Here is a 1,153,433-nt window from a genome sequence, read left to right as displayed (position 1 = left end):
GCAAAAGGGCTATTTGCACCCCTTTCCCCTTCAGGGATGTGGGCACTCTGTTTCTTTTCACAGAATTGTTCAGTCTCCTAAAATTCCAGGTGACGACCGTGACAGTACTCATTCCTGGCAGCAGCACCCCCTTTCCTCAGGTGTCCCACTCGCCTTGCCCCTCCTGCTGCATCTCCCATCTCTATTCAAGCTTCAACACCCTTTCTCCCCTATGTTCTTCCCTCTCCCTTGTGCGTCCTATGTGGCAGCATGGCCATGCGAGCCCTGCGCCGAGTTAGCATGCGTCATAATTCAATGTGTAACTGAACTTTGAACACCCCCAACCCTCAAATATCATAACAATTGCCCAACGGCACAAGGCTCATTCTGGCTTGACCCTGTCTCAATCCCCACCGGTTTCACTGCCCCCTCACCGATCTCACGTGCAGCGGCTGGACGCCTCCAACTGACACTCAAAAGTACTCAAAGTTAAAGTGTGGAAATGTGATGATTACTGCATGGGCACTCTTGCCCCCCCCCGCGCTTCCCCTTCCGCAGTGTCAGTCTATCACTGTTGTGACCTCCCCACTTAACATCTGCTCTCCCCCTCCCGCCATTCATGGAACTCATACTTACCTATGTAAGGATCTCAAGGTGGTCTTGTAAAATAAAAGGGCCTATATTAAAAAAACTATTGCCAATCCTTACAACTAAATACAAAAAGAGTGAGGGATAGTGTTCATAAGAAAGAAAGAAGTGTTCACAAATGATGAGTCAGGATGTGTTAGCCAGGGGTCTCCCTTCTCCATGTATTGAGCATGGGACAAGACAGGACTCCTAAGCACATCACACTCTCAAGCTTTCCCTAGCACGAGACTACAGTTCCGTTGTTAGGTATCAGGACCTTTGGTGGTTAAGTCTCTTTTCTACAAAAAGTCTCATGCTTTCAAGGATGTGTTAAAAAATAACAAACAAAAAGTTCCTTTCCAATGTACGTTGGTTGATGACTTCACCCCTGGGTCCCCCTCTTCCGGGCTCAGAACCTTCTCATATGTTTTCCTTCCTCTGTCTAGTCCACTACGGCATTCATGTGTCATTGGGGGATGGCTTTTCACCCCTGCATCCCCCTCTCCTGGGCTTAGACCCCTCTCGAAAGTTAGCCTCCCTTCATCGGGTTCACAGTGGCTTTTTCCAAATGATTTCAACTGTGGCATTCACAAGTTTTTATGTCTTTTTAAACAATGCAATGTGGACCTCCCTCTGTCGGGTTAACTCGTGTCAACACATAGTTCCTTTTGCTTTCTCACTTTTGGGATTCATCTCCCTTAGCTTTCCAATTGTTTGTCAGTCGAAGATTTTCGACTGTACAGAGGATTTTGCTAGACCTTTGTATGACCACTTTGGGCTTTTCCTTGCGGCTCTCCTAAGGCCTTCTGGTATCGGTAGTTTCAATAAAAGGGAGATCAACCAGAGTCTTTTGTGTAAGCACCCACATGGTGCTGGACCCCTCTGAAACTGCTTTTCCCTTAATGTTAAAAGTTCTTTGAGCTTCCCTTATTTTGCAATTTGCGACCTTTGTTCAACACAGTGCTGTTTCTTATTGGCTCTCCCCTCCACTCACCGGCTGTGATGAACCGCTTGGCTTTTCTTCTCTCTGGAGTCAAGGCCGGTAACATGGTAACAAGCATCTCTCCCTGTTCTGATTTTCAGTGTAAGCGTGCTCCGTGTACTGTTGACTTCTGTTGCAACACACAATGGCTATTGTTCGCGGTTTTACGATTCCTTCCATGGAGGCTTCACAGGTCTGGGTCAGAAAGGGCAAGGTCACTTCTCTCCTTGTCATCTTTTCGGTTCTAGCCACCTTTCTCCTCCTCTTGAACTGCCGTACTTGGATAGCTGTCTCGTCGTGCAGTTTGCCTTGCTCGCCGTGTGCTCTTGTGCTCCACCTTTTATCCCTGTGGGGAAGGGAAAGGGCCATCAGGTGTGTGTGTCTGGTCAATTGCCTGACTTTTCCTGATCCTTCTTTTGGCACAGGTCAGCTAAACGGCTCTGGTGTTAGTCCGTTGTCTTGCTTTTTATAAGAACGTGTTTGTGTTGGAAAGGGGGGGGCGGTAGAGTGTTTGAGTATCCTACATGGTACGATGGGGAAAAGGTATTTTAAGAAGGGGATACCGTGTCTCACCCGTCAGTGTCCCACTTCTACTTCCCGAGGACCTCCCATCCAGGTGATCCTCCCTCACTGGTCCCCCCCAGGAACTGGATCCAATAGCGATAGCAATATCATGGCCACCTGTATGACAGATCCCCGGGGACTGGTCAGGGAGAAACATTCAGGTTTCTCACACCTACCACAAGTCTCTTCGAGGCCAGAATCTTTGTTTTTTCAATCGTCTCTCAAGTCTCTGAGCTGCGTCTTCCCGGGAGAGGTGCCACCCCCAGAGTGTCTATCCAAGCGTGCACTCTTCCTGTGTTGTTGAAAAAATGAGAAGCACTGTTGTGTATGATCTTGAGCTTTTCAGGGTAAATCAACATAGATTTGAGGCTGGCTTTCTGCAGCCTGTTCTTGGTGGGGCCAAACTCTGCTCTTTGCCTCTGCACTTTCAGTGTGTAGTCCCGGTATACTGCTATCTTGGCTGACCCCCTTTCGATGACTCCTCCTCATCTGGAAAATGCAAGGATTGTCTCTTTATCTTGGTAATTCAGGATTTTCGCTATCACCAGTCTTGTTGGTGCCCCTGGCAGTGGTTTCCTGGTGAGGGACCGGTGGGCCCTTTCCACAGTGAATCCCTACGATAGTTTGCCCAGTCCCACCTCCTGCAGCAGCATATTTGACACGAATGTCGTGGGGTCTCTGCCCTCTTTGCCCACAATCCTTATATTGTTTTTGCACACCCCCCCATGGCATCTTCCACCCTGCTTTTCAGCACTGCCACTTTCAGTTTAAGGTGTTTCCCCTCTGTCATGGTTTCCGCTATGTGCTTCTTGTTCTTCTCTTCTTGGTTCTCCACTGTTCACCCTTTCTCAGCCAGCGTTCTTACGTCCTGCCTCAGCAGGCCCACATCTCTTATAACCTCATCTATCTTATTCTCCATAGAGGTTTGGAGCGCTGCTATGGCCTTCAAGATCTGATGTTCTTCTGTTCTAGTCTCTGTCTACTCATTTCCGCCCTCTTGCAATGTTCCGAGGCTGCTCTCTCCCTACCGTACAGGATGGTGTCGTAGGAAATGATATGATGTGACATTTATGACTTGCCTATGCACAAGTGTTTCTAGGCATGAAGCACTTGCTTCTCCGTTCCTCCTCTTGCCCACATTCGCTCTGTGGTGCTCCAGGGATCCTATGGGCTTCCCAGTGGGGCTCTGCTATCTTTTGCTGCACCGCGCTCACCACCACTGCCATCTTCGCCCACAATCCTTATATTGTTTTGGCACACCCCCCCATGGCATCTTCCACCCTGCTTTTCAGCACTGCCACTTTCAGTTTAAGGTGTTTCCCCTCTGTCATGGTTTCCGCTATGTGCTTCTTGTTCTTCTCTGCTTCGTTCTCCACTGTTCACCCTTTCTCAGCCAGCGTTCTTACGTCCTGCCTCAGCAGGCCCACATCTCTTATAACCTCATCTATCTTATTCTCCATAGAGGTTTGGAGCGCTGCTATGGCCTTCAAGATCTGATGTTCTTCTGTTCTAGTCTCTGTCTACTCATTTCCGCCCTCTTGCAATGTTCCGAGGCTGCTCTCTCCCTACCGTACAGGATGGTGTCGTAGGAAATGATATGATGTGACATTTATGACTTGCCTATGCACAAGTGTTTCTAGGCATGAAGCACTTGCTTCTCCGTTCCTCCTCTTGCCCACATTCGCTCTGTGGTGCTCCAGGGATCCTATGGGCTTCCCAGTGGGGCTCTGCTATCTTTTGCTGCACCGCGCTCACCACCACTGCCCAGGGGCTTTCTATCCTCCTCCTTGCCACGCAGCTATCATCCGCTGCTCTATCACTCACTGCTGCTGCCAGAGGCTATATGTACTCCTTCTCGCTGTACGCCACTAGGGCCGGCTCTTCCCTTGCTCCTTCTCTCTGCAACAGTCCTGGCAGCTGGGCTGCTCTCTGCCTGGATATGCTCTGTAGGCCACATTCTCGCCCACTTCTCCTAGCAGGCAGCTTCCTGCTGGGCGGTCCCTTGCTCTGCTCCACTGCCCCTCACCAGAGGCTGTCATACTCCGGCGATGTTAGTCCCCGGCACTCTCACCTGGCTCCTGCTTCACCTCCACACGCTCCCGGCCTCTGCTGCTAGTAGCATGCCGCCTCCCTCTTTTCACCAATGGGTGCCCAGTCACTCAGGCAGCTCCCTCAGCGCTCAATTTACCACCAAGCGGCAGGCGCCATTTTCTCGCCGCCAGCTCTGCGCTCTTCTTGCCTTGCTTTCTCAGCGCCCCTACTGCCTTGTGATTTCCCTCTTCCCCTTTGCACCCTTCAGCAGTTGGGGAAGGTAATTCAGTGTTTTCTGCTGCAAACAGTTGTTTCTTCCACTGCAGGGCTTATGTGTATTAACGGATCCAGCGGGAGCTCTCTGGGCTCAAGTCTTTACAGCATGGCTGCTGGACACACCCCCTGTGGTGCCTTCTCAATCTCAACTCTTTTTCTGTTTCCCCACCATTCATCTGTAGTAGGTTGGGTGTTGGGTTTCTCAACTCTGTTTGGCAAGAAACATCCCAGTCCATTCTATTCCTGTTCTAGACTTCATTCCCTTGGTTCTGGTGCAGGTTTTCTTGGTTGCACCCATGTCCATTCTGGGACTTGCTGCCCTGAAAAAGACAAAAGAGAACTCTGCCTGAAAATATGCTCACAGGCATTATGGCAGGGACAGCGGTACCAGCAGAGATACACAATGCATACTCTGGGTGGAGGGGGCAGGGACTGAGGCCCCCACAACTCCCTCCACCCCACCTCCAGTATAGGATTGGCTCTGGCACACACTCTGGTAGGCCGCCCACCCCAGGTACGGAGGGATCCCGGTTCCTCCCTGACAAGGTCATGACCCTGTCCCTGTCACAGCTGTCACAATGGCTTCTTCAAGCATAGAGTTTCTGGCAATGATAATTTTTTCTTGAGGTTTCTGGTCTCTGCAGTTAGTCACCAGCATGTCTTTAATCCTATCTTCATCAATGCTTCCAAAATTACGCAAAATTGCAAATCCACTAATAACAAACGCAAAGTCATTGATGATCTCTCAGACACTCTGCCTCTTGCTATAGAATCATGTGTTATGCAGCATAATGTTCTGGGCATCTACAAACCTGTTTTGCATGTGCAGCCTGACCTTTGTGAACATGTTGAGTACAGCATCAGCTGCCATAGGCGGGTGTGCTGGTAAACAATCAAATATGGGGTGGCCTTCTACCCCCAAGTTGTTTAGTAGCATGCCTCAGCATACTCTGACCCACACCATCACCTCTATGTATGTATCGAACAGCTTGATCCACCTCTTCCTGAGTATTGGAGGTGCCCCTGGACATCTCAGGAACACTGGAGGGAGTTGGGTTCCTTGCACTGTGGTACCTTATATGTATGCTGGTAGGATCTTGCGTTCTGAGCTCTGATTGGTTGCTGTAATCCCTTCCTTCATCGCCAGTGTTGTATTCTTGACCCCAGTGCCAGTACCTCAATCATTTTATTATTTACATAGCTTATTGAGATGGCAGAAGTGCTGCAGGGATGAGACCAGATGTCTTTTGCTAGAGTGGTGTTGCGGGGTGTCCTGTCTCGCCTTTTTCTGTGCCTTATGTAAGTATGCAGAAGAAGGGAAATGACAAACAGGTGGAATTTGTGTGGTTTACAAGCTTTTTATTCAAAATAAAAGGGGGTTGTGGAAAGTCCTAACTATCCCAAACTACTTAGAGGGGTTGCCCAGCCTCAAAAAAAGAATACTATGAACTCTGTCAGGATGTCTGTCAAAATAGAAAATGTCCACCATCCTGTGTCTAATCCTATTTCCGTCCCTTACACTTTCTTTCTAAATAAGAGAAAAATTGGTGTCTTCTTGTTTCCCGAAGGAGGCCTCTCCCACCCTGTTCCTTTGGCTTGGCAGGATCCCTGTCCCTTCATTACCTAGTGTCATCTTGGACAGACCTGGTGTACTCTCCTGCCAGGTACTCTTCCACCTAGGTGTACTTCCATTATTCTTATCTGACTATATGCCTTGGTTTCTATTCTCTTGTGTCATGCTTGTCCCCTTCACACAGTTCATAATGTATTGCAAGTTCTCTTACTCACCCCATTGTGCTCTTTGGGATGTTCCCACTGGGCTTATAACATTTGCAACTATTTGCATTTTTCCATTTTAATCCCCTTGTAAACTTCAGAGTATTTTCATAAAGTTTGCCAAGTTCATATTATATTGCACAAGGTCCCTTTCCCCCCCTTGCGCTCTTTGGGATATTGTCATTAGCTTCCTTAGCTCCCTTAATGCCGCCCTGACCAGCCCGGCCCTTTCCCTACCTTGGGGAACTCTCTGGGCCATCTCCGGTCTCCTTGGGAGTTGGAGCGAAGCTTCTTCACTCCTGCTGTGCGCAGCATTCTTCTCTCCACAGCTGCAACGTCTCTCTCTTGTCTTCAGCTGTCCGTGTCACTGTTCCTGGTCGTGCTTTATTGGTCTCGCTTTCCACGTCTCTGTACCGATTAGGTCCGCCTCATGAAGACCTGGTCTCCAGTTCTTTGGTATGGATCAGCGTCTCCTTCCCAGCTCCTCCAGGGCTGCCTGTTCAATGACGCCGATGACGTGAGCCATTCTTCCCTTTTAACCATAAATCCTGCGTTTTGGCAGCTGCAACGCATGTGTTGGTTCTGCATTAGGCCTTTGCTTCCTTGCTTCCTCTTCCTTATTGCAGTGATCTTTTGAATCACGTTTGTATGAGTCTCCCTCTTCCTCATCTCAGTCCTTTTAAGGATGTCCTCTGCTAAACCGTAACAAATAGTGGTGTGGGGGACCAGAGGGACTTGAGTGGGGGTTAAGGGAGGTGTGGACACCAAAGTGTGAAGCAATACTGTGCTCTCCCAGGGCCATTGTCACCAATCCCATGAAGGATATCCCCTACCACGAGATCCTCCCACTGAGTACCACCCCCTGGGGGGTTATCGGATAGCAGCCTCGCCACGCTGGCCTCATGGAAAAGGGCTTCACCCGTGGAAGCAGTGACGATACTACAGATTTGTCACATAACCTTCCCCCCGGAGAAAGGCTTCTCCATCTAGTATTGAGGGTGTATTTTTCTGGGATTTCTCACTGGATGTTATACTTAGCATCATCCCTTAACTACCTAGCATTTCCGTTCTCATTTCGAGTTTATTTATTAGAGCCATTCAGCGATTGAATTGGGGTACTGTGCTACCTATGATCAATTGGGTCAGTAAATTGGGAATTACTGTTACCTTGATCCATAGTTTCTTCCCCAAGATGTTGATGGGGATTCGGGCCTGCGGATATCTCACCACATCACCATAGATATATCCGACTGTCTCTTTGCTTGTCTTTCTCCATCCTTGGGGAAGTAATTCTGATTTTGTGGCACACACCCTACTCCCACTATTTAGTTGGGCCCAGATATTCTTTGCTTGAAAGGTGTTGGGTACCCTGTACTTAATTTTGCTTCCAGTAAACAAAAAGATGTTGGGTTCTTTCCTACTTTTATTTTTCCTCCTCTTAGATTTAGGCCCTCACCAGGGGTCTGGTGGTATCCTGGGGATACTGCCAGCGCAAATAGTGTTACTGCTACTCGATCTGGTGCTAGTAGTGCCAGATCACAAGTGGCAGTACAGTGGTAAGTTCCCATTACCCATTGCCAGTGGGGTTGGGGGCGCTATTACTGGCGGCGGCAATAGCACCGAAAAAATCTGGATGTAAAACTCCCACTTACCGCCCAACTCATGATTACCGCATTACTGCTGCATTTAAGGGCTAAGGCCCAACTCATGATGTGGCCCTTAGAGTTCTCTGGATTTCTTTCACAGGGTGCTATTATCTCATGGGGTTGGGCATAGATGATATTAGCGAAGGGTAGTTTCGTAACCAACTTTTTAACTTCCTCGCCCTTACTGTGCTCTATAAAGGGGCAGGCCACAACACCAATGAAGAAGGGCAGGGGCATCGAAGGAGGCAACAGGCCCACCACATCAAGGGGCTCTGGCAAACCAGGACTGCTGATGAAGCCCAAAGCCACTCAGGATGCTATGTCACCAAGGTGTGAAAGGGGCACTGAAACCACAATGGAACCCACACCAGCCACTACCACCACACAGGAGCCAGTGGCAGAAGGCTCACTATCCGCTGCCAACAGTTCGGTTGAGGAAGCAGCTGCCACGGCACCCCTGTCGGATGAAGAAGGCCAATGCCAAACACCCGTAGGACAGGGCACACCCAGCCCGCAGCTGTCAACCCACCTCACCCCATGCCCCACAACCAATGCCAGCAGCCATGAGATGTCTGGTGCTGAGTCATTGCCAGGGAGATGGAGCCCCAGGGAGAATTCACCTGATGGCGGACCCATGCCGCACGCTGCGTCAACATCCACCGGTGTCAGGGAAAGAGACCAGGGAATCAGCCTCATCCAACAGCGCCAGGAGGAGCTCACTGCGCTGGTTGGCCAGCACGTGAACGAAGGTGTGCTGGCGAGGGAGGAGTGCCGTGAATACGCTACGGCCATTAAACTCGCAATAGAAGCGAGTACCACAAGCATCTGTGATGAGTTGGCAGGTGTGAGGCAGGTCCTCAGCCGCATCGCGGATGCCATTTTGAGCCAGCGTCCCGCACAGGCACTGGAGCAACCAGGCACCTCTTCCTCTGCCAGCTCCAGGCAGACCAGCCCCCTGCGCAGGTCCGCGCGGACCTTGCATTGGCCAGACATGCAGCCACCCAATGCTGGTAGAGGACATGGGAAGTAGGGGCAGCCTGTTATTGGTGACTCCTACGGACTAATGCTGCACTGAAGTGAACACCTTGTGTGGGGGAGTTGTGGGGGGAGGGGGAGGGGAGAGAGGGTGTTGGGGGAGTTGTGGGGGGAGAGGGAGGGGGAGAGGGTGTTTGGGGGAGTTGTGGGGGGGAAGGGGAGGGGGGAGAGGGTATTTGGGGGAGTTGTAGGGGGAAGGGGAGGGGGAGAGGGTGTTTGGGGTGGAGGGTTTAATCACTTTCTATTCACTTTATGGTTAATACACCCGTTGTGTCAAGAACAAACACATGACTGGACATTGGTAAAACTCCCACTTACCGCTCAACTCATGTTTGGGCCAACACTTAAATGTGGCGATAATAGCATTACCGCTGCATTTAAGGGCTAAGGCCCAACTCATGATGTGGCCCTTAGAGTTCTAGAGGATGGTATTGCTCCATCTTGTCCTCCTAGTATGAGGGTATGTGTATACTTTTCATCATCGCTAGGTTCCTCTGGGTTCTTTCTAATGGTCCCTACTGATCTTAGAATATTTATTTATTTATTTCTAAATTTGTAACGCACACTAACTCCAGGGGTATCAAGGCGCAGGTTGCGAAAAGTATTACATGGAAGTCATCAACGTATGAGTTCAGTAGCATTTCTAAGTTGTTCTGAACCTCATGGCTATTGTTATTGAGTGGAGAGATGGGAACAAAAACATACGTTAGGGAGTGGTTTTCTCCAACCCGTTTAGGTTCTCCACATGTGGTGTCCATAGCTCTCTCCAGAGATATTACCATTGGAGAGAGAGAGAGAGAGAGAGAGAGACCTGACCCCCGTATATCTCTTCAAACTGTGTCACCAAAATTGTACCGCTGCCGATAAGTTTGGGTTTGCTAGGGTTTTCAGGATGGGAGATATAGTTCCTGACCTGTTCATGTTCCTATTCAGGGAGGATGAACTTTTCCAAGAGATTAGGGAATTACGACTGTTGATATTTTCCCACAAGGTCTTACCTTTGGCATGGAATTTTTTAGACTCTAACTTAGTACCCCCTTTCGAGTGATGGAAAAGTGTCTCTTGGGTCCTATTCTCCCTAGTGCGATAGCATCATAGAGTAAGACACAGGGGGTCATTACAAGGTTGGAGGTAATGGAAAAACGATGCCGGTAAACGTTTACCGGCATCGCATACCGCTCTGGGCTATTCCGACCTAAGACCCTGGTATTAGAGGCACCGCTAATAACGGTGCCTTTAGTAGCGGCAAGGGCGCAGTCACGCGGCCTTTCAGGCCGGCAATACCCGTATGCCGCTAATGGGAGGACATCACAAGTCAGGTGGACATGCACATACCGGCATCATGAAGGCGCTAATAGCAGATACGGGCATACCGGTAATACTGACATCTGGAACCAACCGTAAAATGCTATGTGCAGTGTTCCCAACTGCCACAGGTGCACACAATCAGCACAGGTGGAGGCAATGGAGTCTGGGCCAGCACAAAAGGAGCACACCCACACACCACACCCCTTCCCACACCAAAATGATTCCACTACTAATAGCTAAATATGCTTGCCGACACACTTGCTGAAAATGCGGACGTCGTGTTTGTGCAAGACATGCGGCCTGCCGCCCAGATAAGAAAGAAGGAGATCTGGGAGGAGGTGGCACACAAAGTCAGTGTGGTTGGCACCACCCCGTGCACTTTAAAGGACATTAGCAAGCACTGGGATGACCTGCGCCTCCATGTCAGGAGCATTCTTGCAGCCAATCGGAGCCAGGGCATGGGAACAGGTGGCGGAGGAGGCTCCCCGATCAAGATGATACACTGGGAGGAGACATATGCAAGCACAATTGGCATAGAGACAATTGAGGGAGTGGGGGAAATGGAGCGTGGAGCGCCGTCATCGGCTGATGGAGGTGAGTGTCCACACAAACCACTGTAATGCAAAGCATGATGATGTCCCCCAAATGTGACAGAGCAATGAGGCAATGCATGGGCCATCACACACACATGTACACAACCCTGCCTATAGGCTGTCCACAGCACCATCACATCCCCATGCATGCAGCACCTCATACATGTGTCACCCAGACTTATGCCTGCATGACACACCTATATGGCAACCAACCTGTATGTCACAACTCAAAGTCCAAATAGCTTCAAATGTAGAGAACTGCAACAATACCAATATATGCATGATGCACGTAGAACCATCACCGATGCTGTCCCTCTCTTGGTCGCCCACAGGCTCACAATCTGACAGTGAGGATCAGGACTCCGCGGCACAGGCCACAACACCAATGAAGAAGGGCAGGGGCATCGAAGGAGGCAGCAGGCCCACCACATCAAGGGGCTCTGGCAAACCAGGACTGCTGATGAAGCCCAAAGCCACTCAGGATGCTATGTCACCAAGGCGTGAAAGGGGCACTGAAACCACAATAGCACCCACACCAGCCAATACCACCACACAGGAGCCAGTGGCAGAAGGCTCACTGTACGCTGCCAACTGTTCGGTTGGAGAAGCAGCTGCCACGGCACCCCTGTCAGATGAAGAGGGCCAATGCCAAACACCCGTAGGACAGGGCACACCCAGCCCGCAGCTGTCAACCCAGCTCACCCCACGCCCCACATCCAATGCCAGCAGCCATGAGATGTCTGGTGTTGAGTCATTGCCAGGGAGATGGAGCCCAGGGAGAGTTCACCTGATGGCGGACCCATGCCGCACGCTACGTTAACATCCACCGGTGTCAGGGAAAGAGACCAGGGAATCAGCCTCATCCAAAAACACCAGGAGGATCTCACTGCGCTGGTTGGCCAGCACGTGAACGAATGTGCGCTGGCGAGGGAATAGTGCCGTGAATACGCTATGTACATTAAACTCGCAATAGAAGCGAGTACTACACGCATCTGTGATGAGTTAGCAGGTGTGAGGCAGGTCCTCAGCCACATCGCGGATGCCATTGAGAGCCAGCGTCCCGCACAGGCACTGGAGCAACCAGGCACCTCTTCCTCTGCCAGCTCCAGGCAGACAAGCCCCCTGCGCAGGTCCGCTTGGACCTTGCATCGGCCAGATATGCAGCCACCCAATGCTGGTAGAGGACATGGGAAGTAGGGGCAGCCTGTTATTGGTGACTCCTGCGGACTAATGCTGCACTGAAGTGTACACTTTGTGTGGGGGAGTTGTGGGGGAGGGGGAGGGAAGAGAGGATGTTGGGGGGAGTTGTGGGGGGAGGCAGAGGGGGGAGAGGGTGTTTGGGGGAGTTGTAGGGGGAAGGGGAGGGAGGGAGAGGGTGTTTGGGGTGGGGGGTTTATGCACTTTCTATTCACTTTATGGTTAATACGTCTTTTGTGTCAAGAACAAACACATGACTGGACATTGGTTATTGTGTATGTGTCCTTTATTGGTGAACAGTGCACAGTGTCCATTTCCCCTAAACACCGAGTGCCCTGAGTCCCACATCCATTGCACCCTCTGCATCCATGTGTATTAGAAATATTGGTCTATCAGATTCTGGCGCACAGCACGTCCCTCCTGTGCATCGCCACCTGCCTGACGTGCAACCCCATCTTCTTCCTCCTCCTCAGCATCACCAGGCAGTTGCAGTTCAATGTCAGGGGGCAGAGGCACACTCCGTCTGATGCACATGTTGTGCAGCATGACACATGCCATGATGATCTTGGCCACCTTCTCATGCCCGTACAGGAGTGCCCCACCCGACCTGCTGAGGCAGCAAAACCGTGCCTTCAAAAGGCCAAAGGTCTGCTCGATCACCACACGGGTACGGGTATGTGCACGATTGTAGTCCTCTTCGTGCCTGTTCTGTGGGTTCCGGACATGGGTAAGGAGCCACCTCTTCAAGGGATAGCCAGCATCACCTGCATGGGTGCAACATTAGTTATGTGTAAGTGATTTCATCAAATTGAACCTGTACCTATCACACACAAGCCTGCAGTGAATCTTTGCTCACATCCACATACCCCTGCATGAATGGAGATGTTCAAAGTAACCACAATGTGTGAAGTCACATGATCCACAAGTGTGCGTAGCATTGTCTAGTTGATGCAGGGGTGTCATATTGCTTGCTGGTGTTCATGCACTGTGGTTGCCTACAGCTTTTGTTGCCATGATCTAGGTGATGTTTAGTTAATCGTATGCTTTGATCAGCCATTCCATGCTTGATGTCCTCATGCTGGCATGCTGCACTTTTGTGTTGGTGTGCCAGTGACATTCTGTATGTTGGCTTTGTGTCATTCCTTAGTACGCACTCATGGACGCATGTCCGGTGTGATGCTGTTCAGCGGTCATTTGCATTGGGCATACTTACAGCATGTTGCTGCATTGTGTTGCAGAGGGTACGGTCTGATGATGTGCAGTGTACATGTTGATGGATATGGTATGGTTGCAGTACTGGCTTGTTGTCATTGTTGTGCTGCTTACGTGTTGCATATCGGTTTCAGGTGTCGGGTTCAGTCTGGCCTGCTTTGGGGCACAGTGTATTACAGGCATTGTTCATTCTCTCAACTACTACCACCCAGGTGAAGTATGCATCTCTCCCCTCCCCAATCTCATCCAGGTGAAGTATGCATCTCCCCCCATCTCACCCAGGTGAACTATGCATCTCCCCCCCCCAATCTCACCCAGGTGAAGTATACATCTCTCCCCCCCAATCTCACCCAGGTGAAATATGCATCTTCCCCCCATCACACTGCCATGTGCTTGCCATGCAACTCACCAAGTAGCCAGGAACGTTGTCCGGCATGTCGCTCCATGTAGCGTGGTATTGTGGAGTTCCGCAGGACCACTGAATCATGTGTTGATCCGGGAAACTGGGCACAACAATGTGTGATGATCTTGTTTGAGTCACATACCATTTGCATGTTGATGGAGTGGTATAGCTTACGGTTGCGGTACACTACCTCCATGGCATGTGGGACCACCAATTCCACATGGGTGCAGTCGAGGGCACCGATGCAATTTGGGATGCCTGCCAGTGCATGGAGGCCAATTTTGGTGTTGGAGATCTCCTGGGCAGTCCGTGGTAGGGATATGTGGTCGCTTGTGTGCTCCTGGTGGGCTTTGAGCACTTGGTTCAGCGTGCATGAGAATAATGGTTGTGTTATGCCATGCATCTGCCCTACCGTGTGCTGGTAGGTGCCTGTGGCCAGGAAGTGGAGCACAGACATCACCTTCAGTAGAGGGGGGATGGTGGTTTGGATGTCTATGAGGCTGGTGATGTCGTTGTGTATCATGTCCACAATGGTGGTGATGGTGTCCCGGTCCAGACGGTACAGGGTGTGGATCTGTTCTGGGGTTAGGTTGAATGGACTGGCTCTGATGCGAGGGATTGGGGGCTGCCTGTGTGGTACAACTGCCTGCACTGGTGGGGCATGATGTGCCTGTCTCACCCTCCTTCTCCTGCTGCGTCTCCTCTGTGCAGCCTGTTGTTGTTGTTGTTGTTGCTGGTGTAGCAATGCAAGCATGTCCTCCAGCCCCAGTATTGCTACTAGTATTGGAATCATTTTGGTGTGGGAAGGGGTGTGGGAAGGGGTGTGGTGTGCTCCTTTTGTGCTGGCTCAGTCTACATTGCCTCCACCTGTGCTGATAGTGTGCACCTGTGGCAGTTGAGAACACTGCACATGGCATTGTACGGGTGGTTCGCGATGCTGGTATTGCTGGCATGCCGATATCCACTTTTAACGCCTTCATGCCTGTATTTGCATGTCCGCCTGACTTGTGTTCTCCTCCTGTTTACGGGAATGCGGTATTGCCGTCATGAAGGGTCGCATGCCCACGCCCATGCCCCTATTAGAGGCACCGTTATTTACGGTGCTGCTAATAGCGGGTTGGCAGGTCGGAATAGCCCAGAGCGGTAAGCGATACCGGTAATCCTTTACCGGCATTGTTTTTCCCTTACCTCCAACCTCGTAATGAGGCCCAATGTGTAGGGATGTCAGCAACCAAAGAAACTGTGTTCAAAGCAAAGTTCAGAGCTTTTCCCAGCTTCTGGTATGTTTTCAGATTCTTCTTCCTTAGACTCAAAACAGTTCCACAAAAAGGTCTTGGAGCTCCCTTCCACAGGTTCTCTCGGGAGGATAACTCAGGGGCAATGTGCCTGCCTTGGAAGCAAGATGACACGGAGCAACACAGGTTCGACCCCCGCGTCCGCGCTTAGAAACCTCTGCATATTAAGTGCGTTATAAATAACCCATCATATATCAAATCAAAGTTCCAAACAACCTTGGGGTTCCCTTCCCCAAGTTCAACACAGTTCCAAACAATCTTGGGGTTCCCTTCCACAAGTTCAACACAGTTCATAGTTATTTCATCTTTATCCGTTTTTAGTATGAATGCTATCCTTTTAGGCTTCCTCACCATTCACTTGGCTCTTCTTTCTCTTTTAGTCACTTCCAGACTGATGAAACAAAACAAAACAATTCAATCTCCTTGCTTTCCTTGGCTCACTCCAAGTATGGGCTACTCGGTTTAGGTGCAGTTGTCGGACCACACGGTCCACCCATCACAAGTCACGCAATCGATAACCCTTGGCCCTTTATAATGTTCACTGATTTTCATTAGACTACTTTGCCACCAAAATGTTTCCTTTCTGTACTTGTGACATTAGTCCGTATGCCTTCTGGTTTCTTTTTGGCAGTCTCTTGACTCTGGCAACACAGGCCTTTCATACACTTCACTTTTGTTGTGTTTAACCCTTGTTATGGCCTTGCTTTCACACTAACCAATAGTACTTCATGGTTGCCTTTCACGTCCTTCAACAATTCTCATTACTGGTTTTCACTTGGCTTTTCGCTTTCCCATTAGGCATGGATGCCTTTTTCTTACTTTCACTCTGTTTGTAAATATACATCACTTTATCTCCATTCGTGCAATATTTTCATTTCACCTATGCATAACTTTTCTTTAGTTTGATATTCAATACTTTGTAATTCTCATGACACTTAGCAATGCCCGTCAGGTCTCCAGACTCCTTCATCATATGCATTCATTTGTTCAGCCCCTTCTGTGTCCCAGCTTAAGCCCCTGGAGCCCCCCGGTATGAGTGCTCTCTCCCAGTCACTCACTGGTATGTGGCAGCTCCTCTGAGTGCTTGCGTGATCCTCTTCTGCTTTCGCTCGCTCCCTTCTTTCCCAGAGGGATCACTGGCGAGCCATGCTCACCTCTTCCTGACATTCATGCTGCCTCCTACAGTGAAGTAGAAGCTTCTGTATCCCCCAGCTCCATTGGGGACACACAGCTCAGAGATCTGTAGGGCTCTAGACTCTCTCAAGACTCTCTCCATTCTCAGCATCCTTCCCGCTCTCCTGCAGCCGCCGGCGTCCTTTTCACTGGCTTCTCCTCTCCAGTCTGCTCCACACTTTTATATGCACTTGTAGCCTCTTAAGTTGTTGCAGGTACAGGTCCTTTGCCTGGTTTCAGTTAACTCTATCACTGGGACATGCCTGACTTTCAGAATGGTGTTCTACAGTCCTCTTCCTCGTCCTAGTACCAAAGCGCTGTGTATAGGTGGAAATGTGCATTAGTCCTAGTCACCTTTTCCTCCTCCCAGTCTTAGAGGGACCTTAATTGGTTATAGTTGGAATGTGTGACAGAGGGGAGGAGTGGTAATAACCTATGAACGTTGGGGGAGGGCAGGATGTATTTTGATAAGGGAAAGGGTGATACCATTCCTCACATAAAGGCACCTTCTCATCACTATACAAGGTCCCTCTACCCAGGTGATCCTCCCTTGCATATCCACTTCCAAGGTCAGGATCCAAAAAAATCAATGGCCCATCCCTGGAAGACCCATGGGGAGTAGATGGCAGGATGCTCTCCGGTTCCTCACACTAGGTATATTGCTGAGTTTCTCCGTTCTTTCATGTTTCACCAGGTCCTTACCGTGCAGTAATGATGGAGAGACATTAGTTTCGGGAGCATCACAATCTTCTATTCCTAATGGGGAAGGAACCTCCTGTGACATTGGGGTATTTGGAGGTTTCAAGCCTCCCCATGAACCTCTTGACTTTAACTGATCGTAACTAGAGTCAGCGTTTAACACTGCCTCCAGCTTGTAGTTACACAAAAAAATGTTGTGGTCCCAACTCCCACTGGGTTGTTTCTCTTCATCTCCCTTCCTGAAGTTTGGTTGGGACAGAGGCTCCCACAGGGTTTCATTCACCAAAAGGCCTGTCAACTCACCCCTTTTAATCTGTATCAGACTGTAGGATAAATTTAAGAGCAACATTTTGATCTTCTCTATGCTGGATAGGAGAGCCAGAACTCTAAATCCCTTATTCCGCCTATGTTCACCGAGCGGCATGAGATAGATGACTGAGTTGGTTGGATTCTCTACCCTAAGTTCTAGGGAGATGATGATTTTATCCCTAATGGGAATTTGGTGCTCGTGGGGAAAGAAAAGATTATAAGTATTAGACTCCACCTTTTCCCTAGTGGGTAAGATGGTTTGGGACATCAAGGGGGAAAAGCTGACTCCTACTCTTTGACCCAGATTGTAAGTGGGCACTTTAACTCTCTCTATAAGACCCAGCCCACTGGTAGAATATATGATCCAGACATATCTCCCCCAGAAGTTGTGGGACTAGAATTATTTTTAGTGAATTTGTAAAAATCTTGCGGTCCCAAGTTTGTGTCAACTAGGACACATTCCACCGCTGACACCATATATAAGGTTTCCTAACAAGGGGAACAACACACAGGTGTTACTCTTGTGGTTTACAAGCTTTTTTTTTCAAAGTAAAAGGGGCTTGGGGAAGGGCCTAACTATCCTTAACCACTAATACAGGTTGCCGTGCCCCAACAAAGGAATACTATGGACTCTGTAAGGATGTCCATCAAAATAAAAATGTCCATCGCCCTGTGCCTAATCCGATTTCCATCCCTTACACTTTCTTTCTAAATAAAGGAAACATGGATGTCTTATTGTTTCCAAAAGGAGGTCTCTGCCATTTGGAATGTTGACACCCATGTGCAGTACTTCTGCCGGCAGTATATAGAGTTCAAATGTTCACAGTTCTCAAGTTCAGTTAGCTTAATGTAACCCAGTTAGCCGCTCTCCTGGGGGAACCTCTTCCTGGGTTCCTGGTTCCTTCAATTTAAAAAACAACTTTGCTTAAAGATCCTCTGGGGAATGGTTCTTCCCCCAGTGTGTAGCACAAAGATAATCCTTCCCAGTGTCTTGTCAGGTCCGGTTCATTAACCTGCCAGACCTCACCATAGACTTTTCCAATGAGGTATCAAGCCCGGTTTACTTGCCTGCCAGACTTGACTTTCAAAGTTTCACTTTCCTTGATAATCGTGTTTAGGGCTTCAGGCTCTGGTTATAATTCTTCTGCTATTGATGTGGGTCCTCTACCCATGTGTACTCCACAGTTGGGCTTTGCCCACTTTCGCCTAAGTCCCAGATCCTGTTCCTTTGGCTGGGCGGATCCCTGTCCCTTCAATACCTAGGCCCTCATTCCGAGTATGGAGGTAGTCATGGCGCTATTTGCACCATGATTGCCTCCCATACCGGTACCTACTCCGGTTTGGTGAAAGGGGGACTTACCGGTCCAGTCCGACCTTGGCGGGACCGGTAAGTCCCCATTCACCAAACCATTCCCCATTCCCATTGAGCCCCCATAGGGCTCAATGGGAATGGGGAAGTAGCTAATAATGGTACCGCAAATTGCGGTACCGTTATTAGCTCTAAAGTCCCTTAACGGGTCCCGTCCTTAACACCTGGTCAGACCAGGCGTTAAGGAAGGGACCTGCTAAGGGAACTCGGAATAGGGCGCAAAGGGATTACCGGCACCGGTGTCCATAACGGTGCCGGTAATCCCTTTGCGCCCAACTCGGAATGAGGCCCCTAGTGTCTTCTTGGACAGACCTGGTGTACTCTTCTGCCAGGTACTGTCCCACCTAGGTGTACTTCCAATGTTTTTATCTGACTGTATGCCTTGGTGTCTATTCTCTTGTGTCCCTTGGGACGTGTTTGTCTGCTTCACACAGTTTGTAATGTATTTCAAGTTCTCTTTCTCACGTACTTTTGCTCTTAGGGATGTTCTCATTGGGCTTATAACATTTGAACCATTTGTATATTTCCTTTTTCATCCCATTGTAATCTTTCGGGCGGTTTTCATAAAGTCTGCCAAGTACATATTATATTGCAAGAGGTCCCTTTCACCCCCTTGTGCTCTTCAGGATATTATTATTAGCTTCCTTAGCACCATTAATGCCCCGCTGACCTGCCCAGGCCCTTTCCCTACCCTTGAAAACTCTCAGTGCGGGCTCCAGTCTCCTCAGGAATTTGGAGCAAAGCTTCTCCACTGCTGCCGTGCCTGCTGTTCTTCTCTCCGTGGCTCCACAGCTGCAGCGTCTCTCTCTCTCTCGCCTTCAGCTGTACCTACCACTGTTCCAGGTTGCACTCTGCTGGTCTGGATTACCATGTCTATGCCACCGATCAGGTCGCGAAGACCTCCAAGGCATCTGTGGCAGTCTGCGTCCCGTTCTCCAGTTCTCAGGCTCTTTGGTACAAGATCAGCGTCTCCTTCCCAGCTCCTCCAGTGCTGGCTGATCGACCACAATAACAATGTGGGTCCTTCTTCCCTTTTACCATCAATCCTGCCTTTGGGCTGCTGTACTGCTTGTGTTGGTTCCACTGTGGGCCTTTGCCTTCTTGCTTCCTCTTCCTAGTCGCAGTGACCTTTTGAATTAGGTTTGGATGAGTCTCCCTCTTCCTCATCTCAGTCTTTTTAAGGATGTCCTCTGCTAAACCATAACAAATAGTGGTGTAGGGTACCAGAGGGACTTGAGTCGGGGTTAAGGGAGGTGGGGACACCAAAGGAGTGAGGGAAAACTGCATTCTCACAGTTCCATTGTCACCAATCCCATGAAGGATTTCCCCTCCCATGAGATCCTCCTGCTGACTTCCACCCCCAGGGGGACTATCGGGTAGAGTCCCTACCACTCTGGCCTCATGGAAAGGGTCTTTCCCCATGCAAGCAGTGATGATACCCCAGGATTCGTCACACTTATCTCACCACACTGTGTGTGCTTTCGCACTGGGCCCGCAATCACACCCCATGTGAAGGATGCAGCCAACTGAGGCCCCAGCGAGAGAGGACTGTGCACCACAATGTCAACAAAAGAACCAAACATTGACCAAGAGAATAGCAATAGCTTTTTATATTATACAGGTTATATGCACACCCAGGTATATATATGCACACACAGGCATAGAAATAGGCAGATGAAGGAGAAATGGAGGAGGGGCTAAACAGAGGAAGGGGAGAGTACAGACCAGTATGGTTGAAAGATTGGGCAGCAGTTGTATGTCTGGTAGGACTGTCTCAGCCAGTTTGTTATGGAAATAGTAAAATGAGAAAGATTGATGTGGGTATTGGGTAATATTGTATGGGATTACTTATAATACAAGCTGCTATCTTAAAGACTCTGGTAGAGCGCTGGGTGAGAAGGAGTCACATTTGATATATGCATTTCTCAACCTTTTATACCTATGTGAGAGGGGGTGATCAAATTAGTATTTTTGACTGGATATTGTTAAAACGGGTATGTTCATGCCATATGTCATCCTTTTCAGAATGATAAAGGGTACCACAAAACTGGGTAATATTCAACAGCGTGGTATTATGACATGCTCTAAAGACGTCTAAAGACCATTCAGGATAGGGAAGAGTCGGTGACATAGCAGATGTTCCTGGCTCTGCCATGCATTGCTTTTAATGTGATGCATTTAAGGATTGATAACATTGAGAGACAGGATATTCTTGGACAGACTAGTAAGTCATGTTATACAGCTCAGACAACCACTTTTTGATATCTAACAAAAACAAAGAATGCTTTATTGTCTTGTAAGACAATCAACAGAGCCACATGTTTACTCTACCAGAACAATCCTGCAACAACTCGACCCTCCCACCAGACCTCCTCCTTTATAGGTCGTGCCCTCGTGACATAAGCAACACTGCCGAGGATTCTTCTAGAAACAAAAGAAACCATTAGAATTAGGGTGGAAGCCTCACTTCTCTCTTAGGGATATATAAGAATGGAGACCAGTTATTCATCGACAGAAATGTCTCTTACTCATTTATCAGCATTACATAAAAGACCTTCCTACCACCAGGGCAACGGATCACTCCACCTTCCTTATTCTAAAACTCCAAAATGCCCCATAATCACACATTAAAAGAAAATTACATTTTTTTTTAAACGGGATCCTTTGGAAAGCTCCCACCGAATAATGACTAGGATTACCATCTTCCTCATAAAATGTACCAGTAACATTGCATGATGTCATACGACAATCTTAGCCGGTTCACATCACATGACCCCCGAGCAGTCCTTTGCAGAAATCTTTGATCAGCGGCTCTTAAGTTCCGGTTACACAATACGAACAGATAAGGAAACACATTGACCGGTCACAGATAAACACAATGGGCCTCATTACAGGTCGGGCGGTCCGGAAATAACAGTGGCGGTAAACCCGCCGCCACTGTTAATTCCAGACCGCCTGATCTCGAATCCTGCAGGCGGGAGGTGGCGTTCCCGCCAGGTCTCACCTGGCGGGTTTACCATCACCTGCCTGCAGGCAGACGTGGAAACACAGGCACCATCACGAGATGGTGCCGGTGTTTCCATGGTTCCCATTGAGTCCTATGGGACTCAATGGGAATGGGGATTTACACCATTCCGCCTCCGGAATTCCCGGGTCACCGGCATTGTAATGCCCCGGTAATTCCGGGAATCACAGAGGCGGAATGGTAATACGAGTCCGGCGGTAACCAGGCGGTTTTACCGCCTCGGTTACCGCCGGACTCGTAATGAGGCCCAATATATGTCAGTCACATAATATGATTCAGTTCATGTATATTAACTGAAAGGGAAAGGCTATCAAATCAGTTTATGAAGAAAATGTTATACTTACTTTGATACTAAAAATAATCACGTGATAAGGGTTTGATCTCCATAAAAAATATATCTGCTCCCAGAGTCATGAGTAGAATCAGTGGCAAGTCACACATGACTCAGCATTTCCTCCTTCTGAGGGTTAGAAAACAAATATCACTGAAGGCAGATTATAAAATGGGAAGACATCTTTAAAGGTTGACTGGGCTTTAGTACAGTAAGTCCAATGCCGGGCGGGCGCCACTCCAACGTTCATCATTTTGAGAGTGATACAATAAGTGCAAGCACATTGAGTGGGGCAATATCAAGTCAGACACATACTCCTAAGCAGTGGCGGCTGGTGACTTTGAAAAGTGGTGGGGTGTACATTTTGGAGGCCAAATCTGTGAGCAGCCAGGAAGTGCAGTGAGCGAGCTTGACCCCTGGAAAGACTGTTCTGTGGATTTCCTCACCAAGAAAGCATACTTTCCACCCCTTCTCAGGCGGGAGACTACTGCTTTCTAAGCAGTCCTATGGCCTACAGATTTAGGTGTCAAAACCTACTGATTTATGGCTCCATGCCTGGTTGCCTGAGGCCCAGCCAGCCCAGTGAGCAATGAGAAGCGTCGGCCATGTGCAGGGGTGGACTGGCCTATAGGGAACTCTGGAGATTTCCCGGTGGGCCTCTGCATCCTGGGCCTCTTTTCTGTGGTATTTCCACATTTTCTCATAGGAAAAGCATTGGGCTTGCTGAAAATGTGTCATATGGGGCCACTTTGAACTTTATTTCCAGGGCCTCTTTTGCTCCCCAGTAATTATTTCCAGGGCCTCTTTTAGTTCCCAGTCCAGCCCTGTCCATGTGTATTGGAAGGTGGACGTGTTAATGGCTCATTCATTTGATTGATGGTGGCAGATTTAACACTCGCCAGGCAGAAAAACGGCAAAATCAGGCCAAATCCGACCCCCCGCCACCGTAACCCCCATTCCCAGTCTCTCCATGCACTCTGAAAGAAAACAAATGAAGTGTGGAACTCTGTCTGAGCGAGACAGCTGCCACGTGGAAACCACATCTTTACCTGGTGCCCCAGCAGAGCAGACGACCCCTGCTACCGTGTGAGGGATCCAGTGTGCACAGCAGGAGCTGAGACCCCAGCTCCCCCACGGGGTGCAGCATAATGCCGCCTCTGTGGAGGGCGCAGCATCCCTGTTGCACGGCAGCTTCCACCTTGAATGGCGCGCTGTGTCACAAGGAGACGAGGCTCAGGGCTGAGTGTGTGCAGCAGCATCAAAAATGCACACAGCACATTCTCCACTGCTTCAACACCATATCAAAAACGGGGGAAACCTGCATCAGCAAACAAGCGGCACCACAATCACAAAGTCACACAAAGCCCACCAAAAGTATAAACAGCTGCCGAAAGCACCGAGGATGAGGGCGGCTTTCTCACACACAGATAGGTCTCAGGTGGTCTTATAATCAGCAATCAAGGAGCGATATAACCAACTGAAAAGTGTATATGTAGTGCCTTCCGTTAGCATTAACATGTCAGCTGTATATGAAATGGTGGTGCACGCGGGCGACAGCAATATTCCAAAGTCAGTCCTGCGGTTAGCAGAGCGCCTGCATGTTACTCCTAGAGAATGTACGCCTTAGAGTCCTGCATATGCGCCTTAAAGCCCTGCTTTTGCTGTCATTCACTCACCTGTTCAAGCGTTCAGCCGCACGCAGCAGCAGAACACACCCGGGAATATCAGCAAGAACAGATTTCAGGTCCAACACATTCAGCAAAAGAGCTCCAGAGTCTACACTAGAGCGTAAGAGTCTGCAGCCTGCCAGTCTTAACAAGCATTGGCAAAGCAGTTTTTTCTGGCTTTTTTGCACTCATGGAAAAGGCATTTGCCAGGCACTGCTGTAGTGGTATTGACACATTTCACCAAAATGCCAGGGGTACTGGACGTGACATGACACGACCCTTGACCCCCTGATAACATCACAGGAAGTGATGTCATTTGACCCCACCCCGAAGTAATATCGCATGAAGCACTGGAACACGACCTTTCACCCTTTGACAAAACAGGAAGTGGCATCACATAGCATAGTACATTACGACAAATATGGTTACCACATCACTATAATGTGATGTACATTTCATACAAGAATGGATCGCCAAATGTATCGTTAACATCAGTGTGTATAGGCCCATATTACCAAATTACTGTGAATGCAAGCAGACGTCCATGGCCAAATGATAATGATGTGTTATTATATGGCACGTACGCTTAAGCGCTTTACATAGAAGAAATATACATCCAATATCACCCAAACTGTGTTGGTAACCATTTATCGACTTCAGAAGGATGAAAGGCTGAGTTGAGGCATTTAAGAACAAACTAAGTGGTCGATTCATGGAATTAATGTGCACCGAAAATTCCCGCGCAGAGGTGCCAAAATGTGCGATTCGCAGTAAAAGTGCGAAAATCGCAGTGCAAGTGCGAAAATCGCAGGGAAACCAGCGCACATCGATTCATGGAAGTCCGTGCGCGATAAAAAAATTGGATGTGCGCTGAAAATGTCCGCCGTGCACGCCGGCGCACACGTCATCCAACAGCGTGCGCCACAGCCACTGCGAAATCGCACATAGCGTGGCGCACATCACAAAAGTAGGCGGAACACGGTGCGTAACCCTCGGAATGGGGAACAACGCGTGAAAATATGGGCGTCACGGGAGAAGTACAGGAGGCAAGTGCGCGGAACGCCCACACGCTCGCCTACAACACGTATTCATGGAATCGAATAGGCCAAACCAGCGCATGGTCAAAGACGCGCACAGGGCCAAACAAGTACGCCACAAGAAAGCAAGCGGTAGCGTCCCTGCGCCTGAAGAAAATGTGTGTCAAAATGTGCGATAACAAAAAGCACCCATACACAGCCATGATGAATGGTCCATACAATGGCCCTCTAGGACAAATGAGGTGCAAAGGGGTACCGACAAACACGGACACCCGCTGTGTGAAAAATAGCGTGTGCGTGTGCTCCTGGGCGCGCGGGAAGTTCCACACGCGACTGGTCTGGGTACATGTACTACGGGGTGCGCGGGAAGTTCCACACGCGATTGGCCTGGGTACGTGTATTCCGAGGTGCGCGGGAAGATTCACACGCAATTTCAGCAGGGTACGTGTATTTCGGTGGTGCCGGGGAATGCTACACGTAATTTGGCCGTGTGGGTCCTCCCAGGTGTTCCCACTACACCCTCCACGGCCCCTGCAGGCAGCCCACACCACAGGGGACTACACTGCACCCCTGCTCATGTCCCACAGGCAACCCATCCACCATGGCCATGCCCCCCAGCCAACCCACATGTCACCTTGCACTACTGATCACAAACACATGTCTCCCAGTACCCCCACCCCCCAGCCACCAGGGACATCCTCCACCAGGCCCCCACTCATGTCTCCCACCACCCCCATCCCCCAGCAGTGCAGGGGCAGCCTCCACCAGGCTCACACTCATGTCTCCCACCACCCCCACCCCCCAGCAGTGCAGGGGCACCCTCCACCAGGCCCCCACTCATGTCTCCCACCACCCACACCCCCCAGCCACCAGGGGCAGCCTCCACCAGGCCCCCACTCATGTCTCCCACCACCCTCACCCCCCAGCCACCAGGGGCAGCCTCCACCAGGCCCCCACTCATGTCTCCCTGCACCCCCACACCCCAGCAGTGCAGGGGCAGCCTCCACCAGGCCCCCACTCATGTCTACTACCACCCCCACCCCCAGCAGTGCAGGGGCAGCCTCCACCAGGCCCCCACTCATGTCCCCTATCACCCCCCAGCCACCAGGGGCAGCCTCCACCAGACACCCACTCATGTCTCCCACCACCCCACCCCCCAGCCACCAGGGGCAGCCTCCACCAGGCCCCCACCCATGTCTAACCCAACCCCCACCCCCCAGCAGTGCAGGGGCAGCCTCCACCAGGCCCCCACTCATGTCTCCCACCACCCCCACCGCCCAGCCACCAGGGGCAGACTCCACCAGGCACCCACTCATGTCTCCCACCACCCCCACCCCCCAGCCACCAGGGGCACCCTCCACCAGGCCCCCACTCATGTCTCCCACCACCCCCACCCCCCAGCAGTGCAGGGGCAGCCTCCACCAGGCCCCCACCCATGTCTACTACCACCCCACCCCCCAGCAGTGCAGGGGCACCCTCCACCAGGCCCCCACTCATGTCTCCCACCACCCCACCCCCCAGCCACAAGGGGCAGCCTCCACCAGGCACCCACTCATGTCTCCCACCACCCCCACCCCCCAGCAGTGCAGGGGCACCCTCCACCAGGCCCACACTCATGTCTCCCACCACCCCCACCCCCCAGCAGTGCAGGGGCACCCTCCACCAGGCCCCCACTCATGTCTCCCTGCACCCCCACCCCCCAGCCACCAGGGGCAGCCTCCACCAGGCCCCCACCCATGTCTACTACCACCCCCACCCCCCAGCAGTGCAGGGGCAGCCTCCACCAGGCCCCCACTCATGTCTCCCACCACCCCCACCCCCCAGCATCCAGGGGCACCCTCCACCGGGCCCCCACCCATGTCACCCATCACCCCCACCCCCCAGCAGTGCAGGGGCAGCCTCCACCAGGCCCCCACTCATGTCTCCCACCTCCCCCACCCCCCAGCCACCAGGGGCAGCCTCCACCAGGCACCCACTCATGTCTCCCATCACCCCCACACCCCAGCCACCAGAGGCAGCCTCCACCAGGCACCCACTCATGTCTCCCACCACCCCCACCCCCAGCCACCAGGCGCAGCCTCCACCAGGCCCCCACTCATGTCTCCCACCACCCCCACCCCCCAGCAGTGCAGGGGCAGCCTCCACCAGGCCCCCACCCATGTCTCCCACCACCCCCACCCCCCAGCAGTGCAGGGGCAGCCTCCACCAGGCCCCCACCCATGTCTACTACCACCCCCACCCCCTCCAGCAGTTCAGGGGCACCCTCCACCAGGCCCCCACTCATGTCTCCCACCACCCCCACCCCCCAGCAGTGCAGGGGCAGCCTCCACCAGGCCCACACTCATGTCTCCCACCACCCCCACCCCCCAGCAGTGCAGGGGCAGCCTCCACCAGGCCCCCACTCATGTCTACTACCACCCCCAGCAGTGCAGGGGCAGCCTCCACCAGGCCCCCACTCATGTCCCCTATCACCCCCACCCCCCAGCCACCAGGGGCAGCCTCCACCAGGCACCCACTCATGTCTCCCACCACCCCCACCCCCCCAGCCACCAGGGGCACCCTCCACCAGGCCCCCACTCATGTCTCCCACCACCCCCACCCCCCAGCAGTGCAGGGGCAGCCTCCACCAGGCCCCCACTCATGTCTACTACCATCCCCACCCCCCAGCCACCAGGGGCAGCCTCCACCAGGCCCCCACTCATGTCTACTACCACCCCCACCCCCAGCAGTGCAGGGGCAGCCTCCACCAGGCCCCCACTCATGTCTCCCACCACCCCCACCCCCCAGCAGTGCAGGGGCAGCCTCCACTAGGCCCACACTCATGTCTCCCACCACCCCCACCCCCCAGCAGTGCAGGGGCAGCCTCCGCCAGGCCCCCACTCATGTCCCCTATCACCCCACCCCCCAGCCACCAGGGGCAGCCTCCACCAGGCACCCACTCATGTCTCCCACCACCCCCACCCCCCAGCCACCAGGGGCACTCTCCACCAGGCCCCCACTCATGTCTCCCTGCACCCCTACCCCCCAGCAGTGCAGGGGCATCCTCCACCAGGCCCCCACTCATGTCCCCTATCACCCACACCCCCCAGCAGTGCAGGGGCAGCCTCCACCAGGCCCCCACTCATGTCTCCCACCACCCCCACCCCCCAGCCACCAGGGGCAGCCTCCACCAGGCCCCCACTCATGTCTCCCATCACCCTCACCCCCCAGCAGTGCAGGGGCATCCTCCACCAGGCCTCCACTCATGTCCCCTATCACCCCCACCCCCCAGCAGTGCAGGGGCAGCCTCCACCAGGCCCCACTCAAGTCCCCTATCACCCCCACCCCCCAGCAGTGCAGGGGTAGCCTCCACCAGGCCCCCACTCATGTCTCCCACCACCCCCACCCCCCTAGCCACTAGGGGCAGTCTCCATCAGGCCCCCACTCATGTCTCCCACCACCCCCACCCCCCAGCCACCAGGGGCAGCCTCCACCAGGCCCCCATTCATGTCTCCCATCACCCCCACCCCCCAGCCACCAGGGGCATCCTCCACCAGGCCCCCACTCATGTCTCCCTGCACCCTCACCCTCCAGCAGTGTAGGGGCAGCCTCCACCAGGCCCCCACTCATGTCTCCCACCACCCCCACCCCCCAGCCACCAGGGGCATCCTCCACCAGGCCCCCACTCATGTCCCCTATCACCCCCACCCCCCAGCAGTGCAGAGGCAGCCTCCACCAGGCCCCCACTCATGTCTCCCACCACCCCCACCCCCAGCCACCAGGGGCAGCCTCCACCAGGCCCCCACTCAAGTCCCCTATCACCCCCACCTCCCAGCAGTGCAGGGGCAGCCTCCACCAGGCCCCCACTCATGTCCCCTACCACCCCCATGCCCCAGCAGTGCAGGGGCAGCCTACACCAGGCCCCCACTCATGTCTCCCACCACCCCCACCCCTCAGCCACCAGGGGCAGCTTCCACCAGGCCCCCACTCATGTCTCCCACCACCCCCACCCCCCGGCAGTGTAGGGGCAGCCTCCACCAGGCCCCCACTCATGTCTCCCACTGCCCCCACCCCCCAGCCACCAGGGGCACTCTCCACCAGGCCCCCACTCATGTCTCCCTGCACCCCTACCCCCCAGCAGTGCAGGGGCATCCTCCACCAGGCCCCCACTCATGTCCCCTATCACCCACACCCCCCAGCAGTGCAGGGGCAGCCTCCACCAGGCCCCCACTCATGTCTCCCACCACCCCCACCCCCCAGCCACCAGGGGCAGCCTCCACCAGGCCCCCATTCATGTCTCCCATCACCCTCACCCCCCAGCAGTGCAGGGGCATCCTCCACCAGGCCTCCACTCATGTCCCCTATCACCCCCACCCCCCAGCAGTGCAGGGGCAGCCTCCACCAGGCCCCACTCAAGTCCCCTATCACCCCCACCCCCCAGCAGTGCAGGGGTAGCCTCCACCAGGCCCCCACTCATGTCTCCCACCACCCCCACCCCCCAGCCACCAGGGGCAGCCTCCACCAGGCCCCCACTCATGTCTCCCACCACCCCCACCCCCCAGCCACCAGGGGCAGCCTCCACCAGGCCCCCACTCATGTCTCCCACCACCCCCACCCCCCAGCCACCAGGGGCATCCTCCACCAGGCCCCCACTCATGTCTCCCACTGCCCCCACCCCCCAGCCACCAGGGGCACCCTCCACCAGGCCCCCACTCATGTCTCCCACCACCCCCACCCCCCAGCAGTGCAGGGGCAGCCTCCACCAGGCCCCCACTCATGTCTACTACCACCCCCACCCCCCAGCCACCAGGGGCAGCCTCCACCAGGCCCCCACTCATGTCTACTACCACCCCCACCCCCCAGCAGTGCAGGGGCAGCCTCCACCAGGCCCCCACTCATGTCTCCCACCACCCCCACCCCCCAGCAGTGCAGGGGCAGCCTCCACCAGGCCCACACTCATGTCTCCCACCACCCCCACCCCCCAGCAGTGCAGGGGCAGCCTCCGCCAGGCCCCCACTCATGTCCCCTATCACCCCACCCCCCAGCCACCAGGGGCAGCGTCCACCAGGCACCCACTCATGTCTCCCACCACCCCCACCCCCAGCCACCAGGGGCACTCTCCACCAGGCCCCCACTCATGTCTCCCTGCACCCCTACCCCCCAGCAGTGCAGGGGCATCCTCCACCAGGCCCCCACTCATGTCCCCTATCACCCACACCCCCCAGCAGTTCAGGGGCAGCCTCCACCAGGCCCCCACTCATGTCTCCCACCACCCCCACCCCCCAGCCACCAGGGGCAGCCTCCACCAGGCCCCCACTCATGTCTCCCATCACCCTCACCCCCCAGCAGTGCAGGGGCATCCTCCACCAGGCCTCCACTCATGTCCCCTATCACCCCCACCCCCCCAGCAGTGCAGGGGCAGCCTCCACCAGGCCCCACTCAAGTCCCCTATCACCCCCACCCCCCAGCAGTGCAGGGGTAGCCTCCACCAGGCCCCCACTCATGTCTCCCACCACCCCCACCCCTCAGCCACCAGGGGCAGCCTCCACCAGGCCCCCACTCATGTCTCCCACCACCCCCACCCCCCAGCCACCAGGGGCAGCCTCCACCAGGCCCCCACTCATGTCTCCCACCACCCCCACCCCCCAGCCACCAGGGGCATCCTCCACCAGGCCCCCACTCATGTCTCCCTGCACCCCCATCCTCCAGCAGTGTAGGGGCAGCCTCCACCAGGCCCCCACTCATGTCTCCCACCACCCCCACCCCCCAGCCACCAGGGGCATCCTCCACCAGGCCCCCACTCATGTCCCCTATCACCCCCACCCCCCAGCAGTGCAGAGGCAGCCTCCACCAGGCCCCCACTCATGTCTCCCACCACCCCCACCCCCCAGCCACCAGGGGCAGCCTCCACCAGGCCCCCACTCAAGTCCCCTATCACCCCCACCTCCCAGCAGTGCAGGGGCAGCCTCCACCAGGCCCCCACTCATGTCCCCTACCACCCCCATGCCCCAGCAGTGCAGGGGCAGCCTACACCAGGCCCCCACTCATGTCTCCCACCACCCCCACCCCTCAGCCATCAGGGGCAGCTTCCACCAGGCCCCCACTCATGTCTCCCACCACCCCCACCCCCCGGCAGTGTAGGGGCAGCCTCCACCAGGCCCCCACTCATGTCTCCCACTGCCCCCACCCCCCAGCCACCAGGGGCCGCCTCCACCAGGCCCCCACTCATGTCTCCCACCACCCCCACCCCCCAGCCACCAGGGGCATCCTCCACCAGGCCCCCACTCATGTCCCCTATCACCCCCCACCCCCCAGCAGTGCAGGTGCAGCCTCCACCAGGCCCCCACTCATGTCTCCCATCACCCCCACCCCCACCCCCAGCAGTGCAGGGGCAGCCTCCACCAGGCCCCCACTCATGTCTCCCACCACCCCCACCCCCCAGCCACCAGGGGCAGCCTCCACCAGGCCCCCACTCAAGTCCCCTATCACCCCCACCCCCCAGCAGTGCAGGGGCAGCCTCCACCAGGCCCCCACTCATGTCCCCTATCACCCCCACCCCCCAGCAGTGCAGGGGCAGCCTCCACCAGGCCCCCACTCATGTCTCCCACCACCCCTACCCCCCAGCCACCAGGGGCAGCCTCCACCAGGCCCCCACTCATGTCTCCCACCACCCCCACCCCTCAGCCACCAGGGGCAGCCTCCACCAGGCCCCCACTCATGTCTCCCACCACCCCCACCCCCCAGCCACCAGGGGCAGCCTCCACCAGGCCCCCACTCATGTCTCCCACCACCCCCACCCCCCAGCCACCAGGGGCATCCTCCACCAGGCCCCCACTCATGTCTCCCTGCACCCCCATCCTCCAGCAGTGTAGGGGCAGCCTCCACCAGGCCCCCACTCATGTCTCCCACCACCCCCACCCCCCAGCCACCAGGGGCATCCTCCACCAGGCCCCCACTCATGTCCCCTATCACCCCCACCCCCCAGCAGTGCAGAGGCAGCCTCCACCAGGCCCCCACTCATGTCTCCCACCACCCCCACCCCCCAGCCACCAGGGGCAGCCTCCACCAGGCCCCCACTCAAGTCCCCTATCACCCCCACCTCCCAGCAGTGCAGGGGCAGCCTCCACCAGGCCCCCACTCATGTCCCCTACCACCCCCATGCCCCAGCAGTGCAGGGGCAGCCTACACCAGGCCCCCACTCATGTCTCCCACCACCCCCACCCCTCAGCCATCAGGGGCAGCTTCCACCAGGCCCCCACTCATGTCTCCCACCACCCCCACCCCCCGGCAGTGTAGGGGCAGCCTCCACCAGGCCCCCACTCATGTCTCCCACTGCCCCCACCCCCCAGCCACCAGGGGCCGCCTCCACCAGGCCCCCACTCATGTCTCCCACCACCCCCACCCCCCAGCCACCAGGGGCATCCTCCACCAGGCCCCCACTCATGTCCCCTATCACCCCCCACCCCCCAGCAGTGCAGGTGCAGCCTCCACCAGGCCCCCACTCATGTCTCCCATCACCCCCACCCCCACCCCCAGCAGTGCAGGGGCAGCCTCCACCAGGCCCCCACTCATGTCTCCCACCACCCCCACCCCCCAGCCACCAGGGGCAGCCTCCACCAGGCCCCCACTCAAGTCCCCTATCACCCCCACCCCCCAGCAGTGCAGGGGCAGCCTCCACCAGGCCCCCACTCATGTCCCCTATCACCCCCACCCCCCAGCAGTGCAGGGGCAGCCTCCACCAGGCCCCCACTCATGTCTCCCACCACCCCTACCCCCCAGCCACCAGGGGCAGCCTCCACCAGGCCCCCACTCTTGTCTCCCACCACCCCCACCCCCCAGCCACCAGGGGCAGACTCCACCAGGCACCCACTCATGTCCCCTATCACCCCCACCCCCCAGCAGTGCGATTTGCCTGGGTACATGTGTTTCGGGGTGCGCGGGAAGTTCCACACGCGATTGGCCTGGGTACGTGTATTTCGAGGTGCGCGTGAACTTCCACACGCGACTGGCCTGTGAGAGTGGGGTATGTGTATTACAGGGGTGGGCGGGAATATTTACTCGCGAATGGGCCTGGGAGAGCGTGTTACGTGTATTCCTGGGGTGGGCGGGAAGATTCACACGTTCGCCTACGACGCGCCGAAAAAGAAATGGTCCAATCCTGAAACACGTATGCCTGCTGGCGTACTTCGACCCGCGAAGCATAAAAGTGCGCGCAAACAACAAACAAGCTCAGACGCCAGGATGAATATACCGTTCCTAGCAGCAGTGGCCGTGGGTTACCAAAGGAGGAGGAGGAGGATAGTGAGGGCCCGAATTTTCACTCCCAGAACCAGCCTTTTTGGGATGCCTAATGACCATGTGTATGGGAGGTACAGGTTTCCACCACACATAATACTGGACCTGGTCAGTGAGTGGGAGGATGACCTCACATCACCCACCCTGTGCTCCCAAGCACTCAGCCCCCTGGAGAAGGTCCTCAATGTACTGCACTTCCTGGCCACAGGATCATTTCAGCGGACAAGTGCCATAGTGGGTGGGGTGTCACAGGCCACGCAGTCACGCTTCCTACACCAGGTCTTGAACATCATCACTGCACGCCCATCAGTCCGTAGGCACATATACCTGCCCAGGACACCTGCAGAAAGGCAGGCTGCCGCCCTCGATTTCTACGGTGTGGCACAATTCCCCAAAGTGCTAGGTGCCATTGACTGCACCCATGTGGCACTACGTCCCCCCAGAGCATCTGAGCACATCTATAGGAACCGCAAGCACTGGCATTCCATCAATGTGCAGGTAGTATGTAATGCCAAGGGAATCATCACCTCAGTATATGCCAACTATCCAGGGTCCACCCACGACAGCTTCATTTACCGAATGTCTACCCTAAGCCGGGACATAGAAGCTGGGCGTCATGACGATACATGGCTGCTTGGTGAGTATGAATGCCACTGCACATGCATGCATGTCAGATGCAGAGTTATGTCACTACCCCACTAATGATACCCATCACCTCCTCACCAGGGGACAGTGCCTACCCTCTGAGCACCCACATGTTGACGCCAATTCGGAACCCCATCACGCCTCCAGAGGTAAGATACAACACAGCCCATATTGCAACCCGGGGCATAGTGAAGCGCACATTCGGAGTGCTCAAGTCACGCTTTCGCTCCCTTGACCGTTCTGGCGGGCAGCTGTTATATGCGCCCCCAGTAGTGTGCAGGATCATAGTGGCAGCATGTGTCCTGCACAATGTTGCAACACGCCGGGGCCTGGCTGTGGACATGGTGGTGCCCCCACACCCCCAACCACATGCACGCCCGCTGCGCATGGGAGGGGAGAGGGCACGGGGTGAGGCAGCCCGTACGCAGCTGGTGGCTAATTACTTCACATAGAAATCACACCCCTGTGGAGTGCACACAGCCCTGGCACATACCATCACATAAGGAATGATGACTCGACCTGACAATTATGTCCAACAAAGGGACAGTCAACTGTCAGAACCATAGCAGCCTGAGATTGTTCATGTGGAAGTGTCACAATGTGTGCATCCCTACCTACACAAACAGCACCAATGCAGTGCCATCAAAAGACACACTTCCATGCTGCAGAAATGAATACCCACTTCCAAAATACTACATGAAAACAGTGCCATGTCACCCAACCCCTCCCCGGCACGGCCACATAACACACCATGGCATGTCATGCAATGTGAGAGCAAACAAATTAACCCCCACAACATGCCCTAAGTGTCACCAGCTACAGTCTGCCTAATGGAAACATGGCCACACATGAAATGCTCACAGTAATGCCGGACCTACAACACACATTACCAAATACTTACCAAGAATACCAATCACCTACACAACCTCCAACCTACCTTAAACATGACATTACAGACTTAAAAATTTGCTAGCCTCACTACCTGATAATGCCAGCACTTCAAACACTTCCAAGTATACAGTATTAGCGCCACGCAAGAGTGTAGGTGCACTGCTTACAACAGGGACTCCAGTTCCAAGGTGGACCGCCTTGTGAAGACATGAAAAATGGACCTGCAAATTAGGAGGATGAGATGGATGCAGAGGCACATATCAATACACCATGCAGTGTACAATACAACAACAATATGCACTATGAATGTATACACAGTATTGACTACAGACTGCCCACACATCGAATGGGAGTCCAATGTCACCATGTACATCAATTTCATTTGGGCACACCCTTTGCAAGCCCATGGAAACGGGAAGCAGGAGGGGTGTGTGTCACAAAAGCCCAGCCCAAGCATCTGAACCAAATGCATGACAAGCCTGCATGTGCCCAGCCACAATGCAGCGTATACCCACGGGAGCCACACAAGGCAACACACTGTCCCAAAAAAAAAATTTAAAAAATGTTTTTAAAAAAAGGCCATTAATAGGCCCGGGGGGTGGGGGCGTCCACCCAGGAGATCCGAGGACAGGGTGCACACCAAAACCCACCTGTGTGGATCTTGCAAAAAAAAAAACACCTCCATGGGCTCATGGCCTACACGGCTACCCTATTGTGGGAGTATCACTGCTGTCGCTCTCCTCACCCTCTGCAGCTGCATCAGGAGGTGGTGGCACTATGGGAGGCAGCCCACGCAAAGCCCTAGTCTGTTCCTCCATGGCTGCAAGCATGCGGGTGTGGTAGGTCTCGTTCTGGAGGATACGTGTGCGGAGGTCCCCATTCAACAACTCACGGGATGCCCGGACCTCCGCCCTAGTTGCCTGCATCTCAGCTGAGAGCGTACGTGTGAGACGCTCCAGCTGCTGTTCTGTCCTTCTGTTTGTTGAAGCCTCAAGCTCAACAAGAGTCGTCCTGAGGTGAAGGAGTTCCACCCTCAGGGCTTCCCTGTGGCCCTGGGACTCTATGGAAATGGCTTCCTGCAGAGTCGCCAATGCCGCCCGCCTGTCCCTGTCGGACGCCAACATGTCCTCCCTGTGTGACTGGCAGATGGAGTCTGTTGCCTGCTGTAGTTGCTCCATCAGCCTTTCGGGGGGGACAATGGAAGTGGCCACCCTATCCATGGCCTGAGCCATCATCTCTGATGATGCTGCCTGTTGGGTTGCCATACCGTATATGGATTGCTCCCATGCGGTATTGCCAGGTGGCTGATGGCCACCACGTCGGCGGGCACGACACCTGTCTGGGGCAAGGCGAACTGCGCCTTGCTGTGCCGGCACTGCCTGAGGCTGCAGGACTGCATTCCCCATCTGATCTGCTGGCCCAGGAACAGGATCAGATGTTGCGGAGTGTGACCCTGCATCCGTAACCACCAAAGGCATAGCTGCCAACACTGACATCCCCATTGAGGGTTCTAACCCTGGTGCAGGTGGGTCGGACAGAACAGAATCCCTCCCAGGAACACTCACCTGCGACGGCATATAGGTCTCATCATCCGAATCGACACCTGAATACAGCTCGGGGGAGGTGCAGCCAGAGACACCCCTTGAGAGCATGACCTGCAGCAGTTGTGGGTTCTCAACCACCACCACACCACGTCCTTCACTGGTGGTCGGTCGGCCCTCAGACCCCTCCTAGGTCTGCACCATCTCCACAACCCCAGCAGTATCAAGTGCGTCATCCCCTGCAAAGACATAAAAGAAAACAAATGGAAACAGGCATTAGCACTATGGCACACAATTAGGGCTGAGAGGCTACAGAAACAGTACTTGATTGACACATGTCCCACATGACTAAAACCCTCCCATGCATGCACCGTCACTGCGTGTGAAGGGTAGACAGATGGCACACATTGATGACACCAAGATGGAAGATGAACACATTTGATGCATGCTGCCTAGCAGTGGCATCACACATTGGCCAGTGATTGGCAGGTCAAATACACATACCATCACACAGATGGCATGTACCCTAGCCATGAAGTGAAGAGGGAGAGGAGGTCACCAATTGTTCATTCAGTCCAGTTTGCTAATGAAATTGATTTTTTCATTGAAATGGTGCAAATGTTTAACCTGGAGCTGCCAGGCCAAAATGGTCCTATAGCACAGGGACATTTCTAAACAAATCATGTCCAGGAAACAAAGCCAGTCCACTGTACCATAGCCATGTCAGACATGTGACAACAGGACTGAGAAATCCCGAGTAAAAGTGGTGGCATGCAAACAATCTGCCTGAATAAACAGAGGTAAATAAGCAACAATGTTGTGGCAAGATGACACTCCAAGGGCAAATGGCGTGGTGTTGGCCTGTATGTCTAATGTTGGCAGAAGGGATGCTGCTATACCCAAATGCTGGTGCGCAGAATGTATAGGAAGAGGCACATGGGTGACCCAAACCACTCAGGTACACACACCCTCCCCTGGCACCCAAACAGAAGCCCTCCCACACACACCATGCACATGGTTGACACACATATGCATGTGCACTCACCGGACAATGCCTCGTAATCTGCCAGTTCTCCCACGCCTTGGATCTGTTCCTCCGTGGCGTAGGTCCCAGCAACCTGCTCATGTGGAGTGAGTTCTATGTCGTCTGCTGGAGACCCACCTCCAGTCACTAGAGTTGCGGCATGACTTGAGGCCAGCTTATTCTTTGCCCTGCGCTTCAGGTTATTCCAGCACTTGTAGCATTCAGTAGCTGTGCGCCTCACGATTCCAAGGGCACTTATGATGTCCGCAATGGTCTGCTAGTGTGCCTGACGTTGTGCAGGTGTGGTCTTGGATCCTGCAACAATCACCATTTCGCGGTCATGTGCGGACACATACTCTACAAGTGCATTCAGTTCGGCCTCATTGAAGCTGGGCTTCGTTGACGGGCCGGACTGTGTAGCCGTGTCTGGGGCATCAGCCTCTACTGGACGAGCACTCTTCCTCTTCCGCTTGGAAGGTGGTGGGGATCCTGAGTGTCCTGCGCCGCTCTGGACACTAGGGGCAGGAGCCCCGGTGGACTCAGTACTAGGAGTGTGGGATTGCACACTCAGCATGGGAGTTGGTTCAGGCATTAGCTCAAGTGTGATGGTGTCAGGGGGAATGTCAGCATGATGGACTTGGACCGACACTGTCCTGGCTGGGTGTGTGAGAGGTGGGGTGGATGGAGCCGCAGCTGCCCCTGCAGCCTCCCCAGCCTGCCTACGCGGGGCAGCAGATGACCTAGCTTGCCCTGATCCACGTGGCCTGATGACACCAACGTTCACCGGCGCACGTGGCCTAGACCTGCTGACCTGGAAGTCAGCCATGGAGTCACCCTGTGACAGGTCTGGTTCCACAGTGGGCTGGTCCAACAAGGGCTGAGCATGGATGGTGTCAGCCACGTTAACCTCAATGAGGGGGGCATGGGTGTCCCTGACTGCTCCTCCACACATGGGGGGCTAGGGGCACCCTGCAAGTCACGGCCACATTCCCTACCGGATCCACCACGGCCACCACTTGGGGCTCGGCCACCTTTGCCACCCTTACGGCTTGTTTGCCTCCCAGCCATGGCACTGATGTTATTGTGCGTATGGGAGTCGGTGTGAACTATTGTCCTGGGCGATTGGGGGTCAAAGGGGTTGGGTACCAGATGGTAATCGTACCCTAGTGCTCTATCAAGGCTGTATGTCACCCCTGGGGAAAGATGACGGGTCACGCTACGCACAAGCACCCCAAAAAAGGGAAGTAAGGTGCACGCAACCCCTCTTAGACCACGTGCGTGGAAAAATAAACCTGCACTACGCTGTGGCACCCAGAAACACAAGAATGAACGTATGCGTGTCACACGCAGCCTAGAATGACCTCTGAAGGGGTACGCTACACACGGGGCAAGCACAGATGTTAAATACGTGCGCGACTCACCGTCTGCCAGGAACAAAAGCGTGAAAAAATGCGTGTGTGCGCGTTGGCAACACCCCCGCCAAAAGAAGAATTGTACGCCGTCTGAGGAGACAGGACAACAGTAGAAGGGAACGCTGTTTCAGGAAACAGGCCCAGGAAAAAAGAGGAAAAGAGAAAAAGCTGTCAGAGGTAACAGGGAGTACGAACTGGAAACGCTGTGAAGTAAATCGTGTGTGAACCGACAAGAAGTACAGTTTTCACCCACTCGCTCTCCACGAAAAGCACGTACAAGGAAATGGCGTTCTACACGTACCTTTTATACACACGTCACAGACGCGCATACGCAATGAGGCCATTTCCACCAATTACACGCTTTGACACTCGGACGTGTATCTCTTTTTTTACACGCGCATTCTCAACGGCCATGCGCGTGATGTCACAGCTGCGCGCATGGGGCCCTTTGGGCCAATGAAATCGCGTATGCGTGCAGACGTGCTTACGCGCTAAGGGCCTTTCCTCGAATTACACGCAGACGTGCAGGATTTTCACGTGCCAAATCACTCCCTATCAAGCTGGCCACGTGTAAGCACACGGAAGACCACGCTCCTGCCCAGAAAGCCGATTTACTGCCCCCCAGAGCTCCGAGCACGCTCCCACCTGCCATCTGCTGCTGCCTGACTGCCTGCTGCCCACGTGCCCTGCCATTTGCTGCCTGCACATCAGCCAGGGGTGCTGTTGCTGTGACCACCCCTGCTGGAACTGAAGACTCCCGACTGGGATTCCATCGCTCCACAGCCAGCCCCAGGACCCAGTTGCCCACCCACTCCTGCCTCTGGGGTTGTCATGTCGGGCACTGCAACATCTGGCACCACTGACAACCCCTGGCCAGAGAGGCAGAGGGGCACCAGCTTCAGTGCCAGGGAAGTTGGTGTCCTGATGAAGCAAGTCCTGGGGCAGTATGATGCCCTCTTCGGAAGTTCCCGCGCCAACAAAGAAGGACGGACTCGGATCTGGACGGACATCGTGACTGCCATCAGCACGGAGGGGTGGCAGTCCGCGACTTCCAAAATGTCAAGAAGCGCTGGGAGGACTTCAGGTCCAGGACCCTGAACAAGGCCCGGCGCCTCTTGAAGGCAGCGGATGCTAAGGGGCACCGGGGCCACTTGTCGGAAGATCAGATGAGGGTCCTGGAACGCATATCCCCAGCGCTCCACGTCCAGGTCCTTGAGAGGCAGACCCCTCTGGAGTTGAGCGGTAAGTGTACATGCTTCCTGATTGTAAGCTGTGCGTGTGGTGATGTTTCAGTAGTGTGCAGGTTGCACATCTGTTTGTATGGGGTCGAGTATGGGTGGGGGTGTACAGGGCCGTGAGGCTAACACATGCGAGGGCTGTCATGTGTGAGACATGGATGGTGCTTGTGTGTGTAGGCTTGCATGACAAATGCTGTTGTGTGGGCACACATGTTTGGATGAATGTGTATGTAAGTAGGCATGTTTGTGATGTCACGCATGTATGTTGTTTTCAGCTGCATGTATCAGCACTGTGTACATGTGCATGTGTGTGTATTTGACAAGGGTGTAACAGTGATGTAACATGGATGCATGTGACAGCGGGATGTGGAAGCCTGATTGGCAGATGTGACATGGATGCCCATCTGAACACTGCGACACTTGGCAGAGGTGTACACATGCATGCAAGTGTGGTGGTGTGTGTGCATGTGTAGTGCACTCCCTGTGTTGCATGTGATGTCTGGCTCACCATTGCCTGCTCATGCTGTTGTATGTGTATGGATGGTGCTGGCAGTTGCGATATGGCTGTGGTATGGCTCATGTGTGCAAGTTGAAATGACATGTGTGTTGGGGATTGTGATGGCATGTCTGAGGTTTGCCAATGCCACTCATGTACAACTGTCATGTGTGTATGTGTCCATTGTACAGTGCCCTGATGCCTGTCTTTTATTTCTCCCTGTCTGCAGCGTCAACTGATGAAGAGGGCGGAGAAGGTGCTGTGGAGCACAGCGGCAGGGATCCCACCGCCAGCCGGAGACGCAAGGCCCGGCTCCCCTCCCAGGTTGTGATCTCGTCGGGGAGTGAGGAGTCCGGTGTCGCGTCCCAGGCCGCAGCTGCCGGGGGGAGGTCCAAGAGGCGGAGGTCGGAGTTGGACTCCTCGGCAGCAGAAGGGGCAGCTGGGACCCCACAGGGCCCAACGGGGGAAGATGGCATGGAGTCATCCAGGTTGGTGGGGGGTTTGGTGGAGGAGGAGGCCATGCAAGCAACAGAGACGGGGTCTGGAGGTGGGGATTCCACTGGTGCTATTGGTGCAGTGCAGGACCAGGGACAGGAGGCAGCACAGGCCGCCGCAGAGGTGCCTGTGTGCAATCCTGTCCCTGATCCTGTCCCTGCATCATCTTGCACCAGCAGGGATGCCTACGTCCAGACCCGTTTTCAGGCTGGGGATGAGCTCACGTGAACTGGCCTTCCTCTGCCTGTGGACGTGGCTATCCGGGTCCGGGTTGAGCCTGTCCTGACTGGTGTGGCGTTGTGTCAACGGGCCATGCGAGGTGACCTGCAGTCTTTTCATGAGGAGACTGCACGTCATCTCGAATGGCTCGTTGACCGCGTCGGCCTACTGGGACAGGTCACCCAGGCCGGATTCCTCCGTTTGATGGGGCTTGCTCAGACCCCCTCCTCAACTGAACCCCCTATGCGCCAGTCGTCCTCCGTGCCATCTTCCCACCCATCAGTCACCTGGGTGCCCTGTGGAGCTGCCTCTGACAGTGCGGCCAGGCTGGTGGAGGAGGCATCCCTGCCACATTCGGGAGTCGGAAGTCCAGCAGGGGTGGCCACATCAACGACTGCACCCCAGCCAGCGGAGGACGTGCAGGCAGCAGGAGGCAGTGCACGGGCAGAGGCACAGCAGCAGCAGCAACGTGGTGGGAGCCATGATGGCTTGGGGCCTTCGACATCAGAGGGGCAGGCATCGGCCGGAGGGCAGGAGGACCCAGGACCGGAAGTGTCTTCCGTGTGGCAGCGGTTGGGCCACGCCATAGATGTGGAGCGGCAGCGGGCGGAAGAGGCACGGCTCTCGATGGTCAGGGCGGAGAACTCCATTCAGAGGGCCCTGAGGCGGGCCGAGTGCCTCGAGGCAATCCGCAGGGGGTTGGAGGTGGACACGTCGACGGCCCTGCGGACCCTCGGGGCCATTGAGGTGGACCGCCTCCGGGACATTGAGCAGGAGTTCGATGATGCCCTGGCCCGGGACATCCAAAAGTGAGCCGTCGGACTAGCCCGCTGCCCTTGTAAATAGTTCTGTAGTTAGTGTTAGGTTTCCTTTGGTTTTGCATTTTTTTTGGACCTTTTGGACAATGGGCCACATTTTTGTATATAGTTTTTTTTTATTAGGTAGTGTTATTAGATAGGTTTAATTTCTTCTGTTGGGATCATGGACCCTGGCTTGTTTATCTGTATATAGTTGACTGTTGGATTTTCATTTTTTTTTACTATTTACCCATGGAGCAATGGCTTTCAATTATGATTTTCCATTGGATTTACTTTTGTGGACTGTGACTTTGGACACCTTTCCTTTGGATTATGATTTGTGTTTTTGCATAATTTCACGGACATGCTGCTTTTTATTTTTTTTAATTCCTATTTCTGTTTGTTTATTTTTGATTCAATTTATGTTTCTTTTAATACATATTTTTGGTTCAAACTTCAATGTGTAGTATCATCTCATTGGTTTCATGCATATCATGATATGGGTTTTGAGATTCACTGACACCCATTGGGTGTATGTGAGGGACATGTGTTCATTTCCAAACTTGCAATTGGGGTTCTATCATGTTATTGCCATTTCGAAGTGGGTGGATGCAGTACTCGGGTGGGTGTTTGGCATTTGGAGTCTGACCATAGGGGCCAGGGATCTAGATTGTGATGACATGTTGGCTGGGGGACATGAGTGGGGGAATGCTGGCAGGTGCCCCTGCACTGCTGGGGGGTGGGGGTGGTGGGAGACATGAGTGGGGGCCTGGTGGAGGCTGCCCATGGTGGCTGGGGGCTGGGGGTGGTGGGAGACATGAGTGGGGGCCTGGTGGAGGCTGCCCCTGGTGGCTGGGGAGTGGGGGTGATGGGAGACATGAGTGGGGGCCTGGTGGAGGCTGCCCCTGGTGGCTGGGGGTGGGGGTGGTCGGAGACATGAGTGGGGGCCTGGTGGAGGCTGCCCCTGGTGGCTGGGGGGTGGGGGTGGTGGGAGACATGAGTGGGGGCCTGGTGGAGGCTGCCCCTGGTGGCTGGGGGGGTGGGGGTGGTGGGAGACATGAGTGGGGGCCTGGTGGAGGCTGCCCCTGCACTGCTGGGGGGTGGGGTGATGGGAGACATGAGTGGGGGCCTGGTGGAGGCTGCCCCTGCACTGCTGGGGGGTGGGGGTGATAGGGGACATGAGTGGGTGCCTGGTGGAGTCTGCCCCTGGTGGTTGAGGGGTGGGGGTGGTGGGAGACATGAGTGGGGGCCTGGTGGAGGCTGCCCCTGCACTGCTGGGGGGTGGGGTGATGGGAGACATGAGTGGGGGCCTGGTGGAGGCTGCCCCTGCACTGCTGGGGGGTGGGGGTGATAGGGGACATGAGTGGGTGCCTGGTGGAGTCTGCCCCTGGTGGCTGGGGGGTGGGGGTGGTGGGAGACATGAGTGGGGGCCTGGTGGAGGCTGCCCCTGCACTGCTGGGGGGTGGGGGTGATGGGAGACATGAGTGGGGGCCTGGCGGAGGCTGCCCCTGCACTGCTGGGGGGTGGAGTGATTGGAGACATGAGTGGGGGCCTGGTGGAGGCTGCCCCTGCACTGCTGGGGGGTGGGGGTGATAGGAGACATGAGTGGGGGCCTGGTGGAGGATGCCCCTGCACTGCTGGGGGGTGGGGGTGATGGGAGACATGAGTGGGGGCCTGGTGGAGGCTGCACCTGCACTGTTGGGGGGTGGGGGTGATAGGGGACATGAGTGGGGGCCTGGTGGAGGGTGCCCCTGGTGGCTGGGGGGTGGGGGTGGTGGGAGACATGAGTGGGGGCCTGGTGGAGGCTGCCCCTGCACTGCTGGGGGTGGGGGTGATAGGGGACTTGAGTGGGGGCCTGGTGGAGGCTGCCCCTGGTGGCTGGGGGGTGGGGGTGATGGGAGACATGAGTGGGGGCCTGGTGGAGGCTGCCCCTGGTGGCTGGGGGGTGGGGGTGGTGGGAGACATGAGTGGGGGCCTGGTGGAGGCTGCCCCTGCACTGCTGGGGGGTGGGGGTGATGGGAGACATGTGTGGGGGCCTGGTGGAGGCTGCCCCTGCACTGCTGGGGGGTGGGGGTGATAGGGGACATGAGTGGGGGCCTGGTGGAGGCTGCCCCTGCACTGCTGGGGGGTGGGGGTGATAGGGGACATGAGTGGGGGCCTGGTGGAGGCTGCCCCTGCACTGCTGGGGGGTGGGGGTGATAGGGGACTTGAGTGGGGGCCTGGTGGAGGATGCCCCTGGTGGTTGAGGGGTGGGGGTGGTGGGAGACATGAGTGGGGGCCTGGTGGAGGCTGCCCCTGCACTGCTGGGGGGTGGGGTGATGGGAGACATGAGTGGGGGCCTGGTGGAGGCTGCCCCTGCACTGCTGGGGGGTGGGGGTGATAGGGGACATGAGTGGGTGCCTGGTGGAGTCTGCCCCTGGTGGCTGGGGGGTGGGGGTGGTGGGAGACATGAGTGGGGGCCTGGTGGAGGGTGCCCCTGGTGGCTGGGGGGTGGGGGTGATAGGGGACATGAGTGGGTGCCTGGTGGAGTCTGCCCCTGGTGGTTGAGGGGTGGGGGTGGTGGGAGACATGAGTGGGGGCCTGGTGGAGGCTGCCCCTGCACTGCTGGGGGGTGGGGTGATGGGAGACATGAGTGGGGGCCTGGTGGAGGCTGCCCCTGCACTGCTGGGGGGTGGGGGTGATAGGGGACATGAGTGGGTGCCTGGTGGAGTCTGCCCCTGGTGGCTGGGGGGTGGGGGTGGTGGGAGACATGAGTGGGGGCCTGGTGGAGGCTGCCCCTGCACTGCTGGGGGGTGGGGGTGATGGGAGACATGAGTGGGGGCCTGGCGGAGGCTGCCCCTGCACTGCTGGGGGGTGGAGTGATTGGAGACATGAGTGGGGGCCTGGTGGAGGCTGCCCCTGCACTGCTGGGGGGTGGGGGTGATAGGAGACATGAGTGGGGGCCTGGTGGAGGATGCCCCTGCACTGCTGGGGGGTGGGGGTGATGGGAGACATGAGTGGGGGCCTGGTGGAGGCTGCACCTGCACTGTTGGGGGGTGGGGGTGATAGGGGACATGAGTGGGGGCCTGGTGGAGGGTGCCCCTGGTGGCTGGGGGGTGGGGGTGGTGGGAGACATGAGTGGGGGCCTGGTGGAGGCTGCCCCTGCACTGCTGGGGGTGGGGGTGATAGGGGACTTGAGTGGGGGCCTGGTGGAGGCTGCCCCTGGTGGCTGGGGGGTGGGGGTGATGGGAGACATGAGTGGGGGCCTGGTGGAGGCTGCCCCTGGTGGCTGGGGGGTGGGGGTGGTGGGAGACATGAGTGGGGGCCTGGTGGAGGCTGCCCCTGCACTGCTGGGGGGTGGGGGTGATGGGAGACATGTGTGGGGGCCTGGTGGAGGCTGCCCCTGCACTGCTGGGGGGTGGGGGTGATAGGGGACATGAGTGGGGGCCTGGTGGAGGCTGCCCCTGCACTGCTGGGGGGTGGGGGTGATAGGGGACATGAGTGGGGGCCTGGTGGAGGCTGCCCCTGCACTGCTGGGGGGTGGGGGTGATAGGGGACTTGAGTGGGGGCCTGGTGGAGGATGCCCCTGGTGGCTGGGGGGTGGGGGTGGTGGGAGACATGAGTGGGGGCCTGGTGGAGGCTGCCCCTGCACTGCTGGGGGGTGGGGGTGATGGGAGACATGCGTGGGGGCCTGGTGGAGGCTGCCCCTGCACTGCTGGGGGGTGGGGGTGATAGGGAACATGAGTGGGGGCCTGGTGGAGGCTGCCCCTGCACTGCTGGGGGGTGGGGGTGATAGGGGACTTGAGTGGGGGCCTGGTGGAGGATGCCCCTGGTGGCTGGGGGGTGGGGGTGGTGGGAGACATGAGTGGGGGCCTGGTGGAGGCTACCCTTGCACTGCTGGGGGGTGGGGGTGATAGGGGACATGAGTGGGGGCCTGGTGGAGGCTGCCCCTGCACTGCTGGGGGGTGGGGGTGATAGGGGACTTGAGTGGGGGCCTGGTGGAGGAAGCCCCTGCACTGCTGGGGGGTGGGGGTGATGGGAGACATGAGTGGGGGCCTGGTGGAGGCTGCCCCTGCACTGCTGGGGGGTGGGGGTGATAGGGGACATGAGTGGGGGCCTGGTGAAGGCTGCCCCTGCACTGTTGGGGGGTGGGGTGATAGGGAACTTGAGTGGGGGCCTGGTGGAGGATGCCCCTGGTGGCTGGGGGGGGTGGGGGTGGTGGGAGACATGAGTGGGGGCCTGGTGGAGGCTACCCCTGCACTGCTGGGGGGTGGGGGTGATGGGAGACATGAGTGGGGGCCTGGTGGAGGCTGCCCCTGCACTGCTGGGGGGTCGGGGTGATGGGAGACATGAGTGGGGGCCTGGTGGAGGCTGCCCCTGCACTGCTGGGGGGTGGGGGTTATAGGGGACATGAGTGGGGGGCCTGGTGGAGGCTGCCCCTGCACTGCTGGGGGATGGGGGTGATAGGGGACTTGAGTGGGGGCCTGGTGGAGGATGCCCCTGGTGGCTGGGGGGTGGGGGTGGTGGGAGACATGAGTGGGGACCTGGTGGAGGCTGCCCCTGCACTGCACTGCTGGGGGGTGGGGGTGATGGGAGACATGAGTGGGGGCCTGGTGGAGGCTGCCCCTGCACTGCTGGGGGGTGGGGGTGATAGGGGACATGAGTGGGGGCCTGGTGGAGGCTGCCCCTGCACTGCTGGGGGGTGGGGGTTATAGGGGACTTGAGTGGGGGCCTGGTGGAGGATGCCCCTGGTGGCTGCGGGGTGGGGGTGGTGGGAGACATGAGTGGGGGCCTGGTGGAGGCTGCCCCTACACTGCTGGGGGGTGGGGGTGGTGGGAGACATGAGTGGGGGCCTGGTGGAGGCTGCCCCTGGTGGCTGGGGGGTGGGGGTGGTGGGAGACATGAGTGGGGGCCTGGTGGAGGCTGCCCCTGCACTGCTGGGGGGTGGGGGTGCAGGGAGACATGAGTGGGGGCCTGGTGGAGGCTGCCCCTGCACTGCTGGGGGGTGGGGGTGCAGGGAGACATGAGTGGGGGCCTGGTGGAGGCTGCCCCTGCACTGCTGGGGGGTGGGGGTGCAGGGAGACATGAGTGGGGGCCTGGTGGAGGCTGCCCCTGCACTGCTGGGGGGTGGGGGTGCAGGGAGACATGAGTGGGGGCCTTGTGGAGGCTGCCCCTGGTGGCTGGGGGTGCATGGGGACATGCATTGGTGGGCAGTAGTGCAAGGTGACATGTCGGTTGGCTGGGGGGCATGGCCATGGTGGATGGGGTGCCTGCGGGACATGTGCAGGGTAGGCCCCTGTGGTGTGGGCCACCTGCATGGGCCGTTGAGGGTGTAGAGGGAACACCTGGGAGGACCCACACATGCAATTCACGTGTGGTGCTCCCTGCGCACCCCTGAAATACACGTACCATGCTGCTTTTGCGTGTGATACTTCCCACGCACCCCTGGAATACACATACCCTGATGGAATCGCATGTGATACTTCCCGCGCACCCCTGAAATACACGTACCCTGCTGCTTTTGCATGTGATACTTCCCGCGCACCCCTGAGATACACGTACCCTGCTGCTTTTGCGTGTGATACTTCCCGCACACCCCTGAGATACACGTACCCAGCTGCTTTTGCGTGTGATACTTCACGCGCACCCCTGGAATACACGTGCCCTGATGGAATAGCGTGTGTTACTTCCCACGCACCCCTGATGTACACGTACCCAGGACAATCGCGTGTGGGACTTCCCGCGAACCACTGAAATACACGTTCCCTCCTTGGCGTTTGCTGTTTGCCAGCCCTGTGAACTGGTCCAGGGTTAGCGCAGCCCTTTGCGTTGATTTGGGGATTTTGAAGGCTTTTCCTTGCGCGAGGGCGTTCTTGGGGGCGTAACTGGCGCTGCTGCAGGGTCGCTGCGCCACTCTGCACCACGGCTGGCTTCGGAGGCTAAAATCCATGAATACGCTGTGCGATGAAAAGGATTTTTTCGCACGCGGCTGGCGCAGTGTATCGCACGGGGACACTGTGCGCCAGCCGCGTGCGCCATTTTTGTGCGAATTTCTATGAATTACCCTTCAAATCATTGACTCACCCCCTGAAGTGTGCCTCAAATAAACCTTTAATAAGTCTAGCAATTATTGTATAGAATTCCAGAAAGACACATTTTTTGGTATCCCTATTCTTTCCTATTTAGGGTCCGTGCTGAAAGTGTTAGACTTGTGGCACTCCTGTTCTTATTTTTCTTTTTTTAAGGGGCCTGAACAAGAAAGCTAGCCACTCCAGAATTAAAGAGCCACATGGTGCTGGCCACAGCACAGGAGCTTGCATTTAGAGGTTGCAAGGGATACCACAGAAGTCACACTTGCGGCCTCTGGTGACCCCCAAATGACATCCCTGGGGATCTTAGACAAATATGACAATTTATTCGGCTCACGGCTACTAAAAATCCAGAATAAACAAGCATTGGCAATGCCAACAGCTTGGGCTTTTGTGTGGCATGGGAAAGACACTTGCCAGGCACTGCTGTAGGGGTATTAAATGGCCATTGATGGTAGGAAATGTTAAATGGTGCGAGTACCTGGGCATCTAATAGCAGTGCCTGGCAAATGCCTAATACTTACACACAAGCCAAAACTGTTGGCTTTGCCAGTGCTTGTTTATACTTGCCCTGCACCCCAGTGTGCTGCATCTTGCTATCTTTGCTCATTCTGTCTTCTTTTCTCAAGGGTGGGTGTTGTGTAGTTTTTTTCTAGTTATTCTTGCATATGGTGTGTTTAATTAATGTTTTTATACTTTTTACAGAACCTTAATTTGACATTCCTTTATTTTGGACTGTTATACTTTACTGTTTTGACTGCTATTGAATCACATTCACGCCCCTCGTCCCTCTGCCCCATGTTACCACAAACGTTGGCAAAGGTATATCTTTTAACTGTGCCTGCTTTACCTTTATGATTGTGTTGGCTTTTGGTTTCGAGAAGTGCCAGGACTGGGTAGGCACTTTAACCTCTGCTCATCCTTGTGTTCCTGCAGGCCTGAAGTGAATTTTTCCCAGTTCCCACCTGAGATCTCCTAGGAACTGAAGTCCTGTGACTGAATGACAGACTGACCCTACGAATAAAGTCACTGGGCCTCATTACAACCCTGGCAGTGACGGTATGAACGGTGCCGGCACGGTTCATACTATCCCACTGCATTACAAGTTCTGCTTGCGGGTTTCTGACAGCCCGCCAGGTTTTACCTGGTGGGCTGTGCGGCACCTGCGAGCATAACTCGTAATTGCGCCAGCATCGTTATCAACTGTGCCGGCAAATCCATGCTCCCCACCCCCATTCTGCCCAATAGGGCAGAATGGGGATCGGGAGCCCGTTAATACCGCCACCCGCAAATGGGCAATTATCAGACCATTCATCTCGTAATGGGCCGGTTATTGCCCAATCGCGGGAGGTGGTGCGAGTGGTGGTAACGGTAATTGCATCAGGCAGTATTCCGGCCGATTTACCGGCAGAATACCGTCCAACTCGTAATGAGGCCAATTGCGGCAACCCCAAGACAGTACTTTTCATGTTAATCAGTAATACAACAGGGCACTGTGTGGGTCCCACCTGTTTCCTTTATTCTGTTCCAAGCAAGTGAGGTCGGAACTACTGGCGCTTCCCCTTAACTTGAACATTCAAGCCCGGGTCTAAGGTATCCCAATGGGCTCAATATATGTGCATAATCCGATGCTCTTGCTCTGCAAGTGCTCTGCAAGTGCGCAAGTGCAGACGTGAGAGGGGCCTGTGAAGGGATTGTATTCAGAAACATGACAGGCATTACAAGGCCTGGAAAGGCTAAGCCTTCCCCCAGTGGAAGTTTCAAAGTTCTGCGCAGAAGGGTCATGTCTGACCTTCCACTCCGTGCATTCCTTTTGCATGTGGGACAGCATGAGTGCGTGTTTATCCCTTTCATGGGTATCGCCACGGAGCTGAGCGGGGTCAACATACAAAGACCCAGATGGGATTCACTTCAATGTTTATTAAAGGACGGACAGCTTAGTGAAGATGCACCTGACCCGTGCCGAAGCTTCACGTTCTCTCTTGTCCTTCAGCCCAATGACCAAGTGGAGGGCAGCAACCAGACCCAAGCGGCTGGATTTCCCCTGCGTAAGCGGTAAAACCAAAGCAAAATCCCGCTCCTCTGATCTCAACAAAAAGAAAAGAAAACACAAATGTTCCCTCAACTGACTCCCAAATCATGGCTCCCTCTCCCAATCCATGTGGGGGTTGCAGTCACTCACAGTTTTAAAGGGCTGTTTTAGAGTTGTCCTCACTTTTTTTCCCCAATTGTCTAAAGATTCCGGGTTTCCTCTTTATTACTTTCTTATCGGGATTCCGCTCATCTCATGGAGGAAGAGGTTCAGGCAACATCCAGGAGGAGGAGGCTGGGGATTGCCGAAGCCAGGACGGAAGTCCACCCTGGTTCATGGACGGTTTTCTGGCTTCCAGAGAGTTTTCTGTAGCTTTTGTCTAAGGGGGGTTTGTCTCGCTCCCAGCTCCCCCTGCCTTCTCCTCTTTTCGTGCCTCTGTAGCGCTCTTGTTCCTCTGCGTCCCTCCTCTGCTGCCCTTTCTATTGTGCTCCTAGGCAGCTCCTCATTCTGGACTCATGTGACCTCCTTGCCACCTCACCACCTGGAGATGCCTCATCCCATCCAACACACTGGTCAGTGCTTGAAATGAAAGTGCAGAAGTGCAGGTACCCACTATCCCAGAGTAACTGCTTACTGTTGAGAAGTACAGGTACTCCCTCATTAAAAGTGTTTTGGCGGAGAAGTGTTGGTACTATGTCTTTCAAATAAAAGAAGGGCAGGTACTTAGGCACGGCAAGTACCTGCCCATTTAAAGTAATGACACTGGTCCACCAGATAGGTAGCTCACCTGTTTACTCTCATAACTCATGGGCCTGCAGCATGAGGCACAGGGTGGAGGGGGGTGGGAGGGAGAGGGTCTCCCATTGAGGATAGGGGACTGGACTACAAGTCCCAGACCTCCTAGCATCCACATTCTTGTGGCACATCTGCCACATGCCCTGCACACCCTTTTGGGTTCTGCTATGGACAGGGCACCAGAGAGTGTGTAAAGGACACAGCAATCCCCGCAGACGCATCTCAGCAACGTTGAGTTTTTCTGTTTGGTACCAACCTTTTTGCTACTGCTGACTCGGGTTGCTCATGGTTCTACACCTGGTGTTGTGTAGACCTGAGTTTCTTCTTCTGTCATCATTTTACCCATCCACAGTTTCTGTCCTCTGACTGCGTCTGCCTGTCCCTAGTCGCAGACCTTTACAGTCACTTTGAGCCTGGCTCCTATACCAGTCTAGTGCTGTAGGGCTTCCTTCCGTTCCCAGGTTGAATTCTTTCCTGGCATTTCTGTTTTCTCCCTGAACTGCTTTCTGCATTGTGACCCCTTTACTCCTGTTTTTGGACTTTGCCTCCTTTATCTGGATTTCAGGCCTGCACATTTTCCCGGTATTCTTTGCCATTGGAATTGCTCACCCTGTGAACCCCTGAACTGGCCACCCTCGTGTTGCTGGAGTAGCTGGTTCCGCCTTCTATTTTATTTTGTTTTGCCCTTTTTCTGTCGTGGACAATCGCCTGTTCTCTGAACCTTTCTGGACTTTTCTGTTAGCTTTCAGTCATTCAGGCAGACCGGCTTTTATATCCCTCCCCTATTCCCCAATAAGCCCATGGGTTCTCTCCCAATTGTCTCCTCTCTTCCCTTTGTTTTCACTGTAAACCCAGGCAGAACTCCCGACTCAGTGCTCCCCCTGACACTCCCCCTCAACAGCCAACTACTGTGTAGAGCTAGGCTCTGCCCCCATCTCCTCCGTGGCGTGCTCCGCCCACCGTTCGGTGCCGGCCTCCCCCTACGCTTCCTCTAACCCAAGCAGAGCCCTGGGCTCGACAACTTGAATGTCACTGTCCACCTCCATGCTCCATTCTAATGGCAGACTGTTCTCCCCTTCATCCCCTCCTCCCTCCTTGCTTTCTCTCTACCTCCTCGGTTTTATATGTCACTCCTCAACTCTCCTTGATTCACTTTCTTCTCGTCCTCCACTCTTTTCCTCTCCTCTTACATTACCATCTTCTCTGCCTTCAGTTCCGCCCATTCCTGCTCCCCTTCCCTGTATCTTCAACTCCCAGACCTGGAAAGGAGGAATGAGATAAGAGATGTAGGTGTGTACCCTGAACAGTGTGAAGGTGATACTTTATAGCTGTAGCTGGGGGGTTAGATGTCCATTCAGGTTGCATCACACACCCTTTGTGTGACTGCTATGGTGCTCTGTGGAGTGTTCGCTCATTGCATTGCAAGTGTTCTTGGGGGTGGCCTGCCTGGTGACCTGTGTGGTGCTTTACCCCACAGTGCATGATTATTTGTAGCTGTAGCTGGGGGGTTAGATGTCCATTCAGGTTGCATCACTCACCCTTTGTGGGACTGCTATGGTGCTCTGTGGAGTGTTCGCTCATTGCATTGCAAGTGTTCTGGGGGAGTGGCCTGCCTGGTGCCCTGTGTGGTGCTTTACCCCACAGTGCATGATTATTTGTAGCTGTAGCTGGGGGGTTAGATGTTCATTCAGGTTGCATCACACACCCTTTGTGTGACTGCTAGTGCTCTGTGGAGTGTTCGCTCATTGCATGGCAAGTGTTCTGAGGGGTGGCCTGCCTGGTGCCCTGTGTGGTGCTTTACCCCACAGTGCATGATTATTTGTAGCTGCAGCTGGGGGCGGGGGGGTTAGATGTCCATTCAGGTTGCATCACACACCCTTTGTGTGACTGCTAGTGCTCTGTGGAGTGTTCGCTCATTGCATTGCAAGTGTTCTGGGGGAGTGGCCTGCCTGGTGCCCTGTGTGGTGCTTTACCCCACAGTGCATGATTATTTGTAGCTGGGGGGTTAGGTGTCCATTCAGGTTGCATCACACACCCTTTGTGTGACTGCTATGGTGCTCTGTGGAGTGTTCGCTCATTGCATTGCAAGTGTTCTGGGGGAGTGGCCTGCCTCGTGCCCTGTGTGGTGCTTTACCCCACAGTGCATGATTATTTGTAGCTGTAGCTGGGGGGTTAGATGTTCATTCAGGTTGCATCACACACCCTTTGTGTGACTGCTAGTGCTCTGTGGAGTGTTCGCTCATTGCATGGCAAGTGTTCTGAGGGGTGGCCTGCCTGGTGCCCTGTGTGGTGCTTTACCCCACAGTGCATGATTATTTGTAGCTGGGGGGTGGGGGGGTTAGATGTCCATTCAGGTTGCATCACACACCCTTTGTGTGACTGCTAGTGCTCTGTGGAGTGTTCGCTCATTGCATGGCAAGTGTTCTGAGGGGTGGCCTGCCTGGTGCCCTGTGTGGTGCTTTACCCACAGTGCATGATTATTTGTAGCTGTAGCTGGGGGGGGGGGGGGGGTTAGATGTCCATTCAGGTTGCATCACACACGCTTTGTGTGACTGCTATGGTGCTCTGGGGAGTGTTCGCTCATAGCATGGCAAGTGTTCGGGGGAGTGGCCTTCCTGGTGTCCTGTGTGGTGCTTTACCCCACTGTGCATGATTATTTGTAGCTGGGGGGGGGGGGGTTAGATGTCCATTCAGGTTGCATCACACACCCTTTGTGCGACTGCTATGGTGCTCTGTGGAGTGTTCGCTCATTGCATTGCAAGTGTTCTGGGGGAGTGGCCTTCCTGATGCCCTGTATGGTGCTTTACCCCACTGTGCATGATTATTTGTAGCTGGGGGGTTAGATGCCCATTCAGGTTGCATCACACAACCTTTGTGGGACTGCTATGGTGCTCTGGGGAGTGTTCACTCATAGCATGGCACGTGTTCTGGGGGGGTGGCCTGCCTGGTGCCCTGTGTGGTGCTTTACCCAACTGTGCATGATTATTTGTAGCTGGGGGGTTTAGTTGTCCATTCAGGTTGCATCAGACACCCTTTGTGTGACTGCTATGGTGCTCTGTGGAGTGTTCGCTCATTGCATTGCAAGTGTTCTGGAGGGTGGCCTGCCTGGTGCCCTGTGTGGTGCTTTACCCCACAGTGCATGATTATTTGTAGCTGTAGCTGGGGAGTTAGATGTCCATTCAGGTTGCATCACACACCCTTTGTGGGACTGCTATGGTGCTCTGGGGAGTGTTCACTCATAGCATGGCAAGTGTTCTGGGGGTGGCCTGCCTGGTGCCCTGTGGGGTGCTTTACCCCACAGTGCATGATTATTTGTAGCTGTAGCTGGGGGGTTAGATGTCCATTCAGGTTGCATCACACACCCTTTGTGTGACTGCTAGTGCTCTGTGGAGTGTTTGCTCATTGCATGGCAAGTGTTCTGGGGGGTGGCCTGCCTGGTGCCCTGTGTGGTGCTTTACCCCACAGTGCATGATTATTTGTAGCTGTAGCCGGGGGGGTTAGATGTCCATTCAGGTTGCATCACACACCCTTTGTGGGACTGCTATGGTGCTCTGTGGAGTGTTCGCTCATTGCATTGCAAGTGTTCTGGGGGGTGGCCTGCCTGGTGCCCTGTGGGGTGCTTTACCCCACAGTGCATGATTATTTGTAGCTGTAGCTGGGGGGTTAGATGTCCATTCAGGTTGCATCACAAACCCTTTGTGTGACTGCTAGTGCTCTGTGGAGTGTTTGCTCATTGCATGGCAAGTGTTCTGGGGGGTGGCCTGCATGGTGCCCTGTGTGGTGCTTTACCCCACAGTGCATGATTATTTTTAGCTGTAGCTGGGGGGGTTAGATGTCCATTCAGGTTGCATCACACACACCCTTTGTGTGACTGCTATGGTGCTCTGTGGAGTGTTCGCTCATTGCATTGCAAGTGTTCTGGGGGAGTGGCCTTCCTGGTGCCCTGTATGGTGCTTTACCCCACTCTGCATGATTATTTGTAGCTTGGGGGTTAGGTGTCCATTCAAGTTGCATCACACACCCTTTGTGTGACTGCTATAGTGCTCTGTGGAGTGTTCGCTCATTGCATTGCAAGTGTTCTGGGGGAGTGGCCTTCCTGGTGTCCTGTGTGGTGCTTTACCCCACTGTGCATGATTATTTGTAGCTGGGGGGGGGGGGTTAGATGTCCATTCAGGTTGCATCACACACCCTTTGTGCGACTGCTATGGTGCTCTGTGGAGTGTTCGCTCATTGCATTGCAAGTGTTCTGGGGGAGTGGCCTTCCTGATGCCCTGTATGGTGCTTTACCCCACTGTGCATGATTATTTGTAGCTGGGGGGTTAGATGCCCATTCAGGTTGCATCACACAACCTTTGTGGGACTGCTATGGTGCTCTGGGGAGTGTTCACTCATAGCATGGCACGTGTTCTGGGGGGGTGGCCTGCCTGGTGCCCTGTGTGGTGCTTTACCCAACTGTGCATGATTATTTGTAGCTGGGGGGTTTAGTTGTCCATTCAGGTTGCATCAGACACCCTTTGTGTGACTGCTATGGTGCTCTGTGGAGTGTTCGCTCATTGCATTGCAAGTGTTCTGGAGGGTGGCCTGCCTGGTGCCCTGTGTGGTGCTTTACCCCACAGTGCATGATTATTTGTAGCTGTAGCTGGGGAGTTAGATGTCCATTCAGGTTGCATCACACACCCTTTGTGGGACTGCTATGGTGCTCTGGGGAGTGTTCACTCATAGCAAGGCAAGTGTTCTGGGGGGTGGCCTGCCTGGTGCCCTGTGGGGTGCTTTACCCCACAGTGCATGATTATTTGTAGCTGTAGCTGGGGGGTTAGATGTCCATTCAGGTTGCATCACACACCCTTTGTGTGACTGCTAGTGCTCTGTGGAGTGTTTGCTCATTGCATGGCAAGTGTTCTGGGGGGTGGCCTGCCTGGTGCCCTGTGTGGTGCTTTACCCCACAGTGCATGATTATTTGTAGCTGTAGCCGGGGGGGTTAGATGTCCATTCAGGTTGCATCACACACCCTTTGTGGGACTGCTATGGTGCTCTGTGGAGTGTTCGCTCATTGCATTGCAAGTGTTCTGGGGGGTGGCCTGCCTGGTGCCCTGTGGGGTGCTTTACCCCACAGTGCATGATTATTTGTAGCTGTAGCTGGGGGGTTAGATGTCCATTCAGGTTGCATCACAAACCCTTTGTGTGACTGCTAGTGCTCTGTGGAGTGTTTGCTCATTGCATGGCAAGTGTTCTGGGGGGTGGCCTGCATGGTGCCCTGTGTGGTGCTTTACCCCACAGTGCATGATTATTTTTAGCTGTAGCTGGGGGGGTTAGATGTCCATTCAGGTTGCATCACACACACCCTTTGTGTGACTGCTATGGTGCTCTGTGGAGTGTTCGCTCATTGCATTGCAAGTGTTCTGGGGGAGTGGCCTTCCTGGTGCCCTGTATGGTGCTTTACCCCACTCTGCATGATTATTTGTAGCTTGGGGGTTAGGTGTCCATTCAGGTTGCATCACACACCCTTTGTGTGACTGCTATAGTGCTCTGTGGAGTGTTCGCTCATTGCATTGCAAGTGTTCTGGGGGAGTGGCCTTCCTGGTGCCCTGTGTGGTGCTTTACCCCACTCTGCATGATTATTTGTAGCTGGGGGGTTAGATGTCCATTCAGGTTGCATCACACACCCTTTGTGGGACTGCTATGGTGCTCTGGGGAGTGTTCGCTCATAGCATGGCAAGTGTTCTGGGGGGTGGCCTGCCTGGTGCCCTGTGTGGTGCTTTACCCCACAGTGCATGATTATTTGTAGCTGTAGCTGGGGGGTTAGATGTCCATTCAGGTTGCATCACACACCCTTTGTGGGACTGCTATGGTGCTCTGGGGAGTGTTCGCTCATAGCATGGCAAGTGTTCTGAGGGGTGGCCTGCCTGGAGCCCTGTGTGGTGCTTTATCCCACAGTGCATGATTATTTGTAGCTGCAGCTGGGGTGCGGGGGGTTAGATGTCCATTCAGGTTGCATCACACACCCTTTGTGTGACTGCTAGTGCTCTGTGGAGTGTTCGCTCATTGCATTGCAAGTGTTCTGGGGGGGTGGCCTGCCTGGTGCCCTGTGTGGTGCTTTACCCCACAGTGCATGATTATTTGTAGCTGTAGCTGGGGGGGGGGGGGTAGATGTCCATTCAGGTTGCATCACACACCCTTTGTGTGACTGCTATGGTGCTCTGGGGAGTGTTCGCACATAGCATGGCAAGTGTTCGGGGGAGTGGCCTTCCTGGTGTCCTGTGTGGTGCTTTACCCCACTGTGCATGATTATTTGTAGCTGGGGGGGGGTTAGATGTCCATTCAGGTTGCATCACACACCCTTTGTGTGACTGCTATGGTGCTCTGTGGAGTGTTCGCTCATTGCATTGCAAGTGTTCTGGGGGAGTGGCCTTCCTGATGCCCTGTATGGTGCTTTACCCCACTGTGCATGATTATTTGTAGCTGGGGGGTTAGATGCCCATTCAGGTTGCATCACACAACCTTTGTGGGACTGCTATGGTGCTCTGGGGAGTGTTCACTCATAGCATGGCACGTGTTCTGGGGGGGTGGCCTGCCTGGTGCCCTGTGTGGTGCTTTACCCAACTGTGCATGATTATTTGTAGCTGGGGGGTTTAGTTGTCCATTCAGGTTGCATCACACACCCTTTGTGTGACTGCTATGGTGCTCTGTGGAGTGTTCGCTCATTCCATTGCAAGTGTTCTGGGGGGGTGGCCTGCCTGGTGCCCTGTGTGGTGCTTTACCCCACAGTGCATGATTATTTGTAGCTCTAGCTGGGGAATTAGATGTCCATTCAGGTTGCATCACACACCCTTTGTGGGACTGCTATGGTGCTCTGGGGAGTGTTCACTCATAGCATGGCAAGTGTTCTGGGGGGTGGCCTGCCTGGTGCCCTGTGGGGTGCTTTACCCCACAGTGCATGATTATTTGTAGCTGTAGCTGGGGGTTAGATGTCCATTCAGGTTGCATCACACACCCTTTGTGTGACTGCTGGTGCTCTGTGGAGTGTTTGCTCATTGCATGGCAAGTGTTCTGGGGGGTGGCCTGCCTGGTGCCCTGTGTGGTGCTTTACCCCACAGTGCATGATTATTTGTAGCTGTAGCTAGGGGGGTAGATGTCCATTCAGGTTGCATCACACACCCTTTGTGGGACTGCTATGGTGCTCTGTGGAGTGTTCGCTCATTGCATTGCAAGTGTTCTGGGGGGTGGCCTGCCTGGTGCCCTGTGGGGTGCTTTACCCCACAGTGCATGATTATTTGTAGCTGTAGCTGGGGGGATAGATGTCCATTCAGGTTGCATCACACACCCTTTGTGTGACTGCTAGTGCTCTGTGGAGTGTTTGCTCATTGTATGGCAAGTGTTCTGGGGGGTGGCCTGCCTGGTGCCCTGTGTGGTGCTTTACCCCACAGTGCATGATTATTTGTAGCTGTAGCTAGGGGGTTAGATGTCCATTCAGGTTGCATCACACACCCTTTGTGTGACTGCTATGGTGCTCTGTGGAGTGTTCGCTCATTGCATTGCAAGTGTTCTTGGGGGTGGCCTGCCTGGTGACCTCTGTGGTGCTTTACCCCACAGTGCATGATTATTTGTAGCTGTAGCTGGGGGGTTAGATGTCCATTCAGGTTGCATCACTCACCCTTTGTGGGACTGCTATGGTGCTCTGTGGAGTGTTTGCTCATTGCATTGCAAGTGTTCTGGGGGGTGGCCTGCCTGGTGTCCTGAGTGGTGCTTTACCCCACTGTGCATGATTATTTGTAGCTGGGGGGTTAGGTGTCCATTCAGGTTGCATCACACACCCTTTGTGTGACTGCTATGGTGCTCTGTGGAGTGTTCGCTCATTGCATTGCAAGTGTTCTGGGGGAGTGGCCTGCCTGGTGCCCTGTGTGGTGCTTTACCCCACAGTGCATGATTATTTGTAGCTGTAGCTGGGGGGTTAGATGTTCATTCAGGTTGCATCACACGCCCTTTGTGTGACTGCTAGTGCTCTGTGGAGTGTTCGCTCATTGCATGGCAAGTGTTCTGAGGGGTGGCCTGTCTGGTGCCCTGTGTGGTGCTTTACCCCACAGTGCATGATTATTTGTAGCTGCAGCTGGGGGGCGGGGGGGTTAGATGTCCATTCAGGTTGCATCACACACCCTTTGTGTGACTGCTAGTGCTCTGTGGAGTGTTCGCTCATTGCATTGCAAGTGTTCTGGGGGGGTGGCCTGCCTGGTGCCCTGTGTGGTGCTTTACCCCACAGTGCATGATTATTTGTAGCTGTAGCTGGGGGGGGGGGGTTAGATGTCCATTCAGGTTGCATCACACACGCTTTGTGCGACTGCTATGGTGCTCTGTGGAGTGGTCGCTCATTACATTGCAAGTGTTCTGGGGGAGTGGCCTTCCTGATGCCCTGTATGGTGCTTTACCCCACTGTGCATGATTATTTGTAGCTGGGGGGTTAGATGCCCATTCAGGTTGCATCACACAACCTTTGTGGGACTGCTATGGTGCTCTGGGGAGTTTTCACTCATAGCATGGCACGTGTTCTGGGGGGGTGGCCTGCCTGGTGCCCTGTGTGGTGCTTTACCCAACTGTGCATGATTATTTGTAGCTGGGGGGTTTAGTTGTCCATTCAGGTTGCATCACACACCCTTTGTGTGACTGCTATGGTGCTCTGTGGAGTGTTCGCCCATTGCATTGCAAGTGTTCTGGGGGGTGGCCTGCCTGGTGCCCTGTGTGGTGCTTTACCCCACAGTGCATGATTATTTGTAGCTGTAGCTGGGGAGTTAGATGTCCATTCAGGTTGCATCACACACCCTTTGTGGGACTGCTATGGTGCTCTGGGGAGTGTTCACTCATAGCATGGCAAGTGTTCTGGGGGGTGGCCTGCCTGGTGCCCTGTGGGGTGCTTTACCCCACAGTGCATGATTATTTGTAGCTGTAGCTGGGGGGTTAGATGTCCATTCAGGTTGCATCACACACCCTTTGTGTGACTGCTAGTGCTCTGTGGAGTGTTTGCTCATTGCATGGCAAGTGTTCTGGGGGGTGGTCTGCCTGGTGCCCTGTGTGGTGCTTTACCCCACAGTGCATGATTATTTGTAGCTGTAGCCGGGGGGGTTAGATGTCCATTCAGGTTGCATCACACACCCTTTGTGGGACTGCTATGGTGCTCTGTGGAGTGTTCGCTCATTGCATTGCAAGTGTTCTGGGGGGTGGCCTGCCTGGTGCCCTGTGGGGTGCTTTACCCCACAGTGCATGATTATTTGTAGCTGTAGCTGGGGGGTTAGATGTCCATTCAGGTTGCATCACACACCCTTTGTGTGACTGCTAGTGCTCTGTGGAGTGTTTGCTCTGTGCATGGCAAGTGTTCTGGGGGGTGGCCTGCCTGGTGCCCTGTGTGGTGCTTTACCCCACAGTGCATGATTATTTGTAGCTGTAGCTGGGGGGGGGTTAGATGTCCATTCAGGTTGCATCACACACCCTTTGTGTGACTGCTATGGTGCTCTCTGGAGTGTTCGCTCATTGCATTGCAAGTGTTCTGGGGTAGTGGCCTTCCTGGTGCCCTGTATGGTGCTTTACCCCACTCTGCATGATTATTTGTAGCTGGGGGGTTAGGTGTCCATTCAGGTTGCATCACACACCCTTTGTGTGACTGCTATAGTGCTCTGTGGAGTGCTCGCTCATTGCATTGCAAGTGTTCTGGGGGAGTGGCCTTCCTGGTGCCCTGTGTGGTGCTTTACCCCACAGTGCATGATTATTTGTAGCTGTAGCTGGGGGGGTTAGATGTCCATTCAGGTTGCATTACACACCCTTTGTGTGACTGCTATGGTGCTCTGTGGAGTGTTCGCTCATTGCATTGCAAGTGTTCTGGGGTAGTGGCCTTCCTGGTGCCCTGTATGGTGCTTTACCCCACTCTGCATGATTATTTGTAGCTGGGGGGTTAGGTGTCCATTCAGGTTGCATCACACACCCTTTGTGTGACTGCTATAGTGCTCTGTGGAGTGTTCGCTCATTGCATTGCAAGTGTTCTGGGGGAGTGGCCTTCCTGGTGCCCTGTGTGGTGCTTTACCCCACTCTGCATGATTATTTGTAGCTGGGGGGTTAGATGTCCATTCAGGTTGCATCACACACCCTTTGTGGGACTGCTATGGTGCTCTGGGGAGTGTTCGCTCATAGCATGGCAAGTGTTCTGGGGGGTGGCCTGCCTGGTGCCCTGTGTGGTGCTTTACCCCACAGTGCATGATTATTTGTAGCTGTAGCTGGGGGGTTAGAGGTCCATTCAGGTTGCATCACACACCCTTTGTGGGACTGCTATGGTGCTCTGGGGAGTGTTCGCTCATAGCATGGCAAGTGTTCTGGTGGGTGGCCTGCCTGGTGCCCTGTGTGGTGCTTTATCCCACAGTGCATGATTATTTGTAGCTGCAGCTGGGGGGCGGGGGGTTAGATGTCCATTCAGGTTGCATCACACACCCTTTGTGTGACTGCTAGTGCTCTATGGAGTGTTCGCTCATTGCATTGCAAGTGTTCTGGGGGGGGGGGTGGCCTGCTTGGTGCCCTGTGTGGTGCTTTACCCCACAGTGCATGATTATTTGTAGCTGTAGCTGGGGGTGGGGGGTTAGATGTCCATTCAGGTTGCATCACACACCCTTTGTGTGACTGCTATGGTGCTCTGGGGAGTGTTCGCTCATAGCATGGCAAGTGTTCGGGGGAGTGGCCTTCCTGGTGTCCTGTGTGGTGCTTTACCCCACTGTGCACGATTATTTGTAGCTTGGGCGGGTTAGATGTCCATTCAGGTTGCATCACACACCCTTTGTGTGACTGCTATGGTGCTCTGTGGAGTGTTCGCTCATTGCATGGCAAGTGTTCTGAGGGGTGGCCTGCCTGGTGCCCTGTGTGGTGCTTTATCCCACAGTGCATGATTATTTGTAGCTGCAGCTGGGGGGCGGGGGGTTAGATGTCCATTCAGGTTGCATCACACACCCTTTGTGTGACTGCTAGTGCTCTATGGAGTGTTCGCTCATTGCATTGCAAGTGTTCTGGGGGGGTGGCCTGCCTGGTGCCCTGTGTGGTGCTTTACCCCACAGTGCATGATTATTTGTAGCTGTAGCTGGGGGGGGGTTAGATGTCCATTCAGGTTGCATCACACACCCTTTGTGTGACTGCTATGGTGCTCTGGGGAGTGTTCGCTCATAGCATGGCAAGTGTTCGGGGGAGTGGCCTTCCTGGTGTCCTGTGTGGTGCTTTACCCCACTGTGCATGATTATTTGTAGCTGGGGGGGGGTTAGATGTCCATTCAGTTTGCATCACACACCCTTTGTGTGACTGCTATGGTGCTCTGTGGAGTGTTCGCTCATTGCATTGCAAGTGTTCTGGGGGAGTGGCCTTCCTGATGCCCTGTATGGTGCTTTACCCCACTGTGCATGATTATTTGTAGCTGGGGGGTTAGATGCCCATTCAGGTTTCATCACACAACCTTTGTGGGACTGCTATGGTGCTCTGGGGAGTGTTCACTCATAGCATGGCACGTGTTCTGGGGGGGTGGCCTGCCTGGTGCCCTGTGTGGTGCTTTACCCAACTGTGCATGATTATTTGTAGCTGGGGGGTTTAGTTGTCCATTCAGGTTGCATCACACACCCTTTGTGTGACTGCTATGGTGCTCTGTGGAGTGTTCGCTCATTGCATTGCAAGTGTTCTGGGGGGGTGGCCTGCCTGGTGCCCTGTGTGGTGCTTTACCCCACAGGGCATGATTATTTGTAGCTGTAGCTGGGGAGTTAGATGTCCATTCAGGTTGCATCACACACCCTTTGTGGGACTGCTATGGTGCTCTGGGGAGTGTTCACTCATAGCATGGCAAGTGTTCTGGGGGGTGGCCTGCCTGGTGCCCTGTGGGGTGCTTTACCCCACAGTGCATGATTATTTGTAGCTGTAGCTGGGGGTTAGATGTCCATTCAGGTTGCATCACACACCCTTTGTGTGACTGCTAGTGCTCTGTGGAGTGTTTGCTCATTGCATGGCAAGTGTTCTGGGGGGTGGCCTGCCTGGTGCCCTGTGTGGTGCTTTACCCCACAGTGCATGATTATTTGTAGCTGTAGCTGGGGGGGGGGGGGGTTAGATGTCCATTCAGGTTGCATCACACACCCTTTGTGTGACTGCTATGGTGCTCTGGGGAGTGTTCGCTCATAGCATGGCAAGTGTTCGGGGGAGTGGCCTTCCTGGTGTCCTGTGTGGTGCTTTACCCCACTGTGCACGATTATTTGTAGCTTGGGCGGGTTAGATGTCCATTCAGGTTGCATCACACACCCTTTGTGGGACTGCTATGGTGCTCTGTGGAGTGTTCGCTCATTGCATTGCAAGTGTTCTGGGGGGTGGCCTGCCTGGTGCCCTGTGGGTGCTTTACCCCACAGTGCATGATAATTTGTAGCTGTAGCTGGGGGGTTAGATGTCCATTCAGGTTGCATCACACACCCTTTGTGTGACTGCTAGTGCTCTGTGGAGTGTTTGCTCATTGCATGGCAAGTGTTCTGGGGGGTGGCCTGCCTGGTGCCCTGTGTGGTGCTTTACCCCACAGTGCATGATTATTTGTAGCTGTAGCTAGGGGGTTAGATGTCCATTCAGGTTGCATCACACACCCTTTGTGGGACTGCTATGGTGCTCTGTGGAGTGTTCGCTCATTGCATTGCAAGTGTTCTGGGGGGTGGCCTGCCTGGTGCCCTGTGGGGTGCTTTACCCCACAGTGCATGATTATTTGTAGCTGTAGCTGGGGGGTTAGATGTCCATTCAGGTTGCATCACACACCCTTTGTGTGACTGCTAGTGCTCTGTGGAGTGTTTGCTCATTGTATGGCAAGTGTTCTGGGGGGTGGCCTGCCTGGTGCCCTGTGTGGTGCTTTACCCCACAGTGCATGATTATTTGTAGCTGTAGCTAGGGGGTTAGATGTCCATTCAGGTTGCATCACACACCCTTTGTGTGACTGCTATGGTGCTCTGTGGAGTGTTCGCTCATTGCATTGCAAGTGTTCTTGGGGGTGGCCTGCCTGGTGACCTCTGTGGTGCTTTACCCCACAGTGCATGATTATTTGTAGCTGTAGCTGGGGGGTTAGATGTCCATTCAGGTTGCATCACTCACCCTTTGTGGGACTGCTATGGTGCTCTGTGGAGTGTTTGCTCATTGCATTGCAAGTGTTCTGGGGGGTGGCCTGCCTGGTGTCCTGAGTGGTGCTTTACCCCACTGTGCATGATTATTTGTAGCTGGGGTGTTAGGTGTCCATTCAGGTTGCATCACACACCCTTTGTGTGACTGCTATGGTGCTCTGTGGAGTGTTCGCTCATTGCATTGCAAGTGTTCTGGGGGAGTGGCCTGCCTGGTGCCCTGTGTGGTGCTTTACCCCACAGTGCATGATTATTTGTAGCTGTAGCTGGGGGGTTAGATGTTCATTCAGGTTGCATCACACACCCTTTGTGTGACTGCTAGTGCTCTGTGGAGTGTTCGCTCATTGCATGGCAAGTGTTCTGAGGGGTGTCCTGTCTGGTGCCCTGTGTGGTGCTTTACCCCACAGTGCATGATTATTTGTAGCTGTAGCTGGGGGGGGGGGGGTTTAGATGTCCATTCAGGTTGCATCACACACGCTTTGTGTGACTGCTATGGTGCTCTGGGGAGTGTTCGCTCATAGCATGGCAAGTGTTCGGGGGAGTGGCCTTCCTGGTGTCCTGTGTGGTGCTTTACCCCACTGTGCATGATTATTTGTAGCTGGGGGGGGGGGGGTTAGATGTCCATTCAGGTTGCATCACACACCCTTTGTGCGACTGCTATGGTGCTCTGTGGAGTGTTCGCTCATTGCATTGCAAGTGTTCTGGGGGAGTGGCCTTCCTGATGCCCTGTATGGTGCTTTACCCCACTGTGCATGATTATTTGTAGCTGGGGGGTTAGATGCCCATTCAGGTTGCATCACACAACCTTTGTGGGACTGCTATGGTGCTCTGGGGAGTGTTCACTCATAGCATGGCACGTGTTCTGGGGGGGTGGCCTGCCTGGTGCCCTGTGTGGTGCTTTACCCAACTGTGCATGATTATTTGTAGCTGGGGGGTTTAGTTGTCCATTCAGGTTGCATCACACACCCTTTGTGTGACTGCTATGGTGCTCTGTGGAGTGTTCGCTCATTGCATTGCAAGTGTTCTGGGGGGTGGCCTGCCTGGTGCCCTGTGTGGTGCTTTACCCCACAGTGCATGATTATTTGTAGCTGTAGCTGGGGAGTTAGATGTCCATTCAGGTTGCATCACACACCCTTTGTGGGACTGCTATGGTGCTCTGGGGAGTGTTCACTCATAGCATGGCAAGTGTTCTGGGGGGTGGCCTGCCTGGTGCCCTATGGGGTACTTTACCCCACAGTGCATGATTATTTGTAGCTGTAGCTGGGGGGTTAGATGTCCATTCAGGTTGCATCACACACCCTTTGTGTGACTGCTAGTGCTCTGTGGAGTGTTTGCTCATTGCATGGCAAGTGTTCTGGGGGGTGGCCTGCCTGGTGCCCTGTGTGGTGCTTTACCCCACAGTGCATGATTATTTGTAGCTGTAGCCGGGGGGGTTAGATGTCCATTCAGGTTGCATCACACACCCTTTGTGGGACTGCTATGGTGCTCTGTGGAGTGTTCGCTCATTGCATTGCAAGTGTTCTGGGGGGTGGCCTGCCTGGTGCCCTGTGGGGTGCTTTACCCCACAGTGCATGATTATTTGTAGCTGTAGCTGGGGGGTTAGATGTCCATTCAGGTTGCATCACACACCCTTTGTGTGACTGCTAGTGCTCTGTGGAGTGTTTGCTCTGTGCATGGCAAGTGTTCTGGGGGGTGGCCTGCCTGGTGCCCTGTGTGGTGCTTTACCCCACAGTGCATGATTATTTGTAGCTGTAGCTGTGGGGGTTAGATGTCCATTCAGGTTGCATCACACACCCTGTGTGTGACTGCTATGGTGCTCTGTGGAGTGTTCGCTCATTGCATTGCAAGTGTTCTGGGGTAGTGGCCTTCCTGGTGCCCTGTATGGTGCTTTACCCCAGTCTGCATGATTATTTGTAGCTGGGGGGTTAGGTGTCCATTCAGGTTGCATCACACACCCTTTGTGTGACTGCTATAGTGCTCTGTGGAGTGTTCGCTCATTGCATTGCAAGTGTTCTGGGGGAGTGGCCTTCCTGGTGCCCTGTGTGGTGCTTTACCCCACAGTGCATGATTATTTGTAGCTGTAGCTGGGGGGGTTAGATGTCCATTCAGGTTGCATTACACACCCTTTGTGTGACTGCTATGGTGCTCTGTGGAGTGTTCGCTCATTGCATTGCAAGTGTTCTGGGGTAGTGGCCTTCCTGGTGCCCTGTATGGTGCTTTACCCCACTCTGCATGATTATTTGTAGCTGGGGGGTTAGGTGTCCATTCAGGTTGCATCACACACCCTTTGTGTGACTGCTATAGTGCTCTGTGGAGTGTTCGCTCATTGCATTGCAAGTGTTCTGGGGGAGTGGCCTTCCTGGTGCCCTGTGTGGTGCTTTACCCCACTCTGCATGATTATTTGTAGCTGGGGGGTTAGATGTCCATTCAGGTTGCATCACACACCCTTTGTGGGACTGCTATGGTGCTCTGGGGAGTGTTCGCTCATAGCATGGCAAGTGTTCTGGGGGGTGGCCTGCCTGATGCCCTGTGTGGTGCTTTACCCCACAGTGCATGATTATTTGTAGCTGTAGCTGGGGGGTTAGAGGTCCATTCAGGTTGCATCACACACCCTTTGTGGGACTGCTATGGTGCTCTGGGAAGTGTTCGCTCATAGCATGGCAAGTGTTCTGGGGGGTGGCCTGCCTGGTGCCCTGTGTGGTGCTTTATCCCACAGTGCATGATTATTTGTAGCTGCAGCTGGGGGGGGGGGGGTTAGATGTCCATTCAGGTTGCATCACACACCCTTTGTGTGACTGCTAGTGCTCTATGGAGTGTTCGCTCATTGCATTGCAAGTGTTCTGGGGGGGGTGGCCTGCCTGGTGCCCTGTGTGGTGCTTTACCCCACAGTGCATGATTATTTGTAGCTGTAGCTGGGGGGGGGGGTTAGATGTCCATTCAGGTTGCATCACACACCCTTTGTGTGACTGCTATGGTGCTCTGGGGAGTGTTCGCTCATAGCATGGCAAGTGTTCGGGGGAGTGGCCTTCCTGGTGTCCTGTGTGGTGCTTTACCCCACTGTGCACGATTATTTGTAGCTTGGGACGGTTAGATGTCCATTCAGGTTGCATCACACACCCTTTGTGTGACTGCTATGGTGCTCTGTGGAGTGTTCGCTCATTGCATGGCAAGTGTTCTGAGGGGTGGCCTGCCTGGTGCCCTGTGTGGTGCTTTATCCCACAGTGCATGATTATTTGTAGCTGCAGCTGGGGGGCGGGGGGTAAGATGTCCATTCAGGTTGCATCACACACCCTTTGTGTGACTGCTAGTGCTCTATGGAGTGTTCGCTCATTGCATTGCAAGTGTTCTGGGGGGGTGGCCTGCCTGGTGCCCTGTGTGGTGCTTTACCCCACAGTGCATGATTATTTGTAGCTGTAGCTGTGGGGGGGGTTAGATGTCCATTCAGGTTGCATCACACACCCTTTGTGTGACTGCTATGGTGCTCTGGGGAGTGTTCGCTCATAGCATGGCAAGTGTTCGGGGGAGTGGCCTTCCTGGTGTCCTGTGTGGTGCTTTACCCCACTGTGCATGATTATTTGTAGCTGGGGGGGGGGGTTAGATGTCCATTCAGGTTGCATCACACACCCTTTGTGTGACTGCTATGGTGCTCTGTGGAGTGTTCGCTCATTGCATTGCAAGTGTTCTGGGGGAGTGGCCTTCCTGATGCCCTGTATGGTGCTTTACCCCACTGTGCATGATTATTTGTAGCTGGGGGGTTAGATGCCCATTCAGGTTGCATCACACAACCTTTGTGGGACTGCTATGGTGCTCTGGGGAGTGTTCACTCATAGCATGGCACGTGTTCTGGGGGGGTGGCCTGCCTGGTGCCCTGTGTGGTGCTTTACCCAACTGTGCATGATTATTTGTAGCTGGGGGGTTTAGTTGTCCATTCAGGTTGCATCACACACCCTTTGTGGGACTGCTATGGTGCTCTGGGGAGTGTTCACTCATAGCATGGCAAGTGTTCTGGGGGGTGGCCTGCCTGGTGCCCTGTGGGGTGCTTTACCCCACAGTGCATGATTATTTGTAGCTGTAGCTGGGGGTTAGATGTCCATTCAGGTTGCATCACACACCCTTTGTGTGACTGCTAGTGCTCTGTGGAGTGTTTGCTCATTGCATGGCAAGTGTTCTGGGGGGTGGCCTGCCTGGTGCCCTGTGTGGTGCTTTACCCCACAGTGCATGATTATTTGTAGCTGTAGCTGGGGGGGTTAGATGTCCATTCAGGTTGCATCACACACCTTTTGTGGGACTGCTATGGTGCTCTGTGGAGTGTTCGCTCATTGCATTGCAAGTGTTCTGGGGGGTGGCCTGCCTGGTGCCCTGTGGGTGCTTTACCCCACAGTGCATGATAATTTGTAGCTGTAGCTGGGGGGTTAGATGTCCATTCAGGTTGCATCACACACCCTTTGTGTGACTGCTAGTGCTCTGTGGAGTGTTTGCTCATTGCATGGCAAGTGTTCTGGGGGGTGGCCTGCCTGGTGCCCTGTGTGGTGCTTTACCCCACAGTGCATGATTATTTGTAGCTGTAGCTAGGGGGTTAGATGTCCATTCAGGTTGCATCACACACCCTTTGTGGGACTGCTATGGTGCTCTGTGGAGTGTTCGCTCATTGCATTGCAAGTGTTCTGGGGGGTGACCTGCCTGGTGCCCTGTGGGGTGCTTTACCCCACAGTGCATGATTATTTGTAGCTGTAGCTGGGGGGTTAGATGTCCATTCAGGTTGCATCACACACCCTTTGTGTGACTGCTAGTGCTCTGTGGAGTGTTTGCTCATTGCATGGCAAGTGTTCTGGGGGGTGGCCTGCCTGGTGCCCTGTGTGGTGCTTTACCCCACAGTGCATGATTATTTGTAGCTGTAGCTAGGGGGTTAGATGTCCATTCAGGTTGCATCACACACCCTTTGTGGGACTGCTATGGTGCTCTGTGGAGTGTTCGCTCATTGCATTGCAAGTGTTCTGGGGGAGTGGCCTTCCTGGTGCCCTTTATGGTGCTTTACCCCACTGTGCATGATTATTTGTAGCTGTAGCTGGGGGGTTAGATGTCCATTCAGGTTGCATCACACACCCTTTGTGTGACTGCTATGGTGCTCTGGGAGTGTTCACTCATAGCATGGCAAGTGTGCTGGGGAGTGGCCTTCCTGGTGCCCTATGTGGTGCTTTACCCCACTGTGCATGATTATTTGTAGCTGGGGGGTTAGATGTCCATTCAGGTTGCATCACACACCCTTTGTGTGGCTGCTATGGTGCTCTGGGGACCGTTCGCTCATAGCATGGCAAGTGTTCTGGGGGGTGGCCTGCCTGCTGCCCTGTGTGGTGCTTTACCCCACAGTGCATGAATATTTGTAGCTGTAGCTGGGGGGGTTAGATATCCATTCAGGTTGCATCACACACCCTTTGTGGGACTGCTATGGTGCTCTCTGGAGTGTTCGCTCATTGCATTGCAAGTGTTCTGGGGTAGTGGCCTTCCTGGTGCCCTGTATGGTGCTTTACCCCACTCTGCATGATTATTTGTAGCTGGGGGGTTAGGTGTCCATTCAGGTTGCATCACACACCCTTTGTGTGACTGCTATGGTGCTCTGGGGACCGTTCGCTCATAGCATGGCAAGTGTTCTGGGGGGGTGGCCTGGCTGGTGCCCTGTGTGGTGCTTTACCCCACTGTGCATGATTATTTGTAGCTCGGGGGTTAGATGTCCATTCAGGTTGCATCACACACCCTTTGTGTGACTGCTATGGTGCTCTGGGGAGTGTTCGCTCATAGCATGGCAAGTGTGGTGGGGAGTGGCCTTCCCGAATGCTGTGTGGTGCTTTACCCCACAGTGCATGTGCTTTGGCAGCTCATAGTTAAAAGGTTGAGAATCAGTGTAAGCCTTTTGAATCAGTACTGGCTGTCATATACGGAAATGGAATGTCATGTCCTTACCTGGCTCAGCTCGGCTGCCAGCTCCACACTCAGTGGATCCAACACCCTCCAGCCCTGCCATGTGGTGGATGCTGCTGACCGTCTCCTCCCAGGAGGTCAGATTAGATGGCTCCCTCGTGCCTCCTCCTGTGGCTGCGGTCCCCTTGCGATGGTGTGCCAGGTGATTGTGCACCCTGGCCTTCAGGTCACTTCACCACTTTTTGACCTCTTCTTTGCCCAACTGCCACCACTTCGTCACGCACCTCTGCCCAGATAGCGGTCTTATGCTGGTGTGCAATCTTGCAACTCCTGCCCCCCAAAAGCTGGTCAGCATAGGACACAGTAATTTGTGTACGTTTTGGAGTAATTACTGGCCATAAGGGCCCAAGTTAGCGATTATGGTGACTTTATAGTAAGTTTTGAGATGTTCCTGTTACCATCTGAAAATGCTCTATATCTCCCCCAAAACATGTTCAGTCCTCAGACCATCAGCAGTTAGTAGTAGAGCAGAGGAATCCCAAACAGGTCTCTGAGATGTTTCCTTAATGTTAATTTTTACGATGATTGTTGTATCTGGGTGCTGAAGAGGACACCAGCACCCTTTCTCACTAGGAGGGGGAATATCCCCTAGTGGACAGGTAGGAATTTCAACTCTAGCAAACCTTTGGTAGACACAATGGGCCTCATTACCAGTCCAGCAGTAGCCGTGCCGGTAAATCCGGCAGGCTGCTGCTGGTCCTATAAATGTTTCCAGAGCCTAGCTTCTCAGAAACACCGGGGGATTAAGACCTTGGTGTTCCTGGAAGTCAGGTATCAGAAAATCACTAAAACCCATTCCCATTGAGTCCCGTAGAACTCAAGGGAATGGAGATGACGGTATCACCAACACCGTTAATAACAGTGCCGGTGCTTCCCGGAAGGTCTGCGAACGGGTGCCATTCACAGTGTGCCGGTCCGGTAACAACAGTGCCAGTAGGCTTACCAGCACCGTTGTTACCGGACCAGCACACTCAGAATGAGGCCCAATGCCTTGTAAAAGGAATGAATACAGCCGCCTAAAATCTCAACTGTAATTCTCCACAGGTACAGACAGGAAGGCATTTGTCGTAGAGCTTAAGAAGAGGCAGGTAGGCTAGGTCTACAGTAAGATTCACACCAGTGTAACAGTGTAACTTTATCGTAATTGCAAACACCTTGATTTATTGTCACTAACACACATTGTACATGTCATTGTAGGGAAGTGCCCTAATGATGAACCGCATGGATCCGAAATACATTGGCAACTGCTACCGCTCCTCAGTTCAAGAAGAAGATGAATAAAGCATGCCAAATATATGATATAGCATTTCTCTTTATGTGTGTGTGTGATAAATGTGGCTGAAATATAATTATCCGTAGAATTGACTACATAGGAAGCGTCTAACATTTTTTTAATATACATTATTTAGACAGTCTTGCCGGGTCCTTTGCAGACATATGAAAAACAGGTCTTGATATGTGGACAATCTGATGACCCAAAGTCAGCAGTGTGTTATATCAACAAACTAGGTGGGACAAACTCAAAGTGTCCCTCAGACCTGACAGTAGCCTTATTGGAACCTTTGAGAAATGTTACCGGGGTACACAAACTAGTGGCAGATTGGTGTTTCAGGTGGTGGACAGATGCCAGGTATTGGTGGCTCTTTAGAGAGGTCTTTCTGAGAGGCCCTTCGGGTAAACCTGTTTGCAAACCATCTCAAATGTTAACTTCATCAACTTTGCAACTGGAGGCCGGACTCATTTGCAGAGCTGACAGGTGCTTTCTGCCGGTTCTGGGAAAGAGGGATCCAATGCGCATTTCCCTCCTTTTGATGATAGCTCAAATAATACTGTAGTGACACTGGTTCTCATCACCCCATTCCGAGTCTCAGGAATAGCTCGCTTTCACTCTAACAATATAGCCAGATTTTACTATCCTGCTGCTGGTTCACAGAGAACCGCTCGACCCATCTCTGTAACCCTCATCCAATGGTTATAACATGTTCCCTTACACTAGTGGCATGACTTAGCTCAGGCATATGTGGTTCACAGACTGTCTTTCAAAAGCAGTTTCAGGATTTACATGGTTCTCGTGGGTTCCCAGCAACCTTAGATCATTAGACAATTGTGTTCTAGACACTCACATTAGAACTGAAACTAAATCTTTGATCACCACTAATTTAATGGATGTCACTAATCCTCACAGTGAGGCCACTCTAGATGTGATGATTGAGCCCTGCACTTTACCGCTTCCTTTGTACCTAATCATTTGACTTCTATCGTTCTAGATGATGTTATTAAGCCTACAATTTTCGAGACTTCTATTGTTCACACAAATCAGGTTCCTCTAAGTAATGTTGTTGAATGTTGTTCCTCTTCAATCTTCTATACAAATTATCAAAACATGTGCAAAAGCCCTTATCTAAATTGTGGACCCCACAATACATCATCGCTAGTGAAACATTCAACTGAAGTAGCTGACTTCATCAATGAATTTGGAATTGACATTATGTTTCTGATTGAGACTTGGCTTCACCCGGCCGTTGGTCCATCTCTATCGTCAGCTGTACCTGATTCCCATCTTATCTTACACCAAGATCGACCAGACAGGGTCGGTAGGGGAGGTTCTGTGATTTTCGCTAGAGAGCTTAAAATACATTCGCTAGATGTTCATCATATATCGGGATGTGATATTCTGCATACTAAACTCCTGGTAAATTCCAACATGACATAAAATCTCTCATGTGTATATTTGTTAAGATGGATTTCTGAACTGACCTGGTGGGCAGAGGTAACCTTCTGGACAAGGCAGACCAATCAAGGTAGCTATGGCGGAGGTCAAGACTAGGTCTCAGGAGGGGTGAGGGTGACTGAAAGACCTCAATGAGCACACAGAGCAAAGGACACTTACAAATGACTCCCAGTCAGGTGTATATGTATTAAAAATACAAATACATTTATTTCAAGGCCTTTGAGTTTCAACACACACATCAAATCACAGTAATACTTTTAAGCCAACACAATCCTATCTAGATACATATATACAAGACCAATTGGGCAATTGGGTCTAAAGGGTTAATGCACGGAATGAGTCCACCACCTAAAAGGGGGAAGGAAACAGGCAGTGCAAATAGTCTTTAGTCCCTTCTGCATTCAGCACACTCCTAACTAAGAGGCAGTCCAATCTTTAAGAAGAGTGGAGCCTATTTCTCAAATGTACTTGCAATGCTGGCGCATGTGGTAATGCAGATGGGCAAAACTAGGTCTCTTCAAGGGTCTGTAGCAGCTCAGGAAGGTGGGTGAGGTGATGAAGAATAGGTTCGCACTATTCAAGGAGGGCCTCCACTTGAGGACAGAGTCAATTCCAAGAGTTGGGAATAGTTTGCTAGTTTGCACTAGCAGTAGAAAGCAGAGGGGCCCTCAGGGGCCACTCATGTGTAAACATGGATGGATGCGCTAGGGGCCACCGGTTAGGGTTGCAATTACTCACCAACCCCCGGCGCACTCCAGACCAAACTTCGGCATTCGAGTCCACTTGAGTTGCAGGTTCAAATGCGGCAATCTCGGGCTCTGATCGACGAAGTTACAGGGTTGATTCCCCTATGGGACAGTGGCGATTTCCCCACTCCTGGTGGATGGATCATGTCAGTTCTGCTGTATCAGGCTTCAGGGCACAGAGGACCACAGCTGCAATGAAATTGCATAGTTTGTCACCACGGCTGGGCGACACGGCAACCGTGCAAACTCTGGTTCGGGCGCACTCACTTTAATCCAGACCTGGGAACACCAAGTGTATGAAACTTGGTATGAGAGTGCCGTGAACAAAGAGTTTACAATGTGCCAAGTTTCAAGGGCTTCCTCAAAACGGCAGTGGTATCAGAGCCCATCGTCTGCGCATGCTGGTCAGTCCACTGGATGGCCCAGGGAAACTTCCGAAAAGGCTTACTTGCAGGTTCAGATGAAGGTGCCGAGTATAGTTAGTCCCACTATTCCAATGGGTCGAAGCGCCTTTGCAGACCTTCTAGGACGATCTGATGCAGAGGGGTCTAGCGTGATGACAGCGGGTTCAGGGTGCCAAACCTTCCAGCGGGTCATCAGTGGTTCATCAACTCGGCTTCTTAGTTTCAGGATAGTTGGGTCCTATCCTTTGATCAGTGAGAACTCCAGAGATTGACATGGTATGGGTGTTTGGGGCCTTCGCTTATCCAGAATCTCCTTTGCGCCAAAACGAAGAGGACCCAACGGGAGATCTGCTCACATACAGGCATAGTATACGTGGACCAATCATGGACGACGGTGGTCCCAGGCATTCACAGCACACCAGACTCTCTGGCACCCAGCATGTGTATTGGAACCAGACAGTCCAGCCCACATCCTGGGGGCGTACACACAAGGCATGCACAAGCCAGCGAAAGCTTGGCGCTTCGCGGGAAAGTGCATGCCCAAATAAGGACAGACCCGGGTTGGCTCGACCTGGGGAAGGTGAAGGGGCAAGATGGCCAAAGGACAGGACAAATAACCTCGTGGCCTGGCCATTTTGGAGCCAGGCCACCTAACCGTGAAAATCGTGGTAATAGCGGTTTTCCTGGCATGAAAGGGTTAAAAATATGCAAAATGGTAAGTTGCCACCAGCCCTGTCTAAGGCACATCTGCACTTCTCCTAAAAAATCCTTTGAGTGTGTCTAGGGCCTTTGGAAATTACTAGACCCAAGTGCACTGTACTGTAAGGTACATTTTACACTTGTTACATGTTGCAGAAAAGTTGCAACATGGAAAAGGACTAAGGGAAACAAAGTCTCCCAGTACTGACTGTTTTAAGGGCATGTTAGTTTCCCCATAAAAAGTGAGCGGAAAGCCTAGTGGAGTGCAGCAGAAGGCTGTGCTCCTCTGGTAAAGTCAGACTATGGTGTTCAGACATCAGCAAAAGGTTGGGGGGTTTACAACTGAAGGTAAAATTACACATGAAATGGAAATCTTTCTTAACAATATCGTCCTCCTTATTGCATGTCCGAGTTTAAAAATGCTTTGCTTGAAGCAATTCAACCTTGTATGATCAATACCTCATCTAATCTTAGATTGGGTGACTTCAATGTAGGATACTTGGACCCCAATGACAAGGAGACACTGGATTGCCTAACAACCCTTGCAGGGCTTAATCTGTCTCAATTAGTTAAAGGCCACCTGCATAAAAAGGGTTGTACCATCGACTGGATAGTCGCTAATAATAATGTAATTGCGAACATTTGTTCCATAATGCGTCCATGGTCAGACCATTATAGCAAATGCTTTGACCTATCACGCTTAGTAAAAAGAAGGTCTCGCCCACATTGGTCTAAATTGCTATGCCACAAGACCAGTAAAATTACTCTACATGCTATGGCCCCTATGCTCAAACCCTTGCTTGAGGAATCCTTTCCCGCAAAATTGCTGGATCAGAAGGTTCATTCTCATCATGCCTTGTTACAAGCAGCTTTGTATAGTGTGTCATCACTTAGGCCAAAAACGGTAAGAATTCAGCATAATTCTGCCACTGATAATGCTACAATCAGATGTAAAGCTAAGATGCAATGGCAAAATCTGGCCTCGATGAGGATAAAACAGAATGGGCCACTGTGTAGGCAAGCTATAGGTCAGCCCTAGTTGCTTCTAAGAGGGAGACATATAATAACAAGATTTCTTCAGCCAAGAACTCTACCAAAGAGCATTTTAGTTTATTACGAATCCTGGAGAAAGGGCATATCGCCACTGATGGTCTTCTGCATCGTCCGATTGTTGTTATAAGTTTATGGATTATTTCGATCAAAGAATCTCCAAGAATAGGGATAATACAAGGGATAAAATATCCACGTAATGCTTCCCTAAGGATTCTCCCAGTTCCTTGGTACCCTCAAGAACATTGGGTAATTCTACTCCACAGTTTTCTTTCTCGCCTGTGTCTGCTGATGAAGTATCAAAACTAATCAAGGAACGCATTGCAACTAATTGTGCCAGTGGTGTACGTCGTGGCAAAGCCATTAAAGAATGTGCTCCACTTCTGGCACAAGCAATCGCCATAATTGTCAACGAGACCTTATCTACCGCCCTTATACCCAACTCTTTGAAAGAGACCTGCATCACTCCCATCTTAAAGAAGGTCTCCCTGGATCCATCTGACCCTGGCAATTATCGGCCCATCACTAATGTCAGCTTCCACCTTAAGATCGTGGATCGAAATGCTTATTTACAGCTGCAGCGATTTGTTGTCAACCATAAGTTTCTGGGAACTCACCATTCAGGCTTTCACCCAGCACACAGCGCTGACACCTTCATGCTAGACCGTCAGTCAGGCATCTATGTCATTTTGGAGGATGGCAAAGCTGGGCTGTTATTGCTACTGGACCTTTCAGCAGCATTTGATGTGCTTGATCATGACATCTTAAGGGCACGACTAGCACAAGACCGTAACCTTGATCATCTGGCCGTGAGCTGGATTAGTTCTTTTTTACAGGCTAGGTCCGCCACTCTGGTGTTAGAACAGCACTCATCTGATGCCCACTTGATCAGGCAGGGACTACCACAGGGAGCATGCATGTCTCCCCTTCTCTCCAATTTATATATTAATCCACTTCATGATCTCCAGCGTAGCAGCGAGTTCCAATTCAAAAAATGATGCTGATGACCCCCAGCTGCTGTTCACGTTGTCTGGAGATATAGCTAGAGATACCAACCATATTATTAACATCTTTAATAGCATCATTCTATGGATTAGGGCCAATTGGGTTTGCCTAAATTGCCAAAAGACAGAACAATAGTTGGCAGCCAGAACTAAGAAACGTGGGCATTCCTATGATTCCATGCCACTAAAAACCTATACCATCCCAACACTGAGAAGAGCCAAATCCCTAGGCATTTATCTCAAAAGTGAGATGATTTCAATGCCCAGATTTCAGCCAACGTTGGTTCTTGCCATTGCTACTTCTGCCTGCTTCGCCAGCTAAAACTATTCATATCTGACTCTGATGCTGCTGCTATAGCCAGAGCCATTATTGGGAGCAAATTGGACTACAGCAATGCAATGCTGATGTGTGCCCCAGCATATGAGGTTGCAAGGCTGCAGGTGGTTCGGAACACGGCTGCTCGGGTTGTGGCCAAGATGGCCAGAAGAGCTCACATCTCTCCAACATTAAAAAGCCAACACTGGTTGCCAGTGGGTCAACGTATCAAGTTCAAAGCCATGACGATGGTACACAAATGTATGTACGGTGACGCCCCTTCCTACCTCAAAGCTCGACAACAGTTCCACTCTCTTCGGTCTTGCTCAAAACAATACCTAATCAACAAACGCTACAAGTGTACGCGTGCTGACGGTAGATCCTTCCAGACGTCTGCATCAGCTACGTGCAATACGCTACGGTTGTGTTTGCGGCTTGATCTTATTCTTATGTCCTTCAGAAAAGATCTGAAAACATTTCTCTTTAGAGAATGTTTTACATCATTTCTCAGCTTGCCTCTTGGAACGGATTCTCTGACCTCTGGCTGGGTCTCTTCTTTATGTGGTTATTGGTCATGGTCGTGTCATTTATGTTTGTCTTTTATGTTATAGCACTTCGATGCCTCAGGGCTTAAATGCTCAATAAATGCCTGTTTGCATGGAAGCTGTGGGTTTGTTGGTGCAGTGAGCAGAGTGTGGATCTATGTCAGGCTGTCTTTAGCTAGGTGATAAACCTTTTAGCTGAACTCCCTACTCCTTCTGCTTGGTGTACAGGGAATCTGTACAGGGCTGACATCTCCTTATAACACTGCTTCGAGGAAGGTTGCCTGGTGGGTTCACACGTTCTGGTATGCAGACTTTTTGAGGGTATTCGTAGCATTCCCTCTACCAGCACAAAATACGGCTCCCGGGATCTCATTGAGTCTAGCTCTGTGTTTTCTGAGCAGCATTCTGAAAGGTTATGGAATCATTGCAGCTACAAACCAGCTAGCTAAACACGCAGCTACGGTAATAAAACTGGCTTACCCAAGTGTGGCTTTTGCCTCTTGATTTATAAGCAGTGTGTGTCACCTTGCACTTAGTTTCTGTTAAAAAGAAGCACTGGCAAAGGCAACCGTTGTGGTGCTTTTATAGTCCTTTTATATGCATTTGACAGACACTGTCATAATATGCCCAGGTGCCATTTGCCATCTTATGCCTGGGTAGTATTTTTATGGCAGTGCCTGGTAAATGTGGATCCCATTCCTCCACAAAAGCCAAAACTGTTGACTTTGCCAATAGAAGTCCAGGCTTTACCACTCTCTCTTGTGTTCTTTGCCTCTCACTCTCTTCTCATCCTCCCCTTTTCACATACCCTTCTCTCTTCCTACCCTCATCTTGCCTTACACTCCTCTCTCCCCTAATGCTCCTTTCTTTCCCCATCCGCTTCCCTGCCTTCTTTGATCTCCCATGCTCTCACTTCCTTCTCTCTCTCCTTGACTTGTCAAACAGACACACATTCATGTTGCCACCACTGCCACACAGTCCTCTATTTTGCTGTTGTTTTAGCAAAGTAAATTATTTTACTTCACTGTAATTACCTAGAATTAGTTCGTGGTGAAGAAATTATGTAGATGTATTTAAGGGTTAGAGGGAATAAGGGGGAGGGGAGGGGTTGGGAGCAGGAGTGGTAGTGAGAGGGAAGGGGTTGTGGGGAGAACGGCCCAAACAATTTGAAAAAAGAATTGAAGTAATTACAATGAAGTAAATTACTAATAAGTAATTTAATTTGTTATAATAACATAGAACCACTCATCTGACCTGCTTGATTACTTAAATCTCTTTAATCACCACTACCTCTGCTCCTTCTCTTACCCAAACCCTGTTCTATCCTTCTTCTTCCTAACCGTTCTGTGACTCTCAAATCTAGATCAGATGCAAATGCTCCTATTAACATTTCGTCCCGGCAAACATTGCACCCAATAACCCAACTGCCCTGGAAGACTCACCTCTCACTGGGCTGTGACCATATGATGTGGTAAATTATGGAGGACTAAAGCAGCCCAAGACCCTGATCAACCTATAAACCTGTGGCCAGGGCCATTCCTAAGGGGAAGGCAAAGTGTGTGGCTGCCCAGAGCACAGGTGGTTTGAGGTCGCCGGATCACCTGCTCAGAGACTAATGTCGGAGCACTGACGAAAGAGCTCCTCAACCGGTATTCTTTGTTTTCCACTTTGCATTTCAAGCAGAGAGAAAACAGCAGAACAGTCTTTGAAACACCCTTCAAAGTGATCCCTTTGTTGCCAGCAATGCATTTCAGACCGCATGTGATTAGTAGTAAATGGCTGTAAACACTAGCGTGAGTGTGTCGCTGGGAGTGGCATCTCCCTTAAGTGCTAATGGTGGGTGATTAGAAAGAAGTGGGGGTGCACAGCGAGTAGTATGCTGTGTCAAACAATGAACACACTCACTTTTAACAAATATTGGTACCAACTAGAGCTTGGAAGAATTGTAGTCTAGTGCATACATTTAACACTGGGCTAAAATCCTGGATCCACCACTTAGCCAATGTGTATGATCCTGGACAAGTCCAGTAATTTGACTGCCATATGTGCAAACACCTGGGGGTTCTTAGGTGCAATTAAGTTAACCGAACAGATATCGAGAGATAGCACCAGGGCAAGCCGCTGGTCTTAGAAACAAGACCACCAAAGCAACAGAGGTTCGAACCCTAGAAACTGAACTAAGGTATTAGGCGCTTTATAAAAAAAAATATAAATAAATATTGTGTTCTAAAAAAAAACCACTTAAGACATGAATGGCTTTTTATGACGAATCTGCTCCCAACTGACAGCAAAATAAGATTATGCAGACTTCGGTAAACTTATTCGTGGCAACGAATTCTGGCATTTTATTTAGACAATGACCAAATATATGAGATAATGGAAATTAATTGTGTTTGTGCAATATTGTTTCCTACTTTGCTGTGACTTCTGATATTTTAATCATAAATTAATAAAGAAACATTTTTTGGCTACATTGCTTGGATTTTATAATGTCCGTGGCTTCAGGGGAGTTGGACATTTGAAAACACACAAGCAGGCCTTCTCCACCTCTGTGTACTAAGGTGCTGTGCTGTTGCTGCCACCAGTGCTGGTCATTGGGCCGGCTCTCGGCGGATCCGAGATCCGGCACCAGATATGGAGCCGGATCTCGGGATCCGGCCAGAGTCAGTCGCCCAAGACCATGAACCGCACTGGAATACTTAAAAAAAAATGTTTAAAAAAAGATAAGCGCCCGCGACGGCAGCATTACCTTGTACGCGGCTTGGCACTGGTGTGTAATGCACAATGCACGCTACATGTACAACCCATTCCTTTCAGTTGTACATGTAGCGAGCATTGTGCAGTACACTCCACACCAATGCCAAAGCCAGCGGTAAAAGGCAATGCTGCCATCGCGGGCGTTTTTTTTTTACGTATTGCAGCATTGCTGGATGTCCACTACGAGCCCCGCCCCCTCTAAACCACGCCTCATCGGGCACTGCCGCCCCCCGAACTCCTCCCCCTCCCCGGCCCTTGTGTTGTGGAATCCCCCACCACATTTTTTCCATTTCCACCACTGGCTGCCACAAGTACGCCCCGGTGCTCTCACCCTATAGCTGCAACGCTCTTTCTATGTTGACGTACAGGACCTGACTAACAAAACGTTTTCCAATGGGACTGCGTCATTGAAAAACGCGTTTGTTATATCCGGCCCATAGTGTCCTCACCAGCTCCTCCCGGCGAAGACGAGAAACGACACGTACGGTAGAGAGTCTGAATGAGTTGATGCAAAACCGTCTCTGCAGTGGAAAAAAACATTCCCATGATCAAAATTGGTTGAATGAATACAGGATTGTGCCGTTGCAACAATGTCCTAAGAAACAACGCCCGATGACAAACCTCATCTGCTCATTCATATACTTAATGTGACCATAGGACATTTCGGATTATATGCCATTGGTCCACTAGGTGGCAGGCTTCCATTCTTTTTGCATTTCATCCACTTGCGAATGAATGAAACACTGCCAATGCTGAAAGTAAGGCGTAATGTCCATATGTTTTAAATTGAAATTGCCAACTTTGTAATTGTTTGAGTACAGGTTTGTTGATTTGATGTATTAAATGTGTAAAGGGTACAATGACTAGTAAACCACCATTACAGCAAAGACGCGCTAGACTTGAATAGCGCATCACTGCAAACGAAATAGCATCTAGGCCCTTCCTGGCAGAGAGAAAGGTGGCCTAATGCTCGGAAGGAGAGAGGGTTTTGGATTCTTTCTGACGGAAGGTGTTGTAGCGCTACATTCCACCTTTCGATCGCTTTGGTGAGCTAGAGAGAGAAACCACCCTCAGAGAAAATGCAGGAATATTGCCCCGGAGCGTGTAATTCTGAAATGATTCACAAGACAATCACTGTTGGTTGCTCCTTCAGGAGTGAACTGGCCCACTGGTGCCAGATCACAGAAGCTTTGCACCTGTGCAAGTGCACAGGTGCACCGTATTAGCAGTAGGGTAAAGTTTGCAATAGTGCAAAAAACGTTCGGAGCATATTCGAAAACATTTGCAGCATGAAAAGTGCAATTTTTCATAGTATTTGTACTAGAGCAAAAATTGCCCTATTGCAAAAAATATGCACTTTCAATTTGGGATGAACCGAATAGTAGACTTAAGTATTTGGCCGAATGCCGAATAGTTGGACAGGTATTCAGAGCAAGAATAGTTGCCTTTTAAATAAAGTTATGTAGACAAGAAAAACACTTTGTAAATTAAAAACATACTTTAAAATATGTATATCGATTCTTTATTGCATTTCATTTCCTTGTTGTATACTGAAGATATTTGTGTAAACCATGAAAGGAATACATTGGGCCTCATTGCGAGGACGGCGGGCTGCCGCCCGTCCTTTTAACACCGAATCCGCTGCCTTATATCCCTGGTGCCACTGGGACATTACAAGTCCCGGTGCTATGGGAAATTAGGCGGTGGATTCGGGTCGTCTGCATTCCTGTGGAGTCCCGTAGGACTCCGTTGGAATGGGTTCACAGAAGCATCAGCACCATTGTTAACAGTGCTTCTGTGAAAATTCTGCCGTCCGGGGCCGTTGCACCCATCAGGTCAGACCTGCCGGGCATAACAACCCCCGCCGAGTCGGAGTGTGGCGGTTTGGAAAGGCTGCCGGTACGTTGCTACCAGCACCCTTATTTCTGGACCACCACACGCATAACGAGGCAGTTTGTATGTTTGTGCATTCATACGTGTCGCTTGTTGGGCCGTGCCCAAGTAACTAAGACTAGCCCAAAAGTATAGTATGCATCTATGCAATCACTGTGAGTGGAGAATAGGATGTGTCAACTTGTACTTTCAAATGTTCCTTTTGGGCCTGCCCATCTTCAGCATTGAAACATAAAAGGAGTGATTAACTCAATTAGCATCCTGCTGATCGCTAAAGTGCTCCTGAATACAAACCTTTGGTGTGCTTGAGCCATGCTTCTGAGTGGGGATGAGGCATTTGAAACATGTCTTTGTATTAATAGACAGTATTTTATTCCGGATGAGGTATGTTTGTGGTGTTTTGGGACATGGTAAAAGGAACCTACATAAATATATCGGAAATGCTGAGTTTCATGGTTCTCGGCTGACCTTATATGGAAGGGACAGTGCCGGTTTTCAGATCTTTAACTAGCATGAGTATGTTTATTTGACTCATTTGTTTCACTTGTACATCCATTAGGTGCAATAGTTCTAAATTGTAAACTTGTATCTCCTTGTCTTTATTACACAAATATAACTCTACGTTAACTCTCTAATGTTGGGAAGAATATTTCTGCTAACACAGACTGGGGCAGCCCCGTTCTTCAGTAACATCTCTCTCTCTCAGTTCAAAGGGACTCATTTTGACAACATGAGAAAGTTGGAGGGCAGGAATTGTAACCTATGTTTGATATTACAAGCACATCTCTGCCACAGACACACTTCCCACTGAGCCATCTTACTTGCTTTTTAACCTTGGCCTGCAGGCTGTACAGTTCTTTGCTGCATGCACACTACTTCCTGAGCTATTTTACTCAGGGGTTGGAACTCACTGGGATCTTTGCAACATATATATTAATTCACTTAATTATATCATTTGGATTGGGAACTGGAACCTCTAATGTTCAGATTTCTCACACAGGTCATCAGCAAATCAATAAGCGCCTAAAGAAAATACAATTTTCCAATAGTGACTTCATAAACAACTCATCCAGCTCAATGGTTTTCAACTGCAAAATACAGGGGAGACCAGAGACACATTCATAATACTGAGCCTTTTACTTCAGAACACGCCTCCCATGCAAACCACCAGATGAAAGTCTGTCTGTCCAGCACATAAAGAACAGGGACGTTGCAACTTCACACCTCTGTTCTTCCTGTACTCAATCAAAAAAGTGACAGCAGCACTTGTTTAATGATCCTTTAAAGGATAAACATATCATGCCTGAATGACTCCAGGCAGGGAGACCAAGTAGTACTTAATGTATTTTGTGTGGGAAACTATTCGGCTTTGATTGATAATTAATTAAGTATTCGGCCGAAGCCGAATATCTCATTTTCAGCCAAAATTTGTCCAAATACCTACTCAAAGCCGAATTTTGGTACACCCCAACTTTCAATGCATTTTTTGCACCAAGGCAAAGTTAGCCCTAGTGCTAATACGGAATGGCACTAGGGCAAATGTTGGCTTAGTGCTAATACAGTGCAACTCTGCATTTACACCAGTGCAAAGCTTCTGTAATCTGACACCAGGATTCATGGAATGGTATTAGCATGGGTCAAACGTTTCTCTGATGCAAAAATGCAACAAAAGAGCATAGTTTGTGCACTAGGGAAGTTTTTGCACCAGGGCAAAGTGTGTCCTAGTGCTAATATGGCATGGTATTAGTACTAGGGCTAACTTTGCCCTAGTGCAAAAATGCATATTTTTGCACCAGGGCAATTTTTGCTCTTGTGCTAATACCATGAAAAATTACACTTGTCATGGTGCAAATGTTTTTTCATATGCATTAATGTTTTTTGCAGTAGGGCGAACTTTGAACTAGTGCGAATATGGTGCAACAGTGCAAATGTTCTGTAGTGTGGCCCCTGATGTGCATAAGAGTAGCACTGAGGCCTTAAGGCTGGAGGAACCCACTTGTTAATTGGTAAAACGGGGACCCTACAGAATGAGGAGCAGAGCCACTGAGCTGTCACAAGGTATGGTGAAGCCAGCCCAAAAATGTAGTGAGGGCTCCGGTGTTTGCACTGGTCCAGCGGCGGCATGGCGCCACCAACAAGAGATGCGAGAATTCTCCTTTTGAGTATCGGTGGAGCATCCTGAATTTGGTTTGCTATTATTACAACAAATGAAAGAAAATAAAGCCATGTTCAAGCCAGTAATTGGGATACACAAAGTGAAGAAGGATGTCTTGGAAATGGACACTTATGTGGCTTAGGAGGATCTGTCCTCTCTAAAGGGGATGCTTTAATGGCTTGGCCAGGGGTGCATGATAGCACTGCCTATAGACAGTGGGGGAGACAGCGATATGCTTGGTAGTTGGCACCGGACAGTGACATGTTCCTGGCTCCCGAGAAAACCTAAATATGACAGACTGGCCCTCATTTTACCTTTGTGAAAATTCCAGCCAACCAGTCATAAATGTTTATTACTGTACCCATTTGTTGGATGTGGGTGTTTTTCATCTTCTAGACTACCAAGGAGACACAGAGTTGACTCCAATTGCACTTACGAACTGGTTACGGGTTTGTAATGGTGTTCGTTGATTGACAATTCTATGCAACTAGTAGCCTGTATACTCTGCACCCCTTAATGCTTGCCTAAGAGGAGGTAAAACATTCATAAAGACCCAAATATCACCAACGCTAACTCCATAAATCCCTAGTTTGAACTGTTAAGTGGCGTAACGCTGCTGTCTTTCGGCAAATTGTTTTGGCACTATACAATACTGTGACGATTTAATATGATTATTGGACGATTATGGACAGTAAGCCTATTTAGCAAATGTAAGGATAAATCGCCCAATGTCATTGGCAGATTACTGTCGGTGGCGTCCTTATTCCTGCTCGAGTCGATGACATGGTTGGTATCCCCAGATACGACGTGGAGGGTCTAATTTCTAAGGGAAAATGATCTCATGGAAAACAAGCCTTTGCTTATTGTCGATCAAATTCGTTTATTACCGATGAATCCATAAAACGTATGTGACGAACAACAATAAAAATATCCCTGATGGGCTCAGGACAGTGTTCTTGCCACCATCTTGATAGTTCATTGCCCGCTGGTAGACAATTAGCTTTGAAGTCCAAACTTGCAGTCTATACTTTGAGACGCCAAAGAGACTGCTAAGGCCTCTTGCAGGAATAATTGGAGGAAGGGAATACTGTAACAAATTCAACAAACACCATGAGATTATATATCCAAACATTAAGAACATATGAAATAGAAGCACAAAATATAAGAGGTCTTAAAAAAGATTACCAAATACATACAATTTACGTACAGGCTAATTCATAGAATTTCGCACAAAAGTGGCGCACTCGGCTGGCGCACAGTGTCCCCGTGCGATACACTGCGCCAGCCACGTGCGATAAAATCCATTTCACAGCGTATTCATGGATTTTAGCCTCCAAAACCAGCCGTGGCGCAGAGTGGCGCAGCGACCCTGCAGCAGCACCAGTTACGCCCCCAAGAACGCCCTCGCGCAAGGAAAAGCCATCAAAATCCCCAATTCATCGCAAATGTCTGCGCTAACCCTAGACCAAACAGCAAACGTCAAGCAGGGAACGTGTATTTCAGGGGTTCGCGGGAAGTTTCACACGCGATTGACCTGGGTACGTGTATTTCAGGGGTGCGCGTGAAGTTTCACACGCGATTCCATTAGGGCACGTGTATTTCAGGGGTGCGCGGGAAGTTTCACACGCAAATACAGCAGGGTACGTGTATTTCAGGGGTGCGCGGGAAGTTCCACACGCGATTGTCCTGGGTATGTGTATTCCAGGGGTGCGTGGGAAGTTTCACACGCGAATTCAGCAGGGTACGTGTATTTCAGGGGTGCGCGGGAAGTTCCACATGCGATTGTCCTGGGTACGTGTCTTCCAGGGGTGTGCGTGAAGTTTCACATGCAAATTCAGCAGGGTATGTGTATTTCAGGGGTGCGCGTGAAGTTTCACACGCAATTCCATCAGGGCACGTGTATTTCAGGGGTGCACGGGAAGTTTCACACGCAAATTCAGCAGGGTAAGTGTATTTCAGGGGTGCGCGGGAAGTTCCACACGCGATTGTCCTGGGTACGTGTATTCCAGGGGTGTGCAGGAAGTATCACACGCAAATTCAGTAGGGTACGTGTATTTCAGGGGTGCGCGGGAAGTTTCACACGTGATTCCATCGGGCACGTGTATTTCAGGGGTGCGCGTGAAGTTTCACACGCGAATTCAGCAGGGTACGTGTCTTTCAGGGGTGTGCGGGAAGTTCCAAACGCTATTGTCCTGGGTATGTGTGTTCCAGGGGTGCGCGGGAAGTCTAACACGCGAATTCAGCAGGGTATGTGTATTTCAGGGGTGCGCGGGGAGTACTACACGTGAATTGGCCGTGTGGGTCCTCCCAGGTGATACCCTCTACACCCTCCACGGCCCCTGCAGGCAGCCCACACCACAGGGGACTACCCTGCACCCCTGCTCATGCCCCGCAGGCAGCCCATCCACCATGGGCATTCCCCCCAGCCAAGCCACATGTCACCTTGCACTACTGATCAACAACGCATGTCTCCCAGCACCCCCACCCCCCAGCACTGTGGGGCACCTGCCAGCAGGTCCCCACTTATGTCCAACTCATGTCCCCCTGCACCCCCACCCCCCAGCATTCAGGGGCACCCTCAGCCAGGCCCCCACACATGTCTCCCTGCACCCCCACCCCCCAGCATCCAGGGGCACCCTCCACCAGGCCCCCACTCATGTCCAACTCATGTCCCCCTGCACCCCCACTCCCCAGCACTGTGGGACACCCTCCACCAGGCCCCCACTCATGTCCCCCAACACCCCCACCCCCCAGCAGTGCAGGGCACCCTCCACCATGCCCCCACACATGTCTCCCAGCACCCCCACCCCCCAGCATCAAGGGGAACACCCCACCAGGCCCCCACACATGTCTCCCAGCACCCCCACCCCCCAGCAGTGCAGGGCACCCTCCACCAGGCCCCCACACATGTCTCCCAGCACCTCCACTCCCCAGTATCCAGGGGCACCCTCCACCAGGCCCCCACTCATGTCCAACTCATGTCCCCCTCCACCCCCACACCCCAGCAGTCAGGGGCACCCTCCACCAGGCCCCCACTCATGTCTCCCAGCACCCCCACCCCCCAGCAGTTCAGGGCACCCTCCACCAGGCCCCCACTCATGTCCAACTCATGTCCCCCTGCACCCCCACCCCCCAGCAGTCAGGGGCACCTTCCACCAGGCCCCCACTCATGTCTCCCAGCACCCCCACCCCCCAGCAGTGCAGGACACCCTCCACCATGCCCCCACACGTCTCCCAGCAACCCCCCAGCATCCAGGGGCACCCTTCACCAGGCCCCCACTCATGTCCAACTCATGTCCCCCTGTACCCCCACCCCCCAGCAGTCAGGGGCACCCTCCACCAGGCCCCCACACATGTCTCCCAGCACCCCCACCCCCCAGCATCCAGGGGCACCCTCCACTAGGCCCCCACTCATGTCCAACTCATGTCTCCCAGCACCCCCACCCCCCAGCAGTGCAGAGCACCCTCCACCATGCCCCCATACATGTCTCCCAGCACCCCCCTAGCATCCAGGGGCACACTCCACCAGGCCCCCACACATGTCTCCCAGCACCCCCACCCCCGAGCAGTGCAGGGCACCCTCCACCAGGCCCCGACTCATGTCCCCCAGCCAACACGTCATCACAATCTAGATCCCTGGCCCTTATGGGCTGCTTCCACATGCCAAACACCCACCCAAGTATTGCATCCACCCACTTAGAAATGGCAATTACATGATACAACCCCAATGGCAAGTATGTAAATGAACACATGTCCCTCACATACACACAATGGGTGTCAGTGAATGTCAAAACCCATGTCATGATATGCATGAAACCAATGAGATGATACTACACATTGAAGTTTGATGAAGAAAATGTATTAAAAGCAACATAAATGGAATCAAAAATAAACAAACGACAATGGGAATTAAAAACCAAAAGCAGCATGTCCGTAAAATAATGTAAAACCACAAATCATAATCCAAAGGAAAGGTGTCCAAAGTCACAGTTCAAAAAAGTAAATCCAATGGAAAATCAAAACCGAAAACCATTGCTCCTTGGGTAAATTCCGAATAAAAAAATAAAATCCAATAGTCAACTATATACAGATAAACAATCCAGGGTCCATGATCCCAACAGAAGAAATGAAACCTATCTAATAATACTACCTAATAAAAAAAACTATATACAAAAATGTGGTCCATTGTCCAAAAGGTCCAAAAAAAATAAAAAAGCAAAGGCAACCTAACACTAACTACATAACTATTTTAAAGGGCAGCGGGCTAGTCCGACGGCTCACTGGTTGTTGTCATGGGCCAGGGCATCATCGAACTCCTGTTCAATAGCTTGGAGGCGGGCATGTTCCCTGGCCCTGAGGTCTCGCAGGGATAATGCAGTGTCCAGCTCCAACTCCCTGCGAATACCCTTGAGGCACTCAGCCCGCCTCAGCGCCCTCCGCATGGAGTTCTCCGCCCTGACCATTGTGAGCCGTTCCTCCTCTGCCCACTGCCGCTCCGCACCTATCTGCTGGCCCAACTGCTCCCACACGAAATACACTCCCATTCCAGGGTTCTCCTGCCCACTGGCCGAACCCTGCACCCTGATGTTGATGGCCCCGAGCCATGATGCCTCCCACATCGAGCCTGCCGTTGCCTCCGACGCAACTGCCTGTGCCAGCACGACGGCATCCAGGCTGATGGAATCCACCGACGCCATTGTGCACGTGCCCTGCCCGATGATGCCGTCACATCCTCCATCTGCTGGGGTCCAGTTGCTGGTGTGTCCACCCCTGCTGGACCTCCGACTTCAGAATGTGGCAGGGATGGGATCCCCACCGAGTTGACTGCATTGGTCGGGGCAGGTCCACTGGTGGCATCTGGGCCGGAAGACGGCATGGAGAACGACTGGCGCATAGCCTCCACAGAGGAGGAGAGGGTTGCCAGAATGCCCGACACATGTACGAAACCCCCGACCATGGCCGCTCCCAACTGGGCCACGTTGGCACGGTGCTCTTCGTGATGACGTGCGTGCTCCCCCCGGGAAGCACGCACCTCATCAAGAATGACACCCGTGCGCAACGCAACACCAATCAGGAGCTTCTCCATATGGACAGGGGTCCCCTCGTCCGCAGGTGGAGGGGAGTCAGATGACATGGACATCCCCCCTTCCTGCGGACGGGCCTAGGATGGGGCATCCCTGCTGGTGCATGGTGGTGCAGTCACAGTGTCAGGGACAGTGACATGCACGGGCACCTCCACGGCGACCTGTGCTGCCTCCTGCTCCTGCCCCTGGACTGCACCACTTGCACCAGCAGGGATGCCCCCACCAGGCCCCATGTGCGGCTCAGTAGCGGCCTCCTCCTCCTCTGTGGAAACCACCAACCTGGATGGCTCCACCCCGTCTTCCGCCGTTGCAAGCCCCTGTGGGGGCTCGCCCACCCCTTCCGCTGCAGCCATGGGGGCATCCCCGCCGCTTTGCTCCACAGCGCCGTCTCCGCCCTCTTCTTCACTTTGCGCTGTGTAGAGGGAGACATAGAACACAAGCATCAGGGTACTGTACAATGGTCCCCTAGACAGGAAGCAATAGCAGATGAGTGGCACTGTCAAAGATCTCTTCCATCATGTCCCTCCACAACACATGGGTCAGTGCAGGCAAAACACATGCAGTAACAGGCATGGCGCATGCTATGGACATTAGCAAACATGTCCAAGGGACTCTTGAAACATACAATGTTGTTTTTGAACTCACATGCATCACAGGTCATGCCTATCACATGCACACACTTCACCGTACTTTCATCCATCTGGACTCGTACACCCCAGACACAGTGGATGCAAGGATAACTAGGCTGCATCAGTGATTCTGAACATTGTCACAGACATGTGTCATGCATCGATGGCATTCACAAGTCACAGACACGCAGGTCAGACACACAGACATGGACACCATACATGTACATGGCATCAGCACCCAACCCTCACCCCACCCATGTCCAGGAACAGACACTGGCATGCTCTCATGTGTCCATTCCGCATAGGGCTCCCCATGTTGCATTTAAACACATACACCAACCGTGTACTTCACACATTACTGGTCTCACATGCATGACCATGATGTCCCTGCACACACACACGCGTACATGGCCTATGTCACACATACACGCAAGTATCAGACAACCAGCACACTGCAACATGCCCTGTCTCACACAGCAATGCTTGGCCACTTACCGCTCGACTCCAGAAGGGTCTGCCTCTCAAGGACCTGGACGTGGAGCGCTGGGGATATGCGTTCCAGGACCCTCATCTGATCTTCGACAAGTGGCCCCGGCGCCCCTTAGCATCCGCTGCTTTCAAGAGGTGCCGGGCCTTGTTGAGGGTCCTGGACCTGAAGTCCTCCCAGCGCTTCTTGACATGATGGAATAGTCGGACTGCCACCCCCTCCGCGTTGATGGCAGTCACGATGTCTGTCCAGATCCTGTCCCGTCCTTCCTTGTCGGCACGTGATGATCCGAAGAGGGCATCATAATGCCCCAGGACAAGCTCCACCAGGACATCAACTTCCTTCTGACTGATGCTGGTGGCCCTCTGCCCCTCTGGCTGGGGGTCGCCAGTGGTCTCGGATGGTGTTTGCTCCGACATGGCGACCCCTGAGGCAGGCGTGGGTGGGCAACTGGGTCCTGGGGCTGGGCTGTGGAGCGATGGTATCCCAGTCGGGAGTCTTCTTTTCCAGCAGGGGTGGACACAGCAACTGGACCCCTGCAGATGGCTGATGTGCAGGCACCAAATGGCAGGGCACGGTGGCAGCAGGCAGGCAGGCAGGCAGGCGGGCAGACGGCAGATGGCTCGTGGGAGTCTGCTCGGGGCTGTGGGGGGCAGTAATTCGGCCTTTTGGGCAGGAGCGTGGCCTTCCGTGTGCTTACGCGTGGCCAGCTTGATACGGAGTGATTTGGCACGTGAAAATTCTGCATGTCAGCGTGTAATTCGAGGAAAGGCCCTTAGCGCATAAGCACGTCAGCACGCATACGCGATTCCATTGGATGAAAGGCTCTTAGCGTGTAAGCGCGTCTGTGACGTATCGCGCTCGGGCGTTGCCCTGGCAGGGCTTGAAGATCCCACGTGGATTTCCATTGCTCAGTACGTGCTTTTCGTGGGGTGCGGTGTGTGTGTTCTACAGGCGCTGGGGTTCATACGCTATTACTTCACAGCGGGTGGGTGTTGGCTACGCGTTATTCTACACGCAGGGCAGATGGTGAGTGGTACCCTGCTCCCCCAGGCCCGATCGCGTGTTAAACAACCCGTGAGCCCCTGAAATACATGTACCACGCTCCCCCATGCCCGATCGCGTGTTAAACTTCCCGCGCACCCACAAAATACACGCACACGCTATTATTCACACAGCGGGTGTCCGTGCTTGTAGCGTACCCCTTTGCACGTCATTTAGGGGTGCGTGGGAAGTTTGACACGCAAATTCAGCAGGGTACGTGTATTTCAGGGGTTCCGGGGAGTACTAAACGTGAATTGGCTGTGTGGGTCCTCCCAGGTGTTCCCTCTACACCCTCCACGGCCCCTGCAGGCAGCCCACACAACAGGGGACTACCCTGCACCCCTGCTCATGTCCCGCAGGCAGACCATCCACCATGGGCATGCACCCAGCCAAGCCACATGTCACCCTGCACTACTGATCAACAACGCATGTCTCCCAGCACCCCCACACCCCAGCACTGTGGGACACCTGCCAGCAGGCCCCCACTCATGTCCCCCTGCACCACCACCACCCAGCATCCAGGGGCACCCTCCACCAGGCCCCCACTCATGTCTCCCAGCACCCCCAACTCCCAGCCCTGTGGGACACCTGCCAGCAGGCCCCCACACATGTCCCCCTGCACCACCACCCCCCAGCATCCAGGGGCACCCTCCACCAGGCCCCCACTCATGTCCAACTCATGTACCCCTGCACCCCCACCTCCCAGCACTGTGGGGCACCCTCCACCAGGCCCCCACTCATGTACCCCTGCACCACCACCCCCCACTATCCAGGGGCACCCTCCACCAGGCCCCCACTCATGTCCCCCTGCACACCCACCCCCCAGCATCCAGGGGCACCCTCCACCAGGCCCCCACTCATGTCCAACTCATGTCCCCCTGCACCCCCATCCCCCAGCACTGTGGGATACCTGCCAGCAGGCCCCCACTCATGTCCCCCTGCACCACCACCCCCCAGCATCCAGGGGCACCCTCCACCAGGCCCCCACTTATGTCTCCCTGCACACCCAGCGTCCAGGGGCACCCTCCACCAGGCCCCTACTCATGTCCAACTCATGTCCCCCTGGACCCCCCCCAACACTGTGGAGACCGTCCACCAGGCCCCCACTCATGTCCCCCTGCTCCCCCACCCCCAGCACTGTGGGGCACCCTCCACCAGGCCCCCACTCATGTCTCCCAGCACCCCCACCCCCAGCACTGTGGGACACCTGCCAGCAGGCCCCCACTCATGTCCCCCTGCACCACCACCCCCAAGCATCCAGGGGCACCCTCCACCAGGCCCCCACTCATGTCTCCCTGCACACCCACCCCCCAGCATCCAGGGGCACCCTCCTCCAGGCCCCCAATCATGTCCAACTCATGTCCCCCTAGACCCCCACCCCCCAGCACTGTGGGGCCCCCTCCACCAGGCCCCCACTCAGGTCCCCCTGCACCACCACCCCCAGCATCCAGGGGCAACCTCCAGCAGGCCCCCACTCATGTCCAACTCATGTCCCCCTGCACCCCCATCCCCCAGCACTGTGGGGCACCCTCCACCAGGCCCCCACTCATGTCCCCCTGCACTCCCACCCCCCAGCACTGTGGGACACTTGTCAGCAGGCCCCCACTTATGTCTCCCAGCACCCCCACCCCCCAGCACTGTGGGACACTTGCCAGCAGGCCCCCACTCATGTCCCCCTGCACCACCACCCCCAAGCATCCAGGGGCACCCTCCACCAGGCCCACACTCATGTCTCCATGCACACCCACCCCCCAGCATCCAGGGGCACCCTCCACCAGGCCCCCAGTCATGTCTCCCAGCACCCCCACCCCCCAGCAGTGCAGGACACCTGCCAGCAGGCCCCCATACATGTCCCCCCAACACCTCATGACGATCCATAATCATGGCCCCCATGCCCCCTCAGTACACTGCCTACGCCAACCCAGTCCGAACACACCACCAGGTATGACATCCACCCCACAAAGAAATCACCAGCACATGATGCATCCCAAATGGCTAGTCTGTACATCAACACATATCCTTCAAACCCACACAATGACAGCATGTGAATGATAGAACACACATTGTAACATGCATGAAACCAAAGAGAGAATACCACACATTGAAGTACCAAATTATAATGTATTAAACAGAAAAGCAAGGCAATGAAATGGAACAGAAGAAAATGGAAATAATAAATGAAATCCAGCATGTCCAATAAATGAAAAAGATGCATGAAATCCAAATGAAAAGCAATCCAAAAGCAAGTCTCCAAAGTGTCAGTCTGAGAAAATAAATCCAAGGTTCCAAAATAAGAAAAAACCATTGATCCATGGAAAAAAAAAATCAACAATCCAAATCCATTGTCAAACTATGTACAAGGTGAACATCCAGGGACCATGTGCCTAATCCTTTAAATGAAACCTATAAAATAAAATACTACCTAATAAAGAACTATATACAAGAAGGTGGGGCATTGTCCAAGTGCCCCAAAACAAAACAAAACCGAAAGGAAACTTAACCCTAAGGAACTATTTACAAGGGCAGCGGGCTAGTCCGACGGCTCACTTCTGGATGTTCCGGGCCAGGGCATCATCGAACTCCTCCTCAATGTCCCGGAGGCAGTCCTCCTCCATGGCCCCGAGGGTCTGCAGGGCCGACGACATGTTCTCCTCCAACTCCCTGCGGATTGCCTCGAGGCACTCGGCCTGCCTCAGGGCCCTCCGCATGGAGTTCTCCGCCCTGACCATCGTGAGCCGTGCCTCTTCAGCCCGCTGCCGCTCCGCATTTATGGCGTGGCCCAACCCCTGCCACACGGAAGACACTTCCCGTCCTGGGTCCTCCTGCCCTATGGCCGATGCCTGCCCCTCCGATGTCGAAGGCCCCGAGCCATCATGGCTCCCACCTCGTTGCTGCTGCTGCTGTGCCTGTGCCCGTGCCCTGGCTCCTGCTGCCTGCACATCCTCCACCGGCCGGGGTGCAGTCGTTGATGTGGCCACCCCTGCTGGACGTCCGACTCCCGACTGTGGCAGGGCTGTGTCCTCCACCAGCCTGGCCGCACCGTCAGAGGCAGCTCCACAGGGCTCCCAGGTGACAAATGGGTGGAAAGATGGCACGGAGGACGACTGGCGCATAGGGTGTTCAGTTGAGGACGGGGTCGGAACAAGCTCCAGCAAACGGAGGAATCCGGCCTGGGTGACCTGTCCCAGTAGGCCGACGCGGTCAACGAGCCATTTGAGATGACGTGCAGTCTCCTCATGAAAAGACTGCAGGTCACCTCGCATGGCCCGTTGACGCAACGCCACACCAGTCAGGACAGGCTCAACCCGTACCTGGATAGCCACGTCCGCAGGCAGAGGAAGGCCAGTTGTTGTAAGCTCATCCCCAGCCTGAAAACTGGTCTGGACGTAGGCATCCCTGCTGGTGCAAGATGATGCAGTGACAGGATCAGGGACAGGATTGCACAAAGGCTCCTCCGCGGCAGCCTGTGCTGCCTCCTGTCCCTGGTCCTGCAATGCACCACTAGTACCAGTGGAATCCCCACCTCCAGACCCCGTCTCTGTTGCTTGCACGGCCTCCTCCTCCACCAAACCCTCCACCAACCTGGATGACTCCATGCCATCTTCCCCGGTTAGGCCCTGTGGGGTCCCAGCTGTCCCTTCTACTGCCGAGGAGTCCAACTCCAACCTCTGCCTCTTGGACCTCCCCCCGGCAGCTGCGGCCTGGGACGCGGCACCAGACTCCTCACTCCCCGACGAGATGACAACCTGGGAGGGGAGCCGGGCCTTGCGTCTCCGGCTGGCGGTGCAATCGCTGCCGCTGTGCTCCACAGCAGCTTCTCCGCCCTCTTCATCAGTTGACGCTGCAGACAGGGAGAAATAAAACACAGGCATCAGGGCACTGTACAATGGACACATACACACATGACAGTTGTACATGAGTGGCATTGGGAAACCTCAGACATGGCATCACATTCGCCAACACACATGTCATTTCAACTCGCACACATGAGCCATACACAGCCATATTGCAACAGCCAGCACCATCCATACACATACAACAGCATGAGCAGGCAAAGGTGAGCCAGACATCACATGCAACACAGGGAGTGCACTAACCATGCGCACACACCACCGCACTTGCATGCATGTGTACACCTCTGCCAACTGTCGCAGTGTTCAGAATGGCATCCATGTCACATCTGCCAATCAGACTTCCACATCCCGCTGTCACATGCATCCATGTTGCATCACTGTTGCACCCTTGTCAAATACACACACATGCACATGTACACAGTGCTGATACATGCATCTGAAACCAACATCCATGTGTGACATCACGAACATGCCTGCTTACATACACATTCATCCAAACATGTGTGCCCACACATCTGCATTTGGCATACAAGCCTACACACACAAGCACCATCCATGTCTCACACATGAGAGCCCTCGCATGTGTTAGCCTCATGGCCCTGTACACCCCCCATACTTGGCCCCATAAAAACACATGTGCAACCTGCACACTACTGGCACACCACCACACGCACAGCTTACAATCATGATGCATGTACACTTACCGCTCGACTCCAGACGGGTCTGCCTCTCAAGGACCTGGACGTGGAGCGCTGGGGATATGTGTTCCAGGACCCTCATCTGATCGTCCGACAAGTGGCCCCCGGCGCCCCTTAGCATCCGCTGCCTTCAAGAGGTGCCGGGCCTTGTTGAGTGTCTTGGACCTGAAGTCCTCCCAGCGCTTCTTGACATGATGGAATAGTCAGACTGCCACCCCCTCCGCGTTGATGGCAGTCACGATGTCCGTCCAGATCCAAGTCCGTCCTTCCTTGTCGGCACGCAAACTTCCGAAGAGGGCATCATACTGCCTCAAGACTTGCTCCACCAGGACACCAACTTCGGTGGCAGTGAAGCCTCTCTGGCCGGGGGTTGTCAGTGGTGCCAGATGTTGCAGTGCCCGACATGACAACCCCAGAGGCAGGAGTGGGTGGGCAACTGGGTCCTGGGGCTGGTCTGTGGAGTGATGGAATCCCAGTCGGGAGTCTTCGGTTCCAGCAGGGGTGGTCACAGCAACAGCACCCCTGGCTGATGTGCAGGCAGCAAATGGCAGGGCACATGGGCAGTAGGCAATCAGGCAGCAGCAGATGGCAGGTGGGAGCGTGCTTGGGGCTCTGGGGGGCAGTAATTCGGCCTTCTGGGCAGGAGCGTGGTCTTCCGTGTGCTTACGCGTGGCCAGCTTGATACAGAGTGATTTGGCACATGAAAATCCAGCACGTCTGCGTGTAATTCGAGGAAAGGGCCTTAGCGCGTAAGCGCGTCAGCACATGTACGTGAATTAATTGGCCCAAGGGCCCCCAGCGTGTTGGCGCATCTATGATGTTACGCGCACATGCGTTTTCCATGGTGCGTAGAAAAAATAAGCACGTCAGAGTGTCATAGCGTGTAATTGGTGGAAAGGGCCTCAGTGCGTATGCGTGCCTGTGACGTGCGTGCGCGGGCATTTCCCTGTACACGGGTGCATGTTACACGTCCAATGACTGCACGTCAGAGTGTCAGCTCGTGTAATTGGAGGATAGGGCCTTAGCGCGTACACGCGGAAGTGACGCTGGACGTGTGGGCATGTTTAAAAGGTACGTGTAAAACGCCATTCCCTTGTACGTGCTTTTTGTGGAGAGCGAGTGGGTGAAATCTGTACTTCTTGACGGTTCACACGCGATTTACTTCACGGCATTCCAAGTTCGTACTCCCTGTTACCTCTGACAGCTTTTTGTCTTTTTGTCTTTTTCCTGGGCCTGTTTCCTCAAACAGCCTTCACTTCTTCTGTTGTCCTGTCTCCTCAGACAGCGTACAATTCTTCTTTTGGCGGGGGTGTTGCCAACGCGCACATGCGCGTATTTTTCACGCGATTTTTCCAGGAAGACGGTGAGTCGCGCACGTATTTAACATCTGTGCTTGCCCCGTGTGTTGCGTACCCCTTCAGAGGTCATTCTAGGCTGCGTGTGACACGCATACGTTCATTTTTGTGTTTCTGGGTGCCACAGCGTAGTGCAGGTTTATTTTTCCACGCAAGTGGTCTAGGAGGGGTTGCATGCACATTAACTCCCTTTTTTGGGGTGCCTGTGCGTTGCGTGACCTGTCATCTTCCCCCAGGGGTCACATACAGCCTTGCTAGAGCACTAGGGTACGAATTCCATCTAGTACCCTACCCCTTTGACCCCCAATTGCCCAGGACAATAGTTTACTGCAACTCCCATACGCACAACAACATTAGTGCCATGGTTGGGAGGCGAGCACGCGGTAAGGGTGGCAAAGGTGGCCGAGCCTCAAGAGGTGGCCGTGGTGGATACGGTAGGGGACATGGCCGGGACTTGCAGGGTGCCCCTAGCACCCCATGTGTGGGTGACCAGTCAGGGACACCCATGCCCCCCCCGGTTGAGGGTAACATGGCTGACACCATCCCTGCTCAGCCCTTGTCATGGCTGACTTCCAGGTCAGCAGGTCTAGGCCACGTGTGACGGTGCACGTTGGTGTCACCAGGCCACGTGGATCAGGGGCAGATATGTCATCTGCTGCCCCGAGTAGACAGGCTGGGGAGGCTGCAGGGGCAGCTGCGGCTCCATCCACCCCAGCTCTGAGTCTCCCAGCCAGGACAGTGTCGGTCCCAGTCCATCCTGCAGACGTTCCCCCTGACTACATCACACTTCAGCTAATGCCTGCACCAAGTCCCATGGTGAGTGTTCATTCCCACACTCCTAGTCCACAGTCCACCGGGGCTCCTGCCCCTAGTGTCCAGAGCGGCGTAGGACACTCAGGATCCCCACCACCTTCCAAGCGGAAGAGGAAGAGTGACCGCCCAGTACAGGCTGATGCCCCAGACACGGCTACACAGTCCGGCCCAACAAGGAAGCCCAGCTTCAATCAGGCCGAACTTGATGCACTTGTGGAGTATGTGTCCGCACATGACAGCGAAATGGTGATTACTGCAGGATGCAAGACCACACCTGCACAATGTCTGGCACACTGGCAGACCATCGCGGACATCATAAGTGCCCTTGGATTCGTGAGGCGCACAGCTAATGATTGCTACAAGCGCTGGAATGACCTGAAGCGCATGGCAAAGAAAAAGCTGGCCTCAAGTCATGCCGCTACTCTAGTGACTGGAGGTGGGTCTCCAGCAGAGGACATTGAACTCACTCCACATGAGTATGTTGCTGGGACCTATGTCACGGAGGGACAGATTCAAGGCGTGGGAGACCTGCCAGATTAGGAGGCATTGTCCGGTGAGTGCACATGCATGTGTGTGTCATCCATGTGCATGGTGTGTGTGTGAGGGCTTCTGATTGAGTGCCAGGTGAGGGCATGTGTGCCTAAGTGGTTTGGGTCACCCATGTGCTTCATCCAATACATTCTGCGCACCAGGATTTGGGTATTGTAGTATCCCTTCTGGCAACAGTAGACATTCAGCCCAACCTCACGCCAGTTGCCCTTGAAGTGTCATCTTGCCACAACATAGTTGCGTATTATTCTGTGTTCATTCAGGCTGATTGTTTGCATTCCACCACTTTCACTAGGCATTTCTCAGTCCTATTGTCACATGTGTGACATGGCTATGGTACATGACATCTGTGTGATGGCATGTGTCATGTATGTGTATTGGACATGCCAATCACAGGCCAATGTGTGATGGCACTGCTAGCCAGCATGCAGCAAATGTGTTGCTCTTCCATCTTGGTGTCATCAATGTGTGCCATTTGCCTCCCCTTCATACGCAGCGACGGTGCATGCATGGGAGGGTTATAGTCATGTGGGACATGTGTCAATGAAGTACTGTTTCTGTTGCTTCTCAGCCCTAATTCTGTGCCATGTTGCTGATGCCTGTTCCCATTTATTTTCTTTCATGTCTTTGCAGAGGATGACGCACTTGATACTGCTGGGGTTGTGGAGATGGTGCAGATCCAGGAGGGGTCTCAGGCCCGACCAGGCACCAGTGAGGGATGTGGTGTGGTGGTGGGTGAGAACCCACACTTGCTGTAGACCATTATCTCAAGGTGTGTCTCTGGGTGCACCTCCCCGGAGCTCTATTCAGGTGTCGGTTCGGATGATGAGACCTATGTGCGGTCGCAGGTAAGTGTTTCTGGGAGGGATTTTGTACTGTCCAACCCACCTGCACCAACGGTAGAACCCTCAGTGGGGATGTCAGTGTTGGTAGGTCCGCCTTTGGGGGTTATGGATGCAGGGTCACACTCTGCAACATCTGATCCTGTTCCTGGGCCAGCAGATCAGAGGGGGAATGCAGTCCTGCAGCCTCAGGCAGTGCCGGCACAGCAAGGCGCAGTTCGCCTTGCCCCAGACATGTGTGGTGCCCGCCGACGCGGTGGCCGTACACCACCTGGCAATACCGCATGGGAGCAATCCATATACGGTATGGCAAACCAACAGGCAGCATCAGCTGAGATGATGGCTCAGGCCATGGATAGGGTGGCCACTTCCATTGTCCCCCAAGAAAGGCTGATGGAACAACTACAGCAGGCAACAGACTCCATTTGCCAGTCACAAGGGAGGACATGTTGGCGTCCAACAGGGACAGACGGGCGGCACTGGAGACTCTGCGGGAAGCCATTTCTATTGAATCCCAGGGCCACAGGGAAGCCCTGAAGGTGGAACTCCGTCTGCTTAGGGTGACTCTTGTTGAGCTTGAGGCTTCAACTGACACGAGGACAGAACAGCAGCTGGAGCGGCTCACACATACGCTCTCACCTGAGATGCAGGCAACTAGGGAGGAGGTCCGGGCATCCCGTGAGCTGTTGCATGGGGACCTCCGCACGATTATCCTCCAGAACCAGACCTTCCATACCCGCATGCTTGCTGCCATGGAGGACCAGACTAGGGCTTTGCGTGGGCTGCCTCCCATAGTTCCACCACCTCCTGATGCAGCTGCAGAGGGTGAGGAGAGCGACGGCAGCGAATCTCTCACAATAGGGTAGCCGTGCAGGCCATGAGCCCATGGAGGTGTTTCTTTTCCGCAAGATCCACACAGGTGGCTTTTGGTGTGCACCCTGTCCTTGGACCTCCTGGGTGGCCTCCCCCACCCCCCTGGCCCATTCATGGCTATTTTTGATTTTTGATTTTTGATTTTTTTGACAGTGTGTTGCCTTGTGTGGCTCCCGTGGGCATACGCTGTATTGTGGCTGGGCACATGCAGGCTTGTCCTGAATTTGGGTTAGATGCTTCGGTTTGTGTGACACACACCCCTCCTGCTTCCCATTTCCATGGGCTTGCAAAGGGTGTGCCCAAGTGACATTGACTTACACAGTGACGGTGGACTCCCATTTGATGTGTGGGCAGTCTGTAGTCAATACTGTGTATACATTCCTAGTGCATATTGTTGTTGTATTGTACACTGCATGGTGTATTGACATGTGCCTCTGCATCCATCTCATCCTCCTAATTTGCAGGTCCATTTCTAATGTCTTAACAAGGCGGTCTACTTTGGAAATGGAGTCCATGTTGTAAGCAGTGCACCTACACTTTTGCGTGGCGCTAACACTGTACAGTTGGAAGTGTTCGAAGTGCTGGCATTATCAGGTAGTGAGGCTACCAATTTTTTAAATCCATACTGTCATGTTTATAGTAGGTTGGAGGTTGTGTAGGTGATTAGTATTATTGGTAAATATTTGGTAATGTGTGTTGTTAGTCCGGCATTACTGTGAGCATTTCATGTGGGGCCAGTTTCCGTTAGGGACACTGTACTTTGTGACACTTGTGTCATGTTGTGGGGATTAATTTGTTTGCTCTCACATAGCATGACATGCCATGGTGCGTTGTGTGGCGGTGCCGGGGAGGGGTTGGGTGACATGGCACTGTTCTCATGTTGTATTTTGCAAGTGGGTATTCATTTTTGCTGCATAGAAGTGTGTCTTTTGATGATACTGCATTGGTGGTGTTTGTGTAGGTAGGGATGCACATATTGTGACACTTCCAGGTGAACAATCTCAGGCTGCTATGGTTCTGACAGTTGACTGTCCCTTAATTCATCAGAATTGTCAGATTGAGTCATCATTGATTGTCAGATGGTATGTGCCAGGGCTGTGTGCACTCCACAGGGGTGTGATTTCAATGTGAAGTAATTAGCCACCAGCTGCGTACGGGCTGCCTCACCCCGTGCCCTTTCCCCTCCCATGCGCAGCGGGCGTGCATGTGGTTGGGGATGTGGGGGCACCACCATGTCCACAGCCAGGCCCCGGCGTGTTGCAACATTGTGCAGGACACATGCTGCCACTATGATCCTGCACACTACTGGGGGAGCGTATAACAGCTGCCCGCCAGAACGGTCAAGGGAGCGAAAGCGTGACTTGAGCACTCCGAATGTGCGCTCCACTATGCCCCGTGTTGCAATATGGGCTGTGTTGTATCTTACCTCGGGAGGCGTTATGGGGTTCCGAATTGGCGTCATCATGTGGGTGCTCAGAGGGTAGGCACTGTCCCCTGGGGAGGTGGTGATGGGGATCATTAGTGGGGTAGTGACATTACTCTGTATCTGTCATGCATGCGTGTGCTGTGGCATTTATACTCACCAAGCAGCCATGCATCGCCATGCCGCCCAGCTTCCATGTCACGGTTTAGGGTTGGCATTCTGTAAATGAAGCTGTCGTGGGTGGACCCTGGATAGTTGGCATATACTGAGGTGATGATTCCCTTGGCATCACATACTACCTGGACGCTGATGGAATGCCAGTGCTTGCGGTTTCTATAGATGTGCTCAGATGCCCTGGGGGGACGTAGAGCCACATGGGTGCAATCAACGGCACCTAGCACTTTGGGGAATTGTGCCTTTCTGCAGGTGTTCTGGGCAGGTATATGTGCCTGCGGACTGATGGGCGTGCAGTGATGATGGCCAACACCTGGTGTAGGCACCGTGACTGCGCGGCCTGTGGCACCCCCCCCCCACTATGGCACTTGTCCGCTGAAATGATCCGGTAGCCAAGAAGTGCAGTGCATTGAGGACCTTCTCCAGGGGGCTGAGTGCTTGGGAGCACAGGGTGGGTGATGTGAGGTCATCCTCCCACTCACTGACCAGGTCGAGTATTATGTGAGGTGGAAACCTGTACCTCCCGTACACCTGGTCATCAGGCATACCAAAAAGGCTGGTTCTGGGTGTGAAGATTCTGGCCCTGACTATCCTCCTCCTCCTCCTGCGGTATCCCATGGCCACTGCTGCTAGGAACGGTATATTCATCCTGGCGTCTGAGCTTGTTTGTTGTTTGCGCACACTTTTATGCTGCGCGGGACGTGCGCCTGCTTCATGTTGGCGTACGTGTTTCCGGATTGGACCTTTTTTTTTGGCGTGTTGTAGGCGACCGTGTAAATCTTCCCGCCCACCCCAGGAATACACTTAACACGCTCTCCCAGGCCCAGTCGCGAGTGAATATTCCCGCCCACCCCAGGAATACACGTAACACGCTCTCCCAGGCCAAGTCGCAAGTGAATATTCCCGCCCACCCCACGAATACACGTACCCCACTCTCCCAAGCCCAGTCGCGTGTGGAAGTTCACGCGAACCCGTAATACACGTACCCTGGTGATATCGCGTGTGGAAGTTCACGCGGACCCGTAATACACGTACCCTGCTGATATCACGTGTGGAAGTTCACACGGACCCGTAATACATGTACCCTGCTGATATCGCGTGTGGAAGTTCACGCGAACCCCGTAATACAGGTACCCTGCTGATATCACGTGTGGAAGTTCACGCGGACCCATAATACACATACCCTGATGAAATCGCGTGTAAGACTACCCACGCACCCCTGAAATACACGTACCCAGGCAAATCGCACTGCTGGGGGGTGGGGGTGCAGGGAGACATGAGTGGGGGCCTGGTGGAGGGTGCCCCTGGATGCTGGGGGGTGGGGGTGCAGGGAGACATGAGTGGGGGCCTGGTGGAGGGTGCCCCTGACTGCTGGGGGGCGGGGGTGCTGGGAGACATGAGTGGGGGCCTGGTGGAGGGTGCCCCTGACTGCTGGGGGGTGGTGGGGGAGAGACATGAGTGGGGGCCTGGTGGAGGGTGCCCCTGGTTGCTGGGGGGTGGGGGTGCAGGGAGACAAGAGTGGGGGCCTGGTGGAGGGTGCCCCTGGATGCTGGGGGTGCTGGGAGACATGAGTGGGGGCCTGGTGGAGGGTGCCCCTGGATGCTGGGGGGTGGGGGTGCAGGGAGACATGAGTGTGGGTCTGGTGGAGGGTGCCCCTGGATGCTGGGGGGTGGGGGTGCTGGGAGACATGAGTGTGGGCCTGGCGGAGGGTGCCCCTGGATGCTGGGGAGTGGGGGTGCTGGGAGACATGAGTGGGGGCCTGGTGGAGGATGCCCCTGACTGCTGGGGGGGTGGGTGGGAGACATGAGTGGGGGCCTGGTGGAGGGTGCCCCTGGATGCTGGGGGGTGGGGGTGCAGGGAGACAGGAGTGGGGGCCTGGTGGAGGGTGCCCCTGGATGCTGGGGGGTGGGGGTGCAGGGAGACATGAGTGTGGGCCTGGTGGAGGGTGCCCCTGGATGCTGGGGGGTGCGGGTGCTGGGAGACATGAGTTTGGGCCTGGTGGAGGGTGCCCCTGGATGCTGGGGGGTGGGGGTGCAGGGAGACATGAGTGGGGGCCTGGTGGAGGGTGCCCCTGGATGCTGGGGGGTGGGGGTGCTGGGAGACATGAGTGGGGGCCTGGTGGAGGGTGCCCCACAGTGCTGGGGGGTGGGGGTGCAAGGGGACATGAGTTGGACATGAGTGGGGGCCTGGTGGAGGGTGCCCCTGACTGCTGGGGGGTGGGGGGGTGGGAGACATGAGTGGGGTCCTGGTGGAGGGTGCCCCTGACTGCTGGGGGGTGGAGGGGTGGGAGACATGAGTGGGGGCCTGGTGGAGGGTGCCCCTGACTGCTGGGGGGTGGGGGTGCAGGGGACATGAGTTGGACATGAGTGGGGCCTGGTGGAGGGTGCCCCTGACTGCTGGGGGGTGGGGGTGCAGGGGGACATGAGTTGGACATGAGTGGGGCCTGGTAGAGGGTGCCCCTGGATGCTGGGGGGTGGGGTTGCAGGGAGACATGAGTGGGGGCCTGGTGGAGGGTGCCCCTTGATGCTGGGGGCTGGGGGTGCAGGGAGACATGAGTGGGGGCCTGGTGGAGGGTGCCCCTGACTGCTGGGAGGTGGGGAGGGGGTGGGAGACATGAGTGGGGGCCTGGTGGAGGGTGCCCCTGACTGCTGGGGGTGGGGGTGGGAGACATGAGTAGGGGCCTGGTGGAGGGTGCCCCTGACTGCTGGGGGGTGGAGGTTCAGGGGGACATGAGTTGGACATGGTGGGGCCTGGTGGAGGGTGCCCTGGATGCTGGGGGGTGGCCGTGCAGGGAGACATGAGTGGGGGCCTGGTGGAGGGTGTCCCTGGATGCTGGGGGGTGGGGGTGCAGGGAGACATGAGTGGGGGCCTGGTGGAGGGTGCCCCACAGTGCTGGGGGTAGGGGTGCAGGGAGACATAAGTGGGGGCCTGGTGGAGGGTGCCCCTGACTGCTGGGAGATGGGGGGAGACCTGAGTGGGGGCCTGGTGGAGGGTGCCCCTGGATGCTGGGGGTGCAGGGATACAGGAGTGGGGGCCTGGTGGAGGGTGCCCCTGGATGCTGGGTGGTGGTGGTGCAGGGAGACATGAGTGGGGGCCTGGTGGAGGGTGCCCCTGGATGCTGGGTGGTGGGGGTGCAGGGAGACATGAGTGGGGGCCTGGTGGAGGGTGCCCCTGGTTGCTGGGGGGTGGGGGTGCAGGGAGACATGAGTGGGGGCCTGGTGGAGGGTGCCCCTGGCTGCTGGGGGGGGGAGACATGAATGGGGGCCTGGTGGAGGGTGCCCCTGACTGCCGGGGGGCGGGGAGGTGGGAGACATGAGTGGGGGCCTGGTGGAGGATGCCCCTGACTGCTGGGGGGTTGGGGGGGTGGGAGACATGAGTGGGGGCCTGGTGGAGGGTGCCCCTGACTGCTGGGGGTGGGGGTGCAGGGGGACATGTGTTGGACATGGGTGGGGCCTGGTGGAGGGTGCCCCTGGATTCTGGGGGGTGGGGGTGCAGGGAGACATGAGTGGGGGCCTGGTGGAGGGTACCCCTGGATGCTGGGGGGTGGGGTGCAGGGAGACATGAGTGGGGGCCTGGTGGAGGGTGCCCCACAGTGCTGGGGGGTGGGGGTGCAGGGAGACATGAGTGGGGGCCTGGTAGAGGGTGCCCCTGACTGCTGGGGGGTGGGGGGTGGGGGAGACATGAGTGGGGGCCTGGTGGAGGGTGCCCCTGGATGCCGGGGGGTTGGGGTGCAGGGAGACAGGAGTGGGGGCCTGGTGGAGGGTGCCCCTGGATGCTGGGGGGTGGGGGTGCTGGGAGACATGAGTGGGGGCCTGGTGGAGGGTGCCCCTGGATGCTGGGGGGTGGGGGTGCAGGGAGATATGAGTGTGGGCCTGGTGGAGGGTGCCCCTGGATGCTGGGGGGTGGTGGTGCTGGGAGACATGAGTGGGGGCCTGGTGGAGGGTGCCCCTGGATGCTGGGGGGTGGGGGTGCAGGGAGACATGAGTGGGGTCCTGGTGGAGGGTGCCCCTGGATGCTGGGGGGTGGGGGTGCTGGGAGACATGAGTGGGGGCCTGTTGGAGGGTGCCCCTGGATGCTGGGGGGTGGGGGTGCAGGGAGACATGAGTGGGGGCCTGGTGGAGGGTGCCCCTGGATGCTGTGGGGTGGGGGGGTGGGAGACATGAGTGGGGGCCTGGTGGAGGGTGCCCCTGGATGCTGGGGGGTGGGGTGCTGGGAGACATGCGTTGGTGGGCAGTAGTGCAAGGTGACATGTGGGTTGGCTGGGGGGCATGGCCATGGTGGATGGGCTGCCTGCGGGACATGTGCAGGGGTGCAGGGTAGTCCCCTGTGGTGTGGGCCGCCTGCAGGGGCCGTGGAGGGTGTAGAGGGAACAGCTGGGCTAATTCACGTGTAGGACTCCCCGGCACCCCCGAAATACACGTAGGCTGCTGGATTTGCGTGTGGAATTTCCCGCACACCCGGAGTACACGTACCCTGCTGAAATCGCGTGTGGAACTTCACACGCACACCGAAATACACGTACCTTACAAATTCGCGTGTGAAACTTCCCGCGCACCTTGGAATACACGTACCCTGCTGAAATCGCGTGTGAAACTACACGCGCACCCCGAAATACACGTACCATGGACAATCGCGTGTGGAACTTCCCGCGCACCCCGAAATACACGTACCCAGGGTAATCGCGTGTGGAACTTCCCGCGCACCCTCGAAATACACGCACACGCTATTTTTCACACAGCGGGTGTCCGTGTTTGTCGGTACCCCTTTGCACCTCATGTATCATTCATCATGGCTGTATATAGGTGTTTTTTGTTAGCGCACATTTTGGCGCACATTTATTTCAGGCGCAGGGATGCTACCGCCTGCTTTCTTGTGGCTGACTTGTTTGGCCCTGTGCGCGTCTTTGACCGTGCGCTGGTTTGCCCTATTCGATTCCATGAATACGAGTTGTAGGCGAGCGTGTGGGCGTACCGCGCACTTGCCTCCTGTACTTCCCCCGTGACGTCCATATTTTCAGGCGTTGTTCCCCATTCCGAGTGTTACGCCCCGTGTTCCGCCTACTTTTGTTATGTGCGCCGCACTATGTGCGATTTCGCTGTGGCCGTGGCGCATGCCGTTGGATGACCTGTGCGCCGGCATGCACCGCGCACTTTTTCAGCGCACATCCAATATTTTTCTCGCGCACGGACTTCCATGAATCGATGTGCGCTGGTTTCCCTGCGAATTTCGCACTTGCACTGCGATTCGCACGTTTTGGCACCTCTGCGCCGGAATTTTCGCCGCACATTAATTCCATGAATTGGCCTGAAAGTCTCATTAATATGTTGCATACAGCATGTGATTAAAAAAAAATCCCACTAGAATAACTATATATCAGGATTAAGCTTCAACCTTGAAGCTTCAACCTTGAATCTTACATCATACAATCCAAACATGTTTCGCTCCACAGTCTATTCTGAGGACTTTTGTCTTAGTCACCACGCTTTTAATAGATCATTTGAAATTCCGTCGCGTGCATCATCTGTGTCAACCATCACACACAAAAAGAGTGCATTATTGCATATCTGTACGTTCAGATCCCTTGAAGAAGAGTATCTATGCCACGTGATTAGTGGGACAGGATATAGGCCTAAGCAAGGAAGCACCCAATGCCACTTCTAAAGAGGAAATAAGGGCCTTCCTGGGTTTAGCTCAGTATTACAGCAAGTTAATTGATCTGCCGGCTATATCCCAGAGGGCAGCGGCACTATTAGCGCACATGAAACGAAGGAGTGAGCGCAGCGGGGCTCTGCCGACATAGGGAAGATCCTCCTTGGTGCCCCTGAGCACTGCGGGGCCCTGCCCACAAGATCCTCCTTGGTGCCCCTGAGCTCCGCCCACATGGGGAAGATCCTCCTTGGTGCTCCTGCTAACACCGGGGCTCTGCTTGGTGCATCCATCATCTCGGAGATGAGCCTGGGACGGGCGCCAGCCACACAGTACATGCTGAGTGAGTATAGCGGTGATCTGTTGGGGACACAGACTGACACGCTGCCTGCCACACACCAGAAGTGGAGCTCTCTGGTCACCATCTGACCATGTTCTACATGGCACCATGACGGGACAACGCAATGCCGGCATGGGAAAGGATATAGACCTAAGCAAGGAAGCACCCAGTCCCACTTATAAAGAGGAAATAAGGGCCTTCCTGGGCTGAGCTCAATATTACAGCAAGTTCATAAACAATGTTTTCCGAAATGGGGGCATGGCTGACCACCAAATCATGCCCCCTCTGAGCTCTGGTCATTGAGAGATCTTGGTGGCTGGGAGGATACCAGAGACACCAAGCAGTAAGAGAATTTGTTTTGGGTAAGAGAGGTGTAATATTACCACTAGTCAAGCACTTTGTCTCTGAGAGCGATCCAAGATGGCAGCGGCATTATCAGCGCACATGAAACAAAGGAAGGAGTGAGCGCCGCAGGGCCCTGCCTGAGTGGGAAATTTCCTGCAAGGTGTTCTTGCTGACGTCGTGGCTCTGCTTGGTGCACCCATCATCTCGGTGATGTGCCTGCGGCCGGCGCCGTGCCACACCGTGAATGCAGAGTGTGTAGCTGTGATCTGTTGGGGACACACACTGATATGCTGCCTGCCACGCACCAGCGGAGCAGCTCTCTGGCTGCAATCTGGCCTTTTCATAATGCTATGTAACAATTTGTGATGACTCACTAAGTTGGCCCTCTCATGTCTTGGTGGTAATCATCTGTGGCCTATATAAAGCCTTATTCTCCTGGACCTTCCTGTGAACAGCATATGTTCACCAAACTGGACTACCGTTCTGTATTAAAGTTGTTCTCCCCTGGATAAAAGCACCTGCACACAAGTATCCTCGTCGCAAAAGCCGAGCACAGACAGAAGGCTACATCACAGTCAGACATAAGTCTCTTTTGCAAGTGCAGGTCGCTCCAGGAAAGCAGATGCAACACGGAATTGTGCAGGTTCTTGAAGTTCAGGGTTCTGGTTCAGATATGGAGGCACTTGCTATCAAATGTGACCTGCAGCAGATGCTCCAAGAATGAATAAAACAAGGTGATCATGGAGAGAAATGAGCATCTTCAATTGCTGGGAGGAATAAACACATCTTGTCTGTTGAAGGGGGAGTAGACGAACTGGAAAGCGCTTTGTGATCAATCCCATAAGCAACCAGCACCTGAAAGAGTGGGTACCACGGAAGTACAACTGCAATTCATGCTGGCGAAACTGGAGGACTGCCAGAATCGCTCTTGCTGCAGCACCATCAGCATGAGGGCAAGAGAAAAATAGGTGAAGGATCATGAGCAGGAGGAATGTGTTAAAAGCTTATTTTCTGCTTCACTTCCAGATGGCTCCCAGATTCTCTTGGATCGCACACACAGATTATACATCACTTTTCAGAAGCAGAAGAACGTGTTCGTTCTCAGATGTCCTGACCAGAGCCCTCTATTTACAGCAAAAGGAAAGAATAATGGTGGCTGCAGGGACTGCTTCTCTCAATCAAATTCAGAAATGACTCCCTCTTTCTCTAACAAGAATTGGGCCAATCAACCATTGGCCAGCGCCGTTCCCTTGGGATTATAACAGCTTGGCTCTAGAACAATAACATCAAATACACATGAGGCTTCCCTCACAAACCTCTGTTTGACTACAGGGGTCAGTCGTACGTAATCTAGGAGGAGGAGGAAGAAACTGAACTCATGAACGAAGCAGGACCTGGATCGAATACATATGACTCCTCCTTGCCTGCTATTAACATACCTGTTAGGAATGGTCATACTATGGACTCACACCTGGATTTTCCACTTCAAATCGGATACATGGAGTTAATGTAAAGAAACTGTAGTCAGGAGCTGGGGAATAACCTTGCAGAGGAAGTAAAGTTACCGAAAAAATGAGAAAGCGGAATTTTGATTTGAGCTAGCCTTACTGGATTGTAGTTACAACCAGAGGAAAACTCCTATTATTGACTAGAGTTTACAATGTAGGAAGGCATGGTTAAGAGTTGGTTAAATCAAATGGTTATCTGCAAGATTGGTGTGGTGCGGGAAAATAATGATCAGTAATGGTTAGATAATATTCCCCACATATTTTACCTGTAGTACTGTGTGATACTTCTTGTATTTGTTTGTTTTGCTCTTTTATTGCCCTTCGCATCCAAAGGCAACCTGTATGTATACCTTTCTGGGCACATATGGACACTGATGACGCATGGATGAACTGACACTGATCACCCTGAATGTACAATGTCTCAAGAACCCATCGAAGCTTACATTTGTTCAGGGACGTCATTTCAGCAAAATGCCAGGGGTAGCAGAAGTGACATCACACGACCCTTGACCCCTGATGACATCACAGGAAGTGTTGTCATTTGACCCCACCCCGAAGTGATATCGCGGGAAAGGATGGAATACGACCTTTCACCCATTGACAAAACACGAAGTGGCATCACATAGCATTGTACACTATGAAAAATATGGTTACGATATCACTATAATGTGATGTACATTTCATACAAGAATGGATCGCCATATGTATCGTTAAGATCAGTGTGTATAAGCCCATGTTACCAAATGACTGTGAATACAAGCAGACGTCCATGACCAAATGATTATGATGTGTTATTATATAGCGCTTACGCTTAAGCGTTATCATTTGGCGATGGAGGTCTGCTTGCATTCACAATAATTTGGTAATATGCGCCTATACACACTAATCTTAACGATACATATGGTGATCCATTCATGTATGAAATCAACATCACATTATAGTGATATAACCATATTTTTCATAATGTACAATGCTATGTGATGCCACTTCCTGTTTTGTCAATGGGTGAAAGGTCATGTGCCATTGCTTCCCGTGTTATCACTTGGGGTGGGCTCAAATGACATCACTTCCTGTGATGTCATCAGGGGTCAAGGGTCATGTGATGTCACTTCCGCTACCCCTGGCATTTTGGTGGAATGACGTCCCTGCCCCAGACACCGTCAAGATGATGGAATCACAATATCCATTATGATGGGCAAGAGAATCTTTGGGATACCCAGGGGTCAATGCTACCTCTTCATATGATAGTCTGTAGAAGGCTAACATTCAGGAGACCCAGAAACGATGTGGTCTGTCCTGATAGCAACTTCAGGAGATCTCCTGGATCGGATGCATTGCTGCAGTCAAAATGTCCCTACTGCCCAAACTATATATATATATGTTTAAAGCCCTCTCGGTCCTCATCCCATCCAAACATCTGAATCAATTACAGAATAAAATGTCCACCTTTAATTTCAGAGGTGGCAGAACTAGGGTGGCTCCATCTATGTGCATGCGTTCCCCATACTTAGGTGGTCTAGGAGTTCCCTCAATTAAGAGATACTTGCTGCATAGATCAGTGCCATTTTGGATTGTCATCATACACCCATGCCTAAATACCGGAGAGACACTGAGCAGTGTGCCACGCGCATCCTATTGGTTGGTCTCCCATTCTTCACTAAGGAAACTATAGGGTGTGGGGGTGCACTGCTATCATTTGCATCTTGCTCTCTTCAGTTCTGGAGTAGTGGAAGAAATCGAATATAGGTTAGCACTGGTTTAGGCCAGACCCGTTGAGTGATCCCTTGAGGATACCACGGGCGGAGAGCAGCAAGCCGGTCAGTGCACTGCAACACCAGTTGTGGCAACCCAGAGAGAAGGCGGGAGCTGCAGAGCATTGAAGACTTGTAGCCTAAGGCTCCCAGGCTGCAGAGGATGCTTAGAACCGGCAAGCCAAAATGCGTGAAGTGGAAGGGGGCCACAGGGGCCATGCAGAGGATCCGGGAGTGCGGGCACTGCAGTGCGATCATCAATGACGCATGGAGGGAGGCACACCAGGGTGAAATGCAGTGGCAGAAGTCCCTTCTGGGTACAACAGAAAACCGGTCACATGTCTTTATAACAACATATATTTTTTTTAACGAACACACATATACCGAGCCTTTGCAACGAAAAACATACGTTTTGTTTTGGGGGGGGAGGGCGGGGTGCCCCCCTTGGGAGGAGGGCAGGGTGCCCCCCCAAGCCCCTGTTTGCCACCCCTTAAAAACCCATCATAACCGTTTCCCCACCATATTTAATCCTTCACCCCACCATCACAGTCATTTTCGTTATGGTTTGTCGTTGTAAAATGTTCAGTATATGTGAATGTCTACATAACATTTCCGTTATAAAGACTGGATACCTGGAAAACCTGACCTGGAGAGAGAGATGAAGGTGTGGATACCTGGAAAACCTGACCTGGAGAGAGAGATGAAGGTGAGGCCTGCCTGGTGGCCTATCCTGTGAGCTGGTGAAGCAGAGGCAGGAACACAAGATAGGGCTCGTCTCCAGTCCTGGGCGGTTACTGCATGCAGATTGACAAGTGAGGTCAGAGGGTGAGACGAGAACAATCTTTTGTAATTGCAAGAAACACAGGAGAGATAGCAATGTCACTGATGAGATGCCAGTTCCAATTCACAACTTGGAAACGCAGTGAGGAAGGAATTTATGGCACACACACAAGGGTAACAGGCCAGAGGCATTCGCGCCCGACAGAGCGCAGGATGCAATAGATGCCCACAAGGTGGCAGAAGACATGGGGTCAATACGCCCTGATGGATATGGCCTGAACTGCACCAGGCACACTGAGTGCTCCTATTTCCTTAGGAGGGTGCAATTCGTTCCTAAGGGGTCGTACACAAACCATCCCATCACGCCAGTCTCTTTTTCAACAACATATAAGCGCCGAGATGCCTCCGGGCTAGGTGCGCTTCAGAAGTGCAAAATAAATAAATAAATAAATAAATCTTGCAGACTGCAGACCTCTCTTTGAATTCCAGGAAGGCCCACATGTATCCTATATTCCTGAGGGGATTGTTCTGGAAAGCATTGGGGTAAAGGTCTGGCCCCTTGGGCACTGCCTCGTTGCTGGGCAATAGATGCTCACACACATTCCTCAATCCTCATGTAACACCATAGGCCACCAGCATCCATATGCCCTGCGGCCAACACCATATCCGAGTCCTCCCTCGCTTGCATGTCCCTGACTTTGCCTCTATTCCATTGCCTTCGGCACTTTCTGAAAAGCAAGTGTGCTGGTCTTTTTTGCATAGACTTGCCTAATAGTCTGGCACTTAAGGGGTTAAGTGCACACCATAAGCTTGCCTTTTCATTGCAGGAAACCATGTATGGTTGCATCCATGGCTGCTTCAACCACAACTCTGATTTCTGCCCCAGGAAACCCATTGGTTATGTGTGGGGCGCATGATAATTGCTTTTCTCCACCTCCTTCTTTCAACCCTTGTGGCCTCCTGGCACCCCACTGACTTTGGCCTGCTCCTCTTCCCGCGCTTGGGACTCACACCTCTTAGCACCCTTGAGGATGCGTCGCCTTCCTTGGTACCCACAGCCTTTACGCACTAATGGGTCAGCTCTGTGCTGCGAGCAATTTTTAATGCCTGCTGGAGCAAAGGGTCTTGTGCCTGTCATAGTTTCCTTTGTACACTGGCATTTGATATGCGTGGCATCAGCTGGTCACTCACATTTTCTTTCTGAGACCCTGTAAAATTGCACATGACAATTAGACTCTTGACTGCAACTAAACAATTGTTAATTCCCTCCCCCTCGAGCTGCTTAATTTCTCCAGCTCAACAGTGGTCTTGTCAACGTGGCACTTTACTGTGGGAAAATCCTTTTCATATTTACAGGAACTCACCACCTCCTCACCATGTTCTCTCTATTAATAGGTGGGATCCGGATGCTTGCAACAAATCCTGCACCCTCATTACCCACCCCATGTAATTAAGTTTCCCTCCTTCTTGTCGCCCCCATGCTTGTGGCTTCCTGCTTCCTTCAAATGTACCTCTGACCACATCTCCCAGGTCAGACTCAACACCCCAGGGGTGTGAAAGAACTGCTGTGGTGGCATTATATTTTGCCTAATATAAGCTTTTGGTGGTGGGTACTGTGGACCTATACGGCGTCTCAAGATGATGGGTGCAAGATTTGAGCAAGTTTCGTAAATCCTTTTAACCTTTGGGTTCCAGCCATGGTATCTTTTATGAATATACGGCTAGACGGGGACCTGCAACGCCCCTTTCCAGGATCTTACGTATGTGGCACCGCTCTAGCTAACCAAGCACAGGTCTGTGATATGGACGGACTGGTCAAGGACTCTGGAGAAACCCATCCAGTTGCCTTTCCCAATAAGGGTGGTTCGGGGATCACTCAAGCGCAACAAACATTGCTGGCACATTGAATGTTTGAATCACCAGGGCTCTGCAATCCATATGCCGGCCTTCCAGTCACTCGGGCAGACTGGGCACCTTCCACTTCCCACGAATGGACAGTGGACTCCAAAGGCAGTCTAGATAGGTGCAACCAGGACTGGATCTACAAATGCAAGCGGGATGGGCAGTCCACACACTCTGAGGCAGCCTAAACATGTGTGTAGCCTTAGTGCTGGGACACTCCTGAAAAAAATAGGATTTCCTTTGTATCCTTTGTGTGTGTGTGTAAATGATGGTAGGCCTGAGGAATGTTCTCCAGGAAATATAAGGTAGGTGTCACATGACTGTGGAGGGACGTTCAGGCCATAGTCACACACAAAACTAAATGACACAACGAAGGCCAAAAAAACTATTGTCACGTTGAAACGTTTGCCTCCAAAAACAGAGTTTGGCAAATCTTCACACAAAGGGCCCTCCACCCAGGGCCAATCAATCCCTGTGGGAGTATCAAGCATGCCGATCTCCCTCTCTGTGCGCTGATCCACGCTATACTGATCCCTCTTCTGTCACCCTTTCCCCAGGCCATGATAAACCACATCCCTTAAGGAGTCTCACAGCAGCCTGCATTACAACATACCACATGCAGCACTCTGCCCCTGATGTCACACTGGGCCGCTGAAGGCAATGCTGGGACCGCCCAGTAATTGTGGCTTTTGCCAGTGCAGGGTACACCTATCTGAACTGCTTTGGGGTATGCACTCCAATAGGAAAGACAGTGGGCGCCCACTCTGCCCCAGTGGTTCATCACGCTAGGACACCGATCTCGCAACCTAGGTAATTTACGCATATCCTCTCTTTTTGTGTTACGCATTCAGTGTGCCAGGCTGCCAGCAGAGTTTGATGTTCTTGAGTGCTACCCGTACCACCGATATTGGGAAAGGCACCCAAACAGGTTTGTCAGGAATGGCTGACCAATCTGTCCATCTCACAGACCTGCAATTGGTTAGCTAAAGCGGTGCCACGCATGGTTGCCAAATTTTTATTTTTGCTACGGAGGCAGAACCAAATTCTAATTTTCACTACAGTGGCAGAAATTACCACACAGAGCGAGACAAGGGAGCTGTACCCATCCCCGGGTCGAAACAACACATTTAGCAGTAGGAATTTTCAAAAAGACACAAATCTAAAAGCAAGTCTAAACACACAACATCACAGCAATGGTTGCCTAACCTGCTGAACATTTTCCTTCGGTGGAGGATTTGCTGAGTGTTTGGACCTTACTGGACCTACCCACTGCCTGTCTGTTTGGTGCCTCCTAGAAACGTTGTTGGTCCTTCTTCACTTGTAGCTATTTGCTGCAGTCCTCAGCTTTAAAACCACACTTCCAGACGTGGAGTGTCGCAGAGTGTTTGCTGAGTGTTTGGACCTTATTGGACCTACCCACTGCCTCTCTGTTTGCTGCCTCCTGGAAACTTTGTTGGTCCTTCTTCACTTGCTGCTATTTGCTGCAGTCCTCAGCTTTAAAACCACACTTCCGCATGCGGAGCGTCGCAGGGTGTTTGCTGAGTGTTTAGACCTTACTGGACCTACTGACTGCCTCTTTGTTTGCTGCCTCCTGGAACATTTGTTGGTCCTTCTTCACTTGTTGCTGTTTGCTGCAGTTCTCAGCTTTAAAAGCACACTTCCGGATGCAGAGAGTCACAGAGTGTTTGCTGAGTGTTCGCATGATGGGTGTGACATCAGCTGAGGGCAACTTAACTTTGCATGACTAGAAAACGTCCTGTCATGAGCTTGAACTCGGACATAAATGACCATCAGCTGCAGCGTACGAGGAGTCAGGTACGTTTGACTGATGCTATTGTCAAATCACATGCAATAACCATGTGGTTAGCACTAAGTATCTGTTGGGATAGAATATTGTCACCATAAACACATATCGCATGTTTGGATCGAACATTAAATAGATGCAGAGTGCATATCTCTGATATGACTCCCGTAAGATGCAAGTCCCCCCCTGCGTTTCCCGCACCAATCGCCTTATGTTATCTGACTGCACTTTCCGCTCCTCTAGTTGTGGCCGCTGCTGTGGAGCACGCTGCTCTTACCTGCAATCCAACGCCAATGACGAGATTGGATACAGAGACGGAGACGGCGGAAATGGCAGTTGCCAGGGCAGCTGAGGCGGCCGACTCCACGAAGGACAGGGGGGGGGTATTTCCGCTAATAGGAACGTGGAGGCCACAACCAAGCCTGCGGAGAATAAAGAAAAAGAAATGGGACAAACCTTTGATCCCACTGCAGTCAGTGCGGCCCGTGGTTCTCACATTGGAATCCACGGACAGGAAAACTGCAAAAAAGTGCACCACCAAGAGAAGCCTTTCGAGCTCAGACATCAGGTCACTCAAATGGCATTTTAAAACGAAAGTGCCTCATAATGCCATTGATCCACTTCAAAAAAATTCTTTAAACAGTTAAAAGAGCCTGAGTGAAAAAAACATAATTTTGCCTGCAGTAACAGACGAAGATCTACTGGCCAGTCTTTCGGCTGTCGCAAAATAGAAGTATTAAAAAATGTGAACCAATGCTCGACTGAGAATGAACCACTAACGACACAAGCAAATGCTTGCCTAGAAAGACTGTCTTCTTCATATGACGTTGAAAGTTGGACCCAAAGCGACCAAGAATGCAGAGTATCTGCAGTAATGAAATGGGAGCCGATTGCCACACAAGTAAAGCCGATGCAGAGGGGAGTAATGTAAATCACAGTGAAAACAAGAATCTCACTCAGGAAGATAACATCGGTCAGCCTGTACCTGAGTTGCCACAGGCCCTGGAACAAAACAAAATGGAAAAAGGCTAACGCAAGAACACATGAAAGAAAAAATCATCAAAATTAAATAAATGCAAATGACAACCCATCGTCTGAAGTCTCGGGCATAGTCTTGAATAAGATTGATCCTGATGATATAAGCAACCTCAATGACGTTCCCGTTTTCCAAATAGTGGGAAAATCGGTGAACCTGGAGGAATCATCAGAAACAGATGAAGTGAGAGTTCACGGTGGGAAAAAGCCTCAAGATGAAATTGGAGACAACCACCGATCTATAGAAGCTCAAACAGGGCAAGAAATCCAGGCCCATACCCAACTGAGCAAATGAGGGCAAAAGAGATGCAAGAATCTATCACTTCTGCAGTGACAATAATTCTGGTGCCATTTCTCAAATTATATGTACATTTGAGTGATAACTATAAAGATCAATCTACATTAATAGATTTGATGAACACCAAGATGACAAATCTTGAATCTGTAATGAAGGTGATAAGAGAAAAAAGAGAAATAGAAAAATAAATGGATTGGGTAATTCTTAAATACCTCATTGACTTAATGCAAGATGCTAAATCTGACAAGCGGATCTTCTTAGAGGGAGTAAGAGAAATGGTATCATGCAGCAAAATGGACACAAATGAAGTAAACATAATTCCGCCAAAACCATGTGCAAAGAAGGTGGACACAATGGAAAGTACTTTTCAGACTGACCAAATGGAGTCTACAAAAAAGTAAATCCTAATAGATAGTAAAAACGACATAATGAGGAAGTTGACGAACTGAGAAATATTCCCTTCACCAGCTACACTGGATAGTTTCCACCAAGTGACATTGTGGTTGATCATGAAGACATAAGACAAGCCTCATCAAAAGAAATCACTGGATTGACCCAACAGAAGGAAAAACTGACTAATGAACCTAGCTTGAATTACCCATTTTCCATTTTCGACTCTAAGAGACCCCATGCAAAAATTGACAAAACATGTGGAGGTAAATACCTGTGTAAGTGAAAAAATGTGAGAAAGCAGGATTCAAAGAGATTTTGCGGATCTAGACGCTTTGTGTGAACTACTGGATTTGTCAGTTTATGAAGAAACAGTACCATTTGAAAATTCCGAGCCCAAGAGGATAATGCACAGTTTTAATAAAGAGGAACAAAGAAAAGATCCTGTGCCTCAAAAATCAGACCAAGAGGAATATACGAACTTTATGGCTTTGAGTGAAAAGAGAGCCAAGTTCACCTCTAAAGCCCCCACTGAGACATTATCTCATGATTTCATAATGAAATCTCTTCTTATGAAACCAAAATCGGATGCCAGACATAAAAAATCAAACTATCAGGCCTCTGCAAAATCAAATGAAGAGAGAAATGCAAGATGGAATGCCAAAAACGATGAAAAGGAAAATAGAAGGATCAATACAGCCCGGGATAACATACGATCCCTAGAAAGAACCTTCAAAGCAAAGGACGGTCTCATTTTAAATAGATCTACAAATATGAAATTATTGCAACATATTCCTCAATTGAAAGTTATACGGTCTGACGACCTAAAGACCGTGAGTTTCCCAGATGAAAACAGAAATTATGCAGTCGAATTGACTGTTAATTCCTTTGCCTTCGCTGGAATAATGATCAAAGCAGAAGAAGACATTTGATCGCTGGGAATTGACATTAAGAAAATTAACATGGAAAGCCAAAACCAGCCACAGAAGCTGAGTACTGAAAACAGAACAACTTCTGAATGGAGACACGGCAAAGTTGAGACAATCCAAATGCAGTTGATGAACAGAGCTATGGCTATCTCTTCAGAAAAGAGCCCCAGCTTCATCAATGGGAACAACCACTTCAAAAGGCTGCTTAAAGAGAAAGATCTTTTAAATAAAATCCACTTTACCATTAAAGGTAGACAACATGGTGAAGTTCAAAATGGAGTGAAAGCAGAAATCATGGAAGAGACAGCCCCATGGAATTGGGTGGCTAGATAGCTAGCTACAAAAACTTAAAAATAGGATGCAAACCCACCAATTACAACAAGTTGGAAAATAGGGAGCTGGAACACAAGGGGTTTCGCCATCTCTTTAATGAAAAACAAAAATTGATAAGTCATCTGGAAATTATATGTATCCAAGAATATTGGCTGAAAGAACCTTCAATTTTAGACGAATACATAGTGTTATTAAATCCGGCCTAGGGAGGACAGTGTGGTCGTCCTTCATCAGGATTGCTAACAATGGTAAACAATGGGACGGATATAATGGTAATTGATACCATAAATCCAAACCCATATATTCAAATAACTTTAATAAAACTGACAAGACTTAAACTCAAAAATTATTACCTTCTTCTTCTAATGAATCTATGTTGGAATCCCACAAGTGCAGAAGGAGTTCGCTTCCTGGATCTGGTAACTGACTGGATAGACAAGATAGCAGAGAAGCATTCTAATATCAAAATATTAATTTGCGGTGACCTTAATGCGACATGTTTTGAAGGAGATTGGGGAAACAAAGACTAAGCAATTCCATAACGTAAGAAAAACTCTTTGAGGAAAGCTATGGATGGAAGAAATGGAGCATTGAGCTATCCATTGACTAAACAGTAATGTCTCTGGTAATATGCCCCGAACTACTACGTGGTCGAATGGGAAAATCAAAGCGACACTTGACAATATGTTTGCGTCAGAAAATATTGTCAAGTGTCGCTTTGACAGATGCTCACAGTGATCATGACCCGGTTATAGCCACGATATTGGAAAGACAAAAAAGCAAAAAAACCTGTTACCTCATGGAGTTAGAAGTAGAAAATGGCCGAAACCATCCAAGGATAAAACAAAAGATATTCCAAAACTTGTGAAAGCCTTAAGAAAGTGGCAATCTGATGATCCAAACTCAGTAGAGTATAATCAGATGCTAATGGGCTACAAAGAAATCTATATACATTCATCAAAGCCAGAATTCAAACAAATTCACGCATTTGATCCTGATGTAGCTGAACAAAAGAAGCAATGAAGTAAAGATCTCTGCGCTCTAAAAACATTAAAACAACAGAATATCGAAGAACTAATACGTAAAACGAAACAGCAATATAAGAAATGGCAAAAGTCACATAAAACATTATTATTCCAAAGAGATGCTGAACACATGATGAGAGCTGTGGACACTACAAACAGTAGAAATGTATGGCAAATAATAAATGAAAGGCAGTGCAATGAAAACGTGTGCTTGATAAACTCTATTGCAGAAAGTACGCAGATAGATCATTTCAAGAACCTATTCTACAATGGGACAGTTACTCATGAACAAAACAACGAAGATCAAAATTGTCAAAACTATTAAAGAATTTGATTAAAAAAACTAGATTGTATGACCTCCGACAGACAGGATTTGTCAAACAAGTCGGCTGTAGTCTAAATCTATTCTTGCAAGGCCTGTTGAAAAAAGAGCTCTAAGTAACAAGCACAGAATCTATATGGCCAGTATCGACCTACAGCAGACATTTGATAGTATCGACCGGAGCCTGTTATGGAAAAGAATTGAGTCTAAAGCATGTCGACCTGATTTATTCAAAGCTATAAAAGAGATTTATTCTTGCACATCAATACAAGTGAAACTTGATCATCTTATGAATCTTTTAAGTAAAATTGCAACAAAAAAAGGCTTAAAGCAGGGATGCCCTTAGCCGCCACTTTATTTTGCTTTTACATAGAAGATATGAAGAAGATACCTGAAAATAAGCTATCCTTCCCTCCTAAAATTAATGGTATGAGGTCAGCAGACTACTCTGTGCCGATGATTTGATTCTGTTAGATCAGACAAAGATAGGCATACAGAGGTCTTTAAACAAGCTGGAAAAATACATGTCCAGCAAACATCTGAAAATAAATGCCACAAAATCTGTCATCGTGGTGCTCGGTGACAATAGATGGAAGAAAACCAAACAAGAAACCCTGCACCTGCACCTGAATGGAAACAAATTAGAACCAGTTGAAGAAAGAAAATACCTAGGCGTTCAACTAAATACATCGAAAAATGAAAGAGCCTGGATGGGTACCCTGAGAATGAAAGTAAAAAGATTCATTACACAAGGGAAAGCCACAGACAGAAGATATGACAAATTCTCACTGCAACCAGTTATTGTTTTATAAAAACAGAAAGGGGGTAATTCATAGAATAAATGTGCTCCGAAATTACTGGCGCAAGCGTGAAAAATCACGTGCGATTCATGGAAGGCCCTGCGCGTGTATTTTCCAGGATGTGCGCCAAATCCGCGCATGGTGCACACCGGCACACACATCACTTCCACATCCCGAACGCCGTGCGTGACGCGCACAGCGAAAGTGCACAACGTCAGCGCACACATCAAAAAGGGTGCGGAACAAGGAGTGGAACACGCGGAATGGGGAACAACATGTAAAAAATAAGGGTGTAACTGGGGAAGTTCCGCTGGGAAGTACACGGAACGCCCACACGCACGCGAACTACACATATTCATGGAATTGAATAGGTAAAACCTGCGCATGTCAAAACACAGGGACACGCACAATTACGTCTGCCACACGAAAGCAGGCGGAAGCGCCCCCGCTCAGCATAAAAGTGCACGCAAACGACAAACAAGCATATACAGCTATGATGAATGTCCGGTTCCTCGCAGCAGTGATCGTGGGACACCGCAGGAGGAGGAGAATAGCCAGGCCCCGCATTTTCATGCCCAGGACCAGCCTTTTTGGGATGCCTGATGACCAGGTCTATGGCAGGTATAGGTTTCCACCTCATGGTCCTCATTACAACACCAGCGCTAAACCATGGCGCTATTAGCACCAAGGTTGCTGCCGGTATTGTAACAAGTCCGCCATGGTGAAATGGGGAAGTACCACCCCATTCCAAGGTTGGCGGGGCGGTATTTGCCCATTTCACCATGGCCCTTCCCCATTCCCATTTTTGCCCCATAGGGCATAATGGGAATGGGGAAGGCAGTAATTACGGTACCGCAAATTGCGGTAAAACTAGCCGTTAAAGTGGCAACCCGCAAAGGGACCTCGTAATCAGGCGCTAAGGGATTACCGGTACCGGTACCCTTACCGGTACCGGTAATCCCTTAGGGCCAGGGTCGTAATGAGGCCCCATATCATCCTAGAGCTGGTCAGGGAGTGGGAGGATGAACTCACATCACCCACCCTGCGCTCCCAAGCATTGAGCCCCTTGGAGAAGGTTCTCAATGTACTGCATTTTTTGGCCACTGGGTCATTTCAGCAGACAACTGCCATAGTGGGGGGTGTCTCACAGCCCACGCAGTCACGTTGCCTACACTAGGTGTTGGCAATCATCACTGCGCGCCCCTCAGTCCGCAGGCACATATACATGCCCAGAATACCCGCAGAAAAGCAGGCCGTGGTCCTGGACTTCTACAGGGTGGCACACTTCCCCAAAGTGCTCGGTGCCATAGATTGCACACATGTGGTCCTATGTCCACCTAGGGCCACTGAGCACATCTATCGAAACCACAAGCACTGGCATTCCATCAACGTGCAGGTGGTATGCGATGCCAAGGGAATCATCACCTCTGTCTATGCAAACTATTCTGGGTCCATGATAGTTTCATATTCACAATGCCTGCCCTGAGCCGGGCCCTGGAAGCTGGGAAGCATCACGACACATGGCTCCTAGGTGAGTATGAATGCCTGTGCACATGCATGCATGTCACACACAGACAAATACACAAGCCCAACTAATGACAACCATTATCACCTTAACAGGGGACAGTGCCTACCCTCTGAGCACCTATATGATGATGCCCATACGGAACCCCACCACACCACCCGAGGTAAGATACAACGCAGCCCATATTGCAACCAGGGGCATAGTAGAGCGCTCATTCGGAGTGCTCAAGTTACGCTTCCGCTCCCTTGACCACTCTGGTGGACAGCTACTACATGCACCCCCAGTAGTGTGCAGGATCATTGTGGCAGCATGTGTCCTGGACAATGTTGCAACATGGCATGACATACCGGTGTACATGGTGGTGCCCCCACATCCCCAAACACACGCACGGCCGCTGCGCATGGGAGGGGAAAGGGCATGTGGCGAGGCAGCCCGTACCCAGCTTGTGGCCACATTTTCCACCTAAACTCAAACCCCTGCGGAGTGCACACAGGCCTGGCACATACCAGGTCACAATCGATGATGAGAAAGGGACAATTAACTGTCACAACCTTACCACCCTGAGAATGTGTCTATGGAAGTGCGACATTGTGTGCATCCCTAGCTAATTAAACACAACCAATCCCTTGTGACCAAAAGAAACACATGAATGCTATTCCCTTCCCCTGCTAAACAGGGCATGAAAGGACTGGTATGCCACCCAAACCCTCACAACACTCCTGAACCCTGTCTGCCACACCATACCATGGTATGCAGTGGCAAAACATCCAACCATATGCACAACACATGACACTATAGTCATGAAGTGCCACGTGAGAAATGTAAATAGGCAACAGACAAATATACCTGACATGGAATCGGAAGAAATGACTGACCAAAACCTTACACCATGAAAACGGTGGCACAAATCCATGCCACCAGTAGTGCAACCAACAAAAGTCAGAATACCTGTTGCCATGCACACTGGACTATTGCAAATTAACATATCTAACACCGCACACTAGACAGCACAGTGAGTGTGCATTGCATTGGTGAAAAGCCTTCTGCATCATTTTAAAAAATGCCCTTCAACCAAATAGTACCCTGTCATGCATGCACAGGATCATTAACTCAGAAGTGAACATGGATTGTTGTGACACAGCATGCTTGAGAAGGCAATCTGGGTGCACACGTTTGCATGGTGGCAATGCAGTTGGGGGGTGTTGCCTAAGTGTATTTGTCTGTAGGGACATGCCTAGAATACATGCATGTGAAATGAAGTGAGTGCCAGTGTCCCGTACACAGCACATGTGAACATAGCACCAAGGACCCCCCTGTATGACAAACCACACCCATCCCCTGACATCTCAAAATAAAGTACAACATTGCATCAGCCATTGACCAGCACAACATATCATGTACAGACTAGTACCCCACATTGGCAATGGCAGGAAGTGACCCATTACTGAATCATAGAAATCCACAATATGACCTACACACAAAGTTCATCAAAGCGCATCAATGAGGGAGGCAACAAGGAAGAAGAACAGTACATTCCTACATGTCCTTCAAACAGTCCACAGTGTAATAATGAACTGGAAAAGCAAAGTACATATTACAAGTGCCTGGAACAATAAAGGAGAGTCTAAGGAGGGAATGTTGGATGACATAACTAGCATCAACATTCCTATGCCTGACGGCAATAGTCGCAGCGCAGGAGTCACATAAGGAGGTGAGTGAGGGAAGAGGAGGGAAGAGGTGAGGAGAGTAACAAGTGACACACTTTGGTAGGTCCACAAACAATCTAGATAGTGCTGGGGAGGGTGAGAAGAAACACAGAAGGGAATGGGGGAACAGCCGACCTGTAATCATTGGTGGAGGTACTAATGATAAAAGTAACTGACAAAATCATACTGAAAATGTTCAAGGTGGGGTGTGGAAGGACGGAGGCTGAAGGGCAAATGTCTGCAAAGAACAAGTGGCTACGTATCACCATGGCTGATGGCAATTGGGGTAGTGGTTGAAAATGGCAGCCAGAGTACAAGGAGGTGGGTAAAAAGTGGTGGAGAGGGAGAGGGAGGAGAGAAGGGAGGAGGGGCAAAGCTCAAAATGCCTAATGGGGAAGATGGTGAACGAAAGCACAAACAGGGGGCAGAGGGAAACCTGATGGTGCAGGAGAGTAGGGGGTGTGATGATGAAGGGGGGAGACAGAGGGACACTGACAGGGGCAAGGGAGACAGGGGGGGCATTGAAGTGACTGAGAAGGCATGTGGACATGGCCATCTTTGTGGGCTTTTGGTAGTGGTGGCAGGCTCAAGCATCTTGGTTGGCCGGATTGTCACAAGGGCCAAGTGTGAACAGTGGGAGGGGGGAGCAGGTCCAGGACACAAACAGGACATTCAAATCATGAACTATGCAGTCATAACTCAAATGGCACATCCAAACACTAGCCAGGGTTGGAAAATGGCCAAAGTGGTGCTAGCAAGGAATGGGTGTTTGTTGAAATGCGTGGTGACCGGGGTAACTCAGCGTGCAGCCTTCATGTGGAATATCAAAATCACTGGTGGGAAAGTGTCCCAATTCAACATTCTTAGCACATGGACCCCTCCCACCATCAGTGTGTAGTACACACCCAAAGGGTGCATGGTACCAGCTACAGCCGGAAGTGCATTTACATAGACAGTCAATACATAACAAACATCTCAAGAAACATGATGAAATGCACAGTCAGTATAATACTCACCAAAGTGAAGTGCAGACATGCATTTGAGAAACCACCTGGAATACCCACTAGGGGTGTACACACAAGTAGAACTGCAGGCTGGCCATAGATATGATGGAAGCCCAATGCCCATGCGTGATATGCTGTTACAACGAGCCAACCTTGCGAGCCCATGGAAAAGGGAAGCAGTAGTAGCATATGTGTCAGGACCCCAAGCAAAACATATACACAAGACAAGCCTGAATGGGCCAAGCTGGAACACACAGTGGATGCCTTCCGATGCCACAAACCACCACACTGTCACATGTATGCACAATAGAAAAAATAAAATTTGAAGACATTTTTTTCAAAAAATACCAATAAAATTAAAAAATCTAATCAAATCAAAATGAAAAGAGTAATGAAAGAAAGATTTTAAAAAATTAAGAAAACCCAAGAAAAAAATAAAAATTTCAAAGCAAACAAAGTCAAATCATTATAAAAGAACAACAAAATAAAGGAAGAAAAAAGAAATAAAATAAAAATAAAAAGAGAACATACTTAGCAACATACTTACCAAAAACCATACAATTTGAATGAAAAATCCAAAAGATTTCGTAGAAAAAAAAACTGCTGGGAAAAAAAAATTGCAGGAGAAAAAAATCCAAAATGGCCATATATGACCCAGGGGTTGGGGGAGGCACCCAGAAGGGGGGAGATACAGGGTGCACCTCAACACCCACATGTGTAGATGTCGAGGTAAAAAAAAAAACTCACTGGGCTCATTGCCTGCAAGGCCCGACCTATGTGGGAGATAGGTTGTCATCGTCACACTCTGGATCGAAATCAGAAGGTGGGCGTGGTGCAGTTGACTCACCACGCCTACCCGCGCCTTTGCCCCTCAATGGCAGCAGGCATGCCGGTCTGGTAAACCAGGTCCTGGCTGGCAATGAGACTGAGGTCAGCATGCAATACCTCACGTGTCACACGTACTTCCTCCTGCAGCAACTGACGTGTGAGACAGAGTAATGACATTTATTTGTAACGACATATTGTATCTTGTCTTTGGGAAACAGAGTTCTGCCTTGAGAAAGACCCATGGGGTCGAAACACGTGTTGGCACGCAACTCTGCTATTGGAAACGAATATAATTAAATCGCGCAAAAATTCATCCATGTTTGATCAGAAATTGATTTTGTATTTGGACTGTAATTGACTCTGATGATTATTGTAATTTTGGATGTATAACTTTTATGAGCTGGCAGCGCATTCAATGGTGGAACAAATTCACTGTTTTCCTTATTATTTTAGTGGGTTTGAGGTACCCACTGGTCCGCCTCGGGTGCTGCAGCCAGCGCAAAGTCATTGAGGAAGGTCAATAATCACCTAAAATATAATAGCTCAAGCGCTTCCATTTTCTGGCATACCTCAACCATATATAAGAACAAGAAATTGAAAAAAAAAAAAATTGTGCACGCGACCCTGGTAGCCCACGTGCATGAATTTTACCTCCAGCAGTATGGTGTGGCACCCAGGAACACAAAAAACACGTACGCGTGGAACACGTGGGCTACTATGACCTCGAAAACGGTACGCATGCACAGGGGGAACCACAGTGGGAAAAAAGCGTACGCGACTCACAGCCTGGCTTGCATGGAAAAAAAACACACGCGCTTGTGCGTGTAGGCAACACCCCACCAAAAGAAGAGGTACGGACTTCAGACGCTGTGAAGTAATCGTGTGTGACTCCAGCAGAGTAAACACACGCGTCGGTCTCCATGAACAGCACGTACAGTGGTCTGCTCTCCCGCGCTCACCTTTAACCAGTGCTGAAGGCAACGCCCACGCATGTAACGTCACTTGTCTGTCTGTCTTTTGGCGCATATGCATGTGTTCGGCACTCCTCATGTTGCTTGTGATGTCATGCCAACCTTTGGATGTTCAAGCTGTTGTGTGCATATGGATGCTGCTGCCTGCTGCACGATTCCTGTCAAATTCTGCATGTGTGTGGGTTCAAATGATATGAGTGTGGGGAGTATGATGCATCTGTGAAGTTTGACACTGCCATTCATGTGCAATTGTGACATGTGTATCCGACCATTGGAGATGGTGCTGTGGAACACAGAGGCAGGGATCCCACCGCCAGCCCGAGACGCAAGGCCCAGCTCTCCTCCCACGTTGTCATCTCTTCCGGGACTGAGGAGTCTGGTGCCGCGTCCATGGCCGCCGCTGCCGAGGTCCAAGAGGCGGAGGTTGGAGGTGGACTCCTCGGCAGCAGTAGGGGCGGCTGAGCCCCCGTAGGGGCCTATGGAGGAAGATGTCACAGAGTCATCCAGGTTGGTGGGGAGTTTGCTTGAGGAGGAGGCCATGGAAGGACCACGCACGGGGCCTGGAGGGGGACATTCCACTGGTGCTAGTGGTGCAGTCCAGGGGCAGGGACAGGAGGCAGCACAGGCCGCCGGGGAGGTGCCTGTGTGTAATCCTGTCCCCGATCCTGTGACTGCATCATCCCACACCAGCAGGGATGCCTTCGTTCAGACCCGTTTTCAGGGAGGGGATGCGCGAACAACGACTGGCCTTCCTCTCCCTGCGGACGTGGCAATCCGGGACCGGGTTGAGCCTGTCCTAGCTGGGGTGGTGTTGCGTCAACCTGGTATTTGGGATGACGTACAGGGTTCTCGTGAGGACAAAGCACATCATTTCGAATACCTCATTGACCGCGTCGGCCTACTAGGACAGGTCACCCAGGCTGGGTTCCTCCGTGTGAACCCCCTATGTGCCAGTCGTCCTCCATGCCATCTTCCTGTCCAAGTATCACCTGGGCACCCTGTGGAGCTGCCTCTGACCCAGCGGCCAGGCTGGTGGAGGACACATCCCTGCCACAGTCGGGAGTCGGAGGTCCAGCAGGGGTGGCCACCCCAACAACTGGACCCCAGCAAGACGAGGATGTGTAGGCATCGACTAGCAGGGCACATGCACGGCAGCAGCAGGCTCAGGGTGGGAGCCATGATGGCTCGAGCCTTCATCATCACAGGGGCAGGAATTGGCCAGAGGGCAGGAGGACCCTGGATTTGGAGTGTCTTCCGTGTGGCAGCGGTTGGGCCAGGGGATAGATGCCGAGTGGTGGCGGGCGGAGGAGGCATGGCTCACTATGGTCAGCGCGGAGAACTCCATGCGCAGGGCATTGAGGCGGGCTGAGCGCCTCGAGGCAACTCGCAGGAAGTTGGAGGAGGCCAGGACTGCATCCCTGCGAGACCTCGAGGCCAGGGAAGAGGCCCGCCTCCGGGACATCGACATGGAGTTCGATGATGCCCTGGCCCAGAACATCAACAAGTGAGCTATTGGACTTGCCCGCCGCCATTGTACATAGTTCATTAGTGTTAGGTTTCCTTTGATTTTTATTTTATTTTGGAGTTAATGGACTTTGCTCCACTTCATGTATACAGTTTATTATTGATAGGACTTTTTTGCAGGTTTCATTTGTTTTGGGGATCATGGACCCTTTGGACTTGGATTGTAGATAGTTGAAGACTTGTACATACTTTCTTTTTCAATTTTCCCACGGATCAATGGTTTTCTTTTATTTGGATTCTTTATTTCTTATTGACATTGGCAATGGACCACTTATTTTTTTCAACATGACGTTGCTTTTTTTTTCATTGGATTACCATTTATTTTGGTTATATCTGTCATTGTATATATATTTTTCAGTTTGATTTCCTCTATGTTACTTCATAATGTTTTTAATACATGTGTTCTAACTTCATGATTGGTGTTGTGTTCTATCATTGGTTTTGTGCATGTCTCAATGAACATTGCCTCAGTCATGTGTTGCCACTGTGTGGCTCTATTGTGCATTTATGCATGGGCATGGTGGTTCTTTTAAGACTGTCATGGCATGGCTAATTTGGGAGTGGGTGCCGTGGATGGTTACATGCTTGTACTGGGGGCAAGGGGGATTTGGGTTGGCATTAGGGCCATGGGTCGTTTTGTTAGGACATGTTGTTTGGTGGGCCATGAGTCGGGGCCTGCTGGCAGGTGCCCGACAATGGGGGTGGGTGGGAGTGCGGTGGGACATGAGTCGGGGCCTGCTGGCAGGTGCCCGTCAATGGTGGGTAGGGGGATGGGGGGACATGAGTCGGGGCCTGCTGGCAGGTGCCTGTGTCACGACCTGGGGGGATGGCGTGTGTGGAACCGATGGAAGCGGTGTCCGCCATTGAAGGCTCCATCACGTATTTCGCAGCGTCATGTGCAGGTCTAGTTTACCTGGTGCTTCGCGTCCGATGCCGGTTGTTATTACCCTCCACTCCGGCTTTCGGACGCGTTGCACCATCTCTAGGTTTTCTGCCGCTTGCTTTTGCTTTCGCTCCCTCATTCTACCTTCCAGCTTTGTTGTTTTTGCCAGCCGCCCTTCTCCTGCTTTTGCCTACTTTCTTACTTGTTCCTCCCTCCTGCCTTCCTGCTTGCTCTTTCCGTACCCGTCTCCCGTGCCCTTCCCATTCCCGTTCTTTCTCCGGATCCTTGCTGGATCATTTCCTCCTTCCTTTTCCTTTTTTCCCGTTTATGTGTATCTGCTTTACCAGTGTAGCGAATTTGACCTGCCCTTGGATTGCCTCAGCTAAACCTTTGGTATTGTTCTACTTACCCGTGTACCGGACCCTTGCCTGCCCTTGGATTACTTCCTCGTGATCCATTTGTGCTGTTTTTTCCCCACATCTGGTTACCACGGAGGATTGCCCACAGCCCACCTATAAGGTGACACTGTGGCGTCCTTCCGTGGGCGCCCATATCTACATAAAAAAGGAGAGACCTGGGCCCAAAGGGAGAAAGAAACCGGCACTCAGGTGGAAAAGTAGAGGTGAGGAGGAAGGGGAGGCGGGAGAGATGGAGTCCTCTTTTGAAGAAGAGGATATAACCGACCAGTGTGACAGTTTGCAAAGCCCACAATCCAACATGGCTACTCCACAGCAAGTACAGGAACTAGTGGCAGCTGTCCAGAATCTTAACCTGGAAGTCAAGAATCTCAAGAGTGCCAATGCTACCCTACAACAACGGATGACCGAAAGGGAGCAGCCGTCAACAGACCTACCCCCGCTTCCGTTGGTATCAGGAAAATTTGATGGCACACCAAAGAAGGTGACAGAGTTCTTGGACGCCTGCAACTCGCATTTTTCATTTCGAGCTCATGCATATTCATCCGATCATGCCAAAGTAGGGTTTATGATCACACACATGACCGGAAACGCCCTGGCATGGGCCACCCCCTTTGTCAACCAAACCGATCAAGTACTGCAGGATTATAATGCCTTCAAAACTCTGATCCAGCAGACATTCTTATGTACTGAAAGCACATACTTGAGGATCTCCTGGACATCAAACAAGGAAATACCGATTTACTGTCCTACATTACTTCTTTCACGCAAATAGCGGCTGAAGCCGGATGGCAGGAACAAGCGCAATATGCCATTTTTTGGAGAGGTCTAAGAGAAGATTTAAAAGACGAGCTGGCCCGTATTACTCAACCTCCCACATTTGCTTAGCTAGTTACCGCCACTCTCCGCATTGACTTGCGTTTAGCAGAACATCGAGTGGAAAGAAAGAAAGCCAAGAATTATGGCTCTTCCCCCTTGGAGACCCTTCCTCCTCTACAACCTTCCACCCCACGCACATCGCGAGATGAGCCTATGCAAATCGGAACCACCCGTGCTCCTCTTACTCCTGAAGAACGTAAGAGGCGCAGAGATGGAAGTCTATGTATGTACTGTGGCGCATCAACACATTTGCTCCGAGATTGTCCAGAGGTTCCACCCAGACGCTCGGGGAAACGAGCGCCCTCGGTGAGTGTTGGGACCCACTACCGAGGGGCATTTACCAGTCCTTATGCCACTCTTTCTGTCACTTCTTCGGACACGACAGAGGATTCTCGTCTCATGGTTGTTGCTGTGATTCTACATGTTGGAGTCTCCAAATCCAGTCCCAAGCCCTGCTTGACTGTGGGGCGGCTGGGAACTTTATTGAGACCCAGTGGGCAGAGCAGAGAGGATTAAACCGCATCGCTAAGACCGAAGACCAGAAGGTAGAGGGGGTAGATGGTGAACCCCTGAGCTTGGGCTTGATTACCCATACCACTGAGGAGCTCACCATGTCTATTCAACAACATTCTGAATGCATCATCTTTGACATTATTCAAGCTGCTCACTTACCTATTATCCTTCGAATCGGTTGGCTACACAAGCACAATCCCACCATCAATTGGTCCAAGAATCTACTAAGTTTTCATTCATCTCTCTGCAAGGCTGATTGCCTACCCGAACCAGAGTTTGAAACCGTGAAGACTGTATGCAGCACTGAGTCCAAAATTGTGCATTGCCTGCCTAACCATCTCAAGGACTATGCTGAGGTGGTTGCTGAAAAAAAGATTCCAATAGAACTGCCACTGCACAGACCTGAAGATTGTTGTATCGATTTCAACCCAGGAGCCCGCCCTGGTACCGTTCTGCCGCATGTTTCCTTTATCAGTAGAAGAGAAGCATTATCTCTGGGAATAGTTGGATAACAATCTTGCCAATGAATTGATCCGGCCGTCGAAATCTCCGGCTGAAGCCTCATTATTCTTCATCCCTAAAAAGGAGATTCAAGAGTTGCGTCCATGCATCGACTACAGGGGCTTAGAAAAGGTGACCATAAAGGATCGATATCCAATGCCACTGATAACAGAGATTATCCAAGCGGTCCAAGGAGCTACCATTTTCACGAAACTCGACTTGCGCAATGCTTACCATCTGCTCCGGATTCAATCGGGTGATTAATGGAAAACCGCCTTTTGCACCCCTTTCGGCCTTTATGGATACCAAGTGATGCCCTTTGGGTTAGTCAATGCTCCTTCAATATTCCAACGCTTTATGGACCGTCTTTTTTCTGATCTGCTGAGTCACACTACGATTATCTACCTCTATGACATCTTGGTATTCTCTCGCACCCAAGAAGAACATAACCGACATGTCAAAGAAGTCTTTCAGAGGCTGCGGGATAACCATCTTTCCGTGAAACTCAACAAATGTGTCTTTTCTGCTTCCTCCATTTCTTATTTGGGATTCATCATTTCCCTTGAGGGCATTTCTATGGATCCTCAGAAGGTCAGTTCCATCCTAGGTTGGCCATCACCTAAGACAGTTAAGGATGTCCAGAGATTTCTTGGATTGGCAAACTTTTATCGGAAGTTCATACCTAATTTTTCACAACAGGTATTACCCATCACTACCCTCCTCAGAAATCTTCCACCCCATTTTTGTGGTCCCAGAATGCTGAAGAAAGCTTCATTCATCTCAAACAATCCTTTTGCTCTGCGCCCATTCTGCGACAGCCGGATCAACATCTCCCTTTCATCTTAGAAACGGATGCTTCTGCTGCAGCCGTAGGGGCAGTTTTGCTACAAAGACACCAGGATAAGGAACATCCGGTATCCTACTTTTCGAAGACAATTAACAGCAGTCAAAAGAACTATTCTGTCATTGAACGCGAACTGAATGGCGCCATCTGCTGCAAGGTGGTGAACACCCCTTTACTATCCGAACCGACCATAAAAATCGTCAGGTCTTACGACAGTTGGAATGCTACAATACCCGTCAGGCGAGATGGGCTCACTTCTTTACCCAGTTCAACTTTGACATCACATACATACCAGGCGAACAGAATTTGGTTGCTGATGCCCTTTCCATACACAGTGATTACTCCTCCGAAACCGAACATGCTAAAGAGATCATGCACCAAGAGGATTGGGGTACTATCCACCTTCCTTCAACAAGAAAGAGACAGTCTGGAGGACACTTTGAGGTTGAAAGACATCACAAGAATATCGACTATAACATTCAGGACAGATTATACTTTGTTAAGGGGAAACTGTATCTACCTTCACAAACTCTAAGAAAGACTGCATTGACTTGGTGCCATGACTCCAAAATCGCAGGACACAGAGGCAGTAAAGGCACCTTCGACTATCTTCAAAGACACTTCTACTGGCCTGGGATGAGAGAAGATACTACCCAATATGTGCAGTCTTGCCCTACTTGCCTCCGCAACAAAGCACCAACTCAAAAGCCTTTGGGATTATTAGAGCCATGTGCCATACCTACTAGTACCTGGAACACCATATCGACAGATTTCATTGTCGAATTACCCAGATCCCAAGGGTGTACCTGCATAATGGTTGTGGTGGATTCTTTTACAAAATTGGCTCATTTTTCACCCCTGCCAGGGATTCCCTCTGCCACTGAAATGGCAGAAGTCTTCCTAAAAGATGTATTCAGACTACATGGGATCCCAACCATACTATCTCGGATCATGGTAGCCAATGCACCTCCCGTTTCTGGAAAGCCTTCTGTGAAGGGTTGGGGATAGAAAGAGCACTGACTTCAGGTTTCCACCCCCAATCCAATGGGCAAATCGAACGTCTTAACGGCACCCTTGAACAGTATCTTCGGTGTTTTGTTAATCAGCAACAGGACAACTGGTCAGACTCCTTCCTACAGCAGAGTTCTCTTACAACAACTCCATTCATTCCACTCTTGGGATGAGTCCTTTTTTCTGCACTTACGGGTATCACCCACGTTCTGTGCTACCCCTAGCGGGCCTTATCTCAAACGTTCCCTCCATTGATTCTTCCCTAATGCTCCCACGATAAGGCCAGATAGAGTCTCCAGGAGGCTCGAGATCGCAACAAGACCCAGGCCGATAAACACCGTAGACCAGTCCCAGGTTGGGAAGTCGGTTCTCAAGTACTGCTTTCTACCAAATTTTTACCACAATGGGTATGCCCTTCCAAGCTGTCCCCTAAATTCATTGGGCTTTATAAGATCACCCATAAAATAAACCCTGTGGCCTTTCATCTTCAACTCCCTGCAGGTCTACGTAGAGCCCACCCGGTTTTTCACACCTCCCAGTTGAAACCATTCCAGGTTGATAAGTGGGCTTGTGTCTCCCAAAACACCCCCGTTCCCCCTGATTCTTCCAGGGAAGAATACGAGGTGGCGCAGATATGTGACTCTAGATATCGTCGGGAACGATTGGAATATCTAGTGCATTGGAAGGGTTACCCTTGGTCAGAAAATTTGTGGGAACCCAAATCCCATATAAATGCCCCACTTTTGTTGCATGAGTTCCACCCGAGTCATCCGGGTAAACCAGGGGGAATGAGTCTCGGGAGGGGGCATACTGTCACGACCTGGGGGAGATGGCGTGTGTGGAACCGATGGAAACGGTGTCCGCCATTGAAGATTCCATCACGTATTTTGCAGCGTCGTGTGCAGGTCTAGTTTACCTGGTGCTTCGCGTTCAATGCCGGTTGTTATTACTTCCGGCTTTCGGACGCGTTGTAACGTCGCTAGGTTTTCTGCCGATTGAGATACCATGAGCTTCTGGGGGAAGGAGAGGAAAGGCAGAGTACCTCTGAGGAGGTGCAGTCGGATATTTGACTTTTTAGAGACCTCAGAGAAGGAAAGGGTGGAGTCAAAGATGACCCCGAGGTTCTTAGCCTCGAAGGTGGGGGTAAGAGGAGGGCCAAGGGAGGCCGGCTAGAGAGTGAGGGGAAAGGATGGTGAAGGTGTGCCGATGAGGAGGATCTCCGTCTTGCAAGCATTCAGACAAAGATCATTGGCGGCACACCAATCTTGAATGGCAGTTGGGCATTCAGAGATGAGAGAGGGAGAGGAGGTGGCAGAGGGCAGCCTGAAAATGAGCTGAGTGTCATCAGCATAGCACTGGAAATTTGAGCAGTAAATGGCAATGCAGTGGGCGAGAGTTGCCAGGTATTGGTTGAAAAGCCAGGGCGAGAGGTTAAACCCCTGGGGTACACCACAGGTAGAGAGGAAGATAGTTGGACCTGGGAGGGTCGATCTGAGAGGAAAGAGGTCAGCCAGACCAGAGCCTGATCAGTGATACCAGGTTTTCACGAAAAAAGAAGGGAGATCGAGGAGGATGAGGACAGAGGGAATGTTAGAGTCAAGATTGGTGAGCAGATCTTCACGGATGTTTAGGAGAGCAGTTTCCGTGCTTCTGGCAGCTCTGAAGCCAGACTGGTGGTCATGGAGACAGCCAACAGAATTGGAATGAAGGTTAAACTGAGAGATGGCCAACTTTTCCAGGAGTTTGCCAAGAAAGGGAGTAATGCAAATTGAGCGATAGGTAGCTGGACAAGAAGGATCAGTTGTGGGTTTCTTAAGAAGAGGGTGCACAAAGGAGTGCTTCAGAGGGGAGGCGAAGGATCCAGAGGCAAAGGAGTGGTTGCAAAAATCAGCAAGGGCCGGAGCGAGGGTGTCAATGTGGTCCTTGATGGTTTTAGAGGAACAGGGATGAACCTGTTTTGAAGAGGCTTTCATAGATCGGACTTGTCTAGCAACCTTGTCAGGGGTGAAAAGAGGAAAGGACGAGAAGGATGGTGGGAGGGTGGCTAAAGGATGTCCTGGGTTTTTGAAATGAAGTGAGAGGCAAGGGCATTGCAAAGAGCCTGGGAGGCAACAGGAGGGATAGAGACTGCAGCAGGGTTGGCCAGCGCCTTGCAGATATTTAAAGAGTTCGGCCGAGTTGTTAGATGCCGCAGAGACACAAGCTTGAATGTGGACTCTCTTCTTGGTGAGGATAGAGAGTCGGTATTGCCTTTGTAGCAGGTGAAAGGCCAGTTTGTCAGAGGATGAACAGGAAGTCCTCCATTTCCTCTCAGCTGCCCTACACTTATGTTTAAGTGTAGCTAGGTCAGAGTCATACCAGGAATTGCACTTGGCCTTTGACTTCAAATGGATCCTCATGACAGGGGCAAGAGCATCAAGCGTATCAGAAATTGAAGAGTAGAGCAGAGACAGGGCTGTATCTGGATGTGAGGCAGCCAAAGGTGGAGGGGGGAGAGAAAGTGGCAGCAAAAGCCTCAACTGACACACGCTTCATGGGCTGGATGTCGAGAAGGTAGGTGGCAGTGTTGGGGTAGGCTTGGCTTGGGGGGAAGAGAGGGAGAGATGAGATGAGAGGAGGGAGTGATCGCTCCAGGAGAGAGGAGTGGTCAGAGGGATGGAGAGGGGGAGGTCAGAGGAGATCAAGACATTGAGTGTGTGCCCTGCAGAGTGAGTCGAGACAGAGGGGAGGATGGACAGGGAGAGGGAGTTGCAGAGGTCACGGAAGAGTACAGAGGAGGAGCAAGGAGAGTCTAAATGTATATTTAGGTCACCGAGGAGGAGGAGGAGGAGTTGAGTGGTAGAGGCCAGGAGGGAGGAGGAGAGGTCTGCCCACTCAGAGAGAAATTAGGTGATTTGACCAGGAGGCCGGTAGATGGTAGCCACAGTAAGAGAATGGGTAGGCAAGAGAGAAAGCCTACAGACAAGGCATTCAAAAGAGGAGTAGGTCTGAGTGGGAATGATAGAGGCAGGAATCCACTCAGAAAAGATCAGGGCTACCCCCCACCGGACCGGGAGGACCTGGGTGCTGAGAGGATCTTGTAGCCATCAGGGAGGAGAGTGTCAAAGCACGTGACAGAGCTGGCCATGAACCATGTTTCAGTAAGACCAAGGACATCAAGATCTAGTTCTTCAAGGAGGTGGCAGATGTCAGAGGAGTATTTGACGGCAGAGTGAGAGTTGAGAGTTGCAATATGAAGAAGGTTTCCAGCCTTAAAGACCTTCCTGGGAGGGGTACAGATCAGAGGTACGCCCTGCGGAGGAGAAAGAGCCCTAGGCGGGGCAGAGGAGGAGGAGGAGAGAGAGGGCAAGGTAGCCAAGGGGGAGAGGAGGGGACAGCATGAGATGAGAGGAAATTGATGAGGCAAGGGGAGCGCCTATCAAAGAGGAGGAGATTGGCCTGAGGGCCTTGGACCATGACAGTGCCATTTAGGTAGACATTAATGATGACTTTAGAGGAGTCGAGGAAGCCATGAGAACTTCCCAGTGAGTGCCACCATTAATGGTAGAGGAGGAGATAGGACAGAGCACAGAGACCATATGAGGAGTCCATAGATCTGGCAAACGAACGACAAAGAGGATGTCGGTAAGGGTCTGTCTGGCGGAAGCATTGGAGTAGGTGTCGGCGATAGGAAGACCAGGATTAGAGGCCAAGATATCCTTTTTGAACTTCTTCCTACCAGACTTAGTGAGAAGGGAAGGATAGTCAATGGAGAAGCAGTTGGAGAAGATAGGAGAAACAGAAAGTGCCATGGGAGTGGAAGCGAGGAGAGGATGGAGAAGCTGGGGGGCTAAGGCAGGTAGGTGTGAGACAAAATAGAGTGGTGAGGTCACTGGATTGGCAAGTTACAGAGAAGAAACAGTATACAAGCAAAATACAGAGAATTTCGCTATGGGCAGCAAGATTTCACTTTTTAGCACAAAGCAAAAACAGCAAGATTTGACTTTTAAGAGCAAAGCAAAAACAGCAAGATTTGACTTTGAGAGCAAAGCAAAAACAGCAAGATTTGACTTTTAAGAGCAAAGCAAAAACAGCAAGATTTGACTTTGAGAGCGAAGCAAAAACAGCAAGATTTGACTTTTAAGAGCAAAGCAAAAACAGCAAGATTTCACTTTTTCAATCTTGAAATCGGATGTTAGCAAAGGGTTTTAGGAAGCACTGCGCAGTAGGATGACAACATGGGAGCAACAAGCAGAAAGAGCAGTGATAGTCAAAGGCAGTAGAAGTGAGTCCATGAGGAGGGAACTAACCCATAGGTCTGGAGGTGGCAAAGTCAAGGCAGTCCGGATTTCTTAGAAGAGTGAGGTGGCAGCATCATTGTGGTTAAGGTGCAGAGAGGACCCCAATTAGCGTTCCGGAAGCAGACAGGGAGCAGACAGGGCCTTGGAAGGGGGCCTTTGCTGAGAAGGCCGGCTGAAGCCTGCCGGTCCCTGATTGGATGGAAGAAAACACTCAGCAATCAATGGAAGTGCAGCACAGGGAGGGGTGATTCAGCACAGCCTGCCTACACAACAAAGAAAACCACGGCGGCCATCTTGGAAGGGACAAAAACAGTCAAATAAGCAGCAATAGTAGGATAAAATGAGTGCTTTCAAAATAGCAACGCAGCTCCAGATATTAAAAAGCTCAAAAAATGGCTCCACGATGAAAATGCCAAATAAAACAGTCCTTTCCAACAATGTTATGCAAATTTCCTCTATTTCTCTTTTTCTTCTTTTTTTTCCAAATTTTGATTTTTCAGGTTCAATAATTCCCCAGGAGGTGCACTAATGCACAGAAAGTGCATCTACCTAATGGAATGGTCAGCAGCCAGGCACAAACTCCACATGTGCAGGAGAACAACAGATGGCCAGGAGGGCGGAAACAGGACCTCACTCCCAGTGAGAAGCAGATGAAAGAAAAGACTTCTTCCTAGGACTTATTCCTAGGTCTCCTTGGTTTCTTAATTTTCCTTGGAGCATTCAATTCTGATTTGCTGAGTACAAAACCAAGCTGATAACCTTGAGAGATGGCGCTGGGAGTTGTTGTGTGATCATCCTCATCCACCAGACCGGTTGCAGTAGAAGAGTAGTACTTTGTAGAAGTTGCAGCCTCCCCCTATATCAAAGTAATCAGGTGGATGTTGGACATGTCTGTGGTTTCCTCCATGGTGATGGTCTGTACTTCCATCAGTGCTGTCTGTGTTTTCACGGTCAGAATGGCGGTTTTCATGTGATTTCAATGATCGTGGAAACCAGCGTTAGCCTCGCCCTTGTGTGTTTCACTTCAAACAGACTCAGGCCTTGGATTGCCTCAGCTAAACCTTTGGTATTGTTTTACTTACCCGTGTACCGGACCCTTGCCTGCCCTTGGATTGCTTCCTCTTGATCCATTTGTGCTTTTTACTTTCGGGGTACCGCACTCCGTAGCTGTCTTTGGATTTCTGCTGACATCTCACTCTGTGCCACTGTTCTCCAGTTACATCGTATCTTTGCCTGTCCTCGTCCTCCAGACTCCTCACGTGAATTGTGCTCCAAGGTGACGCCGGAACCCAATATAACCATTGACTTTCCAAGGAGACTCCGTTGGGGTTTTTTGTGCCTCTGGCTTTTTCCCCACATCTGGCTACCACAGAGGATTGCCCACAACCCACCTATAAGGTGACACTGTGGCGTCTTTCCGTGGGTGCCCATATCTACATAAAAAAAGGAGAGAAAGAGGAGAAAAAGGGAGAAAGAAACCGGCACTCAGGTAGAAAAGTAGAGGTGAGGAGGAAGGGGAGGCGGGAGAGAGGGAGTCCTCTTTTGAAGAAGAGGATATAACGGACCAGTGTGACAGTCTGTCACTGGGGGTGGGTGGAGGTCTGTGGGGACATGACTCGGGGCCTGCTGGCAGGTGCCTGTCACTGGTGGATGGGTGACTGGTTAGGGGGACATGAGTCGGGGCTTGCTGGCAGGTGCCCGTCAATGGGGGTGGGTGGGGGTGTGAGGGGACATGAGTCGGGGCCTGCTGGCAGGTGCCCATCACTGGTGGGTGGGTGTGACATGATTCGGGGCCTGCTTGCAGGTGCCCGTCAATGGGGGTGGGTGGGGGTGTTGGGGGACATGAGTCAGGGCCTGCTGGCAGGTGCCCTTCACTGGTGGGTGGTTGGGCGGGGGACATGAGTCGGGGCCTGCTGGCAGGCTCCCATCAACTGGGGTGTGGGTGGACATGAGTTGGGGGCTGCTGGCAGGTGCTCGTCAATGGGCGGGGTGGGGTTGTGGGGGGACATGAGTCGGGGCCTGCTGGCAGGTACCCATCACTGGTGGGTGGGTAGGTGGGGGACATGAGTCTGGGCCTGCTGGGAGGTGCCTGTCACTGGTGGGTGGGAGGGGGTATGGGAGGACATGAGTTGGGGCCTGCTGGCAGGTGCCCATCACTGGGGTGGGTGGGAGTGTGGGGGAACATGAGTTAGGGCCTGCTGGCAGGTGCCCGTCACTGGTGGGTGGGTGGATGGTGGACATGAGTCGGGGCCTGCTGGCAGGTGCCCATCACTGGTGGGTGGGTAGAAGGGGGACATGAGTCAGGGCCTGCTGGCAGTTTGCCGTCACTGGTGGGTGGGGGGACATGAATCGGGCCTGCTGGCAGGTGCCCGTCAATGGTGGGGAGACATGTGTTGGGGCTCACAAGTGCATAGTGCCATGGGGCTGCCTGCAGGGCATGGTCAGGGGTGTAGGGTAGTCTAGGGTAGTCCCCTGTGGTGTGGACTGCGTGCGGGGCATGGTCAGGGGTGTAGGGTAGTCCCCTGTGGTGTGGGCTGCCTGCAGGGCATGGGGGGCACACCTAGGAGGGCACACACTGCCAAATCACGTGTGAAAGTCCACGCGCACCCCCGGAATACACGTACCCCGCTCACGTGAACGAAAACGCATGTATAAGTCCACGCATACCCCCGAATACATGTACCACACCCGCGCTAGCGAAAATGCGTGTAAAAGTCCACACGCACACCCCCAGAATACACGTAGCCCGCTCGTGCTAGCGAAAAACGTATGTAAAAGTCCATGCGCACCCCCGGAATACACGTACCCCACCCGCATTAGCGAAAATGCGTGTAAAAGTCCACACGCACCCCCGGAATACACGTAGGCAGCCCATTCACCCTCCCCATACTCCACAGGCAGCCCACACCACAAGGGGGACTTTTTCCATGCATTTTACCTGATGCGAGCAAGGTACGTGTATTCCGGGGGTGCACACGGACTTTCACATGCGTTTTTGCTAGCACGGGCGGGGTACGTGTATTCCGGGGCTGTGCGTGAACTTTTACATGAGTTTTTACTAGCACGTGCGGGGTACGTGTATTCCGGGGGTGTACCTGGACTTTCACATGCGATTTGGCAGTGTGTGCCCTCCTGGGTGTGCCCCCCTCCCCATGCCCCGCTGGCAGCCCATCACCCCAGACCATGTCCCACAGGCAGCCCACATGGCACCATGCACTCGGGAGCACTGACTTATGTCCCCCCATACCCCCACCCACCCCCATTGATGGGCACCTGCCAGCAAGCCCCGACTCATGTCCCCCCACACCACCACCCACCCCCATTGACAGGCACCTGCCAGCAGGCCCCAACTCATGTCCCCCCACACCCCTACCAACCCCTATTGACGGGCACCTGCCAGCAGGCCCAGACTCATAGCCCCCCACACCCCCACCCACCCTCATTGACGGGCACCTGCCATCAGGCCCCAACTTATCCCCCCCACATCCCCACCCACCCCCATTGACGGGCACCTGACAGCAGGCCCCGACTCATGTCCCCCACCCACCATTGACGGGCACCTGCCAGCAGGCCCCGACATATGTCACCCTCCAACCCACCCCCAATTGACGGGCACCTGTCAGCAGGCCCCGACACATGGCCCACCAAACAACATGTCATAAAAAAACAGACCCATGGCCCTAATGCCAACCCAAATTCCCTCCGCCCCCCAGTACAAGCATGCAACCATCCATTGTACCCACTCCCAAATTAGCCATGCCATGAGAGTCTCAAAAGAACCAGCATGACCATGCCTGAGTGTACAACAGAGCCACACAGTGACAACACATGATTGAGGCAATGCTCATAGAGACATGCACAAAACCAATGAGAGTACACCACACCAATAATGAAGGAATATGAAATGTATTGAAAAGCGTAATGAAATAACAAAATGAAAAATAAAATGTGCAAATTAAGAAATAATGAAAGAAAAAAAATGAAATGAAAGAATTCCAATGTAAAACAAAAATCCACAACAGGAAACTAGAAAAGTGGTCCATTGCCATTGTCCATATAAAGTACATTAAAAAAAAATTGCTCCATGGAATGTCCAAAGAAAGAAAGCATGTACAAGTCTGCAACTATATACAATGGAAGTCCAAAGGGTCCATGATCCCCAAAACAAAAAAAGTCATATCAATAAAAAACTATATACATGAAGTGGAGCAAAGTCGAATAACTCCAAAATAAAATAAAAACTAAAGGAAACCTAACCCTAAAGAACTATGTACAAAGGCGGCGGGCAAGTCCTACGGCTCACTCTTTGTTGTTCCGGGCAAGGGCATCATTGAACTCCTCTTCAACGTCCCAGAGGTGGGCCTCTTCCCTGGCCTCGAGGTCTCGCAGGGATGCAGCAATGCCCTCCTCCAACTCCCTGCGAGTTGCCTCGAGGCACTCAGTCCACCTCAATGCCCTGCGCATGGAGTTCCTCGCTCTGACCATAGTGAGCCGTGCCTCCTCTGCCCGCCGCCCCTCCGCATCTGCTGGCCCAACCGCTGCCACACGGAAGACACTCTCAATCCAGGGTCCTCCTGCCCTCCGGCCGATGCCTGCCCCTGTGATGTTGATGGCCCCCAGCCATGATGCCTCCCACGCTGAGCCTGCTGCTGCCTCTGACGGAACTGCCTCTGCCACCACCACGGCAACCAGGATGATGGAATCCACGGCGCAGTCATGCACGTGCCCTGCCCGATGATGCTGGCACATCTTCCATCTGCTGGGGTCCAGTTGGTGGGGTGGCCACCCCTGCTGGATCCCCGACTCCTGACTGTGGCATGGATGGGATCTCCACCAGGCTGGCTGCGTTGGTTGGTGTAGATCCACAGGGGGCCCTGGTGGCATCTGGGCCAGAAGACGGCACGGAGAACAACTGACGTATAGTGTGCACAGAGGAGGAGAGGGCCGCAATACTGGCCGACACAGGGAGGAAACCCCCGACCATGGTCCCTCCCAACTGGGCCACGTTGGCACACAGCTCTTCGTGATGACATGCATGGTCCCCCCAGGAAGCACGCACGTCATCAAGAATGTCACGTGTGCACAACGTGACACCAATCAGGACGGACTCAATCCGGTCACGGGTCCCCTCGTCTGCAGATGGAGGAGTGCCAGATGATGTGGACCTCTCCCCTACCTGCAGACGGGCCTGGGACGGGGCATTCCCGCTGGTGCATGGTAATGCAGTCACAGTGTCAGGGACAGAAACATGCACAGGCACCTCCACGGCGACCTGTGCTGTCTCTTGCCCCTGCTCCTGGACTGCACCACTTGCACCAGTGGTATCACACCCACCAGGCCCCATGTGCGGCTCTGTAGCGGCCTCCTCCTCCTCTATACACACCACCAACCTGGATGGCTCCACACCATCTTCCGCCATTGTAAGCCCCTGTGGGGGCTCACCCGCCCCTTCCGCTGCAGCCGTAGTGGCAGACGCGGCACCAGTCCCCTCGCTCCCGGATGATGGAATCTCCTGGGAGGGTGACTGGGCCTTGCATCGCCGGCTGGTGGAGGCATCCCTGCCGCTTTCTTCCACAGCGCTGTCTCCGCCCTCTTCTTCACTCGTCACTGTGTAAAGGGAGACCTTGAACACAAGCATCAGGGTACTGAACTATAGTCCCCAAACACAAGGAAATAGCACATGAGGGGCACTGTCAAACGTCACTTACATCATGTCCCTCCACAACACATGGGTCAGTGCAGGCAACACACATGCAGGAACAGGCATGGCTCATGCAACATACATTGGCATCCATGTCCATGGCACTGTAGTTGCATCCAATGATGGGCTGATAAATGCATCATGGGACATGCTGGTCACATGCACACACATCACTGGAGGGTCATGCATCTGGCCCGGCTTACCCCCAGACACAGTGGATACAGGGATGACTAGGCTGTATCAGTGAATCAACACATCGTCACGGACATGTGTCATGCATCCATGGCGCACACACTACTCAGACACAAGGACATGTACATCATGCATGTCCATGACAGCAGCACACATCTCTCACACCCCAAAAATGTCAAAGTACAGACACAGACATGCATACATGTGTGCGTTCCGCATGCTACTCCGCATGATGCATTGTAACACATACACCATCCATGTGGGTCATGCCTGACTGGACTCATATGCAGCACCATCATGTCCCGCACACACACATCCAAACATGACCCATGTCACACATGCAGCCAAGTAGCTAACTACCAGCACACTGCAACATGCCCTTTTTTAAACATGAATGCATGGCAATTTACCGCTCGACCGCTCGACTCCAGACGAGCCTGCATCCTGAGGATCTGGTGGTGAAGCACTGGGCGAATGCGCTCTAGGACCCTCATCTTCTGGGTGGTGAGCTGGACCCTTCTTGAGGGTCCTGGACTTGTAGTCCTCCCAGCGCTTCTGGACATGTTTGATGTCACGGGGTGCCACCCCCTCCGCGTTGATGGCACCCACTATGTCCTTCCAGATCCTCTTCCGTCCTTCCCTGTCAGCGCACAATGGTGTGAAGAGGGCATCATAATGCTCCATAACTTGCTCCACCAGGATACCAACTTCATTTTCACTGAAGCTGGTAGCCCTCTGCCTCTCTGCTGGGGGGTTGCCACTGGTGCCGGAAGGTGTTGTGTCGGACATGGCAACCCCCAAGGCAGCTGTGGGTGGACTACTAGGTCCTGGGGCTGGGCTGTGGAGTGATGGAACTGCAGTCGGGAGTCTTCTGTTCCAGCAGGGATGGTCACAGCAACTGGACTCCTGCAGATGGCAGATGTGCAGGCACCAAATGGCAGGGCACCCTCCTGCAGGCAGGCCGGCAGCAGCAGATGGCTTGTGGGAGGCTGCTCGGGGCTCTGCGGGGCAGTAATTCGGCATCCTGGGCAGGAGCGTGGTCTTCGTGTGTTGTCGTGTGGCCAGCTTGATACGGAGTGATTTGGCATGTGAAAAACAGCATGTTTGCGTACATTTCGAGGAAAGGCCCTTAGTGCATAAGCGCGTAGGTGATGTAACGTGCGTCATTTCCCTCGCCACGCGTTGAAGGTCCCACGTGGGTTTCCATCGCTCTGTACGTGCTCTTCGTGGGAAGCGGTATGTGTATTCCAGGGGTGCGCGTGGACTTTCACACACGTTTTCGCTAGCGCGAGCGGGGTACGTCTATTCCAGGGGTGCACGGGAGCTTTCACACGCGTTTTCACTAGCGCAAGCGGGGTACATGTATTCTGAGGGGTGCACGGGAGCTTTCACACGCGTTTTCACTAGCGCAAGCGGGGTGCATGTATTCTGAGGGGTGCGCTGGGAGTTTTCTACGTGTTGTCGTGGTTGGGGAGCTGTATGCTGGTCCACTGGCCTTTGTGCCGTTTAGGGGATTTGTGCGATATTTTTGGCGCACGGGGCGGGGTTGGGGGCGTAACTGGCGCTGCTGCAGGGTCGCTGCACCGCTCTGCACCACGGCTGGTTATGGATGTTGAAATCCATTAATATGATGTTTGCTGAAATGGGTTTTGGCGCACGCGGCTTGGGCAGACTGCCGCACGTGCACTCTGTGCACCTGCCGCGTGCACCACTTGAGCGCCGAATTGTATGAATTACCCACAAAGTGTCTGCAGCGCTTATGTATGGAGGAGAGACATGTTTTGAAATAAAACCCCGAGTTCTGGAACATTCTAGAAGGTAACTTTTGGAAAACAATTTTACATTTACCAATACCTATTCCAATGGCGGTACTCCAACAAGAATTGGGGTTGATCTCCCTCAATGCACACATTTCATGGAATGAGCTAACGCTGTATTGAAAGGCATTGCTTGGTAGATGCCCGCCCCTATTTGAGGTTCTTGGTATGAATAAACCTGGAAATAAAGAAACGGTACTAAATGAATGGAAAAGTGCCTGCAAAAAAGTTCTGACCAATCTACCCTAGATACTTTAACTGGAAATCCTAATCTGGTAAAGAAGATCCTCTAGGCCGACGATTGCAGGAAATCTGAAGAAGTAAGATTGAAATCCCAGACACATACTCTTCTGAAATCCAACTGGGGAAATGATGAGCATAAAACCAGGTTACTTAAAAGATTCCCTCATCATAAAGAACAAGATCTGTTACTAAGATTCCAGATTAAATGTTTTGCACAATAAAACCATGCTGCAAAGATATGGAAGATCTCAAGAAGGTGCAGAGTGTGGTCTCTGCAATCTCGAGAGTGAAACTCTAAAACATGTGATCTTATGTTGCCTGAAATTGAAAGACCTTAGGACCACATTCTTGTACGCTCAAATAATAGGCCTACGTGGTCTAGATATACAAAAAAGAAAGGCCACTATCTAGCGGCAGTGGTCTGCCCCAGGGATGATATACCAGGGGGGCCAAGGAAACCTGTATTCACAACAAAACAAAGGTCCTGGTACATTATAGGTTGGCCATGTGAAGTGTAAATGAATTAGAGTCATACACAAGGACCAATCCTGTATAACTATTTAAGTTATAAATGTTGCATGCGTTAATGTGTGTTCAGACACTCCTTCAAATGAAACATGAAAAATTATTAGAATTGAAATGAAACTTTTATATCAAAAAGGTAGTACACATGGTGAAATCTGACATGTGAAGACATTTATAATCAATAATATAATTGGCACATAAACATATTGAGTGTGGAGTCCTTTAGACAATAAAAACAGAGAATGGTGCATGAAAGAAAAATGTGAAATAAAACTGAGCATTAACATAAATTAGTTCATGAATCACTTTAAAGTTCAGTTTCAATCAAACCATGTGGTCTAGAAGCAAAGAAATGGCGGAAACTCATTTATGAATGTAGAAACAAAAGCTTGAACTTTGCAACAGTAAAATCCTTGGAAGCAGCACTAAAGAAATTAATGGACAAAGGTGACGGTGAAGCAGTTGGATAATGACAATGATAAAGAAAATGAAGAGCAAAGGAATAAGAATAAGTTTTACTAAAGTTTTACCTTTAAATGACAAATGTAATTAGTGAAAAGTTTGTAAAAAAACTATTTACAATGTAAAAAATAATAATAATAATTATTCCTTCAGGGCTCCCTACTTCTCACGTGCCCTGCAAACAGCTTTTGCCTATCCCACATCGAGGCTGAGGTGATGATGACGCAGCCTTTCCACATTGTAGTGAGCAGCACTGCATCATTCTGAATGATGCATGCTATCACTTGACCAAGCATGATCAAAGCGGGAGAGAAGCCAGAAGCATTGCCCCGGTCAGTGATTTAGGAGAGCACAGCACTCAATCCACATTTCTTTTTCTTCTTGTTGTTGTTGCAGAATCTCCACGGGATCAAAATAACATTCCTGTGAAAGGAGAATGGGGGCAATGGCACCCTCTGCCCTTTGTATGCAACATCTATCCACGTATCTAAGATCCCGAGAAAGGCACGTCGAAGGTCCCCTGCTACCCACATATTTATATAAGAAGTCATGGCTTGATCTGGAATGTAAAAAGAAGAAACAAGACTTGCTTAAAGCACTAAAGGAAACACCTAGTGACTGCAGTAACGTCCAGTCATGCAGGAGATTGCATAAGAAAGTTCTTTTCAGATGAAAACAAATTTGCCGAAAGAGTTTTGGTCTCGGGAGGATAGCTCAGGGGCAACGTGCTTGCCTTGGAAGCAAGACATGGAGCACCACAGGTTCAATCCCCGGGTCTGCGCTTAAAAACCTCTGGGTATTATGTGTGTTATAAATAACCTATCATATGCTACCACCAATAAAGATCCCAAAAGTGTGTCAACTAGGACTGCCAATTGCTGAGCTGTGTTCTCTCTGAACATTAGATTGCACACCTTGCAAGATGGTGTGGCCCTATCAGGACATTAGAGTCAGGCATCAGAGTGTGTATCAGGGAGACTTTTAATAGTATGGCAAAAAACATACATGGGTCATGTGAGTGTGGTTGATTATAAAGCAGGCCCCATTCGGTTAAATGAGGTCGAACTTGCATTATCGAGACAGACTAGTGCCAAGGCACCAGGTTCGGGGTTCCTGCGGATGTGTCTACATATAATCAAAGGGTATGGTGTCCTTTGCTTACAGTTTATTTTAACAACAAACTAGATTTTAGCAAGTCCCCTTGTGAGTAGAGTACTAGTCCAATAGTGCCTTCTTGCAAGAAAAGCAAAACAATCAGGCACATAGCTGTAAAAAACCCACTCTTCTAAGCTCTTTGGAAAAGTATTATATAGTAGACTGATGAAATGGGTACCAACGAATAGGGTTCTATGCGAAACTCACAATGTGGGTTCCGCGAGGAACTGAAAACAGAACTTCAAGACCTACATTTGTGTCAAATTTGTTCCAAGCATGTACTTGGAATTGGGGTGCCAGTTCACTGGGCATTTGTCGATGGAAGCCCTACCTTTGAGAACATCTCTAGAGAGTGGTTGTTGTTGATCTTAAGTGATTTGGAAAATCCAGCAACTAACGGTGTTCGACGGGGGTGCTTATTAGACCCCTACATTTCAATCGTGGTTGCTAATTCACTGGAAAAGGAGCTGGAAAAACGGACACCCGATGTACCTACGATTGCTCAAAGTACCTGATTAGCTTAAGCAGATGGTGCAGCCCATACGCAGACAACTCTGCGAATTTGGGCCACTGCTTATACAAAGAATATAGTAAAAAGAGGATTAACAGTCAATAGAGAAATATAAAAAATGATGGTGATTTCAAGAAATAAGAAAGTGTGCAGACCAATATACTCTGACAAGACGCTGGATTCCTGTCCACACTAGGAACACGTGGGCTTAAAATGCACTTCTATGGTATGTTGGAACAAAATTTTGTGCATTACCAGAGATACGGCAAGAAGAGGTGGCACTGGTCTCGCAAGAGGTAAGCAGTGTGATGGGGGTGGGTGGAGGTGAGGTTTTTTATGGGGAGGGCGCTGTGGCAGGAGTGAAGGGGCAGGTTTCCTTGGGATGGAGCTGGGACAAGTGTCAGAGGGTTGGGTGTGAGGGGCCAACAGGTGGGAGATGCGGGGGGTGTCTTCACCGCAGAGGAAGGTCGAGATAGCGGGGAGATTAAACTTTATTCCAGGAGTTACCAATACTAAACCCAGGAAACTGAGTCTCAGCCACAGTGGCCTGCTGGCCATTTATATAGAAACTGATATTGTGGATATCACTGTAGAGCAATCTTCAGGGCGGCTTGACAGAGGCAACTCAATTATCCGGAATATGTTTATTAGTGGCATGGCACCTAAAATCACATGGTTATCTCACATCAACAAAACGCCGAGATTAACTGATTGTTCATCTTGGTATCTGAACCCAGAAACTAAAACTAAAGAGAGCAGATTAGTTGTAAAGAATGTATTAAAGAAGCACTTAAAAGATACATGTGAACAAATAGCCACTCACACAATGAACACAGTTACATAATTGCTGATTTCTCCATCAACATGGGGGTCTGAGTATTTATCATTTGTAACTAATGGGGTAGATAGAAGTATAATAATCAGTTTCAATCTGGCTAATTGGCCATTGAAAGAAATAACCAATAGGTGGGCCGCAGAGAACCACTCTGAATGGTGTTGACCTTGTGGGGATAGGTACCCCGAAACATTGCATCATTCCACTCTATTCTGCTCACTGTATATTGAGATAAAGTATCTTTTTTTGGCTGGACTTGATATAGGGTTCAGATCATGCAGACCTGCATCATTGTGTTCATTGTTGCTGAAAGACCATAGAACATGTTACTGTGTTACGATTACTTGTTGAAGGCACTATGAAATCGATCCTTATATATCATCAAGACATTGCATGAAACAAAATGAATTGCATTGATCAAATTCATATGTATTGCAACACATTTGATTTCATGCCAGCTGCATTGTATGGTGGGTGTGAAATGTTGTGTATCACTCCCTACCAGAGTATATTATTACTGCTGCTCTAGATTGTATCTACATGTAGTATTTTCTTTGGTGTGCTTCCACTACCAAACTGAGGTTTGAGCTTTGACAGTCTTCATTGCATTGTAAATAACAGATGTTATTGTTACCCCACTAAATGGTACTAATTTTATCGACTGTGTAATGATCAAAGGCAGACATGGCTGTTGGATTTTAAACATATGCATGCAGGTTTGACAAAAACCTCTGGAGATTGTGGTTTGAACCTGGCTTCTTGGCATGAGCCTTCCTAGTAGACCAACCCTACCCTGGCGTTTCCTCTCTGTATTGTCCCTCTATTTTATCTACATCACTCTGTTTCTTGCTATATAAATCCCATACATACAGAGATGTATGTTTCGCCTGCCCAACAATAATCTGCATGCAAAATACCATAACTGCTAAGTGTAACACTTCTAGGGATGGTAGCGCAGTGAAACAAGTGCCCACTGTTCACACCCAACTACTTCATTCACATTCTTGTCTTTTAAAAAAAGAAATATACTGTAACAGTGTTTTCAAAAAAACATTGTTAGCTCATGCCATTTTGCATTCCTGTACTGTTTATAAACGTAGAACTACAAGTACCAGAATGCAATATGATGTGTGAGTAAAAAGTAAAAACAAGATTGGTTGGTTATTTGGCAACTGTGTGTTACTACTTGAGATCCTGCTCAATGAGTTGTGCTTTCGTGGAAGACTTAAACACCCCCACAACCTGTGTGATGAAGTCACATGCTTGAAACCATTTTTGACAGATTTGTGCTATTTCTAACGTGTAACACATTTGGAGTTCCACAAAAATGTTCAACACGTTTTTGTGCATCATAAAAGCAACTATTAATCCATATCAACTTTCGAGAACTGTTCTATTTACATCTTAGACGTAGCCAGAATAGTAGGTTAGGCCTTGGGGAAACAAGGGTGGACCTTAGCACTCAAGCCGTACTGTGTCTATGCCACTGGTTCACTCTGATATCTTTTTCTGGCCCCGCCAGTTAGAACGTCGATGTGGGTGGTAATGCAGTGGAGCAAATCATCGTGAAGGGATATGTAGTGAAAAGAGACAATTCCCACTCTTTGCATTCACACCTGAATCGTTAACGACCCCCAGCAATAAGCAATCCAAAATGTCCCTTTGCTTGATGAAGTCTGGCTGGGTACGGAAATCTACTGGGATACATTTACATGGTAAGGGTTTCAAATGGGAATTTATTCAGAAGAAACAATTCCAGTTGACTCTACGAATGCCTGCATTATTACAATCATCCCTATTACACCCGGGGCAGGTGTGCAAGTCAGTGAAAATATAGTGAGTGTTCACTGTATTCAGATGCTGCCACTGCCATTAGAGAAATATCTGAATAGCCTACCGACCCTTTCAACCACACTGAGCGCTACCAGAGAGGCTAGTCCCACTCCATGCAGTCTTTATGCATGCGGCCATCTCGCTAGTATGCCTCAACACAACATCCCACTGTCCCTCATCACCCTCCTCTTGGGGCATAGCTTGCTACTTCCTTTTGCCTTTATTCATTTTTAGTTTTGGCTATTAGGTGGTGCTGAAAGTGCTACCTTTCAGCCGAAACTATTGTCATGAAAAAGAAGAGCTTTAACATCAGAGCTTCAAATAGGGGCTTCAAATGAGCATCTCCAATGCTTTTGAAAGCAGATGACACATGAGGAGGGTGGATTTGTGTTGTTTGGCTATGTGTCCACCCATTTAATGCCTATCTATAAGTCAAATCTATATGATTTTTCACCCATTCCCACCCATAACCAAACTCCTTTTGCACTCTTTGTGTGCATTTGCATTGTGTGCTGAATTTGTCAGACATTTTTACTTCCAAAATGGCGTCCACCCAATGTTAAAGTTAATAAAAATATATTTTACTTATTTGGTGCTTTCAAAAATATTTACTACAGCTTTTAAGTTATGTAATATATGTTAATGTATTTTGTATTATTAAAAAACAAGCTACTGTTATTCCTATGCTTTGTTGTAAAATGTCTGTGAAAATGTCCATGTACTGATTTGCGGGTGTTCACTCTAGTATTTTCTGATGGAAGAAGTACCTGATTGGCTTTGTAGATAGTTAGTGGTGTCAGTGGGATGTGATTGGGTCTGGAGAATGTGTTTGTTTCCACACGGAAGCCATTTTCTTTCAGCGTTGGAAGAGAGATAAGGCTGTTTATTTAGTCTGTTGTTATTACTTAGTTAATTGTGTTGTGACACTTTTGCAAACTGTAGGTATTTATTTATAAAATGTGCACTACTAATGTGCTCCGTGGTGCCTTAGCAGTTATTAAGTATGAACATTTCCCTGCTTTCCAGTCGCTGTCGTTAGTGCGCTCCTGCTGCTCCCATTCTTGTATCGAGTATGCAGTGCCTGGTCACAGTGAGTGTGTGAGATCTGAAAAAGTAGTGGAAAATCTCCCTGATAGGAAGTAGATCTGGTGACTTAAATAAAGTCTGCAGCTTTCATTCTGTTGTTCGAATCGCCAGTTCGCCAGCGTTTGGTGGCTACTGTTGTGTCTTGACTGTTGTGTGGCCGAAGAGTCCTCTTTCCACAAGTGCCGCACAGAGAGATTCAAAGTCACTCTCTGTGCCGCCTTTGAGGCCACAGGTGGGAGATGGTCTTTCCGGAACTGCGGTACTCGTGGAACCCCGAACCACTGTAAAGGAAACACCGGTTAAGTGTCAAGCCAAAACAGAATCAACAACCAATCAACAAGTAAGTGGAACGGTCTTACCAAAAGGTGTCTGTGGAGTGGTGGTTGTACCTATGGGGAAGGTTCCGAGATCCAGCAAGGCAGTTCTTTCAGTATGTAAGTATCTCAGCAAGGTTGCAAGTGCCAGGCCCACCTGATGCCAGAATCCGCACAAGAAGGGCGGAACGTAGTAGGAGTCCGTGAAGCAGTCCGTGGTCGTAACAATGATCCAAAAGCAAGTACCAAAGGGGTTATCCGTTGCCAGTCCGTGAAACAAATCCGAGGTCAAGATCCAAAAAGGGGTGAAACAAAAGGTGTGTAGCGCCGTACAGGAATCCGAAGAAACAGCTGCGAAGCACCGAAGCACCGCAACAGAGCCGTTTAAATACTGGTGCTACTATTTCCTCTCAGTCACATGACCCGCGAGCGCATCACGTGAGTGTAGTCCAGAAACACGTGAGCGAAAGGTGGCGGTCATGTGACGCGGAAGAAGTCGGTCTAGCAGCCGCCACGGAAGACGCCAAGGGGGCAGACGTCTCCGCGGGCAAAGAGCATGCCGACCCAAGCTTTGTGGCAGTCGGCACCGTGGCAACTGGGGCGAAGAGAGAACCTGTGAGTCCCGGAACCGGGCAAGAGGGCGAGGGGTGTTCGGGGCACAGGGATGAGGAATGGGATCCCCAGAGGGAGTGGAATGCGTGACAGAGCCCCCCCCAAAGGCCTACGACCCCGTGGGCACGAGGGATGGTCCCTATGGAACCGTGCCACCAAACGGGGAGCCTGGACGTCAGTAGCCGGTACCCAGGACCACTCCTCGGGGCCATACCCGGACCGATCTACAAGGTACTGGAGACACCCCCTAGAGATACGGGAACCCAGAATGGCAGAGACCTCAAACACATCTGGAGTGGATAGAGACACCTGGGCCCCAGGAGAGCGAAGCTGTGTGGGAGCGGGACATGGCTTGAGCAGAGAAACGTGGAAAACAGGGTGAAGCCGCCAGGAACTCGGGAGAGCAAGTCGATAAGACACAGGGTTGATAACACGAGTAATCGTATAGGGGCCCACAAAGCGAGGTAGAAGCTTGCGACAACTCACCAAGTGCAGATGTCGGGTGGATAACCAAACGCGGGATCCCACAGTATACAACGGGGCCATCACCCGTTTCCTGTCCGCCTGCGCCTTCATGGAAGCCTGGGCCTCGACAAGATGAGTCGACACCCGAGCATGGACGGAGGCCAGGTCCCTAACACATGCAAGGGCAGCTGGATTGGCAAAAGTAGGCAAATCCGTGAAGGGCAGAACACGAGGGTGCTGACCATAAAGTACGTAGAACAGGGAGAAACCAGTGGAAGAATGGACAGCGTTGTTGTACGCGAATTCCGCAAGATGCAGTACGCTCAACCAGGAAGACTGCATCTGTAGGGTCAGACAAAGTAAGTACTGCTCCAGCGTTTGGTTCAGTCGCTCGGTCTGACCGTCCGTCTCAGGATGATATGCTGAGGAGAAACGGACGTCCATTCCGAGCAACCTATTCAGGGCCCGCCAGAAACGCGAGGTGAACTGCGAACCCCTGTCCGAGACGAGAACCGAGGGAAGCCCGAAAAGACAAAAGACATTCTCGAAGAACAACCGGGCCAGTGTAGGCGCCGAGGGGATGTCCTTACAAGGGATAAAACGAGCCATCTTAGAAAAGGAATCGATGACTACCCACAAGGTATCGAAGCCCCGGATCCGGGGTAGGTCAGTGACAAAATCCATGGTCAAGGTGTGCCACGGTTTGGGAGGGACAGGTAAAGGAAGCAAGAGACCCACAGGGCGACCCCTACGGTGCTTACACTGTGCGCAAACCGCACATGCGTTAACGTAAGATTCAACATCCTTTCTCATAGATGGCTACCAGCACCACCTTCTCAGTAGCGCCAAAGTGCGTTTCTGACCAGGATGACCATGAACCGGGGCGTCGTGAGACCATTCCAAGGCCATGTTGCGGGTGTCTACCGTGGGCATGAATAGACGATCAGAAACAAAGGGGAGACCATCGTGAACCACCAAATCCCAATCGGACAAGTGGCCTGGGTGTGAAGAAACCCAATCCCGTATCGCGTCAAGTAAGGGCAGGGTTGTAGTACACAAACAAACCACCTTGCCGACGTACAGAAGGGTGTCTGGAAATGTCGGCAAAGCCACTCCCTCAGGGGAACGCGATAAGGCATCGGCTTTGCCATGGGTATTACCTGGACGATGTTTGATCACAAAGTCGAAGGTCGCAAAGAAGAGATGCCATCTGACCTGCCTGCTGTTGATACACTTCAGAGATGCCAGGTCTTGTAAATTCTGGTGATCAGAATAAACCGTGACACAGTGCTTAGCACCCAAGATGTGATGCCTCCAAACGCGGAAGGCGTCCATGACCGCCAGTAGTTCCTTTTCAGTCACGGTATAGTGGGATTCGGCATCTGTGAATTTACGGGAATGGAAGGCCACAGGGTGAATGCGACCAGAGGTAGGGCACGTCTGTGACAATACAGCACCTAGGGCAAAGGATGAAGCATCAGCTTCCACTATGAATGGCAGTTCTGAGTCTGAGTGCTGCAAGATGGGGGCAGTAGTGAATGCTGTCTTTAAACCCTCAAAGGCCTGTTGATGTGTGTCCGTCCATGGAAAAGGTGTGCGAGGGCTAGTCAGGGAAGTAAGGGGAGCCACCAAAGAAGAAAACCCAGAGATAAATCGCCTGTAAAAGTTAGCGAAACCAAGGAAAGACTGGAGCGCCTTCAATGAATCGGGGACCGGCCAATCCAGCACTGCGCGAACTTTGGAATTAAACATGGCTAGCCCTCCAGACGAGATGTGAAAACCAAGGAACTCTACGGAGTCGGCATGGAACTGGCACTTCTCGATTTTGGCGAACAAGGAGTGTGTCCGTGGACGAGACAACACTTCTCTGACGTGCTGTACGTGGTCCTTCATGGTCTGGGAGAATATTAGGATGTCATCCAAGTAGACCACCACAAAAACCTCCAGGACGTCAGAGAAGATATCGTTCATGAACCTCTGGAACGTGGCCGGAGCGTTGCATAAACCGAACGGCATGACCGTGTACTCATACAAGCCATAGCGAGTACAAAAAGCGGTCTTCCATTCGTCCCCGGAACGCACACAAACCAGATTGTAGGCACCTCGGAGGTCTAATTTGGTAAAGTCCGTGGCATGTGTGAGACGGTCCAAGAGGGGCGTGATTAGTGGAATGGGGTAGATGTCTTTCTTGGTGATGGCATTGAGTCTGCGGTAGTCCACACAAGGCTGTAAATCACCCTCCTTCTTGGGGACAAAGAAAATGGGACTCGCCGCCGGGGATGTAGAAGGACGTATCTGGCCCAGACGGAGGGACTTTTGAATGTACTCCTTGAGGGCTAGATCTTCAGTAGGAGACAAGGAGTAGATACGACCTGTGGGGATAGTGCTGTCCGGAACCAGATCTATCGGGCAGTCTTACGGGCGATGTGGTGGTAAAACTTCTGATGAACCATGGTCAAACACTTCTAGATAGTCTTGGTATTGGGCCGAAATGAGTGTGGAGACCAGTCCAACCGTGTGGTGTTCTGTGGAGGGGACAACGGGATCCTCTAGAGATAATTGAGCCATGACCCCCAATGCTTGAGCGGGTGTCTCAATAGTGGTGGCTGCGGTTACACAGAAATGTTGACAGAGATCGGATTCGAAATGCAGCGAACCCTCTTTCCAGTCAATTAAGGGTTTGTGCTCCCGTAGCCAAGGTATTCCCAATATTACACCGAACTTGGGCATTGAGATGAGATCGAAACTCAGGGTCTCCCTGTGTATAGCCTGTATGGTCAAGAGCATCGGGGCGGTCTGCTGTTTGATTGGTCCGGAAACCAGAGCAGTCCCATCCACTGCCTGTACTGGTTCCGGCCGGGTTTTGGCTAGAAGAGGTAGGTTCAGGGTTTGGGCCAGTGTGATGTCCATATATTTACCTGTAGCCCCGGAATCTATGATAATCGTAACTGGGTGTGAGATGTCAGGTGTGGGTTGTAGAACGGCCTGCACATATATAGGTCTGATGCGGCCGAAAGCAAACACAGGGTTCGGGGTAGGACAAGGAGCGCTCGACCCGGTCCCCGAGTTTAGGGTCGAGCACTCCGAAAACCCGATGGTTTTAGCTTGGGGCGACAGGGACACTCCTTCACGTAATGGCCAGGTAGACCACAATAATAGCAAGCATTGTCCACCCTCCTACGTTCCCTTTCTATGGGTGTGATCGGGCTCCTGATGCTCCCGATTTGCATGGGCTCGGAACTGGTGTTTGAGGGGGCCGAGGTGGAAGGAGATGGGGCGGTGGTGTGCAGGAAACTGGCCTCAGCCCTACGTTCAGAACGTCTGGCGTCCAATTGCAGAGTTAAATCGACTAGATCATGGCAAGAGGTCGGTAAGGAGGGAACAACCGCAAGGGCATCCTTCATGGCGTTATTTAAGCTGCGATAATACACAACAGCTTTTTTGGATTCAGTCCAGGAAGTCTCGGCTGCAAGCTGATTGAACTTAGTAATGTATTCGATCAAAGACCCCCTACCCTGCCCCAGGTCCAGGAGTTCCAGGTCTCGGGACTGGACTTTATGGCGTGTATCGAACACTCGGGACATCTCAGTGACCAACAAATCAAAGTCGTAAAGGGCTGGGTGGTCGTTTTCCAGGAGTGGATTGGCCCAGGCAACAGCAGTGCCTGCTAAATGATAAAGAGTAAAGGCTGCCTTAGAGGTGGAGTCTGGAAAAGCCATGGGTCTACACAAAAAATGCAATTTGCATTGATTCAAGAAGGTTCTGAACTTGCCGGGATCCCCATGATACCTCTGAGGGGCAGCCAAAGGAAAAGGAGAGGGCAGTACTACAGGGATGGGATTAGGAATGGGTGGAACGGGAGGTTGGACGGGCGGGGGGCCTGGTGGGGTATCCCCAAATTCAGTATCTGAGGGTAGAGGATGTCTAGCACTCTGGATGGTTTCCAAGCGTTGGTGAATGGCTGTATTTGCTGCGGCCATGTCCGCACGTAACACGGTTATGGCCTGAACCATAGTGGTCAAGGGGTCATCTGCAGCTCCCTCCATAGCTACACGACAGGATGGCTTCACAGTCTGTTGTGTCTTGACTGTCGTGTAGCCGAAGAGTCCTCTGTCCACAAGTGCCGCACAGAGAGAATCAAAGTCACTCTCTGTGCCGCCTTTGAGGCCACAGGTGGGAGATGTTCTTTCCGGAACTGCGGTACTCGTGGAACCCCGAACCACTGTAAAGGAAACACCGGTTAAGTGTCAAGCCAAAACAGAATCAACAACCAATCAACAAGTAAGTGGAACGGTCTTACCAAAAGGTGTCTGTGGAGTGGTGGTTGTACCTATGGGGAAGGTTCCGAGATCCAGCAAGGCAGTTCTTTCAGTATGTAAGTATCTCAGCAAGGTTGCAAGTTCCAGGCCCACCTGATGCCAGAATCCGCACAAGAAGGGCGGAACGTAGTAGGAGTCCGTGAAGCAGTCCGTGGTCGTAACAATGATCCAAAAGCAAGTACCAAAGGGGTTATCCGTTGCCAGTCGTGAAACAAATCCGAGGTCAAGATCCAAAAAGGGGTGAAACAAAAGGTGTGTAGCGCCGTACAGGAATCCGAAGAAACAGCTGTGAAGCACCGAAGCACCGCAACAGAGCCGTTTAAATACTGGCGCTCCTATTTCCTCCCGGTCACATGACCCGCGAGCGCATCACGTGAGTGTAGTCCAGAAACACGTGAGCGAAAGGCGGCGGTCATGTGACGCGGAAGAAGTCGGTCTAGCAGCCGCCACGGAAGACGCCAAGGGGGCAGACGTCTCCGCGGGCAAAGAGCATGCCGACCCAAGCTTTGTGGCAGTCGGCGCCGTGGCAACTGGGGCGAAGAGAGAACCTGTGAGTCCCGGAACCGGGCAAGAGGGCGAGGGGTGTTCGGGGCACGGGGATGAGGAATGGGATCCCCAGAGGGAGTGGAATGCGTGACAGCTACATTGAAAGGTTGGTGTGTAAATATATGGACAGAGCTGTTTCTTGCCAGTTGGTAAAACTGCTGTCCCCGTAAAGATGGGGGAGCTCTGAATTTCTTGGTTGTCTGATTCATGGTTGCAGTGCCATGATTACAATGGTGGTGGCATGTCCGCACGTTCAGTTTTCGCTCAGACGAAAAGCATGTGAGTGCGCTTGCATGCGCCTGTTAAAATGATAACGTATTTCGGGATGGTGGTCTCTTTTTAATATAAAAGGAGGAGGCCCAGATTTTAACAAATCGATGGGTTAGCGAAGTGAATTCTGAGAGGTGCAGCGGAATCGCTGCAGCTTAAACCAGAGAGCTTGGTCACCTATGTGTTCTTCCACGTGACCTATTGTTGCATTTTTCATTAAAGACCAGTTTTCTTGTCCCATCTTACAATTTAACCCCACAATCCATTCTTTCTTCTCATGTCGCATCTGCACTAAGTCAACACCGGTGAAAGGCGCTGATTTCGAACATGAAATGGTTGCTGTTGTCTGTATGTTTACTTCTTTTGGCAGTGAAAGGGTGGGTTCTGCTTTAGTGCCCCAAAATTCACCCCACTGACGCCTTGCCCAGTACCCCACATTTTACATAATGGGAGGCCAGAAGTTGAAATGCAAGTCTCGCCACCCGTGAAGAGATGACTACCAAAAATGTTGTGTCACTGCTACTTTTGTTATGTCTTTAGTCCCCCGAAGTAACCACAAAACAAGTGACTCTGCTAGCACAGGCTTTGGCAGACTCCGCTTCGTTTAGAACCGTCAAATTCTAAAATGGAATGTCTTAAATCATTCATTCTTGACCATACCGGGAAAAGATATGGGCAACCTGACACAATACTCATACATTAACCCTTAATGGCGCCCTCCCCACGCGCTTGAATGTGTCTGTTAATGTTGGCAGATGCTGTGCACATTCTCTCCCGGCAGGTACAGTCTTGCACTTCAGAGGAATGTACCATTCAGTTGTGTAAGAATGCTGATCACCCTCTAGACAACGTGCATTTGTTTAACTGCACTGAAGTGGAATACTTTTGTTTGCTTGCGATTATATTCTGAACTCGGACCTAGAACTGCAATCAGGAGTTACTTTCAAAGTCTGTGGCCAGTGGGGCTTTTCTGACCGTTTCCGCCATGTCTGCCTAAAGTGCTTCCTGCTTCCTATGAAGTAGGAAGCTGGTGACACGAGGGTCAATGAATGGAAACCTTTGAATGTATCTGAGTGCGTAGTTCAATGCACCCCACTATTCATCCAGACCCGTGTTCCAGGTCCAGTTCTACTTCCAGGTCTAGTTTATTTGGGTGAGGATTTGTTTGTGATGCGTGCAGACTTGTCCCTGTTTGCCTAACTCCTGCCTCAATAATTAACAGCAATACTGTAAGGAGATGACTAATCAAGCCCTTACCAGGCAAAGACGACGCTGTGACCGAGGATAACAGCACAAAGCCCCTCCAAATACAGGGCTCAAGTCGAGGGTACACGCGGGTGGACGTAGTCCACCCACTTTTTTCAGAGGGTGGACTCCGTCCCCACCCCCAGCTCAAATGAGAAACATTGAGGGGGTAATTCATAGATTTCAGCGCAGAGGCAGTGCACGCAAGCAGTGCAGAGAGGGAGCATGCACCAGCGTGCGCCAGCTGTGTGCGCTAAACAGCATTCTGGCGCACTGCGTATTCATGGAATTTCCAAGCAATTTTGAGCGCTGGCGCAGAGAACATCCTGCAGCGCCAGTTACGCCCCCAAGAACTCCCTTGCGCAAGGAAAAGGCATTAAAATCCCCAATGCAGCGCAAAGGGCTGTGCTAACCCTGCACCATTTTACAGGCCCAGTACACTGTAATCGGGTGAAAATACTATGTGTACCCCGCTCACGGCAGCCAAAAACATGAAAATGGACTGGCGCACCCCTGGGAATACACATACCCCGCTCGCGCCAGGTAAATTGCGTAGAAAAAGCACCCCCCTGTAGCGTGGGCTGCCTGTGGGGCATGCGCAGGTTGGATGGACTGCCTGTGGGGCATGTGGAAGGTGAGTGGGCTGCCTGTGGGGCATGCCCAGGGTGGATGGGGTGGCTGCGTGTATTTCGGGGGTGCGCGGTAAGTTTCACATGCAATACTCCAGGCGAAAGCGGGGTATGTGTATTTGGGAGGTACGCGGGAAGTCTCACACGTGATAGGCCTTGTGTGAGCAGGCTATGTGTATTTGGGGTATACGCGGGAAGTTTCACATGCGATAGGCCTTGTGTGAGCGGGCTATGTGTATTTGGGGGGTATGCGGGAAATTGCACACGCGATAGGCCTTGTGTGAGCGGGGTACGTGTATTCTGAGGGGTGCGCTGGGAGTTTTACATGCGATTTGTCAGTGTGGGTCCTCCCGGGTGTGCCCCCTCACCCCTCCCCAGGCCCTGCAGGCAGCCCACACCACACGGGACTAGCCTACACCCCTGGCCATGCCCCGCAGGCAGCCCACATGGCACCATGAACTTGTGAGCCCCAACACATGTCCCACCCACCCACCATTGACGGGCACCAGCCAGCAGGCTCCGCCTCATGTCCCAACAAACAACATGCCCTAACAAAACAGACCCATGTCCCTAAAGCCAACCCTAATGCCCCTTGCCCCCCAATCCAAGCATGCAACCATCCACAGAACCAATTCCCAAATTACCCATGCCATCATAGTCTAAATGAACCACCAAGCCCATGCAGGAATGCACAACGGAGCCACACAGTGGCAACACATGACTGAGGAAATGTTCAATGAGACATGCACAAAACCAATGACAGAACACAACACCAATTTAGAAGTTAGAAAATGTTATTAAAACATACTGACTTGGAGGAATAGTAAAATGAAAATCAATATGCAATGACAGATTTAGAAAAAAAAAATTGTAAATCCAATGAAGTAAAAAAAAAGAAAAATCATGTACTATAAAAAAGTGATCCATTGTCAACGTCCATAATAAAAACATAATTCAAATTAAAAAAAATACATTGATCCAGGAGAATATAGAAAAAGAAAGTATGTAAAAGTCTGCAACTATATACAAAGGAAGTCCAAATGGTCCATGATCCAGAAACAAAAGGAAACCTACCAAAAAGTCCTATTAAGAAAAAACTATACACACGAAGTGGAGCAATGTCCATTAACTCCAAAATAAAAGAAAAAGAAAGGAAACCTAAGACTAATGAACTATATACAATAGCAGCGGGCAAGTCCTACGGCTCACTCTGTAATGTTCCGGGCCAGGGAATTATCGAACTCCACGTCGATGTCCCGGAGGCGGGCCTCTTCCCTGTCCTCGAGGTCTTGCAGGGATGCAGTCATGGCCTGTTCCAACCCTCCTGCGAGTTGCCTCGAGGCACTCAGCCCGCCTCAATGCCCTGTACATGGAGTTCTCCGCCCTGACCATAGCGAGCCGTGCCTCCTCTGCCCGCCGCCGCTCTGCATCTATCTGCTGGCCCAACCGCTGCCACACGGAAGACACTCCCATTCCAGGGTACTCCTGCCCACCGGCCGATGCCTGCCCCTCTGATGTTGATGGCCCCGAGCCATGATGCCTCCCACGTTGAGCCTGCTGCTGCCTCCGACGCAACTGCCTCTGCCAGCACGACAGCATCCGGGCTGATGGAATCCACCGGCGCCGTCGTGCATGTGCCCTGCCCGATGTTGCTGGCACATCCTCCATCTGCTGGGGTCCAGTTGCTGGGGTGTCCACCCCTGCTGGACCTCCGACTCCCGACTGTGGCAGGGATGGTATCTCCACCGAGCTGGCTGCGTTGGTCGGGGCAGGTCCACAGGGGGCCCTGGTGGCATCTGGGTCAGAAGACGACATGGAGAATGACTGGTACATAGTCTGCACAGAGGAGGAGAGGGCCGCTAGAGTGCCCGACACATGTAGGAAACCCCCGACCTTGGCCCCTCCCAACTGGGCCACGTTGGCACGCAGCTCTTCGTGATGACATGCGTAGTCCCCCCAGGTAGCACGCACGTCATCACGAATGTCAAGCGTACGCAACGCGACTCCAATTAGGACGGATTCCATACGGTCACGGGTCCCCTCATCCGCAGGTAGAGGAGTGCCAGATGACGTGGACCTCCCCCCTACCTGCGGACGGGCCTGGGATGGGGCATCCCTGCTGGTGCATGGTGGTGCAGTCACAGTGTCAGGGACAGTGACATGCACAGGCCCCTCCACAGCGACCTGTGCTGCCTTCTGCTGCTGGACTGCACCACTTGCACCAGTGGTACCACCCCCACCAGGCCCCATGTGCGGCTCAGTTGCGGCCTCCTCCTCCTCCTCTGTGCACACCACCAACCTGGATGGCTCCACACCGTCTTCCGCTGTCACAAGCCCCTGTGGGGGCTCATCCGCCCTTCCGCTGCAGCCGTAGTGGCAGACGTGGCACCAGTCCCCTCGCTCCTGGATGATGGTAATTCCTGGGAGGGTGACTTGGCCTTGTGTCGCCAGCCGGTGGCGGCATCCCTGCCGCTTTGCTCCACAGTGCCTTCTCCACCCTCTTCTTCACTCGCCGCTGTGTAGAGAGAGACATAGAACACAAGCATCGGGGTACTGTACAATAGTCCCTTAGACAGGAAGCAATAGCACATGAGTGGCACTGTCAAACGTCACTTCCATCATGTCCCTCCACAACACATGGGTCAATTCAGGCAACAAACATGCAGAAACAGACATGGCGCATGCAATTAACATTTGCATCCATGTCCAAGGAACTGTTGAAACATACAATGGTGGTTGAAAACTCACATGCATCATGGGTCATACTGATCACATGCACACACATCACCATAATTTCATGCATCGGCCCTCGTGCACCCCAGACACAGTGGATACAAAGATGACTAGGCTGCATCAGTGAATCAACACATTGTCACGCACATGTGTCATCCATCCATGCCATTTACAAGTCACACACACGCTACTCAGACACACAGACATGTACACCATACATGTCCATGACAGCAGCACCCATCTCTCACACCCCAACCATGTCCATGAACAGAGACAGGCATGCATTCATGTGTGCATTCCGCATGCTGCTCCGCATGTTGCATTGTAACACATACACCATCCATGTGGTTCACGCATGATTGGTCTCACGTGCAGCACCATCATGTCTCTGCACACACACCTCCATACATGGCCCATGTCACACATACAGGCAAGTAGCTAACTGCCAGCACACTGCAACATGCCCTGTTTCACACAGCAATGCATGGGCACTTACCGCTCGACTCCAGATGGGCCTGCATCCTGAGGATCTGGTGGTAAAGCACTGGGCGAATGCGCTCCAGGACCCTCATCTGCTGGTTGGTAAGCTGGCCCCGGCGCCCCACTGCATCCGCTGTGTCTAAGAGGCGCCAGGCCTTCTTGAGCGTCCTGGACTTGTACTCCTCCCAGCTCTTCTGGACGTGTTTGATGTCACAGGGTGCCATCCCCTCCACGTTGATGGCAGCCACTATGTCCGTCCAGATCCTCCTCCGTCCTTCCTTCTCGGCGTGCAATGGTGTGAAGAGGGCATCATAATGCCCCGGGACTTGCTCCACCAGGATGCCAACTTCATTGGAACTGAAGCTGGCAGCCCTCTGCCTCTCTGCTGGGGGGTTGCCATTGGTGCCAGATGGTGTTGTGTCGGACATGGCAACCCCCGAGGCAGGTGTGTGTGGGAAACTGGGTCCTGGGGCTGGGCTGTGGAGCGATGGAATACCAGTCGGGAGTCTTCTGTTCCAGCAGGGGTGGTCACAGCAACTGGACCCCTGCAGATGGCTGATGTGCAGGCACCAAATAGCAGGGCACGTGGCCAGCAGGCAGGCAGACAGCAGCAGTTGGCATGTCGGAGCTTGCTTGGGGGTCTGGGGGGTAGGAAAATGGCCTTCTGGACAGGAGCGTGGTCTTCCATGTGTTGTTGCATGGCCAGCTTGACACAGAATGATTTGGCACGTGAAAAAACTGCACGTCAGAGTGTAATTGGAGGAAAGGCGCTTAGCACGTAAGCGCGTCTGTGACGTAACGCGCAAGGGCGTTTCCCTCAACACGGATGCATGCTCATTGTACACGTGCAAAAACTGCACATCCGGTTGTCACTGCGGGTGATTGGAGGAAAGGCCCTTAGCATGTACGCGTGTAAGTGACGTTGCACGTGTGGGCTGGGTTAAAAGGTATGCGTAGGACGCCATTTTCTTGTACGTGCTTTTTGTGGAGAGCAAGCACGTGATTCTTGTACTTCTTGTCGTTTCACACGCGATTACTTCACAACGGTTCCAGTTTGTACTCCTTGTATACTCAGACGGCGTTCAATTCTTCTTTTGGCGGGCGTGTTGTCAATGCGCACAAGCGCATCTTTTTCACGTTCTTTTTCCAGGCAGACGGTGAGTCTCGCATGCATTATTCTACTGTGGTTGCCCCCGTGTGTCGCGTACCCATTCAGAGGTCATTGTAGCCTGCGTGTACCACGCGTATGCTTATTTTTGTGTTTCTGGGTGCCACAGCGTAGTGCAGGTTCTCTATTCCACGCACGTCGGCTACCAGGGGTCGCGTGCATGTTACACTTTGTTTTCGGGGTGCCGGAGCATTGCGTGACCCATCATCTTCCCCCAGGGGTCACAGACAGCCTTGCTAGAGCACTAGCGTATGTATTCCATCTAGTACCCTACCCCGTTCACCCCAATTGCCCAGGACAATTCTTTACTGCACCTCCCATTTGCACAACAAGATCAGTGCCATGGTTGGGAGGTGACCAAGCAGTAAGGGAGGCAAAGGTGGCCGACCTCCAAGAGGTGGGCGCGGTAGGGGACGTAGCCAGGATGTGCAGGGTGGCCCAAGAGGCCAGTGTGTGGAGGACAAATCAGGGACACCTTTGCCCCCGCCCCCCAATGGGTCAGGGAAATGCAGCTGACACCATCCCAGCTCAGGCCTTGTTAACCTGGCCCATATTGTCAACCAAACCGGCACAGGATGACTCCCAGGCTGACTTCCGTGTCACCAAGTCAAAGCCACGTGTGGCGGTGAAAGTTGCTGTCACCAGGCAATGTGGATCTGGGGCAGCAATGTCATCTGCTGCCCCAAGTAGCCAGGGTGAGGAGGCTGCAGGGGCAGCTCAATCCACCCCAGCTCCGAGTCTCCCAGCCGGGACAGTGTTGGTCCAAGTCCATCATACCGAGGTTGGTCCTGCCAACATCACCCAGCAGCCAATGCCTGCAGTGAGACCTTTGGTCATCGTGCCTTTGGCTACTTCCAGTGCCCAGTCCACCTGCGCTTCAGCCCCTACCAACCAGAGTGGTGTAAGCCATTTAGTGTCCGCACCACCTTCCAAGAGGAAGAAGGGTGCTCTTGCGGTACAGGCTGGGACCCCAGACATGGCTACCCACTCCGGCACGTCAAGGAAGCGTAGTTTCAATGATGCAGAACTAGACGCACTTGTGGGCTACGTGTCAGCCCATGGCCACGAAATGCTGGTGACTGCAGGGTGCAAGACTACCACTGCTCAACGTAGGGCCCACTGGCAGTGCATCGCGGACCAGATTAGTTCCCTTGGATTTGTGAAGCGTACAGCTGATGATTGCTCTAAGCGATGGAATGACCTCAAACGCAGAACAAAGAACAAGCTGGCTTCCAATCATGCCTCTACTCTGGTGACTGGCAGTGGGTCTCCACCAGAGGAGGAAGTACTCACAGAACATGAGTCTATCGCTGGAGGCTTCATCACAGAGGATCAGATCCAAGGCGTGAGCGACCTACCAGATCTTGAGGCAATGTCCGGTGAGTGGCCATGCATGTGTGTGCAAACCATGTGTATGTTGCTTGGGTGATGTATTCTGATTGAGTGCCAGGTGAGGCTGTGCAGTCATGACTGCTATGGGTCACCCATGTTGTGCCTCCAAACCATACCGCGGCCTTGGTTTTGGGTTTTCAAGTATCCCTTCTGACCGCAGTAGACAATTTGCACCAGATTAATGCACTTGCCCTTCAACTGCCATCTTGCCACAACATTGTTCATATTGTTTTCCTGTCCATTCTGCTAGGTTGATGAAATCCTTAGCATTATTATCACACATTTTTGTGCCGTTCTTCCCCAAATGTAAGATACTTCAAACATAGATTACACCCCACAATGGCCCACATTTCTTACCTTATTATGGGAATGATTTCACCAATCAGGCTGATTGAGTAATGTGCACCTACACATGGCCTGCAAACAATCCCTTCGGGCCCTGTTTGAATCTTCAACATGACAATTGTCTTCTGTCATGTCGAAGTTACCAATCATTGATGTATCCATGTGCCTGCCATCACTGCATCAGTGAACACTGGATGTGTTGCAGCGTGTGGCACATGCGTGTTTTGTCACACTATTTTGCATGTTCAATTTCATGATGTCCATCTCACATGGATGGGTGACAGTACTGATTTGCTACCATCTGGGTGTCCTTGTGAAATCTGCCATGGCTATGCTACATGACATCTGTGTGCAGGCATGTGTCATGTATGTGGATTGTCCATGCCACTCACAGGCTAATGTGTGATGCCAGTGCTTACCAGCATGCAGCACATGTGTTGCTTTTCAATCTTGGAGTCCTCAGTGTCTGCTTTTTGCCTCCCCTTCCAACTCATTGTCAGTGCATGCATGCCAGAGTTATTGTCATGTGTGACATGTTTCATTTATGTACTGGATGTGTGCCTCGTCATGCCTATGTGTGTGGGCTATGGTGCTCATGCCTGTTTTAATTACTTTTATTTTATGTTTTTGCAGGTGATGAGGCACTTGATGCTGTTCAGGAGGAGGAGATGGCGCGGAGGCAGTAGTACTCCCAGCCACAACCGGGCACCAGTGGAGGACGTGGGGTGGTGGTGGGTGAAAACCCATTCCCCCTACAGACCATACTGTCCACGGGTGTCTCTGGGTACAACTCCGGAGACCTCTATGAATCAGGTGCTGAATCGGACATTGAGACATATGTCACATCGATGTTGAGTGTTTCTGGCAGGAATGCTGTTCTGTCCAACCCACCTGCACTGGGGGTAGACCCCTCTATGGGGCATTCAGTGTTGGAAAGTCTGCCTGTGGCGGTTACGGATGCAGGGTCACACTCCACAATATTTGCTCCTGTTCCTGGGCCAGCAGATCAAAGGAGGAATGCGGTCCTGCACCCTCACACAATGCCAGCACAGCAAGGTGCACATCACCTTGTCCCAAACAGGTGTGGTGCCCGCCAACGCGGTGGCCGTGCACCACCTGGCAATATTATGTGGGAGAACTCCATGTACACTATAGCAGCACTAGTAAATCAAAACAGGGCAAACAGGATTTACCCCTAATATTCACTATCTCTACCTTTAGGGGGTATCACAATATACTTCAACCAAGAGATAGGATGCAAAACTAATAAAGTACAGGTGTAATACTGAGACCCTTAACGTATTACTGAATAGAACACACATACTTATATCTTGAAAGAATAGATAAAGTACAACAAAATATAAAACATATATAAATGTATTATACATCACAATTGAAAAATTTGAAAAATTTTGAAAAATAGACCCATATTTAAGCACAACTGATCATAAAAATACAGTTCAATTACTCCATTCAAACCATTCTTCATAAAACATTTATACCACATACACAAACACAACCTTAGCAGCAAATCACAATATCATAAAACAAATGTGTTCTCAACAATGTACATAATCCCGACATGTAACATGTTTCAGTTCTTGTTGCCATACAATGGCAGAACTCTCTTCAGGGGAAAACACACACTTCTTTCCTGTAGTATTAAAATTCTTTCAATGTTGTGCAGTAGGGTTCCTAAGCACATCCAACAACAGATGTAGTACACACCAGCTGCAAGATATAAGGGACACAAAGAACCTAAGTACTCAGTATTCACAAATCGTTAACTCAACACCATTCACCATCTCTATCAAAGACGAGGTACATGGCCTCGAATGTGAAAAAAGAGGGTAAGGAAAACAGTCACCATGACCACATTAACCAAAAGTCTAAACAATCACCCTCGGCGTGAAACCAAATTCACAGTATTCAAAAGGAGGACTACCAATAGTCACTTTCCAGGCGGCGAAGTATTATATTAGTTCGCCTGACCACTTTGAATGTGGTTAACTTGATATAGGAGGTGAAAGAATCACCTAGGGTAAGTAGAGCACACCATCACCCGAAGTGTACGGGAAAGAGAGCAATGATGTGAAAGGACTCCTTTGGCAAAACACCAAACATGCCAGGATGGCAAGACACAACTAAACAACTAAACATTACCTGGCAGTATAAAATCCCTGCTCAATGTGCGTGATCCAAAACTGAGATCACCCAAATGACAGGTAGTCATTCACTGTCCCAAATTACGTCAGGATACAGTCGGTTCACTTGAGAAAATGAATTCAGAGGAGTTCATAAATCTGAAAACAATGGAAACCAAAACCTGTTAATCTACTGCCCCCCACAATGGGGACCTAAAACGAAGCATCGACTCTACATTGCATGCTGGCACAGTTAGAAAACCCAATGGCGTGTTTAGGCAAAAGAGAGGACAATGTATCTCAGACTTTAGCAAATGTCAAATATCAAACACCAATATCGCAAAGCATGTCACCCGGGCGTAATGGATATCACAATCGGGTGTGTAAAGCATTGCGGCAAAAACTCGTGAAAAGCCGTGAAACATACCGGCGAACAGATTCAAACTTACTACAGATTCAAACTTACTTGAAAAACACCTATGTCCGACCGCGATACGGTAGCTTCATCGTCCCAGCAGTGCCGATGGAGCTCAAGCTACTACTTCCGTGTTTTACGAGAGAACCAGGGAAAGTAAAGAAGGACTTCAAAAAGGAGCCCTATATATATGCGCCTGCCTGTGTAGCGCCATATTGGAGGAATAAAAAGGCCACATGGGAACAGACTCCCTATGGTGCACAAGATTGAATGAATGAATGAACAAACCAAAGTTTGGTTGGTTGCAAATAACAAGTTTATCACGTGTAGAACATAATACTGAACATTTAGAATACCTAATGGCTGAAACTCAGAATTTTTGCAACGGCATAAATGTTGTGATCCACAGCAATTATTTGAATACAGTAAATTTATACATATTTCTTTGGAGCTTGCCGTACCCCAAATCTGATTCACAGACAATATAGTCAGCACATATGTTTTTCATAGTTGATCAACAGATAGCTCATAGGTGAACTTGGTGCCAATCCACATTATAATTTAGACCCACCACACGGCTTTGCAATTAAAATATTACTTTTTGTTCAAAATTCAGTAATTTTTGGTCAGTTACCTCTTTGTTAATGCCTTCGACTTTCTTCAGGATCACCCATTCAAAATTAGTATAGTCATGTTTCATGTCTACAAAGTGCTTAACCATAGGTGCTGTAAGCACCTTGTTTTTAATTCAACTACGATGTTCAATCAGTCTTGTGCAGCATTTTCTATTTGTTTTGCCGATATAATGATGGCCACATGGACATGTAACCATATAGATCACATTCTGTGTGTTGCAATTGGTCATGCTACTCATTGTCCAAAGCAAGTCTGGATTAATCTGGACAGATTTGGTAGTTTTGGTGAACTTGCACATAACACAATGACCACAGGGAAAATGGCCCAAAATAAGGGGAAGACTCCACATGGTACTTTTTTTCACAGGAAGGAAGGTTTGATAGTAACATCATTCCTGATTAGTATATTTCTTACATTCTGACTCTTTTTGAAAGCTACTAAAGGAGGGGGTGATTCTGTCATGACCTACAGGACGCACCCCTTTTAGACTTCCTGGTCTTTGTCTCAACAGGGCTTGCACTCCCTGGTACTCCCAACATGGCCGTCCAGCGTGAAACACCATCCTCGCTCTACACGTTGGACGTAGCGTGTTCTATTAATAGACCACACCCCCCGCAGCTCCACGCGTCTCAATGCTATTGCGAAGTAGCGACCAGACATGTGTTCCGTAGCTCGCGGTATTGCTTCCCTGATTCTGTCCCTACTTACTCCATTCCTAGTCCCTCTCCTTTCTTTCTTACTTCCTGGACTCGTGTGCTGAGTAGTGCACTTTCTTAATTTCCCAGATTCCTGAATCGTTGCATCCTGGAACTTTGAACGCACGCTGGAGTCGGAAGAGACTCGTGCAGCCTTATTCAAGACCCGATCCGTCTGCAAGAAGGCATCGACCAAGAAATCCAGCAAAGATCGGACTCAGGTGAGAAGGGGGGAACTCCTTGTCAGTTTGAGAAGCCACCCGACCAAACTCAATATGGATATGGAAGCGGCCATTCAGGACCTGATGCGTGGCATGCAAGAACTATCAACCGAGGTACAGAATCTAAAGGCAGAAAACGCCGCTCTCAAACAATTAGTTCTATCCCGTGATTCTGCCACAAAAGAAAGTGTGTTGCTGGGCGGCATAGTTAACAAATACGATGGGTCGGCAAAAACCCTTCATGGATTCCTGGATTCATGTTTGGTCCACTTTACATTTAAGCCCTACTCCTTTTCGACTCCCAGGGCTAAGGTGGGTTTCATAATTTCTCACCTTTCAGGAAATGCCTTAACCTGGGCTACGCCCCTCGTTAATTCCGGCGATGCTCTCCTAGATGACTATGATGGGTTCATACAGGCCCTTAAAACCATGTTTGACCACCCAGAGCAGCTCTATACTGCCCAGGAACGCCTGTTAGACTTTCAGCAGGGATCCCAGGATATGCTCACCTTTGTAACCCGATTCAAGCAATTAGCCAAAAGGAAGCTTTTTGGTCCCCTGAGGCGAGTTTTACCCTTTTCAGGAGAGGACTGAATGAGGAAATTAAGGATGAGTTGGCCAGAGTGGCTCGCCCAAACTCATTCCAGGCACTAATGGACCTTGCCATGCAAATAGACTTTCATATCCAGGAAGGGAAGGCAGAGAAGAAGAAATCCAGAGGAAATCCTCCGAAAGTGTCCTTTGAGAGCACCACCAAGACGGACACAAACCCAGGTTCAGTCACTGAACCAAAACCCATGCAGATAGGAGCCTTCCGTGCACCTATATGCCCTCAAGAAAGGATGAGAAGGATTCATATGGGGTTGTGCATTTATTATGCCTCAGATAAACACTTGGTTAGGGAATGTCCTCTAGCCCCTCCTCGGCGTTCGGGAAACGCCAGCTCTCGATCCTGGATGGAGCAGAGCTTTGGGAGAGAGATGTTTCCTCCACATCAATTCCATCCTTGAACTCTCCTGGACAAAACAATTTGGGGATACTGCAGGCCTTCCTATCGCCCTCCAAGAATAAGACCTATTCCATTTTGGCCTTGGTAGACTGCGGAGCTATGGGAATATTCATTGATCAAGATTGGGTTGTTAGTCATCACATTCCATACGAGACACGAAGCACCATGCAGCCAGTGGAAGCAATTGACGGAAGACCCCTCACTTCAGGGCCCATAAGCCTGCAGACTAAAGAGATCCAGCTTTCTATAAACCATCACCAAGAGCAGATTCGATTCGATATCATTAAGTCAGCTCATTACCCCATGTATTGGGTATGCCTTGGTTACAGAAGCACAATCCGTATATCAATTGGACAGCAGGATCACTATTCCTAGGCTCAGAGTTTTGTATGTCTCACTGTCTATTCCTGGATCCCTCCTTGACACCCCCTAAAGAACCACCAAGAGACCAGCAAACACCACTCATGGTTTCCAATATCATACAAGTCCCTGAGGCCTATCAGGGATATGTTGATGTATTTTTAACTGCCATAGTCCAGGCCTTACCCCCTCACAGACCTGAAGACTGCGCCATAGATACAGATCCCTCAGAAGTGATTCCCTTTGGCAGAATGTTCATCCTTTCCGAACCTGAGAAAAAGGCCCTCCGAGAATACCTGGATACCAACCTTGAAAATGGCACCATAAGACCTTCAAAATCTCCAGCGGGTGCTTCGTTGTTCTTTGTTCCCAAGAAGGACACCAAGGAACTCAGACCTTGCCTCGACTATCATGGCTTAAATCAATGCACCCTCAAAGACCAGTACCCATTGCCCTTTATCGCGGATATCCTGGAAGCTGTGGGAGGAGCCGTAATATTCACAAAGTTGGATCTCCGGGGTGCCTACCATTTGATCCGTGTCCGGGAAGGAGAAGAATGGAAAACCGCCTTTAGAACACCCTTTGGTCACTATGAATATCTAGTCATGCCCTTTGGACTAGCTAATGCTCCCGCAGTTTTTCAACGTTTCATGGATAGGGTGTTCTCTGACATGTTATTCCTCTTCGTCATTGTCTATCTGGATGACATATTGATCTTTTCCAAGGACCTTCTAAAGCATGAAGAACATGTAAAGGCAGTATTACAACGACTCTGTGAACACAAACCTTTAGCCAAACCCGAAAAATGTTTGTTTCACGTTACTTCTGTTCACTACCTAGGATTCATCCTTAGCCCAGAAGGAATTGGTATGGACCCTTCAAAGGTAAAGGCCATACTGGCATGGCCCGCTCCCACGTCCGTGAAACAAGTTCAATCCTTCCTGGGGCTTGCCAACTTCTACCGGGAAATTCATATCCACCTTTTCCAAGATCGTTCAGCCAATCGTTGCTCTCTTGAAGAAAGACATCCCCTTTATCTGGTCTACACCGCAAGATAAGGCATTCCAACGTTTAAAGGCAGAGGTCACGCAAGCCCCCATCTTAGCCCAACCCGACATAAATCGACCATTCCTAGTGAAAACGGATGCCTCTAACTACGCCAAAGGAGCGGTGTTGAAGCAGGAATTTGAGGATAAACTGGAACACCCCATTGCTTACCTTTCACGAACCCTGACTCCCAGTGAGACACACTACTCCGTCCTGGAAAAGTAACTGTTAGCCATCCGCCAAGCCTTCACTGAATGGCAACATCTACTTCTGGGTGCTAGACATCCAGTTCAGGTCCGCACGGACAATCGGAATCTTCAAATTCTACAGTCATTGGAGTGTAGGAACAGTCGTCAGGCGCGTTGGGCCTACTTCTTTGCCCAGTACCAGTACCACATCACTCATGTTCCCGGATCACAAAACCTGATTGCTGACGCCTTATCTCGACGTCCTGACTGTGTAATTACTGAAGATAGGGCCTATCCTAAGATGTTTCCCCACACGATTTTTGTAGTTCAAGCAGTCAATCTCCTGGAAGAAATTCGAGTGCACACCCAATCCTCTGTTCTGTGGAAGGATATTTCAAGGAAGAATCAATGGAATCTAAGAGTCAAGGAAGGATATTTATTCAAGGACAATGTACTGGTCATTCCCACACAGAAATTACAACAAAGAATAATAAAACTCTGTCATGATACCCTTCACTCTGGACATCGTAGCATAACCAACACCCTCCACCTCATACAAAGACAGTTTTGGTGGCCTGGAATGAAGACCGATGTACAGCAGTATATCCAAGCTTGTGCTATCTGTAGTCAAAATAAACATGATAACAAGAGACCGGCGGGTCTTCTACTGCAACCTACACTGCCAACAAGGCCATGGGAATTCATTGCTACAGACTTCATTGTGGAATTACCACCTTCCCCAGGATACACGACCATCATGGTTACCATTGGCGTGTTCACTCATATGGCTCATTTTACACCCCTGTGTAAGCTATCATCCTTGTCCGAACTTGCTGGAATCTTTCTGGAACACATATTCCGTCTGCATGGACTTCCTTCCAAGATCATATCTGATCGAGGACCTCAGTACGTCTCACAATTCTTGAAACATCTCTGTCGCATTTTGGGAATCCAATGCGCCCTCTCATCAGGTTATCATCCCCAAACCAACGGGGCCACAGAACGTGCTAATCAGACCCTGGAACAGTATCTTCGATGTTTCGCCACCAAGGTTCAGGAAGGATGACTGGTCGCTCCTGATACCCGTGGCTGAATTCTCTTACAACAATTCTGATTATTCAGCACTTAAGACCAGTCCTTTTATTGTAGCCAAGGTTTCCATCTATCGGTTCTATCCTCTGTTCTCCCTCATCCCACACCGGTATCTACTGTCGACTCCTGGATCGAAACCCTCATCAACGTACACCAGGAGGCCAAAGAAAACTTAGAGAAGGCCAGAACACAAACTAAGAGGTATGCGGATTCCAAAAGAAGACCAGGGCCTTCTTATGCAATTGGTGATCAAGTCTGGTTGTCCTCGAAATTACTACCCCGACATCTAGGGCCAAACAAATGAGCCCCTCGGTACTATGGTCCATTTCCCATCAAGGAAATTATAAATCCAGTCTCATACCGGATCAAACTACCAGACTCCTGGAAGAAAATTCACCCAATTTTTCACACATCCTTATTAAAACCCTACATCCAATCCTCCCGGAAATCCTGCAGACTGTTACTCACCGCTCCGTAAATAGGTCAGGAAGATAGAGGACCTTGGAGACGATATGTACACAAGAATCGATATCCAGCCTCCAACCCCAGCTCCCCTGAGTTCAAGACTCAGGCTTCCTCAAGAGAAGGGCTCTTCTTTACAACGTACCTCTCTGCTGTTTCAATTGGAACAGGCAGAGGTGTCAGTTGAATAAAAGAGCGGGGAGAACACACACCGCCAATACCCAAGCTACAAATGAATACAAAGAGATTAGACAATGCTGAGGAACCAAGTAAGCAATCAAGCACAGTATGGGTCAGGAAATAGCTAGGCAGTGATTGGAGTGGAACTTTCCCTGGGAATGGACCTACAAGTAAAGAAGTAAACCCAAATGAGTGAATTAATCTAATGGATTCTTCCTGTAGAGAGTTTTAGTCAAAACTACAGACCTGAATTGTGGGACGCTCAAGGGTTAATGAATCCTAGGATTGGACAAAACGACAGGAAAAAATAATAAACAGGGAAGTTAGTACAGGGAAGTTAACCCGGGTGGCACGAGGGTCGCGCTAGAGCCGGGTTGGTGCAGGAGCAGGAGAGCGTCAATATGCACTTTGATAATAAGTTTGTTGAGAGTTGTAGTTCAATAAATGTCCAAAATCCAGTAGTGAGGAATACCTGCAGAGCAGTAGTAGTCAAAGATGGCGCTGGCAGAAATAGAAGAAAATCAACATAGTTGGTTACCTGAAACACAGACTTCCCAAATGAGAGTTGGAGCAACTGAAGTGTTCCGAATAACTGCTGACGAAGGTGTTGCGAAGACAGCAGGAGCAGGAGCAGGGAAGAATAATCCAAGTAACGTTCCGTGTCAAATATCAGAAGATCATAACAATGGCAAGGGCGTAGAGAAGGCAGTCCAGGGGCAGTCCGGGTTGATACCGTAGTGGTCTTTGAAGTGTAAATGGAATAGGAGACGTAACAATCCAAAAGTTCAGGCGTGGGTCAAAACCAGGAGATCAAGTTTGGATTTCGTGACAAGATTGCACAAAGGAAAACGGACGTAACCGCAAATAGTAAGAAACACTAATTAGCAGCAACAAGCCAGCTAGAAGACGCTGGTTTTAAACCCATAAGGGGGGTGTGCCTTGTTGTACGTCCTTCACGTATGAGCCGTGTCAGCTGACACAGGTTCCGCCGTAGTTTCTACAGACGCCATGGCAACCTGTATTTGCTCCACAAAGGATCCTGTGAATGGGACGTACGCCGCAGGGAAGTTTTTGTCTGCCGAAGTGTAACACAGACCCCCTCCTCTGCTGGTCGACAACCAACTGGAATATGAATATGCCACTCCAGGTATAAACGGGGTCAGCTTCAATACCTGGTTGAATGGAAGGGATATCCTCCTAGTGAAAGAACCTGGGAACCATTTTGTAATCTCAACGCCCCTCGACTGCTCAGAAAATTTGACCTCATACACCCGGGCAAACCTGGAGGAACGGGTCTTCGGAGGAGGCATGCTGTCAGGACCTACAGGACGCGGCCCTTTTGGACTTCCTGGTCCTTGTCTCAACGGGGCTTGCACTCCCTGGTACTCCCAACATGGCCGTCCAGCATGAAACACCATCCTCGCTCTACACGTTGGACGTAGCGTGTTCTATTAATAGACCACGCCCCCCACGGCTCTGCACGTCTCAATGCTATTGCGAAGTAGCGACCAGACGTGTGCTCCGTAGCTCGCGGTATTGCTTCCCTGATTCTGTCCCTACTAACTCCATTCCTAGTCCCTCTCCTTTCTTTCTTACTTCCTGGACTTGTGTGCAGAGTAGTGCACTTTCTTAATTTCCCGGATTCCTGGATCGTTGCATCCCGAAACTTTGAATGCACGCTGGAGTCGGAAGAGATTCGTGCAGCCTTATTCAAGGCCCGATCCCTCCGTAAGAAGGCATCGACCAGGAAACCCAGCAAAGATCGGACTCAGGTGAGAAGGGGGGAACTCCTTGACAGATTCCTTATTATTGTAGACTTTTTTCCATGTTTTGCCAATGCCATTCTTTATCTTGTACGACAAATTAGAGAAGGTGTTGACAAATACAGGACCCACTTCTCTCCGTTCTTTATTGTTTTTTTCCAAAATTGCCTCTCTGTTGTCATTGTAAGCCCTTTTAGTGGAGGTCTTGACCAGTTTGGCCGGGCAACCCTTATCCAACAACTTACGAGACAAAGTATTAGCACTTGCAACAAAGTCTTCCTTAAGGCTACTGTTACGTTTGAGCCTAAGGAATTGTCCGTAAGGCAAATTAGATTTCAAATGATTTACATGATGGCTATTGTAATGCAACAGTGCATTTTTGTCAGTCTCTTTGCTGTAGGGTTTAACTTTGAGGACCCCCAAGTGGTGAAAAATGGTAATGTCCAAAAAGTAAATTTGAAGTTCCTGTATGGTACCAGTAAATTTCAAAAACCTGTTTTGTAGGTTGAGCCAGATGATAAATTAATTAGCTTGGCACATAGATCCATCCCAAACAATGCAAATGTCATCTATAGACCTCAGCCACCTTCTCACAAACCGTAGGTACGGGTTATCGGTGGGATAGATCACACGCTTTTTGAAAAACTCAACATACAAAGTGGCTAGATTAGGGGCCATTGCTGCACCCATTGCAGTGCCCTCTGTTTGTTGATAAAAGGAACCTTGAAACTGGAAAAAATTCTTTGTTAAGTCAAATTCTGTGCACCACATGATAAAACCGTTACTGACTGGGTGTCCGTCCTCTCTATTCAAAAGGATTTCCTCTATCACTTCCAAAGTAGCTCGCTGCGGAATCATGGTGTACAGTGACTGGATGTCTAAGCAAATAAGAAGTGTCTTTCCAGATTCAAATGGCAGATTTCTATCTTGTTTATGGCATCTGTGGTGTCTCTTAAATAACTCGCCATTTTAATTACAAATGGTCTAAGGTAGAAGTCTGCAAATTTAGACAATGGTTCAAGAATCGAATTCACCCCCGAAACAATAGGCCTACCAGGAGGACTGGTCGGGTGTTTATGAACTTTAGGGAGTATATAAAACACTGGTACTCTACCAGTATCACAAATCAAAAAATCACATTCTTGTTTAGAAATCATTTCTGTTTCAAAGGCTCTTGTGACCTTTTCTCTGATGATCGAAGACAACTCAGGGGTAGGATCACACACTAGGCGAGTATAACTTTGGCCATCAGATAGTAGTCTCTCACATTCGTTCACATAATCAATACGGTTTAACAAGACAATAGCTCCGCCCTTATCAGCTTGTCTGATGATCACATCTTTGTCTTGAGCCAATTTGGAAATTAAAATACGTTGGGATCTGCTAAAGTTGGAATTGTAGGACTTCTCTTTACTTTCTAGGTTCAATACCTCCTTCAACACCTGTCTTTCAAAAACTAAAGATTCAAGGCTGAAAGAATGAGTAGGGGCACAAAACGTGGAAGCATTACGTAAACCACTCAGATTGTTGTTCACATATTCGTTACCATCTTTGAAAAAATCATTTAAACAGACTTTACGCATAAAAGCATAAAACTCAGTCCTGAATTCAAAAGGATCATGTCTTTTGGTAATCACATAGTTCAGCCCTTTGTTCAGAATAATTTCTTCTGCAGTAGTTAAAATATAGGTGGATAAATTCATTACCATTGATTTCTTGACATGCCCCGTGTCCGAACCTGGTTGTCCCAATTCACTTGGTTCGGGCCTTGCCCTAAAAAGGCGTTTGTTGTATCTGAAGGTTGCCGCCTCTTTGGCCTCTACCTCTACCCCTTTGTCGTAGTAGGGTGATTTTCTCCACTGTCACCTGTGGTGCTTTCATTACTCGAGCTATAAAATGTGTCCTGAAATCTGACTCTTCTGGTGTTGCTTGGGGTCTGGTTATATGTGCCAAATTTATGTCCCTCCACTACATACGGAAAGGCCTTTTCATGTCTAAAGTTAGATATATTCTTCTTCATTCTCTTTACTCTATCCAGAGTAGTGTCATTCTTAAAGTCTATCAAACCCTTTAAAAGTTGTTCTAGTTTGGTTTTAAATGCTTCCAAATCCATATCTTTTTAATTTCTTCCTGAATTTTATTGATGTCTATTTCTATTTTTTTGGAGATTTCATCGGCCGTATCTATAATTAATATGAGCCAGTCTCGTCCGCATTTGTTAGAAATGTAACTCCACTTGATTTGGAACTCTTTGTTGTCAAGGAACAAACGTGGTTCGATCCTTACAATCAAACCTTGGGGGAGTGTTTGAGTCTTGGGATATTCTAACATTATGGCACCATGTAGCTCAGTGCGTATTAAACGCTTCCTAAACTGAACAGATTCATCCCATTGGTCGCTACTGGTAATGCTACCTTCTATGGTAGACAAAACTGAAAGGGAATCTAAAAGTTTCTTTACGTAATCTTCACTATAAGCCAAACACTTCTCTGATGGAGTGGTCATCTTATCTTCACTTCTAGGACAGGTACTCTACAATTACCATATATACTTAAACAAACCTTTGAGACCACACTGAGCCTCATAAACTAGTAAATCAAAACAGGGCAAACAGGATTTACCCCTAATATTCTATAGCATCACAACAGGGTGTATCGTGTGAGATGATGGCTTAGGCCGTGGGTAGGGTGGTCAGTTCCATTCTCCCCCCTGAAAGGCAAGTGGAGCTCCAGCAGCAGGCAACAGAGTCCATTTGCCACTCACACATGGAGGACATGTTGGCGTCCGACAGGGACCGACGGGCTGGGCTGGAGACTCTGCGCACAGCTATATCTGTAGAGTCACAGGCCCACATGGATGCCCTGAGGTTAGAACACAGGTCCCTCAGAGATACTCTCTGTGAACATGAGGTGTCCCGGAGTACAAGGTCAGAACAGCAGCTGGAGCAGCTGACACGCACACTACCAGCTGAGCTCCAGGCAACCCGTGAGGAGATCCGGGCATCACGCAAGGCCATGCAGGCAGAAATGCGTGCTACCCGTGAGGTGCTTCATGGGGATCTCCATACCATCATCCTGCAGAACCAAACCTTTCAGACCCGCATGCCTGCTGCCATGGAGGAGCATGCCAGGGCTTTGCGTGGTCTGCCTCCCATATCACGCCCACCTTCAGATGTAGAACCAGAGGGAGATGACAGCGACGGCAGTTCTCCCACTGTATGGTAGCCATGCAGGCCATGAGCCCATGGAGTTTTTTTTTTCTCAACATCCACACATGTGGGTGTTGGGGTGCACCCTGTACCTCGTCCCTCCTGGGTGGCCTCCCCCCATCCCCCTGGTCCACACATGGCCATTTTTGATTTTCTGGGTTTTTTTTAGGTTTTTTAACATTTCATTCCGATTTGCTAAATGAAAATAGTATTCCATTCATTTGTTATCTTTATTTCTTATTATTATTTTTTCTATCTTGATTTCTTATTTTCATTTTCATGCATTCATTTTTGTTTTGTCATGCTTCTGATTTTTACTTTCTTATTTTAATTTGTTTGTTTTACTTTACATTTACTTTTGCTTTTTCTATGTTGCATTTCCATTAACATTTTTGTTCATAACCATTTTCTTCAAGATTGTTAATTAATGTTACAGTGTGTTGCTTTGTGTGGCTCCCCTAGGCATCCACTGTGTATTCCAGCTGGGTACATGCAGGCTTGTCCTGTCTTTAGGTTAGAAACTTGGGTTCCTGACACACACACCCCTCCTCCTTCCCCTTTCCATGGACTCGCAATGGGTGTGACCAAGTGACAGTAACGTACACAGAGACAATGGGCTCCCATAAATTGTGTGGGCAGTCTGTAGTCCAAACTGTTTATACATCCCTAGTGCGGATTGTTGTTCATTTCTCCACTGCATGGCGGATTTATATATGGTTTTACATCCAGGACTTTTTCCTTATATACATGTAGCTTGTTCATGTCTTAACAAGCCCGTCTCCTTTGCAGATGCAGTTCATGTGGTATGCAGTACACTGCCACATTTTCCTACCAGCAACACTCTGCAGTTGGAAGGGGACGATGTGCTGCCTTAGTCAGGTTGTGACACTTGCACTACTTTCATTTTTTACTGTCATATGTTGCCACTGTTGGATCCTGTACTGATGTTTTGTCTTGCTGGTAAGTATTTGTTAATGTGTGTTTTTTTTAATTCATTACTGAGAGGAAATTGTCTGTGGCCTGTTTCCATTTGGGACAGTGCACTTTGTAACACTTGTGTCATGTGTTGTGCGTTCATTTGGTTGCTTTCACATTGCATGCCATGCCATGGTATAGCTGAGATGGGGAGGGGTTGGGTGACATGCCACTATTTGGATGTAGTATTTTGCAAGGGGGTAGTCCTTCATGCTGCATTAATGTGTGCCTTTTACTGACACAGCATTGGGCGTGTTTAAGTAGCTAGGGATACACACAATGTAGCACTTCCAGGTGAACAATCACAGGGTGATATGGTTGTGACAGTTGACTGTCCCTTTTTGTCATCATCATTGATTGTCAGCTGGTATGTGCCAGGCCTGTGTGCACTCCGCAGGGGTGGGATTTTAGGTGAAGTAATTTGCCACAAGCTGGGTATGGGCTGCCTCACCACGTGCCCTTTCACCTCCCATGTGCAGCGGCTGTGCATGTGGTTGGGGATGTGGGGGCACCACCATGTCCACCGGCACGCCCCGCCGGGTTGCAACGTTGTGCAGGACACATGCTGCCACTATGATCCTGCACACTACTGGGGGCGCCTATAGCAGCTGCCCACCAAAGCGGTCAAGGGAGCGAAAGCATGACTTCAGCACTCCGAATGTGCGCTCCACTATGCCCCGGGTTGCAATACGGGCTGTGTTGTATCTTACCTCAGGTGGTGTGGTGGGGTTGCAAATTGGCGTCATCATGTAGGTGCTCAGAGAGTAGGCGCTGTCCCCTGGGGAGGTGATAATGGTTGTCATTAATAGGGTTTTCACATTTCTCAGTGTCTGACATGCATGCATGTGCAGAGGCATTTATGCTCACCAGTTAGCCATGTATCGCCAATGCCGCCCAGCTTCCAGGTCCCGGTTTAGGGGTGACATTCTGAATATGAAACTATCATGGCTGGACCCTGGATAGTTGGGATATACTGAGGTGATGATTCCCTTGGCATCACATACAACCTGCACGTTGATAGAATGCCAGTGCTTGCGGTTTCGATAGATGTGCTCAATGGCACCTAGCACTTTGGGGAAGTGTGCCACCCCGTAAAAGTCCTGGATGACAGCCTGCCTTTCTGCAGGTGTTCTGGGCATGTATATGTGCCTGCTGACTGAGGGGCGTGCAGTCATGATGGCCAACACCTGGTGTAGGCAGTGTGACTGCGTGGCCTGTGAGACACCCCCAACTATGGCACTTGTCTGCTGAAATGAACTGGTAGCCAAGAATTGCAGTACATTGAGCACCTTTTCTAAGGGGCTCAGTGCTTAGGAGCACAGGGTGGGTGATGTGAGGTCATCCTCCTACTCCCTGACCAGTTCTAGGATTATTAGGGGTGGAAACCTGTACCTCCCATACACCTGGTCATCAGGCATCCCAAAAAGGCTGCTCCTGGGTAGAAAAATGCCGGGCCTGGCTATCCTCCTCCTCCTGCGGTGTCCCACGACCACTGCTGCGAGGAACGGTATATTCATCTTAGCGTGTTAGCTTGTTTGTTGTTTGTGCACACTTTTATGCTGCGTGGGGCCGCTTACGCCTGCTGGCATACGTGTTTCCGGATTAGCGCGTCTTTTTTGGCACACAGGTTTCCCCTATTCGATTTCATGAATATGTGTTGTTAGCGCGCGTGAGGGCATTATGAGCACTTACCTCCCGTACTTCCCCCATAACGCCCACATTTTCACGTGTTGTTCCCCATTCCGCGTGTAACGCCCCATGTTCCACCCACTTTTCTTGTGGCGCTACACGATATGCGCTTTCCCTGTGCGCATTGCACACGCCATTCAGTGACGTGTGCGCCACCCACGGATTTGGCGCACATCCCAGGTTTTACAAGCACAGCGCATTCCATGAATCGATGAACGGCTGCGTGCGCGGCTTTAGAACGCGTGCGCTGCGATTTTGACGCTTGCGCTCCCCTTTTCAGCGCACATTTATTCCATGAATTACCCTGTGAATGTCCTCTGTGAATTTATTAATTAAAGTCGACGTCGAAGATCAAACAGCAGTCATCATATTTGCAGGCCGGACACTTCACCACTGCACTATTTAACATGATGAATAATAAACAACTAAAGGTGACATGTCCCATTTCGGTACTGCAAGTTCCAGGCAAAACATCTGTATTGGTTCTTGGAGTTTAAAACATGCACACCATTTAACATTTTGAAATACACTATTAGAAGAAAATATCCCCTCTTAGTTTTGTGTGTGTGTTAGTTTTATGAAAGGCAAATGCCATTCGCCCTGTGCAGTTGGGTGGTTATGCAAAGCCAATTTAATGAAATGTGAATATTTTACCTTGATATGCTAATTTCTGATGACATCACATCCCATTGTGTTTGTTGATGAGTGCCCCCACTTTAATTTTTGGGACTTGACCCCTGCAAATATATGTTAAGTGCAGAAGCTAATGCAAAATAAAATAGGGCCTTTCAAGGCTCTTTATTCACAGAAAGATCAACCAAGGGATGTTGTATTACTTTAAGCCCATGTGTTTAACCATTCACCGATATTTATGATGCAAATCAACTGCATCCCAACAAAGTGTTTCTCCTTTTTGTCATTTTCACCATTCCTCGTGCGTATGTGATCCTTTTTCTATAGAACACATTGAACACAATCACACCTCAGTGATCCTAATTTTGATAGTTATTTGCAAATAAGGCACAGTGAGTTAAAGTGATTTGCCCAGCATCACACAACGTGCAAAGTGGGAAGACAGGTATCCAGTGATATCATCGCAGGAAATTAACATTGTGGGGAGAATGGTGTTTTCTTTCTTCCACTCCCCAGCACGTTCCCCACATATTGTAGGACTTGAGTTTCTTTATATACTTTTGCCAATCCAAGAATATGTTGGGCAGGCTGTTTAATGTTATACATTAAAACAATGTCAACCAACAACATCTTTTCATCCGAGAATGTCACATAGAACTGGCACCCAGGATGGGAGCCCTGGTTTCCTGCTTCCACTGATTACAGTTTAAACAGTGAAACAGACTTTACATTTTCCTGCTCCATCTTCATTTTTAACCCAAATATAAAATGCTTTCTGGGCAGCACTCTTTCAAGGGTGAAACTAGAGTACTCTTCAAAAACTCCGACTTGCTGTTCTGCTTAATTTATGCTTGGTTTAAAATGGCGTGGGCGCACAATCCATTCTGGGAGTGCTTGGAGCCATGTTGGATATTTACTTCACTCCGCAGTGAAAGGCTTCACACATTTTGCTGAAGTGTTAGATTCACAGTGCTGAGACAAACATGCTTTTTCAAACTTGGTATGCAGTCAAGGCCATTTCTGCTGGGAAAAGCTAACGTTGTTATGACTTGCTACTCTTCTCCGTGGAGCATGTTTTTAGAGCAGGGAGGCCCTGCGTTCCTTGGGGGGAGCTCTCAATTGACCCAGCTGGCAACCGAAGGCTGTTCCTCAACTGCGCAGGTGCAATTCCAGAAGGTTTGAGAATTAACTCCTTTTTTTGGAGTGCCTATATAGGCGGAAACCTGGAGGGGTCAGGTGAGACTTCAGCCAGAGAAGGACGCTCTGTCTGGCCTTCCTGTGAGCTGTAGCACTCTCTTCCTGGCTGCCCCCCCGGAGTCTTCCAGCCGCTTCTGGACGAGATGAGGACAAGAATTACGCTCACGGTGATGTATTTCTTTTGACTTCTTTACTTCTTCTGCGATTTATGATGAGTTATTTCTATGTACTTGTAATCTTTGAATAAATAGCCGTAAAGAGCTGATTATCTTCTAAAGAGTGCGTGGCTGTGAGTTATTGTGTCTGTCTGTTTTTGTGTTGAAGTATTTGCTCTATAATTGCATCGGTGATTTATGGTAGTTCCAAGCACTTTTCAGAGCAGAGCAATACATTATGGCGCTGTGAGCAGGGTTATTTGTGATGAAGTGTTCCAAATATTCCAGCATCTGTTTGAACGTAGATAGGCTTTGGTTATCTTGCAAGCGAAAGTAAGTTGTCAGTGAGTGTTGAACTGTGTTAAGCTGTTTTTTTTTCCTTGATGGTGTGTGCGTGCTTGTGGGAGTGATTGCAGAGAGAAAAAAATATATATATAAAGAGGTTTTGTACCATTTTACAGTAATGAATAGTTTGTTCAGGAAAAAGAGTGTTACCGTGGGCGGTGAATGCTCTGATGTTGTCATTCCAGGCAGAGTCCATATGATAAGTTCGCTCAGGTATGGGCTTGTGGTGCCGGGCTAAGTGAGACTTGGGATCAAGGATTGGGGGATGCCAATCCGGCTGATGTAATTGCATGCTTGCAACAAGTTTCAGTAGAACGTGCTAAAGAATGTGTGGCAGTAGGTAGGCGAGGTTGGGTTCTTTTGCATGCTTGTAGGAAAATACATCAGAGGCAAATGGATATGAAAAACGAGGTTTTGAGATTAGAGAGAGAGCTAGCTGCAGAAAGGCAGACGGCGTTAATGCAGCAGATTCAAATGAAACTGTTTAAAGATAAGGCCGACACATATCAGCCGGTGGCCGAGAGGGCAGCAGTCAGAGTAGCTCGTTATAAATATAGGAAAAGACGGGGAGGGGTCAACAAAAGAAAGGTGGCAACTGTAATCGCTACCGCTGGCGCCGACTGGGATCCAGACAAATAGGATGGGGATATTTTTGATTCCACCAGTCTAGAAAGTAGTTCTGCAGAAGAGTCTGACCCCAAACCAGAGGTAAAACAGAAAACAGTGGCGGCGAAGCCTGTTAGAAGGCGGCGAGCCGGACCACACCCGCAGAATCCTGGTGGTGGTATGGTGGATTTAACCACGCTGGAGGATTACACACAACAGGAGTTTGGGGAAATTATTACCCGTTTGAGGCAAAAATCAGGGGAAGCTTTATTAACATGGATGGTGAGATTGCTAGATGGGGGTGCTGCAGGGTTGTTGGTAGATTCTACTGACTCACCGCGTTTTTTACCCCTGTCAATTGACACCAATGTACAGGTCTTAAGAGCAGGACCGCCCCCTGATGCAAATGGTCAAGATACGGAGGTGTCTTTGTTGCACCTGATAGCCCAAGCCTGTAACCGTAAATACCCCATTACCACAGACTGGCCTAGTGAAGAAACAAAGTGGTATACATTGAGAGAATCAATTAAAAAAGTCAGAGAGCATGCTATGAAAGAGGCGATTCACATAGATGCTCCTGATCACATGGGAGCCGTGCTGCTCTCAGTTTCAACTCGTAACAATGTGATTAGAACTGCACCACCCGCATACAAAAGTATCATTATTACTTTGCTCGTAGGCATGACGGGCAAGGCGACTGAAGAGGTAGAAGATGCCATTAGGCAACTTGCAGATTTGGGAGAGTGGGACAAGAGTGATAACAATGCACGGGACAGAGAGGGGCGTAGTGAGAGAAGAACTGAAGGCAGGCGGCAAGATAGCAGAGACTCCCGAGTGTCCCGAAAGGACATGTTTTTGGCTTTGTTAAAAGATGGTGTGCCACACGAAGAAATTGATGGCATTGAAACCAGAGTAATGTATGAATTATACAAAAAACGAGGAATTGCAGCAAAAGGGCGCTATAAACAGATTAAGAAACAAGTAGTCACCATGCCAAAGGGGGATGCTTCACCTTCCGCTTCCCCTGCAGAAGAACAAGATGAAGTGTCTATGGGGACACCTTCCCCGTACCAACCGACATACGCTGATTTGAGAAAGGTGGTGAGTGCAATGCTAGAGGCGGAGTCAAGTCACACTCATTTGAAGTTTGACTAGGGCTTCGGCCAAGCTCCGGCAGCGTCTGCCCGCATAAAAGTGGATAGGCGGCCTCATGTTGATGTTCAGATTTTTTGGGGCCAGGAAATACACAAGGAGTGCGAGCATTGATAGACACCGGAGCGGAGGCCTCTTTGATTCATGTTAATCCGACACGATTTAAAGGCAAACAGTTCACGATAACAGGTTTAGGGGTAAAGGAGACCCCTGCAGTTCAAACGCGAGTGGAGATGAAAATAGGCAATTTAAAGAGGCAGAAATACCAAGTGTTGATTGTCCCGATACCTGAGTATATAATTGGTTTTGACATTTTGGAAGGGCTAACCTTGGGACTTGGCGGTAAAACGTACCAGTTTGGGGTGAGTGCATTGATTTGTACACCCATTACTGTAGGCAAATTGAAGATGCCCCCAGTGCAAGTGCCAATAGCAACCAAGCGGGTAGCAATGAAACAATATCGCATTCCTGGGGGGCACAAGGAAATTTCAGACACCATCAAAGAGTACGTGGAGGCGGGTGTATTACACCCTATTACCACCTCATGGAACAATCCGTCTGGCCCATTAAAAAAGGGGATGGGTCGTGGAGGATGACGGTGGATTACAGGGAGTTGAATAAACACACTCCTCCCTTGGTGCCCGCAGTCCCAGATGCTATTACTTTGATTGAAAATGTCCAAAAGTTCGAGGGGACTTGGTATGCAGTGATTGACTTAGCCAACGTATTTCTCTCCGTGAAAATTGCTGAAGAGTGTCAAAAACAGTTTGCATTTACGTGGGGTGGACGTCAGTACACTTTCACGAGACTACCCATGGGGTACATGCACAGTCCGACTATCTGTCACCGGATGGTGGCAGAGCACTTAGACAAGATACTGTGTAAACCTGACATACAAATCTCTCATTACATTGATGACATTTTGATTCAGGGCAAGGATGAGCGCAGCGTGCAAAGTCAGTTAGATGTCCTTATGGAAGGATTGACAAAGGAAGGGTGGGACATTAATCCGAGTAAAATTCGAGGTCCAGCTGAAACAGTGATATTTCTAGGGATTCACTGGCATCATGGGCATCGAGAAATGGTGCCAAAAGCTCGACAGAAAATACTTGAATTCACCACTCCAATGAACAAAAAGCAAGCTCAGCAGTTTATAGGACTGTTTGGGTTTTGGAGACAGCACATTCCCCATTTAGGGCAGATATTCGCCCCCCTCTACAAGGTGACATGAAAGAAATATGAGTTTCAGTGGGGGGAAGAGCAGCAGAGAGCCTTTGAGATGGCGAAAGACACCGTGCAGCAGGTGCTTGATTTATTACCCTTGAAGGAAGGTGAAGTGGAATTAAATGTGTCTGTGCAGGACAATTATGCTAACTGGAGTGTGTGGCAGAAACAAGACCGGAAACGTGTGCCATTAGGGTTTTGGAGTCGTAAGTTGCGCGATGCTGGTAACTCATATACTCCGTTTGAGAAGCAATTGTTGGCATGTGATTGGGCTCTTGTTGATACTGAGCAAATGACGGTGGGCCATGATGTATTGATGAGGCCAGAAATACCAATCATGCAATGGGTACTGAGCTCTCCTAAAACACATAGAATAGGACATGCTCAAGAAGCCAGCATAATTAAATGGAAATGGTACATTCAATACATAGCCAAATCAGGAAAGGGTGGAGTGGCAAAATTACATGAGCAAGTAGCCAACATACCGCCCTCAGATTACATACCACCGGAAGTGCCTGAAAAATGTGAGTCTCCTGTGAAATGGGGAGTACCTTACAGCGATTTAACCGTGGAACAAACAGAGCATGCTTGGTTCACGGATGGTTCAGCCCGATACGTGGTAACTGAGCGGTACTGGAAAGCAGTGTCGTACAATCCCAAAACCAAAAAGTTGTTGACAACGACAGGAAAAGGAAAGAGCAGTCAGTTCGCAGAACTTTATGCAGTTTACCAAGCATTGAAACAAGAGACCCCTGATCAATGTTATGTGTACACAGATTCATGGTCAGTGGCGAATGGATTGGCAGTGTGGTTGCCAACTTGGCAAAAGAATGGGTGGGAGATTCATTCAAAAGAGTTGTGGGGAAAAGAACTGTGGCAAGATATTGCAGAAATGTTGTTACAAAGTGAAGTCACTGTATATCATGTGGATGCGCATTGTGCCACAGATTCATTAGAATGTTGGTTTAATTCTGTTGCAGATGAACACACCAAGATTGACTCAGTGGATGCAGAGGCTCGGGAAGACGATATGGAGGGTTTGGCCAAATGGGCCCATCAGAAATGTGGGCACCTTGGAGAAAAGGCTACTATCAGGTGGGCACAAGCTCGAGGCATCAGTCTTCCTTTAGAACTAGTGAAAACCATTATTTTGCAGTGTCCCGTGTGCCAACACCAATTGCATAGACCTATACCTCAAATTGTTTGAGGCACATTGAGAAGAGGAAAATTACCAGGTCAAATTTTTCGGTCCTATGCCAATCAGCAGAGGTTGTCAGTATGCATGCACTATTGTAGATACATACTCGGGATATTTGATGGTTTTGCCATGCAAACGTGCAACCCAATTGAACACCATCAGATTGTTAGATGAGATCATATTACATTATGGAGTGCCTTTGCAGATTCAAAGTGACAATGGGTCACATTTCAAAGGCAAATTAGTCCAGGAGTTTTGTCAGGAAAAGAGCATTGAGTGGGTATATCATATTCCCTACCACTCAGCTGCAGCAGGGCTAGTTGAACGAATGAATGGGTTACTGAAAGAACAGTTGCGCAAATCTGGAGACGGTAGTTTAGCAGGCTGGCGTGATTGTGTGTTTGATGCGGTGCAAGTGTTGAACAATAGGCCGGTGTATGAACATGAAACTTCTTTGATGCGATTAATGACTCCTACTTTGCAGGTTCAACCCAATTCAGTCAGAGAAACACTATTATACTGGGAAATTACACCAGGTTCTTTAGCTCCTTATCGAGCAACTCCAGAGTCAGCAGGGGTAGACTTGCATTCTAATGAAGAAATCAGATTAGACCCAAGAGGAATAGTTGTAATTGAAACAGGAATTGGAGTACAGATTCCCCCAGAGCATATGGGATGGATTGACCCTAGATCTGGCCTAGCATTGAAGGGAGTTCAAGTGTTGGGAGGGGTAATTGATGCTGATTACCAAGGCGAGATTAAAGTCATCCTAATGAATAGTGGGGATCAATTGTTATCAATCCACAAGGGTGATCGAGTGGCCCAATTGATAGTCATTCCTATTAAGTTGTCCATGATTAAAAAAGGGGAGCCTCCTACAGTGTTAACTACCCGTGGGGATCACGGTTTTGGCTCTTCAGACAGCATGGTACCGGGTGCAAAGGTGTGGGTGGAACAGACAAGTGGTCCACCAGTGCCAGCAGATGTCATTGCATCAGGCAAAGATCAAGTGGTTTTGGTAATGGAGCCTGGTAGAAGGAAATGGCAATATGTACCCGCAGACAAATGTTACCTAAGAGAGTGATGTGCAACACTGATATCTCTTTTCTGGGTTTGCTTTGTAGATCCTGGGTCTGGTTGGTGTGACTGTGGCACTAAATGGACTCCATTTGGACGGGTTAAAAAGTCTTCTGTCACCAGTAAACAATGTTACATCTGTGCCAGTGATCAAGGGGATACTGACAGTGATGAATAATGTTGTCCCCAAGCAACCCTATGCCAGTGCCAACAAGCCCGCCAGACCGAATACATGGATCCGTGAATTGCGCCAAACACATCAGGAGCAAGTGGAAACAACCTTGATGCCAGTTGCGCAGGAGCCGTTTGTAGGACGGAGGAAACACTCTCCTATGATCACTCAAGAAGAAAATATGTGGGTCTACTTAGCACAGCGAGTGCTGAATATATCACATTTCTGTTTATCTGATGTGCCCAATGCTGAAGCTTTATTGACTACATCTTTAGTAGCGGTACCAACGCCTGTTCCGGTTTTAAAGCATATTTTCGGCATCACACATAATGATTCTTTAGTTCAAGACAATCTTTTTCAGACTACAAATATTGCCGCTTCTGCCAAGAAACTGACAAGAAGTGGAGAAATTTGACATGTGTGATCACGTACAATGTAACCCAAGGTGATGTATGTTATATTATGACGTGCAAAGCACAAGAAATTGGTAAATGCAGACAAATAGAGTTGACTGATCAATACAATCACACCACATTCGAGAGGGGACTGTGTTCACGAATGTCACGCAAATGCACCAGTGTAAATAACACTATGTCTTGCAATCATACAGTGATATCTGCTAGTCATTTGAATCATGTGAAACGCCCAACAGGATGGCTCTTTTCATGTGGTAACATTACATATACATATTCCAGCTAACATTTCTGGAGGTCCATGTGCTTTGACTCGATTAGGATTAATGATGTTTCCTTTACACTCAGTGATAACTCGTGGTAAAAGGTCAACCTTTGAATCTATGGGATTATCTCCTGACTGTGATTCACATGTACATTTACTATCGGAAGCTGAGGTTATAGCATTAACCCTTTCATTAGTCGGTGTTTGGGGTTTAGCTGCTGGAGGTTACAAATCTTTGATGAAATTAGCATGTTTAGTAGTTAAAAGTTTTAATCATACTTCGCAAGCTCTAGAAGAATTACTCCTTGACAGTCAAGTAATTAGAAAAGCTACTTCGCAGAACAGAGCTGCTGTTGATTACTTATTTCTGAAGCATAATTTAGGGTGTAAGGCCTTTGAAGGTATGTGTTGCTTAAATTTGAGTGACCACTCACGATCCATTGAAAGTCATATTAGAGGTTTGAGGGATCTCATTTCTCAGTGTCTCAAGATCAAAAAAGAAACTGGTGGGATTGGTTATTTTCATGGATACCTTATATTGGGGGTACACTAAGTTATATTTTTGCTTGCATTTTTATTATATTGTCTATTATAATTGCCTGTTGTTGTTGCCTTCAATGTGTTCCCAATTTAGTTTTAACATTTTGTATGTTTCAAAGACCAGTTACAGTGCCACCTGGCTACAGAAGATAAATATCCAAAGGGTGGAATGTTCTTCTTAATTTATGCTTGGTTTAAAATGGCGTGGGCGCACAATGCATTCTGGGAGTGCTCGGAACCATGTTGGATATTTACTTCACTCCGCAGTGAAAGGCTGCACACATTTTGCTGAAGTGATAGATTCACAGTGCTGAGACAACATGCTTTTTCAAACTTGGTATGCAGTCAAGGCCATTTCTGCTGGGAAAAGCTAACATTGTTATGACTTGCTACTGTTTTCCGTGGAGCATGTTTTTAGAGCAGGGAGGCCCTACGTTCCTTGGGGGGAGCTCTCGATTGACCCAGCTGGCAACCGACGGCTGTTCCTCAACTGAGCAGGTGCAATTCCAGAAGGTTCGAGAATGAACTCCTTTTTTTGGAGTGCCTATATAGGCGGAAACCTGGAGGGGTCAGGTGAGACTTCAGCCAGAGTAGGACGCTCCGTCTGGCCTTCCTGTGAGCTGTAGCACTCTCTTCCTGGCTGTACCCCCCCCCCGGATTCTTCCAGCCACTTCTGGGCGAGATGAGGACAAGAATTACGCTCACAGTGATGTATTTCTTTTGACTTCTTTACTTCTTCTGCGATTTATGATGAGTTATTTCTATGTACTTGTAATCTTTGAATAAATAGCCGTAAAGAGCTGATTATCTTCTAAAGAGTGCGTGGCTGTGAGTTATTGTGTCTGTCTGTTTTTGGGTTGAAGTATTTGCTCTATAATTGCATTGGTGATTTATGGTAGTTCCGTGCACTTTTCAGAGAAGAGCAATACACTTGCAAAGTGGCAATTCGTGTATACTATTAAGTTGACTTATCATGTGATTTGCTAATATGCACGGTTTTTCAAAACGTATGAACCACTTTTTTTAAAAATATGGGTTGAGTCGGGCCCCACACAGATTCAAACAGGTGCAATGACATGCCTACTGAGCTACATTCCAAGCTGTGTGCCTCTTGACTTAGACCCTGAACTTAAAAAAAAAAAATGAAACTCAATGAAATTGGCCAAAATGACTTGAAAGAGCAAAATTTTGTTTATCTCCAGCAACATCAACACTAGCTTTAAGCTCCATTAGGAGGTCATTTTGGAGACTGTGCACACATCTACGAAGGTAAATTAAGGTTCCTGTACTGTCTCTTAAGAGCAGAGGAGGGAGTTGACCCCCTTGCTACATGTAGTCAGTGCACACACCTCCAACGATATTTTTTAAATCCTAGCACAATTTAAATACATTGGAAATCATCATTTGAATGTACTTTTGAAAAGCTGTAGTTGAAAATAGGGGAATGGAGCTGAGCTTACACAGGTATGTATATGGGAAATCTTTATGTCATGGAATGATGTTGTCTCCTTCCTCTTTGGCTGGAACCCTATAACCTTGGACAGTTTGAAACCACAAACCAGATCCACTCCCCTTGTAGACACTGAATCTAGGCACCAGACTCTTTCTGCACTGTTGCAAATTGGCTTATGTGTCTTCACAAAAGAATTCTGTTTCTCTAGATCTTTTCCTGTCTGTCAGATCCTTGTCTGATAGTCTGAATTGCCTGAATCGCTGATTCCCATTGGGCTAGCTCCTATGAAGCCAACACAGGGCTCCCACCTCTGATGTAGTTTGATATTATTGGCCAGGCGCTATCATTGGTTCCTGTATCCAGGAAATGGCAACAAAATAAACCCACTGCAACTCTATCAGCGGTGAGCATGGCATATTGTCTCGAGAGGATAGCTCAGGGGCAGCGTGCTTCCCTTGAAAGCAAGACGACATGGATCAACGCAGGTTCGATCCCTGGGTCCGCGCTTTGAAACCTTTGGGTATTAAGCGCATTATAAATAACCTATCATATTTAATAACAGGTGTGTCTAGGGTCATATTTCAGACCTCCTTTTGGAAACATTACCGCCAAACTTGTAATGAGGCCCATTGTTTATCAACTAAAACCAACAGCAGTTAGAAAGGCTATTTTTAACTTATGATTGAAGAACAGCACAGGAAGCATCTGCAGGCTGAACTTAATTTTAGATGTTGCTATAAGTGTACAGGAAACTAGCTAGTCACAGTTTACTGTGCCACTCTCTAATTCTTGCGGATTATGCAGGAAATAGAATGCTTTGCTTCTGTTTATAAGAAAAATGGCACTGGACAAAGGGAAGAGATGCAGGTGGAACTTAATTTTAGATGTTGCTATAAGGATACAGGAAGCTATCTATTCACCATCTACGGTACCACTCTCTAATTATTGTAAAGTAAGCAGAAATACATAAATGTGTGCATTGTTGATAATGAAACAAAAATTAGCTTTAACCATTTAAAAGGGGATCTCAGACTCTAGCAGGGGTATTGTCAACCTCCTCGGCAGAGCACCAGCTGGGTGATCCCCTGCAGTGGCAACTAATTGACTTGAAAGAGCTGACTGCAACTTGCTGGGAAAACCTTGATTTTTGGCTGGATTTGAGATCGTGGGCCCAAGGACACACCTGCTGTTTATTCAGAGTTTATTATTTCAACAACATCAAAAAAAAGGTGACTATGGGGGTGGTATTTCAAGATAGCTTTAATGAATTGTTCTGTGTATTTTTCTAATAAGGTACAATGTATGTGCTTTTATTCAAGCATTGATATGGCTTTTTAAACTATTTTATTTTATTAATCAAGCAATATGCCCCGAGTGGCAGGGGCATTACCGAGTCAGGTAATGCCCCGGGGTCCATAGTTTGCTCGGGCCTTAACGAAGGCCCCAGGGCATTACCTGACTCGGTAATGCCCCTGCCGCAAGGGGCATATTGCTATTAGTAGTCCGGCCTGTAAGATCTGCGTGACCGGGATACTAAAAGCAGTTTTTTTCAGTCCCGAAACACTGCAGCATTTTGGGACAGAAAAATAAAGGACCAAGAAAATGGCCGGCGGGAAAGGGAAAACAGAGTCCGTTTTCTCTTTCCATGGCAGCCATCGGGAGCGGGTGCGCTGGGAACAGAAGTGTTCCCAGTGAGTTCGCTCCTGAAAGATGACAGAGAAGAAGGTAAGTGGGGTTGGGCGGGGGAGGGTAAAAAGAAAAAACAAAGGTACCTGAATCCCTGGTGGGGGACGAAGGCAGCCTCCAGCTGTGTAGAGGCTCGGAACGGGATGGCCCCGCTCCGAGCCCCTACACGCCTGGAGGCTGCCACGTCGCCCACCGTGGACAAAGGAGGCAGAAGGTAAGTGGGGTTGGGTGGAAAGGTGGGAGGAAATGGGAAATAAATAACACATACCTGAGTCCCCGCCGCGGGGGGGCGAAGGCAGCTTCTCAGCCGTGTGAAGGCTTGGAGCGGGGATAGCTTTGACCTTCTCATTGGCTGAGGGGCTGCCACACCCCCCGCCGAGAACAATGGCCGTGGAATCCCGGCCAAGGGATTCCCGGCCGGGTAATGCCCCGATGAAGGCCAATCAGAATGCTTGTTTCATTCTTATTGAGCCCTCACCGGGTACTAATGTGTGTTATAGTTTAAAATCAATTTTTTCACACAAAGCACAAACAGAAAACCATCACAAATAGTGCAATTAGCTACAAAGATAAAAAACATTATTATCACAAACCAAGCTTAAAATGTAAGAATTTAACAATTTAACAAACACATTAGAATTCATCAACAATTGGGGTAGCCACAATATTTCCTCAACACATGCCATCAAGAATAACTAAAATTCAAGACCTACTCATACATTCTCAGATAGGTCTAACATAGTAGCCCAATTGGTCCAGGAAGATCACATCTAAAAATCTCATAGCTGCAATCGTCATAGAGGTTGGCGGGTCTCCAAGCAGTGTGCCAAATTCTGTCAATCACTTCAAGCATTTCAGGGGATAGGTATTTAGCCAATGTTTTAACCCGTACACTAGACAATTGAGGGCATACTGTTACCAGATGGTGTAAGGTTTCTACTTCACTAGAGCAGAGCCGACATAATCTCTCAGACAGAGGAATGTTTTCACGTGCCCCTCTCACTTCAAATGTTGCAAACAAATTCAACTTTAAGTACATCCAAGCTTGCCTACGTTTCATAGAGGAATTTTTTATGTAATATTTCATTCATAGAGCCCACTGATCTTGTATCATAGATAAAATGTTCAAAGACTCTATAAGAGGTTAACTGAAACGTATTATCTGACCAATCCACTTCAAAAGGTGCTTCTCAGCTGTTTTTGGTCTGCATGAGAACATTTCGTCTGTTATACCACCACGTGCCATAATCTTAATGAAATTTTCTGCCCATCGCTGTAGAGGTTTACAACTACCTAAATATAACACACCTTCTAGCTCTACAAACAGAGATGTGGCTGGAGGCACCAAAAAGCTTTTATACAATTGTAAACTTCTCCAGTCGATCATCCTCCTGGTCGAGCTAAGACCTAATATGTGTCTCTTAACCGACACCGGAGTACCTTGAGCCAAAGAAACCACCTTACTCGAAATCTTGCCCTCACATAGGGACCACTGTCCTGCATTAATAGCCACCTCTCCACCATGGATGACCCAAGGGATGATCTCTTGCTGATAACGTTTTAATAATGGGAGGAGGGAGAACTGTCCAAATTTCCTGTTAAGTTGTTCTAACTGTGATATTGAAGGTATTATTGCAGTCTTAGTAACTGAGCATTGTTTATAACATTTCTTATTACTGCAGATGAAAGTTCCAAGGTGTTTAAAGGATTGAATTTGCTCTAATTTATGCTCATTAATCCGCCATTGGAATGTTTAATATCCTTCTTTCTTGTTTTGTTTAGGACACAAATTTTGGTCTTTGCCTCATTAATCTCCAAACCCATCACCCTAAAGTATTGATCAACCGCTAACAAGGCTCTCTGGCAGCCAACTTGCATATATTCAAATAAAACAAAGTCATCCACATACAGAAGTTAGGGGATGGACACATTTCCTAGTTTAGGAGGATGGGAATTCACACCTTTCAGGGAGCAGCCCAAATCCGCTATGTAAGTATTAAAGAGGAAGGGGGCCAAAATGCATCCTTGGCGCAGGCCCCTCACACTCTTTATCCAGGCGGTGGAGTTTGAGGTGCCATCCAACCTCACGTTCAGTCTTACTTCATCGTGTAGCGCCATCAACATGTTCTGTAAGGCTGGCGGGCAACACGGGTTCTTTAATTTAGACCACAAAAGTCAGCGATTTACACAATTAAAAGCTTTTTTATGTCCAGGAAGGGCACAAATATCTGTCTCACTTCCTCCTGGACCTGCTTCATCAAAAGAGAGATAATAAGACAATTCAGGGTAACACTCACACCCCCTTTAAAACCTGACTGGCAAATATCACTGCACATAGGTTGAGAAAACGTTTAAAAACCTATGAGGAGAACATCTTATATGAACCATCCAATAAAGAAATCGGGTGACCATTGATTGGATCCAGTTTGTCGCCTCATTATAAATGAGTATTAGTGTGGCATCTCTCCTCATAGCTGGAATTATCTTGAATGTTTTAACATTGGCAAATAACTCAAGAAGTAGACGAGACCACAGATCCGGGGTAGAATTTAAAGTTGAATTTTTAGATCTAATAATAATTGAATGACTTCCTCCAGAGTGGTGTTTAAAAATTCCCAATTGGATAAAACTAATCTCAAAACCTTGTTTGACCATAGGACAGTAAGGAGGACCTCCCCATAGAGTTGTGAAAAAAGTAAACCCAACTATTGGCTGCAATTGGGATTGCCTGCAGAAACCTTTGTAAGTTCTTCTCTTTTATAAGTGACCAAAAAGAGACCCAATTTTTAGCGTTCAGAGAAGCTAACAATCTCTCTGCATCTTATTAATACTTCAAGTGTCGCTTTGCTTTCACCCGGTTCGAGTGTTCGTGTTTTAATCTTTTTAGGAGGGGGAAACCTAAACTCCTCATTTTCCTAATTGCCCTTAGATGTCGCCAAAAAGTGTTATTTTCCATATTGGTGTTATCATCGAAAACATGTTTATCTAGATTCTTTCTACCACATCCATCAAGCATAATATGGGACATCAAGCCCACCAGGGTATCCTGCATAAATGGGGGAAATCTGAAAAGGGTTAATATTTCTCTGTCAGCTAAATATAAACACTCTGCCATTTTGGTTTTGAATCTAGATGCAACTTCCGGCCTCCAGAGAAGTCTATAATTCCCTCCATTTATTTTGACACACATATTGTTGTGAATTGTGGATTTGTAGTCAGGTGAAGCGAAAGGGTCAAACAACATTTATCACTCCACCCTAGATAGACCACCATTAAATATTCAGTTTGATTAAGAAGATTCTTAGACAGAGGTCATTCAAAATTGGGATTGGTATATTTTATTAGGTCCTCTTTGGCTTCTAAAGTTGTCTTCGATCAAGCCTCAACTTCTAATATACACATTTTTCAAATTAACTCGTATCTGGGAGTTAGTGGTTTTATTTAAAAATGTTATTATAGCTGGGTGGGTGATCGTGCTGTAATAAGTGCTAAGGGGATTTCAGTGGTGGACCTACTAATCTCCCCATTTGATATTTGTGTTATTGTAGGTATAATGTCTTAGACTTGAATTAATTGGGGGTTTGGGGTTTACCCATTTATTTGAGTAATTACAGCTATGTTAATTGACAGGGGAAACACCTTATTAAATTCTATCAAATTTTAATGTATTAATGGTAGATCTTTTTCAGATAGGCCAGTTAAAGGTACATTCACTAGATTACTAGCAGCATCAATTGATTATTCTTAACCAGATTTTGCGATTGGTGGTAAATTATTAATATGAAGATTCTTGTGTGACTTGAAAGTGAAAATGTTTCCCAAGCTTTGGAATTGGCGTTCATGAACCCACCAAGTAAAGAAGTAGAATATATGGCTATTATGGGTGCTAGTTCAAATAAGCATTGTAAACTACAATGGTCGATGAGAAGCAAATGCCTTTTGTCAAAAGAAAATTATCCAGGAAGGTTTCAAATAGATTATGTATCAAGATCAATTATGAATTCTTTTATTGGTTCATATGGAATTGTTAAGGATGTTCTAAATCTAAGTCAAAGGGCTATGGGTAAGATACTAAATTAAGATGGTTCACCAAGGAATGCTGCCTGGCATAAACAGATCTGTTGTTGGCTCTCAAGGTTAAACATATAAATAATGTGACCCTGGTAGAGGCATGCACTAAATACGAAAGAGTCTTGCAAAGTGCAAAACGATATTATGAACTTGATAGGTAGAGGAAATGTTTGCATTTTATAAGACAATAGATTTGAAGCGCTTTGGTGCTTTGTCGCAAACGGTTGTACATCTAACCATGTAGATGATGCCATGAAGGTGGACATACCAGCAGATGCCTGGATCAGTACTATAGCTCTGCTTATGGGATTGTTGCTAGCAGTCACAACACAGGCACCTGAATGTTCCTTCCAGAGCCTTGGGAAATAGGTCAAGTTACTTTCTCCCCAAATGATAACCAAGAGTATTAATCAGCTAAGATCACAGAAAGATCCTGGACCTCTACGAACCACATGTAGAAGTATGTACTGTGTTACTTTTGAATGCTTTCAAAACTATCTTCATATGAATATATTTACCTCTCACTTGGTATTTGAGGGCAATTGTTCCTATTTAAAAATGTAATCGCCGTTCACCTAGCGGTTATCAACCAATTGCTTTAACAGATGTTTTCTTAAAGATCTTATGGTAAATGATATATAGAAAGTTATATCACTGGATGTGCACATCTAAAATTCTAACAAAGACCTAACTTGGTTTTCCATCAGATTAGGAACAATTGAACAGTGCTTACATTTGTCCCTGCTTACTAATAAATACTTTTTGGTTAAGAAGGGAAAGCTCTATCTTGCATTTATGGGCATTCCATAGCGTTCGAGAGAGTGGATAGAGCAATATTATGGCACCATCTGTTCTCACTAGGTATTGATCAGCATTTATTAAGCATGCTAAGTTAACTGTATTCTCACATTGAAGCTTTTGGGATTTACCGAACAGCAGGGTAATATTGTCAGGCTCTGGAAGTCTTTCTAGGAATTGTATGGGGTCTTTTGGAGGCAATACACTGAACGCCCAGGAGGAACCCAGCTACAGGTAAACCAGAGTGATACACTGTGGGGAGGGTCCTGCCAGGTGAGAGTGCTACTTAACACCCCCCCCCCCCAACACCCTGGCCCCTAGTTCCCCCTTTCTGGAAAGGAACTGTAGCAAGCTTACAAAGGCACTGAATTAATGACATGCCATTATTCAATAAATCATACAATAATGAGTCCTGGAAATAACAACCTCTACCAGTACCTGTGGATAGTCTGCTGTCCTCCTTGTACCCAATATCCAGTATAGAAACAAAGTGGCAGGTTACCTAATTCCCTAACACTAAACGGCTGCCTGGCTCCGTGATCACGACCATTACGAGAACATTGGATTCCCAACATTCTTAGCCTACAATAGGCTCATTCTGGTGACAGCAGGCAGGAATGCGACCTCGTGGTTAAAGTAAAGCACCTTACCGCGTGGTCATGCTCTAAGCCATGCCACCAATGAGCCATGACATGTCCTCTCTGATGCACATTGCCATGGAGCCCATTGACGCCTTTATGCAGCAGGGAGCACGGGAAGCCCATGGGCTTGCTGCATGAAGAAGTGGGCACTGCTGCGACCGAACCCCTGCTGTGTGAAGACTTGTGCGTAGCAGCACCCGAACCCTAACAAACATACTAGCACTTTTCCCATTACACAAGGGGTAGACCAAGATTGTGTGATTTCAGCCCGTTTATTTAATTTGTATTGAAAATTGAAAGGATCTGGACACCATCCTTCTAAATGCCACAGTAGATGTACCCAAACCTGACTACCGCTTTATATCATGTCTGACTCATGCTAATGATGTAGTGTTCTTAGGAAGAACTGATGCTCCTTTACAAAAACTATTGGATACATATTCAGCCTTTATGAGTAACAAAATGGTGATTGTTAATCAATCTAAATGGCAGGTATTGATCTACCAAAGAAAGAAAGAAAATACCTTTATTTTATGTGAACAAGGTTGAGTTGTCCAGAGTGAATAACTTTGACTACCTAAGAATCAGATTTTCAGACTCCAATTCTTTGTGTGCCCAGGTTCATTATGTAACATCTTGGGTCAAGCAAGCATGTAAGGCTATCCTATGCTTTTCCTGTATGTATAGAGGTCAGGCAGTGTTGTCTGCGATTAAGGTTTATGATGCAAAGTCGGTGGGTATTGCACATTATGGTGCAGGTGTTCGGGTAATAAAGAATTTATATCAACTTTATTATCAATTTTATATCAACAAGTGCAGGATCTTTTATATTATGAGACCAGTGTGGTCCTTTAGTTCTAAAAACTCCAGTAGGGTGTTGGATGACTATGGACTTCAGTTTTGCCCAATGACATAACCATCCTCTATGAAGCTATTTTAAAGGATTTTTTGTGAATGAGCCTTTAGGCGACCTAGGATGTATTCACCTATGGAAGCAAACAGAGCTAAAAATACGAAAAGTAAACATCCACTCAATAATGTGATTAGGAGTAAATCCAACTCTATTTTTACTTAAAAAGGTGATTGTAAGGCTTCTGTGCAAGCCGATTTGCTCTTCCCGTATTTTCCTTCTACAATAAAAGTAAATATTTGTAAATATTTATCTCTGGTAATGGATAATGGTGCTAGGAAATTGATAACGCGTTTGCGATTCCATTACTTACCGTTATTTGCAAACACTCAAGTTTGGAATAAGAATGCAGCAATGTTTTGTTTAAGTGAAAATGTATCAATCGAAACTAATATGCATATGCCATTTTTTTGTAACTGGCATTCTATTCCACGTAAATGTTTTTTATTACCATTCCTACAAGTTTAACATTTTAAGCAATGCAGAGTTGCTCACTTTTAAATGATGCAAGCCCAGGATCCTCATGTCTGTTGGGCACTGGTTTCCATTTTGATTAGTGATATGAGAATCAGGAAAAATAAGACTGGTATTCTCTAATTGTATGATATATTGTTTTGTAAAATTGATGTAATGTGTTCTCTTGTATTTTACTATATGTATTGTATGAATTTATGTACTGAAAATAAACTCAATTATTGGATTGAGAGCGAGTACACTGCAGGGTAGCATTGGAGGCGCAACACGAGGGGCATATTCTGGTGTTTCAGCCTCGGGCACACAATTGTCTAGAAATTGCCATTGCCATACCCTTTATTTCCCACACACTTCAACCTCTGCCTGGGTTGGATGTAAGGCCAGCCGCTGTAATGTATTGATAACAGACCACCTACCCCCACAACCAAACATATTCAGTGCTGCACAAGAAGTAGCATAGGTTTCAAGAACAAATAGCAACTCTAACTGAAACAAAGTATCTGGTGTTCATGTCTTTTCTGAGAGAGAGAGAGAGAGAGAGAGAGAGAGACAGAGAGACCAGAGAGAGACTGAGAGAGAGAGAGAGTGAGTTATGCCAGAGCCCCGCTAAACAGTGCAAGAAGAGTGGAGAGTGAAACACATGCACTCTTGAAGAAAGGAGAAAAGGGCTGGGCAGGACTAAACACCATTGCCGGAGGAACCCACAACACCACACAGCAACAGCCAAGAGCTACGTGGCAGTGTGGAAAGCAGAGAGAAAATGGCATGCTGAAAGACTTGTGCCAATAACGCTGTAGATATTACACAAAACAATTGTGCAGTGCGATCCAGTAAGCAAAATGTAGCACTTAACTGTGCCGGCAGACGCAAAGAAGAGGAAGGACTTGCGGTGGCACTTCTATTTATAGACTTTTGATTGGGCATTACGTCCACCTGAATACCACATATTGCTAATGTTATGCTATGAAAATGACTGTTCTTCTAGGTAACTTTATTGGCCTTTGCTGCAGGCAGTTCAGTAAAGAAGTTCAATGAAAAATAGTAGCGAAGTGACGCGGTAAGTGGCAGTCTGCGGCAGTCATCCAGCATCATTACAAGCAGCCCCAGGTAAGAACCAGGTGTTAGAAGTTTGGACATTGATTTTAAATTCAAATTGATAAACTAGTGCAACATTTGAAATCTGACAACTTGGGCATTGGGCATTATGTCACATGTATACGCCCTACGCAGTATTGTCGGCGTCTCCAGAAAAATTCCCAAACTCATCATCAACTTTGAAGGACACGTCTTCCAGTTTCTCAAGCCATATCACGCGACTAACTCCAGAAAACCCAGTAGTAGACATTTATAATTCCCAAACATCGATTCTGACACAAAATGTTGCCTTAATTACACTGGTAAAATTATATGAATCAATAAATGTAAAGGTCAACAAACACACCGTAACACTATCTCACCTTAGTTCCAGGTTTTCTTTCCTTGAAGGCTATATCACGGCAAACTGGATATATAATACACACTTGGGTGACAACAATAGTGACAACAATAGTACACTGTGTGAAGGCATCGTGAAGCAATCCACAGACAACAGATTCAAAGTTCAAAGTTCAAAATAAACTGTTTTATTAAAAGAAATGGCAGGATGGTAAAAAGCCTTATTTACCCTATGTTAAGGTGGCATCTCCCTACCTGATCAAAACTAAGCTTAAGCTGATTCCAAAAGTTCAAGTTAACAATCTGTCTGTGTCCAAAACCTATACTTGCCCTCACAACTAAACCAAACAATGTATTGGGATGTCAGCAACCAAAGAAACAGTGTTAGAAAATAACTTTCTGAGCCTCTTCCAGCTGGCAGCTTCCTTTCAGCTCCCTTCCCCAAGGATAAACTAGTTCCAGAAAAAGTCACAAGGTTACCTTTCTTAAGTTCAAAGTTAAATAGTTCTAAACAATAATCAGGTTTCCTTCCCTACGTTTTAGGCAACACAATTAAAACACAAAAGGGTCTTGAGGCTCTGTGCTCAATACAACAAATGTAGCTCCTTAAGTCTCAGGGTTCCCTTGACCAAGTCTTTCATCTTGTTTCACAAACAGGTGGGTCTCTTAGTTACTTCCTCTCTTTCCTTGGCCCATATACTTTTTAGTTGTGTTCTTCGAGTAATAAGATTGACTTCAATATGTTTTCAGGCTTTTGAAGCTTTCAGTTAACTGTTTATTTCACTATGTCACTCTCTTGCTCCTTTATGACGTTCTGTTAATTCAATCTTCTTTAAATTTGAAGTTGCATTACATTCAGAATTCAACATGTAATGATATTTGCTTAGATTGTAAAGTTCCATTATCTTTGACACTCAGCATGCAGTAATTTGCTTAATTTCAAAGTTCCATTCACTTTGACACTCAGCATGCAGTAATGTGCTTAATTTTAAAGTTCCATTCACTTTGACACTCAGCATGCAGTAATGTGCTTAATTTCAAAGTTCCATTCACTTTGACACTCAGCATGCAGTAATGTGCTTAATTTCAAAGTTCCATTCACTTTGACACTCAGCATGCAGTAATGTGCTTAATTTCAAAGTTCCATTCACTTTGACACTCAGCATGCAGTAATGTGCTTAATTTCAAAGTTCCATTCACTTTGACACTCAGCATGCAGTAATGTGCTTAATTTTAAAGTTCCATTCACTTTGACACTCAGCATGCAGTAATGTGCTTAATTTCAAAGTTCCATTCACTTTGACACTCAGCATGCAGTAATGTGCTTAATTTTAAAGTTCCATTCACTTTGACACTCAGCATGCAGTAATGTGCTTAATTTCAAAGTTCCATTCACTTTGACACTCAGCATGCAGTAATGTGCTTAATTTTAAAGTTCCATTATCTTTGACATTCAGCGTGCAGTCATTTTGCTTAATTATTAAGCTTCTGTTCAGTTCGGTATTCAATAGATATTGCTTTAGCTTTATATTTCAGTTTCATTCAGCCCGTTGTTTATTATTGGTTGGTTGTACTTTAATTGAAATGCCCACCACTCAGCAGACCTAACTGATCCCTAAAACAACTGCGAACTTGGACATCGACATTGACTCAAATAATGAACCAGACTTGGTAGAGTTAATGGACCTCTCATTCTACCCGCAGAACATGGGGGAAGTATCTGTCCCCCAGGGGCAATTTGAAGATTGCAACTAATGTGGAAGTCACCAATGCAGTACAAGCAGCAGTGGAGGGCGATGAAAGATTTTTTTAAAGGAAATGTGGCCATACACAATGAAAGTCCTCCATTTTTTACTTTAGGAAAGAAAAGATTACGCCTTGAGTGCAGGCAAAGAACTCAGATAAATGAAAAGAGGCAATCCTTTTCCCTGTGTCAATCAAGCAAAGAAGGGTATAGTTGTTTGCTTATAGAAAGTATATTCACCTCAAAAGATCAACCTACTTTAAATTGTTCCAATGTCCTCAGACTGATTAATACCATTCCACCTTAAGATATATTCAGTATGGGGACATTGACCAGGTGGAATTTTGCTCAGACCATCTGCTTGAAGAGGTTTCCCACGCATAGGTTCTAAGATGGTAACATCCTTTCTTTTGGAGGCAGCACCTCTATTTTACCCAATGGGCTACGACCTGACACAACTAAATAGGACTAACTTCATGGCATCTATGTCCAAAAAGCCAGTTAACAGGTGAAGGCCACTGATTTTATAGATTTGGCTCCCCTAAGAGTCACATGCTCCTCAAGAGAGGGGGCAGGTATGAAGGTAATCGACTACTCAAAATCCCAAAAAGTATCAGTAAAACAGGATACTTGGTCTTGGTTACCAAGGATTCTTAGCAATTGTAAGATCCAGAAATAACTTAGGCTTTGGAAAGATCAGATGACTTGATAATAGACTCTTGGAATACCACTTTTTCCAGCCATTAAACTCCCTGCTAACCTCTGTGCATCTGATAATAATGCAAGAAACCTGGTTTATGTCTGCACCATCGATAGATGGTTTTACCACCTTGCTCATTACAGCCATTAAAGGGGCAAGGGGCTGACCTATGTCGGGACTATTAACGTCTACAAGAACAATCGATGGGCTATTCCTACTAGAATGATTTTCTTCCCATTCATTTATACAGATCTCAAAATTGAAATAACCAGAGTCAAGAGGCAAGCATTTGAGGATTTCAGTCTTGTTTAATGTTTACTGGAATCTGGTGGCAATTACCTCAGAGGCATTTATATTTTCTGTAGCACAGGCTCTTGATCTTGTCTTGAAAATGCAGAAATCTTCTCAATCATCATAGGAGGATATTTAAACATCACCTGCACATAACGGGATTCTGATTTGCCAGCTCAACAAATAGGAAGAAACCAAGCTGGAAAGAGCAATTGCAAGTGGTCCTCCCTGATCAAATCTAGAGACCTACATATGGTTAATGAGGCGTTAAAAGGGCATATTCCGGCCTTATTATTTATTTATTTATTTATTTATTTTAGATTATTTCTTTGTACAGGAAATATCTTCTCATATATTTCGACCATGACAGTTGTCGCGTTCCCAAATAGTGACCACACAATCCTTCTGACTAGCTGGTGGCTTCCGTCTATAAGGTGGAAGAAAGATTGTTATCTCCCATGCCTAGAAGTAAATCAGGAAAGAACAATGCGATGCGACCTGTGTAGATGAATTTCATAAATCTTTGGTGAAGATGTATGATAGGGAGAACCAAAGGGAAATCAGAACACTAGTGATGTACACAGACGTCTTGCAAATATTTGCTATAAGGTGTCCTTACCCAGGTTGTATCAAATTTAGACATAATCATGTAAAGGATCTTATATTTAATAATGCACCAAAAAAGGCATTTCAGAGTGCCAATTAAAAACCTTGTAGGGAAAGATCTAACAGTTAGGATTTAAGAATACGGATGGCTTAAACTGCAATACAAAAACCGGTTGGGAGGCCATAGGGCCTTGATGACTCAGAAGACGCAGAAGCAATGTTGGCGGTTCTGGCCACCAAAATATCAGGAGATATCTGGAGATTACGTAAGCAAGGGGAGAACCCGCAGACTGCCTTGCAGACAAATCCAATATCATAACAGGTGTGGATGGTTATTTTGCCAATTTTTATAAGGCTCATAATCAGGAAAGCACATTTTAGAACTCCCATAGTTGAGGAATGGCCACTTGATATTGATAGAGAGGACATTTTGATGTTGATTTTTATACAGATATTAAGGTCACGACAAATCCCATTATCCTAGAAAAAGGCAGTGATTATACCTATTTTTAAATAGGGAGATAGGACAGCCCTGAGAAATCACTGACAGATAGCGCTATTATATCCACCATGTAAAATATTTGTGGCATTGATATTAACACAAACGAATGAATGGATATACAAAACGTTAACTTACAATATTAATCAATCAGGATTTGTAAAAGTAGTCGGCACTGCTTTAAATGGTTTGACACTGAATTGTTACACAAAAAAAGTTTTTGTAAAAGAGGTGCACCTTTACTTTAATTTTATTGACTTAGCATTTGACAGTTTGAATAGGATTTTGTTATGGGACAAGCTTTCAAATTGAGGTTGTTCTAGTCATCTATTGGAGATAATCCAAGATTCATACAGCCAAATGTCTTTGCAGGTTCGGTTCAATCATCAGATGGATCTTTCAAAACGGATACCACTCATTGAGGTTTAAAACAGAGATGTCCATTAGCTCCCATGTTATTTAATTTGTTTGTATCAGAGTTAGATTCCCCCTTAGACAAAGTGCGAGTATTTCCCCTGTGTTTGGGTTTAACTCCCATTCAACGGCTGTTATATGCAGATGATCTGGTTCTTTTGGACCAGAGAGCCTTAGGTTTACAAAGACCGCTTGGGTCGTATGTAAGCAATATAACATTTTTTATAATTTTTCAAACGAGTTTAAATCTTTCAATATTCTGCCAAAGTATCTGGGCAAAGACAGCTCGACGCTTTGTACCAGTAAGCCACACTTAATGGGCTAACGATTAATGTAGCTAAGTCAAATATCCTTAGTGTCAAATTAATGAAGTTGTTATCGCAATCTAAGTTTAAATGGCACCTAAATAAAACGCCCGTAGAGGTAGTCAATGAATACCGTTATTTGTTTTTTTCTCTAAATGATCGAAGGACCAATTTTCTACCTAATATTATCAAACTCAGACAAAAGGTCAAGGTGTTAGCATCCCAAGGGATGATACTTCATAAGAGATTTGGACAGTATTCAATATTTACCGGTTTACATTTTTTATAAGCAAAAAGTAGTACCAACATTAGTGTATGGAGCAGAAACGCTTTTTGAACTCTCTGGGGTCAATTGGCAAATATTAGAAGGCGCCTTCTGGAAAATGATGCTGGCAGTTCCTAAAAGCATTTCTGTACTGCTATGCCAGTTCTCTGATTCCAGTTGAGGCTCCTATCGCTGTATATGATGGTACTCTGGAAAAAGCTTTCCCTTTTTCAAAATTGTTTGTTGGCAGCTGTCAGATCCCGTTTTTTTAGGAGTAAGCAGACGATGCAGTTGGGGCTGGAAAGCTCCTTATTAGTTTGTAAACAGGAATGTCGGAATGAGTTTGATAAGGCGGACATAGAAGTAAAGTTGTTTTTAGAAAACCCCCTTAACGCCAAAGAAACGTTATGGATTCATGATTGGTTAGAAACTCAGGTCGTATGTAAGCAATTAAGTGCCAGATTAAGTTTGTTGCCCACAAAGGTGCTGGGTAATCACAACAAATTGGAAGTAAGGGCTAAGATATGCAAATATAGTAGTGTTTCGACTAAAGTAGAAACTCTGAAGCATTTGTTGTTACGGTGTGAATGTTTGAATGAGCAGAGGTGTTGCGTCTTTGGTAAATGCTTAATGAGATGGAGGGCCTCATTACGAGTTTGGAGGCAGCCCTGCCCTTAATAAGGGCAGGGCTGCCTCCAAACTCGGGGCTGGGTGTGGTCCCTGAATGGGAAAATACCGGGCCATTCTGACTTTGGAGGGTCCAGTATTTCCCCATTCAGGGAACCCGGACCAACCCCATTCCCATTTGAGCCCCCATAGGGCTCAATGGGAATGGGGAGCATGGTAACAACGGGCCCATTAATGACGAGCCTGGTGTTAGCATGCTGGTCCCCTCACGGGACCCGCAAAGGACGTCTGGTCTGGCCAGACGTCCAGAGCGGGTCCCGCGAGGGGGCCTCGTAATGAGGAGGTACAGGGTTAACGGCCCCGGCACCTTTACCGGCGCCGTTAACCCCTTACCGCCTCACTTGTAATGGGGCCTGTAGACTTTTAACACAAGACCAATGTTGGGATGTTGTATTTAGTGGCTGTTATGTAAATATCACAATTGCGATAACCCCCTTAAAGCAGTTTAAAACTGTACGATTGTCTTGATTTGGAGAGATATTTCGGTAATTTTTTGGCATTTTCTTGATTAGTGTAAGCCATGAATTTGATGTATTAGATGAACTGAATGTATTTGATGTATTTAAGGTATTTGAAATAATGTGAAATTGTTGAATGGCTTTTATGAAGTTTATTTTGGCAAAGGTTCGATTGTTTGAGCTACATGCCAATAAAACAAATAAAAAAATTGTAGTCTCTTTTCCTTGACTTAAAATATTCCGCAGTGCTCTTTTGTTTGATGATGTCTCGGTGGGATTTAAGGCCCAATAAGACTTCTTTTACAGGATACCCGTTTAAAGGGGCTGTCCAGTAAAAATAATGGAACAGGACAAAATTACCGAATCTAAATTACCGACCTTACAAAAAGGCCTATAACACATACCAGGAAAAGTTCGAACTACCAAATGTTTGAACATTTCGTGGTATGTGTTTAGGTCTTTTGAGGGGTCGATAAAAAAACAAAAATTGGAAAAGGCTGCACGGGTGTCCCCCGCAACACCCCGTATACACTATAGTTGCGGGGGACACCCCCGAAGCTCACCTGAATGAAGAAAAACAAAGCCTGGGGCTGCAGGGGTGTCCCCCACAACATCCCGCTCACTAAACTATACAGTATAGTGAGCAGGGTTTGCAGGGGAAACCCCTGCAGCTGCCTGAAAAAAAAAAAGAAAAGGACCCTGTGGCGCCGGATCCCGATCACGGAAGTGAAAGGGAACCGGCGCTGCAGGGACACAGCGTGTCGGAAAGAAAGTTAAGTAGGGTGTTGCGGGTGTGGGCGGGGGTGTGTTGTGGGTGCGGGTGGGGGTGTTTGTTTGTATGGTATTGGGGTTGTTTTGTGATGGATGTCTGCATGGGAAATGTAAAAAAATGTTTAGTGCGTACATTTCCCATGCAAACATTTCCATCGTGAGTTAATCAGCCTTGGGAAAATCACATAGATCCAAAATAATCCAGTTCAGCTCTCTTTTCCCCTTTGTGTATCGCCATCCATCGAAAGTCCAGATTCTTAGGAGCAGCGGCATGTGGTTTGGTTGTTGCTGCGCAATGCCCATTCTCCATGTGCTTGAACAATGTCGAACAAAAGAGAATGTTGCGTCTTTTCCACCAAAACTGTGGCTTGTACGTATGCATTAATTTTGGCAGCATTCCCAGCCTGATTTACACTATGCAATGCATTTGACGAAGAACTGCTACCCAAAGCGTAATGGAGAAAAACTATTATTTTTTTCTGTAAGAGATATGCCAACTTTTGGAATAATGTCCAAAATCTTCTCAATAAAGAATCAGAAACCTGTTTGAAAGGTGTTACATTCACATCAGTAAATAATGCGGGTATTCGCTGTTACGCGGGATACCAACAACAATCAGTATTATTTAGTGTTGGATCCAAAAGGTGCAGGCACTGGTGGTTCTTTATTGTCCACCGCGACCCAGGGGAACAGCATAGAGTGAAGGGAAGGCCACTAACGTTGGTTAGGAGCAATTAAGTGTGATTCATGGACGCACCTCCAGGCTCTAGAGCTGTTAGCACCAGGAAACATAAATCCCTAAGTTTTTGTTTGTTTTATTCACTTATAATGCACACCAAACCCGAAGGTAGGATTGAGACAACGAAGAACAAGCATTGGCAATGAAAGCAGTTTGGGCTTTTGTGTAGGCATGGCGAAGGCATTTGCCAGGCACAGCCGTAATGGTATTAACTGGCCATTGATGGTAGCAGATGCAAAATGGTGCGAGTACTTGGACATGTAATGGCAGTGCCTAGCAAATGTCTAATACTTACATACAAATCAATACTATAAGCTTCGCCAATGCTTGTTTTTAACAGGACTTCTGTGAAAGGACACACAGACTGCTTATACATAGAGTAGCTGAAGGCAGATCTGGTAAGACATTGTTATTACCCCAGTAGCAGGTTTACAACTCCAACTGAGTCATTAACTCTCAGAAGACTGTTTTGAAAAAACACTGGCAGGCACTTCGATTACAAAGTTTGATGATAAGGTTTGATTAAAGCGAGATCAACGAGTTCCCACGAGGAGGTGTTTTGGGCAGGGAGGAGCAGGAAGTAGGTGGGAATGGCCATAGGGATTAGCAATGGCCACGGGCAGTCAGTGGGTGGGCAAACAACAAAACAACACCTATAGGATGTGTGTCCCTCCTCATATTTATTCCTATCTCTACTCTACTGCAATAGTTTCGGTGCTAAAAACCCTTTAAGGAGGGCAGCCATCCAAACAATGGTGGCCGCTTTAGGGTGGTGTCCTCTTACAGATTCTAAAAATGGAAATAGGACACCACAGGACAGATGAGCTGGGTGGGCACAGCCTGGAGCCCCAAAAAGCAAGCCAAGCCATTGGATCAGATGGTGCTGAGACTCGCAGGATGGAGACGGGTAATTGGGGTTCTCTGGGAGTGGGAGGAACAGGAAACGAGAGCAAGAATCAATTGCAGTCTAAGTGGAGAGACTTGCAAGCATGACTGGGGAAGCAGAGCTCTTGCCGTGCACCTGGAGCTACTCTGGTTGCTGACAGTACCCTTTGAAATGCGCTGAACCTATCAGCAATTATTGCCCAGTTTCAAGGATCCTGATTGGCTGCTGAGCCCCCGACTTTACACTGAGGCACTAATAGGGATTTCAGAATGTTAAATTCTTTGATGTTGTCTAGTCGGGTAGTGAGGCCTACTGAGTCTTCATTTACATGGATATCCGTTCAAATGGGCTACGTAATGAAAAGAAGCAAATAAAATGTACGTTGCGCATACAACTTTAGCAATGCTCCAAGGATCAACAGTCCCAAATATTGTTTTGTTTGATGACTTCTGGATTTTCAGAAGTAATGTGCCATACTTTTCGTATAACTCCCCCGTATTGGCTACCTAGTCAAAAGATGGACTTTCGGCAGAGCTCTCAAGTTTGCCAGTCAGAGAGCCACCAAGCCCCGTCTTTTTTTTTTCTTGGAATTTTGGAATTTCTAGTCTGACTTTAAAATGGAAAAGACAAAACTACAATCCCCAGAATTGCAAGACATAAAAGACTGGCCTAAAAGGCTGTCACACGCGTGGAACTGGGAAACCTGGGCGCAGTTTCAGTTGGATTTACCAATTCCCATATTTGTAATCCTCTCTGATAAGGTGCCCAAAGTGTCTCCTTGTGTTGTGACGTGGTTCGGTTTTGCGACGTGGTTTGACCTGATTCACTGGCTGCCCCATGTAAATCCCAGTTAGCCTTACCCACTGCCACGTTATGAACACTCACCAGTAATAGCAATTCCAGAAGGGCCGATTTTTCATGACAGTTTTTGGGCTTTTGAACCCTATTGTGGCATGATTTACTGGATATCCATTTTACTGAGGCCATCTACTGAAAAGGAACCATTCCGATTGTCTTTACCAATTCTTGTCTGATTAACAGCACCAACATTCGGAATTCGAGAATGTCGTCCGGTTTAGGATGTCTGTTTGGATTGTGAGACCTATTGTGAAATCATTTCACCTCTTGCCCCTTTAAAGAACTTATTTAGTCAAAATATGTACGTCCATGTCCATTCAACAATCCCTGGATCAGCAACCATAATAAGCACCACAGAATGCCCAATGGTTTGATGAAGTTTGTTTTGGTATTGAGATGTATTGAAGCATTACTTGCTGCGGCTGGATGCTTTTGTTGTGGGTTCATGTTTTACTAGCCCGAGGAGAAGCTAAGCGACATTACAAACTACGAGACTCCCTGCCTGCCTGTGGTATTAAGGCCATTAGCATCCATTGTGCACGGGGAGTGGTGGCATGCCAATGCAGAGCGTGCATGGGGACGGGCATAATGTCTGTTTTGAGGGAACTGAAAGTCAGACGTGTCCCTTTAAGGACACGTCCTGTGAGGAGGAAGGGGAGGAGCCTGCATGGAGAAGGAGCAGACAGTTCGAATAAAGTAGTTAAGCTGTGAACACGTCTCTGTGTCCTTTTTCCTGTGTGGCGTATGTGTGCCCTTCAAACAACTGGCTATGAGGGGAAATAAACCAGTTTCCATGCGCAGCATTGCCTACTGCGACGTCCGAAAAGCTGTGTAGGGTGCTATCTGCCTTTGAGTCCCTCTGGTGTCCCGCATCCATTGAAGCAGCCTTTGGATTACTGCTGCAGCAAGAACGCCACGTCCTGCTCCTGCTGTGGCTAGAGTGCGGCATCCTGGTCGGTGCAGCGGCTGACGTCCCCATGAGGATCCAGCCGGGATCGCCGGCAGAGTAACCCACCATCCGCCAGTCCGCCTCAGAGGCTGTGCTGCTGGTATGTTATGCGCAAGCATCATTGTGCGCAAGTCGTGAGGCCTGGAAGCCTCCCTCTGATCTTGGAGCTCACAATAAGGCCTGGAGGCCTTTCCCAGTCATGGCAGCCTGTGAATCGGTGCAACGCTGCTTTTGCTCAGGCTGCAGGGCCTGTAGGCCACGTGAGCACGTAGATGTGAACATTTAGTGAATTACTCTAAAAGGAAAGCAAATAAAACAACGTGCCATCCCATCACAGCACTCAGTCCCCAGCCTATGGCCACCAGGGGATTGAAGGAAGGATAATTGACAACCTCCACATTTGCATATTGCTGGTCCATGACGCATTACATTGGGACCATAACAGAGGCATACCACTGGTGACCCAGACGCTCAGCAGAGTGCCAGCTCATGCCAGCACATGCACAAAGATGTGGTGCAGTAAGTGGGCTGAGGACCACACCAGTTTGAGGGGGAGAGTGGAAAATAGACACCAGGTGCGCATAGTGATCTTCAAGGTGCTGTCATGGTTGACCAGGCTGAGGACCCAGGGCTGGAGCAGCGTGGCCCAGCAAAAGTGGCTTTTCTGTGAAAACCATGCCCATTCAACCTCCTACAGCAACAGGACAAGGGGCCATGGTGGACTGAATGTGTTGAGGACTTTGACAACTGCATCAGAGCCGCAGGGGATTGCCAGCCCTAAAGGACACCTTCATTAACCTTTCTGGGAAAGTGATAAGGAGTATCCTCAAGACGATTCCGGCTGGGACCACCTGTGATGAACTTGTGGCATCATTGAACAAGAAGCTTGTGATACAACCCAATAGACACTACAAGAGATATTTATTCAATCAATGTCACCAGTCCTCTCATGAGAATGTGGAGTTCATCACCCGTCTTCGACAGAAATGAGTCCATTGCCAATTTTCAGATTTTTCCGATGATAAGGCGATCCGACTTCGCGTTATGATGGGGTGTTTATCATCTACACTATGGAAGCAACTCCTGAAGAAGCCCCTAGCCACTGACAACGTCATAGAGATGGTGAGGGTCCACGAAAGAGTTGAAATTCAGGCGACTACCATGGGGACACCAAAGAAGAGAAAGGATAAAAGGAGGAGACAGTGGCAGCGTTCTCTGCATCTAGGGACATGGAAAGAGGACCTGGTCACAGCCCAACCACATCGAGAGGCCTGCAGAAGGAAGGATACATGCAAGTGCGGATAGGTTCTTTCCCTCAGAGACTTTGCTACCAATGTGGCCCGTCATGCCCACACTTAGGGATGTGACCGGCTGTCAGCCAATGATGCTTGAAGTGTAGCTGAGAAGGTCATTTCCACAATGTTTGGAAGAGAGACCATTTCCACCTGGACGACAACCGCAAGTGAGGCTCTCAGGGTGGTGCCTGCAGGCCAGACCAAACCCACAAATACAGTGGAGATCCTTTTCTCCCTCGACTCTGCAGCATTGGCGGACTATGAGGGGCAGTATTCGGGTGGCCAACATTCATCCTCCATCCACTCTTTTTCTTGGTTGGACAGTGTGGTCTGTCAGTCTCGGGCTCCGTTTGTGCACTAGACTTGCCTTGCGTGATGCCCCATGTATTTGACAAATGCACTGACGTGCACATGACAAGGTCTCTTAGCCCCTATACTGCTGATCTTTAATCAAGTCTATGCAAAAAGGACAAGCATACTCATCCTTAGCACGAGACCACACAAGACTCCTCCTTTTTCATAACGTTAAACAAAACACACACCAAACACTATACAGTCAATTAACATGCCTATCGTGCAAGTACCATTTATCACCACGGCATTTAGCCATCAACAACATAATCTTTCTTCCTGACGTTTCTGAAACTGTTCGACCTGATTCTCTTTTGCTCTTCGGACCCCTGGGAATCACTCCTCATTGGCAGGTGGGACCCCATCATTCCCTTTATCTTCTTCTGTCCCAATTGCAGGGGGTTATTGGCCTCTCTCACTGTCAGTTGATCGCCTATGTCATTACATGATGATGCCACAAACTTCCTAAAGAAACAGGGTCATGTCCGTTGGACGCCGTTACCATTAACCCATTCACGTCCACAACTTGAAGAGGCTAGGGTTCATACGTCAGGGACAGTTTTCCTACTGGACATCTGGACTTCACCAGCACTGCATCTCCTAATGCCAACGGGTATTCACACAACTTCCTTCTGGCAGTCTCTCCATCATTAGCCCTTCTCCGCTCCTCAAATACTGCTTGATCATGTATCTCACCAGGGATCTGGTGCTCAAAATCCGGTATAAGGCCTCAAGGGCATCTTTTGAAAAGTGCCTCTGCCGGGGCATTGAGGTGAAACAATGAGGCGTGGTGGCCCATTACTCAAGCACAAACTGGTGCACATCTCTCTTGAGGCACTTCCCTTGTCCATGTGCAATTCTAAAGACCTTGTTTAGTGTCCTCATAAATCTTACAACCTCACTGTTGTCCCTTGGCCACACTGGGGCTATCTTCCTGTGATGAATCCTGAATTTTTGCATAAATGATGAAAAACCTTCACCTTGAAAAGGAGGTGCATTGTCTGAACATACTTCTTCGGGCAGGCCATGGGACGCAAACATCTTTTCAATCACTGGTATGCCATCCGAAAGGGCTCTGGAGGCAACAAACTCCACCTCAAGATATCTAGACCACTGGTCAAGCATCACCAGAAAATGGGTGTTCCTGCTGGGGGAACGAAAGACAATATGTATTACTACCAACGGTTTACAGCTTCTTGTCTTCGATTCAATCCAAGGCTTCTTCTGCACTGAAGCTGCTGCCTGACACCAGACCCAGGCTTTGCCAAAATTGTCCACTGGCTCTTCCAAACCTATAAACCATACCTTCCTCCTCAGGCATGACTTGGTTTCGGTCGTCCCTTGATGGGCATGGTGGGACAATTCAATCACTTTTGGAATGAGCTTGGAGGGTACCACCATCCACGATCCTCTAAGCAATAATCCATCCCCAGTGAACGTTTGTTCACTCTTGATGCATCATAATTGCTCCAGCACCACTCGGGCACTGTTTGTGCTCCTATCCAAACCCACCAGCACATATTTTGATTCAACTCCATTGATAGCATTTCATATTATCTGAAAACATTCATCATTTTCAGATGCCACTTTCAATTTTTAAGGCGACATTGAGTGTGGGGTGGTGGCCTCTGTCAGTGGCCGAACAAATTCTTCTGTTCCACACTCCTCATTGGTGGATTTGGAGTTGCCAGGTGCAGGGTGTCTGGGCAGGCAGTCTGCTGCATTGTCACTTCCAGGGCGATATGCTAGACTAGGTTCATATCCTTGGAGGGCCAGAATCCATGTCTTGATTCTTGCGGGTGGCTTTGACGATGACCCTGTCAATATTGGAATGAGAGGCTTGTGATTTGTGATCACCATCACAGGTTTCCCACATATGTATAAATGGAAGTGCCTGCCCCCTCACAATACAGTAAGAGCTTTACGTTCAATTTGCGAGTAGCGTTGCTTAGTTACCGACAACGCTCTGTTCGTATAGGCGACGGGCTTCACTTCTCCTCTATTGTTGTATTATGTCAATACTGCTCAAGTCCGAACGGGCTTGCATCAATAACCATTTCTAACATTTGTCCTGGGTCAAAGAACGCCATTGTGCTTTCTGCCATGAGTGCACCTTTGATGTCATCAAATGCTGCCTGTTCCAGCGGTGTCCACTGCCACGTACTCCCTTCCTTCGTCAGATTGCAAAGAGGCACTGACATAGTAATAAGATTCTTAATGAAATGCCCACAATAAGTCATCATGCCTAGAAAATTACACACCTCAGGCACTTTTTCATGGGGCTTGGTGTTTTTTATATTTCGTACTTTTGTTGGATCTGCTGATATGCCGCCCTCCTGAAATACAAACCTGAAGAATTCCAGTCGTTGTTATAAAAACACACACTTTTTCTTGTTAAGTGTTAGTTCCAGAGATCAAACTCGCTCCAGCACCTTCGCCAACTGCTCCAAATGTTCCACTTCGATCGGGCAAATACCAAAATGTCATTGCTTATGTTGATGGCTCCTAGAATGCCAGCAAGAACACCCCTCACTGAGTTCTGGAACACTTCACCGGCCGAGGAGGCACCAAAACTCAATGGGCCTTATTACGAGTCAGCCGGTTTGGAAAGAACGGTGGTGGTAAATCCGCCACCACCGTTCTTTCCAGACCGGCTGATTAAGAGTCCTGCAGGTGGGAGGTGTCACTCCCGCCAGGTCTGACCTGGCGGGTTTAACACCACCCGCCTGCAGGCGGACATGGAAACACCGGCACCATTACAACATGGTGCCAGTGTTTCCACTTCCCCACTCCCATGGAGTCCTATGGGACTATGGGACTCCAAGGGAATGGGGATTTACATAATTCCACCTCCAGAATTCCCAGGTCACCGGGGTCGTAATGCCCCAGTAATTCCGGGAATCACGGAGGCGGAATGGTAATACGAGTCCGGCGGTAACCTGCCGGTTTTTACGGCTCGGTTACTGCCGGTCTCGTAATGAGGCCCAATCTCTTATGAATAAAGGCCTTTAAGCATGGTAAAAGTTGTGATGTAATGGGAAGCAGGGTGCAGGACCAACTGATGATATCCGTCCCTTAGATCTAGCTTTGAAGAAAATACTGCACTCTGCAGATCCGCCACCACATTGTCAATGGTCAGTGTGATGTGCCCCTCCCTCTTAATTACCTTATGGGGAAGAAGATTGTCCACACAAATCTGGCAGAATTAGGCTGCTTTGGCTTTTATACGACCACAAATAGGGAGACCCATGGTGTGGGACCATCTACAGGTTCGATGATATCCATTTGCACCAGTTTTTCAAATTCTTGCTCAACCTGTTCCCTCAAGTGGAATTGAATGCGCCTGTGTTTCAGGGCAACCAGTTGTACAGTTTCATCAATATGTAGGTGACGTGGTTCACCTTTCATCTTCCCAATCCCTGAGAATATGTCCCTGAATCGCACGATGAGCAACTGTACGTCCTCGATGTACACTCCAAAAGCAACATTTACAATTTTGAGGGCTTTGGCCACAGAACAGCCAAGCAGTGTGTCCTCACTTACTTTGGTCATGAAGAACGTGGCCTTAATACTTTCTCCTTTGTGTTGTACCTCAGTGATGAATATGCCCTCTAGCAGCAATGGTGTCTTTCCACAAAACATGAATATTCGCCCCATGTTGCTGCTTGGTGACAGAGGTTCAGTGAGAGTGAGGTTGCGAGGGTGTGCCATCACATCTATCGATGCCTCTCTATCTATGAGGACAGGGATGTCAGTAGCATTAATGTGTACCACTCATTTTGATTTATGCTTCTTTTTCTTCCCAATCTCCAGCCCACTGGAAGTAAAGAAGGCATCCTCGACATCATCTTCCCTGAGTGTCAGCTCCTCCATCCACCTTCTCGACCGGCTCTACTTGCTCAACCTTCTGCGTTTGCCCCTGACCAGTCTGTGTTTGTTTTGCTTTACCTCTTGATGGTGTGGCAAATGCCGGGGCCCGGCACAATCTAGCAAGATGATTCATAATTTCTCATCTCCCAAAATGGTGTCCCTTGGCAGGGCAGTCACCAGATTGCGGTAAGTCATACCCAAATTGTGGGAAAAATGATGTCGGCTCTGCACGGTTATCCCTTCCTGGCCACGTGCCTCTCGTTGGAAACCTGGATGTCTGCTGTCTGTCCACTGCACACACTTCTAGCTTGATTGTCTTCATTGTGGCATCCATTTTTAATGCTCAGCTCATGTGACCAGCCGAGCTAAAGTATTCTGGCCAACATGATTCCAGTTTCCCTCAAAATCTGCCTCCTCATTTAAAAAAAAAAAAAAAAAACATCCCTAGATAAACTGCTGCTGGACTTCCTCCCCCTCTTTGGCTAGGGCACACGAAAAGGCCAACTGCCTGAGCCTAACATGGAATGCATCAAGCGTTTCCTCTTGCTTCTGTTTGACAGCCTCGTGGCAAACCCCTCATAATCGACTTTGACCATTGGAGTGAAATACTCCCTCAATATTGCCATGGTAGCATCATACGAATTGCCAGCTAGATGAGGCATCTTGAACGCTTTGTGCACCTCCAGACCGGCCGGGTAAAGCAGCATAGATTTAATTGTGTAGTCATAATTCTCCAGTAGTGTCGAAATACATTTCCAGTCTCTCAATCCACAAATTCCAACGTGGCTGGATGGGGAGCCTGATACATCAAACTCAACCAACGGGTCCAGAAACCCTTGCTGTCTGGGTAATCTACGATCAGTAGGTGCTTCATCTTCCTCATCAACCAGGGTGTGTTCTAAAGCCCAACTGGCCTAATCAGCCCAACTGTTCCCAGGCTGGTGCAGGTGCACACAGACTGGTGGGCTTCTGCTACGCAGTCACAACAGTGACTGGCCTTCTTAGCAGGGCAAATGGGCTTAGGCCATGTGACAAGGCCAGAATACACAGAGAGAGATAAGATAATTGTATTTTTGTATTTATTTCCAAGGCGCACAAGCACTCCTGGAGGAGCCGCAACCTTGGTCGGTACTTCCAGGTGTGCCTGCACATTGTTGAGCCGCAGAATAGGGTGTGCTCCAAACTCCTTCTGCTCTGCTGGTTAAATTCATCACCGGGAGCTAAACTGTGAGCGCCGCCACCAGGCCGCTTTCCTGCATTCAGGACATGTGCATGCGCCGTCACCAGGTCAGGCGAGCGCAGCAGCGATTCTGGAGCTACTTGCAGGATCCAGTCGTGCTGTGAACGCAATCACAGATTGAGCAACCACCTCGTTGCCCTTGTTGCGGGTGTGGGACCCTCATTATGTGCCCCAGAATACGACATGAGAGAGGACACAGCGACAGGTCTGTCTGTCTCTGGCTCTGCTTGTGCACTAGATGTGCCTTGCATGACGCCCCATTTATTTGACCAGTGCACTGATGTGCACATGACGAGGTCTCTTAAAGAGACCACACAACAGGGAAGGCAATATCAAGAGGTTTCTGTGGGGTGCAGAGAAAGTGGTGTCAATAGCGAGGCCAAAAGAGAGGAGCGGGATGAGCAAACAGAAGCAAAGGAAACTGGTCTTACCGGGCCAGTAATGGAGAGCTGTAGGCATGCACCAAGACGGGAGCATGGGCATACTGGAAAGAAGTGATCGGGGGGGATAGACGGGTGACAGGACAGCGACTGTGCATTTGTGCTGGGGAGAAAACACGGGCGCCGGATTTGAGGGAACCTGAGTGTCCACTGTTAGATTCGGCCCCCGTTTCCTGTTCTGTGGATCATAGGAGGTTCTAGGGTGCTAACTGCTAACGTGACGTAATTTCCTTTGTTTGTAATCTACTCTACTTTTTAACTGAGCTATATATATAAAGGTCCAAAACGCAGACTGGAACATCTTGCACTAATGGTAGACCTCTACATTCACTTTCATCTCACACAGATACTTATTCATCTCGTAAAGTGCCAAGGACGAGTGCACATAATAGCCTGGCACTTAAGGGCTTAATATGGCTTACTATGCACACGCATTCTTACAACAACATGACATATTATAAACATTTCAATTCGTTTTCTAGTTTTATTATAATATGCTGTGTTGATCTCCTTGTAGGATAACATACATTTCATTGTTTCCCACAGTTGTATTTTTTTAACCAAAATTAAATCACATATATAGTCTATGACATTTTGATATAGTTCTTCTTAATTGAAAACATACCCTAAAGTCCTAATTGTCACCCTATCTTTACTTGATGGTCAGGTTGAGTTAGCTGTGTAGTGAAAATAAACCATTGAAATTCTGTTTACCTGGGCATGCCTCATTAATAACCCCGGAAAATCGGATTTATAAAACTCACATTTGAATGATGATGCCTTATTGAATTATAAGACATATTATGACATAATTTACTGATATGCCCTTCAAAAAGACTTTCTAGGGGAAATGAGAAATTGCAATTCCCTTTACCCATCCCAGAATCATCAATAATTGCAAACAATACGGATTCCGGAATGTTCCTTTCTTTAAAGGTGTCTGTTTGGTTTCTGAGACCTACTGTGACATGGTATAATGGATGTATCCTTCAAACGGAATATTCAGTGAAAATAAACAATTCCACTTGCATCTACTCGGCCATGAAACATCGAAAAACAAACAACAATTTTCAAAATGTCTGGTTGGGTTTGGAGACCTCTGGTACATAATTTGCGTGATAGCCGCCTTGAAAGAGCTATGTAATGAAAAGTCACAATTCCAAATATTTGCACCAAGTGCATTAACAATCCTCAACAGAGCCAGAACACTGAAATTAAATTGGGACACAGGCGGGTATCGCCTGCATTGCGGTAACGTTGGTTTGTTCTTAATGTAGGTGGCTGCATTGCCTACTTTTATTTATATTTTAAATCTAGTACTTGCACTTTAAATTAGAGTCTTTTCTGTTATTTCTGATTGGAGAACATCTAAACTGCTGCTGTCCGTTTGCTCGCTTTGACTGCGCCAGAAGACTGAACTGGCAGGTATAACACATGCAGGACTCTCCTGTCTGGGGGAAACGTTGGTTTGTTCATAATGTAGGAATTGATGCATAGATATACTTCTGCATTTTGCTTATTTAAAATAGCACTTGCACTTTAAATTAGACACATAGCAATCAGGAGCCTTTTCAACCATTTCCGGCTTATGGACAGTTTTACTGCCTATGCCGTGTCCACCGAGCAAGCACACACCTCTGACCGATGAAGGTACGCATAAGCTGGCCTGTATGCTCCCAGCTAGCACATTTCATCACTTGTACCAAAAAGGTTTTGAAAATCTGCCCCTATGACTTTAAATTTGATTTTTGTTACTGAAACCTAGCTAGAAGAGAAATAGTCCCATTGCCGCTGAGCTAGTTCCAGGCAATTATAAAATCAAGAAAAAATTGCCATCATGTATGATACAAATCTTATGATGTCAGAAATATAATTTGATCCCATTGCTATTCTGCAACCATTATTTGTGAAATGAATTACTACTCTTCAAAGATCAGATAACTTTTTGCAATGTGGACCTCCTCGCAGAAATATACCAGGTAATCAGAATTGTGGCACCTAGTACACTCCATGTTTTGAAACTGTTGTTAAACTAAAGATAAGGTAACTAATCTTGGATAATTTGTGGTGATTAAAGGTGCAGGGGAGAATGGATTGTCCTGGCACATGGACAGATGTACATACATGAAAACAAGTGAATTCCCAAAATGGGGAACTCCCGTCCCCTGCACACTATTTTAGGCTAATCACCAAATGGTTATGATATATGTTTGAACAGAAATTCAAGTAAACACCTTCAAAAAAGTACTTATATACATGTAAGGGGTTATTCTTTGTTAATCATATATCACAATGTTCATACTCCAATTTCAAAATGGTGTCGTAACTTTAATTAGAACATAAAACAGGGGAAATGTCTGAAGGCGTTTCGTGAATATCTCTCGTCATCAGGAGAATTTTCTTTCATATCCTCTACAAATAATTCAAAAAAACATTATCAGTCTGAGTAGTAATAAAACAATTATTTGCAACCACCATTATGGTAGTCCTTCATCTGTACATCTTCTTGTAGTGACCAATTGTTCTCGATATTCATACGTAGACTTTAAAGCACACTGTCAGAAGCTCCCTTCTTTCTCATCTTTTTATCCTTGTTAGCGTTCTTCCGAGATGTGGCTTCTTTCTTTTTCCACCAACCGTGATTTGTATAAACTGGAACGCGAGTCCTCGGGTTCCAGCGTGGAAGCGGCTGTCAAGCCGGTAGCGTACGAATATCTAGGAACAATGTCAATTAATCCAGGAAGGCAGATAACGAAAGGTAAGGAATAGAAGGGGGGGGGGTTCCAGGAGTGAAGGAAGGTAGAATGCACGATAAACAGAGAGTGAACTCAAACACATCTAGTAACTCCTAGGGGTAGAGTTGAAACGCGCAGAGCCGTGGGGGTGTGCTGGTTTTCTAGGAAGCTGGCGAGTGCACGCAAAGGTTAGACCGCTGCAGTTCTGTGTCGGTGGCCATTTTGGATGGGTTGCAGAGTTAATGCTGCAGTGCATCAAGGACCATGAAGTCCAGAAGGGAGTTCTAAAGGCCGTCTTCCATTCATCACCCTCCTTAATTCTAATGAGATGGTAAGCACCCCTAAGGTCGAGTTTGGTGAATATAACAGCTCCTCGAATGGCCTTCAGAATATCTGAAATGAGTGGTAATGGATAACGGTCCTAGAGGGTACATTGATTAAGACCACGGTAATCCAAACAAGTGCGTAACTCCCTTGTGTTTTTCTTTGGAACAAAAAACAAGGACGCGCCTGCGAGAGACTTTGAAGCCTGGATGGTTCCATTTGCTAAGTTGGTATCCAGGTACTCACGTAGGGCCTTCTTTTCAGGATCGGGTAATATAAACCTTCTCCCAAATGGAATCACAGCGGAAGAGTCTGTTTCAATGGTGCAATCCTCAGGTCTGTGGGGTGGAAGAGCTTGAACAATGTCTGTTGAAAACACATCAGAAAATGCCTGGTAAGTTTCCGGTACTTGGGTAATGTTGGACACGCTCAAGGAGGATGGTTCATGGTTCTGAGAGTTTACTAGAGGGATCCGGGATGTGTCCTGACATAAACAGTGTGACATACAAAACTCAGAGGCAAGGAACGAGGAACCTGATGTCCAATTGATGTGAGGGTTGTGCTTTTGTAACCAGGGCATGCCTAGTACCATGGGATAGTGGGCAGCCTTTATGATGTCAAACCGTATTCTTTCCTGGTGGTTGTTTATTGACAATTGTAGTTCCCTTGTTTGGTGAGTAATAGGGCCTGAAGACAAAGGTCTTCCGTCGATTCCCTCCATGGGTTGTATCACTTCTTTGAGCTCTCTCTGAATCCCATGAGCAGTGGCCCATTCATGATCAATGAAGATCCCCATGGCACCGCAGTCCACGAGAGCCAGGATGGGAAAGGATTGATTCTCTGTAGTTGTCAGTACAGTTTGTAGGAGTACTAAGGTGTTCAGGTGTTCTGTCCAGGAGTATTCAAGGAAGGAATGGATGCGGAGCAGGCATTTCTCTCCCAAAGCTGTGCTCCGTTTAGGATCGGGAGCTGGCGTTTCCCGAACGCCGGGGTGGTGCTATAGGACATTCTCTAAGCAAATGTTTGTCAGAGGCACAGTACATGCAGAGACCAGTATCGATTCTGCGGAGCCTTTCTTGTGGAGAAATTGGCCCCCTAAAGGCACCTTGGTGCATGGGTTCCGGATCAGGGGTTCGTGGAGCAACGGTCTCTTTGGTAGTTAAGTATTCAGTAGCTGTCTTTGGGGAGGTTTTCGCCTTTCTTTTTCAGCCTTTCTCTCCTGGATCCTGAAATCTATCAAGGAAAGATCCATAAGGGCCTGAAAGGTTCCTGGACGAGCCACTCTGGCTAGCTCATCCTTAACTTCATCGTTTAAACCTCTTCTGAAGAGAATGAAACTGGATTCTTGCGACCAATCTGCTTCTTTGGCTAGCTGCTTGAAGCGAGTGACGTAAGAGAGCATGTCCTGACTCCCTTATTTACATTGCGCTGTAGACAAGCTCATGTCAATCGAACATGGCTTTTAGGGCATCCACAAATCCTTTGTAGTTATCCAAAGCTGATCTCCAGAATTAACCAAGGGAGTAGCCCAGGTTAGTGCATTACCCGTTAAGTGGGATATCATGAATCCAACCTTTGCTAGTGGTGTAGAAAAATAGTAGGGTTTGAAAGTGAAGTGCTCTAAGCATGAATCAAGGAAGGAACGTAGGGACCTAGAAGATCCATCATACTTATCCACAACTCCGCCAAGCAGAACGCTTTCCTTGACTGTGGAATCCCGGATTAGGACCAGCTGTTTTAAGGCTGCATTTTCGGCTTTAAGATTTTGAACCTCGGTAGTTAATTCTTGCATAACTCTCATGAGGTCTTGGACTGCCTCTTCCGTATCAGTTTCCGTATCAGGTTCCGGGCATCTCAATCTGTCAGAAGCTCCCTTCTTTCTCACCTTTTTATCCTTGTTGGCGTTCTTCCGGGATGTGGCTTCTTTCTTTTTCACCGACCGTGACTTGTATAAGCTGGAACGCAAGTCCTCGGGTTCCAGTGTGGAAGCCGGCTGCCAAGCCGGTAGCGTTCCAATATCCAGGAACAATGTCAATTCATCCAGGAAGGCAGATAACGAAAGGTAAGGAATGGAAGGGGGGGGTTCCAGGAGTGAAGGAAGGTAGAATGCACGATTAACAGAGAGCGAACTCGAACACGTCTAGTAACTCGTAGGGGCAGAGTTGAGACGCACAGAGCCGCGGGGGCGTGCCGGTTTTCTAGGAAGCTGGCGAGTGCGCGCAAAGGCTAGACCGCCACAGTTCTGTGTCGGCGGCCATTTTGGATGGGTTGCAGAGTTAATGCCACGGTGCATCAAGGACCATGAAGTCCAGAAGGGTCGAACCTGGCCATTCATGACACACACCCATGCCTATAGACATAGGCCGGAGTCAAAGACAGGCGTGGGTCTGCTTGCAATTCTACATATGAATATCGAGAACAATTGGTCACTACAAGAAGCACCTCAACATAGAACGTATTTACTGTGTATGATGTACAGATGAAGGACTACCATAATGGTGGTTGCAATTAATTGTTTGATTACTACTCAGACTGATAATGTTTTTTTTAATTATTTGTAGAGGATTTGAAAGAAAATTCCCCTGATGAAGAGAGATATTCTCGAAACGCATTGGAACATTTCCCCCCTGTTTTATGTTCTGATGAAAGTGACTACGACATTTTGAAATTGGAGTATGAACATTGTGATATATGATTAACAAAGAATTGCCACTTACATGTATATAAGTACTTTCTTGAAGGTGTTTACATGTACATATATGATAACCATTTGGGGATTAGCGTAAAAAAGTGTGCAGGGGACAGGAGTTCGCCATTTTGGGAATTCACTTGTTTTCACAAATATACCGGGTATCAGTAGTCTGATGGATCAAATTGCAGTCTAGTTTCCAAGTGTACCTTTGTTTTCTGTGATTTTAACCTTGGAGCAGATGTGCTTGATGTACTAATTTAGGCCATCTAATAAATTGAATGGATAGTTTACAACTCATACAAGGAGTACATTGCGCCTCACATGTGAAAGGCCATACACTTGAGCTAATTTTCATTCTCAATATATTCGATCTTAGGGTAGGAGACTCTATACAATTATGAAGCTCGTATCAACATAGCATTCTGTCTTATAGTGACGTTAAGAAGTGATCTACTTGGATGCCATCAAAATCCTCCTTTTCATAAGAATATGGACATCTCTAACTTGATGAACTTATAAACCCCTTCGACCTTAACTCTATAGAGCAAAGATTGTCGTCATTAGACACATAGATTATAGCATTTAATAAAGCAACAGGCCAATATACCCTTATTCCTCAAAAGGTCAATTGTGATTGGAAAGGAAAGAACAATACATGGTTTAATAGAGAAAATGCAATTACAAAAGCCCTATAAAGGAAAGCTAAACGGAAATAGAAGAAACAATATGTTCCTTTATTTTTAAATGTACTTGAGCAGCTAAACAATTCGATTACTTCTAGTAGATTACGACGGACGGTCATGATTCTATTAATGGCACGAAGGCGAGTATTATGCACCCAACTATTTCCTCTATTCTGAAGTAGCAAGAAAATATACTTTTTACAAAGCAAATTCAGAACTACGGCTTCCACAAACCCGTCTTCGCTCGGTTACCTCCCCCTCAGGTCCAATGAATGCTCCATTTAGGGATAGCCTGTTCCTCTATTCCGAACTCTTCCTTTTTTCCTTATACCTGCAAACCAGTATGTGGTTTACAGACATTTCGAAATGTACCGGTTCATCCAGCACAGATTGAAGCCCTAGGCCATTTTCCTGATCAGGAAAATGTTGTTGTATATATTGCCCTTCTTGGTATGTGCAACTTCATCACACACGTTTGCCAAGGTTGTTGAATCTCTTTGTGCACCACCCTCTCCTGGCTCTTTTACAAAGGGTCTGAGCTTGTATTTCTTCAGTGACAATCTTACAAACTCAATGTGGTACCCCTTCACTATGCCCAATACCCAGGGATTTTGAAAAGTATAACTCCATTTTTTTTAGTAAATATTGAATCTGGCCCCTCAATGGGCCTAACCAGCTGGGGAATACTGGGACACTCACCTCCAAACCCAATGGAGGGGTTACCTATACAGAATTCATAGCCACAACACCATGGCCTCATTTGAGCAAAAAATACTTGACGGCCTCTGAGCCCCCCAAAGGATAGACCTGACCTGTTGCCAAACGGGCCATTGGCTGCCACCTTCCTGGTGAATGTGAACCCGGCCGGGCAATCACCCTCTGTAAAATCTTGCCCCATTGGAAATCCCAGCCTGAAGCAGTTTCTTAAAGAAAGATGTTGCCTTATCTAAGGCAGGAAAATTGTATCCAAATGTTCCTTTGTCCTAATGGTCTCATCAACAAGGTGCTCTTCCTCTTTACTCTCCTGCTGACTATCCGCTAGTCTCACCAATTCATGGCTTACCTATATTAGGACACCTTTCCTCTTTTGTGGAAGGATATATGCCTTTTGATTCTTTAGAAAACATATTTCCCCCCAGGCCCAGCCAATAATCAAGTCAGTCTCTAAAGCTCCCCCCGTGACTATTGCTCCCTCTGCCATATCAGATATTTTTAAAAGGGGGCCTGCTGTATTAAAAACTCTAGGCTGACTTCTAGCCAATGCCTTATATGCACACTTAGGAATAGCCTTCCTGCGCCGGGAAAGGAAAATGGACATTGTGGGGTCATCATAGGCCTGGAATGTTGCTTCCCTCCGTGGTTAGTTCAGGGCATTTGCCTTCATTTTCCTTCAGAATTATTAGCCAGTTTGTGCCTCAAAAAGCATTGTGCGAATCTTTCTACGCGTGACAAAGTAAACCAGTCACAGAAACGTGGATGTGTTAAGTCAAAGGGAATAAACCGTGGCTCCCTACTGTGATCTACCCACCCAGAGGTACATCCATATCCACATAACCATCGGCATCTACGTGATCACCGCGTAGCCTGTAATTTTGCATCCAAAAATGTTGGTGCCACGCAGTGATCACTTAGATCACCATTTCCTGCAACCCCCCCTACCAGCTACCCGGTTACCCTTAAACACGTGTTGGCCATGCACTCGCCCTTTTTCCTTTTCCTGTCTCGGCCCTCTCCTTGCAACGTCAATTCCCTTCCCCAATAGTGGGTGGGAACAGCCGCTGCAGGGTCCCTTTTAAATAAAGAAATGCTTTAACTTTATTGTCCTCTGCTTTCGATGTAATGGAAGTGGGGGATACCCCCCCAACCCTCGATACCAGTATACCATTCAAGGGGACCGGGGGACACCCCTGCAACCCTCGCTCCCCTTGTTTTGTATAATGGGTTTTCAGCATTTTGTTGACTGTCGAATGCGCAATAAATGAGCATTCAGAATTTTTTTTGGGGATATTTATGGCCAATACCTAATCATCCATCTCCACCCCACCATGGATGCTAACTAGAGGCAGAGCTGATTCAGCCGAATGCGTGGTCGGCGGCCTCCCCCTCTCGCCCCTGCTGATGAATCTAGGGCCAGATCCAACCGTGCTCTGTTCTACAGAAATTGGTCATCTCTTCCACTCGGGGGCCCACATGAGGAACCCCAGTCCCCTGCCTCAGGTGTCTGCACACCGTATCAATCTTGCGGTAGCTGTATTGTCCATTACCAAGGGAGCCAGCACTCTGCTGCACCTCCACCTATTCTACATCTACATTTTATGCTGTACTTCCCAAGTCACCACTAGTTGGAATACTGTCACTTTGAAAATCTGGTGCCAAGGCATCCATGATTGCAGAAAACTCTGCCCTTTGGATAAATCTGCCATGTCACTCTTGATAGCTTTGCCATCTGAGTCCTTCCATTATCCTTCACCACCGCAGCCACTGTTTGTTGTATAAAGTCGCCAAACTGGCTCACCACAATTCCGCCTGCCTGGAAATTTCAACTGGCATTTTCCCCCGCCCCACTCCTTTCTTGACATGTTGTATGTACTTCAAACAAACGCACAACAGAACATGCTGGAACTCGGAGGAAATTGACACATGCAGAGTACATATTTTTCTAACCCACACGCATTGATCTCCCTGCGCTGTCTTGGGTTGCTTGCACAATTCCACCAACTCAGGGAAAACAGTTCAGGGGTTTTCATTATTGAATTTTTAGACTCCAGGGCGAACCGCTTAAAGAAGATCACTGCTCTCTCTGTTATTGTCCTCCCTGCGTCTCTCCTCTGTTCTCCTCCAACTCTCTCCTCTTTCCCCACCTCTAGTCTTCAATGTCCTTCCCTCTATCTCTGTCACCTCCTCTTCTCCGACTTTCCCCTCTTTCCCTCCCTCTCTCTCTCTCTCTCTCTCTCTCTCTCTATGTACTCCCCCTGCTGCCACTACTGTCTCTAATCTCCTTCCTCTACTGTCCCTCTAGTCTTCCCACATGCCCCTCTCTCGCTACACTTCTCCTCCTGCTATTGCTCTCCCCTATCTTCTACTTCCTCTTCTCCTCTGTTCCTCTGGTCTGGTCTTTTACACTCCTCCTCTCTCTTGGTACTCCCTCCCTCCTCTTACTCTCTCCTATCTCCAACCACCCCATCTACACCTTTTTACTCTCCCTTTCACTCCCTCTCTTTCGCCCTCTCCACCATTCTCACCTTCCACTAACTACTTTCACTCTTCCCTATCTCGCACCTCTCTCTACTTCCACACTCCAACATAAACTCTCACAACAAAGTTCATCTTTTAAACTTGACACCACTCTCTCTCACAACCTGTACTCATTTCCAACAGCTCCACAGACTTCTTAGTGCTCCTCTCCATCTTACGTCTTCCTCCTGGTCTCGAGTCTCGATCCACCACCACACCTTCTGACCTCATAGGAACACCATTCCTTTTGTTGAATGTATGAGAGCTTATCATAACTGTTTCTGTTTTTCTGGTTCCTCCCCTTTCTCATTGTGTCCCTGCTTCACCTGATGTCTTGGGACAATCTAGTTCTAGGTTTTCCCAGGGGCGGCTCACCACGGTACACAGATTCTGCCCATCCCCTATTTGTTCGCTGGTGTTCTTGATGTTGCATCAGACTGTTCAGTTTGCTATTTGCCAGATGTCTCGCCATCAAGATGCATTAGGATGATCCATTAAATGCCGGTAAGTTGGTAGTTGCTGTAAATGGGAGCTTCTTGTTCGGCTTCTATCTTTCTCTACTCTTTTTGTTTGGTTGCCGCACTGTTGGATTCTGGATCTTGCGGTTTTCAAAATGATGAAAGAAGACTTTGGTCCGAAATGAATCTGGTAATCTGGTATCATGTGATTGATAGTGGTGCCCACATGAGAAAAAAGGGCAAATTCAGTGGATTGAGGGACCGGGGCATTCCAACTGCCTCGCTCCACCTCTAGTGTAGGATCACCACTGGCATATGCTCTGGTATACCACTTACCCCTAGGTCTGGAGGGGTCTTTGTTCCCCTCTGACAGGGTCATGACCCTGCCACATACTTCACCCCTTCTTCCAAGACCCCCTCACCCCTCTCCCTCCATCTATCTTTATTTGCCAGGCGCGTTAATATTCCAAATATTGGATGAACTCTGAGAAATTGGTACCTATCGTTACTTCTTCAAATAATCCAGGCTTTACGATGGCATGTATTTTAATTGAGATCATCAATATTTCAATTACTAGTTCCATCCGAGGGCAAAGGTCCATGTCCCCATAAACACAGATGATCTGTGTGAGGGATTCTTTAGTTCTTCCTGGGGTACCAAGTAGGCTAGCAGTTTTGCGCTGGCTCCCAGAATCCAAAAAGGCTACCACTGGTCTTACCTGTATCCTTACTGGAGTATGAAGACGTTGGTCAGCCTCCCAAGTAAACTGCCCATGACAGTGGCTCTTGTGGCTGCTCTCTATCCCGGAACAGGTCTGGGGAATATTCAGAGAGTCTGACGGTATCGGTGGACTCTTGTTGATCTTCATGAGGACCTTCTTCTTAGGGTTCACGAATGAGCAGACTAATCCCAATGGGTCTTTTTTCATACACTCAGGATACAATATGTCCTGATTTCCTATAGCAAAGCTGTCCATGTCAGGTCAAAGAGTGGGACTGAGCCTGCTCCAGTCTTCTGGACCCATGGGTTTGTTTGTTTTTTCTGGGTGGTGTTACTGTACCAAAACTTCTCGCTCTCGTCCAATGTATGTGCTTAGTTTCTCCAGCCCTCTTTGACCTGATGAGTGGTCATCTGGAGTGCATCGCCCTCTGGTATGCATTTGCAGTTTGTATAGTGTTCCCGAGTGAGGGATCATAGAGTTAATGGGCTGCCTTTTAAAGGTATGGGGAAAAGAGTTGGTAAACTGTTTGAGGATTAACATTTTCTTGGCTTCTTCATAGTTATTCTGCCCCAACCACTTATTTAAACATGTCCCCCATTCAGTATGCTAGTTGCCATGGTGTTGTAGCCTTATATGTCTGAACCTCAATCTGTAGTTGTCTTGGTCATGCCCCATCCTCTTTAAGATTCCTTATTTTAAGTCTTCGTACAAGGTTGTTCTCTTTGGGTTTAAGGGTAATGCCATCCTGTGGTCGCTGCCACTTGTTCAAAATTCACCAAAAACACTGCAGGATCTTTCCCATCCTTCGCCTTTTTGAAAGATAGTGGACAGAATACCTGGTGGACTTGGTCTGTCCACCAAGGCTTCTTGTAAGGCGTATAAGGTCTCCTGGGGTTGTTAGCGTATAGTAAGCTGAACTTCGACCAAGGCCATCAGAAAATCCTCCATGGTGGTAGTGGCAAGTTTTGAGTTGTTTGGTTCAGGGTTTTCTTTTTGCTCTCCATCGGGGTTGGTCTACACCCACTTCACTCAGGTAGTTGCCCTCCACTCCAGAACATCTGGCATATTCGGAAAACTGCTAACCCAATCCCCTGTCGTTCATCAATCCAGTTGTTTTGTATTCTCCCAGAAATCACAGGTCTGTTCACCTAGGGTACTTCTTAATTCCTGTGCCAGAGCTTCTGGCTATCCTGGATCCTCTACATCGGTGAGTGGCAGTGGTACTCACATGAGCAACCAATGGCCTCTTACGGGGTTCAGAGACTACCACCCAACTCGTTCATTGCGACTTTGGGTAGGATCGACTTTGGCATATATCCGGGAAGGCCACCTACACGAGTTCGGAATGGGTCCCTGATTCCACCTGACCCGGTCAAGCCCCTAACCCCGTCAAAGTTGCATGTCCTCCAAAGTGCAAGCTGAGCCACGCTCCTCGGTAACAAAGGTTGTAGGAACAACAGAAGAAAGGATTGTGGGAGCAGCAGTTCTGAAGTTTCCTTGTGAAAATAATATTTTCTTGCTGCTTCAGAATAAAGTAATAGGATGAAATTTATAATATATTATCTACGTTTTTTGAACAAAAGATAGAGATGTATGCTCTTATTGGCACAAAAGACATTCAAAGATCAGCATGTTTGAAGGAAGCATCCATCCACAGATCTTTTTCAAACCATTTCCTTTCATGAACTGCAAATCTTTCTTCAAGGCAGCAAGAGTCCGGCTCCATTCGTGACCCAGTCCCTAAACGAATTACTAAAAATATTCCTCTGTATCCAGAAATCACTAAAGCAGTTGTTGAATTTGTAAATAAATCACTTCCTACTTCAAAGTTGCCCAACGCTCTCAACCAAACGTTAGTTGTACCACTTCTGAAAAAACAAAACGCAGATTTTTCTCTAGTTAATTGTAGACCAGTTTTAAATATTCAATATATTGCAAAGAATATTGAAGATACAGTGCTGACTGAAGTTAATTCCTCTGTTCTGCTGCACAATATGCTCAGTCCATATCAATCTGGTTTTCATCCAGTGCACGGTACTGAGTAGCTGGTATTTCCTGGGATAGATCAGCCGAGAAGCTCGGTAGACTCTGGAGGGATTGGGGCAGCTATCTGTTTTGATTTGTGAGCAGCCTTTGACATGGTCGACCAATGGATCCTGTTGGAAAGTCTTGCCCAAATTGCAATCATCAACTTAGCAATGGACTGTTATTTACTTTTGTAACAGACGAAGACCAAGCAGTCAGCCTTCCTCTTTTCTGCTCAGAGTTTATAGTGGCAAGGCACAGCCCTGTGTCCCCTCTTATTTAATGTACATATTCTAGCATTAATTAAGCTCTTACTTTCTGATGGTGTGAAATATTTGAACTACTCTGATGCCATTAATGCACCTTTGGGGACCTCGGACCTTAGCAAAATGTATGCTGGACATAGACACCTGATTGTCAGCAAATAGGTTGAAGCTTAATGATTCTAAGTTCCTGATTCACAGAGCGTTTTCCCATGGGGTTTTGCCATTATAAAACGCTTCTGTGAATACGGCCCTAATACTGACATTCTAATAATGGGAAGGAAAAATAAAGGGGTAAACCTGCGTTATAGTCCCTGATCCTTCAGGTATTATGCAGCACAAAACTATATATTGGATCAGTAGAACGGGTTGACTCTGGCACAGTAAGAATATATCACATTTTATTTCAAATACTTCATTACAAAAAACATATATATTTATAAATTCTTAAGTACTTTTAAAAAATTTAACAATTCATATCCTCATACATATCCCACACACACTCACCAATCTATCTAAAAAGACATGTTATACCCCACATTCAATATTTTGCAGAGCATCCACTCTATTACTGTATTTCATTAATATGTTCAACAATGACCCAGTCCATAATATCAGGTGTCATTATATGGCTGATATGATGTTTAACCAGATGTCTTGCTCGTAGACAAACGTCGACACGTGTTTCGGTCAGAGACCTTCTTCAGGACGTTGGGCAAGAAAATGGTGCTCCGCCCTATTTTAAACTTGTATGGGCCAGAATTCGATCTAAAAACAATGCAAAGCCAGAATGTCAACCCTATTTCTTTTAGAAGGTGACACATTAATGTCACATATAAGTCAAAATTAAATAGAGACAACCGTCTTACTCACCCCCAAGATGCAATTCTTAGGATCGTGACAAGAACAAAAAGGATTAATCCTCCACTGGCCTCGGTATCAATGTCGAGCCTGTGGAACCAACACACCACATAACAAAACATTTAGTACTCAATACATTGGCCAAACCAAGGTTTTTAACTGTATATATATCTCAACAATACGAATGATACAAAAACTTACATGTATCCAATGGTAAAGAACACTTTACACGGGACCTGCACGTTTGTGAAAGCAGGACGTACACTAATGTACTGGAGTCATTAAATCCTCGATGGACCCCAAGCAACTGTGAACAAAATCACATAAATCCAAATTATCACCCATAAATCACAAGTATTTACTCCGTTCTCTAATAAAAATCACCAAAGTGCTAACCCCATCTCTTCCCAACACTATACTACAGGTGCCGTCACCTTAAACATCATAGCCTGCTCGTGATATTCTCACTCGAGCAGACACGACATGAGTTCCGCATTTTTAACAATGCGTATACCGTGCCACAGTCACCGCAATCGTACCTATTAAAGTTTCACATATACATTCATCTCTTAACTTGGTCCAATCGATCAAAAACCACGACCAAACAATCCACTCCTCCGGACGGCGTTCGACTCACATTTAACCACCGACTATAACGAAAGCGATGGACATAAACAGGGGACAATCCAAAACCCTCAATAGTAAACACTAAAAAGGGACTGGATCCACCAAAACGCTGTCTTAGCCATTTAGAGTGGAAAAACGGACACGATCAAACGTGTGTCTATGCAAGCAAACACGTCTCCCCTCAATAGGTTACTGGAATACGCGCATCCGCCAAATGCAAGCGGGGAACCACACCCTGGTTCTCCATAACAAATACTGTTCACGGTTCCACCACAATGTTTAGACAAAACTAAACCGAAAAAATTAATGTACAAAAACATTTTTCGAACGATACATCAAAAAATCCTAGTAGAAAATCCTAAAGTGATACATAAGGGGTCTGGCGTACCATGCCTAATTCCCTGGTGCATCTTAGCCTGATTTTAGGAACTGGGTGCTTTGTTAGAGTCTTCTACCAACTCACACCTATTACATGAATATATCTATATCCAGGTCCTACAGTGGACCTCTCCACCATTCGAAATATACCCATACCATTGGCACAGATGTACAAATTTCTTCAGAGCCCATCTTTTTATATCTATAAAAGTGTATATCACGTTCTGTGGGCTTTATATTTTAAGCTTCATACAAACAGTTTTGAAAAATAAGTTAGAACGACAAGTTGGAGAAAACAAATTTCAAAAGACCACGATGGAAAAACTAACATCCAGTACCATTATTGTGCAGCAGCTGTAACGAAATGTAATTTGTGCGGCATGGATTAGACTCAGTATTATTCATATGGTACCTGGACATATATTGGCTGTCTTAAACATACACTATTCATTGTAAATAATATATATATAAGTTGAAAACAGCATATTAGTTTCTAGTGACAAGAGTGTTCCACTCAACTGAGACATTCAATCCTTCCTGAACCGTATTCAGAGTGTGGATCCATTTTTGTTCTGTACGGTGTAAAATTGTACTGATGTCCCCCCCTCTCATATTACTCTTAATATGTTGGAGTACGAACCATCTTATGTCTGTGTCTTTATGTTTCATTTTCAAAAAGTGATCAACAAGCGGTTTATCTGCCACTCCATTTCTAATACAGCTCCTATGTTCAGATATCCGCTGTCGTACTTCGCGTGTGGTCTTACCAACATAAAGGAGTTGACAGGGACAGCTAATAATATAGATCACATTTTTGGTCAAGCAATTAGTGTGGCAATTCATCTTCCACACTCTTTGGCCAAATTGGAATTCCTTTTTGGTTACTGTTAAAGGGCATGCTACACATTTGCCACACTTATAGTGGCCAATTATGGGAGGCAAACCCCATTGTCTATTGATGGTAGTGACCCTCTTTGGTTCCCTGTATGTGTGCACTAGTCTCTGTCTTAGGTTCTGGTTACGTTTAAATGCGTACATCGGTTTCTGTGATAATGACCCTGGGTGCTTTACAAGGTTCCAGTGTTTATTAATAATTCTCTTTACATCAGCACTCACTGGGTTAAAGGTGGTAACACACACTAAACGTTCATTGTTCTTTCTTTCTCTCTGGGTCAGACAAATTTCTCGATTTGTATTTTCCGCTCTTTTTAGTTGGTCTTTTACCAACCTTCTAGGGTAGCCCCTCTTCTGTAGCCTTTAATATGAGAGGGGGGGACATCAGTACAATTTTACACCGTACAGAACAAAAATGGATCCACACTCTGAATACGGTTCAGGAAGGATTGAATGTCTCAGTTGAGTGGAACACTCTTGTCACTAGAAACTAATATGCTATTTTCAACTTATATATATATTATTTACAATGAATAGTGTATGCTTAAGACAGCCAATATATGTCCAGGTACCATATAAATAATACTGAGTCTAATCCATGCCGCACAAATTACATTTCGTTACAGCTGCTGCACAATAATGGTACTGGATGTTAGTTTTTCCATCGTGGTCTTTTGAAATTTGTTTTCTCCAACTTGTCGTTCTAACTTATTTTTCAAAACTGTTTGTATGAAGCTTAAAATATAAAGCCCACAGAACGTGATATACACTTTTATAGATATAAAAAGATGGGCTCTGAAGAAATTTGTACATCTGTGCCAATGGTATGGGTATATTTCGAATGGTGGAGAGGTCCACTGTAGGACCTGGATATAGATATATTCATGTAATAGGTGTGAGTTGGTAGAAGACTCTAACAAAGCACCCAGTTCCTAAAATCAGGCTAAGATGCACCAGGGAATTAGGCATGGTACGCCAGACCCCTTATGTATCACTTTAGGATTTTCTACTAGGATTTTTTGATGTATCGTTCGAAAAATGTTTTTGTACATTAATTTTTTCGGTTTAGTTTTGTCTAAACATTGTGGTGGAACCGTGAACAGTATTTGTTATGGAGAACCAGGGTGTGGTTCCCCGCTTGCATTTGGCGGATGCGCGTATTCCAGTAACCTATTGAGGGGAGACGTGTTTGCTTGCATAGACACACGTTTGATCGTGTCCGTTTTTCCACTCTAAATGGCTAAAACAGCGTTTTGGTGGATCCAGTCCCTTTTTAGTGTTTACTATTGAGGGTTTTGGATTGTCCCCTGTTTATGTCCATCGCTTTCGTTATAGTCGGTGGTTAAATGTGAGTCGAACGCCGTCCGGAGGAGTGGATTGTTTGGTCGTGGTTTTTGATCGATTGGACCAAGGTAAGAGATGAATGTATATGTGAAACTTTAATAGGTACGATTGCGGTGACTGTGGCACGGTATACGCATTGTTAAAAATGCGGAACTCATGTCGTGTCTGCTCGAGTGAGAATATCACGAGCAGGCTATGATGTTTAAGGTGACGGCACCTGTAGTATAGTGTTGGGAAGAGATGGGGTTAGCACTTTGGTGATTTTTATTAGAGAACGGAGTAAATACTTGTGATTTATGGGTGATAATTTGGATTTATGTGATTTTGTTCACAGTTGCTTGGGGTCCATCGAGGATTTAATGACTCCAGTACATTAGTGTACGTCCTGCTTTCACAAACGTGCAGGTCCCGTGTAAAGTGTTCTTTACCATTGGATACATGTAAGTTTTTGTATCATTTGTATTGTTGAGATATATATACAGTTAAAAACCTTGGTTTGGTCAATGTATTGAGTACTAAATGTTTTGTTATGTGGTGTGTTGGTTCCACAGGCTCGACATTGATACCGAGGCCAGTGGAGGATTAATCCTTTTTGTTCTTGTCACGATCCTAAGAATTGCATCTTGGGGGTGAGTAAGACGGTTGTCTCTATTTAATTTGGACTTATATGTGACATTAATGTGTCACCTTCTAAAAGAAATAGGGTTGACATTCTGGCTTTGCATTGTTTTTAGATCGAATTCTGGCCCATACAAGTTTAAAATAGGGCGGAGCACCGTTTTCTTGCCCGACGTCCTGAAGAAGGTCTCTGACCGAAACACGTGTCGACGTTTGTCTACGAGCAAGACATCTGGTTAAACATCATATCAGCCATATAATGACACCTGATATTATGGACTGGGTCATTGTTGAACATATTAATGAAATACAGTAATAGAGTGGATGCTCTGCAAAATATTGAATGTGGGGTATAACATGTCTTTTTAGATAGATTGGTGAGTGTGTGTGGGATATGTATGAGGATATGAATTGTTCAATTTTTTAAAAGTACTTAAGAATGTATAAATATATATGTTTTTTGTAATGAAGTATTTGAAATAAAATGTGATATATTCTTACTGTGCCAGAGTCAACCCGTTCTACTGATCCAAAATATAGTTTTGTGCATTCTAATAATGGGGGCATAAAGATGTGTTGCCATCCAAGGTTTCGCCTGTTGAACTTGGCCCCTGTCCCCTTCCACTCAACTAGGTACATTATTTCGTGGTATTGATTAATGATAAGCTTGCAATGGAGTCCCAAATATCATCTGACCAGTAGCAGGACTGTCATGGCCATCTAAAATCCTAAAAATTGTGACAGCCCAGCTGCAGGAACATGTGGATCAGGAGAATCTGTTGGACCTGCTGCAATCCGGTTTCTGACCAGGTTTTGGGACGGAGACAGCGTTGTTGACGGTCTGGGATGACCTACTGGAGACGGCGGATCAGGGGGGCATGTTGCTGCTGGTCATGCTGGACATGTCCGCTGCTTTCGATATGGTAGACCAGGGGATCCTATTGAAACATCTGAGAGAAGTGGGAGGGGTGGGGGAGCAAGCACTTCGATGTTTTAAATCTTTTCTCACCCGAAGAGAACAAAGAGTTCGACTTGGAGACTTCCTGTCAGATTCGGTGCTACAAAACTGTGGAGTCCCGCAGGGATCCTCTCTCTCCCCACTACTTTTTCATTTATATGTCAAATTACTCAAGCACTGAATACACTTCCATTCATATGCAGATGACACTCAGGTGTTCATAAGGATGGATAATTTAGAGGAGACGTATGAGAAAGTGGAGCAGTGCCTACAAGACATATAGGCCTGGATGTGTGCCAATCAGCTATTGCTGAACGCCAGCAAAGCAGAAGTGGCTCTATTCGCCTCAAAACACCGTCTGCAATGTAGGGAGCAACTACACTCCCCATGCTTCTTGGGGACACAGCTACATTTTGCTAAGAAAATTTAAAATTTAGGCTGTGTCTGGGAGGATAATATGGGAGGTGGAGCTCAGGTTAGCGTGAAGGTGCAAGCAGCATTCCATTCGTTACGCTTACTAAGACATATCCTACCATTCATTGCAAATGAAGATAGAGCAGTGGTTATTGGCACTCTGGTCAACTCAAGACTAGATTATGGGAATGCACTGCTGTCGGGTATACCAGCCTATCAGCTGCGAAGATTGCAAGTGGCTCAAAATGCAGCAGTTAGGCTAGCGTATAGGGTAAAAATATCAGCCCTAACCTCTAATCTAAGAAGAGCTTTACATTGGTTGGCAGTAAAGGAGAGAATTGAGTTTAAAATTCTCTGTCTGGTATTTTAAGTGTGTTAATAAGCCAGGGCCAAGATATCTATCAGACAGCTGCGCTCAGCAGATCAGAATCTGCTTCAGATACCACGCACTAGGTATGTGAGCAAAGGGGACCGCAGATTTGGAGTCTATGGCCCAAGAGCATGGAATATACTACCCAGAGAAATTCACAAGATTAAAACCCTCCCGGCATTCCGGAGGGCCGTGAAGACCCATTTGTTTTGCTAGAGATCTTGTATCTCAGTTAGTGCAAATCAACCTCAAATGATTAAGCGGATCAAGGCACAGATGAAGGATAATTGATACATCAGCACCAATTACGATTGAATTCGTCCGGTGCACGATACAAATTCACAAAATCAAAAATCTATCAAATCTGTGCTCAAATCTGTTTTTCTAATCGAAGGTTACTTAATCACATTTTTCGTTTTTTAGACCAGAATCATGAAAAACAGGCAATTCTAGTATTAGTGGTATTACACCTCGACTATGACTTTGCAGTTTTTCTGGGTCTGCCGTCCTGCTTGATAAAAAGTCTTCAAAGACTAATGAAGTGCATAGGGCACATACAGTCGATACAAGCAGCTATTGCCTCTCTATATTACCTCCCAATTGGTAAAAGGTTAATCTTTAAATCTATGTGTACAACACATAAAGCATCGTACAACAATGGACCAGCGGTAATTAACAGCAAGTTTAAACAATACTCAGAGTGTTAAGCTCTCGGTCAGCCTGTCTGCTGCTACCCATGAAAATGACCAAGTGAGGGGGAGCCGGTAGGAGATTTGTTGCACAAGCATCTATGGTGCAGGAGAGTCTTCCATTATGTTTAAACTCAACAATCAAACACTTAGTTGCCAAAATTGTTGAACATTTTTGGTTATCTAAACAAAACTGCTCCTACAGTTTGTTGTGTTAGAGTGACAAAAATCAGGCTCTACAAAAATCCTTTTAACAAAACATACTGGCAATAATTCTAGACTTTCCCTTTGTTTTATGAAGTCTGGGTGGATTTGAGACCTCTTGTGACATTGTCTACTGGATCCAGTGAAAGGTACGATATCCAATTTTATTTGCCCATCCCCGCTCCTTCCACGCTCACCAAGCATGGTTCAAGAAAGTCCCTATAATTTAAGATGTCTGGTTCGGTACTCAGCCCAAAAGTGACATCATTCACAAGATCACCATGGTAAATGTGATGCTTAATTCCCTTTACCGTAACATGCATTATCATCAACACATGCCAGTGGTAATCCCAGAATGCTCCTTTGATGATGATGGTTAGGTTTGGAGATCCATTCAAACATAATTTTCTGGATAAACCCTTTCAATGGGCGCTCTAGTGAAAGGAAGCAGTTCATACATTTATGAAGTGTAACGAATCCCGAGGTGTCGTCACTGCTTTACATGGGGGAGCCCCTTGGCATGAGGCCAGGGAGGTGAGGCCGCTAGACGATAGTCCCCCAGGGGTGGTACTCAGTGGGAGGATATCATGGGGAGGGAGGACCCTATTGTGAGTAGTGACCATCTTGGGAGAACACAGTATCCCTTTAACCCTCCCACCTTCCCTACACAACCTTTTCCTATTCTCCCATCAGCTGCCCCAATATACCTTTGTTGCACATCTCAGATCGAGACCACTGAGAAGAAAATCCTCCATGAGGTATTCAATGAAAGTACTGACACAAAGAAGAGGTCAAGAGCAATGAGGATCAATGCTGAGAACCATGGCATGCAGTCTAGTTGTTCGGATCAATCGATTGGCCTGTTGTCCTTCAAAACGAGAGGGAACCAAACGATGGTGTCTTCTACCTCTCTGCACGGACCAGGAGTTCGGCAAGCTACACGAAGGTCAGAGCAGAGAAGCAGATGGAGTCTGGAAGAGGAGCATGCCTGCAAACGTCCCACGAAGCAGGAAACTTCCAACTGAAGAGGAAGTACTCTTGCCAGGAACATAGGCTAATGGAGATCAGAACCCCCATTGTCAAGCTGCTGTAGAGGCTTGTAAAAGACTGGAGAAGACTCTGGGTAGCGGAGGAAGCCACAGAAGATCCTGGGAGACCCAAAGAAAACCAAAGGGCCACCGCCAAGACCCTGCAGGTATCACGGTGGCCAAGCCCTGGGTTGGGGAAACCCAGAGTCCTTAAGTAAAAGAAGAACTAACACATACAAACATTTACTGATGCACTGCAGCAAGGAGAAGGGAGTCTAGGACCCTTACTGGAGAAAATACTTCTCAAATAACAATAATAAGGGATATGAACTTTACACTTGCAAATAGTGCTTGCAGACCTTGGCAGGAGAGTAAACCAAGGCTGGGGCATAAAGAGAATTGTGAAGTAAACCAAGTGAAGGGGGTCTGGGATCCACGCTGGGGAGGTGCACCTCTAATAGTAATAATAATTTGGCATTTATATAGCGCTACGAACCCTCAGGTATCTGAGCGCTGCTTATTATTACCCACGCTGTGTGCTGCTCATTTATCGACCTCGGAAGGATGAAAGGCTGAGTTTGGCCCTGCCGAGGTTCGAACCTCTGTTAGCAGGCTCTGCACGGGTGTCAAAGCGAGCGCTCTACTCGCTGTGCCACTTGACCGTCATAGTACTAAGGAGAAACAGCACGTCTATACGCAAGATTGACACTTAGGTGAAGTCACAGAGAAAGGGTGGTGAAAACAAGATCGTGGAGTACCCGACTTGGCAGGAGAGTGGATCAAGAAGGGGGTACTGACAAGGGACTGGCACCCACAATACAGCTTGGAAAAGGCATCCAGGTTCTTCGTCGTCGGAGTACCTGGAAGATGGGTCTACTTACAATGGTCTGGGACCCCCAACAGAGCTTGGAAAAGGTGTCCAGGCCACTCCACCTTCTCACAGAGCCTGGGAGGCAGGCCTATCAAGTACGCTGGAAAGACCCCAGGGAAAGGGAATCAAACCCTTGAGTCTTGTGGAACTTTTGCTTGCTTTCTACACCTTTTGGAACTTTTTGTTGTTAACTGCAAAGCTGGGCTGCAGGCGGATAGCCAAGAGACATTTCCCATAGCACATTATACTAGGTTTAGCTTGTGAGCGATAGGTTAGGATTTGGACATAGGATGTCAAACTTTACTTTGCGACATTCTGACACTGACAGTTCATTAGCTAGTTATGTTGAGGCAGCAACACCCCTCTTAGACATAGGGTCAGTTAGAGTTCCCGCCAACGTCCCCCCATTTTTGATATTAATAAAAGTCTTTGCCAATCAACATGCCACCCTTGTGTCCATGCCACCCTCTTAGAACCCATCCCTGCATCCTCAACAACCACCAATGGCATGGATTCCAAAATGCGCCTCTGTTTGATGATGTCTGGTTGTGTATTGAGAAATACTGCACCTATGTTCACTACGTAGCGCCTTTGAGATCTAGCAGCATAAAGTGGCTGCCTAGGCTGCCTAGGAAGCGCAGCTGGTTGAGAGCTGCAGCGAGGACTGCGCGTTTGAATCAGGGGCACCATGCCACATGACAACCACAGGAGATCAGGAGTAATGAGCAATATCGAGACAGCCACTTGATAGCAGCAATCTATGTGACATGACAGCATCTTACCACCCGGTTAACCCTCTCTCAGTGTGCATGAGGGAGGGTGAAGGGGCTTCATTTGGGCCTTCTGATGGGGACTTGGAGTCATGTTATCAATGTTGTATGTATATGATATTTTGAGAATTTTTACTAGGTTTATTGTATTTTATTTGCTTTAAATAAATATATATATATATATATTCATACAATCTTTGCCTTATCTATGTCCTCATTTGTATGATGAAATACTCTGTTTCAGGGTTACTTTCTGATGTGTTGCATTAACCTAGTGAACTCTGCTGTTGTTGTTTGTTTACTCAGCCCGGTTCCTGCTGGGGTAAACGAATACAATTTCTTGGGGCTATTGCTCTGTCCCTGTGTGGGTCTGTGTGGAGCAGGCATGGTCAATTTTTGGGTATTATTCCTATGGAAATTCGGAATAAAAAACAAGCAAATAAAACGATAGACCTAATTGCTCATTGCGTTCACGATGGAGGTCCAATGGCATTGGAAAGTGTGCCTGGTCTTGTATGTGCAGGGGTGTACTTTGCACCCTCCAGGGGAATCCAGGGGTATCCAGTCTGTCAGAGGCAGTAAAATGAGCGTGGGGAAGATAAGAGGATGGGAAAGCGGAAAATAGATGCTAAAAACACAGGGAGGGAGGAATGCAGCGAGGGTCCAATTTTTGGGCATAGCATGGGTGCATGCCCGTCCTGTTGGGTGACAATAGTTCTGCAAAAAGGGAGGAGGCGGATATTTCCGAAAGTGACATTGGGACGTAGTTCAGAAACCGGAAGTCTCTGTAATCGGCCTGCAGGCAGGCAGATTTCAAAAGGTTGAACGTAGTAATTCAAGGATGTGGCCTTACATTGTTGGCAGAATGCATGCATGCCATGCTTGATCTCGGCCAGAGAAGAGAGGGCGTGGCCATGTGGCTGGTAAAGCCATGTGATCCCCTTGTGATCCGTGTCTGAAAGGCATGGTTTGTTGGAAGGCCTTGGTGGAGCCTTTGCCTGTGGAAGACAATGATGCATTCTTGCTTTTAGCATTATTTACCAGGGGCCAGATTACAGAAACTTTGCACCAGTGCAAGTGCAAAGTTGCACCGTAGTTCAAAAAAACATTTGAGCTATATTCAAAAACATAGGGAAAACGTCATCCTGTTTCAAAATTTCATTGAAAGTACGTGTTCTTTTCACTAGGGTAATTTTTTCCCTAGTGATTATACCGTGAAAAATGGCACTTGTAACGGTGTAAATGTTTTCGAGTATGGCCCCCATGTTTTTTGCACTCGTGCTGATACGGTGCAGTTTTGCACTTGCACTGGTGCACAGTTTCTGTGATCTGGCCCGGGTGCTCAATTGTCCGGTTTTGCCAATTCAGGTCTTATTTAAAGGTTAAGGGCCCGATTCATGGAATATTTGCCCGGTTCAAAGTGACTTTGCACTGCCGACAAAAACCCCAAAGTGTAATTTTGCAGTGCAAAGTCCGGGCGAAGTCAAAGCATAGTCATTTTTGCAGTACAAAACGACTTTGCACAGACTTTGCATGGAAGAAATACACTTTGCACGGTTCCATGAATCAGGGTTTGTGTTGGCAGTGCAAAGTCACTTTGAACCGTGCAAAATTCCATGAATCGGGCCCCTAAGTGCCTAATTCATGGAACGTTCCTGCCAACAAACACATTGAACCGGGCCTAACTCACAGGGCGGTGCAACAAAGAGTATTTCTGCTGAGCAATGTCTCTTTGCACTGCAAAAGTACTCTGTTTAGGCCCGGTTCAACGTGTTTGTTGGGAGTGCAAAGTCACTTTGCACCGCACTAAACGTTCCAAGAATTAGGCCCTAAGTTTGCAGTTAGAAGGCGGAGGAGCGGCGCGTGAGACCGAGGCAGCTGGATGCACAGCTTCGGGCATTATGAAAAGAGAAAGACAGATTTAGTTACAGTCTCCGCTCCCAGGCCTTTGTACCTGTTTTCTGAAAGTAGGTGATCTTTCATGTGGTTAGGGTGGGGGAGGTGCAGGCGGGAGAGCCATTCATATCCTGTCAGGATCTTTTGGTGCAGCCTGAAGTCTTAGATTTTAAAGGGGGCACTTGAGAGACATCACAAGATCTCAGGGGGCTGAAGTGGGGACCCTATTAGGGAAGACCACAGAGATGTCACCTCAAAATGTTCCAGGCCTACACCCAAGGTCTACTGGCACCAAGTGACAGGCTTTTACAGTGGGTTTTGTAGGCGCTTGGTGTTTTATTCACTGCTTTTCTATGGCTCATTCTGCTCTCAATGGTGTGCTTTGACGGGGTCCTTTTACGTTGTAGTGCAGAATTCAAGGCCTGTCGTAGCAAGAACAGTCCTGCTGTCTGGCATTAGCACAGAGGAGGTGCGCCCATATCTGTGAGGGGCAGTGTTCAAGGCATAAAATAAATAAAGTAGGGAGACTCATTAACATACCAATTGAATGTGGCATCACCAGAAATTAGCATATCAAGGTGTCCTCTGAAAAAAGTGGGGGGACTCCATCCACCCACGTGTACCCTGGACTTGAGCCCTGACTATGGGGGGCAAGCCTGAGTGGCCAGTCCTAGCTACAGCAGGGATTTGTGGTTGAACTATTACAGTCAAGCCATTTGATTCTGAGAACAGAGGGGCTGAGGTCTCAAATAAATACGAGGGGTGGGGGGCAAACAAGTGGGGATTTGGTAAGCAAAGCAGATCTTACAAGCAGGAGCGATGCTAGAAATGTGGGGATATTTTCCCAAACATTCCCTGAACTGGAGCTGGTGGAAGTAGGTCACATTTAACCCAATTCCCAAAGAATCCGGCATCCCGGAATACTGCGGAGGATGAGTATTGTCGATATGTGATAGTAGAAACATTGCAGATCACTGTGCATGCAGCGGTGACCTGCGCATAAATCTGCAGGTTTCTTCCGGCGCAATGATGCACTGGCCAGCCCTTCTGGCATACATTAGTGCAGGGGTCTGCAACCTCTGGATCTCCAGGTGTTTTGCACTACAAGTCCCATGATCACTTGTGATTGGCTATGATGGCCAGGGCTGGTGGGAGCTGGAGAGAGCTAATGGTTGCAGGCCCCTGTGTTAGTGGATAGCAGGAACGTAGCTCACTGTGATGAGCGATTAACCTTCTTCGTCCCCTTAGGACAGTGGTCTTCAAACTTTTTTGGCCAGGGCCCCCCTGAGCAAAATTTGGGCAGGTCGGGACCCCCCAGAAATGCCAAATGGACAGTATATATTGCGCGCCGTCACCTGCTCCCATCAAAGTCGCTGGGCTCCCTCATCCCACTCCTACCCAGTCGCTGGTCTCTCCCCACCCCATCACACACCCAGGGCTCTCCCCACTCTGCTCCCATCACTATCCCATGGTTCCCGCCCATTGTGCTCCCACCATAGTCCCTCGGTTCCCCCATCCCGTTCCCAACACAGTCTGAGGGCCAGTGGCGGCTGGTGAATCTTTTTTAAGTGGAGGGGCATTAAGGGGAGGTTCGGGGGGGTTTCCCCCTGTGAATTTTTTTTTAAATAATAGGTTAAAATGTTGCATTGTAGAGCATAGTTTTAACAAAAAATGGGTAAATAGCCAAACAGTTTGCAATTGTTGCTGGGAGTCCAGGGGGCAGGCATTGATATTTTATTTCTATCGCGCTCGTACACAAGTGTTTCAGAGCGTGACAAGGCAAGGGAGGGGAACAGAGGAGAATAAAACAGCGATCTTACTAGGCCCAGTGACATTGAGAACGCGCAAGTGTGAGGGGAAAAGTGCATGGAAGGGGGGAGAAGTGGAAAGTGCGAAGCAGAGGAGAAACAGATAAATAACAATAAATAAATAATAAAGGCAACAAACAGTGGTAGTGCAGCCAGCAATTTGCAAGTGCTACGTTTAAGGCAGCAGACAGGGTAGGTCTGATAAGTGCAGGAAGAAAGATGGTTCTCCTCAAGTTTTAGAGTGGCAGGGCGCTGTTCCAGAGGGAGGCCCCAGCCGAAGACGGAGATCTACCCCCAGCTCGTTTCTTTGATAAACGACTGACCCTGAGGGAGTTGGAGGTAGAGGAGTGAAGAGCTCGAGAGGGGAGGTATTTGCGGAGGAATAGCAGAAGGTATTTTGGACCGAGGCCCCAGAAAGCCTTGTGGACAAGGCAGAGGGTTTTGAATGATAGATGTCCGGTAAAAAGATACCATCCCTGTCCCCTGGGCCCCACTGGTCCTAACACAATGAACATGATTATGTGTATATGCAAGGCGCTGCACATTCATACAGCAATCACTCTATCATTCACATGAGCATCCATCACCATACACTCACTCATAACGCATCCATACACATGTTTAAATAAAAACAATTAACATAAACGTACCTTCTGCATTGGCCTGTGTGTGGGTGCTGCTCCAGCTGCTCTGTCCGTATGTGCGAGGAGGCGCAGGAGCTCCCCCTCGGACATACAGACATGCAGTGCCCCAGCCAGCATTTCCAATGAGCTATGCAATGCTGGCGAAGCAAAACGCCCCAGCACTTGCATGGCTCAGTGAGCATGTGCGGCTGGGGAACTAAACTGAACTGTCAAAGGGAAACAGTGTTTCCCTTTGACAGTTCAGCCAGCCCAGGAGCACTCCATTAGCTGGATAAAGCAGCTGAGGGAGTGCTCACTGTTTCACTGGGCTGGCTCCTTAGCTCCTCCATAATGGGTGAGGGGCCACTATGCAGTTAGTAATGTTGACCATTGTTGCTGAATATATCACAATTTACTTACATTTTAACACAAAGCACCCCTTTGGGTACTATTGAAACAGTGGGCTTCATAACTACTCTGGCGGTAGCTGTGCCGGTAAAACCGGCACGGCTGCCACTGGAGTTGCATCCGGGTCTGGCACCCGCGAATGGGCAATTACTATTTCATGCCGAGTTAGGCGGACATGATAATTGCCCTTTCGAAGGTGCCGGTAGATCCCCATTCCCATTTGAGCCCCATATGGCTCAAATGGGAAGGGGGAGCTCGGATGCACCGGCACCGTTAATAACGGTGCCGGTGCATCCGACGAGCTGAGGTCAGACCTGGCGGGGGCTGTCAAGCACCCACGAGCACAACTCTTACTATGGCGGAACGGTAGCAACGGTGCCGGTAGCTTACCAGCACCGTTGTTACTGGTCCGCCATAGTAGTAATGAGGCCCAGTCTGTGACTAAAGGAATGAATATCCATTTACAACTGTGGGCCACTTTTTCATTGTTGCCTGAGACAGTTTCATGCTTCAGCCCGCCCATGTGGGCCACCCCTGCCCATTTCTTCCAATCTAAAAAAAAAAAAAAAAAAAATCTTTTTTCATGCTGAGCTCTCAGGGCCCCCCTGGGATGCACCCGCGGACCCCTAGGGGGTCGCGACCCACAGTTTGAATACCACTGCCTTAGGATATATGTGTAAACTAAGACACGTTTTAATTTGCCACAAGTCAAACATATACATTCTAATTTGCAGGAGCAAGAAGCTCAAATCCCATGGACCCAAATTACATTGTTCTTTTGTCCTCCATTTTAGGGCCTGGGGGTGGGGGGCACGCAAAGGTTTAAAGTACCTCTCAGTGTGAAGTGGCAAGAAATGGAGAAAAAAAACCAACTGGAGCCTGTCTGTCAGCGGGACATGAGCAGTGCAAAGCGTTGATGTACCAGTTAAAGATACGCCGCCACATACACATCGCTTCCCCGCGCCTGTTCCAACAGCAGCGGGAGGATGCTTTTCATTTTTCGGCCTGTGCTATTGACATGCGAGATATGTCCTCTATAACTTTGCAAACAGGGAGGGAAAAGAGCATTTCGATTTGCACATATATTGAAGCTCGCATTCCGAGTCCCTTTGTGCATCACGCCCACCTTTTCAGGTTCACATGAAGAGGATGCATGGGTGCATGTGCAGAGGATGCATGGGTGCATGAGAAGAGGATGTATGGGTGCATATGAGGAAGATGCATAGGTGCATATAAAGAGGAGGCATGGGTGCATATGAAAAGGATGCATGGGTGCATATGAAGAACATGCATAGGTGAGTATGAAGAGGATGCATAGGTGTGCATCAAAAGGATTCATGGGCTTATATGAAGAGGATGCATAGGTGCATATGAAGAGGATGCATGGGTGCATATCAAGAGGGTTATAGGTGCATATGAAAAGGATGCATAGGTGTGTATCAAAAGCATGCATAGGTGCATATGAAGAGGATAGATACATAGGTGTGTATGAAGAGGATGCATGGGTGTATATGAAGAAGATGCATAGGTGCATATAAAGAGGAGGCATGGGTGCACATGAAAAGGATGCATGGGTGCATATGAAGAACATGCATAGGTGAGTATGAAGAGGATGCATAGGTGTGTTTGAAAAGAATGCATGGGCTAATATGAAGAGCATGCATAGGTGTGTATGAAGAGGATGCTTAGGTGTGTATGAAGAGGATGGATGGGTGCTTTCCAAGAGTGTTATAGGTGCATAGGAAGAGGAAGCATAGATGTGTATTAAAAGCATGCATGGGTGCATATGAAGAGAATAGATAGATGTGTATTAAAAGCATGCATGGGTGCATATGAAGATAATAGATAGATGTGTATTAAAAGCATGCATGGGTGCATATGAAGATGGTGCATTGGTTTGTGTCAGAAATCATTTGTGACCAGTTCAGCAATCCTGATTAACAATTTCTTATCTTCAAGGTGTGTCTGGATCTTTCCCAGGCTTCCTTTTCTGAGATTTTAGCCAAAAAAGGGCCTTATTTTGAAAGCGTTTTTCAATGGGATGTCCCCATTGAAAAACACGTTTGTAAATCAGGCCCAAAGAGTCTGGAAGTTTCGCTTTATCTCGGGAGCCCTGAAGAATCACCATTAGGCGGGTAACTAGCCTGTGGTATAATGGGGCGCATTTCTCATTTCTTCGCAGTTCGAAACACTGTAGATAGATGTTGGCAGTCTCACAAGTGCCCTGTGGATGAGGCACTTTAGTAAGCCTTACTTAAGACCCTTTCAAGAAGGAATGTAATTCCATATTTCTTGAATCGGTTGCCAAGTGTATTTCTTATGAGGCAATGTTCTAGAGATAAAATACTGCAGAGTATTTGTTATAAAGTATTAAAACCCTATATGATATGCAGTGCAGGCCCCATCTGCATTATTCAACCGAACAAATGACTGGAACCCAGAGAATCAATAATATTATATCGGATTGTTACTTAATCATTGGCTCCTGAGCTGCTTGGCAATGCTGGCTATTAGGTGCCCACAAAACCTGATTTAACGGCCTCTGGGCACGTTAAGCGCCCTAAACCCCAAAATTGACCAGCGCCGAGAAGGGTACATTTTTCCGCACCCATAGTATAGCTGCAAGGGTCACCTCAATCCCCCAAAAGGGGAGGCATCATGAAAATGACAATCTGAGGGCCGGTGTTAGATGCGTTGCCCTAGCAACACATCTTATGTGTCGCTCAATGTGGGCCGGCGCAGGTGAGGTGGCATGTGACACTGGTAGGATGAAAGGAGGTGACAGGTGAGGTGATGCATTGGGCAAGTGAGGCATGCGCTACCTCATAATGAGAAGGGAGCCAGAGTAGCTGTTGACCGTGCATGGATGGCTGGCGGTTCCGGCAGGTAAAGCGGGAGAGTTGCATGGCTGTATAGGGAGAGTTGCATGGCTGACTGGGAGGAAAATTAGCAAATGTTCAGTGCAGCTAGCCAGAGGGATGCAGACATTCTAAGAAATTGCCTCCTAATATGCCCAGATTTCCTGGATCCTGATTGGATGCTTGGATGCTTTGACCATCCAAGACCGACTTGGTCCTCATCGTACCCGCCCTAAACAATAAAGTGCCCAACAATATCTCAATGACATGTGCCTAATAGGATTTGAACCACAACTATTGCATTCAGCAAAATCCTTACTCTTCACCATAGCAGTCTACCCTTCCAGAAAAACATAGCCAAGAAGGACCAAAAGGCCTGGTCCCAAATCTCCACCCTTTGCAATATCAAACCCTTCAACCCACTGCAGGAATTCCCAAGCTTAGAGCAGGCACTTTCAATCTCACACTTGATGGGGAACATACCCTCCTGATGGGGCTTCCAGCCGCTTACTTGTCTCCCCTATAAGCAGTCCACTACACTGCACCACGTCTTATTATAGGTGTGCAGAAATGTGCCTAAATTACCCCATCCTATGAGAACTACGTTGCCTTCCTCTCCACTCCAAGATACTGTTCAATACTGCATGTAACTTCTACAAAGCAGTCACAAGTAGCCAAACAGTGTACCCTTGGCGACTTAGATCTACATATGTGGTGGCACACGCTCCTTGCACAGCAAGTAAACCAACCGACTTAAATCACAACTTGACTTCAAAGAGAGGACCTCAAACAATCCTTCTCTTGTCATGCACCCACTCTCTGGAACTTCATCCTTGTATCAGCTGAGGTTTATAGTGATTCCATCGAGAAAATAAAGCAACGACAAACCAAAGCATCTAATAAAAAGCATCGAATGCCAAAGCATCTACAGGCTAACTTTTACAGGTAAAAGTGGCTTTCCATCTAAACCAGTCCATCGAAAATATAAATGTACTGGTTTCAATGGAAATGCACTTTTACATTTGTAACTTTAAAACGTTACATGGAGCTGTCCACTGCTGAAATTACGGCACTGGGCAGCTCCTTGTAACGTTTACATTTTTTTTGGTATATTAGGGGAGGTCCCCCCAATCACTCTAACCCCCACACCCACCCCCTAATCCTAACGTAACCCTTAATCTAACTCTAGCCCCAACCCTAACCCTAATGTAACGCTTAGTCTAACCCTAGCCCCAACCGTAACCCTAATGTTACCCTTAATCTAACCCTAGCCCCAACCCTCACCCTAACCCTAACCCTAATGTAACCCTTAATCTAACAGTAGCCCCAACCCTAACCCTAATGTAACCCTTAATCTAGCCCTAGCCCCAACCCTAACCCCAACCCTAACCCCAACCCCAGCCCTTAACCCTAACCCTAATGTAACCCTTAATCTAACCCACCCTAGCCCCAATCCTGACCCTAACCTGACCCTAACCCAACCCTAGCCCCAACGCTAACCCCACTAATTTCGATGGATCCATCGAATTATATACAATGAAATGGCTATTCGATGAGATGGAATTTCGTTGCATATAATTCAATGGTTTGGTATTAGATGCTTTGGTGTTCAATGGATTGACCAGATGCCATCAGCTGAGAATGCCCCCACAATTCTACAGTTTCACAGGTCTCTCAAAAGATGGCTTTTACAACACCTGACCAAGGACTAACCCCAATGGACCCAAACTCACAGTACTACGGTAATGTTAAAAGATGCATGCCAAAATGCTGGCTACCCACAGCCTGTACAGCGCTTTGCTGCACTCAAGCTAAGCCCAGGGTTTAAACAATACTGTTAAAAAAATAAAATATAAAGGGTGCAAATAGAAATTAAGTCTCTATCTAGGTGGACATGGTGATTGCAGGAAAAGGGTCAGGTATACACTGTACACTCAGATTGAATAGGTTTTTTATAGGTATGCAGCATTTCATTGCATGGAGAGCACCCATCAAATGATCAGTTCTCTTAAAATGCAACCATTGCAGCAGACAAATGCCACAAGTATTCGAAAGTTGATATTTTATGTGCGTTGGGAATGATTACTGTAACCTGTGCCAGATTATCCAGAAAGCTATCTACCGGAAAAGGAAAGTCTTCCCAAAGACATTCCATACAACCACTTCCAAGGAGAGGCCTGACTTCAGTTGTGTAAATATTAAGAGTAATGAATTTATAGTCAGTTGTTATAATAGCTTTAAGAACCTTAATTCCTGTTGGGACTGAATTTTTAGAAAAAGGGCTTCTTTTTCTTCCCCTCTGAGAATCCGTGGGGAATACCACAAGGGCATCGACATCTGTGGGTCAGTATATTCCACAGGGATACCCCTGCTGATCCTCGCCTCATAAAAGAAGCCCTTTGTAATCCTCGATTTCTCTCCCCCATGGAGCTCTGCTGCATAGGAAAACATTGTCTTCCCAAATCTCCTACTTCTAGGCAGACGCAGAGATTTGAGCGTAGGGTCCTTTGGGTATCATGCATGCAATGGACGGAGATGCAGAACAACTCTGACACCAAATATCCGAACCAACTCAGGAAGATGGCAAAGTTTGCTGTTTTATTATCAATTGTCTGAAACCGGGAGTTACAACGGACATCAATGGACGTTCGCTCAAGCTCTCTGTGAAATTCATATGAAAACACATTTATATACTAAAAATATGTCATGCGTGATGTCATACTATGTGGCAAATGAGACAAACCTACGACGAGTTGTGATAGGCTCAAGGGGAACATGTAAGTATACTTTCTACTAGGGATGGGATTGTGATTGGATGTTTACTGTCAGGTGGACAACTCATGCCTACCTCTAAAACATGTCATCTTCAACACTATTAAGTACACAATATATAATTGGCTTTCAAACTATAAGGCCCTCTACAATTGGTTGGCACGATTGTGCCATGTCTGGAACTTCGGTTCACTTAGCAGCACATAATCTCATACCCAGATGCCTGGAGGTGGACTTGATTTTACCTCCCCACCCAATTAGCTCAACGTCTCTCATCACCCATGCCTTCTGCCATGAAGATTGTCTTTGAACTTGGCCTTGTAGAGCATTCTTGTCTCTGAGAATATGAGGGATTGCGAGCACACACTATCGCGTTTCTAGAACTGCAAGCTCAATTCTATTTCCATCCTTGGTTCACCTGGCAGTAGATCACAATTTGGTCAATTTTGCAGCATTTAAATGTCTTAAATGAATACAACTTGGCGCGCTTGGTGTTCTTTCTTTGCACCTTAAAAAGGGATGATTCAGCTTCTCACATTCACTGCCTTTGGGAATAGATAACCGGCCTTGGCTGCTTTCACTTTGACAGCAGGCCAAACAGCCTCACCACTCGTATCCACGATCTCAGCTAATTCTTGCTGCGACACAGTTCTCATCCTTTCCTCTCCATGGGTCCAGGCTTACTAAATTCATGACACTGATGTCCAGCTTCTATACAATGGCAGCTTCACCTGCAGTCTATTCACAATGTATAGATTACTTAATCTACTTGCATTGCTGCATCTGTACAGTTATTGAAGGGCTTGCATTTTCTGCAGTGCATCACACACATGCAATCTTCTCTTCGTATATGAACGTTAACTCGATTCTTAACTTCGTCATCAGTTTCTCTAAGATCCATACATTTTCTTCAGCCAGTATTCTCCGGGCGTCACGCTTGTCTCTCATGATGTCACCAGCTCCTCTTTCACTCATTTTCATATTCCTTCAGGGAGTTCCTCCCTCAGATTGTCGTCTCTTCTGGAATACATTTGATAGGGTTTTCTCAGTGGGTATCTTCTTTCGAATATTCGCCAGAGTATCCAGCATGGGAAACGAACGAAAAGATCAAATCTGAATTGCCGAATGCACGCTCTACCAGCTCGGTATTATGGGCTGCAGGGGTTGCGGGGTTGTCCCCTGCATACATTAAAGGCAGTGTGGGGGGACAAACAGTTAAAATCCCAAAAGATCAAATTAGAAAATGCAGGCAAGTGGGCTCTGTAATTTTGTAGTTCAATCTTTTGGGATATGTTCTTTTAATGTACATCCTCCAGCCTCACAGGAGAGGTGGACCAAACTATAAAACATTTTCTGTTTTCTTCTTTTAGGAAGCAATAAAGTTGTCTATTGTCCCAAATCACCCGCGGGTGGGGGGGTTCTTGCTCTTCGGACTCAAGGGGATTGGTGCCTGAGTAGTTGCACAATGAGCCCTGGAATCACCAGGCCTAGTAGAGGACATACATTCAGATTGAAAAAGATCAAAGGATCTTATTCTAATTTTGGCTCTGTCTCTTGGATAACATCTATAGTCAATACACAGGAAACCTTTCGCAAGGGCCTCCGTTGAAAATACAATCTGGATATAGCCAAAACCTGAATTGGGAATCGCATCCCGCAAGCATCTGACAATATCAGCTCTTATGATGAATGACAACCTTTTGTAGGCTGAAGCCAGTGGGAACATTTATTTTTCAAAGATTCAGGGGACTCATAAACTCCACTCAAGCCCAATTTAAGAGCCCACGCATCCCCTGCAGACCGTAATGCCAGATAACTGACTAAATGAAATTATATAAATGTTGTGCTATAAAATACATATAGTATACTTCATATAGACAGACATAAATCTTTATTGTTCTTCTTCATGATTCAAGCAGCAGTCTGCAATTAATGCAGTAATGTAAGTGATGCTCAACGCGTTTCGGGGAACTATTCCCTTTCTTCAGAAGCTAAATTTAATATGAAGAGAGAGATTTTACTTTACTATTCCATTCAACACAAAAACCTCAATGAAGCACCACCCCAATTTGGGACTGAATAAAGCTACATGCCAAGGGTTCACAATGTCATCTGCCTTCACCAGAATCACTACTGAGTTTTCAAACTATGGTACACCTATCAGATGCTATTCTTACGGTGCTCCCCACTAAAATGAGGGCATTCTCAATAGGTGATATGCAGTAATCGTGGCTACACCCCATGACATAACAGTGATATTGTATAGATGAACAAAAGTAATTAGATCCTACCTATTTCCAATTCCAAAATCATGTGGATTGGTGCAGGTTATCATGACCCACTGGACAAAAGCTGTATCAGGCGCAGGCTTCCTCTTTAATGACACTGTAAGACACAAAGAATTCTATGCATCTTTATGACACAATCAATCAGTGTTTAACACCAATGTCCCATCTGTGCCTACATTCAACTATATCACCACCGTCTAACTGACAGGGAACTGCTAGTCCATGGAACTTTTCTTAAGTTCAGGGATCCTCCGTAAAATAAATCTGAAATTAAGTAGATGGAGGATCTGTCAGTCGGCGTTCACGTATAAATAGCGACTCACTCTTACAAAATAGTCATGAACAAATTATACAATATTTTCCTAACTGGAACGACTGTATGAGTCCTCACAGCTGTATACAGAATTTCCGAAAGGGTATCCAATCTCTAACCTGAGTCCTACCGAAGTATGTATGTTTGTATGTATGCATAAAATTGTATAGAGCGTGACAAAGACCCAAAGGCATGAAGGCGCTTAAGGCAGGAAACCACCAGAGAGAGAGGAAGAAAGGCAGCCCAGATCAAAACAGACAGGTTTTTAGCTGCTTACAGAAAATAGATGGGGCCTGGATGCACCTAACATGTGGGGGGAGAGCATTCCATAAAGTCCGGGCCAACACAGTCAAAGATCTGCCCCCTCACGAGAACGTCGAAAGTGGGGGACAGTCAGCAACAGCTGATTGGCCGAATGAAGAGCTCTCTCGGTTTGATGAAGAGACAGCTTCGACTGAAGCAACTTAGCACCCATGGAGTCGATGGAACGGTGGACCATACAAAGGACCTTGAACTTCACCCGAGTCCTGACGGGTAGCCAGTGAAGGCGCTGAAGTAGCTCCTGGGAATGGGCTAGTCTAGGGGTGCAGAGAGCCAGCCTAGCAGCCGCATTCTGGAGGATCTGCAGTCAATGGAACAATACCTCTGGCTGGCCCAGATAGATGATATGATATGATATGATAGTTTATTTATATAGCGCCTATACACAATGTGTTTCAAAACGCTTCAAGGCAAGGGAGGGAACAATGGAAAATACAATGACATTCTTACAGGCCATGAACAGTAAGGGTGTGAAATTAACTATCGTACTCGGCCTGATGCCATTACAGTAGTCAATGGCACCCATAATGGCAGCAGTGACAATTTTGCTCCTAGCTGAATTAGAAAGGAGCGGAAGCACCTTCTTTAGTACCCTAGGTTTCAGAAAGCCGCTCCGGCAGACCGAGGAGATTTGCGCCTCTCTAGAGGCTGACACCATGATCTTGATTCCTGGACTTTTAACTACAAAGGTGGGCTTGGGACAGGGTCCCAGGCAAGTCGGCCAGTAGTCAGAAGTCCAGCCACTGGATGCCTGGCTGATAACTAATATCGCAGATTGTTCCCCGTTCAGCTTGAGCCCATTTTTCGGACATCCGATGGCACACGGCTGAGAGGCAAGCTCTCAGAAGTTCAAAAGGGCTATCCTTAGGAGAGTTGAGATGGAAATAAATTGGAGTATCGTCCGCATACATGTAGAAATGCACACCAAAGCTGGCATTGGCGAACACTGTCAGAGAGTAGCAAATGAATCATTCACCATAAAGACAGAAGAGCTATGCTCACTTTCCACTCCATTACAGAGGCTACTTGCTGACTTAACCCCCCCTTGCCCTCCCCAGAGCTAACATGTTAGGGCCAGACAATCTCACAACAACGTGACCCACACAATTAAAGCCATGCTCAACAGGTGGGCTTAAAGGGAGTGGTAGAACAGACAATTGAGCCGCCCTGGTGTTGGTAGGGTTCCCTCTAAGCTTCGATGTTAACCAATTGGGAGTAGCGTGCCAAATAACCTTGGGTTCTGGCATGCCACTGTAAGGAGGAGGCCCATGAGCCCTAGGGGTCAGGGAGGCTCCTGGTTCCATAGACATGGAATTTAAGGATAACACGCTTTCCTTGATCTCCTTGAATACTCCAGCCAAATCACTCAACCAGCATTCCGTTTTCTGAAGGATCAACTCTTTTAGATCGGTAAAAATGTCTCCAACTTTTGGAGGCAATACCGGCTTTTATTTATTTTTTATTTTATTGTTTTTTTTCAAACCTTTAAAATGACAACGTATAAACATATAACATACAAATATATAACACTCATCAATTGTGTACTTTCAGATGGATTTCCTCATACACTGTTGTCTGGCATTTCGTGCAATTTCGAGTTTTACAGGCGTGTTCACTCTGTTGGTGTCCTCATCAGGCGATTTTCAATTGACTCCAAAAGACGTGTTAACGTGAGTATCAATTTGAAGTCTGTTCCCTGATGCATCTGTTTCCACCAGTCGTCTGCGCATAAGGATGGATGATTTACACTCCGTGGACCCAAATGAATTGTTCTTTCAGATCTTAGCTTAGTGCAAAATAGCACTAGGTGTTTGAGTGATTCATTAGCTTGCAAGCAAAATCTACATTCGGGTTTTAGATGCTCATTGCTCTTCCATAAGCGGAGACGTTCGATGGTTTTAAACAAATTTAATCTGAACAATAGAAACATCCTTCGGGCTTGTGGATCTGGAAACAATGTAATGTATCGCTGTTGGGTGTTAAAGGCACGTATCTCCAGTGGCGCATCACACATTAATTTGGCCACAGATCTCTCAATATATTTTTGTTCCCAGTCAGCGCGCCAGATTTTGAGTTTTACAGCATCATGGTTTTCATGAAGCATATCAACTTTAATATCATGGTTCTGTAATAACACTTCACATCTATTCGACCACATTGAAGCGACGTTAGAGTTACCAGCTGAGATATCATAGAAGATATCAAATTGAGGGATTTGCGCCCGAATACATGTTTTGCAATATAAATTTAGCAGGCTCCAACTAATCCTAGCGTGGATCGATATTAACAATAATTCATATCTTATGCATGCGGTCTTCATGCCCTTCGGAAGGGATAGTACTTTCGACCAAAAGCAGTTTTCTAGTGAGTCCCAAGCAATACCGGCTTTTCACATACCCAGCTGTCTCAAAAGCACAAGTCTGGGTACTCACGCCTTGAGACATCTTCCCCTTGGGCAGTAAAGACAAACACAAACATTTCTTATTTGGTGATAATTTCCCTGCAATGTTCCTCTTCTTCTTGTGGGTAGCGACCTTCCATGTAGATGCAGCCAGAGAAGCCTTTGTTAGATGAATAGCTGGCAAACCCTCTGACAAACATTCAAAGTGATTTGAAAGAGCAATGGAAGTAAGGTGCTTACCACTAACAGAGACGCCCTTGAAGGTTAACTCCACAGTTCCACAAACACAAAGTTCACTAATGCCAGCTGGGGAAAGAGCAGAGCCCCAATCGCCCCCATCACCAGCAGTCTTGACACGCACTCTTCCATTGGGTGGGTTTCGATTAAACTAGAGCCACAAGCCCCTGATGCCAAGTCATTAAAGTTCACTGGGATGGTGAAATTTCTCCCGCCTCTTGACCAGGTAGGTGAGCTGCTTCAAATGGGGCCAAACAATCCTCCTTCTTACCACGATTGCATGGGCCCTTTTTACATTAGCTTGCGCAAATTCCAAGTCACAAAAGGAAATAAGTTCAACATCAACTGACTGAATAGCACAACTAGAGTTGGAACTACAAACTGTAGCAAGGTCTTTAGCCACCTGCATGGAGCCCCCCTTGGGATTCTTAGAGTCTGCACTCCCCAAACCATTAATGCCAATCAGTAAGTCCTTAATTTCCATGATCAAAGTATTGACCTGCTTGATAGGTTTAAACCTCCTAGAGATCTTGCTTTGGCTCCCACCCGAGGGAGTGCCCCCATCAGCTTTCCATGAAGAAAGCCCATAGTTTACATGAAGATAGTTGTACACTGCACACTGCACACATTGGGAAGACTCCCTTCACGTTCTCACCTCGTCTTGCGTTAACAATAGCAAAGCATTAGTACATTTAGCAGACGCGATATCCTCTGATGACGTCCAATATGGGCCGAAGATAACCAAATGCTGCACAAGCAACGGGGCGCTAACATCCAGCGGGCGCCAACACCCGTGCCCTTTGCTCCCTGTGGGCTTTGCCCTCATGGGAGAGCTGCTGGTGTTTAAATGTTTCTGAGAAATCAGGTGTGCAGGGCCCAAAGTGGCAACAAGAAAGGAAAGGTAATCCTCCAGCGGGCGCTAACACCTGCTCTCGTGGCTTCCCACAAGCTTGTGAATTTATAAGACCTGCAGCAATTTGTGCCAGAGTGATGCAGAGGTGTGCCCTAGTGACCCCATAGGTGGAAAGGCTGCAGCTGTCTTATTCTTCACAATTGATTCAATCCTATTGATCCGCACATAGATCTCACTAACACTGCTTCTGAGGGTTAATACCAAAAATTGTAACATGAAAAAGGTTGTTGTTAATGTAGAAAAGGCCAACTTTCGGCCTAAGTGATTAGGGTAAAACTCAAGCTGATTTATTTGACTGGCAATGGTGTTCTAAGAATAAATAACAAGATTTGGTCATGGTCTCGACAGATGAGTAAAAGCAACACTTTGGTACTCCTGAATGCAGGAGATCACTGACACACTTGGTGAACAAATCATACTTACATCTGCTGCTTCTTTCAGTCTAGGGCAGTGGTGGTGGCCAACTATGCAGTCGGAATTTTGGGGTTTCACATTCTGTCAGATTTGGAACTCCAGAGGTGTATAGTTATCCAGCCTTACTTAAGGTACCCAATTACACCTCATCTATCTGTAAAAGGTCAAATGCTAGCTTTTCCAGAATCACCAATATTGAACTGGTTTTCAATATCCTTTTCTTTGTTATTTTGTATTAAACTTTTGCTGCTGTGGACTAGGAGCTTCTATGTGTTTTCTATAACAAAGAAATACTATACAAGTAACACCATGCCGCCTTGGTACCCTGGAAAAGCTGTGCAGCACGACTGTGACAGCATCTTCATGGCATGGACACATATACAGCACTGTTGGCGCCAAGCAACTATTCAGGATATGCCTTCTGTTTAGAATAGGGGTTCTTCGTTAGGCAAACATATCCGCCAAAATCAACAATGAACAAAACCCAATTCCTCTATATCATGGCAATCAAATTGAATCCAAATTGAATGCATTCCTATACACCAAAGAAGGGTATATTTCCCCCTATATGCCACAACAAGGCCAGCATGGACAAAGGGCAAACACTTCTTTTAGCTCTGGAAGTTCTAAAGGAGGAGGGTACAGTAGAGGTAATGGTCAAAGACCTTACAGGAATCAAAACCGGGGTCGCTAACAACGAGGTAACAATCGTAATAGGAGATCTCAAAGAAGGGGTGGATCCTATAACCAGTCTACCACAGGACAACAATTACCACCGCCACAACAACAACAACGTATGGGCAGTATACCCACGGTTTCTTTTTTGGACGAGCGTGCGACAGAAGACAATTGGGACCTCAACATCCCTATTAGTCAACCTTTCAACATATCAACCGGACCCTGCCGAAGAATTGGTCTTGAATAAAGGCTTGGGTTTTGTTCCTACAGCACGGTATGACAGTTTTCGAACACATATGGAAATTGAACAATTACTGCGCAAGATCCATCTGAAAATTCTTTTGCTGACAAATATTATGACAATGAAATCAACGAGAGCGGGTTACGCAATAAATCTTCATTTGACCTTCCTACAGCCAGTCATACTCCTGAAGCCGTAGTCTTTGCAAAACGAGTATGGAAAGACTTGAAGCTCTTTGAAAACACACCTCCGAGTTCCGTTTTTCAAAATCTCAGCATTGCTGAAAAAGCGGGCGTAAAAAGTCTGGCTCTCAATAAAAACATAGTGATACGCAAAGCAGACAAGGGAGGAGCAGTTGTTATCCAAGATACAACAGCATACATTACAGAATGCAACAGACAACTAGAAGATACCACTTTTTATGCTCCCATTGAAATATATCCTACAGTGAGACTGACAGCATTGATACGCAATAAAGTGGACAAAGCTCTTGAGAGAGACTGGATCTATAAGCAGGAACATGACTACTTATGCGTGTCAAAACCCTCCATCCCCAAATTCTACACGTTACCTAAAATACACAAATCATTGGCTAACCTTCCTGGTCGCCCGATTGTGTCAGGGACCGGCTCTGTATTAGAACCTCTTTCTAAACTAGCCGACAAGTACCTCAAACCTTTTGTTCTTACCATGTATTCTTATATTCAGGATACTACAGAGGTGATTAATTGTGTTGAGGATATGCATTTTGACCCTAACACTCAACTACTAGCTAGTCTTGATATCATAGCTTTGTACACATGCATTCCACAGAATGAGATCCTCGAAGAAATTCTGTTAACCAAAAGAACTACAGGCACGACACCAAATAGTTTTATATTATGGTGTGCGGAGATGGCACTTACTGAAAACTATTTTTATTTCAACGGGAAAATGTACCATCAAGTCCATGGGACTGCCATGGGTTCTCCGGTGGCCCCAACAGCAGCTAATCTTTATGTGGAACACTTCGAGCTGGAACATATCTATCCCCTCTCTAATCCTTTTTTCTCCATGATCGCCCTATGGAGGAGGTTTATATACGACATCCTCATAGTGTGGGAAGGCACTGAAGAATCATTTGTAGAATTCTTCCAATGGATTAATCAGATGAACCAGTTTTTGAAGTTCAGCTACACATGTAACAAAAAGAAGATAGACTTTTTGGACATTACCATTGAAGTGGATGAAATCAGCACCACTTTAAAAGTCAGTCCATTTCATAAACAGACTGACTGCAATGCCCTGTTGAAATTTGACAGCTGCCACCCCAGGCACATGCGGGAGAATTTGCCTTTTGGTCAGTTTCTACGCCTCAAACGCAACAGCACCCTCAATCACACTTTCTTATCAGAAGCAGTACAATTGAAATCCAAATTGGAGGCCAGGAGCTACCCTGCCAGAATAGTCAAAAGAGCTTTCAAAAGAGCTAAAAATAACAATAGGGAAGCTCTCCTGGAATACCATCTGAAAGACCCAGGTACAAATAAAATTGTTTTTGCCACTACTTTTTGTCCAGGATCCAATCAAGTTACTAAAATAATACGGAAGAACCGGCATATTCTCTCGGGAGGAGAATGTCCGTTGGATCTTCCAATGTTTGAACATAAAAGAACTTCGAATTTGAAAGAACTGCTTACAAAGAATGACATCACACCTAAACAAGGCCATGTGACGAGTGTTGCTGAATCCTGGGGTCTACCAGCCCTGACGGGACATTCTCCCTGTGGCCAGTGCGTTAACTGTAAATATACGAAACGCACAAAGGAAGTTGATATAGGCCTGAAGCGGCCATGGACACAAAATCAATTTACTAACTGCAATTCCTCTAACGTAATATATGCTATATGGTGTCCGTGTCACAGGCTCTATGTGGGCATGACAGAAAGGAAAATTAAAAGCAGGATTAGTGAACATAGGAGTTGTATCAAAAGGAAGAATGTAGCAGCTCCGTTGGTGAATCACTTTATCATCATGGAACATAGTCCTGAGGACATACAGTGGACTATTTTATGGCAACTTGATAGAACAAAAGCAAGTGACAACATAACTAACAAACTTCTGCTTAAAGAGAAATGGTTAATATTTTTAACTAGATCAGCAACAATTGGTCTCAATGAACAGTAAGTCTGAGATCACAAATCATTTCAAGCCCCCCCCCCTTTTTTTATGCGAGCCGTATACAACTGGACGCCCCGTTGTGTTCAGGGGAATAATGTTTTTTTCAGAGGTATAATGCTATTTGCATTCAGGAAGACTAGTAATATGGGCATCAGCAATAGTTGGCGGTGTCCACATGCACGTGACAGAACATACTTGGCCTACTTTTTGGGAAGGCACTGCATGCCACAATTAGTTGTCGACGATATAACTCACTGTGCCGACGCGGTTGCAGCGCCCTCTTTTTCAGTCACGGGAGCCGCCGCTCGGTGTAGTAGTCCGCTACGTTCTACGCGTCACGTGGCCTGTGTTGGGTCACGTGATGCATCACGGGTGTAAGCAGCCACACCCCACCTGTCCCTATTTGTACTTCCGGGTGTTCCGTGGAGATCACACAGTATTCATCGTAGCAGCGAGTGCAAGGGAAGGAGACGTTCGTGCTCGTCGGCACACAGCTGAACGCGGTAAGCGATGGCGAAACTCGTTTTGAGTGGTTTGTATGTGGTGATTTTTTTAACATAAAGCCACGCGGATACCAGGCGATACTAGCAACCTGTTATTCTGTTTTCCATTGTTTCGCTATAGGACTCAGTAATTGAGGTGTGACAGCTAGGCGCGTTAAGACTCTTCAACAGAAGCGGGGGCAGCATTGGCGCTGTTCATTTCATATCACGCAGGTTCCTGATCCTTCAGGGTAGGTGGCTTTGAGTTCGCCATCCACTTTTCCTTTTTTGTTATATTATCACAAAAGGGAGGCGGCTGGTGGCCTAAGCCAGTGCACTATACCAGGGTGTTTTGAATATGAAGCTGGATTACAGGGAGTCTGATCTATGGTCACTGTATGTTTTGTAGTGCATGTGGAACTGCACAGATCTTTACATAGTACAGATTAAGTCATCAACAATTGCATGGTGTTAATTGAACAGGCACTGGTTTGGTTTTTGAGTCACCAGGTGTGGCGGTTAACATAAGGGTGCAACACGGATAGTGGTGAAGTACCCCTGTGTTGTGCTAGATAAATAGTGAAAGATTGTGTTGTGCTCACATCAGTCCTTGAGATTTTCTTCTCTTGATCCACAGAATGTGTTTAAACGTCTAACACGTAGATGTTCCCCTTCTCACCGCAATTGAACAGTATTTGTGTTGGCAAAACTGATATTGGTGAGTTTCACATTGGTTAATTACAGCCTTGTGAACAAATTTGAGGTATACCATTAACCTTGACCTCTTTTCTCTTTCTCTTCTTTTTCGTTTCTCTGGTTCTTTACCTTCTTCCCCTGCCTGATTTAGGGGTTTGCATATACTGAATGTGTTCATTTTTGAAGCAACCCGGATTTCGAGACACACTTCAACTTCCGTGAAAGTTTTTTTTCAACGTGCCTTTGATAATGTTGTACTATTGTGTATAGTGGGAATAGTTTTGGATCCCCTGAAGGAGTTCTTATAATCAGTCAATATGTTTTTTGAACGAAACATGTTGGGCATATAAGCACCCGAAAGTATAAAGGTGCCTGGTATATTTGTCAATTCAGTTGCCTACTGTCACCCTGGTAGTAGGTTTTAAATACAGGGTAGACAATCAATAGGTATGTGATTCATTACACACCTCCAAGAAACAAAGATTAGTGGTTGTTTGGAGTAGCTACTTAGCAAAACGTTACTATGCACTAGGGATATATTTTGTTGGGTTCTGTTTAGATTTGTATAGGCAGGAGTTTTTTTGAGTGTATAAGTGACACTTAGGCAGGTTGTTGTTGGTTTTTATCAGTTTTTTATTTCAAAACTGGTTTGAGTATGTATTATGTTTTTGTACTTGATGTTTTAGTAAAAGTGCACTATGTTTTACACTTTTCTACAATGTTTTTTTGATTCCATTTTATTGCATATTGTATTTGAATAAAATAGTATTTTTTACATTCATTCTTCAAAGAAACCTCGGATTCGGTCCTTATTTGGTCCATGGACTGGGAGAGGGCGGATAGGTTGAGCAGTATAAGGAGAGATGACGGCTGGTTCCTTCTTTGTTTAATATTGTCCACAAGGCTTCCATAGGAGTGCAGAACAGACGTCTTTAAATCACTCTGCTAGTCTCTTGTTGTTGTTAGTAATCAAATTGAATCCCCAATACTTAGGGCTCGAGTCCTAAAAAATGTGGGGTGGGGGACTCTGACACACACATAGGGAAGTGACGTCACAGTAACTGAACCGATCCCAAAACCGATCCCAAAACTAAATATGTAAATTCCGATCAAATTGTCTTTCACAAGCGAAAGGGTTCCACAACCAAAAAAACATTTTGCGAAGAGAACAGATGTTATTATTACATTGCCACTAATTATAAAAGATATGCACCTTTTAGAACTAAGGATCTTTAAAAAAGACATCCTTTGTTGGGAGCATGTGAAGACACAACATTTTAGGAGTCACTGCTCGGCTATTTGTGTGGTCTTGTGGTTAAGTGTCTCGTTTGCCAATAGCATGACCTGGGTTTGTTTCCGGGCTGTACAATTCCTTGCACACACAGGGAGGAGAGCGTCGGTCCTTTCAGTATAATTGGGGTTGATGCTGTCCCCCTGCCTGGTCCCTCCACTTGAGCCCTGCTAATACTCTCCTTTTTCCCCAATATACACTTGGGTATGCAGGCATTGGCTATTACTGCACTGCAGCACAGTGCTCTTAGAAGAGAGAACACAGCAATCTTGTAAAGAACATGTCATTTTTCATTCTTGTACAGTACTTGTAGTTTGCTCATATTATACATGCAGGGATACAAGAACCACAATACAATATGAAGTGTGCTCAAAACCCAAGCGTGGGTGATTACTTCACACCTGATATGGAACAACTTGAGATTACTGTAAACTGCGTAATGAGTTATTATGCTTTTAAGGTATAACAGACACAGCCCAGAAGAGGTTGTTCGATAAAGTAGTAGGGATTCGGTTCTAGAAAACTGAACGCTCCTGTGCTGAGCTCTGTGTAGTCGTAGACTTTCTCTGGTATTTCTTTGCAAGGTCACAGGGAGGAAGGGGCAAACGCAATTCCCCTTGTGGAAATTTCATACAAAAAGGTCCTGGTTACCTTGCAGTACGTTTATGATATATTCGAGCCTTGTAAATAAAAGGATCTCACGCAGGTTGCTGTGTCTTCACGGGTGGTTTTTATTGTCCCAATTGTGGACATGTGGTAAAGGAAAAGTGGTCAGCCAACACGTGTTTCAAACCCAACGGGTCTTTATCAAGGCAATGTAGTATGTCTGGGGGAGGTTGTCCCCAGTTGTTCTGGCTGCCGGTTGGCAATATTTCTGGTCAATCTTGCAGAATCCCTAAGACTGTTGCCGAATTAGGTGCGGGTCGCTTCATCTGTAGGTTAGTTAGTCATTCTTTCACGCAGGCTTGCAACTTGTTGCTATGATGTGAAAGACATTTACAGTGCCACAAAAAGGAGAACACACTTGTATGCATATAACAAGCAAACATCATGGTGCAGTCGGCATTGCAAAGCTTTAAAAAGAGGTTTACTTTGGGTATCATTTTCATCCGATGCTTAATGTACTTGCATAAGCCTTTTACGCCTTCGATTGACGCCACGGCTCATTTTCATTCATTTGTATGGTGGAGAGGAGGAGCGGAACGCAACTTGTGTTTCTGCCTCCTCATTCCTTTCCATCATACAAATGTCCCAGGATTTGTGTCGGCATGCATTTTCATGCCGGCGCAAATTATGGGGTTCCCTATGGATAAAGCAGGCTGGCTCCATAGGGATCCATTGCAAATGCTTCCTGCCATGAGTGTGTGGCAGGCCATAATTACTCATTTTTCATGGCAGAATGAAAATGTGCCAGGGAAAAGATGCAGTGCGCCACCTTATGCTCTGCACCTTTGCACTATGCTGTGCAAATGACTGAAATTCGGTGGTAGGGACCTGTGCATGGCAAAGTGCATGTGTACAGGTCCACAATGCCGAATAACACCGGGACTCAAAAATGAACCCCTTTGTAATTCAATTTATATTGCAGGAAGCAGATTGAAATCCCAAGTTGCGCTTTAAAATGCATATATACCAATCAAAGTGCTGATTACTAATCATCAACACTTAACAGAAGCTGCAAGTGATCAGAGAATAGCTCCCTCCCACGCTGTATTCATGATGCAGTGGCGAAGCCAGAGGGGGGGCAATGGGGCGGCCACCGCCCTGGATCTCCCCTGGTGCCAGATGCGCTCTGGTGCCGGATGCGCTCCCAGAAACCTACATTTTGACCCCTTGCCTCTTTAACCTGTATGTGTCGGACATAGAGGAACACCTCAAAGGCAAATTACTCGCCTCCCCGAAAATAGATTCAAACCATGTCATATATCTTTCATACGCAGGCTATGTTTACTCTTTGATTTAACACCCATACGTCTGCAAAGACTCATCACAGCATTTGGCGAATATGAAGATGGAAACTGTCTAGAAATAAACATTGACAAAGCAAAGATCTTGGGGATAGCTAGGCAGGTCAACAAATCAAGAGGCAGCACTTTGGTTGGTTAATGCATAAAGCTAGAGCCATGGCCTCACAGATGATCAGAATACAATTTCTATGAAGGCAAGGTTGTTCCCAAGCTTATCTATGGGATTGAAGTTATTCAACCTTGGTCTGTGCAAACCTTGCATAAAATAGAGAGTTATATATGGCGAAGACTCAAAGTAATCAAAATTCCTAGTGCGGTGCCCACGGCTGCTGTTATATGTGATCTGGAAATTAACACACTGGATTACATAGCTAAGTGGAACTATATGCAGGTTTTATATAGAATTGTAAGTGCTCCCCAGGATTCACTATATATGGATTTTGCAGCTGCAGCATGTAAAGGTCAGGACGTGGTAATGCATGATTTTGTGGGAGTACTGCAGAAATGTTCTGCCAGATATTGGCCGATCTGCAGAAGATCTGCCAATCAATCCAGGCGTGGTGAAAACAACGTTGCAACAATGGGACTGGGTTAATACTATAGAAGCCTGCCATGGGTTTAAGTCTATGACACATTTGAGGTTTGAACATAGACCGGGAGTCTGGCGTATCATTTTAGATTTTTCCATGTCCCATAGCATGAATGGAATTCAGTAGATTTCGATGGAATCTACACTCGACGGGTGAATTTATCAGGCAGAGAAATCCACACCTGACGGGTAAAGGTTAATGTAGATTTTGTAATAATCCCTGAAGCATATTATTATGTATTTTCCAAATTTGTCATCTAGTCGATTTTTAATATTTAAAAAGGGTGTACACTCTCAGTCGTTTGTGAAAAGTGAATACCTGCGGCAGAGATGCCTGGCTGGAAAGTCTATTTTTTTAGCCCAAGCGGTTGTTCGTTTTCTTAGGACTTTGAATCTAGAAGGGTGAAAAGGAATTATTTGTATGGCACTGAAAAGTAAACAACAAACTCGATGCAGGGAAGCATCATGAACAGACTCAGTAAAGGTGACGGTTTTTAAGTAATCCGTTGAATCTGAGAAGATTTTGGTCCTTGTAACGTGTGGGGTATATTTTAAGTTGCTCATTGAAAAGATATGAGAGAATGAATTAATGAGCTGCACTGACCCAAAAAAACGGTGGAGAATGACTTGACTGGGCTCCCTACAGATGAGTGAACGATTATGTTAAGGTGGTCAAGGTGGTCTTTGAAGACTTTAATCATTTATGGTCAATGACAGTCCAGTCCTGAGGAAGACAGGCATCTGTGCTATTCGAGCCCTGGATGCTGCTTGGTCGAAACTCAGAGAAGGGAAGTTCTATGTATAAATTAGAGAAGACAAATGGATCTCTGAACAACCTCTCGTCGACAGATGACTGTGTTGTACGTATTTTGCAAAAAATGATTGTAGACAAAATGATGAATTCTTTAATACATTTTTATGGTAAAGTATTGTACGAACTTGGAAACACTTACCGGCACTTTAGGGTTTGAGTGTTGCAGATGGGGATTTATGTAGTATAAATGGATATAAATTCTATTATTAACTCAATAGTGGAACCTGAATTGCACTTTGTACTTTATATCTATTACTGGACCCTCTCCGCTGTATCTTTACTTGCCTTATATGTCAAAATAGTGTGAACAAAGGTGTTTTCTGATTATTAGTAATTTTCCATTTGTATTTTAAATTGTGGTATAAGAATGCAATGTGTTATTTTCACAGAACTCCCTGTCCTGATCTTTCAATGTCTGTCTAAAGCCTTTCAAGTAAAAGAAATAGCGTTTTAAGAGTTTATTCCGTGAGACTCTGTGATTGTAGTATGTTCTTCATGATTATTCTCCAGGTGTCTACGATGCAGGGGGACACCCACAGATAGTTCAGACCGAAATGTGGTAATACAGGTTTTTCTTATGTGGTGTAAACATTGTAATATGTATTTTAACATTGTGATTTTATCAATTTAATTGTTAATTTTTGTGATGATTTTATTCATTGATATTCTTTCTAATGTTTGTAATTGAACTATTGTTAAGGTTGAATTAATATAATAAAAATAAAAATGTGCCTTCTGTTTGAGCTATTTTTCTAGTAATTTGACTTATGGATTGCATGATATTTAATATAAATCAGTCATGCAAATCCAGAACAATAACACATGGGCGTAATTATAGGGGGGCCAGGGTTTCCCCCCCAACTTCTGTGGCATGCCTTTTCGTCCCCCCGCGTCTTTTGGAAGGGGGGCAGGAGGGTGCAATCATCAATTATGTAATTGGACAGCGCAAGCCTGGCTGGGGCGCTCAGCAAGGCTTGTGATGTCTCATTACATAATGCAGAGATGCCTGGCAGCCAAGCTGCAACACATTGAGGGCTGGGATGCCCTGCGTGGCTCAGTCCCTCACCCTGGGTGGCCTGACTCAAAGAAGCAGCCAGGGTGCTGAACTGGGTGTTGCAGGGCCTGGCGCCTGTGCTGTCACGCTGGCAGCAGCACTTCCAGGGGCTAGCGGCACAGTGCATCGCTTTCCGGCTTCGTCGTCGTGCGACACACAGACAGGAACTAGGAAGCTCATTCAGTTTCCTGGTTTCTGTCTGGAGGCGCTTGAGTGCGAAGAGGTTAGGTCGGTGTAACATGAGACGTGGCCCGGGCAGCATTTGAAAGCAGAGCAGAGGTACTTTTTAAAAAAATATATTTTTAATTGTGTTTGTGTATGTTTGTTGAGGAGCTCTGTCCAAGCCCTCTGAGGCAAAATACATGCAAACTTCCTAATTAGCATATGGATTGCACCAACATGCGTGACTTCACAGAAAAGGACATTGCAAAGCGCATCATCAGTCTTTGATACTTGGAGGCACCATGGAAGTACCTTTAGATTAAGTTGCATAAATAGGCCAAATGACAAATAACCTTGTGGTGCAAAATACCTAAATTGCACTAGTGTTATATGTGGAACAGCTCCATAGTCATTAGGCTTTCCCATTATAATAGCATGATACATTAACATAAGCTTTGAAGTGAATCAGAATCACTTACAGAGCTGCAGATAAGGCACAACGTGATTAAATAATCTGCTAAAGGATCACACACTTGGTTAAAGGGTGAAACTGGGATGTGGACAATTTAAGCGACTGCGCACATCTTTCCAGGCTTAGTTGGTATAGATATTTATTAAGGTTTTGCTTTACATTTAATGTGCTTATTATTCATATAATACATATAACATATAATTATTTATAGCAATGCATTGGAAGCAATCCACATTACATAATAAACTATTTCATAGTAAACTAACCATACACTATATACAATGTCATAGAAATATGTTGAGCAATGGGAGTATGGCTTTAGTTTCATTCTCCCCATTCTGCATGCAAAGTCACAATAGCATCATGCAGATTAATGTGAGCCTAACAAATCCTCCCTGGGTTTTAAAGCCATACTCATTATTTCATAAAGCATGCAACATTATGCGCCCTAGTCACTTCTGATCACTCCCTCCCATTCATATTTCTAAAGGGACAAAAGACCTTGCTAATAGTACCCCCCCTCCCTCCAGTCAGTTCCTAATGGCTCACATTGTAATACTCTGTTGATACAGAGCTACGTGTGGACCCTCTGCTGCCCGGCGTTCCTTGGGACATTGTCCTGGCAGCGGGACACCTCTACCATTCGGAACGGGTAAGGTGTCCTGCTGCCAGGACAATGAGCGTGCTGAGCAGGAATTGCTCAGCACACATTGTCCTGCCAGAGGGACACTTTTGCCGTTGGGCGCCCTCTTTGAGGTGCCGAATGGGAGAGGTGTCCCAATGACAAAAGTCTCGGTCTGGCTCTTAAAAGAGCTACCGGGGGCAGCTTGACCACACCCTTACGACTCTCCCACTCGGTACGCCACTGCTTGGAGCCATTTGAACACAGGAAAACATACCTTAAATTTAATCAGTCAGAATCTTGTAGAAAAAATCTATCAGCACGTAGACATATAAGGTGCTGTGCAGAACCCAAGTTTGGAGATATATGGCATTTAAAAATCTATACCAATTATACTTGGTCACTCACTGCAATGCATTAACCAATAGTTTCTGCCTTTGAATGAAAGGAAAAATCAGACAAATTGGTGACATTCCAGTGAATCTGGTCCTTTCGGCCATGGCTTTATAGTTCAGCTAGGTCAAGTCACATAGCCCAAAATTTCAGGTATCAGGGGGTGATAAAGTCTGGTCTGCTCAATGGACGTTGTGCCACTGTTTCCATGTGTTATTTTAAATTAACGTATAAATGTTGTGTGCACACAGTGTATGTCAGTGGAGGTGCTGGGTGCATTTGTGTGTGAGTGAGAGTGTGTGCAAGCATATGTGTGTTGACGTTTGTGTCTGAATTGAATGATAAATAATGCATTGTTTTTATGTTCTAGTGGAATTAAGTTTGTGAATGTTATGTTGTATCACTGGGTGCATGGCAGGCCGGTTGAAGATGTGTGGGGGCCCAATTGAATTTTAAAGATACGCCACCAGTCTTATGAAAGTTATAACAGAGCGTCAGCAATGGACTCTTGTGGTGTAGTAGTTTAGTGTTATCCCTCAGGGATTTAGGCTGTTTGACCGACGTACAAATCACGGCGGAATTAACCGTAGTCATTTTCGCTGCAAATACGTTTTTACCTTGGTACAAAAAACCAAACCCATGTCTCCTCAAACCTCCAGTACACTCATAACCCCCCCTCCACACACCTTTTCTCCATCCGCTGCCACCCCTGTAACCTGCAGCCTTAGATCCATCCCTTTAACGCGGGTCGGATCTGACGCTGCCACCAATGCTGAGGAAGCTGGGGACACCCCAGCAACCGCCAAAGCCAAAAATACCGGACATGGGCTGAGGGGGCCACCCCTGCAACCACTGCTCGTCATGTTCGTTATCTTCGGCTTCGATCTAATGGTAGAGACCGAATTCGGTCAAATATATCATTCGACCAATTTTTTTTTAACAATTTGGCCGAAACAATCCCTCAGAGCCACCATCGCCCTCCCTTCACCCCACCCCTCTCCTTCAGTTGTCATGTCCCCCCAACATTTTCAGCCAAGTTTCCACTGCAATAACATAAAAGCAAACTAACGAAAAGGGGAATGTGTACATAAAAGTGCCGTTTTGGACAAAACCTCAGTCCTTTGCGTTTTTAAAACATTTGCGCAAGTCGTTACATCACAGATCTTAATCACAATTTTGGCTTCTGTACAATGCTTATGGAGTCAAAGTAAAATGCATCGTAAAATACTAAGTGCCCGAGTTACAAAAGGGATTTACAATGGGGCCATCCTATTGGCAAATGCTTTGTAAATCAAGACCTCAATGTTCATTGGATAGCTCCTGAAGGGACACCGAGACGTCTAAATGATTCATGGGTAAGCAAGCCCTCGTTGGGTGCTGAATGTATTCAGTAGCAGGTTCTAAATGCTTCCCCAAATGAGAGCAAGCAACCAAGCGTAAGGGAAGTTCAGGGGGGAGAGGGATCCGCCATAGATCTGCTTTTAAAATGTGCTGAAATGATGCATTTTTCAGCACCATTTTTTAAAAGAAATGAGGTAAAAAGCAATGCAATGTACAGCTGGTTCTCTTGGGTACCACATGAAAATATCCAGTAAATGCTGTGTCACGAACAGTGCACTACACAGGAGCACTTTATACAATTTTCTCAATGCCAGTAATGGTCAGTGTAAATCGCATGCAAGAGGCTGCTAACTCAATCTATCCATGCCAGTAATGGTCAGTGTAAATCGCATGCAAGAGGCTGCTAACTCAGTCTATCCATGCCAGTAATGGTCAGTGTAAATCGCATGCAAGCGGCTGCTAACTCAGTCTATCCATGCCAGTAATGGTCAGTGCAAATCGCATGCAAGAGGCTGCTAACTCAGTCTATCCATGCCAGTAATGGTCAGTGCAAATCGCATGCAAGCGGCTGCTAACTCAGTCTATCCATGCCAGTAATGGTCAGTGCAAATCGCATGCAAGCGGCTGCTAACTCAGTCTATCCATGCCAGTAATGGTCAGTGTAAATCGCATGCAAGAGGCTGCTAACTCAGTCTATCCATGCCAGTAATGGTCAGTGTAAATCGCATGCAAGAGGCTGCTAACTCAATCTATCCATGCCAGTAATGGTCAGTGTAAATCGCATGCAAGCGGCTGCTAACTCAGTCTATCCATGCCAGTAATGGTCAGTGCAAATCGCATGCAAGCGGCTGCTAACTCAGTCTATCCATGCCAGTAATGGTCAGTGCAAATCGCATGCAAGCGGCTGCTAACTCAGTCTATCCATGCCAGTAATGGTCAGTTTAAATCGCATTGCAAGCGGCTGTTAACTCAATCTATCCATGCCAGTAATGGTCAGTGTAAATCGCATGCAAGAGGCTGCTAACTCAGTCTATCCATGCCAGTAATGGTCAGTGTAAATCGCATGCAAGCGGCTGCTAACTCAGTCTATCCATGCCAGTAATGGTCAGTGCAAATCGCATGCAAGAGGCTGCTAACTCAGTCTATCCATGCCAGTAATGGTCAGTGTAAATCGCATGCAAGCGGCTGCTAACTCAGTCTATCCATGCCAGTAATGGTCAGTGTAAATCGCATGCAAGCGGCTGCTAACTCAGTTTATCCATGCCAGTAATGGTCAGTGTAAATCGCATGCAAGAAGCTGCTAACTCAGTCTATCCATGCCAGTAATGGTCAGTGTAAATCGCATGCAAGAGGCTGCTAACTCAATCTATCCATGCCAGTAATGGTCAGTGTAAATCGCATGCAAGCGGCTGCTAACTCAGTCTATCCATGCCAGTAATGGTCAGTGCAAATCGCATGCAAGAGGCTGCTAACTCAGTCTATCCATGCCAGTAATGGTCAGTGTAAATCGCATGCAAGCGGCTGCTAACTCAGTCTATCCATGCCAGTAATGGTCAGTTTAAATCGCATTGCAAGCGGCTGTTAACTCAGTCTATCCATGCCAGTAATGGTCAGTGCAAATCGCATGCAAGCGGCTGCTAACTCAGTCTATCCATGCCAGTAATGGTCAGTGTAAATCGCATGCAAGCGGCTGCTAACTCAGTCTATCCATGCCAGTAATGGTCAGTGTAAATCGCATGCAAGAGGCTGCTAACTCAGTCTATCCATGCCAGTAATGGTCAGTGTAAATCGCATGCAAGAGGCTGCTAACTCAGTCTATCCATGCCAGTAATGGTCAGTGTAAATCGCATGCAAGAAGCTGCTAACTCAGTCTATCCATGCCAGTAATGGTCAGTGTAAATCGCATGCAAGAAGCTGCTAACTCAGTCTATCCATGCCAGTAATGGTCAGTGTAAATCGCATGCAAGAAGCTGCAGTCACAACCTATCTCTGCCAGTAATGGTCACTTTAAATCACATGCATGAAGTGATTCAGCCTTCATGCAGCTTCATGCATGCAATTTAAAGTGAATAGGTTGTGGCAGCAGCTTCATGCATGTGATTTAAAATTACCATTGCTGGCCTAGATAGGAAACCTATCCAGGCGAATAATGGCTACTTCAGCAGTCTCTGCAAGAGATTTATGTGACCAACCATACCAATTGTATGGTTGGTCACGTAAATCCCTTTTAGAGATGCTTTACATGTGCACACACACATGCCCAAACACACTTGTATACTAATATAAGCATACATGTATACATACATACACGCACAGCTACTCACTCAACTAGTCCTGCACACACAATGCATTCAAACACACACATACATAAGCAGTAATACATATATCACAATAAATACATACATTATAATACATGATACATATATAAATACAATACATGATACATACAAAACAATAAAACATACATCATACACTTACCAATGCTGTCTGTCTCCACTACAAGCCAGGGCAGCGGCACAACAAGACAGCAGCATGCTGGGCACATGGCAGGGACGGTGACAGGGCCTTTCAACTTTTTCAAATGGAAAGGGCCTTGAGCCTCAGGGGGCCCCCAGAAACTGCCACCATGTTGCCAGTTGGCAGTATTGTAGCATTGCCAAATATTAATTTCTCTATTTTCATTTTCGTTCTGGGGCTTATAATGTGTGCTTTGCAGTGCTCGCATTAAAAACTGTGTTTTCTCTTCCCATGAGATGTAGCTAAGTCTTCAAACCACATCAGCCTCTTGCTGACAAAGAAGGGTTTAGAGCTCTTCTTCATTGGCATTTAGTGATTTTAAGCTGCAATTAAGCTCCCTGCTGGGGATCCATTTTTAACTCAAACAGAAGGGCACCTAGTGAAGGCCTTCCATTAACTCATTTCTGTGGTTTTCTCAACCTCAGTGGTACGCATGTAAGCGACTTCTAAAGGATGAGGGGCTGCATCGAGTTGCTTTCAAATGTGAATGATTTTGTCTGACACTAACGGCCATTCCAAGGTAAATGTTTGCCAGGCCCAAGCATGGCATACACTCTCCCTATTGTGATGTCACCAAGTCCAGTGTTTCCCAAGCGAGGCACCTCCGAAGGCCCGTCAGAAGGTTACACATCTGCCACAGACTCTTTTTCACTCCCCCACACATATTCAGCCAGGTCTGGCACAAAATGACGGCACAACCCGGAAGGACTTGGGCTGCACGGACCACAGCAACCCAGTGAGCGGCGCGCTGCACCGCACAGGACAGCACGACACTCACAGTTTTCTTTTTCATATCTGTGCTGTCTGGTGCTCATTAGTTAGCCAGCGCTGATATTAAATATAAAAACACCTGTGAGTGGCGTGCTGTCCTGTGCGGCCTAGCACACCACTCACAGGGTGATTCTTTTTTTTCGAGTAAATTGCCTTTTAGGTGTTGTCTATGTCCGACACATACAGGTTTAAAGAGGAAAGGGGGCCAATATGTAACCCTACCTCAGTCCTGTGCGAATGTCAATGGTCCTACATAGGGTTCTTTGTTGATCCAGACTTACTTGAACCTCAGTTTGCTCGTGCAGCCCAACTATCAGCCGAAGTAGATCTGGAGAAATACCCAAGTCCAATAGTTTGTTCCACAAGCGATTTCTATCGATGCCCCATAGACATTGTTGTATAGACCCGACCAAACCTTATCCTGAAGGCATTTCAGGACGAAACCATTCAGGCTGGTGGAAAGTAATCTCCTGAATCCTGTGTTATTTCCAGATTCTACCTCTACAAATAGCCCAGTCCTCCAAATGTCAATTTACAAGAAGAAGGGCCCACACACAGACCCAAGCAGTTATCGTCCAATAACAATATATTTTGCTGTCAGCGTCCAATATTGTCATTGGACGATAACTGCGTGGGTCTGTGCGTGGGCCCTTCTTGTTGTAAATTGGCAGTATATACAATACAGGACACGAGGGCGAGTAACAATCCTTTGCAATTACATCCCTGAATAATAGTGTAAAAATAGATGCCTGTAGTGCCGAAATACCCTTACAGCAAATTTGAGAGGTTATTACGGCCGGGGACCCTGGAATTAATAGATTTTATTATAATTTCCTCTACAACTGAGGGTCTGTGTCAAGATGTTTACCTAAGACTCCTTTACCCAGGCGTTGACAAATAGGTGGTAGGTCACTAATCACTGTTGAGAAAAGTAGCTCATAGTGTTTAACCCATGCAGCTTCTGCCACCGCGTTGGGCTGTATAGGCATTTGGATGCCTTCCAACGCGTTCATGACCCTCCAAAAATTACCAACTTCATTATGTCGTAATCATTTTAGCATTAGTTCTATGCCATTTTTTTAACCTGCCATGTATTTGCTTGCACCCGTTTTTATGTTGTTGCTTAATAGACTTGAGCTGCCTTTCCTGCTCGATCGAGGGAGTATTTGTGAGGAATTCGACCATCTGCATGGTGGGTGTGCGCTCGCCTGGACTTTTTTGAAATTTTAAATTAAATTGAATGATGGTACATCAACCTCCGGGAAAATGTGTAGGGCTAATCTGAACACCTTTTGTTATGCTCACTGCATGGCATACCCATAGACCCATGTGCTCTGGGTGGACACAGCCTACAGGCACAGTCCCCCTGTCATATTTAGTTGGGATATGATAGGGCGAGTACACAATGCATCTCCAGAAGGGGGAGGACCAAACCTTCCCCCTGCCATGGCCAGCCTGATTAACTAACAAAGGCATCATGGATGTGCCATGTCCTCTTGTTGGGCCCTTCAGCTGGTGGCAGTGATTAAAATACAACTATAATGTACTTCAAAAAGGCCCACATGGGGCCTGGCTGAAAAGGTTAACAAAGGAGACAGGAAACCCCAACAACCTTTCATATGCAACTGTGTCAACCTGTAGCCAGCTCCCGCCCTCAGTATCAACTGACAGTAAGCTGTCATGTTTGGGATTGCGTGTTTACAGTAGTTCACCCCACAGAGGGACCCCATTCATAAGGTACAAGGATGTGGTATGCAGGAGCCAGAGAGTCAGTTCTCGCCAACGCTTCAAGGGAGACCTGAAGCATAAATCAGGAACGACAGAGAGATCGATTAACCAGAGAGACTATTTGATCCACAACAGACAGGAAGATGGGTGGTACTTAGTATCACATGTTTTCACCGCTTTACCTTTCCTGTTGCAAAGCACTCTGATTATAACCTCATGCCTACAGGAGATTGTTGTTAAGGACCCCAGGATTAGTTCATTAAGGTAGGCTCAGCCTACACCAATCACTTTTGCCCATTTGGCTTTAAAAGAGGGCTGAGCCCCTCTTTTGGCAGATCATCTCAAGACTTTGCAAGGAGTACCAAGAAGAACTCAGCATTGGACACTGGCTGAAGGTACAGTCTGCCTTACATCGCCCGCCAGTTAAGGAAAATCAGGACCTCCATAGAGGGAAGCAATATCCCTCCCCAGACATCTAACAGGGAACAGAGGGAGATACTGAGTCCAGAGGCCCTGCCAGCCGCTCCAGAACCGGTACCCAGCCAGCACAAAGCATGCTCTGCTAGGCTCTGCAGAAAGCTTCCTATGTGGGAAGTGCCACAAGATGTCTGAAGCCGAAACCAAGGACAAGGCTGCTGGACGACACAAGCCCATTGAAGAAGTTGGGCAAAGTGCCTTGATAAACATCTACCGGTGTCTGCCTTAAAGGACATTTCCGAACAAGTCGAGTTCCTCGAGCTGCAACCGACTGCAATGCTGACAGTTGTCAAGCTGCATTCACTTAAAGGCATCCAAGACGTTTCGACCAGTTCTTCAGAACTGCCGACCAGCAATGATACAACGACTGCTGACCCCGAGCTGCCGGCAAGGCTAGCCTGAAGCCGTTCGTCCAGCTTCACTCACGAACCGTCTTGCCGCCTGATACTCTGAACTCTGGCACAGAAGCCTGCTAAGTGCCCTGAAGCCGACTCAACCCTGTTGAGCACCAAGAATACCTACAGCGCAAGGTGGATTGTGGTACTGTCCTCCTGGTTCTTCCCAGATGGCCCCTAGAGACATTTTAAGACTCATTGCTCCCTTTGTGTTAAAGCTAAGAAATTTTAAACTGTTGTGTTTATTAACCATACCGACTATCCTCTTGTCAGTATCCAGAATGCATCCCTTTTCCTTCTTTGAAACTGTCCACTGCATTCCTTTCCAGGGTGGGTTGTATTTCATAGTGTTGCTAGAACTGTCTGTTGTGATAATAATAAAGTATATATTTGTATACGCCCTTGACTGGTCAGTCCGTTTTATCATTGGGTAATAATTGTATTTTCGCTGCGTTGCAACAAACCAACGATTCTCCAACTTTGGGAGATAAGCCTGCCGTTCCGTCCACGTTACCAAAACTGGACAAGGAGGTTTATAATTTGCTTGTGTTTCCAATCTGTTCAGATCCCTTCTGGTGTACTAGAGGTGTGGTGGTTGAATGATGGTTTAGAAACCGACATTCATCCCTGGACCACTGGTCCCCCGGAAGTTGATTCATCACAGTATTCATTTTTAATACACTTTTGAACTTTTGCCTCATGACACGTTTGGCATCTGCAACCCGTGAGTCGTATGCATGAGTATATTTTTCGGGCTTCGCCCGTTATGTTTTTTACCATTCAGGACACATTTTTAACTGTCTGCCAAGAATCACTCATAATTACCCAATGAAAATACAGATGTTTTCCACTCAAATGTTCAATTAAATGTCTCAACCAAATTGCCATTATATTTTGTGATGGTCCCCTTATTCCAAGATACGAGATGCCCACCCACATTAACAAATGATTCCTGGGTCCACCTGGAATTTCAGACGATATGTGGGTAATCGTCTGCAACTGGGCACAAGGAATTTAAATTACAGGCCAGAAAGACGGGTCCCCTGGCATTTTTGATGCTTCCATTTGGGAACATAGTCAATTATGACTTCTAGAAACTATCCAGATCGGCGACACTGGTATGCCCGTAAATATTCAAAAACTAAATCTTAATAGACACTGGTCCGGAGAGGAAATGCATCTCAACGACTACTGTCCCCACCTGCAAATCATACGCTACGATGAATGAATGCAAGGGGCTTGACTTAATGACACACATCCATCCTCAAACCGGACATCCGCCTCTCCCCTGCGATGATGCCTGAAGATATATGCTTTAGTGGTTTATTTATTTGCATGTGCTAAAGTCCACTTCCAACCTTTTGCAAAATCAATCAATTCAAAACACTGCCTATTACACTACAATGAATGTACGAATTATTGAAATAATTAAGAAAATTAATAAAACCATCCTAAATGCAACCCTAACAGCGTCCCCTGTTAAAGAAAATGATTAAGAGAGAGGCACATACTTATCTAAATTAGGATTCTTTACTGCCTCAAATTAATTGCCTCAATCCTAGTCCAAATTAAGACTCCTTATAAAGCCCACAAGAGCAATAACCACAGAGGAACGGTGTCCCCTCAACAATCTGTTGAATATGCTTCCAGATCAATCTCATCAAAGTTACAGATTATCTTCCCAAAAAACATTTGCCCTTGAGTCGTCAAATCCTTGCAGTTTATTCAAATCAAATGCTTGATTGTTTCGTCCACATCTATGGCTTCACAAAATCTGCAAGAGGCATTTTCTTTCATGATAAGGCCTCTATCGGCCTGCATTTGCCTTGTGGGGCAAATGTGTCATCTAAACTGTAAAAGGTCACTACTTATATTTGTATCGGGATATAGGTTCAGCGAGGGTGCAACTATCCCCATACACTTATGATCTCCAACTGGGTGATTTAGGGATTCATAGGCATGGATTTCTTCGACCGCTTTCACCCAATCTAACCTAAAAAGATGTTTTTTGTTCACAAGACAAGGGTTGGTGTTAGGGAGAATTCTCTGTATAGGCTAATTTCCCCAACCTAGTGAGTCTCCCAGCAGCTTTGCTGGATTTTTGGGGTTTATTTTTTCTCCTGCTAAGAGTGAGACACTTCATCTCCCACTCTTAGGCATGATTTGAGAATGTCCTTTGACTTTGAAATGTGTTTTATGGGCTATGGGGTCTGTTACTCCATAGGGCTTCATGTGTTTTTGGTATGTGTGTTACACAGCACCCTCCGTGCAGTAACACGGGGGTGTCATAGTGACCACCAAACATAGACTCCGCACCCTGGGACTGACTACTGTCTCCCAGGGCATGTAAAGTCACCATTGGCTTTAATAGTCCTAAATTGTGAACAGAACCAGTACAAACCATCATATTGTGGACGTACTGGTAGGGGCAATTCGATTGCCCCTGGGTCTGTTGTTCGAGGGGGCACTGTCCAGTCCCCCCTGATCGAGTTTTGGCTGGTGGCAGTGGATACTACTTTTTATATTTGACCCCAAATATATTCCTAAGGATTCCCATTGTTCGAGGCTACCACTTTTTAGCATAGCCTCAAACATACCGCCGGTTTATTAAATTAATATTAATTCACCGGTTGGGATTTTTTGGCAGAACTCGGTGCCGAAATGGCATCTGTGTTTGCTTTTGTAACTCTAACCCAAGTCGAGCCCTTTGTTCCACTTTTTGGCGGGCTTCTGCACAGAAGCCTCTAAAAGTGGTGCCACTCTGTCTGGGTCTACAGGATGTGTGGGAGGGGGGGTTTAGGCACACTGGACTGAGTTGCCTCGCGGCAACTCAAGTCGCACTCTTGTGTGATCGGCCCAGTGGTGAGCCGCCCGGCTCACCACTTAGCATGTTTGAGTGACATCTAGGACTGATGAATGGGGGTTTTCTGCATAAAAGCAGGGCTTTGGGGACTGCAACTTCAGAAGTCGCCACAGGACCAAAGAATCCGAAGAGGGAGAAGCTGAGCCGACCTGCAACAATGACACCGCCTGTGGAGCCCTGCTGAACCGCCTCACCACTTCCCGACGACAGAGAAGATCTTCATCCCGGTGAGTCTTCTTCCTCTGAACTGGTGGGGAAAACCAGTTCGCCCTCTTTTACGCCTTCCTGGATCGTCTCATGGTTGAATCGCCCATGCCAAGCACCCCGGCGGCCGGATAGCCACGCTTCACCACTACCGCGAATAAAAGGGTAGTACCTTTTAACCAGAAAACTCTGTGGCTGGTTTCTTCCCTGGCAGTTCAATGACCTCCAGCTTTCCTCCACATCGAGATCTTCTCTTGCCCTGGACGAAGCACTGACTTGCATCCGCTGCCAGGAACAACTGCCCCCGCTGGAGCTTTCTCACCATCTCAGGTACTGTGTCCCGCCTGGTTTCCCTTGCAACAGACTGTTCAAGGTGTCCCGTAAATCCTTGACTCTCTATCCTGGGGTGACCTGGGACCTGTTAACTAACTTTCTCTGAACTCATCCAACTCTTTTTGAACTATCTGCAAAGACCTTTTAAGTATAATTTAACTGTGTGATCTTGGACACATTCCGCCTGGCTCTCTCCAAGAGTGGGCCTGGCCTATGAACTTTCTTGCTCTACAGTAGACTTTGCCTTTCCTGGCTTGCTGTGGTTCTTTTAAAAGTGTTGGTATTGTGTGCTTTCCTAACTCTGCCTTTTCCCTCCCTTTTTAACTAACTTATTGGAGTGCCATCTTAGGTTAAGCGCTCACCTCTGTCTGCAAATAAGTGGTGTTTTAACTAAGACTTGTTCAATAAGTAATCAGGGATGTATATATATTGATAGTGACTGTGTTTGAACTTGCTTGCCATATTAGTGTTAGTGTATTTTAAAATTGTGTTTTTAAATAAATAATTATATACTTTTATACCAAAGCTCTGGTCAGTGTTTGCTTGTACTACTGTATCTTTGTACCTATTTTGTATACTCTATATACTGTCTAACTCTTCTTGAGAGAAATCTGGCTGCTCAGCCAAAGCTACCAGGTAAATCTGGGTGGTACAGACTGCTACCAATTGGGTTTACTGCCAACACCTGTAGTCCTAAGCCGTTTGCAGTGGTCCCTAAGGGAACTGCACAGGTTTCTGCCTAACAGTTGGCGATAAGATCAGCCCTATTTAGGCCCGAGATCCTGAAGCAGATTTGAACAATGTACTTCGAAATCTTAATACAGTTCTCTCTTAGGTGCTGCATGTATTGTTGTACATTATCATATAGCGTGTCCTGGGGGGGATCTATTAACAAATGATACAGCGATAAGACTCTCCATTCTGCATGGACTCCGAGTGATTTTAAACCCAACTCGTATCTAATAACTGATATTGGTATACAGTTTGGCAAGTGAAGGGCTTTCCAACAAATACGTCCTTTGATAAGGGGAAGTGTACTCAAAATCCAGAGGGGAAAAACTTCCACCCCATATAGCAGTTTGGGGACAATCTTCCCCTTATAGAACTTAAGCAGGGGAAAGACAGAGAATTTCCCATACATTCTTTAACAACTGGCTAGTGAGCACTGATGTCTTATTCCTCGTGCAGTGCATTAGGTAAGATTTACTAGGGGAGTCTAAGAGATTCCTGTAAGACTGTTTTTTTTGCTTTGAATTTCAAGCACATAGAATAAAGCATAGCATTTTAAACGGGAAGGAAATAGAGCCAGATGACGGAAAATATAGCAGCAAGTGGGTAATTGGGAGTGACCATCGCTAGTGGGATGTCACTGGAGAAGTGCAAATGTTGGGTAATTAATCTCCCAGCTGTGTTAAATTGTGTATTTAACCGTACATGGTACAGTTGTAAAACTCGGGAGAGTTTTTAGTTTCCCATTAGCACATATCAGTACCAACTAGAATTTGAAAGAGAAGTGACCAAGTACCCACATTGAAGACTGGGCTCAAGTCCTGGCTTCACCACTTAATCAAATTGTGTGATCCTGGGCAAATCATATAATCCCAATGTGCATTTCCTCCCAAAATGTGGACTCTCTATGAGTGATTCAGTCAGCCGTTTACGCTATAAAAAGGCCCCAGTCATGATTTACCAGAGTATAGAGTCGCTTTGTGAAAGTCAACATTCATGGCTTGTGAATAGTACAGATATTTTCTTTGGGGCCACTTATTTACCAACCTAATAACTGCTGTTTCCAAACATGTAGGGTGCTCTGAAGTTCTTATAGTTGCTGTTGTAGATTGTCGACGAGTTTCAGTACATTTTAAAAAAAAAACTTTGCATATTAACGATATTTATTGGCTTAAGAGCAGCTATTGTCTTTAGTTATACTTTCATTCGGAGAAAAATAAATTACAAGCAGTAAACCGTTTTGCAGCAGCAAAATAGCGGAGGGTGCGCTTTAGATAATGAACATGCAATGACGAAAGAGCCCTTAACCAGGGCCTTGGTGACTTCGGGTTTAGCGTGCTTAACGAATGAAAAAATACATTATTTTTTTTTTTTTATTTATTATTGAATATAGTTGAAATATACATCAACTTTTTCAATTTATACAAATTAGAAATTTAAGTATAAAGTCTAGATAAAACAAACAAACAGAAATTATATCAATTCATATTATACAATCATCATCATTCTAGGTTCAAGGCCTGTAAAAAGTTAATAGTTGCAATTCTTATACTCATACATTCCGTAGCAGCCAAGGCGACCCATCTATTGTTTGGATCAAGTTGTGCAAAGTAAGCAAAATGATTAACAAAGTGCAATTTTCTTAAAGTGCTAAGTGCAGGACATTCTAGTATTAAGTGTTGTAGAGATTCTACAGTCATAGTATTATTACAGAACCGACACCAGACAAGATCAACAGCAATTTGTTTCCTTCTTGTTTTGACCTCTCGCGTGGGCCAAATATTGAACCTTAACCGCAGAATCGCAGATCTTAAAGCAGCAGATGGTGCTAAACATAAATAGGACGCAATGGTTTTATAGCGTTTTGGACCAAAGATTGTGGGATCAAAGTCTTTATAAGATAGGCACAAGGTTCTGGTGTCAATCCAGTCCATCATGTACACCTTCTTCTTCGCCAGCTCTGGATGAGCAATAAGCAGATTTAATGAAATATCGGCATGTACCATGATTGATAGAATTTTTGTAGTCCAGTATTTTGGAAACAATTCTGTAGAATTAATCAAATAACTTGATATGGTTGATAATGTAGAATGACCATATGTAGATAGTAAACATTTGCGAAATAAAGCACATAAACGCCAGTTATATAGTGCACTTAGAGATATTAACCCCAATTCGTATCTTATTAACACTCCTGGAATGCATTGAGGTAAATTTAAGATTGCACGCCAAAACTTGGCTTCTAATAACTTCAGAAACCCCAGGGGTACAATTAGTGTTTCCAGACCATACAGGACAGTTGCTACCACATTCTGGTCCCAATAAGTAATGGCCGCTTTGATGGAAAATTTACCATATTTAGAAGTAATTACTCGTGTCTGACAGATTGCTGTGGATAACTTCTGCTTAATTTTATTCAGATGTAAGTCTGATGTTGGGGTACTCTCAAAGATCAAGCCCAAATAAACATAGTTTGGTACCGTCCTTAAGGGTATCCCATCAATCTGCCAGTTCATTAAATGTTTGCGTGTACCTCTAGGAATATATGCAACAATTTGTGTTTTACTCGTGTTTACGATGAGCTCATTTTCTTTAAAATAGGAGCATAGGGCTAACAAAAGATTTTGTAAACCACTTGGGGTTTTTGATATTAACACAAGATCGTCTGCATACCACAATGCGCATATTTTTACATTGTTCAATTTAGGAGCATCAGTGATTACTTTATGAAAAATCTCCTGTACATCATTAATAAAAAAATTAAATAAAGCAGCTGCCAAAATGCATCCCTGTTTCAGCCCTCTAAACGTTCTAATAGGGGTTGAGAGGAGTCCCTCAGAATTTAACCTTACATAAACCTTGGTTTGTGAGTGGAGGGCAAAAATAATGTCAATAAGAGTAGATGGGCAATCCGCTTTCACTAGCTTGTCTATGAGTTTTGGTCTTGAGACCGAATCAAATGCAGAATGAAGATCTACAAACGCAAAATATCTGGCTTGCTTCTTATATATTGCTTGTTGTTTTATAGCATTTAAGGTAATCAAGTTAATACCCGTGCCCAACCCTGATACAAATCCAGTCTGTGCTGGGTCACGTTGATTTACTTTGTTTGTCCAATCATTAAAATCTCTTAACACCATTCTACAGAACATTTTTCCCGGTACGTCCAATAATGTTATTGGACGATAATTTTTCGGGTCAGTTCGATCACCCTTTTTATAGACTGGAATGATTACAGAAGAACGCCATGTTTGCGGAATATTTTTAGTTTGTAGTATATGACGAAACATATTATTCAAGATTAAAGACCACTCTGTTATATTTTGTTTCAGCATTACATTGGTCAGCCCATCCAAACCTGCTGCTCTAGATGACGAGGAGGATTTAATGAAGGTTTGGATGGATATTTTTGTGAAATATAAAGACCAACTATTCACAACCTTACTATTGTAAATGTAATGGTTCATCATAGGATCATTATACAAGGATGAAAAATGCGTAACCCACATCGATTCAGGTACTCCGTTAAGTTGCACATGGGGTTGGGATGAGATGTTACATTTATTCAGGAGTTCCCATACTAGGGCTGAGTTTTTACCACGGCAAGCTGTTAAAAAGCATTCACTATCTTTTTGATATAAGGTAGCTCTCCTTGCTCGGACCCAATTTCGATATTTCGAAGAAGCGGTTTTAACAGCTATATTTCGATCAATTAATGGTAATTTCTGAGAAATTCTGATCTCTTTTCTATAGGCTTTCTTTCTTTCACATAGCGCAAGATCAAAGCCATGGGCATGTTTTTTTACCTGGTTTACTGTGAGCAGGAAGAAGATTCGCGAAGGTGCTGAGAATTTCTACATAAGAGCCAGGCCTTGATAAGCTTTGATTATCTAGAAGTGCATCGTTCAAAGCCAGTAATTTGTTAGAAGACCATTTAAATCGATTTCTGCCATTATTAATAGTTAAAGTATGCTTATAGTACACTGCAGTTTTCATAGGGTCACCACTTTCTACTGACCAATGTAAAGATAAAAGGTGATGATCACTAGATGTTTGTTTGATTATCTCAAATTTGCTAGTGTTCATGAATATAGAACTTGATACAAAAATGTAATCGATGGTAGATTTAGAGGGGCCTCTTTCCCAGGTATTCATAGGTGGAATATCACCTGTTATTGCACCATTTATCATCCTTAATCCATGATCTTGCATAAAGGTATTCCATCTTGCACCTTCTCGTATCCAATTCCTCCCATTAGAATAAAAACAGGAAAAGTTCAAATCACCCATTAACAATATTCCAGCAATGTTATCTTGATTTGAAATAAGCTCAAAAATACACGAAAGAGCATCATAAAAACTATCATCAGTGATGCCTACCGGATTTCTATATAGATTAATAAGAGCGAATGTCTGTGAGTTGAAGAGGATCTTAACTAGTTGGATGAATTTATTAGGTGTTTGCCAGGGGAGGATTTTCAATCCCTTGCTCACTTTCGCTGCTACTAACAACCCAGCTGTAGGTCTACCTTTACCACCATGTGCTGCTGGCAATAAACTAATTTCATGATTGTCCCATGTTGGAGGATTAAGTAACCATGTTTCTTGTAGGGCCACAATATCATAACTATTCAAACCACTATCTAAATTCCACTGCAAATGGGAATAACCTCTAGTATTCCAACTAGCAAGTGAAAAAGTATTAGAGGAAACGGGTACTCGTGGTTACGACCAGGTATTGGTACCTGCATTGGGATCAGATGAAAGGTGATTAATGCAAACATTACAGACACATGTAGGTGCGGGTTTTATACCTCCAGAAGACTTATTTCCATAGGACTCATTAGATTGCTGACGTGCAGGGTCTTGGGCTAACAAAAAACCCAGATTAAATAACTCCATTCTGGCATTCCATATTGTATTACGTACAATACCAGATTTTATCCAGAGCCTAACGATGGAAAGGTTCTTATCACAAAGAAACTCCACTTGATCCACATCTGATGAGGAAATGGCTTCTAGTCCCTCTGTGTCTCCAAATATATTGAAGACACTAGCACGACATAAATCATATTTTGGGAAGGCCCCTTCGCGACATTTCAGGATCAGAGTATGATACTGATTAAGTTTCTTTGAAAATGCAGCACCATCGTCATTTACATAGGGTTTATTGCTGTCATTACGTGCATTTATCTGACACCTATTTCTATCTTTGGATTGATCTCGAAGGTGCTGCATGTGAGAGGAAGGAGGCATAGTTTCTGTACAATTTTCAGATCTATTTTTAAATACTCGAGCCTCATTTTGTGGGTTTTTAATGGCATTCAATGTATGAGAGTGCTGTTCAAAGGAATGTGGAGTATCAGATAGCACTTCAGATCTTCTATTAAGCAGATATGAGTCAACTGCATTTCTCAATGCAGTTAAACGATCTTCTCCATTCGGTATCTGTGCGCTCGGGAGGGATACCTTTGTCGCATCTGTCGGCTCAACCTCCTTTAGGGCCACTAATTTTGTATGTGCATTCGTGCATGTTTGTATTGTCGGTATATTCACAAGATTAGATGTTAAAAGAGAGACTAGCTCATTCAAGGGATCATAGTTAGGAGATGGTTTAATAACTTCTGATAAAATCCTGGGCGGGGAAGCAATGTGTGGGGGTGGAGGGATATCTTGCAAAGTTTTACCAACATGCGTATTGCCAGTTATATCAACAACCTCATTAATAGGTGTCTCAATGCCTAAGACTGGCAAGGCAACAGGTTTATGAGGAAGAGGTGTGGTAGCATCTAACGGAAGAGATATCTGAGATGTTTTTTTTATCTCTGATAGAGCTTTTTTATTTCTTTGTATAAGTTTAGATGACAACAATTTAATTTTTCTCTTATTTAACAGAGAGCCTCCCACCTTCTGTGGATTTTGAATAGTGACCCCGTGTGATTGGGCTCGTATAGATTGACCCATAGTTCTCACGGGAGAGTCAACACTAATCCAAGATTCATTAGGTTTAGCTGTGTCCTCTTCCTCAACACATTCAATCGGCCGAATTATATTCGTAAACATTGGTAATGCCGGCGTAGTTATTAGCGGATCTTGCATCATCTTCTCTAGATGTGATATACGCTGAAGAATAGATGGTCCTGAATGTACATTTAAGCCTTGATCAATTGACCAGATGGATTCAAGCTGTACAATTCTTTGTTCCAATTTTACTAAGGATGACTCTTTGGTATATTTAAGAGAGGTGTCTTTCATCCAATCACTTATTTGATTTAATTTATCAGTTTGGGTAGCTAGCTTCTGATCTAAAGAATTAAAGAGCTTAAATAGAGTGGCCATAGTAGTATTAATAGCACCCAAAGTAACTTCTAATAAAATAGGGTTCGGAAAAGATTCGGTTGGTTGTCGTTTCTCATTAGGGATTTGGCAACGACGAGGAGTAGGTTGCAAAAAAGAGATTTCCTCTTCTTGTTTTGTTGATTCCATGGAACAAGCCTGTGCATAATCAGTCGTAATCGAGACTCTTGAACTTTCAAGGTCTCTACAATCATGAGAAGTTTGTGAGCAAGCAGAAAGAGACTCATTATTAGAGGTATGTCCCACGTCTTCGATAATTACTGAAGCTAATGAAGCATTCTCCAATAATGAGATTTGACATTCGTTTGTTGTCACATTCGACTCTAAGGTTGTTTCTTCTAGAACAGCAGTGAAAATTCGCATAGGTTTGATAATTCTAATCGGCGAATGAGGTACGGTTAATAGAGTTTGATCTGATACAGAAGAGTTCAAAGGGAGAACAGAAACCTCATTGGTCGAGTTAGACGTTAACATAGGAATCGAATTATTCTTAACACCATTTGATAATAACAAATCTGCACAACTCGATACAGAGGTAGTAGACGCAGTTAAATTAGAACTCAATAAAACCTGTGGTTTGGATTTATAAAAATTGCGTATATCATTTGGGTTTTTATTAATTGGGGTTAAAATGATGTTTTTTTTTGATGTACGAGTTCGACTTTTGGTTTTTTCCTGTAACATGGATAGATTTTGATTAATGGGAGTTTGAGGAGGCATCACTAAATCTAGTGTGTTAGGTACAATGGATGATGTAATAGCCATAGAGTCTCTAGTTATCTCTCCTGGCATACCTGTACGTAAGGTGAACATGAGATAATCAAATACTTTCTTACTTAGGAAAAAACACTGTTTGAGATTCAGAATTATTGAATAACAACTTTAAATGTTAATAGCCTTGATATCTAAAATACGAATCCTGAGATCCTCAAAGTTATTGGTTCTTGAGTATGGGCTGAGTGATATCGCTAGTTGCGTACAGTACCTCTGGTGGACACTTCACTTTTCGGACCATCCGCCGAACAGCCGCACAACAGCCGATGGACTTGACGCCACAGGGCTTATCGCCGCAAGGGTGGCTCGTAGCTGCTTTTAAAGCTGAAGGCAGTCACGTGAGGCGTCACGTGTCCCACGCAGCTCCGCCTCCTCCAGGAAGCGGCTATCGAGTAAAATATTGGCAAGAGCAACGGCTCGCAGTGCCAATGAAAGCAGGCTGCAGGGGTCCTCTCAGCTCGACACACGGAAACACAAAAAGCAGTCCTTTGCTTTTAAACATTAAATAAATATCCATGCACGAATGCAAGTGCGTGTTGTAACGTTGTCTACTTTGCAGTGACTTCTTGTTACTTTTGAGTAGTTTACAAGTTGATGCAACTGGCTCTTGATTGAATTGCAATGATTGTATAATGTTGGATAGGGGTAAGGGGTCATTCCAAAGTTTTCAGAAACGGCCCTGCCTTTTAGTAGAAACAATGAGCACCTCCCAGTGGGGACCGTCTCTCTCAACATACTCTGCCCACATTCAATGGGCTCCGAATTGGATCGGCACTCGCAGGCCGGAGCCACGGGGTGCCTTGGTGAATACAGCCCGTGCTCGTGCAGGGAGAGACGGTCCTCTGAAAGCCGTTGCTGCCTTGGCGGAATAATTGCTGTTTTTTCCCCTGATTCTGCCCTGCTCGGCGTGCGTCTGTGCCATTTCCAAGGTGACGGGGAGCTACCAGCTCCGTGCCTCTTGGAATGCGGGCCCTGCCATTGTCGGAGCACCAGGGCGGCCTGTCAGTCAGCGAGCGGCCGCGAGGCAGGCCGGCAGCGGCGGCAAACGGACCCCGCTGACTGACTGACTGGCCGAGCAGGGACTGCTCCGGACTAGTAAGAGAAGGAACCCGCGGGCGGAGCTTCCGCCCTTGCCGGGGACCCGCGGCCTCTGCCTGCCATTGTGACGCCACAGAAGGCGGGCCCGGTCCCGCCCAATGTGCCCGGGGAGGCGGAGCCCGATACCCTGGACAGCACCGCGCTGCCAGCCCCCAGCCCTTCCAAGCAGCCGCCCGCGCCAGCCACCACCGCACCTGCCGCGGGAAGCAGCCTCCCCACCGCAGAGCCATGGTAAGCGCTTCCGCTCCCGCAGCTTCGCGGAGGCGCCCACTCAGGGGGCTTCAAGGATGCCTGCGCCGGGGAACGCCTGCACGCTGCATGCAGCGCTGCCAGGCTACCGCAGCATAGCACCACAAAGCGGGGCAAAGGTGTCCGCCTTCAACGTGCATGGGAAGGAAGGACCATGTGGGGTGCTGTTTGTAGGGCTGCTCGGTGGGGGGGTGGTGGGGTATCACGTCAGGCACCGGTGGCTTTCGCTGAAACCGTCACCGCCTCCCCCATTTCACCTTCCAGGAGAAGGGGTCGGCGGTGCTGGGGCAGACCCACCATGACTGCACCGGCCGCAGCCTCCTGCCAATGTCAGAATAGCATCCGTGCAGGAGCAAAGCGCAGCACAGACCCCTAAACCCGCTATACAGACCCCTAAACCTGGAATGCCGACTCCTACATTGTAATACAGACTGGTACACTGGGAGACGGAACCCCGAAAGTAAAAAGCCATCGAATTAAAACAGGAAAATAGACTTATAAACTGGAATGTAGACCCCACTTGTGGACTATTGGACACTAAATGGGATGGCATGCTAAACTCGACTGTGCCCAGCTTCATGGGCCCCTTAAGTGGGGAGTTGGCACTTTAACCAGCATGTAGACTGTACAACTAGAACGTAGACCACTAAACTGGAAGGCAGACCCCTATACTGAAATATACATCTTGACTTAGAATGCAGTCCCTCAACTGGAATTCAGACTCTTGGTTGAAGTAATGGCCACTTTGCTAGAATATAGACCACTAAACTTAAATGTAGGTCTTGAAACTGGAATATGGATCCATACCCTGAAACTAGAATACATAAGCCCAAATCGGAATATAGACCCCTTAACTGTAATAGAAACCTTACAACTGAATGGGAGACCCTGCAGAGTCCTAACCTGTAATGTCTACCCCTGAACTGACACTAACACTCATAAACTTGAGTATAGACCACAAATCATTACACACATACTAGCTGTGGGATGTGCCTCTCTAAACTAGACTGTGCATCTTTAAAGTGGAATGCAGCCTCCCACACTGACATGCAGTCCACTGCTGTGCAGACACTCAAACCGGATTCCTTATTTTTTTTATTTTTGTTGTATGCCAATAACATGGTATACGGAGCACTAAAGTGATGTGTATACATTGCACATGGCCCCTAAAGTGGAATGTAGAGCCCATCAATTGAATTACAGATCCCCCTTTTGCAATGTATATCTTTAAATGTGAACATTGTCACTAAACTGCAAAAGCAGGACTGTAATCCCCAAAAGTGGAATAAGCAGGGCCACTTTCTGCGTGTGGTGCCTTCTACAGGGCAGCCCTTGGCACAGCTTTAGCAATTTGTATGTTCACCTTAGACGAGGTTGATATGTCCCGGTGTTGACTCCTCGCTGGCTGTGCCGGGGGACTTGAGATGCATCTGACTAATGATGCCCAGGGAGACAGAAACGAATCTGAGTTTGCTTGTTATCATGTACAGGAGGGACATGGCCTCCCAGTTTGGAACCAACTGCTGTTTTTGGCACTTGGACTACCTGATTTGCTTATGGTTGGTCCTCGGGCTGGGCGATATATTGAGTTTTGGAGATATATAGATATATATATTCAATCTCGATATCGAATGAGACAAGATCATTGACTTTGCGATATATACATATATACATGGGTATGCAGTCATTTGAACACATTAAAAACAGAATAACTTTGATAAAAAAATAATGCAAAAATATTGATTTTTTGTATAAAATGTATATTGGAGTGGGGGTAAGGGGTTGAAATGGGTGGGAAGGTGGTTGGGGTAGATTTAAAAGCATAGGGAAACAGGAGGTTGGGGGAATCCCCATAACAAAAAAATAAATACAACATTTGATATTTTTGTTATAAAATGTTCGTTATTGAAGCAGTCTCTGTAATTTAATTTGTTATAATCACATGTAACCATATACATGATTACATATACTACCATTTTTTATTTAAATTTTGATATTTGCACAGCTCTGTCTATTCTCAAACCGGAACCCTATATTTGCACTTTATTTTGATCAATGTCTCATAAATAAAGGTGTTTGTGACATCTGACATGTAGTTGGCGGCTTATACCTGATCATTTTCCCCACATAAACAATATCGAGATATATATCATGTGTCGAAGTATACCCACAAAAATATTGAGATATCACTTTTGGTCCATATCGCCCAGCTCTAGTTGGTCCTCGCTTGTAATGGCACAAATGGGTTAAAACATGATGGAATGCTCCCACAAAGCATTGACAGCGGTTTAGGTGTCTAGGCTTCAATTGACTTGTCACCTTTTTAGTAATTAGAAACGTATTCTGAAATCTAGACTCCTTAACGGGATTGTGGCTCAATAAATTGAAATGCAGGCCCCGCACTGGAATACAGACTATTGGGACTAGCTGGACGAAATACAGTCCCCTCTCTTGAAGCTGATGTTATGTTGGTTGCTTGTAATCAGTGCTGAAAATTGACAAAATGTACAGGGGGAACTCCCCCTACACGCGCACAAGGTTATCAGAAGTTGGGGGGGGTGTATTGTCAGTGGTGTGGGCGAGACTGAGGGGCGGAGCTAGGTGTTGAATAATGTGTGTGACCTCTATATAGGATGCTGGCTGCTTTGCATAAAAACAAAGTGCATTTTGGGAACATTTGAATGCTCACCAATTGATCAGACGTGTTTGTGATAATCATTCAAATGTGTATTCCTTCTGAGCATTCAATGCACCCTTGGTATGATGCTCGTTTTATCTTTCAAAATAGTCACCATGATAGTAAAATGTGTGCAGAGCAAGAGATATATGTACAGCTTTGGACTGTTCCATTGTTTGTGTTGGGGCTGTTCTGGTAAGCAAAGAACGACTTTCTGATGCAGTTTTTGAAGTCATTATATTTTTCAGACTGCAAACGCACTTAGTAGACTCGTGGCAGCGAGTCTGCACGGAATGGTGCTCTGGCAAGACACTTGTTGCTGGAGCTCAGCTCTGTCTTGTTCCAGCCCAATCCCTTCCCTGCTTTCAATGCAAACCCTGTGAACTGCAGTCTCCAGACCCAGCCATAAGGGGCAACCTCCTCCCGTCTACCCCATCATCCACTGCCTGCTTGCCTGGCCCTGGCATCAAGTTGGTCCCTAAGATAACGAGCCCTAAAGAGAATTGTGGGTCTCCAAATTGAATAAAGACAACTAAACTGAATTACAGACCCATATAGGAGGGTCTAGCTCCGAACAGCACTGTACCCCAGTAAATGACAATGTCACTGTAGACCCAATAAGATAGCCTAGTTCCTCTCCCTTGCCTTTTAGGCAGGAGTGTGAAATGGTTTGAAAATCCCAGCAGTCTTCGGGCAAGCTGCCAACTGGAAGTATAGCGTGGCCTGCCATTGCCCCAAGTACAGAGCACCCCATAGTGTCTGGTTCAGCCTCTTGATTTATAACCCTAGGCGGGGCAGCCCTGGGGCAGGGGTTCCTCCTTGGACAGTGACAATAGGTGTGTGCAGTGGAATATGTGCACTGGTGCTCAGGTGCAGTGCCCCAATGGAAGAAGGACACAGGGAACTTTTGTGCAACTTTCACCCTTTAAGACTCCTTGCGACTTTAGGCAGGGGCAGACTAAGCACCCATTTCATGTATTTGTTTGAGCTACAGAATTAAGTAGCTCTCCATTCTGGTGTACAGCGCACTTCAAAGCATTCCCAATTTTGGCGTGTAAAGTTATTGTGTCACAGGAAGATAAATGATTTGCCCAGGATCACACATCTTGGGCGCTAGAGTGAGTTGGATTATATCAGGTCTAAAGAGGCAAGTTCACCAACAACATTGCTAACTCCTGGTTCCCATTTAAAACATTCCCAAGGTGACCTCCAACCGCCTCACAATGTCTAGGAATTTCATAGGGTGCTATTTTACTTTAGGAAACAAGGGATGAAGATCAGGTTTTGTTGCGCCAAATCAATGGATTTATTGGTAAATTATTGATTGCTTTTTTCATCAATATTTCAATATAACTTGTTCAATCCCTTACTTCTCATTAATGCACACGATTTCAATAGTGCTCAGTTGGTCCCTTCATAATATTTCAATAGTGCTCATTTAATCCCCTCAAAACATGTTTTTCGATCTTTCATGCAGATGATCCACCAGGAGGGTTCTTTAAACTCCAGGAAACAACACAAATGTTTGCCCTGGAACATGCAGTACCGAAACGGGACATTTCACCTTTAGTTGTTTGCTATTTTTCATCAGGTGGTTATATAGTGCAATGGTCAAGTGTCCGTCCTGCAAACCGAGCCAGGAAAAGGAATTTCAAAACACTGAGGCAGGGAGGAAGAGTCAACCACAGGCTTCTTTAAGATGGTGGTGCTGGGGTTCAGGGGGTCGGGAAGGGCCTTTGGGATCAAAGAGAGCAAAGAAGATGTGAGCACTGGGCAAGCGGAATCATCACCAGTATGTTGTGGATGGCGGTGCAGTAAAGTAGGGATGCGGCAGAGTAACGGAGGTAGCGGTGAGTCAGGCATGGGGCCACAGTCCGTGCTTAAATTGTAAAAATATAAGTTCTGGGGCTCAAATATTTTCTAATACGCCCATTACGCATCACGATGGGCAGCTCCCCGCCCACTGTTGCCACCGCCCCTGGCTGCTCCCCATGCTGTTAACATATATGGGCTTAAACCTGCAACTCCCACCGGCTTATTGTGGTTGACAGATGTACCTGGTCACTACGGCAGATGTGTGATTTACAAATACCAATCAACATACACATAAAACAACATGCTCGTGTCTTGACACGAGACGCATGTTTACGTGTGTTTAAACACAATCATCATGTACATTTTGCTCTGATTCTGTAGGTGCTTAATATGTGACTGGCAGGGAAAATCAGCAGTGGACTGGGAACCAAAAGAGGCCCTGGAAATCATTCTCAAAGTGGCCCCATTCTACGCATTTCAGCAAGCCCAACCCTTTTCCTATGGGAAAACAGGGAAATAATAAAATAGGTTGCCACACAAAAGGGGCCCAGGGTACAGAGGCCCACCAGGAAATCTCCAGAGTTCCCTCTGGGCCAGTCCACCCCTGGGTAAAATAATAAAGTTGCCAAAACACCACATAATCAAACTGAGTGTAAGTCAAAAAGTGCTGGGGCTCAGAAATAAGTGACACACCCCCAAATGAAGCACTGGCAACAGGGATCTCCTATTTGCCCCGTGCAAAGCGCTGTGAATCAGGACTCACGTGTGTTTGCAGTGGGACATCGGCAGCAGCAGTTGCGGCAGGACTGTCTGCAAACGCGTTCAATGGGACCATGGGCGCACCGATTATGGGGGCTACACTGCGAGAAAGGGGGGACTGCATTTCCCGAGGAAAGGCGTTCTCTGTAGGAGACAGGATGGCGTGAGGTCTAGCACACTTTAGGGAGCTGCAGTTGTTCACAGCGCCTGTGTCGAAGCATGCACTCGGCCATCACCGCCATATTTACGCCCCCCTGGCCACGAGGGGTGCTCTCTGTGGGATCGCTGGGGGGCAATGCATCTCGCCTCGGAGGTTAGCGATTCCATATGCTGAGGCAACCCTCCCTCCCTCCTCCCCCCGTGTGGCTCCTGCAGGGGCGGGGTTTCGGAGCAGGAGGGTGGCGTGTCCCGCCCCCCCAGGGCGAGGGGCGGAGAAATAGTGGCCTGAGTGGGAGGAGCGAGCGGAGGAGCCCCTGCTCTCCATTCATTCTTTCCCTTAGCCGGGAAAGCTGTTGGCGGATGCAAAGCACACGCCCGCGCAGCAGCCCCCCCTCGCCCCCCCAGATCAGAGTAGTGGGGTGGGGGGCGTGCAGGCCCTGCAGAGAACGGGGTCGACACCAGATCTCCACAGAGCACATGTGCAGGTGTAATAAGCTCGCCCCAGAGAAAGGCGAGGCGCGCTGAGCCCACAGAGGATGTCCCCGCAGCTGCACAGGGTGCTTTATTCCTGCAAAACCCGTGCCGTGCTGCTCGTACCACGTCTATCTACCTACCTGCCTTTCCTTCAATGGGTCTTTCTATATCTTATCGCTATCTTTCTTTCTCTGGCTATCTTCCCTTCTATGCTTCTGTGGGTGGGTCTAGCCTTCTATGGGCCTATCTATCTTTCTACGGGTCTATCTATCTTTCCTTCTATGGGCCTATACATATCTGCCTGTCCATCTTATCTCTCTGTCCTTCTATGGGTCTATCTATCTTTCTATGGGTCTATCTATCTTTCCTTCTATGGGCTTATACATATCTGCCTGCCCATCTTATCTCTCTGTCCTTCTATGGGTCTATCTATCTTTCTATGGGTCTATCTATCTTTCCTTCTATGGGCCTATACATATCTGCCTGGTCATCTTATCTCTCTGTCCTTCTATGGGTCTATCTATCTTTCTATGGGTCTATCTATCTTTCCTTCTATGGGCCTATACATATCTGCCTGCCCATCTTATCTCTCTGTCCTTCTATTGGTCTATCTATCTTTCTATGGGTCTATCTATCTTTCCTTCTATGGGCCTATCCCCGGGACCGCGATTAGAAACCTCTGGGAATTAAGCAGGTTATAAATAACCAATTACAATTACAACTCCATATCACCCTATCTTATCGATCCTTCCTTGCATGGGCCTTTCTATCTATTTCTATCTCTATCTAGCTTTCTATCTCTAGCTAGCTTTTCTCTAGGCTTCTGTTGGTGGGTCTATCTACCCTTCTATGGGTCTGTCCATTTATCTTTCTATGGGTCTATCTATCTTGCCTTCTACCGGCCTATCCATATGTCTGCCGTTCAGTCTTATCCATCCATCTTATGTATCTGTCTATTATTTGTTTTTATATATAAGATAATATAAATTAATTAGAAGTACAAATATTAAAATCTAAGAACAACCCTCTGCCACATTGTTCTCTCCATCCCAAATCTATCTCTCTATCTATCTCTCTATCTCTATCTCTTTCTATCTATATCTATATCTATCTCTCTTTCTATCTCTATCTCTTTCTATCTCTATCTCTATCTATCTCTATCTATCTATCTATCTATCTATCTATCTATCTATCTATCTATCTGTCGATCTCTCTCTATCTCTATCTATCTCTATCTATCTATCTATCTATCTATCTATCTATCTATCTATCTATCTATCTATCTATCTATCCATCCATCTATCTGTCTATCACCAATCTCTCTATCTATCTCTCCATCTCTATCTATCTCTTTCTATCTCTTTCTATATATATCTATATCTATCTCTTTCTATCTCTATCTCTATCTATCTCTATTTATCTATCTATTTCTATCTATTTCTATCTATTTCTATCTATTTCTATCTATCTATCTATCTATCTATCTATCTATCTATCTATCTGTCTGTCTGTCTGTCTGTCTGTCTGTCTGTCTATCTATCTATCTATATCCATCTCTTTCTATCTCTTTCTACCTATATCTATCTCTTTCTATCTATATCTATATCTATCTGTCTCTTTCTATCTATATCTATATCTAACTATCTATCTCTATCTCCTTCTATCTAAATCTATATCTATCTATATATTTATCTATATCTATCTATCTGTCTATCTATTTATATTGTGTGGGGCTTCTGATGACCCAGTCATAAATTACGTTGCCCCTCCATGACCAATCTAGCGGTGTGGGTAGGTTGTGTCATTTTATTGTACCATGCACACTAATTATTTTCGAAGCTCAAATGATAAAATGAGATGTATGAAAATAGGAATAGTCTAAAAAATATTTTTTGCACTCGCACACAACTCTGACAATCGTTACATATATCACTACTTTGACGAAACTCTCCTGTCTTTCAGCAGAAATGACCCTATTCTCATCAGTGCTGGAAATGGACAACATTTACTGGGAGCACTCCCCCTCATACCCCTTCGTGTGGGTGGGCGGAGTTGGGTGTAGGATATTGTGGGTCCCCTGAATATCGGATGCTGGCTGCTTTCCATAAATACAAAGTGCATTTTGGGAACATAAGAATGACAACCAATTTATCAAACATGTCTGTGATAGTAATTCACGTGTGCATTCCTTGTGAGCATGCAATGCACACCGGGTATGGTGCTCATCTCATCTGGCAGAAAACTCACCATGACAGTAAAGTGTGCGCAGAACATGAGACATGTATACGCACTGACACTTGAAAAGCACAGCATTCAGGAGACTTGTGGCACATAGAGCTTCGTCAACTTGGGGACCATTGGTTGATGACAATGTTTGCGGGAGCGCAGCTCCGTCTCGTTCCGGCCCAATTCCTTCCCTGATTCTTATAATGGCAGCACACAGTGAGATTGTAGAGCAACACATTAAAGTTGAATCCTCTTTAGGCGCTTGTCCTGGCTTTTTTTGTACATGCGGCATAATATTGGTGCTCAGTGAGTCGCTAAGTGCTCCTAATTTTTCAAGACGATTTGAGGCTCAGCCTCACTCAGAGTGTCCTCGATGTCACGCAGCCATGCGAACTATAGAACCTAGTGCTCGGATTCGAGACCGCGAGCCTCTCAGGACCCGCGATCTGAGTGCAGACCCTTCAGTTCACTGAGGTTGCCTCTGTGTGCAGGCCACTGCTAGAACCCTGCTGTGCTTTGGCTTATCAAATATGTCAGTGACTAATAGTGCTTGGAAGCATATGAAAAGCGTGATGTAAGCACTATATAAACACCCCAACAAAAACTGCAAGCCTCAATATTTGTACTGACCGCTAGCTATTGACAAGTGACTCTTGTCAAGAAATGGGGTGCTGCGTGTATACGGAGAACTGAGAGGTGAGTGATTTTGTATGCTTGGCTAACAGCTGACACCTTACATTTTTTACCCCTCGTAAGTGATGTGGGGCAATTAGAGAAAAATATTTTTGCCCAGGAGCAAAATATACTCAAGAATAGACACTGTTGGGAAGATGGTTTACAGGTGAGGTGCACACCTTTCACACAAGACACGCCTGCACTATGCAAGCTTGAATATCCATCAGTGCTGACTCAGCTCTTCATTCTATGCAAGCTTGAATATCCATCAGTGCTGACTCAGCTCTTCATTCTATGCAAGCTTGAATATCCATCAGTGCTGACTCAGCTCTTCATTCTATGCAAGCTTGAATATCCATCAGTGCTGACTCAGCTCTTCATTCTGTGCAAGCTGGAATACCCTGCACTGCTGACTCAGCTCTTCATTCTATGAAAGCTCTAATACCCGGTATTACTTACTCAGCTCCTCATTCTATGCAAGCTCAAATACCCAGCAGTTCTGACTCAGCTCTTCATTCTATGCAAGCTCGGATGCCCGCCAGGGCTGTCTCAGCTCCTCATTCAATGCAAGCTTGTGGCTCAGCTCCTCCATTATATACAAGCTCTAATACCCAGCAGTGCTGACTAGGCGTTCCGCTCTGTGCAAGCTCGTGACTCAGCTCCTCATTCTATGCAAGCTCTACCCCAGCAGGGCTGACTAGGCCCATCGTTCTGTGCAAGCTCGTCACTCAGCTCCTCATTCTATGCAAGCTATAATACCCAGCAGTGCTGACTAGGCTCTTCGTGCTGTGCAAGCTTGTGACTCAGCTCCCCCTTCTATGCAAGCTCTAATACCCAGCAGGGCTGACTGGGCCCATCGTTCTGTGCAAACTTGTGACTCAGCTCCCCATTCTATGCAAGCTCTAACCCAGCAGTGCTGGCTAGGCTCTCCGTTCTGTGCAAGCTTGTGACTCAGTTCCCCATTCTATGCAAGCTCTAATACCTGGCAGTGCTGACTAAGCTCCCCCATTATGTGCAAGCACGAATACCTGACAGTGCTGACACAGCTTCTCATTCTATGGAAGCTCTAATACCCAGCAGTGCTGACTAGGCTCTTCGTTCTGTGCAAGCTCGTGACTCAGCTCCTCATTCTATGCAAGCTCTGATGCCCAGCAGTGCTGACTAGGCCCTCCGTTCTGTGCAAGCTCGTGACTCAGCTCCTCATTCTATGCAAGCTCTAATACCCAGCAGTGCTGACTAGGCCCTTCCTTCTGTGCAAGCTCGTGACTCAGCTCCTCAATCTATGCAAGCTTTAACCCAGCAGTGCTGACTAGGCTCTTCGTTCTGTGCAAGCTCGTGACTCAGCTCCTCATTTTATGCAAGCTCTAATACCCAGCAGTGCTGACTAGGCCCTTCGTTCTGTGCAAGCTTGTGACTCAGCTCCTCATTCTATGCAAGCTCTAATACCCAGCAGTGCTGACTAGGCTTTTCGTTCTGTGCAAGCTCGTGACTCAGCTCCTCATTCTATGCAAGCTCTAATACCCAGCAGTGTGACTAGGCTTTTCGTTCTGTGCAAGCTTGTGACTCAGCTCCTCATTCTATGCAAGCTCTAATACCCAGCAATGCTGACTAGGCCCTTCGTTCTGTGCAAGCTCGTGACTCAGCTCCTCATTCTATGCAAGCTCTAATACCCAGCAGTGCTGACTAGGCTTTTCGTTCTGTGCAAGCTCGTGACTCAGCTCCTCATTCTATGCAAGCTCTAATACCCAGCAGTGTGACTAGGCTTTTCGTTCTGTGCAAGCTTGTGACTCAGCTCCTCATTCTATGCAAGCTCTAATACCCAGCAATGCTGACTAGGCCCTTCGTTCTGTGCAAGCTCGTGACTCAGCTCCTCATTCTATGCAAGCTCTAATACCCAGCAGTGCTGACTAGGCTTTTCGTTCTGTGCAAGCGTGTGACTCAGCTCCTCATTCTATGCAAGCTCTTATACCCAGCAGTGCTGACTAGGCTCTTCGTTCTGTGCAAGCTTGTGACTCAGCTCCTCATTCTATGCAAGCTCTAATACCTTGCAGTGCTGACTAAGCTCCTCCATTATGTGCAAGCACGAATACCTGGCAGTGCTGACGTAGCTTCTCATTCTATGCAAGCTCAAATACCCAGCAGTGCTAACTTAGACTCTTCATTCTAGGCAAACTCGTGACATAGCTCCTCATTCTACACAAGTTCTAATACCCAGTATTGATGGCCCAGCTCTTCTTTCTGTGCAAGCTTGAACACCCAGCAGTTCTGACTCAGCTCTTCATTCTATGCAATCTTAAATACCTAACAGTGCTGACTCAGCTTCTCATTATATGCAAGCTCGAATACTCGGCAGTGCTGACACAGCTTCTCATTCTATGCAAGCTCTAATACCAGGCAGTGCTGACTAGGCTCCTCCATTATGTGCAAGCTCGTGACTCAGCTCCCCATTCTATGCAAGTTCGAATACCCAGCACTGCTGGCTCAGCTCTTCTTTCTGTGCAAGCTCGAATACCCAGCAGTTCTGACTCCGCTCTTCATTATACACAAGCTAGAATACCCAACAGTGCTGACTCAGATCCTCATGATACGCAAGCTCGAATTCCCAGCAGTGCTGGCTCAGCTCCTCATTCTATGCAAGCTTGCGATTCAGCTGCTTATTCTATGCAAGCTCAAATACCCAGCAGTGCTGACTAGACTCTTCGTTATATGCAAGCTTGTGACAGCTTCTAATTCTATGCGAGTTCGAAAACCCGGCAGTACTGACGAGACTCCTAATATATGCAAGCTTGAATACCCAGCAGTGCTGAGAGAGCTTCTCATTCTATGCAAGGTCAGATGTCCGACAGCGCTCCCCATCTCCTCTTTCTATGCAAGCTTGTGACTCCGATCCTCATCCTATGCAAGCTTGAATATCCAGCAGTGTTGCGTCAGCTCCTCATCCTATGCAAGCTTGAATACCCAGTAGTTCTGCCTCAGCTACTCATTCTATGCAAGTTCAGTGTGAGGAATTCAACCATCCGCATTGCGATTATGCAACCGCCTGGGCTTTTTTGATATCTTTTTAAGAAATTGAATGATGGGAGATCTACCTTGGAAAATGTGTGGGGCTAAAACGCACACATTTTCCTGTGCTCACTTCACAGTAAAAACTTTGATCTGTGTACTCTGGGGGAACACAGCCTACAGGCGCAGACCTCCCTGTCACATGTAGTAGGAATGTGACAGCCAGGAGTACATGAAAGCATCAAGAGGATGAGGGCAACACCATCCTCCTGCCCTGACCAGTCTAATTAAATATCAAAGGCTCCATGGATCCGCCCTGCCCATTGTCAGTCTGCTGGTGGTGGCGGACACTGATGAGAGTTAATTGAAGCAAGCCTGCAGGAGACCTGATCGCAGAGCTGAAAAAAAGGGAACAGGAATTCCAACACCTTTTTGATATGCATCTGTGTCAACCGGAAGTCAGCTCCCACCCCTTAGTATGAACGCCAGTGAATCTCATGTGGGGACGACTGTTTACAGTAGGCAACCCCTGCAGGGGGACCCCTTGGGAAGAAGTATGTGATTTGATGGGACACAAAGGGCCTCATCACGAGTTGGGCGGTAACGCCAGCACTAATAGCGCTGGCGCTATCTTCCCTACCGCCAAACCCACCGGCGCTATTAGCGCCGGAGCACGGGTTTGGCGGATTTGGAAATCCCCGTTCCCCATTGAGCCCATTCGGGAATGCCCCATTCCCCATTGGGCTCAATGGGGAAATTTCACGCTCATACCCCCAGCGGATTTCCCGCCGGCGGTATGAGCGCAAATTTTCGGCGGATTTCCCCCCAGCTCAGAGCTGGGGAGAAATCCTCCAAGGCCATGATTTGGCGGACCCTTAAATTCAGCGGTAACAGCGCTACCGCTGGATTTAAGGGTTACCGCCAAACTCGTGATGAGGCCCAAAGTCTGTTCTCGCCATAACCTCAAGGGAGATCTGTGCTTTGATCAGGAGCCACAGAGAGCTCAACCAGAGAGACACTTTGATCGACAACAGACAGGAAGATGGGTGGGGCTTAGTAGTACATGTTTTCACCCCTTTACCTTTCCTGTTGCAAAGCACTCTGGTTATGACCTCACACATAACAGAAGACTGTTGGTGGTGACCCAGGATTGGTTCATTAAGGTAGGCTTAGTCTGCACCAATCACTGTGGCCCATTTGGCTTTAAAAGTGGGCTGAGCCCCTCTCTTAGCATATCATCTGAAGACTTCTCAAGGAGTAAGAAGAAGAACCCCCCCCCCCTAGGGTCTCCCCCAAACATGTTAAACTCTCGGCTCCTTGGTTTTCAGCAGCACTTAGGCTGCTGAAACAAAAATGTCTGCAAGACGAACGGAGATGACACTGGCATCCCAAATCTGCTACAAACTTGCCCACGTGCAGGCACGCACTACTTATCAGGCTGCTATGAAAAAGCTTAAAACCTGTCACTTTGCTGATCGCCTCCTTATCCCCTCATGTTCTGCCAAAGAAATGTTTTGAGTCGCTGAGGAGCTTACCAGTCATGTGCGCCCTCCCACTGTAACCATGCAAACGCAATCACACTGTGACCATATCGCCTCTATACCATGGCGCTCCAATACTCCTTTTCTACTGGAGACATTCCTGAGCCCCTTAAACATGCTACTATCTCTTTCCTGTTGACAAAGGCACACCTTGACTCTGCAATAGCAGAGGACTACGGCCCAATATCTCTGCTTCCAGTTCTCATGAAACTGATGGAGTCTATTGTAACTCCCCAATTGTCTACATTTTTGGAAGTAAATCATCTCCTCCACTCCTTTCAGGCCGGCTTCCGTCCCAGTATGGGAACAGAGTCTGTCCCTGCTTCAGGACCGTGGGAGGTGGGGACTTTGATTCTCCTTTGTCTCTAGGCAGCCTTTCATACCCTTGACCATCTGAAAATGCTCCAATGCCTTCAAGGGGCTGGAATCTCAGGCGTCCCTTTGAGTTGGTTCTCTTCTTTATTATCTAACCAGTTCCAAACGGTATCTCTTCCCCCTTTCACTTCCTCTCCCACTGCTCTAAACTGTGGGGTTCCTCAATGGTCCGCCCTTTCTCTCCTTTTGTTCAACTTGTATATTTGCACCGTAGGCAATCTGATTACCAGCCATGGGGTACACTTCTTCTCATATGCTGATGACACACAGATTCTCTTTCGCCTTAATGTTCCATCTTCTGACCCCCTCAGAAACTGAAAGGTTGTTTATCTGTGGTTGGGGACTGGATGGCCAATAATTGGCTTGAACTCAACGGAGATAAAACAGAGGTCTTATTGGTTGGGTCCAATAATATAGGACAACCCTGCCCTGAACCTGCCCAAGTAGTCAAGATCCTAGTGTGATGCTGGAAATGCATCGGAGGGACAGGGCCTCTGTATCCTTGTCCTTTACTGCTTTTTATCGTGTGTTCTGTTGTGTTTTCCGCGCAGGAGTTCATGTGGGACTCCTGGTGGTGCAGCTCTCTCTTTTGGTTTGGTGAACAGACCCATGGGATACGCTTATGGCACCCATAGGTGGGGTTACAACCCTGTACCCCTAGTGTATGTTTTTGGGCACCTTTGGGTGGCCCACAGAGCAGGGTATGGGCTGGTGGCAGCTCCATGCTGAATTTGACAGGTGCTCTGTGTATCCTCCATTTTGGGATACCCAGGCCCTGCCATTGGGATCAGTTGATTCCTGATAGGAAACAAGATGGCCCCCGTGGCCTCTTGCTTTCTATTGCCTGTTACCTTGTTTTCCCAAAGTCCTGGGAAGCCCTGACTCTGACCCTTCCCCCTGACCGGCTGTTGGGTGGAACTTCCTTATATGGTGTTGTTGTGAAGTCCAGGCCAGACTGGCTGGAGCCTTCCCAGTGACTGTATGTTGTGGGTACAGCCTGGGGGTGGGACCTGGGTGAATGGAGTGTGTGACAAATACGCATTCTGTGTTGTGGGTGTCTAGTATCTGGTGTTTGACACAATGACTGAGACAGCCCTGCCCGAAACTGGTATGAATGCAGTGTGGAGTGTTGAATGGCTGGGTACTTGTCCCAATACACATAACTTGTTGTGAGTGTCTGCAGAGGAGTGAATGGCCTGAATGCCCTATGCACCTGATTGGCTGCCTTCCTGCATGAATGCCCCTCTAACCAATTGGTTGCCTGAGTGTGACCCAGCAGTATGAATGGGAGACCAACTAGTATATCTGGGGGCCTCTCACTGCTAGAATTTGTGTTCAGAAGCTGAAGTCCACTACAACGAGTAACTGGAGTAACTGAAGCTTAACCTTGAAGCCCTGCTGGAAGAGAAGAATTGCTGTTGCTCTCCTTCCCAATCTGAAAGCTGCTGTGTCTCCAAGAACTGACCCAGAGAGGACCTGGTAAGGTGCCCTCTTCCCGAGCTACGAGGGACCATCGTGCACCAGTTGATCTTTGCCAAAGCTCCCTGGTAGACAGACCTATGACAGGCTGCCGACCGGAGACAGGGACTGCCGCGGAATCCCAAAGAGAAGCGCCCGGACTGTTGTCCACCACTGTCGACGACCACCGTCGCCGCCGAGCTCCTGTTTGCCTAAGAACTTAATTTGAGCCAAGGACGCTCTCATCTGCATCGCCGCCCGCTTTATCCCGCTCGAGAAGGCCCGACCGTCGACGCGCCGAGGAGCATCCGCCGGTGTGTTTCCCCGCCACCTAAAGACCACAGAGACGCCGACGACTCGACGCCCTTGCCAGGCCACAGTTCTTCAAGCTCTTTGCAGTCCAGAACTATCGACACCGAGGGGCCCCGCACGCCTCTTCCTTGCAGGACGTTTACGCTTCCTCATCAACCAGCACCGCTAGGAACGAAGCTGCCACTTCACTGTCGTAGCTCACCCTGTTCTCCGTCGGACGTTCAACGACCCGTGACTCCTGCCTTAAAGGGAGGGCACTCAAGAAGGGCCGTCGATTCCCCACCGAGGAACACTACAACGCCAGGTACTTTGGGGTTGCAGAACTATTGGGAAGTCTAGTGTGAACAATATATGGACTGGGCTTGTATCTTTATTCTACAGGTTGCCCAGGTGGGGGGATCTCCACACAGAGCTGTGTTTAACAGTAGCAACCAGTATTCTGCCAATTGTTCAACCGTCTTGCTTTCCTTCCTACCTCCACTGCTGGTTTCCTCTTTATTGATCTGTGTGACATTTTGACAGTATAGTTGATGCACTTTAATGACATCTGATAATATTTGTGGTACCACTGTAGAACTGTATATATTTACCATTGTTGATTTTCTGAGCACAAAGTGAGTTATTGTGATAGTGTACATAACCTTGAATATTAATTATATCAAGACTGTGTTTTAATCGATATAGTGTGCGGACATTCCTTTGTGGGTGCTTGGGGACCACACTGTACTTAAGAACCAGCCTGCATCACCTCCTGAGAAGCTAGGCCTTGATTGCTTGTCTGGGGTCCTCTGTGCCTCTCCTCTACCTTATAGAGAGCAGAAGTACAGGCACCCCCCTCCAGTCTTTACAATGGTGGCAGCGGTGGGATGCTTATGGTTTTAAGAATCAGTGTATAACCGTGCCACTTACGAAGGATATCTGCACTTTGTTAAATTAAGGTTTAGTTGTGTACAAGATAACTGCATTGCAAGCAATGGAATCTATTGCGACTGGCAAATTGACTCGGATGAGCTTAGAGGCTCTCCATAGTGCTTGTGAAGCCAGGGAGTTAGACTTTGTGGATAAGTATAGGGCTGAGCTGATAGCTGCCCTGGTGGACTACCAGACTGATTGTGAAGCTCTTGAAGGGGGGATGCAACCAATGAGGACTCTACCCTGAGGGTTGTCGCTGAATCTGATTCTGGGAATGCCACCTTTCCTGCCGCCTCTGTTCCAAACCCCAGCACTTCATTGGAGCTTGAGTTATTAAGGATGAATATCGCAGTTGAAAATAGATGCTGAGCTTAAGAAAGAGGAGTTGGCACAGCAAGTGGCACACAAAAATAGGGACCTTGAACTCAAAGACAAGGGCACTGAATGTCAGCGAATCCAGTTACAGAAAGCTCGAGTGGAAACTTCAGCTAAACCAGTTGAGAGTGTCAGGTCCCCAGCAACCAAGTTTATGAAAGATTTGGTTGGTGTGTATGCAGAGGGTTCTGATATCTTCCAGTGGATTGAAGCGCTTGAAATGGCTTGTGCAATTCATGATGTTGATAAGAGAGATTGGGCTAAGAGTTTGTTAAGCAGAGTGCCTCAAACTGAATATGACTGTATTCTGAAACTGAGTGTGGAAGAAAGGGGTCAGTATGAGTGCATGAAGTCTGCTTTAATTGCCAAGTTTTGCAAGACGCCTACCCATACCTTAACCTTAAACGGTTCAGGGATTTTAAGAAACAAGAGAATATGTCTTGGATTGACTGGATGAGTGCTGCGCACATGAACATGATGGGGTGGATTGATGGTTACAAAGTGAAAGCGTTTGTTGAATTGTCCCACCTCTTGTTTTTTGAGCATTTTTCGGAAGCCTGTTCATCAGAGCTGCGTCAGTTTGTTGCTGACCAGAACATTTTGGACCCCTTTAAGCTGGCTATGTTGGCTGACAAGTGGGTCTCTCACTGGGTATCCCCTAAGGACTCCAGTGGGACTGACAAGGACAAAGAAAAGGGGGCCTCTCAGAAAGCTGAGGAGTCCCAAAAGCAGTCACGGTCGGGTAAACCAAAACCTTCCACTCCAAAGACCCAAAAACTTAGTGGGGATAAGTCTGTTGTGTGTGGGAGTAAGAGTAGTGGTCCGCCTGCTGCAAAGCAGGGTCCCAGTGGTTCCAGTACCGTACCCCGCACTCCTGGCACTTGTTTGGATTGCGGAGCTCTGGACCACCGAAGGGGTGACCCCAAGTGTAAGGGTAAGGCACTTGGAGTCCAGGCTGTCAGCCTGACCTATCCCTACTCCGTACCTGAGGTGGAGGCCACTTCGGTGCTCCCGTAGAGATTTCCTTAGTGTCCCTTGGGGCCTGGAACCAGTATGCAGAAGTACTGGCGACTATCCCACAGAACACTCATAGGTTTTTGAGAAGTGTCCTCTTGAATGGCCAGCCTTCTACTGGTTTCAGAGACACTGGGGCAAGGATGACAGTGGTGAACAGGACCCTGCTCAAGCCAGTGGACTATGTAGGTGCTCCTCTGAGAACCACCAGGTTAGCTGGTGGGCCTCCCAAATTATCGCCTGTAGCCTTAGTCAACCTTACGATTGGAGACAAGACACCGAAGTTTCCGGTCCTGGTTCAGGACAACATGCCGGCGAACATTTTGTTGGGAAACGATTTGGTCGAGTTGGGGATGATCACAAATGGTCTACCCATGGCTGCTGTGGCGGTCACCCGATCCCAGGTCACACAGAGTCGGGCTGCGAGCCCGGTACCTTCGCCGACGGGGAAACCCAAGGCGCGAAGGAAACGGAAGAGTAAGAAGGCCACCTCTGTGGAGGGAGCCCCTGCTGTTCCGACAGCACCCATTGGGATTCATGCTCCGGACGGGCTTGGTCCAGTGGTAAACCATGTCTCAACTCCTGTGGGAGAAGTGCCAGAAGACTCTCCTGTGGGAGACGTTCTCAACCCGGAGGATCATCCCGACCTTCACTGCTTGTTAGCTGAAGGGGGACCCTCCCGGGCGGACTTCTGTAAGGGACAGAGAGAGTGCCACTCTCTCGAGGGTCTGAGGAAACAGGCCCTGTCCCAGGCACAAGGAGAAGTGCCTAGGACATTCCAAATTTATTGGGAGGGTGAGCTCCTTGTTAGTGAGCCCACTAAGCCTGAACCTGGTACCCTCAAGAGGTTGGTGGTACCCCAGGTTTACAGGCCCTTCCTGCTGCAGTTGGCGCATGAGGTGCCCTTGGCAGGTCATCTTGGGACCAAGAAGACTAAGCAGAGGCTCTCTGCCCATTTCTACTGGCCACGGATGGGAGTAGAAGTGGAGTCCCACAGCAGGACCTGCCCAACTTGTCAGCTGTCTGGCAAGACTGGAGGCAGTGTCATTGCCCCACTGCAGCCATTGCCAGTGGTTGGCATCGACATTGTCGGTCCCCTTGACCCTCCCCCTTCAGGTGGACATCGGTTCATCCTGGTCTTGGTCGATCATGCCACCAGGTACCCTGAGGCTATACACCTTTGGACTATTACTGCCAAGGTGGTTGCCAGGGCTCTCCTGGGCATATTCACCCGTGTTGGATTCCCTAAGGAGGTTGCCTCTGATAGAGGATCCAACTTCATGTCGAGTTACATGAAAACCATGTGGCAAGAGTGTGGTGTAACCTACAAGTTCTCCACTTCTTACCACCCAGTCCAATGGTCTGGTTGAGAGATTTAACAAAACTCTCAAGGGCATGCTAGGCCCTTTGGAAGAGCCCCTAAGGAAGAAGTGGGATCTTCTCCTGCCATGCCTGCTGTTTGCTTACAGAGAGGTACCTCAAGAGGGTGTTGGTTTCAGCCCCTTTGAGTTACTCTTTGGACATCCCATGAGGGGGCCCCTTGCCTTAATCAGAGAAGGTTTGGAGGCCACCCCTCCAGGTCCCGTCAAGCAAGTGGGGGACTATGTGTTAGGCCTCAGACGGAGGATGACACAGATGATGGGTCAGGCAACAGTGAATCTCAAGGCCATCCAGGAATTGAATAAGTACTGGCATGACCTTAAAGCATCGCAAGTGGATTGGACTCCGGGACAGGAGGTCCTCGTAATGGAGCCTACCAAGCCTCGGGCTCTGGCAGATAAATGGACTGGACCCTTCAGAATAATCTCCAAGATGGGCGAGGTCAATTATCTGGTTGACATGGGAGCCTCTGGGGTAGCCCCTCAGGTATTCCATATTAACAGGCTCAAGCCTTTCCACAGGCGAGCTGAAGTCTCATGTCTCTTGCTAGCTTCAGAGCAAGAAGAGGATGAGAGTGACCAGCCGGTCAGATAGCACAGTGAGGAGAGCGCTCGCTTTGACATCCGTGCAGAGCCTGCCGATGCAGGTTCGAATCCTGGCAGGGCCAAACTCAGCCTTTCATCCTTCTGAGGTCGATAAATGAGCACCACACACTGTGGAAAATAAGCAGCGCTCAGATGCCTGAGGGTTCGTAGGGCTAAATAAATACCAAAACAAACAAACAAACAAACAATTCAGGAAGGATCTAAAGATCCTACTCTTAAAAGACCATCTCACCAGTCACTAATTGCTCCACTCAATCCAGTATGCAGTATGCCTCTCCAGTGCTTAATTTGTAAAATAATAAGTGCCAGTGTCCACAAAATATTGGCCCCATAATGCCGGGCGCGGCGCCTCACGCAGTGGGGGCCGGCGCCGCCTTCAGCGCAGGCGTGGCACCACCCTCAGCGCAGGCATGCCGGCCGCGCCAGTTCAGTGCTAGACCTACCTAAATCGGCCCACCACCAGCCCATCACACTGCTGCTGCTCCATGTCACATGTTTGGCGCTGCAGCAACTGCTGGCACAGGCTAGTAGTAAATACGTAACTAAGACTTGCTCCTCCTGTAACTGCGCCTCGATACCCCCGGGCTGTGTGAGCACTTTAAAAAGGCAAATAAATAAACAAATCATTCTGTTTCAGTCACTGTTGCACTGTATTTGTCTCTACCCCTTCTGCCCCATCTGACAGTCTGTTAAAGTACACCAAGTATCGTTAATCGGTTACCTCCAGGAAGAGCACCCTCCCCTCAGCCCGTTCTTCAGTCGCCTCATCCAGGTGTTTTGTGTAATCAATTGACTCTCAAGCCCTTATCAGTCATCACATCTCATAAATGCATCCCCCTTCACCCTTCCTTCAAGCATGAGCATGGTGTTGTATAACTTGGAAAAAGTAATTTCTGCAAGACATTGTTGTGAACTCAACGGCCTGTGCTACTTCTGCTTTAGGGCCTCTTCCCACCATAACACATATTAACAAACGAAATATGTTTTGTCACCCAATATTCAGGAGCCAGAGAAGAATGCATATTCGGATATCTCCTTCCCACTGACATGTTCTTGACATAATTCACTAGACTGCGGGGTGTAACAGACACCCACCTCCCTATCTGAGGATTCCTATCTGAGGAGTGCATGTGCTCTCATTCGGAGCACATGCTCGGAGCGTATTGTACCCAGGTTAAGGGCCCACATCTGGTTTTTCCACACATCAGGGTAGAAAACATGTGCTGCAATTATGTAAAAGAAATAACAGCAATAGACGGTTGAGAATTATACACGAATACTCAACTAGTGGTTTTATTTATGACGACAGATTAGCAGGCACGTGCACCATGTTTATGCCCGTCTAATTTCCATGTGTGTATCTTTAAGCCTTAATGGCATTTCAGAAGTTCGTCTTTGCATGGGCTTTTCTCGCAAAGTGCAGCCGGTTCGGTTTCGGCCCAATACGTGCACCGTTTCGGGTCCCCTCGCTGAAGCTCCTTTGTGAACTAATGAGGCGATAACATTAAAAGGAAGAAACACCCAGGAAAAAATTCACAGTTCATGTTTCGCTTAGATGAATGCTATCCAGGGTCGAACTGGGACATACAATTGTCCAGAGTCGGGCTCGGCACCAATGAAAACGTGGCCAAAATTGCAAACGACAATTGATTCCTTTTGTGACAGACACTAGTGGGACCACGTTGCCGCCCGTGCCCCGCCCGGTCCTGGGCTTTGCCGTGCCTTGCCTCAATCACTTAGGCTACCTTCCGTGGGGCCACCAATGCCACGGCCATGCTGAGCCTGATGACAAAAATAGGTGCGCTGCGCAGCGGCCCCACGGAAGGTCACGTTTTCAAAGAAAAAAGTAAAAAACATACTTTTGGGCATAATCCACAGGCCCGGCTGACCGTGGCAGAGTCATCCGACTTAGTCTGCGGCAGCCGGCAGCCCCTGGTCACAGAAATTGGCCTGGGCCTGGCACTGACTGCAGTCAGAAGAACACTGCACACAGGTCACACAGACAGAAGCCCGGGCACGGATGGGCCCCTGCGGGGGTCCGGACTCCTGGGCAGTCAGGACAGCAACAGGGGACCGTGCCGCCACCCTGGCCCCGACCTGGGCCATACTTGCCTGATCACTTGACTGTGACAGGCTCAGGCTGCACCGCACGCAACAACAAGTGACTTACCGGCTTTGCCGGCTGGGATTTGGTCTCCTGTCGGGCCTCAGGGTGGGCAGGCCAGGCGCCCACACTGGCGCATGCAACAAATGAAAAAGCAGTCAGAGGGGGACCCAGGAAGCAACTAGGCTGCACCATGCACTGCAGCAGGGCAGGCTCTCTCTCTCACAAGTCAGGACCGACGACGCCACGCCTCGACACCTTCACTTCACAGTAACTCGTGAAATGAAGCTGGCGCTGCGCTGCCTCCTGTGGAAACAACAATACGTCACCATGTAATTTCACTGGCTCAGAAGAACAGCCAATGAAAACTGCACATTCTGTGTTACTATACAGACTGTATCAAATACTGCATAGTAACAACAGAATGGTAGTTTTCATTGGCTATCGTTTGTAACAGTTTGTTGTTCATTGCTATTGCTGGCCCCTCCCAGGCCCAGCCAGCCATTGCCTGCAACCTGCAAGCATGAGAGAGATCGAGATCAGAATGACAAATTCCAATGATTTATAATCGAAGCAAAGCGAAGTGGAAGAAAAACAAAACAATTGCATGTGCGCTGGCCCCGCATGAGTTCCGGTGCCCAAAAAAGAGTGCCGGTGTTGGGCACTGGCAATCACCTCCACAAATTAAGCACTGTGCCTCTCTGTTCTCACTGACACCAGGCCTTACACCGTGGTGTAGGCACGAGATTGGCATTGGTGACAGTGTGCCTGTCAAAAGCAGGTGCTACCGTATGTCAGATACCGTTAAGAACCACATCCAGGCTGAGGTCGCCAAGATGTTGGATCTGGGTGTTATTGAACCCTCAACCAGTCCCTGGTCCAGTCCTGTGGTCCTTGTCCTCAAGGCAAGTTCCCAGGCAGATACCAAGGATTGGAGGTTCTGTGTGGACTACCGAGGAGTCAATGCCGTCACCACAACAGACGCGCACCCATTGCCCCGGGCTGATGAGCTCGTGGACACCATAGGTGCTGCCAAATTTGTGAGCACCTTTGACCTTACCTAAGGCTATTGGCAAATAGCTCTGACAGACCATGCCAAGGAAAAGACGGTGTTCTCAACACCTGAGGGACTTTACCAGTTTAGGGTCATGCCTTTTGGGTTGAAGAATGCCCCTGCCACCTTCCAGAGATTGGTCAACCATGTGAGGGCTGGAAACCTTTTGTGTGGCTTACTTAGACACTGCCGTCTACAGTTCCACCTGGGAAGAGCATTTGACACACCTGGATAAGGTATTGCAGGCCTTGAAAAGGGCTAACCTCACTATCAAGGCCAGCAAGTGCCAGATAGCTCAGGGGAAAGTCACGTATCTTGGTCATGAGGTAGGAGGGGGTCAAATCCAACCTCTCCCCAGTAAGGTACAGGACTGGGAGTCTCCCACTACTCAAACCACGAGAGAAACTTTTTTTATGCCTCACTGGGTACTATCGCAATTTCCTGGCAGACTATGGAATCATAGCTGCACCCCTGACAGCTCTGACTTCACCCAAACAACCTAGGAAAGTTAATTGGACTGAAGACTGTCAGAGGGCCTTTGATGGCTTGAAAGAAAGTCTGTGTAGGGCACCTGTGTTGTGTGCGCCTGACTACAGCTTTCCCTTTATCGTCCAGACGGATGCCTGCGACACCGGAATTGGAGCTGTCTTGTCCCAGTTAGATGAGAAAGGAAGAGAACAGTCTATCAAATTCATCAGTAGACAACTCAAGGGTAGAGAACTTAGGTGGGTTACTGTTGAAAAGGAATGTTTTAGTATAGTTTGGAGCCTTAGGCGTTTCAGGCCCTACCTTACAGGGTCTACCTTCAAGGTCCAAACAGATCATAAGTAGCTTATGCAGATGAAGGGTTAAAACCTGAAATTGCTCAGGTGGTCCATTAGTCTGCAAGGGCTAGACTTCACCATAGAGCACAGACCAGGGAAGAGTCATGATAATGCAGATGGCCTTTCCAGAAGGTATGTTGACCGTCTGGATGATGGTGTCTATCTCGTGGGAGATTAGGCACCCTAAACTCAGACTAGGGGGGGGCGACTGCGATGCTGGAAATGCATGGGACAGACAGGGCCTCCGTATCCTTGTCCTTTACTGCTTTTTATCGTGTGTTCTGTCGTGTTTTCTGCGCAGGAGTTCATGTGGGACTCCTGGCGGTGCAGCTCTCTCTTTTGGTTTGGTGAACAGACCCATGGGATACCCTTATGGCACCCACGGGTGGGGGTACAACACTGTGCCCCTAGTGTATGTTTTTGGGCACCTGTGGGTGGCCCACAGAGCAGGGTATGGGCTGGTGGCAGCTCCATGCTGAATTTGACAGGTGCTCTGAGTATCCTCCATTTTGGGATACCCAGGCCCTGCCATTGGGATCAGTTGATTGCTGATAGGAAACAAGATGGCCCCTGTGGCCTCTTGCTTTCTATTGCCTGTTACCTTGTTTTCCCAAAATCCTGGGAAGCCCTGACTCTGACCCTTCCCCCTGACCGGCTATTGAGTGGAAGTTCCTTATATGGTGTTGTTGTGAAGTCCAGGCCAGACTGGCTGGAGCCTTCCCAGTGACTGTATGTTGTGGGTGCACCCTGTGGGTGGGACCTGAGTGAATGGAGTGTGTGACGAATACGCATTCTGTGTTGTGGGTGTCTAGTATCTGGTGTTTGACACAGTGACTGAGACAGCCCTGCCCGAAACTGGTATGAATGCAGTGTGGAGTGTTGAATGGCTGGGTACTTGTCCCAATACACATAACTTATTGTGAGTGTCTGAAGAGGAGTGAATGGCCTGAATGCCCTATGCACCTGATTGGCTGCCTGCCTGCATGAATGCCCTTCTGACCGATTGGTTGCCTGAGTGTGACCCAGCAGAATGAATGGGAGACCAACTAGTATATCTGGGGGCCTCTCACTGCTAGAATTCGTGTTCAGAAGCTGAAGTCCACTACGACGAGTAACTGGAGTAACTGAAGCTTAACCTTGAAGCCCTGCTGGAAGAGAAGAATTGCTGTTGCTCTCCTTCACAATCTGAAAGCTGCTGTGTCTCCAAGAACTGACCCAGAGAGGACCTGGTACGGCGCCCTCTTCCTGAGCTACGAGGGACCATCGTGCACCAGCTGATCTTTGCCAAAGCTCTCTGCTAGACAGACCTACGACAGGCTGCCGACCGGAGACGGGGACTGCCGCGGAATCCCAAAGAGAAGCACCCGGACTGTTGTCCGCCACTGTCGACAACCGCCGTCGCCGACTGGAGTCGCCGTGCTCCTGTTTGCCAAAGATCTGATTTTGAGCCAAGGACGCTCTCGTCTGCATCTGCACCCGCTTTATCCCGCTGGAGAAGGCCCGACCGTCGATGCGCCGAGGAGCATCGCTGGTGGGTTTCCCCGCCACCTAAAGACCACAGAGACGCCGACGACTCGACGCCCTTGCCAGGCCACAGTTCTTCAAACTCTTTGCGGTCCAGAACTATCAACACCGAGGTGCCCCACACACCTCTTCTTTGCAGGACGTTTACGCTTCCCTGTCAACGAGCACTGCTAGGAATGAAGCTGCCGCTTCACCATCGTAGCTCATCCTGTCCTCTGTCAGACGTTCGACGACCCGTGACTCCTGCCTTAAAGGGAGGGCACTCAAGAAGGGCTGTCGATTCCACGCCGAGGAACGCTACAACGTCAGGTACTTTGGGGTTGCAGAACTATTGGGAAGTCTAGTGTGAACAATATATGGACTGGGCTTGTATCTTTACTCTACAGGTTGCCCAGGTGGGGGGATCTCCACACAGAGCTGTGTTTAACTGTAGCGACCAGTATTCTGCCAATTGTTCAACCGTCTTGCTTTCCTTCCTCTCTCTACTGCTGGTGTCCTCTTTATTGATCTGTGTGACATTTTGACAGTATAGTTGATGCACTTTAATGAGATCTGATAACATTTGTGGTACCACTGTAGAACTGTATATATTTACCATTGTTGATTTTCTGGGCACAAAGTGAGTTATTGTGATAGTGTACATAACCTTGAATATTAATTATATAAAGACTGTGTTTTAACCGATATAGTGTGCAGACATTCCTTTGTGGCTGCTTGGGGACTACACTGTACTTAAGAACCAGCCTGCATCACCTCCTGAGAAGCTAGGCCTTGATTGCTCGACCACGTACCAATAATAGAGAATCTTGGCTGGGGTCCTCTGTGCCTCTCCTCTACCATATAGAGAGCAGAAATACAGACACCCCCCTCCAGTCTTTACACCTAGGGATTAAAGTTATGTCCTCAAGCTCTAGAGAGGCCCACATTTATGCTGTTTGCCAACTCTGATTCATCAAATTGAAAGTCTTAAAAAAAGGTTCTACTGTTTCCAAAGATTGTAACTGCATCCATCATGGGATCCCTAGACTATTGTAATGGAATGTATCTAGGCCAACCTGAGACTTCATTACAATGACTACAGACTCTCCAGAATGCAGCTGTCCGCCTCACTCTGGGAGCTCCCAGACTCATCCACTCTCAAGACCTACATCACCGTCTTGACTGGCTCCCTATAAGAGTTGAGGTAAGTTTAAAATCCTTGTCTTGTCATCGTGCGATCCATAATACTGGGGCTACATTTCTACGATCTAGGCTTTCCCCCTACAAGCCTAGTAGACATCTTCACTTGGCTAACCAATCGCTACTGAGCAGTCCCAAATTCCCCTGGGCCAGAGCTGGAGGAAGATCCTTTACTGTTCTTGCACGTTCTTGCACCCACGCTCTCAAACGCCCTCCCGCTTGAACTTGTAACATTCCATAATACTTTTGTTTTCGAAAGAACCTGAAAACCCTTCTGTCCTAGTCTTGTCAGTTTTTGAAACTGCCTCCCTCGTCCCCCCTCTAGTGCCTTGATGCCTCAGTCTTTGTTTGCGCTCTATAAATATACATACAGTGCAAATCAATACAACTCATTGGGACCCTGGCTGAAGGAACAGTCTTCCTTACAGCTTCCACCAGTGAAGGAAGGCCAGGACCTCCAAGAGGAAAGCAATATCCCTCCCATAAATATTCCCCAGGAAACAGAGGAAGATACCGAATCCAGAGGACCCTCTAGCAGCACCAGAACCAGTACCCAGCCAGCACAAAGCATGCCCTGCTAGGCTCTCCAAGCAAGCTTCCTAGGTGGGAAGTGCCAGAGAGTCTCTGAACTGAAAGAAGGACATGGCCATTGCCTTCAACACTCTCCTCAGCTTTGGGCCATCTACCTTAAGGGATGACACGAGCCTAGCAAAGAAGCTAGGAGGAGTGCACCAACAAGCATCAACCAGCATCAATTTAAGGATATTTTCGAGGCAGTCGAGCCCCTCAAACTGCAACCGACTGCACAACTGTTGTCACGCCATCCAGCAGACAATGTCTGACCCCAAGCAGCCATGTAGGCCAGCCTGCAGCTGTCGGACCAGCCTTTACTCACCTAACTGCCGCCACCTGATACCCACAGCTGTCTCCCGTCTTGAGCTTTGTCGTAGAAGCTGCAAAGCGCCCTGAAACCGACTCAACCCTGTTGAGTACCAAGAACACCTACATGCACCAGGTACATTGTTGTTGTGTCCCTCTTGTCCTTCTCTGACATTTTACGACCATTTGCTCCCTTTGTGCCGAAACCAAGTATCCTTGAACATTGTGATTAATTACGTTACCGACTGCTATCAGTATCCAGTGTGCATCCCCTTTCCTTCTTGAAACTGTCCTCTGTCTTCCATTACAGGGTGGGCTGTATTTGATAGTGTTGCTAGAACTGTCTGTTTTGATAATGATAAAGTAGATATGTATATACAACCTTAACTGGACAGTCCCTTTTATCATTGGGTAATATATTTTTTTTTTGCTGTGTTGTAACTAACCAATGATCCACAACCTTGCAGAGATAAGCCTGCTGTTCCGTCCACGTTACCAAAATTGGACAAGGAGGTTTATAATATGCTTGTGTTTCCAATCTGTTCAGATCCCTTCTGCTGTACTAGAGGTGTGGGGCTGATTGATGGTTTAGAAACCGATATTCATCCTTGGACCACTGGTGCCCCGGAAGTAGATTCGTCACACTCGGATACCCAGCCGTGCTGACTAGGCTCTTCGTTCTCCTGAGGATGATAAACTGGGAAGCATTAAATTGGGTAGCCTCAATGGCCCCGTTTGAGCTCTTCGACCGGTACAATCCTGACGTGCAGAATGTGGAAGCCCCCATACCTGCATATTTTGTTGAAATCCCCATTTCCCCTATACCCACAGGTTACCAATAAACTCCCTTCCACCTCCTTCCATATACACAGCCTTGCAGCCTCTTTCTATTCGTGGGCGCTGTCGGGATTTTGGAGAAATGCACGTTTTGGATTTGGGACCGATGAACCCCAATAATCGCAGCTATGGATGCCATGTTTCGAAGCTTGAGTAATCCAATAAGAAGCGCTATATAAAAACCTGACATTACTCTTGTTGTCACCGTTGTTATAACCTGGCGAGCTAAAGCGACATGGCATCCAGCTCGGCTGGCTCCTGGGCGTAGAAGACACGGACTGCATCAATAGGACTGCGGCAAGACCACCTGAATCCCGCAGTGACCTCAAGACCTTTCTCACCTCCTGGATTTCACAGTAAAAAGGACTTGGGTCACTGCTGAAAATGTTTGAGGGACATAACATCTAAATGAAAGGGAGCCCTGCCAAGTGAATGGGAGAAAATGGTGCGCCACAAAAGTTGGATGGGGTAAACCACCCTGGTTCCCCCTAAAATTACCCCCAGGGGTTATAACAAATTCCCACAATGCTATGGACACCGCACCTACTGTGCTCTCTGCAGTGTGCAGTGGCTTTCTCTACCATTCTGTTTTGCTCCTAAGGGTCCCCCGCCTCTCCCCACCCTGTGTCTATCTCATGTGAACCTACCGTCACCCTCTGCGTCTGGCTCCGCTCTTGGAATCTGGCTTGTGGGTTAAGGCTGAGTGCTTCCCCCAGGCTGGCTCTCACTCGCTGGGTCGCTGATGGGCTGGTGGTTTCCCTCGCGCTTTTATTCCGAGCACTCTGAAGCAGTTTACGCAGCCTGTGGCAGCAAGCACGTCATCGACCAATACAGCTCGCTCTCAAGGTGCCTGCGTGACTCAAGAATTGTCCCGCGCCCTCCAAACTGGCCATCGCTGAAATGTAAAAAATGCGAGCTTAGTTTTCATCGGGTTGCTGTGATATGAAATCTAACATTTTATGGGAGAGCTGACAATGTAGTCTTTGCCCCTTCGCCGGTTACTTTGACTCGGAGCGTTTGTGTCGATTCTGAAGCACTGCGCCCAGGGGCGGCCCTGGCTCTCTACTGGAATATCCTTTGGCTGCGGCTAAGTGTCGGAACGGGCCCGTTGTGAAAAGTAACACTGAACCCCTGGGCTGGTGCTGCACCCCAATTTCAGCGGAAAGGCTGTTATCTGCGAGGGGGCCGTTATTTAATGGCAGGCACTTGTGCTGTTGGTTTGACCCCATAGACTTAGAAGGAGACATTATGTTTACATTTCAGATACCTTTCTAAAACGCAGCCCAGTAAGGACAGGCAACGCACTGGCCGGCCCTACATTCATTAAAATTGCCACATGACCAATCTCTAATCTAATAACGGTACGCGCCTTTAGGGAACGGCTTTTCTGTACCGTGGGCCAGACTGCCTCAATACATTGAATGAGCGCGGAACTGCATTGCAGGAAACGAATGGATTATACATCAAATGATATTCTGTTTGAAATGAAGTAAACACAACGGACAATTTCGTGACAATTCATTATAGTAATGTAGCGTAAACTGAGTTAATAACTAGCATAACATTGATTTAGATTTATTTTAGAATTTAAATGAAATGGCATAACATTAAAGTAAACTGCCCTTTTCTTTGATGGTTTGTTTTGTTCTGGTAGTTGAAAGGTTTTAGCCGAGCACTTAGTGCCACTTTGCAGTACATCCAGTGGTGCAAATGGAAAAAAATTGGTGGGGGATCCCAGAAGGGCGGAGTTTAGGGCGGGAGGGGTGGGCTGTCTGAGGAGGCGGGGTTAAGGGGCGGAGCTGGCAGTTGACCTCCGATCCAAGGAAAAGGAAATGTCCAAAATAATAGTTTTAAACGGTGCTATTTATTTCATGCTGCTTCTTTTCCAAACTATATATCAATTCCACTTTAAACCACTTGCTTGGAACTGGTAATGAATTGTTTCACTCAGCGGATAATAGTTTTGACCAGTGTAGTAAATATTCTTTAAAATGCACAATTTGTCTCCCATTTTATAAAAAAAACTCCCCCTTCGGTACTATTCAAACAGGGTGATTTCTGTTCGCCATAAGCAACATTCTCTTTTACTTGAACCACTCCCGGCACAGCTCCTGCAGCTCCCCCCTGAAAGCAGTTGGGTTGCTATATCGTGTGTGATGTTAATAGGACTATTTATTTATGCAATGTTTGTCGGAACATTGCATAAATAAATGATCTGGGTCCACGGATCCGACAAACATTACATAAATAAACCGGGTTGTGGCGGAGGACTGTAACTTCCTACTGTTACCCCTTGCAAGGGGTCACCAGAGGAAGTTACAGTTTGCTCACAAGCGCTTTCTCCCCCACCCCCCAGTGCAGAACAGGGGTTTTGGGCGGCTGACTCTGGCTGGATCCCGAGATCCGGTGTCAGGATTAGTCAGGCGAGTACAAAGGCAGCAAATATGGCAAGGGAAATGTGCACCCAGGAACAACGACTCAGGTATGCTAGAACCCAGGAGTGCAAATAGAGTGTGACATCAAAACCAATATATGAAAAGGGATGTGGGGTAAGCACCTGACCGCGAGGAAAGTCGGCAAGCACCTTACCCCCAATTGCTGTTACAGGTACTGACAGCGCTAAACCCACGTGGAGGGCCAGCAATGACAGGATCTGTGTACTAACACTCTTGATGGTATTACATAAGGGAACTTAAGAACTGTACTCACGAGGACGAGATACACCTCTTGAATGTCAGCTAGCCCACGAATCCTGTTGATGAATCTGGGACCCAGAAAAGGCTATAACAGCAATGGGAGAAGTAGGGAGGTCCAGAGGACAAGGACTGAAGGCAGCCGGGATGAGGCAGGCTGCCGGGCAGGGAGCCCAGAGGACAAGGGCTGAGGCTGGGAATCAGCAGAGCGAGATCCGCTGCAATGTAGAGAGCCCGGCAGGGCAAGGGCGGAGACTGGAAGGCAGCAGAGCGTGATCCGCTGCTATGTGGAGAGCCCGCAGGGCAAGGGCGGAGGCAGGAAGGCAGCAGAGTGAGATCCGCTGCAATGTGGAGAGCCCGGCAGGGCAAGGGCGGAGACTGGAAGGCAGCAGAGCGTGATCCGCTGAAGAAAACTAAATACCTAAATTGGAATAGGGATTACAAATTAGTGGGGAAAACATAAGCATTCACACAGGAGCTAGCTACCACCGCACACCACACCTAATGATCAAATGGGAAATGGATGCAGAAGTGAAATGGAAAACATGGAATGGATCCTCTAGAAAGTAAGGATCAGGAGCAGGGAAAAACGAAATAACCTTATGCAAACTTCTCCCTACCCCTCCAAGGAAAAGACAGGAAACTAAACTAAGAGGAAGGCTAAGGCAAATGGGTAACAGCAGCAAAGGACAGAGTCAAAGAAATATAGAACACAGACAAACTGGGCTGCATCTAAAAGGGGAAAGCACTGAGAATTGCTGCCTGCAAACAGGGGAAGACAAAAAGGGAAATCAAGGGAGCAGAAATCAATTAGCGCATGAATCCGAAATTCAGGGCGGAGGAAACAAGAGAACAGGAACAAGGAAGCAGGTACAAAGGCAAGGAACCAGGGACCAGGGACTAGTCAAAAACAGGAACACTGCAAACGATGACCAGCGCTGGACTGAAGTGAGACTGAGGCTTTTAAAGCTGTTTAACGAGCACACGCCTCAGGTGTGCTGACTGCTGCACCTGCAGCCACAGGTGTTGCCTATCCTCCACCCAACCTTGTCCTGCAAGGGTGGAGGTGGAGCAGTGGGCCAGGCATTCTGGGAAGCACAGTCATTTGATTAAAGAAGCATGCTGGCTGCCAAAAACCTGGAATGGATCCGGAAGGGAAGTAGTTTGGAAAATAGGGATTTAGCGCTCCCAATTCATTACAGCACTGTGGCATTAGGTTCGGAGGAAATGTCCAGCAAGGAATAAGCCCCAAAACATGCCCCCAAGTGGCGGGAACGGGAGCGAAGGGAGCGAGTCGTGACAGTATACCCCCTCCTACGGCCCTCTTCGGGTGCCCGCCACCCGTACGAGACTTCTTCTTTCCATGATGGGAGTGCTTTTTCTTTGGAGGTGGCACTGATGGAAATGGTGGCATGTGGGCAAAGGCAGATGGGCTTCCATGATAGGAGTGTGTTGTCTTTGGAGGTGATACTGATGGAAACGGTGACTTCTGGTGAGGAAGAGACTCATGGTTCGAAGAAAGGCATGAAGAACTTGCAGGACCTGGAGCAGAGTTGGAAGGTCCAGGAAGCTCAGTCACTGGGATTGGACCCTTGTAAGTCTTTGAGGAGGGAGGCAGGCTGGTGCAACTTGCCTTAGACGATGGTAGAAGTTCTGTTAGCCTTTCCGCCGAGAGCGGACAGGCGGGAGGTGAGGAAGTTGCTGGCTTCAGGAAATGTTCATGTTCAGCCATTAGAGAAGGTGGCGGCTGAGGTAGAGGTTCAGATCTTTTTCTGTCATCCATCTGGGAAAAGGCTTGTGGTTGAAAATGATTAAGGTTTGACTGCACATATTCTACGCCTTGGATGCCTGGAAGTCCCATGGGTTGTACGAGGCTGGTACTCCTGGTGACAGTCGTGTAGCCACCTTGTTTCACGTGGGATACCACAGCAGGGATGTTTGGCATCCTGATAGGAGTGATAGACGCAGTACTTGGTATTTCAGGCAGACTCGCAGAAGGAGTAATAACAGACGCATCTTGAACTGCAGCAGTCATTCCCTTCCTTTGGCTACTAGCACCCGACTGGTGCTTCTTGGCGGAATTCTGTTGCACAAGTCCTGTAGGTAATACGCCGGTCTGCACCACCCCTTGTGCACACCCAAGTGAGTGGTTCTGACTCACCACTTGGTCCAGCTTGATGACTCTGAAGCGGGAGCTGGCAAAAGTCTCAAACTCTGATGCTGCATCTTTAGGAGGCACTGATGCTAAAATGAAGCAGTTGGAAGAATCGTCTTGTGGAAAAGGCAGGCATTCTGGTGCTCCTCCTGAAGCAAAAGAAAGGCAGGCTAGACGTTCATCGACTGTAAATGGTAGGGATTCAGGAGGAATCGCTGGCGCAGAAGAAAACACAGCCGAATCTTTTGATGTAGACAGGTATGCCTCTGATATTGGCAGCGAGGCTATGCAGGATACAGGTGTCTCATGAACTGAAGGCAAATACTCAGTATACTCCGGGACTGAAGACATGCTCTTTTGATGGACTACCGGAGGCTCTAAAGCTGAAGGATGATCTGCAGGATGAGTCACTGTAGCTGAAGACAGGCAGGTCAGGGGAAACCTTGAGGCTGAAGGCATGCAAGCTGGAGCAATCTCGGTTGCTGGATACAAACATGTCCAGGTCTTTGGGACTGGCTCTTGAGTAAATGGCAGACATGGCTGCGGTTCATTGGTTGAAGACAGGTGTGCCAAAGATGACGGCAGGGCTGTGGATTGAATTATAGAAGAGTCAATGGTTGTAGGAGGACACACAGAAGTCTCAGAAGTTGATAGACACATCAGTGGCTCAGGAATGGAGGGCACCTTTAGGGCATTAGACTCCTTGGCTCCAGTAACCAAGGACTGAACCGTACCCTTGCAGTCCTTTTCTTTAGTGGGTGACACAGAGTCTCTTTCTTTGTGGAAGTCAAATTCAACCAGTGGAATCACCATAGTAAAGTCTCTGTTAATCAGGATTTCGTCAATTGTCCATTCCTCTGTCTTAGCTTCTGAAAGAGGCAGATTAACAATCAACAGTTCAGGAATCGCCTGCTGGTCTTTTGGTTCTGTATCCTGTGGAATGAGTTCATCAGAACATGAAATCTGTACTGTCTCTGACTGTTCGTATTGATCAGAATTGGCAGAAGGAAGAGTGAACCCAGAGGTAACGTTGTTTTCCACATCAGCTTTAACATCTACTTCAGTCTCAGCAGCTGTATCAAGAGCAGGGCCTAAGCCTAGGGTAGTGACTGAATCTGTGTATGCCACCATTGTGGATTGTGTTTGGGAATCAGAGGCTTGTATGTGTGCTAGCTCAGAATTATGAAAAACTGCTACACAGGGTATTTTTGGTAAAGGAGTGGCTTGTAACTCTTCGGCTAACTGCAATCCCTGATAAACAGCAGAACAATTGTTAGAACCCGTGCCTAGATTAAGCGCTGTGCTAGACGAAAGACCTTCACTCCCAATAGATCTAACATATCGACAAATATCATGGTTTACCAAAGTCTCTACACTCAGGGGCTGAACAGTGTTCACTTCCTCCACATCAACAGATAAAGTCTGAGGTGTATTCAGTAAAGAGTGTAAGGTTTTATTTTCCTCTTGTGCAGAAATGAGTTTTTGTCTTAACTCCTCAAGTTTAGCTCTTAGCATGCCCTGCATTAACTGTACATCACTATCAGTAGGCACAGGGGGAAGCATCGTGGCATCAGGACTGGATCCTGCACTAGCAATCTGAATATGCATCGATTGTACATTGTCCTCTACTGCTTGCAGGTTCTGTGATTTATAGTTTGTCTTTCCAACTTGGTCTGTGTTTCCCTTAAACAAACTATTGACTTTAGACCTCTTGGCATTAGGGACTACAGTCTGTACCTGTGCAACAGAGTATGCGTTAGACTGAGGGTAGAAAACAGAAGTTATGCAAGAAATCCCTCCGTTCTTTATGTTGGTATCATGAAACTGTTCTATCTGAGGTGAAGCACAACTGGAATCATGGGGTTCAACAACAGAGGTACTCTCGTATAATAAGTCTAACAGTGTGTTGTTTTCTGCGGCTAAGGCTTGTGCTGACATAGAATCGGGATCAAAACCAAAGATAGAACTAGGAGCAGGCCATGTAGGATGTGCCATCCTATGGGAAAAATACTTTGCACGTAAATGCCCATTCGTGACAAGGAGTTCATTGGAGTCAGGACTAGTGATTTGATTGTCACAGGTAAATGTAGGGGAAGCTTTCTGTACAAACTTGTTAGAGGCCTTGCTGCCTTTCTTTCTTAAACTTGCCATATTCAATGGGAATTTTGGGCTGGTCATACTGTCAGGATTAGTCAGGCGAGTACAAAGGCAGCAAATATGGCAAGGGAAATGTGCACCCAGGAACAACGACTCAGGTATGCTAGAACCCAGGAGTGCAAATAGAGTGTGACATCAAAACCAATATATGAAAAGGGATGTGGGGTAAGCACCTGACCGCGAGGAAAGTCGGCAAGCACCTTACCCCCAATTGCTGTTACAGGTACTGACAGCGCTAAACCCACGTGGAGGGCCAGCAATGACAGGATCTGTGTACTAACACTCTTGATGGTATTACATAAGGGAACTTAAGAACTGTACTCACGAGGACGAGATACACCTCTTGAATGTCAGCTAGCCCACGAATCCTGTTGATGAATCTGGGACCCAGAAAAGGCTATAACAGCAATGGGAGAAGTAGGGAGGTCCAGAGGACAAGGACTGAAGGCAGCCGGGATGAGGCAGGCTGCCGGGCAGGGAGCCCAGAGGACAAGGGCTGAGGCTGGGAATCAGCAGAGCGAGATCCGCTGCAATGTAGAGAGCCCGGCAGGGCAAGGGCGGAGACTGGAAGGCAGCAGAGCGTGATCCGCTGCTATGTGGAGAGCCCGCAGGGCAAGGGCGGAGGCAGGAAGGCAGCAGAGTGAGATCCGCTGCAATGTGGAGAGCCCGGCAGGGCAAGGGCGGAGACTGGAAGGCAGCAGAGCGTGATCCGCTGAAGAAAACTAAATACCTAAATTGGAATAGGGATTACAAATTAGTGGGGAAAACATAAGCATTCACACAGGAGCTAGCTACCACCGCACACCACACCTAATGATCAAATGGGAAATGGATGCAGAAGTGAAATGGAAAACATGGAATGGATCCTCTAGAAAGTAAGGATCAGGAGCAGGGAAAAACGAAATAACCTTATGCAAACTTCTCCCTACCCCTCCAAGGAAAAGACAGGAAACTAAACTAAGAGGAAGGCTAAGGCAAATGGGTAACAGCAGCAAAGGACAGAGTCAAAGAAATATAGAACACAGACAAACTGGGCTGCATCTAAAAGGGGAAAGCACTGAGAATTGCTGCCTGCAAACAGGGGAAGACAAAAAGGGAAATCAAGGGAGCAGAAATCAATTAGCGCATGAATCCGAAATTCAGGGCGGAGGAAACAAGAGAACAGGAACAAGGAAGCAGGTACAAAGGCAAGGAACCAGGGACCAGGGACTAGTCAAAAACAGGAACACTGCAAACGATGACCAGCGCTGGACTGAAGTGAGACTGAGGCTTTTAAAGCTGTTTAACGAGCACACGCCTCAGGTGTGCTGACTGCTGCACCTGCAGCCACAGGTGTTGCCTATCCTCCACCCAACCTTGTCCTGCAAGGGTGGAGGTGGAGCAGTGGGCCAGGCATTCTGGGAAGCACAGTCATTTGATTAAAGAAGCATGCTGGCTGCCAAAAACCTGGAATGGATCCGGAAGGGAAGTAGTTTGGAAAATAGGGATTTAGCGCTCCCAATTCATTACAGCACTGTGGCATTAGGTTCGGAGGAAATGTCCAGCAAGGAATAAGCCCCAAAACATGCCCCCAAGTGGCGGGAACGGGAGCGAAGGGAGCGAGTCGTGACATCCGGCTCCACATCTGGTGCCGGATCTCGGATCCGGCGAAAGCCGGCCCAATCGCCAGCACTGAGTACATCCTATTTTGTAGCGTCTTCACACAGTCCCCAAAGCATGCGACTAGCCTGGTCAATGGTGTATTATGCACAAAGAACCGTGCCTGCTGCCTGTTTGTTTGCCGCCTCTAGTCCATTCATTTATTTAGGCATTTCTGTAGTGTGTCATGTTTTGGCTGTCTCACGCACGATACCTCGAGGTTGGACTACGAGGTGGGAAGCTAGGATCCGGAGAGATCAGAATTGGGCGGGCGTCCGACTGATCTGGACAGATGACGGGCATGTCTTCTGCTGCCTGGGGCAAACCTTCTCCCCTTATGAAGCCTTCAGATTGGTAGAGCCCACACAGTAACCCTCAATGAATGAGGAGTGCCAGGTGGAGGAGGGAGGCTGGTACCAGGTACCTGCCAAGGTGGAATGAGCCTCTGGAATTTGAGGAACTGGGCCTCAGATAAAAGGATTGAGGCAGGGGAACTTCCAAAGAGTCAAGCCATGAGCATGTAGAGTTCTGCTGTCTCCCATTCTTCAGATGTCTCCCATTCTAATTTTCCGTTTCACATTTCCAAATAATCTGTAGTATCGTCCTTCCTCCGGTTTATAAATTCACTTCTTTGCAGTCCTGTCCCATGGTTCTCTCGGACACTGCATCTCGCTAGGTTTGGGTGAGGCCCAAGATGGTGAGTCTGGAGGGAGAGCATTCATAAACGAAGCACAATGTTTGTGTTTGGTAGATCCATACCACTCCAAAAAAAAGGGTCCTTTTTCTATATTGTGGGTAATATGGAGGGAGCGGGCAAAAGCCCTTCTAGCAATGGGTGCACATAGGTGCTACTTTAGGTGCGGAAAGGCCCCTTTTGTAATAGCAAATAGGGAGGGGCGGAATGACACCTACATTTCAGGGGGGGGCTAACTGGTGATGGCAGGGGCCACTTTAGAAACTGGGCAGGGCAAACTTAGAGGCTACGCCCCCTCTGTTCACACACGACCACATTCACCATACACTTGCTCATTCACACCTGCACCCAGTCCCCCATTCATCATGCACTCCTTCACACACACACATTACATAATGCATATATATTCTCCTTGCACACATACATACATAATGAGCTAACATGCAACAATACTTCCCTCACCTCTCCTCTCTGCTTAACAAAAATCTCAGATCATGAATTAGCCTTGAACAACCTTAACATCTCCGTGCATAACTCCGACCCCACCATGGATAAATACTCGACTGGGTGGCCTCTAGAATTCTAATTACACATATCAAGAGTACCACCCCATGTGTGTGGCCCGATCATTACGCTGTCATTTTAAAAATATGTGTAACACAACTACCACTGAAAGTAATTAAACCTACAAAAACAATCACGATTCGCAACTATAAAAAGACAAGTGCAACTGACCCACACGAATGTCTACTTCACGTCATGTCTTCCACATCAGAGCTCGACCTCCCGTCGGGCCTGGTACACCAATTCTCCAGCACTTTGAACACTATGCTTGACAGAGTGGCCCCCATCCGATCTCAACTAGTCACAGACAACATGACGCATCAAAACTGGTTCACAGAAGAACTTGTCTTCCTACAAAAATGTAAGTGAAGGGCTGAGAGCAAATGGCTTAAATATCCCTCAGACGCCAACAAAGACAAGTGAAAAAAAAAACAAAAAAACCTACAGACTAAAAATGCTTGAGGCTAAGGGCAACTTTTTTAACAGCCAAATCGAGAATGCCGCAAATAGCTCAAAAAAACCTTTTAAAATCTTTAAGTCACATGGAAAAGCCTAAAGCAGTCTACTACTCAAACAGACCAAGATTGTGTGAGAGTTCAACTGGCTTTTGAAGCTAAAATTAAAACAGCTAGGGCTAAGATTCAAGACAACGTAGACAACGCGCCTCACCTGCTCCAAACAGAGAGAGAAAAGACATGCAAAACGGTGCCTACATTTAGTTTTTTACCCATCACCACGTCAGACATGGTAAAAATTCGATCCTTCATACGGCCATCACCCAGCCCTGAAAATGTAATTCCCACCAAAATAACCTTAGATCCTAAGGATTGGTTTTGTCAATTTGTAACGAGATTTGTAAATGCTTCCTTTTACCACCATATGGTCTCAGACTCTATTAAAAAAGGTCACCATTTCCCCACTAATAAAAAAAGCAGGTCTAGACCCTCACTACGCAAGCAATTTGCAACCAATTATCAACTGTAATTTCTTGCTTACGAGACTCGACACAACTGCACCCTGCAACTTCAGACCTTTGCTGAAGAGTCCTGTTTTTTGCATCACAGAGAGTCCGGTTTTAGACCAGGCTATAGTACTGAGACTGCTTTAATTGACCTTCAGACCTACTTGTTGGGTATCTTTCATAAAGGTAGCACTTGTCTTCTGGTGCTGCTGGACTTTTCTGCGGCGTTTGATCTCCTGGATCATGAGCGTCTGCTCCAGACACTGAGCATTACCGGCCTACTTGGCCCTGACTCCATCGCATGGGTACAATCATTTCTGTCAAATCGCACATCCACAGTCTGTTGGGGTAACGCCTCCTCTCTATCTTTACCCATCATATATGGCGTTCCATAGTGGGCATGTATCTCACCTCTACTGTTCAACCTGCATCTCAAACCACTATGTGATTTGCTACAAAGCTCTGGGACCTTCTTTAACAACTATTCTGATGATACTAGCTGGTCCTGGAGCTTTGTGGGAGTTACGAACAGGATCTAGCTAGACTAAACGATCTCTATCTCTTAGTAGAAACTTTGATAACCAAAATTGGATGTGTTTAAACAATAATAATACAGAACTGATCATTTGTGGCTCCCATCAAGCCCGGACTAAACTCAACCCAAGATACAAATCTTTTAAAATCCATGACTGTGATATCACAGTGGTCAAGAAAGTCAAGACCCTTGGTTTCCATCTTGATGCCTCCCTTAATGCTGACTTACACATTAAGCAAGTAGCAGCACATTTTTCATACTATCTCAGGCTCCTTAAAAACATCCGCCCAGTCCTATCCGAACCCAACACTGCATCCATCCCATGCGCAGTGATCCTAGCCAGGATCAATTACTGTAGCACCCTACAGGGCAGTGCAACAAGAAAGAGCTTCCAAAAGCTTCAGGTAGTCCAGAATGATGCAGTCTGCATTATAAAAAGGAAAACCAGGGGAGAACACATAACCGAAAGCAGGCAATCACTACACTGGCTACCAGTTTTGGCCAGGGTTCAGTTCAAGACAGCCATATTGGTACATAGATGCCTTTATTCTGCACGAACACAGTAAAACTTTCACGCCGTAAGTTTCAGGAACGGCTTCCTTCACCTCTCTGCTTAACTAAAAGTAAGTGCGCACACCAGCTCCCAACCGAGGTGCACCTAGGCTAAAATTTCAGGGGGGCTAACCCTTCAAATGTTGGCAGAGGCACTATCTTCAGAGACTCTTGGGGAAGGGAAAATTTACTTGTGTAGGGGAATCGCACTTCTTTACGTATTCGAATAGGACTAGTCTAGTGCAGCATCCATGTTACAAGCAGTTCATTCTCTCCTTCAAATCCGAGGACTGCTGTAAGAATAATCTCTCTGCTGCCCAACCCATTCCCACATCTAATTCCACATAACTATTTTAATTGCCTAAAAAAGTATACATATGATTGCAGGTGCTATCAGCCTTTGTTAACAGCAAAGCCCAGGTGCTGTCTAATGTCTGTGTCCTGTTCTGTCTGGCCACGGCTCTGTAGGTCAGCCAGGTCGAGTCAACATGGACCAACATTTCGGTGGGGAGTGGGGGGCTACAGCCCGTTCAGCTAAATGGTGTAGCATCACTGAAAATAGATCAGCGTACCACGTGCAACCAGTAGGAGCTCATTTGCATGGGCTGGAGACCTGTGCAAAAGAGTGCCTTCCACTGCAAATTCATTAGAAAAAAAGATGGCCGCTCTTGCAAACCGTACTTTTTGATGTCTCCCTAGCTCCTGACAGAAATTGTAATCCTATGATGGTAACATTAACATCATAAAGTTTCCAGTGGCCTCTGTGGCTATAAAACACTGCACTACCCCGGAAGGGCTCTATGGCAGCCTGTCGTAGGCAGAGTTGGATGTGCCGGAGCAAACACTCAGAGCGGTGGTCTCTGCAAATGATTGCCTTTGCAGGGCGTTGAATCCCAAAGAGCCCCAGAAGGTGGAAGACAGTCTCGGACTGCGCTTGCTTCTTAGAGTCCAAGTTTGTCAATAGACGGCCTGTCTTGCAGGGCATGCTCCCAGATATGCGGTCAAGAGGAGGTATCACGTAGTGGTAAATTGCTGTCTGCGGAAACAGGTGTCCTGCCACTTAATCCTGGCTTCCCCACTGAGACAAAACGTTGTGATGCTGGCCAAATCTTTCTTTTCATCTCCATGGGCCTTATTTCTGTTATCTGACAAAAAATGGGAATTGTACCAGCAGGTGAAACAACAGTAGCAGTGTGTGGCTCAACATAAAGACTGTACCATGCTGTTGGGTCTGTGGGAGTCTAGCAATGGCCCTCGTTGACTACTTAAGACTCACTCACGACAAAACCTCATATAAGGATAGGGGGAGGGTGGTTGTGAGGGCGGGAGGAAGGTCATTATTGTACCTGGCACATCCTGGATATATTCTGCGCGGTAATACACCATAGGGACTGTGTAGCCTCCCGCCTCCAGTGGCTGCCGTCATATGCCAAGTTATATTATGCTAAGGAAATTTATAGCGCGCACGTTCACCAAAGGTATCTTGGTGCGAGGGTCACAGGGGAGAGTGAAAACAGAAAAGTAGAGTCTTGAGAGAACGCATGAAAGCCAGATGGTACTCAGTGCCCCCAAGGGCTGTTGGCAGCTTGTTCCACAGTTTACCAGCTGCCACGAGAATGCCCGGCCACCAGTTCTAACCCGGCGAAAGCTGGGGATAACTAGAAGATGAGCATTGCTGGAGCATAGGGTACAAGCAGGGATATAATGTAAAAATTCATCTTGTAGATAGTCCGTGCCTTGGTGGTAATAGGCGCAGTAAACTACACAAAAAGACAGGTGTTGCTAGGTCTGGAAAAGACCCGGGGCTACGCTGTTGTCAGAACAGTCGGGACTGGGGGCTAACTAGCCTTTTGGTTGTAGCTCCTGAAGGCGAGCGTCCCCAGCCAGCACGATCCTCCCCGCAATGAGAGACAATGAAGGACTCTCCCAAGTAGGGAATAAGGCCAAGACAGAGTGCGGGTGAGCTTAAATGGGAGTTTTATCAATCAGAATATGGCATGCAAAGAACTCTGCAACCTCCGAGAGCGCTCTGTCTGACAATAGCAAAGACAGGCGTATATATTTACAAAAAACGTCATGAGAACCTACATACTATAGGGGGCACAAGTTCAATGGGATTGGGTGGCGATGACTAGCTATAGGTGCTGCTGCGATGTGGTTGGTCGTGGCTGAAGAACGTCACTGGTCAGCCTCGTGGGTTGGGCTGGGCCTGACAGGTTGGCAGAGTTCATCCGGGCGGTGTTGTTGTGCCATCGCGGCCAGTGTCAGAGATGAATGTCTTTTCCTGACTTATTTGCCCTAGGCCATGCACACCGCAGTCATTCAGTCGTTGCAATATTATCTTCTTTCAGTAAATCTTCCAATAGGTTATTCTACAGGTTAATGCAACACAGGAGGAATGCACCTTGTGAGGGGTCTAATGGTCATTCATCAGGGCATGATTACCAGCGTCCTGTTGACCAGTGCCATAGGTTGAGGGGCTAAGCTTCGGGGCATGGGACGGACGGTACAAGTCTCCCTGTCTTGTTAGATGTGGTTATAAATGTGCCGCTGTGTGTTGCCACAGTGTTGGGTGTCCTCATTGCACAGGGCCATAAGTCTAGGATGATCTGGTGGGTTGTGGGGTTTACGAGGGGGCGCCTTTGGAAGTGTGGGTTCAGGCAGAGGTTTACTGCTATGCTGTAAATAATGCAGGTGGCGGCCCGTGTCCTTGGGTGCTGCAAAGGGGGGCTACGCATCTGTGGAGCGGCTCCAGTCTAGTTGGGGGAGGTGGGGCAGCGCGGCGCGGGCCTCTGTTCTCATGTTTTTGGCAGTCTTCGCAGAGTGGGAGGGGAATGGCCTTGCACATATTTGCAAAGGTATCTTCCTCGCGTGTTGCCGGTTTTTGGAGGTGTAAACATCACAATCATTAGAACACTTTATAATATCTGTTTGAATTACTTGAGAACACACATTTCACTTCGCTGAAAGCATTTCAGTTATATTCAGTCTGAGCACCTTATTAGTACACTATATTTCAACAATTACAGTATTTAACTATATGCATATACATCTTGCAGTAAGTGAGGTAGCATTACGGTTGGTGGAGCACACAGAAAATGAACCGCCACCGTATGTGACGGTGGCGGCACGCAAGGGGCTTTAAACATACACGCGTGACGAGTGCCTTCTCGCACATCCTTCACATGTGCCCCCTGTATGGTTACACTTGTTTTCTTGTGTACTCTAGCAGCATTAGTTCAGTTATGGCGCGGGACCGCGGGTGTACGGTTTTTAATGATACATCTAAGGACCACTCCCCCGGAATGCTTTTGTCATTTGCACACCCCTGCAGGGGTGCGGGTCCTTCATGGCTGGTGTCATGCACACTAACAACACAATTCTACAGGTTTCTTTAGTATGAGTGGTTTGTATGGAGAGGATACACCAAGTGGTTTTTTACATTTATATTTGGGTACCTTTCTGCTTTCATCAGATGATCATTCTACAGACCTTCCCACCACCCAGGCCTTGCCGACCGGGTCATTCTAGGAGCAGTGATACACTGCGGACGGTGAAATGTTACAGTGTTAGTATTTTATGCTAGCTCATGTCCGTCCTGCTCGTGGGAACGTGCTTACAGCGGATCTGCCAGGGAGCTGCGGCAACAGGGATAATTGAAACTCTCCAAGGGTGGGGGCCGCGCTACAGTGCGCTGAGCTCACACCATCTTTGATAGACAAAATGGTTTCTGGGCCTAGCTAAATTCGATATATGTGGGCATCAATACGTGTGGGCAATGTCTTCAGCAGGTGAACCCTCCACCACCTGGGCCCGGGTGGCATGAGGGGACGCCCAATGAGCCATAGCCCTCACCTGGGGAGAAGACGTAGGCGAGGGGGGTCTCTTGGACCAGTCCTCCCCTACATTTCCCCCCTTTCGTTACTTAAGTAACGAATTCTTTAACTCATTCAATCTCCTACACTCTTCTTCGTCCATAATTGCCTCATCCCATGCTGGTGTGCCTTTTATGGGCATCCAGGCTCTGCACACCCCCCTTAAGCTCTCACCCCTCCTAGCATATTCATCTGGGGTACAGGTCAGGTATATACATCCGCTCTCTCCTTCCAAGTCTACCCATACCTCCTCATACCATTCTAGTATGCGTGGTTCTCTGATGGTGGTGTGCCATAATTTGTCTACAATATCCTTGTCGTGGTACCTAGGCACTAGTTGATACCTGGGTGTGTCATCAGTTCCTGTTTGTACCTGTACTTCCTGCATAGTTTGTATTGTACCACGGGTGTTGCCCATTGTCACCATCATCATTGCACCATTAGGTACTGCGTTAGCACAACATCGAAGACCCACCTGGCACAGGCAAAAAATAAAGAGGAGGAACACCACAGCTGGCATCAAAAATTTCACAGTTGTTCCAAGCCATGAGGGGACCCAGGAGAAAATGTTATCGAACCATGTACTGTCTTCTGCTCCACCTTCCATCTTCATTTTTTCTTCTAGGTTGTGTACTGCTTCGATCACATGGGACAGGGAGCCGTTTTCTGCATCTTCGGAAGGTACGAAAGTGCAGCAGGCACTTCCGATTTCTCGGCAAACACCTCCATCCATCGCCGTCAACAGGTCCAAGACATACCTGTTTTGCATTGTCATCAGCCGTAAAGCCCTTAGTTCCACTTTGATCACGTTGAACCCTTCTTCAGTGTCATTGGCCAGCTGAATCAGTTCCCAACGTGTTATCTGGAGCCATTTTGCGTTTGCCCTCGCTTGGACACTTGAGATGAGTGAAGCGAAGAACGTTTCTGCTGAGCTGAATAATCGATATCTGTCTGGGATCTGAGCCAACAGTTCTGATGAGGCCTTTGATATGTAATTTGATGCTCTTTTGTTATGGGTCAGCACCTCTCCCTTGTTACCGGGAGACAGGACATACATTTGTGACTCCGCAGTTGGCTGGGCTGCACTCTGTTGCATGCGTTCCTGTGTCCTTTTGCTTCCATCGATGTGGCTTTCTGGTATTACCATTAGGGCTGAATGCAGAGTGGCCATTAAGCAGCTGCCACTCCATGACGGGGGAAGGTGCAGGTATGCCTGATTGCCACATACCCAGTACGTGTCCATTAGGGCCGCTGTCCCTTTTCTCAGATCTGGGATGGTGAGGCTCTTGTTACAGTTCTTGTTTGTTCCCATGGCGGTTTTCCCCTCTCCTTTGAAACATAGTTCATAGTCTATTTCGCTCTGTAGTTTGAAGGGTTTTTCAATGGCAGTTACCCAAGTTAGTTTTGAAATGTGTTCCTTCCATACTGGTGTGCACGTTTCTTCTATCCACTGTAGTTTCTCTGGCGCCACACCTCTCAGTGCTTCAGCTTTACACATTACTTCTTCATCCTTCCATTTGTTGTCTGAAAAAAGTGTCCCTTGTATTACAAAAAATGGTTCCTCCAGACATACCACCCCTACCGGTTTTGGGTAGCAAGTTTTTTCGTTCTGCAGCATTTTAAAAGTAACTTCATGTGCCTGGAAGGTGTTCTTAACTCTGCATAACGTGAGATGAAGGAGACATTGGGCATCTATAATTGGCAACTCTTTGGGTAGCAATACTTTGGGTGTACCTGAAGCATGAGGAATGAGGGAGCAAACATAACAGCTCTCATTTGTTGTTTGTTTTGCGGTGGCACTCATGTCTGCATACCACTTATTTGTCTGGTGGGGGTGTCGTGGGTCTTCCATTTTATCTAATCCTAACCCATAATACTCATCATATCTCTTCCTCCCGGTGTCCCTTCTCCGTCTGTTGTTCTTATTCCTCATGTATTTCCCAGCCTCCTGGGCGAGGGAAAGAATAGACCCCCCTTTCTCATTCCCGCCCCCCTTGGCCCAATCATCATATAATATTTTGTGTGCTGCTAGCATTTTTTCCTTTTCGTCCCTGAGTTTATCTTGCAGGCTGTTTTTTAAGACGGGGGCTGGTTGACTGGTAGGGGTATCGTACAACCACGATATAGCAGATGGGTTTCGGTCATTTAAACTGCGAGCATTATACCTATACATCACTGGTGGAGACACTGTGTCGTTTTGCATTCCACCGTGTGGCTCTTTCTTTTCAGGTATGACAGCATTGGATGGTGTGGTGTGATAACCCCATACAAGTTTAGTTCCATCCCATACCAGAAAATCACCTTCCCTCATATTGGCACTTGCAGTTACATTGGTCCCAGTGGTGCTGTTAATGCCAGTGCTGTTAATACCTCCCCCCTCGTTCATCTCGATAGAGATGAACGCTACAAACCAATATGTAACCAGACCAAACATTAACATAAAAAACATCGTAATACACACAGATAATCCGCACTCATACGAATATATACATCTCTCGGTTACTAATTCTCTCATTCTACTAATTCTATCCGTTGCAGGCTGCCTGTTAGATGCCATGGTAGTTCCTGTTTGAGATATAAAAGTGCATTAAGTGCATGCGTGTAAACATTGTTGTTGGCACCTTTAGTGCCAATATATATATTGACGGGTAATGGAAGCGGGGAGGGTTGCAGGGAAGGGTATTCACAGATAAGGGTGTCGACATGTCATAATTTGATCACTTTATTAATCACATATAAATCTAAACAAAAAAAACCCTTTTTTTTTCTTTTTTTTTCTTCTGTAATATATAAAAAGAGAATACAGGTATACTTTTATCAATCTCTTTCCCATTTACGTTCATCTCTGACGCACATACACAAGTTAATATTCATACATTCTGTTCAATTACATCTGTTGCTGTTGTCTGTGCCTCCTCATCTGCCTCCTCTCGCACATTGCTATATGCTCTACGCACATCTGTCAAGTGTATCCAGTACCTTAAGCCCTTCACTTTTACAGCTGTGGGCGTGCAGAACACTACTTCGTATGGGCCGTGGAACCGTGGTGCATTCCATTGACGCACAAAACTCCTGACATAAATTTATTCGCCCGGCATTAGTTGTAGCTGTTGCTCAGGCTCTGTGACAGACCCTGTTATGTTCCCCTCCTCCCTAGTGAAGGGTGGGGAGAGCTGCTTTGATATTGCGCGCGCTGCCCTTGTCAATTTTTTCAAATAGTCTGTGAATTCTTCTCCCAATATCGCGGCGCTCCTGTGTGCATCTGAGTGTTCGCGCAGTGGAGAGTGTGCTGTGTGCATTCTTCTCCCAGTCACTATTTCGTGCGGGGACAAATGGTGATCTTTACTCGGCTGATTTCTTAGTTCAAATAGCGCAAGGGGCAGACAGTAAATCCAATTCTTCTTCAATGAAAAGCATAGTTTTGATAACCTGCCCTTTAACAGTCCGTTCATCTTTTCTACTACACCATTACTTTGGGGATGATAAATCGAACACAATTTATGTTTTATTCCCAATAATGTTGTCACTTCTTTGAAAAGTTCATTCACAAGGTGTGTGCCGTTGTCTGAGCGAATCACGTCACAAATTCCCCAGCGCGGGAACACTTCCCTCACTAGGAACTTTGCAGCGCTTTTGGCATCAGGGCGTGCACACGGACCTGCCTCCACCCACCTTGAGAATGGGCACACAACCACGATCATGTACCGTGCGCCGTTACACCTTTCCCCCATGTCCGCGTAATCAATATGCAGCTCTCTGAATGGGCCAATGGGTTTTGGAATTGTTCCCCGGAGCGTGCGTAATGTCATTCCTGAATTGTAGATCTGACATGTTGTTCATTCCATTGCTAATCGAGATATGTGCTCCTGGAGACAGGGCACGTACCATTCTTCTTGTATTTCGGCTGCAATGTGCTGTTTGGTATTATGCGCAGGGAAGTGTAGTTGTTGGAACGCAATTTCTAGTAACTTCATTGGCATTACTACCTTCCCTGAGTTATTTTGCCGCCACAGTAAGTCTGTTCCCGACTTGCTGCACCCTCGTTTTGTCCACATCAATTTTTCGTCTTCACTAGCCCCGTCCTGCAATTCTAGTATTTGTGATATGGGCATCATGTTGTACCCTTCTGGGGGCTCTTCGTTTGTCTTGTGCTGCATCATGTACTCACCTGCTTCATATTTCTGAAAATAGGAAGCCTCCTTGGCGGCAGCGTCCGCTGCCGCGTTCCCCAAAGACACAACGTCTGTGTTGGATGTATGTGCTTGGCACTTAACTATTGCTACTGCAGTAGGGTTTTGTAGGGCCTCAATTAACTCTTTCAACAATTCTGCATGCTGTACTGGTGTTCCGTCTGCCCGCCGAAATCCCCTCCGCCCCCATCTTGCTAGACCTCCATGTACTGTTGTTGTCATGTAAGCTGAGTCCGTGTATATTGTTACTGCGCAACCTTTTGCTGCATGTAACGCTTCTATGAGCGCAATCAGTTCTGCTGCTTGTGCGGAGTAATGTGATGGGAGGCGGTATTGCACTAATGTTTCATACTCACCGTCTTCTAATCTCACCACCGCCATACCAACATGCTTTTCTTCCGTGTCCACATCAATCGATGCAGACCCATCCACGAAGTACACTTCCCCCTCGCTCAGAGCGTTCTCACACACCACTGTGTCCTCCTCTCTTTCTCCTGTGTAGGTTGCGCAATCGTGGTCCTGCATGTCCTCTAATGTGCATGCTTCTGTAATGAAGGTCGCGGGGTTTACTGTTTTGCATCTTACCACATGGATGTTGGTGCTGGACAATATTATTTCATAAGCTGTTGCCCGCTGTGTTGTCAGTGTGCTCTTTGACCTCTCAAGTATTGCAAAAAATGAATGTTCCACAAACAATGTTACTGGGCAACCCATTACTATTGTGGCACTTTTCTCAATCGCGAACGCGGCTGCAGCGAGCGATTGTTCGCACGCGAAATGGCCTTGCATTACGGCATCCAAAGTACCACTATAGTAAGCCAGGGGCGTGTGTCCTAAGGACGTCTTTTGTGTCAGAACAGCTGTCATGAGTGTTCCCTTGCAGTGTGAGAATAGGTAAAATTCGCGTCCATAATCAGGGTTGGCTAGCACTGGAGCGCTTGAAATTAACCTTTTTAATGATTGAAATGACGTGTTCATTTCTTCTGACCATTCGATCTTTTTATTTTCCTGTTGTGCTTCTTTGAGTGCTTGTAGGAGGGGTCTTGTGTATGCTGCATAATCTAATATCCATGCCCGGCAATAGTTGCACATTCCCAAAAATTTCTGCATCTCTTTTACTGTTGTGGGTTCCGCTACTGACCTTATCGCTTCTACCCTATCGGGAATTATTCTTTTTCCATCTTTTGATATCAGTTGTCCCAGGTATAAGACCTCTGTCAGGCAGTACTGTAGTTTCTCCTTATCTACCTTGTACCCCTTATTGGCCAATAGTGTCAGGAGCGTTGTTGAATCCTTTCTACATGTTTCTTCGTCTTGTGCACACACTAACAAGTCGTCTACGTACTGAATGATTGTACTCACAACTGATAGGTTTCCCAAGTCTTCATGCAATATACAGTTGAATATGCTCGGGCTCTCACAGTATCCCTGTGGTAGTCTGCAGTGTTCATACCTTTTACCCCCCAGTGTGAATGCTGTAAGGTATCTACTCTCTTCAGCAAGGGGTATTGAGAAAAATGCGTTTTTCAAATGCACTACTGTGAAATGTGATGCCAGTTTCGGGATGCTGCATAATATGGATGCAGGGTTCGGGACCAAAGGGAACTCTTTCTGAATTACATCGTTTAGGGGGCGTAAGTCCTGTATCATCCTCCAAGACCCTCCTTTTGCTTTTTTGATTGGATAAATACATGTGTTACATGGGGAGGTTGAAGGCACTATTATCCCTTGTGCTAGTAGTGCATTGATGGTCTCTTTTATCCCTTCTTCAGCCTCACGGGACAATGGATACTGTTTCACTCGGGGCAAACTTGCTCCTTGCTTTAGTTTTATTACCACAGGTTGTACTCCATGCAACAGCCCTACATCATGGGGGCCTGTTGTCCACAAATTATTTGGTACGAGCCTCATGTCGTCATCAAAGGATGACGGCAGTGCTCCTACCACTGTCATCAGTTGGACGGGGGTTTCCCTGGCTTGAATCAAAATGTCACAGGGCATCGCTATTTCCATTACTATCTCACCATCCCCTTCTGTGTCTGAAAACAGATCCTCATCTGTTACCTCTCGTAGGGCGATGTTGGCATTTGTACACAGTACTGTACGCCACTCACATCCTTCCCTATCCACTCCAATCACCGCGATCCTTTTCGCTGATACCTGTACAGCGTGCAAGTCTAATGATACCACTTATCCTGGTGCGGTGTCAGGGCACACTATGGGGCGGAAGAGGAACTCCGCTGGAATCCTCCAGTCCATTCTTCTTAGCTCTGGGATTATGAGGGCCAATGTCTTTAGCCCTTCGATGAACATTTCCTCATTTTCTGGCAATCCTCGTACTTCCAGTGTGGTCGTGTAGGCTTGCACTACCAACATTGCACGCAAGGGGCATATCCCGGGTGTAGAGCACACTATACCTCTCTCAGTGAATGATATGGTCATGTTAAGTTTACTCAGGAGATCCCTCCCTAATAAATTTATTGGTGAATGTTCGTAATACAGTAAGGGTGCCTTCACAGTTTTACCCCCCACTGTTACATCCAATGCTTCTGTCTAAGGAACTTCAATTACAGCCCCAGAGAACCCCTGCGTTTCTAACTTCCTGTTAGATAACGGGAACCGGCCCTCCCTGATACATGATTTCTCCGCTCCCGAATCAACCATGAATATGAACTGCTTGTCTCCTATCTGCGCTCCTACCAATGGTTCCTCTGCTGCATTGTAGGTTGTAGATAGAACTGGACACGCAAGTGTTCTCTGTGGGCTGTCCTATGCGGGGTGTCTCATCGCCCCCCCCTGATTAAAGACACTTCCGGAAACTACTGATATGCCATTGTAGGGTGCTGGTGCGGGGGCCCCGTTCGCTGTTGTAGCGAAAGGGTTGCCTGGCTTGTACTGCATATTGTCATTATTTTGTGGGTGGGTCTGTGTTCTATACTGGTGCCCCTGCTGCTGCTCATTATTACCTTGGCCTGGGTTTCTCTGTTGTTGCTGTCCCATTGGAAGACCATATGGGCTCCCCGGGTGGGGGTGCCTGTATTGCTCTGCCTCTTGGACCCCGTTGTTGGGCCTGGCTCTGCACTCCCTAGAGTAATGCCCCCATCTTCCGCAGTTCCAGCAACTCCCTTGTGCACCTCTAGGGCCCTGCCATCCATTTACCCCCATTCCTCCGTATCCCGGTCCACCTCCTCTTCGGCCCCTGTACCCACCTCGTCCCCCTCGAGGGGTCCACTCTTGCCACTGCGGACCTCCACCTTGTTCCTGCTCGTTCCACTGCCGCTGTCCTGCTCCTACCCAATTAGTTGCCACTCTTCCTTGTATGGCTGTCAGCCCCTCCTCCTCCTCATCTCCCTCCCTGCTTTGGGGGAGTGCGGCTACAGCCGCTGCGACCTTCACCAACTTGGTCTGCACTAGTTTTGCTTCGTCTGCCAATCTCTTCTGCGCCACCTCCTTCTCCTGTTCTTTTATTCTCTTACAATGGTGTACTATTATGCTTTGGATCTCAGGCCACCCCTTTGCTTCAATACCAGCTATCTTATCGAGCGCCTTTTGCACTTCTTTGGGGAGCCCTCTTTTTATAATAAAATAAAATAAAGACGTCGATTGGTACCAGGGCGTGCCCGTTTCTGCTCTCCACATCTCTTGGACCCGAAAAATGTAGTCCATAGCCTCCTCCCCATCATTCATTGTACACTGCATTACTGACTGTAAGTCTGGCATATCTGGGAATGTTTCCCGCAAGGCATCCCACACCCTTGCACGCACTGTGTTGAAGGAGGCTCCGTCATGGCGATCGCAGTCTAATGTTACTCCCGGGAAACCGGCCTTGACCCATACTCTCTCGGCCTGATCCCCCACTGCTGATACGAGCAAGCTCTTCATGTCTCCTATTGCTAGGGGTACCCCGGCAGTGTGCTTCTCAAAGGCGTATATCCACTTACTTGCTCCTCCTGACAACGGGGCAATAGCTTTAATAAATTGGCTTTATCCATTTGAGCCCATGGGATATAGTTAGGCCTCCCTCCTCCCCTATGTATCAATGGGAGCTGTAGCCTTCCTTTTGTTGTTCCATCTGGACCCGTTTTAGCTGCTGATGTTCCCAGTGATGCCATTTTCCCCACCCTGTTCCTTAATCGCCCCGTCCACTCATCGTCCAATGTTCTCATTGAACATGTACCTTCCCCCCTTCGCTTCCCCCTCCCATTGCCATACTCAACCTGTCGCTTTCTTCTAAATCGTCCCTTATATCACATAGTAATTCCTCTCTGTCCCCCACAAGCCTTTCTTCATTATCAACATCTCCCTCTCGTGTCCCTACTTCTATTATTCGTGTCGGTTCTTCTTCAATTCTGAACAGGATCTCGCCCTTTTTCCACCCCTCTTCGGGTTTTCTATTTTCACCTGGCGCTCTAGACGTGCGCCCTGATCTAGTTGCATTGAATGCTGTTTGCTCGCATATATGTTTTATCCTTGAGAGCTCATCTTTTGCTATTGAAAGTCTTGATTGTAAATCATTTGTGAGCTTCTCTATGTCCACCCTTTGTGTACCTGCCTGGGCTCGCTCCCTTGTGCTTTCATATGGCGGGGGTGCCGTGGGCCGGTGGGGTGTAGTAGTTGTCGGGGGAGGTACGTAAGTGGGGTCACTGTATCCTTCTGCGGGCACAGGCTTGTTTAATATCGGGTACAAACTTATTACCTCTATTGGTGGCGCTATACTTGATAATTCGTTAACATCTTTCTGTATCATCAGTGGATTGTCGGTGGTGGACGGGAGGTCAGGATTTAACGCTGGCGCTTTAGGTGGTGGTATCTCCTCAAATAACCTCCAGAGATCTAATACTTCTCTCCTATTTTGCAACTGCTTCCCCTTGTACTTTAGAAAAATGCATGTGGCCACCGTATCCAGAACACTTTTATCAAATGACCCTCCCTTGGGCCATATCTGGGGTAACCCCTCTCCCTTTAACTCGGTTACCCATTGGTCATGATATTTCTTAATTCGCTCCGCGTAGCCTGGTAAGTTCTTACAAATGTGCGATAAGGGTTGTTTCGGCCCCCATCTTGTGTATTCTCCTAGTGCTTGTTTCTATCTGTGTGTACCCCCTCCCTGCGCAATACACAACTGGCTGTACACAGTCACTATTCTCTTCTCTTTGGGGGGCACATACAAGAGCAAACCATCAGTTATTTTGACAACATCAACCCGGAAATCAAATAGACACACACTCACTCCCCCTTTTCGTTTTTCTCTTCAAAAAAGTCCTATCCGGTCACACTTACCATGACCATTCCATTTTTATACATTTATAGCCATTTTACACATTTACAACATCAACTTGTCGTCTGACACATACGAGGTGCACGCACCTCCCAGTAACACTCTGTTCACAATTCAAGCTGCCCTCCCTTTCCTCCCTTGCCGGCTGTCCCTATCCTTCTTATTCCGATATATGGATGCGCATATATATATGTATTGGTCTGCTCTTCCCTCTTGTAGTAGAACTCTCTCCCTCTTACTTTCCCCCTGAGTTTTGTACTAATCTCACTTTTATTTTCCCCCTAACCCTAAAGAAAAGAAAAGAAGTAATAGCGGTCTCTAATATATTCTCAGTGCCCCCTTTTGCTGGACACTTTTTATCTTATATTCCACTTATTCATATATTCCCAGTACTAGTCAAGATAGCACTATGCGGCGCCGCCTTCCACCCCCTTTCGGAGCTAGGTTCCCGTCACTTTTATCTCTTATTCACCTCTTAATCCTAATGGCCATATGCAAAGAAAAAGCAAGGACATTTTAGAATGATCCTTAGTAGATCTGCGTGCCCCCTCTTCGTTCCCTGTCCTACACTTCTTCCCCCACTCCCTTTACACTCGCTCGCACTCAATACTCACGTGCCCGTCTTGAACCGATAGTCTCCGAAACTGGGTCCGTCCAGGCAGTGTCGCCGTCAGCTCAACAGTCAGCCCCGGCTCCGGCGAGCGGTACTCAAAGGGGATTTTTCAACTGGGATCCCGTACCCCCTCTCTTTTGAGTGCGCACTTCTTAGTGTACCGGTCGCCGTTGGCGGCCAGCCTCCCGGAGCCGGCTCACCGTGCGTATCCCTTTTCGACCGGAGATTCTCGTGCCAAAAGGGGACGGTAACGTTAGATCGGGAAAAAATAATAGTAATAATCACGCTTTCGGGGTCACCACTGAAGGCGAGCGTCCCCAGCCAGCACGATCCTCCCCGCAATGAGAGACAATGAAGGACTCTCCCAAGTAGGGAATAAGGCCAAGACAGAGTGCGGGTGAGCTTAAATGGGAGTTTTATCAATCAGAATATGGCATGCAAAGAACTCTGCAACCTCCGAGAGCGCTCTGTCTGACAATAGCAAAGACAGGCGTATATATTTACAAAAAACATCATGAGAACCTACATACTATAGGGGGCACAAGTTCAATGGGATTGGGTGGCGATGACTAGCTATAGGTGCTGCTGCGATGTGGTTGGTCGTGGCTGAAGATAGTCACTGGTCAGCCTCGTGGGTTGGGCTGGGCCTGACAGGTTGGCAGAGTTCATCCGGGCGGTGTTGTTGTGCCATCGCGGCCAGTGTCAGAGATGAATGTCTTTTCCTGACTTATTTGCCCTAGGCCATGCACACCCCAGTCTTTCAGTCGTTGCAATATTATCTTCTTTCAGTAAATCTTCCAATAGGTTATTCTACAGGTTAATGCAACACAGGAGGAATGCACCTTGTGAGTGGTCTAATGGTCATTCATCAGGGCATGGTTACCAGCGTCCTGTTGACCAGTGCCATAGGTTGAGGGGCTAAGCTTCGGGGCATGGGACGGACGGTACAAGTCTCCCTGTCTTGTTAGATGTGGTTATAAATGTGCCGCTGTGTGTTGCCACAGTGTTGGGTGTCCTCATTGCACAGGGCCATAAGTCTAGGATGATCTGGTGGGTTGTGGGGTTTACGAGGGGGCGCCTTTGGAAGTGTGGGTTCAGGCAGAGGTTTACTGCTATGCTGTAAATAATGCAGGTGGCGGCCCGTGGCCTTGGGTGCTGCAAAGGGGGGCTACGCATCTGTGGAGCGGCTCCAGTCTAGTTGGGGGAGGTGGGGCAGCGCGGCGCGGGCCTCTGTTCTCATGTTTTTGGCAGTCTTCGCAGGGTGGGAGGGGAATGGCCTTGCACATATTTGCAAAGGTATCTTCCTCGCGTGTTGCCGGTTTTTGGAGGTGTAAACATCACAATCATTAGAACACTTTATAATATTTGTTTGAATTACTTGAGAACACACATTTCACTTCGCTGAAAGCATTTCAGTTATATTCAGTCTGAGCACCTTATTAGTACACTATATTTCAACAATTACAGTATTTAACTATATGCATATACATCTTGCAGTAAGTGAGGTAGCATTACGGTTGGTGGAGCACACAGAAAATGAACCGCCACCGTATGTGACGGTGGCGGCACGCAAGGGGCTTTAAACATACACGCGTGACGAGTGCCTTCTCGCACATCCTTCACATGTGCCCCCTGTATGGTTACACTTGTTTTCTTGTGTACTCTAGCAGCATTAGTTCAGTTATGGCGCGGGACCGCGGGGTGTACAGTTTTTAATGATACATCTAAGGACCACTCCCCCGGAATGCTTTTGTCATTTGCACACCCCTGCAGGGGTGCGGGTCCTTCATGGCTGGTGTCATGCACACTAACAACACAATTCTACAGGTTTCTTTAGTATGAGTGGTTTGTATGGAGAGGATACACCAAGTGGTTTTTTACATTTATATTTGGGTACCTTTCTGCTTTCATCAGATGATCATTCTACAGACCTTCCCACCACCCAGGCCTTGCCGACCGGGTCATTCTGGGAGCAGTGATACACTGCGGACGGTGAAATGTTACAGTGTTAGTATTTTATGCTAGCTCATGTCCGTCCTGCTCGTGGGAACGTGCTTACAGCGGATCTGCCAGGGAGCTGCGGCAACAGGGATAATTGAAACTCTCCAAGGGTGGGGGCCGCGCTACAGTGCGCTGAGCTCACACCATCTTTGATAGACAAAATGGTTTCTGGGCCTAGCTAAATTCGATATATGTGGGCATCAATACGTGTGGGCAATGTCTTCAGCAGGTGAACCCTCCACCACCTGGGCCCGGGTGGCATGAGGGGACGCCCAATGAGCCATAGCCCTCACCTGGGGAGAAGACGTAGGCGAGGGGGGTCTCTTGGACCAGTCCTCCCCTACACTCCTCAGATTCTAACCGGGGCTACAACCAAAAGACCAGGGGCTATAGCCCCCTTAGCCACCCCCTAGCAACGCCTCTGCAAAGAGATTTGAATTCCATCCGTTTGGACACAGGGAGCCAGTGCAGGGCCCTCAGCACCGGGCTGATATGTGCACCGTAGGCATAGGGAGTTGCAGTGGCTAACCGGGCAGACATATTCTGCAGAAGCTAAAGCCGGTGACTCAGGCCCAAAGGGTGTGCCAAATATAAAGAGTTACAATAGTCGATCCGAATTTTTATGAAGGAGGCCCCTATCAGAGGACGCAGGTGCTTGAGCAGAAAAGGCAGTATCTTAATAAGTGTTCTCAGAACGAAGTAACCTGTCTTGCACACTGCACTAATCTGTGGGGCCATGGATAGTGAGGCTGACAGAATTACTCCCAGGTTCTTAACTTTCCTCACCGGATCGGAGAAAGCACCCAGTGATAGAGGCCAAAAGGCAGTAGACCAAGAAATAGGGTTAGCTGAAGAACCCACCAACAACATCTCTGTCTTGTCTCCATAAAGTGAGCCAATTCCAGTCCTTCTAGCCCTTCACGTCTTACAGGCAAGTGCAGAGATCCGAGGACACCCAGTCCTGATCACGATCAAGCTGGGCCAGGATCTGGGTGTCATCAGCGTACGAATAGCACCGGAATCCGTGAGAGCAAATTAAATTCAGCAATGGCTGAACATAGATGTTGAACAAGATTGGAGACAAGGCCGGGCCCTGTGTAACAAGAAAGTGAATAAGATAGGGAGTGAAAAGAAGAAAGAAGAAGAGATTGACACCTCTCTGTCAGGAAGCATGAAAACCAGGCCAGGACGGGGCCAGAGAGGCCAGCTGCCGCAACATGGGACAGGAGGGTGAAGTGATCGACAGTATCCAATGCTGCAGATAGATTGAGTAATATTAGGGCTCCTCCCCCTCCCTGATCAACCAGCATAGCTAGGTCATCCAGAACCGAGACCAGGAACCTCTCTGTCCCACGACCTGGACCAAAGCCTGGCTGAAAGGGATCAAAACAAAGACGTTTCGAGAAAGGACGAAAGAAGAGGTGAAATTAATGATTCAAGCAGCTTCATAGAGAAAGGTAACAGCATGATAAGCCCGTAGTTTGTGGGGACCGACGGATCCAGTGAGTATTTTTTCAAGAGGAGGAACACTGTAGCTTGGTTCACTTCTACTGGGCAGAGCCAGTCTGACAGGATAGCTTTACCGTATTAGTAACCCACGGAATGATGGACGGCATCATTTCCTTGATTACCATTAGCAGCACCGTGTCAAAAGGAGGTGACGACTTAAGACGGTTTAATGCATAGAGAACATTATCCGAAGAGAAAACAGGGAAGTGTGCCCAGGAGTGCACGGTGGGAACCTCCACAGTAGAGGGAGGTACAGTTTTGGGTGATGGTTAAGCGAATATTATCAATTTTAGTAATAGAAAATACGGCCAAGGAGTTGCACAGATCCTGAGAAGGCGGTATACTAGAAGTGTATCGTGATCTAGAAAAGAAGGATGACACCACAGAAAATAGTTACTTAGATTGGATAAGCGCAAGCTCAATTTAGTGATAAAAAAAAGTTGGTTTCGCAGTTTTAATAGCCATATGATATTTGAGGGTGGCAAGGCGAAAAGCGAGGGTTCATAGGACTGACACCACTTCCGTTCCGCTTGTCTAGCCTTTATCAGCAGATTGTTTAGGTCCTCTGTATATCAGGGGGCAGACCAGTGGTTAGTACTGTGAAAAGTCTGAAGTGGGGCAGCCTCATCAACTACCTCAAGTAGAGTCTGGGATATAAACGAAAAGTCAACTATATGTGCTGACTGACATTTGTCATTGATTATAGAAGAAAAAAGGGCAAGATCTACCGAATGCCGATTGTGTCTTTTGGTGGTATAAGAGGGGGCTGGCTGGGTAGCTCAGTGCACCACACTTCAAAAGGAACAATGTAGTGGTGTGATCAGAGAACTTCATAGACTGGAGCAACAGTTATTAAAGCATCGGGAGAAAAAATAATGTCGAGGATGCCATCCTTAACATGAATAAGTTCAAGGAAAAGTTGGCTGAGTGCAAGATCCTCAAATAATTTTTTTTTAAACTGGGCCAATGTCGGCAAATATGGTTGGTTAAATCTAATGTTAAAATCTCCAAGCACAATTAGATTGGACATCTTAATCTGAAGGGATGTAACCAGCTCCAGAAATGGAGCCAGAAAGTCTGAATGGGAGCCAGGGGGACGATAGACTATAGGAAAATGGACACTGAAGGAGGTGGACACGTACCAGCGAACTCACAAACCTCGATTTTAAAGGGCACCGCAAATGCCCTAGAAATGCCATCCAACAGCAGTTCATGACAACAGGAAGCTGCTAAGGGAAAGTAGACGTGGTGGGAAATTACCAAAGAAAAGAGAGATGGCACCAGAGCCTTCTTTAGTTGGGTTTCACGCTACCTCTGACCACTGAACATGGGCTCGCAAGCAAGGGCAGTGCAGGGGGAGCAGAAGAGTTTCTCAGAATATCAGCTGATACCCCTGGACACCCCCACATGACATCAGCAGAACTGGACATGCACTGTAACCTGCCACATGTGTTACTCGCGACAGTGGCACGCTGCGTTGTCCTATGTAAGTCTTAGGCAGAAACACGATTATGCAGACCTGTGTATGCAGCGCACGTGGTTGGGCCATGTGACTTACAAAAAGGTGCTCTGGCTAAAAATCGCAGATGCGCTGCTGCAATCAATGTGAGGTAACGGTGCAAGAGAATGATGCAGGAAAGCGATGCACAGGTGTTTGCCAGTGGCTGAGGGCCTCATTATAGGATTGGCACATGGTGACCTCTCGCTGCACCCAATTACAACTCAGGCCCGCAGGCGTCCCAGGAGCAGTGCAAGTAACAGGCACGGGTGGCGGCATAAGGCTGAGGCTATTCTGCGTCTCCTTCACTGCTTGCACATGCGCAAAGCGTCAGCACGTGGCTTAGGCAGTACACTACCTGTTTAGTGGCGCACAGCAGCAGAAGTAATTGCCCCATCTCTAGAGCGCACCTCTTCCTCATTATCAAGTGCGAACTCGATTTTGTGCAGGAAGTGGGATAATGCTGATAGTTGTGGATCTTTTGCATGGCAATAATGTGTGTAGAGCAGCTGGCCATTGTGTGACGTTGTGTGCTCTTTATTTTGGATTGCCACGTACACAATGGTTCTAAATCGCGTATGATCCTCTGTTCTCTAATCTGTGAACATAAGTGTCATTTTCGGCGCTGGGGCCCACTCAAATGTGGGCCCGGAGTTCTAAACACTTTCTGAAGAGATGCCTGTCCATGCAGCGGCCAGCATTTTGGCGCTTCGAAGGGACTCCAGACTCCCTGTGCATGTAGGCATAGCTTGTTACAAAAACCCAAATAAATAAAACAAACTTGCCTTTCCACTAATAAACGGTTGTTTCTGCATAAAGGGGAAGTTGGAATTCTTTCTTCCAGACCAATGCACTTTAAAGTGCTTATTTACCTTGCCGTTGGAGAGAACTGCTTTCAGGGCCACCCGTACGGCTGATATGGCACTCTCCCCCAACGTTGTGTTGGGTTTTGACAGAAAGTCAATTTCTTTCTTTTTGGTAGTTCGCATTTTAAAGGGTTGTCATTTTTCTCATTACACCGTGCACATAGCCCAAGGGGGCAGTCAGTATCTTGCTCACGCCCTGCAGTGACATAATACTCATGGTTATTAGCAACTGTATAGCTCCAAGAACACTCTTCCTCAAAAGAGCAAATCTCTCCCGGAAATCTGTTAGTCTATCACTTGAGTGCGACTTCTTTAGAGACCTGAAAATCAGCCAAAGAAGATACGCTCCCCCGGCACTCCATTCTGAGTTTTGATCGATGCCAGCAGTAGTCAAATAAGCTGCTGTAAAGCTGTGGTGAGGTATTAGGCCACCTTCGACCCTCACTGGCATGCATGTTATGTGGACAGTCAACCTGACAGTTGGTGTATTCGAATTGAGTAAATATCTATAGTTTAGCTCAAGGCTTAGTAGATTCATCTTGCAGTGCCCGTGCCACCTTGAACAGACAGGTTAGCGTGTTCATTCTGTAGCCATTGCTACTGTCAGGTTTAGCCTGAGGTTCAGTGTCTTCAGTTTTTTGGTGGCATGTTTCTGTGTGGCCGGGGGCTTTGCATGCACATTTTGTAGTGATAGTCTCAGGTCTAACCTGAGGTTTACCATAAGAACTCAGGAGTAGCATAGTGCGTTGCATGTTTCTTTGTAGTGATACGCTCATGTTTAGGCAAAGGTTCTGTGCTTTCAGGTAGAAGTGCTACGCACTGTGTTAGGCTGAGATTCAGCATGTTCATGGTAAACTCATGGTTATACATAACTTTTGCGTTTTCAGTTTGTATCGATACTCTCAGGTTTAGCCAGAGATTAAGCATGGTCGGTTTCTAGTCATTCTCCCAGGTTTAGCCAGAGATTAAGGATGGTCGGTTTCTAATGATACTGTCAGGTTTAGCCAGAGATTAAGCATGGTCGGTTTCTAGTGATACTCTCAGGTTTAGCCAGAGATTAAGCATGGTTGGTTTCTAGTGATACTCTCAGGTTCAGCCAGAGATTAAGCATGGTCGGTTTCTAGTGATACTCTCAGGTTTAGCCAGAGATTAAGCATGGTTGGTTTCTAGTGATACTCTCAGGTTCAGCCAGAGATTAAGCATGGTCGGTTTCTAGTGATACTCTCAGGTTTAGCCAGAGATTAAGCATGGTTGGTAACTAGTGATACTCTCAGGTTTAGCCAGAGATTAAGCATGGTCGGTTTCTAGTGATACTGTCAGGTTTAGCCAGAGATTAAGCATGGTTGGTTTCTAGTGATACTCTCAGGTTTAGCCAGAGATTAAGCATGGTTGGTAACTAGTGATACTCTCAGGTTTAGCCAGAGATTAAGCATGGTCGGTTTCTAGTGATACTGTCAGGTTTAGCCAGAGATTAAGCATGGTCGGTTTCTAGTGATACTCTCAGGTTTAGCCAGAGATTAAGCATGGTCGGTTTCTAGTGATACTCTCAGGTTTAGCCAGAGATTAAGCATGGTCGGTAACTAGTGATACTCTCAGGTTTAGCCAGAGATTAAGCATGGTCGGTAACTAGTGATACTCTCAGGTTTAGCCAGAGATTAAGCATGGTTGGTAACTAGTGATACTCTCAGGTTTAGCCAGAGATTAAGCATGGTCGGTTTCTAGTGATACTGTCAGGTTTAGCCAGAGATTAAGCATGGTCGGTTTCTAGTGATACTCTCAGGTTTAGCCAGAGATTAAGCATGGTTGGTAACTAGTGATACTCTCAGGTTTAGCCAGAGATTAAGCATGGTTGGTTTCTAGTGATACTGTCAGGTTTAGCCAGAGATTAAGCATGGTTGGTTTCTAGTGATACTCTCAGGTTTAGCCAGAGATTAAGCATGGTCGGTTTCTAGTGATACTCTCAGGTTTAGCCAGAGATTAAGCATGGTCGGTTTCTAGTGATACTGTCAGGTTTAGCCAGAGATTAAGCATGGTCGGTAACTAGTGATACTCTCAGGTTTAGCCAGAGATTAAGCATGGTCGGTTTCTAGTGATACTGTCAGGTTTAGCCAGAGATTAAGCATGGTTGGTTTCTAGTGATACTCTCAGGTTTAGCCAGAGATTAAGCATGGTTGGTAACTAGTGATACTCTCAGGTTTAGCCAGAGATTAAGCATGGTCGGTTTCTAGTGATACTGTCAGGTTTAGCCAGAGATTAAGCATGGTCGGTTTCTAGTGATACTCTCAGGTTTAGCCAGAGATTAAGCATGGTCGGTTTCTAGTGATACTGTCAGGTTTAGCCAAAGATTAAGCATGGTTGGTTTCTAGTGATACTCTCAGGTTTAGCCAAAGATTAAGCATGGTCGGTTTCTAGTGATACTCTTAGGTTGAGCCTGAGGTTTGCTGTGTTCAGTTTGTAGTGCTGCGCTCATGTTTAGCTGAAGGATTAGTACGTTAAATCTCTACTGATACTCTCAGATTGAGCCTGAGATTTAGCGTGTTCAGTATGTAGGGCAATCTCGGGTTTAGCCTGATGTTGGATTCCCTAAACACCAAGAAAGGCCACATCTCATAGACTGGTTTTCATATAGATTCACCACTGCCACATGGCCGTTATTGTCTAGCTTCTCCACTTTGATGAGGCAGTTTATGGCTTACATACATTCCTTATGCTTTCCCAGATTGATGACATTTTTGTGTAGTTGACTGAAAGTAAAAAAGGGGAATGTGAGCCTGCTTCTGTGATGGGTAACATCGTGCTGAGGGAGTGGGTTCACTGACTCACAGAAAAGAAGCGCTCCATCGGATCACTTGCAGACGTTCAGGTGTGCAGGACAATTTAGGGAATGTTGTTGGATTCACTCTGTTTATTTTTCCCTCAGGGAATGTTCTTAAGGTTATGTTCAAGCACTCGTGGTGCCTTTGACAGATTCCATTTCCTGTTCAGAAAAATTAACATCCTACATGGAAAAAATTATTTAAAAAATGTTTTTCATTATTAATGTGACACAGTTAATCTAATAAACCTTTCACATAAATAACACATAATGCATAAATGACAAGAATTATATAATTCCATAAGGTCCTAAAAAAAAGTCACAAATAGAGCCATTAACCATACAGAAAGAGAATAAAGTATGTCAAATCCAACCATGAGTTACGGCAGCATTAAAATCACTAACACATATTAAACAGACGTCAACAATAATTATCACCACTTCATTTATATAAAATCAATTTTCTTTAAAAAATTGATATAGATAATGGCGTTTCAACTCATGAACTCAATCTAACCCAAAATTCTTCTGTATTCACCCCGTCAACACCTCTCGTGCAGTGCAGGACAATCAATCATAATGTGTTTTGTTGCCTGCATCGACTCCTCATTAACACAAAAATCATAATGTGCTCACTTCCCCATATTATTCGAGTAAGCCACCAATCCCTCCTTACTCCCCAACAGATAGAGTCTGCATCTTAGAAATTGGCAGTGCCAATAGGAGTTAGGAAACCTACATAGATATGGTGGAATTCGGCCCATTGGTTTATCAACAATCAAGAAGGAGGAGTGGATTTTATAACTTCCCATTTTCTCAATAGTGGCGATTCAATCCACAATAAAAACGGATTTATTACCAGTGCATGGATTTGAGGTCAAGACATCAATTGATTGGTCACTATCCTTTAAAGTCGAGATGGCAAAATTCTTGAAATTCAAAAGAGTAGCAGGATTTTCCCTCAACCAGTGATATACTCAATCCCACTAAGATTGAGCCTGCTGGGAGGCAATCAGTTTACTATAGAATGTTAATATCTTCCAATGTAGCCAGCCATGGAGGGATACTAGGCCGATCTCGTATCTCAAAGAGGCCATTAGTAGACTCTGAGGAAAATTAAATACCTGCTACTAGATGCAAATTTCGAGGTGGACCCAATTAATATCATACATTTGGAAATCAATTTCCAGGCCATAAAGAAGTGAAGGAATCACCTTGTATTTACATAACTCTGCTAAGGGTTTAATTGAGAACTTGTAGTAAGTATGACAGATTTCCCTAATTTGAAATGAAAACTGATCCGCCTTATTAAGAAGCCTAGAAACTGTAAGGTTCTTATTCAGAATCGAAGGCCAGGTATGTCATACTTCTCAACAGCACCAAAACCGAGTGCCCCAGTTTCCATGAGAACCTATAAGTCTTATACAGGCTCTTATTCAACTGTTTCATATTAGATTTTTACGTGTTTACCGTAAACTCATTAATGAATGCATAGTCTGCAATTGCATCTAAGAGACGCTGTAGCCCCAGGGCAATGTGGTCCGTCCATGTAAGTCAACGATGGAACTGGAAGTTGGCTGATTTTAGAACCCACAAAAGACGCTTTCTCCAGAAATTCTGAGATATCTGAAATATAAAGATTAAAAAGACCTGGCGCCAGTAGGCAGCCTTGCCGAAGGCACCGATAGGTATTAAATGGGCTCGACAGGAAGCCATGACCATCCAAACGGATCTGAATAGCAGTCTCCTCTTGCAAGAACACAATGAAATCTAACAGGGAAGGGGGGATGTCCCAAGCTTTCAGTTTTGCCCACAGGACCTGCAATTCACAGTGTCGAATGCATGTGAGAAGTGAACCAAGGCCACATAGACCGGGCGACCGTCAGACCCCTAGGCTATATCTCTCAGACAGTTCAAAACGAGTCCATTAAGAAGCGTGCTTGTGTTTTCCAAAAAATGGTTTGATATTTTTAAAATCGACAGACAGCCTGAGCCCACCTCTCCCGCTCTCTAAGAATCAGTGCACCGAAGATCTTACTATCAGCGTCAAGATGGGCGATCGTCCTATAATTAACAGGGTTAAGCCCGATCTCCCTTCTTGTATATTGGAATGATTATAGAGAGCTTGCAGGACATAGGAGAGCTTTTTGAACTAAGAACATTTTGAAAAAGGATATATAATATAATGGCCCACATGCAAGGGTCATTTTTCAACACCCGATTACTCAGTCCATTCGGACCTTTCGCTTTGGAGTTGGAAGATTTCCTTATATAATATTCAATATCACAAACTTCAGTATTAAATTCCAAGGGGGAACAGCCATAGTGATGTTCAAATCTATTTGAAGGCATCTTATAAAGTTCAGAAAAAGGGCAGTTCCATGTACCCTTTGGCACCGAATTAGATTGCAACAGTGTCTGTGATATACCAAGATGATAAATAATGACCAAAATGTTTGTGTATTCCTGGACACTAGAGTCTTTAACATTGTCTCACCATCCTGATGAGCCCTGAAATAACAGTGGGCTCCAATCCAGTTTTTATAACATAACTTGACAGATCTCATCTCTTTAAAACAATCCACACCATTCTTGCTAATTTCCACCAGGAACCCCAGTGACCTTCTCAAAGCCCTTTTCTTTTCAAGCACCACTGGCTCAAAGCAATGTCGACGGGGAACCGGGCCAGAAACATGCCCAACACCAGAGTTTTCATTCCTCCACTAAAAGGCGACAAAATTAATGATTGAAAAGCTAACCAACTTCTCCTCTATTGAAGAAGATCCGGCAAAAAGCTTCAGTCTCCTATTCAGGTGTATCCCATAAGCCCTGAAAGGTTTTATTCAGGTTCCTGTAACGTGATCTATAAGTCACAATATACATTAGATCTAATAGACTTACGGTTAAAATCAAAAGTCACAATCAAGAAATTATGATCACTGAGGTTTGTCACTGAGGTTTGTTTTTTTCAATCTTAAAAAGTGAGCACTTCTCAATCATATACGTGGAGAGAAACAAAGAGTTGATGCTTGAGGATGAGCAGCCACTTTCCCAAGTGGCTTCCCCAGTTAAATCTCCTTTTATATTTCCATTTGCAATTTGCAATTTCCAAAGTTCAAAGAGCTGCTTCCACTTAAACCCATATTTAAAGCAGGATGTACGCACAAAACTGTCAGGCCCGGGAGGCCCGCACTTTGAATGTAAATCATCAACCATAACTATGTGCCTACCTCCACTAGAATGCAAAAAATCCCCCATAACAGTAAAGACACAAGACAACAATTCCTCAAGATTGGAGGCCACAGAGTGTATATTCAGAAGAAATGTGAAATGTGGCTCCTCAGAACTTTTCAAGGAGATCTACAATGCCATTAAGCCAGGAGTATCATCAGAAACTATAGCTTTAGTTAAGATGGAATTTCTTACTGCAATCACGAACCCACCTGTGGGACGCCCCACTCGTACTGGGTCTAAAGTTGCTGAAATATAGAGAAACCATCCAAGGAAAGGCCTGATGTCAGCCATGTCTCTTGGAAAGTAATAATATCAACATTATTAAAATTGTCACTCCTTATCGGATCGCTCATGAAACTATTATGCCCTCTTGTATTCCAGTTAAGAAGGGTCAAACCTGCAGATATTAAATCCCTCTCTCTGTTTCACCCAACCTTTTAAAACCACCTGCCAAAGAATAGGAAAGCCAGGACCACTCAGCATTTGAACCACCTGACGTGTTACAGACAGGAGTTACAAAATGCACAGTGCGAGATCTGGGGAGAGAATTATTACAAGGAATTTTTAACATATCCCCAGAACCCCTAGATTGACTCAGCGGTTTAGTTGTAGAACTCTCTCTACTAGGGCGCAGTTGACCCTTATTTGGGTATATATCATATGCCAGCTGATAGATGGCTTCTGCCTCATCAAGAATCATCTTTATCACTGGATTAGCTCTAAAGTGCAATTCCACAATATCCGTTCTCCTATCATCAAAGAAGTTGACAAGATCAACATCCTTGGTTGACAACAAACAAAGAGATGGAACTTCATGGAATAAACAAAACACATTAGATCTATTTAGGGTAACATCAGGATGGACAACAAGCTCCAACATTAAACACTATGGTATGGCCACCACTAAAATACTGCTACATGGGGCACTGGTGTTGCAACTAATCCCAAGGGTCAACATGGGGGTGTTACATGGTACAGACACTATAGCGCTCCCTCGTCGATTGTCTTTGCTTAAAGAAGGCATGGGCCCACAGTCAGCAATAGTGTCTTTAAAAACAGACGTACCCTCCGGCAAATCTGCACATTACAGAACAGTATAATGTTGGAAGACACACTCGAAGACTGGTAACATTTTAGATTGGGTATAGTCCTTTGAGTCCCAATTGAGGTAGGTAACAACAGCCCAATCTGCTGTTGAGCATGTGAAGATGGACCAGCCAATAAAACATTGTGATCATATTCCCCCAGGACCCTCTAAGGAAGATCTAAATTTCTCTGACCCACTTGCAGGGTTTGCAAGCCACTGTCAGTATGTGAAGTGGAGCTTGGTTCTTAAAGGATGTTACAGAAAGTTTGAGTTGAAACAGAGATCTGCTTTTGAGGGCCAGAAGAGGTTTGCAAACCAGAGGAACAACCAAGGTCAGATGAGGCCCTACCAAGTACCAAGTACCCTACCAACTAGGATGGCTTCCTTTCCATTCCCAACTGAAATATCACTTCCTTTGTCTGGTTTTTAAATCTCTTCACAACCTTGCTCCTGCTGACCTCTCCTCTCTTCTTCTCTCATTTTACACCCCCTCTCAGTCCCCCCCCCTTGTGCCTCTTCTCGTTTCCTTTCCTTTCAGCTCCTTGCCCCCTTACACTGGAACTCCCTACCTTTCTCTATCCATTCCTCCCCTTCCTATTCTTCCTTCCGCTCCTCATTGAGATCTCTTCTTTTTCATTCCCCTCCCTGATCCCCTTACCACTCCTCCCCTCTTTCTCCTACCCTTCTCTTTGTTCTTTATCTTCCCCTTCTATTCTAAATCTCCCTTCTTCCTACTATTCACCTTACTCACTACTCTCTCTCCCCCTTCTTTCTCCAGCCCCCCTCCTCTCCTCTTCTTTCTCATATGTAAATTGTTCTACATGCTGATTTTCTGGTTTGATTCATGTTTACCGTTATAGCTTCTACTATCCCATGTTTAATGTATATTTTGTTGTTCATTGTAAAGCGCATTGGATTAAGGCGCTATATAAAACAATGAATACAAATACAAATACAAGTAGGGGCCCCTGGTTCTGCATAGTCGAAGGAGACCTGGAGGGTTCATCTACTGGGATGACCATCGAATCAGCATCACTGACCTCAGGAGAAAGTTGAGATGGAGCATTCTTTTTGTTGGGCAACCTATTTGTAATACAAAAATTATCCATCCTCAACTGATTAAAAGGGCATATTGAGTTAAAATATCGTCGGCTTCTGCTTCAGAGACATGCAAGTTACGCAGAAACGTATGCAAACCCTTCCTGGCATTATTCATCCGGCTATTTTTTGATCTTTTTGTTGCTTTCCTTGGTACATGCACCACAGCCTCTGCAGAAATCACCCCATTCTCGACTTGACCACTTGACAGTCCCCGAGGCAGGCCTAACAGCGGATTTACAGGGGAAGGTTGCTTTTCTGGCTGATGGGCAGATTTCAATACATCTTGCAGTAAGTCTTGCAGGATTTGTAACGTGATTTTTATTTCACTCAACTGAAGTGTGTGAGCAGAGAGTTTTAATTTAATGATATCGTACAAGCCCACACAGGAACTTAAGACAGGTTTACGTGCTGATGTGGATGGCGCTGTTAACCTAATCTTGTCATCAAGGTCCCACAGCGTATGATGAGGCTCATGATCAGAGATCGGACAAACAACTGAGGGGGCCTACTATTTAAAGAGAGATCCTCTGTCAAAAATGATGGTATCACATTTACTTCCAGTTGATCGCATGGCTGAGCCGGATAACCTAGAAGGCCCCTAATTGGAGAAACTGACACAGCATCAACCCCATCCAAATAATCCACGGCCAACATGCTGCCATTATTAATAAAATTCGATTCCCGCAGGCCCTGAATGAGAAGATTTTTATGGGTACGTATTTCTGTACTTGTACCAGTGACTGGAAAAAGTTAATAAACATACTCTGCTTTGGGGCCGGCTTTGGTGAACTTAACAGCACCATATCCCTACCCAGGCAAATAGCCACTTGTGAAATGCGTGGTAAAAAAACAAAATAGTGTGGCCCTTGGCCCCAAGATCTAGTGTAGATTCATCGGCAGGCCGAAAAGCATCTCTCAGAACCATGGTTTCTGGAGAAAGTAGAATCGTATCTACTGCAACCGCAGCGGATTCCAAACCTAAATCCATTGGCAGATCCACCTGCTGCACTGAAAATAAGGGGTTAGGTTGAAAATGAGGTGAAGATACCAAATTTGCCACGGCAACATCGATTTCTCTCAGGTGGGTTTGTTTGTTTATTTATTTATATGTGGTGCTACAAACCCGAAAGTATCTGGGCGCGTTACAGGTTACCTGTAGTTCATGTTACACAGTCTTTTATAATCACATACATGAAACAATTACATGAAATTATATACATATTATAATTAGATTATGAACTTTACAAACTTATTTGCAGAGATGTACAAACAGTCAGAGTAATATAGATAAGAGCATGTGTAATAGTTTGATGTTGGTTATAAGTCACTAAAGAAGAGCCAGTTTTATTTTCTGAAACTGTCGAACGAAGGGTCTGATCTTAAGACTGTAGGTAGAGAGTTCCATAGCGGCCCTGCCATGACAGGAAAACTGCTGCCCCCTGCTTTCTTAAGCTTGTATCTAGGGACCTTGAGGCAGTGCGAATGCAGTGTTCTGATAGGACGTTCAGATGTGTTTTTAGAAAATGTGTCGACTAGGTACTTAGGGGCTGAATTGGATATACATTTATGGATAAGGGTTAAAGATTTGAACTGGATTCTATCCTTGACTGAGAGCCATTTAGCATTGCGTCTAGCGTTCTAGGAATACTTAACGCAGTTCTTAGAACATTATTTTGTTGGATCTGTAATTTGTTGACATTATGTTTACTTGATCCAGGATAGAGTGCGTTACAGTAGTCTCATTACGAGAGAATTAGTGCTCTTGCTAAGGTAATGCAGCTAGCTGAGGAGAGGAACAGTTTGCAGGCATGGATTAATGTACAAGTAAATGCTGTAGCCGAGGCTGTGGCATTGATCTGTCTGTTCAGGTTCAGAGCTGAGTCCAGGTAGAAACCCAGAGTTTTTACCACCTTGGCAACTTTAATACTAATACCGTCAATGTTGAAAGACTGAAACTGGATGTTTTGTTTGTTAAGTCTTGCTGGAGCTCCAGTGAGAAGAAGCTCTGTCTTTTCATCGTTAAGGCAGAGTCCGTGAGTGGCCATCCACGCTTGAATACTGAGGTCAATTTTGTTCACCAGAGTGGAGTCGGTGTCTTAGTCGCCGGACACAGGTATGAGAATCTGGGTGTCATCTGCATAGTTAGTGTAGGTGACACCCAGATTATTAAGGTAATCAAAAATAGGCTTTGTGAAAATGTTGTACATCGTGGGCAAGACGCATGTACCTTGTGGTACTCCACAGGTAATGGGTGCAGGCTCTGCAGATGCAGTGGATGAGAAGACTCTCAATGAGCGATTGTCCAGAAAGGATTGAATCCATGCTGTAGCTTCAGGGGAGAAGTGGGCGGCTGAAGATAAGTGCTTGCAAAGCACTTGATGGTCCACTAAATCAAAAGCGGCGGAGAGGTCTAATATGAGTAGGAGAGCCATTTTCCCTTTGTCCTTTAATCCATCCATTTGATTTTTCAGATAAATAAGAGTGGTTTCTGTTCCGTGTCTAGGTCTGAAGCCTGACTGGCAGAGCCCGAGAAGATTGTTGGCTTCAAGGTATGACTGAATTTGTAGGTAGGCTGCCTTGTCAAGTATTTTTAAGAGAAATGTTACAGTTGCTATAGGTCTGTAATTAGTCAGGACGTGTGGATGAAGAGTAGGTTTCTTTAAAAGCGGGAGGACCCAGGTGAACTTTAGGTTAGTAGGGACAGTGCAGGAGTCAAATGAGGAGTTAAATAATGTTGTGATGAATGGGGCAAGGTCCCTAGCTGCTTCTTTAATAATAGTTGCCGGGCAAGTGTCTCCCTGACATCTGGATGGTTTGAGAGAGGCAATTATATCCTCCACTTCCTGGATAGCAACTGGGGTGAATTTCAAATGATTAAGTGGTTTTGTAGGGTCTGGCTGAGATCCCTGCAGTGGTGATATATTTGAAATGTTTAGTGTTTTTGCTTCTATTTATTATTGTAGAAGGGATATTTTGTTGGACAATGCGGTTTGAAGAATTGTACACCAAGTCTTGTCCTTGATGCACGTATCATTTGTGGGAGTTGGAGATTCAAGTTCTCTTAAGATGACAAAGAGTTCTTGTGTACTAGAGCTGGCTTTGTTAATCCTGTCATTATATGTGTCACATTTGCTTTGTAGGACCTCAGATTTATATTTAGATGCCATTTTAGTGAGATTATCTTTGTTTGAGTCTGTAGGGTTGTTTTTCCAAAGGGTTTCAGTATTCCTTTTTTCTAGCTGTAAGGCTTTGAGGTTCGGGGTGAACCAAGTATTGGGGTGAGCTCAAGGTTTACCTTTACATATTTTTAGAGGTGCAATTTTATCAATGGCTTGATTAATCATGGAGTTATATAAGTCTACTAGAGCTGCGGGGTCTGAACTAGCAGGCATAGGATTGGTGATAGGATCGAGCAGCGGAAGTAAACTTAGCACTGTTATATGACTTGTAATTCTAGAAAGGAGTGTTGGAGCCATAAGGTTCGATCGGTTAGGTTTTAGACTGTCTTGAATAGTGAGAGATATTAGGTGGTGATCAGTCCAGGCACACGGTTCGTTGGACGTTATGTTAATCTCACAGTTCAGGTCAGCAACCCAGTCTAAGGTTCTTCCTTTAGAGTATGTTTGCAAGTGGACCCTTTGAGTAAAGCCTAGTTGCAAGATGGTACTGGCGAGTGCCGAAGCAGTCACATCGTTCAAGTCATTGAACCCCAGATTGAAGTCTCCAAGTATTATGATTTGAGGGATAGGTTTTGTGTTTTTAGTGAGTAGCGAGGTGATGTCCTCCTCGAATGTTGCAATAGGACCTGGTGGTCTGTATACAAGATCCATGGTTATAGTTCGAGAGGCTGAGATTGGCAATTTAACTGACAAGAGTTCCCCTGGCAGGAATGAAGACTGTGCTGAGACCCTTATCCCAATTTGGTTTTGGGAATTAAGGCAATGCCTCCACCTCTAGAGGTTTCTCTATCTAACCTTAGTATAGTGTAATTATCTGGAAGAACAAGTGAGACGGTGGATCCTGCTTCTTCATGGAGCCAAGTCTCTGTTATTGCTGGAATGTCAAGTTGTTTGGAAGAAATCCGGTCAGCGATGTCTAGCGCATGGTCTACCATGGATCTAGCATTGGTAAGGGCACCGTTAATATGTGGAGTGTTCACTTCTGGAAGGTTAGGTGTGTCGGGTGAATTTTTCTGACCAGTAGCGTTGTTCGTAATTTGGTTAGGTTTAGGTTTAAATCTCTTATTAATACATGTTTTCTTATTCAATTTGTTCTTAGGATTGGAGGTTGATAGGTGTTTTTTATTCAGTCTGGACCCAAGCCTTTGGTTTCTGGGTTAAGTCAATAACTTCCAGATTTTCAGAGTTTATGTGTGAGGAGCCCACCGAATCCAATTATGGCGTCTGGTCAGAAGTCATATCACCAATGACCCTATATCCTGCTTCAAAGGGGGCGCTTGTGAGCTCACTCTTTCATTAAGGCTCACAATTATAATAAATACTTAGTTTATCATGAGCGGTAACACAAACATTCTGTGAGTTCTAAGAGGGTCCTGTGTAGACATGTAAAGGCAGACAGGTTTCAGGGTCCAACTTGCTTCTAAGTTCATTCATGCCATAGATCAAGCAGTGGAGGCAAAGTTAGAAATACTCAATGTTTGACTAACTGAGTTGTCACCTCTGCCTCACGCAGAACTGCAAAACTGCTACTGCAAACAAGGCACACCTCATGCAAGCTTCGCGCTAGGGAGGCGGTTTTAAACTCCCAGCAGGTCTAGTGAGGACGACTCAGTTCTCCTCCAATGTAAACAGCAAGCAGGTAAGCAATGCTTAGAAGCACGGCCCGGCAGCAAAGACTGCAAAACTGCTACTGCACACAGTTTCTGCCAACCCTCTTTCAAACCCCTTAGTTTAATTTTTACCATAGGTCTTTCCTTATTGTCACCTTCAATTCTTTAATTCTCGTCCACTTCCCCCTGCAGTTCTTTGCATTCCTTCTCATGGAAAGTGCCTTGCTATAAGTGTTGGGAATGGAAATAAATCACTCTGGGGTTCCGGGAGGAAGGTTGGTGGACCCATGCATAAAAGGGGATGCCGTTGGTAACAGAAGGTAAGGGAATGGAGTGGTCAAACTGGCTCCCGCTTAATGCACACATTCTATTCAAGTTAATGTGTATTCCTTACAAAGCGGTCCACCTAAAAGGCCCTTCTTAGCTTGCTGATAAATTGAAGATCTCTGGGGGTGGGGTCCATGTGGATTATGTAGCTATAACTTACTACGCATTGAAGTCCCTCATTTCGGATCTACTTTCTCTGCTAAACGCTCCTTTTCTGGTGCTTCGGCACCATCCTGGAATAGCTTGCCTCCTGACATTCATATGAGTCCCGATTATCTGAAGTTTAGAAAATCACTGAAAGCGTGCTTATGGGACTTTGTATTTAAATAGTTGTTCTGAGCTAGATCTTAATGTGTTCAGGTGCCCCTTTGTAGAATGTTAGACACTTTATCGCAGTTTTATTGATAGTTCTAATTTCTTGACTAGACTTCTTTGCACCTTATTATCATGCTTGTTTTTATGCTTTTTAATGTATTTGTATGGATAAGGTCTAATATATTTACAGACCGTGCAGTGCTCAGTTGCAGCGCACAGATGCATTTGTGCAGTATTTGCACTTTCTATACATTTTAAATAAAATAAAATAAAATAAATAAAACGAATACATAGAAATTAAAACACCTGGCACCTTCATGTCAAAAAGGTTATTAGTAAGTGTTTGTTCCATGTTACGCCATGCTAGACTTCATTTTAGTTCATGGTCAGACCGTCTGGTGCCTTAATTGGGCACAGGCTATGCAATTATAGTATTATTCAACCATCTATAGTGAGAAAATATACTCAAGCTCCCAATGAGGACTGTATTCATTAGACTGCGTGAAAGTTCGAATGTACAACACACAGGGATGTATAGAGAGATGGGACAGTTGTCTGTCTTCCTCTATATTGGAGTGTGTCTTTGGCTCAGGCCGTCAGTATTTTGAGCCTTCCACATCTGCCAGGTGTCGTTTATAACCTGGGTCTATTCAAACCATGCACAGGAGAACAGGCTCACACCCCCTACCACTTTCTCTTTAGGCCCTGAAGAGCCGTGTTCTACAGACAGGAAACTACAGGGGAACTACAGAGCACTTTTAAATGAGGGTGGGTTTTTAACTGTGGCTCCTCTATGAGCAAAGCCCTTGATTGGGATTCCTTGGAGTTCTAGAGGCCGGCTGAGAACTCCATGGTGATGGTTATAGTGATGTGGAACTCAGGATTCCTTTTGGGCGTTAATCTCCATAGTCCAGCCTTGCCTACACTTCTCAACTTTTGGGTGCAGTTACCATGTCCTGTTAGTAGAGGGCAGCATGAAGCTCTTGATTTCAGCCGGGGTGCCGAGCCTGCTTAGCAGCTTACATTGGCAAATCTACTTAATACCTTATGGACCTCTTCCTCAGCTGAGTGCTGCGCACTTGTCTTATTTATGTGGGTGGGCTGTGGAGCGTTACTTGCTCCCCTATGACTGGCTCAAGGAACATGACATTTTATATCAATGGGACAAGACGTAAATAATAATGACATGATATAACCTGCCATAACTCAACCTAACCAGCTGGTAAAATAAAACTGGCACCCGGTCCCAAAAAAATAAAATGGGGTGGCAAGTAAATTAAAAAAAATGGTTTGAAGGCCTCCTCACTTCCAATTTCCCCAAAAAATGGTTGCATACCGGGGGAAAAATCAGGATTGTGAAAGATTTGGGAATACGGGCCTATGCCCCTCTGGACCCCCTTTGGTTGTAATGCCCAGTCCCAAGCCTTCAATGTTGTCTTAGAGGTGGTTAACAGGTTTCGCCATTGTTTCGGGAACAAACGTCAACAAGGGAAGGGGGAGGGGAAGTCTAGATTGTACAATGTTTACCCATTTCGGTGGAGAATCCAGGAGAATCCAGGGACATCCATGGCAAAAGATGTAAGATCTGAGCTGCCGCCAAATAAACAATAATATTGGAGCCGGTCAATACATTTTTGAGGAATCTCCACTGTTAAAGATGTACAAAAATATAAGAAACGAGGGAGTGGATTCATTTTAATAGCTGTGATATGTCCTATCAGAGAAATTTCCCGAGTCGCCCATGTTTCCAAATCTGCTTCCAATAACTTGAAAAGAGGTGGAAAGTTGGCCCCAAATAATTCTAACGTGGAAGCCGTGATGGAGACACCTAAATATTCTATTGATTTTTTCTCCCATTTAACAGGGCTAGATGATTGCAATGCAAGAACTTCATTTGTGGTCAATCTCATCCCTGGTGCCACTGATTTGGAATAGTTTATTTCAAAGCCTGCTACCCGTCCAAACGCCAGGAGAAAATATATACGAGAGGAAGAATGATGAACATGAGAAAAGAAAGTAAAATCTCGTTCCCCCGTGTGTTGTACTCTCAAAGCATCCACCACCTCCATGGTTTAAAAAAAATGGAGAATTCCCAGTGCAATCTTGAAATCTTTTGATATGGGGTCATGTGTCTTGTCTATCATAGGATCAGGGACCCCATTAAAGTCGCCCCCAATAAGAACCTGACCCTCATGAAAGGGAAGAATTGTAGCCTCTAGGAGTTAGAAAAATTGTTCCTGACATTCATTAGGGGCGTAAATCGAAACCAAGCTGTACAATTGCCCAAATAACATACCTTTAACCCCAACATACCGCCCTTCCGGATCATATATGATGTCCAGTTCCTTGAAAGTGATATCCCTCGGCAACATGATAGTCTTCCCACCAGTCTTCGAGCCACTAGAGACAAAAAATTGTCTTGGGAAGTCATTGTTCCGCAAATGGGAAAAATACAAAGGAAGCAAATGTAGAAAGATTGCTGTGCCATTCAGGTCCTTTAGATGTCGCAAGGTTGATTTCCGTTTCGCTGGAGAGTTTAGACCCTTTATGTTAAGTGAAACAAATTCCAATTTTTGGTGAGGCGGAGGGGTCAAACCTGACTCAGTGTCTTCTATAGAAGAGGGAGGAACCAAAGAAATTTTCTTCTCCACTGAAGTCTTGAGTATTTATAATTCTATGTGACAACCATGATTTTATATGAACTAAGAACCCTAAAAATGTAAATGAAAAAATAAACACAAAAATGCAGTGCAATTCACCCCGTCGGCCTCCAAGTGACATCTCTCTTCGGGCTGGACATGAGCTGCATGGCGCCCATAATTAAATGGCTCCTTGTAGTGCTTCCTTTCGCAGAGTGTTTAGGTTCCCATCTGCCGAAAAATATAGATTCCAAGATAACTTCCTCTATTCAGGCATGTACAGGCTATTTCCCTGTTCTGTCACCTTTGGGGACCTTCGCCTGAATGTTGTGCTTAGGTTTCGGAGCTTCACCAGCGTCAGGTTTATTAGTGGTCAAATGCGAATTGCTATTTTTAGGGGAGATCCCCATATTTTTTCTGCCTCTTCCAACTTGTCAATAATACAGACCGTCTCTTTGAACGTGAACTGCAAGGTTGATGGGAACAACCAGCGGTACTTTATTTTTTGGTCTTGGTAAAAGCCGAAGTGCTTTTTGTTTCTGAATTGTTAGCGTTACCAGATCTTGAAAGATTTGTAATGCTGTCCCATGATAGGTCAATTCGTCCTGAGTGCACCCTGAAACAAGAATCTCCCGTTTGGTGGTCAAAAAATGGACTCGAGTGATTACGTCAGGTTAGGCATTTGAAGACAAACCTCTTTGGGTGTGTAGCTTATGAGCGTGCTCCAGAAGAAGCAAGGATTTGTCAATCTCAGGCAAGAGTGCTTGAAAGAAATCTCCTATATAGTCATTCAAAGCCTGATCGGAAATTGAAGAAGACACTCCTCTTATTTGTAAATTATTCCTCCGGGCCCGGTTTTCCATATCTTCCTGTTTACTTTCCAATGTTTTGCATTTCTTTTCCAGAAATTGAATTCTGTGGTGCAAGCCTGCGATTGTAGTGGAATGATCTAATACTTGATCGTCTGTCTCTTCCAGCCTTTGTTCTCCCTCCAGGACCCTTTGGTATAGGTGATCCAACTTAGTTGCGATTTCGGACATGCAGTTGTGAAATTCGGCCTTAATGTCCAATGCAAAAGTCTGAATGTCTTCTTTGGTGGCCAACTGACTTGTAGGGCGATCTGGAGATTGGGGTAAAGATTTCACCATTTCTAGCTTCTTCGCCTTGTCTAAGGAAAGCAACATTGTAGATATATGGATATTTGTTTGTGCTTTTGATTGTCTAGACATCTTGCACAGCCGGGTAGGATTTCCTTCTAATTAAGACAGTATTAATATGGTCAAATGGAAACGTTGTTACTTCATATGCTAATATGCAGGTGATGTTGCATTATTTAGAAAGGGAGAGGAATAAACCCCCCCCCCCCCCTGCCAAGGCTACAGCACTGATCATTGCTTTGCTGATCCGGCACTCCCAGAAGGTCTCAGACTAATCAGGGGTTGACTTCTCTCTGTACCAGCTGCTACATGTCCACGGTTCTTTTAAATGTAATATTTCCCAAGGCGCAGGAAAGACTCAGGAGCCACTTTCTCATGCTCAGCGATCGATTTTTCTCATATTTGACTCACAGCTAAAGGCTGCTGTTCCATTTCCACCTGCTCTCAGCATTAGCATTGGGTTCTGACCAGCGTGACTCCTGCACAGTGTTTTAGAGCAGCCTGTCGTTTCTACGAGGAGTTAACACTTTAAACACTGAATTCCGACTCTTCTGATCAGCCTCTGGTTTCTTTTCCCCCCTTTCCACATCGGGTTTCCAACAATTGACACATCGATGTCCAAGCATATCAGAAGAGCTTCCCTCGGCGTTGATACCCTGAGCAGCCGAAAGTGAGATGGATCAGGCGGGTGAACAGCTGGCAACACCCTCAGAATTTACCGATGCCATCTTGGGTCTGCTCCTCCTCACCAGCGGCATTGAGCAATTAAAACTATTACTCAGCTCCTTTGTTTTGTTCCATCTCGCCTCTCTAACTGCTTAATCCTCATGAATTCCCATTTGTAGTCTTGCATTCACAAAATGCCAAAAAGTACTGGAAGTGCTAAAATATATTCAAACGTTGGGCTTCATGCAAAGACCATCAAAAAAAGCGTTCATATAGCCGGCACTGCTACCCACCCTAGATGGCTTTTTAAGGTGATTTGTTGGCGATTTATAAGTGCTCAGTGCCATACCATGGCGAAGATAGCATGGGGTAGCATAGCGCAGCCACATAGCAAAAACATGTCTTGGCATGGCATACAGTCCTTGGGAACAGTCGGAATATTTTGAGTAATGGAGCTTTTGATGACAATAGCTGCTACAAGTTAGGAATACCTTTTATATGTTCTGAGTAGCTGGTCATATTTTGTCGATAGCAGGCCAATTTGGAATTTCTAGCAAATCGCTGCACACCAGTGAGAAATACTCCCTTTTTTCCAATGCTTTATCCTTAAATCTAGCTGTGTTATTTGACCATCTATAATAACTCTGGATGTAAACTCTAATACACTATAATATCTTCTAATGGAAATTAGACAGCTGTGACAATTGCTGCAATTCGATTTATACACATGATTTATGTGCTCTTGGGCGAAAACGTGCTTATTTTACCTAGGATTCATTGATTATAACTATACAGATATTTAAATATAAGAATAAAGATTGTTAGGAGCACATTTCTTTAATATTTTGTATTGTGTGTTGTGATGTTTGTTTTTCAATATATTTGGAGTATAATGGTTTATTTGGAAAAATAACTGAAACTGTTGGTGAAATGCAAAGTTGTTTTTTTAACATTGTATTATATCTGGGTCGAGGAACGCTCAGTTGTCTGTAGTTGTTAAAAGTATACTTCTTTATATGTTCTTCAGTTTGATTTTGTCAGTATCAGGTTTTACCCATGGGTAAATGCAGCTTTTGTGCGCGTGGAAGTCCACCTCAGTCTAATTTATATGCTTTTATTTATTTTGTGGTTTTATAGTGCACAGACCAGACTAATGGCACTGGGCCACTGGACAAGGGGTATAGACAATCAGTCACAATCAGGGATTACAGCCTTGTGATCAAAACTAACATGAACTAAGGTGGACATTTCGATTTCCTTGGCAAACACATAATGGTGACGAGGAATAGAACACCAAACAGCGAAGTGTACAATACAATACAAAGTATGGCTACACGAAAATCGTATTGATGGTGACATGCTGACAAGTGTGCAGTCCTGTATCATCGACAAAGAGGATAAAGGGGAAAGTTGAGCAAATGTAAGCACATAAGGAAATTCACTAAGCAATAGAAGCAAGAGCGTGGATACATCCCATCATGGCCCCTAAGGGAGTCCAATAGGATTCATCCGCAGCCAACGGTTTGTTATGATATGGGACTGTTGAATTCAGTGGCTTTCACATGTGCAGGCCAGTGTTAGGCCAATCACAAAGAGTAGAGGTGTTACTCCACCCCACAACTACCACAGACTGTAGTTAAATAATGATTAGCCGGCATTACTGATCCACCATGGATACAACACCTGTGTACTGATTTTCAGGTACACTGTTGGCAGCCCAGTACTGCCACGAATTGCTGTAATTCTAAATACTGCAATAGAAGTGTGAAATGCCATTACTATACACCTCTAGATTTAGCAGAAACTGTCAGTGTTATCTGAACACAGCCTTCAGGGCCCATTAATTAGTACCAGTACAATAGGCAGAAGTAAAAATACTGCTGTTTGTATTTTTAGCGCAGGTGCACAGGCATCATATCTTAAAAAGAGCTGGCTTGTTAGTACTAAGCAGTGTAAGCTGCTTCTAGGTTTAGGTGCTACCATCTGACTGCCATGTCAGGAGGTGCCACATCTGCATTAGTTCAACCGCACTCATGAAGAGGTAGCTATGAAACATGCCTCTGCTTTGTACTATTGCAGTGCAGAATTCTGATCCCTAAATTATTGCCCCATTTAGTCAGCATATGCTCCTTGCTAATTTTCGTTTATGGTAGATAGGCAGATAAAGCTTGGAGTTTTAAGAATCACATGGTGTGTGACAACCCTGGTTTCTGACAAATCCATACTTGCAACCGGTCTCAAAAAGTCATTACATGGTATTAGGCCCTTCAATGTTTCACCCTTTCTTTTATAATGATCACAATAGACTTCTATGTTTTGTCATAAGAGTTGTTGAATTGAACTTTATGCCAGACACTGCTTCAGAGAACCTCACATTTCCGTGTGTTGGCTTTTTGGACAAGTCATGTGGAATCAGGTAGGAGAGTGTGCTTGTACCCTCTTAGTGAGCAGTCATTAATTTGTAGGAAAAGCCTCCAAGATTAGATACCTCCCAAGATCTTTTCTGAATCTGCGGATGTAATTCATGGCTTTGTGTCAGATGGCAGTGCATTCCAGAGAAGCACATATCTTCTTGCTGTGCATCCCCACAACCACTCAAGAAGAAACCTACCTAGGAAAATTTAACTGATTAAGGAATTGGGAGGCTATTGTCCTGCCGGGAATGTGTCCTTATTCTCTTTCCACAGATACGGTCTTCCAGGAGATTCTGTGACGCAAACTAGTTACATCCATTAGCTTGGTTTTTAATACAGTTGCAGGAAGTTTGGTCCATGATTAGGTAGGCTACTTCGTTCTTTAGCAATTATAATCTTTTTCAATATTTCAAAGGGAAGCCCTTGTAGTCAGCAACACCATACTCCCAACTGGGGGAGTGAGCTTGCTCTGAACTCCTTTTATATTCCATTGAGCAAAGGTGTGATTTTCATCATCTATTGGAGATGGAGGGTGCAAGATCGTACTGCTGCTGACTGCTGATTGCTGTGAATTGATACTTTTTCCACGGCAAAGGGGCAGGGCTAATTGATTTCAGAGATAAAAATGATGGATCATCACAAGACGGGATCCGGACGGCCACGATGATGTATGTCATTCTGGTGGTCATAGATATCCCGTTCTCCTGAGTTCATGCTTACATGTGGCAGTGGCATGCATACAGAGCACGCTACTTGACCCGGGATCATTCCCTTCTGGTTCCCCCCTCTCAAGTCGGCCGCAGGCTGCACGTCATCAGACTACATCCTCATCAAAAAATATATCTTATGATGTTGAAGGACTTCAACTGGTGGTCACGAGTTTGGTGTCAAATAAGAAAGGCTAAAGGGCAATACCGGGAGGGACTCCACAAAAGAGAGCACTCTTGAGTAACACAGAATCTCCCAGCTTGACCTGTTGATGTCTGTTGGTGAAAAAGGAATGCAATCATTGCAACACTCATATTTCACCAACCTCAATTCAGGTTCTGTGGTTAATGATATTTGATGATCATTGGTATTGCAGGAGGTAGAACGATCGAGCAAAATCAGAATGGCTGCATGGCCATAATCCACTGTTTCTATTAGATGTTCTCAGAAATCAGCTATGGCTGATTATGTACTACTGACTGGTCTTAAGTCTGAACCTTGTTCATCTAAAACAAGGTCACTCATTATGTGCCCCCCCTACAATCTCCCCCCGATGTTTTGTACTTCGATTGCATCAACTGTTTCTAGTATAGTCATCTGTAGTGAAGGATCATGGGACTTGTAGTCTAAAACATCTGCAGGGCCAAGTAACAAAGATCTAGCAGGTTGACGTTTTCTTTGAGAAAATCTGTGATAATTGTATGCGCTGAGTGTGATGATGTGACAGTTCTTTCAGCAGCGCTAGCCAGACATGGCATGTTTCAAATTAGTGTGTATTGGTTAACCTATCGCTTGGGTTATCATTTTGGTTTCTTGGATAGCAGCGTGACCAATGCATGCTTTAATTTGAATGAGAAATTGGAGACATTAGTGGATTTGACTCTCGATCGGGGCACATGCAGTTATTAAATAATTTAAACCTGTGGAGAAATGAGCCATTAGTTTGTCCTTGTACCTATGTTTGTAAAGTTTAAATGCCAACTGACGTAGAGCTTAATCATGATGATGGTTAGGATGATCAACATTTTCATATGATTCATAACATCATGGTCCCTGCACAATTTTAAGAAAATTGCTATGGCTCCACGATGTTTCTCTCACTTTGTGGAACACATCCAAAAATTCCCGGAAGCCCGTGTTTCAATTATATGTGTGAAGATGTGTACTGCTGTTGACCAAACTGTTTATTCGTGTTCTTTTGCCTTAAGTAGCCACCTTGAATTTGTTATCAAGAGTGAGTGGGTTTCTCCTGCAAACAGTTTTGTTCCTGGGAAGATTGTGTGCATGCCTTGTTCACATGTCCAGTGAGTGACCAACTCATGAAGGCTGAAACAACGTCTGGCATTTCATTTTCAGTTATTCTGAGCCTTATCACTTCTCTGCATTCACTTTACTCGTATCACTAAGACTTTCGTTGTAATCATTCTTACACATAGTGGCTGCATTGACCTGTGTTACACTCAATTAAGTCAATTGTACACACTCACCTCTCTAGCCTGGAACTATTGATGTTGATGAAATGCACGAGACATAAATCTTGATTGTATCCTATATGCTATGTGGCCTCTACTCTATGTCTACACAGGCTCTTGTCTATTAGGCAGAGGAATTGCAAACTATGTGTGCAACCCCGCATTCCTAATTTTCCAAATTTGACATGCACCAGAGCAAATGGTAACATGTAACATGCATACTTATTTGTGACCGTGTATTAATGATTTTAGCGACATCGGGCCCTGGAAATACCTCCAGCACATGTATGGGGTATGTGCTCCAGAGAAATGGCGGAATGATCAGCAGCAGAAATTCCTCCATTCCACAAATAAGTCGTATGGGACTTCTGCATGGGGAACAACTAAAAGCCAAGTTACTGGTGGCAGTGACAGCAACTCGGGCTGCTAATGTCACCAAATGCGTAATAATGACCCCAGTGCTGAAAGACATATTTGCAGCAGTTTCACTAGAGGTTGTGGTCTGCAGCTCGCTACATGTCAAATTTCAATTGTAGAGCAAGTTCAAATTCTGCAGTATATTTCTCCATTTCTCCAAGCTTTATATAGTCCATTGTGTGTATGTCCTGTATAATTATTTTGATATACAACAGTTTTGTACAATATATTTATGAGCATAAAGCATGTTGTAATTTCACTACGTTTCTTTTTAAAAATGTATTTTCCGCGTGCCCCCAAAACTGGTGATTGATTTGTGCGAAAGGCACTTCTAACCAGCAAGAACAATATTCACTAATGATCTTTTTTCCATTCAAATTTTCTGGTGAGGATATTTTAGCAGCATTATAATTAGATCAGAGCCCAATACGGTATTTCTCTATTTGTCTCTATTCCTTAGTCATATAATGGGCCTCATTACACGGACGGCGGTAAGGGTTAACGGTCACCGTTAATGGCAACGGTGACCGTTAACCCTTACCGCCGTACTACGAGGTCCCTTTGCGGGTTGGAGGAATTAACGCCTGCTTCTTGCAGGCGTTAAGTACCAACCCGCTAAGGGACCTCGGAGCTAATTACGGCACCGCAAAATTGCGGTGCCGTAATTAGCGCCTTCCCCATTCCCATAGAGCCCTATGGGGCAGAAATGGGAATGGGGAAGGGCAATGGCGGAAAGGGGATTTACCGCCCCTCCAACCTTGGAATGGGGCGGTAAATCCCCTTTCCGCCAAGGCGGTGCCGGTAATTTACCGGCATGGTCCAGGGTGCTAATAGCACCCTGGATTACCGCCTTCCGTGTAATGAGGCCCAATGTATGCCTTTCTTAGTATGAATCCGCCCCCCCTCCTTTGAAATTATTTTCTCGGATTAAAATACCATCTAGAAAACAATTTGTTTTATTTGTATGTCCTTCATGACCAATGTATCTTGACCTTTACGTGCATTAAGTAATACAATATCCATGAACTACAGGACAAACAAGTTCCATAAGACAATCGGATCCGGACCCACCGGACCTCGGAGATGATGACACTCACTTAACATACTGTTCCAGATATAAATACGTTTTGTTTTATGCTTGGCAAAAACTTTTCATTTTGAACCCTTCCCCACACCTCAGTCCCCCAGATCTGCCATATGAAGAAACTCAATCCCCATACTAATCCAGACATGATAAGTCTTTGTTTTATGTTTGGTCAATTCTTTTTCAGATTGGGCGCTTTGGAACACCAGAGATGGCTACAGTCGCTTCTTATAATGATCCACCCATAGTCTGACTTTGTGTTTTATGCTCAATAGAAACTCTCTGTGTGTAGCATGCAACCCTATAATGGATCTTAGGTAGGGTGACCAGATGCCCTGGTTTTGCCGGAACGGTTGCAGAAACTGGAGCTCTGTTCCCCTTTGCAAAGATCATATTTCCATTGGAAACTGCAGTGGTCCTGGTTTTTGGTAGTAGGTCTAGATAGCTGGCAGGCACAGCTCGCACGGAAGAAATGCAGCATTTTACAATTTAAGATAGTGTTAGTTTGTGATAAATTAGTGATACATTAATTATAATATGTGTTTATTTTATCAGTAACACTTGTTCCCTCTTCTCCTTCAACTGCTACTGAAGTTTAGTGCATTGACAGCCGCTTTCAAGAGTTAGTCCCACGTTTATGTTAGTTTCTCTGTCCCGGTTTTTACTTTTTAAATCTGGTCACCCTATCTTAAGAGGCTGTTGGGACAAATCCCATGTTGGCTGTCACATCATAAAACATACAAAAAAACGTGAAACCAACGGTCTAGCCGTTGTGCTTGATTACACATATCTGGGAAAGCCACCACTGGTGTCACTCAAACAACATGAAACGTTGAATTGCTATCAAGTTCGTGGCAGAAGAAACTGACAGCCAACGGGCAGCAATGCCCACACCAAACACACGGGACACTCCATCCACTACTAAACTATCTTGTGTGGCAAACTTGCAAATTCTGCTTTTCCTGACTGTAAGTAACCCGAGTTACCAGCGTGCAACTCATAAAGTCACATATACCAAGCAAAAGGTGCATTTTAAAACATGTGAAAGACATTTAAGGCATACAATGTCATACGTAAAAGACTGAAAGTTATAGTTTATATCTCGTAGGTAAGTTAGATTTGTGGCACATCATATAATAGCTCCCCGTTCCCCAGAAGTAGCACCTGCCTACCGGGTGATGCCTTATATCCAGGAGCTGCTTTTAGTTCCTGCTCATCAAATCTGTATTTGGTTTTCGGAGGTACATTTTGTCTCGTCACTTTGGAGGTACATTTTGTCTCCTCACTTTATGCCCGCCAAGCTGGATCATTGTTTGCGTTCTTGCGCAGTGGAGCGGAGAAGGCACCACTGATGGAGGGAGTGAGGAAGATCTCCCGTTGAATTGGCCTGTGTCCCGACGTTCCCTAGTGTGAAGAGTGCCAGTGTGGTACGGCGCCAGTTTGCTGTAAACAGATTGCTCTTACTGCTGATGGCAAGCACCGCAGTACCGGGAGCTGTTTTTGTTGACTGTCAAAATATTTTCAGTAAGCTTTGTTTATTTCAGGTCCCCACATTCAGTCAGTGCTGTATTTCAGCAGCTACTGTATTTCAGTGTCGCGTCTGAGGGCTTTATGCAAACAGCGACTGCAGCTATAGTGATTGAGTGCAACAGGGAATTTGAAAGCCAATGACAAATTCTTCCTGATGGTTTCCTTCTTTAGAGTATCCATCAATACCTGATTGCATGGAGAAACAATAATCTTTCCATATGATTAAGCTACATGCAGGAGATGCAAAATGCTTCACCACTCCCTCCCTAATGTCTAAGTGCAAGCTTCCGGAATCCTCTACTTACATGACCATTAACCTACACTAATGAGCAGGGGTGGTAATTCTCTGGCCTGGCTCAATGTGTTGAATGAATTGCCTTATTTGCATATACGTTTCCTCGCCTACCCTCACTAAAACCATCTTTGTTTAGGAGAGGAAACGTCCCTCATTATCTTTACCAGTCTCTTTTTGATACATGTATTTGGTATTCCTTTGGTCTGCATTAAAGAGTGATAGGGACCTATAGCCGGCACAGTCATGATTGTTGTAAATGAGAGGGGCTATACACAGTGCATGGAGTTGGAAATGTAACAGTGGCCCACCAGTAAATTGTACATTTTACACACAATCTGCATACAGTTTCTAAACACCTTTTATAGAATTCAACAGAGAGGCAGTCTAGGGTGTAGGGGGATTCTTTCTTAGGCATGTTTTAATTTCGTGCTGAACGTCAACTGTAGTAGCAAGTTTGCCAATCACATTAGCCCCCTCATTACCCAGAGGTAGCAGCGTAATCACCCAGAAGAAGTTGTTTACATTTCTCCCCCCTGGCCCCCCCAACTCCCCAATATGTAGCAGACACCAGGGATTCGGCTGACATGGGAGCATTGCAGTCCTGTGCTGGTTATACACAGCCTTATTTTACTATTGGGGTAGGCAGAAGTAGGGGCAGTCAACTGTCCAAAATGGCCGCCAGCAGTGGCTTCAAGATCTGAGCACCGGTGTCCCTGCTCCCTAATCTCCCCTGTGATGGATCAGCAGCATTTGTGTGCACTGCGAGCACCAGCTCCTATCCCAGCTAAGCTTGTGAGCACTCTGCTGCTAGTTGTCTTCGAGTGCAGTCCAGTTCTTGAACCCAGGGTTTCCTTCACTGGCAGTGGGTGAGCTGCAGGCATTGGATAACCGCAGTCGAAGCAGACTTTGTCGATGCTGTCCTACATTTTCAGCTGCATAACACAAGTGAATCATGCTCCACAGGCAGTAGTGCTGCAACTCCTTTCACCTCGCAGGCTTCTCAGAGGTCATTGAGAGGAAGGGGTATGGGACCTATTTAACAACAATACAGGAAATAAGTAACTCACACACATTTCTTTTTTGTTATTTTGAATCCATGCAAAAGTATCAATTTGCTTAAATGGAAATTTCCTAAATCCCTATTTTGAACGTATTATTTTTTATTTATTAATTTATGAATTGGTTAAAACAGTGTTAACCTTACATACAAAGAAGAAAATAAAACAACATTCATCGTATTCAAGAATAAAAATGGATAAAACCTTACATATGGAAGAACAAAATAGATCAATGTTAATCATATTGAATTATATAGAGAGGTAAGAATTAATTTCAAGAATTGGCAATTAGCTACAATTTTCTATATACTATAGCAATTATTTCTAAACACTTGCACTATTGTAATTGTTCAATCAATAATAAAAGTTCAATTTCATCAAAAATATTACCAAAACAGTGAACCGTTAGTTCAATCTGTTTTTCTTAATTTGAGACACATCTGTCATGCCCAACAATTTTAAGACAGCCATTCTCAATCAGAATTCCCTCTCGTCCAACCAGAGGACGTCGTGAAAATAGGAAGAAAACAACTTAATCCTAGCGCTTCTCAACGCAACACATTCAAGCTGTATATGTTCTAATGGCTGAGTATGACTTACACCCGCAAAACCTATGGAAATTGTAAGGATCATGTTGGGGAACGCTTTACTATTAGCCATTTTAGAGTCATTTTGGTCTGCTGATTATGCAATTTTGAACCAGGTGGACTCCACGCCACATACTCCCTTGGTAAGATTATGGGTTCTGAAATAGAACCCCTAATAGAATTGAACGGGTGGATAATACTACTGGTTCCTAATTAAACAAAATGGATCCACAATTGGATTGCTTACAATTTCCAATGGTTTTGTGGGTGCAAGTCATATACGCTAAAAATCAGGAAGATTTTCTCCATTGATTTTCATTCAATTCTTGACAGGACACAATTATACTTTTGTCAATGTTACCATTCTTTTTTTCTTACAGAAGGGTAGGAGTACACTAGAGACTTATGGGCCACTTTTGTGCTTTTCTTACACAAGAGCCATCATGGGCTTCTTTAGAATAAAAGTTCACATTGAACGGGACCCAGTCAATTACACTTGGAAATGAGGAGTATTCATGGATAATTTTTCCAGGTACTTTTTTGATTCTGCATAATTTTTAGGGACTCTGTTACACTAATTGTTTAATCATTTGCAATATAGCTGTTAAGATTGAAATGTTGTCCCTCTCTTCACTTTAGGTTTTCACATAGGATGGAGCATGTGAAATGCAATTACTGAAGATATACTTTTGCCATATTTTTGCAAAAATATACCTCATGAACTGAATTGTACTTTCATGCGTGGCCGGTGCCATCACGTTTGCCAATGGTTATAGCCTCTGAGGAATGCCCGGCATCTGTCTGCAAATACAAGGCAGACACATGTAGGGCTTTTTTAAAAAAAACAGAACGGTGTATATTTGCACATCTGTATCTGTCCAAGAACAAAGGAAAACATTTCCGATGTCTTGTGGCAGGTTTTTGTTCAGCGTGAAACAATGGACACTCAAGATGATATCATGTAGAGTACATAAACAATCCTGTTACTCCAACAACAAAGACTGTTTGCTATGATTGGCTTTGCAGCTTGAATAACTTGGATTCACTGTGAAGATTCACGAAACCACCATCCTTAGATAATACCGTATTGTGATATTTTATATTTCAATTCCGATGTGTGTTATGCAGTGATTTTTAACTGAGTTTAATAAAGATGAATTTTATTGATTTATTTGCAATGTGAGGGTATGTCCATCTTTTGGACTTCCATCAGATTTTGAGAGGGGGCATATTGATGGAATTCACAGCCTTTTGTACTTAGCTTTTTCTTCGTTTATTAGAAGATAGATGTTCGCCAGATAGATCATCTCCGTAGACCGGGGCGGCCGTGTGACCATGGGCTATGGGGAAACGACATGTTCTCCACCAGCCAGTTCAGGGACTCCAGGGCACCCAAGGCAGAAGTGAAGGCCAGCGCTTACTGCCTCCTTGGAGCTCAATCCCTCACAGCAGGCCCTGTATTCCTCAGCGCTACATCCTGCCTCATTCCTGCCCAAAGTGGGCATTGTTGGCTTGCCACCATCTCCATAGGTCAGAGCGGTCAAGTGACCATGGGCTTCAGGCTCTACCATCTTCCATTTCCTACCTATCAGACACCCTCACTACTTTTGTGTCCGCTTTGACAGACACCATCATCTGCAACAGTTCATTGCAGCCGCTGTCAAAGCTGCAAGAATCAATCTCCTCAGCATCTGAAAATGTTTCCCTGCTTCGCCCACCACTAAATACTCCTGCTAATCTCTGCCCTAAAGCTCAGCGAACTCATTTACCACCCGAGCTTACACCTCTATGTCCCCCTTTTCTCCTTCTCTCCCCTTACTAAAGTTCTGAACTTTGCTACTGGCACGCCTTACAACTTACCCTGTTCTTCCTCTACTTCTTTACACTACCACCATGCTGTCTAGCACTCAATTTAAAACCTCTCTTTCTTTAAATCCCTCCTTCTTGTCTTCGAATCCTTACACTGTTTTAGCCACCCACTCTACCATGTCAACTACATCTCCCGTTACTGTCTCTCATGAACCCTATGTTCCTCCTCCCTCCACATCCTCTCTGTCCTGCGCCCCCTTGCCTCCTCCCACTTCTGCTTTTTCTCCATACTTGCTCCCCCAGATATCAAAACCACCCCATAACCTGAACACTTCAAGACTCGTGTCAAGCTCCACCATCTGACATGTGAACAGACTCCCCTTCCATCCCCAACTGACTCCAACCCCCCTTGGCCACAATGCTCTATTCCTGTGTTCAGCCACAAATATGTGAAAATGTACGATGTGACGTATCGTGGCACTAGGCTTACATTAAGTGTACTAGCTATGTCTGTCACATTGTCCATGTCCCAGGTTTTTCTTATCTCATTACCTTCCTCCTCAAAAACTGGCTACTCATTCCCCGATACCCTCAATTTATTGTAAATGCACCCCATCGTGGGACTGCCACTGTCTCCTCTGCTCTTCACGCTTGTCGAAATGACACCCCAAACTTCAATAAAGACAAATGAACTCTAGTTTATGACCATCCAAATGCCACATAAACTCCTTGCAGCTCACAGCAGCACAGGCACTGTGATTTTTTTCCGTTGAGTTGAGGTGGCAAAACGGTACTTGTTTTGTAACCGCACGCTGTAAACCGAACTCAGTTTGCTCAGAAAGAATTGTTATCCTTTGCCCACGTGGGAATTGCTATTAGCCAAGTTGCTCGTTTTTGAGGCAATGTATTACATCTCCAGAGTAATGTGCATAAAGTTAGCATGGGACAATTTCGTTTGAGGTTAAGGCCTTTTATTTTCCCTAAACGCTCCCTGCTGTGCCCTAGTTGCATTCGCACCCAGGCCCTAAAAATACAGTGGTAAAGGCTGAACTCCAGCCTCTACACCACGTTCATCAAGTTTTTCCACAGTTTGAAATTGTTCACAAATTGTTACAAAGTCTAGGGGCCTCATTATGAGTTTGGCGGTAGCCATGCCCTTAATAATAGTCTGCCTCCAAACTCGGGTCCAGGAACGTGGTCCCTGAATGGGGAAATACCGGGCCATTCCAACTTTGGAGGGCCCGGTATTTCCCCATTCAGGGAACCTGGACCCAGACCATCCCCATTCCCATTCGAGCCCCCATAGGGCTCAATGGGAATGGGGAGGAAGCTAACAACGGGCCCGTCAATAACGGGCCTGTTGTTAGCTCCCTGGTCCCCTCGCGGGGTCCAGAGTGGGTACCGCTAGGGGACCTCGTAATAGGGCGGAATGGGTTTAACAGCACCGGCACCTTTACCGGCGCCGTTAAACCCATTCCTCCAGGGTCCTAATGAGGCCCTATGTGTCCTTAATACCGTGGTGGGCTCAAACACGAGATCACCTATTCAGCCTGAAGCAGAGAGCACATGACATTTGTGTTCCCTCCCCGCCCCCTTGCCCGATTGGGTACTTCTCTTGTCTCCACTCCCCCGGATGATTTAGAGAGGACTTGGCAAAGATCATATCATTGGAAACTAAGACTATGATTGATCTGTAATGCTGCCTCCAAAAGATGTATGCAGCCACTCATGCTTTGGGTGAAGGACCACATTGTTAGTGCTAATACTTTTTCTATTCCAAAATTACACCCTACTTCTGATACACACGCGTAGTGTTGTGAATTGTTCAAACCAATCCATCCTTCTGTGACCAGTGGTCGGAGGAAGCATTCGTATTTTGTGCGCTCTGAGGCCCATCAGCATGTGGCACTTTACACAAATTTAAATAAAATAAAAAGATATAATAATTTCCACCAAAGTGGCTCAATTGTTCCCCTTTCTGCTTAGCTTTTGTATGCACCTGCTGAGTACCCTTCGTCTTACAAGATCATGGCTACCTTTTGTCCGTGTGTATTTGGAAAGTCATGTCTCAGTTTGATGGGCCCTGAGCCTCATCATGCTGCTGCCATTTTGTTGTCTGAGGCATAAGTGTAGGTTTTGTGTCTTTTCAGTTTGAGTGGCGCAAAGATTTCCTCAACAGCAGGTTGCTGCCAATGATATGTCAAGGACATCCATAGGCTCAAAACCAGCCTCTCGCTAATACATTCTTGGATTTCCGGTGCATACTTCAAGCTTAACCCCTCCATGAACAGATACCTACCCCTCACCAATAACACCAAACACCCTGACATACAGACCTGGCTATCAACCATGAACGCTGAAGGATTCACACCTGAGCTCACCTCGATCGCCAAGTCCCACTCATTCCACATTGACAAACATCTTTCCTTCAAGACACACATAGCTAAGAAAACTTAGATAGCTTGGTATGAGCTCTCCCGCCTGCGGAAATTCAAGCCCTTCCTCTCTCCCAACAGCTTTAGATTCATTGTTCAAGCACTGGTCCTATACAACCTGGATGGGGGCAATGCACTCCTCGAAGGCCACCGGTCGTCCTCCCTTGTGCCCCTGAGAAGTGTCCTACACACGGCTGCATGCCTCATGAAGGGTCTATGCAGATATGACCCCATCTACCCGGCATTCATCGACCTTCACTGGCTCCCACTCCATGCACAAATCACCTTCAGGTATAGCTGCATCACCTATAAGTCAGTCGCCCTCAAGTCACCCAGCTACCTCGCGGAGAAACTCAGCATCTCCGGCAGACAGCGCACCACCAGAAGCCAGGACACGTGCAGACTTGAAATCTGCTGCTGCAAAAAGGCAAGGACCAGAAAAGAAGCCTTCTCGGCCTACACCCCAAGATTATGGAACCCTCCTCCTCCCGTCAGCATCAGACTCGCCCCCACGCTCCTACAATTCAGAAAATAACTCAAGACCCACCTCTTCAAGGAATATCTCTGCCTCAACACCTAGGCCATCACATCGCCCCTCGCACCACCTGATTCAGTAGATGCCGCCCGCCCCTCTCCCTGTCACCTGGTACAGCTGTACACCTCCTCTGTGCCTCTCTGTATCGCACCCCCCACTGTATATCTGTTCTGTTGTTACCTCTAACAGGTGCTCTGTTATGCATCTGTCCTGTTGTACACCCCTGTAGAGCGCTCCGTTATGTATCTGTATTTTTGTATATGCTCTGTAAAGTGCTCTGTGGCTTCTGGAATCCAGGTTTCCGCTGAATAAATACCATAATACTAATAATATTTGGGACTCAGTGCAGAATGCTTAGCTTGTTAAATTGGAACTGTTCTGCGATTGTGCAGACTGGGAACATACGTGCTGGTGCAACTGGCAATCTCAAATGGACTGGACTGCGTGTGGTAAATGGGAACAATATGGGGATTTTGTAACTGGGCATGTTATGGGCTTTTTCCAAACTGGAAGCATATGGAATTGTGGAGTGGCAATTGAGAGCGCGCCGGAATTGTGAATGTAAACCAGGAGTATGCTAAAATCCTGCATTCCAGGATAATGAACAAAAAGGGAAAATACAAAGATTGCACATTCGAAACTTCCTGGGATACTGCAAATGGGAAATATACTAGGGCTGCCCAACTGGGAGCGTGATGGTATTCTGAACCCTGTACAGCCTGGGATTGCCAAAATCCCAGCATTGGCCAAGCATTAGACATACTAAGATTTTGGAAAGTTGGAGTATGCTGGAATTGTATTACAATAAACTTGGGTTAACTGGGATTCTGCAAAGTGGATATAAAACTCAAAGTCTATTGGAATTGTGCAAGCCTGCAATATACAGGGATTGTGCAAACTGGGCATACACTGGGATTTCATAAACTGGAGGACACGGGCATCGCCAAACTCGAAATATACTGGTATCATGCAATTGGAAATATACTCAAATTGTATAAAACAGTAAAAATACTTGGATGGTGCAAACTGGTAAAAATACTGGGATTTTAAAAACATGGAATATAATGGAATTTTCATACTGGATGTTTACTGGGATTGTGGAAACTGGGAATATACTGTGGATGTGCAAATTGGAAGCAGGCTTTAATTATCATTTTGGGAATATACTGTTGATGGACAAACTGGGAATCTTCTGGAAGGATTTAAGAACCTGGGAACTGTGCAGACGGGATAGTCGAGAAAGAAATCCACTGGCATTGCCAATCTGTGATAACACTAGCATTGATCAGACTGGGAATATAGTGGCACGATATTGGAATTGTGTAACAGGATATATACTATGGTTTTTGTAAATTGAATTATAAAACACTACGTAAAAAGGAATTGTGCAAACTGGAAATGCACTGTGATTTTCCAAGATGGATTATACCAAAGTTGTATGCCACCGACCTCCGTTTTTCTCTGTTCATTTTCTGGGTTTGCCTTTCTGGGTTTGCCTTCTTATAGTCCAACAGGCATTATTTAAAGTGGGCATAGGCAACACATGTACTTGTGTCTTTGTTTTGTAATTCAGTTTTTGTTTAGAAACAGCAACACAAACGTGCTCCGGCTGGCAGGCTTGTTGAAGTCTCTGAGAACTGCCTTAAGTGTAGTCTAGGAAGTCAGGCCGCATTGCCTGATAATCACTGCTCGCTGTGTTTTGTTCAGCTTCATGGTATTGGCATCCGCACAACCTGTGTCCATCCATGCACGGTTAGCATCGATAGCGTTCGGATAGAAAAGGCGGCTGTGAGTGTGTGGGCCTTCAGAAGGCGAGCAGCGTGGAGCTCCCAGTACGAGAACTGGGGGAAGAAGACACAGTGATATACAGCAGCGCCTTTCCCAGGATTGCATTGTGTGGCAAAGCGGAGGAGCCAGTTTCTGAGCACAGGTATCTTCCGTTTGCAATGCGGCAGTAAACAGTCCAAGGTAGAACACAACAGCTCCGTTTTTTGCAGTTATTATTTAGTATTTTGTGGTCGTGGTCACTGTTTTATTTGCCCCCAATTTTGGCACTTAAGTGGGCTGAGGTGCAAAGGGATAAGGCGATCTTCCTCGGATCACACGGGAGACAAATCCGAAATTGAAACCCACGTCTCGTCGTCGTCAGAAGGGCACAGAAGGGGCAAAAGACAGAAGTAGGGGGGGCCGCCTATGAAAGGAAATGTGTGATGTCACAAGCACTCCTGCCAAGAAGCTTTTGTGCACACCAACTACCAAACCCCACTGCACCTCCCTTTCCATCAGAATGTAGGCACAAAACCATTAAGTCAGAAATGACCTATCATTCACAGTTTTGTGCGCTACATTTTGATTGGAAGGGCTGGTCTTGACTGCAGAGGGAACATGACAGCTCTTCATTGTTGATTGCGGCCCTGTGTGTGTGCCGTGTGGGCGAACGCAGCACTGACAGTGCAGAGTGAGCCCAGCTGACATAGGGGGGGCCCAAGGAGGGGCCCCAGGATTTCCGAGGAGGGGCCCAGGCCCCCCCAGTCCTCTCTAGCGACGCTACTGCGTCTCCTGTGTGCCAAAATTATACACCTACTCTTGCTTCGGTTACACACAAAATAAATCACCACGGCAAAAGGAAGCAAACGCAATACCGGCCCTGCCACCCAAATATATGTATTGTACAAAATATCATGGTTGGTTTTGCCTATATCATGGTTGGTATTGCCTATATCATGTTTGGGATTGCCTATATCATGGTTGGTATTGCCTATATCATGGTTGGGATTGCCTATATCATGGTTGGTATTGCCTATATCATGGTTGGGATTGCCTATATCATGGTTGGGATTGCCTATATCATGGTTGGTTTTGCCTATATCATGGTTGGTATTGCCTATATCATGTTTGGGATTGCCTATATCATGGTTGGTATTGCCTATATCATGGTTGGGATTGCCTATATCATGGTTGGTATTGCCTATATCATGGTTGGTTTTGCCTATATCATGGTTGGGATTGCCTGTACATTATTAATGACAATTAATGCACAAACCAGGATAGGCGATCTTTATATGTAGCTAGCACCTTACAATTTGAACTTCCGATCCCTGAGCAGGACTGTGCAAATTGGGAATGCCAAACCGAGAAATATAACGAAATTTAGCAAAACTGTCCGTAACCTGAGATCCACAAACTGCGGATGTAATAGGATTGTAATAATGTAATACACTGTGGTTGGCACATTTACACACAGTATAGCTAAGAAACAGGACATCATGGGTTTGTCGAATTGGAAGGATCTGCTCGAATGTTTGAGCTGTCATAATTGGTCACACATTCACTGATAATCCTTCCTATGGTAAGTCTGCTCTAAATTGCACAAGGGCTATCACCAGATGTATTTGTTCCTTGTTCTGGGAGTACAACTAACAATATAGGAGCAACGACCTGATTTGTAATGCATCATTGGCTCAAAGACAGGCGTTGTGTGGGGCTATTTTTTGTGCTGATGTTTGCACCCAATTCAACCTAGCGCATTTCTGGTCAGTGGGTCAGCGCTTCCACCTCTACTCATTGCAATGCTGTGCCACTGTGAAACCCAACCAAATGTAGTCATTTCACTGGCCCTAGAGTCGCTGCGAATCTAGTCACTGCTCCTAAGAACAGTGCACTGAGGTCGTTGCCCTTGCATTGCGAAGAGTAATGTGAATGCGCCAGAAAGAAATTCCCAGAGGTAAGCGCTGTCAGAGACTCCACCTCCACCTGCCCGCTGTTGATTTGCAGACTGGATGGTGCAGTCAGGACTAGTCAGTCCAGCTTTCCAGCCTTTAAACCAATAGCAGACATGACCTGTAGGACAGTCTACACTCTGTTGATCACTGCCTGCTGTAGCATTGCTGCCCATCCTGGCCCTATACCGCCAAGGGGATTATTTGTCTTCCCTTCGTTCCGGCACCAACAACAGAAAATAAGTCTGGACATTAATGGGATAACTGAGCATATTGCAAACCAACCATTGTGTGTCAATGGGCAAAACTGAAACTGATAATGACGTGATCATTTGGCACAATGGAAACATGTAACAATGTGCTGCGTATACCAGAAACCCACCATGATGTTCCAACTGAGCTTAATAGAAACTGCCCGTGATCTGCTAAGCTAGCAAAATATAATGTGATAACTGGTCATGAGGTAAACTGAGATTGATGTCTAAGTGGTTGCGCTGGAAAAGTACACAGCATGCTAACTGCCACACCGTAAACTGGAAATGACGTGCAGGCTAGTTTCACACATATATTTGTAGTGACAGGGTCAGGGGTGTGCCCCTGTCAAGAGGGGATGCATGGGGACCCCTCTCCACCTTGGGCAAGAGGCCTTCCATGGTGTTTACCAGAGTCAGTCCTGCCCCACGGGCGGAGTGTGGTAGTTGGGAGGGTCCCAGTCTCTGTCCCTTCTCCCTGTACCTGGCTAGGTAAACTAAGTAACACCTTCTCCTACTCCATACCTGTTGTGCACAATGCTCGGCAGTTTTCTTCTTCTTGTCCCATGGACTACATTGCCCAAAAGACCTAGCGGTGGAAGCAAGATAAAGCAATCCAAATGCAAGAGAGCTGGCAAGGAACTGCAAGACCGTGGGGTGTTCCACACAGCAAAATGGCTACCCAGATGCTCAACGTGACACAAACTGTGAGGTTGATTGAACTTTCAGCAGGAGCACAGAGCATATACAACCGGCAATGAAGCCACTCCATTTCATCCTGATACGAATTCTGAGATTCACTTTACTTTGGGCAGGGTGTCATTAGGGCAGGGTGTCATTAGCCGGTCAAGTGGCACAGAGAGTAGAGCGCTTGCTTTGACATCCGTGCAGAGTCTGTTAATGCAGGTTCGAATCCCAGCGGGGCCAAACTCAGCCTTTCATCCTTGCGAGGTCGATAAATGAGCACCACACACCGTGGGTAATAATAAGCAGCGCTCAGATACCTGAGGGTTCGTAGCGCTATATAAATGCCTAATTATTATTATGCCTAATTGTTATTATTATTTCCAATTGCTGGCGAACCCTCATACAAAAAAGAGATGGGGCATAAAGCCTGTTATATGTGTTTACTTACCTTTAACCCAGTGCCTGAGTAGAAGGAAGTCAGTGATTGCCCGAGAGAACCAATGACAGGAGAATGTGGGAGGACACATGGGGAAAGGAGCACAAGGGCATGAGAGGAGAAGACTAAGAGAAGCCTAGGCGATTGGAAGTGATTTGAAGGCACCTTTTCTTGGTAACATGCTTATTATGCAGAAACAAGTTAGAATCCACCTAGGTTCCCAGAGAAAGTGAGAGAGATAAGGTGTTTGCCTTTAGGCCATCCCAACCAGGGATGCAGCTGATAGACATTAGGGGTTACCAAACTCTAGTAAACAACTTTGCAATCATTTCAATAAAAACCCTTGAACTCTCTTTGAGAGTCGGTGTGTAGGTTCATTAAACAAATGCAGTTAAACTTTGAATTTGAACAATGAGTGGGGATTCTAACACTGGTTAGCAGTGTAGCCTAGATGTTTAGGAAAAAATGTGGATTTATTTAGTGAAGACTGACTGAACTACACGCATTGAAATCATCACTTGTGAACTTTACAGCCATGAGGAAATCTGTTTTTATGTGTTCTGATAGTTATTCAAATTCTTCCAATAGAAGGCTTGACAATCCATTTTCTGGAGCAAAATAAGTCATAATAATCTCCCACACAGGCGCAAAAAAGACTAGTCGAGACAATATTTCCTGATCACTTTCCCGCTATATGGCAGGATCAATAAGCAGTGGCCTATTGATCTGCCTCCTCATTGCTTATCGTCAGGACTGTGAATACCTAAATGCCACCAATTACAATTTTACCAACAGCTCACATCTCCTGAAATAATATAACTTGAAAAGCTTGACGATTTCGCCTAGTTTTCGATTAGTCAACTTCTTGAAGCTGAAAACAAACAATTTCTGGTCAGGTTCAAAACACTTACAGCTTTTGTACCCAGAATTACATGATTTATATAATTACACATTTTTTGTTAAAAGTCATCCCACAAAATCCCATTGGCTAACCCTGTCCAAGGAAATGTAATCCCTCTACATTTCTCTAGTAAATGTGTCCAATGTGGTCAAACACAATCCCCTTTACACATGATCTCAATGCAATCAGTCATGATATCTTAAAATGTAATAAGTTTATTAACTCAAAACAATTCAACAGTTAACTTGTCCCATTTGTCAGAGAAATTGTAACCTAGTACAAGGCAAGGCTTTTTATAAACACTTCAAAAGCAAGCAGTGGGATAAAAACAAGAATTCCTTTGAACAAGCGGTAAAATTCATATCGCCCCAGAAGCACTGGCATCTCATATTATCTCATATTATTATTTCCTACATTCTTTCACGTCACCTTATTTGCAACTACCATCTGAAATCATACAGCCTTTAGCACACCTCCTGTTTATCTCCCTGAAAGCCCTGAAAACACCAGACAAACTTTGCCCTGAAGCACCCCTCGCATGTGCTTTATTAACTAACCCCTAATTCATCCCACCATGTAACCGTCCCGTCCCATGTCATCTAAGAACAAACCTAAGTGCTCTCAGGAGGATTGCTTCTTGTATCTACAAACCCGATCTGACCATAGAACACAACCAGATGGCCTTTCATTCCGTTCTTGCCTTCAGCCGTTTGTGATGCTATCAGCAGCTGCCCAAATGCGGTTCGCTACCTACCTCCTTCCATGACCTCGGTCATCCACCTCTCCAAGCCAGGCGAAACAAAATTCCTGCAAACCAAAAGACTCTGCGACTCACGTAGACCCCAGTTAAGCGCAAACCCCACTCTGCGAAGTCTCCATGTACCGACAATAAACCCCATGTTTCACAATGTCCTAAAATGTGTCTGCAATAAAACCATTGCCGAATCCCCATTTGTACACTGTTCAAGATTACTGCATCCCCTCACAGTGATTTCTCCTCAGTGGCCTTCTCTCTCGTAGGCGCAAAGCTTCCTGTCACATGCTTCTTAGCGCTACAAGTTGTACATCGCACAATAACATTGTATCCATGCTACTGCTGATTATGTTGCTACCGATTGCAACTCCAAAATGTATCTGAAACTACACACCAAGTAACACTTATTCAGATTCCTTTAATTACAAGAAAACACATCTTTTTTTGCAACATTGCATCTAATCCAGCTGCATCCTGGCCTAGTACAACATGGGTAACATAAACCTCTTTCCCGTGTTGGGGCCTTGAAAGTCCACCCCAACAGCACTTGCCACCTGCTGGCCGTTACTTTTTCTTTGTGTTATTATCTATTCCCATGTACTGCACTGTCCCTTCCCCCATCCCATGCACTTGTGCGATCTGAATGACACCTGGCCTAGTAGGATCGTTGTCTGTCCTCCCTTGTTCCCCCTCCCTTGCCTCGTCGTGCCTTGAAACACTTCTGTATAGGCACGTTATAAATGCCATATCATACCATATCTATACTTGACTTTTCTGTGACAAGTTCGAGGTGAACCTTTAAACAAATGGCATATTTCCAGCCATGGGACACCGTGTGATCTTGGGCAACTCAAAGGACATTGGCACCTATCATGCAGCCAAGTGCACGCCACAGATGATCCGGCTCATGTGTACAGTTCAACAAAAGGTTTATTGGGGAGTTTGAGCCAAAGGGGCCAACTCAAAATGGAGTTATCTAATGGAGAAGTCAAAACAAATTCCTCTTGATCCAACACCCTTTTCCTCCAACAGTTTCTACAGGTCTTTCCCTGGTACCACTCACAGTGTCATGGCAAAATGTGGCTTTATGTGCATGATGTCCTAATTTTCAGTCGGGTTTTCATTGTGGCCCCAGTGCAAGTAACATCTCTCAAATAGACCAAGGAATCCTGTTGCAAGATCAAGTTCATTTTCAATAATGTCCACAACGTTTCCTAGAGGTGAGGCATGCTAGGAGGGTGTCTGAGTGCCTGGGTCGATGTTTTATGATGTCGCCGGCCCCAGGACATGATCCTGTCACCCAGTCCCTGCCTATTTTCCTTCTCGTCCTACTGACACTCACTCATTCCTGGGGAGCTATCTCTAGGCTTCGTCGCTGACCCTCGGGTTGTCTGCTGACTAACCTCTTTGTTGTTCTTCCACAAGCTCATTCCCCCTCCCATTCCATCCGGACAAGGGTTTGACAGGTGCTATCTGACATTCTTTCGGAGGCCGGCCCTACATATCCAGGGACCTTAGCAATCACTCCTATTGTCATCTTCTCCTTACCTTCACTAGCATCTTTATCCTTCAAATGAGGTGCCCACCTCTGGCCCTCTCTGTACCCGTCTCTCCTCCTCACCTCTCTTCTCTAACCTCTACTCCTGAGCATTCTCCTTCAACCCCTCCTGCTTGAATTTCTCCAATCTCTGTCCTCTTGCCTCATTCCGATCACTCTCACCCTCTTCTGCTTCCTTCACCTTCCACTCGCTCTCCAACTGCTCTCTCTGTGCCTCAAACTCACTCTCTATGGCTTCTTCCTCCTGCACCTACTTCTTATCATCCTTCATCTTCAGCACATTCTCCACATCCTCCTCCTGCTGCATTTTTAACATCTCTTCCCTCTGCATCTTCTGCTCGCTCAGCACCACCAACCGCCACACCTGCTCACACTGCTGCTCCACCTCTGCACACTCCCTAATGTTCCTCCAATTTATTTTTGAACCTGATACCTCTGCCTAGGCAGGTCTATTGTCTAGGGCCTGCACATGTCTGTGATCTGGGCTCTGAGCTGCTGATTGGCTGTGCAGTAAGTATTCAAGTGAATCTGTTGAATTTCTGTCTGCCTATAATAAATATAATAAGCCGGTTGGCATCATGCATGGAAATCCACTTGAGCACAGGCACAGTACTTGCTTCCGAGTTGGGCCAGCAAGATCTCTGAGTCTTGTTTGTGTGCTTGGGTGTCTGCAAAAGCATCATTCTCCTAAAGCCACAGGTTAGTAATGTTTTCATTCCGTCTTCCCTGGTCAATGTAATGGTAATGGTGGACCTAGTGGTGATTTCTCTCTCACAAATGGGTTAAACTAATGGGCCAGAAATTCCTAGCCAGTCCGTATGACTGAGGACCACAGTGTTTTTTCTCCCTCAAATAAGTATGAATTTAAAAGGCCCGTAATTCCTAGAGGATCAATATGACCATGTGCCGTGGATTGACCTCCATCCCCATATATTCCCAAGAGTTATTTTCCAGATGGGACACTTAGGGGCTCATTACAAGTTGGCTGGTGCAGTAATAACGTGCCGGTATTAGCACATACCAGCACATTGCCACACCGGCCAACTACGAGTTTGCTGGTAAGTTGGAGGTATAGGCCAACTTTCTGGCCGATTTTGCCAGAATTACCGGCTCCCAGAATTACCGGCGTGGTCATGCTAGCAAAATGCCCCATAGAGTTACATGGACCCAAAATTAATGGGGACAAACACTGGCACTGCCACTTGTAATTCAGCAGCAATACCACCGGACTAGGTGGCGGTACCAGTAATACAGTTTATTTGCCAGTGAGATACCACCAAACTTGTAATGAGTTAAACTGCGGCCTGCCAGAAAATAGCATATGCGCTCATCGCACATGACTAGGGAGAGGTAGGAAGACCCACAACGGGTAAGGAGGGAGATGGTGGTGAATGAGGAAGGTGCAATTTCGTTTGGGGGCAAGTGGTGAGGGTGTGATGTCACGCAATGAGAAGGAATGGGGCCATGTAGGAGATCTGGGCACAGGGGTGCCTGCAACACAAGTGGAGGATGAGGGGGAGTGGATGCATGAAGCATGATTCCCTGTAGTGTCAAAACTGGACACAGAAAACTGGGTGTCGGCCTGTGGGGAATTCACATGGATCCAGGGTGGATGTGATGGGCTGGTACTGGTAGTAAATTAAATGTGTCTGTCCCTTGTCCCTGGCCCCTGGTTTCATGTGAGGATTCAGGGGATCCTCCCCACACCACCCCATGCCCTACATCCCTGAGCAGTTGACGGGTCCCAGCTCCCTTCAATACTTCTATCCACCCTGTCCATGACTAAACTAAACAGGAGACATCTTTGTACACCTGCCTTTTCAACTGTGTGAAGAGACACAATCCACTTGGGGCAGCTTGCCCGAAGGCCTCTCACTTACCATGTTATCATGTTTCCCCACACTGACACAGGCAGTCTCCAGACATAATTTGATGTCAAATTTTATGGCACGTATTTGTTTACTCATTTTAGTTTTTATAAGCACAGAGCAATAATACGGTTTTCAATTAGTACTTTAAGTTTATAAATGGAAGGGAGCCAAACCATGCTTTTCTAATACTTAAGGACTTTTGTTGGTTGTCCTTAATCTATGTAAGTCCACTTATGTATTGTCCCTGGTAACTGTTCCATTTACTCCCCTCCACAACCTGGTCAGAATGTCCTTCCAACTCACCCCATTGTAAGAAGCTCCCTGCTGCCTTATTAGATCTGATGTTTGATCTATTGTACGGTCTTTTTGGATCAAAAGAGCTTTGTTCCTCCCTTTATATAAATTGGTAAATAAATAAGTATCTGTTAAATAAGTACCTTGCACGTATCAACAAGATATGCTTAGATACTATCCATGATTTACAAATAATGACCTGCATTCTTTGGCTTGTAAAAAGGCCCTGTGGACACACTGGTCTGCCTTTTTCACTTGCATTCCCAAATATCCAGACAGAGGCGATGAAGGGAAAGCTAAAGAAAACCACCACAATGGAAGATGAACATTGCGTAGAATGGCTTTCTATGGTAATGGGTTGCTGACTTGCCATGCACCACTCACAGTCTATTAAACAAGACTTCCAGAGACATAAAAGTCACATGTAGATGGCGACCTAAGTGGAAGTTTGAGCTCTGCTGTGGTAGTCAGCATTTGCCAGATACCAGATGCCAGATACCAGGCTTATGCTTACTAGACTGTGAAGGGGATATGTTCATTGGTCACAGCTACAGGAGTAGTAGCAGATACTGACATATATAGAGGCAGATACGACACGTCAGCAGAACCCGACATGCTGTCTGTGGGTTTCAAGTGAAGTTGTTATGGGAGCCACGTGATCAGGGAGGGAGCCTGCGGACACAGGGTGAGCGGTACGGGAGGAGCTCCGAAGGAGTTGTGTACATTAAAGGATGTGTGTTCCAGAGCTCTTTGTCAGTGCCGAATTAATGTTATATTAGGTAGCCATGTGGGGAGACATTAAACTGGCGATAAGGGTGGTCGGCCCGCTTGTCCATACTGCCCGTGTTGGCGTTTTTCATCAACCGGCAGACTGTGTCAAGTGCCGCCAGCATGGAGCACGCCTCCGCCGGTATGGCAACCCAAGATCCAAGTCCCAAGCCCTTGCGGGTGTGTCAGCAAGGATCCGCTGTTGCTCTGAAGGTACTGTGCCAGCGTTACGGTGTCGCTCCAGCGCAAAGGAGGTGAACAAGCGTAACAACGCTGCATGGTGGAAGGAAAGTCATGTAGTGGTCCTGCATCCCAGCAGTGAGTGGAAGGCACGCATTTACTGGGCAGGAACCCAGCCCCTTAAACAAGTGGGAGAATGCAAACATTTTAGCAATCCAGTGGCTCAGGGCAAACGAAAATAGTAATCCAAAGGTGAAGAAGGCCTAAACAAACTACATGTGCCTTGTATGTCTCCCAAGTCACTACATACCACTAAATACCACTGTGGTAGACAAGCCACCATTTCCACAAAGAGACAGGAAAGTCTTTTACAAAAGATAGTAGAAATGCATGTACTTTAAAGGCACAGGACATCCACAATCACTCAAAGGCACCAAATACCATTGTGATACCAGCTATCCCAGCCACAAAGAGGTTAGCAAAAGCCCTACCTGAATTGTGCACAAAGTAACCGTGTCTGATGCAGAAAACCTGACAGTGTCTGTCACGCCACTTGAGGCTCTACCTTTGAGACTTCAAGATAATCTAGCCATGCAACTTCCCACCCATATTCATCTATCAGAGACCAGCAGCCTGGGGGCCAGACGCAGAAGGTGGGCACGGGACTTTTATGTACATATTAAGGCCATAGGTCCTCTGGAGGATGAGGAAAAGCACAGCCTCCTGACGCTGGCCATTGGTCCCAATGTGTGTGACATAGTGGATGAGTTCCCGGCAGGATCTGCTGACACATGCAGAGTTAAGAACCGCTCTTACAGAATATTTCACGCCACACACCAGTGTGGTTTTCAAACGTCATATATTCCACACGACTAAACCAACCAAAGGGGAATCAATAGATTTATTTATTCATTCATTTATATCACACACAAAACTCAAAGGCATCTAGGCGCTTTTAGCTTAAGAAATTTGTTACATTATGTGCTTGTTGCGTCAGGTTACAGTAACAGCAGTTACATCATGTTACAGTGATACGTAGTCACAGGCATTCCAGAGCAGTGGTAGCCAATTACAGGTTAGATCATTATCTTCTATTATTTCCAAACAATCTGTCAGCATAGTTCATTGCACAAGTATCAGTGAGTGCTCTCATAGTTGTTATCTGGTGAGAGGCAAAAGCTTTGGTTAGTAATGGCCTTCGCTGAAGAGCCAAGTTTTAAGGCCTTTCCGGAAGGACCAGAGTGAGGGGTCAGCCGTCAGTGCTAGTGGCAATGCGTTCCATAATTTGGCGGCAAACACTGGGATGCTGGAGCCGCCCGCTTTCTGTCACCTGAATCTGAGAATAGCGTCTAGACTGGCATAGGTGGATCTGGTGGATCTATTAGACTGTGTTTTTGATATATGGTTGACAAGGTATGCTGGGGCGCTGTTGGAGAGGCATTTGTGTTTCAAAGAGAGGATTGGGAGCCAGTGGATGTGACGTCTTGTTGACAAGATACGTTAATGTTTGGGTATATTGAGTGCAGCTCTAATAGCATTGTTTTGCATAACCTGTAATTAACTGATGTTTTGGGTGCTAGAGCCTGCAAACAGGGAGTTACAGTAGTTGATCCTGGAAAGGATGTGTGCCCTTGCTAACGTGATGCAGTTGTCCGGAGATACAAAGGGTCTGCTAGCTCTGATTAGTTTGGCAGTGTAGGCTGCCGAGGAGACAATAGCATTAACCTGCCTAGTTAGGAGTGCAGAGTTAATATATACACCTGTCATTTTTATCTCTATGGCTACATCAATGTTGAAAGATTTATAGAGTTGAGGTAGTTTGTTTAGTTTGGGCTGGATGCCAATGATGAGTAATTCAGTTTTCTCATCATTGAGACATAACTCGGTTTGTGTCATCCATGCTTGGATGGTGAGGTACATTTTATTTAGTCTGATAGAGTCTGTATTATAGGACACCCATGATAGGCAGGAGTATTTGGGAGTCATCTGCATAATTTGTAAAAGTGACAGCCAATTTGTCTAGGCTGTCAATGGATGCGTTTGTAATGCACCTCTGTATTTGTCTAAAACATTGTGACTTTAATAATTATTCTAACGAAGAGACGCTGCAGTCTCAAATCATTGCGGGCTGCGAATGTGCTGATTTCAGGAAAATATTGCTTCAAAAACCATGTTCACTGGAGGAATTCCTGCACCTAGCAAGATGAGACATCGCGTTAGCCCTGCAGGTGGAGGCCATGAGCAATGTGAAAGTCTCCACTGGGCAGTCGGAGGATGTCAACAAAATGGAAACCACACCACCACATAAAGGCAACAGAGAACCTTTTTGCTACTGATGTGGATACAAGTTTCCCCATGACGGTGCATGCCCAGCTCTAGGACAACAATGTTCGGCATGTGGAGGGGACAACCACTTCAAGGCTGTCTGTTGCATATACCGCGGTCAAGCACGAGGTGAAGGGAGTGGCAGTATGGCCACACGCATGAGAGAGAAACCCCAGGGAGCTCCACCATGGATGAGGCAGTACTATGAACCGCCTCCCCGAAGACACCGGGAGCGAATGGGAGGAAGGGAGGGCTCACGAAAGAGAGCTACCTGAATGGCAGTTAAGCCGTCCATCCACATCACGATCCAAGAGGAAACCCAAAAGATAGGTCGCCTACCTGGTAGAGCAAACCCAACTGGATATTGGGTCCAGTCAATCGTCGGCGGAAGAGCCAAGAAAGAAAGAACATTCATACGAAGAACCAACAAAGAAAGAATATCTCTACGCTCTAGGGATTCCCACAGCAAAGTAACAGAGCCCCAAGCTGCTGCTCCAAGTGAACAACCTGCACGCCGATTTCCTACGTGACACAGGAGCCACCGTAAACCTCATTAGCGAGAAAGTCTACGGCAAACTTTCACATTTCCCCCGAAACTAATGCCAGCGTGGGTGAACATCTACCACTATGGGTCCAAGACCCTGCTGTTATGCAAAGAATACTTATGGTGCACTGCAGATATAAGACTCAATCCAAAAGAATACCCATGTACGTTTTGGAGGCCACCATAGACAGTGGGTGCATCCTAAGCTTTAAAGCTGCATTAGACATGGGGCTGATACACGTGCTTTACCGCCTCATGGCCCATAAATACATCGACCCGTCAGTGAAAATCGAACAACTGTTCCCACGCTCTTTAAATGTCTGGGCAAGCTGAAAGTCTGACAAATCACCCTACACATAAATCCGGAGGTACACCCAGTAGATCAACACTACCGTGGCATCCTTGTAAACAAACAGGGGCAGGTAGAAGAAGAAATATACAAGTACAAGAACAGGACATTATCAAGCCAGCTCTAGGGACCACTCGGTGGTTGTCTCTGGGTGTCTCCAATTGTTCTGGTCCCTAAGAAAGAATAGCACAACATCTGGTTACGTGTAGACATGTGCCGCCCAAGTAAGGCCATCATGAGAGAACGGCACCAAGCTGGAATTGAATGAAGAGTCCAGGTACATAACGTCTTTTGGCACCTACATGGGTCTTTATAGAAATAAGCACGTCAGCTTTGGGGTATCGTCAGCTGAAGAAATGTTCCAAGCCGGGATACATGACGTCATCAAGCATATTCCCAACTGCCTCCATTACAGTGACGATATACTGGTGTTTGGAAAATATCAAGAGCTACATGACAACACACTGGCAAGCGTGTGCATGGTGTTGGAAGCAGCCCATCTCATGCTCAACAGGGAAAAATGCAAATTCAGGAAAGGCGCTCTTTGATTTTTTTTACATGTTTTTTCAGCCCAAGGCATGACCACAGACCCAGAGAAGGTAGCTGTGCTCAACAGTGCAAAACCTCCGGCCATTGTGTCAGACCTGCAATCCTTCTTGGGGGTTGCCAGCTACTGCACCCTTTATATTCAAGACTTTGAATGGTGAACCACTGGGACCCCTCACGAAACAGCAAGTACCATTTGTGTGGTCCGAACCCTGCCAGCAAGTCTTCAAAACGATTTGTCAGTGCATTTCATCTACCGAGAACATGGCATACTTCAACACTGCGAGGGAGACATACCTCATTGTCGATGCCGGCCCCGTGGGACTGGGCGCAATACTTACACGAATAGACCCAGCCGATAAAGGAAAGCACCACATTGTCTCTTATGCCAGTAGGAGCATTTCAAGAACAGAGCAAGCCTACTCGCAGGTAGAGAAAGAGGGATTGGCCATAGTCTGTGCCTGTAAACACTTTCACTTGTTTCTCTATGGTAAGTCATTCACAGTAGTCACAGACCATCAGGCACTGTTATTCATCTACGGAAACCCACAGGTAAAAATGCTTCCCTGGATTGCAAGATGGGGACTAAGGATTCATGACTACAGATCCCAGATCATCCATCGACCAGGAAAAGACAAAAAAAAAACCTACAGACTTTCTGTCCCAGCAGCCCATTGCATCAACTGCCTGGAGTCCCTCGGTTGCGGATCAATATATGCACTACATCGTCCAGGCGGCCGCACCAAAGGATGTTGACCTATCTTACATTGCATAAGAGACAGAGAATGGCCATCATCAGGTGCATTGAATCAGGCTGGTGGAAGCAGGCCAAATTGGCAGGGGAAGGCACCAGGCCGAAATACAACAAGACATTGGTAGTCTGACGTTGCTCAAGGAGGAAATATCCAGGTCAGAAGACAGCATATTACTAAAAAATAAAAAGATAGTTATTCCCGGACCCTACAAAGAAGGATATTAAAGTTGGCCCATGATGGCCACTGACGTATAGTGTCCACGAAAAGAATGCTAAGGCAAAAGGTATGGGTTCCCTAACTGGATGTGCAAGTGGAAGCGCTCCTCAAGAATTGCCCCACAAGTGCGGTCATCAACCCTCACATGAGACCGGAACCTCTCTGCATGACAGACCTGCCAGAAAAAGCGTGAGATGAGATAGCCTTTGACTTCTTTGGTCCCATTGAAGGAGGGGAATACATACTGGTAGCTATGGACGAATACTCCTGTTTCCTGGACAACCATCTGGTGAGATCGACAGCTGCGTACTACACCACACCGGCACTGGATAGGATGTTCACCACTAATGGGGTACCAAGAGTAGTCAAATCAGATAATGGACCCCCTTTCACAGGGCAAGACTTCAAGCCTTTTCCTGAATACATGGGGTTCAAGCACAGGCAGATCACACCTTCCAAGCCAAAGGCGGTGGAACGCTTCATGAGCAACATCAAACCAAATGTTCAGGTTGCCCACCTGACTGGAGAGCCAGTTGAGGAGATACTTATCAACTACTGAGAGATTATTGTAACACCCCTCACAGCAACACAGAGAAAGCGCCATCAGAGGTCATGTTTGGCCGCAATATCCAGACAAGGCTACCCCATGTCACAGTCCCAGAAGAAGCCTATGCAGGGGACAGAGAAATGCGTGAGCAGGATACATGGGCGAAGGAGAACATGAAGAGATGTGCTGATATCACACGTAAAGTCTGTAAAAGTGGCCTACTGCTAGGAGACATTGTGGTGGTGCGACAACCCTGGCCTCAAACACACAGCTGCTTTTTAACGAAGCGTTACGCTAGCTATTACCAAAGTAAACGGGTCCCTCATCACGGCAGAAGGAGAAAGAAGAAATGTGACTCAAATCTCTTCACGTTTCAAAAGGATGCCGGGTATCATGATGCAAAGATCCTGAGAAGAAGACTCAGATCCGGAGGGGCGGGATGTCCCGTATGAAGGAGATGGGGAAGACTCAAATGAAGAGCTGGCTGCCTTCCCTGGCGGACTGGGTCCTGACCGAAGCCATATGAGGGACACCGGCAGGCCTCAAAGGGCGGGAAATAGACCACATAGACTAATTGAAGAAATTGCTGAGAACTGATAAGTTGTTTTACAAAGCGGGAGGTTGTGATGTCGCAAGTGAAGTCGTTATGGGAGCCAAATGATCAGGGAGGGATCCTGTGGGCACGGGTGCAGGGCGGGCGGAAAGGGAGGAGCTGGGAAGTGATGGGGAGACTGTGAAGGAGTTGCATCATTAAAGGATGTGTGTTTCAGAGCTCTGTGTCAACGCCTAATTAATGTTATGTTAGGTAGCCATGTGTGGAGACATTAAAGTCTTCCTGTAAGATTGTGAATTTGAGGATCATTGTATAGAGTTATATTATCCCAGCTAAAGCCAAAGGCCCTTTTCAAGCCTGAGAGTGAGCCCTGACCCCAAAAAAAGAAGGGACGTGCAGTGAAAATACTGAAACAATGCATGGTCCTTTATTCTTTGAGATACTACCCAAAGTTAGGAATTACAGGGTTACAAACTTGTGGTGATGATGCCACTTTCCAAAGACAGGAAGCACTCATGGTGAGATTCTCACCCCAAAACATTAAGGTCACCCATTGAGGACCCACAAGCTACCCTGTTCCAAGTGGATGGTCAATAACTTGATGTGTGGGTTTATTTCTTTCTTTGCATCAGACATGGTTACTTTGTGCACAATTCAGGTAGGGCTTTTTTTCCTTTACAATCTACCTGCACATGCACCATATGTGTGGCTGTTTGATTCCATTCCTGCCCTGAAAACCTTACCTTAGATACGCCAACCTTCTCCAAGTAGTTCTCTTTTTTCTCAAGTAGACCCTCTTTGGTGAAGTTAGCAAGAGGTTTGAATGGCGCTATCTGCAGGCCCTGCTGGGCACTGGTACCAAGGATTTTGCCAGCATGCCACTGGAACCAGAGAACCTGTTTTGCTCCAGATCTAGAGTGCAACCAGAGACAAAGGGCTTCCTCAATTAAGGAACACTAGGTGTCAGCTGAGGTGACACGCGTGCTGCTTTGCATCTGGGTGGATCATGCAGTGCATCATCCAAAACCTGCTTCCCTGGGAAGACCACCTGGTTCCCGAGCTGTCGGGCAAAGCGAGCACCACCGTGCTTCATCACTTACATGGAGATAAAAAGCTTCCTCTAAGGATTACTACTTTTTGTGTTTCCTACATGAGCAAGCGCAGGATCAAACTAACTTTGCTTGGGACTTTTATGGCTTGTACCCAAGTGTGCTCTTCTTATCAGCTGTGGACATACCACTCCTAAATATTTGGTGCCAAGTGTGTGAAGGACCAGCTAAAGACAAGAACACAAGCTCAGAGTTCACTGTCGGTACAGTTGTTATGAGCTCTTGGTGCTCAGTGACCCTGCCAAGTCCTGTGACATGCTTCATCGGCCTTTGATCTTTTTTGTGTGTATTGATCTCTTTTTGCATGCTCAGATTAATCATTCATCGCTGGTCTGTGAGGATCTCCAAGACCGCTAAGGATTATAGACCTGAATGAACTGTGCACAAGTGGAGCGCCGTCTCCCACTCTTCATGCCGCGTGCCTCATACCAATGTTTATAATCATGATGATTGTGAGGGCAAGATGACATTGAAAGGGACAGTAGTTGATACCAGTGAGTAGTTTATGCTGGAAAGGGAGAACGAGGGCGGGGAAAGGCAACATGGAGGACAGATATATCAATGGAGTGTTGGAGAGACTGGGAAGAAGAAAGGTGTTGGCAGGTGGTGGGATGGACTTGGATGCAGAGTGCCCTCTGCGATTCAATTTCTTGCCTCTTACTCGCAAAGATGGGGCTCATGGAGACGAGAGAGAGGATGAGCACGAGGGCTCCGTACCTCATATTGTGTATGTGTAGAATCCTAAACTCCCATTGTGTTCTCGTCTGAGGGTTGGGAGTGTTTCAGAGGCAACTCAAGCCTTGCACTGAATTCTGCTCTCACTTAATATTAAACAGTCAGAACAATGGCACACTTCCATACAGTTGATGCGTGTGTTCCATCCCATCGTGCTCCGCTCTGCGCGGTAACTATCGTCTCTGAGTGGCAGTTTTCCAACACTGCCTTTCTTGGGTTGTTTTGTACTTTTTACAAGGTCCTCTTTTCCTGCTGATGGTGGCTGTTCGCCAGTCTGCTTGCTGCCTTGTCTATCTGCATACCCCTTCCTTGGCCAACACCCTGCCCCACCACCCACCTGCTCCTCCATCGCTGTAGTCGCCTGAGTCATGTTGTTTTCATTTTGCCTTCCCCGGTAGCCCAGGGGAAAAGCTCCAGAACTTGTATTCACTGTCACCTCTCCACCTAAGCAATCCCAATGCACCATACCCCTTTACACATTGGCTTCACCATCTCACCAGCACAGTGTCCTTGCATGCTCTATGTGGCTGTGCGAGGCCTTCTCTGGAAAGATGATACCTTCCCTAATGGTCTGCCTGCTTGGTTGGAAATATGCCTCTTCGTGATACTGTAGAGTACTCCTGCCTCGTGAAAATGTATTCTCTGGTTCTGCTTATACACAATCAGGTGGAATCCCATTGTTGATGATTAGTGATTTAGGATTCAAAAGGAGCAGAGCAGACTGCTTGACCTTTCAGCAGCATCTGCTACCCTAGGACCCAGCAGCTTGCTCCACAGCACACTGGCTTGGCATCTGTGTGTAGCAGCTATAGTAGAAGTAGTAGAAATGTATATTGATCACAACAATTGCCAAACAATGACAGATTCATGGCACTACATAAAACATTACAAGGACTTACAAATCCAAAGAAACCCCATGAAATCTCATAATTGCGGATATGTGAGATAGAAGCCAAAGTTACAAAGTAAGAACACTGAATAGACTGCACAATGTCTCCGGGTGTCTTTGTATTACTGAAAGGTCCTTTGCAGGACTGTACCTGTACATGCTCTAGTAATGAAGTCCGCTCTGGTCCTTCAACTGGTGGCGTGTCCAGAAGGCAGAGCCCAGTTATTCGGTTTCTTGACCATTGTGATAAATGACTACTGCTTTGCAAAAGTACAGGGATGCATTGTGATTGAAACTCCTAACCAGCCCCACACTACTACTAACCCAGCAGTGGCCCTGTCAATAAAGATGAAATTCTCACACTATTAATGTTTTACCTCCTTTGTCTCTTGTGGTAACATGGTCGTGGGCCGGCTATGATCTTCAAAGGGACGTGAGCTACCACACAAGCATCAACAACAATAGTACTGTGCTACCAAAAAAAAAAATCAAGATTGTATGAAAATGCAAACTTTAATCGAACACAAAATTCAAGTAACTAGGAAAGGAAGATACAGAAATGCAGTCTTTGAAATTAAAGGGGAGCACTCTGGGTCTCAAAACAGGGACAGCTATGAAAATAGTTTCTGCAGCAAATGTTTAAGTTCAAGGGATTCTTATAAAAAAAAAGGTAAGAAGTGGGGTCTTAAATGTTGCTGGGGTCCTTAAAACCAGGTCTGGGGGACAGATCCACTACAGATACCTCTCAGTCTTGTTCTTTGGGCCCGATGGTGCCAATGTGGCAGTCGGGGAGGTTTTCGAGGTGGCGATTCACCATTGAGTTGGCGAGGGGATCAACAGGCTCCAACACGCAATGTGGCTTAACACATGGAAATGGCATGTGGCATGAAAGAGCTTTGGAGAGACAGGTGATGTCTGGGTCAGCGTAGCTCACAAGCGGTTTGTGGTGGGAACCAGAGTCCATAGCTGTTTCCTTGTCCGTGGGTAGCTATGAGAGCCCGTCCAGGGATTCAAGTGATATGATGGGTCCTTCTTCTGCACTTCGGAGCCAGGAAGCATGTCAGAGAGCACCTGCAGGGGGGCCCTTTCCAGTAGGCAGAGTACTGGATACCAGTATCTCAGCAGGCAGGCAGGCATTCCAAGCAGCAGTTCGTTCCAAATGGTCCTCTGGGAAGGGTGAGGGAAAGGTCTTGCTCCTTCCTTGGAGGTCTCTATCTACACGTGCATAGCAGAGGCTTTTGGTCAGACTGTACCATGATAGAACACCAGAGGAATCCTTCTAATAATGTGCAAAGATGATTACACAAGGGTGTCGGTCTCAAGGGGCGTCTCCTGGGCTGGCCCCAAACAGTTTGTTTTTAGGTGGTAAACAGTGCCGAGACAGGGGAAATCACAGACACTGACATTTGAATGAGTCAGGAAACCAGGCTGCCAATAAAGTGCCATTAAATTGTTTTGGCCAGCATTACTCTAGCTTTCCATAGCCCAACATATCAAAAACCAGATATTGCTTTATATTTGTTTTTAGACACATTTCTACCAGGACCTGGGGATGCATAGTTATCGAAAACTGCTTGTTTACTTTCAAAGGGATTTCCATTTGCCAAAATGGCCAATGCAAAAAGGAGAAAAACTTGAGTTCTATTCATTTTGTAGTGGATTTGGCAACACAAATGGATTTACACTGTTTAGTGAACAATCATATGGGGCACTTTAGAAAGTGTCACTTCCATGCTTCTAACATGCTGCTGGCACGGCAATTACTGATGCCCATTAACAAGTATATGGGAGGTATCTTATGTATGCATATTGATAAGTTCAATAATGCACAGCTGAGTACAAGCCCACCAGCACCAGTTTGTAAAAAACAGAGCACCATCTAGAAGTGAGACTCTTAAGCAGATCTGACTTTCATGACTGAAGCAATTTAATAGCGCTCGTAACATTTACAAAAATCTGGGAGATTTCCTCCAGCAAAGGAAAATCCATCACAACAAGTTCACTGGAAAGTCAGAGGTTTGAATCTCAATCCCGCTCTTAGAAACTACTCACTGGTATTAAGCACGTTATAAAGGAGCAATTACAATTATAATTATATATATATTTCTAAGACTTGTGGATCTGCTTAAAATCACATGCTTTGCATAGGCAGACATCTAGTGGAAGTTGCAGAGTTTTGCTCATGAAGTGTTTCGAAGTTCGAAAAAGGGATGTCGACAGGGTGTGACTGTAGTTCTATCCCTAGTGTCACGTACACTGTACCCATGATCCTTCAAGCTTCAAGGTCTCTCAGATAATTTTTGAACTCCATCGTGGCTAGTTGCATTTTCACAAAGTCTGTAGCAGAAAGCTACTTTGGGAGTTCATTCCATACAAACCTCTCTTGTCGGTTACCGATCAACGCACTTCTTTGACAGCTGATCTCCGGAGCATCTCGAAGCCTGATTCCAAACACTGAAACAGACGTCTGTTCCAACGGGCTTCGGCCTACGCCTGGCTTTGGCCTAACCAGTACGGGACTGATGCTTTCTTTGTTTAGCAAATGCTTACCCCAATTTCCTGCCCCTACTGCCTTTGTCTTGCTGCCTTTGTGTCCACCTTCCTTTATGGAACGCACTCCATTTAGGTTTAGCCCCAAGTGCAATAGAAAATGTCAGTGGAAAGATACACACAGGGTGTGTAACCACTGCCTTCCGTGTAATTACTCAGAGTTCCGCTGAACATCGTGCAAACTCTTTAGGCCTAAGACCCTAAAGGAGCGCCTGACTAAGTGGTGGGTGGCATATGTCATGTTGGCGGAGTCAGAGACCGCCACAGGGCTCTTCTAATCAGTTGATGAAGGCTGAGGCAGCCGAGACTTTGAATCGTAGCTTGAGGAAATTACAGAGGGTCAGATCGGTTCCTGCACACCTTTCCCCAGCCTCGAAAGGCAATCGCAGCGTGCTGCTATGAGGAAGGCCTCTGCGACAACAGTGTACACACACACAACTAAACATAAGCGCACACGCTCGAGCTACTCATCAACAGACCCGTTGACAGAGGGCCGCATGCCGACGATAGGCACCACTCGGCCCACAGATCCAACGCTCACCAAGCCCGCTGTGGTTCTGCCTACGCGCTTACCACATGGCAACCGTGCAGACACTCTGGCGAAAGGCGCACATAAACACTGTTTGACGGCTGAGGTAAAAATGCCAAAAATGCCATTGAAAAAACAAAAAACTCATTCCCATGCAGAAAAACACCATAAAGAGCCCTCTTCTTATGGCAAACTGGCCCTTGAGGCCTCTGAGGACTATCAGGAAGAATCTTTACCTTTAGCTTCTGCCCTCAACAGAAAACGCCCTAGGGAAAGCCCCAAGGACGCACCCAGAGCCGACTGTCCTTCTGAGGCACCTTCAGTAACCCCCAAGGTTAACCCCAAGGTTACCCCTACGGTGGCAAGGACCATACTGTCAGAAACTCCTTGGATCCAAACACAGTTTGAAGAAGCCATGGGGAAAATCTCCTTGTTGTAGACTTTATGAGCAGGTTGCCCACTCCACAAAAACCTTTGGAGCAGCCTCCAGTGGTACCCTCTCAATGAACTCACCCACGTCCCCTCAAGCCTTCATGCCCAGGGAGCCCTTGCAAGGATATTAGCAGGGGGATCTGCAGTCCAATCAAGCAAACCTGGAATCTATCAAAAAAGGTGTTCTCCATCCCTGTCTACCCTCTCCCTTACCAGGGCGGTAAACCCCCAGGTGGAGAAAACATTAAAGCCATCACCATCTGATCCTCTTAACATCAGAGGACACGTCAAGCCGGATTTTCTGTTTGTTACTGCTACCAGAAAGAGAGCTGGTGTTCCACTCTCCACCTCAAAAGCACCTCCCAACAAGAAGTACAAAATACTATACACGTTAGGTAATAGGATCATTACTTCTGCTATGTACCTAACCAGAATAGCACACAAAACTATCTTGCTTGCCAGCTACAGCGGCACCCACTGGGATGACGTTGTAAAACATCCAGAACCTGCTCGTTCACACCTTCTCAAGGTAGCCACTGAGGGTAAATAAGTGTCTCAAAACATCCCAAAAAATGTTTTAGACTCTGCGGACCCCTCAGGAAGAGTCATTGTGGAGGGATCCCTCCTAAAAGACACTCTTAGCTTAGGGACTCTGGTTTTAGGCCAGAAGCAAAGGCAACCCTTATCAACATGCCCATCGAGGAGGGTCTTTAGTAAAGCAGTTGATGACCAGTTGGAAAATACAAAAAAGGAGCATGAGACCATCAAAACACTTGGTCAAATATATAACAAACCCTTCATAAAGAAGAGGGTATTCAACACATGCTGAAACTTCTGTGTGCAATTATTCAGCAGACCAGGCCAAGCCAGCGCAAGCACGTGTAATGACTCCTTCTACAGTCCCCAGGAACAATCGTCATACCAGCAGCGTGGGGTTCTCCATGGGAAAGGACGAGGCAGAGCTGCCACCTCTAGGGGCACAGCAGCCCTGGTCTCCAAATGAAGGGCCGATCCATGTTCCCTCCCATGCATCCCCAGTTGAGGGTTGCATAACACTCTTTGCCCAGCAATGAGAGGCAATAATGTCAGACCGCTGGGTCCTAGACACAGTGGCCAAAGTTTAATCAGTGGAGTTCCTAGAAACACCTCGCTACCATCAAACTCGACTAGGAAGAATGTCCTCCGAACACCTCAAAATCCTGCAGGAGGAAATCAAAATTCTACTCCAAAAAGGTGCAATCGAACCCGTAACATTCCTGGAACAAAATCGAGGTATTATTCAATGTTCTTCCTTGTTCCAATGAAAGATCTAACAATGCGCCCAGTGCTGCTGAACCTGCTCCTAGTGCTGGACCTGCACCCTGCAAACACATGTATGTCAAACCCCAAAGATTCGGCACCCAACATTGCAAGAGGTCATCCCACTACTGAAACTAGGGGATTACCTGGCAACATTGGTAATTGGTAAGCAACAACTCTTAATCTCCTCCCTTATCTTTTCTCGCCTCTTCTGCTGCTCCTCCTTACTTTTTGGTCTTCCCACTTCACATCTTGCCCCCCTCAAATCTATCTATCACTCTGCCATCCGTACCCTCTGTCTCCTCTCCCCCGTGACTCATCCCTGCTTCCCTTTCCTCCATTGGCTGGCTGCCCTTTCATTCTCAACTTAAATTTAACTTCCTCTGTCTGGTCTTCAAATCTCTCTTCCCTTCTCTCGTTCTACACTCCCTCTCGTCCCCTTTGTTCCACTGACCACTTCCTCCTCACTGTTCCTCCCTCCCCCTGTGCCTCCTCCCGTTTCTGCTCTTTCCAACTCCTCGCCCCCCTCCACTGGAACTCCTTGCCTCTCTCTATCCGCTCTTCTTCTACTTTTCCCTCTTTCTGCACGTCCCTAAAATCTCTCCTTCTCCATTTCCTGCCATGACACCCCCCTCCTCTCACTCCCCTCTCCTACCCTTTTCCCCTCTTCCCCCCCTTAACCTCTCCCCCCTCCTTCCCCCTCCCCATCATCTCCCCACCCCCTCCTTTCAATCCTCCTCCTACCTTCCCTCCCTCTTCCTCCTAGCCCTCACCCTCCTCTCCTCTTCCCCTCTGAACAATTGCTCTACATACTGTTTTTGGTGACTGATTCATGTTTGTGATTTGCTTCTGTTGTTACAGTTTTTGTTATGTTAAATGTACCCTGTTGATGTAACTGTACAGCGCTTTGGTATAAAGCGCTATATAAGATTAATAAATACAATACAAATACAATACAAGATTGGACATGAAAGATGCATACTTTCATATATCAATGTTGGCAGCGCACAAAAAATACCTCAGATTCAAATTGGAAGACAAGCACTACTAATTCTAAGTGCTACCATTCGACATTGCGTCAGCCCCCATTGTATTCACAAAGGTCCTAGCAGTGGTGGCCGCCCACTTGCGAAGGCAGTCCATTCCAGTGTACCCGTACATGGACGACTGGCTAATTCCCGGGGATTCTCCCCAGAGGTGCCTTCAAAACACGACACAAACAATCAATATGCTGTTCCAATTGGGCTTCTCCATAAACGAAATGAAGTCAAGTCTAGTGCCCAGCCAAGTAAAGCAATTTCTGGGGGCACTGATCAAAACAGACAGTGGGCTAGTCTTCCTCTCCGAAGAGAGGGTCCAAAACATGTTGTTTCAAACACCTCTGTATGTGGCCGGTCATCAGGTGATGGTACGAAAAGCAATTCGCCTGCTGTGAATTATGGCTTCCTGCATTGACCTAGTTCCTCATGCCTGGCTGCGCATGGGTCCAATGCAAGCGTGGCTAACAAAACAATGGTCACAGGCAAGCAGGTTGTGGGACGATCTAGTGGTGGTTTTGCAACTTCTGGTTCAATTGCTACAGTGGTGGAACTGAAACAATCTGCTGAATGGAAAGTATTTCCACACATCAGCGATCAAGGCCACTCTCACCACAGACATGGCAACGGGGAGCTCACTTCCTTCAACACACTACTCACGGCCTGTGGACACAAGCGCTAACTAGAAAGCACATCAACCATCTTGAAATACTAGCGATTCCCAAAGCACGTCAAGCCTTCAAGATTCATCTAGTGCACACAACAGTCCTAGTCCTGACAGACAGTATCACAGCCATGTTTTATATAAACAAACAGGGGTGACCACACTCTCCAGAACTTTCCAAACTAGCCCAGAACATCTGGCTGTGGGCACGACATCACAACATGTTCCAAGTAGCACAACATGTTCCAGGGGAACTCAGTTTTCTTGCAGACGTGCTAAGCAGGAGTACAATGCTACCCTCAGACCACGGGTGGCAACTAAACACGGACAGGCTAGACAACGTCTTCTCAAACTGGGGGTTCCCAGAAATAGATCTCTTTGCGACCTTGAAAAATGCACAATGCCAAGATTATGCCTCCAGGTTTCCCCAGAAAAGATCCAAGGGGAATGCACTTCTGATGAACTAGTCAGGGTAATTTGCATACCCTTTACTCTCAACTTCTCTCTTCAACAGAATAGTCCACAAGCTCCACTTGGAACAAGTTATGCTAATCCTAATAGCTCCAATGTGGGCACAACAGACCTGGTTCTCCCACCTTCAAATGATGTCCCTGTGTCCTCCCAATGAGCTACCTTGTCCGAACAACCTGCCAGCTCAGGATCAGTGAACAATGCTTCACCCATGTCCTCAGAAGCTGAACTTAGCAGCCTGGCTCCTGAGGTCACAGAATTTGGTGAACTAAACAAAGACCAAAGGTGTATGGAAATACTCAAGGAAGCACGCAAGCCTACCACAAGGCACTGCTATTTTACCAAATCAAAACGTTTTGTGTTATGGTGCAGAACATGGTCTCTTAATACAACCGACTGTTCACTGTCCTATTTAGACAACCACCTGCTCTATCTACTTGAATCAGGATTAGTCTTTAACTCACTCAAAGTACACCAACCGGCTCTGTCCACTTACACCATGTCTCAAAGTAAAATTTAGTGATGGAAGGTGCCTGTAGTTAAGGCTTTCATGGAGGGTGTCAAAAAGGGTACCCTCCGATTTCTAATCCTTATCCCGGCCGTGACCCCAATATCGCAATCACAAGCTCATATGGGACCTCTTCGAGCCTATGCACAAGGCCAGCCTTAAGCATCTGACATACAAAACAGCCTTCCTTATAGCTGTTACCTCAATCAGAAGGGTGAATGAATAACAACCTCTGTCAGCACAAGACCCTTTGTAGTTATACACAAAGACAAGGTGGTGCAATGCACCCATTCTCGATTCTCACCAAAGTTCATATCAAAATTCTGTATAAATCGAACAATCAAACTACTTGAGTTTTTCCAAAACCCCCCCACAAACACAGCAGAAAAAAACCTTCATACACTTGATGTACAGAGAGCTGTCATGTTCTACCTTCAACAAAGTATACCTATCACAAAAACAGACAGTTTTTTCGTGTCTGTAGCCACTGGGAGAGAAGGGGATCCTATCTTTAAAGCAACAATTTCTAAATGGATTGTCAACTGCACCCACCTTTGTTATTCTCTTGCTAAGAGAATGTGGCCATTTAAGCCTAGAACACACACAACTCGAGGCACAGGAACAACTCTAGCCTTTATAGCAAATGTACCCATGGATGCCATTTGCAAGGCTGCCACTTGGAGGTCAGTACACACTTTCACCCAACATTACTATCTGGACACACACTCTAGGGGTGATACACAGGTGTGACAAGTGGTGCTGAAAAATCTTTTTGCAGCACTACCTTCTAACAACCAACCTTTTTCTACAAGTACTGCTCGCTAATCTATGCAAAGCATGTGATTCTAAGCAGATCCACAAGCTTCAGAAGGGATACATTACTCACCGTAATCGTATTTCTGATACTTGTATCTGCTTAGAATCACATACGCCCGCCCTTCCTGCCCTCTTGGAGTAGAAGGTGCCTTAGAAAAAAGCATAGATCTTTCACACCTGATGGTCTTTATCTACATTCCACGCTTACAATTTACACACCTTCTTGTCAGAAACAAATAATCTGAGGGACCTCGACACATGAGGAATCATGGGTACATGGTTTGTCACAATAGGGATAGTATTACAGTCACGCCCTGTCGATGTCCCTTTTCGAACTTCGAAAAGAACTGTATGTGCAATACTCTGCAACTTCCACTAGATGTCGGCCTACGCAAATCATGGTAATCTAAGCAGATTAAATCATCCGAAATACGATTACGGTGAATAATGTTACCCATAGAGAGAGAGCGAGTGTATGGGTGTGTGTGTACTACCTCCCTGTATTTGGTGGGTGGCATCTTATAGACTGCTCTCCTACTACATGGCAGTTTTTTTTTATTGTGTTGGATAGTAGAGCAAGATTCTTTACAAACAGTTTCCATCTAAATGTCCTTTCTTTAGTTTGGGATGTTAGGTGGCACTGAAAGCACTGCTTATAAACCGAAAAACAAGGAGATTATTCTGGTGGTCTCCAAGAAATACTCTCCTTCTGTTTCTATGTGACTGGCGAGATTCCTGCTGGAGTAATAGGGCCTCTCTTATATTGTTTTCATATATTGTACAAGGTACATCAGCATTCCTGTGTTGGTTAATAACTTACAATAATACTAGCCAAAAAATAAACTGCAATTAAATCTGCTGTTGTATGCCACCTGTGAAGGCATCATGAAGTAAGACACAGACCGGATGTTACTACAAAATAAACAGTGTTCAACATAAAGTTCTGAGCTTCTTCCAGCGCTCAGCTTTCTTTCAGCTCCCCTTGCCCACGTGCAAGAAAGTGCCACAAAAAGCTTCAAGATTACCATTCTCAGGTTCAAGGTAACACCGTTCCAAATAGTTCTTGGGGTTCCCTTCCCAAGCTCCAAGCAACAGAGTTCACAAAAAAAAGGGGTCTTGAGGCTTTGTTCTCAAAACAACAGGTGTAGTTCCTCAAGTTCAGGGTTTCCTTCCTAAAGACTTCTACTCCACCAAGTTTATTTCAGTCTTTTCAAAAGTATAACTTAATTCGAGGTACACCTGAACCTCTTTCTCGGTGCCTTCCCAAGTTCACTCACATGGCTTATTCTTGATTTGTTTCACAATGTCTTGGAGTTCTCCTCATTCAGTGCTCACTGGCCTGGGTGCAGTTGTCAGACCACACAGTCCACCCATCAAAGGTCATGCAACCAGGATCACTTGATTCTCAGATCACACAGATTCTTCAGCTCCTGCCCCTGTGTACCAAGTCGCTTGAACTTAATTCCACTTTGTTGGCCTCTTGGCTTTATGTGCAAGTGTACACTTCCTTGGTTTCTGCTTATCAACCTCTTGATTCTGCCATCATGTGTCACACATCTCTTGCCAGTCTGTGGCCTTGCCGCATTGCATTCACTCATAAAAGTTCTCCTCTGTGGGGTTTTAATTATACCCCACCTTCTGTGGCACTCTTTCTCATGTATGCCCCTTTCTGTGGTTTATTTTCACATGGGAACTTTGGTTGTCCTTCAGGATTTGCTTTGCCCACAAAGTTTTTAGGGCATTCAGCATTCAATATATTTAACTTCAAGGTTTCATTCAGTTCAGTATTCAATATACTTCTGTTATGTTTAATTTCACCTTTTTGATTAAAATCGATGTTTAAAATGCAGTCATTGGGCTTAATTTTACATCCCCATTCAGTTTGGTAATTACGATGCATTTCTTATGCTTAACCATAAGTTTTCATTCAGTTCAGTATTTATAGTGCATTCATTATATGTAGTTTCAAATTTCTGTTCAGTTTGGTATTCAATAAGCATTTGTTAAATTTGTTTTCACAGGCTGTTACTTATTCCTGGTCTATTGAGAGCACCCCAGTGCCCAAGTGTTCTCCCTGGCACTCATTGGCTGATTTCAGCTCCCTCTGTCGGCCCCCACAGCTACCTCTCTGCTTGTGAGGCAAGTGGGCCTTCTGATTCGAGCCCCGGGCATTCTTCTTTGCACGTTGACAATTGCAGAGGTTTTTCTCCGGAGATGGACAGTGTCCTCTATCTCCTGGGTGCATCCACAGCTCCTGCTGCTTTCTCTCGAGTTGGAGCCTCCCACACCTGTGACCACGCTACAGCCCACTTATTGTGGGTCTCAAATGTTTCCTTGGGCCTCTGCCAGCGATCTGGCTCCTGGTCCAGTGCCACCAAGGGCTGCCTCCACACAAAAAGAGGTCCTCTGCTGGTCTCTTTCACACAGCCTCCCTATTGATCTCCTCTCTTGTTCTCTGACCCTTTTCATACACCTGCAACCAGTTAATAGGTTGCAGGTGTGCGTCCTTACTTAGGTTTGCTTGACCATGATTAAAGGGACATGCCTGTCTCTCTGCAGGCATCTTCTTCGACCCAGTACCAGAGTGGTAAAATGAAAGTATAGTGTTTATAGAGAGGAAGGTCTGGAAGAGGGCTGTGAGAATATTAAAGACGCATGACTCATACTCCCCAGAAGACCCAATTGTTCCAGATCTCTGAAAGGGAGCTGAAGAGCTGACGGAGACTAGGAAATGGGAGGAACTTGGTCTTACTGTATGGGAAGATATATACAAGGAGGGAAATTAATGAGAACTTATGGACTTACTACACACTGAGGGCCTACCCAAAGGACAGTTCTTGTACCGCAGACTGACAGCGATAGCAAAAAAGAAATGGCCAGTATGGCCGGGGAACCAGCCTTGTGCCCACTGTTACAATTGCTAAGTGATCTGGAAGATGGTTGGTGCCTTGTATCCAGGATATATAATTGCATGCTGGAATTGTTCAGCATGCCGAAAGCTGGTCTAAAAGAGAAATGGGAAAAAGATTTGGGTGGGGAAGTGATTATTAATCAATGGAATAATGCATTGCTTTTTACAAAAAAGGTCTCCCGCAATGTGCGGTTCCGTCTTTTACAAATGAATATATTGTATAGAACATACATGACTACACCCCGAAATTGCTGCATTTGACCAAACTAGGACCTCTAATTGCCTGTGGTGTGGTGTGAAGGGGGTAGACACCATACACATGTTTTGGAATTGTATACATGTACAATCCTTTTGGCGCAAGATCAAACCCGCATGCATTAGGGTGGGAGTAATGCGCTTCAGTTGGGTGCTGCTAGAATGCCTGCTGGGGCCGTATCCTAGACCCTAAAAATACAGACATGCTACAAAATTCACCGACCTGGCATGAATACTAGCAAAGAGGCGCATTGCAATGCCTTGGAAGGACAATAGGGTGCCTCAATGCAGAGTATGGTACAATGACTTTTTGAGATGGAGCACAGCTGAAACCACAGCATGGCATAGAGCCCTGAAAGCGAATGTATTGGAACCCACAGAAAACATCACAGCATGGTATGCCCTTACATAGGCAATGTTTAGACCCTCAGATAATAATCCCCAGTGACTCTGTGTACGATAGCTTTGGATAATCTGACTCCTATGCATCAGTGGTAACCTTAAGAATAATTATATGCAATGTTGTCGTCCCCTGTAGTGAACTGTGCGATGCCTCTCATGCTTGCAATTTAAAGAAAATGCAATTGGTTGGGAACCTAGAAGTGGGAAGGTCCAGATCACTCACTCGCCCAAGGTATTATACTTAACTTGGATACCGGGCTTAGTTGCATTTTGTTTTTGTTGTATACTGTTTGTGTTAACGTTAGGCTACAACTGCACTTTAGGTTGTTACCTGAATGACGTGGACACCAGCGATTCTAATACAGATTCATTGTATGTATCACAGCCTGGGTTGATAACATGTATATTAAAAACAATAAACAGATTTTAAAATAAAATAAAATAGTGTTTATTACTCTGTCTCCTCTTCCTCGTCCCAGTACATTTAACTGTCAAATGTGAGGAAATGAGCAGAGAGGTCTTGCAGTAACCCATAAAGGTTGGGGGAGGGTTAGATTGGTCATTAATAGGGATAGGGGGATACCATGTCTAGCCTGTGGGTACCCCACTCCCAAACTCCGAGGATCTTCCACCCAGGTGATCCTCCCTCACTTCTTCACCCCCAGGTCATGATCCAAGACCAGGGGCCTCTCCCTGGCCACCTGAGAAGAGGATCCATGGGGTTTAGGAGTAAGAATACCCTCAGCATTCTCACACACCACATATTCACAGAATATTACAATTACAATGTTGCACTGCCCTGAGAAAACGACCATACCAGTTTCTCATTACCACCATGGAATTGTTATACCACCTTCAAAGTGCCAGACCAGTTTCACATGGCCCCAGTCACGCTCATTTGGCATAACATAACATTATATACTTAAATACACAATCATACCAGACACGCACTCACATATTAACATTCCCCCCCAACCCCCAAAAAATGGTTCCTTACCTGTTACGTGCGAATGCTGCAACTTCTTCCATCCAGGCATCCGGCTCACGCAATGCACACAGAAAGGAAGCGGGAACCCTGCTTCCTGTCTGCTCTGTGCAGCGAGCAAGCCAGAGCCAGCAGAGTGCCTCATTCTCGCACCAGGTGCAGTTGGGGGGGGGAGTTAACAGTCTGCAACTCCTCTTTACCGGTCGTCCTCTCATGCTGCAGGTGGTCTCCTTCATTCCACCAGTGTTTCTGTTTTTGCTCTCCTCCCAGCTGCCCGTCTCTATAGTCAACACCTTGCTCACTGCATCAAAGCAGGAAGTGCAGGGGAAGGAAAATAAAACGCATTAACTCTCCACTTGTTGATCCCACTCTCCATCATCTGCCTGCAGAAAAAAAGGTGGAGCCAAAACCAGAAATGAGCTCCTCGCCATGCCCTGCCCATCACGCCTTGGCGAACCCAGCAAACTGCAAAGTGCCCAAGCCCATTGCAGAGAGATAACCTCGCCACATCTGGTCCTATATCACCATATAGTGCCTGTCTCCTGTGGAGGTCAGGGTGGCAGGCTATCTGGTGCCCATCAGCACTGGCTGAAGATGTGTCAGGTCGGGGAGGCCCCTGTCAACATGATGTTTCGGGCCCTGCTTTCCTTATAGCTGCGAAAAACAGTCAGAGGTTCCTGTGGGGCGTTTGAATTAAAATTAAGTCAAAAGAATGCAGCGAGCTAGTGAATAGCTGCCGATAATCCCGCGACAGGCAGTCAGTAGGGGGCTGAAACACTAAAAGTCAGCTGAAAAGTTGTTAATCACTCTTTGTCAGCAGGGTGCTAATGAAGAAATAGAACCAGAGGAGGGGGGCATTACCAGTCTGGTAATGCCCCCGGGGTGATAGGTATAAGCCTGAGCAAAGCAAGGGCTTTTACGTAGCATCAGGGGCACTACCAGATAGATAATGCCCCTATCTGAGGTTTCTATTGCTATTAGTACCCGGGCACGTCGTACCGGGGTACTAATAGCATTTTATTCTCGAGCTGCCTAATGGCATTGAAACCGTTTCTCGACTAGAGAAAAGAAAAAGCTGACCCCAGGGATCGGGCAGAATGGACTACACATAGTCCCTTCTCCCCTTCCGTGGCAGCCTTTAACATGAATGGGGAAAAAAATAAACAGACAAAATGGCCTCCATGGAAAGGGAGAAGGGACTCTTCTCCCCTTCCATGGCAGCTAATTGTACACCCGAGATGCGCCGGGAACAGTCTTGCAAGGAGCGCAGGTAGTGAGGTTTGGGTAGGGAGGGGTTCCGATAATGTGTGAACTGTGCATGTTTCACGTTCTGAATTAAAGGAGTGTGTTTCTTTGTCATATGACTCCCAACATGAGGCAGCTGCTCAGAGCCCAACTTTCCCAGGGCCCCTTTCAAATGAAAAAGTTGAAAGGCCCTGATACTGTCCCACTACCCACCACAAGGTCCCACCGGCCTAGACACCCACATCCGTAGGGCAGTTTCACTGCTCTAGCTGATAAACACTGTATTTTTTCTGTATTCTCCTCCTGCTAATAGCAATTGGAAAAAAACGCCTGGGCTGCTTCGTTCGCAGCAGCGGCCAGCGAGAGTCAGGATTGGAAGGTGGGGGTCCGCTCTTCTGCTCTGAACCTCTCTTCCATTTCTATGGCTCGAACAGGGAGCCAAGCAGACAGTGAGGCCCGGGTGGATGAGCTCTTTTAAGGTAAGAAGCGGGCGGCAGGTGTTCAGATTTGGTGGTGGGAGGCAGGTGAGGAGGGAAAACAGCAGTGCCGGTTGGAGGGCGGGTGCATACAGCAATCGGGTTGCTCCGAACCTGGGCTTGTATCAGTCGATTCAGCCTGGGTTTGGAGCAACCTGATTGGTTGCCACACCCACCAAGGGTGCTAATACTGGAGAATAGTATTGTTGGTTTCACAGAATTGCCCGGCTGCACTCACATGGTGAGAGGATTATGCCTGGGAGTTGGAGGTGAGGAAGGGCCATTAGTAGAAGGTAGGCAAGGAGGAGCATACTTCTCAACTCACACGCTTCTGGTGGGTGTCACCCGCCTTATAATCAGTTCACTGACCCGCCAAGCCCCTTTCACATCTATACACTACAATGAGCCAGTTCTCAACCGCTCTAGGGACGCAAATTGTTGAACGCTTTGGAGTGGGCAGGTACAAACAACCTGTCCTGTGCATTGACTGTGCGTAAAGCCCACTCGAATCTCGTTAGTTGATCGCGTCACATACCAGTTACTTGTTAGTTGCACACTTCTTTGAAAAAAAGAAAACATCTGAGGGAATTCGATTGGGTTCTCATGGATGGTTTGAAGGCATTCCATAGCTTTGGGCCCTGAACTTCCACTAATGTACCACTGTATGTTGGGCCATTTTTATTTTAGTGATAGTTGGTCTGAAAATGGTTCGAGTGGAGTGTCATGGCTCAAGTGTAATGCAAGACTAATATCTCCAGAGGGCAAATTATCTCGAAGTGCTTGCTAGGGGTGTACCGAATAGTAGATTTAAGTATTTGGCCGAATACTGAATAGTTGGACAAGTATTCGTCCGGAGCCGAAAATGGAGCCGAATAGTTGCCTTTTGAAAAAACAAGAAAAACAAAAGAGCCTCATTACAAATATGGCGGTAAGGCAACAAGGGCGCCGGTATCACTACCGGCACCGTTGCTACTGTACCGCCATACTACGAGTTCTGCTTGCAGGTGCCCTTGCAGCCAACAGGTCTGACCTGGTGGTCGTACCGGCACCCGCGAGCAGAACATGATGGTAACACTGGTACTGTTGTTAACGGTACCAGTGCAACCACCCTCCACATTCCCATTGAGCCCTATGGGGATGTACCGGGCCCGGCACCAGAAAAAAGGCAATTATAGGGTCCGGCTGGGCCGTAATAGCCCGATAATTGCCCATTCGCGGGTGCCGGACCAGGATGCGAGTTTGAAGGTAGCCTTGCTGGTTTTACCGGCAAGGCTACCTCTAACCTCGTAATGAGGCCCCTTTGTAAATGAAAAACACACTTTAAAATATGTACATCCATTTTTATTGTATTTCTCTTCTTTGTTGTCTACAGAAGATGCTTGTGTAAAGCATGAAAGGAATACAGTATCAGAAAATAAACAGCACAGTTTCTATTTTTGTGCATTTATGGGTGTCACTTGTTAAGCAGGACCCAAGTAACTAAGACTAGCCCAAAGTATAGTATGTATGCAATCACTGTGAGGAAGACTGGTATGTGTCTACTTGTACTTTCCAATGTTCCTTTTAGGCCTTCACCGTCTTTAGACTTCTGGCTCCAGCAAGGCACTGAAATACAAAAGGAGGGAGCACATCAATTAGCACCCTGCTGACCGCTAAAGTGCTACTAAATACAAAACTTTGGTGTGCTAATGTCATGCTTTCTACCTGCGGTACTGAGTCGGAATCAGGCATTTGAAAATATCTTCATTTATAGATAGTATTTTTCTTTGCTTTTTGGGTGGGGTATGTGTGTGGTGTTTTGGGGCATAGTAAAAGATGCCAGCTAAAAATTTATAGGGAATGCTGAGTCCTGCATGGTTCTCGGCTGACCATACAGGGAAGTGACAGTTCTGATTTTCAGATCCTTAATTGGAATATGCATGCGTATTAGTACTTATTTGCTTCCCTTGTTCATCGTTTTGGTCCAATGTTTCTAAAATGTAACATCATTATCACACAAATATCTCTTGTTTTTAACTCTCTAATGTTTCAAGGAATATTTGTGCTGCCACAGATTGAGGCATTTTGTTGACACATATTGTTTTGTAAAACTCGCAATCCTTTGGATAGCCACATTCTTTAGTAATATCTGTCACTTTTGCCCAATCTAAAGGGACTCATTTTGGTGACATGAGACAGCTGGAGAGCAGGAATTGTAACCTGTTTCGTTATTACAAGCACATCTCTGCTGCAGGCACATTCTCCACTGAGCCATCGTACTTGCCTCATAACCTTAGCATGCAGGCTGAATACAGATGTTTTGCTGCAGGCACACCAACCCCTGAGCTATTTTACTCAGTGTTTGGATTTTCCTGGATCTGCACATGAAATATATCAATCCACATAATTATATCACTTGGATGGGAATTGGTGGATTGAAACCTGTCATTTTCAGATTATTCGTACAGGTCATCAGCAAATCAATAAGCCATTAAAGAAAATACCATTTTCCAATAGCGACTTTGTAAACTATCGTTCCAGCTCAATGGTTTTGAGCTGCAAAATACAGGGAGACCAGAGACCTCTCATTGCACATTAAAAACATTGAAACGTTTGCTTCATATCACCCCTCTCCAGCAGACCCAGATCTAAATCGGCCTGTCTAGCACATGAAGAGTTGAGACTTTGTTTGCACTTCACACCCCTGCTCTGTCTGCAGTCAATCAAGTAAAGTGACAGCAGCATTTGTTTAATGATCTTTTTAAATGATTAACATGACATGCCTGAATGTTTCCAGGCAGAGCCAAAGCAGTACTTAATATATTTTGTAGGCAAAACAATTCGGCTTCGAGTGAAAATTAATTAGGTTTTCGGCCGAAGCCGAATATCTCATTTTCAGCCGAACTTTGGCCGCATACTTACTCAAAGTCGAATTTTTGGACACCCCTAATGCTAGCACATCCCACGATTTGTGCCCAAAACAGATCAATCCTATTCAGAAAGGGCGTTTGACGGTGTGCATCGTAGATACAGGCATACAGGAAACCCCCCGCAGCCCCCAATATATATATATATATATATATATATATATATATATATATATATATATATATATATATATATATATATATATATATATATGGTCAATTGTGCAAAGGTCAATTCGGACCCTTGACTTTTGGTCAAATAGGTAATTCGAACAATTGTGTTCAAACAATTTGGGTAATACCGATTCTTCATCAGCAAATATTTGTGGCATGGTATTCCCCTGTGCCTTTCCCTGGTACTCTTGTCTTTCGATCTTGTGATGGGTGATGTATTGTCGCATTAACGCTCAATGACACTGTGTTGCACAGCCGCACTCTGCGCAGGACCAGGTGCACAAATAATCCCATTTCCAGGTAATCATGATCTCTCCGTACAAGAAGGTAAAAATACACATAGGCATTGATGCTTATTGGCTGTGACACACAGGGAGGCAATTGTCTGGAAAGAAATGTAGACATCTCTAAGCAAAGAAATGGACTTCTAATGTCATTTCACGGCAATTATCCACTGCCTATTGCAGAAGCTCAGGACTGTATAATGATCTGAACATTGACCGCAGCTTTTTACGGTGGTGAGCTAAATTTATCGCACCAAAGGATTCCTGCACTTGCTAAGTGCCGCCTTTGTTTGTGCTCTTCCACCTAGAACAGTTGGAAAAGAATGTCAGGCACATAGACATAGTAGAGTTACTCAAGGGAGACAAAGACAGTTTGCAGACTTGTCTGGCAGGTATAAGGGCATGGCTCATTCAGTGCACTCTTTTATTCTGTAAATGGTAGAGACAACTTAGGGCCCAATTCATTGATTGAATTTTTTGCACGGTTCTAAGTCACTTTGCACTGCTGAAAAGTGGTTTTGCACTGCCAACACAAACCCTGATTCATGGAACTGTGCAAAGTGTATTTGTTCAGGGCAAAGTCTGTGCAGAATCTGGGAGTGGAGAGCAGGTCTGATGGAGACAGTTGAGATCTCATCCTGGCTAGTTACGCTGCAACATGAGCACCAGTCCTGGATCATACAAGGTCGGACTACCAGGCAGAGCATCACTGTTGGGAGGTCTTTGTCGGTCTTGTAGCTTCATCAGCCCGACGTCTGTACTTTACCTTTGGCTCAGTGTCTTCTTCCTTGCATTGACAAGGCAAAAGAAAAAGTATTTTTCTTGCGACCAGGCGAGGGTTAAAGCCGAAACAGCAATCACTGGGTTGCTTTCATTCAAGCTTTTCTCTGAGCCACCCAATCAGTTGTGGTCGCCACATTCAATTTTCAATGGCTCCTTCCCAGCAATAGCTCAGGAAGTGGATTCACTCAAGACCTTCCCGTCAAGCTGCTCATCATGTTGACGTGGATCGTCGTGCCTTGTGGAAATCCCAGACGGCCACTCATTGCCATGCATGTCTGTATCGTGCACCCATCCTTGCAGGAAGTATGTCCAACTACTGGACCCTACATTGGATGTGTACAAGCAAAGGGTAGTAGGTGATCTTGTAGATTGCAGTCATGCTGTGCTTCTGACATTGCATTGACAATGTGTTCAACTGCCGTAAGGGCAGCTGCGAGTCCGCCAGCTTGTGGTACTGACATGGAGACTTAAGAGTACACAGTGCAACCCCATGCTCAAAAACCTAGGACCCCGGCGGCAACATGAGGATTCACATTCGTATTGAGCTCCATGGTCAACACTCACCAGTGAGAAGTCAAACCATGCATTACTTTTTTGTTTAAACTGTAGTTACTCATTTTCAAACTGTGGGTCTTTAATCGCTTGTAATTTCAAGGGCAACATTTAATTAACCATAGTTTCTTTTTCTTTATTAGATGTATTTATTTGAATTTATAAAGCGCACAGCGGCCCTGAGGCACCATGGCGCTGTTACAGAATATTCACTTGTACAAAGCTTAGAGAAATTGATTATGAACACAGTGTTGAGAAGATACATGAATCGTGGGGGTGTTCCAGGATTACAGAGGAACAACATATCAATCTCAGAGTACAGTCCGGAACCTCCGGTTGAAAAGCTTGGTTTTGAGTGCTTTTCTGAATGTCATTTGTTTAAAAGATCCCTGAAAAATAAAATGTGGTCATGTGGACCTACATACAGATATTGAATCTTTGAAGGATCCACAATGGCTAGGCTCTTAGCCACATGATAAAAAGGAATGTGTGTCGGCTCACGATTGCATGGTTGGTTAATGTTTGGACAAAAGAGGTCTATTTTGTATTCGTATTTTATTTGAACTTATGGTGCAATATTCTAAAGAAGGCCAAATATTTGTAATCTCAGTCTTTACATATTGAATATTTGCATCTTACGCAATGACGCCTAAATCTTCTGTACATTAAAATGCTTAAAGGTTGTTTCAGATTCTAATGCTAAGGATGGATGGTTTCACCGTTTAACCCTTGTTACACTATTCACAAATTACATGATTGTTCATTCCCAGATGGGATTTAATGTTCTCTGTAACTTGCTTGAATAAAACATGCTAATTTCATTCAAATGAAAAGAAAAACATTACAAAAACGCAGCAGCAGGATTCTAGCTTAAGACGCTCAGCATTGCACATCCCCATCTCATTAACCTAACACAAATGCACGTGTGGAGCCATTTTTATAGCAATGAAAAATGTAGCAATGTAAACGTTTGAGGATAGCAGCACATTTAATTCGGATTAATATTGGTTTTTCAGATGTAAACACGAGAAAATGGTGTGATTCATACATTATGTTGCCATTCCAATGGCACTTTAAGTACATTGGAAATATCCAGCACCTGCTGGGCGCTCGCGCTGCTACTGTTCTCTCACTTGCTGCGTGTCACTCTCACGCATGCGCTTGGCCAATGGGGAAGGAATGGGTAGGGATGCCACGTGCTTTCACTTGCTGCGTGTCACTATCACGCGTGTGCTTGGCCAATGGGGAGGGAATGGGTAGGGATGCCACTTGCTTTCACTTGCTGCGTGTTGCTATCACGCGTGTGCTTGGCCATTGGGGAGGGAATGGGTAAGGGTGCCACAGGCTCTCACCTGCTGGATGTCAGTCTCACGTGTGCGCTTGGCGATTGGGGAGGTGAGGGAATGAGTAGGGGTGCGACGCAATCTCACTTGCTGCATGTCACTCTCACGTGTGCGCTTGGCCATTGGGCAGTGAGGAAAGGAGTAGGGGTGCCAGGTGCTCTCACGCGTGCAGTTGGCTATTGGGGAGGTGAGGGAATGAGTAGGGATGCCTCTCACGCAGACGCTTGGCCATTGGGGAGGTGAGGGAATGAGTAAGAGTGCCACATGCTCTCACTTGCTGCGTGTCACTTTCACGCCTGCGCTTAGCCATTGGGGAAGTGAGAGAATTAGTAGGGGTGCCACGTGCTCTCACTTGCCGAGTGTCACTCTCACACATGCGGTTGGAAAATTCGGGAGGTGAGGGATTGAGTAAGAGTGCCACGTGCTCTCACTTACTGCGTGCAACTCTCACGCATGCGCTTTGCCATTGGGGAGGTGAGGGAAGGAGTAGGGATGCCAGGTGCTCTCACTTGCTGCATGTCACCCTCACGTGTGCGCTTGAGGTGAGGGAATGAGTAGGGGTGCCTTGCGCTCTCACTTGCTGCGTGTCACTCTCAAGTGTGCGCTTGACCATTGGGGAGTTGAGGGAATGAGCAGGCGTGCCTTGCACTCTCACTTGCTGCATGTCCTATAATGCGTGTGCTTATCCATTGGGGAGGGAATGACTAGGGAATGCGTAGGGGTACCACGGGCTCTCACTTGCTGCATGTCACCCTCATGCGTGCGCTTGGCCATTGGGGAGGTGAGGAAAGGGGCAGGGGTGCCACGGGCTCTCACTTGCTGCGTGTCACTCTCGCGTGTGCGCTTGGACATTGAGGAGGTGAGGGAATGAGCAGGGGTGGCACGCAATCTCACTTGCTGCATGTCACTCTCACGTGTACGCTTGGCCATTGGGGAGGGAATGGGTAGGGGTTCCACTGGCTCTCACATGCTGCATGTCACTCTCACGTGTGCACTTCGTGTGCAGGTTCGGGAGGATAGCTCAGGGGCAACATGCTTGCCTTGGAAGCATGACAACACGGAGCAACACAGGTTCGGTCCCCGGGTCCGCGTTTATAAACCTCTGGGTATTCAGCATGTTATAAATAACCTATCATAACATATCACTTGGCCATTGAACAGGTGAAGGAAGGAGTAGGGGTGTCAGGTGCTCTCACTTGCTGCGTGTCACTCTCGTGCGTGCGCTTGGCCATTGGGGAGGTGAGGGAATGAGCAGCGGTGACACGCGGTAAGGTCAACACACCCTGAATTGAGGGAAGGTAGGAACGGAAGATACTATGCCATCTCATTTCACTAATGCTTATTATAAAGTTCAAATGCATTAAACGTGGACAATGGTTTTCTTTCTCAAGGTTTCCGTACTTGGGTGCAGGGACTGTGGCTTTCTTGAGCACACTTATCCTATGTATGTCTGTGACTGTTCCTCTGTGTCCACTTTCTTTAAGGAAACACTTCTTGCTGTCCCCTTTGCTAGTGTTGCTTTCACCTATATCTCTATTGCTGTGCGTACTTGGCTGCTGTCATGTGTCGTCCACTGTCTGTTGGTACAAGTGTGGGCCGCATTCAGATTGACTTGTAGTTACCAGAGGTGTAAACTACAGGGTACGAAATTCCTCTACTTTTTCGAAAAATCAGCCATCGTTACCTTACTTTCTGTCACACTGAGAACCGTTCCTGAATGGAAGGCAAACTTGTGATTTTTGCTGCGCCTTTACTGGGGATTCGAGCTTCGGCCCTGCTGAATCTGCTGTAATGCCACATCCAGATGAGCTACCTTGGAGACACTGGCTTGCTGTTGTTTATTTCAGTAGCCTACTTGGGGCGTAAAGCCTATTCCCGAGCCTCCACATAGACCTGCTCCCACCTCCTCTTTACACTCTACACCTCTGCTTTTGCGGGTACTAACCTCCCCCTTTGGGTTCTTGTGCCAACTCCTTGCAGATAACACCCAAATCACCTTCTCTTTTCCTGAACTTCTCTATCAAATTTCCAGCTCTCTCTCTCTTTGCCATGAATGGCTTTGCACACTCTGATGTTAAACTCTAACAAAACAGAGTTGCTTTTCTTCCCTGCCAAATGCTCTCTCTCATCTCTTTCCCTGCCTATCCAGTTCCCCACGAACACTCTCCCCTGCTCTTCTTCAGCTAGAAACCTCAGCGGCATCTATGACCCTTCTTACGGCTTTTCTACTTTCATCGCCAAAACTGGAACCGCAACTCCCCTCAACCGCCTAAATATTAGGAAAATCAGACACCCCCTTCCTTTCAACACTTCCAAGCAACACTTAATGACTCTTGTCTTCTCTAAACTGGACTACTGCGTCAGCATCCTCTTTGGTCTGGCAACTATTCTTTCTGTCCTCTCAACAATTTCGTTAACTTCACTACCAGGACTCTCTTTGAACTCCCTCACTTCACACCTACTTTCTCGTACCGTACTGGATGGCTGATGATGCAAAACAGGGCCAGATTTAAATGTATTCTCCTGGTTCACAAATCTATCCGCGGTCAGGCTCCACTGTATATAATCTCCTCTATCCAACTCTACAAGCCTTTTCGTAACCTCTTCTCTGCCCCCTTGACTATCCTTGTGGCACATTGTCTTCCCTGTGCTTCCTCTTCCTTCCACTCTTTCTCTCTTCTTGCTCCATTCACTACCATGGAATTATTTTCTGCTGGACATCTGAGAAACAGTCCAAAATTATTTTTTAAAAACCAAACTAAACGTCTACCTCGTCACCTCTTAGTTACCCTCTTAACCTACCCCTCATCTGCCCTGTAGCTAATATTTTTCCCACACCTCTAACCTGCCTCTGTCCCCCAAACTCTCTGCCTCCACTTCATCCATCATGGTCACTTCCCTAGCACACCTGGCCCTACCACCTACTTGCACTAAAAAATGTCTAATGTTGATTGTCCTTAATCTTTGTAAGTCCCCCCCCATGCATTGATCGCACTGACTGTTCCATTTACTCCCCTTCACAACCTGGTCAGAATGTCCCTCAAATCCACCCCATTGTAAGAAGCTTGCTGCTTCCCATCAAATCTGATATCTTATCTATTGTACGTTGTTTTGTGATCAAAAGAGAATTGTTCCTTCCCGTATAAAATAAATAAATAAGTGTACACGATTACCATGACATTTCTGCATGCACAGCCGTGTGTAGATACTGGGTGGTGAGAAGGGTAGCTTTACTCTTTGCCATGTCCCTTAAGAGGTGGGAATGGTGGGTGATTAGAAAGGGCAGGGTGTATGAAGCTGCCTGTTGTGGGGACAATGACTGAAGGAAATGGTGCTTGTGTAAGATACATTTTCTTTCATTGTGTTTTTTTCAGTCTTGGTAGTCCAGTTGGAGATCAGAGCTGTGGGGGGTGGAGTAAAGGAAAGGCAGGAACCAGGTACGAACTGTGTATTGCCGTGGGGTGCAGGGTGGTGAGGGAGTCAGGGTGGGCTGGGTCGGTGGGGAGCAGGGGGAAACATAGGTCCCCTACTCTGTTTGTACACTTCGACTTCTGGGAGTTAGAGTGTAGCTAGTGATAGTAGCTTGTGCTTTCTCTTTATAGATGACTACAGGGCACAGATTCCACATCTTCCCCCATGCACAACAATGGCATTCCTCATCACTCCTTGTACCTTGGTGGCTCCACTGTGTCTGGAGGAGGAATCTTGCCCTCAGCTTTAGCAAGCATTTTCTGAGATGGGCTTGCACTTGGCAGCGTGACGGGCATCATACGCCATGGCACGCTTGAGTACACTGTACCTTCCTTTCGTATTCTTCCATGCCCAAGCTGGGCTCTGCGGCCCCGGCCTGCACCCATGGAGGATTGAGCTTGGTATGTTCTTGGCTTCCACTCCTTATTGATCTTCTCCTAATGTCTGTGATAGAGAGTTGGTGGTGACTGTGAGCTTCAATGGCTTTCCCAACTGCTTGGTAACAATCTTTGTTGGCTGCGTGGACCTGCAGAAGTCTCTTTAATGGATCTATTAATGGACGTCACCTGACCATGTCCACGTGATGAGAGCATTGCCGCTAAGTATTGGGGACTGCCTGCCCTCTGGAACATCTCGGTAAGCACTCTTATGATGGTTTTCGTGGTTGTTGCATGAAGGAGGCTTTGATCCACTTGGTTGTGTGCTCACTAAGCACCACAGCATAGTGATGTGTCATGCAGCACAGGGCCAATGGAATCTATGTCGACTTTCTCCCACGCGATGCCAGACCTTTTGGTGCTGGTCAGTTGGGGCGCATGCGTAGTGAGACGCTTGGCCCGCTCGAGTTCCGTAGCACAGCTTTGGGGGGTGTGGTGCCAGTCAGGGTGCAAAGGGCACAAGAGATGGTGAAGTAAGAATTAAAGCTTGCATGGCGAGTTCGTGAGAGGGCAGGGCATCAGAAGCATGCAATGTGATATCATCTCGGAGAAGGTCACCCTGTAATACTGAATAATGCCCTTTAAGCTTGCACATGGATCTGTGTGTGGTGTTTCTACATTTCACTATTGGGATCAGATCTTCTTTATATTAAATATAACTAGCAACTTCACATGAATGCTGGTGCCGTCTTTGCTTGGACGCCAAAAGCACAAAACGTGATATCATGCATACAAGGCCTTCCTGGGTTGGAGGGTTCAATGTTTAGATGTTCACTTGATCTTTGCATGGGCAAGGCTGGTAAACCAGTGCTGAGTTGTGGTGCGGCACAATATTCTCATCATGCTGCAAACAACATGGACTTCATGTACATGAAACACTTGTGTATGAGCGCGATATAAATAGAATATCATATATCCGATCATACTAAGCAAATATCATGTAGTTCTGTATTCTATTTCAGAGGGGTACCGTTCTATTTTTTGGCCCTGTAGTAACTGGATTGTTAGGGTTTATCTGTTCTTTTGGCCAAAGTTCATGGGCCAGGGTCATGGCGAAGATGTTAAGGTGTGTTTTTAACAATATTGATAATGCCATGCAGAGATCAACAACATGCTATGGGCCTTCATAGCAGGCTGTGTGAGCTGCAGGCTTTGTGCTTCATTTGCTGGTGCCAAATGTTTGAGATATTCACATAGTAATAGTCAAAGGATCACCGACCCTTCAGCTTGCATATTGTTTGATCTGGACGCATTGTTTGTTTTTGGGGCCGACCCATATTCTTGCTTACAACTGTAAATGCAATGAGCAACTGTGAAAGCCCAGACTATTGGCTTTGCCAATGCGTGTTTCCTATTCTAATGTTGATGACTGCCAGGTGAAGTTACATCAAAGCGGTGCGTGCTTTTATACTGTGATACCCCTCAGCGAGCCATCTTCTGTAAGCTAAGAGGTGCCATCACTAATGTATACGCTGGGGCATACATAAATGATAGGAAATGTATTTTCGTGAGTTCAATGCCATGTGAGCCTCTTCCAGCAAGATAAGTGGCTGAGTGGCACTCATTACAATAACCTGACTGACTGGGCTCCCCAAGCACGTCCAGCATTATTTGTTATTGAGCCAAGACAATGATATAGTAGCACTCTAGTGTATCGATGGAAACTGATAGACAAGAATTAAACTTAAAAGACTATGGCCCTCATTACACAGTAGGCGGTATGGGTTTACCGGTACCGGTATTTTACCGGTACCGGTAAATCCTTACCGCCTTACTACGAGGTCTCTTTGCGGGTTGGGGAATTTAACGCCTGCTTTTTGCAGGCGTTAAAAACCAACCTGCAAAGGGACCAGGGAGCTAATTACGGTACCGCAATTTGCGGCGCCGTAATTAGCGCCTTCCCCATTCCCATAGAGCCCTATGGGGCAAAAATGGGAATGGGGAAGGGCAATGGGGGAAGGGGGAATTACCGCCCCACCAACCTTGGAATAGGGCAGTAATTCCCCTTTCCACCAAGGCGGTGCCGGTATTTTACCGGCATGGACCAAGGTGCCCACCGCCATCCGTGTAATGAGGCCCCGTGTTATTTTCATTTTGTCTAGATTCAAGTCTGGATTTTTAGTTCACGGAGGATAGCACAGGGGCAATGCTCTGGTCGTAGAAGCAAGACCATGCACAGCAACAGAGATACGAATCCCGGATCCGGGCTTAGAAACCGAAAAAACAATTAAATAAATAAAGTAGTAGGCACTTTAATCTTGTCGGTTTTCAGCAAGCAGCCTTTTCCTCTTGATTGTCTAGCTGCATTGAAGAAAACAAAATGAGCAATACTGCATGGTGTTGATAATTAAGCTTTGATATCCTGCGCCGGTAGGAACTCAGGGGTGCTGGATCCTCTCAGTTATCCGGCGTATTATTAGCTGGAATGGTACCGCGTCTGGAAATGACAAGTGCTAGTCAGTAGATCATTTGGATTTCATGTTGTGTGTGTTTTCTAGTATGCCACATGGATATAGGATCACCCCGAGCACGCATGCAGAGAGGATGCTCCCAGGTCACCTTATCCAGCACTGCCTGAGAAGGGCACGCATGTGATCTTCAGACAATTGGCCGCCAGACGTTGTCGCGTAATATAAGAAGCCAGGATTGTATATCATTTGACAGAATGCCTATCCGTTCGTCTTTCAAGCATCCCGGACACCTTGTTCCTTTAGTGTTCTTCAAAGTGCACGCTCTTTAGAGCGTGGATGTTCAAACACCTGCTTCTGCGCCTTTGTTTTCCGTGCATGCTACCCTGGTGTTACAGGAATCGAAAGTGCTGGGAGCTGGGAACTATTTAGCTCCTGCTTGCAGCCTAGAATTGGCAGGTTAACTTGGCACCAGAAGTGGCCTTTGACTGATTGGCCAAATGGGACCGAATAAACACATCTCTGTGACTTTAACCCTCTGTTGTTGGGAATGTGTATACAGTAGCGCAGGACGCATCGAGAAGCCTCTGAAAGTATAATGGCCCATAAACATTGGACACAAAGTTATAGTTTTGATCTCATTTGGAAATTAGATTTGTACATGTTATGTCCAGCTCTTCATTATCCTGGTATAATTCACACTTACTAGATGACGGTTGATAGCCATGACTTAGTTGTAGTTCCTGCTCGTCAAATCTTTATTTTGATCCCTGCAATTATACCGGTCATCTGTGACTGCTGCAGAAGGAGACACTAAGGGAACATTCTCTGGAATACATGCATTGGTCTGAATGAATCAAATGTTAGTTATGGAAGCTTTATTGACCCAGTGCGAGGGCCGTACTGGGCATTATGGACCCTGAAGACCAAATTAAAGGCCTGAGCTCAATGAGGGCTTTTAACATGTTTTACTGGGCCATAACCTGCATTCGCACTGGGGAAGTGCTCTCAGCTAATCAGGTGGGTGGAACAGCAGACAAGAATTCACAATCTCTGCCTGCTGTTTCAGCCACTGGAGGCCCTTCTCCGGGTGGCACCATCTTTTTTAGCAATGTGGGGAGGCCACAGGGACCCTCCCATTTATTTATTTATTTTTTACTATTTCCCAACTCCCCACCCCTGTCCCACTTACCTGAGCGTTGCGGCAGGGTCTGCCGCCGCCACACGGCCTCTCGCTTTTCCAGGCCACCATAGTAATGGAAGAGGGGCAACCCTACCGCTTTGGTAACCTGGGGATCTATTGGCCTACAAGGAGGTCACGGGTTGCTACCCCCCCATTCCAGCCCTTCCATGTGCACCTTTCCATTAGACTAGAACCAAAATAGGGTTGTTGATTTTTGCCCTCACCCTACAGAAATCTTCGTTCTCCTAACTAGGCATGCAGAAACGTCACGATGGAGACATACACACTCATTTTACCCTCAAACAGAAAAGAAGCCCCGAGGCCCACATTGAACTTCAGCGCCTAGTCAGTCAGACACAGACCTGAGTGGGGAATGACATTGTGCCTGCCTGCATCTGACTTACATTCCACTTCTTGAAAGGGAACACTGGTAAGACACTTGTTTAGCAGCTGAGCGCCATGGAACACCACCTGTCTGGCGGGAGCTTTGATATTCTTCTCCTATTTCAGAGGAGAAATAAGGGTTTCAGAGGCACTTACTCGTGCTGCATAGAGGCATTTATTTTATTTTCAATTTGTTCGCAATTTTAAAGCGCACTAAGCCTGTAGGCGTCAAGGCGCTGTTGCACACATGTTACTCGCAATGCTTACAGTCAGGCAGTAATCATACAAAGCACAAGGCTTAAATAGTCAAATCAGGAGGGTAGCCGGCACAGACCATACACAGCGCAGGGCTGGAATAGTCAGATCAGGTGGGTGGCAGGCACAGCCCATACACAGCACAAGGATTAAATAGTCAAATCAGGGGGGTAGCAGGCACAGACCATACACAGCACAAGGCTGGAATAGTCAAATCAGCTGGGTAGCAGGCACAGACCATACACAGCACAAGGATTAAATAGTCAAATCAGGTGGGCAGTAGGCACAGATCATACACAGCACAAGGCTGGAATAGTCAAATCAGGTGGGTAGCTGGCACAGACCATACACAGCACAAGGATTACATAGTCAAATCAGGTGGGTAGCAGGCACAGACCATGTACAGCACAAGGTTTAAATAGTCAAATCAGGCGGGTAGCAGGCACAAACCATACACAGCGCAGGGCTGGAATAGTCAAATCAGGTGGGTAGCAGGCACAGACCTTACACAGCACAAGGCTTAAATAGTCAAACCAGGAGGGTAGCAGGCACAGACCATACACAGCGCAGGGCTGGAATAGTCAAATCAGATGGGTAGCAGGCACAGACCATACACAGCACAAGGCTTAAATAGTCAAATCAGGAGGGTAGCAGGCACAGACCATACACAGCGCAGGAGTGGACTAGTCAGATCAGGTGGGTAGCGGGCACAGACCATACACAGCACAAGGATTAAATAGTCAAATCAGGTGGGCAGCAGGCACAGACCATACACAGCACAAGGCTTAAATAGTCAAATCAGGAGGGTAGCAGGCACAGACCATACACAGTGCAGGGGTGGACTAGTCAAATCAGGTGGCATGACAGTTGTTTGAAATGTATGTATGTATGTAGCACTGGATTTGTGCACCGATAATCCAAAAATGTTCATGTAAATATTTGAAAGAAAGTCAGACATTGAGGGGATGCCTACACTCGTTGTACATTTTGCAAGATGCTGAAGAAGGGCTCTTTGCCACATACTGCTAGGGCATACAAACATCTGCTTGTGTGTTTTCTGTCTCTCATTGCCCCTAATTCTGGTAGGTGTTGCTTTTGTGTGAATTGTTGCCTTCCTAGCTGTGGTCGGAATTCTGCTCTCACAATCCCAAGTCTTGATCACAGAGAGTAGATGTTGCGTTTGTGTGAATTGTTGCCTTCCTAGCTGTGGTCCGAATTCTGCTCTCACAATCCCAAGTCTTGATCACAGAGAGTAGATGTTGGTTTTGTGTGAATTGTTGCCTTCCTGGCTGTGGTCCGAATTCTGCTCTCACAATCCCAAGTCTTGATCACAGAGAGTAGATGTTGGTTTTGTGTGAATTGTTGCCTACCTAGCTGTGGTCGGGATTCTGCTCTCACAATCCCAAGTCTTGATCACAGAGAGTAGATGTTGGTTTTTTGTGAATTGTTGCCTTCCTAGCTGTGGTCGGGATTCTGCTCTCACAATCCCAAATCTTGATCACAGAGAGTAGATGTTGGTTTTGTGTGAATTGTTGCCTTCCTAGCTGTGGTCGGGATTCTCATCTCCCAATCCCAAATCTTGATCACAGAGAGTAGGTGTTGGTTTTGTGTGAATTGTTGCCTTCCTAGCTGTGGTCGGGATTCTGCACTCACAATCCCAAGTCTTGATCACAGAGAGTGGGTGTTGCATGCCATGAGTCTTCCGTCCATGGCTGATAAGAAGCTTTGCAATTTGCTTGGCCTTGCTTAATCTGCTTCTGAACAGGTGGGTAGACGGCATTAACATGACTGAGGGGTCACTTCAGATCTACACGGCATATGCAAGTGAAATCAGCATTTAAGTAAGGGATACCAGATTCCTAAAAGTCTAGAATATTGTTAGCATCACTCACAAAACAACACAGCTTAAGTGCTGTCAAATGGTGAAAGCAAAGGGCCAATGCCACTGTTAGGCGGAAGATTGGTCAACTGTATTTGTTATATCTTTGAAAAACATTTTACAAGTTGTACTTTTTGTATTGCAATCTTATAGTTACACAAGTACATTGAGACAGTGCCAAACTGTGTGTGAATTGGAACAACACAATTATGAATGACATCTAAGACAAACACAAATTTACCATATAGTGCATGCATTGGAGCATTTGATTGTCGTCCTTCAGCCAACAACACCCCTTCTACAAAGATGCAATTGAAAAATGTTAACCACCACAGATATTTGTGTGTTTTCATTCAAAGGACAAGTGCTTCCACAATAAGCATTTTACAAAAAGACATATTGTTGGTGGACATCATTGGCTAATACTGATGACTTTCCCATGAATTTCAGAGTATTTTACAAACATACACACGTGTGCAGATCGAGGTGTGGATCATGTTGTTGGTAGACCGTGCAGTGGGTTATAATGTCACTCTCCAGGCAAAGGTTGCCTAATAGCGTTCTTGAAACCTGGGAGTGTATTTAGAGCCAGTGTGCATCCAGAAAAGCACAATTTGGAGTTCACAAAGAAACTGTGCAATTGACCATCCATTCAGGATAATGTATATTTGATCGGAGTGGTCAGTGAAAACTCCCAGATCATTACATCTCCAGCAGATTGAATGCGTTTTGCATTTGTGATTTATTTTCTGAAAGAGAGAATCCCAAACATCTTTCAGTTGTGAACTTGGTGGCAAACACTTTTGTTAATGTGAGAGGGCATATGCCTCACACCAAGTGTTCTCCTCATTGTTGTGAAGAAAACACAAATATAAAATCTGACATTCCAAATACAGATTTATAGAATTGCAGCATGCTCGTCCTCGAACACGCATAAAAATGCAGGGCATCTAGAACCCAGATTTGTTCCTGTCAATCAATATCTAGGTTCACCCTACAGTCTTTACCTTCATCATCTGGAATAAAGGCTGTTGTAATCAAGAGAATGCGATCTAAGTGAGTATACCAGTGGTTGGTAAAACAAGGCCACATCTGAGACATTGAGACCTCTGTCATTCTAGCTCTATGAAATGAAGGATTTCAGATGTGTAAGTAAAGGAATCCTGATGTGTGATCACAAATTAGCATTGAGGACCTGAGAAAGAATTGAAAGCATATTTTCCAAATAAAAGATCCAAAGTTTGCAGATAGGATGGAGACCATCGAGCAGACCCACAATCAAACCAAAACTGCGGTGACATCCCGTTGTTTCACAGTAGGGCCCAGCCAAAGAGTTTAGGATTCTGCAAAGCGAGTTCTATGTCCACCTGTGTGCATGCATCTTTGAGGTCTTTAGCTCTAAAGAATGCATTGCTGACAAGCTCAAGTAAGTAGCCCGGTCCACCATGCATATTCCTTCTATGAATCTGCGGGCTCCCTGCAAAGGCAACACGTTGCTGACAACCGCTCTTCTTAACCATTCTGATATAATCGGAAATCGGAAATGACCAACCATTTGAAAACTGTGGCAAATCCAAGTATTGCCAAGCATGCGGATAGCTTGCCCAAGAGACATTGGGCCAGCCTGCACTTACAAGTTTGAATTCCAGCAGGGATGGCCTGCCAATATGGGCAGGGGGGAACCGCCCTCTCGTCTGACTGGCAGGCTCACTCCCTCCCCTGAGTGGCAGTCAGCACAGTCCCCCAGGTGCTTTAATTGCACGGTGGACTGTGCTGCCTGCCCCCACCGCACATTTGTTTTTGTTGCAGATCACTTTTGGCTCTGCATAAACATAGCGCATAATAATGGGAGGCGGCGGGACATCGGAAGGCTGGCCCTGCCTGCTCTCATTATTGAGCTAGCAACCTAGACACGCTGACTGACAGGAAAGGAGTCCTGTGCTGTCAGTCAGTGTGTTCACATTTAAGCGATGAGGAGACCTGCAGCGTGAACATGCTGACTGACAGGAGAAGTCCCTTTCTTTCTGTAGCATGGCATTTTTAACTGGTTGGGAGTCCTTACGTGGTAATAGTGGGATATATTGGTGCAGCATGCATGGACATGTATTGGACAGCCAGCATGAATATGTTTTATATACTGGCATGTGTTGTGGGCAAAGGCATAATACAAATGCATTGGGAAATGGTCCTGTGCACTGTGGTGACTTGCACAGTGGTGTACTGGGAACCAAAAGAGGCCTTTGAAATGTTTTAATTTTTTTATTTTTTTATTAGTGAAAAGTGTTTACATCAAGAACCTTTTCACTACCCATGAAAACTTCAATACAAATAGTATATATCAAATCTAAAAAAACAGGTACATATTCACATTAAAACAGACACAATTTAACCCGTCAAGGGAATAGCTCTCTCAAGAAGAGCAATGCCACAAAGCGCCAGACATTCATCCTTGAGGTCATAATATATTGCCACACTAAACCACTTGACAACATCTTAAAATCTTGTAAAAGATGATCAAAATAAAACAAAGATCAATCACTAAAAACCTGGCATTCTAATAATAAATGGTAAATCTGCAAGTTCTAAGTTCACGCTCAACATTCTCCTGAGCCGCAAGGATCCCTCTTTAAGGGAAAAGGTTTAGCCATAATCAGAGGAATTGGGGGTGCCAAAAGGTGCTATGGAATGTATTCAAATAATCAGGTATGACACCCAAAGGCCTCACATCTAACAAAATTCCCAGACACAAATGGTATTTGCAGACCACTTGGATCTAAAAGATCCCATCTAATCCCCAACGTTTTTTGTTTAGCTTGTTGTGATGAATCTGACATTAATTCAATGGTTACGTTATACTGTGCCATGATTTCACCACACTGGAACACCCATTTATTAAGTGGAGAACATGTTTTTTAATCCATAATCCGCTTAAGTTTCCACCAAATCGTAGATTCCTCCGCAAATACAATTTTCGACAACCAAATCAGATTTTTCCATATAACACAGACAGCAATGGAGGATTGACCCACCGCGTACCTAATGACGGCTGCTGGAACTCCCATAGGTAATTTCAAGACTTTCTGCCAAAAAACGCCCTCTAGTTTAGCCCAATTGGCTAACAAACACAATAGTAAGGTTTCTGCAAAATAGGTACTCACTGGGACCACCTTCTTTTTGCAGTAATATATAACACAAATCAGGCAAAAATATCCATATTTTTTATTTATCTGGTGGCCTGGGCTGCTAATGAAATCATTTTAGATTTTTGATAATAAAAGAGCTCATTATAACTAAAACCTTCAAATAAATAAAAACCCAGGTAAATAAAACTGGAGACTTGTGTTGACGAGGAGAGGAAATTACTGACGAGCCCATTGGTCAGCACTCACCCTCGAAAACTAGTTATACAAGATAGCTGCACCAGGTGAGGACAGAGTGCAGGATTCACATACTCCAGCAAGATCCAATAATCAGGACTCAATAAATTGGCAAAGGGAAGTCTTTTTAATGATACATACATCAGCTAATGGAAATCAGCAGCATCGCGATCACCTGCCTCACCCCGACATCCTCGAACATTAGTCCAACAGCCTCTTTTATGAGCAAAATCCATCATCATTGACGTCTAATTCTACAAAAAATCACCATGCAATACAATTGGTTGGGAAAGGTAACTTAAGTATAGGTGCTATATCTGTATATGGAAATAATGCAAGTGGATTGGATAACTCTTATCGGGTGGACGTCATCGCCCTTCCCTCTACACCACACGTGATTGACGTCACTACAAGTATGACGTCTCATTGTTTACAGTGTCTATAGGACCCTAGATTGCATGGTCCCTTGTGATTGGGCAAGTTACACCCCTAAACATAAATCTCTATTTTAATTAGCAGCTTTAGAGTAGACACCCAGGTGCCTAGTGTCCCAAGATTCACCCTTCCTCCCTTCCATCAATCAGTGTTTTGTTTTAGGGCTGTGTGTCAAATAGTTGGCTGGGTATTGCTTCGGATCTGTAGTCTCTTATCAGGAAAGGTTATGGCACCCTCTGGTTCTGGATGACATCAGACGGTGGTACATCTTCGCGCCTGTCTGGCCACGTGTTGGTTCACTGTGAGTCTGCTTCAGTTTCCAACCTTTTGTGCATTTAATTCTGTGTGCGCTTGGCCACCTGCATGGGCCTCTCTTATCTTGACCTTCACGGGCGGGCTGGTATTCTCTGTAGTTGGAATTTCGTGAGCTCATGCTCACCTCCCCTTCTCTGGTTGACCTCGATCTCCCCGGCATAAGACTCTTTTTGTTGAGTTTCAATTCCGTTCCTTCTCTGGTTTTTGCTGGGTTTCTAAACTCGGCCTGTCAGGTCTTTGGCCGCCTCGGTACATTTCTGCTTTCGCAAAATGGAGTCGCACGTGTACATTGTGCAGTATTGAGGTAGGTATATGGTTGGCGCTTGCCGCTCTACTCTCCAACTAGGCAATGCAAGCAGTATCGATTTCTTAGCCTCTTGCATTTCAAGCTTATTTACACACATTCAACAGGGCGGTTGCTTCCATCTTGCCTTATGGCACCATTCTCCTATGTTTTAACAGTGTCTCTCCCCTGCATCCATTATCATTATCCTTGAGGTTACTAGTACTGGCATTTGTGCTTTCAGTAGCCAAGTCTGTTTGTTCTCGGGGATGCTCGGGCCCTTGGTTTATTTTCATTGGCCTTCCATTAAGGCTTTAGGGGTCTCCTCGTGGACAGTGTGCAGGTATTCCTCATTCCGTATCAGTGGCTGGTATGGCTGCCTGATAGGGTATCGTGCTGCCCAGGGTTGTCGCATTATGGCTGCTTCAACCGGTATTGATCTCCTTACGTACAAGGGGCAGAGTCCCAGTGGGGCTCTCTGTTGGTTTATTTGCTCCTCATACGTCACGTACCACGGCGAGTACCTTACTGGCAACTCGCAATGGGGGGCAGGGGTGCGGGTCATATCAGGGACCTCCTCTACACTTGTTCGAATTCTTTATTTCCCAAAAAGCATTGAAAATTACTGTAAGAGAGTTTCCTTCCTGGTCTAAAGTGAACAAACTTTGTTTTATTTGCGTTTATAATCAAGTTGTTACTCATATTATAATCTTCATGACCCACAAGTTGTTGTTGCAGGCCGATGGGAGTGTAATCCATCATAACTATATTGTCTGCGTATCTGTGTATAAGAGGTAGTTCATAGGTTTGTCCGCAAGGCGAGAGGAAAACAGCAAATTCCATAAAAAACACAAGCAATGTTCGAACTGACAGGCTAAAAAGGAGTAGTGCCAAAACGCAACCTTGTTTAAAGCCACGCCTACTTTCAATCGGGCCGAAAGTAAACCATGTCTATTTAATCTCACCCGAATCCAAGTGCTAGCGTGCATGGCAATAATCATGTTTAGCAGGGGAGTAGGGCACCGCCATGCTTGTAATTTCTGCCATAGCCTGTTCCCTTTGATACTGTCGCAAGCCATGGATGATGTCAATAAAAGCAATGTATGCTGGCTTAGACTTCTCCATAGCTTCCTTTTTAAACAAGTGGTTTGACACCATTAGTGTTAGCTCCAGTCCCCCTCAAGGAGCCAGTTTGAAAGATATCCAGTCTCCTGTCCGCCTTAGCCTACGCTAACAAATCCCACAACAATAAAGATGTGAACATTTTAGATGGATGGTCCAATCATAGCTCTATAATTAGCCGGGTTTGCCCGAGGCCCCTTTTTGTAGATAGGCACTATTATTGAATGTAATGTTTTTTAAGGGGCCCCATATTACAGAGTGTAAACAAACCCAACCCCTTTCACATAAGAAAATGTGTAAATAAAACGAGTAACCACCCAAAGAGGCTCATGATACAGAGGCCGATAGGGAAATCTCCAGAATCCCCTGTAGGCCAGTCCACCCTTAGACTTGCGTCTATTTTTTATTTTTTTCATGCGCTACCATACAAAATGAATTGCAAATTGTGTGGCTTTTTAACCCATTTTTTCACAGAAAGTACTGTAAAATGCATCATTTTAACCCATTATTTTAAAAATATTCCCTGGTAGAACCACCCCGAACCCTCCTTGTTTGGGTCCCCTCGCTGCACTCCATCAGTTCAAAAATTCACCAGCTGCCACTGAATACCTGAACACTCATCCTGTCACATTCCGAGGTCAATAAACTGATTACCATTAAATTGGGTAATAACAGCTGGTATTGCAGTTCTTTGTAATCTGATATGTAATGCTTCACAAGAACACATGGTCACATTATGTCTGATATATCTATGCTTCTATATAAACAGGGGTTTTAGAACTTCAGAGGAAATGGGTAGGTGAGGCTACAAACAGATTTCAAAATGGATGAAAGATGATGCTTTTAGTATGATTAGCTGTTGAAATAGGTTTATTTACCAGCTTTGTCAGGGTCAGACGTTTCTTTAAATGGTCTTCTTGGCGAGCAAGTACCTCCCTATAAAGGTCTTTCATAATAAAAATTGCTAGATCGTCCACTTTTGTCATCTCTAAGTTCCAATTGAAAACCATCTCTATTTCCGTTATCATTGGAGTCCTTTAGTGATTGAGTAACTTTTGCCAAATATCTTTTCCTGACATTCAATATCAGGAGCGCAAATTACGGGATCTGGAGTTTAGGGTGCAGTTTTGCCAGATCTATTCATCTCTAAATGGTTCCCTCTATTACCAGTCACTAAGGGGTCCATAAAATTAGTATGTGGAGGGATAGGGAAGAAGACATCTCAGATGAGCTGAGATACTGAGTGTAGCACACTGTTGTTTGCAGCTCACACCAGGTGATAAACTTCTTCATTGACCACAGACTTTACCAAATGATGCTGTAAAATGCCATCTCCATATATCTGTCCTTGAAATATCCATCACGTTGAAAAGTTTTTTATGGTAAACCGGGTGTGTCCAACGGAACATAGCTCAAGTAGGAACATGGTCATGTAGATTTCTACTGAAAAGTTAAACTGATACTTTAGAAAGTCAATAGCTAGAGTTATGCCTCTGTCCTCATAGTCTGTTACGGGCCCCTTAAGAATGTGTCATAAAAAGTTTTTTTTTTTGTTTAAATTGCCTGCATTGTTGCCAATGCACACGTGGAAGTCGGGATATTACAGGAATTGGTATCATGGGATTGTGTTCTGTGTGGAATTGTGGCTTGTGTGACAGACATATCTAATGTTATGGACGTGTGCAGTGTGGCGTGCGGTTCCTTGGCCACCATAAGAGGCTACCTGAGCATGGTTGTCTTTTATGTCAAGATATGCCAATCATAAATATCTCAAATAGTTGCTTAGATCAGAACTAAGGGAAAAGAGCCAATTAGATGTATTACTGAGTTCAGTCCTTATTCTTCTCAACTGAGGTCTATCCTTAACAATCCTTTTAAAATCCGTTGTGGATATTGCCAATGAGATTGGAGAGTCTGTAATGTTAAGTTGTTCTAAGTGCCTATTGAAAGAACGTCTGTCTTCTAGTCATTTCCCTAATTCTGTTTACAGGAGACATAGTAATTGGCTGGAGACATAATCTAGAAGAGGGATTTTCTTTTATGTGTTCCAGGTGTGAAGCCTCCAGCATTGCTATGACTACTGTGGGCTTCATTGTGTGGTCGGCGTAGGTGCTCAATTCCAGCAGTATTAGCAAAATACCACCAGAATTACTGTATACCAAACTCAAGTTTTGGAAGAATACCCCCAGCAGCTTTCCTCTCGAATACCACTAGAAGAACATTCTGCTGCACAGATTTTCGGCAAAGTCTGCTTTTTTTGTCCTCTCTTTAAAAAGTGTAGCTAAACATTTTAAAATGTAACCAAATAATTCATTTTTTACTGCACCCTGTTTTTTTTTTATTAATTAAAATGATGCAGGTAATTCTATTTCTCAAAGGTTTGTCAGATAATGAGACCCGAACTTCATAAATGCTCCATGTCAAAACTAGAGTGCACACATGTGCCTTGCTGTAGCCAGTCCCCTGGCATCTATAGTGCCAGCCCTTCAGTGACACACAGCTCGTTGAAAGGGCATCTGTGGGAGCTGTTGGAACTGTCTGCACCTCTTATCTGAGTTCTGATAATTGTATGCCTTGGTCCGTGTGGTAGCACATACATCTTTCAATATAAGCCATGCCTAGTTGTGGCATGGTGACTGAAAAGAGCACACAATTATGCAGTCACATCAATTTGACATTTCACCAGTAACAGCTCTGTAAACAGGGCTATGACAGGACTTTTTGTTGTGTTTTATGATGAGATTGTCTTCTCAGTCCTACCTAGATTCCTTTCTAATTTGTTCTTGACTCTATGGACTGAATATGGTCAATACTGCTTTATCATTTTGGAATTCGTTCCAGCATTTATTTTCTTATCAGAATTATCAGGGTATTAGTTGCTCTCATTCAACCCTTGCTTGAGCATCACACTAATTCATTTATATAAATTACTACTTTCAATGTTATTTTTAAAGTTGTAATGATAGGATTTTTTCAGGTTTAAATTGTCACCTGATTTATTTAAACAATAATACCCTATCTGTGGGGTTGGATCGGCTGGTAACGGCACTGGGGTCCAGCGTTAAGGACCTTGCTGCGCTTGGGCCTATAGCTTGGCCCTGCGGCATCCTGTTCATTGAAGCAAAATGTTGTCATAGTGGTCATAGGCTGCACAACAGGGGGTGCAAGTTAAGGTGGTTTAGCTGAATTTCAGGGGTTTTGTTACGTTAAGTTCGCATTTTAATGCCCCTGCAACTAAAGTTGTTTTCCTTGAATTTCAAAGGTTTTGTAACAATCTATTGCTCACCTTAACGTCCCTGCAACTACAGTTTTTTTCCTTGAATTTCCAAGGTTTTGTTATACCATTGTTATTTCCGCACCACTTGGCCTTTGGCTGTGCCCACTGTATATTTTCGAACACTACCAGACCGCTGGACAGAAAGAGTTTGCACCCTCTGCTGCTTTGTAAAAACATTCTGGAGTTCAGGTGACGTGAGTCGGTGTTGGCTTGCTGGATTGTCATTGACTCAGGTAGGATGCAGTGGCTTGAAACTCTTCCGAGGCTCTTATCTCTTAGGCGTCAGTTGTAGCTTGATTGTTGTGGGTAGCTTTGTGAATTATCCATAGTATTGTAACATATTGCATTTATGCGTTTGTGCAACTTATGGTCCAAATACCTCAAGTCAAATCTTAACTGAAGCCACTTTAGGACTTTATCCGACGAGATGCAAGGGTAGAGAAACAGATGTGAGGAATGTTCCTTGTAGGAGGATGGGTGCAATGCTCGTCAAGGACCTATGGGGAACCTAAAGTTTACATGGCTTTTCTGACAACTGATGAAGAGGAACGGCATCTGATACCAAGTGGAATTAAAGGAACAGCCACTGAGCTGTCTCTGTGGCCAGTTATTTGGGAAATCCCTGCTGTCAAGAAGCAGAGGACAATCCACACCACACAAACGGTTTATTAAGGGTAGTCACACACTGTTTGAAATTGGGCCAAAACACATCAAAGGCTTCGAAAACCACTTCTCCCATTCCTATGAACTGTCCTTAAGTATCTAACAAGTGGAATCAACAAAATGGCCTCTCCTTGGCAAAAATAATGAAGAATCGGAATGGATTCTTCTTAGGCGTAACTGTGAATTTTTGTAACTGTCAATCCGGGGATCCGTTTCCAGGAAGTATTACCACTTTTCACTAATCAAAATATACAGGATGTCTTTGTTTTCGGTTAAAACCCCAAAGTTTCTGTGTTTCCTGATCTTCAATCGGAGGTTCCGTTCCTGGCCTACAGTCTCACAGCAAGCAAAGTCTTGAGAGTTGGTGCCCCCACACTACCTACTTGGCTCTTTGTTCTGTAGATTAAGCACCTCAGGATGCTAATAGCAATAACAACCCGCTCTTTGGGTCATAGTGGGATTGTAACATCCTGTGGCCTGCTTTGAAGATCTTTGCTGTGCTGTTTTCCTATTTTTCTCTTGCTGCTTTGGTAGAACACACTGATTTCCCATTATAGTTAATTAGTACCCGGCGAGGGTCAATGAGCTTGTTACAAGCAAGCTCATTGGCCCTTGCCCAGGCCTTACATTGCCGAGAAGGCTCTGAAGCCTCTGCTTCACTGCCGCGGCTCTGCGGTTCCTTCCGTGACTGGCTGCCATGGAAAGGTAGAAGGGACTACACATAATCCCTTCTCCTTTTCCATGGTGACCCTTTTTTTGTTTACTTTTTTTCTCCATTTGTCTGAATGGCCGCGATGGAAAGAGAGAAGGGACTGTGTGTAGTCCCTTCTCCCTATCCCCGGCAGCCATTTTGTTTGCTGTTTTTTTTCTCGAGTCGAGAAACGGTTGCAGCGCCGTTTCTCGAGTCGAGCAAAATTGCAATTAGTACCCCGGTACGACATGCCGGGGTACTAATGGCAATATGACCCTCTGAGGGGGGAAATTACTGGTCAGGTAATGGACCCTCTCCTCGGGTCATATTGCCCATTAACAGCATCCTGCTTAGACATCATCAACCTTTTGGTTTTCTATTGCCTAGTTGACCGGACTTCTTTTCTTGACTCACAGTTGTACTTTCTTTGGTGGTCCATTCATTGTCAGTGTCTTGATCCAGCATTGCTGGTGCCACTAGATTTGTGCAGCGATGCGCATGCGACCGCTGCAAATGCTTCTTAATTAGGCAATTGTCGCATTTGTCACATGAAAAAAATTATTTGCCATGAGATCAAAAGCAAAACAAAAAATCAGCACGGAAAATCCTGCTCTGGGGACACTCTAGAATTGGCCTTCACTTGTCTGCTTGTTGATCGCTTTATTCAGACATTAAAGCGCTGTCAGTCTCATCCACGTCTGTGATGCGATGCAATTTCTGGAGCGATTTTCAGGGTGTGCGTTTGGTCTTTGTCGTCGGAACAGGATCAGAACAAAAAGTTGTGTCTACATTCACTACAGGGTGGAGAGAACAGTTAATTCTATCTTCAAACATTTCAGGGCATTGTATAAATAACAGAGAGTAAAATGATTGGACTCCCATAAAGCTATCACTGCCTATTTGAATTTAGCAGAATACTAGAGTGTTGTGATAATTCACTTTTAATGTTTGGTTTCTATGGTGTAGCTGGCTAATGTTGGCATTTCGGTGCTATCAAAGTAGTAGGTTTCTCAAAAATGCCATATGGATTGAGAAAAAACCCAAAGATTTCATACCTTCTTCTAACCTGACGCACTAAATATGTTATGTGATGTTGAGTTTTATACCACTCTGTGCTGTTGTGGACAGATGTGAAATGGAGGGGTCCGGATGTGTTAGTGGGGGAAAGAGATAAAATGCAAGGCAGTTGTGCTGTTGTGTTAATGCATTCAGTTCTGCAAATACCCGGGTATTCTGTGTGAGCAGAGAGCAAGTGAAGTACCTGTGTCCTAAGGGATGCCAGTTTGTCCACAGTGCAAAGATGCGTTGGTCAGAACTGTGTATGGATACACCAGCGGACTTAGCCACCACAATGTGATGTATAAGTTCATTTGAGAGGTGTATAGTTTTGATGGTTGATGTGTGTTGGAACATAGAATTTGAGCATGTTAGTGGAAGAAGCTGTCAGTGAAAATTAATCTCACACGGGCACCACTTTTCATAAATAATTTCCTAATATCCAGTTCCTTCTTTCCAGGGTGCTCAAGATCTAAACACTGGGCAACGGTGTCAAACACTATATTTGTATAGGGCACTATATTCAACTTCTTTATATTAGAAAATGTCATCCTCTTACCATGAGCATGGTCCTCCTGATGATGGATCCTTGAGATCCAAAACACATGGTGAGGCTATTGTTGACTTGACCTCCGCTATGACAGTACACGATAAGTGAAGATGACATTTTTTAATAGGATGAATGTTAATAATATGAACGAAAACTGAATTAAATGGCAAATGGTATTGTGTCCAGCTCGGTCTGTTGGTATAATCACACTGAACTATAAAAATAAAGCACTTGTTGGAGCCATTGATCAGCCTTTGGGTCATCCATCCATTGTGGCCATGGAAACGTCTTGGTAGTGGTGCACTTCTAGTAGGATAATTGTGAGTAGTCCTGGTGCTCCTGGCAAACATACCTCATGAAGTGCCCATTTCTAATCACATTGGGAGAAGAAATACAGGAAGAGGCAGCAATGTAGTGAAATCGTTTGCTGGGAAAATCCCACCGCGGACACCTGGCAGAGGAATTCTAGTGGGGTAGGTGAGAGACCAATAGTGGCTCTGCCAATTTACTTTGGGTCACATTGGGAGAAAGATTACAATGGGACACCTGAGAGCAAAACGAAGCAGGCACGATCACAGTGGGACAACTAGAAGTGGCACTGCAATGGAGCACAACGGAGCAGAGCAGAATTGGTGGGACGCTTAATATTAGAATCATTTGGGACCAAGAAGTATGCCAATACTCGTTGCTCAAAGTTCAAGATTTGTTTTGGGGACTATATACAGGGGTGGGCTAGCTTTAAAAAGCAAAAGCTTCCCTTCAGAAATAACAAAATATAAGATGGCCTTCTTTCACAAATGTCTCTCATTCTCAAGATGAGTGGTCGGGTGTTCGAGTCTCAGCCATCACTTTTGTAATGTCCCAGAGGAGTTACCTCACTCCTCCATATTAAAACATGTTCCAAGAACTATCAAGCCCTTCTTCAGCTCCTTTAAGCCTAGGTGTGGGCCATAGCCCAAGACTAAGCCAGTCCTTGATGTACTGCAGGACCCTCTCAGTTCTCTTATCGATGGAGTAAGGGTCAGCCAGGGCAGAGGTAGAGGACCAATTCCTGCCAGCCTGTTCTTTGCACCCCCTCTCCAACTTGTCACTAGGCTCCTTGACCCCTGCTGGAACCCCCTCCCACCTGTTAGACCTGCATAAGGCCTAGCCTGGTCCTCTGGAACCTCATACTTCTAGCTGACTAACCTGCTTCTGGATTTTGACCTCTCCTGTCAATACCTTGATAAACTCCTAATCTCTTTTTTCTGTTGATTTCGTTTTCCTCTTCCATTCCTCGTCGACCCCGTCCAATATTTTTCACTCTCCTTGTCTGAAGACATATTGTCCTCAGTCTCCGCACTCTGGTTTACCCCCTCCTCTGCCACATCCTTAGTTACTGTCACCACATTCTACTCCAGTCCAGTTTTTAATTCTCCTCTCCAATCTTCTACTGTTTCTACTTCTTTCAACTCCACTCCATGTTTTTTTCCTCCCTCCTTTCCTCTGTTCTTGTGACCTCCTGCCAATCCACACCCTGGCTTTATTTTCTCCCTTCTTCTCCTGTTCCTACTACCACCTTCCCCTCCACTCCTGGTTGTACTTCCTCACTCATACCCTCATTTGGCTCTCCCTTAGCTCTGGCCACTTTCTTGTCTTCTGTAGAGAATACCTCCTTTCTGTCCAGCTTCCACGTCTTCAGCACCCTTTGCATCACAATCCTGTATCCAGCCTTCTACAAAGTCTCTGCAGCCCCTCTCCTCTCCAGAAGTCTCCAACCTCCAGCCTTCTCTAAACAGAAGCCGCATACTTCTGTCATCCACCACACTGTGCAGGGCTGCCTGGCTTATAGCGTGACATTTACCCTCCCCTTGATTAGAACTAGGGCTGATGGTCTTCTGCTATCAGCCGAAAAGATGTGAGCATTGCGATTGGCTAAGCTCTCTCAGTTCCTGATGGTCAGAATGAGGCTAGGGGGTGGGGTGGACTGGCTGAATCCATGAGAACCCTGGTGGCCATTTTGAGACTCTGTGTGCATGGAAAGGCAGAACAAGCTCACTGTGTTGTGGATTGTTGAGGCTATCCTGTGACACTGCTGTTTGTAAGGCAAGTGTCTTAAGGAGGTCTACAGCAGTTTTTAGGATTTCCTCAGGGTCTTTTTGTTTTTTTTAGGGTTTCCCTATAGTGTCCCTGTCCTTGAAGGGGTATCTTTGTTTCCCTGATCCATTCTGGGTTTTCTATTTGTGAGAGAAGGGCATTGTGGGAGATGTATTCCATCCTGCCTATACAATTTCGGTGTTTGTCCTCTGGAACAGGTTTCCTCATGTCTTCCCTGGGTTAAGTGACTTGACTTTTTATGTTGCCAGATTTACCTTCTCCCTGGAACCAAATTCCATTTCCCGGATCTGATCCGGGTTTTGTTTCTGTTCCTGAGAGGTATTATGGGCAACATACTTTTCTCTAGCTGGCTTGTCTAGGTACATGGCTCTGTGAGTCTCCTACCTCGTAGTCGCCAGATGAAGTTCCAGGCAGGGAACATATTCCTAGCAGGTTGATTGGGGTGTAGACCTAGCAAGCTTTCAAGGGCAAAAGGTTACAGCAAAGCATGACAAACGCCTAACAAGGTCAAATAACATGGTCTCCTCCCTTCACTCCTAGCACTGCCCTGTGCAGACAACTCCCCTTGTCAAACCGTGTCTCTTTCTCTGACTCCCTGCCTCCCTCTCTCATCTAAAAGAGATATATAGTACACACTGTGCAGGGTATTGCAGATGAGGAGTGGGGTCGATGGGGGATACCACGCATTACACTAAGCAAACTGCTAAGGGTTATGAGTGTCAGGAACTTTTCCAAGAGATTGCTGTCTGAGATATAACAACTTCAGTCATTCATGTTGCCTTCCTTGATAAGTTGGTTGGCAGTCTGAGAGCCATCTCTAGCCTCACGCTAACTGGATTGGGTGCTGTGCTCAGAGATGCCTGCTGAGGCTTTTGCCTCTCAGGACAATGCCCATTGGGCAACTTACAGCATTCTCCAGGGGATCAGCACACGGGCCAGAATCCCTGGTCATTTCTCACAGCCAACTAAAGTGACTCATACCCATCTCACAAAGTGTACACAACCACAGACCAAAAATGAATTCCCCACCCACTTAGCCCCTCACTGAATAGCCCCATAACTTTTTTTTCAGAATGAGGCAGCTCGAAAAGATAAGATGAGATGCAGAACGGATAAAAGGTTGAGTGTGGATTCCTCGAAGTATCCCGTGAACCTGGGTGCACCATGCCTTGGTGTACTGTGGTGCCACTGCTGAATGAATCTGAAGGGAAGAATGCTGACAGGTTAAGCAAGCATTGGCAATGTCAACAGTTTGGGCTTTTGTATAGGCATGGGAAAGGCACTTGCCAGGGACTGATATAGTGGTATTAACTGGCCATTGATGGTAGCAGGTCCAAAATGGTGCCAGTACATGAGCATCTAATAGCAGTGCCTGGCAACTGCCTCATACTTACAAGCCCAAACTGATGGCTTTGCCAATGCTTGTTTTTATTCAATGAAGGACACACATCATGCTTATAAATAGAGTGGCTGAAGCCACACCTGGCTGAGACATTTGTATAACACTAGTAGACTATCTACAACTCCAATTAAGTAATTCACTTTCAGAAGACGTCTTTGAAAACACACTGGTAGGCCCTTCAAGTGCAACGTTTGATGGTTAGACTTGATTAAAGTGAGCTCAAAGAGTTCCCTTGAGGCAGTGTTTTGGGTGAGGATGGACAGGAACTGGGTGGGAAGGCCCATAGAGATTACCATCTCTATTGGCAGTCAAAGGGTGGGCAAATAAACAAACAACACCTGCAAGCTGTCTGTCCCTCCTCAAATGCCGGTTCTCCCGATCTGCACTCTGATGCAATAGTTTCGGCCTAATGGTGTTGCAACACCTAATAGCCCAAACTAAAAAGGGGGTGGGTGGGTGCTAGACTCGGAATTTCAAAAACACTGCAATCTCAAATTTACAGTATTGCTGGCCCTTCACTTGGTTCTGATCTCTGCCAGAGCTCATTGGAAAGTTTTACACAACAGTTACAGTGGTGGAAATGGAAAATATGTGGTGGGGGATCCCACAACACAGGGGCGGGGAGGGGGAGGAGTTTGGTGATGGGCTGTGCCCGAGGGGCGTGGTCTAGAGGGGGGCGGGGCTCGTAGTGGACATCCAGCAATGCTGGAATACTTCAAAAAATAAAATAAATAAACACCCGCGACGGCAGCATTGCCTTTTACCGCGGCTTTGGCACTGGTGTGTAATGCATAATGCTCGCTTTTGGCACTGGTGTGTAATGCACAATGTTCGCTACATGTACAATCAGTTGTACATGTAGCAGTATTGTGCATTACTCACCAGTGCCAAAGCCGCGGTAAAAGGCAATGCTGCCGTCCAGGGCCTCCGGCCTTAGCAGCAGCAGCGCCCTGGCTGAATGGGCACCCATGCCCTCCCTGCACACCTTTAGGAGTCTCACACAGTCTTTATGTAGAGCAGTCTTCCTTGCGCGTTAACTCATGCCATGCGGGCATGTTTTAATGAATATTTTTACCAGCCAGAGCCAGCTAATTGACTGGGTTCAAATCCCAGCTTCACAGCCTATTAATAAATCTTGTGACATTGGGCACAACATTTTCTTTTGCTGCGCCCCATCTTCCAAAATGCGGAGTCGGTAGAAGCGACTCAGTGTAGGCTTTGCAAACAAAGCAGTCATAGTGGAAATGCGAACCAATGGAATGCACATCACACACTTTTTAACTTCTTGTAATGCAGCCTCCCACGACGCACCCGAGAATCAAAGGCTGACTTAACTCCTTGTTGCGTCCACACATATGCACATTATGGCAGATCTTTCACAGTTTCAGTTCAGACTCGCCCAGGATCCCATTGAGTGTGCGGAGAGGGGGGTCATGTGAGGCGGGTGCATTTAATAAGAAAAGGGCGCCTGCCGCACCTTCTCCCAGCTTGGGGGAGCCTTTGAAAGACTCCCCAGTGCTGGCTGGCAGGGGGCTAATGACACCCTAAGGGGGCTTGGCGCCACGGTCGCCTGTCCTGCTCTAAGGCCGGCCCTGCTGCCGTCGCGTGCGCTTTTCTTTCTTTTTTTTTAAATCTATTCTATTGCGGTTCATGGTCTTGGGTGGCTGACTCTGGCCGGATCCTGAGATCCGGCTCCATATCTGGTGCCGGATTTCGGATCCGCCGAGAGCCGGACCAATGACCAGCACTGAACAGTTAAAGAATGACAATTCCACATGGCACAAAGAGTGTGCATCACATAACGAGAAAGAGGTTTGTTATCCCCGAGGCAACAAATTCAAAGGATGCCCACATCAGGTGCAGGCAGCCAAAGTCTTAGGTGCTCCATTGTACGCCCCCCTTATGTTATTTTATGTTAAAATATGTTATACTCTGCCAACTCACACCCATAGTGATCTCAAAGCACCTACTCATGGCTGTAATGTTGATATTATGCTATCTTATGTCTATGTTATGTTGATTTATACCGCAGTCGCCAGGCGCTCACTAGGCTCTGCAAGAGAAGAGGGCTGGGTGCGTTAGTGGGGATAGGATGATAGGATACATTCAGAACCAGAAGAAACTGTTGTCTGTGAATGTTGTCTTGCATGTGGGAGTTGGTTCGGGAGGCCCTGTGTGTTGTAAACGAATGGGTAGGACTACGTGCCTTGGATGTGTGCCAGTGTTTGTGTTGGGTGTGTGTGTTTAAGATATTAGGGTGTGGTTTGTGGTCGTGCGCACTGGTTAGTTGTAACTATAAGGGGTCCAGAATCACAGATAGCTGTTAGGTGTTTAATATCTAATGTTGGTGTGCCTCTGTGTAGAGTCGATGTGTGCATGGACCATGTGTAGGTGTGTTCCCTCTAGTGTTGTTTGCAGAGTCTCAGGGGTATGTTAGGGTTTGAGCATTAGATGAATTCTCGGTGTGACTGTGTGTAGTGTTGCTAGCCGCTAGTCATGATTAGTGGCGTTGGTTATGTTGGACGAGCAGGAAGGGGGGAAATGGCTTAGTAAATTGTCGGTTTGACGATGCCTCTGGCGTGAGGCTTTGGTTGCCACTCGATGGTATCTACCAACGTTCTAGGTTGTGGTATGTCGGCCAATCTTGCCTCCTCTCCAGGAGCGGCAAGGATACGCTGACATCAGCTCTGGCTATGCCGCTATAGTCTGTTTCTTGGTTGACAAACGTCTCACGCATGCGCTGTCGGCACACGCCTCCCTGAGGGCCTCTGCATCATCACATGAGGGATAGGCGGACTGCAGAATGTGCACCAGTCAAGTTCACTTTGGAAGTTGGAGTAAAGGAAGCCAGCTGGAATGCCTTTTTATGGGTTCCCCGTGTTTTCATTGCAGCTGTTTTTCAACGTTGACATTTTCCCCGTGATCGTTTTTGTAGCATTTTTCTCTTTTAAATGTGGGGGCTAAACCCCCAACCCCCAACAGCCCTCTAACCCACACCCACCACCTCACGCTGCTACCCAAAACCCCACAATTCACTGCCTCAAACACACAACACATTTATCGATCTAGCTCATTTTATTCAACTTTACATCAATGGCGTTTATTGTGGGCGGAGTCTTATCCTTGCACATCATGTTGAAAAGGTCCCCTTAAGTGCTAAGCGCGTCCAAGTTTGTTCTGAATTCCCATAAGGATTCATTGAATGCTCCGCCCACTCCGGCACTTATTGTTAAAAATGCGTTTTCTTTTGCATTTGGTGTGTGAAGGTGGGTTTGTGGGCACTGTTCTCTCTCCCCGGACCCCTTCCGTTTGCTCGGCGCATCGTGAATACCTACACTCCTGTTTCAGGATGGATTCCCCGCTGTTTACAGGCGCAGCCGCCCCACGCGTGTTCGCACTGTTCGCGCCCTCAGGCATTCACTGTGATTAACGTGTTTGCTGTCTAATGGAACTCGTTCAGCTGCAGAATCCCGTAGCACCAGCACCCTCATGCTTGCAGTTTTCATAGCAACTTTAGACGCCGAAGAAACCGCGGAAAGCCCTTTATGTGTCTCTAGGTTTGGCGGTTTAAAGGAACTATACAACTGCTGTGCCGAAGCGAGATATGAATATGATGGGGCGTACCGGGTAAAAATGCAGCACGCAATGGCCACTGTAAAGTCCTGTGAACTGCCGAAGACACTTATGAGGTAGAAATACTGGCTCTGGAATTCTGCAAATCGCGTATTCTAAGAAATTGCACGTTGCAACACAAATTACAAACTTCAAAATTGTAACATTGCAACAGAACAACCCTGTAGTGAACTTTTAATTTCATTCTGGAAATATTACTTAAATGCACTGGGCTGTACAGTTCTTCTGTGCTATTGACTGCGCTTACATCCAACCTGTTGCCTAGACCTGGGAGTGGTCAGCTTGCAGGGCTTTAAGTGGGTTGGGGTTAGCCGGGGCTGAGCCCTGGCAGTCTCCCAAAAGATCTCACGGGGCGGGGCCCTACCGGGGCTCACTTCAACTAGCCGTAGCCATGCTGACACCTCAGGCAGCCTGTGTAGCTGAAGCGCTGTATGGTCAAAGGGCTGCCTGTAGATGTCAGCACTTCGGATTTGAAAAAATAAAAGGAATCAGGCGTACTGACACCTGCAGTCAACCTTTTAACCATGTAGCCTAAACAGGCTGCCTGATGTCTCTGTATTCATCAGAGACAGGAGGAGGGATGGAGTTTTTGTTTCTGAGTAAAGAGTCATCACACAGCATGAAGCCCATCACACAGCATGAAGGGCTTCATGCTGCGTGATGATTCTACTCAGAAACAAAAGGGGAGCCAGACACTCAAGCCCTCCTCCTGTCTCTGAGTACAGAGACACGCAGCCCTTTCACCGAAGGAGCTGCGTGATTAAAGGGTTGCCTGCGGGGTCCAGAGGCAACACTTCAATCACCCAGCTCCTTGAATGAAAGAGCTGCCTGCTGTGTGTGGAAGCTTCGCCACACTGGTGTGACCGCTCTGTGAGCTCTCTGGTGCGTCCAGCCCCTCCTTTGGTTTAAAAGGAGGGGCAGGGCGCACCAAAGGTAACAATGCCTTTTAACGAGGGTGGGGTGGGCTCTTTTTAGGGGTCGTGGAACTAGGACCCACCCCCTAACGAGATCTACACCCCACTTATGGCGTGCCCTTTTAGGTCCTTTCCTCCCATGTGCGTGGCCCTCAATTTTGAAGTTTCAACCACGTCTGCAAATTAGTGACACTTCATTTGTGGTGCCACTTGTGTGTGTAGACAAAAGGAAGGGGTAACCACTTGTTCTCTTTGCAGATTTGATAGGGCAGTGTGTGGACCAGAGCCCTTTGTCACTAATGTTGTAGTGGTGGTATCGCCGATAACGGGAAGATTCAAAGTAAGGCAACATGAACGTCACGGTGGTAACAGGGGTGTAGAGGAGCACACCTTTCTTAAACCAGACCTTGTAGTTTTCAAATGATTTTTCATGAAGTTTTTCAAGTGGCTTTCCGATTCTGAGCTACAGAATCCAATATGAACAGAACATTTTTTGGGATCACTTCAACAAAAATGACCTTGGCTCCGTGCACACTTTTGAGCATAAACTTATGCAAAATAATTTTCTCTCTCAGTTCTGTTGCAATTTTATACGTTTTTTAATTGTTCAAACAAAAATATATATATATGATTGTAATAGATGTCTCTATTCGACTTTATGATTTCCTAAATACTCAAAACATAAATCATTCTACAATTTAGCATTTCTTCATGCTTAGCAGTGCTTGATTTGAATATAGCAATCAACAAACAAAAATACTTAAAACTTTTGAAAGAATATCACACATTGTTCATCTGTGAGTTCATTTCCTATCGGTTCCAAGAGATATTAGTCGACATATACTGCTTCTCTAATGCATGACGCGTTTCGGGCAATTAACGCCCTTCATCAGGTGCGACAAACTGTCTTGTTTCAATGTAATGATTTCTGAAAATTAAATAAACACATATTTCTAATCAAAACCTTTATCCATGTTTTTTCAAAGATTTCTTTACTGATTTTATTGCATTCATCAGTATTGGGTTTTTTTTGACCTGGTGTACCTGTAACTCTGAAGATCTCCACTTCTTTAAAACATCTTGAACATGTCAATTAGGCTTGTAGGTTGGCTCTACGCCTACTCCATTCCTTTAAGCGCAAGGGGCAGTCTTTTTCACAATCTGTCAATAAAACGAATAACATCCGTTTTTGTTGAGGTCTGTTGTTTCTGTTTGAGTGGGTTTTGTGCCGGGAGCAGTCGCTAGAAAGTAGCGCTGTGTCCCAGTCACAAAGCCCGTATTGACTATCATTTCACAAAAGTTACATGTTTAGCACCCTTCCAGTTTATATGCTCACCTCTGTATGGTGGCTTTTCAAGGCAGCCGTCTCGCAATTCGTCGAGCGTATCCGCCCTGAGTTGTTCGTTTTATCCTTGCTCGTTCTGCACGTCCTTGTTCGCTTCTCCGTACGATGTGCCTGACGTGTCCTCTCCTGGATATGGAGTTCAGAATGCTCGTATCGCCTTACTCTAACTTCGCGGTCATATTACTAATGGTTGTTGTGGTGGCCGTGTTGTACTCAGTCCGTTGTTACTTTCCATGTGTGGGAAGATAAATGGCCCTGTTTGTTTGGCAGGCACCATCTTATAGTGTCTTGGCATGTTCGAGTGATTGTGTAGTATTGTTCCTATTCTTTCTCTCGATCTGTTCTGGCTGCAACTAGCTGCGTTTAAGTGTCCTTACTGAGCGTCCTTACATGAGCGTCACGCCCATTCAGTGGGTGGCTGTTGCTGTTCACGTCTGACTGTTGTGTAGATACCTACACCGCACACACTACTGTCTTAACATCTGCGTTGTGCCTGGTGTTGCAAGAGCAGGTCCGTCAAACTGCAATGGTGTGGATTAACAGCAGTCAAGAGGTTTTCATTTTCAGAAAGGGTCTTTTGAAACCTAACCCTCCAATGCTCCTCACCGCCACTCTGTGCGCATTGCATTTACATGTTTGTCTTGGCTTCCCACCACCCGCACCCAGACGAAACTATTTCTTCACCCACCCACTTTCACCGTCGGCCTCTACCCTTTGAACACACTCAATATATTCGAATCAAGTTTTGGCCTCTTTGAGCTCCTCCCTCTCCAAGGCGTATCTGCCATTCAGCATACACGTGGGGGCAGGTGTGTTGCTAGGTCTGGAAAGGATCCGGGGCTACGCTAATGTCAGGACTGGGGGCTGGCTAGCTTTTTGGTTGTAAACCCTGAGCTTCTCTCCAGGGCTACAACCAAAAGACACGGGGCTCTAGCCCCCTTATCCCCCCAGCAACGCCTCTGCATGGGGGACTCCACAAGCAAAATGCAACCATCCAGCCTCTACCACAAAAGCAGGTAGATAGCCTCTTGATGGTTTCAGACCTCTTCTCATGTTCTCCCACTCCCCCTCCACCGAGAACCCAGAGGCTGTCCAGTGAGTGGCTTCAGGAGCCAATGCTTGTTTTGAACAAGGCTTCAGTGAAGGACACGCATAGTGCTTATAAATCGAATGGCTGAAGGCCGACCTGGTTAAGACATTTTGATTACATCAGTAAAGCATTTACAACACCAATTAAGTCATTAACTTTCAGAAGACTGCTTTGAGAAAGCACTGGCAGGCATTTTGATTCCAAAGTTTGACGGTAAGGCTTGAATAAAGCAAGGTCAAGGAGTTCCCATGAGGAGGTGTTTTGGGCAGGGAGGGGCAGCGACTGGGTGGAAATGGCCATAGGGATTCACATGGTCATAGGCAGTCAATGGATGGGCAAATAACCGAACAACACCTACAAGCTTTGTGTCCCTCCTCATATGCCAGTTCTCCCTATCTATACTATCATGCAATAGTTTTGGATTATATGTGGCGCTAAAGCGTCACCCAATAGCCAAAATTAAAAATGAACTCCGAAGGTCCTTCCTTTTTAAGCATTTGTCCGACCACATAAACCACTTACATCTAATTTGAACTCTTTCGACTCGATTCATAAAGCTGTGCTCAGGAGCAAATCGGGATATGCCCTGAGCATCTCAGCTTTGCTCCTACTTACTCCTACCTGATTCACAAAGCCTGAAACTGGAGCAAATCTGTATCCGTATGAAGCTTCTCTGAGATGCCCGGGAGCAAATCTTCGAGTATCTCAAAGAGGCTCCAGGCAGCTTGCAGATCTGCTCCAGTTTTAGTCATTGTGAATAAATGACAAGGTAGCAGGAGCAAATGTGAGATGGTTGAGTAATCTCTTTAAATGTTCCAGTGTGCAGTTTTGCAGAGCGGGACCTCTTAGTTACACTCTTTAACCCTTTCATTGTGCTCCTGTCTTTTATCTGTGATGTGTTTCGTAATTTGGAAGACAATCCTTGCTTATTGTATTTCTCAAACTAGATTGTTTTCTTTGGGCTATATTTTAATGGTTACACATTATTGTAGGGCTAGACGTTTCTATCCACCAAATAGTATAAAGTGATCAGATTTTAGGATACTCTCGAAAATATCTATGAGAAAAACGTTCATCTTAGAAATTATCAGGGTGCTAGTTGCATATTTTAGGCAGTGATCGAAGTGAGGAGGAATGGTCGGGAGCGGTGTTCCACTGCTTTTATTTTTTTCTGTTTACCATTCCTCTACTTGTAACGCCCATCACCATTCCACACAGAGTGTTTGTCCATTCATATCCTTGTGCAAATGTTAAGTTGTAATATGAGCCTTTGTTACTAGTCAGACTATTGCATTGCCCCGGGCGCAACAACTTGTCACATGTTGCACTATGTTTCCGTCGACTCTCTCCCCTCCCAAGACCACAGTTCCCCTACTTTGTTCCAATACTTTTTTCGGTACACTTCTACCACTGGTTTTAGGTCCATCTGAAAAGCTGACAGGACGTTCATTAGCCTGCTGTTTTAAAGGTTTGTGCAATTGTGGTTCGCTTTATATTGACATTTTGTGATGTGCTCTAATTCTCTTTGGATGAAAGTAAGAGTAACACAAAATAAGGAAGAAAATATAAACTTCAAAACGAGATGACAATGTTGGATACTGGTTCAAACCCTGTGCCTTGCTTGTCTCTTCTGTCGCCCCTGTTAACTTGTCATTGTTTGCCAATGTTGGAGGGCTTCCATAAGGCTGACGGAATGGCAACTATTTACGCATTTGCGGCTTTTATATATCACTACATTGCTTTCAAACTCTATATGAAGGGGACATACACAGTTCTGTAAGAACAGTGATGGGGGAAACCAGGGAGTGGTGTAAGGTCCACGTGCTGATACTCACTTGCAGGCCGTTTGTGCATCTCTGAGCCTCATGCGATCTTGCTATACGTGTAGATCAGTCGGGAGTGAGTTCCAGAGGAAAGGGCCTTGATGATAGGAAGATCTACCTCCTTAAGAGAGGTATTTTGGCTGGCACAAAGCCTGTAGCTTAGTCCACTGACTGTGACATAAGTAAGTGCTTCCCCTTATAAAAGTCAAAAACAATTGTTGAGAATCCCAGAGAGCTGGCGATGTGTGCTCTATATATAGTCAGCATCACATCATCTGTGCGTTCACTCCTCTTAACGACTTAGGCCTAGGTGTGCACTGCCACCAAAATTGACAAAAAAAAATGTCCCCACACCTTGAGGCTCAGTTTAAACCTGAAGGGACTTGACCCTTTCTGAGCACAGGCTGAAAATCGGTGTACCCACGTTCGCTGCCAGCCAACTTGTGAACCATTCTGCCTTCTCTAAAGGTTCAACAGCTCTACCCGGAGTTGGCAGTGGGCCATCCTGGTAATCTTACCAAGTGCCCCATTCCCTAGTTTGTCTTGTATTCCCCAACCTTCTTTCCAACTTTAGGCAGCAATTCTTGGGGAATCCCTGGACATGTTCTCGGTTTCTTCACCTCCTGCCCTTGTTTGACCTTGCTAGCTCCCAAGATTTGGCTGTCCTATCCTGGCCTCCTAACGTCCTTTTGACCTCACCTGATTTCGTTTTGAGACATACTCCCTGTGCTTGCTTAGTCCAATCTGGCTCCTTGTTTCCCTGTTCGAGGCTGGCCTCCTTGTCCTCCAGTAACTGTGTGCCCTTGCACTTCCTGAAACAGAAAATGGAGAAAGTGGGCACCATGTGAAAGGCAGATCCAATTACTATGATATTAGTTGTTTTTAAATGGTCTTTGATAATTATAAAAGTCAGCCAGTATCCTTTTATTGCACATCAAGGGATCAACACAAGTGACTTAATAACCAGAGAGACAGCGGGAGATTCTAGCAAATTCCCTTGGCAATTGTCCCTGCAAATTACAATAAGTAAACTGTCTTTCTGTATACACAAGTTGTACTGAGTAAATTTTGCTGTCAAGCAAAACGTCCTTCATTCGTAAAAATCCAAATCTATGTGCTCTCCAAGAGAGAAACAAAAATCCACTGCATTTCGGACCAAAGATCCTTCGTCAGCGAAGCACATGCAACAAACAACCAATACAGGTCATGAGTCTAACCCAACACAATTATGGAAACTATTACACAGCATAAAAATAAAAGTATTCAAACTAGAACAAGATACAAGATAAAGTGCAAGTTATAATATCAAATAATAGACATCCTAGCTGACCATTTGTTTGCACGGGAGAAATCACTACAACTGTATGGTAAGGAGAAAACACAAAAATACCAAACATATTACTGTCCACGGAGGAGTAGGCAAATGTGCAGCCTTGTTTCCAAACTTTTATGCAGGGAGTGACCTCTCTGCCAGTTGTTCACTGTATATAATTAGACAAAAAAGATGTAAAAACAGTGGTAAAGCAATTTGTAAAACCTGCCCTATCCGTTAAAGCAGGTGTATTCAGGCAAAAGGAGGGAAATAGGTTCAAACATAGGAAAGTGATTACAATTTATATTCAAAGGTGAAGACCGCAGAGAATGTAAGAAAACATATGCATACCTCTTTGTTGAATCGCTAATCCACTGGGGAAAACGTTCTTAATATTGGTATATTCTAGCTAAAAACAACTATGCATAAACTATGTCTTCAGTGCTGGCGAAATAGAAGAAAGACTGGTAAACATAAGATGTACTACCTTTCTACTGTACAAAATCTCACCTTAAACACGTTTATTATTTCATCAACACACACAAATATTCAGAAGACAGGCCAGAAGTTTCCTTCTTACAACCTTGCACACCTAAGAGACTTTTCCTGTACCTCAGGAGGTCCATGTGGTTCAGGTCGCCTGTGGACCTCCTGCTCAGTTTGCTGCAGACTGGCTCAATGGACTCCAGAAACTGTCTGAATGGGTATCCTTCTGGCTGGGGATAAGACTGTAGATACACAGGTAAATACTCAACAGTGCCAGTCCAGTATCCGAGTTTTCTTTCTTTTACTGTGGCTTAAAAATGTAAAAATACTGTCCATGTAACAGTAATTGTATTAATCAATCTAATACCAAGAACTGTTATTTGTGGTTCTGTTTGCATTTACTGGCACCGTTAGTCGGATCGACACAAGGGACAGTCAGTTCATTACAAATCTGTGTCATTACAGAGAGGCTCTAACCATAGGAAAGTCAGTTGTTGTTTTTCCCCCATAGAAAGCAGTCCCGCCGGAAATGCTGCAAACACACCCCCTCCCCCACTGCCTACTTTGGTTTACACATTGACTCTATGAGGTTAAGCTTCATTTACTGGTCACCTGGAACAAAGAGCCCTAATCTGCGCTTGCCCATTTTTAATTATGAAGGCTCACTACACATACCAAAGAATGATTGGTGGAACTTTGTGAGTGTCAATCATAACCAATGGGAATTGCTTTTGGCAGATTTCCATGCCACTGTTTTGGACTCCATCTCAGCTGTTATGGAAGAGGAGCAGCCCCATTTAAATCAGCCTTGTCCTTGACCCACAAAGAGAGCGATCTGGTAAGAAATGCCAGGCTACATCCCTTCCTCACAGAACACTACCAAACCCAGACATGTTTCACATTGTTTTTGGGTCTCATCATTGAGGTATAATGCCATTGCATAGGTAGAGTAAACAAGTGTCCCATGCTTGGTCTTACCCCTCCCCACTTATGAAGGCTTCCAATTGGCACCGAAATGTGTACATGTTTTTATGTGTATTTCTTTGAAGAACAGGAATGTCAATTTCGATCAGAAATCACGTACAATAACACACTTACAGAAGGCCCTGTACAATATCAGAAGGATAAAAATAAGCGTTGAACCTGTTTATGGGGGGGGGGGGGAAGTGGGTGTGTGAACAAAGTGGGACATAGACCAGGGACGAAACAAAACTAAAAAGTGATGGGTGGAAAGATTAAAATTAATCATAACCACTGCAAATTTCTCACCACAGCTTTGCACTCCATTGTTGTTGGCATGTGTGTGCCATTACAGAAGGGAACCTACCGCATGGAAATGAGTCTTGGCTCTAATAATAACAACAATAATAATAATAATAATAATAACCCCAGATGACCAGTTCTGCTCCCACTGTTTGGCCCAGTCTTCTCTAAATGGGGAACACAAGCCTCGTCAGAAATATGTGGAACCTTTCACAGTTGCTAGGTTTATGACATTGTTCCTTGAGGGTTACTATTTATGAAATTATTCCTTGAGGGTTACAATGTAGCCCAATGTGTTGTCCCGCGTGGTGACAGCTACCACTGTATTTCTGTTCATACTTAGGGCTACTTCATATAGACTCAGTATAAAGACCTTATGTACATGAGGGCAGATACACTGAAGCAGTGCCGGCCTTAGCGGCCTCAGTGCCCCAGGCGGTTTAAGAAAAATATGGTGCCCTCCAATCCCGCGTGCCCTTGGTCAATGTGTGGGAGGGAAGGGGAGCACCAATTTGTTTTTAACTACCCGCTCCGGCGCCTAAGCAAGGAGTTAATCCGTTCATGCTGATGCATGAACGCCCTATTCTAATGAAAACCGCCTCGCTCCCGCGTCGCATAAGCACCCTATTGTTATTAAATGCACCCCGCTGCAGGAGGTGCATTTAATAACTAAAGGGCGCCTGCCGCACATTCTCCTACTACACCAGCTTGGGGGAGCCCTTAAAAGACTCCCCCGAGATGGCGTGCTGGGGGGGCTAATGGCGCAGCAGGCGGTCTCCCGGGCCCGACCTGCCCTAAGGCCGGCTCTGCACTAAAGGAATCTTGAAGAAAATAGAAGAAAATACAGGAACGCACCAAAAAAGCATTGCTCACAACAAACGTCATTACAGATTGTCCTCAACAAAGAGAATTTTAATGCAGAGGGGGAAATAAAGAACACCGTAAAAATACAAGGAGAAAAACAAAAATTCTTAATTTCAAAAAGGAACTTCTCATTCCGAATTGCAAGATTGGTTGCCAATGGGTTCACTGGCTGGCTACAGGCAATTGTTTCTGTGCGAGAGAGTTGACCAATGATGGAGTTAGTGTGGACTTTCCTAAGGCACGCGTCTACAGTGTTATGATAGACTGCATGGTTTCATGAATTAGCACATCTTATCTGCAGCTTAAGAAGCTAATGCCAGGGGGGAGGTTTAACTCGCCCACAAGCAAGGGCAATGGGTAATGAGACCAGGGCAGCGTCCAGGTCACAAAACGTGTTGAAATGTCACCTGACTGTCCCACAATTCCTGTTGCTAAAGATGATTGCTTCTCTGCCTTCATTCTCCCGACCCTATGTTAAAAGCAGCATGCATTTCATCTGCAAGACAGGTGTGTGGTATGTAAAGGATCTGATTCACAAGCATTTGCAGCGGAGAGCATCAAGGGAGATGCCCATGAGCATGTGAGATTTGCACCTGGAGCAAATCCGGCAGTGGCAGGGTGGACGGAAGGTGGTGTTTGTGGCCTCCTTCCACCAATGCTTAAATTGCGGCCTAGGTACCTTCTGTAAACCACTGTTAAGTTGCGACATATTCATGGAGGAAGCGTTTTATGTGGAAATTCACTTGGCACACACTGAATTTGACTTTTAGTCAGCACTCAAAATCTCCTTCATGACCAGAAGGCGAGGCCCAAGCAGTTCCTTTCACGAGGCATAAAGAAGAGAGCAAGCAAAGAGCAAGGGCTTTCTTTAGAGGCAACACATGCGTTTCTGCTACACCCGCACTACTAAACGTAGGTTTCCATAAACTGGCGCAGCCTGCCTCAAGATTATCTCGGCCACTTACATCATGGCTTACCCTGCTGCTCGGCATACCTGCCTAAATTTGAAAATCAAAAACCCGGAGATGTATGCCCCGCCCACAGTCACAAAAGACTCTGCCCATTTGCACACAGCCCCGCCCACCCGTCGAAAAGGTAAACTCGGCTGTTGTAGCCGTCTTTAGAAACACGTTTGCAGTTTGCAGTTTACAGTGGAATGCAATAAGTGTGAATGTCCAAGGTCATGCATAGCCACCCAAATTGCACAGGACGAATGGCATTCGCGTTCCATAAAAGCAATTCACGCACAAAACCATGAGAGGATATTTTCTTCAACTAATGTTTTTGAAAACGTTAACATGTGTGCATGTTTTCAACACCAAGAACCAATACAAAGGTTTCCCCTGGAACTTGCAGTACCGAAATTGGACATTTCACCTTAGTTGTTGATTTTTCTTGAGAGTATATAGTGCAGTGGTGAGGTGTTCAGCCTGCCAACCTGAAGGTTGCGGTTCAATCCCTGAGGTCGGCCAATTCATGCATTCAAAGAGGACCTACAATGTTTCTCATTTTATTTAGGGGGGACCGAGTCCACCCTCTGAAAAAAGTGGGTAGACTCCGTCCACCCGTGTGTGCCCTGGCAAACTGGCCAAAAAGAATGGAAGCTGAAAAAAATAGAAATACTGCTTTCAATCTGGTGTCATGATTGAAAGCAGTATTCCGCGTTTTTGTTTTTTGCTTCAGCTTTGATTCTTTTTGGCCAGTTTGCCTTATATTTTAGTCGCCCTTCAATTTAGGGCGACTAAAACATAAGGCAAACTGGCCAAAAAGAATAAAAGTTTAAGCAAAGTAAACGCGGTATACTGCATTCGCGCCGGTTCCGGGTCCCGTCCAATCCTTCATCCGATTGGCTGCAAAAGACTGCTGCCGTTAGCCAACCGGATGGAGGATTTGACGGAACCCGAATACCCAGAGACTCCAGGGTAGGGTGACCAGATTTTCAAAATAAAAACCCAGGACAGGACAGGCCACCGACATAGAAGTAGGACTACAATTTCGCGGGTCACTGACACAAAAGTAGGACTACATATCGTAGCACTGATAAAGACAAAAAAGGGACTACAAACATAGCACTTATGACAGTGAAGTTTGGGGGCAGCCACAGCAGATCAAATGCTGGATTAATGTACACATACCTGTGAAGCCACTATGTGGCACGGTTTTCTGTTTTTAGAGTGAATTCTTGGGGATCCACCTGTACAGGTAGAGCACTGCAGTGGACTGGGGTTATTGTCAACCCAACAATATTTCGCTGTGAGATTAAAGCAAGCATTTTCACAATTGTACACACTTTATGAAGACTGCTGGCCCCCTTGCATCATAGAATGGCACAAAAGTAATGCACCCCACATGCGTATGGCAAACTTTATTGTGGAATTATTTCACCCGAAAAGGTTTTTGGTGATGAAAAGAACTATGCCTTTATTGCAAAGAATGAAAACAGTGAAGATTGAAAACAGTGAAGATAAAAAGCAAGAGAATTGCTGTACACGTTTTATTACTATTATGAGTACTTTGCTGATGAATGTATTCTTTGTAGCACCGATTTGTCTTTCTGTAGCCTGCTATGGAACTCAGAGCAGCTCAGGCTGAAATTAACCCTAGTAACCAATATGGATTTCAAAGTCTCAATGTCCATTTGGTTTCGTTCATCGGTCCATGTATTGTTCATAATTGAAAAGATTCTTTCCACTGGCGCATTTGTGCCGGGCAAGCACAAGACAAACTGGACCATCATGCTCATGTTTTTCATTGTTATGTTCTGCTGTGAAAAATAGGTGAAAACCTCCACCCACCGTTCATCTGCAGACTTTTTTTGCTCGTTCCACTGGGCCAGCCTGCAAGCTGTGTAATTACGCACACAGCTCAGCTCATCAAAAAGCTCTGTGTCATCGAGTTTGAGCCTTCCTGATGTAGACTGCACAAATTGTAGGGAGCCCTCTACATCTCCCCAAACAGGGACACTGTTTAGGAGGACCCAGGAAAAAATGTTCAGTTCTGTGAAGTGAGCGCCCCATTCTTCTAGGTACTTTACACAGCAGTCATAAAAAGAGTACACATATTCGTTGAATTGGGTTTCATTTAGTTGCCCATGTTCACGGAGGTCATTTAGGAGGCCTTTTACTTTGTTACTCAGAAAACACGCATCACGCCGCCCTATCATTTTCTCCTTCAGCCTCATCAACCTTTGGCCAACATCAATAGCATTTGAGTTTTGCTTTTCAAGAACCTTAATCGTATCATTAAACAGGACTAGCTGGTTCTGCAGGAAACAGAGCCACGCCTCACCAATAGGGTTCTGCAAAAACTTGGTAATGGCTGTAGGGGTTTTTTCCTGTGAGAAAAAGTATGACTTCAGAAGCAGTTCCCCAAATAATATTAATGAGGTTTCCCCAGGGACCGAGGTGAACTCCAAAATCTTAACTTTCACCCCCTCAAGGTCCTGGAAATATCTGATTACAATTGGGATGAGCTTCACCTCTTTCCTGTTCGAAGCATCAACCGAAACTGATAGACACGTAACATTACTCAAATCACGCTGGAGATCCTCCATAGCTAAAGGCGCCAGCACTTTGGATACTGATGCTTCTGCTTTTGTACGGGCACAGGTACATTTCTCATCATACAATTTCCTTATCAATGAGGATGTGTAGTCCATTGATCTAAAGTGCAAAGGCGCAAGCCGCTCTCCCAGGTGGCAGACTGAACAGGCTGTCCCCACTGCGTCCCTTGCCCCCAACTGTGCCCCGGGCTGCTGCCCCATTTGCACGCCCCTAGAAGCGGCTCTATTCTGCATTATCAAGTCGTATCTATTTTAGTCAAATGACAGGTTAAATGAGCTGATGAAACTACTCCTGAAATACTTTAAGCAGAACAGCAGCATATAATTAAACACTTAAGGCATCACTACAAGGGCATCAGCATGATTTACACGGTTTGATAGTTGCAGAGTGCCTTACTGCTATTGGCCAGGCATCTGAGCGCTTTCGATTGTCTGGGAGACCGCTGGACTGAAGTCTGCAGATCATACTAAACAATGCACTGCATTGAAGGGGAAGGGCATTACATGATAATTAATAGTAAGATTTCAGGCAAATGGCAAGTTTTGGCAGGGGTAACTTGTTCTGTAACATTATGTTTTAGCAGTTTTAAGGGGACGTCTGTATGTGGTTCGCTGTGTCATTGAATATTTCGTTGCTGGCTGACATGAGAACAACATTTAGCATGGAGGCCAGTCAACTAATATGGGGCTGTTGCACTAGAAGGTGCGGCGAGCAGCTTGTACACAGAAATATCCATTCCTCGAACAACTGGTTGAAGTTGTGTGCTCTGCATTTCCATCTTAGACAGTACATTGCATGCATATATGGTAAACATTAAATGATAAACCGTATGTTACCTTTTATATGTTAAAATTGCTAACATTACACTTTGTAAAGTCAGTTAAATTTACAATTGACTCACACAGAGGGAGAGAAGTTACACGGGAAATTGTGCAATACATATATATACTACATACGATTACCCACAGAAATGCTGACATGTTAGTCATTTAGTGATTATATAACTGTTTATTTTTCATTTCTTCTGAAGCATTTTCACATTGTGGTTTTGAATGTGAAATTGCTCCTAAAAATTAAGTATTATGGAACTGAGTGCATGGGATTGATGGGATGACTTGTGGCATATATTTCAAATTGAATGAGGCAGCGTATCCTGCTTTCCCACATGCGCTTCACTGTATGCCACTTTTTTCAATGCAACGTTTACATGTTTGGCAAAGTGAAAGTATGAGCCTGCGCACTGCAGCGCAGGCTCATACTGCAGCGTCGGAGCGGTGTCGTCCGAAAATCGGGACACCAGACACCCGCGCAGCAAAACCCCGGGCGGGGTTTGGAAAAAAAAAAAACCCGGGACCCCGGGACAGGGGGTGATTTCCCCGGACCTGTCCTGGGAAAATCGGGACGTCTGGTCACCCTACTCCAGGGTCTTCCCCGGAGAGCTGGAGAAATGTCTAAAAACCTGGGGTCTCCGGGTGAAAGCCCAGAGGATAGGCAGGTATGCTGCTCTGTTTTGTTATGGACCCTTTGTGGCGGACATCTTCTTCTGGTCCCCGTGCCATTGAGTTGAGTTAGGTAGCTGTGTAACCAGCTACTATAGTGAGTGCCGCCATTAAATCACCCGCATACACTGGATTAGGATCGGGAAGAATGAGAAATTAATCTGTAAGGACCCCAACGCACTCTTTCACAAAGCATTCAAACGTCCATGCCCATAGCATTAGACAGCGTTGGAAATGGAAGAAATGTGTTGGGGATCCCACAACACAAGGGCCGGGGACGGGAGGAGTTTGTGGGGGGGGGGGCGGTGCTGCAGGGGGGGTAGTCTAAAGGGGCGGGCTCGTACTGGACATCCAGCAATGCTGGAATACTTAAAAAAAATTACAAAAAATAAAATTTAAAAAGCCTGACATGGCAGCATTGCCTTTTACCGCCGGCTTTGGCACTGGTGTGTAATGCACAATGCTCCCTACATGTACAACTGAAAGGAATGGTTGTTCATGTAGCGAGCATTGTGCGTAACACCAGTGCCAAAGCCGCGGTAAAAGGTAATGATGCCGTCGCGGGCGCTTTTCTATTTTTAAACATTTTTTTTAAAGTATTCCAGTGCGGTTCATGGTCTTAGGCGACTGACTCAGGCGGATCCCGAGATCCGGCTCCATGTCTGGTGCCGGATCTTGGATCCGCCGAGAGCCGGCCCAATGACCAGCAGTGGCATTAGAAACAAACGATGTTCGTTTTCTACCCAAACGCGTGTCATGTGCTCATTAAGCGAGGGGCGGAGGGGGCTGTCTATTCTCACACGCCCAGCCTCACGCTTCTGACACAGTCTGTCACCGGGCGCCCGTCTGCAGAGAAAAGGCCGAGCTCTCAGTCTGGACACTTATCTCTGTTAATCCTGCCTAAATCCGGGCGCGGCGCGTCAGAGCTGCGCATCATTCGCATGCCGTATTCCCTCGACACGTGACTCATTCCTCCTCGTGCTGCCGGTGCACCCGGCACTGCTGTTCACGCGGGCAGGGAAGCTACTTGCGTGGTAGTAGTTGGTGCGTTCTGTGCTGAGATGAACACTCTCGAGGAGAAGCAGATCTGCCAAGGGGTTGACTACTGCTTTGCGTCCCTTGTAGGTGCTTGCCGTTCTCGTAGATTTGGGACTTGGGAAATGCTTATAATTGCAGGATTTACTGCGCCCACACATGCTGACTAGGTGGCAGGTACATGAATATTTGGCAAGGAGATACACTAGTGTATTATGTGAGTAATTAATGCTGATAACGGCACACCTCTACATATGCTAATACTCGATTGATTTGAACTGTCACGGGAGCTTCATAAGAAAAGGCTCTCTTAGTAGCTGATTATAGGATGGAGTTGACAACAATGTCATACTCACGGCCATTTTGAATTGCCTCCACAATGTTAGTATGCTCCCAGGTGTTTATTGACGATATGCATCATGGGCAGCGTGCCTTCCCGGCATTGGTTCAGGGCTCTGTGTCAGGGCTGGATATGGTGGAATGCATTGATTGGTTCTTTTATACTGTCCCCTTTTTGGGATTTCGTTGTGGGTAAGTTATTGGTCCCTTCTGTTGTTGTTCGTTAAGTGAAGTAATTCGGTTTGTGGGTGCTGACTTGTCAAAAATTGGGGGCAATCGTGATTGTGTGGAGGCCTGTTGCTGTTTCGTGAGTAGAAGATAAACACTCGTTTGGAAAGTGATGCGGTGAGGTTGCTCGTGAATTTTTGGCAGTTGGCTTATTTAAAGTGCTCATATATTGTTCCAATGTTTGGCCCCGCTAGGCTAAGAGTACTTCCTCCTTTTGAAACGCTTTCATCAGGTTTGAATGGTGGATTTTAGGTTCCATTTGGGTTGCATACTGATTTGCAGGTCTTCACACAGCGAGCAGATCCAGCGCTCGCTTTGACATCTATACGAATCCCGGCAGGGCCAAAACTCAGCCTTTCATCCTTACGAGGGTGATAAATGAGCACCACACACTGTGGGTAATGATAAGCAGTGCTCAGACGACTGAGGCTTTGTAGCGCTATATACATGCAAATTATTATTATTTAATTTTGTCAATTAGCTGGTAGGTTAGCCCCACCTGTAAACCAAAACGGTTGCATTTGAGTACATATATGAGGCAGATGGGATCAGAGGAGGGTGTTGAGGACACCTGCATGGCGACGGTCAGATGGTGTTTGTGGATGATGACATAGAATCCCTTTGAAGGGATCGGCTGTTTTGGAGCCAGTGTTTAAGAACTTAGAGCAGATGCATACTACGAACCAATGACACCTCTAGATGGCGCTAAATTCTGAAGACAGCGGTTATTTTGACAGTGCCTATGAACTCAGAGCTGGGGATTCCGGTCCTGGCTTTACAGATCTCCTCTTGGAGCATGACCCCTTGATTGGTTCTGGAGCGTGCTTACCCTTTGTATCATTAACAGGAGGAGGCTATCTCCCTTCAACAGGCAACGCCTGAAGTTAGAGAGTCTGTCTTCCTGACGGAGGGATTATCTTGAAACACGTTGAAGTTATCGTGTGGTAACGATATTGCAGACCTCTACACGAAGCTGAATTTTACTATCTACATTTCGTAAAAATCATGAAAGGCGCTGTTAGAAGACTTTAGTTAGCATTAGAACAGCTTCTCTCTAATTTCTCATCTCATATTGATGTTTTTGTGTCTTTTGCCGATTTAATAATGGCTGGACTTTCAACATTGATCATTTGATTCGTAAATTTTGTATACACAAAAAAGATGACTATGAATAGTATCATTAATTATCAATACATTGTTCTTTAAGGTTGTTGGAATATTTATCTTGATGTTTTTGCAAAGAGGCTTGTGTCTCGAGTGTGAGCACAACACTGCTCCCTTAGATTTAACTGGGGGATTTGTCGGAAATAAGAGGAGGGTCACACAACTTGCTGGTGTTGTGTGAGTTTTTACCCACCCGTTGTCTGTTCATGGTCATGATAAACCCTTTGGCTCCCCCCCTGATTCCCCCATTACCTGCACCTCCCCTCCCCAAACACCCCTTTCTGACATGTATATGAACTAACTCTGTCACTTTGTGCTGCATAGTGTCAGCTAGTGTTATTTCTAATAGGTTTTCTGAGAGTTAATAGCTTATTTACCGCTGTAAACAAGCTCCCAGGGTTCATAACAATAACTTCAGCCACTTCATTTATAAGCAACATTTGTGTCCTTGGATCTCTCCCTTACACTGAAACCCTGCAGGCTCCAATCACTGTCACAGACAGATATATTTGTAAAATATGTCAAATATAACAATTTGTGGTACTTCTTATGTTACCAAAATGCGCTTTTTTAATGCAAATCATCCAGAAGTGGTTTCTTGGTAGCCATTTGTGCTATTTGTCCACCTCCCCTTTCATATAGGTGATTTCAAGCCCAGCTGAAGATCTGTGGGGACCCATTTCGAAATGATGTTTGATGACCACCCTCCCTGCTTCACTCCACTGAGGCAGCAGATTGGTGCATAGATTCAAATGGAGATGTTTCCTGATGCAAACGCACTGGCTGATTTGCTTGAGTTTATCATGCATATCCTAGTATGAACAACATGAGCCCCACCGTGAACTTAATTTTTCTCGAAGCATATTACCTGCTGCACACAAAAGGGCTGAGACCTGCCTTCGGCCACCAAATGCTCCTTTAAAGTGGCACATTCTTTAGTCTGTGGCAAATGGTGCCTCCTTGGAGAATATGGGGATACCATTGCCCCCACCTGGGGTTCCATTATTTGGTAAAATCTTAGATTAGGCAAAAGAGGGAGGGAGCGAGTGGCTGCAGATTATCATGGGACAGGTGTATTGGTCTCTGCACAGCAGAACAAAGAAAGGAAGCCTGCAGGGAGTTAAAATCTTAAATGCCTATTTTAGAGGTGCTATTAAGCTGGCCTTGATGCCAGGCCTGGGTAACTTCTTTGCAGAATAAGGGGGTTTTACTCACTGAGTTAATTCTTTATACAGATATCAAGGGCGGCGTCCTGCTGGAGTTGCATACCTGTTTTGGCACGATGATCCGTTGCAACAAAGTTTTTTCTGACGTGTTGCCTCTGTGATGCAGGAAAACGGCTTCACCAAATTCCAGGAATATTATACCTAGTGTTGCCAACCCAACTCCCCACACCACGTGTTCACCTCCCCTGAATTTTCTTGGTGTAGGGAGAGTGCGAGCACTGAAAGGGGAGGCACACCAAAGGCCGGATAGCTGGATACTTCAAGGCGCTGTCCACAGCAGGGAAATCCATGGCCAGGAAAGGAGGTAGACCACCAGGCAGGCAGGCAATCAGGCAAAGAAAGCAGGAGCAGGCTTAGTCTGACAAGCTGAAAGGAAGGAGGAAGGCAAGCAAGGAAGGCAGGCAAGAGAAAGCAGGTAAGGTAGGCAGGCAGGAAAACCAAGGAGAAGGAAGGGCAGGACAAAAGCAACAGGCAGCAAAAGCAGAGCAAGGCAGGCAAAAACCAAAGGCACAGCAGCAACCTAGTTGTCTGCTGGAATGCAATAAGACACGCCTTGCCGCTGTGACAGAGGGCTTAAATAAGCCTGTGGCATGAAAGAGAGGCTTCCCTGTGTCTGGTTGGCAGATTCTGCCAACCAGCTCCATCACCGCCACAGTGCACATGCGAAAACCGAGGGTGCCGGGCACCGCACATGCGCGGTACCGTAGGTATGGCAGCGCACCTAGTAGTGCAACCCCCGGCACCAGGATGGGGGAGTCTACGCTGGAAAGACCTGCACCAATATGGATACAGGCACCAGGATACAGGGCGCTGACAGGTAAGTGGGGGCACTATGAGTGGCTTGGGCGGAGGTGAAGGGGAGCTTCAGCACACGTGCGGCATGGGTGCATGACAACAGAGTGTGAAAATAATTTGTTTATAGAACGTGACTTATTTACAAACGGAGCAAGAAAGAGATGTATATCCAGTATGCAGACTGGATGCAAACAAGATCAACTAAAACAATGCCGAGTAACCCAAAATACATGTTGGCATGTTCACATGATCTATTGTTTGGGGTAGGCGAAGCTCGTAGAAGCTTTTGATCAGTAAGACTGGGAGACAGAAGATTGAAGGTATCTGAAAGGAGAGTATTTAGTGAGAGAGAGTTGCAGGTAGCATAGTCCCAGGCCCTAGACAGCCTTGTGAAAGATGCAAAGGGTCTTGAACTTGATCCTAGCAGCAACCGGGAGCCAGTGGAGAGATTTTAGAGCTGGAGAGATACGGTCCCAGGGCTTGAGGCCAAGGATAAGTCTTGCAGCCCTATTCTGGATTAGTTGAAGAGAACGGAGCTAAGAGAGAGGAAGATTGAGGAAGAGGCTGTTACGGTAGTCTAGCCCAGAGATGATCAGAGCTCTACAGACATTGAGCTTCTGGGGGAAGGTGAGGAAAGGGAGAATGCCCCTAAGGAGGTTAAGTTGAAAGTGAGCCCTACTTGGCAAAGTCCAAGATGTGAGGAGTAAAGGAGAGGCAGAAGTCGAAGATGACCCTAAGGTTTCTGGTCTCATTGGAAGTAGAGGGGGGGAGCCCATAGAGGACGGCTAGAGTGCAGGACGGAGAGGGGGATTCTCAGTCTTACTGGCATTAAGGCGAAGGTCATTGGAGGTGCACCAAGACTGAATGGCAGGCAAGCAATCAGGGATGATAGAGGAGGAAGAGGAGGGGGAAGAGTGGAGTTTGAAGAAGAGTTGTCTGTTATCTGCGTAACGCCGGAAATGGAGAGAGAAGGAAGAGATCAAGTGAGCAAGAGGTGCAAGGTAGATGTTGAAAAACCAAGGCGAGAGGATAGAGCCCTGGGGAACACCACAAGTAGACAGAGTGGTGGAGGAGGGGAAGGGGCCCAGGACGACCTGGGAAGGGAGGTCAGTGAGGAAGGAGGACAACCAATACAGTGCCCGGTCTGTGGTACCAAGAGTATCATGAGCTGCTTTATGAGGTTAGAATGATTGACCATATCAAAGGCGGAAGAGAGGTCAAGGAGAATGAAAATGGCAGGTGAGTTAGGGTCAAGATTTCCAAGCAGCAGTTCTTCATGGGTCTTTAGGAGAGCAGTTTCTGTGCCTCTGGATGCTCCGAATTCAGTTTGATGGCCATGTGAACAACAAACGAACTCAGTGTGTTGGGTCATTTGGGGGATGACCAGCTTCTCCAGGAGTTTCACAAGGAAGGAAGAGCAGCCAAAGGTGCAGGAAGAGGTATGGAGGAGGGAGAAGAAGAGAGAGGAGTCAGAATGTCCTGAGTTTTGGAGGTGAAATGGGTGGCCAGTGCAGTACATTGGGCCTGAGAAGGAAGAGGTGGGGTGGAGACTGCAGATGGATTGGCTGGTTCCTTGCAGATTTTGAAAAGTTCAACCATGTTGTTAGAGGCTACAGATATACAAACCTTGATGTGAGCTCTCTTCTTGGAGTGGATAGACAGACGTTATTGCCTTTGGAGTAGGCGGCAGACCAGTTTGTCATATGATGAGCCCGAGGTCTGACACTTTTGTTCAGCAACTTTGTACTGAGTGTCAAAGCGCCTGGATTGGAGTGGTACCAACTGTTATGCTTGGAGGCAGGTTTCAGACAGATCCTCATGACAGGAGCAAGAATGTCCAGAGTATTAGTGATAGCAAGATGAAGGCTGGCAAGGACAGAGTTGGTTAGAGAGTCAAAAGGAGGGGAAGGAGGAGGGATGAAGGTGGAGGCAAACGCATCAGATAATACTCTTTCCATTGGTCAGATGACCGCAAAGGAGGTTGGCAGTGCTGGTGGAGGCTCAGTCAGGAGTCCAAGAGATCCCAGATGAGGAGAGAGTGATCAGACCAGGAGAGCGGGGAAGTGAGAGGGATGGAAAACAGGAGATAAGCAGGGGTGAAGGCATCAATAGTGTGTCTGGCACAGTGGGTAGGGCCGGAGGGGAGAATAGTGAGGGAGAAAGAGGTGCAGAGATCACAGAAAAGAGTCGAGGCAGAGGTGGTGGATTCAAGATAGATGTTGAAGTCTCCAAGGAGGAGGAGTTCAGAGGTAGAGGTCAGAAGAGAGGAGGTGAAAGCAGCCCATTCCAAACGGAAGACAGACACAGGGCCCTTGGGCCAATAGAAAGTGGCATGGGTGAAAGAGAGTCAGAGAGACACCAAGCTTGGAGGCAAGACTTTCAAAAAAGGATTAGGGCTGTGTGGGTATGAAAGAGGTAGGGAACCAGTCTGGGAGGATCAGTGCTACTCCACCACTAGGTTGGTTGGGCCGCGACTTGGCGAGGATCTTGTAGGCGTCAGGGAGAAGGGAGTCAAAAGCAGTGACTGAGCTGGCATTTAACCACGACTCAGTGAGAGCGAGGACGTCAAGATCAAAGTCCTCAAGAAGGAGTCAGATATCATAAGAATGTTTGACAGCAGAACAAGCATACAGGGTGGCTAAGTGAAGCCAGTCACCACCTTTGAAGGTTTTCTGAGGAGGGGGTACAGGGAGGTGTAACACCTGTCATAGGTGGCGAAGTAGGTGCAGAGAGAGAGGAAGGAGGAGTAGCAGGAGTCAATGAGGGCAGGCAGGCGCGGATCAAAGAGAATAAAGTTGGGTTGAGGACCCTGGGCCAAGACAGTGCCATTGTGATAGATATTAATGATGCACTTCGAAGATGAGAAGTGTGCCAAGAGTAAGAGTAGTTGCCATCGAATGCCACCCTTAATGGGTGATGAGGAAAAAGGGGGGAGGGTAGAGACCAGATGGGAGGTCCATAGGTATGGTAAGGGGACAGAGAAGAGGATAATAGGGATAGGTTGTCTGGAAGTGGCACTGACGTAGGTATCAGCAATAGGTAGGCCAGGATTAGAGGCCAAGTGATCTTTTTAAAGCTTTTTTCTTCCGACTTCGTGAGAGAGGATGGATAGGTAATAGAGTAACAGTTGGTATAGATAGTGGAGATGGAGAGTGCCATAGAGGTGGAGGAAAAGAGGGTCAGTTTGAGAGGCTGCACATTGCAAGGGTGACCTCACCAGGCGGCCTAGCGGCCTAGCAGCCAGTTACAACAAACATTTCCCAGAAAGCACACAAATGCAGTACAAAATGGAGGGTGCAGAGATGTAAAAACACACATAGGTTCGTATTTCCCAGAAAGCATGCAGATGCAGTACAAAATGGAGGGTGCAGAGACGTAAATAGACAACTAGGTCCAAATTTCCCAGAAAGCACTCAGATGCAGTACAAAATGGAGGGTGCAGAGATATAAAAACACACCTAGTTTCGAACTATAGTAGGAAGGTAAGGAGACCAGGGTAGACTGACAGCCACCACAGCAGCAATGCAGAAAGTTACAGGTTGCAGTTACAGGTTGCAGTGAAGGAACATTACAAGATTCCGGAGGGGGTTTGGGGAGTGCAGGGCATCATGAATTGTAGGTTGGGAGGGAGACCTCCGGTCCACAGCAAGGGTGTTTGTGGAGGTCACCAACAAGGTGGATGCGAGAGTGCATGTGTGGATAGCACAATGGCCGATTGGAGTGGAGTGCGCACCCAAGAATGTGCTGAGCTGCAGGTGTGCTGTGGCTCAGGTAGTGTTTGGTAGTGAACAGAGGCAACAGCGTGTGCACATCGTTAGATCGTGGGGGGGTAGGTATTCACCCGGCCCAAGGCAGATTGGAGAAAGTGGGCAGTCGTCATGCGGCCTGTGACATAAGCACGCATTTGCACTCACATTTGGCAGCACCGGGATGGGATTTGGTGAACAAAGGAGTGCTGTGGAGCAGCTGAAGGTGGCCAGATCCAGAAGAGTTAGAGGGCCCTCAACCCCTCACAGGCCCAGACAGGGCCAGACGGATCAGCACTGTTAGGTTAGGCCCTAGGGTGGGGGCCGGCGATCAACTGCTGGCTCCTAGGCCTACCAGGTGGAAGGGCAAGCCTGAAGCCTATCAGGCGAGGCGATGGAGGCAGGTAGGGGGTCTCAGTGTTCTTCGCTGTTTTGCCGGCCATGGTGGAAAATGCCTGATGATCAAGAGCACGATGCAGTCCCCAGGCCTTCTTCTGATGTTTGGTGGTTGGGGGGCTCCTGCAAATGAATGTCCAGATAGGATGTTTCTTCTTTATGCTTATTTAGTGGCGGCTGGTAGATTTTTTCAAAAAAATGGAGTAGTGTAAACATTGAGTGCAAGCAAGCAAGTATAGTGAGGGAGCACATACCAACCAAGGGAGTGTTGGGGCACTAGAATTGTTCAAAATATTGTGTTAAAATGGTGCATTTTACAGTAGTCATTCTGGGAAAAATTGGTGAAAAAACTGCTATGGTCAGTAGAGTAACGTGAAATAATCCCGCAGGTTCAAGATCATGGAACATTTTCAAGATACCTGTGCTCTCAGTATATGCAGCATTTCCACTGTAAGCACACCCTTGTGATGGCTTTGCCCAATAAGGCAAGTGCAGTCACAGTAAGTACACACACACACACTCACAGGTTTGACTTTTCCTAAAAATGCCAGTACTGCTACAGTAAGTACACTCATGATGGCTTTGCCAAATATTCCAAGCACTACCACTTTGAGTACACACTCATGTTTGCATTTGCAAAACAATGGCAGGTTTGTCACTGTAACAAGACGTTGCCATGTTGGTTGTGCATCAAACATTTGATTGTGGCCAGGCTCCGAAGAGATTAGAATGCCACCCATAATAAATCTCTTAGCTGGGATGGAACCTTAAGGATGCTCTTTCCCACTCACTACAAATCACCTGTCCCTGGCTATTGCACACTGCCGCACTCACACAACAACACACCCACACCCACTGCATTTGTGCACACTGTGATGAATCCTATGGATCCCTCACTGAATCCCTATCTAAACTCTCCTGGCAGGTGGCCAGGGAAAGGCAGACGCTTCCTGATCACAACCCTGGGGGGTGGTGCTGCGGGAGGGTCCCTGGGGAAGAGAAAATGCTCAGGGAGGTGAGAGGAATCCAGGTGATGAGACACGGTATTTGTTTTCTTTTGACGGGGAAATGTTTCCACTCCCACAGGATGTCCTTGCTTGTTGCCACCATAACCCTTCTGTTGCACAGGTTAGCCACTTCCATGTGGGTGAAAGAAGTCAGAAGCATATGAATACAACAGATGAAAATCTCTTTCAAATTCAGGGAACACAGACAATTAAAAAATCCCTCTTACTTCCAAAAGTGTAATGGAAAAAGTTTGTTGGTAAAAGAGATCCAAATCTAAGGAGGAAACCAGTTAAGAAACCTAATTTTGTTATTTGGGACTCCAAGTCCCATAATCCCCTTAGTACTGGGACTAGGAAACGGGATGCAGAGAAACAAAGCTGAGGTGGTCAGCTAATTAACCTAAATAACCCACACCTGAGGGAGAGTGGGAGGTTTAAATGGCTCCCTCAGGTGCAGGCTAAACGGAAGTTGAAGAAGCTGAAGAGACCAGTAGAGTCAGAAAGACCAAAGCAGAGGAAGCAGTGCATGCTGTGCGGGCCGTGTCTGCAGGTGCAGGTGGGATTACGAGGGCGAGAAGACACCTGGACCACTGAGGGTCCTGAGAGGGTCGGTGCCTCTCCTTATCCTCCTTGCAGAGGTTGTGCAGCAGAAAGCCGGCGTAGTAGAAGATGCTGAGAGATCTCTGGTGACTGGGTCGCACAGGAGATTTGTAGGAGCTTGGGAAGCTCTGAGTTTGTGTGGTGGTGGCGAGAGCGAACAGCAAGGAACTGTTCCTCAGGTGCAGGAGAGCCACAGAAGTTAGCAGCCAGCGAGAGCCCCGCAAGAGCAATTTAACCCGTGAGTTCTCTACTTGCAAGTGGTACCGGAGCGCTCGGTGCTGCTCGCATACGCCAGGTCAGCCACGTTGTTCGCGTATAAATGACAGATGTGTTTCTATTGAATACCAAACTATCAGAAACCCATGAAAGTGGCAGTTAATAAAAGAAAGCTACGATGTGCCTTTTGCGAGTTTTTGGATATCCCAACAACCTGATGAGAAATCAGTATTAAGAACTAAGGCATGAAAGCAATGGGAAAGACAAGAGAGCTAGACCTTGGCTAATTGAATACACGAAGCAATGCCAAAGCCAAAAGAGAGCCAAAACTTGGCTAATTGAATACACCAAGCATTGCCAAAAGCCAGAAGGGAGTAGTAAGAGTCCCAAGGGTTGTAGGAAGTGCTACTCATATGGCGAGAAGAATGTGCTTAATCTAACCTCACATTGCCAAAACCAAGGTAGCTACAGGAAAAGACTGTATCCTAGCTACTGTTTAAACATTGGTGCAAAAGGGAAAGAAAGGTGGCAAACAAGCTGCCCTTCTGGAAGACGCTATCTAGATGAGCATTGTTTGTAGAGTGAATGTTATAGTCCCTGAAAGCTGCCAACATTTTGATACCAAGGAAAACTATTGAAGTTGTTCTAAAATTGAAGTATTTTTTTTTTGGAATTTAAATTTTTATTTTCACAGTAAGCAAACATAAATAAATGAACAGCAGTCCATGAAATTCACACATATCAACCAAGTGAAAGCAAAGTAATCAATTCGCCATAAACAATCCAAACATCATATAAACATCAAAAATAGAACAAGAAGGAAGAAAGGAAAAGAAGAAAAAGAAAAGGAAGAAAGAGAATAACAGCGTAGGAGTAGAAGACATAAACCAAAAATGTCAATGCAAAATACTATACCTCAGACAAAAGGGCATTACAAAAACCATCACACAAACTATAGGTATTATACAGATTATGAGTGTTCAAGGGTAAGTACATAATACCCCAGATCAAAGATCAGGTTTATCCATATGCATCAAGAAAGCAGCTCCAAATGTCCCAAAATTGTTCAATGTCACCAGTGAGTTTGTAAATGGCTTTTTCATACGTTGAAACAGTAAGTAGCTCCTCCACCCAGTCAGCAATGTTAAATGAAGTACTTGATTTCCATGACCTCAATATGAATTATTTAGCAACCATGCATGCACGAAGCAACCAAACTCTCTTACCAAAGTCAATTTCCTCCAGAGAAGAGTCATCACCCAAAATCAGTAATGAAGCATTCATGGGGATTGTGACATCCAAGACCAGACTCAACCTCTCCCAGACCTTATCCCAGAATTGCATCATCTTGGGACAGGACCAAATCAAATGACTCAGAGATCCTCTCAAACATTTACACTTCCAGCAAAGATTGTTGTCTAAAAGTCGTCTCCTGAATAGTTTCTCCAGCATCCAATAGGCCCTGAACAACAAATTAGTTTGAGAAGCTCTGAGGGACCAATTCAAACTTACCAAACAAGTGTTTTCACAGCACCTCCGCCAACATCTGAAGTTAACATCTTCCCCCAATTCCTCCGCCCAAATTGCAGGCAATCTCGGATCACCCTTCCGAGTAGCTTTTATAATTCCATACATGGTAGAAGCAGGGTGTGAGGCACTCAAGCATACAGATAGAGCTGTCCAAGCAGGACTCTGACCAGTCAATTGTGGCATCTCAACACAAGCTGAAATAATAATCTTCAGTTTCCTATATTCAGCAAACGAGCATTCTGACATGTCATACATCTGGCCAAGCTGAGCGTACTTCAACCAGTTGTCCCCCTCAAACAAATCTCCAATATATTTGATGCCAGCCACAAACCATTCCACCCAAAACAGAGGTTTACCCTGATATTTCAAGGCTGGATTATTCCATATGGAGGCATCTGGGTGTAAATATGGGTCAGCACTCACACGATTCGAGAGGTCACACCAGCAGTCTCGCAAGAATGAAGTAAGAGAGCTGACTTTTTTTGATTTGTTCTTCTGAGTAGTCAGCAACGCTTTCGGGTCCAATTGGGAAACAGCACTGCATTCCCAGGATAAGAGGTCAGAATGTTCAGACTGTACATCTCCAGAGTCAATAACTCTGCACAAATGACGAGTGGAAAACGACAAATGGTAGTCTGAGAAATTAGGCAAGTTCATTCCACCCAATTTCAATGGGAGTTGAAGCTTCCAAATTGCGAGCCTCGGAGGTTTCCCATTCCAAATAAAGTTCTTCATAATTCTATTGATCTCTCTAAAGATGTTTCCAGGTATCTTAATGGGGAGCATGCTTAACAAATAATTTATCCGAGGTGCCAGGTTAATTTTCAAACAGTTGATTCTGCCCCAGGTCGACAATTTCAAAAGACTCCTCCTTACCAAATTCGATCTAAGATTCGGAAGGATCCAAGAAAAATTAATGGCTGGCAACTTCACTATATCCGCTCCAATCCATATTACAAGATACTTCAACTTTTCAGCACACCACCTGAATTGAAACTGAACACATGTATGTCTTTGACACAACCCATTGACAGGCAGGATCTCTGATTTGCTCCAATTAATCTTATATCCTGGCACCAAGGAAAAGGATTGAATATCTTGCATTAAATACGAAATACCAACAGCTGGGTCTTGCAGGGCAATCAGCAAATCGTCAGCATACAACCAAACCAAATTATCCCGACCATTTCCAATAACAGGTAGAAGACGTACGTCTGCCCGCAAGCTCACTGCAAGTGGTTCCATAGATAAAATAAATAAGAGAGGTGAAAGAGGGCAACCCTGCCTTGTACCACGATGAAGCTCAAATGGATCAGAGATAAGTCCATTCGTCAGCACACTTGCAGAGGGATTATTGTATAACAGTTTAACCCAATGCTGGAAATTGTGTCCAAAGTTCATTTTCCCCAAGCATGCGAACAAAAAGTTCCATTCAACACGATCAAATGCCTTTTCAGCATCTAGGGAGATGACCGCACTGGCAACTGGTTGACTATGGCCCTTCTCAATTGTCAATAGCAGGCGTCTCATGTTATCCGCCACTGCCCTACCGGAGACAAAACCTACCTGGTTCTCATGCACCAGAGTTGAAATGACCTTATTCAGGCGAACAGCCAGGATTTTGGCCAATATTTTGCAGTCACAGTTGATCAGACTGATCGGCCGATACTTCTCGCACCTTGTAGCAGATCTGTCTTTCTTTCTCAGCACCGTAATCAATGCATGTCTCATTGTATCTGGTAGGGAACCAGACTCAAAGGCAACATTAAGAACATCACACAGAAGCTGTAGTGCGGAATCAGGGAGGGCTTTATAAAATTCATTAGGGAGACCATCAGTGCCAGGTGATTTACCCACCGACATTCTTGAAATTGCATGTTGAACATCATCCATTTCCACTTTCCCTTCCAAACCTGCCGCCTCATCCGCCGTCAGACGAGAGAGAACACTTTTCTCGTTTGCTGTTGAAGAAGTAGACAGGCAGGTGAGCAGGCAGATAATTTGGGGGTCAACAGGGGTCGAACCTGACACCCCTGAGGTCTCCCTTGGTACCCCTGCAGTCTCCCTTGCTAATCCCAAAAGAATTAAAAAAAAATCTTTTTTTAAATTGAAGCTGCTGGGCTGTGGCTCTTTGTTTCTGGAGTGGTTGGCTTTCTTGTTCAGGCCTCTTAAAAAAAACAGGGGGTTCCACAAGACTCATTAAAGGTTTATTTCACGCACACTTCAGCGGTTGAATAACTGATTTCGTTTTTTCTTAAACACCTCAAATTCACAATGCAGACAAAAACTTCCAAAAAGCATTTAGAGTAGAATGAGCATCCATTTCGGGCTATGTATTTAGCTATTTGCAAGTTGCAGTTATAACATGTTTTTTATGCTGTTGTCTCTGTGACGATAATCACAAGATATTTCATCTCGGTGTCCTCGGTCACTTGACAAAATCCTTGTGCCTAAAAGCTTGTGTACAGTGTAGAAATATTTGGCCATAGCACATAAAGTGGTCCTCGATTTAATTGTGCCACAATTAATGCTTTGTTGTAATGTGTCTATCTTTCCTATCGACATGGCATGCTGTTCAGGATGTTTGTTTGCATGTATGAGGTAACGAGTGCCCAGAGTACAGGATGCTCTGTGAGTGCGCGGCTTTCCCTGAGCTACTCTAAATTCTTTAATACACAGTTATGAACCCTCCCAATGGTATGTATTGACTGAAGTCGCAAAAGTAGATCCACGCTGGCTTGACATTTGGCCAACTTTGCACCAGACCTGCAGATTAACTGGTCTGCTGTTAAATCTCAGTTACCAGTTTAATGGTATTCACTATAGAGTATAATTTGCTTTCTGACTTTGAGAACATTCAGACATCTAATTGCTCATTTGACTATAGCTGGTAATATTGCCATAGCCGGTAAGAGAGCTCAGTGGATTGAGTGCTTGCTGCTGCGATGTGTGTGTGTGATCTGCAGGTTGGAGGTTTAAATCCTGGTAAGGCCGACTCAGACTTTCATCCTTCTGAGGATGATGAATGAGTATCAACACAGGTTAGGTGATATTGTATGTATATTTTTTCTATATAAAGCACTAAAGCATAAGTGCTATATAATAACACATCACATCGGGGTGGGGTCAAACAACATCACTTCCTGTGATGTCATCAGAGGTCAAAGGTTGTGTGATGTCACTTCCGCTACCCCAGGCTTTTTGGTGAAACGACGTCCTCGACTCCCACACTGGCGCCTTTGGATATTTCTCTTGACTTTATACTTGGTACTAATGCTACTTTCAAATCTCATACTTCTGTTTCATTCAGATCTTGTTCTTTTTAACTTCACTTACGTAGGGAAATAAAACAGGCTTTATTTCCTTCAAATGTTCACTCAGCCATTCAGTGGCCTTTTCGGGAACGGATGCATCAATGCTGTGCTTGTGTAACTCCCTGCCTCCGCTCAAGATCATTCTTCACTCTAGTCCATTTAAAAAATATATGTATATTTCTGAGGCTTGTGGAATCTGCTTGGATCACATGCTATACATAGGCCAACATCTAGTGGAAGCTGCAGAGTATTGCAGTTGTTGTTTTCGAAACATGAAAAGGGACATTGACAGGGTCTGCCAGTAATGCTATCCCTAGTGTGATGTCCACTGTACCCATGGTCCTTCACGCGTCGAGGTCCCTCAGATTGTTTTTTTCAACCATCTTTGGTGGACACTATAACGTGGATTTCCATTTCGGCTAAAGCCATTGATTAATAAGATAATTAGAGCTAGTTACTCTATGTGTCCTTTATATTGCCAGTCTTCAACGATCATTTTCGACTGCAGTTTTAAGGACAAACGTCGTCGGACAAAGAACTTGCCCCAACGACACCCCTTCGGCCTTGGAAGGCTGCACCGGGCCTCGGCCCAAACAGTAGGGAGAGTGAGGCGTGGTCATATTTTAGGCAACTAAGAGAATGCAAATCTCCCCTTTCCCTCTGTATTTTTGCCAAGCTACCTTTTCAACCAATTATGGAAAATACATCCTTTAAATTTTGCACCAGCTGCAAAAAGAAATGTCCCTGGAAGGATAACCACCGGATGTGCAGCCTGGTCTTACGAGGGACCATGACGAGGGCCACTGTAGAGCTTGTCAGATTTTCAAATTAAAGACCCTAACTGACCGAAAGGCCAAATGTTGGGCCCACCACACATGCAGGCCGAGGCCGCCATGGACGTGGAGGGTAAATTCAGTGACGGCAGCATTGCTCTTTTCGGACGACGAAGACGATAGGGAATCTTCGGTTTCTCATGTGCTAGCCCCAGATACCATCGGACAGGTTGGCGGCGCTGTTACGGGGACGACAACCAGCGGCATTAGCACACACAAGTCACCCCACACAAAACACATACCCCAAGGCCAGACGTTGACGAAAACACTGTCTACTCGGCTGCACACGCCATCGAGGTGGAGGTCCACCAGCTCCCTGTCCTCTGAGCACTCAAAATCACGATTGCCCCTCCACAGGCCCCAAAAGTCACGAGATAAAGGCAAATCAGATGCTGTGTCCAATACAGCAGTCAAAAACCGAGCATCGGAAGACGCAGCTCCGGCTCTCCCATCCGCCAAAATCGGCAAAAAACACACAGACTTCAAAAATGTCCCATCTGGTGCAAAAGCATGTCCCGGAGACTCTCCTTAAAGGGAGAACTTTGAAAAAACACACTTCGAAGAGTCACCATTCCCATAGGGAGAAATTGCGTGCATCACATTAAGAAAAAGAAAGTGTTTCCCAAGGGGAGGATACTATGGCTGCAGCTATGAAACACAAAGGGCAGCCTGCCCCAAGAATTACCTCACACTCCTGCTGTAACTATACCAAGTTCCTCACAATGGTCTGGTGAGAACATTGATAGAGTGATAAGACCATGTCTTTCATGGCAGATTTTTTTGAGAGAAATCCACAGGCAATAGAAAGCATACAAAATACACCACCTAATGGTGGCGCCACGTCTTCTCAACTCCCAGCAAAAAAAGGCACGTCCAGACACCCTGACAAGTCACCCCTCAGCAAAACTCAGACCAATTTGATCTCTATGATTACAATACAGACTCTGAGGAGCAAGATACCCTAGGGGAGGTAGATCATTACTGTGATGATGATGAAGAAGACGTCTATATCTTACCCTCTCCAGATCACGTAAACCCGCAGGTGGAAGACTCACCGGGGGCCAACCAACTACAATTTAATGACATGCTCATGAAAGCAGCAGAGCATTTCCAAATTCGAACTCAGGAAACACAACTGGACAAGGATTTTGTAGAGGACATATTGCGGGACAAAAGGGCTGTAACCCAATTCATACCCATTCTACAGTCAATACAGAGAAGAATTTAACCCTCTCTAGAAACACCAAATCAAACGCGGGTGGTAAACCCACGCATTGAGAACATTTTCTGCCCTGCGCCCACAGACCCCCTTTACATCAGGGGCCAATTGAAACCAGATTCACTTGTAGTTACCACACCAAGAAAGAGGGCGGGAACACCTCTAGCTTCATCAGAAGCACCCCCCGATAAAGAGAGCAAGAAGATGTTCACTCTCAGGAGGAAAGTGGCCACCTCAGCGGCTTTTCCAACAAGAATCGCCAATAATACCACTTTGCTGGCAAGTTACAACTGCCACAAGTGGGAGGAAATTGCAACTCTGATGGCCTCAGCCCCAGAACTTCTAAAGTCCCAACTGTCCCTTGCAGTAATGGAAGGAAAAGCGATGTCTAACTGCAACTTAAAAAATAACTTTGATGCAGCAGATAATGCAGGTAGTAGAATCATCGCTGAAAATTAGAAACGCAGGCTACATTCCTCAATATGCCAATCGAACCAAATGTCCTGTTCGGCAAAGCGGTTGAGGATTGCTAAGGAAGAGTATGAGACCCTTAAGTCTTTAGGCCAGCTCACTAACACACCATCAGGCCAAAGCGGCGGAAACAATTTTCGTCACTTCAGGGAACAACATTTCCAGAGGGGTTCCGGATACAGCCAAAATCAGGGGTCATCCTGGGGTTCAAATCAAGGACAAGCCCCTCAAGGCTTCCAAAGAGGCCAGCGTAGATCTCGCGGCCAGGGGATGTACTCCACTTCCAGAGGTGGAGCAACACCACTGAAGCAATGACCATCCGCTTCAGGTTCCCTCCCATGCCTCTCCAGTAGGAAGACGTATAACACACTTCACCCACACATGGGAGGGAATCACCTCGGACAAGTGGGTGCTATCAACTGTGGTGGGCGGTTATTGCGTAGAGTTATTGCAGCGACCCTCCAAGCATCCCCTGCGTCAAAAGACCACCACAAAAGAGGAGCAGTGCATCCTTCTTGAAGAGTTCGATACGCTGCTGCTAAAAGATGCCATCGAAATCATCCCGGCGTACCAGGTAAACAAGGGTATCTATTCAACCTACTTCCTTGTGCCAAAGAAAGATCTAACAATGTGCCCAGTAGTAGATCTGCACCCTACTTACACCAATGTCAAAGCCACAAAAATTCTGCATGACCACGCTACGGGAAGTAACCCCACTGCTAAAGCGGGGGGACTACATGGGAACCTTGGATATGAAAGATGCTTATTTTCATATTTCAATGTTCTCAGCGCACAGAAGATTCTTGCGTTTCAAGATAGTAAACCAGCACTACCAATTCAAGGTGCTACCGTTCAGAATAGCGTCTGCTCCAAGGGTATTCACCAAGGTACTGCGGTGGTGGCAGCGCGCCTGCGCAGGGTGGCAATCCCAGTGTACCCCTACCTGGATGACTGGTTGATCACAGGGGAGTTACCCCAAATTTGCAGGCAAAATACTCAAAGAACAATAAACCTTCTTTTCCAATTGGGGTTCTCTATAAACGAGAAAAAATCAAGCCTTCTACCAAACAAGACAAAACAGTTCTTAGGAGCTGTCCTAAAAACAGAAGAAGGGCTAGTCTTTCCATCAAACAAAAGAATCCAAAACATACTGCTGCAAATACCTCAGTATCAGGCCAGTCAGCAGATAAGTGTACGCAAAGCTATGGGTTTGCTTGGCATGATGGCATCTTGCATTTACCTGGTCCCACACGCACGACTGCGCATGTGCTCAATGCAGGAGTGGTTGGCAAAACAGTGGTCTGAGGGAAGCAGTCAGTGGGACGATCTAGTGGTCGTTTCGCCAACACTAGTTCAAGCCCATCGCTGGTGGACAAAGGAGAATCTGTTAAAGGGAAAACCCTTCCACGATCTAGCAGTGCAACTGCTAGTTACAACAGACGAATCGCTTTCCGGGTGGGGGGCACATCACCTTCTTCTCACAGCACATGGTCTGTGAACTCACATCATAGCACAGAACCATATAAACCTGCGGGAACTTCTGGCAGTATTCAAAGCTCTTCAAGCCTTAGAAGCACAGTTGACAAATCAATCGGTACAGATACTTACAGACAGCACCACTGCAATGTTCTATATCAACAAGCAGGGGGGCACACATTAGATCACATTGTTTCGCAGTGGGGTTACCCCATGCTACACTTATTCACAACAAAAGACAACTAGCAATGCCCAGACTTTGCGTCCAGGTTTCCCCAACCAGACTCCAAGGGGAACGTCCTATGGATGAGTTGGTCAGAGAAATTTGCCTACACTTTTCCCCTAACTGCACTAATGAACAGGATGGTGAACAGAATTCACGGAGAACAGATGAAGCTTATCCTATTTGCTCCCATGTGAGCGAGACAACTCGGGTATCCACATATGCGCAAACTGGCGATGTGCGATCCCATCGAACTCCTGTGCCAGACCAATTTGCTATTCCAGCACAGAGGGCACACATTACACCCGCAACCTCACTCAATGAACTTGGCAGCATGGCTCCTGAGGTCATAGAGTTTGGACATCTTCATTTACCACAAAAGGTGTATGGATAGCCTCAAGGAGATACACCAAAAACCAGACACTGTTATTTCAACAAGTGGAGGGGATTTGTTATTTGGTGCCAGTCTAAACAAATAAACGCCATAGAATGTACTCCATCTGATATTCTTCATTACATGCTCCACTTGCTAGACTCAGGGTTATTTTTTAACTCTATAAAGGTTCACCTGGCAGCTTTATCAGCATACACCAACTCTCAAAATAAGGTATGATGGTGGAAAGTTCCCATCGTTAAGGCATTTATGGACGGAGCAAAAAGACTGCACCGTCCTATTTCAAACCCACCGCCAGGCTGAGCTCTCAACCTAGTACTATAATAAGAGTCAATGAACTTCAAGCTTTGTCAGTGCAAGACCTTTTCTTTGTCATCCACAAAGACAAATTGGTAATAAGAACACACCCTAGGTTTTCACCTAAGTTTATCTCCAAATTTCACGTAAATCAATCCATTGAGCCATCGGCCTTCTTTCAGAACCCAAATAGCTCAGCTGAGAAAAAACTCCATACACTAGATTTAAGAAGGGTGGTCCTTTACTATGTAAAAAAGACCAAACTGCTCAGGAAAACAGACCAACTTTTTGTCTCCGTAGCACCAGGCAGAGACGGAGACCGCATTTCCAAGAATGCCATCTATAGATGGATAGTCAGCTCTGATACTCATTATCAAGCAGAAACACAGCCACTCACGCCACAAGCTCAGTCCATAAGGGGAACAGGAGCTACTTTGGCTTTTATCGCAAACGTCCCGCTGGATGTCATTTGCAAAGCAGCTACATGGAGCTCAGTACAAACTTTCACTCAGCACTACTGCATTTACACGAACTCTAAAGCAGATACCCAGGTGGGGCAAGCAGTTCTAAAACATCTATTTGCTGCTGGACCTTCTCACAACCCACCACCTTCTCCTAACACTGCTGTCTAATCTACCATAGCATGTGATCTAAGCAGATTCCACAATCCTCAGAAGGGATACATTACTCACCGTAATTGTATTTCTGATGCTTATATCTGCTTAGATTCACATGTGCCAACCCTTCCTCCCCTTGGAGTAGAAGGTGCATAGATGTTTTATCTGAGCTTTATCTGATATTTATCTGCTTTAATACACCTGTACTCACGCTACACTTCATGAAACCTCATGTCCGAAACAAAATAATCTGAGGGACATCGACGCGTGAAGGACCATGGGTACAGTGGACTTCACACTAGGGGTAGTATTACTGGCACGCCCTGTCAACATCCCTTGTAGAGTTTTGAAAACAATAACTGTAATACTCGCAGCTTCCACTAGATGTCGGCCTATGCATAGCATGTGAATCTAAGCAGATACAAGCATCAGTGATTAATGTATCCCATATCGTTATTGTATTTAATATGACACCACATATTATTCAAATTATTCAATAACATACTTTTCCACTAAAAAACTAGAACTGAGAATCCACCTACTATTTTTATCTCGGGACCATTCTGAGTATTCGCACCTGGGGAAGGGCTATTGGCCAATCAGGTGAGTGGAACAGCAGGCGAGAATATTCATTCCCTGCCTGCTGTTCTAGCCACCTGAGGCCCTTCGCTGGGTGCCGTCATTATTCTCGGAAATACACATAAAAAACAAAACTCTTCACTGCTGGATCTGATGTAAGGGTTCTATTTGATTTTTAGACCAAGATCTATAAGATGTGGCCATGGCTCTCGGTGCCACGCTCCCTTTCTTCATGGGAATGCTGCGCTGACAACCATGCAGTCAGCCCTCCTCCTCTCCTAGGCCGCACCTGACGGACGCTGCCCTGGTTCCTAAATCAGCAGTCCTTCCCCCCGCTCTCATCTTTTTAGGGTGGCGGGTGGAAAACCTGAGCCAGCGCTACTCTGCTCCTCCTCTGGCAACTAACAGATGTGGCACAGGCATGACAAATCACCCTCTCCATTCCTTTCCTTCTTAGGGTGTATTGCGACCATCTGTCCTCCTTGCTGCCTGCAATCTTCACCAGGCCACACTTGGCAGACGTGTCCCGGCTGTTTTATAAGCCTTACCTCTCCCTAGCGATGATTGCTGGGAACTAGCCAGTTCCTAGCGACCACTCCAGACAGAATGCCTTTTTAATTTTTTTTAAAAGGGACATAATAGCTTTATGGACCACACCAGAGGGTAGTACCAGATGTTTTGGGCCCTGAAGACGCCTTTAACTTGGCCTTCAGGGCCCATGATTCCCGATACGATCCTTTGGCTAGGCCTCTACAGCTTTATTAGCACACGCATTCCATTATAGACCCCCTCTCAGCCAATCAGAATGCTCAAAATGCAGCCGATATTTATTTATCTATTTATTTATAACCACTACAGCAGATAATGTCTTTCACTCCTGCTCACAGTGGGAGGTGGACATGGCCTTTAACGGCCCCCAGCTCAAACCTAGGTAGTGAAGCGAGGGCCTTGACAAAGGCTGGGAGGCCGTTAAAGGTGAGGTCTGCCCCCCCACCGCGGGGGTGAGAGCCATTCGCACCCCCGGGTTTAACCTGGGTGCGAATGATTAATTTATTTTCCCTCCGGAGATTGGTGCGCAAGTGACGGCAATCTTCGGAGGGGAAAAAAGAAAGAATAAAAGATGGCCTCTGCTAGTCCCTTTTCTATTTCTTTTGCAGGGGGAGCAGGAGGAGCACCGGGACCAGAGCACAAAGCTCCGGTCCGGCTGGTAAATAGGGAGGAAGGGAGGGGTAGGGAAGAGGTTTGGATTGTTCTTTTTGGGGGGGGGGACAACAGGGAGAGACTCCCTGTTGCCTCCCCACATACAAAATAAATGTCACCACCCAGGGAAGTGCCTCGGTGGCTGGAACAGCGGGTGTTAATGTTTATTCTTGCCTGCTGTTCCAGCCACCTGACTGGCTACTCGCACTTCCCCGGGTGCGAATTGTAGAGCCTTCTGATACCCCGCAAGACTGGTCCACACTATAGAAAACAGAATACATTTTCAAAATTAAATGTTTGAATTAAACCTTCGTAAATTACATTGCATAAGTGCAATGCTAACCTCTGAAGGGGGCACTGCCCAAGGCTGAATTGTCTCCGGCGAGGAGGTCCCACCCATACTGTAAGAGAGGAGTGCAAGTCGGCATGAATTAGCCACAGGGGAAACGGAAGCAGGGCGCGCTGGAGAGCGTGCATCTCCTGGGAATTCGCGACAGCGCCATTTACATACGTTTCCCAACTCGCTGTCCGGTCGATTGGGCACAGTCGCCCTGTCGCAGGCTGCATAATAAGGCCGGGCTGCGCCGAGCATGTGTTAAGAAAATCCTTTCTGATCCGCCCAACTCGTGACAGGAGGGGCTGCCTCCCATGCATTAATCCCAGGCCGGGGACGTCGTGTTACATTGCAGACAGCTGGGACCGCGACCAAGGAACCTTGTTCTTAGACATAGAGTCCCCTTTGTCTCGTTGGTACAAACCGTGGATTGTGTGAACATGGGAAAGCGACTTTCCCCTTCCCAGCTTCATTCCGCAGTTCAGCAAAGCGGAGGTTCCGCGTTCATACAAACATGGGCAGTAGCCGCCATGTTGTGCTCCAGCACCACTCTGGAAAAGTGAACCTTAAGTGTGAAGCTCTTATTAATTTATTTGTTGGAGCAGCTCGGAGTAGTTACACTTTTGTTGTAGCAAAGCTGAGAACAAGCCTAGAAGTGGTGTTGCTAGGTCTGGAAAAGATCCGGGGCTATGCTAATGTCGGGACTCTCGGGACTCTGGGCTAGCTAGCCTTTTGGTCGTAGCCCCTGAGCTTCGATCCGGGGCTACAACCAACAGACCCGGGGCTCTAGCCCCGTAAGCCCCACCCAGCAAACGCCTAGAAATATTAAATATTATTGTGCAATTGAATATTTGGATATTCACGATGTTGTGTTCCTTTTTTAAATTCTCTTTACAATGTATTAAAGAACAACTCGAACCAAGAGAGGTACCTGTAGCTATACAAGCACGAGGTGAAAAAATATACACAACAATAGCATACAAAAATGGCCTTAACAAAGATACTTTCTAATACGAAATATAATGAACAAACTCAAATCACAGAGGGTAAAGAAGTTCAAAGAAAATGTCAGCATTATGTTATTCCAGTTTTAAAATCTCACATGTTGCAGGTTTGGATTCCTTTTATTAGAATAACTGAAAATACCATGCAGGGGTAGAGCAATGCCTCAGCTTTCAAAGTGCCACCGACTTCTTCGTCAGATAGTGCACAGTAAATTGATTGGCGAAGAAAAACCCACAGGACAGTTCATTTTCAAAGTGAAGGGGGGAAAAGAGCATTTTGACCTTTGGCTGGAGAAGCAGTATGCATAAATGTAGCCCTGCAATTGCTGTCTTATCTAATAGACCATAGAAAATAGTTTGCAATCATGGGGCACCTATAACAGTTTCAAAACAGTCCACATTTCTAGTTGAGAGTTTCATTTTAAGAAAAGAAATCTTTTTCACATGTAACTGTTGAATGTAATCTGTTTTGAAATTTAGGCACAGGAAGTCTTACGGTGAGCCCTGGTAATTCCTGATGTTCTTTTAGAAGTCATGTTGAAGTCAAAGGTTTTAAAACACACCCGTAAAAAGCAGGGTCAGTATTGCATTTTCCTCACAGAGTCTAAAAGTGTGCTTTGCAGCCTCCATGTAGCATAAGGACATTGCAGCAGTGACAGTTTCCTTGGTATTCATTGTGGAACCACAATATTTGCTCTTGAGGTTTAACTGTTGCAGTCTCTAATGTTACCGCAGTGTGCCACAATCTTCACAATGGTTTTCCTCCTTTCATACAGTATGGCAAATCCAAAAGAAGTTACCAATTTGTCAGTGCTTTAATGTTCAATGTTGTCTCAGTGTTTCTCATGCTCAGTAATGGTTGCCAACAATTGGAACTTAGACGACCCAAGGTTTCCGCTGTCGTGTCCTCTGCCCTCCACCATTAGGGATCCTGAACTGTAGCATCAAACAGCTGTTGGTGACAGATGGTACTGGAGTGTGGTCACTGACTTTGTGATGTGATTGGATTAATGGGCCTGGGCTCACAGTTGGGCATAGTGTGTCTTAAAACCTATATCTACGTTCAGGCCTCTGCCTTTTAGGTTAAGCATCTTCAGGTTCTTGAGTTCCCACGTTCTTGTGTGTGGTATTTTAGAGGTCACCCTTTAACATCTCATCAATAGATCCTGCAATGTGTGCCCATCCTGTGCAAAGTGTCCACCCGCTGGTGTCTCTGTTTTGTGGTTTGAGATATAGGTTCATCCTTTCATGCAGCTCCTTGCAAGTCTCACCTACATACTTTCTTTGTGGGCATTTAGTGAGTTGGATGAGATTTACAATACTAGATGATCTGCAGTTGCATTTCCCTTGTATCTGTATTTTTCAGTTTTATGGGGTAGTTATGGCCGATCTGGTGCAGATGTGTTGACATTATTTGCATCTCCTGACATGGCATTGGTATGATCCAGGTCTTCTTTGTTCTTGATCTAGTGTAAATGTACTGCCGGTCCGAGGCCATGCTAGGTTTCTCGGTTGCTTGTATGCAATTAGGGGAGATTCTTTGAAAATGGCTCTCAGCTTATCAGCCCGTCTAAATGTTGGCTGTAGGTCTGTAACAAAACTATTCAGTTGCCTTAGTGCTGAATGGTAGGTGACAAAAAAAGATATTTGTTCTGCATCTCTGCTGACTCTGTATTGTAGCAGGTTGTCTCTGGATGTTTTCAATCCGCAATCAAATTCCGTGCCAGTTTGTCTGGCTGAGTGACCTTTATCAAGAAGGATGTAGAGAGTGTGGCAAGTTGGCTGTCGCTTATCTTCTGGTTAGAGCATATGTGATGTTATCAAATGACCTGGCTTTAGATAATGGACCATTTTGTGAGGTTTGGATGAAAGCTTGCCATGTTCAGGTATTTGTTCCTGCCCGCGTGTTTCTTGTTTACATCTGTTTCTTGATGGAAGTTCCCTCCAACAGAGATTTGTATCCTGGAAGTATATGCTTTTCTTAGAATATTCCATGGTGAAATTGATGCATTGCTGGAGGCCATGTAGTGATCCATGGAATTCTTCAAGAGAGCCTTTGACGTCTGTCCAAATCAAGATGTCATCAAGGCAAAGCAGGTATTTTAGTGGTTCCAGGAATTGATGTGGTAAGAACTCTTGTTCGAGGTCTGTCATGAGGAGGTTAGTACACTGAGCTGCCATTTTTGTGCCCATGACCATTCCAGTCTTTTGTAGGAAGTGTCTTCCACTGAAGCAGACATTGTTGTGTTTAAGTAGTGTGACACAGTAATGAATGAGTCACAAGACGAATCCAATACGTTTTCAGTTTTTTATTAAAAAGGAAACCCTTTGTCAATGTAGATCGGAACGTCCTCTATGTCGAGGGCTAGCATCTCTGGAAGCCAAGTTGAGGCAAAGGAAATTGGGTCATCTCCTCCACCCCTGTTGGGAGACCAATCACCCTGATCTGCTTAGCCCTCTCAACATTTTCCCGACACTCCAGCCTGTTCTCTATGGCTTTGTTCTCTTTAATCACTGCCTCCACCTCCTTTTCCAACCTCTTCACTGCTGGGGCCATCTGGGCTTATTGCTGATCCATCTCTGTGGATTTATGCTCCGAAATGGAAGTTCTAGAGTCTAGGTGGGTCGCCTTTTCTTTCAAATTGTCCAATTTGCCCTCCAGTCACGACATCGATTTTTTGATGTGGCCCAGCCCGGCCAACACTGGGTCTCTCATTGGTGATGTAGGTCTAGAGGCATCATGACTGGATTGCCTACTCGACAAGCCGTGTGGCATGAAAAAGGATAATGTTACAGGATTAAGATGCTTGTCCCAGCTAGGCCTGGAGGCGATGCTGTGGGGCCAACACTTATCATCAAGTTCTCAGATGTCTGAGACATGGATATCATTTTGAAGGCTGCAGGCACACAATGCCAATGGAATACCAGGATCACAGAGTACTGATCTTCCCAGATGGAGCACCTGCAACAGAGTACATGAGAAAAAAAATGGACCCCCTAAAAAATCCATCTTGGCGCGCGGTTTGTGAGCGGGTCTACTTCGGCCTGCCAAGATGCGTGTCACCTGGATTGGTAAAGAGTATATCTTCTAGGATAGGGAATGAGCAAAAGTTCTTTTGAAATCGACACTCGCACCTGCCAGCGCTGGTATAGAGAACAAATGAAAGCCCACACGAGTTTCCCTAATACTATACAATGGATCATGCTCGGGGAAATTTTGTTCTCTGGGAAATCAGTGGGTGTGGAATCATTGCTGGTGTTAACCAGAGGGTTGCCCTTCGTGAATGGTATGTTGGAGGGTGTAAAATTCTTCCCCGATATCCAGCGTTACGTCTGGTCCCTGCGAAGGGAGGGTTGGTTTAAGGTTATTCAATTAGAGGATGGGTTGTACCTATAAGGTCGTAGTTGTATGTGCTGTTTTGTAGAGAGCAGAGAAGGATGCTGACGGTTACCCAAATTCTTTACCATAAAAAGCATTGTGTATGAAGGCAATGGTCAATCGGTAATCATGGAAGGGCACTAGATGGGAAGGCGAAGGGGCGTTGTGTTGTGTATTGCTTTTATGTTGTTTTGCCAACGGGATGTTTCAATGGAATGTTTGCAGAAGAAATTCAATTGAAAAAACTCACAGAATTATTTTTTGTTTTTATTTGGGGGTTAAACCAACCTCCACCCTTCCCTACAATTGTATACCAACCTAAACCCCCTCCGTACCCCTTTCATCCCCTTAGCCCCTCTATATTTTGCTTAATTTTTCAATTACATTTTTTGGGTAAAGATTGCATCTAAACAATTGTTGGCAAAAGGACGCTGTACCTTTGTATTCTGAAGTTAGATGTTTTGACTATGTGATAGGTTCCTGTAGCTTTGCTCCTTTTCTTCTTTATGTTTCCCAAACAAAGGAGGACATTAAAGGAATTCCCACTTTTATCTGGTGCTATCTCTGAAAATGTGGGTGCTTATACTATGGGTAGACTTTTCACGTGGAGGGCTTTGCTCTTGTTACAGTTTATTGAAAAATCTTTAAGAAACAAGTAATGGAGAAAAAAAAATGAAACCATGCAAGAAAGATGCAATTGGGTGATCCCTATCCGCTTTCCATCAACCTTGTGGGGGACTCCCACCTCCCTGGCCCAGGCTTCCCTACTCTCATAGAGGTCTTGGCAGAATACACCCCTACTGTCTGTCCCTACCTATGGAGGGCCGAAAAGCCATAGCCTTATCTCTCTAACTCCCTTTGGGACTTCCTAAGTGACCTGGATTGGGTGCTTTGAACGGCCTGGCATGCCTTCCACCTGGATGACTGTCTTTCAACTTTTAACCTCAATCTCCTCTCACTACTCCTGTCTCCACTATTTGCCACCCTCCTTAGCCCATCTCCCTCTCTATCTCGCTCCCTCCACTTTTCTACACTCGTCTCTTGGCCTTAGCACTTCTTTCCATTCTTCTGTCTCTCCTCGCCACATCCCTTCTAATCCTGCCATTCTATCAGTGCTTGTGTCTCATCCTCCTCTAGGAACATTATGCCCTCCTCACCTTCCAAGAATATAGTGCAACCACACTGAGGGATATAGTGCCCTGCTCACGAAACCCTTTGCCCTCCTCTCCCTCCTTACTACCTCTACTACACCTTGCTCTCCTATTACTACGTCTCTCTGTCTCCCTCTCCCTCATGCACACTCACAAACATATATACAAAATGACAGAACTGATACCACCCTCTCTCTCTCAATACCAACACCTTACCATCACTCTCTCCAAATATGTCAGCCTCCTCCAACTCATCATCCATCTGCTGCACATTTGGTCCTCTTTTACCTGGTCTGACCTCACCCGAACACTGCTCACTACCAACTGACTGTGCTGGCTTCTGATGGCACTCCCCTTCCTGTCTGTAAGGGGAGGGCATTGCAATCTCCAGTCATCTGCTTCCCTGGTCAAATCCCTTTCTAAACTAATCCCAACTTCTCCCATCTCCTTCCTTTGTGGGCTGGAATTTCCCCAGGAAGTCTTCATAAGCAGCTTTAGACCCACCCCCTTTCAGTCTCAATTTCCTTCCAGCCTGCCATGCAGTCTCTGGCATTGTTTGCCCGAGGTTCACCTGCTGGATCAAGTAAGTCACTGTCCAAATGGGTTTTTGGAGTCTTGCCTGGTCTGTCCCACTTCTGTACATGTCCCCACTGGCTCCAGTTCTGCCTCCACTGCTGCCCCACTGTGCCCCTGTAGCGATTCTGGGGAACATCTGGTGGGTGTTTGGTTTCTAATGTGGCTCCTCATTGGGAAATATTAGTCCTCTTTTAAAAGGGCAACCATTTTCTTTCCTCCTGTTGCAGGCCATGTCTTGTTGGTGGGACCTTGGTGCATGGTTGTACTTGTAGTCCCAGTTCTTCTTTGTATAGTGCTGCTTCTCAGGATCCAGAATACTTATCAGGTTTCTGAGGAGTATGGTGCATGCTGGTTGCTGTAGTCTCTGTCCCTTATCAGACTGCTCTGAATGCCATGCCTCTGGGAAACCACCGGAAAGATTCAAGAGAAAGACCTGGGAATGACTGAGGCATCAAGTCAGAGCAAAATCATAGGCACTGATATTCATATAAAGCTCCCCAGGTACAGGGGAACTGGGCACAGGGTCCCCTTCAACTCCCTCATACCACCACTGGGGTAGGTCTGGCTCTGCCATTGGTGTGTTGGCTGCCTAGCCCAGGTCCAGAAGGGTCCTTGCCTCCCCACGACAGGGTCAGGCATGGTTGGGATGGCCTATCTGTGGTTGCGGTGTCTATTTTAGAGTTCACTTTTGTTCAGGAATTTCTGGCAGGCAGCAATGCATCTTCATTTGGAATGCTGCAATAAAGTGCTGTGATATCCACCGTGGCCAGGAGTGTATCCATCGCGACACAGTATATCTCTCGAATCTGTCTGAGGCAGTGGGTTTGGACTTGTGTACAGTTTTCTGTGTCCATCACCAGAGGTTTTACGATGGATTCATTACATCCACATATGCCTTCAGATAATGCATTTACTCCAGAGATAATGTTCCAGGAGTTGTTATGGTCTTTCATATAAAACAGCTATTCCGCACCTTCCCGCCATGCATACTGTTCCTCCAGCGGGTGAAGTTTAAAATGCTTTCTTATTCCATCGCTTTGAGAATGAACTTTCCTGTGGGTTTTTCTTTACAAATCACTTCTCTTTATGCCATCTGATGAAGAACTCTGTGGGACTTCGAAAGCTAATGCATTGGTCCCCCTCTGCATATTCTTTTCAGCTGGTCCAATAAAGGGAATCAAAGCCTGAACGAACAAAGAGAGAATGGAACACAGTAGTGGACTTTACCCAAATACACCCAGTGAAAACAATGTTTTAAAGAATGTGTCAATAGCTTGTATCAGACACAAGATGAACACGGTGAGAAAGAGCATCCTTCTGCCTGGGGGCTGCTGTAGAGAAGGGATGCATTGAGACAGCCACCCGTTTAAACGTTGCCATTGCGAACTTCAAGATGTCTGAAAGCCTAAAGATAAGAAAACACTCCTGGGATTTGATAGGTTGAGCCCTTCATGAACATGTAGTGTTCGACTACTTCTTATGGTACTGTAGAAATTGCTCAGTGATCAATGAGTATGACAGACGCGGCCAACAGCTGGGCACTCGCCTGGCAGAGAGGGGTTACATGGAAGATAAGCCACCTGAGCTTCTAGGAGCTGCTTTATTAGACTACTCTAAGCCCAAGAGAAAAAAGACCCGCAGTGGCTTATCTTGCATATGAGCTAGCTCGCCAGTGGCCAATAAGGGAAAGAACAGCATCCTGGATACATTGACATTTCTTAAATACCGGTGCTTTGTGGATACCATAGTCATTATCCAAATCCAAACATGTAGCCATGCCATGCCCGTATTGGATATTGCCCTTGGTCCATGCGTGTACTACTCTAATGATAGCACATACCTTGTATATGAGCGGCTTAAATTGAATTTTGTGCACTTCTACTTCTGTGTTGTTACAAGGAATGCAACATGCAAGGAAGTGGGCTGCTGTTCTGCAGTTTTCCTGACCGGCAGGGCTCCCACCGGGCTCGGACTGGCCTAAAGGGCAATAGGGCAATGCCCGAACCCAAAGCGCAAAATGCTGGTGGGGCCTGTTTGCGGGACACAGTGGGCCACTTTTTTGGCCCATGTCGGCTAGTTTGATAAGTTACTTCACCGTGCGGCTAGTCGTTTTGACCAGTGTTACTGAGTAAATATCCTTTCAAATGCACACTTTGCATCACATTGGATCAAAAACCTCTCCCTTGGGTACAGTCTGTCACAAAAGGAATGAATTGGCATTCGCAACTCTGGGCCACTCTTTCATTGGTGCCTGAAACAATTGTATGCCCCAATCCGACCCTGTCGCCCAGTGGGAACAATTGTACAAACCTTGGCCTGTACAATCTACATTTATCAGCACCGCCGGAGACCTAGCCTCCTTTTACCTTTTGCTTGTGTTTTCCGCAAAGTTGGATCATGGGTCGAGCGTAAGAAAATCTAATATGGCTGCACCACGCTGATTTGCCTTAAGAATAAAACAAACAAGATTCAGCCGCGTCTGTCGATAACAGCACCCTTTCCGAAGATGGTGGATGGGGTGCCCTAACACGCGTATAGCCTCAAGCGTTACTAGGCGTGAGAAATGGCTTCCGCGTCCAGAACTGAAGTTCTCCTTGATTTCTATATAGGGGAGTGGAGGTGTGGTAGCGGGTTTGCTCGTGACGTATGAACGGTTCCCTACTCTTTGTAGGTTTCTTCTGATGCAGTAACTTAACTTAGAAAATATGCAGCACTGTTGGAGATGTTTTTGTTCTTTCGATCGAAGCCGCACTCGGTCAGGGATTTACGTGTGTAGTCCAACTATTATTAAATGAAGAGTTGGTCTTCCAGTGAAAGGCTTGCTTGAGTAAACCCCAAATTCAGTAACATGTCATTCCATCCCATTATTTGATGTGCTCTAGATGAGGCATGCACACGAGAGATAGTAAGTGCCATCATGTGTCCCCCCATGTTGCTTAAACACATTGCTTCGTGAAGCCAAGAGAAAGTGGATAAAATGAGAGAAATGCATACCCTTATGTCGGCTCAATGCTACTTTTCAGTCCTGATGAATTCTGGTACATATCATGCAGCAGAAACCAATCGACCATTGGTTTCGCTGCCTTGAGACCTAAGGCACCCGACAGTAAGCAATGCCTTTCTGGCCTTTGTAAACATAATGTATGCTGTCCACTGATTAGGTAAAAGAAGGCTGCAGGGACCATCACATCATTTTTAGTTTACGCTTAACTGCAGGGTGCTTTTCGTACACGGCATAATTGGTCACACCAAATTAAATTGGGGCATCCAGGTGCGTGTGTTGAATTTTGTCATACACTAGATCTCCACACCTCTTTCCAATTTTAGACAGGCAGTGAGTGCCCTGCTGGAAAATTAAGGATGTTATGTTATGTAACAGGTTCGTTGCCACCTGCATGTTTTCTTGGTGCTCTGGCAGATCTGTAAAGCAGGGAGGCAGGCGGGTAAGTTAGTAGGACTGAGTGGGCGAAAAGAGCAAGAGAGCTGTGATGTTCTGTGGCAGCTTCAGTTCGGATGACACTGTTCACTGAGCGTAGGTGTGTTTTTCGGTTGGTAGCCGCCATGTGCTGTTGTGCGAGGGTATGTGTGTTTTTTTTTCGTTGTTGTGGTATAGAGGTATGGTTGTGTTTAGTTCAGAGTTTGAGAGGTGTATGCAGGAAGGTGAGATTTTAGTGGGGTTGGTTAGTGGCAGTACCCTTTCCTACCACCGCTGTTTCGATTAACTGTGGATCATATCCCTTCCCCTGTGGTACATTCTGGTTTGCTACAATTACCACTCGTATGTTATGTGCAGAAGTGTGGGGTTTTAATAGGGTTATATACCTTTTCTACCCCCAGTGTTCAGACTAAGTGCCACCCATGTCCCTTCCCCTTTAGTATATTTTGGTGTGCAGCAAATACCACCCCCACGGGTTCATTAAGGGGGGGCGGTGTTTTCCCTGTGCTCTGTGGTGCATCCGTTCTGAGATCGAGACACCTCTCTTTCCCCTTTTTCCATCGGAGGCCCCCTGTCAGTGGTCCAATTAGGCCGGACCCATCTCTCTCCCCTGTTTCCCCTTTGACCCTCTTTAGGGAAGGATACAGCTAGGTCTCAGAACCCATTCAGACGCCTCTCTCCTTCCCTGCACTCCACTCCGCTCTACTCCCCACTCCTTCTCTGTTTTGTGTTCATTTCACGGTGCACGGGTGTAGGGGAGCACCTGAAATTGGGCCCCTTACTAGTGGGAGACCTAGTTCTGGAGCACTTTGACTTGGATCACAGCTGTGATGCGAGAGAGAGTCCGGAGCTGAAACCTAGCATTGGTGGGGGAGCACCTAGAGCTGGAACACAGTGCTAGAGGGGAGATACCTACAATTGGAAAAAAAGAGGAATTGACGAAACACGTAGAAGTGGAACAAAGCAGCTAGGGGCGAACACCTAGATTTGATACACAGGAGCAATATGGGAACCCCTACAACTGGGACACAGATTTGGGGAGGAAAGACTGCAGTGAGAAAACCCCTAGAACTGGAACACAGCTGTAGTAAAGAAACACTGAGAGCTGAAACACAGTGGACAACACCTAGAATTGGAGAAAAAAACAGCACTTGGAGAAACTCTTAGAGGTGCAATAAAGCAGCTAAGGGAAGATCACCTAGATGTGGAACATAGGAGCAGTATGGAGACCCCTAGAAATGGCACACAGTTCTGGAGCGGGAAAAACGCCTACATTTGAGATACAGCAGTAGGTAGAATACACTCAAATTTGAGACACCTGCAAAGTGGGGAAATGGCTAAATTTGATATACAGCAGTACATGGAGAGCCACCTACAATTGGGATTGTTCCAGGAGGATAGCTCAGTGGCAACGTGCTCACGTTGGAAGCAAGCCAACATGAAGCAACACGGGGTTGATCCCCAGGTCAGCGCTTAGAAACCTCTGGGTGTTTAAGTGCATTATAATTATGCAACTCAGACAACAACAAAAACAAATTCTGTAACAGCGCCTCCATGCCCCCGGGCTGTGTGAGTGCTTTAAAAATATAATTAAATAAAATAAATAAATTGTTAATACTGAACTGGAAAATGTGCAGCTGTTCCTATACTTTAACACTTACATTGTTTTTTGTAGTAGCTCTCTTTGATTTTGTTATGATTTACGGCCCAGATGAAGAGGCAGCGAGTTGGGAATGCACTTTGCCTGGAAAGGCCTGCAAGATCCTATACCAAAACCTGCCTAAGCCTAGCTCAGAATCGCCTGTCTTTTCTCAAAGGGATCCTTTCCTTTTCTTGTATAATTATAATTGTTTTTCTATAACACCCTTAATACCTAAGCGCGGAACCGGGATTCGAACTTGTGTTGCTCTGCACATTGCCACTGAGCTACAATACCCCTGGTGTCTTTGATCCTGTCCATTGGTCCTTTGCACAGGGCATCTCATTAACGCCCCCACCCACCCCATCAGTGCTTTGTAACCAGGCCTCTCTGGGACCCCGGCGGTGCCCTCCAAGTGTCTTCCGTAAGGCATACCGCATACTTTTGCTCTCCAACTTTCTGCCATTTCCCACTTGGCTTTTCCATGTTTCCTTTTCACCCCACACACCACGGTCTGGTTTACACCCTGGGTGGGGTCACAGTTTGCCCATAATGGACAAGGTGTCTGCGCTTTAAGACTGTTACTGTGGTGAAGTGCGCAGTGTAAACGCATATGTGCTGACTCTTGCCATTTCTTATGGATCTATGTGGTTATTGCGACGGCTGAAAATGCCAACTTTTACACCACATATATATGCGGGGGAAGACCCCCTGCAGCCCCCCCCATATTAATATTATATTCTATCCCCCCGCACATATACATGTGGTGTAAGGGGGAGGGGGATTAAAAAAAAAAAGTTGTAATTTTCGGCCGTCGTAATTGTGAAGGTGACATTTTGGTACGATTCCTTTTTTATTATTTCAGAAAGGGGCACAAGCCAAAGCCACAGTATACACGGTTAGCAGTATCCTGGTGTTCCCTAATAACATCACACAGTGTGCAGCATTTTGCTGGCCGATAGATGCCAGGCCGAATATGCGTGCACGTGGCACATATCGTTGCGTGGGAGTGGGAGCCTAGTCAGGACTTGGCAACAGTTAGTGCATAGTGCAGGGGCGTTGCTAGGTCTGGAAAGGATCCGGGGCTAAGCTAATGTCAGGACTGTCGGGACTCGGGGCTAGCTAGCCTTTTGGTTGTAGCCCCTGAGCTTCTATCTGGGGCTACAACCAAAAAGACCCGGGGCTATAGCACCCCCCTGGAAGCCCTTAGCAACGTCTCTGACATAGTGTGAAGGAGAACAGCGCAGGGGCAGTGGTCGCGGTGGCAACGACCCAAGTTGCTGGTTGATTGCGTCTTTGGTCACATTGTGGCATGGGTTTTCAAGTTCAAGGCGGACTTTTTCCGTTGCTATGCCTACCGCGTGTCAGTATAGCAAGCGGGAACTGTGCCCCGCTGTACAGAAGCATTCCCCCCAGACCCCTATCCATTTGCACCTTTGTGCAATGGTGTGCAGCAGTCGGCCCCTTGCCGGGGTCCCCGGAAGCTGCATGCTTTAGTTGAGGTCGGCTGGTGTAAGGGCTGTGGTGCATACAAGGGGTATGCGCGGTTACTGGTCCGGGCCTCGTGGTCACTGACGGCCGCACATCCCCTGAGAAACGGCAGAGGTTGCAGGCAGTTTTTCGAGGCTTCGATGGGTGCATTTTCGGCTTTTTTCGTCACGATGTTCTGCGGGCATTTTATGAGGATTCTTGCAGCACGTATTTTGAGGCTTCGTTTTCAGACCATTTGAACACACAATTTCCCATTTGAACACACAGTTTGAGGAGCATTTGATGCGAACGTTTCATGCCGCTTTTGGAACGGTTCAAGCAGGAATTATTGTCTAAACATTCGTTGACGTATTTCATATATTTTGGATGCGTTTTGAGGGCGATGACGAGGGCGAACACTTGTGATTCGCAGGGCTTTTGAGTGACCCATTGTCAACATTTTCACTAATTTATGCTGGACAAAATTGCGCTATTTTCCTAATTGTTTTGAGAAATTATTTGAAGGATTACTCTCTAAGCCAAGTGAAAATGTATCTAAACTGTTTTGACCAGCGTTAGGTTGTATATATCGGGCTTCCAGGCACTATCTACCTGCTGCCAGCTCCCAGCTTTTAGTGGGGCAGTGTATCCAGGGGGTTTGTATTGCTGCCACACTCTTGATTCTGTTTGAGCGAATAAGAGGGACGGATACCCTGTCAAATAGCTATTCCGTTAAGTCTGATGATGGGTAGCAACAGTTATTGCATGTCAGAGAGAGGAATATGGGACTAATTTAGGCACTTCAGAGTGTAATTGTAATTGGTTATTTATAACGCGCTTAATACCCAGAAGTTTCTAAGCGCGGACCCGGGGATCCAACCTGCATGGCTGGCCTCGTCTTGCTATTCTACTGAGACTGACTTTAAATACAGCCTAGGGCTCCAGGATAACTTTTTGACTAAGGAACAGTGGCCTCCAAACCAAAGCTAGTAGGCGCCAAATTACAGTTCTAGCATCTGGTAATTAAGACATCAATAAATGAACTGGACGGATTTAAGCAAAATCCAGGTAAATATTTGTTAAACACAAGCAACTTGGTCCTTTCATTTGCCTTCTGGTCAGCTGACAGTGATTCGCTGGCCCTCCTCTCCACGCTCCCCTCCCTGGTCACCCCACGTTCTCTGAGTGCCCCTTTCCCTCTCTATTACCCATTACCTCCCTCTTCTTTTTCTCCCTCCTTCGAAGCCTCACATCTCACCCCTTCTCTTTATTCGCCTCCTCTAACCCCGCACCTCCTCTCACCCACGTCTCTCCTACTCACTCCCTGGGGTGGACTGGCCTATAGGGAACTCTGGAGATTTCCTGGTATGTCTCTTCACCCTGGGCCTCTTTTGTGTGGTATTTCCATTTTTTCCCCTAGGAAACGGCTTGGGCTTGCTGAAAATGCGTAACATGGAGCCACTTTGAACTTTAATTCCAGGGCCCCTTTTGGTTTCCAGTCCAGCCCTGCTCACTCCATGCTTACCCTTTCTCTACTTCCCCTTCTCTTTTATTTCACCTGCTTTTCTTCCCCTTGGCATTAACCTCTAGCCTGGAACCGTCCCGTATCTCCTCGCCACCTCAACCTCTAGCGTGGAACCGCCCCGTATCTCCCCGCCACCTCAACCTCTAGCCTGGAACCGTCCCGTATCTCCTCGCCACCTCAGCCTCTAGCCTGGAAACGTCCCGTATCTCCCTGCCACCTCAACCTCTATCCTGGAACCGTCCTGTATCTCCCCGCCACCTCAACCTCTAGCCTGGAACCGTCCTGTATCTCCTCGCCACCTCAACCTCTAGCCTGGAACCGTCCCGTATCCCCTCACCACCTCAACCTCTAGCCTGGAACCGTCCCGTATCTCCCCGCCACCTCAACCTCTAGCCTGGAACCGTCCCGTATCTCCCCGCCACCTCAACCTCTAGCCTGGAACCGTCCCGTATCTCCTCGCCACCTCAACCTCTAGCCTGGAACCGTCCTGTATCTCCTCGCCACCTCAACCTCTAGCCTGGAACCGTCCCGTATCCCCTCACCACCTCAACCTCTGCCTGGAACCGTCCCGTATCTCCTCGCCACCTCAACCTCTATCCTGGAACCGTCCTGTATCTTCCCGCCACCTCAACCTCTATCCTGGAACCGTCCTGTATCTTCCCGCCACCTCAACCTCTAGCCTGGAACCGTCCCGTATCTCCCCGCCACCTCAACCTCTAGCCTGGAACCGTCCCGTATCTCCTCACCACCTCAACCTCTAGCCTGGAACCGTCCCGTACCTCCTCGCCACCTCAACCTCTAGCCTGGAACCGTCCTGTATCTCCCCGCCACCTCAACCTCTAGCCTGGAACCGTCCGTATCTCCTCGCCACCTCAGCCTCTAGCCTGGAAACGTCCCGTATCTCCCTGCCACCTCAACCTCTATCCTGGAACCGTCCTGTATCTTCCCGCCACCTCCCTCTTTCCCCCAGTGACTGCGGGAGGATGAGATTGGTGGTGTGAGGGAAGCCCAAGGCTGCGCAAGTACATTTCACTTAACACAGGGGATTCCACGCTCCGTGTCTGAGCATTGCTATAACTGACGTGTGTCTTCCATCGGGGTGTGTTCTGTAGGCCACAGTGGAGTAAATGCCAGCTTGCTATGACTAAGCCTTCTTTCAGATGGCTTGCCATTTTACAACTGAATGACCCATAACCGAGCTCAAGGTACAGCATAATTGTATTCCACAGGGACACTGAAAGGCACTACATTGGATGTGAAATGCTCCCGTTGGCTGGGGACCAGGATCCATTTACTGGCCCGGGAAGCGATATTCTGAGTATCCCCAAGGTCCTCCATAGGATCCCAATGCTCATGTGATATGACTCTCCGGATCACTGCCCCTTCCCATGGTCCCCTGATTGCGCCATGCAGTCAGAAAAGAAGGAGGAGCACAGGAAATGACGCTTGTGAAGACGTCAAACCAAGTAAATAACTTCGACCAGCAGGACAACTACGTGCCAGCTTTAGTTTCAGGAGGCATCACAAGCCTGCGCTGCACACAGACCACGCGCAGGCCGGTAAGCTTGCGGTGACCTCAAAGAAGCAGGGAATCGCTCAAGCATAGATGCTCAGCCAAAGGAGACTTCAGTGGCGTCACTATGGAGTCAGGTGGCCGTGAGGAAAAAGGGCCGTCCAGGTCCAAGATGGCTCACTGCCGTCATATGCTCTCCTCATGAATTGCTGCAGCTTAGCCCAGAAAACAAATTAATGCAAAAGCGGGAAATGTTATTTGTCCATCTCGCTGCCAATCAGAGGGCTTGCTCTCAATGCTCACACAGCCTCGGCGGTTTTTCAATTCATGAGCTCAATTACAAATTCAGGCAGATTATGAAGGGGAGAACATTCACAGGGGGGTCTGGGGAGTGAGGAGTCTGGTGGGAAATAAAGGGACGCTAGTCTGGAGGGAGGCACAAAGGATTCGAAAGAGGGGATGGTTTGCCTAGAGAGGGGGATGGGCGGAGAAGGAAAAAGATCTTGAAAAAGAGGCAGTAAACGATAAAGTGGGGCAGGAGAGACAGAAAAAGGAAGGAAGAAGAGGAACATCAGTTTAGAGCAATGAGGAGAAACATCAAGGAAAAAGTAGATGAGATAGAAAGGAGAGAACGGGAATATGGAAAAACAGAGAGATGGACCAGGAAAGTAAAATGGAGGAAGGCAGGGGTAAATCCAAATGGAGAGGAGTAGGAAGAGGAGGAGAGCAGTGCTGGGAAGAAGACGGGGGTAAGGCACCTGTTGACATCGGGTCTAGGAAGCGTCTCCTAAGCTGCTGGCGTAGGACCAGTCCAGCATCCAGAGAGCAAGCCTATGCTTATGCCAGAGACTAGGGAGTGCTCGCTAGTCCAGCCCTCAGTGGAGAAGCAGCATTCCGAAGACCAAGAAGAGAGGGAAGCTGAAGTTCCCTGGCCGCCATCGGTTTCAGAAGCGCCTGATGCCCGACTCCCGTCGGACGACCCAAAGGTACTTGGGGAGTGTACCTGGCAGTATCTAGGTCCAAAGCACGGCACCTGCCAAGAAAAACCTGCAGCCAAAAAACAACAGGGCACCATAACATTCCTGAGACTATGCCCGACTGTTTGCCTCCCCTAGGAAGATGGCCCCGCACTAGAGGAGAGAGGCAAGAGCGGAAGCCCACGGCCCTAAAAGAAGTGAAGGGCCTGCTGAAAAGCAGAGAATATTTGTTGTACCAACCTTAACCCATTTATGTTTATTTCATCTCCTTTAACCCTTTGAGTACCAAAAATAAAGTGACTTGTAAGGTGCGAACACATTTTGTGATGCACCAGGCCCATTTTTCTCAATGGTGATCCTAACAGTTTGATGATCTAGTGGGCAATGTACAACTCATCTTTCATGGAAAGACACATTTTCCATCCGGTTCAGCTCTGATTGTGGACCAATGATGTTCATCCTGGAACGGGACACTTCTTTTCCTGTCCCATAGTTAATGTCCTGCTGCTAACTCGTGGTACAGTTGCTAATGAAATGTTGAACTCAGCTCTCACACCAACCATCTTGGATGATCCAAACTTACGCCTGTTTCCGAAAGAGTAATGGAACAATCACAGACAACCAATCAGTCCTACATTTGTAAAGATGGTGGAGCATATTGTCACCCACAGGCCAATGTCGTTTGGAGAACAATCCAGCAAGGTGTTTTAAAAAACATGTCTGCATTCAAGCAACCATACGTATTGACAATTGGCAACTGTTATCAACTGGCGCAGATAAAGGCAGGTCTTTGCTTGTACCCCCTTTACGCTGTGCGCTTAAATCACTGATTGATACTGAGAGTTGTCTGCAATGGAATGTAACTTTCAACTCATAGCGCCTCATTACACGGTTGTTAGGCAGAAACCTGTGCAGTTCCCTTGGGGAACACTGCAAAAGATTTAAGACTACAGGTAGAGCAGTAAACCCCTTTGGTAGCAGTCTGTACCACCCAGATTTACCTGGTAGCTGTGGCTGAGCAGTCAGACCTCTCTCAAGAAGAGTTAGGCAGTATGTAAAGTATACACAATATGTACCAAAACACAATAGCACAAGCAAACACTGACCAGAGCTTGGTTTCAAAAGTATATAGTTATTTATTTAAAATACACATAAGTTAAAAACACTCTAGCAAAAATATAGTAAAAGTACTTCAACACAGTTATAATGAAAGTAGAGTCAATCCTTTCTCCTATCTAGACAACTCTAGGTAAAACACCACTTAATTAAAACAGAGGTGAGTGCTTAACGTTAGATGACACTCTAGTAGTTTCCAAGAAAGGGAGAGAAAAAGCAGAAATGGGTTAGACACACCACTCTAAGGTCCAGAGCACTTGCAATAGGCTTACAGAAGAATAAAGTCACAGGTGAGCAAAAGTCACTAGGCAGGGCCCACTCTTAGAGTAGCCGGAGCGAAAATGTGCCCAAGATCACACTGTTAGTTAGAGATTCAAAGTCTTGCAAAGAGTCAAAAAGAGGTTAGAGTGGCTCAGAAAGTTTAGCCCACGGTAGGCAGAGGACCAAGGTGCTATTAGCACCTTGGTCCATGCCAGTAAAATACCGGCACCGCCTTGGTGGAAAGGGGAATTACCGCCCTATTCCAAGGTTGGCGGGGCGGTAATTCCCCTTTCCCCCATTGCCCTTCCCCATTCCCATTTTTGCCCCATAGGGCTCTATGGGAATGGGGAAGGCGCTAATTATGGTGCCGCAAATTGCGGTACCATAATTAGCTCCCTGGTCCCTTTGCGGATTGGTTTTTAACGCCTGCTAAACAGCAGGGCGTTAAAGTACCTACCCGCAAAGGGACCTCATAGTAAGTCGGTAAGGGTTAACAGTCACCGGTACCATTACCGGTGACCGTTAACCCTTACCGCCTTCCGTGTAATGAGGCCCATAATCTTCATCACTTGAAACACTTTCTGGCTGACAGTGTGCAGAGAGTGGTCCAAGGTGCCCATCCACCTTCCACATCCAAACACCTCGGGGATTGCATTGCTGCTCAAATCCTACGGGTCAAATATTGCTCAGGCCGACACAAGGGTGTACAGAGCTCAAACTCCCTGCACCCCCTGCTCTTAGGTCTTGCAAAGTGTATTGCTCATGTACTGGACCCTTCCCTATGCAGCCAAAAGCACCTGGGAGAGAAAAGGGGGCTCAGGCTGTGAATGATGATGTACACCCTCAATCTTAGCACATTCAGGGATCCCCTGGGGGTCATTTGGAATGTGCACATCTGCCATGGTTTGGCCTGTCACTGGCGGGGTTTGTCTTTGAATGCAAACTACTACTGGGCTTTGGTTTCCAAGCAACTGTGTTCCAACACTGCGCAACAGATGACATATGATAAGGAAGTTACACGCATGTGCATCACAACAATGTCGTGCCTCAGTTCATCAGGTCTCACCAAGACATTGCACAATACATTTCATAAAAATGCAGTAGCATGGAGGTTTTTCCTCAATTGTCTGCCTGCCCTGCACCGTTGTGCCGGCAGAGGCATTGTGCATGGTTACAGGGTGGTGTGTGGACTTTGTCAGTAGCTAGTTCTGGATGTATGTTTGGCAGAGCAGAGGCATGGATGTGTGGCCTTGCTGTTATATGTGTGCCTGGTTAGTGTAGGCAGGCCCAGGGTTCAATTAAATCAACTGCGGACCAAGTGTTCACGTGCAGGACGGCATTTACCACATTTGGTGGTATTGCGAAGCGAATTCTAGTTCAAATACATTACAGGGCATACCGTTCATGAACACCAAAGTATTTACCAGAACCGGTGGCATTGCATAGCAAATGGAATTTCAAACATCATTTTCGGACTGGTATGTATTTCGACAAATGCCTTCCTAGATTACACGGACCTCAACAGGTTATTGCATGATCAATTGCACGGCATTGCAGCGATATGAAGGTTTATCCCTTCATTGGTTCTCTCATCAGGGAATTGACACAGGTTGAAGTCTTCGATTGGAAGGTGGCCTGTGTTTTGCCATGTCAGTTGCTATTTCTCAATGCATGTGGCTGTTCTGAGTGTGTGTGGCTGAATACCATTGCGACCCCATAAGGGGGTATGTGACTATGCCGTTTAGGGCTTTGGAGGTTGACAGGAGTGTAGAGTGACCAGATAAAAAAAAAAAAACGGGACAGGCCAAAGACACAAAGACATAGAAGTAGGACAAAAGTAAATACAAATAAAACTGTAGTCCTACTTCTGTGTCGCTGGCCTGTTGCGAGGGGTGGGGATGTGCTCAAAGTCACACTCCTCTCATTGAAGGGGAGTGGCTGGTGAGGGGAAGGAAATGGGGGTGTGAAAAGCATTTCACGCCCCCATTCGCGTAGGAAGAGTTGCGCCAGGACCCGATTACGGGATTTCAAAATTGGGTCCCAGCAAAAACCGGGACCGAAGGCACCCACCATTGCAAACCCGCGACAGGGTTTTTAAAATTAAAAAACTCCCGGGACGGAGGGCGATTTCCCCAGACTGTTCCGGGAAAACCGGGACGTCTGTTCACTCTACAGGAGTGGGATCTTGACGTTACCAGACAAGACTTTGTAGGTAAGTGCCAAAGCTCTGTTGAGCATAAATGAGGAGACACAGCTTTTACTACGGTCGGGGTGTCCTGGCATGGGATGGCCATCCTTTGGCTATTGAGCACAATAGGGTCGAAGCAGGAGTCTTATTGCGTGATTGCCCCATGGTAGGGCTGAATTCCTCCTTAAGGGTGCAAGTATGGAAGTAGAGGGGATAAGGAGGAGGTATGGCCCTCAGAAAGGTGGTAGGAAGTGCACTAGGCTGGAAGAGGCAGGACAAATTGGATGTTGAATGTTGCGGGTCAGGATACATTATCACATTGGGGTTATGAATTTGCTATTGCTTGCATATTTCCACCTGATTCTTTGGTCGCCAGCTTGCAGTGTTAACGCCTGGTGCAGCAGCAGGAAGGTGGGGGGCGTTACATGATCTACCATCACAGTAATGAGTTTGACTGACTACTGAGTCGAGTCAGTTGACGGGTTTAAGTGTGATTTTGAGAGTGTGTGTTGCGTGTGTGTGATCACGCGCCCCTTTTACGTCTGTGCTCTTAGCCAACCAGAAACAGATGGCCAGTCAAAGACGCTGGGAAAAAGTTATACCCAGCTCCCGAGAATACTAGGCTGTACAATCCCGAGGGATCCCAAGATGCTGCTGCATATATGAGGGGATTGTGACGGAAGCAGAGCAGAGGAGAAACGTGTACACATCGCATCGAAGGTAGCGAAAAGGGACCTAGCGGCAAAATGGGGCCCTCGGGAAATGCCCACTGTGGGAATATGGGAGATAGGAATGGGCTACTGCGGAAGAATGGAGGCGATCACATACAGGAATAAGACATCCACAACAACGTGCCCGAAAATATGGGGGAAATGGGACACGGGCGGTTAAATATAGGGTCAATCTGGAATATAGCTCAACAGGAGAGGAGGGGAGTCAATGGACAGAGGGCAAGTAAAGGGCAAAGGAAGAATGGGGGGAAGAACAGAGAGGCGGCAGAGGGACAGTGGGAATAGGAAATGTGCATTTAAGCAGTAGCATATTAAACAATGTTGGAAAATGAAAAAAAAACATAATAAAAATTGGTTTATAAAAATAAAAGAAACAGATGGCCACTCATTCCCTGGAGTACACTAATAGTAGCCATATCAGTTAAGAGTGAACGGCGATGCATAATCACGCATCTTATGTTGTCTGCTTCTGCAAGATTGTGATGTTATGTTTTACGTTCATGCTCAATTTAATATTTTAAATCCATTTGTTGTTGTTTGATCAGGGACAAAGTCTGAGTGATCTCACTTCCTGTGAAGTCAGGAAGTCCGGGGCTAAAGGTAATGTGAGGTTACCTCCTGCAATCTTTTTTGGGGGGTAAAAGGATATGTGCTGCTGCAACCCCAGCCCCCTCAACCTTGGTGAATGTAATTGCATCCAACCTTGTTCATATTACATCTCCATTTGGGAAATATATTCAGTAACAAATAAGGCAAACAAGTATTGTAAAGGAATGACAAGGGCTCTCTAGCAGTCACCCCAATAACCAGCAAAATGATACTTGGGCCCCAACAAAATCCCTGCTGCAAGAACGGAAGACTCAACCGTAGGGCAACATTTACTGTCTTTATTTATCCAAGAAAAATGACAGGGATCACACTAGAACAGCCTATAGTTTCCACAGGGGTAGAAGTGTATGAAAAGAAGTAGTGGAGCTATGTTCCCTGCTGGCCTGCCCCTGCTCCCCACAAACCCTATCACCACATCCCCTCCCACACACAATACACGCCCCCCAAACACTTGAACCTGCTGTATAAGGGAACGTTCAGTGCAGTGCACTGAAAGTGTAAGTTTCAACTTCTTCCTACACTTTTATTTTAAAACAAAACCGTTCCGGAACGGTTTCTTTTTAAAATAAAAGTATGGGAGGTGTAAAAGGTAATTTAAAAAAGTAGAGGAGCACCGCTCCCGACCGCTCCAAATCACTTCGACCACTGAGTTTCCAGAGCTTTCGTCCTCCAAACATGTGTCATCCCATTTTAACAATGGGTGGCATCACAAAAACCGGTTATGTCCCCCAAAACCTATCAGGTATTTGGATGAGTCAGTTTAGGGAAACTACATATACTATAAATAGGGGTTAGTTTGATTATTGGATCACCATATCTGGTGGCTCCTCCTGGGACCACTTCTACATACAACAAATACAAAGTTGCAGGAAAGTAGAGAAGCTGTTGGTCACTGCAACATAATATGTCTTAATGTGAAAGGTACCTGAGGATCGGCCAGAACGTGCCTTCCCAGCCTTAGGACCCTGGACAGCTATCAGACTGGCTGGACCTTTCCAGGGCAATGGGAACGAGCACGGAGATGCTGTGTGTTCCATCATGTTGCCATCTCTGATCACCTAAGCCTGAGAGAGTACATTCAGTTATTAACTTTGTGCACCACTTGTATCTTTCCGCCTCTGGTTCGATGGGAACAGCTTCTCCCCATCTACCTTGAGTGAGTAGGCATTGTTCTGCTCTTCCAGGTCACGTGTGTAGAGACCACGAAATCAAGCACTTCTGCTTTCAATTTTGAGGATTTTAGACTGAATTCCTTGCAGGTGTGTTATGATCGCTGGTAACTGGAAACCTTCAGTCTTTGCTCATCCTTGGCTAGGGTGTGCACTGTGTCTGTGCTGGATGCTCTGTCTGCCTGCCTTTAGCTGAATCAGGCTGACAGCCCCTCCATGTATTCGAAGTTTGTCTCCCATTCCCCATTCACTTCAGTGCACCTATAGCTTCCATCCTTGTTCTTATGGCTTCCCATGTTAGTTGCAATTAAGCATGCTCAAGGCTGCATATATGGATTCTTGGCATCTTGCTGTTTCTGCTTTGGCAATGGATATAGGTGCCCGTTATCTGTCTGCATGAGTCATAAGCATTTGTTTCGTGTCTACCTGCAACAATATAATGCATGTTCATGTAGCTTCGTGCATGGATGCCTATGTACTTCGTGTGCACATGCACCTATGTCCTGATGTCAGTGTTGACATTATTAAAATCTCGAATTATAGTCAGTCGTCCTGTTCGATTGATGACAACTCTACCTCCTCCATATCGTCAGTCAGGTATGGTTTGTATGGTTGTCAGAGAGAGTAATATTTCTCACATCTGCGATGCATTTTATGATCTGTCTAGGGACAGTGGCCAATGCATGCCCCAGACTGGTAATGCAAGTTGTTTGGTTGTTTCTGGTGCCGGTAATAGAGCCGTGTTAAGAGGACTATGAAGTGTTATGTTGGTGCGTCTGTTCTGAGTTTGTCTGGAGTTTCACTAGACTAATATGCAGAAATGTGTCTTTCGCTGGTGGTTGTCCTTGTGTTGCCCGGCCTATGTTGTTTGTTTGCTTGTCTGTTGTTTATTGAATAGAGTTGTGTTAAGGAAAGTATGAAGTGTTATGTTGGTGCATATGTTCTGGGTTTGTGTGGTGCTTTGGGAGACTAATGTGCAGCAACATGTGTCATGGGGTGGGGTTTGTCCTTGTATTGCCCTATATTGTTTGCTTGTCTGTGGAGGCTGGATAGAGAAGTGTTAAGGAGATTATGAAGTGTTTTGTTGGTGCACCTGTTCTAGGTTTGGGTGGTGCTTTGGGAGACTAATGTGCAGCAACATGTGTCATGGGGTGGGGTTTGTCCTTGTATTGCCCTATATTGTTTGCTTGTCTGTGGTGGCTGGATAGAGAAGTGTTAAGGAGATTATGAAGTGTTTTGTTGGTGCACCTGTTCTAGGTTTGTGTGGTGCTTTGGGAGACTAATGTGCAGCAACATGTGTCATGGGGTGTGGTTTGTCCTTGTATTGCCCTATATTGTTTGCTTGTCTGTGGTGGCTGGATAGAGAAGTGTTAAGGAGATTATGAAGTGTTTTGTTGGTGCACCTGTTCTAGGTTTGTGTGGTGCTTTGGGAGACTAATGTGCAGCAACATGTGTCATGGGGTGGGGTTTGTCCTTGTTTTGCCCTATATTGTTTGCTTGTCTGTGGTGGCTGGATAGAGAAGTGTTAAGGAGATTATGAAGTGTTTTGTTGGTGCACCTGTTCTAGGTTTGGGTGGTGTTGTGGGAGACTAATGTGCAGCAACATGTGTCATGGGGTGGGGTTTGTCCTTGTATTGCCCTACATTGTTTGCTTGTCTGTGGTGGCTGTATAGAGAAGTGTTAAGGAGATTATGAAGTGTTTTGTTGGTGCACCTGTTCTAGGTTCGGGTGGTGTTGTGGGAGACTAATGTGCAGCAACATGTGTCATGGGGTGGGGTTTGTCCTTGTATTGCCCTATATTGTTTGCCTGTCTGTGGTGGCTGGATAGAGAAGTGTTAAGGAGATTATGAAGTGTTTTGTTGGTGCACCTGTTCTAGGTTTGGGTGGTGCTTTGGGAGACTAATGTGCAGCAACATGTGTCATGGGGTGGGGTTTGTCCTTGTATTGCCCTATATTGTTTGCCTGTCTGTGGTGGCTGGATAGAGAAGTGTTAAGGAGATTATGAAGTGTTTTGTTGGTGCACCTGTTCTAGGTTTGGGTGGTGTTGTGGGAGACTAATGTGCAGCAACATGTGTCATGGGGTGGGGTTTGTCCTTGTATTGCCCTACATTGTTTGCTTGTCTGTGGTGGCTGTATAGAGAAGTGTTAAGGAGATTATGAAGTGTTTTGTTGGTGCACCTGTTCTAGGTTCGGGTGGTGTTGTGGGAGACTAATGTGCAGCAACATGTGTCATGGGGTGGGGTTTGTCCTTGTATTGCCCTATATTGTTTGCCTGTCTGTGGTGGCTGGATAGAGAAGTGTTAAGGAGATTATGAAGTGTTTTGTTGGTGCACCTGTTCTAGGTTTGGGTGGTGCTTTGGGAGACTAATGTGCAGCAACATGTGTCATGGGGTGGGGTTTGTCCTTGTATTGCCCTATATTGTTTGCCTGTCTGTGGTGGCTGGATAGAGAAGTGTTAAGGAGATTATGAAGTGTTTTGTTGGTGCACCTGTTCTAGGTTTGGGTGGTGTTGTGGGAGACTAATGTGCAGAGACTTGTATTTTGGATGATATTTGTCTTTGGGTTTGCCTTTGTTGTTTGGGAGTCAGGGTTGTGTTTTGAGGTGCAGTTAGATTGGAAGGTTGGACGATTAGTAGTGGTTAGAGTGAGGTTTTAGAGCGTATGCCTGTGAAAGCATGCTGCTTTCATTCCACAGGTGTGTCATAATTAAATAGGGCCATAGAGAAAATGTCAGCTTTTGAAATGCCATTTCTCTTCTGTGCCGCCCGAGTAAAATGAAAGTGCGCATTTCTATCCACTGCTGGACAGATTTTCTGGGGAACACATCTCTTGTGGTGCTTTCAACTCCAAAAGCCCTAAAACCATGGAGAACAGGGCTCTGATATTTGTACCCAATCACCTCCTTTTTCAGGGTTTGAAATTGCTGGGAGCTATTTAGCTCCTGCTTGCACCATCGGAGAACATGGTTAGCTTAAAACCAACAATTACCAGGAGCTACTTTTGGCTCGTCCGGCCAACTGGTGCATTACAAACATGCATATGTTGCATTCACGTAGAATGTTTGAGAATGTAAATAAAATAGAATAAGAACACATGTAGTCCACATTTAAATATAATGGAGCATTCGTTAGGGGCAAGAAGTTAAAGTGTGCCTCTGCTGTGGAAGTTAGATTTATGATGTACTGTGAACCATACCGGTAGCTCCTGGCTACTGGGTGATGTCCCATACCCAGAAGCTGGTGTAAGCTCCTGCTCATCAAATCCGAATTTCGAACCATGTCATTTGTTTTCAGAGCTCGTCCCCCGAACTTTGAATATCTTGAGGAATCTTCTCTTTGTTTCTCGTATCTTGCTCTTGGAGCGTTAGCAGACATCACCCCTCCCCATCGGCTAGCGTTGTATGACCTCAAACACAGTCCCCATCCAACTATTGCCTCTCACTCCTGCAGGCGTAACCAGCAAGTCTAATGTGCAGCAACATAGCATACAGGCGTGTATCAGCCGGCATCAAGGAATGCAGCATGGATCCTCCCTCATATCGAGCCGTTGCAGTATTACCTCTCGGTGTGGGGATATGGAATGATGTCTTCAAAGATACGGGATGCCTTGACTGCACTGTGGATGTTCTAGTGTTCTGGTAGGGAGGTTTTGTGGAAGTATCATAGCTGTAGTGATCTGGTAAATCTGGTGATCAGCCCATGTCCTAGGTTTATTCCGTATGATCTGCAAATAATGTAAGTAAACATCTCGGGATGTCCTCCATCTGGAGTAATTTCTATCCTGAGGCCGGTGTGATGCGGGCGCACATTTCTATCTATGCCGTGATTATGGTAATGCAGACATATGGTCTGGTTGCGCATTGATTTTCCTACTGCAGAAATAATGATCAAAAGCTAATAAGAGTTTGGCTAGGAATTCCCCTTTGATAGCGAGATTATATCCTGTATCCTTAGTAAATCCTACGGTGAACTGCGTACGTGGAGCGCTGGCGCATTGCAGAGCGTAGGCCACGCTTTCCGTAAGTGCCTGAAACGACCCAAAATGGCAACCTCATCCAAAGCGGGCTCTGTGAAGGAAAGATGGCGGAATCAAGGTGTTCCTGTTACGGGATTGTAAACAAGGAGGCGCAGAAATATGTGTCCATAGTTGTTCTGCGTTGCGTTGTTGCTATTTAAGAAGATGTTAAAGATTGCAATCGCTTTAACACAATAAAAACAGCAACAGACATCGTATTTCTTGCAAATGGATCCGCACTCCATGCACTGTCTACTACATGTACACTACCAAGTAAGTGGAACTATGACATCACAATCTCTTTATGTTGTCTATTTTTGGGATTCGCGTAGAAAGCAATCATCTGCTTTTTGCACATTTCATTTATATGACTTCAGTCATTTTCCAAAATGCCTATGTTGGGAAACAGCTGGGATTTTTACTTAATGAATAATAATAATAATAATAATAACAATAATAATAATAATAATAATAATAACGATTATTATTATTAATGTTATTGTTATAATAATGAAGCCTTCTGAAAGTTTATGAAAGAATAATAATGATATTGTAATAATAATAATTATAATAATGTTACAATATCATTAATATTATTTCATACACTTTCCTACGTCTCTGGCCCTCCCCAGAGCGTCTCGCAGCACTTTATAAAATAAAAGGAAGGAGGGAAAAAGTAGTTGTAATGTTTCCTGAAGTGGATAGAAAGATCAAGATGGATAAAGGGTTCAGAAGAGGTCTGGCTAATGTAGATTGGAAAATGGGGTAAGTTATGGGGATTTTGCAGAAGGTGTTGATGCAAGGTTCCGTGAATGTGGGTTGGAAGGATGCTCCCGGCTAGGCCGGCCCTTTCGGCGAAGGGCTCTTCCTGTGGGCAGGTTACCTTGCTTGGTCAGAACCTCAGGAGATTTTGGTGTAGATAATTGTTTTGTCAATATTGATGAATCCAGTGCATAATTTTTCATCTCACTGCCCATTGTTTGTTGTTCTTTGAGCACCCCAGTGTGGTAGCGCGGCTTTTGTGGCGCGGCAGCTCAGGCAGAATCATGTCGCCTTCATTCTGCTCTGTTTAAGGCGTTGCGTAAAGTTCATGTGCCACGACCTATCTAAGACTTGCATCGCATATCAGCACGATCTGTTTGTTCTCACCTTTCACAATTTTCAGATAAGATGTGAAATTACGAATGCCGCAGTGTCCCCCAGCAGCCATCACTGTAAGTTCACCTCCAGTTCAGAGCCACACGAGCAAAGCATTGAGGGCCTGCACATTAGTCCAAATGAAAGGGTTTAGCTCCTGCTCAATATATCTGTTTAAAAGACGCTGGCGGGGACTTCGAGTGCATAGTTAGATGGTAAGTCTTCAATAAAGCAAGCTCAAACAGTTCCCATCAGGAGGTGTTTTGGGCGGTGAGGGGCAGGAGCTGGGTGGGCATGGCCATAGGGATTAGCATGGCCATGGGTGAACAAACAACATCCCCCCTCACATGCCATTCCTCCCTAAATGTACTCTAGTGCCATAGTTTTGGTTTACAGGTGGTGCAAAGCACCACCTGATAGCCCAAACTATTGACAGGGAGACCCATATGGATTTGCTTCACCGGGTTTTAAGATGGCAAGTGATGTGCATTTCCAAGCGTGTCCCCCGAAGACCACCATACCCACAAGTCTTGCAAAGATATTACCTTTATCACAACATTCTTAGCCGCTAGCTTGCAAGATTAAGTCGGTCCCTTCTGCAAGCAATTGTAGTACTACCGAAACACAAACTTCGTGTATAGATCAGCGCAGTCTGATTACAAATTACTCTGTGTGTAATTTAACCGTGGCCTTCTTCAACACAAAAAGTACACAACCTATCCTGTATTTTGCATGCAATCTGGTTTCATTTCTTGTTGAGTAAAGGAAAATCAATTTTGGTAAAAACGGGAATTTCGTTTTTTCACTGTCATATTCATCTGTTTTTGCTAAGGGCGTTTTGAATGCAGTGAGCCGGAAATGCAGGATTTATAGGGACATCAAATCAGCTACATGTTGTGTACTCACATTCCATCTTGCTGCAGAGCAAGTGTCTACTAAAGAGTGTGCATTTGGGCCTGTTGGGAATGTCTTTTCACAATAATATGCATGCAGTGCTTTGCAGAAAACATGACATCATACAAGTGTGCTGTTGGTCAGCTTGACAAACTGGTTTGGTGCCACTTTGGGACAAGTGGGCCAGACACAGCTCAGCATGTCACTTGTTTCTTTCATTGTAATCTTATGTTTGGGAGGCAGTCAGAAAAGCGGGGTTCACTTTGTTAGTGGTGCATTAAACTCCTGTCCATATTCAGTCCAGTTCTAGAGTCCCCAATATTTGAATCATCTTGTACTCATGTTTTTCTGTCCCTGTTTTTTGATGTTCCCTTTCAGGATTGTCTCGAGGGCCTCAATTAGGGTGTTGCTTATGCTTGAGGTCAATGCTGTAGGGGTGCATGTTAGCTAAATGTCTGGATATTTGCCCCATTTCGGGAAACATGGAACATTTCAGTTTAGCACTTGGTGCAACCAGTCAAATAAACAATATTGGTGCAAAAGTATTCGAAGGAACCCTATATTTCGAAGATGCTGTGGTTATTTTGATTTTGTGTGTTGCTATGATGTGTGCATAGCTTTTCAGATATCTTTGCTGTGAAGGGTATGTCCTGTGTTCTGTTGTTTGGTTTGGGAGTCGGGTTTAGAAAGTCTGTTGTTTCACATTGTTATGTTGTCTAAAGGCAAGTTGTGGGGTGTCCGGGAACACGTCTCCCCGCCTTTCGTCTTGGCTGGAGATAGGATTTACAAATGTCCCCCTTGTGGCATTAGTTTGTTGGGCCTTATCCATTGTATCGCGAGAGCAGAGTCTATAGTGATGGCAGCAGGTGCCTTTTCTATTGGGAACAAAGCATTGTTATTATTCCAGCTTGCTGCCGAACCTGAGAAATAAGTCTGAAGAACACGTGATGTCGCCGGTTTTTATTGTAATCGTTTTTTTTAACTTGTTTATTTTAAATCGGTTGCAAACATGAAAACAATACAGGCGTGAATAAAACATGTAATAACCCCAATTCCTGTTAGATGAGACTAAGCCAGAATAGTCCGGAAACTTTGATACCATCCCCCTCTCCCCTCAAACCCTCCCCCTCCCCTCCGTCTCCCGATCAATTTCCCTCTTGGTTCTGTGGACCAGGTACCTCCACGTTTTGTTTGTGCCATAATTTTTGGTATATGTATTACCAAGCTATGGTATATCATATTGATTTATTTTTTAAAACGACAAGGGGCCTCAATACGACCCTGGCGTTAAGGGTTTAACGGCGCCGTAAAAGGTGTCGGCGCCGTTAAACCCTTAATGCCTGATTACGAGGTCCCTTTGCGGGACCCGACCTTAACGGCTGGTTTTTCCAGCCGTTAAAGTAGGGACCCGCAAAGGGACTTTGGTGCTAATAACGGTACCGCAATTTGCGGTACCGTTATTAGCGCCTTCCCCATTCCCATTGAGCCCTATGGGGTGAAAATGGGAATGGGGAAGGACCATGGTGGCATGGGGAATTACCGCCCCGCCAACCTTGGAATGGGGTGGTAATTCCCCCTTTCTCCATGGCGGACACCGGCATGGACCATGGTGCTAATAGCACCATGGGCCTCCGCCTGGGTCGTAATGAGGCCCAAGGCATCTGTTTTTATGAATTAGAATATTAATGAAAATATGAAATATGTCATGAACTTATTGGTATTAATGTAATAGGTTAATGGTGTTTTACTTTATACTATGTGCTAAAGGTTTTTGTCGTTTAACCAAAAGCACTAATCATTATTTTTCTATTTTTAAATTACCCAGTGTATCAGAGAATGCCCAGTTCTAACGTATGGTGGCATTTTATGTGTGTTTAGGGTGGAAACCTTGACTTTGTAGTTAGCGGGCATGGTCTTAAGGTTTGCTGTAAATGGCTATATGTATTTCTATGTCCTTTATGCTGATGGTGGTGTCAAATAGTTAACTTCTTTTGAGGATCATTTGAGTTTTCAGCTCTTTTTATTGCCATTACCCCCCACGGTCCAGACTTCCCAAAAAAATGTTTTGGCTACATACTCTGGGACATGGGGGAAAGTACATGTCAGAGTCAACAATTCAATGTGCTCTAGTTTCCAGTGATGTCATTGATGATGTAATAAGTGAAGCCATACGGGATGTCATATGTTCATCTGTGATAACATCAGTGTGATCATGGTATGCTTGTTGGGGGCTACGGGGGGGCAGTAGTAAGTTGGTGTTGCTTGCAACACTTGCTGAATTCCAAGGGATTTCTTGTCTTAAATCAGGGGTCTGCAACCTGTGGCTCTCCAGATGTCATGGAATGCAACTCCTGTGATCCTGCACCATTGCCTATGCTGGCTCAGGTTGATGGGAGCTGTAGTCCAAAACATCTGGAGAGCCAAAGGTTGCAGACCGGTGTCTTAAATAATCACCTTAACGTCACTTCATCTAAAGATTTTTCACTGAATTTCAAAGGTTTGTTATGTTCAACTGTTTCAACTTAACTGTGCCTTAACTGAAGTATATTCACTGAAATACAATAATTCGATAATATTACATTTCAACCCACCTGTAGTGCTAAATTATACATGTTCATATGCTTCTATGGTATGGATCATGGGATTTTTCCCCTTACACAACGTTGACCTCTCAAAGTACCCAATTGCTCCTGTTTCACCCTCTCCACGCCCATACTGAAGGCAAACATCCTTCACATCTAATATCATTTAAAGCTTGTTCTTGCCGGGAGCGTCTCACATCGGATTTTCATTTCTGAAAAGGCTCACTTGCTGCTATGCACCTTGGCAGATATATGAACGATTTGGTGCAGCACTTGTTTCAAATTTGAAGCAAATTTGCTCAGCCGTTAGGGCTGTGTACATCGGAAAACCCACGCAAAAGGTTCAAACAAAACTTTTCAATGCTTTAAAACTTTTAAAACCGTTTTAAGAATTGTTGCCACAAAACTTTCCAATTATGGACGGGGGAGCGCTGAGCCGGACAGCATCACTGGAAAATGGAATGAAGATCCATCAAACGAGTCAAATGTTAATTAGCAATAGAATGTTTGCAAAGTCAATGGATCCTAGGTTTCACCGTAATTATAGGGTGACGGTCACCCTATTTATTTATATATGTCGTAAGGGAAATGTAAAGCATTTTCCATTTCAGAATTATACATACATCCCAAGACAGTCCTATGCTTTAAGTGGATTGTTGGAGGAAATTCATTTAAGTTGTTGTGAATCTTTATAGTATATTTTTCACTGGCAGTCCTAATCAGTAGGACGCCATCAGTTTACCAGCAGCAGGTCAGATGTTCTATGCAGCCGGTGTGCTAGTTGTATTCCAATTGTGCCACAAAACGTATGGTGTGCTGCGGCGCCATCTTAGCTCGGTGCTTGCTGGTTTCTGCGGAATCGCACCATAATGTTGCTCTCACAATCACGACGGCTGAAAATGCACCCCCCTTACACCACATATATATGTTTTTTAAAAAAAGTCGGCATTTTCGGCCGTCGCAATAATCACATAGATCCGTTTCTGCTACTGGTTGCCAGTCAGCCCTTATTGCTGTCCTCTTTAGTTGAAACGAGAACCGGCTCTGGGTACCAGTAGATCTCTTCCAGGAGATTGCTTTTGATCTCCTGCCACTCTCGAGGATCCCATCCTGCGAGAAACTCTTTTATCGAATTGCCATTATGTAAGTTACTGAACACAGATATGCAGGGTGTCATTTTAATTACTAGGTTGCTGTCAACCGCTTAGGCCTTTTGCATTATTTCAGTCCTTTCTTTTTGTTTTTTGGGGTGAGCAAAGTTCCCAACTTTAGACCCGCAGAGTGCACAATGACCCTCTTCACCCTGCCAGAACATCGAAACTCCGACACAACAGTTCTTTCCTCGCCCAAAGGTGTGCTCTGCGTTTCAGCAGTAATTAGGTTGTATTGAGAAGGATTACATGTAAAGTGCTTGCATTGATCTGCGTTGTGAGCAGCCCTACTTTGCTACCATGGCAACAAGCAAGTGGATGGATGGAATGCAGCGATGGCACTTATTTTTCTGACATTCATCAGATAAAGATGTCTTAATTCATGTTTTTTCTTCAAAACTGACAAGTAATTGAGTTAAAAGAAATGGAAGTATGCACTGTGTGTTAAGGGCAGAGCCAACCCCAGGTCTGCCGGCGCCCTGTGCCAGATCTCCCCAACATTCTGACAGCACCTGTCAGGGCGGCTTGAGGCGAGGGGTTGCTGGAAACATTTACTTTTGCCATTTTGGCACGATTAGTAGTATCTCACCGGGAACCCCTTTGGCGAGGTGTGCTGGGTCCGTCACTAATCGCGTCCACCCACCGCAAATGCAGATAGCGGAGGGCCCAGTGCGCCACTATCAAGAATCAGCCGCGCAACAGAACTGAGCCCCCTACTGTTCTGTGCCTAAGGGCCGCGCCCAGCACAGCGTGATTCTTTAATAGGCGCTGCGCCAGACCAATACTTAAGCTTAAATGACACTGATCTGAAGGCAAGGTGCCCTTTCTTTGCTGCGCCTGGGGGGGCGCCCTTGAGCCACTGCACCCGTTGAGCGCACCTTGAGGCGGCACTGGCCACCAAAGTGCCCCAAGGAGCCATTCCCCTGCACCAGCAAATGCATGTATTTGTTATGTGTGATCAAAACACCAAAAGCACACTTTTATGCTACAAGAGAAATCGAGCCTGACACAATGGTGACAGTGGAACTAATTGAACTAATCCATACTGTGCTGGGAGAAACACAGGTTTTACATTCGGTGGCAGGAGATATGATGCGAAAAATGGTTCTTGTGCCAGGGAATTGCTCCCCAGAGTACCAGTGGTTGGAAAACAGCTAAATATTTTTGCTGCCAGGATTCGCCTAGGTGCTTCCAATACATATTTGGATGCTTCTATTATCTAATTCTGCCAATGATATTTAGTTGATGCTCAGTGATGATACAGAACTGGACCACTCTGCTCCCGGCTCAGCTGCCCTGCTGCGCTTGACTCCCTAGGCAACCACGCATTGGTGTAAGAGATCCACAATACATAGGAAAGCCCGACTCTCCACTGTGCAGCCAACAGAACCACTATCAAGTCGGGTGCCGTGTCCATGGCGCATGCAGCATGCCCCCAGATGTTTTCAAAACAGCGGGATTTGTATGCGGGCAAATCAGATGGATTTATTGGGAGGTCCATGTCTGGCGACTATGAAATGCTCTACAAGGAAGCATTCTTCATGAGGTTGCTCTGTGAAACATACCTTATAAAGCGGGGGGAACAGGAGACGGACATTGATCCCTGAAGAGATAAAGCCGTTAGGTGATAGACATTGGTCGATGTATTCACTTATTTATTTATTTAGATCTTTATACTTGTTCTGGCAACCCAAAAGATATCAAAACCAGGGTCAGAAAAAAAAGGCGCGAGCAGTGGTAATTAGAAGAGGAGGCTTTGAATTCTCTTCTGACAGCGGTCAAATCTATCATGTGCCAGATGTGCTCAGGTTGGAGTTCCAGCAGTTGCCTAAAACGAGCAGTTGTCCGGGTACACAGGTTCTCCGAATGCACGTGAGGTGTTCACGAACGTGCAAAAGAGCGGTACCGTGGCGAATCATGTGGGGGCACCGGCAAATTTTGAAACTGATCCTGGCTACGCTGGGAGAGCCAATACGGTGTTATGAGAACAGATGTTGTATGATCTTGTTTGGGGCTCACCCTTTCCACACTTGCAGATGCAGTTTGTAAAACCTGAATTTACTGGAGTGATTGCTATTACTAGGCGCTAAGGCTTGAGGGGTGGGGCGGGGTTGTTACAATAATGTATCATGGCACCACTTGGAGGTCTTTCAATTGTGACATAGTGGGGTTTAATTGACATGGGTGCCAACTACTGTAGCAGCCCCAGGTAAAAGTTTGGAGAATTAGAAAGAGAACTAATCTGGGACGACATGGAGAGATAAGAACCCCCAAATATTCCCTGGGTCTTTACTTTTTTAAAGAGAGGGACAGGGTGTCTTGAAATGGAGACTAGATGATATATTTACATATATATCAGTGATTTTAGATGCATCCTATTTGTGGACGCTAAGAGGAGTTTTAGATGGATTAAGACTGGCACAATTTATCACCATACAAGTCTCAATGCAGCTAAACAACCTGCATTGTCGGTTTCCAACTCTCCCTTGAAACGGAAGATGGTTTGTGCATAATTCTCCAATATTTAACTCGGTACATTGAGCAAATCATGCAGACGTTCATATTAAGAGTCAAAATTGTGCGGGTGGGCAATAGACAGCACCCCTGCTGGACTCCTCAAATCGACCACGACCCTAGTTGCATACAACTCTATTTGAAAGTTAGGGCCTGATTTATGGAACTTTTAGCGCAGGGCAAAGTGACTTTGCACTGCCAACATCCTGACTCATAAAGCAGTGCCAAGTGTATTTTGTACTGCGACCCCCTCTCATTGTTTTTTGATGAGAAGATAGCTACCATCCGCAAAGCCATTGACACTTCTCATCCTCTGGAGGCTCAGCCTGTACCTTACCTCTGTCCATCCGTTCTGGCCGCTACTTCAGATGCTCAGTGCTCCTCCTTTCCAGTGTTTTCAGATAAGGAAGTGCTGGCTGCACTTAACAGTCTTAAGTCAGCTTCACCGAGGATTCTATCCCTCTTTCTGTATTAAAGAATATGTCTAATGACATTGCTCCACGACTCACAGAGGCGGTTAATGACTCCTTCCTCTTTGGGACCATTCCCAATAATCTTAAGCATGCCCTTGTCATTCCACTGCTTAAGAAGCCAGGCTTGGATCCTGCAGCTTTGCCTAATTTTCGACGTATCTCTCTGCTTCCCTCCCTCATGAAACTACTTAAATCCCTGGTGTCCCTCTCCTTAGCACTTTTTTTGAGTCGTCTGACTTCTTTGACCCTTTTCAATCTGGTTTTTGCCCTGGTCGGGGTACAGAGTCGGTTCTGGTCTCTTTTGTGGATGACTTGACTCGCCTGGTGTTGGTAGGGGCCTTGATTTTGCTTGATCTGTCTGAAGCATTTGACACCGTTGACCGCCCTACCCTGATCACCCGGCTTACCTCGGCAGGCCTTTCTGGCCAAGTTTTAGCCTTGATTTTCTTCTTTTCTGATGGGGCGCTCTCAATCTATTTCTCTTCTCCGCTTCTGCTCTCAGTCGATCCCTTTGCTTTGTGGAGTCCCCCAGGGCTCCTCACCGTCTCCTACCCTATTCAATCTTTATATTCAGCCTCTTCTGAGTATTATTCATGCCTTTGGATTTTTGTGTTATTCCTACACCGATGATACTCAAATCATTGTGCGGCTGGATCTTACCCAACCTGAGACAGCGGGTCGACTGAGGAACTGCCTTCAGGCTATTGGTGACTGGATGGCCTCGAATTGGCTTAAGCTCAATGGAGAAAAAACAGAGGTGTTGGTGGTGGATACCACATCACCCTTTCTATTTTGGACCCATGAGTTTTGGCAAAATTCAGCGGCCAGGGCTGTTCTTCACTCTCCTTTCGGTCCCTGTATGACCCCGCTTCTGCACCAACTTCATTGGCTCCCTGTTGAGCAACGTTTCAGATTCAAGACTTTGTGCTTGGTTCATAAGGCTCTCTATAAATTAGGAGCAGAGTTTCTCCAGGCAAAGTTGTGTATTTCCAAACCTGCTAGGCTGCTTCGCTCACAAGCCCTGAAGACCCTTCGGCCCCCAAGGGCCAGGCTTGCCCGTGTCGGCAGGCCGCGCCGTCTCATTGGCAGCTGCAGAGGCTTGGAATCTTCTTCCATTCGCCTTGCAGAACATTGAGGCCCATCTGCCCTTCCGCCGAGCGCTGAAGCCCTTCCTTTTTTAGTTCTTCTGCTTGGTCCGACCTTGCCATGTTAGCTCTAGCACCATGATGCCTTTGGGCTTACGCTGCACTGTATAAGTGTTATTAAGTTAAGATAAAATAAGATTGGGTTTTTGTTTTTTTGTTTTGTTTTATTCGTATTTATATAGCGCACAACAGTCCAAGGACATTGTGGCACTTGTTACAGTACAAAGCTTAGTTACTTAGTTACATGGTCATTAGCAATATATATAGAGGTTGCAATATAGTTACATAGTTATTAGCAGTATATATACAGGTTACAATATAGTTATATTACATTTGTGTTATATTACAATATACATGGCAGAAGTGGAGGAGGCAGTCCTCCACTTGCTAGTTGAGGAGAGTGGCCGTGAGGTTGTTGCGGAAGACAGAGATGGAAGTTTCAGCTCTAAGGGTGGCAGGGAGTGAGTTCCAGAGTTTCGGTGCAATATAGGAGAAGCCTAGACCTCCCGCTGTGGCTCTCTTTATGCGTGGTATGTGTAGCTGGTTGGTGTACTGAGCTCTGGTGGGGCGAGTGGATGTGGTCCTTAATATTGCTTCAGATAGACCTAAAAAATCAAATCTCACAGATCATGGACAAAGGCAAACCTGCCTTGCTCCTCCTCGATCTATCAGCTGCTTTTGACCTGGTAGATCACCCAACACTCGCCACCCACCTCACCCATGCAGCCCATTTCTTTAATCAAGCAGCATCCTGAATCACTTCCTTCCTTGAAGGAAGAGCCATGAAGGTCTACTCCGACACAGCTAACGCAGATCCTACCACAATAAACTGCGGTGTCCCCCAAGGATCTTGTACAGCCCCCACCCTCTATAACCTCTTCAAAAAAAACCTCCTCGACCTACTTGACTCCATGGGTGTTGCATATACAAACTATGCAGACGACACTCAAGTACTTTTACCCCTATCTGGACTCTATCACCAAGGTGCCACGGCCCTTCACAACATCTATGCCACTATCCAAGCTTGGGTGGCATAGATAATATTGGATGCACAGTTGTGATCCATGACCCAGTCAAGGGTGCGGCCTTTGGAGTGAGTAGGGGTGAGGACTCTTTGGGAGAAACCTAAGTCTGCGAGTTTTTTAGCTAGGGTTGCGGCGGATGTATCCTTAGGATCATTGTATCCTAAATTTAAGTCTCCTAATAGAAGGATTTTGGAGGACTTTTTAATGTTGTTGCTGAGTCGATGGGAGAGGTGCTCTTGGAAATCAGCAGCTGGGAGTCCGGGAGGTCTGTATAGGATGTGGATGTTAATTAGATTATTGGGGGAGAGCGTAAGCTTGGCTGATAGGATATCAGCATTACCACCCAATGTACTATGGTCTGCTAATCTGATGGATAGTGAGTCTTTGTGGATAAGGGCGACTACCCCTCCAATCTTATCACATCTATCTTGCCTAAGGATGGTGTAGCCTGTGGGTAGGACTAGTGCGATCGCTGGGCAGGAGGCATCATTGAGCCAGGATTCGGTGATGCAAAGTAAGTCCAGATTAAGTGTGGATAGTAGATCATTTATCTCGAGGGCATGTGCAGGTAGGGAGCGTACGTTCAGTAGTGCACATTTAAGAGGTGGGTGTTGTGTGCCTTTGATGTTTTTGTTTGTACTAGTATGGGGTGCAGTGTGCTTGTTGTGGTGTGTGGTAGTGAGGAGCTTAATGTGAAGTAGTGTAGAGGCATGTTGGGGTGTTGGGGGGGAGAGGGGCAGTGCCTATGCTCATTTTAGCATGGGGTAGTGGTACAGTGCGGGTGCCTAATCTGGTGTTTCTAGTTGTGATGGGTGTGGGTGAGCAGAGTAAATACCTAGGAAGTGATCGATTTCTGAGATTCCGGAGTCTGGTGGCTAGGCTAGGTGGCCGAGACTGTGTGATAATAATGTGTGATAATAATGTGTGATGTTGTAGTCTGGTGCTGCGGCATGTGAATTTAGTGCCGGGCGCTCGGTGAGGTGTGCTGGGAATATGTGGGGAGACGTAGAGGCCATTATAGTGAGGGCTATAAGGATTGCTGTTAGGCTGGCTGAGCAGAGTGTGGCAGGGAGAGTGCGGGAGAGTGAAACTATGCTATGTTTGGGAGGTGCATTCTTGGGCATCATGATTGTGGAGAGTGGCTGTGTGTGTGTGTGCAGCTGATGTGTGCTGCTGGTATGTGACAGAAATGACAGGGGGATCGTGCGACTAGTGCTAGGTAGTTCAGAGGCAGGGCATAATAGGTGGCAGTTCAACAAAAGACAATGCCTAAATTCGATTTTCTAAGTGGGGCAGGCAGAGGCTAAATGGTGGCAGGGCATAATAGGTAGCAGTTCAACAAAATACAATGCCTAAATTCGATAGGGTGTCGGATTTATAGATGTTGCACGCAGCCGGGGTTCCGATCTAACTTATGGGTGCTCATACGCAGTGTAAGCGGGTGCAGGAACGGTTTACAGGGGTGTGCATGCAGTTTTTCTGAGTTTCACCCGAGTTACGATAAATTATACGCATGTTGTCGGGATGCCATTAGCAGTTACGGTGGACCCCACGCAGGATCCCCGATATGCAGGGCTGCTTGCGGGGGACTCCACACACTGTTCTGCAGGTGCATGTATACGCACCCGGTGAGCACACAAAGGTGGCTGTTTCTGGCTGTTTTTTATTTGCATGTGTGCGTGTCAGGGGCGTTCCGGCCGCAACTTGCGCATACTGTAACTGCGCGAACAATTCCATGAATACACAGAGCGCGCAGAAAAACTTCTGTGCACAGGCTAGCGCAGTCATGTTCTTGACCCGCGGCCTTGAGGGATAAATGCGCACTTTTCCATGAATCGGGCCCTTGGTGTCTGCCTCTCTCCACCCCCTAGTCCATCCCCCCCTCCTGCCCCTCTTCTCAGCTGCTTGCCACCTCATTCTGTAGAAACGAATGTCTACATGTATGTCACTATAAAGCGACGGGCTCGCAAAGTGGAAGCGGGCCTCGTGTGAAGCTGTGACAATGTTTCTAGAAGTTTCTTTGGTATGGTATTGTTTATTTATATAGCGCCTATACACAGGCAAGTCTTTCAAAGCGCACACCAGAAAGCTTCCAAAATTACTTAGGAAGCGAAGCATTTTAGTTATGCCACAAAGTCCTTGTGGCTGGATAACTTGTGGACCCTGCTACCCATGCAATCCAGAAATAAACGAGAGGTCCAGGATTGCATAGTTATGCACCGTGAGTGTCGCTTCCACTTTACAGAGACTACTGTGCCCAGTAAGGAATTGATCACGTGGGGAAGCTGCCATCGCTCAAGCAGTTTTCAACAGATCCACTGTGCACAAAATACTCGTGCATGTCGAGTCCTGCCATATATCTTTTTTATGTTATATTTATTTGTCCTCTTTTGTTTCACATAGTATGATATATATATTGTAAATGCACTTTTTGTACTTGCACTATTGCACATATATACTGACTGTGCATTTGCTGGTTAATAGGTATTATCATTGCCCAAGACAGTGGTAGTCATTTGGAAAACGTCAAAACAACAAAAGATTCAGGCGGACGAGTGAAATTTATTCTCCCGAACTTGGAAAGGAAATCATTGGCGTCCTGCCCTTAAGATGTTAAGTGTCTGCCAACTCGCCTGGCCTGATGCCACTGCACTGCTTAGCAATGCACGCCCCTCCATTGAAACCAAGGTGGTGCCTGTAGGAAACGCGGGATCAGCATGTTATTCCAGCTCTTTCTCATGTTAATCTCCCTCTGGCCACGCATTAGGACCAAGCATACACGGACAAGAAAGTGTTGCCCGACAGCTTTCTGGCTTCCTGGGTACGGGCCAGGATGTGCGTCACACGCCGACTGCGTGAAAAGGACGCCAGAGAACGGAGCGACTTCACAGAGGCACAACCAAGAAAGACCAGGCGTGGGGGCACATTTTTAGATTTGATTAAGTTAACATGACTTTTTTTTTTCCAGTAGCGGAATGACCAACAATTGAACTCAGAGTTCACAGGTGAAGTGGAGAATTTAACTCTCGCATATAGCTGGAGGCAAAACCTCTGCTTTTCTTCCAGTGTGACCAGGCAGATGTAACACCCACAGTCTTACCCCCTCTTGTGATGGGTCAATAATTCTGCCGGACTGAGTAGCGGTAACGGCAAATGAGAGTGGCAACAATTCTGCTGAAAAATCACAGAACTGCCACCATATTTGGAATGAGGCTCAATATCACGTCTTAGCTTACAAAAATGACCAAAACCGGGGTGTAAGTGGTTTACACCACACCTTTTCAATCTGGGCGAGTTTTACTTCATTTAGAGGTGGCGGAGGAGCCCAGAACAGAATTAAAATTGTTTTTACGTGCATTCGCATCTTCCAAATGCCTCATGGTTTTACGCTAGCATGATATTTTGTGTAAAACCAATGGATTCCCATGGAATCTGCCTGCTTCAGCACCTGCTAAAAACAGGCACATAATAGGAAACAATTGTAAGCGCCACCTACCATGTGTGGCAGGCAGCATTTACTCTTTTTGGAAAAACGGAATTACGCATCAAAGCGTAACAGTGATCTTGCCTATTTTTATGCTTCGGGTTTGCACTCTGTGTTGCAAATCAAGAAAATTGCATGAAGAGAACCGAACAGGATGTAAGTGCTGACATCGGATGCCCCCGCCATGCAATTACATGAAAAATGACTCACATTGATTTATTTTATTCAAAATTGTATTTTCTTCAGAAGGGGGATACTTTTTCCAGTAACATTATTTCTTTGGTTTCCCATTGACCGTGAAGGAATGTATTTAGTACTTTGTTTGTCCAATGTGGACAGTGCTTTAGTTTAGTTTCTTTATTTGTACTGCGCACTGAACCCTCAGGTAACTGGGCGCACAAAGCTTATGCAAGAGTTACAGACAGTTTAGACAACAACAGAGATAAGTGCAGGTTTTTTAACTATCAATGTAAATCTTTTGAAAATTGCATTATTCCTCTTTAAGGCAAAAAATGTATGGTAAGAAAAGTGTGCGTCTATTTGTTTAATATGTGTCTAACATTTCTCAGGTGTGCTGCGATAACCGCTAGACCAAAGCCCGAGAAGGAACGTGCCAAGGAGACGTTGTGGGGTTCATTTAGTTGACTTTAGGTGAATGCTACTTTGGCTATTTTACTCTTCTTCTACAGAGCTTTTGTGTTACTGTTGTATGTGTTTTTGGATGTTTGTAAGGACACGAGTCAAGAAATGGCCATGCACAATATACTCTGGGTGGGATCTGCGGACTCCTTGGTGATCACCTGGTCGAAGAGGCCTGGCCAATGTGATGGTGTAAATCCGTGATGGACACGGCGGGAGGAAGCAAGTACACCAGCCCATGCAGCAGTAGGAAAGGGACTCGGCTTGAGCATTCAAGTGGTAAACCCTGTGCTGATATTGCTATCAGTGCTTGGGCCAGTGGAGCTTGGAGTCTAACAGGCTTCCGAATAAATATGCACAAGTACACAAAAACACATATCCTCGCCTTCCTCTTCGGACACAGAAGGACCACCTGTTCGCAAATGTTGAATCAAATGGTAATCCCAGTGTGGCCAATAGATTATTGGAAGATATAAAACATTTCAGGAGAGGTACTTGTCTTGCGAAAATGTTGACTTTTTTTTTTTATAAAAGGAGAAATTATCCAACAAACCCATGAAAACCCTTTCAGACACCTCATAAGAAGAGGGTTGAAGAAGACACTGGTAGGAAGATACGACTCTCTATCCACCAGATATCCTGTTGTGGTGGAGGTACTTGGACAGTTGTGTTTAGACAATTGTTGTAGTCTAGAAATTGATGCAGAATTGGAGATAAAAACAGTTTAAATGGGACTAATAGGATTGTAAACTTGGGTATAGTTATACATTTCAATCTAAATGTGACTCTAAATATGCAAACATACGTAAAGACATAATAACTAAAGCCTCATCTTCAGCAGAGAAGAATCAACTAGTGACATGGAAAATGTTAAATTGACTAGTTGAATTGACCAGTTCAGCCAGTAGATTCTTGAAAGAAATCAAATGTTTCAGAAGAGGTGATAGACTTACGCAAAGGGTTACCTTTTTTTACTAACCTAAAAATGACACAACAGACGAAAGAAAAACCTTTTTAATACACGAGACAAAGAGGAAGAAAAGGGTGGAAAGAACAAATGAGAAGTAAGATGCAAGATAGGTAGGAAAACAAGAGAGAAAATAAGCAATGGGATAAACAAAAATCTATACTAAAGGAACATTAATTCACAACTTGTCAAATGAAACTTTGAATATTATTTATTTATTGTTTACTTGTTAGGCGCTTATACAATACGAATATACTGTTTCAAAGTGCCCACAGGGCAGGGAGGGATTGAGGGTGGGAAAACATTACAACACAATATTAAGAGCAGAGAGGGAAGAGGAAGAGGGACAAACCTACTATGCCTTGTGAGTATTCATAACGTGCAAGTGCACAAAGGAAGAGGGGGTTAGTGCTGGGGAGTCTGAGCTCGTGGGTGAGTGCCAGGAATGTTGAGTGCTGCACAGCCCGGTCTGCGGGAGGTGTAAGTGCGAGTCTCCAAAGCGGAGGGTGTGTAGATGCAAAGTGCTGTGGATAGACAAGAGCTGGGAAGAATTGGTGTGGGAGGTCAAGGCCCCGAAGAATGCATTATGGCCAAGGAGACTGATTCAGCAACTGTGGGATTAGTAAGTAAAGGAGAGAAGGGGGGAAGGAGGAGGAAAAAGGGAAAGTCTTAAGGCGCTTCCAGAATTTGAGAAGATCCTGCTCAAGGCGTAGGGGCATGGGGAGGCTATTCCAAAGGAGGAAGCCCGCAGAGGAAAGTGAGCGACCCCCTTCCATCTGTCTAGCAAAACGCTTTACACACAAGGAGTTTGAAGAGGGATGGGGATGTTTGACCCCTCCCCCCCTCCTGTAAGATACATGACACAGAAGAAGGCCAGGAGACACTGCGAGCGCCCATCTATTTCGGACCAATTCCTAGTGCTCCAATGATTGACAAGTATGTTGAGAGGTCCCCCTCAGCCAGCCCTCTAGGCCAGGTGTGACACAAGTCTACCCCAGAGTGGATGAAGAGGCCCAGGCTGCAACCAAAGACACCTAAATTGACAGTATTGATTAAAGTGCCAAGAAGCCATGTTGCTGACATCGATAGAGACACCACAACTTAGTAGCGTTAGACATGAAGCACACATGCCAGCCACACTTTAGGACATTAACACGCACTCGAATACACGAAGAACACGAGCATACATTTTTTTAGTTAGAGGACAGATACATATACATACTTTCCTTGCTTTATTATTTTGCCATTAGCTAAACGCAGCAACACAGAAACCGCAAGAAGCAAGAGAGCCGGAGTAAAGCTTGCCGATGCTTACATGCAAATAACCTATGGAACTGCAAGAGCGCCTATGGGACCTGACAGAGCCAAGTGTGACTAACCTATGTAGAATATAGAATAGCATGAACACTGTACTGTAGGAACCGCAATAATGGTTTAGAAAAATTACAGTGAATTCAGGCTGAGAGAGCAAACGTGTGAGACAGGACCCACTGCCAAGGCCACCAGATACGGATAACATTCCATTCCCTGAATAACAGTAGCACCAGCTGCAATAAATGCGAATAATTCTTCATAATTCAGAGCTGCACAGATCCAAATCATGGTCTCGGAACACGTGACCCGGCCGACTCAGATAATGGACAGCAACCAGCGCTTGGAAAGGGAGCCGATCTCACGCCGCCAGAGATAAGCTCGCAACAAAGATGTTACAATGTGAGACAAGTGTTGCACTGACCAAAAGAGCACTCCAATATTCTAAGGTTGTACACACAAGTTACAATGCAGACACATAGTCATTCTTGTTACCTTGAGAAGGTACACCAAGAGTTGAGAACCTTTGCAGATCTCAGGCCTGGCGACATCTGCTCTAGCCAACCCAGTTTAGTATCCTTGGGGTCGGTAGCAATGGGCAAGAACCAATGAAGACCCTCACACTGCAACATTGTTATAGATAGTTATTTGGGGATGGACCAGGCCAGCCACCTGGCATGCGAGAGCCAGTAGACTAACATGTATAGTGTTCACTATAGGTGGACTATTACTCAGTGCCCAATCCAGTCGTGCAATATGTTTTCTGGAGAAGGGCCCAGGTAGTAGCGTCACTCTGATGTCATTCGGGTACAAAACTGGCCTGCGAGCCAGGAGAAGTTGAGACGTCCACAGATTTCTTCTGCCCCTGTACTGATCTCTGTTGGTTTTCGTTGTAATAAACTCCAGTTTGAACTTGCTATTTGACAAGTCATCTGTTTGTCCTGTGGAAGGTGTTGGTCCTTCTGAGAGACTGCGAACTCCTAGTGGCCCTCTGGCATACCTGGGAGTTTGTCCCAACAAGTTGGTGCCAGAGGAGCAAAGTGTTCTAGAGGGAGAGTATTTCGTGAGGTAAAGTTGAAGATAGTGTGGTCCCCCGGCTCAGACAGCCTTGTGGATGATGCAGAGGGATATGAATTTAATCCGTGCAGAAACCAGGAGCCAGTGAAGACTTTTTAGTTCAGGAGAGATGCAGGCCCTGGGCTTAAGGCCAGGGATAAGTCTTGCTGACCTATTCTGGATAAGCTAAAAAGGTCGCAGAGTGGAAGAAGGCAGATTCAGGAGGAGGCTGTTACAGTAGTCAAGTCTCAAGAGAACCAGGGCGTGAGTTACATTGAGCCTCTGAGGGAAAGTGAGAAAAGGTAGAATTCCTTTGAGAAGAAAGAGCTGATAGTTGGACTTCTTGACAATGTCCTGAGTGTGAGATAGGAAGGAGAGAGAGCGGTCGAGTCGAAGGCTTCAGTTGAAGGTACAGGTGGAGAGCCCAAGGAGGAAGGCCAGAGTGAGGAGAATAAGGGGGAAGCATGGGTCCCAATGGGAAGGATCTCAGATTTACAGTCTTTAAGGCAAAGATCATTGGAGGCGCACCATGACTGGATGTCAGGTAGGCAGTCAGGGATGATGGAGGGTGCAAGAGGGCCAGCAGGGAGCCTGAAGAAGAGCTGTGTGTTGTCTGTGTAACACTGGCAGTTGGAGGAGAAGGAGGAGATTAGGCATGCAAGGAGAGCAAGGTAGATGTTAAAGAGCCACAGGGAGAGTATAGAGCCCTGGGGGACACCACAGGTAGATATGGGTGTGGGAGAGGCAGAGGGGCCCAGGATGACTTGGGAAGTGTGGTTAATGAGGAAAGAGGACAGCCAATGCAGTGCCTGTTCCAAGAAGCCAAGTGCATCGAGGAGCCTTTGTATGAGGATGGAATGGTTAACTGTGCAGATGCAGAGGAGAGATTGAGAAGGATGAGGGCAGCTGGGGAGTTGGAGTCCAGAGATGCAAGCAGTTCTTCACGGGTGTTCAGAAGAGCAGTTTCTGTGCCTCTGGATGCACGGAATCCAGATTGATGGTCGTGGAGGCCACCAGCAAGTTCAGTGTGAGAGTTAAGTTGGGGCAAGGTCAGCTTCTCAAGTAGCGTACCCAGGAAGGGGGTGAGGGACAAAGGGCGATAGCTGACAGGGCAGGTAGGGGCAGAGAAAGGTTTTTTCAGGAGTGGGTGCACAAGGGAGTGCTCAAGGGAGAGGGGAAGATCCTGTGATAAATAAGTGATGCAGAAATCAGTGAGAGCAGGGGCAAGAGAGCTAATGTTATCCTTGATGGTCCTGGATGAGCAAGGGGAGACTGTTTAGAAGAGACCTTCATGGAGCGGACAACTCTGGTAACTTCAGGTGTGACAGGTGAGAAGGAGGAAAAGAAGGAAGGATGGGATGGTTTGGAGGGGGGTGTGGGCTGGGTTGTGAGGGAGTATTAGATTAAGGCTTATCATACCCACCTACCATGATTTAAGAGAAAACTGAAAATTAGAACATTCTTCATGGACAAAAACGTTATTTGTATAACAAAGCTTGTCAGGCCAATTTCATAGTGTGCTATGAAATACATCTGAATCATGATATCGTTACTACCATTAAACAATGACAAAGAAACATGCACAACAAGAACATGTCCAGGCAATATAGAATACTGGCACTAAATATTCTTTGCCATCACACTAAAACAAACAGCACCCAGATCAGGACCCGGGAAGAATCCAATTACTTTGTCAATCAGGAATAATGCAGGATCTCCGGGCCGTGGAATTCGGCCTCAGGGAAGATGAAGAACGTCATGTCTAAACTTAACTTTTAAATGACACATCTTGTCTGGGACATTGTGCATGTGTATTAGACTTGTTTTTATCACAATTCAAAGTTTGCTCCAGGAAGAAAATGTTGAATCCTATTACCGCTAGGCCGAAAATGGACCATTATACGGCATCATGCCAAGCTGTCTAATTTTCAGATGTATAGCGCAGCAACTATATTATCATCATCTTTTACTCCACGATGGACAACCAGGCCTACCACCAATTCCTCATAGTTAGTGGTTTAGATGCTCAAGAGAATAATTAGAGGCCTTAATATAAAACCAATCTCTGAATCTTAGGCAATACTTGTCTTAAGACGCTCCAGCTTCTAACTATATTCTAAAAGGCTGGCAAACCATAAACTATATTCAGACTAACTTATGTGATGATCCAGCCATTTCACTCCCATGTGACGCCCGTACTCGCTCGATTCTGAAATGCTCAAGTATCAGATTCATTTCAAGAAGGTTAGACATGTAGAGTGCTTTCCTGTGCCTAGGACAAGGTTTTGAGAGTCTAGAAGATTGATATGCGTGCGAGGTCGAAAAGTGTGATGTGGTTCAACTCTTTTGATGTGAGAAAAGTATGTTTCACAGAAGGGAACATTGTTGGGGTTATGAACTTATTTGGGCTCGTTTTAATGTTGGAAATGTATCTTGCTATGCTTGTGTCCTGGGACTGGATAAGCTGGTTAACAGTGAATGATTTGAGTTGTCACTGATGGCCTACATCACCAGGCATCTACCCCTCTCTTATCAGCCGGTGTGCTGTTTGTGCTGTTAAGTATCCCTTTGATGTTTTCGTTCCTTTTCCTTGTTTCTACTATTTCAACCTGTCCCATAATACCGTGTGTCTTGATTTAACTTTCCTGAACTGCCCCCTGTGTGATTGGAATTGCTATATCTTTGGTTGAGTTCTACAGGACCACGATTCTACTTTCTTCCCTAGAAAGCTAGCATAAGATATGTTTTCTAAGGGCGCCTTGCCTCTCTGAATGCTGCTGTTGCTGATTTAGTATAGGTTTTGCTTTAAAAAGCAATGTTTATGTGGGGGCTGATAGACGTAACCTACTCTCACATAGACTTGCATTGCACCTGACTGACCAGGCCCGGCATTTTGGAAAGTCTTAGACAGTTTTTAAGTGGATCACTTTATAGACAACTTTGCAAAGCGGCAGCATTCTGTGTCTTGCTCATCTCTTCACACCTGCGAGTAGAATATTGTAGTTGAGGGAAGTAATACGTCAGTGTGGATGACCTAGCAAGAAGTTGGAATTAAGCACAAGTGCTTGGACAAACGGCTGGTGCCGGCAGTGATTTTGAATGGAATGTACTGGTTCCTGGTCTTTCATTTCCGGATTGACAAACTTCCTGGGGTTTTCCAGTTTTTTCTAAGTATCAACATGGAGCATTTGCGCATGCAGGTGCGCATGGAGAGGGGACAGCGCAGGTGGGTGCGCATATTGCAGGGTGGGAAAGTAGGACTACAACGTGAGTTGTCTAAAAAGCGGATAAAGCGGTTCCATGTGTTAAAATCACGGCAAAAATGGGCGTTTACACAAAGAATCGCAGCAAAAAGGCTGTGGTTTTGCTGCTGCAATCCATCTAAAGGATGACACCCCCGCAACCCCAGACCCATTATAGCTTTTAAGGGGAGCGGGGGACACCCCCGCAACCCCCGCTCCCCTTAAATGGTATAATGGGGCACACCTTTACCGGGTCAAACCACAGCATTTTTGCAGCGATTTTATTACTACATACCGATAAAGCACAGGGCTAGCAGCTAGCTTCCAAAACCACACCAGTCGCTTGCCTGAGGTGAATGGTTTATGGAACAAGCGAGCGGAGATCTGCACAGCCTGACACACACGTGCAATACCCCCATCGTGTCGCCCTTGCGGCGGATGCCATGCAATGGCTGACTTTATAGAGGTGGAGTGAAGGTGCCGGGGTTCCTGCTGCTGCTTGCGGAACACTGCTAAAATGCAGTGGTCATGCAGAAGTGGACCAGGATTGGAATATTCCTAGGGAAGCGATGCTCCCGTGCACGGAGACACGCTTAGGGTTCTGAACAGAAATGATATGGTGCTCATCTGGAGCCTTCAAGTTCATGGACCATGGATATCAGTAGAGAACACCTCAGTAGTGCTATTGTATGTTATTGTGGTCTTTTCTCTGAGCGGGCTAAACAGCCTCAACTATCAACACCCCAGTGTGTGTGATCCAGAAATACGACAGTGCATTATGGTACGACGTTCAATTACCGACAATAGTCATTTCTCAAAAGGTTTTTTGCCAAAAATGTTTTATCGAGAAAACTTATCAAAAACATAAGGGGTTGTGGGGAAGGAGATATAATGGGTGAGCGGGGAGGGGGGGTAGGGTATATTGTTACATCAATAGGGGATGGGATGTTTGGCGAACACCCCCAAAAAGAACAAAAACATATTTCTCAGAGTTTTTTCGAAAGGAAAATGTCATCAAGAAACACAATGAAAAAAATGGCCGTCGATAAATGACCACAGCACCATGCTTTTCACCCTTATGATGGTTGGGAAAGTTTCAATGATTGTGATCCATTTTCAGTGTAGTGTAAACATATTTTGTATATGATCTCCACCAATATCCAGTCCATTTAGCCCCATAAACGTGTCCTTCAAGTGGAGCACTTTGTAAGGAAGCTGCCCCCATTCTTTTGCAGTAAACATCCAGAGACTATGGGTGTTGACTCCCGGCATTACAGACCTGCATAATGGCCTGGAATGGAATCGGACGCTGCAGCAAGATGACCATCTTAAATGAGTACCAGATATGGACCTCCATTCTGAGTTACATTCAGGGCAGAGTACATTATTAATCCAGGACTGGAATTTGTTATAGCATGTAAACGGATAGAACACGATTCCCATCCCTGCTGCCAGTGCTGTAACCCTAGCTATGGCCTTCTCCATGAAAATGTGGACAACCCTGTGCCCCTTTAAACAACATGCAACCCATGGGTTATATGTGCAATTTGCACCCCTCTGGTGGGTGGATATGTGGAGTGTGAGGTTGGCCATCACATTTAGAAATGACAGCTGGCCTGCCTCTTGGGGTGAGGGACAATGCGTTTCGCTTCACCCCCTGCCAAAGGCAGGCCATGTAGACCCAGGCCACTTCTCCCGGGTTTTGTTGTCCAGATGTGGCCTGCCATTCCTTTGGCCCAATGTGAGCATTGCCGTAGTAATGTAATGCAATGTAAAATGGTCTTATATATTGCCCTTCTGCCGTGTTTCTTGACCTCGCTGCATGTGGTTCTGCAAGGAAAGAGGGGGGTTGGAGGGTGTTTGTTAGTGGGATAGCAGGAGAGGCAAATGCGAACCCTCTGGTGTTGATGGTAGGAAGTACCAGAGAAGTGAGTGTTGTTCTGTGCCTACGGGTTTGGCAGGGACTCCAAGTGGAGAGAAACCCTCATCACTTTGGCTCTGGTAAACTGATGATGTGGGAGTGTGTGACAAGGCACTAGAGGAGAGCTTAGTCATAGCCCAGTTAGTTTTGATGTGCCTGCCTCTTGGGGGTTTATGTTTATAGTGTGAGGTGGCAGGAGATCATAGATCATAGAGGGGAGTTGGTTAGTCAGTGTGAGAGGCGAGTAGGCCAACAACCCGTTGTACTTCCATGCGCTAAGCTTCTGCCCTCTTGCAGACTGGTCCCATTTCACGTTCTCACTTTGCCACTGTCATTCTCTCCCACTCTCTCTCTCTCTCTCTCTTTCTCTCTCTCTTTCTCTCTCTGTCTTGTTCTCTGCCTCTCTCTCTCTCTCTCGCCCTCTCTACCTGTCACTGTCCCTCAAATAGAAACATTGTAGCCCATGCGTAACAAGAACCTGGGAAGTTGCAGATAGTGGAAGGAGGCAGTATGGAGACTCCCCTCATCACCTTAAACTGTCAACATATTATCTGACTTCTAGACCATCCAGGGAAACACAAGCAGTTAAAGAAAAAGCTGCCTAAAATGTCCATTATGATCTAATGCTACTCTCGGGAAGATAGCTCAGGGGCAACACGCCACCTTGCCTGTAAGACAACGCTGAGCAACACATGTTCGATCCCCGGGTCGGCGCTTAGAACAATCGAAGCAAAGAGCTATATTTATCAGGTTATTCTGTTAGAAATCAGCAGATTGGGAAGTGTCTACTCTCGAGCGGGTTATTAAGCAGCAGAAAGCTCCAGAGTTCAGGAAATGGGTGCGCTCTTGAACTTTGAATGTCAATATTTTGATTACGGCGGATTTCAGCCACTACCCCGTTCATTCCTCCACTTTGAGCTTATTGTCAGATCCTCAACTCTTTAGTACAATGTGGGGTGAAACACCTTTTTGTTAGGCCCCAGCTATGAGGACTAGGCGTCTAGTCTAGGAGCTGCAGGCATTGACTCAAAGGAGCAGCAGTACCGTGCTCTATCTGACCTGTTCCCACTCCTAAGAAGCTTCCCACAAGCTTTGTTTGCAAGTCACTCTGGGGTCTCCTTCAGTGGCCCCCCAAGCTGCTTTGGGGTATGGGCGCATCTCCATCCTCGTTAGCGTCATGCTAGATCTCCAGCAGCTTTAAATCAGGTGCCTCGCTGATGGAGTGAGCCGCATTTGGGGTGGTTGTGCAGAAACTGGATGGGCAAGGACTGGCGGGACCACTCTACCTCCTGCTTCTCTGTATGCGACTGTATCGAGGAACAGTTCTTTTCATTTTCTCTGAACCCTACCTACTCCATTATCAGTGCAAACCTTTTTAGAGTAGAAACCTACATGTCATGTGATTTTAATTTGTGTTCTTTCATTGGGAGTATAGTATTTGTCCTATGTGAGAGGCACAACCTAGTCTCCTCTGTGACTACTGTTGGGGGTCTCAGTATGTTATGTTATGATAATGGTACTTGTATAGCGCACCGCCACCAACGGAATTGGTCCCCAGGCGCTCTGGCGGATCTGTAAACGAGAAGGTGGGATGGGTTAGTAAGGGGAAGAAGAAGTAGGTCTGATTTATATGCACATTAGCCTCTAAGCGCTCTACTCCAGAATCACACACAAATTAGCATCAGTCTGATGATCATTGTAGGAACAACACTTCAATTCTTCCCATAAATGGCCATGTTTACAGTCATTAAACTGAACCGGAAGTTGCCCCTTTTTCATATCCGGATCAGGTTCATGGCCACACATGCTGCATCAGTCCACACGGGTGAGGCAGTGCTCGCGAGGCCCAGAACATGTCCGGGACCAGTGAAGGGCTCTTAACGCACACTGCATCTGAGGTTGTATGAGGTTTCATGCCATGGATCTCTAATGAGCAACTTTGCAGATCAAGTGGCAGGGTTTCGTTCTCAAGCAGGTCAACCCAGTAAGGATGAATGCTGCCACCCTCAGGTGCCAGCCCCTGTGGAAATGAGGTAGTTCTTGAGAAATACCACACAAGGAGCGGAAGGATTGCTATAAATCACTGAGACTAAATGCATCGCTATTTAGTCACCAAGTAACTATTGGCCAACGATTGCCCCACACACTAATCCATGCAAGCAGTTTCTGAGAAACAGGCTTATAAATTGATGAGGCAGAGAAGTAACACACTGAGGTGCTGGGCCACTTGCTGTCCTGCCATGCCGTCCCACCATCTATTGCCACATGCACCACACTCATGGCAAGACCGCATCTATGTGCCGTATAAATATCCCTGAGGCCCACGGGCATGTGGTGCGTTACAAGAATTATAATAAATAAATAAATAAAAATAAAAACGTATGACTTAGGCCACGCCTAAAAGGGGGCAGGGTGGGAGCGTCCAGTGATGCCAGAACATTTTGTTATGATAAATCCCCCCCAGATTCCGTTCATTCACGGCCGCTGCGACTATGGCATTAAAACCTTTAATGTGGTTACCGGTTTTCTAGATAGAGCTTCATGACAGATACCACCCGTTTCTAAGATTTGTAGTACTTACTTTAATTATTGCAATTTTTACAAATAAAAAAAAACACATTTCGCCCCCACTACATTTATTTGTTTTAAAAATGTGTTTCATTTTTCTTATTGACTAAGTGGTATTAGGAAACTGCCGCCACCCTGCCCAGCTTAATACACAGGTGGCGCGTTTTATCGGGAGGATAGCTCAGGGGCAACGTGCTCACCTTAGAAGCAAGACGATGCGGAGCAACAGTGGTACGATCCCCGGGTCCGCGCTTAGAAACCGCTGGGTATTAAGCGCATTATAAATAACATATCATATTAGGTACATATTTCCATTCTTGAAGTTATGCTTTCAAAATGGGTAGGAATCTTCTTTGTATCTTCAAGCACCCCTCAATCCTTTGCCAACCACATCTCCTGTTCTATACCATACAACACTTGCCAACGAGTGTTTTTTGTTTGGGTTTTAATAACATTTATGATTATTTTAAAGTGTTTAGGTGGAGTTCTTTTTGCCTTTCGGTAGCTTCCATATTTTTATTAGAAGTTATTTTTAGTTCTTTATTTTTTTAAGCGGTATTTTTGCTGGATGTTGCTTTTTAGTGAACCTTAGTACAGTGAAAGGTCTCTCGCCAGTGAAGTTGGCCCCGGCCCAACACCTCAGTGATTATAGGTTAAAGAGGCTTCAATCTCTTTCTGAAACATGTCTCTACCGGAAAGAGACATGTTTCACACATGGAAAACCAATGTGAGATATAGTTGACTGAATACCTGGATGGAGTAAATTCCAGAGAGCGCGTGCAAGGTATTGGGTCTATTGCTCACCCAAAAACCTCTCGAATTTATTTTGGTCGAATTTTACCACAAAAATGGGGATGATGGGTTGGGGTCAAGCAATGTTGGTGTGGTCGGGGTGACTGCGGGGGGTCTCCCACCACATTCTGTGGTAACATAATTGAAAACAAAAAACGAGCAAAAGAAATTCGAGTAGCTTTTTTGTAGAGCAATAGACATACACATCCATGTGCAACAGCCAAATAAAAATAGATTGGAAAAGCCAAGAGCTTGACTTTTGTATGTGCGTTGAATGGGCATTTGCCAGACACTGCCATCATAGATGATGGCACACATACCATTTGCCAGCTGTTGCCACTAAGTTGTACCATCCTTTGCCATGCAGTGCCATGAAATGCTGACATCATGCAGCACATCTCAAGACAGGTCTTGACTTCTTCCAGCAGGCATTGCCATCATAAGCTCAGGTACTAACATCACTGCCATCTTTTGCCAGTGAATATCACATTCTCACACCATTGTGATTAGAGCCACCTAGGGAGTGTTTGGCTAAAACACAGTGGGCCAGATTCCCAAACCTTTTTTTGGCGCAAGTGAATAAAAATAAATGTGTCCTATACACAAAGAGCATTTGAATGTGCGTATCATGCCGGCGTACATTCAAATGCACTATTTCCCCTGCGTTTCAGGCCATTTTAAAGCACATCCTCTATCCAAAACCAGGATGCACTTTAAATGCGCTGAAGACAAGGGCATTCCCCTGCTCCTGAGTGCAACAGGTACAGTGGGATGGGTATTATATGACAGCATTGAGTGGGCTGCTGGTCACATGATCACTCAGGTGCTCCGCCTCCAACCTATTCATAAATCCTCGGTAGGCGTCCTTATCGCTGACGTCCTCAGCAAGGGATTGGCAAATACGAGGCCCTCACCTGTTTGTGCCTGTTTGGGCCTCATAGGGCCAAGAGCAGCCAGACCTGCTATCCTGTATTTCACATACAAAGTAGCTGCTACTAGTTCTACTTACCAAAAGACATCACCATGTGTCTCCTGCCTCATCCCAACCCTCACTAGGTTTCCAATGGTCGAGAGCCTTGGGCAGCTCTGAAAAGTTATCCTCGCAAACTGCATCAATATCGCCCTTGTCCCCAAGCCAACATGCACAGACCACATGCACATGGCCTTTCATTTTGATCAATGCTCACTTAGTAGTCACTCAGGCTTTAGAGATCACTGACCTCATCTCGTACAACCTTGATAACCTGTTCATCACTGGAACATGGTTTACACCAGACTCCCCCCTGATTTTTGACATCCTCCTACCGTAATGCTACTGCATCTAACATGACGACTGGCCATGAAGGGCAGGATGCAGAGTGGTAATCATCCACAGCCATTGGCTATACTCCATCATACCATCTCCCTGAACAAGCTCTTTTGCATCACTCGCCTGCTGATTCCCTCTATCACACAAAGAAGCCATTACCTTCCACCTCATCTACAGACCACCTCACAGGAGTGACTCTCTTGAGAGTTTAACTGTCCCAGAGTCACAAGTCGACAACCACACTCGAAAGAAGCACACGTTTCACACTGACTGGCTCCATGGACCTTAAGCAAATTGTGCTCTCCCCCACGCACAACAAAGGCAACACCCTATACTTCACATCATCCCCCCCTCATCACCTCCACAGACCTAATCCGACTATCGGTCACCCACCAAAAACCGGTACACAAAGGTCAGGCTAAATGCCCTCTCACTCAATGTCACTCATTCAAAACCTTCCCGGTCAATGAGCTAGAAGCAAACTTTGCAGACTTCCCCACCACAGAGAATACCTCGAGCCTCCTAGAATTATTCAGTAACTCTGCTATGAAACTGGTGGACATTCATGCCACCCTAAAAACCAGCCAAGCTAAGACCACCCCATCCACCCCTTGGCAAACCCCAAGCTCACCTCCAACAAAAACTCAATCAGACCCATAGAGAAACAGTGGCACAAAACTGTAACCCTTGAGACCTCACCAAACTCAAATCTCTCAGTGCCAACCATAGGATTCTGATTGCTGAGGACAAAGATGTTTGCTACTCTGCCGCTATTGCGGCAGCCCCTAACAGGAGCAAATCCTTGTTGAAGTAGTAAATAATTGAACCAAACCCTCACCCAATGCCAAGGTGCCAGCAACACAGGAGAAATGCAACAAAATCAACACATTTTTAATCGAAAACATAGACAAAATCCGAGCGACCATCAAATCTACCTCCCACAGCATTAGCACCCCCTGCATCCCAGTATGCACACTGTCCCTATGAACTGAATTCTCTCACCTCCCCCCTTCCGGATCTTCTAAAAATGATTGCCTCCCTCACACCTACTTCCTACACTGGCAATATCATCCCGGCCTCCATCATTAATCAATTGATGGGTCTGGCACTCAACATATTCCTCAGCATCATTAATGCCTCCCTCACACAAGGGTCAAATTTCGGACACCCTCAAGACTGGTCTCATACGACCTCTTCTGAAAAAAACAACCTTGGGTACAGATGACTTAGTCAACTACCGGTCCAATACAAACCTCCTGTTTATTGTCAACATCTGGGAAAAAGTAGTTGCTACACAACTACTTGCCAGAATCGAACTATCGGTCAGGGTTCCACCCACAGTGTAGCAGTGGGACAGCCACCATCCAGGTGGTGGACGATGCCCTCTAAATCACAGATAAGGACGACTCATGCCTCATTGTCCTGGTTGACCTCTCTTCTGCATTCGACATTGCCTACTGCATCCTCTTCTCCCTCCTTGCCGATAGGATGGGCTTCTCTGGCACTGTCCTGAATTGGTTTATCTCCTACCTGTTGGGCAGAAACCAGGCCATCCAGATTAACTTGTTGCATTCAAGGCTCCATTCTCTCACCAATCCTTTTTAACCTTTACATGGAGCCTTTGGGCACTCTCCTCAAAGATCCTAATATGGCCCGCCACAAATACGCGCATAATACTCAGTTCTACATGAGAGCAAATAGCGAACAGGACATGATTTGTCTCCGTAATTACCTAGCTATCATCCAATCCTGGGGATTGACTGTCTACCTCAAACTCAACCCATCCAAGACTAAATTCATCCTCATCGGTCCGCCCACCAAACAACAACTTGTACAACAATGGCTCAGTAATATGCTCTTTCAATAATTTGATCCACAACTCTCGATTCAGCAAAATCCTTAGGCTTCACCATTGACAGCAGCCTGTCCTTCCAGAAACACATAGCCAAGAAGGCACAAACAGCCTGGCTCATGATCTCCACCCTTTGAAAAATAAAACCCTTCATCCCACAGCAGGATTTACGAGCTGTTGTGCAGGCCCTTGTGGTCTTGCACATCAATGGGGTAAAGGCCATACCGACGTGGCTCCCACCTGCTCACTTGGCTCCCGTAAAAGCAGTCCTCCATGCTGCAGCATGCTTTTATTATGGGTGCAGGGAAATTTGACCGAATCACACCCATCCTATGCAAACTACATTGGCTTCCTCTGCAGTCCAGGATAAAGTTCAAGACTGCATGTATGATCTACAAAGCAGTCACACATAGCACACCAGTGTACGTGGCAGCTAAGATCCACAAATCTGGTGGCACACATTCCTCACACAGCAAATCGGCCAACCGGCTTGAATCACAACTCGTTCGTAAAGAGAGAACGGGCAAACAGTCCTTCTCTTGTCACGTACTCTACCTCTCAAACTCGATCCTGATGTCAGCTTGGATTGCCCCCACAATGCTCCAATTTCGTAAATCTCATAAAACATGTTTTTTTCAAGAACACCTGACTGAGGACTAATTCCAATGGATTCACATACCGATCCTCAAACCCCAACACTGAGCTACTGTTAAAAGATGCCAGGACTAAACGATGGCTAACTACACTCTGTACAGAGCTCCACTGCTCTCGAGTTAGGTCTGTGCTCTAAACAATGAAATAAATAAAAAATAAAAATATGACAAAGATATACCCGACCGACTAACATGTCCTTGGTGTGGCACAGCAGCTGTGTGACTTGTTGCTGTCCCATTCGCACGATAAAAATGTTTGTTTTCCCACACATTTCACTCTGACAGGTCGTTTAAGGGTCCGTCACTGTGAAATGCGCTCCCCTCACCCTGGGGGGTTCAGGGAACCTCTAATACAATAGTGTTGGGAGCGTGCTGCCAATATTAATGTATGTAAGGACCTGGACAGGGCAATTTTCTGCGCTGCTCTACAGCTCCACAGCAACACACAGGTCACTTCTGAGAACAAAGTAACCTGTGCTTTTCTTGAACAAGTGTAAATAAAAAAGCACATAATCGCACTTTTTTTATTTGCACTTGTTTTTGAGAGACTTGACCAATGATATCTTGGTGGTGGACAGTGATTGTATCACAGTTGTGTACATGGTTAACCTTCAGTTGCTTATTAATAGTTTCCATCGATTAACCACAAACAGATATTCAATTCTGCACAAATGTCAAAACTAATAGTTCTCCAACTTAGAGTGGAGGGGAGGCTTTCTCGGGAGTCAACACGGGAAGCAGGCTTTCGCAGGAGTTGTAATGTGGGGCAGGCTTTCGCAGGAGTTGTAATGTGGGGCAGGCTTTCGCAGGAGTTGTAATGTGGGGCAGGCTTTCGCAGGAGTTGTAATGTGGGGCAGGCTTTCGCAGGAGTTAGAATGTGGGGCAGGCTTTCGCAGGAGTTGTAATGTGGGGCAGGCTTTCGCAGGAGTTGTAATGTGGGGCAGGCTTTCGCAGGAGTTATAATGTGGGGCAGGCTTTCGCAGGAGTTGTAATGTGGGGCAGTCTTTCGCAGGAGTTGTAATGTGGGGCAGGCTTTCGCAGGAGTTGTAATGTGGGGCAGGCTTTCGCAGGAGTTGTAATGTGGGGCAGGTTTTCGCAGGAGTTGTAATGTGGGGCAGGCTTTCGCAGGAGTTGTAATGTGGGGCAGGCTGTCGCAGGAGTTAGAATGTGGGGCAGGCTTTCGCAGGAGTTAGAATGTGGGGCAGGCTTTCGCAGGAGTTAGAATGTGGGGCAGGCTTTCGCAGGAGTTGTAATGTGGGGCAGGCTTTCGCAGGAGTTAGAATGTGGGGCAGGCTTTCTCGAGAGGATAGAATGGGAAGCAGGCTTTCGCAGCCACCCACCCGACTCCCACTCTCTCTACAACACCCCCCCACCCCTATTACTGGGGCTGGTTGGGTTGTGTTTGAGCTATTCCTCCCAAGGCTGCTATGATCTTCATGTTTTTGCCCCTCACCGACTATCGTCACCCACCGACCCCACTTCCACTCTCTCTCCGCATCCACTCATCCTACTCCCACTTTCTCTACCCCCACTCTCTCTACACTCACTAACTCTGTCCTATAATGTGTAATTGGTTATTTATAATGCGCTTAATACCCAGAGGTTTCTAAGCGCTTACCCGGGGATCGAACCTGTGTTGCTCCGCATCGTCTTGCTTCCAAGATGAGCATGTTGCCCTTGACCTATCCTCCCGTGGCGTATCCTCACTCTCTCTACCACAATCCACCCACCCTACCCCAACTAGCTCTAACCCCACCCATGTACTCTACCCAGACTCTCTACCCCTACTCTCTCTACACCCAGCTACCCTACCCCATCTCTGTACACCCACCCAACATGCCCCCACTCTCACTCCCCCAACACTCTGTACCCCCACTGAATCACCCTACCCCCACTCTCTACCCTACCCACCCATTCTACCCCACTCTCTCTACCCCACCCATCCTACCCCCACCCACCACCCATCCACCCTACCTCACTCACTGTAACCCAGCCACCCTACCCACACTCTCTCTACCTCCAGCCACTCCCACTCTATCTACTACTGACCCACCCTACCTCCGCTCTATCTACCCGACCAATTCTGCTAACTCTCTCTCGAGCCCACCCACCATACCCCACTCCCTCTGCCCCCTCTCATCCTTCCCCTTTATATCTTACCCTCTCACTCTCAACCTTTCTTGCTCATATTTCCTCTTGCTCATCATCGATGGCACCCTCGCTCAATGGTTTCCTCTCTTGCTCTATTCCCCTTCTCATTCCCTTGCCTACCTGCATCCCTCCTTGCATCCTCCTTTAAAACGTTGCACTCTCCTCCCTGCACCCTGGTGCCTACAAATGCAAAATGCAAAGAACTGCAGTAAACACCAAAACTATTGGCTTTGCCAGTGCTTGTTTTAATGTATTACTGTTATTGTACATTTTGGGGTTTTGTCTCATGATTGTGGAACTTGTGTATGATTATTTAGTACTTTTACCAAAATAAATCTACACTGACCGACTGACATTTATTAGCTTTCAAGTCCACTCCTTCAAATATAAACACATCTATAGAACCTGTCATGCAATTCTGGCACAGTTATCTGACAGTCTGCCTCCTTCTGAGCAAAAACGATTTGTGGGCACCCACAGACTTGCAGAACCATCTGCCTGATTTCAGGCCCGCGTTACACAACTGAAGAGACTAATGGCGCATTGCTACATTGCGCTATCTTGCGTGCTTGCTGTTAGGGCCAACATGCTTTCCTTGTCACTTTAGAGAGCTTTGAGACAATACAATATCGAACATGTACCCATACAGAAAAGGCTATATGTTCAAAGAATTTTGTTGGGACAGAATTCACTGACATGCAGAGTGCTGCCTAATTGGCCATCACCTATACCAGGCCTGCCTGTCAAGGAATGTGGAGGTATCTATTGCAACTGAGAGACAAATAAAGAGTGCTGTACCCTCATAGCTGCTAATTTCCCTCCCTACTCCTGCTGCAGACCCTACATTTATTTATTTATTATTTGCATTTTTAAAGCGCTCTCACAGCCCCGGGGCATCGAGGCACTGTTACAGGAAAATGGGCCTCATTATGAGTCACCCGGTATGGAAATAACGGTGGCGGTAAATCCGCCGCCACCGTTGTTTCCATACCGGTTGATCTCGAGTTCTGCAGGCGGGCGGTGTCATTCCCGCCAGGTCTGACCTGGCGGGTTGAACACCTCCCGCCTGCGGGCGGACGTGGAAACACCAGCACCATCACGAGATGGTGCCAGTGTTTCCACTTCCCCATTCCCATTGAGTCCTATAGGACTCAATGGGAATGGGGATTTACTGAATTCCGCCTCCGGAATTCCACGGTCACCGGGGTCGTAATGCCCCGGTAATTCTGGGAATCACGAAGGCGGAATGGTAATACGAGTCCGGCGGTAACCTGCCGGAATTTCAGGCACCGTTACCGCCAGACTCGTAATGAGGCCCTGTGTCTCTTAGTTGCATATTAATAACGCGCTTAATACCCAGAGGATTCTAAGCGCGGACCCGGGGATCTAACATGTGTTGCTTCGTGTCATCTTGTTTCCCAGGCGAGCAAGTTGCATCGGAGCTATCCTCCCGGGCAACTGGTGTCCAACTTTATACTTGCTGTTCTGTGCCTGCAGCCATTTTGATGTATGTATTTTGCTTTAGCACCCATGTGGTGGTTCATTTTGCAAGGCTGATAAGAGCCATGCCAGAACAAGTAGACCAGATAAGGGTCAGTGCATGGCTCACAGAATGTGGTCCGTGTCCAGTTGAACTAAGACAAAAAGTAGTTTCAGGTTCCAAAACAGGCACATATTGCCATTCACAACTTTTTGCAACCAACTGAGAAGTATCCCGCGGTGTCAGTGCGTGGGCGACAGCGCTACATAAATAAGAAGTCCTTATCATTAGTGCATTTCAGAAAGGCACCGAACAATGAGGGCCTGGTTACAAGTTTAGCAGTAGTAGAATACAGGATGTTTTATCACTCTACCAAAGTACACGCTTTGTTGCTAAGCATCTTGTTTGTACACCTGCTTTTGTGTGGAGGTAAATACCTGCAGACACAAAAGCCTTGCCGTATGCAGTAGTTACCAAATTCCATAGAGTCCAAAATGGCAAGTACCAGAAGAGTCTGTATGACTTGGAATAATGCAGACCCTTTAGGTGATAATTGCTCTTTTATAACACGCTTAATACCTTCATTGACCCTTGTTGCGTTGGGCCCTGACTAGGCAATGCCTGGAATTATTAAATAAAATGGCACTAGATTCATACATGAGAGAATTATCAAATATGACATTACTAGATCGAAATCTTTGATTCAACCATGAATGCAAATTAAAAAAGATACTATTTGACACCCATAGCTCTTTAAAGCATGTTTATTAATGTTATCTGTGAAGCATCCTTAATACTAAAACACACAATTACAAACATAGTTTAAACATATTGTGATTGGCATGAAATTAAACTGCATAGTGCTCTAAACAATGTCAGTGGGTAAAAATGACATGTTCTTATATCCATAATACAGGAAGGTCAAAGCATGTTCAATGTATATTATTACTCCATCAGTTTCTCTTAATGAATACTTTTATTAATGCATTTCAGTAATTGAGCAAAACAGAAATTCTATTCTTTGTGCAAGCCCATACCCATAGGTTAAATTCAATACACTTTGTAGTTGCCAGTAAACATCTGGCTGCAGGCACTTCAAATGAATACAATTGACCTGTGAAAAAATAAGGTAAAAGCAAAGATCATGAGTGGAGTAGAGTGCCCCTCTTGACATAGACCTTTGGCAACCCTAGTGACTTAATATTAATAATAATAATTTCGCATTTATATAGCGCTACGAACCCTCAGGCATCTGAGCACTGCTTATTATTACCCGCGGTGTGAGGTGCTTCTCTGGTCCATCACCCCTTTGGCCCTTGGCTCTATAGTGAGTCACTATCCTTCGTTGTGTTGCACCTCTGGTCCTTGGCTGCTCTGTCTCCACTCTGGTCTGTCCCCCTCGCTTCCCCCCCCCCCACCCCGACCGGTCGTTGGTTCCCCAGTCAGTCACTAATAAAAACAAACAAAACGCTTCCCTGAAGCAGCCACGGTGGCCCAGTGTGCTATCACTGCGGGCAGCACTTGCCCCTTCGCTTCAGGTGTCGTGTTGTCAGAGTGCAGGTCACCGAGGACAAATATACAGTCGCCCTTTCCACCCTGGACAAGGTGACTGAATGAGAATTGATATCAAGCTCGGGGGATGAGTCATGCTTGGGAAGTGTGAGGGGCGAGCGGAGAACAGTGACAGGATTGGGCGACACTCATCTTGTCATTGTGGAGTGCAAGTATTGGGTCATCCGAATATCTGGTAACGAGAGATGCTGCCAGGTGCGTCTGCTCTGTCAGCTGGGCAGAGGGCAACGGGGAGCCCTCCAAGTGCACGCCGGTGTCAGCGGAACCTGAGATTGCAGGTCACGTGAGGAAGCATCATCCGTTTTAGGCGGCAAAATCATACTGTGCACCTGACACGAAGGGGGTCCTCTCCATCGGTCGCATGCGGTGCCCCAAATAGCGTCGGGATTGCGTCAAATTACAGACATGCGGCCGCGAAAGGAATGACGCTGGTGGGTGCGACAAGATCCCAGGAGAGGAAAGCAGCAGTGAGCGTGGACAAAGTGAACACATGTTGTGCTTGAATTCCGGTTCACACGGTTGTAATCGAGTTCTGCAAATGCGCAATTATTTTTTCGAAACATGCTCCCTCCTCTCTATTTGTTGGGATCACGGAGGAACTTGATTTCATGGCATAGAATGACGAATACGCCAAAATTCCCCCGTTCCACCGAAACTGGGTTTATAATTATAACTTTGAATTATGGGTAGTATGAAATTGCACACGTCGTCATGTACATAATGAACTCTCCCACGTTCACATGAAAGTCAAATGTGCAACCTGTCTTGTGCTCAGGTGTATAACAGCATTATGAAAACTGAGTCGTCACACCTCCAACCTCTAAAATTCGGGGGGCGTCTCTCAAGGCCCCTCGCTCCCCTCTAGATTTGTCATGATGTGATATAAGTCATTTATAAAGCGCCTGCACACTAGTGTTTCTAGGCGTGACAAGGAAGGGGAAGAGAAAGGGGGACAAAACAAAAGATCTTACTAGGCCTTGTGTCATTCAGATCGTGCAAGGGGAAGAGCGGGGAGAAGTGCCAGGGTTGAGGGAACGGGAGAGTGCAATAACCAAGCTCAAGTAAGTGTTGCCGGGATGGCAGGCACTATGCAAGCGTGAGGAGTGAGGGGACTGCAGGGTTGCAGAAACAGTCCCAAGTGCGCGGTAGGCACGGAGGCAGTGCATGGGGGGAAGTTGCCTGATCCCCATAAGGTTCAGAGGGAGGCCTGGTAACCAGTTAGTGCAGCAGAACAAGAACAACGGCAGGGGAGAGAGAGAAAGCAGAAGAGTAAAGGAAGGTCTTGAGTTGCTTCCAGAAAGAGAGAGGCAGGGAGGCTGTTTCAGAGCAAGGCACCAGCCGAGGGGAGAGATCTACCCCTCACTCTCTGCCTGGAAAAGTGTCTGACCTCAGAGAGTTGGAGGTGGATGTGCGGAGTGCTCGAGAAGGAAAGTGCTTAGGAAGAGAGAGTTGGATGCATTGTGGTCCCTGGGCCCAAAAAGCCTTGTGGACAATGCAGAAGGTCTTGAACTTGATCCTTGCACCCACCGGGACCCACTGGAGAGATTTCAGGGCTGGAGAGATACGATCCCTGGGCTTGAGGCCAAGGACAAGTGTCGCAGTCCTGTTCTGGAGGAGTTGCAGAGGACGGAGAGTAGAGGCAGGAAGATTTAAAAATAAGTTCTTGCAGTAGTCCAGCCTAGAGAGAACCAGGGCTCTGGAGACAGTGAGCTTCTGGGGGAAAGTGAGACAAGGAAAAATGCCTCTGTGGAGGTGCAGCTGGCAGTGGGACTTCTGAGAGACGTCCGTGATGTGAGGAGAGAAGGAGAGGGTGGAGTCGAAGATGACACCAAGGTTTTTTGCTTCATAGGAAGGTGCAGGTAGAGGGCCCAAGTAGGGTGGCCTGAGGGAAAGCGGGAGTAGGGGTCCCAAAGAGAAGGAACTCCGTCTTACTGGCATTAAGGCAGAGGTAGTTGGAGGCGCACCATTCCTGAATTGTGGATAGACAATCAGAATAAGCAAGAGAGGAGAGGAGGCAGCGGGACGACGACACTGGCATTAACATTAAGGGTGAGGGAGCAAGAGAATTTGGGTTACCAGTCATTTGGTCGAAAAAAAAGGTCGACAGGACAAATGGTCGACACCATTTGGTCGAAAGACAAATGGTCGAATATTTTTTTTCTTCGTATTTTCACCTTTTTTTGGGGGGTGGGGGTTTCCCCCTAACCCCTCTTTTTTTCTAAAAAAAAAACCTTTTTTCCCTAAACGAAAACCTAAAAAATATATATATAAATAAATAAAAAAAACCAACCATTTGGCTTTCGACCAAATGTCTTTCGACCAAATGACTGGACAGCGAGAATTTGTAGGTAGCATCAGCGCTGGCCAATGTGCCAGCTCTTGCCGGGTCTGAGATCTGGCATCCGATGTCAGGCCGGATCTCTGGACCCGGTCTGCCTCTGCCTCAGCCTAGCCTGGCGTGGCTCCGAGCCCCAGGTTTGCCGTGGGTCAAAGACGCCACAGGTTCGGTGATGAAATCTGCTCTGTGCAAGCGCATGCATAGCACATTACATTACAGATCACCCAGCTTCGTTGAGGGAACACACATGAAGTTGGGGTCTCTGTGAAATACAATATGCCAGCAAGGATTCTGGTATTTGTAGTCTGTCTCTCAGTCAAGATGGTGGAGTAATGTCACACTTTTACATGTTTTGCCTACAATATTTCTCCTTATGGTCCTAAAAGTTGGCTTCAAAAGTACACAAACCATGGTAAGGTACAAACACAAATATCGAAATCCTCAAATATATTTGTGTATATACCTTATTATGGTTTGTGTACTTTTCAGGCCAAATTTAGTAAAGCAAAGCATTGTTGAAAGTTGGAAGCCAAACAGGGAGTGAGGAGGGGAGATGAGAGTGGAAGTGAGTCGTGAATATTCGCCAAGGATGTCATGTGGCAAGAGAGTTTACAATCGTAGAGATTGGAGCAGTTATTTGTGGCCAACTGCTGCTTTTCATGACACAAGGAAAGGATACATGTGAGTGGACAGTTTTTTTCTTTTCTTCCAGACGGCAGATACAGCACCCCTTGCATGTTTTTGATGCAGGCAATCTTGCTCAAGTGTTTTGCTACCAAGATTTCAAACAGGTTGCACGTTCCCAGTGTTGACGGGTACCTATAAGACCATATACAATTGTGATCAAAGCACATGTCTCATATGTGGATATTTTGTTTTCCAGGGAATATTGGACTATAGATTGCTGGCTTTGAAAGGTGAGCACCTTTTATATTTTTTCAGCGCAGTTATTGGAAAGAAGCAACCCAGAAAAAAAGTAATTATTGCCCTCCTCCTCCTTCCGCACTCCTCAATACCCTTATCTGGCATCCTGCCTTTGCACACCCACAACACAAAACCCATTCCAGGCATCCTCCCCACTCCACAACACAAACCCATTCTTGGAGAACTGCCTCCCTGCATCCCCATGTAACAAAACATGGACCTGATATCCCAACTATGACATATGCCCCAGAGAAAAATACAATATTTCTCCAGGATCACGCAGCCGTGAAGCCAAGATTTGAGCCAAATCTGCACTTTAGCTTTGACCAATATCTTCTTTGATTGAAATATATGTAAATGTGTAGCGTTTAAGAGCTAAAACAATGCGCTCTTTTATGGAAGGATGACTTGAAAAATACACGGATCACACTAAAAACCACCTGGAAAATATACAAATCCCTTTGCTTAGCAAAAATACTGCAGTTGTATCTTTATTTTTCTCATGCTAATTGAAACACTAAAAGTACCAGAATGCAAAGTGATGTCAACCTAAAACATCTCAGCAATTTTGCAACTGTGCTTTCAAGACTTAAATACACACAAAACAAAAGTGTTCAATAGGTCATCAACTCATTGGGCCTCATTCCGAGTACGGCGGTAAGGGATAGCGGCCACCGGTAACGAGACCGGTGGCGGTAATCCCTTACCGCCATACTCCTAGTTCCCTTTGCGCCCTCGCCCTTAACGCCTGCTTTGAGCAGGTGTTAAAGTCGAGGGCGCAAAGGGGCCCCCAAGCCAATAACGGTGACCGTAATGAACGGTCACCGTTATTTGCATCTTCCCCATTCCCATTGAGCCCTATGGGGGCTCATTTGGGAATGGGGAAGAGCCTTGGTGAATGGGGAATTACCGCCCCGCCAACCTTGGAATGGGGCGGTAATTCCGCCATCCACCAAGGCGCTGCCGGTCCGGGTACGGCGTCAACCAAGGCGTTAATAGCGCCATTGGTTAGCGCTGTACTCGGAATGAGGCCCATTGTTTCACACAGGCATGCATCTTGTTATTGTGCATGATTTGAAGACAATAGGCCTCATTACAACAATGCCGGTCCGGAAAACCGTGCTTACCGGCACCGTTGCTTTCCAGACCGGCATATTACAAATCTGCGGGCGGGTGCCGTCCTGCCCGAACCTGCCGGGCCTAACAGCACCAGCCTGTGGAGTTTTCACGAAAGCATCGGCACAGTGGTCCCCATTCCCATAGAGTACTGTATAGGAATGGGGACTTACCATTTGCCGGCGCCTGACTTCCTGGACCGCCAGGGTTGTAATCCCCCGGTGTTACCGGGAAGTCACGTGCCGGTAAATAATTACGGGTCCGGCGGCAACCTCCCGGTATCACCGGCACGGTTACCGCCAGGCCCGTAATGAGTCCCAATGTGAGGTTCCACAAAAACGCAAATCCTTTATTGTGTGTGTCAAAACTATAAATATCATGGAAATAAAGTAGAGGGTTTTAAAAGCGGGAATTCATTTTCTGACACATTTTACTGTCTTGAGACAGGACACAGTGTATGCACACTGAAGGGGTTTTCAGGTCCAAACGAACCCATGCAATTCGTCTCCGCTCACCTTCACACTGCAAGTCACAAACAATGATTGATTCCCCGCTCACTTCTGCTCTGCGGCACCTGACAGACCTTGCTATGGAACTGCAGGGCAGTCCACCCACAGCGCGTGGAGATCATACCATTGGTGAAAGGCACTATACAAATCCCGAATAACATAACAATGAGACGTGTGGCAGTAGAAGTGCAGGTTTTGCTCTGAGTGACTCTGGGAGCAAGGGAATCATTCATTCTGTTTGATGGGGGCAGGACCAAGTGGTTTAAAAGATGAGTTGAGCCCCAGTCAGCATCTTGGCCTCTAGTCGGCCTGAGCCCTGTCGGTCTCCCCCACCTCCAATGGACAGAGACCAGCACATTGCAGATGCAGACCTGTGAATCAGCAGCAGGTTGTCATCATCAGCATGTCTTCATCAGCACACGTAAAATGAGAAGCTTTGTATTTATGGAGGAAGGCAGCAGACACGGCAGCAAGCTGGTAATTGGAATGGACCACCACTGTCAGCCACCACTGTGACGAGAAACCCTAGTGCCTCGTGGTTGACGAGGACATTGGAATTGGTGTATACGCATTTCCATATAAAATGGAATCGCCTAACACACCGTTCCTCATTACAGGATCATTTGACTCTTGGTCTGTATTCACCTCGCCTCTGTTATTGTCTCATGTCCACAGCATTCTATGTACTGTCTTATTCAGCTTGCCTTATGTCACTGGTTGAAACAGCGCCCTGGTGCCCCAGGGTTTGAGCACTTTACAAACGTTAAAAAAATAATAATAATCCCACACACAGCTCCAGTTACCTTCCAAATCTGTGCCTTCTTCCAAGACAAGTTAAGTTAATCACAAAATAAAACTGCTTTTTTAAACTGTCTGATTTATATCCATGATGTCCCCTAGTTTGAGACACTAAATTAATGGTTTCCTATTTTGTGGAAATTTGAATTTTCTAAACTGCATACATAATAAGATGCCCATTTGTGACAAATAATGACTATCAGTAGGTGATTATCACACTGTTTATTTTGTTTTGGGTCTTTAAGTATTGAAAGTGCAACACAGAGGAGCTTTTTGAGGCTCTCGTTATTTTGCATTCTGCTATTTATAGTCTTCCAATCATGATGTGGACAATAAATAAACAATTATGAACGTTTGCTTAATTTGCTTATAAAGGTATGTATATATTGTCAGGTTGACTTATCATGTGGCAGAATTGCAGAAGCTCCCTACTGAGAATGAGCATGGCTAACTAACCTGTTCTTTGGGATATTTTCACGCAAGACAGCCTATAAACATTATTTCAATCTTCCTTTGAAAGTGAAGAAATATCTATTTATATATCAATGTGGTCCCGCCCATAAGGACACTCCAGGACGGAATTGCTATGCAATTCTCTGACAAATAATAATTTGTTTTTTATATAGCACTTTCTCCAGAGCGCTGTGCATAGAATATCTTTTACATACAATTATTACTAGCCAACCAACGTTGGAATTGCCAGGATTCCTACCTGTGACCAGCAGATTGCACATGGATCTCAATGTCTCTCCAAGCAGAGAGTGGGGGGGTAGATCCCTTTCCTCGGCAGATTCCTCCCTCTGGAACGGCCTCCCTGCCCCTCTCAGACTTGAGCCAGATATTCTTAAATTCTCGGAAACGTCTCAAGACTTTCTTTTTCTCCTCTTCCTTCCCTCGCCCCCTCCCGTGCTAACGTTCCTTCTGCCGCTGCAACTGGGGCCTGGTTCCTTCAGAGTCACACAGGGGCCAGACCACCCCCTACAAGTCCCCCCAGCACCCCTTGCCAGCACTTTCCCTCTGGCTCCCTTCCCCTGACTAGCCCTAACCCGGTCCCCTGTCCACCAGACTCCTGCTCCCCTCCCCCTCTCTTTCTCCTGGCACTTGCCGCCCTTGCCCACCCAGCACTTGCCCACCCCCCATCCCTTTGGGCACCCCACTCCTGCACTTCTCCCTCTGCCCCCTCACCCTGCACTTACCACCTTGTCTTGCACTGTAGGATCGTCACAAGACCAATATAACTGGTTGTTGTTGTTCTGCTTCTTTCCCATGTCCCCCGTTCACGCCACCTTGTCTTGTGGCTCCTGAAAAACTTGTGTATAGGCACCATACAAATGTCCAATAAATAAAATAAAATCAGCAACCGCTTAATCCACTGAGCTATCTTGCAAGGCATGTGTTCTTGCCTTGTTGCCTTCAACTGCAAACCTTGTAATTTAACCCATTTCATTGACTCCCTTTGATGTGAGCCCTCTTCTTACAATGTCCCTTCCTTTGGTACCCTTGAGTATTAAGTACTTCTTGTACTATCCCTTTTCCTTGATGCCCTCGACATCAAAGACTTATTGTCCTGTGTCTTCCTTCCATGCCCTTGAGTAACAATGAACTTCCGGTGATGTCAATATATATGCATAATGGGCAGCCCTCCTCGTCTTTTGCCGCCCAGTCCTTCACACGTATTAGGGTCGAACCCACCTAAATGCTATGGATAAGGCTAAGGGTATGCTCATGTGTTGCAATATCTACTGTAACTTCCAGGATGTACTGGCCTGTCTGGCAGATGCTCTTAGGAGTCAGGGAATTCCTGAATCCTCTGTGATTCGGTGTTACTTCAGAGTCAGGGAGAAACTGTACTCTTTTCTGTATAATTACTTGTGCATCTGGGCCAATCACATGGAAGTGGAAAGTCAACAGGATTTTCTCTTGCAAGGAAAACATGCTGCTACGACTACCCTATATTGAATTTACAGGTACCCCGGTCCATAACTGAGTTGACACTTCTGGCCTTGCCCGCTGCTTCTGGCCAGTATCTCCTCAGCCATCCAGCAATCCTTTCGATCTGGGGAATAATTGAGTTCTCTCTTCTCTCTGCCACTCAAAATGGGGGGTCAGGAAGCTGAGGCTGCTACATTTTGGATGCCACCTCACATGGTACTAGTGCTCCTGGGTGCGAGCCCGTGTTGCTCCCCTCCACTGGCCATGTTTGTGTTATCTGGCTGCGGGTACACCCAGCAAGAGCTCTATCTTATTCATAGTTGGGTGCAGGCTTCGCTCCAGGGTCACCAGCTGCCTCAGCTTTGGCAGATCTAAATTTTAAAGCCCAACTCAAAGTTGATAGTCCACTACTACCAGGTTATAGACTGCCACCTGCAGGTGCACGGCAATATGGCAACCTCATCTCTGCATCGGCCGGCTGCTCCATGAGACAACGACTCCTATCCTTGCACAAAGCCGCTATTTTCTGGCTCTATCTTCCATGCCTCTGTTCAATTTCCTCACCATTCCCTTGTTATTTTTGTCTGTGTCTTTACCATTTTGGCTCATCCATATTAGCCGGAATCTGTTTCATTGTCCCTTCTATAGCACATTCCCATGTCCCATAGATGACCACTCTCAATATTCAGCCTCTACAACTCAGTGTGCACTTTCCTCCTCCTTAAAGAACCTTGGCCAAACTTAGTTGGTCAGTAAGAATGTTCCACATGCCAGTGTATGCCATCTGGAAATGTTATCCGAATCGGTTGACGCCAATGATGAGATCCACACACAGTTAATTCCAGGTCGTGCCTCAGTAAAACCTTTCCGCGACACACTCCGCGAGCCATGCATTTCACTCCAGAAGATTATCAAAGTGGCAGATAACCATGACCTAGCCGACTTCCATGCATTTTGCATGGACAATTCATTTGACAGCCAAGCTGTGGGGCATCCGCTTGTGGACCAGACACAAGCAGGCAAGCAAAGTGGGTGTCACGCCCAGCCAAATCCCAACCATCTGAAGGACCCTGCAGATCGCTCCCTTAGTGAGGTTAGATAACACCATCTTCCATGGCACATGCTCCCACTTCAGTGCGGGCCAACAAAACTTAAAAGAATGCCCAGCCAAAGGACACGCCTGCAGAAACTGTAACAAACTCAATCACCTTTGCAAAGGTCTCGACCAGCTGTATAAAGGCAAAACACCCAGCGATTCAACATGAGAATGGTGGACCAACCCACTGATAAATACATCTAACTATGAGGATATCGATAATAACTCACTGCTGAATCTGTGCCTGTCTATCCAAAAATCAATGACCCCTCATCCAGGAGGTGGTGGTGCAGTCAATAATGGTGATCAGCTAGTCGAAGCTCAGGTATTATGTCCTGCTGATACATCAACAGCATCACTCTCTACCCCCCAAGATCGGATAACAAATGAAGGCATAACTCCCTCTCAAGTTGGAGATCTATCGTCACCTCCCTCCGATACCCAACCATCTGTTTCACGAAGGGACCGATTATCGGCTTCACCCAACCTGTATATTGATCTAGAGGGGTCAGTTGCGGCAGATGAAACCAGAGGAAAAGATATTCCTCACACGTAAGCAGCTTCAATTGCTGAACTCCAAGCTTCGATGACTACTATGCAATTTGCCTTAAAAATTCTTCTTAAACTCTGTGGTATAATTCATGTTAACACGGTCTTGCACCTTGGTCTTCCGGACCCTAGAATTCTACAAGACATCCCTCACCCGGAACTAGCAGCCCCTGAAGAAATTCTATAAATAAATTGCTGCAAACAAACAAGACTCTAGTGGCAACAAGGTCCACTTTGTGTACGAGATACACCAAGTGTCTGGAAGCAGGAGGACAAAGCCGCCATAGTGAAAGGTTAATATCAACAATGGGTGTCGGCTGTAATCGATACCGGACCATCAGTTAACGTACTACCCATGTCCTCATCCAACCCGGCTTTTCCTACAGTTAACTAAAGTATGCAGCTTTGGATATGGCAACAAGACAGCCATATCCTTAAAAAGGATATTCACGTGCAAAATCTCACATGGTGAAAATATAATGTGCTCTTTGGCTGTCAACCAGCCAAATCACTGAACCACATCCACCTCACATTCAGGCTACATGATCCTGATCTAGATGTCCTGCTCACAGTAAATATCGAACACTATTTTCCAGCATAGAGTGCATGAAAGGTAAACCTGTCAAGCTTCATGTGGATTCCTCCAATGAGTCTGTCTGTCTTCGACACATGTGTGGCACTTTCCACCTGAGAGTCGAGGTAGGAGAAAAACCAAATCATTTGGAGAATGCCGGGATAATGTAGAAGTTCCTCAGGCCCAGCCCCTGGGTTTCACCAATAATCACTTTGCAAAAATCCAAGCAACCTGGACATATGCGCATATGCATCGACATGCGCCTGCCAAACAAAGTCATCTGACGAGAGAGGAATATTACACTAACGATCAATGACATCATCACAGATGTTAGAGATGCTTGATTCTTCTCCAGACTCAATCGGAAATCTGCTTACGCCCAGCTAAAGCTAGACAAAGGTTTGAAGGGCAACAATCACGTTCTCCACACATGTCAGATCTGATCTTCAGCCGAGGTGTTTCAGAATACAATGCGAAACACACTGGCTGGTTTTGATAATGTCCAGAACATAAGTGATGATACCCTGGGCCATGAGGGCCAATTTCCAATGACTCCATGACAGCGGACGGACTACACTGTGAAAAGTGCAAATACTTAAAACCTACACTTTTTAGATACCTCTTGGATCGACAAGTCATGCGGCCTGATTCAAAGAAAATCAATGGCATTATTACCGCGCCATGTCTGGATTCAGTCCCTTAACTATGCAGCTTTCTAGGTATGGCCAACTACTGAGACGCTTCATCCCCAGTTGGCTGGCGACCCTCACAGAGCTGCTGAGAAACCTCATAAATTCCAAAAGCTGTGCCAGTGAGCCAAGGTACAACAAACACCAAAGACGCACTATCTCAGGAGACCACCAGGGGTACTTCGACTTCAAGAGGAAGACCACATTGCTTGTGGGTGCTAGCCCCTGTAGAGTAGGAGCTGTCCTGATTTAGATTGACACTCCAGGTCACTCTGTAATGGTGGCATATGCCAGCCATGCCACACACCAACGGAACCGAGGTACTCGCTCGATCGAAAAAGAAACTGTTACTGTCCACTCTGGTATCGATACTTCCACCTCTACATCAAAGGCACCACTTCAAGGAACTCACTGACCACAAGCCACTATTTCCCCTTCTACGGGGGTCTACATCAATGCTGCGCCCACGGATCGAGAAATGGCAACTACAGCTGCAAAGTTTTGAGTTCACCCTATAATTCAGGCATGGAGCTAACAATTCTGCTGACTACCTCTCACGACAAGCACATAAAACCACAGAGAGTCTAAAAGAAGAGGAACATGTGCACCTTATCATTGACGTGGCTGCCCCAAAGGCCATCAGGCCTGGCGAGATAATGGGCCTCATTACGACCCAGGCGGTAAGTACACCAACTTTACCACCATGGTGTAAACTATGTTTACACCATGGTGGATGGCAGATTTACCACCCAAGGTGAGTGGGGCGGTAAATCCCCATTTACCCTTCCCCATTCCCATTTTTGCCCCATAGGGCATAATGGGAGTGGGGAAGGCGCTAATTACGGCACCGTCAATTACGGTGCCGTAATTAGCACCAAGGCGGTTTAGCGCCATGGATTTTAACGGCTGCTAAAAGTAGCCGTTAAAATTGGAATCAGGCGTTAAGGGTTAACAACGGCGTTAACCCTTAACGCCTGAGTTGTAATGAGGCCCAATGGCTAAGACACAAGACAAGAGACTGGAGAAACATTCTTTGACACCACATACACCAAAACTCTGCTTTCCAGACACACCTCGTGGCCTTAATGAACATTCACCAAGAACTATGTAAATTTACAGAAGGAAGGCAAGATAGACAATGCCATATGAAGCCAACCCAGTGACCAAAACAATGCTGTCACGGGACACCAATAACCACTGAACATGACCATGGGTCAGTCACATGTAACATTCATCATTTCAAAACATTTAAGGGTCCTCCTTGGGATAGGACCCTTCCAAGAGACCTGGAAGCCACACGTCACACAACAGGTAGATAGACCCATCTGAAAATGATCATCTGACCTGCAGTCCCCCGCTCGACAAAGGCAACCAGGCTGACTCATCCTACCAGAAATCTACAGTAGCTAGTCACTAAACGGGTGAACCTAGCACTCATGAGCCACACTATCCTTTTTGACGAGAATGAAGCCTCAAGTCAAATTGAAAGACTGTGACCTCAGCCGCTGATGTGAGTGCCAGCATCGATCTCGGGCACACCCTAGAGAACCCCAATGGCATTAGCATTACATCTGAACTTTTAAGGCTACGTTAAGTATGCTGAACAACATCTGCTCCCGTCGAAGCCGCAAACTCGCACGCACGCAGTCATCACAAACGGGTGCCGTCTGACGTCACCGTTCAATAAAATAAGGAGTCTCCAACGCCATGCTCGAGTGGGAAAGTATGCGGCGTAAGAGCATACAAGCAGTTCCTGCATCATTCGTTCATGCAGGTCCACTGGTCCTTATTTATCATATATGACTATATAGCATCCTGGAGCCGCATGTGGGAAGTTGTATGGAGGGTCACAAGCACTCTTCTGCTCCCTCTCCAATCAGTGGAGGGCGGTCAACAACTTCAGTTCCAATCACGAGTGGAGAGGCCTTCTTCCAAATGTAGGACGGGTGCATCAGTGACAGCGCAGTAGGAGCAGTGCTACCAGCTCCAGTGCAGGCTCCGAACCCACATACTGGATATCTGCTGCACTGTCAGAGTATCATACACCGATTCCTGCATGCAGGGCCTGTGTGTGGGTGCTGCTTTATTTCATTCAGAGGACACCCCAACCTTGTGCTACCGCTGCAGCTGATGGGCCGTTGGCAATCTGGTGTCTGCTGTATACCAGTGACTCTTTTGAGTGGGGTGGCACTGAATTATGCAGGGATGGCAGGAAGTACGAGCACACACACACTCAATGATCATAGTTTAGGATATTGGCAGGGCTTAAGTCGAGGACACACGCGGCTGGACGGAGTCCACCCACTTTTTTCAGAGGGTGGACTCAGTCCCCCCAGCTAAAATGAGAAACATTCAATGTCCTCTTTGAATTTATGAAATAAAGCCGACCTCAGGAATCAACCACAGTCATCAGGTTTGAAGGTTGGACACTTCACCACTGCACTATAACCTGATGAAAAATAAAACGCAACTAAAGGTGAAATGACACCTTTCGGTAATGCACGTTCCAGGGAAAACATTTGTATTGGTTCTTGGAGTTTAAAACATGCACACCTTTTAACGGTTTCAAAAGCACTATTACAAGAAAATATCCTCTATTGGTTTTTGTGTGTGTGTTTATTTCATGAAAGGCAAAGCCGTTTTAATTAAATGTGCATATTTCACCTCAATATGCTAATTTCTGGTTGGTGACTTCACATCCCATTGCGTTTGTTGATGAGTCCCCTCACTTTAATTTGTAGGACTTGATGCCTGGATATTGGGGTGGCCAATTAGAATCGAGGGGTAGCACGTGCCACCCCAGGCCACACCCTGGACACGCCTCTGCTGTATATGAAAGTCTGCAATGTAATAGATGCGTGTCCAGTTGGCCTGTTAAGTATAAACATCTTGTGGCAGGAAGACAGCTTTCTGATGTTTTATTGAGAGCAGAGGGTTTGTTTGTCCTCTTTGGTTGTTGCACTGGCTCTTTGCCTTGTGGGGCCTCCTGCCTTGTTTGCTTTATTTGTACTTTGCCTTGCACAGTCTCTGTGCATAGCTCGATGGACAGCATCTGCCAGGCAAACAAGGTTGTGGGTTGTATGAATACAGACCGTAGGGGCCGTACACCTGTCAAACTATAACGCAGGTGTGCTAAGGCGAGCTTAGGGAGGACAGAAACCTCCCGCGTAGCAGAAGGCCAAACGCTCACCTGATCTTGATTTTCAGTATGAATACACACCGTAGGCAGACCAGCTTGAAAAACTTAATCAAGACTTTTGTGTTTTTGTGTTTTGAGAAATTCTATCAAGACATTTGAAGTTTAAATATTTTTGCTAATTTCATAAAAAATGTTTTGCCCTGTTATAAATACAATGCTTTTTTCTACTCAATTATTTTAACAATGTCTTTTCATGCATATATATTTTTCAAATATGTTTTTCTTATACCAACCTAAAATGTTTTTGTTGTTTTAAAAAAACGTTCTCTGTTTCAAACTGATTAAACTTATTCAGTTCACTAAACAATCTTTTGATGTCTTCCAGAATTTAAATTGGCTGTTAGTAGAATTTTTTGTGATATCATTATGGATACACATACCATCTAAGCGCTTGATTTATTGAATTTGCTTTCCCTAAACGGTGGAGACCCTAGTTTTTTTGCTTAGTTTAGTGTCCTACTCCTCCTTGTATTACAGGACCTTCCCCTTTCTCGGGTATGTAGTTTTGACAGGTACACCAGGCTGTTACCCAAAAGTTCCCAAACGCCTAATGCATACTTCACATGATTTTAAAAGTAATTGGGCCTCATTACACGGAAGGCGATAATCCAGGGTGCTATTAGCACCCTGGACCATGCCGGTAAATTACCGGCACCGCCTTGGCGGAAAGGGGATTTACCGCCCCATTCCAAGGTTGGAGGGGCGGTAAATCCCCCTTCCGCCATTGCCCTTCCCCATTCCCATTTCTGCCCCATAGGGCTCTATGGGAATGGGGAAGGCGCTAATTACGGCACCGCAATTTTGCGGTGCCGTAATTAGCTCCGAGGTCCCTTAGCGGGTTGGTACTTAACGCCTGCAAGAAGCAGGCGTTAATTCCTCCAACCCGCAAAGGGACCTCGTAGTACGGCGGTAAGGGTTAACGGTCACCGTTGCCATTAACGGTGACCGTTAACCCTTACCGCCGTCCGTGTAATGAGGCCCATTGTCTGTTAAAGTGATTTTTTGGCAAGTTTAATGTGCTTTTATTTCTTCATATTTAGGCGCCATCTTGTTGTCGGGGGTCTGCCCTCTTTGTAGTTGGGATATGTCCGGTCGTGGGATTTTCATTCTGCTTTTATCCTTGGGACCGGTATGAGCTTGTTCAATTGGGAATATGTTCTCTGGAGTAGCGGGGAGGCAAAGGAGGGTGATGAGCAGGCTACAGTCAGTCAGTGGTCCAATTAGACCCCCAAAAAAAATAGTGAAACCGTAGGCCTCCATCAGTCGCCCTTGACACCCCCCCCTGTCCCTGCCCACTGTCTAGCAATATAAAGCCCCTACCTACTGTCCGGTATTGTGACCCTCCCCACACCCGTCCGCACCCCAATGCTGTTTTACAACAGTGCTGTCAAGAGTGAAAGAATCACAGTGAAAGAAAATGCATCTTAAGATAAGTCTTACATGCAGTCGTCGTTCTCCACAGCATGAGGCTTTCTGCCCGCCTTTAAATGCAGAAGACAACCGCTGATCCCTGCGGGGGCAGTTTTGTGTTGAGGCTCGGAAATGGGCTTCCTGTCCCAAGCTGGCAATGGAAATAAAGGGAAGCAAAGCTGCCTCTTCAAGACTGCTCCGCGCGCTATGACACGAATATGTTACCTGTGAGCCACAGGTTCGAATCCCGGTAGAGGGACTTGTAATAGCAAAAGTGGCCGCCTCTCGCCACCGAGAAAGGGCGCAATCGGTGATTCCTCAGAAAAGCAAAGGAACTTGGTAACCTTTAGTTCCTTCCCACTTCGACCACCGACTACAGTAGAACAATTTGTCCTTCCATCAGTGCCAGCCCCAGCTCTACTATGGCCCTGTGCGGCCTCCCCTAAACTACACATAAATACCAGAATGCAATAGCCTGCGTGATTCTTGATTAGCTGCTGCCGCCGCGCCGCCATCACTCAATGCCGTGTCAGTGAATGGCTTTCTATCACCGAGTGACTCACTAATAGATAGTCCTTGACTGGCACTTTACATCGGCGAGCCAGCTCACTCAGTGCAACGTACATGACGCTTTACACTGTGTGAGCAGGCGGAGCCCTTTTATCTGCAGCACCCCTGTGCCACCGCACCACTTGATCACCCCTTGAGCCGGCTCTGCCTTCCACCAGCCCAGTCCCGCAAAGAGCTGTTTCTCTCTGTCCCCTAACATGAAAGCTTTCTGTGTTAGTTCACTAACTAGGTTCGTGCATGTCATGGCATACCTTAAGACGCAGGCATGCCACATGCTCCGTAGGAAGTGCACACACGGTGAACAGTAGCACACCGTGGGCATCTTTAGGGTACCCTACACATTACCCTTATGTCAAGCAGGGGAGCCGATTTATGAATTTCCCAGGGGGGGGGGGGGAAATACAGGAAGTGACATCACTGGCTGTTATATGACCGCAAATTAGCATGTAGTCGTCAACTTGGTGCAACGGCGCGCGGGGGGGTGGGCGGGTGTTGGCGCGCGCAGCATAGAACAGTGGAAACATTGGCTAGCATGCACTGCATATACTAAAGTCAAGAAAGAAGGAGATTTAAGCCTTCGAGTTGCATTCCAGTAAGACATCACTGCCCCTACTCCACCGCTCTATAATCGTCCAGCAACACAACTAGAATGGGAGAATGAAATGCTTGCTAAACAGAAGGTACAGCTGCAAGGTTACCACCACCACAACCAAACAAAAAGTTCCCAATTCAAGGGAAACGAGAAGTAAAGATGTTTCCCGATTAAAAACTACCAAAGTTCAGTAAAACATCAACAATTCAAACTTACAATAGTGCTGCTGTAGATTGGCCAGCCACAAGTGAAATTTGCTAAGATGTTACCTCTGGGTAACCAGATAGAGTTAGGGATGTAGCTTATTCTTAAAACTTTCAGTGGACACATCAGATGTGCTGCTGAAGTATAATGCAATCCTGGCTGAAGTATAATGCAATCCTGGCTGAAGTACAATGCAATCAAGTGTGGTTTCAGACTTGGGGGGAAGAGTGTTAACTGCTTTTAACATTGTAGTTTACCAGAAATTCTGGTAAAGTAGTGTACAATGTTAAAAACAGTTACCCAGGCTCACCCTGCATGCAGGTGATGTTTGGGACTGATGGAAGCACTCGCGTCTAAATGTTGTAGCCATGGTTGTCTCCATGTTTTAAAAACTCCCACTTTCCGGGTTTTCAACATTCATTTGAAACACCCCTTATTCAAAAAATGAAGGAGTCAGTAAAAAAGCCAATGCTGAAAAGCCTATTTCACACAAGTAGCAAGACCCAAAGGGTAATAGCGACTGTATAGCAGACCATGCCAATGTAGGATACTCCAGGATTACCTTCAGTCAACATTCACCCACTGCAATGTTCCTAAATTCAGATTGCAGAGTAGTGTCCGACTGAACCTCAATCAGCTCTTCCTGGGCATCAAATGGATGATGCACCACCACCTCTGCCAGAAAGGTCTGCATCACCCAGTCCTTAATGCCTGCATTTACTTCAGGGAATTATTCATCAAAGCTGGACCTTAATGTTGCAAGGTGGATTGCCCAGCTCCAACTGTTCTTTTGCAAAGGTCTAGCTGCCTCTTGAAGGCAAATACTTTTTTATTCATTCTTTCCTCTGTGTCCCCATGTCCACAGGAATGCCCCCAAAGGTGGGATTGGGAGTTTCTGGGGTGGTGAGTTCTAGTGGTCTTAGTTTCCGTTATAAAATACACAAATCACATAGTATGTCAACCAGACAATGTATAATTGTGTACAGCTTAAAGGGGGCCACCTGACCCAAAGCAGCACACTAGGAGATGTATTATGGAACAATCAACATTGTAAACACACCTCTAGTTTAGATTGTAAAGAGTGCTTGTGCTGCAATTACAAGCACCCCGTTAATAAAGTCCATACTTAAAACACTTGATCAGCATTCAGTGAGTAAAATAACCTTATAAAAATAAAATGCAGTTTTGCATAAAATTACAGAGAATTTTGGGATTATCAGGCACTGGCAAGCGGGCTTTGCTGTTGCTGTGGGAGAAGTGAGACTTGCAATGGCGATAGATGTAAGGGTAATAGCTGCCGTTTATCACAAGATGGCAGGCCAGCATAGATCTTAACCACCGAATGCCCACTGAACAGCTATAAACCCTTCTATGTCAGCAAGAGGCTGATGTAGAGTAACCAGTGATAGAAAGCAATGAGGTAATTATACCGTACCATATTCCGTGGGAGGTGATGCCCCCCCAAGACTCAGTGAAGGCCCCTCATGTCAAAAGGTTGAAAAGTCCTGCCGTCTCAGTCCCCACCGTCCTAACTTCTCCCCCGCTTAGAGTGGAAGCAGTCTGCGACACACAGCTTGTAATGCACATTTTAAGCGTCAGGACAAAAAACAGAGAACTCAATACATTGCTGAGGTAAATGAGTTCTGACTGGCAACACTGGTAATACCGTATAGAGCCACATTATCGCACCGCCCAACTATGAGTTTGAGGGCAAAGGTGGAGGAAAATCCTCCAGCAAGAAGCTGGAGGTATTTCCTCCACCATACCGCCCAGAATAGAACAATTTGGGATATTACCACCAGCAAAATTACTACCAGGAGTAATACCGCTGAAATCCACCATGGAGTCCTATGGACTCCAATTAATGGGGACTAACACTGCCTACCACCACTTGTAATCCGGCAGTAATACCGCCAGACCAAGTGGCAGTAATGGTAGTACAGTTTAGTGGTATCTCGGCAGATTTACAGGCCACACAGAGACATCACCTCTCTCCATGTTGTCTTTTATTGTAAAGTGGATTACCAGGTTTCAGACCTGTAAGATACCCCGGTCTCCTCAGGTGACTCAGATCCCCACCATTCATTCCTACATAAACTTGATGCCCCCAGGCTGGTCTTCTAGTCTACTTTTATTCTACCCATGTAGATCCAGGAACATCATACTCCTGTTACTTTCATGCATTATTTTACTTCCTGGTCCTTAAAGCCAGGGGTCTTAAACATGTGGCTCTCCAGATATTTTGGACTACGACTCCTATGATCCATCACCATTGACTATGCTGGCTGGGGCTGATGAGCATTGTAGTCCAACACATCTGCAGAGCTAAAGGTTGCAGAACCCGGCGTCCAAGCAGAGGCCTGGAACTCCATACTGCCACAAGCACCTTATCATTTGACTCTGACTCTGAAATAGAGACTTTATGCCGGCCCTTTACCCACAAACACTGGTTGTTAATATTAAACCTTGGAGCTGCACGCGTTAATAGCACTAGTGCAAGAAATGTTCAGGACGGGCGGTAAAAAGACTTCTGTGGGTCTTATGCAGCCTATGAGTTCACAGGGTTTGGTTGACCAGGGAATAGCACACGAGGCATGGAGTTGGGACAGGATGGCAGGTTAACTGCTGGCAACCTTTCAGGTGGCAACCGTAAACCCATGAAGAGGGAGCGGAGATGTGCAGTGCTTCTTTGCCCCCCTGATTCTCTGATTTGTCAGAGCTACATTTTCAAAGCTTCTCTCTGAATGGAGCATGAGTGCATTCATCTCTCAGTTGACTCACACAGTTATTGTTCTGTCTGCGTCTTTCATTTGTTATAAAACAGCACCCAAGGTTGGTGGCTCTCAGGGGGTAGGGACAGTGGAGAAACTTTGCTGAAAATGTTGGGGGGGACATGACCGCTGAAGAAAAGGTGCTCCATTCAAATGAATGGGGACAAAATAGTGTGCCATGAAAGTTGGGGGGGACAAACACCCCCGTCCCCCCCTAAAATTACGCCCATGGGTAGGGAGCCTGGGACGCTCCAAGGACAATGAACTGGCAGCCAGGGGGTTTTAGCAATGCGCTACTTTTGTAAACAAAATGAACCCCCAAAAAATCTTTTTTTTGTGACTGCACCAGTAAATCATCAAGAATCGATGACTGGGAGAGAGGCTGCAGGAGAGCGATTCACCCTTATTTGTATGGTGCAGTAGCACAGATAGGAGAAAGAGGTTGGTTGGCTCTCGACTTACATCTACCTGTTCAGTAGCACACCTGGGAGTGGGTAGTTGAACTGGCTTTGGGGTCCCCGTTTCTCTGTGATAGCATACTCTTGAGGGCATACTTTTTTAATGAACATTTAATTGCAACTGAATGTGTATACCAAGTGCTTAATTTGTAAAACAGTAGGTGCCTGTGCCCAAATATGTTCTAGCACTTCCGTGACACTTGGGCAGTTCCACACCACTGCTGCCACCCAGGGTCGGACTGGGACAAGAAATAGGCCCGGTCACCCAAAAAAAAGTGGCCCACCCCTCGCCTCAAAAAAGTGGCCCACCCCTCACCTCACGACACTTGACCTCTGATGATATCACCGAAAGTGATGTGATTTGACCCCACACCAAAGTGACATCCCGGGAAGCGATGGAACACAACCTTTCACCCCTTGACAAAATAGGAAGTGGCATCAAATAGCATTGTTCCTACGTAAACTACACTATGAAAAATATGGTTATGATTTCACTAAGGTGATATACATTTCATACAAGAAAGAATCACCATATGCATCATTAATATCTGTGTGTATAGATCCATATTGTCAAAATACTGTGACTCCAAGCAGACGTCCAAGGCCGCATGATAATATGGTATTATATAGCACTTACCCTTAAGCTCTTTTTTATAGAACAAATATGCATACAATATCACCCAACCTGTGTTGGTACTTATATCGACCCAAGAAGGATGAAAGGTTTTTGAAGAATAAAAAATGAAAAAATAAATTTGAAAAAAATGAATTTTTCCGAATTTAGTTTTTCAAACCGGCCCAAGCATGGCCTGAAACCGGCCCTTACTCCCCAGGGACCATTTCAGCCTGGCCAGGGGCCAATCCGACCCTACTGCCACTACCCATAGTGCGACAGAGGCCGGGCCTTTGTGGGGCCTCAGGTGCCATTAGGAGCCTATTCATGAAGACAAAAAAAAGCACACACCTTCTTTTGCCGTGATGACCATCATCAAGGCAAAAGAAGGTGTGCGCTTTTTCTTTTGTCTTCATTAATAGGCTCCTAATTGAGCCTGAGACCTCACAAAGGCCCGGCCCCTGTCGCACTAAGCATGTCTGGCAGGGGCCTTGGATCGGGCTGCTGCTTGTTAATGAAGCAACAGCCCGACCCTTTGGTCATTTATCCTCTTCTTTTTTTTTTGTTTCAGATGTGGATGCGCGCCCCCCCTGTGCATGAGGCTGCGGCCCACCAGAGGGGCGCGCCCCACAGTTTGAATACCGCTGAGCCTAAGCCCTCCCCTCCAGGACCATACACCAATATGAGTCCTAGAGGGGAGGGCTTAATCGCACATTTTCGCGATTATACCCGGCCGGAGAGAAGTGATGCAGTATCGATGGAAAGGGCCATCAATGCTGCATCACTTCTCTCAGGCAGGGGGGGGCAGGGGCTCAGCCCCGACTTGATTTTGCCGGGGGCGGTGGGGCTCGGGCCCCAGAGCCCCCCCCCCGTACTCGGCGCCCCTGATGTCAGGGGAATCTTTGTGGGCCTTACCTAACCTCTTGGATGCGGTTTGGAGAGTTCCACTCCAGTGCAGAATCTGAGGAACCCATCTTGTTGACAAGCCTTAGGATTGACTGCGCTGCCAGGACCCTGGCACAGTGAACACACACAAGGCCCGATTCATGGATTTTTTTGCACGGTTCAAAGTGACTTTGCACTACTAAACAGTGGCTTTCGGCCTCCTTACGAGTATGGCGGTAAGTGGTAAAATTGGTGGTAACTGAGTTACCTCCAATGTTACCACTATGCCAAATTATGAGTTTTGGTGTTGAGTGGAGGATTTACCTCCAAAAAATCAGCAGAATTGGCGGAATTACCACAGCGGTAATTCTTCTGCGATAATTCCGCAAAAAGAGCCCAATGAGTCCAATTGACCTGAAATAAATAGGGATTTACGCTGCTACTATCATTTGTAATCAGGTGGAAACTCCACCTGACCAAGTAGTGGTAACAGTAATTCGTTTTCTGTGGAATTACCGCCATCCTCATAATGAGGCTCTTTGCACTGCCGACACAATCCCTGATTCATGGAATGGTGCAAAGTGTATTTTTGCAGTGCAAAGCGCGTGCAAAGTCATTTTGTACTGCAAACATCACTATGCACTGACTTTGCACATACTTTGCACTGCAAAAATACACTTTACACTGTGCCATGAATCAGGCTTTGTGTCGGGGCAGTGCAAAGTCACTTTGAACTGTGCAAACAATTCCATGAATCGGGCCCACAGTGTTGATGCGCACGGCCTGCGCGCACGGCCTCCAGTACATGTGTAAATCCTTCTGTCATGCCAGTGCCCTATGGTGCCACCAGTGCCAGAAGTCTTATCCTGTATTATTGATATGCGCTTTTATTTTATTTTTTTTAAATAGGCCCAGCTACTTCTCTAAGGCACACCCCAGGGATGAAGTCCTAAAAATAGAAGTGAGGGGACTCATTGATATACCAATTGAATGTGGTGTCACCCTAAATTAGCATATCAAGGTGCCCTATGATAAAAGTGGGGGCTTCCTGAAAAAAGTGGGGGGTCTCCGTCCACCCGCGTGTACCCTCCACTTGAGCCCAGGGACAGCCTAATGTTGCCACGTGTCAGGAATATTCTCCAGGGGGCTCCTAGTTGCCCCTTTTCCAGCTTTTTTTCGGTGTAGACCCTGCAGGCCCTCGCTTGGATTCTGCGGTCAAAGAGCGCAGGGGCAGTTGAAACATGCCCCGTCCTTCATTAACGGAGCAATTCCCGTTTCACTACTGCGCAAGTCTGCTGTGCTGTCACAGAACCAAGTCACTCAGTCAAGTTCCGCACTGCCTGCATGTGGGTCGGCACACTAGTCTGCAAGCTTGAAATACATCGAGTTAGATTTTGCACTCGCGTACTTTTGTTTATTTTTAAATAAAAAATGCAGAACAATTTTTCCGCCACATCGAGTGGAGATTGTGGATTGGCCCAGATATCAGCTTCTCACGGGGGCTTTGTGTAAATCTGTCCAGCAGTTTTGCAACATGTGAGAGCAAAAAAATCCCTTGTGGGAATTTGTATGGGAAATTAATCTTTTTGGGCACATCCTATAATGTTGTCCTACCTTCCTACCTCCCTGGACAGAGCGTTGTTAGGTCGGTAACGTCTATGCTAGAGCTAAAATGAGTGATGTGAAGTGGTGCTCTGAGCCCTTGTAGACTCCACATTTGGTTCCCTTTGGACTGGGCGTTTTTTACCTTACCAGTGGCATTCCAAAAATATGCAGACCATTTTTTGGTAGCTAGTAACCTTGACTGTTTTCCTTTTTGTCCCACTGATACCTAGTGTATGTTTTCTTTGAATCACTTCTTATTGTGTTTTCACGTTCGGAGCTGTCTGCCTACCCGAGCCCTCACTCAGAGCTGGTGCTTTCCTCATCGGGTGGATAGGCTGGACGAGGATCTCCCAGATACCTCAATCCACACCCATGTGTGCCTCTGCCTGTGGACACAGATTGTGGCTGACCTCACCCCTCACTGCTTTGTGCACAGAATACCTGGACACAGACTTGCAGCTCAGGGTATGTCCAGTCCGCATGTATGAAAACATCAGCAACGCTATATTGCGTTTTCCATCTCCCCCACCCACCTTAGCCACCCCTCTCTCTTTCAGATCTGCCAGTGCACCTGGAAATCATGCAAAAAGAAGCAACGTGCAGTATACATCACAGTAACGTAACATAACCCGTGTTTATGCATAATTACTCACACATAGTATACTTTCACTTGTTTCACAACAAAAATAATTAGCAGTTTTATTTTTTGTGTAAATTGTTACAAAGTCACAGTGCCAACATTGCATCCAACTCCCAATCCATCTCGGAGTAGAACTCACAGGACCAGCCCTGAACTATTCCCGCACTCCCTAAGTGAGCAGCTAGTAAGAAACTGCCAGGTCCCATAGAAAGAGGGCATTCAAGTCTGCATCTTCCAAGATGCATTAGGTTGCAAGATTCAAAACCTGGAGCGGATTCCAGAATGTCTTTCAGAGATTCAGGAAAATATGTACTATGGGGAAACACTAGCACATCCAGAAAGACCCGTTTGTCAACAGGTGCAGATCTTGAATCGAAAAAATCGTATCCCAACTTCCCTCCCAGCAGCAGTGCTTGTGAAGGAGAATGGTTTTCTCCCGTCCCTGCAGCTGCATCATTTAAAGAAGGAAATACTTCCTTCCCACTTCCCCAAAGGAAAAATGACTTTTCACACTTGGGAACTTACTAAAGTTTTCCTGTCATTTGTGATGGCCTTTCAATACCATAAACCCACAAAACAAACTTCTGTGCAGGGAGCAGAGCAGAACGCATACACCAGCTCCTGCATAGGAAACAAACTGGAAGACATCCAAAAATGGCAAAAAGCCTTTTAAAGTCTTCTCTCCCCTACCTTCGAATAGGAAGCCAAATAACCAATCAATTGTAATGTTTTCCTCAGCCACTGGGGGCATGGTGAGAACTTTAAAACGGAGCCTTAGATCGACAGATGGTGTCTCTGGGCTGGAAGCTGAGGAGAGGAGTTTGAGGCAGCCGGAGAGCACCAGAGAAGGGTAACCCCGTGAGCCCAAAAGAAGTGTATGCTCAGAGGAGGGGGGAGGGCGGGTCAAGCGCTCCCGGAACTCCAGAAGCGGGGTATGTTCCAGTGAGGAAGAGGGAATGTGTAACAGAAGAGGACAGTCCCTTGATCCCTAGAGGAGGGGTGTGCTTCACTAAGGGGGAGGAGAGCCGTGTGGAGAAGGGGTGTGTGCTACAGTGAAGAGAGAGACAAAGAGAGAGTGACTTTGATCCCCAGGAGAGGGGATGCCCAACAGAAGGGGGAAAGCCCCTTGGGTCCGGAAGACTGGAGTAATTAACAAAGAGAATGAGATACCCAATAATGGGAGGTCTCTTGGAACACTTGGGAATGGGACGAAGCCATGCAGTCCCGAGAGAGGGGGAGAGGGCTTGTGGTCCCCAGAAGAAAGCATAAGAACTGAACTCTAGAAATCACTGACACCTTACTGACTTGAACGCTCTGGATGCCTTTCTTGCCTCCACCTATAACCCTGCTATCAAGGACTACGCTTCCAAAGAATCTTTATGTTACAATCATCCTGAAACAATTTCCATGCAATAGTTGAATGTTTTACTCTTTCTTAATAAAACCATTTAACTTTATTCAGGAGTCAGTAGCTTTGTGTTCACTCGGTCACATGACAAAAAACCTTTCTTTGTCTAGTTATTGCTAGATGTAACATTGATTTCCAATGATGTAAAGTGCTTTGCCTTTTAGCAAATACCCTGTCTCTCGCAGCAGCAGGAGTTGCCACATTAGCGAATGAAGCTGCGACTGCCATACTAATGGCGCCAACGTGTTGGATACTCTCCACCACCCACTCAGAGCAGAGCAGAGAATAGCAAGTTGCAATAGGGAAGTGTATTTCAAAGACCCACTTCCTTTCTAATGAGGATTTAACTGAAGTCAGGATGGAGCTAACAACAGACTGGTTTTCACTGGCTCATGGCTTGCGTTGTTTTCCTTTGGAACAGGAGTTGCACCAGTGACACTGCGTAGCAGGATTCGCTGAGAGAGAGGAGGGCCTGCCGTCCAATTCCGTGTTGAGAAAGGATTTTTGCCCTTAGGGTATCTTATGGATTGTATCAACGGTGGCAGTGGCGAGAGACTATGATGTAAAACAGTTTGGGCTTTTGTGTAGGCATGGGAAAGGCACTTGCCAGGCACACCCCTAGTGATATTAACTGGCCATTGATGGTAGCAGGCGCAAAATGGTGTGAGTACCTGAATACTTATGCACAAGCCTAAATTGTTGGCTTTACCAGTGCTTGTTTTTAACAGGACTTCAGTGAAGGACATGCAGAGTTCTTGTAACAATAATTTATCATTTATATAGCGCTACAAACCCTCAGGCATCTGAGCACTGCTTATTATTACCCACATTGTCTGGTGATCATTTATGGACCTCGGAAGGGTGAAAGGCTGAGTTTGGTCCTGTTGGGATTTGAATCTTTGTCAGCAGGCTCTCCACAGATGTCAAAGCGAGTGCTCTTCTCGCTATGCTATCAGACAGACTCATAAATCAAATGGCTGAAGGCAGGCCTGGTAAGACATTTTTGTTACACCAGTAGCATGTTTAAAACTTCCCTCATTAAAGGTTTGGTGATATCCCACTGGATAACACCAAATGGTATTACCGTTACTGTCTGCCGGAATTACCTGCAGATTACAAGTGCAGGTAAGGGTGGGTATTCCACATTCCACGGAGTTCCATAGGACCCCATGGGGGAAATTGCCAGTAATACTGGAATTGTTTGGTGGTGGGGTGCCGGAATTACCAGCAGTTTGGAGCTGCCGGTAACTCCGTACACCCCACCACCAAACTTGTAGTATGCTGGTGCACAAATGTGCTGGTAAACGTTATTACCAGCACGTTATTTCTGCACCAGCATACTTGTAACGAGGCCAATTAACTCTCAAAAGACTGCTTTGAACAAACAGTGCCAGGCACTTTGAATGAACATTTTGATGGTAAAGCGAGCTCAACAACTTCCCATGAGGAGGTGTTTTGGATGGGGCGGGGCAGGAATGGGTGGGAATGTCCATAGGGAATAGCATAGACATGGGCAGTCCCTGGGCGGGCACATAACCAAGCAACACCTACAGACTGTATGTCCCCCCTCATATGCCATTCCTCCGTATCTGTACACTAATGCAATCATTTCAGTTTATAGGTGTTGCGAGTGACACCTAATAGCACAAACAAAAATATGTGCTGGTTGCAATTTTACATCAGATCCTATTTCAGATGCAATATATAGGCTGTGGTTTACAAGGTGTGCAGCAGCACACTCAAATAATAGGTAGGGTGATGCTCGGGCACACACTGTCCCCAAGATTGAGGTCTCAGAGCACCCCTTAAATCCCCATCCTTCAACAAAATCCTGTGCACAGGCGCACAACCCCAAGCCTCAAAAATGGGGTGGGAAATACAGGGATCTGACCGGCTTTCTGTACAATACAATAATGCCTTTTTGATGGTATACAGTCTTTATAACGAAAATGTATGTAGACTGCACATTAATGCAAGGTCCATGGTCGCCCATGCTACCGAGATCTCGGACACCTTAATCAACGAAAACTTAGACCTATTAGTCATAACCGAAACATGGCTCCATGATGCAGCTGGCCCTGCCATCATGCTAGCTATACCTGACGGCTACCAACTACTAAGAGTCGATAGACCTAACACTAAAGGTGGCGGCCTAGCCATCATTCACAAAGCTACCTTACCTATCAAACTAGTTACTACCCTGATATTCTCCTCTTGCGAACTCCTTACTGCCAAACTGCACCTCTCTTGCAACCGGACTCTCACCCTGCATGCTATCTACAGACCACCTGGACCACTGGGTACCTTTGAAGACGACATAACCAGCATTATAACCAACAATACTAAAGACCACGCTCAAATACTATTACTGGGAGACTTTAACCTGGGCTTTAATGACAGCAACGACAAACATGCCCTATCTGTCGCATCACTCCTGAATGACTACGCCCTATCTCAAAAAGTCTCCTCTCCTACTCATGCCAAAGGTAGAACCCTAGACTGGGTTGCTGATCGGAACTGTAACATCAGCATTACCAACATAATACCACAATCCTGGACTGACCACCACTTAATTGTATTCAATGCCTCACTAGACCTTATCCGGCCCAAACCTATACTCATGGCCCCGCCACTTCCCACCAGAAGTAAAAAAGACATCACATCAGAACAACTCCTACCCCACATTCTCCCTACTTTCAATAATTTAGACAACATTACAGACCCTACGTCGCTTGTTGAAGCTTACAACAGCTCTATGATCAAGGCACTTGACTTGATTGCCCCCACCAAGCTGCGCAAAAGCAAACAACTCTGTCACCTTAACAACTGGTTCACGCCACACCTGAAAGACCTTAGAATCCAAAAAAGAAAGTTGCAGTCTATCTGGCAACACTCACCCACCGAGGAGAACAAAATCCAAATTAGCCACCCTTGCCAAACAGTATAAAAAGGAAATTATAAACACTAAAAGAAATACCTTCAATGACAGAATCTCTAAAGCCAAATCAGACACCAAGGAGCTATTTTCCATCCTCCGTGAAATGGAATCACCCACAACCCCACCTGACAACATTCCCAAAAACAAGTCCTGGTGCACTAATATACAAAATGCCCTGGCGGGTAAAATTAGCTCGCTCCAATCTAAAATTGCTAATAAAAAAGCTTCCTTGCTCCTGCCAACAGAACCCACATTGCAACCTCAGCTCCCCCCTAACCAATCTAACACCCCTCACCTATTTAGCTTCAGAAAGATATCCGTATTAGAGACAGAAAAAATTATACTATCTCTAAAACCCTCCAACTGTAAAGGTGACAACTGTCCGGCCCAAATTATAAAAGATGCAGCTCGTGACCTAGCACCTTTCATTTCAAAAATCATTAATGCATCCTTTAAGTCTAATCTAGTACCGAACAACCTCAAACAATCCTGGGTGCTTCCCTTACTAAAAAAACAAACACTTGACCCTGCTATACCAACTAACTACAGACCCATCACTACTGTCCCTTTCCTACTTAAAATCATAGACAGAGTAGCATACCTGCAAATCCAGGACTACCTAGAAACTAACAATTTACTAGGTTCACAGCAATCTGGCTTCCGTCCCCTTCACGGCACTGAAACAGCCTTGATTGACCTCAAGACCCAAATTGACGAGTTGAAGGACAATGGTAAAACAGCGATGCTACTCCTCCTTGACCTATCTGCGGCCTTCGACCTGGTAGATCATGCAGTCTTATGCAATCACCTCAGCTCAGCCGCTCATTTCTCAAGTGATGCCATAGCTTGGGTACAATCCTTCCTTGCAAACCGGACAATGAGAGTCTTCTCACCTTCAGCAGCCGCTGATCCCATACAAGTTTCTTGCGGTGTTCCCCAAGGATCATGTGTTTCTCCGACGATGTATAACATCTTTACTAAGCCCCTGTTTGATAAGTTGGACAGACTGGGTGTTATCTACACTAACTACGCAGATGACACTCAGATTCTAATCCCCCTTTCGGGTAACTTCTTGGAAGACACGGACTTAGTAAATAAGATATATCTCCTCATTCAGACTTGGATGGCATCCCATGGCCTCTGCCTGAACGACGACAAGACGGAGCTACTGATCATTGGCTCAGCATTGACTATCAAAAAACTTGACCCCAACTATGCCGCATTCAACATTGACAATAACGTCATCAAAGTGATGCCTGCAGTCAAAACCCTCGGGGTCTATCTTGATTCAGCGCTCACCTTCAAAAAGCAAACGAACTCACTAGCATCCTCCACGGCATATACTTGCAAATTGATCCGAGCATGTAGACCTTTCCTAACTGAGACTAGCTGCATCACATTAGCTAATGCTCTCATCATATCCAAGCTGGATTACTGCAATGCCCTTTATGCAGGCTCTAATAAGTATATCCTTAACAAACTACAAACTCTCCAAAATAACGCTATCAGAGTAGCTTTAAACATTCCTAACAGAGCCCACATCTCCACCTTTAGGAAAAATATCCATTGGCTAAAAATCAAAGACAGGATCACCCTTAAAATACTCTCACTCACATCCAAATGTCTTAACAACATTGCCCCCCCCTTATCTGGCCAACAGAATCCACAAGAGAACCTCTAACCGTCCCACTAGACTGCCCAACGCCTTCACCTTAGTGATGCCTAGATTCAAAAAGAGTACAGCCGGCGGCACTAGTTTCCCAATCATAGCTGCGCAAACTTGGAACAAACTCCCCTTGGATCTCAGAATGGACCAACCTTACTCGAGTTTCAGGCGAAAAGTCCTTACTTGGATCCGTGCCAATGACACTTAGCTGGACCTCCCCCTCCCACATAGACACTAGATATCTGCAACCAGCTGAATGACATCCGATCAACTAGACTTAACCCTAGCTCCGCACTTTTCCTCTTTTTCTTTTTTTCTTCTTTTCCCGTGCTCTCTCACTATACTTACCGTTGATCTAATGTGAACTGTATAAACTGCACTTTCATGATTTAACTGCGAATGTATAACGTGTATTTCTCCTGTAACTAAGTTCTTAAGCAACCTTGTACTGTTTGCGCCCAGCTACCCCTTCGGGTTTGGTTTCTGCGCTATACCAAACAAACAAACAAACAAACAAACAAACATATAACAAACATTTTAGAATGAAAAACATAACGAAAATGTATGTGGGGTGGGGTAAAGGCTCTAATCTTGTGGGGAAACGGTTGGGCTGCTTTCTAGGGGTGGGAAATGGGGGGACACCCCCCAAAAAATAAAAATAAATAATGGTTATGTGTTGTTATAAAATTATTCATTATCAAGACACGTAAGCTTTTTTGACATGACTTAAGTTCATACAACTGTTGCCAAATCTTGTACGGGTTCATTGATTTGCAAAGTCTCCTCTCCTTGATAGCTTGCAAGTCTCTGATAATGTTACAGGCCAATCATGCTCTGCTGCTTTTTCTGCCTCCTCTGAGTTTTCTCCTAGCAGAATACCGACTGTCAGTGCATTTATGAAGCTGGGCTTTGCTCTTTGGTTAGTGTATAATGAATCCTATAATGCCAGGGTCACATACCGTCGCCTGAGCAAGATCCATTCTACACTAATAACAAGAAAATGATAACGAGGGGAGCCAAAATAATAAGGTAGCCACGTATCATTATTCACATGTTGTGAAAAAAACATTCAAAAGTGTTGGTGGCGTAAGTAATGCTTTACAATAATAATTCAAAAACACTGACTTTCAGTATCAACACTATTAGTCCACCCAGTTAACACACATATTTGACAAAAAAGCACATTTCCTTCAATGAATCAGTCCACTTTTTTAATCACACTCATTCTCCCTGTTCTCCAAAGGCACTGTCTCTCACATATTAAGATCTCGAGGCCAATGACAACTAGTAAGCACTAGTTTCGACGAATGACCCCACGCTCTTCTTCAGGGCATCAAATCAAACTGTAAAACATTAAATAGCAAAAAATCATCAAACCCCTACAGAATTAAAGTTTCTGCTGCAAACCATTGTCCATACATAGCGCAACGGCATGGCTGCCACAAATAACCACACATACGCTGTCAGACAGTCCAAGGGTGTTTATTGACTTTACAACAGACCAAGTGATTGTCAGTTTCACAATTAGATCTTTAGGGCCAACCAGGCTCTTTAGGGAAGTTTGCACGAGGGCCGTCGCTCTCTCTCTGTCTCCTGACGGGTTAACCCCTCTCTAACAAGGCGTCCTTAGCAGAGATGTTAGTGCTTGCCAATGGTAACACCTGTCTATATTTTTACTGGCTTCTCTAGTGGTGTCTTCCCAAAGGCGACGGCTGACTAACTCCCTGGGGATTTTCTATACTTTCCCAAACCTTTCCCGCTTAGTAGTATAGGGAGTTTGGGATGGTGCCTTATTTTGCCCAGTGTCACGTTCTCTTTTCCCACACACGTTCTTACCTAACCCTTCACTACACTGGGTTCCTAAGATGTTTTCCTGCCACCACGTCACTATCCCTCCAATCCTCTCACTCCGCCTTTCCACCTCCACCCCTTTGATCTTACTTCTCTTCACACTCCTGTTCTTACTCTTGATCTTCCCTCAAACTACCCCTCTATGTCTACCTCCACTGTTATCTCCTCTTCCCTCCTGGAATGGGGATTTACCGCCCTTTCTGCTACCTGTAATTTCCCGGTAATACCGAGATATCAGTTGGCGGAAACGGTAGGTAGCATTGTTGTTATGCCAACCGAATTACCGGCGGGATACCGGTAAAGTTATAATGACCCCCACTGTCAGGCAAAATGCTGCAATTAAATTCCGAAGATAAGGGCACGCGTGTGGACCGCATCTTACACAAAAATTTCCTGTGCGACTAGACATGGTTCAATAAATGTATTGAGGTTGCACATGTCATATGATGGCAGCAGCTGAAAATGTGGGTTCTACTTTCCAAATGGTTACCAAACAATAGGGTGACCAGACGTCCCAGTTTTGCGGGGACTGTCCCTATATTTGGTGCTCTGTCCCTCTTTCTCGAGATTATGTTTCCTTTTGGAAACTGCAGTGGTCCCGGTTTTTTGTAGTAGGTCTTCATGGCTGGCAGACAGGAATGCACAATGTTGCAGAGAAGAAATGCTGCATTTTTCCAACTTAAGGTAGTGTTAGTTTGTGATGAATTCATTATAATATGTGTTTCTCTGAACAGTAACACTTAAACCCCCTTCTCCTCCAAACGCTACTGAAGTGTAGTGCATTGACAGCCACTTTCAAGAGTTAGTCCTACTTTTATGTTAGTTGCCCCATCCCAGTTTTTTACTTTTCAAATCTGGTCACCCTACCAAACAAGCCATGTGGCTGTATTATTTAGGGGAACCTTCAAAGCACAAGCTGACATATTACAGCTAAAACCTAATTTCCCTTGGCCACCTACTGCCTATCATATCCCAATGGAGTTCCTTCTAGTTCCAGTTGTCTTTCTGGAGTTGCGATATGAAGTGCTGGCTCTGACTGCTTTCTGCTGTGGGGACCCACTTGAGTTTGTGGGGCAGGGCGACTGACGTGCCAGGTTAGGCTGTGCTTTTGAGATTTTGGATGCTGCCTTTTGTGCAGTGAATTTATCAAGGCGGTTGTGATTCGATAAGTGGGTCTGTAGGACCATGGCGAAGGCCTGGATGATAAGTGACACTTCAGTGGCTGCCTACTCCATCACACCTCTGCAGGGCGGGCTTGTTGTGAGCTTATTGTGAGCCCTCGTCCTTCCTGCGCTGACCGCCGTCGCACAAGTGGACTTTCATGGACGCTTCTAATAAGATTTGTAAACACTACCCTCTGCTGTTGCACACTCGACCCGATCCCTTATGCCACCTATTGCTCTGGCTGTATCATGTTACACTGCTTCTACTCACCTAATTTGTCTGACTTTATCATGAAACCTTCGTTACTATATTATGTGGCAGTAGCACTTTGTGATGATGTTCAGGTCTGGACTGGGAACCAAAAGAGGCCCTGGAAATAATGTTCAAAGTGGCCCCACATTACATATTTTCAGCAAGCCCAGCCCTTTTCCTATGGGAAATTTTGAAACTAAAATAGGTTACCACACAAAAGAGGCCCAGGGTGCAGAGGCCTACTGGGAAATCTCCAGAGTTCCCTATAGGCCAGTCCACCCCGGATCATGTTCCCCATCTTGCACACCTAGCGTTGCTTGATGTTGCGCCCCTCGCCATGAGGCGAGGCTTCTCTAGCGTCTATTCACATACTTTTTTCTGACTGTAACCAACTTTCTTGTGCCGGCACCCTACGGTTCGTACTTTGCACTGTTGCAATTAGTCTACTCTCCATGGTGCTCCCGCCGTTCACTGCCATTGATTGCCTGCCTTTCTGCTGCAACCCGGCTCTATGATATGAGCCCCCGTAGTCTAGGTTCACCTTCTGACATGTCCTGTAGCCTGCTTGCACTTCCATTGTCTGCCCTACCATTAGGACTTATCCCATCCAGCTTGTGTACACCTGTGCTGTGTCTTGTATTTAGCCTACCTGAAACCACCGGATTGGCACTTTCAGCCCTGAGCTCTGTTTGTATTTAGCCTACCTGAAACCACCGGATTGGCACTTTCAGCCCTGAGCTCTGTTTGTATTTAGCCTACCTCAAACCACCGGATTGGCACTTTCAGCCCTGAGCTCTGTTTGTATTTAGCCTACCTGAAACCACCGGATTGGCACTTTCAGCCCTGAGCTCTGTTTGTATTTAGCCTACCTGAAACCACCGGATTGGCACTTTCAGCCCTGAGCTCTGTTTGTATTTAGCCTACCTGAAACCACCGGATTGGCACTTTCAGCCCTGAGCTCTGTTTGTATTTAGCCTACCTGAAACCACCGGATTGGCACTTTCAGCCCTGAGCTCTGTTTGTATTTAGCCTACCTGAAACCACCGGATTGGCACTTTCAGCCCTGTGCTCTGTTTGTATTTAGCCTACCTCAAACCACCGGATTGGCACTTTCAGCCCTGAGCTCTGTTTGTATTAAGCCTACCTGAAACCAACGGATTGGCACTTTCAGCCCTGCGATGTGTTTGTATTTAGCCTACCTGAAACCATCGGATTGGCACTTTCAGCCCTGAGCTCTGTTTGTATTAAGCCTACCTGAAACCACCGGATTGGCACTTTCAGCCCTGAGCTCTGTTTGTATTTAACCTACCTGAAACCACCGGATTGGCACTTTCAGCCCTGCGCTCTGTTTGTATTAAGCCTACCTGAAACCACCGGATTGGCAATTTCAGCCCTGCGCTCTGTTTGTATTTAGCCTACCTGAAACCACCGGATTGGCACTTGCAGCCCTGCGCTCTGTTTGTATTTAGCCTACCTGAAACCACCGGATTGGCACTTTCAGCCCTGAGCTCTGTTTGTATTTAGCCTACCTGAAACCACCGGTTTGGCACTTTCAGCCCTGTGCTGTGTTTGTATTTAGCCTACCTGAAACCACCGGATGGGTTAGCCTACCTCAAACCACCGGATTGGCACTTTCAGCCCTGTGCTCTGTTTGTATTAGGCCTATCTGAAACCACCGGATTGGCACTTTCAGCCCTGCGCTCTGTTTGTATTAGGCCTATCTGAAACCACCGGATTGGCACTTTCAGCCCTGCGCTCTGTTTGTATTAGGCCTACCTGAAACCACCGGATTGGCACTTTCAGCTCTGCGCTCTGTTTGTATTAAGCCTACCTGAAACCACCGGATTGGCACTTTCAGCCCTGCGCTGTGTTTGTATTTAGCCTACCTGAAACCACCGGTTTGGCACTTTCAGCCCTGCGCTGTGTTTGTATTTAGCCTACCTGAAACCACCGGATTGGCACTTTCAGCCCTGAGCTCTGTTTGTATTTAGCCTACCTGAAACCACCGGATTGGCACTTTCAGCCCTTCGCTCTGTTTGTATTAAGCCTACCTGAAACCACCGGATTGGCACTTTCAGCCCTGCGCTCTGTTTGTATTTAGCCTACCTGAGACCACCGGATTGACACTTTCAGCCCTGCGCTCTGTTTGTATTAAGCCTATCTGTAACCACCGGATTGGCACTTTCAGCCCTGCGCTCTGTTTGTATTAAGCCTATCTGAAACCACCGGATTGGCACTTTCAGCCCTGCGCTCTGTTTGTATTAAGCCTACCTGAAACCACCGGATTGGCACTTTCAGCCCTGCGCTCTGTTTATATTTAGCCTACCTGAGACCGCCGAGTTTGGCACTTTCAGCATTCTGCCCCACTGGGCACCTGCAATCTTACCTCCCCTGCACACCTGAAGTAGCCCCCCGCAACATGAGGCGTGGCTCTACTAGTTTTGTTCACTCACACCTTTCCTGTTCTTTTTACTCACCTGTTTAAGTTTATTGCACTCAAAAAGTGGTCTCCTCCCACTTTCTGTAACTAGCGCCGTGATACCTGAGGGTTTGGGCGCTGCTATAATTGCAATAAATAAATAAATAAAATCAGCGGTCCCAGTGAGCCACGCATGGGCTCTGATCTAGAAGCATAAGACACAGGTCTTTCAATAGACATGATATGTGTTTCTCTGGCTGTTTGTTTAGATATTTGGGCTGGTTCTTGGTTTGCCATATTTAACTTGCCCAGGGGTATTTTTCTCCATGATGTGCCTGTTTCCTTAGCAGGAATGTGGCTTGTTTGTATGCCTGCTCCTGCTCCTGTGCACCATTTAGCAGACGAATCCCTTTGGGTTGAAAGAGGAGCCTCTCTGCTTTCAATGTTTGGAATGGTTCCTGGTTGCAGAAGGCATCTTCAGCTCGTAGGATGCATAATATGCATAGACAGTTGTCAGACTGTCACTGGGATAGCATTACAATGGCATAGGCAATTAATACTGCCTTCGCCGCACTCATAATCTTCAGTTCCCCATATTCCTATGCAGATACGTCCACTCCATCGGTTTCCCGAGTGCTGATCTGCATAGCTACACATTTACACATTTGTAATGAATTCATAGTAATCACAGTGTGCTGATGTTTGCGCTCTCATATAGCCCTGGGTCGCTTCTCGGAGTCTTGTGGTATTCTGCAGGTCACCTGTGTCCTGTATCCAAGGGGGGATAAACAAAGCACTCAAAACACAGGCGTATCATCACAAAACAAAGTTTAATGTGCTTCAACAGTTGAAGAGGAGCAAACATGAGAACCAAGGATGTCTACATCTCCATGAAGTGGATGAGGGCAAAATTACGTATATATGCAGGAGCTGTTTACAAGACTCTAGGCCAGTCGCTGGTAGGGTCTTTCCCTTTAGGTAAAATCCAGCAAGTGTTTGCCAAAGTTCAACAAGAGATTGTAGAAAGAGTCAAAAGTCCAACACACAAAGTCACTCACAATTCCTGGGTTTGCGGTCTGCTCCGGTGAGCTCCTGACCTGATCAATTTCTTCCCCTTTGGTCATGTATGGATTGTCAGGCCCTAATCATTACAGCCCACCCCGAGGGCATGATTTCACTGGGCTCGCCTCTTGGGATGTAACTGATCACTGCGTGGCCCGGAATACTGCATACCAATATTCCGAAAGAGAAAATGGAGTCGCGCAGTGATAGATCTCACATCTATGTGATTAATCCCCCATCCCTGGCTTGTGACTGCAGGGGTCACCCCGCAACCCATACTCCCCTTATTTATTTATTTATTTGTTTGTTTATTTATTACATTTAAATAGCGTGCGGGCAGCCCAGGGGCATTGTGGCGCTGTTACTTGTAGGGGAACTTAGTTACATGTACAGTATAATGGGATTCAGCATTTTTGTTACTGCCGAATGCGCAGTAAATGTGCATTCGCTTTCTTTTTCTTTGTAATTATGAAGCAATATCATCTCCTGTATTGCACACCAGGGGGCCAGATTACAGAAACTTTGCACCGGTGCAAGTGCAAAGTTGCACGGTATTAGCACTGGAGCAAAGTTTGCCCTAGTTTTTAAAACACTGGGACATATTGGAAAAACGATTGCACCATGACAAGTGCAATTTGGCATGGTGTAGGCATAGGGCAAAAATTGCTCTTGGGCAAAAAAGATAGATTTTCACTGCATTATTGCAATAGGAGTGCTAATACGGAATGGTATTAGCACTAGGGCAAACTTTGCCCTGGTGAAAAAACGCATCCAAAATGTATCTTTTTTGCACTAGGGCAATTTTTTCCCAGGTGCTTATACAATGCCAAGGTGCATTTGTCATAGTGCAATAGTTTTCTAATATGTCCTAGGGTTTTTAAAAATAGGGCAAACTTTGCCCTAGCGCTGATACCGTGCAACTTTGCCCTTGCACCGGTGCAAAGTTTCTGTAATCTGGCCCCTGTGGGTTCAACTTCAGGGAGCCGATCCTGGACACCCAGGGAGCCTCTAGTTCAACTGTCATGGATCCAGGCTGCTGACCTTGTGTGTTTAGGATAGCTGGTGGACTGGTTGGTCCTACTAGTTTCCGGTTTGGGTGCTACCAACGTACCTCTCACCTGGTTATCGGATACGTTTACGTTCTCCTCTCTTATTCTGGGTTAGAGAGGGGTCTTTATTCTCCCTGGTAGTCATGCTGCTTGCACCAGCCTGGGCTGTCTCTTGATGATTGGCTAGCCTCACTCTCAGTGTCTTGACTAGGGCTCCCTGGACTGGAGCCCCATAGCTCATAGTCCCAGGCAACCCAGGCCTCCAATGGCATCTGCCTAGTTGCCTTGGTCTACCACCACTCCTTGCCTCGCTGAGCCACATACCGCCACCTATTGCCTGCACTATTCTCTGGCTCTTTTGTCTAAACAAGCCTTTGGGTCTGTCAGACCATATTGCCCCCCCTCCCGCCCCTTCTGAGTTCTCTCAACAGCCTCCTCCTTCTCACCCTGCAACTTCTTCCTCTTTTCATATGGTTCTCACTCCTATTTCATCCCCTCCTTTCTTCTGTCGCCCTCCTTTCTTCCTCTTGCAGTCGTTCCTCTCTTAGACTTTTTCCTCTCACCTCTTCAGATGTTCTCTTCTCTATCTTCCTCTGGTCTTTCCCTGCTCCCTTGACAACCTATTTTCTGGCAGCCATGATCCTTCTATTCCTGGTATCATTGGTCACGTGTACTGTCTCCCTTAAGCTGTATTTACCTCGGTAAATGTCAGCTGTGCCATTCGATATATTCATTCAGGCCCAGTTACGCAGTCCCCAATCAGATCAACCAACACCTTTCCTTTATTAGTAACTTTTGCTTTATAATTCAGCTGTTAGGGATTATTTAACTTGCTCAGTAACAGTCTAGGACATTTCATTCTTCCCATGTTCAGCTTGAATGCTATGGTCCACCTAGGGAGCAAACACTTTCCCATTCCTTATGCACAATCAATAATTGATCTTCTGCGTCTTTATGTGCCTGCCTTTCACACACGTGTATGGGGCATGTTATGATGTCTATCATACGAGTCGAATTACGGCTTGTGAAACATTTCTGTTGCCACAAGGTGCCACATTAGTTTGCGTGTTTGCCAGGGGTGTTGCTAGGCCTGGAAAAGATCTGGGGCTACGCTAAGGTTGGGTGTGTCGGGACTCGGGGCTAGCTAGCCTTTTTATTGTAGTCCCTGAGCTTCTATCCGGGGCTACAACCAAAAGACCCGGGGCTATAGCCCCCTCAGTCACCCCTTGCAAGACCCCTGGTGTTTGCCATGTCAGGGGACATACGATACAGTTCCCACATGCAACATGTCCGTTCCCGTGAGGTTTTCTCAAAGTGCGTACCAATGTATCTCTTGTGTTTTTCAAGCATTTGAATGCCAAACGATGGCCTGGATTGTTATTATTCCCTCATGTTTAAAATGTGCCATGAGAATATGTTGTTTGCCAGTGGTTAATATCTCAATACAAATGTCTGTCCCCTTCCCTGCATGTCCTGTGTTTGTGTGAGGTGTTAGCTCACAATGTACCCTGCCAGAATACACTATCTGCATGCGTTTCTGTTCGATTTCCTTGGGTATTCTTTCTCTGCTTCACTCGGTTGCTAAGCAATTCTGCCTGCCTATCAAATTTGCGCTCCTCACAGTAATCCACAGAATCTGCGTGCTTTTGAGTGGTCACTCCCATGGAGCAGCAAAGAGGTGCCCAATCCGTAGCCTTTCTGAAAACGGTGGTGGTCAGGAGACCGGGCCTCATTCAAAGTCCGGCGGTAGCCGTGCTGGTAAAACCGGCAGGCTGCCGCCGGACTTGCAAATTCTTTCAGCGCCTGACTTCACGTAAACATCGGGGCATTACAGCTCCAGTGGTCCGTGAAGTCAGGCCCCGGAAAATGTTAATCCCCATTCCCATTTGAGTCCCCATAGGAATGGGGAGCACGGAAGCACCGGCAGCGCGTGCATCAGTGCTTCTGTGTAAGTCTGCGGGCGGGTGCCATTCCGCCCACCAGGTCTGACCCTGGTGGGCGGCACGGCGGCCGCCCGCAGACTCGTAGTGTGCTGGTCCAGGAACAATGGTGCCGGTAGGACCGGCACACTTATAATGAATCTAACCCTCTGTCTAGAAAGTTAATCTTATTCGTATCATAGATGTGGGTGAATTGCAAGAACCCATTCTGGTGATTAAGCCAGACTACCCGCTCCCCACGCTCTGAGAAGAAAACGTTCCCTGTCATGACTATTTCCTGAAAATGTACCATACATGTGGTGGGACTGTCTGTGTACATGTTGGCCCAGGGGAGAGTGGAAAGAAAAAAAAATTATTGCACAAAAAACAATTGAAAAAAACATTAAGGGAGGTAGTATTTCATATCACCCCAACCAACCAGATGTTCCATGCTTGGTGGTAATAAAGATGCATTAAGCACACAAAGAAGACAAATAAACAAACTTTGAAACAATGTCCCTCATTACGAGCATGGAGGTCTGGGAAGTACGGTACCGGTAAGCATGCCGGTACCGTACTTCCTGTACCGCCATACTACGGGCTCTGCTAGCGGGAACTGTTTCACCCGCCAGGTTTTTCCTGGCGCGTGTAACGGCATCCGCGAGCAGAGCACGTCGGATGCACCGGCACAACTCTGAATGTGGCGGTGCATCCGACGTCCCCAACCCCATTCAGCCCTATGGGGCAAAATGGGGATGGTGAGGCCCTTGATTCCAGCACCCAAAAATAGGCAATTAGCATGTCCGCCTAACTCGGCATGACCCGGTTCTTGCCCATTCACGGGTGCCGGATAAAAAGGAAACTCTGGCGGCAGCCGTGCGGTTTTTAACGGCACGGCTACCACCAGAGTTGTAATGAGGGCCAATATGTTTGTGTACCATTATATCCCTTGGCATCAGTTGTATTGATGCTGACGAATGACCCATCAGGAGCTTTTTTCTCATTTGACCGGCACGGTTGGGACTTGCGGCTAAAACGTGCCTGTGTTGCGGTGAGAGGGAGAGAGAGAGAGAAAGAGAGAGAGCTGCACCGCCTTCATTTCAGTGAATGAAGAACTCTGCCTCCCCACTGTATCAAGTGGCTGAAAGATACGCGCCGCCGTCTAGGATGACAGGCAAAGCACTCTTAGCCCTCTGCGCAGTGCGCTTTCTCAGTTTCGTGCTAGTCATTTAATCTGTATTTATCCAAATGTATGTTTTTCTCTGTAAGAAAAAGTTTCAAGTAATATTTTTCCATTTATTCAAATGAAAAATGTTCATTAGCTCTTGGATGGCTATAACGCGGCACCCACAGACCTGGCTCCTTGCACGTCGAGAAAAGCCCCATGTTTATCTTTGAAACCAATTGCTGTGGATGTTATTGCGAGTGACCTGAGCTATGAAGCCACTGTAGACAACTTTGAATGAAAACCAGTTCCTTTTTAGACCCTCCTTTAAGCTAGAAATTGGCCTGCAAGGCTTCATTGACAGCTTGGAGAGCCAATCAAGAGATCCGCCTTTCCCTTTCTTTACAAATAAACACTGACAGAAGAGTGAATTCCTTCTGTAGTTATGTGTAAAAATCCGTAAACATGGAAAAAGGACTGCTTTGTATATAATGCAGTCACAGTATTTCCAGGTCCATCTCTGGCCAACATTAAGCGCCATGCATTCCATAACAGGAATTTTCATTTTAGTAGGATATAAGGTTTATACATCTTCTTAAGAAAACAGAACATTTAACCTGCTCAAGATCTTTCTGACCTTTTCTTTGGGCCAGCAGTAAAAACACTGGCTGCAGCATTCACACTTACCAACTCATGCAGGGAGGTAAAGTCAAGTGGTATACATGGAGGGGGAAGGGTCAGAGGTTACTGGAGGGGCGGGGGTCACCAAATGACTGCTGCTCTGCAGGAGTGCAAGAAAGAGTAGTGGCTTAACTGCCCAAACAGCCCTCACACTACTACAACTCAAAAGTGATCCCCAGTCATAAACGTGATGCCGGGACAATCGACAGATATACCTCCTGTGCCTTGTGGTAGCGCGGACCAAGGGCAGGCGGTACTCTCAAAAGGGCAGTGAATTAGCAACCCAAACACCAATAGTAAGGCACCAAAATTAAGGCATTTCCAGGTTCTAGAAAATATTTTTTTAATCAAGCACATCTATATGCAAAATAATTGACTATAAAACTACCAGCAAAAACCACTCCTGTGGAAAGACTACAGAAGATGCAAAACATGAAGATTTAGGCACTCTAGCTACTGTAGCAGGGTGAAGAGCAAAAAGGTGCAACAGTGTCACTTCAAAACGATATGTCTTTGAAAAAGGTGCAAAAAGGTGGCTTAGCAGTCACTAGGATCCCAAAAATGGACCTCGGGCTTCGGCCTCTGAGAAAGTACCTTACTCTTGCTTTGTGGTTCTACAGCGGCAACCTGGGTTTCTCAGCACTGTGCTGGTGGGTGGAGTGGGTTTGAATGCAACAAGTCAAGCGAGTTGATGCCCCATGCGGTTCGATGAACAGTTGTAAATGTTTGTTGCAAGGTGTGCTCCAGGGTAGGTTTGATGGTCGAGTCGGGTCGAGGCACCGCTGTGTTGAGTCATTGGGCAAACAATGCTTCCAGTGATTTAAGTTGAGGTCAAAGTCGGTTTGATGCAAAGATCCTGGTGGTTCGATGTGCTTTTTGAAGACACAGCAGTTCAAAATCTTCTGCAGTGGTGAGTTTCTTGTTCAATCCGGAGCAGGTGACTCACTCTCTTGGCACAATGCTCCAGTAAACTGGCCGACTTGGGCTCAAGGACAGTTTGAAGCGGTGTTACACGGAATCCAGCTGCTTTGGCTTCTCTCTGCTGTGTGTCCCATTCCAGGGGATCAATGACAAGATAGGTTCTTTCCCTCTTCACTCCCAGGCTGTGGAGGCTTGCTGGCACCTGCGGGAGTCCTCCAGCCCCCCGCGAGGAGCCCGGGTACTGATGCAACTGGCAGAGAGTACAGATCTTGATTCAACGGCAGTCGTCCCCAGTGTTTGCTGGGATGGTTAGGGGCAGAGCTCGCCTCTGCCTGGGAACACATGTCTTCAACTTTGGCAAAGTTCTATGAACATAGCCTGAAATTGAACCTTAAAAAGACAAAGAAAGTTCAATTCGGCAGTTCCAAAAGGAAGTTTCCATGGGCAAAAAATTATGTTAACATTTCTGGGCTGAACGAATACAATTATTTGGGAATTTTGTTTCACCAGAGTGGCTCCTGGTCCCACCATTTTAACAGGACTCAAATACAGATTCAATCAGGCTTTAGAGACCAGAGACGCTTTTATTATAGTTACAGCGGTAAGAGAATGGACAAATGTCTAAAGGTTATGGAAATCAAAGTGCATGCCGCCGTATTGTACGGTTGTGAAATATGGGGTTGTTTTAACTGCAGCAGACTAGATGTGGTGCAGAATACTTTTCTGAGAAATATAGCAAGGATTGGTCTTAGAGCACCAGGAGATGCTTTGCGAACAGAACTTGGTGTACAAAGTATTGCAGTTCTCGCTGAGTGCAAGTTCTTGGGATTTTTTTCTCAAGGCCATGACATTCTAGATCCCCAACCCTATGAGATGCAGTGTAGGAAATGACCTGCTCATTAGCAAAAGGTCTTGAGAGGATAGCTCAGGGGCAACACGCTCGTCTTGGAAGCAAGAAGAGGTCGAGCAACACAGGTTCAATCCCCGAGTCTGCACTTAGAAACCTCTGGGTATTAAGTGTGTTATAAATAACAAATTACAAAAAAGGAAAATATTTGTGGTACAATAACAGGAATCACTTGCTAAAAAGGTGGGGTATCGAATTGAGTCAAATAAATAGCCAAGTTGAACTGAAGACTATTCTCAGGGAAAACGCAACTGCATTGGAACTTTCTTGTACGATGAACTGTGTCACCACTTTGCCATCAATGGCATTTTATGCAGTTTCACTGCGAATTAATAGCGGAATACGAGCAGTCAGTTGCCTGAGCTCCCCGGAGCATAGAAGAATTATATTAATGGTCCGACTAACCATTAATGGTCCGACTAACTAACCAAAAGAATGTCCTGGGTGGGCGGACATAAAAAATGCTGCTGCGGATTGGCTATGAGGAAAAAATGTTGCACTTCTTGCTGATCTGCCCAGTTTCGATTGCTTTAAAAAGAATGTATTTTAAAAACTATTTTGTCAAGTTAGGAATTGTGGATACTTCAAGTGCTATGCACTTATTTATGTGTTTTAATGATCCATGTTTTATATCTGATGTTTGTTCTGTTGTTTAGGAAGGACTCAAAATCTATGGAAGATCTTTCTAAAAAACATTGTTTTTATGGTTTAAATATGTCAACAATGATGTATTGTTGGGTTTTTTGTATGTTAATGTCTAACGCTGAATAAAGTATTTCTTCTTCTTCTTGGAAGGAAAAGACTAATCTCACAACGTCCAAACTAATTCTTTTGAAATGAAATGAAAATTAAATGATATTTTATTTATATTGCGCTCGTACACAAATGTTTCAGAGCGCGAAAAGTAAATGTCAGTAGACGTCCAGGATGAATCGAGAAAGGAGAGGTAGACCTCTTCCATAAAAAGGCTCAAGGGCCCAGGGGGCTGGGCAACCGCAAGCTTGCTGTAAAAAGCCTAATCCCTGTCACTTGCCCTTTTTAATCATAACCAGAGACATTGGTTCTGCAGGACATGGAGGGTACTGATAGGTAAAAGAGCCCCAAGCAAACCAACTCAGTCACCATACCAAAACCAAGTATGGCTTATTCATAGAGATTACTCTGCCACCAGATGATTTTGTGACAATTATTACGATTATGAGTCAGAGGTGGAGGAGTTAAATGCAACCTTTGAACCTGCTCTGTGCCACCAAAGAACAGGAGATGCAGATCAGTAGACTGATGCAGCGGGGCACACATATTGGGCCTCATTAAACGGATGGCGGAGAACCATGGCGCTATTAGTGCCAATGTTCATGCCGGTAAAATACCGGCACCGCCTTGGCGGAAAGGGGAATTACCTACCCATTCCAAGGTTGGCGGGGCGATAATTCCCCCTTCCACCATTGCCCTTCCCTATTCCCATTTTTGCCCCAGAGGGCATAATGGGAATGGGGAAGGCGCTAATTACGGTACCGCAAATTGCGGTACCGTAATTAGCTCCCTGGGTCCCTTTGTGGGTTGGTTTTTAACTCCTGCAAAAAGCAGGCGTTAAATTCCCCAACCCGCAAAGGGACTTCGTAGTAAGGCGGTAAGGATTTACCGGTAAAATACCGGTAAACCCTTACCGCCATCCGTGTAATGAGGCCCATTGACTATGCTTTTGGCATGGAGCTTTCTGAAAAGGAGAGGGGGTCTTTTTAGCAGACCATGCTTTTGTGGGATGGATTACCTGCATAATTTTGTTATTAATAAAAAATCAAAAAGCCACAGCGTATACCCACTTACCAGATGGCAACCTTCACAGTGGGACAGCGATCTTTACAAAAAATAAGAAAATGGTTAGTGCTATGGCTGCCGAGACTTAAAAACAGCAAAATCACATAGATTGCAAAAAGCCATTGCCAACTGCATTTGGGCAGCTAAGAGAGCTGGAAGAGATAGGGTGATAGCTATTAACCATTTACTGCCTTTTGCAGTCATACTGCGTAACCCTCCTGGCGACATTTGTTAAACCTCTATGTCTTTGCTTTTTTAATGCAAGCTATCTGGAAGAAATGTTTGACATCATTTTTAAGACAATAGCTGTAAGAGCATATAACAGAGGTATTTTGTTTTTCCTGTTCCATTTAAAAAGATACAGGAAAAATGACAGCAATGTATTTTTCTGTATAAAAGGTGCGTAAAAATGCGTGGGTTGGTAGTTTTGCAAACGCCAAATGTTTCATATTTCTAAAATCAGTGTATTTCGAGATCTCCAAAAAAGAGCAGTTGAAATAGCAACATTTCTACCAATGTACTAAGTGATCAGACTGGTATTTTCTCTCCAGGTTTGCTATTGCTTACTCCCACTGGTGCCCCACACCATTTTTAATGTATTTGTTGTTCTCTTTGGTTTTGGAGCAGCCACCGAAATATCGCCAACCCCATTGCTACAGAGTGGAGACAGGGTGTAAAAGGGGAGCCAGAAAGTTGGGTTTGTGGTTGGCATAACAACTGGAAATGCTGTGGCATAATCGTCTGACACACCAAATGTTATTTCATGTTCAATTCCGATGATGCAATCCAACAGTGGCTTGTTTACCTCATGTTCTCCCAATCAGCAGTACTATACCATGTCACATGTCTATCAAAGTTGGGGCGCAGAGTGATTTTCTTTTGACCACAGTGCAGCCTGTCTCTGTGTGCCGGGCCCCTTTACTTTTGATAAGAGGGAAGATGGCCGCCAGTTTAGCGATGCAGTGTTTCCATGTCCACTTATTATGAGCGGCTTTGTGCTTGTTTTTGCCCAAAGTCAGTTATATTTTCTACAGGTAGCTTGTTGCGGTCTTTCTACCTCTTATCCAAACCAAAATAAAACCTAGGCGGCCTCTCCTTATCTGCCCGGTGCCACTGTTATGGGAAAAACGAGGCTGTGAAGGCTCTGTTCAAGTTGATAGAACAGAGCCCCCACAGTCTCCTTTCTCCTACAGCAGAAGTGCCACTGCACTTTTGCAAGGTACACAGCACCCCTGCAGTAGGAGATATGAGGACCGCAATGTCTCTTTTCAAGCTGATAGAACAGAGGCCCTGTGGTCCTGGTTTCTCCTACAGCGGCAGTGCCAGTGTACTTTTACAAGGCACACAGCATCTCTACTGTATCTATCATTCTCTATTTCTCTCTCTAGATCTCGCTCTATCTCTATCTACCTTTCTATATCTATCTAGCTCTCTTTCTTGCTGTATCTATCTATCTCTACCTCTCTCTATCTCTATCTGCCTATCTCTCTCTATCTCTCTCTCTCTCTGTCTAACCCTCTATCTCTGTCTATCCATCTCTATCTATCTCGCGCTCTCTATCTCCATATATTTCTATATCTCTAGCTGCATCTATCTCTGTCCGTCTCTCTATCTCTATGTATCCATATCTATATCTCTCCACCTCTCTTTAACTCTCTCTTTATCTATCTCTCCGTTTCTCTCTCTCTCTCTCTTGCGCACTCTGTATCTCTCTATCTATATCTATATATCTTTCTTTCTATACCTATCTATGTCTATATCTCTAGCTCGCACGCTCTCTCTCTGTCTCTATCACCCTCTATCTTTCTGTCTCTATCTCTATCTATCTCTTTATATCTATATTTTTCTATATCTCTTTATCTTTCTATATCTTTTTCTCTCTATATATATATCTCCTCCATATCTCTGTCTGTGTCTCTACTTATCTCTGTCTATCTCTCTCTCTCTTTTGCTGCCTATATATCTCTCCATCTATCTATCCCTGTCCCTCTCTCTCTATTTCCCTATCTCTCTATATATCCCTATCAATCTCTCTATACCTCAGCTATCTGTCTCTTTGTCTATCTATATCTATCTCTCAATCTTTCTATCTTTCTCTCTATCTCTAACTACCTATAGCTATATTTCTCTATGTACCTATGTCTACCTCTTTCTTTCTCTTTTGCTCTCTATTTATCGCTCTCTGTCTCTAAGGGCCTCATTACGACCCAGGCGTTGGACCATGGTGCTAATAGCACCATGGTCCATGCCGGTAACTTACCGACTCCGCCATGGGGGAATGGGGAATTACCACCCCATTCCAAGGTTGGCAGGGCGGTAATTCCCCATGCCGCCATGGCCCTTCCCCATTCCCATTTTTGCCCCATAGGTCTCAATGGGAATGGGGAAGGCGCTAATTACGGCACCGTAAATTACGGTGCCGTAATTAGCTCCTAGGTCCCTTTGCGGGTTGGTTTTGTATCGCCTGCTAGAAGCAGGCGTTAAAGTGCAACCAGCAAAGGGACCTCGTAATCAGGCATTAAGGTTTTAACGGCGCCGACACCTTTTACGGCGCCGTTAACCCCTTAACGCCTGGGTTGTAATGAGGCCCATAGTCTTCTAAAATGTAATGACTTAATTGGAGTTGTAAATGTGCTACTGGTGTAATGAAAACGTCTTAACCAGGTCTGCCATCAGCCGCTATTTATAAATACCCAGCATATCCTTCACTGAAGTCCTGTTGAAAACGAGCATTGGCAAAGCCAACAGCTTTGGCTTGTGTATAAGTATTAGACATTTGCCAGGCACTACTATTAGATTCCCAGGTGCTGCCACCATTTTGCACCCGCTACCATCAATGGCCAGGTATCACCACTACTGCAGTGCCTGACACATGCCTTTCCCATGCTTTCACAAAAGTCCAAACCGTTGGCATTGTCAATGCTTGTTTTATACTCCTTCTGCTATATCTTACAGTGCGTGCTCGTTCCATGAAGCGTTGCCCTCTCTTGCTTCCCTGCAGTGTTCCTTCCCCACACCCTTCCCATATGTTGACCTCTGGGACTAGGAATCTTCCACTGAGAAACGATTGCCTCGTCTAGAAGTATCTCCTTTCCTTTCCTCCACTGTATACATAATTCATGCATTAGCACGTGCCGGACCTGGGTCTCTTGATCCAGTTGCCACGGGAGGTGTGTGAACCTGTGCGTCACGTGTGGTGCGGCGTGAGCTAGTGGGAGGCGTGCACCCTCTGGGCTCTTTTTACGTCTGTATCAAGCCTCTTTCATGAGGGACATTTATGGAATCGTAATCACAGTGCGGCAACACATAAATCCGATGCGTTATTTCATTCCTTTCCTGCTCTGCCTGGGCAAGTGGTATGGCCGAAGAAACCTTCATCTACACGACGTGCACATACAACATGCAAGTTTCAGAAAGGCAACATGTCAGGAGCAATATGTTGAACATAACTTATAAACCCGCCTTCCTTGCAATAAGTATTTCATAGTCGCACCCTTGTGCTACCTGTAACCCCCCGAGGTGGCCCCTTATGCGCAGCACTTTGCTGCTTCGCCGCTGAGCTTGCACTTTGCTGCTTCGCCGCTGAGCTTGCACTTTGCTGATTCCCCGCTTAGCTTGCACTTTGCTGATTCCCCGCTTGGCTTGCATTGCATGCATTCTATGCATACACAACATAGTTGATTAAATGCAGATTTTTAAATGTCTTGGTTTTACACATTGTAACTTTGTGGGGGTCGCCTCGGTATGCAATTCCAGAAGAACCATAGAAATTGTCCACAAGGGAAGCTGTTAGTCTGTGATTTGGGGTGATTGCTGGAACAGTGCAATATAAGTATCACTGTCGGAGGTTTATTTTATGTTTCACATGTCCCCATACTAAGCAAAAGTATCCGCTCTACATCTCCTGAAATGGTACCGATGAAGGCCTGGCAGTATAAACAAGTGTCAATGGCGCCGATACTGTAGTTGATCTGATAAAAATGTACAACATGCAAAACCATGATGTTTAAAAAGATGCAACATGCAAAACCATGATTTTTCAAAAATGTGCATTTAAGCAACATAGTTAGGAATGAAATGAACATACAGTGAGACTTGTAACTATCTGTAGTAATGAATGCACACTCAAGGCTCACTTCTTATATGTTCTATTCAAAATACTTAACTTTAAACTTTGTCTTTGTATATTTTACATGTTGTATGCCCTCCCCGTCAAGATGGTAGGTTTCTTATGCCATATCAATTGTTGTTACAGAGTAAGACAGTTCAAATAAATCATTTTATACCATACTCTGGGTACTTGCTTGATTATTGTTGCCCCGCTTCCCATCGAGGATTTGCTCCCTACCCTTGAGCTCTTACCCTTTTTAGGCACCGGCCAGAGGGCTGCCATCTTTGACAGTGTTCTTGTAACAATGGGCCTCATTACAACTCCGGTGGTAGCCGTGCCGGAGTTGCATTTTTACCTGCACCCGTGAATGGGCAAGAACCGGGTCATGCCGAGTTTGGCAAACCCGGTAATTGCCCATTTGCGGGTGCCAGCAATAAGGGACTTCCCATCCCCATTCGGCACCATAGGCCTGAATGGGAATGGGACGTCGGATGCACCGGCACCATTTAGAATGGTGCCGGTGCATCCGACGTACTGTGCTCGTGGGTGCCGCCAGGTCAGTCCTAGTGGTCTGACAGGTGACCGTGAGCACAGCTCTTAGTATTGCGGTCCGGAACTACAATACCGGCATGCTTACCGGTACCGTAGTTCCCGGACCGACAGGGCCGTAATGAGGCCCAATGTGCAGTTAGGCCTCGGTTTCAATTAGCGGCTCCATGATGCTGTAAGAGTGCATCATGATGGAAGCATTGCTATAGTATAAAGCCGGTGCCCCCTTGAAAGTTGGGGAGAGAGTTGATGAATGTTACCTTTAAGAGTCACTTTTGTTCCCTGCGCTTTGGTGCATTGATTGTTCCCACCTTTGTGCTGCATTACCTTTTCTCTTGATCTTCTTAGAACTTGCCCTCTATTTGTCTAAGGCTGCTACTGTTAGGTGTGGTTAAGGTCAATTGCAATTAGCTGCCCCATGACAAAGACAGTCTGTATTAATGGCCATTTGTATCTTCACGGAAGCAGTATTTTCAGGAGTGCCATCTCAGAATGGTAGGACACATCTGGCAATGTTATCTATCACTTTGATTGAGTGTATGTTTTTCTAGTGGGTGACAACTTTCAGCTGCGATGTGGTGATAAGGAATGAATCGCTGCATTACATTATTTAGGATGTGCGCGTTCTTCGTGCTTTGTTTCTAACAAACTGTGGCATGTAATGTAGGCATAACTCATAGTCAAGGGAATGACTCTCTTCGTCATAAACTGGGTGAGCATGTTCACTTAGTGGTTAGTGCTTCTGCAAAAGCGTGTAATTGCCTCCACGAGGTTTTGCAAAGTTGCTTGGGTAGGCTATATGTGTACATCTTTTGTTAGCTTGGAGTGTTTTCTTTGTCAGTGTATGGCACTTAACAGTGTTATTCCAAATCATTTAAAGCACAATTTCCGAAGAGATGTCAAACTTAGGGTGACCATGTGAACGCTCTCAAAATTCTGCCCACACACATTGCAACACTTAGAAAATATAACCTGATCTATAGAAAGAAATCAGGAGTTTTGTGTCCATTCAGCATGTGTTCACGGCTATGCCAATGAGCCCTGGCTGATGTCTGGAGCATACATGAAAAGTGCTGGTCAGAGAATTTTAAATGTAAACAAGGCAGCAGAGGAAACAGGGAGTTTGGCAGAGTGGCAGACATTATTAAGTGGAAGCATTATGAGTGTGGCGGTGCAGAAACAAGGATGCCGGTAAGCTCACCAGCACCCTTGTTTCCAGACTGCCACACTATGAGTTTGCCTGCCGTGGCCGCTGCGTCCGGAAGGTCTGACCCTGTTGGGCACAGCGGCCCCGGTAGGCAGACTCATCACTGACGTATCAGCACCGTTAGTAACAGTGCCAATGCTTCCATGAACCCAATCCCATGGAGTCCTATGGGGCTCCATGGTAATGGGGACTTACATTTTCTGGCACCCAGCTTCCCTGTCTGACAAGGACTTCCCGGAGGCACCAGGAAGCTAGGTGCCGGTAAAATGTTACAAGTCTGGCGGCAACCCGCCAGAAGCACCAGCAGGGTTACCACCGGACTCGTAATGAGGCCCAGTCTGGTTTGCAAATATACAGACTAAGGGCCTCATTACACGGACGGCGGTAAGGGTTAACGGTCACCGTTAATGGCAACGGTGACCGTTAACCCTTACCGCCGTACTACGAGGTCCCTTAGCGGGTTGGTGCTCTAACGCCTGCTTTTTGCAGGCGTTAAAAACCAACCCGCTAAGGGACCTCGGAGCTAATTACGGCACCGCAAAATTGCGGTGCCGTAATTAGCGCCTTCCCCATTCCCATAGAGCCCTATCGGGCAGAAATTGGAATGGGGAAGGGCAATGGCGGAAGGGGGATTTACCGCCCCACCGACCTTGGGATGGGGCGGTAAATCCCCTTACCGCCAAGGCGGTGCCGGTAATTTACCGGCATGGTCCAGGGTGCTAATAGCACCCTGGATCACCGCCTTCCGTGTAATGAGGCCCTAAGCCTTATTTTGTCCTTTGGGGCATTACAAGAAATCTTACCCCCTATGTTTACAAACCCGGATCCTTTGGCTTTGTCATTTATTGTTTTTCTCAGGTAGCCCAGTGGTGTGTTCGCCTGCTCAGGAAATACATTTATTATATGATAACATGATTATGGATTGATCCAGGGTTAGGAGATCACAAATACAATATTTGGACATAGCAAAAGCCATGTTCAATGAAAACAATCATAACAGGAACAATTGGTAACAGTGGTAAATAGAAAACAAAATAAATGAGGAATACGATTTGTTTTAAGGGCTTCACAATAAGCCATGTGGAAATAATCGAATGGAGGGTGGCAGGGCATTCCTTGTAGGGGGCGAAGCAACTGAAAAGCATTGGGCAGAATCACCAGGCATGATATAGGTAGCGAAGAGTTAGTCTTAAAATGTCCGAACTATGACTGGACTGCAACCCTTCGGATATGTGGAGCTTATCGGACAGATAAATCGGCAGACCCATTACCGCTTACTTGCCGGTGATGCAACAGATCTCTCACCGCAGGGGGTCTCCAACAAAGCCTTCCTCCAGGACCACAAATCTAAATCTATCCAAAACAAAGATTGTGGTCTTTGGGGAAGAAATACCTAGGGGCATCTAGGGTATTAATCGGGAAAAAATAGAGCTGGTCACAACATATAAATACTTGGTGTTAGTTTTCTCGAAGGAAGTGAGTTGGAATGCTCACGTTAAAATGCTGGCCAAGCAGATGGAAGCAAATCTCAAGGGACTTCTTCAGTTTTATTAATTATATCCGGGAGGATATAATTATATCCCGGAAGGATAGCTCAGCAGCAACGTGTTCGCCTTGGAAGCTAAACGACACGAAGCGACACAGGTTCGATCCCCGGGTCTGCGCTTAGAAACCTCTGGGTATTTAAGGATGTTATAAATACGCAACTAAACAATTCCTGTAACAGCGCCCGATGCCCGCGGGCCGTGTGAGTGCTTTACAAATGCAAAAATAAATAAATATGGGGGGGAACAGGTTGGACAAGTGCATTGACGTGTCACAACTCAATACCCAAATGGCAGCATTATATGGTAGCGAGCTACGGGGCTTTTGGCCATGTATAACACTAGAGACAGTGCTAAATGCTTTCTTAAGGAAAATAGTTTGGTTATCACCAGCTACCCCTGGTGATGCATTACAGCGCGAGCTGGGGATCCCCAGTGTAGGCTGTCAGTCGTGCTCTCGCTTTGCCCAGTACCTCATGGACACACATTTTGAAGCACTAATGAATCCGAACATAGAGAATGCCCAGGAAGAAATGGCCAGTTGTGCCAGGTCGGGCAAATATCAATGGTTCTCACAGGGGATCCCTATAATGGAAACATGGGGGCGGAGTAAGATAGAGGCTATAAGCACACTGTCAAAAGGGCAACAGAAAAGACTGGTTATAAAGTTCGAAGAAAAACACCCAGCCACGCACGTCTAGGCTCCCATCTCTGAAAATATATAGGGACTTATGCGCGGAGAGGACCCCGCAAAATGTTATTACAAAGGTAGAATCTCATGAATGCGGGAGAATCATGTTAATGGTTAGGTTAAACGTTTTACCTGTACGTACTAGAACCCCATGGCTGGGATTAGATAGGCAATACCCATGCGGGATGGGTCTGGATGGAAATCTCATACATCTATTTATCTGTAAATTTAACATGATGTCATGAAGAAGATGGCTAGGACCGTCGTTCTTAACAAATAATAATAATAATAATACCGCTACCACAACTAATCACACCACACAGATCTAGACCATGCCATTCAAACAGGTAAGCCATTGTGGACGTCTAGTGGCCCGAACCAACAGCCCGGAACAAGCATCACCTAGACACATATCTCGCCTCAAACCCGGAAAGACAGTAGCAGTGCACAAGAGTCGTACGGATGTTCATACATCACTTGTCAATCCAGTACAGGCAGGAGACGCATGGCCGCAGTAGAGTACATAAACCCAACAAACTCTTCCTCCAGCCCCAAAACATACAAAACTGCATTGTTACTAGCAGGAGTTGGGGAAGGTCTAGAGATACCTCACCCCTCCACCCCGCCAGACAGCAGCGCCCACGCAATCTAGCAGACACGCCTGTATCTCCCCATCATGCGCAGATTCCAGAGGGGTAGGGCCCACTTTTACACCCATAGACCTCCTGTGTAAAAGGCCTCCCTTCACAGACCAGGATACCAGCAATCCCACAAGAATTCCAAGCGTGCAAGGAGGTTGCATTAATGGGAGAGGTGTGCTTTGCAATGCTCACGTAACATAATAAGGCCGTGCTAGGCATTGCGCGGTCAATTTTCATGGAATCCCATGCTGATTGCAGCTCTGCTTTCTTCTCATTTGTCACCAGATATTCTATCTGACTTTGTACCAGGCTGTGCTGGCAGCCTCTCTAGTTGCAGGTGACTTGGCACAGTGCCACAAGGCGACTTATTTGAAGCTCATTCACAGATTCCGAAGGGAGCCCTTGAAAGGCATGGAAATGCAGAGATTACACACCGATAAAAGAGATCCCGGGGCACCGGCCAAGCTCCCGAGGAGATCGCGCACTTACATTCTTCTAACGTTCTCAGAGAAGGGTGGCTGGGGTCACTCATGCTCCAAATAGCTGGGTGGCAGCTTTTTACACAGTAGCATACTGTACAGTTTTATACTAATATGTGACCTAAAGGATTTTGTGGAACTAAGTTATCGACTAATCCGTTCATTCATCTGATGTGGTGTGATTAGCAGGGGCTTATTGCATCGGGTGAATATTTCAAATGTGTGAGCGAAGCATTAGTGCCTTAATTGATGCCTGGGAACCAGGTACACTTGTATTCGGCCCCTTCGAACTCAAGGCTTGGGCCCGTGTTACCAGAAGAATTTAGCGTGTGCAATGTGCACCTCGTGCCACTTGAGTACACTTGAGTACACTCTCCTCCTTGAAACCCCTTCCCTTTCCTGCCTCCCCTCCCTCCTTTACCTTACCCCTTGACCATCTCCCTCCCCTCCCCTCCCTTAACCTCCCCCCTTTCACCTTCCCCTTCCCTCCTCCTACTCCCTATCACCCCCTCCCACCAAGCCCTATCCCACTATTCTCCCTATTCCCTTCAGTTAATTGCTCTTCTTGCTGTTTTGTTGATTGATTCATATTGTTATTTGCTTCTACCGTTATACTGTTTATGTTTATGTATTAAGTTGTTCAATTGTACAGCGCTTTGGTGTAAAGCACTTTATAAATCAATACATACAAATACCATGTTTCTTTTCAGTAGGCACTTATGTGCATTCTCGTAAAGAAATGTTACCAAAGGGAGTGTCCCGAATTGGAGTCTTCTGAGAACCTCTCAAATTCCACCTTGTTGCTGATCAGGCATGGGCTTGCTTCCAGTTCTTCAATGTTTCATCCCCATCAATGTATAGCATTAATGAGCACATTCAATGGAATGTTGAGAGCTGGGCATCCGGTCAGAATCCAGAGACAGTGAGTATTCACTTCCGAGGGTGGGGGGGGCGGATTGAGAGGAAGTGAATAGAGAGAGAGGGCATGAGAGTGTAGGCAGAAAGCTGTGATGAAGTGTCCATGCCATCATCATCATCACATCAGCCTGGGAAGAAAATCCTCAGGTCCTCAAAGCCAGCTCTAAAACTTAAAACCGTATCCCAAGGACAAGTCACCCAGTCAATTGTAGGGAGCCCAGCACTCAAAAACCATGTCTCCCATAATTCCCCTTTTTATCAGGAGAGTCAACTATGGAGTTTGGAAAAGAAAAATTATAGGAAACCCCCCAAGTAGGTCCCCAAAGCCACGGAATGCCCAGGTAAACACATCACAAGGCCCCTTCATTCTGGCCAGACAGCATAGGATGGAGTCTTCCAGAATCCCGCTCTTTCAAAGAGGGGAAACCTGTAGTTGATCCAGAAACTGAGAGTGTGGATTCCAAAAAAAGGAAGACTGTGGAAAAACCTTAGTGATCCCAAATAAGTACCCACTGCATCCCAAAAATACAGTTACGGGAAAACCACAGCCCTCCCTCATTCACTGCCCAGATGGGCAGAGAGAAGCATATACCCTTTCTGTGCAAAGACCGGGTTCACAGAGGAGCCTCTGCTTCTCTCCCAGCAGAAAGGAAACTTGAGCAAAGCAAAACTCGAATTGACCTCACGAATGCAGCCACAGGGAGATTGAGTCTCTTGCAACCACCACCTCCATTGATATCCAAGGGAGAAATAATAAAAACTCGCCCTCAAGTGTAAGTGAAATGGTTTTCTGAACTGCTCATCCCTAAAGAAAAGTCTACAGTAAATACACTAACCTGCTATCTACAGAGAACAGTCAAATCAGACACTTAAGGGGGGGGGATGTCCTGCAAGACGCAAGGACTGAGAGAGAGCAGCAGAGGCAACCTAAACAGCATGAGAAAACACAGGAAAATGGTTCAACAATTTGAAGACTTCCCCCATGAACCTCCCATGCCACTGACCATGCTCAGAAAGTTCACCTGACCCCCTCTGGGCTCTCATAGATGAGCTATTCAGCACCAGCCCTATACAAGGGAGATTGGAATTGCAAGCCTGCCTTGCAACGTTGCATGGAGGCGGTTGGAATTGGTAAGAGACAGAGCTTGCTGGTGGAGAGATGAGGTCGAGAGGAGTTGTGGAGAGGTGGAAGGAGGCAGAATGGAGGAGAAGGAGCTTTGAGAGGGGGGGAATGGGGAGGAGTTGGGAAAGAACAGGGATTATTAAAGCAACAGCAGTGGAAGATAGGGAGGAAATATTAAGGAAGAGGTTGGAGTGAATTAGACGGAGGAGATTGGAGCGACTAAAAAGGATGAGGTTGAGGTGGAAGTTAGTCTTGAGGAGGCAGAGGAGACCATCTGGAGGAAATGGGATGGGGCAGTAAGTGATAGGAGGCTGCAAATCCTATGCTTACACATGGTGAGCCAGGGTCAGTAGTAGGTCTGAATGCACAGTGAAGCGTAAAAATGAGAGAGGTGAAAGGAGAGGTAGGAGGTGGGAACACGATTCCTACAGGCACAAGACGATTGCAACTCGTTGAGGGAGTAGGATATGCCGGTGTGTTTGCAGGACCCTGTGGCAGGGAAGTGGCCAGGGAGACAAAGGTAAGAAGGACCCCATAGAGGAGCCACTAATTCCCTGGTGGAGGCTTTGAAGTCGGTACACCTTTCTGACCTCACAAGACTACCGTGCTGGGAGGGCCGGCTGGGACCTTCTAGAGAAAGGTTCCTTGCAAAAGTGAAGATGAGAAGCAGAGGATCCGAACGGAAGACTCTATATACAAGAAAGACGTGGGGGAGATGGGGGTGGGGGGGGCGCAAACCCCAAGACTGTGTGTGACTTTACCATCAAATGTAAGCCTGGGAGGGATCCCAGACTCGACCCTCAAAGCCTAAGACACAATAGTGTCAAACCCATGGAGAAGTCCTCCTGTTATTGAACCATTTAGGTTGTGTTACCCCTTAGGGCCCACATTCTTACTTTCCCCAATAAACCATGTTTAAATTCCAAAGTTGTATGTCTGCCTCATGTTGACCCTTCTCGACTTTGTATTGACTCTGTAACTAGTGTTGAATGCCAGTTATTGTGTCTTACCACCCTCCTCATTATCCTCGGGAGGATAACGCAGCAGCAACATGCTCCCCTTGGCAACAAAATGACACGAGCAACACAGGTTCGATCCCGGGGTCCGCTCTTAGAAACCTCTGGGTAGTTAGTGCGTCATAAATAAATAACCCATCATATCATTATCAGCTTGGGCCCAAAAATCAGACGAGGGCTAATAACTAACATGTTTTTTTTAACTGTTCTGTAAATTCACTTCCCAACACTACAGTTAGATAGGTGAGGTACAAGGAGGACTCAGATTACATGGGGCAGTATAATCCTACATAACACCCAAAAATGACTACCTGTTTAGTCTGGCGTAATTGTAACGGTTCTTGAACATTCAAGGGAGGAGGTGGTCCTGAAGGAAGATGGATAGGTTGGTTATGTCCCTAGTTCTTGCGACCACTACATTCCATATTTGTTGGCCAATGCCTGTGATGTTTCTTCCTTCATGTTATTTGCCATGGAATTTAGCATGAATTGATTACGTTTTCATTGCCCAATTGGATGTTTTGACTGCCGACATGATTGGAAAATCAAGTCTGAAGGCAGCCTGGTCCTGTTCTCTTGTATTCTCTGAAGACAAATCACAGGATTGTATATTAATCGTCTGCTCCACTCAATGCTGAAGTAATTAAGCCTGGGTGAATGCATTTGGCAAAACTCTGAATCACCAGAATGTTCATGTATTTGGCTAATTTTGTTTGTCCAAATTTGTAATATATTCAGGTGACAGTTTTTGGTTAAACTCATGACATTTTCATGCTGATTAAATGTTTCTGTAAATAGTGGCTTGAAGAGGCCAGGCCCTTTTTTTCCAGCACAAGTTCAAAGCAAACTGTATAAACCTAATGGAAAACGTGATTATCCTAAAGTCCAATGAAGGAAATCATGTCTCTCAGAGCAGAGAGTGGGGGGCAGGTCTCTCTCTTCAACTTGTGCCTCTCTTTGGAACAGCCTCTTTGCCGCTCTCAGACTTGAGCCGGACCTCTTTAAGTTCCGGAAACTTTTCAAAACACTGCTTTTCTCCACCTCTTTCCCTTCCCTGCTAATCACCCCAATGCCGCTGAGATTGGCAGGCTGGTCCTTCATGAATCTCACAGGTTAGCAGGTCCTCTACCCATCTGACACCAGCACCCTCCTCCCGCTTAGCACTGCCTTTGCGGGCCCCTGATGGTGGCTGTGCCTCCCACCCTTGGGATTCCGCTGCCTTAGCACTTAACCAGCGGCTTCCTCCCCTGGCACCCCTTGGCACTTCCCTCCCGAGCTCCCACCAGCACTTGTCCAGACCATGCTCCCTTCCCCATCTCCAGTACTTTTCATCACTGCACTTGCAAGTCCGAATGTCACTAGGCCTAGTAAGACCACGATTGTATATTGACTGTTTTGCCTACTTTTATTTACTCCCCTTGCTCCCTCCTCACTCTGCCTTGAGGCACCTCTAAACACCATCCTGTTGTATAAGGCGCCTAACAAATGCTCAATAAATAAATAGATACATCCAAATACACGTGCATTTGCATGTATTTATTAGAAGCGGAAACAAATCATGCACCTTCAGCTTATTCGTCGCCCAGGAATGGAATAGTGACCATTTTGTTTTAATGCATTGGTTTTCTTGGTAAGCACTAAGCACACACTTCTTAGTTCAAACTGAAAGTAAAGTTGCACCTTGTAAATTGTCCTGATGTTGTAGCTTGGCTCCTGCACTATGATAGGGTTTCATTAACATCATCAATAGGAGAGCTACCGCGTTAAGCCCTCTTCAGACCACAGCACACTATTGACCCTCATCCGGTACGTCGGTGTGTCACTCGTACAAAGTTTTCTGCGAAGACGAATACGATGCAGGTTCATTTGAGCAAGCTATCTGCTCTCCCTGAGTGGATCAAATGGAAATATGCTATCCTTCTGATCTGCCAAAAGCTTGTAATCCTAGAAACATCTTAATTTACTCTACAGTGAAACCAAAAAAAGGCCTTTGGCGCCCACCCAACCAGGGCAAACCAACGTTGTGTAGTTTTGTATTTCTTGTGATTACCTAAACAAGGGGAAGCTTTCTTGCAGCGGAGCACAATGGGAGAGCCAAGGATTAGGTGTTATCATAGCAGCTAAGTAGCATTGTGACATGGCTGCTGCCTTCAGTCAGTTCTGCCTGTTAACCCAACAGTGCTTTACAGTATGGGCCTTCCACTGCCACTTTCCACATTATTAATCTGTTTTGCCATGTCCTACGCTGATGACACGCAGATTATTCTGCGGCTTGATCTATCTCGGCCTGATAAGGCTGCTCGGCTTAGAGATTGCTTGGAGGCAGTGTGTGGATGGATGACCAGAAACTGGCTTAAGTTGAACAGGGAAAAAGACAGAGGTACTGGTTGTAGGTTCTGATCATCCTTCTGGACTCTGGATTTCTGGCCCTCCAGCCTCAGACCTTTCCCTTCACCAGCTACAAGATGTGGGTGTCAACATCTCAGCGTCACTATCATGTCTGAGCAGGTGGCCTCTACCCGTCAAGCTGGCCATTTTAAACTAAGGACTCTTCTCAAAGTCTTACCTTTTATTCCCTCTAAACTTCATGCTCCAGTTGTATCATCCCTGGTGATAAGCGGAATAGATTACTGCAACGCCCTCTATCTGTCCCAACCTGCCCATCTAATTTACCTTCTTCTGCTCCTGCAGAACATGGCTGCAAGAGCGATACTGCACCCCCCTTTTGGTTCTCATATGACCCCAATCCTACATCAGCTACACTGGCTTCCAGGTGGGAAGCATGTACTGTTTAAATCCTTGTGCATTGTGCATAAAGCTTTCTACAAGCAGGGGTCTGAATATCTTCAGGCACAATTCTATCCCTATATCCCTCCGAGAGCACCTCCTTCCCTGGGCTAATCGTATTGGGCTTACCAGCTTTTCTGGTTTTTCCGTAGTCCCTTGTTGTTGGTGCAGAGGGGGGCGGCGTCTCTGATTAAGGTTTCTCTTCCCAATCTTGTCCTTCACTCCTCTATTCTTGGTTGGCTACTTCTCCTTTTTGAGTAGTTGGCCGTTTATGAGGTGTGTGGGCGCCGTTCAGTCAGTTTCATTGTGTTCGGAGGTGAAGAGCCAGGTTTTCAGAAGTTTTCTGAATTTTGTATGGTCCTACATAGTTTGTATTTCCCTGGGAAGGGAGTTGCATAGTTTTGCGGCTAAGCAGGAGAAAGCGGATCCACCCAGTTTTTTCTTTGTGTATTGTATGGGTTCTGTTCGGATGTCGTTGCAGGATCTCAGGGTTCTGCCGGGTTTGTAGATGGAAAGTCTCTTTTGAATATGTTCTGCTCCCTGGCCGTGTATGGCTCTGTGCGTTATGCACATTGTTTTGAAAGTGATTCTTTTTTTGACTGGGAGCCAATGTAGAATCCTAAGAGCTGGTGTGATGTGATCTTGTCTGGTGAGTTTAAGGAGAAGTCTGGCTGCCGCATTTTGTATTCGTTGCAGTTTCCTTAGTAGGTAGTCTGGCATTCCAAGGTATATGCTGTTGGCATAATCTCTCCTGGACATGATGAGGGATATGATGGCAGTGTTTTGTGCGTTAATGGGAGGAATGATAGAATTGTTTTAATCGTTTGTAGGTGGAAGAAGCACTTCTGGATTATCGTATTAACTTGGGGTTCTAGTGTTAACTCTTTGTCCATGATGATTCCCAGGTTTTTTACAGCTGCTGACGTCTACAGCTGTCTTCCTCTCATTCCTCTACTCCTACTAACTTCCCAACCCAGCCCATCCATTGCAGGTCTCTACAATACAAGAGAAAAAACGAAAATGGAAGAGGCCATGCTACAAAAGACACAATTGCATGACATAACATGGCCATACAAACACCATAGTTTTACTTTGAATCCGTAGGACAACCATTTAAGTAAGATGATGCTGATTTAACAGTTGGCCGTATTTTTCACACAAAATGTTAACAAATAGTATTTTTTGGTACATGTTACTGAAAATTCATTTCGTTGACATTAACGATGTTAGCACAGAAAAATACAGACCTTTCTGGGGCAAAGATGTAGAAGGGTGTAGGGTAGGAGGTAGGGCTGGCATGAAAAGGGATCGTTATAGCGACCTACATTCGTGAAGAAGAATGTCGGGATAATGAGAGTCGAGCCAGCCTGGCTATCTCTGATTAAAGATAGGACTGTTCCAGATCTCATTCAATGTGCTCAAGTTAATTCCCAATTGTAAGTATTAACAAGGCATCTAAGGTTCCCAGTCGCTGATTCCAGATATATCTCCTTTTACCTTGGTAAACTTGTTTATTTCGAGTCTTAAGTATGTGTGCTTTAAGATTTTAAAGTAATCATAAAATGACTAAAGATACTTTCTGCAAGAAAATTGAATATTGATGCATGGGAGATATTGAATAATCCTAATCACTGGCAGTTGCTGAGGGAGACCCACCAAACCATCATTTTGCACACTGGCTTGTCATTAAGGAAGCGAGAAAATTACATGGAAATCAGGCCTTGTCCGACCCCGATGCGACTGTCCAGGCCAAACTACTAGGTCACGTCCCTGTAGTGTCTTGGAAGGCCGTCCACATCGTTAGGGATAGGGGAGGAGCTGAGGAAGGAAGAGGAAGCAGATGTGACGAGAAAGAGGAGGTTGGTTTGAATCAGGACACAGTTCAATAAAGACGTGTTTTCCCAATCTCTATTGGGGCCGCCTCTTTCTTGGGTGTGACGGGGCGCTGTTTGGGGAGAGATAATGTTATGAGTCCAGCGGAGTTCCCGTGGACTCATGCCAAACCAGTCCCTTCTGCAAAAGATCTCTAGCAACCCCAGACATGCTTCATCCACATTTGGCATTTTGGGAGAGATTAAAGTTGCATCGCTATGCACTTCTGGGCATACCTGTGTGACTCAGGGTGACAAAATTGAAGAGTGATGGCTGCAGGGTTTTGAATAAATCATAACCATTGGTATAGCTCAGGGCAATACTCCATTCTATCCTTGTCAAGAGGCCAAACCATTCCAGAAAGGGAAAGACCATATGCAAATGAGGCTTGGTCCTGCTTTCTCTCCATTCTCGGGGGGAGTTCTTTTGTTTTATTTTATTGGGGTTTTGTAAGATGTTACAGAGCGAGCAAGACACTTCAAAATGAGGTATGGTCAGTGTTACCCAACATCCCAATAATCTTCTGCCTGTTTGATGTTTTAGTGGAGAATCAAATACTCTCCTCCAAATGAAAAATAATTATTAACAACATTATATAAGATTTGTTAATTGCACGATAGTGTCAAAAGGCGGTTGAGTCATAGGTGATGCGGCATGCAAACAGAGGGCCTGTATGTGGAAGAACTACAGCACATACAAAAACAACCCTGATTACCAGAAGAGCTTGCTTACACCTGTGTCAGGCCGGGTGCTCATTCCTTGGCAGGAAAATGCACCACGTGTCTTCATGTCTTTCTAGACCGCTGACAGCATTTTCCTGCCACAAATAGAGATGCTGTTGCTTGGCATGTGGCTTTCTATCAATTCTTTGCATGACCAAGTTCCAATCAGTGGTGAAAATATAAAAATGTCCCTTACACCATCAGACCCATTAAAGCCCATCAATGCGCTTACTAACTACATTGGCGACATTGCGTTCAACCCGTTCCACCTGCTGGAAACAGACAGGAAAGGAGGCGGAGGAGGAGCACCACAACAACACAACGGGCCTGGACTCTACCGGCAAAGTAACGGAGTGCGTGGCTATCGGTCGATGACCCGCGGAGCGGTGATGAAATAAAGGGGCACGGACTGACCTGGCAAGCCGCGGAGGTGGCAGTCATCTCCCAAAGGCCCAAATAATAAGGGCTGGCAGCGGCAGTGAGAAGGAGGGCTCATAAAGCCACGGATGCATTTCTAATGCGGCTGCGTATAAAAATGAAGCACTGCACATTTCACCATTACTCGAATAACAAAGTCCTAAGATTGCAGATAACTGCAGGGTGTTAATCAATACACTTTAGGAAAAAGCTACTCAAGACGCTGCGATCCCTCTAAGAGATATTGATGCTAGCACGCTCAGAGGTGGCGATCGAACACCAGACAGAGGCAATGAACAAACTTAAAATACCATCGTCGACAACAGCCATGGTGAACAAGATGACGACAGCGACCCATCCCCAAAGTTAAACGGATCAATTTTTTTTCAGGTGCGGATATGAATTCCAGCACGAAAGAACATCCCTAGCAATCAGCCAACTGTGCTCAGTCTGCAGAGATGAGAACCAGTTCAAAGCCGTATGTCAATCGTTTCAGACCCCAACTAGAGGAGATGTAACGGGCCTGTGAGCCTCGAGAATGAAGGAGAGGTCAGCGGTCTCCTCATCATCGGTCCCTCACTTCCAGGAAAAGACAACGAATGCTACAAGTAGAGGCTATAGAAAGAAGAGATCACCCCGGAAGAGAGAAAAACACCTGAGAGGAGGATGCTCATCAGCCCCAAGACACCCGTAAAATACCTAATTGAACAATCTCAATCCGACAGTGGGTCGAGCTCATTGGCAGAGAAGCAAAGACATAAGGGCTACTTATATGCACCAGGAAATCAGCAAGTAATAGCAAGTAATAGAGCAAATCCCGAATGTGCTATTGCAAATCAACAGTTTACAAGCTGAATTCCTAGTACAGAGCAGAGCCACAGTAAACGTGATCAGTGAGGACATATACAAGAGCATCCCAAAAGCCCCACATCTAAGACCTTCAGAGGTGGACATCTACCCATATGACGCCATTACCATGCACGGGATACTTTGAAGCCACCTGCTGATACAAGACACAATCCAAGCGGCTACCCCTACCTGTACCAGAGGCAGCAGCAGAGAGTGGGTGCATACTAAGCTTTAACGCAGCTCTAAAGATGGGTCTGATACATATGTTGTATAGGCTGGTGGCACATAAATACATTGACACTGTAGCGAGAATGGAACAATTCCCATCATTCTTCAAAAGACGTGCAAAACTAAAGCACAAGCAAATACAATTGCATATTGACCCACCATCCCTCCAATAGCCCAACACTATTGGGGCATATCAGTGAACATACAGTGGCAAGGTGAAGAAGAACCGCACAAGTTATTAGAGCTTGACATCATAGAGCCGGCAACGGGACCTACTCCCTGGGTGTCGCCCATAGTACTCGTAACCAAAGAAAGGATCAGATGCCATCAGACTCTGTGTGGACACAAGGCGGGCCAATCGAGCGATCATGAGGGAGAGACATAAGGCTCCCCGCATCACGGATATGATACATTTACTCAACAGAGCTCAAGTCTTTTCAAAGCTAAACCGGAACAAGGGCTATCATCAGCTGGAATGAAGCCCATTAATCAATGTACATTACCACCTTCGTGACACACCTGGGTCTATATCGGTGCAAGAGGCTCAGCTTCAGCTTGTCATCGGCCACAAGATTTTTCAGGTCGAGATCCACAATGTTATCAAGCGCGTCCAAAACTGCTTAAATTACAGTGATTCTGGTTTTTGGCACAGACACAGAACAAAAGAACAACACCCTAGCCAGAGTGTCCATGACGTCGGAAGCAGCATACTTCCTGCTGAACAAGGACAAATGTGAGTTTTCGAAAAAAGGCACCCTAAGATTCTTTTGTCACATGTTCTCAGCGCAGGGCATAACACCAGACCGGGAGAAGGTGGCTGCCCTAAACAACACACCCCAACATACCAATGTGTCAGCTCTACAGTCGTTCTTTGGACTCCCTAGCTACTGCACCAGGTACATTAAGGACTGTGCGACAGTCAGTGAACCTTTGAGAGCTCTGATCAAACAACATGTCTCGTTCCTGTGGTCCAAGGAGTGTCAGGAAGCATTTATCATCATCTGCCGGAGAATCTCGGCAGCCGAAAACAGGGTGTATTTTGACACAGCAAGGCGCACTGAATTGACAATTGATGACAGCCCAGTGGGGCTAGGAGCTAAACCAGCCCAAGTGGATGAAGGCTCCTTGCAAAAGAGGCACGTAGTATTGCATGCTATCAGGAGTCTGTCCAAACAGAGCAACCATGCTCACAAGCAGAAAGAGAGGGCTTGGCGGTGGTGCAGGCTTTTGAACATTTCTATCTGTTCTTATAGGAGAGCCTTTCACCATCGTAACGGATCATCAGGCTTTACTGTTCATCTATGGCAACCTTCAGGCGAGGATGCCTCCCACGATCGCGAGATGGGAACTGAGGCTGCAGGACTACGCATTTGATATAATTCATCATCCGGGTAAGGAGGAAAATCCTGCTGACTTCCTCTCAATAGACTCTTTGGAAATGGTGACCCCTGAACCGTCGATAGCTGACCGATATATTCATTATATAGCGCACCAGGCGACTCCGACGGGGGTGAATAACCTGAAGATGTTACAAGAATCTGAGCAAGATCGGCCCTTTCAAATTATTGCTGAGTGTCTGAAGATGGGGTGGTGAAAACACCCCAAGAAGATGGTGGAGGGGGACTCCAAAGACATTCAGAAGAATGAGGTTAAGAGTTTAGTGTTGGTAAAAGAAGAACTCTCGCTATCAGAAGATGGACTACTATTAAAAGGAACAAAACTCTTCATCCCAGCCACTTTGAGATGCCAGGTGATTGATTTAGCACATGAAAGACATCAGGGCATTGTGTCAACCTAACGGTTATTGCGACAAGAAGTGTGGTTACCGCAGATAGACAGGCAAGTGGAAGAAATGTTAGAGAGGTGCCCCACCTGCTGTGTCATAACACCCCAAACATGTCAAAACCTTTAGATGACACAAGTGCCTAAGAGGGTGTGAGAAGAAGTGGCTATTGACTTCTTTGGCCCAATGGATGGGGGACAGTACATACTGGTCGCCATGGATGAATACTCACGATTCCTGGAGGCACACATAGTGATATCCACTGTGGCTCACAATGTCGTCCCGGCCTTGGACAGGATGTTCACAGCATATGGCATTTCCTGGGTGGTCGAACTGGACAACCTACCCTTGTTCACCAGCCAAGACTTCAGAAATTTTGCAGAATACATAGGATTTAGGAATCGCCGAGTGACCCCATTGTGGCCCCCGGCCAACAGGGTTGTATAAAGAATTATGGGGAACTTGGGGTCTACAGATTGCCCACCTGACCAACAAACCATTTGAACAGTTATAATATCAACTGCTAACGGACTATAGAAATAGACCTCATAGTATGAGGGGGAAGTTTCCCTCAGAAGAAATGTTTGGCTGTAACATAAGGACCGGGATACCCCACCTCCTGAAGCTCAAGCGGGCTTACCAGGAAGATGAGATGAGGGATCGAGGCGAACAGGCTAAAGAGAAGATGAAGTCCTATGCAGATACCAAACGACAATCAAGGGATCCTGACCTGGTGGTAGATGACGTGATGATCGATCGTCAATCCAAAACACGCAAACAGACCCATTGATGGTCGTTCAGAAGAAGGGATCCATGGTGACCGCAGAGAATGGCAGGCGCCAAGTGACCTGGAACTTGTTACATTTCAAGAAAATGTTGAGCAATGACTGGGTGAAGAGGTATCAGAGTGACGGTGATGCAGAACCTCATGAATCAGATACCAAGGTGACGTAAAGAATCAGAGAGTGAAGCCAGGGAGCCACAAGAAGAGAGATCCCAGGGACTGGAAGGAGATTGAATGGAAAGACCGCAATGGGCAAGTACCCGTCCCCACAGACTCATTGAAGAAATGGGATAATGAGAACTTGTGCTTTAAATGGGTCGGAGGCTGTAGTGTCTTGGAAGGCCATTCACATCGTTAGGGGCAAGGGCAGGGCCGGGGAAGGAAGAGGAAGTGGATGTGACGAGAAAGGGGAGGTTAGGTATTCCACCGGCGGTAGTACTCTCGAATTGGACTATTTCGGGCGATAGGTGGAGGAAATACCTCCAGCTTCTTACTGGAGGGTTTTCCTCCACCTTACCCCCAATCTCCTAGTTGGGCGGTGAAAGACATTGTGTATAGCCGCTATTTAAATAAACTATCATATCATATCATACAGTGCTATACGGTATTACTGCCACATTTTACCGCACCACCCAACTTATACTGAGACCCACTGTGCTGCATGACCTGGTGTGAGGCCACGCTCCATGGCCCCACCACCTCCCCCTAATCCCACACCCCGCCAGGAGGAAGGGGTTCCCAAAGTAAATGTTTTCCATTTCCAGCACTGGGGTTGAGGGATAGGTAAGCCAGTGCCTTCCGTTGTGTCGAGAACAGAGCCCTCCTTACCCCTTAAGCCATACCTCTCAACTCACACACTTTTGGTGGGTGTCACCCCCCTTGTAATCAGCTAATTCACCCGCCAAGCTCCCTATGTACGCATGCATAAAGGGGCTAGCTATGGGTCTCTTGTACCCAAAAGTCAGGCCCTCCTCACTTCATTGAGGAATGGACTTGCGAAGTGAGAACTGCTCGCAAACATGTGAGAGTGATACTGACCCTCACAGCCTCCAAGCCAGTTCTTTAGTAAATGTCCCCCTGCATTTTCAGGGAGGGGCCTTTCGAGGTCCCTCCCTGCAAATGTGTGCACGGAACCCACGTGGGCGGGGTTCTGACCCCATTGCTCCACCCGTGATGGGTTTAGTTGCTGAATGCCTGCTTGAGTGTTTGGAATAGGCACAACCCCAGCCAGTCACTACCACTCCTTGCAAGTCCCCGTTGTGAATCAGGAACCTTTGAGAAAATGGCCCAGGTAGACGTGTGGCATTCAAAGTGTCCACACATTCGGCCCCAACAATTCTTTGAGATGCGTGCCCTGACTGTTTTCCTACTCTGAAAAGAAAAGTCCTAAATCCATTAGCCATGCACCCCCTTCACCTCCCCACCCCCCTCTGGAAAGCGGAGAGGGGAATACATCCCCTTTATATGCCGCCCCACTTAGGAACATGCCCCCACCGCACCCTCCGCCATGCTCTGCGTCCTGGCCGTGTGTTTTCTCAAGAAAGAGAAACCACTCCAGCCGCTCATCAGCTTAAAATCTTCTTAATAAATAAATGTGCTGGACACATAATAGAGATTGTGGTGTTGGCGCCACCTGCTGGGCATAATGGGTAGTCAACATTTTATAATTCAGATTCAATCAAACGGGCAGTGTACCAGATGACAGATCTGTATCGTCTCCTAAAGTTGTTGTGGCAGTGCCACCAGGCAATGGCTGAAAGACGCAGTATTGCCACGAGCTTCACTAACCTGCAAGGTAATTAACCGCACATACACCGCATTGCCATCAGCTTTCTGTCTGCTCTTGGCCCGTCTCTCTAGAGGCCCCTGCACAGGCTCACCGCTTTTCCCTACAGCCCTTGCATTTCCCAGGTCACACTGCCACCTTCATTTGCCCCGCCTGCATTCCCTCTTGATCCCCAGCACCCAGCCCTACAGATAAGGGGTGTAGCTGCCATGTTTGCTCCCTACAAATGAACGAATACCCCCAAAAAAGAAAAATAGGGAGTTAAAGTACTTAGGGAGTTAAAGTACTCCCAATGAAAAATAGCAAGCAAACACATTGGACGTCCCCCCTTTTACCTACACGTCAGTGAATGTGTTTGGACCCAGTAGTACATAATGACCACAAAGAAACTCTACTATTATTACTGCCTGCTGTGAAAAAGTAAACATGTATTTTTTATGTGCACGAATAACTAGGAGCAAAAACACATTTATTACGAAAACATTTTAATCACTTATAATATACTGTCGTTGGGAATAAGACATACTTTTTTACTCTTTAAAAAATAATGTTACTGTCCAACTTTAAAAAATAGGGAATAAAACACATCCACCTCAAAATCTTATCCTGGGCACTGCCGGCACCCCTGCATTCTCTCCAGCCTGCATGCTCCCGCTCTGATCCGTGCACACTCTAGGGGCCTGATGCACAGAAGCATTTTATAATGGCGCAATCCCATAGGAAAACGCTCTGTGAATCAGGCCCTAAGTTTTGCCTTCATCTTCAGGCTCGGACTGGCCTGTAGGCCACTAGTACTAAGCCCGAAGTGCAGGTACAGCATGCTAGTGAGGGCCAGTTTATTTGGTCAAAGTGGGCCAGTCTGATGAGGTAATTCACTGTGTGGCTGGTGATTTTGACCTGTGTTGCTGAATAGATACTCTTGAAAATGCACTGTTTGCAACACATTTTACCAAAAGACTTCCCCTTGGGTACTACTCAAACAGTCTGTTAGTAAAGGAATAACTTGCCATTCGCAACTTCGGGACACCTTTCAGTGGCGTGTGAGACAATGTTATGCTCCAGTCTGACCCAACACGCTCGCTTTCAGTCTCTGTGTCCCACGTGCAGTCCTTACCCTCCTGCCATTATCCTCTCCTCCAGCTCAGTTCTCTACTCCCTGCACTCTCTCTTCTCACGGCCCCCGTTTCTGCCCAGCGCTATCCCTCACTTATGTACACTCTCTCTACCAGCTATAGCCTTCCGCAGGTTTCTCTCTCCCTTATTTTGAGGGGAATGAGAGGAAGGGAGAGATCTAGAAAGGGGTAGACAAGTAGGATGAGGGAAATAAAGTCTAAAATGATGCTTAAAAAAATAAATATATATATATACACACACACACACATATGTATATATTCTTATCATTGGCATAAAACACAGAAGTTCACGTAACATGTTCAGTACATAAATATGGCAAAATCAGTACAGTAATTGTGTTGGATTTTCCAGGATCTGGATTCCAGTAAAAAATGCCTACATGACTCCAGGGGACCAAACACCCACGCTCGGCTGCCGTAAAATAACACTACAGTGATCAGCTGTACCCTGCGCTCAGAGATGCCCTTGTAACCTTTCCCATTGCTTCAGCACAGCATTTAAAAAAAGAAAGGGGTTCACATTTAATGGCTACAGGCACAGCAGTGAATGGGTAGCGTGAAGGCATCATGAAGTAAGACACAGAAAACAGACACAAAGTTCAAACAAAAGATATTTATTACGTTAAATGTCAGGATGGTAGAAGGCCTAGCTTGCCCTATACTAAGGTGGGATTTCCCTACCTGATCAAAATTAAGCAAAGCCTGAGTCAAAGAGTACAATTTAAAGGTCTGTCTGTGTCTAAACCCTAGTCTTGCCCTCACATCTAAAGCTAACCAATATGTGGGGATGTTACTAACAAAATAAACAGTGCTCAACATAACGTTCTGAGCTTCTTCCAGCTCACAGCTTATTTTCAGTTCCCCTTGCTCAAGTGCAAAAACGTTCCACAAAAAGTCTCAAGATTACCGTTCTCACGTTCAAGGTAACAACAGTTGAAATGGTTCTTGGGGTTGCCTTCCCCAAGCAACACAGTTCACAAAGCAAAAGGGCTCTTGAGGCTTCATCCTCAAGACAACAGGTTTAGTTCCTCAAGTCTCGGAGCTCCCTTCCCCGAGACTTTGACTTCGCCAGGTTTATTTCAGTCTTTTCAAAAGTATAACTTAATTCGAGGTACACCTGACCCTCCTTCTCGGTGGCTTCCCAAGTTCACTCACATGGCTTATGAGTTCTCCTCATTCAGGGCTCACTGGTCTAGGTGCAGTTGTCAGACCACACGGTCCACCCATCACAGGTCGTGCAACCAGGATCCCTTGATTCTCAGGTCACACAGGTTCTTCAGCTCCTGCCCCTGTGTACCAAGTCGCTTTAACTTAATTTCACTTTGTTGGCCTCTTGGCTTCATGTGCAAGTGTACACTTATTTGGCTTCTCCTCATCAACCTCTTGAATCTGCCATCATGTGTCACACATCTCTTGCCAGTCTGTGGCCTTGCCGCATTGCATTCACTCATAAAAGTTCAGAACATTTTTGGCGTATTCAGCATTCAATATATTTAACTTCAAGATTTCATTCAGTTTGCTATTCAGTTTACTTCCATTATGTTTAATTTCACCTTTTCGTTCCTTGGTTCTCTGTCAGTGACCTGGCTTCTGCTCCAGTCCCACCACGGCTGCCTCCACACAATAAGGGGTCCTCTGCTGGTCTCTCCCTCTCAGCCTCTCTGTTGCTCTCTTGTTTGACCCACATTTTACACAACTGCAACCAATTAATAGGTTGCAGGTGTGTTTCCTCACTTAGGTTTACCAGACCATGATTTAAGGGACATGCCTGATTCGGTGCAGGCATCTTCTTCATCCTAGTACCAAATTGGTAATGTGATGGTATAGTGTTTATTACTCTCAGTCTCCTCTTCCTCGTCCCAGTACCAAGTACCCAGTCTTTCATAATGGTTGGGGAAGGGTTAGGTTGAGCATTAATAGGGTCACTAATTGGGAAAGGGGGATACCATCTCTCACCTGTGGGTACCCCACTCCCAATCCCCGATGACCCTCCACCCAAGTGATCCTCCTTCGCTTCTCCACCCCCAGGGTCGGGATCCAAGTTCAATGGCCTTTCCCTGTCCACCTGCACAGACCATTCAGGGGGTTTAGGAGTGAGCATACCCTCAGGTTCTCACAATAGTCTTGAGTGGCTTGTCCAATAGGAATATTAGAAATGGGATGGGTGCATAAGGCTGCATACTGTATGAAACAATTATTACACACAGGTGGTTGTATTGGTCATGTTCATTGTGTTCTTAAAATCATGACTGTACAGTTGTGAAACCCAGAGGAGATATATTTAGGCGTACATTACTTTGCATGCTGGTAACTGTAGGCTTACATTCAGTAAGGATAAATGAAGCTACAATCATACTCCTTTGGCCCAACATGTTGCTATAGCGATTTATCTATTACCAGGTTCATTTATTAAGTGGTTTGGGCATGCTTCAAGTCCCATGTGAAGAAATGAAATGTAAGCTTTGTGTTTGTTTCACACTATTTACAAGCATGTCACTTTCCTTCCATGGCTCCACCGTTAGCTCCACCCAATCACTCTGCCGCAACCACGTATGAAATGGGTTTCCAGAAGACATTTGTTCTGTTTTTCCTAATGCTGAAAATGGAGAAAAAAAATCTGCATTAAAGACAATTTGTGCTAATGGCCTAAGATTCTGGGAGTGCGTCATACTTTTTTGTGTCATTTTCATGGGTATGCAGTAATAAAATTGCAGCAAAAATGTCACCTTTACAAAAAATCACGGCAAAAATGCTGTGGTTTGACATGGTTAAGGTGTACCCCATTATACCATTTAAGGGGAGCAGGGGTTGTGGGTGTGTCCCCCGCTTCCTTTACATGGATGGCGGCGGCAAAACCACGGCCTCTTTGCCGCGATTTTTTGTGTAAACTGCCATTTTTGCCACGATTTGAACACATGGAACCACTTTCAGGGTCTCTTTTACTGGCAAGTTCTCTGCTTAGCAGCCTGTTGTTGGTAATTCATCACTAGGAACACCAAATATGATGGGTGGATCGTTTTTAAATACGTTTTACCACTGGTGGTACTCTGGACAGCCTTCCACACTACCGATTTTTAACCCATTTGTGCCATTGTAGAAGGGACCAACCATATGAAAATCGATCATTCTCTGCCACCGACTGAAGAAGCCCAGCCCAAACTGTGACGCCAGGTCCCCTCTGCATGGAAACGCAAGAAACCCCACACAGGTCTATCAGTGAGGTGCAGCCTGGCTTCCTTTGGCTCAGAGAACAAGAGACCCAAGTCTTGGCGTACGCTCTCTCACACAGGGAGACAAACTATAACCACAAAGGGGGATGCATGAAAGGTTTTGAATTCATTTTCACCTCTGGCTGTGCCATTGGGCAACGTTCCACACCAACATTTTTTTAACACGTCTTTGCCATTGCAGAAGAGGACCAGCCATGTGCAAATCAGACAGATACTTCCACCAATGGGAGCAGTCCAGCCCAAAGGGCCAGACCAGGTCCCTCTGCAAAGAGACACGAGCAACGCAGACATGTTTCAGCCTTTTTGGGTCGCACCCTTGAGGCGAAGCTGGGTTTCCTATGGAACACGCCAGCAAGGGGGTGGAGCTCGGGAAGGTGGTGGGATTTCTTTGCCCTGATTGGCTTCTGCTAATGGGCGGATTCTCCTCCTAACTAGCCCAGCGAGAAAGCAGTGCTGGGAAGAGAGAGCAAGAGGGGGGGGGGGGACGAAAGCGCACATACTCGCTCGCCTCCGGTTGGCACTGGTTTATGTTTGGACAAAGTTCAAAATGGCATCTAACCAGGAATGGCATAAAATAAATAAATGGATGTGGTAAATGTTTTGCCCCAAAGAAAGAAAAGGAATGACTACCTTTACAAAAAACCTACATTCTGCACTAGCATTCCAACACACTTCTGACGAGCGCAGCATAGATCTTTCTAAGCTATTTGTGGGGCAGTGTATTGGACATTGAGGGCCCGTTTCATGGATTTTTTTGCAGTGCAAGGTTCATTGTGTACTGCAAAAATGACGTTGCACTAACTTTGCACTGCAAAAACATACTTTGCACAGTTCCATGAATCACGGTTTGTGTCGGCAGTGCAAAGTCACTTTGAACCATGCAAACAATTCCATTTATTCGGGCGCTTGGTGTGTTCCCAGGGCTCATCACTTAGAAATCAATCTCTGCCCAGGCGCGGACTTGCCTATCGGGCAATAGGCCCATGGCCGAACCAAAAACACAAAATGCTGGTAGATTGGACCTGTGTTGCTGAATAAATATTCTCTAAATGCATCAACCTTTATCAAAAAACTCCCCCTGGGTTACTATTCAAATAGTGTCTCAAAAGGACTGAATAGCCAATTGCAACTGTGGGCCACCTTTTCATTAGTGCCCGGCACAATTTTATGATGAAGTCTGACCCTGTATCAGCCTCTTGCTCTGCACATCGTTCCTTAATTATTTCCCCATTGATTTTGTACATTTGGCAAAAAATGAATTAGGCATAACGACATATAACCTCTGCATGCAATAACAAGTGTTTATACCATTTGATAATGTGCACATTAAAAATAGGAACGTAATGGTCTGAGCCCCTCAGCTTAAAGTTGAAGTGTGACACGTGTCATTCATCTCTATCCTCTCTCTGTCCCCCCTCTCTCTCTCTCTCTCTCTCTCTCTCTTTATCTCTCTCTCTCTTTCTGGCTCTCTCTCTTTCTGTGCCCTTTTCACAGCAGTACAAGCTTCCTAGAGAGGGCAAGCAGGCTGGAAAAAAGAAAGCAGAGAAGGGAGGGAGACCTTAGCCAATGGCAAAAGCACAAAGAGAGACGACGCTGTGGGAAACCAACAGGGAAGGCAGAAAGGGGGCAGACAAAAAGAAGAGGGCAGAAGAAAGTGGGCGAGAACAGAAAGGGCCAGCGAGAAAGGGAGTTGAAGCGTTTAATGTGTTATTGTGAAAGTGAACCTGTTCCCGGCCCTTGCAGGGTTAAACCCCCGGGTCCGCCTGCCCTAGAGGCGGACCCTCATGACGTGAGAGGAAGAGTGGAGTTATGGGTAAGAGGCGAGGGCGCCAGTTCCAGTTTAGTTGTGCATTAGAATAAAGCTGTTTAAATTACTCTCCGTGCGTATGCGTTTCCTTTCATCAGATAACCGCAAAATTGGCGACGAGGACCATCCAGTATACGCCGGAGTCCTCCTTCGGCCATCCGCCGCATCTCCTCCTCCTGCTTGCAGCCCCGAGAGACGGGACTCCTCCTTCGGCAATCCGCTGACATCCTCCTCCTGCCCGCGGCCACGAGTGATGGGATTCCTCCTCCGGCAATCGGCGAACTCCCTCCTCCTCCCTGGGGCCTACAGACACACGCCGTCACGCGTGGGCGGAGTTTGCCTTCTTCAGCAGTCTGCTGCATCTCCTTCTCCCTGCACGAAGCAGAGAACTCTGATTGCCTGCTCCACGACGGGTGGCACCCTGCCAGGTCTCCTCCCTCCTCAGCCTACACACGCGATACACAGGGTCGCAGGCAGTCTAACAGAGGCACCAGCGTGGGCCCAGGCAATCTGCCGGCCCCACCTTCCCCTCCTTCACGTATTACAGTTGCCAGGGAGCATGTCGTGGACCTGGATGAACGTGCTTTAGCCATCTGGTGCAAGCACACAGATTCTACAAAGGGTGCTCACCCCTCTGCTGTGGACACCGCAAGAGACACCGACGCTTGCCCTGGGATACGGCTTGGCAACTCGTCAAAGCTATCACAAGCCACATGCACCGGTGAGTGGACCCAGCCCACACCCAGGGTGCTGCACCACACTCCACGCCAGGACACGCCTCGCCTGGTTTGGTCTAGCATATCCTGTGCCCACCAGTATTCCGGGGCTCCAGTAGTGCACCCTGAGCGCAGCCACCAGCGCATTACCACCTGTGTGTCGCATAAGAGTCCAGCCAACTTGTAAGATGAGCAACCCGGCATCACCCCAGCCGGCCCGCGCAACGAAGTTGATTCAACTACGGTTGCCGCCACCGTTCACGATGACCCCTCAGGCCACAAAGGGGCCCAGATGGACCGAATGGATGGAGGATTTCCAGCACTTCGTAAGAGGATCGGGGGACGGCGATTCTCCCAACATCAGAGACATTTTCCTCAACCTGGTGGGGGGCGAAATCAAAACCATAGTAAAGACAATCCCCGCAGCTGAACAAAACAACTTTGCCAAACTTATCAAGGCACTGGACAAACTCCTCATTATTGAAGTAAATAGGGATTACGAAAGATATCTGTTCAACCAGTGTACACAAAAACTACAGGAGACAGTGGATGAATTCATTACCCGCCTAAGAGTAAAGGGAGCCCACTGCCAATTTGACGCATTTTCACTCGAAGAAGCAATACAACTCAGAGTCATTGAGGGCTGTCTCTCGCCCGCCCTCAAAAAGCAACTACTGGTAAAACCACTCACCATTCCCAAAGTGAGCCCCCCAAGCAGCCTCCATGGGCGGCACCGGCAATCCCAAGCAAGACACTACTGAACTCATAGCAGCCATCCAGTCACCCCGCCAGGGTGACAGAGGACAGCAGGCATATAGACCGCACATTCCACGAGTCCCGCGTCAGCAGAGGCAGTGCTACCATTGCGGAATGCCATTCCCACATTCGGGGTCATGCCCAGCTCTATCACAACGATGCACAAACTGTGGAAGGGAAGGACACTTTCACTCAGTGTGCAGAGAAGGGATACCATTCACTCCAACACGCCCACAAGCACCCACCAGGACACCATTTCCGCCTCCGTCCCCACAATATAGACAGCCAAGATACTACCAGCAGAACCTACGGCGGTTCGTCAGAGCCATCGATGAGTACCAAGGCTATGAGTATACAAACACACCCAAACACTCAGACCAACCTCGTTACCTAACAGATGAATATGACAATCCACCGGAAGAATTTGGGGACAAGGGATACCACCAGGACGTTACGGCAATCGCCTATGGCGCATACCAAGACCCGCACAATCAGGATGAATACGTCAACCTAATATTTGACAACGAGGAAGCCAGAGAGGCCCCCAAAATCCCCATCAAGATGGATAACAACCTATTCCTGTTCATGGTGGATTCTGGCGCCACTGTAAACATCATGGGCGAACAGGACTACGCCAAGATGGCAAACCCACCGACGCTAGAGCCGTCAATGTCACACATTTTCCAATGGGAAGCCGCCACACCCCTACAGACAATTGGAGACTTTACACGCCGCCTCCTCCTGAACGGGCGTCAAGTAGACACCACCATCCATGTCATCCGCTCACTTACTAGGAGTCGATGCCTACTCAGCTACCACACAGCGTCCCGTTTAGGGCTGATCGAAATCCATGTAAAAGCTGGTGACACCATCACTGCAACATCAGACAGACAAGGCCCCAAAGGCTTTGTCGGAGCTCCTTCATGGAAATCAAGCAGGCCCTCACTGAAGCACACTGCCTTGCTTATTTCAACCCGTTGTGGCACACAGAAGTGATCGTGGACGCAAGCCCTGTTGGCCTAGGGGCCATACTGGCCCAAACAAGTGGCGCGGATGTGAACCCCAGACACGTGGTTGCGTATGCAAGTATGGCACTGTCAACCCCGGAAATGGCATATTCCCAGGTAGAAAAAGAAAGTCTGGCTGCTGCCTGGGCATGTGAGCACTTTCACAACTTTCTCATTGGAAAAAAATTCACCTTAATCACGGATCATCAGGCCCTTCTCTCCTTGTTCGGCAACACTCACACCAAGATGCCCCCAAGGATCGAGCGGTGGGGCATACGCCTCCAGGAGTATGACTATGACATTATTCACCGACCCGGAGGCGACTTAAATCCTGCCGACTATTTGTCATGGCACCTGGTCGGGGCCCCGATCACGCTCAAAGGAGACTGTCGCATACGTGCAATACATTGCGTTGAACTCGCTGCCGCCGACCTTATCACTCAAGACGGTTGCGGCCGCGTCCGCTGCAGACCCCACAACCGCACTTGCGATCAGCCTCACGACAACCAGCAAGTGGAGAGACTACAGGAGAGCAATGCTGGCCCACCCGGGGGTGAGCAAACAAGAAATCGAAAGACTGGCCAGAGTACACAGTGAACTAGTGGTAAAAGACAACAACATCCTACTCAGAGGATGCAGGATCGTCATCCTAGCCACCCTAAGGAATGAGGTTGTCCGTACTGCACATGAGGGACACAAGGGGGCCGAAAACACCAAGAAACAAATAAGATGTCATGTCTGGGTTCCGTTCCTAGATGCCGCAGTCGATGAATGGGTTAGCAACTGCCATGCCTGCCAATGCACGTCACCAGCGGAAGCCCCGGCACCATTACAGCACACACAGATACCTGACCACCCTTGGGAACGAGTAGCCATGGACTTTTACGGACCCACAGAAACAGGTGACTATCTCTTGCTCCTGATAGACGAACACTCACGGTTCCCAATACTAAAGAGTCTCGACTCCACAGCATTTGCCGAAGTGGCAGCTGCATTAGAAGAAATACTCAGTGAATGGAGAATTCCCAGAGCAATTAAGTCCGACAATGGACCCCCATTCTGCAGGCATGAGTTCGGAACACTGGCGAAGCATTTGGGATTTAACGATATGAAAATCACCCCTCGCTACCCGCAAGCAAATGGGATGGCAGAGCGATTCATGGCTTCGATCAAAAAGACGATCCAGAGAGCGAAGATTGAATCAGTCAACACCCATCAAGCGCTATGTCGCCTCCTCAGAGACTATCATAACACACCACATGAGGCTACAAACAGGACACCTGCTGAACTCATGTTCCGCTATGAGGTACGAACCCGCATCCCATGGAACATGGCAGCCAGGGAGCCTCCGGATAGTGAGGTGCTCCGAAGAGATGCAGAAGGGAAAGAAAGAACCAAACGAGACACGGATGCCAGGCGGAGAGCGACGCCAAAAGACTTTCAGATAGGCGATGAAGTTCTGGTACAACAACCAATGCTGCGCAAGACAGACTCGCGATTCGCATTAAGCCCTTTGAGGGTCACCGCCATAAAGGGGATGATGATGACAGCTCAGGACCAAGACAAAGCCATCACGAGGAACTGCCAGCAGTTCAAACACTATGTAAAGAGAGAAGGCACGAGGCTCCAGAGAGACCCTTGTCCCCAGAGCCGTGGGTCCCGAGAGATGATCTATGGACCCCTCCTGATGGTGGGTTTGGGGAACTTGAGCCAAGCATAGAAGTGCCGGGCACAGGGAGGTCAGAGGCCCAAGATGAGAGACCCTGCCGAGTCATCAAGAAGCCAGTACGGCTCGTTGAAGAGTGTTGATGTTTGGACATATTTGTCCGGGGGTGGTGTTCCCGGCCGTTGCAGGGTTAAACCCCCAGGTCCGCCTGCCCTAGAGGCGGACCCTCATGACGTGAGAGGAAGAGGGGAGTTATGGGTAAGAGGCGAGGGCGCCAGTTCCAGTTTAGTTGTGCATGAGAATAAAGCTGTTTAAATTACTCTCCGTGCGTATGTGTTTCCTTTCATCGGATAACCGCAACCGAACCTGCCTTGAATAAGGAGGCCTTTCGGCAGCAGACATTGAGAGGAAATCCATTCTGTAGATCAGTGTGTACTCTCTGGCAGAGTACCCTCCATCCTTTCTGCGCACAGCGTGCTTTGGCTGCTACATTATCATGAGATAGCTCCAGCAAATATGGACGCAAGTCTGTCTCAACGCGTACTCGCTGCTGTTCTTTCCCCGGCGGGCGCACTTAAAACTAGACAGACATAGGCACCCACACCTGATAGAAGGTCAGGGTAAGGAGAAGGACGGGGTCCAGCCACTGAGCTTTTCCCAGGGACAATGGAAACTGGCAAACCCTCGGTTAGAGCACACCTGGTCATTACATGACCCAGAAACCTGGAGCCATATCTTGCGTGGTGCGAAGGCGCCTTCCAACGCTCATACTTGGTCCGGCTACTGTTTAGCCTCCTCCCTTTGAACTCTGTAACTGGGACATGGCAGGTGCCGGGAATTGAACCACAAGCTGCCCCTTCCGACCAATGGATATTGAAACGTTGGGTGATTTAGTTTTTTCATTCTTTTATTGTTTTTATACTACATTTCGCAAAAGGACCCCGATTCCAGTTTGGCAATCCAGTGGGTTCTATCAACTTAGGCTGCCACTACTACACTGCTCATTATTGCAAGATGAATGCATAACCTGGGCCCGCATTAGTTTATCCGACAGGCACTTCAACTCTGGAAGTGGTATACCTGTGACGTCGAGGATAAATAGTTTTAGGAATAGTTGAATATTTTTAATATTTCATGTTTTTCCCAGTAATTTGCATTAGATGTTCTGGTAAAACAGAAGTAAAACTGTAATTCTCTTGGAATGGGTGTACCTAGACACATTCCGTTGGGATATGCTCCATGACCCAAGGGTCATGTCTTGGACACCTGTTGTTCTACATCTTATAGAGACGTGTAAAGTCCTGTCGCATAATTATTGGATGCAAAGAAGATTTTGATATCTTATTGTCCTCGTAGTTATCCTTCTTCTTACAGTGATGTATAAATCTTCTGAGCATAACTCTGGGATGTAAAGACAACGCTGATATTTTATTGTCCTCGCAGTTCTAGGAAAGTTTTGTAGTTCTACCTTAGCTGGAGTTTTTTGCGAACCATTTTGTGAACCCTGAGTTATCTAATTTAACCGTTTTCTAAGCTATCATGTACATTTTATTTATTTTTTGCCAATATTGTTTTGTTACATTTGCGTGATTTTACATCAAATTCCTCACTGCCTGCAACAGGTGCCATTAAGCTAATAATTGTATTCTTTTCTCTGTGTTAAACAACTCTGTGCGATTTTAATTCAAATTTTGTATTGTTTGTAACTTTTAAATTTCAACAAAATAGTTAATGACATTTTGTAAAGGTTACTTGTAAACAAATAAATAAATAACAAATATTTCTTTTTTTTTTAAGCTGACGCTGCATCCCTATAAAACCAGAATCTTGAATGCAGTCCATCTATTGTTTACATTCGATTGAGTTCTAAGATGTAAATCGAGCGCCAGTTTTTGGTGTATGATGTGTATGACAGTATTAAGCGTTTTACTTGAACGAACTGTGTTTTAGGATTATTGTTTCTACAACCGAATAAACAATGTCTGAGAATTGCAAAAGTGGAACGGCCTTGAATAAAGCGGCCTTTCATCAACACATTAGGAGTCTGAGGCCTCTCAACCTAGCGCTGCTCGCCCCACAAAGCTTTGCAGAATCTCTGGTGCCAGACAGTGATCTTTTTCACATGCGAGTCCTTGAGTTTTTGAGGGTGTTGCAGGCTTCTCGGTATCTGGCTCATGTTTGTGGTGTCTCTGGGCTCCCCCTGCCGGATTTGGGTCTCCCTCCCTGCCTTGCCTCTGTGCCTCACCAAACGTATAAATACTTGTCATTGCAGATAGGTATCTCAAGGTATTTATATGCAAGAGGCTGATTATAGTCACTGCGTAATGCACTCCTTCTGAAAAATCAAAAAACGTGTGTATTTCCAAAATCCAGAGAGAAAAAAAAGAAGCACTTCAGTAGTTTTCCAAAGGATCAATGTTTGGTTCAAACTCGTACACTGCTTTCCAATCCCTGCATAAGGGGATGCTGTTCACTGAAACTCTGCATGTAAATAGCATGAAATGACACGTCTGAAGAACTTCCCCACTCTGCAGTTTCTGGTTATTTATATTCACTGCTTCAATTAAGTAGCGACATATTATGACATGAAAATAGCTGTTATAAAGAACTGAAATGATGGCCCATCACCACAGAAGTCCTAGTCATGATAATGGCATGCATTGTAATACTGTGACTTGATTATGGCTACTTAAGTTAATTCTTTTTTTGTGAATATGTTTGGGTTTAAATGGATATCATGTTTTCAAAACTGGTGCGATGGTATACCACATGCTAATGTGATCTTTTGCTTTCTCCCCTTGTAGGAACAGATACGGGCCTTAGACCATGAAGTAAACACCTTTGTGGACTACATGTTTGGACCTCGAGGTACATTTCTGTTCTGAAACTACAGTACTTACAAATGGCACATTGCTGATGTGATGCCGGGACATACACAGAAGTACACTATTTGTAATGTTTGCTATTGATCTGATGACTGGGGACAGTCCATTGGAAGGCACACATCAGTTGTGTACAGATGGGCAAGTTTAAGTGTTTGCAGTGTTTGGGTATATGATTATTGTCATGCATGGACACATTCAATTATCCAAATGCAACCTCTTATTCACAATATGACTGTTGTTGTTGATTTTTTTGGGGGGTGTCAGATTTACCAAGACGTTACTCTGACTTAATCTCCGTGATTTAGACCTATTCAATTCGGAAAGAAGTTACTCTGACTTACTCTTCGTGATTTAAACCTGTAGCGGGCTATTCAATTCGATAATAAGTTACTCTGACTTAATCTTTGTGATTTAAACCTGTAGCGGGATATTCAATTCAGAAAGAAGTTACTCTGACTTAATCTTCGTGATTAAACCTGTAGCGGGCTATTCAATTCGGAAAGAAGTTACTCTGACTTAATCTTCTTGATTAAACCTGTAGCAGGCTATTCAATTCGGAAAGAAGTTACTCTGACTTAATCTTTGTGATTTAAACCTGTAGCGGGATATTTAATTCCGGAAATTAGTTACTCTCACTTAATCTTCTTGATTTAATCCTGTAGTGGGCTATTCAATTTGGAAAGAAGTTACTCTGACTTAATCTTCTTGATTTAAACCTGTAGCGGCCTATTCAATTCGGAAAGAAGTTACTCTGACTTAATCATTGTGATTTAAACCTGTAGCGGGATATTCAATTCCGGAAAGAAGTTACTCTGACTTAATCTTCTTAATTTAATCCTGTAGCGGGCTATTCAATTTGGAAAGAAGTTACTCTGACTTAATCTTTGTGATTTAAACCTGTAGTAGGCTATTAATTTCGTAAAGAAGTTATTCTGCCTTAATCTTCTTGATTTAAACCTGTAGCTGTCTATTCAATTCAGAAAGAAGTTACTCTGACTTAATCTTCGAGATTTAAACCTGTAGCAGGCTTTTAATTTTGGAAAGAGGTTACTCTGACTTAATCTTCGTGATTAGCGGCGGGCTATTCATTTCGGAAAGAAGTTACTCTGGCTTAATCTTCTTGATTTAAACCTGTAGCGGGCTATTGAATTCAGAAAGAAGTTACTCTGACTTAATCTTCGAGATTTAAACCTGTAGCGGGCTATTCAATATGATTTGCTCTTAATAAGTCAGCAGTAAGTTAGAGTTAGTCACTTCTTCAATCACAAACTGCTCTGCTTCTTTTCTGACAGAAATACGTTTCTATCTTTTCGTGATATTGGTTTTATGCTCTGGTAATTGAATGCAATTGTGCGGATAAAGTTTCTGGAACATTATTTTCCTCAACTACACCAGTATTTTGTGGCCAGACGGGTGAGTTTCTTTAAATCTGAGAATTCTGCGTATTTGTAGGCTAACATTCATTTCCTTCTGTTTATCGGTTGAGCTCTGAAGGGGAGAAAGCCACTTATGGAGGGGTGGATATCCCGGAGGATTCCCTGATGATCCACCCACTCCTCGGAATGGCTTCATGATGTACTTAAGGCTGGCACCATGATGCCATATTGGGTGAATAGCAGCCCTCTATGAAGATCATCATCTACTTGCTATGACAATGCTCTTAGTGAGCCACAAGATACATCCAATACATGTTCAGTCTTTATACAAAATGGTTTTGCAAAACACAGACATTTGTGCCTGCAGTCTAGGTGATGTTCTTGGACACTTTGCTTCATCCTTTGAAAGGGGGCTCCCGCCCCCTTAGCCCAGTCGCTCTACTCCAACAGATCTCACTGCAGTGGGAATTCACCATATCCATGCTGTCCCTACTGTCTGCTCTGTCCCTGTCCTACAGAGGGCCTTAAAGCAGTGCCATACCTCTCTGACTCCCTTAGGGACTTCCTTAGGGTTAGTCTGGTTGTCCTGGCAACCTTTACATCCAAACGACCATCTCACAACCATTGCCTCTCTCCTTTCTCTCTGTCTCTCTATTATCACTCTCTCCCCCTTGTTCTGTTTCCAACTTCCAGATCTCTCCCCTCACTCCACGCTCAGTCTCCTGGTTGTATCTCTCTCTCACCTCCTGTCTCTACTCTCAAGCTTCCTCCTGCCTTATTCACTTGCCTCGAACTCCCATTCCTCCCAACACTGCTGCTGTCTCTACTCACCTACACCCAAGTGCCTCTCACTTGCTTTTTCTCTCTCACACTCCTACTCTCCCCCCTGTTCTCCCTCCAAAATGACCTTCAGTAGCTCTCTCGGCCATTCACAAACAAACTGCCTAATTGGTACCACTCCCTCAGTCCAAACACCTTACCTTCACTTCCTCCAAATACTCCAAAAGCCTCCCCCAAGTCCTCCTCACCTGCTACACCCTTCTCTCCAGTCTCTTAGTCTTCTTCCATCACTGCCAACATCATCTAAACACCTCTCAATAGATTCTGCTGGCTTTTTATTGTCCTTCTCTTCCTATCTAAAAGCTTCCTTCTGCTCCCAGTGGTTAATCAAGTCAGCAGCTTCCATGAGACAACCCTTGTCTGAGCTATACCTTGTGGGCAGATCCTCCTCTGATAGTCTTCATAGGAACCTTTTGCCCACCCTCTTTTCAGCCTCCATCTTTGCCATGCGATCCATGAGCTCGCTGAGCTTATTTGTTCTCTGTGTCTCCCCTTCACTCAGTAAGTAAGTGATCCCACACATTTTGTGGAGTTTTCCAATGACTCCCCTATTCTTGGGCAGTATCCTGCTAGTTTGTGCTCTGCCGTACCTGCGCCTTCATTCCCCTGTAGCCAGGCTGTGGTTTGTGGGTTAGGTGTTGGGTCACCCATTCAGTTCCTTTACAGGGAAGGGTAGGCCATTTCTATTTAAGCAACGAGTTTTCTCCTCCTGCTCCAGAACGAGTCTGTTCTGTGCGACACAGGTGCATTGTGGTACTTGTAGTTTTTTCTCTGGTGCTGCTTTCCAGGTCTGATGAGCCTGGTGCATTCTGATAGTTGTAGTCTCTTGAGAACCACCTGGAAAAAAGTGATACATAAGAGATGTGCAGTCCAGAGAGAACAGTGGTTGGCATTGGGGATCACTCTAGGTGTGGGCTATGATAGAACCATACGACTCTGGCACTCCCTCTTGGAAGAAAACATGGCCATTAAGTGCGATATAGAAGCCATTGACGGTTGTAATGTCCTCAGTTTCTAAAGGTACAGAGTTCCGTGGATGGGAAGCAAGGAGGGAGAATGAGCAAAAGTGGTAGGAAGCACAGGTGGATAAGGATTGTTAGGTTAGGAAAGACTCTGCAGTCTATATAGTGTTAGGGGCTAGAAAGGAGGAGACACATTCACACATCATTCACCAGAGTTAAACACACAGAAGGAATTTAACTAGAGAGCGATTTTTGGGCCTTAGTGTTGTTGAGCAAGGGCTCTTCCATGCAGTAATGCCCTGCCGTTCTGAGGAAATGGCCCAAGTGAAGCAAGGGCATTACTGGGGTAGCGGGTCATTACCAATAGTACAGCTTGCCTCCAGGGCCATTACAACCATTAATCGTTGGTCGACAAAAGAATAAAGAGGTTAGTGGTGAGCATAAGCTGCATGTTCTGAGCGCTACGAATGGCACTGGCTGTCAGTCAAAGTGTGCAGAGCCATGCTGCTATGGAGAGTGGTCTGAGCGTGGGTAGAGGCGGGGAAGGAAGAGGCTTGAGATGATCGGCAAGCAAGAGCGCGAAGCAGGTGGTACTGGAGGAATGGGAGTAGACTGGAGAAGGAGCCAGGTGGGGAAGAGAGAGGGCAGCAGGAGGGCCAGGTGCTGGATGTTACAAAGGGACTCAGCAGGGGTGCACGGGACCAATGCTAAGGCAACCCCAACCATCTGGCAGGATTGGCCATCGCAAACCAAGGGAGTGAGGCCGGACTACGGGCCGGCCGGGACCACCAACAGGAGCATCCTTGGAACAGCTGGCAGGCTGCTTAGCAACCACTGATGGAAAGGCGGACGAGCAGCAAGTTAGCCGGCTGTGGAGGCAAGGGCATGCTATTGAGGTCGGGCTCTAAAATGAACAACCACTCCTTTCTCCCTGGGCCCAGAAACCTGCTATATCTCAGCACCTACTTAGCTGGGAGATCCCGGCGGGCAGGGGGTGCCATTCATGGGAAGCAGAGCGCAGTTGACACCTGTCGTTTCTTCTGGGTCTCTGCAGGGTCCCTTCCAGGACTAGCAAGCAGAGTACTGGAAAGGCAGGGAAGAAAAAGAGAAGTAAAGGAACGCAGGAATTCCCTGTGAAGGGATTAACTGAGGTTCTAGACCAGGACAGAGCCTGTAGGCAGGTGTGAGAGCAAGGTCAGAGCCAGAATTCATGCAAAAAGAGCGTATAGGGGAATTCACAAGTTTACACACGGAAAGTAGCTGGGTTTGTAAAAGGATGAGGTAGAACCCCACAGGGCAACATGCCGGGCCCATGAAAATCACAGCAAAGTAGGAGCAGAGAAGCAAAAGTCGCCTCATGGCGGAGGTGAAGTCGGATGTTGCATATGCTGGGTGCGGCCTCTGACAACTGCAGACCCGGAACGAGGAGAAGGACAGGTTCTTGTCGGCCCGGCCAGGTGTAGACACCTGAAAGCTGGGAGCAGAGAACCACAAGAGGCTTCATGGAGGAGGTGACCTTGGTGTCTGCGAACGATAGGAGAAACCAGTGACATCTTCACACCAGGGAAGGAGGAGGGCGACGGGAAACAGTATGACATGGCGTCACCACGAAAACAAGGAGCCACAGGATGCAGCGGAGCAGATCCCAGGAATGGCAACAAGTCTCAGTCATGGGGACGGACATGTTGCAAAGGCAAACACACTGGCTCCCTTGGCCCTTTCAACGCCTCACTCAGGGAGTGCCTGCTTGTCCCCAGCCATGGACCTACTCAGGGGCTGGCACCAGAAGCACTTGAAAGGTATTGAAGCGAGCAAGGTGCCATGGCACCCATTCGAACACAGGAAATGGGGCTTTGCCCTGGCAAATCAAGTCAGTATTTCTCACAGCATGGTTGGACGCTCAACATTTTAAGGCTCTTAATGTGTGGATAACCACCTCACATTAAAGCCCTCAATGAAGTTGGGAAAGGATCTTGGGAGGTTTTAGGGTGTACAGGTAACCATGTAGAGAGGAGCAAAGTTAAAGACGAGGAGTCAGATGAGCAGGCTGCAGCAATAATCGAACCAGATAAGGTCGAGGTGGCAGTGTGTGTTTGGATAGAGTGAAAAGTGAGATGGACACAGATTTTAATGACATCGAGGAGGGAATGTATGTATGTCAGATGTAGCAGTAAAGGCGATGAACGGCTAAAGTCTCATACAGTAAAAGAAACCCCCCCCAGATTGAGAGCCCTGTTGTATGAGCTAAGGGATTCAGGAGGCAAGGCAAGGGAAGAGTGGAAAAGGTGATGAAGGTATGTGTCATGAATCACAGGGTGCGCCCCTTTTGGGCCTCATGGTCCCTGTCACAACGGGTTTATACACATTAATACCTCCAATATGGCCATCCAACGCATTCCCTTCTCGCTCCATGCGTTGGACGTAACCTTTCTCTATTTATAGACCACGCCTTCCGCGGCTCTGCGCGTCTCAATGCTATTACGAAGTAGCGACCAGACGTGTGCTCCATAGCTCGCGGTTTTTCTCCTATACACTCTGCTTTCCCTTCCTTGAACCCCCCCCCCCTTCTTCTTCCTCCTGGATTCGAGTTCTAGCGAACTTACCTTGCCTCCTGGATTCCTGGATTCGGCCTCCTGGAAAACTGAACGCATTCTGGATTCGGCAGAGACACGGGCCGCCTTCTTCAAAACCCGTTCCATCCGAAAGAAGGCAGCATCCAAGGATGCCGGTAAAGAACGGATTCAGGTGAGAAGGGGGGAACTCCTTGACAGTTTGAGATGCCACCCAATCGAAAGCGATATCGACATGGAGGCTGCCGTGCAGCACTTGATGCGTCGAGTGCAGGAACTATCAACCGAGGTACAGAATCTGAAAGCGGAGAACGCCGCTCTCAAACAATTGGTCCTATCCCGGGATTCTGCTACAAAAGAGAGTGTTATACTGGGCGGAGTCTTGGATAAATACGACAGCTCAGCAAAGACCCTTTGTGCATTCCTGGATTCGTGCTTGGTTCACTTTACCTTCAAGCCTTACTATTTTGCGACCCCCAGGGCCAAGTTGGGTTTTATAATCTCTCACCTTTCCGGGAATGCCTTGACTTGGGCCACTCCCCTCGTTAACTCTAGTGATGCCCTCCTGGACGATTATGATGGGTTTATACGGGCCCTAAAAGACATGTTTGACCGCCCTGAGCAGGTCTACAGCGCACAAGAACGCTTGTTAGGCTTTCAGCAAGGGGCCCAGGATATGCTCACGTATGTGACCCGATTTAAACGACTGGCAAAGGAAGCTGATTGGTCCACTGAGGCGAGTTTTACCCTGTTCAGGAGAGGATTGGACAAAGAAATTAAGGATGAGCTGGCCAGAGTGGCACGAGCAAGCTCATTCCAGGCATTAATGAATCTTGACATGCAGATTGACTTCCGTATCCAGGAAAGAAAGTCAGAAAAGAAGAAATCCAGGGGAACTCCTTCCAAGGTATCATTTGAGGGTACCCCCAGACCGGAAATCAACCCAAGCCCACTCTCAGAATCCGAGCCCATGCAGATTGGGGCCTTTCGTGGACCCATATCTCCACAAGAGAGAATGATGAGAATTCATACAGGCTTGTGCATGTATTGCGCCTCAGATAAGCATTTGGTTAGGGAGTGTCCTTTAGCACCCCCTCGGCGTTCGGGAAACGCCAGCTCCCGATCCTAGATGGAGCAGAGCTTCGGGAGAGAGATGTTTGCTCCACATCAATTCCATCCTTGAACTCTCCTGGACAAAACAATTTGGTGGTACTACAGGCCTTTTTATCACCATCCAAGAATACAAACTATTCCATTTTGGCCCTGGTAGACTGCGGAGCTACGGGAATATTCATCGATCATGGGTGGGTTGATAAACATCAGATTCCCTACGAAACACGAAGCACCATGCAACCTGTAGAGGCTATCGACGGAAGACCCCTCACATCAGGATCCATAAGCCTTCAGACCAAGGAGATCCAGCTTTCAATAAATCACCATCGAGAGCTGATCAGATTTGACATTATTAAGTCAGCTCATTACCCCTTGGTATTGGGCATGCCCTGGCTACAGAAACACAACCCATAAATCAACTGGTCTGCGGGTTCCCTATTCCTAGGCTTTGAGTTTTGCATGTCTCATTGTCTATCCCTAGAACCTCCATTAACACACCCAAAGGAACCAACAAAGGAACAACATACACCACTAATGATATCCAATGTCATGCAAGTTCCTGAAGTCTACCAAGCATATGCTGATGTGTTTTTGACTGCCATTGTCCAGGCCTTACCCCCACACAGACCTGAAGACTGCGCAATAGATACGGAACCCTCTGCAGTGATTCCCTTCGGCAGGATGTTCATTCTTTCCAAACCCGAGAAGAAGGCCCTAAGAGAATACCTGGATACCAACCTTGAAAATGGCACCATAAGACCTTCGAAATCTCCTGCGGTGCTTCTCTATTCTTTGTTCCCAAGAAGGATACCAAGGAACTCAGACCCTGCCTTGATTATTGCGGGCTAAATCAATGTACCCTCAAGGATCGGTACCCGTTACCCCTGATTTCGGATATCCTTGAAGCCGTGAGAGGCGCAGTGATATTCACCAAGTTGGATCTCAGGGGCGCCTATCATTTGATCCGTGTCAGGGAAGGAGACGAATGGAAAACCGCCTTCAGAACACCCTTTGGCCATTTTGAGTACCTAGTCATGCCCTTCGGATTGGCTAACGTCCCGGCAATTTTCCAACGCTTTATGGATAGGGTGTTCTCTGACATGCTGTTTCTCTTTGTTATTGTATATCTGGATGACATACTGATCTTTTCCAAGGATCCTAAACAACATGAAGAGCATGTGAAGGCAGTTTTGCAGAGACTCCGAGATCATAAACTCCTGGCCAAACCTGAAAAATGCTTGTTTCATGTGACCTCCGTTCACTACCTAGGGTTTATTCTTACCCCAGAAGGAACTGCTATGGACCCTTCAAAGGTAAAAGCCATATTGACCTGGCCTGCTCCTACTTCCGTGAAACAAATTCAATCTTTCTTGGGACTTGCCAATTTCTACCGGAAATTCATATCTAATTTCTCAGAGATAGTTCAACCGATTGTTGCTCTCCTGAAGAAAGACACTCCTTTCCTCTGGTCACCACCACAAGTTATGGCCTTACAGCCTTTAAAGACAGAGTTTACACAAGCTCCTATCTTGGCTCAACCCAATACTAGCCGTCCTTTCCTGGTAGAAATGGACGCTTCAAATTATCCCATTGGCGCAGTCCTGAAACAAGAATTAGGAGATAAACTGGAACACCCAATTGCTTACCTCTCACAAACTCTGACTCCTAATGAAACACATTATTCAGTCCTGGAAAAAGAATTGTTAGCCATTCGCCAAGCCTTCACTGAATGGCGACATCTACTTTTGGGAGCTAAACATCCAGTTCAGGTCCGTACTGACCACCGGAACCTTCAGATTCTACAGTCTTTGGAGTGTAGGAACAGTTGTCAGGCGCGTTTGGCATATTTCTTTGCCCAGTACCAGTTCCATATCACTCACGTTCCTGGATCACAAAACCTGATCGCCGACGCCTTATCTCGAAGACCTGACTACGAGCCCACTGAAGACAAGGCATATCCTCAGATATTTTCCCCCAACGATCTTTGTGGCCCAGGAAGTCAACCTCCTCGAAGAAATCCAAGCCCAAACCCAATCCTCTGATCTGTGGAAGGACAAATCCAAAAGAAATCCTTGGAATGTAAAGGTCCGGGAAGGTTATTTGTTCAAAGACAATCTGTTGGTCATCCCTACAAAAAGACCACAACAGAGAATAATTAATCTCTGTCATGATACCCTACACTCCGGACATCGTGGTGTCACCAATACCCTCCGTCTGATACAAAGGCAATTCTGGTGGCCTAGGATGAGACCCGACGTATGGCAGTACATTCAATCCTGTGTTGTCTGCAACCAAAATAAACACAATAACAAGAAACCAGCGGGCCTTCTACTACAAACTACATTGCCAACTAGGCCTTGGGAGATTATCGCTACGGACTTCATTGTGGAACTGCCACCCTCCCGTGGGTATGCCACCATCATGGTTACCATAGACTTGTTCACTCATATGGCTCATTTTACACCCCTGCGTAAATTACCATCCTCTTCTGAACTAGCAGGAATCTTACTGGAACACATATTCCGTTTGCATGGACTCCCTTCCAAGATCATTTCGGATCGCGGACCTCAATACATCTCACAATTCTGGAAACATCTCTGTCAATGTTTAGGGATCCAACGTGCCCTTTCGTCAGGTTACCACCCTCAAACCAATGGAATCACAGAACGTGTCAATCAAACCCTGGAACAGTATCTTCGATGCTTCGCCACCAAGGTCCAGGATGACTGGTCGCTCCTGATACCCGTGGCTGAATTCGCTTACAATAATTCTGACCATTCGGCACTTATGATCAGCCCCTTTTATTGCAGTTAAGGATTTCATCCGTCGGTCCTACCTTCTGTTCTTCCTCAATCTACACCAGTACCTACAGTTGATTCCTGGATCGAAACCCTTGTCAACATACATAAAGAAGCCAAGGAATTTTTGGAGAAGGCCAGGAAACAGACCAAGAAATATGCAGATTCCAGAAGAAGACCTGGCCCTTCTTATGCAGTCGGAGATCTGATCTGGTTGTCCTCAAAATTACTACCCCGACATCTACGGCCTAGTAAACTGGCCCCTCGGTACTATGGTCCATTTTCCATTAAAGAAATTATAAATCCTGTTTCTTATCGGATCAAATTGCCTGAATCCTGGAAGAAGATACATCCAGTCTTTCACACATCTTTACTGAAACCCTACTATCCATCCTCCCAAAAACCCTCCAGACCTCCTCCTATACTGGTCGATGACCAATTGGAATATGAGGTATCTCGGATTTGTGATTCCAGGTATAGAAGGGGCCAGCTTCAATACCTGGTTGAATGGAAAGGATATCCTCCTAGCGAAAGAACCTGGGAACCTCTCTCAAACATCAAGGCCCCACGGCTGCTCAGAAGGTTCCACCTCATCCACCCGGGCAAACCAGGAGGGAAGGGTCTTCGGTGGAGGCATGCTGTCATGAATTGCAGGGTGCGCCCCTTTTGGGCCTCATGGTCCCTGTCACAACGGGCTTATACACATTAATACCTCCAATATGGCCGTCCAACGCATTCCCTTCTCGCTTCATGCATTGGACGTAACCTTTCTCTATTTCTAGACCACGCCTTCCGCGGCTCCGCGCGTCTCAATGCTATTGCGAAGTAGCGACCAGACGTGTGCTCTGTAGCTCGCGGTTCTTCTCCTTTCCACTCCGCTTTCCCTTCCTTTAACCCCCCCTTCTTCTTCCTCCTGGATTCGAGTTCTAGCGAACTTACCTTGCCTCCTGGATTCCTGGATTCGGCCTCCTGGAAAACTGAACGCATTCTGGATTCGGGAGAGACACGGTCCGCCTTCTTCAAAACCCGTTCCATCCGAAAGAAGGCAGCATCCAAGGACGCTGGTAAAGAACGGATTCAGGTGAGAAGGGGGGAACTCCTTGACAGTATGAATTGAAGATGGAAGAATAATTGCTTTGGTTTTAGAAGCGCTGAGCACCCAGAAATTCAGAGCCATCCACTAACTAATAGATAGCAGATAAACAGTTGCTGAAGTGATAGGACAGCTCATTGGTGAAGGGTGGAGAGGTGAAGACAAATTAAAAATCAGCAGCAGATAGATAACATGAGAAAGCCAAAAGAGGAGAGGAGTTTGCAGAGGGAAGAAGCACAACATGTGAAGGGAATGGGACCAAAGAAAGACACCTACTAGTTGGTGGAGTGCGGAGAAAAGTCCAGTGTTTCAGGATACAGAGAAAGAGCGATGGCCAGGTAGGAGGCCCACCCAGGGAGAGTGTTTCGCTGAAAGCCAATGGGAGAGAGTACTGAAATAAAGGAGGGATGTCCAACTGTATGGAATGTGGTAGAAAGATCAATGAGAATCAGGATTGATGACCGATGGCAGTGTTGAGCCACAGTGAGGGAGCTGGAGTCATGAGTGGGTGCTGCCTCATGACCTGTGGGCTGGAGAACCCAGATTGAGTCCATAGGGATCTGAGTAGTCAGTGATTTGGTTGAAAACGAGATGTTCAAGAACTTTGGACAAGGACTTGGGAAACTAGGGAGATGGGTCAATAGTTGACTGGGTAGCTGTCATCAGCAGTGGGTTTCTTCAGGATGAGTGTGATGGTGGCTACCTTGGAACAGGGTGCAAGATGACATAGGAAAGTAAAAAAGTATAAGAGAGGAGCGGGGTAGGAGAAGGTTGGGGATGCCAGCTCCTTGATTTTTGTGGTGCAATGGGATGAGCAGAAGCACAGCGAGGGTTAAGAAACCAGACGATAGATGCCAACTCAGCGGATGGAAGTTCCACTAGTGAGAAATGGAAAGTCTGTAAACATGAGCGTATACGGAGTGGATGCGGTTAGCTGGTTAGCATAGCTGTCGGACTAAGCTCAGTATTCCGGAAAAGTTGTGAGAGCAAGGAGAGATTTCTTGTGGAAAGAAAGGGGAGCGAAATGTGCAGCTGAGGTGTAGGTTCTGGTGCATGGTTGTCCTCAGCTTTTGGATGGCTGGTGGGATCCCTGTTTGAAGGCGTGGGTGATGGGGAGTGACAACATGTGTGGGGTAATGGTGCAACACGGGAGATGCCAGTGCCAAATTGAATTCCAGAAAGGCCAATTGTATTGAGTTAGCAAGATGTGGAGCGGTGACTTGAAGGAAAGTCATCAGTTGGTCACGTACGAGAGGCATAGAGTCACATTACGATTTTCAATTTGTAAAATTAGAAGGGGGAGATTATAGGAAAGAGAGAGACAGAGAAGTGATTGGTCAGAGGATGTAGTATCAATAGGGGGCTAGAAAAATGAGGGGTGGATGAGAAGATGATGAGATTGAATGAATTATGGAAGTCGGGCACCAAATGGCTACAGAGCAGGCAGCCCAGTTGTAGTTTGTTAGCGTTGATCATGTTGAGGACGGTGAATTCTCCCATTAGGATGGCTCAGACTTCAGTGGAAAGAGATTCAAGGAGGAGGTCAAGATCATGTAAGAGTAGGTTGGCAGAGTGCAACTTTAGGAGGGATTGGTGCGAGAAGTTAAACAGCGATATGCTCGGAAGAAGAGGGGAGAACGTCAGAAAGGGGAAAGAGAGGCAATTAGGGTGACATTATTGATTTTGTGGCCTTCACCAACCTTATCACAGCCAGTCTCAAGAGACTGCACTAGTTGCTCCTCCAGATCTTCCAAATACCTGTATCAGACACAAGGCAGTGAGAACTGCCTGTTCAAAAATCTCACAATCTCCATAGGCCAGCACAACATAAAGAGCAATGCCATAGCCAGACTAGACAACAAGAAGTATAAGAAGTTTAAGGAGAAAACAAGAGTTTTAATTGTTTTCACTTCTGCTTTGGAACAAATACTCTCATACATCAAGATGGCTCCTCCCTTAAAACCTTCAAGAAAGAAATGAAAACTCCACACCAGCTGCTGATTGGCAGACAACAGGCAGACTCTCTAACCCATCCCCAGGTCTCCACCTCCATGCCCAGCTATGCTGGATCCTTCTACATCTATTGTGCAGCGCTGTGTTGCTCCCCAGCTACATCCATGCATTAGAGAACTGTATGCATGCATAGGCGAAGAGAGTGAGAGAAGGTAGCAGAGTGTGAAAGATGGCAAGAGTGGCAGTGTCATGGGCATCCATGTTTCAATGACAACCATCACAGTACGTGGTGGGGGTCAGTAAGAAACAATTTGTTTTACAGAGAGATTGGACATTCCATAACCCCTGAATGTGTGTTCAGTGTGGGAGCAGGAGGAGGTGAAGAGAAGCCGGGTCGCTCCCTGGTAAAGACGAAAGGGGTAGATGAAGGTGTAGTGTGTGGGTAGCTGGATTGGCCAGAGTGCCATTGTGGAGTGGTGAGGATGAGGAAGATATGTTGTGAAAAGGGAGCAAAGGATCAGTAGAGTTCTTGCGAGGGGCTGCATGTTACCCCCAGGCGAAGAATGTTTAGAGAAACGGTGATGCTGCATAGACGCAAGGTGGTAGAACATTAGGAGAGGATAACGAACATCCTTTGGTAGGTAAATACACACACATAGTGCATGGTGATTGCTGATACCACAGAGGAATGGAGCAACATGATCTTATGGCCCTTGGTCTTTGGATCTTGTTCCTAATAGAGCCAAACGGAGTCACCACAGGATGTGAGACTTTTCTCCATCTGACCTTCTCTGGTGGGAGCCACAAGGCTAGGACACTGTGTATTAGGAAAAGAGTCTGGCCCTTTCTGATCGTAACAAGAAGTCACCCACTCGAGTCCCTCTGATACTTTTGGGTCTTGACTGCAAATAACCGGTCCTGGTGCCCTGGAGAGACTGGACAAGGGGCTGGGGAGCAGTCACATGACCCTGTGGAAGCAAATCATGTTAGATACTGTGCTGTCCACCAGATCTGGAAAGAAAGCATTAAGGTTGTTTGGAGGGGAGCTTTGTCTTTGCTCCACGAGCCTAGCTGGTTGTCCAGTGTGACTGGGTCAGGGACCTGACCGTCTCAAGAGGGAATGGGGACCCCTCCCAACCTGGGGCGGGGCGCCTACCAGTGAGTTTTCTAGAGCTAGTCCTGCCACAGAGGCAGGGCGTGGAAGGTTAGAAGGCCCCTGTCTCTGACAGTTGCAGCCAGGCACAGGTAGAAGGGGCAAGTACCACTTCTTGCTACATACGCATTGTGCTAAATGCTGGCCAATGCTTCTGCTATGAGCTGCCTACCTGTATTCGTGTGCCTCGACAACTCTGCAGGTTAAACAGTTCCAATTCAAGTAAGACAAATGCAGACATCTAACTCAATAAAATGGATGCCATTAAGGGATAAAGAGGCCTATTGTTTAAACGACCAAGTGACAGAAGAGCTTGTGGAAAGAGTGAGTGACAGGCAATTCTCTCTCCAGGCATTTCGTGGAGGCCTGCACATCTTCAGGGTAAACTCAAAGTTATTCACATTGACCCACAAGCGGGCCAAAAACACCCATTGAACGTCAGCTTCCACCCGAAAATCGTATGGTTTCTAAATGGTTCCTTCGGTGACTCGGGCAAACTTGGTGAACAGTTTGAATGTTTAATTTATGACTCGGAAGCCAATCTGAATCCATAAGTCTCCCACCCAACGGGCACCCGTAGTTTGCATTTAGTGGTGTGCTTTCCTACTTCCTCTCTGGGCTTGGCCAGCTTCCAGGGAGGCGAGGCAGGGCTGAGAGGGGGACTTGGGGTATCCAGAAAGACAGGGATGACAGACTGCAGAGCACTCGTTATATAGGTTTGCTTTCTATTAACATTTTGGTTGGTAAGGTGGTTTGTTAGTTTTGTCAAAAAAAAATGTGTTCCAACGTTATTTGCCACCTTTTCATGTATTTTATGGTCGAGTTTTGTTTTTTAGGTTGCACTTTTCTACTTGTTCTAAAAAAAAAAAAAAAGAAAAAGAATAACTGTTTGTGCCACGTTTTCTTTAAGGACATAAGCCTGAGTGATACACTCGACGTTCTCTCCTTCTTGGAGGGCAGACCTAGAGTACACAGACATAACCAATCGAGGAGGAATCGGCAGCAGCTGTGGCTGAGGCTGGAAGGGTTTAGTCAGGAAGAGGGTCCAGCAAAGCAGACGTGGTGTTCCACAGATGCCAACATCATGGTCAGTGGGTTGATTTTACCCTGTCTGATTCGCTGCCCGCTGTACCAATCTTCCATGATGGACGAGAGCAGTGGTTAGGTGGTGTGGGTCGACCTATTGATTGGCTTTGTGATGTGCACAGACTGATGGTTTTGTGACAACCCAAATGTGGATAATGCTAAATACCCTTCTCTGTTTTCTGGTAGACGATTACTGTGTATATCGTTTACGGGCAAGCCGAATAACATGGTGAGGCTCTCGTGGATAGGTGGTTGTTAATGGATACCTTTCTGCCGCAGATTCCTTCCCTTTTGAACTAGCTCCAGGCACAGTCTGGCATTGGAAATCTTTAAACAGCAGCCAGGTGGAGTGGGTGTAACACCGTGACCGGGCCTGTCGGATCTGTTGTGTGTGGGTCATGATACGGATGCCTGTAGTGAAGGATCTCTGGGAGTGGCCCACAGGTGTTTACTGGGCTCCACAAGAGCCAGTGCAGGAGGAATTACTCCCTAAACCCAACCCGGGTGGCACTTGTTGTCACCCACCGAGCACAATGACCCAGATTTCTCACAGTTACAGCGCTCGCCAAAAAAAGAGGCAGCAGCACCACTGCACAGCGTCGCGGGATCCCAATTTGGAAGACGGACAGATTGCAGTCCTAGAGAAGATGCAGCGGAAGGTACATTTCCATGCCAGGAACTCTTCCTGGTCAGACGTGTAGGCTTTCTGGTGGGCCATACTTGTTATCTTCCAGTAGGTCATCTTGGTGCCGGCTGCTGGGTCCCCTGCTGCTCCCTGACAGCACAGCACAGATCATCCTTGTCCCTGACGCTGTAGCGTTGTATACAGGATTGGTGTTTGCTTCAGGATATAACACCACCCATGCCCACCCACTGACACTGCATGAAGGTGGCACTGGAGCAGAGGTTCCTCTTACGGCCCTCCAGCTCTCAGACTAGTGCGGCAGCATGCAACACTGCCTCCAGCATCTCATCTGAAGCTCTCCTCTGATGTGAAGATGTCTGAACCCCAGACTTTGGCTCAGAGTGGGTTCATTTTTCCAGAAGATGCATAATCTGGCACTGCCTGTCCACCAGAGAGTACTGAAGGTGATGAGGGGGGCTATTGGTGTTCGCAGGGGTGAGTATGAACCAGATCCTGATGTGAAAGATTTTGCCTGGGACCTTCAGCAGGCCGGTTGATTGCTTTTGTGGTTTGGGGGACCTGTGTGTGCCTTTGGTCACTAGGACTAACCATAAGCTCACTGATATTCAGGGGTCGGATGCCAATTAGGAGGTCCTAATTTTCTTTCGTGGCTTTGCACGAGTTTGAACTTTAATTCTTGGAGAAGCCTCCCTCCTCATCCCCAGCATGCAAGAACATTGCAGAGAAACATAAGCCTATCCTCAGAGACCCTGTGTCCCTCCCCACTCCTCAAACTCCTGAAAATCTGATGGGGCAAATCTTGAGTAGAGCTGGAGGCTAATCATTTTCCCAACATAGCCCCAGATAGGGATTCAAAAACACGTGATTCCGGGAGATTGCATCATGCACCCAAGCATGGTCCTCCCACCTCTTAGGGCATGCAGTCAGTGAGACTGCCCTAAACATGCATGCAGGCATTTCAAGGAACTCTGCCTGCCTATTCCTTTGTTAATAATTCAGTATTGTATCACGTTACATGTGCACATTATTTAAAACCACACAGCTTTGAGAGGGTTCCGTGTGTTTGTGTGTCTATACTAAACCTTTACTCACTGCATATAATGTATTGCATACTCTGGGCTGTTTATTATCTGCAAAAGTAGGGGTGGGGGACCCCCATCCCACATCCCCACCTCCCAGCCCTTTCCCCATCCAATTTGACCTCACCCAAACCGACCCCCACGTCTTGTGACAACACATATTTTATAAATGTGAAGTGGAAAATATCTGTGGTGAGTTTTGTGTGGTAAAAACACTGTATACCGTTTAAGAGATCGTGAAGCAATCACTTAATTATATAATAATAGTACAGATCTGGCAATCCATATGAGTATTTTGAAGAGTAGGTTAATGACACAGTAACAAAAATATTAAAAAAGAGTATTTCTGCATTTATCAGTCAGCAGAACATTTCACAAGAAGAGAAAATAATAACGAGAGCTTTGGAGATGTTTGTATTGAGACTAAGTAGGTTAGTCCAGACAGAGACTGATGTAGTGAGGTGTGGTGTTCTGACAGCAGAGCAGAGGCATACTGCAGCCCGTTTCTAATGTAGCGAGGAGTGGTGTTCTGACAGCAGGGACATCAGCAGAGCAGAGGCATACTGCAGCCCGTTTCTAATGTAGTGTGGAGTGGTGTTCTGACAGCAGGGACATCAGTAGAGCAGAGGCACTGCAGCCCGTTTCTAATGTAGCGAGGAGTGGTGTTCTGACAGCAGGGACATCAGCACAGCAGAAGCATACTGTAGCCCGTTTCTAATGTAGCGAGGAGTGGTGTTTTGACAGCAGGGACATCAGCACAGCACAAGCATACAGCAGCCCGTTTCTAATGTATTGAGGAGTGGTGTTCTGACAGCAGGGACATCAGCAGAGCAAAGGCATACTGCAGCCTGTTTCTAATGTAGCGAGGAGTGGTGTTCTGACAGCAGGGACATCAGCAGAGCAGAAGCATACTGCAGCCCGTTTCTAATGTACTGAGGAGTGGTGTTCTGACAGCAGGGACATCAGCACAGCAGAAGCATACTGTAGCCCGTTTCTAATGTAGCGAGGAGTGGTGTTCTGACAGCAGGGACATCAGCAGAGCAGAGGAATACTGCAGCCTATTTCCAATGTAGCGAGGAGTGGTGTTCTGACAGCAGGGACATCAGCAGAGCAGAGGAATACTGCAGCCTATTTCCAATGTAGTGAGGAGTGGTGTTCTGACAGCAGGAGGAAGCAGCCCGACTGTATGAGCCGGCATCGCGTACGACCGAGATAAGATGCCAAGGCTTTTGAGGAACACCTGACTATGGCTTGAGGTTTTGGGCATACAAGCAGCAGAATGCCGATTAGGAAGTAAGTGATGTACGGTGAATACAACACGAGGACGACTCCACACATTGAACTGAGACCAAAAAAATCTGGAAGACTTGTTCATAGTGTACAGGAGAACTGAATGAACAACTACGGCACTTTGTCGTACTGTGTCTCTAAAAAAGAACACAGACTTATTTTGGCAATTTTGAATTAGTCTTTGGCCAAAAGAGATATATTTTTTTTTAATCCTGTGGACAGAGAAACAGAATAAAATTTGGAAATGTTTCATCTGTGAAGCAGTTTTAATGACTGAGCTTCAAAACCCTGGAAAGAGGGCAAATCAATAATAGAAAAAATCTCAAGAAACCCACATACAATTGATTCACCTGAGTCCTTTAATGTGTGCATATAATTAAAAAGGGTACACTGAGGTGTAAGACCCCTGTTGGTCCAACTAATGAAAAGTGTTCTGACAGCAGGGACATCAGCAGAGCAGAGGCATACTGCAGCCATTTCTGCCATCGCGTTGAAATGATCTATGTTTATGTATTACATACATATAAATCCTTCTCAATTCCATGAAGGCATGGGCAACCTCTGAATTACACGAATGCCCACCGGTCAGCCAGACCACATTTGGGGTTCGTTTGGTGCGGTACATGCAAGTTCACCTTGAAGAGTCAATGCTGTTGTGGTTCTCATAAGTCTTGTATGTAAAAACAAGACGTTGCTGGCGGATTGGCTAGTACTGGTATATAGTAAAGGGGTTTTACTGTGAGTTACTTTAGGGTAGTTGAGGTAGAATTAGCGTAGGATTTTTTTAAGGTGCACACTGACATCACCCACAATCTTCTGAGTGGCCAGGATGTTATATACTGTGGCTGTAACTGGGTGTGTAACACATACGCTTTCTTGCTGTGACTAAGGAGGAGAGAGTTCAGGCAAGTTCAGGTCCGATTGGAGAAGGTTGTTGAATCTTGTGGGAATCCGCAATTCCTCCTAAACCTCAATATGTGATTTGGGTAGACTTGTAATTCGATGAGGCAAATGTTCACCCGAGCTTAGTTTTTGGGTCACAGTTAGTTCCCTGAGTAATGAAAGTCACCTGCATTGTGACCTCATTGGAATCTCATGAAGTGAGTGGGTTGGATTGAAACTGTGGACAGAGTGCACTGTTAGCGAGATTAAAGGGCAGTTTATTTGAAACACATAAAACACTCTGTATTTGACTAACAGATATTTTGTTTCGTAAGGTTTCAGGAATGACTCCTTTAGTCATTCACATGCAATTGAGGTAGTGTCATAAAGTCTCTCTGTTGTCAAGGAGCTCAGCATTCAGACACAGACCAGCTGTGGAGTCTCAGATTGGTCCAGGTAGAGCATTATCATACATAATGTACAGTATGTACATAATCCAGTTACTCTTGAATATATACAGCAGTTCGTGAGACAGGACAGGAAAAGGGATAGGTAATTGACACTACATACAGAGGAGCAGACCCACCGGCCATTCTATCATCCCAGCTCAGGCCCCCAACTGAGACTCTTGGAACATTCACTCACAGATCCCCTCAACATTCTCCTGAGCTGCATTCACACATCAACATTCTAATAGCAAGCACTCCTGGCCAGTGACAAGACAAGACTAACAATACAACATCTCCCTTTCATACCAGATCACAACCACAACAGGTAGATTTTCTATTTTTTTGTCAGAAAGGTCTGACAAGTACACGCTGTGAAAAACAATTAATTTTACAATTTACAAAGAGGAAGTATTGCTATAATATAGCTTGAAAGGTACAGGACCAGTGGAGATGAGATCATGTCTTATTGGGTAGAGAGTAGATAGGCAGAGCAATTACTTCTAAGAGAAAAATGGAAATGGTCATAGTAGTAACAAGCTGACATTTAAAATAGCATGCCTCTTTTTGCTGCTTTGAATGAGATTGGTAAATATCATCCTTATGTTTTGTCAAACTGATTGTAGTTTATTGTGTGAAAAAAGAGTACATGTCGGAAAGATTTGATTCTGTGTGCGTTCAGGTTTTGGCAGATGTCTCATGGCTGGTGCAATATAGAGGAGGGATGCGTGCCATGTTGGGTAGGAAGTGATGCATAATTTGTTCTTGCTTCATTCGTTTACAGTACAATTCACAAGTCTTTCTCTCTCTATATATCTTAAAATTCCCAACTTTGAAAACGTTTTGAAAGCCGTGCCCTAAGCATTGAATTTGCATTAAGTGGTGGCTCCTTATATCTGTAGTTGATCATATGCCATCTATGTCCATTCTTTACGTGACTATCTGTTCTGTTTCTCTGACATAAAAAAGGCTATGTGATCATTTTGTGCATACAGTTTAGGGGGCCATGCAAATGGCATATGAAAAAGTAACACAAGCTTTGTTAGCTAATAAGCGGGGGGAAGGCCTTTGGATTTTAAAGTTGCATTTAATTGTGAAATTGGGTTTGCATTTGATCTCCCTGCTTGTTTTGCATTGGTCGTGTTGTCAGATGTGTGCAATTACATATATTGGTGTGTTATAATGTTTCTTTTCACTAAGTGGCAACCTGTGATTTAAAAACCTCTGGTTCACAATCCCGCCCAACAGTCCTGGGACAAGAAACATGCTGTATTTGGATTTTAAACTCTATTTTATGTACATGACAAGTTTCAACCAAACGTGCTTCTCTAACCTGATGCTGGGGAAGTCACTACCCATGTCATTCCATTAGCTTGTCTACAGAAGATAGAAAAGCCTCTCTGCAAAAATCTCACTAATGAAATACACTACAATCATCTACCTAAATCAAATATATATACTTCAAAACATCCTGTTCTAATGTACTTCGATCTTTACATTGCTGCTTGTTGGCAAGTGTGTTTAAATACTTCACACAGCATATACAACTCACTTTCTTCTTAGTGACTGGCAGATTCTTCAGAACACTTTGTTTTCCAATATCAATGACAAGCATTGGTATCAGAGAAATGTTACATAGAAATCATCAGCATTAAAATGAATTACATTTAAATGAATTCCCGCTACATGTAGGTGTGGTGCTGTGGGTTCATAGCATGTGCAAGTACATGAAATACAAGCCAAGGTTGGTTGCATCAGAATCTACAGGCTTCAGGTTGTGGAAGCTATGCTATTGATTTAGAACACACAGCATATTGATTTATGTATGTATCAACCAACAAGTATGATTTTCTGTTAACACAACAACTATCCCACAATTCTCTTAGATGATTTGGGTGTATCTAATTCAGTATCCTCCCACTTCAACACAATTTCATTGGTGAAATGTTACTGTTAATTTGAAATTGCATCATTCCCTATGGAAAGTGATGCAGCTAAGCTCCCTCTCACGCCACTAACTCTTTTTTAAATATCTACGGCTTTCACTGGTCACAATCTATCGGCCCATTCTGGAACTGTGGATATGCTGTACGCCAGTCTACAAATCCAGTGTCACGCTACACCTTTGAAAGAGCAGAGAGTTTAATTTACTTGGCTATGATTTACAAAATGCTTTGTGCTCTGCACATGATCATTTTATCTATTCTACACTGTGCACAAATCACAGAAAAATGCAGAAAATACAATTTGTTCATATTAAAATGAAATCTTACTTGGCTTTCAATACAAAAGCTAAAGCATTATATTTAGAATCAGCCCCACTAGTGCCATCTCCTGCCAGTTCCTCCCACTCCAGAGATTTAGCAGGGAAACTATTCTAGAGGATTTCTATCTAATTGCTTTGGGGAATGTTCGATACTCCATTTTTGATCCTTCTTTATGACACATAGCCAGAATGGACCCTCAGAGCTTTCCATCAGTTTTCAATCTCCCGGTCGTTAGACCCCTTTGGTCTCTATTTCACCCGTCACTAGCAAATCAGGTCTGCTTCTGGTACAATCTGCTCCAGGCATCTTCTTGAACAAGACCCATAGTCTCTCTCTTTTTCAAGATGTCATCCCACCTCAGCATTCATCAATTTTTCCCATCAATGAAATATACATTTTGGATTTGCATAAGTCAAATTCAAAGACATCTGGTATGAGTATGTGGTGAATTTTGACTGGATTAATAACATTTATATAATTGATCACTAAGTTTCATTTAGATCGGTATTCAAAAAACACTGTTATGCTTGATTTGAAAGTTAATTTAGTTTGTATTCAAGAAGCACTGTTCTGCTTGATTTTAAAGTTTCATTTAGTTCTGTATTCCAGAAGCACGGTCTGCTTAATTTTTAAAGTTCCATGTAATTCAGTATTTAGTAAGCATTATTTGCACTAAATGATTATGTTCCATTCATTCTATATTCAGTATAATGTCATAGGAGCGCCCCGGTATGCATGGGTCCTCTGTGACACTCACTGGCTTGTGGCTTTTCTGTTTGGCGGTTCCCGGTGCTTCTCTCCAGCGGAGGTCAGGAAACTCACCCCTGTGCACTCCACAGATCTGCCACGCATCTACCTTCTCACGCACCGGGAATACTGTTCACTCGATGCGGACGACTTCCTCTCCTCAGGTTGCTCTCTCGCAACTCTGGATGCAGAGCCCTGTTCACGCAGGCGGTCTACGTCTTCTGGATAGTTTACCGGCATCCTGGCTCCTAGTCAGGTCCCACCACGACAGCCTCCTCTGAAGCTTGGTCCCCTGATGGTTTCCTTCATGCAGGCCTCCTTCTTGTTCACTGTTCTGGTTCACTAGTCCCTCTTTATACACCTGCAGCCCCTTCACAGGCTGCAGGTGTGTATCTCCAATGAGACTTGCCTGACCATTATTAAAGGATGTCACGCCACATTGGAGACCGGGGTCCGCCGCGCCCGCTCGTCCCTTCACCTCCTGGCGAGTCTACCCGCGCTTCCGCGCTTGGGGGCTCGCCAGAAGGAGAGCGTTGGGTGTCGGGGCCGGAGGGCTACGGCGCATGCGCGGAAGACCTCTGTCTCGGTTCCGCGCATGCGCCGTGGACTGGGCTCGAGCCCTAGGAAGGGCTTGCCTTCCAGGACTCGCTTTGGATACGCCGGCGCCCGGAGGTGAAGCGGCTTGCGTTCCAAGCCTCACGGGCACCGGCGACCCATAAAAGGAGCCGCAGTTCGAGGCAAGCCGCGTCTCAACGCGGTTTGCTTCCTTCTGCGAGCTTCCTACCTGGGCTGCCTGCCACTCACCTGAGCCCGCTCTGGGCTGCCTTCTACCTTACTTGAATTCCTCCCTGGGCCTGCAGTATACCTTACCTGAATTCCTCCCTGGGCCTGCAGTCTACCTTACCTGAGTTCCTCCCTGGGGCTGCCTGCTCTGGGCTGCCTGCTACTTTTACCTGAATTCCTCCCTGGGTCTGCAGTCTACCTTACCTGAGTTCCTCCCTGGGGCTGCCTGCTACCTTACCTGAATTCCTCCCTGGGCCTGCAGCATATTTTACCAGAATTTCTCCCTGGGCCTGCCAGCTTACCTTATCTGAATTTCTCCCTGGGCCTGCTAGCTTACCTTACCTGGGTTCTCCCTGGGCCTGCCAGCTTACCTTACCTGGGTTCTCCCTGGGCTGCCAGCTTATCTTACCTGGGATCTCCCTGGGCCTGCCAGCTTACCTTACCTGGGTTCTCCCTGGGCCAGTCAGCTTACCTTACCTGGGTTCTCCCTGGGCCTGCCAGCTTACCGTACTTGGGTTCCCCTGGCTCTGCCAGCAACTTACCAGAATAAACTCAGGATTTGCCGGCATACTTTTACCTGGACCTCCATGGGTCTTCCAGCATACACTGACCAAGGTGCCCAGCAATTGCTGCCCTAGAGTAACCCTTTGGGCTCCTTCAGTTAGATCTCCTGCTCAGCCTTGGTTCCTTCCTTTCCTGTCCGGCCTTACCCTCTTCATCAGTTCCTGTGGACCAAGAATATACCTGCCACGCCGGAATCTTAGACCTCTGCTTCAGTTCACGTACTTTGGACTTTATTCCAACGGACTCCATCCCAGCCCGTGACCTGCTACAAGACCGTAGCCTCTCCTGCCTGTGCTTGCACAGTCCCTTCGTCACGTTAATCAGGAGAGTGCTTTCCGTGACATTGGGAATCGGCCAATCCTCCACCCAGTATCAGTTTTTGGGTGGCAGAGAGGCTGGTCTCTCGTGCCACAAGCTCATCTTTCGACTGGATACAGACTGCCGACCTCGGCAAGATCAAAGACCAAGAAACCAGGTACGCAGCCCTCTCGTGCTTCCCAACTTGACAAAGGAACATGCCTGACCCTTACAGCTCCCTGCAGACATCTTCCTCATCCCAGTACCAGAAGGGTAAAATTGTGTAGTCTTCATTGCTCTTAGTTGTTTCTTTTTCGTCTCAGTACCAAAGGGTTGAAGAGATGTAATCTTCATTACTCTTAGTTGTTTCTTCTTCATCCCAGTACTGTCAGGTGACACACATGGTGAAATGAGGGGACAAGCCTTACAATAACCTACAAAGGTCGGGGGAGGGTTTGGTTGAGTCTCAAGAGGATAAGGGGGATACAATGTCTCTCCTAAGAGTACTGCACTCCCAGTTCCCGAGGACCCTCCACCTACATGATCCTCCCTTGCTTCTCCACCCCCAGGGTTGGGTTCCAAGAATGATGGCCTTTCCTTGGCCACCTTAGAAGAGGATCCAGGAGTCTTGGGTGTGAGAATACCCTCAGAGTTCTCACATACTCTTCCCCAATGCAGGTTGGACCGAGGTGCTTCACAGGAAAACCAGGAGAGGAAATGTATGTTACCTTGCTCTCAACCTTTCTGGTATTCAGCTGTGAAGCAATTTGGTTGAAGGTCCGAGAGACCCTGCATATCCCTTAAGGTGGATTCTCTTGTCCTTTCAAATTTAGGATGTTCTAGTTTCATTGGGTGTGAACATCTTTCTTTAAGTGTCTGAGATTTACTTTGTATTGCCTGTGAAACCCAATGATTGAATTAGGGTATATCTGTTCCTAGCATATACTGGCCCGGTAAATTACAAATCGCTGCCAGAGGTCTATTAATTTTCTGCCCCAAAATGGTAATGGGAATTTTGATAAATGGATGATTTTCCAAATGGCCATGTACACATTCCACTCTCTCATTTCCTATTTTCCTCCATTCTTGGGGAACGAATTCTGTTCTTATGGCACTGTCTTTACTTCCCGTATCCACTTTTCTTTACTTCCCGTATCCAATTACGTCCAGACAATTTGGTTGTTTAAAGTAAAAGGAATGTTATACTAGGTTTTGTTTCCCATATACAGAAAGACCTGGGATTTGTTTTGGTCCCTATAATTCTTCCCTTTTCTGCCAGACTTCTTTACACTTATCTCCTTTTCTAACGTCATGTCCTGATATTGAGTGTATAAAATGTTACTTTCTTCCTGGTTCTCTGAGATTTTTGAAAAATATTCTTAATGGTGGTTTGTTGGGGTGGTTGATGATGTTTAACAGACAACATCTTGCGATGTGCCCAAATCCCTTCCTCCCATCCTGAACATTTTTGTTCTCGAATGGGAGGAAGGGAAAATGAATCCTAAGGTTATCAGAATTTAATCTTTCTACAGCCTCCAACTCTGGATATTCAGAAGACCTTTGGAGGTTTAGAGAACAAGATATATCTGAATGGTCGACTTCTCCACCTCAATAACAGGAATTTCCAACATCCAAGGATGTTGAAGCAGAAGGGAGACTCACACTCCCTCTCCACCTACTGTTCACCTTGCTATCTTGGTTTCCCAGATTTGCTGGGGAAAAGGGTACTTCTGGAAAAATATTTTCGCTACGGGAGGATCGTCTTTCCCCTTTTAACGAATTGGGAAATGTGAGAAACCTGAGGGCATCCTCACATTTACTTTCCTTAGATATTCTGCGCAGGTGGCCAGGGATGGGCCATCACTATTGGATCCCAACCCTGGGGGCAGAGAAGCGAGGGAGGATACCTGGTTGGAGGGCGCTTGGGGAAGGGGATTGACATATCCTCAGATGAGACACAGTATTTCCCTTTTCCAGACCATGATCAACTCCTAGTCCCAGAAGCCTTTGTGGGGTATTGTTACCCTATTCCCTTCGGTCAGAATAAGATCAGGAGAAAAGACAAGCCTCGAAAATCCAGAAGGATGGTGAGAGTGGGGCACCCTTGGGAGAGACATGGTCTCCCCTTTCCTATTGACAACAAACCCAACAGTGCCCCAACATTTATGGGCTATTGTAAGGCAGTTCCCATCATCTAAGAGCAATGAAGACTATGCTCTTTTACCACTCTAGTACTGGGAAGAGGAAGATGCCTACTAAGAGCAGTATAGACCAGGCATGTCCCTTTAATGAGAGTCTGGCAGGGCTGAAAAATCTTCCACACCTGCAGCCTGTCAAGGGGCTGCTGTTGTATGAATGGAGCCTGACCAAGTGGCAGGGGAATCGACAGGAGCAGGACCTGGATGTCAGTGCAGGCAGCTGTGGACCGGACCACATGGCGTGGGAATGGGGATTCCCTGGAGCAGACTAGGAAAGTTGAAGGGAGCAGTGCAGGAAGGCTGCCCTGTTCTTTTCTTTTCAACTTGCTTGTTCCCCTGGGGTGGAGGAACACGCCAGGAGTGTCTGAGTGGCAGGAACTGGAGCCCCGACACAGAAGGAAGAAGGTTGTGCAATCCACACTGCAGCACAAGCATTCAAAACAACCAGGGAGTGTCTAATGTTTGAGAAACCTAGTGTGCGTGTGTGAACTGAAGCGTTTCCTGAAATGCATTGTATCGGAGTGGTCACGTGCAGCCTGAAACACTTTTTGAAGGTCTCTGATCAGTGAATTGCTCAATTAAAGGAAAAGGAACAACTATATCTGTTAACAATACAACAAAGGGAAATACTTTGTATCAGAGTAGTCGTGTGGAAAGGAACATGTTTTCGAAAGTCTCTGAACACCGAACTATCCAATTAAAGTAAAACAAGCAGTTACATTTGTTCAATATTAAATAAAAGGGAATATCTTGCATTGGAATGGTCGCGTGCAGCAAGACACACGTTTTCCAAAGGTCTCTGCACATTGAACTATGCATTTAAATTGAAATGAACAATTACTGAACACCAAATTGAATTAAGACTTTGCTGTTAAACAGAACTAAGTCTTTGCCAATAAACAGAATTAAACAGTTGAAATCTAAAGGAGGAAAGAAAGTTTAAATCAATATAAACCATCATACATTCAAGTGCTAAAATGAATATAATTATAAACCAATCACCATATACTGCAATATAAAAGGATGTAAAAGGAACAGATTTACAGTGACATTTTCAACATGTGGGAAAGCTAAAAAAAATTCTGACCTTTACATTTGAAAACAAAATCCAACTATACTATAAAGGTCAAAGAAATGTTTGTGTTTCTTTTGGAATTGTGACATTTGGAACTTGGGGAAGGGAACCCTGAGTCCTGATTAGAAGTCTTTCATTTAAAGGTCATTTAAATTGTATGATTTGGAACTTGGGGCAGGGACCCCAAGTCCTAACTTGGGGAAGGAAGAGGCTAGTACATTATTGTTCTCAGGAAACACATTTTGAGACTTTACTTTGTTGAACTGTTTTGTACTTGGGGAAGGGTGCTGAAGAAAGCTGCGAGCTGGAAGAAGTGCAGAACTTTTTGTTAAACACTGTTTTTTTATTTGGTTGTGGTCATCCCTACACATTGTATGGTCATAGTTGTGAGGGCAAGCCTAGGTTTTGCACACAGACAGGCTCCTAAGTGGAACTCTTTGACTCAGACTTTACTTAGTTTTATTTAGGTAGGGAAATCCCACCTTAGAATAGGATATGTTAGGCTGTCTCCACCCTGACAAGTTATTAAAGTTGACTGATTTGAATCTAAAATTCTTTATCTGTGTCCTCCTTCATGATGCCTTCACAGAAAATAATTCTGACTTCCCTCCTTGCCAGATGTTTTCTTATGGCAACTTCCTCCCCATGATGGATAGGCAAGAGGTTCCCATAAACTTTCATATCTAAAACTTCCCACCAATGGGTCCCTTCCGATCTCAATAGGGTCTCCAGAGAAATTCAAAAGCACAAACTTTAATTGATCTCCCTACGTGAGTATGGGTATTATTTGTATTCCCCTTTCTCGTGATGGTAGCACATAAATGCCCACATCATAGGGCAAACTGAGTTGTAAACCTAAATAAATTAATATTTAGTCTCTCCCAGGCACTCGACAATCATGTGGATAAAACAGATGGAAATCATTCCCCTCTACGGTCTTTCTAATGGGAAGACTAGCTTGTGAATTCAAAACCTGAAAGGAGAGTCCTAAATGATGGTTTACATAGTCGGAGAGGTTAGTGGTTCGTCATTGACCCTTACTTTACCTCATGAGATGGAGAAATAACTTACCATAATGTTTTTTCTATGGATTCATCTCCTGCAGATTCCTCATCTGATAGATATTCCTTCTCTGCTGCTTCAGAAAACCTTCGACAGGAGGCGTAGTAGACCTCGACACGGCTGTCGATCGTTGGTTCCTCTTGCTTGGCACTCGATCATCAGTTCCGGACAAGACGTCAGGCGTCATATATAAACTCTGTCACTATGCCCTGTACCTCAGTTTCCCCCTTTTTTCCAAAGCCACTTTCTGCATTGGAAAAGGGAGACATAACTAAGCCCATACCTCTGAAGGAGGATAAAAATATGTAAAGACACCACAGATCGTAGCATCAGGAAACACATTTTCTTTCTTTTTTCTTTTTTTAAAAATGCCATGGCAAGAAGACAGAACACGGTCAACAAGGACAATCACCAAGTTATTGCTTGAAATAGAAGATGTGCACCAACCATCGACTTTCTGAGCGGGATGGATGAAAGTGAAGATGAGGAATCTGCGGGAGAAGAATCCATAGAATGAACATTACGGCAAGTAATTTCTCCATCAATGGATTGCTTTTCTCCCGCAGATTCCTCATCTGATAGACTCCCACAGCAGTAGATGAAGGAGGCGGGCAGAAAGTTAGACTAGAAGGTTTTGCAACACCGCCTGACAAAAAAAGCATCAGCCATGCGAGCAACATCCAAATTGTAGCGCTTAGTGAAAGTATGACGGGATGGCCATGTTGCTGCGCAACAAATATCCCTAACAGGGACTCCCCCTTTGCAATGCAGTTGATGCCGAGACTCGCCTAGTCGAATGAGCCCTGATGCTTACATATGATTTTAACAAATGAATAAATGAAGAATGCATTTTTAACAAACCTAAAACAATGGAAAAAAAAGAACACTTTTTTTGTTGTTTTTGGGGGGGGACCCCCGCAACCCTAGCTTAATTTTTTTAATGGTTTTAACCAACCCCCAAAACTACTATTCCCCTTCCCAACAACATATATATACAGTTTTAACAAATGTGTTCTTTTTTTAGGTGTTTTGGATTCGTTAAAAATGCAATTCGTTATTTTTTATTCGTTAAAATCACTGTACACCAGCCCTATTTTTGTTTATTTATTTATTCTTTTTTTAAATGTATGTATTTATATTGTGCCGGCAGCCCGCAGGCATCGGGCGCAGACATGGACACAGTCAGAACAAGACAATTAAATGGGACAGTTAGAGCAAGAAAAATTAAAGAGAACCAGGGTTCATCATTTGAAAAGGAAGTTTTTTAAAGCTTTCCTGAAGATTTTTAAACAGGTTTGAGCCTGCGAATGGGGAGGCAGGGCATTTCAGAGGCATGCCGCTTTAGCGGGAAAGGATCTGCCAAGGCCTCTGGTGCGTTTGGCCACTGGCCCCTGTATCACCCCTAGACTGGATGAGTGAAGAGATCTAGTGGGTTGGTGTAACAGAGCAAGTGGTTTGAGGGATTCTGGTATGGAGCCAAAGAGGCAACAGTGCACCAAGGTACACACTTTGAAGCCAATCCATTCCCGGATGGGCAACCAGTGCAATTTCCTCCTGTGATTTGAGATGTGTGTGCTTCTGTGAGGATTGTTGACAACACGAACCACATCATTTTGGATCACCTGGCATCTCTTAAGATTGGACGATGAAGCTCCACTAAGTACAGAGTCACAGTAATCCAATCTGGTCAGAATGGTAGCTCGTGCGATGGTGGCACAGTTTCTCTCCGAAATGTAGGGGCAGATGTTTTTGAGGAGGTGTAGATAGTAGTTACATGTGTGATTCAACTCATTTATGTGGGCATCTGCATTTAGAGTGGCCTCTAACTGGACCCCTAAGGTTTTTACTTTTTGTTGGAACTTAATTACATTGGGCCTCATTCCAAGTTTGCCAGTAAAGTAAAAATGGTACCGGTAAGTGTGCTAGTACCGTTGTTACCATACCGGCAAACAACGAGTTCTGCTTGCGGGTGCCTTTTCGCCCACCAGGCCTGACCTGGCGGGCGGAACGGCACCCGCGAACAGACCATGCCAGATGCACAGCCACCATTCTGAATGGTTCCGGAGCATCCGGCCTCCTCATTCCCATTTGGGCTCAAATGGGAATGGGGGGCATGTTTTACCTGCGCCCGCAAATGGGCAAATACCGGGTCCGTCAGAATCGCAATGACCCGGTAATTGCCCATTCCTGGGCACCGGTAAAAAAAACTACTCCGGCAGTTGTAATGTGGCCCATTGTATTTTATTGGGAAGCTGCTGTAGTTTGGGCTCAGTTTGTCCTGGGCCTGCTTGCATCCAAAGATCATTAGCTCTGTCTTGCTGCTGTTCAAGCAAACAGTGTATACAAGGGGTTTGTCCTGTCCTCAAAACATCGTTAATGCAATAAATTCTTGCAATAATTATTTGAACCTTCAACAGCATCCAGAAAAACAGTTTCTTGGTCATCCCTCAAACGGCAGGCTTTAGTAGACTCCACTTTCAGGTCTTAGCTCCACACACTGTGGACCAATATACCAGACTCCTGACACTTGACACCCAGCCACTAGACCAACAAACCCAAATTCACTCTTTTTGGTTTAAGTTTCTGTGGTGGTACCTCCACACAGAATATATCAGGTGTCTTAGGTGTATCAATTTGTAATATATGCATTTTCTACGCACAATGTTTTATTAATTTTATATAAAATGTTGCATTTAAAATACTAGTTGCAATGGATATATTATGCAAAGAGTACCCAATGAACTGGTAATTATCGCACATGATTTGACTGGTATGAAGTAATATTTAGTCTGATCTTACCTATGTGGGTAGGTGATTAGGCATAAAACAAAGGATGTTTTTGCCCCTCTTTTATTGCTGTTGACTGTATGTATTATTCACAGATTGGTTTGCACATACTATCTAAGCACTTTTTTGTAATGAGCCAAACTTGCTTTAGCTAAAAAACACTTGAAACCTACATGTCTAGCCAAATAAAACAGGCAGCTGAAGATAATTCTCAGTGGTTGGATGGTTCTTTTCCCAATGACACAAACCTGATAATTGTTTTTCTGGATGTTGGTTGAAGGTTCAAATAATTATTGCAAGAATTGATTGCATTAACGATGTTAGGAGGACAGGACAAACCCCTTGTATACACTGTTTCTCCAGCCCATTTAGTCCTGTCCGTCCCCGGGCTGTCCCTCCTGTTACTGCTGTTCAAGCGAAGCCAGTTCTCAGACATCCAGTTGTCAATGTGACCATAGATGGTCGCCAAAGTTCTGGAGTATGTGGCATAATACCCAGTGAGTTCCAGGATGATTTGGGTGTCGTTGGTGTAGTTTGTAAAAATAACACCCAGCTTGTCAAGGAGTGCACAGAGGGGTCTGATATATAAATTGAATAGCACAGGCGAGATAGACGTGCTTTGTGGCACTCTACAGTGAATGCGAGCAAAGGAGGAAAAAGCAGGTCCCCACTGTATTCTGGATTCATGATTGGTAAGAAAAGAGGGGAGCCATTCCACGGCCTCTTTAGAACAGTGGCCTGGGCCTTTTAGGCAGGTGAGAAGATGTTTGTGGTCAATGAGGTCAAATGCCGCGGAGAGATCCAAATGGATCAACATCCCAGCCTTCCCTTTGTCCACAATCTCCAGCATTTGGATCTGAAGGTTGAAACAGGTGGTCTCAGTACTGTTTGATGACCGAAAACCCAGTTGTGTAGAATTCAGTTGGTCTCTACAGAAGATTGTAACTGGGTGGTGGCAAATTTGTCAAGTATTTTAAGAAGGAACTGACAATTAATAATGGGTCTCAAATTGCTGGGTTCTCTGGGGTCAATGTTGTTTTTTTTTTGGGATGGGGTGATAGTAACTTTTTTGATATTGTTAGGTACATAATTTTCCCTAAAAGAGGCATTGACTAGGAGTGTCGGTAAGTGAGCAAATAAGTCCTTATGTTCCAAAATCAGTTTAGGTGGCAGGAGTTTGTAAGGACACAAGGTAGGGCACAAGGATGACAGCATGATAGACATGTCTTGGATGGATATTTGCGAAAAGGCAAATTTGTGAAAATCCCTACCTAAGGGTTGTAGATAGTCCTGTCTCATATGAGAGGAAGTGAGGTCTTGAGCGGCAATTATTTTCTTTTGAGCATTTAAGACTTTTGTGTCTAGGGCAGCCTATATTGTGCAGCAGTCTAAGTTAGTTGATGACTAAGAAATCTGAGATGCCTCAGGCTTTTCCAGTGATTTCAAGATTTCGAAAAGCTTCCCCGTATGGTTGGAGGAGTATTCGATTTGGGCATTAAAAAAGTTATTTTTGGGGTGCAAAATTAGGCATTTGTATGATTTATCAGCCTCCTTCCAGGCGTTCCTGGTATCACTAGATTGTTGCTTGAGCCAGTGAGCTTCCAAAGCTTGTTTATGTTTCCCCAGGAGTTTAAGTTCAGGGGTGAACCAGGTTTGGTGTGTTGGGTTGTCCCTGACCTGTTTAGTTTTTATAGGGCCTGATTGGTTGAGCATTTTGGTAAATATTTCAGAGAAAGATGCAACTATGCTGGCAGCTGGAACATCTAGCTTTATTTGGAACATAATGTCGCTTATGCAAGGCAGCAGATCCTGGTATGAGATTCTTTTGAAGTTTGAAATGGGGTCAATCTTGCGTTCCCGGATGCCTGATGGCAATTCTTAATGTAACAAAAAAGGGGAAAGGAGGGTGACTATATAAAAAATTAAATGTTTATAAAATGTTTAATGATACAATATAGCCGTGATATCGCTGGCCATTGACACACAAGTTGAAAAATAAATAAATGCAGACATACATGCAAATCAATTGATCAACAAAAAAAGGCAAAAAGAATAAATGCTTCAATGCTGAACCAAGGATAAAAAGATTTTCTGGAAACATATTGCATAACTTCTTTTCCTGTTCAGTAGGGTTTCTCAATGGATAACCCTCTTGATTCACAATCTGGCTATACATTCCAAATTTAGCTGAGGGCAGATTGACAACGATGTTGTTGATCTATAATGAGACCAACTGGAAAGGGGTGACCCTAGTTTGTAGTCATAACCCTAGTGAACAATTTACTAGGTAAGAAAATATGAATACCAATGATTGTCTTCCAGTTTGTGTAAATATTGAGCTCTAAATTCCGGGGGACAGACTATTCTGGCCAATCCTAGTTTCAACTGGAGCCTGAGATGGGCAGGTTTTCCTCAGGACTGTGTTCCTGTTTTTGTATACCATTCAAGTATGTGCACGGTATACTCTGGGCATCATCTGCAGATCACCCGCAGTTCTTTTCCTGCAGACTGGTAGCCAAAGGTGTTGCTAGGGGGGAGGCTAAGGGGGCTATAGCCCTGGGTCTTTTGGCTGTAGCCCCAGATAGAATCTCAGGGGCTACAACCAAAAGGCTAGGAAGCCCCAACTCCCAACGGTCCCAACATTAGTGTAGCCACGGATCTTTGACAGACCTAGCAACGCCCCTGCTGGTAGCATTCCACTATACAGAAGATTATCCAGCAGGACAAAGTTTGTCTAGTTATAGCCAGGCCCTTGAGGGGTAAGAAAAAGGCCACGAACAGTTGATCAGTTCTTCTGAAATGGGCTGTTCTCGCAATATAAAAATGTAGCCCCCTTTTAGTGTCCAGGCAGTGAAACCGCTCCTCCTCTTTGAAGGGTGGGGTGGAGGGTATAAAACTGGGAGGTCAATGGATCGTGACACATGAAGCTCAAAAACAACATTAGGAAGAAAATCAGGTCTCACTCTAAGCAAGACTTTCTCCTGGAAGAAACGTAGAAAAGGTGTCTTGCAGCATAAAGCTTGCAATTCACTCACAAGCCTAGCGGATATAATAACCACTAGAAAGGCTGTTTTCAAAGGTAAAAGCCTCAAAGAACAAGTGTGCATCGTCTCAAAATGAGCCACCATGAGATACCTTAACACCAGATTCAGATCCTAATCTGGGACAACAAAGGGAGTTGTCGGAAATTTATTTACAAGGGCCTTCAGGAATTTTGAGATCACCGGGATCGTGAAATACGAACCTTGATCCGGGGATCTTTTAAACACAGACAAGGCCGCCAAATATCCTTTGACTGTGGTTACTTGAATGCCTGCTGAGGATAGCGACAGAGGGAACTCCATCAATGTAGTAAGTGTAAAGATGGGATCAATCTCGCGTTCCCTGCACCACACCTCAAATCCTCTACACTGGCACTCATACAATGATCTTGTAGATGGCCTGCTTGCCGCCAGTAAAACCTCCAGAACCTCCTCAGAGAGGGACCAGACACCTCATCCTGTGAAGAGCCACGCATGTAGGTTGAGGAACTCTGGGTTTGGGTGGCGTACCTGAACCCCCGACTGTGTTAGGAGTTCCGGCCACTGAGGCAAACTGATAGGTGGGCAGATTGCTAGATCCAGAAGATCTGAGTACCAGGTCCTCCTGGCCCAATCCGTCATGATCAGGATTATGGATGCTCGGAACCTCTTGCGCTTCCTGAGAACCCAGGGAATCATGGGAATCGGAGGGAAGGCATAGTGGAGCGGTAAGGTCCAATCCACCAGAAATGCATCCCCTAGCGCACCGGGAATTCCCTTGAGCAAAACTGCTTGCACTTCCTGTTGGATTCTGTGGCCAACAGGTCCACTGGCGAGAGAAGGCTTCTTCCAGGTCTTCCTGACACACTGCCCATTCATGTGAGACCATGCTCTGCCTGCTCAGAGCATCCACAAAACTGTACTCTGTCCCCACCAGATGAACTTCTGAGACTGAGATTCGGTTCTCTAACAGCCAGAACTACCGCTGTATTACCTCTTTGCAGAGGGGAGGGAGTGCACGCCACCTCCATTTTGAGTTAGTGCTTTGCTACTGTGTTGTCGACAAAATCCGGACATGCTTCCCCTCCAGAGATGGAGCGAATGCCCTCTGGGATAACCTGATGGCTGGCAATTCCAGCCTGTTGATCTGCTGTCTGGCTTCCGTCACTGACCAAAGGCTGTTCATCAGCAAGTCCTCGCAGTGAGCGCCCCAACCCTTCAGAGACGCATTTGTGACCACTCAGGCCTGGTACAATGGAGGCCAGAAGGGTTCCCCACCGGGAGATTCCTGCAGTCCGCCCACCAGGTGAGGTTGTTCACCACAGGTGTGGATACCTTGAGGGGATCCGAGAGAACTCTGAGGTGCTCTGACCACTGAGCCCTCTGGAGCCACTGTAGGCTTCTCATGTGCAGCCTGGCCTCTAGTACTAGAGAAATACAGGCAGAGGAAGGAAGCCGCTGGTAAAGTGGCATGGTTCTGGAACAAGTCGACCATCTGTGCCAAGCTGTTGACTCCCTCTTCGGGGGGGAAGGTCTTCCCTACTCGAGTGTCTAGGACTACTCCAATGAACTGGAGTCTTTGGACTGGTGTCACTTGAGGCTTCTTCAAGTTCAGGGAGAAGCCCAGCCTGTGCAGTAGCAGACAGGTGTCCTCCAGATGAGACAACACCTGCTCCGCTGACTCCCCTTGGATCAGCCAGTTGTCCAGGTATGGGAAGACGTGGACCCCGGATCTCTTCAGGTGTGCCGCAACTACCGCCCTGAGCTTGGTGAAGACCCTTGGGGCAGAGGTCAGACCAAAGGGGAGCACTTTGAATTTACAGTGCTTGCCCCCTATGATGAACCTCAGGAACTTCCTGTGCTTTCGATGCATCGGCACATGGAAATAAGCGTCCTGTACGTCTATTGGCACCAGCCAGTCCTGTAGTTCAAGGACACAGAGAATTTCTCTCAATGTCACCATTCTGAATTTGTCTTTCCTCAGGAACTTGTTTAAGGCCCTGATATCCAGAATGAGACAGATACCTTCTCCCTTCTTGGGTACCAGGAAATACCAGGAATACTAGCCCGATCCTCTCTGCTCAGAAGGTACCTCTTCCACTGTACCCTTCAACAACATGGCTCGCAGTTCTTCCTGGAGCTCCTGTCCCAGTTGGATTGGAGGTGGTGGGCATCTGTCCAGTGTTTTTTTTCTTTTTGCAGAAGGGTAGACAATAACCCCACTGAACGAGCTGCAAAAGCCCAGGCATCAGAAGTAATTTCCTACAAATGAGGTCAGTGCTCTGTCAACTGCCCGCCAACCGGTAAGTTGTGGAAGCGGAAATCAAAGCGGCTTAGAAGGCTGGGTGGCCCCACCACTGTTGCTGATTTCTCATACTTAGAAGCCCCTCTGTCTCTTCCGGAGTGCAAGAAATGCTTCTGCCCTTGCCTGGCCGGTGGGACCTGCGCTTTCCTGCCATAAGTCACATAACGCCTGTTGCATCGGCCCCTGGAGGCGAAGCTGAAGGCAGATTTGTCTGGCTGCGCAGCTAGGCCTAATGATCTAGCAGCCATTTTGGATTCCTTGAATTTTTCTAAGGAATTGTTGGCCTTTTGGCCGAATAGAAACTCGCCCTCAAAGAGCATGTCCAACAAATTTGCCTGGACATTAGGCGAAAAGCCAGATGTTTTTAGGTATTACTGTCTCCTCAGAGTTACTGCTGATGTCATAGATCGTCCCACACAGTCGGCGATGTCCAAACCCCTATGCAGCGATGGCCTGGCCACTTATTTCCCATCCTGCACCAGCTGCAGGAAGCCCTCGTGCAGTTCATCCTCAAGGACGTGCTGTGCAAAATCTATCCACTGCTGTCCACAGACCAAGCACATATTTAGCGAAGCCACTTGCCATATTGGTGGCCTTAAGGGACATACTGCCCAAAGTAAACGCCTTTTTGGCAAGGGCCTCGACCTTCTTCGCTTCCCTGTTGGGTGGCAGAGTGGATGAATCTGGTCTGTAGGAGACTGTAGCAGCCTGCATGATAAGCCCTTCAGGAGAAGGGTGTGAGGAGAGGAATGAAGGGTCTGTATATAGTGGAACTAAACAGGGGAATTGTGCAAAGAAGCTGCCACAGCGTGGTCAGCAATTGTGGGGTTTAGAGGCATATGACGCTCAGTTAAAGGACCTTCATCCAAAATATCGGTAAGTGCGTCCCTTGGACTGGCGTTGCCGAGGAGTACAATCCTAAAGTGTCAATGACCCTTTCTACTAGAGCCCTGAACTTGGCGTAGTTATGAGCATAGGCCTGACGTTGTTGGAAGTGTAGGTCTTGTGAAGTATTCAGACCACTATCCTCATGGAGGCCCTAGGCAAGTTGCAACAACTGGTCATGGTCCTCAAACAAATCGACTCCACCAGTGCCCACGTAGGCTGGGTCGACATCCCCTTGATCTTGTGTTTCATTGGCGCCAAAAATAATCAACATGGTGCCAAATAATTGGGACCAAGATTGAGGGGTGAAAGATTTGGCACCAACTATCGGCACCCAACATTTGTTTGTCTCTCGGCACCGATAAGGTTGCTATCGACGTCGACAGGACCTGAGATGTTGAAGCTTTGACAGCTATGGCAACATAGGATGACCCAACATCGATAACCAAGAAACCAAGATGAGTCAGCACTGGGGCGTGTGAGGGGTTGGCAGTACTGAGCGCTGCTGACGCCTTTGAAGTCTTCTGTAAGGATGGGTTAACCGCGCCTTCTGCAGCATGCTTCTTAAACATTTCCAACATGGAGGTTTTAATTTCCTCCCATTCTTGATGGGTAGAAGGGCCTGCCGATTTACCTTATTCCCTTTATGAATCGGAGCTCTGGCAATGGCAATGATACCTCTTCTTTTTTCCGGATGAGGAAGAATGGCTCCTCGAGTGTGGACCACTTCTTCTTCCGCCGATGTTCTTTTTCAAGGGTATGACTCTCAGTTTCGGCCTCCGAGGACCGAACAGTTGACCTTGCTGGAGTTTTTGCCGGCAGTAGACTGAGCGCAAGTTTAGCCGCCCGATCATGTAGAGATTTTGGCTGCATTTTGCCATATTACGAGCACTCTTCCGTCCTGTGCCTAGGCACCAAAGACACAACTCGTGTAGGTTGGTGATGGACATCTTAGTGCCACAGTCAGCACTGTTTGAAGTCTGAAACTCGAGCGACCGACATCTTGCGTCGAATGAATTGAACCAAAAGGAGGTTTTCTAATGAAAATGTCGAATGAGTCAAAGACTCACTGTGTTCCAAAGCAGTATGTTAGCGTGCAGAAAAAAGGAACTGAGCTATGGGGCGTAGCGACAGAGCTTATATATGATGCCTGGCGCCATGTCTGGAACCGACGATCGAGTGCCGAGCAAGACGGATCGACGACCGACAGCCAAGTCGAGGTCTACTACACCTCCTCTCAAAAACTTTCCAAAGCAGCAGAGCTGGAAGGAATATCAGATGAGAAATCTCTGGGAAAAAAGTAATCCATTGAATTCAGTTTACTAGTGGAACAAGCAGGTGAAAACCAAATGCTAGTTTTTTAACCAGTTACATCTGCTTGTCTGAAAATCTCAATATCAGCCTGAATCCCAGGCCAACTCAAGTGTTCTGTTACATGTGTCTGAGCTCTCTTTAGGATCACCTGTTTCTGACTTCCTGGGATTACCAATTGTGTTTTTACAATACCCTCTGAAGAGGTTTCACCCCTATAAGGAAATCCGTTTTAAAAAGAAACTCAGGCTCTGATACTACTTGAAAAAGCTTCTGCTACTAACGTGTTCTTTGTTTGGGCAAAGGCTAAGTCGAGAAGGGTCTTGGGTTCTTCTTCCTTAGCTTTTCTGGGATCAGGGTTGTGAGGGTCATCTGATGTTTTATCCGCCCCCCCAAAACCTTTAGTTCCCCAATCTGTGTTTTCCATCTCATATTTTCCCTTCAGCTTAGGGAACATTGCATTCTCCAATACCCACTGAGCACCCTGACTGCCCTAATGAACTTGAAATGGAACCTTTCTGTGGTTTTGTAGCAACACCTTACTCTCACCTCTATAATCTGGATCTAGCACTCCCGCCAATACATCAATTCCAAATGTCCATGCCAACCCTGACTTGGGTGGCAGTCTAATGTATGTATCAGGCGGTGGAATCAATATTAGATCATTAGGTATTCCCCTGGAGGAGCTGTATCATCCCTACAATTACATATTTCAAACCCAGCATAGCCCTTAGTGGCCAGTGAAGTATCTCATGTTCTGGCACTTAGTTTTTCAAATCTGAGGGTGCCCCAACTTGTATTGGTTGAGCCGCAGCCCACTTCTGACACCATTTGTGATGGCATCATGAAGCAAGACACAGACAACGGACTTAAAGTTAAAAATAAAATACTTTATTAAATCAAATGTCAGGATGTTAGAAGTCCTAATTTGCCCTATGCTAAGGTAGGATTTCCCTACCTGAATAAGACCAAGGAACATCTGAGTGAAAGAGTTCAACTGAAAAGTATGTCTGTATACAAAGCCTATCCTTGCCCTCACAACTAAAACTAACCATAGTGTAGGGATGTCAAAATCAAAAGAAATAATGTTCAACTCAAAGTTTGCAGCTTCCTTTCAGCTCCCCTTCCCCACGTATAAAAAGTTTCATGAACCAGTCTCAAAATGACCCTTCTTCAGTTCACAGAAATACAGAATATAGTTCAAAATCAATCCTCTGGGTTTCCTTCCCCAAGTTCCAAGTAACACAGTTCACAGAAAACAAACGTTCTTGAGGTTTTGTTCTCACTACCCCACAATGTAGCTCCATAAGCCTCACGGTTACCTTCCCCAAGACTTTAACTTCATTGGAAGCATTTCTTTAAGTTCAACATTTAGCGCTAACTGGTTTAGGAGCAGTTGTCAGACAAAATGGTCCACCCATTGCAGGTCACGCTACCAGGATCCCTAATCTTTGGGCCTCTTTACTTCGATGTGCAGATTTTCAATCCTTTGGCTTGTCCTTTATCAGCCTCTTGGCTTTGGGTACACTTGTCGCACATCATCTGAAGTATATGGCCTTGTCACTCTGCATTCAATCATAAAAGTTTAGTTGAGGGTGTTCTACTCACACCAATCTTCTTATAACACTTGTGCCCTTATTCTCCCCTGGTGCATTCAGGATATTCACTTTCGCTGCATGTATTGCTTAAAGTTTCATTTAGTTTGCTATTCAAAAAGCACTGTTCTGCTTGATTTTAAAGTTTCATGTAGTTCGGTATTCAAGAAGTACTGTTCTGTTTCATTTTTAAAGTTCCATGTAATTCAGTATTTAGTAAACGTTATTTTTGCCAAATTATAAAGTTCCATTAATTTGGTATTCAATATAATGTAGGAGCGCCCTGGTATTTATGAATCCTCTGTAACACTCACCGGCTTGTGGCTTCTCCACTTAGTGGTTCCCGGTGCTTCTCCTCTCCAACGGAGTTCAGAAAACTCACCCCTGTGCTCTCCACGGGTCTTCCGCGCATCTTCCTTCTCACGCCGGCACCCGGAATGCTGTTCTCTGGACGCGGACCGTGTCCTCTCCTCGGGTTGCTCTCTCCCAGATCCAGATGCAGAGCCCTGTTCACAGAGGCTCCCAGACTGACACAGCTTACACAGCCCAACAGCTAAGGGCTGCGTAACTCTTCTGGATAGTTTGCCGGAGTCCTGGATCCTCATCTGTTCCCACCACGGCTGCCTCCTCTGAAGCTTGGACCCCTGCTGGTTTCCTCCATGCATGCCTCCTTCTTGCTCACTGTTCTGGTTCGATCAGTCCATAGTTATATACCTGTAGCCCCTTGGCAGGCTGCAGGTGTGTATCTCCAATGAGAGTTGCCTGAACATAATTAAAGGGACATGCCTGACCATTAAAGCTCCCTGCAGGCATCTTCCTCTTCCCAGTACCAGAGTGGTAAAATTGGGTAGTCTTCATTGCTCTTAGTTGTTTCTTTTTTGTCTCAGTACCCAAGGGTTGCAGAGATGTAGTCGTCATTACTCTTAGTTGTTTCTTCTTTGTCCCAGTACTGTCAGGTGCCACACATGGAAAAGGAGGGGAACAGCCTTATAATACCCTACAAGGGTCGGGGGAAGGTTTGGTTGAGACTCAAAAGTATAAGATGGATACCATGTCTCTTCTCAAGGTACCCCACTGCCAGTTCCCAATGACCCTCCACCTAGGTGATCCTCCCTCGCTTCTCCAACCCCAGGGTTCGGTTCCAAGAGCAATGGCCTTTCCCAGGCCACCTAAGAAGAGGATCCAGGAGTCTTAGGAGAGAGAACACCCTCAGGTTTCTCACAGAATGCGGGAGAGAAAGTCCACGTTACCTGTCTCTTGACCCTTTCAGTGTTCCATTGTGAAGCAATACGTTTGAAGGTCAAAGAAACCCTGCATAACCCTTGGGTTGGATTCCTCTCTCTGATGTACCTGGTTCACCCCTACGAGAATAGTGCTTTCTTCACCATTAATTCTCTTTTCAGACTTGGCAGGTTTGTGTTTCTTTGGCAGGGAAGTATAGCCTTAAGAGTCTTTAATTATTTAATTTGTGCCACCCGTGAAACCCACTGATTGAATTGATGTAAATTAGTCCCCAGGATTAACTGGGTTGGCAAGTTGTTAATTATGGGCACAGTAAGATGGAATTTTCTACCTAAGATGATGATGGAGACTTGGGTTTGAGCTTGTCTCGCAACATGGCCATGGACACAGCTTAGCTTTATTTCACCGATTTGTTTCGATCCCTGGGGAAGTAAGTCTGATTTTATGGCACACATGTCACTCCCACTATCTAGCTGGGCCCAAAGGGTTCTCCCTTCTAAGGTAACAGGGACTCAATAGGAGGTTTTATTTCCTGTGTATAAGAATGTGTTGGTTTTTTCTTATTGTTACTTCTTTTCATTTCCTGGTGTACTTAGTTTGGGTTCCCTTCACAGCTTGTTTCTATTAGACTATAATGGGTGTAAAGAATGCTGAAGTAAGAGCGTTCAATCCCTTCTGTCTTATTTTGTTTATTCCCACTGAACGATGGTACTGATAGAATGGTAGGGGCGTCAACCTGCTTGAAGGAGCAACAATTTATGCTGTCTCCATAGCCTCTAGAGCACTTCTGGTCGTGGTTAAGGGGTGGAATTATAATAGGTGGATGTTCTCCTTTTCCTTTCCTTTCCTTCTCTTGGGCCTCCATTAATTCCTCTTCTAAATTCTCAAAACAAAGCTCCATGATATGGCCCCAATTCCCACAAAATAAACAATGTTCTGAGCATGAGAATTATAGCTCAACTAAGGAGATGAAAGCAAACCCAGGAAGTGATTTTCTCCTCTCCTGCTTCAATGTGAATCAGATATTAGGCTTTCCTGTACGGTCTCCTGATCTATTGTTGGTACTTTTGGGACCAGAGGGGCAGCAACCAGTTCTGGTGAAAGAGGTGGTAAGTTAGGTGGTACTTTATTGGGGTCCTCTAGGGCCTGGACCCGGCTCTCACAATCATTAAGAATGTTTATTTCTCGTTAGTCATTGAGGGATGTTTCTGGGGAAGATAGTTTGTTTCCTGGGTGCGAAAGGGGAGTATCCCATGAGGAATCCACACTCTTCCCATGAGGGATCTGGGTCATCTAAGGAAGAAAGCGAATAGCCAGATGGTATCTGTCCTTTCTCTCTTCTCTCCCTGGGATCATCACCCTTTTGGATTTTATTAGGTGACTTACTAAATCCTCCTAATACTTGAGTGTTTATTAGAGAGATGTTTTCCTCCCTTTCCTTTTGCTTTTATTCCTGCTTGGTGTGGTATCTGGGTACATCAAAAGAGGACCATAAGGGGGTTGGGAACATGGGACATCCAATCCCTCATTATTAAGTTTCACAGTCAGTTGAGGTGGAGTAGGTTGCATTTCTCTTTCAGGCTTAGGTTTCTCAAGGAGTGCTGCGACAGGATTAGTGGTTTCTTGTCCCATGTCTGATGGTTTTATATAGGAGGATATTAAGGAATTATAAAGGTTGTTAGTCTCTCTTAAGGTGTAACTCCTATCCAGATGCCCCCTTCTCTCTACTTTCGGGATCCTATCAAATATTTCTGTGTCTTCCTGGTGAGGGTTTTCCCCGATGGCTTTGTAAGCCAAGCATCCCATCATGTCACCCATTCAGATTTTAATTGGGTTAGATGACAATTTCAGTAGTATAAACTCCAGTTTATTGCCACACGATAGGAGGGGCAATATTGTCTAATTTTTCCCTCTGCTGGGCATAAAATACATGACCATTTTAGAGGGGAGGTCTACCCAGATATCTAGGGAAATGATTATCTTTTCTCTAGCTGGGACCCACCCCTTCCTGGGGACAGAACAGACAATAGCTGTTCCCTTCCACTGCTTTCCGTATAGGAAGAATGGCCAGGCTACTAAAGGATGAAAGGTTACTCCCATGGGTTTGGGTCCCCCATTTTCCTGACCTTCCTGAGTCTGATGTCTTGACTCCGCTTATCATCTAACCTTTGGTGTAAAGACTGGTGATTACAAAAATTCAGGTTAGCTGTCTTAACTCTAGCAGAGTTCTTCTCAGGATTAGAGACCCCATGGTCTCTAATTGTTCACAGTTGTTACTTAGGTTCATTTTAATGAGTGGTGGATCAGAGGATCTAGTAAATTTGTCACTTTCCAGGGTTCTCCAACTTGTCTCAGTTGAGCCGCATCCCACCACTGACACGATTTGTGAAGGCATCATGAAGCAAGACACAGACAACAGATTCAAAGTTTAAAACAAATAGGTTTATTAAAGCAAATGCCAGGATGGTAGACAGCCTAACTTGCCCTATGCATCAAGACAGTATTTGCAGTTCATCAGGTCTCAGGGTTGCCTTCCCCAAGGTTTCAACGTAGCACCTGATATTTGTTTCAGTCTTTCACAGTTCAACACAACTCTAGGTCAGATTCTTGAGGGTTCACAGTTCACAATACTTCTCTTCAGTGTTAACTCCCAACAAGAGCACCATCTGGTTGGCTTCCTTTTCACCAACTTATTTTTACCTGCTCAATAATGTCTTTGGCTTTCACAATGTAAAGCTCACTGGTCTAGGTGTAGTTGTCATGATCCATCGTCCCTGGAAGTTATGGACTCAATGGAGGAAGCATTGAGTCGGTGAGGAGAAGTGCATGCAGCTGTCTAGTGTTTTTTCTTCGACCTGACGTATTGAAATACCTGCCGTCAGGTAACGCTCGTCGCGATGCAACCCAGCGTTCTACGGGTTTACACGCTAGCCGAGTGCTTCTGCCGTCTGCAGTTACCTGTTACTTCTTTTCCTCTCTGTGTTTTTTCTTCCCGTATTGCCTTCCCTTTGCTTGTTTCGCTCCGTTTGGTACACAGAGCTTCCTTACGATCTCTCCTTCGTTTTGTTTCCCAATTCCTTCCTTTCTACACCTCCACTTTTGAAACAAAGCTTCGTTCGCTTACCTTCTTCCTTCCTGGTCTCTTGCTTCGGTTCTCCAGTTTGTGCTTGGATACTTCGGCGTATGCAGTGGGCATTTCCTGGATTCAGCGCTTCTGCATTCTCTCCGATCCAGCCCAAACTGCTGCATTCTGGGAATCGTAGTCACACGCAGCTTACACCACGCAATATTTTGACTCCACGGATCTCCTCTTCCAAATCAGGGTTTTTTCAGCTAGGCTTATTCCCTGATCGTGGGGTTGGCCCACTGGGGTCCCCGCTGCCAGGCAAACAGCTTTTAGGCAAGGTGGCCTCCAGAAGAGCTAATCCCAAAAATTACAGAACAAAGCCTAACTCAGCCTAGAGAGAGCGAAGGGAAATAACGACCGAAGGCTCTTCTGAGGATCTGTCTACAGGTGAGGAGGAGGAGGAGGTGGGGGTTAAGAATACAGTATCAGCTAAATTACCAGCAAAGCCTGAGAGTTTGCAACGCCCAAGAATGGCTAGCCTGGAGCAGTACCAGGAATTGGTCAATGCCATACAGGGAATTACTGTGGAAGTACAAAACCTTAAAACTGATAACACTACTTTGAAGGCCGACAACGCGGCTTTACGGCAGCAGAGACTCCAAAGGGAGGACAATCGAGGAGACTTGCCACCTTTACCCCTGCCCTGTGGCAAATACGACGGATATCCCAAAAGACTTAAGGAATTTCTAGATGCCTACTACACTTTCCGTCCAAAGACCTTTGAATTCGACAAGGCTAAGGTTGGGTTCCTCATATACAATCTAGCTGGGAATGCCTTGGCCTGGGCACGCCATTAGTCACTGAGTCCGATCCAGTCTTGAATGATTATGGACTGTTTATACAGCAGTTCCGTACCCGATTTGAAAGACCAGAAGTGTTATACACCTCTTATGAGAATCTGTTAGATACTAGACAAGGGTCTTCGGATGTTCAAACGTACGTTTCCAATTTCCAAAGAGTAGCACAAGAAACCGGATGGCCGGTTCAGCTAAACAGATGTTATTCAGACAGGTCTTCACAAAGAAATAAAGGACGAACTGGCCAGGATCCCCAGACCCACAAATTTTCAGGACCTCGTTTCTTTGGCTTTACAGATTGCATATCGTCTAATGGAACGAAGAACAGAGAAAAGAAGACCCAGACCTACCGCCCCTTTGCCTCCTAACCTCCCTTACTCCTCTGAGAAAGTTCCATCAACACCCTTGCCTGATGAGCCTATGCAGATCGGATCAGCTAGAGGACCTCTGACCGCTGCAGAAAGAAAACGTCAAAAGGAACTCAGTCTTTGCCTATATTGTGGCTCAGAGAAACACCTTCTACGCGATTGTCCAGAAGCGCCTTCCAGAAGAACGGGAAACGAAATACCCCGACCTTGAGCAGGGACAAGGAAGGGGTTTTAGCTGTTACTCCCTGTCTTCCAACACCCTCAAAACGCTCAGAAACCTTGAATCAGTTGATGGTATTTAAGGTTTCCAAGGAATGGAATGAAGATCATAGTACAGAGTGCCTAGCCATGTTGGACTGTGGGGCTGCTGGCAATTTTATGGATGAACAGTGGGCAAGAAACCAGCCCATACCAAGAAATAAGAAAAATCAGCCCATACCTGTGGAAGGGGTCAATGGAACGCCCTAACCTCTGGACCCATCACACTGGAGACCTATGAGGTAACCGTTAAGATGCATCCCCATCAGGAAAAGATTATCTTCGATCTGATAAAGGCAGCACATTTCCCAGTTATATTGGGAATCACTTGGCTCAGAAAGCATAACCCCCACATCAACTGGAAGGCTAACACAGTAAAAGTCCTATCAGACTATTGTTTACATTCTTGCTTTGACCTATTCCCCACTCAAGCACACCGAGGAGAATGTAAACGTAGTGCCATCCACATACCAGGACTTTGAGGACTTATTTTCTGATGTGCAACCCAGACCTTTACCACCCCACAGACCGGAAGATTGCAGGATTGAACTTATACCTGGAGCTACGGTTCCATTCGGAAGAATGTTTCCATTATCTCTTCCCGAGAAAGAAGCTTTGAGGGAATACCTGCACACCAACCTTCAGAATGGACTTATACGTGAATCCACCTCCTCGGCTGGGGCTTCATTATTTTTTGTTTCTAAGAAAGGAACAAAAGACTTCCGGCCGTGTAGCGACTACCGGGGCCTTAACAGCCTAACCATACGAGACAGATACCCAATGCCTCTAATCAAAGATATAATGGAACTGTGCAGGGTGCCAAATGCTTTATCAAACTTGATTTACTTGGGGCTTACCATTTGTTGAGAATCCAAGAAGGGGACGAATGGAAGACAGCCTTTCGGACACCCTTGGGGCACTATGAATATCGAGTAATGCCCTTTGGCCTGGTCAACGCCCCAGCACAATTCCAAAGGTTTATGGATAAGGTATTTGCCAATCTCCTCTTTTCTTCTGTAATCGTCTATTTGGACGATATCTTGATATTTTCAAAAACACTGGAAACACACCGACAACACGTCAAAGAAGTACTCCTTAGGCTCCGACAAAATAATTTATTGGCCAAACCCAAAAAGTGCATGTTTGAAGTGTCTACAGTGCCATATTTAGGTTTTCTTCTGTCTGAAAACCGCATGGTGATGGACCCATCAAAGATCGAGGCCATAACCCGGTGGCCCACTCCCGGTTCTGTGAAAGAAATCCAGCGGTTTCTGGGTCTAGCGAACTTTTACAGAAAATGTATCAACAGATTCTTGGACAGGGTTCTGCCCATTACAGCATTGCTAAAGAAAGGAGTAAGATTCACCTGGACTCCCGAGGCTGACAATGCCTTCAAGCAGCACAAGGAAGCATTTATAACAGCTCCTATACTCCGACAACCAGACCAATCCTTGCCTTTTATAGTAGAGACGGACGCCTCTCAAGGAGCCATTGGGGCTGTGCTCCTGCAAAAGAAAGAAGATCATTTGGAACAACCCATATCTTACTATTCAAGGACATTGACCCTGAGTGAAAGAAACTACTCTGTCCTTGAAAGGGAACTTCTGGCCATCAAACAGGCTTGCACTGAATGGAGACACCTTTTACAGGGGGCCCTATATCCTTTTCAGGTCCGTACCGACCATAAGAATCTTAGCATCTTGCAACAAATGGAATGTCGTAATGCACGCCATGCTAGGTGGGCATATTTTTTTTCTCAGTTTGACTTCGATTTCACCTGTTTACCTGGCAGGAATAACCAAGTGGCAGATGCTATCTCTCGAGCTACGGAGACGACACAGGAAGTCAGACAGAAAAGGAGCTACTGTTGAACGGTAAACGGTTCATTGGGACTATTACCAAGTTTCTTTAGCAAGTATTAGAAGCCCAGAAGACGACATCTATCCCCTATGATGCCACCATTAACCAAAAAGGGGAGTACTGGTTCAAAGAGGACCAGTTGTTTCTTCCAACTTCTGCACTACAAACAAAGGCTCTAGCTTGGTGTCATGATATACCAACAGCTGGACACAAAGGACAAGCTGCGACACTCAAACTGATCAGAAGACATTTTTGGTGGCCGAATATAATCAAAGATACCAAAGACTACGTTTCTTCTTGTCCTAAGTGTGCCCAGAGCAAATACTGCACAGCCAAACCCTTGGGGCTGTTACAACAAGAAAGACCTCCTGCAGTTCCTTGGCAATATATTTCTATGGACTTCATAGTTGAACTTCCGGAATCCCAGAGGCATACAGCTGTAATGGTGGTGGTGGACTCATTTAGTAAGTTAGCCCATTTCTCCCCACTAAAGGGCACTCCATCAGCCTCCGTGACAGCCGAAGTATTTCTCAGGGATGTTGTACGCCTTCACGGAGTTCCTCTTACTATCGTATCTGACAGAAGAACACAATTTACCTCTAAGTTTTGGACCTTTCTCTGCAAACAACTACAGATACAAAGAGCCATGTCCTCTGGGTTTCATCCCGAAAGCAACGGACAAACGGAACGTCTGAACGCTACTCTGGAACAATACTTAAGATGCTTTTGTAACCGGGCTCAGGATGATTGGTGTCAACTCTTACCAGTAGTGGAGTTCTCCTACAATAACACTGTTCATACTGCCATCGGGATGAGCCCATTCAAATGCATATTTGGTTACGATCCTCTGCATTTACCATTTTCGGCTTTTCAACCCACCAAGATACCAACCATAGACCATGTTTTACATACCCTAAAGGAGACCCAAAAGAAGGCACAAGAAACTTTGCTATCTAGCAACAGAGGTACAAGAAATGGTCAGATTTAGGAAGGCAGAAGAATCCAGAGTGGCAAGTAGGAACTAAGGTTTGGTTATCCACCAAATATCTTCCACGATGGGTACATCCAGGAAAGTTTGCTCCTAGATACATAGGTCCTTTCCTCATTGAAAAACAAATCAACCCTGTGGCTTTCAGGTTGTCCTTGCCTGATTCATTGCGCAGGATCCATCCGGTATTCCATACATCTTTACTGAAGGAGTACCGATCTGATATCTACAAAAGACAGATCACAAAGAGGTTTCCAAAACCAGACCACGAACAAGAATACAAGGTGTCCGCATCCTTGACTCCAGATACAGACACGGAACTTTACAATACCTCATACTGTGGAACGGTTTCCCTTGGCCCGAACGATCATGGGAGCCCATAAAGAACATAAACGCACCCTGTCTGATTCGTCTCTTTCATCGGCTGCCCCCCGGAAAACCAGGAGGAGGAGTTCTGAGAGGAGGTCATACTGTCATGATCCATCGTCCCTGGAAGTTATGGACTCAATGAGGGAAGCATTGAGTCGATGAGGAGAAGTGCATGCAGCGGTCTAGTGTTTTTTCTTCGACCTGACGTATTGAAATACCTGCCGTCAGGTAACGCTCGTCGCGTTGCAACACAGCGTTCTACGGGTTTACACGCTAGCCGAGTGTTTCTGCCGTCTGCAGTTACCTGATACCCCTTTTCCTCTCTGTGTTTTTTCTTCCCGTATTGCCTTCCCTTTGTTCGTTTCGCTCCGTTTGGTACACGGAGCTTCCTTACCATCTCTCCTTCGTTTTGTTTCCCATTTCCTTACTTTCTGCTCCTCCACTTTTGAAACGAAGGTTCGTTCGCTTACCCTCTTCCTTCCTGGTCTCTTGCTTCGGTTCTCCAGTTTCTGCTTGGATACTTCGGCGTATGCAGTGGGCATTTCCTGGATTCAGCGCTTCTGCATTCTCTCCGATCCAGCCCAAACTGCTGCATTCTGGGAATCGTAGTCACACAAGCCTACACCACGCAATATTTTGACTCCACGGATCTCCTCATCCAAATCAGGGTTTTTTCAGCAAGGCTTTTTCCCTGATCATGGGGTTGGCCCACTGGGGCTCCCCGCTGCCAGGCAAACAGCTTTTAGGCAATGTGGCCTCCAGAAGGGCTAATCCCAAAAACTACAGTACGAAGCCCGACTCAGCCTGGAGAGAGCAAAGGGAAATAACGACTAAAGGCTCTTCAGTGGATCTGTCTACAGGTGAGGAGGAGGAGGAGGAGGTGGGGGTTAAGAATACAGTATCAGCTAAATTACCAGCAAAGCCTGAGAGTAGTTGTCAGACCACACGGTCCACACATCACAGGTCGGGCAACCAGGAACCCTAGGCTATTGAGCCCACACAGGTTCCTCTGCACCTGCCCCTGTGCACAGATTCACATTCACTTAGTTTCTCCTTGTCGGCCTCTTGGCTTTGTGTGCAGCTTTACACTCTCCTGGCTTCTCCTGGTTAGCTTCTTGGTTTGACCATAATGTATCACACACCTCTTGCCAGTCTCTGGCCTTGCTGCACTGTATTCACTTAATGGTGGTCTCTTTCATGCCCCACTTTCTGGTGACTTTCATCAGCTACTAATGTTACACTAACTTCAAACCAATCGTCGCTGCTTGAGGTCCAGGAGTTAAAAGAGCCGGCAAGGGCAGTACCTGGACCAGAGCAAGGGAGCAGTCAGACACCATATCAAATATAGGACCGGATATAGTTGTGAATCGTGTAGATTGCAAGGGTAAGATACAAATAACACACAGAAAAAGAGGTTTGTAATTGCATTAATCTCTACAGGGATTTAAAAAATGTGACTAATGTGGTTTATTAACTTATGGCTAATGTTAGTGAGCTGAAGGAAGACGTGGGAGCACTCCAGGTAAACCGTTTGACATCTAGCCTACGAGCTAATACAGAAGAGGTCCCCCCCAAAAAAGGGAGAAGGGCAGTGAATGACCTTACAAATCCACAGGAAGAGATTGGTTGTAACAGGCAGGAAAGGAGGGGCAGGAAGATAAAGACTGTAATGAAAAAAGAGAAGATGAAATGCGCTGATCCATTTGTGGATGTTATTAACAGATACGAGAAGGCAGGACCCATGATTAATTTTAATAACCAGCAGCCAGTCTGGAAGAACCCTGCCCCCAGTGCTCCAGATAACATTTGGAAGTGGAAGTATTTTACTCCCTATTTTTTAAAGTTGGGAGTAAGATTATTTTTTAGGAAGTAAAAATGTAAGTTCAATTCCTAATGGGAGTATTTTATATGTGAAAATAAATGTTTTAACTGGAAAACAGAAATATTTTTGTAATCATTATTTCTTTGCAACTATTCATACACATTAAAAGTACAGGTTTACTTCTTCTGAACAGGCAGTAATGATGTCAGTTTCTTCCTTTGGTACTGCGTGCACTGGTGTCCAAAAAACCCCATTGAGCGGTGTGGGTGAAAGCAGGAGCACAATGTTCTACGTGTCTGTTTCCTATTTTTTGATGGGAGTATTTTTACTCCCTATTTTTATTGTTTGGCAGTATTTTCCTATTTTTAGGGAGCGAAAGTGGCTGATACACCCTTTATCTGTATAGCTTCCGGCCCCTCTGCCCAAAACCATTCGAACTAGGTATTCTCCTTCAAAGACCCAACAGATTAGATACCCCGGTGGGTTAATTCCTGTGGCAAGTTTGTTAGCACATCCTATTACTAATTACTTTGTAGTTATGTATGACAACTCAAGACTGATCGAGGGTGCATTTGAGAACCAAGAAGCATTAATCAATAAAACATTGCATTGGATTCGCCATAAAAAGGGCTGCCTCTCGATCATACGGGACAATATTGCCAAGCAGCCCCTTAGATTCTATCCAGTTTTTTTTAAACTAGGGTTGAGATTGGACAAGGACTGATGTATATAGAACTGCGGGCTTACCCACCAGCAGGATCTAAAATAACTCTGAGATCAGCAGTCCCAGCATTGGAAACCAAGTACTCCTATAATGCCCCCTGGAATAAGGTAGCCAGATGCCCAGTAGGAACTAACCAGTTAACTGGCATAGGAGTGCAACCACTGCAGAGAGGCTGTTCATTTTGTTCTCTGCGCCATGGCCAAACCTCGAATATTTATGACAATTGGGTTGCCCAGGGGAGGCAGTGGCGGGCGTTCTATCCTGGAATATTGCTGTGCTTGCCAGGAGCATGAAAGATATTAAAGGGCTATACAATAATTTGCATCCAAGAGACCTGGGTCACAGAAACAATTCACCTCCAGGGCTACTCTACACTTGCCATTTCAGCATTAAAGGGTAAGTTGGGAAGACTGAGTGGGTGCCTTTTTATATGGATCTATAAGCATCATTAGATATTGAAGTGCTCCAGGCCCATAACCCTAGTAGAGCTTCATTTAAAAATTGGGGATGGATCTGAAATACCTTTAATAAACATATACAACAAGCCAGACCGATATAAGGAACCTAAATTGTTAAATCTTCTAAAAACCAGAGTCACATCATGGAGACTATATCACCAGCACGGTCAGAAGGTGTTTATTGCTGGTTATTTCAATACCCAATTTGAGCCACTGTCTTTGACGGATGGCATTTGTGAAGAAGAGGATAGCCTCTGGAATGTGGAGAGCCTGAACACCCCAACCCCCAGATGACAAAAAAGGAATGTGGTGGAGATTGCGAGTATTCTCATGTCTTTGGGCCTCATTACGAGTTGGGCTCAAAGGGATACAGGGCACTGGTAAGGACACCGGTGCCGGTAATCCCTTTGCGCCCTATTCCAAGTTCCCTTAGCAGGTTCCTTCCTTAATGCCTGGTCTTACCAGTCATTAAGGATGGGACCTGTTAAGGGACTTCAGAGCTAATAATGGTACCGCAATTTGCGGTACCGTTATTAGTGCCTTCCCCCTTCCCATTGAGCCCTATGGGGGCTCAAATGGGAATGGTGAATGGCTTTTTCAATGGGCACTTACCGGTCCTGCAAAGGTCGGAATAGACCGGTAAGTCCCCATTGAACCAGGGCGGACTCGGTACCGGTATTGGAGGTAGTCAAGGTGCGAATAGCGCCATGATTACCTCCATACTCGGAATGAGGCCCTTTATACCTACAAGCATGTAATGGGAGGTTGGCGGGATACTCACCTGCTAAACATACCTATGTGAGCAATCGCGCAAGTTCACTTATACATTATATTACGGTAAATCTGGAGATGTGGGATGAAATGATTGAGTTTCAGGTGATTGAAAGGGTGGAGAGTTATCATTGTCCTCTCTCACTGAGGTTGGACCCCCAATTATTTGGCCTGGATGGGATGTGCAAACCAACGGATAATGTAGCTCTGAAAATAACTGAAAATGCTAGAAGGGTGGTCAAGTTGGCCAAAATGAATACAACTAAGAAAGTGGCTGAAATGTGTGAATCTATTCTCCCGATTTTAGAAAATGTCTAACTTGATGGAGGAGGGTCTCAGTTAAAAGTGTTAAAGCTACATGAATCCTTTACGGATTGTGAGAGATCAATTTTTACAATTAATGCCAAACCGAGCAGGGAAAATACTATAAAAATGAATCCCATGTATGATAAACATTGCAGGAGGGCCAAAGAAAACTTGATCTTGAACGTGAAAAATACAGCAGAAGTGGGAAGGGAGGCAATAACAACAGCCTGAGCTAGGTGCAAATGTTTGCTGAAAGAAAAAATGGAGTATTGTAGAGATACCTGGAAATCCCTCCTTGATACTAGCATTAGTAAAGATCAAAGAAGATTCTGGAGTCTCATAGCGACGGGAACTAGTGTGGGCCAAAATCAAATTTTGTGTAATATCCCAGAGTCAGCTTGGCATCTCCATTTCTCATCATTGTACGAGGAATCCAGAGTCTTTTTGGACAAAAGTCAAACTGGCACAGAGATCAACATGGGGCACCCCCTTACTTTTTCACTTGGTGATGTTATCATTGCACTTAAAATCCAAAAGGCAGAGAAAGCGCCTGGAGCAGATAAGGTGCAGCTGGATTGCTATAAGGTTGAGCCTCTGATCTGGGCACCATATTTCACAAAGCTCTTTAAGGCCGTCCTGGAAGCAAACCTTGTCCCACAATCATGGACACAGACTGAAATCGGGCCATTATACAAGAAGAACAGGAGGGAAGATCCCGGAAATTACCGCCCAATATCATTGTTGGATGCAGGAGAGTAAATATTTGCCAAGGTGTTGTTGATCCACCTGGAGTCTTGGATGGAATGAGATAATGTTCTAAATCACTTACAAGCTGGTTTGTGGGACAATATCAGTACTATTGATCAGTGCTTTAGGTTGAGTCATATATGTGACAAGTATGTAACCTTAAGAGAGATGAGATTATATGTCACATTAGTGGACTTAAAAATGGCCTTTGACAAGATACCAAGGCCGCTATTGTGGAATGCTATGAGAGATAAGGGGATCATGCTAGCCCATTTTAGGGCAATACAGTGACTTTATAGCTGGAATGATGCTGTGGTAAGATGGGAGTACTCAAACGATGTGTACCGGCCCCAAAACTCGTTTGTCTTTTTATTAATGGTATAATTCCCAAATTGGTAAGCCTTCCGTGTGATGCACCGAATTTGGTTGGGGAAACCTGTTGATTTTGATGTCTGCAGGCGATGCAGCTTTATTGTCTCTGATGCCACGTGGCCTGTGAAACCCGCTGCTTGCATTTGAAAACTGTTGCGCTTGCAATAGGTTTATCATCAATGTAAAAAAGTGAACACAATGATATTTCGGAAATACAGAACCAAGGGGCTTAAGGAAATTAGCTTACAATTGAAAGGCGAGCCTTTTGAACAAGTTAAAAATTATGATTATATGGGGCTTCGTTTCACAGAAAATGTAACTGGTATCCCCAAGTCACTAGAGCAGACATTACACTTAACAGATTTGATGGAGCTATTGCAAAGTTTGCCCAGGATTATAGTAATGAGGTTGTTAATGTATCTTTAGAAGCTTATTCTGCACAGGCCAGACAAGCAGCTTTATACGGTGCAGAATAGTCGGGAGGAACGAACTGTGACAGATTATCAGTGAAAATAAAATTATCAAAAGATTTTTGGGTTCCAACCTATAGTACTCCTAGTATTCGTGTTTTTGCAGAGGTCTACACACATAGAATTGGGTTCCTGTGTGGATCAAAACATCTCCTTTATTGGGTGAGGGTGTGGTCCTCCCCGGAACTTGCTGTACACAGATCTGCGATCCAAGACTTCCTCTGACAGGAGGGAGGTCGCTCGCTGCCATGGCTGAAATACTTGAAAGAGGTTTTATTTTCACTTGGCTTCTGTGATTATTGCAAAACCCCCAATTCATTGATAGTGGTGCAAAACCAAGGATTAAGGAGGCCCTGAAGAATAATGAAGCAAGTGTCTTCCTCACTGACATCTTAAGCAGTGCAAGGGGAAGAAGGTATTGGGAGAGCAAGCGGACCTTTGGTTATGAAACCTATGTATGGATATCGTTTTCGCCTAAATGTTCTAGGGCCTTGGAACTCAAGCTTTGATTTGAAACATTATCTTTGGCTGAATTATTGCACAGATGGAACCGTGATCTTCATAACAAATGTGCAAAAATACGATCAAAAATATTATGCACTTTTTATTATTTTGTCCATTGTATGGAAATATTAGGAAGAGATACCTTAAGCCACTGTTGGAGGCTACTGTGCCTTCAACGGAGCAGGGGAAAGCAGAGTGGGCAGAGGGAGGAGGAGAAAGGGGCAGAGACACAGGGAAACAGCATTTGGTGGTTGTATTGTATACAAGGAGGTAATAAAGGGAAGGAGCTCCCTAAACTGGTGTCAATTCCTTCATTGTACCAGGGTACAACAGCCACTAGCTATCTATAGATCACTTATAACTGTAGCACTGTGTATTTATGCAAGAGATTAACTGGCAGTGCATTCTGTTGTAAATTATTTACAGAGTGTCTGGAGGATCATATCTTGTTTTATGTGTTAGGACTATTGGGTGCTCAAATTGTAAGTCCAACTTATGTACCAGTTTTTGCTACATCTGAGAAAATTAATGATCCGACTCACTTTCTTGCATCTAGATAGTGCTCAAAAATGTTTTGCGCTTTTAAGACGATTATTGTGATGTTTTATTTTTGGGTTCCTAATAATTGATGTTTTTATATTTGCTGATTTTAGGCTGAGGTCATGAGATCTTAAGTTTGAAGTTATCCTTTCCGAGTAGTTATGTGTTTAAGTTTTAAAATATAGCTATTTTATGATCTTATTGAAATGCCATGTATTGTGCCATCCTTTATGAAGATGCACTAAGGTTTCTCTTTCTATTAGTTTGTAAGATTCTTAAATGTATCTGTGTTGTTCGTTTTATGATTCTTCGATCGAAATAAAGCATAATTGACTGACTGTTTCATATCTCATTTAGCTAGCTATATCAAGTAGTAACATCACACTTTGTCCTATCATTGTTATTTCTAAGCATTGTTTTTTCTTAGCTTCTCTTATGACAGCTAATGGCCGAATTGCGTCTGTAAATCCGCTACTGGGGTATTAAAAATGTCTTAATGCCTATTGTCCTTCAGATACTTTTTTAATATCTCTCTGTTGCACTGAAGTCCTGTTAAAAACAAGCATTGACAAGGCCAACAGTTTTGACTTGTGCATAGATATTAGGCATTTTCCAGGCACTGCTACCCTTTGCCCAGTGAATCACACCATTTTCCAGTTGTTGCCATCTTATGGCCAGATAGTACATTTATGATAATGCCTGGCAAATGCCTTTCCTGTGCTTACACAAAACCCAAAACAGTTGGCTTTAACAATTATTGTTTTATATAGTGCTACTATTTATTATAATAGCTACTAGTGCTACTGTGCTTTCCACCATGTAATCAAATCCACCATGTACTTCTCAAGGAGATGCTTATCTGACCCGAGCAAGGGAGGTACATGTGTGAGCAAAGCTACCCCGCTCTAAGCTGGACTTGAGGGAGAAGTTTGGTTTGTGTAGTTCAAGAGTTCATACTTAAGGACACCACAACATACTTCATAATGAAACAAACATCACACCCTAACAAGATTTGAATAGGCCCAGAGAGGAAGCACGAAAATGCTAGTCATACATGAAATACAACTTGCCATGGACCTATAGGTGGCAGGGGAGCTGTGATACAGGGGCTGATTCTAGAATGTCCCTAGAAGTAGTGATTCTGTGAATGCAAATTGAGCATCGTGTTGGCAGCACAGTGGAGTGCTGACCATACAGCCCAAGTTGTGTTGGGGAGGTCTGGCAGTCAGGCGTATGTTGAGGCCATATCAGAGACCTTACTGTAGGTACCAGTGTTAGCAAGTTGGGCAGCTTCTTCTCAGGGTTGTAGCACCACCCCGTTAGACACACGACTATCACATGGAGACAGGAAGTACTTAAACCAGAGGGAGACTCCACACTGAAAAGGGGTCGTTTGCTCCTAGTGGTGGGCAGCCAAAACATGACAAACATCATATGCAAGACTACATAAACCCCCTGAAATTCCAGATCTCTGGATAACAACATTACAACATATTGAAGTCTCCCATTCCTCGCATTTTCAGCAACCAAAGCCCTGATCCAAACTCTTCCTTTGTATCATTTAGTCTTCTGATCGTGTGCTCTCCGAGGTCTTTCCTCGTGCACGTCTGATCCTCTTCCACTGATCTTGAAATCTTCTATTTGTCTTCTCAGTACTGACACATTTCTCCTTCCTCGACACACCTTGTGCCTCTCCTCCTCTGACTGCAGTTTTGATTTCTCAGTAAACTCTTTAAGTATATTGTTGCCTCATCTATCCTCTCTGAACATCCTGGGAACCCCAACTCTCAACCTCGGTCATGCTATCCATGTCCGCCATGTTTCCCCTTCCCTTCCTATGGCTACCCCAGGCTCTTTTTTCCTTGAATGGCCCAGAGATTAGGTAATGTTCTTCTCCTGTGTGTCTTTGTCGTTCCTACTAGGAACCCCTTTTGCTGTCTGAGGAAGGTGCAATCACTTGCTTTTGTCTTTCATAGGTTTTATTTGTGGTTTTTACTTTACTACTATTCGACTGGTCAGATTTTGTCAACAACTTTTGTGAAAGATATCTATAAATATAGGAAATGAAGGTAACATTAGTATGCTAAATCATGCATTACAGTTTGGGTAGGAAAGGGAGGCAAATGGTCCCTAGTCTTCCATATTGAGCAGGATGGGTTCATTGTCAGAAAAGTCAACGCACTGAAGATCAATAACACTTCATTGTGGCTGAAGTTTTAAACATCGGTCAGAGCCATCTCATATTAGTTCAAACTCAGCGATTGCGCCACAATCTAGCTTCCATAAAAAAAACATCATTATTCACAACTATGCCGATAGTGGTCAGATCAGAAAGTTAATATTTTTAAAACAACCCAAAGCACCTCGCTTTGAAAGAAGCAACAAATGCGTTTTTAAACAAGTAAAAGAAGTTTTGAGATAAAACATAGAGGATTGGTGCTTCGATACATTTTGCTCTGAGAGCTGCGCAAGCGGCGCAAGCGCAAATTATGCTCTGAGAGCTGCGCAAGCGCATAACTTCTGGCCATTCTTGCTTTTATATGCTGTACTGTAACAATGAAATATCAGATGAACTGTCACTCATTTGCACTCTTTGCCTCGGTTTATTTTCAGATCAAAGGGTCAGAGGATGGCTTATGCTGGACTCCTACCTCCCAACATTTTTCCTTACTCTACTGTACCTGATTTCCATATGGCTGGGCACAAAATACATGAAGAACAGACCGGCGATGTCTCTCAGGGGTCACCTCATCGTCTATAACCTGGGGGTTACGCTGCTCTCGCTGTATATGTTGATAGAGGTACGTGTTTTACAATAATAATATCTTTATTGTGTTCAAATCATAAGAACATTTCCCAAAAACAGATTCAAAAGATCATATATAAAAATACAAATGAAATATTCACAAAGTCAAACAATAACAAACATGCAAAAGCTATCAAATTCTAAGTCAAAATCAAAAACTCCCTCAATTAACCTTTTAAGCATCTCCTTTGATTTTAGCCATACTCGATGGGCCAGGTGTGCAGAGGAAGAATCGGTATTCAAACAATATGCCCAAAATAACTTAGATTTTATTGAGGTGCAATGGTGGACTAAAGGCCCTAGCTCCTCGATGTAAACAGGACCCGGGCCAGCACAACTGGTGAGAACATGCCCATGGGTTTCAGGATTGTCCTTCTTACAGCAGATCCAGCAATATCCCTTGTCATAAGAAAGGTTTTGCTGAGATCCCACAATAGAGAGAAGTGGTAACTGATTTTTTTAAACTCCCGTCGAGGATTCCAAGTTAAACTGAGCAGCCCAATCAATGATCTTAGATAGCTCTTGCATAGCCTCCTCATACTCACTCCTCATCCTTGTACCACCAGAACCATCTGCCAGCAAACAAAGTATCAGACATTTCGGAGAGACACTGGTTTTAATGTACAACACCCCATGCTTCCTTAAGACCCGAAGGGAGATGATACCCAATTCCAAGCGAAGGTATTGCATGGATACGGATTGGGGTAGTTGCAACATCTTCTGCCAGAAAAAATCTTCAATTCGGTTTAACCGCAACCAATTGTTCATGTTCAAGGATTCAAGCCCATACAAGACTGCTGGGCAAAAGCATTGATTATATAGCCTTAAGATCCCTTTCATAGTAAAGCCTGCTGTCTGTAGCAAATCTGTAAATTAAACCGGTCAATTGTGTAGTCGTCCTGGTTTTAGCTTCAATTATTAAGGAATAATCACCAGACCCAGATAAATATAACTGTTGGTATATTCAATGTTACCTAGAATGGTACTCATCTTGACTTTGTTTATTTTACAGCAGGTTACAAACATCACTTTAGTTTTATTTAAATTGATGGTCAGATGGTTTTCTGGACTGTAGGCCTGCAATTCATTTTCATGTTTCTCATACCTGTAAACGGTATGTCAAAGATAACGAAATCATCAGCGTACAAAAGCGATGATATCTTGGTTCCTCCACTGTAGGCGGATAATTAGATTGTGCGTGTAACCTAACCGGGAGATCCGCCAACAATAAATTAAATAGCATGGGAGCCAACACACAACCTTGCTTGAATCCCCTGCTAAGTTGGATTGATGATGAAATAGTCCCTTTGTGGTTTAATCGCACATTGGCAGTAGTATTAGTATGGAATAGAATAATGATTTCCAATATCCAATTAGGACATCCCAAAGCTTTCCACTGCACCCACAACTTGGCCCAGTGGACACAATCAAATGCAGATGTAAAGTCTATAAATCGAACATGTAAGCTAGCCTCCTTCCTGGTTCTGACCCTTTGCAAAACCACATCCACCAGTCTGGTGCTATGCATGGTGGATGAGCCAGGTCGGAAGCCAGTCTGGTACAGCTACAACAAGTTCTTTGTCCCCACCCAATTCCAGCAAGGTGGCAAAAAGTTTACCTGTAGAATCAAATAAGGAGAGGAGCCTATAATTGCCAGGTAAGTCTCTAGCGCCTTCCTTGAATACGGGAATCAAAATCCAACATTATCAGAAAGGCAGAAGCCTACGTTCCTGACATATTCTGTCAAACAGTAAATGTAAGATCAGAGACCAGCCATCCCGATCACACCTAAGTACAGTGTTGAAAAGGCCATTTGGGCCAGCAGCCCTGGAGGATTTCAGGTGTCTAATAGCAGCCCCAATATCTATTATACTACATACAAGTGGCCTCTTCTCGGCTTCAGTTTCAATCACAATCTCTTCACTATAGTGTTGGCTAGAACTAACATCTCGTAGCCAGCTAACGTCCCGAATCGAATGAGATTAATCAAGGATAATGTTGAATTTCCCTTGGCTTTGGATAGAAGTTGCCAAATGGTACGGGTGTTCTTACCTGCCAAACCTGTACCATATGTTGCCATTTGGCATTGGTCTGTGACATTTTCTACCTACATAACCAGCTTCTATACGTCTGTTTGGTCCATGCAATTAAGACCTTCAGTTCATTCGACGTGCCAAGAGATTTTCGAAGTGCACTAATCTCACGGCGCATAAGCCGTTTGGCATCACATATCTTGAAATCAAATGGCGCTGATGTTTTTGTGCCACATACCATGGAGTTTCTGGTCGGTGCTGATCCAAACATATGTGTTTTACTTACGTATTTTATGCAAACTCTGTTCCTTCTTCTTCAACCTCTCCATTGCCACGTTTGCATGCATTTAGACAGCTATCAAAACATTAGAATTTCAGAGTACGTGAGCAGTCAGGCAAAATAAAAGGAGTGCACCTTAGTCAGCTCAGTGAGGTAAGTGCCTGCCACTGAGAGCAAATTGTTGCTCCCTAGTCTGAACCCCTGCAGGACTTAATATCCCTTTAATTCATGAAACGTTCACAAAAGGGGCAACATTGAGTTGGGTAATAGTAACTCTTGTAAATTGGAGCAACACAGATCTGCTATTGCAAGTTGTCAGGAGCCAATAGTGGCAAACTCCTCAGGGGTTCTGTTGCAGAAGACAGACAATTGGATGGCAGGTGTCGTTGTCCGAGGCCTCGCGATGGCAGACATGAACTGTAAGCCAGGTTGAAGCTTATGCATCTAAGAGTCACAGGCATGATAGGTGCTTTATGGTCAGTGGCATCCCAGAACTTGGAGAAGTGCCCTGCTTGGGCACCAGAGGGGAAGTCTCAGAAGATAGATCTGGCACATAGGAGAAACCTGGTGATAGGGTGTAACCCATAAGTAACTGACTGGAAAGCAGTGGGGCAAGGGATGCAACCAAGAGTAAGGTGGGGGTTGCAGCACAATTTCAGAGCAAAGAAGAAAGGAGCTAACAGGCCTTACATTGTAACAGCAGTACCGCCCTTTCCTGCTACCCATCCAGGAGGAGGGAACAGAGACACAGATGCAGCAGATCCACAGCCTGAAATCAAAGCAGCACAGGCAGAAGAGCCAGAGACGTCAATCATCAGTCAGCCATCTTAGGACAGGCATGCTGGCAGTTAGAGATCACAGGGCAGGAGGTGGCGCTCTCCCACCACCAGCACACCTCTCGAGCTTCTGCAAGGGCCTCCTGCAAGATATGGACAGTACTCCTGGGCGAGGTCTTCACTGTTGCTGCCTGGAAATACCCCATAGGATACGATAGATCCAGGGAGCATGGGAGAGTGCCAGAGGCTAGTGACCAAGTTCTATATACATCATTGTTAAGAAATAGAACATTGTAATTAGGAAAGAGTTACACTGGATGGTAAAGTTTAGCTAACCATCAAAATCCAAACTCGTGTGTAAACTACTCAAAAGGAAATGATTAAGAATTACACACAAAGTACAGCACACAGTTCCTCTGCTAAATATATGAGTTTGAGTAGTGGACTGTTGCGCTGCCAATAAACCTGCCGACTACAAGTTACTTGCAGAGTAATATACATCCTGGTAAAAAAAACACACTAAAAACAAATGATTGTAAAGATGTTCTTCAAGGGAGTAGGTTGTAGACTGGTCTAGAAGGGAAACCTACAGAGAAATCTAGGACAGGAAATGTGATTATTAGAATAAATTCCACTGCTTGGCAAATCTAGTTTGTCCTGTCTTTGCCGGTTTCTCACTGCATACATGTGTTTATATATGAATAATACTTCCCGTTTTCTTCAATAGAGGTACCTCCTGCTTTTGAGGGTTTTAAGGCCCAAGCAACCAGAACTCTGTCTTTTAACATGTGACCAACTAAGAAGGAAAGGGTGTTTTCCTACTGAACAGGCACTCCATTATTGAAACATAGCTATGCCGAGGGATAGACTTGTTTCTACTACTCACATTTCCCACTGTGTCTCCGTAAAGCTCCTTACAACTTACACCCCTGAAAACGTCCCGAACTAACAGGGGGCGTGAAACGTGTAGGGGTCTATGACCGTAGTGTGTACAGAATGCTGGAATTAGGAGCGTTTTTAACACATATTGTTTGATTAGACTATAAGCGCTATTTATTGCCTTTCATTCTTTGTCATTAAACCGCCGCACAAGCGATTGTTTATGTTGTTTATTAAGCTTCCATTATATTTACGTCATCAATTTCCTGACATGACTTTACATGTTAAGGATCTGTGATACACATTGTTGGGTGGTCTTTGTTGGGAGAGTCCGTTCCATGTCAGAGGGATAATTGTAACCCAGACAACATATAAGGAGCAGAAGTAAAAAACAAAACAGGCAGGAGATCACGGAGCTGGCTGAGAGCTATATTACAGGCACCTGGAGAGACCAAGGGGGTCATTAGGACTCTGGCGGTAGCCTGCCGCGGGAGTCATGAATTTTCCAGTGCCCAGAGATGGCCAATTACCGGGGCATTACAGCCCTGGCAGACCCGGTAATTGGCCAATCCCGGGCGCTGGAAAATATGACTCCCCATTCCCATTTGAGTCCCCTTGGACTCAATGGGAATGGGGAGGTCGGATGCACCGGCACCGTTAATGATGTTGCCGGTGCATCCGTCAAGGTCTGCAAGCGGGTGCCATTGTACCCGCCAGGTCAGACCCTGGTGGGCTGAAAGGCACCCACTCGCAGACCTCGTAGTTTGCTGGTCTGGAAACAACGGTACCGGAAAGCTTACCGGTACCGTTGTTTCCGGACCAGCCAACTCGTAATGAGGCCAGCGACACATCTGTGTTTGACTGGGCATTTAAAGAGCATGCTGGGTCCTACATCCCAGAAACTCTGAGTGGAAGGTAATGACATTGGCCCATGGACCCATGGCTAGGGGGCGAAAATGTATAGGCCTGACGAAGACCCTAAGCAAGGAGGAGGACACCCTGTTGGTAGGAGTATGCTTGTTGACCCAGGAGGGTGACCTACGGCTTGACAGTGAGACTATCTGGGCCTTACAGTTACCCTAGGAAGGTGGTGAACAGAGCACTATATTCCTTGGAGTGAGATTGGCAGGAAGCAGGTGGGGGCACTATATATCTGGGACTGAGGATCTCTGGAACCATAGTGAAGAAATGGTTGTGCAGAAATGTCGACCAGCACACTCCATAACATGTGGGTAACAGCAGGGAGCTGGCACACACCAACAAGGGAGGCTGACGGAATGTGGCGTTAGCCAAGGTGTGAACATCTCTGTTTCAGCCAGAGTAGTAGGAGGTAGGCACCATGTAGGGCTTGCCCTGCATGGGGGTATCTGCCTTTGGAACACAGAGTGTTTGACCATGAGAGGGGCGAATATGGTTGCTCCTAACAGAGTGAATGTTTTAAAAAGCGAGATAGCAGGGTGTGTGGGAGATGTGATAACAGTGTTGTGTGGTTGCAAAAAGCCTGGCATCAATGAGCAGCACCCCCAGAATCCTCGGCACGTACGAGGCCACTATACTATGTTTCATTTGGCAAATCCACCTTTCCCTGTCCAGTGATGTTGGGTGCTGGTCTCCCCCACTATAATGGGAGGCCCCCAGAAGACAAACACTCACTTACGAACAACCCTCCTGCCTCCATCCACTGCTATGGCTCATCACCCTGGCCTGTAGCCATTCCACACACTAAATTGGTCCGAAGAGGCTCCCAAGAACAGAGGGCTCAGATTGGGAGCCTTATCTAATGGTATGGGCCCAATATCCAAGCTTTCAGATAGGCTAAACTCACCCTCCGAAGCTGCTATGACATCTCCTCCTCCCACCACTGAGTCTGACCCTCTCCCCTTATGCCCCTGAAAGCCTTCCCCTTTCCTCAAGCCACTCCGGCTCTATGCCTCATTGCCCAGTACCAAGGCCACCTAGGGAAATGGAGAAGGGACTAATAGTCATTTCCATGATGGGCAACTTTTCTGGTAACTCTTTTTTAACTTACAAAATGGAGACCGTACTATTTCTCCACCTAAAACAACGTTTGTAGCATACCAGGGCTTGGCCAACTTTCTCATTAAAAGCCCTCGCTTTGCTTGAACCTTTAACTTGATCTCTTTGTTGTTACAGCCCAGGAAAGCCTGCCTGTGCGGGTATTAATGATCAATTCAATATATATTCAGTACAATAAGCCCTCTACTTCATCTGATCTATTACAAATCCTTCTGAAACCGTGCAAAACACGCAACTCGGACATAAGTGACCTGGCAGATACGTGCTAGAAAACGACAGATGGGCGACACAAAAACACCTGAACCAAATGCGGGCAAAACTGAGATCATGACCAGTGGCAATTAATCCCTAACGCTACGGCAGTTTCTCTGGCTGTCCGACAAGGGTCGCTTCTCTAGTCCAACCAAGACGGTAAGAAACCTCGAGACCTCTCCTTTTCGCCTCAAATCAGTTTGGCAGTCAAGACATCCTTTTACCCCCTGAAGGTCCTAAGTCATGTCGCCCCTTTCTTAGACAAGCCAGGCAATGCTCATGCCAGCATGGCAGTAGCCCTCGCCTGCATCAGCTACGCAAGCCGTGCAAACCGGCTCTAACTGGGTACTGCAAACTCCAGGGCGTTGCGAACACTGTTCACTCACTGGCTTTCCTAAACGTCGTTTTGCATGGCATGCATGGCACACTGGACAGTGCTCTCCCCACCCCATGCCTTTGCATGGCACACTGGACAGTGCTCTCCCCACCCCATGCCTCTGCATGGCACACTGGACAGTTCTCTCCCCACCCATGCCTTTGCATGGCACACTGGACAGTGCTCTCCCCACCCCATGCCTTTGCATGGCACACTGGACAGTGCTCTCCCCACCCCATGCCTCTGCATGGCACACTGGACAGTTCTCTCCCCACCCATGCCTCTGCATGGCACACTGGACAGTTCTCTCCCCACCCATGCCTTTGCATGGTACACTGGACAGTTCTCTCCCCACCCCATGCCTTTGCATGGCACACTGGACAGTGCTCTCCCCGCCCATGCCTTTGCATGGCACACTAGACAGTGCTCTCCCCACCCCATGCCTCTGCATGGCACACTGGACAGTTCTCTCCCCGCCCATGCCTCTGCATGGCACACTGGACAGTGCTCTACCCACCCCATGCCTCTGCATGGCACACTGGACAGTGCTCTCCCCACCCCATGCCTCTGCATGGCACACTGGACAGTTCTCTCCCCACCCATGCCTCTGCATGGAACACTGGACAGTGCTCTCCCCACCCCATGCCTTTGCATGGCACACTGGACAGTGCTCTCCCCACCCCATGCCTCTGCATGGCACACTGGACAGTTCTCTCCCCACCCATGCCTCTGCATGGAACACTGGACAGTGCTCTCCCCACCCCATGCCTCTGCATGGCACACTGGAGTGCTCTCCCCACCCCATGCCTCTGCATGGCACATTGGACAGTGCTCTCCCCACCCCATGCCTCTGCATGGCACACTGGACAGTGCTCTCCCCACCCCATGCCTTTGCATGGCACACTGGAGTGCTCTCCCCACCCCATGTCTCTGCATGGCACACTGGACAGTGCTCTCCCCACCCCATGCCTCTGCATGGCACACTGGACAGTGCTCTCCCCACCCCATGCCTTTGCATGGCACACTGGAGTGCTCTCCCCACCCCATGTCTCTGCATGGCACACTGGACAGTGCTCTCCCCACCCCATGCCTTTGCATGGCACACTGGACAGTGCTCTCCCCACCCCATGCCTCTGCATGGCACACTGGACAGTTCTCTCCCCACCCATGCCTCTGCATGGCACACTGGACAGTCCTCTCCCCACCCCATGCCTCTGCATGGCACACTGGACAGTTCTCTCCCCACCCATGCCTTTGCATGGAACACTGGACAGTGCTCTCCCCACCCCATGCCTTTGCATGGCACACTGGACAGTGCTCTCCCCACCCCATGCCTGTGCATGGCACACTGGACAGTTCTCTCCCCACCCATGCCTCTGCATGGCACACTGGACAGTGCTCTCCCCACCCCATGCCTTTGCATGGCACACTGGACAGTGCTCTCCCCACCCCAGGCCTCTGCATGGTACACTGGACAGTTCTCTCCCCACCCATACCTTTGCATGGCACACTGGACAGTGCTCTCCCCACCCCATGCCTTTGCATGGCACACTAGACAGTGCTCTCCCCACCCCATGCCTCTGCATGGCACACTGGACAGTTCTCTCCCCGCCCATGCCTTTGCATGGCACACTGGAGTGCTCTCCCCACCCCATGTCTCTGCATGGCACACTGGACAGTGTTCGATGTGTTCTATACAAATCCCAGTAAACACTGCATACCATAAAGTAAAATGACATCCTATATAATGAACGGCCAGGTGTATGTTTGTCCGATGCAGTCATGCGCAGTAGAAACTGCCCGCTTTGACTATGTCACCACTAGAGGGAGCTGTTGCCTTAGGCTATATAGGGGTCCTACTATGTTAAAGAAAACCTAAAAAATATTTGTTTTCTATTAACATGAATTACAATCAAATACACCATATAATATATTAACACTCTCAAAATGTCTTTCTTAACACACTTTGGCCCGTCTCCACGGGCTTTCACATTAGTGGTAAATATTGGACTCATGAAGCTCACAGACTACACCCACGTGGTGTGCAGCACTATACGTACGTCGAGAGATTCTGGAAGATTATGTATGCTTGAGCACAATAGCACGTGGGCCTTCAACCAAAATGATGGATTTACTCTACCACTGTCTGCATAAACACAGCAACGATTCTGTACTACCTGCAAACAATCATGAAGCAATGGTAAAACTGGAGTTTTAAATCCCAGGAATGGTTCTAAGGGAAAGGACGAGACACCTGGGGAGGTGGGTTAGCAAGATGAGGTCCGATTGTTTCGGTCTGGCCAACTTGAGCGCTGCTTTCTGACGTGGACATAAAGCAGCAAGTTAAATGAAAGGGCTTTGTTGGCAAAGTAATTGATTGATCATTGGGTGCGCTATACAAATGACTAAATAAATAAACACAGCCAATAATGGCAGCCGGTATGCTCTTTTGTGAGGGAGTGCCAAGGGTTCCTCTACCTGCTGTTCCCGCCTTCTCCGCCCTCCTCGCTCTCACTGCCCTTCCTGCTGTACTGCAATGGCCCGTAACCAGTGCAGGTAATGCGTCCATGTGGCACAACGCTCCCGGTGCAAGGCTACCGGAAGTCCCTGCCTGTGCAGGTCCAGATCTCCCTTCCCCGGTGTTCTGGCTCTCTTCTCTCGGACCATTGCTGCCCCCATGCGAGCAACGTATGCTGATATCCTTTCATCATTCGCCATCACCCCCTCGCCTATTCTCTCCCAAGAACTGTTTCCATCCCTCTCTTGCGCCTCGAAGCTAGGGCTGGGTTCCAGGGATGCACACAATACAAATAAAGCGTGGCTTATGGTGCTCTTAGTAAAAGATTACGAATGGTTGAAGACTGGCGTCCTATCCTCACAATGATGAGTCCTCACAGCACAGATGTATGCAATGCATGTATTGGGGTTTATATCGCAAAAGCTTAGCTAGGAGGCAACGCATCCCTGTACACCAGGGGGGCACAGTAACAGGATGCAAGAACATGGGTTCAATAGGATAGATTAATAAAGGTACAGTCAGGGACGTCAGTTAGGGGTCGCAAATGTGACCCCTGAGGTCTCCCTTGCTGCCCCTGTGGTCTCCTTGGCTACCCCTAAACAAAATAAAAAATAATGTTTTTAATGCAAGCTCCGGGGCTGTGTCCAGCGCCATGTGGCTCTTTGCTTCTGGAGTGGCTGGCTTTCTTGTTCAGGCATCTTTAAAAAAAACGTTTTAAAAAGAACAGGGGTTCCACAAGTCTAACACTTTCAGCAGTGACCCTAAATGAGAAAGAATAGGAATACCAAATAATGTGCCTTTCTGGAATGCTATACAATAATTGCTAGACTCATTAAAGGTTTATTTCAGGCATATTTCAGGGGGTGAGTCACTGATTTAGTCTGTTCTTAAACACCTCAACTCAGCCTTTCACCCTTCTGAAGTCGAAAAATGAGTAACAGCACAGGTTGGGTGATATTGTATGCATATCTGTTCTATCGAAAGTGCTTAAGTGTAAGTGCTATATAATGCATCTTTATCATTAGGCCATGGACGTCTGCTTACATTCACAGTAATTTGGTAGTATGGGCCTATACACACTGATCTTAACGATACATACGGCGATACATTCTTGTATGAAATGCATATCACATTATAGTGATATCGTAAGCATAGTTTTCGTAGTGTTCTTAGGAACAATGCTATGCCACTTCCTGTTTTGTCAAGGGGAAAAGGTCGTGTTCCATTGCTTCCTGTGATATCATTTTGGGGTGAGGTCAAATGACATCACTTCCTGTGATGTCATCAGAGGTCAAGGGTCGTGGGATGTCACTTCGGCTACCTCTGGCATTTTGGTGAAATTATGTCCCTGGGTACAGTTAGGATATGGATAGAAGGGTCAGAGAGGGGTACAGGCAGGGAATACAGTTTATGTTGCTTTGCTCACCTTGAAGCTGCATTCCTCTGTATTTCCAACAATCTGACTTTCCCAAATGTGCAATGGAGAAAAAGAGTAGATGACTGTGCCCATCTCAGATTGGCACATGCTGCCTAATACCTGATTTTCTGGGCCTAAAACCTGAGCAGGCCTGGTTATTACTGGGCCATGTTTGAGATGCTCCCGTGCAATTGTGTGTTTGAAGACTTCGCAGAGATCCTCCAGGAATCTCTAGGTTTGGTCATATTTTTGCCTGTGAGAGTCAGGTGTAAGGTACCAGGGGCATTTCTGATATGCACACGGGCATCTCCGAGTTGCTCCACTGAAAGTCCTTGAGAGCCAGGCCCAATGAGTCCACAACAGCGATCCCACCCCCAGCCTTTTCCTATCATTAAAAAGGCAGGCTTACACATATGTTGAGAGCAGAACATGGAATCTAGTTCTAGAACTCATGGATGCGATCATACACGTGTTGGCAATAGACAGGAAGATTGAGATTTACGGGCCAGAGAATCAGAATGCCCTCTCTACAGAGATTGTGAAATGGCAAAGGTGAACTCCCAGGTAACAAAAACATAAGATAAACAATCCCTCCAACGAGCAGAGACCGCAGCGGGATATGTAACAGTGAGAAAGGTCTCGGGAGGAAAATATATTGTTTAAACTGAAGGTAGTGGTGAGCAATGCCTTTTTTGTAAAGCGTCTAACGAAACAGACTGATAACTTATTTGTGTGTATACCTAGAACAGTGTTATCTGCAACTCTTGCAAGATGTTTTTTTTTATGTAAAATTAATTTTTAAATCGTTTTAAAATTGTAAAGGTTTATTTTAACCACAAACAATTAAAAAACCCTCTAAATAATGCTCACAAGTAGTCGAGTAGGGACCCTTTGTACATGGACTCATAACAAATCTCTTTGCTGTCTGTTATGACCCATTAGCACCCAGAGGAGGGGCACTGGCCAATCCGGAGGCCAGGAACATGGAAGCAGTCCACCGATGCTCACCCACATTCCCTGGAGGTCATTTTCGCTCTGACAAACCTTTGTCCTGTTTCCCTGTCGACGCCTTCATCTCCATCCCATCCACATTCCACACCTCTTCGACCAGTCAGTATCCCCCCACCACATACACCTCCCCTCTGCCTTCTTCTCTCTCCCTCGGTGTGGGCCTTCTACCCACCACGATAGCCGTCACAGAAATAATAAAGGGACACAGCTATAAACTCACTTTACAATTTTCAGTTACAGGCATCTTTTACTTTTTTTAGGGAAATTGGGCACATGCATAAGTCTTGGCCACAATTTCCCTGAACAAAAGCCAGGACGCCCTGGAGTGCTAATAGTGATGATTCCTGGCATGTTCAGGGCGCAACGAGGCAGGAATGCACTGGAGACCCCGGACAGTGGCGCTAATGCACTGGAGATCCCGGACAGCAGCGCTAATGCACTGGAGACCCCGGACAGCAGCGCTAATGCACTGGAGCCCCAGACAGCGGCGCTAATGCACTGGAGCCCCAGACAGTGGCGCTAATGCACTGGAGACCCCGGACAGCGGCGCTAATGCACTGGAGCCCCGGACAGCGGCGCTAATGCACTGGAGCCCCAGACAGCGGCGCTAATGCACTGGAGCCCCAGACAGTGGCGCTAATGCACTGGAGACCCCGGACAGCGGCGCTAATGCATTGGAGCCCCCGGACGGCAGCGCTAATGCACTGCAGACCCCAGACAGCGGCGCTAATGCACTGGAGCCCCAGACAGCGGCGCTAATGCACTGGAGCCCCAGACAGCGGCGCTAATTCATTGGAGCCCCCGACAGCGGCGCTAATGCACTGGAGCCCCAGACAGTGGCGCTAATGCACTGGAGACCCCAGACAGTGGCGCTAATGCACTGCAGACCCCGGACAGCAGCGCTAATGCACTGGAGCCCCAGACAGCGGCGCTAATGCACTGCAGACCCCGGACAGCAGCGCTAATGCACTGGAGCCCTAGACAGCGGCGCTAAAGCACTGGAGACCCCGGACAGCGGCGCTAATGCACTGGAGCCCCAGACAGTGGCGCTAATTCACTGGAGCCCCAGACAGCGGCACTAATGCACTGGAGCCCCAGACAGCGGCGCTAATGCACTGCAGACCCCGGACAGCAGCGCTAATGCACTGGAGCCCCAGACAGCGGCGCTAATGCACTGGAGCCCCAGACAGCAGCGCTAATGCACTGGAGCCCTCAGACAGAGGTGTTAATGCACCAGAGCCCTCGATTAGGTTTAGGATATTTAGTGAGTTGTGCAGTGCTGTTCAGTTTGAATTTAGATATGTACCCGTTTAGTTTGAACTTTTTTATAAAGTATAGTATTCAAAACAAGGCTCTTCAAAACATACAGTTGCTCCAGCGTTTGCCCGAGTGCATATTGTTGAAGTAAGCACCTTACCTACTTGTAAAGGGCGTAAAGCAAATGGCAACTGTGGGAGAAATGAGTTGGTATGGTGTCATGGGATAGGTTAACCTGTGGAGGAGTGGGATTGCTGTAAAGCATTCAACGTTTCTGCAGTGGAGAGACATTGGAAAAGCAGTATTGTACAAAAGCTGCTTGTCCTGCCTGGAGAGTCCCAGCCCTTGCAGTCCATGGGATCCAGCCGGGATATCTGATAGGAGCACTCGCATGAATAAAGCCTCTGTGGACTCTCGGTGACTTTCCAATGAACTAAACAGAGACCGTTTGTTTCAAAGCATGAAAACAGGGAATTCATGCACAACTCCATTATGGGGCATTACATTCCCATAATCTGACATTTAAAGTATCTTATAAACTGAACAGAACCACAAGCTGGTCTTTTCATTCGGGTTCTCTGATGCCACTAATGTCCTGCCCTCCCCGCTCCTATATTTGTCCATTTGACCTTCCCATTCCACCCTCCAGGGCTTCCAACATCTAGGACCTCTTCATTCGCCATCTAATCTTCCAGCAGTTTATCCCCACCACAGTTTTACCAGACACGCTAGGCCTGCTCTTCATGCGTGGCACTTGCCATACCTTAAAGTCTACCAGAACCGTCACCTTCACTCTGCTCCTTGACAGACGGGATGACTTCCACAGACTCCTCGAAGATCTTCCTCTCCACTCACTTTACCCCCAACAGCAAAGTCTGTGCAACCTTTCACCCTGCTAAAGCGTTACAGTGCATTGCCCGGCCGTACAGCGGCACCTGTTGGATAAGTACCTGGGTAGAACACTTGAGCATTTCTTCGATGCATCTTCTTGGCACCTCTTTCTCCCCTTCTCATTCCCCATGTCTCACTGATCCATGAGGAGAATGGCGTTTTTATAGCGTGATGAAATCACATAAGGTCAGAGGTCGGAGAGGGAAGGAGGCACTGAGGCTAGGATAAGTCACATGCGTCAGCAACTCCTCAAGGTGGTATGTGGGGGATTACCCTAGAGGTTAGAGATAGAAGCTGAGGGACGGCCTTTAGGGACTCCAATCCTACAACGAAGGACAGATCCATTGGAAAATACAAGACACCAAACCCGTCTTCCTTGAGTGACACTGAATTACTAGCCTTCCAAATGGGACGTGGTATATCGCATGCTCTGATCAGGAAAAACACCTTGAACCCCATACCTGGTGCCCCAACACTAGGAATAATCCACAAAGGTCCCATATGAGCAGTCAATCTATCGTTACTTTCCACAAACCCTCCCAGAAAAATACTTTATCTCCCCCCTGAAGCAGAATACTCTACCTACCTCCCGTTTCACTTGCTACTACCTCTGTGAACTCCCCCTCACCACAGAAGAATCTTTGGGGAAACCAAGGTACTAAGCCCACGCTGCGGATTCCCTGGTTCGCAAATCCAACATGTCAGTCGGTGTGGGGTTCTCAATGGTGAGGCAAAGCCACAGACTACCATAACAAACTAGAGAAGGTGGCCAACCTGCAGCAAAGAAGGTCTTCAGAACCCCATGGGTTCCCCCATGGGCAGCACTGTACAGGCAGGACCCATAGAGATGCAGGGATCCACCAAAGAATGGAGTCAGAGAAGCATAGAAGTGAAGTAGTGCCTGACCTTAAGATGGTGTGTGACCCTTATGAAGCCTCTGGCCACCAGAGGCAGATGCTGTACTGCCCATGAATCCATTACCCTTGTTAATCAATCTTCCAGGGAAAGCCCAACCCTCCCAGAACGCTGGCGCAGGTGGAAACCACAGTAACCTGGACTCAAAGCCGATAGATACACATGGGAAGGAGGTGGGAGGATTAAGGGGACCAATCATGGGAAACAAATCTAATGGGAAAAGTGGCACAAAAATGTGATCCCTTATTGTTCCAATCCCTCTGGCCTTACTGGTATAAAAGGGTACTGATATCGCTTAGCTGTGTGGTGTCAGAGGGCCGGTGTATGGGGTCATCAACGAAAGTCACTCCAGGTCTAGCGGAGCATTGCCCCGAACAGGGACCCGATGGCAGCTCTGGAGCAGGACCAGGACAAATAGATAAGTGGGAAAGTCACTGACTGGAATCTCCCCCGGCTGAAAGAGAAATAGTAGGTGAGGGTTAGGGATCGTTAACCAAACTCTCGACCACCACATACCCTGCCCCCCTTAAAGACATCCCTGGATACCAGAGAGTTAGTAGAAAAAGCTTCCCCAACAAGAAAAAAAACAGAGTGCTAGCAGAGGAGATCCAGGTACAAAGGTCAGAGTAACCACTCTGTATGCCAGAAGGACTCCATATAAAAGAATAGTCTGAGGAGGGACCTCACGAGTGGCACTAGAACACAATGTAGCAGAAGAGAAAACAAATCCTGAGGCAGTACAAGGCCAGAAGGTGGAAATACAGCACACCGTAATATGGTTCAGGGGGCAGACAATAGTGTGGTTGTACAGGAGAGAGCATGGGTTGGTACACAGGCGATCAGAGCAGAATACAGATAAGAGGAACATGAAAACACTGGAGTAATGTGGACCTGACCTTTGTTGTCTAGCATGTTGCTACCGGTCTGAACTTGCTTAGTAGTGGTAGTGTCGCTCAGCTGCCGATGGACTCTGTATTCAGCAGGCCGGCACACAGCTATGCAGAACAATGGACAGGGCAGACATGTTCTGAGGCGGCCATGGAAGCTGACAGGAATGTCTTATGGGCCTCGTGGCATCCATCAATGGAGCAGTTCCACCCATTACGGATCCTGCACATTCCCTCAGGTGATTCTGCAAACTGCTGGAATATAAGATAGCTATTGAAGAGAACCGCATGTGGATGTTAGGACTGCGTTGCATAGCCAGAGGAGTGTGATAGCTTTGGGAGGAGAACACGTGTAAGGAAGTCAGTAGTTGTGTTGGCAGTGTCCAGAAAGCCAGCTGGAGAGTGGAAGTAGGTGGCAGTGCCAGGTAGTTCAGATCCTGAGAAGGGCCAGGTTTGTGTAACAGGCTGTAAGGGCAGGGCTGCTGAGAACCTGCACCCAAAGATTGTTAGAGGCCCAGCCTGAAGAAGCATACCTTGTGAAGCTAGATGAGGGTTCTAGCATAGACTGTGGTGTCAACTGCAAGGTCGCCAGCAAAGCACAATAATCTTGAACAACCTAAAGCACTCAAATAGGGGGTTAGCAAATCCTACCTGTAATTTCCCTGGTAGAGAGGAATGCCAACTTGCGGAGCTGAGAGAACCCCTCGGACAAGATGGATACATTTACAGGTTTTGCCCAGGTAAGGCAGTGTTGTGTATGTGAGTTCCAAAGATCCCATGAATGGAGGCTCTGTAACTCATGGTTTCACTGAGATGGTTGGCGGTTGATGGGGTGAGACATCCATCTTGTTATCGCCACTGCGGTCCCCTACCAATAAACCCTCCTTAACTCACTCTGAGTCTTTTTACAATAATTGGCGATGAGTGGGCAGCTGAGGACCCCAGTATCAGCCTTCCCTGTGCACGGAGCCCTTGACGGTGGGTGTGTTACTGAGCGAACCCTGAAAGAAGAACGCCCAGGTAGGAGATGCCTAAAACAGCGTGCCGCTGCCCCCCTCTGCTGCGCTGCTCCCACAAGCAAATTGATTTTGTTTTAAAGTCACATCCTGACTTTGTTTGACTGCGCGCGTGTCACTCTGACTGGCCAGACAAGGAAGGTTGCCTAGACAACACGCGCATGCACAGAAGATCAACCCCTCATCCAGGAGTGGCACGTTCTCGCATAGGCAAAGGCGTTGCTAAGCAACACCTCTGGAACAGCCCAGCTGGCAAAAACTACACAGCAAGAAATCTTCAGAGGGAGCAGAGCAGCGCGCATCGGCGCATAGGGAGCACTTAAGCCCACCAGGAGTGAAGCGTGGAAGTCATTTAAGTTCTTGAGTGGAAATCAAAAGAACGAAAGCAACAGAGACAGAGACTCGGCAAGCAGCTCCATAGGAGAACTTCCTTTACAAGATTCAGCAAGATATACTTATTTTAAGAAGAAAAGTAACAACAGTAAAAGGTTTGACAAGTAGAGGATAATTAACCTAAAAGTACACGTATCATCCATTTGAAAGAAATAATTTTACTGACAACATAAGGAAACAAATCAACAGTTTAATGAAACAAACAAACCGAAATTTGTTACATTGCATGCAAAGTGTACATTTTTAAAAAAAAAATAACAACTAGCGACAAAACCAACTACACTATGCAGAACCTCGCTCCCCCTTGTTCCTTTCTTTCAGGTGTATCTATGGGCCATCGTGGGGTAAAGTTTAATGACGACCTCAAGGAAGCCTTCCTTTTAAACTGCCTGGGGAGTGAAGGTTTACGCATCTTCCGTACGTTACCAGACATAACGGCACAGGAAGGGAAGCGGGCGATGCAGTTACCTCATCACCTAAGAGATACGACTCAGCCATGGCGAAACTAGAGCGACATTTCACCAATAAGACGAATGTTGTTATTGGGCGCTATTATTTTTTCGCGAGGAAACAAAACAAATTGAATCAGTAGACAACTATATAGCAGCCTTGAGAGGTTTAATGGCAACTTGCAAATTTACCTGTGTCACAGAGACATTAGGGAGCAATGCCTGCTATACACAGCAGATCCACACACTCAACAATGTTTATGGCAAGCAAAAGATCCCACCCTCGAGCAGGCCATAGAGGTCGCCAGAACAATAGAGTTGGGCAATAAGTGCATCAAAGCGATTCAACAAAATGATAATTCTTCTTCAACATAGAAGGAGCAACTGGTGACAGAAGCTGAAGAAAAAGAGAATTCTTAAGTGGCAATGATTAGAAAGGGCCCAAATTCCATGAAGACAAAAGGGAATTGGCCTGAAAACCCCAACAGAGCCAGCAATCACCCACATTCCAGATGTTACCGTTGTGTGTAGTTTTAGACATGCTGAGGGAGTGAAGGAATGCCCTGCAAGCACAGTAGGGTGTTTCAAATACGGCTTAATAGGACATTATGGGAGTGTTTGTAGGAACTCATTTGGGAAAAACACAAAGAAAAGCATTGTCAAAGCCCTAGAAGAGATTGGAGGGCCGAGCAGCCTTCTCACCATTGTACAGGAAGGAGAAAGGCCCGCATTTATTTTCTCAATTAACAACAACACAAAGAAAGGCCCAATGGAGCATTTAAGTGTAAACGGCCATACATTAGAGATGATGATCGACACAGGTTCTCCCTACACCACGTTAGATTGCGACATATATACCAACACAATAGGTGGAGATTTGAAAGAACTAAGACCTACAAAAATGTGGGCTATGGCAAAGGCCCCATCTGCATTGTTGGTTACAAGTGGATTCATCTGAAATTTAGAGACAGGTGCACATATTGTAAGTTACATGTAGCAAAAAACAGAGACTCCATCGTAGGATGGGAGGAACAATCTACTTTACGCATAAAGATACATCCAGGAGAAGCTCAACCAATCTTGAGCGTCAATGAACACCTTATTCTCTCTCAAGATAGTTTATTAAATATGTTTCCAGAGGTGTTCACTAATACAATTGGAGAGCTTAAAGGGTTTCAACATGGCATAACCTTGAAGAGAGATGCTAGACCCATTGTACACAAAGTACGCAATATACCAGTTGGTACAAAAGATGCTCTACAAAAGGAGCTTAGAAGATTGTGCAAGGAACAAATCATAGAACCCACTGAATCCTCTGAATGGTTGGTCCCCCCTTGGCATTGTTCGGAAACCAGACAGCAGCATCAGAATGTGTGTAGATTTGAGAGATCTCAACTCCAGCATATGGATTGACAGGCTCCCACTTCCCAACATTAATGAGATGCTGCTGACGATGAAACCAGCCAAGATGTTCTCGACTCTCGACTTATCATCGGCCTATCATCAAATTGTACTCAAAGAGGGATCAAAACATCTCACCTCCTTCGTGACACCATTAGGGCATTCAGATTTAGGCACATGCCGCTTGTCTTGGAATCAGCGGCCACCGTCTTCCAGAGATTGATGCAACAGTTGTTTGGGGGCCTGGAGGGAGTTTACTACTTCCAAGATGATATATTGATTGCGGCCATGACAGAGGAGGAACACGGTGCAAAGTTGTTGGGAGTATTGCAAACTTTTTGTAAGAGAGGACTCACTCGCAAGCTAGAAAAGTGCAAGGTTAAAGTAACAGAAGTGACATACCTATGTCATGTTATTACTCAAGATGGGATAAAGCCCAAGGCCAAATTAGTGTAAACAATATCAAAAATACCTCCACCAGTGCATAAACACCAACTGCACTCGTTTTTGGATATGGCAGAATATTATTAGAAGTTTGTCCCTAATTTTGCCAGCAAGAAGGAAAGTATGAGAGCACTTATGAAAAAGAACACATTATTTTAATGGTCTGAGTGATGCTAAGATTAATTCACTGAAATTATAGAAAGAGTAAGAGAAGCTCTCATATTCAAAATGTTCTCCCCATCCGCCACTAACATACTGATGGTTGATGCAAGTGGCATTGCGTTGTGGTGTGTACTTAAACAGATCCAAGAAAGAAAGGATGTAATCAAAGCTTTTGCCTCATGCGTCTTGAATCAAGCAGTAAGGAACTACTCTACAATTGAAAGAGAGGCTCTAGGAAACCATTGGGCACTTTATCATTTTAAGACATTATTATGGGGTTTACCAGTGATAATTAAAACAGATCAAAAACCTCTCATCCAAATTATATCTCCATCTAAGTCCCTCTCTGTTTCGCCAAGAAACAACAGGTGGTTGATCGATATAATGCAGTATAATATCAAAGTGACATATGTTCCGGGCCACGAGAATGTTGTGGCGGACTGTCTATCAAGATTGCCATGGAATGACACATATAAAGAAAAGCAAGAAGATGATACAGATGAATGTATCATCGCAAAGATTCAACCAACACTCTCCAAAGAGGAATGGGAAGAGGCGGTGAAAGTAGATGAACAGATGATGTGGCTGGAACGCATGGTTCAAGAAGGGTGGAGAGAGAGAGAAAACAAATTTAAAGGATATTCTCAGGGAAAAAATGAGATATGTGTAGACCGGGGATGGGATGTCTACTCAGAGGTGAATGACTAATTCCCCCACAATGCCTCCGCAGAAAAACCTTTCAAGCTAGCACATGAAGGTCATTTAGGAAAAAACCTACCAATAGACGCCTATGAGAAAAATACTGGTGGCCAAGTTGTCGGTCTAGAAAAACTGACACCTCTCATGATTGACGGCAAACGTATTTTGGTGGCCGTGGGCCAACCGTCTCATGTACATAACGATAGAAATACAGGTTTCCAAGTTTGACCAATGAGCGGCCATTTTGTTGTAACAAGAATCGCCATTTCGCTCTTTAACAATTGCTCATTGCTTTCTGTTCAAACTGCTTTGCAGCTTCGTTTTGCCAATTCTGCTTATTCTGCTGACTGTTAACATTGTTGTCTAAAACGTGAAAGGGCAAGGCCGCGAGGCTAATAAAGAGTTCAGTGAAACGCAACGTGGGCAGCCCAGAGAGCAATGCCCAGCTCCCTCCCGGGTGTAGCCTTGAAGGAGAGCCGCAGTGCGTTTAATCATTTCACAGCTGCCAGCCAGTCTCGTTATATGGTAGAAAATGTTAGAATAAGGCAGCTAGAGGCCTGAATTATGCTCCTCTTACGGCCCCCCTTTTCTAGCCCTGTAGAGCGTGTAGGCTCCCAGGACACGAATAGCAACTCAAAGATAGTAAGGTCTGGAATGTGACTCTTCCCCCGTATGTAGCTCACTTACAAGAACAGAAGCACGATGTTCTGTTCAACAAAGAAGTCTGTCTCTACACTTGCAAAATTGCATATTGTTGCATATTGTTACTAGAATAGATATTTGAAGGTGTCATATTCGTCGAAATTGTCCATCATCACACTGAGTTCAAAGAAACCCAATAAAGGGCGGTGTTAACATGTCATAGCTGATTATAAGATGTGCATTTTGTATATATGTAACTGATGTATGTAATTCACTATCTTGCGTCCCTCGAGGTCTAGAGATACACGTCGCCGGGCGTGAGACCGAATTGGCCAACTGAGACTCTTTTGCTTTGCAATAAACCCTAGCTTTTGGGAATTCAACCTCGTGTCTGGCGTATCTATTGTGTGTGGTGACTTGCCTTATTTCCATAATGCGAGGGACCCCTAGGGGCCGCTTTCAAAGTATTATGAGAGAGACAGAAGAACTTGTGAGAACATGTCAATCATGTGCCAATAATGACAAATCCAAGAAACCACACACTGCACCATTAATTCCGATAGAAATACCACACAAGATCTGGTGCAAACTAGCGATGGACATCACCTGCCCATTTGTGACGCTAGCCAATTATAAAATGTACATCATTTGTCTAGTAGGCTACACATGCAAGTGGGTAGAATGGGGTGTTGTGGAAGACTCCAACAACACTGGGGAAGTTATCAAGTTTCTGGAGGAAGTGTTCAATAGAGAAGGAGATCCAGAGTAAATAGTGACAGATAATGGTGTTCAGTTTGTCTGTGATGAAATGCAGGGGTTTCTGAGGAACAGGTGCATCAACCACAGGCACACATCACTTTACAAACCTATAGAGAATGGCCTACTCAAACGTATGAATGGTGTAATAAAAATACTATAGAACTAGCAGTGGCAAATTCCTTGACATGGGAAGAAACATTGAAAGAGACACTCAATGCTTACAGAATGATTTTGGATTCCTCCACCAGTGTTGAACCATTTGTAATGATGAAAGGTAGAGCATCATGCAACAGATTAATTCAATTTTGGGTGGAAAGGAACCATACCAAAAGTATATATATGGAAAGTATACTCAAGAGGGTCCATGAAAATCAACGGAAATACAAGGAGTATTATGACAAAATGAAGGGTACCTGCAATGCATCTTTTCAAGTACATGATTGGGCGTAGGTCAAGAACCCACAAAGGGTGTTAAAAGGTTTGTCAAAATACTGCGAATGTCAGTGAATAAAGGATGTTGGACGGAAAAGTGTTCGACTTGAGGATGGTATAAAATGGTCAACTGACAATCTTGTTTCCACGCCTAAGAATGTATCAGCTACTGAGTCTCTACAGGGTGCTAATTCAACCGCTCCAACTGACCTTGGAAGGTGGTGGGAAAGTGGTTCAAGTGATGACATCACTGCTCTGAGATCAAGTGTTAATACTGCTACGGCATCCAACTGCGATGAAGGTTCATCCAGTATAGCAAGAACAATAGGTCCTCGTAGGAGCAAAGACTCTATTTATTACTGAAAGGTTTTGCTTGGTTGCATTATTTCCAATTTCCCCTTTTCCCCCTTTTGTTCTTTCCCCTCCGCTTTTCTCATGCCTTTCATTATTTTATGGGGGGAGATGTTTGTGTATGTGAGTTCCAGAGCTCCCTTGCATGTAGGCTCTGGAACTCGTTGTGTCACTGAGACGGTTGCCGTTTGACAGGGTGAGACATTCATCTCATTATCGCTGCTGTGGACCCCTACCACTCACTCTTGTGCCTGTGTGTCTTTTTACAACATGCAGCTGAGTGGTCTCCAAGGGAAAGATGAGAATGTCACATGTCTTGCCCAGGTTGCTTCAAAGCTGTCTCACTGTCCTGAAAGACACCAGGCCAATACCAGGAAACTGACCAAGACAAAGAAGTCTACAGAGACATGGATCAAGGCAACAAAGAAGTGCGTTGAGGCACAATAAACCACCCTATGACTGAGAGTGTATTGAAGGACATTGGGCCTCATTAGGACTTCGGCGCTAAACCATGGTGCTATTATCACCATGGTCCATGCCAGAGTCCGCCATGGCGGAATGGGGAATTACCACCCCATTCCGAGGTTGGTGGGGTGGTAATTCCCCATGCCGCCATGGCCCTTCCCCACTCCCATTTTTGCCCCATAGGGCTAAATGGGAATGGGGAAGGCGCTAATCACGGTACCGCAAATTGCGGTACCGTAATTGGCACCAAGGTCCCTTTGCCGGTCCCTACTTTAACGGCCGGTAAAACCAGCCGTTAAGGTCGGGTCCCGCAAAGGGACCTCGTAATTAGGCGCTTAGTGTTTAACGGGGCCGCAGCCTTTTACGGCGCCGTTAAACACTTAGCGCCTGGGTCATAATGAGGCCCAGTATGTTTGTTGTAAGATTACATTTATTTGAGCAATCCATTGGAAATGATCATGTTTAGATAGTCTATGTGCAAAACACAGCATTTATATGATAGCAAACATTCTTGAATGTTATAAAGAGAATGACCCTCTTGCTTGAATAGATTTTAACAAAACATAAGATGTATGTGTATCGGGCTTTGATCACTAGTTTAGGTGTGATCGTTAGTCTCACAAAAAATGTTCTGTAACTTTGGTTAAGCAGCGTGCTGCATGTCCCTTGTTTTATGGCCGGGCTCTTATTGAATGTTGTGATACATAGCACAACTCTAACTAACCGCATTTATGCAGCACAGAAAAGGGAAAAAATGTACCGGCTGCAAGGATAACATATGCCCAGGTACCTTTGCCCCCATAGCGAAAATCAAAAGCTGGAACCCATGAATATACACACAGTAATGAACATACATCTTAAAGTGAAATATACAAATGTAGTTCAATTGACCTTCCCCTTAGAAGTAAGTGTGCAAGACAAAATAGCACTGGACTTTAAAAAAGTATTGAACACCAGAAAAATAACCTGAGAGAGGAAATGTTCAAATAAATATGATGGCAAAGTATAAAAGGTCAGCAGAAACGAGACCTTGGCTGTGAAGCAAGCGGTGTGTGCTGCACTCCCAGATACCACTTCCGTGTGGTGTATATTTTCACTGTTATGTTAAAAAACAATGTAATACCAGTAATAGTGTTCACAAAAAGAGAAGTTTGTATTTATTCTTCTAAATGCTGTTTTATAATTAGAATCCAATGATTGCAGATGCATCAGAGTTATGGCCTATGCATTTCGGACTAACACGTCCTTCGTCAGGGCCAGAAGTTGGCATTACTAATATACCAGCTTAGTTGCAGTCTACACATAACGTTATTGAATAACACAATGTCCCAGGGAGAAGCCATTTCAATTACATAAAGTATAATAAAACACAGAAGTTTTAGATCGTCCCCAGTATAAGGAACATATTAATAAAATGCCAAAGTGTCCACCACAATGACAGTATCAAGTTCAATCATATGTTCCACAAGTTGAACCATCACAGTAACCACCATGTTTGTCAATGATTCATATTATAGGTTTGTAACATCCCCATGTTTGCATTATTCATAGACATTCAAACATGTATTAATCAGAGACATTCAAAAATACATAGTTGTGACATTTATACATATGTGATATAATGGGGAGAAAGGGTTGCAACATAGAAAGTAAAATAAAATAAGACGAAACCGAAAAAAAAGCCAGTTAGCTCATATTTAGGCATTGTAACAACCATGCTTAGCTTGTGAGTGTGCTGCTGTGACTAACCTGATGCTAGTCGTATGGATGAAAATTCTGGGGAAAGCAGATATTAAGAGAGTATAAGTATAACAAAATCATCTCTTATAGTAGTGAAAACAGAATCTGCACGGTGTGCAATCCTTACCAATATTCATGCAGCATCAGGTCTCACTTGTAAGGTACGGTCTTCACGTACACGAAAAAGCGCTACTGTTTTGCTGTAAAAATATATAAGTGTACTTTGAGCCTTACGATCACAAGGACAAGAAAGCTCTATTCCCATCAAGAGGGGGCTTGTTACCTTACCCGAGTAGTAGCAGTGCTGAATTGAATGCTGCGTGAATGCGCGTATGCCCGAAGTGCTAATAATGTTAAGGCGGTTGTCATGGGAACGAGTGATGATGTGGCATAGTGGAGGTGGCCATCTTGGAACGGTCTACGTTCCTGCTCTACCGATCTATTACTGCAAATGGTACACTCTGTAATAGAACCAGACTATTTGAATCGAGCGGGGGAAGGAACGTTGTTCTATAATTCTTGAATTGAATTGAATTCAAAGAAAGAAGAAATATATATCTATGTGGTGTGGTATCACGCTAGTAGTGATCACGTATTATAAAGTCAGAGAAAACACTGTCTATGCAAACTAGAGAAGTTTGATCTCATAAGGGCAACACAAAGAACAAACTATATTCGACATGTCTCTATGTAGAAAACCAGGGACTATACGTGGTTATTTGTACAGACACACATCATAATGCAATTGAAGGGTCAGTATCCTAATTACAACTCGGGATACGCGATAAATCTAAAGCGACAATATACTTGACACAGCTGCGGGTTCACATCAATTCCAAATATGTAGTTAGAATTGCTAGATTCTACACAGCTAAAAATTCTCATCCGTTCATGAAGTCGCAGTGCCCCAAAGTTGTCGTAGGGATTGCGGTATATGAGAGCTAATAATATCCTTTATTGCATTAATCTGAATATCAAACGGGTTAGATACTCGTTGATAGTCCATGAGAGGATAGGGCGTTGTTTCTGCATAAAGCTGGTCTCACTCAGGTTCACACGATAAGTGGATGGGTGGAAGGCTCCACAAATAATGGTAAATTCATTGATACGAGGTCAAGAAAAAGCAAAATCATTACCAATTAAGTAATATGTGGGAATGTATAAAAAAATAATGTGGGCTCAAGGCTTACGGAAAAAGGGAGGGAAACATCTGAAAGAAAAAAGGTGGAGGGGAAGGAGATGGAATCATAATCAGACATGCTATAATCACTGGTCATGTCGTAATAGGTTTATAGAAAGCAACTCAGATCCAGCTCTTCATTAATTCCACCTGGTGCCAAAGTGTCTAATCTCTCTATCCAGAAGGCTTCTTGTTGTGCTCTCCGTTTTTTAATATCTCTATTGCAACCTCTAGTTTGTACCACTTCCAGTACTAGAAAACGTAGCTGTGTAACTAAGTGTCCATTGTCTTTAAAATGTCTAGCCACAGCTGATGCCTGGTTGTTGTTTCTAATACATGATTTATGTTCATTGATGCGCACCCTTACTTTTGGTGACGTTTCACCTATGTAGTATTTCGCACATGGGTACTTAATTGCATAATTGCGTTTTCAGATAGACATGTCGCATGGTACTTCAGTTTTATTTTTTCTTCTGTCCTTGGGTCATGTCGTAATAGGTTTATAGAAAGCAACTCAGATCCAGCTCTTCATTAATTCCACCTGGTGCCAAAGTTTCTAATCTCTCTATCCAGAAGGCTTCTTGTTGTGCTCTCCGTTTTTTAATGTCTCTATTGTAACCTCTAGTTTGTACCACTTCCACTACTAGAAAACGTAGCTGTGTAACTAAGTGTCCATTGTCTTTAAAATGTCTAGCCACAGCTGATGCCTGGTTGTTGTTTCTAATACATGATTTATGTTCATTGATGCGCACCCTTACTTTTGGTGACGTTTCACCTATGAAGTATTTCGCACATGGGTACTTAATTGCATAATTGCGTTTTCAGATAGACATGTTGCATGGTACTTCAGTTTTATTTTTTCTTCTGTCCTTGGGTGTGATACTGTGGTGCCTTCTATGACATTGTTACAGTTACCGCAACTCATGCATGGGTATGTTCCAGGGTGTTTGTCGGGTATCTTGCGTATCGATTGTCCTCCTGCATCTACTAACATGTTGCGTAGGTTACTGCTTTTCTGATACGCAAAAAACGGTGGATGTGGAAATAGATCTTTGATTCTGTTATCGCTGGTAAGGATGTTCCATCGATTTAGAATACTTTCTTGAATCGAGAATTTAGTCATGAAGTCTAAATCTGCACTTGTTCGTTTTGATTCCTTCTGCAAAAGTTGGTTACGCTCTTGTGTGTTCGTTTTTGCTTGAGCTGTTGACAGATCTGTCTCTGGCTAACCTCTTGATTGTAATTTGTTAAGTATTGTAAGAACATATGAGAAGGGTAAGGTCTACGGATATAGTACTTTTTACTTTTTTAATTCCTGACTGACAGTGAAGAAAGCCACCTGGCTTAGATATGTCAGTGAACAAAAAAAGAGGGAGCTGGACATGTGATATCATCAGTGATGTCATCAATGACATTTGTGATGTCATCTTTGATTTCCTGGGTGTTAGTCTTAGCAGTGCACGGTGGTGGCGCAAGTTATGGTTGCTTAGCTTACCATAACATGTGATGTCATCAGTGATGTCATTAATGACATTTGTGATGCCATCTTTCATGTCATGGGTGTTAGTGTTAGCAGAGGACAGTGGTGCGGGCACTTATGGTCGCTTAGCCTACCATAACTGGTGAATTTTAGGGGGTTTTCGGTTTTACTTTGAACCATAATGGCACGTTTGAAAAGTTAGTGAAGTGCACAGGTTTTTGGTAGGGCAACTTAACCATAATGTCCCCTTAACAAAGTTTTTTTTAGTGAATTTTATGGATTTTTAATAGGGCAACTTAACCATAACTTCCCTTTAACAACATTTTTTTTTACTGAATTTCACAGGTTTTCAGCAGAGCAACTTAACCATACCGTCCCTCTTGCAAAGTTTTTTTTCTAAAGATGATCGGTTTACAGCAGTGCCACGTAACCATAATGTAAAGCAATTTCTGACTTATTTAAACACCTTGCAGAGAATACCACTTGACAATATGTTGGTCTACAGCACAGTAACGTGTCCCAGAATCCGTAAACACTTAACAGTAAGATGTTTGTGTCATGGACAATGTGGAAACAGATTTAATATTGATATAGGAACGTCCACCTGCAACATGTGCCTTGCACAGCGCCAACACGTATTGGTAGTTATCCATTAACAATGTAGTGCACATTGCATACTTTCAGTAAAAGTTTTAGTTATCTGAAAATGACATCAGCTAAGGCCATCCAGCCTACCCAAGAAACAACAGCACTACTGTAATGAAGGAGCATGACAAACACTGCCCCAACCTTAGAAATAACAAACGCACAATATTTTTGCACCGGCCACCCACTCCCCATATCACTGTTTGATACGTCTTTCCTAATTTCCGTTCGCAAATGGCCTTATTAGCTGTCATAACAAAAAAGAAAGCCATCCGTTAACAAAGTAAATGTTGCGGTAAGAACCACCTTTCACAGTACAGGACATAGATGCAATAAGATTTGACAATAATAGCATAGATGTGCAAAGCAGTAGCGTGTGCTATGGAAAAATGGGATTTCTGGTTAAACAAAATCCTTTTTCAAGATAGCCACCATCGAAAGGAAAGGCAGTTGTTCCATACATAGCCCCTCTTCGCTTTCCATGACAGCAAGGAAAAAGCAACTGTATGTACCGTGATGCAGAACCTGTAAATAAACATACAGCGATGTATAACGTGGTACTTTACATTTCGAAATCATACGCATGATTTTAAAAGAAAACGGTTACATTTTAGAATTTGGAAAGTACTTTTATTTAACAAACAACTGTCAGAGATGAACGGACTAATTGCATTTGCAAATCATTTGTAGCAATGACTCCAAGGGCCAACATTGAAAATGTTCATGGAGAGACACATGGAGTTAATTCCGCATACGCAAAATATGCGTTTCTGTTGAAGCACTCCATTTGTTTGCACAGGTATTTCCAACACGGCGGCATCACTGTTGCTTTAGACCACCATAAATGATAATAAGTCGCTCCTTGTCGCTAGTTCAGCATAGGGACAGAGCGGCCCTGGCCTGTCATCCCATAACATTATAATGGACAGGCATCCGGTCACCAGCAGTTGCATCAGGCGTGGAAAGAAGCCATCACTCGGCATCTGAAAACCGTGGCATGCACAGTACAGAAAAATGTGGCTAAGGGGAAAACCTAAGAGAAAATCTGTGTCAATACCCAACCTTAAGGAAAAATTTCCAAAATAGACACAAAGATTGTTGAAAATACTACACAAATGTAAGTGGCCAAACATGACATTTTAAAGAAGTATTAGAGTTCACCATGAGGACATATAATGACACCCTACAAATGCAGATAAACAGCACTCGCCGTAAGGGTTAAAAAAAAGGACAACTACACAGTGACATGGTAATTCAGTTATGGTTGCAGCATGAATGGACAAGCAAAAAAAAATGACATGTCGTAATGTTACACAAGACCAAAAGAACGTGCAAACTGATACATAAAGCTATGTGGGCAAGCATAACATTTCAAAGAAAAAGAAATAACGTTCACCAACGGTGACTCTAGTCTTAGCTTGCAAATGCGAACAATGTACACTCTCTGGTATCGGAGGAAACTTACAACTCCGCAAAAATATAATACTTCAGTTACATTGTCACAATTAGTGTACAGTCGTCAACATTAAACTTACATCATCTTCACAGCCTCCATTATTTTTGGCAAAGTCACATAGCAAACTTTTCGCATCAAAGAATATTTGTGAACTGATATTTCCTGTTCCTTACAAGCGTTTTTAAACTATAACCTTATCAAATAGTATTTTTTTTTCAAACTTTGATTCCTTGCGTAGCTTTTAAAGTTTCACTTTCGCTCAAGGTCAAAAAACAATAGCTCCTTGTGAATTCTCTTGAATGCGTGGGCCTACTGAGTTTGCAACCAAAAAAGCAAATGAACTGATCTTCACTCAGAAGGCACATATATTCCCACTTTGCAACAACATATGAAAATCCCCCTCAAAGACTCCAGGTGGCCGTCTCAGATTTCAAAACATAGGACGCCAGTCCAACTTCAATATTAATCTGAAAAAATTACAACACAGACACAGGCATTGCTCGCCGTACATTGAGCACCAACTTCCACTTTACCGTATGAATTTGGTGGCAGGAAACCTGCCCACAACCAACTTGCACCCAAGACTGCAGACCCTCCCTACATCCACCTGAGTGATGTGCGGTAGTACGGGTGTATCTATAAGTGTGGTATGCTTCAGTGGTTGTGGCCAGAGGCTACACTCCTAGCTGTATGTCCCCAGATATTACAATGTATGGGTGTGCAGTGACTTATACCTGCAGTGCCCAAGACTCTACATACTCCCCACAACCATCTGATTGATAAGCAATACTACAGGTGTATCAATTGCTGTGACATGCTGCGGTGGTAGTGGCCAGGGCGTACAGTCTTGGAAGTATGGCCTACGGCCATGCATCCAAGACTCTACGCCCTGGCCACAACCACCGCAGCATGTCACACCCATGGCTCTATGCCCTGGCCACAACCACTGCAGCATGTCACACCCATGGCGGCGTACAATTGAATAGCACACTCATAGGGAAATTACAGCATGTACTCAATTTCAATGTTCGCTAAGACCACGCGTGTCCTTAGAACAGTTTCAAGTTGCCTCTGCACAGCACGGACTGAAATGCTACCCTTATGAGACCTCTCATTTTCTGTACTTACAAACATCCCAAACAAGGCGGGCATACGGAAATACATCATTAACACCTACCGCCTGAACAAATACAGTTTTTCACCCATCTCTTATTGTCTGAACCTCCCCAAGCACTCTGACGCCAGCAAAATAGTTTCCGAAATACTGGTGGCCGCTGCGCTGTCGGCGGATCCAAGATGTCGGGCGCATTCAAACAATCTGACGCTGAACACGTCTCACTGCAGCCAATCGGCAGAGACATTGCATGTCAGCGGTCATGACGGCAGCCTCTTAGCCAATCGGTATCTTGTCCGCGGAGCGAACAGGGAAGTGTGTCCGCAGAGCGGACATAGATATCACAAATATTTTTGCTTTATGTTTTGGTCATTTTAAAAAAAAAAAACTACTGGATGGATTTACACCAAATTAACAAAAGCACACTTTCGGGACCAAGCCTCCACTCCTGCTGCAAATTTGGTGAAATTCCGTCCAGCGGTTTGGGCTGTAGGCGTGCGCAAAGTGTGTTCCCATTATGTCTATGGGAAAAAAAGACGTTTTGGGACCCCCCCTATATCTTTCCCCCCCCCCCCCGGACCAAACATCACCAAACTTTGCATTCAGAGTGGCCAATATACTTTTTTTGCAAAGTTTGGTGAGGATTCCTCCAGGTGGAGCAGAGTTATACACCGTCCAAAAAGTGCTCTTCCTATGGAAACAGCAACTTAACCATAACTACATGGCCACTACTGTGGCCGTGTAATATATATATATATATATATATACGTTTTGGTAGTAGTACCAAAAATAGGTCGAACTACATGCCATGGAACTAAGTGGTGTTGATGAAACCAATGATTATCACCATTATCTTCCACTTTTAAGAAATATGGAATGTCCTCTCCAAATGTTTTTTTTCTGTGTAGTAGCAACAACTCTAACATCAGCCATTTCCTGGAAATGAAATTATCTGACATCAAATTGGCTACCAAGTGAGAAATCTACTAATCATGACAACACTCATCAATTGTTGAAAATGAAAGATCCTGCAGGTCGCTGTTCCTATTCGCTTTATCGCTGGATGTGCTTTGCATTCTGAAGTAAACTACACTGACAATGGACGTGTGGCTGGCTGACATACCCCAGAGCAGATTTTGGTGGGAGGCAAGAGTTGATGTGCTGCTGCGTACTGGGACCTACTGTGCTCCCTACCCACATGTTGCCTCACCCTGGTGTGGTGCTGTTCATTGTGGTGCAAATGTCCCAGAAATAGTACATTCTAGGGTTGAAGACTGGCTCTTCTACGGCACCATTGATGTTTTTCTGATCTCAGGCAATTGTCTCATGTGTGAAGGTGCTAAAATCCGGGGAAAGGGGTGGGGTGTCCAAATATTATGTAGCCAGTCATGCCCAGAGGTTGCTAACAGGTAACTATGGAAAATATGGTGCAGATTGATGAAACAGTGTGGAATTGTATAAGGAACAATGCTTCGTCAAAACACAAACCCACAAACAAATTTAGAGTTTTACTGGAATCTGGGGAAAGGGGTGGTGTGTCCAAATATCATGTAGCCAGTAATGTCAGGATGCTCCTAACGGGTAACTATGCAAAATGTGATTCAGGTTGGTGAAACAATGTGGAATTGTATAAGGAACAACACTTTGCCAAGCCACAAATCCACAAATGTTGATTTATGCTGCAATCCAGAGAAAGAGATGGGGCGTCCAAATGTCATGTAGCCAGTTTTGTCCGGAGCGTTCTAAAAGGTAACTATACACAATTTGGTGGAGATTGGTGAAATGATATGGAATTGTATAAGGAACAATCCTTCACCAAGCCACAAACCCACAAACAAATTCAGAGTTTTGCTTAAAAGGGGGTGGAGTGTCCAAATGTCATGTAGCCAGTATTGTCCAGAGGACACTGATGATCCTATCTGATTGCTGAGTTCATGAGCTGTGATTGCAAGTTATGTTATGCTATATGGCATTTGTATAGCACCTACTGCCATTGGTATGGCCTTGAAGCGCTGAAGTAATAGTATATATTTGAGGGTGGGCGAGGGGACAGTACTGGCATGTGGTTGGAAATCCGACTCCCCTCATCACCCAAATCACAAGGATTTTCGTCAGACATGTTGTGGTGGCAAGCAATAAATGGCACAATTCAAACTATTAAACAAAAAAGTATATTCTGCTTAGAGCAATACTTTCAAAATAGCAAGAATGTCAGTGTGAACTGGAGCATTTAGTAAAAGAATCCTCCATATTAAAACGAGAGACGCAATATTTTTAGAATTGCAGGATGGGGGTGGAGTCAAAAGTAAACCAGCATTGGCAATGTCAAAAGGTCTGGCTTGTTTGTGTTGTGCACTGCGCAGATGGGTGTATTGGTGAAGAGTGCATGGAGGCTTCCCTTGGTGATGGCTATTCAGTATTTGATGTGTACTTTTGTGGTTGTTCAAGTGATGATTAAAAGAAGAGCCAATCATGCATGCACTCTCACCAATGTGCATCCGTTGGGCTCAATGATGTCCACTGTGAGGGAATTTGTTGGTGTGTATGTGAACGGCAGCATTCCGTGTGTGCCCATTTTACCCTCACTGCATTGTGGCAGCTGCTGGAGCTACAGTCCTGGACAGTGCAGCCTGGGAGTTGTGTGACTGCAAAAATCACCCAATGGTAAGGGGCACACACATATTTGACATGAATGAATGATGCTTACAAGACTGAAGGGTGCGAGGGAGAAACGCAACCCTGGCACTCGGTTGAAAACAATGAAGAGAAACAATAAAGTGACCATAGACTGTGGTACATTTGCGCCTCCCGCGCACCTTTTGTGCTCAATGAGAGTCAAATCTTAAGAATGAATCCAAGTAGGTTATGACTGGTCCTGCTAAGGGGCCAGTATTCTTCAAGAACAACTATTTAACATTCAGTCAAGAGGACTTTAAAAAAAAAAAAATGAAGAGAACATGTTTTAATCAAAGACAAAAGCAGAATATTTTTTTAAGAAAACATAGTATGGGCAAGATGTGGTCATCAGCTCTCCGCGTTTCGGTATAATCTCCTTCCTCCGGAGCAATCGATCCTGCTTTTTTTGAGTGATCTACACTCTAGACACAGAGTCGTCTATTTGAGTAAAGTATAATATGCATAACTACACGTTAGAAGATCGCAATAAGTCTGTCATGGCGTTGTTCTTAATCAGTCACCTGCTGTAGGCCAGGGTTGGACAGTCCAAGCTGTTCACAAATGTTTCCTAGTATGAGACTGCAATGTATTTGCAGGCCGTGTTATGGCGGTGGGGGCTGCCTATGGACATCGCACCAGCTCCCCCGTATGATGCTCTGGGACACCAGCATCAAGATGCCCAGTGCCTCGGTGGTTGGAAGGGTGGGGGCCGGCCATGGACATCGCACCAGCCCCCCCCCCCCGCAGTGCTATGGGACACCAGCACTGGTGAGGCCATATGCCTCTAGAGGTGGCAGGCTAGACCCCCCCAAACTCATGCGGACCCAAGCTGCCCCCATGGCAGGGTGGCCCCATGATACACTGGCCTGTAGGCCCTGATGGACAGAGTGGACCTGCAGGCCATAATAACAGACAGACTCAGTTTGCTTCGCTCATGGAGTCTGCAGCCGTCCTCCCGCACGTGCCTGCAGGGCTAAAGGCAATACACGAGGGAGCGACACATCCCCTTAAAGGGGCAAAGCACACGGGAGGGCTCACTACACAACAGGCCGGAAATATCAGCCCTAATGAGTAAAACAATAGTTTGCATTATGTAGAGTTTATAAGATGATCCTTCGATCTTGATGCAAGATTTATATAAGCCAGGGAGAAGACAAACCAAAGCGGTCTTACCTTCAAAGAAGGTCTTTATCATAACAGTCAGAAGTATGCATGGGCTGCCCAGCTGTAAGAAGTGGAGTCCCAGCCTCACTGGCATAAGGTTGTGAGAAAGGCCAGCTGCTTGGGAGTTGTGTGACTGCAGCCGCACTTTAAGTGCATTCCTTGGGCTGAATGCGATCTATTGTGAGGACATCTGTCGACAGTGAAGTGAACTGCAGCCTTCACTCTGCATGTTATCCTGGTGTGCACATCATGCAGTTCCCTGCTCGAGTCAGCTGCCACCAAGCACTTCTAAGACTTGCATGCGGTATTACCCAAATCGACCTTTTACAATTGATCTTTTGCACAATTGACCTAATTATAGTGGTCCTAATTGACCTTCTGCACAATTGACCTTTATATTATTTTAGTTATTTTATATATGTATTGGGTTGGTTTTGGATTATAAATAATATAAGGGGATTGGCTGGGGAGGTTGCAGGGGGTTTTGGATTGGGTGTGGGGTTGCGGGGGGGTTTCCCCCCGCATATAAGTCCAAATTGACCTTCCAAATTAGGTCAATTCTCCCGCGGTCAATTCTCCCGAGGTCAATTGTGAAAAGGTCAATTAGTATACAACCTTGCATGCCTTTTACACTGTTAACCAGCCACGATAAAACGAGAGTGCTGAATGCAAAGGCTGGCGACAGCCTAAGCAGTAACGGGGCGCAGCTCGGGAGAGGATCCGAGGAAAGGGAGGCAGATACAGGGTTCTGTCCTGTTTCAGGGGCTCAGTCCCACTCGCTGCACTTATCTTCTAACAGCACGGCATGGTGGTTGAGGGACCACGCATCGGCTCAGTGTTATCCATTGTCAGGATGTTTCCTTCTCTGGGCGTGTGGCGGTACAATTTTGTGTGCACCCCTTTCTCAGCTGTGTACAGAATGGAGATATTTGGGGAACCAAAATATGAGCAATGGTGAAAAACAAGGGATTTTTAGGTGTGCTGGGGAGAAGGGGTGAGGGTGTTCAAATCCAGAAACAGCCAGAAATGTGCTTCTAGCTGGGATCCTGTCATTTCATTTCGACTCCATTTTGATACAAACGCCTAAACCAAAAAGAGTGTCTAGTTCATGCTTGCTTTCATGTGCTCAGCCACCTCTTGCCCTGCTCTGCTTGCTCCAGGGTTCCCTCTTTCGCCTCTAGTCACACATTACATTTGAAAGGGTCTTTGACACCTCACCCCCACATGTTCAGCAGCTCACGGTTTTGTATGCAGCAACCCTCAACAGTCCCTTAAGTTCTTTAGTAACTAGTAATGTGGCTCACCTAAGTGTGAATGCTTGTAATCACTGTTAATGTACCCAGTGTTTCACCAAGAGATCAAGACATGGGGAGTCCAGCAGATACAAGCCACCATCCGCCCCTTCGCCCTCCCCCCACTGCTGCCTGGATCATTATTTTATACTCGCATTGATCAGGGGTTGTTTCCGTTTTTTGAATGAACAGCAGCACAGGGCACGCTGGCTTCTCAAGGCTGCGGACTCTTCGATAACTGCAAAAGCCCACTAGAGGGCAGTGTACCCTTCTGCCCCACACCTCCTCGCTCCCCGGAACTGGTGTATTTTGAGTGGACCTGAACCGGCAGGGGATGGGAAGCCGATCGTATGGGCTTTGGCAAGAGTGTATACCTAAACAAATAAGACGTCGGTCTACACATGAGAGCAACCTGCACTTCACAAGTTTGAATCCCGAGATAGGGCAAGGCTAAGCCTTTCACCCTTCAGAGTTTGATTAAAAAAAACTTTCACAATGGGGTAATCGTGACACTGGTTACACGAGGCGCTATAAAAGGACACATTCCGGCTCCGACTGGCTTATAGAGCAATAGCTCCATGGCCGAGCCAAAAAGTGCAAAATGCTGGCGTTGGCCACTTTAGTGGCCTCTGTGGGCTAGTTGTATGAGTTACTTCACTATGCGGCCTGTCGTTTTGACCTGTGTTACTGAATAAGTATTCTTTAAAATGAACAAAATGACATTTTAGCAACAAACTCCCCCTTGGGTACTATTCAAAGAGTGTCACAAAAACGGAATGAATTGCCATTCGCAACTGTGAGCCACTTTTTCATAGGTCCCGATAGTTTTATGGCCCAGTCCGACCCTGGACACAATATGAATGTGATGGCTTTGAGTATGCATTTGTAGGTGTCCTCTAACTGGATTGCTGCCTCTGCGGCTCGCCCAGAAGCCCAGGGATCTCTGCCCCACGGCGCTGTAGTGAACAGGCACTGTTTGTGCTTCTGTAGAGCAATACACTGCAAACTGGTATGGGCTGGTATGGGGCAGCAGCAAGTCACTTGATTCAGCAGCAGCCATCTTGACACAGATTCCACGCTGCATACCAGTACAACATGGTGAAATCAGATCTCCTCATAGTCGCGCTACTCTCCTCCTGCCCTGCATCTCCTCCATTCCCCCCTGACCCCACATTCCCCTCTTCCCGAGCTTTGGCATCGGATACTCAAAACTATTAGAAGACAGACGAGTAAGGAAGTAGGGACACGGGGCAGGAGAGGGTAAGGAGACTGCAAGAGGGAACAGGGAATAGGGTAGGGAGGCAGAAGGATAGAGAGCTGCATCAAGGAGCAGAGCTGTTTAGGGGGAAGTAAGGGAACTGTGACACAGACAGTGGGTGGGAAGGAGTAAGCCCGGCGGAATTAGGATGGGGAATAAAGAGTGGGGTGGGGGGGGGTGTCAGGGAAACGTGACAGGGTGCGGAGTATGGGGGAGCCATAAACCATAAAATGAATGGCATGGAAAGGAACCCCAAACTGTGACAGAGAGTGGGGTGCTTAGAAATGAGTAAGCTGTGGCCTCACTGGTGCTGCTTGGACAGAGGGCATGCGGCGCGTCTTCAATACGGCAGATTCAATATGTCCCCATAAAAAGAATTTCACATGGCATGTTGCCGTCACCCCTAAACAGCCAGCTAAGGTGCATATTTGACTGAGCTGCTTATCCAAGCCATTATCCTGGCTGCCACCGTTTGCAAAGCCGGTTGTAGGAGTTGTGAGAGTTTGGCATGAGCACTCACAGAAGAACCCTGGGAAGAAGACAGACAAGGACAACTGGTTTTCTTATGCGGGTCTGGTGCCCGCTGCTCAAGGTTTCAAGTGTCTGCCACTTTGTATAGGATTCTCTCACCAGGCTCCATTTTAGTTAGGAAGTGCAAGGATCTGTGTTGAAATCAGGAAGCAAATGTGCAACAGGATCATTACAAAGTTGTCTCGGTGGTATAAGAGCGAGGTTCCTTTCAGTACTAAGTTTCTTAGACTACTCTCTACCCTCATATTGTACCATGCAGGTATGGGATACATTTTGGGACTTGTATTCCTCTAACAGGGCCCACTTCATCTTGCTTTCTCAATCTTTTGGTCGCAGTTATTATAGCTCTCTCGATACTCAGGTTCACGCTCCTTCCTACACATTAGTACCCAGCGAGGGACAATCAGATTGTTACAATCAATCTACCCCGCTGGGTAGGACTTACCCATCTGTGCGAGTGTCGCACGTCGTGTTCCTCGCTGTTCCTTTCCTTACTCTGTCTGGCCCTCATGAAAAGGTGGAAGAGACTACATGATCCTTGGCAGACATTTTCTTTATTTACATTTTTTTCTATTTATTTAAAGGCCACCATAGACATGGAGAAGGGACTAAAGATAGTCCCTTCTCCCCGATCCTTGGTGGCCATTTTCTTTCTATTTTTCTCTCCATTTGAAAAACATTTGCAACGCTGTCTTTCAACTCAAGAAAAATTGCTATTAGTACCCGCGTACAACGTGGCAAGGTACCAATAGCAATAGAAAAGTCGGTGGGGGCGCATTACCCGTAGGGTAAGCCCTCTGGGGCTACGCTAAAGCCCTTGCTTCACTCAGGCTTTCAACTATCACCCCGGGGGCATTACCATGCTGGTAATGCCCCCCCTCCTCGGGTTCTATTGCTTCGTTAGCGCTCCAGTTATCTGTCACACATTTTGACCTTGGGCTCATGTTGCATCCAAACTGTCCCCAATTAGTTTGTAATGTAGTGCAGGTGGTTGGGAGAAGTCTCTTTGTTTCCTACTCGTTCTAAAGCTAGAAGGGCAGAACAGGCTCTTCCGACATCAACTAGTAGGCTTGATGGCTCCTGAAGGTCACGTGTTGCCCGTGATGGCGACCATGGCACAGTCCTTGATCCTGATGTCAGTCTGCAGTGACCATAGAGGGAATTGCTGCAGCATGCACTTTGACCATAGAGGGAATTGCTGCAGCATGCACTGTGACCATAGAGATGGCCGAAGTGGCCGCAACTCCTAGACAGTGGAAAATAGAATACATCCCTTCAAGCTACCTTCGACCAAAGACTCCTATAGATCATAATGAAACCATGAAGATTAAACGGATGTTGTCCTTCCTGTTTTCTACAAGGCCACCTTCCATGGTACACCATTTACCTATTCCTAACAGTGAAATCTTGCTAGTCAATTGTAGGCCTTCTCTTTTACAGACGTTTCACTTCTTAAATGATATCGCCGCTAGGTCATGACTATACATTTGCAGATCGTCCGGCGGAGCAGATGGTGGATTGCGCCGCAGGGCGCTCTAATCTGATTACTCTACGCGATTTAAATAATTGGCTGGCTCAGTCAGAACAAGTGCCATCCATCATGCCAGCTCATCTCCTATTTGGACATTTTAAAATGTTCGCAGTCGTGGCCCACCCGCCTAATACACCATATGTTAAATCTTGCAACTCTCCCCCTATCCCACCCCAAGATAATATTATTTTAATTGCCACGGTTACTCCTCAGGTTGGAATATTTCATCCATTACGAATAAGCCAGGAGTGGCAAAAATAATGTACAAAGTCACTTTAATGAGGGATCGTATATCCCTAGAAAAGCGTAGTTTTCAAGGGCACGGGCTAAGACTGATATCCTGTATACACCCCAATATTGGGCCCGGGTAGATACGTGTTTATTATGCCGGATTAGACTGATTACTCTCTCCCCCACCACCGGGCGCCTTCCCCGCCGCCGCCAGCCAGTCTATAAAACTTCATCATAGTTCTCCAGCCCGCTGGTTCTTCATCCTGTAAGCGAAAGGTCAAAGTTTAAAATGCCAATTGGAAAAGAAGAAGTACATAAAGAGTAAAAGCAGGCTGCTGCAGTGGCGTAACACAAGATGTGGGGCCCCCCCTGCGAGCCATGCTGAGGGGGCCCCCCAGCTCAGCAACAAATCAAGGGTCGCGCCACACTCTGGGCCAGCCTAGATTATCACACTTGCGCAATACGTACAAACGTGCTGCTGAACGGATATGCGGCACACTGCACTAGGAGAAAGATATACATATGTGTTTTAATGTAACATACAGCACACTGTCTGAGAAACATTGGCTAACAAGCCAGAGTGTTTGCAATTGTTTTGTAGGGTAACACCAATCCAATAGATTCAAGTCACCAACAGAGCACAGGAACATTAAAGCTTTGCTATTAAAAATGCCATGCCACAATGAAAACATGTCCAACTGGCTGCACAATGTAGACCAGTGTAGACATGTAATAGCAATATAGTAAAGCTTGCCAGGCCACACCAAAATGACAATCGAAGCAATGAAACTCATCAAGAATAGAACACACATTCAAGCCTGTGTCTCTGTGGCCCCTAACAACACGCCCAAACTCTTTAAAATCTGAAAAGAAATGGTCAATCCTGTTGAGGTCTTTACATCTCCTGTTCCCTCCCAGGCTCTCTGTATGGCTCTGTCATCTCACTTCTACGCTAAAACTCGGGACATCCTGTCCTCCATCTCCTCTTCCTCTCCCTCTTCCTCTCTCAGCCCTCCTTTGGCCATCTCTACCTCTCTTCCTCCTTTCTCCTCTTTCTCTCTGACAACACCTGACGAGGTTTCTAGACAAGTCCGATGTATGAAAGTGTCATCCAAACAGGTGCTCTCCTGCTTCACCAGAACCCTCAAGAACCATATTGACACCCTCGCTCCAGCTTTGACCGATTTCTGTAATCATTCTTTCCCCTCTCCCGTTAAGCACTCCCTTATGCACCCACTCCTCAAGAAGCTTTCTTCCGATCCTGCCTGCCCGGCAAACTATCGCCCAATCTCCATCACCCTTTCCTGGGCAAACTGTTGAAAAAGCTGGCCATCTCCCAGCTTACTCTCCACACGGAATCTGTTGGTTGTCTCCATGACCATCAGTCTGGCTTCAGCGCCAGAGACACGGAAACTGCTGTCCTGAACACCTGTGAAGTTCTGCTCTCTAACCTTGATTCCAGCATTCCTTCAGTCCTCATCCTCCTTGATCTTTCCTGTGCTTTCGACACGGTCAACCATGCCATCCTGATCAATCCTGATCAATCGACTCCATGAGAACCTGGGCATCACGGATCAGGCCCTTGAGTGGCTGACCTCCTTCCTCTTGGACTGCCCCTCCCAGGTCCAACTTGGTCCCTTTCTCCCCGCTCCATCCTCTCACTCTGGTTTTTCAACCTCTATGTGGCCCCTTTGACTCACCTGAACTGTACATTCTCCTCTAACTTTCAGTGTTATGCGGATGACACTCTGCTTTCCTTCAGTCTCCCCTCAAACTCCTCTCATCTGTCGCTTATTCCCGACTGTATATCCGCGATTCAGGATTGGTGCGCCTCCAACTATATCTGCCTTAATGTCAATAAAATGGCGATCCTTCTCATTTGGACTCCTGCCACTGCTTTCCCTCTCTCACTCTGGCCGCCCGCCTTAGGCCCTCTTCCTTCGCCTTCCTGTGAGGCAAACAACACTGGTGTCATCTTTGACTCCACTCTCTCTCTTTCTCTCCTCACATCTCAGACGTTGCCAAGAAGTCCCACTACCAGCTGCTCCTCCTCAAAGGGACTCTTCCCTTTCTCACTTTCCCACAAAAACTCACTATCTGCAGAGCCCTGGTTATCTCTAGGCTGGATTACTGCAACAGCCTCTTTCTCAATCTGCCTTTCTCTACTATCCAGCCCCTGCAACTAATCCAGAAAAGGACTGCAAGACTTATCATTGGCCTCAAGCACAGGGATTATATCTCTCCAGCCCTGAAATCTCTCCACTGGCTCCCAGTTGCTGCAAGTATCAAGTTCAAGACCCTTTGCGTTGTCCACAAGGCTTTCTGGGCCCGGGGCCCGCACTACATCCAACGCTCTCTTCCAAAATATCTTCGTTCTCAAGCCCTTCGCTCAGCTACCTACAACTCTCTAAGGGTTAGACGCTTCTCCAGGAAGAGAGTGGGGGATAGATCTCTCTCCTCTACTGGTGCCTCCCTCTGCAATAGCCTCCCTGCCCCTCTCAAGCTTTAGCAGACCACCTGAAGTTCTGGAAGCAGCTCAAAACTTCTCCTCTGCTTTCTCTCTCTCCCTCCCCTGCTGGCCTAACTGACCTACCTGTCTGCTGTACCGACTGGTTGCTTGCCTACCCTCAGAGTCTCACTGAGTCGAGACTCTTTCTTGATCAGTCACCCTTGCACTGCCTCTGGTCCTACCATGCACTTAGGGGCTGTAACTGTAACCTTACAGTCCCTTGTTCTCCTTGCACTACCCAGAGCTGTGCTGCCCTGACAGCACTTACTCAGAACATTGCTGCCCTGTTTTTCCCCTCCCCTCACCCTTGCACTTCCCCGTCCCTTTCCCCTTGCGCTTCTCGTTATCGCACTTGCACGATCTGAATGACACGAGGCCTAGTAAGATTGTTTGTCTTGTCCTCCCTCTTTCTTCCATCCTTGTATTTTCGCGCCTAGAAACACTTGTGTGCAGGTGCGTTATAAATAACTTATATCATATCATTTGATCACAGATGCCCAGAAAAATATACAATGCTGCAGTAAGAAACGGCTGACTGGCAGCACCCAAATTGCAGTCTATCCAGGTAATTCACTTAGCAGGACTGCTTTATCATAAATGCCCCATTAAAAAAAAAGTCATACCAAACTGAGGAATGACTAGATTGGCTGCAATTTTGGTGCATTTGCCTCTCTAGCCACAAATACCACATATCATGCCTGCTTAGCCTGGACATGGACAGCCATTATAATTTGTCATATAATCCTGCCCCCCACACATCCCCTCTCCCTCCCGCCCCAACCTCCAAAATCAGCTCCTTGGCTCAGCATTACCTCCACGTCCCTCTTCCTTGCCCCAGAGCTTACGGTTGAGGCTCCTTGCCTCATAAGTAAGTACTGGGATGAGGAAGAGTGGGACTAGGAGTAATGAAGATTACAGATAGCTAAATCAAGGATTACTTCCATGTACCTCTACCTCATCCTAGTACTTGTGTATGAGGCAGAGTGCCTTATACACAAGTACTGTCTCATACTCAGTGGAACGAGGAAGAATAGGGCCAGGAGTAATGAAGATTACCAATAAGTAATCCAGGCATTAAACACAAGTATTGGTGCAACACCATTGAGTTGACTGGGATTCAGCACTCCCGCCCCCCCTGAAATGTTGGGCTATGTTGACCAGACCTGGCTGACCTTCAGAGCAGTTGCCAGACAGAAAAGGACACAGATGTTAAACGGCACCTGGGTTTCTCTGTTAACAAGAACCCACCAATTACTAACATAAAGCAATTCACTGTTAGTACCTGCATTCAAATGCCACATTTTTTAGGCAATTGCAATCGTGATGTGGGTTTAATACTTGCATGCCAGGGGAGTGATTGGAAGGGTAGAGAGGGAACAGGAGACCACTCATTCTCACAGCAGTCCATAAGTGGGTGCTTTAAACCTTAAAGGAGAGAGTTAACTGCTTGTAACATTGAAGCTGCACTAGAATAGTCTCACAAAAATGCATAAATAAATTAGATGACCCAAACAAAAAAGTTTGCCCCTCCCCCACCGCCCATGAAGTTGGCACCCCTCCCAACATTTGAAGGGTTAGCCCCCGAAATGTAGGTTTTGTTGCACCCCTGAACGCAAGCACACACACCATTCACCATATACACACACGTACACCCAGCCATCCATACATTTAAGTGTGGATTCTTTCACCATACTGGCACACCCAGGCAGCCATCCATACATTTAAGTGTGCACCCTTTCACCATACAGGCACACCCCGGCAGCCACCCACAAAATTACGTGTGCACCCTTTCACCATACAGGCACACAGGCAGCCACCTATACATTTAAGTGTGAACCCTTTCAACATACACTCACACACGCACACATTATGGGGTTGAGGGGAGCCCTAACACGTAAAAAAGAAATTGGGCCTCATTACAACTATGCCGGACTGTAAACAACAGTGCTGGTAAGCTCACCGGCACTGTTGTTTCCGGGCCGGCATATTACAGCTCTGCGGGCGGTTGCCATCCTGCCCGGCAGGTCAGACCTGCCGGGCAGAACGGCACCCACCCGCATAGTTTTCACGGAAGCACTGGCACCGTTATTAACGGTGCCGGTGCTTCTATGGTCCCCATTCCCATAGAGTCCGATAGGACTTTATGGAAATGGGGACTTACCATTTGCCGGCACCTGACTTCCCAGACCGCCGGGGTTGTAATCCCCCGGTGTTACCTGGAAGTCGGGCACCAGTAAATCATTACGGGTCTGGTGGCAACCTGCTGGTTACAATGGCACGGTTGCCGCCAAACCCGTAATGAGGCCCATCGTTTCTTTTTGAAGTCACTCTGACTTCATAAAGAAATGATTTCTGTTACAGAAATAATTTCTTTATAAATGCAGAGGGAAATCAAAGAGAAAAAAAATATATTTTTTTTTCTACTAGTGGGGGCCCCACCCAGGACATGTGCTGGCGGGGCCCCCCGCACCGCGGGGGCTGCGGGGGTCCCTGTTACGTGCTGGCCTGGTCATGTAGGGGTCGCCAGTGGTAGTAGCTGCTACCCTGGCAGTGTGCCTGCTACCCCTGGTCACATGGGAACTATGAGGGACAGAAATGCGTGATATTTTCGCGTGACTCCATGCTGGGACACTTTCATTCCATTAGACAAGCAAGGTAGTTTGATTTTGCAAAATGGTACATGCATTGAGGGAAATGCTAAAATAACGAGCCATAGGCTGATTCTAAAATTTGGGTAACTTTGATTAAAGCACATAGTCGCACACCTTTTGAATTAGAAACAGGGTGACTACCTAGGACTATGAAGTGTCACCAGAGCAGTGCATTCGATTTTAACATGCAATATTTACCTACTATAGCAATTGCATGGCAGCGCTATTAATGGGAATTAGGAAAATGCTTTTAACTGTATGGCAAAGGAGTGGCAGTTGACCCCGTCCTATTTTATTCTTAGCATTTTAGCACTTGTGGTTGTGAGTTTACAATGGAGAGAAGCAATTGTGTGTACCAAAATAGAAAGGAAACAAGCATTGGCAACGCTGACAGTTTTGGCTTTTGTGTAGGCATTTGCCAGGCGCTGCCATGATGGTACTGTATGGCTATAAGGTGTAAAGCTGTAACACACTGTGATTACCTGGGCATATGATAGCCTACTGTATGACTATTTTAAAAAAATAAATGCATGGCTTCAATAAATGAGGTTCTAAAGCAAACTGTTTCTGGGTGGACATCTGTTTCTCTTTAGTCTTAAATATATTAGGTTGTGTACGATAGTTGAGTTCAATGAATTACTTCTTTTTTTGTTTTTGATTGTTGGCTTGGTATGTTAGTTAACATTATTGTACAGTGCTCTGTTAATCATGTTTTTGAAGAGGTTCGTGCTTTATAAATGTTTCAAATAAAAATCAATAGAAAACAAACACAATAGCAATGCCTGTCTATGCCTGTGCACAAGCCACGGCAAAACGTGCTCTTGTCAATGCTTGCTTTTAACAGTGCTTCAGAGCAAGGAAACGCCTACTGCTTATAAATCGTAGGTGTGGGAGATGGACACTTCATCAAGACATATTTATTACACCAATGGCGCATTTATAACTGAATTTAAGCCATTAGCTCTAAGAAGACTGTCTTGAAATAACAGTGGCAGGTACTTTTGGCACAATGTTTGATGTTACTATTGAGCAAGCTCAAAGATGTGCCAGGAAGATGTACTTTGGACAGGAAGAGGCAGGTCTTGGATAGGAATGTCCATAGGAATCAGCATGGCCGTGGGCAGTCAATGGGTAGGTAAATAACAAAACAACCCATTCAATCCGTGCTCACCTCCTCACATCACATCCCATCTCACTCCTAGCTACACGCCATTGCAACAGTTTCGGCTTATGGTTGGCACTTTGGCACCATCTAATTCAACAACTAAAATTAAAGGACTGAATATACTATTAACTCAATACCAGGGCCCTTAGTTTGACATGTATTCCCTTTGAAGATCAACTTAGTATGTTTGTATGTATTTTTAGGAGGGCAGTGAATAACCATATCCAAATGAAAAAAACATAAGCTACATATGAAACAGTTCAGCTTCACATACGAGTAGACGAGATAATTCAGTGCTGCGCTCAGAGATGTGGCGTAACCTGCAGTCGTAGGATGATTATGTCCGGGGGGAGTGCACTCCACATTGACCAATTTCCGGGCTATCCGAGCAAATTTCATATAGCCCGGAGATTAGCCAATAGGAGGAGGCCACGCCATTCCCCCGGGTTTGCTGTGAGAGCATGGCTCTCAGCTCAGAGCCCTCTCATCACGGGATCGTCGCGCTGACAGCCATGCTGCCGGCGCCGCGCGGCTCTCCACCTAACAGATGCAGCACGGGCATATAAAATCAACCACCCCGACCCCCCACTATTTAGATTGCTAGTGTGGGGGGGGGTGGGTGGATGGCTGCCCCTCCTGTTGTCTTCACGGGGCCACACCTGGCAGACATGCCCCAGATCATAATTAAGTCATGCCCCTCCTCCTCATCATGTTTAGACGTGGCTGCGGGGAAATAGCCAGTTCCCAGCAACCAGTCCAGGCAGATTTCCTTTCTTTTAAAAACACTGTTGTGATTTATTTTACAGACATAATAGCTGTGTAGACCACGCCATTGGGTTGTACCAGGAGATATGGGCCCTGAAGACCTTGGTAAACGCCCTTGCAGCGCACAGGCCTTTAACCTGCTCTTTAGGGACCATAACTCCCAATACGGCACCTGGGCCAGGTCTATAAAGCTTTGTTATACATTTCTTTGCAAGCAATAGGACTCTGTGTTCACTTTGGGAACTATCACAGCAGACCAATGCTGCATGCACGAGTTTCCAGAGCCCCATATCATCCTGTTAATGTAAAAAAATGGCTAGAAGAGGGGTTGAGGTTGCATATGGCTGGTATATAATGGCAGTACCTGGACATGGGAACCTCTACTTTGCATATGATGACCGGACAGGACATGCAAGGCTATAACTGCCATACTATGACAGCATCTATCCATATGAGGCTGTACCAAGTTATAAAGACAGTGGCCTACTCTCTGATAGTTCTGCTGCCGTATGACGTCACTTCCACTTCCCCTGCAATGTTGCTGAATTGACGTCCCTGCTATAAAGGTCTTACTAAAAACACAAAGAAGACATTTTACGCATCTGGTTTTGAAATCCAATGTCAAATGGAAAACTATGGCACAGAAATGCAGATACCCCCGTGCCATCAGATCAGACCCAGCCTCTTCTCATGAACTAGGTGGGAAGGTCGCCTCCTTCTTTGACTCGGAGATTGAAACTTTTCATGCTGCCATTGAATCCAGTGTTCAGTCGGATGCATCCTACAGGTCTCTGTTATTCTCGGCAGCTTTCTCTGTATCATCCTCTCACAAAATGTCTTCCCTTATGATATGTGTGGAACTTTATTTGATAGCTTGCTGGTCTGTAAAGCTATCTGGGTCTCTTCTTGACCCCCCCCCCATCTCTTCCAACGCACCTGAAAAGGTGCTCCTATGTGTATCTCTGGCATATATATTCTACATTTTCTAAGCTCTGTGTATATCTGGTTGGTTCCCAGTTGAGTGATAGAGACCACAGTGACATTTCTTTATTAAAAAAGGGTGAATTTGAATTCATCAGACCCTGGGATTATCCGGCAATTTCTAATGTGTCTTTCCCATAAAAACTGCTCCAATCATCACTTACAACAGTTTCAAGAAAGATATCATATTTGACTCCCAGCAGTGTCGTTTTCAGCTCAGAAGTAACACAGAGTCAGTCCTGATTACATTAATGGATGATCTATTCCAGATGATGGACAATATTTTAAAGGATATGGGTAAAAAAGGGACTGTGCTGGCCAGAATTGAGTCCTCCTTGACAGCTCACATTCAGCCTGTTACCCTAACCCTGTTTCCTTCTCACCTGAAAGCACTGAAGGTTGGGATTTGTGATAGTTACAGTTTGGGTTGGAGCAACAGTGAGAGGGTACGGCTTCCTATAGGTAGGACTGTGCCCTGGTGACAGATGGAGCTAGAAGGTTTAAGACTGCTTTCCTTTTCGGGAACAAGAGGGACCTCTCAGCAGCAGGGAGTGACGGACTGGGAAAATCAGGCCCCATGTGGTCTGGTCCATCCTAGTTGGGGGAGCATTACCTGTGGCGGGTACTGTTGAAAGAGCGTACCTAGCTGCAATGGGACAGTTGTGGGTGGGGGCATCAGGCACTGCAGAAGCGGCAGTTCCCCAAAGCAGGCAAATTATCACAGCAGTCCAGTTTTTCCATGCAGGCGGAAGTCGGGCAGGCTCTCCACAGGCCTGGCCTGATGCACATGTAATAGCACCAGAAAATAAACAGCTACTGAGGATCTAGCACGGCTGCCCCACACCAGGATCACGCGGTTAGAACTGAGTTGATGCAGATAACATGAAGCCACCATTGGATCCACATTGACATCTCAAGGCATGTGAGCCAAGCTATGGAAGTGAAACAAAGTGGCAGGGATATAAGAAAGGTTTCAATGCAGGGAGGGAGTGCGTCTGGAGGGAAATCGGTGGCTGTGGATCCGGAGCAGTGAGGCCAGGAAAGCGAAAGAAATTAAGGAAAAGTGCCAAAGAAAAAGGAACAAATGCAGAGGATAGAGAGTGAGGAGGAAGAGGAAGTGAGCAAAAGCAGAGAGATGCAAGATGGGTAAAGAGGAATGAGTGGGGATGAGAAGTACCTGCAGAAAGGAGGAGAAGGAAGAAGGTGCAGTGGCAAGAGTAGAGGGAACTCTAAGACTTAGAGGGCAGGAGCAGACAGAGGAGGAGAAGACTGAACATTGAGAAATAGGTGAAATTAGAAGGGTTTAGAAAAAGGACAGCAGAAAGGGAGAGGAGGACTCAAGTATGCGTGGAGGAAGAGAAGAAGTACGAGAAAATATAGAGGAGGATACCCTGCAAAGGAGAGAACTCAAAGAAAACAAAAGAAAAGCTAATAACTGGCAGGAAGGCGAAGGAGGAAGAGAGAAAAGGAGAGAGATGATGTGGCATAGCAACAAAGAGGCTGGGATAGGAGAGATGAAGAGTGGAAGGAAAGTAGGACGAACTGAGGAAGAGGTTCGGCGAAGATAGAACGCATCAGAGAAGGAGCAAAGAGGAAAAGAGTGTGAAACAAACAGTCAAAAGATGGAATGACAAAGGGGTAGTAGAGGAGGAGAAGGAGCAAGAGTGGGTGAATGGCAAAGAGACCAACAAAAAAGGAGTGAAGTGCAGAGGAGTATGGTGAAAGGGTGAGGAAGTAGAGCAAAATGGGAAAGGTGCTGGCAGAAAGTGGTGCGTGACAAGACGAAGGAAAGAAACATGCAAGAACCTGAGAGATGGGAGAAGGAAGAAAATGAGGAGAGCAGCAAAAGAGAAGAAAAGGAGAGGACCACCAAGAGAAGGAGAGAGAAATAGAAGGAAAGATCCTGCTGAGGAGTGAGCTGAAGGGAGAGAGCCGGAGCAAGTGAAAATTCGAAAAAGTGCAGGTTTCAGTGAAGCTGTGTCAAAAAGAACAGTCCCAGGCACCCTTCAGAACAGCTGAGGACTGCAATGAATCCATGTTCTTCAAGATTGTTATAAAAGTGGAAGAAAGCTCTGTAGGATGGATAGTGGATTAGACAATAAAAATAAGATATGAGATTCCTGTAGAGGGAGAAGTGAGAATAAAAACAGTAGGAGGTGAGGAATTCAGAAAGCATCAAGAGGACGTGCACTAGACAGGATCATATATACTTAAAATAGGGCTGGATTTGCGCAGAGGATAAATGGAGAGAGACAGTCAACTAGTGAGGTTGAAGGTTGGTCCAGCAGGTACTGGGAAGGAACCACCAAATTGATCGAAAGGGAAGTCTTACAAAGTTTGAATTCTCCATCTATGACCAACCCCACAGGGGCTGGGGAAAGTCCTTCTGCTGCAATAAATCAATGTGTTGTTACTCGGTGGGAGGGTATTCATATTTGGGGCCTAATGTAATCATATCCCAGCTAACCCTGTTCCACCTTGTTGTCAGCCTATACAAGGTGGACTGGCTTTAAGCAAGAAGAACACATCCAGGAACCTGTCTCTGGAAGATCCTCCAGTGAAGGCAGACGTAAACTGGAAAAGCTATGTGGGACCAAGATGTCACTTGATCTTGTTGTCTCAATTATTCCCTAACAAAAGTGCCAGATGAATATAAATAAGGATTTGAGTCGTCTTTGGAATCCCTCCGACTCATGACGGGTTCTACCTGGTTCTGTATGCCATCATTGCTTAATGTTTACCTGACCCAGATGATACAAATTACTCAAACCTTTGGCCTTGACTTATACAACTACTTAGATGATGGTCTAATTATTTGAAGGTCTCATTTTTCAGTCATCTAGTTATTTTAAGGAATATCTTCTAGCCATAGTCAGATTGATGGGAGAGAATATGCTAAAGTTAAACCCCCATGAAGACATAGATTTTGGTGCTCTGAGCAGAGGCAGATTGTATTTGGAAATCACTCCTTGCAGTGTTGCTTGGAGACAACCCTTAACCATCTGCAACAGTGAAGAAGCTGCATGATCTCCAGCTAATCCTAGAGATCTCTTAGCTTGTGAACATTTACTTCTATCATCCAAAGCTCCTTGACAGTGTCTTAAAGTTTAAAGCTCACAGAGTCCAGTTGGTGATCACTGTGCTTTTATTGAGGCTAGATTGAGCAAAGGGCCTTTGTGTGGGGCCCTGTAAATACAGCATCAAGAAGTTGTGCAGCGGCATATGGCAGCAGCCCATTTAAGGTCACTAGACACACTCCCAAACACATTAACTCAATCCTTCAATCATTTAGTCACTGGCTCCCGCGTCAAACTCCTGGTAGGAATCTGAACATTTTATCCCCTAAGTCTCGAGTTGTTGGTGGCTCATCTTAATGGATATGCTCCTGCTCAAAATCTTTGCTCATCAGAGATATTACTTCTTCAAGTTCCTCTTTCCAGAAGGCCGTGTGTGGGTAAGGGTGGGGAAAGTTTTCTCGGTCCAGGCTGCAAAACTGTGAAGCTGAATGACAAGTTGACATTTATCCGGGATCAGACAGAAATCGGAAAAAAAACTGAAAACCGTTCTTTTTTCAGTTATCAGGTAGTCTGCTCATAAACACAGTCAAATCGTTCACCTGTAGAGGAGGTCCCAAGCCCGACCCGCACTCAAATCGCCCATTTCGAAGTGCCAGGAACTTTCATGCCGAAGTATGTGACGTATGATGAGCAAATAAACCAGCAGAGAGCTGCAGTGGGGCTCTGCCCGGTACCTATCAGACTGACAGCACCTATTGAAGTACCTGTACTTGAGAAATCCTGGACAGTAAGGTACCCATTGAGAAAACCATATCGACAATAGGGATGTAACGGTATTACGGTATACCGTTAAAGTTACCGTGAACCAATTAATTGAACAATAATAACCGTCACATTGTTTATACCGGTATACCGTTCATACCGTTAAGTGTGCTTTTCAATCAGATTTGGAAAGGCTGCAGTAAGCAAGTGCTGCGCAGTCTTGGTCTTGCACTGTTGGATGTGCCGTCTGCCAAGTAGTTTCAGTTTGAGCAGTTTTTAATGCCATTCCATAAACCACATGTCCCTGACACAAAATCAATATGTTAGCAATAGGAAGAATAAATACAGTGCTAAGAAGGAAAAGTTTTTTTTTTAAAAGCGCTCACACAGCCCGCGGGCATCGAGGCCCTGTTAAAGACATAGTTTTTGTTTATTTAGTTGCATAATTGTTTTTGTCTTAGTTGCGTATTTATAACGCGCTTAAACACCCAGAGGTTTCTAAGCGCGGACCCAGGGATAGAACCTGTGTTACTTCGTGTCGTCTTGCTTTCAAGGCGCGCACCTTGCTGCTGAGCTATCCTCCCGGGACTTTGGGTTGGCGGCTTTGGGGTTTATATATTTATAATGGATAATGTTTTCTAAACATATGACAATGAGGGATTTCCCTGGTTCGATCATTGAATTTACATATAATAAGTCACACTGCGAAATTTACTCATCGCTGTGGGTATTCCCTGCAGCCATACCAAAGGGTAACATGTCCACGATTACTGAACACCTTTTGCCCCGAAAGTAAACTAAAGGCTGTAACGTAAAGAGAGAGTGCGTGTGCATGTGTGTGTATGTATGCGCATAAGCGTATACGACCATCAGACTCCATTGATCTGTGGCATGCAGGTTATCAAGATGGCAACATGTTCATCTTCACCAGTAGCCAGTGGGGGAGATAAAAGCCTAAATGACCACTTAAGAAAAGCTATTCAGTTCACTTTTCCAGTCGCAGCAGGGCCCCCCTCCTCCTTCTCCTCCCCACACATGTGTTTGTGTTTGGTGGAAGCAAGGGGTGGCATTTCAGTGAAAAGTATGTTGAAAAGCCCAATTCTGGCCCTGCGTGCCTGGTTTTGTTTGTGATGATAAATCTGACAATTTATGACCTTTTAGAAAACATTTGTTAAGATTAGTTAACTCCACCTGCTATACCGCGATAACCGTGATATACCGTCATTTGGCAAGAAGGTTATTGTACCGTCATAAAACTAATACCGTGACACCCCTAATCGACAAGCAAGACAAACTGACGATTGTCAAAAACCAATGCCAGAAGAAGCCAAGAAGGTCCTAAAGGAAGATGAATGATGACATCACAAGAACCCGGATTGACTCACATATAGAAGATATGATAACCTGCGAATGACGAAAAGAGACGAAACACCATGGATAAGGGACATCATGAATCTAAAGTGAAATAACGATGCCAAAGGTGTAAGCTTATGCCATAAGCGTGATGAAGATATGCAGCCAGTTTAAACGTGTACATATGCTTGGAACCACAAGAAAATCGAAAGCTAAAAGACAAGAAACAAAACTCAGACGCATGCAACCCATACCAAGAAGCCATGGTTGCATCGGCTGACATAGACGAACCATAGATACGATTTATGAAGCACAGAGCGGAGTATCCTGTTCAAAGAAGTCAAGATAAGCAGCAGAAGGCAGGTGGTGGGCAGACAGCTAAATCAAATACACGAATTGCAGGGAAAATTAGACGATTTCACGGTATCTGAATCACGTGACCTGCCAACTAAGAAGAGTTGAGGCCTTCACACCTACGTGTGGACTTGTGACATGCACAGATATCTGAACTCTTCCTGACAGAGATGCAGCCTCAAGGCCAAACCAACAAGAAATAATTGACACATGGCCATTGGGGAGGTGATTGATGATGGCAATGGTTGGGGGAAGGCTGGAAGAGAGGGCGAGCACCCTGGACCTGGCCGACCATTCTGCACGCTGCTAAGCCAGTGGAAAAGTACAAGGAGGCTTGCTGTCAACCCAATCACAATGGACCAAGTAATCTAGGATCCTATAGTTTGTAGAACCAATGGGACGTTGTACTTTTAGTGACGTCCACAATAGCTATTCTGAAGGAAGGGCTTAGATGCCCCACCTGACACTGATTACCCAATCCTGTCACCCCGTTACATATACAGATATAGTACCTATAGTAAAGTTACCTTCCTATAACCAATAGCATACAACATTTTAAGCGTTACACGTCAGTGATGATGAGTTTTTAGTATAAAGGATGTGTTTTCTATGAAGTTCGTTGGAGTTGAAGCGAGAAGGACGATCAAGCAACAGCTGATGTTCATGAACTCCATGTTTTTTGTACTTGTCATTAAATGGACTCCCTTTGCCAAACCATTGAGTTATCATTATTGATTTGATGCTAGAGTACGAATCTGCATCTCCATCCATCTCGCGGGTGCTTCTACCTCATCTTAAAGTGCTATTGTGCAACCCCCAGCTTTATGGGCTGGTTGGAGTCCTAGTGGACACACCATAAAGAGGACGTTTGACTTCCATAGGTTTGTGGCGTTAACACCCGAACCGGCAGCCCGGATAGGGTACTATCAGGTTAAGTTAAAAGCCCGCCGGATCAGGTGTTAAGGCAATTAGCACCCCGTGTTACCAAAGCGGCAACCTGGAAGGGGCGGGGGTGCTAAAGGGAAAGATGGGCTTGATACGCAAGTGCCGTTGCAGCCACAATAAGGTACGTTTGGGAGTGGGGGGAATAAAAAATAAAAAAGGGGATGCTGGGGTTGGGGGAAGATGGTGGCGGTGAGCCGGCAGCCAGGCTGCTTGGAACGCGGGCTTTACACCGGTGGCTCAAGCCCACATTCTAAGCCACCTGATTGGCTGGCTCCCCCCTGCTGGATGCTAATGCACATTATTAAACCATAATAACTTAACAGCATAACACAGGAATTGATCTGAATTTTGAGACAAGAGGGAAAAGCATAAGGCAATCTCATTTCTTTCAGATAGCTCTCAAACCGTAGCGCTGGAATCTTTTCCATCTTTATCCCGTTCTGTCATAGACAACGCCCCTCGAGGTACAGCTATCTTCCTGTAGCTCTTTAATCTGCGCCTCCCACCAATGACTAAATTGTTTCATTAATTTTGAATGCAGCTATGTACATACCCAGATGTTACTAAGCTGGGACATAGATGTAACAACTACCACTAATAATGTGTATGTCTGCAGTCAGTAGTTGGATGGGGGGAAAACAGAGTGAACAGTAACCAATACAATACAGTGATATTGCTCTTGGACCTCCCAAAAACATCATAGAGTTTAGGTTCTGCCCCCCCCCCCATTCTTTATCATTGTCCTTCCCCAATCAACCTGCATACTGATGTGGGGGGTGACCTTTGACTTTAAGCTTAACCTGATTCCTCGATTCAACAAAGTTTTTGGCACCTGTGTGGAGAAGTTAAGACAGCTTAGAAAATTGGGTCCCTCTTTTCTCCTTTGACCATCAGGTCTGCCTTGATATCATCCAGGATAGTTGATCACAATTCTAGCCGGGCTTTGCCAGTTACATGTTACACTGGATCAAGACAACTTGCAATGCCACCATCAGGATTCCTCTCAAAATCCCACACATGCCCCGACATCCTTTGCGTTCAGACGGCTCCATAGGTTGCCGATTGCTGAGCAAGTCAAATATAAGGTAGCCACTCCTCTCGTTGCAGCAGTTTCAATGTATTTGGTGAAACAACCGTTATGCCACATCTTTTTAGGCATTCTTTCGGGGGGAATCTGGTAAGGAAACATTACATTAAATCATGAGTTTTAGAGATTTGTTGGTGGGAGAAGGGGAAGGTCGAGTGGTAGGGAGGCATGGGGAGGCTGCCCCCCCAATAAAACTCTGCAAAAAATGCAGCAAAATTGCCAGGTGATGAGTAGAGTCAGATACAAATATACAAATACAAGCCCCCCCTCTATTTGGTTCAAAATGCCATTCACCAGAAAGGCAACACGTGACACTCCCTGAAATTTGAACACATATCTGCACAGTCATTCTCTCTGATCAGCGGCCTCAAGTCTCCGGCGGCCCCTGAAATCACATTTTGTAAAATGGGGGCAGCAGTCTTTTGCAGATCGAGCTACCAGACTCTGGAATGCTATCCCGGCCCATTTTTCATGCACTTACCTTGGGCCTAATAAACTATTCTTAATCATAATTACTAATAAACTGTTCACCAGGTCGGGTCATTGGGAGTCTGAAGGCTATGCTCATGTCGAGGTGGATGTTGGCCATTTTATATATCATGGCTTTGCTGCAATTGCTTGCATGTTTCACAGGTTGGCCAGGAATTCTTATCCTGTCCTGCAAGTCAACATGAACAGTGCCTATCCCCTAATGGCACCCAGCACGGCTCCTCAGCCTGGGGTGTAAGACGACAAAGGGGGTCATTGTATGTTTGCCAGTTTCGCGCCAGTAATTCCAGTGGGATACCGGCAAACTGACCTACCGTTTCCACCGCTGATAGCTTGGTATTAACTGGATATTCCAGGTGGCGGAAACGGCGGTAAATCCCCATTCCAGGCAATCTGATAGGAATCCATGGAGAGGATTGCCGGTGCCGGTAACACCGACTGTTCTTTGCCGGTGGGGGCCTGATTTACCTTCATCCCTTGGCAGAAGGTAAATAAGTGATCCCCCTTCCCCCCCCCACCAGCAAACCTGTAATTTTGCAGTGCCGGAAAAGTGGCAGTAACGAAGTACCGCCATTTTTACTGCACCGTAAAAGTTATAATGACCCTCCCCCCCCACAAGGGCTTATCGAGTATAAGATCAGACACAATTCCCAGCTCTGGAGAGGACAAGGTGCACAGCAGTGCTTGTGCTACTACTCATCTTGCGGTTAATGGTTTATAGAGGTGCATGTATTTTTGCGCATACATATTATGCATGTATATAAGAAAAAAGGGTGTAGTAGCTTGAATTTGAGTGATCTCTCTCATAAGACCCCATATAGGAAGGTCCAACATTATATAAGAGGGGACACCTTTCTGGGTTAACTTGTTATTAATGAGTACTGATAATTCAAGTTTTGAGATGGAAAACTCCTGCAAGAACTAAGGGAAAACCTATAAATAATAAGAAGTGAATCTGTAAAACTGTGTCAATGATGGAACTACACAAACTGGCTACTCTGGCTTCTTCCCAGCACCTCGGGGTGTTTAGTTCAATAATTGTGAAAGTCTCAAACCGAATCTTAAAACTCTCTTTCCTTCCCAAAGAGGCCCAAGTCTATTCAAACAAAGCCTGAAGGTGATGGCCTATTGCTCACCATTGTGACCTTTCCACTGACTTCCAGTTTCTTATCCAGACATCCCCACGGTCTTTCCCTTCTCCAGACCTCTCCACGGTGTGGGCTTTCCCTTCTAAGCACTCGGTTTTCCTATAGGCCAGGGAACTCGCCCCTTCAATTGCCTTTGGGTTTGGGATAGTTACTTGCTATCCCTCCACCAAACACAAGTGTATTTCCTTTAGATGCAAAGAGCGGCTCTTCTCCCTCAATCAGGGTGATTGTCAGGCAGTCCATGTTATGAGCCTTCTGGCAAGGGTCTGCCTTTCTTAGGCTTCTTTCAGCTCAGAGTTCTCCTGGAAGAGCCCAGTCTTCCCCAGGCCTTCCTCTTTCTTCCAGGTTTCTGTGGTAGAACCTTGACGTGGGCCTCACCTCCTTCACTCCGCTGGTCCTTGCGGCATCCTCTCACCCTTGCCTTGTACCGGCAGAGTTCCTGCTGTATAGATGTCAGCAAGCAGGCAACCTCGCGAGAGAGAGAGAGAGAGAGAGAGAGAGAGAGAGAGAGAGAGAGAGAGAGAGAGAGAGAGAGAGAGAGAGAGAGAGAGAGAGAGAGAGAGAGAGAGAGAGAGAGAGAGAGAGAGAGAGAGAGAGAGAGAGAGAGAGAGAGAGAGAGAGAGAGAGAGAGAGAGAGAGAGAGAGAGAGAGAGAGAGAGAGAGAGAGAGAGAGAGAGAGAGAGAGAGAGAGAGAGAGAGAGAGAGAGAGAGAGAGAGAGAGAGAGAGAGAGAGAGAGAGAGAGAGAGAGAGAGAGAGAGAGAGAGAGAGAGAGAGAGAGAGAGAGAGAGAGAGAGAGAAAAACACTAACACGCCTCTTCCCCAAGTCTACACCCGGGTCTGACTTCCTCCAGTCCTACTTAGACACCTTGGGTGGTGGGTGTCTTAATTTCATAAACTGGCATGGGCTTGAGGTTTCTGGCGTTCTCCAAGGGAAAAGCATAATACTGTATCACGGATGGGGTGACGAGCCCAGGGAATATGGCTCGCTCCACCCACACTGGGGACCAGCCAGACCTAGGGAGGACCAGGTGCGCCTCGAATTCACTACACCCCAAAACTGCTCCCTCAAAAGAATGTATTAAGGTATCAGTGGTGACATGTCTTGCAGTATATGCATACATAATTGCCAAGGGGTTTCAGAGTGAAGATGCAGGCACAGGTGTCAGGATGGCAACGGGTGAGCCATTCATCCGCATGTAAATGTACAGTTGTACACATTACCCTTTCTGAACTCCAGTGCCCTTTCTATAAATATCTTCCCAAAGCTGATTACTATGCACGGACAGGTCCTCTAATACGGATGCCCCATTAGCTGATGTAATTCATACTATGAGCCCCGTGTGTGTGCGTGCGGGTATGCGTGCCTGCACATGTGTGTGAAAGATGTATTTGTTAGTCCTGATTTTGTATCAGCACAGGCAGCAGGAATAATGAGATTACAAACTGTGTAATCCCTGCAGCCGTAGACTGAAATGCTATAAACAGCCTATTGGTAATCCATTGAACACATTGCTTTCTTTGTGGGGAAAGGCTAAGTGCATTTTTGTAGAGCAAAGTCACTTTGCACTGTAAAAATGCACTTTGCACCGCTCTGTGATCAAGGCCCGTTCCACGTGTTTGTTTGCAGTGCAAAGTCACTTTGCATCACGCTAAAAGTTTCATGAATCAGGCTCTAAATGTGCTCCTCTTCTAAGTGCATGTCTGGGCTGGATCACACACAAATGCAGGTAAAAATGTGAGGCCGGATGTCACACAAAATACAGGTAAAAGTGTTAGACCGGATGACACACAAAATGCAGGTTAAAGTTTTAGCCTGGATCATACAAAAAATGCGGGTAAGTGTTAAATCGGATCACACAATAGGCTGGATCACACACACACAAAATGCAGGCAAACGTGTTAGGCCAGATCACACACAAAATGCAGGCAAACGTGTTAGGTCGGATCACACACAAAATGCAGGTTAAAGTGTTAGGGTGGATCATACAAAAAAATGCAGGTAAAAGTGTTAAATTGGATCACACAATAGGCCGGATCACACACACACAGAATGCAGGCAAACGTGTTAGGCCGGATCACACACAAAATACCGTAAACGTGTTAGGCCAGATCAGACACAAAATACAGGCAAAAGTGTTAGGCCAGATCAAACACAAAATGCAGGTTAAAGTGTTAGGCTGGATAATGCAAAAAATGCAGGTAAAAGTTTTAAGTCGAATCACACAATAGGCCGTATCACACACAAAATACAGGTAAAAGTGTTAAGCCAGATCACACACAAAATGCAGGTTAAAGTGTTAGGCCGGGTCACACACAAATGCAGGTTAAAGTGGTATTTAGCATATACTTTTTCTGTGGGTTAGCATCATCCTGTATCATGTGTTTTCCCATGCAGAATGTTAACAGTCCTACCTTTGCAAACAGAATGCCCCTCATTGTACACCTTCTAACCATTGTTAGTGTAAGGTGGTGAGAATGGTTTCCCAACCTCCTTGCAGGGTCATCATTGTAATGTGTACACAGAGCGCCTATAAGATGGACTTAGTTCGAGACCCAATACAGTGACAGACGGTCCTTTCTTTACATCTTCATTTGTCTTCCCTTTTTGCATTACATTTTTTCTCCCACTATTACCATCTCTTGTTTTCTTTCTTTCTTGTTTTCTTTCTTTCTTTCTTTCTTTCTTTCTTTCTTTCTTTCTTTCTTTCTTTCTTTCTTTCTTTCTTTCTTTCTTCCCCTTTTCACCTCCCTTTTTACCTCTCCTTCCTGCTTTTCTCTGTTTCTTTCTTCCCTGCCTCCCTTTTTCACCTCTCCCTCTCTCTCATTCTTTCTTTTTTCTTTCTTCTTCCCTTTTTACCTCTCCTTCCTGATTTTCTGTTTCTTTCTTCTTCTTCCCTTTTCACCTCTTTCGTTCTGTTCCCTGCTTCCCTTTTTCACTTCCCTTTCATTTGTGCTTCCCTTGTTCACCTCTGTCTTTCTTCCCTGCTTCCCTTTTAACCTTTCTTTCTTGCTTCCTTTTTTTAATGTTCAGTCTTATTTCCATAAACCTGTCAGTAATACATCTTGTTTTTATGATTACATTGTTAAATGTTCCTAGTGCTAACTCGGTAGTTTAATAACTGCACTGGCAAGCTGCATGTCAGTTATCATTTCATATTGTTTTTTTGATCTCCTTGAATTCCTTAGTTCTGTTTGCACTTGAAAGTAATACCTTGGGGATTTTTTCATGCTTTTTTGCTTTTCTGTGAATTCTCCCAAAATGCTGAGATTTCTGTTCTGGCTCCATCCCGCAGGAACATGCCAGTGAAAAAATGCACACCGGGCCTTCGAGGTGCTCACTTAAGGCATGTGGGTAATGTGCTTGGAGGTCGCCAGAGAAACTAAAATAGCAACAATATTCCCTAACCACGTTTGCAAGAACTCATGCAAAACAACCATTTTCTATCACTGAAACTACACGGCGCTGAGGCTTCTCTGTGGGCCTGGGGTAAGCACCGGATTCTGCACACCCCGTGGAATATTTTGGGGGATGAAGAACTTTCCACCGCCTTAATGGCTGACAAGAAAGGCAACCCCTCTCTTTCAGAAGGTCAATAAAGAAGAGTTCATAAAGCACCAGGAAGCACTTACACGCCCTTCTCGAATCACCTAAAAAAGGTTTTTAAAATATGTGTTAAAAAGAAAAGAAATCAACTTTTAAGATTAAGAAAGTAAGTGGAATTTTATCATATAGGGGGATCTATAGCTCACAGAGCCCAAAGCAAGGATTGCAGGTTATTAGACATATGGAATAATGGGAAAGGGTCAAATCATAGAAAAGCATGCAATTCATTAGTGTCTACAGAGGGTTCACAAGACGTTATGTGCACACCTGAAGTCCTACATGAGAATTGCACGTAATGGCAACTAGAACATCTGAACATCTAAAAAATAAGATGAATTAGGATTTGTCTGAAGGCGTACAGTGATGCTAACAATTCGGAAACAGATGCAGCTTCCTCGTTACATGGGTAATGCAAATCTTCAAAATAGGACAAGCAATTAAAACAAATCACTTGGAAAGGGCATACAGTGCAAGCGTCGCTTGTTCAGATTCACTGTACATTAGCTACTCCCACCGCCCCTGAACTCGGTAGTTTTTTTTCATGGAGTTTTTTGCTGAAAAATGTATGGCTGAAAAAAACTCATTGAAATATTGTATTTGTTTAATGTGTATGTGGAGGATTCCCCAAGCCCCCTTCTCTATTATCTAGTCCCCCTTCCACCTAACCCCTATATCCGCTTACACCCCCACCCCTATTTTTTGACAATTCTTTCAGCCAAAAATTCTGCGAAAAAAAGTCTGGCGATGTAACAATGATGTACCGGACAGAGAAAACAGCCTACTCACTGGCCTACTATAACCACAATAGCACCCTCTGGGCCACTGTTAATGTCATCTGAGGCCTTCACAAATGTGACCAGGCCCGAAAACTTTAACGGATGAACCCCATATGTCTATCCGATTTTAGAACAGTTCCTGTATAGTCTTCCCTCATCAAATCTTTCTGGTGGTGGTACCTGGTATCGCTGTTCAGATTACAACACATGCATCATTTTCATTGCAGTCCAAGTTCCTCTGGCAGCTCTGAAAAAAAACCATTACGAAATAAGGTATATTGTGTAGGCAATTTGATACATTCTGAAAAAACTATCAAAACAAGCCATAGCACTGTGGATTTCCTTGTCTGGAGAATTTGTTTTTTAATTTCACAAAAGCAGTGCTGTTGTGTTATATCATAGCTGGCGAATCAGCAGACGACTCAAAGCCCACAGAATATAGTTCAGAGTGACTTATTTTAGAAATACAATGTGCCCAGGGTTTACAGTAAACTGAAATTAAGAGTGAGGACCAGTAAAATAAAAAAAATATATGATTCCAGCTTTCTTATTGCCGTAGTCTGTCAGTCTATCCCTCTGTCCCTTTGGCTCCACCAGCTGGTGATCAAGTAAAGTAACTCACATTCCAATGGATTGTTATGTGCCTGACACATGCTAATTTTCTTGGTTAAGTTATAACTCCTTAGTTGCCTTCCTGGAATCCAGTTCCACACCTTGTGCAGGAATGGCCCCTTGTTTACAGGTCAAGTCTCCAACCTCTTTTGACATTGTCCCAGATGTCTATGGACCTGGAAATTGCAATTTCCTTTAGTTTGTTTCCATCCTGAATCTAAATTGAATGATCTACATTTACTTGCCAATCAGATTACACATCCATTGAAGGATTTAACCAACATTAACTGTACTTAGTGATATTAATACGTGGTGACAAGATCTCTTACATCCTGGGAGGTCAACGGAGAGCCCATTAATTGAGCAAAGGGCTAAGAGCACTATACATAACAAATCTCATGCTCTTGGCCTGATCTTTACCCAGTCTCTGCCAGAAATCAAATCCAAGAACCCATGTAAATCTGGTTGGTCATACCATTTTGTTGTCCCTTTCACTATTACTATACCCTCTCCTGCTTATGTTCACAACAAGAAGGTTCCCAACCTGATCAGGAAGATTCTAAAATAGGTGGGTTTCCCCCAAAGCCGCTCATGCAAAAGCTCATAAGAAAACAACTGGGCACGAATAGAGGAGAACGTCTAATGTCTAACGTCTCACCTGGAGCTTAAGCCGTTGGACCGGAGTACAGAAGTTGTCAGCATTTCACAACTGAAAAGAACGGGGAAACAAAGAGATGGCCGCCATGTAACGGCTTTGTTGGGCCGGTAACTTCCCGGCGAGGGCCAATGAGATCGCATGTTACAATCTCATTGTCCCTCACCAGGTACTAATGAGTATTCTGTCCCTGCTTCCATTCAGCACTTTTTCCTGAACACCAGATCCCTACGGTGCATTTTTTTCATGCTGAGATTGAGGTTTTCAGGGCCAGCAGCTGCTTTGGGGAATACAAATCAGATTAGTGGCAGATTCCTAAAAGGATGTTTGCCTGGAAGAACATCAATTCCACCACCCAATACATCCTAAAGAGGGAAACTCTTCTTCCTGTTACTATTGATCCTGACAAGACTTTGAGACAGGGTATTTGACTCTCGGCTTTTAGAAGCTTGGTGTAAAAAGGAGTTTTTAGAGAGTACAAAAGATAATTACATTTTCAATTAAATGTATTGTTGTATTCCATGAATTCTATGTAAGTAGTAATCTGTGTCAGATGAGGCTACACAATGGTAGGAATCGCTGAGGCTGATTGGTCCTCTAGTTTAAACACATTAGACAGGGAAAATGACAGACTCCGGCACTTCTGTTACCCCATGTTTTTTTATATCGGGAGAATTTGCCTGATTTTGAGGTGTGAAACTGGCAGCGTCACTTCTTATCTAGACCCCTTCCTGTAACCTGCATGATCGCACCACCAAGCTCTTCCTGGAAAGCCAGTGTTTAAAGCCATATTTAGTATGTAAGGCCTTGCAGCGCCACAATCTTCTTGGAGTATTCCCCTCGAGTATTACCAAAATGTTGCAAAACCAATCAAAATCCATGACATAGACAATTTGACTGTAGCCCTTGGTGTTACCTGGCATCTCCATGCTTGAACTGGGGCAGAAGCCAGTAATGTTATGTGCAAGACCCAAGAAGGCAGCAGCAAGAACTCTTCTGCATCTGAATTGCCCAGAAATGGTACAACCGATTATCACCCATTTAGCAACACATTTGTAATATTCCATTTTTCAGACCAGCATCAATATCAGGCTCTTTGTCTCCCCTGCTGCCTTTTACATTGTACATAGAGTAGATGCCCTTGTTGCACGAGCTCTGGGTTTAGCGGAAGTAGGTCTTTGATGGCTGTTGCTGTACTGTTCTGGGGGGACGGATTAGATTAACTGCACTGGGTGATGCAAATAAGGACTGTTGTGCTAAACCTAATTTCTCTGTTTGCTCAAGTGTTGATAAATTGCACAGGATTAAATTATACAGAGTAAACCTGGGTGAGTAAATTCAGCCATACCAAACATTTAAGCCATGTCAGACATGAAATCCTCCACCATGATTGCTTGAAATGTGACGGACTCTGCCTCAGACCTACTGGCTTTCCCAAGGTTATTGACTTGCCGCCAGAGACCCTCCACGATATAAAATAATTATCCTCTGTGATTCTCATGGAAGCAAACTCATCGGGATCCAACTTCATGCACATCTGAAGCATGAATGACTCTTCCCTGTGCCTACAAGCTTGGCCGAGGTCCATGCCTGTTATGTATTCTTATGGCCATGCCTGTTATGTATTCTTATACTGTACAATTATACATCTCCTTAATACTACAAGCTTGCCCGAGGTCCATGCCTGTTATGTATTCTTATACTGTACAATTATACATCTCCTTAATACTACAAGCTTGGCCGAGGTCCATGCCTGTTATGTATTCTTATACTGTACAATTATACATCTCCTTAATACTACAAGCTTGGCCGAGGTCCATGCCTGTTATGTATTCTTATACTGTACAATTATACATCTCCTTAATACTACAAGCTTGGCCGAGGTCCATGCCTGTTATGTATTCTTATACTGTACAATTATACATCTCCTTAATACTACAAGCTTGGCCGAGGTCCATGCCTGTTATGTATTCTTATACTGTACAATTATACATCTCCTTAATACTACAAGCTTGGCCGAGGTCCATGCCTGTTATGTATTCTTATACTGTACAATTATACATCTCCTTAATACTACAAGCTTGGCCGAGGTCCATGCCTGTTATGTATTCTTATACTGTACAATTATACATCTCCTTAATACTACAAGCTTGGCCGAGGTCCATGCCTGTTATGTATTCTTATACTGTACAATTATACATCTCCTTAATACTACACGCTTGGCCGAGGTCCATGCCTGTTATGTATTCTTATACTGTACAATTATACATCTCCTTAATACTACACGCTTGGCCGAGGTCCATGCCTGTTATGTATTCTTATACTGTACAATTATACATCTCCTTAATACTACACGCTTGGCCGAGGTCCATGCCTGTTATGTATTCTTATACTGTACAATTATACATCTCCTTAATACTACAAGCTTGGCCGAGGTCCATGCCTGTTATGTATTCTTATACTGTACAATTATACATCTCCTTAATACTACAAGCTTGGCCGAGGTCCATGCCTGTTATGTATTCTTATACTGTACAATTATACATCTCCTTAATACTACAAGCTTGGCCGAGGTCCATGCCTGTTATGTATTCTTATACTGTACAATTATACATCTCCTTAATACTACAAGCTTGGCCGAGGTCCATGCCTGTTATGTATTCTTATACTGTACAATAAGACATCTCCTTAATACTACAAGCTTGGCCGAGGTCCATGCCTGTTATGTATTCTTATACTGTACAATTATACATCTCCTTAATACTCAATATATTGACCTTTCGAATCAAGAAAAGCAGACCAAGGCATGCCTGAAATGTGTCTTCAGCTTTTCTAATGTTATCAACTTCAGAACGATGAAAGGCTGAGTTGTTCTTACCCTGACTCAAACCTGGGAAGTGCAGGTTACCTATGTATCTCTGCAGCAGGCGCATTCATCTACTAAGATATCTTACTGAAGAGTTTAATGTGCTGCCCTATCTGGATAACATTCACAGATACACACTACCCTCTCTTTCCCCTAATCTTTTTCTCCCTTATTTTGTGTATATTGTTTTCCACGAATCATCCCGATTGCACCAGAACTTCCCTGAAGATGTATGGTTCTTAAAGGAAATTTGGGCTGTAAGAACAATCTGTGGTAACCCGTAACCCTTCCGAAATCTCACTTAAAGATTCACAAGAGTATTAGGATCAGTTTTAGAGAATGGTTGATCAGACCTTATGCTGTGATCCAAAATCCACCTGTCCTGTATATTTCTTTAGATGTTCTTAATGCCTAGTCGGTGCATACTTAATAGACTACACATTAAAGATTAAAATGCACATCAAAAATAGGAAATGTCAATCAGTGAAAAGTAATATTAATTTACACCACAGCACAGATGTGATACATCTCACTGTAAGATGCACTGATGATTTTCCCTTGCGGAGGAGCATAGTCTGAGCGTCCCATTCTTTCGCTGTGTTTGAGGAAATGCAATTGCAGATTTTGTGCATTTGCGCAAAAAGGGATTGTGATGATCACTGAATATGACAAAACATTATAATTGGCACCAAAATAAGAAATGAGAATTTGATTTGTGCGTATGTCATTTGTCACTATCACTGCTACAGTGCTGTCACGGGTTTAATTGCATTCAGTGACTGTGACGAAATGACGCCTGCCACGCACGAGTACAAGGATGAGTGGTGGCTAAACCAGCTACTCGGCCCTCCCACCTCTACAAAAAAACGATGATCTCATTTATAAGGAGGAAACTGGCACAGATAAGAGGTATTCCTTCTTTGTCTTGTGTGACAATGTGGGCCAAGGGAAGGTTATACTCCTGAGAGGGGTGTGAATTTGAGACAGTGGCAACCCAAACAACAATAGTACAATGGTCTAAAATAAAGGAATGTCCAAAAGGGTCCTATAAAAATACATATACTTTAATTAAACACACCAGTATGCAATGAAAATATACCAGAAAACATTAACAAGAACCCACCAATATAAAGGAAGACAGAGACATGCAGAATGTAAAGATGTGAGCAATAGATCACTAAAACGGGGCCTTCCAACAGTAGCTTATCAGTTCTTGGTGGTTCGACGCCGTCAAAATAGGCTTCTCAAAGTTATGTGAGCGGGTTGAGCCATGTTCGGAGGAGGTAAGTCACGGTGTTCCAGACGGGAAGCAGACATCGAGTCAGGGTCGAGATGAAGCTCACTGCGGTTCGAGGAAGCCTTTAGAAGGATGGGGGTTGATGAGGCTACCAGGGTTGATTCGGCATGTCGAGTTTAGGGTCTGCTGTCGGTTTGAGGTGCTGTTCCAGATGTGGCAGTTCGAAGACTTATGCAGCAGTGAGCTTTGTGTTTGAGCCGATGCACTCAGCTGGTGCAGTGGAGCGGCAAACTGGATCAATGAAGAGCAACCATGGTTTGAAGAAGTGCCAAAAAGGGAGCCATGGGGGTCCTGTTGGTTCGAATAGATTCAAACATATTCAATGGTGGTTTCACTGAGGTTTGACAACGTGATTGAACGCAGGAGACCAGATGCTTTGCTTCTTCCAGCGCTGCGAGTTCCAATTCAGGTGCACTGAGACAAGATGACTCTTTGTTCTCGTTCTCCCAAACTGTGGGAGGCTGGCTAACACCTGCAGGAGTCCTTCACCTCCAATGAGTACTGGTTACCAGTGCAGCTGGCAGAGAGCCAGGTCTTGCACCAGAAGCCCTTCCCCAGGGTATCCCAATATGCCATATAAAGGCAACAGACCACTGGGGATTACGTGACTTGTGACTTTTTGCATCATACCCAAAGTGCTTTTCTGTGTAAGGCGTATAAGAGACAGGAAGGAAAGAGAGGCCCATAGAAAATCAAGATGGAGGAATCATTCCTCCATGTGCCTTCCTCTATTCCCACTGTTCTTTCTGCCTGCCGGTTTCCTCCTGCTACCTCTCACTCTTGTAATCTGCAAAACCTTTCCTCCTATTCGCGTTTAGCTTCCGATGCTCTCTCTGTAGTCTCGATCAGTCTTTTGAATGCCTGCTCCCTTTGTAAAAAAAAAAGCCCATTCTGTGCTTGATCTCTTTCTTTGATTCAACCTCCATTTTTTCTCTGTCTAACTGAGACCTGGATTTCTCCTAGTAATATGACTACTCCTGCTTTTCTTTCAACCTTTTCTGCCAAATGTTCTCACTGCCCGCATGCCACCAGCCATGGCAGTCGTACTGGTATTAATTATCACTGTGTCCCACCCTCCACCTGATCTTCTGCACTTCTCCTCTTTTGAGTATCATTTCACCTCTTTCACTAACCCTCTTCCTATTTCTTTACTTACTCTTTATCAACCCCCGGGTCCTAGCTTGGACTTATATGATGATCTTGATTCTCTTCTCTCCTTTTTATTACCTATCACCTCTCCCTTCTTTTTACTTGGTGACTTTAAGTTTCACCTCTCATACTCCCTTCTTTCCTCCCTCTTGTCTCTCTCCTTGACTCATTCCATCTTAACCAGTGTTCTGCTCCTTCCTCCCACATCTGTGACTCATCCCTTGATTTCATCTTCTCCATTTCTCATACTACTTCTGTTACTGACCCTTCCCACTTAACATTCTGACCATTTCCTTCTTTGCTTCTCACCCACACTTCTTATCCATTCTCAACCCCTCCTACTTCTACCACTTTCTTTCATCATGACCTACACTTCTTTGACACATCTCTTGTTACTCTCAGTTTTGCGCTTCCCCACTGCATGACTTCACCTTATTGTCGTCTTATTAGGTGGCCTCTTCTATTCCATCTAATTTGCTATCTGCTCTTGATTCTCTCCATCCTCTTCATTTACTCCCTCTTGTAAAACCTCCTGTTGCTCTCAGTACAACTCTGTGTTGGGCTGAGCGTTATTGTAAAACATCTCATTATCTAGCCGACCTTGATACACTTTCTTCTCTAAACTCTTATTATGATAATTACTTATTGGTAGCTAAAAATCGCTATTTCTCTGATCTCAATATTTCTTTGTCACATTATCCTCATCATTTTTTCAAACTCTTCAATTCTGTTCTTTCCCCTCAACCCATTGATCTCTCTGCATTTTCTTGACTATAATCATTGGACTTTGTCGAATTTTTCATCTGCAAAGTCGTGGCTCTTCACTCTTCGTTCCTACCTTTGTCTCCCAAATTACATAACTCTCATTCTGATCAGCTTTTCTTTTCCTCCTTTACTCCCTTACCTGACTTAGACACTGTGGGCCTTCGCTCGCACGCCCACCCTACTGCCTCCCCCTTTGATGTCAGCCCTTCCATTCTTATCCCTTCTATCTACCCCCATCTTAACTCATATCCTACTTGCTTTATGAACATTTTTCTCTCTACGGCCTCCTTTCCTTCCTCATTTAAACATGCAACCATTATTCCTGCCCTTAAAAACGTATTCGAAGGGATTGTGTCCTCCGACGTATTTCTTATCTTTGATATAATCCATTCCAGCTTGCTGTCCTTGGAATTTTTTTCCAGTAGAGGGCGCTGCGTGTCGACGTCCCTCGAGCCGGTGTCCCTTGACAGCCTCCGTATCGGTGCTGATGTAATCATGAGTACAAATAGTCTCACGCAGCGTCCGTTGCTCAGTTCCGTTTTTTTGCGCTTCGTGAGCCTCGGAAACGTAATGCTCGGTTCCTTTCTTCATAAAAATCTTCTAATTTCTTCGAAAATCTAAATTTATAATGATGGCATCTTCATGCGAACCATCGACTCCATGGTCTGGTTTTAAAAAATTTCATGACTGTGGAAAGAAAATGTCTTTAACGGACCCTTACAGGATCTGTTTGTGGTGCCTGAGATCCGAGCACCTCTGTTCGGAGTGTGAGGACTGTATGTCCATGACGTCGAAAAACTTGAAGGAGCATAAGGGGAAGTTAGAAAGAGGTAAGGCCTTTAAAACATCTACCACTTCAAAAGTTTCTTTGGCCGAGTCGAGATATTCGTCTCCTCGTCGCCAAAAAAAACATTCCCGTTCTAGATCTCGAAGCGGTTCCCATCATTCTTCGAGATCGAGACATTCTAAGAAGAGGCACCATAGATCTCCCTCTTCTTCTTCCTCTAGTTCCCCGGAAAGGGTCACCTGCCCCATGAAACACAGCTCTCTGGCTAAGTGGGAGGAATTCCGTAAAAAAATGCTTAGCATTTTCGAGAAAGCAGTCTCGACCCCCTCGGAGATGTCTAAAGGTGATACCCTGGGTGAAAGACTTGAAAAACGAAAACACTGCGAGTCGTTGAACCCGGCAAGTAAAAATACTTGAGAGCGCCATGAACCTTCGAGTAAAGGCAATAACACTGCATCATCGATGCCATCGTCGAAGATTCCGTCGACGCACAAATCTGCGTCATCAACGCCATTGTCGAAGGGACCTTCAATGCATAAATCTGCTTCATCGACGCTGTCTTCGATGCCGTCGTCGACTCCGATGAAGGATAAGCCTAGAACTGCACTACGTCACAGGCACCAGAGGTATCGAAAGCCCCGACCATGATGTCGAGAGTGCCATCAACAATCTCCACGACGCCGAGTAGGATTCCGATCCTCTCGAGTTCATTGAGGTCTTTTTCAACGTTTTCAACGCCTTTTACAGGATTGTCGAAGCCTACAACGTCCACGTCGACAACCACAACATTTTCTCAGGCAGTAACAACAAATTTGGCTCATTCCTCTCTAGAAATGGGTTTTACTCCATATCCTAGATCTGATTACTTTAGAGCCTTGTCCTCCATATATGAGGAAGGGGAGGACTCTGACAATGAGAGACCTTTTGGACTACAAAGGACTACAGTACTCATTCCAGAGGAATCAATCTCTGAAGAAAATAGATTGAAAGACCTACAGGAGTCTCTGCATGAGGCGAGTGGTATAGATACATCTCCAGAAGTAGAGTTTGCTAGACCAGAACCTGGAAAACATGTTGAGATACTTTATAGGGCTCTCATGGCTAGAATAATTGAATTCATGGGGTGGACTACACCTGCACCTTCTTTTCAGCAAGATGACCTTACTGATATATTAGATAAAGGACCCCAAGAGGATCCCATTTTCCCTTTTCATGCTGCTCTGCAAAGAAAAATATCTGCAAATTGGGAGACTCCTGAAGTTATCCCTGCAGTAAATAAACAACTCTCTGCTAAATACAGAGTATCAGCTTCAGATCCTGAATATCTAAGTAAACATCCAACTCCAGAGAGTTTAGTTGTGCAGGCAGCGACTTCATCAAACAATAAGTCGGCATACCCAACTATTCCACAAGACAGAGATAATAAAAGATTTGATGCCATGTCAAAAAAAGTCTTTTCGGCATGTAGTATGGCACTTAAATCTATCAACGCCACTTGCATGCTAGCAAGATTCAGCCACACACTTTGGGAGTGTGCTTCATCTGCGGCTGACTGTCTCCCAGAAGGGGAAGAACGGGAAGCATTCTTAAACATCATTAGGGATGGAAGGATGCAATGTGTGAGTCCCTTCAAACAGGCATTGACTCTGCTGACAGCATCAGCAGGGCCATGGCGGCGAGTACCACAATTCGCAGATTTGCGTGGTTGCGGAAGTCTGGGTTTGCTCCTGAATATGCCCTTTGACGGCACTTCTCTATTTGGAAAAAAGGCTGATGACAGCCTGGAGAGATTGCAAACATCCAAAGCAGGAGCGAAATCCCTTGGGGCTGCAATCCGGCAAGCTCCAAATTGCCCCACAGGTACATCATGGAGGGGTAAGTCCTTTCGCTTTTACTCCGCATTCGGAAAAGGCAGAGGACAGCCAGCTCAAAGGGGCCAGAGACAATTCACCCGTGGTGGACAGGTCAAAGGTACAAAATCCGCACCAGCAAGTGCTACTTTACCCTCAGCATCTGCGTCAGCCACTTCTAAACCCCTCTGAGGTCTCCCCTCACAAGACACCAGTAGGGGGCAGGTTAACTCAACACCTGGCAGAATGGCAGGCTATTACGTCAGATGCTTGGGCATTGGAGACAGTTGCCAAGGTTACTGCCTGCCTTTCCTACAAACTCCTCAGAGTCATCCACTACGGAACAACTCTTTGAAGTTTCTAGACCCGCTCCTTATGCAGGAAATTTCAGACCTGCTAGAGAAAGGTGCCATAGAACCGGTACCTGTAGCGGAGAGGAACAAGGGTTGGTATTCCTCCTACTTTCTAGTACCAAAGAAGGACAGAGGATTGAGACCCATCTTGGACTTGCGTGAATTGAACAAATCCCTCAGGAAAGACCAAGTTCAAGATGGTAACCCTTTCTCAGATCCTTCAGGCCCTCCAGCTTCAGGACTGGCTGGTATCTCTAGACCTTCAGGATGCTTATTTCCATGTGCCAATCCATCTCAAACACAGGAAATACCTGAGGTTCGCAATTGGCAACTCTCACTATTAATTTTGAGTTCCGCCATTTGGGCTGACCTCCGCCCGAGGGTCTTCACCAAGCTAATGGCGGTTGTGGCAGCAAGTCTAAGGAGGGAAGGGATTCACCCCTACCTGGACGACTGGTTGATCAGAGCAGTATCCCCGGAACAAGCTAAGATCCATCTAGATTATGTTTGCCACTTCCTTCACAGGCTGGGCTTTCCCTCAACTTAAAGAAGTCACAGATGATACCATCACAGAGACTCCGGTTCATTGGAGCAGTCCTGGACACATCCCTGGGAAAAGCCTCGCCACCAGAGGTGAGGGCTCAAGATATTCTACAGATGGTCACCAGGTTTCAAAATGTCCAACATCTAGCAGCCTTCGACTTTTTGAGGTTGCTCCGCCTCATGGCATCCTGCATCTTCCTAGTGCCAGAGGCTCACCTGAGAATGAGATCTCTGCAGTGGGCACTAAGGACCCAGTGGTCACAATTCTCAGGCAGAATGTCAGATCTCCTACTAATTCCGGACAGAGTAGCTCGAGACCTTCATTGGTGGGCCTGTCGGGAGAACATCTTGAAAGGAGAACAGTTTTGGCAACCATGGCCAGAGATAACAGTAGTCACGGATGCTTCACTCACGGGGTGGGGAGCCCATGCCAACGACTTGAACATTAGCGGTCGTTGGTCTCCATCGGAGTCCAGACTACACATCAACCTATTAGAGCTGAGAGCGATCAGACTAGCACTGAAAGCTTTCCTGCCATCAGTACAGGGAAACAATGTCCTGATAATGACGGACAACACAGTGACCATGCACTACCTCAACAAAAGAGGAGGCGTAGGGTCACTGCCACTGTGCAGAGAGGCAATGCAGCTCTGGTTTTGGGTAATTCAAGAAGGAATCTCTTTATCCGGAATTCACCTAGCCGGAGAGAAGAGCTTGACGGCGGACGCTCTGAGCAGGCATAACACAGTCTCCCACGAGTGGGAACTAGCTCAGGAAGTCCTTCAAGAGATCTACGCCCTTTGGGGAACCCCTCAAGTGGATCTGTTCGCCACCAGTATCAACCAGAAGTGCGATCAGTATTGCTCAAGGGAATTTCCCCCGAGAGGAGCTTTAGGGGAAGCGTTCATAGTGGACTTGGAGTATCTACTTCTGTACGCATTTCCTCCAATCCCTGTCATTCCTCAAATGATCAGGAGGTTGAGAAGATTCCAGAAACCCATGATCCTAATTCCCCTGGATTGGGCCAGGAGAACGTGGTACCCGGATCTTCTAGACATGTCCATCTGCCCTCCGATTTCGTCTTCCGCCAAGAGAGGATCTTCTCTCGCAGAAGGGAGGTCAGGTTCTCCATCCAGATATCAGAACCCTCAACCTTCACACCTGGTTTCTGAAAGTCTGAGATACAAGGATTGGGACCTCCCGGATGACATAATGGAGGTGTTGCTTTCAGCCAGAAGGCCAGCAACATACCGCTGCCGTTGGAACAAATTTTGCATCTGGTGTAGAGAAAAGAATATTGAACCCTTTTCATGTAATACACCGATGGTGTTATCTTTCTTGCTTGACTTAGCAAATTCAGGTCTTCAAGTTGGTACGATCAAGGGCTACCTCGCAGCACTGTCAATCTTTAAGCAGACTGCTGAGGAGCCTTCATATTTCAAATTACCCTTAGTAATTCAATTTCTGAAAGGATTAACTAATGTTTTTCCTCCAATTCCTTTTCAAGTTCCTTTGTGGGACCTAAACCTAGTCTTGAAATTTCTAATGGGTACTCCATTCGAACCCCTTCATTCCTGTTCATTAAGGTTTCTCACTCTTAAAATAGTTTTTCTAGTGGCTTTAACTTCTGCCAGAAGAGTGAGCGAATTACAAGCTTTATCTTGCAAACCTCCCCATACAATCTTTCACAAAGATAAGGTTGTTTTACAAGTGAAGCCCAATTTTCTCCCAAAGGTGGTCTCAGAATTCCACATTACTCAGAAAATAACTTTACCCTCGTTCTATCCTCCTCCTCATCCAGGGAAAGAGGAAGAGAGATTACACAGGCCTGATCCAAGGCGTGCCTTAAGCTTTTACATTAGCAGACTTGCAAGAATCAGACGAACAGACCAATTGTTTGTGGGTTATGCAGGGCACAAATTAGGTTTGCTCATTACAAAACAAACCATTTCAAGATGGATTATTTTAACTATTATAGAATGTTATAAATTGGCAGGAAAAGAACCCCCTCAACATCTTAGGGCTCATTCAACGAGGGGTATTGCAGCCTCTTCAGCTCTCTAAAGAGGAGTTCCAATTAAGGACATATGTGCGGCTGCCACATTGTCGTTCGCACACACTTTTACCAAACTCTAGCCAGGAGACAAAATTTGGAAAAGCTGTGTTGCATTCTGTGCATCTTTAAAGGGAAACATTTCATTTTACTCCCGCCTCCTCTATATACTACTGCTATGGGAGTCTATCAAAGATAAGGAACACGTCGGAGGACACAATCCCTTCGAAGAACAAGTTACTTACCAAACTGGTAACGTTCTTTCGATGGGATGTTCCTCCTACGTATTCCTTATCGCCCCTCTCATCCTTCCCCGCAGTAAAACTTCCTTTGTAGTTGCAGCTTACACTCCTTCAAGGTTATTAACCAATTCATGCAAAGCAAAACTAAACTTCAAAACGGAACTGAGCAACGGACGCTGCGCCAGACTATTTGTACTCATGATGACGTCGGCGCCGATACAGAGGCTGTCGAGGGACAGCGACTCAAGGGACATCGACGCGCAGCGCCCTCTACTGGAAAAAATTTCTGAAGCTAGCAAGCTGGAATGGATTACATCAAAGATAAGGAATACGTCGGAGGAACATCCCATCGAAAGAACGTTACCAGTTTGGTAAGTAACGTGTTCATCTTAATCCTACCATTCTGGTGAATTCCCAAAACATTTCTCTTCTTCCTTTTATCTCCCTCCAAAACCGTTAGAGTGCTGTTTATTCACAGGTATCTTCCTATCTAACTCACATTCACTCTTGCTTTCTCTCAAATCTGGTTTCTGTCCTGTTCACTTTACTGAGACTGCTCCTCTGTATGTCACTAATTCCCTTCTCTCCTCAAGTCACTCAAAGCAATCTTCTACACTTATTCTTCTTGACTTGTCTGCAGCTTTTGACACTGACCATCGCCAAGATGCGTGCCCCCACCCTAAGGTAGGCAATCTGCCTCACGCTGCCGCTCCTCGAAGCCCACGACTCCGCCTGAAAAAACAAAAAAAAATAATTATTTTTTATACTCCAGAGCCCCTCTATAATTTGCCACATTAACCAGCTTGTGGTTATTGCCACTCATCCTCACAGCGTTTGCCTGCAGTATTTTGGAACTCGTTTGCAACCATTGGAGACCACGAGGCCTCAGCCACTTAAAAATGGCCGCCCGTAATTTTTCTTGCTGTTTCCACAAGAGGAAACACTCCATGGCCAGCTCCTACCCTGATTGGCCTGGAGGTACTCTTTATTGCCCAATAGCAAGCCGGCAGGCGTCTAAGCCGGCCCACCACCTATAGCACACCTCCCAAAGCTTCCTCCTGTCGTGAGCCTGTCAGGAGCCGGAAGTGCCGAGTGCCAGGACCTCTGCTCCTCAGTGGACTCACCTGAAAGACCCTGTACATGTCTGGCCCTGTTACTAGGGTAAGCAGTCCTTACCAATGCTAATGGGTAAATCTACATTGTAACTCATGCTGTGTTGATCACTCAGTTCAGAAGGTTGCCTTTATTGCTGTTTCAACAGTTTAAAAGTCACTTCCTGTGTTGCCTTTGTTATTGACTCTCACTCCTGTGCATTGCTGCCCTGCCTGATGGTTGTCTGACACTGCTCGGCTCTCACAGGGTTTTATGCATGTACCATACATAGGTGAATATTTATGTTCTAATTGCCTTTCTGTGTATCCCCATATTGGTGCTGCTCCTCATACTGTTTACCCTAACTTTTGCCCATACTGATACTCAGTAATACTATACCTGGCCTGTGTGGTGGTAACAAGAGCATCGATGCTTAATATATTTCGAAATGTCTGGATCACTTCAACTTATTCTGTGTGCTAGTTAGGCCACCTCTCCTTGTTTTGACTGAATACATGCCCAACACGGATGCATCACTGTGTTCTAGCCATAACGTTTAATTACCTGCTCTACTGCTCCTTATAGCCAACTGTTAACTGGCTAACCATGTCCTCACACTCTGTTACTCATTGTTAATTGCTATGCTTGCTATTGCAATGTCATGAACCAGGCGCCTAGCTGTTGCTCCTATGCCATTGGAGTAATTATTGATAACAATATTATTGTCTAGATGCCTCTGCCCTTCCCATTGATGCCCAACTATGCCTAGTCACCAGCTGAATGATAGGCATTCCCACTTGTATGCTGCTCAGTAGTCTTTTTGCGATAGCCTATTTAACACTTCCTAGGTATCTCCATGAACAATATTATACCCTGATATCACTAATTGGGTAAGATGTTAATCTTAGCATTATTATTCTGTACCATGGCTGCCACCACACACCTTGGCACTAGGAGCCAAGTATTTGCTATAGAGTCCCTATTTGCACCACTATCTGATCTCAATCACCCCATATTGACCAAGATAGTAACTAACAATGCCCTTAGTGCATTAGAGACAGAAACTCACGCTTCTCTACCTTGTACTACAACTAAATTAAACACTAGACTCCGTGCTAGATTAACTAAACTATGTGAACCATTGAGAAGATCCCTTCCACCTATTAATCTGAAAACGAATTGTAAATCTAGTCTGAAACCTAGCCACTCCAAACAGACGCCGTCTTTGGACACTTCCAACATAACTGCCCCCGAATGTGATGACACTAATTTAGCCAAACCCATTTTAGTCAAAACAGCTAGTGAGACTCTCCCCCTTAAAGGAGCGCTTCTCAATGCAAGATCGCTTGTCGCCCATGCCACTGACATAGCTGATCTCATCTCAGAAGGCAACCTAGATTTCCTTGCACTCACGGAAACATGGATTCACAACGCAGCAGGTCCCTCACTTATGCTAGCTATCCCAGATGGGACAAGACCGCGATGGTGCCCGTGGAGGGGGCATTGCCATCAGTTCTAGACTAGCCCCTACCCACATCTCACAATCATGTGAAATTCTCTCCGCTAAACTCCAGATAAATAACTCACAAACTCTCACTATTCGGTTAATATATAGACCGCCTGATCCCCTTGGTACCTTTGAGGAGGATCTGCATAACTTACTCATGAACAATCTCAAACCGTCTTCACAATTACTCCTATTAGGGGACTTTAACATAGGATTTAATGACCAAATGGACAAAAATGCCTCTGACAGTTCAATAGGACTCACTCAAAAAGTTGATAAACCAACCCATCAAAAAGGCAGAACACTGGATTGGATAGCGGACTCCAACTGTTCAGTCATTATCTCATCTATCATGCCTCTTTCATGGTCAGACCATTCATTGGTGTCCTTCTACCTATCCACTACAAGACCTACTCCATTAGCTCTGCCATTAGCGCCACCCTGCCTCCCTAGAAATAAAAAAAGTATCTCAGCAGAGAAAGTAATCCCTGTGATACTCCCTACCCTGAACGCACTGTCTGAGAATCTTGATCCCAGCATCCTAGTACATGAATATAATAAGATTATTCCCACCACACTGGATAAAAATCGCCCCCCTAAGATCCAGTAAACCAATTGCCCACTTAAATAAATGGTTTACGCCATAACTTAAAGACCATCGCATTTTGAAGAGAAAGAGTGAAACTAATTGGACACTCTGCCCTACTAATGAGAACAGAGCCAAATTAGTTTCACTCTCCTCGCATTATAAGAAAGAAATCTGTAGGGCCAAACGTGACTCCTATGATGAACGCATCACCAAATCCAACTCTAGCATGAAAGAACTCTTCTCCATTCTAAAAGAACTAGAGTCCCCAATAGCTATACCTGATATCTGTACTAAAGACAAATCTTGGTGTACAGACATCCAGCAGGCGCTAGCTAACAAAATCAACATGCTCCAAAACAAAATACAGCAAAAGAAAAGAAGCACTGAATTTACTGCATTCGCCCAAAAAACCTTTGCCTAGTGTTTCACTAACGGCACACAATAATCTTTTCCACTTTTCCCAAATGTCCATTTTGGAAGTTGAGAAAATAATCCTGTCACTGAAACCTTCTAACTGCAAAGGCGATACCTGCCCAGCACAACTAATAAAGGATGCTGCCAGAGAACTATCTCCTTCCATCACTAAACTGATCAACGCCTCCTTTGCTACAGGCTCTATCCCTGTTAACCTTAAACAATCTTGGGTACTCCCTCTACTCAAGAAGCAAACACTAGATCCCCTCATCCCCACTAATTGCCACCCCATTACTACGGTTCCATTTTTACTAAAAATGTTGGATAAAGCAGCATATACTCAAATTCAAAAACACCTTGAATTGCACAAACTGTTAGGTAATAGACAATCTGGTTTCCGCCCATTACATGGGACGAAGACAGCTCTAATTGACTTACAATCCCAAATAGATGAGCTGAGAGACAGAGGAAGGACAGTACTTCTGCTCCTACTCGATCTCTCAGCTGCATTTGACCTGGTTGACCACAAGGTCCTCGGCAGACACCTTGACGCTGCCGCCCATTTCTCCCCTGAGGGAGCTATCAAATGGATTGAATCCTTCCTGAGTTTGAGAACTATGAGAGTCTTCTCCCCCTCGGCAGCTGCTGACCCGACCCCTATCCTGTGCGGTGTTCCGCAGGGCTCATGTGTCTCGCCAACTCTCTATAACATCTTCACCAAACCCTTGTTCGATGATCTGGACCATCTGGGTGTCACCTACACAAATGATGCTGATGACACTGAGATTCTCCTCCCGCTTTCTGGGGATCATAATAAGGACTCTGAGTTGGTGAACAAAATATACATTGTCATCCAAGCATGGATGGCCACTCATGGCCTATGTTTAAACGACGACAAGACTGAGTTGATAATCCTTGGTACACAGGCTAATATCAGAAAACTAGGTAAAGAGTTTTCCTCCTTTAATATTGACGGTAATACCATCAAAGTCTCCAAGGAAGTACAAACCCTCGGTTTCTACCTGGATTCGACATTATCTTTTGACAAACAGTTAAGTCTTTAACGTCATCCACAGCTTACACCTGTAAGTTGTTAAGAGCAGGTAAGCCATTCCTCTCCGATGATAGTTGTCTGATCTTGGCTAGAGCCTTAATACTCTCTAGAATTGACTATTGCAATGCCTTATATTGTGGTGCCAATAAAACTACTTTCCGAAAGATCCAGATATTAAGAAATAATGCCTTAAGAGCAGCCATAGGCATAAATAAAAGAACCCACTGGCCTAATTCATGGAAGCATTTTATAATGGCAAAACCCCTTTGGAAAAAGCTCTGTGAATCAGGGCTCATATCTCCTCCATCAGACGCCAACATAAATGGCTGTCTACGAGTAACAAAATACAGCTTTAAGACACTGCCTCTGACACACAAAGCTCTCAACAACGCTGCCCCTAGCTACCTGACAGATAAACTTCAGAGAAGAACTTCTTCTAGACCTACTAGAGCCGACAACACTAACTGCCCGGCAATACCTAGATATAGGCTCACCACTATTGGTGGTAATAGTTTCCCTGCAAAGGCGGCAAAAACCTGGAACTCAGTTCCACAAGACTTGCGAACTGACCAACCATACCTACTCTTTAGGAAAAATGTCATAAAACACATTATTTTGTCTGACCCATAATTACTTTTCCCTCTCATCCCCTCTCTGTCCAAACTAATTAGACCCTGCCACCACCTGCCATGCAAGTGGAATGTTGCTCACCTACAAATCTAAGTATCCTAAGAAGTACTACCTCCCATAATCTCCATATTTGACCATTGGATATCGCTGTAATCTTAGTAAGCACACTCTTACAGTTCCACAAAGTGCAGTAGTTTTATGCAACTTGTACATGATATATTACTGTAGTTCTATAGATGTTATATTTCTACTTAATTTTGTGCCTGTAAATACTGAAGTCTTTGCATTAGTTCTGTACATACCTGTTTACTGCATAACTATGTAAGCCTTGCATTGCCTTTCTGTCGCGCCCTATTACCTCCGGGTCTGGTGCGCGTAATAAGTGAATAAACAAACAAACAAACAAACAAACTCTCTTCTTCTGTCTGATTCTTTCTTCCCTTAGGTTCTCATTCTTGGTTCTTAAATGGTTTAGTTCTTATCTGTCCGACCACTCTTATTCAGTCTCTTGGTCTGGTTCAAAATGTTCTCCCCGCCCATTGCACCACGGAGTCCATCAAGGCTCAGTTCTTGGTCCCCTACTTCTCTCCCTTTGTATTATCCTGTTATCCAATCTCATTTCTTACTTTAATCTCTCCTGTTACTTCTATGCTGATGACACCAAAATCTTCTTCTCTTTTTCATCCTTTTCGAACTCTCTCTATTCTACTCTTTCCAGCTAGCTCTCTGCTATCCAATCTTGGATGACCTCTCACTTTATTTAGCTGAACTCTACTAAAACCGAGCTCCTATTTTTCCCAGCGAATACTCGTCCTTCTCCTCTTCCTCCACCCCCTCTTCTTTTCCCTCCTACTTCTCTCACGTTCTCGTCTTCCGCCAACAATCTGGGTGTCATCTTCGAACCCTCTCTTTCCTTTTCTGCTCATATATTCAACACTGCTCTGGTCTGTCGTTTCCATCTTTATAATCTCAATCCTGCTCGCCCCTTTCTATCCTTCTCTACTACTAAACTTCTTACTGTTTCACTGATTTTCTCCTGTATTGACGACTGTGCTGCCCCCTTAGTTGGCCTTCCTAGTTCTCATCTCACGCCTCTCCGTTCTATTTACAATGCTGCCATTCAACTTCCTTTCTACTTCATCCACATATATCTATCGCCCTGTATATTCTATTTCTTTTCTTCCCTTTGAATTGTGTTTCTTGTTCCATCTTCTTGTTATTGTTCCTCCCACCTCACCTCCCTAATTTGTCTCTATACTCCTTCCTGCACTTTGCGGTCACAATCCCAATTTGTCCTGGTTGTCCCCACTCCTCCCTGTGCCTTCTCTCATTTCCCCTCATTCTCACTTCTCGCACCTAAACCTTGGATCTCTCTCGCTATAAATATTTGCTCTACTCCTTCACTGCATCTCTTTCGCGCTCATCTTCTTTCTACCCTTTCAAACTAATTTTGTATTTCCTTCTCTTGTCTGCCTCTTTCATTGTTTGCTGCATATTGTTCTACCTCTATGATTAAAAGTGTACAGGCATTTGGCAAACGCGCTTAATAAGCTCCAATAAATACAAATAAATATAAATGTGCTCTGCTATGCCTGACTACCTAACTCTGCCACTCCTCTAGCCCTGCACTTCAAAGACCCTTTTGTGGGCAACCCCCTATTGTGAGACAGGCCTTTGTTATGGAATTGCCTCATTGAATCCAGGCTCCCAGGAGATCTCCTGTTGTGGGTCACTGGGCCTGGCAGGAAGGAGTTACCCAACCTTCAAGAGTGTCAACAGTGTCAGGCATCGTGTCCTTTGACCGACTCAATGGAATGCAGACAGGCAGGTGCCTTGAATCGACATTGCCTCTCCTATTCGGTCGGAACTCACAGGGGTGAAAATGGGATATTAAAAATTAAATGTGTTTTTTGTGAACCATCAGCCACGATACCAAAATGTAGGATAATCCTGCCACCAGGCTGATAGTTAAGCATACTTAAAAATTTTTTGAACAGAAGTGCAGATTTAAATAATGTCTCTGCCCTGCAGTGGCTTTTTCTTTTTTTCTAAAACATACCTTTTCTGCCCAGCGTTCCAACGAGATCCAGCCTCCATAATGATCCTCTTCTGCATGCTCCATACACAGAAAGTAGGGAGGGAGGTTGATTATTACTGACATCTTTCCTCCCTGAGTAGTCCTGCCTTCACACGGTCCTAAGAAAGCTATGGCAGCATGTTAATTGATGCCCTTATGGCTTCCCATGGTGCAATGCTCCCATGCACCACCTAGTGCCGGCAAGAAAAGTTCATGCAGGCATTTATCTGGGTCAGCACACTACATAAGGGCCTACGGGCATCTCTTCCTGAAGGTACTGTACTAGTGTGCTACCCCCACTCTCTCTATTCACAACCACCCACCCTATTCTCACTCTCTCTACCCCCCACCCATGCCCCACTTTCTATATCCCCACCCAACCCCACTTTCTCTACATACTAACCTCCACCCTACCCCACTCTCTCTACCCCCACCCTACCCCCAGTCTCTACCCCAGCCACCCATCCGATTCCCACTCTTTGCCCCAGCCATCCACCCTACCCCCAATCTCTCTGCCCCCACCACCCAACCCCAATCTCTCTCTACACCCCACACGCCCTACCCCCACTCACCCATCCTAACCACATTCACTCTATAAGCCCCACTCTCTCTATCCCCACCCACCTTATGCCTGTATTCGCTACCCCCACTCACCCACCCTAACCACATTCTCTCTTTAATCCAGACTCTCTCTACCCCACCCACCCTACCCACACTACCTCTACCACCAGCCACCCACCCTATGTCCACACTCTCTAACCCACCCTACCCACACTCTCTTGACCTACACCTACCCCACCTTCACTCCTCCATCCACCCCCACTCTCCCTACTCCCACCTAACCCTCTCTCTCTACCCCATCCACCCACCTTACCCTCTCTCTCTACACCCACCTCCCTCTCTCTATGCTCATCCACCCTGTCTGTCTACTCAACCCTAACCATCTCTCTTTACCCCTACCCACACACCTTACTCCCTTCTCTCACTAGCCCCACCCACTCTATACTCTGTTCTCTCAGCCACCAACCCTACTCCCTCTCTACCCCCTCATCCCTCCTTTCACACTCTCACTTTATTGGTTACCCTCTAAGTCCCATCCTTTCTTGCTCATATTTCCTCTTGCACATCATCAATGGCACCCTCTATCAATGGCTTCGTACCTTGAACTATTCCCCTTCTCATTCTATTGTACGCCTACACCCCTTATCGCATCGTCCTTTATTTATTTAGGTATTTATTGTGTGCTTGTTAGGAGCTTATCCAATAGGAAAATACTGTTTCAAAGCACCCACAGGGCAGGGAGGGAGCGAGGGTTAGAAATACATTACAACACAATATTTAAGAGCAGAGGGGGGATGATGGAGAAGGAAGAACCTACTATGCCTTGTGAGTATTCAGAACGTGCAATTGCAGAAAGGAAGAGGGAAGAGGGGGTAAGTGCTGGGGAGTCCAAGCTCGTGCAAGCTCGTGGGTGAGCCATAGACAAAGTGCTAGGAATGTTGAGTGCTACATGGCCTGGGCCGCTCGAGGTGTAAGTGCGAGCCTCCAGAGCAGAGGGTATACAGATGCAAAGTGCTGTGGCTAGACAGGAGTTGGGAAGAATTGGTGTAGGAGGTCAAGAGGAGAGTAGGATGGAAAGAGGAGGAAAAGAGGAAAGTTTTAAGGAGCTTCTGGAATTTGAGAAGATCCTGCACAGGGGCTGGGGGAGACTATTTCAAAGGAGGGAGCCAGTAGAAGAAAGTGAGCGATCCCCCTTCCCTTCTCTTTAGCAAAACGATTTACACACAAAGAGTTGGTGCCAGAGGAGCAAAGTGGTCTAGAGGGAGAGTATTTAGTGAGATAAAGTTGAAGATAGTGTGTTCCCCGGGCCCAGACAGCCTTGTGGATGATGCAGAGGGATTTGAATTTAATCCATGCGGCAACCCGGGAGCCAGTGAAGACTTTTTAGTGAAGGAGAGATGCAGTCATGGGTTTAAGGCCAAGGATAGGTCTCACTACCCTATTCTGGATAAGCTGAAAAGGTTGCAGAGCGGAAGAAGGAAGATTCAGGAGGAGGCTGTTACAGTAGTCAAGTCGAGAGAGAACCAGGACTTGAGTCACATTGCCCCTCTGAGGGTAAGTGAGAAAAGGTAACATTCCTTTGAGAAGGAAGAGCTAATAGTTGGACTTCTTGGCAATGTCCTAAGTTTGAGGGAGGAAGGAGAGAGAGGAGTCGAAGATGACTCCAAGGTTTCTGGCTTCGGAATAAGGAGACGGGGGAGAGCACAAGGAGGAAGACCAGAGTGAGGGGAAGAAGGAGGGAGCTAACTTTGCACTCTCCTTCTTGCACTCTGATGCCTATAAATACAAAATGCAAAGAACACCAGTAAACGTCAAAACTATTGGCTTTGCCAATGCTTTTTTTATCTAGAGTAAGTTATGGGACTGTGCACGCCCTTGTGTACCCATGTCAAAGTGCAAATATGCAACAAAGTAGACTGCAATTCTGCAACTTTGTGTATGTTGCAAGAAATGTACTGATGCTGGATGCTACTGAACAGGATTTATTTTTGGAAAGCCCCCTTTCACGATAAATCAATTGTTCTCCTCTCTGTGTCGAAATTACCTTTGTTTTATTTTTATTTTTCAGCTCATTCTATCAACCTACCAGGGGAGATACAATTTGCAGTGTCAAAATCTGGACAGCTCGGGAGATGCAGATATCCGGGTGAGTAGAAGCAAATATTTAATTTGATACTGTTTCTAATTCATAGTAAAGTGATCAAAAGGGACAGTGGCTCAGGCAGTTGAAAAAAATATGTGACAATCGCTTCTTTGAAATGTAGAAGCCAAAACTACAAAAAAATAAAAAAATAAACCGAGTGGAACCTTGCTAATGGACTACAGCAGACCAAGGTTTGCAAAATGATAAGATTCTCACACTTTTCAACAAGGTTTCATGAAGTCACTGTTTTCCTCAAGAGTGTCTTTAAAAAAAAACTCAAAGTAAATGTAGTTTTTGTAAAAATGTAATGTAGCCCCCCCCCCACTAAAAATGAAACCATAACTCACACCACACGACTTCTCCAGAAAGGGCCCTTTAACTATAGTATATACCTGATGTTAAGATAACAAGGTACTAGAGGCATCAAGTCCTCCACCATGCCAATACCCAATGCATATCAGCGCATGTGGCATAAACTGCCTACATCAATGACAACCGGGGAAGAGAATAAACCAGCATCAACCAAACGGTGCAGGTGCAATGAGCTTCAAGAACAACTGTTGGCCGTAAAAGCAGATCATGGAGTTGCCCACCATGCTGGCTGGACTGCAATACCGGCGTATGACCGTAGTATAGAGCAGCCATCTCTGAGAGTGCCGGCACGCCTTCACTTCTCAGCACCCTAAGAGTAGGGGAGGGGAGCTGATCCTCACAGCCTTAGAACATTTAAATCAAGTAATTGCAAGGGTTGAGCAGAGAAGGGGAGTGCAATGGGGAGAAGTGCAAAAAAGATAAAACATAATGCAAGGCCAATCCTCTACTTTGCCAGAGTGAGCAAGATTGCTCAGGTACTGGCCCGGAAGGGAGAGCTGCATCCATCAGGCAACAGAGTCCCATCCTCTAGTGTGCCAGAGTGAGCAAGATTGCTCAGGTTATGGCCCTGAAGGGAGAGCTGCATCCATCAGGCAACAGAGTCCATTCCTCTAGTGTGCCAGAGTGAGCAAGATTGCTCAGGTACTGGCCCGGAAGGGAGAGCTGCATCCATCAGGCAACAGAGTCCAATCCTCTACTGTGCCAGAGTGAGCAAGATTGCTCAGGTACTGGCCCGGAAGGGAGAGCTGCATCCATCAGGCAACAGAGTCCAATCCTCTACTGTGCCAGAGTGAGCAAGATTGCTCAGGTACTGGCCCGGAAGGGAGAGCTGCATCCATCAGGCAACATAGTAAAATCCTCTAGTGTGCCAGAGTGAGCAAGATTGCTCAGGTTATGGCCCTGAAGGGAGAGCTGCATCCACCAGGCAGGGGAGGCCTAGAGGTATGAAGTCTCTTTCCAAACCTTAGGTGGTTTTCCTCAACCCTGAGGGTTAAAGGAAAATCGAACTGAGAAGGAACATTTTGCATTTTTGTGAAAGGAGATCCCTGATCAAACAATGAACCATGTGAAGCAGTTAGATTTCGGATTTTTATTTTGCACATCTCGGCTCCCGCGCCCTAGAGAGGTACAGAGATTAAAAATAATAGATTTAAAAAGAAAGAACAAAGGGAAAAACAAACAAAAGGTAACCTCTGGCGGTGTTCACTTCTACTTCAAGTCGAGCCTACGCTGGCTAGCCCATCAAGGCTGGGTAGCCAATACATAGCTGGTGTTGGAAGCTGCTTCTTGAATTAAATTCTCCTTTCTTCTCGTCCATGCTTTTTTCATGAAGATAGCCACTTTTGCCACCATCTCTTTGAATTGGCCACTCGGGTCATAGATCGGCATCTCCTGACAAGCCCTAATATTGGATACTTTCATAGTTCTCAGAATTAAACATTTTCTTATGTGATGATACTACAGTATCCCCCCACTCCCTCTTCCCACCCTCTCTCTGCACTTGCACGTTCTGAGTGCTCACAAGGCCTAGTAGGGCCGCCTCTATCGTGTATTGTTATATTTGTTTCATTCGCATGCCCCCTCCATGTTGCCTTGTGGGCTCTTTGAAACACAATTTACTTGAGCGCCTTACAAATGTGCAATAAATAAATTAATTAAATGGCCAGATGTACAGAAGATGATATACTGGTTTTCCAGTCGTCTGTCCACAACCATCACATTCCTTTCTTTTATTGAAGCTTGGTTAATTCAACTCAAGAGTGTTCCTTCGCAGCGTAGTGAACAGTTGCCTCTCTTCTTGTTTGGCCATTGTGTGGAAATCCTTTTGCTCTGGAGAGAATGTATACATATCTTTTCCGTGCAAGTATTTCACCCCCTCTGTCCTCAGCTCTCATTCTTTCACACTCCGTGTCTTTAGTCCCCTTTTCCCCACCTGCAATCGTAGCTCTATTCTCAGGCCATCTCTTGAAGCCAGCTAAAGACCTTTATTTCAGCTGATTTAGTTGGTCTCCCTTATTATTTCTCTTAAGGCAGCTTTTATGTAAAAGTGTTATAAACTCCTTCCAGCATGTATCAATCCAGTGGTGTGAGGCTGAGCATGAGCGTTTCACAGCATATCAGAATAGAAGCCACAGACGTCATTTCATCAAAATGCCTGGGGTAGCGGAAGTGACATCACACGACCCTTGACCTCTGATGACATCACATGAAGTGATGTCATTTGACCCCACCCCCAATTGACAATTCCTCAGTACACTAAGAAAAATATGGTTACAATATCACTGTAATATGATACACATTTCATAAAAGAATGTAGCGTTAATATCAGTGTGTACAGGTCCATATTACCAGATGACTGTGAATGTAAGCAGACGTCTAACACAATAACTTGGACTATAGTACATCACTCGGGCTACTAAACTTGGAGAGGCCTAAACCCCAAAGCAAAGACATCCAGTGCCTGCCAAGTAACCGCAACCGACCAACACACGTCCAACCAGAAAAACAATGGTCTGGAGGGTTGCCCAAAGCTGTGCCAGTGGTTATGAATGATTTGAAACCTTGCAGCCATCCTTTCTGGTTTGCCTATCTGGTAAGTAACCCACTGTATTTTTGTTAGATGGGAGATAGAGGGGAAAGAAGTGTTGCAGGTCACAGTAAGTGCAGGTTTTTTTAATTTTAAAATGTAAACAGCAGCAGCAGGTCCATGACATTAACCGTAGAAAAGGCTGATTTTATTATTTTTCTTTGGTCCTTTATATCTTTCTTAATGCCAGCATCCTCCAGCTTCTAAGCACTGGAACAGGAACTGAGCCCCCATTACACTGCATCCTCTTGTTCCCAAAGCAAGTGTGTTAACCCTGAGCTATCTTTTCAAATATATATATTTTTTGCTTGAAGAAGTAATAGATGATTTGCTTCAAATGTGAAGGGCAACTTCATGTAAATTAATTATGTCACCTTGCGTCTATCTACAGTTTGCCTGTGATGCAAGTCTGGCACATCTGGGTGAGATCACACAGTGCCGAGGCAGGATTGGTGGCAGAAGCCACTGGGGCACAACCCTCTCACCACAGGCTCACTGGATGTGCAAAGCAGACAATGAAAAACACTGATGGGATTTGCAGTCATGCTGTGCTGTCATGGAGTACTGCAGGCCGCTCTTACCCATCTCCAAATAGCTAGACCTAGCCCCCATGCCCTTCCTGTACTGGCTATGAGGTGCACAGACAGTCCCGCCTCTGAACCCAACCGTTCAGGCATCCTTCTCTAATGGACTGCCAACCTGTTAGTGATGGCGGCTTCATGGTGTTTCCTGCATCCCTGTTATTTCTTCAGCTAACATCTAGATTCTAGGTGAAAAAAGCTGTGACACGTGTATCTGCATTTGCAACCTTTTTTTCAGGTGCAACACAGACATCTGCTCTTGGCACTGCCTCTTTGTCCAGTGGCCAAGGGGTAGCAAGGACAGATCATGGGGTAGCAGAGGGGGAGCCAGGGATAGCAGCTGCTACACCTGGCTACCCCCAAATGACATCCCTGATAGAGGCACTTTAATTCTATCCTCTAATTTTGTAAAGCTCATATCCGCTTTTAGAAGAACAGATGGAGTACCTGGAGGGAGCCTAAACCTCTCCCAGAATTTTCTCTGGACAACGACTATAGCAACTGCTGCACACTCCAGTCCCCAAAGCTCTGCCCCATAAGCCAATATGCTACCACGTTTGACCTGAAAGACTACTTCCTGGGTTGCTGAAATATGGTTATTCATTGTCCTTTTGAATCTCACAGTTGTGTTCAATGCTGGCCCCTCGCCTTTTTCTTTTTCTTTCTACAAGGTAGGTTAAGAATATTACAGGTTCCAGGGTTTTACTGCACATATTGAAGTTCTTTTACTTAAGTTCTAATTTGAGTAGTTTATTCTGGTTTATGGTCATTGCATTGAAAACTTTACAACGAAAGCTTTTTGCATCAAAAATCTTAGCATCAAATGCATTTTTTTTGTTGGGGGGTCCCCCTCCAACACCCCATTTTTTTTACCTAAAAAAGATACCACAACGAAAATTAACCCTTTACTGCCCCCATATATGCATTTGATGCTAACATTTTCGATGCATATTTTTCGATGTAAAGTGTTTCGTTGGAAACATTTAGATGCAATTACCAGATACCGTTTTTTCCGATTCCTATTTCTAAGAAGTAGACATTTACAAAATCCAATAAATGCTACAATTCCACTCCGAAAAAGGATTATTGTCAGCAAGAGAATGGGGATTTGAGCAATTTTGGGGTAGCTTAATTTTTCCCCTTCAATGGGTCCTGTAGATCATTTATATAGATGTTAAACATGGTGAGGGCTACCAGACAGCTGAGGAGACGGTGAAACCTGGTAACAAAGGCTAATCACTGGCCTGGCTTGCATGGTAAATTGAAGCAAATTCACAATCTGAACACTCACTGGTATGATTAGTGTCCAAGTCAACATGTAGAAAGAAGCACAAACCACTAGGCTGGGTGTGAATTGGGATGTTGTTCCTTAGAGTGGGTGTTATAACTGTGTGAGGAACACGAGATTCTCCCTCCACTTATGCTAGAGACATAACGTCTTTACCCACTTTGGCGTCCCCAGGTAGGCTCTCGTTGGGGCCAGCATTATGGTACTCTTTCGCAGGCGGTATCAGTGTACGCTACCATCTTGATCCACGCACTGTCAGCGCTGAACCACCATCTGCACAACTCTCATGCAACATTAAGCATGTTTCCCTGTGTTTCCATGCACTCCCCCAGGTGTATGTGTGGTCTTTTTCTGATATCGCCTATGCAGATTGGAAATGTGGGACTGGTTGCCTCGCATCTCAAAACTTCTCATGTTTGTTCTCTACCTTTCCCTACCAGATTTCCGGCTGTTTCTCGATTATCCCATGTTGCGGAGTAATGTTCTTCTTGTGCAAACTTTACCTTCTTTTGTTCAGGCCCTTCCCTAGCCCTCTACCTGTTAGTTTGCCTGCTCCCTGCACCCTCTGCTAATGGATGCCATGCCATGATACACAAGAGATGGATAAGAGTTGTCAGTTAGATTAATTTACGCACTGGATAAAATAGGGTCTGGATGGACTAAGACCTAAGGGGACTATCGTACATGTACTAAGGGATGGTTTAGGATGATTTAGGACAAAAAAAGTTAGCATAACCTAAAAGTGAGGTTTAGTAGGTGTTGTCCTCACACCCGAAAAAATAATCTTCTTGGTTGCAATAAAAATGCCAAAACTTAGTTTTAATGAGTCTCTGTCCCTCTTGGGGAACCCTAATCTAATCCAAAGCAATAGTTCCAACCTAAGCTTATGAAGTATCTTCGCCTCCAGGCTAAAGACAAATTTGACGATCCTTTGCTAACACGCAAGTCCCAAAACCATATCTTATAAAAATGTAAAAAGAGGTTGCGGAGTCCCTCTACCGAGAACACACATGGCTAAATAACCTGTTCTTTGAGAAGATGCCCACTTGGGAGCGTCTACAACCATGAGATATGTCACTGATCCCTACAATCGCACTGCCCAAGGATTTTCCCAACCATTACAAGAGAACTGCATTAAGAGGTGAACGCTACTTCAGATTCAAAATATCTAATTTTGATGGTTGGACTATCTCATCTAATTAAAGGACTTGTCGCTAGGGCAGCAGGGATAAATAGCCAGACCAAGATGAAAATACAGTTAAACACGGTTTTTGTTTTCATGAAATTTAGCACAGAAAGGGCAAAACAACAAACAGGAACTATAAATGTAAATAAGGACATTTTGGGGGTCTTCCCATGTTATCTCCGTGGATTGACCCGAAGAATAAAATAAGTCTTGGTTCAAAGTATTTCCTGTACACTTTGATCCTCTTCTTCTCCGGTAATCTCCCTGTAGTCTTACGTCTGGCTAAAGGGATTCCCCAGTTCCTCTTCACCAGGTTTCTCAGGATCTTCTCTCCCTTGAATTCTAAGTCATGGGTTTAAGAGGTTCCCACACTCTTCTTCTACGATCTTCTCAGGATCTGATTTTCCTTCTTCTTTAACTAAAGCAGCAGAATTTGCCTTGCTTGAGGTTTCAGGGGAGTGGCATTTAACAGGGCCAATATCACATCCCTGTCTTAGAGTCCTGACTGCTATCTTTTTGACCACTTTGCTACACCTGTGTTGGTCTTTCTGCTCCTTGACATACCTGTTTATTCTCACATCTTTCACTTGCTCTTCTGATCAGGTCTTTAAGGATGTACATGGTATCAACATTAAGACAGACACAAGTGACCACAGTTCAAGGGTATTTATTGAACTTCAAAAAGGGTTTGAAAAACGCCTATCTAATCCAAGATCTAAAGAGGGGAGCAAGCTACGGCCATGAAATAAAAATAACGTATCTTAGTGGTGTCTTGTCAAAATAAAAGGGCCTATACTAATAAACCTATTGCCAATCCTTACCTCTAAATACAAATAGTGTGGGAACAATGTTATGTAAAAGAAAGAAGTATTCAAGAAATGATATGTCAGGATATTCAGGTTGTTGGGGTCCCTTCCACACGTTTTCAGCATGGGAAAAGGTGGTACACTCAAATTTAGCACAGTCTCTGGCATCTCTAGTACAAGGGTACAGTTGAAACATTAGCATCAGGGCCTTCCATGCCCAAGTCTCTTTGCCGTTCAAAGTCTGTTTTGTCAGAGGGCCTGATGTAACAAACAAATAATAAGTTCCTTTCCTCTTAGAATTTCACACATACTCAATTTCTCAGGCGATTCACTATTCACCTCAGATCCCCCTCCGCCGGGCTCAAATTCCTCTTAACACAATGCTCGTGGAATTTCCATGCATCCAGTTGCTCAGGTGATTCACGGTTCACCCCGGATGCCTCCTCAGCCGGGCTCAGATCTGTTTCAACACAATGTTAACACAACGTTCAGTCTTCCTCTTTGGGGCTCGGACCAATCTTAATTCATTTTAACACAAGCTTGCTTTTCCAAAAGCTCTCAGCTGATCTCCCTTGTTCGGGCTCGGACCAACTTTTTATATTTTATCAGCAACTTTCTCTACTCTATTAACATCAAAGACTTTCAATTGTGGACAGGATTTTGCTTGACCCATTGCAGGACTACTTTGATTCACAATACTTTGTCACTCTTTCGTTTTTGCCACCTTTCAGTTGGATACCTTACAGAGACCTTCGAATGAGCATGCACGCAGTGCTGGATCACTCTGTCTAAGGTATCATATCTTGGTTTCAAAGTTCAATCACTCATCTGTTGTCCAATTTTACTCGCGTTGGTTATCACATGCACTTCATACACTGTTCACTTCAGTGTTCACCATACAATGTTGCTGCTTGCAACCCTAGCTTCAACACAGACCGGTCTGGTATCTGCCACGCCAACTCACCGGCTGTGTTGATTTCACTGGTGCTGCTTTGTTGTCAGAGCCAAGGACAGTACCACGGTAGCAGGTGATTCTCCCCGCCTTGATTATCGACAGGGGAGAGCCCCGGGTACCACTGGCACACAATGCAGGATTTCCCAGCCTGGTTTCCTGCTCTTATGCTTTCTTTTCTCAAGGTTTCGTGAAATGAATGGTTCCTCGTGGAAAAGGTCAAAGGCACTTGCCTCCTTGCGATCCCTTTCTGTTTTGCCATCTTTCGCCTCGTATTAAACTACCATCTTGGAACTGCAGCTTCCTTGTGTGCTTTGCCTTTGCTCAGAGTGTGCTCTCATGCTCCGCCTTTTATCTGTGTGGGTAAATGTAATGGAAGTCAGGTGTGTGTGATGGTTAGTTATTGCCTGACCTTGCCTGACCCTGCCTGACCATTGTATTAGGACATGTCAGGTATACGGCTCGGGTGTTAGTCGGTTTTCTCTCACAGCAAGCTGTCCCGTGAGAAAGTGTTTGTGTTGTGAAAGGGGGTGGAGGGTTGAGTTCCTAAGTATCCTACCTGGTAGGATAGGGTAAAGGTGTTACAGGGAAGGGGATACTGCGTCAAGCTATCCGTTGTCCCACTCCCCAAAGACCGCTCACCCAGGTGATCCTCCCGCACTGGTCCACCCCTAGGAACTGGATCCAAAAGTGATGGCAGTGTCCTGGCCACCTGGATGACAGATCCCTGAGGACTAGCGGGTGAGACACCTTCCGGTTTCTCACAGGTCTCAACCCTAACTTCTGCCATTTACCACGTGTGCCCTCGCATACAATCCTGAATCTTACAAGCTAGGGCTTTGCCAGACTTCTGATGTTCTCTCCAACCTCCCTCTGATGTCTCAAACCAGTCTCGTGCTATCTCCATCTGATGATTTATCTTCACCTCTTGTCTACAAGTTCCACTGCACCTCTCATCTCCAAAACCTCCCCAAAACGTCTTCCTATTTCTCCTAACCCCTGCTCTACTCTGTAGTCCCCTCCAAACTGATTTACTCTCCAGTCTCCTCCACACTCCTCCTACCAACTCTCACACCAAAAGCTCACACTGTCTAACTGAGATTCTGTGCTGATGTCCATACAGGCTCGATGGGTGGGCTTCACAAGAAAAGTTGGTGTGTACATTCCCATGTAGGTTTGTCATGCCAATGTCAGAAAAAATGTTAAGTGCCTCTGGTGTCTGAACCGGCTTGTTACCGAACACTGGAGAAAAAGGAAATGTGCCTCTGATGTCTGAGCATATGTTCACTATCTGCGACAACGAGATTTATATTATTAGTTACATTGTTTCCTTTGCCCACACTTTAAACACTATACATTCAAGAAAAGTGAACAGATGTGGGTGTCCCATAAACACATGAAACACTTCTTCTGGAGGGCATGTTATTACTTATTCCCTGTTGGTCTGGCTTTCTGGAAAAATGAACGCTGAAAGGGCCAGAGTCTTCACAGAATATTTTAGCTTGTTGGCATCTGTTGTTGGTATCTGTTGCAGGAAGGGCCTTATTTGGTGTAAAGTGGGCACTCATCTAATAGTGATGAGACTTAGTGAGGGTGACCAGCAGATCCGCCCCTTAACACTCTCTTGTCTATCATCCTCTAGATTGTGGAGGCACCTGGTCACCTCGCTAGATGTCCCGAGCATCAGGGAGGGGACTTTGCCACATGCTACATAAACATCTTGTGTTCGCGCCTGGGAACTGGCTTTCCATGTTCACACACCCCGCCTGATTCAGCATTTATTTGGTGCTTTCTGTGGAATTCCTTATCTGCTACGCTTCTCATGGTGGACAGTGTGTCATGCATCCTCCTCTTCCGGCCAGTCTGCACCTATGATAGGCACATGGGTCGGGGCTACTTGTTTGTTTCTGTGGGCACCGGCAATGGGTGCAACCGCCTTGATGTGTGCACACAGGCGTAAGAAACCAGTGGTCATCATGCATGTGCAGTGCAGCGTGTTTCCAGCATTACCATGGACCCCCCACCCAAGGCCGTGGAGCACCCTTGTTCTGATGTATTCTCTGCATAACAGAGAGATGGAGGGCAGGTTGCCTTGTCCCTTAACACTTCTTATGTGTGCACCCAACCTTTGAGTTTAAGATTTGTTGGGGAGGTGCTAGCGCCTTCCTGCACCCCCCAAGCGCTTTACAATTAGGCAAGACTTCTCTAAGCACTATTGTACTGAGAAAGCCTTTTTCATGCAAATATAATCACATTTTACAAACCCTCTGCATTGTCCACAAGGCCTTCTGGGATCTTGGGCCAAAATACCTTCAACTCTCTCTTCCTAAATATCTTCCTTCTCGAGCTCTTCGCTCATCCGCCTCCAACTCCCTCAGGGTCAGCCGCTTCTCCAAGCAACGAGTTGGGGGGAGATCTCTCTCCGCAGCAGGGGCCTCCCTCTGGAAGAGCCTTCCTGCCTCCCTGAAACTTGAGGAAAACCATCTCCGGAAGCACCTCAAAACCTTCCTCTTTGCTTCTGCTTTCTCTCCCCCTCTCCCCTGCTAAATCACTGAAACTGTACTGAATCAGCAACTGGGCCACTCACCAATCTCGGTCCTTGGCCCAGCCACTCTCCCCTGCACTGCCTCCCTGGCAACCCCTGCACTGCGGGACTGTCTCTGTATCCCTACAGCCCCCTTCCCAGCACTTGTCTGCACTTATACTGCACTTGCCACCAGCTGGCCCTTACTATTTATCTTGTATTTTACTAATCACTTTGTACTGCACTTTCCCCTCTCCCTTTCCCCCTTGCACTTTTTCCCGTCCCCTCTACCCATGCACTTGCACGATCTGAATGACACCTGGCCTAGTAGGATCGTTTGTCTGTCTCCGCTTGTTCCCCCCTCCCTGCCTCGTCGCGCCTTGAAACACTAGTGTATAGACGCGTTACAAATGCCATATCATATCATATCACACAGACGTGGCCAGCCACTAAATGCAGATAGTATTGAAATATAAGGTGCAAATAACCATTAGCTGAAAACACTTGTAAATGTTATTCTAAGTAGTTTTAAAATCTCAAAGCATGGTAAAGGGCTCTGTGCCAAAAGGAATGCAGCCTGTGCTAAAAATATACTACAGGCATTGCGTGGTGTCCAGCTAGCTCTGGCAGAGCATACAAGGTAACTCGGCAGCTGTTTCCTGTCCATCAAAACACCCAGGCATGTACACAATGTAACAGTATGGGAAAACAAGGTTTCAAGGAGAATTACTGGACCAGATAAAATATGAGTATATTGAGTGAAGTGTGGAGAGTATGGCAGGAATGTGTGTTTATATATAAATGTTTATAATATAGCAAAATATGATGAACAGGAGCTACAATGTATTCTTGCTTAGGCAGCAGTATGCCAGGTAGTTTCGAACCTAAATGGAAACCCGGCCATGCAAGAAGGAAGACTGCAGCATCCCTTGTAAGGAGGAAGGACAGTTTTGGATGAGCTATGCCAGTATGCAATGACCAAGTCAAACAGTATATAAGGCGCCTGCTTAGCACCAGTCTGGCGTAGCTGGTCACAGAAGAAGGACAGAATGCCGGTCGGGGAGCAGAGTCCTTTGCCCCACCTCCCCATTTCTGTACAGATACAATTTGTTTTCCTTACAAGATAAGACTCTTGGCCTTAATTCCCTAGAGGGGTGAACTTCAATCTGGTGTGATTGTGATTATGGGTACCTGTATATTTAAGGGTTACCCCTGTAAATTGGGCTACCTTTCAGATTTCTGCATGTTTCTCCAGTGCCCCATGCTGTGGAGTTCTGTTCCTTTTTTCCTAGTTTACCACCTCCTGTTCTTCTCTGGCCCTGCCCTGCTGCCTCTCAGCCTGCCTGCTTCTTGCAAGATCTGCTTGATAGCTTCCTGCACTAGCTTCCTGTTGGCTCCCTATACAGGTCTGCTTCCTTTGCACTGGGTATCCGTTAGTCCTGGTCCTTTAACGTTGCCATCATCGTTCAGTTCTCTCTGCTCACATCAGGAAAGAAGTGCACCCCCCCCCCCGTGCCGTGCTCTGGACTGTCCCTTTAGTACTCGGTTGTGGTGTACGGAGCTAATACCAGTACTTCACACAATTACATATCGCTGTGGCGGGTTGGCGTGAGACCCATACAGTACCTTACCCTCACCGATGAGTTTCCATCACAGGCACCATGGAGAGTCCGAGGGTCTGCAGCCAGGAAGACCTATATGCAGCCTCAGCTTGACACGCAGCTCAACAAGAGGAACCAGCAGTGAACTCAGCCCAGAAGGGTCACCCATTGATGGGGGAGGAGGAGGGGTTATAATAACTGTGGCCTGAAAAGGACCCAGGTGGAGGAAAATCCTCTCCAGGATACCCCTGAGGCAAGAGGGTGGAAGGTACAAGTTTTAACCCGCTAAGAGTCTGTGGAATCCCCTATGGCATGTATAAATCAGACACTGTGGACTTGCCGCAAAAGTAACACCTTTTCATTTGGATTCGGGGTGAAGGGATGGAAGAAAAACACAGGCAACGATTCTGGACAGAAATGTGATTACATTACATTAAAGAAAAATAAACTAAAATGGAGGCGCTGCACAGAATAAATGCAAGAGAGGCTAAGGAATGATTTCTGTCAGTGCTCCGATTCAGATAATGTGACTGAGGGGTGCGGAGGGTGGAACTGCTTTAAAATGACATTGAGAAGCCCAGCCCATCTTCTGTTTTCCTTAAGCACTGAGAAAGGACACACTTGTGTAAAGATCACCCAGATGTATTTTGTGGATGGAAATGCAACGGTTCCAGAGTTTCTTTTTTCCAAACTTCAAAAGTATGAAATGCTGCTTGACACCAGAAAGAGTGAGCTATGAAATGCCAGAATCAATTTAAACTTCCTCCTTAGGTCAATATAGACCGACATTCCTTAATAATCCTGAAGGTGTCCATGCCAAATAAAAGGGACGTGATTTTCCTAAATGTGGCTTTAATGTAATTGTTGGAATGCCCATACAAATACCCCTTCATTTGGTTGTCTTAATCCATGGCGCATTCCCAAATATATTCCTAGGTTGTAAAACTGCTCAATTACAATTAAACTTCCCCTCTCGTCCTGACTGTAGTCATTACAAAATTCGACTGTGGGTAATGTCCTCTTTTGGCAAAAGGAATCCCTCTGACCCCATAGTATATGAAAGTGACAATGTTGTTTCTTTTCATTAAAGGGATGTTGTCTCTTGCTTATACTCACATCATGCATAACAGCAAGCTGCAATCTTACATCAAATAGTGACCAAGATACAATCACGCATGTTTAAGCAAGGGAACCGATTACAGACATCTCAGGTTAGCCCATGGCCGGTGGGAGAAGTTCAACCAGTGCTGCTGTATTATGCAGTCCTGCTTTTATAACGGGAAAAGAAAAGCAAAAGTTCTTTATACGAATACAAATTAGGGTGTGCTAACAAGCCAGGCTTGAACATCTCAACCTTTACAGGGCACAATTTAAGATCCTTTAGTCTGCCTTTAATGCCTATACAATGGCAGTGTGAGACCTACAAAGTGCCCAAACACAAATATGGGTATAAACAGTTTTTCTACACAACACAAAGAGAAGCTCAATGCTGTAAATCCAGTTTTAAAATAAATCACACTAGATGCAGGTTTTCCTACCTTTTATTGTACTAACTGAAAACACTATGGATTAAAGCAGTCGATTTTGGAGACCACTCTGGCCCTGATTAATGGATTATTTGCACCGAAAAAAAACGGGATTTGTGGGCCTTTCTGCCCGCAAATCCCTGTTTAACAAATGGGGATTTGCGGGCAGAATGGCGCACAAATCCTGTTTTTTCGGCGCAAATCATCCATGAATCAGGGTTCATCATCAGATGGTGCAGTGTGAAATGATTAGTAAAGAAAAAGCCGCAGCATAGTTCATTCTCGAAACAAAGACACATTTTAAATTTCTTTGGCTGAATTAACAATATGCATGGAATGTGGGTTTAGAATTGCTCTCTTATCTAAAAGACCATAACTCCTGGAAGCAGAGACTGCTTAACGGTGTAAAAATAGTTCACATTTCTAGCCGAAAGTTGCATTTAAAAATAAAATCCTTTACACGCCTGTTAAGTAAGGCCTAGTCAGTCTTCACGTGTGCCCAGGTAATTTTTTAACTGTGCAGTGCCTGCTGTTATCTCAGCGGGGCCCATGCTCGGTAATGACGCTGTTGCTAGGCACTTTATGCCTTGGTGGTCGAACTGTAAAATCACCAATGGGGTCCAAAAAGGCTGAAGGTTTCTCTTTGTCGAAAGGATATGGCTTAGCAGCTTAATAGTTTTTACGCTAGGGCACCCCAAGTGAAGAAGTAGCGTTGCTGCAAATATCAGTAGCCTAGCCCCAGGTAATACTCAAGTACTACTCTCAAGTTTGGAAAGCTCTACCTGTCACTGAACATCTAACTGTTCAATCACCGGACCCTTCTAGTTTCTCCTCATATAACTGCTTGTAGTGTGCCACTCTTGGTGGATTGGCCCATAATTAATCTCTTTGGGACATGACTCTCCTTGGCTGCTCCTTCTCCCGGGACTGGGCACAGGAAGGGTTGAAAGCGCTCTCAGCAACTTCCCCTCCCCACTGGTAGGCAGGCACCTGCACCAGGGACTCCTTAATACTGCTGATCGATGGCCAGACACAGGGCTGCCCTCTGATCAGTTCCAACCCAGAGGCAGCCGAAACACCTCAGGGAAAATACCCAGGGTGCAAGTCAGCGCTAACCGTGCCAGAGAGCAGGGTCATGGTAAGCGTTGTAGGGAGGCTGAGCAGTGACACACATGAGGCACTACAAGTGGTTTTATTACAGTGTACTTCAAGGGGGAAAGGATTAGTATACATGCCTACATGAACCTGTGGAACCTCCTACAAATGATGAAGGAAGTCTTTCTTTAAATAGTGTCAGGAATGGGCTACCATACAGTTCTCCTCAATTCGATAGCACTTCTAGTGGTGGTATTCCAAATCATAAAATGTAAACCTAATTTTGCAAGTCCTTGCTCCCCTAGGGATTCCCTGATTTAAAACAAAATGTCAAGGATATGGCCAAGGATACAGCCAAACAGCCAAACAGTTCCAAAAAGCTATCATTCACAAATTCTCTGCCTTTACAATGTGCATCCACTCAAACATAAGTGTTCACATTTTTGGCCAATTAAGGTGTTCATATATCTACATTCACAAAATCCATCCCTGACCTAATCACACAAAAGAAAGAAGCTTTACCTGGGCCTACTCACAGTCTACACCCTCAATGGTCTTTCTTCTTTTCCTCTCATCTGTCTGACCTCTTCCAGGTCTGTGGCTTCTTAAACCGTATGCCTCACCATGACCTCTTGGGTCCTCTGGGCTGAGCTCTCAGCATCTCTTACTGTGTCGTTGGACTTAACTACACCCTCTGGTGCTTCGATGAACCAGTTAGGTCTCTCCCAGACGTTCCTATTCAATATAAGTCTTTTCCCTCATACCTCAGGGAAGATCTCTCTTCCAGCTCAGGTCTCCCCACAACCCAGTTCCTCTGGTCGCACCATGACCTAGTTATCAGCATTTACTTTTACAGGTTTCACCATGACCTAAATTGCAACAATCACCTGTGCAGGTATCACTGGTTTAACAGTATTCGCTTGAACAGGTCTCCTCCTGGGCATTCTGGCAGACGGTAAACATTTTTATTTGGGCCCAGGTAGTTAGCAGTCTCTCCAACAGTGTTTTCGCTTTGTATCAACTGGAATTCTCCCTGCTCCTACAGAAAGCAGCAAGGCATACATCCTCTGGTTTCTGAACTGCTGTCGATCCTACTCTGGCTGCTGCCATGAATGGACTTTGCTATTTGCTTACACAGGGATGGAGCGTCTTCCCTCTTTGTTTCAACCACGATGATTGGTTGCTCCCATTAGTGTTTTGTCTCATGGATCGGACATGGGCAGTTTGTGTGGTTTCTCCTAACAGATCTTAGAATGTAACTACCTCTACATATTGGTTAATCGCACAATGTGACATAGGCACCATCTTGGAATCTCTTCCACGCTTGCTTTCCTGTCTGCGTTGTGCCATGACTTCAGAAGGCTGCCACACTGCCTCTAGCGGTGCTTAGCTCTGACCATGTTAGTTGGCGTTGCTCTGCTTCCTCATTCTGTGTCTCTGGTAAGTTTGGGGACAGTTTTAAGGGAAGACTTCAAACTCCTCATCGGTCTTGTTGAACGTGGGGAGTTCTAGCATGTTTAACATTCGTGTGGTGCATATCAGGGTTATTACTTGCTTTTGCACAACCTGGATGGTAGGATTATGGAAGATACTAATAGGGGAGTTTTGAGAGCGCCTGATAAAGGCGGGGGGTTTGGACACCCTTAATGGTGTAGTGGTGGGCCTTGGTGTAGTTTGCGAAGCCTTGTGGGTGCCGCTCCTTCCACCCTCGGGAGGCACATCGGGTGGCGGCCGGGCTAACTCAGCACTTAGAGGCTCACGTCTCTCATATAGTAACATGGTGAATTTAGTTAACTCACCACAGGGTGCAGCAGAATGCAAAGGCCAGAATGTCAGGCTGTTGAAGATGGGCACTGCCTCTGCATTCAGGGGACTCAGAGCTGCTTTCTCTACCGAGGAGGGCCCTCTTGTGGTTGAATGGTAAAAAGCACAACAAGCCAGCCCCTTCAACAGAAAGTGAAACATACATGAACCAGACTACACCCAAAATGCACAACAATTTGGAGGAACCCAACCAAAGCTAATATTCATCCCTGAGAAGACACTTTTAAATGTAAAAAAAAAACTACAGACTCAATTAAAACAGTATTCTTATTTTTAAAATTGCATTCCTTAAACAATAACGTCCTTCAACAAAACCATAACATTATGTCCCTCCACTTATTCAAATGTTAGTAATAGGCAACAATATTTATCATGTAAACAATATTGTTTGAAAAATAAATTCTTCTGATAAACCTAAACCCTCTAGTTTGGACTGGAGGCATCAAAAAAATGACTTGGTCTAATCACATGGGCATATGGGTATATACTGATGTTTATTGTGCCTTCACGCTAGTGCATGGTATAGTTAAGGTTAGGATGAATTGTCTGTGGAGTTTTCAGAAAATGACTTTTCTTAATAACGTTTGAACTCTTGCATGAAGAAATCTGAAAATAATTCACTGTAAAATATTGAGTTAAAGGCCTCTGCCTGGGAAATGTCAGAACTTTTCATGGATGGGTTCATATTTTATGAAATTTTACTTTGAATGCATCTTTGAACCGCTTTTAAAATGGGATTTTCCCAGAGGGCAAAAACATCGGTTTTCAGTCCAAATATCTTAAAGTTGGCCGCCTCGATTTTTCCCAATTTTTGGCATGCACTTAGATTTCATCAGGAATAGGTGCACTGGAGATTTCTCGGAAAAAACAGCACAGCCAATTTTGTGATATTAACAATTTTAGATGTATCTGTATTTGATACTTGAGCAGCATGAAGGTGCATCCTTCAAAGAAACTGGCTTTGATGATAATTTTCAGGAGATGTGATGAATGTGCATTTTTGATACAACCGGTACGAAGAGGCTTATGAGTTTGACGGTTCGTACTTTATGCAATTTATAACTCCTGAATACTCACATCAAAGTCAGGGCTGACTTTGATGTTTGAATGTGCAACTTTGATACGAACTGTACAAAGAGGCGTGTGAGTTTCGCAGTTCATACATTTCACTATTTACCTCTCCTGAAAACTCACATCAAATTTAGATCCTGAGTTTGATGTCAGTTTTCAGGAATGTTAATTGCAGATAAGTAAAGGACGGTAAAAACCATTCACGCCTATTGTACCTATTGAAAACTCATATCCATGTTAGGTTTTACTTTAATGTGAACTTTCATAGGCAGAGGTAGCATACAATGCATGATCAGAATGAATGTAGAATACATGAAGTTTTCAAGAGATGTAATGAATGTGCATCTTTGATACAACCTATAAAAAGGGGCTTATGAGTTTTGACAGTTCATACATTACGCAATTTACAACTCCTGAAAACTCACATCAAAGTCAGGGCTGACTTTGATGGAAGATTTTAGGAGATGTAGTGAATGTGCATCTTTGATACAATCTGTACAAAGAGGCTGACGAGTTTCACAGTTCATAAATTACACTATTTACATCTCCTGAAATCTCTCAACAAAGTCAGGGCCTGACTTTGAGGTTAGTTTTCAGGAGATGTTAATTGCATAAGTAAAGAACTGTAAAACACCTTTATACGCCTCTTGTACATATTGAAAACTGACAGTTACAGTTCATTTTATTGTGAACGTTCATATATCTAGGTGACATAAAATGCATGAGCAGAATGAATGTACATTTTATATGCAAACTACACAAATGTGTGGGAGATGACATTTTGTATGTGTACATTAATATACATATGAAAACTCACATAAAAGTCAGGAGAGGCTTTGATGTCAGTTTTCAAGAGACGTAAATTGCAAACATGTATGCACTGTAAAACTAATATATGCCTCTTGTACATATTGAAACCTCACATCAAAGTCAAACCTGACTTCAATGTAAGTTTTCATATGTACAGGAGGCAAATAGGACAGGTGCATTTTATGACTGCCACACACTTACATGCTATGCAGTCATATGCCTTACACCACACAGTCTGAGACACATTCTTACAACGCACGTTTCTACTACATATGCTCATACTACAGACCATCCAATCACACACACTCTTATGACATATGCTCCTACAACACACAGTACTACACAATGCGCTCCTATGACATTTTCTCCTATGACACTCGCTTCTATGGTACACACTCCTACAGCACACACTGTTACAACACGCACTCCTGTGATACACACACCTATGACACACACGCCAATGAGAGACACTCTTACTACTGTAAGGAAAGCATGATATCAAACAGTAAGACAGACACAAGTGATCACGGTTATCTAATCCTAAATCTAAAGATGGGAACAAGCTATGACCATCAAATAATAAAAACGCAGTCCTAGTCGAGTCTGTAAAAATAAAAGGCCCTATACTAATAAACCTATTGCCAATCCTTACTTCTAAATACAAATAGTGTGGGAAACAATGTAATCCAAAAGAAAAGTGTTCAAGAAATGATATGTCAGGATATTCAAGCCGTTGGCTTCTCTTCCCTACGTTTTCAGCATGGGACAAGGTGGCAAACTCGAGCTTAGCACACTTTCTGGCTTCTCTAGCACGAGGATGCAGTTCAAAACTTCAACATCAGTGCCTTCTGTGCCAAAGTCTCTTTGCCATGCAAAGTCCCTTATATCAGAGGGCCTGATGCAACATGACAAACATTAAAGTTCCTTTCTTTTTAGGATTTCACATATACATCTTCTCTGGTGATTTACTGTTCAACTCAGGTCCCCCTCCGTCGGGCTAAGACCCACTTTAACACAAAACCTTCAATTGGTTACCCTTTGACGGGGTCAGACCAGATTTATCTACTTTTCCAAACTTTCTCTGCTTCATCAAAAATCGAAGACTTTCGACTGTGTGCAGGATTTTGCTTGACCCGTCGCAGGACCACTTCAATCCACAATTACTCGTTCTCTTCTTGATATAACCTTTTTCTCACTTTCACCACTTCTCAGCTGGATACCTTACAGAGAACTTCGATTGAGCACCCACGCAGTGCCGGACCCCTCTGTCAAAGGTATTGCATATTGCTTTTAAAGTTCAATCACTCATCAGCAGTTCAACTTTACTTGCATCTCTTATCACACGCATTTTAACAATGTTTGTTCCAGCGCTTGCCATACAATGCTGCTGCTTGCAACCTTGGCTTCAACACAGACCGGTCTTGTATCAGTCTCCCCAACTCACCGGCTATGTTGGAGTTCTCATATAATGATAAGTGCCATGAACTTCCCCTGGTTTCTCACAGAATACATCGGGGAATGTTGTGACTAAATCTTTTAAGTCTTCTTGTTGTTGACTAGATAGCTCTTGGAGAATTTATTCAAAATTATCTATTTCTTCCGGTACCAAACAAAACAGTATTGAGGCAGTGGCTTTGGAAGGACTTTCTTTACACTCTAAAGAGATTTACGTGGTAGAGGTGGGTCTTTTATTTCCTGTCAGGTTGGGCTATTTATAGGTACAGGTCCCTGTTTGCTCCAGTACTTCATATGGGCGATGCCACTTTGAGACTCATTTATTTTCCGAGGTAAGTAAGAGGACTAATACCTTTTGTCCTATTGAAAAAGGTTGTAAGTTCACCTTCTTATAGTAGGTGAACTTTTCTTGTGCTTGGGCTTTTTCCATGTGAGTACAGACTATATTTCGAACAGGTTTCATATGCTCTTGCAATCAGGTAGTTGTTTGTAAGAGGGGACTAGGTGCCCCTTCTCTTTCTTCCCAGGTCTCCCGGAGCATGTCTAGGACATCTCTTGGTTCTCTACCATAAAGTAGTTCGAAAGGAGAGAATTAGGTGGATACCAGAGGGGTCTCTCTCACTGCAAATAGGGCCCAGAGAATCATGCAATCCTAGTCTTTCCCATCCTTGCCTACCAACTTTCTTAGGATCATCTTAAGTGTTCTGTTAAATCTTTCTATCAATCTGTCCATTTGGGGGTGGTAAACAGAGGTTCCTAAAATGGAAATATGGATCAATTCCTAGACTTCACTCATGAGGTTGCTCATAAAATTCGATCCCTGATCAGTTTGAATTTCCTTGGGGAAACCAACCCAGGAAAAATATCCCAATAGATGTTTTAAAATGGGTTGCGTTGTTCCGCATGGGGAACGCCTTTGGGTATCGGGTAGTGTCAGAAAACCGAAGGTGTCCCACCTGCTGGTCCCCGGGGATCTGTCATCCAAGTGCCCAGGACACAGCCATCGCTATTGGATCCAGTTCCTGGGGGTGGACCAGTGTGGGAGGATCACCTGGATGGGGAGTCTTCGGGGAGTGGAAGTGGGACACCCAAGGGTGAGATGCAGTATCCCCTTCCTTATGACACCTTTTCACCATCCTGCCCAGTAGGAGACTTAGAAACTCTACCCCCACTCTTTCCAACGCAAACACTTTCTCACGCCATGAGCGACAACAGACTAATACCAGAGCCGTTTACCGGACATGTCCCAACACAAGAGCCTGGCAATTGGCGACAACTACACACACCTGACTGCCCTTTCCCTTCCCCACTGGGATAAAACGCACACACTCAGACCAAGGCTGAACGCACAAGGAAGCAGCTATTCCAGGGAGACAGTTCAAATGGAGGCGAAAGGCGGCCAGACCTGAAAGGCTGTCAAGGATGACCTTGCCCTTTTCAAACTACACCCGCAAAGCCTCTGACAAAAAAACATAAGACCGGGATTCGCACCTGGCAAATGGTATGACAGATGTCAGCGGTACTTGGAACCCTCCTGCACTGATAGCCAGGGCGGGAGACACGGTTGCCACAGTGGTACCGTCCTTGACTCCAGTGGCAAGAGAAATGCCAATGAGTTCAGCACAGCCAGTGAGTCAGAGAACCTGATAGTGGGCTGGACTATGATAGACTCATGGTTGCAGGGGCCCTACGAAATATTAGAACAAATTGGAGCCTGTACTTATAAAGTAGCCCAACCAGACAAGAAATAGAAGGTTCATTTATATCACGTAAATCTCTTAAAGGAGTCGAAAGAGAACCTGTCAGCCACCCGTGCCAAAGTACTATCCTGTTTGTTTCCTGAAGAAATAGACAGTTTTGAATGAATTCCTCTAGAGCTTTTTATTCAACAACAAGAAGATCTAAAAGATGTAATTTCATAATTTCCAGATGTATTTTTAGAAAAACCAGGAAGAGTAAAAAGCACCTACCACTATATTAGAACACCTAAGGGAAAAGTGGTTAATTTAAAACCGTATAGACTCCCGTAAGCCTGTAAACAGATAGTGATTGAGGAGGTAAATAAAATGAAGGCCAATATTATCGAGGCTTCTTCGAGCCCATGGTCCTCCCCTATTGTGTTGCTCACTAAACCTGACCGTTCCTGGATGTTTTGCATAGACTTCCGTCAAGTTAATGCAATTTTTCAATGCCTATCCCATGCCACGCATCGATGACCTAATTGATAAACTCGGAGCAGCCGCATTTCTATCCACCTTAGAATTCACTAAAGGGTATTGGCAAGTCTCAGTGTATGCCCCAGATAAAGAGAAAACTGCTTTTTCATCACCCCTAGGACTGTTTCAATCAATGTCCTCCCTTCTGACTTACACAGAGCGCCACCCACTTTTTTGTCATTTGTAGTAAAACATGGGAGGACCATCTCTTCCATCTTTATGCTATTATGAAAGTCCTCAGAGAGGCTGGCCTAACTGCTAATCCATCTAAATGCAGACTGGCCCAATCAGCCATGAAATACCTTGGCTTCTTTATAGGGAATGGGAACATACAACCTCAACATGAGAAAGTGAAAGCTATCCTAGATACACCAACACCCAAAACTAAGAGAGATCTTAGAGCCTTTCTAGGGCTAATAGGATATTACCATAGGTTTATCCCTAACTTTTTGGACAAAACAGCTAGGCTGACTGATAAACTCAAGAATGCCGAACCCCAGAAACTTAATTGGATGGGTGAGGACGATATATGTTATAACACCTTAAAACAAACCCTGTGCCATAACCCAATCCTAAAGGTAGTAGATTTTTCTAAAGAATTCATACTGCAAAGAGACGCCTCCCTTACACGGTTAGGAGCAGTCCTATCCCAAGTTTGCAATGGATTAGCACATCCCATCTTATTTACAAGTTGCAAGCTTTTCCCACATGAAAAAAATACTCTGTGCTGGAACTAGAGGCCTTGGCTATCAAATGGGCCATTATCCACTTCAGATACTACCTCATAGGAAGGAAATTCACACTCATCACGCACCATTCTCCCATAGTTTGGATTAGCCAAGGCAAAGACTCCAACCCTTGTGTCATGCAATGGTTTCTAGACCTTCAGCCCTACTGTTTCACTGTGGAACACTGAAAAGGTAAGGACCAAGGGAATGTAGAATTCCTTTCCTGGTTCCCCTGTGAAACAGGTGCAGCAACATCGCATGGAGGAAGGGTATGTGAAAAACCGGATGGTGTCTCACCGGCTAGTCCCTGGGGATTTGTCATCCAGGTGGCCAGGACACGGCCATCGCTATTGGATCCAGTTCCTGGGTGTGGACCAGTGCAGGAGGATCACCTGGATGGGGGGTCTTCGTGGAGTGGAAGCCTAGCCCACTAGGATAATTAGAAACTCTGAACTCTGCCACCCCTTTCCAACACAAACACTTTCTCAGACCTGAGCAACAACGGATCAATACCAGAGCCTTTACCTGACATGTTCCAACACAAGGGTCAGGCAGAGTCAGGCAATTGCCGACAACTACACAACCTCACTGCCCTTTCCCTTCCCCACTGAGATAAAAGGTGGAACACAAGAGCAGACTCAGACCAAGGCCAAAAGCACGAGGAAGCAGCTATTCCAGGATGGCAGTTCAAAAGGAGGAGAAAGGCGGCGAGACCTGAAAGGATGTCAAGGAGGGAGTTGCACTTGCCTTTTTCAACCCAGAACTGTGAACCCTCTGACAAAAGAAACATAAAACCGGGAATCGCAGCTGGCGAATGGTGTGATGGATGTTAGCGGTACTTGGAAACCTCGCACACTGATAGCCAGGACGGGGAGACGCGGTTGCCACTGTGGTACTGTCCTTGACTCCAGCAGCAAGAGAAACGCCAACAAGTTCAGCACAGCTGGTGAGTCGGAAGAACCTGATAGTGGGCCGTACTGTGTTAGACTCAAGGTTGCAGTGGCAACATTAAGAAGATTAAGAGACAGAGGTCTTTTGTGAACGAACTTGGTACCAGAGATAGAGTGGTCCGGCGCCACATGGGCGCTTGTTAGAAGGTCTGTAGCTGGTGCCCCTCTCCTGAATAAGGAAAGTATTGAACTGAAAGATATTGAAACTGCAAGTACCAAAAGGCCATAGAGAAAGCCGGTGTGAGGTGTCAAGGTGGTCATACAAGGGTCAAGTCAAACCCCTTGTATAATTGAAAGTTCTTGACACGTTGTTGAAACTAAACTGTGGAAAGTGTGAACCCGACTGAGGGAATTACGAAACTGCCATTTGCACCCGGCTGAGGGGAACGCCATACAAACTGTGATATTGTGAAGCACGCACTTGCCATAGAATTAGAGTGACCCAGCAAGACGTTATCGCCTTCGGAAGCCTATGTTTAAATTGGCAAGTACCTTGAAAGGCTAATGCTGACGAGAAGGATCGGAGCCCGGCTGAGGAGGATCCTAGGGTGAAGAATAATCACCCGACGTGAAGGTTATAAGAAGAAACTGTTTTGGCAAATCAGGCCCTCCAAAGCAACAGACTTTGCATGAGAAGAGACTTGAATGCAGAAGGCCCTGATATAGAGAAAGGGAACTGTAAGCTTGTGCCGGAGAAACCCAAGAGTGTGCTGTGCTCTAGAGTCCCACCTTGTCCCATGCTAAAATCGTGGTGAAGGGAGACCCTGACCATAACATCCTGACTATCATTTGGTGAACACGTTTTTCTTTTCTTGTGAAACATTACCCCCACACTATTTTGTAACATAGCAGTAAGGATTGGCAATAGGTTTCTGCTAGTATAGGCCCTGTTTATTTGACTAGATTCTATTAGGACTGTATTATTATTATTTGATGGTCATAGCTTGCTCCCATCTTAGATTTAGGTTTAGATTAGGCGTTTATCTCACACATTTTACAGTTTAATAAACAGCCTTGAACTGTGATCACTTGTGTCTGTCTTGCTTTGATACCATGCCTTCCTTACAGTAGAGTAATCAACGATTACAAGGACAAATTTGTTACCTAGTCTAGAGGTTTCCAATGGTCTATTGATATCCATCCCAATTCGGGAGAAAGGAACTTCTATTATTGGTAAAGGGTTCAGAGGGGCAGGTAAGGAAATATGCGTACTGGTTTTCTGACATATTTAACATATCTGAATGAAGTTCTTTATATCAGCATGGAGACCTGGCCAGTAAAACTTCCCACTGATTTGCACCTGGGTCTTAGATTGTCCTAAGTGTCCCCCTGTCAAATGAGAAGGTGCAATCTCCAGCACGATCTTCCGATGGGTTTTGGAGATTACTAACTGAGTTTTACTTAGGCCTTCTCTAGAGGTTTCCTTTCTATACAGTAATACTTGCCTTAAAAAGAAAAAGGGACTTCCCTTCTCTAATCCTTCCCATTCAGAAATCTCCTGCAAGAAAGCCTCTGCGAGTACTGGATCATTTTGATGGGCAAAGGCTAGATCGGGAAGGATGGTAGGTTGTTCTTCCCTCTTTGCCTCAGTGGTAGGTGGTTCATCGGCTTCCCCAAAGCCTAAGGTACCTCTCTCAGTTTCTTCTGGTTCACTCTCTATAAAACGCAGAAATAGAAGAGCCCTTTCAAGAATTCTCTGTGAACTTTTGTCCCCATGGTTCTCCTACCAAGTTCATAGCCAACAATAAAGAGACCCTACATCTAAAAGGTGCGCTAATCAATGCCAGATCCATCACTGCCCACGCCTTGGACATTGCAGACGTCATTAAAACTAATGACCTAGATTTCATTGCCGTCACTGAAACAGGGCTCCATACAGCCTCAGGCCCACTCCTGTCGATAGCCATCCCAGAAGACTATTCTATCTATAGGAAGGACAGGACATCAGCAAAAGGAGGCAGAGTAGCCTTATTAGCTAAAAAAGCCATAAACATCAGAATTTCCACTGAACTCTCCTGTACTTCAGGTGAAATCATCACTTTAAAAATGTCCCTCACTCACACCTGTACTCTGACACTACATATCATCTACAGACCCCCAGGAGTGACCTCCACATTTGAAGATGACATAGGGCCTCATTAGGACCCTGGCGGTAGGGGGTTAACAGGGCCGGTAGAGATGCCGGCCCCGTTAACCCCCTACCGCCTCATTACGAGGTCTCCTCGCGGGACCCGTTAAGGACGCCTGGTTTTACCAGACGTCCTTAGCGGGTCCCACGAGCAGCCCAGCATGCTAACAATGGGCACGTCATTAACGGGCCCTTTGTTAGCATTCTCCCCATTCCCATTGAGCCCTATGGGGGCTCAAATGGAAATGGGGATGTACCGGGTCCGGGTTCCCTGAATGAGGAAATGCCGGGCCATCCAAGGTCGGAATGGCCCGGTGTTTCCCCATTCAGGGAACTCAGACCCGAGTTTGGGGGTATCCTTGCCTTTATTAAGGGCATGGCTACCTCCAAACTCGTAATGAGGCCCATTGTCTCTCTCCTGGCTCATAATATGAAACCTCACTCTAAAGCCATCATTATGGGCAACTTCAATCTAGGTCTTAATGATCCACAGGACACACATGCAGGTTTCATGGCCAACTCCATGAATGCCCAAGGGTTCACACACAGAATCTGTACCCCTACCCATGAAAAGGGGCGCACCTTAGACTGGCTATCTGACCTCACTTGTGTCATCGATATCCTGTCTAACAACCCTACGCCATGGTCAGACCACAATACGATAATCTTCTCCACCACTTTCATTAACCAAATTGCCAAACCCCCTCTAGTCGCTCCCTCGGCTCCAGCTAGAATTACGAAAAACATTAACCGGGCTAATATGTTACCATTGTTGACACCCCTTCTACACCCGACCTTCTCTGACAACGACCCTTCAGCTTTGGTCTATGATCTATGACGCCTGCTAGGACATCCAGACCGAAGTTCCAGGCCAGATTATGGAGCCAATCTTATATAACACCCAGGAGGGGGTATTAGAACTAGGTCTGTGGGAATCATTCCTCTTTTCCCTGGATGGATAGTAGCTTCTCTGCTTCTACAGATATCAACACCTATGGATTCTTTGGTGGCGATAGAGGGATCTGAGGCTCTATGACTAAGCTTCTGGAATTTTAGGGTTCCCCAATTTGTCTCAATTGAGTTGCATCCCATTCCGACACCATATATAAGGAAGGCATGATATCAAACAGTAAAACAGACACACGTGGTCACAGTTTAAGGGTGTTTTCTGAACTTCAATTGGGTTTGAAAAATGCCCATCTAATCCTAAATCTAAAGATGGGAGCAAGCTACAACCATCAAATAATAATAACACAGTCCTAGTCGAGTCTGTCAAGATAAAAGGGCCTACACTAACAAACATATTGCCAGTCCTTACTTCTAAATACAAATAGTGTGGGAAACAATGTTATGCAAAAGAAAAGTGTTCAAGAAATGATATGTCAGGATATTCAAGCCATTGGCTTCCCTTCCCCATGTTTTCAGCACGGGACAAGGCGGCACACTCGAGCTCAGTACACTCTCTGGCTTCTCTAGCATGAGGATGCAGTTCAAAACTTCCACATCAGGGCCTTCTGTGGCAAAGTCTCTTTGCCATTCAAAGTCTCTTATTTCAGAGGGCCTGATGCAACACAACAAACATTAAAGTTCCTTTCTTCTTAGGATTTCACATATACAACTTCTCTGGTGATTTACTGTTCACCACGGGCCCGTCTCCACCGGGCTCAAACCAGATTTATCTACTTTTCCAAAATTTCTGTACTTCATCAAAATCGAAGACTTTCATCTGTGTGTGGAATTTTGCTTAACCCGTCGCAGGACCACTTAGATTCACAATTACTCGTTCTCTTCTTTATATAACTTTTTTCTCACTTTTGCCACTTCTCAGCTGCATACCTTACAGAAACCTTCGATTGAGCACCCATGCGGTGCCTGACCACTCTGTCAAAGGTATTGTATCTTACCTTTAAAGTTCAATCACTCATCAGCAGTTCAACTTTACTTGCATCTCTTATCACACTCGTTTTAACAATGTTCATTCCAGCACTCACCATATAATGTTGCTGCTTGCAACCTTGACTTCAACACAGATGGTCTTGTATCAGTCTCCCCAACTCACCAGCTGTGTTGATTTCACTGACACTGCTTTGTTCCTGGAGCCAAGGATGGTACCACAGTGGCTGGTGCTTCTCCCCGCCTTGATTAGTGACACAGGAGGGCCTGTATCTCATAAACACGATGCAGGATTCTTCAGCCTAGTTTCCTGGTTTTACGCTTTCTATTCTTGAGGTTATTGGAAAGTAACAGTTCCTTGTCGAAAAGGTCAAGGGAACTTCCCTCCTTGTGATCCCCTGCCTTTTTACCGTCTTCCTTCTCTCATTCAGCTGCTGTCTCAAAACTGCTGTTTCTTCGTGGGCTTTGCCTCGCTCCGAGGGTGCTCTCATGCTCCACCTTTTATCCGTGTGGGGAAGGTTAATGGAAGTCAGGTGTGTGTGATGTTTAGTAATTGCCTGACCTCGCCTGACCATTGTATTGGGACACGTCAGGTATACTGTTCGGGAGTTAGCCTGTTTTCTCTCATAGCGGGCTGTCAGTGTGAAAGTGTTTGTGTTGTAAAATAGGGGGTGGAGTTCCTAAATATCCTGCCTGGTAGGATGGAGTAAAGGTTTTATAGTGAAGGGCATCCCACGTCTAACCATCTGGTGTCCCACTCCCACTCCCCGAAGACCGCTCACTCAGGTGATCCTTCCGCACTGGATCCAAAAGCGATGGCTGTGTCCTGGCCACCTGGATGACAGATCCCGGGGACTAGTAGGTGAAACACCTTCTGGTTTCTCACACTATGTATGCTCCTACTACATGTGCTCCTATGACATAGACTCCTATGACATACAATCATATGGCGTACTCCAACGACACATGCTTCTATGACACACGGTCATCTGACATACTCTATTACGACACACTCTCCTGCAACACACGCTCTTCTGACAAACACTCTTCTGAGACATGCTCTTATGACACACACTTACAACACACTTACACCACATGCTGTTATGCTATTCTGGCATGTTCAGAATCAATGTACAGCTTCTATACAAAATGTACATGTACATTGAGCATATGTACATTACACACTCTGAGAATCAATGTATAGCTTCTATACAAAATGTACATGTAAATGTAGATTATATACATTACACATGCTCAAAATCAATGTATGGCTTCTATACTAAATGTACCTGTAGAATATGTGCATTTTGCACATGTATGCTTCTATATGCATGTATACACACATCAAAGTCAGGACTAGTTTTGATTTTAGTTTTCAGGAGATGTAAATTGTATACAAATACAAACAGTAAAACTTTTTTTGCCACTTATAGAAAAGTCAAATACAAATTGGAGCACAAGTTCATATGAGCGTTCAAACTTACTTTAATGTGAACGTTGAAATGTATTGGTGGTACACAATGCATGAGCAGAATAAATGTTCATTTTGTATACAAACTGTACGTGTATGTGTGGTAAATGAGCATTTCGTAAATATACATGAATATAGCTTTCACATAAAAGTCAGCACTGATTATGATTTCAGTTGTCTGGAGATGTAAATTGCATACATGTATGAAATGTAAAACTAATATATGTCTGTTTTACATATTGAAACCTCACATCAAAGTCAAACCTGACTGCAATGTATGTTTTCATACGTATAGAAGGAATAAAGGATGTGTTCCTTTTATGACTTCAAACCAAGCACTTATATGCTAATTGTATGCCATACACTCACAAGCCAAATGCTAACACACCAAGCACTGATATGCCTTACACCACAAGGTATAACGACACACACTCTTATGATGCACGCTCCTAGGAAACCTGCTCCTATGACAGATCCTCCAATGATACAGACTTATTATGCATACTCCTACAACATGCACTCCTGTAGCATGTGCTCCTATGGCCCATGAGCCTAAGAGTTGCTATCCTATGACACACATTCCTGTGACACAGGCTCTTATGACGCACACGGTTATGAGACACACTTTTATGACACACAATCCTACCACAGTGTGCCTCATTATGAGTTTGGTGGTATCCGGGTGGGTAGTACCACCGAGATACCACAAAATGGTATTACTGTTACCATCACTTGGTCTGGCAGTATTACCACTGGCGGTATTACCACTGGATTACAAGTGGTGGTAGGCAGTGGTAGTCTCCATTAATTGGAATGTTTAGAACTCCATGATTCAGCGGTATTACCACCAGCGGTAATAATGCCAAAGTGGTCGCTTTTTGTGCAGTATGGCAGAGGAATTACCTCCAGCATTCAGCTGGAGGTGTTTCCTCTGGCATACCTCCAAACCTGTAGTTTGGTGGTGTGGTAATACAGTTAACTCTGTTACCACTGCATTACCACCATTTTTCCACACCGCCAAACTCGTAGAGAGGCCCAGTGATACGGCAGATGCTCCTACAACACACAAGACACACCCTCTCACGTCACACACACTTACGGCGCATACACTTATTTCATGTGCTTCACAACATGCTCTTATGATACACACACGTATGCTACATGTTCTTACAACACATGCTACAAACTCTCAGAATCAATGTACACATTCTATACAAAATCTACAGGTACATGTAGATGATGTACATTTCGTATCTGTACACTGCTCTACATATGCAAACTATTGGGTACATGCAGTTCATGTAAAGTGTATGGCTAAAATGACATCTGCTCACACCGTCGTACGGCAAACACTCATCCTACATTCACTTATACTACATACACTCACACACTATACACCATACTCCCCATGAAAACACTGAAATTATAGATACAAAATAACCTTTTTTAATCAAGAGTTAAAGTTAATGTAACAAAAAGTAAAGTGCACAAAGAGTGGGAAAAACAACAGTAAGGCTAATCTAACAAAAATGTAAGTATACAAAGGCATCAGCAACATTAAGGCACACACACTCACTGTATACCACTACAGATTCAACCATGAAACTCAAAGAATAAACACATACTCCATGCCACAAAAGAATCAAACTTATCACGCCTATATAATGAAACCAAAAACGTTGTTCAGGTTTATTTGTATCGTCTAAGAATGCTTGAAAACACTGAGTGAGCAGATTAAGTTTTAGGGTACATAGGAAAGATGCAGAATGTTCTCATGTTGTAAGTGTGGCTGAGAAGTTTGTGTTGGGGGGTAAAGTAAGGCATATCATTAAGCAGAACATGGTGGATCATTGCAGACTGTTTATTTGTTTTGTTTATGTAATTAGTACCCGGCGAGGGTCAAGCAGAATGCAACACGCATTCTGATTGGCTCTCGCCGGGTCCTTACCCGGCCGAGAATCCTTTGATTCTCGGCTGGGATTCCAGCCGCCTTGTCCTCGGCGGGGGGGGGGTGGCAGCCCCTCAGCCAATGAGGAGGCTGGAAGCAGGGCCACCCCTGCTCCAAGCCTCCCTGCGGCTGAGAGGCTGCCTTCAACCCCCGCCTGGGACTCGGGTAAGGCTTTTTTATTTTTTTATTCCCTTTCCTCCCTCCTCCCCCCACCCCCACTTACCTTCTTGCTCCTGTGTCCCCGGCGGGGGACGATGGCAGCCTCCAGCCGTGTGGAGACTTGGAGCAGGGCCATCTGTTTTCCCTTTCCCGGCAGCCATTTTCTTGGTCGTTTCGGGACAGAAAAAAATGCCTTTAGTGCCCCGGTCACACAGATATTGCGGGCCGGGGTACTAATAGCAATATGACCCTCGCGGCGGGGGCATTACCTGATGTCGGTAATGCCCCCGCCGCTCGGGTCATATTGCTTAATTAATTGTTCAATGATTATAAAGCTAAAGTAGAACAAATGAGTACAAAAGTGAAAAATGAACATTAAGACATTTGTAGGACAAAAAGCCTTTGAAAGTTTCTTGCTCGATTTTCCTTGCAAGGCTGTATATTGGCCTGATATATAACATTTCTTGTTTTAAACATATTCTCAACTTGAACCCCCTTTTTATCCCCTATCTAATATTGATTTCCTGAGATGCTTCTGTTCCCAAGGCAGAGGAGACAGCTACAAATCCTAACCAGAATATTTGCAGAGTGTCCCTTGTCACAAAGAGAAGAGGGAATCAATGAGACTCATAGACTTAGATGATTTTTTAAGAGGACTTTCTTTATAACCAACAATAGAAAAAGGCTAAATTCAGGAACATAGTAGGGTGTCTTATTCATGGGCATGAAAACCGTTAATACAATGTTTGGGTGGATTACAAATCTCCTTTGTGGATTTATGAGCTATGGGACCTAGGCATTGAGTATATTTGTTTTTAGAGAGAGTAACGTATTACCTACCTTAGTAATTAGTAGTAAGTAGTCCTTAGTCTATAACAGATAGGTAATAAGTACATCTCTCTAGAACCAAATATATTCAATTTCTAGGTCCCACAGACTATCAATCCAAAAAGGATGTTTATATTTTCACAATCTGAAGTGTGCTTGTACCTCCTCCCACTCCCTCTGGTCCAATAGATGTAAGTTAAAACTGTGGACCTTACTGCTCTATCTCTGTCTGTCTGGCTTTCTCCCCAGATCTTCTCCTTCACTCTGTATTGGGTCTTTCATCTTGGGATCATCTTTCCCACCTTCTCCCTCTTGGTCATTTCCACCTTCCCTGTATATCTTCCTCCTTTCTTGTTTGCTTTCTGTGGCTTTACCACTGCCCTCAGGGTTGTGATGTACTTTCTTCCATCCTGGTCATTCTCTGCGTCTTCCAACCTCTAAGGTATCTCCATCTCTCTCTCTCTCCATCCTCTTTTTTGGGGCACCTCTCTTCCCAACCATTGGGCTAAAACTCTGCCCCACCGTCCTCTAATATTCTTCTCCTTTTTCTTCCTGCTCCCAAGCCACCTTCTCTGTTCTTCTCCAACTCTCCTCCTCCTATTCCTGTCACCTCCTTGCATCTCCTCCAGCCACCTCCAAAGAACTCTCTTCCACCACTCTCTCCTTGTCTCTACACACGCCAAAATCCCATACTATCCAGTTTCTCTATCTCAAGCATGGGTTACAGATGTGCAGAGTCCAGAAAATGTATCTGTGATCAGTTACAGTTTCCTCCTAGGCATTTCTTACTGCCAGTTTATTCTTACCGCCCTGCCACCTTTCTTTCTGCAGGCAGAGGCTTCATATTGGATCTTCAGAGTGCATGTATACATGGTGGGAGCACCTGGCGGTCCCCATGGCCTGGGTCTGCTTACCTGCACATTCCTGTTGCTGCACAGTAATGTATTGGAAAAGTACGCTTTTAGGTTTGTGAGAGCCTACCCCCGCAAAAAAGGTGGTGTGGGAATTGTGAGCGCTCACCAGGAGATCGGGCCCTTGGGTATCTTTGTTCGGTATTCCAGCTGCATCTCTTAACTGTAAAAGCTGAATTACAGGCTCTTGTGAAAACTCCCTGCCACACTCACAAGTGGGGGTGGAGTAAATCAGGGGATCCTCCCATGATTCCCCCCAGGCCTGCCTTACATCGCTGATTTCTGCACCAAGTATCCTTGTTCACCCTCTCCCCCAACTTCAGAGGAAGGCATGACACTTTGTCACATATCTTCCCCCTTTCCCTCACCCTCTGCCTCCAAGAGAGATTATTCTTGGATTTTTAAGGGCCAATACTTGATGCCCTGAGAGTGTCTCTCTGAAGTCCTAAGGGCACTCCCAGGTCATCCCAGTTCCCCATTCCCTGTGAGGGTTTGCTTGATGGTCCTTCTCTGTGCCATTCCTCCTGTTGTTGACTTCTCACGGTACCATTGATCGCATTGTGGAAGGTCCATCCTGATGATGGCTTCCTTAGGTAGCATAGCCATTACTACTATTTGAGCAATGAGGTGCACATCTTCAGTTTGTAAACAGAGGCAGGCTTTGGTTAGACTTCCTGGTCTCCATGGGCAATTCATGGGTACCAACTTCCGAGAGTGTAACTATTCTGGATATTCAAAATTCGATCTCAATGCTTTCTGTCGACATCCTAAGTCTAGGAAGGCTTGCACAGATTGACTTTCCAACCCAAATGGTATATTGTATTTCCCCTATCCATTCCCCTGCTCCAGCACATCTATTTCCAAGCCATCTAGGTGTTTGTTGGTCTCTGGAGTCCGTCACCAGTCTTCCTCTTCCTGGTGTACAGGAACACATGGACTCCAGATACGCTATTGAAGTGGGAGTATTTTACTCTCTATGTTTTGATGATGAGAGTAAAATTATTTTTAGGGAGTTCAAATATAAAATTTACATTCCCAATGAGAGTATTTTTTTAAACTGGGAAAAATACATTTTAACTCTAAAACATGTATCTCCTTCAAATCCCTACAGCTCTGCATGTAGTCATTCAAAAGAAAGCATGCATATTCACATCATATTACGTTTTCTGATCAGGAAATAATTATAGTAGAGCTCCATACTGTGGCACTGTTCTGCTGGTACCCCAGATCCAAACATATCAGTGGAGCTGTGTCTGGAAGGATGAGGCAGTCTCCTTTAAGTCCACTCTTACCTAATTATTGTTGGGAGTACTTTCACTCCCTACTTTTTTTGTGTTGGGAGCAGTTTGCTGTTTTAGAGAGTAAAAGTTCCTGGTACTTTTGCTTGTATGTAGGTTTCAGAAATACAATAACTAGGATCCATTGCCTCATGGGGAGGCAGAGTAGGATAGTTCCTTCCCAAATCTCTCATTGCCCTACAAGCATAGCATTTTTCAGGTGTCCAGGCAGAAAGCCTTGGACCTGGTTTCTTCTGCTCCTATGAGCGTGTAAATGGGCTTGGGTGGTGGTTGGGCTTCAGCGATGGCATGGATCCTGTTCTTGGGAGAGAAGTTGTACCATGTAGGAGTCATCTAACAGGATTCTGGGTGTAAGATGCCGCCGGTTTCCACTGTTGTGATCTCAGATAACCAGGAACCGTATGGCAAGGATCATTGACGTACTTGCCAGACAGGCATGTCTCCCTCAATGGCAGAGAAGCCATAAACTGTTCCAGATCCACTCTTCTATCACCTCATTTAACATTCTTTTTTTACCAGCCATCTTTTTAGTGCATACCGGATTTGGTAGCTCATTTGATCAGGTGTTTCTTGGGCAGCAATTGCACATCAAGTAACTGCTGTCTGTGATATATCTTGTCAACCCCCTGCTATTCAAGTATCCCCACCCATAAGGTCTTGTATTGTACTTGTCTGACAGCATTCAGTACCTGGAGACCTGCCTGGAGTTCTCCCCTAAGACGCGTTGCAATCTTTCGGGCACAGCTCGCCTTTTGCCATTTCGGCTGCCTCGACAATCTGCTCAAAGTTACAGATGAAGAACTCCTGGCTTTCATCTGTGGTGAATTTCTGCAGTGGTGCTATAGGTGGTGTTGGGGCTTGCATGGGCTGGGTATCTGCATTTTCAGCTATTTAAGGATGGCTAGCTGTCCCCTCACCACATTGCCTGGGATATATACTCCTGGATGTGTGGGCCTCGGGTTAGGTCTTCCTTGACCATGCCATCCTTGGCCTCCACTTGATCCGTTTGTGGCAGATTTGATTCTTCTGGAGATTGAGGTGCCTACCTTGCATCTCTGCCATTGGATGTTTGTGTATTCTTTCCTCACTCTCTGAATTCCCACAGAATTATCTCCAGATTGGATTTAAATACTCATGTTTTACCTGCAGGGGCTGGAACTGAGAGTACCTTTGGAGTTTACGCTTTCAAGCTTGCAGCCTGAAGCTCCAAGCTAGGGTTGGGTTTCTGTCCAGGCTAGGGGAAGATAGAAGGTCTGTGCCTTTCTACCTGGTGCTGGGTCCCTGAACTGTGGGTCACTTCTGCATACAAGACCATGAGGCTCTGTGCTTCCTCTTCTTCTGGAGTTGGGGTCCCTAGATGAAGGGCTTACCAGTATTGAAACAACCCTAGGCTGGCAGACCTATGCTCTAAAGCTCCCATTCGAAGAGCTGGGGTCTCGTTTCCTCTTGGGGTATCTGCTGATGGAGGAGTCATCGTTTTCAGAAACTGTTAAAGATTATGATCCTGGGAGGCTGAAGTAGCCCCTGAACCCCATTGTTGTCTCTTCCGGAAAGTTCCCTTGCATCTTCCTAGGCTGGATCACAGTCTCCTATGTGCGGGCTGTAACTCAGCTTAGCGTGGGCAGCCCTGGAGTTTCAGGATGACTGATTCCTCTTCTGATACCAAATGCCACAAAGCTGAATTGGAAAATGATGAGATTCATAGGCTCATATGAAGTTTTTAAATGGATTTATTTACAACCAACAAAAGGAAAAGGCACAACATAGGTACCAAGTACAGTGCCTTCTTGGTGGGTTGGGAAACAGTCAACAGAATGTTAGGATGTCTTCTTCTTAGGCTGAAACAAATAAGTAATACGTCACTATGTCAAGGACCAAATAGTCCCAATGTCCGGGTGCCCCAGCCAATCAATCCATCGAGTATGGTTGTTTTTTCACAGTCTGAGGTGGTTTAACACTCTTTCTCACCATCTATTTGTGTCCTATTCTTCCTTATTGACTGGAGATGGGCGCGGTCTATGTGCACTCCTGGCTATTCTTGAGATCAAGGCAATCACATTCCTATGATGGTTGGCAAGGGCAGTTGCACAATTCTGGGGGTTTTCTCTACCCAACCTCTGCAGTATTCCTCTCCTCAGCTTCAGGGGTATCTCTATCCCTACCCCTCTATTATCTCTCTTCTCCACCCCTGGGGGCCCTATCTACACTTTGGACTATATCTCTCTCTAGCCTTTGGGGTATCTCTCTCCTCCACCTTCCTCTGATGTTCTTCCCTCCTCGCACCTGATCTCAAGCCACCTTATCTGTTCTTCTCTAACGCTTCTCTCCCAGTGCCCTCCTGTCCTCTTCCTCCCCTTCAACATACTCCTTCTCCGTTTCTCTATTCACGCAAAATGAGAAACAGTGCCGGTAGCTATAGAAAGTAACAAGGATAGTGTTCAACCGGAATCTCTAATACAAGATGGAAAACAGGGATTTCAGAACGCAGCAGTTGTCAATAATGTGTTTGGTAATGTATAAACAAATCCCAGATTATACTTTACACCAGCGCAATTTAGGCTTTTATTGCTCTGCTTTTTCTGGTATTTACTCTCAGTGCTAAATAACAAACTTACCCCAGTGCTTAGTATGCAGACCCAGTTTACATCATCCCACTTTGTTGGTGCTATTGGTTTTTGCAGGCTTCTATGAAACAGGCCAAGTGCAGTCTCCAGTCCTCATGTGTTACAGTAAGTAGGAAATATGGGATACCCAAATGATCAGGTCGCCATTTTGCCCCATTGGTGTGAATTGGGACCGCCCTTGCCCACTTCTCTAACTCCCTTGCCAGCCCTCATCCCTGCTGTCTGTCATCCATGCTCATTCTCCCTGATCTCTATGCAACATTGAACAAATCTTGACCAGCTCTCTCTCCTTCAGACCTTCTCAAATATTGACTTTTAGGACATTGTCACGTAGGACACACCTGGGATCAAGATGCATGCTAGAACCAAGTACTGTCATTTACTATTTTATTCAGGGACTGTGCACAGGTAGTGGCCAAATAAAATGCCAAATGAGATCTGCCAACAAAACAATAAAATAAGGATGGTCTTCACCATATTCAGAGCGTAAGGCCTTCAGACTCTCTGGAGACATCCATACAAATTACATGAGGTTGCTTCACCTCTGGTCCTGCAGGCATAAGGTGCCATGCCGTTCTTCTGTCTAATCTAGTTGCAGGCTTTTCGGGGTACCATGCCCCACCACTGGTTCCAGCATAAAATCTTGTGGGTGAATGGGTCTGTAGTTGTAGCCATCAGTGAGAGTGTGGAGCCTGAGTGTTGGGTTTTACTGGTGGAAAGCTCTGAGGACGTTACCTCGCTGGACCTGCTCTCTCTTTCTACAGCAGCACTCCCCCTTTAATTCCTGGACTGTACAAGCATGAAGTGGCACAAAGTGCGGAGTGTAGAGCCTGAGTGTTGGGTGTTACTGGCGGAAAGCTCTCAGGTCGTTACGCGCTAACAACAAAAAGTGCAAGTCAACTACATCTCTGAGTAGCAAACAAAATTTAATGGAGGAATCGCATACCATGGACACGTCTCTACCAAAAATAAAAGCTTATTTCGGAAACACTGTGATCTTGTGGAAGGGTGGTACAAAGTCCTTCTACTGCTGGTTTTGTGCCCGAAAAAGGGGAGGAGTGTCCCTTGGATACTAGTGCAACCATTGGCAATAACGGCTCTCTTTTAAAGTTATGTCAGGTTATACAAAGGATCTCTATGGCCCCTGGGGACTTTGTAGTTGATAACAGACTCTGCTCATATATATCCCAGACTCCCGACTTGGAGAAATTGTTCACATCGTCTGAGTGCCTACCCAGAGGCAGAAGCAGCGGTGGCAGGAGCTTCTCCCTTTTATGGTTCATTTAATGTTAGACCTTCTGTAGAAGCTCTCCTGAGTGTACTGCAAACAAACATCAATGCTCTTTTTGTTCTGTGTTCAAATATGGCTGGGAACAGGAAACGCTGAAGAAAGTGGTTGCCAAATTAGTGGATGTTATTTTACTGGCAAGCAGGGATTCTGTCCCCACGACTCCCCAGCCGATTTAGCATCCTCCATTAGTGGATTCAATAGTACCATTGGGGAGTAACATTAAGTTATCCGAAGGTTTTAACACATGGAAAGACCCACCTTTTGGGGCTGGAGGTTCAGGCTCTACAGAGGCAAGGTCGTCCCCAATTAGGGAAGACCCGCAGCAAGGAACATCCTGTGCTGTGGCAGATTCTGAGAGTGGGGTCCTAGAGAAATTATATGCAGAAATATTGCTACTAAATAGCTCCCGAGTCCCTCGCCTCCCCTGAAATGCAAGGTCCGAAGATGTCGGGCCCTGGCTGGTCGGGCCACTTTAGCTAAAATGGTGAGGCCTGAGCAGGCTGCCCCACGGCAGAAGGCGACGAAGGGGGAGGATGTCAGGGCCAAATTGTATCGGGGGGCCCAAAATTGTAATAAAATATTTGGGTGATGGGGAGGTGAGACGAGTCTGCTTGCAGGGCCCTCTGGACAGGTGGATTAGTCATCCAACTTTGAAGCCTGAAGTTATGATATGATATGTTATTTATAACGCACTTAATACCCATTAGTTTCTAAGCACGGACCCGGGGATCGAACCTGCGGTGCTCCGTGTCATCTTGTTTCCAAGGCGAGCACGTTGCCACTGAGCTATCCTCCCGAGACAAGTTAATTCATGTTCATCTGTGGCTCTGCCTAAGCCAGTAGCGGTGTCTGACTGTCCCCGCCACAATTCTGGGCAGCCTCCCCTTTTACCTAATTTGGAGAATTAACCTTCCTTGTCCCTTAAACCGGACAGAGTAGCCAGGGGTAAACCCCCTTCGCCTGCCCCGATTTGTAATGGCATGTTAACACGGAATATGGTAAATCCTGTGACATTTACTGGCCCTAATGTTGCTCAGCCTTTTGAAGTGTCAACTCATCCCACTAGTCTAAGTGCGGGAGTACATTTGGTTCTCAAACAAGAAAATTGGTTGGCTCCGGCAGATGCACTGAAACCCAGCACTTTGGACATTCCGGGATGTAAAGAAGACTCTGCTTGGTTTAAGGATCTCCTTCATATTACATTTTCGCAAGTAAGGCGATTGCATCAAGTCCCTTTCAGAACTGCACTTGGTTGTTGGAACTGTTACAACTTATCCCGGACCTCTGTACTATCTCCTCTCAGGACATTCAAAAACTGGAACTGCCCTATGTTGAGAGCTCAGAGAACTGTGCATGTGCTACATTCGTATCCCCGATAGTCGTGGAGAGTATTTGTAATAACACCAAGTCTTTGCATGACCTGGGTTTCGAGATATTAGTATTCCACCCTGAACCTAAAAAAAACTTTAGGCAGCGCCCATCCCCAGCACCTTAAGGCTATTTTGGGGAATAGTCAGAGACAATTCAACCAATTTGCCAAGAGACAGCCTGAGCAGTGGTCCCTGGTAACACAGTTGGCACAATGACCTACCCCCTTGCTGAAGGGTGGCTTTTTCTCTCTGTTGCCATGGAATTCCATGGGGCACAGTTAGTTCCTGAGTAATCCAGAGTCTCTCGCTATTTTAATGTGGGCAAAGTGTTTCTGCTTGCAGGAGACATGGTTAACCACCCCTTTTGATCTGGATGGTTATACCTTACTATTCTGCCTATCCTTGAAGCCCCTAAAGGGCAGACCAAGAGGGGGACTATGTATTGGGGCTAAAACTACTTTTAATATTTCTGAATTTTCCCCCTGTAGATTACTTGGAAACTTCTTATCCCCCTCTATTAAAAAAGCATGGGGTGGGGGTGTGCTGTTGTGCACTGGCCAAGATGGCGGCTCTTCATTAGAGCTCCGACACCCGGAGGCATCAAAAAGCTGCAAGTCACCTCGCTTTGTTCTCTCCACGGCCGCAATCTCTACCGATGTGCCATTAAAGGCACAAGCGACCCATCAGCACTGGTCTGCCTCTCCTGCATGCCTGCTGTGCAGCGGGACGAGCACCTGAAGTTCCGGCCCGGATCAGGTGCGGAAGTGAGGGATGAACCCCTGAGTCACCTGCTACGCTGACTCTGGCGCCCCATAACCTGGCAGGGTTCCTGCATCCCACGCCAGACGGACTCTGACCATTAGAAGATTCCCCTCAGCCTCAACACTGAGAATGTGCCCCGGAGTGGGCCCTCCAACTGGCGTGTCAACCGTGGAGGTGGACCTAAAGCTACTGCCAGCGTGTGTCTACTTCGCTCGGCGTGGGAGAGAAGGAGTCGGAGACTGCAGCCAGCCTGGGAAGCCAGCAGAGGACTGAAGCTGTTGGGTCTCTCTGTTGCAGTCCCTTCTCGTGCCGGGGGATCCCAGTGGTGGGCCCAGAGCCCTGACCTGCGGCCCGGCATTAGGGGAGGTGCCTGCCGGGAACTTCCAGGCCACATTGAGACATCTGTTGGGTGCCCTGCCGGGGGGCCCTTGCATTGCAGGTGAGCCCATTGCAAGGGGCACCCTAGACCACAGGGGCCTTTGTGCTCCCCCTCTTTGGCATTTCTGGATGCCTTCTCGCTGCTTGGTCCTTTGGGGGGCCCCAGCGACCTACCGTGCTCCTGTGAGGCCTAAGCTTACCTGGTGAAGTGTGGGGTGTGTACAACCTGCCCAACCAGCTCCCTAGAGTTATTTGCCTATCAGGCCCCTAACTTTGCCTCAGCTGTTCACAGTCGGGCCGTCCTAGGCCCGCTCCCTTAACTCTATCATGCTGGTATTAGAAGGCAGACCCCTTTGTAGTGTGAGGACTGGCCTTGCAGGGTGTGCGCCTGACATGCAGCATTCTGTGATCACCATCCACCAGCCATCTACCTGGCACCTGTCGCAGGTTTCGCCCACACAGTAACCTCCTGCAGGCGGACCCCAGAGCATACTCCTTGGCAGCGACCGGATCAGCTACACCACACTAGGCCCTACTGCGCACCTGAGAGATTACCTTTACACTTTCTGATAGTCGCTGACAGACAAATCTCTAAATGTGAAACTCTGCGAAGCTGGGAACACTGGGACCCTTGTGATGCTCTCCATCACTGCAGACCACCCGTTCCCTTGTGCAAGATGACCGAACAGTGCTCCAAAAATCAACGCTCCATGAACCAATATACCAGATTCAACCTTAACCCTCTGACGCCCAGCGGGGCTCCCTTCAACATGAATACTGATCCCTCACTGCCAGAACTCTCAGAGACCCAATGTATGATGGCCTGTAAGCCGAAGGGTTTCGCTAAAGTGCACAGTAAACTGTACAACATGACCAGCACTATTGACTCTATAAAATCCTGCACTGACAAAACCGACCAAATTGTGTCAGAGGTGGAGGTCAGGGTGAGCTCTGTGGAAGATGAGGAATGCACTATGAGAGGGGAACTCACAACTCTTACTAGACGGGTGCTCGAGGTCGAAAGAAAGAATGACAACCTGGATTCGAGATCCAGAAGCAACAACATCTGGATCGTCGGGGTCCCCGAAAGCAGCGCAGAGTCCCTCCAGGAGCTGTGGATAGAAACCACCCTATTACCGATACTGGGTAATCCATCACTATCTCCACAATTCGCCATTGAACACGCTCACAGATCCCTGGTCCCCAAACCAAGTCCTGGTGCCCCTCCACACCCTATAATCGCCCACATACTAAGTTACCAGGACGCCATTCTGCGTGCAGCTCGTGAAGAAGGTGACTTGATGCTGGGCTCAAACGAAATTCATATCTATCCAGATTTTTCTGTGGTGGTTCAACAGGAGAGAAAATCCTTTCTTTCGATGAAGAAACGACTCTGTAACAATAATCTCAAATAGCAATGCTGTTTCCCTCCATGCTGAGAATTGAATGGAACTAAAAAACGTTCTTTATCACGATGCCTGGTGAAGCCATGGCATTCTTAGATGAAACCCTACGAGCACAGCACCTGGAAACGTTGACTAATTGTTCAACTCTGGGACTCATTAATAAGGTCATTGTGCCGACTCTTTTTGCCTGCCCCGGTCTATGCTAACAGAAGATTATCACGCACTCCGTAGGGGTTACGACCAGGCCAGGGTCGGAAAGATGAGGCGTCCTTCCCCCCCTCAACTCAATGTGCAGGGACTGTATCACCCCCTCTGGGTTACAATTACAAAAGACATATATAAAGTTTCATCCTTATTGGTATTGTCCTTGTTTTAAGTTCAATGGCGGCCTGGCTGAGCCCGTGCCACAGTGACCCCAAGCAATGTTGCCTTTCAGATTGGGTAAGGTTCTCTATGGGTAAGCATCGCTCCAATTGGGGGGAGGTGGGACAGGACTGATGGGAGTGTTTGAAGTTAAAATCGGTTAAAAAGCACTTAAAGCGCACTAAGTGATGAATTACTAAGTCTACAATACTATGTCCCGGGAAGGGGGAACACCACAAAAAAAACAACTCTATTTTGAAAAGCACAAAGCCAATATATTATTCCTGCAGAAAACTCATGCCCTTTCCAGATCAGGTTTTCCAGAAACTGGGGTGGGAATCGGTATTATACCTCTTATTCCTCTCAATCCAGGGGGGTGATGATTTCGGTGCATAGGACCCTCCCTTTCCAAAGTAAACATATGAAAATAGACACATTAGACAGATATGTTCTGGTATACGGCCTGTTTGTAGGGAGAGAAGTTCTACTTATGAATATCTACAGCCCAAACATAGACGGCGACTATTTTTTACTGCAGTGATAGAGGAACTTGCCCGTTACCCCCTATTTTAACTATTTTGCACAGACAACAAATTTGTTCCGAAATACACTGGGAAGAAACAAAAGACCACCTACCTGGGATTATGTAGGATGAACAGGTATCTGAAGAAACCCTGATGTTTCTTCGAATTTGGCGTGAACCTTCGAAGAGTAAGAGAAATTCCCCTGAGAACTCCTCAGAGGACCTGCAAAAGCTTGCCCTTCGTGAAACTCTGAGGGAAACACTTGTGGGGAATAAAACCCTGGAAGAGCTGCTGGTGTGCGTTGTCTTTCTGTGGAGACCCGGCGAGAAAGCTGGTCTGGATATTCTTCTGGCTGATTAGACGAGTGGTCTTTGAAACTGAGCTATATATAGTGGGTAAAATGAACACAGTTATTCCCGATTAGTCTGGGAAAGAGGGGTTCCTATAGAAGGTTCTTAGAGCTTACCATGCGTTAAACATGAAGAGTGCGGAGAGGAAAGGAATCTCCGTCGGATGCAAAAGGTAAGATGGCACTATGATTGTGGAAAGAAAAGACCCGCAAGATTTAGGGTGGATATATCTAGTCCTATAAAAGTAGGGTCAACAAGGAGATAAGCCTACCCTTTAACTTCCAAGTCTTTTTGAGCCAGCCTGAGTAGATAAGGAGCGTCTGGAGGTTCCCAACAGGGTATTGCTACGAAGGAAGGATGAAGAGTGAAAAACGGAAGTCCAATTGCCGAGGGGCGATCGAAGAGGAGAGATGGAAAACAGATTAGTACCTAGAGACTCACTAGAGGGAGGTATGGAGGAGGTTCCGGGTCTAAGCGTGCTTAGAAGTAGAATCAATCCGGAAATGAAAATGAAAGGTTCCGTAATGCCTTCTGAAAAAAGAGGGAGGAATGGAAAACAAGAACGTGAATGAAGAGGACAAGAATGGTTGGGAGAGAGAGTTTTCGTAATCCTAGTGAGGCAAACTTACGAAGCGTGTGCCGGCTCCTGAGAGAGTAGCAACGCATCTTCCTTCTGGTGTCACTGGATTATAAGGGGGTAAACAGGAAGTGATGGTGGAAGGTTGAGAGGCTTCCTGGGAATTAACAACTAGCCTGTACTGTACGTTTGTGATGGTTACCGCTGCGTCGGCCATCTTGGAATCAGTTTCAACTAGACTGTGGTGTGGGCGATTTCCTGGTGCAGAAGTGGCGGCCATGTTGGAAATAGGTCGGAAGGCGAAATACACATTAGAAACCATCAGAGTATGCCCCTTTTTAGACCTGCTTCCTCCCGGTTTAGACCGGTGTTTGAGGTGAAATTTCTTAACAAGACGAGGAGCATGAATCTCAGTTTCAGGTTCCCATGTGCGGTCGGCAGGAGAACACCCCTTCCAGTCCACTAGATACTGTAACCGACCCCGATGGTATCGGGAGTCACAAATTTCTTTGACTTCGTATTCTGGTCCGGTTTCATACATCTCTGGGGGAGTACGAACCGAGACCACAGGGTGAAAAATACTTCGATTGTCAGGTTTTCATTGTGATATGTGAAAAACAGGATGAATCTGGGACCAGGAGGTCGGGAGTCGGAGTTTAAAAGCTGCTGTACCAATCGTCGAAATAACCTGGAAAGGTCCAAAGAATCGAGGAGAAAGCTTAGATGGTGCTAAATGGCGAGGGAGAAATCTAGAGGATAGCCACACCCAGTTCCCTTTTTTGATCACTGGTGCTGGGGTTCTGTGTCGATCTGCAAAATATTTTCTTTTGACTTGTGAATTTTGTAACGCGGTCAAGGCTGAACTATGTCCGTGACGTATCTGGAGCACTAGAGAGTCCACATCTGGAAATTTGGTTTCGGATTTCTTCATTATAGGAAATGAAGTGGGATTGAATCCATACGTACAATGAAAGGGAGTTGTATTAATGGCAGAATGGTATGAGTTATTATATGTGAATTCAGCCATGGGCAGGAGTTCCTTCCAGTTGTCTTGGGCTGCTGATACATAGCTCCGGAAATATCCTTCCAATGTTTAATTGAGTCTATCAGTCTGGCCATTAGATTGAGGGTGATAGCCTGAACTGAGAGCCCGAGAAATACCGAGGTGTGAACAGACAAGCTTCCAATATCATGAGGTATACTGTGAACCCCTGTCGGAGATAATAGTCTCGGGTAAACCATGTAAGGTGAAGATGTTACTGATAAAGATGCGGGCCATTCGTGTTGCCGACGGTACTCCTACCAGTGGAGTGAAGTGAGCCATCTCTGTAAGGGTATCCATAGTTACCATTATGGTGGAACAACCCCCTGAAAGTGGAAGATCAACGATAAAATCTGTTGATATTATCTGTCAAGGGCGAGAGGTTAATGGCATCTTTACCAATTCCCCAAGAGGTGCTTTTCGAGGAACATTGGTTTGTAAGCAGAGAGGGCAGGATCTAACGTATTCCTTGACATCCTTCCGGACTGTAGGCCACCAGAAGAAACGTGAGATCAGTTCCAGAGTTGACAGGAATCCACAGTGTCCATCTATCTGTGAAGAGTGACTCATGTCCAAGACTTTTTTCTGGAGGAGTCGAGTGGGAATGAATGCCTTATTTCCATGGAAATAACAATTATCTTCCTTGATCAAAGCCATTTTATCGGTAAGTGACAATTGGTCCTTGGTAATGTGTCTTGATTGGACCTTGAGTCGTGACAGAAAATCCGATGTGGTTTGTAAACCTGAAGCCATCAGGGGAAAGATGGGTTCTGCCTTGAAAAGTTTGTTGGGAAGGTGTTCCTTGCCTGAAAGAGCATCCGCTTTCGAATGATCCCTTCTGGGAATAAATGAGAAAGGGATCCTGTATGGTGAGAAGAAATGAGCCCAGCGAGCCTGGCGGCTATTACAGGTTTGTGCATACTGCAGAATCCGGAGGTTGTGATGATCTGTCCTGACTTCAACAAGATGTTTGGCCCCTAAGAGTAAATGACGCCACTCCTCAAAGGCTCGCTTGATGGCTAGGAGTTCTTTTTCTAGAACAGTATAGTTTAGTTCAGCAGGGGCAAGTGTCTTGGATAAATACGCTACAGGGCGTTCTTGATTAGAATTGTCTAGTTGAAGTAGGACTGCTCCTAGGGCATACTGTGAGGCATCGGTTTCAACAATGAACCTGCGGGATTGATCCGGTGTTAACAGGATAGGAGCTGAGGTAAACAACTCCTTGAGTTTGTTGAATGCTTGGTCTGTGGTCGGGGACCATAAAAACTTTATTCCCTTTTTAAGTAGATTCGTCAAAGGTTGGGTAAGTCTTGAGAATTCGGGAATAAACCTTCGATAGAAATTAGCGAATCCAACAAAGCGTTGAATGTCTTTGCCGGAAGAGGGAGTGGGCCAGTTTTGGACTGCGGACACCATTTCAGGGTCCATTGCTATTCCTTCGGCCGAGAGGACATATCCTAGGTAGGTAACCTGAGTTTGATGGAAGGAGCATTTCTCTATCTTACAATACAAATGGTTTTGTTGGAGCCGCCGTAACACCTCTTCAACATGTTTCTGATGTTCTTGGATATTGAAATATTGAAAGAGAATATCAAGATATCATCTAAATAGACGACCATATTATGAAGTAGCAGATCTGCAAAGATGTGATCCATAAACCTCTGGAAAATAGCCGGGGCGTTGAACAATCCAAAAGGCATTACTCTGTATTGAAAATGTCCAAACGGAGTTCTAAACGCTGTCTTCCATTCGTCACCCGGTTTTATTCGGATAAGATGATAAGCTCTCTTGAGATCCAATTTGGTATAAATGTTGGGCCCTTTGACCGCTTCAAGGATGTCGGGTATTAATGGCATTGGGTATTTGTCTGGGACTGTGATTTTATTCAGCCCATGGAAATCTATGCACGGGCGGAGTTCCGTAGAGTTTCTCTTAGAAACAAAAAACAAAGAGGCAGCAGCAGGTGAAGTGGATTCGGTGATCAGTCCATTCTTTAGATGGGTTCTAAGATACTCACGTAGGACCTCCTTTTCGTTATCAGACAAGATATACATTCACCCAAATGGTAATGGCTGGTCAGGAACCAGCTCTATAGAACAGTCATCCCTACGGTGAGGGGGAAGTTGGGTGTATTCTGAGACAGAGAAAACTTCCTGGAATTTATGATAAAGTTCTGGAAGCCCGGAAACATGGTTAAGGGAGGGTACCCACTGGTGATTCAAGGGGGCTGGAGCAGAGTCAACCATCACCTTTTGCTGATCTTTAACACAATGGGTGATGCGTATTCAGACCCCAGGAAGAAAGATCCAGCTGTCCAGTTAATGAACGGGTTGTGTTTCCTTAACCACGATAATCCTAGAATTACCGGATGATGGGCTGCCCGAATAATATCCAACGTGAGAATCTCTTGATGGGCAGAGATGGTCATCAAGATTGGATTGGTTTGATCCTTGATGGGTCCGGAAACCAAAGGGCTACCATCCACACTTTCAACTGGAATAGGTTCTACCTTAGTGGACCTAGGAATACCGTGTGAAACGGCCCACTGATCATCAATGAAATTTCTGGCCGCTCCACTGTCCACTAGTGCCGGTATGTTCTGTAGCAGACGATCTCCAAAGGAGAAGGAGACCATGAGTACCACCATATGAGAGTTGGTCTGACTAGTACAGAAGGAGGAGTATGAGGTTTGTGAGGAACCCTGTTTAGGTGTTGGTTCCTGTACCGTGGTTCCCCTTATGGCCGGGAGCTGGCGTTTCCCGAACGCCGAGGTGGTGTAATTGGGCAATCTTGTACCGTGTGGTTATTTGAACCGCAGTACATACATAGACCCAAGGTCCTCCTACGGTTTCTTTCTTCGGGAGTCAAGGGGCCTCGAGCTGTTGTACCCAATTGCATCGGTTCATCATTGGACTGTGGACGAGAAGAAGGGGCGACCGTAGTTCGTGTGTTCCTTCCCTTTTTTCTCTCTATTACTCTTTCCTTCATACGGTAATCTATTTGCATTACCAATGTGATGAATTCAGTTAGTGTAGAGGGGCGTGGGACCCGAGACACCTCGTCTTTGAGGTCTTCAGATAAACCTCTTCTGAAGAGTGTGACCTGAGCGTCATCTGACCAAGTGGTTTCGCTTGCCATCTGCTTGAATTTGGTTATGTAAGCCAAAATGTCTAAACTTCCTTGTTTTAGATCTAGGAGGTGTTCTTGCGAAGCAACACGAATCGCTTGGCGGCCAAACATGGTACGGATGCTATTGCAAAATGCTGTATGAGAGTCTAAAATAGGGTTATTGTTTGTGATTAATGGTGTGGCCCAAGCCAATGCTGGTCCAGTCATTTGTGAGACCATATATCCCACATGATCTCTATCGGTATGAAAATATGCTGCTTTAAAGGCAAATTGCACAGTGCAGGAGTCCAAGAACTCCTTAACCTTATGCGGGTTACCATCAAACTGTCCTCCAGGTAAGGGTCCTGGAGGAACATCTGAGCAGTGTGGGATACGAGGGGCTGCAGCCTGTTGGGCCGTTTGCTGTTGAAGCTGTTTTAGGGAGGCATTCTCCTGCTTTAACTGCTGTACTTCAGTAGTTAAGGATTGAACAGCAGCAATCAGCTGTTGAATTTGTTGTTGCTGTTGCTGATCCATGATTTGTGATTCTTATGTTTCTTGCCCAGAGTACTAGGAACAAAATATAACACTCTGGCGTTGCTAACTGTTAACTATTTGGCACAGACAACAAATTTGTTCCGAAATACACTGGGAGGAAACAAAAAACCACATACCTAGGATTATGTAGGATGAACAGGTATCTGAAGAAACCCTGATGTTTCTTCGAATTTGGCGTGAACCTTCGAAGAGTAAGAGAAATTCCCCTGAGAACTCCTCAAAGGACCTGCAAAAGCTTGCCCTTCGTGAAACTCTGAGGGAAACCCTCATGGGGAATAAAACCCTGGAAGAGCTGCTGGTGTGCATTGTCTTCCTGTGGAGACCCGGCGAGAAAGCTGGTCTGGATATTCTTCTGGCTGATTAGACGAGTGGTCTTTGAAACTGAGCTATATATAGTGGGTAAAATGAACAGTTATTCCTGATTAGTCTGGGAAAGAGGGGTTCCTATAGAAGGTTCTTAGAGCTTACCATGCGTTAAACATGAAGAGTGCGGAGAGGTAAGGAATCTCCGTCGGATGCAAAAGGTAAGATGGCACTATGATGGTGGAAAGAAAAGACCTGCAAGATTTAGGGTGGATAGATCTAGTCCTATAAAAGTAGGGTCAACAAGGAGATAAGCCTACCCTTTCACTTCCAAGTCTTTTTGAGCCAGCCTGAGTAGATAAGGAGCGTCTGGAGGTTCCCAACAGGGTATTGCTACGAAGGAAGGATGAAGAGTGAAAAACGGAAGTCCGATCACCGAGGGGCGATCGAAGAGGAGAGATGGAAAACAGATTAGTATCTAGAGACTCACTAGAGGGAGGTATGGAGGAGGTTCCGGGTCTAAGCGTGCTTAGAAGTAGAATCGATCCCGGAAATGAAAATGAAAGGTTCCGTTATGCCTTCTGAAAAAAGAGGGAGGAATGGAAAACAAGAAATCAAGAGGACAAGAGTGGTTGGGAGAGAGAGTTTTCGTAATCCTAGCGAGGCGAACTTACGAAGCGTGTGCCGGCTCCTGAGAGAGTAGCAACGCATCTTCCTTCTGGTGTCGCTGGATTATAAGGGGGTAAACAGGAAGTGATGGTGGAAGGTTGAGAGGCTTCCTGGGAATTAACAACTAGCCTGTACTGTAAGTTTGCGATGGTTACCGCTGCGGCGGCCATCTTGGAATCAGTTTCAACTAGACTGTGGTGTGGGCGATTTCCTGGTGCAGAAGTGGCGGCCATGTTGGAAATAGGTCGGAAGGCGAAATACACATTAGAAACCATCACAGGAATATGGTAAATCCTGTGACATTTACTGGCCCTAATGTTGCTCAGCCTTTTGAAGTGTCAACTCATCCCACTAGTCTAAGTGCGGGAGTACATTTGGTTCTCAAACAAGAAAATTGGTTGGCTCCGGCAGATGCACTGAAACCCAGCACTTTGGACATTCCGGGATGTAAAGCAGACTCTGCTTGGTTTAAGGATCTCCTTCATATTACATTTTCGCAAGTAAGGCAATTGCATCAAGTCCCTTTCAGAACTGCACTTGGTTGTTGGAACTGTTACAACTTATCCCGGACCTCTGTACTATCTCCTCTCAGGACATTCAAAAACTGGAACTGCCCTATGTTGAGAGCTCAGAGAACTGTGCATGTGCTACATTCGTATCCCCGATAGCCGTGGAGAGTATTTGTAATAACACCAAGTCTTTGCATGACCTGGGTTTCGAGATATTAGTATTCCACCCTGAACCTAAAAAAAACTTTAGGCAGCGCCCATCCCCAGCACCTTAAGGCTATTTTGGGGAATAGTCAGAGACAATTCAACCAATTTGCCAAGAGACAGCCTGAGCAGTGGTCCCTGGTAACACAGTTGGCACAATGACCTACCCCCTTGCTGAAGGGTGGCTTTTTCTCTCTGTTGCCATGGAATTCCATGGGGCACAGTTAGTTCCTGAGTAATCCAGAGTCTCTCGCTATTTTAATGTGGGCAAAGTGTTTCTGCTTGCAGGAGACATGGTTAACCACCCCTTTTGATCTGGATGGTTATACCTTACTATTCCGCCTATCCTTGAAGCCCCTAAAAGGCAGACCAAGAGGGGGACTATGTATTGGGGCTAAACCTACTTATAATATTTCTGAATTTTCCCCCTATAGATTACTTGGAAACTTCTTATCCCCCTCTATTAAAAAAGCATGGGGTGGGGGGGCGCTGTTGTGCACTGGCCAAGATGGCAGCTCTTCATTAGAGCTCTGACACCCGGAGGCATCAAAAAGCTGCAAGTCACCTCGCTTTGCTCTCTCCATGGCCGCAATCTCTACCGATGTGCCATTAAAGGCACAAGTCTGCCTCTCCTGCATGCCTGCTGTGCAGCGGGATGAGCACCTGAAGTTCCGGCCTGGCTCAGGTGCGGAAGTGAGGGATGAACCCCTGAGTCGCCTGCTATGCTGACTCCGGCGCCCCATAACCTGGCAGGGTTCCTGCATCCCTCGCCAGACGGACTCTGACCATTAGAAGATTCCCCTCAGCCTCAACACTGAGAATGTGCCCCGGAGTGGGCCCTCCAACTGGCGTGTCAACCGTGGAGGTGGACCTAAAGCTACTGCCAGCGTGTGTCTACTTCGCTCGGCGTGGGAGAGAAGGAGCCGGAGACTGCAGCCAGCCCGGGAAGCCAGCAGAGGACTGAAGCTGTTGGGTCTCTCTGTTGCAGTCCCTTCTCGTGCCGGAGGATCCCAGTGGTGGGCCCAGAGCCCTGACCTGCGGCCCGGCATTAGGGGAGGTGCCTGCCGGGAACTTCCAGGCCACATTGAGACATCTGTTGGGTGCCCTGCCGGGGGGCCCTTGCATTGCAGGTGAGCCCATTGCAAGGGGCACCCTAGACCACAAGGGCCTTTGCGCTCCCCCTCTTTGGCATTTCTGGATGCCTTCTTGCTGCTTGGTCCTTTGGGGGCCCCCAGCGACCTACCGTGCTCCTGTGAGGCCTAAGCTTACCTGGTGAAGTGTGGGGTGTGTACAACCTGCCCAACCAGCTCCCTAGAGTTATTTGCCTATCAGGCCCCTAACTTTGCCTCAGCTGTTCTCAGTCGGGCTGTCCTAGGCCCGCTCCCTTAACTCTATCATGCTGGTATTAGAAGGCAGACCCCTTTGTAGTGTGAGGACTGGCCTTGCAGGGTGTGCGCCTGACATGCAGCATTCTGTGATCACCGTCCACCAGTCCATCTACCTGGCACCTGTTGCAGGTTTCGCCCACACAGTAACCTCCTGCAGGCAGACCCCAGAGCATACTCCTTGGCAGCCACCAGATCAGCTACACCACACTAGGCCCTACTGCGCACCTGAGAGATTACCTTTACACTTTCTGATAGTCGCTGACAGACAAATCTCTAAATGTGAAACTCTGCGAAGCTGGGAACACTGGGACCCTTGTGACGCTCTCCATCACTGCAGACCGCCCATTCCCTTGTGCAAGATGACTGAACAGTGCTCCAAAAATCAACGCTCCATGAACCAATACACCAGATTCAACCTTAACCCTCTGACGCCCAGTGGGGCTCCCTTCAACATGAATACTGATCCCTCACTGCCAGAACTCTCAGAGACCCAATGTATGATGGCCTGTAAGCCGAAGGGTTTCGCTAAAGTTCACAGTAAACTGTACAACATGACCAGCACTATTGACTCTATAAAATCCTGCACTGACAAAACCGACCAACTTGTGTCAGAGGTGGAGGTCAGGGTGAGCTCTGTGGAAGATGAGGAATGCACTATGAGAGGGGAACTCATGACTCTTACTAGACGGGTGCTCGAGGTCGAAAGGAAGAATGACAACCTGGATTCGAGATCCAGAAGCAACAACATCTGGATCGTCGGGGTCCCCGAAAGCAGCGCAGAGTCCCTCTAGGAGCTGTGGATAGAAACCACCCTATTACCGATACTGGGTAATCCATCACTATCTCCACAATTCGCCATTGAACGCGCTCACAGATCCCTGGTCTCCAAACCAAGTCCTGGTGCCCCTCCACGCCCTATAATCGCCCACATACTAAGTTACCAGGACGCCATTCTGCGTGCAGCTCGTGAACAAGGTGACTTGATGCTGGGCTCAAACGAAATTCATATCTATCCAGATTTTTCTGTGGCGGTTCAACAGGAGAGAACATCCTTTCTTTCGATGAAGAAACGACTCTGTAACACTAATCTCAAATAGCAATGCTGTTTCCCTCCATGCTGAGAATTGAATGGAACAAAAAAAAAATTCTTTATCACGATGCCTGGTGAAGCCATGGCATTCTTAGATGAAACCCTACGAGCACAGCACGTGGAAATGTTGACTAATTGTTCAACTCTGGGACTCATTAATAAGGTCATTGTGCCGACTCTTTTTGCCTGCCCCGGTCTATGCTAACAGAAGATTATCACGCACTCCGTAGGGGTTACGACCAGGCCAGGGTCGGAAAGATGAGGCGTCCTTCCCCCCCTCAACTCAATGTGCAGGGACTGTATCACCCCCTCTGGGTTACAATTACGAAAGACATATATAAAATTTGATCCTTATTGGTATTGTCCTTGTTTTAAGTTCAATGGCGGCCTGGCTGAGCCCGTGCCACAGTGACCCCAAGCAATGTTGCCTTTCAGATTGGGTAAGGTTCTCTATGGGTAAGCATCGCTCCAATTAGGGGGAGGTGGGGCAGGACGGATGGGAGTGTTTGAAGTTAAAATCGGTTAAAAAGCACTTAAAGCACACTAGGTGATGAATTACTAAGTCTACAATACTATGTCCCGGGAAGGGGGAACACCACAAAAAAAACAACTCTGTTGTGAAAGGCACAAAGCCAATATATTATTCCTGCAGGAAACTCATGCCCTTTCCAGATCAGGTGAGGGATTTTCCAGAAACTGGGGTGGGAATCGGTATTGTACCTCTTATTCCTCTCAATCCAGAGGGGTGATGATTTTGGTGCATAGGACCCTCCCTTTCCAATGTAAACATATGAAAATAGACACATTAGACAGATATGTTCTGGTATACGGCCTGTTTGTAGGGAGAGAAGTTCTACTTATGAATATCTACGGCCCAAACATAGACGGCAACTATTTTTTACTGCAGTGATAGAGGCACTTGCCCGTTACCCCCTCATTCCCATACTCTGTCGGGGAGATTTCAATACTATCCTTGATCTGAAACTAGATAGATCCTCAAGCTCACAAAGGGCTCTCACAAGATCCGCCCAGGTTAGCGAGGAAAGTATGCAGTCCCTAGGGCTGGTGGACGTTTGGAGAACTTAACATACCGATGCCCGCTCATATTCCTTTTACTCCTCAGTCCACGACTCTTCCTCCCGCATTGACATGTGGCTCCTATCAGACATACTATTAGGGGTGGCTCAAATGCACAGTTGTTTCCCCCGTCAGCGTCACCCTAAGACTACCAACACTATCCAAGTCCCGTAACAAATGGCGGTTTAAACCATCAGCACTCCTAGATATCATTTTTGCTTCCATTATTGAAGACCACATCCAACTGTTTTTTTAGAAAAATGAGGATCGGTAACCTCTCCCAGTGTGGTTTGGGAGACCTTTAAGGTCTACTTTAGAGGGATTGCAATGACTGCAGAGTTTAGCGTCCTAAAAGGGATCTGCCGCAGCATAGAACAGTGCACTCGAGACTAGATTTAGCAGAAATTTGATTGGGATTTGGGGAGATTACAGGCGTTGTTTGGCACCTGAGACACATTGTTAAAAACAAACACATTTGGGTAAACTGGGTGTAGAGGAGGAGCCAAGTACCTCTACCAGATGTCCCACCCCCATTTTACCTATATGTTGGCAACCGGAAATTGCGACATGCGCAAAGCCAAAAATGATACCTATACCGCGAAGAGTTCTTGAAACAAGGTATCCATTGAGAAAACCTTACATGTATCCGCGAAGAAATAACAGTCTTCTGAAGGACGTTTGGAAGTGTGAAGATGATTGAAAGAGCAGACTGGTGATGTCACATGAAGCAGAAATGACGGACCAAGAAGAGATGATGATGAAGAAGGTTAATAGATAGTACAGAATTTGATAGCGAAGTAAAGAATTGAGCAACATTTTGGGAGCAAAATGAATATTGCACGTGCAGAGAAGCACTGAAGAAAATGAAAAACCATTTCATAATTGTACAGCTGCTGAAACGCAAGTAGACAAAGTAATCCGATCAGATAGCACAACGAGTAGAGCGCTCGCTTTGGCAGGTTCGAATCCCGGCAGGGCCAAACTCAGCCTTTCACCCTTCCGAGGTTTATTAAAGGAGCACCACACACGTGGGTAATAATAAGCAGCGCTCAGATGCCTGAGGGTTCATAGCACTATATAAATATTACTGGCACGCCCTGTGTCGACGTCCATTTTCGAGTTTCGAAAAACAAACTGTAATACTCTGCAGCTTCCACTAGATGTCGGCCTATGCACAGCATGTGAATCTAAGCAGATACAAGCATCAGAAATACGATTACGGTGAGTAATGTATCATATATATATATATATATATATATACCTTAAAATAAACTTTGTTAATGGTACGTTATGGTTATCCTGGGTGTTAGTCTTAGCAGTGCACAGTGGTGGCACGAGTTATGGTTGTTTAATTTACCATAACTGGCGAATTTCAGGGGTTTTTCGGTTTTACTTGGAACCCTAACATCCCTTTAGCAAAGTTTTTTTACTTAATTTCATAGGTTTTTAGTAGGTAGCGCAACTTAACCATAACGTCCCTTTAACAACGTTTTTTTTACTGAATTTCATAGGTTTTTAGTAGCAGAACTTAACCATAACGTCCCTTTAACAAAGTTGTTTTACTGAATTTCATAGGTTTTTAGTAGCACAGCTTAACAATAATATCCCTGAATTTATGTACATGTAACATAGAACATACTGAACCCCCGCTACTGAATTTGATGTCCGCGGACTCTTTGGATGTCCGTGGACAACAGCAGCACTACCCAAAAAGTCTGGGGGTATCTTAAATTGTTATATCATAACATATGAACATTGCACAAGTTCACAAACCAGCACACATACACATTATATGTAGTAATAAATAAGAAGTGTAACCCATATATGTAACACATCAACCATTCATTTAAATACGATATGTTCTAAAATGGAATATACCAAAAGAAGAAAGATAGGCTTCCAACATAATTACCTCACAGAAACTCCACAACTAGGAGCAACAGCAGAGCTACAAACCAGTAAGAACACACCATACCAGAAGCTAGTAAGTGTACTTCATTTTACTCATATATTTCTAAAATTTCTGTATTAGATATAAAAAAAGTGATATAATTTTCTTTTCTCACAGAAATGTCTAGTACTCTGGAGTGGCTTGAGGAGAATTTCCCACGTGAGGAAATGCCTGAAGAGAGTGAACCTAATGGTAGACACTTTTCTATATAAACCAATTAATAAGTATTAATTCATATACATTTAACATATACATTTTTTTTGTACAGACCATGCAAACATTGAAAATAGTACACCAAAAGAAATATTGGATAAGACTCTCCAGCGCATGGAAGAAAAAATGGACATGCTCATGGCAAATTTCAACAATTTGAAAAACTTTGTGGAGGATCACTTGAAAGAAAAAACTAGATACCATTGTCCCACATGTACTTGTCCCCCTCACAATATCCCAGTCAATTATCCCCAAACCCTCTCCATGAACAAAAACGTTTTGATGAGACTTCCATCCCTTCTTCACCTCATATGAATCCTCTTGAAACCCCCAATTCTCCTGTGTTTGTCTCAGTTTCTGCTTCACCTTCTCTTTCATAAATTATACATCCATATATAATAAAGTAAAATTATTATAAGTGTCCTAATTCATTTCTTGTATTTTTTTTTTTTTTCAAAAGAAGTTGAGGTGTCCGTGTACAGCGCGGGTGTCCGGAATGTCCGCAAACAAACAAAAATGGGGGCGTCCTAAGGACACTATACCTGTCCGTACTGTTCGCAGGCAAATTGAAACTGTTCTAAGAGCAAACGAGGTGTCCGCAATTAACCAAAATGGAGATGTTCTAAGAACATTATGCCTGTCCGTAATGTTCGCAAGCAAGTTCAAACTGTTCTAAGAACACATTCGGTGTCCGGGATGTCCGCAATCAAACTAAAATGGTGGTGTCCTAAGGACACTATACCTGTCCGTACTGTTCGCTGGCAAGTTGAAACTGTTCTAAGAACACACTCGGTGTCCGGTATGTCCGCAAATAATCAAAATAGAGGTGTCATTATACCTGTCCGTACTGTACGCTAGCAAATAATTGAAACTGTTCTAAGAACACACTCAGTGTCCGGGATGTCTGCAATTAATCAAAAAGGAGGTGTCCTAAGGACACTACACCTGTCCGTACTGTTCGCAGGCAAGTTGAAACTGTTCTGAGAACACACTCGGTGTCCGGGATGTCCAATTAACCAAAATGTAGGTGTTCTAAGAACACTATGCCTATCCGTACTGCCTAAAGAACATCTACGCACATGCACACCACACCCGTAAATTCTCCGAACATTGCGCCTGTCTGTTAGTGTTCGCGTCGCTTGTGTCGCACTTTTAATTAATTTCAGGACCCGAACACTGTCCGTAGAACACCCGCGCGTATGTGCACAACCGTTCCCGTGCAGCTGATGTCCTGTGAACACCTCTTCCGTTTGCGGCGGCATCATGTGACCCCACCCACGCTAAGCGTGTGTCCTGAATTGCGGACACTGTCCGGGTCCCCGAACATTTTAAAAGTACCTTTTCGGGCAATCCACAGTATTTTATACTAAAAATGCACCATTGCACATATCCCAGACAATAACCCTGACTTTCCACATATTTTTTAGAACTTTTTGAGCCCTTTTGAGGTGTTCGTTCTGTCCGCTGACAGCACAGCTATCCGCGAACCACGCACCAGCACCCCTATGAAAGGTCACACTCCAGAGCTCATCCTCATTGTGTTTCTGGCTACCTTACAGAACACAGTGCATTTTGCTGCCAATATTTGAAGATTTTCTTTCGAATCCTGATGGCATCCATGGCTCGTCTACTGCCACCTGGTGCTACATCTGCCTCAACACCACCCATAACCCCTCCACCACCACCACCTCCCCAAGGGCCTGAAGAGGGGAACAGGCATGAGGATGCAGAGGAGGATGAAGAGGATGATGATGATGAGGTAGTGGAAGTCCCTACTACCAGCACTCGCTGTGATTCTTGGGTGTGGTGGTTATTTACCATTCATGGTAACGTATCCAAGGTGCGTGCGAACAAAGTCACCTGCAACGAGTGCAAAATGGTACTCAGTCGCGGGAGGCCTGGTTCGTACAGCTTTGGTACGACTGCTATGAAGCGTCACCTAAAGTCATTCCACGGTAGGGCCGTTCGTAAGGTTGTACCTTGCAATGAGTGTAGTAGGTTGAGTTCCTCTACTTCATCCTCTGTTTCTGCTCCTCTCACCACAAGAGACACTCCTGTGGGAGAGCGCATCCCTCCATCTGCCTCACAAGTCATTCACAATGCTGATGACCCTTACCTTTCGAGGGTCACGGTTTTGTGTATTTACTGTGACGCAGTACTCTGCAGGGGAGAGAGACTTCGAAGTGCTTTTGAGACTCTGGTCTCAGAGCACGAGAAGACCTGCTCACTACCTAAGTAAGGCCCACCCTACATCTTCCTCACTCCACCCGCCCTTTCTTATCCCTGTGGTTGGTGTCCCCCCCTGACCCTCCTTCCCCCTCCTCTCCTAGTGTGTCGTGTGTAAAAAAACAAAAAATCAAAAAAAGGATCTTTTCAGAGCCCCCTTTCACAGTCAAAAAATAGAAGTGGGAAATAAATTGAGCAGACTACTTTTTTTTTTTTTAGAAGTCTGCGGAGGAAGTGGTGGCTCTGAAAAGAGCCTTTTGTGGTATTTTTTTTTATTTAAAAAACTTAAAAAATCAACACCTACTGCAAAAAAGCTGTCTGTAATTTCACAAAAGGACGCAACGCATCTTGTACATTTCTCAGAAAAATCTGATTACCAGCATAAGTAAGATGGACTCTCTACCAAAAATGTTTGTGCTACAAAACTTAATATTTTCATTGTGAAAAGAGGACATGCCAACATCTCTTAGAAAGGCACAAACAGCCTAATTGACATTACACCTCGCTTTCTCCATTTGTGGACCAAATGAAGAAGAACGCAGCCACATTTGTCTTTGCGCAATACGAGAAACAATTACTTGAGAATTTGGAAACATATCCATGACCTTCCCAAGTCCTTCTTTCATCGCAAATTGCAAAGAAATTCCTGACACATGTCCCAAACTGTTCCCTCCACAACGAATTATGTCTCGTTGATGCTCTGTCTGCAAACTAGCAGAGAGAGGTAGCAAGTCTAGCCACTTCATTCCGCGTACTCCATGGCAGTGCACTTCCACATGAGGGAATCCAAGATCTACAGCTACTCCACAGAGTTGTGCATGCACCTCCAACCAATGTATCCATGAGTCTCCCAAAATCCAGACAATATGTTTTCTGAAACACACAGCCATAGCTAACTGTTCTTCTCTCAGGAAAAAGACCTTCTGACAAACTGTCTTCTTACACAACACACCCACCAATTTTTACTGACCAATCAATTCCTCTGCTCATTCTCATTTGCATGCCTCTCCACCCCAAAATCCCCGTATGTAATTTGCGGTGTCCGCGGACTTCCGTTATGTCCGCGGACATATCGTAACCTAGACAGTCCTTCTACTATTTCCACTTCACTCTCTGTGCCATTCCCTCATTGGATACATGTAAACAGTCACACAACCATTGACCAATCACATTCAAGACCTCTACATCTAACTGCATCATCAGAGTTCAGCACTTCAAATGTACTGTAGATTACTTTTGAGTACCTGTCTCATATCATTGGAAAGCACCTACTACAAAAACTACTGTACAAGTCTCCAAGATTTCTATTTGCAGCTGCATGCATATCCACATGCATGAATACAAACTACAGGTATGCATATTTTCTGCACAGTACAAATACAAATCTTATGAATGCATATAAACAGAGTAACTGTCACTTAATCTGTATAACCTACAAAATAGACTTACTGTCATTTTCCCATCTACTATAATCAACTGTCACTTCCAAACCTGTCTGCTATCTAAAACATTTTTTACACACACAGCTATCGAAAAAATTACACACAGTCAGTATAATGTCAAGCACCTTCAAACACTCACACAGATAAACACTAACATTGAAAAACTCCCAAATGCAATAACACCACTACCTGTACATCACATCCTTCTGATTTATTATCCACACCTTCACAAATGCATACATTCCATGCTTTTCTATAAACTATCTGCCATTTACCTTATAAAAATTGCAAAATAAGTATATCATTATTTCTTCTATCTCATAACATCCAATAACACAGCCTTAAGAAACCAAGCATGTTTCATACACTTTCTATTCTATTTATTTGCATAGCATGTTCAGCTAACATAATGTAAATAAAATATGAAGGCTGCACATAGTCAAAGGAAACTACATACTATAAACACACAAAATTACTAACTTCTTTCGTTTAAATTATGGTGAAGAGCACACTCCTGAAAAGCAGCAGCATCCGAAGTACAGACAGCAAATCAGAAGAAACCTAATCTTTCCACACAAAAAAGTAAGTACAATACTACCATAATATTCTTACTGTTACTCAAACACACTGTGCGGTTGATTCATGGTATTTGTGCACCAAAAAAAAGATAAGTGCACCATTCTGCCCACAAATACCCATTTGTTAAACCGGAATTTGCAGGCAGAATGCTGCACAAATCCTTGTTTTTCGGCACACAAATGACATAACTCAGCATCTAGAATGTTATTATTGCAGAACAAAGAACTGTTTTAATCCTGTACCATTAGATTTAGTATTTGTGCTTCTCCTCACGACTAGCTTACTTTCTACTGTCATCTGAACCCCGGTATAGTAACATACAAATAGAAGAATAGCCTCCACACACCATCACATACATCTCTACCATCATACTCAGACACTCACGCACACAGCACACAAGCATTGCAGAACAACCCAACCCATATCTTCTTTATTTTTTTCAACAGACCCCAAAGAATGCCTACCAAAAAGCAGGTCCGTAGAAAACAACGTAGAAGTAGAGCAAATGAAAAAAAAAGTATACAAAATAAGCATCCATCTCCAGCAGAATTTGTACAAAAAGTTCATTCAAACAGCTAATAAAGTCATTTAGCAAAACTAAACATGTTTCAAGTACAGAAACTTTGCCTCCTCTATCGAAATGTAAAACGAAACAGAAAACGATTATCAAGAATTCAGCTACACTACTGCTAAAACTACCCCTTTAAATCTTGATATAATGGCAAGTAAAAATACCCAAAAAAATATTTTAGCAAAAATGTTCCGCCACAGAATCCTTCAAAATCTTATAAAAACAGGAGAGAAATCATACACAACCCTTAAAACCTACCGTAGAAAATTAATATTAGAAGCCTTGATAGACAGTGCAATCCTACTCCAAAGAAAATTATTTATTTTAGTGTTAAAAAGAATGAAACTACTAACAAAACTAATTAGTAAATTACAAGAAAGACTTCTCAATAAACAGAATGTCAACAAAAATAACTTCTTAAATATCTGTGGAGGTGAATGGAGTCACACCGCAACCACAGAACCATATATTAATGAAGAAGCATACTTACAAAAGCAAACAAATACGATTGCTATACATAGCAGTGGACGAGGTTATGAAACAATTAATAATACCAAAATGAAACAAGAAATACTACTTACAAAAATATCCCCTGAAAACTCAGAATTACCTCTCCATTCGACTGGACGAAAACATCCAGTATACAAATGGTCATGCACGTCAATGTGTAACATTCCCAAAAAATCTTTCAATTCTTTACGCCAATTTCTCAATCAATATGTGAAAGGCAAAGACAAAATCAAAATGAAACTGCTCCAAAATATGGATATCTGTCCAGTGCGTAAATACAAAGGGCTACAAGGACATTCATTAGCCTGCATTTCAGGACCAATTTGCAAAAGCACCTTCCATCATATCAAAATGATGTCAACTCATCATCCAACTATAAGAAATCTAGTCTTTAAACTGTACTATGCTAAAAGTTCTGCATTAGCACTAGCCACTTTAAATAACAATCTTCTACATGGTACAGCCAAAGAACTACTTGAAGAAATTGACCATATCCAGGAAAAATATTTTGGAAGTGAAAGCCACTTACAAAACGCAATACCTTTACAACAAACTAGCAACAATTGTACACATGGCAACCTTCTACTACACACATACAAAAAAGAAATACTAAAATTTAAAAGTACATACCAAATACCAAACCATGTGTGTGTGTGTTGCCGCAGAATTTTTTATAAAACTAACACAAAAACTATAGACATAACATACAAAATACACGACAATGAAGATTCTAAATGGTTTGAATTAGCTCTCTACCTTATAGCAGAAAACAAATATGAAATAACTGACCATTTAATACTTTGCAGTTACTGCAGTACAAAACTTGACAACAACCAAACTCCTTCACGTGCTATCACAAATAATTTGGAATTATTTCCACTACCAAAACCCCTGCAACAATTCAATTTATATGAGAGCATCATAATTCAAACAGTACACCCATTTCAAGCAATAATACGTCTTCAACCAAAAACAGCAAAATTACCTCCCTCAGAATTGGTGAAAGGTATTCGTGGCAAAGTAGTTTATTTACCATGAAATCTGACAGAAAATGTACACACTGTAGGGGTGCAACGTCCAATAGAACAATCTTTAATTATCTTAGTAAATGGTGTACCAACAAAAGACAAAAATAATTGGCAACAACTCGTCGACTTACATAAAGTTAGACAAGCCTTGCAATATTTAAAAGACAATAATGAGTACTACAAAGAAATACATATTGAAGAAAACTTAAGTGGAACAACTGAAATAATTCAAGAGTCACGAGAAACTGGTCAATTTGAACTTCTGGATACCGATGCAGTAGCCAATATTTTAGACCATTATACAATTCATCCATTGCACTCTAAAGACAGAATAGATGATGCACTAGAAACGTACCAAATGCGACAAACCAAAGGATCACCAATGAGCATATGGGAAAAAAAGTATAGAAGCACATGCTTTTCCTCTACTATTTCCTACTGGCAAAGGAGGAAGATACGATGACAGACCACCTCAAATAACAGCATCAGAATACCGTTCATTACGAATGTATTCTGAAGATCCCAGATTTAGACAAAATGTGGAATACATATTCCACCTACTCTTTGAAAGTGAACTAGCAACTCTATGCTACAGAGTTGCACACATATTGAAATCGGGAACACAGTTTCAAAATATGTCGGCTACACAATTAATACAAAAAGTGCAAGAAAAAGATGATGTTTTACAATCAAGTATTCCAAATCGGTTTGCAAACATGCGTGGCACGAAAGAATACTGGTTCCGACGTCACAGAGATGTACGTTATATAATCAGAAAACTTGGACCACCCACTTGCTTTGTTACATTAAGTTGTGCAGAATATGCATGGGAAGATTTACATGATTTCCTACGCAGATCAAACAAAAACAAAACAAACATAGAACTTTGCTCTCTAGATCCAGTGGTCGAAGTGTACGAAAAGAAGTAGTTGAACTATGCTCCCAGCTGGCCTGCTCCCCTGCTCACAAACCTCATTGCCACACCCCCTCCGACACACAATCCAAGCCAGAATGTTCACTGCTGTGCACTGAAATGCAAGCTTCAACTTCTTCCTACACTTTTATTTTAAAACTAAACCATTCCAGGACGGTTTCTTTTTAAAATAAAAGTATAGGAACGGTGAAACTTAAAAATAAAAAGTATAGGAGCACCGCTCCCGACCGCTCCCGCCCACTTCGACCTCTGTCTAGATCCTGTTAATGTTTCAAGATATTTCCATCATCGTTCATTGCTATGCAACACTTTATTTGTAATAAAACTGTTCTTCCACTCGGGGAAGTGCAACACTTCTTGTGGAGAAAAGACTATCAAGCCAGAGGAGCACCACATATACACATGCTTTAATGGATTAAAGATGCTCCTAAATTTGGTCAGGACAGTGATGCCACTGTTTTGCAGTTCATCCAAAAATATGTCACTTGTGAAATCCCTTCATAAATGACAAATAGTGACCTTCATGCACAAATTGTACAATTTCAAAGACACAAATGTGGCCAATATTGTCGTCGCAAATACAAAATGAAAGGGAAATACTACACCAAATGCCGGTTTGGTTTCCCTAGACCAGTTACAGAAACAGGTGAAGTAAACAACTTCATGTCTTCAGTTAGACATAATGTTAAAAGTAAATCATCTAAGAACACACATTACATAAAAAGAACAGAAGAATCAAAATATATCAATGATTACAATGCAATCATTGCCCACTTAAGGAATGCAAACATAGATGTGCAGTAAATTGCAGACAATTCCACTGCAGTTGCACGATATGTTACAGCATACTTAACAAAAGCAGAAAAAACAGAGCTTCAAGACCTCTGGAATGACCTATCATCGGACAAAACACTATCTCAGAAATTGTACAGCTTAGGCATAAAAATGCTCTCTCATAGAGAATGTGGCGCCTACGAAGCTGCAGATCATTTAACCGGTACTGCTTTGTATGGAAAATCTGAAAATATAGTATGGCTAAGTCTTGGTCCTGCTAAATCTAGAAAAAGAGTTCTCAAATCATATGATGACATAGAAACAATAGCGAAAAATGATCCAAACAGCCAAGACATTTTGAAAAACAATTTACTAGACACATACTACCCGAACATGAGTACCACTTTGGAAAACATGTGTCCATACCACATAGCCAAAACTTTGCATACAAAAATAATATAAAACCTGATGAAAGCAAAGGTAGATATACAGTGACAGATTGTGAAGGCAGCTTAGTAAAACTTACCAAACCAGGTTTAATTAATCATATCAAATTGTAATTAAAAACTCCTCAACAGAAAGAACTATATTACATGTCCCTCCTACAACTTTTTAAACCATGGAGAAAAGAAGAAGAGTTACTAGATAACTATGACTGCTTGGAAGATGCTTTTAAAGCAAATGAAAGCACTATCACCGATGTGAACTTTATGCAGTACAAAACAATGTTGCAAAATGAACAGCAACATGAAGAAGAACTCCAGGCCCAACTAGATAAGGACACTCCCGACAGAGGTCAACCTTCTATAACAGGAAGCCAAGAACCACTGGGACAGCCACTAATAGCAAATGAGGCAGGATTAGCTATGACAGAAATAGACAACACCATGTTTCACTTTGAAGAAGATCCAGAAGTCTTAACTGCACTACAATCAAAACTAAACAAAGAGCAGCGCACCATTTTTGAAGAAGTAACAAAACAAATTGCACATAGTGTACAATATGAAAATAAAGAATGTACCTGCCAAAATTACAAACCTATACTACTATACGTCAGTGGTGAAGCTGGTTCAGGTAAAACATTATTAATCAAAACCATCAGCACCTTCAACAATTGACAAACAACAAACTGTCAGCTGTTGTAACTGCCCCCACAGGTTTAGCTGCCCACAACATAGGTGGTATCACTTTACACCGATTACTACTCCTTCCAGTAGAACACCAAAACAAATTAGATTATTACAAACTTTCTAAAGAAGCTGCAATGGAACTACGCAGAGTTTTGAAACAAATGAAAATGCTACTAATAGATGAAGTGAGCATGGTATCCAACCTAATGTTGGCTTTGATTCATCTCAGATTGCAAGAAGTACTTAAAACAAACTACAAAGAACTCTTTGGAGGAAAACACATTATTGTTTTCGTAGATCTTCTTCAATTGACACCAGTGAAAAGTGAACCTATTTTTAAAACCTTAGGACACAAACTCTGCCGTAAAGCTATTGGCAGCATAGGAAATGTCAACCTTTGGCAACATTTCCAATACAAAGAATTAACAGAGAACATGCGCCAATCTACAGACCTCACCTACGCCAACATTTTTAAAAGTATTAGAGTTGGTGTACTATCTCAAGAAGCACAAACAATATTAAAAACCCTGCACATCCATGCACTTTATGGCGATAACCCATGTGCTACTGATGTTATGGAACAATTAACACAAAAAAATGTCAATTGTATGGCCTTAATGCCAACTCTTGCAAGCTGTTCCAAATTCAATGAAACAATGTTAAAAAAAGAAATGCAACCAATAATTGAAATTTGCTCCACAGACAAACTGGACGTACATGGTATTACACTACCTATGTGTCAACAAGCCACAAAAAGACTAAATACCTCAGAAAATTCAACCTCCAACACAGCTGGCTTGGAAAAAATATAAAAATTATCCTTAAACTGTAGAGTAATGCTTAAACGTAACCTGGACGTGGAGCAAGGACTAGTTAATGGAGCACTGGGTACAGTTGTTGGCTTTCAAACATACCCATGTGACAGCAACATTCAGTTTGTCAATATACTCTTTGACAAACTTTCAGAAGTAAAAAGGATAGGGTGCTCAACAGCTCGATTCCTTCTCTTCAAAGACATGTATGTACGTAGAGAACAATTTTCTCTAACTCTTGCATATGCAGTCACCATTCATAAATCCCAAGGTCTTACCCTAGACAAAGCATTGATAGATATTGGTAACACAGTCTTTAAAGAAGGCATGAGCTACGTAGCACTATCACGCTTACGTACACTTGAAGGTCTATTTCTAATCAACTTTGATGCAAGTAAAGTCAACGCTGATATTCCTTGCATTCTAGAATAGACTATGTTCACTATACACCCCCAATCTGTCAGACTTCTATGGCTCTTGAACCCATAGTGTAGCCGTAGAGTTTTCAGAATAATACCCTTCCCGAAAGAGTAATATACTAGAACAATCTAGGAAGGTTATTAAACAGAAGATGGACCTCAGTCTCGAGTTGGCGCGGAACCGGATGTGCAAGAAGACTCCGAGGCAAAACACCGGAAGGAAGTAAACCCCCTCCTTGCAGAAAGACACAAACAATCACTATGCAAAAAACAGACTACCCTTGAAACAAGAAACAAGATAACAGTCACCAACTAACCTGTGGAAAGCGTGAAACTACAGAGGAGCCAAGGTAATACTGGCAGTTCAATAGGAGATGATGACTGCAATATAAATTTTAACAAGCGACCATCGAGTGATAGGAAAAGAAAAGAACAATAGGTGCATAGAGCATAGTAGGCTTACCAATTTCAGAATGCGTGGAACTAACCGCAACTGTGCTGAAGAAGTAACAAGACCCTTTCCCGACGGCACAAGGACGCCTCCCCTGAGGTGGCGAGTCTCTAGTTCCAGGTGAGCCACCGGACCCAACGGCAGGATGTCGCCTTTCCTGAGGTGGCGAGTCTCTAGTCCCAGGTGCGCCACCGGACCCGACGGCACGAGGACGCCTATTGGAGGGGCCGTAGAGTGGATGACAACACAGAAGGGTCTTAAGTTCTGTTCCAAAGAAGAAGTCGTGCAATCCGTCGGTTAGCTCCTAAAACCAGAGAGCAACTGGATACTGTGGACAGAGGCTTGGCGGGCAGTGATCCATTCAGGCAGACAGATGGACGAAATCTGCAGGCAAAATGTCAGGCAAGGGCAAAAACAAGAGAAATCCGTGGAGAGAGCCGAAGTCTGGTAACCAATGAGCAATACAACCATTCAGGATACAAAAGCAATCCAGGCAACGAAGCGTAGGTTCAACAAGAATCAGGGAGTAACAAGGACAGACAAGGGCTAGGCAGAAAACAGTAGTCAGTAAAGCGTAATCCGTGGTCAAAATAGCAATAAACAATCGAGGCACAAAAACCGTAAAATGCTTAATCAGAAGCACCGCAACCCGTAAACCGGCGTCTTATGAGGCTGCTGCCACGTGACTTGATAGAGCGTGTCACGTGACCTGGAAATCCTGAACGCCGCACCAGTTTCCATGGCAGCCGGCCACGTTCCAGGAAACTGGTGCGTGCAGTAAGGAAAATCCTACGAGACATAGGAGCGGTCGAACGCCTTGCTTTCCACGACCGGAGACATAGAGTTCCTGGCCCCTTCTCGGATTCTTACGTGAGGAGGGAGGAGGAAAAGAGAGTAAAAGAAGCTAATACTTCATCATTCACAATAAGTAAAGAAGAACCTATTAGTCAAAGTAACTTAGGTACTTCTTCAGAAAGGCAAAATACACTCCGAAAAAATGACTTGGACACAGAACTACCTGGTCCATTCAATTTTTCAAATGTAACTGGTGTAAGTTGTTTCGCAAATGTAGCAATTAATATTCTATTTCAATTGCCACCTATTGTTGACAACATTTACTTACACAGTACAGACCAACTGTGTTTGCCAATGTTAGTCCTTCATAGAAATGCAAAAAAAAATCCTGACAACACGTATAGTGTTCACGGAATAAGACAAAAATTGGACTACTGTGCTGGAATGGTAAAATTCAATATAAACTCACAAGAAGATCCACAAGAATTATTGGAAAACAAAAACATACCTATAAATGAAATCTTCCAGATTCCATACATGTAGGAACATACCTGCACTCTCTGCAACAATGTTACACAAGAAGAGATCCCTAACGAGCACTTTGTGTATGTATCCATACCAAATTGTGAATCCATTCCATTTCAGCAACTTGTACAACATGCAAACCATGGCAGATTATGTACAAACTGCTATTCAGATAATCGCTCCTCCTTACTAATACAAACACATAGTAAATACTTAATACTAATGCTTCTATGTTACAATGCAGATGGTACCAAAAACAACTGCAAGCTGACTGGATTCACACATGGTCAAGTATCACTTGGTAGAAAAACCTTCACAACAATAGGTATAATCTACCACGCAGGAGCCACAACCAATGCAGGTCACTACACTGCATATATAAAAAAGAAATGTGGATGGTTCGAATGTAATGATAGTACCATTACTCTAAGGCAGAGATTACCAGCAGATCTCACAAACACTTATTTAATCTTCTTAAAACCGAAAATGAATAACTAATCTGTACTTAAACATTAACAAAGCTTCAATTAGAAAACTATAAACTGTTAGAATACACCAACAGGTATCCTAATACCCCAAGATTCTATACCAACCAAACAGATAAATCAATACCACTAAATTAAAAAATAAAAATAAATACAGTTAGAATGCACCATCAGGTATCTAACTGCTTCAGAAATCTGCAACAAAAATGTGGATTGTTACTCTAAAGCAGAGATTACCAGCAAATATTACAAACGCTTTTTAATCTTCTTAAAACCAAAATTTAATAACTAATCTGTACTTCAACATTAAAATAAATCAATGAAAAACTGTTAGAATACGCCAATAGGTATCTAACTAGCCCAAGATTGTATAACAACTAAAAATAGACAGTTAGAATAGGCCATCAGGTATGTAACTGCTTCAGAAATATGCAACAATCCAACAGATAGAACATTAACCAGAAACAAGAAGTAAACAGTGAAAGGAAACAAACAAATAGAATGTAGCAAAACAAAAAAGAGTTTTTTAATCCGACAAGGATTTTTTTTTCCCACAGACCCAATGATTTCAAAAACAAACACAGAAACTGAGCAAAATGCACAGTACACTTGTTTGTAAACCAAATATGAGAGTAAAAAAAAAAAAAGCTGAAATATCTATTATAAAATGTAGTAAGTCTTTATAGAATACATACACTAACATGCTCTTTTCTTTTATCACAGAACTTGAAAAAGAATACTTCCTCCAGGTACCAAACTCATATAAAAAATGTATTGAATGTCAACAAATCATGCAGTAAGTATAATTGAAACCATTTGAAAGATAATCAAATCTATAGGTATGATCTATGGCTGTGATATGGTGCAGTGGTTGTGGTCAGGACCTAGAGTACTGAGTATACAGCCTACAGCCTTCACCCATGCACCCTGCCACAACCACCACAACATATAACACCCATAGTAGCTCATAACTTCAGTACTTATAACTTTGGTCTTCGGTACAGTCTGGCCACAACTCCAAAACATATCACACCCATACATTACACCCATGTTTGATTCTATGGGTGTGATCTATGGGTGTGATATGCCGCCAGGGCCTAGAGTCTTGGGTGCATGGCCTTCGACCATGCACCCAATACTCTAGGCCCTGGCGGCAACCACGGCAGCATATCACACCCATAGATCACATCCATAGAATCAAACATTTTTAACTATGATCACACCCATAGAATCAAACATTTTTAACTAGGCCTGATGGCATTTTTAATGTCCGCTGACACCTTGGATGTCCTTAGAACAGTTTCTACTTGCCTGCAAACAATACGGACAAGTATAGTGTCCTTAGGACACCTCCATTTTCATTTATTTGCGGACATCACGAACACCACGTGTGTTCTTAGAACAGTTTCAACTTGCCTGCGAACAGTACGGGCAGGTATAGTGTCCTTAGGACACCTCCATTTTCATTTATTTGCAGACATCCCGGACACCGCGTGTGTTCTTAGAACAGTTTCAACTTGCCTGCGAACAATACGGACAGGTAAAGTGTCCTTAGGACACCCCCATTTTCATTTATTTGCGGACATCCCGGACACGGCGTGTGTTCTTAGAACAGTTTCAACTTGCCTGCGAACAGTACGGGCAGGTATAGTGTCCTTAGGACACCTCCATTTTCATTTATTTGCAGACATCCCGGACACCGCGTGTGTTCTTAGAACAGTTTCAACTTGCCTGCGAACAATACGGACAGGTAAAGTGTCCTTAGGACACCCCCATTTTCATTTATTTGCGGACATCCCGGACACGGCGTGTGTTCTTAGAACCGTTTCAACTTGCCTGCGAACAGTACGGACAGGTATAGTGTCCTTAGGACATTCCCATATGGAACGATTACGGACACCAAGGACAGCGCTACTGTCCGCGGACACAACGAACACAACATTGGTGCCTACCACCTAAATAGACACAATATTCGAACCATCTCTTACCCCCCCACCATCCCCAAACAGTCTTGCAGACCAAAACTGTATTTACCAACCATTTGACACCGAGCTGTCCGCGGATACAAGATGGCGGGCGTTTCCAAAAATCTGACGCATTTCACACTCTTCACCATCCAATCCACGAACACGTCCCTTGTCCGCGGACATGACGCAAGCCGATTAGCCAATCAGGACACTGTCCGCGGACCGAACAGGGAAGTGTGTCCATGGACCAGACATAGATATCACTAATTTTTGGTGACCTACTTTTTGGTCATTTTTAAAAGAACTACTGGATGGATTTTCACCAAATTTACAAAAGCACGCTTTCGAGACCAAGCCGCTGCTCCTGGTCCAAATTTGGTGAAAATCCGTCCAGCGGTTTGGGCTGTAGGCGTGAGCAAAGTTTTTTCCCCATTCAGTCTATGGAAAAAAAATTGGGACCCCCCCTATAACTTTGCCCCCCTGGACCAAACCTCACCAAACTTTGCACAAAAATTCAGAGTGGGCTATATACTTTTTTTTGCAAAGTTTGGTGAGGATTCGTCCAGGGAGCGTGAAGTTATAAACCACCCAAAAAGTGCTCTTCCTATGGGATTAGCAACTTAACCATAACTACACGGCCACTACCGTGGGCCGTGTAATATATATATATATATATATATATATATATATATATATATATATATATATATATGTGTGTGTGTTTGTATAGAATCTGGATGTTCCACGATGCATTTTAGCAAACTTGGACTCCGAAGAATAGAACGATTGAAAGTGTGGTGCAGTTGAATAAACAGCTGACGGTGAAGGAAGATTCGAGAAGGCTTGGCTGGCCCAGTGTCAAGAGTCGGGGCCGCCGAGAAACTGGTTATCTACTCGAGAAGATACAATGAACGTCAGAAGTGAGCCGAGCTCCTGTTCGAGGTGTAACGGAAAAACACTAAAAGTGCCAGGTTTTCTTCATTTAATAGTATTAAATGCAACAAAGGAGCTCAAAATGTGGTCTCTAGTCACATGGTCAGATGAAAATAGACTTTATGTTGAGCTACACTGAGACCAGAAGATAAGGCTATGTTCACACTCCCTTTTATTACCAGAAACAGGAGGCCACTGCAAGGCCAAGTTCAAAGACTTAATTGAATGGCAGGCCACAGGAGTGATGATGGATGTTGGTCTAATTGGCTGGGGAGGCATGACCAGGCCAACCCCCCAGCACCTGGGGTACCAGCTTGCAAGCTGCTATCGAGTGGAATATTCCAGAAGGGCACAAGCGTGCCAACCAATTGTAGAGGGCCACGTAGCAAGGAGCCCTATAGTTTGAGAAGCCAATAGAACGTTGTGTATTAGTATGAAACAGAAGATAACTTGGGGTGGCCTTACTTGTCCAACTGACCATAGAGATCCAATCACAATCCCCGCTCTCATAGAAAATATATTTAGATGTTCTCTTTAAGCCCATCACAAATCCTTGTAGGTTTTTCTTATTTTGCCACATAGTATGACATCAGTAATGACACATTTTTAGTATAAATTGTGCTTTTTATTAAATTCTTTCGAGAGAGAACTTGTTGAGTGAGCTGTGCAGCATCCGTTGTACTTCCTGTTTTAAAGACTTGCTATTAAAACAGTTGATGTTTGCCAACTTTTTGAGACGGTCTGATTATTGATTTATGAGTAAGATCTGCATCCTCATCTATCTCAGATACTGTTACCTCGTCTTAAAGGACCCTAATGGGTTCACTGGTGTCAGATATGATTACGGAATCAACTTTAAGAAAAAAGAGTTAAATGGATTGATCCGCAGGGTCAAGACAATTGTTGCCCTACCTTGGGGGGAAAAAACAAAACAGGTCAAAGCCGCCAGGTCAAGATATAAGATATGGTTATGGGGGTACAAATTCTCAGTAAATAGTGCCAGTTGGAAATTTATGAACCATGAAATGTTGGCATCTTATCCATAGCCATGGGGCTGGTAACATGGCTAAGGAAATCTCTGGCATCTGAGAGGAGCAATGGGGTTCCTTTATAAAGAATCTTTATTGGTTGGAAACTGAGATGTGTCCGTTCGACGGGATTAAGACTATGGGTCACAAATTGGCAAGTACACATATGGGGGGTTGATATGGTGGCCTGTATTGCTAAATCTAAGGCCTCTAAGGCCACGGCCCCCGATGGTCTCAGTAATATCCTACGGAAGAATAATCCAGAGATCTGGGCCCCACTACTTCATCTTTTATTTAGGCATATCTGTGACTCTGGGATAATACCTTCTTCTTGAGAAGCTCAAACTTGATCCCGGTTTTTAAGAAGGGCCCACGTGACATACCAGTAAACTACAGGTTAATGGCCATGATGGACTGTAGTTTAAAGTTATTCGCAACTATTTTATTGGATCTGTTATCTTCTTGAGTTACAGAGAAGTGTCTTCTGAACCTGCAGCAGACAGGATTTAGAAAGGGCTGCGGGACTACCGATTCAATCTGGGTCCTTCAGACCCTGATTTCTGATACTCAATCCTAACCTGGCACGGTCCTATACTTGTGTTTTGTTGATTATTCTGCCGCTTTTGATAGTGTGCTAAGATTCAAACTTGGGAAAAGCTGTAACGATGGGGTGTAGACACGTTGTTGCTATATCTCATCAAATTATTACACAGTGATACCCAGGTTAGGGTTAGGCTGTCGCAGGAGGGAGCCCTGTCAATTCCCTTTTTGACGAACAAAGGCCTAAAACAGTTTGCCCCCTCGCACCCTGGCTTTTGAATCTTGATGTATTGGATTTAGCCGCAGCATTGAAGTTGACTAAAAATCACCCCGCGTCATGGTAATGAGTCTGTCCCATGTTTGACACACACGGATGATATATGATTTTAAATTGCACAGCAGTAGGCTTGCAGCGCTCTTGGTGTGCTCTGCACGTGTTTGCTAGTGAGCATGGTCTTTCCACCTAATGCCATCAAAACTAGAACTATGACATGTGCCAAGGGTGCATATGGTGCTGCCTCATTTGTGTGGCACATGGGAGGGGTTAAGCTAGAGCAGATTACTGAATATAGGTACCTCAGTATTTATTTAAGAGCCGCCTCCTCCCTTTCATATCTAGAAGAGGGGATAATGAATAAAGCCTCGCAGAAGTGACTATCAATCAAACGGATTATCGACACGTATGGGGGCTGCTCTATTGAGGCAAAAATGATGGCCTACGGGACCTCAATTATTCTGGCATACTATATGCATTGGAAGTATTTCCGGAAAAAAAGGTGGTGGCATGGCTCCCTAGGTTGGAAGCGAATATCCTATGGTCACTGCTGAGCCTTCCTGGCAGGGTACTAGTAGAAGCAATAAAACTCGAATTAGGACTCCCATCTCTTCGCTTCTGTCGCTTCGGAAAGTGTTGGCCTGTAAATTCTGGGCCAAAATACATCATGGTTGCGTAAGAGAAGATACTATACTAAATGGGGAAATTAGCCACTCTAATGGGTTTTCTAAAAGTGTCTGGTATGGGGAGATGGTGAGGGGCCATATTTATCCAATCGGTATGTGGCTTGACTTCTGCTTATCTAAAATTGACAGGAAGTCAAGATACCACGATATGGATTTAGCACTGAGTCACTTGGCTAGATTGTGCAGGTTCGAGGCCTATTCACGTCAAGGTTTATTTATTGACCATCCAAAGTCTTACCTCATTAAACTTTGTTTTCCTGCCCTGATTACATTTATTATATCAGTTCACTTTTGTACTTTTCCGGTCTTAGAAAACACAGGTGTCTGGATGGGTTTACCTAGGGGAGAATGATTTTGTAGACTCTGTGGAATTTGTGAAGAGACGTCACGTCACATTCTCACCGGATGTGAGAATCACTTGCGGAGTGCCCCAGGGATCCTGCGTCTCGCCGACACTCTATAACATCTTCACCAAGCCACTCTTTGACGATCTTGATAATCTGGGTATCACCTACACTAACTATGCAGATGATACTCAGATTCTCTTACCACTTACTGGGGATTACGTCGAAGATCTGGCTCTGGTGAATAGAGTCTACAGCATCGTTCAGGCATGGATGGCCAACCATGGCCTATGCTTGAACGATGACAAAACAGAGCTCATCATCCTGGGCACGGCAGCCCGTATCTCCAAACTTAACCAAAACTACTCCGCCTTCATCATCGATGGCAACACTATCAAGGTCGCCAGAGAAGTAAAAACCCTAGGTTTTTACCTTGATGCGACACTATCTTTCACCAAACAGGTGAACTCACTGTCATCATCCACTGCCTATACATGCAAGTTAATACGAGCTGGGAAACCATTCCTTTCAGAGGACAGCTGTCTTATTCTAGCTAGAGCCCTCATTTTATCGAAACTAGATTATTGCAACGCCCTCTACATAGGGACTACCAAACAAATCATCCACAGAATCCAAGTGCTCCAAAACAATGCACTTAGAGCGGCCCTAAGTATCCCCAGAAGTACACACATTTCAGAAATAAGACGAAAACACAAATGGCTTTCCACCCAAGAAAAAATCAACCTTAAATCTGCGTCCCTTATCCACAAATGCCTAAACAACAAAGCTCCCCGATACCTCTCAGAACGCTTCAACAGGAAAAATCCAACGAGACTCACAAGGACAGCCAGCCCCAACTGCCTCCTAGTGCCCAGATTCAAACTAGCCACCATTGGAGGTTCCAGCTTCCCAGTTAAGGCAGCACAGTTATGGAATTCCCTACCCCTTGCACTCAGATCTGACCAAACCTTCAATAACTTTAGAAAGAACACCATAAAATGGCTTATTGAGAATGCGACATAGCGTATGTCACTTTATATGTAACGTCTTCTTATAATGTTTGTACTAACCTGCTTTTACTGTTTGATCGCCATAGATTTGACTGTTTAGCTACGCCTTATCTGCACTTGCACTTGTCCTACCCTGCAGATTCGAAATGTCCACTATGCCTGTAACCTGTAACGTTAACTAATCTGTAACCTGCAAACGTTAACTAAGCTGTAAACCTCCTTGTTCTCTTGCGCCCTGCTACCCTAGGGTCTGGTGCGCACAATAAATAAATAAACAAACAAACAAACAAACAAACATGTGTAGCACTTAAAGCAGAGTATGACAAGTCCTATTATAAATTTGCGCTTCATACTGCAGATCAATTTTGGAGCGTGATTTTTAGTGCAGAAACACAATAGTGTATGGTAAAAGGCGGCAAAAAGACTACCACTCTAAACGCCAAGCTTGTGTATTAGATTTATTTTAAATTATTAAATTGTATTGGAGAATACTACTATTTTAATTATTTTATAACCAGGGCATTTTTTGTATTTGAATGTAGTAATGAAATGTATTATATTTTTAATGTTTTGTGTGTTTTGACAATGTGCTGGTTATTGTTGTCGTTTAGTGCAAAAGGAGACTAATGTTAACAAATGCACTTAATAAAGGGAAATAAAACAAGTAGGCTTCAGTGAGATCTAGGGGAGGGTATATATGTTGAGCTGAGCATACCCACAATTCCTTACCATTAAACTCTATGACTTGACCTTAACCTCCCTGTCCCCATCTCACTTATCCTCCCATCGTAGTGTCCTGCCAAGGAACCTTCCTATTCTTGCTGTTTATGCACACTGGCCTTCATCACTCTTTCCTTCATGCCCTGCTTATCTTTTCTTTCCTTCCGCATCCTCCATCCCATTCACTTCCTCCAGTGTTATGGCTTCCATCCCACTCCTGGGCCCTAATATCCACCCTTTCACACCTCCTCATGGCCCTTGCCTCCTATAATGTCTGTGTCCTGTTGTATGTATGGTATCTCTTCCTCATGGACCAGATTGCCTTCAGATGTCACCGCCTCTGTCCTACCCTTAAATCTCAAACTCTCACCACCTCCTCTTGTCCGCTCTACTTCTTTTCTTTTACCACCTCCTCCTTCTACTTCCTTCCAGCTGCATCCTTGTGTCTTCTCATGCCTCCTGTTACCACCTCTTTTTTCTTCAGTGCTGCTACCTTGTTCTGTTCATTGTCACCTCCTGATGTTACCACCTCCTGCTTCACCTTCTTCACTCCCACCTCCTTCTGTCTGCTCAACCTCCTCATGTTACCCCACCTTCTCTCTTACCTTCTTCACTCCCACCTTCACCTTTTGTACACTCTCACATCCTGATGCTACCACCTCTTCCTTCTCATTCTTGGTCTCATCACCTTTTCCAACTATCCACTGATGCCCCCTCTTCAGTCTTCTATGTCTCTTCAGCGTCTGCATCTCCCTTCACTCTTCAGTCTCCAACCTTCTCCCGTCCCACAACCCACACTCAGTTACTGGGGCAGGCTGGATATATACTGTATCCCCACCCCCGGGTGCACCTTTCACTGAGGGTCTGCACCTCTGATTGGAATTTGAGTAAGGGCTGGGATTGGTCATCTTCCATGAGTGCACCTGGTGTTGCTTTGGGCTCAGGGGGTTGGACCAAGCCTAAAATTGCCCTGTCCGCTATCTCAGATTTTAGAGTCCCTTCTGTGATCCTCCCTAAGGCTATCTGCTCTGAGCTGAAGGTTGTGGTGTGTCCAGTGTGTGAATTAAGGTCCAAAAAGGCACCGATCAGGAACATAACAAGCACAAATTACTTGTAACATTGGGCAAGCAGGGAAAGTGATACATGTTGCCCCACAGTTGATTAAATCCAGGGGAACAATGATGCTGTACCATTGCTTTATGTGTCAGTTTCCCCAAATTCGGGAAAAGGTGGGCTTGACACTTTGTACCTGCCACAGTGCTCAATGCAGGTCCTACAGATCTTCAAATATGCTTCCTTTGATGCAACGAGGGAACTGGCAACAGTAGCAATGTGTGCACTACCTTTGCCATATGCACAAAAGGGTGTTTCCTTAAGAGGAAAGCATTTCTTTTCATTATTGGAGATGTGGGCCCGGCTAGGACAAGTTTTAGGCTCTTCCATTTGGATGGGATGGGTGACTGTTTTCATTAGCTTGCATCTAATTACAGAGATTTAGGGCTCTATGCTAGTTTGTCCTTATATACCAGTGGGGTGGGATCTCCAGGAGTGGCCTCTAGTGGGGCAATGTCAATTTTCTCGGCCATGTGCTGGGGACCAGGATAAGGTGACAAGGGTGTCCTCCCCATGCAACCCTTGTGCCCAACATTCACTGACTTTGGGTGGCACCCAGCCCCTTGAGTCACCACCTTGGTGGATCACAGAACCAGGCAGGGGGCGTTATCACAGGTACCCTATTTGTGCAAGTGTCCTCCTAAATATGAAATGATTTTCCATTTCATAGAATACTGGTACCTCCTCTGCCTCCCCCTTTCTCTTTGACAGTGGCCTGAAATGTCATCACATCCACTGCACTGCTGCCAGGCTCAATCTCCAAGACATCTAATAAATCTGTCCCCATCTCACCTTTCACTCTACCAAAACTCACATTGTCACCCTGGCCCTCAACAAGCAGGATTATTGATCCCGCTTCTGCACAGGACTTCCCTTTCACTTCTCTTAACAAGATGTTGAACTTCCTACCCCTACTCTACACAACATCCTTCCATACTCACCCACTTGTGCAAACTACCTTCACAAGGAGTGGCTACCGATGCACAATGTCTCCCGATTCAAATGTCCTTCTTCTATCCATCCTGATTGAATCTCTCTCCCGGTACTGTAGGCGAGGCATGGTATCACAAGTATGACACTGACAAAATGGATACAATTTTGAAAACCTTTATTGAAAATGTCGGGGTTTGGAGAAACTCCTATTCTGCCCTATAGCTAAAATGGGAGTGAGTAGTCTCGACCATCAATAATAAGTATTGCCGTACTAGTGGAGCCTGTCAAATCAAAATGGCCTATGCAAACAAAACATAATGCCTGCCCTATCTCTTACACAAAAAGTGTAAAAAGGAGAAAAATATGCAAAAGGGAAAATCAGTGTTCAAATGAAAATGTGGTCGCACCAGCTCTCCTCACGTTAGACCTCACGGAGTAAGGCTGTCCCTGTAGGCAGGATGACAAACTCTGGCTCGACTTCCAATACAATAAACAGTTCCAGAACGTGGATTGAGGCCAGTCTGTCCTTCCATGTGTAGAGGAGGAGTTACATGCCTCTTCAGGAAATCACGGCCCCATACCTCCTATATGTTGGAAGCCTGAGGCCATGCTTAACGCCAGCTGACCATACCATGACGACTATTCGAGAGAAATTACCCACAGAGAAAATCCTATTAAATGTATCCCCAAAGAGATGATAATCTGAGGGAGGAACTCCATGAAGGAATATGAAAGGAGCAAAAAGGAGCAGGTGACCTCACGAAAGACGAGTGTGACAGCTTGAGAATACTGGCTGAAGAAAATGTATGGATATTACAGAAACTCATGAAGTTAAGAATCAAGTAAACTTTCATATGCAAAAAGAAGATTGCATGTGTGCGAAGCACTGCAGAAAATGCAAGCCATTCAATAATTGTACAGATGCTGTAACGCAAGTAGACTAAGTCATCACAGAAGCTGGCTATATGTAGTGAATAGACTGCATGCGAAGCCGCCATTGTATAGAAACGGGACATTGATGTCATGAATTTAGTAAGCTCAGACCCATGGAGAAGAAAGGCTGAGAGCTGTGTCACAGCAAGAATAAGCTGAGATTGTGGAAATGAATGGCGAGGCTGTCTGGCCCAGTGTAAAAACTGAAGCAGCCAAGAGCGGTTATCTATTCTTGAAGGCTTCGAATGTGAGAAACTGAATCGTCCCTTGTTAAGGTGCGAAGAAAGAACACCAAGCGTGTCAAGGTTTATTCATTTAAGACATTTAAATGCTGCAAAATGGACCAAATCGTGGTCTCCTGTCACGTGAGCCAAGGATGGAAATAGAGTTGAGCTTGGAGTCCTAGAACAACAATAGTGCATGCTCCCACTCCCTTATATTCCCAGAGACAAGAATACTTTGCAAGGCCAAGTTCAAAGGCAATCTTCATGGCAGAAGGCATTGGTGATGAGAGATGTTGGGCTAATTGGGTGGGGAGGTAAAGTCAAGTCCACCTCCTGGCACCTGGGTCTGAGCTTACGTGCTACTAAGTGAACTGAATGTTCCAGACATGGCATGAGCGTGCCAACCAATTATAGAGGGGAATATAATGGAGGGCCTTATAGTTTGAAGACCAATGATATACCGTGTACTTAATAGTGTTGAGGATTTCATGTTTTGGATGTAGGCATAAGTTGTCCACCTGACAGTAGACAGCCAATCACAGAAAGTATACTTAGATGTTACCCTTGAATGTATCACAATCCCTCGTAGGTTTCTCTCATTTGCCATGTATTATGTCACATCTGACGTATTTTTTGTACAAAAAGATGTTTTTATGAGAAATTCACTGAGATCACAAGCGAACGTCCGTTGATGTCCGTTGGTAACTCCCTGTTTTAGATAATTGTTATTAAACAGACACTTTGCCATCTTCCTTAGTTGGTTTGATTATTTTGTGTTGGCGTTATTCTGCATCCCTATCCATTGCATGCACAATATCCAAAGGGCCATATGCTCACAGATTTACATTTCTTTTTTCTTGACTTCAAAATAATGTTTCAACCAAAAATTTCACAAAGGTCCCCCTCTGTTGGGCTCAGACCTTTCACCACACAGTTCTCATTGGTACCCCTCTGCCAGGCTCAGACCTCTTATGATAAATTGCAACACAAACTTGCCAAGAGGCTCCCTTCCCCAAGCTTATTTCACTTCGGGTCCCCCTCTCTCGGGCTCGGACCACTTTCAGGTGTCAAAGACTTTCATATGTGCGTGGTTTACTTTTTCAGACCACTGCAGGGCCACTTCAACTCACAGTTTATAGTTCCAATTTCACTCTCCCCTTCTCTGAGAGTTAACCCTCATTATTTCACTTTTGCTGTTATTTCGCTTTATTGCTTCTGACAATTTACTTTTAACTGAGACTTTCGAGCGGCTACTTCCTATCGCTGGACCACTCTGTTACTTAGTATCACTGATTTTTAGCTGTCTTTTACTTCAAAGCTCATTCACAGGTCTGCCTTTCCTCGCATCTCACTCACACATGTGCAGCCTTCATCTGTGATAAAATGTTGCTAGTTCAAACCTAAATACAAACCGATCTTTCAGGTCGCTGGCCAACTCACTGGCTGTGTGCGTCTTTTTCTTGGCTTTGCGATATCCAATTCACGAGTCAAGGTTAGTACTACAGACTTGCCCTCACTTCCCCAACTCTGGCCCAGTACGATGTGTGAAAGTTAATGTTGTTACTCTCGGTCACCGTCTTCCTTAGCCCAGTGTTTGTGTAAAAAGGGGGAGGGGTTGGGGCCTCGAAGCATCATAAAACATAGGATGGGTTGGATAAATAAATAAGGGGGAATACCGCATCTCACCATCGGCTATCGCACCCCCACTCCCCAAAGACCCCTCACCCAGGTGATTCTCCCGCACATGTCCACCCTCAGGAACTGGATCCAAAAGCGATGGCCGTGTCCTGGCCACCTGGACGAAAAGTTCTCAAGGACTGGCGGGTGAGACGCCCTTGGGTTTCTCACAGTCCTCACTCCTTACACTCCGAATTAAGCTCTCTCCATCCACCCTGTGCTGTCCCCAGCTTTCACTAGTTCACCCCCTGGCCCTCCCACCCTGGAACACCCTACCCCATCAAATTAAGCACATTCTAATTGTGGCTGGCTTTATAATTGTTAAGATGGTTTTCTAAACTCTGACCTGGTGGGCAGAAGTTTAAGAGGCCACCCTCGATTTAGTGAAACAGGGGAACCTTCTTGACAAGCCAGACCAATCTAGGTGTCTTGGCAGGCGGTCAAGACTAAGGGCCTCATTACGAGGAGGGCGGTAAGGGGTTAACCGCGCTGGTAAAGGTGCCAGAGCTGTTAACCCCTTACCGCCCTATTACGAGGTCTCCTCGCAGGACCCGGTAAGGATTCCTGGTAAAACCGCGAGGAGACCAGGATGCAAACAACGGGCCCGTTATTAACGGGCCCGTTGTTTGCATCTTCCCCATTCCCATTGAGCCCTATGGGGGCTGGAATGAGAATGGGGATGTGCCGGGTCTGGGTTCCCTGAATGGGGAAATACCGGGCCCTCCAAGGTCGGAATGGCCTGGTATTTCCCCATTCAGGGAATCCGGACCCGATATCCGGAAAGGGGGTAGCCATGCTGCAAAAAGTGGCATGGTTACCTCCTTCCTTGTAATGAGGCCCTAAGTCTCAGGAGGGGTGAGAGTGATTGGAAGCCCACAATGAGCACACACACCAACAAACCACAAATTACTCTTAGACAGGGGTATACTAATGCGACATAGGGGTAAAACACAGCCACAACCTGTTGAAAGAAGGGTTGGTTAACAAACACGGGGAGCATAAGAAAACTCTTCTGAGTTGTTTCCTAACTTTTGAGTCCAACCCTAAGAATTGGGGAGCGTTATGCTCAACAGTACAGTTGTGCGTAACAACACACGATCGCGTAGGCAGAACAAAAAGCGGATCTTCTTGGGAGAGCTCTAGCAAGTCAGGAAGGGGCTTCAGGCGATGAAGAATTGGTTCCCACTATTAGAGTAGCGTCTGCCCTTGGCAGCAGAGCAGTTTTCAAAAGTTGAGAATAGCTAGGGAGCGCATGCTAACCCAGCAAAAAGTGAATACCTTTTTAGGGGTATTCGTGCTTAAGAGATTGGTTGTGCCGGGGGCCACTGGTAAGTGATGGAAGTATTCAGCGACCCCCGGCAAAGTCTGCACCAAACCTTGCAAGTTTAGTCGAGGTCTCTAGTAGGTTTGAGTCCTGCAGTTTTGTGGCGCTACAGCTCTCAGCGGCTGTGGGATAGAACGATCGTCTGTGATGGGACAGTTGCCCTTTCTCAGCTTCCGAAGGAGATACAAATAAAATTCCAGTGCAACAGGCTTCAGGGCACAGGAGAGCAGGTCAGCAAGACACCTACAGTGACTGTCACCAACAAGTAGTGACGCGGGAATCACAGATGTGTGCAGTGTTACACACTCTCCTAAATTGGGACCTAGAGGAGCTAGGCCTGTGAAATTTGGCAGAAGATGGCATGGGACGGCAAGCAAATGAGGTCCCAAGTATTGGGCTTCAACCCAAGACAGCAGCGATTCTGGGGGATACCCTGAGGTAGAGCTGGACAGTTCACTGGATGGCCCAGGAACACTTCCGAAGGGGCTCGTTTGGCAGGTAAGCAGGGTCGCTGAGAGTAGTTGTTCCCACTACTCCAAAGGGGCGAAGCACAGAAGCAGGTCTTGTTGATCGATGAAGAATACAGGAATCTGACAGGACAGCAGAGGGTGAAGGGTGACAAAACCTTCAGTTTCTTCATACAGGATACTTTGCTCCTTCTGTAGTTTGGGGAGAACTCAGGTGATCGACCTGGAATGGATGAAGAGCCCCCTCTCTTATCCAAGATTAGCTTCAAGCCAAAATCGAGGACTTCCAATTGAAGATCTGCTCTCATGCAGGCTTCCCAGTCGAGGACCAATCACGGTCCACAGTGGTCCCGGTCTTCAAGCGCTCCAGATATCCTGGCACCAGTAGTATGGATTGGGATCAGACAGTCCCAACCCGCTTCCTGTGCACACACGGGAATCCAGCTTCACGGGAAGCTAGATGCCCAAATAAGGAAAACCCGGGTTACTCGTCCTGGGTGAAGGCAAGGGACAAAATGGCCATGGGACAAAACAAAAGACTTTGTGGCTCTGCCATTTTCGGACCTGGCCACAGTCTTGAACCAAACGCGGAAAACGTGATGTGATTCACTAAAAAGAAGTACAACACTTATAAAAACTAACTGCTGCCACCAGTTCATCCCAGGCACACTCGTACAATCACCAAAACATCTATTGAGGGTGTCTACGGCCATAAAAAAAAAGGACCCCAGTGCATGGTACTGGAAGGTACATTGTGCACTTTTAAAAAGTTACCAAGAAATGACAACATAGTCGAAAACTAAGGGAAACATAGTTTCCCAGTACTGACAGGCTGAAGGACGTATACGTTTCTACGTAACAAGTGACCAAAAGCCCAGGGGAGCGCAGCTGAAGGCTGTGCTCCACTGGCAAAAGGCAGGATAGGAAAGCCAAACAAAAGCAAAAAGTTTTGGGGCTCCACAAATGGAGGGAAGATTACGCATTGATGAAATCTTTCCTAACAATAATCACCCTTAAAACATCACATTGTCTCCCAGGAGGGAGCCCCCAAGCCTTGCATATTTGATAAGACACCCCCATACCATAGGTTATAAGGATATTGCAAGTCACCAAGGAATTTCGTGACCAAATAGAGGACGAGGCTGAGTTCCTTTATAAGGACACGGAATTCCAAGGTGACTTGCAGTATCCTTTTATTCCTTAAAATCCATGTACGCACACTGCCTTGAATGCCTCGTCTCTTGCTTAATAGAATGTAAGAGATCTTCCATTTGCTGATCCATAGAACCAATATAGAATCGGTCTTGAGTAAAAAGAAAGCAGATCTGCAGCTCCTAATGTGTTGCAGAAAAATAGATCTAGCAGTTTAATAAAAATGTTTTGGAAAACACGTTCATTCTGTAAGTAATAACGTGCAGATTCTTGATCACATGAGTTACACTCCAGCAGTTCACAAATTAAACTTTCTACCACAAACAGTTCCTTGTCAATTACGGACTTCAATGTGTCACAGGAAACCACTAACAAGCAAGGCATTTGACAAGCTTGTTGCTGTTGTAAGTGCTGCAGTAACAGCTGAAATGATTGCGGCTGGCTCAAGCGGGAGGCATTATGATGTCATAATAACTAATTACAGAGAGGTTGTGATGTCATTTCCTTGTAACAGGTCAGTTGTGATGTCACAACTAGCCTGTAATGAGAGTATTATTGCCAAACTTGTATGCAAGTATTGCAGGATGACATGTACTATACTGCTATTATCACCTCCCTTAATTGAATAATCGAATGATGGTTTACCTAAATATGAGGATGTAAATACTGAAGATGTACTTAAAGTCTGTCATGTGAAGTCTGTCCCTATTTACTGTTGTAGCTCCTACCCCATCGTCACCTGGTTTACGTGTATAGACGTATTGTGACATTGTAGAAGTTTGCAAAATACCCACCAGTTGGACTTCTCTTGCCATCAACATGCTCTTTGTACAGTGTATTTCTTTTTGGCTGAATATTTTTCATACTCAATAAAGAATCCCAGCTGTATAAAATACATGTGTGCATTGTCATTTCTGTTCATCGTATGTATCTTTAAACTTGCATTATACTAGTCCCGCAGGGTGCGCGTCTTGGAAGCAAGACTACACGAAGCAACAACAGGTTCGATCCCCGGGTCCGCGCTTAGTAAAACCTCTGGGTGTTTAAGCGCGTTATAAATACGTAACTAAGACAAAAAAAAACACAATGACGCAACTAAGAAAAACAAACAATTCCTGTAACAGCGCCTCGATGCCTGCGGGCTGTGTGAGCGCTTTATAAATGTAAAATTTAAAAAAAAAATAGTAAAATACGTCGATGCGGTCCTCTATGCAAGGTCTGCTTCAGTTGCGAGGGTCGACAGATATTTTGATTACAGCTTCCCTTCAGCACTAGTCAGTGCAGGCAATGATGAGGTGTTGTGGGAGTCGTAGTCCAAACCAGCTGGAAAGACACAGGTTACCCACTTATAAATAGAAGGGTGTGGGAAAGAGCTTGGCAGTGAGGCACGTTCTGGGCGCACATGTATAATTCCAGTCCTGGCATTGTCACCAAGAGAGAAACACTAATAATGACTAATTGTATTTCTTGCAGGTGGCAAAGGTGCTATGGTGGTACTACTTTTCCAAAGTCATTGAATTCATGGACACACTTTTTTTCGTTTTCCGGAAGAAAAACAGCCAAATCACATTCCTTCACGTCTATCACCATGCCACAATGTTTAACATCTGGTGGTGTGTTATGAACTGGATACCTTGTGGTCAAAGTGAGTATTGCATAATTTATGTTAAAAAAACGATGGCCCTGTATTCCAAATGTTTAGACTTTTTTTTGCATACATAGTTTTATTTATTTTGAATTAAGCCATCATTTTACCGTGGTACTTCGGCACTGAAAGCTAATTTCATTCTTATCGTCTTTCCTTTTTTGCACATTTTCAGTCTTGCTGATGCCAGGCCTTTCTTACTAATATATTTGTGTACATGGGAAATATTCATGCATCCAAATGATAAGGGTATGTAACCATAATCATCTGGTATTGTCATGTTAATTGAATGTACACGTTGCCGCGAGTTCCACATCCTACAAGGACTCTTTGCATGGTCTTAGTCGAATAACACAGAGGCGCTTATGTTGCTCATTGTGTGTCATAGGTTAAAGGCGTAAAAGCCTTGTGCAAGGCTTTTACGCATTTTGTATATGTTACACAACATTTTCAATCATTTGTATTGCGGAGAGGAGGGGCAGCAGCTTTCTTTTCTACCTCCTCCCTTTCTCTCTGATCATACAAATGCTGGGGATTCCTATGGAGCGCGCCAGCTTTATGTGCCAGCATAAAGCCGACGGACTCCATAGGTATGCATTGTGCTTGCATGGCAGGCTGTGTGTACAATTAAACGCTGCCTAACATGCACGTTTAATTGTAAACACTGCCTGCCATGTGATCATGGCCGGAAGCATTTACGAAAGAGGGGGACGTGACCAAGGTCCATGCTGTGAGTATGTGTTGGCTGTATGCTCCTGCCTTAAACATTCACTTATACGGTGGTATACGGTTGGAAACTTGGTGTGCACCGACAAATAACTGCCGGGGAGCAAGAGCGTTGTCTTCAAAACCTCTTTCGGCATAAACGGGACACCCGAGAGGCCACACGGAGATCCGGAGTGCAGGGGCGTGAGCAAACAAGATGTAAATGTATCCGCCGCCCGTTGCGGGCTGAAAAATTGGGAGCTGGGGGCTGCCAGAGAAGGTGAGTGGAGCAGTCATTCCCGGTGGTGAGAAAGAGCTGGCCGCGACCTGCGTGGAGACTCACACGAGCACTCGATCAGCACCGCAGGGGGGCGGGTGATCCGTGCAGCCAGCGAGGAGGACGAGGGAGGCGACCCTGAGAAGCTACGGCTGCTGGCCCTGGTATGAAGGGGCGAGACCTGTGCAGGCAGCGCCCACTGCTGCTATTCTGTGGGTGAGGGCCCCCCTCCCTGAATAACAAGAGGATGCCTGGTCTTCCTGGTAGATCCTTTTTGACTGGACAAAAGGGTCGGGAAAGGCCTGTGAATTAAACGGGGCTCCTGAAATTCGAAGACATTTTTATTACACCGGCTACGTAACTGTGGAAGTGGGTGTGATTGTATAGGCAGGTTTTCCGCACTGCCAAAAGGGGTGTACTTGGGAGCACCTGACATCCCACACAGTCGGCTCGAAATAGCAGTGCCCTTGGATGTACGGAGAGCCTACGGACACTGCATAGTCACGTCCCCGGAAGCTTGGGGCGTATTCCCCAGGACCCACACCACTGGTAAGAGGCGAAATTGCAGTGGAATTGCAGTGGAGTAGCTGGAGAAATAGGGTGGGGAGTGGGCTGACCACAGAAAGCAGATATCCCAGTGCTGGGTGGCATTCTGGGAGCCCATAAAATGCCACCCACCAAACAAAAAGGCAGTAATAAGCCTAACGTTGTGGTCTCTTTCGCTGCCCAGTGCAGTTGCTCTGACTCCATGGAAAGCAAGAGAGGTGAATCACCTCGGCCCCAGTCACAGTTGCCTCAGTCGGATCCTAACAGAATGCCAAAATATTGGAAGACATTGCTGCCCTGCGGTCCCCCATGGAATGCAAGATAGATGAAGTTAAGGTGGACGGCCACCTTTTGAGACAAGACGTAAGATTGCTTGCGGAGAGGGCCACTACGACAGAGTCGCTTCTACAAGAAACCGCATCTTCCTCTGCAGAATTAATGCTAAGAATGAAAGCTCTGGAAACTAAAAACGCTATATTGGAAAATACAGAGGGGCGATCATGCCAAAACAATGTTGGAGCGCTCGGAATACCGGAGGAGAGTGGGGGAAATGCCCCCACAACATACCTCGAAAACCTAATACTGCAGGAAGTGGGCCCTGGAAAGCTGTCTCAGGGATTCATGATTGAAAGGGCCCATCGATCGCTACAAAAAAGACCCACTCTGGGTTTCACCTCAAGACCGATTATAGCAAGAGTCCTTCATATCAGGGACCGAGAAGTAATACTGCAGCACTCTAGGGAAGGTGGTGCACTGCAGAGGGGGAACATTAAGATCGCAATATACTCGTAATATACCCCTTTGGTTCAAAGGAAACGCAACACTTTTGTCCCCACGAAAGAACGTCTCCGCTGACTGGGACTGAAATACATACTTATTTACCCGGCAAGGCTGAAATTGATATGCAATAGAAAGACACACATGTTTGAGACACCTGAAGCTGTTAACATGTGGATGGACAATAATGCAACGCAAGACAAGCGCAAGGGGACCCTGGAGGAAGGCAACGGATAGAAGTGTAATATCGACAGCACTTTGAATAATATGGTTACACATCGCGCACACCTACTGGTAGAATAATCTGCCTGAGACAGCTGTTTTATGGCAGGGACACGTTGCCGCTGCCCAGGACGAGGACTAACTGGCACCCCCAAGCAGGAGATTTTCCACCAGTACCATTTCTTCGGTACAATTGCCTATGCCAAAGTGGCCTCACGGCTATGAGCGTATGGGTTCGCCTGTGCAGCTGGTAGCTGTTGGGCACTGTTACGGTCTCAGATTCAGAGACACACTGTTAAGCTTGCACCTTTTTTGGTTAATTAGGTTAGAAAGAGCCATGTCCTTTAGGCAACTGTGGGATGTGTGGGGGGTTGGGTGATTTTTTGTTTTCTTTTTGCCAGCGATGCACGAGGGGGGGAATGGAGATATCAAGCATGAATGGCATTGATTAAGATTGTGACATCGAATGTGAGGAACCTGGGGACACATATGCGTAGGAATCGAATGAAGTCCTTCCTGAGCAGGAAAAAGATGACAATTGCACTGCTGCAGGAGACACACCTTCTGCCGGAAAGCCAGGACTCACTGACGGCTAGATGGGGTGGCAGGGGCTATGGATCCACTTATTCCAGATTTGCCAGAGGGGAGCCGGTATGGCTAGATGCACAAGTCCCCTTCTGGCCTAGAAGCAGCACAATAAATAGTGAGGGAAGGTATGTGATAGTACATGGGCCGCCAGGAGGTGTGTATAATGAATACATACAGCTCCAGTCATTCAGCGCCTGCTTTTCTTGGATCATTGAGAACAATACTAGCACATTTAAGGGGGCCCTTTTCATCTGGGGTGGAGATTTCAATTGTGTGAGGGACCCGGCCCTCAACAGATCTGGCTCATTGCGTCTCATGTCGATATCAGCGGCATTGGCCCTGAACACAATGATGACTGAATTTGCATTGGCAGACGTCTGGAGGGAACAGAATGATGATGTGAGAGGGTATTCCTATTCGGCCCCACACAAACTTTACACTCGCATAGACTATATGCTGGTGGGTACTGAACATTTGTCTGATTTTACGGGCGCAGTGTATATGGGACGCACCATCTCTGACCACTGCCCACTAGTAGTGATTTGGACCCTCCGGCCCCTAATCCCAACATGGCGACTGTCTGCGGAATTGGTTCTAGATGAGGTGTTCAAGGATCAAATAGACAGATTCTTGAAGGTAAATCTTGGTAGCATGGACAGATGGAACACAATATGGGAAACCTTGAAGGTGATTATGAGAGGAGAGGCAATGTTGGGTGCTGGGGGGAACCGGAAAGCAGTAAGGGAGGAATTCGAGCAATCAGAGAACACAATCTGTCTTATAGAGGCGATTTCAGTTAAATCACTAAATCATGAAAGGGAGGTTTATTCCTTACATCATGAATGTGAGGAAACGGGGTATAGGCTCGGGCAGTTTAATCACACCGTTCACATAATGCGTGTGCATACAGAAGGAGATAAGCCGGGGAGAATGCTGTCATAGTTAAGCAAATCTGAACAGACCCAGAAACAAATAACACAGGTCAGAGAAGAATGTGAGTAACTCTGGAGGTCACACAATGAAATAAATAGTGCCTTTAGCATCTACTATGGGAACCTATATAGCCACAGGGCACTTGTGAACCGCGGGGACCTACAGGAGGCCCTTTCTTAGATCAGACTACGACGACTCACAGAGGAGCAGGCTGCTGCTCTGGATTTACTGCTGACAGTTCTGGAAATAGGTGAAATGATCAGATCTCTCCCCACTGAGGAAACGCCAGACTTGGATGGGTGCCCGTCTGAATTTGGTAAAACCTTTATAACCACTGTTACCTGTGTACTGCTGAAGACATATGAGGAGGCTTATGAGAAGGGCAGGCTTCCTGCTAGCAGGAGAAAAGCAATGGTAGTTCCCATACTTAAGACAGGGAAACCTGACGAGCTATGCAACTCACATCGCCCTTTGTCAATGCTGAACCAGGACTCCAAGATATTAACAGTACTGCTAACAAGTAGACTTAGTAAGGTGATCACTAAACTTATACACAGGGACTAGATAGGGTTTGTCCCTGGACGCAACACCACTATGAATCTGTGATAGCTCCAACATATTATAGATCAGACCAGCTCTATTGAACTCTCCTTGGCAGTGGTGTCATTGGACGCCACCAAAGCCTTTGAATGTGTCTACTGGGAGTGGATGTTGGCAGCAATGGAACAATTTGGTATTGCACAGGGTTTCATTAAGTGGGTGCAGGTGTTATACGCGCAACCAGTGGCCAGGGTGAAGACAGGAAATGGGTTTCCTAGGCCTGGGAAGTGCAGCAGGGCACCCAACAAGGGCGTCTGCTGTCACCCATGCTATATATCGTAGCGCTTGAGACCCCGGCTGTGTACTTAAGACAAGAACTATTGGAGTCGGGGTGGGGTGGGTGGGATGACCCACCTAATTTCTTTGTACGCAGACAATGTTCTTCTATATGTAAATGAGCCAGAGCATAGCCTGCCCATATTACTAGAAGTATTGGATAACTTCACCAAACTCACAGGTATATCCTTTAACAGATAGAAGTCGTGATTATTCTCACTGGCTGGATTTTGATATGTGAAATGATATGATGTGGGATTTGTAACGCGCCTGTACACAAGTGTTTCTAGGTGCGACGATTGAGAAGCTATGACCCTAGAGATTTACCGGAACTTGGGCTACAGTGGGAACGCAACACTTTCCGATACCTCTGGAAACATATAGCGCACACTCCAGAGAAAATGCATGCAATAAATATGGTGAGGACTTTGGAGGGGATAAAAGGATCCATGGGATTCTGGGGGAAACTGCCAGTCTCCTTAATGGGGAGGATTGCCTTTGTTTAGATGATCGCACTGCCTAGGTTGCTCTACCATTTTTCTAATGTGCATCATTATATAGCAGTGTTGTTTTTTTCACAGACTGGATTCGCTGCTCAGGGAATTCTTGTGGGGTAGTGGCAGGCAGAAAATAGCACTGAAGACGTTATGCATGCTGTATGGGGACATGCAGGTGCACGCTTCAAGGCATACTTCCTGGCTGCACAACTACAATATGTGACGTACTGGCTGTCCGATGAAGTCACAGCTGAGACAGACCTACTGCAGACGCTGATTAGACCGGTTTTATTGAAAGAAGCCCTCTGGATGAATGGACAGTTGATGAAAGGCAGGATGCTCATCATACAAGCGGGGAGGAAGGTCTGGAAGAGGGCTATGAGAATATTAAAGACACATAACTCATACTCCCCGCAAGACCCTATGGCACCAGATATCTGCAAGGGCGCTGAAGAGCGGACGGTGGCTAGGAAATGGGAGGAATTTGGTCTTAGTGTATGAGGGAACATGTACAACGGGGGAAATTATAGAGAATTTATGGAGTTTCTCCACACTTAGGGACTACCCAAAGGTCAGTTCTTGTGGTACCGCAGGCTGACAGCGATAGCAAAAAAGAAATGGCCGGTATGAGCCGGGATCCAGACTTGTGCCCACTGTTGCAATTGCTATATGATCTGTAAGACAGTTGGCGCCCTGTATCCAGGATATATAATTGCATGCTGGAACTGATGAGCGCACAAAAGGATGGTCTAAAAGAGAAATGGGAAAAAGATTTGGGTGGGGAAGTGAGTGTTAACTAATGGAATAATACATTGCTTTTTACAAAAAAGGTCTCCCGCAATGCACGATTCCATCTTTCATAAAAGAATGCATTGTATACAACATACATGACTCCATCCCGAAATTTCCGCATTCGACCCAACTAGGACCTCTGATTTCCCGTGGTGTGGTGAGGAGGAGGCGGATACCATATACATGTACAATCCTTTTGGCGCAAGATCAAAGCGGCATGCAGTAGGGCGGGAATAACACGTTTCAGGTGGGTGCGCTGTGGACGTACCCCAGACCCAAAAAATCCAGACATGCTATAAAATTCACTGAGATGTCATGCATACTGGACAATAGGGTACCTCAATGTATAGTATGGTAAAATGACTTTTGGAGATGGAGCACATCTGAAACCACAGCTTGGTGCAGAGCCCTGAAAGCAAATGTATTGGAACCCACAGAAAACATCACAGCATGGTGTTAGGGAGACTTCTCCAGAATGGCTAATTTCCCTTACCTACTGAGTCCCTCAGCAGCTTTGCTGGATTTCTAGGATTTATTTTTCACCTGGTAAGTGTGCAAGCCTTTTTTTCCACTCTTACATGTGTTTTGCTGTGTGTGGTTAACATTTTTTTCTGTTCGTAGACTGTGGAGCCTCACCTACTCCATAGACATCATCTTTTTACTGTGTGTTGCACAGCACCTTCAGTGCAGTGACACAGGGTTGTCTTTTTCAGACTTCCCAACTGAAACTCCATTTTCTGGGACTGACTACTGTCTCCAGAACAGGTAAAGTTGCCATTGACTTTATTAGTCTTTTTAAACTCACAGACCCAGTACAAACTATCTTACATAGAGTTCTGGAAAGGGTTAATATTTATCCCTTTTTGTCTGTTTCTCATGGAACATTGTTTACTCTGCGTGCCAAACCAGGTTTGATTCCTTTGTTCGCCAACCTTTGGTGGGCTTCTGCACAGAAGCTCTCCTTACGCGCCTGAATGTCTGAGGGGGACAGGATGTGAGGGAGGGGTTTGAGACTCCCTGCACAGGGTTTCCTTGCAGACCCATGTCGCACTCTGGTATGATTGGCTGTGGTGACTTTCCCGGCAGGACAGCCACCCTGATGTGTGATTGACATCCAGGCTGTGTGAATGGGGGAAAACTGCATAAAAAGCAGGTCTCTGGGACTGAGAAGGCAGAGTCGCCACTGGACCGAGAGCACCGAAGAGAAGCTGACAGAAGATGACCTCTAGCATGACTGAACTTCCTGGTGAAGCCCTGCGGCGGGTTCGAATCGCCAAACTTCGACGACAGGGAAGATCTGCAAGGAATCTTCTCCCCTTGAGCTGGTGGGAACAACCAGTTCACCAAACTGCAAGCCATGCCGCCCTCCTCTGGCCGAATTTGCTGTGGACAGCTATAGTGAACCGGTTAGCCAGGAGGAATGGACCCTGCTTGGGTTTTAAGGAGCGTACCTTTTATTTGTCGCTCTGCTCTGCTGCCGATTTCTTCCCTGTGCAGTGCAGGACCCTCCAGTCTTCCTCCTTCTTGTTAGCCTGACAGTCGCTTCAGGAACTGTGAGCCTGCAGGACCTGCCAGGAACGTCTGCCTCAGCTACAGCATTCTTCTGCTCTAAAGGTACTGTGCTAACCCGGTTGTTCGTTTCATCCAGCCGCGGTGAAAGTGTGTGAAATCTTTAGCCAATCCGAGAGCTTGTCCTTCCCTAGTCTTTAAAGTAACTTTTTGTCCGACCAACTTCGTTCTGAACTCTTAGCAAAGACTTAACCGCAAACTACCCTGAACTTTGTGATCCTCTGCAAAGACTTTGGTCCATTGACTTTGGCCCTGGCCTCTAGATTTTATTTTCTCGCTGTAGTTCCTTTTTCTAGATTGCCCTGCTTACTTATTTGTTGGTGCTGCTCAACTTCTGTCTAACTTTGTCTTTCCCTCCCTTTTAAATTACTGGAGTGCCATTTTGCTCACACTTCATTTTGAGCCTAACTTGTCCAGAATCTATTGGGTGTGGTGTGGTGTATTAGAATTGTGATATTTCAACTGCTTGATGATAGTGAAATGTTTAATAACTGATGTGTAAATAAATGTATATTCTTTTACTCAGAAACCCTAAGTCAGTGTTTGTTTGAACCATAGTCATTGCTGTCCTTTGTGTAACTTCTGATACTGCTCCCTTTACTCTTGAGATAAGTCTGGTTGCTCAGCCATCGCTACCACTTTACTGTGTAGTACAGACCCCAGTGACTCTCTGTACGATTGCTATGGATAATCTGTCTCAACAAATGTGTTCCTCCTTCCACTTCTCCCAGAGAATGAGCAGACTGCTGTCTTACTTTATGACTGCCGCTGTCCCTGTGCCTCCAGGGGACTTCACATCTTCCTCTTGTCTTTTGTCCAGCTCCTTTTTCCCTCCTCCAAACAATATGGTCTTTAGTCCCTGCCAGTTCTCACCTGCCTCTAATCAGACGTTCTGCCTCTCGCTCGCTCTCTTACTGTCTCTTGTGCAGTCTCTATCTTTTACGGTCTTTTTCTTCACCTACTATTCTCTCCATTGCTCTTTCTGATCCTTCTGATGGTCACTTCTTCCAACCACCTCCGTGTTCTCCCCTCCTCCTTGATGTTCTTCTCCCTCAACCTCTTCTGTACTTTCCAGTCCTCCTGCACCCTCAGCTCCCTACACCTTGCACTCGTCCTGCACCTTCATCTCTCTCTGCCACTCCACCGCCTCCTGACCCTGCACCTCCACCGCCTCCTGCTCCTTCGGCTCCCTCTGTACCTCCAGGTCACTCACTGCACTTCTACTTCTCCACTGCTCACCACTCAGCTACTCCAAACACTGTCACTCTCTGTGTCCCTGCTCAGTTTGTTTGGGGCTTAGTTCCCTCCCCCTGGCCTGGGCTTCTGCCTTCACTGGCATGTGTGTCTGGTAATCATTTATGTCTTAGAGTCTGTTACACTATAAACTTTGAGGCACTCAGGTGTTTTTACTAAGTCTCTTGCTGGACACCTGGCTATATGGGCTGTGCCTTTAGTAGGCGGATAGCCATCTTGGAACTCTCATTCCCACATACGTGCGGGGACACGGACATGTGACGTTTACAAAAGGGGCATTGCCAGGATTGGCAACTCCCCTGTGTCCTGCTGGCTAGCTGCTGTGCCCACAGGAGACATGTCATGCTAGGGACTCTGGTAAAAAAAAGACTCCCTTCTGTGGAAACATGATTTGCAGAGTTCCATAAAGAATCGGGCTGTGGCGGTTAACACTGCTTCTTGCAAAATATTATTTAAAGGGCAAGTATCGGAAGTAGATTTAATGGGTATCTGGTGAATCCATCAATGGACTTTCCACTGAAATACTTTCCATCGAGGGATTTGCATCGAAAAAATATGCATCGAATGCATGTTTTTAAAGGGTAAACATGTTTTGGGGGGTTTAAAGGCTAAAACACAGGGGGTAGTTGGGGGACCCCCCATTAAAAAAAAATATTTAAGATGCACATTTTTGCAATGCAAAATTTTCGATGGAATGGACCCTCGGTGGAAAATATTCGATGCAAAGACCATAAACCGATGTAATGTGGTGGTCACCTGCCGTGGGCCCCCAGTGCTTTGGCAGGGATCTGGGGGATCATTCCCATATCCCCGCCGGGCCCTACATCAAGTAGCAGGTAGTGGGGCAGGTCCCCCTGAGTCACCCGGGCCTACACAGCCTATGGTATAGTCAATGGACATCATCACAGGGTAGTGACCAAACTCAAGGATCTGAAAAGATGTCTCTGACCTCACAGAAAAGCTACTTGCATACATGTTATGCTCTTTTTCTATTAAAAGCATTGCTTTAGATAAATATCGCAGGCTTATCAATGTTTAATGTTCCAAAGAAAACTAAGTACATTACTGCAGGTTTATGGTGGCCTTCCCTAATAGTGAGACTGAGTTATGATGCCAGTAAGCTAGTACAGAGCATTATGTACTCACTGCTGTGATCTATGTACGGTCTGCAGGTAATAAGGATAGTATATCGAAATATTCTATGTAAAGCACTTTGGTGAAAGTGCTATATAAACAAGTTATTATTATAAAACTGTAGACAAGAACGTTACACATTGCCTTTGATCCGGTGGCCATTTTTAACCTACTTGTGATTTTGTGAGGTTGAAGTTCTCTTCCCAGTTGTGAGTGAGGTGACTAAACATAGGCAAGGGGAATTTGGGGCCAACCAAGAACGATTTTATTGGGAAGGGTAGAGGTCAGGGATCCACTTCCCGAGAAGCTCCAGCTGCCCATCAGTATTACCTGATAGGCTGCTCTAGCAGTCCTGCATTACTTACTATATATGGCCACTTCCACCAGCTCTGCCTGCTCCAGGAGGCTTCTTCCATGCGCACTATGCTCGGCTGCACGCCAGCTCTCGACATGCTGACTTCTTCCTGCGGGGTGAAGTGGACACCACGTTGCTCCCCGCTGTGCGACCTCACTTGCGAGCATGCCAGCTCCTGATACACTAACTGATCTACATGCTGCTAAGTACAGGCCCTGGGAACTTGCCTCCTGTCATCCTGAGTGGTTCTGAGTGGTTGTTGAATGTTACATGTGATTTTATTGAATGATAAAACAAAGAATTCATTTTGAACTTAAGAAATATCAAAAATATAACAATATGCTGTTTCCCTTTTCACCCCATACCTATCTACAAAACCTCTCTGTAGTTCCCCCACTCCCCCTTTCCTATTTGCAACCTCTCCGTAACCCTCTTCCGCCATTGCCTGTCTAATGGTGGCCTGTTTCTGCTAAAATCATGGAACCTGTGCTATCCAAAAAGGGAGGGTCATACTCCATTCGGCTTCCGTGGTTGAGGAGGGAGTGTGGATCTAACCCACTCCCGCCTGGGTGCTGACACTGTTCCTTGAACTGCTAGTGGAAGAGAAGAGGTTTTAAGCAGGCTATGAATGAGAAGTGTGCGCTGCTTTTTAGCAAATCCGCTGCAATGCTACGCTGCTAAGGCCCCGGTCCCCAGCGCCGGACCACACATGTCGGGTAAGGCCACATGGCGATTGCTGCGGCTTACTTCCTGAGCTTTTCTGGACTCCTGAAGGGTCTCTTTGTGATCCCATTACTAATGTTACTTCCTTTCCTTGTGGGGTCTTTGGCACTATACCACATCTCCTGATGCCTATTCCCCTGACGCCTCGCTACTCGAGAGCAGTGTCCCACCTCAGCGGATGCACGCTTTAGCCCTCTGGGATGCCTCCAACGCATGCATTCGAGACAGATACTACTCCCCAGGCTCCACAGCTGCTGGCTCTTAGCACTGTGTGCAGAATAGTACGGCTGCTTTATCCCTCACACTTTCCTGGAGCTGATTCATCTGCTCGGGTTCTTGCTCTACCCTCGACATATTGCTAATTTTGGAGTTTGGGTAGTGATTCAGCTAACTAAGTTTGAGGAGAGTGTTATGCAAGGTGCACGTAGTAGAATGCAATTGGCACTTCTGAGGTTGTGCTTGGCGAGGCAGCGTTGAACTTTCAAGTAGGAGTGGGATAAATTGTTGATGATGCCGTTAAAAGCCATGCAGTTGTTTGGATATTCCCTGTGTGCGCTCGGTAACAGGGGGATCCCGAAATGCAGTCTTCCAAAACATGCTTCAATACAGGGATTCTAACCTCTTTCCTGGACTGGAGGGTGAGGTGGAAAAGAAAGAAAGAGAGAGACACACAGAGACTTTCTGGCCCGGCCCCTCTCCATTAGGGTGGCTAACTTTATAAAAAGGTTTTGCAAGACATTTGAAACCTGTTAGCGCCCCAGAAGCAGCCTCCAGTGCAATTGGTTCCAACAGTGTCATTCATGCCCATCTTCCCCCACCCGTTTACATTCTGGTAACATTAGTGGAAGATGGCGGTTTAACACATACATAGCACACAATAAACAAAGCTGTAGTGCCGTTATGTATTTGTATTTGTATTTTATTGTTTATATAGCGCTCTAATCCAAAGCACTTTACAGTTTAACAACAAGAAACATCAAACATAGAACATACAAGCAATACAAATGTACATGAATCAAACCAAAAAACAGCATGTAGAACAATTTACATATAAGAAGGAAGAGAAAAGGAGGGGGGAGGGGAAGGAGAAAAGGGGAAAGAGTAGCAGGGACGTGGAGATCAAAGGGGAGATAGGGAAAGGGACAGATAGAGTGAATTGGGAGGAGAAGGAGGAGGTGAAGGGGAAAGGAGTCAGGGAGGGGAGTGAAGAAGGAGTGATTTCAAGGAGGAATAGGTGGAGATGGAGCAGATAGTGAAAGGAAGGGAATTCCAATGTAGGGGGTCAAGGAGCTGAAAGGAGCTCCATGCATGCAGGACAATGACCTATTAGAGTTGTGTCCATGCCTTGTGGGGCAAATTTGGATACAAACCCGCACCAACAAAAGTGACTTTAAAAAAAGGGCCCGGCACAGAACGTCTTCAGTCGTTGACACTCAAGGGCATCATGGCAAGTGACATTACACAAACTTGCCATGAGCAAGCGGAGATACAAATAACTTTCTGGCGTGAAATGCATGAATGGCCTCTATTGTTATATAGGTTAGCTTCTTGTACATTAGTATAGTGCCTTCAGCCATTTGTTATGGCGCCACACGTAGAGCATACTCGATAGTCAAGTAAACCATGAGTGAGGCTGTTGGCGCATCGTTTGTGTATCCAAGAAAGTGAAAGGTCCATAAGTGTCATCCCGATTGCTTCCGGCAATATTACATATGAACCAAAGATGATCAAAAGGTAATTTCAAGAATAATACACCAAACTTTACTCTTCTTAATGCAAGCCCAGTAATGCCGCTCTGGAATGTTACATTCATGGTTGCAATCTACTGAGGATTTCTGAAATGACGAGAAGAATGTTGGAGTTAGAACTTACCATAGAAGAACTGAAAAGAGTGGCCTACCGCTTGAATGGAGGAAATTCCCCAGCCCAGAGGGTTTACAGGCTGAATTTGACAGAATAATACCAGGCAATGTATTGGAACTAATGCTTGAGATGTTCTGTTCGTCCAGAAAGAGATTGTTGTTGCCACCTACCACCAGACAAGCATCAATTTCCCTTTTACTGAAGAAAGACAGAACCACAATTTCCATGGACAGCTACAAGCCGATTAGCCTGATTAATACAGACAAGAAGATATTTGCAAAGGCTTTAGCACTGCGCCTGGAAAACACCCTGCCTCAACTTGTAGGCTCGAATCAAGCTGGCTTTCTTAAGGGGAAGTATGCCGCAGTCAACAAACTTAGGTTGATCCTGACACTGAGAGCCGGAGGCTTTCCACGGGAAGTGGCAGCTCTTTTATTGGATGCAGAGAAGTCCTTTGACCGCATTGAATGGGGATTCCTCTTTGAGGTGTTGGAAGAGATTTGGATTTGAGGAAACATTGATAAGAGTGGATATCGTTACTATACTCCAAACCAACCATTTTAGTTGCAACAAATGGCCTTTCTTCTGTCAGCTTTGAGCTGGAGAAGGGCACGAGACAAGGTTGTTCCCTCTCGCCATTTCTGTTCATGCACACAATGAAAACTTTGGCTGATTCTATATGGAGGGATGTGGCAATACAAGGGTACATTATAGAGATTTCATGCAAATATTGTGGCTCTACGTTCACAATTTGTTGTTGGAAATATGACATGTGGAATCCTCACTGCCAGCGTTAATGAGACAAACACACTTTTAAATCCTTTTCGGGTTACAAATAAACTAACTAAAGTCAGAGGCTATGCCCGCCTCAAGCTTATGCAGCCCACAGCAACTCTGCCAAATTGGTTTTCGATAGTTTTCAGACAAGATGAACTACTTGGGAATGTGACTAATCAAGGAAGTGGGCCACAAGATGAAAGAAAACATGAGGTGTATGATGTCATGCTTAAAGATGGATCTGGAAAGTTGATAGGAGCTGAAGATATCTTTGTGGGGGAGAGTAAATGCAAGACAAATGACATCTACGCCTCGTATCAATAATATCCTCAGTATGGTCCTGCTTCCTCCACATAGAGAGCTTGCATGAAATAGATAGATTGATACAAGAATTCTTATGGGATCACAAGCTACCATGATTTAAATTGATTACATTTCAATTGCCATGTGATGGAGGCTTGGGAGCTCTGTATTTTGCCTGTTATCATCCGGCTTTCTCGCCAAGACATCTCATTCCATTCTGGGAGGAGTCACCAGGCACGTGGTCACATGCAGAAATGTGCATGAATACGCTTCTATCACCTGGTGTTCTTCTAATGATGGCGAATACCAGAGGCAGTACTCCTTCACCACCAATGGAGTTCTTGAGAAAAAGCTGGTGCGTACATAGAGAAATGACAGATGAGGATCCTTTTTTTCAACATACTCATCCCTTTGGCAGAACCACAAGGTGCGCATTGACGGAAAGTTGCTTTTTTGTCAAATTGGTTCTTGAGTGGGGTCCAATGGCTAGGATATTTCGTCAATAATAGATGGATTCCTTTCAGTAAATTGTCTACAATTAAATGCCTACAGGAATGCTCCTTCAGAGAATATCATAAATTGAAGAGGGCAATTAGTGAGGTACCACAAAAGGACAAAGATCTCTCAGGACAGCTGTTCAATTTCAATAATGAAGGTAATCTTGCTTCCAAAATGTATAAACTTCTGTTTAGTCACAAGAAGAAGATTGAAGATCTCCTCAAGTCATGGTCGGATACTCTGGGGTCTGAAATGACGGAATTTAGATGGCACAATCTGAGTAGGAACGTAGGTTCAATTTCCTTAAATCTTGGAGAAAGTGTGAGACAAATTAAATCCTTAATCCGGTCTATTGAAACCCAGTTAAGTTGTTTAAAATGGTAATGAGACACTCCAAAGCCTGTTGGGGATGTGGTCATAGGGTGGGATGCTTTGACGATATGACGTGGTAGTGTAGTAAAGTGAGAACCTTTAGGATTGATGAGACTGAGAAGAACAATGTTATGTTAATGGATATTTAATTGATTTTGCCACTGGTATTTTGGGGGAAGACAAGCCCCTGGATGATTTGTTATACCCCCAGAAATGCTAGCATTTCGGAGCTTTCTTGTCTGCCATGAAAATAATACTGAGACAATGCAAGAGTGAAAGATTTCCTTCATGTTCTGTATGAATTAAAGACCTCTGTAAAATGTCATTGTTAGAGCGTAATTCTTTCCTAACTAAAGAAAATGTATCTTTATGAAGACATCTGGAGGAGGTTTCTGGATTTGGTGTAATTGGCTTTTTGATGATTAACTCCTGGCATATTCTGTATTACATTGTACTGTGTTTGGGGAATTAGGGTGTTATTTGAAACTGTTCATTGTTGTGTTGACTTCTTATTATATCTAATAAAAACGTGAACATAAAAAAATTAGAAGTTTTTTTATAATACCATATAATGAAAATGTTTTAAAAATAACAAGCTATGATATGATATTGCATTTATAATGTGCACATACACAAGTATTTCAAGGCACGACAAGGCAAGGGAGGACAACAGAGTGAGGAAAAACAATGATCTCACCAGGCCTACTGACATTGCGATCGCACAAGTGCAGGGGAAAGGGGGGCGAAGTACCCGTGGAGGGGGGATGGCAGGATGGACAAGTGCAGGACAAGGAATCAACATAAAAAGTAGTGCAGCCAACAGGTGGCAAGTGCAAGTGCTAGAAGTGCAGACAACAGGTGTCTAAAAGTGCAGGAAAGGGGACTATAGGGATACAGATACAGACCACAAGTGCAGAGGGTGCCAGGAGGCAGTGCGGGTATGCTGCTGCATGGGCAGGGAACTGGGCCTGAATTCAGAGGGTAGCCAGGTGACCAGTGCAAGTGTCAGACCTGAGATCCGCAGGGGAGAGGAAGAAAGAAGGCAGAAGAAAAGAGGAAGGTCTTGAGGTGCTTCTAGATGGAGGCACCAGCTGAAGAAAGAGATCTGCTCCCAACTCGTTGCTTGGAGAAGCGACAGACCCTCAATGAGTTGGAGGCGGAGGAGCAAAGGGCTCGAGTAGGAAGATATTTCCGTAGAGAGAGTTGGAGGTATTGCGGTCCCAGGCCCCAGAAAGCCTTGAGGACAATGCAGAGGATCTTGAACTTGATCCTTGAAGTCACTGGGAGCAAATGGAGAGATTTCGGAGCTGGAAAGAACCGATCCCTGGGCTTGAGGCCAAGGACAAGTCTTGCAGTCCTGTTCTGGATGAGTTGTAGAGGACGGAGAGTAGAGGCGGGTAGATTTAGAAAGAGGCTGTTGCAGGAGTCCAGCTTAGAGAGAACCAGTGCTCTAGAGACAGTGAGCTTCTGGGGGAAAGTGAGGAAAGGATGAATACCTCTGAGGAGGTGCAGCTGGTAGTTTGATGTCTTAGGGATGTCAGAGATGTGAAGAGAGAAGGAGAGTGTGGATTTGACGATGGCCCGAGGTTCTTAGCCTCGCACTTGGGCACAGGAAGAGGACCCAGAGTGGGCGGCCAGAGAGTGACAGGAAAGGAAGGTGCTGGTAAGCCGATGAGGAGGATCTCTGTCTTACTGGCATTAAGGCAAAGATCATTGGTGGCACACCACTCCTGGATTGTGGAGAGACAATCCGGGATGAAAGAGGGAGAAGAGGTAGCTGAGAGGAGCCTGAAAGCAAGCAGAGTGTCATCCGTATATCACTGAAAGTTGGAGCAGAGAGAATCTTTACTGTAGGCGAGAGGTGCCAGGTATTGGTGGAACAACCAGAGAGAAAGATTAGACCCCTGAGGAACACCACAGGTCAAAAGAGAGATAGAGGAGATGAAGGACCAGAGTTGGACCTGGGAAGGTTGGTCAGAGAGAAAGGAGGTCAGCTGGCCAGGGCCTGATCAGCGATACCCAGGTTACCACGAAGCGGTTGACAGTATCAAAAGCAGAAGATAGATTGAGTAGGGTGAGGACAGAAGGGTGGTTAGTATCCAGGTTTTAGATCAGGTCTTCACGGATGTACAGGAGAGCAGTTTCTGTGCTTCTGGCCGCTCTGAAGCCAGACTGTTGGTTGTGGAGACAACCAACAGATTCAGTGTGATTGTTAAGCTGGGAGATGGCCTGCTTTTCCAGGAGTTCTCCCAGAAAAGGAGTAATGGAGATTGGGCGATAGTTAGCCTGACAGGAGGGGTCGGCAGAGGGTTTCTTAAGAAGAGGATGCAGAAGAGAGTGCTTCAGAGGGCAAGGAAAGGTTCCAGTGGCGAAAGAGTGGTTGCACAAGTCAGTCAAGGCTGGAGCGAGGGGGTCAATGTAGTCCTTGATGGTTTTGGATCAACAGTGAAGAACCTGTTTTGACGAAATGTTCACAAATCGGACTTGTCTAGAAACCATGTCAGGGGCAAACAAAGGAAAGCGATAGAAGGGAGCAGGAGAGGTGGCCGCAGAAAGGTCAGATGTAGAGGAAAAAGTTGAGGATGAACGAGGGGAGGAATAGAGAGTGGACAGGATGGCCTGGGATTTTGAGATAAAATGTTAAGCCAGGGCCGTGCAGTGGGCTTGGGAGGGGACAGGAGAGGTAGATACTGCGGCAGGATTGGCCAGCTCTTTGCAGATTTTAGAGTTCGGCCGAGTTGTTAGATGCAGCAGAGACATGGGTTTGGATGTGATCTCTCTTCTTAGTGATGACAGAGCGTCAGTACTGCCTTTGGAGCAGGCGACAGGCCAGTTTGTCAGAGGGTGCACAAGATGCCCACCATTTCCTCTCAGCCATCCTACACTTGCATTTAAGGGTGACGAGGTCTGAGTCATACCAAGAGTTGCACTTGGCTTTGGGCTTTAAGTGGTGCCTCATGACAGGGGCAAATACATCAAGAGTGTCAGAGATGGAAAAATGGAGGTTGAAAAGGGCTGTGTCAGGATGTGAGTCAGCCAGAGGTGCAGGAGGGGGAGAGAAAGTGACAGTGAAAGCCTCAGCTGACACACACTTCATGGGTCAGATAACTGAGATGGTGGGTGTCAGTGCAGGGGTTGGCTTGGCTTTAGGGATAGAGAGAGAGATGAGAGGGGAGGAGAAAGGGGTCACTCTAGGAGAGAGGAGTGGTGAGAGTGTTAGAGAGGGGGCGGGTCTGAGGAGATCAGAACATCCAAGGTGTGCCCTACGGAGTAAATCGGGCCAGAGGGAAGAATAGAGAGAGGAAGAGAATCACAGAGATTGTGAAAGAGTACATAGGAGGGACAGGAAGCATCCAGGTGAATGTTGAGGTCTAAGAGGAGGAGTTGAGTGGTCGAGGCCAGGAGGGAGAAGGAGAGGTCCGCCCACTTGAAGAGGAAGGAGATTACCTGACCGGGTGGCCGATATATAGCAGCCACAGTAAGAGAGCGGCCAGGAGAGAGAGAGAGAGCCTGCAGACCAGGCATTCAAAGGAGGAGTAGGATTTCAAAGGAATGATAGAGGCAGGGCTCCACTCCGGGAAGATCAAGGCTACACCCTCACTGGGACGGTTGGATCTGGGCATGGAGAAGAACTTGTAGCCATCAGGGAGGAGAGTGTCAAAACCTTTGACAGATCTGGCCGTGAACCATGTCTCTGTAAGACCGAGAACATCAAGGTTGAGTTCTTCCAGGAGACAGCAGATGTCAGAGGAGTGTTTGACAGCTGAACGAGAGTTGAGAGTGGCAATGTGGGGAAGGTTGCCACCCTTGAAAGACTTCCGTGGATGGGTACAGGTCAGAGGTACACCCTGCGGAAGTGAAGAAAGAGCCAGAGGGTGGGCATAAGAGGAAGGAGGAGAGGGCAGGGTAGCCAAGGAGGAGGATGAAGGCGCCAGAGAGGTGGCAGAGGAGGGAAGCAAGCGAGCCGGAGAAGGAAATGAGGGGACAGCAGGAGAAGAAAGGAAGTGGATGAGGCGCAGGAAGCATGTATCAAAGAGGAGGAGGGTGGCCTGAGGGCCTTGGACCAAGACGGTACAATTTAGGTAAATATTAATGATGGTCTTAAAGGAGTGGAAGTGGGCTAGAAGGGCTTCCCACCGGGTGAGGCCATTAATGGGAGAGGAGGAAAAAGGAGAGAGCACAGAGACCATATGTGGAGTCCATAGGTCTGGCGAAGGAACGACAAAGAGGATGTCGCTGAGGGTCTGTCTGGAGGAAGCGCTGGTGTAGGTATCAGCAATGGGGAGGCCTGGGTTGGAGACCAGGATATCCCTTTTGAACTTCTTCCTACCAGACTTAGTAAGAAGGACAGGATAGTCAATAGAGAAGTAGTTAGAGGAGATAGGAGAGACAGAGGGCACCATAGAGGATGCAGAGGGCGGAGGTGGGGAGGGGGGTGAGAAAGGAGTGGGAACAAAGGTAAGAGGGGAGGAGACACTAGGGGAAGGCACAAGATGAGGGGTGCAAGCAGGCGATACAAGAACAAATTAATAAAATACACAATGGACTTGATGAGACAAACAAGAGCAGTGAAGTAGATGTGAAACAAACCAGTAAACCGAGTAAGAACGAGGGAACCTGAAAGAAAAAGGAACACAACAGGGAGCAACCAGGCAGAGCGAGGGCTAAGCAACAACAATGATCAAGGGAACCTAGGGAGAAGAGTGAAAAACATAAGAAGGAACACAACCGGGAACAACCAGGCAGAGTGAGGGCTAAGTGACAGAACAATGATCAAGAGAACCCAAGGAGAAAAGTGGAAAACATACAAAAGTAGGCAGAACAAGTATACAGCAGACTAAGAAAGCAGATCCAAAAACAGTGCAGTCAAGTAAAAAGGGGCCTAGAATAAGAAAAAGCAGCAGAGCAAAGAGTAGCCACAGGGGCAGGGATGGGGAAAAAGGGCAGGGGGAGGGGCTTGCAGCGGGAGCAGGGGACGCATAGGGACACGTAGGAGTGGGCGAACCAAGGATGGAAGGGGCATGGACTTGAACCACATACAAGGACTCCAAATAAGACACAATGGGCCTTATTGCGAGTCCGGCGGTACCCTGCTGGTGTTACCTGCGGGGTTGCCACCGGTCTCGGAATAATTTACAGGCAGCTGACCTCCCAGTGCCACTGTGGGATTACAACCCTGGCGGCCCGGAAAGTCAGGCGCCGGTAAAATGTTGTTCCACATTCCCATGGAGTTAGGAATCCATGGGAATGGGGACACAGGAGCATCGACATCATTGCTAACGGTGCCGGATCTCCCGTGAAAACTCTGCGAGCGGGTGCTGTCCCGCCCGACAGGACGGCACCCGCTCGCGGAGTTGTAGTGTGCTGGTCTGTGAAAAAACAGTGCCGGTAAGCTTACCGGCACCGTTGTTTCTGGACTGGCACACTTAGAATGAGGCCCAATGAGATTTAATTATCTGACCAGGAACACATACTTTAGTTAAGTGTTTAAACCGGGATGTAGGCAATTTAAGCACTTGACCACATATCATTCCAGTTTTAGATGGTATAAATATTTATTAAGGTTTTGGTTTGGGTTTCATGCACTTAAAAGATAATTTGCTTATGGCAATGGCTTGAAAAGAACACACATTAAATAATAAATTAGCATTTTATAATAAACTAAATTTACACTATGTAAACCATCATAGAAACATGCTGAGCAAAAATAGAATGGCTTTACATTTATTGTAATCACCCTGTGTGGAAGCACACAGTAGCAACATGCAAAGTAATGTTCCTGTAAACAAATCTCCATTGGGTTTTAAGACCATAGTCTTTATTTAACAGAGCATGCTGCGTCATGCACCTTTCTCATTTTTCGTTAAACACCATTCACATTTCCTAAGGGACAAATAAACCCTGTCAATAGATCCCCTACCTCCCATCAGTGTCCAATTGCTCTCATTGTAATGCTCCGTTAATACAGAACAATGTGTTATGATATTTCACAGGCCCCTAGGAGTGCTGGTCTATTGCCCTGAGCTCCAACTTTCACACGAAAATGGGAAAGCTTCAAAGGCTTTGATCCGGCTCGAAGCAAAGTCAGGACCGTTCCCTGTCCTGTGTGTCTGGATGCAAGATACAACCTATTGATTCGGGACAGACTGGCAAAATATGGGACTGTTGGCCAACCTATTCTCCACTGCCAGATGGTCTGCCTTCCCTGTCAGTAACACACGAGGACTCATGTGATGACATGGGTTTGGGTAGACATGAAAGAGCTAACAGCTATGCATGGGACACAGACAACTGTCTTTCACAAACCCTTTACACTTCTTGCTGATGTGTGGATGCTTTCCCACTCTGGACCTTGAGCACTCTTGCCTCCCCACTCCAGCTGTACTCCCTGTGCTCCTAAGCCCCCAGTAAGGCGGGTAGGTTGTCCTCTCTTGATAGAACCCTTAAGTCAGGGGGAGGGATTATAAATGTACACTTGGTCAGCTTACCGGAATCCCAAGAAGGAAGGACTTGTGATGCAACAAGTTCCACCATTCTCTGAATATGTTGCAGCCCAGTCACCTGTGAGGGAACAAGTGGAATTAGAGGGTGTCTTCGGCAGCCTCCATCCAGAGCCCCCTGTGCCGGAACATGGGTACCTGTGGTACCTTTACAACCAGGACCATTTCATTGGTAGTTCTAGCCAGAAAGGTACTTTCTATTTTTCATGGGGATTATGCGGTGGGAGGCCAGACTGCAAGAACCCTCTTGCCTCCTTTCCAGCTACTGGACCATGCTGGCATTTATTCAAGGCACCCATACCTTGTGGGGAGTTCACCCACCCTCTTGTTGTTAACCTGGATGTTGGACCCACATCATGCCTGCCCAGAGAGAGTTATGTCTCCTGCTTGGTCACAAACATTACAGATTGCAAAACCCTATTTCCACTCCTGACCATGGAGAACATGTTAAAGGACCAGGCAGCTGCCATCCAGAAACTCCAGGTGAAGGTGAGGGTTCCTGTTTCAAAACACCTTTCTGTTTTAGTCCATGACCAATCCTCATAAAACCATTGAGCAGTTACGGTGCAATGTCCAACACATAGGCCAAAATGGGGGAGCATGTGCCCTAGTACAGCAGAGCTAAGTAGAAACTGTCCCTGGGTTTGGGTAGTGAACTCTGTTGATCCCAGATAATTTCACTGCATCTGGGGGTGGGCCAAATATACCTTCTTCATCTGTGCCCACAAAGTAGAGGGAAGATCACAGAGAATTTAAGGCATTTATGACCCAGTGGGGGATTCACTTAATCAGTAGACCCCAACTGTATGCATCTGACTGAGATAAAGTTGCCTTTATCCTGTTTAACCTTGACAAGACCGCATTAACATGGTCTGCCCATATATAAACAGCTATAGCTCCTTCTTGACCACTTATGTTAACTTGTATTAGGCCATTGTCACAGATGACTTGGCTAATACTCCAACCCTCTGATGCGCTCCAAGTGTTTTTTTAAACATTTGAGTGGACCCATGCCCGACCCGCTCTCTCTCTCATCTAAAAAAGCACCATCCGCCCTAACCCATGTGTCCCTACACACCAGGTTAGTATGCTCAGCAGATTTCACCCTACTGTGATTGTTCTCACTTATTGTAGGCGTGGAGATCTAAATGCCTTCCCCAGCTGAACTCCTTCAAGGCTTCCTAACTTTCCCTACACTATCCAGTGGTTAGTGCTCAAAAGGGATTTTTAGGATGTGCCATACTATTACTCTGCGCAATCCAGTCTTTTTTCTTTCACACCCAGCTACCCCTCTCCCTCTCACTTCCTGATGGTCTTCTCCTCGCTACTCTCCTCCTTCTAACTCCATCCACCTTACTCATCTACTCCCTTCTTCCTCTTCTATTGCCACATTCCTCCCCACACTCCAACTCCTGCCTCCACTCTGTGACTCCTGCCTCCACTGTGTGACTCCTGCCTCCAATCTGTGACTCCCACCTCCGCTCTGTGACTCACTCCTCGACTCTACACCTACCACTCCATTCACCTCCTACTGAGACACCCTTCTTTCACTCACACAATCACTTTACATGCATTCCATACTCTTTCTCTTGACTACAGTTGCCACACTTTAATGCAACTCACAACACACTACCACTTGCATTCACTAACCAATACTGTACCTTCTCAAAAGAATGCCTGCTCACTTCTCTGCACCTTCCTTCCTTCTTCTGGTATCATGGTCTGCCACCTCCTCCTCCTCTGACCTCACCCGAATGACCCACCACCTCCTATTTATTACTGTCCTTTTTATGCTCTCTCTCTTCCCTCCATTGGACTGCTTGTCATGGCCACCTTGGTCCTCTTTTCTCCACCTGGTAGCTGTTAGAAACAGAAAAAGTTATAGACAGCGGGTTGAGTCCCAACCACTTTCTCCTTGTGGTTCTGCAGAGGAATTGTGATGATAGCGCGGGAAACTGAATTTCCCAGTTTGTGTTAGGCAGCCTTGGTCCCGGCTCCCCTAGAGTGTGAGCTTTGTTTGGGCTTTCATGTTCCCCAGCCCCTTCACTGGTGGTCGAGGGACTCTGCTTCCAGCTGCAGGTGTTCTCTACAGGCGCTGAGGATTGTACTGTAGCTGCCGCGTATGCGGTTTGACGTTGTGTCCCTCTCTCTCTTTACCCCTGGGAAAACATTCATATAGTGAGTGCCACTGCAGAGCAGTTCTCTCTGAGCCGGGTCTAGACCTTCGTTAATGTCTCAAGTGGGTTGTTCTCCTCCTGTGGCTGCACAGCCGGACCATATGGCATAAGCCAGTAAAACTAATGAGCGCATCATATAAAAAAAACATTTAGCACAGGAAAGCTCCAGAGAATTCCATTTAATTTCCTCCTCTTTGGGAATAATCTTGACTAACGTGATGAATTCTATTGTATTTAAAACATTCAATTGATCATAAAAAACCCTCTAATCGCCTATTATACCATCAAATTAACTTTTATCTTTTCTCCAGTAACAGAAATATTTATTTTAGAAAGGATACTAACACAATATTCAGGAAGTGTTGCCTACCGCTCATGAGCCTAAATCAGAACATGCCAGTCAAAGCCCTCTCACCCAAAAAAATACATTTTTCAAAGAAAAATATGCATCTGTCAACCAGTACTTTACTATCTAGCACTAGGTATCAGAGCATTTCTGATGTATTAGCCCAATAATATTTCACAAATAATCAGGGTGTCAGATGACATGTAAAGTCCTTTGATGTATTATTAAACACTCGCAAAACATATAACTAAATTCTTTTACTATTGGGTGAACCAAATCTTGAACCCTCGGTTGTTTATTTGACAATTCAATTTCTTCATATTCCACAAGACAACCCAAAAATAGAAATGGTTTCAATTTAACAAAGTGGTAGTACCACTGCGTACCATCCAATTTGATCCAAAAGGATTTAACTCAAACAATGCACATTTTCTATCATTCGTGATACAATATTTATATACAAGCTTTGCTCTCCAGAGCATGATGCATATCTGGAGTACCAAATAAAACACAATGTGACATAAAATAGAAAACATTCTAACAGGGAGGTCAACACTATAATGTTTCGGCCAAGTAAAGCTATTTCTTGAAGCTTCCAGTGAGAGTGGCCTTCTTCAGGACGGGGAATGAAGTGTTCTCCATGTCCGTGGGGTATATGTGCTGCATAAAGTGTTCGTAAAAGAGTCCCTCTGTTATTAGTGGGGGTTGCTTTCTTAGTCAAGCTCCATTCCCAAATTGTGGGTGTTTGGGAAGAATCCTGTCTTTATCTCATCATCAAACCACTGCTCATGCCTGCTCATTTCCATTTATAATTGCGGGCCTATTACTTCGAGAGTCTGAATCTCAAAACCAAGACCTAGCAGTAAAAGAGGGAATATTTTGGATATAAGCTATTGGTGCCCTTATGACCGTAAGAAACTTAGCATATTCATTAAACAATTACAAACTTGTGAGACTTGCCATACTTTATATATTGTCTAATTCCATAAGTTTCTTTTTTATTATTACCCAGTTTAATAGTGCTATACCAGGGGAGATGCTAATTTCCACCAAAAGCTCCTCACAACTATATGAAAATTCCAGTACAGTTTGATCTCGGTCTTTAAAAATAACATAACCTAAAGCTGAAAATATGTTCTTATTATTTTGTTTCAGCTTTAGGTACACATTGATTGTGTTGAATTTTATATCATAAATTCCATTTGATAGTATAAAGGAATATAATACCAGCTCTAATCGCACCATTGACATTGGCATGGAGGGAGGCAGATTCAGCACCAAATGCCATAACCTACCCTCCAATGTATCGAGCCATGGCCAATTATTACTTTCTGATATCTCCAAACCATACATGACACTTGGGGTAGCTTTAGTTTTATAGAACTCTATTAGCAGTGGGAGTGAGAAGCAACAGAAATTAGCCAACATTTTCATTTAATAAAAAAAGTAGGCGGCAACCTTTGCCCTTAGCCTTTCTTTCATTAGCCCCAACTTGTTTCGAATGGCCACCACCAACTTTAAATAAACTATTTGATCAGTTACGTCTATACTTCGATCATTCATGTACCACTTGTAGTTTCTGTTTTGCACCCCCTTTTTAGGGGGTTAAGTTCCAAGTTATTGGCCCGTGCATATTCTCTGAAACAATTTGGGCACCAGTGTGTCCCAGGGCTATCGTGGTAGAATCCAATAGCACTACGTCATCAGCATAGGTCACCCACCCCACTGTTAGAGAACCAATTTTTGGAGGTAATAAGTTCGATTTTGAGAGTGCCTCTTGCATATCAGTTATATATAGATTAAAAAGCTAGAGGGCCAGAACACACCCCTTCCTTAGTCCTGAATTTACAGATATCACTTTGGCTAGAGAACCTTCAGAATCAAACTGTACTTGGAGATTGTGTCTGTGTGAAAGAGCAATAGCATGTTTAACAGGCCTAATGGGATAGCCCATGACCCCAATTTACTCCATAGTCTGTTCCGGTCCGCTCTGTCAAAAGCCGCCGTCATTTCAAGGCTGGCTGAATAAAGGCCTTTCACATCAAATTTTAACACCTTCCCCTGGCAGAGCGAATTGATACGACTATTTATTGATGTCCCTGTATTGTTCCGAAAGCCTGTTTGAAACATACTTAGCCTTTCACTTTGTTCTTCCCATGGTGAGAGATCTTTTAAGACAAATGCCACAAGTGTGTTACTCAATGTATCTATCAAGGAAATTGGTCTGTAGGTCAGCAGAGAGTCCCTAATTCCTTTCTTATAGATTTGGACAAAGATGTCTCTCCACCAAGACTGTGGCACCCTCCCCCCAGCCCGAACCACTTGAATGAATAAATCCATTAATATTTCTGACAACAGAACCAAGTTAGATTTTAGCACTGTATTGGGGACCCTATCTGGACCAGAGGCCCTCAAATATTTCCGATTTTGTTGCGATTACTTTAGATCTTCCAGATTGAAATTTAATTCCCAATAATTTGAGCTGTCTCTTGGTACAAACGGAACTTTTTTCTGTGGACGTGATATATAGTTTGCAAAAGTGATCACACCATACCAATTTCGATATATAATTTGCTTGCTTTAGAAGGTGGCATGTCCCATCCTTATTCAAGAAAGCCCATATACCTCAAGTATCTCTTTGGGACAAAGAATACATCCTATCCTGACACAAGATTTTTTTTGTATACTCTATACCTTCTCTGCCAATTTCTGTAGTATTGTCTTAGTCGTCTGATTTTTGTAACACTTTACTCCAAGTCAAGATATCCATCGGCCTTCGCCAAGTTAATCTCACATCGCAGCTCCCTCTTTTGGTCCCTTATGATCAAACAGATATTTGTTATTTTCAGCTAGATGCTGCTGCAACCAACTCTGGGTTACTACCCCCCTTATCGACCAGGAGGAGATTGTTATTATCACACAAGTATAGGCTGACACAAAGAGGGGGGACAGGAATTGGGCCCCTCTTAACTGTCACTGTCTTCCTCAGGGGCAGGACTGGCTCTGTATTTCTTTCTGGGGGCTGCCCACCACCAGCTGAGAGGGGTTCCCATCCTCTTTTGACATGACCAGTATGTCACACCATCCATAATATGTTCGACCAACAATACTCCCAATACTGAGGAGAAAACAAATTGGTGGATATTCAACAAGGTAATAGGAACCTCCTTGCCTACGTAGCCCATTTTTAAGGTGTTGTCACATAAACAACATAGGCCAAAAGACACCCAACTGAGTGCATTCTACAGAGACCTGAAGGATGAATTAAGCCAAGTTGTCTCATCCCCGGAAATTATTGCTGAATGTATTACTTTTTTTGTAAGGTTTGTTCAGAGAGTTTCTGATAGACATGGGGAATGTTGTAGTTTACAAATGCAGCAAGTAATGCACAACTCCGCGTAAAATCTCCTGTTTGGCCCTCCAGAACCTGAATCCACACAGTTCATGAGCATCCAGAGCTCTTTGTGCAGGTGAATGCGAAAGGCAACGAAGGCTTAACCTTTGCTTTTAATGTGGGGAAGCAGGATACTAGCCAGGGCATGTTAAAAGGGCCTTTGCACCAGTGAAAAATAGTGTAGGCCATCAGTAGCTGGGGAGCAATTGACGGGCTGTAAGGTATCCTGGTCCCTCACTTATTGTAGCCCTACAGTCCAAAGATATCCTTTAAACATGTGCATACTAGTTGACCTGCTCACAACATCAGGGAGATGTGTTAAGTTACTAGCCTTCAGACAGTGGAGACACAAACATTTTCATAATTCTGGCCTTTGCCTAGGACAAAAGTATTCTCTTGGGCCCTCAATCCCAGCTGAACCCAACCTATCTGTAGAATGCTCTATCCTGACGTTTAGCCTTATTACCGATCAATCTCGTCCTATACCAATGGTGTGCTATCACTCCCACCAACAGATGCTCGCGTGTGATGCCCTTATCAACCCATATTTTCAAAAAACCAATGTCCTCCCACTTGTTTGCAACACCAAGCCCGTCATGTCCCACCACTTAGACTACATCCCAAATACTGGTCCCTCAACAACAACTTCCCATAGAGCAGTGATCCCCAACGTGTAGCTCGCGAGCAACATGTTGCTCTCCTGACCCTAAAATGTTGCTCGCCAGTTGCTCTGGGTCATTGCGTGGAGGCTAAGAAGGAGGCCATTCAGGGATGAGACAACCATGGCAGTGTACCCTGAGCCATAACTCTGCAGGAAGGCTAGCCAATCAGCCTACTCTATTTGACAGGCATGACATACTGTTAGTTATTGAAGCTTTAGCTGTGGAGGCATCAGTAGAGTGGTCTGAATGGTGGGTCAGGCCAGGTGGTTGCAGGGAGCAAGGGGGGTGGCAACAGAAATTAATCTCTTAGGGCTTCAGATGAGACAGTCCCCAGTGATTGAAGAGAGCCTGAAGCACAGAAACTAGGCTGGCCTGGCCATCCATGTGAATACCCATTGCACTGCTCTGTAATCAGAAGTAAAAGTGACTCCCCACTGAACCCACCCTTATTGAGACAATCCCTGTCTTAGCACTCTAAAATGTCTGCCACTTGGAGCTCGGGTACACTATGAGGTGCATTGCTGCTGGATCAAGAATACAATCTACGAAGATAATGTTGCTGCCAACGGAGCCTTCCCATGCTGTACTCAGGTAGACAGAAAAGGGGGCTAGTCGCTGAATAGTACGAAAATACGTAATAGAATAAGTGACTTGAATGCCCGACTGTCAAGGAAGTTCCAATTAGCTTCTTTTGTACATGTATGATTTGCATTTGTTGCCAAAATGCAATTTATTGGTCCAAAATGTTCCACAATAATTGCATAATCTTTGTGAAGACATTTTCATCTCCTGATTCTTCTTTCCAGTATGGAAGTGCATTAATGGAAAAAATAATCTAACCAAATGCCTGTGTTTGTGTTCTGGTGACAGTTGTCAACTTCTGTGCCTTTATACAGCTGGTGCCCACATATTGGGCAAATGAGTGGCATGCATGCTCAAACTTTCCTTCTTCAACAATTTGCTTATGCCAGTTTCTTTACATGTGAAGTTTGTGTTTGCGGGCCCCATGCGTCATAATTGGCACAAATGTTACATGCTACTTGTATTGCAGTACCTGGTGGGAAAATTCACATTGTATGATGCTTTGCTCATCTGGCATACGACCAATGGGTTGCTACGGGGAATGAGCTCCAAACTGTGCACACTTAATTAGTGTAGCTACCAATTGCAATTCACATACGTTACTGAAAATAATTTCTTAGTGACATAGAAATTATTTTTACTTTAATATAGTGTTTCTTGCTAGATTCTTCCTGCTTCTAAATTCTTTAAGAACGGATATTACCCAATGTAATGTACTGAATTCATCAACCTCGAGCGATGAATGGCTAAATCGCCCATGCTACGGGTATGAACATGCGAAGTGCAGTCTGACCCCATGTCAAGGGAGTGCACTTAACAAGCGAGGTATGCAACCATAAACATATAATGTGTACAATATGAAGGAAATAACCCACCCCTCTGTAAAGTGGTCTTCAAAAGTTCCAGTTTGTGAACAATGTTACTGGCCCACTAGCATGCTTAAGAATGCAGCACTTAAACTGTATTTCCCAGGGGATTGCTTGGGGAAAGAGTACCCAAATCCATCAAACATAGTTTTTTTTTATACCTAATCACTTGTCTTCAGTGTAAGAGACCTTGAGTGCTTTAAAAAGCACTATTTTCTGCTACATTTCTTAGGCAGATAACCCTCCCCTCACACAAAGCCTGGTTAAAATGATTTTTAGATTCTACCATATTATTTCCAGTGTTACTCATCCTGTTCTCCTAAAAATGCACCATTTGCCCCTAAAGATCCCGACAATTCCTTTGGAGTAAATGCTACTGTTAAAACGTGCTTAAAAAACATTTGCCATTAAATTGCTTGAACATTTCCTGGGAGAGAACTCCAAGCACTCAAATATTTTCATACATCCTGCAATGTTTTTGAATAATTTTGCTGGCCTAGTGCCTAAAAATGCACTGCTTGCCACTTAATTTACTAAAGATTGTATTTCTATACCAATTTAATGTCAAATTATGTTTAAGGCCATTATGAATTGCGTGGACTAGGCTTACACCTGGATGAGATCACTGTTAATTACTAATAATTAACAGTTCTATTAGCAGTATTGAGCTTAGTTTAGTACAGTTATGATTTGTTCCAATCATTTTACCACTGACTGAATGGCGATAAATTATATCAAAGTGCTGAAGTTGCTCACCATTTCATCTGACGCTCAAATGTTGCTCATTGCTAACAAAAGGTTGGGGACCCCTGCCATAGAGTATAAGGACTTCCAGGATGAATCTGACCCAATTATGTATAGTTAACTCCCCACAGGACATACACCAGCCATTTAGAACTGGTTACATGGGTACAAATACAGCATGGCAGGAATTAAGCTTTATTGGAAATGAAAACCATCATCCTAAAGGCCTGCATCCAACAGAACCCAAGGAAGGATTCATTCACCATTCCTTTCCACTGGCTGGAGCCCTTAACTCCTTCATCCCTAAAAAAAGGTTGAAGCTGAACTTCAGCATTGTGTGGATAATAGACAGAAAAACCTCATTACAATGAAGAACAGCATTTAATAAAAATACTAATAGGCCACACCTGAGAGAGTTGGATATATACCCAACTGGATATGAAGGGGGTCTACAATCTACTCATGATGTATTTGGGGGTTAAATGGAAGATGGCATTTTTCACCTATTTGTGAATTACAAATACCTTGGGTTGTTTACTGCAATGGCTGCCTTCCAGCACTTCACCTAACAATGTCTTTCAAGGAATCCTCAACGCGTATGTGTTAATTTATCTGGACGATATGCTGGTATTTTACCCTTTATATGCCATTCATGTAAGGGAAGTGCTGTGGCAGCTTCAAGAGAACCGTCTGTATGCCAAACCCTCCAAGTGATCATTCCACCAAAAGTGCATTTTGCACTCAGGTTACATCTTAACCCCTGTGAGGAGCACCTGTCTGACTTTTAGAACCACCCGGGAATGACTTCCAGCCCCCCAACAATTGTAAATGATAGGTACAAACCCACACTCAGTGTCCCTCCCAGGGGAGGAGGGATGTCCTTTTAAAAGGCAAAGAAGCCCAGTTTGGCAGGGTGGGTTGTTGGAGGATATTGTGCCTGTGGGAGATATGCTGTTGGACGTTTGGGGGCTGAAAGTGCTAGGAGAAGGAGATGCGAGTTGGCAGAGGGGATAACATCAGGAGGAGCCAGTGAAATGTTGGTGGAGGGGATTATATTAGATGGAGGTAGTGAGCATCTGAAGAAGGAAGTAACATCAGGAGGAGGAAGTGAAGAGCTGGAGAAGGTTGCTATTGTAGAGGGAGCATGTGGGAGTCAGGAGGTGGTGCTAACATCCAGAAGAGGTGGTAAGCATTGGAGGGGTAGTAACAGGAAGACGCAGTGCTGAACTGGGGGAGGTGGTAACATTAGGCAGAGGAGGTGGCAAGAAGAAAGAGGCCAAACTCAGGAGAAAATTGCTATATCAAAAGGTGATGGCAAGTATAAGGAGGAGTTGATAACTACTGGAGAAGGTGGTGGTGAAAATATCAAGAACAGAAAGGATTGAGGAGGCTGTGCTGGTGCAAGGTAGGTGGAGAAGGGGAGAGAAAAAACGAGAACCGTTCAGGGAGGTCAGAGGAACGTAGAAAGGTGGAGTTCATGGGGTAAAGGCTGGAAGATGGAGGAGGGAGGGGCCTTTGGGATAGACGGCAGTAGTGGAAGCTCCTGGCTTTAAATCAAACCCAAGGAGAAACTCAAACTGTAGCGACAGCTGGTGGAGTCGACACAGAGATGTGTCATTCATGGATTCCGAGAAGACAATGAGAGATCCTTTTGGAGCTGGAATTGTTAAAGGACTATGAGCCTCATTACGAGTCAGCCGGTCCGGAAAGAACGGTGGTGGGAAATCCGCCACCACTTTCTTTCCGGACCGGCTGATTAAGAGTCCTGCAGGCGGGAGGTGTCACTCCCGCCAGGTCTGACCTGGCGGGTTTAACACCACCCGCCTGCAGGCGGACATGGAAACACCGGCACCATTACAACATGGTGCCAGTGTTTCCACTTCCCCATTCCCATGGAGTACTATGGGACTGCATGGGAATGGGGACTTACAGAATTCTGTCTACGGAATTCGTAATGCCCCGGTAATTCTGGGAATCACAGAGGCAGAATGTTAATACGTGTCCGGCGGTAACCTGTCGGTTTTTCCAGCTTGGTTACCTCCGGACTTGTAATGAGGCCCTATGGGCCTCATTACGAGACAGCCGTTCTGGAAATAACGGTGGCGGTAAACCCGCTGCCACCGTTGTTTCCGGACTGGCTGATCTCGAGTTCTGCAGACAGGAGGTGTCACCCCCGCCAGGTCTGACCTGGCGGGTTTAACACCACCCGCCTACCGGCGGACGTGGAAACACCAGCACCATTACAGCACGGTGCCAGTGTTTCCACTTCCCCATTCCCATGGAGTCCTATGGGACTCCATGGGAATGGGGATTTACCGAATTCTGCCTCCGGAATTCCCAGGTCACCAGGGTCGTAATGCCCCGGTGATTCCGGGAATCACAGAGGCGGAAAGGTAATACGAGTCCGGCAGTAACCTGCTGTTTTTTCCGGCACGGTTACCGCCGGACGCGTAATGAGGCCCTATGTAATTTAAGGTCTCTTGGTGCTAGGTAGCTGAAAGGTGTGGCACCCAACAAGGTCTTCAACTAGCTAAGGGACCAGGTTCTACAACCATGCCAGGAGAAGAAGACCTGTCATCCTGGGGTGAGACATTTTATTTGTATCCCTGATACCTTTATGTTAGTTATAGTGACTTTTTCATTAATCACTTCATTTTACTGAAAATAACAGATTGTAGAACACACAGTCATTGTGGTTTCCACACGTCATTGAAATGGATCCCTGTAAGATCTGGGCAGTAGTAGACTGGAGTAGTCCATGAAACATTAATCAACTGCAATGCTTCCTTTGATAGATTTATTCTAGACTACCCCATGAACATGATTCCTCTCACTGGACTTCTTAAAAAAAGGAGGCTAAAAAAAAAAGGAGGCTCAATTTCAGTGGAATAAAGACATGGAACAAGGGTTCCAGTCTCCCAACGGGCACAGCTCTGGTGCTCTGCTTTGCTTTTCCCGAGACACTTTGTACAGTTGGTGAATGCCTCTAAGTATGCCTTAGGGGCCCTGCTGTTGCAGGAAACCTCAGCACTGCACCCCCTGCCTACTATTCTTGTTCCATTAACACAGCTCAGAAGAACGAAAGCATCCTTAAGAAACAGTTTTTGGCCATCAAAGAGGCATTCATTACACAGAGGCATCTCTTGGAAAGGGCACGTCACCCCATTGTTGTGATTACCAACCACCGTAACCTGGGGTTTCTTAGAACAGAAAGGGGGACAAATAGTGACAAATACAATAGATCAATTTCTTCTCTAAATTTGACTTCATGGTGACTTTCAGTGAATGGATGCAGTGTACAGCAATGCAGGCCTCCTTGGGACCCTTCAGTTTCAGTCAAAGCAGTTGCTTCCAGACAGGTTCAATTGAATGTCAGAGGCTGGAATTTGGATGAGAGGGCGACTTGTGGTCGGAACTGGCAACTGCAGAGGATCCAGATTCTAATGCAGAACAGTGGTTCTTCTAGAGTGGTAGCCGAGAGGAGGGCCTATTGGTCCAGCGGGGAGTCCAGGGACACTTCTGGGGGCTCTACTGAGCTGGATCCTCGATAAGGCACTGGGACTGTTTCGTCCCACTAGTCCAAGGGCTGAAGGGCACTGCTCGGGGTCTTTGTAGATTGGGTGAAGGTACAGGGCTTCACGGGACGGACACTGGGAGGGATGCTGGGCCACTTCGGGAGCCCACTTCCGGTTGTCAGGAGTCTGCTCTTCAGGGGGATTCTTGGGTCTGGCGGGCGTAGATCTCCAGAGTGGCTGTGGGGGTCCTCCTCATACCGAGGGTCTGAGCTAGAGGCAGGTCTGGGCTCACTGGTGGTGGGCATCTGCACCGTTCGAGCAGCTGGCGGTTGTCCAGTCAGGGACAGCTACAGGTTTCACATCTCTACTATCAGACTTTCTGGCACCACTGATATGGTCTGTGGCTAGATGGTTCCAGCCCCCTTCCTGGGACACATGCACACACACACTGATCTTTGAGGGCTTCAGCTTTCCTGGGCAAGTGCATGACCTTACAATGACTTTCCTGACCTGAGAGGGCACAAGGAGGGATGGGTTACAGTGCGGCCGGGGTGCAGGCAGGGGTCTCGTGCTGCGACCATTTTGGGGCTCTGGCTGCGTTTGTTGGCCATGTGTGGTGGGTAAAGTGTGTACGCCGGGAATGATGCAGGGATGGTGGGGATGTAGCTGCTGCCACTGGCTTGTTTTTGGACACGTTTAGGGGTAGCCAGAAGTCCCGAGTATTTAGAGCTAGGATGATACAATGGGATCTACGTTAAAACCTCAGGTCCATCACTGCAAATCCCATTTTATTTTTTTATAAATCGGATTTTGACACTTTTCATCGAAATAAAAAGCGGGGGAGACCCCCTGCAGCCCTGCCCCTCTCCTCCACAACCCTCACCTTAATACCCCAACACCACCACCCTTCTATTTATTTGATGAAATGTGCTAAAAACTTGGTGAAAAAAATTCCATGTTATTGGATTCACAGGGATTGCATTCAATGTTTTTGACCTATACCATACTATGCAGTGCAAGGGGGATACTTTTGTAAGATGCTGTGTGCACTATAAAGTACATAAATCCCAGAGGGGAACCATAGTTTCCCAGTGCTAATGGTCTGTAGGACTGATCATTTTCACCATGACATGTGAGCAGGGGGAAGGAGCTTCACTTCCCTTCAAAAAGTCAGACCAGGATCAAAAATCGAGCAGAAAGAATGGGGTTCCGTAGAAAACTATAGTGGGGAGGTTGCAATCATGGATGGCCACTGGCCATAACATTGCCAAACAACAGACATACCAGCACCTTGTTGTAGACTGGGACCAGACAGTCCCAGCCTCCACATCCGGGCTCACACACATCCCAGCACTTTTCCCGGGAAAGCAGAATCTTTCTCTGGGAAATGACTTCCCATATATGACCATTCAGGCCAAGAGATGGAGGGAAGAAGGCCAAAGAACAATATGGCCAAAGTACAGGACAAAATCTCCTGGCACGCTCACCTTGGAGTGCTAGCTGCTCTTAGCCATTTGCGATAAGTGCACAAGTAAAGATTTAAAACACATAGGAAAAATATCTGCTGCAACAAGCTCAATTTGTAACCCAAAAAATTACAAAAGAAAAAGGATAAAAAGCTTCCTAACCGCACTTCACTTTAAAAATAGAAAAAATCCATAAAGAGAGACAGTATCTTAGCACTGATAGTCTTATGGACTGATCAGTCCCCCTATACAAATGGGCACAACGCAAAGGAAGTAATGCAGAAGGCTTTATTAGCCTCCGAAAAGTCGGGTCAGCGGTCAAAACAAAGCAAGAAGAAAGGGTGTCCTGTAGAAGTTCATGGGACGAAAGCAGCAAAAAGGAACATCTTTCTAACACTCTTCCATTCCTGAAAATGTGTTTTCTGCAATGGTTCAGAGGGATTTCTAGAATCTGGCCTGGTGGACAGGTTTTAGGAGGCCACCCAAATTCGAGCGAACAGGAGAATTCTGAGAGGTTAGCCAAACCCAATCAAAGTAAGCATGGAGAGCGGTCCAGGCTTTGTCTCAGGAGAATATGAGTGGGGTTAGGGGTCCACAATAAGCCAACACAGCGAAGCACACAATGATTCAATTTAGACAGGTAAGTACAGTAGAATGAAACCAGTTCCGAAGAATGATGCCCTAACTTTGTAAGTCCAATACTATGACTATTGGGGCCTTGTGCCGAAAAGTCACAAAGCTTCCTTTTAGGAGAGGGGATTGATGTAGGAAGAGTTCTTGTGGTGGGGAAAATGTTCCAGAAGATATTTCAACAATGTTACAGGTCAGTAACATTATATTCCTATCTTTTAGATACAAGGTTTTAGATTATATGATCAAAAAGCGAAGGAATTGTCATGATGCCTACCCACGGGCATCCGGACCAAGCCCATCAGCCCCGGGAGCAGGCATCCAGATATTCATTAAAACCCCAGCAGCCCCGGCTAGGGGCTGTCTGGGTTCAGTCCTGGCACCTTAGGCACCAGGCTCATAGAAATCAGTCCTGGCGCCATAGGCGCCAGGCTCATAGACATTACTCACCTCATGCAGACCATGCTGCAACTGAATCCAAGCCAACGTGAAGCTTGGATGGGACTATTTTGTTACAGGGACTATTTTTTACTCGGGTGTGGTTCTGGGGAACTTCTTACCTGGAACTATTTTGGAGGCTATTTAAACCACGCCCGATCAGCAACACACGCTTCGCGTTATTCTGCATCCTGCAGCGTAACGCTCACCGTGCCTGCAAGTCAGCATCCAGCCTTCTGCCACGCCCGTCTTGAGGCCGGAGCTCCTAGAAAAAGAGGAAAGAAGAAGCAAAGGTTAGAATAAGAACATTACTTTAATTTCTCACCTGATTCTGGATCCATCACGCCTTCGAACTTGGAAAAGGACATTATTTTCACATGCGTCGCATCGCCAGCTGCAGCGCCGCGCTGTACTCACCAGCCTTCACAGCATCTCTATGATCTGGCGCAGTCTCCATCATTTCTTCGCCGAATCCCGGCACCTAGGGGACAAAGACATTACAAGGTGAGCCAAGAGAGCCAACAAAGACAATGGGCCTCATTACGAGGTATGCCGGTAGCCATGCCGCTATTGGCGGCATGGCTGCCGGCAAAACCACATCCGTGTCCGTGTCCTCGGAATGAGGATTTACCGGACCATTCCGAGTTCGGATGGCCCGGTAATTCCTCACTCGAGGACACGGACACGGTTCATCCCCATTCCCATTTCAGCCCCCATAGGGCTGAATGGGAATGGGAGAGGGACTAAACAACGGGCCATTACGAGATGGCCCGTTGTTTGCTCCCTCTTCCCCTCGCGGGACCCGGTATGCATGCCTGGTTTTCCCAGGCGTGCTTAACGTGTCCCGCGAGGGGACCTCGTAATGTGGCGGAACGGGTTGAACGGCGCCGCAGCCTTTTCCAGCGCCGTTTAACCCGTTCCGCCAGGGTCGTAATGAGGCCCAATCCCTTTTACCACCATAGCCTTACCTGATTTTACCGCCGGAGGCATTATTCTTCTACGTGCCACATCTTCTTACGCCACACCTGCAAGAAGAGAGAAAGCAACAGGTTAAGCACTGGCATCTTTTACCAGACAGTTTTGGGTAATACAGACTCTTACCTGAACGCCATCAGCTGCCACAAGACAATCTTCTTTTGGATCAAGCTGCAAGATAGGAGGGAAATCAGACAAGAGTGAATATCAGACATATTGAACTCTTTTGAACTTTATACTTACGGCTTCTTGTCGGAACCTCAGAGTCAATATTCATCTGGAACTCTCATCATTCCTTCGGACCAGTGAAGTAACTGGTATCTACGCGCCCCTGCATTCCACGCAGGATGGAGAGCTCATCATTTAAAACCATAAGGCGAGACTAATGAAAGGGGACATCGGAGGTGATTAGTGGGGAGAACAGTGAGGTGTCATCACTTAAATCCACGGGAGGCTAATTCCCTTTCGCCATTTCAGGAGAATACTTCTACGGGTCAAGCAGACGAAATTAGGCGGGCCAGTCCAGTCTGTCATCTCTGCACTACGCGTCACGCTGGTGGAGACCGCAGCTATCCAGTTCCGATCGACGCCCCTGTGGGAGCCAGGTGAGCGTAACAGGAATGGAGTAACCAAAGTTTATTCTAAGGAGAACAGGGGGAGGTGAATACGTTGCAATTACATACCCCCCTGACTCCGATCTTATCAGATGACTAGATGGGTTGACTGGCGGGGGAGGTCGCTGGAGGTAGGTTTTCCTGCCGTTTGTTGCAGTGAGAGGTGCCCAGGAGCTGTGGGTGCAGGTATTCTTCTGGTCAGTTGCAGGAGCAAAGTACCACCCTTTGCAAAGAAGAAGTCCAGAAGACACCAAGGCAGACCTCCTCATGACTCTACACGAGACGATGGGGGAAGGCAAGTTCCAGCGACAGCTACCGCACACAGGCGACAGCAAGCGTCTTTCCAGTCACAGTGGAAGAAGACCTTCGAGAGCATGATCCCTTGATGCTGGGATGCTGAAATACAGCAGGAATGTGACTTATCCCACAAGCTGGAGACGACAGAAGTTCTGGCGATGAAGGGAAATGGTGACTAATCTAATGAGGTAGTCCACTGGACAGCTGCTCAGGCCAAAGGGTGATCCAGGGACACTTCTGACAGCTCAGGATGGCTGGATCCTCGAGAATGTGTCAAGACTGGTTGGTCCCACCAATCCAACGGTTGACGCGCCGCAGGGGGCCTTCGCAGATCAGGTATTCTAGCAGGGCTTAACCGGGCCAAATGCAGGAAGGGTGATGCTGGGCCTCGTCAGAAGTCCATGGATCTTCATTCGGCTACTCGTCTACACAGGATACTTGGCTCCAATGCGTTAAGCCAAATCCTTGCTGGAAGCAAGTCCAAGCCCACCAATGGTAAGGATCTGCACCATTCAAACAGCCAGCAGTGGTCCAATCAGGGACCACTGTAGGTTTCACCCATGCCACACACCCAGCTAAATAAATGAGTCGACCGGAGGTTGGATTTCCCTCCATAGGTTCCAGTAAGAGGTGCCAAGGAGCTGTGGGTGCAAGGGTTCTTCCTGTCTGGTCCAGGAGCACAGTGCACACATGGCGATGGAAAAGTGCAGGAAGCACAGATGCAGATCTCTTCAGGACAGGGGAAGGCGAGTTCCAGTGACTGCCACCACACACAGATGACCGCTGGTGTCCTTCCAGGCAGGAAGGTAAATTACACCACAAGCTGGCGACCACCAAAGGTCCGACAGTAAACACAGAACAGCGATGGTTCTAGCGAGGTAGCCCACTGGAGAACTGGTCTGTCCACCAGGTGGTCCAGATACACTTCCGAAAGGCTCAGGACGACTAGATCCTCAAGCATGTTCAGGCTGGTTGCTCCTACCAGTCTAGGGATGAAGCACTGCACAGGACCTTTGCAGATCAGGTAGTCCAACAGCGCTTCATGGGCCACACGTAAGAAGGGATACCGGGCCTCTTCAGGAGTCTTCTTTCTATATTCTGTCGGCTGTTCTTCTACACAGGATTGTTGGCTCCAACACTGATTTTAAAAAAATGGTTGCAGTTCTCTTCATATCCAAAATCCTGGCTTGAAGCAAGCCCAAGCTGACCAATGGTAGGAACCTGCACTTTTAAAACAGAAAGCCGCCTGGGTGTGGGAACACTGTTGGTTTCACTCATGTCCCACACCCAGGCTTTCAGGCACCATGGATGTGGAGTGGGACCATATGTCTGACCTTGAGCCATACACAGACACACACACACAAACACACACACAAACACACACACACACAATGGCATCAATAGCCCGCAAAAGCAGCAACTTTCCCGGGCAAGTGCAGGGCTTTATTTGAGATTTCCTGGCCTGGCAAGGCAGTAAAAAGGCCAAACAACAATATAGCCAAAGAACAAGTCAGAATCTCATGGTGTGGACATTTTAGGACACTAGCCACATTTAGTAGCCATATGTGATAAACGCGAATGTGCATACTACCATCTTAGCAGCTCCACTCCGTGTTTGTCCGTGTTCGCCTGGGACACCTGGCACAGACAACCTACAGTGACAGATAAGGTAGGCCTGGTGTGGGCAGGGAGTACAGCCATTACCCCACTCCAGCAAAACCCCACCACTCTTTTTACCATCTAGCCTAATAGTGTAAGGTAGCCATTTTGGCACTCAGCCTAAGTGTGCAAGATAGCTATACTCTAGATGGACCCTAAATTACATACGGTAGCCATACTTCACATCCAAATTGCTGGTATAGCCTTGTTATATTCCCCTGCTGCGTTTTGAGATATAACTGTGCTGCACCCCATAGTTAGCCATTGTTTTCCACACCATAGCTAATTTGTGTTGAACGTTGCCACACCCTATAACTAGCTATCATAAGGCGAAACTGGTGGGAAGCACAACCATTACTGTGCTCCAGAAACACAGCCACTACTACTACTGCTACTACTACTATGTAATTGGTGCTAACAAAGCCTCTGAGTTGAATTGTGCTACCCTCCATAGTCAGCCATTGTGATACACTTCATAGTTATCCATTATACTAAATTGTGGAAGGAAATGTGCTGCACCTACTTGTATACTAGGGGGCAGATGTCATGCAGGATTTAGATATATTTTCCGGGAAACTAAATGCGTTGCGCCTAAATGTATTTTGGGGGAAGATAGCGTGTTACAATAAACATATTGGGAAGATTGGCAATGCGTCTCATTTGGATAGATTTTTGAACATTAACCTTGCCTCACATTTAACAAGAGTTGTGACGATAAGCCATTCGTCACATTTAGATAGATACGTGAAGATTAGCCTTGCCTCATGTTTAGATAGATGTGCGAAAATTAGCATTGCCTCACATTTAGATAGATTTTTGAAGAATAGCCATGCATCACATTTAGATAGAATCATGAAGATTAGCCACAGAGAAGAACTTTGAGAGTACCCAATGTACTAACCACCCTGCTCCTGCTCCCCTCCTACACATATCCCTTGTGCTATACACAGCCATGGACTAGCCAGACTACACACAAATACACAGCCACATAACTAACACTTGCATACAACAACAATCCCAGGCACTGGACCTTACCACTACGGACACAACAAGCCAGTGTGCATAACCATAACTTTAAACACCAGTCAATTTACACATAAAACACACACACACCCAACATAACAGACATTCACTTACAACAGCCCAGTCACTGGGCCTACCCTTACAGATACACAAGCCAGTGCGCTCAACCACAACCTTAAATATCAAGCAATTTACACATAAAACACACACACACACCCAGCATAACAGACATTCACATTCAACCCGTAAGGGTGAGGCGTTGGGCCTTGCACTGATGTATACAAAAAGTCAGTGCACTCAATCATCCCATCTGCAACCCAACACACACAGGCACCGGTTTCTCCTGGTTCTGGACCTATCCTACCCCTCTACCCTCATTAACCAACCCCACCCTCTTTTTTGCAGTGCCCCGTGAGCGCCTGGAGACTTCCCCTACGTGGTAGCGGTGTGTGGTATAAGTCAACATAACACAATTTATAAACCAGGAACCCAGAGCACAAAGGCAGGGTCCCTGTTCCGAGCATATCATGATGACAAGGAGGCCATAGAGATATAGTTCCTCTACTCAGACAAGATCATCAGAATCAACAGGGCTTGCTGTTTTGTGGTCCAGGTTTTGGTTATCTACCTGGTATAGCCAGTACACTATGCTGCATTGGGTCATGACATTCAAGGGATCCATCACTAGGACTGCCTCTGTAAACTAAATTGCTATGTATGATGGAACTTTTGAGATGGGACACTTTTGTTACCTAAAGGGCTGTGAATAACTCTAATGCTTATGGTTATGTTTAATTATTTGTAAATTGAACAGCATAAACTGAATTATTTCTAGCTGCTATAATTTCCAGGAATTCGGACAAGCAGAGAACAGGGAGGCAGAAAGGGGTTAGAACAAGTTGTTTTGGAGTTTATATCTGAAGAGAGAGGGTTGGTCAGTCAGGATCCAAAGGGAGAGAGATCCAGAGTCTTGGGCCTAGCACTGAGAAGTGTCTGTTGCATCAGTTTTTTGTAGTTTGATTGTGGGTTAAAGAGGAGAATGGAGTCCTCGGATCTCAGTGTTCAAACAAGGTCATATCACGAGATTTTAGATTGGAGGCATTGGGAGCAGATCCATAGAGTCATTTATAGACGAGAAAGAATTTTGGACTGGATTCAGGAGTGGACTGGGATCCAGTTAAGGATTCTACGATGCAGATTGAAGTTTTTCAAGTCAGTTATCAGGTGGACAGAAGCATTTTGCACTTTTTGTTGCTTGTTTATTTGGATTGTTGCAAGACCAGCATTGAGGGTCTTGCAGTAGTCGAGTTGAGAATTGACAATGGCGCCTACTACTACAGAATGGTTTTACTGGGGGTGACTGGGCATATCTCAAAAAGGGGCTTCAGTTGAAAGAAGTGGTTTTTGGCAACTGAATTGATCTTAGCATCAGGGCTCAATTTGTCATCCCAGAACAACCCTATGATGTTTAGTACAATGGTGTTTAGGTGGTCTTCTTGCCTGCTTGGTCCAGTTTCTGATTTATTTTTAAAAGAGTTTTAAAACAGTTTTAAATACTGGAGCTACATGTGTTTGTAGCTTTTTATGGTGTTCATTATTGTTTCAGTATTTGTTATAGATGTTAAATACATGTTCACACTGTGTAGGTGATGAGGCATTGTGGGGATCGATGAGATCGCAGTCTCTGTAATGGGTTTAAGACAAGCCTCAACAACTGTTATCTTAGGTCTAAGCAAGATGTTGTATTTGACCATAGGATGTGTGGTAGGTAGGAAGGAATGGGAGAAGAAGAAAGGGATAAGAAATTGAACCAAACAAGCCACAAGTGTTGGGAAATCAGCCATGAAGCTGAGGATTGTGGAGTAAATGCCATCCAATGCATGGCCTCGTTTGTGGATATGGGCAAAGACAACTGGAAAGAAGAGGACCCATAGAGAGGAGAGGGAGTCATGAACAGCAGATGCAAGTGAGTCAGTGGGATCTGAGGTGAGTTAGAGTCACTCCCCATGCTCTGCTTTTGGGGGGAGCTAACCGCAGGGGACTGTGATGGTCCCACTGCTACCTAAATTGCCTCCCAGAGGGTGAAAGGAGGGAAATACCCTGGATTGTCAAACCCTTCGAGATACAGTATTATAGTTTCCCTCAGAGAATGTCAACATCTCAAGCACTGAATGGGAGTACAAGGGCCCGCAGTCCCTGTCCCTAACCCGGACAGTTCGACCAGCAGACTTAGACCATGACTGTGAGCGCTTAACATAAGCAACATATCCGAACACTAGAGACCAATGAGATTCTATGTCAATTGCGCTCTGCGAGGTCAGGCATTAATGCTGCACCCATTCACCTGGTGAATACTGGAAGCCGCAGAGCACTGCAGAACGGCAAGCACACACATAGGAAGTTGCCAGATGGATAGGAGCTTATTTAAAAATGTGGAACCAGCATTTAAGTGTAATAAAGCCAGTTCAGCACCTACCCAGTACAAAGGGAGTACAAATAATTGTAGCAAGATGCAATTAATTAGCCATTTGAGCTGCCAATCAGGCGGCTTGCAAGAAGACACCCAAGGAAAGACCAACCCTGGGGCAGCTTGCAAAACACACACTACCGCGGGTATAAACTGAGTGCAGGAGAAAACAAAACAAAGTTGCAGACTGGAAGGAGGCAGATGTGCTACTGACCACTTTTTGGGGCCAGAGGGTGATCCCAACCTGGAAAGAGGTAGCCTTCAGCTGATAATTGCCCAGCAGAAGCTCTGCCAGATACAAAGCAGAGAGCGCACCACAAGGACCAATGGTGTGAAGGGTGTGAAACCCACAGCAAGGTTCTGTCACAGAAATGTGGAAGAAAGAGGAAGGCCTGAGGATGTGCCCTTCAAGAAAGTCTTATTTCAAAGAGGTTTAAGAGTGATAGACCCTTGCCAGTTGAGTGATAATGGCAGATGATTGACAAGGAACCTGCCTGAAATGAAAGGTGTGCATTGTTCCTGGCCCCCTCCTTCCCATCGCCGGTGTACTGCTATCCTGATGATGTCGCTGAAGAGATACGTTTGCAGCCGATGGAGCAAGTAGATTGACTGTGACCATGCAAAAGCTGATGATGTCACGACTGAGACTGACATAGATGCGGTAGACATAAAGCACATATGCATTTTTTCATGAAGCTATGCAGACACGTAGATTAAATTGCTCCTAGACACGAAGCACATGTTTGTGACCCACTTATATAGAGGACTGATATACCTTTTCTATGCAGTAACTGCAAGTTGCTCAAGGATACATATAAACTGCTTGCTGATGCTGAATGCAACTAGCATGAGTAGTCATGTAAGTGAAGATGGAAGCCACAGCCACACTGAAATAAATGGAAGGCACTGAAAAGGCCCAAGAATACAGAGATTGGCCTGATACGCTCATTTCGCATAGACACGCAGACCATGCTGTCAGTGCAGCTAATGTGCTCATTCTTGCCAAGGACACTGAGGTAGAGAACTTTTCACATTAGCAGAAGAGTTAGGACACCTGAATGTGTAAAAGCTGAAAATCCTCATAAATGCGAGCAGGAAAATTAAGTTTGTGGTCCCCACACACGTGATCTGAACCTGGAAGACAAAGCCTATTCATTCGAGCCAGACAGAGACCGTTATTCCCAACCAACTGAAGGCAGATGGTACAAAATGATACCAGGTTGAAAGCTTAATGTTCTGTCTCAAGGCCTAGAGGATCGGAGATGGTAGCCTTGTTGGGTACAGCACCGCCTTTGGGGCTGTTCCCACCACCTTCAATAGTTGCACACAGGCTGGTAACTTTTCAAAGCAGCAAGACTGAGATGACTCTCTCTGACCAATTCCTACCCACCTTCCAGGCTAGCTCACACTTTGTTGGAGGACCCAATAGTAATGCGCTAACCTGACATGCCTGTAATTGCAACATTTAGGAGGTGGTCACAGGAGGAGCCACCAGACACTGTTTAGCCAATAAAAGTACTAACCCTAAAGAATCTCTATATGTAGCCTACCATACTAACCAATCCCATCTCACCTTAGGTTTTGCAATATATAATTTATTTTGTGACATTATATCGCATTAAAACTCCCTGACAAGCCTGTAACCAGCGAGAAAGTATTGGAAATCATGCAAAGTCCATTTCTTGATCCCTGTTTCAAATGCTTTCAATAAACAGTGAATTTTGTCACATTTTTGGACTCTTTAATTTTTAATTGCAGGGGATTTTCCCTGAATCAGTTCCTCTTGTTTGTATTTGGGGAAATTACCAGACCCTGCCTTACTTGAGGTGGTAGCAGGGGATGGTTGCTAAGACCCCCGGCAAATACAGTTTTTTCCCACCACGTGCCCGAAGGGATGCATCGCGATCCGCGAGGGCCGAATCTTTGACCATGTGTGGAAACTGAGATGGTCGTCAAAAGCCCCCTTGGGGAAATTCATGCCCGCTTCCCGTGGGACGCCGAGCAGACCGGAAGGCAGAATCGCAGATTGTGGGAGTGACAACATCTGAGGGCTTCAGCGGATCCATGGAGTGCAAGTATGCGTTCAACAATTTGACAAATATTGAGGAAGGGAATTGTTGTGTTGTGATTTGCTTTTTGTGTTATTTATGGGAGAATCCCTGTTTCTAGGTGTTAGCTTAGTGTACAGATGATGATATGAATCCCTGTGTCTAGGTGCTAGCTTGGGTTGTGGAAGGTGGTACCTTATTGAATTTTACAGAAAATACAAAAAGAATTTTAAAAAAACATATTTTAAGGTTATCCTATGCTACGGTGTAGACGAAGGACCATGCCCCTGAGTGGGCATTTATAAGAGAGGATTCCCCAGTGAATGAAAAACAGGATGACGGCTGTGCGGTACTTAAGTTGTAATGTTTTTGTGTATTGTGGGGTTTGAGAGTCCACTTGAAGTGTTTTGCATGCATAGTGGTTGGTGGCGTTACAAGACAGTTCTGAATAGGGCATAGCGCATTGTTGGAATGTTGGCCTCTAGTGGGGCACAGAGTTGTTGGAGAAGAAAAGTGGAAAAGGCGTTGTTTAAAACAGGGAAAGATGGTGTTGAAGCTTTGGAAAACGAGAAGATTGCTGTATCAATAGGTTTGGGCTCGAAGAGCACCTGGAGAGTTGTGGCTTGGCCTTAAGGGCAGAGATTAGAGCATCAGCTGTGTGCGGAACACGCCTTTTTAGTGTTGGTGAGCCAGAGAGGCTGGTGGAATACAGTGGAGGCTGTTTATTTTGGAGAAGTTAGTTTATTGTTGACAAGAATCGGCAAATTAAGATTGGAATTGCTTTAAGTGTACAGAAAATCCTGATATGAGATCAAGTAAGTATCAGCACTCAGAGAGTGACGTGCCATCATGGGGGATAGACCCCTTAAATATTTCTGTCAGTCCCATCTGTTGTATCAGGACAAAATATGCAAGTATAGCGCAGACTACACTTGCGATACATAGGGCAAAATGGTGAGGTCATGGCCCCGGGAACGCACTCTTTCGAAATCAGTGCTGCAAAACATGACCACATATTTGCATACTGCATATAAGGGAAAGAAGTTAAGCAACAAATTAACAATAATGGAGTTATTGAAGATATTTGGTGACAAGGAAGAGAACCCACCCAAGAGAGAACGGATGCTCAGACAGCATGATGCGGGGGCGAAGCACCCACAGCTACTGCTCCTCCTCCTCAAACAGCTGACCCACCAACAGGAAGCCATGGATTTTAGCCAGTGAAAGAGTTAAAGGCAGCGGCAGGGTACACTAACCCGTGTATGCACCTTCTGCATATAATAGCGAAGACGCACTTTGTGGCACTAAGCTGGCGAATAAGAACAGGGACTATGATTTATGAACGCAAAGAGCGCAGTGACCTTAAAGCAAAGTTGACGAGGGGCGACAAAGTGACTCAGGGATGATGAGGAGGCAGTTCCACCAAATGAGTGGGTGCAAGGACAGATAGTGCTTAAACTGAATGGAGTGTAACAGTGCCCAGAGACCCAGAGGAGGAGGCTAAGAAACAAAGGGAAAATGAAGAGGAGGAAGAGGACAGAGAATGGGCAGAGCTGATGGAGGAAGAACAGGGAAAGGGGAAACAGGAGTACTGCCAGGATGCTGGGAGAGACCTCAACTGTTGGTGTATGGACAGGTGTTCACAGGAGAAGGATGGATGGAAGGGATGATGGGATGCAAAGCACAGGCACTCATGACGGTTGCATTGAAAGTGGTACAGAAAGAAAATGATGACTGCCTCAAAGAATGGGTGGCAAATGCTAAGCTGCTCACATGGGTAGCGAACAAAGCAGGCCTTATGTCAATAATATGACCAAGAATGCTTCCCTGTGTTGCAGAATGATGGTCCAGTGAAGGTTGGGGTGAACAGAAGATGCAGGTGTACATCGAACATGCCAGGTATGAAGGTCGGCAGTGCAGTAATAATGGGCCACTACTTCGAACCCGTGGTTCGAAGGTGTTCATGCAACTACCACTGAACTGGGGAGGGGTATGTTTTCGAGTACAGCTGAATACACCAGCCTTAGTCGTGCCTCAAAAGGACATGCAAGTTGATGGGTTCCCCAAAATGGTTGCATAACTGAGGAAGAGAAGATCCATGGAATTGACAAAAGTAAAGAGAGGAAACTATATTTCCACAAAGATAGAAGAAGCACTCGATGTGATACCATCGGAGCACACTGAAATCCAGGCCAACTAGAACGCCAAGTGGCTCCAGATCACCAGATGGAAACTGTTACAGACAATACATTTGACAGTTAAAGGGTGAGAGCGGTCAGACTGAGGACCCTCGGAAATCGATATGTTATGTATCTGCTCACAGCTATGTAAGGAGGCGTGTGCACAAAGATAGGGCCGTCCTGCTGCACCTATCTGTCCACCCACGATGGAGACAATGGAACCCTCACAGAAGCCATCATGCAATTATCAGACTTACATGCCAAGATGGAAGATATAACCAGCCCAGCAGTGGAGGATGAAGGTTGGCTGAAATACATCTTTTCCTGGATACCATCATGGATGGCCAACAGCCTGAAAGTACTCATAGCTGCCTTAGTACCAGTACTACTACCCTTCCGTGTCATTAGAGTAGCTATAACCCAGTGCAATAAGACTAGACATAAGACAATAGGGTTGAAAATATGATTGTATGTAGAGACAAAGGCAGACATAGAGAAGCACATTTTGGAAGTGCTACAGTCACACTTGAAGCAATGCCCCTTTTTCCCTCCAGGCACAAGTTTCTCATTTCCTCCAGATTCATGCAACTACATGGGATGTTGGATATGGTGCAAACCCAATAGAGACTGTTGCTACATGATCTGGGGTTTCAACAAACAAGTGAAGTACGAAGGCCAACTGGGAGGAGTGGCGAAAATATGGATTCCGATGTCATACTTTAACAGGGAGAACCTCCAAGGAAGTGCGGTCAATATATTAACTAGAGAGGGATTGAAGAGAGAGATTAGAATGTGGCCCTCGTTGCACCAGTCCCAGCCTCATCTCGACATCACAGAAATCAAAGATGTACATGGTTCATGGCCCCCTCCACCCCATCGCTGATGTACTGCAATGTGAGAAATGTTATTCACTCAGACAGCCATCTATATCCTGTCCTGATGATGTCACTGAAGAGATACATTTGCAGTCGTTGGAGCAAGTAGACTGACTGTGACCATGCAAAAGCTGATGACATCACGACTAAGACTATGACATAGATGCAGTAGACATGAAGCACATATGCATTCTTGCATGTAGCTACACAGACACGTAGATTAAATTGCTCCTAGATGCAAAGAACATGCTTATGACCCCACTTAGAGGACAGATACACCTTTGCTATGCAGTAACCGCAAGTTGCACAAGAATACATATGAACTGCTTGCTGACGCTGAATGCAACTAACATGAATGGCCATGTAAGTCAAGATGGAAGCTACACACGCTGATTTCACAGAGATGCGCAGACCAGTCTATCAGTGCAGATATTGTGCACATTCTTGCCAAGGACACTTAGGGAGAGAAAGTTTCACATTAGCAGAAGAGATAGAACACCTGCATGTGTAAAAGCGAAGAATCCTCAAACGCAAGCAGGAAAATTAAATTTGTGGTCCCCACTTTGAGAAACCAAAGGGTGTCTTACCTACTAGTCCCCAGGGATCTCTCTCTCAGGTGGCCAGGGCACGGCCATCGCCTTTGGATACAGACCCTGCGGGTGGACCAGTGCAGGAGGATCACCTGTGTGAGGGGTCTTTAGGGAGTGGGGGTGAGGCAACTGATGGTGAGGCATGGTATTACCCCTTTCCCGTACACATGACACATCCTATTTTATAGGATTCACTAATGTCCCAACTCCCCCCTTTCTACACAAACACTGGGCCGAGGAAGAGGACAATTGAGAGTAAAGAGGCTAACCCTTACATATCTCATTGGACATGTCCTGCTGATCGGGTCAGGCAAAGTCAGGCACTTGACTTTAAGTGCATACATCTGATACCAATTAGCTCTCACCACACGGATAAAAGGCGGAACATAGAGACACATTCTGAGCACTGTGGAACACGAGTAAGAGCACAACTTAAATGGCGAAGGTGAACCTACTGGAGCAGATGATGGACCGAGGGACAGGAGAAAAGGGTAGAGAACCCCAGGAGTTGCCTCCAAAAGGCCCCGAAAGATACGTGGGGAAGGCCAAATTGCAGACAAGAAGACTGCATTGTGTTTCAAGGATGCCAGCGACCCTCCCGGGTGAACGGCAGAGTTAGAGAGGTGAGGCCAAGCCTGTGGTATTAACCTTGACTCGTGAATTAAAAACTGCAAAGACAAGAAAGAAATGCATGCAGCAGGTGAGTTGGCAATCATCGTGAAGGGCCGGTGTGTGTTTGAAGTTGAAACAGTATATCGCACAATTGAAGGCTGCATGTGTGTATGAGATGCGAAGGAAGGCAGACCTGTGATGAACTTTGAATTACCAATAGCTGTGAAACCAGCAATACTGAGTAGCGGAATGGTCTGGTGAAAGGAAGTAGCCCACTTGAAAATCTCTGTGAAAGGTGAAACTTTCTTGTTATGAAGCGATAAAGTGAATGAACTATAAAAAGCAAAGGGATCAAAATTAACGCTTGGAAAAGGGGGGGGAGTAAAAAGGGTGAACGTTGAACATTTGTGCTTATGAGATTGAACTACCCAGACCAAGAGACACTGGGGTAAATAATACAAGAGTGTGAGGTGACGGGAAAGTGAAAGTGGTCCTGCAAATGTCTATAGTAAAAGCCACGCCCATTTGAAAGTCTTTGACATCAGGAAAAGGTCTGAGCCTGATGGAGGGAGACCAGATGTGTGATAAGATAGGGGAAGGGAACCCCTTAATGGATGTGAATTAAGTTGTTGATGGGAATCCCTGCAAGTGTTGTGTTTGAAAGGTCCGAGCCTGACTGAGTGAGACCGGTGTGAACATTTTGTTGAACAGTGTTTTGAAAGCTGGAAAGTGAGACTTTAACGTGGAAGGCCAGGTGGGCCTCGATCCACGTTTTGAACTGCCTTTGAGAACCTGAGCCAGAGTGTGTCATCCTGTCTACGGGGTCCGCCTTACTCTGTGTTGTCTAACGTGGGGAGAATAGCTTACTCAGCCACACTTATTCTTTGTATTCGAACACTGATTTTCCATTCTATACATATTCTCTTTTACACATTTATTGTATGAGAGATAGGGCAGGCATTAGGTTTTGTTAGTATAGGCCATTTTGATTTGACAGACTCAACTATGAATGTTTTATTAATACCTAATGGTAGAGACTACTCCCATCCTAGTGATAGGGCAAAGTAGGAGTTTTTCCAAACCCTGAAAAGTGAATAAAGGTTTTACAAACTGCACCTTTTGTGTCAGTGTCATACTTGTGATACCATGCATCGCTTACACCAAACACATGATCTGAACCTGGAAGATGAAGCCTATTCATTCAAGCCAGATGGAGACCGTTGTTCCCATGCAACTGAAGGCAGCTGATACAAAAGTAGTACCAGGTTGAAAGCTTAATGTTCTGTCTCAATGCCTAGATGATCAGAGATGGTAGCCTTGTGGGTACAGACATCACATCTGGGCCGGTTCCCACCACCTTGAATAGTTATACATGGGCTGGTAACTTTCCAAAGCGCCAAGGCTGTGAAGACTCTCTCTCTGACCAGTCCCTACCCACATTCCACACTAGCTCACACTTTGTTGCAGGTCCCAATAGTAATGCGGTAACCTGACATGCCTGTAGTTCCAACATTTAGGCAGTGGTCACAGGATGAGCCACCAGACACTGTTTAGCCAATAAAAGTACTAACCCTATAGAATTTCTATATGTAGCCTACCATACTAACCAATCCCATCTCAACTTAGGTTTTGCAATGTATCATTTATTTTGTGACGTCACTTCACATTAAAACTCCATGACAAGCCTGCAAGCAGTGAAAAAGTATTGGAAATTATGCAATGTCCATGACTTGATCCCTGTTTCGAAGGTTTTGTCACATTTTTGGACCCTTCAGTTTTTGAGTGCAGGGGATTTCCCCTCAACCAGTTCCTCTTGCATATATTGGGGTATAGTACCAGATCCTGCCTTACTTCACCTGATTGGTGGGGGGGACATCTTTTGCATTTCGAGAAGAGAAAGTGTGTTTGGTGGAGTGGAAGGATGCTACCAATTCAAAGGAACACATATTCTGACCTGTGAGATGAACAAGAGACAAGAAGAGAAAGACTGTGGAGAGGTCTACAGAAAGGACCCACCATGGAGAGGCCTGGAGAAGTCAAAAGACCACAGATAGGTGTAGAAAAAATAGAGACCATTGAGCAGTCTGAAGAATGAACAGAACAGACCCTTGTGAGGTCAAAATTATGAGTTCTTCCTGGAGAAGATTTCCCAGGGAACCATCATGTGTGTTTAAGCAAATGTTCAAGGGTATGACCGCTTTTAAGTGCGCTTAGACCATATAGTATGTGCTGTGGCATGCAGCGTAACTAGTAAGCTGAGGTTGCCCACTTCACCTCAAATGTAACAGGTAATTGGGTAGTTATACTAGTTAATCGTGCTTGCATCATGTGTGTATAAGACTGAAAAAAATATGTTCATCAACAGAAACAATTATGATAAATGTTTATCCGCAAGATACAGTTTATTGTATCCCAGTTCATCCTGGACATAGCCAGGGCCGCAGTGGGATACAATAAACTTTACCTTATGGATAAACATTTATCATATCATATGTGTTTTTTGCAGATCAGGGTCGTCCCTAAGATTATTAAATTATGTTATCACTGTTTTAACTGTGCCACTGGCACAAGTGTGCCCTTGCCTCCTATGAGGGCACAAGTGTTTCTTGGTTCTACTGCAATGTTCTCTTAGCTTCTGTCACGGCTGAGGGATTAACAGATTTCTCAAAACCATATTGTAAGGTTCAACAGTTTTATTGTAACAACATAAATCTAGGGGATTAGAGTATAAGTGAGGTCACCAAATGCAAATTCAATACAAAGAATACAGTAAGGCCCTTTACAAGACAGTTATCCTCAGTCCTTCCCTCTTTCCTTTAGGTGCAAGCCACCAGGCCAGAAAGCAAAAAGTCTCTCATAGTATTAAGGGTTTTAAGTACCCCACAGATATTCCTTTTCAGTAGCTGTAGATGGATTGGTTTTCATAGATGTCATGATGTTGCATGTCGTCTTCAGGAGATACCAACACCCTGGAGCCTTGGGTTGTCTAGGTGGGGGCCAGAATTCACACTCTGTGAGGTCCTTTGCAGGATCGCCGTGGGCCCTGGGGTTGTTTGGCTTAAGCCCTTGACAGGCTGCCAGAGACCTCATTGGATATGCCTCCCCAATTGACATTGGTGTCTTTCTAGCTACTCAAGTCTGGACCAGGCATCATTTGCTTCGTCTTTGTCTCTGGCCACCTTCCCTCTTGGGATATTGCCTTTATAACCCTCACCCCTTCTTCCTCTGTCCTTCTCTCTTTCCTCCTTTTTACTTCAATGTCCCACAATATTCTGTTTATCTACTCCTCCCCTCCTCTCGCTCATCCTCTAATCTTTTCCTCGTCCTCTCCTGTTTGCGCCACTCCTCCTACTCCCTCTGCTAATGATTTCCCCTCCTTCAAACAATGCCTCTAGTCTTCTGTCATGATACCTCCTCCTCCAGCTAGTGATTTTCTCTTCCTAACTGCTCCTTTCGCTTGAAGGTCTCCTTCTCCCGCCAAATTGTCCTCCACCACTGTCACTTCCTTCCCTCCTCTCACTATCTTGATAATTGCCTTGTACCTTCTTAAGCGTGCCTCTCCTCCTCAGCTGCTACTTCCTCTCCCTTTTGATAGTTTCCTCCTTCCAAACTGCTTCTCTTCTTTGCCTCCACTTCCTCCTATCACTTTCCTCCTCTCCTCTCTGTCACACACTGCCCTGCTCATCTCGCTTCCATCTCCTGACTCCTACATGCCTTTGTTCTACTCACCTCTTTTAAATCACATTGCTTATGTTATGTGATTAATGATTAACAGCTGATTGTGGTCTAAAAGTGAGCATTTAAATTGGTGCTCACTTTGATGCACTGCAATTTCACCACTTGTATTTGAAGTGCAAGCAGGACCCCATGAGGGTATGACCTGCATGGCTTTATCAAGGCTGGGCACCATCTTGGATTCGGACAGCCAGAGATTACATTCTGCATATTTCCAACTGAGTAAGAAAGGGATTCTTTGATCTGCGTGGAGCTTCACAAAACTGTGAGCAGGGTCTCAGACAGATGTGCAAGAGTCACTTGGGGATTACTGACATTTTTTACACCAAATCCCGACATTTGGCCTGTGAGTACCACAGGTCCACGGCCTGGCAAAGTCACAGCAGTCTATCTTTGTTGTGCATTACTCATTCTGCATTTGTTGTATTCAACTGCTGTGCAATTAATAACATTTCCCTATCTGCATTCCCTAGGGTCCTCTGACTTAAAGGAAACCGTGGACCCTCCATGATTTATTTCAAGGCTAGCTTCTATATCCTTCAGGGAGTTGTTTGCCGTCAATAAAGGGGTCATGCTAGTTGAACCGAGCCCAGTAACTTCAGTTTGCCCCATGTGGTAGCATGACAAGTATTAGCCAAGGTTCTTTTATTTAGCCATTGTCAATATGTGGGTGTTTCGCTATTCTCTGATACACATATCAAGGAATTGTTGCAGTCTAGGCATGGAGTATGAAAGTTAAGGCTGGTGGTGGACTGGGGAGCTTGGGCGTCACACCATGTACCTCCTTTGATGTCTATGAAACCAAGAGGTGGTGGTACCCGGCCCTCAATGTCACCCCAGTCCCCATCCCCTCCAGCCCAGCACCTGGAACATCATTATACTTCCTTGGTAGTTTGCACTGTGTGACAGAGTGCATTTTCCTGATTCACTCTAAGGGCATAAATTGATGCTTGTTTAATGGACAAGGAACTACTCTCTCCAAGAGGAGACCTCTGAGCAACGTGGGAGTGTTGCATCCCTTTCACTAGGAAATGGGTGTAGTCTTCTTTTTGTTAATCTTTTATTTATTTTCGATTTATTGGTAAAAATAAATGTACCCAAATTCGTCATTAAGAAAATAAATTATATAAATATATAAGTGTTTCAAATTAATATTAAAAAATGCACATATTTAACCAATTTCCTATAATACGTTATAAATATGAATGAAAAGCAGATAATTCTTATCCATCCAATATGTGTTAAGACTCAGCCTACTTATATAATCTCATTTCAGTTAACTATCAAATATTTCGAGATTCATTTTCAGAAATCTTTTGCCTAACATAATAGGTGGCGTAATTCAATTTCAAGTTATCACCTGAAAATATTTGCGACCAAAATTGATAATTGTGTATGTTGCTAATATCTGGTAATATGTTACAATAGCCTTTAACATAGGTCTCCATTAATATTGAACATGTAGTAAGCACGTGACATAGGCAGCATAACCTATCCTTATAAAGAACTTTAGTGCTGGATCCGCAACGTTTAAAGGTAGGTAATAGACCAGAGTGTAACCTCATAATGAATCATCGTGTTTTTGAGATCTGAACTTGTATTAAAAGGAACTCTAGTAGTAAAGCCTTGTTTTATATAATTTTTAAATGACATCTTACTAGATAAGCGATCAATTTTCTTTTGTCCCATATGTCGACTTTACACTTAATCTCCTTTGTGTCCAAGCCGTGTGGGACAGGCATGGTATCAAGAGATGACACAGACAACACGAGTACCCATTTTTTTAAACCTTTATTGAATGTTTTGGGTTGGTTTAAAGCCTATCTTGCGCTATAGCTAAGGTGGGGGGGGGTCCCCTACCCAAAAAAACTAAGGAAAGTCTGTGTCTGTAACTCAAAACCAAAAAGCTGTCTGTGTCAAAACCTATGGTTGCCCTCAGGTCTAATACTAAACATAGAGTAGAGATGTTAATAGTTATCTAAACAGTGTCCAAAAACAAATATGGAGATACGTCTGGCTCCCTTCCCCAAGCTCAGGATACAGTTCCAGTATATGCTGTTTCAACTAATTCGACCTAGCCCTAGGATTCCCTTCCCCAAATCCAAAACACATTTGTTCTTGACGTACTATGGTCCATTAATTTCACAAAGTTCCACGAGAGCTCAGGGTTCCCTTCCTCAAGCGTAATGCTCTTGCTCACAATAGTCAATTGGTTCACAATACTCAACAGGAGCCCAGGGTTACCTTCCCCAAACTCAAAAGCACTTCCCCTCAAAATTCAATGATCACAATCTTCAACAGGAGCTCAGGGTTCCCTTCCCCAAACTCAAAAGCACGTATTTCTTAAAGTGCTGCATTCACGAATTCCTTTAACAATTGTTACAGGTTGGTTGAGGCTCCCTGGTCTTGGCGCAGTTGACAGACCACACGGTTCACCCACTACAGGTCATGCAACCAGTTGCCCTTGTAGTTTCTTAACTTGTCCCTTAACTGGGCTCTTACTTGGTTTCTTATTTGGCTTCTTTCTTGCCCATGGTTTTTGTCCAAATATCCACTAGTCGGTGACTTGCTTTCTTTGTCACGCCTTTTCATATATTCGATTTTGTTGGCTTCCAGTAGTAGCCTGTTTCTCCTTTTAACAGGTTTTCCAGATCGAGCTTTTGCTCACACTTCACTTCTCCCCCTCTCTTCTGCTTTTTTTCTGACAGCTCTTTATCGAGTTCTTGTTTGGAATACTTTCAATTCACATTCAGTTGTTCAGAGACCTTTCATACGCGTCTGATGCCCTTATACGCGACTACTCTGTTACCTAGTTTCCAGAAAGTCCATTGCTGGCATCACATTCGCTTATCCTCTCATTGTCTCTAGATCAGAGAGAGACTTTCGACAACATGCAGGCCGCATGCAACCACTCTGATGCAATGTATTTCAGCAGCTTTCATGAACAACACGTGTACCGGGCTTCTTGAAACGCACTGTTGCTGGATATCACAGCTTATCCACTCACAAGGCTTCTTACACCCGAGATCAGGGTCTCACCTCCTGCACCTCGGACACTCCTGTGTCGGCTTTCTTGCCCACACGGTTCCCTTCATCCGACCTCATAGGCTCACTGGAGACACGGCTCCCTCGCCACACTTCCGAAAACTGCTTTACTCTGCAACTTTTCAGCGTCTCGGCACTCCGCTCTCCACAGGCTCATCACGGGCTGGTCTGGACTTCCTGCTGATCTCTCATGAAGATCATCCTTTTGCTGTGTGCTCCACCTTTTATAGACCTGAACCCTGTCAAGGGGTAGTGTGAGTCCTTGGCCTCTTTTGCCTGGTCATAGTTAACACAATGAATGGGACATGCCTGACCTTAATTTCTGTATTTTTCCAAATCCCTCTTTTTCATCCCAGTACTAGAGTGTTGTTTTCTATGGGAAGTATGCATTCCCCTTCGAGGCTTCTTCCTCTTCGCAGTACTTTGTGAGAACTCATGGGGTAGAATAGGAAATGAACAGAAATAGCCCATGAAGGCTGAGGGAAGGGAGGGTAAGTCATTGTTAGGAAAGGGGGAATACCACGTCTCGCCATCAGGCCCTCTTCTATTCTTCTTAGAATTTGGTGGGAGTAGAGGGAAACTGATGTATTGGGATTTCCAGTAGGAAGTCAATGTCCCTCATGATTGTTCTCCCTTTTTTCCACTCCCAGAATAGTTTCTGTAATAGGGAGTAAAAATGCATTCCCAGCTGTTTTGTTCTCGCCCTAGCATTTGAATATAGTCTGTGATAGGAAGGTGATATTACTCCACCTGGCCTGTTTCTGACCCCTGCACTTTGTAAGAGCGAAGAAGGGAAGATGGCACAGGGTTGGCAATAACCCATAAACCTAGAGGGAAGGTGGGTTAGGTTGTCATCCCGACATAGAGAATACCGCTCTCACCCATGGGCATTCTCCCTCCAACTCCAAAAGACCCTCCACTCAGGTGATCCTCCCACGTAGGTTCACCCTCAGGGTCAAAATCAGGTAGTCTCCTCTCTCTCTCTCAGTTACCCGAGAGGAGGTCCTAAGAGGGATAAATGTGCGAATGCCCTCAGATTTCTCACAGCTGACATTAGCAGGACATTTTGCTATGAATCCAATCTCTGTGTTGAACTTACTTATATCTTCCAACCAACATTTCATCACCATATGTGAACCATCAAGGCTCAGTATGAGGTCATATTCAAATTAAAGAGATTGTTGGTTCTTGCTCTGTTCCAACACCTGTAGGAGAGATATTCTGCAGTGTGTTTTCCATAATGTAGACCTAGACGTAATGCCCAACTTAGTACATAAGGCTTCTACTGCGGTATATGGAAGCAATCCCAGTGTTCCTCGCCAGTGTTTTCCCTAAAGGATGCTTAGCCAGTGCATCTCCAGCTCATACAGTATCTAAAGGCCAAATAAGGCACTTGGTACTATGGATGCATTATATATCTTGATCCGACCTTACATTGAATAGCCTCCACTATTAGATATAATTGATCTTATGGCATTAACCATCCTGGTCTCATTGATCCTAATATCATTGGCCAGGAGTGTAAGTTCAAAGGAATTATAGATCAGAATTCCCAGGTCCATACAGTGTTTAACAGTTGGAATTTTCATGCCGTTGAATTTCCATATATAATTCCTATATTTATCCTTTCTGTCATTAATAAACATTTTCTTTGTTTTTTTCCAGATTCAATATTAATTTATTTCTTCTGGACAATTCATGGGGTGCGGTCAAGCTATGCTGTAGCCCGAGAGGAATGCGGTCAAAATTTACTGTCATCCGCATAGGAAAGTCAACCTATGATCTGATGACCGATCTTTGGGGGATTATTCCTACAATTATGCAGAGCATCCTCTAGGTCTGCAATATATATGTTAAAAAGGACAGGGGGCAATGTGCACTGCTGTTTCAGACCATACTTGGTGTGAATGGGTTTACTTAATTTTCCATTCATATTGCTTCTAACTTGAATGGGTGTGTCTGTGTATAGAGCAATTATAAAATGTAAAGTCGTTGAGTCTAATCCCCAACATTGAAGTTTACTCCACAATCTTTGCCTATTAACAGTGTCAAAAGCTTTAGTGTAGGCCATATAAGATACATATATATATATATATATATATATATATATATATATATATATATATATATATATATATAAATAGCTTCTTTCTTATAATTGTAGACATATCTTATTAAATAGCTCAGACACCATGAATTAGCCAATGTGTTAACACCTTTTTCGTAAGCCCGTTTGTTATTTTTTTCAATATTTTGTTAGTTTGTATCCAATTATTCATTCTTTTGAATAAGAAGTGACAAAATATTTTGCCCATGGTATCAATCATTGCAAGTAACGCATAATTTTCAGGCAGTTCTCGAGGGCTCTTTTTATGGATGGGCACTAGTATGGACATCTTCCAACATCAGAGGGATTCCTCCAATTTTAACTATTTGTTTAAACCGTTTTTCTATAATTACTGCTGATCCATAAAGATTCCGTTTGAGAACAATATTTGCAATTTGCTCCGGGCCAGGTGCTCTAGGGGATCTTAATTTTATAGTTACTTCTTCAATGTCTTCTACTGATATTGTAAACTCCTCTCCGATATAGGTTGTCACAGCAATTGGCATTCTTTCTTTCTTTAAACAGTCTCTCATATACATGCTTAAGACATATTCTTTCCAGCTGGCTTCTGAAATGGGATTAAATTAATTTTTACCAATGAAATCTCAGTGTGTCGTTTATAGATGGGTCAGCATTTTTGTGAATCCAAACAAGGCATGGCATTATATATAATTTGCCACTGCGCCATGCCCATGGAATTTGTATGCTGCCTAATCCCATTTCTGTAGGCAGTTCTTAATTGCGTAATCACCTTATGTGTTTCCATATTTGATAGACCCCGTTTTTTTGTATTGCGAATATTGATCCTCAATTACCTTTTCATATGTGCAATAACTACATCACATATCTTTCCTGGTCCCTTTGAGCCATATGTATTTCTAATTGCATTCTCTGTCATAGTTTCCAATATCATTTCAATGTTTTCATAATCTACAAAATTTAAATCATCTTTACTTTCTATATCTGAAAATACTACCTCATCATTTAACTTTGAAAATGTTCATTCTGTCCAGATTAATTTATTGGCAGTAGCGTTAATTGTGTATGTGCCTACCAGTTGTTCCTCTACCTTATTATTAGTGGTGTAAATATCAAATGTAATGTCTACATGATTGCTGGGAGTATTACTGTCAAATTTTAATTTCCCAATACTGCCAAGGAGGTCACTCCTGACTAATACATACTCAAACCAAGATTTAAATGTACCATTAGACCATGTAACAATTCTAACAAAATATTCAAAATCCAACTTCAATTTAGTGCTCTAGAAGTTACAATGGATCTGTGGAGGGAGATATGTGAATATAGTTAATTTAGTACATTTGAAAACCATCTAAAAATACACAAGCCAATTCCGTAATAAACAACAAACATTTCATAAAACCATTAAAAAAATGTGCAAAACGCATAAATCTAATGTCACGAAAAGGATTAACATAGAGTGTGCAAATATGCAACAATGTGCAAAAAACATTTTTGTTGCAGAAGCAACCACAATCTATTTTCTCAATATTAGTCCTTAGACATTGTAGCAAACATCCTTTTGTGAAACAAATTTTAATATAATCATACATCTTAAAGGGCAGAACCACCATTCTAAACAGTTGTCTACTAGAGGTTGTTAGGAAGGAGCAAAAGCTCTTATAAAACAGCTCCTCAATACTCAATTTTAAACTTCCCTTTTTCTAGTCTTGATGGAAGAAAATCATCTAGATCAATAGAAGAACTGATCTCCGTCTTCCTCAGGACCTGATTGCATCGAAGGATGGTGCCTTATTTGTTTGTTATTATCACAAACCATCCTGTAGAGTCTCTATAGGTTCTAAAACAACATAAAAACATATATACGTTGTTAAAATATCTTCTTCACATTTGCCTGTCCATGAACCATTGTACTAGATTACTGCTCCTATTCATAATAAAAAAGACCATTTACCATAAACTCTTACTTAATTTCATGACAGGAAAACACCTCCATCTTCAATTCAATGGCAGGAAACCAAATCCTGAGGACAACATAACAGAAAAATTGGGTGTTAACCTCTAATTATTGTTAGTGATAGTTGTAACTGCATGCATTGATTAGGCAAGGGAAATACTGACCACACCTACATCAACCGCATTCTAAAGGCTTCTAGCGGTGAGGACGTACATAGAACACTTTTCTTTTATCTTGATATCTTGTTTCCTGTCGCTTCAGACTATATTAGCATTTTCTATATGTCCATTGTAGGTCTGCAATGACAAAACACAGTCAAACTTATTTTAAATTGTTGTTCATGTATGACAATTTAAATAAAATGTACTATCCCCATTTACATCACAAATGCACTCTAGCATGTGCATCATGGCCAGTTTTTGTCTCTCTAGAACTTCCACTCACCCGGGCCATGTTAACTATGCCTCTGTGGCTGGAAACGATCACCAGTGCTTTCCCAAAATGTCCATCATTCCTCAGAGAGAATCATTAAACATAATGAAGGATTTTTCAGATGAAAGGGAATGACAGCCTTTGGTTCCTAGTGAGGTATTGGTTGAGTTGTTGGAAGTAGCTTTAACCAAAATAAAATTTGTTTCAAAACCACCTATTACATGCAGTGGTGATGGGGGCGGCCTTGGCCCCCAATTTTGAGACCCTATATATGTGGAAACTTGAACAACTGTTCATATTGTTTGATACCAATTATTTTAGACAAGCGTTCCCCTGGTGCATGCGAAGTGAGGGGGATACCCATACACATATTGAGACTATTAGACCATGTATGCTGGTTGCGTTGACCAGGCTTCTCTTTGATTTATAATTGCCTGAGATCGAAACTACAAATAAAAAGTCTCCCGATGTTTCCCATTTCCATTTCCCCTTCAAATTCAACTTCTAAGGCAATAACATCATAGCGGTGTATTCTTATGTAATAGCAGTCATCTTTAACCTTATTTGGAGGTTTTGAGGGATATCTTTGAAAATTAAGGTCGCCCATAATGACAAATAAACCTTGTGGGTTGTGCAACGTCCACTCATTGACTAGGTATTCCACATGTATTATAATGTTAGCCGTTTTCAACCTGGGTGCTCGTAAATATTAATTATAAGAATTTGTTGTGTCTGGCCTCCCAACTGGGTAGTTATAATTCTGGCCAAGACAAATAAGTGTATATGATTTGGCTTGAACTCTGTCATATTCGATGAGTTTCTAGCCCCTATAAACAGCCAGTCAAAGGTTTACCACTCAGATTGCATTGTGCCAATCTCTGTATATTGGAATAACCATCTAGGCTACATCTAGGCTACCTGGCGAGCCAGGTTTCTTGAACAGTAAAAATGTCTGCCCCTGTCAGTATAAGATGGCCTTGGGGATTCTTTACAAATTAATTAAAACCCCTTGTAATCCACACAACTATTGACAGCACATCCACAAAGTCGTTTCTTGGTCATACCAAATTGTTCATTTTTCTACCCTCCTGTTCTATTTTTCCAGGTAGGATCAATAACATCTCCCAATACAGTTGCTATATTTCCTATGATGGCTTCTAGTTCTTTTACCATGCAACTTTCCTTTTTTTTCTTCAAGGCCCTTGTTCTTCTGAGTGGTGTTGGTGGCTTGTTTTTCAAATACTCGAGTGAAGTCAAAGCCTGATTAAAATAAATCTGCCCTATTTGCCATCACCAATTCTAGTATAATGGGAGAAGCAAACTGAGCCACTGCCCAATTTGCCTGAGTTGGTGTCATCAGTATTTCTACAAGATCTATATCCTTTGACATAATCAAGTGCAAGTGAGGTACAATATGTAATATTTGTAAAATACATTTTCAGTTTAAAAAAGTACTAGAGGCAATGGAAAACGGTTAGCCTATTCTGATCTTGTTACCAATTAGGCTTTTATCAAGTTCCAGTCTTTTGAAATTATCATTCAAACATTCCAACCCATGTCTTTCCCTTTCGCCAGAGTGACTATCAATCCTCAACATATCATCAGCTTTCGCACCACTCTCCACATCTAGTCGGGTCATATTATTAGTATGTTTTGCCGCCGGTACTTTCTCATAGTTATTTTTGACCGAATTATCCAATGTACCTAGCTGGTTGCCATTCCCTCTGACCATTTTTTTGGCCCTCTCTGCCAATGACTCAAATCGATTAGTTGTTTCAATATTAGGAGACCAAGCATTAGTTATTGCATTCAAAGGTATCGGTTGTAATTTGGTATTCACTTTATTCTACATAGATTTCACCGCAGTTGCGCAAGCCTTTTTCATCATCTTTACTGCTCTGTGCCTCTTCTGTTGTGCTTTTTAGATTGGCCCTTTGATTTAGGCTAATATCATTAGAGATAAGTGTGATAGCTTACCATTCTGCATTATTAACCTCTGTGATGGTGTGGGGTGATGGCAGGCCCCACCTGTAGGCGCACACACACAAACACGCAGCGCGCGCTAAGAGACACGCTGGAGACGTGTTGCTGCTCTGGTCTCCGGAGCGAACTGCCGGCCGGGACCGTCTTTATTTAAAACGTACATGCGCGAGCCTCATTATGGGCCGCGCATGCGTAGAACCGCGTATTACTACGCAACATCCCTCCTTTTTCCCCAAACAACGAACAGTGATCAACAGTATAACTTAACAACATATTCTTCAACCATAAATGTTCCAACACGACCTAGATGCCTAGGCAGGGTCCATGATAAAGTCTTGGAACCTCTGCGGCGGCTTGCGCCCCGCCCGGCTCGGGTACCTGCGTGCCTCGGCCGGAGGCATCTCTTGTGCCCCTTGAGTCTCGGCCAGTCCATCAGGTCTCAGGGGCGTTTCATCGCTCGGCTCAGGTGCCGGAGGGTCAACTTCATCAGTTTCGGCAGACCCCACTCGCTTGAAAAACGAGACATTCCGGGTGACAGTTCCACGTGCGTTGGCCGCTGTGACCATCGAGCCCTTCACATATGTCACCCCCAAGGGCTGGGTTTCATAGGTTAATGATAACTTTCCTTCTGCTCTTCTGTTTTGCACCAATACGGTATCCCCCACCGCAATCGGCCTCTCCGAGAGCTTCCTCAGGATCGTTTACTTTTCATTCCTCACTGCCCTCTCCGTTCGCACTTGATCCTTTTCAATCTCCCCCGGCTGGCGGCCTTCCATCCTCCTCCTCCTCGGCGATGTTCAGGTCCTGTACGCCTTGTTCAATGGATGATACACCCCTCACTCTCCGAGCGCCGCCTCTGGCAACCCTTTCAGGCCCTCGCGACGCGGCGACAGGTGCTGATGCCCTGCACACCCTAGCATAATGTCCTGGGGTGTTACACCGGCCACACGTCCTCGATTTGGCTGGACAGTCGCCCGCATGTGGCAGGTCATACCTGCAATATTGGCACGAGGGGGCATTGCTCGGCCCCCCGGGTTATCACCTCCTCTTGACGTCCACCTTGACTTTCCTGGGTTATTGCGGCCAATTGCAAAAGCCTCACCTTCGTTCCTCCCATGCGTGGCTGCATCCATTTTCACACCCCTCGCGTCAGCCAGCTCATAGGCCCTTCCTGTGTCCAGAATCTGTTGTAGGGTCAAGCCAGGTTCCCTCAATACCTGCCTCCTCAGTTTACCAGAGCTGCAGCCCTGCAACAACTGGTTCCGAACCATCTCCTCTTCATTTCCCCATCTACAGAAGCTTGCTAGAACTCTGAGTCGTGCACAGAAATTATCCAGTGACTCTTCCTCTCGCTGTCTTTCCGCACTCATGACGAATCTATCAAAGTCTACATTCGCCATTGGCAGAAAATGATCTCGGAGCGCCAGCTTCACTGCCGCATACGTCGCCACCGGAATGTTCAGAGAGTCATATATCTTGTGCATCTCGGCCCCTGCCGAGTACACCATGATTGCAATTCGTTCTTCGTCCTCCATGATCCCCGAGGCTGTGAAGAACATCTCCAACCTCTTCACCCACAGGAGCCATTTAGGCCCCAACTTGGAAGGTGGACCCGTGGTATCAAATTTGGGCATGGGGGCCAGTGTACTGCTCACCCTGCGAGGGATGGGGACAGGAGCACCATCCTGTTCATCTTCTTCTCCCATTTCCTTGCGTGGTACTTACAGGAGTACGTTGAACTGCTTCTAAGACCGGGCCCCGTAACACCCTTGGCGCAATATCTTCACTGGTGCCACTCTTTTCTTCTTTTTTTTTCTGTTGTCTTGGCAGAATGCCACAACCTTGCGGCTGCACAGGCTGTTGAGGGTCCAAAAATTCACTGTACTCGGTGTAGATTGCAGGTGGCGCACGAGCACCCTCACGGGCCGCAACCACTGCGTTCTGTGCTCGATCCAAAATGGCCGCCGGCCACACGTGTGAGCCCGTGCTGACACAGAGCAGCGTTCTCCTCTCTGGATGCTACCGGAGCGGAGGACTGCTCCCGCGCCGTCCTCGTCGCCAGTGTGATGGTGTGGGGCGATGGCAGGCCCCACCTGTAGGCGCACACACACATACACGCAGCGCGCGCTAAGAGACACGCCGGAGACATGTTGCTGCTCTGGTCTCCGGCGCGAACTGCCGGCCGGGACCGTCTTTATTTAAAACGCGCATGCGCGAGCCTCGTTATGGGCCGCGCATGCGTAGAACCGCGTATTACTACGCAACAACCTCTTGTTCACCATTTATTTCGAGGCTTCTCATTTTATCTGATGTTACAATCAGAGAGGAAGCCAACGCCAAATCCACAGGTGCGCTTCCCTGTTCTACTTGGACATCCGGATAATCCTCCCCTGTCGTGGTTAGCTGATTGGGTGTCAGAAAGAAGTCTTCCGCCTCGGCCATCAAAACAACATCCAACAATTTAGTTATTCCTGATTTTAGTACCTGTTGTTCTTCATATAAGTTGTTCCATCGAGTGAACAGCGCTTTCAAAATGATCAATGCTTCCGAGTCAGGTCCATCCTCCTCCTCCAATGATTCTGAGGAACTAAAGGAAACATTGTATGCCAGAGAGGAGGCATGTATGCTTTCTGGAATGGGCTCTAAGTCCAGAGTTTTTGATAAATGCATCCCATTAGTGGACTTAATTCGAATGATATTTGCCAAGCAAAGTTCATCAGTGAAATTACTCTGATTTCTTACTTGGATAAAGTCATCTAGTGATTCTTGCTGTAAATTTAAACACATGCTCAATAGCAAATTATTGTGTGAAGAGAGAGATAGATGATGGCCGTAACCTGGCTGTTACCTGGCTGCTGCCTGCAGACGACCCTGCGCTCCTTCCAGGCCTCTCCAGGCTTGCTATCTCACCATCGGCAGCCAAGCTCAGGCTTTCTCCAGTCTGCTCATGGCAGAGCAGATCTGCGGCAGGATCGCGCAACATCAATAGACTTAACATGATGCGGCAGCATCCCAACACTCTTTCCTCTGCAGGCATCTTCTGCAGTCATCTTGGGGCTGGTCGAGCAGCGGCATTTGAAGAGAAAACATGCATGCTTCTTTTTCGGACAGGAAGGATGAGATCCAGGCGATGGCATTTGGTGAAAAGTGAGCTACTAATGCTAGGTGTCGGCACAGTATTTGATGATCAACTAAGTCAAAGGCTGCTGACAGGTTTAGCAATACTAAGAGAGCAGATTTGCCAGCATCTTTGATTTCATCCAGTTGATACTTCAAGTTCAAGAGGGCTGTATCTGTGCTGTGGCCAGGACGAAAGCCCAATTGGCATAGGCCTAGCAGTTGTTGGGTCTCGAGGAAGCTCTGGATCTGCAGGTAGGCTCTGCCGTCCAGGATTTTTAGCAAAAAGGGGACCATAGTGATAGGGTGGTAGTTGGTAGGGATATTAGGGTCTAGCAGTGCTTTTTGTTTTTTAGGAGGGGGAGGACCCAGGCGTCCTTGAGGTTGGAGGGATCAGAACAATATGAGAAGGCGTTGATGAAGGTGTTCTGCACAGATTTTTTATAACTGGTTCTGGACAGATGTCTCCCAGGCAACGAGAGGTTTTAAGGCCACTGATGATATTAGTGGTCTCTAATTCAGTAATAAGATTGAAATCAAACAGCAGGGCCTTGTGAGGGGAGGTTGGCATTCCTGTCGGGTCAGCTGTCAGGGACCTAATTCCCAGGGACCCTTTTTTACAGTTGATTTTTTGTTATATTGTGGTGATTTCCTATAGTATGGCCTTTTAGATGTTGGCGCATCAGGCAGAGTCCTGAATGCAGTTAGTTATGTTAAGAGAATTACAGTGATAGTGAAAGCAGGTGAAAGCAGACAAAGTCGAGCAGCCTGGAAACAGTGAAAGTGGAGTGTGACCTGTTGGAAGTCAACAGCAGTGGCTGCTGGCAGCGATACGTACAGGGGCAAGGACACTATAAATAATCAGAGAGGGTGAGCAGAACAAAATAACATACTTTTTGTCTGTTTGGACACTCCCAATTTTGAATTCTCATCTGGTGCACTACCGTTTACTAGCTCATTGACATATTAAAGATACCTTGGTACTCTAGTGCTCCTATTGCACCTTTAAAGTGATGCAACCTCAAAACAAAGCAAGCCTGGAGAGGCCTGGAAGGAGCGCAGGGTCGTCTGCAGGCAGCAGCCAGGTAACAGCCAGGTTACGGCCATCATCTATCTCTCTCTTCACACACCTCGCAAGCCTTTTCTGCTCATCCCGTGGAGTGCAATGAGTGCATTACCACATCCTTCAGTTGAACGCGGAATGCAGGCACTAAGCACTTATGGTGTGGCGTTCCGTGCGCCTGCATCTGAGTGTGGGGGGAACATGGAAAAGAGTGAGGGGCAGCTGCAGGGCACTTTTGAAAGCTGCTTTCCAGGACCTACCAAAGTTGCGTCCAAGGCACTCCTGCATCGCCCCCCTCCTCTTCCTATATTGGTAAGCATCTGCTGATATACATTTCTGGATATATATTCTGTCACCATGAAGGCCTCCAAACATTGTTACTACTAGTGTGAGAAACCTGAAGGTGTCTCACCCACTATTTTCCGGGGATCTGTCATCCAGGTGGCCAGGACAAGTCCATCTCTATTGCATCCAGTTCCTGGAGGGGACCACTGGGGGATGATCACCTGGATGGGGGGTCCCTGGGGAGTGGAAATGGGACACTGAAGGGTGAGACGTGGTATCCCCTTCCTTATAACACATTTTCTGCAGCCTGCCCAGTAGGATACTCAAACTCCACCCCCCCCCCCCCCTTTCTGACACACAGCAGGAACAAAGGACCAATACACAAGCAATTTATCTGACATGTCCCAACACAAGGATCAGGCAGAGTCTGGCAATTACTGATAACTACACAACCCTGACTGCCCTTTCCCTTCGCCATTGTGATAAAAGGCAGAGCACACTCTGAGCAAGGCCGAACGCACAAGGTAACAGCCATTCCGGGACGGCAGTTCAAATGGAGGAGAAAGGCGGCAAGACCTGAAAGGACGTCAAGGAGGGAGTTGCCCTTGCCCTTTTCAACCAGACCTGTGAAGCCTTCGATGAAAGAAATATGAGACTAGGAATCCCAGCTGGTAAACAGTGTAATGGATTTCAGCAGTATATGGCACCCTCCCGCACTGATAGCTAGTGCATGGAGACGTGGTTGCCATCGTGGTACCGTCCTTGACTCCAGCAGCAAGGGAACCACCAACGAGTTCAGGACAGCCGGAGAGTCGGAAGAACCTGATAGTCAACTGGACTGTGGTAGACTCAAGGTTGCAGTGGCAACATTGTATGTGAAGAAAAGAAGAGGTATTTTGTGAGTGAAATCAGTACCAGAAATAGTGGTCCGGTGCCACATGGGTGCCCAGTCGAAAGACTCTAGCTGGTATCCCTATCCTGAAAGAGAAAGCATTAAACTAAGAACTTATTTTGGTAAGCGAAATTACAGAAGAAAACATGAATTGTCAAAGTGGTCTTACAAGGGTCAAGCTAAACCCCTTCTACAGTCGAAAGTCTTTGATACGCTGTGAAAGTTTGCATGAAATGAAAGGAACTGTGAAAGAGGGGTTTGTGCCCGGAAGAAGGCAACGCCAGGTGATTTTGTGAAATCAGCATCTGTTTTAAAATAACCGAGGGATGCCTGCGAATTGATGTAAATAGTAAGATACCCGTGAACATTGTGATGACAAGCATGAACCCGACTGAGGGATGTCCACAGTGATTTGATGGTCTGAGCTCGATCGAGGGAGGCTATCGTAAAGGAAAGGATCGGAGCCCGGCTGAGGGGGATCCAGTGTTGAAGAGCAATTGCCCACCGTAAAAATTAACCAAAGGAACTTTTGTTGTTTTGTTGTTTTGGCTTATCAGACCCTCTGAAGCAAGAGACTTTGTATGAGAAGAGTATGAGAAGAGATGTAAGCACAGAAGACCCTGCTACTGAAAGAAGAGCTGTAACCTTGTGCTGGAGAAGCCCAGGAGTATGCTGTGCTAAGGAGTCCCGCCTTTTTCACGTGCTAAAAACGTGCGGATGGGAGACCCCGGCCATACCATCCTGACTTATCTTTTTGTGAACACTTCTTTCTTTTCTTTTGAACATTATCCCACACTATTTTTGTAAATGTAACGGTACGGATTGGCAAACTTTTTTTAGTATAGGCCTTTTTATTTGACTAGACGCCACTAGGACAGTGTTATTATTATTTGATGGTCGTAGGTTGCTCCCATCCTAGAGTTAGGTTTAGCTTAGGTGTTTATCTCACCCCTTCTTACAGTTTAATATACACCCTTGAACTGTGATCACTTGTGTCTGTCTCACTTTGATACCATGCCTTCCTTACAGAAGCGAACCACATAGTCCTTCGGCCTTGACTGTTAACACTAAAAGGACCATGTGTGCCAAGAAAGCCAAACTATCCCAAGTGGATGGTGAGCCCAAAATCCATAATTAGTGGCTTCTTTGGGCCTACAGCATCATCTGTCGAAGACAGATCAAATGTTGAACATTTATCCTCGGTGGGAGCCACCAATGAAGGGAAAAGTACACCCGTTTCTTCTCCGCTTATTGACAATAATGAATCTCTTTTCACCTTATGTCGCATACTCCAGAGAAATTCATTAGGGACAGCTACTACTGGCTACAATAACATTATCAGCTCCAATTTTTCTACCAGCCCTGATCTCAAAAAGCTGCTCTTTTCACTGGAAGTGATATATAGTGAGAGCGACCCCGACTGTGAGAATGACGCTGTGAACTTTATTCATGCCAGCATAATGATTCGTTGTTCCACCCATCAAAATCTCTTATTGCTGGCACCAATGTCATCTTGCAGAATCCGGTAACAATAGCTGGGGAAACAGAGGTGCATGCTATAGCTGCTCTTTGAATTGAATTATCAACGATGAATAGCCCACCTTTGGCGCACAATAGCAAAAAGCATCGATTAAAGCGCCAATCCAAGAATAAATCTTCTCCAGCCGGTTGTTCTGTTCTACCTGTTGCAAAAGCTTCACAGTCTCATGCTGCCACGGCCAAGTACATATTAGTTACTAGAGACCAGGGTCATGGCACCATGTGGCAGGTTGTTCTACATGCGCCCATAGATAAATGGCTCAGCCCCCGGGTTAAGCAGTGTTTCCGCTACTGTAGCTCCAGCCGTGCCTGTGCACACACGAATGATACCAAACAATGAGAAGTTGACACCAAACCTGTTCAACGCAGCAAAGGGATACACATTCGCTTCTGACTCTGTGCACCAATTTGAATCCCCTACCTGTACCTTGGAAATTTCCCCATAAGGAGCCGTGTAATGTGCCACATTTCAGAAACTAATACAAACTGAGGAAATAAACCCCAAAACTGAGAGCCCGTTTTTAAATAGATCCACGCTGCTGGCCCTATGGAAACAGTTTCTGGGCCTCTCAACTATTACTAGTGCTGGCATACTACATGTTGAACTGCCAAATTGGTCCAGTGCTACGAACTGGGTATTGAGTTTTTATCACCAGTGGTAACTTCCCTATTATATATGTGTTCTAACATATTGGGCCTCATTACGAGTTTGGAGGTAGCCATGCCATTTTTAGCGGCATGGCTACCCCCAAAAACGGGAACCAGGTCCCGAAAATAGGGAATTACCAGGCCATTCCGACCTTGGAGGGCCCAGTAATTCCCTTTCGCGGGACCTGGTACATCCCCATTCCCATTTGAGCCCCCATAGGGAGCCATAGGGACAATGGGAATGGGGAGGATGCTAACAATGGGCCAGGCGTGAAGAGCGGGACCCACTGCCGACCTCGTAATGTGGCGGCCCGGAATGGACGATGCTGGTCCATTACCGGCACCGTTCATTCCATGGCCGCCTTCCTCGTAATGAGGACCATTGTAAAATTGGGCTTTCGGATAATAGTAAGCCACAAGGAAATAACCAGGTCCAATGATGATGGTAATCTCAGGGGTCCTAAAATGATTCCTCTGCCCCCACCATTCTACTACTGACTATTTGCCTGAAAGATTTACTCAGTAGCTAGTGCTCTGAATAATACACAAGGGACTACTGGGAACACATGGTGGATTCCAGAACTCCCTAATATGATAAAGCAATGACAGCATAAACATCCTGAGTCTGTAGAAGGGGTTTGCTGGTACACATATGGTTGCCATTCTTTTTTAGAGCTCCCTGTTGCTATTTCACATACACACACTCAAACGGGGTCTTTATACCACAGGAAACTTGGTCCATCAGTGATTTTCCCAGAGAAATGCCTGTAGATTCATTAGTCTCTACTGAAATGCAAAGGCCTTCAATAACAACCCATGAGGTTGTCCATGGTCTTAACTCTGTGACAGCGCCATTAACTCAGCCGATTGCACCATTTGTTTAAACATTTTTTTATTTTAATTAGTTTGTTACACACTTTTTAAAAAGGAATCAACATTTTGAATTCACAGTAGATTGTCTCGTATTGTCCAATTCTCAAGTTTCCCTAAATATCATATTTCTTGCATTTTTAATCCTAATTTATATTTGTGATATAATCAGTCACTACGGTCTCTGATAAAAGTTCAGATATTTGCTCCAGGAATGTCATCAATGCAAAGATGAGTTTTAGACGTTGCCCCTTGCACAGCAGATAACACCATTCTTGTCCTTTTAGCAACGGTGTTCCTGAGATGAATATTCCTAACTGTCGTGTTCTCATAGTTATTAACGGAGGACAAAGTGAAGTTAAGTGTTGTAAAGTTACAACTGGCCCCTGACAAAAATGGCACTTGTAGTCCTTCAACAACGTAATTCCCCGGCTTTCTAAAATTTCCTTCGTATGAAATAAGTTGAAACGAAATTTCATGAATAAGTGCCGATGGCGTTGGCTAGGGAATTTTTCCAACTATTTAGGTAAGTAGTTTAAGGCTTTGGCTTCTCCGGCAGTGTTCTTGAAAAGTCTATATTTGTGTCTTTTTTTATCGGTTTCAGACCAGTCTCGCTTCCATAATCTCCTCTCTACAGTCTCCGGATTTGTTCTTAACATTTCCATGGAGGCATCAATATCTTCCAAAATTTTAAGACAGTAATCAGTCCACTATTTTAGAATTAATTAATCTTTGTATTTACATATCGATTGTAAAATTCCAAACTGTAGTGGAGTGTCAGCCAAAATTGTTTTTCTATATAGCGATAGTGCACTCCATGTCACTTTTGCATTTATGGATACCAGGCCTAATTCATATCTTATGATAACAGTAGGGGCACTATTTGGAAGGTGCAATATTGTTCTCTAACATTTGCTTTCCAATGACGACCACAGGCTCCAACGACAACTTAGTGCACACTCAGCGCCATGGATTAGAGCCGGCACCGCTTCCTGCTTGTAATAGGAAATTAGTGTTGTCAATTCAAATGTGCAACTGTTTTTGTAAATTATGCAGCCCAGTGCTGTCAGTTGTTTGATTTTTGCCTTAATGGTGACTACCCCCGGGGCATCGTTGGCACTTGAGTTGATACACATGCCGAGGTATCTTGTAGATTCTACTTGATTTAGTAGAATTTCTTTTCACAGGCACCAACAAAATGGGTTTTTTCCCCTTCTTCCTTGTAGTTTTTGCATTATTAGTACCTCAGACTAATTTGCATTGATGTTTCAACCATTGCTCTCCACGTAGATTTGTAATAGCTTCGGTTTCCTCTGAAGACCTATTGGAGTTTGGTCTATTATGACAAGGTCGTTGGCGTAGAGCATCCATCCATTGATTTTTGGCGGGAACGAGTCAGGGTCAGTCAATGTTTCTTGAATATCTGATATAAACAGGTTGAACAATAGTGATGCCACTGGACATCCTTGTTTGACCCCTCTGTTTGTTGATCGACTTCGAGAGGAGGCCAGATTGATCTAGCTGAATTTTGATTTGGGGTTTTGAGTGTAGAGCTTTAATTGCGAGGAGAAGGCTTATAGGGGAGTTTAATTTTTTCAGTTTATACCACAAGAGTTCTCTATCAATGCTATCGAAAGCTTGGGCTAAATCGATGAAGGCCAAAAAGACTTTCTTTCCTTGTTTGACTGCCTTGATTTGTAGTAGGTTGATCAGGAATAGACGAAGCCCGCATCCAACTCCCTTTACAAATCCTGTTTGTTGACAGTCATAATGATGCAAGGTTTTAATCCAATTTGCCATTTTTGTCTGTATCAGAGATGCAAAGATTTTGTCTAGTACATCTAAAAACGCGATTGGGCGATAACTTTTTGAGTGAGTTCTTATTCCCTTCTTATGTATCGGCACCACAATCGCGCCCTTCCATGAATTTGGGATTTCTTTCTTTTTTGTTATATGCGAAAATAGAGTCTGACAGAAGTCAGTCCATTCTTCTGGTGATTCTTTGAGCATTAAGTTGATTAACCGGTGGGGGCATGGCCAACTGCCATGTAGAGCGGACTTGTCTCCGGAGTCCTCCGCTTCGATGGGCCAACATAAGCTGTATTTTTACATGTTTCTTGTAACTACCGAATACTGAAACTTGCACCATTCTCCTCCGGACCTCATCCGCCTTCGCTGGACCCGACGTTTGTGCTGCCTGGAACATCTGCCGCCGTTGTGCTCCGTGTGAGTCGGGCAGGAGCAGAGAAAGGAAAATGGCAGCTCCCGTGTCCCAGTGATCGAGGGACTGAATCGCACCAACACCACGGCGGACGTCGTGGGCTGGAGCCCGCGGGGAGACTGAAGCAGCCTGCCTGCGCGGCTGTACGAGGACGGTGGAGCAGCTGTGCATGTTGAGGGGGAGACAGGCCGGCCCCTGCACTGCAGCGTTCTGCCCCCTGAGTCCCGGTGAAGCCCGGAGACCTGCGGCTGGCCGGCGCCGCTGAGGTGAGCGAGTGGGGAAGTGGCCTACCTAGACTTGTGCCTCGCTGCGCAGCGCGGGCGAAACCACGATGGACCTGTGCCTGTCCCCAGCTGCAACTTCTATTACGGGGCTGGCCCCCCCGAGGCGCCGGGACCTCGGCCCCCCGCCCCTTCACCGAAGCTGATACTCCTGTGCGGAGCGGGAGTGGATCCCCGCGGGGGCCCGCGGTGCTGCGTGTGGGCGGGCGGGAGGGTCCCCCCAACCAAGTGATCCCCCAACACCTGCAGTCATCTTGGGCCCGTGAACCACACTGAAGACGGTCCCGCCGGGAGTCCTGAGCGCCCGCGCGGGCTGGTGTCCCCGCGGGCCGTCGCGCCTGATCCACCGCACTCGATTTACCTAACACTGACCCCGCGGGCACCTGCGCTCGCAGGGGGTGCGGGACCTCACCGTGCACAGTAATCGCCGCCTGTTTGGCCCCCCCCACTCGCTCGCCTCGGAAGAGGGGTGCCAATTGACTATTGCAGCGGGGGGCCGGAGCAGGACCACCTAGTGCAGCCCGCGCACCAGAGGGCCGCGTATTGCCCCCTCCTTGCAACCAAGGCTTCTCCTCCCTCCACAGCAGATCCCGGACTCCCCCCAGACACCCGGGTAACTTTATACCCTTGCCCAGATCCCTTGTTGGCCCTGCAGCTTCGGGGAGAGCCACCCCCCCCCACGGCGGGGACTTCCGGCCTGCCGCCCGCTCCCCCTGTCGACCTGGGTGTGAGTGGATTGGGTTCTCACAAGATGGCTGGCAAAAATGGCAGGCTCAAGCAGCGACAGACCACCATGGACACTTATGCGGCCTGTGAGCCCCCGAAACCTGTAAGCCTGGACAGTGTGACCGCGGATGCTCCATCGGACCCCGCGGCAGCGACGACGCCTGAACCCAGCAATGCCCAGCTCCTTGAAGCCATTAGATTGCTCCAAACATCGATGGAACATAAAATTGATGCCGTCGCCATAGACCTGAGCCTCCTGCGCCAGGACTTCCGCTCTCTCGTGGGCAGGACGGAGGTGCTTGAGGCTCAAGTCAAGGAAAATACTGAATCAAAAACACACCTCCTCCGAGATGTCGACGAGCTCCAGCAAAGGGTCAAAAACCTGGAGGATAGGGCAGAGGAGGCGGAGGGTAGGGCCCGCCATAACAACATTCGTCTCCTCGGATTGCCGGAGGGTGCTGAAGGCTCCGACCCCACTAACTTCGTTGAGAACCTCCTGCTACAGGAAGTGGGAGCTGGCAAACTCTCCCAAGGCTTCGCCATCGAAAGGGCCCACAGATCTCTTGCTAAGAAAGCCCCACCGGGCGCCCCACCCAGGCCGGTGATTGCAAAAGTTCTTAACTACAAAGATCGAGAGGTAATCCTGGCCTTTTCCCGAGCAGGGGGTCAAATCAAACGGGACTCCGCCAAAATCACAATCTATCCCGATTATACCTTCCAGGTTCAAACAAACAGAGCCCAGTTCATACATACAAAGGCTGGACTGAAAGCAGCTGGGTTACGCTATATGCTTCTGTACCCTTCAAGACTCAAAGTGCTGCACAACAATAAGGCACACCTGTTCGATACTCCTGCTCAGGCCAGAGACTGGATGGATGGTCTACAAATACCTGATATCGAGGACAGACGGCATAAACCGAGATAATGTTTCCTCCGCAGTCTTAATGGGAATGATGCTGACTCTGCCCTCCGCCAGTGGGCGGACCAAGCTTTTACACAGCTGATTAGATCCTCACCCGGAGACGCTGGAGTCAATGTTCACTCCGACCCCTGGAAAGTAACCCCCCCCTGTTTTAGGGTATTTATATATACCCACCCGTAGGGCACCTGGGAACCAATGTGTGGACACCAGGGGCAGAAACGGGAATGTCATAACGAGGGAAACCTCGCTGGGCAAGTTCTTTGTTAGGTTTTGTTGCAGTTATGGGGGATACGGGGAGTTAATGTTATAGTTGGGTACCACAAACTAAAATTACCAAGACCACTGGAACTCTTTATACGCGATGCTGGAACTACTGGACCTCGAGTTCAGATTGCCTCAAACTTCTGCCCATACTGCACCAATGGATGACACAGTCAAGATCGTCACTTGGAATGTTAGAGGCCTGAATAGTTTTGTTAAACAAAGACGTGTTCAATCCTACCTTAGGAGATGCAAGATCGGAATCGCCCTGCTTCAGGAGACCCACTTGACTGCCAAGAAGCTTGAAGCCCTGTCCAAGTCCTGGCGTGGCACCCTAGTAGGCTCCGCTTACTCCTCCTATGCCAGAGGGGTCTTAATATGGATCGCCCCTTCGGGCCCCTTTAAACTTACTAGCTCCAAACTAGACAATGAGGGGAGGATGGTCGTGGTGTGTGGCTCTATTGAAGGCAGAGAGCTGTGTCTAATTAGCACCTACGCACCCAACCACGACGCAACAGTTTTTTTCCACTCTCTCTATCCACGGCTTACTGCTTACATGAACAGAATTATAATATGGGGAGGAGATCATAATTGCACCCTCGACCCTATACGGGACAGATCCGACACTAAACACGATCGCCCCTCCCCCCCGGCCAAAATCCTGTCCAAACTGGTCTAACAGCTACAACTCTGTGATATTTGGAGAGATCAGCACACTGAGAAAAGGCGAGTTTTCCTTTTACTCCCCGCCGCACGCCGTGCACACCAGGCTAAATTACATATTTCTCAGCCAAACACACCAATCCGCATTCGTTGATGCACATTATTTGCCTCGGGTGCTGTCGGATCATTCCCCCCTGCTGATTGCTTGGGAGGTGTTTCCGCCTAGGCCCCCTATACCCGCATGGAGATTGAGAGCTGAAGCCCTTCTCGATACTGCCTTCAGGGAACACATAAGGGATAGCTCAGAAGAATATTGGCAACTTAACCTCAATAGCGTCAAACACTTGAGCACCACCTGGGAGGCATATAAAGTGGTTATGAGGGGGGAGATGATAGCAGCGGTTGGGGGTGCCCAGAGATCCATCGCCACCGAGCTGGAGCAGGCTGAGAGCGACCTAAGGGTCCTGGAATCGAGGGCCGACTCTTCCCCTGATCATTTACGTAGAATCACCGAACTTAAACAAACCTGCCTAACCCATTGGGAATCCCTGGCCAAATTAAGCCACGCCAAACACACAGAAAGAATCCACGCCCTGGGGGACAAACCGGGAAAGCTCTTAGCATGGCTTTATAAAAGGGAAACCCCCAGACCACCCATTTGCCACATAACCACACCTGACAGCACTACCGTGCATACCCAACAGGAAATAAACTCGGTTTTCTCGGACTTCTATCGCAACCTGTACTCCGAGACCCCGCTCCCTTCTGGCACACAGATCGAGGACGCTTTAGATGTCATCAACCTGCCCAAACTGGACTCGCATATGGCCGAGACCCTTGATGAGCCTATTACCCCTGACGAGGTCAAGATGGTAATAAGATCGCTGCCTGCTGGGAAGACCCCGGGCTCTGATGGCCTCCCCGGGGAGTTTTATAAGACTTATGAGGACACACTCGCCCCCATTTTGACCAAGGTCTATAACGAGGCCTTCAAGCGTGGCTCCCTCCCGGACTCCCTGAGTGAGGCAGTGATAATCCCTCTGCTCAAACCGGGGAAAAACGGAGACGATTGCGGCTCGTATAGACCCCTCTCTATGTTGAACGTAGACTGCAAGATCCTTACGGCACTGGTTGCTAACAGACTGCGTAGAGTGATCCCTCAGCTGATCCACCAAGATCAGACCGGTTACGTCCCCGGCCGTTCCATTACCGAAAACCTGCGTAGGTTACACCATGTTATTTATAGTACAGAGGGGAGAACACAAAAGCTCGCAGTGGCGTCACTGGACGCCACCAAAGCTTTTGACTCCGTAAGGTGGGACTGGTTGTACGCCACCATGGCCAAGATGGGGATAGGTTCTGTATTCCTGAAATGGACGCAGCTGGTCTATGCTAACCCCACTGCAAGGGTACGCACCAATAGAATTTACTCGGAAAAGTGGTCCCTGTGCAGGGGCACCCGACAAGGTTGCCCCCTGTCCCCCATGCTCTATATCATTGCTGCAGAATCCGTAGCGGCCTACCTGAGACAGGAATACGGGGATGGAGGAATTCATATCAACGGCACGACTCACCTCATCTCCATGTACGCCGATGATACCCTCTTGGACCTGCAGGACCCGAACACCTCCTACCTTATATTCTGGAAACTCTGGACTGCTTTCACAAGCATACCGGGATCCAGATCAACAGGAGCAAATCCTGCCTCTTCCCCCTAGCTGCACTTCAAAGCGAATGCTACGGGTCTCTCCCCCCCCCTTGATTTGGAATGGCAAGCTACCTCCTTCAAATATTTAGGGATAACCATACACAGAAACCCCGCTACAGAACATATCCTTAACACCGTCAGGGCCAAGGACTCGCTTTCGAAGTCCATGGATTTTTGGGGCCGGCTCCCGCTTTCAATGGCAGGTAGGGCAGGCCTCCTCAAAATGGTAGCCCTCCCTCGCTTACTACATACCTTCACCAACGTTCCCTACAATATCCCTTCCTCTTTCTTCAGGGACCTCAATAAACTTTGTAGGGGCTTCCTTTGGGGGGGTGACAGACACAGGGTAGCACTTGAGACCCTCCAGAGGCCATACGAGAAGGGCGGACTGAAGATCCCAAACTTCGAACTGTACTTTCTCGCAGGTCAATTGAGACATGTTGTGCAGTGGATGGCGGACGAGGACACAATATACACGCGCCTACTCCAGCCAGCCCTCCCCCAGCTACTTCTCATGGACTTGCTCTGGACGGGGAGGGGCACCCTCGTACACTGCCCCTACCTCGGCAAGCTTGGGATATGCCTCTGGGAAAGAGCCTGTAAGCTGGTGGGCCTTAAGGACCCGTACTCCCCGCAGATCCCCATCGCAGCACTCATGTTTGGCCAACCATGGGGGCACCTTGAGACTCGTACGCTATGGGAGCCCTTTGGTGTGGCCACGCTGGGAGACTTGATTCAGGAACAGGAACTCATTGCCTTCCACGACCTCTGCAACGCCACTGGTCCCCCCACTGGACAATTTCTACTGCATAGAGCGGTCACATGGGCCTTGGTTGGTAGGTGGCCTGAGGCTGCTGACCAAATAGAGGAAAATGTATGCATTGAAACGATCTTGAACGCTGCTGAAGGCGGCCATGAGACCTCACGTATCTACGAAGCCCTACTGCAGGGCTCCGCCGAAGATGACCTAAAAAGCCGGAACAAAAGGGAGGCCGAGTTAGGCTTGGTTTTCGAAGACTCTGTTTGGGGGGACATTACCTATCACCACAAAAAGATCTCCCGTAATGCCCGCTTACAGCTCGTCCAACTGTATATCATTAACAGAGCATACCTCACCCCAGAAGCTATATCTAGATTCACTGGAGCTGGCACCCAACTTTGCCCCAAATGCAGCGAACCCAGGGCCGGTGTGACACACATGTTTTGGGGCTGCCCGGTGCTAAGGGAGTTCTGGTCGCGAGTGAAGGACAGAGTGGCCGGGGCAGACATTGACATTGAGGTGGATGACCCCTCGGCATGTATCCTGGGCAGGTTTAAGCGCAACAGGAAGAACAAACCACTAAACAAACTCAAAGACCTCATATACATCACAGCAAAAGGCGCATAGCCATGAGCTGGAAAAGCCCCAGAGGCCTGCCTATACCCTTATGGTGGGGAGACCTCTTAAAATGGACCTCGGCTGAGACGGCTGCATGGGAGATGGCGATTCAGGTGCAAAGAGTGGACTCTAGCGAGGAGCTTCAACGTTGGGTGGCCCTAACAGTTCCTTTGCTTCATCCTGAACCACCTGAAAAGGAGCCTGAGGGAGATGCAGACCTGAGCGTGTGTTAGAACTCTTGAGGAACTTGACCTTACCGTGGTCTTGGTGGGGGGAGGGAGGGGGAGGGGAATGGGGAGTTGGGTGTTCATTTCTTCCTGTCATTTATGATATGCTTTTCAGTCACGACTGATGATGTTTCTGTTTTTTGTGATATGGAAAATAATAAATATATTTTAAAAAAAAAAAAAAGTTGATTAACCGGTCTGCTCCGGGGGCTCTGACTGGCATTTTTTATTTTTATTAAGATGTCGTCCCTGTCAAACTCAATTTCCCACTGATCTACATTTGGGAGAAACGGATCTGCAAACATCCCGTTTTTTTATACAGCTCAGCATAGTGTCTGAGCTGTAACGCAAGTTTCTTCTGGCACCATGTTGTTTTGAAGGCCTTGCTGTGAGTTGTTTGTTATTTTGCAGCCCCAGAAGTCTTGTGTGTTTCTGTTAGACAGTGCTTTCATTATCAACTCTACGTCAAGTTGCTGAATTATGGCTATGGGGGAAATAAGCCAGTTTTTCTATTTCTGTTTTAGAATCTTCTTTTTTTTCCACTCCTTCCATAGGCAACAGATGGCTAGCTCATCTTATTTCTTTTCGAAGCTCTCTTTTTTACGCATCAATATTTCTTGATCAAAGGCATGATTAGTCTTAAATCCGCATCTTGGATGACCTAGCTGGATTTCTGAATAGTGCTGTATTAAGGGCAGGTATTCTGCATCAGTTTTCCCTTGACTGCTTAGTTTTCAGAAGTTCTTGTGTAATTTGCACACCTCAGTTGTATTTAAACAAAGTCTGTTTCCACCGGGCTCTATCAGCAACAATGTTTTCCACATGACTTGTGTCAAAGACTTTGCCAGGTTACACTCATGTTCCAACAAGTCTTGATCACTGTTCTTCACTGGTATTACATGGAGTGAATTTATTCTTTGTGTTGTTATTTGTGAAATGAAGAAGGAGTCCAATGTTGATTCTTGTGGGCTTCTTTTCCATGTTGCAAATGCTGGCATGTCTCCTCGTATATGGCCATTCAACATGCCTCTTGCTTCCATTTCTTCCATCCAGGTCTTAGCTCAGTTTGCTCTGGCATTTTGATGTTTGTCTTATTTGTTCTGGCCTCACCTGCAGTTAATCAGTTGATGTTCAAACCACCACATAGAAGTTTGTATGATTGAATTCACTAATGAAAGATTAAAATGAACAATTAAGGTGGTTACTTGATCAACGAATAGTGTCTTTCCCATTGCTTTATGTTGCCAGGTTCATGACTACAATTATTTTTTCTGAAACATTTGACTTTTGTCCTAATTCCAAAATGTTTGTCTATATATATGCATTCAGATTCTCAGTTTTTGTTACTCTAAATCCTGTTCTCTTTTTTATCAGTGTTAGAAGACCAACCATGGGTCGCCCCTTTTTGCGTTTTATCGCAGGGTTCAAGAAATTGTCAAATTCTTTGGCACTTGGTTGATCAGTTAACCAAGTTTCCTGCGGACATAGTATGTCAAATCGATTTAAATTGTGTTCATCTTTGTAGAACAAATGTACAAATCCCCTGGTGTTCCATGAGGCGATGCAAGTAAATGTCTCCGATTGTCACTTCTGGCGCTAGCTCATGTTGCTAGTACATAGCACCTAGGCTAAGTCAACTCCATGTGTCTTGCTTAATCTCTTGTGTTTCTGTGCTTGGAACTTTCTTGACTGTCTTTGTTTGTTTGGGCAATTCATTGTGCACTTGAGTGGGACGATTTGCTCAGCTATATTTTTTCATTCTTCAATAGGAGTTTGCAAGCTCTATTCCGCTGAGAATTGTTGCTTAGTTCCAATGTTCTTTTGCTTTTTCTTGATCATTTTGGCAAATGGTCTCCAGGACTTTTCCCAAGCTTTTACAGTTCATAGCTTGCATTTTTGCTGGAGCTTGTTTTGGTCTACTGGAATTGTCGGGTCTGTGTCTCAGTAGACTAATGCATCCACTGCACAGACCTGTGTTTGACCTCATGGTCACAGGTTCGAATCCCGGCAGGTCCACTCAGCCATTCATCCTTCTGAGGTCGATAAGGAGTACCATTACGTTGGGTAACAATAAACATCTGTTATTAGCGCCAAGATGCCCCTTTGGGAGTGAACGCGTGCTTTACAAATATGTTGTGTTTTATCCTGTTCTGGTTCATATAGCAATTCAGTAATATCAATTCTTGGTGCAATAGAGACTGTGAAGCATTGAGCAAGAGGTCGGAAATTATTCTAGAGTGTATTTGGAGACGAACGCAATCATGCTGTAGATCTTCAGTAAATTCTACCACCGCAATGTCCTCTGACTATTGCGTGCAAGGATGGAACGTGATGCAATAAACGCTAAAGGTTTTTGTGACTTAAAATCAGTCCATCATTCATAGACAGTATACGTTCCAATATTAGTTGACTGTTTGTAATTGTTTTTTGTGCTGTTCTTTTCTTGTTGTTATTGTTGTTTCTGTTGTTACAGTCACTACGACTCTCTACATCCTGTTGGATGTGGTGCGAAGAAACAGCAGTAGCAGGTGATCCTATGTGTGCCAAGATTTTACATTGTCATTCTGACACCCTTCTTGGCGTAGGTCTTCACAGAATTTTGCCCCTACTTTTTCCCTTCTTTCAGATAATGTGAGGAAGCAATTCTCAGGCATATCATTGTGCTTTTTCTCTATTGATACCCTACACCTTGGAATATCAGTGTCTTCGAGTTCATGAATTACTATAAGTTGTCTTGAGGTCATTGGTGTCACGTGCCTCCGCTCTTCATCTCCATTTTCTTCACGTGCCTCCGCTCTTCATCTTCATTTTCTTCAGAGTACAAATCATGAGTTGACAAGTTGAGTAGATTCTACAAGTCTTCATTTGAATTGTTCATGGATGCAGGTGATTGTCCATTTGTTGTTTGTGCAACAGTTTTCGGTTTACTCTTACTCACATTTGTTGATTCAACCTTTTTCTTAGAAATACTTTTTTCTGTTTCTGTTGAGTACGCTTTAAGATTTCGTAAAAATGTTGGCAAGCCATTGGATTTTGGTTGTTTACCTTTTGCATTATTTTTTGTTTTCTTCGCTTGACAACATTTGGGTTCACTTATTATTGACTGTGAAGGATTACATCTTTCAAAGATCGGGTAGGTGCAGCCAGCTGAATTTGTGGTCTTCTTCGCTGGTGAACTTACGTCTATTGGATTGCCCATGGTACCGTCTTCATTTGCGGAAGTCTGTTGCTTAATCGTCCGATGTGAGAAGTGTTTTGCCAGTATCATTCCTTTTAAGGATCTGTGAGTATGTTGGCTTAACTGCTTTTTTGATAAAGCTTGTATTGTTTTGGTTTTGATTAGTTGATGTGAGACCTCTCTCTGCCTATTCGGCCCCTGAGTTGTTGAATCCAATATTTCTGTTTGGCTGCTTAAATCTTTATTACCTCCATTTGCGCATTTGGTATTTTGAAATGCCTTTTTTTGGAGACCAAAGATTCATGGTTGATGTTATTCATATTTTTGTTAGTTTTCAGTAACAGTAAGGCTTCACGGGCCACTTCTACCAGAGGTTTTTTGTCCTCACTGTTGGATTTGAGTTGCTCTGATAACGACTTTTGAGCCACATCTGATCTCTCAAAATCTCGATGTATTTTTGGTTGAAGAATATTCACAAATGTTTCGATGTTTATACGTTTTGAGTGCATCATGCCAATTAAGGTGGTTTGATCTTTGTAGCTGTCCTTTATGTGCTCACACATATTAAGGAATGGCGCAAGCAAGATAGATATGGCTGACATGATGTTTGCATTCAGTTTCTATGAGGTTTGCTGCTGGTTTGTATTTACATTTTATTCCACTAGCTTGTCATGTGAATTTCTGTTGTTTCTATTGTGTAGTGCTCTTTGCACCTTTGGGAAGTCCCTCTGAATAATTGAGTCAGAGGAGGATTCTTCCAAGGTCGTTATAGATTCCTCTCTTAAGTCAGAACTTTCATGATTGGTTGTATAAGGAATTGATACTCGGACCTTTTTTATTTTGTTCGCGTTTAGCCTCACTTGTGAGAACGTAATGCCAGCTGAAGTATCAGAGTCCATTCTTCTCCACTTGTTTGAAATACTGTTGGCATTGCTTTGTTTGAGGGAGACTTTTTCAAGTTGTATGGAATGTTTTAGTTTTCCCAGTCGATTGTTCTCCATTTGTAATGATATTTCGGCTATATCATGTGACAGTTTATCCGCAACAGCTAAAGAATTGCGTCGGGATAGTGTGGGTTTCTCTTGCAGCTTCAGGCTCATTTAAAATCACTCCTTGCTTTGTTTTTATAAAGATGAAATGATTAAGATTTTCTGAATCCATTAGCTTGGTATTTAATGATCGATCTTCTTCTGTTACTTTGCATTGATATCTGCAGGGCACCATGTTTCCATTATTGGACTTGTCTGCTGGTAGGGAAACATTGTTTTCGTCGTTATTCCAATTCTGTTGGTAAGAACTGTGATTTCATTATCCGCCACTTCATGTGGGCAGCCCTCCTCTGCTCTGCTGCGAAGAGATGCTCCTCCCACCAGCTGTTTGTGTCTCAATCTCCTCGATGTCACCGGCGATGCAAAGCCAACCAACTTCTTATTTCCCACGAGACAAGTAGTGTGACAAGTAACCGTTTCAGCTTCTCCATCTGCACACTGTATTCCGGTGGGTAGAGAAGTGAGTCCCTCAGTACAGTTGGAGACTTGTGAGTGCATCAATTAAATGAGAATGGACTGGCACATTCTCACAAACCCATCCTCCCGTGCTCCCTTCACAAGTAATTTTGTGTGTGGGATTGACTGCGGTCTCCCCTCAGACAGAACTTAGGATATTTTCTTTTGAGGAGTCAGGAATATAAGTGTGAAACACACTTGCCTCTTTCTGTGCCTCACGGTTTCTGGCACGCCCAAGACTCTGAGCTCCACCTGAGTCCATAGTGAAGCTCAGTTGTTTCGATATCCCAAGTCGTGTCTGACTTCTCGTCTGCAATGAGGCATTTTTTGTACCTTCCAGCTCGATTTCAGGTTCAGCTTTGTGAAGGAGGGAAAGCTCATTTCTCCATTAGGTTCCATGTTCCCAGGTTACCCAGGGAACACAGGAAACACTTCTGACGCTCTGCGTCGTGGAGTGAGTGTTTGCTCCTCCTTTCAGTCTGCAATGGGAAGCAAGGACAGACTGCAAGTTTTCCAAACAAAAGTTCAATGCACACTGGAAACCGCTGAAACCCCCAACACAAGAAATCTCTGTCACTCCGATGTCGTGGAACATAGCTGGTCTGCAGAAACATATAGAAGATATGGTCTGGTTAGATCTTGTGTGTTCCCATGATATAATAGCTCTGCAAGAACCTTGGTCCCTGGTGACCCATGATATCCAGGGTTTTGCCATTTTTTATGTACCAGCTTCAAAGGAGATGGAAGGGCGTCCAAGTGGTGGATTGAATCTCTGTGTTAATGTTAAGTTATTCATGTCAATATGCATGCACCCCATTGCGTCAGGAGATTACATAAAAATACACCTGCGCTGTCTTGACAGGTCTAAACATTTGCTTATCAATTTGTATAACCGCCATGCAAATCCTTGTTTCCATTGCTGGAGGAAAGAGTAACTAAATGGAGGGTAAGTAGAATTGGCTCAGTAAAAATCATTGTTTTTGGAGATTTAAATCTCCAATTTGAACCGCTTGAAATCATGGTGGGGTTTACTGAGGAGGAGGATGTGACATGGAATGTGGGGGAACTGGTGGCGGCTCATTCTAAAAGGAATTATAGACTCGCCGACGTAGCATCAAGTGTGTTCTTGGCCCTTGGCCTCAGGGACTGTAATATAAGATTCCCGAGTGATCGTCTAGCGGTTAAAACCTTTGGCTCACTGCCCAAATGCAGCCTGATAGATTAGATGTTGGTGAATGTTGAATCCTGGGAACACTTACAGGACTTTAGAGTGTTGAATAGGCCGGAAAAGGTTTATGGTCATTTCATCTAAAACCATTGCATCTAATGCCATTCCATCGAAATGTTTCCATCTAAAATTTTCCATCTAATGCATTTTTCTTTTCTTTTTCTTCTTTTTTTGGGGGTGGGTCCTCCACTCAAAAACCCATTTTTTACCCTTTAAAATACACCTGAACAAAAATTAACTCTTTACCCCCCCCCCCAAAAACATGCATTAGATGGAAATTTTTTAGATGGAAACATTTCGATGGAATGGTGTTAGATGGAATGGTTTTAAATGAATTGACTAGATACCGCTGGAAAGTGATCATAATCGTATTGTGGCCACTGCAGCGGGATCACTGTTTGGTATTAGGGGGTGGTTGGGGAGGTGTTAGAAGACAAAAAGCTATACCAATTGAGATAAAGAGTGGAGCCAGATGTGTCATCAAGTGGCACTCCGATTTAGAGACTAAACTAACATACATGTACGCAAGCATTCAGTCTTCGCTTGAGAACTTTTGTCTAAGTGAGAATAACATTGTAGATCACTTGCTAAAAATGCATGAAAAGATTGTTATTTCTGTGGGAGATAGGCTGAGCAGGCCTTGGACCGTTGTGGGCAGTAGGGCAGTACACAGCACCCCATGGTATGGCAGGGAATGCTGTGCTGCCAAAAAGGTATTGATCAAGCATGCCAAAGAGTTTAGGGGAGGGGGTACATCGCCCTTGGTTGAATCCAGGGCCACATATTGTAAATTACTCAAAGCAAAGAAGGCAGAGTACTCCGATCAACAGTGGGACAATCTCCACAGGGCTCTAGGGCAGGTAACCCTAGGGGCCTCTGTGAATGGGTTGGAGTCGGCAGTGATCGAAACTTAATTCAGAACAGCATCTCCGAGGCAGCTTGGATCGCCTATTTTGGAAACCTCTATAAGACAGATAATCTGGCCTCCATTGTGGAAATTGGGGCTGTTTCTGATAGGCATAGGGATGGGGGCAATGTATCCCTGGTGCTGACCATGTATGAAATTAAAGCGGCTCTCACGTCGCAGAAATTGGAGAAATCACCGGGGCCGGACATTGTAATTGTAATTGTTTATTTGTACAGTGCTTATACATAAGTGAAGTGCTTGAAAGCGCCTCAAGGTGTGAAGGAAGCAAGGGCAAAACAGTAGTCCTTCTTAGGCTTTGAAGTTTATGAATGACCTAACAAAAGGTAAATATCATACTAGGCATTTCACCTAGTGCAAGTCAGGTCATGCAAAGGTACAGACGAAGGTGCAAGGGAGGAGAGGGGGAAACAAGTAGGCCCAGTCTAGCATGGCCCTGTGTCAAGTGCAGACATGTTACCTCATTCATGGAACATATGATGAAGTGCATATGATGACAGGGTCCCCATCGACTGGTATCGACAGGAGGTGGGCATATGGGTCCCCTATTTGTTAAACCTTTTTAATGCTCTGTTGGAAGAAGATAAAGTCCCTTTTTCATGGACTCGAGCAATACTTGTCCCCATATATAAGAAGGGAGATAGGTGTTGCCTGGCTAATTATCGGCCTCTCTCCCTCCTTGATGCTGGGGGCAAGGTGTTTGCTAAGGTAGTGCTGGGTCACTTGAATGCATGGAGTCAGGAGGGCTTTGTACCACCTTCAGGTTGGATTCCAGTGCAATATTAGTACAGTAGACCAAGGTCAAAGGCTTTATCTGATCATAGAAAAATATGTTGCATTGCGGTCCATGAACATCTACGTGGTCCTTGTTGATTTAAAGACCGCATTTGACAGTGTACCCAGAGTAAGACTATTGAATGTACTGACTAAATTGGGTGTGCTGTTTGGTATTTTAAGAGCAATCCTATCACACAACAATGGGGCAGAAATCAGGCACGCATTGAACAGCCAAACTACCCCCACAGTAAAAATTCATGTTGGAATCAGACAGGGCTTTGTCCTTGCACCAAGTCGGTTCTGCCTTTTCATTAATGGGGTCATTGAACTACTGGTGGCTGAGCACAATGACGCACAATCATTGGCAGATGAGTAAATACCAATTCTTCTATTGCTGATGATGCCGTTCTCCTCTCACTGACCCGAAGGGTTTACAGAGGCAATTGGGTGGTAATTTTTTATGGTTTTTGTGAGAAATGCGGACTCTCAATAAATGTTCAAAAAACGTAGTCAATGGTGTTTAGTAGAAGCAGGGTTAAGAAAACACCACGGCTCACAATTAGCTTAAGAGGTGGTGCTATTGAGCAAGTCATGAGCTGCAACTACTTGGGGGTACGATTGGCGGCCAATTGTGCATGGAAAGAACAGGTTAATCGGGCAGGGTTAAAGTTGATTAGGCGTTGTGGTGCTGTATCCAGATTTATCCAGGCCCATGGTGTGGGCCCGGCAAGTATTATTTTGTAGATTTACAAGAACCAGGCCAGGCAGGCCGCGCTTTATGGAGCAGAACACTGGGGTATTTGTAATTCAGGTACGATCCAGGCTATGGAACAGAAATTCCTTCAAACAGCTCTGTGCCTGCCTGTAAATGCACCTAATAGTCTGGTTTTATGGGAGTTGGGCCTACAGAACATTGGCGTCATATGTCAAATGAGGCCAGTGTTCCTCTGGGCTGGACTCTGGACACATGACAATTTGGGTAATTATAGAAGAGTCGTTAGGGATGTTTTAACCCAGTTGGGAGGACCTAATTTACCCTGGCTGTCGGCTATTAAAAATGAGTTGATTGCCTTGGGGATGGAAACTGATTGACTGCATCCTGAAACAATACCACGATATTTTAAAATGCAATTGAAAAAGGCCTATGAAAACAGGTGGGAGAGAGAAATCAGAGGAAAACCTCTGTGTTCAGTAAGCTTGGTCCCTTACCTGTCTAGAAAAGAACATCCCAGTCTTGAATGTTATCTGGATAGAATGCAGCTGAAATTAATGAAAGCCCTTCATATGAAGCTGTGTATTGGTATTCTTCCCCTAGCCAGTGTACAGCAGAACTGGAACTCGAGTAACTCAGAAGTCTGCCCCTTCTGTCCAAATGATACCGAAATGAAATGATAGCGAAAGTGGAGTGCATTTTATTTTGTTTTGTAGAGTACTTTTATATTAGAAAAAAATACTTTATACCACTTTTTATACAGTTTTATGTCAGAAGGGTCATTGATGTGTTCCACCTTTGCCGGGTGGGGGAAAGTGAAATAGCAACCCATTGTATGGGAAACTACTTACTGCAGGCTTGGAGGAAGAGGCTCGAACATATTACCCTATTTCTGAAAAATCTCCTAGTCCCGGATGCCTAGTTGACTGTTTTATATATTTTAACTTGTTATTTGAAGTGTCACAGTACAGTGCTGATGTTGTATTTTATTAATGATATTTAATATGTACTGTGATTTATAATGTTGTACATTTTTGTCTGTGACTTTTATGATCTGTTTTGGATTGAAATAAAGTTGCAATGAGAATGGGAAATCCCTCCTTAGCACCTTTAATAAAGTATTGTTTGTTTGAACTTTAAGTCTGTTGTCTGTGTCTTGCTTCATGATGCCTTCACAAATGGTGTCAGCATTGGGATGCAGCTCAACCGGTACAAGTTGGGGTACCTTAAAATTTGAAAAGTGTCATAGCATCAGACCCCTCAGTAGCTTCCAAAGGCACTGTTAGGTTTGATATCTGTAATAGTAGGGATGAGAAAATTCCTCTAGGTGAAAGAAGATTGATGCCAACTCTTTTTGAGACTTTTGTGTAACTTTCTTGAACTTGGGGAAGGGGAGCTGGTAGAAAGCAGAAAGCTGGAAGAAGCTCAGAATGGAGAAAGCATGAGTTTGGCTGCCTGGGATGAGATAGCAAGCCAGGAGAGGCCTGGAAGGAGCACAAGCTTGTCTGCAGGCAGCAGCCAGGTAACGGTCAGGTTACGGCCATCATCTCTCTCTTCCCACGCGTTGCAAGGCTTTTCTGCTCATCCTGTGATGTGCAAGGAGTGCATTACCATACCCTGCAGTTGAACGTGGAATGCAGGCACTTAGCACTTATGGTGTGGCATGCCGTGCGCCTGCATCTGGGTTTGGGGGAACTAGGAAAAGAGTGGGAGGCAGACTTTTAAGTTGAAATCTTTGACTCAGACGTTCCTTAGTTTCTCTCAGGTAGGGAAATCGAACTTTAGCATATGGCAAGTTAGGCCATCTACCATCCTGACATTGGATTTAATAAAACATCTTTTGTTTAAACTTTAAGTCTGTTGTCTGTGTCTTGCTTCATGATGCCTTCACAGCATCCACACCCTTATGTATCCCAGCCCTCCTGCATGCCTCCATAAATGTATCTACCTCAGATTTCAATATCACGCTCAATGTGTGCTCTAGTTTCCCCACTTCCTTTTCTGGACGGCTTCTTCCTATTTACCTCTCCTTCAGTGTCCTTATTTCAATTTCCAAAGTTGAACAAGGACAAAGCTCTGACACCGGCTGGCATTGTTTTGATGGCACCCACCTAAATCGGTTTTTCTTTTCAATATCTGGACAATGCGTTGCGTGTTTGCACACCAAATGTTTTGTTGGTGCGCTAACAAGCAAGCCAGGGTTCAAACATGACACCTTTGCCTGTGCTAGGGTGCTAACAACCAGGGGAGCTGAGTACGGAAAGGCCAATTTCGTGAAAGTCCCTATACTTACAATGGGGATTTTTTCTTGTTGCAGCCACGACCCCTTCCCGTCCTCTCCAACCCCCCCCCCAACCTCCAGCCCCAGCTGGGAAAACTAAAAGCCTATGCCCCTGCTAACAATGGTAAAGCCCAAAGACACAGCAAAACCGTCTCTTATGGACCTCACCAGTGCTTTTAGCCAAAAAGGCAGACTTTCGGGCCCATTGGAGCCATGGTTGCCTGCACTCACAGGCTTTATGGCTTAATTCATGTAAACTTCTTCTTATACAAGTTTTTGGTTTCTATCACAGAATGCTGAGAGTTCTTTGGATTGACATTGGCAGGTCTTTTATACTAGTCCCTTCCCTACCGTATTGAATTTAGCTGAGTTCTTTTGTATAATCACTGAATTCATTTTAGTTGAATTTTGAGTATAGCCACTGTATTGAATTTAGCTAAATGTTGATGAAACTGTCCACTAACCCTAAGAACTCTCCAATATCCTGCATACGCACCCTCAAACACAAAATAAAACATACTTATACCTCTCCCGCTGCAAAAACCTAATACCACCACAAACTGCACACAGTACACAACACCCAACAAGAAACTAAACCAATAACACACAAATCACCCCATACACACTCATACACCAAACACCACATATCGTCTTCCAACTAAGACAAACCAGCACAGAGTGACTGGTTTTTCTGAACTGAAGCTACCAACAGCACATCAAAATTCTCTAGCGCTTTTCCCTCTCAATCCCACTAACTAAGCCCTCCCAATCCTTCCTTTTCAGATCCCCCTGAGTGCCTGGAGACCATGAAAATGTCAGCGGTGCGCAGTATAAATCACAATGCCATAACAATCATTGCACTATAAAAGTGTCAATTTGCAGGCCCATATGGCAAATTGTTCTCATGATCTTCATGCGTTGCTACTTGAACCCAGTGTAAGAGTAGGTTTGATCCACACTCCACTGTGCTCCACTAAACAAGTTCTAAATAACATTACAGAGATTTAGAACATGCCATCACTTAGAATGAGATGGAGATCCTTCTGAACTTCATGATCTTCCTGACACTATCCATGAACGGGCTGCATGCAGACATCCAACGGAGAGACAATCTGGGTTTTGTTTGAATTATTAGAAGGTAAAGTCAGACTGCAATCTCTCATGCCTAAACAATGTTTTCTCGTCTGTTGCATCTCCGCAGGTTTCTTTGGACCAACCCTCAATAGTTTCATCCATGTTCTCATGTACTCTTACTATGGTCTGTCTGTTATTCCATCCATGCACAAGTACCTCTGGTGGAAGAAATACCTCACTCAAGCACAACTGGTAAGCCTTCTTCTCTGATTGCATCTTTCCTCCTGTCGTGCACTGAATAATAATGTGAAAGTGAGGCACATGCACAACTGTAAATATACTTCTAGAACATATGCAACAACACTGTACCAGTACACTGCATTTATTGACACAGAGGAAAACGTATAGTGGATTTTCTACACTGGAACCAATCCTATTTTCTCTTAACATAGTATTGTAGTACTTTTTCCCACAGTTGACTTTGAAAGTAAATTCCCCACTCTGAAACATAAGTACCAAATCTCCAACAGCGTAGAAAATGCCTGGTTTTCGAATATAATTTGCGACAGGTTCATGTACCAAGGCTGTTGACATTTGTCGTCCTGCTGACTTTTTTAGAAGTATCTTAAATTTACAAGTTACTGAAATAATATTTAAAATAACTAGCATTGGCAAAGCCAATTATTTTGATTTGGTAGGAGCGAGACAAAGTGGGCCGGTGAGTAGGGTGGGAAAGAAGAGGGGGCGAGATGGAAAAAGTGCTCTTCTCAGGGCACTGTCTGCAGATGTGTGGGCAGGGAGAGGGTGCATGTTCAGGTACGCAAGAAGCGACGCAACTCACAACTGATACTTCGACAGCAGTGTACAAGAAGTACAGAAACTCAAATGTCAGCAACTAGACTCCAGTAGAAATCATTTGGAAGAGATCAAGTGAATTTCCACAAGGAAATACTACTTTCAAATAGAGAACTGTATCAACAGAGGCTGCTTTCGGTAGGAGTAGGATATTTCAAGTGTTTCCATGCCAGCTTCACTAGCTTATTCTATTTGAACGTCAAATTGATATATTGGACATGGATAAGGCAGGTTACATTGCAAACACGTATGCCATATGAATGCTGGCACATTGGACTCACATACCCTCTCTTTTGTTTTTATCAGAAACAACAATGGAAATTCATCCGTTAAAATAAAATCATCCATGGTACATTCTCAATGACAATTCAAGAGATGTACCAACACTCAAATACGAGAAACCAGATCCAGTAGAAACCATGTGGAAATGGTCATCTAGAATGTATAGCCCTGCGTACCCTGCTTTCAGGTGGAAAATATGAGCCAGCTGAAGCTGATTAGAGCAGTAATGGGATGTTGGAAGTGGATCCATGCCAGTTTCCCCTAGTACCAGATTTGCTAAATGTTTAGGCTTTGTGAATGACGTGTGAGAATTAGAAGAAATCCATTGAGATGAAAGCATCTTCATCGGCATGAACATTCTATGTGAGCCTAGATACAGGTGTATTTGCAGCATGGAGCTGGAGAAAGGAGCTGGGCAGACTTTCTGCTCCGTCTCCCACTATGTGCTGCAAATTAATTAAAATAGCACACATCATACATGTACTGGTGGAGTGCCTCTCTCTACCAGTAAATTACGGTCCGTGCAAACTTCCACCTGCATCAAAAGGACATCCTCTTTTCATTATTAAATGGGCAAACATCTGTGGCTATAAGTGCTTTCAGTTTACCTACAAGTCATAAAAGGGCTGGTGCATTTAAAGCCTGCCGATAGACCATTACTTACGTTTTTACTTTGCTGGCAATAGATGGGACTCTTTGCACGAGAGTGCCACTGACGAAAAATGAAAGACCAACATAAATAAGCAGGAGGTGGAGAGGATGTAAAGGGAAGGCACTAAAGGTCATAGGATTGAGTCCATGGCAATGCATCAAGGAGTTGCAGGAGAAGCACAAGGATGAAGATATATAGAAGGAAGAAATACAATAAGACTCTCAGGATGGGACATCTAGGAGGACCCCTTGGATTTGCACTTTCTCAGACTTCCTCCTGGACCTCTCATTTGTTCGGGCTTTACAACTGGACGTCCCTGGATATGGCTTTTCAAGATTCAATGTTGGTCCCTCCTTGACCTTAGCATTATCAGGATTCACAATTGGTCCCTCCTGGATCTTAACTTTATCAGGATGGGCAAAGGTCCCTCCTGGACTTCGACTTTACCTGGATTCACAAAAGGGATATCCTGGAGCTTGTCAGGCAGTTGTTCTCTTTGGTCACCCTCCTGCCACAAACCAAGTGATCGCTCTGCTTCCCAGGGGTTGCAAGTGGTAAGCCTTCAGACTTTGCTAATTCCGCCAGGTCCAAGAGTTGCTCTGATGTAACTTTAGGCTCAACCTCCCTCCCCGGTGTCTCGGGGCACTAGCCAGTCTTATAGAGCGTCTATGAGTCTTATGAGTCTTAATGGCGTCTACAGCCCTCTTCCGGGCTGTGGTCTCTCTCAGCTTCTTCGATCGGGCTGCATTCTGTCAGGAAGCTATCTCTTTGGTTTCCTTCGTATTTAAGGAGGCATGCGCTGCATGTCTGCCTGCAGTAGTATTCTCCGTACTGACATTTCTGCACTCCTTTTAAACACCTGTGGATTCGGACGTTCTTTCCCAACGCTTGCCGATTGGTCACTCTCACTGCCTTTTTCAATCTCTTAACGACATTGGTTCTCTCTCTTTAAATTCATAATTGCCATTATTACTTTCTGATTAGCCCAATTTTTTGCATAAGGTAATTATCTGATGTGCTAACGGTGGAGTAAATGGGAGCGGCAAGACTTCAACAGAGTCAGCAGTATTCAGTGCCATCTTGGATTTCACCTGTTGATTTGCCTGTCTGGGGATTGTGTGAGGATGTGCTAGTCTTCCAACCACTCTGGAACATTGTCTTCTGATGGTAAGAGGTTTTAACTTCTTCCACATTTGTAACCTGTTCCCCAGTGAGACTCTGAGATTTCAATGCCTCTGCATATCTTTGCGATTCCACTCCTGGAGCTCTTGCAGTTGATGTTGGGTACTATGGGATATTGAGTCCCTATTATACCTTGCAGGCTCCTTTCCTTCAAGGTCCTTTCCTTGACTAGGGACCACTGCTTCCAAATCAGGTGTTGGACATACTCTTTACACACAACTGGTTGACTTGACCTTTGATACTCTCTGGCCCGAAGGGTTTCTTGAGGATAGGGTCTACCGCATCTTATAAGGAACAGTAAACTGACAGGATCTCTCCTCATCATCAACCGTCTTCTGGGAGGCACATCAAGTAGCGGCCAGCACAACCCAATCCTGGTGTCTCACTTGCCCTAATGCAAGGATAGCAAGTTCAGCATAGTAACACACTCAAAAACACTGACCACTTCAACTCTGATGGGCTTCTGTTTTTGTTATCTTTTTGGGCTACGTTGTCTCCGGCTTTGTTCAAGGATAGAGGCAGAGAAAAACCCTTTCCAGAACACACGGTTTTCTATTCTTTAATAATTGGTATAACACACAAACATTTATTACCAGGTAAAAAGAGGAGGTGCAGGCCCCCGATAAACAGTTCAGGTCTGCACAATGTCCAGTTGTCCATACATAAGCCTAACTTTCACTAAGAAAATATGTGTTGAAATAGGGCCTGCCTTCAGGCCCTGTCAAGTGGGTTAAGGGCCCAACCCCAGCACCCCATGGTGTCCAAACGAGTGCGGACAAACCCCCTCCTACTTCCTACTTACTGGATCTGATGGCAGCGTCTGCCATGCCGTGAAGGAGCAGAGCAGGGACCACATCTGGTGAGCCCGATGCCAAAGGAGGGAGGCTGCCAGCCTCAGTGCCGCAGCAAGACACGGGGAAGCTGGGCCACGTAAGCCAGCCAGGCAAGTGGGAAGCAGCCAACACAATCACACTGGTCGCGGGAGGGCTGCGGCACAGTGGTGAGCATACACCCCGGGATGCAGCGGCTGGAATAACACATCACCACAGGGTGAAAGAAGCGCAGCCCAATGAGCCGGCAATTGCTAGAGCCTATGCACCAGGAGAAGCCAAAGGGGAACCTTTAATAACATCAGGCCTCTGGAAAGTCCTGACAAAATCCACTAGTTCACCAGGGAATTACTATTATAGACTTGGCCTCCCAGAATGCCTTGAATAACTGGACCCTATTCGGGCAAGGTTAGAAACAGCCACACCATGGAAAAAGCAAAGGGCTTACATGTCTTTTTAAGCCCTCTCGCAAGTCCTCCCATGACACACTCCTTGAGCCAGGTAAGCTATTGGAGAAGGTAAGTGGTCAATCCTGGAAGGGGTTTGGGTATTTAAAGTGGTGTGGATATTTCAGGGTGGGTTTGTTGGGCGAAGGCAGGAGGTGGTGGAGGACATCTGAGAGACCAGAGGAGACGAGAGCAACAGGAGTGTGGGGACCATTGTAGAGAGAGGGACTGTTGAGTGTTTATGTGTGAGGAATAGAGGCAAAGTAGGAGTAGCAGTAAGTGTAGTGGTGGTGGTAGTAGTAGTTGGGAGTAGAGATAGTAAGTAGCAGAGTAGAGTGAGAGAAAAAGGCTTAAATGGCTGGAGCCTCTCATAAAGTCTGCTGTCAATATAAGTACATCTACAGCCTCTTCATAAAGTCATGACCTTACCATTGTGTCGTGGAACTGCTGTGGGCTACTTAATTTACTGAAATGGAGAAGAGCGGCAGAACATAAAATCTTACCTAACATTCTATTTATTCAGGAGTCTATGGCCACGAAAGACATCCAATTTGACGGCTATAAAACCTATTCCCACCATGCTAAAAAAGGGATGAAAGGGAGACCTACTGGTGGCATTGCGATCTTGATTGACACCCGTTTAAATTTTACCATCAATAACATATATGAATCAGATATGTTCATCATGTTGGACATTTCCTTCTTGGTTAAAACGAATGAAAATCTATTGTTGGTCTCCCTTTATTGGAATCCCGCTCAACTCCTAATTGAAAAAGCGGTTGAGATCTTAGGTGATGCTCTTAATCGTGCACTCTGCAAAGCTCCACATGCAGAAATCCTTATCGGAGGAGATTTTAATTCCCATATGGGATACCATGGCATCTCTAAGAGTTCCTACTCACACCATCACCATGCCTCTAGTCTAAAAGGAAAGATTTGGTGTAAATTCCTCAAAATCTGGAATATACACTTAATTGACCACACAGATACTTATTGTAATGTCACTTGGAAAAGGGGTAATGCAAGTTCATGGATCGATCACATGTTTGCCTCAAATGGACTTTCTCGTTCTATGACTAAAACAAATACCCTTAGGACTGATATGGGCGATCATGTGATGATCACTACCTCAATTCGGAACTATTTTACCTTGTGTCCTCCATTAGCTCAGTTAGCACTAATTCAAAGTCACAGACCAGGTGTCTCAATCAACTGGTCTCCTGCTACATGCAGAGATTTCACATTCATTGTCAATAGAGACCTTTGGAAAGACAAAGCACAAAATGGTATGTTTAATTCTGCAATCCTAAAATGGAATTGTGAAATGATTGCCACACATTTGGCGAAGGGTGTTTTTCGTAAGTCTGAGCAACTCTCTTGTGAATATAACAGAGATGACTTTTGTGCTAAGATAGCAGTTTTAAAAAGTAAGAAAAATGCTTGCATACGGATGTTAAAGAAGTCTACGTTGTGCTTCAATGCCGAGTATTTTGCGCTAAAAAAAAAGGTTCTATTTTCATATAAAAAAGCAGTAAAGGAGATTCATGATGCTAACAAACTGCTTCAAAATCAAAAAATAGTAACTCTTCTTTGCAATCGCAAGACTAAAGACATATGGAATACGATAAGATCTCTAGACAAAGAACCATCGCGTGAGTTTGTCTCTGGCATTGATAGTGCAACCTGGACTTCTTTTTTTCTCGCCAAATATGCTCTCCCAGAAAATTTCAGTGTGCTTGATACTCCACTTGATTGCCATCTACTTCCTAATGTCTGTCCTTGGGGAAAGAATGACATACTTGAGGCTATCCAGAAATTAAAAAGCTCCAAATGCGCAGGTCCTGATGGACTCCCTCCTTGCTTAATAAAGGATGATCCTTTATTCTGGGCCCCTATTTTTCTTACGATTTTCCAAGAGATATTCAAATGCAAAAGGATACCGGGGTCTTGGCTTACTTCAATTATCATCCCCTTACATAAAAAAGGCTCAATTGAAGACCCAAATAATTATCGTCCTATAGCGATCATTGATGTTGCTGCGAAAATATTTGCTTCTCTAATTCTACAAGAACTTGAAATTTTTGCACGCAATCACGATTCTTTATGTTCTTCGCAAGTGGGTTTTCGCAAAGGGATGGGAACCCCCCTTAATGCATGCTTGATGGCTCATATTATATCTCATGCCACATGCCCGTCTCATGGCCCCGTCTTTGTTGCCTCCTTAGATCTGAAAGCTGCGTTTGACGGGGTTATTAGAAGCAAATTATGGGAAAAATTGCGGAATGCAAAATTCCCCCAATATCTTATTATTCTCATTCAAAAGGTGCACTTTAGAACTAATTTCAAAGTTAGAATCAACAGGGAAGGGTCTCTAACCCAAGCTATTCCATCTTTTACAGGTGTTAAACAAGGCTGGAACTTAGCAGCGATACTATTCAATCTCTACCTACTAGATATAGAAGATCTATGGAATGCTAAGAAGTCGTTTGCAATTCGCATTGGCGCCTTTACCTTGTCTTGGTTAGCGTACGCTGACGACATCTTATTTTTCGATCGGACTCAGTCAGGTCTTCAAGCTAAACTTGATTGTTTTATGCAATATTGTAGCTCTAATAATTTGGTAGTCAATCCTCAAAAATCTAACATTATTATTTTCTCAAAAAAGATAAAAGTATCTAAATTTGTATGGAAAATTGGTGTTTCTCCAATTACAATCAGCCCCACTTTACCGTACTTAGGATTGATTCTCTCAAAGAATACCTCCTATAAATTCATGAAGGAACAATTGAATGCGAAAATTTCTCCATTAAAATGCCAAATGAAAATCCTACTAAAGAAAATTTGTAAATTTTCTCTAGTGCCACTTTTGGAATTTTATTAAAAAAAAGTTGAAGCCATTTTATTATATGGAGCTGAACTTACCTTACATGACTTAGGGCCAATATTGGACCAACTTCAAGGGCATATTTGGAAAGATGTATTAGGCTTACCTTTATCAATGCCTAATGTTGTGATAAGACACGAGTTGGGGATTAACTCCCTTTCCTCCAGATACAATTGGCGCATGCTAAATAATTTTGCTAAAATATTATTTCCTATTAGAAACTCGCTCTACACAGGGCTAAACATAATGCTAGCTGATAACAGCCCTCCCTCTATGGTGCAATTTAAAGAACGCATGCTAACTTTACTGGATAAAATCAATCTCCCAATGGAAAACTTGGAACTTATTCAAGAGAAAATCAAGAAAAAGCTATTGCTACAGGATTGGGGTGATACCTGTTCGAAAATGGAAATCTACCCTTCTTGTGCGGAATATCGCAAATTTATTCACAAGCAGAAACCACGTATGTCTTACTTGATACTTTGTCCCTGCTCTAAGGTCCGTCGCACATTTATGCGCTTCAGGCTAGATTTAATTCACACTTGATCTAGAATGAAATACTGGTCTAAAGATACATTGGCTCACACTAACGAGGTATGTCGTTTTTGTAATCAAGCTCTGGAGACCTTAAAACATCTGTTTTTATATTGCTGTTATTTTGAAAACATATGATGTATTCTTATAAAGTCCTTTGTGCAAGCTAATACGATTCTAGCTAGAGAGTGGATCTGGACTAAATGTATGTGGGGATCAACGGACACTTCTGTAGTAAAAACAACGAACTTTGTAAATATTATCGAGGAAGAATTGGAAAATGCGTCTCAACTTTAGAGAACTAATGAATGTTGAGAATTGATGGTGCTCAAATCTGGTGTAATCTTGTTCAGATTTTAATTTATGAATTTGACATTTTATGTTCAACATGTTACATCGATTGTGTTCATATCACAATATCTTATGTTGTTTGATTTTAACAATTTTGTATTGTCTGAAAGAATCTCAAATTATTTGTAAGGTCTACATTTTTGACTAAAACCAAATAAAGTTTAAAAAAAAAAAAGGTAGTGGAGTGGTAGTTGGTAGTAGTGAGCAGTGTCGAGTGGTAGTAAGTAGAAGTGTCAGTGTGATAATAGTAACCATGGGAAGAAAGAAAGGTGTTAAAGGGATACTGTTAATAACACAGTAGGAACAGTAATAGAGAGAGAATGGTATGAGCGACAGGGAGTGAGAGAACAGGAGTAGTAGGAGAAGTGGAGAGAGAGATTATAACAGAAGAATAGCAAGAGGCAAGTAAATAGAGTGGGATGAGGAAGGGAAGAGACGATGAAAGCAGACGCAGCCATAGAGAGTTAGTTGGGGGAACAGATTGACAGTAAGTTCATAGTAAGCAGAGACATAAGATCAAAGTGTGGAGGTGGAAAGGAGGAGTGAGAGATTGGAGGAATAGTGACATGGTGGAAGGAGAACACCTTGGAAACCCAGTGCAGTGAATATTCAGGTAAGAACATGTGTGGAAGAAGAAATAGTGGCACCAGGCGAAAGAAGACACCATCCCTAACTCCCTGGAACACTAAGCAGGTTAGGCCAGGGAAAGACCGGAAGGTTCCAAGGGCATGGGTTAACCAACATCTTAGGGAAGTCACCCTTCGATCCATGAAAAGAGAAGATAATAGATGTCACTGATATATAGCAACTAGCATCCCCATCATGGATGCTTTGGCTAAAGAGGAGGAAAAGGCTGGGGGTAGTTGAGGGAGAGAGGAACGGCACTAGTGCCAGACTTCTCAAAGAACCTGATAGGTCGTAACATTTTCCCTGAAAACCCTTGACCAAAACTATCTGTAAAGTCTCAATAAACACCCTATGAACTACTTTGGGAGTCAGCGTGGTTATTTTTGGCGGGCCACCCCATCACAGAACACAACTGTTACTAAGCATCTGGAAAACCATAAAAAACCATACAAAGTGCTCACTTTGCAATAAGGAGGTCGTTTTTAAAATGATGGCTTACTGTGTTCATGGAGGAGTCAAAGCAGCCCTATCGTATCACTATTGATGGGTTGCCAATGCAGGAAGTGCCAGGCTAGGCCCTGGATTGGCTCTGGCCTCTAATTAGCTGATTAGTTGCGTCGTATTTCAGGAGCGGCCCGGTAACGAGAAAGAGCAGGTGCCTGCCATCTTGAGATTGGAGGCTCTTGTCCTCACTCATGCAGAGGTGTTTTGGGTTCCAGGCGCACAGTCGAGTCTGCTGCACTTGCATGAGAGAGTGTTCGAGTAGTACTGGCTGTACGAGAATTTCCATTTGTGAAACTTCTTTCTTTGCTTGTGATTTTTTTAATAAGCATTTGTATGCATATATTGGAGAATACTTCTTGAGAGTTTCTGATGGCATGCACAATTGTAAAAGAGCCATTAATGCTTTGTTGGCATGTGAGACAGTCCTCTGCCCGCTAGAGGGGACAATGCAGTGTTGACCGGAGATCCATGGGATACCACCCCTGACCCATCATCCACCAGCTCAAATCAATACATGGCCCCCTGAGTCACCACCCTAGTAGTACTTAAAACAAGACAGGGACTTCACCACTGCACCTCCTGTCATGATCTGATCTGGTTGTGTCGTGATATATGAAAAGCTATGAACATAAGGTCCTTAATCAGTAACATGTCATGCATGGATGGGATGCAGAATAACTCTTGCATCAAATAATTTGACCGACTCAGGAAGTTGTTAAAAGTCTCATCCGACTGTTTTATTATCAATTGTCTAAAACAGGGAGTTACAACAGACATCAACGGATGTTCGCTCGAGCTCTCAACGCAAATCACATAAAAATACACTTAAATACTAAAGGTTCATCATAAATGACGTCATACTATGTTGCAAATAAGGAGAACCTACGGGGTGTTGTGATTGGCTCAAGGGGACCATCTAAGTATACTTTCTATATAGGAACGGGTTGTGATTGGGTCTCTATAGTCAGGTGGACAATTTATGCCTCCCCCTAGTGCAAGTCATCTTCAACACTTATTTGACACAGAATAGTATTGGTTTTTAAATTATAAGGCCCTTCATTATAAGGCCCTCTACAATTGGTTGGCAAGCTTGTGTCATTTCTGGAACATTCAGCTCCTTAGCAGCATGTAAGCTCATACCCAGGTGCCGGGACGCAGACATGACTTTTGCTTCCCACCCAATTAGCCCCACATCTCTCATCGCCCATGCCTTCTGCCATGTAGACTGTCTTTGAACTTGGCCTTGGAATAGATTCTCTTCTCTTGGGAATAAAAGGGAGTATGGGTACATGCTTATCACAGTTCTGGTCTGCATGCCCAACTCCTATTTCCATCCTTAGCTCACGTGGCATGAGACCGTATTTCGTCTCATTTCATAGCATTTAATTGTCTTGAATTAATAAACTTGCCACTCATTGTGTTCCTTCTTTGTACCTTAACGAGGGATAATTCAGCTTCTCACGTATACTGTTCTGCATGGATAGATAACCAGTTCTTTTTTTAATTTGTTTTTTATTTGTATTTGGTTTACAAAAATGTAAACCTTTACAACATTTTTTGTTCTTGGGTTCCTGTATATAAAAAGAGAGAAATACAATTTGGATTTCTACAAGACTAAAATAGAGTCATATCTGAGCTTTGTCTTTTTGTGTTCATTCAATTGTTTATTTTCCATTCCATTCTGTTTTCTGTTTATTCGGCCGTCCCTCTTTCCTTCTGGTGCCTCATTTTCCAATTCTAATGGAGAAGATTGAGGGCCAGCAGTACTTCCACCACTGCCGACGTGAGGAAGGTTTCATGTCCCGATATCAGTCTATTCCACAGATGCTCTGAGGTTATTCCATCCACCTCAATGACAAATCTTCCAAATTTGTCTTACCTCAGGGTCAGAGTCCTTTTACATTCCATTAGGAGATGGTAAAAAGTCTGTTGCGACGGGTTGGCGCAGATTTTGCAGAATGTAATTGCTTTGTCACTCTGATGTTGTATTTTTAGGATTTCGCCTATAGACAATAAATTCAACCTGATCCTTTTGATCGGGGTATTTCTCCAGATATCTTGGGAGAGAGCATAGTTTTGTGTCTACTACCAAAAAGGTGTTCCTTTGAAACCGAGTTCCACAATTTTGATATTGTTTCAATCCAGTCTAGTACTTCCAAGTTTCTCTTCATCTTTAAAGGATTGATGACAAGAGTTTCTGGATGTAGTATAGTTCTGGCCAGAATGGTTTCCACTTTTCCTTTTAGTCTTTTAGTCTTTCCAGAAGTAGCGATTTCAAACTAGTGATCGTCTTTTTAATGTCCTCCTATAGAGACTTTGGTCTGGGATTTACGATACCTGTGTATAGTGAAAATAGCTTGCATTCCGCCAGACAGTTGAGTGATCTAAGCCCCAGTTCTTGGCTGATTCTGCTTTGATACCAGGCCAAAGAGTTTCGCCCTTCAAGTCCCCGATCTCCAGCTAATTCTTTGCTGCGACACACACCACTCTCAATCCTTCTTTCTGCGTGGATTCGAACTTACTAAAATTGTGACAGTGATGTCCAGACACTATATAATGGCGGCTTTGCCTGCAGTCTATTTACTAGATGTAGCTAGCTTCCAATATTACTTGATCTACTTGCGTTGCTGCATCTGTACAGTTATTAAACGGCTTACATTTTCTGCAGTGCTCTTCACACGTGCAATCTTCTTTTCTGCATAAGGATGTTCACTCGATTCCTTATTTTGTCATTAGTTTCTATAAGGTACATACATATTCTTCTTCAGCCACTCTTCTTAGTTCGTCACTCACTCTTGTGATGTCACCAGCTTCTCTTTCTCTTTTTTTCATATTCCTTCGGGGACCTCTTCGGGGACACATCTGGTATAGCTTTCTTAATGGATACCTTGTCTCGAATACTCGTCATGGTATGGTCACTACTGGTGTCAAGCATGGTGCAGTTGCAGGTTTCCAACATACAGGCATTAGGGGGGGCGGGACTTCCTGCATAGGTATTCAGCTGATCCTCTACAGCTATCAGGGCACATTCAACATGTTTGCAGACAATGTGGAGAACAGCCAGATTGGACTACCTTACATAGATGCCTATATCTGGGACATCACACACGCACTTCTGTGTTTCTGACAGTGGCTGTCTGAAGTGCTTGGAGGACATTGAGATTTGGAGTACTTTGCTCAACAACGTTTTCTTCCTGCTTGTGTGTTCCAACCTCGCCTCATGTCTGCTTTCTTTTGATTTGTAAACCTCTGTCTGCTGATTTCAACTTTGGCTCTGGATCTGCTGTTCTCTTACTGAACCTACTATCAAACCTGCTGATCTACTGGACCTGATACTGTTTGACCATCTGGCTGTTTTATCTTAGATTCCGCTGGTTTCTTCTGGTTTTGACAAGGACCATTTATTGGACTGTCTGTGGTTTCTCATACTGCTTTGGATTGTGTGTTACTAGCTCTTCTGCTGCCCCTAAAGGTATTATGTGTGACTTTGTAACTACTGCCTTTCTTTGAATTTCATGGATCCACCACTTTTGCTCCCAATGGACTGGATTTCTTATGTATAAGGACTGGTATCCATCCCCATGACCTATTTCCCTTAGTTAACGTCCTTGTTTGTTCAGGTAGCGCCTTATGGACTTCCTTCAGTTTTTTACTTCCTTGTTCCATTTAGAGTGGGTTTCCTGGCTCATGGACATTAGTGTAACCTTGCCCTCTCCCTCTGTACTTCTGCTTATCCAATCTTTCAGCCATCAAGAGCACTTTGACCCCCTCATCCCACCTACCTCTCAGCCCTTTGTCCCACCCATGTGCCCATTTTGCCCAGAAGATTCTTTTGGACTCCTGGTGGTCACAAACCATCAAGACCCTGACAATACCCTAAAACTTTGTTTTTTTTGTTTTTGTTTTGCTAAGCTAACAGGACGTGCACCTAATGAAATAACTTTTGCTTTGGCTGAGACCCTTGGGGCCAGGGACCCCACTACATTTCAGTATGATGACCTTGGATGAGGCATATTGGGGTCCACACTGTGGTCTCACAGTTTAGAAGGGGCCAGTCAAAGGAGTACAGTATCCCCCTTAATACTCTAGCGTGGTAGTGACCCCTTAAGTATTGTAACCACGAAACCAATACTACAGGACTCCTCGAATGACTCATGCAGGTTATTCCACACATTTTGAGATCTTCAGGGTCAGCCAACCTGGGTCTGAATACGCAGACACAAAAGTACCACATTTTGCATGCAGTGAGATCTGTGAACTTGCTGTCGGATCCACGGATGCATGAAGAATCTCAAACTAACCAAAATTGCATGAAAAACACATTCTGACTCCTACCAGCACAAGGCAGGTGGTATATTGTAAAGGGTGTTCAAAAGAGATTACTCAAAAGCAGGGATTAGTTTGTTAGCCTGGAAGGGGAAGCTACCAGCAAAAGGAACGCAAGGGAAACGCAGCTGATGGAAGGAGGGGAGGTTAAGTAAAAAGGTTAAGTAAAAAGGGGGAGTTCAGAAGCTGGAGGAGGTCTATCAGGAGGCATAGATAAAGCATCAGCGGGCGGGAGGTGACGAGCTAAGGAAGGCAGTGATGTCAAGGAGCAGGAGGAGAAATGTCAGGAGACAGAGGTGAAACATCAGGAGGGGAGAATAGAGAGGTTCAGGAAAAGGCTGAGTTGATGAGGATGCAGTTTATCTATAAGGAGGAGGAAGGAGGAAGGTGAAGCCAAGAGAGGAAGTGGCAAAGTTAATGAGGTGATCAGAGGGGATGCAATTGCAGAGGAGGAACCCCATGAGAGAGGGCTCGGATTATGGGAAAAACCCATTCTGAAGTGGTAGAACCCATGGTTTGTGGAGGAACTCGCTCATGATGGGGCGAAAGGACAAGAAAAGTCAGCCCGGAGCCAGGGGACTCTAAACCAGACCTCCCTACTCAAAGACTACTGAGTCATCCACCTGACTGAGTCTGGCCATCTGGAACGTGGCTTTTCCTTGGCAAGCAATGGACCCAGTGTAGACTGAGAACTGTTATGTCAGACTTTTTGAACACATCAATAAAGATTGGTTAGACAGAACCCCTGGTGTCTAGACCTCTGTGGACCCCACCCATCCTTGTATTGACACCTCTAACAAGATTGTTTTTGTTTATCCTTTGTCTTGTGGTTGTCATTTATAGAGGCCATACGTGGGAATACACTTAAATCTTTTAATCAAATTGGTGATTAAGTGACCATCAACATAACAAATGGATGGGGTCTGAATTAAACAAAATGTTTCAGGGTGGTTATTCTCTGTGCTGGGATAGCGCTCTGGGACGGTTTGACAAAAGACAGTGGCTTTTGGGTAAGTAAAGTGTTCAAAGAAAAGGTTCACCCAGTGCTCAGTAGGTCGGAAGTCATGAATCTCCTGGCCAATCCACTCGTAATTAGTGAGCTTACAGTCACGGTTTTGAAGAGGATCCTGTGCCCTATTCCCAACAGTTCTTGGCGTCTCCCCTCCTTAGGGCTGATCTGGCTTCTCACTATGCTCCTCCTCATCCTCCTCTCTCCCAGGGTTCTGACCTTTCAGCCACCTGCCCCAATCTCTATCTCTTCCCCAGCATCTCCCCTCAATCTCATTTGTCCATTCGTCCTCCTCACTCCTGATCTCCTCTCCCTGTTCTGGTGTAGACTATTCCACCTCCTCATGAAAAATATTCCACCTCCTCATTAGAAATATTCCACTCCTTCTCCACAACTATCTTTACAACTTCCTCCGCCTTGACCTCCTGGATGTTGCACAACATGTTCTATTGTCTTCTTTCTATGACTTCCTCATTTACCTCTTTCAGCAACGCTTCCACCAACTCGGAACCTTTTTCCTCTTGCTTCTGATTCGTTCTTATAAACCACTCATTAGTGTTTTCTCATAGTATCCCTCAACTCTCCTTCCCACCTTTGTTACCCCTTTGGGCACCTTCTTCACCCCATGATTACTTCTCTGACCTTTCTCTTCACAGCCATCTGGTTCACTTACTAACTGCCTCAACTTTGAGTCTTTCTTTTATAGTGAGGAGAGTAGTGAGACCTCTGTGTCTGAATAGCACAAATGAGCGAGTCCCCTATCGATATTTGCAGGTCTCCCACATTCTATCAGTTAAAAATGTCCCTATTCTTAAAAGGTCATGCCCCTCCTGAGACAAGCACTAAGCTATATTTGAAAATCCAGAGGATGGCCAACAAAAGCCTCAAAGCCTAATGTTCAGAAGACGTAAGCCAAGCTGTCCATAGTCTACAACATACAAGTTCCAATGTATGGCTCAACTTAAAGTTTCAAACAAACAAAGGCCCATTCAAACTGAATGGGAAGCCTAAGTCACTCTACTCGGAAACAACCTTCCACTATCGGTTAATGAATGAATCGATAAATCAGTAAACATTGCTAAATATGTTGCAATTTTAAACAGATATTGGCTATTACCGACATAACATACGCCGTTCTAGCATATCTTAAAGGTCAATATCGGTCGGTAATTCATAGGGTCACTTCTGTCCCCCTTAAATATCAGAATTACCACTGATCACTTCCAGGAAGGGGGCGTAGGACCCTGTGACTTATTAATGGTTATTTAAAAGGCCAAACGAATGAGAGAAATGTACGGTATAAGAACAGTATCTAAGTTGCACAGATCACACAGGCCTCTACGATGTGTCTTTGTAGACGCATAACCGTCAACCTTGTTAGACTGCAGTCACCGTGATGGCATAAGATTGCATAGTAGCATAATTACAGTACCTACTTTCAGTTTTAGCCCAAGAGGGGGCATTTGTCCTACAGTGTTTTGCTCTGTAGAGACTGAAACGTTTAGCCAGTAATTAACTGTTCATTGACACTAGAACTGGTCTGCCCTATGTGAAGAGAAGTAGGGTGGAAAGAAGTAACTTGAAATTATTCCGAATGTTTATGATAGTGGAAGGTAAAATTGACCGGGTAGAACCATACTCATTCTGTTTGTTGAAATGATAGCTGTTGTTGAAGCACTTTGCCCTTTGGACAGCATAGGGCAACATAACACTGATAAATTGCATCTGTATGTTGAAATGATAGCTGTTGTTGAAGTGGGTGCACTTTGCCATTTGGACAGCAGAAGGCAACCTAACACTGATAAATTGCATGAGCTGAGTATGGAAACATATCTAAATGTTTTATATATATATATAGATATTTTAATAGTTCCATTAAATGTAGAAACTGAAAAGTTTCTTTATATATTTGGGACACTTGGCCTCATTACAAGTCTGGTGGTATCCCGCTGGGAAACTTGGCGGGATACCACCAGACAGAATTACTGTGTCCAGCAACTGGACTGCCAGAATTACCGGCAGATTCCAAGGGCCGGCAACAGTGGTTAATCCCATAGGACTCCATGGGGGGATTGCCTGTAATACTGGTGCCGGTAATACCAGCTGTTTTTTTTACTTGTGGGGTGTCTGACTTACCTCCAGCTCTTAAAAGCACAAACATGAGGTCAGCCCACATACATTGTTGTTTGGCAAAGAATCAGTGGGAACCACAAACAGTGCACATAAAATATATGATCCACATTTAGTTAGTTTTTTTAATCAAAATTATTTTTCACACAATAATAATTTCATAATTTAAATAATTAAAGAACCTGCAGAAAATACTGCCAAAAGTGCAGGAGTGCAAGAACCATCTTGTGCAAAGAAACATTCAAATAGAGTGCATATCATCAAATTATCAACAATTGATTCAACAACAATAAAAAGACATCAATCTGCTCAAACACAGCACTCACAAAACAGCCGACCAAAAATCCTTATCATACACAACCAAATATTCTACTAAAGTGCTATATCATCAGACCGTGCAAACAACGCCATACTGTGCAAAACAACGCTGTATCCTGTACACAAGATGTACTTTTTCAGACAACGTTGAGGTAAAAAATACTGTTAAGCACCAATAGACTTGAAACACAGTGTGCCACTACTCAGTATGACTTGACGCCAGAGTGAATTCACACATACCAAATAAAACGTTACAACAACAAAAAAGATTTTCAATAGATTTTTTTCAAGCATCTTTTTCTCTTTGCCTACTGTAAATGCCGCTGTGCAAAGAGAAGATAATTATATCAAAGAGAGTTGTCAAGGCAGTAAAGCCAAATGAAAGAAGGTCTAACCACAAAGAATTTTAAAAATGGGGGGGCATGGAAAGAAGAGGGCTGCAGGTCAATGTGAAAGGTGTTGGCATAGCAACAGGGGATGCGTCGCTCTTCCATGCAATGTTCCAGGATGAGTTGGAAGGAGAAACATCAAAAGAAGGAAGAAACAGTGATGAAATATAACAGATGGCATGCCTCAGTCTAGGTCACTTTAATAATCTCAAACAATACTTTAAAAGACACAGTCTGTGCAAGGACTGCAATATGAGAAGTGCCAGCACTGAGAAGTTGAGCCCTTTCATGCCAAAGAACTCCTCTGCTAAAATACTGCACAAACACTGGAGTGCCTCATGTGTGTCCCAGCCCCACTCAAAGACAACCAGCAGTTCACAAAAAAACATCCACTTGGGGGACAGGAGACAAGTTTGAATGCTGCCTTCCCTTCTCTGTGTCAACTTCTTTCTCAAACTTCTATGATAAGTTTGCAAAAATTTCAAATGTTGGTGGATGGAAAGCCAAATGACTCAATTTTCTCATCTCTGGAAGATGAACTTGTGTGTTATTGGCAATGTGCTTCTCAAATGGACGACAGCCGTCTATATGCATGTTGGTATGTAATACAAGATGGATATTCCGAATTTTGGAGATTGCTTCGAAGTTACAACAATGACAGAGTAATTTGAAAGTCGTGGAATACATTACAAAATAAAGTGAAGCAATAATGACAGCCTGCAAGAGCTCAATGAAGAAAGACTAAAAAAACAAAGAAAAAAATAAAAAGTTAAGGAAAGGGGAGATATGATGAAGTGAAGGATGCAGTGGAAAGTGTGATGAGTGCAACAGGGAGGCTCCTGAAGTCAGCAGTAATTAGTTTACAGTGACAGTAGCTCTCACAGTAACCCAGACGAGTGGATAACATGGAGGCAGATTAGGCAGATTAAGGAATAACGAAAAAGGAGAAATTCAGGCAGAGACTGCATAAAAAAAAAAAACGTTGCAAACAGAACTGGAAATAAGGAGAAATACATTGGTTATGCTGTACCATACAACGATACCAAGTAAAAAGGGATGCCAAGGTAAAAGTGTACAGGGTGGGTATATTATCAGTGGAAGCACGCTGGTTGACTGTCACAGCATTAACTTTACATCGCAATGTGCCTGGTGAGGAAGGAAACTTCATAAGAGAATAACAGAGGTGACACAGGAATGTGAGAGGCCTGGCTCTGATGGAGTATTTTATTTGCAGAGCACAAATTATATATTATTGAACAGTCTATTAGTGAACAGAAGTAGACTGTGAATTGTGGACTCCTTGAACAGTTGGGTATGATGAATTACGATGATAAGTAAGGGGGGGATGTTGTAGCTGAATAGAATGTGGAATGTAGGCAAAGGAGCCTGGAGAATGGAATGTGGAAGCTAGGGCTGGGGACAGCTGTAAGGCAGTTAATATGAGACATTAAAAGAAGTAAGACCTAATCCATATCTCAGCGTCATCATTAATGTTATGGAAGATATGCATGAAATCAGGATCACAAGATAAGCCAAATGATTCCAATATATGGGGATGATAATGATAGTTAATAATGAACTCACACAGGTGTTAAGGCTACTGCTAAGATCCCTGGATAAGGTGTGGGCAATACATTACCCACCATTCTGAAATCATTCTTGATTGCATTGAGGAGACCAGTTTGTAGAAAGGTTGTTCAACCATCCATAAAAGGCGTTTCTTTTAACCACGCCTCTTGCAAATTCATAATGTGGTTTATTTTCAGTGTACCTGCATCCTTCCCAGCCTTAAAAAAATTGTTGAAGCATCTTGTGTTCCTATGCTTTAAATCTAATCCCTCCCTCATTCTGTTCTGTCGGAGACTAAACATTTTGAGATCTATGACCAATCCTCCTCCCGAGAGAGTTACTGACTTGTTCACACACCATAGATGGGGGTAGTTGACTACTCTCTAGCTTGCGCTCCACCCCAGAAGACATATCCTGCGCTCCCTGTTTGGCCTCAAGAACCTTAGACGGCTTTTGATATTTAAATGTATCAAAGCCCATCATAGGCATTACCTCAATTCAGAGAGGAGCAAATCAAACATGGGTTTTGTTCTAATGTGTAGCTATACAAAATCAGTCCTTTTGTGGTCTGGGAACTCAGCTAGAGCAAGGTCACTTAAGTATACATTTCTAAAAGCAGGAATGTATGAAAACAGATCTTATACATTTGACCTATCAAAACAATGTTATAGTCTGCTCTCACAATATTTGCAAGCCCCAATATGCCATTAATGACCACTTGTTCTTATTGTAATTGTATATTTATACAGCGCATATACACAGGTCGAGTGCTTCAAAGCACTTCAAGGTGGGAAGGGAACAAGGGAATACAGTAGTCATTCTTAGGCCTTGAAGTTTCCGAATGATCTAAACAGAAAAACTAGTATACTAGGCCTCACAACATTTCTCCTAGTGCAAGTGCATGAGTGTTACAGTTTTGACCAAGCTAGGGAGGGAGGACAGACAAAGGTGCAGGGTCGGGTCAGAACAGACGAACGTACTAGTCCTAGTAAATTGAGTTAATGTGTGTGTACAGACGGAGATGCAAGGAAGAGGGGGTGGCAGGGAACAAACGCATCCAGTCCAACAGGGCCCTGAGTTAAGTGCATAGAGGTTGTCTCGCTCATAGAGCGTAGGCAGAAAGTGCAATAGTGCTGAACATAGTGCAGTGGCCCGGAAGCAAGTGCAAATAATGGCAGGGGAGCTTGGGACCTGTAAGGCTCTGGAGGTAAGCCAGTCAGCAAAAACTGAGCAGAGCTAGGGAGGAGGAGGAGGAAGGAGGGTGGGGAAAAAAAGAACAGAGGTTAACAGGTAGAGGGACAGAGAAGGAGGAAGAGAAGATGAAGGTCTTGAGGAGTTTCTGGAACTTAAGGTGCTCCGGCTCAAGACGGAGAGAGGCAGGGAGTCTGTTCCAAAGGGAGGTACCTGCAGAGGATAAAGATCTACCAAATCTCTGTTTGTGAAAGCGGCTCACCTGCAGAGTCAACGAGCGGAGGACTCTAGCGGCAGAGTATTAGGAAGAGAGTGTTGTAGATAGTGCAGGCCCTGGCCCCAGAAAGCCTTGTGGACTATGCAGAGGGTCTTGAACTTGATCCTTGCAGCCATGGGGAGCCAGTGGAGGGGTTTCAGCGCCAGAGAGATGCAGTCCCTGGGCTTGAGGCAGGTCTTGCGGTTCTGTTCTGGATTATGCACATTGGGCCCAAACCGGATATCCGTTGCTTGACCTCTTGGACTGGAATAATCTGGCTGATTTTGAATGAAAGTCACCATTCTGAGTATAGCAGTTGGTTCCGATAAGGTTGCAGCCAAATCCAGACCTTCATTCAGAAGATCTGAAGTGTCCTTATTCCTCGATGATGGACTAGGTGATTGTTCCTCGTTATCAGACTCCTCCCCATGAGTACAGAGATTAATTATCTCCTAGGAAGAGTTTGGGGGCTGACTCTTTGCAAAAATGTAGAATGGTTCCTTCATCGACTGTAGGAAGAATCCCTTGTTTTTGCTTAGTGGATGTTTCCTTTTCCTCTCCTTTTTTTCTCGTTTCTTGTTCTACATACAGTCGGATCTTACATATTTCCATCCTTAGAATGGAAAATGGATAACTGGTTTCTCAGGGTCTGCAGGAATTTCCTTGAGCAACGATTTCGTTCTTTATTGTTGTACATCATGTTCTTTGTTTTATTGTTTTTTTAAAACTTTTTGGAGGATTTGAGCTGTGGCTAGCGTATCAGAACTGCATATCACGAGTGTGTTCTCTTGCTGTTGCTGGGTATTTAGCCTATCCTGATTCTGAGGTTGTCTGTTTAGAGTACTGTCTTCACCACCAGTTTTGTTTTCACTCGCCTTGAACCGCCTCCCAAAGATAAGAAGTTGCTCATTCGACACTGTCTCAAATTTAACATATTGAGAACTACAACCAGAACTACAGCCCATGTCTGACGAGGGGATCTGAGGAGCCCTCACAGCCGTTTAAACCATAAAAAAGCCTTTTCACAAAGTTCAACTTTGAGCGCATAATTTTTAACTGGATTTTCACTTCTCTCAGATCGTAATTTATATTCTCCTATACCTGTAGGAGTGAGTTTAATACAAAATGTAATGTGGATTGTGAGGGTTCAGTAATGCAAGGCAGACAACTGCTATTTTTCCAAACATGCCATTTTATTAAAGTAAATAATTGGTAATACAGCCTTGCCGTGGTCTACTAAGGAAGTCCCTGCCTAGTCTAGAAGGCAAGGGAACAATCTCTAGCATGGCTAAACTGGCCCTCACACTAAAAATCAAACATACACAATTATACATAAACACCATAAATACACATTAACTCAATATTTAATTGACCATTTCCCATCCTCTGTAAGATCCCTTCTACAGGATTCCAAGTTGACTCAAAGTGTTCTTCAAAGGGAAAGAAAAGTCTTGAACCAGTTCTTAATAGTTCCAAGTTAAAGAAAAAGTACATCAAACACCACTGGTAGCAACTCTTCTGCCCTTGGATGAAAATATCCCATTCCAACTTCCAGCAAAGAAATAGCACCAATGGTAATCCTGGTTGTAATAAATTGTCTCTCCTTCAAACCAAATTACCACAGTTAAACGGAAGGTGTAATCTTTCCCCAAGGTTAATAGTACACAATCTTTTAAGACTTCTTCAGCTCAGCTTCAGTTACAACTGTACATTGGTATATTTGTCAGAATGCTTTCTCTGGGCTGCTGCTTCCCTTTCAACAACCTTCTTCTACCGTTGTTACCATGAGAACAGTCACCTTTGTCTCACCGTACGGTTCTACTTTGTACAACTTCAATGTGACATCTACTGACAAGTTTGTATACCACCACCAAAGTTTAAATGTTACTACTACAACTGAGTACTTGAATTACTGGACAGACATCAACAATATATACTTCAGCCTCTTCAGGTAGGCAAGGCACTCTTGCTTTTGATGACTTTCTCAAAAGCGGCAGCCTCTTTGCCTCTCCTGTCTTCTGTCACTTTACTTCAGAATATTCTTCACAAGCAATAAGTTCCCTTCCTCAGCTTTGTCCACACCTTTTTGCCAGTCATCAGCCAAAACAATTACTCATATGCCCTAGTGCCAACTCTTCCACCTTCAGGAATTAATGCCACTCTTGTATGTTAGGCTAGTCGATGGTTGACAACTTTGCAGTGGAGTTAAAGGGCTTTTTAACTCTTAGCAATAGGACTTTCGCTATGCAAAAGGGTGTCTCTTGTCTTGGGCAATGCGTGTTCCTCTCTTAATTGGTTTAGACTCTTTACTTCGTTAGAAATGTTAAGATTGTCACTTCTGGTTATAGTATAGGATTTAGTCTTTCAATTGAAAACACAATCTGGTACACGCAAACTTTCTTTATAATAGATTTTCTCGTTTAAATTTGTAGAAAGAATTATATTTCCATGTAACGCTAAAGGATGAATTCTGGCTTCCTTTGGGAAACACAATTGAGTGCCCGTGAACTTCTCTTGATGTATTTCTCACTCTTTGTTACTTTTAACTCATATAATGTCGGTATTAAGGATCGGAATGGTAGCGATTATTAAGATGATCGTTCTCCTGAAATTGCTGCATCTATTCCTTAAAATCCCATTATGTCTGGGTTCCCAATTTTTTGCAGAGTTAAAATCATTAATGGTCCAGCTGGTGTGGAGTCTGAAACCTCCTAGAATAAGGTAGGAGTATTTGGTCAGGCCATGGGAAAGGGGCAGAGTTGGCCTGCTGGATTTTGAGTTGCATTACCTGGCAGCGTAGGTGTCTTTTGTCTCCTATTGAATGGTGAAATCGGGACAATTCCTGCATGTTAAGTTGGAAAGGAGGTCGACACTTCGTACTCCCTACGTCGTTCCCTACTCTCGTTTAAGATAAACGATAGCTGCCCCTTTGATCCTGCGGCAAGCACAGTGCATGCATGGGGAAAACTTTGCTGTAGGTTGCAGGTGCCTTTTCCGTATACCCCGGAGCTTGCTGTTTAGAATATTTATGCCCTGGCTCCAACAAGCAATGATAGAATAAGGGGAGAGTTACGGGGTTCAAACTCTGGCTAACTTTGATCCAGGAGGGGTCAATTTCTTTTAAAAAATGTTTTTAAATTGTATTTGGTTTAATTAAACCATTACAAATTCATAAATGAAAGCATACATCAATAATACAAATACAATACAAACATTCAAGAAAGAAAATCAACCACTGATAAAAACAATGAATGCATTGATGCATTAATAAAAACAGAGTTCTATCACTTAGGAAAGATAAGAAATTAACCAAAATTACATTCGCATCACATATTTAATAGAAGTCAGATGATTTGTACTAAAAAACCGGACAGTTCATGTAACCCAAATTTACAAATGCAAGTTTTTAATGAAGCCCGAAAGAGCCAGCCCCTCATGAATGTTGTGCATAGAAAGGCAGCGCTTCCATACCGAATATTCATCATAGATAATTGAATTTACATCCAGGGGCGTCAAATACTTTGCCCTTATGCCATGAAGGGGTGCACAGTCGAGGACCAAATGCTTTAGAGTCTCCAATTTCCCCATGCAGAACCTACAATAGGCTACCTCCACCAAAATCAGTGATCTCCTTAATTGGATTTCCCTGGTAGGTAACAAATTACACCGTACTCTTAGTAGAATACCTCTATGGAAACGATTTGGAAATTGGAGCAAGATCTTCCTTAAGGATCCTCTACATCTATGCTCATGCGTCAAGATGACTCAATGAAGGATAAGAGTGAAAAGCATTAGTGGTCTGGGTCCAATTAAAACCAAATAAGTCTCGCTTAGCCTTCAAAGGAGTCAAAATCAAGGTCTCCAAGTCACCCCAATCTCCTTAAGGACTTGCTCTGATCTTACCTCAAGGGAAATGAATACCCGGGAGTAAATCAGATTTCTTCCCATTAGGTGATACAGGGTATTAAGAATAAGAGCCTTCATTTTCGAGTTTAAAGACAGGCAAGCCCATTGTACCCGCACCCAAAGGGAGACTATCCCCAGTTCAAAGCGTATAGCTGGAAAAGGTACAGCGTTGGGGATTCCTAGTATCCTCCTCCAGATTCTGCCCTCAACTCCATTGAGGGTTTTACCTACTTTATCCCCTTTTAATTCCAGACCATAGATCAATTTCAGAACTATTTTGCCTTCATAAAACATAATAGCAGGTAACCTTCGATCTATCTTAACGATCTGGGCTTCCAGACGTTTTGCCTTGTGTAACAAGGCCTCATTGAACATTTTTAAGCCTTTAAACGCAGAGAAAATGAAACCCACATATCTAATAGACTTCAACTTCAGGGGAATACCTTCTAGGAAGACAACAGGCCCGGTAGTGTTTGCCCTCTCTTTTCTAAAGAAGAGGATCCTAGTCTTTTTAGGGTTGATAACCAACCCATTATATTTTAGCTCTCAAAGTTATTTATTGACCTTTGCAACCCGACCTTAGTGAGATCAAATATCAAAAGGTCGTCTGCATAGACAAGCCAAATCATGTTTTCCTTTCCTACCCTAGCAGCGACCATCACTTTGTTCTCAAATGAGAGCGTAACATCGGACAGATATTGATTAAAGAGCCAGGGGGCCAGAACACAACCGTGTCTGACCCCCCCTACAGGTTGGAATTCTCCTTGAGATATCACCTTTTTGACTAAGACGAACCTGGATCCCACAATCTTCATAGACCCCACAGATCAGTCTCAATAGCCCCACTGGCATTCCCCACTTTGCCAGTTTAGCCCATAATCTGCCCCGGTCGACACAGTCGAATACGACAGTTAGGTCTATCGAGGCCATGTATTAGTCCCTTAGTTCACAGCCAGGCCTCCTCTTGTATACATTTTAGTACAAGACCATTAATGTTAGTAGAGTGGCCCCTCCTAAATCCAGTCTGGAATTGATCCAGCGGATGAACACTACTAGCCCAATCCTCCAAATGTGAGAGCAGGAACGCCAAAAAGATCTTACAATCAGCGTCAATAAACGAGATAAGACGATAGTTAGTTGGGGCCATCCTGCTCCCACATTTGAAGATAGGAACCACATGGACCGTATTCCAGGAGATGGGTGTAATACCTGTAGATATAATATCCTTGAATTCCAGATGCAGGAGATTCACCCATATATTTTGTTCATCTTTAAAGGTGTTGTTCGTAAGGCCATTAGGCCCGGCAGCTCGAGATCGCTTACATTTGCTGATCAGGTGATGGATGCTTTGAATATCTAGTTGGGGATCCCAAACATCAGCTCCAATCAGATCAGCGCCCAGCAGGCTGACAGTCTGTGGCAACCCAAACCTACCCTCATAGAACTGTACCCATTGCTGCTCTGGGATTGAATTGAGCTGGGAGATGACATAGTTAGGATCTTGCCCATTCACTAAATACCAGAAGGCACTGACCTCAGCATTGATCAGAATCCCCAGAATTATTTCTGCATCGCTTTGTAGCAGAGCATGTTTCCGAAGTTTACAGAAGTTCTTATAGGACTACTTAGCCTTTCTAATCAACTCTGTGCAGATAACCTGGTCTGAGTTAGTGCGTTGAATAAATCTCACCTCCCTCCTCAAAGATTTTTTTGCTTTAGCCAACTCTGCATTGTAGCAGTGAATATGTCTAATGGGCGTCATCCCCGTTACTAGTCCCTGCATCAAACCCAGAGACTAGTGAGCTGACGAATATCTGAAGTTCATTTGAGTTAAAGTTATTAAGTTTCCAGTCAAAGGAGGATAGATTGAGTGCTTCTTTTTCTTTCGAGTTCAAATGCCCATTATTGATATCCATCCCTCTCACTGCATTACCTGCCGTATTGGCAGCAACTCGAGGCTGTAGCAAGAATTGTCTGGAGTAAAGCATCCAATCAAAGGAAGCTGTTAAGATGGAATGGTCGCTCCAGTCATTTCTCAGTACATCAAATGACAGGCAAAAATTCATTAAGAATGGGTCAACATAGATGTAATCAAGCAGGGAGGAACTGCTACCTCTGTCCCACGTATGCCAATCGCCGTCAGAGTGGCCGTTAACCTTCCTGCCCACTAATGGTTGAAGTCCCCGTCCCCCTAAACCAGTGTGCCATTTTTGGCCAAACTGTCACTTCCCTGAGTGACCAACAGACAGCTCATCAAGATTCCATGAGAAACACTGTACATCGCATTCTGCATTCAAATCTCCCACCACAATAATTCTCCCATTCAAAAATCAACCAGACCACTCCTCACTGGTATGACACACCTTTTCCACAAAGGCATCCACTTGAGTGATGCCCTTGTGCCAGTAAATGTTAATAATGAAAAGGTTAATCATTCCATCAACAGAGCGGAGATCCACCCCCAGGGCACCAAAAGGCAGATTTTCAATCGTCGACCCACTGAGGCCAAGGGAGTTTTCAATAGCAATCATGAGTCCCCCTGAGGGCCTACCCCCTCTGTCTTTGGTTAATTGCTCAAAGACACAATAACCATCCAAAATAAGTGAAGAGGTAAGCCAGGTCTCTTGCACCAAATACAGTTTGCAAGTCTCATTTTGTTCATACAGGGCAAATTAGAAAAAAGATGAAAATGTCCACGAGTGTTCCAGGATTTAAGGCTTAACAACACCCCGTCCCTTACGGTCCCCACATCGGTACCCTTTTCACAGGACCAATTTTTGCCACAGAGAGGAGATTATGATAGCTCAATCCATATCCTTCACAGCACATTTAACATTTCTCTGGTCAGTTTTTGTAGTATCAAACAATTCTGGTACAATGTTTTGCTCTTCACCATTGGAAGTAGTACCCCTCTTTACCCCTTCCAGCAATTGAACTTCAAAGCCCAGGTTAAAGAGGACTTCCCTATGAGTGAGAATAAGCTCCTTTACCAAAGGGGAGGCCAAATGGATGACACTCGTACCCACCTAGTCCCTCTCAGCAAAAGAGACTCTCCCAATGTCTGCCAAAGTCACCAAGGCCAGGGCGGGTATCACAGAGAAAATGGATAAGATATTGGCTCGATTAAGGCAGATCTGACAATCTGAGTCCAGGTTACTACTGATTTTAATTTGGTGGACCCTATTATTGTTGCCTCTAGCCAACCGCCCCTGGTCCAATGGTTCTCTAATAGTGTCAGCAGTTTGACCAATTCCATAGCTATCAACTGGGGATCTTCGAGACCCAGCACTACTGAATGACGGTACCTTGTGCCCATCCCTCGGAATGTATGTAGTGGGATAATGTAATCACGGAAGTAAATCTTTGATCCTTGCAGAGACTCTGGGATAGTTGTGAATGGAAGGTATATCCACCATGTCCTCCAGATACCTTGATTTACCATTTCCACATCCAGCCACAACATTAGCCGGGCCTGCACCAGAGTTTAAAGTAAGCAAAGGTTTCTCAATGCTATCCCCCTAGCCCCCCAGTTCCTTGGGTAGATCATGCTGGCTCAACAAGTCTACTGGTCTTTCCCGACAAGAGATCAAGGGAGAATAGTTCAATCCCTCTTTATCCCCATGGGGTAGACACACGCCTGTTCCATGCTTTGAGGCACTGGTGCCGAGGTAGACGCCCCCTCACATGTGCCCCAGGTGGACTCAATTTGGTTTACTCCAGATGGATATACACCCTCAGTTCCCCCACCTCTAGGTCTCAAGAGCCGGGGCAGCACAGGAACTTGCCCAGGGGCACCAGGCACTTCCTTTGTCTCCAGAGCATGCCCCCCATCCTTATGAGCAATGCCCTCCAGAAATGCCTCTTTGTTCCCCCAGTTACAGGCAACTTTGGGCAAGGGAACAGGGTCTACCTGAACTTTCTCAGGATCCGCTCCCCCAATCCGACCCAATGGATTGGGGTCAGTTTGAACCATAGAATCCACCACCCTGATTGTTGGCGTAAGTTCAGAGGACGTGGTACCATGTTCAGTCACCTGAGATAATCCGGAGTGAAAGAGAGTTCTCTGGGCCACTTTCATAGAGAGAATGTGATTCCTTCTGGCCCCTGGTTTGCGTCTCGTTGATTTTCCTTTTGTGGCATTAGCAGGTGAAGCACCCCCTGGAACATTTTCAGACTCCACATCCCTTCCAGTTTCCCCATTCCCACCCCCTCCCTCAGATACCACATTAGTGAGATCAATCCCTGGGGGTACAAGGCCCCCAGAGCAGACCAGAGGGGAGCATGTTGGAATATTGCTCACACTGGGCCTCATATCCAAAGCTGGCTCTGGACAAGGTTCAGTTCCAAGTATATCATCTGAGATTTCAAATATGTCCACAGTGTCCCCCCACCAAAGTAGGGGGTGCAGGCTGTCCCCCCAACACAACCTCCACCTCCCTGGGTCCTCCTCCATGATGACCAAACCGGATATCAACTCCAATCTCCTCTAATTTGATCGTAACATCTGCCAACACAGCATTTGGAGATTTTAGCTCTGCCCAGATGTTATCATAGAGGGCTACAAATGAGCTCAAAACTATATTGAGTGCAGATACTGTAGGGTGAGCCAATCGGATGCGCTCATCAATTTCCCTCAGCGTGTGATGCATACCAGATGAGTCCCCTGACCCCCAGAAGCCCCCAATGATGGGGATTGCAGATGACACGCCCGATTATATCCGGGCGGGAGTCTTGTTCAACAGTTCAAAAAGAGCAGTAGGTGAATCCATGGTAGAAGCTTCACAGGCTTGCTGAGTCACACTTTCAGCGAATATTGTTTACACAAAGAAAGTGGCAATTGCTCCTGCTTTAAGCTGATCCACCTCAAAATACTGCATCGGGCATACCTAGCGCCTCTGGTCCAGGCAAGGTTTGATAGTAACTGTGAGGGAAAATGTTATAGTCGTAAAAGTAATAATGCCGATTTCATACATGTTATGTGGAGTTGTCTGCAGTTGTCACCTTCTGGCCCCAGGTGTCGGTGGCGACGGAAAGTATGATTAACAGCAAGGTCCTGTTAAATATTCTATGTTGTATGTTTAGGTGGATGCCATTATTCAGCAACAGCCTAAAGAGTTCAACAATTAAGCTTTTACGCGAGTATCAGGTATTTTAAAATGCACGCCAGTGCTACATTTCCATTGTGAAATAAGACTTCAGATAAACAAACAGATTTCCCTCACATTACACCATATTCAAATCACTTAGGAGCTGGCTACAGTTATAGGCAAGGTTTGTGCAGTGTGTTTAAACGCTGTGCTTCATTCACAGGCTTCAGGGACACTGCTGTTCTGGGTTGAACTGCTCCCCCTACTTCCTCCCCCTCTGCTACTACTTCTGGCTCGCTGGGGACTGACACCCTTCTCCAGCAGGGGTGTCTCCAGTCTGCCACTTCAGTTGTAAGTTACCTTTTATCCTGAGACCCTCTGGTTGCCTTCTGCTACTGGCCTTGGTCTCCGGCTCCGCAATCACAGCAATACGGATCACATGGGGGAAAACTCAGCCTCCAGCATGTCTTCCTCTACGCAGCCTCTGCCATTCAGGATTTGGGAGGACAGGACTCTCTCAAAACTTTCAGGTTAAATCTGCTGTCTCCACGTTCCAGCGTCGCTTCTGTTAGGCAGAATTATATGTAGTACCCTTTGGGAACACCACACACAATTAAGACTACAAGTGACAGTATAATTTCACCTTTGGTACAAGCCTGTACTACACAGTTAGAGTGGTAGCAGTAGCGGAAAACCAGACTTATCTCAAGAGTAAGTGAGCAGTATCAGATAGTTACACAAAGGACAGCAATTACTATGATTCAGGCAAACACTGACTCAAGGTTTTCAAGTAAAAGAATATATATTTTTTTCACTCTTCAGTTGTGTAACATTGCACTATTATAAACAAGTTAAAAATCACACTCTTAATACACCACACCACTTCCCTTAAATTCCAGACAAGTTAAGCTCACAAAATGAAGTGGGAGCAAAATGGCACTCCAGCAATTTAAAAGGGAGGGAAAGACAAAGTTAATAGAAATGAAATCATACCAACAGGTAAGTACTCAGGGCAGTTGAACAAGAGAAACTACAATGATGAAATCAGATAGAAAAGGCTTAGGGCCAAAGTCAATGGGTCAAAAGTCTTTTGCTCAAGATCACAGAGTTCAGGGTAGTTTGCGGTAAAGGTCGTGGCACAGATTACGGATGAGGTCGGTTGATAGAAAAGTTAGTTCAAAGAGAGGAGAAGGACAAGCCCTCGGAATGGAGAAAGATTTCAAACACTTTCACTGCAGTTGAAAGAAACGGACAACCAGATTTGCACAGTACCTTAAAACGGAGAGGGAGCTGTAGCTGCGGCGGACGTTCCTGGTGGTTCCTGCAGGCTCATGGTTCCTGAAGCGACTGTCAGACTGACACAAAATAGGAAGACTGGAGGGTCCTGCGCCACCCAGGGAAGAAGCCAGCAGCAGAGCAAAACAACAAATAAAAGGTGTGCTCCTTAAAACCCAAGCAGGGTCCGACCTCCCTGGCTATCCAGCCCACTGTAGCTCTGTACAGTGAATTTGACCAGAGGAGAGGTCCTGGTTGTAGTTTGGGCGAACTGGTTGGTCCCACCAGCTCAAGGGAAGAAGTTTCCTGGAGGATCTTCTCTGTCGTTGGATTCTGAAGATTCGGACCTGCAGCAGGGCTTCACCGGGCGGTTCAGTCGTTGTAGGGTTCCTCTTCCATCAGCTCCTCGTAGGTTCTTTCGTTCCAGTGGCGACTCTGCCTGTCCAGTCCCAGAGACCTGCTTTTTTTTGCAGTTTTCCCCCCATTCATACAGCCTGGCTGTCAGTCACACAGCAGGTTGGCTGTCAGGGCAAGGACAGTCCCCTCAGCCAATCAAACAGGAGTGCGACTTGGGTTACCAAGGGAACCCATAGCAGGGGTCCGAAGATCCCTCCCTCACATCCTGCCTACCTAGACTTTCAGACGCCTTAGGGAGGGCTTCTGTGCAGAAGCACGTGAAAAGACTGCAAACAAAGGAATCGTCCCTGGTTTGGCACTCAGAGAAAAACACGAGAAAGACACAAAAAGAAATGGCGAACTAACCCAGCCGGAGCCAAAATAAAATGTATTTGGTCAAGCGGGTTTATGTTTGAGGCTAATATAATAGCCTAAAACAATACCACGTTTATATAAAATAATCGCGGTAGAAATGTTAGGGTCGATACCACTGCCACCAGCCAAGTCTTGATGAAAGGGAGCGAAACAAGGCTCCAAGAGACAGAGAGAAAAAGGGATAAGAATTAACCCTTTCCAATACTCCAAAACAATTAATGGCGACTTTAACTTTTTTGGGGGACAGTAGTCAGCCCCAGGAAAATGGAGCCAGTGGGAAGTCTTAAAGACAACACTGTGTCACTGCACTGAAGGTGCTGTGTATCACACATGAAAAATATGAGGCCATGGAGTAGGTGGGGCTCCAGTGCTCAAGATCATACAAAAAGTGAAAACACAGACAGCAAAACACATGTAAGATTGGGAAAAAGGCTCACACTCTTACCAGGTGAAAAGAAAATCCTAGAAATCCAGCAAAGCTGCTGAGGGACTCATTAGGTAAGAGAAATCAGCCATTTATGAGAATTCTCCCTAACACTCGCCGCCCCACCCCCAGACTAAGGGACAGGAGGATTTAATGCACTCCTGGATGAATCTCTATCTCTAGTCGGTTATAAACATCCTAGAGAGACCATCAGCATTTTGGTGGTGACATCCTGCTCTGTGCTCAATGGTAAAAATCAAACCCTTGCAGGCAGATTTACCATCTTAGAAGTTTTGGGTTCTCCCCTTTCATTTGCAGTAACCATCTCAAGGGTTGGTCAGTTTGAATCACAAAAGTAGATCCATACAAGTACAGTCTAAACTTCTTCAAAGACCACACAATGGCAAAACATTCATGCTCTATGGTTGCCCACCTTGTTTCTGTTTCCTTCAGTTTCCTACTGATGAAGCAAATGGGGTGCTCCCTACCTTTCTCATCCAGTTGACTAAGGACTGCACCTATACCTATATTGGATGCATCTGTTTGCACAATGAAGGGTTGGTGATAATCAGGAGCTCTTAGGACTGGACCTTGACAAAGGGCTTTCTTCATGCTTGCAAAGGCTTGAGTGCACTCCTCATTCCATCTATCCTTTTTAGGGAATTTTGGAGAGGAGATCACATTCAATGGAGAAGCTATGGTGCCATAGTTCTCTATGAAATTCCTGCAGTACCCAGTGAGACCTAGAAAAGCTCTCACTTGGGTTTGAGTAGTAGGGGTGGCCCAGTTTTGCACAGCTTGTACTTTGCTGAGTAATGGCCTTATTTCACCTCCTCCTACCTCATGACCAAGGTAGACCACTTTACTCTGACCAATTTGACATTTGCTTGCCTTAATAGTCAGATGGGCCTGCACAAGAGCCTGCAAAACATATCCCAGGTAATCAATATGTTCTTTCCATGTAGGGCTGAACACTGCAATTACATCCAAGTATGCCATGCAGAAGTCCTCCATCCCATTCAGAACTTGATTAACCATCCTCTGAAATGTAGCAGGTGCATTCTTTAGTCCAAAGGGCATCAGCTTAAACTGGTAGAGGCCTGCTGCGGTGGAGAATGCCGTTTTCTCCTTGGCATGGTCTGTTAGTGCTATTTGCCAATAGCCTGATGTTAGATTAAATATACTGAGGTACTTGGCTGAACCAAGCCTATCCACCAGTTCATCTGTCCTTGGCCTTTGCCAAGGACAGATGATCCTTTGATGGGCATCAGTCTCAGTGACTGCATTTAGGGGCTCTATAGTCCACACAGAATCTCAACTCCTTGGATCCTGCCTTTGGTACTAGAACAACTGGACTAGACCATGGAATTGTAGAGGGCTCTATAACCCCGAGATCAAGCATCTTGTTGACCTCTCCTTTGATGTGGGATCTCACATGCTCTGACATTCTGTAACCTCTGCTTTTCACAGGTAAAAAGTCACCAGTGAGAATATCATGTTGGCCCCAAGGGGTCAAGCCTGGTGATAGAGAAAACAGGGAGGCAAACTGATTCAACAGAACCTTGCATTCCTCCTGTTGTTCAGAAGTCAGCTGAGAAGAGAGATTAACTCCTGTTATCCTGTCCTTGGCAAAGGATGGGCATCAGTCTGAGTGACTGCATTTAGGTCTCTATAGTCCACACAGAATTTCAACTCCTTGGATCCTGCCTTTGGTACTAGAACAACTGGACTAGACCATGGACTTGTAGAGGGCTCTATAACCCCGAGATCAAGCATCTTGTTGACCTCTCCTTTGATGTGGAATCTCACATGCTCTGGCATTCTGTAACCTCTGCTTTTCACAGGTAAACAGTCACCAGTGAGAATATCATGTTGGCCCCAAGGTGCAAGCCTGGTGATAGAGAAAACAGGGAGGCAAACTGATTCAACAGAACCTTGCACCACTCCTGTTGTTCAGAAGTCAGCTGAGAAGAGAGATTAACTCCTATCAGTTCATCTAAAGGTTGGCCTCTGAGGAGGTCAAGTAGAGGTTCACTCTCCCCTTCCTCTTGAGCTGAAGCTAAAAGCAAAGCTCCCACTTCTGGTCTCGAGACAAAAGCCTTTAAAGGGTTGGTGTGAAAGATTCTGGGAGCCTCCTTAGGTCTGCCTAAGTCCACCAAAAAGATCACCTCTCCAGGTTTGACCACAACCTTGAAGGGTCCTATCCATTTGTCCTGCAAGGCCCTCTGCCTTCTTGGCACCATAACTAATACCAGCTGGTCTTGAGTAAACTCAACCATGTTGGCCTTCTGGTCATGCCAATGTTTCACCAGAGCCTGACATGCTTTTAAGTTATCACTTGCTTCTGCCATCATGTGTGACATTCTCCTCCGGAGACCTATCACATAGTCAGTCACTCTGACTGGCTTGGGGGAAGGAGCACTCTCCAACCCCTCCTTGATCAGGGCCAATGGACATCTGACTGGATGGCCATAGAGAAGTTCAAAGGGACCGTAACCAACTCCCTCCTGAGGGACTTCTCTGTATGCAAAGTGCAGGCATGGCAGTCGAAGGTCCCACTTTTTCTTAAGGGGTTCCTCTAAAGCACCTATCATGCTCTTCATACTACAATTAAACCTACCAGTCCATTTGTCTGTGGATGATAGGCTGTAGAGGACTTGTAAGTGACACCACAGTTTTTCCACATGGCTTGCATGTAGTGGGACATAAAGTTGGATCCCCTGTCGGATATCACTTCCTTAGGAAACCATACTCTGGTAAAAATACCAAGTAGAGCCTTAGCCACAGACTGAGCCGTAACAGTTCTCATAGGTATGGCTTATGGGTATATTGTAGCATGGTCTACTACAACCAGGATAAACCTGTTCCCTGAAGATGTGGGACTGTCAAGGGGACCGACAATGTCAATGCCCACCCTCTCAAAAGGTACTCCCACCACTGGGAGAGGCACCAAGGGTGCCACATTCTTGGCTCCACTCTTGCCAGAGGTTTGGCAAGTGTGACAGCTCCTACAGAATTTGTCAACTTCTGAACCCATCTTAGGCCAGTAGAAGTAGAGAGAGAGCCTGTCCTTGGTCTTCTTGAAACTCAAGTGACCAGCCAAAGGTATCTCATGGGCTAACTGTAGGAACTGGAGTCTGTTAGCAAGGGGCACTACAATTGTTTTGCAGTCCCCAGGGATTGACTCAGTTGGTTCACTGTAGAAGAGGCCATCTTCCCAGCTCAAACTGTGCTTTCCAACTTCTTGCCCATCAAGTTGGTTAGCAGCCTGTTGCCGAAGACCTTCAAGAATAGGACACTCTCTCTGTCCTTTGCTAAAGTCTGCCCTGTTGGGTCCCCCTTCTGCCAGTAAAGACTGCAGCTCAGGATGGTCAACATGGTCAAGATCTCCAACTAAGATAGTGTCTTCTTCCAGATCCGATTCTTCAGATGGTGGCTCAACCACACAAGGTTGCACCTCACACTCTGCCTCAGCAGGCGGAGAAGTCACAGATGTGTCTTTGGACAATCTTGGGGATATCCTTGTTGGTAGCACAGGGGTGCTGCTTGCCTTTTTCCTGGAGGTCTTGGGTTTCCCCTTTGCCTCATGCTTCCTAGAAATAGCAGTGAGCAACTCCTGTGGAGTGGGAGTGATAGTTTCCTCTATCAACTCCTCTGGAGAGCCTCTTAAGGTTCTCTCTCTTGCAGACCTATTGAGCTCCTGTTTCCTTTTACTGGGAGGCCTGCGGGTGCCTGACACAACTCCAAGAGTTTTAAGGTCATTACCCAACAGGACTCTCCCAGACACTTCTCTCTGCACACTAACAGGTATCTTGACAGTCATATCATTACACTGGATGAGAGCTGGTAACTGGGGAAGCATTTGCACAGGGCCTCCAGCTAGCTCAGTGAGGCGTTTAGGTGCCTTAGCAACATCCTCCACCTTAAAAATGATTCACCCACCACAGGTATGCTGGCTCCAGTGTCTCTGATGGCAGGGGTTTCCTGACCATTTACAAGAACACTATCTTTATAATACTCTTTAGTATTATCTAGGATGGAATTATAGACATCTAAATTCTGTTGTTCCCACAATCCCAGGGACACTAAAGAAACACTAGCTGAGATTCTCATGGATTCATCATTCGGTAGGTGAAAGTTTCTACTTGCCATAGGTACTTCTTCCTCTGGGGAGAAGGCTAAGGAGACAGTGTGGACCCCTGAAGGTTTACTCTTACATCTGGGATCCCCTTTCACATGGTCAGTTGAACCACAAACATAATGTTGTTGTTTGTGGCCCTCTTTTGGATTGGAGGTATTAGAATTCTCATTGTTGTCTTTCTTTGGCTGTTTCCCGTCATCCTTTTTCTGAGTATCCCCAAAATCCTTGTGAGTTGCCCTGTTGGCAACCCACAAGCCAGCAGCCTTAGCTAGCTTCTTTGGATCTATCTCCTTAGAATCAGTGAAGTGCTGTCTGAGCTCAGGAGAGCAGACATCAAAAATAGACTCCAACATAACAAGATTTCTCATTCCTTCATAAGTGTTTACTATGTAACCCTTAATCCAACCATCTACGTTCTTCAAACACTCACATACCCAGGTAGCCCAAGGGGTACCATCATGCTTTTTGAGGATCTTTAACCTCTTAAGGTACTGGGAGGGGGTCTTCCCAAATCTAGCAATTAAAGGTAGCTTCACACACTCATAGCCCATCCTATCCACCTCCCCCAACTCCATCACAACATCAGATGCAACAGTGGGTAGCCTAGAGAGGAGCCAGGGAAGCAATGAATTCCCTTTAAGCCCTTCAATACCATGGTTATATTCAAACATTGCCAACCAATCCAAAATATCAAGCTTAACCTCCTACATACCCACAATTTCTTTAGGCATACCGGGTCTCTTAGGACTGGAAGACCTAGCAGACTCCGGGACAAAAGGATTTTCAAGAGACAATCTTTTCATTTCTAGTTCATGATTCAACTCCATTTCTCTGAGCTTAAGTTCTTGGTGTTTTTGTTCATTTTGAGCATTTAAACGTTTGAATTCCAGTTCAAGCCTAATTTTCTCTAGAGCAATGAATTCAGGACTGAGTGTAGGACCTGTGGGAGTCCCAGTGGATAAGTATCGAGGTTGCTGAGCAGGCAAGGGGGCAGAGAGGCTTACATTAAGAGACACATCTACCTCTTCCAACTCATCATAAACAGACATATTATCATCCTCAATACTTTCCACATTTGCTAGAGAGTCAGGCATTTCAGACCCCCTCCCCAGACTTTGGTTCTTTAACAACTTTTCAACTAATTCAATCTTTTTGCCTTTGGCAGAGAGTTTCCTTTCTTTACACATGTTTCTTAAATAATCAGCAGAGTAACTCAGGAGGGTCTCCTGACTGTGGCTTTCCATATCAGACATGATTAATATTGCTTTTTAGTGATGTTAGCCTTGTGGTTAGTTGATCCAAGGTAATAGCAGCACTCTAATTGTAATTACTATACTTTTATCCTCACTGCTGTACACCAGTGTTGGGCAGAATTATATGCAGTACCCCTTGGGAACACCACACACAATTAAGACTACAAGTGACAGTACAATTTCACCTTTGGTACAAGCCTGTACTACACAGTTAGAGTGGTAGCAGTAGAGGAGCAGCCAGACTTATCTCAAGTGTAAGTGAGCAGTATCAGATAGTTACACAAAGGACAGCAATTACTATGATTCAGGCAAACGCTGACTCAAGGTTTTCAAGTAAAAGAATATATATTTATTTCACTCTTCAGTTGTATAACATTGCACTATTATAAACAAGTTAAAAATCACACTCTTAATACACCACACCACTTCCCTTAAATTCCAGACAAGTTAGGCACACACAATGAAGTGGGAGCAAAATGGCACTCCGGCAATTTAAAAGGGAGGGAAAGACTAAGTTAATAGAAATGAAATCATACCAACAGGTAAGTACTCAGGGCAGTTGAACAAGAGAAACTACAATGATGAAATCAGATAGAAAAGGCTTAGGGCCAAAGTCAATGGGTCAAAAGTCTTTTGCTCAAGATCACACAGTTCAGGGTAGTTCGCAGTAAAGTTCGTGGCACAGATTACGGACGAGGTTGGTTGATAGAAAAGTTAGTTCAAAGAGAAGAGAAGGACAAGCCCTCGGATTGGAGAAAGATTTCAAACACTTTCACTGCAGTTGAACGAAACGGACAACCAGATTTGCACAGTACCTTAAAAGGGAGAGGGAGCTGTGGCTGCAGCGCACGTTCCTGGTGGTTTCTGCAGGCTCACAGTTCCTGAAGCGACTGTCGGACTGACACGAAGTAGGAAGACTGGAGGGTCCTGCGCCACCTAGGGAAGAAACCAGCAGCAGAGCAAAACAACAAATAAAAGGTGGGCTCCTTAAAACCCAAGCAGGGTCCGACCTTCCTGGCTATCCGGCCCACTGTAGCTCTGTAGAGTGAATTTCGACCAGAGGAGGGGTCCTGGCTTGCAGTTTGGGCGAACTGAGGTTGGTCCCACTATTTCAAGGGAAGAAGTTTCCTGGAGGATCTTCTCTGTCATCGGATTCTGAAGATTCGGACCTGCAGCAGGGCTTCACCGGGCAGTTCAGTCGTTGTAGGGTTCCTCTTCCATCAGCTCCTCGTAAGTTCTTTCGTTCCAGTGGCGGCTCTGCCTTTCCAGTCCCAGAGACATGATTTTTTTGCAGTTTTCCCCCATTCATACAGCCTGTCTGTCAATCACACAGCAGGGTGGCTGTCCTTGCAAGGACAGTCCCCTCAGCCAATCAAACAGGAGTGCGACTTGGGTTACCAAGGGAACCCATGGCAGGGGTCGGAAGAACCCTCCCTCACATCCGGCCAACTTAGACTTTCAGGCACCTTAAGGAGGGCTTCTGTGCAGAATCCCGCGAAAAGACAGCGTACAAAGGAATCATCCCCGGTTTGGCGCGCAGAGAAAAACACGAGAAAGACTTTAACAAAAAGAAATGGCAAATAAACCCAGCCGGAGACAAAATAAAATGTATTTGGTCAAGCAGGTTTATGTTTGAGGCTAATATAATAGCCTAAAACAATACCACGTTTATATAAGATAATCGCTGTAGAAAAGTTAGGGTAGATACCACTGCCACCAGCCAAGTCTTGATGTAAAGGGAGCGAAACATGCTCCAAGAGACACAGACAAAAAGGTATAATAATTAACCCTTTCCAATACTTCATGTAAGATGGGGTGTACTGGGTCTGTGGTTTAAAGTGACTAAAGTAAAGTTAATGCCAACTTTCCCTATTCTGGGGAACAGTAGTCAGCCCCAGAACAATGGAGTCAGTGGGAAGTCTAAAAGACAACCCTGTGTCAAGCACTGAAGGTGCTGTGTAACACACATGAAAAATATGAAGCCATGGAGTAGGTGAGGCTCCAGTGCTCAAGATCACACAAAAAGTGAAAACACACACAGCAAAACACATGTAAGAGTGGGAAAAAGGCTCACACTCTTACCAGTTGAAAAAAATAAATCCTAGAAATCCAGCAAAGCTGCTGAGGGACTCATTAGGTAAGGGAATTCAGCCATTTATGAGAATTCTCCCTAACAGCTCCCACTTGCTTGTGATTTGCCAGCCTTGTGCTTATCCTCTGCTACTACTATTACTGCCAGCATTCCAGCTCCTGTTCCAGCTCCTTCTGCTCCTGCTTTCCTGTGGGGGCCTTTTATGCCTCACAGGTTGTGTAATAGGTTTATTAGCCTCAATTTCCTGACTACTGCAATGGCTACTAGGCTTAATTGCCTGACTGCTACATCTGCGTGACTCTTCAGTCGTCTTCATCGTCTCTCTCGGATTCTGGGACTTGTAGTTTGATTTGACAAAATTATTTTCTTCTACTCTAAATTATTCATAAAAGTAGATTTGGTTCTCTTAATGCTTTTAGCAGAGAGGCTGTGAGATTTAGCTTTTAAAGAGGAAGATGGTTTAGAAAAGACAACATTTCCACAATCCTTTATATTGTACCCTTGGCAATGAGGAGGGTATTTAGTTCTAGATACCAAAAAGGGTCTTTCTTTTGGAATAGCTTGCTCAGATGTTACAACCTTAGGGTTTGCAACCTTAGATCTAATAGGAGGTTGAGAGACATTACAATGACAATAGGCCATAACCTCTTTTAGTACAGTGGTAAGTATCTTCCTGTCAGAAGAAAAATACAGTGTCTCATCCAACAGAATATCCTCACTACCCTGGGCCCTGTCTGCGCCGAGGTGATCCTCCAGTAAGTACACCACCCCAGGGTTGGGATTAGTAAGTGTCTGCCTTCCCCTGGACACCTAGGAGGAGACATTAGGCAGGGTTTCAGTGAGGGATCCCTAGGATTCTTCATAGGATATAGTTGTACCTGTCAACTTGTCAATGGGGGTATTTATTGAGGAAAGAGTTCCTCTAATCACCGTCCTCCTTGTTGTTTATTGACTCTGAGCTCTCGTCCAGGATAGACATAAGGTGAGTTGATCCAAAAAGGTCTGGAGTTTTTTTCCATAGCATTAGGAAGGAATGAGATATGCAGCAGGCATGTTAGTGTTTCTGGAACCTTAGAAACCAGTGTGCTCATTCCCCCAGAGATTTTGGGCAAAATCATAAGCGCCAGTTCACGCTTTATCACTGGGACCAAAAGAGACATGTGTGTGCAAGGTTATGTCTCTCATATGCCTAGATGGGTCATCAAAAGTATTGTCCGTTGGTCTATCGCTCCCCACCCTAGACCCTGTTAATGGGCCGGCCTGTCCAGCCCTCATGGTGTGAGGGTGCTCTGACATGTAGAGCGGCCTGTCATGGCCTTGCACACGCTGCGCAGAGCAGGGTCCCAATAAGGCTCTCAGACAGGGAGTTGGGAGGCAACTGGCGGGCGGGAAGCCGTCTGCTGGTATTTATTAGTTATATGCACGTGATCACAGCCATCCCCGTGGGTGACGTGCTGTGATCACCTGGAACACACACGTGGCTGCAGGTGCACCCTCGGGTGCCGAACTGCTGTCCCAACATCCCATGCCAAGGGTAAAGACAAATTAAACTGACATTAATTTACAGGGGGTTCATTCGACCATTACAATTTACACATATATACATAATCAGTTATCGGGTGACGGTAGTGCGTGTAGCACCCTGGTGGAGCCACCAACACAACAGTGAGCTGTCTGTTTACTAGGTCAATTTTAGAATATATGGGAACACAGTTCAAAACTACAGATTCCATCATTGTTCAGTGTTCACTGGGAGAATTAAGACTTTGAGGTGGGAGTATTTTATTTCATATGTTTAAACTTTGAGAGTAAATGTGATTTCAAGAGAGTAGAAATGACTTTTGTCCTTTGCAAGAGAGTAAAACGTTGTGCGACATCCAGGCGACGTGTGCAAAAACTGCATGGAAATCATTACCATTACCATGTGGCAGCTTTCTGCATCGTGACAGAATACACCTTTCATTATTTCTCTAAGGTCTGACCATTTGATCTATCCTGTATATATTTACATGTTGAAAACAAGAAAACAAAAAACAAAAAAACCTAGTCAATTACATAGTAAAGCAAACATAAATTGTATTGTGTGTTTTGAGGTTCGATAGCAGAATTGTCTTTTCATTTTTAAGGAAAGTCCTGATTTCCTGGAGCTATTACTGCCTAATGGTATCCCCAATGTTATTATGATGTGTAGAGAGGCAAGGACTCCATCCTAAATTCTATACCTAATCTCATGGTCAAATGGTTATTTGTATAGCATATATTTTGACAAAGTGCTGTACATACAACATATTTATCACAATTATCACCAAACCGAAGTTGGTACTCCTTTATCAACCTCGAAAGGATGAAAGGCTGTATTGGCCTTGCTGGGATTCCAATCTGCAACCTATAGGTCACACACAGATCGCAGCAACAGGCACTCAACTGGCTGAGCTGGCTTATTGGCCAACATCCTTCATAGGGTTGGTAAACTGAGTATCGACTGAGGCATTATAATCACAGTGCCTAGATGATGGACGAACCATGTATGAAGCCATACGTAAAGTTAAATACCTATCTTGTTTATCACAGGGATAGGTTTTGCTGAGTTTCTATTTTAATTACAAATGTAACTTTAATTTGTTTGTTTTTGAACAGCGCTTGCACTTCCTAGAGTGTCAGGTTTTGGAGGTTTAAATTGTAGCCTTTAAGATTTGAGAGGCTATCACACCTGTGATTGGTGTAATGACAATCACTCACACTTGAGCAAATACTCTGCTGCCACTGACCATTTACAGTATTGTACCCCATTGACTTCAAGGTTGAATGGACCGTGCATACTCAATTTTACACACTGTTTTTATAATTAGAGTGTAAATTAAATTATAAATGTAAAAATGATTTGCCTCTGCGTGATTATGCACACAACACAGGAACCCTGACAAATACAATTCAAATGTACCAGTCTCCAAACAGGTACAAACTTTAGGAGTCTATATAGATACTAGCCTAACTATGACAAAACATGTAAATGCCCTATCCTCTTCTACCTCATACACTTCCAAATGTATCACCCTCAGTCGCCAATTCCTCACGCCCACCAATTGCATCACCCTAGCTAGGGCCCTGATATTGTCCATATTGGTCTACTGCAATGTACTCCTATTAGGCACTTCGAACACCAACATTGGCAAACTTCAACTCATGCAAAATAAAGCCCTACGAGCAGCTCTAGGGCGCAAAAAGTCTGACCATATCTCGAAGATCAGGAGGGAGACTCACTGGCTACCAATCAAGGCTAGGGTTATCTTCAAATCTCTGTGCATTGCCCACAAATGTCTCGCCATGAAAGCACGTAGCTACATCAACAACTTCATAAGAAAAAAATAATCCAATAGACCACTCAGATCAAATGAAAAGTAGCTCTTTGCAGTCTCTCGCTATAACAGTTCAAAAGCCGGGGGAAGTAGCTTCCCAGTCATGGCCCCTAACTAATGGAACGCTCTACCTCTTCATATCAAACAGGAAGAATCCTTCCAAAGATTCGGAAAACTATAAAAAAAACTTGGTTCTTCAACCAATTTTAGTAAATGACCAATCAGCCACCTCAACCCTACATTAAATGCACATTCCAGTTTCAGTAACAATGTAAGCTCATGTAAGTGCAAGCTGTATGGTAACAAATGTATAATGTATGTAACACCAATGTATGAATTGTAACCAATATGTCTGTAACTACGCCTTGATACCCAAGGGGCTGTGCGTAAAATAAATGCAATAAATAAATAAATAAAATAAATACTGGTTTGCTTTCACTGGAAAAAGCATAATTTCTTTAAAAAGATTAATCCTCAATTGCAACTTAGTTTTCCATGTTATTAATTTGACAATCCTAAAATGCTAGGAAAATAAAGATGTACACTGCTTCTGTTTGCGTCATGAGCATCTACACACGACACAGCAGAAGCTGAATGGAAAGAAACCATTCCGTTTATCAGTGTGCAGTTTATTTTTTTGAAAGGCTTCAGAGAAATAAATTCTGTTTCAGAGGTTTTTCTCCATGGTTCGCAATTACATTTATGTAGATAAAAATCAAAAGAAACGTTCTGGTTTCTGTCAAGTAACCTGACCTTTGCACTGCCATCTGCTCTAAGCGTGTGCGTAAATGTACACAAGAAAATAATAAAGCTGGCGTATTCACAAGATTTTCACGCACAAAAAGGCCTGGTATGAACCTTAATTGGAGGCCTGCTTGGGGCACCCACTTTATTAGTGCAAGAGAGGTGGGGTTTCAATACATATCTTGGCGGGCACCCTCCTCACACGAGTGCAGGCAAACCAACACCCAGTGATGAATGGGGCCACATCAGCTGCATGTAGGCAGTCACTTGGGGAGTCAGTTCCTGGCAGGTCAGACTCCAAAGCGCAGCATGGCGATCGTGCCAGCTCCAGGCCTAGAGGAGCTGGGAGCAGCAATGAAGGATCTTTCAGTGTGGGGAGGGGCTGCAGGCAGCAGTCTGGGCTGTGCCACATTAGGGCTTCCCAGGCAGGAGTGTCTACCCCAGGCAGAGGTATCTCCCCCGGGCAGGAGCAGATCACGGTTGGGCATCTGGAAGGTCGGTGCCAGAGGCGTTGCTAGGGGGGCTTAGGGGGCTATAGCCCCGGGTCTTTTGGTTGTAGCCCTGGATAGAAGCTCAGGGACTACAACCAAATGGCTATAGATAGCCCCGAATCCCACCAGTCCCGATATTAGCTTAGCCCCTGATCTTTCCCAAACCTAGCAATACCCCTACCAGCCTTACTTTGGGAAAGGGACCACTTTTTAAAGAGTTCATGTTTAGCCTTTGCCTCATCCTATCAATCTAAGTTCCTCAGTCCCAAAAGAAGCAAACATATTTGAAAGAAAAAATACAACCATGAATGTAGTTAACTGTTTATCTGACATTTTGTTTTTTAGATCCAGTTCCTGATGACTATAACGCATACACTAAGCGCCGTCGTTAAGCCCTGTGGATTCCCTTTTGGTTGCCTGATCTTCCAGTCTTCTTACATGACCACACTGGTTATCCTGTTTATAAATTTTTATGTAAAGGTAAGTTGTCCTGGTTAACTACCAATGTTTCTTTTGTGTTAATAACTCCCTTTCATTTTCAGTAATTTCTAATTCAGTGAACCCACACATTCTTCAATGGTCTGGTGGTGTCTAACTCTAAAGCACATTCGGTTTCCATGTTTAACTTTAGTAAGTGAATTAGACATCTCTCCTGCTTCTCCCTTCCCCCACCCTCTTCTGTGTGACCGCCCCCCCCTCCCTCCCTTGATGTCAGTGATTGGGCCGCAGCCCGTTGTGAATGGAATCCTGGGTTTACCATTATCATCTACACCCTGCCTCAGAGCCTTCTTTATCTCTGGGCTTCCGAGGCAGAGGTGAATCAAGGTCCCCGTTGGTCTCCTACTACTTCTACCTGTTTGAGTCTCATGGGCATGAGAGCCTTGGTGCTACAGTGCACGCTCTCTCCTGCTGCCCCTTTCCCTCATCCTCTTCCGTGTGACCGCCCCCCTCCGTCCCCTGATGTTGGTGATTGGGTTTACAGCCCTATTTAAATTCAGGCAAAAGGGCAGCCGCCCTGCCCGGCAGCCCCCTGGGCTAAGGACTCCGAGGCAAAGGACAGCTCCAGATGATGTCTGCAGAAGACGCAGTATGCCGGCAGCTGTCAACCAGCAGCGACTACCAAGGTAAGGGTGGTGGGGCTGGGGGTGATAGCAATCACTGAACCCCATTTAACTGACCCACCCCTCTGATTACATATTTTCAAAAATAGCCCACGCTGGTATGATAGTCATATCCTGCACTTTTATGTTAATAATTCTCTGGGATAACCTTTTACCTTTCCCAGATTACCATATGTCACCCCTAGACAGAATTGTAATTGAACTGTGAGATTAGCCTTACATGATGTCTAGTCATAATTGTGAATTTTAGCATGTGTCACATCTAGATAGAACTGTGAAGTTTAGCAGGCTCCACATCTAGATAGAACTGTGAAGTTTAGCATGTGTCACATCTAGATAGAACTGCGAAGTTTAAAATGCGCCACATCTCGATAGAACTGTGAAGTTTACCATGCGCCACTGTTAGTCTAAAATTCTGCAAAATTCTTTGTGCAAGTCTGAGTCACGAGTCAAAGAATAGCAAACGTTTATTCACTTCAAACGGACCCACGTTCCACTATGTCTGCAGACATCCATTGAGAAATTAAGCAATTACATTGTGGTTCACATATCCTTATAAACAGTTTCTGGTTGGCTTAGGTTCTCAAATTCCAGACGGTTTATGATGAGTTTCTGCAACATATACATTTTTCTGCTAAATACCTACATCTCTTATCTACGTCACATTTGTACAGATTTACTGTTCGCAGAGTTACAAGGTTCAGCCCGATCCCAGAGCAAGGAGACACTCCCAGTATCTAATCTATGTTTGCCTTGACTAAAAGTCGCTGTGCATCTGCGGCTCGGCAGTTTGTTTAACTTCTTCCTTCCTGTAATGTACACAGTATGTCGGGTTCTATGTTAATTATTGGTATATACATCTGCAGACTTGTGCAATTAACTTTGGGAGATGGGGAACGGGAAGACATATAATATCTCTTCTCTATCTTAGTCATGCCTGGTGATTCAAGGTTTGAGCCCTGCAAACACTGAACTAATCATTCTTTGCAACAACATGTTTTCTGAAGGGCTCAGCAGTTTTCAGGCTGCGAATATTCAAGCTGGCAAATGGAATAAAACACAAAATGGGGCTGAATGCACAAAATGGAGTCTGAGAGTGAGCAATAAATGTGAGAACTTAGACTAACACAACTGGATGCCGTTTCACAAACCCTGCTTTTAGCCTAAGTTAACACATTTAGATCCAACACAATCATAATCATCTAAATCAATAGTCATACATTGTTTCATCTGCATATCCTGCATAATCAGTGCATTAGTCACATTAACCGGAGGACAAGGATCAGGTTTCAATTGTTCCAAAACCTTAGAACAGCAATTACACAGCATGGAACCTAAAACCGGTAGACATTGTATACAGCATCAACAAAACAACCCCAACCAATATTGCAAGCGCTGAGAATATTTTAAACAGATTACAAGCCCAGATCCCAATATCCAAGCTACCTTCATCAACATGAATTTCAGATCCCAGTGTGTGTAACCTTTTGATACGCACAGTAGGGGAGGAATCGGGTGTGTACATACAGCATGCTGACCCGGCCATTTTGCAAACTCCTCCGCGCTCAGCTGGCATGGTGTCTAACACCATCCGATTTTGAAGAGAAACCAATCTAATAGCCCTCTGTTCTAACGTCATATTGAACAATATATCGGTGGTCTCATTAATTGTTTTCTCCAATACTCGGGCCAATTTTCTGATATCTTGAGAGTTTATCACTTGGCCCCAGAGGGAAGGATTGATTCTGCCACATCCTCTAATATTTGAAGAGGTGTGTCATCATCGAACCCCCTCCTAGGGCAATGTTTCAATATATTGCAGTTGAGGTCTAGTAAACCCCTGGCAATAGTATCCATAAGTAACATATTCCCTTCCAATCTTTGTGTAACCATGGATACGCTTGCTTCCCACAAAGTAGATGGATCCGCCCAATGTATAAGGGCCTTGTCTCATTCACCAAAACCGCAGTGTGCATACAGTTGTCATATGTATCCATTCACCAAGAACCATGTTTACTTAAACAAAATGGTACAGTGTCAGGATTATTGTTGATGGTGTAAGTTGGAGGACAAGGAGTTGCTTTCCTATTTCCTACTGGTGACATTGGAAATATCATCATCGGTTGGTATGGCCTAGAGATTCTTTTTGTAACTTTGGTAGAGGCAGTGATGGTAGTGCTCATATTAGCAAAGATAGAGCATCGCAGAGGCAGTAACACCTGTTGATTAAATGCATTGATATTTGTCCCATCAAAGTTACCAGTGGTGCTATTATTCAATTTACCAAAAAACAGAGCCCTAAAGGAAGCATATTAAGCGGTTGAAAATGGGAGAGGATATATGTACCAACCTAAACATTTCTCCCCATGCTGGGGGAGGTGAGACCATACCCAACAATTGGTCCCGTTTAGGACCGCATGAGTAGCTGTCATGGCCACAGGCCACAGAACACAAAAACCACACCATCTAGTTATGCGGGCAATGGGTCACTTGACTCACTTATGTCCTTTTGGGACCTATAAACACAAGGGCCCTGGCTGGCTGGACTCAGTCCTGGCGCCTTTTGCGCCAGGCTCATATAGAGATGTGAGCAGGAACACTTTATTTCAGTGCAGGAGTGTTTTTAATTTTACAAGAACCTTCCAGGAGCTGCAAGCCTTAATTCCAGAGAACATCCTCATGTGCTGACTCATCGGGTGTTGCTCCCTAGGCCTGGTTTTGATGTGCTGACTCATTGGGTGTGGCAGGGTATGGCAGGCAGGTTGAACCTGGTGGGTGTGGTTTCAGAAGCTCAGCTATATAAGCTGTTCCATCCTTAAGGCCGGTTCTTCACGTTACTGTGCACTCGTGTGCAACGTGACGCTCACCGCCGCTTGGGCCAGTTTACTTGCCTTTGAAACCAGGCGTTCTCCTGCATACTCACCTCCAAAAAAACGGTGCTTCATCTCTTCATCTGCAGACTCATCTCCTGACATGCAGTGATCTTGATCCCAACGCTGCAGCACCGCATCCACGAACTTGGACCCTGTGAAGAAGAAGAAAGACAAGGTTAGAACATCTGTCCTAGGGCCGCGCCGCATTTGAACCCCACGCGCCCCCTAGTTAACAATTTAGCAGCTACTGTACCACTGCAGCTTCGTTCCTCATTCCCTATGGCTGTCGCCTCGAGCTCCGCAGCTTCTGCCGGGCCGGCAACATCCCCTGAAAGGGAAAAAAGCAAAAGAGCAAACATCAAAAGTGGAACGGACAGCAATACAAGACAACGTACTTTACAATGCAACAAAAACAGACGAGAAAAGACAAATGCAAACAGGAACACTTACCTGAAGTATAGTGGCTTAGTCGCAGCAGGACTGGACTACCACTTGCAAGGGACCAGTGAAGGAACTCGGTCCAGATCATACAAGCGCCCCTGCCAGAAGCAGCAAGACGGAGTGCTCGCCAAAACTAATCAACAGGTGAGCTTTCCAGGGACAGCGCATGCCACGGGTACCACGGTTTGGGAGAAGGGGTCTGAAAGGAGATCAGGCGCACAAGCTGGTATACTCACGCCCCCTATTCTCCACGCAGGAGCAGTCCCGAGCAGCATCACCTATTACCACCAGTCACCACATAAGCGCAGAGGTCGAAGTCGGACCCGAGCCACCTCACCCCGGGAGGGCTGCAACCGTGCCCCAACGCCTGCGCAGAGACCAGGTGAGCATAATAGTAGCATTCATTATTCTTATGAGGGTGTTATTGCGATGCCCCTCTCTGTGCTGAAGATCAAGGGGGTGAAGTGTATGGGAGTGCACATAAAAAGGAGACAGGGTAGTCGAGCTGACTACGGGCAACAGAGTTAAGGGGGTGAAAGCTTTCCAAAAAACATAACACAGGTATCAATATGAGTACAATACAATAGTTATTATCAGACATTTGTCTCTAGTTGACAATGATCCTTTAGACCTGGTCCCTCCAGTGGCAATACTTTCCATGTCCTCGTTCCTGCGTGCCCCAAACAGAGGCATAGGGCCTCATTACACGTTAGGCGGTAACCATGGCGCTATTAGCGCCATGGTTGCCGCCGGTATTTTACTGTGTCCGCCTTGGTGGATGGCGGAATTACCACCCTACTCCAAGGTGAGCGGGGGCGGTAATTCCCCATTCACCAAGCCCTTCCCCATTCCCATTTTTGCCCCCATAGGGCATAATGGGAATGGGGAAGGCGCTAATTACGGTACCGCCAATTGCGGTACTGTAATTAGCACCAAGGTCCCTTTGCGGCACCCTACTTTAACGGCTGGTAAAACCAGCCGTTAAAGTCGGGTCCCGCAAAGGGAACTCGTAGTAAGGCGGTAAGGGTTAACGGTCACCGGTAGCATTATCGGTGACCATTAACCCTTACCGCCTTCCGTGTAATGAGGCCCACAGTCTTTCAGTGTCCGTTAAGAAGCCTCACTGAAACAGGCTCTATAAGTTCATCCGTGGGTGGCACCTGACCACATGGGCAATCTTGCTTGTAGTCTTCCTTTCCCTGCCCCGTCTACCTCCAGGTGTCTTTGGCAGGTATAAAGGGAATATAGTTGGTTTCTTGTGGGTGCAGTATTCTTCCACACTTTCCTACTTACAAAAAGTCATTCCCTAGCTATTTCCGTGGCTGATGGTTATATCTGGACACTCCGGGCACAGAGTGATCCGTGAACAGGGGCTCAGTATCTGGGGCAGGATGTGAACAATCGGGCTGCTCAAACTCAAGATCAGTGTATTTGCTGTCAGTGAAAGGTACATAGTTGTGTTCAGATCTCCTACCCCCTCCTTTTCCCACTTGTCAGAGGGCAAAGGCAAGGGCACTCGTTTTAGGTGTGCTGCATGGATCCAGTGCTTTTTTCCCGTCCACTCGAACAGCCGTCTGAGTGGCCAGTAGCACCAGATAGGGTTCTTTCCAGCGAGCTGCAAGGCTGAATTTTTGCTCAAAATCTTTGACCAAGACGTAGTCCCCAGGTCGAATGCAGTGACCAGGGCCCACGTATCTCTCGGGCAGTGCTGCACGAACCTGCTGGTGAATCAAACGCAAATTTTGAGTCAACTGGTCACAGTAATCAACCGATAATGGGTATTCAATGTCAGACAGTTTCTTAGGCCTGGAGGCATTCCATAAATTAGCAGGTCTCCCCATTACTAATTCATAAGGAGAAAGTCCTGTTTTTGCTTGAGCTGTGGTTCTCTTGGACAATAGAGCTAGGGGTAGGGCATCGGGCCATTTTAGTTTACTGTGTGCACACGCCTTCGCTAGCTTGTTCTTAAGGATGCCATTGTGGCGTTCAATCAAACCGGCACTCTGATGATGTTGCAGGAGTGAAATCGCTTCTTAATCTGTAACCCTTCACACACCTGTAGTATTATGACAGCAATAAAAGGAGGTCCATTGTCGGACCATATTACTCTAGGTAACCCAAATCTAGGAAAGTAATCTTTGAGCATGACTTTTGCAGTTGACATAGCAGTATTATCCTTCAAAAGGAAGGCCTCAACCCATTTGCTGAATGTACATATTACTACCAACACATATTTGTAATTTTGGCATCGTTCCATTTCAATAAAGTCAAAATGGATCACTTCGAATGGCATGGAAGGAGGTTCCCTTAGATGCTGGCGTTCCCTCCCCAATGTTGTGCTGTAGACAGATCATGCAGTTATGAGCTAGCCATTCCGCAATTTTGTGGATGTTGTCATTCTTCCTTACTTGGTCTAAATGTTTACAAATACCTTTTGGTATAGCAAATGTGAGCTGGCCCATGTGCCATAGTAACTACAGCTGATACATACGCGTTGGGCAACATCCATCTTTGTCATGATCAACCCAACATCCTTCATTATCCAACCCCGCTGGTCCAGAACCCTATTGTTAAATGTTCTCTGCTGCGGCCTCAGCCTAAATTTCTGTCACTCTGCTAATGCCCTCTTCCATCATCCCACTCTCAGCGACCCACCTGGCAGATTCCAATACATACATTCCTGATTGTGGGTCTGTGGCAGTTTGCTTGGCTATTCTGTCTGCAAATGCATTCCATTTCCAAATATCATCAGTAATTCTCTGGTGTGCTGCGCATTTCATTATGGCCAGTTGTTTAGGAAGAGCCAATGCTGACAAGAGTTGCACTATCAAGGGACCGTGTTGAATCTTAGTGCCATGAGATGTTAAAAATCTCCTCTCGCCCCATAGTCTCCCGAAGTTGTGAGCTACTCCAAAGGCATACTAGCTGTCAGTATAAATATTTACTCGGATCCCCTGGGATATCACACAAGCTCTATAGTCAAAGCAATTATTTCTGCAGCCTGGGCAGAATTGTGAGGAATTCAGCTTTCGACAATGGTGTCTAAGGTGGTGATTGCATAGGCAGCAGTAAAAGTGCCGTCTGGGAGTTTAAAACAAGAACCGTCACAAAATATTTCCCCATCTGGGGATGGCAAGGGTATGTCGCTCAAATCAACCCTCCCTTTTTGTGTCCTGTTCAGTGACATAGAAGCAATCATGATTGGTGCCATTAGTACTGTCCTCAGTTAGAGGAGGTAAAAGCTCGACCGGATTCAAAGAACTGTATCTCTTAATTTTGATGTGGGGTAAAAATAGGATGAGCTTGTATCTCGTATGAGCCGGGCAGATGTGAGATGCTGAGTTGGCATTCTATTTAGTAGTAGATCTACCTAGTGAGGCACCATCACGGTTAAGGAGTGACCCAAAACCATGCCCTTACTTTGTTTTACTGAGGCGGCGGCAGCAGTCCCAGCCTAGAGACATTTCGGCAAAGTGCATGCAACAGGGTCTAACGTGGAGGAAAAATAGCCGCATGGTCTGTTTTTTCCTCCATGTTCCTGTGTCAAAACAGCCAAAGCACAACCATCTTTTTCGTGCACAAACAACACAAATTCTTTTGCATAATTTGGTGTGCCCAATATTGGCGCGGAACATAGAGCAATTCTGAGCAGATCAAAAGTATCCTGACAAACTGTATCCCAAGGTAGAGGTAAAGCTACATCTTTTCTCGTCAGTGTTAACAAAGGCTTTATTAAAAGGGAAACATTTGGAATCCATTGCCTGGAATAGTGAGCCATCCCGATAAAAGCCCTAACCTCTTACTGAGTATTTGGTACTCCCATGTCAAAGATGGTTTGTATCCTTTCAGGTGCGAGGCGCCTACCCTCCTTCGACAGGAGGTACTCTAAGTAGGTGACCTCCTGTTGCCAATACTGGAAGAGGGTTTATGACCATTGTGAGCTAGATGTTTCAAATTGTACCCTCTTTACAAGGGCTCTCTGAATCTGCAGCGATAAAAAAGTCATCTATGTATTGTATTAGCGTGCAAGAGGAAGGCAATTCAAGCGTATCTAGTTGTTCCTTGAGGGCCCTACTGTAAATGCTAGGACTTTCTGTGTACCCCTGCGGTATACGGGTGAAAGTAAAGGAACGTCCCCCAGGGTAAAAGCAAACAAATATCTGCTATCCGGGTGTATGGCTATGCTAAAAAATGCATTTTTCAAGTCAATGACTGTAAAATGAGTAGCCGTTGCGGGGATCGTGGTTAGAATGGTAGCGATGTCAGGTGCAATGGGAAACTGGGATGAAACAATCTTATTAATAGCTCTCAGATCAATAACAAAATGGTAAGGTAATGATGCCTTGTCATCTTTCTTATAAACAGGCAAAATCGGGCTATTACATGTGCTACCAGAAATTACGTCTATCACTCTTTGATGTACGAGATCAGAGACAATACTTTTAAGTGCCTGCTCACCAACAACTGAAACTTTATATTGGGGAATGCGTGGCAATGTATGTGACACTGGTTTTCTAAACAATGTGTACTGGTTCAACATTTAGAATTCCAACATCATTGTCATTAATTGCCTGAAGATGTATAGGCACTTGGTGCAGCTCACTGGGTAAAGGTAAAGCCATGATATGTGAGGTGGAATTCCGCTGGGGAGAAATGGTCAAGTATAATCCATCCGGAGAACAGTAAATTACTGCGTGTAATTTTTTCAATAAGTTGAACCCCAGCAGATTTTCAACGCAGTTGGTCGTTAACAAAAGGGGGCACGAGTCAGTGAAAGGCCCTAAAGAAATCGGCACAGGTTGGGAGACCGGGCTTACCACTGGGGTACCAGAGAACCCTACTGATACATGTTGTTGCCCTGAAAGGGGAATATCTGGAACCTTTAAGTGGTCAATAGAGCATTTTTGAGCTCCTGTGTCCACCAGAAACGTGTTCGCCCTAACCCCAACTTTCATTTTTACGTAGGGTCCTTTCTGGTCTACAGGGATAGGGGTGGGTTCCAGACCCTGCTTTGGGCTGTCCTAGTGAAATAAAATATTGTCTGATGTAAAATCATCAGTAAAATAAGTGTGGGTAGTGTTGTCGAAAATGTTTGTGCCCCATGTATTCTGCTGGCCATCTTGATTTCCGACATTATTGTCATATTGCTGGTTCTGGGCAAACTGATTTCGATTTGGCCCCTGCATGCCATTTCCACGTGCTCTCGACTTTCTACTAGACATCCCATTCGCTTTCTTCTGGAGGATCGGACTCTGTGCCCTCCAATGGCCCCCTCGTTTACAATAGGCGCACTGGTTGACATTCACAGTTCCCACGTGTGGGGTAAACTGTCTTCTGGGTTGGACAGTCCGTCCCCTTGCACCCCTTGCAATTTGCTGCAAAAGCACCCTAGTGTTTAAATCAACTTATTTATTTTCAATCTTTTCCTTCTCACTGTTCACTTTATTTTCATAATACTGGGCCATATGTAGGATTTCGGATTGTGATTTAGTCTGCCATGCACTTTCAGAGGCAGTGATTTGAGACTGAGGGCCCGATTCTCAACTGGTGTTAAGTACCGAAAAGGTCGTTAAAAGCATTAACAACCTCTTCGGTACTTAAGACCTATTCTGAAGGTGGCGCATTCTTCCGAAGTCGGTAGGAATGCACCACTTTCAGAATAAATGTGGCGGTTGCAATGATGGGTTGGAAACCAACCTATCAACCACCACATTCGTTACCTGCCTCTTTAGACTGGTATTTTTGTGGCACTCCTCCAGTTTTAAATGCTCGCTAAAGTGGCGCACAGATACGGTACCATTTTGGTGCCGTTATTCTGGAGGAGTGCCACAAGAAGCCTTGTTGCAGTGTAAGGTGTATATGAACACTTTCATATACACCAAAGTAAGCAGCTTCAACATTGCAGTATACAACATTGAAGCTGCTTACTTTGGTGTATATAAAAGTGTTCATATACACCACATGGGTGCATATGAACACTTTCATATACAAAGTAAGCAGCTTTAACATTGTATCCTGCAATGTTGAAGCTGCTTACTTTGATCTATATGAAAGTGTTCATATACACCGCAAGGGTGTATATGAATACTTTCATATAGACCAAATTAAGCAGCTTCAACGGTGTATCCTGCAACGTTGAAGCTGCTTACTTTGGTTTTTATGAAAGTGTTCATTTACACCTGTGTTCTCTGCAGCAGTTTTGTAAAATAACAAATATATTTTACAAAAATGCTGCCAAGATTTCAGGATTGTGCCGGTTAAGAAAAACATGGGCAATGCTGAAGGTGCACTGTCATGCACTATAAGGACTCCCAGGCCCACTTGTGAATACTGGTGGAGCCTTGGCGTCTTTAGCACGTTCACTGCACCAAGTTAAGAATCGGGCCCTGAATGTCGGGCAATAGTCCATGTACAAATTAATCAACAAATACTCTTTTCCCAGGTTCAGTACTCCAAGCTTGGCCACTGAAATCCAAAAACGCCAATATAAATTCGCCCACATTTAGATAATGTATCGCTGGAGTGGAACACACTATGCCTTCATCAGTAAAAGAAATTGTCATATTTAGCTTCGTCATTAAATCTCGAACCCAGAATATTAACTGGTTTCTGCCATTAATACAATAATGGAACAGACATGTCACACTCTCCTATAGATACTGGAAATTCATCAGTAAAAGGAACTCTTCTTGTAGCTCCAGAGAAGCCTGGCGCATTCATGGTATTTCCCGATAATGGATATTTTCCCTCTCATATACATGAGTGAGTTGCGCCCGTGTCTACTAAAAAAGAAAAAGATTTGCCTCCTATGGTAACATCAACCCTTGGTTCCTCTTGGGTGTCTGGTGTCACCGATAGTACTGAACACAAATTCGCCCTGTGAGCTGTCCTATTGTGGGTACATACTTATCCCCATACCCGTAAAAGGACTTCCTCACACCATAGTGACACCCCCTGCTCTAGGAGTCAATAACTGTCCCATGTTTGCACTCTGCTGTATCTGAATGGGTGCATGTTGTGACTGCCCTTGTGGCAGATTCAATGGTGCTTGCTGTGGTTGCAATGCCTGTTGTATTTGTGGCACTTGTGCTTGATGCACTGTCTGATTTTGGGCAAACCATCCCTAGCTTGTAAGCTATATGCTGGAGGATAAGCTGTCCCCCCTCTTGAGGATTGCTCATTCTGTAAATACCCTTGGTTTCCACATGTACGCACGATGTGCCCTGTCAATCCGCATGTCCAACATATAGGAGGTGCTCTTCTGACTAGCCCCCCTTACCCCTCATGATTATCATTCTGCACATTCTGAATCCCACCTTGGTTATTTTGGAAACCACCCCTGATTACTCTGAAAACCACACCTTCCTCTGTAGCCCATTCCTCTGCCTCGCGGCATAAACCCATTCCCTCCTTGGTCCACCTGGCATTGATTATTAGCCTGCGATGTACCCACTGCTTGCTGCATTCCCAGTACGTCTCCTCTTGTCAGTACCACCCCTTTTATGGCATACTTTGCCAATTTTTCCGAACTAACTTGGCTTCCTCAAGTTTTCTAGCATCTTCCTTCTTCTTATTTTTCTCTTGTCACAGCCGGCAGTGATGCTATAATCTACTGCATCTCTGCCCATGGCTTTTCTTCCATTCCTACTAGTTTCTTAAGCTGTCTCTGTACCTGTTCTGGCAATCCCTCACACAAAATGTGGTAAAATACTGGCACTGATTTCCCCCATGGCTCCCTCATTTCCAAAGTCCAGCGTTCCAGAATTTTTTGAATGTAAGCAAGCGGATCTTCGTCATCTTTCATCTTACGTGCCATAATTGCACCCATATCTGACGTATCAGGATAATGTACCCTGAGTGCCCTCCAGATGCCTGCTCTGGTATTATTAAATGGCTCTCCATCATTAGCTGTATTCTGTGCCGTGACGCTTGAGTAACCTGCTCTTGTCCAAATGTCATCAGCCCTTTCACCAAGAATGGCTGCTAGGACACCTGTAATGTCCCCTATTGCTAGAGTATTTCCTCCTGTCATCTTCTCTAGCTCATAAATCCATGTTCCCGCCCCAGCCGTTAAAATGGGAAGTTTGCACCTTAAATTATCCTTATTCATTTGTGGCCAGGGAATATACTGCATTCTGGCCCCTCCTTTCTCCAATAAAGGGAACTGTGTGAACCCAAATCCGCAATCGGCTCCCATCGTCTGCCTATCCATAGTGGGGAAAATGGTTCCCTCTTGCCTTCTACCTGACAATAACCTCAGCCTGTTCACATATGGTGATGTCTCTCCCTTCTCACTGTGCAATCATCCTATAGGTCGCTCTGGGCACGCCATGGGATCTGGCATCCTATCTATAGGCTGCTCTATATATCAGACCATTCACTTTCTTGTTTGCAGACATCCCTCGGGACCACACGCACTTTCTCCCTCCTCCCCACAGAAGGATTCTCTCTCTTCGTCTGACATATCTAGTCCCCAACTAGTATGGCTCTCATCTCTTTCATCGCTATTTAAGGTCGACTGTCTAAGGACAAGGCTCTATGCTCGAGACTGAACAGACTTCCTTTGCCTTGTGATTGGGTGACTATAGGTCTATCTCCAGTGCTCCCTATCTCAAAGTTCTCATCTAATGTAACTTTGGATGGCCCTGACATTGCTCCCTACGATGGGAGGAACTCCTCTAGGGTTATCCTAGATGGTTATCCTAGATGGTCCTGCCATTACTCCCTGTGATAGTAGGAACTTCTCTATATGACTCCATGATATTACTGGACTCGGCTCCATTAACTCTTTCTGAATGCAATCAATAACGCGTTCCCTCTGTCAGGTTTATCCTAGCAGGTGTAAGGGCACCTGCGAGCAGAGCACGTCTGATGCACCGGCACATGCAGAGTTGTGCTGGTGCATCCCACGTCCCCATCCCCATTCAGCCCTATGGGGCAGAATAGGGATGAGGAGGCCCTTGATTCCGGCACCCGAAAATGGGCAAGTACAGGGTCCGCTTAACTAGGCATGACCCGGTTCTTGCCTATTCACGGGTGCCGGAAAAAATGCGACTCCGGCGGCAGCCGTGCCGTTTTTAATGGCACGGCTACCGCCAGAGTTGTAATGAGGCCCTATTTCAACTTATACATTTGGTTGTTCACTCTTCTCCTCTTTGTAAGACCTTAAAGATCTCCTCTTTTCTCTTACTTTCCTCTAGACTATCGTCACTGCTGTAAGTAGGCGGTCATATATCGGATTACTATATCCTGTCGCCGCTTTTAGTTCCCTTAACGGATGCAATCCTTCACCTTTTGTACTATCGTCATTTACTTCGGGCGAGGTAAGGGGAGCAGAAGGCTCAGCACCTTCCTCCCTGCACTGATTAAGCATCCAGTCCTCGAGAGGCGGGTCTTCCCATTCCTCCTGATACATCTTCCAAAGCTCTAAACTAGCTAGACTTTTCTCCAGTTTCTTCCCTGTGTACGCAGTGTGCAAGCATGTGGTCATGCGTTACAAAACCGCCTTTGACAGCGATCCCCCTTGTGGCCATGGCATGAACATTTTGTCTGTTGTACTCTTTACCCATTCTGCACTATATTGTTTGAACTTGGGTGCATGGTTTGGCAGTGTCTTGCACATGTGCATCAGTGGAGTAACATCCCCCATTGTGACAAGTCTCAATTGACTGTCAATAATACCATTGATTTACACAAATAAGTTTCATAAAAATAACAAATATGAGTACGCTCCACCAGTGGCTGCTCAAAGCCTCTAATTCTGAATGATCCCAACCTATCTGTTCAGAAGGCACCAAAAATGACTAAAACATAGACAACAACGTTTGATCACTTGTTTAACCTCACAATTTACTTTTGTTGCTATTCAACACCTCTTTTTAACTACGAAATACACAAACAGACAGACTAGTCGACTTTACATATATCTCATCATGATACTCCTTTTCTCTTAGACCCTAAAATACCCTGATTGGAGTTTGAGCCATTCCCTATCATAAACCTGTTTATGTGCCACCTTGGGTTTTGAAATGACTCCTTCTAAAACTCCTTGAGCTAGGACACTGGGCTCTTTGACGCTCCTTGCCATATCTTTGATGCTCCTCATCATATATTAAACAACCCCCCGTTACATTTCTTTTACCACAATCCCCATTCCCTTATTTTGCCAGTCCTCTCAATCTACTCACCATTCGCTTTCCAACTCAAGATCCTCGGGATCGCCCCTTCCTCCAATCGACCACGGTGGCCTTCGGTCCGCTCAGCACCTGTGGAAACCAGGAGGGATTTCATGAAAGAGGGACCTGTCCCACCTGTATTGATTTTCTTGCAAGAGTTCTATATCAGCCGCTCTCCAAAGGAAAACTTGCGATCATCCTGCTAAATGGCAGAGGATGTCTGATTTTCCGAAAACACTAAGAGTCTACTAACCGACGGACCTGAACCATCCTCTTTCTGCTACTGAGTGAACCCTAGGCCCTTTAAAACGAGGTAGCGCAATCTGAGATGGATGGGGATCCAGACCTTACTCTTGCACCAATAATCAGACCGACTTAGGAAGTTGGCAGTTTTAATTGCAATTTTCTAAAACAGGGCATCAACGGACGCAGCACAATCATAAGTCTCTCGACGTTTCCGATGAAAAAACACATATAACAAAAACTCGTCATCACTGACGTCATACTACGTGGCAAAATAAGAAAACCTACTAGGGGATGTCATAGGCTTAAAGGGAACATCTAAGTATACTTTCTATGGGGGACTGGGCTGTGATTGGTCTCTAAGTTCAGGTGGACAGCTATGCCCACCCCTAATGCAAGTCACCTTCTGTGTCATGAAAATACACAACGTTTCATTGGCTTTCAAACTATAGGGCTCTTTGCTATGTGGCCCTCTACAATTGGTTGACACGCTTGTACCATTCCGGAATATTCCACTCGCTAGCAGCATGCAAGCTGACACCCCAGGTACTGGAGGGATGGCTTGGTCATGCCTCCCCATCCAATTAACCCAACATCCATCATCACTCCTACTGTCTGCCATTCAATTAGTCCTTTGAACTCAGCCTTGCAAGTATCACTGTGCCTGGGAATAAAAGGGAATGTGAGCATGGCCTTATCTTCTGGTCTCGGTGTAGCACGCCCCAAGTGTATTTCCAACTTGACCATGTGACAACAGACCGTGTTTTGAGCTCCTTCATTATATTTAATACTATTAAATGAATAAAACCTGGCGCTTCTAGTGTTTTTCGATTACACCTCAATTGGAGCTCTGCTCGCTTCTCACGTTCATTGTATCCTCACGAATAAATAGCCAGTTTCTTGGCTGCCCCTACCCTGGACTCTGTGCCAGACAAGCCTTCTCAAATCTTCCTTCGCCGTCAACTGTTTTATTCAACTGCGCCACACTTTCAGCCCTTCTATTCACGGGGTCCAAGTTTGCTAAAATGCATCGTGGAACATCCAGATTCTATACACACGTTGATATTGGCGGCACCACCTGCAGTCTATTTATTACGTATAGCCAGCCTCATGATTAGTCTACTTGTGTTTCAGCACTGTACAATTATAAAGAGGCTTTGCATTTTATTCAGTGCTCTCTGCATGTGCAATCTTCATTTTGCTCATGAAACGTTACTCAATTCTTTACTTCGCCATCAGACTCTATAAGGTCTATTCACCTTCTTCATTGGCATCTCTTCTGGGTGAGTCATTTCTGCTTTATGTGACACCACCACTCTTCCCTTTCGTTCATCTTCACAACTTTTCTGGAATCTCCTTCAGAAGACTGTCATTTCTTCGCGGATACATCATATAGAGTTTTCTCAATGGATACCTCGTTTCAAGGACTCTTCGTGGTATAGGTGCCATCACTGTCATTGCGGTGTTGCAATTTACAGTTTCCAACATATAGCCAAAATGGCGGCAAGACTTTCGGTAGAGGCACTTGGCTCCTCCTCTACAAGCCTTTGACAGCATATGCTGGTCAGAACTAGCAGAGGTTTTAACTGCCTTTGGGGTTGGGCCTAACTTTATAAAGCTAGTTTTCGCAAATTTGTATTGTCCTCATACATCCATTACAATGAATCGCAAGCTGTCTGAACCGATCCCCATTCATCAGGGCACACGTCAAGGCTGTCCCCTGATCCCTCTACTATTCACCCTAGCCCTTGAGCCCCTAATCATGAAAGTATGTCGCAACCCTTTGAACACAGGGATTGATACAGGCACGACTACACACAAACTGGCCAGATTTGCCAACAATATCATTTTTCTGATGACTAATCCCGCATCTACACTTTCAGCAGTTATCTTAGAGCTGAATTTATTTAGGCTGATCTCGGGGTCCGCTATTAATTACAGTAAATCGGCGGCTCTCAACATTTCCATGCCTCAGGCAGACTTGAAAAATTTACAATAAACCTTCATCTGCAGAGGATAAGATCAAATATTTGGCGATTTCCCTCAAACGATCCCACAACACTCCCTTTTGACCTAACTTTCAAGGCCTTCTCTGTGAAATCTTTCAGGACCGTTGGAAAAACACTGGGATCTCCTAGTTTGGCAGGTGCTTTGTGTATGGTAGGCCCAAAACCCGACCGATAAAAACAATCCTGCTGGGGGAAAGTGCACGACTGTTCCCTGCTTTGTCTTTCTTCAGCTGCCATATTGTGTTGCCCCCTTCAAGGACCTTTAAATTTGCATCAAACCCCCACAAGGGCAAAGCCGGTGGGACGAAAGGGCGCGGGTGTTAGCGCCAGCAGGGTTCTGCTTGCGCTATTTGCCTTTATTCAGCTGCTGTATTGTGGAGCCCCGACCACCCTCAAGGACCATTGAAATTGCATTAACCCCAATGAGGACTAAGCCCGTGGGGGAGAGGGCACGGGAGTTGGCACCAGCAGGGTGTTCACAATCAGTAGAAACACCCAGCCTATCTGGAAGACGTAACTGTTGAAAGGCCTTCCTGACCGCAGTTAGGAAGGAGCAGTCCCTGCTTTATCACATTTGCTGACACCGACACCAACACCAGATGAAGTTTCAGAAGAATCTACCGAGAGGATTCTGAAGACTCGAACAGCGGACGAAAGCGGCCAGGGTTCAGTGATAGCGACAACGGGCGCTAAAGCAGGTGAAAGCTAAGGCGGGCGGCAATGTGTTTTCAATACTGGTAAACACTACAGACAAGCTCTTGACCCCCAACTGGAAATGGTCCCATAGAGTGGCTTGCAAAAACTGAATGTATTTTAAAAAGAACACTCTTCAAATTCTGGCGTGCTTTTTCGTCATGTTAACTCCCTTCGTACCGGCAATATTTGCTCCTGCACCCGAACACTTATCCAAATGGAAATTCCTGTTTTTAAAAAGGAAAATGCCATCATCAATTAGGACGACCTTGCCATGTGTCCTTGAGACCAGCACCATTAATCCTGCAAGGCCGCTGGGGGAAGCCCACTCTCTTTTCTGCAAGATTCATCAGTTCCTTAGATCATTCAATGCCCCCGATAGGATAAGCCCACTCACTCATACGACAAATGTACAAAATCTGGGTGTCATACTGGGCACTGGCCTATTAATGATTGGTCAATGATTCCTATCGACCAACCAGGCCCTGGGAGACCCCCGCAACAGCCCGCCCCTGCACTCAAACATTGGTGGACCTGCGGCCACAGCAGAAGCTAATATTCTTTATATTGACACTTCCACTTTTACTATTGTGACTCCAGCAATTTCTGTTACACTAGCTACCAGCCAGTGCTCTTTGGAGTACCACCAAATCCTGATATCACTAAGACTATTGTACAAAGCAGAGGCCGGGGGGTGTATACATCCACTGAAGATAGACAGTACCTGCGAGCCTCCGGTTCCTACTAAGCAAATCCCCGGCCCGCAGGGTCCTCACAAGGGGGAATTGTTGGGTGGAGAACATTTCCATACTATAAACAGCGGAAATGCGGCTGAGTGGATGGTGGCCCCACCAACAGCAGAATATCTAGTCCTTCACCCCCCTGTGAGAAAGCAACAAGGCACACACTTGAACAGACTGGTGGCCCAGTGACTAAAGAGTGCCAATGTAGCATTATTTTATCTGAACTCTTGATCCTAAAGAAGCTAGTTTTATCCTTGTTTGACGCAGTCAGGAAGGGAGTGGATAAGAGGGGTCTGCCACACAGCCTAGAGGGTGGGAAAAGGGCCCCAAAGATACTGGCAAAAGCAGGTTCTCATCTGCCTGAAATTAGCCATAATAACATCAGAACGGCCTAGGGTGGGAGGGGTCTTACCAGTGGAAATAAAGCAAGCATTAACACCATAAGGGTCTCAGCTGACAAAGGATCTACATCCACAGTGGTTCTAAGTGGCTGTGAGAGAGTACACAAGAAATTGCTTCCCCTCCATTGATGCAGATCTCTGACCCGAAGGCAGACGGCGCACTCAAAGTTAAAGCTAGTCCTGACAAGGTATCAAGTAGGAGGGGTTCTCTCCCATTGATACCAATCGCCAAATTCAGCAGGCCTATAGCAGTTCAGGCAGGGGGCTCAATATATTTACATAAGGTCCTCAAATTGGCCTGAAGTCATCACGACCATAGGGAAGCACTTTTAAACAAATGCATACACTGGATTCGGGTAGTAAGGGGATGTCTATTCATAAACAGGGAGCAAATTGCAAGGTGTACTAGGATTTGCCAACAGGGGGAACATGTCTTTGACTCTATTAGAATCGATTTTAAGGACCCAGGCTTGCCTACGGGCATACTGAACTTTGACAGGAGATGCCATTGTCCGGAAAACATTGCAATTGAACTTAGTGCTTACTCTCTGGAAAACATGCTACAGTGGACTGTGCTCTCGGGACCAAATACTGTGCAATTGGGGAAAAGGACATTGTGTGATCCCCCTGGACAGACCCCTATGGCAACCAGTGTGCTAATGTCACAGAGACCTTTTTCTAATCTATATTGAGAAGCCCCTGCCATGAATTGAGCCCCCATGGGACAAAACTGGACCCTAGGGTCATCGCACCTAACCTTATTTAACTCCATTATGAATTAAATGTTTTTGAAATCTTTGTAATATTTTATATTTGTTGTGAAATACTTTTAAGCTTAATGCTCAAATAAAGTGAAATGATGATGAAAAACAATCTAAGGAATCAATAAGGAGTGCACGATTTTGCAAGGAAAACAAGATTTATTGCATGCAAATACGTCCAGGAGGGTTAGTCAGCTCTGTGGAACTAAAACCGCACTCGGCACGGCCATTACAATTTTTATAGACAAACCACAAAACAACATTTGTTAAAAATATCAAGTACATGTTAATCCCACACTCCCCATTGGGGAGCCCCTATAAAGAAATCTAAACTAAGCCTATACAGCCAAAACCCATTGGTCAGTAACCTTTGCATGATCATTTAAATGCTACCCCTATGGATGACCCAATTGTACAGTCAGCAAAAAATACTCAGTTTTAATTGGACAACATTATTGATATTACTGTTGGTACAATGGTCTTTTCCATTAGTCCGGACCCCCGCCAAGATTACCCAATCCTGAAGCAAGTTTGAACAGTGAAGTCAATACCCTATTGCAACAAAATGGACACAATACTACTTTTTCATGAGACCAGACAACTTGGCACCGCTGAGCGATTCTCCGACTTTGGCATCACCACATGTGACTTCCGTCTTGAAACATGTTGTTTTCCTAGTACACATCCTTCCATATCTTTCCTGGGAACCAGGTGCCTTTATCAAAATAAATGGAGCCGAGATACTGCTCCTGGGGACTAATTTTGCAGATTTATTTGCACTCTCTCACTTGTTAGTTGCAGTTCCAATGGTCCTACCACTTCTTTATGGGGGAAATATAACTACAATCTCCTTCAACACCCTGGCTAGGCTGTACAGTATAACGTCCTTTCATCGCAGGATGTTTTTTCGCGGGTTTTTTTTACCACAAATGTTTTAACGAAAAAAAAAAACTCAACATTTTTTATGGGGGTTGGAAAAATATATATTTGGGGTGTGGGTGTTCGGGATCATATACAAAATAAAAGTGGATTGGAGTTTGGGGGGAACCCTTCCCCCCCAAAAATAAAAAAATTGATGAGTTTTTCCATTAAAATATCTGCTGTAAAAATCCCTGCGAAAAAACATCCCACAATGAAATGACATAGAACCGGCCGTACCTCCTGGCCTTGTTCACACCAAAAAACGTGTTCTTCACTGTCATTACATTTATCTAATGTTGGGAATATAGCGTTACCTATATACTTCCTGAAACATCTGGCAACAGCTAGCTCTTGCAGCAGTAACCAATCTCTGTGTGGCTCTTTGCCCTTCCTCCAAAGGACTTGGCCATCTGAACACCCGCTGGGGGAAGTAGAAATAAAATCTAATTAAACAAACAGGACAGAAGCTCGGAAATGTGGCCTGATGCCATAAATAACACAAAGCTGCCAACTCGTAACTGGGCCTAGTTTAAAATGGCAGGGCTCTGCCTAGGGTGACAGGTGGCCCTTATGGTAATGATGATTAATATCTACTGTAACGGTGTGAAGAAGGAGATTGACACACAGGTTGCATGACTGTTGGCAGAGGCGTTTGTTAAACAAATGTGGGTTGGAGAAATACCTTCCTGACCCTAATACTAAGAAGGGTTTCCCTGCCTCGAAATAATATTAAAAAGAGGTCCGTCGGGATAGTCCAAAGAAATAAGTACACTGTTGTGTCAAAAATTATATTCCCGGCCCTCACACTAAAAACTTAAACTAATGTGAAAAGGGTATCTTCTTCCAAAATGGTTCAACAAGTAAACTTCAAAAGGAAGGACAGCTTTACTCCCAGGTTGTCATGCCCTCTGAATGTCCAATGAAGGCCTTTTCCTCTTTTAGTGTTCCAAAAATGTCCATGATATTGTCTGCACAAATTACGAGGGAGGTGGCTTCCGTTCCCCTAGTTTCTTCCCAATATTATTTCTAGTCAACCTGGCTCTCATTTGCCTCAAGTATTATGTTCCGTATCACATTTTCATGGGTAATGGCTGGTTTCCTCTTGCCTTCTCCTTGGCTTCACAGCCAACCTGGTACACTATACTGCCATGTACTGCGACTACGAAGAGTGCTTTAGCTCTCTCTTCATATGCACGTCCCACGCTTCACCTTTTCTGTTCTTTCAAATTGTGTGTTTTCTTGCTTGACTACTACTACTTTGTTGGTCACAGCCAGCCTGGTATACTATCCTGTCAGGTACTGTGAGTATGAAGATTGCTCTGACTCTCTCTTCATATGGGTGTGAATCCCAGACTCGCCTTTTCTTTAATTGTGGTCTTCTTGCTTTGCTACTACTATTCCTTCATTGGTCACAGCCAACCTGATATACTATCCTGCCAAGTACTTTTACTATGAGGATTGGTTTGGAAGCTTTGATTAGGTTTGTGGGTGTGCATTCCAGATTTGCTTTTGTGATCCTCCCTTTTCTTATCAGACCCTCCAACCGCCCCGGTCTCCCCGTCCTCTCTGGAGAGCTTACCAGTGATCTTCAGTTGTTTGAGGGTGCTTCAGACCTTACAAGCTTTCCTTTGCTGTTTCCTGGGCTTATGACAGCTCTACGCTGATCTCGGCCTCTAAACTGTGTGTCTCAGCCTCTCCATGTGCTCCAGGCTTCCTGTCTGGATGGAGGCTCAGGCTTCTACTTCTCTCAGGTGATCGTTTGCGACAGCTTTTGGGAACACCTCTACCAGTGGGTAAGTGCCCATTTTTTGGCACTGTCGGCGTCCCGTCTCCTCTACTGCTGCCGGGATTTGATTATCCCGTTTCCTCTTGGGAGGGCTTCTCACTTTCCCCAGTCCTCCTTGCCTTTATGACATGAGCAGTATTGGCCATTCTAAGGCTTCTAGTCCACACACTTTGGTTCAGTGGAACCTGCCACATGAATATGTGCCTCTTCCTCGTTTCAGTAGTGAGCTCTTTACTCTTTATCAGGTTGTGGTTGTTCTTCCTCGTCTCAGTAGTGAGGTCTTCACTCCTCACTTGATTGTTGTTGCTCTTCCTCATCCCAGTTTTATAGACATCCCTGTACTCCATTTTCTTCCTCGTATCAGTGTTTCTTGGGGAAGTAAGAGTGTCTATTCTGCAGACATACATGGAAGTGTATGGGGTTATTATGCATTGTGCAGGATAACCGAGTGAGGGAGGTTGGGGTTTAGGGGAATTATATCACGTACCTCGCAAGGTGTCATGCCTTTTCACCTAGGGGTTTCTCTCCCCATGAGATCTAACCGCTCAGTACCACCCCCAGGGGGACTAAGCAGCATCACCTCCCTGGCCTCATGGAATGTGGTTTGCCCCATGGAAGCAGTGGCGACATCCTGGAATTGGTCACACTACCGTACTGAATGCTTGCACCATCTGACCCATCAGCCATATACTCAACACTAACAAAAAGCTTGTGCTATTACAATAGTGACACAATTGAATTATCTCTACTGCAACAAAGACGTAAACTACTTCAATAGTGTTTGCTAGAAAATCTTTATAGTGGCATAGGCCTAAATGCTGCGTGTAATGGACAGTATCTTTTGCTGCCCCTCATTTCACCAAATCATGCTTTCTAGAATTGTTCAATAACTAAGTGTACTTCACAGGAGATTGTGTGGCTGCCCAAGGAAGATATGGAAGGGCGCCCAAATATGATGACACTTGGGTGGAAGATATGGCGCAGGGCGTGCCAGGCGATGGAGAACCCTTTCCCGTGCTCACTGCAGGTACCATTAGTGGCATTGGTGGGTAAAGAAAAGCAACTAAGGATGATGATTAGGAAACACTGGGAACTGGCAGGGATAGTAACAATAGGTGGTATATGGAAAGAAGGGACTATAAAAGACTTTGAGGTGTTGGGGGAGGAAACAGGACTACACATAGGCCAGTATATCATGTACCATAGAGTGGTGCAGAGAATCAGGGGGACATGGTCCAAGGCGGTACTGTTAGGGAGAATTCTCTCTTTAGGCTGAATTTCCTAACCTAGTGAGTCCCCCAGCAGCTTTGCTGGATTTCTGGAGTTTGTTTTTTTCCTCCTGCCAAGAGTGAGACTCTTTTTCTCCCACTCTTGGACGTGATTTATGGTGTTCCTTTGACTGGTAATGTGTTTTATGGGCTATGGAGTCCTTTACTTCATAGGGTCTCATGTGTTTTTACTATGTCTGTTACACAGCACCCTCCGTGCAGTAACACAGGGGTGTCATAGTGACACCCCACCATAGACTCCATACCCTGGGACTGACTACTGTCTCCCAGGGCATGTAAAGTCACCATTGGCTTTACTAGTCCCAAATTATTAACAGAAACCAGTACAAACCATCATATTGTGGACGTACTGGTCGGGGCAATTCGATTGCCCCGGGGTCTGTTAGTCGAGGGGGCACGTCTCCGTCCCCCCTGATCGAGTTTTGGCTGGTGGCAGTGGAAACTAGTTGTTACATTCGACCGCAAATATTTTCCTATGGGATTTTCCCATTATTCGAGGCTACCAACTTTAATTATTTAATTCTCCTAGCCTCGAACATACCGCCGGTTTATTTAATTAATATTAATTCGCCGGTTGGTATTTTTTGCCAGAACTCGATTCTAAAATGGCGTTTGTGTTCTCTTCTGTGACACCAACCCAAGTCGAGCCCTTTGTTCGACTTTTTGGCGGGCTTCTCCACAGAAGCCTCCAAAAGTGGTGCCACTCTGTCTGGGTACCACAGGGGATGTGGGAGGGGGTTTAGGCACCCTGGACTGAGTTACCTTGGTAACTCAAGTCGCACTCTTGTGTGGTTGGCCCAAGTGGTGAGCCGGCCGGCTCACCACTTAGCATGTTTGATTGACAGCTAGGCTGAGTGAATGGGGGTATGCTGCATAAAAGCAGGGCTTTGGGGACTGGAACTTCAGAAGTCGCCACAGGACCTGAGAATCCGACGAGGGAGAAGCTGAGCCGACCTACCACGACGACACCACCGTTGGAGCCCTGCGGAACCGACTCACCACTTCCCGACGACAGAGAAGATCTCCCGGCTGTAGAGGCTTCTTCCCCTGACTGGTGGGCACAACCAGTTTTACCTTCTTTCTTCACACCCCAGACCGGTTTGTGGTCGAACTGACCGTGCCAAACACCCCGGCGGCCGGATAGCCACTCAGCACTGAACCGCGAATCAACGGACCGCTCCTTCTACCTGAGAAACTCAGCGGCTGGTTTCTTCCCTGGCAGTGCAACGGACTCCTGTCTTCCTCCCCTACGAGATCCTCTCTTCCCCCGGACAAAGTACCAACTTGCATCCGCTGCCAGGAACCACTGCCCCCGCTGGAGTGTTCTCACCACTTTAAGGTACCGTGTCCGACAGGCCTCCCTTTCTAAAGATTGCTACAAGGTAATAATAACCCCTTAACCTTCTGGACTGGGCTGGCCGCCTTGACCCTCTAACTGGTCCCTTTCTTTGGTCCAACTCCTTTTTGAACCATTACAAGACTTTTGTGCACTGCAACCGTGTTACCTTGGACACATTTTGTTTCGATCCTCTTAAAGCGGATCCGGCCTACTGACTCTGAATTCACGGTGTTACTTTGCCTTCCCTTCTTGTTGTGTTCGTGAAAAAGTGTTGGGATCTGTTGCAATTTGTTCTCTGCTTTTCTCTCCCTTTTTAAAACAAACTATTAGAGTGCCATCTACGTTAAGCGCTCACCGCTGTCTGAAAATAAGTGGGGCTTTACTTAAGACTTGTCTAATATTCTTTTAAGGGAGTGTATATCTTTTAGTGACCGTGTTTTTGAATTGCTTACTATTAGTGCCTGTGTGTTTTTCTAGATGTGGTTTTAAATAAATAATGATATCTCTTTTACACCAAGCCCTGGTCAGTGTTTACTTGTTTTATTGTGTCCTCTTGACCTATTGTGAATACTCTGTATACTGCCTAACTCTTCTTGAGGGAAGTCTGACTGCTCAGCCACAGCTACCAAGTGAATCTGTGTGGTACAGACTGCTACCAAGTGGGTTTACTGCCAAACACCTGTAGTCTTAAATCTTTTGCAGTGGTCCCAGAGTGAACTGCACAGGTTTCTGCCTAACAGGTACTAGAAGAGGAACCAGACGCCACCATAGATACAATATACGACATAGCAGAGGGGGAACATGAGATATCTAGAATATATGAGATGATGATGTCCAAAGTGGGGAAGGAGGTGGCACAACTGAGACAAGACTGGGAGGGGGAAGTGGGAGCCCCGATGAGTGATGAGATCTAGGAACGAGCCCAAAGATATCACAAAAAGGTGTCAAGGAACACAAGGCTACAACAGATGCAGCTATATATTACACATAGGGTGTATTTGACGCCCCAAAGAATAGCCAAATTCAGAAATGCAAGTCGACAAGCATGTCCCAAATGCGTTGAGGAGAATGCTGGAATGGTGCATATGTTCTGGTCATGCCCAGTCATTGAGCGTTTTTGGGGCGAAGTGGCACACAGATTAGCGTAAAAAGGATTAAGATTGTGGTGGATACAGTGTGGGCCTGTTTGTTAGGAGGGTTTCCTAGACCACGGAAACTTAAGCAGGTTAGCAAATTACAAGACCTGGCGTATGTACTCGCAAAGAGGAGAATTGCTATGGGGTGGAAGGCACGCCATAGACCAAGACTAGAAGTGTGGTGGAAAGATTTACAGAAATGGGTTGAAGCAGAAACCACTGTATGTCAAGAAGCAAGGTATGGCGGGGGGAGGAGGAAACAGGGACCCTGATGGCCTGGAAACTAATAGCAGAGTTATTTGGGCCAGTGCGAGACCCAACGGAACACATGGAAGAGGAATCCCTAGCTCAAGGCGCAGGAACAGAACATGAGAGGAAGTAGGCTCAACACGGGGGGAGGGAAAGGGAGAGGCGGTGGATATGGTGAAGTGATGTATATTTAAAATGTCATTATATGCACTGCAAGTTTGGTTTGTATTGTTTGTTGGAATAAAATAATAAAATTATTTTTTTTAAAAACTAAGTGTACTTCACACAAATGCTAAAACAAATAATAGAAATACTGACACTAAATTGGGCAGCTGTCCATGCTAATAGAATTTACGCATCCTGAACCTCCTTTCACGCTTGGGACATTGCACTTGCATCCTGACATTCCACCATTTAGTTATTCATTAGCTAACCTACTTGCTTTTTATTGCTTATCAAAATCTGTCTTGGATACTCATGCTTTACACACAACACAAGCTCTTTTCACTCTTGGCATACTCCTCTGAAGTACATGTTAGAAAACAACAACCCTGATCTCCCACACTATCAACCCAATTTTCAAAATAATTATCTGGGTTGGGTGGAGGGTAAGAAAGGACCAATTGGCTGTTCTATCCTTGTTATACTGTGTTCTATCTCACTATTTGATTTGTCTGTCTGTGTGTGCACATGTTGCAAGAAGGGAGTAGCTTCATCTGCTTTTAGGGTTAGGGACATCATGGTCGTTCCTCTGGACATTGTCTTCGTGCAACAACTTATCATTAGTTGATAGGAGCAAATAATGACAAGCACCACAAGGACAGGAACCAATATTTTGCAAACAGTACTCGGCCACGACGGGGCCCATGCAAATATTAATGATAGGCAGTCTTGCTACACCACCCCACCATCCTTTTCCATTACAGTGCGTATATCATGTAGGGCCACAATTGCACCTGTCAGAGACTCGTTGTTTTTGCAAACACTCCACCCTCCATGTCGAGAATAAATCAATTCTGCAGTGTCATTAATCTAATGGCCATTCATTCTTCCCTAATTGGATTAGGGCCATGCTCAGTGTAATTTGCCAGCTGGATTATCTCCAGTGTGTTATTTGTATCCATTTGGAGTTCGCTGCTCCCTGTATTCCTGAAATGAGCATGGAGGTGAAAATGCTCCCAGTTTTTGTGAACAGATGGTATTGCTCTGGAATGGCATTACTTTTTTGTTGAGTCTTGGGAAAAATAGTTCAAGCGTTTATGTTGGTGGAGGATGCCTAGTGACCAGCTGGCCTGCTAGTGGGTGGGGTGAACGGGTGTGGCCTGGGGGTGCTCATTCAATATGGTGAGATTGTCTTCTGTTACAAGAAGGACAGGGGAATGTAGAGTAGCTAGGGAGCAGACACCCTTGCAGAATGGTGGGAGCTGAATATATGCAATCCCTCTGGATCCACCATGTCCCTCTTAATTCTGGTCACTAACACATAATTTCTTTAAACTATTATTGTGCAATACTACCATGATATTATCATTATTAAACCTACCTCTAAGAGACCAATATACCATTTTGATCATAAAGAAAGGGAGGGAAAAGAACAGACAAACAGCACAAGGCATCCCTTTTCCACTGTCCGATGTTCGTGAAATCTGTAAAGAAGCCTTACTGTTTGTCTGCACAAAGGGGCGCACTGATATCAGAAAATTCTAAAATGTTTCAAAACAACTAATCTTTTTCTTATCTTTTATTCCCCCTCCTGCTGTGGGCTGGGGGACATCGTTCTGTTGGCCTTCCGTGTGTCGTTAGTTGTATCCAGGTCTTCCTGCCTGCAACCTTCACTGCTGTGGTTGTTGCATAGATGACAGTAAAGAGTCCTTCGAAGCGTGGTTCATTCCATTTTCTGTTGATGTTCCTGATGAATATTGAATCCTGGGCAAAAGTTGCTGTAGTTATTGGGAGGTTGGGTCCTGCTGTGCCCTTTGTTCCTCTTTGTCCTTTGGAGCTAGCTCCCTTGGATGAGGGCCCACCTGGCAGAGGGTAAGACCGACAGCTTTGGTTAAGGCCCTAAGATATCCCTTAAACTCTTCTCCTAAAATGTGTGCGAATTGTGGGCATCAGAGGTTGTGCATGCAGGTGTGAGTGGGGTGTGCAGCCTTCTGCCTGTAATGATCTCATCTGGTGTAAAATGGTGGTCTTTCCCTGGCTGTTTCCTAAGGGTGAACAGTGCATGAGGAAGACAATGTAGCCAGTTTTTTCTGTAATGAAGTACATACTTTAGCCAAGTGTCCCTTCAATAGACCATTGAGACATTCTGCAATCCCTTTGGCTTGTGGGTGGTACACAGAACATCATTTGTGTTTTATGCTGAAAAAGGAGGTAATTTCTTTGAACAGTTCACTGAAAAGGTGTGTCCCATGGTCAGATTTCAGGACATCACAAATTCCCCAGCGAGGAAATACATAGCGCACCAAAAATGTAGCTGCTGATTTGGGGTCAGGGTGGACAGATGGACCTGCATCAAGCCAAGGAGAGAATGGGTATACCACAACAATGAAATAACGAAAATTACTGCATCTGTTAACCATGGGAATGTAGTCAATATGAAGCTGTTGAAAGGGCCCTTTGGGGTGCGGCAGTGTTGATTTCAGCATTTTGATGGTGTGGCCTGAACTGTATAAGTGGCATGTAGTACAGATTGATAAAAAAAAATCACTATGTTTTCCTGGAGGTTGGGAACAAACCACTCTTCCAGCAGGTTAGCTTCAATGTGCTGCTTTGAGGTGTGTGTGTGTGTAGGGTAGTACAACTGCTTGATGACAGCTGTGAGCAATTCCTGGGGCATCAATGCTTTTCCAGTAATGTTGTCTCCAAATTAAATCTGAGGAAGATAGGGAACACCCTCTTTTGATCCATAAATCCTTCTCTTGCTGTGGTGCTCATCCTTTTAATTCGATGATCTGGGTTCAGGGGATCATATTGCAAGGACCTGGCAGCTGCTGAAACGCTATCTCATGGGGGTGCTGTGGGATGTGGTACTTCTAGATATGCTGTTGCTCTTTCTGCGTTATCATTGCCATAAGGAACTGGGTCTCTATTCATTGTATATACTGCACATTATACCACTGCAACTATGGATGGAAGCGTTAGGGCATAAATTAATCTAGAAAGTAATACTGCGTGCTGCAAGGGTGTGCCACCTGACTTTTTTTAACCCTGTCCTGTGCCATCTTGATAACCCTGAATGCACTATAGATATGCAGGGTCTGAATAGATTGTGACATGACACCCTTTTCACACTTCTAATGCTTCTCTGAAGGCTATCAATTCTGCTGCTTGTTGGGAATAATCCTCTGGCAATCTCTTTTCCATCATCACCTCATACTCTCCTTCTACGGCGCTCATTACTGCTGCACCAGTGTACCTTTTGCAGTGCTCTGATCAATCGTTGATGACCCACCAAAGAAGAACACTTCCACTTCCCCTGTGCATCTTCCGTGACAACGGTACCCTCCTCTGTAGTCCCTCTGTATGAATCATCTGGCTGCAGGGGCTCTGCTATGAATGTTATGGGGTTCCCTGTGTGATGTCTGACAATGTGATGGAGCAGTTCCAAAGGATCACTTCATAGCCTGACGTCCTTTGTGTGGTGAGGGTGGACTTGGATTTTTCTAAGATGGCGGAAACTGCATGTTCCACATATAATGTCACTGGGAAAACCATTGTGTTTGTGGACGACTTCTGTATTGTGAAAGCAGCTGCCGCTTATGCTTGCTCAAATGGACAATGAGCCTGCATTACTGGGTCTAACAGTCCACTGTAGTAAGCCAAAGGCTTATGTTCCATTGGTGTCTGCTGAGTGAGGACAGCCGTCATCACTTGACCATTTGAGTGTGAGAAAAGAAAAGATTGCTTGTTGTAATCGGGAGTTGATATTAGTGGTGCATTACTAATGGCCTTTTAAAAGTTCCTGAAAGGATTTAGTCATCTCATCTTTCCTGTGCTTTTCTAGGCCTTGCAACAAGAGTTTGGTGTAGGTGCAATAGTCAAATATCCAGGCCCTACAGTAGTTACATAACCCTAGAAACTGCTGCATCCGCCTTAACAGTGGTTGGCTGTGGTGTGTGTTTAACTGCTGCCACTCTTTTTGGTGTTACTCTTCTCCCTGCTGATATTAGGTATACTACCTCTTTATGGCAATTGTGAGGGGTCAGAAATTTGAGGCGGGCAACTTTGTAAAGTTTTTTCAAAAGATGCCATTTTATTAAATTAAAAGGTTGAATAAACACCTCACTATGCCTACCCTGATGAGGACTTCCCTGCCTAAATAAACTAAAGGAAACACTTTAGCAAAGGATATCTGTCCCTCACACTTATACATACAATAACTCAAAAAAGTAATATATATTGCAGTTCAAAGGCAACAAAAATATAACAATTGAATTCGTAATATGATAAAAGTCTGTCCTTAAGATCTGGGTGAATTCCCCTTCCCCAGATTGAAGAAGAATTCTACTCCACAGTTCCAAAAGTAACAAGGAAATCCTGGTTTGTAACAAAGTTCCAACACAGTTCTTTTTGATTCCAACTTGACATCAGAAAGTTCCAACGCTCCATTGATTCAACAAAGAAAATAGTAGGTTTTCTCTACCCTGAGCAAGAGTAAGATTCAGAGTTATCCTGTTCACAAAAATAATATTTTCTTTGTTCGTCAATAGCAACAACAATTGCTTTGTCAGGATGGACTGCCACAACTGATCTTTTCTGAAGAAATGTAACTCCTCTACAGCAGTTCTATACAGTTCTTTCTTCGTCAACATAAATTGTCAGCACCACTTTATAGCCCTTTATCAACTTCTACCAGGTTTACTTCCATGCCAGGCCTAGTACCTCAATCGCACCTGGTTTACTCCCATGTAAGGCCTACTTCTTCAAATGTCTGCCATTCGGGTATACTCCACTGCCCGAACAGCGATTCACAAACAGCAAGTGCTTCTGTGGTTAGGATCAACTTATAACAGCTTTACAACAGTGTTAGGAAGAATTCTCATAAATGTGCTAATTCCTCTCTACCTTAGAGACCCCCCAGCTCTTTTGCTGAACTTTGGGACTTTGTATTTTTAATTCTGTTTGTTTTCTGTGTTTGTTTCTTTTTGGTTATGGAGTTTAAACAACTCCATAGGCATCATCTTTTCATTTGTGTCACACAGCACCCACAGTGCAGTGGCACAGAGAAGCCTTTCAGGCTTTCCCCAGGTTTAAATACCTTCTCTGGGATAAACTACTGTTTCCCAGAGTAAGTAAAGTGAAATTGACTTTACTAGTCATTTAAATTCCTAGCCCAGTACACCCTATCTTACAATAGAGTCCCGGAGGGTTTACTTTGTATCCCCTATGTCTAGATACTCATGTAGCAGTCAAAGTCTACCATTTCCTCTCAGAATGGCAGTGGTTTTACAACAAACTACCATGATTTTTCCCAACAACGAACTATTCGTAACTCTGGTAACGTTAAATTGTGGGAGCCATGTTTTTCAAGATGGCGTCTGAGCCCCTTTTGTTTAAACAGGTCCTGGTCTTCTTTTTTTGCCATTTCTTTTTGGAAAGTTCCTTCTAGAGTTTGTCTCTGCGTGCCAAACCAGGTTTGGTCCCTTTGTTCATTCGCCTTTGGCAGGCTTCAGGAGTGAAGACCGCCTCTGGCACCCGAGTGTCTGGGGTGGGCAGGAAGTGAGGGACCGTTGGTTTGCCCGGTGAAGCCCTGCTGCAGGTCTTAATTGCCAAGTTCATCTCGACAGAGAAGCCCCTACAAGGACGACTTCTCCCTTTGAGTTGGTGGGACCAATCAACTTGACAGTAAGCCACCTGGATACCAATCTCAGAGCTGGTTGTATTTTCCTCAGAGTGCTGCAGGAAACCGACTAACCAGCGAAAGGGACACCGGTTTGTGTGCTTTACTTACAGCTACCGGAATTGAAGTTTTCCAGTTGCGAGCTTTTGACTGTTCAAGTGCAGTGCAGGAGTTCCTTGACTTCCTAACTCTTGTCCCCATGACTGAGGCCCAGGAACAGCGAGATCTGCAGGAACTTCCAGGAACAGAACTCATCAGATGCATCTTTTTTTTCTTTGTAAGGTACTGTGAAATCAGACTGAAAGTGCTTACCTCTCGCGGTGAAAGTGCTTGAAACTTTTGCGACCCAAACTTATGATTCTTCTTTTTACAAACTTCTTCTGAGAACTTGTGCAAAGACTTTTCTGTTGAACTACGAGAACCGCTTTATCCTATCCAAGACTAGCCCATTGACTTTGGCCTAGCCTATTTAATTGAATTGACTCTTCTGGTGAACTCAAAATATCTACACTGTCTAATAATAATTATAACCTTGCATGTTCTAATAACCTTTGCCTTTTACTACTCTTGAAAAGTATTCTGAAATAGTATTGAAGTATATTTGTGTATTATTATATGATTGCCTCCTTCTAGTGAGTGTTTTATAATTAAACTGATAAATACATTATTAACTGTTATAGAAGAAACCTTGAGTGTAAGATTTTATTTGATCACTTGTGATTGTAGACCTCTGCGTAACATTATTACTGCTCACATTCCCCTCTTGAGATAAGCCTGGCTGCTCAGCTCCGCTACCAAAACTGTGTAGTACAGACTTATACCAATGGTTGTTTTGCTTACACCTGTAGTCATAGTTGTGTGTAGTGGTCCCAAAGGGTACTGCATGCAAAATCTGCCTAACAAACAGCTTCACAGTGTTTGTTGTTTTGCAACATGAACATTTTAGCAACTCGAGGGAAAAACGAGATTCACACAGGTGCTGCTCTTCAATACTCCTCTGAAAATGATGCTGCTCTCCTTGTGAATAACCTTTTCCAGAAGGGCAGCCTTCTTGCTACTCTTGTTTGCCCACTGCATAAGTAACCAAATACTGACAAGGATAGGATCTTGTTCTGCTTCTTCCTTGGCTTTGGCTATGTGGGTTTATACCTGCTTTTGTTACAGGCTTCTCAAAATATGGGAAACAAGCTTCACAACCTTTGTACCTTTCATTAGTTCCCTTCTGCCTTTGGTAATCAGCTGTTGGAATTGAATTGCCTTGTTTTTGGTTTCTCTTGGTTTGGGCAATGGTTGTATGCATTCGCTTTTAATACTATTGCCCCATCCGGTTGCTGTGTTCTCAACAAACTCACATGCTTAAAGTTACAGTCATTTGGTTTCAACAAATGTTGCTTTCGCTGCTTTTTGATAGGTATTCAAAATTACTTTAAGTATCACTTCCCCTCATATGCAAGTGTTTGCTACTTGGTAAATACCTGCCGTGAGCATGCGAGTGGTCTCGGAGCACTCTGGGGTCATTATCTGTTGGTGAATTCACTGTTTCAGTGGCTACTCGCAACCCGGCAAATAGCTACTCCTGGTCTGCCGTCGCCCACACCACTTGTGAAAGGAGAGTGCTTTGCTCCGGAGGCTCTCTGGTGCTCACCAGCCACCGGAGACAACCTATTGGGAAGGAAAGCTTCCCACGCTTTTGCTATACATACTCTGTACTTAACGCTTCTGGAGGCACAGACCCTCTTAGGACCGGCTACTGTTTTCTGCCTGACAGTAGACCTAGCATCTTCTCCTCCTCCAGTTCCTGTATCGGCTGCATACATGGATCACACTGCTTTTCCTGCTCGCTCTGCTCAACAATGACCTGCACCTGAGGGGGACTTTTAAGCCTCCCAGTATCCCTCAAGTGAGAGTCATTTCAATTAAGAATCTGAACACTCCTGCAGCATTGTTCTTTAGCCCTCTTCTTCGTCCCAGTACTTAGGAAACTGTGGGACTCGAAGTCCCTAATGGCAAAGTTCGTTTTTCTGGCTTGATGATCATTCTTAAACTAATTTCTGTATCCTATAATATTCTTTAAATTCGTTATTTTTCACAGATTTCCTTTCACTGTACTTTTGGGATTTAGAGATGTTTTTAGCTTTGTAAGTCTCCAGTGTTTTGGAAGGGTTTTTATTACTCCCAATGCCTGTGAAGCAGTGGTTGTTTTTACCCACATTTAGAAGTTTTGTTTGTGGAACACAAAGATTATTACAGCAACAAGCTATTACAGACTTTGGTATGAAAGAGATGTCTTCCTTAGAGGAAGATAAATACTGCATCTCACCCCACAGAATCCTGTCGTTCCCCTGGGCACTTTCACCTCCCAGGTGATCCTCCCTCAGAACACCACCTCGAGGTCAGGATCAGAAATCAACTGCCTTTCCCTGTGCAACTGGGAGGAGACTTTAGGCAGGGGTTTAGTGAAGAGTCTGTAGGATTCATCACACAATACTGCAATTTCTGTTTGTCTACCTTGTAACCCTTTTCTGCAAGCAAAGTTAAAAGTCTGAGTTCTCTCTGTATTGCTCCTCTGCTGGGTTGCAAACCAAAAGGTTGTCTACATATTGAATAACTTTGCTCTATACAAGTAAATGTCCTAAATCCATTCACAATACCCCTGAGGCAACCAAGTGTTATGAAACCTCTGTCCACGGTAAGTAAATGCTATGAGGTGCTGAGAGTCTGGGTGCACAGGAATGGAGAAAAATGCATTCCTTAGGTCAATTACTATAAAGTGGGTTGCTAAAGTGGGGATGTTGCAAAGGATGGTGGTGGGGTTGGGGACCACTGGAAGGAGAAATTACTTACTGTAATGTTCTTTCTGTGGATTCTTTTTTTTTATAGTAATTTTTAGAGCGCACAAACACCCGAAGGCACCCTGGCGCTAAAATGTGAACGGAGCTGTCTAACAACCAGAATTAGAACACATATGTTTTTTGCAGACACTAAAAGGCTAGATGGTCAACTGTCATACGCAGTGCCTAAGGGAGGGCATTCCATGCCTTGGCGGCAGCAACCGGGAATGTGCAGCCGCCAGTACGGGAATTCTTCTCCTGCAGATTCCTCATCTGATATACCATCCAGCTCTGCTGCTTCGGAACATTTTCGACAGGGGGCATTGTGGACCTCAACTTGGCCGTCAATCATCGATCCGTCTTGCTTGGCATCTGATTGTCGACTCCAGACGTGACGTCAGGCGCTATACATATACTTTGTCACTACACCCCACACCTCAGTTTCACCCTTTTTTCCGGAGTACACCTCGCTGCATAGGAAAACAAGAGAGATAACAACGGGCTATTAAGCCCTCAAAAACAAAACAAAAATAAACGTATGATTTTGTTTTTTTTTTTTTAGAAACGCAGGACAGAAAACAGTCACTTAGAACCATCACCAAGTCATCGTTAAAGAAAAGATGTGCATCAACTACTGACTTTCCGAGCAGGGATGGATGGGAGGGGAGATGAAGAATGTGCGGGAGAAGAATCCATAGAAAGAACATTACGATAAATAATTTCTCCTTCATTTGGATTGCTTTTCTCAAGCAGATTCCTCATCTGATAGACTCCCAAAACAGTAGATTTAGGGGGCGGGCAAAAAGTTATGCCAAGAAATTTTGCTGCACTTCCCTGCCAAAACGCACATCAGCTGTACAAGCCGCATCTAGACTCTAGTGCTTAGTGACGGGATGACCATGTTGCTGTGTGACAAATATCCCTGAAAGGGACACCCCTCTGTAATGCTGTTGACGCGGGTTCTCCCCATGTCGAATGAGCCCTGATGCCCGCTGATAATTCCGTTCTGGCGGACTGGTAGCATTCTGCTATACATAAAATGATCCCGCGGGACAGGGTTTGCCTAGATATGGCCAGGCCCTTACGGGCAAAAAAAAAATCCACAAAGAGCTTGTCAACTTTTCTGAACTCCAATGTCCTTGCAATGTAATAACTTAGCGCCCTTTTGGGATCTAGGCAATGAAATTGCTCTTCCTCCTTAGAAGGATGCAGGGGAGGATAGAAGACTAGGAGGTCGATGCATTGCGATAGGTGGAATTCTGATACAACTTTGGGAAGGAAGCCAGGCCTTACCCTGAGTGAGACTTTCTCCTGAAAGAAATCTCAGGAACGGCGGCTTACAGCATAAGGCCTGCAGCTCATTAACCCGCTCGCAGATGTTATAGCCACTAAAAAGGCTGTTTTTAAAGAGAGAAGTCTTTGAGGACTAGTATGCAAAGGCTCAAGAGGAGCCGCCATCAGAAATGTCAGTAGCAGATTAAGGTCCCAATCCGGGACAACAGAGGGAGCTGGCGGAAACTTATTTACAAGGACCTTCTGGTATTGTGCCTTTACCGGGTTCGTAAAAAATTGACCTTGATCCAGGTAGCTCTTAAACATAGACAAGACTGCAAAATATCCTTTGACTTTGGTGACCTGAAGGCCTGCAGAGGCCAGTGACAGAAGGAACGCCATCACTGTAGTGATGGCGCAAGAGATGGGGTCAATCCCGAGTTCCCTGCACCACGCCTCAAATCTCCTCTACCTGCACGCGTATAAAGATCTTGGAGACGGTCTGCGTGCAGCCAGCAACACCTCAGGCACTTCCTCAGAGAGGTCCCATTCATCATACTTCATCCTCTCAAGAGCCACGCATGTAGGTTGAGGGCTTCTGGGGTTGAGTGGAGTATCTGACCTTCCGACGGGGTTAGGAGATCTAGCTGCCGCGACAACTGGTGAGGTGGACAGATGGACAGATGCAAGAGGTCGAAGTACCAGATTCTCCTCGCCCAGTACGGGCGATCAAGATCATGGTTGCTCGAAACCTCTTCAACCTCCGGAGAACCCATGGAATGACAGGAATCGGAGGGAAAGCGCAATGTAGAGGGAAGGTCCAATCCACCAGAAATGTGCCCCCCGGTGCACCCTTTGCTGGAAATTCCCTCAAGCAAAACTATTTACACTTCATGTTGAATTTCTTTGCAAACAGATCCACTGCTGGGGTACCCCAGAGAGAGAAGACCTCCTCTAGGAATTCCTGGCACACTTCCCACTCATCTGAGACCGTGCTCTGCCTCAGTGCATACGCCAAACTGTTCTCTGCGCCTGCCAGATAAACTGCTGAGACCGAGTTGGGGTTCTCCAATAACCAGAACCACCATAGCATCATCGCCTCTTTGCAGAGGGGGTGGGAGTGCATGCCACCTTGCTTGTTTAGTGCATTGCCACTGTGTTGTTCGTCAGAATGAGGGCATGCTTCCCCTGCAGAGATGGAGCAAATGCCTTCAGGGCAAGCCTGATGGTTCGCAACTCCAACCTGTTGATGTGCCACCTGGCTTCCGTTGCTGACCAAAGACCGCTGACAAATCCTCGCAGTGAGCATCCCAACCCTTCAGAGATGCATCTGTGATCACTCGGGTCTGATGCCAAGGAGGCCAGAAGGGTTCCCCTGCCAGGAGACTGCTGTGGTCCGCCCACCTGGACAGGTCGTTGACCACCGATGAGGACACCTCGAGGAGATATGAAAGAGCACTGGGGTCTGTGACCACTGACTCTTCAGGAGCCACTGCAGAGATCTCATGCATAGCCTGGCTTCTGGCTCTAGAAAAATGCAGGAGGCCATGAGACCTAAGAGGCGGAGGAAGGATGCTGCTGGTAGAGTGGCAAGGTGCCGGAACAAGTTGACCATTTATGTCAAGCTTTCGACTCTCTCTTCGGGAGGGAAGACTTTCCCAACCTGGGTGTCTAGGACTGCTCCGATGAACTGGAGCCTTTGGACTAGTGTCATTTGGGAGAAGCCCAGCCTGTGTAGCAGCAAGCAGGTGTCCTCTAAATGGGACAAGAACTGCACTACTGACTTCCCTCGGATCAGCCAGTCGTCAAGATAAGTAGCCGCGACTACCGCCATGAGCTTGGTGAAGACCCTTGGGGCGGAGTTCAGACCAAAGGGGAGCACCTTGAACTGATAGTGCCTGTTCCTTATGGTGAACCTTAGGAACTTCCTGTGCTTTGATGGATCGGCACACGGAAATAAGCATCCTATAGGTCTATTGACACCAGCCAGTCCTGTAGTTCGAGAGCGTGGAGAATTTCTCTCAACGTCACCATCCTGAATTTGTCTTTCCTCAGGAACTTGTTCAAGGCCCTGAGGTCCAGAATGAGACAGAGACCTCCTCCCTTCTTGGGTAACAGGAAATACTGGAAATACAAACCTGATCCTCTATGCTCAGGAGGTACCTCTTCCACTGCACCATTCAGTAAGAGGGCTCGCAGTTCTGCCTGGAGCTCCTGTCCCGGTTGGATTGGATGTGGTCTGTCCGGAGGTTTTCTTAAAAATGGCAGACAATAACCCCACTGAATGAGCGGACGAGCCCAGGCATCGGAAGTAATTCCCTGCCACTGGAGCAAATGCTCCATCAACTGTCCACCAACCGGTATGTTGTGAGAGGGGAAATCAAAGCAGTGGATGCTGCTTGTTGGCCTTTAGAAGTCGCTCTGCCCCTTCCAGAGCATGAGAAAGAATTCTGCCCTTGCCTCGCCTGTGGGAGCTGAGCTCTCCCGCTATGAGGAACATACCGCCTGTAGGCCTGTGCCCTAGTGGCAAAACTGAAGGCAGTTTTGGTCGGCTGCGCAGCTAAGCCGAGAGATTTAGCAGCAATTTTGGATTCCTCAAATGTCACTACAGAATCTCAAAGGGCATGTCCAGCAATTTAAATTGGACAGGAGGAGAAAAACCAGACATTTTTAATTAAGCCTGCCTTCTCAGCATTACTGCTGATGCCATAGAACACCCCACACAGTCGGCGATGTCCAGGCTTGTTCGCAGCGACTCTCTGGCCACCTCCTTCCCATCCTCCACCTGCTTTAGGAAGCTCTTGTACATTTCCCCTTCAGGGACATAATGCGCAGCATTCTCCACTTCTGTACAAATACCAAAAGAGTACTTGGCAAAACTGCTTGCCAAATTGGTAGCCTTGAGGGCCATTGTTATGCTCACCTGGCTCCCACAGAGGCGTCGATCAGAACTGGACAGCTGCGGTCTCCACCAATGTGACGCGTAGGGCCGAGATGACGGACTGGACTGGCCCACCTAGCTTCGTTTGCTTGGCCCGTAGGAAAATTCTTCTGATGGTTTGAAAAGATGAGCTCTCCATCCTGCATTGAGCGCAGGGGCGCGTTGATAACCAGTTGCTTCACTAGCTCGAAGGAATTGGTGAGTTCCAGAACAATATTGACTCCGAAAAGTATGTAGTTCGTAAGAGTTCACATGTCTGACTTTCACTCTTGTCCGATTCCTTGCAGTTTGCAGCTTGACCCCAGCAAAGTGTTCCTCGTGGTAGCTGACGAAGTTCAGGTAAGGATTTGGCTTATCCTACACAGTTCAATAAAATAAGGCCAGAATGTAACCTGTGGCTTGCTCCCTTATTGAGGTGTGGAGAGAAAATATGAAGTTCGGGGAATAATGCCTCCGGCGGTAAAATTAGGTAAGTCTATTGTGGTGAGAAGAGTTCCCCTTGTTTGTCCCTTCGTCTCACCTTGTTGTCCTTTTGTTCCCCTTAGGGGCCGGGTTACGGCGAGGATGCAGTGGAGACTGCGCCGACCCGTGAAGAGGAATAGTACCTCCGGCGGTAATCAGGTAAGTCTATGGGGGTAGTTACTATTGCCTCTGTTTATTCCCTTGGCTCACCTTTGCTGTTCTTGTGTTCCCCTTAGGTGCCAGAGTGTGGCGGGAACGTGCAGAAGGATGCAGTGGATCGTGAGGATGCTGCGAAGGCCGGTGAGTTCAGCACAGCGCTGGAGCAGGCGAGGCGGCGCGTAAAATGCTTCTTTCTTCCAGCTCGAAGGTGCGGTGGATCCGGAATTCAGGTAAGGATCGAAGGTTTTGCTCTTATTCTAACCTCTTCTCCTTCTCTTCCTCCCTATTTCTAGGAGCTGCAGACTCGAGGCGGGCGTGGCAGAAGACTGGATGCAGGCTTGCAGACATGGTGAGCGTTACACTGCTGGAATCAGATTAATGCGAAGCGTGTGCTGCTCTTCGGGCGTGGTTTAAATAGCCTCCAAAGTAGCCCCAGGTAAGTATTCCTCCCCAGCCCCACCCGAGTAAAAAATAGTCCCTAGGTAAAATAGTCCCTTCCAAGCCTCATTTGGCTTGGAGCTCTGCAGCATGGTCTGTATCAGGTAAGCTTGCAGCATGGTCTGCATCAGGTAAGTTCTATTCTATGAGCCTGGTGCCTATGGCGCCAGGACTGACTCTCCATATGAGCCTGGCACCATAGGTGCCAGGACCGCACCCAAACCGCCCCTAGCAGGGGTTTTTGGGCTTGCTCAAAATAACTTGATGCCTGCTTCCGGGGTTGCTGGACCTGGTCTGGTTCCCCGGGGGTAGGCATCATGACAGCCATACTGCCCGGAGTGAATGCCTTTTTGACTAAGGCATCAACCTTTTTCACTTCCCTGTCGGGAGGTAAAGTTGAAGTGGAAGAAGATGGTCTAGATGAGAATGTTTGTTTGTTTAGTTTGTCTAGTGTTTATTATGCGCACCGGACCCGAGGGTCTAAGGGCGCCAGGGCATAAGAAAACATACAGCTCAGATTAAACAGTATAACAATATAAATTAGCGATGTAGGAGTAACAGTTGTGAGCAAGATCAGCAGTATATACATCCAAAACATATTTGAGCATTCATTTATCATTTGTCTCTATTAACTAACTGATCACGTTATGTCTGAATTTGTAGAAGGATTGTTCCATTCTCAGTGACGTGGGTAGCTCGTTCCACAGTTGGGCTGCTTTGACAGGGAAACTGGAGCCTCCAATAGTGGAGAGTTTGAATCGTGGTACCTGAAGGCGATTAGTGTTTGCTAGTCTTGTTAGTCTGGAAGATGCTCTTCTAGAGAATCTGTCTGTTACGTATTGTGCCGCTTTGTTATTTAGACTTTTGTATGTGAGGGAATCAGTTTTAAGTCTAATTTTCTCATAGGTGGAAAGCCATTTGTGCTTCCTTCTTGTTTCAGAGATATGTTCTCTCTTAGGGATATTCAGTGCAGCTCGAAGAGCATTGTTTTGCTGAATCTGTATTTTGTTGATAGTGGATTTGGTCGCTCCAATGTAAAGGGCATTGCAATAGTCTAGTTTTGAAATAATCAAAGCTCTGGCTAAGGTCATGCAACTGTTCGGGATAAGATTTGTTTACCTGCTCTAATTTACATGTGTAAGCTGTTGATGAGGCTAAAGTATATGAGGCAGCCTGCATACCAAGCCCCTCCGAGGAAGGGTGAAAGGAGAGGAATAAAGGGCACCTCTAGCCGGGTGATACTTACCAGAAATGGTGGAGTTGAAAGGGGGAATAGAACAAGGATGCTGCCACAGCACTGTTAGAGGATCAGCAATGGCAGGGTTCAAAGGCATATTGCGCTCTGTCACCAGACTTTCATCCAGGACATCGGTGAGGTCGTACCCCTGCACCGGCGCCACTGAGGACTGTAATCCTAGGGTATCAATGACCCTCTCTACCAAAGCCCTGTACTTTGACAAGCTATGAGTATAGGGCTGGGACTGTTGAAATTCCAGGTCTGGAGAGGTGTCCAGATCAATGGCATCATGGAGGCCTTCAGCTAGTTGTAAGAGCCGACTGTGGTCCTCAAAATAAGCAACACCTCCAGTGACCATGTAAATGGGGTCGACATCCCCTTGGTCCTCTGTGTCATTGATGCCGAAGATACCTGACATGGTAGGGAAAAGTTTGGACAGGGAATGCGGGGTAAAAGTTTTATCATCAACCATCGATACTGATAGCTTGTCTTTCGGCACAGATAGAGAGTTTGTTGATATAGAGAGGCCGTAGCATCGACATCTTTGGATGCATGGAGTTGATCCGGCTTCCATAGGACCTCCTTCGATGTCGAAAGGGTCTATCAGTGCCAATGGCATCAGTACCGGGACACAAGAGGGGTCGGAAATGCGGAGCGCCACACATTGCTCCAAGACCTGCTGCGTGGGGGGGAGGGGTGTTAACCAGGCTGACTGCAGTATGATTCCTGAACATATCAAGCATAGAGGTCTTAAAATCCTCCTATTTCTGGCGGGTGGTAGGCCCCACCGATGGCTTACCTCTTTCCGTCAACAAATCAGAGTCCCGACAGTGGCGGTGATGCCTCTTCTTCTTATGGGACGAGGACAAGGAAGAATGTCTCCTCGAGTGGGACAGCTTTTTCTTCCGCTGATGTTCCTTTTCAGGGGTGTGCCCCTCGGTTTCGGCCTCTGAAGATCATACCGTCGACCACGCAGGTGATTTAGAGGGTGGCCGACCAAGAGCGAGTTTAGACGCTCGATCGCAAAGGGATTTCGATTGCATCTTGGTGCACAACACAACAGACAACCTTCCATCCCGTGACCCGTGCCAATGCACCAGAGACACAACTTATGTGGGTCAGTGATGGACATCTTTGTGCCACAGTCAGTACACTGCTTGAAGCCCGAAAGCCGAGCGTCCGACATCTCGCGTCTAGGAATTAGCAAACGTTTTGTTATGAAAACGCTGAATGAGTCGAAATACTCCTCTGTGTTCCCAAGCAGCGTGTTAGCACGTGGAAATAAGGAACAGAGGTGTGGGGGTGTGGGGACGAGCAAGACAGATCAACGGACAAGTCGAGGTCCAATACGCCCCCTGTCAAAAAATTTCCAAAGCAGCACAGCTGGATGGAATATCTATCAGATGAGCAATCTGCAGGAGAAAAGCAATCCATTGAAATTCTGCTTCTACAATATTGTTTAATGAACCACCTGGTTTTAGCTTAATGCTAACCCAAACTTCAGTTATCCTACATCTGTGCACCTTCTCCAAATCTCCCTGCAAGTTTGATGACAATGTCTTAGCCATGAGCATGGTGTGAGGTACTTCTTTCCGTTATATTACTATATGGCAAGGTATGCAAATTTCAAACACCAGCTCTCCTGTCATCAGTGTCTTCGAACAGCTGTTCGTCAGACACCTCTCTGTGACTGGGCTGGTTCTATGCACACAACTGAACGTCATTCGTCCCCCATCTTCATTGGTACCGGACAGTATTACCTTGTCTGCCTTTGTGTTCACTGTTTCTAAATATGTGATAATGGTGCTTGATGCCCTTTCCTGGGGAACAGCTGGTCTGAACAAGAATTCAGCAGGTATGTGCAGTTTCCTGTCCTGAATCCCAGGCACCCCATCCTAACAATACTGTTACTCTCAATCAAAATACCTATGAATGTAGGTGCACTCCCTGCATGGTGGTGTAGCTACAGAGTGCTTGTGTTATTTCTGAAGCTCTAGCATGGTATATGCCTGGTGTTGAACACACTATACCTTCCACAGTGAATGAAATCCTCCTATTCAGTTTGCACAGGAGATCTCTGCTCAGAAGGTTAATAAGGTGCTGACAACTCCTGTGTGACTTCAGTGATGGGTAAATCTTCAGTGAACAGAACCGATACAATTGCCCCATAAAATCCCAGCGAGTCCATTACTTATCTGACAAGGGAAACTTCTATTTCCTGATACAGGACGTGGTAGCTCCTGTATCGACCATAAAGCTAAATCTTCAGTCTCCTATCCTCACTCCTACCTGGGGTTCCATTTCTGGTTTGGAAGTGATCAACATTACTGGACACGTCAGAGCTCTCTGTTGATTGTCCTATTGGGGATAGGTGTTTGTGCCTGGAAGTGGGAACGGGTTGCCCCCTAAGACGCTTTCTCCTGTGTAATGCATTACTGTGCCCTGTGGCATTTTTTTTTATCCCATGGCTGAGTGTGGGCCTGTGTGGGTAGCTGCTGCATTTGCATCTGTATAGCATTCGGTGGTGTGTATTAGATCGGTTGTGACTGCATGGCACCTCTTTCCTACCCAGTCAAGAGGACCTGGAATGAAGGGATGCACATGGAAAATACATAGTCCGCCAGCTTTGAAATGACGGACATACATCAGACCTCGCAAGAAGATTAGACACGCCAGCATTTTTTTTCCAGAATCCGAGACATATAATCATCACACAAAGTGAACCTGCACTGAAGGGTTGTATCGGAACTGAAACATATTTACAGTAACCCAGAGCCAGCCTCAAGTCAGTCCCCAGCATTCAGAGACACTGATTTTGGCCCTGCATTAATTATACCCTGAAGAAGATGCGGGAGGGCTTCAATAATAGCCATAAATTAAAATGGCAATGGATGGGAAAGAGTTTTTGTATTCAGCTAAGCCCAATGTAGAATTTACAAAAAGGAAAGATTGTGAAGCACCCCTAATGTGTTAAAACATGTGTTGGACCAAATAGGGACAAGATCTTTGACCTTTGCTACTGTTGGGACTTTATTATTACAGTGCATGATGTTGGGCCTCATTACGGGTCCGGCGGTAGCCTTGCCGGTAAAATCAGCAGGCTGTCGCCGGACTCGTGCATTTTTCTGGCACCTGGCTCCATGGAAACACTGGTGTTCCTGGAAGTCAGGCGCCGGAAAAATGCAAATCCCCATTCCCATTTGAGTCCCATACGAATCAATGGGAATGGGGATGAGGGAAGCACCGGCACTGTTAACGAACGGTGCTGCTGCTTCCCGGAAAGTCTGCAAGTGGGTGTGCCGTCCCGCCAGGTCTGATCAGGCAGGAGGGACGCACCCACCCGCAGACTCGTAGTGTGCCGGTCTGGTAACAACGGTGCTGGTAGGCTTACCAGCACCGTTGTTACCGGACTGGCACACTTGTAATGAGGCCCATTGTATATTAAATTATGTAAACATCAAGTGTTTTTGAGTGAATTTGTGATATTATAATGCAATGTGATGAATTGTGTGTAAATACACAACACTGTTGTAACATATTGTGCTATGAATACAACAAGATACTACTTTTGAGATATTCAAAGCATAAAAGTGTTTTTCTTGTGCTGCAGTTTGTTAAAGTTATAGGAAAACTATTCTTGTCAAGGTCAATTAGGTAGTGATACTGCCGTAGAGAGTGGTTCAGCCTGATAGGTTTTTTTTCTTGTGCTTGGGCCCTGGGGGATATGGGATAACTGCGGGCTGTATTTGTGACTGTGGGTGGTAGGTGAGCCGAAACGCTGGACTGCTAGGTTTGTTATAAGAAAAAGGCGGCCTGCTTCTACATTCTTCCCACAAGATCAACACTGCACTCCAAAGCTGGGTCTCATTCCTCCCCATCTGTTCTCTTTTCTAATTGACCCCCCCCCCTGCAAAACCTCCCATTTCCCTTCTGTCCCTTCCGTCCATCACTGCTGGGCGTTCTGCACCTACTGCCATTCATTGTGTTGTTAATCAGTGTCCCTTCCAGGCTGAAATTAGCTAGCTTTTTATGGACCAACCCAGCCTCTGCCATCTGTGACTGTTTCACTATCTGTTTCTCCTTTTCTTGCTCCTACTACAAAAATGCACTTGTGCCTGTATCTTGGGACATCCTTTCGCCTTGATACCAACTTTTTAATCTAAGTCTACTTGCATTTCTGCGGGGAGACACCTGCGCAACATGTGATAAAAAAAGCAATATTCTTGTCCCATCCTTCTCCTGTCCCTAACTTTCCTTTCTGTGCACACTTGCACTGTTTTACTCCTCCTCTTCTTGTGTCCTTTATTCTTTCTGTGCTACTTTGCACCCCCTATTCTGCTTTCCTCTTTAGCGAGCCCCTGGCACTTTTTGTTTGCCTTTTCTCGTGCGCCTCTCTCGTTACGGGCCACTCGCACTCTTGTGCTTCTTTCCAATTTCTCTCACTTTCCGCTCCGATCCGTCTTTTGTTCGCTTTCCGCTCTGATCTGCTTTCTTACTTTCTGCTTTACTTTTGCTTTCAGCTATACTTTTAGCCTTTTAGCTTTCTGCTCCTCTCCTGCATTTAGCTGTGCATTCAGCCTTTATGCTTTCTGCTTTGCTCTGACTTTCCGCCGAGCTTTCAGCCTTTTCACTTTCGGCTTCACTCTTACTTTCAACTTTTACACTTTCCTTTCTTTGCATTTCCATGCCGTTTTTCCTGTCCGTGCCTTTCTCCCACTCTGCTTTCATCTAAATGCACGCCTTTGAGTTTCTCTCATATTCTCCATGAAACCCACCAGGCAGTGTCGCATTGAGAGGCAGTTCCTTCAGGAAATGCGGGGTTGGGGTCAGGGTCTCACCACCTGCCCATCAGGTACCCTTGGGGTCGGCACTGGCCTCAAGGGAACGGGCACTCTCCTTGACCGGGTTGGCAGAAGGCAGGCTGCGCTTCTCCAGCTCCCTAGAGGCACGGTTCCCTCACCACGCTGCAGCCCCTATTCCACACCGGGCTAGCGTCTCTGCGTGCCGTCTTCCGCCTGCCTGCAGCTCCTGCTTCTCTCTGCTCCTGGTCCCCACTGTCCGGACTGCTTCCCCAGCTCGCTCATTTCTGTGTGCATGGCCACACCTTTTATAGTGAACAAATCCTTCAAGTGGAGTCAGGTGTGTGTAGTTACTATTGAGTGCCTGACTCTTAGTGGCACACCCCGAGTTCTTTCTATGGTTGGTTGCCCTTACTTTGCACGTGTATTCCTATGGGTAATCTTTACTCTTTACTGATCTTAGTGTCCTCCTCATCTCAGTATTTGTTGGAAATGGGTAGGGTGAGATTGTAAATATCCCCTGAGGTTAAGGGAGAGTGCTTAAATGGGTAACAGGATTTAGGTTGAGTTCTGATCATCTTATCAGGGTGTTGACAGGGGGTATAAGAAAATCTCCTGATTTGTTCTTCCACACAGAAGGGAAATTGCCCCCTTCTTTATGTCTGCTGATGACTTGGGTATAGGGTTTTAGGTGGTTTTCCCTACGATTTGGAGAGGATGAATACATCTTGCTCTCAGTGTTCTGATCCTTTGCTACTTGCACCTTCCTCCCTGTCCCTCTTGGGTAATCAGCTCCTTCCCTTCTCACTCTGGGGCAATGACGGATAGAATGAGATCTAAGGATCTTGGTATCTGGATTTGGGTTATGGGAATCACGATATCCAAAGAAGGCATCTGGGACTTCCTCCTCCACCATTGTCTGGTTAGAATACTCTGTCTCTCCTAGGGTATTCCCCTGAGGGCAACCCCGGCCTCCCCTATTCAGGTGAACCCCCCTCGCTTGTCCACCCCCAGGGTTGGGATCCAAAAGCGATGGCCCTCCCCTGGCCACCTGAGTAGAGGATTCTCGGGTCTGCATGGGAGAATACCCCCGGTTTCTCGCAGGCACCAATGGTAAAAATGTCCAGTTCATTTATGTTACCCAATCATATCACCATAGGGTCAAGGGGAAGCCGAATTTCCACAATTATTTTAAATCAAATGAATAATAGCTGCCCAAAAAAGTTTAATTATGGGGCATTGCCACCATATGTGAGCCATGCATCCAGCCTCCAAGCACCCACTCCAACATAGGGGAGAAACATCGGGGTATATTTTATGTAGTTTATCTGGCGTGAGGTAGCACCGGTAAAGGTCTTTGTTTGAGTTCTCCCTTATTGTGGCACATATGGAAGTCTTAGAGACCCTCTTCCATACAATTTCCTATGATGTGATTGGAATCATGCAACCCAGTTCCTTCTTCCACTTCTCATATATGCCATCAGTTACTCACCAGTGCCATCTGTTACTTTTCTGTATAAGAGATCTTGTGACAAAAGAGGTTAAATGATGCCAGCTTTTCAAAAAGCATCCGGGCCCTTCCTCCTCCATTTCTAGTTTCTGGGTTGGATGACCAATGTCCAAGATGCATATATTGAAATCTCTTGGATTCAGGCAGTGAGAATGCCATTTGGCATTGCTCAAAGGTGAGAGGTATCCCTTCCTCATACAGTTGGCCCAATTTGCACAGTCCACCCTCTCTCCACATAGTAAAGCTACCCACTGCCAATCCCGCCGTGAAATTTGGGTTATGGAAAATGGATGTCAACGGGGAGGGGTGGGTGGTGAGTTGGTATTTGCGTACCGCTCTATCCCAGTAAGATAGACTGATCAGGGTACAAGGCAGCAAAGCGTACCTTGGGGGCTGGTGTGAAGGCAGCAACCACGGTAGAGACGCTAGTGGCACACCAAGGGATTCCTGTTCAAATCCTTCCATCTCTTATGTAGGTGTGTGTGGTATGAGTGAACAGTGACACCAATGATGGCGCACCATAGGGCATGTATGGAAAGCATTGAGAGGCACATACCCCGATACACGGGACATAAATCTCATAACGGCCAGCATGATGGGTGCATAAAAGACGAAGAAAAGGGGTGCAGGAAGCATCTGAAAGGAAACAAAAAGGTATCAGGAAAAGTAAGAGCAAGAAGACAAAGAAAGGGGCAGAGTGGTCTTGCCTAGGAAAAGCAAACAGCCTGGCGTTTTTTAAAGCCTCCGATTTTACCTCAAGAAAGGATGGTATGTGGAAAAGATTGCTAATCAGAAAAAGGTACATCCTGGCCACGTAAGAGGCCTGAGCTTGGGGAAGGGAACCCTGAAAGGCCCAACCAAAAGAAATCAAAGGGAAAAAAGAGAATTCAGTATGAGAAATACCCTAACCAGCAGGATTTGAGTTGTAAAGTAAAGGGGCCTAAACCAGGTGAAGGGCACCCTGTGAACTCAAGAAAGAACTTTGCTAAATGATGTTTTGTGTTTGAAAGCGGGAAGAGGCCTAAAGCTTGGGGGAAAGGAAGCCTACGAGGCATATCAAAGAAAGCATCCTTATAACAGTGACTTTGTTAAAGGTTGGAAGGGGCTTGAGCTTGGGGAAGGGACTCCTAAGTGGCCTAGCCAAATTGGATACATGCTAGTTTTTGTAGTACTGTTGAAGAAATTGAAGCGTGGGGAAGGGAACACAGAGAAGTTTACAAAAGTAACTGTGTTACAATTTTTCCATGGTGTTTTGAAACTTGATTAAGCTGAAGCCTGGGGAAGGGAATACCAAGGAACTCAAAGACACTGAAGTTAGAATAACTACAAGGGCCCTGTTGGTCTTACGAATAGCCCTGTTGATTGAACTCATTTGTGTGACATTGACCAAGCAGCACCTGGTGAGAAGACCAACTGAAACCAACTCTAGTTTATACTTTTGTTGAACTACTATTTTTCTTATTTTGAAAAGACTTCCTATCACATTTTTGTACAGAGTGAGGTCATGCATAGGTTTAGACACAGACTGACTTTTATTTTGGGCTCTAGACAACGACGTCCATTAGAAACATCAGTTAAGCAAATTAGCCCTTTAGAGTTAGGGCCAGTCAGGCATTACACCAACCCAGGAATCTTAGTAAATAATGATTTTCAAACAAATCCTTTTGTATATGTGTCTCTCTTGACAGCATGCCCATCTCACAGGCCCCACACTCCGTTTTATCAAATCATTTGCTCACCAGAGCCAGACTCTCCATTGCTCAAAATGGAGAAAAAGCAGAAGCTCCCGCACTGCGTATGTGGTGGGCCAAAATGCGGTATGTATGTGCCATGGAGAAGATCACTGCTACCCACTCCTACACCCCGATTAAATATAGGCAGATATTGGGCCCCTTTATCACCTTCATCAACTCAGATGACTACTACCCTCTGATTCCTCAGCAATGGAAATCGTTCTCATTATTGTAACTTGGAGATGCGATTGTTGAGGAACGCGGATATCTTGATGGTGGCCAACCTTGTGGACCCATTAGATGAATCTTAAACCGTTATATTGAATCCCCTCCTGACTGATGAATTTGATCTCAATGGGCCTCATTCCGGGTTTGGAGCTAACCATGGAGTAATTAGCTCCATGGTTGCCTCCGAAACCGTCCCAAATCCGGCATGGTGAATGGAGTAATTACCGGTCCATTCCAGGGTTGGAGGGACCGGTAATTCCCCATTCACCTTTTGCCCTTCCCCATTCCTGCCCCATAGGGCTCAATGTGAACGGGGAAGGAGGTAATTACGGCACCGTAAATTACGGTACCGTAATTACCTCCGAAGTACCTTTGCGGGTCCCGTACTTTACTCCTGCTTAAAGCAGGAGGTAAGGAAGGACCCCCAAAGGGACCTCGGAATACGGAGGTAAGGGATTACCGGCATCGGCACCCTTACTGGTGCTGGTAATTCCTTACCTCCAACCTCGGAATTACCCCCAATGCCTCTTATATGCATTTGCTATTCTTTAATTATTCTATGTATTGATAAGCTCGTGTGTACTCTCCCTTGTTGATTGTTCAATTTATTTTCTGTATGAAAATCAAATAAAAATATATATTTTTTAAATCACCTTCTCAAATTCCTTCCACTCAGGGTCACATTCATTTCTAGTTTGGCTGACATTAATTTCAGTGTATCCCATATTTAATTTAGTATATATGCTAAGGCCAATTCTTTGAATTTCAATGTATGTCATATTCATTTCAATGCACTTTATACTCATCACAATGCATGTCTTACTCATACCAATACATGTATTAACTTAATGTGTCACATTGGTAAAGGTTTAATTTGTATATGAACAGCTTCCCATAGGGAACAGGACACCTGGCAATAAAAGTCCTGGACACTAGCGTAGGGTAGGCACTTGAAACCCCTAAAGTAGTTTGGGTTACCCAATTGTATTCCACTAAGGTTTTAGCACTAGCCAGTGTTCATAGCAGGCCCGGCATTGGGGGGGGTTCGAGCCTAGGCAACCGCCCGGGGCACCACTCCAGCTCGGGGGGAGTCTTTCAAGGGCTCCCCGAGCTGGCATAGCGGGAGAAGGCGCGGCAGGCAGGCTGTTGCTATTAACTGCACCCCATTGTCACCAAAAGCACCCCTCCGCCGCGGGCGCCTTCAACAACAAAAGGCGTCATTAGCCCCCCCCCCACAACGGCAGCTCCGGGGAGTCTTTCAAGGGCTCCCCCGAGCTGGCATAGTGGCAGAAGGCGTGTCAAGCACCTCACTGTTACCAAATGCGACCGCGGCGGTGAGCGCATTCAACAACAGGGCGATGATGCACCCTATTCATATCATTACCTCCTCGCCGGAGCGAGGAGGTTTAAAAAAAAAAAAGAAGAAAATAAAAGTGCCACTTCCTGGCCCCGCCCCCTGTTGACCAGGGGCGTGCGGGGGAAAGGGTGTTGCCAATTCGCCCAGGGCGCTGCTGCCCCTAAGGCCGGCCCTGGTTCATAGGTTAAGAATGTTTTTGCTATGTTCACGTTACACGAGCGGTGGCTGTCAAGGGGAAATGATCAATTCTTACAGTGATCTGCATTAGGACTGAACCGCTTTGAAAATGCACCTACCTCTTGAAGACAAAAGATTGAGATGCTTTCCTTTTTTTGTTTGCTCAACACGTTCCTCGTGTTGCCCAAACATGCTCTCTATTGCCTCTGCGAGATGATTTTGTGGAAAAATAAATGTCTGGCAAACATTGCAAGGGTTTAAGGATTCAAGTCAAAATGTATCAACTACCGACTTTGAACGTGTTCACTATAGATTACGAGACGGAGAGCCCAAGAGTTATTTCTGTAGGTTTTTTCAAGTGTATGGTCAGATAGAGTCACTGAAACATCTGGTTGCGTACTGTCCTCATTTTGAGCAATTAAGAGAACTGTTTTTAGGTGAAAGTTGCCCTGTTGCTTCTCACTTTGCACGTGAATCATTTTGGCTCAGAGCGATGCGAGGAAATAGTGCGAAACTAATCTTATCATTGGCTAGATATTTGTTTAAACTTGATGAGGTGCTTGTTAAGCAGAACCTATACATTCCCCTGGAGAGCTAAATTATGGGTGTGTTTGTATTATACTTGATTTAAATCATCGCATGTATAAATTTAATGTTATTTGTAAAGTGATAATCATTTTTTTCTTCTCGTTACGTATTTTGTATTGTTGTGTATTTCATATAGAAAAAATAACTGTAGTATACTTGATATCTTTTAAATGCTCTGTAAAGGTCCTTTGTTGAATCATATACAATTTTATAAAAGAAAAATGTACTTTTATCTTTCTTTTTAACCACATTTAAAATATGACGTTCACTTGGCTGATATTCCGTGCATAACGAGAGGATATGGCTGTGTGTTAGTCAAGAATTGGCAAGTCTTGTTTGGTCTGCATGTATGTGACAATGCTTTGTTTTCTTTTCGAAACAGACCTACAAGAAAAATGCCACGAAACAAGATTTCAAAGGTGCTGCTGCTGTCACTGAACTCAAGAATGGCTTCCACAAAGACTTTGCAAATGCAAGCAATGGAATCATGTACAAGAAGGATCAATAACCGATATGGCAATAGAATACTGTATTTCAACCTAAGACGGCCCTCTGCTTAAAAATAAAAGAGACCAAGGTGAAATATAGCGATGTAGGATTTAGTTTATCTACCAACAAAATTATGTTGAAAAAAAAAGAATGTATTAATTTGCACCCAAATTGTATTAATGTGTCCGTTTAGGTTTTAACAATGGATGGACCTCTACATATTCCATCAAAGGTTGCCGCACATATTAAAACAATCAGAGTAAGATCCAATGCCGTTCCAGTGGCACAGTCACGGAACCGCTATCCTGTTGTCTGGGAAAACCGCCTTACAGAATTATTATACAGTGCACAGCATTTTCATAATCAACATTAAAAAAAGAGGGCTAGACAAAATAATATTGTGAACTTACTATGCAAGCAGAATATCACTGATCTACTGTGGCGAACTATTCCAAGAACCGACGTAGCCATGACCGTCGTCTTTATTAAGTTGCAAAAGATGGGTAACACTTCAGTTTACACCCATTCCATCTTAGTCCTCCATTGTCATTTTCCAGTACTAGTCAACTGGGATGCAGTCGCCCTTCACTGTCACAAAGTGGTTAAAAGTGCCACATGTCTGAACATGTGGCCTTGCAGTGCTGTAACAAACTTTAACCATGTTGCAGGGGCACAGACGCAAAGTGTTCATGACCACAGAGACTCAATGGCTTGACTGGAAGAGGACATAGCGGAAGCAAGGGGAAATTACCAGCTGATTATACACATGTGGCTGGTTTCGAGCCATGAAGACGCTTAAGGAAGCCCTAAAAACATGGTGGATGCAATCGAAACCCCATTTTATGTATAATATTGCTATCATTTGTTCTTCCAGAACATCTAAAATGTTTGATAATTTTCGATGTAGACTTCTGAATTTCTCAACAGTCATTTCAGATTGGGGTAGAAAGACACTTTTGTTTGGTGTAAAATGCAATTAAAGGTACGGCCTCATATGTAGCACCAGTGGCCTTTGTCATCTGCCCCACCACCATGTTTGGAATAGCTACAGCTAGCTCCAAAATAAGCCCTACATGCCTAGAAGGAGACACCACTGAAACTGGGCTCTCTTTCCCAACTGAGCATTGAAAGTTTTCTCTGACACGGTAACAGTACATTCCAACACAAAGAGTAACCTTGTTACTGAAAATGTGAGGGACCAAAAAATTGCCATACGTGATTATAACATGTACTGTATTCAATAGGCAGAGCAAATCCGGTTTCAAATGGATTCTAAACAATGAGGGTTTTTTAATGCAAAGTGGAAAAAATCATTTTATTTAAAATGAATGATCTATTTGTGCATTACATTTCTAGTCATGTACACTCCCACATTTGAGTTCCTACAGCATCTAATGAGCATCGCAAATCTTTAAAAGTCTTGAAACAGTGGGTGCCGTGGGAAACCCTGGGTGAGTAATCTAACGCGCATACCGACATATCACAGGAACAGTTGCATCCTCCTTTCACTTTCCCCCAAAGTGAACCAAATCCCTACTGTCACATTTTAGTGGCCCTTTTTCAAATTAGAGGCTACTGACTTCACTTCAAGCTATTGATGGTCGGTTCCGCCTTTTTTAATGTACCATGTGCCCCTCAACACCCAAAAACAAAATCATTACGTGTTCTACCTGAGACATGAATTTGCTGTACATAGGCAACGAATATCAGGAACCAACAGAGGTAATGCATCCTTGCTAAAGAATTGGCAGCAGAGTGTCTGAGGCAGCAGTGCAACATTTCCAGTAATGTGTTTGAGTCGAATGATCCTAAAATGTTCTTCCAACAAAGAAATGAAGGCTTGGGCTTTGTGACCACTGGCTGCACCATGCATGTCTTTCAGCAAGAACAGCCACTTGAATCAATTGCCACACTAAATAGCTGTAAAGATGCTCCTCCCACTGCATCTGCAACAAAGACCTTAAAACGAAGTTGGTCTAACCTTAGGGTGAAGCTCTAGTACCAAGAGCGTCCATGGAGGACCACCACTAGAGCGTCCACGGAGGAACAGAACACCGCATTAAACAAGACTATCCAATAATCTAGATGCACAAGTTGAAGTATTATAACGTGCCCAAGGTGAATTACACAGGATACAAATCAATTAAGTAAATACATTCTGGGAGCTTGCTATACTAGTTGCATACTCAAACGTGCATACTGTGTCCATTGCTTCACCATCCCAACCTTGAACACCGTTTATCTTTCTCTGTTGATGACAATCACCCTTCTTAGCCAGTCTATGCATATCCTGTGCACCTACCCATCAAATCCAGGAGGGAAAGGGATGGGCTTTGGGGTTGCAAAGGTATGTTCTTGCTGCCTCAACAAAGAGGTGAAAATGAAACCGGTCAACCATGTAGTTCAGTTCAACAAACCCATATTTCTATAAAGTTGATTTTCCTAATGTCAACCGTCTCTATAGATATTTTGGACTACAACTTGCATCAGCTCTAACCAGTACAGTCAATACTGAGGGATCATCGTAGATGTAGTCCAACACATCTGGAGAGACACAAGTTGCAGATCCATGTAGGCGCTCCCCATATCTAGAGGCAGGATTCAACTCGTATGCCTCATGAGCCCTCCTTCAGATCACATCGTTTCAACAGCTGATTTGTCCTCTATATTGTGGTGGCCAGGTAACACCACTGATTTCCCAAACATGGACACGTAATTCTGTTACAACGGATGTGCCCTGGTTGCGAGTGCTCCCAGATTCAAAGTTTCAAGAGATAAGCTTTCAAGAAACAAAGGCGTACTACACTTGACCATAAGCTTAACTAGGTCTTTTCCCCAAAAAATTGCAAGTTATATTTCCGAAGAGGGAATTGCTTTCCTTTTTCATTCTTGATTGCAGAGAGCTGCAGTTGTGCTATGGGTTGAGGCTGAGCGCTCTCCTTAAGGCAAGCAACTTTTTCTAATAATATGTTTAATTATTTCCAATCAAGTCCAAATATAAAGGAAACTGGCTCGCTGGTCAATTTCGAAAGATTATCTAATGCACTTGCTAGCCAGCAATCTAACATTTACCCCCACTTATAGATGCTTGATGCAGTCTAGAAAGAAATCACAGATCTTTTTTGTAAAACACAATTGACGGAAGCAACAGGGTTAAAATGCAAATTTACAAAACTCGGAAATGTACTTTTAATGCTCCTCTCAGTTGGCAGACCGTTCTCCAGCAATCTATAACATTTCAAAGCCTCAAGCACCAAAGGCAAAGCTGGCACCAGAAGAAGGCACTGATGTGCAAGGGACATTTTCAGAGAATTGAAAATGAGGAGTCTGCTTAAACTTGAAGAGGTAAACCGGCTAAGGGAAATGGAAAGTAATACTATGAATAGAGCTACTAACGTGCTGGGGGAGAGCCCGAGAGGTATCCGATTTAGTCTCCAAAGCAAGATGTTGGGAAGTTCTTAGGACATAACTAGTCACATGATATTGTGAGGGTGAGGAGTATCATTGCCAGCTGGACCTACTTAATCCAACACAGAGTGCACATGTGGAAGAATGGCCTCAATCAAAGACTCACCCTTGACTGGTCAGATTAGCCCGTTCCGCTAATGTTATCATGCCTTGGTTACTGAATCCTAGCCTAAGAAACTTCAAGAAGTAAGTATACAAATAATTGTAATGCACACATAACATTACCAGATATCACAGGCAATACACTTAAAAATGTTTAAGGTGATAGCTTCAAAGTAAGCTTTCTGTTTACTTTATGGAGGTGGACCATGAAAAAATACTTTTTTGTGAGACTGTTTATGAGGCCATGCACATGCTTCCCCCATTGGAACTGATCCATGTCTATTTGCCCAGGTCACCTAATCTGGAATTGGGAATTAACGTGATAATTGTGCAATATCACTACAGGATGAATGTTTTTGTGGTAGAATATGTACTTTTGGCTAGCTGGCACCTTACTGTTTGCGATGATTTCCCACCAAGCATGACTACAATGAAACAATCAAAATAGACCACTCCCATTGTTGGAAGGGTGCCAACAGTACAAAGATAAAGGTAGAATCTGACAAAGTAGTTACTGTTCCAATGTACTTTAATGTTCACTGTCCTTTTCAGTTCCAGTATTGAGTTTTAAAGGGGAAATATTGTATGTGGCATAAAACGAGCAAACAAACCTTTATGATGTGCCAGTTCGGATCTGCATAGCCAGTGGAAATTAATGGCAGAGTTCCATGCAATGTTTTCAAGAAAGAATAGCAAACTGTTGTCTCCAAGACTCTGTAACATGTATCCTGCAAGTCACTTATGGAAGAAAAACACAGTCAACATTGCTGTATGCATCTCTCGCTTCTTTCTACCCCAAGGAGCCACTCCTGATGTTTGACCACCACCATGGCTTTCTCAAAGCAAAGAAAGAAAAAGCGAATGATCGATTGCTCTGTTGAGGGCGAAAGTGCATTGCAGAATGCATATTTTCCTAAATGTCCCTTGTAGTTGATCTAGCAGCAATGGTCATTTCCCAAAAATAAGTATTTGGAGGACTGCAAGCTTGCTTCTATTGTATGGAAATCCTTGGCAGATTGGCAATCTCTTATTTCGGGTCTCATTGACCTCCTGGTGCAACATATATGCTTCAATGGAATGAATGTTCGGATACAGCCATCTCGCTAAGCTGGCTTTTTCCACAGCTGTGATTGATAATCAAATCTAGTAGGAACCTTTTAGATAGACATCCCTGTTCCCAACTGGTAAAAACACTTTAGCATGGGCTGATGTATAAAGGGTACACATCTATTGAATAAACATGCAAAAAGTGGGGCTCCCATTTCTGTTCCATGAAAAAACGGTACAGTTTATTCAACAGAAAAATTATTTGTAGTGGAACTTGAGTAACACAACAGATGCATGTTACATGGTAACTTCAAATGTGCATCAGCTCTAACTGGCTTAGTGCAGATGTTCAAAGACAAACTCAATCATGGGCTTGAAAATAGACTTATCACGGTGGAGTGAGTTGAGTTCCCGTCTTTCAATTGTATTTAAAAAGCATGAGCCTAGTCCCCACAATCACAGAAAAGCTACTGACATAGGGATCATGTTTACGATCCTGTCATATGAAGTCAAATATAAATCAAATGTATTGATAAAAGGCAAAAAAACTTCCTAAATGGGGAAATGTTTGTAATTGGTTTTCTCCCCCAGGATGAAACACAGGAACAATGTCTTCCACTGCTAAAGCTCTAACAGAAGGCTTGGCCACTTGGGGTACAGCTGATAGCCCTAACTATACCAAAAGACAATAAAGGGTCCAAGACAAAGAGGGGGTGGGGGGGAGGGGGGTGTAACATTATATGCCCAATCTTACAAAAATCTAGTTATTTCAGATTTCCAATTCACATTCTCAGTCCGGGTTAAACGCTTAGAACCCATCCCTCTCAAATCCTAATCTATCCGTAAAAACCATAGTTCTGTGCCCCGATATGTTCACTTTATAGGGAGCCAAAAGGAAGAAAGTGTAATCTATGGATGCCTCACTTTAATAAAAGTTGCTAATCATTTTGGAAGTAATACGTTTTGCATATGGCGCATGTTCCCTGTCTGGAGGAAGGAAAGGCATTTTCTCTGGGTATGTGATGAGGTGTGCATCTCTTGGAAGGCCCATGTTTGAGCTGCGGCAGAAGCAAATGGACCGATGTCCCTCTATTAGCGTGCTGTGTTCAGTAGTTCTACGTGGAAAGGTGTATTGTTTGACTAGCGTGCATATTTCTGTGGATGCATGCACTGTATGATCCCAAAAATACAGGGGGTGTTTCTTTTAGTGAAGACTACTTAAAAATGCCTTACTTAAAATATCCAAGGGCTCCAACACAGGACAACATTTACGATTACACACCTCACAAATGGGGCTTCTGAGCAAGTGCACATGAACCCGCATAAAAAATTCTGCAACTTGGGTTTGGACAACAAACGCAAAATGTGTTCACTTTTCAAAGTGATTTTATTGTAACACTTAACACTGTAAATAAACATTTTGCATTCAGTCTTCTTTTTGATTTTAGCCGTGATTAACAACCGGAAGTTATCAGTGTACACAAGCAGCACTGTCAATGCTTTGTTTGGGCTGTTGTCTTTTTAGTCTTATGCCAGTAATCCGCAGATGTGTTTTCCGAGCTACTTCATTTCTTTGTCGCCTGTGCATTAAAACCAAGACGCTGATACACAGATTTGGAGCCAAATGAGAAAATGGTCATGTCTGATGGAATGAATTAAGTATTACATTCCAAATGAAGGATGCCTGTATTAAGCAGAGGTAAGTCACACACAACTAAAAATCAATACATACAAATTACAGTGCCAAAATGGCTTAAAAAATGTCCATCTTGAATGGCGCATATTTTATCACAAAATGCAAACGGTATATCACAATTATCGATTGCACGTAAATATTAATCACGTCTCTGTCTTCACAAATTCCATCAAAGCTTAATAATGAGGAAGCGAGAGTCCTGAAATTGTGCATATTGTGCTCCACATGCAATATGGCAAAATACAAGAAATGAACAACATCCTATCCATATACCGCAGACGTCTATTGATATTCCTTCCTGGCTCAATATTAAAGAAGTAGGGGTTTAATATACCGTTTGCGTTAGGCCTGTGGTGAAAAAACCATGCCTGGTGATCATGGCAGGGGACAGTCAAAGGGGAGCTAGTCTTGACACCATAGGGTGTTCCCATATCAACTCTGGGGATAGTTGCAACCCTCCCCATTGGCAGTGCTTTTTAAGAGATTCGAGGAGCAACAGTCTAGCAGAGCCAGCAGTGAAGGCATGCTCACACAGGCTGTGCAGAAAATGCCCTCAAGCTGGGCCACGGAATCCAGTCAATCAGCTCCAAGCACCACCACCACAGAACTGTAAAGCACCATTATGGGAGGGAGTTACCGGCCAACATCTATACCATCAACGTAAAGAAGAGAGGGTGCAAGAACTTTCAAGATGGCAGACATAATTTCTACAGCAGTCAAGGATGACCAATACAGGCCGGGTGAACTTCAACTCCCAAGTCTCCTACACCAAGTCAGCACAGCTGAATCCTCTTACTCCAATTAGAGGCTGGAAGTAGGGGACAAGGCCCTATATAATCCCACAGCACCAGTGAGTCAGTATGGGCGCTGGTATAGGCAGGGGAGAAAGAGCTGGAACACCAGAGGGGGAGATTGTCCCGGTGAAGAACAGTAAGAGTAAAGTGGTGGAGGTTGTGATAGGTCGCAGAGGGTCCCCAGAAACTCCCTTCTGGTTGTGGACCCCTGACCAATGCCTGCTCTCGCAGAGGATGGGAGAAATCAAACAGCTAGACCAGTGCACTGGAACTAGGCATCTACTAGGACCCCACTGTCCTAGTAGACCCCTTCAACAGCCTGATGATCAAAGCCATCGAGAGCATTGCCCCACTAAAAACTCACAAAGCCAAACAACAGTCCCATTTGAACTCTTGGTTCACCCCGCAGCTCAACGCTCTGCGCAAAGAAAAGCGCAAGGCCGAAGCTCTTTGGAAAAGTCATCCTAGCCCAGCCAATAAAGCCTCCCTCTTGATCACCTCTCTCATTTATAAGGAAGCCATCCTTCAAGCCAAAAAAGAAACATATAATTCTCGCATATCCCAAGCAGAATCCAACACAAGAGAATTATTTAAAATTCTCAAAGAATTAGAATACCACTCGCCTGCCCCTGACGTGTGCTCCAAAGACAGCACCTGGTGCAATAACATACAAAATGTACTTCTGAATAAAATAACCACTCTGCAATCCAAAATCAACGCCAAACAAAACTCCCTCCACACTCCCATATTTAGCAATACACTGCCACCTATAATAGCCACCCCAGGCGCCCCGGTACCGTTCAGCTTCACACCGCTCACCACCCCGGAGGTTGAAAAAATAATCTGCAACTTAAAACCCTCCAATTGCCAAGGGGACGCATGTCCAGCCCCAATCATCAAGGAATCTGCTCATGACCTCGCTCCTTTCATTACCACTTTTATCAATTCCTCCTTTCAATCAGGAGTGGTCCCCAACAATTTGAAGGATGCTTGGGTCATCCCTCTCCTAAAAAAACCTACCTTAGATCCGGAGATCCCAACCAACTACAGGCCCATCACGACGGTCCCATTTCTGCTAAAAATCTTAGATAGAGCAGTGTATCTCCAGATACAGAACTATCTGGAAACAAACAAATCTACTAGGCACGAGACAATCCGGCTTCAGACCCAAGCACGGTACAGAGACAGCCCTCCTAGATCTTAAAACCCAAATTGAGGACTTTAAAGACAAAGGTAAACTAGCCCTGCTATTACTATTAGACTTATCTGCTGCCTTTGACTTGGTCAACCACCAAATCCTTTGCCACCACCTGAAAACAGAAGCCCACTTCTCCGACAATGCCACTAACTGGATTCAATCTTTCCTGGATAACAGACAGATGAGGGTATTCTCCCCAACTTCTTCTGCTGACCCTGCGCCAGTCCCTTGCGGAGTCCCCCAAGGATCGTGTGCATCTCCTACCATCTACATTATTTTCACTAAACCCCTGTTTGATGTGCTTGACTATCTGGGTGTCACCTACACTAACTATGCAGATGACACCCAGATACTCATCCCCATCACGGGCGATTACACAGTAGATTCGAAATCCCTAAATGACATATACCTTGTCATCCAAACTTGGATGGCTCAACATGAGCTCTGTCTCAATGATGACAAGACAGAGCTCCTCATCCTAGGTACACAGCAAAGACTGCACTAAAATCGCTTGTCCTGACCTACAAATGCATGAATAACCTGGCCCCCACCTATCTTTCCTCACGGTTCACACAGTATACCCCATCTCGATCCTTAAAATCTCCCCTTAGCCAGAGCCTACTGATCCTGAGATACAAGCGCCAAACAGCCGGTGGGTCTAACTTCCCAGTTCTGGCAGCCAAATTGTGGAACTCTGTTCCCCTTACTATCAGAAACCTTCCTTCCTTGAATCTATTCAAACACAAAGCCAAACGCTGGCTAGTCACATCTGATGACCAAGCTGCATTCTGAAAATTTGATGACCTATGTATTTCTGACCAAACTACCAATGTGCTTGATTACTATGTTCAATTTCAATGTAATTTGACATGTCATACTGTTATGTAACTATTGTCTCTATGATATGCGCCCGGTAGCCTCCGGGCCTGGTTTGCGCTATACAAATAAAATAAATACAAATACAAATCCATACATCTCTCGTTTATTAAAGAAGATGCAGTTACAGTCATGATCATAAGTGTACACAACTGTTTCAGCATGCTTCCGAATTATACTATCGCTGGGCTACAGTTTGGAAGTAGTGCCTAGATTCCATCATTCCATTCTGATGTTTGGTCACAAATAATGAATGTCAATATTGGATATCCTGATGAATTCCTCTTTGATCAGGGGTATTGAGTGGGTCAATCTAACACATATATGACATGCATTTCACACAGCAATAATTCGCCACCACTGCCCCAAATATTACTGCCATCAGCATTAACACTGCTTTTATTATCCAGTGCCCCCACCGAGTCCCACACATTGAGCTAAACCATCCTGTGATACAATTCAAATCTGTTGTCTGGTCATGTGAGACAGCATGAAACATAGCTGATTGTCTTTGAATATGACACTCCTTCTCCTGTCCTATCAAGCATGAAACAACATGTTACACGGATGACATGGCCCACACACCCTTTTCTCTCTGCTTAATGCTAATCTAGTGTCATCCTGTTGTGAAATGAGTAAGCAGATACAGATAGTGTTGTGGGGCTTTGTGCGGCCCTGCGATGTTCCGTGAGTCCCCCTCACTCCACAGACTCACTCCAGACACGTCTGTGTAGTTCAGGCTCCCCAGTCGCTCTGCCGGCCAGGAAACGCCCCCTTTATTTAAAGGCACGCGGCAGAATGCAACGTCACTCCGCTGCGTGCTGAAACCCTTAAAGGGGCAGCACCAGACTCCTCCTGCAGCACCATACTCCTCCTTTTTCATGAAGGCAAACAATGAACAATATAACAATGTTAACACTAAAACACAGCACTCACAGTAAACCAGATCACAAATGGATCCCTTTAATGACAGCCACCCGGGTGCCCTTTCCACTATCGCGCCCCACCGGGGCCGCTCGGACTCATGGTTCCAACACATAGTCACTGAGGTGAAGAGGTTTCCCTCGCCCTGTCCTCCGGGTGTACCTCCTGCTCGCCTCCTGGAGAGGGGATCGCTCGGCGGCCGTCCCACTGATTGGAGAGCAGGGAAGAGGGGCCACACCCCCACCCTCATCTGGAACCTCCATGATGTCATTGTCCGGGGACACCTCTCCCCGAGGTTCCCCTAGTCTTTTAAAGAAACTTACGTTTTGGGTGACAGATGCCTTGCCATCGGAGGCTGTTACCATGGACCCTTTGATGGCCACTACGTCCAAAGGCTCAGGCTCGTAAGTTAATGATAGCTTCCTGTGTGGGTGCCTGTTTCTGATAAGCACCTCATCAGCCAGGCATGAGTTGCTGAGGTGGGAGACCTCTCCTCAGGTTTTAATGTTCAGTCCTTACCCTACGGTCACATTCCACCTGTTGATCATCAATGACCGCAGGCTCCTTCTCCCCGACCTCGGGTATCAGTCCTCTCGGGCATCGTTTGAATAGGGCTTCAGCCGGGGCCACTGCCGTGGATGTGTGTGGGGTGGTTCGGTAAACACTCAGAAACTGGCAGAGCGCCCTTTCCAGGCACCGGCCTTGCCACTGCGCGATGCGGAACACTTTGTTGAGGGTTTGCATCCGTCTCTCTGCCTCCCCGTTTGACCTGGACCACAGCGGGGTGATCTTCCTGTGCTGAATCCCATAGTCCTTTATCAGGGATGCAAACCTTTCGCCCTGAAATGGCACCCCATTGTCCGAACACAGAATCTTGGGGAGTCCATGAGCCGTGAAGATCTTTTCCATGGCCACCACCCCACCCTCAAAAGCCACTGGCTCAATGAACTCGACCTCAGGGTACCTGGACCATTCATCTACCACCACCAGAAAGTGGGTGCCCTGTGTCGTGGAGCCAAAGTCTGCATGTACCACTTCGCATGGTTGTGTGCCTCGGGCATGACTTAGATGGAAGGCTCCCTCTGTGTGGGAGACGCGGCCTGGCACCATACACACAACGCCACAAACTCCTCCACATGTTTTTCCAGCTCGGGGAACCACACCGTCAGGCGGAGGCAGGATTTCGTCTTGGCAGCCCCTTGATGCCCTTTATTGAGCTGACCCAATGACCTCCTGGACCTTCACCTGAGGGACTACGATCCGGTCATCCCAGAGTAGGAGGCCAGGGTCGGAAAATGACAGTTCATCCCTCACCTTCCACAATTGTTCAAGCGTAACCTTCGCCTCCTGCGTTCGCATTGCCAGAGACTCCAGCACCATCTTCCAGGATCCCTGTTGCATCGTCGATTTCAGGATGCGAAAGCATTCGTCCTGCATTTGTATTTATTTTATTTATATAGCGCACCAGGCCCAAGGGCAACCGGGCCATCACTTAGTTACAGGCATGTTAAGATAAAGCATTTGAATAGAATATACATAATATAAAAATTATACAGCGCTTAGTTACAGGCATGGTAAGATAAAGCATTAGAATAGAATATACAAAATATATAAATTATACAGGAAGGATACAATGTGCAAGAGCGGGTAATAACTAAAGTCGGTGACGCTGTTGTTGTGACCCTGGGCACCATGAGATAGGAGTCATGGCAAGTCTTGGGCAGACAGCCAAGCAGACGCTTAACGCTTCAAGGCTGAGAAGGAGGTTTCAGCTCTAAGTGGATTGGGTAGCGAATTCCAAAGCTTGGCTGCTAGGACTGGGAAGCTGCATCCTCCAGATCTTTGCAGGTTGAAACATGGGATAGAGAGGAAGTTAGTTTGGGCACTTCTGAGTGGTCTGGCAGTGCGAATCTATTGGCTAGGTAGCTAGGGGCTTGATTGGCAAGGCTTTTGTGTGTGAGGGAGAGTGCTTTGAGGGAGACTCTTTGGGAAACTGAGAGCCAGCGGAGACTTCGTCTGGAGCCAGAAATGTGGAGGTTCCTAGGAATATTGAGCGCCGCTCTGATGGTGTTGTTTTGGATGATTTGTAGTTTTTTCATGTTGCATTGGTTGGTACCCAGATAGAGAGCATTGCAATAAGTAATTTTGGATAGGACCAAGGTCCTGGCTAGTGTGGTGCAGTTGGCTGGTGAGAGGAAGGGGCGGCAAGCTGTGATGAGCTTGCAGGTGTATGAAGCCGAGGATGATACTGCGTTGGTTTGTCTGGATAGGGAGAGAGTGGAATCGATGTAGATACCAAGCGTTTTTGTATCCTTAGTCACTTTGATTGTGTTGCCATCAATGGTGAAGGATTTAAACGAAGAGTCAAGTTTGCTAAGTCTTTGGTGGGAGCCAAAGATGATGAACTCTGTCTTATCATCATTTAAGCACAATTCATGCTGAGCCATCCAGGCCTGGATGACTTGATAAATAGCGTTGATGGCTAGTGAGTCGGTTTTGTGGTCGCCTGTGATGGGGATAAGATTCTGGGTGTCATCGGTGTAGTTGGTATACATAACACCCAGAAGATCCAAGATGTCAAATTGGGGTTTTGTAAACACATTGTAGTGTGTCAGGAATACACACGATCTTTGAGGGACTCCACAAGTGACTGGGGAAGGTTCTGCGGTGGGGGAGAAAACTCTCATCGATCTGTTATCCAGGAAGGAGGTGATCCAGGCTGTCACTTTGTCCGAGAAGTGGGCGGCTGTAAGTGACTTCAATCCAGCACTCCAACTAAGTCAACGCCTAAGATGGGATGCCCAATGGAAGCCCTTATTTATATAATTTTTATGTCAAAGTTCTTTAAATCTGGATGATGAACCCTTATATAACGCCCCTCTTTTTGAAACCCCCTCGACCTCACTGAGCCAAGAAGTAGGTTTGTTTTGCAAATTAAAAGGTTTATTTGAAGAATTGAACAATAGATATATATCACACTTTTATGAATAGAATATCTGAATAGCATACTTATGAATATGAACGGTGATCATCAATGGGTAATATTACGATATCAACAACCTCTTTAATCAGTTAGGAGTAGGAATAGAAAGAATAAGGTAGCAGATAATACTTTAGATGATTCAAGGAAATGCAAGGATGGGAAAATGCAACACAAAAATAAACTTGATATGGTTTCAATCAAAAGATGATATAATCACGTTTTCCCCTTTGACTACTCACTCCCCCCACTATGCAATATGAAGAGATGGAAATAAGGGCACACAGATTTCAGGGATATTAATCAACAATGCAGTTCAATCCCAGTTCCCCCAGCAAGCTTAGAGAAAACAGGTATGATTTTAAAACAGGCAAAAATACTTTAAAATGTGGTTTGCAATGAATGGGAACAATGCTAAAATGACTTTAATTCACTAAAGGAGATTCAGGATAAGTGAGAGTTACTTTGGATTGGTTCAGGTCAACACTAGCAATGATTCAGGAACGATTATCAGATTGAAAACGAATTTCAGCAGTTGAAAACTAGAAACAGCTATTTTGACATGTGGTGAAATTGAGCTAAATTGCAATTCGCAGCAATTTTTCCACGTGCGGAAAACGCGATTGCGGAAAAACTATAAAGAATTGGAATGTCGTTTTAGGTTCCTTAGAAAGCTTAGGATCTTAACTTCAAAAGGTTAAATTTCGTTTCTAGGACTTGCGGTTCAAAAGTTAGAGGTTTTTGTGAAGGTAGATTTTTCAGAAATAAAGTCAAGATTTCAACATGACAGATTGCGCTTTACAGATTAGGAATCAATATGGACTTATACTAAGGGCTATGAAACTACATGATACCCAACGGGACAACAACCAGAAACAGGGCGCCTTCCACTCCGATTGTTGTGCGTCAAGACACTTGAAAAAATATCAGCGCATAGATGATTATTGCTACAATTTATCAAGAATAATGTGGAGGAGAGGAGAATTTAGGATAGACAAAATAGGTTCTATAATGGAGTTCTGGGCAGATTGAAATGGATGGAATGGGATTACTTAAATTAAGAGATTGGTTATGTACAGTTCTAGACTGGATACTCACTACTATGGCTTTGGAATGGAGTGGGTCCCGTCAAAGATCTGGTCAAGGGTTTGGCTGTGATTCTCTCTCGCCACCGGGCAGGTCTCACGCCCTGGGTTCTACTCTTAGCCCGGCACTCTGGTCTGGATCTGACGGGTTCTGGATACAGCTCTGCTTTCTGGGTCTGGATCTTGGTTCTAGCACAGGGTTCTTGCCAAGAATAGCAAAACAGCACAGCCCAGCTGTTGAATGTGAGCCCCTTGGAAGTTTAGGGGTTAAAATCAGGTTGCAAAAGATTCTGAAGGCCTCTGAAAAAGGTTCAGCTTGTGGTTTAGGCCCCTCTGCTTCAAGGTTCTAGAGTTTGGTTCTAGAGCTTGGTTCTGGAGTCTGGTTTCTGGATCTTCCTACAGGGTCCTTCGCCAAGAAATCAGTGAGAAGTGGAAAAGTGTGTGTGTCCTATCGGTCCTCAGCAGTCCCTATTTATGCATTTCCAAAGTGGGTGGGGAGGCTGATTCTCTATGCCCAACCCTCTAAAGATCTGATAGGTCAGAGGATTCCCTGTCCCCTGATTGGAGAAAGGAGCAGCGTGTCATCCTGTGTCATGTTTATGGCTTAGGGGAAAGACCCTCCCCTTTTCTCTGTACAGTATATCTTATTTTTCATAGAAAAAACATATTTACAAGGTGTGCCACTTGTAAATGTTCCATAAATTAAATGACAGTTTAATTAAGGTACATTTCTGTTCAACTCTCATCTTCCTAAGAGCTTTGGTTCAGAAATGACAACTTTTTCGCACTTTTGGTGGGTTTCTCAATATTATTTCTGCACCAATTTTTAAACATGCATGCACACCCCATCTGGGCACATTTCTGTAATGTTTTATGTTCATAGCATAAACACAGTGGCTACAATATGAATAATTCGGGGTTTGGTCTCAGAACATCGCACAGAGTCCAGCTTAAGTCTTCAACTGTGAGCAAATTTTTCATTTTAACAATCTCAAAGTTTCACATTTTTGTCAGTTCAGTGCAATTTGTTATAAGCATTTTTCTAAAACATACATTTGCTGTGCTTTCTGAATCCACACAATGGTTTGTCTCTGCCCCCAAGGTCTGGGCTGACTCAGAGGTTACATGTCTCTCCTTCCTGCTAGCAGTTTATCAGTCACACCCAAATCAGCATTTTCTATTCAGCCCAAGGATTTCTTTGTCTGCACTGAGAGCAACAGGCCAGGGTACCACTCCCAGTTCCTTTTGACACCAGCCTGTCAATCTCTGAGCCAAGGGTAGGGGGAAGTCTCCTTTGTCCAGGGAGAAGTGTGGAATTCGTTTGAATACAGTGTGGGAAACTTTAACTCTTAACCCAATGTCTAAAAATTGTCTTTTCTCATAATATAACTCACATTTTTAACACATACATTAAACAATTTCTTGCTTCAAGCCTTTTCAGAATATAGTTTTAAATGGTATCCACCTCTTAGGCTTCTGATAGCAAGTCTTTCTTTGGCATAGTTTGGGCTCAATGTACAACTTTACACAAAATGGTTTTAAAACACCGGCTTCTGCTAGAGGTGAGTAACGGTATTACACCCATTTTTGACAGGTTTCTTTCAGCAAGCAATCCTCAAAAGTGGACTTTGTTCAGATATAGATACACCTCTGTGGACCTTATATTTATGTAGATTCTTGTGGGAGAATGATGTGACCACCCAACAAGGAGGTTGGATCTTTTTGGGTGGTTTGTGAGCCATGATTTGTGCATATTTGACACCAAATAAAAATGGATTTTGAAGACAGCTTTGTTTCTTTTGCAATGATTTTGTTCTGTGAGCAGCCAAATGATGGGTTTTGGCAGTGGTCTCCTGTGTTACTACTGACATAGGCAAAAGTAGATGGTGGCCTATTTTTCAGGTTTTCACTGCGCACTTTCTGGTGATTTCTGGTGAGCAGCATGCTTTCCGACGGCCATTATGATGTTTCTGCTGCCAACAATGCACAGTGATGTTGCAGGGCTTGGATTAGTGGGTAAGACATCCCACAAGCCCCCCTCTTCCAATGGCCGTTGATCTTCCATCAATGGAAATTCGCAAGACTCGGATGTCAGCCTCATCTCTCCGGATTCCATAAATGGCAAAGTTCAGCATCATTTCCTCCATCAAGGGTGGATCGTATGGTTCTCCTTGCCAGTCCTGATGGGAGTATTGAGCGGTACTCCGGGTAACTCGGATCTTTGCTCCCGGTCCCCAGGTCGTCCTCCTTGGTCAGTCTCCATGGTGTTTTTTTTTTCTCTCTTTCTCTCTGCAAAAACATATTTGTAGACAATTCCCCACCACTATTAATGTAGTGGGGCGGACATATACATTTGAGAAATCAGGAGACATTTTTATTATGGTATTTTATAGATTATATGTGGAATATTTTAGAGTTGGAATTGTATGGATCTGGAGTGGCCCTCTCTGGGGTTCCAGAAGACTCCTCCAGTTGCTGCAGAGTGTGCCTAGGATGGCAACACTTTAACTGATTAATATGGACCCACTTGCCTTCCCCCTCCGTCAAACTGCCTTTGGGGATGCGGCTCTTGTAGGCGACTGGTGAGATCTTGTCTTCAATTTCAAAAGGTCACTTCCAGGTAGGCAGACATTTTTGCTGTTTGGTCTGGTTCCTTTGGAAATTGTATAGATAGACCTAGTCTCCTACATTGTATTCTTTCCTGGTAGTCTTTAAGTCATAGTGGGTCTTCATGCTGTCGGCTGATCTTTCTAGATTTCGCTGAGCATAGGCAAAAGCATGTTGAACCTGTTTTCTTAAATTTTCAACATATTCATGAGTTGTGGAGGCATTGATCAATGTCTGCTCTTGGGTTCTATAGATCAGATGCTGGGGAAGCACCATCCTGCGTCCAGTCATCTGCTCAAACAGTGACATTTTAGTTGCAGATGAAGGGGTAGATCTGATGGCCATTAGGACAAGAGGTAATCGAATATCCCAACTTGGCCCAGAATCTGCCACAAATTTTTTGAATATGCTTACAATGGTTTTGTTGTATCGTTCCACTGCACCACTAGAGGCTAGCCGGTAAGCAATATGTAGCTTCCTTTTAACCCCAAGTATCTCCCACAACTTTGTCGTGACTTCGCTGGTGAAATGGCTACCTCTATCCGACTCGATCCTTTGGGGTAATCCAAAACGTGAAAAGATGTGTTTGATCATCAGGACAGCTGCTGTTTCTGCCTTGCAGTTTGGGGCCGGGAGACATTCCACCCATTTAGTAAATAAGCATGTCACGGTCAACATGTGCTTATTTCCCCTAGAGGAGCGAATCACAGGCAATGAAATCTACTTGCAAATCTGACCATGGCAGTGTCATCCCCCTTTTTTGGAGAGGCACACGGTGTGTGAGGGATGTTGGCTGAAATTTTGCACACACAAGACACCCCTTCAAGTATTGGTCAAGGTCCTGCCCCATGTGTGGCCAGTATGCAACCTCTCAAGATTTCAAGTGTTGTATGAAACCCCCTATGACCGGCTGTGGCCGCATCATGGGTGTGACTTAACATCAGGCTTCGGAATGATGTAGGAACCAGCCACTGATTATGGCCGGCTACGGCTTTCCTTACCAACAAACCGTCTTGGATTCGGAACATTTTTGGACATTTCATCAACACTCTGAGGTCCTATTTCCCAATGTAATCGGTATCCGTCAGGGGAAAGTTCTCAGGGTCCTCAATGTGTTGATAAAACTTACAAATTATCGGATCCCCCTTCTGAGCCATAATCAAATCAGCATCAGGGGTCTCCTTACTCCATTGTGCAGTTGAAAGATCATTGTGAGCATTTGTCTGGGACCTAGTGATAGCAGTGACTTGGATTTCCCCCAACAGGGACTCGATCTCTATTAGATCCCCTTGGATGGCCCCGTTTTTTTGCCAGCTGATCAGGTAAGTCATTTCCAGTTTTGTCTGGTCCCTCTACTTTGGAATGACCCTTTATCTTTTTCCAGTAGATGGTCATCCCATTCGAGGTGACCAGATCATCAATATTTTGAATTAACTTACCATGTTTCAAGTGTTTGTTATTAGCACATAACATGCCTCTGGTTTTCCAGTTAACCAGGTGCTCCACGAACCCGTTCCATACATAATCTAAATCAGTGATTATGACCAGTTCGTGGAGTTGATGTTGGACAGCAGTGAGGATGGCTTGATGCACAGCCATCAACTCTGCCACTTGACTACTTTGGGGACCAATCTTGTACCCAGCCGAGGGTTCTGGGGTCTCATTCACCCATGCATTCCCTACGCCGGCCACAAGTTCCTTTTCCCCGTTGTTGTCAACATGGTAAGAACATCCATCCACATAGACAGTGGGCATTCCCTCACACTCGTCTTCTTCAAAGACTTTGTGGTGGGAATTGAGGTATATCTCCATGTTGTCCTGATTTTTAGACTTTCGTCCTCAAGACAGTTTTCTCTGGCACAATCATACAAGTCAGCCAGAGCTTTGGCCATATCTGACCTCCACAGGAAAGCCTTGCATTGACAGAATCCAGGAAGAAATTCGGGAATTACTTACATTTCCGGCCCGGATTCTGTCACTTTGGAGATATTGCAGAGGCTGGTGTGGAGTCTCCACTATGAACTGCATAAGGCAGCAATTGAGCTGACCTAAATGCTTTCTCTGGATCATCAAAGCCCATGGGATTATCCGCTAATCAGGACCAAGCTTTGAAGTTTATTAGGTCCAAACTAATGGCAAGGCGATTGAGAATATCACTGCCTAAGTAAAAGGCGGCAGTGACGTCTCGCACGACCCAACAATTATGGACTATGCTCTTGTTGCCTATGGAGATTTTGAGCATACGCCTGCTTGGCAGGACTTGTTTTGAATTGGGTGCTTCCAGATCCATTTCCCATTTGTCTATGAGTCTAAATGTGGGAATGGCTGGATCTTTTGGGAGTTTGTGGAACATGGCTTCACTAATGAAGCTCTTACCATTGTTCACACACGCTTGGGCGAGAACAGAGTCCTTCTTTTCATTTACCTGAAGGGAAGGACTCTGCTCTCCAATTTGCTGAATATAAGCCAGGCTCTCAGCTGATTTCACATCTTTCTGGACTATAGGAGTGGGAATGTCTGATTGTGGATTGGTAAAGAATTTCAGAGTGTTTCCTTCCAGTGTGGAATACCACCTTAAACTGGAAGGAAGGTTGATTTTCAGAAATAGAGAGGACCCCCCATCACCAGTCTGTTGTCCTACTGCTATTACTGTCACGTCTGGAATTTGGTTCTGGAAGTGAAATTCTACTTGGTCAGATTTTTGTTTAACCATGTGGCAGGTGCCGTTTAAACTAACATGGTTGACACTCTGTTTTAACTTTATTGGTCGGCTAGTCTGGGTCCAGAGGACCTTGTTTACACTCTATTAGGGATGACAACCTTTTCAGGAGGTCATTCCCTAGTAAACAAGGGGTGCCCTCTGGAGTCACAACTATGACCGGGTGCTTCACCTTGTGTCGCCCAATTTTAATGTCCAAATCCGCAGTCCCCTCGACGTGAATTTCCTTCCTGTCAAAGTTCTGAAGTTGCCCAGGAAGAGAGGTGAGAGGAATTTGGTATTTCTCCCCCCTTCCTGAATTTAGTTCATCAAAGGCCTTTTTGGACAGAAGGGTAGCTTGGGATCCAGTCTCCACCATTGCCAAAATTGTACCCTGCCCCTGTACTTGAACCGGGGCATAGTATCTTCCCTCCTTCTCCGCAAGGGGGCACAGATAATGCACATTTTTGGACAACTGGTGGGCTAGTTTTTTAGTTTTGGACATACAAATAGAAGAGATTTGGGCAGAATTCTGTGGGGAGTCTTGGGAATCTGCAAGAAAAAGGTGGCAACTAGAGATGGGAGAAGTTTTGAGTTCCCCTGGTTCCGGGCTGCCCCCCCCCCCTTTTTGGAGGCAGTCACCAGGATGGGTTTGAACCAGGGGATTTTGATGCTGTTGGTTCTAGGATTGGATGATGGGTGGCGCTAGCTCAGTCCCCACATCTACCCAGTCTGGATGTGAATCACTTGGGACCCATTTTTCTTTGGGAGGAGTTCCCCCATCTCTGAAGGAGAAGATCCTTTTCCCAGGATCCTCTGAGGATCCCTCTCCTTCAAATTGGAAGATCTGTACCTCATCCTCAAAATGGGTCTGTTTGGGTCCTTTGTTTCTCCTACCCCCTCTCTGCTCCTTGGGTAGAAGACTTTCAGGGGCTCGTTACAAGTGGGGAAGGAAGCTTCCTCCAAGGCTTTACACCCCCCCTTCCCTTGTGCCTCCTCCCTGGGAACTGGTGAGTTAGCGGGGTGCTGCCCCCGTCATTGTTCTGGAGCACCAGGTCCAAAGTTTGGGGCATTCTGTGCCGGCATGCTCATCTGAGGGTTTTGCTGAGCCCTCAGCATGCGACCCAGATCCTGTGCCATGTTTTGGACCTGGCGCTCTAATTGTGAAACCCGCTCAGGCTGATTATTGATAAATTGTAGGCTGCCTTGCGAGCCTCTTGGGGATTTCTATGAACAGAAAAGTGCTTTAAGATGGCCGCCCTATATGTGGACCATCTTGAATGATTTTGGTCCTCTAGCCCCGCAAAGAAACTTGAGTATTCTGGGGAGAATGTCCATTTTATGTACTGAATGCAGCTACTGCTGTCTTTCAATGGAAAGTCTCCATCATTTGCTCAAAGAGCTCTAAGTGTTCCCACACAGAATACTTGGCCTTCTTGTGATAAGGCGTGATGACACTCCTTATTGCCTTAATCTTTTTTAAGGGGTCCTTAAGCAAGGCCCTTTTTTGCCTTATTGGCCTTCTTGGTTCGGGTAACCCTGTTCCATTCATCCTCTGACTCAGAGGCACTGCTCCCAGAGGTGCCTGTCTGATCTTCTAGGTTCTCCCAGATTCTGCGAGCCTGGGAATAGCTGGCAGAATGTGGGGACCTAATCTCCTGTGTCCTGGGACGCTCAGAGGAGATTTCTGATTCCTCCTTGCTCCCACAATTTGATGGGTACCCCCCCACTGACCTAGCTGGGCAGAGGTCTTTAGGATGCCCCTAGTGGGCCTACTCTCCTGGGGTTCCCCACTAAATTGCACTGTACTTGGGTGCCCATACCCGGATGCCCGCCCATCCATTCCTGGGAGGTACTGGCCTATGAGCCCCATACTCCTGGCTGGATAGTATTCTGCCATCCCCGTGGCCCTGGGCTCATGTGCGCCAGGGGACATGGGGTTGGCAGAGTCCAGGGATGGGGAGAGACGTAGGCCTCTGGTACTAGGGCTCCAGAGGTTATGCTCAGGTGTTTCCCTTTCCCAGCGAACCTCATCTCTATCAGCCCCTGCTCCCTGTTGCCATGCGCGAGCCTGAGCTTTCAGTTCCTCAATCAAGGCCTTACTAGACTATCAGTCTCTCTTGCATGGCTACCTGTCGCTGGAGCTTATCATTGTGCTGACAGAGAGCCTCATTCTCTCTCTGTGCTTCCTGGTTTATCTTGGAGTACTGGGCCAGTCTTTGCTGCAGGAGGGTTACCTCCTGAGTCTCGTCCCTACTGGCCTGTTCCTTTCTTGCCAGAGCATCTTCCACCCTCCTGGTGTGCTCTAACAAGTTTTGATGCTCTTTTTGGAGGTCACTCAGTCCCTGGAGGGCCAGTTGATTTTCTTCCAGGTTCCCTTTTAAGTGACAGACTTCCTGGCCTAAGGTATCCCTTTCCTGACAAGATCCTGCCTCTGTGCCGCCAGGTCGTCCCTCTGCCTTTGAAGGGCACTAGCTTTCTTACGCTCTTCCTCAAATTCTGCCTGGGTGTCCAGGTCTTTCAGAAATAATGAATTGCTCTCTGCCTTTTCTCTATCCAGGTGGCTTTGCGGGTGAATACCTGCTCTGTGCATACCCTATTGAAATCCAGTTATTGCTACAGCTTTTTCTGGCTCTGCAGTAGGGAGTCCAAACCTTCTTGGTACTCCTTCTACAAGGCCAGAATTCAAGTATCCTGGTCTGCCCTTTCCTGTTGCAGGATACCCATATCCTCTTTGATTTTCACTAGGTACTGCCTACTTTAGTTTTCTAATTCCTGGCTCCTCTGCATCCTCTGCTCAGAAGATTCCAGATCAGATTGGGCCTTCTCTAATGCCATCAGTTGCCTACTTGCCAGATCTTGGCCTTCAGCACATTTGTCCTGTATGGCTCCCATAGACAAATATAGGAGTGCTGCTACCCTGGCAATCTTATTGTGCCCATCCTTGGCCTTAGGCCCATATATAGTTCACCCAGGGCCACATGTAAGGGACCCTGATCTCTCCAGACATCTAACCCAGTTGCAGTGATCGGTTGTGTGATTGCCTGAACCACATATTCTGGTCCTGCTCAGTCCATTCACCTATCACAAATAGCTTATGTAAAAGGTGCTCTCTAGGTATCTTGATGTCTACCAATGTCGCCATTCTGGAAATTGATTTCCTTCCTGACTTACAGAAGTTTATTATTTTATTTTGCAAAACAGACCGTTTCCTGAGAACGTTCCTTTTTGAGGGGTGCTTTTACAGCGTAACACAGCGTGGTCGCCCAACAGGATTTATGTATCCTATTAGTTAGCACACTGCATTAAGCTGCACAAGTGGTAGATCTAATCTAGAAGTCCCGCTACGAGCCCCCAATCTGTAAGCGACTTCAATCCAGCACTCCAACTAAGTCAATGCCTAGGATGGGATGCCCAATGGAAGCCCTTATTTATATATTTTTATGTCAAAGTTCTTTAAATCTGGATGATGAACCCTTATATAACGCCCTTCTCTTTGGATCTCCCCGACCTCACTGAGCCAAGAAGTAGGTTTGTTTTGCAAATTAAAAGGTTTATTTGAAGAATTGAACAATATATATATATATATATCACACTTGTATGAATAGAATAATATCTGAATAGCACACTTATGAATGTGAACGGTGATCATCAATGGGTAATATTATGATATCAACAACCTCTTTAATCAGGAGTAGGAATAGAAAGAATAAGGTAGCAGAGAATACTCAGGAATATTAATCAACAATGCAGTTTAATCCCAGATCCCCCAGCAAGTTTAGAGAAAACAGTTATGATTTTAAAACAGGCAAAAATACGTTTAAATGTGGTTTGCAATGAATGGGAAAAATGCTAAAATGACTTTAATTCACTAAAGGAGATTCAGGATAAGTGAGAGTTACTTTGGATTGGTTCAGGTCAACACTAGCAATGATTGTCAAGCCTCGCTCCCTTCGCTCCCGTTCCCACCACTTGGGGGCATGATTTGGGGTTTATCCCCTACTGGACTTTCCCTCCGAACCTTATACTACAGTGCTGTGACCAATTGGGAGCGCTAAAACCTTATTTTCCAAGTTACTTCCCTTCCGGATCCATTCCAGGTTTTTGGCAGCCAGTATGCTACGTTAATCTAATGACTATGCTTCCCAGAATGCCTGGCTCTCTGCCTCACCTCCTCCCTTGCAGGACAAGGTTGGGTGGAGGATAGGCAACACCTGTGGCTGCAGGTGCAGCAGGCGGCACACCTGAGGGGTGTGTTCATTAAGGAGCTTTAAAAGCCTCAGTTTACTTCAGTCCAGCGCTGGTCATTGTTGCAGTGTTCCTGTTGTGACTGGTCCCTTGTTCCTGGTTCCTAGTTCCTGTTTCTTGTTACTCTGCCCTGGATTTCTAATTTATGTGCTTAATTGATTTCTGCCTCCTAGATTTCCCTTTCTGTCTTCCTCTGTCTGCAGGCAGCCTTTCTCATTGCTTTCCCCTTTGATGCAGCCCAATTTGCCTGTGTTCTCTTTTTCTTTGATGCTGTCCTTTGCTACTGAAAAGGTTGATGCTTTAGTCTTTCCCTTTATAGATTTAGCTTCCTGCCTTTATTCCTTTGAGGGGTGGGAGAAGTTTGCCTTTTGTGATATCGTTTTCCCTGCTCCTGCTCCTTATTTTCTATTGGAATCCATTCCATGTTTTCCCTGGCACTTCTGCATTTATTTCCATTGACTATTAGGTGTGGTGTACTGCTGTAGCTAGCTCCTGTGTGAATGCCTTTGTTTTCCTCACTATTCTATAATCACAATTCTTACTTGCCCCTTGTCTTGAGTCTTATGTATTTAGTTATCCTCCACCCATTGCTGTTATAGCCTTCTGGGTCCCTGTTTGATCAACAGGGTTTGTGGGCTCACTGACATTCTAGTGGTATTTCCAGTCCTTGTGAGTACTGTTTTTAAGTTCTTTATTTCAATATCATCAAGATTGTCAGCTCACAGTCCTGTCCTTGCTTGCCCTCTACGTGGGTTTAGCGCTGCCAGTATCTGTAATAGCAAAGTGGGTAAGGAGTTTGCCGACTTTCCTTTCAGTCATAAGGAGGTTCTAAGTGCTTACCCCACATCCCTTTTCATATATTTGTATTATTGTTTCACTCAATCTGCACTCCTGGGTTTAGTATACATGAGTCTTGGTCCTTGTGTGCACGTAGTTTGATTCAAGGTTATTCACTGTGCGATTTTGTGCACATTTCCCTTGCCATATTCGCTGCCTTTGCACTCACCTGATTAATCCTGACAGAGATTCAGGAATGATTATCAGATTGAAAACGAATTTCAGCAGTTGAAAACTAGAAACAGCTATTTTGACTTGTGGTGATATTGAGCTAAATCGCAATTCGCAGCAATTTTTCTGCGTCCGGGAAACGCGATTGCGGAAAAACTATAAGTTATTGGAATGTTGTTTTAGGTTAGTTAGAAAGCTTAGGATCTTAGCTTCAAAATGACAGTTAAAGGACATGCAGTTCAAAAGTTAGAGGTTTTTGTGAAGGTAGATTTTTCAGAAATAAAGTCAAGATTTCAAAATGACAGATTGCGCTTTACAGATTAGGAATCAATAAGGATTTATACTAAGGGCTATGAAACTACAAGATACCCAACAGGACAACCACCAGAAACAGGGCGCTCTGATTGCTGTGCGTCAAGACACTTGAAAAAATATCAGCGCATAGATGATTATCGCTACAATTTATCAAGAATAATGTGGAGGAGAGGAGAATTTAGGATAGACAGAATAGGTTCTATAATGCAGTGTTGGGCAGATTGAAATGGATGGAATGGGATTACTTAAACTAAGAGATTGGTTATCTACAGTTCTAGACTGGATACTCACTCCTATGGCTTTGGAATGGAGTGTGCCCCGTCAAAGATCTGGTCAAGGGTTTGGCTGGGATTCTCTCTCACCACGGGACAGGTCTCAGGCCCTGGGTTCTGCTCTCAGCCTGGGACTCTGTTCTGGATCTGACTGGTTCTGGATACAGCTCTGCTTTCTGGGTCTGGATCTTGGTTCTAGCACAGGGTTCTTGGCAAGAATAGCAGAACAGCACAGCCCGGCTGTTGAATGTGAGCCCCTTGGAAGTTTAGGGGTTAGAATCAGGTTGCAAAAGATTCTGAAGGCCTCTGAAAAAGGTGCAGCTTGTGGTTTAGGCCTCTCTGCTTCAAGGGTCTAGAGTTTGGTTCTGGAGTCTGGTTTCTGGATCTATGTCTGGATCTTCCTGCAGGGTGCTTCGTCAAGAAATCAGTGAGAGGTGGAAAAGTGTGTGTGTCCTATCTGTCCTTACGCAGTCCCTATTTATGTATTTCCAAAGTGGGTGGGGAGGCTCATTCTCTATGCCCAACCCTCTAAAGATCTGATAGGCCAGAGGATTCCCTGTCCCCTAATTGGAGATAGGAGCAGCGTGTCATCATGTGTCATGTTTATGGTTTAGGGGAAAGACCCTCCCCTTTTCTCTGTACAGTATATCTTATTTTTCATACAAAACATATTTACAAGGTGCACCACTTGTTAATATTACATAAATTACATGACAGATTAATTAAGGTACATTTCTGTTCAACTCTCATCTTCCTAAGAGCTTTGGTTTAGAAATGACAGCCTTTTCGCACTTTTGGTGGGTTTCTCAATATTATTTCTGCACCAATTTTTAGACATGCGTGCACACCCCATCTGGGCAAATTTCTGTCATTTTCTATGTTCATAACATAAACACAGTGGCTACAATATGAATAATTCTGGGGTTTGGTCTCAGAACACCTCACGGAGTACAGCTTAGTCTTCAACTGTGAGCGAATTGTTCATTTTAATAATCTCAAAGTTTCACATTTTTGTCAGTTCAGTGCAATTTGTTATAAGCATTTTTCTAAAACGTACATTTGCTGTGCTTTCTGAATCCACACAATGGTTTGTCTCCGCCCCCAAGGTCTGGGCTGACTCAGAGGTCACATGTCTCTCCTTCCTGCTAGCAGTTTGTTCTCAGTCACACCCAAATTAGCATTTTCTATTCAGCCCAAGGATTCCTTTGTCTGCACTGAGAGCAACAGGTCAGGGTGCCACTCCCAGTTCCTTTTGACACCAGCCTGTCAATCTATTAGCCAAGGGCAGGGGGAAGTCTCCTTTGTCCAGGGAGAAGTTGTCATCCCCGCGCCGCTGGCGCACGCATTGGCAACCATCATGGACTACTTGGTACTCATTGATCCTTCTAATACTCTTTGAACAACTCCTATTCACGCCTTGGTCTTTTATTTCCATTTGCTCAACTTTGGTTATTTCTTATTTTATTCAATTAACTACATTTACCATAATGCACCTGGCTACAGTCCTCAATTCCTGGCTATTTTCATTCATCGTTATTGGGACCACAATCCCCAGAAGCCCTAGCGGCCAGTGCTGCTTCCCCCTGCTCAGGACCAGAGAGGGAGGAGGCAGATTGTCTTCAGGTGTGCTGCTCGAGGTGCTGTCAATTAGCCTGCCTCAGAACAGGGCAGGGCTGTATATAAGCAGCTGCCTGCAGGAGCACAGTGTCTTGCATCTTGAGATCTCCCCGCTCCCGTTTGCCTTGACCCTCTTTGTATGCTGTTCCTGTTGCTGCATTATCCTGTTTTGATCCAGTGCTTTCCGGGATTCCTGCCTTGCAGCCTACTACAGTCCTCTGCAGCCCTCTACAGTCAGCGGCCCTGCTCCTCTGGGCTCACTCCTTGCTGCCCTGCTCATCTGGGCTCCTTGCCTTGCAGCCTGCCCCACTCCGGCTGCCTACAGTCCTTGTCATCTGGGCTCCTTGCCTTGCAGCCTGCCTCACTCCAGCTGCCTACAGTCCTTGTCCTCTGGGCTCCCTGCTCTGCAGCCTGCCTCACTCCGGCTGCCTACAGTCCTTGTCCTCTGGTCTCCCAGCCCTGCAGCCTGCCTCACTCCAGCTGCCTACAGCCCTTGTCCTCTGAGCTCCCTACCTTGCAGCTTGCAACCCTCTGCTGTCTCCAAGCACTTGTCCTCTGGACTCCCTACCTTGCAGCCTGAACCTCTCTGCTGCCTACAGCCTGTGTCCTCTGGGCTCCTTCCTTGCAGCCTGTCTCCCTCCGCTGCCTACAGCCCTTGTCCTCTGGGCTCCCTGCATTGTGGCTTGCTACTCTCCTCTGTCTTACAGCCTGTTTTACACTTAGCTGCCTACGGCCCTGCTCCTCAGGGCTCCCTACCTCACGGCCCTATTCTTTTGGGCTCTCTGTCGCCTACTACTAATCTCTCTCTGTCCTGTTCTTCTGGACTCCCTGCCTTGCAGCCTACTACAGTCCTCTGCAGTCCACTACAGTTTGCCTGCACCTAGTGCCATTCTTGACTGCAGACCTGCTTCCTACTTTGCAGTCCTTCTGTTTTCCTGACTGCTGCTCCCTTGTTCTCTTCCTTGAGTCCTCTGTACTCCACCTTTGGTTATCTACTTCAGTCTAACTGTCTTTCCTTCTTTTCCTTCTGCTAGATTGCTCATTGACTTCCTTTTCGCTGAATATATCTGTTCTTGTCTTCTCATGTGTCTTATGTAATCCATTTGTACAGAGCTTGCCTGTTAGTTTCCGGCAGGCAACCTCTGCCCCTTCCCTTGTCATGTTTTCAGTGTTACAGACGCCCACTGCTGTTGTTCCCAGCCATGAGCATACAGCGTGGGCCTCTGTTATAGCAATCTGTGCAGAAGGCTGGTGTTTCCTAAGGTTCGTGGAACACTCTTTCCCTTTTCAGCATACACCCCAAGAGGGAATCCAGTATGTTTGTACCTTTGTATCTTTTGGCTCACAGCTACAGTTTCCTACTCTTCTTTCTTGTTGAACTTCCTGCTGTGTGTGCTTATCTGCTACCTTACTTCAGCACAGCCACCCAAAACCTACCTGGGTACCCTGTGCCACTCTTGACAGCGTGCCATTCTTGACAGAAGTGTGGAATTCGTTTGAACAGTGTGTGAAACTTTAACTCTTAACCCAATGTCTAAAAATTGGCTTTTCTTATAATATAACTCACATTTTTAACACATGCATTACACAATTTCTTGCTTCAAGCCTTTTCAGAATATAGTTTTAAATTGTATCCACCTCGTAGGCTTCCGATAGCAAGTCTTTCTTTGGCATAGTTTGGGCTCAATGTACAACTTTACACAAAATGGTTTTAAAACGCTGGCTTCTGGTAGAGTTGAGTAACGGTATTACACCCATTTTTGACAGGTTTCTTCCAGCAAGCAATCCTCAAAAGTGGACTTTGTTCAGATATAGATACACTTCTGTGGACCTTATATTTATGTAGATTCTTGCGGGAGAATGATGTGACCACCCAACAAGGAGGTTGGATCTTTTTGGGTGGTTTGTGAGTCATGATTTGTGCAAATTTGACACCAAATAAAAACGGATTTTTAAAGACCGCTTTGTTTCTTTTGCAATGATTTTGCTCTGTGAGCAGCCAAATTATGGGTTTTGGCAGTGGTCTCCTGTGTTACTACTGACATAGGCAAAAGTAGATGGTGGCCTATTTTTCAGGTTTTCACTGCGCACTTTCTGGTGATTTCTGGTGAGCAGCATGTCATGATGTCTACCCCCGGGGATCCAGACCAAGTCCAGCAACCCCGGAAGCAGGCATCAAGTTATTCGAAGCAAGCCCAACAACCCCTGCTAGAGGCTATTTGGGTGCAGTCCTGGCGTCTATGGCACCAGGCTCATATTGAGAGTCAGTCCTGGCGCCATAGGCGCCAGGCTCATAGATTAAAACTTACCTGATGCTGACCATGCTGCAAACTTACCTGATGCAGACCATGCTGCAAGAGCTCCAAGCCAAAAGAGGCTCGGAAGGGACTATTTTACCTAGGGACTATTTTTTTACTCGGGTGGGGTCGGGGAGGAATACTTACCTGGGACTACTTTGGAGACTATTTAAACCACGCCCGAAGAGCAGCACACGCTTCGCGTTATTCTGCATCCAGCAGCTTAACGCTCACCGTGCCTGCAACTCTGCATCCAGTCTTCTGCCACGCCCGCCTCAAGTCTGGAGCTCCTAGAAAAAGGGAGAAAGAAGGAGAAAAGGTTAGAACAAGAGCAATACCTTTGATCCTTACCTGAATACCCGATCCACCGCACCTTCAAGCTGGAAGAAAGAAGTTATTTTATGCGCGTCGCCTCGCCTGCTGCAGCGCCGCGCTGAACTCACCGGCCTTTGCAGCATCTTCACTATCCACCGCATCCTTCTGCATCTTCCCCCCCGCACTCCGGCACCTAAGGGGAACACAAGAACAGCAAGGTGAGCCAAGGGAATAAGCAGAGGCAATATTAGTTACCCCCATAGACTTACCTGATTTTACCGCCAGGGGTACTATTCCTCTTCACGGGTCGGCGCAGCCTCCACCGCATCTTCGCCGTACCCCGGCCCCTAAGGGGAACAAAAGGACAGCAAGGTGAAACAAGGGGAATCCTTCTCACCACAATAGACTTACCTAATTTTACCACCAGAGGCATTATTCCCCGAAACTTCATAATTTCTCTCAGCACCTGAATAAGGGAGAAAGCAACAGGTTACATACTGACATTATTTTATCGAACTGTGTTGGATAATACAAATCCTTACCTGAATGTTAGCGGTTGCCACGAGGAACTCTTCGCTAGGGTCAAGCTGCAACCTGCAAGGAATCGGACAAGAGTGAAGGTCAGACATTTGAACTCTTCCGAACTATATACTTATGGCGTCTCGCCGGAAATCTCAGAGTCAATATTGTTCTGGAACTCACCAATTCATTCGAACCAGTGAAGCAACTGGTTATCTACGCGTCCCTGCGCTCAATGCAGGATGGAGAGCTCATCTTTCCAAACCATCAGGTGAGACTATAAGAGGGGACATTAAAGGTGATCAGTGGGGAGAACAGCGGGGGTGGGGTTAACACTCAACTCCACGGGTGGTTAATTCCCTTTCTCCATTTGCAGAAGAATACTCCTACGGGCCAAGCAAATGAAGCTAGGTGGGCCAGTCCAGTCTGTCATCTCGGCACTACGCGTCACATTGGTGGAGACCGCAGCTGTCCAGTTCAGATCGACATCCCTGTGGGAGCCAGGTGAGCGTAACAAACATGCTTTCCAGCGGCCATTATGATGTTTCTGCTGCCAGCAATGCACAGTGATGTTGCAGGGCTTGTATTAGTGGGCTAAGATATCCCACACAGCAGTTTTAAGGTGGCTGCATAGGGTTTGGTGATTTACTAAAAATTGAAGGCCGCGGAGAGATCTAAGAGGAGTAGGAGGGCCAGTTTGCCCTTATCTTTGAGGTCTTCAATCTGGGTTTTAAGGTCAAGGAGAGCAGTTTCAGTGCTGTAACGTGGGCGGAAGCCAGATTGCCTAAGTCCCAAAAGATTATTGGTTTCTAGATAATCTTGGATCTGCAGGTATGCAGCACGATCAAGAATTTTTAAGAGGAAAGGGACCGTGGTGATAGGTTGGTAGTTGGTGGGTATGTTGGCGTCCAGGGTAGGTTTTTTCAGGAGAGGAATAACCCAGGCATCCTTGAGGTTGTCCGGGACAATCCCAGTGCTAAATGAGGAGTTTAGGAATGTGGTGATGAAGGGCGCTAAGTTATGCATGGCCTCCTTAATGATGGCAGCAGGGAATGAGTCCCCCTGAAAATTGTAAGGTTTAAGGTTATTGATGATGTGTTCGACTTCCACGATGGAGGGTGGTGCAAAGCTGAAAGGTTTCAAGGATTCAGTGTTGGGGTTGATATTAACCAGAGGACATCCTACACAGCTTATCAACCACCACTATGAAAGTGTGAACACCAACGACGGTTACACCACCAATAAACATCCGATCAGACGAGAATACGTCTCAGAAGACAGATTAGACTACTCAACCAAAACAAACAGAGGCAACATATCATAACAATCAATCAAACCAAAGAACACCTGGACCCTATGCTCATGGAACAGGAGAGGCAACGCCCACCTATTTAATGAATCATCACCAGAATTTGAAACTTACCAGATCATCCGCTTCCAAGAAACCTGGCTCTCCCAGCCCCCATGCTGTGAAGGCTTCTTAACCTTCCTCAACCCAGCACCCACAAGACCCAAAGGAAGACCATCATCAGGACTACTAACATTAATCAAGACTGACCTGACATGGTCCATAATCCAAACTACAAACATCAACCCATGGACACAAAACACTGTTGTAAAAATAAAAGGTAGCCCAGACTCTGTATACAAAAAATATCAGGACAGAATAATCTCCATCATGAACCTTTACTGGAATCCCGCGGCCATTAACAACGAAACCGTCCTGGAGGGTGTCTTCTTAACAATGGACAAACTTTCTAACGAACACACAACAATCAAATTCATACTATGTGGAGATCTCAATCTCCACCTTTGGGACAAAGATGGACATCCTATTCCACACAAAGACCTGACAACACGCGACAAGAGATGGAAAAAAGAAATAACCATTCGTAACTTTTCTCTCATCGAATACACCACAGACAAAATGAACAAGACACTACCTACATGGTCCCGTGGAAAATCGTCTGCCATCATCGACTACATCTACTTCTCAAAAGAACTAATAGATGCAGTAGAAAAAGTCTGCATAATAGAAACTTCTAAAAGCGATCATAATCAGCTCGTCATATACGGACAAAACATGCTCCAACGACCCCAGTCTCGTCGCACTGTCCCACTGGAAGTTTGCACAGCGGGTAGAAGACTACGCATTACTCAACAAGCCACAACTATGCTTACAAATCAGTTTCTCCAAACAACACTGCCCGACGCCCAGAAACTTAACTACCAATGGCTACTCATACCATACTACAAGGAAACGACGAATCAACCCAAAAAGACACACCCACATTCCCACAACAGGGAGCTAGTCGAAAGGAAAAGGTTACTGAAAAACACAGTGCAAAAATTAAAGGAAAGCAAAGGCAAAGAAGTATTCAAAAAAATCAAAGAGACAAAACAAAACTACAACAACTGGATCAAAACGCATCGCATGACTCTCCTACAAAAGGACACAGAAGCCATCATGTAAACCTACAAAACCCACAAGCTCAGAGATCTATGGAACCTACTAAACAACAACTCAGCCGATCAACACAAACTCACGGGAAATGTCACAGAACAGCGATGTATCCAACACTGCTCGAACATATATAAAGCCCGAAATTCACAAATCGAAGTAGAACCCCAGACAAAAAAAATCAAGTGGACAGTACTCTGTGTTAGGCAGAATCCTGTGCAGTGCCCTTAGGGACCACTACACACAATTAAGTCTACAGGTGGTGATACAAGTTTTACCTTTGGTACAAGCCTGTACTACTATGTCATAGTGGTAGCAGTGGTGGAGCCGCCAGGCTTATCTCAAGAGTATATGAGCAGTAGCAGAGATTACACAAAGGGACCACAATTACTGTGACTCAAGCAAACACTGACTCAAGGTTTCAGGTCGAAAAATATAAGTACATTTATTTTTAAACAATTTGTTATAAACACAACACTTCTATTAAACTTCAATAAAAACCACACGTTAAATATACTACAACTAACCAATTCACTTTGTACAGTAAGTCTCAAGGTAAATACCCTGTGTTGGCATGAACCGGTGTAAGGCACAAAAACACTTTACCGCGGATACGATTGCGATCACTTTTTGACAGTTCGGTGTACTAAACAAACGCATATCCGTCACATGAAATGCTACCGGGGCAAAAACACACTTACCACCTGAGATACCCAGAGGGAGTTGGAGGCAAAAATCACAGGCAATATTTTGGTTAGGCAGGCAGAATCAAGAAACACTCAGAGACAAGAGTTCAAAAGTCAAAGGGCCGGAGCCAGGGTCGAAAGACACCGGGGCCAGTTGCCAAAGATCACACGGTCTAACAGATCATGATTCAACGGAGCCAAAAGTACTTCGATATGGTCAATGTTCGGAAGCAAAAGTTATAAGAAGGAGGGAAGACAAGGTCAAGCCTTGGAAATGAAGAAAAAGGGATTCACCCAGTTTCCTCAACAGAACACAGTACCTTGTTCCAATGGTGCAGCTGGTGCCCTGGCAGTTGTTCCTGTTGGTTTCCCACAGACCCACGATTCCTGGAGCTTCGTCGAGAAGGAGGACGTCTGAAGGGGGTCTGCACCACACAGGGATGAGGCCGGCAGCAGTGACACGGAATAAAAGGTGCGCTCCATAAAAACAGGAGAGGCTCTTCAGGTGGCTATCCGGACCACTACAGCAATGTGCAGCGATTTCAACCACGGAAGGGGATCCTCCGACTGTAGAAGATGAGCTGGTTATCCCCACCAAGCTCAAGGGAAGAAGACTCCGGACTGGATCTTCTCTGAGTCGTTGAAGGGCAGATAGCTCAGGACTGCAGCAGGGCTTCACCAGGACGGGGTAGTTGCAGCAGCCGTCGTTCTCACTGCTTCTCTTCGGTTCCTTGTAGTTCCAGTGGCGACTCTCTGACTTCTAGCCCAAGAGACCTGCCTTTTATGCGAAAAACCCCCATTCACGCAGCCTGGCTGTCAATCACCCAGCAGGGGGGTTGTGCAGGCCGGACAACTACCGTGGCCAATCATGACAAAGTGTGACCTGGGTTTCCTAGGATACCCTGTGCAGGGGGTGACTACACCCCTCCCTCACATTCAGCCCACCTAGACACCCAGGCACCTTGAGGAGGGCTTCTGGGCACAAGCCTGCCAAAAGACAGTGAACAAAGAAGGCGAACCTAGTTTGCCGCGCAAAGTAAAACACAAGAAGGACTTTAACAAAAAGAAATGGCGAATAAACCCAACCGGAGCCAAAATAAAGACGATTTGGTGAAGCGGGTTTATGTTCGAGGCTAATATAATAGCCAAGAACAGTACCACGTTTATCTAATATAATCGCGGTAGGAAAGTTAGGGTAGATATCACTGCCACCAGCCAAGTCTAAATGTTAAAAGAGCGAAACAATGCTCTAGGGGGTACAGATAAAAATGGATACGAGTTAACCCTTTCCAGTGCTCCATGGAAGATGTGGTGTACTGGATCTGTGGTAGATTGACTAAGTAAAGTTAATGGTAACTTTACCCTTTTCTGGGGGACAGTAGTCGCCTCAGAAATGGAGTCGAGGGAAGTCTCAAAGACAACCCTGTGCCACGGCACTGAAGGTGCTGTGTGGCACACAAAGAAGGGGGCTACTGAAGTGGTGTGAAGTGGTGTACTTCAGAGTCCACAATCACAAAAACAAATGGAAATACATAGCAAAGCACAGGTAAGAGTGGGGGGAAAGCTCTCACTCTTACCAGGTGAAAAAAAAACTCCAGAAGTCCAGCAAAGCTGCTGGGGGACTCACTAGGTGAGGGAAATTAGCCATAAATGAGAATTCTCCCCAACACTCTGCAACCATCAAGACATAAAACAGAAACTCAACATATCCCGGGCCCCGACGGGACCTCAAATGCAATGATCAAGAAAGATCCACAATCATGGTCCAATCTCAGGCCAATCTCATGAGCAACATCCTAACACTCAAATAACCTCAACCAGATACCCTCGACATGGAAACCCGCAACAATAGTGCCCATCCACAAACAAGGACCAAGAGATGACCCGGCCAACTTTCACCCAATCGCACTTCTAGATCCTTTGGGGAAGCTGTTCGCATCCATCCTCCTGAAGAAACTCAACCAATGGGCAACCGAGACACATCGATTTGCAACCAGACAAACTGGTTTCACTCCAAATCTCGGTACAAACATCAACCTCCTCTTGCTGAACCTGATCAAGCACGAAGCAATCCACAACAACACAACCATATATCTGGCCTTCATTGATCTCCACATGGCTTTCAACGGGATCTCCAGACAAAAACTATGGGACAAACTCGAAACATGGAAATGCCCAAACGACATCCTGGGACCAATAAAACAACTCTACTCAAACACTTCAATAACAATAAGACTCACAAGGAAAGCACAAACAACATCGAAAATACCCACCATTAACGGTCTAAAACAAGGCTGCCCCTTAGCTTTATAACCTCTACACAGCAGATATCGAGATACATCTCCAACCGGACGCCACAAACCCACCAAAGATCAACTCAACAGCAGTAAAAATCATGACTTACGCAGACAACATCATTCTGCTGGATAAGACACCATCCGGCCTCCAAAACAGCCTCACACAACTAGACCAAATACATGAGCATCAACAAACTCACAATCAACACAAAGACGAAAATCATGCAATTTGGCAGAATACCGCATACAAAAGGAAAACAACAGAAAATCTCCCTAAATGGTAACCAGCTAGATGAAGTATCTACATTCAAATACCTAGGGATCAACATAAACCAATCCAAATTCGAAAAAGAATGGACCACGAAACTGGAAGAAAAAATTCAATCATTGGCAAGACAAGGTTGCGTAATACAGTGAAAGTACAGAAAATACTCATTCAAGCCAATCACAACATACTACAACCAAAAAGTGATCCCAACCATAGTATATGGAACAGAAGCAATGATGAATGCGACCGATTACGATTGGACAAAACTAGAAGCCTGCTCCTGGCACAAGATCCTACAACTTCCATCCTCTTTTCCTTTGCCCAGAAGAAGACACGAGGTAGCAGTGCAATCACTCAGCTCAATCGTCCTATGGAAACATCTCGACTTATACCGCCAGCTGCTGACGGATGAAAAAACACTGGCTATTCAAATTCACCCCAACACAATGAACAACACAACCCTGCGCAAATGGAAAGACAATCTTGAAGAACAGATGATATCCGAAGAGATCTCCCATGAAATGCTTACCCTGCGACCTCAACACGCAAAAACAAAGTTGATGAGAAATGACTGGATAAAAACACTCAACCAAAAAACAAAAAATAGCCTGAACATACAATGTAAAACAGACATAAGATCAATCGATGAACTCCCCGCCTACCTGGCCATCTTCCCGGACAACAAAATCCGAGCAACATATCTGAGAATACGTATGAACATCATACCCACCCGCTTCTATCTAGCAAAAACAAGGCAAATTCCCACAACAGAGCAATTCTGCTGATTCTGCTCAGACACACAGAAACCAGAGACATTATACCATCTCGTCATGGAATGCGTCAGCCTCTCAGAACAAAGAACCCGCTTTGGTGCTTTATACAAGATCGCAGACCAGTCAATGGAGACAGAAGAAAGATGGATGACGATCCTAAACGGCAAATCAAACAAACTGATCCTTACGATATGCCAATTTCTGCAAGAAATACTAAAACTGGACAAACATACCACAGACTGAAATGACAAAAACCTTGCAAAACCGAGAAAAATGAAAAGTGTATAAATTAAACTATAACATTCCAAAAAAAAAATATTAACCAGTGGGGGTTTGTGTTGCAGGCTGGGCTGCAAACTATTTTTTTTTATCATTGATTTTGGTTTGGAGGGTGGCGATTTTTCCTAGGAGGGCTTTTTTTTGTAAATGTCAGCACACCAGGTGCTATCTTTGGAACGGGCATCAGGGGGAGTGGCAGGGGATTCCAGCTCCTTTAAGATTCTAAATAACTCCTTGGTGTTAGATTAGGCAAGTTTGATGCGTTTATTGTACGTCTCTTTTTTTGCAGCGAGTATGGCTTCTTTGTAATTTAGTGTAGCTAGGATGACACTAGCTTTGTTGGCTTCCGCTGGATTGCTTTTCCATCATGCTTCAAGGGTCCTCTTTTCCTTGTGCAAGCTTCTCAGCTGTGGAATGAACCAGGAGTTGAGATGGGCTCACGGTTTGGGTTTTCTTAATTTGGAGGGCGCGATGAGATCAAGGGCTTTCAGCATTGCCTGATTGTACGCGTCTACCAAGACTGTAGGGTCAGAGCAGGAGGATGAGATCTCATTGAGAGTGGGGAGGATAAGTGGGAGTAGTTTGGCGTAAGTTATATTACGCCTATTTCTAGTGGCGAGCGCTATATTAGGCGTGGAATGGGTGATTTTAGTGGGGATGCTGAAAGTGATAAGGTGTTGATCGGTCCATGCGCATGGTTGAATGGAGTCAACAGTTGTATCACAATTTCAGTCAGCTATCCAGTCAGGAGTCCTGCCCTTGGAGTGAGTAGGCATAGTGACCTGTTGAGTGAAACCTAAGTTAAGTAGCAGGTTGTTGACATCCTGGGCGGAGGCGTCATTGGGGTCACGGTAGCCTAGATTGAAGTCACCTAATACAATGATTTGAGACTTAGTCTTAGTATTGTCGGCGAGGATGTGGGAGAGGTCCTCAGCAAACGTGGATAGTGGGCCAGGAGGTCTGTATAGGATATGGAGTGTAATGGTCTGGTTGGGGGTGATGGCTAGCTTGGCTGTGAGTAGTTCTGCTGAGGTGATTTGGCATGAAGTGGTGAGGCGGAGATTAATTGAGGTTTTGTGGATCATGGCGACACTGCCTCCTTTAGTTTGGTCTGTGTTCCGGTCACATCTAATGATCGTGTAGCCTTCAGGGATCGCTAGGGATAGCAGAGGTCCTGAGGCAGCATGGAGCCAGGTTTCAGTAATGGCTATGAAGTCCAGGTCATGAGAAGTGATAAGGTAAGCCATGTCGAGCGTGTGAGCCGTGAGTGACCTGGTGTTGATCAGAGCAGCCTTAAGACCAATTGTGGCGCTGTGTGGTAAGGTGCTCGAGTCAGGCGTAATGTCCTGTATGGGTAAAGGTGCGTGGGGGTGGGCAGAAGCTCTAGGCACGATGCAAGATGGTTTGGTTGGCCAGTTAGCGTTAGTGGGACGGTAGGAGGAATGGGGGAGTCTAGCTCTTAGTCTAAGATTTCTGGCAGGCACAGAGCAAGGTTGGTTGGGAGTAGGCTTCATGGCATAGTGTTCAAGCCAGAGGGACTGCGAGGTGAGGTAAGGGTTAGTAGGAGGGTAGGCCATAGTCGCCGAGGTAAGGTGTTGCTGCTGTGTGCTACCCGAGGGGCCTGGGCCGCAGCCATCTCCATGTCCTCCAAGTGCAGGGAGTTGGGAGTTGCCGCCTCCACCACCAACCGAACATGAGCGTCTGCTTCCTCTGCACAGTCATCTGCCCAGCCCTCGGTCGTTCACCACCGTCACAGGTCGACCCAGAATATATAGCCAAAAGTGCCTGCATCCCCACAGAACAGCCAAGGCCTCCCGCTCGATCTGGCAGTATCGTTGCTCAGTCTAAGACAGCGCCTTGCTGGCATAGGCCACTGGCCTGACAGTTGAATCTGCATCGACCTGTATCAACACTGCCCCCCCCCCCCGACCAAAAGGGCCGACATCCCCTATGATCTCCGACTGGAGGGCGGGATCGAAGAACGCCATGGTGTCCTCTGCTGCAAGGGCACTTTTGATGTCCTCAAAGGCGGCTTTTTCAAGCGGCCCCCACTGCCACGCGGTCTTCTTCTTTGTGAGGGCTTGCAAGGGCACTGACCAAGAGGCCACGTTCTTTATGAAGCGGCCACTGTACATCATCATGCCCAAGAAACTACGTACCTCCAACACATTCTCGGGTGGACGAGCATCCTTGATGTCTTTGACCTTGCAGGGGTCAGGTGACACGTCTCCCTCCTTGAACATCGTTAGGCAGAATTATATGCAGTACCCTTTGGGAACAATACACACAATTAAGACTACAAGTGACAGTACAATTTCACCTTTGGTACAAGCCTGTACTACACAGTTATAGTGGTAGCAGTAGCATAGCAGCCAGACTTATCTCAAGAGTAAGTGAGCAGTACAAATAGTTACACAAAGGACAGCAATTACTATGATTCAGGCAAACACTGACTCAAGGTTTCTAAGTAAAAGAATATATATTTATTTACTCAACAGTTGTATAACATTTCACTAGATATGCAAGACACAACCTCCAACCGATCATAGATAGGTTGGTCAATGACGTCCACCACTGGAAACTCCTCCCTCTGACCCTCATGGGGAGAGCCACACTCTTTAAAATGATGTCACTACCAAGAGTCAAATCTGTTAAAAGTCTTGGTGAGCTTGTGCAGATGTTCTGGTTCTGATTTTGCAAACACCAGGATGCCGTTGCTTATGTTCAAAACACTGTCTAGGTCTGCCAGGGCACCACAAATAATGTTTTGAAACACCACTACTGCAGAGGACGTCCCGAAACTCAGTCACTTGTACCGATACAGCCCTCGGTGGGTGGTGATGGATCGAGATTCCGGGTGCAATACGACCTGATGGTACCCGGCCCTGAGGTCCAAATTTGAAAAGAACCGGGCTTCCAGCAGCTCGGTGATAATGTCATCTATGGTAGGCGCTAAATGCCACTCTCTTTTAATAGCCTTGTTGGGGAGCCGCATGTCAACACAGATCCCCACCGAGTCCGGTTGCTTCGGCTTTCATGCCACGACAATGGGGGACAACCAGGGGGCGGGGCCTTCAACTTTCATGATGATATCAAGGTTGAGATTCTCCAGTTCTTTATCCACCAACTCCTGCAAGTAGAAGGGCACCCGGCGGTGTTTGAGAGTGATGGAATGCAGTGATTCATCAATATGCAATCTCACCGCATATCCTCCCATCTGCCCAATCCCTTGGAATAAACACGAGTATTTTTCCATCAACGTTTGACTTCCACGTATGAGTACACAAAACTCACAATCCCTAGGGCCTCAGCCGCTGCGCAGCTCAACAACGTGTTGGTGCTTACAGGTTTCACGTAGAAGCGTGCCCTTATTTTAGAATCACCATGCCCCATGTCTGCCACAAAAGCACCTTCCAGGGGAATTGGCTAGGATCCCCCAAATGTGAAGATGCAGGCTTTGGGAGCAGCCAGTAGCGGCGGGCACTCCATGGCATCATAGTGTCCTCTAGCCATCACGTTGACAGAGGCCCCAGTGTCCACCAGCACCAGGAAGATGATTCGTTCACTGTGACGATGCACCGGTGTTGCCATATGTTTTTTGATTTGAGGACCTCAACGCTGGATACAAAGAAAATGTTCACCTCTTCCACCTCTTTTAGTTGTGCTCCTTCATCACCCTGGTCGACTTGGGCGACATTGGGCGGTCGTGATTGCCGAAAATAGCCAGACCGAACAGGACCCCTTGGCACTATCACCGGTAGGGAGGCCCTGCACATTCGGGCGTAGTGATCAGCTAGACCACATCGACCACACTCTTTCACTGCCGCTGGGCACTCAGCAGGGTGGGGCAGGTCATACCCACACTTTAGGCACGCCTCCCCAGGCTTTCCGCCCATGTCGCAGAAATTGCCTGCTGGCCTCCTGGCACCCCTGCCACCCCGGCCCACAGCACAGACCTCTTCCGCCTTGGCTGGGCGCACTCCTGCCTCCATCCTTGATGCTCGCACCTCAGACACCTCTTGACACCGACCCAGTTCAAGGATACGAGGCAAGGTGATCCCAGGCTCCTGCAGCACCTGTCTGCGTAGCTTCCCCGATGAGCATCCTTGGATCAAATGATTCCTGACCATTGCATCGGGATTGTCCTAGGCACATGCCACTGACAGCTGCCGGAGACGGCCATATTAGGTGTCAAGAGTTTCATCATCTTTCTGACGGGTGGAAAGCATCACAAAGCGTTCATAGTCTGCATTCGCCAAAGGCAGGAAGTATTCATGAAGAGCCGTCTTCGCTGTGCTGTAGGATCCATCTGTTGGTTGAAGAGACTCAAACATATCATGGACTGCAGGCCCTGCAGAGTACAATAAGTTCGCCAGTTTGCTGTCCTCATTGGTCTCCATGGTGGCCCTGAAGTACATGTCGAGGCCATCAATCCACCGCTTCCACCTAGGCCCCAGGCTGGACGGAGGACCAGAGACATCAAACTCAGGGATTGGCTGCAGCGCCCACGGTGGTCTCATCTGGGCCATAGCTTGAGGTGCAGGTTGGGGCACAGGTGGTGGCTGGACCTGGGGCAGTGGTTGGGCCCCGCTTGATCAGGCTGATTACTCATGGGTTAAGCGCACAAGCATCCCACCCTGGATGACGATGGGGCCACAACTCACCCAGACAGTGTTTCCAGATGAAAAATAGTTGCAGGCCGTCTTGATCTTTAAATTCACCACACCAGTCCAAACATAGTTCAGGGTATGCCCATATTCGAGTCTCCAACACACAGCCAGTATGAAGCAGTAGAGATCATAGGCAGAAGCAGGAAGTGTACAAAAATGGATCCAGGGAGGCCAAGGGGACCAACAAAGAAACTGCAAGCCACCCCCAGCACATCACCTCAACTCGACGTAAAATGCCCATCAAAATCGAAAATTTCCAACATCTGATGTGCTGTGCATGCAGAAACAGCTGCCCGCTGTCCATATTTCCAAAAATGAGACCTGGATGGCATGTGGGAACCCTCCTGGAGTGCCGCGACCATCCTAAGCCTTTGTCATCAAAATGGCCACCAGCCGTATGGTCCACACACTCTCCGCGGCATAGAACAAGACTTTCCAACACCTTGTTCGAAATGAAAAAAAATGTTCACTATCACTGCCGGGCCTGGGCGTGTCTCCCATCTCATCGCCACTGTTGTGGGGCTCTGTGCAGCCTTGTGATGTTCCGTAAGCCCCCCTCCCTCCACAGACTCACTCCGTACACGTCTGTGTAGTTGGGGCTCCCCGGTCGCTCTGCCGACCGGGAAACACCCCCTTTATTTAAAGGCACACGGCAGAGTGCAAAGTCACTCCGCCACGTGCTGAAACCCTTAAAGGGGCAGCACCACACTCCTCCTGCAGCACCACAGATTGCATTTCTTCCCGCAAAAATAACAGGGCATTTTGAGTCAATACCTGCAGAAATGGTGACAAGAGCATGTTCCAACTCCACTAATACTAACGAGGAAAATTGTGCTCTCATGATCGCACTTACCCAAGGATTTCAGCTAAAAGGGATGTAGCTGCTGATAGCTGTGTGAAATGTTCATATCGTGCATGTGCCTGACCAATTAGAGGGCAACGTTTTAAAAGCCGAGTTCCCACATAGCCAATACCAACTTTAATTTACACTACCATGATCCTGCGCCAGTAGTCATTATGATCGGCCCAGCTTGTGCGCCTCTCATTGATGTCAATTGTCTAGACTTGTTATGGGTACAATTAGCAGTGGAATTCATAATACCCCAGATTCAGTGACCCACAAGCTACCTCCCAGGCCGGCATACTTCTGACTCAGGTGCCCACTGTTAGGGAGAATTATCATAAATGGTTAATTTCCCTTACCTACTGAGTCCCTCAACAGCTTTGCTGGATTTCTAGGATTTTTTTTCTCCACCTGGTAAGAGTGAGCCTTTTTCCCATTCTTACATGTGTTTTGCTATGTGCATTTCTACTTTCTGTGTGATCTTGGGCACTGGAGCCTCACCTACTCCATGTGCATCACTTTTTGTGTGTGTTACACAGCACCTTCAGTGCAGTGACACAGGGTTGTCTTTGAGACTTCCCACTGACTCCATTTTTTCTGGGGTGGACTACTGTCCCCCAGAAAACAGGTAACGTTGCCATTAACTTTATATTGTCACTTTAAACCACAGACCCAGTACACCCCATGTTACATGGAGTATTGGAAATGCTTAACTCCTATCCCTTTTTGTCTGTACCTCTTGGGGCATTGTTTCGCTCCCTTAACATTAAGACTTGGCTGGTGGCAGTGGTATCTACCCTAACATTTGTACTGCGATTAGATTATATAAACGTGGTATTGTTTCAGGCTATTATATTAGCCTCGAACATAAACCCGCTTGACCAAATACATTTTATTTTTGTTCCGGCTGGGTTTATTCGCCATTTCTTTTTGTTAAAGTCTTTCTCGTGTTTTTCTCTGCACGCCAAACCGGGGATAACTCCTTTGTTTGCTGTCTTTTCGCGACCTTCTGTACAGAAGCCCTCCTTAAGGCGCCTGATAGTCTAGGTAGGCAGAATGTGAGGGAGGGATCTTCAGACCCCTGCCATGGGTTCCCTTGGTAACCCAAGTCGCACTCTTGTCTGATTAAGGGAAAACTGCATGAAAAGCAGGTCTCTGGAACTGGAAGACCAGAGTCGCCACTGGAACGAAAGAACCAACGAGGAACTGGAAGAAGAGGACCCCTACCACGACAATCTCCCGGTGAAGGCCTGCTGCAGGTCCGAATCGGCAGAATCCGACAACAGAGAAGATCGTTTCAGGAAACTTGTTCCCTTGAGCTGGTGGGACCAACCAGTTTGCCCAAACTACAAGCCAGGACCCCTCCTCTGGTCGAATTCGCTGTACAGAGCTACAGTGGGCTGGATAGCCAGGAAGGTCGGACCCTGCTTGTGGTTTTAAGGTGCGCACCTTTTATTCGTTGTTTTACTCTGCTGCGGGTTTCTTCCCTGGATGGCGCAGGATCCTCCAGTCTTCCTACTTCGTGTCAGTCCAACAGTCACTTCAGGAACCGTGAGCCTGCAGGAACCACCAGGAACGTCTGCCTAAGCTACAGCTCCCTCTCCGTTTTAAGGTACTGTGCAAACCCGGTTGTCCGTTCCGTTCAGCCGCGGTGAAAGTGTTTGAAATTTTTCTCCAATCCAAGGGCTTGTCCTTCTCTTCTCTTTGAACCAACTTTTCTACCAACCAACCTCGTCCAGAATCTATGCCACGAACTTTACTGCAAACTACCCTGAACTGTGTGATCTTGAGCAAAATACTTTTTGACCCGTTGACTTTGGCCCTAAGCCTTTTCTAGCTGATCTCCTCACTGTAGTCTCTCTTGTTCAATTGCCCTGAGTACTTACCTGTTGGTTTTGCCTAATGTCTAATAACTTTGTCTTTCCCACTCTTTTAAATTGCTGGAGTGCCATTTTGCTCCCACTTCATTTTATGAGCTTAACTTGTCTGGAATTTAAGGGAAGAGGTGTGGTGTATTTACGATTGTGATTTTTAACTTGTTTAGAATAGTGAAATGTTATACAACTGTTGAGTAAATAAATATATATTCTTTTACTTAAAAACCTTGAGTCAGTGTTTGCCTGAACCATAGTAATTGCTGTCCTTTGTGTAACTATTTGTACTGCTCACTTACTCTTGAGATGAGGCTGGCTGCTCCGCTACTGCTACCACTATAACTGTGTAGTACAGGCTTGTACCAAAGGTGACATTGTACTGTCACTTGTAGTCTTAATTGTGTGTAGTGTTCCCAAGGGTACTGCATATAATTCTGGCCAACACCCACTATTTCCAGGGGCAGGAGGTCGGTGTTTGTTCGCCACCACTTATTTCCCCTAACTACCTTCCCATTTTCTTCAGGCGCACTGTCACATTACAATAGGAGGTATGTTCGTACCAGAGTAGAGCTTTTCCGAAAATGATAACTCATCAAGGCCACTCCTTCTGGGCTAGTTTGGGGAAAAACTGAGTGTGAAATTTGAATTTTTAAACCAAAATGTAGCGCCTTGATGAACCAACCATGCTGTCATTCCCAACAGTGAGGAAATAAAGGTAAAGTCTTGGGACATGTGTTTAGCGCCATTTACAGAGCCCCAGCAATCTGATAGGTTTGCAGTGGTTGATGCAATTTTATTAAGATTGAAAACTGTATTTTCTATTCAAAGGCAACATGCAGGTGATGTTGGGACTATAACCAAAATATAATTCCTTCTTCCTCCATCCTGGCAAAGGAACACAGAATCCATACGCCTCACATCTGTAACCACCAGACTTCCATGTATGATAAGTAAGGTAATGCAGAAACATTGACCAGACCCTTGCAAAGGGGATTTGAACAAGTGCATCTAGTACAACAAAGTCGTAAGTTCATGGGTGCTGATGAATAGGGTCTTCTAAACGGTGACAATTACACTCAAGATGAAAATGCCTCCCTTTACATTGAAAACAGATGGGTGGAATGGGGGACTTGTCGGCCATCCTCTCCCATACTCTCACTTGTTGCTACGCAGGTTGTACTTAGGCGCTTCAGTCCCTGTTGACAAGTCTGGTGATGCCTTTCAAGTCACTGACGGCGATGCAAACAGTTCTGGGTCGGTCGGATGCTTTCTTTTTTTTTGTTTTTTTAAGATGAACGCAGTGGAGCTACGTCTCCTCGCCAGTCACCTTTGCAGTTTTATTGGTGGTGAGAAGCACCTTGCGAGGACCCAGCCATCTCGGTTATAAAGCGTTGTTCCTGGACCAAATCTGTACGTACACAGAGTGGCCTGCATGTAAGTCGTGTAGAGGCTGAGACGACGGATCAGGAAATGCTGCTTTCACCTGTGGATGCTAAACTGACATGGTTTTACACAGATTCCTCACCTGCTCCACAACATTCTCATCAATGCATAGAAGAACAAGTTACTTATCTTACCTGGTAACGTTCTTTCGATGGGATGTTCCTCCGACGTATTCCACATCTTTGACAGTAATGACCACAGCTGTGCTACTACGGAAAACTTTTTTGGCGTAGGCGTCCTGCGTCGATGACGTTGATACGCTGTCCCTCGAGGGCCTCCGTCGATGGTCGACGTCACCGGATGTTATATCTAGGACGCACAACGCCCATAGCCTCAGTTGTAGTTTTTTCCCAGAACGTGTGGCACCAATCTCATGCCAGTATGAGTGCAGAAAGCCTTGCGGAAATGTAAGCTGCAATCGCATAAGAAATTCTGTAGTGGGGCAGGCTGGGAGGGAACGATGTGGAATACGGAGGAACATCCCATCGAAAGAACGTTACCAGATAAGATAAGTAGCTTGTTCTTCGAGGGGATTGTGTCCTCCGACGTATTCCACATCTTTGACAGACTCCCAAAGTAGTACCAACGTATGGAGGAGGGAAAAGAATTTAAAAGTTCATCAATTTAGAATGCCCAATCAAATTGCTGAATATAGGGCTGCCTTACCAAAGGCCAAATCTTGCCCATGGATAGAGTCCAGGAAATAGTGTCTCACAAAGGTATGGAAAGAAGCCCACGTGGCTGCTTTGCAAATGCTGCGAATCGGGACGCCCCTCTGTAGAGCCAGCCACACCCCTAGTAGAGTGAGCCCGTAAGCCTACTGGAGGGTCCTTACCCGCCAACCGGTAACATTCAGAGATTGTCAAAATGATCAAAATGATCCATCTGGACAAGGTCTGCTTGGAAACAGCCTGACCTCAAGCTCTCAAAAAAAACTCAAAGCTCTCCTAGGATCCAACCTATGGAGCCTCTCCTCTTCCTTACCAGGATGCGGAGGAGGATAAAACGCCGGAAGAATCACCTTCTGACTTAAATGAAATTCCGACACAACCTTCGGAAGAAAATAAGGAAGAACCCTAAGAACAACTCTATCCTTATGGAACACCGTGAAAGGTGGCTTGGCGGAAAGTGCCTGCAATTCACTCACTCTGCATGCGGAGGTAACCGCAAATAAAAATACAGTCCTAAAGGACAACAGTCTCAACGGGCCAGAATGTAAGGGCTGAAACGGAGCTCCCATTAGGAACTTTAAAACCAAATTCAAATCCCATCCCGGCACCTGGAAAGGCAGCGGTGGAAACACATTAGTTAGCCCTTTCAGAAACTGTGAAATCAAAGGGATCTTCAAATAATAACATCCCTCAGACGAGCACTTAAATATGGACAGCGCCTCCAGGTAACCCTTAAGGGAACCTATTTGCAGGCCCTTGTGGGCTAATGAAAGCAAAAAAAAAACAAAACCAAAGTTTGGAAAGGATCCAGATTCAGTACCCTGCACCAGTCGCAGAACTCCCTCCAACGGCAACGGTACAGGGATTTCGTTGCGGGCCTCCTGGCCGAGAGCAACACCTCCATCACGTCTTCGGAGAGATCCCAATACTTATACCTCAACCTTTCAGATACCAAGCATGAAGGCTGAGAGACTTCACCTCCAGATGGAGAACTCGACCCTGCTCCCGTGAGAGCAGATCGTCTCGGAAGGGAAGACGACGTGGAGGGCAGATGGACATGTCTAGAAGGTCTGGGTACCACACTCCCCTGGCCTACGCCGGAGCAATTAGGATCATCCGGGAACCGAACCTCCGTAACCTCCGCAACACATGTGGAATGACGGGGACTGGAGGGAATGCGTACAACAGTGGGAAGGACTACTCCACTACGAACGCATCCCCGAAGGCTCCTCTTGGAGGAAATTCCCGCAAGCAGAATCTTTCGCACTTCCGCTTGACACTGGTGGTGAAGAGATCCACTTGCGGGGTTCCCCAAATGGCGAAGATCTCCAACAGAACTTCCGGAGCCAGCTCCCACTCGTGAGAGACCGTGCTCTGCCTGCTCAGAGCATCCGCCGCTGCGTTGTCGTCTCCAGCCAGATGAACTGCCAAGATCGAAATTTCCTGCTGGATGGCACAGAACCAGAGCTGCATCACCTCCCTGCACAATGGGAGTGACTCTGCCATCCCCTTTTTGTTGAGGTATTGCACGGCCACTGTATTGTCCGTCATAATCAGGACATTCTTCCCCCGCACAGACGGTAGAAAAGCCTTCAGGGCTAGCCTGACAGCCCGCAGCTCTAACAGATTGATGTGGAGTCAGGACTCCGACGGAGACCAACGGCCTTTGGCCGTCATCTCGTTGGCATGAGCTCCACACCCCGTGAGGGATGCGTCTGTCACGATAGTCACCTCTGTCCACGGTTGTCAAAACGGAACACCCTTCAACAGATTTCCTTCGACGGCCCACCACAGAAGGTCCTGGGCGACCGAGGGTGGAATCTGAACGGGATCCGACATCCTGCCGGAGAACTGCGACCACTGCATCTTGAGAGCCCACTACAGAGATCTCATCCACAACCTGGCCTCTGGCACCAGGAAAATGCAGGATGCCATGAGGCCGAGCAACCTCAAGAACTCGAACACCGGGAGATTCTGGGCCCGTTGAAATGTGTCCACTATCTGCAGAATGTGATGAGCCCTCACCTGGGGAGACGAACTTAGCCCCGGGATGTGTCGAGCACTGCTCCGATGTACTGGAGCCGCTGGATAGGTGTCAAATGAGACTTCTTTAAATTGAGGGAGAAGTCCAGCTTGTGAAGGGAGTGGCAGGTGATGGACAGATGATCCAGGGCTTGCTCTGGAGAGCACGCCCTGATCAACCAATCGTCCAGGTAGGGGTAGACATGAATTTTCTCAATGCAAAGTGCAAGAATCGAGCTCGCTGAGATTCCGAAGCAAACACGTTCGCGGAACAAACAGAACTAAGGTTACGGGCGTCGTGCGTCCTAGATATAACATCCGGTGACATCGATGCAGGACACCGAAAAAGTTTTCCGAAGCAGCACAGCTGTGGTCATTGCCGTCAAAGATGTGGAATACGTCAGAGGACACCATCCCCTCGAAAATAGGCTATATGAGACCTAGCAGCAAGTAGTGGCAAAGGGCTTCCCATAATAATTTTTCAAAAAGCGACAGTCCTAGCCTCCCAGGAGCAGCGCTTATGGTCAAAAGTGCATGTGGAGGAGTTTGTATCCACGTGAGGACAGTCTCTGCGTGAACCTTGCCTAATTTTTATTTTCCTGAACTCTGAGGCCTCCTTGGACAGTGCAGTTGCTGGTCAATCCACAACACCTCGCAAAGCTGCTGTGGACACTTTTTATCAAAGTAACAACCCCTGCTGTGATGTATGTGTTGACAAAGACCCTGTCTTGGGACAATGGCCCCTACAAGGATGCATACAACTGTCATTGCATTGTCTCTAGCACAGGGTTAAACCCGTCTGGTCATCCAGGCCATACATCAATTATGACCAATGCCCATTACATCTTGGGTACTGGAGGCATGTGGATACAGTCCATATGGAGTACAATAAGATGGGCAGTTGCCCCATAGGTTGCCAGGATTGTAGGTTGTACACACATTACACCTTTTTACCAGTTGCTTACACTTCTCCAACACTCAGGTGCCCACCAAAACCTTTGCAAGTATCTACTCATAGGTCTCCACCCGATATGACCAGGAGAATATAAGAGCTGGGTCGGGTACCATTGCAATGTATCAGGTGCAACAGGCAAAGAAGATGATTAATATACCCAAAACCCACCATCACCTCTACCATATACATTAGGAGATCTACTGTTATGAATCGGGTGGAGTCATCACAGCAGTGACCTCCTCCCGTCTGGCCAGGGGACGGCAGCCACTACCTGATTCTGACCTTGGGGAGCAGCTATATGAAGGAGGATCACATGGGGGATACATCCTCCGGGAAGCTGTTATGGCTTCATCGGGTGAGACATGGTATCCCTTGAAGATAACCTTCCCATATCTAATACCATCATGGCCTATTGTCATACATCTACTCCTCCTCCTATGAAGAATAGGCAAAACTTCTTTTTTTTATTGTTTGGGGTCCTGTTGGCCTTCTTAATTACATGCACAGCTACATGCCTTGACGATGTACCACTGGTCCGAAATGCATAGGCTTTGTAGCTCTTTGGCATTGGCCGCAGTAAAATGGTCAACACACTGAATACAACATCGTTTTGTCTAAACAAAAACGTGTAGTCATTTACTATTTTTCAACCTATGAATGGAACTAAATTGCCAACACAATTAAGGTATGTTGATCTAGCTTCTTAGCTAAACTAGGGGTGTGCCACCCACACCGCTGGCTTTCACTAGCCGGACTGCTTTAAGTTCCGAAAGCTCCTTAAGACCTTCCTTTTCTCCTTTTCCTATCTGCCTCTCCCCTGCTAAACTATCCCCACCTTCCTTTTCTCTCTTTCTTCCCCTTGGTATCCCTCCCTTCCTCCTGCTGTTACGTTGACTGGCTGCCTGGTGTTCCTCTGAGTCATATAGGACACCTGCCCCCCATCCCCGTGTCAGTGCCCAGTGCCTAGCACTTCCCTTCGGGCCCTCCTGCACTGCCATCTAGCCTTCCTTGCACTTCCTGGGCATGTTCCCCTTGGAGGCCCTCCCTTCCTGAACTTACCCCAGGGCACTGTTCCACTGGGTGCACTTCTCCCCCTTCCCCTTCCCCTCCCCTGCACTTATTGCCTGCACAGTTGCACGATCTAAATTGTGCTAGCCCTAGTAAGACAGTTGTTTATGTTCTCCCCTGTTTTACCCCCTTCCTGCCAGGTTGCGCCTTGAAACACTTGTATATAGCTGCATTATAAATAACCTGTAAATCAATCAGGTTCCACAGTTTTGCCATTATCTTAAATGCCCCATGCTGAGGCATTTTCCAATAGGTATCCACCCCTCACTTTGACATTAATCAGCAAAACCTGATAACAGTAGAGAATACTGAACCTACCTATAGTGGTGCCCGCTCACACCTTGAATTAAAGCACACAGTTCGGCCACTTGCGCAGATACACATGGTTTAATAGGTGAAGATAACAGAACTGTAAAAGAGCCTGGGGTAACAAATTGGACCACAGAAAAGGAAGCGCTTTGAAACACTTGCCTGTGTATAGGTGCTTTATAAATAAACAATACCATGTTGACCAGTGGGAAAGACCCATGCACTGCCATTGACAAAGAGCACCACCCCTGTAGAAAGAGTTGTTCGATACAATCGCAAACGTGGGGCAGCCTTTTTTGCAATCACTACAGGGCAATCGTGTGGGCATAGCATCGTTTACTGGGAGCAATGTAGATAAATTCAAAGCCGGCAACTTCCCAGAGTGACAGTTTCACTCTGGTAAGCCTCACATTTCAAGCACCTAGAAGTCGATAAATGCTGTGTGAGTGCCCCTGTATGGAGAGCGTGCACTGCATGAGGTACCCTGAGTGTTACATGGTGACACAATGTAAAATGAGAACTCTTTGTCAGAAACAATACTGAAGCACCTACGGATCTGAGACAGGGGGGAAGGGCCCTTTCAGAAGTATATAAACTTCCACTCAAATATGCTAAGCGTCTCAGTTTTACTCCATGAAGCTGCACCAACACCCCAGGTGCCACCCCTTCCTCTTCAGTACAATACATTATGAAGGGGGCTCGTAATCTGCTAAACCCAAAGCAGAAGCCTGTAAGAGAGCCTCTTTTAGCTGCTCAAAAGCAGATAACAATTTAGGAGTAGGTCCTGAAGAAATCCCTTGCAGTGCTTTAAATGAGAGGTGGACACACAAAGTTGTAATGTTTTCATTGTCATACATCATTATTAAAATGAAAGGGTTGGATAATGGCCTCGCTGTCCCTATCCTAAAGAGAGTTTCCCTACCTAGGAAACTAAAACTAAAGATCAGTCTGTGTCTTGTCATCAAATTGATATACACGGTTCTAGTGTCCAAAGTATACTAATCTGACCCTCATTCTAAAAATGAACTAAGGGTGTAAGGAAACGTCTCTGACCTAGGCTTGGCAAAAAGTGTTCACAATTAAAGCAAGTAGATACATTCAACAAAAATATTATTTTCCACGGTGAAGTCCTTGAATTCAGGGGGTGGTTCCCTTCCCCTGCATATCTCAGGTAGGATGTCAAAAGCATCTATTTCAAACAAGAGTTTCTTTGGTTCCTTATATCTGGTTCAGGAACTTTCATTGCAAACAATATGTCCCACACCATTCAGCTCTTTCTAGGTTTCTTTGCACTGAGGTCACAAATCAAAGGAGACTGATTCACAATGAGATGTTCCACATATGGTTCTCTTCAACCTCTTTGACATTTTAGTGGACCCCCTGAAATACTTGTCCATCGGAAATCCACCTGTGAGCTCTTTCGGTCTCTGCTTATACCTTTCCGCTAGGTATTTTGCTTTCAACAGGAAAAGGTCTTTGTTCAATTTCACAACCTCCACTTGCCTGTTTTCTTAAAGTGTCTGGTGTACTTGTTTTACCATGTGTTTTGCAATACTAAGTTTCTTCCTATGACTTTAGTGGACTCCCTGGCATGCGCCAATACCAGGAGTCCTTTAGTTGGTTCATCAGATACCCTGGTATACTCTCCTGCCAGGTTGCTTCCCACAATGTCTTATTCTTTATATTTTGAAAGGATTGCATGGTATTCTTCTTTCACAGGGCTTCTTCTCCGAGTTCACAGTCTTTCAGTACAGCACAGTTTTATTCCTTCACTGTCTATACTTCATTGGCTTGAGGTACTATTTGTTCCAACTTTCCCCACATTAATCTCTCATATATGGAGACTTGTTCACGTTCTGTCTTTTCACTTCATAAGTATTCATTTACTTGTGGTAATACTTGCTCCAACTTTCTCCATATTGAGATCTCATACATGAAGATTTGGTATTCAAAACAGTCTAATTGCTTACATGCCTGTCGGTACACCCCAGGGTCTCCAATATTTGTTGATCAGAATCACTCGTGTCTGGTACCATCCCCGACCCATTGCACATTGCAGCAGTGAAGTTTCCCCTCTGGGGTGGCGTTTCCCGCTCTGCAGACCTTCTCCCAGATCTCCTGCCAGCTCCACGTACACCTGCCAGTAGGACTGCTGATTCTCGGCAAGACTGCATCCCGGGTAGCTCTGCTGCTGCCGACGGCTCCCCAACAGTTCTCCCACAGTGCCTGATGTCTTTCTTTTGGCCTCGTGCCACGCTGGTATGTAATGCTTGCGAGTGGCAGTCTGGAAATGCCTGTCTTCTCCAGCATGGTCCGGTCCCACGTTGCTGCCTTCTCCCTCGGTTCTGGCTCCCTTCTTCTCTGATCCTCTGAATGTGGACAAAATGTTAAATGTCCTACGCACTCTTGCTTCATTACAACAGCTAGTCCACATGTTTAGCTTGGTGTTTCCTTCAATCCACATTTATTCCTCCTTCCTGTTCCTCGTCTCAGTACTTGAGACTTTATGGGAATTGGCATCAATAGGATTTCTGGGACTCCTAAAGTGATGTTGTTTAGGATTTTTGTTTAGAACATAAACATCAGAAAGAGGCGATGCTAGGTGTGTCTTATGTATATTTAAGGTATGAATGGTATTCTGCTTAGAATGTTTTTGCAGGAAGGGGGGTTGGGTTTTTTCAACGGAAGGGGTTTGTATAGTGACAACAAGCTCAGTGGGGATCAGTGGGGACTCCAAAGTATTCATCACAATCACCAATTCTGTGTATGAAGGGATCCAATTTCAACAGTAATTAAACCAACCCAACCTGGAGCGCAATTCATGTACAGGTGCCGGTAAAGGCATGGGGATAACAGTACCCATTCTGTTGGGCAGCAAAATGCAGTATCCAGCCCTTATTTCCTTTCCCAGGTTTGTGAATTGTGATAACACAAACTAAATCTTAGACCTCTTTACCTTGAGCACTTCAGACGCTAATGCTTACAACAGTACCAGGGGTCTGTGTGCCAGAAGTCTATGATGTTAGAACCAATTAACAAATGATCAACATACATTAGGAATGTTGTCTGATGTGACAAGTCAAGACAATAACGTGCCTGGTGTAACAATTGTGAAAACAAAGTTGGTGAATGTACAAAGCCCTGTGCTAACACAGTCCAACACAATTGGATTCCTTTAAAGCAAAAAGAAAACCAATATTGTGACTCTTCATGCACTTGAGTTTTGTGATATGCAGGAGTCAAATCAGTTTCAGACAAATAATAACATTCTGGAGAAAGTTCTGTTACGACTGTGCATGGATTTGCAATGATAGCTGTTAACAGCTACACAATAGTATTAATTACATGGAGGTTGTGTACTCATCTCCCTTGGGTAGGGTCACCGGAGTATTGCATGGAGAGGGATGGTTCTAAAATGTCTTCTCAAAGGTAACCGTTTATGATCGGCAATAAGGCATCCATCTTCTCAGGTTTAAGAGGGTATTGTTGAATAAGGGCCAGCACAGCACCTGGTTTTGGTGCTAATTTAAAGGAATAGTGCGCTCAAAAATATTATTGTCCCGAGGGTTCAGCATGTGTTTTTAAGCATACGTTGATTGATCGTACAAACATTTCCTATGCACCTTACCGTATTTGTCCTCACTTTTACACATGCAAAATCAGGCAGCAGGGCACCGGCATCTTCTGCTAATCTTATCCGTTGCTGCATCGCCCTAAGGTGAACTGCCCTGGCGGCACTAAATCATATCCCCTGCCCCTGAGACAGACATCACCAAACCTACTCATATTCTCTGCCTATCTCCATGAGGTTACTGGGAAGCGTAGCCAAATGCACCCAGTCATCACCTACGTGTTAACGCCAGTTGACGCAGAACCCGGAATATCAACACACATCATCTCACAACACAGTGCGTCCCAATTTTGAATACAAAACTATATTTTTTAAGGAAATAGATTAACACTCTACAATTTGTAATGTACTTTCATTTCACAAGAAACGCTTCGAGAACATCCGACTATTGCCATATTCAACCAAATGGGTACATTTTGTCTTTGTTCTCGATCCACAAATGTTTGTCGTGAGTCACACGGTGTTCCTTTTGGGTATAGCAAGTGCATTGGACGCATCGTGAATCGCAAGGCTTCTGCATCAGCTTGGCGCTAGGCCACCGTAAAAAATGTCAGGTTGCTCCTTATCGCTGGTACTGTGAAAGGGCATATTGGCCTGTGGCGATCGTCCCAATACAGCGTCATAGTTATCCAGCCATTTAAGTCTATCTGCAGCTGTCGGCTAAAGAAGCCATCAATTGGTATCTGGAATCGATGACATTCGCAGAAAGGCAGGATGTGACTGTGTGGAAAACATAACAGAAATGTGTCTCAGTAGCCGTTCTTTATTATAAGTTATACATTTACACATTCATTCTGCACCGTGTGAAAACTAATGATGAACACAAACGTGAAACAATAGGAACACAGAGAAAACATTGTGGAAAGTACAATTTGCTTGAGAGGTTTATATTAAGGAGTATGTTTAGCTCGCAATGGGATGCGGAAGCTGACGCTAGAATTCGAAGAACACAGATGGCATTTTAACTAAATATTAGCGTAGAATTTGGCGTTGGCGGAACCTGGGGGATCCCAGATGTGGACTGCATGCATTTCGATGCTGGACTGCCCATGAGCCTGGGACAAAGACAAGTACACACAGTTTGTTTTTGCGTGTCGTTGAAATATGCCAGAAACAACAACCCAGTACAATGTAAGCCAGCAATAACGGTCAGAAAATGAAAGCTTGACTCGTTCGTCTATAAAATCGTCTACAGTAAAATGTAAATAATATTCAGGATTTCCATTCTCTCGGCGTAACGCAGTGTCCGTTCAGATCAACAAATTTTCATGAAATGAAATTACATGTTCCTTTGTCCAGTTTTGGAATGGTAAACCTTATCATATTTGATGGTATTACACCCCTCCCTTCATTCATTCCTTTCGGAATCCTCCCTTTCTTCCAAGGTTGAAAAAACAATTGAACCTTATACTGTGTACGATACGTGGGTTTGCTCAGCTCACAAGCAAAATTCAAAGGCGCTGACCTTCACTCCAAATGGGAGCGAATAGTCCTTCAGCACATAGTGGTATTTGAAATATTTTTGAAAAACAAATGAACTGTTTGCTGCCATACACCAATGCCGCATGAAATTTCTAGTGATTTACTTTTTTTTAATGAAAACAGTTAGAGTTAGTTTACTTCCAAATGCCTTATTTATAATGTCCCTCGTTAGAACGTCGCACTCTCCCAGAGCCAGCCCACACCACCTGTCAGCTCAGTCCGTTTCCTGTTCACACAGCAAATCATGTAAACATTTTTCGCAAGGAGCGAGTCTCGAGCCCTGACAAAATGTGCTTGTATGACAATGTCAGAGCAAAGCCTGCTGCAACCCACTTCTGCCAGGCCGCGGTCCCCTGAACCCATGACCCCAGCTCCCTTTGAACGCATCTGGTCACCAGACCCTAACCCCGCACCACCTCAACCTCACCTCCCATATACCTATTCTGAATTGGTCATATATTCTGGTAACACTGACACCTAGCACCACTGCGTTTGAAATCGTAAAAGACTCTGAGGGCTGCAAATCAAAGATCGGCTCCTGTGATAATGCATCCGATAGCAACGACCCCTAACACATGCCCCCATAAAAATATAGGTCAGAATGCACCTATTTCTCACCAACAACCCCCTTTGATGCACTGTTTTGCTTACAGTCAGTAGATCTTGCGTGCCAAGTATCTTATCTAGCCTAGGTCTCATTTCTTTTGTGGGACTCGTATTTATTCAGTTATTTGGACAAGTGTTTGGTAAGGGAACTGCAGAACCCCAAAGTTGCTTTCATGCTTTTATCCATCTGACCCTCCCCCGATCAGTGAAGGACCCACAAGAGCTTGACGAAACCGGGAAGTGTGAAAGTACAGCGTTACACTCTATGCCATCTTCCAGAAGGCACTTCTTTCTAAAACAATTGACAAAGAGGATGCATTTCAAAAGACAATTTGGACGCTTTATTTGGACACTTTATATAAACATCGTTGAACAAATAAATAGCTGCTTATCATTTGTACTGGGAAGTGAACTGTTCCACGAGGTCTGCTTTTGGTGGACAGGGCACATTTGCAATGTTTTGTGGCAACGTATGTGTCCGCGCAAAAAAAAGTAATGCGCGATTCCATGAGAATGTATTTCCAACACAGTCAAAATGAGATTGTTCACAAAATCAAATTCCATTTCCTGGTATGTTGGCTTGACCACCCATTTTTTGCTTCTTTTCGTAAAGGCCATTGTGTAACGAAGCATCCCAAAGTTTCCTGCAGTCCTCGATTGTTCATGCCCCACGTTCTCGTTATGTGCTAAGACCGCTAGTAATGTCCTATATTGCATCCCGTCTATGCAGAAATGCAATCTCTTCGGCTTGTACTTTAAGCACATATTGTGGAACACCTCCAAATCTCCCATGTGATAGAATTCTGTGAGTCCCTTCAGATCTCTTGAAAGAGTTTTATCAAACACAATCTTCTCAAGAGCTTTGTGTGGAGGTGAAGATGGAATCAACCACTTCTTCTTACGTTCCTGCTCCTCCGACAAAGGTCCATGTGCACATTGGTGAAAATGTAGGTTTTCTGTCCAAGAGTGAACGTTGGAACAATGATGCATTAGTGAGCGCCATTTTTCAAGTAGAATTTGCACAGACCCACCACAATTTTTGGAGCTCCACCAAAGATGGTAGCTGAAAGACTAGGACCACTGTAAAATAGTTTCAGAACCTTTTTTTTCCAGCAGCTGAGATTTTTTTATTGGTTGATTTGGCAACGTGCCATGCATTAAATTGACGGTGAATATTTGGAAACTGCTCTCCCATGGTCTTGGCTATTGAAACATGTCTGTCGTTGGCTATGAGGTCTATTTGCATTCCCCTCGATTTGAGATCTTGCAGGGATTTGATAAAACCATGTTTCTCCATGGCCGCTGAGGATTTACATTCGGACACCTGCACGACCACCGAACACACCATTTTTTTAGTTTCCATGTCCTGAAAGTGGTATGTGCAGTACTTTGCTGAAATTCCAGGGCTGTCACACTGTCCATCGCCAGCTAGCTTGAACAGTTTGTCAGAGAATGTTCTTTCAATTGACATTTGTTCAATTTTCCAAGCTTGACTAATAGCAGGAAATATTCACGTTGATATTTGTAGTACTGCGTTTTAGAAAGGAACTGGAGTCCCACAAATTGACAGAAACGGCACAACTTCCTAAAAGTAGAGCCACTGAAAAGTAAAGCTGCTGCACACAGTAGATTTCCAGCTGGCACTTTCCCCAGCATCGGATGAGCAGACCATGAAAATGTATCATGGAGCAGATCACAGGTGGCTTGTATTTTCAGGTGAGTGCCTTGTGATACACGAGTCACATTCAACAACGGCTTGCCGCATACTTCCCCCCCTCACTGGATGGACACATTTCAGCATCAGTATAATCTCTACAAGGCAGCTGTCGAATACAATGTATTTGGGCTCCTTTATTAGACTATCGCCCTGCATGAATTTGGTTTGTGACTCAACTATGGTGGACATATCGGCCGAACAGGACACACTGAAGTCGAGATCTTTGGCTAGATCCTCTGTCAACTGCTTTGAGACTTCAGTCTCTGTTATTTCAGCTTCTGTTATTTGAACACGAATTTGAGAAAGCATCAATGACAATTGTTTGGTGGGTGGCCCTTTTTTTGCGGGTGTAGATTGTGTCAAGTGGTTAGCGAGTAATTCAAAAGCATCTTTATTATATTCAGTTTCATCTTCATCTTGTGGAGTTCTCACATTGTAACAATGGTCCAACAACACTTTGCTTGCTTCGCCGGTCACATTCAATTCATTTTCTGGCCATTGGGCATAAGCATCTCGAGTCTGCTTTTTGATTTGAACACGCTGCAACTCAAACAATAGTTGCTCCATGGTGAAATCGGTTTGGCAAGCAGCATCTCTGTTTTCATTAGTTGTCTGTGTCTTCATAGTTCGTTTTCTTCTGGGCCTCTAGGAGATGGGTTGTAAAAACATTTCCAATGTAAATCCAACATACAGTATATGGCACTTTAGACTTTAAAAAAAGCATGTTATGAAAACACCAGCCCAAAACACTTTTTGTAATCGAAATTGTTTGTCAGTTACCCTTGCTTTCTTTATTTTCTGTCAAACCGTGTTCTTCACTGTAACGACTGCACCGGAAAGCTGGTCCGCCATCTCGGATCCACATGCCTCCTCTTCTATTTCCCGATCTTGTATACATCCCTTGAATAGTATATTCATTAAAAAAAGTAAATCATATTTGAAATCAAATTCTTTCTTCGCACACATGGCTTACATAGATACCCTCGTACACTGTGTACGTCATTTAGTCAAAATATACATTACGAATTTCACATGATTGATGGCTAGTGTACTCGATCAGAGATCACCATGCGAAACCCACTGATTGTAATGTTGCAATCAAGCCTTTTGCATTGTATTCGGCATTAGGGTAGAAATTGTAACGTTAGAACTGAAATGGTAAAAGTTTGAAAAGATGCTCGTTTATAATAATGTCACTGTCTAATAGTATCAGATGTAGTATATACTTTCTTTCATTCAAGGGAACGGTCAGTACGCATACCTCAGGCTCTGGTCAGGTCCAAAGGATGATGTAATTGTAGTCGAAGTAACAGCATCATCCTGTAACAGTACTTGTTTTAGTATGGATGAAAAAAGTGAAATTGAACACACAGCATGGAATGCAGACGGTGGTCGGTCAAAATCTCGAAAAAAAAATCTCGACTAACAAGGTCGAAAAAAAAGAACGAAAAAAAAAGTCGAATTTCTCTTTTTTTAATTATATATTTATTTTGGAGTCCGGGATTAAAAAATAAAATAGTAAAAAAAAAATATTACAAAAAAGGGGTGTTGGGGGGGAACACCCCCCATTTCGAATAAAAAAAGTCATTAAAAAAAATTCGACTTTTTTTTTCGGGCTTTTTTTTTAGATTTTTTTTTCTCGGTCTTATGACCATAAACCAATGCAGACAATGGTGCATGTTATGTTATGTTATGTGATTGCTTATTACGCGCCGGTAGCCCACAGGCATCAGGGCGCGGGATCCAAGAAAAGTCAAAAACACAACGTTCTCCTCATTGAATTAGATTGAGATCCTGGGGAGGGAGACTAATTACTCATTGAAACAAGAGAGGTTTTAAGCTGTTCCCTAAAACTCTGATAGTTTACTTCTAACCGTAAGGTCATCGGCAGCTTGTTCCAGAGGTCTACTGCTTTTACCAGGAAGGATTTACCTTGCCTAGATATGCTCTTGGTCGCGGGAAAATTCAGGGTGCCCCTGTCGGCCGATCTTAGGCATCTTCCAGGTGAGTAAAAAGAAAAGTGTTTTTAAAATAGCTGGGGGCCTCTCCATAAAGGCATCTATGAATTATTGTCATGGCCTTGAACTTGACTCTATCCTCCACTCTTAACCAATGTAGTTCTCTTCTCCCTGTTGACACATGTTCTCTATTTTTTAAATTCTTGACTACCCGAACTGCGTCATTTTTCGAATTTCTCTTTTTGTGGCTCCTAACAAGAGAGCATTGCCATAGTCAAGCTGCGACAGGATGATGGCTCTAGCAATTGTTGCAGGATTGATTTCATTAATGAAGGGTCTTATTGCTCTCAAAAGACGTAGGTAGTAGGCGTTATTTTTCTGCAAGTAACCAACCTGTGCCTCCGAGCCCACCGAAGCGTCCACCATCATCTCGAGAGTTTTGACATGCGACATCACCGGGATGATGGCGTCATTGATAGTGAAGGATTTATATTTGTTCCCCAGCTTGCATCTAGCCTGTCGAGTACCAAATATCAACAGTTCCGTTTTGGTATTGTTTAAACACATCCAATGATGTTGCATCCAGTGATCTATGATGTGATAGACCTCTGAAATGTTCGCACTGTCAATGGTGTAATCGCCTGTGAGTTCAAAAACGAGCTGCGTATCATCGGCATAGTTCGTGAAGAATACGCCGATTTGTTCTAAGAGTTCGCAGAGGCTTCTCAGATATAAATTAAACAAAAGAGGTGACAAGCTAGCTCCCTCCAGAACTCCGTAAAGAATTGGAGCAGCCTTGGAGAAATTGTCACCCCAATGTATTCTGGCGCTTCGGTCTCTAAGGAAGGATGGTAACCAGGCCAACGCCTTGGGGGAACAACCTGCGATGTTGGCCAGAGCCTCCTGAAGGAGCTGGTGATCCACCAGGTCAAAAGCTGCGCTTAGGTCGAGCAGCATGAGCATACCTGCTTTGCCTTTATCTCTCAGGCCCAGCATATGCGACTGAAGGTCTAGCATAGCCGATTCGGTGCTGTGGGAGGCCCGGAAACCGGATTGTTGATTATGCAAAAACTTCAGGTCCTCCACATATTTTTGCAATTGATTTGTGGCAATTGTATCTAACACCTTCAGGCACAAGGTTTGAATTTGTGATGGGCCGTAAGTTTCCGGGATCTTTAGGGTCCAAACCAGCTTTTATGACTAATGGGGTGATGATTACCTCCTTAGGCACCACGCCTTCACTGAAGGATGCATTAACTATCTTCGTCAGAACCGGTGAGAAGAGTTCTTTATGCTCCAGAATTATTTTAGTGGACAGAATATTCTCTGGACACGACGTCTGTTTCATCTTGGCTGGGACTTTACATAAATCATCCTCAGATATGGGTAGGAACTTAAAACTCCCTCTTGCTTCCACGTTAGTGGTTGCAGCATGGATAACCGGTCTTTCGCCTTCCCTTCTAGCAGAGATGTTATTTCTGGCCTTTTGAATCTTATTTGCAAAAGCTTCTTGTACCTTATCACAGTCTTCACTGGTAGGTATATGTGGCGGTGTTAAGATCTTGGGCTTTTCCATTTCCTTAAGGATGTCAAAAATTTTACTATTCGTGTTAGATGCTGCCTCAATTTCTCTATCATAGTAGTTTTTTTTAGCGATCTTGATCCCCTTCCTATAGTTGTGATCAGCCCTTTTCCAATTATCTTTATTTATCAGGGTGGGGTTTTGCCTCCATATCCTTTCTTTAGCTTGTTTCTCCTGTTTAAGTTTATTAAGCTCTCCACTATACCATGAGCGGTTGTTATTGTTTTCCGTCACCAATTTCTGTTTCAGTGGGGCAAATTCTTCCACTAGAGCTTGCATATGTATGTTGTATTTCTTAAGCATGCTCTCACAGTCATCCTCTTCAAGGAATGAGTCTGCCACCTTCTGTAGGCAAGGTTTTAGTATTTTGGGGCCTATGTTTTTAAAATTTCTACTCCAGACTTTGATATGGGGGTTTTTAGTTTGTATGGAAGGTGTGTTCAGATCTAGTTCAAAAGTGACCAAGTAATGGTCGGACCATATACATGGTTCAGTAACAACATTGTGACACTAAGTTGTTTGTAAAAATCCAATTTAACTGATTCCCTTAAGGAGTAGTTGGTTCTCTATTTAGTACCGGGAAACCCAAATTCTTCATGGACTTTTCCAACAGTATTGCTTCTTTATCCTCAGTATTCCCTCTCCATCTATTCATATCTCCTACCAACAACGTAGAAGTGTTGGACGAGATAAGCTTGGTTACTTAAGAGATAACTTCATTTTCAAAATCTGAGATTAAAGAGGGTGGTCTATAAAGATTGATAATATTTAGACTATCGTTGGGTGAGTATGTAAGTTTTAGTTGGATTGCCTTACAGCCTGAGCATGCAAATTCAGCCTTGTATAGCTTCAAGGTATCTCTGGCTATGATGGCCACTCCTCCTCCTATACCCTTTTCTCTGTTTTTATTATATATTATATACCCCTCTGGTACCGCATTATCACACACAGTACCTATAGGGTCTTTCAGCCAGGTTTCTGTTACACATAAAAGATCTAGGTCCTTCTCTTTAATGAGATCGTGAACGTTATGAGCGTGTTTGTTTAGAGACCGAGTATCAAGCAGCCCAACTTGCAATTTTGCTATATTGCTGGTGGTGTCTGGTTTCTTCCCTCCTACTCTCCTTCCAGGTGTCATATCAATCAAAACCCATAAATGAAACATTATGTAAACAAACAACAGGATACTTAAACTATTTCATATTATCTATAATTCCATGCATTATACATCATTATACATTTCCGGAATTGAATAGCGAAATAAAACTACCTGATAGGCGCTCAAAGTTGTTGTTGACTCACGGAAAGAAATGGATGCAGAATCTTGCTCCTTCAATTTCAGTGCATTGTCATGGAGTTGTAAAGGGAAAATCAGATTTGAATTAGAAATGTGGGAAGATCCAACTGTGAACAATATGAACTTAAAGCAAGTCTGTATGGCTCCCAATTGGTATACTGGACGTGTCGGTGATGTCGTCACTACCGATAGTCTGTGCTTCAGTCAACATGCTAACCTAAAAAGAAATTGACATATAAAGCAACCAATTACAAAAAGATTATGCTCATTTCCAAGGGCACTACAGCGTAGTTTTCTGTGTCCATAGTTTTCTATGACACTCCTAAGACCAGGGACAGATGCATAGCAAAATTAGTTATAAAGCAAAACAACCTGGTCAATATGCAAAGTATTATAAGAAAAAACTAAACCAAAAACACCAATCCGCCCATGTAGTTACTTGTTCAGTACCCCAAGGCCTACAGCTAATTCATGAACCGTGACTCACCTGAGGCAGCGTGTGTATGAATAGAGCCGGAATTGCATTTGGAAGCAATTTACAAGACGTTCTGAGTCGATGCTTCTTTGTGTACTGAGATTTGTCATACATATTTGTGGTAAAGTGCAGGCTGCAGATGCGGAATCGACCACCTCTTAAATCCCCCAAGACTTCCTGGACTCGACTTTCAAGTTCGTCCGCCGCAAATCCGCAATATCTGACGCATTCTCTTATCAGATCTATATTCCTTGGGAATATATGCATTATTGTGCCCTTAGGTTTGTTATGGGTCTTAGAACGGCAACTGAAAACCATACAAGCAGGCATTGTTGAATAATCTGTAAAAACAAAAGTCCACATCGTTAAAAAAATTATGTTGCATGTATGCGTGAGAAAGATGGAATTATATCATCAATTTTTCTATGCAATGTTTCTTTTGGTCATAGAGGCAAAACCTGTGTTGCGTAGTGAAATATACACTGGGATAATTTTCTTACAGAATCGATTGATGCGACAAAAATCGTAACGTGTTACTCGTCCGTTGAATGTACTTTCATGCATCAAAGGAAACATGCTTATAGACATGGTCCGCGGAGGATGCAATTCTATATAGACACTGATGACAATTGCTATATATCGAGAACAGAACAAATTAAACAGAAGTCAATGGTAATGGCAATCAGATGAATGAACATTACACTACTGACATTTATAGATCAGGAAGAGATGATTAGGTGACCTGCCCTTACCTTGACCAACAAACAGTTATATTCAGCAAGCAGGGTAGTTAGTAGCAGGAGAACGGGTAGCGTGATCACGAGTTGACTTCCACTGCTCAGAGATGTTCACAGGTAGCACGATGGCGAGTTGATTTTCAGTGGTCAGAGATGTTCACAGGCAACACGATCACGAGTTGACTTGCAGTGCTCACAGATGTTCTCATAATAAATAACAAGGGGGTTTATAAAGAATTTGAAAAGTGGGGGTGTATGTGAATGAGTGACGTGTATATGGCGTGGTCTTCTGTGGATAGCATGGGCGCGGCCTGCTTCAGGGGAACCTGCCTGGAGACACTGGGTATGAGATGGGCATGTGTAAAATGGCCCCTGCGCGTAAGATACCTTTGAAATGTACATGGTATTTGACACCTTGGCCGTTCCCACCCTGCCAGCCCCTTTGGGAGGGCACGGCCACAGGTGCTAACAATCATTGATTCTGGAGGGGGGATCGAGGGGCATGAGGCATGCAGAAAAGGGCCGGAACACTGCTGAATGGAGACACACTTATGTGGATTGCAGGGGCGCAGCCTGCTTCAGGGGAGCCTGCCTGGAGACACTGGGTCTGAGGAGGGCATGTGAACAATGGCCCCTGCACGTAAGATACCTTTGAAGTGTACATGATATTTGGCACCTTGGCCGTTCCCACCCTGCCAGCCCCCTTCGGAGGGCACACCCACAGGTGCTAACAGTCATTGATTCTGGAGGGTGGATGGAGGGGCATGAGGCATGCAGTAAAGGGCCGGGACACTGCTGAATGGAGACACACTTATGTGGATAGGGGCGTGGCCTGCTTAAGGGGAGCCTGCCTGGAGACACTGGGTCTGAGGAGGGCATGTGAACAATGGCCCCTGCGCGTAAGATACCTTTGTAGTGTACATGGTATTTGGCACCTTGGCCGTTCCCACCCTGCCAGCCCCCTTGGGAGGGCACGGCCACAGGTGCTAACAGTCATAGATTCTGTAGGGGCACGAGGCATGCAGAAAAGGGCCAGAACAATGCTGAATGGAGACACACTTGATTCACTGAAAATTGAAACAACCATTCATAAAAGTTCAGTTCAATTTTATTTTCTTGCTGATGTTGCTAGCAGAAATGTACTACACATTATATACTTCGGGTTGCAGCACAGTGTGGGAAAATACCCTGTACTGACTGCTATCACTGGGAAATGTGTCTATAATGGCACCAACGACACTGGCGGGTATTACTGGTCGAACGCGGGTGTCCAGGCCTTGCATGAAGCCACCATGTAAACGAACGATAGGCCACCAGCCTGTACCACCTGTGGAAGAGAGAAATACAAACTGTTTTTAAATTAACAAGATAAGTGTATTAAACCTTAGTTGAAAATGCATTCTTGTATCCTATGGCATTGTTGCCAGTACAAATGTTACTTCACAGATCAATCCACTTGGGTTGTAAGGTATAGACACATTACAATATTGAACGACTATGCATTCCATTACATTTGGGACACAAAGAAATATTGTTTCATGGTTATACATGAAATAAACATAAGATGACCACTATGATTTCCCCAAATCACGAGTGATGTATAGAATTGCAAGACTGCATTCATTTGGCAATGATAGATCTATGTTACGACAATATAGGAGACAAACATGAAATGTTAGTGGCCTAAGTGACATCGCATCTAGAGTACACTTACTCATTACTTGGATTGTGAAGGGGAACTGTTGCGCGAAGTTCTTGCATAAGCACCATCGTAATCCTCAACACGGACCGTGTGAGGTAGGCTGCCCTGAAGTCCTGCAGCTCGGTAACGCATTGTGGCCGTGTCTTGTCTTCCGATATGTAGGACAAGCATCCAGAGTTTTCTCAGCAGCAGCAGTTCTCCTCCTCGGTTGGCATTACCGCGCACCGATTGCAAGTACACCAGGTGGAGACGTCGTCCATGCGACTAGGCTCAGGCTCTTGATCTGGTGATTCGTCCTCCCAACTGTCATCCGAAGCCCCATCGTTTCCGCATCTTTGTCTTTCGAGTAATTCCGCCTCAGAATACTCCGGCTCTTACTGGTAGGGCTGTATTGTTGCCATAATGCGACAAAATTAAAATAGATAGTAATGATAGTACTAGTATCAGTTTGCACGTGCTACGAGCAACGAAGATAGCTGAACAGAGCAGAAACGAGGCACAGGATACAGAAAAAAAAGACAGTGAAACGATTGGAAAGCAAATCTGATGTCTGATGAGAAGCGGTCAGTTCATACTTATTGAGGAAAGAGGCGTCCTGCCATTTCCATGGAGACACGTCATTAGTTGAAGCGCAGAGAATGTTGACACGAGACGTGCATTGGCGTTGTGAAGTGGGCGGTACGCGTCTAGTGATGTCAGCCTCAGGGGCGGGGGATATGATTTAGTGCCACCAGGGCAGTTCTCCTTAGGGCGATGCGGCAACGGATAAGATTAGCACAAGATGGTCGCGCCCTGCTGCCTGATTTCGCGTGTGTAAAAGTGAAGAAAACTACAGTAAGGTGCATAGGAAATGTTTGTACGATCGATCAACTTATGCTTAAAAACACATGCTCGAACCCTCAGGACCATAATATTTTTGAGCACACTATTCCTTTAACAGTCTGCACCCCCTTCAGTCTGCCCACAAGAAAATCAGACAATACCCAGAGAGAAGTGGGCAATTCTGCAAGATCAGCTGCAAAATGCTCATTTAGGGTTTTTTGCAACAATGGTATTATGGCAGGTTTATCCAGAAAGCAGTTTGGCGGTCTGCACTTTAATGTAATACAAAATCTTAACATCAAGTATATGAACAGGGACATTGAGACTAATAAAAATTGATGCCTGCATATTTATGGTCACAGAGATACTGAAAGCAGTATTGTAACAACCACGCATACGGTATTACCTTCCACCAAAATGGTGCACACCGTGTCAGGTGACAATTGAAAAAAAAAGATTGCCCATATATGAGGGTACTCCTGTTGGCCCCCATGTCAACTAATGCCATTATATATTTCCCCTCAACCTTCAGTGAGACACAAAGATTCTGGTTGTCCGTCACAATCTACAGAAATATGGGCACCAACTCGGGCCTCCTCAATTCATGCTGTATAACACTGAAAGGGTTACTGTGAAGCCTACGCTTGTGGCTGCCTCGGGTAAACAGTTTACGTTGTGTACTGTATCTGCAATGGGGGAATGGGTTGAGCAAATGGATTTTGACCAGGGGTGATGAATGTGTACACTGTTGCAAGGGCATAACCGCTGTGCAATTTGTCACCCATTGCCCTCTTCCTCTGCATCAGAGACGGGTATCTTGTGGTGTCCTGTTCCCTCCCATGTTAAACTGTGGTAGACCAAAGGTGCTCAAGGCACTTGGAGAGGGGCCTGCATGGGGGTCAAAGGGAAGGCATTCCCATTTCTATTCCCTCTGTATCCTCCCGCACCTCTTTTGTTGTCTCCTTGGGTGTATCAATCCTGCTATTGCTGGAAACAAATTTTCACAAGACTGTATCTGAAATGCTAAACGTCTCTCTTTCTTCTCATTTTTCTTTTCAAATGTCATTTAAGATGGTGATGAGCATGCAAACAACTGGTTGCAAAACCCCATTCCTCCCATCCAACTGTTGCTTTAAGTTTGTGTTACTGGCGCTGGAAGGTGTTCAATAAAAAGGAGGTAAAAAAAAAGATGACATTTTGAGTCATCTGCAGAACCATTTTCCCCCATTGAGGCATAACATCTTCTCTACATTTATCGTAAAAGAATGAGCTGTATCTTCCTTACAAAAAACACAGCCTTCTCAGCGCTGCAGGGAAGGAGAAATTACTTACCTTAATGTTCTTTCTATGGATTCTTCTCTTGCAGATTCCTCATCCGATAGATAGCCTCATACATCTCTGCTGCTCCAAAACTTTACTACAGGGAGCGTAGTGGACCGCAACTCGGCCGTCGTATATACCACGTCACTATGCCCCATATCTCAGTTCCCCCTTTGTTCCCCATGCCTGAACGTTGCACAGGAAAACGATGGGGAGACAAGGCTAACTAGCCTGTAAAATACTTGGTAATAGGAATCATCGCAATAGGGGCGAACCTACAGAATTAGATAAAATTGAAAGATTTTTGATTTTAAAGGTAATTGTCTAGCCCAGTAGGAGCCATCACCTCAGAGCCATCACCAGGCATCTCTTCGCTTAGACAGATGTGCCAAGCCATAAGAACTTTCTGAGTGGGGATGAACGGGAGGGGCAATGAGGAATCTGCAGGAGAAGAATCCATAGATATGACATTATGCTAAGTAATTTCTCCTTCAATGGATTGCTTTTCTCCCACAGATTCCTGATCTGATAGACTCCCCAAGCAGTTAGGACTGCGGAGGCAGGCAGAAAGTGTTATAGTAGCAGATTTTGGAGAACTACCCTACCAAAACATGTATCGGCCCCATGGGCTACATCCTGACAATAGTGCTGGCGAATGTGTGCAAGGATGACCATGTGGCCGCACGACAAATGGACAAATGTCTCTAATGGGAACACTCCTCTGCAAGGCCGTGGAAGCCGAGACCCCCCCTTGTCGAGTGTGCCCTGATGCTGGGAGGAAGCTCCCTGTGTGCAAACTGGTAGCATTCCGCAATGCAGAGAATAATCCAAAGAGACAGCGTCTGCTTTGTTACAGACAGACCTTTGTGGGACAAAGAGCTGGTCAGACTTACGGAACGCGGCCGTCCTAGCGACAAAAAAGCTCACGGCTCTATGAACTGGCAAAGGCGGAACTCAGAAACCACTTTTGGAAGAAAGCCAGGTCTTACGTTAATGGGAAACCGTTTCCCAGAAGAACTGAAAAAACAGGGGCTTGCAATGCAAGGCTTGAAGCTCGCTAACTCTCCTGGCTGAGGTAATCACAACCAAAAAGACTGTCTTCAAAGATAGCAATCGTAAAGAACAGGAATGCATGGGTTCAAAAGGAGATACCATCAAAAATGATTTAGATCCCAGTCTCGCACAACGAAAGGAGTAATCGGAAACGTATTCACAAGGCCCTTCAGGAATTGGGTAATAACTGGAATTGTAAAGAAAGAACCTTGATTCGGGGACCTTACCTTTGACCGTGGTAACCTGAAGGCCTGTGGAGGCCAGTGACAGAAGGAACTCCATCACGGTCATGTGGGGGTAAGAGATGGAATCGATCTCGCGTTCCCTGCACCACGCCTCAAATCTTCTCCACCTGCACGCATGCAGAAGTCTGGTAGACGGTCTGGGTGCAGCCAACAGCACCTCGAGTACCCCTTCTGAGAGGTCCCAGTCATCATACCTCATCCTCTCAAGAGCCACACATGTAGGTTGAGGGGCTCCGGGTCGGGTGAAGTACCCAGCCTTCCAACTGGGTCAGGAGACACAGGTGCTGAGGCAACCGGTGAGGCAGCAGATGGTCAGGTCCAAGAGGTCGGAGTACCAAGTTCTCCTCGCCCATTCTGGGGCAACCAAGATCATAGCTGCTCGAAAACCTCTTCAACCGCCAGAAAATGCATGGGATAACGGGAATCGGAGGGAAGGCGTAGTGGAGAGGAAAGGTCCAATCCACCAGAAACGCATTCCACCAGTACGCCGTTCGCTGGAAATTCCCTCGAGCAAAACTGTCTTTACTTCCTGTTGGACTCCGTGACAAACAGATCCAATGCTGGGGTACCCCAGGGAGAGAAGATCTCTTCTAGGGCTTCCTGGCCAACATGCCACTCATGTGAGAACATGCTCTGCATGCTCAGAGCATCCGCCAAGCCCTTCTCTGTCCCCACCAGATGAACTGCTGAGGCCGAGATCTGGTTCTGCAGCAACCAGGACAATAGCTGCATCACCTCTCTGCAGAGGGTGTCTACAACCCTTTCTCTAGGCCTCTGAACTTAGCATGGATGTGAGTTTAGGGCTGACTTTGTTGAAGCTCAACCTCTGGAAACATGTCCAGACCGCTGGCATCTTGGAGCCCTAGGGCCAGAACCAACAGGTCTGCCTCGTCATCCAGAAAATCGACGACTCCTACCTCTGTATACATGGGATTGATGTCCCCCTGGTCATCACCCTGGTTGGTGCTGAAAATTGATGACATCAGCGCCGCTCGGGGCTCGGGTACCACTGTGATGTCAGGAACGTCAGCCTCTCGACGCTCTTGAGAAGGACCGGGTGTCGATTTCTGCACCTTTTTCAGCATCGAGCCTGAAGGTTTCTCTGACGTCAATGGCGTCAACGGTTTGGCATTCGGGGGGTTGGAAGTGCTGAGCACCGTTTTCACGGCCGAGGCTTGATGTCCTGTATCTGGACCTGCCGAAGCCTGTGTTTTAAACATTTCTAGCATGATTTTTTTAAATGTTCCCACTCCTCTCGAGTGGTTGGCCCAGCCGAGGGCTTACCTTTTTCAGACAACGAGCTGGACTTGTGTTGATGGCACCTCTTTTTCTTACACGATTAAGATGAGGGAGCATGACTCCTCAAGACGGACTACCTTTTTTCCTTCCAACATTGCTTTTCATTCTCTTTTTTGGGGGGGGAGGCCCTTCTGTCTCAGCCTCGGAAGACTGAACAAGTGACCTCGCCAGAGATTTCGGGGACGGTTGACACAAAACAAGTTTGGCGGCCCGCTCACAAATGGATTTCTAGGACATCTTGGAGCATGATGCACATCCCTCTGTGTCGCGATCCGTACCCAGACAATACAGACCAAGGTCATACGGGTCGGTGTTAGAAACCTATGGGTGTTCTCCCGAGTAGAGCTCAGGAATCCCTTATCCAGGTAGCCAGGGCACTCCCATTGCTGTTGGATCCAGTTCCTGGGGGTGGAACAGTGGTGGAGGATCACCTGGGTAGGGGAACCCGGGGTTGTGCTCAGGGAAAAACCCCAGGTGAGACAGGGTATGACATGGGGAAGATGGCAAGAAGGATCAAATCCCTGAGGTTTTTATAGGGAGTTCTAGATTAACCTCCCTTCCACCCTATTGATTTCCCTTGAAAATTCAACAACCTCTCCACATCTGGTAAACCTATTAGGAATCCAAACCCTGCTATCGTGGGAAACTACATCTCCCATAATCCCTGTTTTTCTGTTGCCAACCTGAGTACTCCCAGTCATTCTTCTCAATGTCCCTCTGATTGTTATTCCTCAAACTCCCAACCTGCTTTAACAAAACACTACCGTTCCCACAATCCCCCCTGTTCATTTCACAATCATAAATCTGGTCATTCTCACTTGTTGCCCAAACTCTACCCAGCTCATCCTTTTAACAGCCCCCTTGGTACGATGGTTGTAATTCCGTATAGCACCTTTCCCCCATTTAACCACACAGGACAATCAGACACACTAACCCCTCCCCTTTCATACACGAACACTGTTTTATCCCACGAAAGAAAACAGACTAATAATAAAACTGATTACTTCACATGTCCCAACTGCAGGGTTAGGCAGTCAGGCAATTAACCAGAATCACACACAACTGATGGCCTGCTCTCTTCCCCATAAGGAGAAAAGGTGGCGCACGAAAGCACACGAGGAGCAAGGCAGTCCGCACAACTTGAGAGGTAACTCAGCACGGCAGTTCAAAAGGAGGCGAAAGGAGTTTCCAAGATGGCAGCTAGTGTAGGAGGAGGCGTCTGACTGTCTCTCCCCTCCGGGCCGTGCCACACAAGCCCATTTACAAATGCGTATCGGGCGAGTCTGTGCCCAAATATCGTGAAACTGGGTGGTGTGCCTATAGCGGAAGGGAGGACGAAGCACTGTGCACCTCCGAAGCGCTGAATTGAATGGGGAAGCCAGAGCAACTGGGAGTTTGCAGCAGCGGGACAGCCATGCACAGCCAGACCCTGTGGTGGAGACTCATCAAGCTAGAAGCCGCTGGCGTGTGCGCCCGGTCCATGCAGCGAGAATTGCCACATGGGGACCCCTGCGAGTGGGCAGCACAAGACGGAGCTGGAAGCCGAGAGCGTGAGCACCCGGGCTGTACTGCGGGGGTTACCCGCATGGGGGGCCCGGCATGTGAGCAGGACAGGACACCATTGGATTGCCGGACCGGGGTTCGCCTCACTCCGTGGTCGGCTTCCACCCTGGCCGAGGTGCCCATACTTACCATTGTGCGAAACCACCTTGGCGTGGGGGAGCCGCTACGGGGGCCCTCCTCCCCCCTGTGTGACCTGCCCGCATGGGGAGACACACTGAAAGACCCGGAGTATGCTGAAACGGAGTGTGCTAAAACGGAAGCCCGCGGCCCCTACAGCACTGGGGCTGCGTACTTAAGCAGGGCACCCAACAGCTCCGGGGAAATAGCTGCGTGGGAAAAAGCACTGTAACACAGGCACAGAGTCTCCACTGCTATAAGCCTCAGGAACGGGCGCATGCCCTTGAGGACATTTCTGCAGTGGCCCGACCATCTCTCCATACAACAGGTGGGAACATATTCCATTCCGCATGAGCCAGCAGTGAGGCCTCCCAGAGGGGGATTCTTCCTGTCCATTAAGCGACAACAAGCAGCCACACAGCGGAGTTGCCCCCACATCGTAAATTCGGGGGGACCCTCCTGCACCTACAGCCCCAGCCACAGTCGGCGACGACTATTAAAAGACGCCATATTCATATTCAGTGGCCTAGGAGGAAGAGCTACGCAGGGCAAACTGATACACCGGAGGCACAGACTCATTTACCACCAAGATCCATGGCGGTCCCCATCCGGGCGCCCGTGTACACTGCCATCAGCCCCCAGGGGACGGGCGCACACCCTCAAGGATATCCCCACAGCGGCCCGACAGACTCTTCACACAACAGGTGAGAGAGCACCCTTCGCACGTGTTGGCAACAAGGCTTCTCGGAGGGGGGGGATCCTTATATCTACAGAATGTTGGCTGGCAACCACATAGCAGGACTTTCCTCATATCATAAAGCCAGGGGCTCCCTCCTTCTTTTAACGCCACGGCCAAACCCAGCGGCTATTATGCAAAGTTGCCACTTCCTGGAGCAAACATACTGAATCCTTGAGAAAGACCACAATCTGCACAGTGAGCTCTCTGAATAGAGCTTCCCACGGTACAAGCTGTCTCCTAAACAAACTGCCTAAGCTATAACTGGTAATCCTCTATAGACTTTTTGCTCAGCCCTTCTGCGCCCCCCACAACTTAGCCCTACCAGGTTTTGTATGGTGCATTAATGTCTAAATCGAGTGCGAAGACTACGGCGCAGTCAGGGCCGGTCATTGTGTCAGGCAGCTCAGGCGGCTGCCTGACGTCAGTCAGCCTCTAGGGGGCACTCACCTGAGCCTCAAGCCAGTGCAAAGCCACTGGGTCAGGTCGCACACACTAGCCAAAGCCAGCCAGCCTAGGAATACAAACGTAAGTTAACACCACATTAAAATGATGCATCCTTAGGCAGCCTAAAACTGCCTAATGATGCATCATTTTAATGTGTTAACTTACGTTCGTATTCCATACTGCAGCGGGCGACAGCCTGGTCTCTCAGGCAGGGCAGCAATTGGCAGGCCAATTTGCAACATTTGTTGCTTTATTGACTTCCCGGGTGGTGCCGGCGCTGTTGGTGCTATCCAGGCCCATGGGCGCTTGTGGCCTCCTCCAGCCATGTGCGCGCACACTGAAGTGTACTTCTACTCTGACACGGATTGGGGGCTGCTAGTGTTGGAGACGGTGTTGCGGTTGAAAAACCCTCTTTTTGCAAAAGAGGAGTGGGTCGTGCAACGTGCGGGGCAACCATGCGCGCAAAGTGTTTGGGGCGGGAGCGGGGGCAGGGAGGCAAGCGGGCAGGCTGACCTACTTGCCCGGCAGTCATTAAGTTGAACAGTGGCAGGAGGAAAAGGTAGAAAGCATTGATCGGAGGGGGGTGGACAGTGATTGATGGTCACAGACTACAGACACCCGCATTTTCTTTCCGGGCTGTGATTTCCTCTCCGGCCCACTTTCACTTTCCATCTCCGTGACTCCTATTTATTTTCCTTTAAATTCCCTTCTTTTATCCGCTTTACTATTGCCTCCTCCGCTCTCTCGCCCGTAGGCTATCTGCACTAGTTAATTGTGTAATATCACATACATTTCATTGTTGATGGTGGAGAGGCGTTATGCAGTCCTGAAGCACAAGCTATTTTGTATATGTCATATTACATATGATACGATAGGTTATTTATAACACGCTTAAATACCCAGAGGTTTCTAGGCACCAACGCGGGGATCGAACCTGTGTTTGCTTGGTGTCGTTTTGCTTCCAAGGCAAACACTTTGCCCCTCCTCCCGAGACATAGGCTCTTATTGCATGCATTCTGTGATCAATTGGGGGTCTCTGCGCACCATCAGAACGGAGTGCCATGGAAAAAGATTGTTGGGCAATATTGTGCGGTTTGTAGTAAATGATATGCATCCAATGTATGGAGATCTGACCCCCACATTGAAAACATAACGAGTGATTACATTTTTGGAAAACCAGACATGGACACACTTAATACACAAAAAAACGATATACAGAAATGCCATTGGGACTGCAGACCAGCCCCTAAGTAAATTCAGAAAAGAAAGTGGGTAAGAGCTCCAGAAACAGGTTCAGCCATACTGCACACCAGTCTGGGGTCCTCTGCACCCTAAACCCTTGTATGCTTAGCCCTAGCTCCATCACGTTGCCCCGCAGATCATGAAGGTTAGTGTCGAAGAGTGACTGGCCGACCGGCTTATTGGCACCTCAACACCGTACCAAGTACTCAACCTGTGGCGAAATCTCCTGAAATGGTCACCGCTTAATTGGTTGCAATGATGAAGAGTACAACAACAACTCTGTCGATAACATTCATACCTCAATGTCATAAATTGTGAAAACAGCAGTGACCCGGCGCTAATCTCTCTCAATTGGTTCCCTGCAAGCCAGTCTAGTTCCTCAACACTATCACACTGCAGGGACCCTTTGCCTCTCACCGCTATCAGCCACCTCACACTACTCTAACTGTGCGGTATACCAAGCTAATCAAACTCAGCCTCCTCTTGATCTTCACACCTCACACTCTAACAACATGCCAGTCAACTCCGCTTGATTATGCTCAAGGATGAGGGAGCCTTGGGTGGGGGTCTTTGGTATGGCAGTTCGTGAAGTAACACCACTGTACCCACTCAACAACGAGCCAAGGAAAATAAGACTGCGCAGGACGGGTTGGGTTGGGCCGGGATTTAAATGTGTCCGGGCGCCGATGAAAAGTGAGCCACAATTGCAAAATTTCTTTCAGATACTTTTGGGGACAGACGTTTGGAGTGCTGTTTATCTAGGGGGGCGTTGTGACATATTGTGCATTTTAAAGTATATTTAAACAAACCCGTTTTGGCCCCCCAAAAAACAGCCCAACAGTAAAATGCTAAACCAGCGCTTTTGGCCATTTATTGACCAATAGGCTAATTTGAGCCCCTGAAGACAAGTTTGGCGCCAAAAGTGCTGTACCACAAGTAGTGGTACCTGCATTGGCCCGTTGATACTGTCTAGCCAGAGGCCATCGAGCTCGCAGAGGCAGCCCTTGTCCCCAAAATTTACCCCAGATAATAGTGGAAAAACCATTTGCTTGGGCAGCAACAGCTGTGTTTTCACATTAGAATTCCTCTGTAAAGTACTTGAGTTACAATGTAATGGAACTAGCTTCATTTATATAGCAATTATTTATTCATATTCAGGAGGGGTTTTGTCGCACAACAGAGGTGTAGTTTGGGAGTGACGTGAGCCAGTCGGGGGAGGATGGGCGCATTCTAATGAATGGGGGTGGGGTCTTACCAACAATCCTTCCCGCCTGGGGTGCAATCCGGTGTAAGACCAGCCCTGGGCGCAGTCCCCCCCCGCAGAGAAAACAGAGCAGGAACTTAAGGCAGCTCTGGGGTGCGCAAGAAGACTTTCCCTCAAAGTCGGAAGAGTTCCTCCCGCTCAGCCACAACTCATCTCAAAACAACATGAAGGGGGGCGTGATGAGTAAAGAGGACATACAAATCTGCTTCAAAGAGCTTCAGTCACAATTAATAACCTCTGTACAAGAACAATTCAAAATCCTGAGGGGTGAAAAGAAACAGACTATTCAGGAAATCAAGCAGGATGTAGCCAAACTGGAGGAGAGGACTGATACAGCGGAGAGAAAACTTCAGCAGGCAGAGGAAGACTCTCTAAAATCGGATGAAACTCTGGACAGGATAGCCCAAACAACCATGTACCTAGCGCAGCAGTGCGAGGACCTGGAAAACAGGTTGAGGAGATCTAACATTAGGATTAAAAATCTGCCGGAGTGTATAGAAGATGTGGACCTGACAGCGACGGTGACGCAATTGTTCACCGAGGTCTTGGCTGAGGATATGGAACCAAGGGTGGGGATAGATAGACTTCACAGGGTGGGCCCTAAAAGAGAAGCCGAACCAGGAATGAGTCCCCGGGATGTGCCAGTAGCTGTAACCGCCTATGTACAGAAGGAACAGCTACTCCCAAAGGCCAGGCAAGCCCTCTGATGAGAGTGAATGGCCAGGAGGTTCAGTTACACCGGGACCTACCTCAGTCGACCCTTCTCAAGAGACGGATGATGGGCCCAGTGGTCCGCCATTCAACCTAAGCCCCAGAGGAAGATCCAGGGCCCGAACCAGCAGGACGGCTGGTGGACGGTGCACAAGAAAGGTAGAGAGAGGAGGGTCAAATAGAACATGTGGCTCACCAAGCTTCCCCCCCACCCCCCTACCCCCCCTGAGTTTAAATTGAACAAGTGAATCACCGGAGGAAAAGGAAAAGAGGGAATCGCCCTATCGGCCTTCAGCAGGCCAGGGAGAGAAGTTAGAAAGACACAAATGGAATCTACAGTGGGGTTTAGGACTCCCCACGAAGGGTTAACGAGGGGAAATATGGACCGGGAGCGCTGGACAATTCGTATCAGGGCAAGTAGTAACCCGGCTCCGACCTCACGGGATCAAGGGGGTAAAAATTGGGAGGGCATACAGGTATGGAACTGCGGGACGGCATACAAGCAGGACAACGAGTACATCAAAAAGGAACGAGGACGTCACAAGGTGCTCAATCATCAACCTAGCCGTGGATAGAACAAACATGGCTCTAATGACAGTGCTTTCACAGAACGTCAGGGGCATGAATACCCCCATGAAAAGGGCCAAACTGGAAAGACAAGCCTGGAACCAGAAGGCAGACATTTTATTGTATCAAGAAACGCACATAAAAAGAAGCGAGAAAACCCGGATCGGGATAAAAGGGGCAAACCATGTCTTTTCAGTCTAATGTGGAGGGAAAAGGGGGGGGGGTCTTGGTGGCCGTGAAGGACACACTGAAAGCTCAGATCCATGATCACAGAGTCGACAAGGATGGGAGATATGTTTTCCTGAACATTACACTGGAAGGGAGACTTGTCACCCTAGCATCCGTTTACGCCCCGAATATGGGACAAGAATCCTTCAAACTAAACATGCTGGGAGCGCTGGAGGAGTTCGTGACAGGAGATATTATACTAGGGGGGGACCTGAACCTAGCATGGAACCCCACTTGTGATAGAAGTGCCAAAACCAATAACGACTCGAAAGCACTCTCGGAGGCATTGAAGAAAGCGTTTGAATCCCTCGCCTTGCGTGACATATGGTGGGCAAAGAATGGGGAAATACAAGGCTTCACACACTACTCCCACGTATGTAACTCGCTATCGAGAATAGACTATGTATTGGCCTCTACGGATCTGATAGGAAAAATCAAGGAGGTGGAGGTAGGCCCCATCTCCCTCTCAGACCATGCCCCAATTATGATGTCTATAGCACTCAGGAACAGAGAAATTGGGTGTGGTCCTGGCGACTCCCGACTGAACTACTACAAGATACTGCAATGGTTGAGGAAATCCAGGGAAAATTGATATGTACTTCACCGAAAACGACACAGGGGAGACTGTGTGGGATGCCTTCAAGGTGGTCCCGAGAGGCGAATGAATCACTCTGAAAGCTAGGAGAGACAAACAAATGGCGCAGTGGGAACAAGATCTGGAGACGCAACTGCGAGACGCACAGAAAGAGGCGTCGGCTAACCCTAGTAGGGCCAAGAAACGGGCTATGCAACATATTCAGGGTCAACTGGAACTCCTCCAAGCTCGGAAAGTTGATAAATCGCTTCTGAGGAAGAAACAAAGGTATTACATACTCACCAACAAGGCAGACAAACTACTGGCTCGGCAGCTCCGGGAGACGGTTAGAGATAGGACAATTCTAGCACTGGCGGACTCCAATGGTAACCAGAAAACTACTGATGATGAAATGGGTGAAATTATGAGAACTTTCTTCCAAGACCTGTACAGCAATGGCAACCCAAATGAGGGAGAGCAGAAGAAATTTCTCCAGAACGTACCCCTGCCTCAACTATCGGAGGAAGCCCGAGAGATACTAGATCAAGACATTGAACCGGAGGAAGTGTTACAGGCCATGAAGCAGCTCCCTAAGAACAAAGCACCGGGTCCACATGGTTACACTGAGGCTTTCTACAAAAAGTTCCAAACCTCTCTGGCCCCCAGACTCACGGCACTCTTCAACGCCTTCAAATCTCAGGGGAACATCACACCCTCTATGAATGAGGCAAAACTAGTACTATTCCGAAAGCCAGATAAGGACCCCACCCTCCCAGGATAGGACAGACCAATTGCTTTGATAAATTTGGATGCAAATCTCTTTACCAAGGTCCTCGCCAATAGACTGACTGTGCACCTGGCCTCTCCGGTGGATGCGGACCAGGCAGGTTTCGTCCCTACAAGACAAACAGCGGACAATACAAGGAGAGTATGCCACATAATAGAAAAGGCAGAGCGCACAAACACTAGGGCAATATTAGTAGCGTTGGATGCCGAAAAAGCATTCAACCTAGTCTAATGGTCGCAGCTCTTTCACACGATGGAACACATGGGATTCAGGGAATCCTACATAAGGATGATAAAGCACAACTATAACAGTCCTACCTTAAGAATCTCAATCAATGGCTTTGTGTCCCAGGCTGTCGCCCACACGAGAGGAATAAAGCAGGGGTGCCCACACTCCCCCCTCCTATATGCCCTGTTCCTGGAGTCCCTTCTAGCGAGGATACGTCAACTGCATCAAATTAAAGGGATTCAGATGGGGGGACTAGAACACAAAACTATGGTTTTTACCGATGATATGCTGCTAGCCCTAACAGAGCCAACCACATACTTACCTGCGCTTGTGAGCGAACTGGAGGCTTTCAGAGCCATCTAGGACCTCAAGATAAATAAAAACAAGTCAGAGATACTAAACTTGATAGCCGACCCATCTGCAATTGCAAATCTGGCTCAGAAGCATGGGATGAAACTGGCACAGAACAGCATAACATATCTTGCAATTAAAATCACCTCCACAATAACACGACTATACGCGGCAAACTTCCCGAATCTACTTACCCAGTTGCAAAAACTTCTGACAAGACAGTCGCCCCTCCCCACCTCATGGTGGGGACGGATCTCAGCGGTCAAAATGTCAATTCTCCCAAAGGTCCTCCACTACTTCCAGGCTCTCCTCATAAGGCTCCCCAAGTCATTCTTTAGGTCCTTAAATAGGATGACATCCGCATGTGTGTGGCAGCATAAGAAACCAAGGGTGGCAATGACCATGCTGACAGTGCAAGTGAGCGAGGGGGGAATGGCATTTCCTCACTTCAAGAGGTACTACGAAGCAGCACAACTGCGGGTGATCAAGGAATGGGTGGCAGACTCCCCACAGCTCAAATGGACGAAGCAGGATATAGCAGTGGCTGGTGCCCCACTCTCAAATCTTCTTTGATCCCACAAGAAACACAGACATTTTAACACCGAAATAAGCGTCATTATGAGTGCAACCCTTAATGCATGGGACTCTGCAGTCAAAAGGGGGAACCGGACAATACACCCATCCCCCTTCACACCACTGTTTGGCAACCCCGATTTCCCACCGGGGATGGACCCTAATGCATACACCACCTGGAAACAGGCAGGCTGCACTAAGATCTGTGACATGTATAAAGCTCAAAATTGAGTAAGGACATGAGGGTCTTACTGCTGAAAATCGGATGAACAAGCTCCTAAATAAGAACCACCATTGAGTAGTGGTAGTGAACTAATATCAATAGTTGTGACAAATATTTGACAAGACAATTCTGTGGGCTGCAATAGGGTTTTAATTCGATTGCAGCGGGTGTTTTCAATACCCATAATCTGGAGCAAAAGATACATCAGCCGGTGTACATTTTTGAGGTGTAGTAACCAGTTTGTGGGGTACAAATACTGAATATTTGTGGTCTCAATCTATTGCTTCTACGTCCACTGAGGTGTCCTTGGGAAGGAGACCAGCAGAGATATTGGCTAGACCTTTTGTATTTTATGTGTTGTTGTTGTTCAACCCTGCATTGTTCGGACACATTGTCTGCCGTTAAACGGCTATCACATCACTAAGTCCGCTGGTCTCCTTCCCAAGGACACCTCAGTTGACATAGAAGCAATAGATTGAGACCACAAATATTCAGCATTTGTACCCCACAAACTGGGTCCTACTCCTTGAAAATGAAACACCGGCTGATGTATCTTTTGATCCAGATTATGTGTATTGAAAACACCCGCTGCAATCTAATTAAAACCCTATTGCAGGGTATCCACTAGCTGTCCTCCCCCGACTAATAGGGAGACGGGAACAAGGGACCTCACGAAATTTGAAACTTATATGACAACGGACCCAGGTACTCGCAAATTGACAACAAATGTATATGCACACTTGAACTCGCAAGGGGAGGAGGACGGGTGGAGATATATGAAGAGGTGGGAGGGGACATTGGGGGACACAATACTGCGGCCCCACTGGGAGGAGGTATGGAGAAATATCTCCAAATTGACAAGATCAATCCACCTGAGGGAAATGTGGCAAAAAGTACTACTGCAGTGGCACCTGACGCCAGAGAGATTAAAAATAATGTATCCCAACACAGACGGACAATGTTGGTGAGGTTGTCATCAGCAAGGAGACTGGAAGCACATATGGAGGTCGTGTCCAATCATTGCAGGCTTTTGGAATGCTGTCAAGGCCCAAGCAGGGAAAATGGTCCTAGGGATCGAAAATCTAGGGGAAGGGTTAAGGCTGGCGGGACTCTGGGACCCAAAACAAAAAACATATACCAAGCGCCAACGGAAAGTGATCATGGTCCTGGTGATAGCAGCATGGTTAACGATAGCTCAAAGCTGGAAACAACAGGCGCCCCCAACACAACTCCAATGGCTCAGGAAAGTTTGGCACTTTGTTACTATGGAGTGGATGACCTACAAAATACAGGGAGCCCCCAAGAACTTTCAATTGAACTGGGGCCCGCTCCTTCAATATTTGCAGAGTGACTATATGCTGTAGTGGTGTCCCCATATGATTCGTATCCTGAATAGGTTTTAAATCTTAGAATTGTCCCTGAGCACCTACGGCCATGCGCCCTGTCACTGCTGTCTTGAGTTCCAAGGGAATAAAGGAGAGGGAGTGTGGCGGGAGGGGGGGTAAAGGGCATGTTTTGAGGTTGAAGCTTGTTATATGTTAAAATTAATAAAAAGATATTTAAAAAAAGGAGGTGAAAGACGGCAAATACCAAGAGGGTGGCAAGGAAAGAAGTGACCTTTCCCTTTTTGAGGCCCGTGAAACTTCTGCGGATGGAAACATAAGACTGCAAACAAAAGCCAGCGTGTGTTGCAGCAGATGTCTACGGTACGTGAGACTCTCCTCCGCTGCTAACCAAGCCGGGGAAGGACATTGGTCCCGATGGTACCAACCTTGACTCCAAGGATAAAGAAAGACAAGAGATTCATCACAGCCGATGAGTCGAGGGGAGAATCGAGAAGTAACCAAACTGTGTTGAACGAGAAGTAGCCAACGTCTAATTTGAACTTTGAAATTCTAAATGATACATTGATAAAAGAAGGGCAAAACTAGCAATAGAGGAGTACGGTACCATGTGGGTGTTCAAGTAGGAAACTCTGGCCAATTACCCGAAGGTAGAAACTACTGTAACCAGGAGCCCTTGGGAAGAGGCGACGAAAGGTCAAAGTGGTCATACAGGAGTCTTGTAAAATCCTCTGTACCATCGAAAGTCTTTGACCAACAGATGCTTGAGAAGCTAAGGGAAATGAATCCCGCCTGATGTAATCAGTATATAAACAGTGTGTTTCGTAAAATGTTGGCAAGAGTGAACCCGGCGGAGCGATGCTACCAAAAAGGGGTGAAATCCAAAGTCCAAAAGTACAGTGAACTGTTGTGAACTGTCTGTAAAAGTTGTTGAGAGTGAACCTGGAAGGGCGACGCCGACAATCAGGGGCGAAGCCAGAAGTACTGTCTAAAAAGACAAAGACTCCTGAAAGTAAGAAGCATTAGAAGACCAGGGGAAGTGAATTGTCCCCCTTGTCAAGTTTGTCCGAGCCCTGTCAAGGGAAATCCAGGGCTGAAAGGTCATCACCCAAAGTTCATTGAGAAAGTAACTGTTCAATTGGTTGGTGGAATACGATACGTTAGGGGTCGCGCCCGGAAGAAGGGGATCCAGGGGTGAAGACGTCACCAAACGTGAACTGTGGAAAATAACTTTTTGTTTGTATTTGTTTGTTGGATACATCAGGCCTCGAAGACAAGAGACTTTTTAATGCAAAGAGACTTTACCATCGAAGAACCTGATAGCTGGAACAGAACTGTTGGCTCATGTTGCGAAAACTCGACCATGTACTCTGCTAGCTGGGAGGGAACTGTCGGCTCGTGCTGAGAAAGCTCGAACGTGTGCTGTGCTCCAAGGTCTCACCTTGTCCTGTGCTGAAACCGTGGGGAAGGCAGGCCCCTGGCAATTGCATATTGACTTATTATTTGGAACACTTCTTTTCTTTATTGAAACACTATCCCACATTCTTCCTATAATTCGTTGTAAGGAATTGGCAATAGGGTTTTCTTAGTATAGGCCCTTTTATTTGGACACAACGCCACTAGGATGGCCTTATTTTTCATCTGATGGTCAACGCTTGCTCCCATCTTAGATTTAACCTAGGCGTTTTACCACCCTGCATTCATTGTTTAATAAACACCCTTGAACTGTGAACATTTGTGTTTGTCTTTACTGTTGCCACCATGAATTCCTTGCAGTCGGTCAACAACATTTCGGAATGGCAGTCAGTGCCCCTTTTAGAGCAAGCAATCCAGGGAGCCAACATTGCAGTCAAGGTTTAATGAAGAAAGGTTGACGAATTTAGTAAAAACGCAGAGTCGAAGACTCAATGATGTCATGTTACTCAAGCAGAGTGTGAGCATGCAGAACAAAGGAACTGAGGTATGGGCCGTAGTGACGTGGTAAATATACGATGCCTGACATCACATCCAGAGCCGATGATCGCGCACAGAGCAAGACGGATTGACGGCAGAGTAAAGGTCCACTATGCCCCTTGTTGAAAGGTTTCTGAGCAGCAGAGCTGGATGAGGATATCTATCAGATAAGGAATATGCCAGAGAAAAGCAATCCATTGAAAGTATTTTTGGAAATAGTTTCTTCATATCCGTTAATAAAGCTGATGTGCGCTTGTTATCTCCCGCTTCACTGGAAGCAAAATCTGCTGCTTCCCTCTGCTTCGGGAATGTGGGTGGCTGTGCCAAGTCATCCCTCCACAACCAATTTGCCATTAAATCGCTATATCTTTGGGCTGCCAATGACTTCTGAAGCAATGTCTTTGTGTCAACCCAATTATCTCTGTGCCCTTGTAACGTGGTGAGGAAATAATCTAGAAACTGAGCAGTGTCATCTGGGTTGGGGCTCTTCTCCCAAACTGGCAATCAATGCCACAGTACCCATGTGCTAACTTTTGCTGCAATATCAGCTGCTTTATATGTTTCCCTAAGTGGTTTGAGACTGGTCACATTCTGAAAATGTTGTGATAGTGTCTTCCTTAGAGGATGAATTATGGACCAAGGAAGTGTGAGAGCGACATGTGCCGCAAAAGCACTTGCTGGGGTGGAACACCCCGGCACCGTACTGAGGACAGGAGCGCCCAGAGATGGCTCACCTGGATCCGGGTGAGGGATTGATGTCCTGGGAGTGGGCTGGCCTCTTTAGTTCCTAGCTGGTTCACTCGAGGCAGGTGGACCTTGTCTCCTGCCAGTTTCCTACATTTTGGTCTACAGCATGTGAGAAACCAGGTGGTGTCTGACCTGCTAGTCCTCTGCATTCTCTCTCTCAGGTGGCCAGGGCATGGCCATCACCTTTGGATCCAGACCATGGGGGTGGACCAGTGCGGGAGAATCACCTGTGTGAGGGGTCTTCGGGGAGTGGGACACCGGATGGCGAGACACGGTATCCCTATCCCTTCAACACCTTTACCCCATCCTACCAGGTAGGATATTTGGGACCTTGCCCCCCCCTCCCCCTCTCCAACACTTTCTCATGGACAGCCCACTCTGGGAGAAAACAGACTCAGTCCTGAGCAGCGTACCTGACATGTCCTGCTAGGATGATCAGTCGAAGTCAGGAAATTACTAACAATCACTCACACCTGAATTCCACTAAGCTTCCCCAAATGGATGAAAGGCGGAGCACAAGAGCACACTCTGAGCAAGGCAAAGCACACGAAGGAACAGCAATTTCGAGTTGGCAGCTGAACGAGGGGAGAAAGATGGGAAACCAAGAAGGGTTAACAATGGACCTTTTCAGCAAGAAACTGTTTCTTTCATTAAACCTTTGAGGCAGACACCATAAGGCCAGGAAACCAGATTGAAGAATCCTGCATTGTGTGTCAGAGATACCGAAGGCCCTCCCAGGTAACTGACCAAGGCGGGGAGGAGCAGCAGCAGTTGTCGTGTTATCGTCCTTGGCTCCAAGAACAAAGAAGCGCCAGCGAGATCAACACAGCCGATGAGTTGGGGAGACCTTTGGAAAGACCGGTCTGTGTTGAAGTCAAGGTTGTAAGCAGCAACATTGTATAATGAGTGCTAGAATGAACATTGCCAAATGTGTGTGATGAAAGGCACGAGTAAAGCTAAATTGCTGATGAATGTTTGAACTTGAGAATGAAAGATGAGATGCCATTGACAGAGTGGTCCTGCACCGTAAATGTGCTCAATCGAAGGTCTCTGTAAGGTATCCCGCCAAGAGAAACGAAACTAGACGATTGATAAGAACATTGTGTGAAGTGAATTGAAGTGGTCCTGCGATGGTTTAAGGAAAACACATCACACATTCAAAAGTCTTCGGTTTTGGTAAAAAAGAATCAAAGCCCGAACGAGGGAGGTCCATGGTCCGAGCCCGAACGAGGCAGACCAATTGTAAACAATGAGCTATCAAGAGGATCCAAGCCCGAACGAGGGAGATCCATGGTCCGAGCCCAGATGAGGGACACCAAGTGTGAACATTGTGGTAAAAAGGGGGTCTGCGCCCGAAGGAAGGAGACCCTGATGAAGATTAGAAGCGAGAGCTTGTGCATGGGATACTCCCAACAGGAATGGAACTTAGAGATGTGTTTGTTACGACAGGCTATCTGCAGTAACAGACTGTTATTGGAAAAGAGGCTTTGGCAGAAGGCCCTGATGTCTATGCTTTCAACTGTATCCTTGTGGCCAAGAAGCCAGAGTGTGTGAGAATTTGAACGTGCTGCCTTGTCCCGTGCTGAAAACGTGGGGAAGGGAAGCCAACTGCTCAACCGTCCTGACATATTATTTCTTGAACACTTTTGTTTGTTTGTTTCTTTATTTATGTAGCACACCAGGTATCTGGGCATGTTACAATGTTGTTCACAGAACAGTAATAAGGCAATCAACGTATTTTCAAAATATTTACACATACTAGCAAGTGTTTCTGTTTGCAAACACCATTGTCCGACACCCTTTTGTAATTAGAAGGATTGGCAATAGGTTTATTAGTATAGGCCCTTTTATTGACAGAGACTTGACTGGCACTGCGTTATTATTATTTGATAGTCGTAGCCTGCTCCCATCTTTAGATTAGGTTTAGATAGGCGTTCAACCAACCCATTTGAAGTTCAATAAACACCCTTGAACTGTGATCATGTGTGTCTGACTTCACGGTTTGATACCATGCCTTAATTACAAGCCTTTGTTCTGCCTATTGTCAAAAACTGAGATCAGATCCACATAACTACCGTCCTATCGCAATTCTCGATGCTCACAGCAAGGTCTTCCTTGCCTTGCTGTTAGTTCATCTTGAGAAATGGCAGTTAGTGACGGGAAGGATCTCAAAATGGCATACAGGGTTCCATAAACATCTTGGATCCTCTATCAATGGCTTTGTTTTTTTTAAACTCTTTTTATTAGGTTTTATCGAACAAGAAAACAATATGAGTACACATCAGCATTAGGAGCACTGTCAGTGGGATCGCGGAACACAAAATCACATTTCACAATGAATATCACGATAGGAGCAACAAAGTTTTGAAACCTAGGACGTTTTCTCCATCTTTAGGCTTCTCAAATCTAGGTGGTTTTTAATTTGCTTGTATCTGCACCACCACTAAAATTGCACTGTGAAATCTAGGCCTTTTCTCCCTCTTTAGGAACCTCAAATCTAGGTGGCTTTTTAATTTGCTTGTATCTGCACCACCACTAAAATTGCATTGTGAAATCTAGGCCTTTTCTCCCTCTTTAGGATTCTCAAATCTAGGTGGTTTTTAATTTGCTTATATCTGCACCAACACTAAAATTGCATTGTGAAATCTAGGCCTTTTCTCCCTCTTTAGGATTCTCAAATCTAGGCGGCTTTTAATTTGCTTGTACCTGCACCACCACTAAAATTGCAATGTGAAACCGAGGCCTTTTCTCCCTCTTTAGGATTCTCAAATCTAGGCGGCTTTTAATTTGCTTGTACCTGCACCACCACTAAAATTGCAATGTGAAACCGAGGCCTTTTATCCCTCTTTAGGCTTCTCAAATCTAGGTGGTTTTTAATTTACTTGTATCTGCACCACCACTAAAATTGCACTGTGAAATCTAGGCCTTTTCCCCCTCTTTAGAATTCTCAAATCTAGGCGGCTTTTAATTTGCTTGCACCTGCACCACCATTAAAATTGCAATGTGAAACCGAGGCCTTTTATCCCTCTATAGGCTTCTCAAATCTAGGTGGTTTTTAATTTGCTTGTATCTGCACCACCACTAAAATTGCACTGTGAAATCTAGGCCTTTTCTCCCTCCTTAGGATTCTCAAATCTAGGCGGCTTTTAATTTGCTTGTACCTGCACCACCACTAAAATTGCAATGTGAAACCGAGGCCTTTTATCCCTCTTTAGGCTTCTCAAATCTAGGTGGTTTTTAATTTGCTTGTATCTGCACCACCACTAAAATTGCAATGTGAAATCTAGGCCTTTTCTCCCTCTTTAGGATTCTCAAATTTAGGTATGTCTTCTTTCCTGTCTTAGAATGTCCTGTGCTTTTTCTGCGCTCGCCTCCTGAGTGCCGTCGTCTTGTCCCACACTCCTACGCACTTGCCTCTCGCTGTCTTGTCTGTCTACCCCTGGGACGGCCTCCTCTCCCACCTACTCTATGGTGGTCTCTGTCTCCCCTATCTTTTCAAACTGTTTCTCTATTGACTATCCTGCTCTCCTCACTAAGTCTGGTAGGAAGAAGTTTAAAAAGGGCATCCTGGTCTCCAACCCAGGCCTCCCTATCGCTGACACCTACATCAGTGCCTCCTCCAAGGAAACTCTCACTGACATCCTCTTTGTCGTTCCTTCACCAGATCTATGGACCCCTCATATGGTCTATGTGCTCTCTCCTTTCTCCTCTTCTCCCATTAATGGTGGCACCCGTTGGGATGCCCTCCTGGCCTCTTTCCTATCCTCTAAGGTCATCATTAATGTCTACTCTAATGGGACCGTCGTGGTCCAAGGCCCTCAGGCCAACCTTCATCTCTTTGATAGATGCTTTCCGCGCCTCATCAACTTCCTTTCTTCTCCTGCTGTCCCCTCTCCCCTTTCCTTGGCTACCTTGCCTTCCCCCTCCCTCTCTGCCCCCTCTTGGGCACTTTCTACACTTCCGCAGGGCGTACCTCTGATCTGTACTCCTCCCCGGAAGTCCTTCAAGGAGGGCAACCTTCTCCACATTGCCACTCTTAACTCCCGCTCCGCTGTCAAACACTCCTCTGATATCTGCCGCCTTCTTGAAGAACTTGACCTTGATGTCCTCGGTCTCACTGAGACACGGTTTATGGCCAGCTCTGTCACCAGCTTTGAATCACTCCTACCTGATGGCTACAAGATCCTCTCTGCGCCCAGGTCCAACCGCTCTGGTAGCCCTTATCTTCCCTTAGTGGATTCCTGCCTCTGTCATTCCTATGCAGGCCTACTCCTCTTTTGAATGCCTCATAAGACTGAGGCTCTCTCTATCGCCTAGCCATTCCCTTACTGTGGCTACTATATCGGCCACCTCGTTAGATTTCTTCCTTTCTCTCTGAGTGGGCAGTCCTCTCCTCCTCACTCCTGGCCGCAACCACTCCTCCTTCTTGGAGACTTCAACATCCACCTTGATGCCTCCTGTCCCCCCTCTGAACTCTTTCATGACCTCTGCGACTCTCTCTCACTCACCATTCTCCCCTCTGGCCCGACTCATTCTGCAGGGCACACTCTCGATGTTCTGATCCCTTCAGACCTTCCCCTCTCTGTCCCTCTCTCCACTCCTCTCTCCTGGAGTGACCTCTTTCTCCTATCCTCCCACTTCACCCTCCCTACCCCTCAGGCCAAGCCACCTCCATCACTGCCACCCACCTTCTTGGTCATCCGACCCATGAAGCGTGTGTCAGTTGAGGTTTTCGCCGCTACCTTCTCACCCCCTTCTGCCCCCTGGCTGACTCTCACCCTGACACAGCCCTCTCCACGCTCCACTCTTCTATATCTGATACTCTTCATATCCTTGCCCCCCTCATGAGAATCCACCTGAAGCCCAAAGTCAAGTGTAACTCCTGGTATGACTCAGACATCGTCACCCTTAAACGCAAGTGTAGGGTGGCCGAGAGGAAATGGCGTGCTTCAAGTTCATCCTCTGACAAACTGGCCCGCCGCCTGCTGCAAAGGCAATACCGGCTCTCCGTCCTCACCAAGAAGAGAGCTCATATCCAAGCCGGTGTCTCTGAGGCATCTAACAACTCGGCTGAACTCTTTAAAATCTGCAAAGAACTGGCCAATCCTGCTGCAGTCTCTACCTCTCCTGTCCCTTCCCAGGCCCTCTGCACGGCACTGGCTTCTATCTTCATTTAAAAAACTCAGGACATCCTGTCCTCACTCTCCTCCTCTCGCCCCCCTCCCGCTATTCCCTGCTCTTCCTCTGGCCCTTCTGCAGCCACCCCTCCTCTCTCCTTCTCTGCCTTTCCTCTTTTCTCTCCAGATGAGGTTTCTAGACAAGTCCGATCTATGAAAGTCTCGTCGAAACAGGTTCACCCCTGTTCCTACAAAACTGCTCACAAACCTTGACTCTAACACCATGTGCGTTCTTATCTTGCTTGATCTCTCTTCTGCCTTTGACACTGTCAACCATGCCATCCTGCTCAACCGTCTGCGTGATAACCTTGGTATCACTGGTCAGGCTCTGGCGTGGCTGACTTCTTTCCTCTCAGACCGACCCTCCCAGGTCCAACTTGGGTCCTTCCTCTCCGGCATCTTTTTCTCTACCTGTTGTGTCCCCCGGGGATCTAACCTCTCTCCCTGGCTGTTCAACCAATACCTGGCACTCCTTGCCCACCGCATCGCCGCTCTCTGTCCCAACTTTCAGTGCTATGCGGATGATACCCAGCTCATTTTCAGGCTACCCTCGGTCGCCTCCTCCTCTCCTCATCTCTGTCTGTCTGCCATCCAAGAATGGACTCCAACAACCTCTGCCTTAATGCCAGTAAGACTGAGATTCTACTCATCGGCACATCCACTCCCTCCTTCTCTGCAGCTCTCTGGCCGGCCTCTCTTGGCCCCCATCCCACTCCCACCTGCAAGGATATAAACCCCGGGGTCATCTTCGACTTTCCACTCTCCTTCTCCCCTCACATCTGTGACGTCTCTAAACAGTCACACTACCAGCTGCACCTCCTTAGAGGTATTCTTCATTTCCTCTCCTTCCCCCAGAAGCTTACTGTCTCTAGAACCCTTGTCCTCTCTAAACTGGACTACTGTAACAGCCTCTATCTAAATCTGCCTGCCTCCACTCTCTGCCCTCTGCAACTTATCCAGAACAGGACTGCAAGACTTGTCCTTAGCCTCAAGCCCAGGGATCGTATCTCTCCAGGACTGAAATCTTTGCACTGGCTCCCAGTGGCTGCGATGATTAAATTAAAAAAACCTCTGCATTGTACACAAGACCTTCTGGGGGCTGGGGCCGCAATACCTGCAACTCTCGCTTCCAAAATATCTTCCTTCGCGAGCTCTTCGCTGATCTGCCTCCAGCTCCCTCAGGGTCAGTCGCTTCTCCAAGCAACGAGTTGGTGGCAGATCACTCTCTTCAGCAGGGGCCTCTCTCTGGAACAGCCTTCCTGCCTCCCTAAAACTCGAGGAGAACCATCTCCGGTTCCAGAAGCACCTCAAAACCTTCCTCTTTGCTTCTGCTTTCTCTCTTCTCCTCCCCTGCTGAATTCCTGAATGGAATTGCACTGGTTACCTGGCCACCCTTTCTGATCTCTGGCCCAGGCCCTGTCAATTGCCCACCTGCACTGCCTCCCTGGCAACCCCTGCACCTGGGGATCATTTTTCTGTATCCCTACAGTCCCCCTACTAGCACTTATGTCTGCACTTGCCACTAGCCGGCTGTTTTATTTGTTTTATTTATCTTATTTATTCCACTTTCCCATGTACTGCACTTCCCCCTCTCCCTTCCCCCGCGCACTTTTCCTTTCCCCCTTCCCATGCACTTGCGCGATCTGAATGACACCTGGCCTAGTAGAATCATTGTCTGTCCTCCCTTTCTTTGTTACCCCCTTGCCTCGTCGCGCCTTGCCATATCATATCATATATCATATCATAAAGTTGGCCGACACACAGGGTGACGGCTCGGTGATGTCTGGGCACTCCCTGTATTGTAATTTCAATGCTTATTCTTCCCATTTCCCCCATATTTTCAGAAACTTCTGGGGGCACCCCCTTGCGGTGTAAATTGGTCGTTCCAGGGAGGCACACCTATTAATTTCATTGGACCATCGGTCTATGTTTACCTTATCTGCAGAGCCCCAGGTGGCGGCCGTTAGTCTCTTTCCTGCCCCTAGTTTCTCCCCATATGCCTAATAGAATCAATTTGGGGTCCTTTGGAATTGGGGAACCCATTAATTTGGAGAGGTGCGTTGAACACGTTATCTAAAATTCCTGTAGCACCCCACATTCCCAGATCATGTGGAAGAAGGTGCGCTCCGACCTTCTACATCGGGACACTCAATGTCGTCATCCCCCACCCCCATCTGGCCATCTTTGTTCTGGAGCAATATGACCTGTGTAGGATTCGAAGCTGTATCAGACTAAGTTTAGCATTGATGCCAATTTCTCGTGGGGGCATCAGTGCCTACACCCATTCTTCAGCCTCCAATGCACCCAGGTCTTGTTCCCATTTCCCTCTGAGGTGAGTGAGTTCCCCGGTACCAAAGGAGTTAATTGCCAGGTAGAAGTAACCTTGGATGGCATATGGCTTGGGAGGACACTTGTCTCCAGGGAGGAGCTGGCGGGTATGTCAGTAAGGCTCAGGAATTGGGTGTTGATAGCATGTGTAAGCTGTATAGGTCTAAAACGGTCCATAGGTAGCAATCCATGTTTTGTTTTTAGGGTTTCAAAATCTATCAATCGCCCCTCGTGAATGATATCTGCCAGTGTGGATATTCCTTTTCTCTCCCATGTTCCAAAATGTCCCATCCTCTGAATTTCGGGGAGGTGTGTGTTGTGCCACAAGGGTTGGATCAGGGTTGATCTGCGGTCCCAGCCTATGTGTCTATGTATCGCCTTCCAGACGCAGCGGATATGAAGAGACCCTCTCGGAACCCCTCTTAGGCACGTATTATCGTCATATAGTATGTGGAGGGGAGGAGAGTCAGTATCTTTTGTTTCGACCCGGGTATGTGGAACCCTTGGGTTCCCATGTAGCTGCTCATTTGCCACCCCTGCCTGTGCAGCCCAGTAGTATATACGGATATTCGCCAGTTCTATACCCCCCCTTCCGCACCCAACGGAGGGTTTTAAGTGCAATGCAGGGTTGTTTACCTCCCCAAAGTAATGTGCGCCGAGTCCTGTCAATGTCTGTGGGCCTCATTACGACCCAGGCGGTAAGTTACCGCCTGGGCCGTGACTTTACCACCATGGCGTAAACTACATTTACGCCATGGTGGTAGGCGGACTTACCGCCCCATTCCGACCTTGGCTGGGCGGTAAGTCCCCAATCCCCATTTACCCTTCCCCATTCCCATTTTTGCCCCATAGGGCATAATGGGAGTGAGGAAGGCGTTAATTACGCCACCGTAAATTACGGTGGCGTAATTAACTCCATGGTCCCTTAGCGCCATGGATTTTAACACCTGCTAAAAGCAGGTGTTAAAACCTCCATGGCGCTAAGGGACCTCGTAATCAGGCAGTAAGGGTCGGCGCTGTTTACGCTGCCGTAAACCCCTTACCGCCTGAGTCGTAATGAGGCCCTGTGAATGTTTCGGCGGGGATAGGGAGTGGGGCATTTTGAAGAAGCGTCAACATCTTAAACAGTGCCGCCCTCCCGAGTAGTGAAAGTGGGAGAGATTGCCAGTGTGCAACGTCATTTTCGAACTTTTGCACTACCGGTTGCAGGTTTAATTTGAGGAAGTGATCCAGCATTGCACTGACCCGTATACCCAGATAGGTGAAGCCCGGTATCGAGAGTGGACAGGGTTCTGGAATCGCTTCTTCCCCCCCCTTGAACAGGGAAGTAGATCGTTTTTGTGTGTTTACGCAGAGTCCCCCAAAGTGTTGGTATTCCTCCAGGGTTCTGCACACAATGGGCAGGAGATTATTGGTTTACTAAAATATATAAGGAGATCATCCACGAACAACGAGACGCGTTCCTCACCTCCCTTTGGCCAGACAAACCCAGTCCATTGTGTATCTGCGCTCAGCCTAATCCTAAGAGGATCGATCGCGAGAAGAAATAACAGAGGCAAGAAAGGGCAGCCATGTCTAGTCCCCCGGCCCAGTGGGACTGTCCTGGGTGATTTCCCATTGACACGTACAGATGCTTCGGGGAGGGTATCGAGGAGCTTGACCCAGGGCATAAGCTCTGCCCAAATCTCATATGTCTCATGATTTCCCATAGGGCGTCCCACACCACCAAATCAAAGGCCTTTTCAAAGTCGACCGCAAAGAGGGCCAACGGGTCTGGGATCTCAGCTGCTCAGTCAAGGGCAACCTGGACCCTGCGGAGGTTCATTCGTGTAAATGTACCCGGCATAAATCTGCACTGATCTGGGTGGATTAGAGATTCGATTACTCCGAGCATTCTGTTGGCCAGGACTCTGACTAATATTTTTGCCTCCCCATGTATTAATGATATGGGCCTATACGAGGTGCAACATTCTGGGGGTTTCCCTGCTTTGGGGATCACCACAATACATGTTTTTCGAAGGTGCAGGCGAACATGTGGTGCATGTGTCTTGTTGTTGTCTCGCCCAGTCTTTTCCATATCTCTACCCAAAAACTGTTAGGGCCAGGAATCTTTCCCGTCTGTAGTTGTGATAGGGCTTCCCCTACCTCCTCTTCGCTGATGCCGGTGTCTAACTGTTCTGTCTGTAGCCTAGATAGTTGGGGGATTGTGATCAAGTCCAAAAAGTGTAGGGTGCTTGATATGGGTTCCCTTGCTAGAGGAGAGTATAGTTGCTCATAGTACCTAGCAAAGGCCTCTGCGATTTCGGAGTTGCCCGTTAGCATTTCCCCTTTACTCTGTTTACATCTTTCTAACCAGGCTAGGGTTCAGCTTGCTTTGTCCCCTCGTTCGTATATATCTGGCTCCGGACCAGCCAGTGGGCTGTTCGAGCATTGTCTAGGGCCCTGTCTTTCAAAATTTCTTGGGCCGTTACTAGGGCGTTGTGCGCCTCATGCATCCATTCTTCTAGCAGTTGTTCTTCCCACCTGATCACCTGGGCCTCTGCTTCAGTGATTGCCTCATCATGCCGCTTGCAGTGAGCCGCCAGCAAGGATATTGCTTCCCCTCGAAGGACTGTTTTATATGCTTCCCATCTTAGTATCGGACAGTCAACTGCTTCTTCATTTAAGTCGAAGTATTCCGACGTCTTATTAGAAAGTCCCTCCTCTATTTCCGGTATCCCCAAGTAATAGGCGTTCCATCGCCAGGTAGGTTAACGCTTGTGTTGTGTATCCTTTAGTTTAATCAGTAGGAGGGAGTGGTCCGATATCCCCCTTGCCAGGAATTCTGCGGATAATAGTCGGTGGGTCATGTTCTGAGGAGTGAAGATATAGTCGTGTCTAGAGAGGGACCTATGTGCAATGGAGTAGAATGAGTAGCCTGTGTCTGATGTGTGTATTGCCCTCCACATGTCAGATAGCCTCATCTCTTCAGCAAAGGTGCGCAGCTTGGTCGGGATATCCACAGCCCTGATGCCTCTATGTTCTATCATGAGCGATTTCCATGACCTCATTGAACTCCCCGCCTATTGCCCACAGGTCCACTCGTTCTTCTATCATTATGGCTTGGAGCTCATTAAGGAGTTCCACCATCAGCGTGGGAGGTGCATACACTTCTAGGAGGCTCCAGGTCTCTCCCCACATCTCCCCAAGTACCATCACAAACATGCACTGAGGACCTGTTCTCACTTTTTTGGTTTTGAATGGAACTCGTTTGTGCAAGAGGATCATGACTCCCCTGGAACCTCTAGAGAACCCTGCTAGGTATGTGTGTGGGTAGTTAGATTTTTTCAAAGAATCCACAGTTGGTTCCTATCAGTTGCGTTTCTGTGATGAATGCAACATCTGGGGAGTATCGGTTGAGATACTGGAGCACCAATTTTCGTTTTATACCCAACCCTAAGCCATTCACATTCCAAGTCAGCAGGGAGATCTGTCCCATCTGTGTTATGTCTGTGTGTCTCCCGTCATGGGGTTGTTTGGAAGGATGTAGTGTATCCCTAGTGTCTTTGTCTTGTTTGGTGCATTGAGGTGCCCCGGGCCCTGGTGTCCGTTTGTTGTCCCTCCCGCTGTAATTTCACTTTTGTGTACTTCAAATTCAAACCGATGAACCATTCACTGTAAAACATAGGCCAGATCAGTGTGAATATATCAGCCGCTAGGGGCGGTATTCAGCCCCATTTGTGTCGGGTGTAAGGAATACTCTGCTCTGTTGTTTTGCAGGTCTTGGGTGTAGTCGCTTGTGTCATTAGACCTTTTTGCTTAACTAAATCCCCTGAACTCCCCCCCACCCTGCACTTCCCCCCCCAACCAGAAGCACCTGTCGCCCAAACCAATCAAACCATGAAAACCAAATTGGGTGCAGTCAGGAGGACCTGTCGCCCAAATTTGTGCAACTTAAAACACCTCAGAACTTAAATGGGGAAACCTTGGGGCGCTGTTCCTTTAGTGTCATCCCTGCCAGAGGCGCCAGATTCGGGGCCCATTCCTGGTTGCTTGCGGGTCTCGCTGTGCGCAATCAGATCTCAAGAGGTCCCTGTTCCTGCTAGTGATCCAGCATTCCCAACTTCCCCACGTGGCAGTGTGGTTTGCTCGGGTGGCTGGGTGGCACCGTCGTCCTTGCGGGGTGAGCATTCTCCCAGTTTGTTGGGACGTGGGACGGAGATGACCTGTGTTTCTAACCATTCCCAGGTGTCACTGGGGTTGTGGAACAACACATGGACTGTGCTGTTGTAGTACAATTTGAAGGTTGCTGGGAAGAAAACTGCATATTTGATGCCCAGGGTCGCCAGTTTCTTTTTAACAGAGTCATAAGATTGCCGCGACTTCTGGACCTCCCTTGTATAGTCGGGGGAAAGATCCAATCCGGTTGCCATTATAAGTGATCAGGCCGGTTGCTCTCGTCATACGGAGGAGTGTATCACGATCCTTATAATTCATAAGTCTGGTGATCACCGTGCATGGAGGAGCCACCGGGACCTGTCTGCCCGCCGGGATCCTGTGTGCTCTTTCAATAGAGAAAACATTTGAGAGTTCCTTAGGAGCCATAAGGTCTGATAGCCAATCTTCCAGGAAGAGTTCTGTGGAGAGTCCCTCCTCTCTTTCGGGAAGGCCAAGCATACAAAGGTTATTGTGGCAGGACCTTCCTTCACTGTCCTCGGCTCTGCTCTCCAAAATGGTAATTTTACGCTCCATTTGTTCCAGGCGGTCCTCTAGATTTTTATCAGTGTCCTCGGTGTCGGATATCCGTCGTTCTGATTCCACTAACATGGATGTTAGGTTTTTCAGTTCCTGTCTCAAAAAGGATACTTCAGAGGCTAGGCCATCAATTTTAGTCTCCACCGAGGTCCTGGAGTCGCTAATGTCCACCATGATGTCTGTGAGCGACAGCATCTGACCTGTGCCCCGGGTTGTGGTATCGTCCTATGATTCGTTTGTCGGCCCAGGGAACTTTGCAGGGGTACTCATTGTGTACCTGTCGATTTTATTCTGTTGTGCTCCTCTACGGGGGAGGTCCTTCCCCATCTTTGACCCAGTGGGGCGGCTCAAGGGTGGGCCCCCGTCTCGTTGCAGATGGCTCTCATTGGACCAGTGTACAGCGAGGCCAGCCAGCCCACAATCGCCCTCTGGTATACGTGCTGTGCGGGCTGCGTAGGAGGAGGGTGTCCCATGGAGGGTGGTCTCCAGCTCCCCACCCTGTGGCAGTCTCTCACGTGCTCTCTCGGTGGGTTGGCTGTCTCGTGTGGACCTCTCGCACTGTCTCTGCCCGTATGGTAGCCTGGGCGCACTCGTGCTGTGCCTTCCCTTGTCCTGTGCTTGGAGTGGCACTGCCGTTATCCCCCATTGATTTATTTGTGGGGTCACAGGGCATTAGTGACCAGTATCCCGTCCACTGTCTGTGGTGGGCCTCATATAGGGTATGGCCTCTGCTTGATCTCTGTGACTAGAGGATTTCTTGTTCGAGGCGTGTGCCGTACAAGGGTTCTTGCCCTATAATGTTGGCGTCATTCGGGGTTACTCTCCCCTTCCTGTGGTCCGCGGTTGTTGAGCAGGTCTGGTATCCTGGTATGTCGCAGGTGACCGTGTTATGTATTGTTGAGGGGGAGGCAGTCCGTACCCTCCTCTCCCGTTGTCCAGCTACTTTTGCTTTGTGGGGATGAGCCCATTATGAATTATCCCCCAGATGTGCATTGCACAGTATGGCCTCCCTTGTACGCCTTCCGGCTCTTGCCCCAGGATGTGGTCCCGTACCAAAGGCTGGTCGCAATGCCAGTTGCCCTGCCGCCTCCACGGACACTTTTGGTGGCTTTCTGATATGAAAAGGGGGGGTCCGTTCTGCCTCCCCCCTCCACCTCGCGGTCTCACCTCTAGCTTGATGGGGTCCTTTGGCACCACAGAGAGGGCCCTCTAGATGTGAAGTTTGTGTTTGTGGCGTGTCTCACCATCCGACCCTCCAGTGTTTCGGGCGTTGGTCACAGTCTTTACCGGGTCCCGTTATGTGGCCGTCAGATCTCCCTTTTGGTGTCAGAGCCATTGTTCCGGCGTGCAGCTCCCAGTGAGCCTTGTGAACGTCAGCCAGCTGCTGTGAGGCGGGTCTGCCCAGCGCAGTCCGCTTGCTTTGGGAGGCTGGTGAGTTTCAGGCTAGGGCACGGTTGTACAGCCCCTACCTCTCACCCGTTGTCTGTGCCTGTGCGCCTTCTCGCTGCTCTCCAATGGTGTCGCATGGCCGGGGCCAGAGGTAAAACGGCTCTGATTCTGCAGCTCAAGCATCGATTTCGCCCCAAAATTTGTGGGGGCAGCGTGGAGTCGCACCCCCTCCTCCGGTATCTGCACAGCTCTGGAACTTGTCGGGAAGAAGTATATTCTAAAGGATTTATGGGCTGCTCCCATGGAGCAGCAGAGTCTTAGGTCTGCATCCGTCGGCTGCTCAACAGCGCCCAATGGCTTTGTTTTGAAGGTAGTCATTAGACAGGCATGGTCCTCTAAATATGATTCCATCTTTTTGGCCACTATCGATCTGTGCCCGTGTTTGATGCGGCCGACCATGGCCTCTTATGGACTTAACTGGACAATTGGGATATTTCTAAAGGACTACTACATTTGATTATTGGTCAATATGAAGGATCGAATTTGCAAATTAGGCTAGACAAACAGGGCTCCCTTTCTCTGAAAATTGCACAGTGTAAGGCCGGGGTGTGTGCTTCCCGCAAATATTTTTTATTTATATATGTCAGATGTTGTTGATTCCCTGACTACTGCTGCTGTTGCTTCTCCAAAAATCTGTAATTTGAAAATCACGTGGTTGGCTTACATGGATGATTTGATCATTTTTGGCTGTACGCAAATAGGTCTACAGCGCCTAATCAATGCATTGTGACATTTTGCAAATACCCATTCTCTGAAGGTGAATGCAGATAAAACTAAAGTAATTCAATGTACTAGGCACATGACCATTTCAAAATACACTTGGTGTGTGGAAACAATTGCCATTGAGAGGTGTAACAAACTCATGGTGGCAACAGTAAAGACAGACACAAGTGATCATAGTTCAAGGGTGTTTATTGAACTATAAATGCAGGGTGCACAGGACAAGGTGGATCTCCTGAGCACAGCACACACTCGAGCCTTCCCAGCACGAGTCGACAGTTCCGTACTAGCTATAAGGTTCTTCGAAGGTTAAGTCTCTTTCCAATACAAAGTCTCTTGCCTTCAAGGGCCTGATGCATTCAACAAAGAAACACAAAGTTCTGTTCCACATATACTTTGGGTGACGGCTTCACCCCTGCGTCCCCCTCTTCAGGGTTCCGATTCCTTATCAAACGCTAGCCTTCCTCCATCGGGTTCAGAATGGCTTTTCTTGCATTCACAAGTCTTAATATCTTTTCAAACAATTCACCATGCGGGATTCATTTCGCTTCGCTTTCTCAATCATTTGTCGGTCAAAGAATTTCAATGGTACAGAGGATTTTACAAGACCCCTGTATGACCACTTTGACCTCTCTTCGCTTCTTCCCAAAGCCTTCTGGTTGTGGTAGTCTCTACCATCTGGTAATTGCCCATAGTTTTCTGCATGACCACCCACGTGGTGCACGATGACTCTGTTGTAGGTTTTCCCCTCTCTTTTTTTCTCAATAGTTCCTTTATACGTTTCAAAATACAAATTAGCTGCTTGCTGCTTGTCATTCAACACAGTTCGGTTTCTTATCGACGCTCCCTTCGACTCACCGGCTGTTATGAACCGCTTGGCTTTCTTCTCTTTCGAGTCAAGGTGGGTACCTCAGAGACACGCGTCTCTCCCCCCGGCTTGGTAATCAGCTGAGGAAGGTCTCGCGTACCATTGACATCTGTTGCAATACACGTTGGCTATTGTTCTCAGTCTTAGGTTTCAATCTGCAGAGGTTTCACGGGCCTTGGTCAGAAAGGGCAATGTCACTTCTCTCCTTCTCACCCCCTCGGTATGCGCAGTCTTGTGCCTCCTTTTGAACTGCCGTGCTGAGTTAAGCTCTCACGTCGTGCGGTCTGCCTTGCCCGTCCTATGCTCTCATGCTCCACCTTTTATCTGTGGGGTGGGAAGGGAAAGGGCCGTCAGGTGTGTGTGATTCTGGTCAATTGTCTGACTTTGCCTGACCCTTGTTATTGGGATATGTCAGGTAAACGGCTCTGGTGTTTTGCCGTTGTCTTTTGTGTTGTGCGAAAGTGTTCGTGTCTGAAAAGAGGGCGTGAGGGGGCAGTGTTTTGGAATATCCTACATGGTAGGATGGGAAAAAGTGTTGAAAGAAGGGGGATACCACATCTCGCACATCGGTGTCCCACTTCCACTCCCCAAGGACCCCCATCCGGGTTATCTTTCCTCACTGGTCCACCCTCAGGAACTGGATCCAATAGCAATGCCCGTGTCCTGCCCACCTGGATGGCAGATCCCTGGGGACTAGCTAGAGACACACCTTCAGGTTTCTCACATACCCTTTCTGCATGCAATGTAGCCAGATTTGTTTCACAGGGGAACCAGGAAATTGGAATGCTTTGTGCACCAATAAAGAATGCAGTTCTGATTGTTAATGACAGTAAAATAATGATAAATATGATACATAAGTACATTATGGTTCTATACGTTAGGCAGCAGCATTTTCTTCCAGAGAAGCAGGGGCGCCTCTTCTTGTGGGAGGACCAGGTTGCTGCTCTGGACCCTCATCTTGATCATTCAACAAATGTCAATGTTATTATTCCCTCACCCAATATCGTCTTTCAAGTTCTGTGTTTAAGAGTGTCAGGTGCTTCAAAATTGTCCCTCCTCTTGTGAGTGACAAATTGGCTCTTATTTCAGGATGCAGTTCCTTTGCTAGACTATGGAAAAAATAAAATAAAATAACACTTCAGTGAGTTCCTTTACTGTGCGTGTTCAAAGTAAGTAAGCTCCCAGTCCACTCCTCGAATCTGCTTCAGTCCTGAGGACATATTGGCCACTAATCAGTATGATGTAATAGGGAAAAAATAACAAGTATAACAAGTGAAATTCTTGACTCTTCTCCCCCGATCTGTCCCTCGGCGGAAGGCTTTTTTAGAATCTCCTCAGATAGCTCCTCTGATGGTTAGAAAGTTCCACTTAAAGCATGATTCCATGCAGGAGCATTCCCATCTATGCGACATTAGCTGGATCTCTGATGAATGTGAGGACGTCAACATTGATAGGTCTCCCCACTAGCTCTGGAAAGTCAGTCACTAGGCGAAAGAGGACATTGTGTGCCAATCTGCTGTCTTCTGGTGACAGGAACATCTGTCCTGTCTTGCTGGGTTCAGGATATGTTTTTTTCCTTGATGTAAACAATGTCTGCACTGTACAGGCGCGTGGAGTGCGACTAGAATTATGATCTTATTTAAAAGATGGCTTAAATGTTCGGTGTTCGCTGGGTCTCGAAGAAACGTGAGTGTGTCTGTTGCTCTCCCGATAAGAGTTGGACAGTCTTCCATTATGCGAAACAATAGTGTGTTGATAAGCTCATCTATTTCCGCCTGTGTTGGGAACATTTAATTCTTTCTCAATGTACTCAGGGAGTAGGATAAGTTGTTCGGCAATGACAGTGAGGAGTTGTCTTATTGTCTTTTCATTTTCAGGATCTTGTAAAAAGTCTGTGACACTGGTGAGCCTCCCTACCAATGACGGGTATGATCTTAGCAATAGCTCAAAATAAGTGACCAAGTCCTTTGTGATGTCTTTACTGTGGGACACCATAAGTGATTCCGAAAAGGGTTTCGGTGTGGAACGAGTCGGGATACTGTATTTGCTTCCTATGTAAATGTCCTCAGTCAAAATTTGGCATATTCTTTTCTCATCAAGGCTTAAGTGTGCCTCAGTCCAAAGTTCGGCAGTCACTAGATTATGTTGTGGCTTATACGTACGATTTTTCTTCTTCACCCTGCAACTAGGATGCACAGAGTGTCCGTTTTTATGTCCTTATCCCCTTTTTTGCTTAAAGGAAGTGTCCAATTTAAACCAC

General features: G+C 46.3%; 1 protein-coding gene across 1 annotated transcript; it reads left to right on the top strand.

Moving 5' to 3' along the window:
- Positions 1 to 292,159: 292,159 nt before the first annotated feature.
- Positions 292,160 to 1,057,677, top strand: ELOVL2 (ELOVL fatty acid elongase 2). The gene is made up of 8 exons (XM_069620714.1): positions 292,160 to 292,424; positions 635,776 to 635,839; positions 694,376 to 694,563; positions 778,380 to 778,457; positions 863,899 to 864,070; positions 955,641 to 955,765; positions 999,734 to 999,868; positions 1,051,525 to 1,057,677. The coding sequence occupies exons 1-8, from the start codon at positions 292,422 to 292,424 to the stop codon at positions 1,051,648 to 1,051,650; spliced, it is 891 nt and encodes a 296-aa protein (XP_069476815.1). The 5' UTR covers positions 292,160 to 292,421; the 3' UTR covers positions 1,051,651 to 1,057,677.
- The last annotated feature ends 95,756 nt before the right edge of the window (positions 1,057,678 to 1,153,433 follow it).

Source organism: Ambystoma mexicanum, chromosome 5q, assembly GCF_040938575.1.
Source record: "Ambystoma mexicanum isolate Mex_15411 chromosome 5q, UKY_AmexF1_1, whole genome shotgun sequence".
In the NCBI taxonomy this organism is placed as follows: Eukaryota; Metazoa; Chordata; class Amphibia; order Caudata; family Ambystomatidae; genus Ambystoma; species Ambystoma mexicanum.
Note: the sequence above shows the minus strand (reverse complement) of the source record. Positions and strands in the feature narration are given on the sequence as shown.

Bases quoted from the DNA above. Each gene is read 5' to 3' on its own strand.
- ELOVL2 (XM_069620714.1), top strand. The intron at 864,071-955,640 runs GTGAGTATTGCA...GCATCTCCGCAG, and splicing joins CTGGATACCTTGTGGTCAAA to GTTTCTTTGGACCAACCCTC. The intron at 999,869-1,051,524 runs GTAAGTTGTCCT...TTTTCGAAACAG, and splicing joins TTATAAATTTTTATGTAAAG to ACCTACAAGAAAAATGCCAC.